Raw genomic sequence first — 1,117,171 nt, 5'->3', positions numbered from 1 at the left:
TTGTATCAATTTCAGAGTCACCTTGTTCATTTTCATTGGTCTGCTCATGAGTATCATTCTGCTCATGGATATCATCATTTTTTTGTTCTTCTTTATGGTCGTCAGCGCCTGTTTTACTGAGTGCATCAGCAGTACTCTGGCCAGAGGATTCTCCATCTTTAGGTTTCCCTTGGGTGATAAGGTTCAGGATTGCTCCTTCCTGTGACACTACGAAAGCCTGCTGAGCCACCTTTCTCTTTCGTTTCGAATAACCAGATTTGTGTACTCGAATTCTCTTCATTTTGCTTGCAATGCAGCGGGCGAGGCTAGCAGTGGGTAGGGAAAAAAAGAAGACAATCAGCAGTGGCGGCTGCTGAAAGATTTTGATGTGTCATTTTTAATTTCTTGCAAAAACAACAGTTGATGGACAGAATGCAGAACAATGTCATACCTTCACCCCAGTACAGACATCTGGGCCTAAATCCATCGTTTGTTTGCTCACCACACCACCCCAGTTCAGACATGGCCATATGCAAATCAGCCTTGATCCTGTGCCTCATGGGAACAGTCCAGCCCGAACTGCCAAGCCATGTCTTCCCTGGACTACACAATGAAGGACCAGCATACCTTAATGAACGAGTGAATTTCCACCAACCTACCAGGAAAATATGTTCCAGAACCATCTCCCTAGCAGCCACCCAATGCAGCCGCTGATAAAACAGTGGAGGCCGCTACTTCTCCCACCTGGCAGTGAAGGCCTGAAAACCCTCCCCCTGCACCTCAGAGCCTCACCATCGCTCCAGCAGTTCAGGAAGGACCACAAGACCTTGCTGTTCAACCAACAAGCAGCATGATCCAGCAGCATGAATCCCACACCGCCTCGAGACCCTTATGTGTGAAGCAGCTGAGCTTTACAAACCCTGACTGATTGATAGTAATTACCCTTCCCACTACATGTATGACACATTATGAGGACTAGCCACATATGGAAGGTTTATTTGAAGAGTGTTATAAAACTATAGGGTAGATCATGTGACTTGGCATACAAGGTCTGTTTTCTCAGTCCACTGAGAACAGTAGAGCCTGGAGAATAGTTCATGATCTATTTGGGAAGTGACCTTAGCAGGAAGAGAGTAAGCTACCTTGAAATCATGGCACACAGAGACCTGTCTCAGTACGTCACTAACTGATCCTGAAGACAGCCTACAGGTAACCAAAGACTCGTACACTTTACCACATTGTCAAAAGACAAAATACAATATATTTAATTAAGGTTTCTTGTATAGTGCCATATTCCAGCAACCAGTTCTGTTCGCTTTCAGAGCACCTATTAAACAAGGATTCATTACAGTGAGTCCTAAGGCTATGAAAAGGCACTAGAGGTTCACTGAAGCAAAATGAATGTGTAAGGAACATCCAGTCAGGAGACAACTTTCAAGCAGACGTACGAATCACTACCACAGCGTACCAATGACCCCATGGGCCGTGGCATAAGCAAGGAAAATGGCCCCTTTGGCTGCTGCTCAGGAAGTAAAATATAGCAATTATCAGGGTTCAATGGGCCCCTGAGGGTTTTGGGTCTCAGTACCACTGTACTTGCTGAACCAATGGTAACTATGCCCCTAGTATGGAGAGAGAAGGCTGCTTCACCAATTGCAAACTGAGGACTAGTTAAACTAGTTTTCTCTGCTAGTCACATGACAAGCACTGGAATGTAATCAAAGAAATGATCAAGAAGCCAGTCTCCTACCAAGGTCTCTGCAAAAGGGCATTACATTGAGTTAACATGGGTAGGCACTGCCATCCTATTCCAGGCGTCCATCCATAGGTGCTTGCATTTCATGTCTGCCTCAACACCATATAAACAGACATAACCAAATGCCAAGTACATTCGAACACTCGATGTTTTAAAAGATTTGTGCAGGCAGATCCACTCATTAGATCACAAGTATCAGCTTCATACTCTGTTTTCATGATTGTTGATAAGTAATTGTAATCGTTTTAATGAATCCTTAACATTACGTCTAACACCTCGTACCCTGCTCTCCTCTTCCCCCCAATACGACCGTGCCTCCCAAGTTACACCTCCAAAAGTCACCATGCCTCCCCTCAGCCACAAGTAAACACCGCCCCTGCACTCCTGACTCACTCTTCCCTCCGACCCGCGCCGTCTCAGAGATGAATCGTGAGAGAGAGCCTCTCTCTCACGATTCATCATGCCCTCCCTTCCCATGACCACCAGAATACCTCCAGCTCGCCACCTCACATGGCTTACCTCCACCCAGACCCAAAGCACACACCATCTACAATAACATCCTCACCCCACCTTCCCCACGCCCCCGGCTCCTCACCCCCACGGGCTGGGATACATTCCTACGCCTGATCTGCCCTCCTCCCCAGGGCTCCCCACACCCTCGTCCAATAGCTCACCTTCCCTCGGGTTCACTCTGCAGTAGCACACGCTGACCTCCTCACTCCCCCTCCCCATGCCCTGACCCTCGGGCTGCTCACCTCGTAGTTGGCACCAAAGGTTGCACACTGGCATGCTATCCTCTGCAAGGCGGCCTTTCTTGCCCAGGGTCTCTAGGCGCGCCGGTGCATGGCCTCGGCCGGTCTCGGTGCTGCTCGCTGCACGCCGGGCACGGGTGCTGCCACCCCTCCTGCCGCCAGTGATGCGTGGTGCTTCTGTAACCCCTTCGCTGCAGGACTCGCGGGCACTGCGCATGCGCGCGCATGCGAGCCTCCGGAGGTGCCAGATCTGGACTATTAAAACAAGCTCGATTCTCCTGGAAAAAAGTTCTAAACAAGCACAAGACCTACCAGAAGAGCCCGAAACAAGGCCGACCCCACACAAAGACTAGACTGGGTTGGAAAGGAAAAGAGTATAACAACCATTCAGCGTGCATCACATTGGATTTAGCACGCCTCAGTCGTTCATGCGCCAAATCCCTGCCAGGGGCCGCCACGAATATGTATTGTATCCGATTCCTCGTGGTGGCCCCTGGGGTTTGGTGGCCCTGTGCAGGTGCACAGCTTGCACATGCCTAAGGCCGCCCCTGCACATACCAAACTCACACATCCACCGCTCAAATTAATTTCATATTTCCCTATCCTAATTCACCACTAATCGCTTTTGGGTTCCGGAGCAGGTTCTGCTCACAGAAACCATTCAATGCATCCTCAGGGGTAGTAAGCGCTATATAAATGTGCTATATAAATATAAGTTGGGAGAGGAGTTGGCCCCTTCCTGCACAAAAACAATCGCCCTACGACGCAGGAATCCTGGTGCAAGGGTGCCTGCACCGGCACCAGCAGTTTGTGCCTGCGCAGGGAAAGGCACAGAGATGCAACATGTTGCTGTAAATATGTCTCATCCCTGTGCCTGGAAACAAACGCAGTGTGGCGCAGCTAAATAACTTGCGGTACCGCGCTATGTTAGTTTCCCATAAATAAGGCCCAAAATTTGCAAGGATCTGAGAATTTTTGGCACTAATATTTAGTAAACTGTTTACTTGTGGAGGATTCTACAACTCCACACATCACCTTGCTGCAGTTTCGGAGTTCTGCGCTTTGGGGGCCACTGAGGTTTTATACACAGTGTCACGTGATTGGCATTATTGGCTGACATCTTAAGTGTAATCTCATCGGATGGAGATGGATTTAAGTATGAGTGATGGTGGACAGTCATGCGGGGAAGGCGTGGGACCCTCTGGCTGTGAAAAGTTTCCAGCACATTGGGAACCACATGCATTGGGCTGTGGCGATCCAGCAAAACCCTGTTGAAATTAAGCCTGGGCAAAGCACTACGCTACGCTCGCGTAGTTTGCGAAATTTGCATTACTTCGCACTACGCGAATTGCACGTAGCACAGTGCGAACACATGCGTAGCGTACTGTTGCGTAGTGCTGCGGTCATTTTTTGCTTGGTCGTGGTCCTCAACGTCAAATTGGCGACCGCGAGCAAGCAAAATGACATCCCGGCGAGACTTTTTCCTTGTTCGCGATCAGCAACATCAAGTTGGCGATCGCGAGCATGGAAAATAAACCTCCCGGCGAGATTCCCAACGCGAGGAGGTCAGGTTTCTCATTGCGAGTGGTCGCGTATGCTCGCGACCGCTCGCGATGAGAAACTTCCAGTTCGCGTTGAGAAAGCTGCCGCTCGAGTAAAAATCTACTTGAGCAGCAGAAAACTATAGCTCGCACTGTGCAAGATGCCATTTTCAATGATTGCACAGTGCCGGTTGCTTGTTCGCACTGTGCAATCATTGAAAACGACATCTGGCACAGTGCGAACAAGGTACTACGCAGTTCGCGAAGTGCTACGCGTAGCTCGCGTAGTGCGAAGTGCACTTTGCGTAGTTTCGCGAAGTGCTACTTCGCGAACTACGCCCAGGGTTAGTTGAAATGTCCTGCAGTCTCAGTGTTGAGTGATCAGCTTGTTTAAATAATACATTTGTATACAGTTTCCTAAAAGTTAGGTTGTGTGCTAGTCCTTCCATGGCTGGGGTGAAAGCTTGCCAGAATCTTGGGCCCACCGCTTCCTAAACTCTTCCCCTGTGTTTTTGTCGACAGATGGTGTTGGCTGCCCAGAGATTATTTACTTGAATCAAATCAATATATCTGCTATTTTACAAAGGTCAGAAAATAAAGTTGTTTTTTCCTGAACTCTTCAGCTTGTTTTAAACCAAACTGAAGGCCCATTAAATTGTGCGAGGACATGGAGAGTAAACTCAGGCATGCTGGACCTCCATCTTGGTCAAGTAGGCCCATGTCACGTGACACCTTCAGCTAATCTTATTTTAACCACGTCCCTTTGTATTCCAGGATTTGTATATGTGATTTTTAGGTCTCGCCTGACCCAGCGCATGCGCTGACTGGCGAGACTTTTTGTGAGGGCTCAAAAAAGTGCTACCATGGCCAGCCTAGAGCTACAGTGCATGTGCGCGGGCGCACACGCTTGATCGGATCACTTTCACTTTCGCGGCCGCACGGCCACTTTGATGTTTGATCGCAATCACTTTCGCGGCCGCAGGGCCGCTTTGATGTTCTCCGTGAGCCAATTCTGGGCATGAAAACCATACTACATTTTCTAATATACATATTTTTCAGAAACGCTAGAGGCTGAACTTCACCTGTCAAATAAATCTGTTGTAAAAGGCACTATATGTAACCGAGTCATTTGTGGCTGCACGTTTGAGCGTAGCAGCAGTGTGCGCCACAAGCACTTTATGCCAGTAAAAAACAAATGAGTGGGGCCCGAGTATAAATGTCATGTGTAGAATAAATACTTTTTTGAGACCACGATTTAAATTTAAGGGTGAAATATGTTTAAGTCAAGTTGAACTGCAAGACTTACAGCGAAATAAAATACTGAGCTTGTAGGGAAGACCTCTTCCATTTGTTTTCTAGTTGTTCATAAAGTGTAAAGAAAAATCCACAAAGCATAGATTTACATACCATCAAACTAAATGTACCTCATTTACATAGTCTACATTGACTCTGAACACGTCTTGGCTCGCACTCGCAAGTATCTGCTTTGGACATCCATGGTCCCGACAACACCGAGAACTAATACATATTTACAATCAAAGAACCGCGATGAAGATAGTGCATCTTGGCAAACAGAGGAGCACGCCACAGTAGTGACAGATTTGATATGTGGTAAGTAAGGCAGCTTAAAGAGTGATTACATTCCATATGCCGTTCGTAGCAGACACACGCCCTTCAGAGACGACATGCCAAGAAAGAGGTTGTCACTAAAAAAGGTTTTCTCGATGTTGAAAACGTCAGAAGCATCGGTACACTGGACTCATCGTAAGAGATGACGGTGTGCGAGGGTGACAATCAGGACAACGAGTCATGCAAAAAGATTTTTCCTCCATTACAATATGCAGTCAGAAAAATGACTCAACAGGGATTATTTTAAGGGACAATAAAAGAGAAAAGTCAAATAAACATCACAGTTTAGAACAATTTTTTATACATAAATATATATTTAAAAATGGAACTTGGTCGAAAATAATACATTTTTGTCCTTTAATGTTTGCACCAAAGTTTGGAACCCCACTGTGCAAAATGCAGTCTTTTGGCCAACCGAATTTAGTGCTGAGTGTGCAGGGAGCAAAGGTACAAGAGCAGGGAGTAAACAATGTGTTATGTTTTTTAGAATTAGCTTGGAAATTCCCATACAGAATATTCTCACCTTAAATCTGACTTATTTAAGTTTATTATAAAACTGAAGCTTTCATTTGGAGATGGAATAAAGTAAGGTTAAGTGGTTCGGTATGTGGTGAAGCCTCAAGATCAGAGGGCGGGTCTTCCAGGTCAGCAGAGGAGGACTAGTGTTCAAGTCCAGGAATGGCGCTACCCTGCCAAGACTTCCCATTGCGTCACTTGTCCGATTTCATACTAGTTTATTCAATGACCTTCAGCCCGCATCTTTTTGTTTCCTCCTCATTGGTTCCCTCAGATGTCACTTCAGGTTGCGTTGTTCAGCTTGTTTTTTCAGTCCTTGCCCCCCCTCCCTTATTACAAACTGTGTCCATATTAACCTTCAAGTCACACCACTGACAACGTGCTTTGGTGCCTTAAAAGGTTGCAGTTTATTCAAACATAACATGTTTATACAATTTGCAATATTCATGGTCATACCAATTGCCCTTTGGGAAACGCCAACTACAACGCGGCCGTTTCCACGCATAACCATAACCACGCATGCATTACAATGCATGCGTGGTTACAACGAATAGCTTTTACCATGCATACCTTTACTACGAGATACGTAGTAAAGGCATGTGTGCTAAAGTTAAAAGTAAACAAGCATTGGCATAGCCAATAGGTCTCGCCTTTGGAACCTTATAAGTATTTAGTTATGCAGTACAATATCCTTGGTGCAACAACATCAACTGTTGCATGCGAGACCTATTGGCTATGCCAATGCTTGTTCCGTTTTAGGCCTAGACTAGGGACAGGTTTAGTTTTCCCTTCTTACTGTAAAAAAAAAACCACTTCATTACAATACATACACATATACTTCTATAGGGGGCTTTTGGTTAGCCCACTTCATCTATTGGTCTGCTCAACTGTCCTTCACATTTTGCTTCTTCCATCCACCACAGCAGTGAGCATGGACACATGGGTCAACCTACCTGAGCTATTGGCATCCTTGCACTGTGAGTGATGCCGCAATACCTGACCACATGTGCACCTCCACATAAAGTGAAGAGCACTTCAGTCGCTGGGCTGCTGTAATGTAATGTGAAAGATGGATTTGTAGAGCACCGCTTGTTACCCATGAGGGTATCCAGGTGCTGTGTAAGTGAGAATAGGCGCGTGTTGAGGTTGGGCCTGTCTCGATGATTCAGCAAGAAGACTCATTGAAAAGCCAGGTCTAAAGTTTGTTGCGGAATTCAAGAAGTGAGGAGTTGTCCCTGATTTGCTGGGGGGAAGGCTTCCAGGATTTGGTGGCTTAGTAGGAGAACCTTGGGCTTCTGTGGATGTGGGGTGTGTGTGCGAGTGAGAGTGATGCTGAGTGAAATTGTCAGGTACGTTAGTGGAAGTGAAGCCGGTGACTGAGTTATGCGGGTCCCATGTTGTGTAGTGACTTGAATGCGTGTGTGAGAAGTTTGGATTGGCAGCGCTTCTAGAGGAGGAGCAAGCGGCGCTCTCTCAGGAGTGGTGTGGAGTGGGTGTGGCATGTAAGGTTGAGGATGAGTCTGGCGGCGGCAATTTGGATGGTTTGAAGTTTGTGAAGAAGATGGATCGGGATGCTGGTGTAGAGTGTGTTGTCATAGTCCTATCTGTTAGTGATAACGGCTCCTTTATATTGGTACGTCTGGTGTGCAGTGGGAGCCACTTGAAGATTTTACATAACATGCAGAAGGACGTGGAAGCATGAGCAGGTGACAGCATTGACATGGAACTTTATGGTGAGGTTGGTGTCCAGGATGAGGCGTAGGTCGGTTGGGGTAGGTGTGGGTCTGAGTTTGGCGGGCCACCGAAGATCAGCCCTTCAGTTTTATCGGTGTTGTGCTTTAGGCAATTTTCTTTCATCTAATAAGCCACGCTGGTCATACATAGTTTGAAGTTTGTCTTGATGGTGACGGTGTCATCTGAGAGGGAAAAGTGAGCTAGGTGTCGACAGCGTAGGGGATTTTGTTGATTCCATGAGATCTGAAGATGTTAGCCAGAGGAGTCCTGTACAAGTTGAAAGTGTGGGACTGAGTGATGATCCCTGTGGGACTCCGCAAATGAGATCCTTGGGTTCTGATGTGAACGGCATGAGCCTGATTTAGTTTGTTCTTCCAGAGAGGAAGGACGCTATCCATTTGAGTGCTGGTCCTTGCATTCCTGCAGTGTGTAGTCTGGGGGTGAGTGTGTGGTTTGAGATTGTGTCGATAGTGGCCGAGAGGTTGAGGAGAAAGAGAGCGCGGTCTGTCCATGGTCGAGGATGGTGCGTATGTCATCTGTGGCAGCGATGTGAGCTGTTTAGGTGCTGTGGTTGGTTTGGAATCTTTATTGCAAGACATCCAGGAGTTTGTGGCATGCTAGGTGGTCAGAGAGTTGTCTGTTGATTGTCTTTGGTCTTCTCCATGATTTTGACTGGGAAGGGGAGCAACAAGATGCGTTGGGAGTTGTTGAGTACTTCAGAGTCAGCTGAGAGTTTTCTGAGGAGGATGATGACTTCTGAATGTTTCCAGAGATCTGGGAAGGTGGCTATCTTGAAGGAGGAGTTGATGATGGAAGTGAGTGTAGCGCTGATCGTGGCTCTTCCCAGGTTGTAGATATGGTGCGGAAAGTGTCTGCGGGCGCCCCAGAGTGGGCTGTCTTCATTATTGCTACAGTGCCCTGATGGATAGGGGTTTCCATACTGCCAGTTGGCAGTCTTTGGTTGAAGAGGTTAGCAGGCTGGGAAGGTCAATGGGGGCAGCCGCAGGCCGTGGAGGTGAGAGCGGTGGGTAGGTGGGGCCGAGTGTGGGGGGATTTCAACAGACGACGAAGAGGGTAAATTAATTATTTGTTTAATTTTCCCTCTTAGTCATCTGTCGAAATTCCCCACCCCACCAACCCCCATCCGGCCCCACTGCCCTACTGCTTTTACGTGCACGGGCCGCGGCTGGATGGGGTAGGCTGGGGTTTGAAGTTGCTGTAGATCTTGGAGATTTTTTTATGAAGGAAGCCGGAGAGGTTGTTGCAGAGTTCTTGTGCAGGGGAGATGGCGTTGGTTGTGGCTGTTGGGTTGATGAATTCCTTGATGATGGTGAAAAGTTCCTTGCAGTTGATTGAGCTAGATTTCATTCTCAGGGTGAAGACCTTTTTCTTGGTCTCTTTCACTTGATGGTGATAGAGTCTATGTGCGGTCTTGTAGGTGTTTCTTGCAGTGGTTCCTTGGGTTGCTTTCCATTTCCTTTTGAGTTGTTTGCAAACTCTCTTGGATTCTCTACATTCAGTGTTGTCCCAGATAACTTGTTTGTTGGATCTTTTGGGTTTGGTGTTTTTCAGAGGTGCCAGGGTATTGGTGCTGGTGGTGATCTAGTTGTTGAAGTTGTTTGAATTGTTGATGAGGTCATTGGTGGGGTCTGGGTAGTTTAGTTAGAGAGCGTTGAGACATTCGGTTTCTGTATCTTTCTTCCAGCGGTGGCTTGGGGTGTTTCCAGTCTCCGTAGGGGTGGTTGATGGCCCTGTTATGTGGAAAGTTGAAGATGGAGTGGTCCATCCATGTGAGTGCAGTGATGTTGCTGACTTTAACCTTGTCATTGGAGGAGAAGATGGGGTACCAGGTTTTTCTGGCGATGTGGGCAGAGCCTTGTATGACCTGAGTGAAGCCAATGTTCTGTAGACTTTCAAGCAAGACAGTGGAGTTGGAGTCCGTGAGGTCGTCGAGATGAAAGCTGGGATCACCCAGGAGCATGAGTCTTTGGGGCCCATGGCTAGGGGTGCGGTGATAGGGGTTTTACTGTCTGTCTGATTCTTGAAGTGCATGTGTTCTGTAAAAGTGGCTTCTGGGTCAGTGTAAGCTGTACACTTGATGGTGTTTCTGTGAATGATGGCGAGACCTCCTCCTGGTTTATGGGGTCAGTCCTGGTGCAGGATGTTGTATCCAGTAGGGATGTCTGCAGCGATGTCCGGCGCCATAGTGGGGTTAAGGCAGGTTTCAGTGAGGAAGAGGAGGTCAGGTGCGTTGGAGTCAATGAGGTCCCAAATCTGGGTGGAGTGCTTGCCAAGTGAGCGTGTGATGAGGAGCATGCATGGGAGTGAGTTTCGTTGTGCTGGGTGTGTGTGTGTGGTGCTATGTGAGAGTGCAGGTCTTCAGCTCTGACTTGATGAGGGGTGTGGTGTGTGTGAGGGCAGTGGGAGCGGGTGTGTGGAGGTATGTGAAGTGGCAATGCGAGCAGGAAATGGGGCCGTCATGGACTGAGGTGCGGCTCGGCATCAGCATTTGTGACAGCGTCCTGGGTTTGAGCAGGTTGAGCTTGTTGGCGATGTAGCTGTGGATGACATTTGGACCAGAGATCTTCGCACTGAGCATGGTCCAGGCATGGATGGGCACAGACGGGCTTGCTTTATGGTTTGCCTGTAGCGTTGCGGCTGCGCTGCTGGCTGCGGCCTCCATTAAGTAGGGCCTTGGAGAGTGGGAGGAACGCAGAGGGGGCCGTGGCCGGGCTCAGCAGGAAAGTCCAGCGGGGAGAACAGGAAAGTCCGATGGGAGTGGCGAGGTGGGAACACAGGATCAGCGGTGAAAGTCAAGGGGCAAAAACTGACAGAAGAGATGAAAATGCAAAACGGAGCAGTTGGAGGAGCTAAAGATGCACAAAGGGGCTGTTGAGAAGAACAAAGGATGTAAAAAGTAACAGTTATACAGAGACAGAGGGCAGATAGAACAGACAGCACAAAAAAGAAACAGTAGTTACCGGGTCTGGGGCAGAACAAGAAGCTAACAGGAAAATGGCAGGTGACATACACCAACATGAGTCAGAAAGGCAAGGCGAGGTCAAGGTCGCAGTGAAGCAGAAGAGAGATGTCTGGACACTTTCTCCAGGGGTGAAGGGTCAACAACTTACTTGGTTAATACTTTTTAGGCGGGAATGTGCAGCTGAGCAGCGGGCTTGAGGCGGTCGTGAATAGAGCTGAGGGGCCGAACTAGCCTGATGCGGCCTGCACTCCCCGATCCTTCATGAAAATAATAAAAAGACCAACACTGCTAGAGAGGGGAATTACACACGGCTGCCCCGGGAGAGAGGGCCACGCACCACAGAGGCACCCACAGGAAAACGACCAAAGAGGGACAAGGCCCTGAGAGGGTAGAGGGACCACAAAGGACGAGGCCCCCGTGACTAACCCAAACCGCAGGGAAACATGCCATACACGACCTTGCCGCCCTCGCTCCTCTTTGTCCGGACACCGGATCGGGGTGGCCCCACCCTAGACCCAGCTACCCCCTGCGGGTTGCCATTGACGCTGGGGTCCTGTGTAGCCCTACGGCACAGCTGGAAAGCGCGTGGCCGTAACAACATGCAGGGCGCTGCTGGAGGAAGGAGATCGACTCAGACCCGGAGCCCCAACACGTCGTGGAAGTGCGGCTGACGTCCTGGAAAGGATCTCCACTGCTCACACCGCCCTATTATTAAAACAAGCATTTGCAATGCAATAGGTCTCGCATTTGCAAAAGTTTAAGCTATTGGCATTGTTCATGACAATGCCTTTTTTATCTATTTTATAAAACTAACACATAAATAAATGCCATTATCATTTACAATGCCAATAGATAGTGTTGCATTATTATTAGCAATGCCAACTGCTCACACTTTTATAATGCGAGACCTGTTGCATTGCAAATGCTTGGTGCATCTGGCTAGCGAGATGCAAAAATAAACCGTGGCTGCCTGGAGAGCGTTTGTTTTATTTACGGTTTAGGACGCTTGGCAGGAAAAGCTCCAACAAAAAGGGAAAAAACGCTTCGCAATGGCAAGTGTTTGTTTTGTGCCTACTATTTTCTTAGCTCGTCCAGTTTCCTATTATTGCAGTATTCACAGTTTCGGTATATCACAGATCGGTTTTGGGGTTTAAAAAAAACCACGGCTTCGGACGACCGACTTGTTTGTGTGTCTCCCGAACAATGTTCGTCTATGACCTGAGAGCGGCATGGCCCCTGGGCGGTTTACTTACAGCTACCGATCCCAAAGAAATACTAGTGGATGGCATGGGAAACACACCTGAATGTGCACACATGGCCTACAGTGCTTCCTGGACCACTAGCTATGATTGTGAACACACACAAGGGCGCACGCATTCTGTTGAAGCACCATGGTACCAGCGGCTGAAATGTGAACAGACACTGGGGGGTGTGGGGATTGTATTCACGCATCACAGGCCTCCTGCGCCTCTGGATGTGAGGCACACTCACACTGGGAGTGCACGCATTGTATTCACACACCACGGGCCCCCATCTGCCTCTGGATGTGATGCACACTCACACTGGGGGTGCACGGATTGTATTCACGCACCACGGGCCTCCTGCGCCTCTGGATGTGATGCAAGCCCACATTGTAGGCGCACGGATTGTATTTACACCCCCATGCCTCACCACGCACCAAGAGGCTTCCTGTACCACTAGATAGGATGTAAATACACTGCGGACGCTCAGATTGTGGTTACGCACCCCATGCCTCCTGCGCCTCTGGGTGTGATGCACACCCACACTGGGAGTGCCCGGATTTTATTCACGCACCACGGGACTCCTGCGCCTCTGGATGTAATGTAAACCCACACTGGGGGCGTGCAGATTGTATTCACGCACCACGGGCCTCCTGCGCCTCTGGATGTGATGCAAGCCCACATTGTAGGTGCACGGATTGTATTTACACCCCATGCCTCCTGCGCCTCTGGATATGATGCACACCCACACTGGGGGCGCCCGGATTGTATTCACGCACCACGGGCCACCTGCGCCTCTGGATGTGATGTAAACCCACACTAGGGGCGTGCGGATTGTATTCACGCACCAGGAGGCTTCCTGTACCACTAGATATGATGTAAACACACTGCGGACGCTCAGATTGTGGTTACGTACCACAGGCCTCCTGTGCCTCTGGATGTGATGCAAGCCCACACTGTGGGTGCACATATTGTATTTACACCACAGGCTTCCTGCGTCTCTGGATATGATGCACAACCACAATGGGGGCGTGCAGATTGTATTCATGCACCACGGGCCTCCTGCACCTCTGGATATGATGCACACCCACACTGGGGGCGTGCGGATTGTATTAATGCACCACGGGCCTTCTGCACCTCCGGATGTGATGAACACCCACAATGGTGGTGCGTGGATTATATTCACGCACCAGGATGTTTCCTGTACCACTAGATATGATGTAAACACACACTGCGGACACAGATTGTGGTTACACACCACAGGCCTCTTGCGCCAAGAGCAGCCACTCGAGTACATTCGCTAAGCACGGTTTGTTCGCACCGCACGCCCCACATGGTATCCAGCACCACTGACAGTGATGTGAACACATAGGAGAGCTCTATTCCTCTCCACACCCACGGGCGTGCCTTCCCTCGCACACGTGGCATCCCACGCGGATCAGACGCTGCGCATAAAGAGGCGCTATCGATTGGAATAATAGAAGCATTATTTTGATTTGTCTTGAAATGAGGGCTGACTTATGAATCTCTTCCATCATTGATTGCTTTAAGGTCTCCAGTCACATGGAAATGAGAAAATTTCATCAGATGGAACCTGCGCCAGTGACGGCTACGAGATACACTTGTGAACTGGCATTGTATTGATGGCTCACCGAGGCCTGTGGCTACCCCAAGGCATGGCGAGCGCCGCATCATGGTCCCCCGAGACATCTGTTCCCACTTTACACCTCCAGGACCACCGCATGAAACAATGGTGTGAGAAACAGGAGAAATACAGGGAGACAGCGCTGCACGTGGTTCCGTTCTGCACTTTCTAGGACGGGTTAAAACAAAGGGAGGTCGGACCCGCATGCACATGTGTACACTCTGCTGCAAACCCGGACAGTTGTGGGGACCATTGAATACACACACACGGAAGGCCGCCGGTGACGGACATGCTCACACATGTAATATTACTTGTACAAGAGTAATGTGCATTATTTACAGCTCTTAGAAAGGCCAGAAGTGTGGTATTTAGCGCTACTTAAAACACGAGTTATAAGCCCATTGTTTTGTAATGTCAAATGTAAGGGCCAATTGTGTCAAGCCAAAGACACCTGCAAGCTCCAATACCCTTCACCACTGACCTAAAAACGTACCGGGCGCGTCAGATATTTCCATAAACAAAGAAAGCGAACGAGAGCACCAACAGCAACCACTGAGTACAAATATGGAACAGCCCTAATGCGGGCAAGGCTACCCAAGCGTTTATTCTGTATTTCAAACTGCTTTCCTCCTCGCTCGCTTTTTACCAAATGCACCCTAACCCTGAAGGGTGCAGCAAGCATGGGATGCTAAAAAAGGCAATAAAACCCCTTCCACCCAAAGAAACCCGAAGATAGAGCCCATGTGTCCTTTCAACGGGTCCTTTTTGCGCTCAGAGCGAGCTTTGCCAATTGAAAACAAAAGACAAGCTCTCGCCATGATGTTTTCGTTTGCCTTTTTCTGCCGTCCCACTTGGACAGCCTCGCCTGCCAAAAGGTTTCTTATCTTTATGGGGCCATGTGTTTGGCCCCATAAAGATAAGAAACCTTTTACTTCAGAAGGAAAGCAGGCAAGGCCGTCCAAGTGGGACCACAGAAAAAGCAGAGCGAAAACATCACCAACAGTTCTTTCCCAATGGCTGGCTGCCATTTAGCATAAATGGTGACGCCCGCCAATTTGAAAGAGGGGCGGGGCTTAAAGCCCTTTACCGAAAAATCCCCAAAACGTTAAATCTTGCCAGCGAGACTGCGCATGTGCGCAGCCTACGCTAGCGAGACCTAAAGAACAACACTGACCCTACGTGCAGAGTCGGGAACCAGGGGGATTGCGCTTATACCTCCATTAAGACGTCACAACAGCCTGAATAAGAAGAGGCCCAGGGAGACACTTGATGCAGTGGAGAGTGAATCAAACTCGGAACGAGTGCTAGAACTAATAGCGGTGCACAGCTAATCAACTTGAACATGAAAACACCACTGGTTGGAAAACACCCACAGTGACAATACATATTCACAAGCCCACACCAGAACCAGGCGCAGACACATATCCAAAATGTACAAACCAGGACACTGAAGACACCAGTGCAGCCTCAGCCACTACGTCTACCGAGGTGGTTCCCCCCACTTCCAACGGCGCACTGCCAAACAAACTGGACCTCATTTCGAAGGAGATAAGGGAATCTTGCACAGTAATGGAACAGCAACTGGGCTCCCTCACAGCAGACGTTGCTATAATTAGAGACGACCATATAAAAACTTATAGAAAAGGTGAATGCCAATAGAACGGCAGTACAAGAAATAATCCCAAAGCAAAAAAAAACACTCAAACGCACTGGAACAAATGCAACACCATCTCGCAAGTCTACAAGAATGAATAAAAGATGCAGAAGGTCAGTCACGTTGCAATAATGTGCTCATTATAGGCTTGCCAGAAAACTCAGAAAGCCAAAACGCGACGCTATACATAGAATCATGGCTAAAGTCACTAATGCCACCGGGACGACTAACCGTAAACTTCTGCATTGAGAGAGCCCACAGGGTCCCTACTAGGTGGAAAGTAACGGGTGTGCTGCCTAGCCCTATAGTTGCCAGAGTGCTGAATTACAGAGATCGTGACCAGATACCACAAGTGGCAAGAGAAAAAGCACAGATTAAGAAAGATAATGTGCGCTTCTCCTATTTTCCCGACTACACTCTACAAGTGCAGGGACAGAAAGCACAATATCAAGGACTCAAGCAGCATCTCCAGGCTATAATTTTGAAATATGTGCGCTTACACCCGGCTAAACTCAAAATTATGCATGACCGAAAGAGTAACTTTTTTGACACGAAAGCATGGGAATGGCTTGAGCACACCGTCCCTGACCTACTTATAAATTTAGCCCACAGACAGATGGAAGACTCACAAATCAGAAGACAGCAATCACAGCGGAAACGTTCCAAAACCAAAAGGCAGGACGAAGACTCAACCCCGACACCCGAACAGGTGCTGGAAGGGCAGAGACGGGCCATCATATTTGCTGTCACTTTCAGGGACACAAGAATAATCACGGACGATGAATCATCCACTGGCGATGCAGCACAATCAGAACCAGATAATAACCCACCACTGTTCGCTTCAATGGCGTCACAAACTGTGAACGAGCTCCTTAACTGAAGATCCACTCAAAGGTAACCTGCATGGACTGGTCGGATATTCCAGGTGCACACACTCTGAGGCGTGACTATTAAGTATCGCATATGCCTATCAGGAAGATGGCTCATGGTGTCCTTGCCGGACATGGGTGAGAATCATATGTACCGCTCCACTGAGCATCCTGCCGTAGTGGGACAACTCAAGACTAATGTAGGAGTGAGGTAAGACTGTTGAGAAAACAGCCCGCGAGAAGTGTAAACAACAGAGGAACTACATTAGCCAGGGAGCTGATGTCTGTTTTTCTTACCCTAGAGACTTGGACACTGATTCAGGGCATGGGCGGCGGGGTCCCGGGGCGGGGGCTGGCATGCCCCTTTTATGGGAGACTATTTAGGAACATTGGGAACTCCCAAACAACACACACCAACAATGACCCCCAATGCAATTGCAAGTTTCAGAAATGTAAAGTTAATAAGACTTGTTTATTATGTTTGGTCGAACAAAGTTCCGCAGTTGGACTGAGTATTGGGTTGTTTAACAGGCATGCTGACGGGCCTTACTTCATATATCCTTCGAATTGACTGGTCTACACTAATTCACAATGATTTCTCAACTGGAAACGGTACAACGCGATAACTGTATTACATGGAATATAAGGGGAATGGGATCACCACACAAAAGACACAGAGTGCATGCACAGTTTACAAGGCGCAAAGCGCAGAGAGTGTTACTACAGGAGATACATCTTTGTCTGAGGCTACCAAACTACAAAATAAATGGAGAGGGGAGTTGTACAGCACGGCCTATTCTGCATTTGCTCGGGAGGCAGCAGTATGGATTAGCTCTGGGGTCTCATTTGTGGTGCAGGAGAAATGTATAGATGGCAACCCAATAGTGCTAGGGAGTTTATATGCCGCTAACTCGGATCAGGGACACTTTTATGTCCGTGCCAGTGCCGCGCTGGCATACTGGACAGACATTCTTTGGATACTTGGAGGTGACTTTAATGCGGTCTTAGAGACCGCATTGGATCGGTCCCATTCCCCCTCCTGGTTGGCGTACAGTCAATACGTGAATCCAAACTGTTACATAACTGGATACAGGGATGGGCCCTGAGGGAAATATGGTGTAGTCATAATAAGGGGATGCGAGAATACTCCCATTACTCCTTCACACATGCTCTCCACAGATGGATCGACCATATATTTTGTAGTTTTTTGCTTCTCACACAAACTACTCAGGTAGCCTATGTAGGCAAAACAATATCAGACCACAGTGCGTTAGAGATCACATTTGCATGGGGGCGCATCCTAGCCCGGGTACCTACATGGAGACTAGACCCTCACCACTTACAAGATGGGGTATTTCAGGAAGCACTAGCATCCACCATTTCACACTACTTCGTAGAAAATACCCGCACAGCGTCATCAATAGGGATGGAATGGGAGGCATTTAAGGTAGTACTTAGGGGCACAGCTATCAGTACCTCCACAGGAGCCCGACAACAGATAAACCGATAATTGCAGAGGGTTGAGGACTAATAACAAAACCCCAGGGCTAGACTGTCTACCAGCTGAATATTATGCCATCTATACACAACACTTTGCCCCCCAACTGAAGAAATTATATAACGATGCATTGGCGACAGGCACTCTACCCCCACTCTACAGCACAATCACTACTAACTTCCCTACCTAAGACTGGATGAGACTATACTGGATTAGACTATATATTAAGTTGTCCACATACCGCCCACTTTCCATAATAAATACTGAATATACGATTTTGAGTAAAATATCAGCAATACGCGGTCAGCCCCTTTTAACGAAGTTAGTACATATAGATCAATGTGGATTTGTCCCAGCGCGTACAACATCTCTAAATTTAATGTTCTCCTGTGCCACGGAAATGCCAGAGGCAGGATGTATCACACTAGACATTACCCAAGCATTCGACACATTGGGTTGGGACTATATGATTGCCGCTCTACGGAAATTCGGAATTCCACTAGAATACACTCGATGGATCCAAATATTATATCACCTTCCCACAGCAAGGGTACGCACGGGATCACATATATCAGAACCATACCAAAGACAAAGAGGTACAAGCCAGGGATGTCCCCTATCACCTATATTGTTGGTTCTTGCCCATGAACCTTTAGCCCACACAATACGTACATCATCTGCAGGGTGGGATATTACTCTAAATGGCACTCATCATGCACTTTCAATCTATGCTGATGACATTATACTATACACCAGGAGACTGCGGAATAATTTGGACACTGTAGCGCAACTCTTCACACAATTCGAAAGCATAACGGGGCCGGAAATAAATTACGAAAAATCATATGCCTTTCCTTTGTCACAAACATGGAGGAACCTACTATTACATTTGAAAACTGTGATATACTAATGGCCCATACTACTTTCAAATATTTAGGCATACAGATATATAGAACCAAACCAGATCTTATAGAAGGATACCTGCAAAAGGCAATAAGCTCACTGAGGGCCCAAGTCACTTTTTGGACGTCCCTGCCCCTCTCAGTGGCGGGAAGACTGGCAATCTCGAAAATGGGAATGCTCCCGCGTTTGCTCTATTTCTTTATGAACTCCCAGTGATATTCCCTGAAATAATATTTAAAACATTGAACACGCTGTTGACCAGTTCAATATGGGGTACGGGCCGCCGAACTCTCAGTTTAGCGAAACGGCAACTTCCATCAGATGCCGGGGGGATGGGAGCCCTGGATTTCTATGCATATTGTCTATCAACGTAGCTGCAGTGGCTCTCATATTGGTTAACAGGCCGCAATCTACAGGAAACTGCTTACTCGAAGCGGGTGCCTGCACAGGGCGTTCTCCATAGACTGCTTTGCCCCGGTAGCACAATTCCGCCTTCAGCCGGAGAGTTACTTAAAACCGCATTTACACACTGGAAGCAGGCATTGAAATACACTAATACGACCCCAGCATATACCCCCAACATACCACTATTTGGTATCCCCAATAATTTTGGAACTCTCACCAACCACCAGTGGGAACCCTGGTTGCAGGCCGGCGTTAGCACAGTGGGGGACCTCTTTGGAGCAAAAATCCTGCTCCCGCATACAGATTTCACGAACGAACTGGGTGTCACGGAAGCACTATTTTTGACACATGTGAGACTGGTGCATTATATTAAAAAACAATGGGCTCCCCGAGGATCTGAACAGAACACACACAAGTTAGTCCATCTGATGTTCCTTATGGAGGACAGGTCACCGTACCCGCTGGTTCTACCGCGGGATACGCACTCACCAACCACCCCCGATGACTGCAACACGCACTAAATGGGAACAGGATATTCACAGACCGCTATCAGATAAAGAGTGGGCAATGATACTAAAATACCCAAAATGAGTATCCCGGAACACGCGGTTTAAATGTATACAGTATATGGTAACTCAGAGAGCACACTTAACACCGCGTGAAATACATGCCGTCTTCCCGAACTTCACGCCGTCTTGCCCCAGGTGTCCCGAACAGGACGCAGATCTCATGCACATGATTTGGTCTTGCTGGGGGGTTACTGGGGGGGGGGGGGGGATAACTGAAGCCTTAAAGGAGGTTGTGGGAGACATGGGTTGGCAAACAGTAGAAACATGCATCCTGGGATTAGACAGACGGTGAAAAGAACACAAAGTACAAGACAGGTTTGCTGATTTGGCTCTTACACCGGCTAAACCAGGTATCACGAGGAAGTGGAAATCCCCCGTGGCCCCCACAATACTCAGCTGGAAAGAGGAGGTGGAAAAATGGGGACTGGCGGAAAGCGTGGCCATCCGGAGAGAAGAAAAATGAGGACTAACAAAGGAGCCTCTTGCTATGAGCTGGGACCTCCTGTTGGAATCCTTTAAATCTGGGACATATTCAATCCATGAGACGCTATAACTCCAGACACACAATCATGAGACTCACTTCAGGGAGCAGCGCTCACTCTTAAAGTGAGAGATGATGATCACCACAGTCAGGACCCCCAGGTTTCCATCCCCTCCCAACCTAGTGACCGAAATCCAGAGCGACATTCACTCGCAATATAAGAACAGTTTTTAGCTCTAGTACTCACAAAGCTAAACAGGCACGCAGTATCCAGCCCCCGCGATCCAGTCTCTGGTCGTAACTTTCAATAATTGGGCTTTCCGTACCACCGAAAGGCCCGTCAGCAGGGGAGGGGGGTGGGGAGTTTAAAAAGTTTGTAGACTGATTCTATTTTCATCCTGGAGGATAGTACTATCGATGTATTAGCAAGGAAGATAGTTAATGCGCACTAGGGCACAGGTGGAATAGCCAGGTCCCAAACAATATGCGACTGTAAATACGGTGAAAGGTCGAAATATGAGGAAACACAAAACAATTTGTATCGCTACTATGTGTATATACGTGATCCTGCTAAACAGAAATCTTTATTTTTATGTGCTGTAATTAGAGAAAACGAAAAAAATGTGTTTGTTAATGCTTTTTGCTTAACATTCTTTATCCTTTTTTTATTTTTGGGTCATCACTTGTTATTATTGTAATTCAAAGCCAAAAGTACTGTTTATTTCTACCATTAAGGTATCAAACTAAAATAAGGCTCTCTGAGATGTTTCTGAAATACATTCCCACAAACCATCTCAGTTGAGTGAGCAACCTTGAATTTTTTTATAAAACTAACTAAGGGGCATATTATCAAGACAGGCGATAAAATTATCGCCGCTTTAGCGGCAGAAAACTGCCGCTAAAACGGCGATAATGGGCTTGATAATATGCTCTATGGAATTCCAATTGAAGCTCAGGTTAGATGTGAAGGACGTCTAACATGGGCTTCAATTGGAATTCCATAGAGCATATTATCAGGCCCATTATCGCCGTTTTAGCGGCGATCATTTTATCGCCTGTCTTGTTAATATGCCCCTAAACTCGCCAGATTGGGCACTACAGCCTCCCAAATACAAGCCGTCAGTCTCAGGAATTCCTTCCTACTCCCTCTCAGAATATACTCAAATCTTTTAAGTAAACGTGCAACAGGCAAGAAAACGCAAATATATCTATCTGTTCTAAGTAAACGTACTTGCTAGGAAGCATCCATACTGTTCTATTAAAATAAAAGGTGATGGTTAATTTTTAAATTTCAAATTATTAATGCAAGCATTTGGCTACTATATTAACGTGGTATCATGTGTTCTTTATTTTGATTTTTTTGGGGAAAAGATGACAGTCCCAACAGCTTGCCAAAGCGCAACCTATTGGCTTTGGCAGGGCTTGTTGTGTACATGGGTCTACACGGTCCAGTCAGCAAAGTGCTATTGGCGGAAAAAGCCACTTCTGGCTGAAGCAGCCCCGTGTGATGGGGTCTCCTGGCAACTGTGCGTCTGACGTCACTAGTTTAGCTCTACGTGTTATGGGATAGAGATCTCTGTGCATCCTGCAGGCCGCAGCCTGGAATCCTAGCAGTGCCGACTCAGCCTGTCATTGTTCCGAATTGTATACATTATCTACTTTTGAGTTGGGTGGTGTGAACAACTTTGGGAAAAGGCGCTCTAGAACAGAAACAAAACACACCTAAGTAAACGTTTTCAGCTTGAGAGCTTCGTTTGGCCTAATTTGAATCACTTGCACCTAATGTTTATTATGCATTCAAGCACGTTAGTTTGTCTTGGATATAGATGAGTAGTTTGCAGATTGGCTTTTAAATAGCAAAATAAATAGATAAATTACAGAGTACAGCACATGCGGAACAGACGCTCTGTGCTGAGGCTCAACATTGCCATCCAGTGTTCAACCTCTGGAATTACAGGGAGTATTAAATGATTTACCAAGAATCACAGGATGTTGAACCGACGCCGAGGACCCTGGTATTGTATTGTACTGTATTGTAATTACATTTATATAGCACTTATTACCCCTGACAAGGCGTCGAAGCGCTTTATAGGCGAGTAGTACGCTACTCCGGAACCTATAAAGGATTAGTGGTGAATTAGAATAGTAAAATATTAAAGTAATTTGAGTGGTGGATATGTTAGTCCATTATTTGGATTGAGAAGGATAGTGGAGGGATAGAGAAGGGAAAACGATTTGCATTTATATAGCGTTTGCTACCCCTGATGGGGTGCTGTACAGCAGTTCTAATGTCTGCAGCTCTGGACGTTAGGACACGTCTCTTTTTGCTTTAAAACATAAATAGCTATCAGAAATTCAAAAAAAGTCGGAGGAAGAGAGGTTCGTGGTGACATTCGTTTTATGTCACTTCTCTTGTTGCTTTGATTGGAGACCGGTTTTGTTGATGTCTCTGGTTCAGCAAACACGTTGTGATTGAGTTAGTGAGAATTCTGGAGGATTTACAAGGAGGCGCCTAATCTACATCTTCTCCCACAATAAATACACCGGAAACCCAAAACTCGCAGTAGGGATGGGCAAAAGGGGGCAATTAATCAGGGCCCCCACTTTCCAGGGCCTCACGGTAAACTGATACTAGTGTGCATAAAACAGATATTTGTTTTATCTTGACAGCTGAGCACGCCTTAGCTTTGCACCCTCAGGCAGTTGGTAACAATTACAATAAAAAAACTGCTTTTCTTTCTCTCTTTACTGCACCTTACATCTTGTGCTGTACTCACTCTCTATACACTCTTTCGCTCAGTCTCTACCTGTATGCATTACCTCCTCGTCCTGTCTTTTCATCCCATTCCTGAACAGTGAGCAGCTAGTCTGCTCCCCAGAAACCTAATACCTAGCAGAGCTTTCAGCACTTCCCCCAACATGGCGCCACCAATCAGGTGAGGATATATGGGGAAGTGCGTCATATCACTTCCTGAGAATATCAAAGAAACCCAGAAACTAAAAAACAATCACCACAAACAAACCCCAGGGAGGGAGGGAAGGGCTCAGGAATGGGACGGGAAGACCAGGACTCGGAGTAATGAATATTACCGGTGAGTAACCGGGCATCTCCGTGTACAAATCTGTGCCTCACATACATTGTATCTACGGCATCTCTCTTTCAATACACCTCTCTCCACCACACTTCTCTAACCCTCTCTCTCGTGACTTGCCCTCAATCTCTGCCACTCATTGGGCCCTCCTCTACGTCTCTACTTCTATGTCTCGACTTCGCTACCCCCTCTTTCTACCTTACCTGCTCTCTATCTCACACCTGTATCTGCACTTCATTGCCTCATTTCCATCTCACCTCTCTATATCGCTTTTCCAGCTGATTTCGGTTTCTGACAAATTCAGCTTTGTAACTCACGCCTGGATGCTCTTAAATGTGTATAAAATTCTAAAACCCCAGCCTTACCTGGAGTCCTGGTGGTCCAGGCACTTAAAAGTTTATTTTATGAGATACCACTTTGGACCTCTTCCAGGCCAGGCCTACAGTGTGCCATGGATCCGGGCCACTGAAAAGGCTTGCTGCAGATTGTGCAATTCTGGGGAAGAAAATATTATTCACATAACATGCTTGTGCCCGGCTCTACTGAGAGAAATGAGGGCGCGACTAGGAGCTCCTTTTAATCAGCGGGGCATATGGTCCCGAAGGCAGGCAGTGATTGCATGTCTTAAAGCAACAGACCCCATTCTGAATTGTCACTGCACAAAATTTTTCAAGCACCCGGCAAAAAAGCAAGACACTTGAGAGGTTTTTCTGATTTAAAGTTTACTCACGTTCTCTGGTTTTCCTACTCACCAGAATTCATCCAGACGTCTGTCAAGGTACCTGTTTAAACCAACCATCTCCTAAAGCCTAGGCGGGACTGGACCGTAAGTCTTATCAAGTATGTGTCTTGTTGGACGGCATCATCGGTGACCGTCCTGTACAGTGGACATTTAACGTGCACCTTTGGACTAGATGCTCCTCTTATAAACATTTGTTTGACTTTTATAACTGAACTTGGCAACTCTTAACCCCTTCCCCGCTCATGACGGAACCGTTCCGTCATGAGCCACGGTTGCCGTGTGCTCATGACGGAACGGTTCCGTCATGACACTCCCGTTGGCGGCCGCTCCGCCTACGCGGCGCTGTTTCCCCGCCTGTGCGAGGGGACAACGCAAATGGGCGGAGTCATGACGGAACCGTTCCGTCATGAGCACAGCTCAACTGTGGCTCATGACGGAACGGCTCCGTCATGAGCACAGGCCCACCGCGCTGCCCCCCTGCCCCCCCCAGCGCTGCAGCGGAATGTCCGCAGCAGCGAAGGGGTTAAACGGGGTAACGGTGCTACTGTCCTTGACTGTACCCCTACAATCAGGTGTTAACTTTTAGGCTGCAGACTGCTTTCTATAGACTTAAAGCAAATTCTTTACCCTTGTCAGTATTATTTACACAATTTTCCGCCACTTTTAATCGCATCTGTTGACACTAACATGCTAACCATTTTAAGGTGTTTGTGATTGAATTGGAACTTTTTAAATATGCTTTGTAAAGTTTTATTACTGCAAAGGATCAGCTAACTGAGTGACATTAACAAGCCAACCAACTTCTTAGCCTGCTACAAACTAAAGTCATTCAAATTTTGGCATAGCAGTTATGTGTTGCTTGTACTAGTTCTTTGCCTGTAGACTCTAATAACGTACTCTTGTGGCGTTCTCAGTGACAGCTGTTGGAGCAATCCAAAGTCATCTTTTTATTGTGACAGTATAAACGCACTATGTTGAAAGCCAGGGGAGGGCAGCTGAAGTAACTTTGTTTTATTCTATTACTGCCTTTTGCACTTTGTAACGGTTCTGGCACTAATGTGACTTTGATATATTCTGTCATTTACTAAAAATGCTAGTTTGAAATTGACACTTTATTTTGTACTGCCTGCGTTTTAGGCCGAGCCGCTCTGCGACACCTGCTGCATTATGGTATGCACTGGCAGCCCCGCCCACTCTCCACCCATATTTGTCATTGGCTTTGTGTCATTGTCCTTCTTAAATGGTGGCTTCTGATTCGTAAATGGGCTTGTTAGTCCCGCCTTGGTACCGCCTTGTCTCCATTTGTTATCGCCCATAACGGCTGGACCTTTTACTTGGCTCGTTACACGGCCTGCTTTATCTAGGGGGTGAGCACCATTTTTGTTATTGGCACTGATGGGGACAATGGCGGCTGCATTTTTGAGAATTTGCATAATGAGAGCGGCGCCCTCTTTAGGAACATCGTAATCATTTTCAATTTTCATTTTATTTATCTTTCATGTTGAGCGCGGTGCCCACTTCTGGGACACCGCACTCTGTTTATTTATTTATTTTTAAACTTTCATAGTAAGTGCGGTGCCCCCTTCAAGGACACCGTGCTCAGTGTTAAAGTTGGAAAAAAGAAAAAAGAAACTGAGGCGGTGTCTTTGAAGCAGAGCCTCGCTCAGTTTTAAAGATAAACAAGCATTTGCAATGCAATAGGTCCCAAATTTACGCGAGTTTAAGCTATTGGCATTGTCATTTACAATGCCAATAGCGTAAATGCGAGACCTATTGCATTGCAAATGCTTGTTCAATGTGGTCTTGATTTTAGCTTCAGCTTTGATTAAGTATCAATGAGATGCTAATTTGTTATGGTTTTAACTAACAGTACAATGAAATGGCTTGACTTGTACTTTGTATCTCACTACTTTCTCTCTCTCTTTTGCTCTTTCCCTATTTCTCGATGGCTCACGTCTTTCTGTGTCTCTCTCTCAGCCTCTCTCTATGTTACCACTCTTTACCCCCACTCTCTACCTCAAATAATTTCTCTCTTTGTCACATACCTCACAAACTCCTCTCTCTCTCCCACTGACTTACCTTTCACTTGACCCCAACATTTGTTTACCTCATCCCATCACCCCATCACCTCTGCTCTCTCTATTTCTACCATTGTTTCCTCTACCTCACCAACTTGCTCCTTTACTTCTACCCCTTTCTGTGCCTCTACTTCTTTTTCTCTAACATTATTTTCTCTCTCTTCCTTATTTTCAATTAGCTCTCCCCATTAAACCTCTATACGCCTCTTAATATATGTAACAAACTCATCTCAGTCTCTAGCTCTCTCTACCTCACAACTGTATCTCAATGTCACCCTCATTTTCTCTCTCTACCTCTGCATCAACCTTACCTCTCTTTCTCTGTTCACCTCTCTACTTTACCTCTGTCTCTCTTTCTTCATGTAACCCTACATCCTTCTCTGTCTCGCAACTCTCCTTACCTCACATCATTCTTAATCTATTATCTTACCCCCTCTATACCTCACCACTGTCTCTAACTTATTTATTTATTTATTTATTTTTTAGATTTATACAGCGCGTACAATTGCCCGTAGGCGTCTCGGCGCTAGAAACTTTGAAGGTATTCCCGAGGTTAAGCCGGTAACTATTCTTGATCAAACAGCCAGGTCTTTATCTTTCTACGGAAATGCATCAGGGATGGGCTGTCTTTGATGGATGCTGGCAGGGAGTTCCATAACCTTGGAGCTGCCACAAGGAAGCGTCTATCGCCCCAGTTAACTGTTTTTGTTCGTGGTATTTGAAGGATTTTAAGGTTGTTAGATCGGAGCGATCTTATGGAGGACTGGTATCTGAGATGGGATTTCAGGAAATGTGCACCACAGTTGTGCAATGCTTTATAGAGTATGCACAGCGCTTTAAACTTGATCCTGTTTCGAATCTTGAGCCAATGCAAGTCCCTTATAGTCTCAGAGATTGGTGAGAACGTAGGGATTCCAGACAGGAGGCGGGCTGCAGCATTCTGGATGGTCTGCATTTTGTTGGTCACTCTTGCTTGGGCGTTGATGAATAAGACGTTACAATAGACAAGAGATGACAGCACGAGGGCACTTACCAGCGTCTTACCTGCTGAGGTTGGTAAAAACTGCATGATTTTCTTGATCAACCTAAGTTTGTGATGGGCTGTTGCTGCTATTTTATTTGAGTGGGCCATAAAATTTAATTTATCGTCAAAAATCACCCCCAGATTTCTGACGGTGATGGCTGGTGTAGGTGGTGTTCCGTGCGTGGGGGGCCACCAGGTGTTTGACCATCCTGGGGAGAGATGTCCAAATATGATGACCTCCGTTTTTTCAGCATTTAACTTTAGACAGTTAGAGGCCATCCACTCACCGATCGCCCGCATGCCCTCTTGAAAGTTTTCAGCTACCTTGTCTCCATTCCCGTTAATGGCCAACACAAGCTGGGTGTCATCCGCGTATGAAGTAAGGCTCATCCCATAGGCCTTGATGACAGAGGCCAGGTCCGACATGTAGATATTAAATAGTGTCGGACTAAGGGATGAGCCTTGGGGAACCCCACACAGTAGTGACAGCTTGTGCGCTTGGAAGGGCCCCAGTGTTACCACCTGTGATCTACCGGCCAAGAAGGAGGAGAGCAGATTTCTAGTCATGTGGCGGATGCCCAGGTTTTCGGCACGGTCGACCAGGATCTTGTGGTCGACCGTGTAGAAGGCTGCCGACAGATCGAGCAGTACGAGTATTGCTGTACCTCCCTGGTCCCGGATCACTCTTATGTCCTCTGTAGCTTTTATTAAGGCAGTTTCGGTTCCGTGGAACTTGCGGAAACCAAATTGGGTGTTGTCCAGTAGTTGATGTTTTTCTATGAACTCTGAGAGTTGTGAGTTCATAGCCTTTTCCACTACCTTTGCTAAAAAGGGGAGACTGGCTATGGGGGGGTAGTTTTTTGGTTGGTCCTTGTCCAAATTAACTTTCTTAAGTAGGGGTTTGCCCAAGGTATTTTTAAGGGAGTCTGGGTATATCCCAGTTCTGAACATTGTGTTGCAGATTGATACAATGTCAGGGGAGAGATAGTCCATGATTGGAGGAATGACTTTTAGAGGACAAGGATCTAATGCTGAGCCTGATTTGATTCTGGCCGTTGTTTCCTTGATTTGTGTTTCTCCAAGGTCTAAGAACTGAGAAAGTTCGATATTGTTGGTCCCGTTGTTAGATATGGGGGGGCTGATTACTGTTTTTGTGGAGAATGCTTGATATATATCATTTACCTTTGTGAAAAAGAAATCCGCCAGAGAATCACAAAAGACTTGGGATTGTAGAGGATTCAGGTCCGGTGCGTTTCCCGCTAAGACCTTAGTTATCTCAAAAAGTTTTTTACTTGAGTTTTTAGCAGAATTGATTTGTTCAGTGAAATAGGATTTTTTTGTCTCGACAATAAGAGCTTTGTATTGTCCGAGTGCTTCCTTATAGCTGGTCTTGCTTTCAGCGCTGTAGGATCTGCGCCAATGTCTCTCCCTCTTAATACGGAGCTCCTCTGTAAACCATGGGGCTGATGGCGTTGCTCTGATTCTAGAGAGTTTTTTAGTTGGGGCTAAGGAGTGGGTGGCGGTACCTATCCACTCCTGAAATTGTCGTGTGGCCAAGTTTGGATCAAATGTTGAGTCAGGACGAGTTTTTTCAAGTAGGCTCGTTAGCTCAGCGTGATCGATGTCCTTCCAAACTTTGATGGTTTGTGGTTTCGGTACAGAGTGGGGTCTGAGTCTATTTAATGTGACTGATATTTTTATAAAAATGGCGAAGTGGTCGGTCCATGGCATTGGTAAGGTATCTATTATATTAACGCCTTGCATATTAGTAAAAATGCCGTCTAACGTGTGACCGGCTATATGGGTGGGGGTGGTTACCAGTTGCCGAAGACTCATGGTGTGCATGTCTGATATCAAGGACTGGGTATCTTTGTCAGATGCATTCTCAAGATGGAAGTTCAAGTCGCCCAATAATGTAAATGAGTCTTCCAGCGCTGGAGCTTCTAGTATTGCACCCAGATTTGCTAGAAAGTTGGTGCGAGAGCCTGGTGGTCGATATAGTAGGATGCCTTTAAAAGGAAACGATGGGGTGAGTTTAAGATCGAAAAGAAGGGCTTCGCAGGAGGTGGAGTGAATGTGAGATATTCTGACCGTTATGTGGTCGCGGGCGATGATGGCTAGTCCTCCTCCGCGCTGCCCCACTCTATCTAGGCGATAGGCGTTATAGGCTGGCTGACTGCCATGTCAGGATCGGATGCTCCATCCGTCCATGTCTCCGTGAGAAAGAGACAATCAAGGTTGTTGTTGATAATAAGATTGTGTATTTCTTGCCGGTGCTTGACAAGAGATCGTGCATTGATTAGTGCAGCGGTGATGTCGGAAGACATAGATGCAGTGACAGCATGCGTTTTGATTTTTTCATTCATTATCTGTAGCTTCACGTTACAGTGGGGACATGTAAATTTTGTGGTATCTGACCATAGGTGTGGATTATATTGAGCGCAGTCGGTGTTAGGCGTGCGCAGTGCCATCAATGTAGATTTGGGGTAGATGTGGGGAGCCTGTCGCGGGGATTGATCAGAGGTTCTGGCCCCTGGCCCGGTCTCGGCACGGACGAGCACAGACGAGCTTGCCTTATGCGCGCCTTTGGCGCGCATTCGTCGCGCCCGCTGCGCTCGTCCGCTGCGCTTCCGGAACATGCACATATTTGTAGGGAGGGAGCAATGCGAGAGACGTGGCCTCAAGGTGGGTGTGTCCCAGTCAGGGAGAGGGGAATGAAGTTGGCGGGAAAACGGCGATTTTGCCCTTACCAGTGCTCGTTTTTCAGCAGGAAAGGGTGCCTGCACACTGCAGTGATGTGACAGGGAAGGTGAGTGATTTTAAAAGCAAAGTGAAATTTTACACTTTTAAAACAAAGTTATGCTCAGTTTTCCTTGCTACTCCCGGCTGTGCCTCAGGAGGGTTCAAAAGTTGCATCTTTCTGTACTTTTCTCACTACCTCCCCTCTCTATGTGTCTATCCTGACTTCTCTCTGCCTCTCTCTAACTCACCTCTCTTTGTACCTTACATCTCTTTCTCCACCTCACCTCTCCCTGTAACCCTCTCTGCATTTCATGTTGATTATCACTAGCTCACTCTGCCTCACTCTGAAACCATCCCCATATCTCCATCTTGCTTTGCCTTCCTAACTCTCCCTATTTCATCATCTCTGCATGCCTCTTTCTGCCTTTCTCACCTTTATCTCTTTCCATTATGTCTCTCCCTATCTTACTGATCTCTACCTCATCTCTACCTCCCTTCTCCTTCCACTTCATCTCTCTCATGCTGCCTTCCTCTATACCTCTGTGTCTTTCACCTGTTTCCTTCCATCTTCTATCCTGTTATTCAAAAGAGTCAGATGTCACTGTCTAGCAGACAAAATGACGTTAGCTCAAAATAAGTAATTAATTCAAAGTTGTACCGAACAAGGTACTCTAACATATGTCTTGCCCAGTACACAACAAGCCTTAAGCTGGCATTGACTCGCAGCTCAGAATTGCAATTGTAATTGTATATATATAGCACTTACTACACCTGACGAGGTTTCAAAGCACTTTTCGGCGAGTAGCATGCAAGTATAGGGAAATGTGTTAGTTTGAGTAGTGGACATGTGAGTCTGTTAGATGGATTGAATAGGATAATGGAGGGATAGAAGAAGGAAGATTCTAGAAGGTATTATTTGGGAGATCATAGTAGTAAGACTCTTGATGAGGCATCAAATCGCTTTTCGGCAAGTAGCATGCTGTCAAATAACCCAAAGAGGATGACATTTTCGTTCATTGATGGTTTATCTGCTGCTGCATCGGAAGCCCAGGCTACCTGCACCAGGCTGACATCAGGCCTCAATATAGTCAGTCATCAGCACACCAAAGCCTTTCTGATTGAGAGATGCTTGTCAGTCAGCTTCTTCTTTGTAAACTGTCTGTGTTGAGCCAAGAGAGGCTCCGAAAGCGCTTTCCAACTTTGGAACGTCTTCAAAAATAAGAATATGAGCTTTAAGGAGATGAAAAATTGCAGGAGATGAAATACGCGTAGAAAAAATATAAATACGCAAACACGCTCTAGAAGGTGTACGTGGTGATTATTTGGGCAATGTGAGATCTTAGCCTTTTCTTTGAGGAAAAGTAGGTCGCACACCGCTCGTCACACTAGCAAGTTGCCCCAAAGGACTGTGGGAAATGTAGTGTACCTGCGCGCCATGAGAGGTACTTGACCTGTTTTAATTACATTTTGGCAGTCCACACGGCACCCCTTCACACTGACCTGCTCCCTGCTGACGAGAGGCAACTACCTCGAAACACGTGTCCAGGGAGGGCTAACGCAACACATACTGTTCTTTTTACACATCGTGGCATAGGCGTACCCGCCGTCGTCACTACATTTACCACAGTCCTTTGGGGCAACTTGCTGGTGTGACGAGCAGTGTGCGACCAACTTTTGCATAATTTATTACGGCTCCCTTGAGCCAACGGGCTGACGAGCCTTGGATCTGCACCTGCGCGCCATGAGAGGTACTTGACCTGTTTTAATTACATTTTGGCAGTCCACACGGCACCCCTTCACACTGACCTGCTCCCTGCTGACGAGAGGCAACTACCTCGAAACACGTGTCCAGGGATGGCTAACGCAACACATACTGTTCTTTTTACACATCGTGGCATAGGCGTACCCGCCGTCGTCACTACATTTACCAAAGTCCTTTGGGGCAACTTGCTGGTGTGACGAGCAGTGTGCGACCAACTTTTGCATAATTTATTGCGGCTCCCTTGAGCCAACGGGCTGACGAGCCTTGGATCTGCACCTGCGCGCCATGAGAGGTACTTGACCTGTTTTAATTACATTTTGGCAGTCCACACGGCACCCCTTCACACTGACCTGCTCCCTGCTGACGAGAGGCAACTACCTCGAAACACGTGTCCAGGGATGACTAACGCAACACATACTGTTCTTTTTACACATCGTGGCATAGGCGTACCCGTCGTCGTCACTACATTTACCACAGTCCTTTGGGGCAACTTGCTGGTGTGACGAGCAGTGTGCGACCAACTATTGCATAATTTATTACGGCTCCCTTGAGCCAACGGGCTGACGAGCCTTGGATCTGCACCTGCGCGCCATGAGAGGTACTTGACCTGTTTTAATTACATTTTGGCAGTCCACACGGCACCCCTTCACACTGACCTGCTCCCTGCTGACGAGAGGCAACTACCTCGAAACACGTGTCCAGGGATGGCCAACGCAACACATACTGTTCTTTTTACACATCGTGGCATAGGCGTACCCGCCGTCGTCACTACATTTACCACAGTCCTTTGGGGCAACTTGCTGGTGTGACGAGCAGTGTGCGACCAACTTTTGCATAATTTATTACGGCTCCCTTGAGCCAACGGGCTGACGAGCCTTGGATCTGCACCTGCGCGCCATGAGAGGTACTTGACCTGTTTTAATTACATTTTGGCAGTCCACACAGCACCCCTTCACACTGACCTGCTCCCTGCTGACGAGAGGCAACTACCTCGAAACACGTGTCCAGGGATGGCTAACGCAACACATACTGTTCTTTTTACACATCGTGGCATAGGCGTACCCGCCGTCGTCACTACATTTACCACAGTCCTTTGGGGCAACTTGCTGGTGTGACGAGCAGTGTGCGACCAACTTTTGCATAATTTATTACGGCTCCCTTGAGCCAACGGGCTGACGAGCCTTGGATCTGCACCTGCGCGCCATGAGAGGTACTTGACCTGTTTTAATTACATTTTGGCAGTCCACACGGCACCCCTTCACACTGACCTGCTCCCTGCTGACGAGAGGCAACTACCTCGAAACACGTGTCCAGGGATGGCTAACGCAACACATACTGTTCTTTTTACACATCGTGGCATAGGCGTACCCGCCGTCGTCACTACATTTACCACAGTCCTTTGGGGCAACTTGCTGGTGTGACGAGCAGTGTGCGACCAACTTTTGCATAATCTTAGCCTTTTCTAATATGTGCTTACTTTCCCACAAACGAATACATGAAATACACGTGCCTTTCCTTGCACAGCTGCGAATTGCCCCACAGGGATTACCATGATGCATTCTTGACATTTGAATCAATCACTATATGGATTCCGGAGCTTGTAGTTTCCCTTCCATCATCATAACATGGATGTCACTGTCTCCCTCTCTCTGTCAGGGACTGTTCGGGAATATGTCGGGAACACAGTCAGGTACTTGGCAAAGGACTGGGGACTAGGTAGAAAACGTACACTGAAAGAGTAGTACAGCGCTGCCCAGGATCACACAGGAAGTCAGAGGAGGAAAAGGGATCCAAAGGGGAAGCCTGTACAGGTGAACAAAATGGCTAAGACTCTGAAAGGACAGGCACTTATTAGGTAATTTAGCATTCAGAAAAACTACACCTAGGACGAATGTGCAAGACATATATATGAAAGAACATTAACAATAAAGGGGAGTGTGGGGTAAAGCACTCAGGAGCTCCACACAGTAAGACTGAAGATCAGTAAGTTCCTCACCCACAATTGCTGTTACAGATACCGACTGCAAGCACCCACATATAGGATATGCATGCAAAGGCAGGGTCTGTGGAGCTGACACCTATGGTGATGTTATAAATGTAACTCAAAGACAACACTCACAGTGAACAAGAAACACCACCTAGGTAGTCAGCTGAGCCCACGGATCCTGGCGATCAAACAGGAAAAGAAGGAAATCACCGGGCACACTTGGCAGAAAGCAGGTAACAAGCATACAAGGTAACAGAAGCAAGACAGCAAAATAGAAAGACAGCAAACTAGGAACTGGAACCAAGGAAATGGGAAGAAAGGCAGGGACTGGAAAAGGACATACAGAAGGGGAGGGTACACGGGTTCACTAGAATAGCGCAGGTTCAGGAATCAAGAAAACAAAGTAGCATTGACGGCAGTGCTGGGGCAGGAACATTATCATTTGAATGATTGCTTCAAAGGTGACATTTCTTATTTTCTGAAGTTGCTGGATTCAAGGTGAAGTCACTGCCCCTATCTGAGATTTCATAGATAATTCTTCATAGATAAGGATTTCAAGACTTTTAGCTGCTTTTCTAGGTGTAGGATGAGCACCCATCTCCGGAGGCCAGAAGGAAGAGTTCCATAAGTGAAGTTTATTCTTAGTCACCGTGATCTCAGTTTTGTCAGAGCTCCTCCATCCCGGACATATAGCAAGGCACTTTGAAAGAATTCTTTAGATTCCAGCATTTTATAAATGGTGAAAATCAGCTGCATTTCCTCAGCATAGTTATATATCTTCACCTTTCGCTGCTGCTGGAGAGCGTGTATCAAGGGACGGATATAGAGCTAAACAGGGGAGGAGAGAGGGTGGAGGTCTGAGGCGCTCCACAATCAAGTTGAACTCTCGGTGAGCACAAAAGGGAAGAGCCAGGGAGATCTGTTTTCAAGAGCTGCTGATCGATCTAGAAGGACCAATGTCTGAGCGACCTCGCTATCAGCTCCATCCTTCAAGGCATCCATGGCTGCCAAAAGGACTGCCTCTGTAGAATGAGCAGTACAAAAGCCAGCCTAGTGGGGTCTACAAAAGCAGACTCCTCCAAAAAAGTGCTAAGATGGCGGGCACATGTGCTATTAGTATTTTTGCCCAAAAAGTAAGTAACAAGATAGTTCTATAATTCTTCGAGTTAGCAGGAGCCCCCCAGCTTTTTTTTTGAAGGGGTTGTACTACAGCCTACTTGAACAGGTAATGGACCTTCCCCTGCCTGATGGAGTTATTGAGGAAGTAGATATGTGTATCAGGAAAGCAAGAAACATTTTTTTTTTTTTAATCCAGAGGAAACAGATGTCGTTAGAAAAAAACACATTTTTATTTTTTAATCCAGAGGAAACAGATGTCGTTAGGGGAGCCCAATTTGACTTTAGCCATCAATTCATGAAAGCGAGCTTTGCAGATGTCCGGGAAGGCCAAGAGAACCAAAGCGTTGCTATCTTCTGGTGGGGGTGACAATTCTAGAGAGCTATGATGGATCCTGTCTTTTTTCATCTTTATTTTGTCTATAAAAAAAGAATTGAAGGCGTTGCATAACCTTGGGGAGGGGACCATCAGTGTGGTCACTCTGTCTGGACTGGATAGTTCTTTAACCATCTCAACAAAAACCTTAGTTTTGCTTTCAGAGTGCACAATTTTCTAAGAGAAAAAAGTAGATTTTGCCTGTAAGATTACATTTTTATAATATTTTAAGCACTGAACAAAAGCTTCCTCAATTCAGGCAAAATGGGAAATCTCAATTTCTGTTCAGCTTGCCGAAATTCCAATTTTGCAATCTTTAAAGTCTCCGAGAACCACTTTAATTGCTTCATGGCCATGCAATTTTTTTATTTTTCATAGAGTGGAATGACTATCACGGGCCGCTGTCAGCCAGTTCCTTAGTGCCTCCTCGAACTCATCCGGGTTCTCAGTGGGAGTCGGAAGGGAATGTGCCAGGGTGTCTCAAAGCGCATTAACGTTTGTCCGATTCCAGCTCCTAGAGAGGGCGCCTGGATGGATGGGGTGGGGGTTTGCCACTAGGCATCCTTCTAAAATAACCTAATAAAGTGGTGATCCGACATGGCCCTGATAACTCTACCTGATGCATTGCTCAGTGTCCCATTGCCTCCCACCCTGGCCTTGCATCTACATGCCGCCCTGGAGCAGACAACAGCTGTGTCAGAGCGCTTCATGCGATGGACACTCGTGTTTCTAGCCCAAGGCTTTGCCTAACACAAAACCCCACTTAAAGCGCACCAAGACTAACCCTCACAGACTTCAGGGATTTGTTAAATGAAATTCCAGGACTGGAAACACGTTTCCCTGCACACGAAAAGCGATCTTACACCATTATCCGCCCAGTGGCAAGATCTGGGCATGAGGCTTTTTAACCCGCCTCATCGCCTCCCAAACTCAGCTTCCTGGTATACCAAGCTGCAAACAGTAATAGTCTCAAGATGACGATTTGCTGTCCTCTACTGCCCCCTGCTGGACGCTGGAGTAAAACTCTCTGTGATCACGAGGCAGCACAGTAGTCGAAGCCATTCATCCCTTCGAATACTCACTTTATACGTGCAATAACATTGGGGCATATCAGCAACAACCGGCGATAATTATCGCTAAGCGCACTTAGCTCTAGGATAATTATCGCCGGCTAGCGTGGATTTTTATCGCTGAGATAGCGTGCTATTAGCAACGCTTATCTCAAAAGCAATAAAAATCCTCGCACTAACTGCCTAACGTGAGATTATCACTGGAAACCCAGCGATAATCTCACGCAATGTGGCGTTAGCTTGTTGATAGGGCCTCACAAACTTAGCCATGATATCCTCCTTCCATAGGATATCATGGCTAAGTCAGTGCTGAAGCAGGCGTAAGGATAGTAGCGATAACAGGGGTTATCGCTACTTTTCTTGCCGCTATGCTTCATAGCGTGGGGCTTGATGATAGGAGAAATGTCGCTTAGCGACATTTCTCCTGTCATGTCCTATCAGGAACGCCCACTTTGCATCTCATTCGAGATGCAAAGCTGGGCGTTAGGAATTCCTGCGCTAACGCAAGTTTTCACGCGTTAGCGTGAGCTTGCTAATTAGGCGATAAAATTATAGCCGCTTTTCGGCTGAAAACGGCCGCAATAGCGGCGATAATTCTATCGCCTCGCCTTGCTGATATGCCCCATTGTTTTCTGCTACAGATGTTTTTCCGACAGAAACTCTGCTGAACATATATTGGCTGGCGGCATAATGTGTACATAAAAAGTTTTTGAAAATGTTAGTTGATAGGTAGAACGATTCATTGACTATTCATTGAACATATATATTTATATACAGAGGGAGGGAGAGAGAAAGAGAGAGAGAGAGAGAGAGAGAGAGAATACTTGACGGGTAACTGTATAATATGGGACTATATTGCCATCTAGTGGTTGTGGCGATATTTGCAAACCACAAAACCGAAGGATGAGTGTTTTTTAAATGACACTTGAACCCTGAGATGTGCTTGTTATGTATTTTTTATATTTCATGATTCATTGATGTTAATACTCTTTAGCAGGATTTAGAGCATTCCAGCATCATCTGTTGGTATTCATCATTTGCCTGGGACTGCAGATATGTCTCTCAATTTGTTGTGAAATGTGTGTTTTAAACGGGGGTATTGTGCCAATGTTTCAAATGTGATTTATGCAGCAATGTGTATTATTATAGATTTTTAAATGCAAGGCACATTCTAAGGCACTTAAAACTTTCATTTTGAAATGTGCTTTAGTTTAGTGCACTGACACTATAGAGTATGTTTCGTTTAACAAGACATATAATACAGATTGAAATTGAAACTGTTTGTTGATGGGTTTCTGGTTTGCAATGTTCATTTTCACACACTGGGGAGGATTCATTGTTAAATGATTGCATCAAAGATGGGCGGGCAAGGCCACGCCTCTCGAGTGTGCTGATTAATTGATATTAATGAGTCTTATATAGATAGCGACATTGAATACTGACTCTTATGTTTGTAAAGTTCAAGACTGGTTTATTTTGAATCCCTTTATACATGTGGCCTATGCAACACATGTGTGTGTAATAGCTCTACATGAGGCTAAATTTGAAAATGTGATTTAGAGTTGTTTTGTAATGTTTGTAAAAGTATTGTCTGTTTTGTAAAAAGGCCCACATGGGCATGCATGTATACCCCATGATGTATGTGATTAAATGGGTTTGACAAAAAACGAACTACCAAGCATTGGTAAAATAAAATTTAAAAAACAAGGTTTCAGGTAATCAGCACCCTGATCCCTGAAGAAATAAATCAATTGTGGTAAATGATTCCAGCCTAGGCAATATATTGTTTGCATACTAAAACTGGTCTAGCCTTTGGCTGATGTACAGGCCCAACCCCTCAAGCTAAAACGATTAGTCGCGCTAGAGCCGCGCTGTCATTGTGAAAGCAGTTTTTACCAGCACTGAAAGAAAGACAAAATGCTGTGTTAAAGTTTGTATTTGTTTAGGGAAGCCAAACATCCTCCAAATGTATTCAGCACCGTGAATTAAGGGGACAAGTTCACAGTTCGACCTCTTTCTGTGAAATATGAGATTTGAACTACTGGCAAACATTCAATACGCTTCGAGTGAGTGATCCCTGCCCCCTCCATCTTCAACAATCGTCATAAATAGAATATTTCACTCTGCCCATCTGCATATATAGTTTATACCATAGTATTTTTAATGTGTACTTGTTTTTAAAAATGTATTTAATTTAAACCAGGGTGCAAGGGGTTACATTTGTGGTAAAATCACTTTGAATAGACCTTGTGACTATTAGGAGAGTTGTTTACCTGTGTAAAGTAATTGTTACATGCACTTTGTGAAGTTGTAAGAAGGGTTTTTCTCATGTCAATGTTCCTGTACTGCGCTAATAAACTTGAATGTAACTTATTGAACGTGGTAATAACTATGAATGTGTGTTTATTAGTACAGATGCACCAAGTAACCTGTGTTATTGGGTAATGGCATAGTCTCACACACATACACACACACACACATGCACGCACACACACACACACAAGCACAGACACACACCCTATTGTTAACTGCCACTATGCAGCTACAGTGCTTCTGCACTTTCCGTTGAAAAACATTTTGGGGTTTTGCTTATATCCTTTGATACAGTGGATGGATTTGCCAGAAATTTGGCAATATCTTTGCATAATGAGTTCAGGCCTAGAAATGCCAATTTTTCAGAAGATTTGTGGAAAAAATAGGCAATTCCCATTTTAGCTGCCACAAGAAAGTGGGCTCATGGCTACAGAGAAAACCACTGAATGGATTTACGCCAAGTCTTATATGGAAGTAGAACTTTACTCAGAAAGCGTGCATTTGTTAGTTTGATATAAACAAAGTATTCTGCATTTTAACTCCCCTTATATTTCAGCTCCTTGATACAGAAAAAAACACCAGAAAGGAATGACACCAAACTTGCCATATAAACAGAACTTTACTGAAGGAGGTGCCTTTGAGAAATTCATGTTTAAAAAGTGTGGGCATGAAGAGGTTAATTGCTAAATTATTCGTTTGCATATACTCTTGGCATTCACAAATTCATAAAAATAAAATGAAAGACTCACTTTTGAACCAGAGAGCTTCAGCTCACACCAAGCATAGCGTATTCGTGAATTTGGGTGTGGATTTGCGGACCCACTGTGCTCTGATTGGCTTGCAGTCACAGAAAAAGTTCTGTTACAGCTGCCATTACTGCTGCTCTTGGCCAATGTCCACCCCTGGGGTCCGCCTCATGCCTTGGGGTGGGGGCAGGTGCTGAGTACACATTGGGCCTGGTCCTGCTTTAGCCCAGAATCTTATCACCAGCTTCGAGCATTTTATAATCTTGATCTCTTGTTTTCCATGTCCCTAAAAAAACTGAGAGCTGTAAAGAACTCCTTGAAAGGACCAGCGATATATACATAAAATGAAAACACGTAAAACAAAATAATAAGCTTGAAATTGCTTGGCATAAAATACAATTACAAAATGATTGAAGGTTGTCATTTATGGGGGTGGAACTATACTGCCACTTAGAGGTAATGCATAAGAACTGCAGCCAGAAAACAACCAACCATACATATATAAAGCAAGCATCAGCAAAGAAAATAGGCTTTGCCTTTTAGGACCTATTTGCCAATATTTTTTGGTAATAACGTTCAGCATCCACAAGAGGCTGTGCAGCATGGCCCAAAGTTAAAAAAAAAAGCAACAGCAAAATATGGTGCAATGACACAGCCACAGTGGCTGTCACATGTTTTAGGTGGGCGCGTGCATCGCATGGGCGCCTACAGTTTGATGCATGCACCATTTTTGTATTTACAGATGAAGATTGATTACTAAATAAGAAAAAATGCAAAAGAAGTAGCACAAAGGTTCTTTTTTTAAGGCAGACGGGCTGGCAACAATTCGGTGACCGGCACACCACAAAAATACAAAGAAATGAAAAAACAAAAAAGTGGGTGCTACGAGGGAGCAAGTGAGGTGAAGCAACAGGGTAAAAACAGCACATGAGACGTCAAAACAAGGGCAAGGGAGATCCACAAGAGTGAGACAGTGACACAGAGCGTGGGAGAGGCAAGGAGTGTGACGTGAGCAAAGGCCACGAGAGACAGCTTTCAAGACGAGGGAGGCAGCAAGGTGGAGAGTGAGCGTGGGTATCTGACAAAGGAGAAGCACACAAGAGAGAGAGCTGGAAGGACCCTGGAGTGCTTAAACAAAAAGTAGTTCCCTATAAGTGAGTAGTGGAAGGACAGAAGCCATCTAATCTGAGAGATGGTACAGAGGCTACGGCCTAAGAGAGGAATTAAAACAATAGGGACAAGTTGGGGCAATAAAAGCCACTGGATAAGAAGCGGGCAAATGGAGGTGACAATAAGGCCAATAGTAGCAAAAAGGCCGGGTCTGGTGGCTTAGTGGACTAATGCGTCCACTGTAAGGACCTGTTTTCGACCTCGTGGTCACAGGTTCAAATACTGCTGTGTCCACTCAGCCTTTCACCCTTATGAGGTCGGTAAAATGAGTACCATTGAGTTGGGTAACAACAAACATCTGTCTTTTAGCGCCAAGATACCCTTGGGTGAACGGATGCTTTACAAATACACGTTATGTTATGTAGTAGTAAGTAATGGGTGAACTGTGAGTCCGTGCAAGTTCTTGGCCAGGCCACAATAAGTCTTCTGTCACAAGACAGCTTTCCTTGCCTGGTTGGCGCAACCTAAAAACAAGAACTGGCAAAGCCCATAGGTCTCACCTTTCTAAACTTTTTGGAGCTGCAAATGACATTCAGCAGCAGCAAAAATAATTGTTATTCCTAGTACCGTACAGCATTGGCAAGAAAAGTAAAAAGAAATGTGCAGTCATGCATACCTGCACATCTCATAACGCATGCACATGTATTTATTCATGAAGCTCAGTGGTCCCTCTGTAACCACGCATGTGCACATGTATTATGATTATGGCTTCCAGTTTTCTTTTGTTACTGATTTTTACAGATAAATACAGACAGAAAACATTGTGTTTGCTGTCTATATTTATATTTAAAATTGGAAAAAACCCCTGAAAATTAGGTATTTTCTTGGTGGCTGTCCATGCTCTCTTTCATGGATTCCAGGCCAGCAGCTGAGCGGATAGACAGCAGGGGGAGTTAAAAGACAGGATGCGATCTCCTTAAACACCGGCGTATGTTAATATATATTTGTAGAGTAATGCTAATATTTACCTGTGGGTGTAGGGTTTTGTTATATTTAGCCGCTTAATTTTCTAACCATGTCAAGCATGAAAATATGAGTGCATGCTTTTCAGTTGCATAGGTCTGGAAATACACAATTTTATGATTCTATCTATTCTCAAATTACAACATAAATATTGAACAATGCCAAAAGGTTGCCCAAAAAATAATCATGAATAAATACAGATGGAAATGTTAAAAAATACCATAAAGCCGGGAACCTAAATTATGATACATGCACACACCTGAGTTGGCTGTATTGTTTTTGTTTTGATTCACCATTCTAAGACGGTTACCATTTTTCTAAAAACAAAATGAAACCATATACAGTGCACCGAGCACTTTATGTGTACCTAAGCAGCACTGCGTAAACAAATTGCCTAGTTTAAGTGTTGCTAATGTTCATAATAGGTCTCCAACAACACACATCTTACAGCTGTCTGTAGGCAAGAGAGAGAAAGAAACAAAGGGGCTTATTTACAAGCCCCTTGCGCCACTTTTGCGTCACTTTTTCATGTTAAAAGTGACGCAAAAGTGGCACAAGGGACTTGTAAATCTGCCCCAAAATGTTTCTGGAAATAGAACCGCCCTGCAGTCCTGGCTAGCACTATGTAATGCAGGATTATGGTACTTGTAATTTTGATTTTCCGAATGCAAATACCAGGATGTAAAGAAAGTCGACGATGAATGGGTGAAGTGCCCAAGAGTGCTTGAGATCTGTCTCCAGGTCACTTTTGTTTAAGGATGTCCTATATGGAAGTGACTAGAAGAACAGGAATAAAGTTCAGTGCCTTGAAGCTGCTTGAGACAAGTTAATGGAATACAGCCCATTTTCATTCTTTGCGCTTACGACTTTGATTCAGCAAATCAGAAGATGCCCAGCAGCCATCTCACCGCTCCCTATTCGCACACGATTGGGAATGTGCGGGGAGTCCCAAATGGGACCGCAGCGGGGCAGTGGTGACATGGGTCTTTCAGTAGGGCTTGCTGTCGACTTTCATTTACATTTCAGTAGATCCTGAACATAGATTAATTATATTTCTTTACAGTCTTCTACTGTCAATCTTGAACCCTAGTTGTTTCTTCTTCTCAAACTTTCTTTATATGTCATTCATTGTTTTCACATTGTCTTTCATTGTTTTGCCATGAACCCCATGCTTCTACATGACAAGACATGCATGTAACTCTTTCCTGTATCAAGTCCTGTCGAGTTCAAGGCCTGCATATTTGAGGTCCTAAATAAATTGACTTGCGCAGTGAGGTTTAAGAACAACAAACATGCCCCATGTCCACTGAATAACATAAAAGCAAGAATGCCAATACTATTCCTTACTAGACCTGAATGAGGCTCGGGCCTCAAAGAAGAGGCTGCACCAGCAAGCTGAGCCTCATGGGTTCACGGAGCTAAGCAAAGTCCAGCGATGAGGTTGGAATATTGACAGGAACTCCATGGTGAAAGAAATGTTCAGGGGCTATACTCAGGCCCTCTAACGCCCCTTGCACAAGGACGGCCCCTACTCTTCAAGAGCTCCCTAACCTTTCATGGGGCCATGATTTGACCCAAGGCCAATGTATAACTGTTGCATATACTTACTATTTCTTTGTAAAGGCATGCGTGTTAAAGGGATATGCGTAGTAAAGAGTTGCGTGGTAGAGACAATGCGTGGTAAATGCATTGTGTGGTAATGGATGCATGGTAAAGGTATTGCGAGGTACCGACTGCATTGTAAAAGTTGTTTCCCATACCTCTGTGACATGGGAGACTCAGGATCGTTCATCATATTCCACACGTTGGGGGCATCACTTTGTGGCATGCCACTGAACATTCTGCATGGTTTTCGTATTACACACAAGGAAACTAGAATAGATTACTAAACCAGAACACATGGGTAAATCTGTGTTGATTCTACTCACTTCATTTCAAGACTTGGTCTCAGAGCAGATCATTATAGTCCTGGTCACAGGGTCTTAATCCTAAAACACATGTTTTTTCTTCCACCACGGGTAACAAGAGGTTCACAGATATAAACTGGCCTAATCGACTTTAGGTCGAAGGTAAAACATTTTACAAATGTTTCATATTTCCTCTAATCTAGACCTTCTATGCCTTATGGAAACCTGGAAAAATGACTCAACGCTACCAGATATTGCTTTGGTCTTTCCTTTTGGCTTTAACTTTAATCATTTGTCACATTTTGCCAATAAAGGTAGAGGCTTAGTTATTATTTTTAAAGTCCAGGTTAAGTTCAAAACTCTAGACCTCAGTTGGTTTTCCAAGGCTGAATTACTGGGACTTACAAGAGCTCTGACAACTAAAATAGCCTTAGGAGCTATCCTTTGTTTTCACCCTCAAGGTCTTGAAACTGTTTTGCAAATGCATTTACTGAGTTTCTCCCTCCACTTCTACTCTCTGTTTCTCGTTAATGCTTCTTGTGAACTTCAATGTCTTGGTTGAATCTCTCATTGACAAGGCAGGGCTTCCTAAATCAACTGTTCAGAGGTCCAGAATTTAAGACAACTGGTTCACAGACTTACTGCTCGGTCTGGTGTCATGTTAGATTTAATGTGTAGTACACCAATCTTGTCGCTAGATCTTACCATTGGTTTGGAGTGACCACTTTATGATTGAATCTGATTTGATATGAGAAGATATCCAACCTAAAGCAGCCACGAAGGATGAAGGAAACAAGGCTACACTTCCGTAATTGAAAGTCCCAGCTCTTCCTGCAAAAGTCTATCATGAGGGTGAGAGCTGCTTCCATCGATGCTGCGGATAATAAACTGTGAAAACAGATCGGGATGTAGTCCTGCCTATACCACCCTATACCATTAGGCGACCTCATCCGACGGCTCAGAGGTTCAGTGCTTCATTAGGAGCGGCTAAATATGGGTGCAAAAGATTGGAGCGTAAATGGCGCACTGAATAAGACTTCTTAGATAAGGAAAATTATAAAAATGCGCTTAAGATATATTAGAACATTGGAATGTTGGGAGCTCCATTGTGGACAATGGAGTGCTCCAGGCTTCTACGGGCCGGTAAAGGCCCGCAGAGCAACATTCCAATGTCTTACAAAGGCCTCTCGGAGCTTGTGGGGATTTAAATCCCCTCGAGCTTCCAGAGGCCTTTGTTTTATTTGTTAGAACATTCTGTCCTCTAGTGGCAGAATGTTCTAATAGCCTTATAGCCCTTCGTAGCAGGGCTATACCGGCTATTAATGTCCCGCAACAAAAGCACTAGCTTTGACTACAGTGTGCCTGCTCAACCAAGGCCCCTTCTTCAAGAAGTTCGAGCTCCTATCTATGGGTAAACTCTGGGGTCTGGTGTGGTCAATTTATTCTGGCTCTCTATTAGACCCAAATCCATCATCAGTCTGGAAATCTGTATGGAGTATTCTTGGTCCACTATTGTTGGCAATCTGCAATTCTTTATCTACCTGAAGGCAGGCCCTTTAACATGGAAGAAAGCTTTAGTTGACTTGCTACTGAAAAAACCTACATTAGACCCTACTGGCCTAAGCAATTACAGATCTATATTCCTTCTACTTTTCCCAGTTAAGCTAATGTAAAAAGCCATTAAAAAGCACATTTCTGTCTTTCTTGAAACAAATGCTACTCTGGACAGCGCCCAGTCGGAATTTCCTCCAAGTCATAGTACGGAATCTGCTCTTACATCTATCCTGGCCGACCTTCAAATGCTAGCTGGCCGTGGTAATAGATCTGCTCTGGTTTTACCAGATTTGTCAGCTGCTTTCAAATACAGTGTTGCATGCCTGACTCCTGGAAAGACTTATTGAATTCAGAATCCCTGGATATGTATTAAGCTGGATCTAATCCTATCTGCATTAGACAGTCCGAGCTGCTCACGTGACACCATATTAGCTGAAGTTTGTGAATGTGCCACTTGGGGTCGCAAAAGAATTCTCACTCAGTCCTACTCTCTTTAACATTTATGTTTGCCCTTTGGCAAAACTTATCTGTTATTTTGGTTTCTGATTTATCTGTTATGCAGATGACACTCAATGGATTGTCTCATTAGACAGTTCCTGTCCCACTGCTAAATCCAGTTTTCAGGAATGTATGCTCACAGTAGCACATTGGCTATCAGACAACTCCTTAAAATTCAATTTGGATAAAGCGGAGGACTTTCTGGCACCTGTCACAAGTTCCCAACAATAAATCAATCAATGAATCAGGTGACTTGTAAAGCACAACTGCTCACCTGTAAGGGTTTCAAGGCGCAGGGGGGTGGAGTAAGGAGGGCTCCCGATCCGCTGACGGCACTGTGGTTCAGTCGAAGAGCCAGGTCTTGAGGTCCTGCATGAATTGAGGCAGTGACGGTGATTGCCTTAGATGGAGAGGCAGGTTTTTGCTGTGAGGTGGGAGAAGACCTTCCTCCAGCCATGGACTTTCAGATACGTGGGATGGTCACCAGGGTCAGAAGGGCAGAGCGGAGGTCTCTGGTGGGTGCGTAGAATGAGAGGCGTGGTTAATGTACGCAGATCCCGCATCCGGTAGGGCTTTGTAGGCATGTGTGAGGAGCTTGAAGGGGAATCTTTTGTTGACTGGGAGCCAGAGGAGGACTTTAAGGTGGCCGGTGATATGGCTGCGGCAGAGGATATTGAGGATGAGTCTGCTGGAGGTGTTCTGAATGTTCTGCAGTTTCTTGAGGAGTTTCTGCGTGATGCCGGCATAGAGTGCGTTGCCATATTCGAGTCTGCTGCAGATGAGTGAGTGGGTGACTGTCTTTCTGGAGTCAGTGGGTATCCACTTGAAGATCTTTTGGAGCAGGCATAGAGTGTGGAAGCAGGATGATGAAACTGCATTGATCTGGCGGTTCATGGGGAGCGCGGAGTCCAGGATGATTTCAAGGTTTCGTGCTTGGTCTGTGGGTGTGGGGGGTATCCAAGATCTGCGGGCCACCAGGAGTCATCCCAGGCAGGGGGTTGGAGCCCAGGATGAGAACAGAACCTTTCAATCAACCTTTAGGCTCATGAATGGGGTACTGTCCCCATACCAGTAAAAACTGTATGCAATTTAGGGATTTATTTTAACTCTAATCTCTCACTCACTTCTAAGGTTGATCAGCTTTCGGCATTGTGCTTCGCCCTCATGAGACTGCTGTGGAAAATGTTGCCCTCTCTTCCATCCCACACAAGTCCTCTGGTAATCCGAGTGACCATTGTGAGCTGCCTGGATGATTGGAACTCTCTGCTTTTGGGTACTTCTGATGGAATAATAGGTCTTTTCCAGTGCATTCAAAATACAGCAGCAAAGGTGGCCCTTTAGAGACCACTGGATTTATTTCATCAGCTGCATTGGATGCTTTGCATTAGTTATAGATTCAGAAAAAAACTAAGTTTAATCTCTTCGTTTGCATATGGAGCTCTCCATTCGCTCATTACGTGTTATTTAGGAGACACATTTCATCATTGTGCTTCGACATGAACTTTGAGGTCGCCTCATGCTCTCATTCTGCAAGTGCCCAGGTTTGATAATGTCCACAAGAGGTGGGACTTTCTCTGTTCATGTTCGTAAGTTGTGGAACTTGAGTGAATGTCCAACCCACTGTTTTTTGTTGAAGACAAAGATGAGTACTTGAATCATACCACAGCTCAATACATTAGGAATATTTACCAGTACAGAGAAGGTATTCCATGGTTGCTCCTGGGCTACTACACAGACACACTGAAGATGTTGGTTCAAACACTGGCAGAAGCTCACAGGGTGAAATGGAGCACCTTTCCTGAGTTCTGGGACCCACAGGGCAGTCCATTAGCGTTGACTAGGCAGTTCTCTTAAGCGGGATGCAATAACTTTAACAAAGTCCCACTCACAGCTCTGAGTCAATGTTCTGGTCAGGCATTAGCATTCCCTGTGGTGACGCGCACTCAGGTTCTCCCAGGGAGGGTGGGCAGTCTTCATCCGCAGGTGTGAGTAATTGCACTTGTGGTCACAGAGGTGTATTCGGGAGGTCCTTCCGCCTCCTCTCTGCAGTGGGCCAATAGAAGCTGCAGAGGCACTGGCGGGGAGGTCTGGCACTTGCAGCTGGCGGATTCAATCCTCCAGTCCGTGGAGCAGGGATGCGATCCTGTGGGGATCAGCACAGGTCCTCTGGCCTTCCTCTGGTGGTGGTTGCTGGAGTGAGCACGTTGGTGAGTCACACATTGCCGTTGACTTGCTTTGGCCCTGGAGGGAGGCCAAACACCCTCGGGCCAACTCCAGGCACACTGCAACAGCAGTCTGCATCTCCTGGGCCACTTCTCTCTCCTGATTCTGTTGGTGAGCTTCTCCTCCTTGGGCAGATAGGTCCAGGAGATTAAGCACAAGAGGCACATTAAGAGTGAATCTCTGAACCTGGTGTCATCAGTCTGCCTCCATGGGCCACCCCAGGGGAGATAAAAGGACCGCGCCCTACCCAGGAATTTATTTTCCTCTAACAACTGAATTGGCTGACTAACCTCATTCCCCCACCATCAACCAAATGGTTGTGCTCAGGAAGGACTAATCAGCAATCCCAGGCTAAAAAAGTCACCACAGAATTTCTAAAGGCAGCCATGTCTCATCCCTCCACACTTCGTTGTCTGTCTAGGCTGCAAACTCCAGGTCAGGAGGGCTGACAATACACTTCCACTGTCTGTGGAGGCTGTATCTCCACCTCTACCTGGTGCCGTATCAAACCAGGAATGACCAGGAGCAGACCAAGACAGATTCAAATGGCTTCAGCATTCACACACTTGCAAGAACATGCAGTCCTGCCACCATTCGCCATACACACACTCTCAACATACGCGCAGGGGTGACAGCTCTGGGTCTGGGCATGACATGTGGCCTTCGAGTTTGAAAGACTTGCGCTTGGTATCACCTCGGGTTCTCCACTCGACCCCCTACCTCCAAAAATCTGGAAAAATTTTGGTAATGAACTTTTTGATACCATGCGCCTAATATGCAACCAGTCTTTGCATAGTGGCTTTGTCCCAACCCCTTGGAAACAGGCACTAATCACCCCTCTCTTGAAGAAACCCTCCCTGAGCCCAGACTGTCTTTCCAACTACCGACCCATCTCTCTGCTGCCTTTCCCAGCGAAGGTCGCCGAACGATGGGTCAGTTCGTGCCTGTCCGCCCACCTAGAACAAAACAACCTTCTTGACGATCACCAGTTCGGGTTCCGTCCTGCCCACGGCACCGAAACAGCAGTCTTAACTGCCATGGAGGATCTTCGCATGCGTGCAGACAGGGGCCAGCCAGTGGCATTGATACTGTTGGACCTGTCTGCCGCATTCGACACGGTCAACCATGGTAGGCTGCTGCAGAGACTTGGTGAAGTGGGAGTGGAAGGCACTGCATTGCTCTGGTTTCACTCCTACCTTCGGGACAGAAGACAGGCTGTCTCCCTTCCCCCTTTTCAATCCGCCTTTGCACCAGTACCCCAGGGAGTCCCTCAGGGCTCCTCCATCAGCCCCATCCTTTTTAATGTGTACCTCATCCCGCTAATCAAACTGATCCTATCCTTTGGGGTCAAAACAATAAATTACGCGGATGACACACAGCTCATCCTCTCGTGGGAAGGTGAAGATGCCATTCCTTTTTCCACCTTCCACGACTGCTTAAGAGAGACGGCTGGATGGCTACACAGAAACTCCCTCCAGTTCAACTCCGCTAAAACGGAGGTCCTGTTTTGCTCAGGCACTAAGATACCCCGTCAGTTTCCGAATGAATTTTGGCCCCCGGAGTTTAGAGACAAACCTCTGCCAGTTCCTTCGGTGCGCAACCTGGGAGCCATGCTGAACAACAAATTAAGTATGGAAACCCAGGTGATGAAAACTGTGGGGATCTGCACAGCCCTGCTTCGATCACTGCGGAAAATCATGCCTCTTCTCCCGGCACAAGCCAGGGCGTCGATAGTCAGGTGCACGATACTCAGTCGCCTTGACTATTGCAACGCCCTGCTCCTGGAGTCTCCAGTCACGATGATGGACCGACTACAGCGAATTCAGTCTGCCGCCGCCAAGCTGGCTCTTGGCTGGACGAGGAGGGCCTCGGCCACAGCGGCTCTGGCTGAGCTACACTGGCTACCCTTAAAACAACGAGTGGCCTTCAAGTCCCTCTGCATTGTCTTTAAGGCTCTGCATGGACTTGGACCCAAACCTCTGCAAGCCCTGTTTCTGTGGTACACTCCTGCCAGAGACCTACGTTCATCCTCTGCCTGTCTGGTAAAGGTGCCCAGATTCAACAGAACCAGAACAGGGGGCAGATCCTTCAGTGTTGCAGCGGCCAAGCTGTGGAACAGCCTGCCCACTGACATACGTCAGATATCACAGCTTCTTCCATTCAGGAGACGTATCAAGACCTGGCTCTTCCCCAAATAAATTGTCCGTCTGACTGTTCTCCCGGTTATCCGTTAACAGAGTAATTTTCCAGCGCCAGGAAGCCTGCAAGGTGTCAGTCGCGCTTTACAAATTCTCAAAATAAAATAATAATAAATGTAAGTGCAGCTTTACACAAGAGGGTTTGTAGGCACCCTGCTCTCACTCTGAACAGATAAAAAGACCTGTTCAATACTATAGATTTAAAAAACACATGCAGCTACCACTACCCACAGTAAAGGGCCCAAACAAAACAGACAGCTACAGATTATGATTTTAGAGTGTCTCCTGATGTCAGAGCGAGGCCTGGTGCCTTGTGGTCGATTTCACTCCTAGCCCTCAGTCACACAGAAGATGTTATTGTGCCAGGGCTAAAAGACAGTGAGGATACCATGTTCACATGCAGTCATGTTACTCAGGGAAGGGGGGCACATCTCCTTAGCATGCAGGGGACATTCCCACCCCAACATACCACATTCATAATGCAGAAATACTACATTGTTCAGAATCAGTAAGTGGCCACCATAAATCAGGAAATATGTATCAACTAGATACAAGTATGAACTTTCTGCAGCGGAATGCGGTGACGTCACCTTAGATGCATGGGAGTTTGAAGAATTTAAGTATCTGCTGCTGTGATTTGATTCTGTTGTTCGCTTCCCCTGAAAAAACAGTTTAATTTATTTTCTATTAAAAGTAAGATCCATAAACTACTCTTAATCCAACATGACTCTCTAACTTTCTAATTGGCAGAATGGATGTTCCTATGGATAACGCAGACAAAATGACCATTGAATTTGCATATGTTGAGAAGTTCCAAATTCTGTCCAGTCTTTGTTATCAGAAGATGGCGGGCCTAGGTGTCAACTCACCTCCATCTAGAACAGCCCTCTGTCAATAATGGTTGTGGGGAATTAGCATGGTTTCAGTGCTTTACATGCCGGGTGCAAGAATACTGTGAGGTATTGGTGTTTTTTTTTTAATAACAGATTTTATTTGGTCATTTTGCAAAACAACAGGCAGTGATCTTGTATTAGCTCGTTGAAGCATTCGGACAATGTGCGCATCAATAACCATTTCTATAAAAACAAACAGTCCCTGCGGAACATGCAGGTGAAATAAAAATCGAAACAATATGCAGACAGTGGGCAAGTTTCGGGGTACAGCACAGAATACAGCAGATATAGAAAGCTCAGTCCAGTGAAATAGTAGAACAGGCAAGCAGTAAGAACTTGGGGGACCCCTGGCAGAGGATGGCGGATCCCGCTCAGATGTCCTCCTCAGGTAGAGGGGGCAAGTCAATCCCACGATATGTCGCCCACCGCGACCATATCTTGCGATGTTTCCGTGGGAGGTATTGGTGTTTTAATTGCTGGGTGCAACATGGCTATTACACAGCAATGCAGCTGTGCATGGTAGGGCAATGTTGATAATGACTAGAAGGACTTTATATGGTTGTGGGGAATGTGAGTAGTGGCTTGGCTGTGGCTCTTTTACATCCATTGGGTCAACAAATATACTGGCATTGTAACTCTTCTCTACATGCTCCTGCACTGGTGCATTACACGTGTTGGGCAATGCGGATACTGGCACAGAGCTGAGGATTTCACAGACTGTTGCGATATAGATATTCACATAATAACAGTGCTTACCTGTTATGGGCAATGCGATTATTGCATAGCAATCGTAACTGGCTTTGTGGCAATATGTGTACTGGCTGGGAAATGACTCTTTACATACAGTGGGCAAATATGATTAATGGAATGGCAATGGCTCTTTACATGCTTGGGACAATGAGGATGAAGGTATGTCGATGGTGTTTTACATACCGCAGGCGGTTGCCTGGTGAAATATCGCCCACAAAAGTCTTGCAAATAAATAATGAGGTCACAAATATCAACTTTATATGCTGTGTATGTAATGTCAAAAATATCAGCAACAAAAATATAGAAGCCCAAAATATTATCTAAAAATGAGTAGGTATATTGATTTTTATATATTATATACCATCAACTAAATGATAAATTAAAAAAATATCTTAACTTTAAAATATTTAAATGTAGAAATAAATACAAAAATATATGTTTAGAATGTAAAAATACATACAAAAATAAAGTTATTATTTAAATTTAAATAGTAAAATATCACTGGAAACACGAATTATAATAGCAAGCGCCATATATTGCAAATTAATTTATTTTTATAAAAGAACACAATTAAAAAAGAATAAAAAATATAACAACAAAACAAAAATAATAAAACATACCTTACACAAAATTAAATTATGAAATTGAAAATATATATATATATGTATTAAAGAAACCTTAGAAAATAAGATTTAAAAAAAGTAGACTTGTGGGGTAAAATTCACTACTCCAACTCGAATCTGAGCAACAGTAGGGCAAGTGTTGGACTTTGGATTTTCTGATTTACTATTTCTAGTTCAACATATGCATGAGAAGGGAAAGTAGTAGACTTTGGAGGGGTTTGATTTACTTTTATCACTCCAGCATAATCAACAGTAGGGAAAGAAGTGTTCGATTTAGGAGGGCTCAGATTTATTTTCTCACTACATCCTGTGCCACTGCAGGCAAAGTGTTGGAGTCAGGTTTATTATTCCCACTCTGAAGTAAGCAACAATAGGGAAAGTGTTGGATTTTGGATTTTTATACATTTCAGATTAAATTTCAGCTAATTGAAACTAAATTACTTATATTTAAAACTGTAGAGCATTAAATATATTTCTGTAAGGAGAATAAAAACTAATTTTTACATTATATAATATTTATATGTTATTAAAAATGAAAACACAAAATAAACATATAAAAATATACATAAAATAATATTTACCATATAAAATAATGCAAATATTTTAAAAGTAGATTAAAAATACTTCCCATGCTTTGCCTTACAATTCCAACAACCAGAAAAGCAAACTAAATTAATACTAGACAAGATCATAATATACATCATATAAAAACATAATAAAACTATTAAATAAATTATTAAACAAAAAAACATAATATGAATAATTTACATTCAAATTATTAAACACACTTAAATAATTAACAATTGTTGTGATTACCAAGAAAACAATGTATTACCATATTGTTAAGATTATTACTTACAAAATTATAAAAAATTATAAAAAATATATATTCAATCAAATGAATATTTAAAATACTTCCCTACGAGCTCAACTGCCACCAAAATAAATGTATATACAATTTTAAAAAACTTTAAGGGAATCGCCAAATAAAAAAAACCACAATGGAATAATTAAGCATACATAACATTAATGTTGAAGCTTTAATTAGGAAATTATAGAGCCATTAGGCAGGAATGGGACTAAGTCTCTCTTAGGCTTAGTCCAAGGCTATTAATAAAACCTGCACATGACAAGATTGTAAAGGTAATCACCACATAGGTTTATTAAAAATAGTATATTTACAAAAAATAATAAAGATTAATCAATAAATCAAAAGAATGACCATATCTATAAATATGTAAAAAAACTAATCTGCAATATAGGCTGACATAGAGTCTGTCTCCAATCAAATCCAAAATATAACTGCAAAACAACCATAACTGGCTCTCCTCCTATTACAATATTTCAGGAACAGAAGGACCACAGATATCAATAGCATGACATTACATAGCAGGGTTGGATTAATAATGTTTTATTAATGAAAATCAATAAATCTATTAGTTGGTACAACAACCCAGTAACACCCACTTCCTAAAGTATGTTATTGGTTAAAGCTGTACACATTTTCATAAGGAGATTAAACCATACCTTTTGAAACACAAGAATACAATAGCTTGTTCAACTGCAGCAGATCTCAGCTATGCGACCTTGAACTTACATCAAAAATACTTCCCCCTCCCCCCGAGAAAAGAAATTATTATTATACATTTGTATTAGGATGGACCATGGCTGAGACCATGGCTTTAGACTGTATTTAGTTGACTTTCTGAAATAAAGAAGCACAAGTGCACTTAAATGCTTGTACATATAAAATAAACATGTACTTTCCTGCACCTTTTCATGATTTATTGCTAATGCGTCCTGTTGTGGCCTAGTTATGCAAACTTAAGCATGCCTAAATTAATCATTATTTTCTAGCAAATTAAAACTCTAACATTTAAAATAATTAGAACTCAAAAAGTAATAAAACTCAACTAAATAATTTCAAAAACTATTTTATGTACAATTATATTTTAAAAAGTTACAAAGATGGCTTAAAGAACAATATGCTTACCTTCTAAATTCTGTCCGATGATATTTTTGACTTGATACTTTAGTCTCAGAATATTTTTCACACAATACTTGCGGTGCCTGCCTCATTGTGCAGGGATATGTACTCCCAGGGCACATAACGGAGCCCCAGGGTGGGAGGGGGGCCCACTAGGGGACCCCAAAGACACTTTCTGCCAGCCTTCTCATGGCAGGTTAACCGCCATGAAACGGCCGGCAGACACTGACATTGAAATGCCTACGGCACTGCCTGAGCAGGCACCGCCCACCATTGTAGGCATTACAGACTGTCCGGCCGGTCAGACGGACTCCTTTAAGCCCGTTGGATTAGTGTCGGACGGTATTTCCACCTGACCATCCTAATGCGGCGGGCAGTCTTACATGGTCTGATGGCGGTGGGGCCGCCACTGATGGGCTTATGGTGTCTGTCCCACCGCCATCGTAATCAGCCCCTAAATTCTCTCCTTTTAGCTCTATGAGAAACAATAGGTGGTCAAGAATTTGGCAGAGGTAGAGAATCCTATCCAGTGCCCTTCAACTGCTGCCTATTTAGGAAAGATTCTTCTTCAAATTCATCCTACACGGTTCTGTTTTCAATAGTTTCCTGAATTTCAGTTGGTTGGTTCAGCTCTCAATGTAAGGATCAGATCATTCCTGAGATTATGGCCTTGTACGTTTAGATCTCTGGATCCATGTTTTCAGTGTTTTGAAGCCTCACTGTTTAATCAGACTAGCAGAAGTTGAGCGAAGTGGTCTGGGGTGATTGTAGTGCAGTGCTTAATTTGAGCCAATGGTTTCTGGTGCTTGGCACCGGCACTTAATCGTCAACACCGGCTCTTATAGCACGACTCGACCCAAAGGTATTGGAGCACTTTTCATGAGCACCAGTTAAGGACACATTAATTTGTTGTAGGCACAGGGATATTCTGTGATTTGTCCAGAATCACAGGAAGTTGAGCCTACGCTGAGACTCGAACCTGGTACCCCAGCTCCAAAGTCGGCAGTTCTGATCATTACGCCACATCCTTTCCCCACTTGTACGGTCTCATGGTTAGTAGTTAGTTATTTTATAGGCAGCGCTAATAGGGACAATGGACTGCTGCAAGGTGCCTCCTGACGAGTGCCCCGGAACCTATTTTTTTCACAAATGAACCACTGATTGTAGTATGTTGACAGTTTCCATGGTAACCCAGGCCTTTGCACCAGTATGCTTTGACCCACTGAATCTTGATAGCCAATAGAGAGACTTCAAGTCAAGTTACATATTGTCTTGTTTACAGATAACAAGGCCTAGTCTGGGGTCCTATTCTACACTCATTGCATCCTGTCAATGAAATTCTTTGGAAGACCTCTGTAGGTCACATTGCAGTAATCGAGAGTTGCCAGCAGGGGGACTCTGATTAGTTGTATTCCAGATTGAAAATGTAGAGTTCTTTTTTCAAAAGAATTGGAAGCTAATAAAAAAAGATCCTCTTACCAATGGTCTACCACAGGGATGCAAAGGGGAGATCTGCATCAAAACTGATCGCTTGGTCCTTGATTTTCTGGAACATGACCAGAGGAGAACCGAGACCACCAGGCCAGTGAAATGAGATGGATGTAGGCATGGACCCCGCCAGCAGAAGAAGCTCAGTTTTCCCACTTTTCAGACTGAGGTAGTTCTTGGTCAACCAAAAACAGATATTGTCAAAACATCTGAACATGTTTGGTAGATTACCAAAACAATTCCACAGCTGGACCTTGATCTGGGTATCATGTGCATACATATGTAAGTCCACCCAGTGCTGCTCCAGCTCCTCGGCCAGTGGGAGCATCGAGATGGTGAAGAGGTGAATTGTCAAAGATGATCCAAGTGCTTCATAACATGTCATGCTACGGGTGTCTGGTGTTAGTAGTCCGTAAAAGAACAGTTCACCTTAGCCACACATGTGGCAGCCTTCACTTCATAAAGATGTTTTTAACCTACATGTGCCTTGTCGAAATACTAGGGTTTACATCACAAAAACAGCTCTGCCTTCGGAATTACGGAGGAGGATGAAAACGTTAGCAAATCATGGGATGCGCTTTCCTGCAAACCATGTTCCCTTTAACATAAAAGGTGCAGATCGTGTGCCAGGCAATGCGAGGAGGAACGAAGGGGCCCTCATGGGGAATCTGGCACCCCCAAAGTTAGACCAGCATTCCCTACAGTTCCTGCCTGATGAAGGGCTCTGGTAAGAGGTCTATTGTGGGCACCAACCAAGGTGAGTACTGTCAGGGAAATCACCCAACTTCATTGGAAGGTATCCTCTGAAATGCTGCCACAGAACTGGTGTCAGAGACCAAAACTCTCCTAGGTTGCTTGAGCTGCAGAGTTGCCCAGACGGACACTCAAACCATATGCACCTTCATAAGTGACCAGGACCCTGTATGTGTTATGTAGCATTGCAGGAAGCTCTGCAGTGGGTGTAGATGATATTCACCAACACCAGCCACACATCATTGGTGAAGTACTATGAATACTGACTTTTTAAGAGCAGGGTGATTCGGTTTTGTAAGTGCTCAAGTATCAATGACATGACCTGGGTATTTGATCACCGGCATCACTCTTTAACATGGCTTGCAGGACAGGTGGTCAAGACACATCACTAAATAAAGACATGGAAGGTTCTATTCACTGGTCCACATTATAGAGATCAGAGGTGTGCAACATGCATGTTCACAAAATACTGGCACTTGCGTGTGCAATGTGGAACTTGGAAAATCTGTAAAGCTCCCCGCTACAACTAAGGTTGTTTCTGCCATACCCCGGTCTGCCTGTGCTGTTTGTTCCCCATTGTTGTTACTGTTTTATAGTTGGGCAAGTGCCATGTACTCTACAATGCACTTTTCACTTTTTGCTTGTTGGGCAGGCACCATGTACTCTGCTATGCACTTTTCACTGTTTTCTAGTTGGGCAGGTGCCTTGTACTCTGCTATGCACTTTTTACTGTTGTCTAGTTGGGCAGGTGCAGTGTACTCTGCTATGCACTTTTCACTTTTTTCTAATTGCCATTTACTCTGGTGTGCACTTTATGTAGGCATGCTATGTACTTTTGTTTGAGTGTGCTGTTTCAAGTTCTGTTCGACTAAGTGCAAATTCTTGGAATTTCTGTTTGCACAAATATTATTATTATTATTTTATTTTACAGAGTTTTATATAGCACAAACTTGACCTGAATTGGGTATCAGGGCGCTTCACATAGCACCAGTGGCATTACATGAGGACTCATTCATTTTTGTTGGGCACGGGAAGATTAAGTGATTTGCCCAGAATCACAGGATGTTCAGCATCATTGCAGAGACTCAAACCCAGTTCCCCAGATTCAAGGTCGACCGCCCTAGCTGTTAGGCCAACTCCTCTCCCTAAATATTATGTGCTGATTACTTACAAGGATGTTTCCTGCTGACCTAAAGGTTACCTGACATAATTGTTTGTTGTTTATTTTTTCACCTGCACTGCTCTCTAATTAAAGGCCTCAATTTCCAGCCTCAGTCTCTTCTCCTTCTAAATGACTGGAAGCACTCAGTAATCTTCTGGAATGCTCCAGTGACTAATGTGTTTGTATCCTCAACCTTCTTGTTCCTGCCCCAGTCTGCTGCCAGAGATGGTCTTCTAATTGACAGGAAGCGCTTAGTAATCTCCAAGAAGGCTCCAGATTAAAACTTGCATGACAGGTTATCAATAACTGCTTTCCAACACAGTCCCCTGCTTGGCTTCGTCAATACTTTTTGAGCTAGAGTTGTGTCTCCTATTAGCGCTGTCCTTAGGACCTGAGCCCAGCAACCTGCAACATCCTGGACATCTTAGCCTGGAATCTGGGGGTCAGCAACTCCTCTTGGATCTATGTCCCTTCAAGACAGCTTCCAACTATCTTGAACCCTGGAACCTGGTCGATCAGCCAACAACCCCTCTTGGAACTCTGGGGCAGATTTATGTTTCCTGGTGCATTCCTGCAAATCAGCAGGGATGCGCCAGGAAAGATGCGTCACGCAAGTTTACCCTTGCGCCACCACAGATGCGCCGCATTTACAATGCAGCGCATCATGGCGCAAGGATAAACAGATGCGTGACGCATCTGAAGGCATAACGGCGGCGCATTGCTGGAGTCGTGTCGCAAGCACGACACAACTCCAGCAATGCTCAGGGGCTGCCCATACCGAACATGCTGCGTCATGCCTTACGCCTGCTTCAAGCAGGCGCAGGGTTTTGATGCAGCAGCGTCGGAAAAGTGACTCAGTGAAATCTTGTAGATTTCACTGCGTCACTTTTCCGAGGCTTTTTCCGACGGAACGCCCCCCTGCATACATTAAACCTGACGCAGGTTTAATGTAGTGCAGGGCTTTACAACGTGACGCATCTCCCTAGATGCGTCACGTTGTAAATAAGGCGCAACATAGCACATGGTTTACGCCGCTGCTGCGTCACAGAAGTGACGCAACGGCGGCGTAAATGTCTCGCAAGGGGCTTGTAAATCTGCCCCTCTGTTTGTAGTCAGCTTCTAGCAGTGTTGAGCCCTGGAACCTCATTGCTCAGCCTGCGCCGCTGTGCTCCGTCACCTTGAGTGCAACCATCTTTCAGCGCCACCTATTGCTGTCTTTTACACGGACCTCAGGTTAGTGCACTAACCGGGCATTTCTACCTTCAGTATCCTTGTTTTCTTCAAGGACACCCAACCAATTTGAGTTTGAAAAAGAAAGCCTTGGCAAAAGGAAAGGGACTAGTTGTGCGAAGTTACATAACATTAAGGAAAGATTAAGATTTCTGATTAATCTGAGTAGAGTAGATACGCTCAGGATTCAGGGCAGGGGTCAAGGCTCAAGGGCTCTTCGCATGGACTTGAATCTCTCATAGCAATTCTTGTTCGACATGTCTCATTCAGGATTCACATCTCTGGCTGATTGTAAATCATTCATGTATGGTTATGTGAAATTATTACCTGTTCTTGTTGCAAGTACCTCTCCTGACTGAATGAGTGTGCCTTTCCTCGAACCTGAGTGTTCCTGCGGAGAAGGATTAACCCCAGCATGCACAAATAACACAAAACAGCCAATGCACAAGGGTGAACTAAGGAGCAACTACAGCCAAACTAAGAAAGCATTATGCATAAAAACTGTAAAAAGGCATTGGTAAAACCAAGCAGTGTGTGTGTGTGTGTCTATGTGTGTGCTGCCAGCCTTTTGCCTTTATCAATACTTCTTTTGTTTTGCCATGATTTTTATTGTGCCAGCTTCCAGCTGTCATTAATATTTAAAACATCCAAAGCGGCCCTAAAGTATGTAGTGGCGATATTTGTGCCCTCTATATTTTTTGATCTTATATTTGCTGCCAATATTTTTGTTGTTGATATTCCATAATATAAGCCATGGCAACATACCTGTTTCTAAATAGTTGCCGAAGTTGATCTACATATTCTTTTTTCTGTATATTTAATTTTGTATTTGTTTCTGCATTCAGCGATTGGAGCGCGGGCTAAGATGACCCCCCTGATTCGGACGCATTTCCAATTATTCCTGCAGATCTCTTAAGCGGACACGAAGCCAGGGTCCGAAACCCTTAAAATTCCCAATCATGAGCTCAGTACAACTTCTTGCAGCGTTTTCCTATAAAAAAGAAACAGGCAGTAATGAGTTGATTGAATAAATGTGAAACAGGCCCAACTTCTTCCGCCCCCTGCTGTCTTCCCGATGGCTTCCTCTCTGAGCCCAGCCTTTCTTTGCAGAGACATATTTCATTCAATCTCATATATGGTGCACACCATACTGTGTCACCCCCAGTTTCATGAGAAATGCATCACAACTGGTGCCTTGTGTGTCACACAACTAATAACAAAGCGGTTGTTCAAGAAGTGAAAAGTGTCCATTTTATATTATTGGTGATCGATCAAGAATATATTGGGCTGAAAAGGGAGGGCCTCCTCGTCCTGCCAGCGCCCCACAATGTGCACCACTTAATAGAATCATTTTTTTTTAATTTTTGGGGAAAGATGACGTTTGTAAAAGGTTTTTCTGTTTCATTTTATATTATTTGCCAAAATGGGAAGTGTTCCCCCTGATTTATGTCTCTCTTACTTGGACTTCCTGCCTCGGAGGCCTGGGACAGGATCCCTTTGGGTCAATTTCCGGCAGGATTAGTGCAAATGAATGTATTTTTCACTGTGAAATGTCACATGGAACCAGCAGAGGAGAGCGCTGGGCTCCCGCTCAAACCTTGTCTAGAACAATCGACGGATGTGATTTTTAGGGCAGAGGGCAGAGCATCGCTCATGAGGGAAGTTTGGAGATGGATTTTTTAGGGGCAGTTGCCTACAATCTTCCCAGCTGTGATTTGCTTGAGGAACACACTCTACAAATATTAACAGGGACTGGGGCTAGAAATGTGGCTGTTGAAGACAGCCTTTGATTCGATTACTTTGTAATATTAGAAAAACGTCATAGCGTCAGGTGATATTGTATATTCCTTATTTACATACAGCGCTGTGAGGCAGTCTCGAAACAATGCTGAAAAACAAATTGACATAAATGACAGGTAGAAGGAAGAATTAAAGGGGCAACCTGGGGAGGGCTGAGGGGGAGGTGGGAGGCTCATGAACCTTCCCGCGTGGAAGCCCCAGTATTTCCTAACTTTGTGGGGATGTGACGTCAGCGGAGACAGGTATGTCTAGTTTGTTTGTGCACCCCACCGTGTAGACTCGTTCATGTGCTGGGTTTTGAGTGGGGTGTGCATTGCAATCTGCTCTATTCACTTTCTCCACAGAGGTTTCTTTGAGATGTTTATGTTTGCTCCACTTTTAGGTAGGCTGTACAAGCTTCTTTATTTTGGGTGTCATGTTGGTTGTTTGTAAATGATACTGTGTTGAGTGACTCAGCATTCTGCATTTTTTTGGATGTTTTTTCGTGTATCTTTGTTTAGATCGAGTGAAGTTATTAAGTTATTTATTGGTTGTTCACTTTGCCTTCTTTTGTTTAGTTGTGCATACTGCATCATTTAGGTTGGCTGGGTATTTGCATTTCTTAGTTTTGTTTCGCATGTTTCTTTCTTCTGGTAGGCTGTGTTTTAAATAATGTACGTGTTGTTTTAGTTGGGGTTGGTTTTTCATTCAGTTGTGTAGTCACATTGTCTTATGGGCTGGCTTTGTACTCTGCGTTGTAAGCATTTTGTTGAGCGTAGACGTGCAGGAACCACAAGAGACTCGGAGTGGTTTTAAAAGTAAAGATTTACTCGGAAGCTCAACTTGGCATCCGACCACCTCGAAGAGCCAGCACAAACCTCAAGTGCCGTCAACCTAACACTCTAGAACCGAATACACAAGAACAACACAGAGGTAAGATGACATCATGATACATCCTCCCCCTTTGCAATAAACCCAAAATAAAACAAAACCCCAAAACCCCAAACCAAGCCTAAACTAAAGATAAACAAGAAAATGAACCTACAGTAGAAGTGATTCACATTCTGACATAATCTTGCAAGTACGAAGGGGGTCTACGAGTTCTAACGCTTGCATAACGCTTGCATAACCTTTTATTGTGGACTCCACCCCATTCTCACGACACCCACCCGAACTGTGCGACAGAAGATCAGGAATGGCGCTGGGACTCCTGGAACCAGCACAGGAGGAACCCTCATGATCAGGCATAAACATGATGCCCAAGCAACTTTCATCCTCACCTCCCACCTCTCTGATACACCCTGCGCAAATTCCACCTTTCACCACCATTAACAACCACAAAATATTTACCAGCCTTCTCAACACGAAAAGGTCCTTTAAACTTGCTCAAACCACCCTTCACCCTGCCTGGTCTCAGTTTGACCCAATCACCAACTTTGAATTTGGAAGAAACAAAATCATGTACCTGTTCACCTCCAGAACATACCCACTCCTTTAAACAAGCAGGAACCAACCTTGAATCCGGAAGACGCCCCCTCGTAAGCTGGAAAGGAGACTTGTTGTCACTGTGAACGGTAGTGCGGTATACTCACAACATCTCCTCCACAAGGCGTTTGGGAGGTTGTCCATTAGACAATGCAAGTGGGATCGTCCTTTTTACCAGCCTGTTAGCTCTCTCCACCATTCCATTGCCCATGGGATTGTAGAGGGAGGTGCAAGAATGTTTGACTCCACACTTCTCAAAAAAGCAACGCATTTCACCCGAAGTTAGTTGCGTTCTGTTATCAGTCAGTAACGTGTGGGGCACCCCTTCTTCAAAAAATATTTTCTCCAACACCTCAATGGTAGATTTAGTTGTGACATCTCTCATGAATTTAACAAAAAGCCATCTAGACTGAACATCAATAATGACAGCAGCAAAACGCAAATCAGATGACAGTTCAGATAAGGGGGATATATCAGCAATCTGACCTAAAGCACTCTGGCTACCCACCCTCAACCTTTTTTCACTCTCCTTGCAGAGACCACAACCTTCCACCCATCTTTATTCTGGTCATCTGTCCCAGGCCACCAAAACTCTTCCTTTACGAGCCTGATGGTCAAGCCCTGCCCTAAATGCCTTCCCGAGCTTATCTAAAAATGTGAAGTCTCAACCCAGAAGGAGGCACAAAAGGATCACCTCTCATAACAACATCAGAACCACACTGACAATTCATCAATAATCTGCCAATAAGTGACACAATTTATTCATTTTTAACCATTGCTGCTACATACGTGATACTGGCTGTCTACGTTGAGATTTCCTATCCCCTTTTTGCCTTCTGTACCCCTCTACTTTTTAGATGCTTATCAAATTATGTTGTCTTTTATGATGTAAAAATCGAAATAAAGACTTGGAATTGAAATTGACACAATATTTTCCCTACGAGCTCCCTTTTTGATCATGACAAGAGCTTCCTTCAAAACAATGTCAGTGTACATTTCATCCTCCCCCTGTAACCTAGAAACACACCAAGACTACATTCACGTACACCACATACAAGACTACATTCACGTACACCACATACAAGAGCCACAGCCTCCTCTGACTCAAGTCTTTTTACCACATCTTTGTCAACATCTTCCCAATTCAATCACAAGCGTGACAAACAATCCGCTTGTGAGTTCTTCCACCCATGAATAAATTCTACATCATATAAATACTCTTGTAATCTGGCGGCAAATCTGGCCAACCGCACAGACCCTTTGCCAGCACCACTCGCAGTTAAAATCTTCATCAATGGTTTATGGTCTGTTCTGTTATTTGGTTGATTGTTGACTCACCTTTCTACTGGTTGGGTTTGATCGCTACCTTCTTTGGATTTTTCATACACACAGCTTTCTCTGGTTTGATTGAGCTCGCTCCTTTCTTTCTATTGGTTGTACATGCTAGTTCATTTGTACTGGTAGGGCATACTATTTGGTTGTGAACTCTCTTTGGGCTGATGTATGTAGCTTCATGATTGTTGTGCAGCTACTGTTTTTAGTGTGGTTAAGCATGCTATTTTCTTTACAGCGGTTTCAACTTCTGTCTTGTGTTGTTTGTTCTTGCTGCTTTCTTTGGTCTCATTGTATAATGTTCTTTCCACTGGCTAGTTGTGCTGGCTGTTTGAGGTTATTTGTGCACAATACCTTATCTAATAAGGTGCGAATGTTCGTGTCCATGGTTTGCCATATGCAGGTTTGTTGTATTTCCTATTATTTTGAAGCCAGTTATGTATGCTGATTACACTGCTTGTCTGCCTCCTTTTCTTATCATTGGTTGTGCTTGTTCAATGTGTTATATTGGTGGATTTAGGGTTTGTTTTGTGTGTTGATTTCTTTACAATGGTTGAACGCACAGGCTTCTATCGGCTGGTTGTGCACAGTGCTTTTTTGGGACAATCTGTACATATAGTTTATTTTGGAAGGGTTTGCATGCCTTTTCTTTGGTTTGGTTATGCATGTTCCTTTTGTAGGTTCTCCTATAGATAACATCTGCTGTCTTTTGTAGAAGATCTATTGTCTCCAACGCATGAATATATATGCATAAAGGGGGGCGTGGCTTGCAGGCTGATGGCGACGGACGCGTGAGCTCGGAGTTCCATGCCGGCCCGTTGAATTATCTGGAGTAACCATAGATTTTGTCCCCGGGGGGGGAAACTACGGACCCTCCCGCTGCGGCGCACAACCACGGGGAGTCCGTTGGGGCACTACTGCGGCGACAAGAGGGCCCGGACCTGCTGTAACGTCCACGTCTATTTGTGTAGCGAACTATTTTCTCGTGAGGGTTTCCAGTTGATTAAGCTGGTGTGTACGTGAGTGTCCATTCAGAGTAATTTCAAAAGTCAAGTCTTCAGCCTCTTGCTGAACTCAAGAAGTGAGGAGGAGGCTCTGATGTGTTGTGGGAGGCCGTTCCATGTTTTTACTGAAATGTATGAGAACGAACAACCTCTTGTTATGCTCTTGTGAATGCAGAGGGTATGTACAAGTGAGAGTGGGCCTCCTCAGCCTCTGCGTAGGTTGAGTGCAGGTGTCTGTTAGGCTGGTGAAAGTGCATGCAGTTCTTGAGGTATGCTGGGCTGCATTTGTGAAGGAGGAGCCAACGGAGCTCTCTGAAGTGGGGTGGGTTTGTCATGGGATGTTGAGTATGAGTCCTGCGGTAGTGTTCCTGATTGTCCTGGATTCTGTCTAGGAGCTGCTTGACATTTCTGGCATAGAATGAGTTGCCATGGTTGAGCCTGCTAGTGATGAGTGTTTTGTGGTGTTACATCTAGTGTTCTGTGGCAGCCACTTGCAGATTTTTCGTAGCATATATAGGATGTGGAAGCAGGCAGTGCTCATTGCGTTGACTGGTGCCGTCATGTTGAGCTGGTTGTGCATGATGAATCCCATATTCCTGGTGTGGTCGGTTGTTCAAGGTGTTGGTCCTAGCTCTGTTGGCCACCAGGTGGCCTCCCATGGGGAGGTCTAGTTTCTGAAGATCAGTAGTTCCCTTTTGTCAAAGTTGATATTTATCCATTCTGCTACCATGGCCATGTAGTTGGTGAAATTGGTTCGGGTGGTGGTTGTATTGTCTGTCAGGCAGAGAATGAGTAATGTGTCATTAGCATAGGAGATGATGTTGATGCCCTGGGATCACATGGTGTTGGGATGCGGTGTCATGTAGACGTTGAAAAGGGTGGAGCTGGAAACGATCACTGGGGGACTCCGCTGATCAGATTCTTGGTCTCTGATAAAAGGGGTGGCAGTCTGACTCTTTGGGCTCCTCCTTTAAGGAAGGAGCAGATCTATTTGAGTGCGGGTCTTTGGATCCCTATCTCGTGGAGTCTTCTGATGAGAGAGTTGTGGGATACTGTGTTGCATGCCGCAGAGCGGCCGAACAGGATGAGGGCTACTGTTTTTTCTCAGTCCAGGACGGTCCGAATGTCGTCAATGGCTGTGATGAAATCTGTTTTGGCTCTGTTGTACTTTGTGAATCATGATTGAGTGTTGTCGAGTCGGTGGAATAGTTTGAGGTGGGTTGTGAGTTGCTTCCTTATGGCCCTCTATATTATTTTGGCTGTGTAAGGGGGAGCGAGGACAATATGAGATGTGGCTGCAACTGCCGATATCTTAATTTGGTGACTGTTTTAATTGGTCAGTCCTCTAGCATCAGAAAACCACGCTCTGTGTATCCAAAGTTTGCCTAAATGATTTTTATTCATCATTTATGATTTTAACAACTTCAAGTCTGTTAGAGTTGTCATTGTGTTGCTATTTCCCTTTCGTTTTACTCACCTTGGGGCACTTGCTTTCCTTGTGGCTACTCTCTGGTCCACCGCGGTCTCGTCAATAGACTGATTGCGTAGAGAGAGGCAGCCCTGTTGGGGTTCGTCAGGCCCATTTTGACGGCCACCATCTTGGAGCGGTTGATTCTCTAGTTGTTTTACTTTGTTCCTCGGCCCATGCACATAAAACAAGCATTTTCGCGGACGCACACTACAATATCAGATGTGACTGGAACTGCCAACATCTAAATTTGGTGACTGTTTTAATTGATCAGTCCTCTAGCATCAGAAACCACGCTCTGTGTATCTAAAGTTTGCCTAAATGATTTTTATTCGTCGTTTATGATTTTAACAACTTCAAGTTTGTTAGAGTGGTAATTGTGTGGCTATGTCTCTTTTGTTTTACTCGCCTTGGGGCACTTGCTTTCCTTGTGGCTACTCTCTGGTCCACCACGGTCACGTCAATAGACCGATTGCGTGGAGTGAGGCAGCCCTGTTGGGGTTCGTCTGGCCAGTTTTGATGGCCGCCATCTTGGAGTGGTTGACACTCTAGTTGTTTTACTTTGCTCCTCGGCCCACGCACATAAAACAAGCATTTTCACGGATGCGCAGCAGACGCGCGCAGCAGGTGTGCCAAAGTCGCGCCTAAGGCAAGCCCGTCTGCGCCCGTCCGTGCCTCTACTCTGCCAGCTGCCAGAGAGGCTGTCCCTCACACCACAGAGGTAGATTACAATGTCCCCACTCACCTATTAGATATCTGTGCTTCTGGAAATCGGTAAACACATTGGAAACACAAGATGTAGGGAGCATATTTTTCTGAGCCAAGACCCGCTTTTTAGCCAGTGCGCAAGTTGCAAGTGGTCTCAAGTACCCACCCCTACAGCTGCTACCTACTCCCATTCTTGCCCCACAATCCCCTAGGTTCTAACAACAATGTTCCCAGTAAGAAGTTTTCTGAAAAGGGTGGCAAACCATTCAATCTGCAGGGTTTGTACTTTAACATGCGGTCTATTCTCAAACATGCAGTAGAAATCTGGGATTTGTTAGTCTCCCTTAAACCAGACATTTGTTTCTTTATGGAAACTTCACTGCATACGCTCGCCGTTCCATCTTAGGCTATTGCCTTTCCAGGTGATTACAGAGTCTCTAGACTGGATAGAGTGGGGAAGAAGGGTGGAGGTCTAGACATTGCTACCCGCCTACCTCTATGCATCAAGCTTTTGGATTCCATCTCCGTCCCTAGCTAGGAGCTGATGGCATTTAAACTTGAGTTGGCACATGGCCCCAACTGGATGGGAGCTGTGGTCTATCATCCCCCAGGGGGGAAACAAAGCTTTTTGCGGTTCACTTCTGGAATCCCTTGCACCTCTCTCCTTGCAAGCACACAAAGTTCTTCTAATAGGAGATTTTAACCATCATTTTGATATCACCTTCAACCCAGACTCCATAGGGCTGATTGTGGCTTTGGAATCTCTTGGCCTTTCTCCCAAAGTATTCAGCCCCACTCACATAGCGGGACACAAATTGGACAACATCTTTTCCAACACACAGGCTGTAGTAGTGGATCCCCCTATAGCCTTGACGTGTACAGACCACTCAATCCTAAAATTCTTGTTTAAAATATCTAAGGCCATAAATAAATCTCAATTTGTCCAAGGTTTTCAGAGACCATGGAGGAAGGTGACCCTAGCTTCATTTATCTCTGCGTTCAAAGCCCCACATCTTCAGAACTGTGTGGACAGCGCAGCAGTACTGGAAATACTAGAGGTCTCTCTGACTACAGCTCTGGACTCTATTGCCCCATGTAAATTAGGCAAGACCTGGGTAAAGTCAGCTCCCGCAGTTTGGTACAATGACAGTCTTAAGAAAGAAACAGCTGCTTGCTGGAAATGGGAAAGGAAATGGAGAAAATCAAAACAGTAGGCAGACAAACTAACGTATAGAACGGCGCTTAGGCAATACTTAAAATAATGTAACATTGCTAGAAGATCTCACCTGGGGTCCAGAATCACTGGAGCTAAGAATTCTTCCAAATAATTGTTTAAAATTTTGAACGATTTCACCAACCCGAAGGTCAATAACTCATGCATCCCGCGGACTCAACATTTCTGTGATGATCTGGAAAACCATTTAAGCTAAAGATTGATCAAATCTATAGCTCTTTTAACACACAGATGGAATTTAGCGTGGTTCCGTACAACCACGATGATTCCATCTCTTCCTCATTGGAAGCTTTTAAGGCCATCAGAGCGGATCATTCCTGGCACACTGCAAATCTGGTTCCCCTCTTGACCTGGCTCCTCCTTTCATCATCACAGCTTTGGCCCCGGCTCTTGCAGCTCCCATTACTGAAGTCTGTAACCTATCTCTAATCATTGCCACCTTCCCCCAGAAATGAAAGATTGCTCAAATAAGACCTATATTAAAAAAGCCTTGGATCCCCTGGATCTTCAAAACTATAGACCCATAGCTCTTCTTCCATTGTTCTCGAAAGTCATGGAAACCTTAGTTACTAAGCAGTTAATTGAATATCTTGAACTGAATAATTTACTTGATCTCTCTCAGTCAGGCTTTCGTGCATCACACAGTACCAAGTCTGCACTAACTGAAGTCGTCACAGATACGATCAAGTTGGCCCTGGATAATGGGACACCTACTATGCTGATCCTTCTCGACCTGATGGCAGCCTTCGACACCATCTCTCATCGAATCCTTGTGCATAGGCTACGAGAGATTGGTGTCAGAGGAATGGCACTTAGATGGTTTGAAAGTTTCCTTGCCAACAGAACTCAGCGAGTCTAACTTGAGTTGTTTACTTCTCAGACCTCGGCTGTGGACAAAGGGGTCCCACAGGGCTCCATTTTAAGCCCCACTCTATTCAACATTTATGTATCTTCTCTGGCCTCCATTATTAGATCTTGTGGCTTTGACACCGTATCATACGTGGACGATCCACAACTGATAGTTACCATCAATTCAGATCTTGCGTCGACCAGAGAAAATTTAAAAAGTGCATGCTAAAGATGGCGGCTTGGGTGACAGATAATTTTTTGCAGTTGAATACCACCAAAATCGAGATTCTGCTGTTCAGGAAAGCGGAGGAGCTTTGGTCTACTGATTGGTGGCCTGCTGAGCTGGGTTAACCCCCCACCACAAAAAATGGGTGAAAAACGTAGGTGTTATTGTGGACGATAAACTCTCCATGGAAGAACACGTGAAAAGCATTTCAGGCACCTGTTTTGGCCTGAATCGTATGCTCTGAAAGATTTTTCCTTGGTTTCCCCTTTCTGCAAGAAAGTCACTCATTCAGGCACTATTCGTAAGTAGGTTGGTTTATGGTAATTCCCTATTGGTAGGGATGAGGGAAGATTTTCTCTACAGACTGCAGGTTGTGCAGAACACAGCTGCACGTCTGGCCCTCAATCGGCCCTCTCGATCACCTTCGGAACCTCTCCTGTGTCTGCTCCACTAGCAGCCCATTAGGAAACAAGCATTATTCAAGCTTCTGTGTCCGGTATTTAAAACTCTACAGTGGTATGGTCCGGCCTACCTCAGTAATAAGCTAATACCCTATATTCCTTCTCGGCAACTGAGGTCGAGCGAACGGCGGCTGTTGTGCCCAAGGAGGATCAATAAAATCAGAATGGGAGGCCATTCATTTTCACATCTTGCGCCCTTCCACTGGAACAAGCTGCCAGACGACATTCGTGCCTTCCCCACCTTTGGGCAGTTTAAAAAACGTCTTAAATCCTGGTTGTTTAATCACTAATCAGTTGTTCTCCCCTTCGCTCTTCTGATATTGTGGCGCCGAGAAATCACCGTGGGGATGATTCGTTTCGTGCCTAAAAAATGTCAATAATAATAATATCCTGCTTCAGTGTCAAAGCCTGCTTGACAGGTCTGTTTGTTTACATATAACACTTTGGGGTGCACTTGAAATGGGGAGGACAGGATGCCACGATAATTCTTGTGTATTCGCTGTCTGGTTGCTGAAGGTCATGGTTTGTCCCACTGGGCTTCTATCTCTGGGTTTTAAATATCACACTAGGGCCACACTTGAAAGGAAGGGAAACAGAATGCCAAAACAATTCATTCTTGTGCGTCTACTTTTGTTCTACTAGACTTCTGTCTCTAGGTTTATTATCATTACCACAGTATACTCCCAACACACACCCTCAGCCCTCAGAGCCCAAGTTAAGTGTTGCCGAAGAATTTCAACAAAGTAGGTAGGGTTGGCTCTGGGAACTTTTACTCCATTGGTTAGGGCGAGCCCAGGAGTCAATTCCACCCACTAACTTGTGCCAGGCATAAATGTGGCCTCTCAAGGTACTCACTTCAGAATGCTACTTCACCTGTGGAAGAATCAGAAGATTGAACCTGCTGTCAGCAACCTAAGAAGAGTCCTGATCTACTAAACCCAGTGCAAAGATGTGGACTCCAAGGATCGTAAGACTGGCCTACGGTTCAAGCTACGGGGATACAACCAGCTACAAGAGGCCTTTCCTGCAACTCCATAGCGGACCAGTGGGTCTGGAGTGACCCTCCTCTTGGCCACTGTCTGACTCCCTGTGAGTCTCAAAGTGCCTCTCTTGAGGTTCTGAGGGGTTTAAAAGTTACACCTGCCGTAGATTAGGACTTAAAGGACTAAGTCAAAAGGGGAAATCTTTGACCAGAATGGACCTGGGTGGTGTATCAGACCCGCACTACAAAGCTGTCAGCCTCAAAGTGCGCCACGGTCCCATGGACCACAACTATTGACTATCATTGGCGCTTTGCGTATTTGTTGTTATTTCTACTTAAAACAATACAAAATCATATCTGTAGCTCAGTATTTCAGATTATTGACATTTTATTTTTCAAATTTGACTGTATTTTTCTAATTCGGTTTGGGTATTTTAATGTTTTGCTTTTTGACTTCATTACTGTTTTGGTACCACATAAATACTTTCCATATTGCCCTTAGTTAAGTTTGTCTGCTCTGTGTCATAGGTACGAGGGGATTAAGCTGGGGATAACTTAGTGGCATTAAGGGTTCAATCAATCAATCAATCAATCAGTGTTTTTGTAAAGCGCTGCTACTCACCCGATAGAGTCTCAAGGCACTGAGGGGAAGGGGTGTGGGGGGAAGGTTTAGCTCCGTTGGGGTCATTCGAAGAGCCAGGTCTTGAGGTTGTTCCTGAATTGGTCCAGTGTCAGGTGGAGGGGGAGTTCCTTCCATGTCTTGGCAGCAAGGTAGGAGAAGGACCTTCCACCCGCTCTGTTCCTGTAGAAGCGTGTGACGGTGGCTAAGGAGAGGTCGGCTGATTGTAGGTTTCTCTTGGGTGCGTGGAAGGAAGGAGACGGTTGTTGAGGTATTGAGGTCCGATGTTGTGGAGGGCCTTGTATGCATGCGTGAGCAGCTTGTAAGTTATCCTTCTTTCGACGGGGAGCTAGTGGAGGCCGCGGAGGTGTTGAGTGATGTGGTTGTGTCTTGGGATATCGAGGATTAGTCTGGCTGCGGCATTCTGGATGGTCTGGAGTTTGCAGAGGAGTTTCTTGTTGATTCCGGCATAGAGGGCATTGTCGTAGTCCAGTTTGTTGGTTATGAGTGCGTGAGTGACCATTTTCCTGGAGTCGGCGGGTATCCATTTGAATGCTTTACATAGTATGCGAAGGGTGTTGAAGCATGCGAAGGAGACGGCATTGATATGGCGATTCATTGTGAGTTGAGTCCAGTATGATGCCGAGGTTAAGTTCATGGTCTGTCGGGTGGGTGGTCTTCCGAGGGTGGGGGGCCACTAGGTGTTGGCCCATGCTGAGGGTGTAGACCAAGGATGAGGACTTGTGTTTTCTCTGAGTTGAGTTTCAGGCAGCAGTTCTTCATCCAGGTTGCGACGGCTTTCATCCCTTCTTGGAAGTTGTACCTGGTTATGTCGGGGTCCTTGGTGAGGGAGAGGATGAGTTGGATACCATCGGCATAGGAGACGAAGTTGAGCCAATGGTTTCTGGCAATGGTTGCGAGGGAGGCCATGCAGACGTTGAAGAGGGTGGGGCTGAGGGAGGATCCTTAGGGTACTCCTCATCTGGTCTCTGTCAGTTCCGAGAGGAAGGGCGGGAGTCTCATTCTCTGTGTTCTGCTGGTGAGAAATGAGCATATCCAGTCTAGGGCCTTTCCTTGGATGCTGGAGTTGTGGAGTCTGGTAGCTAATGTGCGGTGGGAGACGACGTCGAAGGCTGCTGAAGGGTCTAGGAGGATGAGGACTGCTGTTTGGCCTCGGTCGAGTAGAGTGCGTATATCGTCTGTAGCGGCGTGAAGGGCTGTCTCGGTGCTGTGGTTGTTGCAGAATCCGGATTGGGAGGTGTCTAGGATGTTGTTGGCTTTGACGAAGTGTTTTAGCTGGGTGTTGACCACCTTCTCGATTGGAAGGGAAGTAGCAAGATGGGACTGAAATTCTTGAGGTCCGTCGGGTCTGCAGAGGGGTTCTTCAGGAGGGGGTTGACTTCTGCATATTTCCAGTCGTCAGGGAATGTGGCAGTCCTGAGGGAGCAGTTGATTGTCTGGCGTAGCTCAGGTGCAATGGCTGTGGCGGCCCTATGGATGATGTGAGGTAGGCAGGGGTCTGAAGGTGCACTGGAGTGGATGCTCTTCATGGTCTTTATGATGTCTTCTGTCGTGAGTGGGGTCCACGTAAGTAGGGTCTGTTGGGTGGCGTCACTGGGGGAGGGGACTAGGGTGGGCCAGAATCTTGGTCTTTGAAGTTGTTGTAGAGCATCTTGATCTTGAGGTGAAAGAAGGTTCTGAGTCTGTTGCAGAGGTCTTGGGAGGGAGGGACGTCTGTTTTTCGCTGTTGAGTTTGCCAAATTCCTGTATGATGGAGAAGAGTTCCTTGGTGTTGTGGGCATTGGAGAGGATTCTGTCTTGGAGAAAATTCTTCTTTGTGAATTAGAGGAGTTGGTGGTGTGCCGTGGTGGCGGTTTTGTAGGCGGCATGTGTTTCCGGGGCTTTGCGGTTTCTCTACGTATTTTCCAGCCACCGGCAGGTGTGATTGGATTCTTAGAGTTCCGTGGTGAACCAGTTTGCTTTCTTGTTGTGTCGTCTTGTGGTTTTCTGAAGGGGGACAAGTGTGTTGGTATAGTCGGCGATCCATCGGTGGAGGTTGCTTGCCGCGGTGTTGGCATCTTCCCATTCTTTTAATATATTTTTACACAAAGTTATGTGGTGAGATAAAAATTTTGTTTTTGCTTGTTGGATATAGTGGTACATGACATGATTGGATATAATCTATCAACAGTAGGACATACAGGCAAGTAATAATTGTACTGCCGTGTAAGGGGAACTTATACCCCTGGTCCTTGGAATTATAAAATACTGTTCAGAGTTGGTCAGGTCTCATTGAGAAATATCTAATAGAAATAACGCAGCTCTTAGAGGGGCTCACAATGTGAAAGTCACTTGCTGGAGAAAAAGAACTGGCTTTTTAGGAAGAAAACCCTCACCAATGCTTCATCATCAGGTTCCATCTCACATCACTAACCCAAGTGGTAGTAGTGTGGGCTACAACTCATCCAAAAATTGGAGAGGAGCACTTGTGAGATGTATTTGAGGGCACATAAATGTGAGCTCTCTGGTGTGGTTAAGAGTCAGCAGAGCATAGTGAAGAGAAAGTGAGAAAAATCAAAAATGCCTCTCGATAGACTTAATCCTAGCTTTAATGGATGTTCTTGAGGAACATATTAAAAGAAATGATGGGGAATTGACTTCGACCTGTTAGTGGTACTGGGGACAACATGTTTCTGCCAATTCTTATGACCCTACAGAGAGGTGTATAGCATTTTTCAGGATCTAATGTGTAGACCTTATCACTCTTCAGGTAAAAGTGTGTTCATAGACAAAAAGGAAAGAAAAAATAAGTAAAACAGTACAAACGAGGGCCTACAACCAATGTGGCATGACCACCGCTGTCGGCACCCACAAACGTCGGGTATCATAGCTTCAACTTGCCTAATCTAAGGCAGACACATGCAGGGCTGTAGTAGTCTGCTGTGGCTCCGATAAGATGCCTGGGGCAAGGAGTTTTTCAGAAAGAGACTTTCACTTTGTGAGCCCTCTAAGTGCTGGGTTGCTCCTTTTAGACCCTATGCATCCATTTTGTGGGTTCTCTGCTCATTTTTTTATGCCAGTTGAGGTTGCTGTTTTAGGTTATCCATGTATGAGACTTTTTCAGGTGGAGTAGGTATATGTGAACATGGCAGTCTTCACATCATGTTGATTTCTCTTTTTCTGTATTTTAGTTTTATAATTTAGGTTTCTTGTGCATGATGTCTTCTATAGACTGGCTGTATTCCCTCTTTGTTTGGGTTGTTTATTTATGCACTTCACATTCTTTAACTTTGTTATGGGTGCAGCTTCCTTTGGGTTGTTTTTGCCATCTTTCATTTGGCTCTGCCTGTTTTTTCTTTAGACAGGTGCTTGCTGTTTTGTTAGGCTAGTTTTTTCATGCAGCTTGATTGTGGTTTTGGATTCGTTCTGCATATTTTTTTGGATTCATTGTGCATTGGTGCATGCATATTTCTGTTGTTTTTGCCATTTCTTACGTTGATTATTGATATTTGTATGCTTTGTGCAGGGAAAGGTTTGAAACTACACTGACTCCAAAGTTATGTTATGTTGTTATGTTATTTCGACTTGTGGAGCACACTTATCACCTGTGAGGGTATACAGGCACTTGAGCTGTGTGTATTTCCAGTAGAGTTATTCAAAGAGCAGGTTTTCACCTTCTTGTGGAACTCAAGAATAGAGTAGTCTCTGATGTGTTGTGGGAGTTTGTTCAAAGTTTTGGGTGCAAGGTAGGAGAAAAAGCGCCCTCCTCCGCTGCTTTTGTGAATGCGGGAAGTGTGTGTGAGTGAGAGTGAAGCTGAGCACAGGTGTCTGGCCGGTTGTTGGAAGTGTATGGGATTGTTCAAGTATGCTGGTCCAGTGTTGAGTAGGGCTTTGTAGGTGTGTGTGAGGAGTATGAATTGGTTGCATTTGTATGTGAGGAGCCAGTGAAGCTCTCTGAGGAGAGGGGAGATAGGTGCATTGTGAAAGGGTGAGTATGAGTCTTGCAATGGCATTTTGAGTGCTCAGAAGTCTGTGCAGGAGCTGCCAAGATATTCCGGAATAGAATGCATTGACATAGTCTAGTCTGCTTGTGATAACAACGTGCGGGATACACACAGAAACACTTATACTCACAATATCTGTGTCAATGTTTGTGTAACATTTTTTCTTTGCATTAAATCCCAATTCAGTTTTAGCAAACGAGGCAGCAGAACATTCAGAATTTGGTTTCGCATGCTCATATGCACATAAACCAACCAGGTTCACTGTCTGTTATTGAGCTAACTAGTGGAAGTACAAGGTCTTTATTTCAAAGTTTTCTCTATGTATGCTTTCCTGGCAGTAAACGTCTGGTGCTAAACACATTCAACGCACACCAGGCAGTGATGATGAATCTGGTAAAAAGATTGCATAAGCAGCACTCTATAGTGAAGTATACTTCAAAGAATAAAAAAGAACATTAGATTTCAAGGTTATTTATGTCCCAAAATGTGATGACTTAGCTGGCCATCTCTGTGACATGTACACCAAAAAGGAGCAGTAGCAGAGAGAGGACTTGCAGATGGCCTTATACATGTAATTATGTCTGCAGTCAGGATGTTGTGTAACCAACAACTCCGGAGTAGTTCTACAAAACTTGCTTTCCCACCCACAAGTGACATGGGTGAACTTGGTTCAATGCACCAACACTGAATGTAAATAAGAGGTTTTTGTAGCCTAGCATAACCCCACCCAATACATTGTTGAAGTGGAATCATAGCTTTTGGATTTCTAACGATCCCTATGCCGGGATCTAGGGCACTGTGGTACCAGAAACAAACCTGTTTCTCGCTTTACAATATTACACACACAAATGGTACTAAGAAGAAAAAAAACTTTTAACTAAAAGCATTTATTGCAACACGGTAAGCCTGTTTTTCAGCACATAGCGCATCTAAAATAACCACATAGAATATCATAAAAACAGCAACTAGGCATGTTGTGAGCAACAAAAATAACATTAACATTTCTAACATAGTTAGAATGCAATTTAAAACCTAACACTTTAAAACCTTCTTCTATGCGCTACACTAAGAGAGCATGGAAAGCAGAACTTGCAATCTGGACTTTGTTAGGGAGATGCAAATCACTGCATACCTTGTTGACAGCAAAAGCTGTGGCAGTGTTCCCTGCAAAAGGAAAACACACACCAAGACAGCATCCTTTCTCCTGGACTCAGCTTGTTATCTGCATTAAGTGTGATGTAGCATCTTCTTGGTGTGCTGGCAGCAGTCAAGAATATCTCTGGCAGTATCTTGGGTTATAATCTAGGCAAATGACATCTCCTGACAAGTGGCAGCCCTTTTATACGATCTCTCATCAAGGATTAGATTTTCTGACATAAATTAATAAATTTCTGACGTAGATTATTTGCATCAACGTGTGTGTCCCAGACATGTCCTGATGATCATAAAAGGTAACTGGGCGTTAATTCAGACCACACTGTTTTGACTATTTGTCTGTGTTTGCTCTTAGTTGACCTTCGCATTGTGATAATAAGACAATTGTCCCAGACTGATACCACATCAGGTGTTTTATCTATCTATGGGATGTATGACGTTACAACGCATGCTGTTACAACGCATGCTGTTACAACGAAAGTTTTACAACGCGAGTGCATTGACAACGCAGGACATTACAACGCAAGTCTTTACATCGACTTGCACTAGATGGCGTGCTAACATTAAAAAAGTGTAATTTACTATTCCAACTCCAGTCCATGTAACAGTAGGGAAGGTGTTGGGATAGTAAACTACACTATTCTTAATGTTAGCACGCCATCTAGTGCAAGTCGATATAAAGACTTGTGTTGTAATGTCCTGCGTTGTCAATGCACTCGCGTTGTAACAGTTTTGTTGTAATGGTAGTGCGTTGTAAAAGTTGCGTTGTAAAGGTTGTTCCCCCTATCTATGTCATTGTCTGAATGACTTGACACTTTCTCAGTTTTTGGGAAGATAGGTTCAGACAACATCTGCGATAATGGCAGACATGACACCGTTCTGCAGAACTAGAGAAGATGGACACTCGGTTTGCCTAAAATCGGATCTTATGGTCTTTACGTTAAGGACTATTTACAGAATCTTTGAATTATTCTAAAATGTGTAAAAAGTCATTATTTGAAAAGTTCTTAGCTCAGCTCAGGATGGTCAGTACTGACGGCAGACGTTTGCAGCTGCCTTACTTGTTCCGTATGTGTTCATTGAGTGGCAATCCCTGAAAGCAGAGATAAAGAGGATCAGAGGCTTGTCCAGACTCAAACCAAGACTCAACTGGGGAATTCATTGATTATTACATTTTTGGATTAATGGTGGCATTTCACTATCTTTGGCTTATACCTAACCTTCAGTCACGTAAAGTCAGTCGTCAACAGTGCCATTTTACAACTATTCATCCTAAGATTCTTCTCAGATGAGCCAGAGGGAGGAGCTGCCTAGATTTGTGGTCACGTGACTCCTGCCATATGATCTGCAATAACGTCCTCAAGGAACTCACCGAGAAACTACATCTTTAATATCCGACCATCACCTCGAAACAACAAGTGCAAACGGATAAGTATAGATTTACTATTCTTAACTTCATATCTACGTACCTTGAAGATATGTATATATTGTCACGGTACATATATGTGTAGATATATTTAGTAAAACTTTGCTCACACGTAGAAACTTACCTTCACGATATTTGTCCGACATATTCTTGACACGATATTTTGATCCACTATATTTCTGGTTCCGATATTCTGTCTAAACACCTTCCACTGCTTTATGGTAAAGAAATTAATTACATACAAATTTTTCTCGACCACGCAGTGGGCATCTAGAAATACGGTGTTGGTTCAGATCAGTAGTGGACACCACCAAGTGTCTACATGGTTAGCACTGGGATCATCCTCAAACACCATCAGCAAAAGCTGAAATGGCAAAAACATGGAGGCACGTCTATGGCACTGGTGTCTTACATTAAAGAATTTATAGTCAGTTATAAAGCATAGTCTGATCAACTAAGTGTTCAGCATTTGTTTGTAATCAACCCTTCTGCTGATACACCGGGGTCGGAGAATGTGTAACTGTCTTAAGACAAACATTAGCCAGGGCTCCAAAGTGCGACGCACAGTACTCTTTACTTGGGACCTGCCCGCTACCTTCTGTGTAACCTACACTCAAGGATATCAACACAACCTACATACCTACATCTGTCGAATTATATACAGAATGAGGCCTTCATTCTGGGTTGCACGGAGTGGCCACTGTGAGGAGACGCCTCTGAGCAACTCTGACTTATATAGTATTCATGCATAAGACATTATCAGGTCTGGACGCACTGAACCTGGTTTTACTGGGTGTCGATTCTCAGCGGGTAAAACTACAGATGCAGAGGGACAGAAGCTGTGTGCTGCAGGACATCCCAGACCACACCTGTCTCCTCCATCTCTAAAGGGGGTGCAGACAATGCCGCCCCCCCCCCCCCTGAATCCCAGGAGTTCCCAGCCCAGGAAGGCATCCCAGCCCAACAGCAGCAAACACAGGGAAACAGCGTTTACATCGCAGCTCGAACCATACTGTGCCTTAACATTGCAGTCCAAACAACGTATGCGCTTTACAACGTATTCCACACAAGTCGTAACAATGACTTGCCTTAAGGAACGCATTGTTGGACGGCTGTTGGACTGTATCACTTTCCTTCCTGTTGGGCAGAATGGAGTTGGAATAGCAAATTATACTATTGAAGTCCAGCGCTTTCCCTAAGGCAAGTCGTGGTAACGAATTGCGCGGTAAAGGAGTGCGTTGTAAAGACACATTTGAGGTTCGGACTGCGTTGTTAAGGCATGCGTGGTAAATGCCTGCATGATTCCGAAATACAACCGCAACCACTATACCCACTTGAACCCCTCTGATATTTACCACCTGCTCAAATCAAGGGGTAAGTATCTACAGTGGCGTCCCTGGAATCAGGGAATAACGTCGGGAAAGAAAGAACCCCCCACTCCAGGAACTTTCATTTGGATTCCCTTTTAAGCCACAAGGAGGTACGGACTGGAATCGTTATCTTAGCTATGCACACCGCACTAGGAGACATTGAGGGCCTTATTTTTGATACCTTATGCCGCCGTTGCGTCACTTTTTTGTGATGCCTAGACCACGTAAACAACGTGCCCCACTGCACCATATTTACAAAGTGATTCATCTAAGCAGATGAGTTACTTTGTAAACCCCTGCACTACATTACACCTGCATCAGATATAATGTATGCAGGGTAGGCGTTCCCCCATGAAAAAGGCTCAACGAGTTGACTGCGTCAAATCCTTACAACTGCTTCACAGCAGGTGTAAGGACTGACACAGACCCTTTTACATGGGACCCGCCCATGTGTAATGACACATTGCTGGAGTTGCATCTGTTTTGTGACACACTCCAGCAATGTCACATTACTGCGCCACTAAATATGTCAGGATTCCTGACGTATCTGGTCAATCCTTGCGACATGGTGCATCGGCCAGGGCGGCTGATTCCGGAACACCGGGGCTCACGGTTTGATCCCCGGCGCCGGCGGCAGGTTAAGCTCAGCACCTTGTGACTCTTGGCAATAGCTCGCTCAATCTTCCCGCCAGCCCCCAGCGCCGGGACAGCTCTCCGGAGGTAGCTGTGCACTTTACAAATGCTGGTATTTCATTTCATTTAATTTTTTTGTAAATACGGCGCATCCATGGTGTTGCACGGAGGGCGCACTGAAAAGTGTTGCATCGCAGTTTTCAATAAGCGATGCAAGACTTTTCATAAATGAGGCCCTGAGCATTTTCAATATATTTAAAGCCCCCGAAAGAGCGCCGAGAAGTGGCCACAGGATGAAAAGATAAAACACCACAAATAGAATTGAGAGTCACTTCGTTTGGTTACACATAATTGAGGATGCAATTAGGAGCCAGCAGAAGTTTTTATCCTGGAAACTGACGTGTGATTCTTACTGCCCGGATCTGAAGGGGAGGCTCTTTTCAGCTTTCACGGCTGGAGGATCTATTATGGTGGCGATGAAAGAGGGGCTGCCAGGGCAGCATCAGTACCAAATGTTCGAATCCAATCTCTGGTGGTCGCCACTGGAAACCGTTCGAGCACTTTCATAGGTGCGCTCAAGGAGGTTCCCTTGGAAACCCATCCTTCACCTGCATCCTGCTCAGGCCTGCTGGGATGATGGGGACTAGGGCAGCACTGACACGCGGGCAAGAAACACACGGGGGCGATGTTTGAACACTCGTGAGCAAAAATACCAAAGAAATTAATGTGTGTTTTAATCTGCGCTTGAGAAACCACCACTAAATATTCCAGGGAATTCGCTGTTATTTTCGCCCACATTTGTATTTCGAATGCACCTACTTTATTTTAAATACAATGAAATAATGCATTCCTGTCTCCCACTGTATGCTGTAAATCACAGCTAGAACACGAATGTGGCAGGCAATATTGGGCCGGAACTGCCCCAGTGAAATGTGCTGACTTTGTCCGATGCAGTTTGACGTCACAGGTGCACGATCAACAGCGTATGTGCTCTGTCTTAAGAGATGCAACTTGTAACTCTGAAGGCAGCTGAGCCCAATACAAATGCAGCACTTCAAGGACCATCAGCAGCACTCCGCGTTCCATCTCGGCTGGGAGGCAGCTGGAGGTTCACACTGATGCAAACGCCATCAAGGAAACACTCGGCTTTTCTCTTTACAAGTGATTGGAGGCCGGTTTGGGCTTTTTACAAGTCCTGCGTGTAACAGACATGCATGAACTCTAAGAATGTCAAATTATTCTTTTTATAGGAGTAATATCACAAATTTACATAGCACTTAGTAATAAGAGTTTATGTATACCCAGAAGAACCCTTGCTACCAAAATTAGAAAGATTGAGGAAAAAATATATATTTCCGAACTAATACCTTTTGCATCCTAAGCTTTATTCTAACTTGTGACAAGCAAGTAAAACAAGGGTCTCGGTAACAAAAGCAACCACCCACTGAGCTATCTACATTAAATGCAGATCTATAACCGGTCCAAGGCAAGCTGTACTTTGCAGCAGGCACATTCACTCAATGATATTTTATAGTGAATCAGACCAGTGGCTAGACTGCGAACAGACCTCTCCACCAACTGCATTAAGAGTAATATTACTGTATTTATGTCCTGGTACACACTGGGTTCACAAAGATCTCTGTAGCAGGCGCCCTAACACCATAAGATAAAATGCAGCTGGTTTAGCACCAACTGAGTAAGTCAAAACAGATTTACTATCACATTTGTCTTTGTTGTCAATTTCTGTAGGGCAGAGGGTTTAAAAATTAAATGTGTAAGTTCTCTGTGACACTACCCTCTGTAGTGTCCTGCCAGCCCAGGTACTCGCCAATAATCACACCACACACAGAGAGTAGTTTTTACACATCTTTATTCCACTGCATGTAAGACAGAACTCAACATTCTAAGCCCACCTTCAACTCTTGTCTCCAATGCTTATATCACAGGCCTACGGTGTACAGTGGGAACCAAAAGAGTTCCAGCGTTCTTTTATTTACAAGACACTACATCTCCCGCTTTGTTAAATTAAAAGTTACAACTTTTCAAAAATAGATAAATGAGCAAATAAATACACAAAACAAATACATGAACAAATAGAAAGATAATCGTAGATATACAGGCAATTACAATTCTTCAATTAAGCATCATGGTGCCTGAATCACACATCCTGGCTGGTTCACGGAAACCGGGAACTGGGAGTCGAAGTGTCAGTGATATGCACAGGTGAGGTGAAATTATCAGCAGATCACAGCGTCGTCAACAGTCTGTCGGGACCCAATCACTACATTGACATCGATTTTTGGTGAGTGATGGCCACATGTCGAAAATGAGAGGAATCTCCCATCAGGAACTTCCCAGGACGCTGGGCGGTCATCATGTATCCTTTAGTGATAGTGATGGCAAAGGGTTCAGCCTCAAAGGGAGCATCAGACTTTCTTTTTCTGTGCTGTCAGACAAGCGCTCAATCTCCTCTTGTAAAGGTGACATCTTTTACATGACGTCTTCTGTCAGCATATATTTTCATCTTCTGTTTGCAACCAAAGTCAGTAGCATGAGTGTCTTTGCCATTCTTGGATCTGAGGTAGGTCCATGAGGTAAGTTTGGTCCCCCTGGCTCTTTCGAACGTGAGAGTTGCAGGGCGTTTCACTGTCGTGGGGTCGAATGGTAAGCTCAAAGAGTAGTGTTTAAAACAACTTTGAGGTTGCGCTTCTCCAATGCAGCACGCTGAACAGCTTTCTTTAGAGCACTCATGAACCATTCTACCAGACCATTGGCCTGGGGGTGAAAGACAAGTGCTTTTTTGATTCTTTATATTAAGGTGATTTAGAAAGTCTTTGACTTCTCGACTATTAAAAGGTGGGCCATTGTCAGATTTTAAGATTGTAGGTACACCCAATGTCACAAAGATGCCATCTAACTTTTGAATAACTTTTTTCATGTGAAGTGGATGAAAGGTCTTCTACTAATGGAAAACAAGAGAATTCATCAACAATAACTAGAAGATGATGTCCATTCTCAAGAGGACCAAAGACATCAATAGCAATTTTCTCCCAAGCATGATGTGGCTATTCTTGCATGATCAAAGAGTTCTGAATAACTTGAGACAAAAGACAGTTGCATTTGTGGCAAGTCTCCAACTCTTTCTCGACACATTTGTCGAGATACGGAAACCAGACTCGATCACGGAGAGCTCTCTTAGTGGTAACTATTCCTTGATGTCCCTCATAGGCAACATTGATCACTTGTTATCGGAGACTCTCTGGAATAATAATTCATGTACCTCGCAGAATGAGACCTTCTTGAGTCACTGAAAGTTTATCTTTTATATTTTTGGGCTTCAAATACTCACTGTCATTAGTGAGAGGTCTAGAGTGCTGGTTCCTTGATTGATGAGCAATAATGTATTTTAACTTTAACATGTCGCTATCTTGGCGGTGACAATTTGTTCTAAAGACATGGCAGCTGGTGTGCTCATTTTCACAATAAAATTGATATAAGCCTCCACTGTCTTAGATGGGATACCAGGGAATTATAAGGACACTCTTGAAAAATAATCAGCAGGATCCTGATCTTTTCCCTGAATGATGAAGACTCATGTAGTTGTATTCTTGTACCTTCAAACCCCAACGTTGAATTCTAGGAGGGAGTTTGGCTTTGGGATTGCTGAATAACGTCAACAGTGCGTGATGATCAGTCACTACTGTGAAGAGCTTTCTGTCCAAAAACACAAGGAAATATTTGCAACAACTGCCAAACTTTCTTTTTCAGGGTGAGAGTATGCACGTTCCGTTTGTGACAGGCTTCTACCGGCGTATGCCAGGATATGTCTCCGGGCAGTTGACTGTCCATTGTGCTGTGCAAGGATTGTGCCTAATCGACAGTGCTCGCATCAACTACAACCTCTGTATGAAGTTTGGGCTCAATGTAGGCCATTTCAGTGGCACTCTCAATAGTTTGCTTGATCTTTTGGAAGCTCTTCTCACACTTTTGTGACCAATGAAATGACACATTTTTTTCATTGGGTCTCATAATGGTGCACTGACCGCAGCAAAGTCTCGTATATATCTAGAACAGTAACTGGTAGTTCTTAAAAATGATCGCAACATAGAAATGTCTTGTGTGGAACTTGCAGTAGACAATGCATGTACTTTACTTGGACCGGGTTTCATACGCCCAGCAAAAAACAGAACAGGCATGGTGTAAGAATTTCAAGCCTTTCGAATTCACATTGGTCAGCATTCAGAGTTAAGCCTGCATCATTCAGTCCACAACATACTTGCATGAGAGCATTGTTATGCTCTTTTTGTGTAGCTCCAAAAACCAATATGTCATCACTATAGTTAAATAAATTTACTGCGGGCTGAATGAAATGTCGAATTACATTTTGGAAAAAATCTGCAACAGATGATATATCAAAACTCAATCGCTTCTACTAATATGCTTAGAAATGGTTGTAAGGTACCTGAATTTTTCTTCAAGCTCCAATTGGTGATATTCTTTATTTAGGTCGAGCCGAGAGAAGAACTTCACGCCATTTAAGTGAGTTATCAAATCAACAATGTGTGGACCAGGATGTCTCTCTCACTCAATTGCCTGACGCATGTCAATGCATATGCGTACAGCTCTTTTACAGTTTCTTTTAGGCACTATTACAATGAGAGAAACCCATGGTGTCGTTTCAGTGGAGCGTTCAATGATGTTAAGTTTAAACAACTAATTAAGTTCCTTTTCAACAGCTTCATGCAAGTGAAACGCAACTAATCTGTGTCTTTGAGCAACAGGATGAACGTTCTCTTTTATGTTTAACTTTACTTTCATTGTTTTGAGTTTTACTAACCCATGAAATAATGAAGGAAATTGACTTACAATTTCATGATGAGCATTTATGTTGTAGTTCACTGATATCAGTCCTATATCAGCAGCAGTGTTGAAACTCAGCAGTCAGGCACTTGAAGCTTTTCCTTGAAGAATATGAATAGGCGCTTGTACCATGTTTTCTAATGTTTCATCGTGGCTACAAACGAGCCATGACTCTTTAAGGGTGTTGAGGCAGCCCATGTGTACACTTTAGTTGTTGACTTTGTAAGTTGTGGTAACGGAGATAATTCTTGATACTTCTCCTCAGGCATGATATTTATCGATGTGCCACTATCAATTATGAATGGTATCGAACACCCGTTTATCTTTAGAGTTATCTTCGGGCAATGTTTGAATGTTTGTGTTGCCTTTTCATGCAGATTTTCTTCACTTTGTATCTTTCCTCACATTCCACTAGTCCCACATGTACATGCCTTTTTGAAGTAAATATCGACATTGCACAGTTGTCATCCTCACTTTCACTGGAAACTTATACTGAGGAACTCTTTATCGATGATTTGCACAATGATCAATTTTGTTTGATGTCAATTTGCCTCAATTGATGTGACTGATTGGCCTTGCAGGAGGGCATTGAACTTCACAGAGGTAGCATTCGGTCGGCCATTTTGTCATCATTTTGTGACACAGTTATTTTTCTCTTCCCCCTGCAAGTTGTCATGAAATGGTTTGCACTACCACAGCCGATGCATATCTGTGACAAGGCAAGAGATTTTTCTTCATGCGGAAATGATAGTCCACATAAGTCACACGTTTTTTTTTTCTGTGGAGACATCGCCTTGTGTCCATCGATCTTCTACTTTGGCTTACGTTTCATGCTCATGACTGATGCACTTTGGGTGCCTCCAGCATCCATGTCATTTGCTTGACAATCAGGAAGCTCTTCAGCTAGGGCAGCCTTGAGGACTTGTTCTAAGCTCAGAGGTTCTTTCAGGTTTAATTGTCAAAAGGAATATGATAAAAATCCATCGATCACTCTGAGGCAGGTAGCTTTAACATCCTTAAATTCCTTGAATTTACAGTGCTTCTCCAGAACATCCAGTCTCTCAACAAACTCATCGATAGTTTCACCTGGTCTCTGGTGTTCTTGACTGTTCTTGAATGAATATGTATGTGTCATAATCTACATTTAGCACTGGATTAAATTTGACATTCAAGGCTGTTTTGATTTGATCGTACGCCACCTCACCTTCTTGTGGTATCTTTTTCATGGCTTATTTAACTCCTTTACAAGCCATGTTCTTCGATATTTGAAGTTCTTTTTATCATCTGTTTCATCTATTGCATCCATGAAATCTTCAAAAGCCTTTATCCATGCAGTCCATCTATTGCCAATATTGTGTTTCTGGGCTGTATGAAATGCAGATGGCAGTTTTCAGAATGCAGCAGCCGTAAATGCATTGGTGGACAGTAGTGGTCTCTCAGGCGCTTCATGTGGAACTCATTCAGGCAGAGCTTCTCTAGCGCCTTGTGATGTGCTGGCTTCGGGGTCAGCCTTAATGACTCCTACAGCTTGGACCTCGCCCTGGCTGTCCAACGGAGTTCTTTATTTGATGTCTGCCTAGGAAGTTGTTCTGGGCCCCTACTTGGCACCTTTGCTGGTGGGCCCCTTCGTTCAGGGACATCTCCGCTAGCACAACCCTGACCATCTTGCTGGGACTGCTCCGCAGCATGTTTTGCATGATGAGTCGTTAGTGGTTTCGGTAAAAAGATAAACCTGGTATGCTACTAGTCCATAAAAGCAGATAACGTTATGATATTTGCCCAGCCAACACGGTTATACTTCCGTCCTGGCTGTATGGGTGAGAAAATCCGGTTCTATCACAAGCCAAGGATTTCACCAGCGCTCTCGCTGGTACCTGACTGCACACCTATTAAGTGCTCTTCTGTGTGGTACTTACCACGCTGTTAATAGATGTCCTTCTTTGGATTTGCTCACCCGTACAGCCGGAACGGAAGTAAAACCGGCAGAGAGATTTATCTCCTTCCAGACCATCTGTCCAATAGCCCTGAAGAAGTCGTGGGTCCATACCCTGATGAAACACGTGTTGGCTGGGCACCTGATCTACATTAAACAAAAGAGGAAGGAAAACGCTAAATCTGACTATTGTTATTTGTATATGTCTGTACTGTAGACTTGCAGTATTCATACTGTTGACACAGATAACGTGTGCTCAGGCCACCTGTATCATTATTTCATAGACTTTGGTCTGCTTCGGGGGTTCCGGGTTATCTCCCTGCCTGTGGCACCGTCTACTAATTACTATTGCTCCACACACACACATACACACGAGCAGGCAGCATCGTATACCGCATCCCTATAAACCCCTTGTTGTTTCCTTTCTTCACAAACTGCTGGTTGATCTCTGTTTCATAGCACATGAATTTCAGTTTAATCTGTACTGAACTATTGCCGTGCACTGCTTTCGTAACCTGGTTGCAGCCGTGTTTAGCGTTCTTGCTCCGTACAGCATATGGCATTATTTTCATAATGGTGCAGTACCTTTCTATTTGCAGCTGTTTTATTCATTTCCTGGCCACCGACACATTGGCTTTTAATGACGCTTTCTTTATCTTTAAGAGATTTATGCAGGCTGGCGTTGCGCTAAGACTTCACCTGTGCCAACGGCGTTCTGCACTTCAACTGCAGCACACATGGCATGCACAAGCAGGTTGCTGGACAACAGCAAACTCTCTTTAAGAGCACTTTCAGTGTACAGGTATTGTATCTCCTCTCTTACAGCCAGTTGTAGCGTCCTGCCAGCCCAGGTACTCACCAATGCCAACGCCACACACGAAGAGTAGTTTGTACAGGTCTTAATTTCACTGCGTGTAAGTCAGAAGTCAGCATTTTAAGCCTGCCTTAAACTCATCTCTCCAACACTTACATCACAGGCCTACGGTGTACAGTAGAGAACAAAGAGTTCCAGCATTCTTTTATTTACAAGACACTTCACCCACAACATGATTCTGCCCCTTGGGCTGCCCACTTTCTGCTGCCACACCTATTCTCTCAATTTTTAGGATCCTGGAATAAATGTTTTCCACTTCCGCCAATGAAGTAATTGTAATCTGTGGATGAGACAATAATTACATTTTCAGTAAAAGCGTAGGCCCTATGCTGCCTCCCTTTTTCCTGTTGCAGTCCTCACTTAATGAGGTTGAGTGTAGGAGCCAGGAAACTTGATCATCCCTTTAAATGTAACTCAAATTTGAGGAGCCTCTTCTGATTCAGAGCCACTTGCACCTGAACTCTGACCCGGAGCTTTCTAGCAATGCATACGAAGTGTGACTGGGTTTTGAAAGAAGGAAAAACAAGTAAAGCAAAATTGTGGTCCTTACATCTCAATGTGTACATGTTCACACTATCAGATCCGGCTAGAATGTGGTTGCTTCTGTTTAGACCAGCGGTGTCCAACATAGATCCCGAAATACTGAGTCCATAGCAGATATTCAGGAAAGCCACTGACTTTATAAATGAGTTATACAGTCACTGTATGCACATTTATTGTCTGTGTAGATCCTGAAAGTCTGGCATGGAACCCGCCCCCGAGCACCTCTATTAGACAGTGACTGGCTGAAGACCTTGCTTGTCATAGCTTAACTTGTAGAGAAAAAAAATCCTCACCTCTCTCCAACGTTGCCCCCACTTGAAGGTCATGAGGTCGTAGGCCTGAACTCATGGCCAGGCAGCACAGTGGTGGCCAAGATTTTACAGACACCAAAAAGGCAAGCCTACACGTTGACTGCGGGCCTAAGCCAGTGTGGTAACCATCTACGGTCTCCCATCTGTCCATGTTCCCTGGAAGAACCTGTTTTTCGATGCAACCACTGAAACTCACAGGAGAAGCACATAAATACCTCCAAATATTTGAGGAGGAGGTGATTTACTAATCTAACTCAAGTCCTTGAATATTTGGTGTAAGTGTTTGATGGTAAGCTTTGCTGTACATTTGGATAAAGTGGTGAATAAAAATACAGGGACCTTATTGCTCATATCTGAAATACATTGGCCTTCACACCAGAGCCGGTGGAGCATTGGTAGATGGGGAGCTCAACTAGATGGTACACCATCGGTGAACTACACAAACACATGTGCGCTGCTTGTCCCAACCAGCTGAGCCATCCCACTTCTGCGTCACAACCTCAATGCATCACCTTAAATGTTTGTGCCGGGGCACATGGGTTTAAGGGGACAGGTGCCAAGAGAGCCCAAGAAGTTTTCGTTCATGACTGGCTTGGGACATAGAGGGAAGAAGTTAGAAGAGAGTCATGGACCCCAACCATAAAATAATGAAGCACTGTTGTTTATCCCTTTTCCCCACTCTCTTCAACTTCTCTTTTATAGCAAGAAGAGAAGTTTTAGCAAAAGCAGATTTGTCTTGTTGCTCATTTTGTTAGCCCTGACTCTTTTAGAGCAATAAGGGTCACTTATGGTTACATTTTCTTCATTTTAGAATTATCCTGAATTATCCTTCAGCTGTGTGTGACCAGCCTGAGACCTTTCGATAGTATTTTGACTTTCTGTCCAGGGTTCAGCTATCATTGTGGGTCATTGATTACTGCACACCTCAGAGGGAGGAAGGGGGGGGGGGGTCTCTCAAACTCCTCAAGCTGATTTTCTTTCTACAGTATGGGATCTGGGATCTGCGATCTTCTCTGATGCAGAAAATTGATGGTTCGATGGACAGTTGGTTGAGTGCCGAGTGGCCTGTTGAGGTCAATATCTTGACGTGAGCCATGGTTTGGTGAGGGTCGTGGGAAGGGGCCAAGGAGGTCTGGCAAAGACAAGGTAGTGCTTTGATATTTTCTCAGAATGGTCCTGATTCACACGAAAAATATAAAAGCATGAATTTCCAGGTGTGAAAATTTACACCCACGCCTGTGCACACTTCACAAAGGTAACGTATACTTGTGAGTAATTTACTCGTGTAATTTAGACTTACATTGTTGAGTAACTTTACTACTTTTGGCTATTTCCAAAATCTGAGTGTATAGTTACTCAAATGAGTAGACTTGCATGTCCCCACCTCCAGGGGGTGGAGCTAAATGTAAAAACCTTACAAGTATAAGTTACTACTGCCAAAAAGAAATAACAGTAAGTCCAGCACCACCCATGGTCAACCACTGATACTGCAAGCCCCTCCCTTAAAATATAATGGAGAAAGCGACTTAAATAAAACCCCTTGGAAAACATTTTTAGATTAAATTCGATTGTTGAAAACAGTTGAAAATATAAATACGTTTATTCTAATGTTAAAAATAAATATAAAAGTAAAACATATCCTTTATTTGTTATAAAATAGTTTAACAGCCTTTTTTAATTTAAAAATTAATGTAAGATTAAGTCTAAATAAAATTAAATTAAACTACTTTTAATTAATTCTGTACATCAGTTTTATTTATTATTTACACATAATAAAAACATTACTTTTTTAACCATGCTTTGCAGCATGCTTTAAAATAATAAAAAGAGCACTATGATGCAGCCAGCACTATTGCACATCTTTTTATTAAAAGTAAAAATTAGGGAGTGGGTTGGAGACGAGGCAACATGGAGTGAGGGTGGGAGAGAAGGACACAGGTAGAAAGACAGGACATGTGAAAGACAGTGGTGAAGCACACAGACAACAGAGGGTGGGCAGGGTGGCTGGAGAAGCAAACAGATAAAGGCGGGTGGGAGATTGGGGTTGGGAAAACAAATGGACAACTGAGGGTGGGTGTGAGCGGCTGCAGTTCTAAGCTGACAATGGGGGCGGTCAGGAGGGCTGAGGCAGTAAGCTGACAATTAGGCCTTGACAGCAAGAGAACAAAGGTGGGGATGGCCGGAGGGGTTGAGGTAGCAAGCTGGTAACGGAAGATGTATGAAATCTGCCTTATCTGCTAAGTCACGCTGACCTGTTTGCTTTTTGCTGGACCCTCTACTTTAACTGTGTTTAGAACTCTACACTTTACCCCTTTTAGCCAATAGTAAAGTTCCTGTGCTCCCCCTTTAAACATGGTTAGATTGGCATACTCCTAATTGGTATATTTAACTTACCTATAAGTCCCTAGTATATGGTACATAATGCACCTAGGGCCTGTAATTTAAAAATCACTAGCGGGCGGCAACGTCTATTGTGCCCTCCACTATAGTGACAATGTAAAACATACCTTCAGGCCTCCCATTGTGGCCTGTCTGTAGCAGTTTAACACTGCGATTTGAAGAGGCCCCAGTGCCAGAGGAGTGCAACCCCCCAAGTAGCAGCTTCACCTGCCATGTCCAGGGAAGGGAGCAGTGTGCTCCTCCCCTAGTCTGCCCCATCACAGCTGTATGACAGCCAGACAGAGAGGTCCTTGATATTGCAGCTGGTTTCCCTTGAGGAGAGAAAGCTGGCTGCTGAGGAGAAAAAGGCAGCAGCAGAGATGGCGCTGGAGGAGAAGAAAGTAATTTTGGCATTGGAGGAAACAAAGGAGCTACTGGCCTACGAGAGAAGCCAACAAGAGCTGCACCTGAGATTCAAGAGGACTTCTGAGTCCATTGAAGATTGTGCCAATGACAGTGAGGTGCCTAGGAAAAGCAAAAGAGTCCACATCCCCAAAGACGTGGTGCCTAGATATGAGGTACTGATTACATAGATAAGAGGTGTGCCGCACAGGAGGTGGCCCTGCATATGCATAGAGTACCAGAGGAGAACTGGAGTCCAGTCTGTGAAGCACATGCTCATTGTGGGAAGAGATACCTAATCTGTCCTGGAAGTAGCTGACTATATGACCTATGCCCCCATGAATGAAGCTCTCATCACTATGTGTGGTCTGACCCCTGAGAAGTATCACCTGAAGTTCAGGGATAGCCAGAAGCAGTCACATACGTGGATTTTGTGGATTCTTCTATCAAGGAACTGTATGTTTGGGTGAAGGACAGTAAACTAAATGAATATGATAGTCTGTACAGTTTTATAATGAACCAGTACATTTTAAGAAACTGTTGTACAGAGTTGCTACAGCACCTGATAACCACCACGCTCACTGCCCCCAAGACAGCTCGGGGAATAAGCTGACCTCTGGATCAGCACCAGAGTGTCCAAAAAGATACCCAGAAGTGACCACAGGAAGGGTGGTAGAGGTTCCCCTCTGCAGAGGGAAAGGGAAGGCCAGGATAGTACAGAGAGGTCCCCAAAAGGGCCCCAAAATAGTTTTGACAAGAAGATTCCCAGACTTCTTCAGAGCACAGGAGGGGGAACAGATTCTTAACAAGTTAGTGTTACACTTGAATCATTTATCAACTCACGTTACAAGTTGAGTTACAACACTTCCTAGTTGCTTCTTTCCCATGGTGTTCCTTTTCACACGGATGGTTTAGTTATTGAGACAGCCTCTGAACCGATGTGTTGAAATTTCAATTAAAATATATGTCTGTTTTCTAAACACAATCCCTTCACCAATGTCTGTGGTTTTTAAGTCTCTTTTCTTGCATAGCTATGCTATGTGGTTTGAAATAATTAAAGTGTTACATTTGTTAGATGTTTTCAGGTATGGTCAAAAGTGTTGATACTCACTGCCTTTCTTTTTTCTGTAAGGGTTCAGAGTATGAAGCTTTGCTGCACGGAAGGACTGGCCATATCAAGGGCTGAGGAAGGGCACCATTCGTCTCCAAGACAGTTCTATGACACACTGGATTCTTCAGGTAAGCCGGTAAGTAGAGTAGCTGAAGGTGAACCTGCTTTTCAAGAGATTCAGTGAGGCAAAGCAGGTGCAGAAGCTTGGGCGCAGTTTAAATACTGACAGCGCCCAAGATGGCCATTGATATTTGCCTATATTTTGCAAGATTTCGGTAAATCCTACAACAACAGTACAGAAAATTACATAAAACTTGGCACTCCGATATAAAAGGAAAGAGGCTTATGTGAGCACACCAAGTAGCAACCAACACTGCTTGAGCACTCAACATAGCAAACAATACAACTTGATTATGTGACAAGGAGCCAGGGAGGGCTGAGATATACACTGAGCGTGGGCCAAGAGGCTAAGATAGGAATGAGCCGACCTCTAAGTGAAATGCAAGGTCATATCAAGTGGCATGACTAGAGGTGGGATGTCACTGAGACAAGGTGACACCTCGGGAGGTGGAGGAGGACAGGTTGATGTTGGGAGACAGGACACGACAGCAGCAAGCTACAAGAGACCGTTCCTGCTACTGCCCAACTGACGAGTGGCAGCTGAACCTGAACTGGACCCTTCTGTTGCCCTCTGCCTGATACCCAGTGAATCTCTAAGTGTCACCCCACAGGTCCTGGGGGGCTTTAGAAGTGTACTCCTGAGGTGGATTGGGACTTAAAGGAATAAGGGTCTAATTTATAGACAGAGCACTCCATCAAAAACATTACAGATATCCTGTCCCTCGTATTACAAGTATCATTGGATATAATGCACCTGTAATATGGCGAACGGGATATCCGTCATGTTTGTGATGGAGTAACCTATCCATCGCACTCTAAATCAGGCCCTCAGTCAGAAGGTAAAATCTGGATGAAGCTGGTTGGTGTATCCGACCCACGCTTCATCGCGGTCAGTCTCAGTTTGCGGCTAGGGCCCAGTCTACCACAGCCATTGAATATCATTGGGACTTTGTGATTCATATCTCTGATTCCCTTATTGAGGTTTTGCCACTTTGGTGGCATTTTGTTTCTAAAATTTTACACTATTTTCCAAATTTGCTGTGGTATTTTTATTGTTTTGCATTCCGACTTATTACTGTTTTGGTACTGCATTATACATTGCCCTACATTAAGCCTGTCAGTTCTGTGCCATAGCTATCGTGGGGTTGGGCTCCGGTTAATTTAGTGACATTGAGAGTTCTCCCTGACAAGGTTTGTGATTATTCCTTAAAGTAGATAGTCACCCGCCAAATAATAATTCAATTTCTTACATAGGGGCTGTGAAAGGAAGCTGACAATGAAGGGTGGGCATGAGGGAATGGGGAAGCAAACTGACAACAGAGGGTAGGCAGCAAGCTCAGAACGGGTGAGATGGCAGATTTGGGTGGATCCAGAAGCTGGCAACAGAGTGCGGGCCAGAGGGGCTGTAAGAGCAAGCTGACAATGGAGGGCGGGTGGGAGGTAAATGAGGAAGCACATTGACAATTTTGGGTGGGAGGAATGGGAAAACACACAGGCAATGGGGATGAGTAGGAGTGACTGGGGATGCAAACAGAAACCAGTGGGTAGGAGAGCAGCACTAAGGGTGAACAGACAATGGGGTGATGGAGAAGCAAAAATGGCAGGGAAAAGTGAGCAGTGAGGAAGAAAGAACGGCAACTGGAGTAGGGCACAAAAAAAGAACATGGGACGGGGAAAGTTCACAACATAAACAGATGGAAAACACAAAGGCTCTCATAGAGTGCATAAACAAAAAAAAACAAAAAAAGAATCACCTGAAAAATGAGAAGTGGAAGGACACAAGTTATGCATTCATGCTCCAGGGGAGGGACATATACAAGAAGAGGAAGGAAAGCTGATGAATAAGAAGCATGCAAATGAGATTACGCCAACCATTAGTAAGCAATGGGTGGGGTTAGAACTCAATGTAAGATACAGGGTTTCTCAACAGAAGGTGTATGCCCTGTCTTAGGCAAGGCCTAAAAATGTTTTTGCTATGTTTGTCTTTGGAAAACATCAATGGTTCAATAATCAAAAGCATATAGTTAGCTTTAAGATTTAAAGTTGAGTTTGGGCTACTGGTATTCAAACCTATACATGTTTAGATGTCTGACCAGGTACTTATGCAATCCTCTGTTCCCACCCGGTCCCATGGTGCTATATCTGCATCACTCCTGACCATGCAGTGGGTTCTCATTTTGAGCTTGCAGATTTTCTGTTGTGCTGTGCAGGTGGAGGGTCGGTGGTTGAACTGTGGATCTCTGAGAGTGTCCTCGTTGAGAGGGCTCTATTGTATCTGGATGTGGACGAAGAAACCCTGTGTTCCTTCATATAATGACGGCTTGAGAGGGTTATCCATACACAAGCAGAGTCTTGTTTAATGTTGGCCCTCATATTCATTGTGTTCTCTCTGGAGTCCACCTGGGGGAATGTTTGTCACCAAGCCTTGCACAAGATGGCACCTTTTTTCAGTCTCTGCTGTTTCGCCTCCTTCATAAACTGTAAATAAAAATGTTTGTTCTGCTCACACAAACATGGTTTCCACAATCAGTGCTATGTCAGCTAATACCCCAATCCATCATGGGGATATAACTTCCTTTATGTCATTTTCTGCTTCTTTCACATATTCACTTCCGGTTTATCTCTGTAGAAGGAGCTGCACCATCAGTATCATGTTTTACAAACATGACTGTATATATAGCGGTAGGATTTCCCATCCTGATTACCTGCCCCTCTTTTCTTGTAATTTTCTGCTCCATCTCTTGGAATTCTGTTAAATGCCATGGAACCCATCTCCATCTATTGGAACCCTGCTCCATCTCCTGGAACTCTGCTCCATCTCCATGAAGCCTGAAACAACTTCTGGAACCCTCCTCCATCTCCCAGGACACTGCTCCGTCTCCTGAAACCCTACTACATCTCCTGGAACCCTGCTCCATCAATTGGAACCCTGCTGCATCTATTGGAACCCTGCTCCATCTATTGGAACCCTGCTCCATCTATTGGAACCTTGCTCCATCTATTGGAACCCTGATCCATCTCCTTGAATCCTGACCCATCTACTTGAACCCTTCTCCATCTGCTGTAACCCTGATCCATATCTGGGAATCCTGCTCCATCACCTGGAACCCTGCGCCATCTCATGAAATACTGCTCCTTCTCCTGGAATCCTGCTCCATCTATTGGAACACTGCTCCATCTCCTGGAACCCTGCTCCATCTGTTGGAACCCTCCTCCATCTATTGTAACCCCACTCCATCTATTGGAACCCTGCTCCATTTCCTGGAACCCTGAGTAATCTCCTTGAAGCCTCACCAATCTCATGGACTCCTGCTCCATTTACTGGAATCCAGTTCCACCACCTGGATCCTGCACCCTGTCCTAGAATTGTTCTCCAGCTGTATCTGGTCACATTTACTCCAGCCCAAGTTTTGTGGGAGCCAAATGTCGTCTACAAGTCCCCGCCTTGGATATCATGTCTGTCTGGAGATTATTTATGCTGCTTGGCTTTTTCCCCCAACCACTGACCCTTCAAGGAGAAACCTTTTGTTTCCACTTGAAATTCCTAAGTGTTTAGCTCACCGTGCTTTGAGGAAGGAGTCGCCCTTACTTCTGCGAGCTTCGACAAGAGTAGGTGCGACTGCTGGTTCCAGCTTCTATCTGTCACTTCCAGACATTAACCATACCATGGGTTACCTGAGGCTACCAAAACCATATTTAAACCAGCTTTTCCTTCTTTTTCAGACCTAACCTGTGTTACTGACAACAGATAAAGTGACCCTAGGTACTTTTATACGCTAATGCTAGCGTTTTAACAATAATTAAATCTATGTGACCACCAAAACTATTCTCCATTACAAGTAGACAATATCACAGGCTACAGGTGTTACCATGATAATGCCGGTTGTCCACAGAAGTTGCCTCACTCTGTCCCTTTCGTTTGAGGTGGTAGAAAGATATACCACCTCAACTTAATGCTCCGGGTCTGTCACAGAGTTAGTTAGCCAAAGAACTGACATGCATTTGCAGGTGTATCACATTCTATTCTTCTCAAACCGAACTATGTCCATTATTTTGTATCTATCCTTAGAGTCTCTGTGTAATTTTCTCAGAGGCATCATTTGGAAAAGTATATTTCATACTTGTGATTCGTCCTTGTCTCATTCACTTGAGTTTGAACATAGTCCCAAATCCCATAATGTATAGGTAGTTCAGTACTAAAATTATTAACCACTTGTTTATATCAATGTATATGTGATAGAGATCAGGGTGTGTATAATATTCCCACTACCACGGATAGAGTAATCTCACAGTTACACGCACATGCATACATCATACGCTAGGGCCCATTTCACTACACTAACATACGCTCAAATACTCTACCAGCAATAAACCTGTGGAAGGAAAAACTCCTAATCACCCTGCATCTATATCGAGGTCGATAAGACCTGGTTTTTGTGACTGTCCTTATACATAATCTATACAACATATACAGCAATGATCAAAAATGTAAACATCAGAAGAATCCCCTCACTGTCTCACTTCAAAAAGGATGCCAAAATCTTCCTTATGGGCAAATTTCTCGTCTAACACTACCTCAACTACTTCTTTGGCATAGCCTATGACGGCCCACTACCTCCCCCCTACCTACCGGGTCTCCCGAAACACCAGAATCTTGGGACCGGGTTAGAATTATTGAAAATGTACTCTGTAAATATGGTTTGTCGCTCTTTGTAATCGGTTATGTAAAATGTAAATACATACGTTGTGTATATATATTCCTGCACTATACTGCTACTTGAGCTGTAACTGGTTGACTCTAAATCTGTCTGTATATTGCTTTGCTCCCCTGTAAAGCGCTCTGATACCCTAACGGGTCAAGTTCGCGCTCTATAAAACACATAAATAAATAAATAAATAAATAAATAATTGACAAGAAAGAATATCCAACACCATGTTTAAAATTATATTGCTTTATCTAAAATTAGTCAAAGGAAATCAATCAGAGTAAATCATTTCTCATAGTTACCTATTCTAGCTAAATGTCAGAACGGGTCAGGACAAGTCTCTCGGTAAATGTCTCTCAAGACGAAGTCCCTTCAGCATCGATCCTCAGCAACGCAGATTCGGTACGCGGCAAAGGCAAAATGGCAAGTGGCAAAAAACCCTCTCTAGGCTAACATTACTTATAGTGTCTTAAACAATGGAAAGATACATTGGAAACATAGAAAAAGCTGTAATGTCCGCCGGACCTGCTGAGCAGAGCAAGAAGGAAAGGATGTAACATCGCTACATTTGAAAATCTCCGCTCAGGAAAAGTTCACATAATAAAGACTACGGAACAGGAACCAAGAAATAAAACATGTATCATATTAGTTCTACTTCTCCTCGGCAATCGAGCCACAGTTCAGAGTTTTTCTCTAAGGCTCCTTTGTTTCCCAAGGCTGCCAAGGACATTTTCACTTCACTTGGAGATCTCCCAAAACTGCTGCTGTCCTCATGGAAAGTTTTCAAACAAGCAAGCAAGGACCATGGTCAGTTAGCTTCAGGACCATTTCCAGCAGGGGTCTCCCTCGTCACAGTTTTCATATTATAAATCACAGCCAGGCTCACAAATCGGCCATCTTTTCTAGGCCATCATAGGCCTCAATAGACCATCTTAATTAAAAGAGACAAAAACAACGTTACCACAGCATAGTGATTAAACAGTGTTAACCCCACTAATACCCTTATGTGTATGCATCTATCTAGCACTTGCAACATAGAAAAGCATTAATTCGGAAAGCATTTTGTGCTCAAAAATAAACAGCACATAGCAACGTTTAAACATGAAAACACGCACGTTATTTTTAAACAGCACATTTATGCGCACCCACGTGTAACTCTCTCTTGTTAGGACAAACGGATTGATTAATATAAACACACTTGCACAAGACAAATAATTAATTATTAATTATTAATAAATTAGTACAACGAATAGACATGCCAGAGCTTCAAAAGCCACTGAATTTTCAAACTGAAAACTCTGCTCCAGCATATGTCTTTCTGCTTTTACAATATTTTGTTAATCTCCCTGGGCTCTTCGTGCTATTAAATCCACTCAATTTTCTTTACAAATGATATGTCTAATACTAGTGCAAGGGAGAAACCATATCCTGATATACAGGTTTTCTAGCGCAGTTGGGGACCCAGCAATTAACAAACATTTGAAATTAGAAAGGCTGAGACCTTTGAATTAGATGTCACAAAAAGTTAAAAGGAGAGGTAGAACTTCTGTGAGTAACATCTGTTTTCACACACATTTAGTCCTAGAGCCAGTTGGTCCTATAGTCTGGCTTTTCGTGGCTCACACTGTCCATTTATGCGGCTCAAAGGGGGACCCTAGTATTTCACCAGTGACAGTGTTCGTACAGATTACGAGATCCACCTGTCACCTCGACAGCATTGTATGAATGTAAGAATTGATTCAAATGAATTTGAGTCATGATTCAAATAACTGGGACTCCTCACATTACCTAAGTATACATGTGGTCACAGGTACGTTTTCTAACTTGATAGGTCTACCATTGGGTCCACCACCTTGAAGGGTTTTACTGAAACCTGACACCATCTTCAGTCTAACCTCTGCTCCAATCAGACGCCCCCAGCAACCTCTACCCAACAAGCTTTCAGTCAGGCCAGCGTCAACATTCCTTGATGACATCACAGTTGCTTTGCTCTCAGCAGGGGTTAAAAGAGGGCCACTCAGTCCCTGCAGTGCAGGGGGAGGGCAGGGTTCCCCAACTGGCTGGGGGGGGGGGGGGCTCTGCTTTTGTGCCTCAGAGCACCGGAGTAGGCAGAGAAAGAAGAAGGGAAACTGTACAGGTGAGACAAACAGGCCGTGGGTTGGAGGTTGGGGGGAGGGGTTGCTAGGAGGCCACTAAGAAAAGGACAGAAATCACATTGTAGAGGTAGACATAACAGACAAGAGAGAAAGAGACAAAGATGAGAGAAAGGGAAGATGTGACAGAGACAGGTAAGGATGAGTGTGAAGTGTGCCCTTAGCACATTGAAGAAGCTAGGTGCTTAAATGTAGCTTGAACATATGTTTATTTAGCCGAAGAAGACCACGTCTTGACGATCCTCTCTCCACGAGTTCCCAACTCCACCTGGCTCAGTCGGAGTTGGAAACCATAAAGAAGGAACCCAGAACGGCGTGCCCCATACAAAGATAAACATGTTGTGGCCAGAATGTGCCATGATACAATATAATGGTAGGACAAGTCCTAACACTACAATGAGTTAGAGAGGGTCATAAAGAGGTAAGAGTACATGTGAGAGAAAGAGGAGAAGAGAGTGACAGCTGAGATGGTGAGAAAGACAGCTGTGATAAAGGTAACAGGAGTGAGAGAGGGAGAGAGAGAAATAAAGAGCGGGGTAGGGAAGATGGAATAAAAGCAAGAGGAGGGAGGAACTTGAAAGGAAGAAGATAGGGAGTAGGAAGAGAGAGAAAGGGAGACAGAAAAAGAGAGAGGTAGCTGAGAAATGTAACAGAGACACTTGAGAGTGAATGAGAAAGCTTGAGAGAAGAAATAGAACGGAAAGAGTAAATGAACTAGTAATAAAGACAGCCAACAACAACATCAGAGTGGTGACAGACCGGTGACAGAAAGCAAGGGAAGGACTGAAAGCAAATTTGTAAAGTTCAAATGGACAACTGATAATATAATTGCACTAAGAACTGCAAGAATTTCAAGAAGACAAACTATAACCATCTGTCTCTCTGGTAGGAAAGGTTTTCAAAACAGGCATTGGTAAAGCCATTGGTTTTCCAATGCTTTTTATACATGCTGTTCATGGACATGTTCCCCCATTCAAACTGGAATAAGTGGATAACCCACTCCTGGATGTCACGCTCTACTCTTGTTGTGCAGATTGTATAGTTTGGTGTGCATATTGCGTCATAGATTACAATGCTGAGCAATGTTGTAGTGATTAATTCAGAAAGACTACGGGTATTCTGTGAATTTCCAACTCTGAAACTGTGGGCCATTACAGGTTTTAAGGCCTTAACCAGCACATTTTAGAAATGACTGTATTAACATGCATTGTATGAACAATCTAGGTCTCATGATACCTCTTATAATCATCTGTCACCATGAGGAAGTAACTGACATTGGAGAAAGTGCTGGCTTTAGTAAAAGTGGCTGCAAGTGCGACAATCTGTGTTGGAGCCCTCCACAATTATCTGCTTCTTCAAGAATTCCCTCACACTCACCCATCATTGATGCCCCCTTATCGCTCCCTAGTTGCGCCAGAGTGTCCTGTTCTCTTTAAAGATTGCAGGGACTTTGAAGAGTGAAGACACACAGGGGGACATTGATTGGGGGTGGGGATAAGCAGGAGCAGATTGAACAGAACATCCAATCAGAATCCATATTAATAAAAATGGAGACTTTATGAAAATGAGACACAACTAAATCACATTATTAAACACACTTCTAAATGTTATAGAAAACTCATTTTCGGTGCAATGTTATTAATTCAAAGTTTGCAATCAGATTCCATCATAAAAATCACTATTACTCAAAATTAATTATCACTGAAAATTGCACATTAAAAAAAGTTTCACAAACTCCCTAAACCTAAATTAATAAAAATTATTAATTTCAAAATCAGTTAAATCATTGACATGGACATCAGTTGCTTTCGAGAATCCTCTCCCGTCATCTTCACTTGTTGATAAACATTCTCCTTTAAACACCCCAGTTCCAATTCCATTGATTCTCTTTTCCTTTTGAACCTGTTACCTTTACCTCATTTAATTATACAGGTAGCAAGATATATCAAAAGAAACTGAATTATTACACACGCCATTATTATAATAGCAGGAGTTAGGATTATCGTAAACATGCTACCTCCCCTTTTACCCAACCATTCACTAACCCTTTCAAACCCCTTTCAAACGTTACTAAACCATGAACCTACATTTTCCCATAACCCCGGTTGTTCTAATGAATTAATTACATCAGAGATATTAGTCAAGCTAGTAGTACAAAACTCTATAGCTCTACTACTATCCATCACATAGGTGCAGCAACTGTTTGCTATGAATACCATGCAGAATCCTCCTTCCTTTGCTAAAAGAAAATCCAATGCTAATCTGTTATAAATAACCAAAGCCCTAATTGCAAGCATTTCTTCATTACCTTTTCTAAAAGCTCCTTACATATCTGCTGCCATTCTACCAAAGTTGAACGACTTCTAATCTTTACATCATTCATTGCAACACCTACCGAATAAATAATAATGAATAATGGCTCCTAATATATATAAAACTACTCAACCTAAATTTCTCTTCGTTATTCTTAATCCTATTGCATTATCAATCACATTTTCATGATAGATTCTGGGAAACACTAAAGCAATATAGCATTAACCAACCCAAAGTCAAGCAAATTAAAATAAGCATTCCTTCCACACATATAATAGGTTCCTTTTAAAATTGGCTCTCCTCCTAATAGATACTCTCCACTTGCCTCATACCTGATTTCACATACTCGCTCTCCTATCTTTCTACCTTATCTCCACCAGTAATACTTATTCAAATCAAACATAATTCACCCTTCGTTCCTTCTCCATCTATAATTTAGTATGTGAATTTGACCTTCTAAACTCTTCCTCTTCCTCTTTCATCTACAATTCATCCTTCTTCTAAATTCCTCGAAATGTTAATCTCTCTCTCATTGTATTCATTAATAAACTCTTTTTCATACGTACACATTTCTCATTAGTAATTTTAGTCACATGATTGGGTTGTACTAAAACTCTCAAATACTCACCATACATAATATTAGATCTATCTACGTTTATGGAAAGATATTCTTATGAAACATGAAAATCAATCAAGTAGGGTAAAAGTGCATCATATTCATTAAAAACAGTAATAAACACATTACAAGAAAGTCCATACGACAAAGGGAGTTGTGAGTAAGTTACATCCTCACAACCAATGTAAAAAGTAAAGTGCAAATGTGACAATTTTCAATCTTTGTAATGTCTATACACGCTTTTAGCATTCTAGTATAGTTATTTTCTTGAAAACCACTAATACTAAATTCTTTATGTTTAAAATAATTTTGACTCATTTTCTGAATTGTAGAAACACGTTCTTTTGAGACTTCCCTCACACCTTTTTCAATATGGTGTCCAATATGAATGACTTCTTTTTACAGTACTGCATTTTAGTTGGGCAAACTTTATGCCCATTTTGACTAATTCAACAGGGCAGTTGCATCTTGTTTGAAGTGCTCCTTGTTGTTGATGCAACCAGCAGGTCATCAATATATTGGACCAAAACTGAATTGCAAGGCAACCTCAAATATTCAAATTTTTCTTCAAGATTTGGGAGAAAAATGAAGATTATCAGTATACCCTTGTGGGGTTCAACACCACACATGAACTTTATTAAAAATTGAAATGTGAAAAGGAACTGTGATTCCTCATGAAGAGGAATAGAGAAAAACACTTTGCATAAGTCAATGGTGGTATACCACTCTGTATCAGGTGGATTCTGAAATAAAATCACTGCTCGATTCAGTACCACTTAACAACATGGAATCAGTATAGTGTTAAACTTGCGGAGATCCTGTACAATTCTCCCTTTCCCATTTGGTTTCTTAATTCCCATCACAGGAGAATCACTAGGACTACTAAGTGCCTCTCGGAGTTTTCCCTGCTCAATCATTTTCTCAATCACTGGTTTAAATCCCACCTCTGCTTCTTTTGTGAGTCTATACTGTCTAGCTCTTTCAAATATTGTATCCGCTTTGACCTTTATTTTGACTGGCTTTGCTCTTTTAATCAATCACATCCTTTTTCCTGTAAAATCCACCCTTATCTTTGATAGTATGTGTTAAATCCAGAGGCAGGTCATGTTTTGTCAGAGCTGGAAACAACTGAACCTTTGTATCATGTGTATTAATCCTGAATATTGAGTCCTCATCCTGAGTTTCAATCGCAACATCATCTGGTTTAAAATAGATAACACAGTTCATTTTGCAGAGTAAGCTCTTTCCCAACAAGTTCTCAGGACTTGAATCACACAAAACAAATTAGTATTTGTTTGCCCTCTGACCAATTTTATCTAGAACATCTGCTGAAACCTGATTAAGAATATTTTATTGCTGATCCCTACAACTTTGAGTTCTCTTTCAGAGAGGGGTAGGTTTGAGACTTCTATAGAATGAAATGTAGATTAGGTAGTTCCAGTATCAATCAGAAACTGAACAGGATGCCAGTGACTTCTCCGCCAATTTGCCTACCACTAGGACTGTTCCAAGCATCCAATCCTCGTCCCCTCCCATCAAGGTTGCTACCACGCCTGGATACTACCTCACCACGGCTGTCTGACTAAAGGTGCTCCTTCCCTCCCATTTCTACAGGCTCATGGGGCACTAGATGGGCCAATTAAAAACCCATACCAGCAAAATACCTATTGGGGTACAGTATACAGTGCATGTAGATTGTAATATGCACCACATAGTGATTACCTTATAAAGAATTCACTTTTTATCTTTAGTATTTAGAGTGTAGAAGGGATCTCCCTAGGTCCTGAGGAGAAGCCAGGGGAGGGCTTCGAAACATGTCGGCAAAGGAAGCACGGCCCATTAAAGCATAGTACCTCTGTCTCTTTCCCCACTTTTAATATTACCAGCTTACAGGAACATTAAAGTTTATTTTTCCCCTGAGCCAGGTATTTTTTAATTATTCATCACTTTCACTCACTTCTGACTCTTCCACTCACACTCCTATACCACACATACTTTTGTAATCAGTGCTCCCGCGTAGTCGTAGCACGTCCTGTCCCCCTGCGGGGCTGGAAGATCCCCGATGATGAAGCATGCCACCAAGGGTCCTTTTGGTGGATGAGGGGTATTTTAACAAAGCTGTGTGGTTTCCATGAACATGGCAGACACACAAATTCTGGAGGGACACTTTTTTAGGTCTCGCCTGGCGAACGCAGCGCGAAGCGCTGCTGTCGCCAGCGAGATCTATTGTTGCTGACTTGCCTCGGAAGTGGGACAGGAGATGGGCACGCGCAGGCTTTGGCGGATTTGAGTTGGTGTACGCGCACATACAGCCACGCGGTGTGCACATCTCCTGTCCTTTTCCGTCCCGAGCAGCCTCATGCAATGTCATTTTTTGTTTTAAATGTGCACGCGCGCTCCAAGCACTTACCGGTTCTTGTTGGGACTCTGCGCTGCTCCTCTGCTGTTCCTGCCGGTCACTGCAGCAACACGCGGGGCTCCGTTTTGCTAACAGGAGCCCCGCCTGAAATCCTGCTTTGGCCGCACCATGCACCATTCACGAAGGCGGGGTGGGCTCCCGCCGGACTTCCTGTACTGTGTTTTTTTTTTTTTTGCCTTGGGCACTTTGGCGGCCACCTCCCTGGGATGCACGAGCCGCGCAGCACTCATTAACGTCCGGCGGTTTTGAAGTCCGCACATGCCGCCACTGGGCACGAGCTGCAGAACACGCAAAAGTTACAGGTACAGCGCATGCGCGGGTAGCCCTCTCCCTCACAGGTCTCCTCCCAGGGCCGGATATGGAGCTACTTTCTCTTTTGCTTGTTGTTAGGCGAGTCGTTCCGCCATTGCCTTTAATGTTCCAGGTCCTGTCCCCAGGGAAATCGTTTCGTTTTTTCCGCCCCTGTAGCTGTATTTACGTTTTGATTGTGCATAGTGAGGAAAGAAGCACTCACTTTCGACCTGTGTGGGTGGCAGGGCTGTTAAGTGGTCAGCCTTCACATGTCGCTGCCTGTCACCGAGCTCCGCGTCCAGGGGAAGTGCTTGCGGGAGACCTTACAGCTGTTTGTGTTTTCAATGGGATGAGCGTTCCAGGAAATATTCAAGTGCCTGAGAGAGGCGGCAGTACTTAAACAGGGAAGGGCAGGGAGGCGATGGGCATAAAAGGGGCCCACAGATGTTGCAGATGGTGCAGCACGTGACTTTGATCCTGAGTGCTTGAAGCGAGGGGCCTGTACCAGTGAACTGTACGGGTCTCTGCGGACATTAAGAAGACGGTGCATTACCTGAAATAAACCGCACCATGCCCGTCTTTTGTGGGAAGCCAAGGTGTTACTGTTTGAGCTAACATGGAGTTGTTTCAGCCCTCGCGCGGATGGCCCCGCCAGTGATGATGCTGAGAGGGAATAGCGCCTGGAGGCGGGCGAGCCAACGAATTAAGGGGCATATTATCAAGACAGGCAATAAAATTATCGCCGCTTTAGTGGCAGAAAACTGCCGCTAAAACAGCGATAATGAGCTTGATAATATGCTCTATGGAATTGCAATTGAAGCTCAGGTTAGATGCCCTTCACATCTAGCATGGGCTTCAATTGGAATTCCATAGAGCATATTATCAAGCCCATTATCGCCGTTTTAGCGGCAGTTTTCTGCCGCTAAAGCGACGATAATGTTATCGCCTGTCTTGATAATATGCCCCTAACAAACCTGAAGCAAGTCTGGCTCGGCTTTAAGAGCCTGCGCACGAGGCGAGCCCTGAAAATATTTGCAGCGAACGGCCTGCAAAACGGATATTTACACCCGCACTTTAAGAAGTTGTTGATGCCGTGGTGTGTGAAACTTATTTAAAATGTGGAAATAAAATAGCATTGAGGGGTATTTATTGCAAATGATAGTTGGAAGCGCTTTCCTTTTTTAAATTGTAGATACATGTTTTGTCTTCCATTCTTGGTGGTAGGCAGAAGCCACATGAAGGCTCAGCTTGTTTAGGGTTGGGGGGGTCCAAGTGGACCTCGAACTGATCCAGAGCCAATCATCTGGCTCGAGCTTTCATTGACTCGCCCACTGCTAAAAGTGACTTATTCCATACACAACCCTGACCCGGAGTTCCACCCTGCCATTCATGTTCAGAGGGTGGGTGGGTCACTGGGACCTGAGAAGCAGCCTTTAATGGCAGTGGCCATCTTGCTTCAGTTACCACGCCCAGCGCCGTCCGCTAGACCCAGCTTGTCAGATCCAGTTCACATCTGTGCTGTAATGTTATCATCGACCAGTGCACCCCTGATCACGGCGTTTATGCCAGCCACCACGTCACCGCAGCCACGCGCTCAGGATGGAGGCACCCCAGTGCTGTGGATACTGCACTTGAACACTTGACTAGAATTGGCATATGCACATATGTTTGTATGCATTGTTAAAACCAGAAATTCGTTTTTTTAAATTATTCCCGCTTTTTAAACTGAGAATACAGGAGCTCAGCTTTATAATTTAGTTGTGAAAAACATAAGCAGTTTTCAGAATCCTGAGGCACGAATCTTCCTGCAGCTGTTCATCATATTTTAGGCCTTATAAAACACAAACCGCTTTCACATAGTACTTCTTTAGATTCTTTTTTAGTTCTGAAATAGTTTGTTGGTTCTACAAGAGCTGGCTTTGGGAGAAACAAAAAAGGTCATTTCAATCGCTCATTTAAAGAGTGGTTCATGTGACCGACTAAAACACGCTGGTGCTCATATATGCGGATTGAATCTTGACTCCCTGCTATTGATTAGTTTTCTACTATAAAATATAACCTCTTTACATCCAACGGCAGTGTTCAAGTACGTATTGCAGCATTTTAAACAAGCATTTGCAATACAATAGGTCTCGCATTATTAAAGTTTGAGGTATTGGCATTAATAAATAATGCAAAGATATGTGGGGCGGAACTCCACCCCACTTCGGACGCACAGCGTTCAAATGGGCTGTGCGTCCGAAGTGGGGTGGAGTTCCGCCCCACATATCTTTACATGTTTCCCACGTGGCCGGGCAGTCCACGATTTCGGGCCTGCACGCATTAACAATTCAAAGAAATCAATTATGTAAAAACCTGTGAATAAGAGGTGTGCACTCTGTCATTTTCTTTGGTATTAATAAATAATGCAACACCAATAGCTCAAACTTAAATAATGCGAGACCTATTGCATTGCAAATGCTTGTTCCATTTTTTCCATGTTTATAAGGGTGGATCCCTTTGTTTAACATATAGTAACAACACATTTCAAACAAATCAGAGTTTGACACGTAAAAAAACCTAAAACACTCAGGGCCCGATTACGAGTTTTGCGGATGGGATACTCCATCACAAACTTGACAGATATCCCTTCCACTGTGTTATGGGTTCCATAGGGTATAATGGAACTTGTAATATGGCGGACAGGATATCTGTCATGTTTGTGATGGAGTATCCCATCCATCAAACTCATAATCAGGCCCATAGCACTAACCCATTTTTAATTGAGGCTTCTGCAGCTTCTACATTGTTTCTGTCCAGAGATGCAAACATTATGAAACATTTAATTAGACAATGACTCATACACCAATGTTCTCTACCAGGCCCACGTCAGGAACTAGAGCAAAAGGACCTTGAATGAGCTACTTTCAGAACACTGAGAAAGTTTAATTCACAATTCATGCACTTGAAGAAACATAACTAATTACATGACATTGTCCTGTGCTCTCCGAAGACTGCAGAGACTGTGTGGAGAGAAGATACTCAGGGGGACATTGATTGAAAGGGGGAATGAGCAGGAACAGATTGAAAAGAACATTAGAACAGCATCCATATTTATAAAAATGGAGACTTCATGAAAACGTGGCAAAACTAAATTACATTATTAGTCATACTTCTAAATGTTGAAGGAGAAGGAAACTCCTGGTAAAACAAGCCTGAAAACATTATTTCTAAGATTGGAGAGACTGAGAAAACAAGAATTGAGTAGATGGTGGGATGGGGTCACCCTCAAACAATATATGGAGAATGGTAAGGTTCCCAGGGGCCTGAGGATTCTCATCTTTCCCACTTTCGAAGATCTTAGTGAGAACTTACTAAAAGAATGGGAAGGGAATTTAGAAGGAGCCTCACGTGTTATGATGGAGATCTTAGTGAGGCATTCAATGGAAAAAGGGGAAAAACTACAGGAGGAAATTGAGAAAGTTGAAAAAGAAATCAGTGAATTAGGGGAAAAAGAGCTCATTGAAAAAAATTATGCTATCTTAAAACAAGTAATGGATAGTCACCAAGCATACATTAAGGAGAAGAAGTTGAGTAAAATAAAAAGGGATGATCGTGATTACAGGGATGGGTGAATTTATACGTTCGCCAAAAAATTGGATCATTTAACAGTGACAGAATATAAGAAAAGAAATAGGGAAGAGAAAGAGGACACGGATGATGGTCGGTCTGTGAGTAACGTCTCAGTCTCTTCTACGAGTAGTACAACATCTTCAAATTTAAATCAGGAGATCCCTTTAGGAGATGGGGCTTCATCTTTCCAAAAGGAACTTGCAAAACTAAGGATATTGAGCCGTTTACAACAAAAAAAGATCAGTTAAAACCAGGAGGGGAGGTCGCAAAGGCAAAAGGGGCAAACAAGGGATCGGTAGAAAAAGTGGAAGTCTCAACCAGACCCAAGAGACTGTAGATACCCAGACCCCAAAGAATCCAATTGACGACATCTGTGTTATCACTAATCCCTGTACTGTGAATACAAATACCTCTGATTTGAAAATTGTCAACCTTTCAAATAAAATACTGGATGTTGAGGAGACAAAATTACTTTGTAAAGGACTTAATTTTTGCCCCACTCAAGGTGGGGATTTTTCTAATGTACATGTTGATCTTTTTAAATTTACAAGAATTTTGAAGCTCAAAGATTTCTTTTCTAATCAGCCCTCTAGGCAGATAAGTTATGCAAACACCAAGAGTGAGGGCGTGCACTCTGTTGCTGATGTGCGTAATATCCATTGTTTGTTATCTATTACTGAGGAGAGTTCAGACATGTCCAATCTCCTAACAGAATTGGATATTACACAAGATGTTCCAGTTACTAGCTCTGTACATCCTAAATCCAAATTCATCCCTGCGGGCGGGTACCATCACAATATCGATGTATTTCACAATAAGGTGGTAGAAGATCTCTACAAATTGGAAATCCCTAACAAATAGGGTGTCCGCCCAAAAATGAATCTCTCTTATTCGGAACGTCAGGCATTACAGCGGCTCAGGGATGACCAGGACATCGTTATACGCGAAGTCGATAAAGGCGGTAACGTTGTCATCATGAACCGCTGTGATTATCTGAAAGAAATAGATCAACAATTAAGTGATAATAAAAGCTATAAACAGATAAGGGGAAATCCAATTCCTGACGTGACACTTAAAATCAATGCTATGCTGTGTGAATGGAAGGACTCTTGTTTAATCACGGAAGAGGAATATAGGTACTTATGGGTTGACCGTCCCGCCTATCCATGTATTTATATTCTGCCCAAAATACTTAAGGGGGGGGCGATTTCCACCTGGCAGACCCATAATATCTGGGGTCGGCTCACCCACTGAAAAACTGTCTGAGTACGTTGATCTGAAGTTGCAGAAACATGTTCTTGGTTTGCCCTCATATGTTAGGGACACCAAGGATATTTTGGTAAAACTTCATGATTTTGAATGGTCGGAAGATCTCTTTTTCGTCACATTTGATGTGGAAAGTCTATACACCTGCATTGACAGAAAATATGGCATTATGGCGGTACAGTCTTTCTTGGATAGAGAAGGGGCAGAACTCTATGCACAGAACAAGATGATTTTGCAAATGATTGATTTGATTCTATTAAATAACTTTTTTCTCTCTAACGACCATTGGTTCCAGCAAGTCAACGGGACCGCGATGGGTTCCAGGTTTGCTCCCTCTTATGCCTGTCTCTTTATGGGATGGTATGAGAGGGAGCATGCCTTGGCCAGATGTGCCTCCCCTTGGACGCAGTATATTGTGTACTGGGGCAGGTACATCGATGATGTGATATGCTTGTGGTCGGGATCAGTTGAGCAACTTGAACAATACCATCTTTACCTTAATGAGAATATGTTTAACATCAAGTTCACTATGTCTTATCATAGGGAAACCATTGATTTCTTGGATATAACATTTTATATCCAAAATGGGACTATTCAGAGTAAACTGTACCGTAAAACTACATCCTGCAATTCTTTGCTGCACGCAACAAGTGCTCACGCAAGGTCAGTTATTAATAATATACCCTTTGGGGAACTGACTCGCGTGAGAAGAAATTGCAGTGATACAGAGATCTTCCATGCTAACGTTATTGAGACTAAACAGAGGTTCCTCAAGCGAGGTTATGATATCAAGAACTTGAACATGGCAGAGGTTAGGATTAACCAAACTGATAGAAATGCCACACTATGTGTCAGACCCAGTAAAAGTAAACGGAATTCTGGTGTTAGGTTCATCACACAATATACAATGCATAGTGATAGGATTTTCAATGTTTTTCGAAAAAATTGGCACCTACTTACAGCCATCCCTGGATTAAAGGAACATCTGGGCAGTCGACCCTCTATTACGTATAGAAAGGGTGTGTCAATACGGAACGACTTATGCCCCAGCTATATAACGTCAACATCTAGTGGTGAAACGTGGTTACCTCCAAAACCTAAAGGCTTTTTTACATGTGGGACGTGCAATATCTGCCCCATGGGTAGGAATAGAACTGTGTCCTTTTCCTACAATACCAACCACAGGTATTTTGTCAATCATTTCTGCAATTGCAACACTACACATATTGTGTATATTTTGGGTTGCCCATGTGATTTAATCTACGTGGGAAGTACTGTTCGCCCTCTTAAACTCCGTATTCAGGAGCATTGGAGGGCTATTCGGGGCAGAGATTCAAGATACCCCATTACGGAACACTATGAACGCATGCACCCAGGTGATGACACATTTTGGTTTCATGCTATTGAGAATATCCCGACTAACAGAAGGGGTGGAAATAGGGAACTAAATCTCAGAAGGGCAGAAGCGAAATGGATATGTCGCTTGCAGTCTATTCGGTCCGGACATAACACTGATAGTGAAATGCATTATTTTCTATAGAGGTTTTACGTCCCATAGAGTTATGTACACCTGTGATTATTTGAATCGAATTAGGAATACCATGTATGTGCGGTGATGTTCCATTAAGACTCATATATATATGGATGAGTTTAAAATGTCATATAGACTTTGGTTGTTTTATTGCCATACCTTTATTTGAATACATATCTTTGTAAAGTCTATTAGCTTTTTCAAAATGGCACTATTATTAGGTGCGGCTATTTATAATTCCGTTTATAAGTTTCAATTGGAACCTATGTCTGCTTTCTCAAATAGTACTTTCTTATAGGTCTTGGTCCTTTGATCGACATATGATACTCTTTTTTGTATAATCAAATATCCTGCTTCTTTTTCGACTTGTATTGGCAATATATATATTACTATTTAACACATACACTTTTGGCCTTTTTTTGATCTCGTGTTTTTCTTATAATACGAGGGTCCTGTTATATTTAATTTTTTTTCTTAAAAACGAATGCCGTGCATATATTTCTAATACGTAAAGATGGCGCTGCGTTTTGAGGGTCTGAACAGATACGATTACGGCACCTATTTTGACCTCTTTTGCCGAATTACGTGTTTGGTCGTCATCTTCTGTTACAAATTGTAAATAGGGGTTTGCCTTACTACTCATATTTATATCGAATGAGTTCTCCTAGCAATTTTTTTGCGAGGTTTTTGTTTTATAACTAAACTTATTTTTCTTTATACATATATTTATTTTCACCTTTCTGGCCTGTTTCAACAATATATATATATATTGTTATTTAATACTTATAATCTTGCCTTTTTTGAACCTTCAGTTTCCTTTTAGACGGTGGGCTACTATTCCTTTATAGACGAAGGATCAGTCGATCTGTTCTACACTTCAAAATGGCGCTGATATTCGTGAGGCTCAGCCGAGACGATCTTGGCGCCTTTTCTGACGTCAGACGCTGGTTCTCTGCTTTTTTTGCTCTAGTTCACGACTGGCGTTATAAAACGCAACCGCTAAAGAAGGGTGGCTGCTCTCCCGGCAAACGGCGGGTATGGTGTTTCGGAATAGAAGCATCAATCGTAACGCTACACCGAGTAAGTAAGCCTCACCTGAATGTAGATCTTATGCTAGATTTAATGGACTTTCCAGTGTAGTTTATAGGATGTATGTATTGTGAAGTTAAAGTCACTTTAATGTGTACCCATGAATTAGGTCGCTTTACGTTTTTTCCCCAACTATATGTATCTGCTACATTTTAGCTTATAATGGCTTATTTGGGTATTTTGCCAGTATACAATTGGGCTATATTGGTTCTTATCTTTTAATATTTTTATCCTACATCAATACTGGAATATACCTTTATCCCATTTGAATTGGACGATACTTTTGAAATTTTTGAAGTAGGTGGGGACTGTACTTAGTTTTTTGTAGCAATGAACCTCTAGTTGGGCTAGGATGACTTTGCGATCTTAATTGTCATGTCTCAGCTGTCATTACTTATTCTTGCTGAGACAGTAGTTGCGGAGTGAATACTTAAAGTTATTTGTGGTCGGTTTTGAGACCAAGCGAATAGGCAGTCTTATCCATATTATAAATTACGCTTAATTTGGGATGTGATATCGATGGTATATTTATCCATGCGCGGCTATGACATTTTCTTTTTTGATTAATCTGGCTACATCCAGTGATTTATATGTCACACTACATTATATTATTTCAATTGGGTATTACAAGAGTGATTGACTGTTTGTGCTTTATATAAATGTTTCCCATATGAGCAATGTTTATTGGCATGTATTTATTAGGTACCGTTCTGGTTGAAAGTGGTGTAATTATACCATTGCAATTACTATGGAAATGAAATTATTATGTCATTTTCAAATGTATACTATTTTATTATTACTTTTAGGCAATCATTGTTGAAGTTATACTCACACATTTTGTGGTTTACATCTCTACAATTTCATGGTGAGATTTTGATTTATTAGTTTGTTTGTAATTTCCGGATTGGTGAGGTATATCTTTATGGATTATGACATTGGTTTTCTCATTTCCCTGGACATTTGGGTGCCGATTCCGATCCTGGAAAAACCAGGTACGAACCGTCGGACGGAGCGTTTTCTCCGTCCGACTCGTACCCGGGAAAAACACCTTACAAACCCGCAAGTACGATTCGTACAGAAACACCATTTCCGTACGAATCGTAAAAGACACCGACCGGCAAAAAAAACACATACAAATCTGATCCGGGATACCGCGTACGCGACATTTGCAAGGAGTCAGGCAGCGTTTTACGGATCAGCAAGTACGATTCGTACCCACAGCACTTCGCACGGCAAAATATTTACGGGACCCAAAAAGTGCCGGAAAAGCTAAGTACGCCACGATGCACGACGAAAAGGGGGCCCGGTGCGCACCGTACCCCCATCCCTACACGTCCGCACCGTACCCCAACATCCCCCCATGTCCACACCATACCCCCAGCCCCCCATGTCTGTACCGTACCCCCAACCCCCCATGTCCGTACCGTACCCCCAGCCCCCCATGTCCACGCCGTACCCCCAGCCCCCCCATGTACGTGCTGTACCCCCAGCCCCCCATGTACACACCGTACCCCCAGCCCCCGTAGGGTAGGTATGGAGCGTACCCCCACCCCTGTATGTACGGAGCGTACCACCACCCCCCGTATGTACAGGGCGTACCCCCACCCCATATGTATGGGGCGTACCACCACCCCCCCGTATGTACGGGGCATACCACCACCCCCCGTATGTACGGTGCGTACCCCCAGCGCTATGCGCTGGGGGTACGCCCCGTACATATGGGGGTGGTGGTACGCCCTGTACATACGGGGGTGGTGGTACACCCCGTACATACGGGGGGTGGTGGTACACCCCGTGCATACGGGGGTGGGGGTACGCTCCGTACCTACCCTACGCGGGGGTGGGGGTACGGCGCGTACATGGGGAGGTGGGAGTACGGTGCATACATGGCGGGGCTGGGGGTACAATGCGTACATGGGGGGGTGTTCGGCGCGTATGCGGGCACATGTTTGGACGTCTCCTTGCTTGTCATGGGAGTTCGCTCCGGACGGTGTTTTTTACATACGGTTGTGCATTCGGACGGACGGGACGGATCGTACTTGCGCGCTCGGACTTCAGTTTCCCGATTCGTACGTAAAAATGTCCGGGGACGTGTCGGACACTTTTTCCGACCCGAGGACGTGTCGGGGAATTTCCCCAATGCAATTCGTATGGATTTTTTTACATACGGATCGTACTTGCCAGTTTGTACGGGACTTGTACGATTCGTACGTAAAAATATCCGGATACGATTCGTACGGGGAATATTTTTAACGGATCGGAATCGGCACCTTGGTGTCTTTAATTTTTTCTGTTTCCCGGTTCTTCATTTATGGCTTTCCTCCTTTTCACTAAGTGTTTTTTCTTGTTTCTTCCTCCCTCTTTTCAAGAGTATCAACAACTATTAGTCAATTTTAACGTTTAGGAACATGCCATTTTTTAGGCATTTTAAGATGTTATGTGTGTTGTTATACACACATATCTCATTTTTGGATCTAATGCACTTTAAATGATTAAGTGATCTATTTGTGGGGTTCTGTAACTTTAGGGTTTTCATTGTTTTCAGGAGTAAAATGTTTACATGTGTCCTCTTCGTATTTTTTATACATATGTATTTGTATATATATGTATGTTATTGCTATTTTTATATGTATGTCATTCTGTGAGTTTTTTATACGTTGTCCTATGTCACTTCCAGCCCTGATGAAGTTCCATCCTCTGGAACGAAACGCGTTGGCTGTTGTCCTGTGTACATCTATTGTTATATGAAGATGAATAAGGAATAAAGGATTTTTCATTAAATAAGATGGCTATGTAACTTCATCCCTGGTGCCGCCTCCACTTTTCTTCAAGAGTTTATCCCTGGATCTTCCAGTAAGACCTTTCCACAGCAGGTCTTGGAGACGTCTGGCACAGGACTTTCTCTGATTTATGGGATTAAAATATTGATGTGCTCAATAATAGTCGGCTGTGGGATCTTTTTCTTGTAAAGACATACTTCTAAATGTTATTGCAAACTCGTTTAAGTGCAATGTTAATAATTCAACATTTGCAATCAATATTCCACCATTAATACTCAAAATTAGTTGTCACCGAAAATAGGCAATTAAAAAAACTTTTACAAGTGCTTGATCTGAAGAAACAAAGCAGCAGATGTACTATATTTTCAAACAGTGTAGTAACAAAGTTGTCACTGCATTGCATGAAAAGCTAAAAACACTATAGCACTATATCTTCTATGAAATGGTGCGGTTGCTCTCTCCTTAGTGCTGACATACCTTATGCTGCCTTGCACCAATGCAATGTGAACTTACTTACCCCATAGTGCAGGGGTGTATCTGTGATGTCAATTGTAGGTTTCATACTGGAAGGGTACCTCTTGAGCATAAAATGATATGCTTTGACACATTTTAACACTTTATTGTATGTGTGCTGTATGGTGAATCACACTTGTGAAGTTGGAAACGTTTGAAGAAAAGAAAACTTTTCTCTAACTTTTGGTTTGAGGAGGCATACTTTTTCGATGCAAATCCCTTTCTATCAAAGTTAGTAGATAGGGATCAGCATCAAAATCCATGAGTGGGAGATGTAAACATCTATGTATCACCAATGGTATACCACCTAGATGCAAAGCAGTGCATAGTGTTAGTAAGTGCACTGCATAAACTCAAGATTTGAAATGTAACACAATGATTGGGAGTGTCATAATAATACAATTTTATAACCACCCTAAGGAATTTTTTTGAGCAGTCTTAGAATAATGAAAGATTGAATAAAAAAATAATAAAGTTCTAAAACTGTGGTTGCCAATTTGCATGCATCACTTTGAACCAATTCATAGCTCAATTTGCTACATTAGATTGATGATAACTTATGAACTCCAGGAAATAAAACGATCTCTGTGACAAGAGCAGAAACCTACTGCGGTATCTACATAAAATACAAATTTGTGGTGTGCATGTTACGTGTTGTGCTTGGCTTGGGGACATTAGCCCTTTATGTTACTTTATTACGAGTCAAAACTGTTATTAGACAAATCACAGAACTCTCCATCAAGTGCATTAACCACCAGACTTATCCTGCTATTGTTATTATCCCCTTAAAAATGTCAGACACACAAAGATCTCTGGAAGCTGCCTTTATCTTGCTTCAGCCTGTCATGCTTGGTGCCAGGTGTGTTGGCACTGATTAAAGAGGTCGCAGAAGTCTGAATTGGCCCTCACTCGTCTATGGAATGGCCAGGATGCCCTCTGTGATAATTATGATTGGCTGGTTTCTGAGTCCTAATGGTTTGCGATGCAAACAGCCGTTCTCAATAATTTTGATTTAGAGTGTCAATGAGAGGAACTGTGAGTATCAATGTGAGAAAAACAGGATTCCCCATGAACACCTGCTTTGATTTTGACAGTACCTGAATATCTAGCGTTGGCCGCTGAAATGTACATAGAATCATTGTTGCTGGCTATCCTAAATTGATGCTCCTCGCCGCAGGCCATTATTGTAATCCCTGGTGCAAAATGACTGCTCCCTGAAAAACAGTGATGATGACTATAGTGGTACAATGCATCTAGATGTGCTGCACAGCTGAAACTGTTACAGTTAATCCAAAGAATCCAAGCAAGACTTCATTATGGAAGATCCTTGATTGATCATGCATCGAAGATTGGATTGTGTTGGGGTGATGGCATATACGATTCTAACAATTTTTGGGAATGATTAGGCACTCGAGCTTTCATCTATGTGAGGTATAAGCAGCCGAGCAACAAAAGAAGTATACCCTGAGGGGACAGCTCTGTTTTCTAAGGTCTCAGGCTGTCAAACCTGTGTAGCCTAGCAGATGTCTCTCGTATGTGAGGTCTGGGATTGTAAGGGGAGTCTCATTGAAGGAGAGCTATATTGACAAAATTCAGAGCAGGTGGGACTCTGTGACTTGTAATAGTTTGTCTCTGAGATATCTCATGAAGATGGAAGGTGCGGTACAAGGAAGAGATAGGAGTGTGGGGAGGGGGCCTTCACTGTTCTTTGCAAGGGGGTCATAAGGTTTTCTTATACCACTGGCTCTTGCTAGCTGTACAATGGTCCGTAAGTGAAAGCCCATACAGCATTCACACAGACAGAACCCAGACCAAATGCAAACACCAAAAGCATAAAATCAGAAATCTAATGTGAATGCCCACTCAGACTTATGCAAAATCAAGGCACAGACATGCTTCAGCCTAATTCTGCTCCTGCCAAGAAGCGCCACATCTCAGTTATTCCTACTGTGCATCTTGTAGACACTTCACATGTTCTTTGACTCGTCTTACCAACTGTAGTCTTATACACGGCTGCAATGTAGCTCGCAAAGGGGACTACAGTGTTGAGTCTCCACTATTGATCACCGTGGTCTAGAGGAGGAAGGGTTAAAGTCTTCACATGGGATGCAATCTACAAACTTCCAGAATGAAATGGGACTAGTGTTGTGGTCTGAATCCCAACCCAAGTACAGGTTTGAAAAAACATGTTTTCTCTGATTATTAGGTTATTTTCTAGAACATAACTACCTGGCTTTCTTCTAACGCAGTGCAAAGTTTAAAATATTGTCCTGTGAAAATATCACATTCTTAATATAGACCAACATCACAATAAAATAAGATAAGTATATATATGTAAATAAATGAGTATTGCTATATAGTACAAAAGTAAATCGAAAGAAGGTGAATCAAAATATATATATATATATATATATATATATATATATATATATATATATATATATATATATATATATATATATATATATATATATATATATATATATATATATATATATATATATATATATGCCCTAGTGGCGTGCCACTAGGTAGTTATAGTAAGGATCAACTTTCCATAGGAAACATTTTTTTGTGTTGCTAGGAGAGGCCATTTGGTGCCATTTGATGAACCTCCACAAAACGTTCCAAAAATGTGCTACTTTTTGACTAATTTGTGCATGGAAAGTTTCGGAGTGATCCGTCAAGTGGGGTCGAGAAAAATGAGGAATCCCAGAACACAAAATCCCCATGCATTTTCCATAGACTTTCTTAAGACTGGCTACAGCAAAAACTGCTGAGAGGAATTACACTAAATGTGGCAAAACGTAGATGTTGCTCCATAGATTGTGGTTATTGTGATTTGGTGTTAGTCTGTTCAGTAGTTTTTGAGAAATTAAGGGTAAAAAAGAATTGTATATTTTGGCAGTTGGGCTTGCGAGAGTCTTGTGGATGTCCCAAGAGAGTGCAAAATCAAAAATGGAGCCCTGTGATTGGCCGAGAGGCCCGTTTTTCCTGTGACCCTTTATGCTCTAGCAGGAGAGGGAGACTCCCAGTAGTTGGAATTTTAGAAATGAAATGGCTGCCATTGCTGTTTCATTTGAAACGTCAGATTTTGTGGAAATGAAGTAAAAAAGCTGTCTATGGGGGCAGCAGAAAGGCATGCAGTCCCTCTAGATGTAGAGAGGAGGACTTTAATGGATAACTACTGTGATAAAAATAAATGTATATTGTTTTTTAAAAATGTTCATGATCTTGCAGGACACTCGCAGGATCTTTAATAGTAAAAAGGAGCAGGTGAGTGCTCAATACAGTTTACTAGTAGGAATGCATATTGTGACCCTTGTTATTTAGAGGAAGTGTGTAAGAGGTAAGCACTGCGATGAGTAGAAAGTTCATTCTTTGTTTTTAAATGTTACAATCTCGGGAGACTCTTGCAGGATCATGAAAAAAGAGGAGTAGCTGATCTCTGGCATGTAGACTTATTACTGTAGGAAGAAGTCAAACTGGAGATGGTGCTTATCAGAGTCTACTATTTACACCCATCAGCTAGGGAAGAGTTGTGAGTAAAGAGTTAAGACTCTTCCCACACCCAACTACGCACAGCTATTATACAATAGAGGCGTCTCAGTGGAGAGGCAAGTACCTCCACACACCCTATTATGGACACCCATCATCTAAATGAGACGTCTCAATGGAGATGCCAGTACATGCACAGACCCTACTAAGCACACCTGTCATGTGAGAAAGTTGACTCAAAGGAAAGGCCAGTCCATGCATACACCCTACTATTCACACCCGTCATTTGAGAGAGAGATCTGAAAGGAGAGACCAGGCCCTCCCAACTCACTACTATGCACACCTGTAATCGGAAAGAGAGGTCTCAAAGGAGAGGCCACTCACTCCCTATACACCCTAGTAATGTAATATAATGTAATGTAATGTAAATAGGAATTTAGTAAGCGCGAACTGTCACTCCGCAAGGAGCATCCTGGCGCTAAGGAATAGAGGATAGGGGAGGGTACAATGGGAATTCCGCCTGTGATCTGTTTAGATTAACGCAAACCAGTAGACATCTGGGATATTATATATCCATGTTTTCAGTGCCTTCCTAAAAAGGGATTGCGATTCCTGTAGTCTTAAGTGGATTGGAAGAGCGTTCCAGGCTTTGGACCCCAGGAAGGCAACAGTTTTACCTCCCTTTGTGGTTCGTCTAAAAGTAGGCGGTCTCAGGAGGTTGGCTGTGGATGACCTTAGAATCCTGGTGGTGGTATATGGCGAGAATCGTGCTGAGAGGTACTTAGGTCCTGCTTTACGCATGGCTCTATGAGTAATTAAAAGAATCTTAAAGAGGATTCTTTTATGGATTGGAAGCCAATGCAAAGTTTTAAGCGCCGCAGATGCAGATGCTCTGCGTGGAAGTCTCAGAACAAGGCGCGCTGCAGCGTTTTGGACCACTTGTAGTCTTTTTATTGTGGTTTTATTTGCCCCTGCAGAGAGGCTATTGCAGTAATCTAAGCGCGAAAGGATTAAAGTCACTGCTACTGATTTCTTTGCTGGAAATGGGATCAAATCAAAAAATGTCTTTAATGATCTTATTAGGCTAAAGCAGGTCCCTGCTGTGGCTAACGCGTGAGGGAGAAAGGACAGCGCGGAATCGAACTGTACCCCTAGGTTTTTAGCTACTTTGACCATATCTGGAGGGGGGTAGTTCCTTCTGGCCACCACCTATCTGGAAGGAAGGTAACATTTCTCCCAATAGGCAGAATTTCTGTTTTATCGGTGTTACATTTCAAATGGTTATCCCTCATCCACTGTATAACTTGTGATAGGCAGCTTTTAAAGTTTGCTTCGGCATCTGTGTTATCGTTGTCAAGAGAAACGATCATTTGAGTATCGTCTGCATAAGACGTTACTTCGATTCCGAAGGAGCTTATAAGAGTGATGAGAGGGGCCATATAATATATTGAACAATAGAGGGCTTAGAGAGGAGCCCTGCGGGACTCCTGTTATTATGATTTTCACTGTTGAAAGGAAGGTGCCTAGGGATACCGCTTGTCTACGGTTGGCTAGGAATGATTTAATCCATTCTAGAGCAGCACCTGAAATGCCGCTGCCGATAAATCAAGTAGGATCAGGACTGCTTTCCTGCCCCTGTCTGCTAGAGCTTTTTTTTAGTGCCTCCGTGACTTCCAGAAGAGCTGATTCAGTTGAGTGCCTTGGACGGAAACCTGATTGTTGTAGATGAAGAATATTAGCAGATTCAATGAATCTTGAAAGTTCTTTATGCACAAATTTCTCCGTTTTTTTACCCAACACAGGGAGCAGTGAAATGGGCCGGAGATTAGAAAGAACCGAGGGATCAATATTCTGTTTCTTTTTGAGGGGTTTGACCAGGGCAAGCTTCTACTCGTCTGGAACAGTACCCGTACTTAGTGAGGAATTGACAATTTGATTTATGACAGGGTTAATAATTTTATGGAGAATCATGGGTGGACAAGCATCTAATGGGGATCCTGATTTGCAGGTCATGATGGCCTCATAAGTTGATTCTAGTGATACTGGTTTGAAGGTCGCGATACAGTGGGCAGTGTGGCAGAGATCTGAGTCTGTGGACTCATTATTGCTAGGAGTGGTAGGAAAATTCTTTTGGATATTGAGAATCTTGTCTTCGAAATAGTTTGATATGTCATTGCACAAAGTTTGTGAAGGGGGTAGTTCCTTCTGCAATACTTTGGGATTGGTGAAGGATTTTATGATCGTAAAGATTGCCTTTTGATCTAAATTAGCCTCCGTGTTATATTCCCATGTTAGTCCCATGTAGCGAAGCAGCTTATTTGTTACACTGTCCTCACAAATAACATTTTCAACTGTGAGCTTTTGCACATATTTGTGTGCCTGACAATGTTGAATTAGTTTCCCTGAAACTAAAGGTGTGTACACATCTAGCTTCGCACAGTATTATCACAATGCCCTAAACATCATGTACATCATGTACAAAGTGTTGTTTCACTTCATGGACAATGTCATCTCTATCTTCATCCACGGGACGACAGGGCTAGCTACATATCAATAACACCGCTAAGCTATACGCACACCGCAAGGCTGCTTTCTATTATCAAAGATGAGCATCCTGATAGATTAGCAGAAGAGGCACTTCCTTTGACACCGAGGTCCTTGCATGCTGAGAAATCACCATGCAGCGCTCTGACATCTCTTTCAGGGGTGTCCAGTTCGTGACCAAGACAGGGTCCTTCGTTCTATCCTACTAGGTAATGAGTTTGGATCATCCCTTGGGGGGATTCTTGTCTCTACACCTACACTAGGTACACTTAGAGTAGGGTTTGCATCGTAGGAGTACACTTGATTACTGCCTTGATTTATATGCTTCTATATATACACTGTTTTAGCACCATGATAGAGCTATAACTACTATTTACGCTCTTGGTGCTTGTAATCACATTTATCTGCTTCTGTCTTTCAGATCATTGCAGCACATGAATTTTATGCAAGAATAACGTTGGTTCAAAAACACTTATTGAAAACGTCCCACTGTGTATTATCTGTACACTTCTCGTAAATAGTAAGTAAGCACAGGTGACTGAGTGAAAGATTCTGCACTGTTTCTACGATCCCTGAGGGGACAGGGTTGTCATGTTCAGTGTTTGCCAGAAACCATTGGCTCCCTGGTAGGGCAGGGGGGTGTACAGTGGCACTGTGAGCTAGCTGCTCTATAGGCCAACATATCCTGCGGGGGTGTCCGGAATCAGTCTTGACACCAAGCCCCTAATTTATGTTGTCTAAACAATGCGAAGATCCTACGGATTAGTAGGAATTGCACGGCACTATTGTGCAAACCCTTCATCTGAGAGAGAGGTGTGAAAGGAGAGGTCAATTCATTCAAACGCCCTACTATGCACACTAGTCGTCTGAGAGAGAGCTGTGAAAGGAGAGGCTAGTCCATCAACACACCCTATTATGCTCAGTCATCATTTGAGAGAGAGATTGAAAGAAGAGGCGAGTCCCTCGCCACTCACTACTACGCACACCCGTCATTTGAGAGAGAGGTCTCAAAAGAGAGGCCAGTCCATTCACACACACTACTAAGCACACCGACCAATTGACAGGGAGGTCTCAAATGAGAGGCCAGTCACTCCACATACACCCTACTATGCACACCCGTCATCTGAGAGAAAGGTCTCATCTCATGCACATGCATTTATCTCAGAGAGAGGTGTGAAAGGAGAAGCCAGTCCATCTACACACCCAAGAAGGCACACTCGTCATCTGAGAAAGAGGTCTTCAAGGAGAGACCAGTTTATCCACATACCCTACTATGCACACCCGTCATTTGAGAGAGAGGTCTAAAAGGAGAGGCCGATCACTCCCCATACACCCAACTACACACACCCGAAATCTGAGAGAGAGCTGTGAAAGGAAGGGCCAGTCCAGCCACACACCCTGCTATTCAACAGCCGTCATTTGAGAGAAAGGAGAGGCGAGTCCCAGAAAACACTCTACTACGCACACCCTTCATCTGAGAGAGAGAGCTCAAAGGAGAGGCCAGTTCCTGAACACACTCTACTACCACACCCATCATCTGAAAGAGAGGTCTCAAAGGAGAGGCCAGTCCCTCAACACACTCTACTACGCGCACCCATCATCTGAAAGAGAGGTCTCATAGGAGAGGCCAGTCGCTTTCCGTAAACCCTTTTACGCACACCTGTCATCTGAAAGAAAGGTCTCAACGGAGATGCCAGAACATGCACACACCCTACAATGCACACCTGTCATGTGAGAAAGAGGATTCAAAGGAGAGGCCAGTCCACAGATACACCCTACTATGCACACCCTTCATTTGAGTGAGAGATCTGAAAGGAAAGGCTAGCCCCCATCCACTCACTACTAAGCAAATCTGTCATTCGAGAGAGAGGTCTCAAAGGACAGGCCAGTTGCTCCCTATACACCCTAGTACGCACACCCTTCATCTGAGAGAGAGGTGCGAAAGGAGAGGCCAGTCCATGTACACAACCTACTACGCACAGTCATTATTTGAGAGAGAGGTGTGAAAGGAGAGGCCAGTCCCTCTTCACTCATTACTATGCACACCCGTTATTTGAAAGAGAGCTCTCAACGGAGAGGCCAGTCCATCCACACACCCTACTATGCACACCCATCATCTGAAACAGAGCCCTACTATGCACACCCATCATCTGAAAGAGAGGCCTACTATGCACACCCATCATCTGAAAGAGAGGCCTACTGTGCACACCTGTCATCTGAGAGAGAGAGATCTGAAAGGAGATGTTAGTTCCTCATAACTCACTACTACCAAGCCATCTACACACCCTTCTACGCGCACTTTTCATCTGAGAGAGAGGTCTCAAAGGAGAGGCCAGTTCATCCACACATCTTACTACGCACACCCATCATCCGAAAGAGAGGTCTGGAAGGAGAGGTCAGTCCCTCCTCCACACCTTACTATGCACACCCATCATCCGAAAGAGAGGTCTGGAAGGAGAGGTCAGTCCCTCCCCCACACCTTACAATGCACACCCATCATCTGAGAGGGAGGTCTCAAATGGGAGGTCAGACCCACCCCCCTATGCACACCCATCAATACAAAGAGAGGTCTCAGCAGAGAGGCAAGTCCCTCCATACACCCTATTATGTAGATCCCTCATCTGAGAGAGAGGTCTGAAAGGAGAGGCTATTCCTTCCTCACACCATACTATGCACATTACATTAGGCCAGGGCGGTAAATTCCTTTCCGCTTGCGGAATTTGGGTAATTTTGCATTCCGCGGAGAAGGCGGACTTGCCAAAAATTCCACGATCCACGGCTTCGTGGAATTTTTTGCTTGTTCACGCTTTCAAAATGTGTGTTTGCAAGATATTTCCCCCCAGAGCATGCAAACAGCGTTCGCGAACAGGAAAAAAGCATTGCGAACGGGCGGAACAAGCAATTCCGCGTGTTCGCGGAACTCTGCGTGCTCGCGGAGATTTTTTACCGTTTTGCGGAGCATTGCAGAGCATTGCGGAGCATTGCGGAGCGCGACTACGCAAATTCCACCCCCCCCCGATTACATTAGATCTGTATTTCAGAGCATGGTTGGATTTACGTATGGTATTTAAATATTACTTTACAGTAAAAATAAACTCCTAGAAATTAACGTAAAAAAACAAAGGTTAAAGTAACTTTGTAGTTAGGTGTAATAAAAAGATTTGTTTTTGTTTAAAAAATAACCTTAGAAATTCACTGAAAAATACCAAAGGTTAAAGTAGGTTTATAATTAGGTGAATTTGTCAATGACAACATTAATGTTTTGAACTAAAAAAACACACAAATTCACAGGGTATAGTAGTGCCTCTGTCGTGTACCGCTTATGACCTCACATATGATATCACTTGTGATATGTGCTATGACATCAATGATAACATTTCAAATGACATCATGACAATAAAGTGCTGGTGCAGAGCACCGAAACCACCGTCTTAAATGAAGAACTGCTCTATGGAGAGTATTTACTCTGTATCACAGTGTTTGCAAACAGTGAACCTCTCATGAGAAATACACCACAGAGCATTAAAAAGAATCTACTGAGAACAGTGTGCACTCTATGCAACAGTTTTCCAAAAAGGCACTATTTCCTAAAAATAACCAAGATCTGAAGGTATACAAAGATTTAGAAGGTGTTCAATACCTCTACACAGCTATGGTGCATTAGGAGCACATGTGTTTTGTAAACACACCCATGAGCTGGACCCAAAGAAAATTAGCTAGAAAGATAATATGGTAGTTACCCGCCAATATTTAAACTGTAAAACAAACTAACATAGTCATTGGATGATTTATTCAATTATGTCATTTGAGATGTCATCAGAGGTGTCATAAATGATATTAAAGAATGTCCCGTGAGTGAAGTTATATGTAACGTCATAAGCAGAGCATGGCGGGGGCACAAGTTATAGATAGAGCTGCTAACTATAACTGGTGAAATTCTGTCGTTTTTTTAGTTCAAAATGTTAATGTTGACACTTAATGTATTCACCTTACTATAACGTTACTTTTTAGGTCTAGCCTAGCGTTGCAGCGCAAAGCGCTACTCGCTTTGCGAGGCATGCTGTATTTGGGTATTTTTAGAAGTGTTGTGGAAGCCACGCCCATAGTTTTCTTTGGGTGGCGTAATCGTCCATGGTAAATGCTGGCTTCCGATTGATAATGAGGCTTCTTAGTCCCTCCTTGTTATCGCCCTGTCTCCTTTTGGGACCGCCCATCAGGACTGGATCTTTTACTTGCGGCGTTAAACTGTCTCCTTCATTAGTCGGTAGGCACTATGGGGCAGATTTATGAGCCCCTTGCGCCACTTTTGCGTCACTTTTCCCATGTTAAAAGTGACGCAAAAGTGGCGCAAGGGGCTCATAAATCTGCCCCTATGTTTAGAACATCAGTTATCTCGGCACCGATTCCACTTGTGTTTCGTTTTAACCTAGAAACAGAATGGTTGTTTCTGTGTGTGCTGTGACTGCCATCTGGTGGTCAAATTAAGCAAAAACATTTGTAATGCAATAGGCCTCGCATTTACGCGAGTTTGAGCAATTGACATTGCAAATAACAATGTGTTTTATTTTTGTTTTCGTTTTTAAAACATAAATAAAAGCCATTGTCATTTACAATGCCAATATCTTAAACTCGCATAAATGCGAGACCTATTGCATTGCAAATGCTTGTTATAGTTAGGACCTAGTTTCCATAGGAAGAGCGTGTTTTGTTTTGCCAATAACTTTGGCGCTGTTTGACAAATCCTCACGAGATTTCCAAAACTAGTATTACACTCACTTCCGCTGCTTTCTTTAAAGTTTTGGGGTGATTAGTCAGGCGGGAGATGAGAAAAAGGGGGTTCCAAAACATGTTTTCCCTATGCAATTTCACATAGGGACTTTAGACACAACTACAGTCCAAACCCCTAAATGGAATTATATCAAATTGCTCAGAAAGGTTGCTGTTGGTCCAGAAAAGTGCCCTTTTCTTATGTGGGGTAAACCCCCTATTAAAAAATAGAAACTAAAGGTCAGAAGGGAGTAGAAAGATGCACAATAAAGGTCAGAAAGGAGCAGAAAGAGGCAGAATAAAGGTCAGCATCGAGCAGAAAGAGGCAAGATAAAGGTGAGAAACGGGTAGAAAGAGACAAAATAGTGGTCAGAAACAAGCAGAAAGTGGCAAAATAGCGCTCAGAAACGAGCAGAAAAAGGCAAAATAAAGGCCAGCAACGAACAGAGAGAGGCAAAATAGAGATCAGAAACTAGCAGAAAGAGGCAAAATAAAGGCCAGCAACAAGCAGAAAGAGGCAAAATAGAGGTCAGAAACTAACTGAAAGAGGCAAAATAAAGGTCAGAAAGTAGCAGAACAAGCATTTACCATGCAATGGTCTCGGCATTGGTAAAGTTAGAGCTATTGGCATTGCTCATGACATTATTTTTGTTTTTGTTTTTAAAACATTTAAAGAAACGGCATTGTTATTTACAATGTCAATAGCTAAATCACTCTCAAATGCGAGACCTTTTGCATTTGCACTCACACACAGAGCCACCCACACACAGCCACCCACACACAGAGCCACCCACACACACAGAGCCACTCACATAAAGCAACCCACACACAAATAGAGCCACCCACAGAGCCACCTACACACACAGTTACCCACACACAGACAGAGCCACCGCGCATAGAGCCACACACACAGAGCCACACACACAGAGCCACATACACAGAGCCACACACACAGTGGCTTCCACAAACCTTCCAGCACCTGTGAGGAGATTAGCAATAAATCATCAAAATGCAAGTTGGGCGGCACACTATTCTAAGCACAGCTGTTTAGCTTACGTGTTTCAAGCCATGCCCTTACTTACATTGACGACGCCCCTTTGAGACCCACCCCCCCACGCCCAATCTTTCATCCCACTTAAAGCCCTGCCTGTAACCCTTAAATTTCAACACTGGAGAATACAGGGTTACTTCCTCCTAGAACATAGACGTCACACAGAGTAGTCCAGCAGGCTCATGAAAGAACTTTTGACGGCACAAGTCGGAAAACAGAGGTAATTGCTGTTTACGACTTGTCCTGTCTGCATTCATTAGGTTACATTTAAAGTTGTATGTGTATATTACCTTTAGACACCTCAAACGCAAAAAAAATGGCTGAGTCAGCGTAGTTCTTCAAAAAGAGTAAACTGTATTTCTTTTTTTAATAAAAACGTAGAGTAGTTCCTGGAGCGCCGTGCGCATGTTCAAGCAACCAGCTGGCCGGTATGGCGGCCGTCTGTCGCTCCGCCTGTTTGCCTACCCCGGCTCGAGAGCTCGCGTCCGTGCAGCGACAGCTGCGGTCCCCGCGCTCCGCGTGTGTGTTGTAGAGGCTGGTGCAGCTGTCTCTCCTGTGTGCCAACACCCCCAGTCCTCGCGTGCAGAGACACGCACACGCTGCCTCCTCCGCTTCATGAATATTCATGCTTGGCTCCTGCCTTACACCGCCACTTTGGGTGGCAAATGGCCGCACAGCTGCTGGGAGCCCAGCATTGCAGGTCTGTAAGGGAGCGCGCTGCGGACGAACATCTGCGCCTCTAGTCCCTGCGCACAGCTTAACTGTGTCCAGCGCGCAAGGGAAACCGAAGGAAGGGAGTTCATGAGAACACGGAGAACGTGGCGCAAGAGGTGGGCGGAGAAATGCATTACCCGGGCCGACAGGAACCTATTATCAGTTATTTAATTTTGTTTTGTTTTGCTGTGTACAAGCATTAACAAGGGCATCTGAAGGGCCCCTGGAGGGACCGTGTTTAGATCGAGGAGCAGGGGATGATGCCATCAACACCACTGCCTTTCTCCGAGGCGAAGCAGAAATGCCTCGGAGAAACGCAGTGGCGGTTTCGAATTCGGGGGCGTGTTTTCCTTTACTCTCCTCTTGCTATTGGCTGGAGGAGATAATTAGACTTCTTGAAAAAAACACGCCCCCGAATCCGAAAAGGACGGGGCCTAATCGGAATGACGGACCTCTTCTCCAATGGCTGGCCAGCATTCAAGAGGCCAGCCAATGGAGAACAGGGGAGAAGAGGGGCGGGTTCAAGCCCCTCTTCTCCAAGTCATTAAATCTCGGATCGAGACTGCGCAAGCGCAGCCTTCGAGCCGAGACCTAAAAAAGGCAGAAAATGAGCTGAGACCATGCAGACCCCACTCCGGCACTCATGCACCCACTCACAGAACAATTCAGACACCCTCACAGCCACTCACAGACCCATTCAGAAACTCATACACCCACTCACAGATGAACTGAGATGTACACCCACTCTCAGACCCAGTCAGACACTCATGCACCCACTTACTCCTACCCTCTCACCCACTCAGAGACCTATGGAGACTCATGCATTGACTCGCACACCCTCTCACATAGTCACTCAGAGGCTCATGAACCCACTCACAGACCCACTCAGATGCTCAAGCACTTACTCACAGACCCTCTTAGACACTCATGCATCCACTCACACCCCCAGTGAGACACTCATATAGGTACACCCACACCCACTCAGACACTCACACACCTAGTCACACACCCATTGAGACCCTCATGCACTCAGACACACACATACTGATAAACTGTTGCACTCACTCACACACTCATTTTCAAAGGTTACAGGTTACAGTTAGGAAATAGAATATAAAAAACCTTAAAAATTGCTGAAAAATCAAAGGTTACAGGGCCGTTATAGTTTGGAAATTGAATTTAAAAAACCTTATAAATTCACTTCAAAAAACAAAAGTTACAGGGACATTTTAGTTAGGAAATACAATTTAAAAAACCTTGGAAATTCACTGAAAGAAACAAAGGTTTCAGAGACGGTATAGTTAGACTCACATTTCACTCATACAAAACCAGTGAAATTCAACTGTTATAATTACCTGAGCTAACTATAACTTATGTCCCCATAATGCACTGCTTATTACCTCACATATTACATCACTCATGACATGGTCAGTGACATCACTGATGACATTACTGATGACATTTCAAATTACATCACTGATGACATTATCCACAGAAGCACTGACATACCCACTGACACCCCTATACAACCTCTAATACACCCACTGACACGCCCACACAACCCCTCACACACCCATTCATAGGCCCATACAAGTACTCACACAACCACTCACTCATCCATTGAGCCACTCAGACACCCACTCAGTCACTCATACAGGCACTCACACAACCACTCACTCACCCATAAACCTATCAACCATACAACCAGTCACGTACCCATACAGCCACTCACAGAGCCACACACTCACCTATACAGCTACTCGCACACCAACTTATTCACCTATACAGCCACTCACTCACCCATACAGTCTCTCAACACAACCTCTCACTCACCCATACACGCACTCACACACCCATGCAACCACTTACATACCCATTCACACATCCATATAGGCACTCACACATCCACTCACTCACCCACACATCCATTCACACAGACGCTTACTGTCCAATACAGCCACTCACACAGCAACTCACCTAACCAAACATCCACTCAAACAGCCACTCTCTCACCCATACAGACAATTACACATCCAGTCACTCACTCATACAGCAATCCATAAACCCATTCACTCACCCATACAGTCACTTACACACCCACTTACCCACTCATACAGCCACTCATTGATCCATGCAGCCACTGACACACCCACTCACTCACCAAAAAAGTCACTCACACAGCCACTCACTCGCCGCACAGCTATTCACACACCTACTTATACACCCATACAGCCACTCACACACCCCTTCAGGCATTCAGACACCCACTCACACACAAATACACACCATGACACAGCCACTCGCATAATCTGTGTTAGAAATAGTATCACTCATTATAGGAAGTATCCTATTTTAAGTTTTGTAGTACCTTGGCATATATGTTGAACACTCATAAACTTTTCAAAAACACGCACTCTCACTGGATGATGTCATCAGTGATGTCATTTGAGATGTCATGAGTGACCCCACTGACCATGTCATGAGTGATGTAATATGTGAGGTCATAAGCAGTGCATTGCGGGGGCATAAATTATAGTGAGCTTAGATTAATATAACTGCTAAATTTTACTGGTTTTGTAAGAGTGAAATCTGAGCCTAACTATAACGTCTCTATAACCTTTGTTTTTTTCAGTGAATATATATATATATATATATATATATATATATATATATATATATATATATATATTGGATGTTCTGAATGCGATAATATGTCAGTTCAATATTTAATCTCTGGATAGTGTGACATACATCTACCTAAGAGGTACCCAGGCAGAAGCAATGCATGTGCAGTAAGCAGTCGCTTCAATATCTGAATTTAAGGACAAGCAACCCCCGCAATTTAAAGTTATGTACATTTTAAGTGAAACTAGAAAACAGTTTAGTTAGAAGAACGCAGCAACTTGTGTTGCTGTGATAACTTTCCCTTTACTTTGGTATTTTTTGGGTTGAAGCAGTGTGCCCCTCCCTCATTGAATCTTTCCATACACACACTGTGTGTGCACCACTCTTCGTGCATAGAATTGCATAGCTGGATTCAAGAGGCCTCGTCTGCAAAAGCAACGCATTCTAAATTGAGTAGTCTTAAAATATTTATTTTCTGTAGCATCTCCATACCTGTACAAGCTTCTTGGCGCTAATCCACCAACCTAAAGCCTTTACACAGACAACAGGAAAATTAATATATCTGTTTTATAATAATTCTGTTTATTTCTGCAATAAGGGGGCCTGTTATTGGGTATGAGAGGCAGAGCAGAGGTTACCTGGTGAGTAGCGCATAAATAATGTCCCGGAAGAGGGTAAAAACAGGCGGTGTCTACTCTAAACTATGAAAAACAACTTTCCGATCAAAGGAAAGGTGCACATTGGGGTCCTAAAATGGGAACAAGCGCGGGTCTGTGGCAAGGAGGCCTTTGTGAATGGCCTGTGCGGTGCGGGCTGATTCACCAGGAATGCAAGGAGCCGAGCCATGGATTAAGATGTTCTAGTGAAGTCAGGCTGGCGGGGGATTAGTGCCAGGGTATGTTTAATCAGAGCGGGAGGGGGCGCAGGCTCTCTTTAATGTCGCTTAATGTTATCCGCGGATCACCTTCCTTGCTTGGAAGGGCTGACGCACGGTTACAGTAAATGCAGAAGTCTTTGTGTGTTTAGTTCTGGGAAACTGGCTTTAGGAACTCCTGGCGCGACCCCAGAGCATCAACCCCTTGTCAGCGGCCCTACCGCTCACACGTCACTGAAACGCAAGGCAACCGCTTTTTCTTTCTTTATTTATTTATTACTGTGTTGCTTCCTCTCTTTCTTTCTTTCTTGCTCTCTTTCTTTCTTTCTGTCTTTCTCTTTATTTATTTATTTCTTTGGTCGTTTTTCTTTCTTACCTTCGTCTATGTTGCTTTATCACTCTCTCCCTTTCCTCTTTCTTAACTTCTTTCCTGCAAATATTATTTTATTTGTCTTTCTGTGTTCTTTTCTTTCTCTTGTCTTTTTCTTCTTTCCCTCTTTCTTTTGCATCCTCTCTTGGTTTGCTTCCCGTCTGTCTCCATTTATTTCTTATGTTTTTCTCTTTCTCTTATTTTTCACTCTTTTTCTTTCACTGTTCTGTTATGTTATGACCGACTGGACTTAAGCCTGCCTCCGGTTTCTAGCCCTAATGTGGTGGGAGGAAATGAGAGCGGACTTCAGAATAAGGCAGACATGCTTCAAGGTGCTGACAAACAAGTTCTGTTTTCTAAACATGCTGCAGCCAGGGGCGTAACACAGGCCCCCGCAAACCCAGCGGAGCGGGGGGCCCCGAGCTGCAGGGGCCCCCTCAGTCCAGTACTCAGGCCTTAGAGCTCCTCCGTGTACCTTGCAGGGGGCCCCCCTCAGCTTTCCTTACGCCACTGGCTGCAGCCGTGCATGCTTTGGATTGCTGCAGACAGACTGGGACAAAGTTAGGCTCCCTGCTCTGTCAGAGACTGACCCAGGCCAGACCAAGTCTGATGACTCAGTAGACTACCGGATTTGGTGACTCAGGGGACTAATGTATCTACTCCTGCGTTTCACCTACAGGGAGGCAAACTCCGCTTGTCATCCTACCGAAGTTGATAAAAATGAATATCCTCGAGATGGGTAGCAAGCAACCTCTGTTACTCAGAGACAAGACGCCCCAGGGGATACACGTGCGCCTTACAAAAGCCCATGTCATGTTAGTCTCAGTAGGTCCCAAATACCGGCTCGGCGCAAACCGCGTTTGTGTTCAACTCAGTATTGTGAGTTGTGTGGTAATACCACACACACACCCTCTCTTAGTGCAGATTTCGCCAAATCAAACCAGCAAAAATGTTTACAGAGAGCAAGAGGGACACTATGCAGAAATGGGGTGCAGGACCCCTGTTTGGGCACTTTATGGACCATTCCGACCTTGTAAACTTGGAACTCTGACAATGGGAGGGGAAGGATCTGATTTCCACAGAAGGGGTTCAGCTGAGGAGGAATCACGTGGAAGCTAGTGCCAAGAAGCCAGTTCCTATCACTCAAGAACAACATGGATCCTTCCTGCTCTTCGAAGAATCCTGGCTAAAATGTGCAAACTTCTTCTTTGCTGGTGAAAGAGAACATTTGAAAAAGGCTATTTGAGAACGCGCTGCACTTTGAATGGACAATATTGAGATATGGGCTGATGAGGAAATAAATTGCCAAGAAATGATGTCCATTATGAACTGAATTTGGTAAATGTGCCCAATCAGTGTGAGTGTAGAGTGCCATATTGTTTTGTTGTTGCAGTTTTTATATAGCACACACTTGACCCTAAGGTATTGGAGCGCGTTTCATGAGCACCAGTTACGTTGCACAAGGGTACATTAATTTGTGGGAGGCAAGTGGAGATGAAGTGATTTGCCCAGAATCACAGGATGACGAGCCGACGCTGATTGTCAAACCTGGTTCCCCAGCTCCAAAGTCTGCAGCTCTGGCCGTAAGGCCAAGGACTTAACTCAGACCCCTACAGCCCCAGCAGCACAGTGGGCCACCATTCGGCCTAAGTTCAATGAATATCTGTGAAGTACGGAAGTCTCAGGGGTCCCTGGTCACATTCTGCTGGGGAGGAGAGGGCATCCTTTAGAATGACACCACTGATGAAGAAGTTTCCGCCCCGAAGATGGGAAGATTGTGCATGTTGTTACTTTTGGGTGACACTCTTTAAGAGGAGGTGAGATAAACATTTCTATCAATTAACATGAAATGTTGGCTGGTGCCAGTAAGAAAGTATCTCAGGGTACTTCTTGGGACTCGAGGTCTATGGTAGAGACTAATCACTTGTCCTAATCAGGGTTTTGTCGTCAGAGGGATGGAGACACTCACAGCAGAGTTGGCACATTTGGCTGCCAAACTTAAGCATTTATATCGGATATTGAGTTTGTTCCTGGGACGAGTAATGTACAGGCAGATTATATATACAAACTGCCTCGGCTGGCAGTGAGGAGACCGCATTGACAATCTGGACAATAGGACACCTTTGCCTTGAATGCATGTACTTCAATTAATCATTTTCTCGAAATGTGCCAAAGACACAGAATGTTCCACCTGTATAAAACTGGCCATGACAATCTCCGCCTTCAAGAGGGACTTAAAGCAGCTTTGAAAGACCATCAGTAAGTTGCACTCTTCGCCTGAACCAGGACTCTTCTACCTACTTGCTCAATGCCTCTCCCACCTGTACTACTACAGTGGTAAATCTGGCTGACAATCTAAATTGCTTTATTTCCAAGTATACTTGGTATTAATGTAACCATGTTGTAAAGTGCCCTGCCACCCTGTGTAAGAATGTATCACAAACTGAAACAAGCATTTGCAATGCAATAGGTCTCGCAATTACGCGAGTTTGAGCTATTGGCACTGTAAATGACAATGCCTTTTTTTGTTTTGCTTATTAAAACATAAATAAAAGGCATTGTGATTTACAATGCAACAGCTTAAACCCGCGTAACTGCGCGACCTATTGCATTGCAAATGCTTGTTCTTCTACTTGCCCACTGTGTAGACACTAAGTGATATTAATGGTTTATCTACGGAATTGATTTGGGGACCCCAAAGACCATATGGGCTGCAGGAGATGGATGGAAAGGCGCCTGCCCATTTAGCAGCACTAGGAATTTGAATATCGTTTGATAGTGTTGCACCAAGGCTGGGAAGTGTAATGATTCTATAAACATTTTTCGTCTTACATGCTCACGATTTCGGGTACATTATTATAATGTACACAAGTCTCATATAGAAACCTATTTTGTAACGGCGGTTGCCCTAGCTGCTAGACTGCCTTCGAAATTGATAAAAACAGCACAGGTGATGCAAGACAAGAACGCATCCGGTGGGCATTTTGTTTTTGTGCCCAGGAATATGCCCAAAAGTGTAAACAAAAGAAGGGAAGCGCCATGACAGTGCATCTTGACCACTTGTGTGTAAAGCTGCATTTATTGTGTAAAGTTGCTAAATGATGAATACACAGGCAATTGTTTTTTCTTACAAATTACCCACTTAAAAAGCAACTGTAGCTACGTGCTTAAAGCTACACACAAATAAAAGTTGCACCGTTAAAAATCAATAATGGTTTTCTTTGTAATACACTTTAAACTTTCTTTTAAAATATATTTGCTTACACGTTGGTTTCGTAAGTGTATTCATATATTGTAATGTACTGGCATTTGTTTAGGAAAAAAAGGAGACTGCAAGTCTGCTATAGTGTGAAACATTAGCACGTTTCGCCACTTGCGAAAGAAAACCAGGACAAGCTAATTCAGTTCCAATAAGCCTTGTAGTAAAGATCGTAATCTTTTGTTCTGCAGCATCTGTGAGATGCAAATCAGCACACAGCAGGATACTAAGCTTGTAAAACAAACTGTAGGTCACTGCTGAAGTAAGGGGTAAAAGGAAAATAAATAAATAGTTAAGGATAACTAAACAAAAGTCTCGTAAGATTAACATATATCCTGTCATCGAAGTTGGATCATTGTCAACCAAAAGATAATAACGTGAATCATTTTAGTTCTGTTAAATAATTCAAAAATATTATCTTGTGTTTAATGATGACGCCATACACATTCACATAGCTCTTGTGAGCTTATCCCTCACCATGATGCAGATTCGCGCCAGGCACAAACATCTGTTTTGCATTAGGAGAATGTCCTGTAATCTCCTCGACTATACAGATGAAGACCCCTTTACATTCTATATAGTATGCCTGTCTTGAAGGCCTTACAATGTTTTGTGGAATAAAAGGAGCGCATCTTTTATTTTTTTCCTGACGTTTGACTGACTCTGCCATGTGGTGGACTATCATTACAGCCTGTGCTGACAATTAAGTGCTGGCGCTGAACAAAAGAAACCACCTACTCAAATTAAGCACTGGATCAAAGCTGACCAAGCTCTGCAGCTTCCATATGCATACTATATAACGACTGAGGCGTCCGAATGTCAGCAGACTCCTTCCCAGGGCGCCCGTTTTCATTGGCCTCGAAGCCCGGAGCCCGAATTTCCAGTTTTACCCCCGTGTGATGCTTTCCCAGGCACTTGATACAAGTGCCTGCCCTGTTTACGCTCTGTGTGCCTGGCGGACCTGCTATTACAACAAGAACAGAAGTAGGTCTGTACAGTGACACCTTTTGTTTTACTTTTGGCACCTCTATTTCCCACACCTTGAGATCGGATTTTGTAGACTTTTTTGGGCTCATAGTAACTTTCCATTGTGTTCCCGGGACTTTCCATGCTATATAAATGCTATTCACATTGGAGCCTAAAGAACGTTATTAAATCAAATGTTTTTAATGCTCAGAAGATCCCTATTTAAATGGCATTTCATCATCCAGTCGAGCATGGCAAAGTATGTACATCTCAAGAAGCCTGAAACTTGATTACGCCCAATGAGCAAGTATTAAAAGTACACAGGTTTACAACACCCTGAACAACTAATACAAAACAAGCATTTGCAATGCAATAGGTTTTGCATTTCCGAGAGTTTGACCTATTGGCATTGTAAATGACAGTGGCTTTTATTAATTGTCATTTAAAATGCCAATAGCTCAAAGTCTGGCAAACATGAGACCTACTGCATTGTAAATGTGTGTTACTACAGTGGCAGCCGAGGAAAGCATGCCTACAGGAAGTCAAACATCAATTGCCACACGTTCTGACTAGGTGCAGCTCTGTTGCTCTGAAGAGATTGGCCCCTGTGCCCTGCCCCCTCCCTGTAGCATCGGCCAAACAGCCGGCACACAAAATGAAAATGGCGTGCCCTGCAGTTAAACAGATATAATGTTAAACAAGGGGCATCGAAGGAACTGTCCAAATATTAAACAGAAAGTGAAACACTTACTTGCAAGTGATGCCTGTCACAGCGGTTGGATTTCGTAGTAGGAGGCGGAGGCCTCTTCACTGGGCTCGTCACTGATGATGTTCACAGAGGAGCTGGAGAACAGGGTTCGAGCCTCGGCATGGGCTGCATTATTTAAGTATTAAAAGATAAAAGCGATCTCGGGGTAGGTAGAGTCAAATTAAAAAAATAATACACATGGAGGGGGAGACAGATACAATTTAAAAAAAAACACAGTTGAGATGGACAAATGTAGCATCTGAAACCAATTACATCAAACGGTGCGAGGTGGTGGCTCAACAAATAACGCTGCTGACTTTGGAGCAGAAAAACAGGGTTCGAGCCTTGGCGTGGGCTGCATCATTTAAGTGTAATTTAATTATGAATAAATTAAACATAATTAAATAAACAGGGTCGGGTAAGTGCAGGAACCTGCCAGATGTGGAAATGCCAGCAGCAAAGTAAACAAGCGGCGCGAAACTGAAAGTGATCGCAATCGCGATAAAACATCAAAGCGGCCGAGCGGCCGCGAAAGTGAAAGACTACGAGTGCTTTCAGGCTGCCAAATGGTGCGCGCGCCCGGCTCACATGCACAGTAGTTGGCGGCCTGAAAGCACTCGTTTGCACTTCCAAAAGTGCTTACTATAAGTCTCGCCAGAGCAGCGCTAAAGCGCTGTCTCAGGCGAGACCTAAAAAACCAAAGCAATGGGTTGGATGGGGATTGTTTAGTGTGAACTGAGTATAATTATTTGTCAGGGGAGTAGGGGAAGAAAGGGAAATAGGACGATTATGTGTTCTAATATAATCATAATGTCAATCTAATGAAAATTCTCTACTCTAAAAACATCTTTTTGGGAAACATTAATATCACATAGAGTTTATAGAAAATGCACTTCTATGAGATATATGCACACACCATGAGTTGATCCAATCCATCTCCCTAGCCACCCAAAAGGAAGGAAACATCCATGACTTAATAATTTCTCTGGCAAACCCCCATATCATCCCAAACTTTATTTGGATAATTCTATCCCAACAATCAGAATGGTGATGATAATCATCAATACCTATGAGTCTCAGATCAATTATCTATAAAAAAAATCTAAAATCTCTCCTTGAAAGGTAACGCACTGGATGCCATCACTCTTTCTAAAAATTAATTCCACCAAAGCAGAATTCCTACTGATGTACTTCATTGACTCTCCAACTCTGGTCCAAAATAACTCTGTGCTCTTTGTCCCGTGTTGATGAAGGTCGGTACTTTGTTAATGGTGGTCACTGTTGTCCTCCAAGTTTCTGCGCCCTACAGAAGGACCGATTTTACATTGGTATTAAAAATCCTGCTCTTGGTTTGCAGCGTTAGTTCCGTAGAGCTCCAGATCTCCTTTAGCTGAATGAAGGCTGTGCTTGCTTTGCTTTGGGTTACACCTGGAGTCAGATTGAAAGAAAAGTCCAGGACAGAGAGGGCTGGAGAGTCCTACTCAATGGCCTATACCCAGGAGGGATAGCAGGCATAAGTAAGTAAATCTTTGTCCCGTGGGTTTTATCCATACTTGGTCCCTCATGCAAAATCACTCAAATGTATTATTGATGAAAACTGCAGTCTAAATGACCACACGGCCAAAGTGACTAGGACCTGATTTAGATTCTGGCAGATGGGTTACAACAGCACAACAGTGACGCATATCCCATACGCTGAAATATAAATTAAATTAACCCGTCCACCAAGATCAAAATCAGACCCTTAATCTTCATTCTGCCACCTCCAACTCTCTCACACTGACAACAAGTCAGCAATGGAGGAGTGTGAACTCACACATCCTGATGGAGAAAATGCAATCCTGGGAGGTCTTCAAAAGCTTTCTACCTGGTGTGGTAGAGCGATCTTCCATGGCACTGCCTGAGTTATTACAGAAGAAGGAACATCAAATCACATCACCCCCATCTTAAGACATCTCCACTGGACCCCTCTTGATGCTAGGGTTGACTTCAAGATAACTTGCACAGCACACAATGCAATACATACCACCACACCATCCTACCTGAACAACAAACCCCTAGTCCCTGGTGGTGAACAGAATTCCAGGAACAGAAGCTACCTGGCACTGAAAACTTTAAAGCCATAAAAAACAAAACCTCAACCCAAGACTTTTACCTAGTTCAGAGACTGTGGCACTCAATTTATGTTCACAACAGAAAAAAATCCTGCTGTTTTCACATTCTGTAGGGATTTTAACAAGCCTTTACCCCTCAGTTACACGCACAGTCCTGTGTCTCTCTAGGTACAGTTATTTCCCCCAATGTTCTATGTTCCTATGTAACAATGATTATGTTACCGAAATCTGTGAAGTGCTCTGCTACCCTCATTCTGTACGATAGTTCTGCATTATTGAAATACTTCAAATTCATTGATAAAATGTCCTAAAGGTTGTCAGAAGGTACATGATTTGTCCGAGATTTCATAGTAATACAATTTCATGGAATACCTTTACTGTCAAACTGTTTTACTTAAGCTGTTTAAGAGAAATTTGCAGGACAAATGGCATTTACAGTTTCATAGACATCAGTTCTTTGATAGTCTTTTTTGTCGAAATTTGCTTTTGCATGCTTATTCTTTCAGGTGTTAATGTGATAGTTGCCAGTTTTACTTTCATAAGCATTTTGGATGGAATGCTTTATATCAGATGCATAGTTTTACATTCTCAAACAATTACTTTGGATGTTGTTAACGCATTGACCCTTCACCACCCAAAAGCACCATCCACCCCTGCTCCCCTTCCAGCCCTTAAACATCATCCTTCATTGCCCTCTAAAAAGTCCTCATCACATCTAAGCTACAGCCACCCCTGACATTCTGAACTCCACCCACCCCTGAACCCTAAAAGTCCTTTACACCCCTAAACTCCACCAATTCCTGAACTCTAAGAAACCAATACTATGCCTAAACCCCTTTACATAAAGCGACTGGGTAGATGTGCTATGTAGATCTGCACATCATCATATGTACAAAGGTCATGAGAATTATAATCGGTCAGTTTCAAACCATTCAGTATTGGCTGCTAAACAGTGCCACATACTCATCCACCTAGAGTATTACACTTTTGGAACTACAAAGTAGTTCAAATCCAAATCCTCCTCGCAAGCACTGTAGCACACCAGAGCAAAGTCACTATAGCAGTTATCCAAACAATTCAATCCTTATCAATGTAAAGATGTTCATTGTTGTTCTGTCCATTTAGAGAGTGTACTTAATGACACAAGAAACTCCACAGATCGGTAAAAAATCTTTATTCCAAATTCACACAGCAGCCGACACGTGTTTCGCCTGGCAGGGCTTCCTCAAGGCTGCAAAAATTATATACAACAACATCAAATTGTACCTAATCATTATAAACACAATGATAAAAACACCTATATCACATTAAAATATATACATCTTCAATGGATATAAAAGCATCCGTGTGAAACACCATCACCAAAGATGATAACACGAGTCAGGATAAGAACTCTTTTTATAAAAACAAAAATGTAATTATAACTTCTTTGGGTGGGCCCATCAAGGTTCTATCCCAAATACACCGAAAAGATGATACAGACTAGTACCAAAGTCACCAGAGAACAGTGTTGAGCACCGAAAAAGTGATGTAGACTGATAGCACCACCAACAAAGGTAGATGTTAATAAGTGCCTGCTAGCCCCAAGATTTGGAGTTGATTGTTTGAAGAGTGAGACAATCAATTCTCAGCTTATAGAGTGAAAATTCTTTATTTGAAGTAATCAGTTGATCTATTATAAGACGTCTGTTTTTGATGAGAACAAATCTTTAGGATTCTGCAAGGGAATCCACATATAGGTAGACATTTAAGAATCATAAGAAGTTCGCAAAGCCATGAATCAGCAGAAAAGAACGCAAGTCTAGAAAGAGCGAAAGCGACACAAAGCACAAAGTATATGAGTGCTAATTCTTACCAAGTGTAAACAATGGTATGCGTAGTGATAGATCCAATCAACATCAATCGTATCTTGTAAGTTCCCAATCGTTTTGAAGAGGACAGATCATCACTGATAGGACCATATTACGTCCTCACTGTTAAAACAAGATCATAAAATACTAATCCATTTTGAAGTTCTAACCTTGTATCAAATAAGTATAACAATATGTGAGTGTTCCAGGGCCATTAGTCTGTTGTATCCCCCCAAACAGGGTGATATAGAAGTCTGGAACAAATCACATAGCTCATCTGATCCCATCATAACTTATAATGAACGAGATAAAATCCGGAATTCTCATTTGTCTTTAAGAGACATATTCTTATTAAAAAATATTTTTTTATTAATCAGGTCACACGTTGCCACTACTTGCATCATTTTCTTTTATAGGAGGGCAACATTATCATCGGATAATATATATATCCGTGTGGTTGTTATATGTCCCTGTGTCCAAGGGCAAACACTATCCGGTAAAGTAGGCAGTACATTCCATTGATGGGTCCACCCAAAGAAGTTATAATTAAATTTTTGGTTTTATAAAAAGAGGTCTTATCCTGACTCGTGTTATCATCTTTGGTGATGGTGTTTCACATGGATGCTTTTATATCCATTGGAGACGTATATATTTTAATGTGATATAGGTGTTTTTTTTATTTTTATAATTCTTTTTAATGAAAACAAGCATCGGTTCATATAAACAGAACAGAGGACACCATAAATGAAATATACAATGACGATTTGAGGGAGACGAGGATTACATTACAACATAAGAAAAGAATTTCACGGGGTAGGGCGGACACATGGTTCAGAACATTCAGGCGGCGTACAGCTGTCACCCCGAAAACTATTCCAAGGGCTACAGATACGTTTCCACTTTTTGGGGCAACTCCTAGCGACATATACCGTCTTCTCCCGAAACATACACAAATCAAGGTCTCTCTCCCAGGCCTCTAGTGTAGGTGGTGTAGCTGCACCCCACAACTGAGCTATGTTCCTTTTTTCAGTCATAAATCCCAGGGTAAGCCATTGTATCTGGTGAGTGTTGAGGTCTGTGGGTTCCCAAATGTTAAGGAGGAGATATAGGTGTTTTTATCATTGTGTTTATAATGATTAGGCACAATTTGATGTTGTTGTATATAATTTTTGCAGCCTTGAGGAAGCCCTGCCAGGCGAAACGCGCGTCGGCTGCTGTGTCAATTTGGAATAAAGATGGATTACTGAAATCGCAACGTGGATTTGGAACACTCTGTGGAGTTTTTTTGTGTCATTTAGTACACTCTCTAAATGGACGGAACAACAATGAACATCTTTACATTGATAAGGATCGAATCGTTTGAATAACTGCTATAGTGACTTTGCTCTGGTGTGCTACTATGCCTAAACCCCACTTATCCCTGAACACTTAAAACCCCTCACCAGCCATAAACTCCACCCATCCCTGAACCCTAAACTGCCACTTACCACCCCTAAAGAGCACCCATCCCTGGCCCCCTAAACACTCCCATTACCCTTAAACTACACCCATACCTGATCCCTAAAAGCCCTATCTACATCTAAACTCCACCAATCCCTGAACCTTAAAAACCCATCACCACCCCTGAACTCGACCCACTCCTGAACCAAAAAAACACTTTCTAAACTAAACCCCACCCATCCCTGAATCCTTAATACCCCCCATGACCCTAAACTCCACCTATTCCTGAACCCTAAAACTCTTTCTACCCATAAACTCCACTCATCCCTGAGCCCTAAAGCCCTTCACCACCCAAAAACTCTACCCATTACCCAACCGTAAAAAATCCTCACCAGCCCTAAACTCACAAATCCCTGAACCCATAAACTCTTCACCACTCCATAACTCTACCCATCACTGAATCTTAAAAACCCTTCACGAGCTCTAAACTCCACACATACGTGAACCTTAAAACCCCCTCAACACCCCTGTACTCCACTGGTCCCCTAACCCTAAAAACACTCACCATCCCTAAACTCCACTCATTCTTAACCCCTAAAAACATCTCATCACCCTTAACATCACCCATTCTTCAACCCTAAAACCCCACATTACCCCTAAACGCCACACAATTTCAATCTAATTTTTGAATTTTCCTTAAGATTATCTTTCCATTAAAATCTTTCCTTTAAATTACGGATTTGTTTGTATTCCTTTAAAATTGTCCTTTCTTAAAATTGGTTTTCCATAATTTGGTTTCCTCCAATGTGGTTTCTCAGTTTTTGTTTTTCCATGAATTCACATACATAAGGGTATATCACCACAGGGAGACATTAGGAAATGATTTTACATGATTTGTGTGGGTTGTCTAATATGAGAGGAGTGTAGGCAAAGGAAAATAAATGTATTGCAACAGGTCACAAAATTGTACAATCTATATGTTTAAGATGGAGAGTTCTAAGGATCGCCCACGATAAGCATTTGGATATGGCAAACCGTTGACACTCTATTTATGAAATTCGGGGCCTGATTCCCAAAGGTAAGCTTACACTTTTGTGTAAGTTTTCATTTATTTTGGAATTCACAAACTCCAATTTAATAGTGAGTTTACGACTGGGGAGGCTTTGGAGTCAGGGAGGATAACTCCCACACAAACAAATAGCTATGTCGTATTTTGTTATGTGCGGAGTTCTCCACCTCGACTGCGGAGTCTCCACAGTCATAAACTAACTAATAAATCGAAGTTTGTGAATTGCAAGGCAAATGTAAAGCTACACAAAAGTGTACATTTCCCTATGAGAATCAGGCCCTCAGAGGGCTGCTCGAGCAAGTCGTCAAAGATTATACTCACAGAGTAGATTAACCTGTATAGCTGACATGAAGCATTGCCAGGGAGGAAACATCAACAATACAATTTAACTTGTGAAGCCCATATGACTACACAATAAGGACCGGGAATTGATGGATATGATGAAAGGGTAAAACCCTTTAATCATATCCATTGATTTGGATTGCCAATAAATCCAGTCAATATGCAAACCGTATACATTTTAAATTAGTACATTACTGCAATAGGTAAAGTAAAATATCTTGGTTGATTGAGATGCAGTAGAATAAGATACAGAATTGTGACAGCCACAATCATATAATAATATCAAAACAGGTGTCCCATAAAGAAACTGCCCTTTTCTGCGCTAACATGGGTCAAATAGAGGATCATCCATTTAGGGTCTCTAGTTCGGGAGCGTATAAGCAGGAGGTGTCAGCAGGATCAGAAGTTCAAAGAAAAAGGAACTACGTGTTTAGCATGAAGCCTCACACTCATAAAAATAGAACAAGTCTAAAGGGGATCTCTCCTAACTCCAACACCTCCTAACAATGAGAACCCCAATATATAAGAAACAGGAGATTCAAACGTGTTATCTCTGTTCACACCACCAGTGACCAATCAAAATACTACTTGAGTGTTCCTACAACATTGCTCTGAATTCCCAACCCATCTAACTAAGGCTGCCCTTCTCAGCCTTGAACATCTTGCCACCCTGGTACACAGGGAACAGAAAGCTTCTTTCAACCAACGTCAAGTGTCTCTCAGTCCTCTCTATCATTGGTCTAATACAGACAATGAGCCTTTCATTAGCTAATGAAATAATAAACCTGCAAGAAAAGAAAAACATGCAAGCAAGGAAAATGCATTTCAACTGAGGTCTGTTGTCAGGCTAACTTAATTGAGCATTTAATGTGCACTTCAATTATGTGGTTAAACATGCACATTTGTGACTTTAAATGAACTGCAAAAGTGACCAAAAAAAGACATGTATACACATACAAATATAACTTGAAGTGTTAGTTTAAAATGTGGATAAAGAATGCACGATTCATATTTAAACTGAACATGAGTGCTCATGTATATATAAATCTCTATGGTGCACATGCATCAAAGTCCGAAATAAGGATTTCTTAATAGCGATTTTCACCAAATTGCTATTAAGAAATCGCTAAATGCAATGCAGGAAAAAATTTGAGAAAAATTAGCAAATTGGTTAAATTCGCTATTGCATATTGAGATTGAGTGTTTCCGAATCAGTGATAAAGAAATCGCTATCTGCGACATCGCTAATAGCAAAATCGCTAATAGCGAAATCGCAAATAGCGAGTCGCTTTTGGTGCATGGTGATGATATCACAACCAGGAAGTGATGCGTGCCATGCTTTTTCCAATGCACTGAGAGAGTCAGAGGAGGAGGCTGAGCGCAGGAGCACAGCAGAAGAAAGCAATGTTGGGCTTGCAAATGCTGTCCAGTGCAAAAACATGGATTCAGCAGCACCAGGGAAAAAAGCAGCTGCAAGAAAATGAAAACTAAAATTTTGTGAAAGGGAACTAGAAATCCTGATTGAGGAGGTTGTCAGGAGCCACAATAGGGTTTTGGGGAAAATATCTCTCCAGGTCCCGGAGTCAGAGAAGAGGAAAATCTGGATCGGGATACAATCAAAAGTAAACGCAATGGGGGTCACCCATCGCCAAATTGATGAACTGAAAAAAATGTGGTATGACGTGCCCAGCCATGCCAAGGAGAGGATTGTGGACAGGCTCAAGGAAGCAAAGAAGACTGGAGGGGAACATGCAACACTGCCTGGGAATACACCCCTGGAGGATCTAGTCGAGTCCACACTCCCGCCTGAAGCTGTAGTGGGAGTGACACAGTTGGACACCTCAGCAGCGGCCAGTACTTCACAAGGTAAGATGCATGCAAATGTCCATTTAAAGCTGATTGTCAATTAAGAGGCAACGAAGGCAAGCTGGTAGGCAAATACAACAAGGGAGTAAAACACGTGAACACTGTGTGTCATATAGTAATTTAATGAGACAAAAATGATAATAAATGTGACACGAGATTATTTGGAGAATTACTAAAAATTGCACTGTTTAACATCACAGATGCAGCAGCAGAGGAGTCGGAGGAAAGTGAAGGCAGAGACACACAGGAGACTCCGGATGAGGCAGATGTGGAAACACCTGTAACCCCACAAAGTACAGACCCTGCAACCACTAGACGCAGGTCCCCAGTCGCACCACTTCAGCTCATGGAACTTGAGGAAGAGAGTGAACCAGCTCCCCAGACAAGCCAGACTGGAGGTACAACCACAACAAGACCCCAGTCACAGGTCCGGCGCAGCAAAAACCTGACCCGGAGGCGCAGGTCGAGGGCACTGAGGTCATCACAGGAGGACGAAAGTCCAAATGTCTGGGGTGGGCTGGAGAGCCAGATGCTGAGGGTGCAGCGCCTGCAGGCAAAACACATGAGATCAATGCAGGCACAATTCACCAAAATGGCGAACAACATGGCAGAAATAAGAGATTGTGTGAAAGCGCTGACTACAGCAGTGGTGGAAGGCAATAGGCAGTCCAAAGAGGCCATGCAGGAGCTATGAAGGGTGATGCAGGAGGACCAGGTGTAACAAAGAAAAACGCATCACCAATTATTAGTGCACCTAGATGGCTACACGAGATTCAACAACTGCCTGAGCAACAACACAGCACTGCTGTCCCGTCGGTCTGTGGCCATGCAGCTCGAAATGAGCCATTGTTGTGGGGATGTGGCCAGGGCACTGGTCCAGGTTACTAATGCCATAGAGCAATTTCAGACTGCTACTGCTGGGGGCAGCAATGTAACGGGAGGAGAGGGGAGTGAGGAGGCGTCCAGCCTCACTAGTCTGTTGGTGCCAGTCACTACATGCAGGAGGCGCTCCACTAGGAGCACAACACCTTCCGAAGCCTCCATGAGGGACGAGAATGAGGCCAGCGAACAGCGTTTGGGAGTGCGTGGTCGGAAGAAATAGTGTGGCCTTGGCAGACTAACTCACAGATGGTGATGTAACCATTGACAATGCTACAGTAGTGACTGGCATCCAAGTCTGATGATGAGGTCTTGTTTATGTTGTTTACACTCACTGTGCTATTTTGCACCTCGTATATGTGCTTTAACACAACCACATTGTTAAATGTGAATACATGCAGTATAGTTCAAACCGCTCGTAGTGGTGGCCCTGGCTGGTTGTCCTCTTCAGGCTCTCTGTCTGACAGTTCCAGGGGTATGCCTCTCCTAGTAGCGATGTTGTGCAACATGGCACATGTGGCCTCCATTCTGCAGCAGGTGTCTGGTCAGTCTGCTACGCCCCGCCAGCCTTGTGGAGGCAGTGAAACCTACTCTTCAGCTGTCCGAAGGTGCGCTCTATGACGTTTCGGGTTGCTATGTGCGCTTCATTATAACGCTGCTCACTTGGGGTAGTTGGGTTGAGGTATGGTGTCAGGATGTAGTTGCGCACGGCGTATGCACTGTCACCTACAGGGTAGTAAGCAAACGGTTAGTAACGGATATGCAGTTCCATTAGGCCGTAGTGTCAGAGTGAATGTAACATATGTTTACCAAGCAGATGTCCTGTGTGCTGCCAGTGTATTGGGCCACAATGTCAGTAATTATATTTTTGGCATTGCAGACTACTTGGATATTCAGTGAACAATATGATTTGCGGCTCCTAAAGATGTACTCTTTCACTGATGGTGGACAAATGGCAACATGAGTTCCATCTATGCAACTCATTACAGGTGGAAAGAGGGCTACCTGATAGAAGTCTAGTTTAGTGTTAAGCAAATCTTGTGGGGTTGCGGGGAAGCTAATGTGGTGGTGTATCCTTGTCAACATGGCCTGCAGGAATGCATTGAAGAAACGTGACAGGGAACTTTGTGACACCCCTCCAGGTACAGCTACTACACCCTGGACGCTGCCTGACGCTAGTAGGTGCAGGGAACATAAGACTTGCACATAGGTGGGAATGGCGTGTGACCTGTGAGTCTGGAGCTGCAGTAGGGGATCCAATTCTGCAATCAGATCAAGGATCATGGCAGCATTTAGCTTGTACTTGTCAAATATCTCCTCTTCAGTCTGCCCCAACAATGTGATGCGCACTCTGAAAATTCGCTCCGGTAATCTCCTTCTTCTCTGTGCTGCTGCTCGTAGCCTCATCCTCCTCGCCATGACAAAGAGCGCTGCTATAGTGAAACATTCTGAGTCCTCCGGGGCCTGTTTAAATACTCTGCTGATGTGCTGCACCTGATGAGATTGTTTTCACCTGTTTACCACCTGCCTGTAAAAATCGGTAAATTGCGACAGTTAAATAGCGATTTTGCTAGAAATCGCTATTTGACAATTTTTATGCATAGCTTTACGATTCCTTATTTGTGAGTCGCAAATAAGGATTCGCTATTTCAGGTCTCGCATTTTGCGATTCCTTATTTTTGCGATTTCCTTGTGTTTTCGCTAATTTTTGGTTGGTGCATTGCGAAGGGCTATTTGTCGATCGCAAACTTATTTTTTTTTGCGATCCGCAACGTTTGCGATCACAAAATAGTTTGATGCATGTGCCCGTAAGTTTCTACAATTAATACATTATAGTAATGCATGTAAATGTGTGACACACCTTAATAAGAAACCATGACTCTGCCTAAACCCCACCCATCACTGAACATTTAAAACCCCTCACCAGCCCTAAACTTCACCCATTCCTGAACCCTAATCAGCCCCTCACCACATCTGAAGTAGACCTAGGCGGAGTTTGCGGAGTTACGCTACGCAGAACTCTGCAAAGTGACAAATAAACTGTTTCGTTACACGGAGTTCTGGAAGTGTGCAGAGTATTTCTTGCTCGGCCACCCCCTATTCTGCAGCAGAGAATGAGGGAAACGGAGTGCCCTTCCAACCAGCCCCCAGGAGTTCTACTTTCTATCTGTGTTACTCCTGCATAAGAAAAGCATATGTAATGAGTTGAAAAGTATAACGGTGCAGAGCTGTCCTCGCTAGATGGTTCAGTTCTATTTTTAATGCTCTGGTTTTCCTCCTTAGCTGTTCTGAAAAGCTTACGAAGCCAAGGCTCGAACTGTGGCTTTGAAAATGAACTATCAGAGGTGGACTGTTTTTTTTTGGTGTTGGAACTTCTCTCAGTAATGGACTCACTCACATAGGCCTACCTGCACATGCTTCAACTATTATTGATCTGCAACAAGACAAATTAAAAACACCAGTCCTCCCTGAGACACATAATAAATATTTAAGCCGCTGATTAGTCAGTCTACCTTCTCACTTGACAACTGAGTAGGTGACAAGAAAACATAATTTCAAATGACTTCAATAGGTTATTCGAAGAAAGAAGCACATTACAAAAAAGGGGGATGATTCATGTTTTTTTTAAATTACTTTAAAAAACAAAATTGCACATACTGCCTACTTTACAAGTACTCCGGTCACAGCCTGTACTATACTTTTTTGTGCAAAATCATTAGCTTGACCATATGAATACTGCAGTTGCCAGTGCCAATGTTACACTATTTCTATGGAAATGGTCAATTTAGAGAGGCAGCACAGTGACTGGGGTCCTGATTAGCAGGTTCCCAGTCAGACTAATAAAAAACACACTGACTCCAGGCAAAAAGTGGGGGTAACCATGGTAGAAGGATCCCACCTTCCTACAACTAGTTTGCCAAACTATGCTGCAGTGCACTACATTCACAACACATTTCCACCAATTACTTCCTATGGCCATTAACCCTTTGCACTTACCATGCAACTCATGCAGCAGCAGGTTCCCGCTCTTGGCTGCACACGGCTCCTTCCGCCATACACAGCATGAAGCAACTGGATGTGTGCGGCTGGCTGATCACTACCGGAGAAGTCTTGTCCAGTGCCTCAACAAAAACTGACAGGCGAACCTTGGCAGGATGTGAGTGGACCTGACTGCTACTAGTTTTGCATGCCCAGTGAAATGTGTAGCTTCTAAGCACTGCCCACTCCCCACACACCCTGTAATTTCCATTCTGGAACAACAAACTGAATTATTCACCTCTTTCTTCTTGTGTGTCACATATAGAAAATGTACTGTGCACAAAGGGGTGAGCAGTGTGCTGGTAAACTCCGCTCCACCGGTGGTGGGCGGAGTCTTGCCAAACTCCACTCTCCAACTGGAGCCGGAGTGTCAAAACTCAGATAACTCCACCGATGGAGCAGAGTTTCCCATCCACTCTCTCCCCCCCCACTCTGGAGAGCACCAATCTGTGGCCCCTAAAAAACCCTCATTACCCTTAAACTACACGCATGCCTGATCCCTAAAAGCCCTACTACCCCCAAACTCTACCAATTCCTGAATCCTAAAAACCCCTCACCACCCCTGAACTCAATCCATCGCTGAACCGAAAAAAAACACTTTCTAATCTAAATCTAATAAGATTAAGGCGCACAGTCAATATAATGTCAGCTGCACACATATAATTACACTTCTGTGACCTGTAAGGGTGGAGTCTAAATTACGCTGCCTCAGGGCCATTACGCAGGAACTGAACTATCTGAGTCTGTCACAGTCTTAGTCCAGGGCTATAAATAAAACCTGCACACAACAAAATTCTGAAGTTATCAACCTTGTGGGTTTATTGAAATTCAACCACATCTCACCACACCTGAAAGCTCTGAACTGGCTTCCTCTTGAGGCCAGAATCCAACTCAAACTGGCTTGTATCACTCACAAGGCTCTATACACTAAATCCCCTGCATTACTCGCCCAGAAACTCGTGGTATCTGGAGGAGCCAGAAACTCCCGGTCCGCCAGATACCTCTTGCTCCAGCCTCCGCGCTTGCGAAAGAAAAAAACTTACAATCGGGATTTCCCTGGGGCCGTACCAAGAATATGGAACTCGCTCCCGCCTGCCATTAGAAGAATAACGTCTCTGGCACGCTTTAAAAAGGAGGCCAAAACCTTCCTAATAGGCAAATTCCTCTCCTAATTCTTGCATATCCCATTACTGCCACACCTTGGATTACCCAGATGCTATCCACCTGGCACCTCCGGGCATCCCACCCTTAGGCTCTTGGACCTCTCGCTCTTGTAAAATGTATATACTTGTTTTTATCCCAAATGTTTCCACCCCCCTTCCTAAGTTCATATGTATACAATTTATAATCTTGTAATTCGCTCTGATACCCTAACGGGTCAAGTTTGCGCTCTATAAAACTCAAAAATAAATAAATTTAAAAATTAAAAACAGTATCATTACAGAAAGCAGAAGGTAGTTAATTATTCTAAAGAATTAGCATAATCATAAGCATCTAGATAAATATGCAGTAGAGTGACAGAGTCCATATCTAAAGAAAAGCCCCAGAAGATCACCCTTCAACACCCATAGCTCTGTAACTAAAAGTAAAATGTATTTTAAAAACTGACCATTCCCCAAAAAGCATGTCTATAATAATGTTTCAGACGAAGAAAGTACACAATTTTTCACAGGCTGACATTACCTAAATGTCAATACTTAATTTTATCTGGACAGCACCAATCACATTAGTATTTTTAAATATCACTTGCTTACATTGGCTAACAGGGCACATAATGTGCTGCAGAGAGAAAATGATGTGTTTTCTTAATGAAAGGTTGCAGCATCACAGCATCCTTTCACTGTGGTGTTGCATTTGAGAACTCACATACCAAGAGAAAAGTTTGTGAGATTTAAATGGAAAGCTAAAGTGACAAATGTTGAGGGCTGGGTGTGCATGTGGAGTGCAAAGGGAACAAAAAGTCAGCTAAAAGTATTGTGCCTGTGTGGCATGTAGGTTTTCTGCCAGCCCCCTGCAGGAAGTTGGTGCCATTCGACACAATCGGGGACTTTAGCAATGGTGCCAGAGTCCTGTAGATAGAAGTTAGTTTTGATAGATTATTTCTCTAACTGGTGGGATATTAGAGTAGGGGGCAAATGTCTTATGGCTATAGTAGTAGCTTTTAGGAGAGTGTGTTCACAAGAGAAGAGTTACCAGTGAAAATGGTCCCAGATGAAGGACTAAAATGTTTGTTAAAATAGACTGTTAGACTGTTCAATTGGAGAGGATAAAGAAAGTGGTGTATATTTTATTCCACTAGCAGTTGAAAAAGGATTACCTTGTAAGAGAGTATGACTGTACACATTCAGTGCTTAAAGGACCAATTCAAATTGAATTACAGGGAAGACCTAATTTGAATTGTTGAGAGGCATGTTTCTAGGAAATTTCATTTGGGGCGGGGGGACTAAGAATGATTTGAATATAATTCGTTATTTTTTAATTACATAGATGGCAAAAACTAACCCTGGGCGTAGTTCGCGTAGTAGCGCTATGCGTAGCTACGCGAACTGTACTTTGCACTACGCACGCTACGCGAAGCTACACAAACTGCGTAGTGCAGTAGGGAAATGCTGTTTGCAATGATTGCACAGTGCCGGATGCTTGTCCGCACTGTGCAATCATTGCAAACGGCATCATGCGCAGTGCAAGCGGTCGTTTTCTGCCGCTCGAGTAGATTTGTACTCGAGCGACAGCTTTCTCAACGTGGACTGGTAGTTTCTCATCGAGAGCGGTCGCGAGCATGCTTAACGTGACCAGTCGCAATGAGAAACCTGACCTCCCCGTGTTGAAAATCTCGCCGGGAGGTTTATTTTCCACGCTCGCGATCGGCAACTTGATGTTGCCGATCGCGAATGAGGAAAAAGTCGCACTGGGATGCTGACTTTGCTCGCTCCCGGTCGCCAACTTGACGTTGAAGACTGCGAGCGAGCAAAAAATGCCCGCTCCGCTTTTTTGCACTGTGCTACATGCGATTTGCGTAGCTAGTAGTTGCGCAAACTACGCACCCTCTGCGAGTGTAGCGTAGTTTTCCACCCAGGCCTAGCAAGAACCTAACAGGCGGGAATACTGTCCAGAATAATGGCCAGTAGTCAGATGAATTCAAGCCTTCCCTCCACCACCTTTTTAATTTTCTCAGTTATACACCCCTGATGGCATGGGTGCACCTAATGTGAATCTCCTGAACCAATTAGCCACATTGGCTCAAACCTCACCTTGTTGAAGCCAAAAAGTGTACAATACACCTGGGGTTGCTGGTGTTCCAGTTCAGGAGACATGGGCCTGTAGTTCAGGCTTGAATGGCAATTTTGGGAAATGTCACCGAGAGCAAAAGAATGGTGGAGTACGATAGTAGCTGGAGAATTTACTAGTTGTGTATAGAAAATGAAGCGTTCCCCTATCACCTTTACATTTAATGTTTTCTCAGTGAGAGGGATAGATAATCCCAGACCTTCTTCAGGTCTGCTGCTCTGAGGATGAGGGCCACTTCGCCGATAAGGCCCCGTGGTGCCTGTATGCACCCGGGATATCTTGTGCTCCTCTTTATGAGGAGCATAGCCTTGGTTCTTGAAGGCCAAGGCTGAGGATAATATTGTATACATCTAGCCCTCTTCTGAAGTGACATGGAAGGAAAACACAGTGAGTTTGGACTGGCTCCCAGTAAAATTACTTGTGGTTCAGACTAATCGATCCATTACCTACATGATCCTCTTTCACAATTTTCTACTACGGGGAAGCAATGTCTCACGGTTACTGAGAGCCTGAAGGATTGAAATTATTCATGAGTATTTTGTCAGAACACCTGTAAATCATTTTAGATAATACATTTGAGAAACTGCACTGTAAAATAAATAGCTTAGTCACTTTTTAAAACAAAGAAAAGTACCTGGTGGCAAACACTGCAAATCCTTATGGAGATTGCCACATCTCATGTACAGGGCCGGACTGGCCGTAGCGGCCACCGGGCAATCCCCCAGTGCGCCGCACGGGTAGGGGCCGGTTTTGGGCATAGCTGCAAAATCGGCCCTGTAACAAAATCGGCCGAAAACCGGCCCTGGCAAAGAGCTCGGCGGCACCCCAAAGCACCGGGGGAGCCGGCCGAGCACTTTGCCAATGCCGGTTTTGGGTCCCAGTCCGGCCCTGCTCATGTGCACATTGGCGCAGTGGAATAGGCAAAGGTTTTAACGCATTTGTCCCTTTAGCTCCTAGTCAGTCCTAGATATGTCTGGAGGTGATGGTTTAGAAGGGAAGTAGGACAGTGCCCCGGGTTAACCCTTGGAGGACACACGCCAGCAAGACAAAGAAAGATGGATCGGAGAGGTACAATTTCTTACTGGCAGTATAGGTGATTCCCAGGCTAAGAAATACTAATTAAAGCAACATACATTTTTGATTTAACAAGTATTTGAAAAATGAGCCATGAGATTTATAAAGGTTGGAAACACTTAATTCAATTTACAGTTTTCAAATACCATAGGAGTGTTTGCTTTTCCTCTAATATGTTGAAATGCTTTTTCCTTTTCCTTTTTAAATGAATACTTTACAGAACATTGACAAAGCCACCGATTTGGCACTCGCGTTATAAATTCAAAACAAGAATGAGAAAATGAGGTGCTTTTCCCAATGAAGGTGAAAGGTTAAATAGAAGTCTCCGAATTTCTACTGCTTCCTCTTCCTCTTGTAAACGTAGCTTGCCTCATTTCTTAGAAGGAGAAAAACAGCCATTTTTAGGGTCAAGCCTGCGAGAGCATGCGCTAGTGCATACATCCCACTTGCAAGACACTCTTGCATCCTAAAAGGGCTTTAAGCCTACCTGTTGCTTACCCGTTTGTTGGCTTGCATGGCACTCTTCTTTACGGACACGTAATTCTCACTGCAGGCCTAACATCATTTCTGTTCCTCTCTGTGGAGCAGTGACCAAGCACTGATTGATTCAACTTAATCAGTGACCGCCCACTGCTCCCGACATGATTGAGGTACTATTTTGTTCTTTTCAAAATTTAGTCCTCTGTAAACAGGAGTGTGGCTGGCGAGAATGTACACCGCAGGACAAACACAATTGCAAAGCTTTATTTTCTATATTTAACTTTCTTTTATTTTACCAAATCTTCTTTTCTCACTTTGAACTCATGTGTTCTTTTGTTTTTGCTTATGGGCACTGTTCTCAAAAGATGAGGATTATATTATTGCAAAGCAACAGTGTTTCTTTCTTATGCGAAATTACTGAAATGATGCTTTAACACATAATCGTGCAGCACACTCCAATCCACTCCATTCCACCTCATTTCAATCCACGCCAATCCACCCCACCTCACCCTACACCACTTCACCCATGCAAGCCAGTCCACCTCAGACCAATCCAACCCAAACCACTCACCTCAATCCAATCCAATACACCACACTGCAATACTCCCAAGGCACCCCAGTCCAATCTGCCCCATTCTAAGTTTACCCAACTCCAATCCAAAACAATCTGCACCACTCCAATCCAGAACAATCTGCCCCTCTCCAGTCCAGAACAATCTGCCCCACTCCAGTCCAGAACAATCTGCCCAACTCCAATCCAAAACAATCTGCCCAACTCCAATCTAAAACAATCTGTCCAATTCAATTCCAAGCAATCTGCCCCAATCCAATCTGCCGCACTCCAATCTGCCGCACTCCAATTTGCCCCACTCCAAGCTGCCCCACTCCAATCCAAAACAGTCTGCCCTTCTCCAATCTGCCCCACTCAATTCAAAACAATATGTCACACTCCAATCATCCCCACTATAATCCAAAACAATCTGCCGCACTTCAATCCAAAACAATTTTCCCCACTCACTCCAAAATAATCTGCCCCACTCCAATCCACACAATTTGCTCCACTCCAATCCAAAACAATGTGCCTCACTCCAATCCAAAACAATGCACCCCACTCCAATCTAACCCACTCTAACCCAAAGATATCTGCCCCACCCAATCCGCCCCACTCCAGTCCACCCCACTCCAATCCAAACCACCTCACCTAACCCCAATCCAATTCACCTTACTCCAACCTACCCCATTCTACCCCAATCCAATCCACCCCACACCAGTTCAGTCCACCCCACTCAATCCAATCCAACCAGCTCACCACACTCCAATCCACCTGACTCCACTCCAATCCACTCCAGTCCAATCCACCCAACTCCAATCCACCCTGCTCCAATCCACCCCTCTCTAATACATTCAACCCCCTCCAGTCTAGTCCAAAATACCCCTCCACTCCACTCAAATTCACCTCACACCAACCTACCCTACTCTAATCCAATACACTCCACTCCACTCCACCCATCCCACCCCTCCCCAAACCAATCTGATCCACCCCACTCAACTCCAATCCACCCCAATCCAATCTTCCTCACCCCATTTCAATCTGTCCCACTCCAATTAACCCCAACTAGTCCACCCCACTCCACTCAATCCAACCCACTCTACCCTAATCCAATCCACCCTAATCTACTCCAATCCAATTCTCCCCACTACCTCAATCCACTCCACCCTATTGCACTCCACTCCACTATATGCCATCCGCTCTTTGCCACTCCAATCTATGACACTGCACTCTATGACACTACACTCTATGACACTGCACTCTATGGCACTACACTCTATGGCACTCTCTACCACTGAAATCTACTCTCCTCTACTCAACTCTATGACACTCTACTCCCCCTACTCCAACAAATCCAGTCTACGACACTCTACTCTGCCCACTCCACTGTAGAACACTCCACATCACTGCCGTTTAGCCATACTGAACAGCAACCACACTGGTGTACAACATATCAAAAGCACAGTACTAAAGCCAAAAACTCTTGTAGAGGCGAGACCTATTAGCTTTGCCAATGCTTGTTTCATTTTGAGGTTCTGCAATAGCCAAGAGCTGGTAAATAAAGAAGAATGTTTGTAAAATTGTCAGGATTCTTTTGTGACATGGAAAAGTTTCCTTCATTTGCTCAAATAATCAATCTAAAATTACTTTGAAGGACCTTAAGTACTTTTCAACTACTTTATGTGTTTGCTGTTTTAGGGCTCATTTTCAGAGGGCAAAAAATGCCAGATTTCTCTGCTTTCTCTGATATTTTTACAGGCCTGGAAATAAAATTACAGACCAGGCCGGTAAAAAAATGGTGAGGTGCAGTGCTGAATTTTTAAAAGAATGAATGCTGGTGCCCAAAGCTCTGCTCAGAAGTCCACCACCTGTGCAATTAAATGTCAGCGCGTCTCATACCAAGGTTGTGTAGTCTTGAAATTAAACCACGCCTTTTAATCAACTTCCAGGCTCTCCCTATCCCTTTATCTCCCTCTTGCGGGTTGCTGTTTATCCCTCTTTAGGATGGGTTTTCTGTCTTTCTCTTTTTTTCTGATTTTTTTACTTTTCTCTCTCTTGCTATAGATAACTGTCCAATGTACAAAAATATAGGTGCCAGTCAACAAAAATGAGTGCTGGTGGCACCCACAAACCACCTGCTCAAATTAAGCACTAGAGAGATGGCAAGCTACAACATGCCGGTGTTTTAAAATAGGAACGAGAGAGATTCCACATAGGGAAATTAGGATAATTGTGCGTGTCCCCTGCATGCATTAGGGTGTGTGTTAGAGGCGGTAAGAAGCAAAAAATCTTAGAAATCGACATCAAGGCACAAAAAACGCCGCCTCTCCAGAATGATTGATGACAGGTGCCATGCAAGAGTGCTATTGGGAAGGACAATTAGATGTTATTCAGACCTGGTGTTTATATCGCGCATGCCTGGCACACGGTGACAATCTGAAGTTGCTGTGTGGGGTGTACAGTAAGTAGAATACAAGGCAGGAGCGACTTCAATACATGGCAAAATTATAGAAGAGGGAGATTTAAAAATAAATATTTGGGAGAATGAATTTCCCACAATGAGTTCTATTGAAGAAGGGTCATTTCCAGACGAAAGAGAGCCCCCAATTGTTTGCTTCAAAAAAATCGGGACTCTCCCGTCTGTATCGGGTGTATTGGATTACATGCCTCTGTCTGCATCTTAATCATAGCCCACTTCAAGTCATACTCGCATGGACCATTCAATGGTTTCCGCCATCTTGGCAGCTTCAGCGCCCCCTCCATGTGACCAGGGAGCCCGTCGCCTAGGAGACAGTGGCGGGCAGGTGGGAGGAACCACCGTGGAAGGGGAGGGGGAGTCTGGGTTGGAAGTTTCATGCAAGCAGCGCAGGGCACAACACGGGAGCTCCTGTTTCAGCTGGGGAGCCCTGCCTCCCTGTTTATCCGCCCAGGGGAGGGGGAGTCCGGGACCTGGAGCAGCACAGCTGGCGGAGTACCACCACTCAGTGACAGCAGCCCAGGATGGAGCAGGGCAGGCGCTGCTGAGCCCGGGCAGGTAGCGCTGAATTATTTACCTGCAGCTTCTAGCATCACGAGCCATGGAGCTCCAGAGCATGGCCAGCAGCTTCCACCAGCTGAACCCCGGCAGCGGTAAGTGGCACTTCCCTGGAAGGGGGTATTTATACAGCGCAAAGCTGACCTGCCTCTTGGCACTTTAAATTGTGGGTGTAATTATCATCAAAACGCCTTATCAATCTAGGAGGATAAAATGCGTAGTCAGTTTTACCCAGCACTAGTTGCGCGCAGGACCCCCAACCCGCTCAACTTTCTCAGTGAGACTGGAACTTAGCTTTCAGGCTAATCATACGTAGATCTCTGCAGCAGGCGCTTAACCCGATGCACTGTCTGATTAGGGTATTCATTGCATTCTGTGCTGGCGCGCCTGAATTGTAAATTTACTATTTAGATACCACGTGCACCACCTTTATTGAAGATGTGCTGTCCGCTTATCAAATTGTTAAATTTGTAGGAAAATAACCTGATTTCTGATCCCGGTTTGACTTATTGTGTAACCCTCAAGGAACAAACTTATATACACAATGTCCGAACATTAGCATAAAATACGTGTATAAGAGGTAAAAAAGTATTTTATTTCTGGTGTCAAAACACATTACCGTTATGAGTAAATTCTCTTGATTTGGTCCCCGTATCAGACATTGCTCTGACGCGATTGCCCTACCCCCTCATATATATTTATTGTCATGACCTGCGTGCAGCAGGTGCAGTGGCACCGGGCCCGTCACTCTGTGGTCCCATTGCACCCTGATAATGGCTGTGTTTACCAGCCCAAAGAAGTCAAAGGGGCCGTTTTCCTTGCTTGCACCAGGGCCCTGGCATCCACGCCACGCTCCTCCGCGCAGCCAACACAACCTGATGCGAATGTTCGTCCTGCTTCTTGTGGAAGCTGCCAACAGTCTGCAGAATGAGGGGTGTGTGGGGTCCGGCAGAGGAATGTGTTGCAAAAGCGTCATTAGTGCATTGTGATGGAATCAGCAGGGACATATATAAACATGTCTAGCTCGAAGTGAGATCTGCACCTTTCAAACGTGAGGATTGAGCGTCCGGGGTCCTTATTCTGTCCAACAGCCTGCCATTTATGTAGCCTCCGACACATATTAAATATATATTATCTAAGGAAATGTGCATGTAAAACCACATTGGTAGTTTAGGTGATTTTTTTTATTTTTATTTCTCTTAATTTCCCGGAGCAATACTTTATGAAGCAAACCTTAAAAAACACGAGTTGATGTTGTAGGTAGGTGTCTGCGTCATCTTAAGGCTATAATGTGTAAAACCAATGAGCTACTGGTGTATGCCGTAAAACTTTCACATAGCAGTTTATGCACCATCTTAAGTACATCACATATACCGTATGATTTCAATATTTGCCTACACATTTAAATAACAGAGTGATCAAGGTGTCCTGCAATAAGTACACGAACAGCCTCGCCCCCAAAATCGTGAATTAACCTCATCGTTCTGCCCAATCAGCAGATGCGTCAGATCATGAAATGCTTGCGTGATGTCGCAATCCCTGCTTCTGGTGATTCTTGACGACAACAGGCGGGGTGAAGCCCAGCATGGTCAGGCAAGGATAGACTTCCAATGTCTTGGAATCCGACCCCAGAATATTCGAGTAAGTGGCTGACACACCACAATATTCCAATAGGGTCTGGCCCTCCAGAATCGTGGAATAAGTTACCTGGTGCCCCCACCCCAAATTTTGGGTTAGGGGTTTATTCTAGCAGAATCGAGGTGGGAATGCTCAGCTCCACAGATTTCTGGGTTCTGTGCCCAATTGCACAGCATTTTGGTGAAAGGGTTTAATCATGCAGAATCACATTTTAAATATTTGTTTATTTTAGAATTTTTGATGTAGGATGCTAGACCCTGAAGAGAGAAATGGAGCTTCATACCAAAGCGTACTCTGATAAGCATGTGCGCATCATCTGCAGGTAGAAGAGAAATGACATTAAAAATACAGTGATGAGAATTACATACATTTGTGGTTAAAATTTAAAAGATGTACACATTTGTAGCCAGCAGTCACTAAACACAGACATATATTATATATAGAGAGAGAACAGACAGAGACCAGTAAGGTGCATTTATGATAAGCAGCAGCCGTAGGGATGAGGGTGAGGTAGGGCTGTGGTTTGTACATGAAGGAACCATGGGGCTGACTTGAATCTGTACGCGCTGATAACAATTTGACATAATGTGCATAGTTGTGGTGCAGCTGACAGGGTTTATACCTGCGAGGTCTGCAGCGGCGCAACATTACTGCACCAGTGGGAATTCCAGCGCATCAGCAGGCGTAAACAAAGTGGGTGGTTGTAGGGCAGGTTTAATAGGTGAATTTTAGTTTGGCTTGAAAATGTACAATGAACCAGAAAGTCTTGGGATAGGTGCCTGATCACCCTCGGGGTACGCGCTCCAGCACCCCCGGTGTCTTGGAATAAGGCTCTAATCCCGCAGGATTTTGGGATCTGTGCCGGATCGCCGATGATCTTTGTATACATGCCTGATCATTCAGTAACCGGGAATATAGATTTGATCCTGCAGGATTTTGGGATAGGTGCCTAATCACTCAGGATTTCAGGTTACCTGCCTGTTCACCCATAATCTTGGGGTACACGTCTGATCCCACGAAATCTCAACCAAACCTTTGGGATACATGCCGGATCATCCAGTATGTTTGGGCTACACGCATGATCATGCAGCATCTTGGAATGCAAGCCTGATGCGGTAGGATCTTTGGATGTGTGCCTGATCAATCATAATCTGGGATACCATTGCCTGATCGCCCAGAATTTTAGGATACATACCTGATAACCTATTACCTTTGGATAAATGTCTGACCCCATAGACTCTCTGGATATGTGGCTTATCACCCAGGGTATTGGAATAAGGGTTCGATCTTGAGCTATATGCCCAATGAACCAGAATCTTTGGATTCATGGCCGAGTGCCCAGAATTTTGACATTTGTGCCTGACTGCAAGAATCTGTGGATATGTGCCTGTTTTCTCAGAATCCTGGGATGTGTGCCTGATCTCCCAGGGTATTGAAATAAATGCCTCACTACAAAGTACCATTGGCCACATACCGGTCATCCAGTATCTTGGAATAATGGACTGATACTCCAGGATTTTGTATTATGTGCCTTATCTCCTAGAATCCTGGAATGCATGCCTGATCTGCCAGAGTCTTGGAATATATGCCTGATCTCCCAAAGTCTTGGAATGCATGCCTGAAGTTTATTTAAAGATACAGAAAGGTCTGACCCTGCAGGATCTTGGGATCCATGCCTGATTGCACAGAATCCTGGGATGTGTGCCTGAACGTCCAGAATCTTGGGATGTGTACCCAGGAGCCCACACTATTGGTATGTGTGCCTGATAGCTTGGAATTCTGGGGTGTGTGCCTAATCAACCAAATTCTTGGGATACATTCTTGGTTGCCCAGAATCTTAGCATTCATGCCTGATCACCCATTACCTTTGGATTCATGTCTGACCCCATAGACTCTCTGGATATGAGCCTGATCGCCAGTACATTTGGTGAAATGTCCGATCAACAATTGCAAAGGAATAAATGTCTGATCCTGCAGGATCTTGGGATGTGTGCCTGATCTCCCAGAATCTTGGCAAACTTGCTTGATATTCCTGAATTCTGGGGTACGTGCCTTATCATTCACTGTCTTGGAAAAAAAGGTTTCATTCTTCAGGATCTTGGCATGTTTTCCCGATTGTCCAGAATATTTGGATGTGTGCCTGATAGTCCGGGATCCTGGGATAAATGCCTGATTGCCCAGAATCCTGGGATAGCTTGGGATGACTGTACACATGCTATATAGCTGATTGGGTCGGGACTATTTGAGGTTCTTGTCAAGGGCGATGGGTCCTACAGACATAGTCTGTCTGTTTGTGAAGATGCCAGTCGAGATGTGGTATGGATGTGCATAATGCGAGTGCGGTCTGTGTTGGTCTTCAATTTAGAGAGACGGGTGGGTTATGAGAGAAGTCTTGATAGCTGGGAAGGAAGAAGAAGTTATTGGTTCGTGAGGGAGTTCCATTGCAGAGGACTGAGGAGACTGAAGCATCAGACTCAAGATGACACACCTGGCGGTTTTGGTGCTGTGCAAAGGTTGTGGTTGGAAAAGCAGAGATATTAGGAATGGGAATAGCTAGAGATATCTTGAAAGAGGTAAGTGTTGGGGGTACCATAGATCGCTTTAGGTATCAGAATTAGCATTTTCTAGGGACCCACATTTTATGCCTCCAGCAAACCCTACTTACTCTTAAGAAGAGGTGCTGTCTTGACTGAGGACAGTACCAAGGGGTTGTGTGGCAATGTTGATTACCTTGTCAGGAGAAGAGCATGGAGCGAGGCCATGTAGGATTTTTCTTAACATATATATCTAGTTTTCTAATGCCCACATTCTTGGAATCATTTCTTGACTGCAGAATTCAGGAAGAACTCCTAGGTGCCACAGGATCCAGAAATAAATGCCCAGCCTTGCAGAGTGTTGAAATGTGTACCTGGTGTAGCAAAATCCAGAAATAAATGCCTGGCCCTGCAGAAATTGACCCTGTAAAATCAAGAAATGAGAGGCCTGCAGGATACAAAAATCAAATCCTGGCCAAGCAGGGACCAGAAAAAAATGCCTGAACAGCCAGAATCATGAAAAGTGTCAGGCCATGCAGGGCATAGAACCCTGCAAAGTCCTTGGGCAGTTGCTGGGTCCTCCATGGTGTGGAAAAAAGCATTCAGCCCTCCATAGTCTTGGAATAAGTGCCTAGCCCTTCAGAATCTTACACTCGATCCCTCGGCTTTCAGAATATTTAAATTGTTGACTAGCCCTTCAGAATGTTGGAATCAGTGCCTAGTCCTACGGAGTATTGAAATAAGTGTCGACCCCTTCAGAATCCTGAAATCGGTGCCTAGCCCTGCAGTACCCTGGACTCGGTGCCTAGCCCTGCAGCACCCTGGACTCGGTGCCTAGCCCTGCAGCACCCTGGACTCGGTGCCTAGCCCTGCAGAACCCTGGACTCGGTGCCTAGCCCTGCAGAACCCTGGACTCGGTGCCTAGCCCTGCAGAACCCTGGACTGTGTGCCTAGCCCTGCAGAACCCTGGACTGTGTGCCTAGCCCTGCAGAACCCTGGACTGTGTGCCTAGCCCTGCGGAACCCTGGACTGTGTGCCTAGCCCTGCGGAACCCTGGACTGTGTGCCTAGCCCTGCGGAACCCTGGACTGTGTGCCTAGCCCTGCGGAACCCTGGACTGTGTGCCTAGCCCTGCGGAACCCTGGACTGTGTGCCTAGCCCTGCGGAACCCTGGACTGTGTGCCTAGCCCTGCGGAACCCTGGACTGTGTGCCTAGCCCTGCGGAACCCTGGACTGTGTGCCTAGCCCTGCGGAACCCTGGAATCGGTGCCTAGCCCTGCGGAACCCTGGAATCGGTGCCTAGCCCTGCAGAACCCTGGACTGTGTGCCTAGCCCTGCGGAACCCTGGAATCGGTGGCTAGCCCTGCGGAACTCTGGAATCCTGAAGGAACTGCCCAGCCCTCCTCCCTCCCGGTGTCTTGGAAAAAGCGCCTCGCCCTCAGAATCTTGAAATAAGCGCCTCGCCCTCAGAATCTTGAAATAAGCGCCTCGCCCTCAGGTTTGGCTCCTCAGAATCTTGAGGCCAGTGCTGACCCCCAGCTAGTTAGAATTCAATTCCTGATCCTGCCTCTCCGGAGCCTTGATATTAGTGCCTGGACGCTTTATGCCACGCACTAGGCGCTGCTTTCATTGAACATGCCTGTGCTGGGAGTCCCTGAGCGTTCTCTCAATATGTGACCATCTGATGAATGCACCCTGGGTCCCCGGCAGGAAGCTTTCAGTTTCTTTGTAGATTTCCTAAGAGCTCGGCTTCTCCAAACACCAGGATGCGCTGCTGGGTGGATGAGGTCTGTCAAGGGCCCTTTTATTTGGTTTGGACATTTCCCCCTGGTGTTAGTAATGGGCAGGTTTTATTGGGAACGTGTGAGAAATCACTGCAGGTCGTAAAAGGTGAACTTTTGAACTTGGGCAAGGGCCTTGGAGCAATTATCTGGAGCCATAACACTGAGAGAGCCTGCATTACAAAGGGGTTTAGGGACAGCAAGGGGAGAAAACGTGCGCCGAGCCCTCGCGCGTGTTTGTGCTGTGTGTGCATCTCTAAACACACTGTAACAGGACATGGAGCCTCCCCTCAGCTGTGCCTTGTGAGTGTGACACGTTACATCTGTGCGTTGTGAGCGTGCAAATCAAAACTCACTTTATCAGCATTATATCTATAGTTGTGCGCTGTGTGACAACTCACACATTGTGTCAGCATTATACACACATCTGTGCGTTCTGAGTGTGACAAAATGCATTGTATCAACATTATACGTACAGCTGCGCGTTGCGTGTGACATTTTACATCTGTGCATTGTGAACGAGCATCTCAAAACCCAGACTGTATCAACATTGTATCTACGTGTGCGCTGCGAGTGTGGCAAAGCTCCGACTTATACCTACATCAGTGCGTTGTGTGTGACAAAACTCACACATTGTATCAGCATTATACCTACAGCTGTGTGACAACTCCGTCTGTCAGCATTATACTTACAGCTGTTCGTTGTGTGACAACTTACAGACTGTGTCAGCATTATACCTACAGCTGTGCGTTGTGAGTGTGACACAATTTACACTGTCAGCATTATACCTACATCTGTGGGTTGTGTGACAACTCACAGACTGTGTGAGCATTATACCTACAGCTGTGGGTTGTGTGACAACTCACAGACTGTGTGAGCATTATACCTACAGCTGTGGGTTGTGAGTGTGACATAACTCAGATATTGCATCAGCATTATACCTGCAGCTATGCGCTGTGTGACAACTCGATGGTGTCAGCATTATATCTACAGCTGTGCGTTGTGTGACAACTTACAGACTGTCTTAGCATTATACCCACAGCTGTGCGATGAGTGTGACACAATTCACAGACTGTGTCAGCATTATACCTACAGCTGTGCGTTGTGTGACAACTCACAGACCGTGTCAGCATTATAGCTACAGCTGTGCGTTGTGTGACAACTCACAGACTGTCAGCATTATACCTACAGCTGTGCGTTGTGTGACAACTCACAGACCGTGTCAGCATTATAGCTACAGCTGTGCGTTGTGAGTGTGACACAACTCACACATTGTACCTACATCTGTGCGTTGTGGATATGCTAAGTACATTTGTGCATTGTCAGAGGGGAGGCATACCTTGTGAGTGTGATATATAGATTTGCGCAGTGTGTGGTACCTACATCTATGCGTTGCGAGTGTGCCCCCTAACACTCAGTGGAACTATATCGGCGTCATATCTGTGCGTGTCTCGGAACTCACTGGTGCCGTCAGAGTTGTTCATTCCCTAGTGCGTCACTCAACACATATCAGAGTGGTACTTGCATACGCTGTGTGTTATAATTGTGCGCTCGTGTCTCTTGAGTCTGATTGGCACTAGAAGGACACATATGTGCATGTTTAAGGTCGCGACGACCTCTCAAAAGTCACTGCGGTTGTATCGGTGAGGAACCCGGGCAGCTTTTATTTGGGTACTGAGTGGAAACACGTGAGATTTTGGAGAGACAGACAGACAGGGTTGCAGTGTCCCAGTCACTTTCATCGGAATGAGAAATATTTTAGGAGCAACAAGAAGCAAACGATGAAAAGTATCTGCGTAGGATAAACCATCTCGAGCCCCCTTCTTACAGCAGGAAAGTCCCAGTAAATGGCGTGGCTGCTCTGTGCTTAATATGCTTTTATTTTATGTAGCTCCTGTCCGCAGTGCAGCCCTTTCTGGGAGCATTTTGACTGTAACAGGAGCAGGGTGTGTTGGGCCCGGTAAAGAACCGGTTACAGCGACCGCGCAGCCGCCTTTATACTTGGACGTTTATATGGCGCAAACCCAGGGAGAAAGCGGGTTTGCACAGACTCGCACGGTTTGTAGTGCTCGAGCGTAGAAGCCGGGATTCGAGCGCCGCCGCCGGGTTCCACAGTTCCTCGGGGCATGCCGGGCTTGTTGCTTTGTTGAATTTACTGAAGCAAGCGGCCCAAAAGTTAAATTACCGGCTGTTGTGTATGGCGGTTCGTTGTTTTTATATATTGCGAGCAATATTATTTTTAAGAACAAATGTTACATTAAATTCCTACAGTTTTAGCCACTGCCCCTTAACAACCATTCTAACAAACTTTAACACAGATCCAGGGCCGGATCAAGACGTTTAGAGGCCCTAAGTACTTTATTTACAAGATTTTGGTGCCCCCATATATATCCAATTCAAAATATAAACAATAATAAACCGCAAAATACCGTCTTATTTTTCGAAATGAAACCAAACTGCCACGAGATGTCTGTGAGCCTTAATGGCGATGTATGATGGGGTTACAACTTGAAACCTGTGGATTTAGACAAACATTTGTCATAAACATCTCATCTCATGTATTAACCCCTCAACAGAAATCTGTTTTATCACGAGGCATGTCATTTGTTCCTACAAACAGAACCACTCTCCTGCAGGTTGAAGCGGCTTCTTTCAAATTCATGAGACTTTTAAGACTACGCCATTTCTTTTCGAAGGTTGTTCCTCCTGTATAAAATCAAACTACACCGGCTGCTAACCCATTCAAACCACGTAGTACCTTTATACCACCTGTGTCGCATAAAATCCTGGACTTTTTTAAATCTCTTGTACAAAAAGATTTGACGCATATCAATTTTCAATCTATGCGATCCAACAATCTTACCAAACTGGAAAGATTACTCATCAAGTCCTTGTCTAACAACCCCGATATTATTATGCAACCAGCAGACAAAGGGGGTGCCATAGTAGTAATGGATACCACTTACTACACCTCAAAAGTGAACGCACATATATCTGATGCCAACACATATATGCTGTTATTGAATGACCCTACCATACAGCTACAAAACATGCTTAATGATATATTGCATGAAGATATAGAATACGACTGGATCTCTGAACAAACTAAAATTTATCCGACAACTAAAAATCCACACAGGCCTAAACTTTATATGATCCCTAAAATTCACAAAAATGCTCTAGATCCTCCATTTAGGCCAATTGTTTCAGGGTGTGGATTATGTTTGATCTTCTAGGGAAATTTCTTGATCACTACATGCAATTATTTGTGCAAAATTGGGGATCGTACATTAAGGACACCACACATTTTCTTCGCAAACTTGATTCGATTGATGTCACTGACATTGCAGATATGGTGTTATGCACGATTGATGTTACCGCGTTATATACATCAATACCTCATGAAGCTGGCCTTGCAGCTGTAGAATGGGCATTACTACGTTCTGAGGATATCACCATGGAAAAATTATTCATCATCAAATTACTGAAATTCTGCCTTCACAATAGTTACTTTGAATGGCAAGGACGTTTTTATGCCCAACTCACAGGTACTTCTATGGGCTTTTCTAGAGCCCCAGCATACGCGAACATCTTTATGGCCCTCTTTGAATTTGAGAACATCATGACAAATCATAATTGGTGGCAACATATTCGATTGTACTGTCGATACATTGATGATATTTTTATACTCTGGTCTGGTACAAAAACGGATCTTGGTTCCATGATTGACACTCTTAACAATATTGACCCAAGGATCCAATTTACTCATAATATCCAGGATTATAGCATACATTTTCTTGATGTGCACATCATTAAATCTGTGGATCAACAGACATTCGAAACATCTATTTATCAAAAACCAACGGACCGTAACAGTACACTGGCCTACTCGAGTTTTCACCCTAAAAGTCTTCTTTAGAACCTTCCATACTCTCAATTTTTCAGAATTAGGAGAATATGCACAAACCCTAATATTACATCGGAAAAAGAACAAGAATATGTACAACGATTTTTAGCTTGCGGTTATCCTACAAAAACCCTACAAGATTGCCTAAAACGGGCACAAACGAAAAATCGTTGCGATTTACTAGTATCTCAACACAAACAAAAGGATGTGAGAGTGGTCTTTGTTTCAAAGTTCTCGACGGCCTCTAGATCTGTACAAAAATTATTAATGGGAGATGTGAGAAAACAAACCTGATTTTAATGGTATTTTCCAAAAGAAACCGCTTTATGCTTCCACAAAAGCATCCAATCTACGCACTCTATTGTCATCTCCTTCTAAAACTGTATCGACTGTTGTCCACAAAGGCACTATCAAGTGTAATAACTGCATTCATTGCAATAATGTAATTGAAGGCAATGTCCTTTTTCATCCATCTACTGGCAAAAAAATTCCTCTCAAACACACTAGTGATTGCAATTCCAAAAATGTTGTATACTGCATAAAATGCCCCTGCGGCAAAGCTTATGTGGGTAAGACTGAGAGAAAATTGAAAGTCAGGATTACTGAACATAAGAGCAAGATTAGAACTCCTAGTTCTTTATCTCCTTTAGCAACACACTGGGATGAATACAAACACACCATCTCTCAATTAAGATTCCAAATTATTGATCCTTTGATCATACACCCAGGGATTGACATCACTAAACAACTCTTGCAAAGAGAAATATATTGGATAACATTTTTGGATACTTTGACCCCTTCTGGTCTTAACGATAGAATCGACAAGTCTTGTTATTTGTAATTATCATGATTACTGGATGCATATACGCATGTTTCCCCATGCTTGCCTATTGCTGTCAATTTGTGATATTGTTACTGTTTTTTTAGCATGATTTTGCCATCCTCCTAGTATTTACGTTCTGCGTTGTTAACAACCATTGACTTTTCATGTATTCCCTGAGGTTTTTATGGTGATGGTTTTCTGTCTTCACATCTTATAGTCTATTATCTATTTCTATTATACACACATATTTCCTTTGCTATCCAACACTTCTCGGTCATTTGCCACATATGTCCTTAGGAGCAGTTTTTAGTATTTTTTGAACCATTGTTTCCCCTCATCACATCCTGTGTAAACATTAGATTGCTATGGTGATGCCCCTCATGTTAGTGTTTTATTCGTTTTATTCGTTTTCAACTCATATTCATTCATATAATTTTTATTCTTTTTGCTCTTAACAGTTTTTTTTTTCTTTCTAGTTTTTTCCTTTGTAGATCCTTTCTCATTTATTTTTTACTTCATTAGTATTTTCATCTCTCCTTGCTTTATCTTGTTTAGTCCATTCTTTAGTTTGTATTCTCCGATAATTTAATTTTCAACCCTCCTGTGGCCAGGATAAACGGTTCATTTTTCCCATGGTTAATCATTTTTTACATGTCTTCATTAGTTTCCTTTAATAGCCCACTCGGTATTTTTTTTCTCGTTGTATTTATTTAGCGGTATTTGGGTAGTTCTTCGAGAACGGTTAAACTACCCATAGTCCTATCTTTATTTTCACTTCCATCCACGTGACGCCAGATACTTCTTTGTTCCGTTTGCTTTTTGTTTAAATTCTTCGCGTTTGGTCTTCACGCAAACCTTGAACGTTGAACTCCTCAAATTCAGAAAACCACTTTGTTGAAGTCGTTTTGAAGATAGAATCCGGTGAGTTCCTTCACCACTTGTTGTCGGGCTTTACACAGATGCACACAGTAGGTTTGCAGTTCTTATACTGGGTTTGTTTAAATCCACAGGTTTCAAGTTGTAACCCCATCATACATCGCCATTAAGGCTCACAGACATCTCGTGGCAGTTCTAGCAAACCTCAGGTGAGCCGTTTGAGCAAATACGTCACCTTGTGTCATTAGTGTTTTTTCCCTTCAGTTTCTTACAAGCTTTTTTTTTTTTTTTGCAGCCAGACTTGATTTTTTGCGTTTTTCGACATCCATATCGATTAGCCGTAACATGGTGAGCTGTTTCTGATTAGCGTGTACCCAAACACTGTAATTTTGTTTCACATTATGGGCTAGCACATTATGTCCACTAAACCATACACAGCTTTTCCGGTTATTTATTTGGTCAATCTCCTTAAACACTTTTATCACAAACACTGCTATGGTGATTTCTTTATTTACTTTCCTCTATTAATTAGCCTCTTTATACTTTGTATATACCCTGAACAACATTCCTATGTATCTCATCTGTATTGTTGAGCTATAAGAACTCACCGTTTTGTATAATGACAATAATAGTAACCCAAACATATTTGTTATAGGTTGCCCCTGACGAAGGGACACTCTGGTCCCGAAATGCACCGGGCTTCAATTGAAACTGGCTTCAATTTGTCTACAAATGAAATGGGCTTCTAGTCATTTTTAGGTCTCACCTTGCTATCGCGTAAGCGATTGCAAAGCGAGACTATTGAAAGCGAGTTTGAAAAGTGCTCCCAAAAAGCGGATTGCATTGCTAGCACGCGCACAATCACGCGCATCGTGCCGCCATGCAATCCGCTTTTTGGGAGCACCTTAAAGGGTCCGCTCCCCCGCCTGGAATGCGCTCCCCCACCCCAAGCGCGCGCCGCCACGCTCTGCCGGGATTGTTTACCATCCCATGTTCTGCTTTCTCTTTCGTCTTTTTTTAGTTTGTAGTGAAACTTTAAACAAAATTACCGTAAAGGCTCTAAAACGAGCCCTGATGATTTTTTTTGTTCACTGCTGTAGCGGTGAAAGTGCGTATCCTGTAACTAACGTAATAGTATTATTTTTATCTTCAGACAGCATTTTACTATATGTGCTTCTGGCCTCCGCTCATTCAGCGGCTGTTTGGTCACTAACAAGTAACAGGAGGTTATACGCATTAAGAGACTTTTGAGCCTCGATAAACAGGCTTTGTTTAGAAGAGAGCAGACACTTAGCCGAGGCTCTGTTAACCCGAGGTGCGCAGGGTGGCAGAGAAAGGGGCTTGAAAAGACGCAGCTGTGGGGTGTTTATTAAAAGAATAAAGTGTTTGCTAAAGGACATGTTGTTCTTGGAAACATTTTCTTGGAAACTTAGACACGGATGCGCTTACTTTTACTCAAGAACGGTGTGAGTTTTGTTTAATCCACGTGGAGTTCACGAAGAGTGACAAGTTAAAAACAAGCATTTGCTATGCATTAGGTCTCGCATTTACGCGAGTTTGAGCTATTGACATTGCAAATAACAATGCCTATTGGCATTGTCATTTACAATGCCAATAGCTTTAACTTGTGTAACTGCGAGACCAATTGCATTGCAAATGCTTGTTGGATAGTGCAATGAACATTTGTACCTTTTCTTATGTATAAATGTATTCATTTGGATTGCTGAATTTAGCATATAACAATTTCCTTTAGTGTTCACATATTACCATGTGACTGATCAATGAAAGTATTCACTCTGCAACTCTGGTACATTATTATTTATTATTTTTTTGCTGTAATCTTATTGATTTTTGTCTATTTGGAATGGTTTTGGATATAACCTATTGAACAGTGCACAGTAATAGTAGGTTTTCCTGCTACATTACAGTTTGATTTCTTCTCCCATCCTGTATGACAGAGAATGTAGTACTGTAGCACCTATATGTATACATTGTCTTTATAGTTCTGACAGCATATCAATTTAGTTCATCTGGTGTGCACCTTACCTTTTTACATATCAAGGTATAATTGAACCATCTCTGTGTCCAGCCATTGACGGCAGGAATAATTTCACAATTTTTGACCATTCCAAAACAAGTGTAAACTTACTTCAAACACAAGAGTAAACATGTGTGAAGTGTCACAAAGTGGCACATAAGCGCTACAAAAAGTACTGGAAAAAGACTTTTAGAATCGAAAGCAAACGTATTATTCACAGTTCTCTCTGTGTAAACTGTTGGAAGGCAGTGTCATGCATCATTATGTCTAATGTTACAGAAAATTGATTATCACATCTTAACGCACTCTATACTTGCTCTAGAATTACTGTGGTGGGAAACTCAGGAACACAGAAGAGGCCAACAAAATAAAGACCAGTGGCCACAGAATTTAGTGAACATTGAAGGGTGCGTAATGTGCGTTGTTTTTTTTTAGATCAGTGGTTCTTAACCTGTGATTAGCAGACCCTTGGAGATTCGCGATTGTTCAGAAAATATTAGCAGATTAATAAAGTATATGTACATAATATTGCAAAATTGAACATTTTAAAATGCTGTGAAAATGCAAAGGAATTTCAAATTGTATGCTAAAAATTATGTCACCGTCCTTCGCTTTATGAGGGAGCAGCGAAAGCACAGAAAAGAGAATGTGGAATGTGCGATTGGTGGCCTCAATTTAAGCACTAGTCCGCATGCATTTGGAGCAAAACTACTTGTGTGCTAGGGTCTAGGCGCATTGCTTGTCTTTCCGAAATAAATCAAAATTTTCAAACGCTCCAACCTAACCTTTAATTTTTTTTTCTTTTTAGGTGAATTAAGTAAACTATTTCTTCATTTGTGTATTTATTTGTTGTATGTTGGTTTTTGCGTGTTGTGTACTCTTTTAAGGTATGTTAGAAATGTAAGAAATAGCTTATGGTCCCAGGCTTCCAGTAGTTTTTCGATGGGGTCCCAGGTTTTTGGTAGTAATTAAGTTTGGGTTCTTGGCTTCCAGTAGTGAGTCAGTGGGTGTCCCTGGCTTCCAGTAGTGAATCTGTGTGGGTCCCCGACTTCCAATAGTGAGTAAGTGGGGGAACCCCGACTTCAAGTAGTGATTCTGTGGGTGTCCCTTGCTTCCAGTAGTGATTCTGTGGGGGTCCCCAGCTTTAAGTAGTTTTTCAGTGGGGTCCACGGCTTCCTGTAGTGAGTCAGTTGGGGTCCCTGGCTTCCAGTAGTGAGTCAGTGGGGGTCCCCAACTTTTCTTAGTAATTCAGTTGGGGTCTACGCCTTCCAGTAGTGAGTCAGTGGGGGTCCCCGGCTTTGAGTAATGAGTTGGTGGGGGGGGCTTCGAGTAGTAATTCCGTGGGGATCCGTGGCTTCCAGTAGTGAGTCAGTGGGGGTCCCTGCTTCTAGTAGTTTTTCAGTGAGGGTCACCAACTTCTAGTAGTAATTCAGTTTTAGATCCTGGCTTCCAGTAGTGTCAATGGGGGGGTCACACGCATAAATATATAAATATACCATGCACAGCCCCTCTCACCCGTTCTGAGCGCGCTGTGTGGTTTCCCCACAGTCCCTTTTCATCCAAGATTCGGGTTATCAACACGCGCCTGATCGTGGCTATGGCTGAAAGAGATAACCGCGTGGAAAAACACCAGATAAAAGGAATGTGTTTGAAGTTTGAACCAAGACTATATTTCATACACAATCTGGGGTTGCCAGAACAGGCAGATAACTAGCCAGGGCGGGGTGTGCTGTTTCTACACCAACAGTTGCGTGGCTGGCTCCTGAGAGGTCCATGATAAACGTGTTGCTTGGTGCACACGTGGGAATGTTTTTCGTGCACGCTCGAGTGCTCCCCGGTGAAGTCACCTCCCAGTGACAGATTTATAATGCACACGTTTATGGCCGCTGTGCCATTCCTACAGCTGTATCACTTACCAGGGCTGGCGGGTGTAGCCCTCTGATTGGTTGATCTGTCCACAGCAGTGTTTTGTCTGTTCTGGCACCGGGCACTCTGATTGGCTGCCGCGGCTTTGGAGCCATTTTCTACTGGACAAACATTCCCTCCTGTCTTCCTTCAATGGCAGGTGCACTCCAAGCACTGAGAACTTCATGTCTGATGTAGGGTGTTAGAACGGACACACATTCACGAGGGCGTCATGCTCTCTGAACTGGGGCAGCCTGAAATTATACTACCTCAAGGTAGGCGTGTTGACCGTTTCAGGAAACCATAGACTCTAGTTAACTCTGTGCAGCATGATGTAAATACATACACTACTTGTGCAGTGCCTACTTGTAGTGAATGTAAGTGATGCACTCCGAGAAAGAGCCTCGTACCAAAAGTGCTTAATTTGTGAAATAGTAAGTGCCAGGGCCTTTCGCAGCTTGCACCACCATTGACCCTACTTGCGCTGCCAATGACACTATCAGTACAAGTACCACCATCACTACCATCACACTCCGGTGACAAGCCACATGATTCCAGGCTCCCAAAGCTGTAAGCATAGCATGGGTGGCAGGTAACTATTCATATTTAATATACATTGAACACTGTTCTTGGGCTCATCTCAAAATGAGATAGACAGTGCCACGATGTGGTGGACTGTCATTAGTGCGGTGTTGAGAATTAAGTGCCGGTGTTCAGCACCGGAAACAATCGGTTGACATTAAGCACTGGTACCCAGGTACTGCAAGCACGGCTTACCTACGTACTGCAGGCTTAATGTACCCTTATTCTGCAAGTGTAACGTACTTGCACACTGCCACCACAGCATGGCCGCACAATGCCACCAGTTTACCCTCTGGCTATGCAACCATCACAAACCTATTGTGTAATCTAGAGTGTGGTGTGCTCACAGATTGTAAGCATTGTGTACTCAAAAACCCGAAGCAAAGCTTGCATACGTACTAGAAACATGGTGCGCCTAGATCCCTCAAGTATAAAATATCACACCCCAGAGCACGCCCACACAATGCCACCAGTTTACCCTCTGGCTATGCAACCATCACATACCTATTGTGTAATCTAGAGTGTGGTGTGCTCACAGATTGCAAGCATTGTGTACTCAAAAACTGGAAGCAAAGCTTGCATACGTACTAGAAACATGGTGCGCCTAGATCCCTCAAGTAGAAAATAGCACGCCCACACAATGCCACCAGTTTTCCTGCATAATGAAAGCCTATGCAACCATCGCATACCTTTGGTGTAATCTGAGAGTAGCAGCAGACTGCAAGCATTGTGTGCCCACACACTGCCTACATAGCATGCCCATGTAAAGGCACCAGTTTATCCGCAGAGGCCAAACCTATGCAACCAACCATAGTATACTCAAAGCATAATTTGAGTGTACCCATAGACTGCAAGCATAGTGTACCCATAGACTGCAAGCACACCATTCCTGCATACTTCAAGCACAGTCTACCTGTTGACTGCAAGTATAGTTTACCCACATACTGCAAACTTAGCGTACCCACATACTGTAAGCATTGGGTACCCACGTATTGCCGAATCCCCTACCATCAGGTTGACCTCAACCTCCCCTCCAGAGACCCGGGGTATTTCCCGTCTCCCCCTTTGCCGTGCGGCACAAATAACAAATCAACATCCAACACAGATCTTGGAATATGGGTCGCATAATCCCGGCTGTATTTTATTAAAATTGAAAAATCATATTTTGATTTTTTTTTTTAAACATTTTCTTTATACGCAGAAAACCCACACATATTCAGTAACTTTATACATTTCATATACAACGTATTTACACATCTTTATGGCTAACCTTAACACGTATCTAATACATAGCCACACCTAACCTAAAACTGAAATATGTACAATTAGTTTTCTGCGTATCCCGGATGAGCCTATGCGCAAGGCCATGACTGGTCCCAACTACTTGCTAGGTCCCCCCCTTCTTACCGTAGTGCCCATCAGAGTCCTTCCCTCGGGCGCCCCTACGCCCTCCAATACTACCTCCCAGGGACTGCTGTTATGCCAACTTGGCGCCCATGCGCGTGAAGAAGGGATCACCGCCCCCGCTTTGGCTAACCATGGGAGCACTGCCGCTAGACTGGCAACCAGATTTGGTTGTCCAGGCACACTACCCGCCGGGGACCCACAGGGGGGTACTACTGGCTGGGTCGGGCGCCCTCTAAACTAGGACCCCCTGATGCACCTGGTTGGCTGCGGCCCCCGCGCCCCCTGGTGGGGTTACTCCTAATGGAGCTGCCCCATTCCCCTCCTCTGGCCGGGATCCTCCTGCTGGGGCTGAAGGCCCTGGGATCTCTGGACTCTGCAACCCTGGTGGCGTAGCCCCCCCCCCCCTTCCACGTTTGGGTTTAGATCTCCGGGGTACCGAAGGGAATGCTGCCCTGGGGGCCACCCCCCTGGTGGGGTTACTCCTAATGGAGCTGCCCCATTCCCCTCCTCTGGCCGGGATCCTCCTGCTGGGGCTGAAGGCCCTGGGATCTCTGGACTCTGCAACCCTGGTGGCGTAGCCCCCCCCCCCCTTTCCACGTTTGGGTTTAGATCTCCGGGGTACCGAAGGGAATGCTGCCCTGGGGGCCACCCCCGAATGTCTAGGCCTTTCTTCAGCTTCCTCCTTCCCATCTACTCCTACGTAACTCTGACAAGGACTGCCCCATATCATTCATCGTGCGCATTATCTCCTCCATCCGAGTTGGGACCTGACCCCTCTTCGCCTTGGGTGCCATTACCAAATTAAACACATAGTAAAGGAAGGCCCACTAAAATATATGGCTGCTAGCCTAATGTCTTTGACCGTGGCCTTCCACACATGTACCCCTGGCAGCCCCAACAGGCAAGACACAGAGCTTATGTAGCAATCCAACAATAGCCTTTGGAATGTTGACTTCAAATGTATATGCCCCTTGCAACAATCACCAAAAGCTCCAATCTCTATGCCGTAGGCCCGAAATACCACTCCCTACGCTGATGTGGCAGCAAAACCCCCTGCCCTATGCACCCCCGGGTTCCACTACTACCCTGGGTCCGGTTAAGGCGATGCCTAAACCCTTACCTCCCTTTTAAAATAATCACCAGGTCCCAGTCCCGGTTGACCGCAAGCACCCCAACAGCCAGAGTCACCGCACAAGCCCAATCAAGTGGGGCAGGTGAGTATTCACTCTGACCCGCGTGGCTCCCACCTGTGGTGCAGTGCAGGTCTACCGATGCGGAAGGAAGAGGGCCAAACCCCCCCTCCCCCCTCAGGAGAAGCGTCCCGGGAACCAGCACAACTGCCATATTTGCGGCATGCCCGAGTTCCCGGTGGCACCTATTGATACTGCAAACTTAGCATTCCCACATACTGCAAACTTGGCATACCAACATACTGCAAAGTTAGCGTACCCACATACTGCAAAGTTAGCATACCAACATACTGCAAACTTAGCGTACCCATGTACTGCAAGCTTAGCGTACCCACATACAGCAATCTTAACATACCCACAAACTGCAAGCATAGCGTACCCACATACTGCAAGCATAGCGCACTTTCAGACTGACAGCATTTTACTGAGTCCTCGTATAGTGCATAGGAGACAGAAGAGCTTCAGCTTGCTTCCCAGAGGCAATTGTACATACAAAAGACAGTAAAACATTGGAGTCTAAACCGAGGTAACCACCTGGAAAAGTAAAATAAAGAAAAACGAGTCGTAAACATAAGAATATAAAATAAATATTGAGTATTAATCAGAACAATTCAAAGTTAACATAAAATGATACTAGTCGGAGGCCAATGATTTCAACAAGTGGAAAAACAGTTCATGCTCTTTGCCGAGGTCAATGTACAGTGCACACTGAACATAAACCCAGCAGGACAGAATAACTGCAACGCAAGTCAACCTGCATGAAAGGGAGAGAGAAAAACTACGCCATCTTTATGAATAGATGGCCCTCTTCTGCTCTTTCCTAGCGCCGGTTCACTGTGCGCTGCCTAGCGCCAACGCAGGCGCCATATTGTGAGGGTTCCTGCGTTACTGGCAGGATTGTCTTGTGCACAAAACAATTCCAAGAGGCAAATTCCTCTTTCTGTGCGTGATGCACAATGCATCGCACAAATTCCTCTTTCTGTGCGTGATGCACAATGCATCGCACATAAAAAGAGGTGGGAACGAGGAGAAATAAAGAGATTCCTCCGTGTTCCGCCTCTGTCCGGCAGGCGCCACATTTTGGCGCAAGCCCAGGTTTACAAGTCGTTAAGCACACAGGGGTAACCCTATAACCCAAGGAACCTGGGCCTCATCAATATATATGAACAATGGTTCCGAAGGGAAAGCAGTTACTTACAGTTGAGATAAATCAATTTACACAACACACAGCATTAGTTGATCTACCAAATAATCAATATTAAACAATGAATAATAATTCAAAAAAACACAATTTATTTTTTGATTTTCATATGAATTTCAACTCATCTATCAACTCATTTGAATATGAGCAAAAATGAAAAAGGCTGTATATACAATAATATTTACAAAGAAACGACGCAGTGACAGAGTGAATAAGGTGACTAGGTGTGATAGTGAAAATGTGAATATTTACAATGTATGTACGTGATTATCAATAAAATACACAAAAAGTTTTTGCAGAATTTTTGCAAAAAAGTCCTCAGCTTAATTATGGATAGATAATAGACCTTGTAAGGCACAAGTCCTAACTTTTCTGTATATACAAGGAATTCCAATTGGTACGGGACTGTGGAACCGTCAACGTTTCGACCCTATATCAACCAGTTGTTGTACACAGTCATATTGGGTCTTCTTCAGGACACAGGAGGTGTATAACAGCCTAAATTGTAGGTGATAGGACAAATGTCCACCAGTATGTCGTAGTTGCCACTCGATTTCAATCGGAAGGGACTACCAGAATCGTAGTAGATCTTGATTCGTCTTCGTCTAATTATTTAATCTTTTTCATCTCTTTCCATTCTGATTACCGAGACATGTTGTGAATTGCTGACTTCAGGGTAGATACTTTACGTATAATACTGCAGGGGGCACAGTCATCAGGATACAAATTCAACTGATATTTTTGGCTTGTTTATCTTAATCAAGGGGAGTCCGTCTGATGCACACCTCCTGTGTCCTGAAGAAGACCCGATATGACTGTGTACAACAACTGGTTGATATAGGGTCGAAACGTTGACGGTTCCACAGTCCCGTACCAATTGGAATTCCTTGTATATACAGAAAAGTTAGGACTTGTGCCTTACAAGGTCTATTATCTATCCATAATTAAGCTGAGGACATTTTTGCAAAAATTCTGCAAAAACTTTTTGTGTATTTTATTGATAATCACGTACATACATTGTAAATATTCACATTTTCACTATCACACCTAGTCACCTTATTCACTCTGTCACTGCGTCGTTTCTTTGTAAATATTATTGTATATACAGCCTTTTTCATTTTTGCTCATATTCAAATGAGTTGATAAATGAGTTGAAATTCATATGAAAATCAAAAAATAAATTATTGTTTTTTTGAATTATTATTCATTGTTTAATATTGATTATTTGGTAGATCAACTAATGCTGTGTGTTGTGTAAATTGATTTATCTCAACTGTAAGTAACTGCTTTCCCTTCGGAACCAGGTTTACAAGTCGGCGCTGGACTGCAAGCGAAGGGCATCCACGTATTATTCTGGCCTGGCCTAGTGGTGGCTGGGGAAGGAGGGGGGCAAATTGTTTCTTAAGTTGCACTTACTCCCAAATATGTGTGGACCTGTCGATGAAGTAATTAGTAGTAAAGCCCTGCTTGGCCCAGCTCTGCCAGACACGGTCATGTAAAGAATCTTTCTTAATCCCTATTGGACGCGATTACAGTGCTCTGCTGGTTTAGGGCATAAAGTGCTGCATGTTATCTTTGTAGCACTTCATACCCCTGAGTTTTGATCGAAGGTCATTTCTCAGTCCTCGGTGAGGGTGAGTGGCGGCTCTGGCTTCGGTTTATCTCTCCCTCTTGGTTGGTGCTGTGCACATGGTTTTACAGGGAGGTTCTTTTTTTTTCGTTCCAAGAACCAAAACGAAGGGGAACTGGTGTTGGGCCTTAAAATGTAGTGTACCACTGCATCAGGTCTTAAACTGCTTCTGGCCTTTAAATATACAGTGTGACGCTGCACCAGGCCTTTAAATACTGTGAGCTGCTGTATCAGGCCTTTAGATACAGTGCGCTGCTGTCCCAGGCCTTTAAATGCAGTGTGCTGCTTTATCAGGCCTTTAAATACAGTGTGCTGCTGTATCAGGCCTTTAGATACAGTGTGCTGCTGTATCAGGCCTTTAAATACAGTGTGCTGCTGTATCAGGCCTTTAAATACAGTGTGCTGCTGCATCAGGCCTTTAAATACTGTGAGCTGCTGTATCAGACCTTTAGATACAGTGTGCTACTGTATCAGGCCTTTAAATGCAGTGTGCTGCTGTATCAGGCCTTTAAATACAGTGTGCTGCTGTATCAGGCCTTTAAATACAGTGTGCTGCTGTATCAGGCCTTTAAATACAGTGTGCTGCTGCATCAGGCCTTTAAATACTGTGAGCTGCTGTATCAGACCTTTAGATACAGTGTGCTACTGTTTCAGGCCTTTAAATGCAGTGTGCTGCTGTATCAGGCCTTTAAATACAGTGTGCTGCTGTATCAGGCCTTTAAATGCAGTGTGCTGCTGTATCAGGCCTTTAAATACAGTGTGCTGCTGTATCAGGCCTTTAAATACAGTGTGCTGCTGTATCAGGCCTTTAAATACTGTGAGCTGCTGTATCGGGCCTTTAAATACTGTGAGCTGCTGTATCAGACCTTTAGATACAGTGTGCTGCTGTATCAGGCCTTTAAATACAGTGTGCTGCTGTATCAGGCCTTTAAATGCAGTGTGCTGCTGTATCAGGCCTTTAAATGCAGTGTGCTGCTGTATCAGGCCTTTAAATGCAGTGTGCTGCTGTATCAGGCCTTTAAATGCAGTGTGCTGCTGCATCAGGCCTTTAAATGCAGTGTGCTGCTGCATCAGGCCTTTAAATGCAGTGTTCTGCTGTATTGGGCGTTTAAATGCACAGTGTGCCGCTGTATCGGGCGTTTAAATGCACAGTGTACCGCACAGTGTACCGCTCTATCATGCCTTTAAATGCAGTGTACCGCTCTATCATTCCTTTAAATGCACAGTGTACCGCTCTATCATGCCTTTAAATGCAGTGTACCGCTCTATCATGCCTTTAAATGCACAGTGTACCGCTCTATCATGCCTTTAAATGCACAGTGTACCGCTCTATCATGCCTTTAAATGCAGTGTGCTGCTGTATCAGGCCTTTAAATGCAGTGTACCACTGTATCAAGCCTTTACATCCTGTGTCTATCATAATAATTGATAAAATGCACTCCATTTTATAGTTCATGTTCATCAGTGATTTTGACTCCATTATAAAATGCGGGCGTGCAGGCTTGTTGCCGCGCTCCGTCCCAATAGCACGGTTGTAGAATTGCTTAAACTGGCTGGTGCAAGATCTCGTACCAGACACGAGCCGCAACAGCCATACTCACAAAATTTGCAATAATTTAAACAATTGTCTCCAGTTCATCCTTTGTAATCCATTTTATTCCTGTGTTTAACATGACGACCACGTTTTGCACAGATTCCGATTTTATAAAACGGAGCTCCTTGATTGGAGGGTTGGGGAGATGATACCATTGGCTTATTTTACATCGGGGGAATTCAGCATGGGGCACAGTATTTTAGTTTTTAAATTTGGTAGTGAAAGGGAGTGTTGAATACGGGCCATGTTTTCATTTAGAATATTCTTTGTTAAAACAATAAAGTATATATGAAAAAAACAAGTAAAGCACTGACGTAGAGATAGTAGAGGCACTAGTAGCTAGGAATTGGTTTTTTCAAGGGCACACCCTTGATGGTTCCTATGTGCAGTTTATTGAATGTTTTTCTTTGTTTTTGGGAATTGACTGTGGTTACTGATGGGCTGCTTTTATACTATAGACTCCTGATGGAAGGGCCCTTTAAGCCCGAAATGCATTGGGTAGAAACTCAGGAATAACGTGTATTCTGACGGGCTGCAAACAAAGGCCTGGAGGGGCATTTTTGCAGCAGTGAAAGTGTGGAATCACGCAGCCTCTGCGCAAAACGTGGTCATCATGTTAAACACTGGAATAAAATGGATTACAGAGGATGGACTGGAGAAAATTGTTTAAATTATTGCAAATGTTGTGAGTATGGCTGTTGCGGCTCGTGTCTGGTACAAGATGTTGCACCAGCCAGTTTATTTAAATCCAGTGTGCCAGCTTTAAAGGCACAGTGTGTCACTGCATCATGCCTTTAAATGCACGGTGTGCCTTTGTATCATAACCTTTGAATGCAGGGTGCCACAGCACCAGATATTTAAGTACACAATGTGCAGCTGCTTCATGTCTTTAAGTCCAGTGCGTCGATGCATCGTGCCTTTAAATCCGGTGTGTAGGTGGATCAGAACCTTTATGTGCACAGTGTTCCACTGCATCATGCATTTAAACGCACAGTGTGCCACTGCATCCTGCCTTTAAAGGCACAGTGTGCCGCTGCATCCTGCCTTTAAATCCAGTGTGCCGCTGCACTGCATCATGCCTTTAAATGCACGGTGTGCCTTTGTATCATAACCTTTGAATGCAGGGTGCCACAGCACCAGATATTTAAGTACACAATGTGCAGCTGCATCATGTCTTTAAGTCCAGTGCGTCGATGCATCGTGCCTTTAAATCCGGTGTGTAGGTGGATCAGACACTTTATGTGCACAGTGTGTCGCTGCATCCTGCATTTAAACGCAGTGTGCCGCTGCATCATGCTTTTAAAGGCACAGTGTGCCACTGCATCATGCTTTTAAAGGCACAGTGTGCCACTGCATCATGCTTTTAAAGGCACAGTGTGCCACTGCATCATGCTTTTAAAGGCACAGAGTGCCACTGCATCATGCTTTTAAACGTACAGTGTGCCACTGCATCATGCCTTTAAAGGCACAGTGTGCCACTGCATCATGCCTTTGAACGCACAGTGTGTCACTGCATCATCCCTTTAAATCCAGTGTGCCGCTGCATCATGCCTTTGAACACACAGTGTGTCACTTCATCATCCCTTTAAATCCAGTGTGCCGCTACATCATGCCTTTGAACGCACAGTGTGTCACTGCATCATCCCTTTAAATCCAGTGTGCCGCTGCATCATGCCTTTGAACGCACAGTGTGTCACTGCATCATCCCTTTAAATCCAGTGTGCCGCTGCATCATGCCTTTGAACGCACAGTGTGTCACTGCATCATCCCTTTAAATCCAGTGTGCCGCTACATCATGCCTTTGAACGCACAGTGTGTCACTGCATCATCCCTTTAAATCCAGTGTGCCGCTGCATCATGCCTTTGAACGCACAGTGTGTCACTGCATCATGCCTTTAAATCCAGTGTGCCGCTGCATCATGCCTTTGAACGCACAGGGTGTCACTGCATCATCCCTTTAAATCCAGTGTGCCGCTGCATCATGCCTTTGAACGCACAGTGTGTTGCTGCATCATGCCTTTAAATCCAGTGTGCCGGTGTATTGTAACCTTCAAATGCACAGGGTGCACCTGTATCAGGGGCCATATTTATAAAAAAAGTAACGCAACGCAGCAAGCCACGTTGCTGCGCTGCTTGAAAGGGCAGGAATGCGCTGTATTTACCATTAAATGGCGCTTCCTGCCCGTTCCTAGTGCTGGCGTACTTTTGGTTGCCTAGTGCTAATGCAGGCCACATGCATCATTCTGCAAGGGTGCCTGCATTGTAGGAAAGATTGTTTTTGTGCAGGAATGCGCACATTCCTGCACAAAAACAATCCTCGGAGGCATTTTCCTCGGCAGCTCTCTGAGAAAGAGGAAACACGAAGAAGAAATAAAGATATTTCTCCTCATTGCACCTCTGGTTGGAAGGCGTAGCATTCCAAGGTCTACCAGTGGTGGTAAATCTGGGAGTGTATCAGAATCCATGGGTGGATGCGTGGGAACACCCACCCTCCACCCATGGAACACCTCCCTGCCGCAGAGTAACGCAAGACCGTGATTTGTGCCTTCTTTCGTGATTCTAGCTTTATCAAGCCACGCAGGGCAGCGCACGGTGGCCTTGCACGGCTTGATGAATTTCATTTAGGTTTTGTATCAACTTTGCGCCCCCTTGCGTGGCGCAAGGGTGTCACAAAACCTTGATAAACATGGGCCCAGGACTTTAAATGCACAATGTGCCGCTGCATCTTGCCTTTATGCCATCATGCAGCGTGCCGCTGAATCAGGCCTTTAAATGCACAATGTGCCGCTGCATCTTGCCTTTATGCCCTCATGCAGCGTGCCGCTGAATCAGGCCTTTAAATGCACAGTGTGCCGCTGCATCTTGCCTTTATGCCCTCATGCAGCGTGCCGCTGAATCAGGCCTTTAAATGCACAATGTGCCGCTGCATCTTGCCTTTATGCCATCATGCAGCGTGCCGCTGAATCAGGCCTTTAAATGCACAATGTGCCGCTGCATCTTGCCTTTATGCCATCATGCAGCGTGCCGCTGAATCAGGCCTTTAAATGCACAATGTGCCGCTGCATCTTGCCTTTATGCCATCATGCAGAGTGCCGCTGAATCAGGCCTTTAAATGCACAATGTGCCGCTGCATCTTGCCTTTATGCCATCATGCAGCGTGCCGCTGAATCAAGCCTTTAAATGCACAATGTGCCGCTGCATCTTGCCTTTATGCCATCATGCAGCGTGCCGCTGAATCAGGCCTTTAAATGCACAGTGTGCCGCTGCATCTTGCCTTTATGCCATCATGCAGCGTGCCGCTGAATCAGGCCTTTAAATGCACAATGTGCCGCTGCAGCTTGCCTTTATGCCATCATGCAGCGTGCCGCTGAATCAGGTCTTTAAATGCACAATGTGCCGCTGCATCTTGCCTTTATGCCATCATGCAGCGTGCCGCTGAATCAGGCCTTTAAATGCACAGTGTGCCGCTGCATCTTGCCTTTATGCCATCATGCAGCGTGCCGCTGAATCAGGCCTTTAAATGCACAGTGTGCCGCTGCATCTTGCCTTTATGCCATCATGCAGCGTGCCGCTGAATCAAGCCTTTAAATGCACAGTGTGCCGCTGCATCTTGCCTTTATGCCATCATGCAGCGTGCCGCTGAATCAGGCCTTTAAATGCACAATGTGCCGCTGCAGCTTGCCTTTATGCCATCATGCAGCGTGCCGCTGAATCAGGTCTTTAAATGCACAGTGTGCCGCTGCATCTTGCCTTTATGCCATCATGCAGCGTGCCGCTGAATCAGGCCTTTAAATGCACAGTGTGCCGCTGCATCTTGCCTTTATGCCATCATGCAGCGTGCCGCTGAATCAGACCTTTAAATGCACAGTGTGGGTTACAAGGGACAACAGAGAGAATCTTCATCTCGCATCAGCTGCATGGAATTATTATTATACATGAGAGATGTTATGATTTAGGAAACATTGGGCCTCATTTGATGGGAGTGGATAGCTTTTGGCCGATAGGTTTACTCATCCGCTTTGGTGTAAATTAAGTGGAATTAAGCTGTCAGGGGCTGAGCCCTTAAGAGGGGCTAGACTGCCGCTGCCAGTGGCCGGCAGTGCACAGTCCCTGTCCAGCACTAATAGTTGCTTCCTAGTAACCCTTCTTTTAATGACGTCACCCCAACTACCCCTAGCCCCACCACTAATGTGATGCGTCGAACAGGGTACCATAAAGACACCAATCACTAGGAGCCCAATGTCCACTTAACCAGATGTATCCTTAACTCAGCTGCTAGCCGTGTGCAACAAGGCACTGTGTAGCGGCAACGTGCTGTGACTCAATAAAACTGGAAACAAAGAAAGGACTTATGAGTTCAGCTCTAGAAAACCCTGGAAGTAAACAAGAGGGATGACTTGTTCAGTAACTTACCTGCAAACTCACACTCTGCCTCCGTGCGACACACGATATCGGCTCCCACCACACGGTCTTCTGGTGAAGAGCCGATCACACGGTGGCATAGAAACGTGCTGAAAACCACTGTAAATAGAGGTTTTCCAGATTGTTTTCCGAGGTTTTGCACTACCGACACCTATTATGGGGTGTGAAAACACCCCAGGACATTGGCACCAGCCTCAGCAAGCTTTTTAGGTAGAACATTCGCGACCTCTTGTATATACTTTAGTATATTCTTATATGTGTATGTACTTTGTGGGCTCTGGAGATCAGCCCTAGGGCTTGTCTGATTCCACTTAGGGACTTTTTTTTCAGTTCAACTGCCTTTATTTGAGTGTCTTGAAAGAAAACTACCAGTAGAGGTCAGTAAAATACCAGACTTGCTTTCTGCTGAGGGACTTTCTTTTTTTAATTTTTCTGGCACCTGCCTCTATTTAACTTTCTTGATAGAAAACGACCAGCAGAGATCAGTAAAATACCAGAATCACTTTAGCATTATCTAGATTCCAGTCCATAGAACTCGTCTTCCACGAGCGTCCGTAGAAAATAAAAATGTTTGCAAATCTTCTATTTTCAGTGATCTGACCACCGAAGGCCTTGATTTTATATTAAAACCGAGCTTTGGACTATACCATTTCACGCTGAAAGTCAATACTTCTCTCCATGTTTTCTCATACCTGGTGTGTCACGCAGTTTGGTCCTTACTTTCCCTCCATGTTAAAGAACAGTAGATGTTTCAGCACCCAGGCTAATGTGCTGCATAGCTAAATACATATAAGGCCCCAAAGGCGAGACTGATTGCATTGCAAATTCTTGTTTTTGGGAGGGGGGACTTTGGGGCTGGTGGGGTTCAAAAGTGTCTTCTTGGCACGAGCCCCTGCCCCTTCCAAAGCTCCGCCCCTTCCAAGGCTCCGCCCCCTCCTCACACCGTGAGATTGTTCCTCAGGTTGGCTGGTATGCAGTCGGCTGAACTGAAATCCAGGTGACTACCTCTATCTGGGAATATTAGCTCATAAAATGTTCTCTACGCATTGTTCTTGTGTGTTCCAACGTACCAAAATATGGTACCCATAAAAACCAGATGGTAGTCGAATCAAATGGAAATATAGGGACAGCAAATAGATTGAGCTATACAGCCAGGGTTTTTGTTCTGCTGGTTGGGAGATATAGGATTTTGGATCCTAAAAAAATTATAAAGTTGGTGTGTGAGAATAACGTCATTTAGAATCATACGTGAAGGTTTCGTAAAACCAAAAAGTACTTCCCCAGTAGCCAGCGCCTTCACTCAAAGAAAATCGCACGGTTCGTGCCGTTTCCTTTCCCCGATTTACACGTGTTTTTCTCGGAGAGTCATGGACTCTGGGACTGCTCGCAGTGCTACCGGGCTGCATGTTTGACATGTTAGAATGGTAACATGTCAATGGCCGTTTTCGGAAACACCGAACACGATTTACTCGATGTTTTACGTAACGAAACATTGCAACATTGTAATGAACGCAGGTTTCTTAAGTTTCCGCGCTGTTTTAGAGGGGTGCAAAAAATGACTTTTTCCGATGCTCCATATCGCTGTGTTTAAAGCATAACCCTTTCCATAAATAGTCGTATTGCATGGTATATGTGGAAAGGAGGACATCGAGAAAGGGGCACGCACTGTTAAGTAAAAAAAAAAAAAAAAGCGATAAGCCTGTTTTCGGTCTCCATCTAAATCTGTAAAGCATGTATGTTCTCTGATGGCAAACATGTATCAAGCGATCTGAACCCACTAATCACGGCACAAACGGAAGCTGTTCGCATAAAGCCTCGCGGAGGGCACACTCCTTGGAAGTAATACCACCGAAAAGTTCACAATAATAAAATAACCCAGTGTAGGCACCATGCTGAACCATCTCCGCTCGAGACAGCCTTTCAGACACGTTCAACTATAGGAGACATTTTTCGCCCTCTTTTGGTACTTCATGGCCTGGACAGTATCGGGCCCATAGAAAGGGTGTATTAAGGCCCCCACGGAAGAGACGTCTGAACATTAATGAAACCGCCTCGGTTGAGGCGGGAAACGCAGCTGCCGATTCCGAGCAGGAAAGGAGCCAGCCCGACTTGAAAGCCCCGGCGCTGCCTGCACCCCGCACATCTGTCCGGGGTTATGCCTTGTTTTTAACAGGCCTTATTTGCTGGGCCATAATTGGTCTGTAGTTATTTTGTTCATATTTGCCGATCCGGCCAGGCGAGGCCATGAAAACGTCAGGGTGATGGCGCCTCCAACGGGAGCCGCGAGAGGAAATGGCCTTATTGCGTTTTTTTTTTCATTTTGGTTTCTAATTGCGGCCGCCTTCCCGTGCTGCGGGTTGAAAAGGTGAAGGCAGTAAAGTGAGTGTGAGCGCGCGGCTAATGGCTTCCGGTGCCCTGAGACCGGCGCATGCGCAGATGACTCATTCGACCCATCACGTGGATTGGGCCTTGGTGAAGGTGTTAAATGCAGGGACCAGAAAATTTGGGATTGAGCTTTCAGCATAATTTAGCAAAGTTACTAAAAAACCATGGCGACCCGAGTTCCTGAACAGCAGAAGGCCCTTTGTAAGTGTGACTGGTCCTCATACAGTTTTATTGCTCTATTTGGGCGTTACGTTCGGACGAATAAAGTTAAATATTTTCCCAAGTAGCTTTACCTTTGGTAAAAAAATAATGGAGTAATACTGTGACAAAATGTGCTGCATTATGCAGTATAATTTGCCTTTTATTGCTGCATACTTTTAGTCAAAACACTGCGGCATAATCCCACTGACCCTGGTAAAATTGTAAACGACCTCTGCCCCTATACCTGCTCACAATCAGTATCAAGTACGCTTCTTTCTTTTTTTTTTAACTGTTTAAATGTCTTTTCTTCACAAATGCATTTCAGCAAGGATTGGAGATTCTTTCTCATTTGTAGGGCTGCAAACTGCCCTGTATTATGTTGACATTGCCAGTAAAAGTGGTAATATCTGCAATCACCTTCATGGAAGTCAATTAGGGGGTCACCAGAGGTCGCAACTGCGACCCTTAAGCAACCAGTTGCGACCCCTGGCTCAAACTGACAGTTTGTGAGGACACCAGTATGTTTATTCTCTTCATTAAAGTACTACGCATTATGCTAACTTCTTTTCCATAAATACAAATTGTTGTGTTCGATATCCTTAACTTGGAGGGCAGCGGCTGCGCCAGGACGAGTACGGCATCGTCCTGGTGGGGACTTGCAGCGCACTTTTACTTCTGCGCCTGTGCATGTACGGGTGTGGTGGCTGTTGGAGAATCCTCAGCTTGACGCGCACTTTAAATGTTGCTACTGGTGGAGCGTTCTGGGCTGTGTAGTTTACTTTTCTCTCAGCCGAATCTCTGAAAACTGTACTCAGTTGATTAGATGAACCTTTTAATGCTGACATCAAGCCTTGAAGGGGAGAACACGTCAACAGATCAATTTGACTTGTGAAGCCCATGTGACTCCACAATGAGGACCAGGAATTGATGAATATGATCAAAGGGTTTTATTTTGACTACCAATCAATCCAGTCCATACTCCGGTTCAGTAAGTACGTTCGTACAATAGGCAAAGTAAAATATCTCAGTTGGTTGAGACACAAAAGAGTGAGATACAGAATTGTGACCGCCACAATTACGCAATAGCAAATCAAAGTGATCAGGTGCTCCATAAATAAACTTCCCGTCTCAGGGGTGTGAAATTTTATAAAATATCTATTTGTTCATGGGACGGGTTGCTCCATAAAACTACTTGTCCTGTAACAAAATCCACTTGTCCCTTTTTAGCCATGTAATGCGGCGACAAATTATGGCAGCCATCACATTATGTAAGAGCTCTGATCAAAGCCTCTCTGATTATGCCAGGGCTCCTACCATAGTAGGGTTTGAATACTAGCAATTTCCTTTTTTTGCTACCTTTCCACAGATCTACATGCTTGGGCTGGAATTTGGGGTAAGCAATAGTTCCCCAGGGTTGGAATACGGTTTGAGTCTGTACAAACCTTCTAACTTGCATGTTTTATGGGTTTTCATCAGCTTGTCTCTAATAAATTCCCATATCGAGAAAGTTTGGAAATTTACTCTTGAGAAAGGCAGAAGTAAAACTTCTTCCAGGACTGGGGAAACAGTGGTCAGTGGGAAAGTGAACTTGTTACCGCGCAACAGATTTTCGCATGAAGAAATCTACACATGATTATTTGCCAGTGCTAAAATGCAGTTAACAAAGATTTTCTAGGAGTAGGATTTCCTGAACTACTTCTGTAAATTCTTGTGAATTAATGAATGCAGTACATCTGCACTACTGCAAGGACATTTACCATGGGTGCACTTTTGTGACTTTCTTTCAAATTTGGCCCTATTTAGGTCTGGCTTTTTTTCCTTTTGTTAAAAATCTCACTCTGCCAGTTGGCTTCACTGTGAGTGACAGAATTCTCCTCTTTCACAAAGAGCATATTGGCACGCAAAGTATTTTTGTTCAGTGACAGGAACTACTGTGGCAATGTGTGGTATTTGAGACCCAATTTTTTTTTGTTTTGCCAATGTCTGTTATAATGATGAGGGCCAGACAGCTCCCACAACAATTAAGTTTTACAAAACTCATCTTAAAACAAGACATGCATTGACATAGCCAAAAGGCTGACCACCTATGTCATACCTATTCGCTTTTTTGCTAATGCTTGTTTATTTCCATGTTTCTGATAATTGTGTTGCAACTGCTGGTTGCACTGATTTTCCATTATGAATATTTTTTGGGAAATTCGTGCATGCATCAACACATTTTGCTAAACGATGCTTCAAAGAAATGGTACCAAAAGTGTTATAGTTTAGCAAAACGTTGTTTCCTAGTGGCATCTTTTTAATGCATAAATATATATTTTTTAAAGCAATGAATCCTCAATCTTGCTTTCAAGCCTTTGCATATATTTCCATCTAATCAGAGAGCAAACGTGTGTACAAATGTTTATACCGGAACTGCTGTCACTGGTGCAGTCTGAACGTACATTTCCTTAGAGCGCTCATCCCAATAATAAAGGCTTTGTATTAATGAACCATAAATGCAAGTTTCTGTTCACCATTAACATATGGACACAAATATTACCTTAACTGCAGACCATGCCCTCAATCCATAATGTGGTAGTGTGATCTGGCAGCCAAAGGGTTTATGCTGCAAGGGTTTGGGCCTTCTCATCCCAAGAACAAAATAAACATGAAAACTTCTTGTACTTGACCCCTAAACAATATATCCCGGCCGTCGGGCTATAGGAATTTACTACCCCTACTTCTCTACTCTAACATGGGTCAAATATAGGGTCATCTATTTAGGTTCTCTCATTAAGGAGCAAAAAGGTGTAAGCATGATCAGACTCCAGGAGAAATCCAAAGAAAAGGGAATAAGTGTTTAGCATAAAGCATCACACTCACAAGAAGAGAACAAGCCGAACGTTCTGTACTTTTCTACGTCTAAAGGATTTCTCGGCTACTCTTCAGTGCCTTAATTTTCATGCCCATGTCACTGGCCCTACCCATGTCCAGGGTCATACACTTGACCAGATTTGGTCTTTAAGTTGTACGCTTTCTCCCCCTAGCATTTCTCCCTGCACCTGGTCTGATCACTCTCTTATTTCCTTTTCCATCACTCTTGGTGTTCCTGATAGGCCCTCCCTACCCAAAAACCTTGTTGTTCGAAATTGGAATCGGGTTGACTTAAACTCTCTTTCTCTCTCTCTTGCTTCTTCCACTCCTGATCTTTCTGAACTCCCTCTGGACTCTCAAGCTGAAGCGCTTAACACCTGGCTGTCTTCCTCTTGTGACCAGGTCGCTCCACTTAGGAAAACTAAGGCCGTTCGTCCCTATGACGCTCATAAGTGGTTTAATACCGAGCTCAAAGCGTTGAAATTAGATCTGAGACGCTCCGAGCGTCATTGGAGACGAAATTACTGCCCCGCTCTTCGGGTCCAATACAAACATCTCCTCTTGGAATACAAGCGAGCCGTCCTCCTGGCCAAAACAAATTACTTTTCTGAGAAAGTGGCCCTTTCTGCCAATAAATCCAAGGAGATTTTCTCCTTGGTCAAAGATCTGGCGTTCTCGAATCGTACTAATTCCACTCTTATCCCTTCTCAAGACCTCTGCTCTTCGCTCAATGATTTCTTCATCGAGAAGATCATCAAGATTAAAGCTAACATCCCCCTGCTCCCTCCCCCTACCCCCACTTCCTCTTTTTCGGTTCTTTCTTCTTCTCTTGATTCTTTTCCCCCTATTTCTTTAGACACTTTCCTTACTTTGCTCGCTAAGATCAAGTCAGGCTCTCCAGCCGACTGTGCCCCGGCCCGGATTTTAAGAGCTCTATTTACTAATTGTCCCTCTCCCCCTCTTTCTTTCCTCAATGCTTCTCTTGCCTTGGGCTTAGTCCCCTCTTTCTTTAAATCCGCTATTGTTCTGCCCATTTTGAAAAAACCTGGCCTTGACCCTTCACTTCCTTCTAATTTCAGGCCTATTTCCCTTCTTCCCTATCTTGGCAAGGTCTTAGAGAGCTATGTCACCTCTTGCCTCTCTGCTTACATTGAGGAGAACCATGTCCTGGCCTCTCATCAGGCAGGCTTCCGTCGAGGCCACTCCACTGAGTCAGTGGTTCTGGCTGTCCTCGATGAGCTGGAATGTAAGGCTGATTCTTCTCTTCCTCAAGCCTTGGTTCTCCTTGATCTATCCGCTGCGTTTGACACGGTCGACCATTCCATCCTTCTTGACCGTGTCAGCGCGGCGGGCATTCGGGGCCTTGCTTTCTCTTGGCTTGCCTCTTTTCTTTCTGGCCGTTCTCAGGCTGTTCACCTGTCTGGCTTCTCTGCTCCCACTCGCCTGGTTTCCTGTGGTGTTCCCCAAGGCTCCTCTCTTTCTCCCCTGCTATTTAATCTTTACATTTACCCTCTTATCTCTGCTCTTCTTGCTCAGGGGGTCTCCGTGTGCAACTACGCCGACGACCTCCAGCTTGTCTTTGATCTTTCTTCTTCACCTCTGTCTTTCTCTAAATTTCGCTCTACTCTGGTCTTTATCTCGGATTGGATGAGCTCTAACCATCTCAAGCTTAACCCGGACAAGACCGAGTTGGTCTTGACGGGCGGCTCATCCAGTCCTTGGTCCTCTGCTTTTTGGCCCCCCTCCTTCGGCCCTCTCCCCACTCCTGTTCCTTCAGTCAGAACTTTGGGTATTCAGGTCAGTCATGATCTCTCTATGCATGCACAAATTAGTTCTGTTTCCTCTTGTTTTCTATCCCTTCGGCTTATTCGAAAGATCTCCTGCTTCTTTTCTTCAGATGCACTCAAAATCATCATTATGGCTCTGATTACTTCCCGTCTTGATTACGGGAATAGCTTGTATGTGGGCATTCCAGCCTACGAATCACGCCGCTTGCAAGCTATTCAGAACCAGGCCGCCCGTCTCATTTTTCACCTTTCCAAAACTCATCATATTACTCCCGTCCTCAGGTCTCTTCATTGGCTCCCTGTTCTTCAGCGATCTCTTTTTAAAATGGGTTGTCTGGTTTTCTTGGCCCTTGCCCGATCTGCTCCTGTATTCATATGTTCCCTTATCTCTTCTCACACCCCTGCTCGCACTCTCCGCTCTTCTTCTTTGGCCCTTCTTAATGTCCCCCGCTTCCGCAAATCCAGAACTGGAGGCACACGCTTTTCTGTTTTGGCCCCCCATTTCTGGAATAGTCTTCCCCTCTCCATGCGATCCATTCCCATTTACTCCCATTTTCGTAAAGCTTTGAAAACTTTTCTGTTCTCTCAGGCGTACTCCTGCTAATCCCTTCGGGTTGTCTCTGTGACTGTTGTTCTTGCAACCAGCGCCAGGAAGCCGCTTGGCCGCAGTGCGCTCAATCAAATACTTTTTTTCATTTCATTTTCATTTCATAAAGGGAATCTCTCCTAACGCCAACTATGGAAGCACCAATATAAAAGTCACAGGAGACTCAAACACGTTTTCTCTGTTCACACCACCAGGAACCAATCAGAACTCTCCTCGAGTGTTTCTACAACATAGCTCTGAATTCCCAACGGATCGAACTGACGCTGCTGTTTTCAGCCTTGAACATCTTGCCGTCCTGGTACATGGTGAACAGAAAGCTTTTTCAACCATTGTTTCTTCTCGTTCAATGTCACGTCTCTCTCATGCCTCTTATTAGTCGTCTAATATAGACAATGAGCCTTTCACTGGCTAATGAAATAACAAACCTGCAAGAGAAGAAAAGCATGCAAGGAAAATGCGTATCACCTGATGCCTGCATTCAGGCTAACTTAATGAGCAATTAATGTGCACTTCGATTACAATCGCATACATGCACATGTGCAAATGTAAACGTGATCACAAGAATACATGTTTATATATACAAATATAACTTGAATTCTAAGTGTAAAATGTGAATAAAGAATACATGATTCATGTTTAAACCAAGCATTAGTACACACGGTATAAAGTCCTACAGTGAATACATTTCAGTAATGCGTTTAAATGTTTTACACATGTCAATGAGTATAGTGTCAGGTGCAGTTACATAATTGCACTTCTGTGACGTGTAAGGGTGGAGTCTAAATTACGCTGCTCCACGGGCAGTGAGCAGAGAGCCTGCTGCAGCTTCCCCTTGCATTTATGATTTCCCGTGCCATTGTTGGAGCTGGAGCATGGTGGCGGCCTTGACTTGACGTGTGTGTCCTATCCTGGGTCTAGCACCGGAGGTCCGCGCCTCGCTGCTAATGGCGTACGCAGGTACCACGAGGCAGGAAGAGCATTTCTAATTACATTTTGAGAGGAAGTCTCTGCTTCAGTGTAAAGTTAATCGCATTCCCGCGTGTTTCAATTTCCTGCTCTCAGAAATGCCCATAATGTCTGGTTCAAGTCTATAAACAAAGTTTTTTTATATATGGCCTATTTAGTGTTTACAAGCCGGAATTAATCTTTCCACTTGTGGTAATGGTCTCGCCTCGTACTGCAATCTGCAGCGCTCTTATTGCCGTACACAGAATGACCAAACCTAGATTTCTTTTCCCCTTTATTTAACACTAAAAAGGTATTCTTGCTGTCACATTTACACATTTATCCTGTCTAATTTTTAATTGCAAATTCACTGTTGGGGTACTCATTACAGGTTTGAATTTGAGAAGTTATGAGATTTGATGGAAGTTTTATGGAGTAATGTGATGGTAAAGACACAATTGAGCCTGGTGGGGAGCAGCTCAGAGCGGGGCAAGTCACTGATGCTCAGGCCAGCTCCACAGGCTGAGGTAGACCGTATAATAGGAGTGGCAGGAAAGAAAACATAAAATAACATAATCAGTGTATTCGCATACTCGTTAAGCATGTTTCAGTTAAAAGGAAGGTCTAAGCACGCACCCATAAAGCAGCCCCTTTCGCCTAAACCAACGCCTGCCTCCATTGAGGTCTGGAGTTTGTGCTGCACACCGTGCAGGACGCATGGGTATAAAAGGAAGGATTCTGTTGCGACGCATGGAGTCCCTGCTTGCATGCCTGAGTCCTTTTAGTACAACTGTAAGAGGGGTGATTTTGATAGGATCCCTATCGGACTCTACTTTCACATCCTTATCTTTTGAGACAAAAGCCGGGATTAATTGATTTTTAAACAGTCCCCTTAACAACCTTTAATGAAATTAATGTCAAAGATACAGTTCCTGTTCACATTTCACATGTTTTAATCGACTCTGCATCAGCATTCCCTAGATATATTTCATTTTCCAGCTGCTGTGTTTCTGCAGTGTTTCATGCAGCATATGACTGTATTTTAGTGCATACTTTGACTGAGCTGAATCGCCTCCAGGTGTCTGGTTGAGAGCTGCAGAGTGGAGGCTGATTACAGTGTGAGGTTCTGACAGGGCCTGTCAGTGGGTCATAAAGGTGTTCAGACTACTTGCACATCCAATCCTTGGCCTCTCTGCAAAGCAATGGCCACATACATGCCAAATGTAAATGTTAGAAAGTGTGAAAGAAATAGGCAGCTGTAGCATTATGGAGAGCACCAAAGGAAAACAAAATGCAGTGATAGCAGGTGGGAGTGGATTGTGTGAGTGGGGGAAGTGAAGTGGAGATGATGAAAAGTGTTCACACCGAAGAAGAGAATGAAAAGACGCTGCTGAAGAGGAAAGAGATGCCATGTGAGAGATGTAGATGACAGATTTAAACAAGCATTGGCATAGCCAATAGGTCTCGCCTTTGGGACCTTATAAGTGTTTAGCCATGCAACAGTTGCATAATTAAACACTTATAAGGTCCCAAAAGCGAGACCTATTGGCTATGCAAAGCTGCCCTGCAGCCGCAAAAGTCAAAGTAATCGCGGTAAAGCGCGGCGCGAACGGCCGCGCAAATGCACTGTAGCTCTAGGCTGGCCTGGTAGCACTTTTTGGAGCCCTCTCAATAAGTCTCGTCAGACCAGCGCATGCGCTGGGTCAGGCGAGACCTAAAAAGACATGGGGAGAAAAACTTGTGTAATGACAAGGTGCTGAAGAAAGTGGTTGCAGGGGAGATTGGGAATGATTAAGGCACTCTTCACAGTTACATTCAAAGAATTGAAATATTTTCAACTTAATTATTCACAACAATTATTGTTACTCATTGTTTGATACTGTTAACAAGCATTTGCAAAGCCAATTGAATTTCAATAGCTCTGACTTGCTTCAACCGTAGTTCCATTGTTGTCTTATATGTATAGATCCAATGACTGAAAACTCGCACAGAGAGCCGCTGAAATACTGGGCGGGTCACCTGCTATGTGAAGCACAGGATTTAAGAATCATATTTTAGCCATGCCCTAAATTACACTGTCATGTTGGAAAGGGTCCCTAGTTATGCTGGGGATCCTTCGGTCAAGCTCCTTTTAATCCCTCTTAAAGCACTTCCTGCTAGTGCACTCGCTCGACATTCACTTATTGTGTGCTGCAGCTGATGGAAGAAGGACTTTCTGTGGGAGAATTGAGAGGTGTGTAAATTCTGGTGCAGAAGAACAAGGTAAATGGAAAGCTTGTTGTCTTCTGTTCAGAAATAAGGGAGTGGGTTAGAGGTTCCCAAGTAGACCCGGGATGATCCAGACCAGGTAAAAGGAGTTGACGTCAAAGGCTCACGCAGGACCGTGTGCTTTGCTGGGTCGTGCTGGTTTGGACCCCGTTATATACATGCTAGTATCTTGGTGAAAGATCAAGGCTAGAGCGCAAACATCTACTCTGTTCTGTCTCCTTTCCAGAGCCTCAGTTCAGAGCACACCGCAGGCTCTCTAAACCCCCAACTACACTCAAAACAAGCATTGGCATAGCCAATAGGTCTCGCCTTTTGGACCTTATAAGTGTTTAGTTATGCAACTGTTGCATGGCTAAACACTTATAAGGTCCCAAAGGCGAGACCTATTGGCTATGCCAATGCTTGTTTCAAATCACTGTGGCATATAACCAGAGCCACTGGAATTATGCTGCAGAGGGGCACCACATTATGCTCATTTTTTGATTGTATTACTTCATAATTTTGATATTTTTTTAACATGGTAATACTGTCTGTCCAAACATTTCACCTCATTGGTACCAAGTTAAGAACCAAATACAGAAATAGGCAACTGAAAGATGACCAGTTAACCTTTGTGAAGGGTCTTCCTCTGCGCATGCACACATGTTGCCACGTTTTTAGTAACTTTAGATCCGTTTGAGCTATAAAAAGAAATGATGCAGTAGATGGAGTAGTGGCAAATGCAGCACATCCATAATTATGTAAAAGAAATCTGCGGCCGCAGAATCGAATCATTTTTGTGACCTTGCATATAACGGAGTTCTGGTTCAGGTTCACTCACGTAGGTCATTCGTTGGTGGGAAAATAACAAAAACCTGGTAATTGTTTGCAAAAAAAAATATCTGCCTGGTAGATGGTAGAGTAACATTGGAGACGCCTTTTTGGGACTCGGAAATCGTGGCTGACCTGAAATTCTTTGAAAGAGGTAGACAATGGGACCTAATTAGGTGAGCCTGTGGGTAGTAAAAAATGCACAAGGAATAAGGCAATGTGGGAGGAATATGGAGCAGTGTGTGCAGTCTGACGAGACCCTCTATAATGCTTGGGGTTGCTCACAGAAATGTAATCCAATTTGGGACCTATGGAAGGAGTCGGAGGCGATGGATGACTAAACCAAAAGGTGAAGGGAAGTGGGACGAATCCACTTGACTTGACTCTGAGCTCTATGGATCAATCTGTCCTTAACAATATGGCTTTATTGGGGAGTGGTTGGGTTGTTTGGATGTTTGGTTTGGTACCACTATATAGTTTATGTTGGTTTGATATCAACTTACAAATGCAGTTTAAATAAAACTGTACTGGAGCAGCATATTGTACATGAACCTGGGAAAGTTGGCTATCTTCCTAAACCCCTCTCTAACCACTTGTCACTCTGTAAATAGTCAGAAATGTTCTTCAGACAAAAGATGGAGTAACCTACCTTCCAGGATGAAAAGGGGAATTGATCCTCCCCAACCTTGCTAGGGGTATAGGGAAAGGGCTTTCTCCACTGGGAAAAAATGTTTCCCCCTGTGCAGTTCTTTGCTATGGAACACTCCCCATTAGGAAAAAGGAGTTTTTAGGAAAAGACCATTGACATTCTCAGAATTATGCTGAGCAGCCTCCACTTGGTAAAGCTTTCCTGATGAGCTTCCAGTAATGTTTATGAATAGAAGAACGTTCGTTTACATGAACAAAAATTATGATGTAGGGTGAAATTTGTGTTTTAAGCATGTTCCTATAACTATTTGTTTTTATTTTATTCAGTTTTTTTTGGCCTAAGGAAACGGAAGTGAACATAAATAAAGCATGCATTCGGCCAATAAAAATTGGACAATTACACTTCAGAACTGTGGTTCAGTTCAGGACGAACAGATATTCGGTTTGGGTAAAAAAAAGAAACCTTTGTATCTTGTGGATATAATCAAACAAATGTGTGTGCGGGCATTGGCCAAAGCTATCGCCTCACACACTACGTTTACCAAAGATACACGTATGTCCCTGCTGCCGAAGAACAACAAAGCTCGCGCTGTAGTGTGCCACCCGGCCCTTACTTGCTTACGCAAACACGCACGCACGCAATAGTGGTGATGATTGTGTCATCACCGGGACATAGATACGGGATGGGCGTTCACAAACCTCGTTCCCGCTATCATACACAAAGTGTGTGTTGTGTCTGTTCCTGCGCTACACGAAGTACATTACACAGGTGACGAGGCAGCGAGCACATGCCGACACTCCAAAAAGTACAGCAATTGACTGCCCAGTCCCAGCCCGACTTGGAAGTACACACAACCTACGCGCCTACAGCATCAAAGTGCTTGGCTGCTCCTCAGCACTGACAGCCAGATGGGGGTGAGGCAGGATACAGCGCATGCACAGAGAGGTATGTGAACTTAAAAAAAAAAAAACTCGGCGCGTGTACAACAAATAAGCCATATACGGCGCCAGATGCAGAACCTCAACAAGTGGTCTGCACTTTTAAAGTGCTTGTGGCGGCGCCCACCTTGCAGGAGTGAGCAGCGGCGCGGCCACGCTAATTACAAACATATGGCCCATGCGTGCCGCTGCACGCTCCCGCAAGATGGATGCCGCCACAAGCACGAGTGCTTGAAAAGTGAAGACCGATTGCTAAAGGCCCTCTCCTAGGCCAGCGCATGTGCGCTGCCTAGGCGAGACCTAAATAACAGGTTTCACCAAGGGAGTTTGGGGAGGCATTTGAAAAAAAAAAGTTGTAGTGTTCAGGCATGAAAATGGCTTTCCAGTGCTGGGGCCAAGCCAAGGAAATTGTTGTGTATAAGGGCACTTACTGCCCCTCTCTCTCCCCACTCATGTCGGCCTGAACCGAGCATCTGTAGCAGAGCACCGTACCGGTCCTGTCGAAATACCGCCCAGATCACCACTGAGTGCTTCAAGACCTTCATAGCCTTGTATTAATTTTATCTGTGAATCGTTTTTCAGTAAGATGATGTCTGTGCACGTTTACTGCGAGGCACTGAGTTGCTGGTGAGCACTGAATAGGCATTTGTAGGGTTGTCTCCCACTATCCTTGGATAATTCTGATTTCCGTTTTGAGGGTTCTGGGGGTCCCTGAATGTGGCAGTGTCACTGCTGTCCTCCCCAACTTGTGCAGTAAATGATCAGGCTGATACCTTGGGGGATAGATGGCCGAGAAAATAGGTGTTTCTACCTCCGATAAAAAAGGAATGTCCCTTTCCCTTAACGCCCACCCTTCCAGACCCACTTCTGAACACTTCCACCAGCATAATACGTGTGTGGGGAAAAATACCAGTTCGCTCTAAAAAAAAAAAAAAAAAAAAAGTACCTGTATCACGTGGCTTCCTTTTGCAACATGAGCCCAGGGGTGCAATAACACTAGCTGAGCGTATCCTGCACTGGGTAATATTATAGCAGTCTGTTTTCCCTGCTCTTTCCCTCTCCTCTTTTATTCCCAGCTTGTCGTGCTGATGTTTTTGGCATCATTCACCCACATTTTTCTTTCTCCTTCCTCTCTGATTTCTGTCATTTGTATCTCTCTCCCCTTCTCTCTCGCTTTCCCAGAGATTTGGCCTCCATTCTGTTTCTTGTCCCCTCCTGTTTCCTTTTTTCTTCATGTCTTTTGACGCTTTTTGTTTCTGCTGCTCCACACTTCGTTTCTTTTAACTCATCTTTTACTCTTGTTTCCCAAGCTCTTTATTTTTCCAACCCCTTCTCTGTTGCTCTCCTCTCCCGTTTGTCCTTCAGCTCTACTGTCTGAAAATTCTGCCTCTGCCAGTTTTTCTCTCACTTGTCTTTTTCAATCTCAATCATTTCTTTTCTTTTTCTGAGGCTCACTGTTTCCAGTCTTTATATGTCATTCATTCTCCTCTTATTTATCTATGTCTCTCATCATGCTTTCGTTCCTTCCTTGCGCATGCCTGCTTTCCTACCTCTACCTTCTTTCTCTTCATTTATCTTCCTTGACTTCTTTCACTCTATTCCACGTCACCCTCTCATTTCTTCTCTGTTTTCGTGCTTTCTATTTTCCTTCTTATCTTTTCCCAGATGTGATGATGCTCTCATCCCCCTCTCACCGACTGACAGGTGGACGGTGACTTGAAACGCGAGTGTGGGGTATTTGAAAGTTTTTAACGTTTTAATACTTTTAACTAAAGCAGCGCTGTGAGGACTTTATCTTATCACTGCTCTTTCTGCTTGCACTTTGCACATTGCACAGTTTGCACTTACCCTCCTCTGGGACTTGATGGTTCCAGGGTGAGTCCGCCATTTTGGGAGAAGGCAGGTTGGCGCTCTAGGCATTGACTTCCTGCCTACTTAAAGGGATGCCAGCACGAGCGCGCAAGGATGTCCCCTGAGGCTTGAGCCGGGTGGACGGTGACTTGAAACGCGAGTGTGGGGTATTTGAAAGTTTTAAACGTTTTAATATTTTTAACTAAAGCAGTGCTGTGAGGACTTTATCTTATCACTGCTCTTTCTGCTTGCACTTTGCACAGTTTGCACTTACCCTCCTCTGGGACTTGATGGTTCCAGGGTGAGGCCGCCATTATGGGCGAAGGCAGGTTGGCGCTCTAGGCGTTGACTTCCTGCCTACTTAAACGGATGCCAGCGGGCGCGCTGCCAGCGAGCCTAAGGCAAGCCCGTCTGCGCCCGTCCGCGCATGGCCCGCGCACCGCACCAGCCCCCCTGCCCGTTTCACTCCGAGAATAACCAGACGGCAGATTTACTCTAGCGCGATGCTGCACAATTTAAATACCTTGGAGGACAATTCCCAGTGTAGATGTATTTTTCCGGAGATTAAACCTGCTTGTGACACAATAACTTGTTCCAATTGTGGAACAATTATACCACTGCATTGCCCTAAGCCGACTAAAACCACTCAGACCCTGATTAAAGTAAAGACAGGATGTAGAGGAAAGAATCCTTTTAAATGCCTTTTATTAAACGCTAGGTCACTTGTTAAACACAGCACTGAATGTGCCCACCTAATTGAAAATGAAGAGATTAAGATCGCTTTCATAACGGAGTCATGGACAGATGAGCCCTCTGGTCCAGACATTGTGAAAGCCACACCCCCAGGTTACATTTGTCACACGCTTAATAGACAAAATAAGAAGGGTGGTGGACTAGCAATAATCTATCGTGATTCCATAAACGCAACCTTTAACAGTTCGACCAATTCAGAGTGCGAAGCTCTAGATTTTTGCTTCTATCTCTCGCACCAAAACACGTTCAAAGGTACCCTGGTGTATAGGCCTCCTGGCCCTAAATCCCGGTTTATAACACATGCCAGCAGCTGGGTGGAAAATGAACTAGGTGCAAGCTCCTATTCGATATTAGGGGACTTCAATTTCCACCTAGAAGCTGAGGATGATCCTGATACCAGTAACCTAATAGACCTCATGAATACGATTGACCTAAAACAAATAGTCCTTGGAGCCACACACAAGGCAGGCCATACCCTAGATGGCATATTTTCTAATAATGCACATGTTATTTTCACTGACATACTTTCTGTGACCTGGTCGGACCACAAGGCAGTGAAATTCACAGTATCATCCCCCACGCAAGGTACCAATAAAACTATGACTAAACATATGGTGTATCGATCATGGAAAAAAGTGAAGGTTGACGATTTTAACAACCGTCTAGTAGATACCCTCCCCCCTATTCCTTCAGATCTGGATGAAGCAGCACTGAATTACTCCAGTTGGTTAAATTCAGCATGCAATGAATTGGCTCCTAAAAAAATCCGTCACAACTTTAGAGTTCGACCGTCTTCTCCCTGGTACCCGCAAGCGCTTAGAGAGAAAAAACTCTGTTGCAAATACCCTGAAAGAACCTGGCGAAGAAAGTACGATGTATATGATAAAAAACTATACAAAATTAGTCTGAACCAATATAAACAACTGCTTCATAAAACTAAACAAGAGTTTTACGCCACTAAAATTAATGAGGCAAAAAACTCAATTAAAGAACTTTTTTAAACGGTCAGTTCTGGCTCACCCAGTCTCTCCTCCTATAGAAACAAGTCAAGAACTTTGTGACAAAATAGCCAAATCCCTCTTTGATAAGGTTGAAGCCATCTTTTCCACATTTTCACACTCCCCAAATGTCACATCCTTATTGAAATTGGCAGAAACAAATAGTTTAAATAGTAATAAGGCTCAGCTCCACAATTTTATGCCTGTTTCAGTTACCGAGGAGGAAACCAGATCAGGCTCACCAATGGACCCCTGCCCCTTATTACTGAAACTAGTTCCTGAACCAGTATCAGCAATCATAACTACCATTATTAATATAATGTTTGCAAAGGGCTATTTCCCCAGAGCATGGAAACTAGCATCAATCCTTCATCTCTTGAAAAAACCACATCTGGATCCCAACGAACCAAATAATTTCAGACCTATATCCAGGCTTCCACTACCTGCAAAAATTGCTGAAAAAATAATGAATACACAACTTAGTAGATTCCTGGAAGAAGGCCAGGTGTTAGATCCCACACAGTATGGTTTCTGAGGGGGACATAGCACTGAATCAGCGCTTCTTAAGTCAACCGAGGAAATACTGGACCAAGGAGGAAAGGCAGCAATGATCATGTTAGACCTTTCCGCGGCCTTTGATACGGTCCATCATGGATTATTGATGGACCGGCTACATGAGATTGGAGTTAAAGGGAAAGCATGGAAACTGATTAAGTCCTTCCTAGCTGATAGAGTACAAACTGTTACTCTGGGAGACTTCACTGCCAAATCTTTCTCCCTTCCCTGTGGTGTTCCACAGGGATCATCTATCAGTCCGACACTTTTTAATATCTATGTAAAACAATTGGCCCCTCTGGTACAATCCTGTGGGTTCTACCTTACTTCATATGCGGACGATACTCAGATTGTGGTCTCTCTACTCCCCGGAGGTCTTCCGAGTATAGCATCGGAATTCTAGGATTGTATGTTGGCAGTAGGCAGCTGGATGGCCCAGAACTGCCTCAAGCTAAACACCAATAAAACTGAGGTGGTGCTCTTTGGAAATGATCCAAATTTCTGGACACCAATATGGTGGCCGGACTCACTGGGACCTCTGCCAACACCTTGCAGAAAAGTAAAAAATCTAGGAATCATCATTGATAATAAACTCTCTTTTAAAGATCAAGTCAATGCAGTAGTCTCCGCCACCTCGCACACATTGCGGTCCTGTAAAAAGATCTTGCCTCTGTTACCCAAAGAGTCTCATAGGATAGTTATCTCAGCCCTGGCGTTATCAAGATTGGACTACTGTAATAGTCTATACCTAAATATTCAGGAGGGATTACAGAGAAAACTACAATTATTGCAAAATGCAGCGGCCAGATTGATCTCTGGGATTCCTAAATATGCCTCAATCTCGGCTGAGATCAAAAGGCTACACTGGCTGCCAGTAAATAAACGGGTTTTGTTTAAAGCAATGTGCATTACGCATAGAGCCCTACACAGAAGTGGACCCTTCCATTTGATAAGGCACATTCAATGGTATACACCCGGAAGAAGGTTGCGGTCTTCAGAGGCAAAATTAGCTTCAGTCCCAAGGGCAAAAAAAGCGAATTGGGGTGGACGAAGCTTCTTAGTGAAAGCAACTAAGGCATGGAACACACTTCCATTATACCTTAGACATATCACTAATCATTTGGAATTTAGGAAGGCCCTCAAGACATGGCTATTCACACTTTAAAGCCTTTCACCTACCCGGTTTCGGACCAAGGATGGACTCCTTTTCAATAGCGCCAGGACACCTTCGGGTATTAGTCGCACTCTATAAAAATTAATAACATACCATAACATAACTCTTTCATAAGTTTCCTTCATTCTCACGTGCCCTCTCCCATTAGTTCTCAAACTGTTTTTGAAACGGGAAGGTAAAATTATGTTTTTAATATACAAAGCATAAAGAAGCATTCACAACCTTTTAAGTACTGTGATTCTCAGGAGGTGACCACACTCCAAGCACCAACAGTTCCAGCTCTCCTGAACTCTTTACATGTTGGTATTTGCATTGTGCACAGCTGCCATTGGTATTGCCTTGTAACGTGTTGGGCTTTGTTGATTTTATGTAGCTTTGAGAGTTGTTTGAGGAAGGTTGTTGTGTCTTATGGGTATCTGAGTGTGTGTGGGGGCATGCTTGGAGGAGCCATTGAGTATGGTGTTTGCCACACTGCCGTGTTATGAGTTTGTTTGGTCGGTGTGATTTTTGCCTGCATGGAAAGAGTAGCGATATTGTAGCATTCTGTTTTGACTCAGGACCCTCACTCAAGGAGTTGTTTTATATGACTAAAATTTATATTTTAATGATTTTAAGTTGAGACACTTGCTTGCTTCTCCTTTATATTTTTTTTGCAAACCTCTACAAGCACTAGAGGCCTCCACTAGATTTCCCGCCTGCTGTACAAATTTGCTGTCCACTAAGCCTTGGAAGGTGCAGTGGCTCCTTATCTGGGCAAGGATGCGTACCAAGTTGTGGAAAGAAGGTTGCTGAGAGAAAATGACCTGCATTAAATGGCATTGTGGCCTACTTTCTCCGACTGAGCTTTCATTACATGGTACAAAAAAATGGCAAAGTAAACTTGTGGTAAGCGTTATATTGACTCATTATATAAAACATATTTAATATAAGGTGATTTCAACATGACCAGCATATTTTATATTGTTGAACACAATTTAAAAGATTCTTAAACGATGTTGCATTATCTCAACCCTATATCTGAAGATACAGTTTGATACTGACAATGTATCTGGAAGCATTTTCAATAGGATTTGGATAACGTATGTTTGTTTAGAGAGCATTTCATTTGTATCTGCTAAAGAATTTCCGATCTATTTGTGTGATCTGACTAACCAAATGTAGATCTGTCACTTCCTGTGGTGATACTGGGTCAAACGATCATGCAATGTCCCTTCCTGTGATATCACAGGGGTCCAAATTCACATGATGTCACTTCCTGTGATGTCGTTCAGGTCAAAGTTCCTGTGATGTCACTTCCTCTGAAATCATCTAGGGATGATAGAGCATGTGATGTCACTTCAGCTACCCCTGGCATTTTGGTGAATCGACGTCCCTGATCACCATACATGCCAATAGAACTGATTCAGGCAGGAGCCTCCCATTTAAAAAAAAAAAAAAAATGTCTCTATTTTGGCTGCTTCTGCCTGTAATTGCCTTTGCTTCAATGGAAGTTGAAGGGGGGGGGGGGGGGGGGGGGGGGGATAGTCTCGTGATTTTTTTAAATCTCACACTTTCCTATTCTAAAATGTTGGCATAACTAATATCACCCCTTGAATTTTTAAACTTGAGAGATCAAATGAACAAAGTTCACTTTAAAGTATTTCAGAGCTGACTAAACTATTCCTAAGTGACTATTAAAGCAATGCCGTAGAAACAGATGATTTTACATAATGTCTCATTTAAATATCTTCTCACAAACCTTCCAGAATTAAAAAAACAGGAACGAATAGCTGCTATTTTTCACTGAGGAAGATGGGATTTGTACATTCAAACCCCGTGTATCCTAAATGTAGGAAAAAATATAAATGCCAAAAGAAAATATTTAATGGATAGGTTTGAACGAATACATTCAAAAGTATCCGTATATATTGTGAAGAGAAAAAGAAGAAATGACAAAGACCAAAAAGACAAACAGTAAAACCAGTGTATGTTATTAATTGGTCATACCAACCATTTTTTCAAACAGTGAAGGTCCAATGACAAACATCCTTTCTATTGGAAACCATTTTATGTTTTGACACACAATTTAAAATCTCCGGCAGGTGTAATTGACGTGGACAAGTCTGACCTATAAAAGTTAATGTTATTAAAAAGTTCTAAAATAAATGTGAAATATTGCGGGTCCCACCCCAAGCCACATGTGCAAACCAACGTCCTTTGCCGCCCCAGAGCCTTCTGATGGCTTTATTTTATTCTATTTAATTGAAAATGAGGTTTGATGGGTGTCCCCATTGGCCCAAACACCTCTCCCTCCCTCTTACCCTTTGGTCCCCAAACACCTCACATTGCCTCTTCCCTCACCATGTTTGCTCATATACCTCACCTTGCCTCTTCCTTCACCATGTTTGCCTATATGCCTCGCATTGCCTCTTCCCTCACCATGTTTGCCCATATACCTCACATTGCCTCTTCCCTCACCATGTTTGCCCAAATACTTCACATTGTCTCTTTCCTCACCTTGTTTTCCCATACACCTCACATTGCCTCTTCCCTCACCTTGTTTTCCCATACACCTCACATTGCCTCTTCCCTCACCATGTTTACCCATATACTTCACATTTCCTCTTCCCTCACCATGTTTGCCCAAATACTTCACATTGTCTCTTTCCTCACCTTGTTTTCCCATACACCTCACATTGTCTCTTTCCTCACCTTGTTTTCCCATACACCTCACATTGCCTCTTCCCTCACCTTGTTTTCCCATACACCTCACATTGCCTCTTCCCTCACTATGTTTGCCCATATACTTCACATTGCCTCTTCCCTCACCTTGTTTTCGCATACACCTCACATTGCCTCTTCCCTCACCATGTTTGCCCATATACCTCACATTATCTCTTCCCTCACCCTGTTTGCCCATATACCACACATTTTCTCTTCTGCACATTGGTTGAAAACACTGTTAAAAGCTTCTTCCCCAGATTGTTCCTCTTAGCTCCAGTAGCCCCCTTTTCCCAACAACGTTCCCCAAGACACCGGTCACTAACCTCTCCCATCTCCCCACATTGTTCCCCAAGCATCTTTTATGGTCTCCTCTCCTCAGTGTTCCCCTAAATACCTCTCATTTAATCTTCTTCACATTGTTTCCCAAAGTTGCTCTAGTCGCCCTGTGATCAACAGTAGCTATATACTACACACATGGCACTATGAGGCCCCACCCCCAAACCACCTCTGACTGTAACTCAAGAATATTTGTCTTTTTGTTTAACATAACATTGGTTGTCGATTTGTGAGAAATTAGGTTGTTGGTTGGCTGAGGTGTGAACCCTGGTCAAGCTGCAACCACAATCCTTGCCAGGTTAAGACACAAGCAAACTCCAAATTAACCTGTGCTCACCCCCTAGTAGACTGGCACAGTGCAGTCAGGTTTAACTTGGAGGCAAAGTGTAAAGTATTTGTGAAACAATTCAACAGTAACAAAATGGACCCCACACAGCGTTAGAAAAATAGAGCTGCATTTATTAAATAAAACAAGGCCAAAACAACAAAAATCCAATGAGTAGAACCAGAGATATGAATTTCTAAAGAATGTATTAAAAATAGTGCCACAAAGCACCAACTTGGGATACTCTGGCTGTGTTGGACTGAGTCAAAGTCACAAGTTCAAGCCGACCGCGACGGAGTGCAGAATGGATACAGTCCTTGGGTTAGTTCTGCTGAAGTTTTACATTTTCAAGACAAATGCAAAGAATCCCATTCACATTAGAGATGGCTGTGAGAAGCAAGGAGAGCATCGCGGGAGACTTTGGGGGTAGCGCAAAGAGCAGGCCGCGTGTTGCGGATGGGCAGACTGGAGCTTTGTGTTGTGTTCCCCTCCCAAGTGGTCGATGCTGGAGTGCGAAGAGTCAGGCTGGCGGTGCTTCACATACAATTGCGGTGCAAACTGCGCGGTCTAAGTGCAAAGGGGTCTGTTCATGGTCGCGAAGAGCTCAAAATCAGTGGGACATGAATAAAAAGCCAGGGACCAATGTCATTCGGACTGACAAGTCATTTGACTAATAAGAGAAAGCCTTTTAACAGAATGTGCTTGTGCTTCCTGAAAAAATGTATTAAGATATGGAAATGGGAATCTGGGGGATCGCGTGCCAGTGTGGTTTAGGTTTATCCTACTGTCTTACCAAAGTCCATGTGCTTTTGGAATTTTCAAAAAACTGGTTCCAATGCTGGCGGCACAGGGTGATTAATTTATATGCAGGGTCACTGGAATTATGCGGAATAGGAGGTCCAAATTATGTGGCACGGCTTGAAAATTGTGATATGAAAAGACAAATTAATCGGTATCATGTGGTCTATTCTATTAAAGTATTATTTCATTATTTTTACATGTTATTTCTGCCTGAGTAAATGTTTCACCTGATTAGTGCCAGTTTAACATTCAAATGCACAATAAGCAACAGAAAGGTGACCAGTCTTTTGATTGGTTTAATCTAGAAACAAAATGTTGTTTGACTGAAACCTACAGATTATGGTGGGGTATGTAACAAATGTGGCAAATCCATATTTATGCGCTGCAGCCGCAAAATCACGTGATACCAGTGGCCCTGGTTATATGCACAGGATCCGAAACTATGGCCAACCAGAGAAGTGAGATCAGAGGGCTGGTCTCCGAACACCAAAGCCGACATTTTAACCGGAAAACCGAATCTCCCCGCAGCTACTTTAAATTAAATGAAGAATGTCTGCACCATGATATATTGGCACTTATATAATGTGCGTCTTTATAACATTTGATTTTATATAGATGGGAAATTGATCACATTTGTAGACGAAACAAATGAGCTTTGTAAATAAGTAATTGCAAAGAACATGGGGTTCTTAAAGTGCCTGCTTATCTGGCCACCATATGAGTTTTTTCTGAGTCCCGGTTAATGCTTTCTATGACCCCTCTTCCCTCTGGCACAACTCACGAGGGAAAGAAATAACATTATCTTTTCAGCAGCATTCTGGAAGGAGGAAACCCAGGGCTTCTAAACCTGATTATGCTGTAAAGCCGGTGACGATGTAATTCGAATTAAGAATTTACATCAACTGCTGGTCCTGGATTCCCAAGCACTGTCCGCGTCTACTGGTTCATTCTTAGGCGGGACTGGTGGCTGAGTGGACTAAAGCGCCCACTGTATGGGGCCTGTGTTTACCTTCATGGTCACAGGTTCAAATCCTGCCAGGTCCAGCCAGCCCTTTATTAGGTCTCGCCTGGCGTAAGACTGCGCAGACATGCGCAGTCTCGCTGGCGAGATTTATTTGGTTAGATTTCTCTAGTGGGCTTTAAGCCCCGCCCCTCCTTTCCATTGGCTGGCGTCACCGTTTATGCTAAACGGTGGCCAGCCATTGGAAAGGAGCGTCTCGTGACGTACACTTTTCTCTTTTAGAGCCGTCCCAGTTGGACTGGCTGCCCCGACTTACTGCTGGCGTAAAAGGTTTTTTATCTTTATGGTTTGGCCCCATAAAGATAAGAAACCAGTCATACCAGGCAGTCCAACTGGGATGCTCTAAGAGAGAGTTGTTGTTCGTGCCTGCAGTGTTGGGGACCAGGGCTCACTCCTCTCGGTCAGGCACTGCAGCAGTTGAACGCAGGGCAGCAGAAGAGGCTCTCCCGCCGGGTTCCGACGGCGTCTCGGCCTTCGCTTTCCCCGGCCTTCGCTTTCCCCGCCTTACCTCCGCTTTCCCCGGCTTACCTCCGCAGCTGACATGGCAGACACGGAGTCTGCGGTGGAGCCCACACCTTTGCTTTTTTTTAACAGCATGACCACAAACACTCTTGAAAAGATGGTCTTTTATACCATTTGCGAGAACACCGTTTTGTCCCTTAAACCCGGAGTGGTAAATGGCTGTTTTTCGGGTGATATTCACTCACCAGGAAGACCCACGCAATAAGCGTGAGTGCTGAAATAATTTTACACAGACACAGTATCCTGCCAGGATAGGCGCTAGAACATGACATATTCTCTGCAGCCGGGTACCGCGAGCCTGCTTCGAATTCAGCACTCAATGCCTCTTTGTTATCGCCCCCCCTGCGGAAGCTGAGTGGTGTGGTTTGAAGCGAGGGACCCGATCCCAACCGGGTCGTTTTATGTGCAGGTAACTCGCACAGCTGTGCAGCATGCGCCTTAACCGAGTGACTTACCTCCCTACATGCCTGTGGCATGTTAAGATAAACTTCGCAGCTGACGTAAATCTCTTGAACTATCTGACTAGAATTGAAACCTGTTGAGTTTGGGCACTCGGCTGTCTGCAGTAGGCGCCTTAAGCACCCTAATAGGCTCTTAAAATAAATCCAAGATGTATTAAACGTAGTGCCCTGAAGACCTGGAAAATTCAATAGTATGCCAAAATCAGGGCTAATCAGTGAATATTTCTGTCAGCCGTTTCACCTCGTGGACTTCCGGCCTTGTGCCACACCGTGCAGCCAAATGCACAGAAAACAATAGGGAATTTAAAGGGCGGAAGGGCTGGAGGGGGTGGGGGTCGGGGCGGAGTGCAAGCGTAGCTTTCATTGACTCTCACACAACTCATTTTTATGTTCTCGAAGAAGACCCAGGTCCCCTTCCAAGTGCCAAGAAACGTGTTGCCATGTTCCACAGTTGTGTTTTTCTTTGTTGTTGCAGCGAGCGCCAGGGTAGATACTGGAGAGGCGAACAGACGCTGACTCACAAGAGCGTGGCAGGTCCTCGTGAAACACAAGACGGTCACAGCTCCAGGGATCTCCCACCTGGCTGTTGACGGCCCAGACAGCCCTGGGGGTTTCATTATATGACTTGGCATCCCGGCACTTGTCGCCTACATTTGTAACGGGAAATCCAAATCTGTAAGTGGGAGAGCGCAGAGTGGTGTGAGGTACAAAGCCAGGCATGACAGAATACCTCACATCAGAATTAGGCCAGCTTGAAGACATCGTCCCTCCTAGCAGTGCGGTCCCTCCTCAGAGCAGGGTGAGCTCCCTCAGGGAACTGTGAAGTCAGGGCTTTAAGTGGGGATGAAAAAACTGGAGGGTCTCTTAAAGGGGCGTGGTTAATGTAATTAAGAGGCGTGGCTTAAAAACATGTAAGCTAAAAATCTGTCTTTAGCTCAGTGTGTCGCCCTAATTGTATTTTGCTGTTCCTGTCACTGCGTCCAGATATGATACAACAAGTCACATCATACCTACAAGTCAGGACTATTGGCTTTGTCAATGGTTGCTAGTTGCATAATATAAACAAGCATTGAAAATGCAATAGGCCTCGCCTTTTATTAAGTTAAAGCCATTTACTTTGCTATATAATACCATTCGCATAGCAAATAGCTTTAACTTAATAAAAGGCGAGGCCTATTGCATTTTCAATGCTTGTCTTTCTGAGGTCGATAAAATGAGCACCATTGAGTTGGGTAACAATAAACATCTCTTATTCAGTGCCAGGATACCCTTCTGGGTGTACATGCGCCCAGTGCTTAATTTGAGCCGGTGCTTTCCGGTGCTGAGTACCGGCACTTAATTGGTTTCCGGTGCTCAGGCACCGGCACTCAGGCACCGGCACCTAATTGTCAACACCACACTTAGGGCAGTCTGCCACAAGGTGATGCTGCTCATGTAATTTAGAGATGAGCAGTATAACAGTTGTTTGGGAAAACAATACACACAAACAAAAAATGCTAATACCTGTTTTCCCAAGCTATGCCTTTAGCTTCAGGGACTTTGAATAATCTGAGCTGTCGCATTTACATGCGAGAGAGATGGTTACTAGTTGTTTTGGCAGCAATGACAACGGAGATGGGTGGTGCAAGCTGCAGTGGCCTCCGGTTCAGAGCCCTGCACTTAATATTTTACAAATTAAGCACTGCATGCGCCTTACAAATATAGCTTAGGTGGAGTGGCCCAAAGAGGACTGGGGGGGCCAGTAGAAAGGGGGCAGAGTCACTAGCACGCTGGGTAAAGATCTAAAAAAAATCAAGGTACTAATGACAATCTGACATATGACTGACTCTGCCCTGGCCCTCCTGACATTTTTAGGTACTGCCAGATGTCAGGAAGCCGGCACCTACCCTCCTCATGCATTTCATCGTCTGTGGCACGGTCTTTTAGCAACAAATGAGGAAAACTTAAATTAAAAGTCTTTGTTTGCGTCCTAATGGCCCAGAGCTCTGTAGACCCAGGCATGTTATTAATGTTCTAATTCGTTGTGAACAAAGTTTGAATTTGAATGGTTCTGCCCAGGTTTACCCAAAAGGGGTGGAGCTTTGTTAGATGCTGCTGAGACATGTTGCGTAGTGTATTTTCCAGTCCACAAATAAACATATGTGTGGCATAAATGCCCCTGTACATGCTTTCTGCCTTGAAGTACTATTGTCATTGTCGTAAATCTCCAATTCATTTATAATGAAATGACATTAGATTTAACCACAACAGAACCAATCCTGTTGATCACCTGGACACTTGTGCGTGTGTGGTTTGATTGCCCAGTTGTCCTTGAGCTCTCCGGCTCTGGTGTGCATTACTGGGTCGAAGGTGAAGATGGACAGATACTGTTGGGAGAAGTTGTGTCCAGTGGTCCCCTTTGGGAGCGGCTATAAACCGCTCGCGCCTTTGTCCCATGCTCCCATGGTATCCCACGGATTTTTCATGGAAGATTAAATCTGCCCTTGTAAGTGTATCCCGCCCCCGGGGGGCCCGTGGGATCTAATCAAAGCCGATCGCCTGTTACATTAGACCGCGCGAGCTATCGGTGCAGAACCCCCAGATGGCCGCCGCGGCGGAGCGCGCGTCTGCGGCGCGGCGGCCGCTGCTGTTCCCGGAAGTGCGCGCAGGGCTTCTACGCGCTTGGTTTCTTGGCCGCCAGGTGTAATATTACTGGAGCTCCAAGACCGCAAGCCACGGCTTTCATTAGTTGTATTTTTTTCGTAAATGTATTGTTTGGGTGAGGGGTTATGTTTCTCTTAATTTCTAGCAGGAAGTGGACTTTTCTGCAGATGTTCCCCTGAAAAATCTGTTAAACTTATTAATTACATGGATAATTATGAGTCAGCGCCGTGGCCAATTTTTAAGGTCAAAGATCTCAAGTTTTTGAGAGCTAGTGCCATGAAATAAGATCTGATACGCTATCAAGGATGCCGGTGGTAATATTTTTTTTATATTTAGTAGTTGTGGGAACGGTTGATGAAATGAGTACCACCACAGGTGGCGGGAGTCGGTTTAAGACTTTAGAGATTTTGAGAAAACTACTACAGGAAATGATTAGTGTATATAAAATGTTAAAATGCAGGCAGATTGGTTCGGATTAAAGCCTAGAATATTGTAATTTAAAAAGCACCATTCTTGAAATTATTTTAGAAGGTAGATTGTTTTCTAAACCCTCCCAGTTCAAATGTTTCTAATCTGTTTAAGTAGACCTTTATTGTAGGTTCCACTTTTACATGTTGGACGTTGTTAAGAATCCCTCGGAAAGCGAAGAGATATCATGTGACATAAAGACCTATGTAACACATCACGAAAATGTTCCATATAATAATTGGTCTGTTTTTTTGTTCTGGTCGTCAGCGTGCCCTTTGAACTCTGTGACCCGGAAGGTGATTTTCTTGCGCAGCCCACAATACTGATAGCTCCACAGCCCACCCAGTGGGGTCAAGGCAGTACCCTTGGCGTGCCAGTCTGAAGTCCATCTGATATTGGAAGGTTTCTGCTGTACTAATTAGCAGATCTTACAATTTGATGGTCTTCCTGGGCTCATTTTCACAGTTGAGCTATGGCTTTTTCTCACTATCGACATGATTGTGTGCCACATGCATTGCACGTGTGATCTTTTCAGAGCTCTTAAGACTGACGAAGAGCGTTCATTATGGTTTGTCTTATTTATTTATTTATTTATTGGTTAGTAAATTTGATGGAGCACCTAATGTTTCCTTGCGGCTTCTTCGTCAGAGTGTTAAGGCTGGATCAGAAAGTGTACCAGTCGGGGATGGGGAGAGAGCCCCATCGGAGAAGGGGAGCCCCTTGTGATATTCTTCATAGCGACTTACCTCAGAGTGGACCCTGATTATAGGCCTGCCAGACCAGTTCTCCTTTCCTGAAGCGCCAGTGGTTTGGGTCAGATGTCACTCATGACCTTATGCATTCCACAACTTTTAACCACATACTCCCTCCCTTTGTCCACTTTTTAAATACCTTCATGGGGTATTAAATATGCAGGTGTTGATTTTATGTTCGAGTAGGACTGCTTTTTGGGGAGTCGACAATTAAAAAAAAAAACATTGTAACAATAATATTGGGGGGGGGGGGGAGGTGCCCCACAGCGCTGCAATGCATGGTGATGCCACCTTGCAAAGTTGATTGCAGGACCCCTAAAGTTTTGTAGCTCTGCGAAGCAAGGTTTGGGGAAGAGGAAAGAGAAGGCTGAAGGGAAAGAGGGGTATATCATGCACAGGACATCTGTGGGCACGGGAACCCCTACATGTTTACACCCCAAAAAGACACCTCAACCCTATGGCCATCGGTGGATGGGTGGGGGATGGTGTTAAACCTCAATTTCAGGAGGCGATGGGAATTCAGAATTCTTTCAGCTCCTCCCCACCCTGGTAGTCACAGTTCACTTGCTTTGTCCTAGTGGGGTATTTGCGAGATATATAATCATCTAACATTAGTATATATTTTAGATGTTGGGGAGTTTAGAAAAATTAAAAGAGCCTATCCTTTTTGGTAATCTCCACAGGAATACATTAAAATCAGTCCTGTTACACAAGAAAAAAAATCTCCTAGTGAGTGGCTCCTCATCCAATGAATTGGCTTGTAAAATACTTCCGTGGTTTGCAGTTTATTTCTAGTTTCTATTGTCCTTTGAAAAAGACCTCCATTGACAAAAGGAATCACAGCTGCCGTCCGGCCCCATTTAATGAGCTTCGCCTACACCCAGTCCAGGCGTTCTCACTACAATCCTTTGGATTCTGCGACTTTTGTTTTGGTTTTTGGAAACAGAACAATAGACCTACAAGTTCCAGCATGCAATGCACATCTCCATACAGCGCCAGGAGTGCCGGAAGGTGTTGCACACCGCATGGATGCGAAGATTACTAATCTAGTAAGATACCGCATAGTTTACTGAGTTCAGACTACTTCTTGGAGATAAGTGGATCCTGCGGATTACTGCCATCGCACCACAAAGAGGCAACACTCCCTTATAAGTGTTCAGCCCAGCTAAACATGTCTGCGTTTTGGACTCATGATTCCGAACACGTCCATGAATTCTGTTCCTCTCTCGGTCTCTCTAAGAGTGACAGTTTAAAGTTTAGAGAGACGGTAGAGTTGGGCTGTACAAGTTAAACATGATCTGCCCTGTCTATGCAGTTAAGTGCTTCACGATAAGTGCCGGGGCCTAAAGTGTTGCACAGAAGTGCTCGGCCGGCGATATGGAAGGTTGGGGTGCTGAATATTACTGTTGCGTTGTCTCGATTCCACCCCTTGCCTCTTACATTCACCAGCAGATACTCACTCCCTGGGTATCTCACACTTCCAGGTTCTCCCCCAGCCCTGCTTTCTCAAATTGTCTCAATTTTTCTGTCTTTCTCTTGCTCTTTTGTGTTTTCTCTCTTCCACCTTTTGTGTGTTTCCCATTCTTTGAATTGAAGTCTGATGCGGAAAAATAAGTGGCGGTCCTGAAGAATGAATGCAACTGGTTCAAATTAAGCACTGGTATTTAAAACTCTTACATAACTTATGAACAGGATCTCACATTTGGCACATTAAAACTTTAGAAATATACGACACAATTGTATGCCTTATCAGGGAACACCACCCTATACGAAAGACACTCCTGAACCATCTAGATGCCCCAATAATCTACTTCAATAGATACATTTTTTCTTAACCATTACTTTTGGCGCGTTTTATGCATGCCCGACCGTCGCGCTTTACTTTATAACGGATTGCCTCCAGGGAAGGATAGCTCTTGTTGGAGTGTCGAAGAGGAAGGGATTAAACAAAATATAACCATAGCATAATGGCCACTATGGTGGGCACTTTACAACTCCTGTTTTGTTTGAGTTGCAGCTCGCTTTTACCATTTAGCCATCATAACCTGTTCAGTACTGTTTTGCGGTGGATACTTACCGTTTTGGCCTCACCTGTCTGTTGTTGAGAAGGTGCCGTGCACATTACCAGAACTTACAGTGGGCATCGAGTCAGCTGATTGCGTGTCACTGGTTGGCTTTTCCTGTCTGATTCATTTGCTTTCTTCTTTTTCAATGACATTCCCTCCACTTCTTGTGACTCCCTCTCACAGAGCATACCTTCTTTACCATCCTTTCGATTACATGACTTGTGCCCTTCATCTGCTTATGTTCAGTGAATTACTATTTTAGTTTTTCCTTCCAAAAAGACCTATTGGGAGTTTGCAGTGGGCTAAGAGCCTGCCCATTGCTTAACATTGGCTGGCTTTGCTGTCAATCTAATTTGCTTTTAATTTGTTAGCTTGTGTGGGCTTCCCTTCCTCTTCTTTTGTTTGTCCCTCCCCTGGAGCATGGACATATTGCTTGTGTCCTTCCACTGCTTGCTTTTCATGCACTACTTTTTTCTTTTGGGTTAAGCACTCCATGAGAGTTCATGTGTTTTCCAGCTGTCTCTTTTGAGCACTTCTCTCCCCTGGATACACTCTGTGTTGCTCTCGATCACCTGTGTGCTTCGTCCTCACCCCATCCACGTTGTTCTCGCTCATATGTACTTCTCAGCTCTGAATTGCTTTTTTGCCTGTGTGCAGTGGTGACTCGCAGAGGGAGTGCTGCGGGGGAGTAAAGTAAGTAAGTAAATAAATAAATAAAACAATTTACCTTGCACGCACTGCATTGCCAACTCGGCGATGCAGCGCGCGCAAGGTAAACAGTTTTAATTATTTATTTACTTACTTTGACTCCGTTCCATCGTATGTCCGAGTCCACGACCCCTCCAACCTGCCTCTCCCCCGCAGCACTTCCTCTGCTAGCCGCCACTGCCCGCGTGCCGCTCTTCGCCCACTCCACGTTACTCTCTCTTGACTGTTGCTTCTTCCCCAACCCTTGTGTTGCCTCTTTATTCCTACCCTCCATATTGTTTCCCCTCTCATCTGCGCCCTTCATATTGTTTCCCCGCGGCACCCTCTGTGTCGTTTCCTCCACCTGCGCCCTTTGTGCTGTTTCCTTCCAGCCGTATCCTTTGTGATTCTTAGCCCCACCTATGCCCTCCGTGTAGCTTCCCCAACCGATGTATAAAAAAAAAACCACTTCCTTGCCACTAATTTTTCCTTTTTTTCCATTTACGGATCCGACTTAGTAAAAAAAAAAACTTGGATCATTTTATAGATGTACATGTGCATAGTGCACAAGCCTACTAAGTGATGTTGCTGCCACATCCTAGCCCCTTTTTTGTCTGTTTACTTTAGCCATACTGCACAGAATTGGGGATCCTGAATAGCCTGGCTAAAAAGCATTGGCAAAGCTAATGTGTCCAATGGCGAGACTTGTCTTTGCCATGGGAGTGTATGTATTTTATTGGTTACTCTCTCTCTCCCCTGTGCATTGGTTCCTCATCACATCCGAACCCAATGCGCTGCTTGTTGTTCTCCCCCCCCCCCCCCCCACTTGTCATATTGTAACCCCCCTCTCCCCAACCATGTTTGGGATTCTGACCAAACAAAATGGCTAGGAATCTTACCCGAGCGAACGTCCACCTGCTAGAAAGACTTGGTTTTTTCAAAAATGGAGAGAAAAACCCCACATCAACAGTATGCAGGTTCGGCCCCTGTGCGACTCATTTGGCATGCCCGGTGACCATAGGCCCAGTCTTTCCCATAGTGGGAGGTATATGTCTCCAGACCAGACCATACGTGCTATGCGGGAGGGCACCTACCAGTACCGTGGACTACACGCAGAGATGTGTAATCCAGCAGCCTGCTTCAATAGCTCTTTGTGGCCAGTGCAGAGTGGGTATTTAAACCACAGGCATCCATTTTATGTCCATTTCCATGTTCCTTTAGGATCTATCAAATCTCCGGCAGTGTTCCCTATTGAGATCATTTCGCGCTATCAAATACTTGAAAACAAACCTCCACGCCCTCTGTTGTCCAGGGTTCTGCCAGAAACTAGTGGGAAGTGAGGGCAAGTCCTGCTCCCCGTTAGTACCTGCGAAGCGTTGGAGAACCGAACAAGTGGTTGCGGTGTCGCCTCCCGAACCATCACCCGCATATGTTACACATTAGCCATTGTTTCCTCCAGTTCAGCAAGCTTTTGTCCCATGTACCCGGCAGCTCCTCCGAGCTTCCGCAGTGGATATATTGCGGCCTCTTTGGTCTTGTACAGGCAGCCAGGGCGGCTCTTCTGTTGGAGTGGAGGAGCAGCGCCCACTTAAATGCCCCCCAAGCAAAACCCCATCGGTGAAAAATAAAATGGTAATTTATTTCCATTTTAATTTTCATCCCCCATCCCGAACAGAGCGTCCGGTCAGGACGGGACTGTTGAATGACAGCAACAGGGAGGAGGGTGGACTGCCTGGTCACTTCAAGTGCGTGTGTCTCTTTGGCTGCTCTGCCAGCTAGACATGCGCACTTTAAACCTCTCAACCCAGCTGTCTTAAGGCAGCTGGGCTGAGAGCAGGTGCAGGCCTCCAGTGCGCTGTGGAGCGCCGAGACAGGGCACTCCCTCCAATCAGGGCCCTACTCTCATGCTGTGAGCAGCGACAGGATTGGTCAAGGGAGTTGCAGCATCCGGTTCCTGTTCAGTGGGTGAAATAAGAGGTCGGGTGCAGAGGATGTTGTGTTGAAAGTAAGTGTTTAATATTTTTGATGTTCTTGCCCGTCCACTCTCCCGCCTCCCATAGATGCCAGCCGCCACTGCAGGGAGGTATACAAATATAACCATGTATTTGGTGCGATCGAGCGAGGTCTGCGCCCACTCCGTCCGCACTCTGGATCTTCTGCTGTTCTAAAGGAGCAGTTCACCCGGCAGCGAACTCGACTGCAAATGGGGAAATGGGGGCAGTTACTGGTAAAAGTACTCGTCCACGTGCCAGGTAAATTTTCGCCTCCTAAACAAACACCATGACCTGGATATTGGTTGCTGTGAACCTATTCCCCACCCTTACTGCTGCTGCAGAGGAAGTTTGCTTGTGTGGTGCATTACACCAGCGTAGGATCACCTGTCGCCTGGGGGGGGGGGGGTGCTGGGATTGAAGGACAAAAGAGCGAGTAAAGCAGGGAACAAGATAGCAGGAATAATTGCTCCTTGTGAAGGATGCTGCTCAGAATTCATTTGTGACTTTGTCAGGCACCTGCTATAAATGATGGCTTCTGGTGGGTCTGACAAGAGTAACATTTACAGTTATTGGGTTAATGCCTTTTTTGACGTATTGCATCCTCAACCAGGTGATCAGTGGTCCCTGGCTTGCTACGAGCCAGTTTCTAAACTCCCTGACCTCAACAGAACCCCAGAGGCCGTGGTTACTGCCCTATTTCAACAGGTGGCGCGAAGTAGAAAACCCTTCTCTTCCGCGACATACAGTCTGGCTTCAGGCCCATCAGGGAACAGAGGATACGCCTGAAAACTTTAAGAAAGACCTCAACATCCTGGATGAAGTCTCCTTGGATCTCAACCTCAATAGCTCCACTTTGCCCACCACAGCTGAAACCTGGCAGTGCAGACCGGTAGGTTTCAAGGGCTGGAGAATCATGTGGCACGCTTCTCTTGAATCTTTTCAAAGGTATGTGTGTGGCAGCAGCTTTGAGAGCACTCCCCTGGGTCCACTGGCGTGAGACTCAGATCCAAGCCTTCTGCAGCTCCAGCTTTACCTTCATAGCCATTCAGGAGTAAACGCGTGCTCCGCGTACCCTCGGGGTGCATCAGGTTTAAGACTTTTCAAATATTCCCTCTTTGTGATATCTGCAGCATAGGGCAGTCTTCCTCTCCTTACCTCTCGGGGCCTCTGTCTGTTCTCTCCCTTACCTCACGTTTCCATATTCCTGACATTGCTGCCTAGTGGGACGCTGCGCGCCTATGGGGAAACAAACAAGCATTTACAATGCAATGGTCTCGGCATTGTTAAAGTTAGAGCTATTGGCATTGCTCATGACATTATTTTTGTTTATGTTGTTGTTTTTAAAAGATTTAAAGAAACTGCATTGTTATTTACAATGTCAATAGCTTAATCACTCTCAAATGCTCCTACAAGGGAAACGCTTTGTGTGCTCTTGCACTCCCCCCCACCCCTCCCACTTGTAGCGCGAGGCGCGCGCTTGTTTAAACTAACGATGTGTATATTCACAAAGCGCTTACAGGCTGTGAAGTCAAAGAGCTATGAACACCCACCTCTGCGGACCCTTGGACCTCCTTTCTGCAGCTCTGCCAGCACCGAGGACATCCTGGGGTACGGGGGACCCCAACAGTGCGGCTCCAGTGCAGGAGGATGCAGTCTTCCAAGATAAGGCTTAATATTGGAGCTTAGACCGTTCCCGGGGAATCCGGAACTTTGCACCGGGAGTTAAAGTGGTTTGCACAAGATCACACGGTTGGTGTCAAGTGGAGAAACCAGGATTTAAACGTGTTATGGTTTGTGACCTGAGTTGGAAACGTAAACATCAGAGCACACCTCACCACAAGCTCCAGGTTGCGAGGATAGGGCAGCGAGAGCCATGAACACCGCCGCCTTTCTCCGAGGCGAAGCAGAAATGCCTCGGAGAAACGCAGCGCGCGGTTTCGGAATCGGGGGCGTGTTTTTCTTTTCTCTCCTCTTGCCATTGGCTGGAGGAGAGAAAAACACGCCCAGCGAAAAGTAGCGAAAAAACACTCGACCCCGAATCCGAAAAGGACGGGGCTTGTTTTGCGAGACAAAGACTCTTCTCCAATGGCTGGCCAGCATTTAAGAGGCCAGCCAACGGAGAAGAGGAGAGAAGAGGGGCGGGTTCAAGCCCCTCTTCTCCAAAACATTAAATCTCGGAGCGAGACTGCGCAAGCGCAGCCTTCGAACCGAGACCTAAAAAGGGCATGGCTAAAAAGTGGAAAGAAGAGCACGTAACATGCCCCTGAATCTGAAAAAGATGGAGCCTATTTGGAGGGACGGCTCTCTCCTCCAATTGCTGGCCTCCGTTTAGGAAGCCAGCCAATGGAGGACAGCCAAAAAGAGAGGCGGGCTAAATAGCCACTCTAAGCATCATAAAATCTCCGGACTTCCGGTTCTGCCTTCGGCAGACCGGACGGTCCCTCGACCTAAAAAGAGAGGAATCCCTTTGAAACCCAAAGGATTAGGATTCAGAATCAGTTTGAAAGTAAGCGTCCTCTGGGAAACAGTCATCCATACAGCTAGGCAGTATAGGTTAAGGCTGGTCTGGAGAAGCACACACACAGGGGCTTATTTATATGCCCCCTGCATCGCCGGTGTGTCACTTTTTGTGACGCTCTGGTGGTGCAGGAACCTGCTCCATATTTACCAGGCAGCACTGAGCCACTTTTTTTGGCGTAATGCTGCCTTGTAAATATTGTTCCCTTTAACACCATTTTCTGCCTTAAAGGGGCATGCAATGGGTGTTGGTGGGGGCTTTCTCAGCAACATCCATGCCTTTTTGACACTGCCCAGATTTCTAAAAATCGTAACTCTAAGGGAGCACTAAAAATGTACGCCTCCCCAGAGGAGGCGTAAGGGAAGTACAAGGAAGAGAAATATCTTTATTTCTCCTTGTTTTTCCCTTTTCTATGTGTGCTGCAGCAAAAGAGCACAGATAGATAGAAGAAAAAACCTCTTGTGATTGTTTTTGTGCAGGACTATTTGCCTTCCTGCACGAAAACAATCATCCACACAACACAGGCACCCTTGCTCCATGCAAGGGTGCCTGCGTTGGCGCATGGCACTCATCGCCAGCGCAGGGGAAAAGCACAAGACTGCGCTGTATCTAATAGATGCAGCGCATTCCTGCCCTTTTCTTTTGCCGTAGGGCAACGCTGCGGGAAGGCCTGCGGTGATGCCCTACGGCAAAAACTGATAAATGTGGCCCTTAGAATTTAAAATATAACACGATGGTTCGGGGTTGTCTCTTTTTTTACTAATAAGAACTGATTTCTACCCAAATCAACCCTTTTTCCAACATTAGGATAATGAAATACTGGGGGAAAGTCGTAACTTTCTAATATATACCTTCCAGTTTGCAGTCAGATCTTTAATGACACTTAATAGCTAGCTGTTCTATTTTAGGAATTTAACCTGTAAACTATAAGTAACAAAAGGCTCTCTCTGACAAAATCAGTGAACTACTAAGCTAGGCACATAAAGTATTGTTCTGTGATCTGCATGGCATGCGTCCTTTGCAGCAAGTATATCAACCCTCTGCGCTACCTTACCATAAGTCAAAACTTACATTAGACAAACCTCCAATCTCTCTCTAGGAAGAAAATTAATCACCAGAGTTATCTTGACATTTTTTTGTTGCTTGAAAATTGCTGCAGACCAGGAACACCATAGCAGATGCTTTTAAAACCATATTATAGTTTCGCCTCCACCAGGGGTGGCTGGCACCGATCGGGGTGGAGGGCGGCGGGGGGGGAAGGTTAAATAATTTTAAAAATGTAACTTATAAACACTGGGACAACATAGGGATATCCGGGGATCTCTGGGTGCGGGGAAAGATGGTCCCCTTCACGCAGCTCCAGGAGCAATACGAGATGGAATCGACGGAGCAGTTTTGTTACCGCCAGATCAAGCACGCTTTAGAGGCAGTGATTCCCCCCGACACTACTCCACCCGAGGCCTCACCGCTAGAGGATAGACTACTAACAGATCATATGACAAGAGCAATCTCCATGACTTATCGGAAGAGTATTAACAGCATGCCTGACCCCATGCAAAGGCTCTGAGCCAAATGGCGGGAGGAGGTGGGAGCCCTAGATGACACTGATTGGCAGGAGGCGCTTGCGTCACCCAGAGAAGTAGTGATCACATCCAAGCTACGCCTCGTACAGCTCAAGATACTCCACAGAATTTACTACACCAGAACCACTCTCTATAAAACAGGGAGAGCTCATACCCAACTCTGTCTACGGCAATGTGGGGCGATTGGTACTTTCTTCCATACACTCTGGGGCTGCCCCACAATAATGTCATACTGCAAGTCAGTCATGAACACCATCATCACAAGAGTTAGGGGGAAACCAGTCCCTCCAGAGCCCAAACGTTGCCTTTTAAAATATTTGGGAAGCAACAGATCTTAACTCTGCAGCACAGGCTAGAGCACCACTGGGAATGATGCTGGCTAAAAGAAATATTGCACTGTCAAATGGTGGTAGTGAGGGAATCCGTTGCGGAGGTGGTCATTGGGGGGGCACCAACAAACATTGTTGCACAGGGCCCCATCAGTGCTACAGCCGACCCTGAGCTGCCCTGTCCGTTTTTCTGTCATCATCATCAATGTAGGACCACAAGTACAGCATGCAATGTGCAGACCACGAGATTGGATAGAACAAACATCCCTGGCCTGTGACAGATGCAACTGTCAGCGATGCTGTTGGTGCGTGTTTTGCACAGGCCTGTCTTGTCTTCAATATGCTGCTGCGAAAGGTTCCCAGGGCATGCTGGGTGCGAGAAGAAGGAGAGCAGGGGCCTGGGGTAAGGGGGGTCGAGGGCACATGAGGGCTCAGCTTCAAGGGTGGGAAGCGAGCGAGGGAACTGGAGAGTTCACATGTTGTGAAAAGGGAACAGGTGAGGGCCTCTAGCGGAGGGGGCGGGTCTTAGGGAGGCTCTCACTGGGTGGCGGGAAGAGGTTAATTTGTCTCCGCTGCAGTCGCTCTCGGCCTATATAACGCCCCTTTGGTGGGGCCAGCGTTGTGTCTGCAATTTGCGCTTCTATTTGTTGCTGGCTGTTGAGGTTGGATCGAGTTGTTTGTCTGGTAATGTATGTTTTTTGCTTTAAACAAAAAAAACAGCACGTTTGGCTGTTTTCTCCCGTTTACAGACGCAGAACCTGTTTGTGATGGTCATCGTTGGTTTGTTCTTTTCCTCGTCCAGCCTTATTTTGCAAGGCAGTGAGTTGGTACTCTCTCGCTCGCAATCTCCCTTTTGAGGGTCGGGGAGGGTTTCTGTAGATAGATGCTCCGAAGCTTCATTGCTTTAATCCTGTGCCTACGTCACTGACTTTATCTTCGCTCCCTTTGGCCCCCTCTCGAGGGCACCACTTCAGCTGGTCCGAAAGGTCTGTAGGCTTTGCGCTTGCTGCTGAGCAGTGTAACTTGTTTCTCGCAGGGTGCAATCCGTTTGGATTTCAGCCTGAGGTGCATGCATGACATGGTCGGAAATCCTGTCACTGGTGACAATTCACGTAGCGTGGGGTGTCCAAAGGCGGCCTGTGGTGCTCCACGCGCCTCTCTACCTTTCATGATACCCAGGGTTACGAAACCCTTAAAGTGATTTCCATCTGTACATAACAGCGAATAGCGCCTCCCTTTCCCTCCTAATTCTCGTATTTTGAGGGCTAGTTTTGGCGGGTGTGCTGTTAATTTATAAAAAAAAACCTCACGTAACTTCGTGTGCTGCGTGGGTCCCTGTTAACGAATCCCCCCCCCCCCCTCCTCTAGTACGGCGTCTGCTGCGCCAGTTTGATTTGGTATGTGCTAGCGATCGACCAACCCCCTGTCACAATGACTATATTCAGGCATGTGTTTTCTTTATGTAACACAAAGCATTCTGGCACTGGTAGTGCCATAATAATGAGACTGCTCCTAAGGTGCTGATGCTAGAAACCCAGAACCGGCTCAGCCAGCCTCAAACCATGGGAGGTGTTAAACAACTTGACTGTGTACTTAAAATGTAATTGACGGGCCGTTTACCTGACTGTGTGCCAGCGTGCTACAGTTGTACTGTATCTACTGTTGCAAATGTGTAGATTAAAAGTAGGAAAAGGCTGCGGGCGTTAATGCAGTAGCCCAGTTGCTCGAAAACACAAGGCCTGAAAGTAGCAAACTAACCATGCTTAACAGCAATTCTCTCCCCCGCCGCCGAGCCTTTCAAGTAGACGTGATCCCCAAAATGCCATTCCAGACAGGTCTGCAGCGCCAATGGTAATGCCCGCGATGTATGTTGTGAACAAAAGCACAATGTAAGTGCGACACTTACTGACTGTCGGGCCAGACCTAAAAACTACAGAATCCATCGTCCGTGGCGGTGTGCCTCCAGGAGGGTGTAAGGGCTCCTGAGCCCCGCTCTGCAGTGGCGCGTGGGTCGCCTTTGTAATTAACGCAGTGTTTGATCTGGAAGTGCAGGAGCTCAAACTTTCATGGGTGCCCACCCTCCGGTGCTGGCCAATGCCAGGGTTGATTAGTACCAGGGCGGCCCAGTCTAGATTCCGCTCGTGCTTTTCCTCCACCCCCACACACACCTCCTTAGCTCACCCTTGCTTTCTTAGTGTGTGTCTTTCCAGGTACTGGAGGAAGAGTAGATCTGCAGGAATTTCAAAGCCGCACATCGAAATCCTTCTCCGCTTATACATTACATGGCTAGTAATTCCCGATAGTTTTACTCTGCACACTGACAATATTTAAAGAATTCATGTCTTTTTCAAGGCAAAAAGCTTGCCAAGGCATGACCTCTCTGCAGTAGATTGGAGCAGAGGTTCTTTACCTTTTTGACCAGTGATTTAAATGGGCCGGTACGGAGTACCGGCACTTTATTTTAAAAGTGACTGCCCGTACTTTGGCACAGAGTACCTGCACTTGTATTCTAAGCACTGCTTTTCAAACAACCTTAATAAAACAAGTAGTAATCCAGTTAGTCGCCTTTGTGCTGCTGGAATGACTCAAAGAACAGAAAAACAAGGCAGAGCAAAAGGCACACCACTGCCTATGCCTCGGAGAAAGGCAGCCTCCTTTTCGGATTCGGGGGCGTGTTTTGCTGTAGTCTCCTCCCTGAGACTTTTCGCAAAAAACACGCCCCCCGATCCGAAAAGGACGGGGCATCATTGGAGTGACGGGACCTCTTCTCCAGTGGCTGGCCAGCATTTACGAGGCCAGCCAATGGAGAACAGGGCAGAAGAGGGGCGGGTTCAAGCCCCTCTTCTCCCAAGTCATTAAATCTCCGGACTTCCGGTCTGCCGACCGGATGGTCCCGAGACCTAAAAACATGGACTGGCATGCAGGGCAAGTAACTGCTGGTGCCTGAAATCGATTCAAAGTTTCCACCCATCACTTTTTTTATTTTCCTCCGTGCAGTGATCTAAGCGTGCCGGGTTTGCCCAGATATGAGTCCTGTGGTCACTGTGCCACAGGGCTCCCGCTGCATCCCACAGACGCGGCCCCATTTATGCTAAAACTGGCCTGGGGCAGCCTGTGTTATGGCTCAAAAGGGACCTGAGCTGGTCGTTTGGGCTGGACTGTGGCTATCGGGGCAGCAGCAAGGCTGGATTGCACTCGGCTGGCTCCTGTCTGAGGTGGCACGCTGGGCAACAAAACAGTGGACTGGACTGCGATTTGGCTAACCACCAGTGGCCGAGGTTATTTTGAGCATTCCAACCATCAGCTTTTTGTTTCCTTCTTATGGGGTAGTTCGAAAAGAGATAGCAGAAGTAGAGACCTGAGGAGGCGCAGGGGTAGAGGCCAAGCTTTGGATGGGCACGCAAACCCGTACATCACCCACTGACGGGCACTGTGGGATTTCGCGCTGTCTTTGGCTTGAACTTCACAGCCCTCTTAAGTGGCCCGTTATAAACTCCCGCCCTCAGCGTGCGCTCACAGATACCCAAGGCGTCTCTTTTCAGAGCGCGCGCCGTACCCGAGTAATATATACATTGCATGAAACAACTACAGAAACACAACATTCTGGCAAATGAAATACTCGGGGAATTAATCAGTAAGTAAAACGTGAAATGTAGACTGCAACGAAATGAAATTGTGATTTCTAAAGCGCACTACTACCCTCAGGCGTCTAGGCGCTGACTTCCGAAAATAAAAGGGTGGGCCAAAGTAAAGCAAAGCACCAGACATCAGTGGGACATATGAAAGAGGAAAAGGATGCTAAACTAATAATCAACAATCCAGGTTTTCAGAGCTTGCCTTGATGTGAACAGATTATAGCTGTCACCAGTTGGAGGGGGCAGTTTCTGTTACCCAACTAGCCCCCGCGCACCCCCCCTCCCCCTAAAAAAAAACAAGCGACGACACTAGCAGGATGTCGCAGACGAAGCTGTTAAAGACAAGTCTGCACCTGACGTGCGAACTCCCCTTTTGCCACAAGGTGGGGCTTCAGACAAACAAACGCGCCTTCTAAATGCATAAACCTCTTCACCCTGAGAGCAGTGGAGGAAAACGCGCCAAATGTCCTACCGTCTCTCCAGGGCTGAAGGTAAATGTAACGCCTACAGTCATTGGCACGAGTACATTCCATGTGCAAATGAAACTCGCTGGGTGATGTCCTCGTTTAATGAAAACACCCTTTTGCCACCAACCTTTGTACAGTATAATCCGCGAGACCTCGATGGGCGATCGGTAAAATTAAAGGGCCTGTTTTTTGTGGGGGGAGTGGAGGTTCACAAGTTACATTATTTCAATTCATAGTGTTTCAGCCCTCTCAAATACAACGTCTGTTTTTTTGTAGCACTGAACTGTAGCAAGCAGCCCCCCTTGAATGCTGGTCGACCGATGCTGCTGGCATCCTCGTGGCCTGAGCGGTGACTGCTGTTCTAGACGCCGCTGCGCTGCCTCTGTGTGTGTTGCTGGTATTCTCAAAGCCTGGGCGTTGATGTGAGGTTACTGCTGCTCCCTGCACGCTTCTGGTTTTGTTGATATTCCCATAGTGTGGCGTTTCCTTGCGCCGCTCCTTCATGGCTGGTGCTTGCCCTGTCTTTTTATTGCTGGTGTTTCCCTCACCTGGACAGGTGAGGTTATTTCTGGTCGCTGCACTCCTCTTCCGTTGCAGGTGTTTCCCTCACCTGGACAGGTGAGGTTATTTCTGGTCGCTGCACTCCTCTTCCGTTGCTGGTGTTTCCCTCACCTGGACAGGTGAGGTTATTTCTGGTCGCTGCACTCCTCTTCCGTTGCAGGTGCTTCCATCACCTGGACAGGTGAGGTTATTTCTGGCCGCTGCACTCCTCTTCCGTTGCTGGTGTTTCCATCACCTGGACAGGTGAGGTTATTTCTGGTCGCTGCACTCCTCTTCCGTTGCTGGTGTTTCCATCACCTGGACAGGTGAGGTTATTTCTGGTTGCTGCACTCCTCTTCCGTTGCTGGTGTTTCCATCACCTGGACAGGTGAGGTTATTTCTGGTCGCTGCACTCCTCTTCCGTTGCTGGTGTTTCCATCACCTGGACAGGTGAGGTTATTTCTGGATGTCGCACTCCTCTTCCGTTGCTGGTGTTTCCCTCACCTGGACAGGTGAGGTTATTTCTGGTCGCTGCACTCCTCTTCCGTTGCAGGTGCTTCCATCACCTGGACAGGTGAGGTTATTTCTGGTCGCTGCACTCCTCTTCCGTTGCAGGTGCTTCCATCACCTGGACAGGTGAGGTTATTTCTGGTCGCTGCACTCCTCTTCTGTTGCAGGTGTTTCCATCACCTGGACAGGTGAGGTTATTTCTGGTCGCTGCACTCCTCTTCTGTTGCTGGATTTTCCATCACCTGGACAGGTGAGGTTATTTCTGGTCGCTGCACTCCTCCTCCGTTGCTGGTGTTTCCATCACCTGGACAGGTGAGGTTATTTCTGGCCGCTGCACACCTCTTCCGTTGCAGGTGCTTCCATCACCTGGACAGGTGAGGTTATTTCTGGTCGCTGCGCTCCTCTTCTGTTGCAGGTGTTTCCATCACCTGGACAGGTGAGGTTATTTCTGGTCGCTGCACTCCTCTTCCGTTGCTGGTGTTTTCATCACCTGGACAGGTGAGGTTATTTCTGGTCGCTGCACTCCTCTTCCGTTGCTGGTGTTTCCCTCATCTGGACAGGTGAGGTTATTTCTGGCCGCTGCACTCCTCTTCCGTTGCTGGTGTTTCCCTCACCTGGACAGGTGAGGTTATTTCTGGTCGCTGCACTCCTCTTCCGTTGCTGGTGTTTCCATCACCTGGACAGGTGAGGTTATTTCTGGCCGCTGCACTCCTCTTCCGTTGCAGGTGCTTCCATCACCTGGACAGGTGAGGTTATTTCTGGTCGCTGCACTCCTCTTCCGTTGCTCGTGTTTCCATCACCTGGACAGGTGAGGTTATTTCTGGCCGCTGCACTCCTCTTCAGTTGCTGGTGTTTCCATCACCTGGACAGGTGAGGTTATTTCTGGCCGCTGCACTCCTCTTCCGTTGCAGGTGCTTCCATCACCTGGACAGGTGAGGTTATTTCTGGTCGCTGCACTCCTCTTCCGTTGCTCGTGTTTCCATCACCTGGACAGGTGAGGTTATTTCTGGCCGCTGCACTCCTCTTCCGTTGCAGGTGCTTCCATCACCTGGACAGGTGAGGTTATTTCTGGTCGCTGCACTCCTCTTCCGTTGCTCGTGTTTCCATCACCTGGACAGGTGAGGTTATTTCTGGCCGCTGCACTCCTCTTCAGTTGCTGGTGTTTCCATCACCTGGACAGGTGAGGTTATTTCTGGCCGCTGCACTCCTCTTCCGTTGCAGGTGCTTCCATCACCTGGACAGGTGAGGTTATTTCTGGTCGCTGCACTCCTCTTCCGTTGCTCGTGTTTCCATCACCTGGACAGGTGAGGTTATTTCTGGTCGCTGCACTCCTCTTCCGTTGCTGGTGTTTCCATCACCTGGACAGCTGAGGCTATTTCTGGTCGCTGCACTCCTCTTCCGTTGCTGGTGTTTCCATCACCTGGACAGGTGAGGTTATTTCTGGTCGCTGCACTCCTCTTCCGTTGCTGGTGTTAACAACACCTGGACAGGTGAGGTTATTTCTGGTCGCTGCACTCCTCTTCCGTTGCTGGTGTTTCCCTCACCTGGACAGGTGAGGTTATTTCTGGCCGCTGCACTCCTCTTCCGTTTGCAGGTGTTTCCATCACCTGGACAGGTGAGGTTATTTCTGGTCGCTGCGCTCCTCTTCCTTTGCTGGTGTTTCCATCACCTGGACAGGTGAGGTTATTTCTGGTCGCTGCGCTCCTCTTCCGTTGCTGGTGTTTCCATCACCTGGACAGGTGAGGTTATTTCTGGTCGCTGCACTCCTCTTCCGTTGCTGGTGTTTTCAACACCTGGACAGGTGAGGTTATTTCTGGTCGCTGCACTCCTCTTCCTTTGCTGGTGTTTCCATCACCTGGACAGGTGAGGTTATTTCTGGCCGCTGCACTCCTCTTCCGTTGCTGGTGTTTCCCTCACCTGGACAGGTGAGGTTATTTCTGGCCGCTGCACTCCTCTTCCGTTGCAGGTGCTTCCATCACCTGGACAGGTGAGGTTATTTCTGGTCGCTGCACTCCTCTTCCGTTGCTCGTGTTTCCATCACCTGGACAGGTGAGGTTATTTCTGGTCGCTGCACTCCTCTTCCGTTGCAGGTGCTTCCATCACCTGGACAGGTGAGGTTATTTCTGGTCGCTGCACTCCTCTTCTGTTGCAGGTGTTTCCCTCACCTGGACAGGTGAGGTTATTTCTGGTCGCTGCACTCCTCTTCCGTTGCAGGTGTTTCCCTCACCTGGACAGGTGAGGGTATTTCTGGTCGCTGCACTCCTCTTCCGTTGCTGGTGTTTCCATCACCTGGACAGGTGAGGTTATTTCTGGTCGCTGCACTCCTCTTCCGTTGCAGGTGTTTCCATCACCTGGACAGGTGAAGTTATTTCTGGTCGCTGCACTCCTCTTCTGTTGCAGGTGTTTCCATCACCTGGACAGGTGAGGTTATTTCTGGTGGCTGCACTCCTCTTCCGTTGCAGGTGTTTCCATCACCTGCACAGGTGAGGTTATTTCTGGGTGCTGCACTCCTCTTCCGTTGCAAGTGTTTCCCTCACCTGGACAGGTGAGGTTATTTCTGGTCGCTGCACTCCTCTTCCGTTGCAGGGGTTTACAAAGCGTGATTGGCCCTTGCACTGCTCTCGTATTTTTAGTATTCTAGTGCCTGTACATTGAGGTGCGATTGTAGCAGGTCCCTGCGCTGCTCTTCCACTGCTTGTATTCTGATAGGCTGGACGTCAAGCTGCTCTTGTAGATTTAGTTTTCCTATAGCTGGTCTTGTTTTGCTGGTAGTGTCGTCACGTGAATTTTGGGTTCAGGTTATTGCTGGTGCGTGTGTTGCTCGTTTATTACTGATATTCTCAAAGTCTGGATGTTGATTTGAGGTTATTGCTGGTGCTTGTGTTGCTCTTGTGTATTGAGTATTCCAATAGACTGGACGTTGAGGTGAGATTATAGCTGGTCTTGGTGAATCTCCTGCAAGGGTGGTAATCCCACAGCCTATATGTTGAAGTAAGATTATTGGAGGCCTTTGTGCTTCTCTAGTTTGTCCGGTATTCCCAAAGTCTGCACTTCGAGGTGAGGTTATTGCTCGCACCTGCCCTGCTCTTGTATTGCTGGTTTTCTCATAGCTTGGGCATCAAGGTGAGGTTATTGCTGGTCCCTTCTCTGCTCTTGTATCACCTGTATTCTCTTTGCCTGGATATTGAGTTGCGGTTATTGCTGGTCCCTTCTCTGCTCTTCCATCGCTCGTATTCTCTTTGCCTGGATATTGAATTGCGGTTATTGCTGGTCCCTTCTCTGCTCTTGTATCGCTCGTATTCTCTTTGCCTGGATATTGAATTGCGGTTATTGCTGGTCCCTTCTCTGCTCTTGTATCGCTTCTATTCTCTTTGCCTGGATATTGAATTGCGGTTATTGCTGGTCCCTTCTCTGCTCTTGTATCGCACGTATTCTCTTTGCCTGAATATTGAATTGCGATTATTGCTGGTCCCTTCTCTGCTCTTGTATCGCTCGTATTCTCTTTGCCAGGGTATTGAATTGCGGTTATTGCTGGTCCCTTCTCTGCTCTTGTATCGCTCTTATTCTCTTTGCCTGGATATTGAATTGCGGTTATTGCTGGTCCCTTCTCTGCTCTTGTATCGCTCGTATTCTCTTTGCCTGGATATTGAATTGCGGTTATTGCTGGTCCCTTCTCTGCTCTTGTATCGCTCGTATTCTCTTTGCCTGGATATTGAATTGCGGTAATTGCTGGTCCCTTCTCTGCTCTTGTATCGCTCGTATTCTCTTTGCCTGGATATTGAATTGCGGTTATTGCTGGTCCCTTCTCTGCTCTTGTATCACTCGTATTATCTTTGCCTGAATATTGAATTGCGATTATTGCTGGTCTTTGTGTGTCTCGAGTAATGGCAGTTCTCCTATAGCCTGGATGTTGAGCTGTGGTTGTTACTTGTGGTTGTCTTGCACTTGTATTGCTCGTATTCCCTTGTCTGCATATTGCGTTGCGGTTATTGCTGGTCTTTGTGCTTATCTAGTATTGCCAGTTTACTCGTCATCTGTATGTTGTGCTATGGTTATTACTGGTGGGTGTGTTGCTCTTGTGTTGCTGGTATTCTCATTGCTTGGACATCAATGTGAGGTTATTGCTGGTCCCTGCTCTGCTCTTGTATTACTGGTATACTCCTAGCCTGAGCATCAAGGTAAGATTATTGCTGGTCACTGTACAGCTCTTGTATTGCTGGTATTCCCTTTGCCTGCAGATTGAGTTGCAGTTATTGTTGGTCATTGTGCTTCTCTAGTATTGCCAGTTTTCCCATCGTCTGTATGTTGTGCTGTGGTTATTACTGGTGGGTGTGTTGCTCTTGTATTGCTGGTATTCTCATAGCCTGGGCATCACGGTGAGGTCATTGCTGGTCACTGCTCTGGTTTTGCTGGTATTCCCATAGCCTCCATATTGAGTTGCAGTTATTGTTGGTCATTGTGCTTCTCTAGTATTGCCAGTTTTCCCATCGTCTGTATGTTGTGCTGTGGTTATTACTGGTGGGTGTGTTGCTCTTGTATTGCTGGTATTCTCATAGCCTGGGCATCACGGTGAGGTCATTGCTGGTCACTGCTCTGGTTTTGCTGGTATTCCCATAGCCTCCATATTGAGTTGCAGTTATTGTTGGTCATTGTGCTTCTCTAGTATTCCCATCGTCTGTGTGTTGTGGTGTGGTTATTACTGGTGGGTGTGTTGCTCTGGTTTTGCTGGTATTCCCATAGCCTCCATATTGAGTTGCAGTTATTGTTGGTCTTTGTGCTTCTCTAGTATTGCCAGTTTTCCCATCGTCTGTATGTTGTGCTGTGGTTATTACTGGTGGGTGTGTTGCTCTTGTATTGCTGATATTCTCATAGCCTGGGCATCACAGTGAGGTCATTGCTGGTCACTGCTCTGGTTTTGCTGGTATTCCCATAGCCTCCATATTGAGTTGCCGTTATTGTTGGTCTTTGTGTTTCTCTAGTATTGCCAGTTTTCCCAATGCCTGGATGTTGAGCTGTGGCTATTACTGGTGGTTGTTTTTTCTCTTGTAATGTTGGTAGTTTCGTAACATGGAAGTTAAGGTGAGATTACCACTAGTCCATTGTCCCTCTTCCGGGGCTGGAATGGATCCTTGCGATACAAGAGCTGCCCAGGACCAGGCGGTGATGGCTGCTCCGGTGCTGCTGGTAGCCACAGAGCACTTGCTTTGAGGTGAAGGCTGGTGTCTCTGCCGCTGTCTTGCTGGGTTTGTACACACCAGGGCTGGGATCCTCTTTATTTCAGCATCGGGTGAATGACTGGTTTTCCCATCTCCTGCACAATATGCAGAATACTGTATTGTCTGCACGTAGTTCAGGGTTGTTCTTTGTGTGTGTCTGCCCGAGTGGCATCAACCAATGTTCACCCTAAACGAAATCAGAGGCCAGGGAAGGAATAGAATTCTGAATCTTTTCTCTTTCTGTGCAAGCGGTCACTTATGAGTCCATGCTAGTACCACCATCGTTTCCACGTGGGGGAGATTCAGGTCTGGGGCAGGAGGTTCTTGGACTTCTCATGGGGACATTTGCGTATGTTCGCCCTCACCAACGCATTTGGTTGATACCAGCCGAAAAACAAATGTAATGCCAATGCATTCAAGGCATCCCAACTGCAATGTGTGGAAACTAGCAACTGCATTGGCACACTCACAGCAGCGTGGAGTGAGCAATTCTGGGAGATGGATTCAGCAAAGTATTCCCGTTTCATCCAGAAAATAGCAACATCCCATCCCAAGACTGCGTGCTTCCTCCTCCCACTAATTGCAAAGTCTCTCGAGGAGTAGTCAAGCGATGCGGTCATTTGGCCACTCAGCCATTTGGTCATGTAGTAGTTATAGGTTTGAGGCTGTTCCAAGTGTATAAGCAGTCTGTGGCTACCCCTCCCCACAATCCTCTATTAATCGGGGTTGGGCCTCCCTATGTTTCGGGGTTCCACAGGCTCCGGGATGTTCTCTTCCCCTACCGCAGGACAAGGCGACTCTTCCAAGAATCACTTGTCCTGTTGTTGCCTCCTTTTTTTTTTTAACAAGAACAGATTTGCTAAGTGCCCAGTTATGACTGTCGCTGGCAGCCAGACTCTATATCAACTCTCGTTTTATGGGCAGAAACATTTTCAGTGCTTTGCCTGCTTGACCCCATCTGGACACAATGGAGACATCTGTACTCCATGGTTATTGGACAAAGAGGCCTTGGGCGGCCTTTCTGCAGCACTTCCTGTCCATGCATGTTACTCAGTTTTAGTGCTTTACTTTCTCTTGTTCTTCGACACTAAGTGCCTGTTCGTTCCTCTTTGACTTGTAGCCACTGGACTTATGGAGCCCTTTTGCCTTCGTTTAATACAGTCTGTGCCATAGGGTCAAGTTCACGAGTCAATATTTCACCTCGGCGAGGATCTCGACCCTGGAGGGACGAAGGATGCGGATAATCTTTCTTATGGATCACACGGCATATGGGAGTTGTGGGACATATATTTCCAGACAGTCTGACCTCATATGTGACCTCATCCTTGGAAAAAGGCCTTGACTTTCCTCTCAGTCTCAGTCCCTATCTAGAGAACTCCAAACAACTTTGGGCCAACTGGGAGCCTTCTTTTTGAGAATCGGAGTGTTTGCAGACATTCAGTCTGGATTGCAGTGGCATTTCGAACCAGCTTATTAGTCACTATTCGACTTTCCTTAATTTCCAATTCAAAATTATTTGTCCATTGTCAATCCTTATTGGCCTAACCCAGATTTTTAATAAGTGTCCGTTCCGCTGCATTGAAAAGCACATTTCAATGTGGAATATTTTCGTTTTTCGAGACACAAATGCAGTCATTCAATCCTTTACACTATTCACCTATCCCTAAGGACTAATGTATATCTCTGCAATATATATATATATGTGTATGTTTTTTTAAATGTGATATTATTAGGCACCTCATGCCGCCTGACTTTTGTACATCACTGGCACGCGACACCGCCAACTTCAAAGCCCTGGTGTATGGTTTTGTGTGAAGGTCGACTGTGTAATGATTTTTGATCCTATAATGCATCACAGGTGGGGTTTCTAAGTGTGGCTACATTGCATTCCATTTTAAACAGAATATGTATTTCTTTTCTGGCAAAATACAGTTTTGGAATCTGCAGCATCGGCACTTAGAAGGCACTTTTTGCTGTTAGATTGAAAAACCTAATAAAGCAACAGAGCCACCAGCCAATTCATTGATATACGTAGAACGCTGATCGATTTCATTTCACCATTAAATACTCACTGTGGCAATAGATGTATTGGTTGCCTAAGAGTTTACAATGTTGGAAGCTCGAATTCAGACATATATGTACGTTTGTCACTGGCCGTCCTTAGAAAAGCTCCAGGCTAGGTTAGTTCCAGGTAGGGGTCAATGTCTTTGTGTCCTGACTTCCTTAATCTGATCTGGTGCTTGGCATTAGACAATGAAACACGTGGCTCTTGGTAGTGAGTATTCGCAGGCACGCTTCCCTTGTTTGCACTGTGAGTCTGAAGTCAAGTCACTTCAAGGGGTTGCTGTTTGTGGAGTTTCAGAGGGAAGTTATCTTTACCTCTGCATATGTGAGTTCAAGTATTTGGTTGTGCTTTTTGCCAAATTCTGAACTACGTCTAATGAGCTGTCTGAGTTGAAATGTTCTAATAAGATTCTAGGAGTGGTGGGTTTGAAGTAGATTGGCCAGTAGAAACTGGCCGACTTAAAGCATGGCGTGCTAATAAAGTGCGATCTACTCAATTCAGGAGTGGAATTTATGGGGAAGAAGACACCACAGGTTGCATCGGTGGGAATGTAATTTCTGTTAAAGAGCAGTGGCTTAGTCAGTGGGTCTAGTGTTGGTTGCAAGTCTTTAAGTTGTTGTGTTTTATTGTTTCATAGTTTTTGACGTACAATCTGGTGGGTCCTCGTCAATCTAAAAATCATTGGCTGAAAATCAAAAATATGTTATTGACCATAGTCGTCCTTGACACAGCAGAGAACTCATTTGTGTGTAGAGATTTTCCATGTGAAAGGGCAGAATACTGTCTCTCACAGTGAAATTAGCCAATGGTTTAAGGCGGCAGAACCATTGCTTCAGGCTCTACGCTAGGGTTAACGCAAGACTCGTGGATGACACAATACTAGACTACTGAATGAAGAGGGATGGCTGAAAGCCCCTATTAGTACGTTTATTACAAATTTAAGTAAAATCAAAAGGTTTTAGCTATGTCACACCTAAAAATGTTTATTTAATGCTGTAAAAAATCATCTCGGCTTCAGATCGGGGTGCCGTATCCTATATGAGGTTTCCTCATTCCACTAGAGTTCCGCGTGAGCCGCAGTGTTCACGGTGCTCTTTCTACAACCTTGTCCTCACACTCTTTAGCTATTTTTTTTTTCTCACAGAAATAAATATCTGCCCAGGACCTAAACCACCTCCGACCATCGCTGGAAGCTGTCTGTGCACTTTCTCAACTAGAAATTGACCATTTCTAATGTACTCCCCTGCTTCAGGGGTGCTAACCTGCACATTTAACCCTTTCAGGGATGAACAGACCTCGTTCCTCGACTCCTACCGAGGTCGTGACCTGGATGATGAGGGGAACTTTCGGATGTCTGCTGTGTGTGTCTCTCCTATGACTACCCTTGGCCTTCAAAAAGTAGGACTTTGGTTTCCCACCAGCTGTCCATGGCCCCCTGTTCAGTGCCATATTGAGTACCTGCATCTTTTATTTCTTGTTAGATGTCACCGTCTTGCTTGGATCTGCCAGGTCTCCACCCTATTCGAGCAGTCCTGCGCGTTGACCTTGTTTTTAGGCTGGTGAATGTCTCCAATGTGTGGAGGAAAAGATGGTATTGAAGTTTGAAAGGGGTCGTCATCGAACAGCTTGTGTTTCTGAGACAAATTAATTAAAAAAAAAGAATGACAGCAGCCCAGCAAGGAAGGGTTCAACAGGAGCAAGAATGGCCTCAACAGGAGCAAGAATGGCCTCAACAGGGAACTTTCACATCAATGGCAAAACTGTCTCATCATCCCTATGTCTGCGTTGACATCATGAGAGTTCTTTACGATTTAACAGAGCAACAGGTGCCTCACTTCCACCTGGAATGTCGGAGAATGCGAAGCGGCGGGAAGATGGTGGCTGACAAGTGTTAACTTTCAGCCATTAAGAGAGGGCTACAGTGGCAGAAGTTACATTGGAAAGAATAATATGACTGGATGATCCTGGGTTTGGTGAGCCCTCATGCAATGACCTGGGTTCAGTGCATCAGTGGTGAGGCACAAGGACACACTCTTGTATCACTCATGTACCACAAAAAGCCTGGTCCCACTGTGATGGTCAGCAGGCAGAAGGGGCATCTTTGAAGGCCTGAAGGTTGTCCGTACAGCGGTTCATTGTTTATTGCACTTGGGCCGTGATTCATGTCAAACTTAAAGTTGGAAATATCAGCTAGAGCAGAGCGCGTTTTTTAGCTAGAAACAAACCACACATTAGAGCTTTAGTCAAACTTTCAGAAGGAGGTGTCTACTGGGTGCCCCAGCCCCCCCCCCGCCACTAGTCTGGGCATCGGGCTGTGTATAATAAAAAACTCCTGAACCAACAACCACTCGGTGAGCCTACATCTCACCTGCAAAACCAGTCTCATACCTACGTATCACGTGAGCTCATCTTATGCTTTGTAGTCTATATTCGGCACTTTCCCATCACCATTCCAACTACTGATATTAACCTACCCTCATCTTGTTGCTGCGTAGTGTCTCTGGTTCTCAGACTTACGTTAATTACGTACATGTGGGACCAACCATGAACTTCTTACCTTGAAGTCCCTTCCACTTTGATCATGAATCTTCATCCACCGAGTCCATAAATGTGGTGCCGTGTTCTTCTGGTCATAGCTGTCGTTATTCATAACATATTGATTATATATATATATATTGAGGTCAGTTCATTCATTTAATATATGCTTCAGCTTTTGCATGTAGAGGGGCGAGTGGAATGCATATGTTTAGATCCATGGATTTTGTTAGAGATCCGCATCTGGATCCTCCATGTTTGGGGTCAGTAGACCGAACAATGGTGGACAAAACTACACGCAGGAATGTGAGACACGTTCTGCAGAGGGCTTCTTGATTGGCCTGGGTGAAATTTAATTACACCGGAGTAATTGAAGTAATTTCGTATTCATCTGATGACGTAAAATTACCAAAAATTCAGCAAATATGCTCGTTCTCTAAATTATGAATAATTTGGCAGAAAAATCGTACCTCAGGGCACAGGAAGAGCAAAATTAGCGAGAGAAAGCAACTGCTGCTATTCGCGTTCTTTTCTTCTTCGCTCTATTTTCTTAGCACAAAATGCATCCTCATGTCTATTTTTTGCACTAAGAAAATAGTGATAAATGTTGGGTTACGCTCCTTGTGTAACTCCACGCAGCCTCACGTGATTATTCTACAGTAAATTACGTGTGTTACACGCACACCTAGTTCTTGGTTCCCTGCTTCCCAACTCTTTCTACTTGAGAATAAAGCTTTGGTGGCTCCAGAGCTGTCTGACACATTGTGAGGGCATTGGGGAGGGGGGAGGGGGGGGGGTAGGGGCGGGGGCGGGAAGAATGACAGCCATTCAGATTCGGTGACTAGCAGCCAATCAGGATTGCACAAACACAGGAGTCGATTTTGATTTTGTTCAAAGGTGGGCAGTCAAGTTAGCAAATAAAAAAAAATGCGTCAGGCTTTCTAAGTTGATCTTTGTTTCAGCAATTCCTATTGGTTGCTGGTCTCCCAGTTATATTAGCAGGGGGTTCCCCACACCTTCCTGAAGTGGTTTGCGGCTCACAAAGATGCGAGGAAGGTTGGGGTTCAACTGTGAGTAAGATTGACTACTGGCAGAATACTGGAAATGCAATATCTCATCCCTTCTACATCCAGATAAGTCATGTTTTGGATCACTAGCCCCACCCCTCCCCCAATCATTATAATGTACCTCAATACTGATGGAATGCCATGTGCAACATCCGATATTAAATTAACTGGGAAATCTGTGTGCAGCACTTCTGATTCAGATGCTAAATAAATAAACATTTTGATGAGGAACAATGTTACGCAGCTTGCTTAATCTTCCCGACGCCCCCAGCGCCTAGAGACCCTTACGGATGATTGTTCGCGCTTAATAAACGTGGATTATTATTATTATATATTTGAGCCTTATTCGGAGGCCTGTTGTAATCCGATTTGGGCACACACAGGAGTTTGATTCTGATGCCTGGTTCTGAGTTTCAGAGGAACACCCATTCACCCAGCGTGTGTGGCACTGCCAACTTTGGAAACCCAGCTATGAATCCCAGCCTCAGTTCTTGACTTAACATTGTTTGATTCTGGGCAAATCACATAATCTCCCAACACCCCATGTGCATTGCTCGGTTGTTTCGTAGCTAGGTTTGGACTACATAGATATCAATTCATACATACGTCAGATAATCAAGAACTCCAAATCTTTGAAACGTGGGCATGATATCCGAAACTTCTTTGCAGTCCCAAACACTCGGAACCCCCTTTAGGAGCCCGTAAATATTTTTATTGATTCCTAATAAGAGACTTGGGTGGATCTCAATTCAGTATTTGGAAGGCTTGTGTTTTGGGCGTCCCTTCCAAATACCGCATCAATATGTATGGATAGTTTCTTGCCGTTAATTTGATCACAAAGCATTGAAAAGTTACCGAGTCCCAGGGTCCACTGCCAACTCTCATTGACAATTTAATTAATTGTTTTTGCAGCTTAGTTTCCTTTATGAAAATTGGTCTACTTTATTAGAAATCAGAGACATGGTGATTTGCTGACCCTTGCAGGCCACCATCCCTATGATTTTGAGCAAATCAGAATGAGTCTCAGTTTGTGACTAACGTAATAAATAATTGGATTGGTCAGACTGCGACCCACTCTGATTCATTATTTTAAGAAGTGATCTATTTTTTCATAAGTTGTTTCACCAAAATAAGTTTCCATTCACACATTTCAGCTGCTGTTTGTGACCAATCATTAGTATAAGTGGCCCATTGTTAGTGGCTGGCATCTCAAAATCCATCACAATTGGTTTATTTATTTCACATTTTAGGATATTCCCTTTTGATAATATGATACAGCTCTAGATCAGTGATGCTCGGATCAGGGGCCTCATGCACCCCATGTGACCTCTACAAGTGACCCCTGGCACCAGGCTGCTGTTTACTTTACAAAGCATTAATATTCATAAAGCTATTAAATAAACGGCAAGTCGAATTGAAATAAAAGAAAAATCTCAGAAGGTGCCCCGCACCACTTAACTTTAAGAACACTTTCTTTTTTTAAAGTCATTTTGCAACAAACGTGTAAAAATATGATTAAGTTCCTTAAAAATTCAAAATAATGACTGAATGAATTTCATTAACATGCAGAAGCGTTTCACCTTAGTACATCAGTTATAAAGGTGATGCGTTTTTTTTTTTAAGTGACCGTTTTCAGGAATTTTGAAAATTCACCCCCCCCCCCCCCCCACACACACACCTAACAACAATGCCAATAAATAACTAAAAGTTAAGTTAGTTGTTATGTGCACTGGCTGGCCTGGTTTGCTATTATACATGGACAACATTGTAGTTTGATAAATCAGACACAAGAGCAGGTTTTGTACAGGGCACATTCTGGAATCTTGTATTTCGAGGTTCGCTTTTATGTTCTAATGAAGAAAATGAGGCGAAGTAAAATGAATTGCCAAGGATCATACAATTTGGTTAAGTGGGAAAGCCGGAATTGATCCCAGGTGCAATTCAACCACTTGATGTACATGTGTCGCTTCTGCTACACCCAGCTGGCACCTCCCACGCCCCGACTGCCACCCGGCTGGCATCAATGCAGCCCTCGGTCACACCACAGACCAAACATTTTGACCCCTGGAAAAACTTTTGCGAGTACCCATGCTCTAGATACAGGATTCTCGCATTTTTCACGCTTCAGTCAGGTGTTAAATCTTTACTACTCCCCCTGTAAGGTTTGATGTGTAACCAATTAGTCACCGGTTAGAATCTAACCTTTTATTTCTCTTTCGATCTAATTGAGTAATGTTTGGCTACCAGTAAACGGCCTTATTTACCATGCTACAAATTGGCAGCATTTGTCATAGAAAACCCTAAATGAATGCACAAATTAAGATTGTTACTAGTAAGGATAATAACTAAGGTATTACGCCTTCTTCTGCAAATACAATGAAAAAATGGCAGCGGCCTTGTTCGTTGTAGCACTTGGAAATACAGTATTTCACCAAAGTAGATTTGCTCTCCCCATATAATGTGCACACCGGATCACGTTTATTTCACTTCTGTGATTGGTGAGAACTTTGTGCACGATGCAGCACATGCGATTGAGCCTTGCACACAGTTTCTTCACTTGCCCATGGCCTTGCATGTGGCTTTGCTCTGCCCACCAGAGCATGTCATGATTACAAAGGGCTAATTATGGTCCGATTGATCATGCCCCTTCAACTAATATCATTTGTGAGTGTTCCATTATGTACTCCTGCATAACATCCTGCATAACACCATTCACATTTGTTGTCTGTGTTGCTCCAGTTCCTTCGTACAATGGCGGATCACGCGGTTGTCCATACCGAGTGGTATCGCGGGAGAGCAGGCCTTGGCTCCTCCAGATAGCAGAATGACGAGGATTCGTTTACTCAACTTTAAGTGAGGTAGACCCAACTGGAACGTGCTCATGCAACCTACTGCCATATTAGATTGCACTGATAGCCTTCCGATAAGAGCGTATAATGTTAGCGTACCTGGGAGCGCAGATGCGCCCTAGAGACCGACACGAGACCCTGGATCCGGATGCTGGAGCGACATGTGCTCTCAGAAATATGAACGCTCCCCTGGAGCTCCGTTGCAAACACCAAGCCTTGCCAATCGAGTCTTCAAAAGATGGCCCTAAAAGGCCTAATTTAAGAAATAAGAGCGGCGTCTGAAGGTATTGCATGCATCACCTTCTGCTTTTACTCCCTGCAATACCTTTTAAAGACATATTTCCTGAAGTCCAAAATCTAGAGGTCTCCCAGGTATACACATTTTAATTTAGGAGTAGAGTACCTTCTAGCCTCTTGGAGCTTCTGAATCGGAGTGAAGTGGGGTGGGGGAATAAATCGGTGCTTAATTTGAGCAGGTTGTTTCCGGTGCTCAGCACTGGCACTTAATTGTCAGATCCAGCACTATTGACAGTCCACCACATAATGGCGCTGTCTGTTTAATTTTGAAAGGAGCACAACAACCATGTTTATTAAGTCAATTCGCATTGACAATGAATAATACCAGCATCTCGTGCCACTATTGTAGCTTTGTGTGGGCTGAAAATGACTGAATTGTCACACTTGTCGGAGTTCGATGGTTGGGTGGTTTGTTTGCCCTGTCATTGGCAGCACTGGCAGGGGCAACGGGTGGTGCAGGCTGTAGTGGCCTTCCGAGAAGGGCCATGGCACTTGATTTTTTTTTTTACAAATTAAGCACTGCTTTAAATGTATTTGAAAGTATTAACTTAAAAGTGCTTTCTCCCACACGGACCTGTTGTAAGGCAGCACACGCCACTCTGTTAGCATATGACCTCAACAAGGAAACGTAAAAATTAAACCACAAAAGGCTTAATTCGTAAAACTATTTACAATTGCAAATTAGACTTTAATAAGCTAATAGCCAACTTCATGAGTAGAAAACCCCACTTTATATATTTGACACTCTTCAGTAGATTTCCTCACACCTACTATTCTGTGTGAATAAACAGTCTCCTGTGTTGGGGCGAAGTGTGGGTGTTTGCCAGTGGGACTGCCGTGAAAGGCTGCCAACACTGCACACTTAAACGTTTGTTGTATTCATAACTCATTTTCTAACCCCTTTCCACTCTGGTAAAGGTTGGAGAGTTTGTCCTGTCAAAGTTCTCTTCTCCTTTCCAAGCTTCCCAGGGTAAGGGATCCTGAAATTTCCCCCTGGTAATATATTTTTATTAAAACCATGGCTCAAAAACCGACATTAACAAAAGCCAAGGGCTGGCAGCCAACGCCTAACCAACTGGCATTGCCAATGTTTGTTACATGTTGAGATTCTTCTGGCTGCGCTCTGATGCTTGGGTAAAATCGGTTTGTAAAGTGCTGAAGGGATTATCCTAAGAAGTGTATTCTAGTGCTGCTGTTTTACTAGTCACAGCGCACACGGTGCAAAACAAAGTTCATCAGAACAAATGTAGGTCGCTTGTGACAGGTATAAGATTGTCATATCCTACCCTAATGACTAAATGACTAGAAACGGTGTCTTAGTCGTTGTCAAAGGACACGAGGCCCTTTGTTGGAGGTAAAAGGGTTTGTTATAATCTTTTTCAATTAATGTCACCAGGAATCAATCCGCTCTCCCTGCGGTGGGGGGCTGGGGGCGTTGGGGGAGGGTGGGTATAATGATGTTTCATGTATTCCTTACACGAGGCAGGGACAGACCGGTTAAAGTCGTAATGTACTGGTTAAAGGGCTAACTTAGAGTGGCCATGTGTTCGGGTGAAGTATTGCACAGTTTCAGGGGGGTCCCCTTGCCACCAGTGGGCGAGGACCTAGTGTAGTAAGTACCCCCTGTTTGCTCTTCGATTAGTCGCGGACCACCAACGTCCTGGGTTTGTGGTGGACTTTCCATGTGTGAATTGTGTTCATCACTCTGGTTATGTGCGCTTAGCAACATCATCGTAGCGAGTTGGTGAAGCTAGGTAGATCCTTTTTTGGCACATAGTTTAGTTGACGCCACAGGGGCAAAAAATCCAGGTAATGTTGTAATTTGGCAAACAGAAAAAGGAGCTTGGAATCACAGGCGAACTCTTTCTTCTGCAAGGTGGTGGAAGTGTTACTAAATATTGCCCTATGCGGACGGTGTGTTACCTCCTACTCTGCGGTAAAACCCAGATGGGGGTAATTGTGTAGTTTATGGTTCAGTAATGGTGAAAGGTGTGTTGGGCCATCTACCTCTTGCGGGAGTGTCTTTACCCAGACACCACATGAAGAGGCACGTGGCAGAGGAAGCCCTGTGTTGTACTCCCCTCCCCCCTACCAACAGTAGAAAGAGCGCTGCTGTGACCACCCCTGAAGAGGGTAAGGGATTTCCTTGCACCTCCGGCATTTTCACCGGTCGAAGGCTATAACCTTCCAGTAGCCCATGCTGCCGGGTGTTGGAATGACTCTAGCTAAAGGCAGGTGTCCTTCTATGCGCTGTGTAGACTGCCGGCACTCGTGAGGGGCCTCAGGGCCAGTGGTGACCGTGGTGGGACTCCTTGGTGTTAGGAGGTGCCTTTAAATCCAGTTTGAATGATTCCCAGACAGACTGCTGCCTCGGCAACCAATAATGAGAGCACTTTATGGTCTGAGGTTCGAAGTCTCCAAACCCCTATATTCAGGCAAAGGCTTCATGCATTGGGTTAGTGGGCGGTCACCCATGCAGAGCTAAACTCTATAAACAAAACAGTATTTCTTTTAAAGTATCACAACTTATATTAACACAGTACCGTCCGTGACCACCTGAAGTTCAATATAATCAAGTTCCTTACAAATCCTCCTGGCTGGCTGGTATGCACGTGTTTACGTGCACAAGTGACCAGCACAAGAGACGCCGGTTCTCATGGTTGGACTTGAATAGCTGTCCAAGCGAGCGGGCCCTTGCCAAGAGCTGGAGTCGGTTCGTTTTGTGGTACCTTCCTCGATATCACAAAGCGGGCAACGCCTCTTCCGGTAGCCATGGTGCCTGTATAGGTCTGTCAAGCAAGTGCCTCCAGACTAGGGTAAAACAGAAGCCGGAAAAACCCCAATGAGCAGATGGCCATACATTTCTGGAGCACGTAGGGTGCCCATAGAACACAAAGCCAGCTGAAGGGACCAGGCAGGGAAGATTTCTGGAAGACGGAAACCGCCACCAGGAAGAACCAGGAAAGAAGAACTGGGGCCAAGGAGGCCACAAACCAAAGCATTGCGACGCAGTCCACATGCGGTCAGGCCTTAGATGCTCTCCATGGTGTCACCGGATCAGAACACGTGACTGGGAACAGCTCCTCCATCTTGGATTGGGGCAATAAACGGAGAAAGAATCAAGATGACAGTATCTTGGTTGGTGATGTGTGGAAGGTGGTCCTGCCTGGTCCACTGTACTTATTTTAGACTTGCTTCGTGAGAATAGTCCTTTCTTTATTGCATTGATTTGGAGGCTGAAGGACAAGGTAAGGGGCTTGCTACGGGTGGCCTTCTCCAAGGCAGCCACGGTGAAGAGCCAGCAAGAGGGCATGTGTGTGCTCTTGTTTCCCTGCTAGGCGGTGTCAAGACCCCTTCCAAACAGAATTGTTGAGCCAATAAAGGCTTGAGACTGGCTCGAACCAGATGCCCGGCTCTGGCTCAGCTCGATGTCCTGCAGGGCCCTTGAGCCAAAAAGGAGCTGATCTGTGAGTGGGTGACTGATTTCTCCAGCACACAGTGTGAATCAGAGGGGGGGGGAGAAAACATTCGAGTGGGAGAGACCAGGCAAGGGAGAGGAATAGAGACTGGGCAGAGAAGGATACAGATGATAGCCTGGCGAGGTAAGTCAGTGAAAAAGGAGAGGAAATGTGCCATGGGGAGTGGTGAGAAATGGCCTGGGAAAGAACCGGGGAGAAAACACGCGTCACGGAAGATAGCTGAGACTGTGAAAAGCAGGTAGGGCTGGTACAGAGTCAGTATTGTGACAGACAGTGACTGCCTACGGCCTTTCAGGAGTACAAACCTGTAGATGCATGCCCATATCCACCAGTTAGTCCGCCCACCACAGCCACCTGTGCATCCGTCCCGCTCACCCGCCTCCCCTCGGCCTGTCGCACCAGAACTATTTTTGCGCTCTCAGCTCATGCTGTGGCTCTTGGAACCGAACCGGAACCCTCGATCAGCTCTGGCTCTTTCTGTAAACTCTCTGGCTAGCTCCCCACAGTGTGTCACATGGTCCCGTCCGTCTGCTCTTCCAAATGGCAAGAGAGGTGGGCACCGGTTGGCTGAGCCAATGTGATTGGCAGTTGACCACCCAAAGGTGGCTAGACCGGTGCGTTCACTTGTCAGGGTGGGCGGGCGGGCGGGCGGAGTGTTGGGGCGCTTGACAATCTTCAATCCTCTGTCTGCCCATATCTGAAACCTTTCATTGCTGATGACCATGGCGAATCCATGGCAAGAGCCACTGGAATTATGTGATTTTGTGGCCGCAGCATTTTTCACATAATTATGGATTTGCTGCAGTTGCTACATCATTCAAAATGTTTCTAGCTCACATGGATCAAAAGTTGCTGAAAATGTTGGCCATTTGCAAAGATGGACTGGCTGCCTTCCTGTGGCTGGTTTTTAAACTGGTAATAACGAGGTGAAACCTATGCCCAGACAATGCCAAGAAATGTAAAAATGACAAAATACTGAATACGATCTCAAAATGTGCTGCATTATGCTGCCTTTTTGCCTTTTCTCTCTCTCTCTCTAAAGTGCATTTGGGGAGTATCGCTCAGCTGAGATTGTGGTACAGTTCCTACTTTCTCAGTAAGACTGTGTTTAGGCAACATAAGCTGCAAAACTATGTGGACGGAGTTCATTCATACCATCAGAATATGTTGACTTAATTCCTGGCTAGCTCACAGTGTGCCATCTGGGCCCCCAAACGGACATTTCACCAGATGGTGTCTGCAACCTCAGAACAGGACAACCTAATTCCCCCAAGGAAATCGTGGAAACAAATCTTGCCCTTTAGTTTGTGACTCAGGCATGCCCAAAGAGGTGCACAAGAAATACACTAGCTGCATTTCAAATATTTATTGTTGCAACTGGAATCACAATGATTAATAGTGTGAAGCAAACCAATAACGTAACATAACATATGTATTTGTAAAGCGCACTTTCAACCAAGGGTATCTTGGTGCTGAATAACAGATGTTTGTTACCCAACTCAATGGTACTCATTTTATCGACCTCAGAAGGATGAAAGGATGAGTGGACCCTCTGGGATTTGAACCTGTGACCATGAGGTCGAATACAGGCCCCTTACAGTGGACGCATTAGTCCACTAAGCCACCGGACACAGCAAATATTGGTGCGCTAATCTGCCAGATCCCCCAGAGTGGTCTAACTCCCCATTTACCTGTGTGCGTGTATCATCTGACAGCCAGGTCTGGTGTCGAGCAGGTCGCCATCCTTCTCAGGGTAGGGATGGAATCCAGCTGGGCTACAATTCAGACACAGGGGCAGCACGACAATCCTGTTGAAATGCTCCTCTGCCTAAGCAAGATCGCATGTGGTTTATATATTAAACTAAACCCATGCATTCAGTGCCTGAGCTCCGGACCGGCCGCATCGTGTTTATTCACCAACCCAGGGCTGTCATCTAACAGACAACAATCCATAACCTAGTTTGAACAGAGTACCAGGGACCTTGTACAAGAGGGCCTTGTACAGAGCGTTCTTAGAGAGGATAATGGGCCTGCGAAGAAATGTACATGTAAGCAATTATTTTCCGAGTGCGCTGATGTGCAAGCAAAATGTGTTTCAAAAGGTCACTGTTTAAAAAGATGTCAACTTTAAACGTGAATATGTAAAGTGTTTGTGCCCAGGACAACAAGATAGGCATACGTCACACACTGCCAATCAAAAGAAACCATGTAGCATGAAGCATGCTTTGTGCAGGCCCTCGAAACAGACATGGTGGAGCTCGAAGGAGAGATCATGATGTACTAAGTACACTTATACAATGCTTGACTAATGAAATACTTTTTTTTAAAAAACGCGTCGCCATAACAAGGACTTTTATTTGTGTGTTGTAAAGTAGGGTGCCTATTTGTGAGTTGATGAGTTGTACTTGGAGTACTTTGCAGCTGAAATTGTTTAACCTCTTCAATGCCCGTGACGAGCTGGTCTCGTCATGGGCCGCGGTTGCACTGTGCCCATGACGAGACCAGCTCGTCACAAACCCCGCCCGCTAATGAAACGGCCGGCACAGGGCGGGGAAAGGGGCGGGCACTGAAGGGGTTAACACCAAAGGGACATTTTCTTTTTTGGTAAGAAGGTAACGTACTTTGTTAACACATGACGTCTGTGTGGCCGCAGTCTTTCTTTAGTGAAGCTGGACTGCATACAACATGGGCTCGGATACCTGCAAGGTGGCTCTGAGATGAAACCTGCAGTGATCTGAAGGTCATGAGTTCGAACCCGGGGCCATAAGACTGGGTGCTGTCCTCGGGTGGTCCATGAATTCAGCTCAATATATAGTTAGAATTACATCTGTTATTTGCAGCGGTTAGAAACAGCAAATGTTTGGTATGAAACGCTATATGAAAAAGTCATTATTCGGATTGCAGTCCCTGCGAATTCAGATTTGTGGGACGGGACTAGATTATGTTGTAAAAGGATCAGCCATGATGGATTGCACCGGTTTCCACCCATTTCAGAGCCATATGGTATCTGGTGCAGTGCCTGCGGATGTTGATACCTTGAGCTCATATGTCATTCACAATGACTCATCTTTACGTTCCAAGCACTGTAGTGGCGCATGTTTCATGATTGAGCACCACGGGCTGTCGAAATTCATCAGGGAAACGCCTCTTCCACTCATTGATTCCCTGTATCTTTTTTAACATGCGTGATCTCTTGCTTGTGAAGGGTTCACGGTTTCCTCACATACGTGTTCTTTCTCGTACAGAGCTGTCTTCTCACATACGTGTTCTTTCTTGTGCAGGACTCACTGTTTCTTCACTTACGACATCTTTTTCTCGTGTCAGGCTCATTGTTTCCTCAAATATGTGATCTCTTTCTCATGTAGGCCTCATTGTATCCTCACATACATGTTCTCTTCCTCCTGTTGGGGCTCAATGTTTCCTCACATATGTGATCTCTTTCTCGTGCAGGGCTCACTGCTTCCTCACATACCTGATGTCTTTCTCATGTATGGCTTACTGTGTCCTCACATGTGATCTTTCTCTTTCAGAGCTCAATACTCACTCACATATGTGATCTCTTTCTCATGCAGGACTCACTGTGTCATCACATACGTGATCTTTTTTTCGTGCAGAGCTCAGTGTGTTATCACATACTTGATCTCTTCCTCATGCAGGGCTCAGTGTGTCGTACATGCTTGATCGCTTTCTGGTGCGGGGCTCACTGTTTCCTCACATATGTGATCTCTTTCTTATGCAGGGCTCACTGTGTAATCACATATGTGATCTTTCTCGTGCCGGGCTCACTGTGTCATCACATACCTGATGTCTTTCTCATGTATGGCTTACTGTGTCCTCGCGTGTGATCTTTCTCATGCAGGGCTCTCTGTGTCATCACATACGTGATCTCTTTCTCGTGCAAGGCTCAGTGTGTCGTCACATATGTGATCTCTTTCTCGTGCAGGGCTCAGTGTGTCCTCAAATTTGTGATGTCTTTCTCATGTATGGCTTACTGTGTCCTCACATATGTGATCTCTTTCTCATGCAGGGCTCAATGCATCATCACATACGTGATCTCTTTCTGGTGCCGGGCTCACTGTTTCCTCACATACATGATCTATTTGAGTAGGGCTCACTGCTTCCTCACATACGTGATCGCTTTCTCAAGCAGGGCTCACTGTGTAATCACATATGTGATCTCTTTCTCATGCAGGACTCACTGTTTCCTAACATATGTGATCTCTTTCTTGTGCAGGACTCGCTGTGTCATCACATGATCACTTTCTCGTGCAGGGCTCAGTGTGTTGCACATGCTCGATCTCTTTCTGGTGCGGGGCTCACTGTTTCCTCACATATGTGATCTCTTTCTCGTGCAGGGCTCAGTGTGTTGTCACATACGTGCTCTCTTCCTCATGCAGGGCTCACTGTGTCCTCAAATTTGTGATGTCTTTCTCATGTATGGCTTACTGCTTCCTCATACATGTTCTCTTTCTCATGCATGGCTCACTGCTTCCCCACATACATGTTCTCTTTCTCATGCATGGCTCACTGCTTCCTCACATACGTGATCTCTTTCTTGTGCCGGGCTCACTGTTTCCTCACATATGTGATTGCTTTTTCAAGCAGGGCTCACTGTTTATGTGATCTTTCTCATGTAGAGCTCCCTGTTTCCTCACATATGTGTTCTCTTTCTCTTATAGTGCTCACTTTTACCTCACATACAAGTTCCCTTTCTCTTGCAGGGCTTACTATGTCCTCACATATGTGATGACTTTCTCGTGCAGGGCTCACTGTTCCCTCACATACGTGATTTATTTCTCATGTACTGGTAGCTGTTTCCTCACATACGTGTTCTTTCTCATGTAGGGCTCACTGTTTTCTCGCATACAAGTTATCTTTCTCATGTAGGGCAAACTGTTTCCTCACATACATGTTCCCTTTCTCTTCCAGGGCTCACTGTTCCCTCCTATGCCTGCTCTTTCTCATGTAGGGCTCACTGTCTGCTGCTGTTGACGCCTTTGTTTTAGCGTGTTCTGTTTTCTGCTACATTCGACAACAGGGGTGTAGCTGTCCATAGTGCAGCAGGTGCAGTGCAGCCCAATGAAGGAAACCAGTGCAACCTTCAGCACAGCCATCCTTGTGCACAGGGCCATGGAATTAAGCGGCGACGGAAGACCAAATTACGCGGTGGTCGCTGACTGAAAATGCATCAAGGGAATGTACAGTTATGCGGCAACGCAGCACATTCCGTGGCAGTATTATAATATTGTTTTGTGATTCCGACTCACATTTATATAGTGTGAGGAAAACGTTCACCTCGTCAATGCTGCTTTTACATCCAAGTGCAGCAAACAGCAGATGAGAGTCCGCTGGTCATCCTTGGCAAAGGCCCCCCCCCCACACACACACTCTGCACCTGTGTGTGTGGCACTAAACTAGAATAAATGTTTAACTCTGGAAATTAATCAGCAGAGGGTGGATTATGTGGCAACTATAGTCAATCCATAATCATGCGGAAAATACAACAGCTACATATGTTATGTGGCCCTGCCTATTCACAACACACGTTTTTGGCAGGGTCAAATGCATATTGTTTTCACATTTGCCAACATGCACCATTCCTAAAGTAGACCTGCACCAAACGTCTTGAGGCCATACAGAACCGAAGAATGAAAGTCCCTGAACTGTACAAGAAGACTCCCAGCTAAAGAAAGCGCTTCAAAGCCATGTAAACGGTAGAAGGTGCTAGACCACTGCAGATGACCCAGAAAATGCACTATTTACAAAATATAGGAGACCGGGCTCCATACTTAAAGGCTTCTTCGATAAACGCAGGGCCCGACCTGCTGGCTTTGTCAGGCTGCACGTGCTACGGAGATTCAGCGTTGAGCCCGGTTCGCGCGCCAGGCAGACGGAGGCCTCTGTGCTCGGATGTCAGTCAGGCCTTGGTACCCTCTACCGGCCAAGCAGAACCTCGACCATCTGTGCCCAGAGGACGTGGAAGCCTCGCGGAAAGAGCGAGCCGTGGTCGGCACCAGAAACCTTTACTTGTAGTGAGAAGGAGCACTGAACACCACCTCCCCGTGGTGCAGAGACCACCACCATTGGCGACCCGGACTCCGAACACGTGTGGGAATAAGGAACTGGCGGCCGAGCCGCCACAATTAACACCGCGGATAAAGCATAGAAGGTGCTGTGAGATTAACGAGAAACCCGCGTGTAGTTCTAAAAGAAAAAGGCAACATTTGGACCATCAATAAAGATATAAATCAAGTGAGTATCTCCTGAGTACACAACCCCGTGTTTCAACTTTAAACAAACATTCGACATCAGCGTTAACACAACCTATCGGGGATGACCGGGAAAAGCTAAAGCGGGCGATCGCCATCTTTAATCCAGAATCTAAACTCCGCCACAAGGACACCCCGTGCCTCTGAAGTACAAAGTTTCCACAAACCGTCTCTCTACTCGTTGTGTAGGTGTGACCTCTCCGAAGTAAGGCGGGGAGGGGGTGAAACTCTATTCCATGATGTGAAATTCTATTCCATGTACCAACGGAGCTCTTCCAATTAATCAGTATATTTCGTCAGCCGAAAAGCAATGCCAGGTCTAACAAGCATTTGTAATGCAATAGGTCTCGCATTTATAAGAGTTTGAGCTATTGGCATTCTAATATTACAATGCCTTTTGGTTTTTAAAACAAATAAAAAGGCATTGTCATTTACAATGTCAGTAGCATAAACTCGCATAAAAGTAGTGTGCGGCGTGCAGCAGTGTGCGGCGTGCAGCAGTGTGCGGCGTGCAGCAGTGTGCGGCGTGCAGCAGTGTGCGGCGTGCAGCAGTGTGCGGCGTGCAGCAGTGTATGGCGTGCAGCAGTGTGTGGCGTGCAGCAGTGTGTGGCGTGCAGAAGTGTGTGGCGTGCAGAAGTGTGAGGCGTGCAGCAGTGTGCGGCATGCAGCAGTGTGCGGCGTGCAGCAGTGTGCGGCGTGCAGCAGTGTGCGGCGTGCAGCAGTGTGTGGCGTGCAGCAGTGTGTGGCGTGCAGCAGTGTGTGGCGTGCAGCAGTGTTTCGTGTAGCAGTGTGCCGCGTGCAGCAGTGTGTAATGCAGCAGTGTGTAATGCAGCAGTGTGCGGTAGTGTGCGGCATGCGGTAGTGTGCGGCGTGCAGCAGTGTGCGGCGTGCAGCAGTGTGCGGCGTGCAGCAGTGTGTGGCGTGCAGCAGTGTTTCGTGTAGCAGTGTGAGGCATGCAGCACTGTGTGGCATGCAGCGGCGTGCAGCAGTGTGCGGCGTGCAGCAGTGTGCTGCGTGCAGCAGTGTCGTGCAGCATGCAGCAGTGAGTAATGCAGCAGTCTGCAGCAGTGTGTGGCGTGCAGCAGTGTGTGGCGTGCAGCAGTGTGTGGCGTGCAGCAGTGTGTGGCGTGCAGCAGTGTGTGGCGTGCAGCAGTGTGTGGCGTGCAGCAAATTCACCGATGTTAAGCGTAGCCTCACTGAAATAACACCGGCATTGCAATGCCAATAGGTTTCGACTATGTGAGACCTACTGGCGTTGAAATATTTTTTTCAACATGTTGCACATGCGCGATGCTGTGCAACATGGCTTAAAGTAAACAAAAAAAGCAGCACTACTTTTTGTTTACGTTAAGGTATATTACACATCAGCTCGCGCTGCTCTGCAAAAAAATCGAAAAAACACATTGACAACGCCAATTGGTCTCTAATAGGTGAAACCTACTGGCTAAACCATTGCTTGTTCATGTTTAGTAAGGTCTATCTTCTTAAAAGTTGGTGTCACGTTTATTATTTTCCGAAAGGTCTGCTAATTAATATATCCTACTATTTTCAGGCTACTTGGCATTATTTTGTCACACACTACGATAATGATAATATAGATCGCAATTCAAGATAATGCGAGGCAACACAGCATCTCCCAGAATCTTTCTCTTCCTTGGCTGAGACTAGTACTTGAGGCCGCGGCTTCACGGCCTACGGAGTACCGAGAGGCGCGGGACAAGGATGCTAGGGAAGCCAGTACTCGGTTACTCCCCGCAGGGCTCCACTGTTAAGTACTTACCGTCAGTGACTGCCCCCATGTTGACGGCGTCCGGAGAGCAGCAGGGGAACCCGGTACCCACAATGCAGTGGGGCACGAGCGCAGCGAAGCCTCTGAGTCCCGCCCCCCGTGAAGCTCCTCCTCTTCGAGCCCCGACACCTCCCCTCTTATTTCTAAGCAGCTCACCGCGAGCACTACGAACCTGTGTGGACGAGCTAAGTGGGACTAGCTATGAGAAGTTCGAGTTAGCTTAGAGGATGACTGTGCCTCCTAAGGAGGATTGTGTATAATGCATAGCCCAAAGTCTTGAATTTTTTATGAGACCTGTATGTGTTAATACGCTTTTATAATGAACCAGAAGAATCACGATTGTTTTCTGAAAATGGTCATAATTAGACATGCCTGACGTGCCCAGAAAGGAATCAGAAGCCTGCACGTTACAAGGGCTTAGTTAACTACTCGCTATATCCGTTTAAGCGGGAGTGCTACAGAAGCAGATTCTATTGTTTTATGACACTTCTTAACTTTTATCTTGAGCTTGCAGGTCAACGTAAGTCAGAAGTAGAAAGGGTGACAGAGAGGAAGAAAAATATTAAAATGGCAAAGAAAACATAAGATAGAGGCAAATGAAGTGAGACAGAATAAAGGAAAGAAAGTACAATGCAAATAATAAACAAAGGAAATTTGTGACGCGGCGGAGGGTGGCGAGCGCGCTTGGCGGGGGCGGGGTAGCGCCTTACAGGCGGGGGAGCGGACCCTTTGAAGTACGATGCCAAACGGATTGCATGGCGGCACGATGCACGTGATTGTGCCCGTGCTCGCCATGCAATCCGTGTTTGGGAGCACTTTTGGGAGCCCCTTACTAGAGTCTCGCATTGCGATTGCTATCGCAATAGCTAGGCGAGACCTAAAAATGTACGAGACGTTTTCTCTGGTTTTGGAAAAGGGGCGAGTCTCACTATAGTCAGGGCAACTGGAATTATGCGGCAGGAGAGGGCCAAAATATGTGGCAACGTTCAGTAAATTATGCAGCATAATGTGGCACATTTTGTAATATTAATTCAATATTTCATCATTTTTAAACTTGGTAACACTGTCGGAGCATTCGTTGCCCCTCATTAACACCAGTTTAAAAACCAAATGTAGCAATAATCAACGGAAAAGTGCCCAGCCAACGTATACAAAGGGCCTACCGCTGCGCAGCAACGCGTCGCTGCACTTTTAGTAAATTTTGATCCATTTGAGCTAGAAACAGTGTTTTTGGTTTAAAATCTGCAGATCATGTGGCAAATGCGGCTAATCTATAATTATGTGAAAATCGCAGTGGCTGCTCAATCGCATAATTCCAGTGGCTCTGACTATAGTAGTCTTCAAAGAGCTGCATATCTCTCATCCCGTAATATGAGAGAGTTTCCAAAGCCCTTGTCCATTATGTAAAAAGTGAACTACAGAACCACAGCGTGTGTGCAGGAGCGGCAGCTAGAGCCAGCCCCAATATACTCTACTAACCCACTTAGGCATCATGTAGGCTCAATGCAGTATATTACACTGAATCTATTTAATTCACGCTTGCGGGAGGGTTTACTCTGGCATATTAGTATTTTCTGCCGCTTGTAATCACGCGGGGGTCGCGTAGGATCAGACTCCAGGAGGTACTCGGTGAGGCCCAGGATAAATCCTACTGTTGGAAGTAGGCTATATGTGATCAGCAAATCCATGTACTGCCACCCCCCATGGTATGTTGCATTTGCATCACCTCGTGCGTGAGGGGGCCCTGAAGACTGAATATGAAATAGGTCATAGAGTGTGCACTTGATGTGTAGCAATGCGACAACTAGGACTCGGGCACACCGCAACTATGGCGGTTGTGCTTGTCCCTGCCGCTTGGCTTAGAGGGGTGGGGCTAGTGACAGGGATGATGACTCGGCCGGCACCAGCCCCGACCTCCGTTTTGGATTGGCGGAAGTGATGGCTTGCCCCGAAAGCAATCAATGCTTCTGGGGCGAGAGAGGCAGATCTGGGATGTTCCTGCCGGCTTCTGGCCCCAGAACGCAGCCCCTTTAAAGGGGGCGGGGAGCGGCAAGACGGTCTCTTTCCTCACCGCTCCCGAATACATCGCCCGACGCAGCAAGGCGCTGTGCGGGGACTGAGGGAAGTGCACTTGCAGCCAATGCCCGCACAGGTGCGTGGGCTCCAAGTTGACATAACCGTGCAGCCCCTTGGGGGTGGTATTTGAGGGCATAGGGGGTGCCAGAGGCAAGTAATCTTCTGGCCAACCGGGCCTCCTGCGTGGGTATTTGAGGGCATAGTGGGTGCCGGAGGTAAGTAACCTTCTGGGCAACCGAGCCTCCTGCGCAAGGTCACTCCGGTGAGGGGGGGGGGGGAGTCACTTAGCATGTAGTTGGACCAGTCATGACCTTGCCCGTAGACCCAAATGGGATACGTAGAAAACAAATGTATACATTTTGAGTTTTAGGTTAAGAATGGCTATGTATTAGAATCTATGTTAAGGTTAGCAATCCACAAACACTTGTAAATAAATTGTGCACAATATCGGTTGATTTATGAATATGCTGGATTGTTATGTTGGTTTTCTGCGCATTTAACCCCTTGCATGGGTCGGGTGGGCGTGTGAGGAGGATGGCAAGGGGCCGTCCGAACCCCACCCACTCATTAATTCGCCCGCACCGCGCTCAAGGGGTTAAATATACATTTTTTAAATGTGTTTGTCATTTGATAAAATACAGCCGGGGTTGTTACGACCCCTAACCCAAAAAAGTCAAATGCAGTGTTTTTGTCTGTTCTATGCTGCGGGGAGAGTGTTGCGGGGGTGGCCCATGGGAAGAGAACTGTGTCAGGGGGGCGGGGACTGGGCAATACCTGGCCATATCTATATGTGAGAAATTGCCCTAGTGTGATGTAATAGTCGGAACTTAAAGTTTGAAAATCCATAGGCTCTGAATCGTTAAATAAGTCACCCAGAGCATTAAACCTTAGGTTGGACCAAGAGCTGACCTGTCTGAGGAGACCAAGAATTTACATCTGTTGCATAGGGAGTTTGGCACCTAGTGAGTCTACGGGGTCGCTGCAGGCAGGACGGTAATATTGAGCAAAGTCACAGGCAGAATCAAGTGGCGCCTCCCAGGATAAAGCAAAGGATGCAAAGAGCCATCCGCATAACTAGCCAGGGGAAGGCCCACCTCAGCCGCGCTACGACCGGCCATCCAACGGTCGACCCATAGCAGCTGTGCTGCCAGGTAATAACGCTCAAGATTAGAGAGGCCAAGCCCTCCTACCTGCAGGGGCATTTTAACGTAGAAGGGTGATCCTGTGACGGCCACCAGCCCATATCATAGCACCATGCGAGTGGTCTATGTCCTGGAAAACGGAGTGAAGACAATAAGATTTGTAAATTAATCTAGCAGACGTTGGAAATCGATCATCGTAATAAGTTCAACACATCCATTCACTGCAAGCGGCAGCAAAAACCAAACGCAAATTGTGCACGAAGCAATAGGACAGCCGTACCTGGGTTCCCATCTCGTAAGTCACGTTCCGGCGGTAAACATTTACTCCCAGATATTGAAACAAAACAGCGTCCCAGTTATTCTGTCACCCAGGACTGGTTACTGGTGCAATCGGCAAGCAGCAGCTAATGGAAAAATACAAGAGACCACCTAAATCACACGAATGCCTGTGATCCGCGTGGTATCATCTAATATTTGCATAATATTGGAGAAGTCTGCCGTGATGTCGTAGACATACAACATAATATCAGCAGCATATAACAATGCTGTGTGAGTGGCCCCACGCAATAGCACCCCGCAGTGTACCCCCACGAGTCCAGGACGAGCAGCCAAGGGCTCGATAGCCAGAACAAATAATAAGGGCGACTGAGGGCATCTCTTGTGGGGGCTCCTACGCATCTCTTGTGGGGGCCCCTACCGATAGAACATGAATCTGAGATGCATTGCTCAGTTCTGAACCTAGCTACAGGCTTGGCATATAGTACTCTGATCCACCAACACATATATGTTCTGAGCCCAAATTGTTTCAATGTACGATGCATGTAACCCCAGTGTAAACAATCAAAGGCTTTTTCAAGATCTAGTTCAATGTAGGCTGCTTGAGGAAAGTCTCCAGCACCACTCGGAACATCTCAAAGCCGGCGAAGATTTAAAGAGGTATTTTGGTGTGGGATGAAGCCAGATTAGTGGGCCTGAAGAAGCTGAGGAAGCTCGAGTTACAACCGACGGCCATAATTTTGGTCAGTATTTTATAATCTGAGTTCAAATTCGATAAACCTCAGTAAGAAGCCATATCTAAAGTGTCTTTCCTGTGTTGCGGATATAGGAGCTTCATTTAAAGAGAATGGTAAGGACCCCTGTTCCAAGGATTTCTCCTATACCTTCACTAACCTGTGAGCTAAGTGCAAGGAGAATAATGCATACAATTTGGAAGTGGGCTCATCTGAGCCAGGACCTGATAATGCAGCAGTTCTTGAATAACCACCCCTTACTTCCTGCAGTGAGAGGGGCAAATCTTTAGCAATCCTAGCTTTGCCTGCGTGTCTTGGAAGATTGGCCTGTGCAAGGAGATCTTCAATGGCCTCTGAGGCAGGATCTAGCTGCGCTTCGTACAAATCCCTATAGTATGCAAACAAGACACGGTTTATGCTTACACCAGATGATGACCCTATATGTAGGGGGATAGATTAGGAGGTGACTGGATTTGGTAAATGGGCCAGAAGGTGCCCATGTTTATCCCCCCTCATTATGTGTCCTAGCTAAATAGGAGGAATAATCCTGGCCTCTGAGGGTTTGAAATGTATTGTACTAAGTAGTTTCAAGGAACGTAGTTCGTCTGTCCTATCTGGATTTGTGGGACGAAGACGTTCTACATCTCTGGAGGACATTTTCAACCCCTAAAACTATCCATTGAGTGTCTGCCTAACTCCTACAGTGGTTTTGATACATAACCCCCAAGTTGTTTATATTCCACCGGGCTGCAGGCCCAGGCCTTTAGAGATCTAGGAGAACTCCTCTCAGCACTACCAGAGGGCAGAATATGGATCAGGGGCGACTTTAACTTGATTGTCTCGGATGCGATGGATCGATTGCTCCAGAGGGCTTTATCGCCTTCTCGGACACAGATCCACGGCTTCCTCGGGGCCATGGGCCTGGTTGATGTGTGGCGGAGAAGGCACCCCAATGAGCAACAGTACATGTTTTATTTGGGCGCCCACCGCAGCATGTCTAGAATAGACTATGTCCTGGCACTAGAACACCAAGTCGTTAGCGTCAAGGAGATTCGACATCTAGCCAGAGGTATCTCTGACCACTCTGCGATACCTTGTCGCATTGAGGTTGGAGAACCTATGGTAGGCCGCATGGCCCCGATCAATCCCTGGTAGCTCAAGAATCCCCAAGTCAGTGACAAAATATTGAGTGACTCCGAACTATATTTCCAGGATAATGATGGATCGTCCGAGTCACCGGTGGTGCTCTTGGAGGCCTACAAAACTGTTATCGGGGGTGGCCTTGTCCCAAATAGCGGGCTTGCGGAAGGAGAAGGGCGCCACACTGACCCGACTGGAGGGGGAAATCTTGCAACTGGAGGAGACGCTAAAGGGGCCGGATTAGGGGGAGGCGCATCAGCAACTCCACATCCAAACTAAGGAGTACACTAACCTGGCAACAGAGGCAGCCAAACTGTATCATAGAGCCACGCTTAGCAGAATATACAATGTCGGCGATGAGGCAGGTCGGTTGCTGGCTTGGTTAGAGAGGCGGGAGCAGGTACATCGGGTGGTGGTTGAGATTGAGGTTAATTCTGACGCCCGCCTAACCGCCCCACAAGACATAGCAGACGCATTTGGGCAATATTATCAATCCATCTACACAGCGCAAATCCCGCACTCGGAGGAGGAGGCCGCCTCCTTTCTGGGACACCTCTCGCTGCCCTCCCTTACTGATGAACAGCGCCTTGAGCTCGATCTAGAACTTACGGATATCGAGGTGAGAAAAGCTATTCATGACTTGCGGGGTGGGAAAGCGATGGGTCCTAACGGATTACCAATAGAGTTATTCAAACTCAATTCGAGTAAAATCGCAACGTATCTCACCAACATGTTCTTAACAAGCAAAGAGCAGGGATTACTGCCGGTAGATCAACGACTAGTTAACATCGTCGTTATTCACAGAGCGGGCAAGCCAAAGCACAAATGCTCCTCTTACAGACCAATTTCGGTGTTGAATGGAGAAGCTAAGATTCTGGCGAACTGGCCTCCTGACTGCTGCGAGTCATTACCCGCCTGGTCCATCCGGACCAGTCTGGTTTCATGCCCGCAAGGAACACTGCCCTCAACCTGCGCCGACTCCACGGCGTGCTCGTCGTATTAAAACATGACTCCTTGTGGTCCTCCATAGAGCAAACTTACATACATGAGAGCGGAGCGCTCCAGGTGGGTGCTATATTACTCACCCGCCTTGACATACCACATCGCATTGTTTCAGAAGAAGCCCCGTCCCTCAATGGAGGCAGTTACCTAGACTAACGAGGCCGTTAGAAGCTGGTCCAGAGCTTGCTCTCGTGGTACATTGCCTCAGTGCCATGTGCAGCAGCTGCGGTCTGTTAATTACTTTCACTTTCTTGGTTTGTATTGAAGTATAAATTCAAGACCTGTGGAAGGAAATGCACACGTCAGAGGTTTTTCATGTTCATGCTGTGTTGCCGCACTTTGACTTCAGATTGCAAGAGGTTGTTTTCGGGACCTGAGGGCCTGGGTGGTCTGTCTCATCCTTTAATCATGCCTGCAGCTGAGCAAGAGCCGGACCATTGGCTTCTGCCTGGCCTGGTTCGCCCAACTCTGGTGTTGGTATGAACATTCACTCCCTTATAATGTTCCTGCGTTGCATACTCCGGCAACTCCCTGCTCCTGCCTTCTGTTGTCTGGTGTCCAAGGAACTCAGACACTGACGGAAGGCCTGAGAACCCTACTTGGTTTGATTATCACTTCTTCTCCTGCCCATTCAACACTTTTCTCTACAGCTGATGCACTCGCACACCCCCCGTCTCCAGCTCTGTAGCCGCCTTCTGCCCCTTCATCTATAAAGACCCCTTGCTGCCACCCCCATCCCTCCGTGTCCTTTCATGCCATGTCCATTATTGTCACTTTTGTGACCTTTGTTTTGTCCCTGAAGGGACAGGACCGATTTCTCACCAAATTACTAAAAGAAGTTAATAAACATATTAGAACCTTTTTTGCAGCACTCTCTTTAAGTAAAGCAAAGGACCATTTAATTTTAAGTATAGTAGCAATGTGAATATAGTTGTCCACAATATGCCCAATTCAGAACAGAGATCCAGAGTTGAAGTTCTCTTCTCGCGACAGAAATAATTCTAAGAATCCAAAGTGTTTCCATTGTTGATTTAATATTTGTTTGATCCAGCAGCCATCAGCCGACACGTGTTTCGTCTTAATCACAAGACTTTTTCAAGGCAGTTCGACATTATCATCTCCAGGCGTCCCTGGCCTTTATGCACAGCTACCCTGACAATGCAAATTCCACATCCACAAATCAATACGAATTAAAGAAGGTCCGAGTATTTTAGAATCAAAAAGCAGCAGTTCCTGGGTAAAATCCCTTGTACGATCGAAAAGTGCTGCTATACTTAGGATTAGAAGGTCCTTTGCTTTACTTGGAGAGAGTGTTGCAAGATAGGTTCTAATATGTTTATTGTCTTCAGCACATTAGTTATCTAATTTGCAAGTAGCACCTTCTGGTAGTAAGGTGGCTGAAACTACATAGCACCTCGTTCTAATTTAGATATTTTCACTCAGTAGTGGTTAAGAAATTATGTAACGTTGTTTGATGTGCGGTAAAATTCCCCTTTGGGAACCACTACTGCCACTTTTGTGAAGTTATTACTAAAAGAAGTTGCTTGCAGTGAATTGAATGGCAAACTGGAAGAGGTGTCAAAGATGGGACGAACTGCGACTGGGTCCGGCGCTGGACGAAGAGAGAACGATGACCGGAGCCTCCAGCCATAAATAGGCTTCAGCTCCTCCCCTCTCCCAGCACCCGGTCCCAGCCAGAAGTGCGTCACCGCTTGACCCGGAAGTACTTGCTAGCCTGGCCGGTCGCCAATCGGGCTACCCCGGCTCGCTAGGTGGGCGTGGCTGGAAGCCCAGGGTGCCGGGCCCTAAAGGCGCGCTCTTTGAATTTCGCACTTTCCATTTTTCCTCTTTTGGTGAAGTGTTATCCTGACTACAAGAATTCAGGCCATTCTTGGACACACTGATCCCTTCAGAAACAATCTACCACCAATATTTCATGTTTGGAGGCTAGTGTATCAAAGCTATCGGAACTCAAAGGTATATATATGATTTTAATAAAGGTCTACATACACAAAAGTTTAATTCATGTGAGCGCGTCTTAAAACAGAATAACAATAACATTGGAGGTTTTTTTTTATATTGCTTTAGTGTGGAGCCATTTGTTTAAACAATAACACTTGGTGGTAAGTGCAGGTGTTTTACAGGATTCAAAAAGTATGTGAAATAGAAAAGGAGAGTAGGTGTGTCTGATATATGGCGTTAGGATAGTAAAGCCCTTTTATTCATAAATAGTCGCCTGGTGGGCAAGAATAGATGCAGAAAGTCTTTCCAAGTGGGGTACAGTCAACCTTTCAACCGTGTACATTGAGTAAGCAGTTATTCATCAGGACAAGAAGTTCCTAAGAAACACCCAAACAAGGCTAACCTTAGATTATGAGAAAAAGATAATTAACACCGTTATCACCAAATTAAGTTCAAGATTCTGATATAGAAAGAGATGTTGGTTATAGAGGCACTAAGTACAAATGGAGGCGGTATTTTGGTTGTGTTCACACAAGAGTCCATTTGACCGAGGGTCTAAAACAGGAGAGCAGTAGGTCACAAGCAGTATTACCACTTTGTATGCCAATCAAATCAATGGCTGTAATTGTTTTAATAAATCTTACCTTTACCATGTGGTGCTTTACTATATTGGGAAGACGCTAATATCACTGTGAAGGCTCAACCAAAATCTATAATGTATGAGACACAATTTGGTAATAACGGCTTATCATGCAAAAAACAATTGTATTAACACAATGAGGGAAATTCAGATGAACTTACCATAATAAATTGTATTGAAAAATCCAGCCTTAACCCTTTTACCACGGCGGAAATTCTGCCGCGGTGCGGCACCTTTGATGAGTGGGCGGGGTCTCTTCGGCCAACGGACGTGCGCAGCACTACAGAGATAGTGCGCGCGACGGCCGTTGGCCGACAGAAGCACGCAATGGGTTAAAGAGAAGCAGGTATGCATAGATTGCACAAAAAAGTAGGCTTTGCAAACGTCGAAAGGTTGGGTAGTGTCAATAGAAGGTCAAGAGTTTTAAGCTTACCTGTAGTGTACACAAAATGGATTCGGACATGTAATTTGTCAATAACACTTGAGTATCACATGCTCTGCACATACAATGCAGCAGTATTTCAAAAGAGTATTCCCAGAATGGATGCATAAACGTTAAGTTTGGGCCATTGGATCCATAAAAGTTGACAATCCTCTAGGAATATTTGCGATGACTTCTGCCGTAATTCTGGGACAATCCTTTTTTTAATGAACTGTGAAATTGTTGTGCTGTTTGAATATCCATCTGGACATCTCATGTTGTGCATCAAATGTTATTGCCCCGCACCTACTTTATAATACCACTCACCATTGCATGTATTTTTTATAATATGGACAGTATCAAAAATAATTCACGTATGATCGGTGAGCATCAGTATAAAAAAACTAACAATGAACAAAATGACATCTAAAAATGAAACCATCACTGATGATTTTGTCCCATCCAGCTCCCTCCCTCCCTCTTAGTCTTGCACACATGATCAGCCCTGTTCTTTCCTTAATCTGTTATCAAGCTTAGATGTATGGGGAGCACGCATGTCAGAAGTTATTGTGGGCTGGGGGTCAGCATATTAAAGTGGAGCCCTTCCTAGGACTAGGGCTTATTTCAGGGTTTAATAGAAATTTCCTGTAGGACATTGTGTGTGCACAACAGATCCAACATCTGGCGCCATCCAATGGCATGACACGTGTTAGTTGCCTTGTATAAAAATACAAAAATAAAATTGGGCTTCTTGGCAGTAAAGTCTATGAATAAATGTGGCAGCAGGAGTGTGGGCACCCAAAAAAGTGTGGACCTGTGGAATAATGACTCGTTTGTGACTTCTAGAGGTGGTTGAGCCACAGATTCATAGGGAGCGATCTTTCAAGGGTCTGGCTTGGTTATAAGAACCCATGCGCGAGCTAGCCCTGAAAATATTTGTCGTGTAAATCCTGCAACAAACTGCATGCAAGTGTAAACCATAGAATGATGCACCCACGAAGAAGTCCAGAGTTCCTTTTGTGTATTGGTTATTTCCTTTATTGAAATGTTGTTTTTTCATGAAAACAGCCAAGGTTACAGCCAACGCGCTTCGTTCAGGTAAACTGAACTTCATCAGTGCCGTAAATAATGCATAAAAAATATATAGGACATACAACATATAAACAGCACCTCAATGACGCAGTATACCATACAAAAATGACAAAAACATTTAAAACAATAACGACCATCACATTGGGCTACCAGTGACCATACTATACTGACCGTATAGACATGGAGATCCCATGGGAAAGGAACCCCATGCAGTTTAGTTTTGTCACTAATAATACATGATTGGCAGGTCCATAATCCGCATATGGTCCAAGTACTACATATGGAGGAGTGTACAGTTAACAATAGAAGGATGTCACATGTTTAAATCCTTATTAATCCAGGACATATTTAGAGAGATAATGGGAAAATCCCTGTTGGAATCAAATCAAATTAAACAGCAGGTTGTACATGGAAGATTGAATATACAAAGTATAATATACCGAAATGTCGTATTATAATATTTAAGGTCATATCACTCTCATCCCTATATTATGTCACATGTCATGATGGCAAAAGGACCCAAATTAAATTGATTTCATTAAAATGAACTTTGATGTTCAAATCACACATAGGTTTATTATATACCAATAATTGTATATTTTCAGTGTTAAGGGATAGTTTTAATAGATGATCTTTTTTTTTTTATGAAAAAGAGGAAAATGAAACAATGAAGAGATGAAGAGGGAGAGAGAAAGAAGAAACAGAAAGGAAGAAAGAGAGGAAAAGACGAAGTGAAAATGTATATGTATTATGTATGTGGGGATAGTTCCCTATTCAGGGAGTTCTCAATGTGTATATCTTATATCTGTAACAAAGTAGAAATAACCCATATACAACTAAATTGTATTGTGCCCCAGTCCACATGATTTAATTTAGAATCATTTTTTAAAAGGCATACCTTATTTTTATATATACGTGCCCCTTTTTACAGTTTTGCCAAAGAGTCAATTTTGTGGCTTGCCACCTTATAATCTTATGGCACCATAGTCATCCATTTGAGCTGGGGTCAAAATGTTCCCCCCAAAAACACCTGAGGAAGATTTGAAACCAGGAATCCACATGAAGTTCCAAGTTATAATATAACACTATTAAAATCAAAAATTCTCTAAAGCACTCGTATCCAATGTGATGGATTATGTCATCAGCATCTATGAAATGTACATGTGTGTGGTTCTCAACTTCTCATCATTTCAACTCTGTCAGATGTCCGTGACCCTTTCAGAGTACCTTACAACTCTATGTGCTACTATATGTTTCCAGAAGTAATACTATGGAACCCCGCATCCAATAACTGTAATGTGGGGTATGTGGTCAGTCAATGTGATGAAAAAGTGCACCACGCGCCAAGTTCAAAGTAGTAGCACAGCCAACACACATCAATACACATCATTTTGGACATACGTGGCCACAAGGGGCAAAAACAATCCCCATCTTCCAACTTCATTCAAAGGTCTCGGTCTACATATATATTTCTCCTTTGCCTCGTCGGTGCAGTTTTAAAAGCCAGGAATTGAAGTTCCCGAAAATAGTAAAGGGTCCAATCATGGCGAGTCTCACATGATTTACTAGCCCAATTATCTATTTGCAAGGAACCGTGTGGTAGGTGCGGTTCCAGGAGTCCGTTGTTGCAATTGTTGATTATAAACAAACAGCACATACAAGTATCTCGACAGACTCGGACTAGCTATGTGAAGATTAAATGAGTTGTCAAAATATCAAATGGGGAATGGATCACTTGAACTGAGTAACCAGGTTTTTATGATATTCGTATAGTTTACCGATAAAAAATCCCTCATTCACGTTCACAGGTTGGAAAAGCGGTATATTTTGATTCTCCGCTCTATTAATGGTAACGTGACAGCATCATCCTAGGGTTATCTTTATGCTGCCTCCACCAGGAGGTTTAACCACTGGTTATTGCAGGAGTGATCAAGAAAGTGATTGTGAAGTGAGGTGAAGTGAAGTGTTGTTTAAATCTCGTACAGCCAGAACGTACTTTTAATCCGACTGGATTCGAGATTGTTAAAAAGTCTTGGTGTGCACAGGAAGACTAGTTATGGTCTAGTGCACTTGTAGGTGTCCATAAAAAGGTCGACATGTTTCAACCCTTCAAGTGCCCCTGGGGGTCAGGTGGGCTTTCTTCAGGACCTAAGAAAGTGAAAGTGAGGCCATCTGTTGTTGAGGTCTCATGCGCAAGGTGTAGATTGTCCCACTTGGCAATTGTTCAAATAGAACCTTAAGTCCCTGCGTTCGGGCTTCTTCGGGCAAAGAGGGAGCTGTGTCTGCTCAGTGGCAGGTCGGCACAACTTGTGCTAGCTCTTCCTCCACTGGCCCGGTACCGTGAATGAGGGTTTTTTATCGGTAAACTATACGAATATCATAAAACCCTGGTTACTCGGGTCAAGTGATCCATTCCCCATTTGATATTTTGACGTTCAAGAAAAGAAGCTGAATGGATCACGAATCCTTCTTTCTCCCTCCTTGGTGATTATAATAGATTAAATGAGTTGCCCAGATTCAAAGGTTGTTGAGCCAAGGTCAGGATTTGAAACTAGTTCCCCTGAGTTTAAAGATTGGCAACTCCAGCCACAGGGCCAAGTTTCCTACTAAAGCTTGGCTCGTTTTCGGCTCTAAGTTCTAAGAGGACCTCGAGCCGAGCCAGGCATCTGGTGCGAACTTTCAGTGGGTCGCCCACATTTAGTGGTTCCCACCCTCTTTTTGAGGGTCTAACTGGCTCTGTTGTGTAACTGCCCCCACTACAGCCCTGATGGTTCTGTGACTGTAGCATTGTTTACGGCCAGTCTCTTTCCCTCTCTTCTGTATCTATTGCTTGGTCTTCGTTTGTCTGTATCTATTGCTTGGTCATCGTTTGTCTGTATCTATTGCTTGGTCATCGTTTGTCAGTATCTATTGCTTGGTCATGGTTTGTCAGTCTGTTGCTCTTTGTCTCTCATTGTTTAACACGATAGCTCATAGTTGCTCTCCCAATTGAGAGATCTGTGTGCATTGGGCAAGGTCGCTTACAACCCCAAGTTGTACATCCATTAGGTATGGATAATATGCACACAAGCCAGTTAGACCGCAGTTAATCCTGTTACTAAAAGCACCGAGAGGCAAATTTGTCGTTTTGTTCATATGAAAAAGAACTATTGGTTGTTTCCATTTCCTACGGGATCTCTCTCTTTCACTCTTTGGGTGCCTCTTATTGTCTGTCTCTCTTGGCGCCTGCCTCTGCTTTCGATCACCCTGTCTCACGTTGTATTATATTGTATTAAAATTTAAACTGTAGAGCGCTTAAACCCCCTGACGTGGCACTGTTCTTTTTGGATCATTCTCCATCTCTCTCTATTTTCTCTCGCTGTTATTCCTACTCTTACTTTGAATATCTATTCTAAGCTGTCCCTTGGTTTCTTGGTTTATGTTTCTTGAGATCCCTGTGTCTCTTTCACTCTCTTTCTATCCCTCCCTGTATATCTTGGTTTCCCTGGGATTCTGTGGTATGTGACCAAGAGCCTTTCTGTCCAGGTATTTGTTTTCGCATATACTGCAGTCACACATCTTGGTTGCATCTGAGTCTGAAGTTTGCTTTAGGTTCCTGGCCTAGACTGAACAATAAATGTATATATTTGGAGTGCCATTTATCAGGCCTGGGAGTGAGAGTTGCTTTTGTGATAGTGTGTGGAATCTGTGAACCTGTATTGTAATCGCATTTTGCTGGGCGATTGATGCTGGTCTGTCTACAGACAGTCAGCAGACTAAAAAGTCGATCTCCGTCAGTGGATGCTGCTTCACTTGAGGCGACGTGGACTGGCGAGGAAAGGACTGTCCCGCCACTGCACCCCCCCCCCTTTATTGGGGCCTCCAGGTGAAACCGGCAGGATCCAGATTCGGACCTGCCTGCCCATGCCCAACGCCGGAAGCACTTGAGCGCTTCCGGGGCATACTCCCAATCTATTTAACCCCTGAGGTGGCGAGGACCGGCATGTCCGCCATAAGTGCGGCGTGCCCAAGGCCGGTTGTTGCCTTGGCAGCAGTCTTTGTGCTCAAGGCTCCAAACCCTGTGGACATTTTCTCTTAACTGGTAGTCACATGTCTGAGTTTAGTTAAGGTGTGTCCAATGTGGGACCAGGAAAGCCGGACTGATGTCGTATGGAAAAGCGCGCCATATAATGAAGCGCGCCATTAGGATGCGGCCCCCCGGGAACCCGGTCACGCTCCCCCCTTTTTGGTTCCTCGTCGATGGATGGGGCGACACCGCTGCAGGAATCACTTCTGGGCCCCTCAGGTGGCGGACAAGGACCAGATGGCAGGGGCTCACCTCTCAAGGACGCAGGTGGGTTGCGCCTTGCGTGGTTCTCAGTTGGTTGGGGGACGCAAGTCAGAAGGCCCCTTAGTGCTGGAGCTATAGACAACATTCTTCGTGTATATAAATTGAGTTCTGTCAGATTTGCTGATGGATTATGATGTTATGGTCAACGTAAATGTAAACATTGTTTAGCGATTGAATTTGATAAATCCATATTGTATCAAATTGTATTAATGATATATTGTCATGTTTGTGATGGTTTGTAATAAACATGGCCTCTTTTTACCCACAGCTCTGGTCTTCAAGTATTGATTTGTGGGTTTGGGTGGGGCCCGGAGCCAACCTGGGGGGTCCGGGTCCTATTATGCTGTCATACCTATTGTTACAGTTATTAAGTTTAAAATCTATCTATCTATCCTATCTATCTCTCTTCTATATATCTATGTGTCTGTCTATCTATTTATCTATCTATCTCCTGGCACGTGCCTTGTTGCATCAGTGCTTGACTGATTGAAATTGTGGAGGTTTGACCTGCGGGGTCAGACTTAACCAAATCCTAGGCCTCACTCGATCTTCATTCATGCCTTGAAGGGCGAGTGAATAAAGTCCCGAGACGTGGACGAGGTTTCGGATTCAGTGTTCTGATCGGGAGAGCTTAGCGCCTCGAGGTTCAAGACTTCCATCTTACAGCATTTGCAGGTTTGCACCCAGACTGAAATAAAATCCTCACAATAGAAAGTACAATGAAGTGGAAACTAGAATAAGGTGAGTATTTTAAGGCTGCGGTCCAGATCTGACAAGTACCCTTGCATAAGCCAGATGTCCCTGTATTTCACTCACTCCACGCTTGTAAACCCACGCGCACACACATGTGGTCACCATCCGCGTCGCACTCTTACTTCATGTACCTCAGAGATGCTGTTTCGCCTCGTTCAGCTTCCACGATAATCTGATTTACTCTTTGGAAAATCCCTTTCTGGGTTTATTTCATGGCTGTGATTAACTAGCTCCGGTACTGTCTTGAATGCTCCTGGGGTCAAAGGTTAAAGATGTGCTATCTCTTTGTTGCCATACAATGAATGGGCTTTAGTTGCTGACTCACGGTGGGGGGGGGGGGGGGGCACAGCGCCTCTGGCATTAATGACTAACAGTTGGGAAGAGCCGCTCATTAGCTTAATTGTTTCAAATTCTAATTTTCCAAATCGGCCGAGCCGTCCACCGGGTCCGCAGGAGTCTCCCGTTTCTGTGAAACCTCGGCTCTCGCATCCCAACCTTCCCTTTACTTCTAGCGCCCAGAAATCTTCGGGTGACAGAGCGCTTTCACAAGTGAAAGTCGTGTTTATAGATGATCGATGCTCGCACGAATTCTTAAATGTGTATAAAGCAAGTTTCCAGACGTTCTTTTGGCGTGTTCAAGTTTGCTGTGTTATTTTTAAATGGACATTTGCTTAAATTCTCGCAAAATCGTCACTCAAACATATATACTTGGATGACTCCAAGGAACATTATTCACGGTTTCCATTTTATCACGACACGGGGGACGTATATCGGGCTTGCGAGCTCCAGTATTTCATGTTTCTCCGTTGCACTTTAACCTCCTGCCCCAAAATTGTGACTAAGAAATGCATTGTGAGCGCCGGGTTTGGTCTCGGGTAAAAGCTTCCGGCCCCAGAACTTTTCACTGTCTGTGCTGAGAACATGAATGGGCCGCCAGCTAATCCGCTCCCCGGGCCCATGGGCGTCATTGTCCGAATGTCCCGGTTATTGAAATATGTGTAGGGCCCCGGACCCTACAAGCATATGGCCGTGCGCAGCGGTGTGTGGCCTCGGAGTGGCCTCTGTTGTGGGGCCGGCGTGTGCCGGGTCACAGGGGCCGCAGATGTCTGGGAGGGGCCTGGAGCGTGGCCGGTGGCTGACACTCTAATCATGAAAGATTGCCAAATTCAATTTCCAAGCGGGGAAGCTTGGGCCGCGCGCTCTGCGTCGATTTCTGGTGACCATATACAGACACTTACCGCGTGCCGGGGTCCCAGCATTCGGGATTTTTTTGTAGGAGCGAGCCTACTGCACATTTGGTAAGAGCATGAATTGTTTTCTATAAGATTTTACGTGGAAAAACAATATCCAGTAAATCCGTGTGCATGTTTAAAAAGTAATTTGTAAGCATGGGAGCTTTCGTTTCACCGTGTTCTGGCGTGTCGTCCTTGTGAAATGCCATGTGCACTTCTCGGATGGCAGCAGTACAACTGTGCAAAACAGCAGTTTATTTTATATCGCATTTAAGGAGAACTGGTGTGACACATCCTTAAGTTTTCAATGCGTGCTATTCGAGTGCATAGCTTCTCAACCATGCTTTAATGTTTTTTTTATATATTTACCAGCCTCATAGTTAGCCTAGACGAAACCTTACTGTTTATTGTAGTGTGTGACGAGCCATTCTAGAAAATATTATCTTGACACTCACACTCATTTAAAATATATTTTTGAATTCGGTTATACGATAGAGCGTTGACACATCGGTGTTGCCTAAAGTTTCGTTTGTGATGTCATAAAATTTCCAAATTCGTTTCTTAAATTATTCTGTATTTTTACAGCCAACCCTCAAGCATAGCTTTTCAGGGGCATGGCACCCTGACTTGTGCGGAGAAGCCTGAACACCTGTGTTTTTTTTATTTTTTTTAAGTATTTATTTATTATATGTGCATTTTTAGATTTTAGGGCTGTGTTTCTCCATTAGCACTTCTGTACAGTATTGGAGAAATGAGTTGTTTTGTAGCCGTGGCCTTGTTAGAAACCACATTACCAATAGCCAGATCTGCACACGGTGTTTGTAGTCTCTGCAGGGCCATGTCCTATGTACCATCACATGTTCCAAACATGCAAACAGATGTTGGTTAAAACAAACAAAAATAATGGGTAAAATGAGCGCATGCAGGTAGATGCAAACAGCTGGTTTACGTATACGAAAGACATGCAAAGGCAAAGATGTGAGGAAGTGAATATATAAATAAATAAATGTTTTTATTGCATGTGTGTGTATATATATATATATATGTATGACTGGCATAGATCTATAGGTAGAAACAAGTGCTTCCAGGCGCAGGCATTGCTCAAGTGTGAGCAGTTATCTAAAAGAGACCTCCAATAAACAATTACGTCACTTCTCCCAACAAAAGTATATTTAGTCGGGCAGTCTGTACTGGTCACTCAAACCTTCATTCAACGGCCTTTTCTCCCATCTCTAGGGACAGCCCGGGCCCCTTTGGTGAGAAGCCATGCAGCCTGCACTTAGGCACTTTGACAGAGGCGGTCTCTGATGACAGCTTGTTCCTGCAAGCTACTGCTGGACACAGTGAAGGTGACCCCTGCTGCCCCGGGGCTTGGCCTTTTGAACTGATGGGGCATCAATGTGGGTACAGCTCCCCTTCTTCCATCTTGGAGTCCATTCACGAAGCCCCAGCTCGGTCTGTCTACCTCTTATTTTAAAGTGCTGTGTGGTGGGAAGGAAAGCTGTGTTTGTTTGCCGCAGTCTGTGATTGGTCGCTCAATGGCTTGTATCATCGGAGCTAGACATGACCACACTTCCTATAGGCACTAAATGGGGCGGCTCATTTTATGTTAGTCCAAAACATATGGCACTAACTCAGAAATAAATGTGAAAGTGAGCACTCTCTGGATTATGACTCACTAACAGGATATGTATTCACTTTAAGAATTCAGAAATGTTTTCCAGTTTACTCCTGGAAACTCGCAGCAGTGTCTCGCTTCCATGTGCACTATTGGGAAACGGGCAAACTCAGTGTTCACATCTGCTCAGATAAAGGGGTATACCGTTGCATAAGAAAATCGGCAGAACGAATGCATAGGGAGCATATGTTTGCTTCGATGGAAACCTCTTCTTTAATACCCCAACAATTGTGGGGCTCCCTCTTCATTCTAGAAGGAAGTTTAATTTTACCCACAAGTGGGTGTGCGCCCCATTCCAGAGCATTCGTGCCCTGGAACGTTTGCGGTCCTGCCTGCGACTGACTGCTAGTGTGAAGACTAGTTTGCGGTCCTGCCTGCGACTGACTGCTAGTGTGAAGACTAGTTTGCGGTCCTGCCTGCGACTGACTGCTAGTGTGAAGACTAGTTTGTGGTCCTGCCTGCGACTGACTGCTAGTGTGAAGACTAGTTTGCGGTCCTGCCTGCGACTGACTGCTAGTGTCAAGACTAGTTGTGCGAAAGGGAACATGCTGCACTTTGTTGTGGCGAATGTATGGCAGCGGGGAGCTGTAAATGTTAAAGTTTGTGCATGAAGGCATTTTCCATTTTTTGTATCGGAAGATGCGGAAAGCATCTGGGGAACAGCTCGGGTCAGCTTTTGTACCTCGAGAAATAACCTATCGGGGTCCAAGGCAGTGTTAACTGCTCCATGGAAACACAGCTAGGCCTTCCGTAGGACATGAAGGAACCCTGGCTTCATGCCAGACACGTGCCGAGCACCTTGGCCACCAAGAACATTGTGATGTTTCTACTAGGTTGACTGAGGACTACCTAAGGACAAAACTCACCTTCTGCTTGTAGTTTTAATAAATCCCACTGTCCTTCGGAGGCCCCAATCAGATATCCTATCCTAATTCTTACATTCGTGCCACCATAATAGTGAATATTTGTACCACCATAATAGTGAATGCTGAATAGTGTTTTCGGTCCCCAGTATGAGACTTGTCTCAAAATTGGGGGAAGCAGAAGACTAGCCAAGCTACAATAGGGGATTCTACCCCATTAATTGAGATCAGACATGACCTAGGCCTTGCCCTGGAAGGTTTTGCCAGTGTAATAACCATGTAACTATTATGAAAGAAATGCAATTACCTCCCCAATTTGTTTGTGTAAATTTGCTACAGGTGAATTCATTTCCCTGCTATCCCTTGAACATAAGCCTGTCGGTGGATCCTTGCTAGCGACTGGCACCCGTACGAAGATACAAGTTCAGCGGCACACAAACCCGCTACAGTAACTCGCGAGGGACCTTCCGTTGCGCCCAAGTGTCAAACGGGCTGCCTCAGTACCGGTCTTCACTCCTGAGGGACTGTTCTTCTGTTTGAAAAAGTCCACCTGGCATTCTATAGATGTGACCACATTAGTCACCTGCTTTCAACTGTAGCTCTCATCTGAAAACGGAACCATTGACCGTCCTTTTGACTGAACTTCTTCAGGGGGTCAGCGTTCACAGTTGAAAAACATCCTCTTAAATTCCTTTTGAAATATATATTTTTAATTATTTCGAGTGCTTTGAGTAACCTAAAGGATACTCGTAGCCAGTGGCGGCTCGCCGAGGGAGTGCTGCGGGGTGGTGAGGCGGTGCGGTGCGGTGCAGAGCAGGGTGGGGGGTAGTAAACTCCGGCATACAACTGCTCGGTGTTAAGTAAATAAATAAATTAAACAATTTACATTGCACGCGCTGCATCGCCGAGTTGGCGTTGCAGTGCGTGCAATGTAAATTGTTTTATTTATTTATTTACTTAACTCCGTGCAGCCATATGCTGGAATTTATTACCCCCCAACTTGACCCTCACCGCCCCGCAGCACTCCCTCGGCGAGCCGCTACTGCTCATAGCGCTGTATACAATTTCTTAATAAATAAAGAATATTCACCTAAGCTAATTTTACAAATACCTGATTCTAAATGAAAAACTTTTATAAAGTCCATGGTTAACCTGGAACTTTGGCATGAATCTGACCCTCCTGGGCCTACGGTGGACACCCCTCTGTTATAGGCCTCGCTGAGTAATGGCCCTGATCAATCAATCATTCACTCATTTGTAAAGCGCATCACTTACCCGTGAGGGTCTCAAGGCGCTGGGGGGGGGGGGTGGGGGGGGGAGAATGCTGCTACTGCTCGAAAAGCCAGGTCTTGAGGAGTCTTCTGAAGGTCAGCAAGTCTTGGGTCTGCCGTAGGGGGATGGGGAGGGTGTTCCAGGTCTTGGCGGCGAGGTGGGAGAACGATCTGCCACCGGAGGTCGCTCTTCAGATGCAGGGGACTGAGGCAAGGGCGAGGTCCGCGGAGCGAAGCTGGCGGGTGGGGGTGTAGAAGCTGAGTCGTTTGAGGTACACTGGTCCGGTGTTGTGGAGTGCCTTGTGTGCGTGGGTGAGGAGCTTGAAGGCTATCCTTTTGTTGATGGGGAGCCAGTGCAGATCTCTCAGGTGGGGTGTGATGTAGCTGCGGCGAGGGATTTTGAGGATCAGGCATGCAGAGGCGTTCTGAATGCGTTGAAGTCGTTTCAGGAGTTTGGCCAAAGCTCCTGCGTAGAGGGTGTTTCCGTAGTCCAACCTGCTGCTGACGAGGGCCTGGGTGACCGTTCTTCTCGTTTCAGTGGGGATCCACTTGTAGGTCTTGCAGAGCATGGGGAGGGTGTTGAAGCAGGAGGATGAGACGGCGTTCACCTGCTTTGTCATGGAAAGGGTGGAGTCGAGGATGAACCCTAGGTTGCGTGCGTGGTCGGTGGGTGTTGGAGCTGTTCCCAGTGTGGTCGGCCACCAGGAGTCATCCCAGGCCGAGGGTGTGGATCCGAGGATGAGGACTTCCGTCTTGCCCGAGTTTAGCGTCAGTCGGCTGTTCTTCATCCACTCGGCGACATCTTTCATTCCTTCGTGGAGGTTGTTTTGGCGGTGTGGGGGTTCTTGGTGAGGTAGAGGGTCAGCTGGGTGTCGTCGGCGTAGGAGATGATGTTGAGGTCATGCAGTTGGGCGACGTGGGCGAGCAGTGCCATGTAGATGTTAAACAGTGTTGGGCTGAGGGATGAGCCCTGGGGTACGCCACAGATGATCTCGGTGGCTTCGGAGCGGAAAGGGGGGAGGCGGACACTCTGGGTTCTGATGTCATTTCACTTATCACTTAAACAGAAAAAGCTCCGCATATTTTTCTCTCCTCTGTAACTCGTAACACAACTGTTCATAAGAATTATTTTTCTGGTTCCTTGACTGTTTTATATGCGCAGGTAACTACAGCTCTGGGATCCATTGATTAAACCCCTCTCCACTCAAGCAGCAGTCTGTGGGCAGTGGTGCATCACACACTCCAGAGCACTGAGTGGACACACCTGTTTGGGGTTTGTTCTCTCATTTTAGCAACTACTGCTGCTAGCAGCTTTCTGCATCCTGATTGGATTTTTTTCCCTCTGGAATCAGTCCAAGAATCCTGTTAGATCCTGATTAACAGCCCAGCTGTGACATAACCTCACGTGACCTCTTGGGAATACCTCAAAGAAGCAGTACTGAGGGAGGGGCTGAGGCTAGACCCACAGCTTGATAATCTTATCTACAAGCAGGTAGAAGGTGCTTCCACCCAAAAACAGTGCTTATCCTGCAGCGACAGGTGTGTGCAGTACAGTAGGTATGGGTTAGTTATGGTGACAAGCCAATGGTAAAGGCTTTAGCGTGATTGGTTAATTGGGAAAAGTCATGTCCTCCTATGCCATAGGTCTGATCTGTTTGTTCTAAGAAGTTATGACAAAGTCAGTAGGAAAGACCGTTTTTACTGTGAATAGTACATGCGAACGCCATTTGGCCGTAAGTGGGTATTGTTGTTCCGCTGTTTTTAATTTTAAGCCTAGAGATGGGGAGCTTTGTTCTTTTTAATGGAATCTCACAGATTACTGAAGTAAGTAAGGGCTTTGGTGTTACTGTCCCCTCTGACCAACCCTGGAGAAGAGAATACACCGGGGAAGAGAATTTGCCCTCTAATTCCTGTTAGCCCCTCTTAGGAATGCATATAATTTACCAACGTTTTTTTTTGTTGCACATATTTGTAAATTTATGATGCTTCTATGTGGGAATGCTTATGCTCAGTGTAGTAGACTTGAGTTGCTTATGCTGTCCAGGTAAAGGCTGTAGGCCTGCTTATGTAAAGTTATGCTAAAGGCAGTAGGCCTGACATATTGATTGTGAAAAGCATATGGTATTGTCACGTAGGCATCGAAGGGTGGCTTGTTATTACTCCAATTAAAGCCTACAGATAGGTCTTTTCTTACATGGACTCTCACAAATGCCCACAGAAGACAAAAATGTTGGCTTTGGATACTTCCTCGTATATACCTTGGTGGTTGTCGAAGATTTGCTGTGAGATAATGCTTGAATTTCCGTTCTTTGGAGTGGGTTCTATATTGTTTTGCCAATTGTAATTTTGTATACATTTGTAGTTTCATCTGGGGTATTAAATAGTGTGTGTATTTAAGTACTTTTTATGTTTGGCCTTACAGTTGTACCTATCTAGCAGGCTCTTGTATTGAAGACAGATGCACACAGAACATCCACATACACCAAGGGGCTTTGGGTTGTCCCTCTTCAGCCACTGGTCTGTATGACTGTCAATCATATTCTGCTTCTGCCCATGCTAGGACATAACATGGGCAAATGATCAGCCCACTTCAGCCATTGGCATTATTGCCATGTGAGTGATGGCATGTCACCTGATCACATCTGTCTGAAACTGAATGCGCTTGAGTGCCAAGGTTGGCGCTCTAGTCGTTTAGTTTTCCATTTGCTCCTTTGATAAGTCCCCTTTCATTTCTTTCCTTCCGCTTTTTGGTGTCTCACCGCTGGCAGCTCAAACAATCTGTATAATATTGATTGCAATGGTATCTGTAAGAGTCAGGCCTTGCTCATGGTTAGATGACTTTCTCATCAATATCGGTTCCCTGCTCATTATTGGATGGCTTCCCATTTATTCTTCATTTGTCCCACCCCTGGAGTATAGCTTGCTTACCCATGCTTATTAATGGCTAGTGTGTAGCCTTCCACTGCTGACGTTATGGAACTACTTTTTGTATTACCTGTTTAGCTCTCCATGGGGCAGCATTTCCTGATGTTCTGAGTGTGCCTGTGCTCTTTACTGGGCTCCCCAGGCGCGCCCAATCTGTCCCATCCACCCTCTTTTCTTTCTTCCTCTGAGGTGCAGAAGGTGCTGGATGGCAGCCTTTATGATGTCCCGGTCTCTCTCTCCCACCCCCGCCCTCCTGATGCTCCTCTGCATGTCAGATGGCTGTTTGGCGATGCCCTGGTTCTTGCCCCACTGCACTGTCCAGTGCTGACCCTCTTCATGGTGGTAGCCGCTATTGAATTTGCCAGTTCTAGAGGCTTTGTTACAGCGAGTAGTTGTAACCAGCAAAGTTAAAAGTATGGAAAACAATGTATGAACTATTGTTTTGTTTTTCTTTCAAGATGGCTGCTTCTTTGCATGAAACACATGCATCGCATTATCACGTCATGCAACATGTTTTGTTATGCACTGTGGTGGCCATCTTGAAAATATAAAGAACAATATTTTCATACATTGTTTTCTATACTTTTTAAGCTTGGCATTTAGGCAATGGCAAAATCAGTTGTGTCAATCGCTCAACATTTGATGAGAGAGTGCCTGGCTTTACCAATGCTTGTTTTAATTTGTTTTAATTTTACAACTCCCCAGTCAGTGTTACTGGCCTCTTTCTTAATGTTGACGCCATCTGTAGTGTACTGCTGTAAACATGATGGCCATCTTGGATTGGTATTGTCAATGTTACCATTTTTAGGTCGAGCATTCAAGACCTTTTGTATATACTTTAGTATATACTTATATGTGTATGTACTTTGTGGGCTCTGGAGACCAGCCCTAGGACTTGTCTGCCTCTGCTTAGGGACTTTTTTTTTCTGTTCAACTGCCTCTAATTAACTGTCTTAATAGAAAACAACCAGTAGAAGTCAGTAAAATACCAGAATTTCTTTTATTTTTGTTCAACTGCCTCTTTTCAACTTTTCTGATAGAAAACGACCAGCAGAGGTCAGTAGAATACCAGAATCACTTTAGCATTCTCTAGATTCCAGTCCATAGAAATTGTCTTCTACGAGCATCCGTAGACAATTATATTTTTTTCAAATCTTGTATTTTCAGTGATATGACCCCCGAAGGCCCTAATTTTATATTAAAAACAGAGCTTTGGACTATACCATTTCCCGCTGAAAGGCAATCTTTCTCTCCATGTGTTACCATACCTGACATGTTATGCAGTTTGGTGCCTACTTTCCCTCCATGTTAAAGAACAGTAGATGTTTTAGCTCCCAGGCTAAAGTGCAGCATAGCTAAATACATATACGGTCCCAAAGGCGAGACCAATTGCATTGCAAATGCTTGTTGTTGATTGTTGGTGCTATGATGCACGGTGCAAATTGCAATTCTAAGAGGGCCAACAAGTGTGATGTTTACTGGGCTGCCGTTATGTAATGGTATTGTTATTAACATATCATTGTCTGAGTGTTCCAAGATGGCCGAAACCTTGCTACTAATCATGATGGCTAATAATGGCCTTACCTAATGCAATGTTTACTTTTTTTTTTATTGCCAGCCTATTCCTACCATATTTAGGTGGTTGCATTTTCTTTTCTTTTTTTGCTTTTTGTTTTTTTAATCTACCTTGAATATATTTATTTAGTTTAATTTATGCATGTGTTTTACTTTGAGGGGTTGTGTGGGTGAATGTAAGAATTAGTAAGTGGGTGGATGAATGGACGCCTAAGTTAAAGTATTAGTGACAGAATGCATGTGTGATGAATTATTGAGTGCTTAAACTCACTAGTGACTGAAGAGTTACTTTTATTTATAGGCCAGACCTATGAGGATAACATAGATAGTGAAGAGACGAGAAGTTAGCCTAACAAAGTAAATATTCTAATGTGTTTGCTGCACGATGAATGATTGATTTCCTTAGCAGGGTAGGTTGTTGTGACATTATATAGGTACATTTAAGCTAATTCAAACAAGGCTCTGTATGTGACTTTTGCCAAACTTGCTGGACAAAATGTTACACATATTTAATGAACCTGCAGTGACTCTTTGTCACCACTAGGACTATCTTTATTATTCACCAAAAGGGAAAGGAAGCGAAGTGTCCTAGGAAACCTTCGAACTGCTAACAAGAGCACCAACTAGGACGGGCAGAAAAAGAATACGTGTTAACAAGTACGAAAATGACCCCCCTGTAGGAGTTGATATAAAAGGCACATCACGGAGGACACTTTATTATCATTATTATTATTATTTACAATTTGTTAAGCCCGCAGTTACCCATCGGGTTTCGCGGCGCTAAGCATTACCGAGGCATAGCTAAGTGACACTGCCATTAAAAAAGCCATGTTTTTAGGAATTTGCAGAACTGCATTAGTGTGGTACATCTCCTTATGTGCTGAGGCAAAGCATTCCGCAGTTTTGGACCTAGATACGCAAAAGAGCTACCACCTGATCGTACCCTGTGTATTCTTGGTACCCAGAATGGACCCTGGCTAGCGGATCTCAAGTTTCGAGAAGGAATATACAAGGAGACCAGATCTTGTATATATTTTGGGCCAAGCCCTGCCTTGGTTTTAAGCATAAAGCAGAGGGCTTTGAATTGTATTATTCTTTTGATCGGTAGCCAGTGTAGCTCCCGCAGAATGGTGGAAGCTGTGGTCCTTCTTGAGGAGCGAGTAAGAATCCGAGCCGTGGCATTTTGTACCACTTGAAAGCGACGGATAGTTACCTTAACCGCACCCAGGTACAAAACGTTACCATAGTCCAGTCTGGAACGAGTGAGCGCCTGAATTAGCACCCTCATTGCTAAATGAGGAATGATCCAACTAATTTTTTTCACCTACTTCATAACTGCAAAGCAGGATGAAGCAACTGCGGGCTTTTTACTTTTGTAAAAGGGGCGGGGACAGAGCCTAAGGAGGGCAGCCAGTGTTCCGGACCCCATAGATGTGGATTTTTTTCCCATGATCAGGACCTCCGTTTTGTCCCTGTTCAGTTTTAGCAGATTGCTATCCATCCATGCGGTGATCCGCTTGAGAACGTAGTTGATTGATTCAGCGTAGTGTTTCTGATGGGAGGTCAGTGAGAAAGTAATTTGGGTGTCATCGGCATACGAGTAGAGTGTAAGACCGCAACTCTCCACCACGTCTGCCAATGGACGCACATAAAGGTTGAATAATAAGGGGCTAAGGGCAGAACCCTGTGGAACTCCTGAAAGGAGGGTGTGGATCTCTGACCAAGAATTGGCCAAAAATTCTTGAAAGGATCTATTTTTTTTTTTTTTTTAAAGATGCTAGCCATTCAAAGGCAGTGCCCTTCAGGCCGATTGATCTCAGTCTATCCAGCAGAATGGGGTGGGACACTGTATCTCTGCTGCAAGACCAGCAATATCAAGACTACAGTGTTACCCTCATCCAGCAGAAGTCAATTGTTAACACTAGCACTTATTACAGGATGCTACCTGGGGGCGCTGTTTGTGTAAATTAGAGATGAGCAGAACAACAGTTCAAACATTAAAACAACTAATACCTGCCGCCCAAGCCACTCTTCTAGCTTTAGGGGCCTGAGATAGTGTGAATTGTTAGACTTGTAGGAGTGTGACGGTTAGTAGTTGTGTAGGTTCTATCGTTGCCAGTGCTGGCAGGGGCCATGGGTAGTGCACGCTGCAGTGGGCTCCTGACAAGGGTCTGCCACTTATTCTTTTTTACAAATTAAGCACTGGGCTGGTTGTGCAGTTTAACCAGGGTATGTTACCAGCGATTATGTAGAGCATTCACTGTATGGAGGTACTGGAGACCCAGACGTGCTCCCCTCGCATCGACCCATTTTTAGCCTGCGCCTGCAACAATGCATGCGTACTCGCTTACAAGAAGTATTGTGTACAATAAGGGGCTTGGAGCCCACCCACTGCTTACCATTCTTTGGCTTCACTATCACTCTTATTTTCTGCCTCCTTGTTTCAGCAGTGCCTGCCAGCTTCACTTCCTCTTCTTTCCTCTGGAGCATGGATTGATCGTTTTTAATTAGTGTCCTTACATTCCGCTCATGCTGGGTTTGAGCCACTTTTTTTGTTCTTATTACCTCCCTTGTGTAAGTTTCTATCGTGTTGCTTTCTGTCGCCTGGCCGTGTGCTCTCTCCACCACCACCACCCTTCACCCATATTGCTTTTTTTTCTTTCAGTTTATATAGTGTGAACTAGACTTGAAGGTATTGCAGGGGTGTGGAATTTAATAAAATATCTACTTGTCCATGCGGCAGGTTGCTTCATAAATCTACTTGTCCTGCAACAAAATCCACTTGTCCCTTTGGTGTCATGTAGTGCGGAGACAAATTATGGCAGCAATCTCATTATATAAGAGCTCTCATATAGCCTCTCTGATCTTGCCAGGGCTCATACCATAGTAGTATTTGAATACTTGCAATCCTCTTATGTTGCAACGTTTCCGCAGATCTATATACTGAGGCTGAAGATAGTGGTAAGCAATAGTTCCAGGGTTATAATGCCCTTTTGAGTCTGTGCAAACCATTAACCTGCATGTTTTAAGGGTTCTCAACTCTACACTTATCTTTTCCCATACTGAGAAATGTTGGAAATGTACTCATGACAATGGCAGACGTAAACCTTCTTCCAGAGTTGGGAAAAATGTGGTTGGAGGGAAAGTGAACTTGCAAACACGCATATTTTCACCTGAGCAAATCTACACATGCATATTTGCTCATGCTAAAATGCAGTTCACAAATATTTTCCAGGAGTACTATTTCTTGTCCTCCTTCTGTAAATTCTTGGGAATTCACGAAAGCTGTATAGCTGCACTAATGCAAGGACATATACCATGGGTGCACTTTTGAGACTTGGTTTAATAATTGGGCCCCTAATTTAATATGGTGTTAACCATGACCTTTTGCGTTTATTTAACTTCTGTCTCTCTCTCTATCCGCTGGCTTCAGTGTGAGTGAAGTAAGTTTGCTCTTTCACAAGGAGAATATGGGCATACAAAGTCATTTTGTTCAGTGCCTGTAACTACTGTGGCAGTATGTGCTTTTTGAGACCAAAAACTATTTTTTTGCTTTTGCCAATGTTTGTTATAATGTTGAGGGCCGGCAGCTCCCACACCAATAAGGTTTTACAAAAAAATCATGCCAAAACAATTCACACATTGACAAAACTAATAAGCGGACCATCCATTTCAGACCTACTGGCTTTGCCAATGCTTGTTTATTTTTGTTTTGCAGAATCTTATTGAAACTTATTCCACTGATTTTCCATTAGGAATGTTTTTGCGGAATACTAGCATGCATCAACACATGTTACTAAATGATGCTGCAAAGAAATGGTACCTGAAATGTTAGTAGTTTAGCGAAATGTTTTACTTCCCGCTTTCTTTTGTTTATGAACATTTTATTTTAAATACAGAAATTCATCAATCTTGCTTTCGTGCTTCTGCAAATATTTGCATCAAATCAGAGAGCCTTCTGGGAGCATTACACATAGCTTCATATTGCTAAACTTTGAAAATGTGTGTACACATTTTTAGACCGGAATTACTGTTAGTAGTGCAGTTAGAGCTTACATTAACTTGGAGAGCTCACCCTAATAATGTAGGCTTTCAATTAATGAACCATAAATACAAGTTTGAACAGAATTAACATATGGACAAAAATATTACCTTAACTGCAGACCTTCCCTGATCCATAATGTGGTACGGGAAACGGCCAACTTGTCCCAAGGACAAAATACACATGAAAACTTCACCCCAAGCAATATGTCCTGGGCGTCGGGCTATAGGAATTCCACATCCCTGTATTGGAGCGCTTTACATTAGCACAAGTTACATTACACAAGGACCAGTTTAATTTTTTTAGGCACGATGATCTGCCCAGAATCACAGAATGTTGAGCGGATGCTTAGACTCAAACCTGGTTCCCAAGTTCCAAAGTCAGCTTCTCTGCCCGTAATACCAAATCCTTTCCCTAACGTTGCTTACACGGTCATCCCCACACACTCCCTTGTTTTGCTTTTTTTTTAAATTAATTTTTATTGAGGTTTTAAGTCATCCAAACTCATTACAACGGCACAATTATGTCAAAATTCCCAGTACAGTACAGTCTTGCAGTATAACCATACAGTATATTCTCAGCAGTTTCCACATATGTCAAAAAGCACATTCAAGGGAAATAATTATGAAAGAGACTATACCTCCCTGTCTAAAAGGAGTATATGAACAGCGGATATCTGCACTAATGCTCGCTGCATTACTTTGGTATGGATTAAAGATTCTCAATAAAGAAATTATAACAGCTAAAACTTTACGGATGTACCCCTCCCCCTTCCTCCCCCCCCCCCCCCCCCCCCACTTCACTCACTTGTAAATTCACTGTCTGCCATGTACCACTTCATCTGACTACTTCTAACCTCAGGGTGATTATCCGGTTTCCAGCAGGAGAGCGTCTTATTGCTGCGCCTCCACTACAGCTATAACTTGGTCAGTTTGCGTTCCCCCCCAATCCCTGCATGGTGGGGGCCTCCCCCACTGGGATCTCTGAGATCAACATATACCAGGCTCTAGCATCCTCTTCTATCTTTTCATGTCTCCTGACTCTCTTCATTCTAATTAGTTCCGCTGTTGCCCATTCCCGTAGATCCTTGGCCCAGCTATCCACCTGGGGGGGTTGGGAGCCCATCCAACTAATCGCCACCCTTTTCTTGGCCAGCACCAGTCCCAGTTGGTGAAATCTATGGGTACGTTTCTTCCCTTTAGGGCTTGGAAGAAGGCCCAAAAGTATCTCCCTAATGGACTGGGGTGGCGTCCATCCCGTCACTTTTCGTAAGCGCTCTAATATTGAGTTCCAAAAGGGTCGGAGCTTCGGGCATTCCCATAACATGTGTAAGAATGGGGCTTCATTACATCCGCACTTGGGGCACCAGGCAGAACGATCCGGATATATTTTATGAAGCACTTGCGGAGTCAGATAGGTTTGATGAATGATGTTAAATTGTGTACGTTTAAAACTGCCATTCGGAGTCAGTTACGGGCTCTTCTAATACTGCATCTCACTTGGTTTAGACCGCAAGCGGGCGTGCCTCGAGGTCCTCTCTTAGTGCCCTATAAATATGGGATACCAGTCGGCGGCCTCCAGCCAGGGTCACAAGGGCCTGAAGGGTGGCGGTAATAGGCGGTTCCTCCGGGAACACCGGCCATATATCTCGCGCCACCGCCGAGATCTTTGAATACTGGAGGTACTGACCTCTGCCCAAGGCAAACGTGGATTCTGTTTCCTCTCTGGTTAGAAACCTCTGTCCCATATTCAGATTGCCCATCAGTCGGCAACCACCCTCCACCCACTTTGCAATTGACAAAGTTTGACTTATTTGCCCAAACGGGACTACTGCCCACAGTGGCGCTTTATGCACCACTACCTTGACCGCTAATTCTCAGATATAGGCCACATGTCTAATAATATACGAGAGCTGTTCTGGTACCCGCAATCCCATCAAGAGGAAACCCGGGAGAGAATCCATCGATGAGTACCCAACAACAGCTGTTTTTCCCAGTTGTTCTCCTCATCAAACCAGTGTACAGCATGCTGGAGCTCTGTTGCCATATAGTAGAAATCACTCCCTTGTGTTGCTTCACAGTTTTCCTCACCTCCCCCCGTTACTTTTCTCCACCGTTCACCACTTTAATCCCCAATGCTTCAGTAACACTGCATAGCTGTCGGAAACTAATGCTGTAAATAATAGAAGGAAATGTTGGTCCAACTTAAACATTTGGCTGCAATGTACTGCGTTGATCCTCTAAAGTAAATTGCAGCTAAATTGTCATTTTTAGGTTGTGCTGTCTGGTTGCAAAAATACTTCTTGGGGACATTGTGAAAGCTTCCCTGGGAATGCAGTCCACTGGCTGCTTACCATTGGCTTTCTGGTTGGTAATTCACATTTGCTTTCTATTTGCTGGCTTTATTTTTTTAAGGCTGTCCCATCATGGTTTTGTCTCTCCAGTGGAACATTGCCTGTTTTCCATCGCTCTTTGTATTCTTTCCGGGGTGCTACTTTATGTAAACAATCCTTTACATTTTGTTCTTATCTTGTCAAATTTGCTGTGCATTCAAAGACCAAGGTCAAGTGCCAGACACTGTCTTCTGCTGGAGCTTAATATTTACTTTTCTTTCCCTGGATTAAAAGTGAGAGGATAAATGTGACAATCTTGCTGGACCCTGGGGGTGGGAAAGGAGAGTTTTTTTTCTATGACACAACGAAAGTTAAATGTCTGTAAATGAACTGTGCAATAATGTCAGAATATATCAGATTTAAGAAAGCACAAATGAAGCACTTTTTTTGTAATTCTCAAGTGTGGTGAAAACAGATATTTTAATACGATCAAAGCAAATCAGTACACTAGGTGACTGACTCTGTTTTTAATTTTTTTTGGTGCAGATTTATATAGCACCAACACCACCCTAAGGTATTGGAGTGCTTTACTTTCGCACAGGTTACTTTTTTGTGCAGTTATATATAGCGCCAACACCACCAGTCATGACCACCACCAAAGGTATTGGAGTGTTTTACATTAGCACTTTTTTGTGCAGTTTTATTTAGCGCCAACACCAGCTGAAGGTATTGGAGGGCTTTAAATTAACACCAATTACTTTTCACGAGGACACTGTAAATGCAGGCAAAGCACTTAATTTCCCCGTGGCAGCCCGCATTTGCTGTCGGTTGCCCGTCAACCTCCCGCCTGTCGCTGCTTGCCCACACGGAACTCCAGTTGCACAGATTCCCTCTTCCCCCAGATCCCTATCTCCCCGACTGCTTTACACATTTGTTTGTTTGTGCAGTTTTATGCAGAGCCAACACCACCCGAAGGTATTGAAGCACTTTAGATAAGGACGCGTTACTTTTTTTGTGCAGTTTTATATAGCACCAAACACCACCCAATGGTATTGGAGTACTTTAATTAAGCACCAGTTACTTTACACGAGGACACATTCTTTTTTATAGGCACGGGGAGATTAAGTGATTTGCCCATAATTAAGGATGTTGAGCCGACACCGAAACTCGAACACAGTTTCCCAGCTCCATAGTCGGCAGCTGTGGGCTTTACATCACATCCTCTCCCAAGAGGACACCCCATCGTCTCCCTAGCCACAGCCTCAGTTCCACATTTTGTGATTATTGGTGCAGATTTATATAGCGCCAACACCACCCTATGATATTGGAGTGCTTTACATTAGCACAAGTTACTTTTTTTTGTGCAGTTTTATATAGTGCAACTCCAGCCGAGGATATTGGAGTGGTTTACATTGGCACAAGTTACTTTCATGAGGACACCGGAAACATAGGCAAATCACTTAATTTCCCTGTGGCAGCCCGCATTTGCTGTTGATTGCCCGTCCACCTCCCTTCCATCGCTGCTTGCCCCGCTGAACTACATTGCACAGATCCCCTCCTCTCCGACTCTGTTTTTCACATTTTGTTTGTGCAGTTTTATGTAGCACAAACACCAGCCAAGGGTATTGGAGCGCTTTACATGAGCACCAGTTACTTTACATAGGGATACATTCATTTTGGTAGGAACGGTGAGATTGTGATTTGCCCTAAACAAGGATGTTAAGCTGACACCGAAACTCAAACCCAGTTCACCAGCTCCATAGTCTGCAGCTATGGCCCTCACGCTACATCCTCTCCCGAAAGGACACTATATCATCTCCCAAGCCTCGGCCTCTGTTCCACTTTTTGTGATTACGGATAAATCACTTAATCTCCCTGTTTCTAAACCCAACAAGCATTGGCATAGGCAGTAGGTTTTGCCTGTGTGAAATCTATTGCTTTTAGGTCTTGGCTAGGCAGTGCATGCGCTGCCCTGCTAAAGAGCGCAAGCACTGTCTCAAAGAGATGTGCCGTGTTCTGTCTGTGGTCCTACAGTCAGCCTATCGCCTACCATTGGTAAACTTCAGCGTCGCTCTCATTTTATTTGATGCCGTTCGTCATGCCCTCTTCTTGTGTTTGGCACCCCATAGGAGTATTTGTGCTTTCACTAAATGCGGTGTGCGTGTACATAAATTAATGCATTTCTTTCAAAGTTGTTGAAGCACAAACAGCACTTGTTTTTTTTTTTTGCTCGACCTGACCGCATTGAAAGGCTGGCTCCATCCTCCGTCTTGCCATAGCATGAACTCAAGGGGTGGTATTGGAGCGGTTTAAGTGCTCACCAGTTACATGCCAAAATGCTTATCTTGCTTCAATGAAGGTATCTTTGTACTCCTTCAATGTTGATTCCTCCTGCCCGCTACTGTCGTTGCTTGACAATCTTCCCATCCCCTCTCTCCACTACCTCCTTCGTCACTGCTACTTACAGCTTTTTATGATTGGAAGTGTGTGGCATTGAGTGGTGTGGAATGGATCTGAGTGGAGTAGTGTGGAATTGTGTGGAGTGGGATGGAATTCCTTGGCACTGTCTGGAGTTGAATTACCAACCACACAATGCGCCACAGTTCCACTCCATGCCACTCAGTGCCACACAATTCCACTGCACAATGCCACATAATTCCACTCCACACATATCCACACAATGACACACATTTCCATTCCGCTACACACAATTCAACTCCAGACAATGCCAAGGAATTACTACTCCACTCAGATCCATTCCACACTTCCAATCAATGCCACACAGTTCAACTCCACACAGTGCCACATAATTCCACTCCAATCTACACAATGTCACACAATTCCACTCCACGCTGCACAATGCTACAAAATTCCATTGCACACAATGTCACCCCATGCACACAATGTCACTCCACTCTATTCCACACAGTGAAACTGCACTCCGCCAAAAGATCTCTTAGGTGAGACCTATTGGCCTTGCTAGTGCTTGTTTTGATTGCACTCCCAGCCCACTCCCTCTGCTGTCCCTCGCAGGCCTTTGGAAGGCTCTTCAAGGGACCCCTGCTTCTTTGATATTGAAGGAGCCGGAATTGTGCAAACTCTTCTGAGTGTCACGTTTGCCCCGTCGCGGAGCAACCAAGAATCGTGCGTCAGGAGCCTGCTTCTCTGTGCCTCGCGCGGCAGAGGGGTGTGCTCGTGCCCGGTGTTATCTTCTGTGTCATAAAGCCCCAGTCGGCCTCACAATCTGCCGGTGCCTGTGCCAACGTAATGTTGTCATAATTAATTCAAAAAGAAACCTCAGTTTGTCACCCAAACTAAACCTCGATGGAATACTCCTGGGGTGTTGGGTATGATGAACAAATCTGGCTGAATACATGATGACGTGTTGAACCGCTTGTGCAAGGTGCCTAGTTCTGCACGTGTCTATGTCCCTCCCGAAACTACAAAACCTGCGCTGCTTCAGCTTACTAAATCTAGGTAGATGCCATTAACACACATAAATAGCTTCTATGTGGTTAGTATGTGGGGCTGATTGTTACTAAAAGGCCTGTGTTGTTTAAACAGAGTTTGTTAGTGGGAAAAATGCGGGCAGAAATGTAAAAACTCCAGAGTATGTTAGAGGGGGAGGGGGTAGCGAGGGAGGGTGCAGGAAGGGGGGTTGCCTCATGTTGCACACTGGAGGGCGGCTTCGTAGGGGGCTGAGAGAGACCGTCCCCTCCAGCCACCTACAACGGGTCAGGGGGGCCCTATTCAGTCTAATGCCAATGAATGTCTCTGACTTATGGGCGTATCAGGTGCGTCCTTCACGTTGCGCCGGAGGCCCCCATTATTTTGCATTGCCCCACTGGCCGTCACCCCACAGATCACACAACAAAAGAGCACGCGCGTAGTAGTAGGGAGAAGGGCCTCGTGCCGGGCTCTGGGGCACGCGCGCAGTATTCTGGAGAAGGGCCCCTGGGAGGGCTCTGGGGCACGCGCGCGCAGTAGTCTAAAGAAGGGCCCCTGGTAGGGCTCTGGGGCACGCGCGCAGTAATTGGAAGAAGGGCTCCGGCAGGGCTCTGGGGCACGTGCGCAGTAAGAGGGTTCTCTCTGTGGGCACACATCCTGGGGGGCGAGGAGAGTCTTGGCTGCAAGGGGCGGCTAAAGCTGACGGTCCGTGACAGGGCGCCTTCTGCGCGCTGGGCAGGCCGGCCGGACAGAAACCTAAGCCTCTGACAGTTACAATGGAAACCCGAGCCCTGCCCAGGATCACACAGGCCGCATGCTCACAATCCAAGGTCGGCTTTGCGCAAACACAGCCCTGCCTGGGAGTCCATTGAAGGGGAAGCAGCAGCATTGTTCCTCCCGGAGCCCCGCTGCCCTACTGTGGGCTGCTTTCAAGCACCCCTGCCTGCGTTTGGTCCTTTGGTAAATGGGCTTATTGTTGGGTCCCTGCGCCGGAAATAATGTTTTAATTAGTGCGTCACCCGGAAGTGTTCCATGGGGCACTGACTCGTGTTCGCGGAGACTCGTGCAGAAGCAAGCCAGTAGCCAGAAAAGTAAAATACCCCGCCACCTAAAGTGACCCCAGATCTTGAGAACCAAAAACCGGGACATTTTGTAAAAATAGACGAAGGACTACAATTTTTCATCAACCTTGCTGCGCAGAATGACAACTCTTAGCAACATAGGAACACAGAAGAAGCACTAAGAAAATAAATAAAATGTAATTTCTAAAACTAGCATCATACCTGTTAATTAAATTGCTTGCTTCCTTTTAACAGCACAACTTTAGAACACCCAATAAGTGCTTATCACTGGTTTCAGCCGATGCCCTCTAAAAACCGGGACATGAGCCAAAATTGCCGAAATCTGCCGGGACAGCTGGTGAAAACCCGGGACTGTCCGGGCAAATCTGGGACGCCTGGTCACCCTACTGCCATCCCCTACTTTAAACCATATATCAAATCGCAGTCCCTTGAGCAAGTCGCGGGAGCCTGGCACTTGCTTCGTCGCATGCCTTACCTGTTTGAAGTTGTGTTTACGATCAAAATGAAAAGAGCCATAATCGACTTGTTACACACTGCCCACCCCTCGCCTTCTAAAGTAGGGGGTTCATGACGCCCCTTTACTGAAGTTTATATCATTGTCAGAAGTCGGGGGAGGGGCTAGTCTTTAAAATGCAGTGGTATTCTAGTTAGGATAAAAGACCATATTTTATGCACACTTGTTGCAGAATCATAGCTAAGGGAAAGCCATATTTGAAGCCTCATCTACCTTTTTAGCCTCCACAAATTCTCTTCGCTGGACATTTAAAAAACCAGATATCAAATTACCCGCTCTGCTTTAGACCCTGTGATCGCGCGCTAGCGGGTCTTCATGGGAGAGATCTCAAGTCTACAACTAGCGCAACCCTGACATACATTTTTATGTGTGCGGCACAATACGCTGCTTAGAAACTGTACCAGCCCCCTATGGGCTTGTTTCCTCAGAGGACACCGTGCGTTAAGGGGTACACGTCCTTGAGATCTACCTTGAGAGCTACATTGACGTCAAACAGGTCATTGCCCCGGCTTTCCAACGCATGTTTGACCTCTTCTTCGCTTGGAACCCCTGTTTGTGAAGTCATTCTTGGGCTTCCCTGCCGCATGCTTCTAATATCCACTTGGAGCTATGCCCATTCTCATTTTTAGATGTTTGGCCCTCTGCCTGGTGCCCGTGGTTTCTTCACACCATACTGCCACAGGCGGCCAGCAGCACACGGACAGCCTTAAAGAGCCTTTCTGTCCTTCTGTAGCTAACAAGGTTTGGCGCCAAATGTGGTTTTGACCGAAGACCTCGTTAGCTCCTGGTATTATGTATTGCCTCAAAGCCGTATGCTTTTGATTTACTGTTTTGCCCTGGTTTCCCATGTTTGTGTGTGTTTATCATCTTTCTTGGTCCCTCTGCCCGATGCTTACGCTTTTCTCTTTGGGCACTCTGCACCATGCTTGTGATTTATTGCTTGCCGCCGATGCTCTTGCTTTCCTGATGGACCCCTCTGCTCACGGTTCCTGGTTGGTCCTTCTGCAGATGACAATGATCTCTTGTTTGAGCTTGTCTCGTGCTCGCTCTTGGGTTCCAGCCCTCTGCTCACGATTCCTGGTTGGTCCTTCGGCAGATGACAATGATCTCTTGTTTGAGCTTGTCTCGTGCTCGCTCTTGGGTTCCATCCCTCTGCTCACGATTCCTGGTTGGTCCTTCTGCAGATGACCATGATCTCTTGTTTGAGCTTGTCTCGTGCTCGCTCTTGGGTTCCATCCCTCTGCTCACGATTCCTGGTTGGTCCTTCTGCAGATTACCATGATCTCTTGTTTGAGCTTGTCTCGTGCTCGCTCTTGGGTTCCATCCCTCTGCTCACGATTCCTGGTTAGTCCTTCTGCAGCATGCTTGTGACTTCTTGTTTGACCTTGCCGCCGATGCTCTTACTTTCTGATGGACTCCTCTGATCACGATTCCTGGTTGGTCCTTCTGCCCATGATCTCTTGTTTGACCTTGCTGCACGATGCTGCTGCCCAAAGCTCTGGCTTTCCTGATGGACCCCTCTTGTCATGATTTCTGGTTTGGTCCAATGATGTCTTATTTGAACTTTCTGCCCGATGCTTGTTTTCTTGATGGACCCTTCTGCTCAGGGTTCTTGGTTTGGTCCTTCTGCCCATGCCAATGATCTCTTGTTGGACCTTGCCGCACAAAGCTCTGGTTTTCCTGATGGAACCCTCTGGCCATGATTCCTGGTTTGGTCCAATGATGTCTTGTTTGACTGTGCTGCCCGATGCTGCTGACCAATGCTTGTTTTCCTAATGGACCGCACTGCTCGCGGTCCCTAGCTTGGTCCTACTGCCCATGACAATGACCTCTTGTTTGACCTTTTCTCGTGCTCGCTCTCCTGGTTCACCCCTCGGCTCGCTGTTTCTGGTTTGACCCACTCTCCCTCCCACGGATATGATGTAATCGTCGGTTCCTTCCGTTTTCTGGTTTGGGCTCGTGTGCTCTGCCATGCTTCAAAGCTTGTACTTTCCACTAGACCTTGCAGCCCTCCGTGTGTGATTTCCCGGCAGGCCCCTCGCCTCTGTATTTTTCCAGGTGCTCTTCAGCATGTTCTTGATATCCCTTTAGTCACCTTTCTCTTTGATGACGTTTTCCTATTTAGCCCCCGTTATAAACCCGGAATTTCCTCCCCCATCCTCTTGTCCACAGTTTCCCGCCTTCCACGGCCTGTCTTTCCTTCCATTGCCCTGAAAGAATGTGCGTGACCGGTTAATTTCGGCTCCAGAGGGGTTGCGAGTTTAATTTTGAAATAAATGTATATATTCTATTATAGAAGTGTCTCCGGCATTCGAGTACCACCCGTTGAGGGGGCGTACATCCCATGAGCCCCCACCCCTCCCAGTGATGGGTTTCAGGGACAGTGCCGCAGCTCTGCCCCCTCCCCCCCCCCCCCCCGATGCGCCTCACTGCCCCCGCCCTGCGCTACTCCCCTTCTCCCCCGGCCTGCGACCACCAAGTCATATATCGCGACGCATCTCTAAATTGTGCGGATATTTTGTTACCATAACAACCGCAGTTCAAAGACCCTCTCCATAGGCTTTGAATGAACGCTGCTTTTGAAGCCCTGCGCCGCGCATAATTAGTGCTGCGCGTGTCAAGGCCGGGGTTAACACACGCATTTATTCACAATTGTTGCTGTCTTTTTTTTCTTCTTTTTAGGCTTGTATAGAAAGCTTGCATCTGGAGACCATGAGCACGCCGCAGGTAAGGCTAAAATCCAGATATGACCATGACAGATATGTGTGCCTATGAGGAGCTGTTTCCGACAGCGGTGGAAGCGAGCATGATTTGGTGGGATCGGTTGGCCAGGTGTACGAAGGAATCTTATGACCGTAATGGCTCCGATACTCAAAATCGGACCCTTTGCGGTCACAAAATGACCTTTTGGTGAATGCAAAACCATTTTTTTGTGCAAAAATGTGGGTTTTTGAATTAGCGTGTTTAGGGTGCCCCTTCCAGCGATTCGCAATAGGATGTATTAATGTTTTGTGATCAAAATGTGGTCACTAAACATTAATAGTTTACCGACTAGCGATATCCCATTCACAAATGGAATGGAGCCCCCAAGGGGACCTTTTTCCTTTGTGGATGTTAACACATTTCTATTGGGGGGGATGGGGCGGAGTAGACCCCTCACTGCCTAAACTTAAAAAATGTTTCAATAACTTTTTTTTTTTTTTAATGTATTCCGTTTTCCTTCAAGAAAAAGAGGTTGCATAAAAAATATGATTGTTATGGTTTATTTCAAAGCGAGCACAGTGATCAAAGGGAATCATAGTGGGTCTAGTTTGTTACCTACCTCATTAATATGCATGAGGTACATCGAATTGCAACCCACTATAATTAAGTATTTTGCGACCTAACCTATTAGTTCATACGTCGGTTTGCAAAATACCATTAGATTCGCTCAGTCAATGCACAGAATGCAACCACGTTTAGCAAATGTAATTTTCATTCTTGCGGCCTGCCATTCCTAAGCTTTTTTATTTTTTATTTTACAAAAACAGTTCTATACTTTTTGTTAATCCAGTCCGCTTCCGAGTGGTTAATGCTGACAGGGAGGGGGGCTCCTGTACTGTGAGGGGGCGGGGCACCCATGTAAAGCAGAACCAATCTTTCACTCCCTGGTGCCTGCTACCTGCAAGAGATGTAAATGAGGGCGGTTACTCAGTGCATCTCACGGCTGCTTGGGAGCCACTCCTGGATTTGATTGATAGATCTCTTTGAGACTTCTGGTGTTATCCGGTGGGGACTGGAGCGCCTAGTTTTTAATGGACACTAATAACAAAAAAAAATTCCACTATTAAAAAATGTTTTGAAAGTGCTTGTTTTGTCTTACACGCACAATATGTTTTACACGTTTGTTTGGAAACCTATCATCATATTGTTTGTGTAAAACATTTTTTTTAAATCATAACTTACATATTCACAGTGCTTCGTGTCTCTAGCACTATAAATACACACCCCTATTCCCCCCTGGGCCTAATCGGTGCAGGGGTGATCGTGTCTCCTGGTGTGAGGAGTCTTTGACCCTCTGAATACACAGACAGACATCTGCAGTGTTTGCATTAACCAACAGAGTTTACCTACATGAACATTGCATTACCCACAGAATAGTTTCACCTGTATTTATTTTGCATTAAATTATATGTCACTTTTTTTCTGTTCCCTGTAGGTGAAAGACCAATAAAATAATTCCAGAATATGTATGGGGTTTATTTATGAGAGGTTTGCACTGCCAGAGCGTAACTTTTTCTGAAACTCTGGCGGCACAAACCTCTCAACCATATCGACGGACCCACGCAAAGCCACTTTGCGTGACTTTGAACGGCCTCATAGCTATGGAGGGAGACTAAGAGGCGCAAGTCGCTGTGTTGCCTTTCTCTGCACCAAGGAGGCGTTCCATGGGTGTTGCGGTGGGTTTTCACACGCAGCACACGTGGTTTTTGACGCTTCCCCAGATTTACTTACTCACATAAACCTGGGGCGGTGCCAAAACCTGACTCCTCCCCAGAGCAGACCGTAACAAGGAGAAATATTTGTATTTCTCTGTGTTTATTCTTCTTTCCTATGCCGCACACATGGAAAAACAAAAACACCTCGCTGGATTGTCTCTGTGCAGGAAGATGCCCATTCCTGCACACAAACAATCCTGCCTGCAGTGGAGGCACCCTTGCACCATGGTGCTTACGTTGGCGCTAGGCTGTCAAAACTGCGCACGCACAGGCAGAAAGGACTGGAATGTACCGTATTGCATAAAAACTGTGCATTGCTGCCCTTTCACTTTGGTGCAGGGCAGCACAGCAAGGTTCCTTTCCGGGGCTGCCCTATGCCAAAATGCCAAGAATGAGGCCCTATGTTCTTTGTGGCCGCCTCTCTGACCCCACCTCCACACTCCTTGACCCTGCCTCCACCTCACTCGAAATCGCAGTGGGGGGCGGTGCCGTACTCTTCAAATGCAACTCAACTTTCTGCACAGAAAACTAAAATGCCTTTATTAACTTGTAGATGGAAACTCCAGCTTGTATAACCTCTGCCCCAAAAATATATTCTTCTGGATAATAGGAAACGAGCAGTCCAGCCCCCGAGGTGTGGGGTCCTTCTTCACCAGTCATTGACCGGAAGTTGTTGCAGGGACTGTGTCGGGGATCACACATTCTCTGTGCACCTAGGCTAACCACCTTTCAAACAAGCAGTTCTCATTTCTGTTTTTTGGTCGGATAGTGAATTTGAGGGTACGGGTTGGTAGATTGATTGGGCCAGAATCACACAATTTGAATGTGTTGATAGCTTTTGGTGAATTCTCTGTGGTCTCTTTTCCGGACATTTAATTACGTGATTCTGTTCTCCATCTGACAGCCACTCGTTTGTAAATCGAGTAACGTCGAGCGGAGTAGGGCAGGCCAGCAGAATTTAAATTGCCCCGTAACTTTTAAGTGAAAGCCGGTAGGTGGCGCAAGAGGTACTTTTTGTGGCTGCGAAATGCAGTTACTCGTTTTCCGCAGGAAAGACAAGGGGCCCACGGCAGATGTTCTGTCAAGCGTCGGCGGTAATTAAAACAAAGATAGTTTTCGAGCCGTGAGGGCTGCCAGCCCGATGAAGATGCATGGATTAGGAATGCATTTATGCAAAAGAGTTCTTCGGTGGCTGTTTACATGCGAGCTTTTCACTCATTGTGGCTTGGATGCCACATCTGCTTTTAAGCACTAGAACAAATACGTGTGATGCGCTTTACCACGGGATGCACCGGCGAGAGGCCTGCTATGAATCTTCATTTGGCGCTGTCGTGATGCAGGCGGCGCAGATGCTGCCTGTGTAAGCGTTAGGAACATTAGGGGTAAAAGACCCCAAGAGACGCAAAGACCGTGATTCCCAGCAGCGCCAACTCAGCATTTCATTCTTCAAAGCAGAACACATGGAGTATTCATAGCAGCTGTAATTTACAGCGCCTAGCAACGTCAACGCGCAATGCAAAAACGATTACTAGTATTACAAATATACACTGTCTAACTACACGTTTTTCTATTGTTTTCTTGTTTTAACGGTCTGCTTTTCTGGTCCCATCAGACATTTATAGATGTCATGCTTGTATCTGACAGTGTCTGCCTTATGGTGACGTCAGGCAGTTTCAGATGTCATGCATGTATCCGACAGTGTCTGCCTTATGGTAACGTCGGGCAGTTTTAGATGTCATGCATGTATCTACCGGTGTCTGCCTTATGGTGACGTCAGGGAGTTCTAGATGTCATGCATGTATCTACCGGTGTCTGCCTTATGGTGACGTGAGGCAGTTTCAGATGTCATGCACGTATCTGACAGTTTCTGCCTTATGGTGACGTCAGGCAGTTTCAGATGTCATGTATGTATCTGACAGTGTCTGCCTTATGTTAAAGTCAGGCAGTTTCAGATGTCATGTATGTATCTGCCGATGTCTGCCTTATGGTGATGGCAGGCAGTTCTAGATGTCATGTATGTATCTGCCGCTGTCTGCCTTATGGTGACGTTAGGGAGTTCTAGATGTCATGCATGTATGTATGCACCTGCTGGTGTCTGCCTTAAACGTCAGGCAGGTCTAGATGTCATGCGTGTATCTGACAGTGTCTGCCTTATGGTGACGTCATGCATTTCTAGATGTCATGCATGTATCTGACAGTGTCTGCCTTATGGTGACGTCATGCATTTCTAGATGTCATGCATGTATCTGACAGTGTCTGCCTTATGTTGAAGGCAGGCAGTTTCAGATGTCATGTATGTATCTGCAGGTGTCTGCCTTATGGTGGAGTCATGCATTTCTAGATGTCATGCATGTATCTGACAGTGTCTGCCTTATGGTGACGTCATGCATTTCTAGATGTCATGCATGTATCTCCCGGTGTCTGCCTTGTGGTGACAGCAGGCAGTTCTAGATGTCATGTATGCATCTCCCAGTCTCTGCCTTATGGTCACGTCGGGCAGTTCTAGATGTCGTGTATGTATCTGCCGGTGTCTGCCTTATGGTGCCGTCATGCATTTCTAGATGTCATGCATGTATCTGACAGTATATGCCTTATGGTGACGTCGGACAGTTCTAGATGTCACACATCTATCTGACAGTGTCTGCCTTATGGTGAAGTCAGGCAGTTCTAGATGTCATGTGTGCATCTGCTGGTGTCTGCCTTAAACGTAAGGCAGTTCTAGATGTCATGCATGTATCTGACACTGTCTGCCTTATGGTGGAGTCATGCATTTCTAGATGTCATGCATGTATCTGACAGTGTCTGCCTTATGTTGAAGGCAGGCAGTTTAAGATGTCATGTATGTATCTGCAGGTGTCTGCCTTACGGTGATGTCAGGTAGTCCTAGATGTCATGCATGTATCTGACAGTGTCTGCCTTATGGTGATGTCAGGCAGTTCTAGATGTCATGTATGTATCTCCCGGTGTCTGCCTTGTGGTGACGTCAGGCAGTTCTAGCTGTCATGTATGTATCTCCCAGTGTCTGCCTTATGGTGACGTCAGGCAGTTCTAGATGTCATGCATGTATCTGCCAGTGTCTACCTTGTGGTAATGTCAGGCAGCTCTAGATGTCGTGTATGTATCTCCCAGTGTCTGCCTTATGGTGATGTCAGGCAGTTCTAGATGTTATGTATGTATCTGCTGGTGCCTGACTTATGGTGACGTCGGGCAGTTCTAGATGTCATGCATGTATCTGGTATGTATCTGCTGGTGTCTGCCTTATGGTGACGTCATGCATTTCTAGATGTCACGCATCTATCTGACAGTGTCTGCCTTATGGTGACGTCAGGCAGTTCTAGATATCATTCATGTATCTGCCAGTGTCTGCCTTATGGTGACGTCAGGCAGTTCTAGATGTCATGTATGTATCTCCCGGTGTCTGCCTTGTGGTGACGTCAGACCGTTCTAGATGTCATGCATGTATCTGACAGTATCTGCCTTATGGTGAAGTCAGGCAGTTCGATATGTCATGTATGCATCTGCTGGTGTCTGCCTTAAACGTCAGGCAGTTCTGGATGTCATGCATGTATGCAACACTGTCTGCCTTATGGTGACGTCAGGCAGTTCTAGATGTCATGTATGTATCAGCTGGTGTCTGCCTTATAGTGGCGTCAGGCAGTTTCAGATGTCATGTACGTATCTGACAGTGTCTGCCTTACGGTGACGTCAGGGAGTTCTAGATGTCATGTATGTATCTCCCGGTGTCTGCCTTGTGGTGACGTTGGGGAGTTCTAGATATCATTCATGTATCTGCCGGTGTCTGCCTTATGGTGACGTTAGGGAGTTCTAGATGTCATTCATGTATCTGCCAGTGTCTGCCTTATGGTGACGTCAGGGACTTCTAGATGTCATGCATGTATCTGCCGGTGTCTGCCTTATGGTGATGTCAGACCATTCTAGATGTCATGTATTGTATCTCCCGGTGTCTGCCTTGTGGTGACGCCAGGCAGTTCTAGATGTCATGAATGTGTCTGCCTTACTGTGACGTCAGGGAGTTCTAGATGTCATGCATTTATCTGCCGGTGTCTGCCTTACGGTGACGTCAGGGAGTTATAGATGTCATTCATCTATCTGCCGGTGTCTGCCTTATGGTGACGTCAGGTAGTTCTAGATGTCATGCATGTATCTGCCGGTGTCTGCCTTATGGTGACGTCAGGCAGTTCTAGGTCTTTGGTTTCTTTAATTAGACGGTCTGCTTTTTGGTCACATCAACCAGCTCTAAGCCGGGTGCTTCATTAAAAGACAATGTGCAATCGGCTAATGTCAGGCAGTTCTAGCCCGTGTGTTCTATTAGTTGAAATTCTCTACTTTAGATTTAATGTCAGGTAGTTCTATTTTTTACATTTCTCTCGCCATGGCGCAGCCAGTAAGAGCGCCCGGATCCACAGACATGAAGCTGACAACGCCACTGAGAAAATGATCTCTTGCCCAATCAAACTTGAATGTCAGTCGGTTTCACTTTTTACCATAAAAGGCTCCAGAGTTAAAATTTTACAATTAATTCACTAATTAAGAATCCGTGTATGGGAAGGAAGTCTGCCCAAAGCGTTGCTCAAAGAAAGCTTTGTAAACTTGAGGGAAACCCTTAATTTGTCCTTCGCTAGAGAAATATGCTCTCCACAGCCATTTATCTTTTCATAAAGGAGCACTCACACTGGTCTGAAATCCAGATGTATATCTCTATGTATATATTTGTTGAACAGCATATCAAATATCTACATTTACATACAAAAAACAATACAAAACTATTTTTTTATAATACAAACAACATTATTACACAATTATATACAGGTAAATTGAAGATACATAAACGATCAAATAATGTCTTTTATCTCAAAAACAGAATCCTTAAACAATTTTTGGGGCTGCGAAAAACATCTTTTTCAAAACCACTATGGGTCGCAACCTGTGTCACCAAGATAACCCTTGTATTAACACCAATCGGGGTAATAATGAGTCTCTACCCCTTTTCCTATGTTAGATGGTGTTGTAAAGAGTTTTTTTGTCCCACGTGGTGCTAATGCTTGGTCTCCCCATGGTTCAGGAGGCTGGATGAAGCTTCTCTCCATCTCCTGGCCTCTGAAGAGGCCAACAACCATGTCATGGCTTTCTTCCACAGCTTCCTCTCTCCTCCTCCAGCTGCCTGTAGAGGCTGGTGGGATCTACCAGGAAGCTGTCGAGCTGTGACTCTAGACCAGCACCACTGCCCAGTAAAGGCCTAAGACATGTCTGTCTGTGTTCGTGTGAGTGGGCATGTCTTGTGTGAGTGCATTTGTGCGTCTGCCTGTGTGTGTGTGTGTGTGTGTGTGTGTGTGTGTGTGTGTGTGTGTGTACATGTGTGTACGTGTGTGTGTGTGTACGTGTGTGGCGCTAGGTAGAGGAGGCTGTTGGATGACTTCTTTCTCTTGACTGTTGCATGCTGCGGCATTACAATACTGTGGCCATGTGGCTGTCTCTGGCACAATACTGTACTTTTTGTGATATGGTGGAGAATGCAAGACCCAGTGTAACGGATGGAGTCGCACACAATTATAACTTGTTGAACGTTTGATCAGAGTGCACTGAGAAAACCTACAGTATCGAATGGTGGAGAATTCAACATTTTGGTTATTCTGAGATATTCTGGTAAAATTCTGGCCAGCCTAGCATAATACTCGCATCACTGCGGTATTTTTGGCTTGGTTTGGTCTGTTCCTATCAAACTACTTGCTCAGTCTTTTCTTAGTGTTGGCATTTTGTTGACTCTGCGCTATCCCTCGCATAATAATGCCCTGTCCTTCAGAGTGTGGGTACTTTGGTGATATGTTGGCTCTCCCTGGCATGATAGTGACTTTGTTGACATGTAGTGGGCATTCTGGCTATTTCTGCCATACGAGTGACCCATGCGTGACAGATTGTGGGTACTGTTTCTGACCTGTGGCTATTCCCAGTGTACCACAGTGGACTACAGTTGCTCTGGGTTCTGCCTTTACGAGTACGCTTCTTGTTATCGAGGTAGCATTGATAGGAGATGGTAGAATGCTGATACCACTCACATGTAACAGGGCTGAAACTTTACATCCATGCTGTGGCTGTAACTCCTGTGGCTACTGGTCTAGCGTGTGGAGTGATTCTGTTCCACGGTTGTCACGCACCGTTATGCATGAAAAAGGACAGGTGTGGTGCAAGAAAGTAAGAGGTGGTGTGAGATGTCCACCCACAGGCATAGCAACACAATGTGGAGGTAAGACTGCAAGATAGCTGCTGCTCCCCCACCCCCCAGGCATCCTTCAAGAATCACACAAGCCTCCTGATTTTTCACCCCACCATAAGTCGGTGTACTTCAGCTGGTGTATTTGAATGTACATAGGTCTACCCAAGAAACATGTCCATAAACTTCTGTCCCTACAAAGTGCCTCTGTGATACTTATGCTTAACCTGCCTAAAGTTGACAGGGTCTCCTCTCTTGTGAGTCACTTACATTGGCTACCAGTTTACAAGTGAATTCTGTTTGTCAGTTTGCATGTCTTTTAGTTTATACAACAAATCCAGACCATCTTTCTCGAGCAAACATTTACAAAGCGCTCCTCTAGACGCAGTCTTCGATCACAATATCGGGCCCTTTTGGACCTAGCACCAAATGGTGGTCGACGGCGCGCGCCCATGACGAAGAAAAAACCCAGAAACGGAGACCGTTCTAGAACCAGCCACTAGATGGCGGAATAATGCACAGCATGTGAATCCAGAAGACTCTTCAAGCTGCAGAACTACTCCTACTGGAAAGTACCTATTTTGTTGGATGGCTGATCCTTTAGGGCACAGGTTGCGTAACAATGGATTAGTATAAAGCTGTCATTTATAGTGAAATAACCTTACCCTGATTGCTTTAAAAACAGGCTGAAACCCTGACTTAACTTGTTTTGAGATCAGCCGCCTCCCGCTTTGTTTTGTATGGTTTTTACTGTCAGGCTGTTAGTGGAGTTTTTGCCGCAGGTTAGCACCAAGAGACCCCATGAAAGTGGAGGTGCAGTTTATACATCAACCCTGGGGATAAATAAGAGTGCCCAGCTCCCACATCTGCCAATGACCTAGCTCCTTGAGGGAGCATACACCCTTTTTTAGTTGCTACCAGTTTGCTAGAACAGTCGGACTTCCCAGCAGGTTGTAATGTCTGAACTAGAAGCCCCCGACAATGTCTCTCTTGATGCCTGCTGTCTTGAGACCCTCCCAGCGCCTTGAGACCCTCACAGGTGAGTAGCCACGCTTTACAAACCCCTTATTGATGGAGTCTTGTGTTCACTGTGTGCATCACTAGTTCATCAAGTTGCAGAGATGAATCTAATGTGCCATGGGGTTATATTTGTCTCATAGCGGCCGGTGTCCATTTTGTCTTGAAAGCTCAGTTTGGACCCCAGCAGAAAGGCACATGGGTAATCTTCGGGAGGGGTGGGGGGGGGGGGGGGGGGTCTCACAGGTCACAAATAGTTTTGTTGTATTCATTTGCTGTTTGGCTTTTCGCGCTCCCACCGAGGTCTGGGAAAGCTAACCCGGGCTCTTAATGGATGAAATAAATTCATGTCTCTTGCATGTCCAACTCTGACAAGCATTCATCGCCACTTTATCGAAAGTCAGTCCCGCGTCATAAAGTAAATGGCATATTATTCGCCAGTGGTGAAAGGCCATCGCCCTACGAGGGATAAGTGCTTCTGCAAATGTGATTTTAACAGCATTCGAGTCGTATCTCGACCTCCGAATGGTGGGACAGATGGATGAATGACCAGAGGCCTGTGTCCTCGTGCCCACCATGCATGGCCCATGAGCACAGAAATATGACAGGCAGCCGAATGGGCCACTAATAGCCCCCGAGTCCAATGCTATGTCACAGGTTCAAGCGAAGTTCATTTCTATCGGGGGCATCCTGGGCTCGGTCAGGGAGCACATGTGGGGACAAGGGCAGTCGGAGGTCGAGGGAAGTTCACAAGAGCACAACCTTTCGGCCTAGTGTTACCAAACCGCGCTGCGCCCCAGTGCCTGCTAAGGTTTTCTTAGCTGCCATGTTTACTATACAGTTGTAAAACCCGAGAACAAGGCGTCACTTGATCCCTAGGAAGTCGGGAGCCTGGCCCTCCAGAATGGGCTGCATTGTTGCTTAAAAAGGGAGAAATAGTTGATTTATGTCGGGGTGTCCAATTAGGCTGTAAACCCGCGGGAGCACAAAGCACCCCCTGGCTCCCTGGAACTTTTTACCCCATTTTCTGTTCGGTCAACTAGAGGTTTCCCCAATAAAGGGCGCCAGTTTTGTAAGAGCTAAATTATGAATGCCTTTCATGCCACTAGGGGCTTGCACACGGTATATTATACAGGAAAACAATTGGCCCTGTTCACTGGCTGGTCAGAGGAAAGGTCAAAGGGGAAATAGCTGGACTGGCAGCAGCTGCTCCTCATGGTCAAGTAGGCTTGTGTTTCTCTTCGCCCTCGCGCATCATTTATAATGCATGCTAGAATGTGCATGTACGAAACCACGGACAAGAGGTCTGGGAATTAACAAAATGGCCGCTGTGATGGCGCGGTGTTGTGTTTGTGCTCTTATGGAGTGTACCACTTGGAGGGGGGCAGTCAGGTTGTTGCTTATGCATTCAGTAGCTGAACCAGGACTGTTGGAGGCAGAATGGGCGGCCTCTGTATCAGAGTGGAGTAAAGATGTCCCCCCATTAGTGGCAATCTGTCATTTAGCATCTGCTAAAACATTGCAATGGCACAGCATGGCTGCGTCTTTCCATATGTGTCCTATGAGGAAACCTCTGTGGGCCGTATGGTGCAGACACGTACCCATTACTGAAAGGATTCTGAAGGCCATGGGCTTTTTGGGAGACAATACAATGCAAACCACTTCCCAAACTTTAAATAATTTGTTTTGACACATTTTGATGGTAGTCAATGCTTTTTGTTAAAGACAACTTTGTCTCTTCTTTCATGGGGTAGCAAACTTCATATAGATAAGAATGAAGAGCTTCCTTATTGAGACATTGGTGCAGACCACATGGGGCGTGCCAAAATATAAATACATTGGAACCAAGGGTCAGCTGAAGCGCAGCTGACATCACTTGACCTGGTTTAAAGGGAGACACTTTCATTCGAGCTCGTTGTCATGCAGATAGTGGTGATTATCGAGAAGTCTCCTTCCATGACGGTTCCGAAGGGGGTACGCATCCCTGATTTCTTGATGTTTAGAGTTGCGTTCCTTGCCCTTTTTCATGGCCCCTATAGGCCATACCGACCCCAGTAACTGAGTGCCATGATGGGAGGGCACTTTTTTTTAATGCAATTGCCTCTGACACCATGAATCACAATTTTTTTCTTTTCTCAGCAATCCTATTTATTGACTGCGAGTTTTTATTCAATTATAACAATCTACAATTCTTTGAAACATAGAGAACACTTCTTCATTTTGACATACACATGCCCTTTACATAAAACATTGAAAATACTTTACATTTTTCACAGTGACTTTATGATAAATCAACAAACATAAATAGAGTGCTTTAAACAAACAAAACATTTTTTTGCACTACAGTACTTGGATATCCTGTTTTATAAAACGTGGGGACTCAAACTCGTTGTTGCCTCAACGTTAACTACTTGTTATGGTCCTGTGCAGGGTCAGAGAAAAGTATTTCATAATACTTGTGAAGAGCAGTGACTAAATTTGTTGTTTTTGCTCTTCGGGGGACGCTATTGTCTGATTTTTATCCCAAACGTGTCTGGATCTCTGGATGGGAGGGCAGCTATCTCCACAACGCCTTTTCATTGGCCTCCATCACGAAACAACCCCAGCTCCAACCCCAAATCTAAAGCACCTGTGGTGTGGTGGTTGGCACAGGATTCCTCCGTCTCATCACAGAGGTCTGCTCGTCACAAAAAGCACCAACATCCTGCTGAGAATGCTGGGAAAGGACTCCAGCCCTTCAAACCTTGATCTCTCTAGAACCCGAGCCGTCTTCTGGATTGACTACAGTCATATAATGTCCGCTGCTGAACAGAGTATTGTATTGTAATTGCATTTGTATACCGCTAACTACCCTTGGCGAGGCGTTGAAGCGCTTTTTTCGGCGAGTAGCACGCTACTCCGGGACCCATAGAGGATTAGTGTTGAATTAGTATAGTGAAACATGCAAGTAAATTTTAAGTGGTGGATAGGTTAGTCAGTTATTTGGATTCGGAAGGACAACAGAAGGATAGAAGAGGAAAAAAGGTTTGTATTTATATAGCGCTTGTTAGCCCTGATGGGGTGTTGAAGCACGCTACTCTGGAAACCCATAAAGGATTAGTGGTGAATTAGTATGGTGAAATATGCAAGTAATTTGAGTGGTGGATATGTTATTCAGTTATTTGGATAGAGAAGGGTAGGTGGCGGGATGAAGAAGGAAAGAGGTTTGTATTAATTTAGCGCTTGCTACCCCTGATGGGGTTTTGAAGTGCTTTTTTGGCGAGTAGCACGCTACTCTGGAACCCATAAGGATTAGTGTTGAATTAGTATGGTGAAACATGAAATTAATTTGAGTGGTGGTTATGTTAGTCAGTTATTTGGATTGAGAAGGGTTGGAGAGGGGTAGAAAAGGGAAAAAAGGTTTGCATTTACATAGCGCTTGTAACCCTGATGGGGTGTTGAAACGCTTTATTGGCGAGTAGCACTCTACTCTGGAACCCATAAAGGATTAGTGGTGAGTTAGTATAGTGGAATATGGAATTTGAGACGTGACCATGTTGGTCTGTCATTTTGATTGAAAAGGAGAGTGGAGGGATAGAAGAGTGAAGGATTTTTGTTTTTTTAGGTCAAGGCAGTAGGAGGAGGCTTTTTGATAAGTAAAAAGGGTTTTTGGAGGGGAAGAGTCAGAGGGAAGAGTTTAGAGGTTTGTTTTGGGGGATCGGTATAGAAAAAGAGGTGTCAGATGAAGCAAGGAGGGGTAGAGTAGGAGAGAGTCTAGAAAGGGTTATTTAGGGGGTCATAGTAGGGGTATGGGTTTTGGGATAAATGAGAGAGTGGATGTAGAGAATATATTGATAGATGTATAGGGTGAGAGATAAGGTAGTGCATTGGAAAGAGTAGTAGAAAGTAGTTTGAGATGAGTCAGAAAGTTGGGCTAGAGGATATATTGAGAGAAGAATAGGCTGAGAAATAGGGTAGTGCTTTGGAAATTACAAATTGGAAGAAAGTCATAAATATATAGATCCATAAGTAAAGTGAAAGTATATAGATACATAAAGGAGATAAGTATATGTAGATTAAAGATATTGATACAGGTACAGGATGAGAAATAGGGTGGTGCATTGGATATGCTTTTTCAGGAGAAAAGTAACAGACACACAGATTCACGTACATGGAGGTACATGGATACACAATGAAAGCTAGTACATGTAGACCAAAGATGATTTTTTTTTTTTTAACAACATAATTATTCTACATGTTTATACAAAGCAATACACAAAGATAGGTACATATCTATAGTGAAAATAAATTGTGGGTGGGTATTACTGAATAGGAACATGGGCAGCCTTTCTGGCCCTGGTCCCGACTAGTCTCAAACAGGCTCAAACAGCCAACTGCCCTTGTCCTCTCCACACATAACAGGCTCAAACAGGCAACTCCCCTTGTCCTCTCCGCCCTTAACAGGCTCAAACAGGAAACTGCCCTTGTCCTCTCCGCCCTTAACAGACTCAAACACTATCCAATCACAACACTACTCCTAAAATCTGGAACCAGTAGGAGACCAGGACCTTACAGCCAATCTTAGCCCTAGTCCAAGCAACCAATCAGTTTAAAAAACACTGATCTCCACGTCCAATAGAGGCCCTAGCCCTACCAGTAGTCCCAACCCAAGTCCAAGCAACCAATGGCACAGGCAGCCCTAGTCCCTACTTCCAATAGAAATCCTAACCCCAGTCCCAACCCTACATTGATTGAATCACAGACCCAGAAACCAATCATAACCCTCAAATACTCAACCAATGAGGACACTAACCCTAATCCAATATAAACAACCAATCAGTGTACACATGTACCAAACATTAGCAGACTATATAAGGTCCCAGCTACCCCAGACAAGGTTTGCTAGCCAGGGAGTTTGAAGCTGCTGCTCTATTCAGAAATCTCCTAGGAGACAGACAGGCTCAATCCACACTTTGGACTTCTGCAGGTTAGGGCATAATAAACTTGTCCTCTAACAATACTGTTTGAATAAAACTTTACTCCCTCTCCTGGCCAAAAAACAAAGTGCACAGTCCCTATGAAATACAGTTTAAACAGCACACAGCAGATTACTGCTGTCTCGGAGCACCCTCTGATGTAGAATATCCCTGTTGCTGGGAGAGGAAAGAGGGGGCTGGTTTCACTGACTTGTTAACACAAAATGGTGTCTGGGGGTGCACTGCTTAACATTCAGGCCTTAGCACAGAGCAAAGGAGAAATTTGGAGGGAAAACTGGTAGTCACGGGGAATGAGAGGGGAAAAAACTACAGAGTTTGGACTGCAAATCCCACAATTCAGCAGGTTAAATGGAAGTTGTCTCGTGCAGGAAAAACCACAAGTATAAACACAAAACAGGTGATATAAATTGTGCAATCACAGGCAGTTTAAAAATGCAATTTTAAACTGTAACAACCACAATCTAAATTATGCAGAGGATCCGAAATGAGGCGTCCAGGCTGTGCCTGGATCTGGGGGATCGGATCACATTGCACCAGCCGGAAAGAACCCGATTGGATCCTAGACTGAAAGAATCAAAGCTGGAACGTGGAGTTCATCTTGCTGGAAAGGGCACCAAACACCTTCAAAATCTGGTCCCCGACTACGTCCCTGGATTAGACATCAGATCAAGCATATTGTGCCAAAAAACTTCAACAAAACTAAGACGGAGGAAAAACCATCAGCCTTCAAGAAATAGTCGAAGACTCACCTGTTTGAGGAGTCATCAGAGGCCCACACCTTTACAAAGGGATCGGGTCTCATCGACAATAATCAACTTCATCAAACACGCACCGGTCTTCCATCTTTACACCATGAGGAAGACATTCTCCAGTCTCCGGTAACATCCTCCGTTAGCAGGGCCTTTATCTAGCACCAGCTGGCTATGCAGCTATCACGTCAGGAAATCACAAGCCTCTGTATTTTGCAGGATGTGTATAATGTGAGCCCTCAGAACAGTGACGGCTCCTCACCTAAGGCGGAGGAGCCCTGCCCCACCGCTTCGTAGCAGTGAAGTAAAGGAAACATAAAATTATGATAACTTGAGTTTATTATCATTTTATATTTCCTTCTGCTGCAGCTTTGCATTTGGGGTGGGGCTGCTCCGACGACAGAGGAGCAGGCGAACAGTGGTTTGCCCACTCCTAGCTGCACATGACTGTTTGGCCGGCCGTCTTTGGCCGGCCAAACATTCATGCACACTTCGCATCTTCCCATGCAGGCTGCATTACAGCCTGCATGGAGAACATGCTCAGCCCCTGTCTGAGCGCCCAAATACGGCACCCAGACCAATCACAATGCTGCATTGCAGTGTTGTGATTTGCTTAGGGAAGCCTGGCAGTCTAGGTGCTTTTTGCTGCTTCTTGCATCCTGCTGCGGGACCGGAGACAGGAAGAAGAGGACGGTGGAGAGGCGGCGGACGGCCAACACAGTTGTTTTTTTTGTTTGCTTTTTTTTAAAATGTATTTCCTTCCTACCTCCGCCCCACCACCCGGGGGGTCCGGTAGCAGCCGCTATTGCCTCAAAAGTGTTCTCAAACTGGCTAATGATGGATTTCTTATCCCTAGGCACATCTCCAAGGTCCTGCTTTGCTAGTAATGGGACCCTTACAATTCAGATTGACTACTGTGCCTTGTGTATCATTCAGCCGCGGGCGGTGCAGGTAACAGCGGTGGGGCCTTGTAAGGGGGGATTCTGAGGGATGATGCCCAGGGAACATTAAATAAATAATTAATTTTCCCTCAGAATCTCCCCTTACACGGCCCCACAGCTGTTATCTGCACGGACCGTGGCTGGTATCATTCTAAGGCATGTTGAATGGAAGGCAGAAAATTCTGTCTAGCATCTTTATTTATTTTTGTCACTAAAGACGTGACATCCTAGAATTTTAAGCATGGACTTATTCAGTTTCCCAAAAAATGAATGAAGCATCATTCATAATGTCACCAGCATTTCAAGACGTTCCACTGAGGGACCCTTTCACACTAGTATGGGGAGACACAGACAGACAGACTGACACACACCCACACATGCTATCTCTCTCACACTCACACACTATCACACAACAAACTACACCCCCACCTTACCATGAAACCAACAATAACTATGCGAGCACCACCAACTTTCTTCAAATTACCACCCATTTTCCTACATACCACATGATTCAAAACACCTTCTAGCACTTCGCATGATAGTACATGAATAAATATATTATTCATAGTCAACAAAAGGATTATTGGATTTCTGTTAGGTTAATTATTTTCTATAATTATCTTTCGCTGGTATATTTATTTAATTTTCTAATGAGTCCGTGATGACCTTTCATTAGTACCACTTGGTCCCTATACTGTGGGCTGGCCTTGCCTATATGGTGCGTACAATGGTTGTATGTTGGAACAACGAGTTCCACAACAATGAGTACGCTAACAACGAGGTTGCTACCACGACCTCGTCTAAACCACAATTTTTTTTACCACGACTTTTCATTGTAAAGGCATGCACGGTAAAAAAAATGCATTGCAACTACTACCGCTATTCCCCCCCCAACCTCCCCCACCCTTTAAAAACTAATCCCAACCCCTCCCACCCCTGAAAACTAACCCCAAACCCCTGCACCCCTAAAAGCTAACCCCTCCACCCCCTGTAAACTTAGCCCAACCCCTCCCACCCCCTGAAAACAAATCCCAAACACCACATACCCCCGAAAAACTAACCCCAACCCCCACCCCTAAAAACTAACCCCCTAAATACAACTCACAAACCCCTCTTACCTGTTCCTGTGCGATGCTCCTCCGAAGTCCTCACTGCCTGAAACACTAGACTGAATTAGCCTTAACCACGCACACGCGTGGTTATGCCCGAGTCGTTGTTCGGGCAATTTGTTGTTAGTCTTGCGCCGGAGTCGTGGCAAATGTTGTTTACCGCTTACAATGGAAGATGAAACTCCGCCAAGACCAAAGTACATCATGCATGATTAACTACAGCAGTAGCCATATATACAATATTATTAACTGGAAAATCTAGATGTATATAAGCGCTTCAACGCCTCGTCAGGAGTAGTAAGCACTATACAAGTACAGTTTACATAGGAGCAGTTAAGGACTGAAATCTGTGAGCATGAATAACATAACATAACATAACGTTTATTTGTAAAGCGCACGTTCACCCGGAGGCATCTTGGTGCTGAATTACAGATGTTTGTTTACCCAACTCAATGGTACTCATTTTATCAACCTCAGATGGATGAGAGGCTGAGTGGACCTGCCGGTATTTGAACCTGTGACCACGAGGTCGAACACAGGCCCCTGCAGTGGACGCATCAGTCCACTGGGCCACCAGACCCGGAATGGTCCAGAGATGGGATTAAACCGGGACTGGGTAATTTGAGGGCAGAGAAACTCGAGAGCCTGAGCTTTGCAGGTGATTAAAGATGGGAGAACACTGGGACCTAGAGATGGGATGGGGGCAAATGCACCTTACCGGAGAGTGACCCCGTAGCAGTAAAATATAGGCAAAGTTACACCGTACAGTGGACTTGAGAAGAACGGAGAGCCGGGTAAGGAGAGGTCAGGCTCTCTGTAGAGAGATGTGGGAGATTTGTATTAATACAACCGAGTTTGGGAACTAGAAACCCAGGCAAAGTTTCACCAGTCAAGTGTGGTGCACAATGTCGACTCACACAGGCAGCTTGGAAGGACAGGACCTGAGGACCCCTTTCCTTACAGAGCCCCCCCAACAATCTGCACATGACACACAGCACCGCCACTGCTGAATCTGGTGGTGGTGGTGTGGGGGGGGGGGTGGGGGGGGGCGCCAGGGAACCCAGAACATGGCTGCCACTCACAGTGGGTAGGAGGAAGGCAGCGGACAAGAATACCTTCAGGCCCCAGCCCCCCCAGCACTGATAGGATGGGGAGGTGAGGAATCCTACAAACCAACCAAAAGTGGCCAAGGAGCTGAGAAGCGCAGCCCTCCGCAGAAAGCGCACAATTTACCGAACTATTAGGCAGATATTTTTATGAGCGTCATTCGCCCAAAACTGCAGTGAACCCCCGGGTCTGTGTCAACAAGAAGCTCCTTAAAAAACTTTTTTAAAAAAAACTATCCGTTGCCGGCATGGCGCACGGTCCGACTCGTTCAGCGGGGCCCAGGGGAGTGCGGACCTCCGTGCCAGGTGAGAAGGCGGCACCGGTTCTCAGATCTTGCCCGCTTCTGTTCGAACACGCCTCCTGGCTTTAAGAAGGTAACTTTCCCCGTCCCATCCGGCAATCTTCGGACATCCGAGATAGAAAAGGATCATATCAAAAAGAACAACGTATCACGCCCGGGAGTGTCGGGTGTGTGGATTACTTTGCACTTGTCTTGCACAGAACATGGAACCCTCCAGGAAGTTCTGAAATGGGCCCAGATAGCAGACACCCACCAGTCCAGCAGCACTTCCAAGCTTCCAGGTCCCCGGGCGAGTAGATTCGAGCTCAGGTTGTTACTTCTGCATTCCGGGATTCGCTGTCTTGTTAAACCATTGAGGTTTCGGAACTACAAGTCTAGAAGGCAAAGAAAAATATGGTGGACGAGCAACTCGCCCCAGGACTTGGGAGACGTGAGCTGACATACCTGCATCGCAGACAAGGCGCTGGAATAAGGCGATTTTACTGCTGCGGAGCTTTCCGCATAATTGTGCATTTGCTGTATATGCCACACAATCCACCATCTACGAAATAATCTGCCAATTTTAACAAAACCGTGTTTATAGCTCAGATGGATCGGAAGTTACTAAAAATGCAGTTACTGCACAGTGAAGACAATAAGCAAAGGCTGACTGGTCACCTATCTGTCGTTTATTGTTGTAGAGGGGTGTTAAATCGGCATTAAGGGAGCAAAACCTTTGTCCAGACATTAAGATGTGTAAAAAGAACATGCTAATTAAGTAATGTTATCACAAAATGTGCCGCATTACACCGCATAATTTTCCTTTTCTTGTAGCATAATTTAGTCCGCCCTGTCGCATAATTTTGCTCCCTCCTGCCGCATAATTCCAGTTGCCCTGGTCTCAGGCATACGAACATCTTTGAGGGTTATCTCCGTAACAGATTTAGCACCCCTCAGCTGTCCGCCTAATAAATCGCCGCTTGGTTAACCTGTACCCTCCCCCAGGCTTTGAGGTGTTAAAGCTGATGCCACATAGGGACGCGTGGTGTTTGAACTCCGCCCCCTCACGCCGTACGAGTGACCCGCGCTGCTGAGGTTGAAGGGTGCTCCATCACTTCATCCAGATGCTGGCAGGTGTGGATTACCCCGGCAGGAAGTGGGTCACTGCAAGCGTGGGCTCCGTGCCACCATCTGCACGTGTCAGAGGGCAGCTGCCACACACAGGCGGCACAGCAGCAGGTAGGCCACAAGTGGCCATCTGCTGACCCCGCGTGACCTCTCTAAAAGCCCCTGCGTCTGGGGGAGGCGGCTTCCTCCCTGCCCGATTTACAGTACAAGAGGGCTGACTGTATCCGGCCTCTTCTGGACAAAGCTGGGAGCTGGCACCTCTGTTCCCTACTTCCGGCTGAAGTGACCACTCTCACGAGACCACGATTCATCCTTAGAAATTGGACTTTTGTTAAAGCCCCGCAGCCAATGAGAGGGGCGAAGGGCGGTTGTGCGTTTTTAATGAGTAAGTTTCTGGAATATATATATATATATTTAGTTAAGTAGTTGGTCACTATTATTAAAGATTGTATATCAGAGTTCAGTTTGTAAAAATGAATACCTAAATAAAAAAATTAGCGCCGAAAGTGATTCTTGAAGCCCGCTGCCGAATACCAGGGCTGCCACCGGATGCCACTCTACCCGTCGCACTACACTTTGTCTCGTTATTTTAAATTGTAATCCCCGCTTTCTTTCTTTGTCAGTGATATCCTATCGCGTCTCTTCCCCTTTTCTTCCCTTTCCAACCTTCTTTCGCTTGTTGGGGGTCAAAGTTTACGATTAAATGAAGGCCCGCGCCACAAAGCCCGGGTGCGGCGCTTCAGTGTAATGGGGTCTTTGGTAGCAGTTGCCGAGGCGGGAGAGAAGGCCTGGGTGGAGAGGGCGGGTAGTGCAAGTAGAACTGCGCAAGGCTTAATCTTTATTCAAATAGAGCTTTTTTTGTTTTTCAAACAGCTGCTTCAAGGCGCTACGTTCGCCCGTGAAGTGTTTATATACCACAGCTTGTGGCACGTGCAGAACGCGCTGACCATCCAAGGTCTGAGGCAGAATGTCACGTTCAGTAATTATTTTTCTCTGTTGGGAGTTGGCCTTTGAGGAAAATTAAGTTTGGGCAAACCGATGTACGATCGAGGATGCTTAAATATTGCATAGGCTTGCAAAAAAAAAACGCAACCTTTGGAGAAGTCCTGTCCACATTGGCTTTGTTAGTGCTTGTTGAATGCTCTGTACAAGCCCGGAGAAATTCCATTGTCTGCCAGGAGGTGGCGCTCTTCCACTGTCGTCAGAAAAAGGCCGTTTTAAGCTTTTCTCTTTTCTTGGTGTGCTGGGCGGATGGAGAGCACGGGGCCGGGCAGTGTTAGGGACTGGATTACATCTAGGGGTGGGCGGAATTTGCGAAATCCACTTTTGCAAATTATCGTGAAAATGTTTAAAATTATCGCAAACAAGCGGAAATATCGCGAAGATGCGGAAGTTTTTTTCCCGAGTTTTTCTGCATGGTTACGGGTCGCCAACTTACCCATCTGGTTGCTCGCGGGCGCGGCCATCTTGTTTTGAGTTGTCTCGCGGTGCATGATCGCGAGAAGGAAGACGTGATCGCGTGACGCATGACGTCACTGCGGGCGCGAACTGTCGCGAGACAGCGCAAATGGCTAAAAACAATCCAACATCTCATGGAGAACGCGACCGGATCAAGAAAACTTGTCGGCGAACGCAGGGATTCAGGTAAGGCGATCGCGCGCGCGAGAATATATTATTTTACAGCGCGAGCAAGAAACAAATTATCGCCAAGCTGCGGAAAGCGGAAATTTTGACATTTTCGCACTCTCTGCGGAACACGAAAATGTCAAATTATCGCAATTTCCGCGAACGGAACAAAATTTTTGCCCAGGCCTAATTACATCTCACTGCCTCCGCCTTGAAGACTCCCGCTTCCGGTGGGTGGCCGTGGTTACTCGAGTATTCAGTGTTAGCCGTGCTGGAGCAGCCGAGAATTAGCCTCCCCAATGACCAGGCCACCCCCGCCAGGTTCCCTCACTACCACCATTTGACGGTGGCCCTCAAGTCTCCATAACCACTGTCTCTTAGATTCATTTAGTTTTATAGCACCACTCATACCAATGAAAGGGTCAGAGCACTTTACACCACACACCCATTGCACAGAGACAATCATTGGTGTGTAAATCAGTGTGTAGGAAATGTTACATAAGACAGACGCCTACAAGGAGTAGGAGTCACATGTCATCCTTACTGGTAGGCCGGATAGCTTAAGAGTGCTTGGACTGGAAAAGCACAAATTCCGAATTTAAAATGTAACACAATTATTAAGGGGTTTCTTTAATAATAAGAATTGATTTCTACCCAAATGAACCCCTTTTGCAATATTAGGACAACGAAAGACTGGGCAAAAAATAGACTGCTCTAATATTTTCCTTGCAGTTTGCATGCAGCCCTTTGATGGCAGTTAATAGCTCACTGCTCTATATTAGGATTTTAACTTATAAACTGCAAGTAACAAAAGGATCTCTGGCAAAGCGGTAACCCATTGACCTATTTATATTATATGCACTTTGTGATGTGAATGGGACACCTTCTTTGCAGCAGGCACATTAACCCTCTGTGCTACGATGAGCCAGAACTTTCATTAGACAAAGCTCCGGTCTCTCTCCAGGAAGAACATTAATCACCGTAGTTGTCTTTTTTATTGATGCCTGAACATTGCTGTGACAATGTGCGCAGCATCAGGTGCTTTAAAACGATGAACATGGCGCCCCCCACCCCAAGTCAGCACCCGGTGCGTTGGCACCGATCGCATCGCCCTAGAACCGGCCCTGGTCTAGGAGGTTCTTAGGGGCCTGGGTTCAGATTCACTATCCTACAATGGTTAGCACAGAAAATAGCAAGCATTGGCAACACTAATATAGCATTATAGCCCATGGCAGAGGGCTATACGAGGGCTTATAACGGGGGAGAGGGCATTTAACAGCCGGATTAGCCAGAAGCAGAATAAGGCTATAAGAACATTCCACCTGCTAAGGCTAGAATGTTGTAAAAAAGGATAAATGTGAAGACAAACATTGGAATGTTGGAGATCCGAGCTTATACCGGCCATTCTTAGCCCAGAGCTACTTCATTAACTTCAATGGAGCGCTCAACATTCCAGTGTTCTACTAAGTCTCGCCTTTGGGACCTTTTGGCTTTGCCAATGTTTTTTTGGTGATGCTGTACGCCAGCTGCAGTGCTGCATGGCCCCGAACTGCTACACACCATCAACACCACCTTCAAAACAGGCACCTTCCCAGAGGACTGGAAGCGTGCAGAAGTCAGGCCCCTGCTAAAGAAGCCCTCCGCTGACCCCACCGACCTCAAGAACTACCTGCCCATCTCGCTCCTTCCCTTCGCAGCCAAAGTTGCAGAGAAAACAGTCAACCGGGAACTGACATGATTCATCTTAGAGAACGCCATCCTCGACCCGTCCCAATCCGGATTCCGAAGCAACCACAGCACCAAGACCGCCCTACTTGCCGCACAGACGACATCCGCACCCTCCTGGACCAAGGCTACTCTGCAGCCCTCATCCTACTCGACCTGTCAGCAGCCTTTGACACCGTCTCTCACTGCACACTAGTCGCCAGACTACACGACGCCGGCATTCAAGGTACAGCCCTGGACTGGATCCGATCGTTCCTCACCGGAAGAAGCCAAAGAATCAGACTACCACCCATCCTCTCCGATCCCACGAAAATCACCTGTGGAGTCCCACAGGGGTCATCACTGAGCCCGACCCTCTTCAACATCTACATGGCCCCACTCGCAGCTATCGTTCGACAACACGGCCTCAACATCATATCCTACGCCGACGACACCCAGCTCATCCCCTCCTTTACCAGAAACCCCAACACCGCCAAACAACTTCCAGAATGGGATGCAAAACGTCAGTCTGGATGACCAACAGCTGCCTGAAGCTCAACGCCGAGAATACAGAAGTCCTCGTCCTTGGAACCACCCCTTCAGCATGGGACAACACCTGGTGGCCAACCGCCCTCGGAAGCCCTCCTACCCCCTTAGACCATGCCGAAAACCTCGGCATCGTACTCTACTCATCACTCACCATGAACCGACAAGTCAATGCCGTTACCTCCAGCTGCTTCAACACCCTCCGCGTCCTTTGCAAAACCTTCAAATGGATCCCCCTGGAGTCAAGAAAGACAGTCACCCACACACTCGGACTATGGAAACACACTCTACACCAGCATCAACAAGTCCCTACTCCTCAAACTCCAGACAATACAGAACACCACCGCCAGACTCGTCCTCAGCATCCTCCGGCATGAACACATCTGCGAACACCTACGAAAACTCCACTGGCTCCCCATGGAGAAAAGAGTCACCTTTTAAAATTTTCACTCATGCCTACACAACAACGGACCCAAATACCTCAACGACAGAATCAACTTCCACGTACCCAAAAGAAACCTCCAATCGTTCAACCTCGCACTGGCTGAAACCCCATGCATCCACAGAGCCAGAGCAGGCGGAAGATCCTTCTCTCACATGGCAGCCATGACCTGGAACAAACTACCGGCAGACATCAGACGCGCCCCCTCCCTGAACACCTTCAGGAAGACTCTCAAGACCTTGCTCTTCGGCTAACAGATCTGTGCCCCTTCCCCACCCCCCCCCGCCTCCCCCCCCACCGCCTTGAGTAGCGTGCTTACAATTCCCCTGATTGAAAAAAAGGCATGATGACTGGGCTGCATCATTTTGTAAGCAAGCTCATGCACATCTAATTTAAAACTACCCAGTCCAGGGGCTCTATTACATAGTACCATAGGGCGAAGCTGGTATTTTCACCCGGTTTTAACACACCTAGCTCATGCTCAAGCACATTTTGCACTTGTGTGATCCCAAAGGAACTTGTAGGCAAATGAGGGAATGCCTTTGCCTTCCACCCACTTTGTATTAACTTGAGCCCTAGGGCAAACAGACCTTTGGGAGGTGCACTGATTGGGCATCAAATATGAAGGGGGGGGCACAGTCAGTGTACCCCGGGGACGTCCCCTGGATAGTGTGTACACGGGTCACTGGGATGGCCCAGGCATCGCCTGAGGGCACGGGTGTCACACTAGGGGATCCTTTCACCCCTCATTGTGCTGCTGTTTTATCTTCATTGAAAGACCCTACTATGATCAAACTGTGTCCTCCTTCGCTACCACCAGTGCGAGTGTGTGCTTGCACATGGGGACAGCATGTTTTTATGAATATTGTGCACTGTCCATGTCAGCACCTGGTATACTGCATTACACAAAGGGACTCTGGGTCACAGTGGGCATGTGCACCTACCTTCTGTGCCACAGGGCACATTGTTACCACACAAAGAGCTGAGAATGCTTGTGCTGCCCCTTCTGTAATGCAGTTCATACTGGCACACATATAGCACCCAGGGCGATTCTGAGGGAATGTTCCCTCATTTGCACGTGGGCGGCTCTATACTAATGAGAGAAACACTTTGCCAACACTGCGTTATGAACGTTGGCGCACAGGCAGAGAGGCGTTCAGGAGACATACGGTCGGCATCACAAAAAGGTAGAATGCGTCACTAGGAAGCGGCACACAGTCAGTGCATCCCACAAGGGCAACCACTGGTCCGAGCAGGCCCCAGCACCCGCTTGCAGGTGTGTTCAGTCCCTCACTGCATCCGCTTCCAGGTGATCTGTCCTAACTTTTCAAAGCAGGACGGGTGCCGTCTGCACGGTGACAGACTGATTAGCTGCTTTAAACAGCTGCTCCACCTTTCACCAATGCACCGCCCTTGGGGCAAGTGCAAGTTTGCGGGGTAGCAAATTATCTGTAATTTGACTCACGTGTTTGTTCCTGGTACACCTAGTTTGAGGGGCGTCATAGCATAAACAGGGACAGGGCACCCTATTCATTTTAAGGCTCCACACAGTGTACCATTATACATAATACCGAATACTCGCCTCCTCCCTTCCCCCGGTTGGTGTTTTTCGAGTGCTGCGTGAACCAGATCTTCACTGGCCCCCAAGTCAGAACAAGGGGGCTGAGGCTTTATTTTGTCTGTGTAGTCCAACAGGGGTGTGCAGCTCCTCTATGGTCAAAAGGGGGAAGGGAGAGAAAGGTTGGTGATAAATGGTGGAAGCAGACCAGGGGATCTGCTTGCTCAGAAGCAAGAGTCCTCACATACCCAGATGGGTGGCATGCTTAATCATCTTGCATCTCCTCATCAGGTCGGTGCTGCAATGCCCACCGGACCCTTCGAAGGGGCTCTTTGTCCGAGATCTTTTTAGAATAAGATGCCGATGTGAAGTGTGACTGGAGGCGCTGTGGGTGTAGATTGGTGTAGTGTGAATTAAAAGTAGCTAGGAGGCACCTATGGTCCTTTTCTCATGGTCCAAAGCAGCGGGTGGCTGAATGGGGAGGTAATGTTCCAATGCATCTCATATGGCAGTGTACATAAAGGTTGACATGTTTCATGCCGAAGGTTGTCATTATCGATGAGGGCAGTTCATCAGGACCAGAAACGTAATCTAGTGGGGAAGAATGAGTGTGGTATTTAGCCAAAGGTGCCCAATCACATGGAGCAAAAGCCCTCACAGTATATAGTGTTCTAGGGATATCTAAGGACTGACCCAAATTTGGTAAGCTACTGACCTGATTATGGCAGAGACCGCGCTTGCTGTGGAATAAAAAGTAGGCCTGGGCTGTAAATTGTGTTCCGCCTGCGGAATTTGCGGAATGTGGGTAATTTCGCGTTCTGCGGAGAACGCGGAATTGCCAAAAATTCCACGATCCGCGTCTTCGCGGAATTTTTTGCTTGTTCGCGCTTTCAAAATGCGCGTTCGCAAGATATTTCTCCCCGAGTATGCAAACCGCGTTAGTGAACAGGAAAAAAGCACCGCGAACGGGCGGAACAAGCAATTCCGTGTGTTCGCAGAACTTTTGCGTGCTTGCGGTGATTTTTATCATTTTGCGGAGCTTTGCATAGCGAGACTACGCAAATTCCGCCCACCCCTAATAAAAAGCATCAAGCGTGCTCAATTAGCGACAACCTATCCCTCTCTGCCACCCAGCACACTGGACGCCTTTTATCTGTAGCAAGCACAGTCTCAGACATTTGATGAGGATGGAATGGGGAACAGTGTCGAAGGCCACAGAGAGGTCCAGTAGGATGAGGGCTGTGGTGTCTCTTCTGTCCATGATCATGTGGATGTTGTCTGTTGCGGTCATGAGGGATGTTTTTATGGTGCGGTTTGATCTGTACCCAGATTGAGTGGTGTTGAGGAAATTCATTATGTTCAGGTGTTTGGCTAGGCGCTTGTTGATCAGCTTCTCCCAGACTTTGGTCCAGTGGGATAGCAGTTAGGTCAAGTAGGATCATTAAAAAATGGGAAATCCTGGAAAAATACAAGTATTGGCAGGAAAACTGACTAAAACCAGACTCAGAAGTGACAATTGGAGTACCCAAGTGGTGTCTAAAACTTTGTTATAAAGATGTGCTTCAGACTTCCTGTTGGCTTGCCAAGATTTATTGACCTGATTCCAGGGCCTTCACAACTGGGGCGATGAGAAACCTTTCCTGCACCAGGGTTGGGTATCCTCTGCCAGATTACATTAGCATCAGGAGGGACAGAAATCTAGGGCTCTCTGCTTTGGATTGCAGGGAGGAGCCTCCTGGGCGCTACTTTGAGGGGGGGGGGGGGAGTTGGACAACCGTTCAGGAGGTGCATGAGAGGTATCCTTGCATGATGGCGACACTGCTCAGAATTACGGCCACGACAGCCTGAGGTGTAATGATCCAGAGAAGCTGCTGTGTATCGACATAGATTTGTGCTGCACTGCGAGGGCCAATCCCAGGAGCCCACAAGGTGCTGCCAGAACTTGACCTGACTGCGAACCCCGGTGGGCACAGGGTGCCTGGGAACCTAAGTATTTGCAAATGCATGAACAACTGCCAAACACCATGAGGTACAACAAGAAGCCACTTGAGTTCCCCAACACCATAATTAGCTTGGAGAAACCATCCTAGCATCCGCGATCCACACAGAAGAGAAACTAAGGTGCTGTGACGAAGAGGCCAGCATCAGAAGGTCACAACTCACTAGTGGTGGGCACCTAACCTCTTTGGGTGGTGGGTTTGTTTGTGTGCCAGAGGAAGAGTCCCAAACCACAATATCCACTGAGGCGTGAGCACTGCAGCCTAGTCACCACCTCCAGAACAGGAGCTGGTACTGCCTCTTCTCACCTAATGTTCTCTCAGCACCCTCTATCCCAATTACACACCAGCTGGTTGGGCTGGCACAAGACCGCTGCACCCTGATCTTTGGGGCTATGCAATGAATGCCCTGCAAGTAGTGCAGACCAACGAGGAATGCAGAGTTGCCGAGGAAAAGCAAGATCCAAACTGTTCGGGTAAGGAGAGCTAGGAGAAGTTTAACCGCAAATCCGCACCCCAAAACCAGTTCCTAAAGGTTTGTAAAGTATTACCATGGCAGGACTGGCTGTAGTGGGAACTGGGCATTTCCTGTGTGGGCCACCAAAGTGGGGGCCGGTTTTGGACCCCTGGGTGCCGTTTTTGTTACCGGGGCCGGTTTTGCAATACCAGGAGTGGTGCTTTCTACTAGTGCTCCCTCCGAGTCCAAACCCCCAGGCCAGCCGAGCTGTTTGCCAGGGCCAGGGTCAGTTCCCAGTCCGGCCATGAGTATTACCTGGGGAACCCCCAAAGATTGCAGAGGTGGACGTTGTAGTCCAAGATCACCATCTGCGGTCTGCCTAGAGTAGCTTAGCCAGCATTCCGTGTTAATAATTTTTAGGGTAATATTGACACACATTGTAACTTGAAGTTTCTGAACCATTTATGTACTGTATTAAGTCGTGATGTACCATTAAGTACTTTTTCTTTTCAAAAGTCTAAGCTCTGGCTGGATATTCAGTTATTTACTTATAATACATGGGATTTTGTAAAACCAGTATAAATCCAGACTCTAATTTGTTTATAATCAGTGACTAGTGATTCACTCATTCACAGATTATTAAGAAAAGACACCAGAACTCAACTATTATAAGTTATTTCAATCAAGTTCGAATGTCGCACTGCCTTTCTGCCAGCAGCCGAGGTGCAAGCAGGTCAGATCACGGAGCATAACTGAAGAAGCGGTTTAGGGGAAAAAAACAGTGTTACTTTTCTTTCTTCTGCTCTCTTTTAATAGCTTACAATGATAAGCAGAGAGAAAATTTAATTTTTGCCCTCCTTAGATAGAAGCGGCATTCTTTCTGCATGTTTCTACATGCTCCAAACTACTGTTGCTTTTTTTTTTTTTTTAACTGACTTGTTTTGAACTTTTTCTAATATCTGTTCACAACAAATATCGAACATTTTTCTGATGTGTTTAATTTTGCACTAGTGGTTTTATTTGTATTCTTCATCCTTACAAACAATCTCTCTCTTTCATATGAAAGACCTACACACCAAGTTAAGTGACTTGTAGGAAAGATAATGATGTGACCATGTATTATATGGGATAATATACCCCCTGGCGTACATGTAATGATATTGCAAGTTACCTCGGAGTCCCATAACCTTATAAAGGAACCCTGCCTCATTCCTCTATATGGTTATGGAACTCTTCTGTGACTTGCGATTTCCTCATAGTGTACGGCAGGGGGGACTTTATCTATGCTATATTAGTGGTTTGTTTGGTTCTGAGACTGTAACCCACACCACCACCCAAAGTAAACCTTGGACTGCTCTCCTTCGCTGCCCTGAGGTTGAACTGCTAACAGGGTGTACTTGCTGCTTCGTTTTTTGTGTACAACAGGAAATGACTGTGATAGTTATTTGATTGTTATTGGAGCCCAGTAACTGTGACAGTTTAAAAAAAGTTCTCATAGGAATCCTGTTCTCTCTGCTGTGATTCAACCTGTAGAATGAAAGGCAAGTGCAGAAAGTGCCCTGGGAATACAGTGCAGGTTAGCTGGGCTAGAAAGTACTTTCGGGGCTCTTCAGATCTCTGCTTCTTACTTTGAACACACTTTGCTGTTTTCACCATAGATGCCTGCATGTCTTGTAAAGTACTATGCCTGCATGGTGCTCTGACCAAAGATTCCTGCATGTTTTTTTAATCTTAGGGCCATAGGTACAAATCCATTTAGCATTTATAAAGTCTGTGATTTGCTACATAAGTGTCTGCATCAGTTAAATGACTTGTACAAAGGTGCTAAACCCACTTTGAAATGCGGTAGCTGGTTACTAAATTGGAAAATGGGTTTAGAAATGCATTAGGCATAGGAATTTGGAAAAGGCGTGTTTAGGGCGTTCTTCGAAAGTCCGATTAGCAATGCTATGGATCAGTCATTTGGAACTGCAATTTTGGGTCCAAACCATTGATAGCTTACGGACTCCTTAACCCCTTCCCTGCTCATGACGGAACCGTTCCGTCATGAGCCACGGTTGGCGTGTGCTCATGACGGAACGGTTCCGTCATGACAATTCTGTCGGCGGCCGCTCCGCCTGCGCGGCGCTGTTTCCCCGCCTGTGCGGGGCGACAACGCAAATGGGCGGAGTCATGACGGAACCGTTCCGTCATGAGCACAGCTCAACTGTGGCTCATGACGGAGCGGCTCCGTCATGAGCACAGGCCCACCGCGCTGCCCCCCTGCCCCCCCCCAGCGCTGCAGCGGAATGTCCGCAGCAGCGAAGGGGTTAAGGGACGTCCTAACCCATTGACATTTATGAATTAAAAAATTGACATTTGTGAATAGAAAAAAACGTGGCAGGGTGCAGTGGTCCAAGGGTCCAACTCGTACACAAAGATATTGGTTGGTGGTACTCTATGATGGCTGGGCCTGGTGGCTCAGTGGGCTAATGCGTCCACTGCAGGGGCCTGTGTTCGACCTCGTGGTCACAGATTCAATTACCAGCATGCCCGCTCAACCTTTCATCCATCTGAAGTTGAAAAAATAAGTGCCATTGAGTTGGGTAACAATAAACATCTGATATTCAGCACCAAGATGCCTGCGGGTGAACATGCGCTTTACAAATACACATGCTATGTTATCTCATGGGAATCACAGAGGCCATGCCCTAAATGACACAGGCCACGCCTCTTTTAGGAACCCACCACTTTTTGCATCCCACATACAGCCCTGAAGCTACCCATTCCCATGTTACTAGATGAGTTTCTACATAAACGATCCTCCCCGTCTGTGACATTTGGGTCTTGGCTACATTTTAGCGCCTGAAGAAGCAGGTGGCTTGAGAGTGAAGAAAGACTATATTAAAAATCCTTTCCCATTGTGGACCCTGGTTTGCCATTGGGTAACATGTTTCTGCCAGCACACTGACTCCGCCCAGAAGATTGGGGGCAGTGAACTTCACTGTCGTGGTCTGGGTCCACCGTCCTCCAGATATCTGGCTGGTTCTCGTATAGATTCCCCTCAATTAGAGCAAACCTTATCAGTATACAATATGGGGCCTGGCTTTTTTGAGGCAGAAGTTTTCATTCAGCTGGTGTACAAAGCACTGATCTCGACTGATGACTTTTGTTTTTCCCAGGGATAGGAAGGCTGACAAAATTTTCCGCAAATTAAAAAAAAAATGCAAAGGTTGTGTGATGAAGGGAACTTATTTCGAACTTAATGATTTTTGTTCTGTTCCATCCAAGTCAAAGGGACCTGAGAAAGTGGGTTTGAAGTTGGGTTAAACGTGACGCTTCACTACTGAGCAACACAATAATTGATTTCAAGGTCATGGGAACATTTTTATGTCTAATCAACGAAATGATTGACTGTCCTGCCCGCAGTAATATTTCTGATAAATTTGCAGGAAGGGTAGCTGGCATCTAATTTTTTGATGATTTAAATGTGAATGCCTACTTTCAGTATGTTGTTTGCCTTTGACCTTTTACCTTGTTTCTGTCCATTTCTAATGTTGGAAGGTGTTGTTTCCGGTTGATAATGAGACAGTTTGGTCTAGACCAGGGCACGAGTCGGGGGGTACACGCAGGTAGACTGCGTCCGCCCACTCTTTTCACAGGGTGGACGCCGTTCACCCTGTCAAGAAGTCGGGTCCCACTGTATAATGTGCTAAACTCCTCCCTGTATAATTTCCAAACACCGGGACACTTTCAGCAGCGACGTCACGTTGTCTGCTTTCAGCAACAACGTGCAGGTATTGGGGCTTTCTTATTTAAGACTCCTGCTGGGCCCATGCCAAAGGCCGAATTCGAGGGGTCATCAGGCCTGCTTTTGTTTAAGTCTCTTCACCGGTAGTAGTCAGGAGCCTCACACCTGACGCAAATAAAGTGGAGGGGAAACAAAGGCTCACACATACTTAAGAGAGGCAGCTTTTCACTTTCAGTCCCTGTTTAGGGTGTAAGAGCCCTTTACATCAACACGTGCATATTATATGTACAATAAATTATATAAGTTTGTAAATGTATGGACAGGATGTGTTTCATAAAACTGGGGGTTTTCAAGGTGTAGAAGTCACATATCATTTTCCATAGCTCACTGTGCTATTATCCTCACAATGCGCTCAAACATACACATGATAGACTGCTAAACATATATGTGAGAGCTTAGATCTGATGTCACTTATTGTGATCAAGTCGTGGCTTGTGAAGAGACTTTCTATGATGTCAATTCCTGTGATGCCATGTGTGATGTCGCGCTCCGTGATGTCATGTGCCGTGATGTCACTTGCATACTGCCTAAATAGGTTAGTCCCCCCACTTCTGTTTTTTAGGTCTCGCCTGACCCAGCGCATGCGCTGGTCTGGCGAGACTTATTGAGAGTGCTCCAAAAAGTGCTACCAGGCCAGCCTAGAGCTACAGTGCATGTGCGCGGGCGCAAGTGCCGCGCTTTCCCGTGATTGCTTTCACTTTCGCACGGCCGCTTTGATGTGTGATCACGATCATTTTTGCGGCTGCTTTGCATAGCCAATAGGTGTCGCTTTTGGGAACTTATAAGTATTTAGTTATGCAACTGTTGCATGGCTAAACACTTATAAGGTCCCAAAGGCGAGACCTATTGGCTATGCCAATGCTTGTTTAGGACTTGTGCCCAGGTCTAGACTCTAGGATAAGCCAGGATTAGAATGCTAGATACTTGACTGTCATCAACAACTTGGCCACTAGACCACATCTGTGAAGAGCTGCGCTCTGCCATTGGCGGGTGAACCGTTGGCGCCCAAGTAACGTGTTTCTTCTGCTTTCAACAGATGCACAAGACATGAACTCGCCGGAAGTGATACCGATGAACTCACCAATTGGTAAGTGAAATCAGTCATATTTTTCAAGAGGTAACCAGCGATTATTCTCTTTTTTCCTTCTTTTTAAGTTGACGACTTCCTCTGCTTCTGTACTAGGTAATAAGCATTCTTACCATATCGTCTTATTTCTTTTGCTTTACATGCGATACTTTCAGTAACCGCAGATGTTACTAAAGCCTGACTATTAAAAATGTTTGCACTTTTGCCAAACATGTATTTTATAGAGATTACAATGAGAACTGCACAATATCTGTATGTCGCAAGCGAAAGCTGCAGTAGTGCGTGAACTTTGCCTGCAGGAAGAAACATCTTCAAAAAAAGATATGTGAAGTCTGTTTTTTGCAGACATGTTTTGCTAGAGAATTCTCTGACTAAAAACGGATGTGTATAAAAGCGCCTTTTCACGAACAATCTAAACTTCGCTAAGCTTAGGAAGTTTTGGGGGCAAAAGCTAGGGTTTTGGAGGGAAAGCTTTATGTATATATACCTCCGTTACACTTCTGTTTATAGTGGAAACTGATGGCGCCAATTAATTTACCCGTTCGTTGACTGCTATAATGCACTGTTATAAATATTACTGACAAATTCTGTCATGTTTGCAACCACTCACATTTTACAGACATTTTTAACATTATTTGGCATTAGTCTTGCCAGATTACATCATGTGCCGACGGATAATACAATTTCCTCTAACAGTCTGAATATACACGTTTGTCAGAGTGTCCACTAGATGGCAGCAAACACTCAACGAACACGTCTACCGTGCTGATGCAGTTCTATGGGAAGCGGATGTCCCCTTATTTCCCAGTAGACCGCGTTTGATTCGTCAGGCCGCAAATGTTTTCAGATTCAGCCAAGCCATCATAAACTCTGAAGGGGTGTAGACTTCCAGCATGCACGACGGCCCTCTTAGCGAATCGGACTCCCTGACCCAGGACTTTTTTCCTGCTCCTGGGCCGAACTTCCTCAGCAGCTCGTTTTTTGTGTGCAGTTTTATATAGCGTGAACTCGACCCGAAATTATTGGAGCGCTTTATATGAGCATCAGTCGCATTACACAAGGACACATTCCTCTTTTGTAGGCACGGGAGATTAAGAGATTTGCCCAGAATCACAGAATGTTTAGCAGACACCGAGGTGCCAACTTGGTTCCCCAAAGTTGGCAGCTCTGGCCCTTATGATACATACTCTCCCCCTGGTGTGCACGGTTTTACTATCTGCCTGCTGCAGTCCAGACATTTTTTCAATTCCTTTACATTTTATACACATTGCGTCTCCATAGAGTTTGCTCTTTTCACCCAGAACCCATTCTGTGCTTTAACTTTTGTTTAATGTTAAGTTGTACGACACCCACACCGGACACCAGCATGTAATGGACCACTGTACAGAGTAACTCATATGCTATTAAATACGTTGTCCGTAGTTAAAAATTATAAAACAATATTAACGCATAATGTAATTTTAACAGGCTGTCTTATCTTGCTAACCAGAGCGACATTCCAGACGGACTCCGCATTGTCCCAACGTGACCATTGAATCTTCTGTTTTTTATGGTTCGGCTTTATAGCGCAGCTGTCGCCAGACAATTATGTGATCGTCAGTAGAGAGGGGCTTTGGCCCCACCCACATGGTGGGAGCCAGGAGTACGTTTTGATTGGGCAGAAGTTGTGTGCTTCCACAAAAAAAGTGCTTGCCCTCGATGCAGCTGTGATCATTTTCTTTATTTATCCAGCTGGCTGAGCTTGAACTTTCAGGGACACACACACATGACATTGGAATGTTATTAAAGTGTCTTAGTTAATGTTTTTCTCTGAAAACCTCACAGGTGAGAGGAGGGCAGTCATAACCTACTGGGATGTTTAGGTCTGGCTTGACAATGCAACGGTTACCTGACCTTTTAACCTACACCAATATTATTCTACAGGTCTTTGCTTCCAGACAAATACATCTCTGGTCCCATGCTTTTTGCTTGTACTGCTTCACATTGCCATACAACATTATTTTAAATCCAGACCTGTTGGCATTGCCGATGCTTGTCTAAAGTCTGGGCAGCTTCTCACCTCAGAACTTCACTGTTTCACAAACAGCTTGTACAGTGGCGTTGTAGACCCCCTGCTTTAGCAGCTTAAGCGGGGGTAACTACTTAAAGTTTATTAGTTTTACATTGCCCTTTGCAGGGCTTCAGACAAAAGCCAGGACAGGGGTACAAAGTGGGGGGGGGGGGGAGGGGGTTGAATGCTGCTACGTTAGACATGTTCAGCAAAAGAGAGGAAAATAAATTATGTAAACAAAGAAAAAAGTTGCATTGAGAGCAGAAAGTTGTATTTTAGAAAGGGCACGTAAGAAAAAATTAATACGAAAAGAAAGAGTTGTGGTAATTAGAAAGTGGAAAGGACAAACGAGAGAAGTCGAAAGGTGAAAGTAATGAAAGGTGCAAAGGAGGAAGGAAATAGCAATGTGGAAGGAATGATGGTTGAAAAGAAAAAAAGGAAGAGTTAAGTGCAAGGATGGATGGTTGAAAGGATGAATCGGGGGATGGAAGGGTGAAAGGACCAGTTGGTGAAAGGATGGAAGAAAGGATTGATGGAGAGACGGGTAAGCGGATGGAAAGACGGACAGAATGGTGAAAGGATGAATGGCTGGAAGAGTGCAAGGATGACAGATCTACATGTGAAGTGAATGGTCATTGATTAGATGGATGGAAAGGTCGATGGATGGATGAATGGATGGGTGGGGAAAAAGATTGATGGATATGTGAAGAGATGGATGTAGTTTCAGTGGCTGGTTAGAATAATAAAAGGATGGATGGATGGAATGGTGAAAGGCTGCTGGATGGGTCGAAGGATGGACGGACAGACGTGTGGCTGCAAGGGTGAAGGAAACTAATATAGGAAGGGGCCGGCTTACTTTCTTCGCTCGCTCATTGTCATTAGAGGTTAGGTTCGAAGTGAGGGGTATTTAATTTTCTGTCTACTCTGTTGCGCTTGTATTTCCTGATTTTGTTAAACTTCTGGTTGCCAGGGATGCAAAAATGTATTGGTTTAATGGCAACGCAAAGATGAATTAAATTGGTTCCCAGAAGCCACTGGGAGAATCGCAGTAGATGCAGCGCTGGATTTACCTGCTCACGCGGCGTAGAGCAGGGTAAAGCACTACATTTGGGGGAGCCAGGAAGGACCTACACACATCCTTTAGGGGAGAGTTTGCAAAACTTTACATGAAGGAACTCGGTGCTTGGACCACTGAAACAAAGTCTGACTGGTAGCAGTTAAGTGACACCCAAGGTAAAATAATGGAAATCTGTGTTTTTATTCGCATCTTCATGAAAGCTCGCGGTGTGGCAACCCCTAGAAGTTTAGGGGTTCTGTACTTACCTTCACCCCTACATTTCTAGCATTCAGTGTTCCTTTGCTGATTCACAGTGCTTAGTTACCTGTAACAGGAGCCATGCCTCGGAGGTGTCATTTTTTACAACATCAGCAGCTGAAGGTGCGGATTGCGCTGCGCAGTCGATGATGGATGTCTTATGCAGCTGTACCCTCCTTGTAACTTCTGCATCAGTTAAAGAATTTCTGCATCTGTTTCAAGAAAACCTCAACATGTACCTGTTCTCCAAACACTTTGTATCTCTGTTCACATGGTGAGATGAGGCTGTGTCTCTTCCATACGTTGTTGCCTGGCGTCTACCTGTAGATTTATACTTCGCACCATTTTTATTTCCACATCTATTTTTACAATGAGCATAACTTGTATGTTTGTGAAGGGTTCATCTGTATCCTTTTTTCAGAAACCTCTGCCTCAACAGTGTCTGTTACTTGTGTGGTTTCTTGTACATAAGGAGACCCATGTTTAGCTCGAAGTGTAGATGCACATACGTGTTCCTTCACATGAAGTTGTAACCATGCCTCTATCTGTTGGTCTGTGTAAACCTCCGCTTGTACCTTCCCCTAACAGTGCGGGCAAGAGCGAGGTCTCGCGAAGGTACCGTTGCCATGTCTTGTCCTCTCGCTACATTGGCATCGGAGCGCCTTTCTCCCTCTTCTGCTCTACTGCTGCTTTTCCGCTGCCTTCCATATATCTACCCGCTCTACGTAAGTCCTGTCGCTGGACTTTTATTGACAATATACTGTAATCCTCTACTCTATAAATAGAAAAAATGAACGTACCCCCAGCTTGTGCTGCACTAAACATTGTAATACAAACCAACCTCTGAGGCTGCCTGGGACTTTGTTCTTGCTATAAAAAACTAAAAACAAAAGCATAAATGAAATATTATTGACCCCCATTCTGCAGCCACCCCCATCCCCCTGGCAAGTTCCAGTCATAATATAAATATAGTGGTTAATTTGACTGGTCCACGGGCTCTCCATAGGGAACAGGAAGTTGTGGGGACTTTGAACCTTTGCTGGGAGGGCTGAGAGTGACGCGACACGAGAGCGGAGATCTCGTCCATCAGCCCCTCACCCAGCCCTGCAAAGTCTCGGGGTTCTTCTAGGACATCCTAGAGGTGGAAACCGCTTCCGCTGGTGTCTCCCTACATAACCGACCTTTCTTCCCTTCAGTGGATACATTTGAGGATTCTTGAACCGCTCCTCCTGGGGCTATAGCATAAAGCACACACTCTTTCGTCCCTTCCTCATGATCGTCAACAGACCGGCTTTACCCTTCAGGGATGCGGCTGCCAGAACTGAACACTGTACACAGGGGTGGTCCACGTGCAGTGTGGGCTCTAATGCTGTCTAGTGCGATGAAAACTCTTGGACCCACCTGCACCGCCCTTCCTTGGGTTCTCCAGTGCTACCCGTGAGGTGGCTCATTCTGAGGACTTCCACGAGCCTGTGTCACCGAGACCACAGACCTTCGCACCCACTGCCATCTGGTTGTCTTCCTTGTATGAGCTTCAGTGTTTGTCGCTTGGTTCTACGTACGCATTTGTTAATGTTAACGGGATTTATAAAAGTGCACGAATACCTGGAGGTGTCTTGGCGCTAGGGACACAGTAAGCCTACGCAGCGTCTAGTCCTGGAACAGACAGGTCTTTAACCTTCTCCTGAAGCTGGAAAGGGAGCTCACACTTCTGAGTTCAATTGGAAGAGTATTCCAAAGCTTAGAGGTGCCATAATGGAAACTGCGGCCACCCCAGTTTGAGGTACGAATTCTGGGAACTGTTAAGAGTCTGGCCTCTGCAGACCGGAGGTGTCTTGTAGGTTTATACAATACAAAAAGGTTCTGGAGAAAGGAGGGGCCTGTGCAATTCAGTGCCTTGTAGGCCAGACACAGCGCCTTGAATTTAATACGCTGAGGTACGGGGAGCCAGTGCAACTTACGAATCTCATTGGATACCGATGTATGCCTGGGGATGTTGAGCAATAGCCGTGCTGCTGTATTTTGGACCATCTGAAGCTTCCTTAGACACTGCTTCTGAATATTCAGATATAGCCCGTTGCAGTAATCCAGTTTAGACTGGATGAGAGATGTTACCACCATTTTTCTGGTCTCCGCAGGGTTGTACGGAAGGATCTTCCTTATTTTCTTTATAAGAAAGTGTGAAGCAGAGACAATAGTATTGGTCTGCTGAGAGAGTGTTAATTTATTTTCAATCCATACACCCAAGTTCTTCGCTTTGGCTGCTGGCTTAGGTGGTACTCCCATCTCTGCCGGCCGCCACAGATTTCCCCAAGATGGCTGCATTTTTCCAAAAATCATTTGAACTGTTCCCTACAACCTTTCCTATCTCTTGTGATTCACTGAACAGGGTTGCTAATTAGGGTGTCCACCTGGCGGGCAGGAAACCAGGTATTAAGTCCTAGGGCGCTGTCACAGCCTTCTTTCTCATCAGCTGCGCTGGTCCTGTTTAGCTGAATGGAAATAAAACCCGGGGGCAGTGCTTTAAATGGGCCGGTACGGTCAGTTACTGAGTACCAGCACTTTTTAGGTCGAGGGACCATCCGGTCTGCCGAAGGCAGAACCGGAAGTCCGGAGATTTAATGTCTCTTAGAGTGGCTATTTAGCCCGCCTCTCTTTTTGCTTCTCCTCCATTGGCTGGCTTCCTAAACGGAGGCCAGCCATTGGAGGAGAGAGCCGTCCCTCCAAATAGGCTCCGTCTTTTTCAGATTCGGGGGCGTGTTCCGTGCTGTTCTTTCCACTTTTTAGCCACGCCCTTTTTTAGGCGTGTTTTTCTCTCCTCCAACCAATGGCAAGAGGAGAGAAAAAAAAAACACGCCCCCGAATCTGAAACCGCCGGTGTTAATGGCGTCCTCTGCTGTCGGCTCCCGTGTCGGACTGCAGATTTACGAGAGGGGGACCTAAAAAAATTATCTATTTCACTGCAACTGTCCCCCGATTTCAAGTACAAAAAGTGGTAGCTTGTTTAACTCGTCATGCTCACCGAGATGTTGGTCACGACTTGCCTCCGCCGTGAGTATACGACTTGCCTCCACCGTGAGTATACGACTTGCCTCCGCCGTGAGTATACTTAGATTTAGAGGCTCGCTGTCTCAGTGCAGGGGAGAAAATTTGAACAAAAAGAAAGTAGTGGCACTCCCTTCTGGAGCTTCATGTTGCGCCAAAGGGGTACGTTCTGATATGTATCTTATTACAGTGATTTTTCTGCTTGGTTTTAATTGCAATTAGGTTTCACTGTTAAAGCTTGTGTTTTGCTGTTATGTTTCGCAACGTTACCCCCTCACGCGTGTCTGGTTACAGCTGAAATGTCGTCATCGTGTTTAATGGGTGAGCCTATGGGATGGCTCAGGCGTGTGAAGCGACCTCGGTCACAAGGTCGAGTCCCAGCAGGGCCGACGCAGCTCTTCATTCTCCCGAAGTCGTTAGTTGAGCTCCATTACATTGGTGTACTAGGCGACGCCTTTTATGTACAGCGCTTAGGAGTTGCAGTCTCTGGTCATAGGAGCTATGGTAATCCCGCACAATGTATTGTATTTGTTATCTTGAAGTCGTTTGTGTCTTGTGCGCGCTTTTCGTTGGGAGCTTGTGGAACTGTGGCCCTCTGTTCCCGGCTGCCCCATAAATAACTTTAAACTGAAGAGGTCTTGAACGAAGAAGCACTGTTCTCTGCGAACACTTCAAGAATGTTCTTTGGCGCTATACATGCAGATACGTGAACTCAGATGACATGCTCTACAATACTGATTAAGTCGTCAACAACTACGTTAAAAATCCTTATGGCCATCTAAGTCCACGCAGCAGGTCCCGTTTATATTTATCTTCACCTTGGATAATTTGTGTTTTCCATAACTCTCTCTACCTCACTACTCCACTCTATCTCACTACCTCACTATCTCACAGCTTCTCTCTCTCAAAATATCACTACCTCACTCTCTAGCTCACAACCTCACAACTTCACTCTCTCTCACTCACTACCTCAATCACTCTGTATCTCACTACCTCACTACCTCACTCTTTCTATCTCACTAACTCACTTTCACTAACTCACTTTCACTACCTCTCTCTATATCACAACATCACTCTATGCTTATATATCACTACCTCACAACATCCCTCTCCCTCACTACCTCACACTCTCACTACCTCACTCTCTATCTACCTCACTCTCTATCTCACTACCTCACTCTCTATCTACCTCACTCTCTCTCACTACCTCACTCTCTATTTCAATACCTCACTCTCTCTCTCTATCTCACTACCTCACTCTCTCTCTGCTAATTCAATAGGTATCACATATGCAAAAAAAAAGCTAATGCCAATAGAAATGACAATGCCATTTATTTAGGGATACAAAAATGATAAAAAAATAATGAGCAATACCAATAGGTCTACCTATAATATTGCCGAGACCATTGCATTGTAAATGCTTGTTTATTTTGAGAGGGAGAGTACCTGCACTTCTCAATGGAGACGTAATTCTTTTAATTGGAGAGTACCTGCACTTCTCAGAAAGATGCAGGCACTCTGGTACCCGGTACCTTGCACTTATTTTTTGCCTTTTCTAGCCTTGCCCGGGAGTGAAAAAAGGAAGGATAGCAAGAAGAAAGCGAGAAAGAGGTAAGAAGGGGCGATGGGTGGGCATAGTGGAAGGGCAGTGGCTTTAATTCAGGGGGTGGGGCGTATTGTTCGGAGTGGGGTGAAGCAGGAGACGGAGCAGCAACAATGGGGGTTTAAAGACCTGCAGAAGATTGAGAGGGGCAGGAGGTCAACTGGGAGAGCACCCTTTCAAAGAAAACAAGCATTGGCATAGCCAATAGGTCTCGCCTTTGTGACCTTATAAGTGTTTAGCCATGCAACAGTTGCATAACTAAATACTTATAAGGTCCCAAAAGCGAGACCTATTCGCTATGCAAAGCGGCCGTGCGGCTGCAAAAGTGATCGTGATCACGATCAAACATGAAAGCGGCCGTGCGGCCGCGAAAGTGAAAGTAATCGCGGTAAAGCGCGTCACGCGCGCCCGCTCTCATGCACTGTAGCTCTAGGCTGGCCTGGTAGCACTTTTTGGAGCCCTCTCAATAAGTCTCGCCAGACCAGCGCATGCGCTGGGTCAGGCGAGACCTAAAAAGGAGAAAAGAACCAGCCCCTAAAAAAATGGAAAAACATGAAAAAAATAATTTTTCCTCAAGAAAGGCTCTCAGCAGGTTGATTTCATCAAGAAGTGTAAGAAAAATGTATTAAGCAAAGTTCGGTCAAAAAATATCCCCAGAACCGTTTTCTATAGCTTGTGTTTTTGGAGGAAAACACATACAACTGTGTAAAGGTAGAAACTGATTCATTCTGAAAACCCTTAATTAAATGAAGTGAGGCTTAGTGACAGTCTGTCGAAATAAAAATTAATTCCAACACAAATGTTTTCCACTAACACCAGCTTTGTAGACCGTGTTCAAAGATTTAATCGTTGCGTACTCAAACAAATGAATGTATATCGAAGGCATCATATGTATTCCTTTCCCGCTGGTGTGTCCACCTCTCGTTTGCTGTAGTGAGTTTCTCCAGAGTGCACGTTATGCAAAGGTCTAAGCTCCTGACGCTGTAAAGCCAGTCCCCAGGATAGGGGATTCACAGACTGATGGATTGTTACTCTATGGATAGGCCACGTTTTCATGAGACTCTTGAATACTGCCGGGGGGGGGGGGGGGGGTTAGGGGGGTGACCTCCAACCTTTGGAGGAGAATTTGCTCCACAGGCTCTTCTTGGGTTTTTTGATTTCTTCCAAGGTTGTTCTGTTTGTCCACGATGACCTAGAGAAGGCCTTGGCGACCTATAAAAAGTAGTTGTGCTTCCAACAACACTACATTCGAATAGATCTTTGTGACCCAAAAACCTACTCTTTTCACCAGAGTCCACGGGTTGGTGTCTGGCCTGGGTTTTTTTTTCACTGGAAGAAGCACAGAGGCCAAGTGAGCCGGAGTTTCAAGAGAGATTTTGTGCTCTGAAGTACTTTGGAGATTTGCCAACCAAGGACTTGTGGCTCGAGAGGGATATTTCCTGTCACTCATTGAATATACTTTAGAGCTTAAGTGCAAAGCACTAGGGGTGCGTCACACGTGCAGTGGGAAGCGTGCCGCCTAGTGCTTCCCCCAGTCTACCCGTGCAGCGGGGATGCATCAGAAGAGGAGTTGATGGAGGGATGCTCCTAGCTGTCCCACAGGGCCTGCATCCATGGATCGGTCCACGCCCAGGAATCCTAGCCTGCTCTTCTGTATCTGGTTGGACTCAAAATGCAGGGATTTTAGGCATCTTTGATACTAAGTCTTTCAAATTCTTATAAAAGTTTTAAAATGGCAGAAAGTACGTTCTATAAAAAAGAAAATCCTTTCAAGGATGGAAAAGCCACCGTTTGCCACTCCAAAAGCTTGCAAGACGTGCAGTGTTGCGACAGCTGACAGGACAGTGCGCCTCACATGAAGTGCACCTGTGCATACTGAAAGTCCATTTGTTTCTGTGCCCCATCACAAGGTGCCAGATAATGATTCTGGGGGGAGGGTACACCCAAGGACACTGTAATATGTCCCCAGAATGAGGGCAGGACATCAGTAGCGGGTTTTAGAAGCAGGATATCCATCCGGACCCTTCGAGATGGCTACAGAAGCCGATGACCCTCATGTAGGGTGATTGTAGAAGCAGCGTGACCTCAAAGAGCCTTTAAGATGCCTCAAGAAGCAGGGTAGTCCCCATAACCCTACAGTGTGACCCTATAAGTAGTGTCACCCTTGACCTTCAATGTGTCAGGGAGAATCGCACACATTTCGGTGACCCCCTTGGACACTACTATGGTTCTAGAATGAGAGTGACCCTCTGAACTCTCTCTGGTGATCCTAAAAGTAGGCTCCTACACATTGGTGTAAGATCCGGGCTCTAGCTGCAGTCTTCAGGCTTATATGAGTGTCCGGGGGCTCATCCTTGCAGCACAGGGAGAGTGATCGCAGCGCCAATCAGAGGGAAAAGCCATCAGTAAACTTTGAGAAACTGTTCAAAAATTCCAGGCCTAACATTTTTAAAGGCATTTCACTTTTGAGAGGTGGGATTGTGTACTTGTCTAAATTTGAGGAGGAAAAGACATTGAGAACAAAAAATATTGAGTTGAGACAAAAAGGTTAGAAGTTTAGGTGAGTTGCAAGGTGGGATTTTCTACAGGTCTGGTTTTTAGTTTCAGAATCGCATTTGTACGAGTAACAATCTAAGGAGAAGAAGTGACTGGAGGAATTCACAGAGATTTGAGAGGAAAGAAATGACTGCCTACCTGTTAATAAAAATAAAAAAATCATAATTTAAACACAATGCGATGTATGGAAGTCTTACTTTTCGAGGGTTTGTGGGCATTCTCCGGACTTGAAAACATCCAGAAAAATATGAAACCACCTGTAAAATTAGAGAAATCCCCTTAATGGCTGGAATTTTTCTGGGAACACTTTGAAAGTGGTCACAAGCACTTTGCAGATAAGGTGTAAAATGGACCCGATGCTATACGGTGGTCACAATGATTTAAAGTGGACACTATGGTGTAGAATGGAAATGGAGTACGGGGCACACTGCTCCAAGGATGCACATTTTTCTAGCTTATAATGTGCACATAAAAGGGTTCCCGCTCTTTTCAGGTGGCAGTGATAATGTTTCCTATTCCGCCTGCAGCGAGACCACTTTTTTCCTTTGAAGAATGGATGCGTGGTTATCCAGGCATGTGTTGAAATGGGATAAGTACTTTCTTGTGTCGCTCACAGTAGTCGTGCAGTCATAATAAATGAAGAAGAGTCATCCTGTGTGTTGTGAAACACAGAAATGCATTGTGGGTAATGCACTCAAGGAAAGCTGCAGAGCCATGAGTGAGATCAGAACTGACATCACCGTGGCGTCTCATGCACGAGAAATGTCTTCGTTGCAACAAACTGAGCAGCACATGAAGCGCGTGCTCACTGAAGTCCTTTCTTTCCACCTGAGGTATCTCGCACATTCATTATGAAATATTTGCTACACAAAGGTTTCATCGTGCAGATTCTAAATGTCCCGCTCACCTTGGTGGCCGTGGTTCAGCCGCATCATTTCTAATGCTTTGTAACCTCCCTTAGTTGTATCGAAGGAGTGACACTACCAGGGGTGGCCGGCATGGCTCGCGGGTGGGGGGGCAGGTGCGGGGGGCAAGGGGGCGGAGGGCTGGAACGTGAGCTGCTTCAAAAAAAGAAAGTGCCTTGCCGCCGCCGGGTCCCGTGTCTTCTCTCCTGCAATGCAGCATGTAGATTGGTCTGAGCGCCGTGACACGGCACTCAGCCAGGGGCTGTAGCAGTGGGCATGTTCTCCATGCAGGCTGTATTGCAGCCTGCATGGAGAACAGGGGAGTGCGCATGACTGTTTTTGGCGGCCCGAGAGGTTGGACCAAACAGTCACTGCACACAGGAGTGTTCTACCACTCCTCTCCTGTGGCTCAGCTCCGCCCCCTCACACACTGCTGCAGCAGGAGGAAAAAAAAAAATGATAATAACATTCTTTCATTATTATTTAATTTTTTTCTTTCTTTGCCGCTCCTGGCAGTGGGGCAACGCTCATTCACCTTAGTGGAGGAGCCGCCACTAGACACTGTGTCCTAAGAGTGCATATCTTGTTGTACCCCTGAGTCCACAGAGCTGGTCTTCATCTCAGACCAATAAGAATCAGCAACCACCGTTCTCTTTGGTGCAGTGGACAATTTTCAGTTGCACCTTGGGATCCCGCTGTTCGGCTCTCTGTTGATCTCCAGCGAAGTGTGAGCTCTACTGCCTCCCACACATACATATGTGCACTAGTTGAAAACATGCTTCATGCTACAGTACAAGTTCAGGAAGGTCAGTCTCATTAAAACCAGCAAGTTCACTGGCCTGATCGCTTTGCATTTACTAGTTTTGTTGTCTCTCCATTAGGACAGCAGAGGATTTGTGGTGGAGGCAGCGTGGTCTCCGTGTTCTGAAGGAGTTGAGTAGGAATGAGAAGAAGGGTCTACATTAGTCACACACCTTCTTATCGCTAAACTGAGGGCAAGACAGCACTTCTGCACGCTCAAGATGCTAATAAATAGCATATTACACTCTGCGCATCTGAATATCTAATGTGCATAAGGTCTTTCATGCAATCCTTTGACGTACGGTCATAGTTCATCTCTAATTCTTTAAAACTACTCTTTCAAGGGGGCCTTGTTCATCATGCCCTGTGAGGTGACCGTTCTGATGGTATGCCTACTGGCCTATCATTCAAATAAATAAATGGTCAGTCCATGTATATCAAACTAGCCGGACAGAACCTGATTTGCAGCCACTCGCCCCATCGCCTGAGGTTTATACTGTACGGCTTGCAACCCGGCTGTGAGTCCATCCATAAACCCCATCCCGTGGAGCAACCCTGAAGGTCCAAAGCCACACACTCAAAAGCCTTTTCCACATCGACACTTGTGAGGATGAGTGGCGGATATTGTAGAACGGCCTTGAGTAAATGAGTGCATCGTTTGATACCCATCTGGGACAAACGCTCATTGGACTGACCCATAGCGCCCAGGTAAGAGCCTGCCTATCTTATGGATTGAAAGATATTTTTTTTAAATGTTTGACCATGTTTAACAAACATGTTCAATGATGACGAATATAATTCACACGCTCGTTTTCCTTGTTCTCTATGATAGTAAGAGCGCTACCTCAACAGGATTAGATTTTCTCTGTTAAAGTTGAAAAACAGAAAAATGTTTCCATGTCACCTCAAAATCAAGGTCCATTTGTGCCAGGATTACTTTGTTTCCTTATGCTTTACCCATGACCATCCCTTTAATCACCTCTGTGATCTCATTATTCACAAAATAACTTCATATAATGCTAGCACTCTACAACATTTACCAGGATTTTATAATATATGTTGTAAATATTGTTCCTCTTCCTTTCTAATTCACCGTAGACTCCCGTACGACACTCCAAGCTCTCTACGGCCGCTAATCCAGTGTTTATTTCAACCTATTTATTCCTGACACTGTTCTTTGGGTCAAAAATTGAGTTGGCGTTATTAGTATCATACACATATTATATTCTCAAATAAATATAGCACATCTTGCGAATGATGGACTTAGGTGACCAAGTGCAGCTCTGGTTTCCAGAGTGTCCTGGCTATTCTTCTACTCTGCCTACAACTTTCTGTGCACAATCCTGTCCTAGGACTAGTATGAACATCCTTTTGCACCCGCACGCCCTTTTCATTCTTTACGGCTGCTTCCGCTTTGTCTTGCCCAGTTGCAGAATGAATGGAGGCAGTAGTGTGAATCCCCTCTGAAAGGCCAGTACACTATTTTCCACAGAATCCTAAAATGACATGATTCGTAACCCAGCACTTCCATCTACGTCACCCTTTGGTCCAAAGTCATTTGGATACAGGATTTCAGCATTCTATTCATGTCTTCCTCTTTTGGGGTAAGTAAATTCACACAACTCGCAGTGACGCAGCATTAATTAAAATCAGCTAAAACCAACATACATCTTTCAGAAAGAGGTAATAATTCAAGAGGACCTAAAATATCAAGACCCAAATTCGACAAAGGCTCTTCGGGGATTCCCGCAGGCAGCAATGGTGCATCGAACAACTTTGGACGTACAACCTCTCGCACATAGGATAAAGACTCAGGGGCTGATTTAGATCTTGGCGGATGGGTTACTCCGTCACATCGGTGCCTGATATCCCGTTCACCAAAATATACATCCCATAGGATATAAGGGGTTTTATATTTCAGCGGATTGGATATCCGTCACCGTTGTGACTGAGTAACCCGCCCGCCACGATCATAATCAGCCCCTCTGTCTCTTACTACATGCTCCACTTCCTTGTCTGTTCCGGGGCACCAATCGTGTTCTCATGCCCTTGCACTCGTGAGGTTCCTCCCTAGATGTCCTTCGTTGGCAAGGCTTTCGATTTTTGCTCTCAGCACATAAGGAGGTGTTAATCTACCACCTCAAAATAAATTGTTGTCAAAGACGCGTAACTCGCACCTCGCATTCGAGTATTGCTTTAAAGGATCAGATCAGCGATGCTCAGTGTGTGTCCTGGGGGCCGCTCGCGGCCCTCCCGACCCTTACAAATGGCCTCCTGGTCAACACCAGCGTTGGACTGCCGTTTGCTTGACTGAGCACTAAGTCAGAAAGATGTTAAATAAACTGGCAATCATTTATTTGCAGGTTGATTGAAGTTTAAAGGAAGGCAGAAACTAAGGTGCCATGGACCACTCAACGTTAGGAACACCTTCATTTCTGAAAACCTCTTGCAACCAATGTGTGAAAATATGATATAGTCTCTTTGAAATTTTGAAAAGTGCCTTTCGTTAACATGCAGACGTGCTTCATCTTAGTACATTGGATTATATCACTGCATTAAGAGGTATCATTTTCATTAGTTTTCAAACATGGATTTAGAAACGTTCATGATTCCACTCAACCTGACAACAGTGCCAATAGTGAACTAAAAGTCAAGTCAGTCCGGCGGCCTGGGTTGCATTACACGTGGACAACATTATAGTTTATTTAATCAAACACAGGAGAAGGTTTTGTACAGCACACATCCTGAACTGCTGTATATTGAGCTCCTTTTATATGTGATAATGAAGAAAAAGAGGGCAAAGTGACAAAAAACAATTGCCTTAGATCACACAATTTGGTCAAAGGGAAAGCCGGGACGTATCCCATGTTTATGGTTTCACGTTGTGCAGTTCAGCCACTAGATGGACATGCTTTGCTTCTCCTACGCCCATCTTACACAACGATTGACATCCACCCCTCCCCCCATGACTGTCACCCTGCTGGCATTTTTGAATCCCCCTGTCACCTCCAGACCATACTTATTTCCCCTTGGAAGATGTTTGTGAGTACCCATGGCAAGACAATCAAGGCAAGTCTTCAACTATACACGTAAGAGTTGTCGAATGAGTACATCCAACTCAAACTCCCTTTTCCATTTCTCTGCTTCTAGGGCTGCCTCTCACACATAATGGGTACAGCACTATCCTCCGCCCAAGGATTCAATAAAGCTAAACGGTCCGCTGCCGTGCTTTTCACACCGAGGAGATATTCCACAATGAAGTTCAAATCAGGCAACCCTTTAATCCTCCTTTTGGTTCTGGCATGTTCTCTCGGAGCCCGACTTGAGGAAATCCTTACCCATGGTCCATGGTCTGTCCTAACGGATGGGAGAGCCCAAAGAAAGGTTTTAAAATGAAGGACAGCCCAAGCACAAGCTAAGGTTTCTGGCTCAATGACAGAATAAGGTTCTTCAGCCCTGTTTAGGGAGCGGGCAGCAAAAGCAATTCTACATTCTTCCTGATCAACACATTAGGAAAGTACTGTACCCAGCCCCTTGAAACTGGCATAGATGGCCAAGATTGTTTTTCGCCTTACATTGATATGTCCCAAATTAGGCATTTTTCCTATCTCTGAGTTAACCACACACAATGCCTCCTGACACTTTTTGGACCAAAGAAATGAGCTGGCATTTTTCAGTAACAACTTTAAAGGTTGCACAACACTAGAGATATCTGTATAAATGTGTAGTATTACAGAACTGCGCCCAGGAAAGTGTGGACCAGGTTTTTATTATGAGGAGGGAGTGTCTGCACTATAGAGTCTGCCAACTCAAGACTGCGGCATACCCCTTTTCCGCACATTGTATGGCCAAGGTAAGATACCACTCCCATACGAAATCTGGATTTCTCTCTCTTCATGGTTAGACCACTTTTTCTTAAGTTGATCAGCATGTATAGAGGTTTCTGTCATGTTCTTCCTTATCCTTCCTGTATATTAGGATATCATCCTGAAAGAACAACACATTATGTTTGTTTTTTTACACTAACTTCATCACTCTTGAAAAGCTCCTATGGGTTTGACAAACTAAGTCAGTGCTCTGTACTAATAATTAAGAAGAATTTGATGATACGCAACAGAGATATCAATCGCACTAAACATCTTGCCACCTCTCCCCCCAAAGACATAGACAGTCTTAAATTGTGAGTAAAGACTAATGGTCCAGCCAGATATTTTGTATTTAGGTTGCAGAGGTTGACACACAACCTAGTTTTCTTAGTGCCATCTTTTGCATGAACACCACAGGTTCAATCCACCTAATGTGCAATCTCTTCAATGACACCTAGTTTCAGCAATTTGCCCAGCCGTCATCAGATTCTGTATTTTTCTTACTGTGTGTACAACCGGTTCAGCCTCATCCTACAAAATTATTTTTTATTAATCTTAAATCCTTTGTAAAAAAAACTCCTTAAAATTCTCTACAGTGTCACTGTGATCACTGCGATTCATGACAGACATGACCTTATTGGGTTTGGGTGAACTTGGATTTCCAGTAATCCCCAGATCTCACTGGTGTCTCCACCCTAACAAGTTATTCCCATGCTTGGCCACCCATACTTTGCCTATGGTCTCTCTAGTCCTAAATCTTAACCACATGCCAACGTACCCATTCATATTAGTCACCACCATCACCATAGCAACCGGGGTAAATATTGGATGGTAACAATGCAGTCCTATTTGATCATATCTATTGTTCCAGGTCTCGTCTCCAATAAGGGTGTATGGTGATCCAGAATCAGTTAAAACCACAACTGCCCGGTCACTTGTTACTGTCTCACATTCAGGCAGGATCAGCAGATCTGCTTCCACTCCACCTCATGCTCCATCTCACATTCAGGCAGGATCAGGGGATCTGCTTCCACTCCACCTCATGCTCCATCTCACATTCAGGCAGGATCAGGGGATCTGCTTCCACTCCACCTCATGCTCCATCTCACATTCAGGCAGGATCAGGGGATCTGCTTCCACTCCACCACATGCTCCATCTCACATTCAGGCAGGATCAGGGGATCTGCTTCCACTCCACCACATGCTCCATCTCACATTCAGGCAGGATCAGGGGATCTGCTTCCACTCCACCTCATTCTCCATCTCACATTCAGGCAGGATCAGGGGATCTGCTTCTACTCCACCACATGCTCCATCGCTGCAGAGCATAAGGAGTCCTAAAGGTGCGCGGGCAGGCCATGGAAGCATCCGATTAAAGATCCACTAAAACGATATGGGCGATCAGTTGGGTATGAGGATGGTAAGTCACCATCTCTCCTTGCCCGTCGACCCCTGGTGGTTGCCACTCTATTCCAGTGCTCAGATAGGTTGGGGAGAAGGGTTTGTCTGCTGTAGTCCATTCCCACTGCACCCTTTAGATAGAGCCTCTCTCCCGTGCGTCTCTCATGGAGCCAGTCGCAGTGCTTGCTATCTGTCAGCCCCAAGCCCACCCATCATAAACACCTATCTGGGAGTAAGCAGCTCTATGGCTCCTCACCCGCGGCATGCTGATGTGAGAATCACAAGGGAGGAGGTGGCTGTACGAGTGAGCCTTGTGCCTGTATGCCAATCCATCCACCACCCACCGAGGGTGGTGGGTGCCCAGGTTGGTTTCTCTTTCCTTTTTTTTTCAAGTGTACTAGTGCCCCCTCTCTCTGACCTCCTTCCCATTTGCCTTCTCCACTATTCTCCGACTCGAATCCTTGTCACCCACACTACCAGTGAATGCCTTGGGCCAGGCCACATGGACCCTGGATGCGTGCTCACCTCTTGTGCACTCGCTGACTGTCTGAAATATTCAAAGGTGAGGCAGGCCTCTTTAGGTTTCACCATCTGCTCCTTGTGAATATGCACCTGTCCTTCCACACAATGACAGGATATCCCACCCTTGACACCTGCTTATCCATGTTTCCACCAGGCAGAAATGTGTCTCTGTGGCCAGTCTGCCCATGGGTTCATTGGTTGATCTTCTTCCCCCTGTCCTCGTACACTACCCCATGCAAGAATGATGACCCCTTTGTTATAAATTACAAATGGGCGCTTCTCTGGGCCAAAGTATGGACTTACGTCCATGTGAGAGAGGAACGCCCTTCAACCCCGCAACTTTGTTTTCCAGACCCCTACTGCACCAGTAGTGCTTGTCACCTCCGACACCCTGTAGCCACAACATTAACTTTCCTCCCCTGATGAACCTGCCCCCCAACTGACTGCACCTACAGTGTCCTCCTACTGCACTCAATGTCCTTCTACTGCACTCACTCTCTCTTTCTAGGTCTGTGCTGCCCCTCAGCCACTGCCAACAGGCGTACATCTACCCAGCGGCAGTGGGTGCAGGTAAGTGCGTTGGAGCAGGATGTCGACAGACAGCAGAATAGGATTTATTTATTTTATTTTCCCTATCCTTCGTCTGTCTACTTCCCCCCACCCTGCCTCACCGCGCTTACCTGCACCAGCCGCCGCTGCATCAAACCCCTGCTTTAGTACCATTAGTACACTTAAATTAGATTCTGCGTCCCCTTTTCTATGTGCGTGTCTGGGATCAGCCAAGACCTTTTGATTTTACTAAAATCACACACATAATATACTGAACCTATCGCGACTTCTAGCTAGCCTTCTACAATCATTGGTCTATTATTGTACCATTCACAGTTCTTCTGGCCGCTACACCGTACAGCATGGGTGGTGGGTCAGCCCACTTCAGCCATTGGCTAACCCCACTGTGAGTGATGGTAGTCTCTTCTTTACCTAGGAGCGCATCCACAAGAAGAAACAGTGCATGGAAGACAATGTGTGCTTTTGAAACCAAAAAATAGTTTTGCTTTTAGTCCTTGTGGTTTTTTTTTATGTCGATAGGGGCCCCACAAATCTCCCAACAATAAAGTATTGCAGAAACCATGGCAAAACAAAACAAGCATTGGCAAAGCCAAAAAGACTGGCTTCCATGCCAGAGCTATTGGCTTTGCCAATGCTTGTTCTCTACTGGTGCCGTTAAGTATGTGTGCAAACATAGAAACATAGAAAGATTTACCTTAGCAAAGATGCCAGCCTATATCGTTTGATCCTCTAAGACAGGCAGGCTTTTCTCTCCAGTCAGCGGAAACTGTTCTAGTTCTTCGGCTCGAAATACCGATCACCCTTTTGCTTCTAAGGTGCTTCGCTGTATTTTTGGAAATCTCAAGGTGTTTCTGGGAGCAGCGGTAATTCACTAGCGTGATATCTGCCATTAAGTCAAACACGATGCAGTAGCACAGATAGATGCTTTGGTGTTTATTGGTGTCTGTAGGTGACTTCACGGTGTGGTGAACCCTCTCACCCCATTGGTAATAGCTTTCTGCTCATGTGTGGTGCAGAATGTAGCAGCAGCGAAAGTCTGTTCACAACCCACCGTGCAAAGCACACACCGCTCACCGGTACCATCCATGGCAAGCTGGCACATTACCTGAACACTGTGGCCAAGAACAGATTGAATGCACCGGAGACTGCGACCAGTGTCTCCAAAGCTCCTGTTCCTGCCGCGGAGGTCAGGGCCAGCATTGCAGATGTCTTTGTGCTGCATAAGTTGCTTTGTTCCTACTCCCTCTCAGAAAACCTCCATGATCCACATTTTCCATAGAAAATAATACATTTGTGCACCGCTAGGCATTCACGCACATGTTAACGGAGGTACATTTTGAATCTCCTTCAAGAAAGAATTTAAGTCTCTACTCCTAAGGAAATTCACATGATCATTTTATCTAATTCCCACTATGGGTGTCTTATTTATCAAGACTCCATTTTTGACTCTGAATTCTTTTGTTTTTGTTTCCGATTTCTACTCCTGTAAAGCGCTCTGATACCTGCAAGTGTCTTGTTCGCGCTATATAAAACCTTCAAAATAAATAAATAAATTTAAAAAAGAATACAGAGAGTTACAAATTGAGTCTTGATAAACAAAAACATCCATAGTGGGAATTAGATAAAATGATCATGTGAATTTCCTTTGGAGTAGAGACTTAACTTATTTCTTGAAGGAGTTAGAAGAGGGATTCCGTCTGGTTTCAGGGGGCAGTGCGTTCCAAATCCTTGGAGCGTTTCCAGAGAAGGCACGGTTGTATGATTTCTTTTTGGCAAAACGTTGTGGTTTCAGAAGAAGATTGTTGGAACTTCTAGAAGATCTGTTGCCACAAGAGAGCAAAAGTTTCTGGGCCAGGTAGCTCGCAGTATTGTGATGTAAGGCTTTGTGGGTCATGCAGACTATTTTTAGTTGAATTCTAGCTTCGAAAGGAAGCCAGTAAGGAGCTATAAGGTTGGGGTAATGTGTCAATTTCTTTTTGAGCCCGTAAAAAGCCTGGCCGCTGAATTGAGTGAGGCTCTTAGAGGGGCCGTTGTCGATCTGGGGAGACCGCAGAGCGTTGCACTTCCATAGTCAAGTCTTGGGATTACTAGTGCTTGAACTGCCAGTTTGAAGTAATTTGCGGGGAGGAAGCGTTTTCATTTTTTCAGAGTGTTCATCTGAATGTTTGCTCCTTTTGTTGTGGCACTGATATGTTTCTGCATGTTTAGATTTTTGTCGAGCGTTAATCCCAGCGACTTCACTGAGTCAATGATATGAGGTTGGCAGTTGAGCGCTGTTAGTTGTTGAAGCCATTCTTCGATGATGGATGTTTGGTTGGGTGGAGCAATTAGGAGGAATTCAGTCTTGAGGGTATTTAGTTTCAGGTGATTTTCCACCAGCCAAGTCTGAATTTATTGTTGAGTTGAGAGATTTTATGTCCTCCAGAGAGGCGATTTTTAAGTATAGATGTGTATCGTCTGCGTACATTTGATATTGGATATTTGAGGAGCTGAGAATAATGGTGAGTGGTTCCATGAAAAGATTGAAGAGTGTGGGTAAGAGGGATGAGCCTTGTGGTACACCTAATGTGACTGGAACGGCCATAGATAGGGATTGATTGACCTTGAATCTTTGGGATCTATTTTGGAGGAAAGAAGTGAACCAGTTTAGAACTGATCCTGATAATCCCATTCTATATTTCAAAAGGTCCAGACGATTGTCATGTTTGAAGGTGTCGAATGCCGAAGATAGATCAAGCAGGATTAGCAGACAGGCTTCGTTTTGGTCTAGGATTTTTAGTGCGTCATCTACTACATGGGTCATGGCCGATTCTGTGCTGTGCCCTGCGCGAAAGCCGAATTGGTATTGGGATGTTAGATATTGGTCAGTAATTGTTTAAGTCGATGTGATCTGTTGTTGGCTTCTTTAGGATGGGGGACACCAGCCTAGATTTAAGGTTTTCTGGGATAAGTCCTTGAAGCAGACAGGAATTGATTATCTTGGACCACAGTAGTAATAACAGTGGTGTGAACTCTTTGAGGTAGTTTGCAGGAAGCGGATCGGTGAAGTGGTTAGAGGGGTTCAATGATGTGAGAACTTTTAAAATTGCCTCTTCTGTATAGGTATTGAAGAAGGACCATTTGGCATTATTTTTGAGGGCGAACTTTGGTGTGCATAAGCTAGGGCATGCTAAAGAGGGAGGTGGGAAGCTCTTGTGGGTGTCAGAGTGAGTTACTAAGGCATTAAGTAGGTCCGTCATTGTTTTCTGTCTTCCCAGTGAAGAAGGAGGCAAATTGTTCGCAACTGGGTAGTGCGCTTGGCCAACGTGGGGGGTGGGCGATAGGGTAAGCTCTTAGATTGTGCTTTGACTAGTTCAAATATTTTTTTGGTTCCATGTTTGGCTTGGTCTAATTGGTTCCTGAAAAAGATGGATTTAGATTTTTGGATATTTCTATTGTAGGAGTTTCTGGTAGCTCTTAATCGTTTAAGGTGGTCAGGGGTTGGTGATGATCTTCATTGGCGGTCAATTAATCTTAAGGAGCGTCTGTTATCATAGAGACTTCCGTCATACCATGGTTTGGTGTCTTGTGAGGAGGGCCTCTTCAGCTGCAGGGGAGCAACTGTGCCTATGACTGTGGTTATAGAGGTGAAGTAGTGATTTGTTAGCACTTGAACATCAGATAGGCCTTCGGGGAAGCAAAAGGTTGGCGCTAGAGGATGTCAGTAGATCCGTGCTGACATTTTTAAAGTTTCGTTTCCATATTTTGGGTTTCATGGGTTGGCCTGAATATAGTTTTACTAATTCATTGATGAAGAATGTGATGGTATGTTGGTCCGACCAATCACATGGGAGGGTAGTATTCAATCGAATAGATTCGGCTTTGGAAATTACCAGGTCTAGGATGGAGCCCTTATGTGTGGGGCTGTCGCAGATTTGGAAGAGGCTGAGGTCTGTGAGGAATGCTTTGAGGCTATTCACTGCAGAGTCGTTAAGGTCATTCGAGTGAAGATTGAGATCTCCGAGGAAGATTTGGGTGCCTTGTTGTCCAGTGTTCGTGGTTACGATATCCATGAATTGGATAATGCTGGCATCTTATCCCATCTTTTTTCCCCCAATTGTTGACTCCCATGGATCGCACCCGGGACTTGTCCTCTTCTACTTGTTGCTATTATATGACATGTATTTGGAACTTATTTTTTACATTTATGGAGTGGCAGAGCTGAGCACTAGTCTACAACACACAGCATGGCTGCGCACCTTTCTTTAGCTCTGCAAGGTGCTGCTTTCACTTTAAACTTAAGGAGCCTCAGAGCAGCGGTGGAGGGCAGCGAGCACAAGAAGCTGGCGCTTGCCGTACGTTCCACTTAGTGCAGTTTGAATTTATCATACTGTGACTCTGCTCCGTTTCCCGAAGCGCGTAGAGGTACTGAGAGCAATGCAAACATTTCACTCCGCAATATCATGGCGTCTCCACTCCTAGCTTCATCTTGCCTTGATGATAAGCTCGAATTCTCAGTGCCTCTTGAGGCCTTTCATCATGTTCCAGCGCTATAAAGATTTTGCACACCTTGATGTTCATCATGTGTTGAGTACTTGACAGTAAATGACTTGGGGCTTTGAGAATAAAGGGGAGTTTGTGTGCCTTGAGATAGACTCAGCTGCCACTGGAATGGCTCGCGAGCCACGCACTTATGGACACGCATTTCTCCACCGCAAGGTATGTCTGGCCATTGGCCACGCTGCAAACCTTCTGCTACACTTTGGGGACGCAATACGTGATAGGGTTCCGCAGACACATTGCGTTGCGAGTGACTGCACAACGAGGTCGTTACCATGGTTACCATCACCGACACACTTCCGGTTGCTCGAGGAGAGCGCTATGTGCCTGCGACTCACTGTACCGCGAACTACATGGTGGCGATTCAGACCTCGTCCCAGAAAGAACTAGGACTGCAGCGGGATGCAGCGTTTCACGTGGCAGGGAGCGAGTGTGCCGTTCTTTGCTCTCTGCCCTCTGAAATCTCTTTTATGTGATTTGGTGAATTTTAAGCATGGATCTAGCACTGGAGCACAGTTTATGGTCTGAAGCCATACAGGCTCTCGACACTACGCACTGATAACCCACTGGTATGAGCTATCAGTGTCCGCTCCCCTCACTGTCAGAGCTCTAGGGTTCACAGTCAAAGCCTGATCAGTGCATTCACTCCAAATTCCTTTTTACATGTTTATTCCTATGGTTTTGTTTACTTTAGTATGAATTCAGAACTGCAAATCCCAGAATGCTCTGAAACATTTGGCTGGAAGTGCTATTCAGAGATTGCTCTCGGAGAGTGTACAATAGGGCCTACACTGGCTATTGTGCCAACTCGTGATACTGCCCTCTATTGCTTTTACAATTTATCAGGCTGTTGGTCCAGATAGTTCAATTCAATTGGAATCAAGGCTGTTGGAGACTAGTTTCATCACAAGATGCAAAGACAAAAAAAACAAAAATACATTTTTTATGTTAATTATTTTTTTTAAAGGGTCGTTCAGTTGTACATAAAGTTTTATTGGATATATATATATAGTAACAAAAATGCTTTGAACACTTTTTTATTATAACTTTTCACCATCCTGGTCAGCAGCCACACTGCTCTACAACATAGCTTAAAGACATTGGCAAAGCCTATAACTCTGGGATAAGCAATTATAAGGTCCCAAAGGTGAGACCTATTGGCTATGCCAGTACTTGTTGAGGATTGGTGGAAGTATGAGTCCAGTCAAACCCTGGTAGGTAATTGGAGAGGTGTCCTTTGGCTCCGTAGTCTGGGCGTACAGGAGTGCGGGTGCTGAGAGGGCAAAGCTTCTAAATATGCCATTTCAACAAAAGCAGATAAAATCCCAACTCCCTTTAATTTCTAGATTTGTGCCCAGTTCCTAGTTTTGCCATTGATGGGTTTAATTAATCATGAAAGGTCGTAATGGTGCAATGAAATGTCTTTGTCTCGATAATTACATGTATTATTCTTTCTGAAGTCTTCGTCTGTTCCTGGCCGAGCTGGTAGCCTCGAGTGTCATACTTTAGGAGTTCCAAACACACGCCACTGCTGATATGAAGGGGGTAAGGAAGGTCTGATAGGCTGGGATCCTCCCCTCCCCCCCCCCAACAAGCCATATGGACACCCCAGACCTGCAGCATTATGTGGGGGTGACTGGCCAACGCAGTGGGCAAGTTCAATACAGTTCATCCTCCCCACACCTCAAAATTAGACCCGCCTGCCTCTTCTACTACATGCAAGCTGCTTATTCAAAGTGTTTACTGTCCGAGCTTCCGACGGGTCTCAAACCTATCGAAAGTGTACATTGGTTGGGAGCCAAATAACAGAGTAATTGTTGTCCACCCCATGGTTTTAAATGTAGGCTGCTCCTTGTCCTGACAGTGCAACTGAACGGTGCACAAGATGGAAAGCTGTGGGATATGAGACCAAACGCTGGAATGGGTTTATTGTGGATGGTCCATTCACATCCAAAGAGGTCTTCTTGGAGATGGACGGCTCGACGCATGGGTTCCTCCATTACTTGGGTACACTCTGAATAAGCACCATGGGAGGTTTACCCTTTCTCCCCAGACACCCCTTCCCTGACCATCTAAAAGTATATTTTCGATACTGAAAGAGCTGAAATCATCTACAGCCCTGACTGCTACTCCGATATCATCTTATGAGCAATGCGGTGCTCTGGCCTCCTTCTTTGTGGCAAAGGTGGAGAAGATCTATAAATCCTTCCCTCAGGTCGTGTCTGGTTCTGTCCTCGTGGCTCGTCCTCCTACTTCTTACTCTCTGACAACTTTTCCTGCCATCGCCCATGAGATAATGTCTGTGTTATGCAGCAAAGTCAAGTCTGGTTCCCCGTCTGATCCTCTCAAACCGGCCTGTGCAATGAAAATTTTACCTGTGCTCATTCCTCCGCTGATCCATGTGATTAACTTTTCTCTCTCTACAGCTGTCGTACCGAGCACTTGGAAACACACTAGGGTGGTCCCTCTGCTAAATAAAACTAACATGGATGCGGCCAAACCGGAGAGTTTCCGCCCCATCTCCCTCCTGCCCTGGGTCTCTAAAATCTCTGAGGTCTACGTCAATACCATCTTGACGGGGTATCTGGAGGAAAATAACATACTGGACCCCTCTGAGAATGGTTTTGGTGCTGGTCACAGCACAGAATCTGCCCTTCTGGCTTCACAGTACAGAATCTGCCCTTCTTGCTGTCACCGAACATCTGAGATGGGCCTTGGATGAGGGTCATTCTTTGGAACTGATTCTGCTTGATCTCAGTGCCGCGTAGACACAGTTTCCCACCAGATCCTGCTGAGGCGTTTGGAGGAGGTGGGTATAGCGGTCGCCGCCCTGGATTGGTCTGCCTCCTTTCTTTCCAGAAGGACCTTCCAGGTTGCCGCCCCTCCCTTTACCTCTGGAGTTTATGCCAACAAGCAGGGGGTACCGCAGGGCTCCGCTTTGAGCCCTACCCTTTTCAATTTGTATGTTCAACCACTGGCGATGGTGGCTAAGAACAGAGGGCTCACGGTAGTATCGTACGCAGACGATACTCAGTTGGTAGTCACACTCTCAGATGACATTACTCTGGATGCTTGTAAGTTCCGTAGCGATCTTGAGGCCGTCTCGGAGTGGATGACTGCCAACTGTCTCCAGCTCAACGCCAGCAAGTCTGAGGTACTGCTGGTGGGGAGAGATGCAGAACTGTGCAGCGAGCACTGGTGGGCTGCCACGCTGGGGCCAGCACCTGCTCCTAAACAGGTGGTAAAAAACCTAGGGGTTTGGCTGATACCGCCCTTTGCTTTCGAACCCAAACTAAGAAGGTGGCAGGGACCTGTTTTGGGCTATTGCGGGGGCTCAAACCTCTGCTGGGTTTTTTCACACCTCCTATTAGGCAGGTTATCGTCCAGGCCCTGATCCTGTCAAAACTGGACTATGCCAGTTCCCTTTATCTGGGGGTCAACCAGTCTGAGATTGCCAGACTGCAAAGGGTTCAGAATGCAGCGGCTCGAGCTCTCCTTGGCCTGCCGAGGAGGCGTCCTACTTCTAATTCAATCCGCCGCCTCCATTGGCTGCCCGTGGCCTTGCGCCTAGAGTTCAACGCCCTCTGCATTACTTTTAAAATCCTTAATTTTTGTAATCTCCATATATTCTGACCAATCTGCATACTTTCTAGATTCCCTCCCGCCAACTTCCTTCTATGGGACAGAATCTTGTGGCTGTCCCCAGGGTGAGGAGGGCTCGTGCTGGAGGGAGCTCCTTCCGTGTGTTGGCTTCGAAACTCTGGAATGTGCTCCCCAGTTCTTTCCGCAGTATAAAGACCTATCTGCCTTTCCGTGACGCTGTGAAAACATTCCTCTTCTCTCCGTTATAAGCTGTCCTGTTCTGCTACAAGCTGTGCAGTGTTTTAGTTTTCAGCGCCGGGACACACCTTTGCTGGGGCCGCCGTGCGCTTTACAAGTCACCATAACATAACATTATAGGTTGTGCAGGCTCTCCACTCTTAGGTCTGGGCTGCCCTATGCTCACCTGTGAACATAGGTGGACTGCACTTCTTGATGGGGACCTTGAAGTACAGTAACACCCCTTGCTTGGGTTACTGAGGAACATATCCTGGCAGTCTGGACTGAGATATACATTATTGGGGGTTACTGCACTCCGTCTTACAGTTCCCTGAAACCCGCTAAAAGCGCACCCACTGGGGTAGGTTTAAAAAAACAAAAAAAAGGTTCTTGCCTTACCTAACCACGCCCCTACTGGATAAACCCTCACAGTGATCGCTTCTAGGTCCGAGATCTCGATTCTGAAGGACACTCAAGGGCACCTGCTGAGAGTTTTGGATTCCGTGTGCACGCAAAGTTCCTCAAGGTGTGACTAGGGTGATCCCATGATTGATGGGTCCTGTGGAAGTGGGCACATGGGTACAGGGCTGGCTTCAACACATGCCACAGTACGTCGACAGCGAAGATGCCTTTTGGGAATCGTATGGCTAGTGTCTGCAGGACCTCGCCGACGCGGACTAAATGTTTCATAAATCAGGCGTAAGTATGCCCTGTTCCCCTCCTTCTGCTTGAACACTGCGTACAACGGAGGGGTTCACTCTACATGGGGTTGTGTGGTGCCTGTTGTATATTTTTCTGTCAGGATGGTTTCCACCATAGTTTGTACATCATCACACATTCGTTATCAGTGCTTCCCTTCCCTATTGAGATATTTTTAAATCAGTGACTCAGCTGCTTTTATTTCGTAATAAACCATACAAAAATGAGCTATCTTTTTTGTTGCATTGGAGAATTTTTCACATTTTTCTGTTTATTTTAACACAGAATGTCCCTTTTTGAAGAGAAAGCGAACATGAACTTTTTGCATTCCTTATAAACACATTTTGTCATTTCTATTTTCATTTACCAAGAATTTCTAACAAGAAATGTCCCAGTGCTTACTTGGAGCTGGTGGTTGCACCTGGGGGCCATAGACCCTCATTTATGGAGACCAGCACTTGTTTTTCCACTTCAGACATTTACAGAAAGAAAGATAGAAGAAAAAAAAGGAAAGACGGAGGAAGAGACAGACGGAAAAACTATTTTAAAGGGAGAAAACGGGAATCTGCAAGAGGAAGCTAAAGGGGCAGAGAGTGTCTGGAGGAGGATTAAAGAGTCTTGAGGTGGAATAAAGAGAAGGCAGCCTTTGCATTGGGTGTGCAAGCATGTCATTGCACCGGCCACGGGCTTCTGAGCAGAGCTTTGGGCACCGGCACTCATTTCTTTTACAGTTAAGCACTGGTCTCACCTGTGCAAAATCTATTGGCTTTGCTAATGTCTTTTAGCCATGGTGACCAGCAGCGTGCCTGTGCAGCTCGGCTAAAAGGAAAGTTAGAAAGAAATCATTAAGAGGCAGCCAGCGCTGGCTGCGGTGTAGTAATTTGTTTTCTTATTGCGGGTGGGCAACACAGACACTTGAAGGAACGGTCAGTATGAACAACAGAGGGTGGAAGGCAACAAGACAGTTAAAACAAGCATTGACATAGCCAATAGGTCTCGCCTTTGGGACCTTATAAGTGTTTAGCCATGCAACAGTTGCATAACTAAACACTTATTAGGTCCCTAAAGCGAGACCTATGGCTATGCCAATGCTTGTTTTAACTGCTGCAATCTATTGAAGCCTCACGGAGAACATCAAAGCGGCCGCGAAAGTGATCGCGATCAAACATCAAAGCGGCTGTGCGGCCGCGAAAGTGAAAGTAATAGCGGTAAAGCGCGACGTGCGCGCCCGCGCTCATGCACTGTAGGTCTAGGCTGGCCTGGTAGCACTTTTTGGAGCCCTCACAAAATGTCTCGCCAGACCAGCGCATGCGCTGGGTCAGGCGAGACCTAAAAACACTATGAGGCAGCCAGGTCTGGCTGCAGCATATCGCTTTATTTGCTCTTATGGTGGAGGGGCAACATATATGACAGGAGGATGGGAGGCAAAAAGCAACACGGATAACTGGCAGGTGGAGGTGGGAGTAAAGAAGCAACACAGACAAGGGTAGGGTGGTTGCAGGGCAAGAGCAACATGGACATGGGTGGAGGGTAGTAAGAAGCAACACGGACATGGGTTGACGGTGGGAGGGTAGTAAGAAGCAACACTGACAAGGGTTGACAGTGGGAGGGTAGTAAGAAGCAACACTGACAAGGGTTGACGGGAGGGTAGTAAGAAGCAACACTGACAAGGGTTGACGGTGGGAGGGTAGTAAGAAGCAACACTGACAAGGGTTGACAGTGGGAGGGTAGTAAGAAGCAACACTGACAAGGGTTGACGGTGGGAGGGTATTAAGAAGCAACACTGACAAGGGTTGACGGTGGGAGGGTAGTAAGAAGCAACACTGACAAGGGTTGACGGTGGGAGGGTAGTAAGAAGCAACACTGACAAGGGTTGACGGGAGGGTAGTAAGAAGCAACACTGACAAGGGTTGACGGTGGGAGGGTAGTAAGAAGCAACACTGACAAGGGTTGACGGTGGGAGGGTAGTAAGAAGCAACACTGACAAGGGTTGACGGTGGGAGGGTAGTAAGAAGCAACACTGACAAGGGTTGACGGTGGGAGGGTAGTAAGAAGCAACACTGACAAGGGTTGACGCTGGGAGGGTAGTAAGAAGCAACACTGACAAGGGTTGACAGTGGGAGGGTAGTAAGAAGCAACACTGACAAGGGTTGACGGGAGGGTAGTAAGAAGCAACACTGACAAGGGTTGACGGTGGGAGGGTAGTAAGAAGCAACACTGACAAGGGTTGACGGTGGGAGGGTAAGAAGCAACGCGGACAAAAGTGGAGGATGGGAGGGTAGTAAGAAGCAACACGGACAAGGGTGGACGGTGGGAGGGTAGTAAGAAGCAACACTGACAAGGGTGGACTGGTGTTAGGGTAAGAAGCAACACGGACAAGGGTGGAGGGTAGTAAGAAGCAACACGGACAAGGGTGGAGAGTGGGAGGGTAGTAAGAAGCAACATGGACAAGGGTGAAGGGTGGGAGGGTAGTAAGAAGCAACACGGACAAGGGTGGGACAGTAGTAAGAAGCAACACGGACCAGGGTGGAGGGTGGGACGGTAGTAAGAAGCAACACGGTCAAGGGTGGGAGGGTAGTAAAAATCGACATGGACAACGGGTGGGTAGGAAGAAGCAACAGAGAATGGTGGGAGGGGAAAAGGCACCATGGACAACAGATGGGGGAGGGAGGGGAAGAAGCAATATGGAGGTGTGTAGATTGGCTGCATGGGGTGAATCATCGAGGGTGAAGATGGGATGCGCTGCAACTTGCTTCTGTTGCTACAAGGGACACAAACTGCCTGGCAGGCGGGAGACAACTATATGTGCTTGGGGTGTAGGTTGTGATGTGTAGGTGAGGTAGGTTGGCGTAAATGTGGTGTGAGATGTTTAGGTGCATGTGTTTGGGTACAGTGTGTGTAGTGATAATGGGGGGGGGGTGAGTGGGATTGTTGATGTAGCACACAGGTGTTGGTATATGCAGTAAAAAGTGTAGGGCATGGAGAGTTAGACATCCTGTAACTTCTTGCCTCGTGCCACGCTAGCATCAGTGGAGTAGTGTACCTTAGAGCCCCCTAAAGCAGATGTTTGTAGAACCCGAAGGTCACAGGGTGGAATCCAAGGGCGTCCACTCTGGACTGGTTTGAGAATATGAGCTGTCTGGAGCTGGGTGACAAGAGCACCTGTTAATGGCATCGGTGGAAGTTCACTATGTACAACGTGCTGTTCAGTCATAGCTATGAAGTCGTATTCCCTTGTAAGATAGTTCAGTGGGTCAGTGCCCTGTAGCTGAGGTTTGTACGCAGCCCTTTAGTTGTATCTTCAAAGCCTTTCACTCTCCTGAGGTCATGACATGACCGCGAAACCAAAAGTTGTTCCTTTAAGCGCTTAGCAGCTGCAACTATGTGTCAGTAAACACTATATAACCACTACTGCTTTTCAGAATATATCCGTTTTAAAATTCAGGAAAAGCGCCAGAAATTACATCATTTAACAGTTGGTTTGGCTTGAACGTTATCATATGCACTTGATTTAAAAAAAAAAAAAAAAAAAGTAAACCACGTGGCATAAAAGCGCTTTAGAAATTGTGTTGAGCGCAAGAGTGAAATATTCACCCGATGTGGAGGGAGCTAAGTTACTTAAGCCGGAGTGATAATATTGTGTTGTGGTGGTTGTTAATGACAGTGTTATGTTGTGGTGGTTAGGACAGTGCTATGTTGTGATGGTTGTTAGTGGTAGTTTTATGTTGCGGTGGTTGTTAGTGGCAGTGTTGTGTTGTGGTGGTTGTTAGTGACTGTGCTATCTTGTGGTGGTTGTTAGTGACAGTGCTATGTTGTGATGGTTGTTAGTGACAGTGCTATCTTGTGATGGTTGTTACTGACATTGCTATGTTGTGATGGTTGTTAGTGCCAGTGCTATCTTGTGATGGTTGTTAGTGACAGTGCTATCTTGTGATGGTTGTTAGTGACAGTGCTATCTTGTGATGGTTGTTAGTGACAGTGTTATGTTGTGGTGGTTGTTAGTGACAGTGTTATGTTGTGGTGGTTGTTAGTGACAGCGCTATGTTGTGGTGGTTGTTAGTGACAGCGCTATGTTGTGATGGTTGTTAGTGACAGCGCTATGTTGTGATGGTTGTTAGTGACAGTGCTATCTTGTGATGGTTGTTAGTGACCGTGTTATGTTTTGAGGGTTGTTAGTGACAGTGTTATGTTGTAATGGCCGTTACTGGCAGTGTTATGTTGTGATGGTTGTTAGTGGCAGTGTTTTACGTTGTGGTGGTTGGTAGTGACATGCACACTCCAGATTGTATTGTGCCCAGGAGTGGCTCTGAAAGGGCGAGTGTGAGGGCTGAGAATGAAAGCAGAACCCTGAAGCCGATCAATATTCATCCATCTATGAGCGCATTCAGTCATCTTGAACGTATGAGGGGTGGGCGCCGTGCGCGTCACCCATTGATCGGGCTCGGCTGCTGCCCACTCGTCGCTGCCCTCTAGTTCATTCTGTGTTGGCGGGAAGGACCGGCTCTTCTCATTACTAAACATGAAATCTGCCCTGTAAGGCTGCTGAGTGCCTCATTAGCAGCCAAGCGACATCATAGACGCAAGATCTACGCGCAGTGGAGCCCTGTAAATAAATGGCAGGCTTGAGGGGAAAGGAGACCTTTGTAGACATCAGTCAATAAGCAGGCCAGTTCAGATAGGACTACCATGGTTCTTTATTGAGGCAACTCTGAGAAGCAAAAGTGCAAAGCAGAAGCGCTGCTTGTGTCATAGCATGGCACACAGACCAGTACACTGGTGGGCACGGGGACTCAGACGTACAACATCGCAAACATAGCACAAAACTTCACCCTCGTATTAAAAACAAACCAAGGGTCATAGATCATGGATTGCAAAGCTTTGCCCATTGCCGTTGGCGGGGGCAGTTATCCTTGGCCCCATAACACTGTCATGTGCAGTTGTCCTGTCTAGAGTAGTTGTCCTCGATGTCGAAGCATTGCTCGATCCGATGCAGGTGTCCTTGGCGCCAAAGCAATGTTCCATGCAGTCCTCGGCGCTCACGTGTTATCCAATGGAGCTCTGTTCTCTGGTCCGCAGTTTGCATTCATTGGTCAATGAGTTGATATAGAGTGAAACCCACCGACAGCAATGAATGTGGATTGCAGCCGCTAACTTTGCAAGAAGTGTGGCCACCAGAGTAAGCGTGTGCATGCAGCCGTTCTATGCCACAGAGCAATGATCGATGAATAGTCTATTCCAGGTGATGGCTGTTCCGAAGTTATTGGCTCAAGCAATGGGGACAATTCACAAGAAATGTAAGCAGAAGTAAGAGTTCTCCTGTAGTACGTACAGTTTCAGGCACACTTACAAGCGTTTGGCAATGGCCCCAGGACCTTGGAAATAGGAATATTCATATGCAATTAGTACAGCTAGAAAGGCTTGTGCCCTTTCTGCAGTTTATCAAGTTGGATGCTTCGGTACGGATTCACAAAAACATACACGGCTATGTAAAAGAGAACTCCTACAGTACTACTTCCCAGACTCATAAATGTTTTGGGGAATTTCCCCCTATATGTTCACCAATTACTTTTCTTAGTTTGACCGAACCACTATATTCACATTTGCAGTCAACCTATATACACCAAATTCAAATGTTGTGTTGCAATATTGGGGTCATTTGAGGCGATTGCCGCACGCGGCTTGCATAAGCACCTCTTCTGGACACAGTCTGCTGTTTGCAAACACAATGTGATGGGAGCTCTCCTTGACCATGTGGGGCTCTCAGAATAAAACATGTGAGCCTTGCTTTCACAGCCACAAAGACAAGTGTATACTTTGACTTGCCAACCTCTCTTGGGAAGAAAGACATAAACTGTTCAATGTTCCTTGCCTTGTCCCTTTTAATAAATTCTGATTTAGACTGGAGCCAAAGTACTCCTTTTATGGGAATTTCCAATGCTTGGTAGAATAGGGTTGGAAAATAGATTTTACTGTAGCAGAGATGGGTAGTTTGAGGTCAGTGGGTTGGATCATGCCCAAGTCCTATTTATTGTGTTTTATTGAACTGATAACCCTGGAATAGAACTGCAGGTCCCTTTCGGGTGAATGTCTGAAGCGATTTAAATCTCTGTTCTAACCAGAGAGGAAATATAGGGTCAAGACGAAAAGAATGCAAGAATATCGATTTATGGTAAACATAAATAATATTTGTCTTCCATATTGTCTATGTGCAAAATATGAAACCCTGATGTTAATATTGTCTGTAAAAATTTGTCAAGTCACTTTTTATCGTGCTGTAGAAAGTAACCCTTTTCTTTTACACTCACAACATAAGAGGGCTTGGAAAACTTAGAGTTTTCGTGGGTGGCGACTGACCTTTTTTTCTACATTTTAATAGGCTGGCTTTCACTTACATTATTTCTCAAAACCATTGCATTGAAATTGTATAGCATCAAATCAGCTATAATCATTCTCTGGACAGTGATCAATGATCCAGTTAGGGAAATGCACCAATATGAGATAATATGAAAATAGCTGCAAGACGAATGCTAAAAAAGTAAATTTGAACTACTCATTTTGAAGTACTTGATCTTACAAATGCTGCTTCTCTCCTATCCACATTTAAACTGATTAGCATCAGTCTTCGGGCCAGTGCACAAGGCTTGTGTTAATTTTACTTTTAGGGTCAAATTTGTTAAGTGACAGAGTCATATATTTTGGCTAAAGTTAGGGTCAGGCATATGGTTCAGGACATGGAGGCATATTTCGGCTTACGGTTTAAACGTTATCAAATTAATTTGTTTTTTGTAATTATTTATTTTGTTTTAGTATTTTGGGACTATATTGTTAGAATATTTGTGATACCTAGTGATGTAGGTATTTACATTTCAGTAATTGTTTTCTGTATCACAATTTGTAGGTATTAATGTTTAGATTTAAAACCTACAACTAGTTCAAGGATATTTAAATATATCAATCTGTGTCATATATTCACAACAAAATCTGCATCTATGGAATTTGCATCTTCAGCTGTTTGAGGTTTGGAAAGGAGTACACTGCTTCATCCCATAAACTCTCATTTTGGCCATTTTCAGGCAATGGTTTGAGTGTCTACTGCATGGAAAACTCACCTCTCATATATAAATGTACGTAATTAACAACATGATCAATAGAAGATAATTTATTACCGATCTATGAACTACATCCGATCTATGAACTACATCTGATATACTCTCTTGGACTATAAACCCTCCTGTCACTAAGATGGTAACCATCGGTGTTTATCGTAGGCCACAGTAGTGCTTGGCAATGGCTTTCATGAACTAAGATTTCAACTCCAATTCTGCACATTTTTTCAAAGATGAAAGCGGATAATGAAAAGCGGATTCGGAGTTAAACATCTGCATGTTTGCACCTTCTATGCAGGCGGACAGTTCATTGCATACCCAAGGCTCCCTGGTAGAGGCTCACAGCCTTCAAAAACTCTTTTCTATAAAAATTCCTGCGTATCCTCTTCCTGAGAGCTGGCTCTTCTGATTGGCTGACAGAGAGCCTTGAACCCTTGCCGCGGCAGGCAGCAAGTGTTCAAGTATACAAATAGATGTGTATGTTTTTGTTTCTAACTTGCCATTCAGGGCATATTCTCATTTCTCACAGACATTTAAATGCCAGGAATGCACCTTTTATTGATTCTAAAATATCTTGTATAGCCAGCAGTTCACGAGCTCGCTATACAGCGTTTAGGTTTTTGCCGGCGATGTCAATGTGAATTTGTTATAGCTTCTTATTGATATCTACGATTGGCGTAGAGTGACCTTGTTTATGATGTGGCTTTACGATTTGGAACAATAGACTTCTCTTACCTCGCTAGATGTTTACCTTGGATTGTTTGCGTACCTGAGTCACAATCGGCTTTGACTGGCGCTAAAACAACATTCTGCGCAACGTTCATGGCTGCTGAATGGGTGTCCTCTGTGGTCAGGGCTGGGAGAGCTACGTCTGCGGGTGCGACACTGCGTACATTACAAATAGGTGTAATTTATTAAATTCCAATTGATTCTTGCGTGCCCTGATCACCGGTTGATCTTCTCAACAGCCGAAAGATATGCCGTCAGTTAACATTCCAAGGTCCTGTAATTACCCAAGTGCAGCATTACCAAGAGGTATTTGCATGTATGGCATTGAGGGTTGAAAATTTGTTATTTTCAAGGGCTGAAGTATTCGAAATGAGAGCTCTTCCTGTGACTGATAATCAGCGTCAATCATTCTTTCCAGGCGAGTGTCTCCCCCCCTCCCCCCCTTCCAGTTATTTTCTCCTGCCCTAGCTTAGCAGAACGTGATCCTGTATTGAATGGAGTGTGGAAAATGCCATTCAGAATATCAATGTACACTATATGCCTAGTAACCCACGACTACCTCTTAACGTACATCTTATGTAATCATCCAGTAGCCTATGGTAACCCAGGATTGCCCTCGCTCATGAATGGCTCAATGCGGTGTAAAGCCCTGTAACTTGTATATATGGTCAATAGAAGAACTAAAGAAAGAGAAATCCGTGACCTGCTCGAAACCACTTTGCTTAGCTGCGGACCACTACTCAAGCTGCACGGCATGAGCACCCGCAACTTTAGCTTTTTCGCCCAGTATAATATGGTCCTATTGAGAGTGGAGCACTGGTGCATATGTTGGTATTATGCAAGGAACTATATTTATTAGGTAAATAACATTATTTTCCCAAAATATTCCTTATTTTCAATGTAGTTCTATTGGGGTAGAAGGTTGCGTCGCACCCACAATGCAAAGAAGTGTGACACAGAGAAAAATAAACCAGCAACATGAAAGCTCAATTAAAATCAGACTTTACCTTCTCCAAAAAACAAGGATGAATACAGAATAGAATACTTCACCACTATTTGAAACAAGCAATATCCTCTTATTGTTTAACTCGTTGCCCATCACTGGCTTATCGCTCATTTTGTCGGTCATTCTAGACTGCGCCAAATCCCACCATGATTCCTACCTTCCTTTCGGATTGGACTTTTCCAACTCCTATCGAGGTTGCCTTCTTGCTACCCCTTCTTGCATTGGGTTCTAATTTCAATTTGTATTACCCTCTTCCAACTCCTGTCTGGGTTGTCTTCACCCCCACCTTGTTTGGACTGTCTTTACTCCCACAAGATTTGGACTGTCTTTACTCCCACCAGGTTTGGACTGTCTTTACTCCCACCAGGTTTGGACTGTCTTTACTCCCACCAGGTTTGGACTGTCTTTACTCCCACCAGGTTTGGACTGTCTTTACTCCCACCAGGTTTGGACTGTCTTTACTCCCACCAGGTTTGGACTGTCTTTACTCCCACCAGGTTTGGACTGTCTTTACTCCCACCAGGTTACACACACCAAGACCATGACAACTTCCTTTAGACAAGTGTATCATAAGATGCGGGATGGAAGGAGGCTGCTACTTTAGAAAGCTTTGACTTGGAGTACCATAAGGGGTGCTTGAAACAGAAAGAAAGAATCCGGCATGAAGAGAGTCAAGAGGCTTCGCTTTCAGTGGAAATGATGGAACTCTGACGTAGCCGTGCTTCGTACGGTCCCACAGCACCTCTGGAATCTGGGCGCCCCTTATTATTCTGGGATTCTTGTTGCGAGTCCTCAAAGAGATCTGTTGACGTTGTTGTGTTTCATCGTGTTTCGTAATGGATGATATTGGATAGCGGGTTACCGAGGCCTGTTTACGGATCCCTGTGAAGCATTATCTGCATTAAGCAGGGCTGCTCGGATACACGAATCTGTCCACTGCTCAACATGGAGTGACTTTAAAGAATGGCGGCACCTTCTGCGATTGTGTTTTGATGTAATGTTGTATGCATGTAGGTATAATGCAGGTGCGGCTGGTACAGGTAAGAGCGGTGAGGCGGGGGCGGGAAATCGAGAGATGACTGGATAGGGAACATAAAATAAATCAATAAAACCACTTACCTTGCCCTCACCGCATTGCCGACGGGGCGATGCAGCAAGTGCAAGGTAAGTGTTTTTTAAAATTTAGTTTACTTCCCCTATCCCATCATCTGTCGACTTCCCGCCCTGCCACACCGCTCTAACCTGTACCGGCCGCGCCTGGTATCATGTATTTAAGTGTACCTCTTTGGGTGGTTGATAATGTGGACTGCTGAGAGAGTATGAATGTGCTGCTGAGCAGGCAACGCTTAGAGAGCTGTATTTCTGAGAGACTCGTTGCAAGCCCACAGGTGCCAGGTTTGTGTCTAATGTGCACTGTTGGTATATGTTGAAGTATGAATGGTACCGTGAGGTGCCACCACTCGGCGAGCCATAGATCTGGGTCCTCTTGTGCGCGTGGTGGTGCCAGCAGAGATGTCTAATGGACACTGATGGTGACAGGAAAGCCTTATACCTGCTATAGTCCCGAATGTAGGATTGCGTTGTGAGCAAGGAGCATTAGTAGAGGCAAGATTTTAAGATTAAACATATGTATTTAAGATTACTGCAATGCCACAATAAAGGTAGAAAGTGATATACCTCCACTACATTGTTCTTATTCTGAACGGGGTACATTGGCAAAGCACTGTAATGGTGAGGTGGCAACACATGGCCAGATGTTTACATGCGTGCATAGGTCTGCTGTGGAGGGGGTGCTGTGACATCAGGTCATATGCGCATCGCAGAGTCCCACTTCTAAGTTAGTCTTAGCAGAGTGGTGAAATCTCGATGGTGGACGGATTTGGTACAAAGGAGACAATCTTAAGTTAGTTAGTGGAAAGGGTCCTTCAAAGTTCCCACTCTGGTTTGTTCTTGTAGCCCTGCTTCTTTCTACATGTGCCCATATTTACATTTGCATCATTCAGAATTCTCCTGCTGTGTGGCAGCAAGTGCCAGACAAGGATGTGTCACAGCTGCCGATGCTCATGAAATTTTAAAAGCAGTAGATGTGAAAGTGTGGCACCTGCCCTGAAAGAATAGGTGAACCCCCTCCCACCCCACTCTGTGGCGGCTGGGGATGGTGAAAAAGGTAAAAAAACAGGGAAAAGAAGGAAGACACTGACGACATGTTGGGCTGGCGCTGTCGGATTCTTGCTTTTCGGCTTCAAGATTTTTTTAAATTTCGGTGGGTTTTTTACAGTCCAGATTTAGAAGCGGGGCGTGCGTTGGAATTGGATCAGCACACATTGGTAGGTGCACGGTAGGCGAGTCAAAAAGGCTGCGCTTGCATGCATGTGCCTAGAGGCCGGAATGAGTTGCTGGGGGTGGGTTGTCCTTTGGGAAAGCATCATGGAATGAGTATTACTGAGTTCCTGCTGCTTTTTATCTCCCTGACCACGTGTGAACCTTTGTCTGCTGAACACAGCTTTTATGGGCTTGTCTTCTCCATGCAGAAGGATTGCTGTGTTCAGTCAACACTCGCATATACCTTAAAACGAAAGGCCTTACAGGGCATTGCTTTTGTGCTTTCTGATCGGTTTTAAAGCGCTGTCTTTTTCCCAGCGCTGTAAAATCCTTTGAAATCTATTTCTCAAGCATTTTCAATGCAAAGTGGGACTCGATTGTTGCGGATCCGCAGTGACGATCTTCAGGTTGGCCTTGGGAGGGTGCACTTACCGATGAAAGACTGACGGAGACTGATGTCAGCTCTGTCTGCATGGGCTGGCAAGAGAGCATTTACTGAGAGAAGGGCGGGGGCCTCTGTGGGAACTAGCAGGCTTTGCGTTCGGCAATGCACAGCATTACAAAGATTACTGCTGGCTGAGCGGGGGCTTCGGAGGGTTCTCCGGCCTCGCTTGCATTACACCTGCACGGTCAGTGGAGACATCAATATATACGTGGATCTCAGTGAATGACATCTGGAGAGTCTGAGCCTTTTAGATAATGTATTGATGACTGCCAGGTGCGTCTTTCCAGCACTGGGATACCCTATAGACTGACATCCGGGCATTTCAATACTGAGCCGAGAAGTTCTCACCTAGGCCTGGGGGACGTGAATTGACCCCATCAACTAGGGATGAAAAGCAAGACCTACAGAAACTGCACCACCATCACAGTTTGCATCCAGCACAAGCAATATATGGGAGCTGAAAACAGGGGGAGGGGGGGGGGGGGTTGCAGCGCAGGAATACGCCCAACAGGCTAAACCCACTGTGTACAACACCATCGCCTCAACACAAGTGAGAACACAGAGGATTGGCTGTAGGTTGCAAGACCAACCCCAGGCCCTGCCTCATCTTCTACCCACACCAAATGCACACATGGATGGAGTAACTGACATCCAGAAGCTAGCGGTCGAAGGTGTGAGGCGCACACAACACAAGAACACCCAACCACCAAAGCGTCGGGCATCGGGAGCAGCCCTCTCTAGACCCATAGGGCTCCTTTTCTGCGATACAAGCACCCAGGCCATAGGGTCATGAGACCTAATTTCCAATTGGCCACCCTCTGCTTTGGGTCATCCAGGCTTTAAGTACGAAATTGAAAAAACATTACATGATATACATTCAGCAGAACACGTCATAGATATATACATAGCATATTATAGCACACACTTCAAATAGAGCTGTTAATGCACCTTGCTCTGACCTTGGTGCTTTATGAAGCTTAGCCACAATAAACATTGAGAAAAAGTGTAACAAATAACACACACTCGTAACCATGTGCTTCACATATACTATTGATGGACCCAAAAGTACACATTATCCACGTTGGACAGTACTGGGTAGGCTCGTCCGGGTTACTCGTGCTAAATATACCTCATCGATGGCCGACCTCAAATGCATCCAGTCCAGTTACCTTGCACCTTCTTACTACCGCGATGCCTGCGATGCGCCTCAAGGTACAGTCAACGATCGATGGTTTCTACTTAATCCAAAACTCACCGACAGCGTTGAATGTTCACTGAAGCTATCGGGGAAGCGGCTGGACTTGGCTCGCCTCTGAGCCCAGGAGTGCTGAGGTCAGCAAATACCTGGAGCGGTGGAAGTCGCAAGCCTTTCCATTATGAAACGCGTGCAGGATTTCCCAGGCCAGAGGAGTTTACTCGGACTGAAATTGGCAGGACTTTAACAAAACATGAGTCATACTTACAGAAGTCTCCTCAAGCGAGAAGTGCCGGATCTGCTCATATGGGGTAGTGGACTTACCGCTGGGGTGGATTCTCGGTGGATTACTGTGGTTTCTTATCGTAGTTTCACATTTTCGTACTTTTCGTTCACGGCCCATTGATGGGGAAGGTTTAATGGTTATTTATTTCAACTGTACAATCTGTTACTTTGAGTGGTGGGTGAATTCCAGATTTAAACCCAATTTAAGGCCCTTCTCATTTCCCTAACTTTGATAACTTTGAAGTAAAGTGGCAGATGGAGGACAGTAACGAGCAGGGCTGCATCTCCAGTTCTTCTGTACTCGCAAGGCTAGGGCATACGAGGATCTGGGAAGGCGATGCGGCATGCACGTGGGCTCCATACCGGCTTCCCATGGCCAGTGAATTTATTAATTTCTTTTATTCGGGAGTTTTGTATCGCACTAAGTGATAGAGTCTAAAGGATGAAGTAGGTTTCTACATCCGTGTGGGATGCAAGCTACAAGGATACAGGGCGAGGGCACAGGGTGTTGTGTGTAGTCCTGCTCTCTTTCATTGTGTACTCCACCCCTAGTGGTGGAGAGGAAGCTGTACCTTGAGTAAACCGGTTTCAGATTGGCCAGTGACAGGTGTGAGTCAATCCTATGTCAGTGGGGTGGTTTGCATTTGTGGGGATCTTTCCTTCTTATGAATCAAGCTCTGGTGTTGGTGAAGGAACACACAGCTGCTCACATTTCTAATTCCAGTCTTGCAACTCTTAAAGCCCCCCCCCCCCCTCCCCAGATCACCACAGGGACCACAGGATTAAATCATGTCAAGCGTCACCTCTCCTCTTTCCACCAGCTCCCCATTGAAGCCACAATAACACCTACAAATCAAACTCCTCTGCAGTCAGCGTACAGCTTCAACAAACCTCCATCGCTGAATGTATCTGCCCAACCATGAAGAGATCCTAGACATACCACACGTAGTGCTCTGAAGGAATCTTAAGGCACTATGCTCTGAAATAAATGACCTAGAAAGACTTCCACTCCCAACTGAGTCTTCCCTTGCACTGTCCAGAACCTCTGTACCCCTTTGTCTCACTCTTTACTGCCCAGAAAAAAAACTGTCCTACTCATGTGCTCTTAGCTCTCGATCATTGAAGCTCTTGGGTTTATGTTGCTGTACTGTTGATTCGTTAATGGCTATCTGCGCCCCCGCCCTGCAGCTACGTGTGCACAATAGAAATATGTCTGTATATAAATGAGTATGCTACGGGATGAACAGCTCACACCTTACACAGGCGAACTTGGTTCTGAAACGTGCGTGTTGGGCCAGAGCAGTAATGCCTAGGATGGCTTTGGATTGGGTAGGAGTCAGACAGGAAGTGACTGTTACTTTAGGTGGCCAATGCAATGATGGGTCCCAGAGACGGCTGTCGCCAGAAAACCTACAACTGCGGTCGACTCTGCTGCAAGAAGTAGGCAGGATGCCAACACGGTCTCTTTCATCGTGACTTTTGAGACCATCTCGGTAGCGCAGGCCGTCCAGCTGGAAACGATCAGCGTCTGCCATTCCTGTAAGCAGTAATGTTAAATATGGCAGCCGCTTCCTCTCCGCACATGACCTGTGACTGCAAAATGAAGAGCAGAATAAAATTAAAGAAAACCTTGGGTGCGGAGAGAAACCCACTGAGATTGGGCCCATCCCTGAGCAGCGAACAAAGCTGAATACTTACTCGCACACTTCCCGCCTCAGAAGAATCGACAGGGCTTGGCTATCTCTCCAAAACACCCCTCAGATGCCCTGCAAATCTGCTCCAGATGTTATGTGGCTTCGAAACACAACGTTCCAACATAACAGGGCGGGCTGAAACGAGAACCAGGTTGAAGTGGTTATTACCAAACATTTACAAGTTGTTTTTTAGATACATGAAGAATTGCTATAATTGACATATTTCCTGTTCGCTCACTACATTATTTTTTAGTTAAAACTGCATAGTAACATTAGCACTTTACTTTGCCTAGATTGATGCCAGGGTGGTTGAGTCATGCTGTGCAGGCAGCCTTTCGTTGTAATTCATATATGCTATTTTGCCATCACAGTTGAGGACGTCGTACAGGTGGCAGCCAATCTCAGTCTAGATCGGAAGAGTTCAAATGCCATGGAATGAAACCCATGCAACAGTAAAGGATCAACTCGCCCACTTTGGGGGTGCAGGTATTGGGGAGCTAAGTGAAGGTTAAAAAAGGAGTGCTTACGCAGGACAAGACAAAGGGCATCCATAGATAGGACTTGTTGAATAAAAACATGGCTGCCACAGATTGTAATAAGAACATTATCTAATTCGTACATTAGAATAGCAATAGATATGGACCTGGCCACGCCTTTTAAAAAGTACAACAGTGTAAAGCAAGACCAATCAAACCATCAGGGGGCCCTAATTTCGTCCAAAGGCTTGTCCATCACATTCTGCTCATATATTACCCCATGTCACAAGTTAGTGTTACCTCATGATGCATAGTATGGCTCCTCATGCCACAGGCTGCCGTTACCCTATAAAACATGGTAGTGTCACACCTTGCCAAAGGGTTCCTATACCCAATGGATCAGGGAATTGATGGCCAATGTGGTGTGTTTGAACCTCTCCTTGATACACCAAACCTCTGCCTCATGCCATAGGTCAGTGGTTCCCAAACTGTGCTTAAGAGTAGCCAGGGGCGCCGCGCACGATGTGGGAAAGATAACGTGTGCTGAGGAAGCTTCTCTAATATAATCATTGTAGTTGTGTGAATGTGCGCAATAAACAAATGATGTGTCTTTCCTGTCACAGGTCAGCTTGAAGGCAGCAAACTTATTTAAATTACCCAGATGCAGCGCAACACACGGGGGAGTTACAAATGCCACCTGTGTAATCCCGAATTATTGTTTGGCCCAAGAGCGCAGGGCCGCCATACGTGCTTACAACATGCTTTCACGTATTCTCTGTTTACCCGCGCACAGCAATCTTTCGAGCCTCGAGCGTTATTGCTGCCCGTGTTGTGCTGCGCCTCTTAGGACCCTCTTCTTCACAATTTACACAGGTTGGTTGTAATACTCCTTGCTTCCTACTGCAAAGAAGGGGGACATGACAAACTCGTGACCCCCAAGCAGCCTCTTTATTTATGCTGGCTGCTGTTCGTGACGTACTCGTACTCTACTCCTGTGAAAGAAACACTGCGCCGGAACTTACAAGCCCCGGCCTAGTGTATGGAAACAGGTTTTGAATAATGTATGTTTCCACACTACTAGGCCAGGGCTTGTAAATTCCGGCGCGCTGTTTCTTCACAGGAGTAGAGTACGAGAACGTCACGAACAAAGTGCAGGAACAGCAGCCAGCATAAATACAGGGACTGCTTGGGGGGGGGGGGGGGTGTCACGAGTTTGTCATGTCCAGGCACGAACGGGCGCAGTTTGGTTTACCTTTGCCACGCCTGCATGCTTCACGGCATGCTAGTTGTACATCCGCACATTGGCCCGCTTTTTTTGATCGATAGGGTGCTTAGGAGGCAGCATATGGTGGCCACTACTAACTATCCCTGTATAACGGACTAGCTAGCACTAGCAAACTAGTTTTGTGCAATTCTTTCTAGTTTAAGTCAAATTTAGTGAGTGAAGCTGTTGTCATACCCAGGAGTCATGGCCACATCTCAGTGCACTTCCAATCTGCAGTTTGTTGCCATATTTCTGCAGTATGCCACAACAATGAAAATTCAGCACTGTACAAACCTCTGTCATATAAAATAACAAAAACACCCATCCACTCATCCTCCATGGTAAATCCGTCGTAGGCCATTTCTGGAGGCCTTGAAGCCTGTTGGTTTCTAATCCAGTCTTGCTATTGGCCTTTGCTTCACTCTAGCTGTGCGAGGTTTTTAGTGGTGCGTTGCCTATGGCTCAGACCATCCCATGGGTCTTAAAGAGAAGGCTCTAAGGGTTTTTTACCCTGAGTAATGCTCTCTAAGCATCACATTGCACAAGCACCTTTACCAGGTATTTGCCGAAGCAGTACAGGGCACTGGGAAGGCTGCTTGATCCATGATCCGCTGCACCGATGAGGCAAGCCCTCCACAGGTACACACTAGACAAGCTCACAGCACACACTAGTCGTGGTCTCAACATGCACAAATCGAGCATACACTGCACACAATCCTAACGTAATGTGTCACACCCATTAAAAAAATCTCACACTGATTTGAAAGAATCACAGATCTGTGATTCGTACAGTAGCTATGAACATGTGTGCACTCCTTCTGTGCCCCCTTGTTCGTCCCCATCTCTCTCACGCACACTTCTCTCTCACTATTTCCTCTTCCCCTTCACCTCTCTTTCCACCCTCCCATCACAAGCCACAGACCTAAATGAAATCAGCTCATTAAAAGTATATCTGTGCCATGCACAGGAGTCACCCTTCTCAATGCGTTGCTGCACAGCATGCCTCCCTCTGCCCACCCACCTCACAGAAAACCAAGTCTGATTTTCGATTTATTTGAATAGAGCAGCTCTAGTAGCCAGAATGTCCGCCAGGGAACAGTAACTAGATTAGGAAGCGCTCGTCCGATCGACACGCCCAGCCCCACCTTCTGGTTTGTCATGGTTTTATCTCCCCTGAGAGAAACACTCTTACATTCTTCTTTGTCGTCTATATGAGTTGAGTTGTATATAATTTGTCATAACAGTGTTTATTTGTATTCTTACACATTCTGGCTTTGATTCTGCCTTATGTATTATTACTTCTTGCTCTCTCTTGTATGTTATTTCCCAAGTTATGTGAAGTGCTCTGATGCGCCTGGGCTTTGTATGTGGCACATAGAAATAAATGTAATATCATGTATTTTGTTTTAAACTTGTTTGCAATTTTTATTTGCATCATTGTTTTTCTTTCATGGTTTCCATGCCCCCACTTTGTTATGGGCATCTCTGAGTGGAACAGAGAACCACAGCTAGAAGAAGGGAAAGGGTTTTTGTAGGAGAGAAAAAGACACATTTTTAAATCTACTTCATCGGCTTCATCCCAATTAATTTCAGGGAGAAAACTGGAAGTACTCCAGAGGTCGTGCTTACATTCTCCCACCAGTAAAAAAAAAAGTGACATGATGGGGAGCCACGGCCAACTGCCAATTAGGGCAAGGGAGCCACAGGTCAAAAAAGTTTGGGAACCACTGCCAAAGGTAATTAAAACCCCTTTTCAGATTTTAACGGCTTGGTTTTGCTCTTTGAAGAAACATGCAGCGAAGCCCATGTCACAGCTTTGCAGATTTCAGATGCTCGGCCTACGAGTAGAGTTTAGGTGGTACATGATCCGATAAGAGACGAGACTCCCTGACAGGTGGGAGATCTACATATGTGGTACCTACAGTCAGTGGACCACAGTTCTGTCTCTTGATCACCCAAACAAGCGTGGTTCAAACCCATTTGTTCTAAGATGAATACAGTCTCAAAACCCTCCTTCCACGGAGCTTAAAATTATCTTTCCAATGCTTGCGTGTCCCAGGAACATGTAGAGGCAGAATCAGCCTCCGTTTATTATTTCATTTCATAGCCACCTCCTCACACTGTACCGGTGAAATTACTTTTAAAGCTTCTCGGCGCCATAGTTTGCAAGACGCTTTGCTAAAGCAATTTCCAAAATATAAATGATGCCTTCTCTCTACTCGATCTATGGAGCTGGGTTATCAATTCTAAGGGACCAGTCATGAGTCTGCTCCTTGCTGAGAGATGGTTCATTCACGTTAAAAATGTGTTTTTTTAAGTGGGCTGGACAAGCTTTAGAATAGTTTCCCTTTTAGTATGCCATCATCTCCTTAGAGTACGTCATCATCCCCTTAGAGTACGCCTTCATCCCCATTTAAGTACGCCGTCATCCCCTTCAAGTACGCCGTCATCCCCTTCAAGTACGCCGTCATCCCCTTCGAGTACGCCGTCATCCCCTTCGAGTACGCCGTCATCCCCTTCGAGTACGCCGTCATCCCCTTCGAGTACGCCGTCATCCCCTTCGAGTACGCCGTCATCCCCTTCGAGTATGCCGTCATCCCCTTCGAGTATGCCGTCATCCCCTTCGAGTATGCCGTCATCCCCTTCGAGTATGCCGTCATCCCCTTCGAGTATGCCGTCATCCCCTTCGAGTATGCCGTCATCCCCTTCGAGTATGCCGTCATCCCCTTCGAGTATGCCGTCATCCCCTTCGAGTATGCCGTCATCCCCTTCGAGTATGCCGTCATCCCCTTCGAGTATGCCGTCATCCCCTTCGAGTATGCCGTCATCCCCTTCGAGTATGCCGTCATCCCCTTCGAGTATGCCGTCATCCCCTTCGAGTATGCCGTCATCCCCTTCGAGTATGCCGTCATCCCCTTCGAGTATGCCGTCATCCCCTTCGAGTATGCCGCCATCCCCTTCGAGTACGCCGCCATCCCCTTCGAGTACGCCGCCATCCCCTTCGAGTACGCCGCCATCCCCTTTGAGTACGCCGCCATCCCCTTTGAGTACGCCGCCATCCCCTTTGAGTACGCCGCCATCCTCTTTGCGTATGCCGCCATCCCCTTTGCGTATGCCGCCATCCCCTTTGCGTATGCTGCCATCCCCTTTGCGTATGCTGCCATCCCCTTTGCGTATGCCGCCATCCCCTTTGCGTATGCCGCCATCCCCTTTGCGTATGCCGCCATCCCCTTTGAGTAAGCCGCCATCCCCTTTGAGTACGCCGCCATCCCCTTTGAGTACGCCGCCATCCCCTTTGAGTACGCCGCCATCCCCTTTGAGTACGCCGCCATCCCCTTTGCGTACGCCGCCATCCCCTTTGCGTATGCCGCCATCCCCTTTGCGTATGCCGCCATCCCCTTTGCGTATGCCGCCATCCCCTTTGCGTATGCTGCCATCCCCTTTGCGTATGCTGCCATCCCCTTTGCGTATGCTGCCATCCCCTTTGCGTATGCCGCCATCCCCTTTGCGTATGCCGCCATCCCCTTTGAGTATGCCGCCATCCCCTTTGAGTATGCCGCCATCCCCTTTGAGTATGCCGCCATCCCCTTTGAGTATGCCGCCATCCCCTTCGAGTACACCACCATCCCCTTCAAGTACGCCCCCATCCCAGTATGCTGTCACTCCCACTGAGTACACTGTCACCCCCACTGAGTACGTCGTCATCCCCTTCGAGCATGTTATTATGCCCTTTGAACACCTCACCATCTTCTTTGGAGTAGGTCATCATGTCCTTTGAGAACTCAGTGAGAAGTAGAGCCTGGGGATACTCTTCAACTCCAAAGTCTCTTCATTCCAAGTCAACAATGTCAGCCGACCACTCCCCATACTCTGATTAATGCCACCACTTCTCACACTGACCATCGGTAGAGTAGAGAGGGTCTGGATGATGATGGATCTCAGCGGATGTAACAATATCTACACCAACCTCCCTAAGAAACGAATTACAAAGCTAAAGAACCAGGCAGGCAGGATGTACGTAAACCTTTGTGGTTAGTATTGACATGGTCAAGCTCACAAAGTGCTTCACTGCCTACCAGTGAATCCACAAAAGGAGATCAGAGTTCTCCGCGCCGTTCACAAAGCCTTCCATACTGTTGACAAAGCCTTTTGGGGCATCGACCCAGAACACAGTGAAAAACTGGCACCACGATAAGTTCCAACCAGAAACCTTCATTCAGCAACTGCTCATCTGATTAACCAATGAACTTTAAAGAGGCTTAACATGAATGTCGATCCCAGAAAATGCAAGGCCGCAGTCTGTGGAACATCCTTAAGCAGAACTCAACGGCTGCGCTTCACCATGATCAATTCAGGAAAGAGAGTTGCACGCACTTGCCGTTTCAAGAATATCAGACCGGCTGCCACCTCTTCCGTCGGGACGCTACCATCCGCAGGAGACTTGGCGCGCTGAAGTTCCCGACGGTGACATACAGGGCTTTATACTGTTTCTGGTCTCAAAAGTACTCGTTCGTCTATCTCCAACAATGGGACAGGGTGGGATTCATGCAATATTTACGTTTACAAAGAAACAGTTTCCAGCAGGCCCTTGATTAAGAGCATCAGTACAAGGGATTTACATTAACAATAGTCTGATGTTACGGCTTTCTGAAAGAAACGTGACGCGACTTGGATTTTGGCCTCGTCAGTCAGCGCTGCATCCTGCACAGTTTAGCACACCTGTCGTAGCTCAGAGAAGCTGCTGTCAGAGCCGGTCTGAGGGAGCAGAGCCTCATTGGATTGAGTGTGTCTGTCAGAAGACTTCCCTCACGTCTGCTAGGTGCTGTTGCAGTGTTGGCGCGGTGCCTTGTCGTGACAGCATCATCGGGCGATCTCCTCACTTCCACAGCACCAACGCATGGACTGCTGGAGATCAATGTTGTGGTGGGATACTGTGAGGCATGGACAGGTCAACGTGCTGCTCTCTGCAAAGGCTACTGATACAACCGTTCTAAAGCCTGGGCCAAATATGGGCAACCCCCAGCTTCTGTGGTGAGGGGCACCTTTCCGAGCTGTGACCCACAGCGTCCCTCGTGATACTGGGATACCCGCTTGCTTCTGATGACAACACTATGAGGGTGCAGAGATGAGATTTACTGAGATCCGACAGATGAACCCCGTAAGGTTTATATTTCAAGTGATGCAGGATTTAAATGGCCGAATGTATGTCCCACTCTTTCACCATTGCAAGTGGCGGCGAGCCCCAAAGTATCAACCAGAGCTCTCAGAGCACAGCTGCCCCTGTGGGAAGCCCGGTCAATGAGTTGAGATGGACTAGGAGGAGCAGCTCCTGTGGGATGCCCGGTCAATGAGTTCAGATGGACTAAGAGGACCTGGTCCTGTGAGATGCCCGGTCAGTCACTAGGAGGAGCTGGTCTTGTTTGATGACTGGTTAGTCAATTCAGACGGATTAGGGGAGCTGCCCCTGTGGGATGCCTGGTCAGTCTGGACAGATGGACTAGGAGGAGCTGGTCCCATGGGATGACCGGTGAGTTAGTTCAGACTGACTAGGAGAGGCTGCCCCTTGTTGGATGCCCTGACAGCCACCAGGAGGAGCAGCCCCTGTGGGATGCCCGGTCAGCAAGTTCAGATACCACCATAGGTTGTCGGATCTTCACGTTCCTCTACCAGCTAAACGCAGCTGTTGTTGAAAACAAGGGACAAGTGCAGTATCGAAAAACCAGGAGAGGGGCTCCAGGATCGATCCTGCAGACCTGCGATTTAATCCTAGCTAGCCCATACAATGAAATGTGATCCTGGGCACTCGCTTGATCTTACTGCATCCCCATCAGGATCACTCACAAACCGGCAAGCCCAAAAATAAGCATGAGATAAAGCCCAGCTTTTAGGCTAAACTCCGGTGCAAGGCAGGGGATCGGAGGAACCAAAAAACAATGCCGATATGTCACCGAGAGGGGGCGGTCGCATCGTCTGCCTCTGAGGTTACAGACTTGACCTGTGGGTGATGCTCAACGCTGGGACTTTGGAGGAGGTTTGAGATTGGCAGTTCCACCTGTAAGGAGAAGGACAAACCTCCCCTTGTCTAAAGTTGGATTTGTTAATCACGACTAAACCGTGAATGTTCCAAAAACAAAACTGTAACTGGGAGCGGTGCACCCCCGCAAACTTTCTTCATCCTGTGGGTGTGAAGGAAAGCGAGAGCTCTCTCAACATAAGTCTGTTGGCAGCATGACACTGAATATTTTAAAAATAACCCCAATGACTCACCGAAATGAAGGGAAAAAAATCAACCAAGACAACGAAAGCAAAACGGAAAATGAGAGCGAAAACCCCTAGCAACTATTAAATTAGGAGACGCTGCACTCTTCACGCGGCACCGGAGAGTGTAGGGTCAAGATGAGTGAAGTGGTCCGTCACACTCCCTGCTGTGTCTTTTATACACAACTGAAGGGGGAGCTGGGAAGGCGCCTCGTGGACTGTTCTAAGATGCTGTGTGAGGCGGGGCCACTGGCCACATGACTGCTGTCGGAATCCCTGTCGCCGCTTACAAGGCCACCTCGCCATTGCATAGTCTAGTCTAGTCCAGTTTTTTCTTTTTATGCTTTTCTGTTCTATGCTATCCTATCCTATGCTATGCTATGCTATTCTATTCTTTTCATAAGGATTTCTTAAGTGCCTAGCTACCCGTGAGGGCTTTCCTGCGTTGAGAAAAACCCAGGTAAACTGCGACTGAGAAAACAGTTAAAACAGGAACGTGTTTAGCATTGACCGAAAGGATGGTTCCGAGTTGGTCTGCCTTGGCTTCAGCGGCGCCCAATCCAGCGTCTAGGCACTAGGAAGGCGATCGATGTGCCGCCACTCCTGGTTCGCTTTATCCGGGCACTGCGAGCAAATGTTGATTATTACATCGCAACATTCTTACAGGAGTGTATGGAGCGCCCTGATCCTAGATCATGTCGGGAGCTCTATTATGCATTGCTTTGTGGCCATACACAATACTTTCAAATGTATCCTCTTGGGTACAGGCAGCCGAAGCAGGCCGGCCAGAGCAGTGGCAACATGATGACGACTGGGAATTTTAAAAATAATTCGTGCCGCAACATTTTGAATACCTTAAAGTCCTTTTATAATGGACTTCGAGCTACCCAAATGCAAAGCGTTCCCGTAGTCAAGGCTAGACATCGCGAGACCTTGTATTACCTTTCTGAAGAGGTTTCTGGTAGACATCTAAGCAGTTTTCTTAAAGCTCTTAATATGCCAAAGTAGGTAGCTTCCAGTTTTTTAGCTTGTCATTTTTCCATCAAGGTTTTTGACTTCTTATTTTGGAGCCGCGTGATTTCCCATAGAGTCCGGCCCGTTCATTTCCATCCATCTTGAGGGGTTGTTCCCTACCACCAACACCTCGGTTTTTTCCCTGTTAAGCTTAAGGCTACTTCCTGCCATCCACTCCACAACATGTTTAAGGCAAAAATTAAGATGGGTTGACAGGTAATAAATATTACATACATATATTGCTTATACCTCCTGGCGAGGCAACATACAGAAAGACCCGGGCTAACTGCATTAGACTGTAAAGTACATCTACATTGGGGCTATTCTGCAACACTTTGGGGGCTGAGAATTATTCTTTTTCAGTGTTAGGTTTGTGCAGCCCTCATAGGTGGGCAGTCCTACGGTGGGAAGCGTGCAAGCATTGAGGGTATTCTGTCGTTGTTAGCGAGGGGTGCGGAGTAGACCTGGTCTCCTCGTGCACTTCATCGGACGAGCCAAGCAGTCATGACTAGAGGGAATAATTAAATTATAAGAAATTGAAATTTTGAGATGATAGCGTTATTTATTTGGCTATTCACAGGCCTTCACACTGACTTTACACTTCTACATGCAATGCCAAACAAGCATTGGCTAAGCAAGTAGATCTGTGGTTAATGTGCTAACTACATGTGCAGCATTAGCCTACTAGAGCAAGGCACACAGGAGGTAGCCCACAGAGACGCAGTGAGCAATGTTTATAAAATAGTTCCTCGTGCAGTTAAATGCATTTACTGGTGGAAGGGTACACCCAAATAGCCAATAGTAATTCCTGCGCGATGAACACACCACGAGGGGGAGGCTAGACTTGAGTGACTAATGTCTCCTGCCGACAGCCGCGGCCTGTGCAGGTAAGAGCGGTGGAGCCGGGTGAGGCGGGGGATATTTCGACAGACGACAACGAGAGAAAATGAAATAAATAATTAATGTTCCCTCGTCGTCTGTCGAAATCCCGCCTGCCCCCCCCCCCCCCCCAACCTGGCCCCACCGCTCTTACCTGCACGGGCCATGGCTGCTTGCTGATGGCTGAAAGTGGCTGGTTAAAGAAATCGAATGGTTAAAGGGAGAGGGCCCAAATCCCGTATTATGTATTTCGTTAGCAATAAGCAGGGACATTGGAATTATTGGGCAGCAGAGGGCCAAATTATGCTGCAGCATTGAGCAAATTGCGTGGCATAATGCAACACATTCTGTAACAGTATTGCTATTACTTCGTCATTTTTAAATTTGGTAACACTGTCTGGGCATTGGTTGCACCTCATTAGTACCAGTTTAACACTCAAATATAGCAATAAGCAACATAAAGGTGACAAGTCCTGCTTTGCAAAGGGCCTTCCACTGAGCTGCAACACATTTTGCTGCATTTTTAGTAACTTTTGAACTGTTTAAGATAGAAACCATTGTGCAAATCTGCAGATTATTAGGCAGATGATGGATTATGTGGCAAATGCGACAAATCTATAAAAATGCGAAAATCGCAGCTGCCGCACAATCGCCTAATTCCAGTGGCTCTGGCAATAAGTCGGACGGCTAGGTAGAACCTGTAGTGACTTTTCAAATTTGGTTAAGGAGTCATCCGTTGCAAAGAAAGCTGTGATTCTTACAGGGTAAGATCTGTGCACTTCGGGTTTTTTGTGAACTCAAAAAAATATGAAACTATATGGAATTTGAAGGCGTAAGCCCAGGGCTCAGTTACTAGTTTCTTTGTGAAAGGGCAGCTCTGTGGTGGCATCAAGCAGCTACTGAACCCACCCTGACCAGAAAAAAGAACCTGCTGGGAACCGACTCCTTAAGAGAAAGTGAATAAACAGCAGGCTTTCTTCATGCGCCTCGAAGAGATCTCTACCCGCTTGGAGAAACAGAACTGAGGTGAGCCTTTTCACAGTGGTGTTTTAGTGCACGGGCAATCAAAATAAACCGCGCTCGCCTTAATTGGAACATTATGGGGCAGGCAGGGTCCAGGTTGTGTCTGATGAAAGGCATTCCATTCTAAGTGGAATAGAAATAACAAAAATAAACGGACAACTGAAACCAACCTTTAAGTCACATTAATGCAGAACAGCTGCAAGGCATAAATAATAACTGTATATTTATCCAGCTTGTAAATTCCTTAAATATTATGTGTTAAAAAGGGTTCATTGGCCTTTTTGTTTTACATTTTCAACCTTAAGCGAAAGTGGACATGGTGTGGGAGAAATACCAAGTGTGCACTGAATTTAGTATTAAAAACAGCTGGGAAAATCTATCTCTAAATTTATGTAAAAGGCTTAAAGCAAATTTATGAAAGGTCTAGTTATTGCTGGATCAGCATTTTACGTAATACTTGACAATGTACTGTTGACTACTGAGGTCTCGTCTTGGACTGAAGGCAAGGGAATGCTCGGAGGGGATTTGTGTACAGTAACAATGTGACAACTCTACCACCCCCCTCCACCAGGGGTCAGAAGAGAGCTTGGCAGTGGCTGGGCCAGCACTGCACATCTGTGTCCTACTTACTGTAGGCTAGTATCAGAACCCAGGCACTTGGACAAGGTGCACAAGTGAAGAGTGAGAAGACGTGTCTTTCTTTGTCATACGTCATTACAGGTATGACCCAGTGCTTTTCTATAAACCTGCACACGAGTCAGACGAGCTGAAACACACTTCGGGGCCAGTTGGTGGTTTTGAGCAAGGAACTGGGATTTATTGCCTACAACGGCCCCGGCCCTGTCAATGCACCCTGGCATTGTGTCATTGAGTTGTGAGTTATCTAGAGAACCAGGTGCTGGGCATGGGCAGTCAAGGGCAGCCACTGGGTAATGCTGAAGGGCAGCAGAACTTACTATGCCGCGCTCCCTCCATCACCGGGTTGTACTGGATATTGTTCAGGTAAAGCCATGAAGGCCGCCTTGGGGCACCTGCGGAGCGTGCCCACCCCGACCAATCGTTCCATCGACCGCTATCGCCTCTTGCCACACCAGACCCACAGACACCATAAGTAGAAGTAAAACACTGTGAGCCCTGATGCCCCCCTGAGGGGGTCTGGCCCCTCTTTCTCCTGTTGAACCGCCTTCCGCTGGCATCTCTTTGCCACAGAGGGTGCACCATCCAGCACATGCACCAGAGGTAAAGGGCAGAGTCAAGACCCTCATTTATTTCTTGTGTGTACGTTGCACGCTCGCACATGGGGGAATAAATAAAATGTGCAAGCCCCGCTCTTAACAAGCACACGCTTGTGAGTAGACTGATCTGCACATGTGCAAGGAGTGCAGCGATTGGACAGCTGCAGGCTGGTAAGTGGGCGTCTACCGTATGGTATCTGTGTGCACAGCTCTTATTCATGAAGGGATTTGTACCAGTTGCACAAGGTCCTTTCATCAGTTAGACCCGGTCTGGGAGCAGCAGGGCAAAGCAAAAACAGATGGGGTGGGGGGTTGGGAAGGGGAGTGTCAATCTGACATCTTACCTTCTTGGAGGACCCACATGTGGAAAAGAAATGTACATTTCCGAGGATGGTCCCTTTAGGGGATGTCCTTTTACACTCACTGACGTCACACAATTCCATACACAATACCTGGTCCCTATCACTCCTCACCCATGCCTAAACACGGAAAGCATACCCTAAGTTTACCACCCAGCCTCCCAACCACAACTGGTCTCCTTTGTTAAGTAGGAGTCCTGTGTTTCATGCAGGGCCGGACTGGCCATAGCGGGCATCAGGCGTTTCCCTGGGAAGCTGGAAGGGTGGGGGGCGGTTTTGCAGCGGTGCGGCAATATGGGCCCACGGTAACAGAAGCAGCCGTGCTTCACACTTGCAAACCCGAGGGGTGGTCTGACAACATTTCCAGGGCTGCTTTTGGTACCCAATCCGGCCCTGGTCTTGTGCAGTCAGTGGGCCCATTGACACACAACTATGCTTCATTGTATGTGATACCTTTGTGAATCAAGCCATTATGGTTGATCACTGCAGTTCCAATAATGCAATGGGGCATAGTTGGCACTATTTGTGTTTCCAAGGTCTCGAACCTAGAAATAGACCGTGTGTAAGCACATTAGATAAAGCATGGCTGCACGAGAGACCGCTGGCTAGCGCCTACCTCTTGCACCTTCTTCCATCCCTCCGATGAGGTACGAGGCCCCTCCCCTCTTAAGAGGGTACAGTGGAAAGATCGGAGATACTATACACAGTTCTGGAAGCGCTAACACCTCACCGGAAACCTTTGTTCACCTTTACTAATGTGGTCAGGAATATAAGAGTGAATGTGTACATAGTACGGAGCTGGAATACGAGGCCAGGGGCTCAGGGCCTTTGACTGTCCGCAAAGGGCTGCAGTTCGCATAAACATCTGATGCAGGGTGACACCTATGAATGACAACAGTCTGTAACCATGGAGACTCAGCAGTAGTATCAATGGAGGCACAGGAAGAACAGTGGAGACGGGAGTAACACCAATGGAGACCGCAGTAGTAACAACAATGGAGATACAGCAGTAGTAACAATGGAGACAGGAGTAATATCAATAGACACACAAGTAGTATCAATGGAGATACAGCAGTAGTAACAATGGAGACACAGTGGTAGTAACAATGCAGGGACATCAGAAGTGACAATGGAGACACCACAGCAGTAATTATGGAGGTACAGTAGTGGTAACAATGGAGAGACGGCAGTACTATGGATGGAGAGACGGTAATGATGGAGGCACAGCAGTTGTAACTATGGAGAGACATCCGTAGTAACAATAGAGAGACAGCAGTAGTGACAATGGAGTGACAGCAGTAAAAACAATGGAGAGACAGCGGTAAAAACAATGGACAGACAGCAGTAGTAACGTTGGAGAGATAGCAGTAGAGACAATGGAGAGCGAGCAGTAGCAACAATGGAGCCAGCAGTAGCAATGAAGACACAGCAATAGTAGCCATGGAGACAACACTGGTAGCGTTGAAGACAGCAGTAGTAACAATGGAGACAGCAGTAGTAACAATGGAGACAGCAGTGGTAACAATGGAGACAGCAGTGGTAACAATGGAGACAGCTGTGGTAACAATGGAGACAGCTGTGGTAACAATGGAGACAGCTGTGGTAACAATGGAGACAGTTGTGGTAACAATGGAGACAGCAGTAGTAACAATGGAGACAGCAGTAGTAACAATGGAGACAGCTGTGGTAACAATGGAGACAGCTGTGGTAACAATGGAGACAGCTGTGGTAACAATGGAGACAGCTGTGGTACCAATGGAGACAGCAGTGGTAACAATGAAGACAGCTGTGGTAACAATGGAGACAGCTGTGGTAACAATGGAGACAGCTGTGGTAACAATGGAGACAGCTGTGGTAACAATGGAGACAGCTGTGGTAACAATGGAGACAGCTGTGGTAACAATGGAGACAGCTGTGGTACCAATGGAGACAGCAGTGGTAACAATGAAGACAGCTGTGGTAACAATGGAGACAGCTGTGGTAACAATGGAGACAGCTGTGGTAACAATGGAGACAGCTGTGGTAACAATGGAGACAGCTGTGGTAACAATGGAGAGACTGCAGTAGTGACAATGGAGACAGCAGTAGTAATAATGGGGACCGCACTGGTGGCAATTGAGAGACCGCAGTAGTAACAATGGAGACAGCAGTGGTAACAATGGAGCCAGCAGTAGTAATGATGGATACACAGCAGTTAGTAATACTGAATGCGGCAAACTACGATCATGAGTATTACGGATGTTCATGACAGATGTGTCTCAGTATCATCTGAGGAGAACAGAACTACGGGATTTGGAGGATGCGGTAGCGCAGCAGTAACACCAAGCTTTTACAAGCTTCTGCGCAACCAATTGCACGTCCTGTGGCCAGCGCGGACCCAACGCCTGATCAAGGAAGTGCCGTCAGAGCTCTGAAGTGACCTCCATCATGGACGCCACTCAGAGCTGCTCAGGGTCTTGATGGGGGTGGGAGGGGTCACACTGGACTTGACTTGGGCACACCTACTGTTTAGAAAGTGTAAACCTTACTTCAATTTCTACCACTACTTGCTGTTGTGAATTCCCAAAGCGGTGCTACCAGTTTTAGAGAGATAAAATGATTTGCACAGGATCACGCCATTTGGTGATGTGGAAAAGCCAGGATTGGAACTTTGGTTGTTTTTGGGTTCACAAACCGAGCTACAGCAGCCCCCGGATCTAGAATGACCTGTTAAATTGGAAACACATTATTGTACTTGGGGCAACCCACGGCCTTATCCTAATAGTATTCCCTCATTCAAACCACTCAGGACTGGGAAGGAGGCGGCGAAGTCACCTACCTATAGTAAGCTCATCAACAAGGCCCCTTTTTGTTTTTTAACTTTAATCTTTTTATAACGTGCCTACGCAACCACGTGATGCTTCATGGCGCTGTAACGCAAGAACAGGCTGTTGCCAAGGGTTTAATGAGAAGGTGGCACCATTCTGACCCTAAAGGCAGGAAACATTGCTCGAGGTTGGTGATAGTATTCATTATCTCTTTAATAAAAAAATTAAAAAGTTGTCAAAAAAAAAACAGATAGGTACCTCGAACAACCCTTTTCCAGCAGTGTCCTGATTATGCACGCTGTTGTCAGAAACTGGATGGTGTAGAGGCATTGGCTGGCGACAGATGACGTCGCAACAAAGAGGGCGTGTCCAACATCTTCAGACTTCCGGGGTAGTTCTTTGGAGAAGTGTGGGAAACATTAGCTCCCATTTAAGGGGCCTTGGAATGCCGGTTTCCCCCGCGGGCAGACACATTTGAGAAGAAAAAAGAAAGCCTTGCCAAGTATGTGAGGTTTATGATATGCAGGCGCTGCTGAAACAGCCCTATTAAACCCCTCCTCGGGCCCGGCATTTAGGGGCTAAGTGAAGCCCCTGCGCTTTCGACACTTTGTAAAGAAGGTGCAGCGGTAAGGAAAGGCCCGGTTGCCAATTAGTGATGGCTCCCTGGCAGCGGGCATCTTGTGCCCAGAAGCACTGACATGACCAGGCCAGCTGGGATCATATTTCTTGTTTCACATGTCTTTATTAAAAATGTTGTTCTCAACAGTACAAAAACATTGAATAACTATCACATGTTAGTCCAAAAAGAGCATGTCACCATAAAGAAAATATGCAGCGGGAATAAGCAAAACAGTAAAGGATGCTATAAAAGATCGAGAAAAGAAAGAAGAAAAACAGCACCAAAGAACAAAAAATAAGATTCAATACCATAATCACTATTTCAAAAACTAACAAAAAGTGATTAATACAACAACAGATAAGTATGTTGGTCGGTTCTTTCCCTGTTCGTGAGGAGGGGGCTGGGGGCTGCTGCTCCAGAAACCCTTAAGTGAACTTAAACCAATGTACCCACTACTCGCCCATCGACCTATTCTTCAGTACAAGGGTCCTGTACTATGGGGTGGTGGCGTGGAGGGAGGGGGTGGGGCGTCAGACAATGCCATTCTGTACTTCCCGCGGATTACAGGTGACATCTTTCGCCAGTATGTTTTTTTTTTTTAACTCTGGCGACACGTTGAAAGTAGCGATGAAGTCGCCTTCCATCTCTCCCAAAACAAAAGTACTGTTTGCAAGCCAACGACCTGCAGTGACATCACAGGAAGTGGCGTTATCTCACCATAAACCCGGAAGACCAGCCACTGTATTTTACTGTTAAAATCTAAGGCTGTGGCATGTCACTGAACAGCGAATGATAAGCTAACGGACAAGAATTACAAAGAAAAAAAAGCCACAGATCGGCTGTGAGGTTGACTAGACCTCAGGCTTTACCAAGGAAGCAAGAGACTGGTGAATGTTGGCTCCCGCGAACGCCATGACTGATCCTGTAATATACTCTTTTGCAATGAGATCGTGCACCTTTCTTTTACTTTCATTTGTCAGATTGGTCCTGTATTCCGAAACCTAAAACCTATGTATAATATCAAAACCAGTTCAACAAACGTTAGCTTAAGAGTTTTAGAATCTAGCCATTTTTGTCTACCAAGTCATAGGTACCAGAGGACTGTCAGTCAAGTTTAGAGGTGGGACTTCCTGCCTGGCAAGGAAAATCCGCCCCATGAGTAAAAGCTTTTTTCATCAGTCGACTTCCTGTCTACCAAAGCACAGAGGAGTTTCAGTCAAGTTAAACGGTGGAACTTCCTGTCTGAAAGGCTCAGGCCCAGTTAATTTTCTGCCAGACACTCATTTCATTTGATCTTGGTTTCCTCTTCCCTGGAAATGCCAATGTCGACTTCGCTTACAAGCAACTCCAGCTTTTTGTCTGTCAGTTGTTTCATTGATTCTAATCTTGGTGACTCTGTGTGCTGAATTCACTGCTGATGTCATCACTGTGCGTCGCCTGATTGAGACCTGCCCCTAAAAACAAACTCTAGAAGTGCCGTTCTATCCTTTCTGGAACCCTGCCACTCCTAGCTAGAATGGCTTCCTCCCACGAACTGGCCCACAGCTCAGTTTTTCGTTTGCAAGGGCTTCTGCCCTGCAGTCCCTGATTTCCATGTGTGAGCCGGTATCACCCCGCGCCTTTCAAACTACACCTCAACTTGCATTACCTGACCACTTCCCTCCTCTTTCTGGGCACATGATTACAGATAATCCTGCTTCCCTAGGACCAAGCTCTACAGGGAATGTCCTGTTATTTCCCTGCTATATTTGCACAGCAGAAACCCTCATACATAAACACACACATCTCTTCAGACTCAGCCCAATATTGTGACCCGTGAGGTAGCGGCTTCCATTTACTTTGCTCAATACGCTTGTCTGGCCAGTCCCTCTTCTTGCTGTAAGATGTCTCTTCAGTAGTCTGTCCAGCCGGCAGGGGTGGTTTTCCTAATTGCTTGTGTTCCTTCACAAGTCACGCGACGTTTCCTTCAAGTGATGGATGTGCCGATCCACCATCTTAAAACGGGTCCTGCATAATTTAGCAAAATGCTTTTTCTGGGCTTCATAAACGCATGAGCACCAAACAGGCACTTATCCACTGCGAGAAACGCTCAGATCCTCAGGACACAGGAAAATGAGAAACAGATGCCTCGGACAGAAAGTCCCACTGGCGGCGTCTTTCATCCGCTGCCGGCGCTCAGCCGACCTCAGAAGTCTGAAGGCAGAAGCGGGAACGCGCGACTTCGTGGCACTGCCCAAGGCAGGCCCTTCAATACGGTCTGGGGAGAGGAAGACTGCTTTGCACAACTGGCTCAAATCCCGCCTACTTCACCGTAATCAATCCTAACTTGAGATTATTTTGGAGGTTTTTCCATCTCATTATCACAGATATGTTGGGTGACATTTATTAAACATCACAACTGCTGCCCCAGCCATCATTACCCAAATGACTTCCAGCCCTAAGTTTCATATAATACATGGAGGAAGGGTGGGAGGTGTGATTTGATATAAAGTCTTTTACATTTAATGCTGCAGATTCTCAAGGGATAGCGGCAAAACGGTGTGACCTAAAAAAAAAAATCATCTGAGAGAAGAGGCAAATTCAAACTGGTGTACTTGGTTGTCTGATTGGCTGCTTAATAAATATGGTGCGTACCCTGAATAACAATATCGATGGGTAAATCTACATTTCCTAAACCTAACGTGACATATATGTACCTATGCAGGACATATATCCTCAAGGTACCTAGATGCTAAGTTAGGAATAGCAAATCTAGACGATGCTATATGCACTTACCTTTCAATATGTTGTTCCTTGATACTCTTATATAGCAATATTCTAGGGGTCTATATTCAGGGTGGTGGATTCCAGGTGTGTTGTCCATTTGCGCAAAGCAGAAGGATTTGCCTCTGTGTGGACGGAGCAGGACTGACCTGTAATAAACTGTGCAATGAGAAACTCCACCTAATGTGCAAATATGACCCTTACAGAGGCCGCCTCTATGAGAAACGGACAAAAACAAGGTAGGATATTCTGCCCCCAGTGTCTAATCTGTATCTCCGGTGGAAAGCCACAAAAATCTGCAACGCTTCTGCCTGAATGATTCAAGTAAGTATATGAAATGTTGGTCCCTCTTCATCAGCCCCCGAGCCGATGCTATGACTCGACTCGACTTAGGCCTCGAGATTCCTCCCCAGCAGTTGACTTTGATTTTGTCTATTAATGTCCCAGGTAGGAGACGAGACACTTCACTGTTTGTAGAATCAGCAACTATTCCGCTGTGTACCCTCAGCGGTCCCTCTGGAAAGTTTGTGTCCTCTTTAAATAGTTGAAGATGGCAGAGGAGATTTAAACCGTCAAAGGAGACATGCCATAGGCTTCGCCGCGACTTGAGTCCACCCGTTGCCTGTGTTTGTCCAGCGCTCTACATCCCCTCCGTTGTATAGCATTTTTCTGTAGCATTTTTCCAGACCTGGCATGCTTGAAAAGAATGCAGCACACCCAAGTACGTACATTACAGGAGTCTCTTGGTTGGTTTGGAGGCTTAGTTTGGCCATATGACAGCACAGTTTAGCTTTAGACCACCCAGTAGAAAAACGAGTCCCCTCTACAATGCACTGTCCACCAAACACGTGGAGATAAGATAGAAAGTTGTCTCGTAAGTGTACATCTTTTAAAAGAAAATCCAAAGAAGCGATATGTTGATGCTGTGTAAGCTTGTTAATAAGTAATTTCATTTGGCAGAAAAATTTGTAAATCTATGAAAAATTACCTAAGGTATTAAATTAATTGCAGCAAAAAGACGATGGCCCTCGTACCACTGTATGGAAACCAACGCGCATTGAAACTAAGTCAAGTTAGGGTATCCCAGGGTTGATTTGATGATGAAATAAGCGGAGGCCACATGGACAACAGCAAGTGTGCAGGCAGTTTTTCTGCCCAGTTTCTGATGCATATGATAACAATTATTTGTAAGATAACATTGTATGGATTTGACATCTCACCTTCTCTCCGATAGGCTGTGACAGAACTGTAGGGCTTACTTCTACCGCTGGACAATGAGGAGTGTCCGACTATTCAGTCACCTACGAAAAAAAGAGATTGGTTAGTTGAGCGCGTTACCTGTGCAACGGGTTAAAAGTCATCCTGAAATATGATGTGTGCAAAAACAAACTTTTTGAGGACATTATACTATCCTGAGTAATCACCAATATGAACGAAATCGACTGCTTCTGTACGCAACGCTGACTGAAAGAACCACCATAAATCACATATAGAAAGCAATCTACTCTAGCCAAGAAATGGACAGTTGATGCCCCCAAACCGAGAGAAAAGCACACCCAGCTCTACACAAGAAGCACCAGAAAGGCCTTCCTAGATGAGACGCATCCTACATTCACACCTGAACTTACTCTCTACTAACCACACAATTACACATCAACAAACACCATCAAACAAGGGTTTGCCACTAGTCACGGCCATACCACATCTGAATGAAAGGATGCCCGACTAGAGGAACGGACATGAATGCCAGGGAAATGGTAGATGATGCTATACTGATGTGAATAACATAAATTACCAATCACTAAAAGCCGTAAGCATGGGGCCCAACCACAAAATGTAATCCCGCAGTAATGTATTTTTATAAATATTTTCATTGCAAAGTATGCGGTTCCTAGGCTTTATAAATGACACCCGCTTTATTGCAGAATATTAAGCCCCGCCCCAAGCCATTAGTATCAACATATGTGGTGGTGTGTCCAGTTGGTACGGGTGCGCCACTCATGATATTGCTGAACTTGGAGCGATAAAAGACTAACGTTGCCATTGAAGGGATTCAAGCTTGTGGCTGAAGACGAGAGGAGAGGCAGCACGCATGCTAAACTGCTGGATGACTCCGTCTCCATGCGCCTCTGTCCGGCTCCAAGACCTCTGTGAGCAATGGACCTTAAACGAGGTCCATTAACCAATCAACATCACTGACACGGGGGGGGGGGGGGAGGAAGATGCTCTTGTGAGACCTGAAGGTCGTTGAGATGAGGTCCGTCAGACTTTGGGATTTAGACTCTCTCTGGGACACGGTGGTGTTGCACTCCACTGACTTACCAAGGGTAACATCTAGCTTGCTTATGCGTTAAGACATATGGTGAACTTGAATAAGCTGAAAAACAACGCTGCACTGTTGGAATGTGCCCACCTTATGCTCTTCCTTTGATTCGAGGGTGAAATATTTCAACGATGGGCATTATGAGTCATATCATTGGGCAGGAAGATTAGGGGAGCAGGTCTATTTCACAATATCATTGATTTTCCCCACTCTGGTGGTTTTATTGACCGTTTTATTGAGACTATTGGTGTCGTGGGGAGGGTGCTCCGCCTTCTTCCCCCCCTCCTCATCTCCTCCCCCCCTCCTCCTCCTCCTCCCCTCCGGTAGAACATCCTTTGATGCACATGTCTCCCCAGTTAAAGCTAGAGGGTTGAGTAGCAGTCGCGCAGCCGTTCTACTGGAAGACTGCGGCTGGGTGCTTGCAGCGGCGATGCCTCTGTGCTGATTGGTCGAAGCCAGAAACCTCCTCCAGTGATTTGATGCCGCTGGATAAAACTTGTGCAAACAGCTGCTCATCAAACCCAGATTAATTCAAATCCCTCTGTCCACACCTGAGGACACTGAAAAAGGTCTTTCAGATTTTCAAAGCAGAGCAAACAGTACCATGTGTGGGCATTCATTTTTAGGTCTGCCCGAGAGACTGCTTTAGTTAATTTTCCAGCCTCATGTTTAAATAAAAATCTATAGATAAATGCACTTTGTCAGCCCCAGTCATTCATTGGTCTGTTCACGTCTCATTGGTGCTTTGCTTTCGCCCATTACAGCCTACATCATGGGGCAATGAATCGGTTCTCTTCAGCAGTTGCCTCTTTTTCGGGTAAGTGAGGTATTTTTTCTGTTGCACCTGTGTACATCCACCTAAAAGTACTCTACTTAAGTTGCAGAGATTGTAGCCAATCTCTGCTTTCATTTTTTTGTTCTTTATATCTGAAATGGGTCTTTTTTTACTTTTTTTCAAACATATGCGCACCACCTGTAGCCAGAATAAGTTAAAAAAAAAATGTTTTTTGCATTAATACATTTAACTTTATGGTATACTTTTGCAAATAAAATAATTAATAAAAAAAGGTGAGGCCTGCCAAGGTCCGATCTGTTGGCTTTGCCACAAATTGTTATATTACACATTCATCCACGCTGTCTTGGTGTCATTGTTGCTTCTAGCAGATATTCTGTTCAGCGAGTTTATCTTCCACCATTTCCACTTGTTTGCAGTGGCTCTGAATGATATTGGCGTGTTCTTCGCTCTCGTCGGTGTAACTAGATTTATAAGAAACACCTCTGTCGATAATACGGGAATAAACTAATTCGGAGCAAGTTAAGAAAAACATCTGAAGTGTGTCCAATTGATAAACTGAGGTGCAGTGACTCTCTTGGAACCGAGTATTCGCACAACCTCCTATGGTGGATTCCTAAATTCCTTTGTCGCCAGTAGCCGAGTGCTGGGCATAACTGGGAGCATTATGTGTGTTTGATGGGTGGGGGGTCTTTGAGCACCGTTCTTGCTTCCTCTTGTCCCACTTTCACTTATGTCTCCTTTACGTTCAATATCTGCCCTTGAGAAGGTTGCACAACGACGTGCCTCCATGGAGGACACCACCGGTATACATTGAGGAGGGCAAATGCAATGCATGTGTATGGTGTAGAACACGTGCAAAACAAAATATTACCAATCCTTTTCTCATCATTACCATTAAACGTTGGACAATTGTGCTGATCATGCACGTTCTCGATGGAAAATTATTCAGTCCACAAATTCAGCTGTTTTTCTGTCTGACGCCCAGCCCCGTTCATGAATATTACAGTGAAATAAGTAAACGTGTTGCGGTTGTATGGCTTTGTAAACATATGGTGCTGAGAGGTTCTTTTAAGCAGATTCAACCAAAAATTACAGATAAGTTAATTATAAATATATTCCAAAACTTGAGATTTGTTTGTAAAAATATCTTATAAATTTAACAGTCATGTATTTTCTATCTTGAAGTAGTTTTTGAGGAGGTGGGAATTTCTACGTTTCTGAGTGGTTTGAAATCTGCAAATGCTTGTTAAGACCTCCTCACCGGTCATTTTGGGGATTTCAACCCATTGCTAAACGTGAAATAAGCATCTTATTGCAGTAATCGGAGATCGCGTAATGATGCTGCCTTTTGTAATACTTGAGATGTTGTGGATGAAACAAAGGGTTGTAATAGAAAAGCTATCTCGTATTTTGTGTTAACTATCCGGCAGGAAGTAATAATGTCAAATCGGGCTAGATTTTCAATAAAGCATATTAGGTGGAATCCAGCGGAATCGAGGTCAGAGGAGCGGGCGCCCCATCCAGAGCGCCCGGCTTCACGCAGCTGTCTAATCTGCTCAGCGCACAAAAGCCCGACATCAGTCCTCATTGACCTGGATATTCAGTGAACAGAAAATAAACTAATGGCGAAGGGTAGTTGAGCCTCAACCAGCGGAAGAGGAATCAGGGGGGATGGAGAGCACGTCAGCGGAGCCTCCGGCCCGAATTAAAAGGTCTCTGCAGCAAAGTCCGCGGGGGCTGACAAAGGGGAAAAAAAAAGCGGATCAAGATGCCAACCCAAGAATGTTTTTGCATACGGCATTTTAAAGGCTTGACTTTGAATAATTTATTCAAAGAGATTTAGATATTGCTTGGATTAACCTTATATCCAGGAAAAACAGCTGAAGTTATGGTACAACATGAAAAAATTCTTCGTGTTTACATATTAAACATCTTTTAAGCTTTTAGAGACATCAATAGGTCACTCGATCGAACACAATTAGCCATTCACCGCCGTTTGAACGGGTGACGCTAACTAGAGTTTTTACATCATCATCAGGGTACCCATTTGTTCAGATATGGGAAGGCTCTCCATCCATTGTGTATTACTGTTCGTTTGTTTGAGGTTAAGAGTTTGTTCTTGGTCCAGCGATGAAGAAGTAAAGTCGCTTCTCTGCCGAGTTTGGAAATATGGAAAAAGAGAACCCGGCTGCTCCAGTCTTCACTGGGGATTCATTTTTAAATCTTCGTGGGTGCCACCGTAAACGGAGAGTTATCTACTTTGGGACAATGGTCCTTAAAAATGTTGTCCGTTTAAAGAAGGGTTTCCTGTGCCAATATCTTGTCTCTTTAATGGGATTGAAGATGGCGACAAGGCACCGATCTCAAAGCGCACAGACTTGCAGCTACTCCAAGTTTACATTATTACATCATGTTTTATACCATGGTCAAATCCCAAGAGCTTTGCAATTTGGAGACCCCGTTGCTCAAAGATCCTCAAAGTGCGGAATGCGCAGAAGCATCTGAAAGCTCCTCATACGTTCTCCCATTGCAATAGAACTCGTAAATCCTATGAGCTCCCACCCTTCCGTCTTGAGTATGGCACTGCGAGTTTTTGAGGCCTCGACTGCTACTACAGTTTGCTTTGATAAAAATGGACCATGATTGCCCAAGGTAGAGATGTGTAGAACATATTCCATCCTTTGAGGACAAACGCCTGTATTTTAAGGTAAGACACGACAATTTGATGAAACTGGGCCTGGAGTCTCTCTGCATAGGCGACCGCGTCAAATCACTGCATGTGCGAATCACGGTTACTCCAGAGCACCGTTGTTTCAGATGAAATGTCCATTTGTACACTCTATGGATGGGCGACGTTTTCTCTAAGCAGGGATATATTTTATTGCGTGAATCATAGAAGATCTGGTGTAAAGACATGCATCTGCAGGTCACATGAATGTCCTCTTGAAAGTTCTGTGTTACGGTTGCATAACATGTTTCTACCAACAAAGAAAGGATTAGCTTTTCAACTGACATCAAGAAATACATTTTTTACAGTGTATCGTTCCGTATCCGGTCTACTCTGATCTAACCTGCAGAAACCTTCACCAACTAAAAATTCTTTACTTTGCAACTGCTGATTTCGGCAGTTGCCGAACAAAACTTAGGCGTTTTGTAGTAAGTAGGTCAGTGTTCAAAAGTCTGTGCTTTGTGACCTAAGCACACAGAGAGTGTTTGAGTAAAGAGAAAAAGAAACTTAGGTAAAAAAACACAAGCACAGAGAACTCCCATCCAAGTTCCTTTATCCGGTGGCAGACAAGCTAATTTAAAATTCTGTTGGTGTGCGTCTTTGGTTTCGTTCCTCCAAACATGGGACCAAACAGTGCCTGGAATGAAATGAAAAAACTACCACCTGGAAAGCGTGAGGTCCTGGATGGTTATTCTGAGGTGACCCCTAACAGATCTACCTATCCTTCCGTTCGGCAGTGCTGTAACTTCAGCTTGTCGGGGCATTCACCAGTTCACCTAAGTACCAGACGCCCAGTTATTGTACCTCATACAGATAACATTGTATCTCCAGGGAGACATCTTTAACCCCTTCGCCGCGGCATGAATTCCGCCGCGGCGCTGGGGGGGTTTGGGGTCAGCGCGGCGCCGCCATGCTTATGACGGAACCACGCCGTCATTAGTCATGGGCGAGCTGTGCTCATGACGGTGTGGTTCCGTCATGACTCTGCCCACTTGCATTGATCGCCCGCACAGGCGGGGAATCAGTGCCGCGTGGGCGGAGCGGCCGCCAACGGCCGCAGCATGACGGAACCACTCCGTCATGAGCACACGGCGCCCGTGGCTCATGACGGAGTGGTTCCGTCATGAGCAGGGAACGGGTTAAACAAAAACAAAAAAAGATTTAGGATCAATCCGATCCTGAATGCTGTTTTGTCCTTCATAAAGGCAAATATTTACCCGGACAAGTGTTTGCTTCAGAGGAGTCCAGTGTGTGCAGAATCGCCGGGTACCATTCCTGAATAAAGGAAAAAAGGGGCTCATATCTTTTCGTCTCACTTTAAGCTCTTCTCAACTTACCTTTGTTTCCCATGACGCACACATGGCTCCACAAGATTAGCTTTTGGTAGCCACTTATATTACCATAAAACATACAAAATAAAATGTCTTTTTTTTGTGTGTGTCCCAGACTCTGGAGCAGTATACTTTTCTAAATCCGAGTCCTAGGAAGCCCTCAAACTCCGTAAACAAGACTTGTTTTTCCCTCTGGGTTCTCTCTGTTTAGAATGCATGGTTGCGCTTCAGACGCCTCTATGCCTGAGGCCAGCGGATAGCATGTGTGAGTATAGAAGTCACGCAATTTTCTCATCAGACGCGTATTATTATCGGCAGACTTTTTTTTACAAAAAACTGTGAATCACTTTAGGCTTCTCAATGTCTTTATATTTCATAGGCAGCATCGACCTCAAATGTATGTAGAGCGGTTTCTGATCTGTACTCCTCTGAAGACCACCTTCTGCCTGTAGGGACTTTCTAGGGTCGAAGGGGTGAGCCTGGCTCAGCCTAATGTGGTGAGTAAAGACTTCAGTTTCACAGCTGGCTGCTGTGACCCGGTACTCTCTAGCAGACTGTGAAACTGTTCCTCACACTGTAACATTGTAAATCATTGTTTGCTTACTATTGTTAAAAATGTAATAAAGAAATTAAATACAAAAAAGAAACGTATCAATTCAGTAATGGAACCGACTGTGACCTGGGACTCTAGCAGACCTTGAAGTTCCTCACACTGAAACATTGTATCAATTCAGTAATAGAACTGACTGTGAAGCTGTGTTCCTCACACTGAAACAGTGTATCAATTCAGTAATGAACCGACTGTGACCTGGGACTCTAGCAGGCTGTGAAGCTGTGTTCCTCACACTGAAACATTGTATCAGTTCAGTAATGGAACCGACTGTGACCTGGGACTCTAGCAGGCTGTAAAGCTGTGTTCCTCACACTGACACATTGTAACAATTCAGTAATGGAACCGACTGTGACCTGGGACTCTAGCAGGTTGTGAAGCTGTGTTCCTCACACTGAAACATTGTATCAGTTCAGTAGTGGAACCGACTGTGACCTGGGACTCTAGCAGGCTGTGAAGCTGTGTTCCTCACACTGAACAGTGTATCGTTCAGTAATGGATCCGACTGTGACCTGGGACTCTAGCAGGCTGTGAAGCTGTGTTCCTCACACTGAAACAGTGTATCGTTCAGTAATGGATCCGACTGTGACCTGGGACTCTAGCAGGCTGTGAAGCTGTGTTCCTCACACTGAAACATTGTATCAATTCAGTAATGGAACCGACTGTGACCTGGGACTCTAGCAGGCTGTGAAGCTGTGTTCCTCACACTGAAACATTGTATCAGTTCAGTAATGGAACCGACTGTGACCTGGGACTCTAGCAGGCTGTGAAGCTGTGCTCCTCACACTGAAACATTGTAACAATTCAGTAATGGATCCGACTGTGACCTGGGACTCTAGCAGGCTGTGAAGCTGTGCTCCTCACACTGAAACAGTGTATCGGTTCAGTAGTGGAACCGACTGTGACCTGGGACTCTAGCAGGCTGTGAAGCTGTGTTCCTCACTCTGAAACAGTGTATCGGTTCAGTAATGGAACCGACTGTGACCTGGGACTCTAGCAGGCTCTGAAGCTGTGTTCCTCACACTGAAACATTGTATCAATTCAGTAGTGGAACCGACTCTGACCTGGGACTCTAGCAGGCTGTGAAGCTGTGCTCCTCACACTGAAACATTGTAACAATTCAGTAATAGAACTGACTGTGACCTGGGACTCTAGCAGGCTGTGAAGCTGTGTTCCTCACTCTGAAACATTGTATCAATTCACTAATGGAACCGACTGTGACCTGGGACTCTAGCAGGCTGTGAAGCTGTGCTCCTCACACTGAAACATTGTATCACTTCAGTAATAGAACTGACTGTGACCTGGGACTCTAGCAGGCTGTGAAGCTGTGTTCCTCACACTGAAACATTGTATCACTTCAGTAATAGAACTGACTGTGACCTGGGACTCTAGCAGGCTGTGAAGCTGTGTTCCTCACACTAAACAATGTAATAATTCACTATTGGAACCGACTGTGACCTGGGACTCTAGCAGGCTGTGAAGCTGTGTTCCTCACACTGAAACAGTGTATCGGTTCAGTAATGGAACCGACTGTGACCTGGGACTCTAGCAGGCTGTGAAGCTGTGTTCCTCACACTGAAACAGTGTATCGGTTCAGTAGTGGAACCGACTGTGACCTGGGACTCTAGCAGGTTGTGAAGCTGTGTTCCTCACACTGAAACATGGTATCAATTCAGTAATGGAACCGACTGTGACCTGGGACTCTAGCAGGCTGTGAAGCTGTGCTCCTCACACTGAAACATTGTATCAATTCAGTAATGGAACCGACTGTGACCTGGGACTCTAGCAGGTTGTGAAGCTGTGTTCCTCACACTGAAACATGGTATCAATTCAGTAATGGAACCGACTGTGACCTGGGACTCTAGCAGGCTGTGAAGCTGTGCTCCTCACACTGAAACATTGTATCAATTCACTAATGGAACCGACTGTGACCTGGGACTCTAGCAGGCTGTGAAGCTGTGCTCCTCACACTGAAACAGTGTATCGGTTCAGTAGTGGAACCGACTGTGACCTGGGACTCTAGCAGGTTGTGAAGCTGTGTTCCTCACACTGAAACATTGTATCAGTTCAGTAGTGGAACCGACTGTGACCTGGGACTCTAGCAGGTTGTGAAGCTGTGTTCCTCACACTGAAACATTGTATCAGTTCAGTAATAGAACTGACTGTGACCTGGGACTCTAGCAGGCTGTGAAGCTGTGTTCCTCACACTGAAACAGTGTATCGGTTCAGTAGTGGAACCGACTGTGACCTGGGACTCTAGCAGGTTGTGAAGCTGTGTTCCTCACACTGAAACATTGTATCAATTCAGTAATGGAACCGAATGGAACCGCCTGTGACCTGGGACTCTAGCAGGCTGTGAAGCTGTGTTCCTCACACTGAAACAGTGTATCGGTTCAGTAATGGAACCGACTGTGACCTGGGACTCTAGCAGGCTGTGAAGCTGTGTTCCTCACACTGAAACATTGTATCAGTTCAGTAATAGAACTGAAGGTGACCTGGGACTCTAGCAGGCTGTGAAGCTGTGCTCCTCACACTGAAACATTGTATCAATTCAGTAATAGAACTGAAGGTGACCTCTGTAGCAGGCTGTGAAGCTGTGTTCCTCACACTGAAACATTGTATCGGTTCAGTAATGGAACCGACTGTGACCTGGGACTCTAGCAGGCTGTGAAGCTGTGCTCCTCACACTGAAACATTGTATCAATTCAGTAATAGAACTGAAGGTGACCTCTGTAGCAGGCTGTGAAGCTGTGTTCCTCACACTGAAACAATGTAATAATTCACTATTGGAACCGACTGTGACCTGGGACTCTAGCAGGCTGTGAAGCTGTGTTCCTCACACTGAAACAATGTAATAATTCACTATTGGAACCGACTGTGACCTGGGACTCTAGCAGGCTGTGAAGCTGTGTTCCTCACACTGAAACAATGTAATAATTCACTATTGGAACCGACTGTGACCTGGGACTCTAGCAGGCTGTGAAGCTGTGTTCCTCACACTGAAACATTGTATCAGTTCAGTAATAGAACTGACTGTGACCTGGGACTCTAGCAGGCTGTGAAGCTGTGTTCCTCACACTAAACAATGTAATAATTCACTATTGGAACCGACTGTGACCTTGGACTCTAGCTGGCTGTGAAGCTGTGTTCCTCACACTAAACAATGTAATAATTCACTATTGGAACCGACTGTGACCTGGGACTCTAGCAGGCTGTGAAGCTGTGTTCCTCACACTGAAACATTGTAACAATTCAGTAATGGAACCGACTGTGACCTGGGACTCTAGCAGGCTGTGAAGCTGTGTTCCTCACACTGAAACAGTGTATTGGAACCGACTGTGACCTGGGACTCTAGCAGGCTGTGAAGCTGTGTTCCTCACACTGAAACAATGTAATAATTCACTATTGGAACCGACTGTGACCTGGGACTCTAGCAGGCTGTGAAGCTGTGTTCCTCACACTGAAACATTGTATCAGTTCAGTAATAGAACTGACTGTGACCTGGGACTCTAGCAGGCTGTGAAGCTGTGTTCCTCACACTAAACAATGTAATAATTCACTATTGGAACCGACTGTGACCTGGGACTCTAGCAGGCTGTGAAGCTGTGTTCCTCACACTGAAACATTGTAACAATTCAGTAATGGAACCGACTGTGACCTGGGACTCTAGCAGGCTGTGAAGCTGTGTTCCTCACACTGAAACAGTGTATTGGAACCGACTGTGACCTGGGACTCTAGCAGGCTGTGAAGCTGTGTTCCTCACACTGAAACATTGTATCAGTTCAGTAATAGAACTGAAGGTGACCTCTGTAGCAGACTGTGAAGCTGTGTTCCTCACACTGAAACAATGTAATAATTCACTATTGGAACCGACTGTGACCTGGGACTCTAGCAGGCTGTGAAGCTGTGTTCCTCACACTGAAACATTGTATCAGTTCAGTAATAGAACTGAAGGTGACCTCTGTAGCAGACTGTGAAGCTGTGTTCCTCACACTGAAACAATGTAATAATTCACTATTGGAACCGACTATGACCTGGGACTCTAGCAGGCTGTAAAGCTGTGTTCCTCACACTGAAACATTGTATCAGTTCAGTAATAGAACTGACTGTGACCTGGGACTCTAGCAGGCTGTGAAGCTGTGTTCCTCACACTGAAACATTGTATCAGTTCAGTAATAGAACTGACTGTGACCTGGGACTCTAGCAGGCTGTGAAGCTGTGTTCCTCACACTAAACAATGTAATAATTCACTATTGGAACCGACTGTGACCTGGGACTCTAGCAGGCTGTGAAGCTGTGCTCCTCACACTGAAACATTGTATCAATTCAGTAATGGAACCCACTGTGACCTGGGACTCTAGCAGGCTGTGAAGCTGTGTTCATCACACTAAAACATTGTAACAATTCAGTAATGGAACAGACTGTGACCTGGGACTCTAGCAGGCTGTGAAGCTGTGCTCCTCACACTGAAACATTGTATCAATTCAGTAATGGAACCGACTGTGACCTGGGACTCTAGCAGGTTGTGAAGCTGTGTTCCTCACACTAAAACATTGTGTCAATTCAGTAATGGAACCGAATGGAACCGACTGTGACCTGGGACTTAAGCAGGCTGTGAAGCTGTGTTCCTCACACTGAAACATTGTAACAATTCAGTAATGGAACCCACTGTGACCTGGGACTCTAGCAGGCTGTGAAGCTGTGTTCCTCACACTGAAACATTGTAACAATTCAGTAATGGAACCGACTGTGACCTGGGACTCTAGCAGGCTGTGAAGCTGTGTTCCTCACACTGAAACATTGTATCAATTCAGTAATGGAACCGACTGTGACCTGGGACTCTAGCAGGCTGTGAAGCTGTGTTCCTCACACTGAAACATTGTGTCAATTCAGTAATGGAACCGAATGGAACCGCCTGTGACCTGGGACTCTAGCAGGCTGTGAAGCTGTGTTCCTCACACTGAAACATTGTATCAATTCAGTAATGGAACCGACTGTGACCTAGGACTCTAGCAGGCTGTGAAGCTGTGTTCCTCACACTGAAACATTGTATCAATTCAGTAATGGAACCGACTGTGACCTGGGACTCTAGCAGGCTGTGAAGCTGTGTTCCTCACACTGAAACATTGTAACAATTCAGTAATGGAACCGACTGTGACCTGGGACTCTAGCAGGCTGTGAAGCTGTGTTCCTCACACTGAAACAGTGTATCGGTTCAGTAATGGAACCGACTGTGAGCTGGGCCTCTAGCAAGCTGTGAAGCTGTGTTCCTCACACTGAAACAGTGTATCGGTTCAGTAGTGGAACCGACTGTGACCTGGGACTCTAGCAGGTTGTGAAGCTGTGTTCCTCACACTGAAACATGGTATCAATTCAGTAATGGAACCGACTGTGACCTGGGACTCTAGCAGGCTGTGAAGCTGTGTTCCTCACACTGAAACATTGTATCAATTCAGTAATGGAACCGACTGTGACCTGGGACTCTAGCAGGCTGTGAAGCTGTGTTCCTCACACTGAAATAGTGTATCGGTTCAGTAATGGAACCCACTGTGACCTGGGACTCTAGCAGGCTGTGAAGCTGTGTTCCTCACACTGAAACATTGTATCAATTCAGTAATGGAACTGACTGTGACCTGGGACTCTAGCAGGCTGTGAAGCTGTGTTACTCACACTGAAACATTGTAACAATTCAGTAATGGAACCGACTGTGACCTGGGACTCTAGCAGGTTGTGAAGCTGTGTTCCTCACACTGAAACAGTGTATCAATTCAGTAATGGAACCGACTGTGACCTGGGACTCTAGCAGGCTGTGAAGCTGTGTTCCTCACACTGAAACAGTGTATTGGAACCGACTGTGACCTGGGACTCTAGCAGGCTGTGAAGCTGTGTTACTCACACTGAAACATTGTATCAATTCAGTAATGGAACCGACTGTGACCTGGGACTCTAGCAGGCTGTGAAGCTGTGCTCCTCACACTGAAACAGTGTATCGTTCAGTAATGGAACCGACTGTGACCTGGGACTCTAGCAGGCTGTGAAGCTGTGTTCCTCACACTGAAACATTGTAACAATTCAGTAATGGAACCGACTGTGACCTGGGACTTAAGCAGGCTGTGAAGCTGTGTTCCTCACACTGAAACATTGTAACAATTCAGTAATGGAACCCACTGTGACCTGGGACTCTAGCAGGCTGTGAAGCTGTGTTACTCACACTAAACAATGTAATAATTCACTATTGGAACCGACTGTGACCTGGGACTCTAGCAGGCTGTGAAGCTGTGTTCCTCACACTGAAACATTGTAACAATTCAGTAATGGAACCGACTGTGACCTGGGACTTAAGCAGGCTGTGAAGCTGTGTTCCTCACACTGAAACATTGTAACAATTCAGTAATGGAACTGACTGTGACCTGGGACTCTAGCAGGCTGTGAAGCTGTGTTACTCACACTGAAACATTGTATCAATTCAGTAATGGAACCGACTGTGACCTGGGACTCTAGCAGGCTGTGAAGCGGTGTTCCTCACACTAAACAATGTAATAATTCACTATTGGAACCGACTGTGACCTAGGACTCTAGCAGGCTGTGAAGCTGTGTAACTCACACTGAAACAGTGTATCGGTTCAGTAGTGGACCCGACTGTGACCTGGGACTCTAGCAGGTTGTGAAGCTGTGTTCCTCACACTGAAACATTGTATCAATTCAGTAATGGAACCGAATGGAACCGCCTGTGACCTGGGACTCTAGCAGGCTGTGAAGCTGTGTTCCTCACACTGAAACAGTGTATCGGTTCAGTAATGGAACCGACTGTGACCTGGGACTCTAGCAGGCTGTGAAGCTGTGCTCCTCACACTGAAACATTGTATCAATTCCGTAGTGGACATTTAACTGCAAGGTTCCATTGGAAAAGAGATGCTTCCTTGTGGGCACCTAGTGGCTTGCTGCAGCCAACGCACTCAGTTAAACAGTGACAAATAAATGTACATTTCTGACTTGATAGTCCATGCGACCATTCCTTGGGTTCTGAAAAGTGTAGGCAGATTGTTCTTCTCCCTGATCAACAACATCTTAATGCTTTTATGGAGCTGGTGTGACAGCGCCAAATGTTTAGGACATATTAGCACGCACCGCGTTGTTTCGTATTTTGTAAACAATAAGATGCACGCATGTCTCACTCAGAAGATTTTAAAGCTCATTTTAAACTTCACGGAAATGGTGAAATGGCGCTGATGTAATGTATATTACAACCAGAGGGTGTTTTCTTTCGTGTGGACCCGGGTCTTGAAAACCCATAATTCATAGTTATGATGTTGTTTCATAATTCAAGAGGCGTGTCACCCTGATGAATTAAATATTTTCCACCATTAAAAATTAAGGGGGGAACAAACTTGCCCAGACCACAGCATGTAATAAAGCAAGAAGTGACAGGTAATCTGGGTTCCCGTGCCGTTGCACAGTTTTTCCACAGTAGGTCATTAATGAGGTAATATTCAGCTGTGTTAATGCTACTCCCTCGGTAAATGTTCTGTTCTCCTCGGTGGTGTCCACTGATGATCATGTGAAACACGTGACCATGGTGTCAGGCCTTCCTTTTCATCAGCATGTAGAATATAGTATGACACCGAGAACAACCAGGAAGATACAACTTTTAAGACACCCAAAATTCCATGAAAAGTGAGCACATGCAGCAGTTTCCAGGGATTTGTGGTTTATCAGAAAGAGTCCTGTTCCAAGACTTATATATTCCTAATTCAACGGTTAATCTTGGGCAAATTGAAGCCAATTTTATGTGCCCCGAGCGTGATGATCAAACTATCAGCACACCCAGATTATAGAGGTGCGGCTACAAATACCAGACACGCACTGGAAATGTTATCTAATGTATTTCAATGAAAATGTGGACCGGTGTAGAGCTTTTATCTCCTTGCACAGTTTCCAAACCAAAGTTCTTTGTCACGCCACAGGATTTAGAGTGGAGTATACACAACAAGATGATGGACGGAGTGCTGAAACTTTTCAACCACACACCCCCAGTCGAGAGATATGGGTTTAATCCATTGTTCTTTTGCTCACTATGCAACCCCAGTTCAAACCCAAAAGTTCTGGAAACGCCAGGCAGACGCGTTCCGGGGAACAAAACACAGAGCCAATGAGAGCGTCACAGGACTCATAACAGACCCCTAAGCTAGAGAGACTGCGTGGAAACTGAAACCGGCACTGAAGAAAGCAGGAATGCTGAAACGCGTCTGCCTGGCGTTTCCAGAACTTTTTGGACGTTTGCATGCCTTGTGCCTCCGTGAATATTGGAATAAATCCTGGTGTTGCCCTAGCATATGTCGGGCTCATTCTTTTTCCTGAGTGGGCATTGGTTTTATTATATATATATATATATATATATATATATATATATATATATATATATATATTCCACATGAGTGGTCCCGTCACAATCACAAGCAATGAAGCGCACCCCAGAAGTAACCTATTTGTAGTTTTTTGTTGCCACTACGCTACAAACGACGGGCAAAATATATATATATATCTCTCTCTCTCTCTCACTCTCACTCTCACTCTCTCACATATATATATATGAATCACCCCTGGCTGAGGTGGTCACATGCGGCCTGCCCAGTGCATTCTTAGCCTCTTCCTCAAGGTGGTGTGAAGGACGGCAGAAGGTGCAGAGATGTTTCCAATCATGAGGCGATGTCTGCATGGTGGATCATCATCGAAACCCTTATTGGAATAAAGAGTCAGAACCCAATCTGTGCTATGGTATTTTATGGTGGAGGCCTTCTCATGGATGCCCCCAGTTTTTGGAGATGTGGGATTTAGTATTTTGGCCGGTAGACTGTGCAGAATCCAGTCGGACGCGAGGAGCACTCTTCTGCCGCTCTGTTAAAATTCTTAACCAACCCTGGACCACATGCAAATGTGTGATTGAATTAAAACACTTAACGATTAAAAAAAAAAAAAAAAATCCTTTTTACAAGTTGCAAAATGAGTGCCCAGGGTGTTTTTTCTGCTTTGTTGATGGATTCATAACACTAACTGTCCTAATACTGTGTTTTGAAAGGTCGATTCTCACTGCAGAGAGCAGCCCTTGTAGCCATGCAGGCGGCACCTTCACCACAGCTGCTAACATCAAAGACCACTGCGTCTGTGGGCGAGGTGCCGCTCTGGCTGTTGTTTGATTCATTTCTGGAGGTTCTCTTAACCACTCTTTGGTATCTCTCCCCAAAGACTGTGAACCTGATGTGCAGGGACTTGCTGGAGTAAGCCCGGGAGAACGCTAAAGTTATTATGCTTCCTAGAGGGAGAGTCTGAGGTCCTAGTTGCCATAAAGAAGCTCAGTGTCAGATGTGACCATCTTGAACTAGTGTAATGGCATAATACTTTATTTATTTAAGTCACGTTTGTGTGGTGCTCTATACAGCATCGGTGGGGTTGGTACAGCGAACCTGAAGAAATAGATTGAAACAAACTGACTTGAAGAGAAGATTCGAGGGAGATGTGTTCAGGAGGATGATGGATAAAATCAGATATGAACTGAAGATGTAGAAGATACAGAGTCAAGCGGTAGAGAGTTAAGAGGTGATGGACAGAAGGGGTGATGTATTAAGAGGTATGTGGATAAAAACGGGAATTAAAGAGGCGGCCGTATTTCAAGTAGTAGAAGGATCGGAGATAAAGAAAAGATGTATCGAAGAAGCAGATGATCCGGTGAATAGATGGGGGTTAGATTCACGAAGGTGGAGGGATAGAAGAGAAAGAAAAGAGACTCATTGTTTGGTAGACAACTAGATAAGAGATTGATTCATGAAGGTGGATGGATAAAAGACAAAGAAGGGACTGATTCATGGGGCAGATGAATAGAAGAGAATAACAAATTAGAGACTGATACACGAGTTAGGTGAATACAAGCGGATAACAGATTAGAGATTGATTCATGAGGTAGATGAATATGAGATGAACACACAAGAGATTGATTTATGAGAGTGCTAGGCAGAACAGAAGGAAAACTCACTGATTCATGAGGTAGACGACTCGATGAGCAACTGATTCATGAGGTAAATGGATACAAGAGGTGAATAGATGGGAGATATAAAAGAAATTAATAGGTGGGAGATTGGATCATGGGGTGTATGAATAAGATGGATAGGTGGGGGATTCATTCATGAGGTAGATAGAAGAGGTGAATAGATGGGAGATTCATTCATGAGGTAGATGGATAGAAGAGGTGAATAGATGGGAGATTCATTCATGAGGTAGATGGATAGAAGAGGTGAATAGACGGGAGATTCATTCATGAGGTAGATGGATAGAAGAGGCGAATAGATGGGAGATTCATTCATGAGGTAGATGAACAGAATAGATGACTATGTAGGAGATTGATTCATGAGGTAGATGGATAGAAGAGGTGAATAGACGGGAGATTCATTCATGAGGTAGATGGATAGAAGAGGTGAATAGACGGGAGATTCATTCATGAGGTAGATGGATAGAAGAGGTGAATAGGCAGGAGATTGATTCATGAAGTAGATAGCTAGGAGATGAGATGAAAGGATGGCAGAGCAAAACTCAAAAGTTAGAGATACAGATTCATGAGACAGCAAATAAGACAAAAGATGATAGGAGAGAGCGCATGCATGGGAGAAAGCTGCCTGCCTTTCGTGATTGCAAGAGTCTGGCCTATAGAGGCATCCTCGCCCCTCTGGTTGTTGCATAGAGAGTGGTTATGGTCCCTGGAAGAAGGCTCCTACACTCCAGCTCGGCGGCGATACGGCTGCCACCTCGGAGAGGTTTAGAAACAGTCTAAGAACCTACGTACTTTTCATATATCTTGGTGGATAATCTATGGTGCAATTAAGGAAATCGATAATGAACTGCCTATTGGTTTGACCTACGGTTTTTATATTATTTTTAACAAATTAATTTCTCCTTATTATAAAGTATTATTATAACCCACAAAGTATTTTTGCCCCTAATTGTAGCCATCACCTCTTTCTCCTTCCCTACTTCTACCACCAGCAATGGCGTCTTTGTTCATCTTCCACGTGAAATAATTGTGTAAAAGCTTCTTGTCCTGTTTGGCCTTCTTTTAAGAACTAAGCTCTATACGAATATATATGGGTCATTCCACTTAAGTTTAAAATGTTATTGTTGCTACATCATTTTTAATACGTTGCTGATAACTTTACTTTATATTGCGGTGACCAAAGTTAAACGGAGTTGTTCTAAACTATGTCCTTACAGACGCAGTGTGTGACGATCGAGCACAATCTTATCTAATGGCAGTTTGTGCTGAAACAGTTCTAATATAAATGTATTTGAAACTGCTTGCCTAGTTCGGTTAATTTAATCAAATGTAGGGTTTTTCACTAAATAGTTCTAGTTTTCAAATGGCATGAAAAGCATTTTGTTGCACTTACCACCAGACCACCATGCTTTAAAACCAGGTACCGATAGTTTTGTTTTTGCTCATCATAACTGGCTGACAGAGGGAGGTAGGGTATGACATTTGTGTTGGTTTTTGAGTGTGATCCCAGGCAAATTGCCTTTCTAGCAGATTTTCTGTTGCTGTTCTATAAATGGTGGGTCTATACGTGGAGGTAGTGGTGTTTAGGTACATATAGTTGGCAGATCACACCAAGCACTTCAAGTGAGGTGCGAGCCTGGGCTTTAACTGTTGTGCATATCTGGTAGCGAACGTGTGGCAAATTTGCACTGCCCTGTCTAAAAACAAGTGGCATGTAAAGTAGCACGATGGTGTCATAGGCCCAGGACAGCTCCCACAACGAAGGCGCTACCCTTATTCAACTGCGTGCCGTCTTCTGCTCCACTGTGGGCAAAAGCGATCCCAAAGCATAGAGGTAGACGGTACCTACACATATCGGATCCTTTAAAGGTGCCAATTATATTCTCTTTAGTTAGCTCTTTGAATCTCCGTCTAGTCCTTGTGGTTTGTTTTTAGATTCAGTGTATTTTGTAGTAAATAAGAGAACCACTGACCAGTGCATAAAGGACGGGCGTAGAAAGCCCCGTGTTTGTCTTGACACTGCCGACGGTGCAAGCGCTAGACACGAAACACCGTCTAGTGACTCCAAGGAACTATCAAGCCCTTCAAATAATGAGATGATCATGCTTTGCCAGATTTCCAAAAGTGATTGTTTTTTCCCCTAAAAACACACAGCAATATTTTGTGTAACACCCGATTGTTGCAGTGCACGCCCCCCACTGGGCCAACGGCAAAGATGCAGATTTTGGGATCCTTCTTGTCGGGTATCTTGGAAGGATTCCAGCTGTAACTTCCCAAAAGGTTTCAGCCCTGCAGTTTGGTTACTTCTTTTCCTTCATTCCTTGTCTGTAAGGTCAGAGGGAACATTGTTTCCTTGTTCATACATTGAGGCATGTGAGGTTAGGTATAGGGCGCGACTGCGGGGTCTGTGGCATGTAGGGTTGGCTTCTGTGAGGTCATGGGGGGCTCCCCAGACTCCAAAGAGAGGGATGTCGTTCATGGTCCAGCGTTGTAGGCTTCCCACACTAGTAATTTAAGAGCTGGAAGTCATTTTACTTTTATCCTTGAGCGTCCACCCCTCAGCATGGTGACCCTCAGCGTGGTGACCCTCAGCATGGTGACCCTCAGCGTGGTGACCCTCAGCATGGTGACCCTCACCCCAGAGGAGGTGTCCGGTGGTAACGTGAAGCCGAGGTAGCCAAGGCTGCGCACAGGGTAAGTTGCCGCATCCATGCTGGTGATGGACACTAGAGTAGAATGGTCAAGGTGCTCCGTCGTTGTGCTCAGTAACGGTGTGTTGTCACCACAGGTGTCGATGACCAGGCTGGTATTAAATGTCATTGAGACCATTAGTTCACGCTCAAAAGCTCCCAGGGCTACGGAATTACAGGCACTATATACATGGTACGGTCCAGTTTTCCAGCACTTTACTGAAATCAACTAATATCTGCGAAATTTGCAGGGGGGTCGAGTTATGACAGCAGAGCTCACGAAGAGACCCCGGATGCCCCACTTAGGGCTGGAAAATAAAGACTGACATACTAATACATGTGATATAGCAGTACATAGGGACACATGCATAGCGTGACATACCAATACATGCCGTGCACAGGGAGATATACAGTACAGCACTCACTGTGATAGCAAACCTATACATGCACTACACAAGGTGGCATACCAATACATGCAGTACACAAGGTGGCATACCAATACACGCAGTACACAAGGTGGCATACCTATACACGGAGTACACAAGGTGGCATACCTATACACGCAGTACACAAGGGGGCATACCTATACACGCAGTACACAAGGTGGCATACCAATAGTACACAAGGTCGCATACTAATACACGCAGTACACAAGGTCGCATACCAATACACGCAGTACACAAGGGGGCATACCAATCACACGCAGTACACAAGGTGGCATACAAATACACGCAGTACACAGTGTGGCATACCAATACATGCAGTACACAGTGTGGCATACCAATACACACGGACCATAAGGTGACATACCAATACATGCAGTACACAAGGGGGCATACCTATACACGCAGTACACAAGGTCGCATACCAATACACAAGGGGGCATACCAATCACACGCAGTACACAAGGTGGCATACCAATAATCGCAGTACACAAGGTGGCATACCAATACATGCAGTACACAGTGTGGCATACCAATACACACGGACCATAAGGTGACATACCAATACATGCAGTACACAAGGGGGCATACCTATACACGCAGTACACAAGGTGGCATACCAATCACACGCAGTACACAAGGTGGCATACAAATCACACGCAGTACACAAGGTGGCATACCTATAAACGCGGAAATTAAGGTGACATACCAATACACGCAGACCATAAGGTGACCTAGCAATGCATACAGTCCAGAACGCAGTGGTCTTCAAAATTCTTAATGCCACGCCCCCTCAATTTTTTACAATTATTCTGTTAAATTGTCAATGTTTAAATATGTCTAAACATACATGCAGTTAAGTTCCGTTACCCATTTTACACAAACTCACAGTCAGGATATAAATGACAAGAGAAGTTAGTAATGGACCATTACACGGTGGCGTACTGCCACTCATTTTCATCACTTGAAACAAAGCATAATGCTTCTCTTGGCCAGAGCCTCGAGCCCCCCTGGGATCAATTAAGGACCCCCGGGGAGATCCGCCCACCAGTTTGAAGACCTATGCGATAAGGTGACATACCAGCACACAATCCATAAGGTGACAAGCCAAGACATGCAACCCATAAGGTGCCATACCAACATGTGCAGTCCATACGGTGACATACCAGCACACGCAGTTCATAAAGTAACATGTCAATACACGCAGCCCATAAGGTGACATACCAATACACACAGACCATAAGGTGACATACTAATACACGCAGTCCACAAGGTGACATACCAGCACACGCAATTCATTATCTAACATGCCTATACACGCAGCGCATAACGTTACATACCAACACGTGCAGCCCAGAAGGTGACATATTAATATATGCAGAACAAAAGGTGACATGCCAACACATGCAGTCCATAAGGTAACATATTAATATATGCAGAACAAAAGGTGACATACCAACACATGCAGTCCATAAGGTAACATACCAATACATACAAGCTATAGAGCAACACACCATGCAATGCAATCTACATTATGACATGTTCGGATTTGCACCCCACCTCCTTTCCTCTGATATACCCACTCTTTCCCTCCCCTAACACAGTGTACCCCACACATCGCACCCTAAACTGCTCCCCATGCAAACCCTTTCAACCCCTATAACACGCTGTATTGGACTTCGTACTAAATTATAAAAGTTTCATTCATGACTTCCACATCTCAAGACACCCAAGGAGATCAGTAAATGGCATCCGATAACACCATACACACCACCACAAAGCCCTGCTGGCCACAACGTCTTGCCAAGACTTAATAGCGCACAGTACCACAACAAACCATAGCACACCAGCTCAACAATTTCTACTCTGCACACAGACCGTTCTCTCGAGGTAGAAAGGATAGTTTTGAGAAAGTACCTCTGGTTCCACCCGGAAAGACAAATTCACACTACGTTTAGCCACCCGAAGGGGCCCTACATTTTGTAAGGCACCTTCTGTTATCCTATATACTAGCATGACCCCCCTCTCCCCCAATCTATGTGATGAGGGAGATCCGGCCACAACCATGGAGTGATGGGGTGGAAACAGCCCACATGGCCGGCTTTGTTTGCCACTTCTGGGCCAGTGAAGGTCACCCAGTTTTCGACCACGATGAAATATATATACACGCAACTCCACCCAAAACTAGCTTAAGTACTATCCCAGAACCTGAAAACACAGATTTGCACCACACCCTACGAAAAAGCAACGGTGACGACACGTAGACCCCATCTCTGCATACGCCATAGGCTGGAAGTAAAGTCGCAAAGACTCCCAGAGTGATATCTGCGGCTGTAACTCACAACCGGCGGTTAGCAACAAGGGAAGTGGTGGAGAACAAACATTTTCCACTGTGAAATAAATTAATACAAGCTACAAAAAAATCACCCTGAACCAGTGGCTCTCTCAAAGTCATACTGCACAGCCTAACTGCGGATGCAAACACACACCTGGGCAGAGGGTCTGGTGACCTAATGTACCTGCGGCAAAACCACCTCAAGGTTTCAAAACCCCTCCCCTCGTAAAGGTACAACTGAACAAAGAGAGTAGTGACTTGCACAGGACTCCGGAGCACAGCACGGCACCCCAGGCCACATCTGCTGCAAGGTGGCACGCACCCCATACTAAACGTGCATTTGGAATGGAGGCGTGCCAGGAAATATATTCACGAAGGCAAAGTATGAGGCATTAATCCCACAGCACATTACATTTGGGTATTTGTTTAATCGGATGAGAAACCACAGCTTAGATTATTCTGTAGAGCAATAAGAGGGCCTTCCATAGGATGATTTGTAAGGACATAAGTCATTACATAGGATAATGATGGCATTGATTGAAAAGGTGGATTTGGACATATACTATTACATAGGATAATGAGGCCATAGGCTCCATAGTGTGACCGACTCGTGCATAAATTATCACAAAGAATAATAGGGCATTTATTCTATATAATTGCACACCAAGACATACATTACAAAGATAGTGTAATGAGTGTCTATTCATTATTGTGACTATCAAGTACTTGGATTATTGTATAGGACAATATGAGGGCATTTATTCTGTATAATACACACTAGGAATCACATTATTACATAGGGCAATGAGGGTGTTTATTTATTGGGATGACAGACTCGAACGGCAGTCACCAAACTGCGGGTTGTGAACCCCTGGTGGGTCGTGAGCCAATTTTTGGCTTCAAAGACAGAGGTCAAGTGTCAGTATTTTAATTCTCACAAATTGCTACTTATTATTTTAACATGGGGATTGGTGTTGACGAACCCCTCTCTGCAGTCATAGTAAGGAAATTAAAGTGAATTATGTGGCAAACTTGCCGGAGTACTGGGAGTATTGAAGAAAAGGCTATAGGAGGTCATTCTTTGCAATATACAACAAAATGTAAATACCTGTAAAGGAACTGTACACATTCAGCAGTTGGGAAAGCAAAAATAATGCATATTGTTTTGGAATTCTGAAGTGTGATAGAAACACAAATGTTAATAGGATGAAAAGAAATGAAGACGCTGAACTTGGTGATGCACAAAAGGTAAATAGGTAAATACTCTCTGAAACCCAATCTCCGCACTTTATCCTTTGGGTGCAACATCGTTCAATCAGTGAAAGTGTACGTCTGTGCAAATGTAGCGCCCATTTCCATGGGGAAAAAAGTGCAGTCTGTAAATGACAGTGCATTACCATATGATGCTTTGACATTAAAAGTTGCCCGCCTCATGTCCATTAAAGGTAGGTGGGTTGCAAAAGTTTCATTCTAAAAATTGGATTACGGTTCCAAAAAGTTAGCAAAGCACTGGGTTCCAACTTACATTAGCAATCTGAGGGCATTTCTTCCATAGAGCAAGACACTAGAAATTACATTATTAAACAGGACAATGAGAGCGATTATGTCTTCGACTGACAGAATAGAACACACATTAGTACACTGGACAATGTGAGGGCATTTATGACGTAGGATACAATAGGTCATTTATTATTACATAGGACAAGACAGTAGAACACACATTATTACACTGGGCAGCATGAGGCCTTTCTTCTACAGCGTGACTCCCTCGGACATCCATTTCTCTGGGGAACAGAAGGGCATTCATTCCTGTGAGCACATGCCAGGGCATTCATTCCTTACAACGATCTTAGACCACAGAAAGAAGCTCTCTCCACATCCACACCCCAGTCAAAGAGGCTGGTAAAAATACTTGTAACGGAGGCGGTGGTGAACGCACGGCGACAGCTCAGAAGCACTTCTCAAGCCCCTGCTGTCACTGGCCGCTGCAGGTCACAAGTTTGTGAAGGTGAACATTCCTGTCCAAATCCGAGACCCCGCATTGTGACGCCCGCGAGTTCCTGCTGTCGCCCTTCCTTACAGCGCATGTGCGGCAGTGCAGAAGTGTTCGTCAATCAACCTTTGAAATGTGCCCGAACAGCACCTCTTTGAACCATGTGTCTTGTGCAGAAATTAATACTGGGCATTCCAGGGGCGTCCCTTCCTTCCTACATCCAAAGCGCATTCCACGGAGGCCTTCCCGCCTGACTACAGAAAGTCCAATCGGGTGGGGTGTGTGGAGGGAGGAAAGGCTGGAAATAGCGCTTTAGGAAGCGGAGCGGCTGAAAGGCAAAGTCCACTGGGAGGCTGTTACCGACTTCGGCTCCAGAAGTCAGGCTAGCCAGGGGTAGGCAGTTTGTCGGGGTAGTAGATGGAGACAAGATACTGGGGGCAGTGTTATGAATGTCACTGACTCTGCCCCAGCCCTGTAGGCCTAACAGAGGCACCAGGCAAGCGATCTCCCAGTTTGTCCAAGCTAGCCCATGTCTAGCTGACCCCCAGCCTTGGGCCTTTTGTGTGCCTTCGTGCTCGACTCGCCTGTAGCCATTTTATCCCCAAAAGATATTGATTGCTAGACTGTGAGTGCTGATTGACAGCTCGCCCAGCCCATCACGGTTTGTATTCTGCCAGCGCATAACGAGGCATGTGCTGCTTCAAGTCAGGCAAGCCTGTGACGGAGGAAAGTTTGACTTGTAAAATGTGTAGGTTCATCTATATTTCGCCCCATGTGTGTAAAGTCTGCGCAGGTTAGATACGTTGAAAGCAGGGCTTGCGACGCTGGAACCGCAAGGCTGGCGTACACGTGAGGAGTGTAACGGGAGCTACAGGACTGGTACTTCCCAGCTGGTAAAATGTCCCCATCTGTCCCTACTGTCTTTCAACTTTAAGTGAAAGTTGTTTTAATTTTTGTTAATTGTACAGGACCTAAACAGCCAAGACATTCCCTTTGAGGTAAAACACTGCATAAACTGGCCTGCAGATGAAGGGCGGAGCCAGCCGTGCTCCATGTCGTCCTGAGGAACGGGTGAATGCGTCTCTCACGGCGAGTGGTCTGGTCTTACCACAAAAGGCCTGGACGCTTTATGCCCATGCTGTAACCCGTGCCGTACCTTTGTGCTGGCCACGCTGGGCTCTGTCCCTGTGCCATCCGGCCCCCGGCAGGATGCAGCCGCGCATCATTTTACGCACTGTGACAATGAGGTTTTACAGCCGGCAACGAGGTGGTTAAAATGCACTGGCGGCTCTAAAACAAGGCCGGGCCGTGTCTCCTTTCTGTTGGAGGCAGGCCCGAGAGGAGGACATCAAAAGCTGCAATTTCCTGTCCAGTGCGCCCAGCTTTGCGCGCCAGCCCTGCGCGTGACACGTCCCCGTTGTCCTGGGCCTCCCTGTCTGGTTTCTATTCAAATTATCAAGGATGCACCACCAGGACAGGGGCACCAGGGCCAGCCCTCTGCCCAGCCAGGGAGACCGGCCACGGGTCACAACTGCTGCTTCATGCGGCGGTCTGGAACAACTGCCCGGCTGCCACCCACCAGTCACAACTACTGCAGGTCTATCACTGTACAAATCTCACCAAGTCACAACTGCTGCATGTCTGTGACCACTGCCCAGATCTCCCCAACCAGTCACAACGGCTGCATGTCTGTGACCACGGCCCAGATCTCCCCAACCAGTCAAAACGGCTGCATGTCTGTGACCACGGCCCAGATCGCCCCAACCTGTCACAACTGTTGCATATCTGTCACTATCTCACCATGTCGCAACTGCTGCATGTCTATCACTAATCAAATCTCACCACGTCACAACTGTTGCATGTCTATCACTGATCAAATCTCACCACATCGTAACTGCTTCATGTCTGTGACCACTGCCTAGCTCGCCCCACCCAGTCTCAACAGATGCAGGTCTGTCAATGTTCAAATCTCACCACGTCACAACTGCTGCATGTCTATCACTGATCAAATCTCACCACGTCACAACTGTTGCATTTCTATCACTGATCAAATCTCACCACATCGTAACTGCTTCATGTCCGTGACCACTGCCTAGGTCGCCCCACCCAGTCTCAACTGATGCAGGTCTGTCAATGTTCAAATCTCACCACGTCACAACTGCTGCATGTCTATCACTGATCAAATCTCACCACGTCACAACTGCTGCATGTCTAATCACTGATCAAATCTCACCACGTCACAACTGCTGCATGTCTATCACTGATCAAATCTCATCAAGTCACAGTTGCTTCATGTCTGTGACCACTGCTGAGATCTACCCAACCAGTCACAACTTCTGCATGTCTATCACTGATTAAACCTCACCAAATCACAACTGCTGCAGGTCTATCAGTGATCACATTTCACCAAGTCACAACTGCTGCATTTGTATCACTGATCACATCTCACCATGTCACAACTGCTGCATGACTATTACTGATCAAAAGTCACTACATCACAACTGCTGCATGTGTATCACTGATCAAATCTCACCAAGTCACAACTGCTGCATGTCTGTGGCCACTGCCCAGATCTCCAAAACCAGTCACAACTGATGCAGGTCTATCACTGTCCAAATCGCACCATGTCACAACTGCTGCAGGTCTATCACTGATAAAATATCAGACATGCAGCAGTTGTGACGTGGTATCTCTGATAAAATCTCACCATGTCACAACTGCTGCATGTCTATCACTGATCAAATCTCGCCAAGTCACAACTGCTGCATGTCTGTGACCACTGGCCATATCTCCCCAACTGGTCACAACTGCTGCATGTCTAATCACTGTCCAAATCTCACCATGTCACAACAGCTGCATGTCTATCACTGATCAAATCTCACTACATCACAAGTGATGCATGTCTGTGGCCACTGCTCAGATGTCCTCAACCTGTCACAACTGCTGCATGTCGGTCACTGATCAAATCTCACCACGTCACAACTGCTGCATGTCAATCACGGATCAAATCTCACTATGTCACAACTGCTGCATGTCTATCACTGATCAAATCTCACTACATCACAAGTGCTGCATGTCTGTGGCCACTGCCCAAATCTCCCCAACCAGTCACAACTGCTGCATGTCAATCACTGATCAAATCTCACCACGTTGCAACTGCTGCATGTGTATCACTGATCAAATCCCACCATGTCACAACTGCTGCATGTCTATCACTGATCAAATCTCACTATGTCACAACAGCTGCAGGTCTATCACTGATCAAATCTCACTACATCACAAGTGCTACATGTCTGTGGCCACTGCCCAAATATCCGCAACCAGTCACAACTGCTGCATGTGTATCACTGATCAAATCTCACCACGTCACAACTGCTGCATGTGTATCACTGATCAAATCTCACCACGTCACAACTGCTGCATGTCTATCACTGATCAAATCTCACCACGTCACAACTGCTGCATGTCTATCACTGATCAAATCTCACCACGTTGCAACTGCTGCATGTGTATCACTGATCAAATCTCACCATGTCACAACTGCGGCATGTCTATCACTGGTCACATTTCACCAAGTCACAACTGCTGCATGTCTGTGACCACTGGCCAGATCTCCCCCAACTGGTCACAACCGCTGCATGTCGAAACACTGATCAAATCTCACCAAGTCACATTTGCTGCAGGCTATCACTGTCCAAATCTCACCACATCACAACTGCTGCATGTCTAAACACTGTCCAAATCTCACCACATCACAACTGCTGCATGTCTAAACAATGTCCAAATCTCACCACGTCACAACTGCTGCGTGTCTATCATTGGTCACATCTCACCGTCACAATTGCTGCATGTCTGTGACCACTGCACAGATCTCACCAAGTCACAACTGCTGCATGTCTATCACTGATCAAATCTCACCAAGTACAACTGTTGCTCGCTGCATGTCCTTTACCGGTGACCATATATCAGTGGGTCGCAGCTGAAATGTATAGCGCCATCTCTGATAACTGTCCAAAAGCGAGAAGTCCCGGCAAATGCTCGCTGCATGTCTGTGGTGACTGTTCAGATCTCACCACCGGCTCATTGTCCAAGTCTGATTACTACATTTCTGTGATCTCGGTCCGCCCAGATCTCTCCAATTAGGGGCTCTAATTGTAGATTTGTGGCCACTGAGGAGACTTTACTAAATGCAGGTTTTCTAGTTCCTACCCAAGTTTATTTACTTTGCACACTTCTCCAACTCTTTCAAATCCTCATTTTCTTGTTTTATTATTCTTATGAGAAGGACATACTGTTCTGTTGACGAGTACAAATGTTACCATTCGAGAAATAGATTGCTCTGCCATTATGTTGTTAATTTGCTACCAAATTGAATTCACGTGTTGCCTGTTTATTACTATTAAAGTCGCAAGAGGTAGTTTCTCCCCATATGACGGCAGGTCACTAGCACTAGGTTATCCTGGTGACCTCTGGTTTTGTTAACACGTGCAGGTTTCCCTAAGCTGGTCTTAATTGTATCCCCATCTGAAAGGGACAGGCCGTTCTCTAAACATAAAAAAAATTATTTTGGTAAATCGGTGTTTTATTTTACTAAACAACAGTCTTTGGTTAGAACTTTGTAAACAGGGTTTACTAAAGCAGAACTTGTTAGTTTGGCTAATTAAAGAGGGCTAGCGATTGCACATTAGTCCACCCAAGCAGCACACGTGTAACCGTGACCGGCTTTCCTTTCTGAAATAAACATTTAAATACAAGCGACTGATTCCAATCATTCGAGTACTTATAGAGTCGATTAATTTATGGATGTAAAAAATTGCATTTTCAATCGAGAGACGTCAGACTGCGCCTCGGTACGGCTGTCCTCTCGCAAGCTTTATGTCTGAATAAATAATTTTCAACATGAGTCCCTCACACCCCAGAATTCACATTTTATTATCTATTTTTTGTGGGGGCGGATCGGAGGCTAAATGTACAATCCGTAAGGGCAGGGTTATCCGAGGACACATTAAAAGTGTGTGTGTGTGAGTGTGGGGGGGGGGGGGGGGCTGCTCTCTTTCTTACCTGCACAGCTCAGGGCGCACACCTTCCGGGGCACCTGCCAGCGGGGCGGGGGCGTCTTCAAGCAGAGGGGTGTCCTCGCCTCGAGGTTTCCACGGTTCTGGAGAGCCGTCCCTCTGTCTCAAATTCAGACAGCCCATGTGTGCACACTAGGAGTTGGCAGACAAAAGCAGGCGGGCTTTGCCGAAGGAGGGGGGGGGGGGGGCGGGGGGCATTTCCCGTCACTCAACACATTCCAGCTCACTCGTTGCATTTCTCCACACCCTGCACCCTAAATATAACTGCATTTCGTGGGTTCCTTTTGAATATATATTAAAGGGAGGGCGCGGGCTGCAGACATGACTTCATGGCCAACCCCAGCTCACCACATCACCGCAGCCGTGGGACGGGTGTGTTTAGCGTAATTACAAGCCTTTCACGTCTGAAACCACACGCCTCTCTGATCGTACCCTCTTCCAGTGCCCCGCCCTGGCGCTCCAAATGCATATCACGACCCCCCCCCCCCCCATCCCCCTCACACCTGCAGATGCAAATTGATCGCTGTGTGAAATAAATACATGATTAAACACACTCCTTGCATTTTTAGAACCATCGAATAAATATATACGAGTGTATGCCATTACACTTTGTGTCTCCGTATACACAGACCCACACCCTCCTTGTATCATTTCTATTTGTATGCACCGGTTCAGGGCTGACGCCCGTGTTCACCCAGGCCACTCCACTCCCCGCTTCTCATCTCTACCCTTTTAAAACATGCTTAAAGTATATGGTCCGTGAAGCTTGCAGCTGTGGTGCAGAGGCGGTGAAGTACCAAATATTGGGCTGGGGGGGGGGGGGGCTCCTTTATTTCATGTTGAAATCCGGTGGAAAATGGCTGTCACTTCTTCATTGCTTCTCCTGTGAGGGAATCCAGCCGCCGGGGGACCCCTCCCTCCCACGGGCGAGGGTGCCCACCCCCCCTTCTCTCTGCAGCTGGGCTGACCTGTGCACCCCTCCCCCACCCCCGGCCTATCGACCGACCTGTCTGGGATTTTTTTTTTGTCTCCCGCCTTTTGTGTGCATGTCTGGCTGGCTCCCTACCCCTCCCCCCTCAGTCTGTGTAAGGGACCCCCACCCCCTAACCAGGCCACTGTCGGCACCTCTCAGACACATAGCTGGCTGCTAACTTTCTGAACAGGTTTCTATTCCTAAAATCCATTTTAAAGCCCCCTCCTCCCGGTATAAAGCTCGCAGACAGTGTACAGACACGACTCCCGGACAAGTTTATATCCCTATGACAAGAAATTGACGTTTTTTCACCTTTCTCGTGCAAAAATCCGATAGTTTTTTTTAGAGAGTGAGAACATATTTTTATACAGATGAATTGGTGTATTTTCTAAACGTCCCATCGAAACACACATAGGTTGCCCCCTAATAAACTGCACCCTCGTTTCTGCCCCTGTCCATAGAACAAAGAAACACGTGCCCCTTCGGGAACCCAACCACCCATGCCAGGCTCCGAGCCCAGGGACCGTCCTTTTGGGGAGGTTGGAGAGTAAAATTAAATCATGCAGTCCTTACCCTGTGAGAAGAGGAAATGCCCTGCCCGGCCCCATCTTTGTCCAGAGGGAAGAGGGGAAAACAAGTTGACGCTGCGGCAGGAAGTGAAGAAGAAGCCGCCCTGATGCAGCGGTATGAAGCGCGCTTCAAGGCGCGAGGTGCAGCGCTGGCACAGAGGGCACTGCCGGGGTGTGGGTGCTGCCTGTGCCAGCCGGCTCCAGCGCCCCTGCAGCCTGCCTGCTTCTCTTCCATTGAACTATATATGACCCGGCTGATGGACGGGGCACCGGCAGTCATGTGCAGGGCTGGGGCCGCGTCCATTCGCTGCCCGCCTCCATGGGCAGGGCCCTGGCAGCCCCCTCCCCCGCCTCCTCCCTCCATCCCTCGGCGGGCTCGGCGCAGGCTGCCTGTTTGGGTGTCTGGCCGCCTTCAGCTTTATGGAAATGGCTGTAATTTAAAGTTGTCGCCCCCCATCCATTCCCTCCTCTCCCAGACTGCAAACACAAACACCTGTGTGGGGAGGGGCCGTCTGGGAGGAGGGGGCAGGCGGGGGGGAGCTGCCCTGACTTGCCTTCTCTCTGCATCTGGGCAGGCTGAGTGTAAGAGAAAACTCCCGGGCTTTGAAGAGACTCTTCTAATGGTATGTCCGGCCTGAAGCAGAATGCATGGCGGCACGTGACGTGCCAGTCAGCGCCAAAGGATGCGATGGGGACTTAGAAATACCTCTGTGATTTTAAATCTGCCTCGCTCGTGGCCACAGACTACAGAGTATCACAACTTCTTGAGGTCCGGGAGACTCCTCGTGTGCGCTTGTGAAGTGTTTTGCTACACATAGTTACATAGTTCTGTTCCTGAGCACTTCAGTTTTCTAGGCGCCATCTAAGCTTCTATGGTACTCGTTGATAGGAGCCAGGGAGGCCTCTGGCCAGTATATTTGATTGTGTGTTGCTACCGCTGAGATGCGAGTCACACTGGGGAGTGGCCGGGGAGGTTCAATCGACTGGTGTATTCCTAAGCGATGGATTCGATGAATTTTGCCATTTATATGAACTCCTGATATATTTTGTTAACTGGTCCTTTTTCAAGTTTAATAACCCAGCAGCTTCTTTTGATTGGTGGAAATAACACCGCCCAAATTTCTCTTATGTGAATAGAATTATCTTGTATTTAATTAATCTGAAATGTAAATACCCGACCTCAGCCTCTATTTGGGTGTTGTGTTAACTTATTGATCTGCACACCCAATATTTGCTTCAATAGATGGTATTGACCCGAGATGTCACCTTTGTAGTAATTGACGACGCATTTTAGGAAGTATGTAAGCCAGGCGCAAGGAGACATCTAGGCTGGTTTCTGGGAAATGCGCGTTCACTGTTGATGGTGTCTGTGGATTCCAAGCCTCACTAAAGTACCACGCCTGGAGCATGTCAGTTTGGGGTGCTTGCGCATCCACAATGCTCACCTCCTTACCCGAGACGAAACCACTGTATCCAGTCTCTGCACCTGCAGGTCAGATACTCTTCGGTGCCTTTGCCTTTTCAAGGTGTACCGTTGAGTCTGGGAAAAGTCAACCGTAACCACACCACACCCCAAAGGCTCATTTGTAAAGCAACCACACAAGTCCTACACACAGAGCAGAACACCCAAGGCCTCCTAGCCCAGGACCACTCCGGCCAAGTCTCTGATGGAACCCCAGGAGCGCGTGGACGGCACCCACCTGCAGATAGCAGACCACGTGCTATGGACCTGCCAAGAACATAGCATTACTGAAACCGCTCAAGAGCCTGTGGTAGCCGCTGCTGTGTGCACGCCCAGGGGTATCCCCATCCTCCATCCATGGCCCATGCAGCCTTCCCCAGGGCTCCACGAGGAGTGCTTGGTGGTGGTGGTCTGCGGTGGGAGTGGTGTGAGTGCAGTGTGGTGTATTACTGGCTTTAGGTGGTGAACTTCCTCAGGTTTAAAATGCTCATTTCATCAAAAAATTCACCCCCTGTAGGAGTCAAATATTTCCACGACGTTGAAGCAATTGACTATGGTTTTCAAAAGTGATGTCGTTACCAAAATGCTGCTTTAATTGCATGGGGTCTTACATTTTAAATCGGTAATAAATTATTTCTTTTGACAGGGCTTGATAGAATCACGGTGAAGGGTGATTACATTATTGGGCAATCTGTCACTCCCAGACTTCGCAAAATGATGATTTCTGTCACCCAACCTTGGACTCGCGCCAATATCGTGACCTAAAAAGGGTGACGCTCGGTATGCAATGTGAAGTTTCTTTCAGTATGTGATGCTCACATGTCGCTTGCAACTCTCCGAGGAAGTACAGATATGATGATCGTATTTTGAGTTATGCGGTAGACCCTGTGTAAATGGCCCCCAGCCACAACCGTGCACAAATATGTATGAGTCGGTCGCAACCGTGGATAAAATACTGCATTGAGTGAAAGCGCACATTGTTTGCAAATAGCAGGCTTTAATATTTTTTTTAAAAAAAGAGAGTGAAGGAAAAAGAGGGGAAACAAATTTGATGGTAAAAGCATATGACCATGTCAAAAGAATAGAGTGAGGATAGAATTGCAAAGGAATTGCATAGGACTATCGATCTACAAGAATAACCAATCTAAAATATCGACTATCACTATATGGTCAATGTAAATATATGCAGGTAAATATAGGTTTGTTATTGTTAACTCCATATCTATGTGCCTTGTAACTTGGGATAGAAAAAAAAAATATATATATAAAGTATAATGTATAGAGGGAGAGAACGAGTGGGTCACAGTTCATTGTTTGGTAGTTAAGAACAGTAAATTAATACCTATGTATACTTGCCGTGACGAGACGGGGGTAGTCTTTTTGTGCAGGTCGATGTGAAAAACGTGATGTTTCCGCTAGTACTGGTATGGTGATGGCCATAATAACAGCGCATAAATGAAGCTGGGGAGCGGAGCATTTCATCGCAAAAGCACAGAGCGGAAAGTACGGGCTCGCCGTTCAAGGAGGCATCCTTAAAGATACGTTTTTCCTTCCCATTTGCATCATTTAAAAATAAATAGCGACTTCGAGAAGGGCTAAGGGCATAAGCTAATGGAATGTTTTACAAAAGTATTTAGTAAAATTAAAATAGGGAAGAGAGGGAGATGTAATTGCAGATTATGGCCCAATGAAGGGAGCGTGCAACTGTGCAACGGTTCGAAGTTGTAACTGCAGAGGAAGGGGTCAGTAATATCTGGTACATTTTTGGTGTTGAAGATAAAATAGGCAGTAGGGTTGCAGACCAAAAGGAAGGAGTGAAAAAAAGGAAACATTGTATCCGAACACTTTAAAATGGTTACAGATTGGAGTGGTTTTTGAGAGGGATAAGTAGTTATGTTCAAAGTATTAAGTCTGCTTTATAAAGTGAGGTATGTTGTCCAACATTAGAAAGCTTCGAATGGATACACTTGCCTCAGCATGGCCGGGACTGTCTTCTTGTTTAGATGTATGCAGTAGAAGCCATGTTAAAGCGACACCAGAAAATAAAGTGTGTAAAATGAAAAACTCCCAAGACGAGGGATTTCTAACCTCAAGGGGCACAGTTTTCACGTAGCAAAAATAAATGCAAACCAGTGAGGGTTATATCTGCACTCATCTGGCACTGGTGCCACCTACCTCAGAAATGGGCGAGGCTGGGAGATCTTTTGGAACCCAAGACCCGTAAAAGGCTGCAGAACTCCACAGCTCTGGACCTCGTTGTGAATGCTTGGGGAAACCAGCACAGGTCAGAAATGATTGTGCTACAAAGAGTATTGCCTGGTATATCTTCGGGCCGCTGTGTGCTCTCCTGTTTGCGGGTTGGCACGTATGCCCTGATTTGCAGCAAGGGTCATTTTCCAGCGTGCTGTGGCACCGCCCGTAATTGTGCAGCATCTGGGGGAGGGTAGCGCTCATCTGCTCGCCTGAAACCCTGGATCCTAAGGGTTTATCTCTCTGGGCTGTGGCAAAAGTAGGTCATTGCGCAGCCCTGGAGTCGCCTGACATTTTGCTTGACGCACAAAAGGATTTTCATCCATGCTTCGTTTGTGGCGAGGGCGACGGACAGGAGACCATGACAATTTCAATGTTTGAACAGGAGATGCTGAACGTAATATGGTGTGATTAAGTGTTGCTTGGCGCACTGTCATCGGTGATGGAGTAAGCTCAGTAGAGCAATCCTTTCCTAACACCACACTACCAAAGACAGTCATCGCACCATCATGTCACGATTCTCGTCCCACCCCGGCTACCACACATTGTTCACTGGTGGCCGTTAAAAAGCCTTCATTAATGGTACCAGAGGACTGCATGCCATCAGGGATACCAGGATTCAGGGCTGGGCTTTCATGTACCAACCTCATGCAGTCCGCCTCAGAAGCGTTCTCGTGACTGGACTCACTTGAACCAGTTGGGCGGATGACCATCAAGATTTAGAGAAGGAGAACCTGGGCTTCAAGGTTTTGCCTCTGTTAACATGAAGTCATCTTGTAACCCTGGTTTTAGTCATCGATGAACCAGGCAACATTGATATAAAGATACACTCATTTATGTGAAATGAAGAGAGAGAATCTATAAATAGTGGACCAAAAGATATTTGGCTTTGTCAATGCTTGTTTTGCTCTGTCATAGTTTTTGGAAAATGTTACTCTTGAGGAAGCTGACATGCCCTCTTCAATCTAAACAAAAACATTGGCTTTTAGGTCTGAAAAAGCTTACTTTGTCATAGTAGTCCCTGGCATTTAAGGGAACTACTTTGTGTGTGGATGTGCATCGTGTGAAAGGGTTCAATGCCATCACTGAAAATTAAGTCAGAAAATGACAGAAGTTGGTTGTGTCATTTCCTCATTCTGCATGCTACAGTAGGTGACTGACAAACTTACTGACCAATGGATGGAGGACTGACTGAAAGCCTTTATTAGTACATATATTATACTTATAGTTTTTATAAAATAAAAAGGGGTCATGCCAAGCCTAAAAAGAAGCCAGAAAACGGGGGTGGAAACTGTGAGCAATAGATTAAATAAATAGATTTTTACCTTGTTGTTTCCCCAAGCCCTTCCTTTAAACAATATACGTGATGACTAGCTGAGGTGAAATAGGCCATCCATTCTCCATGGTCACTTATGGGGGTGGCGAAGGGATACTGTAACTCGGCTGCCCTGTTGGCATTTTTCCCCCAACCCAAACTTTCAATCAGTGAAAACAAAAACACCTGTCACTAATCACCCAGTGATACACCTATTCTTTTTTTGCTCTTTGTGGACATTCACTCTCAAAGATGCATAATTCAGGTGATCTCTTACGATGCTGGTAAGTTGTTACTCCTGCCAGCAGTATTGGCTTTCAAGTCGGGGGCTGTGAACTTGAAAAGTTTTTCTTTCATAAACATTTGTAATTTTTGCTATATATTACATGTACTACCTTTAGTTCGAAAATGTCCTGCATTTGCTTTTCACACTAAAGTTGTGATTTGGCTCCCCTAAAATTGTTTCGTTAAAAAATTTGCAAACGGGGGAGGAGCCTAGCGCGCAACCAAGATGGCCGCGTAGGTGCGAGGCTCCCGAGGACCTCCACGACCTCCTACATCTATCCTGTCTTCATCCTGATTTGATTGAGGTGACTTTGTTTGTGAACCTGAGCCGAGGTGGTGCCCGTTTTCCGTTTTCGAATCGGACCCCGGGTGCCGTGATGGGCTTCGCTTGAAGTTTGCGGCCTGCTTCTCCTCTGACCCCGGACTTGAGTTGAGGGGCGATCCAGTGGTGAAGTGAATAACAATGGCGGTACGAGCCTGGCGGGGCGCGCACCCCACACTTTCACTTTCGCTTTCGAGCCCTCTCGCCATCATCGCAAGTGGGATCTTGGCTCTTTTGCGGAGTGTGGTGGTTGGCTCACTGGGGGACCCTGCCTACTCTGCGGGGACCCGTTCCGCCTTCCTGAGGCGACCTCTGGGGTCTTCGGCCTCGATTGTTCGCCCTCCGCCGCTGGACTCGTGGGTGCACGGATTACAGGGCGATGGCGACGAGGCAGGATGGAGAGAGGCTGAAGGCCAAATCGGCCCGGCGTGGTGCCTCTACCCAGGCCAACGTTATGGATCGCTACACCCTGCCGAAAGGTTCTCCCGGCGTGTCGCATAAGTCTCCGGAGCGGCCCGCGGATGCCCCGGATTTGCCAACGGACCTGACCTTGCAGGATATTATGGGTGCCATAGCGGAGATGAAGACCTCGGTGGGTCAACAGTTTGACACCCTGGCGCACAAACTTGACGCGGTTCTCATCGATGTCAACCTTGTTAGGGCTGATCTTTCCAAGACAAATGATAGGGTTGACCCTTTGGCCCTCACCGCGTCGGGCCTCACGACTGAGGTGGCTGCCCTCCAAACGGAGGTACGTCGGCTCCGGCAGGCCAGTGCTCTCACGGATCGGCGACTGGAGGATTCCGAGAGTAGGGCCCGGAGGAACAACGTCCGCATTATCGGAGTGCCTGAGGGATTGGAGGATTCGGCTGCGGATCTCTTTGTGGAGGACTTGATTTCCAATCGTCTGATGCCTCGGGGATTGAGCAAATTCTTCGCGGTGGAGAGGGCCCATAGAGTTCCTGGTGGCAAGCCGAAGGTCGGAGCTCCTCCGCGGCCTCTTATTGCACGTATCTTCAATTTTCGGGATAGAGATGTGATTTTACAAGCCTCTAGAGTGCAGGGGCCGCTTAAGCTAGAGAACGTTGAGGTGAACTTCTATCCTGACTTCACGCAAGCGGTCCAGAAGCAGAGGCTGGGTTTCATGGGCGTCAAACGGCGGCTTCGAGACATGAACTTGAAGTACGCCATGCTTTTCCCGGCCAGGCTGCGGGTGGAATCCGAGGGTCGTTCTCATTTCTTTGACCGTCCGGAGGCGGCGGGGGATTGGTTGGACACTTTGCCTAGGGGACATGATCGAGAGGGGCTGGGGGCCGCGAGTAGAGAATGCCCACCGGACCGGGCCTAATGTATTGACACTGGGGCTACTTCCTGATGATGTCACTTCTTTGTTGGGCTCAGGGTTCCTTGACTGTTGTGCTTTGTTCTCCCTCGCTTGGAGGTTGTGGTGTGTCTTGAGGGGGTTCTCTTTCCTCCTCCAGGGGGTCTTTTTGTAGTTTAGTTCATGCAAGGGCGACAGGCACACTGCAAGTTGGGGGGGCTGTTTGGGCTCATGCAGGGGTGCAGGGTGGGGGGAGTTTTGTTTGGAATGTTGGGTTGGGGTTGGGTATTGTTTGTTCGTACCACAAGGCAGGATTATTGTTGTTTCATACTTAAAGTGCTCTCTGGGAGGGTGGTGATTGGAGCTGGTTGTGATGGGGGGTAGGGGACTGAGACTTCTTTCCTGGAATGTTAACGGACTGGGGGACAGGATACAACAGGGGGTGGTCCTGCAGTTTTTAAAACGAATCTCACCCGATATCGTGTTTCTGCAGGAAACACACCTCATTGGTAATTCCTTCCGTGCTATGAATAGGCGGGGCTATCGCCTTCTGGCTCATTCGGGCTTCACCTCTGGTTCGAGGGGTGTAGGGCATAATGGTTAAAACCTCGCTCCCGCTGGAGGTTGACGAGGTGCTCCATGATGACAGGGGGCGCTACACTGCACTTGTGGGCAGATGGGAGGGTAAAGTGATTGTTTTGGTTTCTATTTATGTCCCGCCGCGTTTGCAGACGACTACTTTTGCCGACTTGGGGCGCCTTCTTCTTGGGCTACCAGAGGGGATTCTAGTGGTTGGAGGGGACTTTAATGCTGTGGTTTCCGGAGCCGAGGATCGATACCTCCCCAGGGACCTCCCCCGGGCCCAAACTTGGTTGTCTGGACTCTTGGACACCCTGGGATTGGTGGATTGTTGGCGGCTAAAACACCCTGCACAGACACAGTACACTTTCCACTCCGGGGCCCATGGTAGTCTCTCAAGACTGGACTATGTTCTTATGCCAGCGGCCCAGGCGGGGAGGATCGGGGAGGTGCGACATCTTGCCCGGGGTATTTCAGACCACTCCCCGCTTCTGTTACACTTCGATATTGTCCTGGGGTGGAGGGGAGGGTGGTCCCGATCAACTCCTGGTACCTGCGTAATCCCACAATTCGTGCAGATTTGATTAAATCCCTTGAGCAATATTTTGAAGATAATGTGGGATCGGTCTCGTCTGCTGTTTCTCTTTGGGAGGCGTTCAAAACGGTACTCCGGGGGGAAGCCCTGTCCCTCATTTCCCATTCCAAGAGGCGCGAGCGGGAGGAGGTGACTCGTATTGAGTCTGAAATTACTGAGTTGGAGGGCGACCTGGATCATGGTGTCACGGAAGACAAATTGCATGCTCTCAGACTCAAACAAGCAGACTACAAGGCCCTGGTCACTGAAGCGGCCAAGGGCATGAGTAGGGAGCAACAGGGGCGACTGTATGATATGGGTGATAAGGCTGGAAAACTGATTGCGTGATTGGATAAAAAGGAGAGAGCGAGTCGAGTTGTGCCGCTGGTTGAGAGAGTGGATGGTGTGTGTGTTACTGATCCCGAGGAAATTGTTGATTGCTTTGCAGAGTATTTCCGCGGGGTGTACTCCCCGGTCTCTTCTCGCCCGGAAGAGGATTCCCGCGTCCTGCTTAAAGATATTGGGTTGCCTTCCCTTTCGGAGGAGGATAAATTGTTGATGGACGCGACTACGACTACGACGTCTGAGGAGATCGCCCTGGCCATACGCTCAGTCGCTTCTGGCAAGGCCATGGGTCCTAATGGCCTTCCCATTGAATTGTACAAGTTGCGGCCGGATACATTAGCGCCGCATCTTCGTGATATGTTTCTTGCGGCTCGGGCGGCGGGTTCTCTCCCGCTGGACCAGCGTCTAGCCACCATCGTGGTTATTCATAAGGAGGGGAGGCCGCGGGATCGAGTCACGTCCTACAGGCCCATTTCGCTTTTGAATGCGGAACCGAAAATCCTTGCTAAGGTGCTGGCTAATCGACTGGTTGGCATGGTGTGCGATCTGATCCATCAGGATCAGTCCGGTTTTATTCCTCATCGCAACACCGCGCTTAACCTGCGGCGTCTGCATGGGGTGCTCGCGAGGGTTCCGTTCATACGTGAGCCAGCCATTTTGGCGTCCCTGGACGCCACTATGGCGTTTGATACGCTTGAGTGGCCATATATTTGGGCGACGCTGGAGAAGTTTGGGTTTGGCCCGGGATTCATCGGTTGGGTGAAATTGCTGTATTCTAGACCGCTGGCGCAGGTTGTGGTGAATGGTAGAGTGTCGGCTCCCTTCGAATTGGGCAGGGGCACGCGTCAGGGTTGTCCGCTGTCGCCTCTCCTCTTTGCGCTCGCTTTGGAGCCCCTGGCGGAGTGGCTGCGGTGGCACCCTTCGATTCGTGGTCTCCGATGGACCCCAGAGTATGAGGACCGAGTCTCTCTCTACGCGGACGATATTCTTTTGTATCTCGCTTCCCCGCGTGAATCGTTGATTGTGTTGGTGGATGTATTGTCCTCCTTTGGCCGTAACTCCGGCCTAGTCATCAACTGGGCTAAGTCCTGTGTTTATGTTCTTGTCGGAGAGGCTCCTATCCTCCCGCGGAGTTGCCCTGTCCAGGTCGCTCACCAGGGATTCAAGTATCTGGGAATTTTTATTACCCTGGACTCAGCGGCCCGATACACAGAGAATTTACTCCCCCCTCTCCAATGTTTGAAGGCGGATGTGGCGCGTTGGCGGCGTTTGCCGCTCTCGCCGCTTGGCCGGGCGGCGCTGTTTAAGATGATGTCGTTGCCGCGGTTTTTATACGCCTTACAAAACACAATGGATGTCGTGCCGGCTAGCTATTTTAGGGAGGTGGAGGGTCTGCAGCGCCAACTGTTCTGGGATGGGAGGCCGCGGATCGCCCTAGCGAAGCTGACGCTCCCGTGGTACGACGGGGGGGTCGCCCTCCCCGATATTAAACGTTATTATTGGGCCTCCCAGCTGGCAGCGATAAATTACGGGCTTTATGGGCCTGCCCTTAATCCGGCTTATGAGATGGACAAATTGTTGTTGCCGGGTGGCGACTACAATAGGGCGCTCTACTCCAGGTCGCTCGACGCGCGTTTGACGGGTCCGACACGGGTCGCGGTCCGCGTGTGGCACGCGGCAAACTCGGCGATGGGGTGGAAGGATCGGTTGACCCGGGCGACGCCATTGTATGCTTCCGAGCGATTGGGTTGTTTGTGGACGACGAAAGGCTTTGAGAAGTGGGACACGATTGGCATTAGCAGGGTAGGGGATCTCTGGACGAAAGGGGGATTTAAAATGTTTGATGTGCTGAAAGCGGAGTACCAGTTACATGACAGGGAGTACTTTCGGTATGCGCAGGTTCGTCATGCGTTGTTCTCCGTATTCCCGGAGGTCGCGTCCATCCCGGAGTGCTCCCCATTGGAAGATAGAGTACTAGATGGGTATGTGCCGGATAGCACTATCTCATTGATCTATAAAAAGCTCGTCAATGATCGCTCGGGGATGCTGGCCGCCCTTCGTGAGGCATGGGTCGCTGATGGATTGGAGCTGGATGACGAGGATTGGGTGTCTGCGGTGGCCTCCCCGAAAGAGGTGGCCATACCGGCCCGCCTTCGGTTCGTCCAGCTCAAGATACTCCACAGGGTGTATGTTACGGGTCCTGGCCTGATGCGTATGGGATATGCGGTGGATGGGATGTGTAAGCGTGGGTGTGGTATGATTGGGACCTTCCTCCATGTTTTGTGGGAATGTCCGGAGGTGACTCGGTTCTGGCGTGGCGTGCATGCAGTATTGCAGGCGGTCACGCATGTGGCGTTGTTCCCCGAGGCGAGGAGGTGTTTGTTGAATGTTTGGGAGCCGACTAATTACACGGTGGTGCAAACGTGGTGGGTGACATTGGGATATATGGTGGCCAAGCGTGACATAGCACAATTGTGGGGCTCCCAGAGGTCACCCACGATTTCGGTGTGGAAGGAAAATATGGATTGGTGTAAGTTCCGAGAAAAGACTGTGTATGTGGCGAGAGGCAAGCCTGGGAAATGGGTAAAGGTGTGGGGCCCCTGGAACTCCTATCGTGGCGGGATTTGCGCCCCGCCCCTAACGCGTGACTCTGCTGAGACCCTGTCTCCCTAGTCTGCGCATTCCCATGATTCTGTGTTATCGGGATAACTTTGTCTCTGCCCCCTGCCCTTCCCCCCCCTCCTTCCATTGTAGTTTGGTAGGCCCCTCCCGAGGGGAGCGCATAATGTCATCTGGACTTTTGCCGCCTTGTGGGTTTGTTTTTTGTGTTTTTCATTTAAAATGAAGCCGTCATTTGGGATGTCAAGGCCTATAGCCGCAAATGATATTTCGGATCCTTGGGACTTACACTGCTTGCTGCTTGTGTTTATACCTATATGTTTATGACCTTATTGTTTACTAGCGGCCGGCCCGGAGGTTGTAGGCCCATACCTGTATATCTATTGAAATTTGTAATAAAGGTTTCAAAAAAAAAAAAAAAAAAAATTTGCAAACATCCATTCAGTTATGAGAAAAATCTTTTTAAAGTGAAGTTATTCAAAAATGGCGTATCTTTTAAATTTTTTTTTTTTAGTATGAACTCTCGTGTGGGCATATTTTTCCATTTATTTCGAAAAACTATGCTAGGACATAGATTTGGGAACAGGGGAAAGATTAGTCGGTGATCGATATCTATGTCAGACTTTGCCCATGTAATAAAAATCCACATTTTTAACCACAGGTACATCATGCCCACCGTTGATCCTGACTCTCTGTTTCTTGGGCACCACAGACGCGGGAAAGTAAAGTATCACAAACAAAGTAATGTAATTAACAAGCATTGAAAATGCAATAGGTCTCGCCTTTGATTAAGTTAAAGCCATTTGCTTTGCTAATGGTATTGTATAGCAAAGCAAATGGCGTTAACTTAATAAAAGGCGAGACCTATTGCATTTTCAATGCTTGTTTGTTTTAGAATTCTTGGACTTGTAGTCCTGGTTTTATCCTGGACACAAGACTTACGTCCCTGATCTTCCTGGACAGTGCCGGTGTTCAAAGGTCTGTCCCAGTGTTCCTACACTTCTGTTGATTTCTCAATACATGTCCCAGTTTTTAGGAAAAGGGTCAGGTCACCCTGCAAAGCAGAATTTAAACTATGCTCTCTTTTCAGGCGCCTAGAAGTCTTTTTTTTGTTTCCCAATCCTTTATTAAATAGGTTTTCCTAAAAATCCAGAAACAATTAATAACTGTCATATATCAATTCAAAAACAGAAAATAATTATTGTGAACAAAATATACAATAGAAATAAGAAAAACAAAGGAGAGTAACGAAGAAGATAAAAAAAAAGACGAAAAAAAGGAAAGAAGAACTCCAAAAAACAAAATTCAATACCAATGTCTTAAACAATCTACGTTTCTGCTAGGCATCACAGGAGGAGGTCGCTGCCTGTTTCCAGAAGAGAGACATGGTGGGGAGGAGGAGGGGGGGGGGCAAGGTGGAGGTCCTGCTATTGCTATATGTACATATAGGCTAATAAGTGTGTGTGTGTGTGTGTGTGTGTGTGCACAATATTTACCAAGCTAAGATAGATATATATATACACACACACATACGCACGCATATAAATATACACACACATTTACAAGGCTGCGCAAAAAAGAGGCTGGCCAGATATACAAGAAAAACTGAAGGCAACTTTCATGCCTGCCCTGTTCCGGTTATGCTTCTCCAAATCTGGTCACACTAATAAAACTACAAGTCCCAGAATTGTAAGAAAAAAACCAAGACTGGCAGATTTAATCAGGCATGGACCTGAGCAACTTGGCAGCTATGCTACCCATCTGCATTGTATGAGCTGATCTTATTTGCATTCTCTCGATTATGCATTCCACGGCCACTTTCATGAGGGTGCTAAGTTTTATATTTCTAGTTCAACCATCGACTGGGCGTTACCTTTGAGTAGGCGTACTCATGAATGCCGGCTGGGTTAAGGCTCGCCGGGCTCATTGTCCAGGGGCCACCTGAAGAGGGTAGCGCAAACAGCAGGGGTCTGTCTCTACACGGGCCTTCGACGCCCATTTAAAACACTTGGTGCAGCGTATGGCTTTACACATTTCTGCTGGATGGCTGCCTAGACACAGTCCAAGCGCCTAGACTGGGTGCCCTGTGCGGCTTCGTCCTGGATTAGCACAGGCTGCAGGAATCCCCTGTGCAGCCGGGAGCCAGGCACCCGAGACGGAACTCGCCGCATGGGACCTCTGACAGGAGCAGCTCTAACAAGCAATGCTCGCGAGAAGCCTCGCGCCAGCTTCCTCAGCACTGTCTGGGAAAGCGAAAGCACGCCGCCATGCAAGCGTAGGGACAAAAAAATGTGCGCGTGTGTGCACAAAGATGGTGTCGGGCTGTCCACATGCGTGTGCATTTATTTGTCCCTACGCGTGCATGTTTAGCTGTGCGTGCGGCGAGAGCAGCCATGTTTGTCCATTTGGACGCACATTCATTCAGCTTTGGCTGAATCGATTACAAAAGGTCCTCTCCATGGCGGAGAGCAACGCATGCGCTGCTTTCGCCAGGCGAGACCTAAAACAGTAAAGGGCAGCCGTCCTGCTAGAATGGAATGAAAAGTGACAGGAAATAATTCACAATATTGAGGATAAAGAGTATAAAAAAACTATACTTTACATTTGTATATGTTATAAACTCCAAGAAACAAGATGTTCTAATGAGGGCAGGCAGTAAAGCTCTGAACACGCCTCTTCGCTTTGGGTTTGCACCTCCCGTCTCCTCGGATTCTGGACGTCTGTCTGTCTCCTGACTGCCCCCGAGTGCAGAATGCTGCTGTGCAGGGGGGTGCTCTGGGCACCTGGCTCCTGTTCTAGGCCTCTAAGCTGCTTGTAATAAGAACACAGTCTGTCCCCACGTGGATGCATAAGGACTCTGCTGGGCCTGTTAATAGCCTGGTTTTGGCTTCTAGAGCGAAATCAGACGCAGCATCGGATCGGTTGTTGCAATGGTCTTTGCAACCGGTTTTGCTCCACAGTATTTTCTCTTAAAGCACGGGTTTTACAGCGTTTTCTCTTAATGCACGCATTTTGCCCCACAGCGTTTTCTCTCAATGCAAGGATTTGCTCCACACCATTTTCTCTCAATGCACGGGTTTGCCCCACACCATTGCCCCACAACATTTTCTCTCAATGCACAGGCTTACCCCACAGCAATTTCTCTCAATGCACGGGCTTGCCCCACAGCATTTTCTCTTAATGCACAGGCTTGCCCCACAGCATTTTATCTCAATGCACATGCTTGCCCCACAGCATTTTCTCTCAATGCACGGGTTTGCCCCACAACATTTTCTCTCGATGCACGGGTTTGCCCCACAGCCTTTTCTCTCAATGCACAGGCTTGCCCCACAGCATTTTCTCTCAATGCACGGGTTTGCCCAACAGCATTTTCTCTCAATGCACAGGCTTGTCCCACAGCATTTTCTCTCGATGCACGGGTTTGCCCCACAGCATTTTCTCTCAATGCACAGGCTTGCCCCACAGCATTTTCTCTCAATGCACAGGTTTGCCCCACAGCATTTTCTCTCAATGCACAGGTTTGTCCCACACCCTTTTCTCCTAAAGCACTGATTTACCTGAATAATATATGGTAGTTGGACTTGGAGAAAGTAGTGAGTTACAAAAAGGAAACGCAATGATTGGATTTGTGCGAAACACGTGCTTGTGCAGACGGGGTAAACAGTCTATGTGGTCAGTTTTACAATTACCACAGTTATAAGAATGGGTGCATTAATGAAAGACAAAAAAGATAGGAAAACTCTATCAATCTGTGAACCTGAGGGTGCTAAAAAGAGTGAACGAATATCACTTTGCCCTGCGGAGGACCAGATGTGCCTTCTGTAGATCAGCAATGGTTACTCACCTCAAGCTGGTCCAATGATAGGACATTTCCGTAGCTCACAATACTCTGGAAGGACATCCTTACAGTGAAGACAAGCATTGGCAAGGCCAATAGGTCTGGCTTTGAAGGAATTTTGTATGGTAATGTGAAGCTTTACGAGTAGATGGCGTGGGGTTAGATATGTATTTGTGTGGAAACAGACGTGTCGAATCGTATTGGTGAAATCCATGTAGGTTAATGACTGCCCTCCTATCCGTGCTGCAGATAAAATACAATCAATTATCTAGTTAACTAAAAAACTTTAATAACATTGCAATATCATACGTGTGCCCCTGAACGTTCAAGCATCAGAATAAATGAAGAAAATGATTAAGATGTTTGGAGGACAAGCTAATTTTAGGGGAAGCACAAAACGTCTGCACAATCAGCACACATACTCCTGGGTCCCAACATATGGGTGGAGCCAACGCCCGTCTCCTGGCGATTCTTGCATAATTGTCTGGTGACAGCTATGCTGCCAAACCAGGCCATAAAAAGCTGGATTCTCCCTCCCTGAGAATGGGAAAGGCATTGTACTGCTAAATGTCAGCACTTGGAATCTCACATCACTTGCAATTTCACAGGCCAGCCATTAAACAACAGCAGGTCTTGCCCATGTTGCATACCCTCGTCAACGGGTACGGGTAATAACGTCTTGTCTTTTGATAGCAGTGATTTGCTTGAGCCGTAAAAGCGAAATCTCCATCTTACCTGAAGAAGCACATCTCTGTAAGGTACACGTGTATGTGTGCTTGCGATAGAAGCTAGAAACTCGCCGCACTCTGACCAGAAGCCAGTGACGTGTCCACATAATGGGGTCATATCTAAGGCACATTGTGGAAACTGAAAGGCACCTTCGTCTGGAGCATCAGTAGTCTGAGGAGTGAGCGCCCCGTCATAGACCGCCTTGTAGTAGTCCAACTTGGCTGCCACAATCTAGTACTAATGTCCAAGTGAGCTTCTAAAAGAATTGTGCGGCATTCTGAAGTTTCTGATGTGGTGCAGGCACAAAGAAACCACAAAAATGAAACTTACCTGATGATAACTTACTTACTGAATGGGTCTATTTTGGCTTTCTCTGAACAGTTCTATGCAGATTTAACACCATGCTCGAGGTGGGTTTCCCATATATCTGTGGGTGATTGTTAATGTGAACTATGCTACGTGTAAAGCCATAGGAATCTATACAGCAATATGCGGGAAAACAAAGCTGGGATGATTTTATGAGTGATGTTATCAGTGATATTGTAAATGATGTCAAGAATATGTCATATCTGAGGTAGGTTAGAAGCAGTGCATGATGGGGGTGCAAGTTATAGTTAAGAGCTGCTAACTATAACTGAATTTCGGGGGTTTTATTTAGCTCAACACGTTAATGTTAACTATGACAAATTCACCTAACTATAACATTACTTTAACATTTGTTTTTTTCAGTGAATTTCTAGGTTTTAAAAAAAAGTAAATTAATTACTTTTGTCAGTGTAAGTATATTAGAATGATTTTAAAATCTATGTTGTGCTGTGACATTTCTTTTAAGAATTTTTTTTTTATTGTAACAAGTCAGGATATTCACAGTTTGCAAAGTCTTTGTAAAATGGGTATGAGTAGTAAACAGATAAATATTCAATGGAAATTGTTTGCTCAGTTGTTGTAATTCTGATATTAAGACACGTCACCTGCAATCTTTTTTTGAGGTGTCATAACTGTCGCAATGACGGGTGTGAGCAGTAGTATGTGTGTAGAGGGACTGGCTTCTCTGCTGAGACCTCTCTCTTTAATGACGGGTGTGCGTAGTAGGGTGTGTAAAGGGACTGGCCTCTCCTTTGAGACCTTGCACTCAGATAACGGGTGTGCGTAGTAGATTGTATGGATGGACTAGTCTCTCTTTTAAGACCTCTCCCTCAGATGACGGCTGTGCATAGTAGGATGTGGGGAGGGAGCGCCCTTTCCTTTTAGACCTCTGTCAGATGGCTGGTGTGTGTAGTGAGGTGTGGGGAGTGACTTCCCTCTCCTTTTAGAACTCTCTCTCAGAAGACAAGTGTGCATAGTAGGGTGTGTAGATGGACCGCTTCTCTGCTAAGACCTTCTGCTGTAATAATGGGCGTGTGCAGTAGGAGTAGGGTGTGGGGAGGGACAGGCCTCTACTTTCAGACCTCTCTTTTAAATGACGGGTGTGCGTAGTAGGGTGTGTGGAGGGGCAGGCCTCTCTGCTGAGACCTCTCTCTGTAATGATGGGCATGCATAGTAGGGTGTTGCGAGGGCCGGGCCTCTCCTTTCACACCTCTCTCTGACATTATTGATGCAAAAACTGTGCATGGCGGGGGCACAACAGATAGTATATCTGTCATGTCACCCACATTTGATGGTTGTTAAAAAACTAAATCCCTCTGTATATTTTAATGAGGCATCCCACTTTTTAATCCTTGGGCACCCTCCAGAAAATACTTTGTACTCTATTAAGCTAAACAGGATCACCCTCTTAAAGATTTCACATGGCGTGCAATGTTTGTATTTGCCACTGATAAAACACCGTCTATTTGGCTTTATGGACAACCCTCCGAAATTTGCCAAAATACACTACACACATTCTCGAGGTTAGGAAACTGGCATATAACTTTATAGCCATGCTTAGAAACCCAGAGTAAGTTAAGCCACCTCCAAGTGGGTCACCCCTCCTTTCCACGTTATTCAGCAATCTACAATGCTTAAAAATCTTCAGCAAAGTACTGAAAATAAACATTCATACCTTATAAACATCTCTGTTACATCGTAATCTGTCTAGGGCAAGTGTGCTCATTTGAACACCTAACTGTAACCTCTTGATATATATATATATATATATATATATATATATATATATATATATATATATATATATATATATATATATATATATATATATATATATATATATATTCACTGAAAAAACCATAGGTTTCACACACGTTATAGTTAGGAATTAGCATTTAAAAAACCTTGCAAATTTACTTAAAAAACCATAGGTTTCACACATGTTATAGTTAGGTGGATATTTCACTCGTAGAAAACCAATGAAATTCCCCCGTTATAGTTAGTTCAGATAACTATAACTCGCGTGCCCGCAATCCACTGCTCATGACGTCACATATTACATCACTCATGACATGGTCAGTGGCATCACTGATGACATCATCCTTGTGATAGAGTGGCGGTCGCGCGAGTTATAGTTATCTGAACTAACTATAACGGGGGAATTTCATTGGTTTTTTACGAGCGAAATATCCACCTAACTATAACGTGTGAAACCTATGGTTTTTTCAGTGAATTTGTACGGTTTTTTAAATGCTAATTTATTTATGTATTATTACTTTTTTTATATATTTATTTTACAATAAACTACGTATTATATTTTTTTTACCCCCGCGATTTAAAAAAAAATAAAAAAAAATTCTGCATTCGGGGTCCTTCAGGGACCCCCTGACAAATGCTAGAGGGTCAGGAACTCTCTACCCTGCCCCCTTTTCACGTTCGCCACCTTCCTTTTTCACTCTCGCACTGAAAACAAACAAAATGGTGGCTGACACTTCCTGATTTCGACCGATTCGAACGTTGACTAACATGTAACCACCAATCAGAATTACGCTCGCGCACGTTAGGGTGCTCGCACGGCGCGCGCACGGTGCGCTCACCCTGCGCGCGTATAGATATTGATATGCTTTTAAATGCTATTTTCTCAGGAAATACTGAACAGATTTACACCAGACCTGCAAAAGGCACTTCCTTGACCTTATGGCTACCTCTCTGCCAAATTTCAAGTAATTCTGTTCAGCCGTTCGGGCTGTAGCTGCGTCTAAAGGTCCTATGGAAAAATGCATGGGGAAAACGCGTTTTGGGACCCCCCTTTTTTTCTCGGCCCCCGCTTGACGAATCACCCCGAGACTTTCAGGGTAGGAGCTGAATGGAGCGCCCCATAAGTTTTGAAAAGTTCGCGAGGATTCGTCAACCGGCGCCAAAGTTATTCAAAATAGAAATTTGAGATTTCCTAGGGAAACACGGTCCTAATTATAACTATCTACTGGCGACCGCCAGTAGATAATATATAATCATATTGCCCAGTAGCGGTTGCGACTGGGTAGTTATACTTGGGTCTGTGTTTCTTCTGACAAAGTGCTTTTGGGTTTGCTAACAACTATGGCACCGTTTGATGAATCTTCAAAAAACGTAAAAAAATATAAACTTCATCCACCTCAGCTCCTTGTTGGAATGTTTTGCATTGAGAAAAAAAAGGGGGGGGGGTTGAAACCCAAAATTCCAACTTATTTTCCTTAGACATTTAGGCAGTGATACCTCAAGCACTGCTGAACTGAATTACACCAAATTTGGCAGGAAGCCAGATCTTGGTCGAGAAAACGTGTTTTTTTGTAATTTGGTGCACATCCGTTCAGTAGAATTTATTGATATTAGGATACAAAAATATTTGTATACCTGGACAGTTGGTTTCAAGAGACACTTGGAAGAGTTCCTCGCACCCAATTAAAAGAAATAGAGCCTTTTGATTGGCCCATGGGGCTTTTTTTCCCACCTCCCTGAGCGTGTTAAGACCTGAGGACCCCATACCCCACAGACTCAGAGTCAGCGCAGGTAAGGAAACATATGTTTGCTCCTCTCTGGTGGGAGCATTTTTAAATCTCCCACAGGATGGGAGCAAACATGCCTTCCCTGGCTGCAGGTGGGCTGGCAGAGAAGGCATGTCTGCTCTCAGTCAGTGGGATCTTTAAAAATACTCCATTCAGTGGGAGTAGTCTTCTGTAGGAACACGGGCAGGGAAGCACAAATTGCCCCTGCCCGGCGAGAGCATGCAGAAATAGTTGCTCCCACTGGGCGCGAGCAATGCCTGCTCCCACAGTATACAGGAAGCCGGCTGACGCTGTGGGGCCCTGGGGCTCCCCTGCAGCCCCATACTTGCTGATTGGGGTACCCTCAGAGTACGGGGTACATGGGGCCATTATGGGCTTAGGGATGGGATTCACACACCATTTCCCCTTTATTGTTGTGTTCAGTACTGTGGAATAGGGACTCCAAGGGCCTTTTGAAGCTAAGCGAGAGGGCTGCTGGACACCATCCCCATTTAATTTGCAAGTCGGAGCCCATAGATGGGATAAGTGGGCCCTATTAAGCCTTTGGGTGAGGTGCAATGTCGCCCTCTCCCCTTAGAAATAGAGTTCGGCCCCAGGGATGGAGTCCACATGGCCTATTGAAACTCGGGGAAGGGGGCCAAATGCCACTTTCCCCTTGTTAATAAAATTTGGCCCCGGGGAATAGGGTTCCTGGGGTCTATTAAGGCTTGAGGAGTGGGACCATGCACCCCCTCCCTTAATAATATATTTTTGGGGCCTTGGGAAATTGGTTCTCTGGGATCAATAGGGGCTTGAGGAGGGAGCTGTGCAAACTCCCCCTCCCATTTTGTAAAACAAAGGTCCTCTGGGGCCAAGAGTGGCTTGAGGAGGGGGGCTGCACGAGCCTCTCCCCCCGGAGAGGAGTTGGCTGCTTGCAGGGGTTGGACATACACCCTGGTCAACACCGCACCTCGCACAGCCGAAGTCCATGCACAGCATGGGGTTGCCTGACTGTGAGGGGTTAGCCTCAGGCCCTGCGGCCTGCCCAAGGCCATGCAAGGCGGGAGATTGGCTTCATGTGCGTTAATAAAATATTTCTTTAAGTTAAAAACAAATCCTAGAAATTCACTGGAAAAAAAACGACGTTTCTTTGATAACAAGATATGGCGGGGAGCGAGTTATAGTTACCTTTGGGCGCAAGTTATAATTCCTTGAGATAACTATAGCTGGTGAATTTCATTGCATTTTAAATGTTTGTTTGCACTGAAATTTTCACCAAACTATTATGTCATTTTAACCTTTGTTTTTTTCAATGAATATATATATATATATCATGATAGCACCTGAATACAGATGATGTTTTGCCTGGTGGCAGGGTTGAGATTGTGCCAGTGAGAAAAGAAAAGCTGCCTCTTTGTCAAAGCAGAAAACCAGGATCAGCTTGGAGGTCCCAGAGGCTTCTTTGCGCTTTACTGCTAGGTATGCAGCCAGTGACACGGGTCACTGCTGCGGATGATTTGTGTGACGTGCAGATCTGCTTGGCAGGTCTGTGGAGGCTTTGCTGCAAACCATTGCATCTATATGCAGCCTTTGCCAGATTAAAGTTCAGTTCAGTCATATAAGCACACTGGCTTGTGTTTTTAACAGTAGCTCGGTATGCATTACTTACATTCATACATGTCAGTGTTTTTAGGTCGGTTTTGCTTGACAGTGCAGCTTTTGGACCTATTGTCCCCAGTCACAAAGAAGCGCTTTAGCTGTGCCCAGAGTATTGCTTTCTCATCGCCTGCTACTGGCTGTTTGGGGCATCAATCTGCTTGCTATGGAGTGCTTGCACTGCACTGAGAGATTGACTATTTTAAATCACAAAAGCACACTAAATCATCCCATATACAATTCTTTATTCCATTGCTGTACCCTATGGAGAATGGTACCACCTTTATGTTGCAATCAGGAATGCAAACCAGACCTTTTGGCTTTGCCAATGCTTGTGTTTATGTAACCATAACATCAATTTCTCTTTACTGCTGTGTTGCCTTTGGTTTTGAGCCAAATGCTGTCTTAAGCAGAAAAAGATACTGTGTTAAATTGAAAGATGTGATTCTTAGATGGAAATGTTGTTTGTCTTTCATTGAGCCATATCGGTCCTTTAGCCTCACCAAGTCTGTGAAGATTAGACCAATATATAACTTATACACAGGGCCGACTTTAGGGTGGTGCAGCCGCCCTGGGCGCGGACCTGGAGCAGTGGCAGCTCTTCTGCTAAGGTGGAGGAGCATCGCCCCACTGCTCTCAGAGCAGGAGAAAGGAAAACATCAAATGATAACCGGGTTATTATCATTTTATTTTTCACTGTGGGGCTTGGCTAGGGTGGGTGGGGCCACAGGGGAAGGAGTGGTGGCACATTCTAAGTGCGCATGACTGTATGGCCGGCCCTCTTGGGCACACTTCGCATGTTCCCCACCATTATACAGCCTAGTGAGTCCAAACCACGGCGCTCAGACCAATGACAACGCTGCATTGCAGTGTTGTGATTGGCTTAGGGGAGGGAGCCTGTGTACTTCCTGCTTCCGCCGAAACTGTGGAGAAGGCAGCATAAGAAGGGAGGAAGCTGGGGAGAGACGGCGGCTAGTAAAAGGGAAGTGTTTTTTTGGGAGTTTTTTTGTCCACCCGCCCCACCCCGCCTCACCATCCCCGTTCCCTGACAGCTGCCACTGACCTCAGGGAGTGCGCTGTGTTCAGCAATAACTTAAAAGCACCTGCTGCAGAGTTCCTTCTGCGTCCAGCTTTCAGGCAGCAATAAAAATGTCAAGAGAACCCTTGTGATTGATGTTCCTGCTAGCAAGAGAGATCAGAGTTTTGTCTAGTGGCAGTTTTGACTGGCCATAAAGTAGCACGGAGGGTTAATATGCATGCTGCAAAGAACAGATCTGTGTTTTATGTGGATAGCAGAGTGGATTAGTAAAGGCAGCCTTTACCAGTGCTTTAAAACAAATGAAATGTATTTGAGAGAGGGGCTATGGATTCACGAGGGGCCCCTCCACCCTGAGGGAATGTAATGAGGGAACCTGAGGAGGAGGTCATTTGTGGGGGGGTGGGTGAAAAAAGATTGTCGCACCGGGTGTCAACAGCGCCAAAGCTGGCCCTGCTTATAGACGTTTGTATGAGGTACTGTTGGATTGGGAATGTACGCCTACAAATATAATGTTGAATATTTGACAACAAATGTACTATGGAACTTTCTTCTGTGGGACTCCTGTTGTCAATTTTGCCAGCAATTCCAAAGTCTGTGTAGACGCCATCCTGGAGTGTCACAGGACCTTTCTACTGACAGCTGTTTCTGCACACATTGTAAGGACAATCGCGGGTAATTCTATTCACCTCCGGTGACAAGAGCACAGTTATGGACAAGATCGCTTCTTCTTTTGATCAATACATTTGAACCCCTGTCTAGCATATATCGTTCAAGGCAGTGACGGCTCGCCGAGGGAGTGCTGCGGGAGAGGGGCAGGGGGGGGGGGGGGGGAGTAGAGTCCGACATACCACAGACAGGAGTAAGGCAAGCAATTAAATAAATAAAACAATTTACCTTGCGCGCGCTGCATTGCCAACTCGGCGAAGCAGTGCACGCAAGGTAAATTGTTTTATTTATTTAATTACTTACCTTACTCCTGTCCCTCGTGTGTCGGACTCTACATACCCTCCCGCCCTGCCCCTCCCCGCCCCACCCCAGCACCCCACATGCACTCCCTTGGCGAGCCGCCACTGGTTCAAGGCTTTTCTCTGATGAGAGGTGGAATTGAGCTTTCATCCATTGCAAAGTTCTATCATTTAAAGGAAATGCTACCCACCCCGTGATGGTGGTGGTTGCTTGGACGTCACGCAGCGGTGCACCTTTTGACGTTCTTTCTGCGGGAGCTCAGTTTGTAAACCTTCTGAGGCTGTGCTGCTGCTAGGCTGAATCTGGCCCTCAGCAGATGAATATTAATATTTCATCTCATGATTCTTTCATCTTTCTGTAGTGCTTTTCCAGGTTATTTTGATTCCGTACATCTTACGGTTTAGGGTGATGTGAGTCTTTTCTTCGGTTTAAAGTACTCTCTCTCTCTGGAGGGCTTCTGTTAGCAGGTCGAACCCCATACCTAATTGACTGCTTCCTTCTCCTGAGGATGGGTAATGTGCTGGTTGGAACAGGAGCAATAATGCATTTCTTTGAGAGTTTTGTAAAGCGTTGGCGGGCAGTGTTGCCTCAGCCTGCTCAGTGCACCTTCTTCGAGGTGCAGAACAGCAGATGATCTCTCAACACGCCCGATACCCCGGTGAGTATTCAGGACCCTTTAAACATTGTGCTCCTGTGAGGAGCTCGTTTAATGATGACCGATGAGTATAGTAGGAGCTGCAGGGTCGGTGGAGTGGGCGGTAGGGCACAGTCCCCCATGACCCTCAGGGTTTTCCTTTCATAGTTCTTCTCTGCCTCCTATACTTTTAAATCTGACATGCTTTTTACCTCTCCCTGAAGATTCTGATGTGATTTTAAGATCGGATCTGAATAATGTTATGGTGTGCTCGGCAGCACACTGTGAGTGTCTTCCTGACATCAGTCTTCTTAGTATAAACTGGACAGGCTCGGTAGGGATGCAGGATTGTGAGTGGGGTTGTAGAGACGTGTCAGACTTTGCAGGAGGCATGGGTCTCCATCACTGAAAGCTCTGTGTAAAGTCCATGTGAGACGTCTCAACATATGAAGTCAAGTCCCTGCAAACAGTCACACCAGTTACAATCTAGATACAATTCCTTATATGGTATGGTATCTTAGGTTATGTTAGGAATTTATAGAGCACTTCAACATCCTGGAGGTCCCTTGGCTCTATTTCTTATTGTTAGGAGAACAGAGAAACATTATTAGAGTGAGAAAAAAGTATGTCTTGAGGTGTTTCTGTAAACAGGGTTAGCTGAAATTGATTTAAGTTCTGTAGGAGATCTGTTTCATGTCATGGATGCCAAAACTGAGAAGGATTTGGCACCTAAGAGGACATTTTTGGAAATGGGCTACTACCAGAGGGTTAGTGCAAGATGATCGTAAGGACCAAACATGCATTTATTTGTTTAATTTGGATTTGGTGAAAAACACAGGTGAAAGGACCATGCAAACATGTGTACAAGACAGACCGTTTTGAAAATAATTATTTTATGATGGGCAGCCAGTGAAGATAAGCAGACTAGGTTTAGCTGATACATAATAAGGTGCAAGAGAGCATAGCGTGGCTGCTTGGCTTCGAATTATTTGGAGATTGTGTGTTTGGTGTTTTACTGATTTCTAAATAGAGGGAGATACACTATTCAAGACTGAAGCCAAATAGTCTCTGAGATACTAGATTTTCTTGCAAATCGAGATTTTCACGTCACATTAAAATTCAGCCTGGTGGTCTTATCAGGACTTCTAGATCTCACTGTTGTAAGTCATCCAGAGATGATTACTTTGATAACCTCTGTATTCATCTTGCAAAGATGTATTGAGCAGTCAATTCATGGAAATGTGCTCATCACCAGGGAATGGTTGGTGAATGGAGGAAATGCTTCTCCAGTAAGTCAACAGCCTATAGAAAAGGGAAGAAACATTCTACCAGAGAGGCTTGATTCAGCTGGATCAGAAATGTCTTTTCTGTCTCATTTTGCTGATGAAGTAAAATGAAATGCATTTGTACATCTGTTTTTTTAATTTTGTATAACTAGTCCAGTTGAAGAGCATTTATTTTAATTAAGAAGCCTCATCTTTATCTTCATTTACCTGGGGTTATTTATTGCGAAAAGGTTTACAATGGCCCCTTGGATATGGAAAAGGACAACTGAAACTGGTGATTTTCTGCATGACGTTTTGGTCTAAACTTCAACATTTACATGTTTCCTAAATTTCTCATGGTTCTGTCTTGCTGGCATGCAGCAGAATCGAGATTTCCAGAAGACAAGACTCGACCGAAAGGAACCAACCTCCCTGTCTAACTTCTGATAAGAATGTGACATACACCGAAGACTGTCTCACCAAGTGTAGCTGGAACATAACACTAGAATGAACAGTTGTAAATGTACCTCGTTAAGTTGATCTTTAATGTACAAACCATGCTATCAAAGCTGCACACGTGCTGTTGAACAGAGATGTACAAGTAAATGGGCATCGCCATTCTGTGCTTCCGCAGTTTCATCATCCCTAGAACAGGAAGCCCAGATATGTTCTTCATGATGTCTAGCCTTGATGATGCCAGACTGTAAGCTAGCCCTGTTGTTGCCACATCTGTAACCAGAGAGTGCTTGCAGGGGTCTGAGAAGGATGCTAATCAGGTTATGAGGCATCAACCCGAAAAAACACACCTTAAACTGGACAATGACTGGGCAGCTGTTAAACATTGAATTAAAGGGTCTTTGCGACCAGGATTAGAATTCATGTGAGGTGACCAGCAGTTAGCTGGAACTCTCTTCCTATCCACATCAGGACTAATCCCTCCTTCACGATCTTCAAGAGACAACTAAAAGAACTTCTCCTCAACCGCCATCTCTATGCATCTGGCCAATGACCTCGATCTTTTTGGGCACCAAATCACAAATGATACTCGCTGTACTGTTTTGTTTATGTTTTCTATTCATTTATGTTGTAAAGCGCTCTGATACCCCTGGGTCTTGTAAGCGCTATATAAAACTCCGAAAATAAAATAAAAAAATAAATAAAAGTTAGCAGTTTTCCGTCCTATTTTGCACTCGTTATCTCTGTTTTAAGGAATATGAGTAATACAATTGTGGCCAACTCAGACTTTGTCACAGGAACACCACTTTGCCACAGATGAACCCAGACGTCTGTCACGCTGTGACAGGATCTGTGTGGCAGTGCTTATTCAATGATGAGATTCGAAAATCAGTAATGGAGAAACTGAATAAGGTACTTTGGAGACAATTATGTATATTAAATTCCTAGAGCGATAATGAATACGGCATGCTGAACTTTAATGACCTTAATAAAACGTGAAAATGTTAGGGAGATCAAGGGTGTACCTCAATAGTGGCAGACGTTAGCCATTGACTGACCTCAAATGTTTGTGCCTAACTGATGATTCTGATACAGGTTGACGCCACCATCACTGATCCACATCCGCAAGTCATTTAGCAGTGACGATTCTGTCCCTCAGGCCAGGGGAAATCCCACCTGACATGTATTAAAGAGTGATCTTTAATGAATCGTAAGTGAGATACAGCCGCCAGTCACAAACTAAAATCCAATGTACAGCAGGTCAGACATTTGTCGGTCAATGGCCGGTCTGCTCCGTTACAGCGGTGATCACATGTGTTATGAGTCGGCGGGGTCCCTAAGCGCCTGAAGCCTTGAAAGCAGGGACTGCAGATTTAAAACCTCGACCTAAGGTGACCACGGAAAGGAGCTCTTTGAACTCCTAGGCGGAGGGCTGGGTGGGAGAGATTAATTGAAGACGGGGATGATTGAGGCTCCACTCTGCTTCTATATCTGTTTTTTGTTTTTTTAGCTTCTGAACCCACCAAATTTAAAATTATGCTTAGTTTGTTGCTTGGTTTCTAATAAGAACCTTATAAATGGCGCTTGCTACGGAGAGATATTTTTCTGCACTCTGTCCCACATACCGTCAGTGTGGAATGCATGGTTATGGAGTTGCCAAAGTTAGAATTATATCCTTTGGAGACCGTTCTGCCAATAAAGACAGAGAATGACAACTCTTGAGGTTAGGATACCTACACAAAGGTCAGAACGTAGCATGTTTTTAAACTATTAGCCAGAGCCAGGGATAATGAACATTACATTAGGAAAAATTATAATTTGAGGAAAGCCTTTTTCTTTTTCACATAATTCCGAGCAACCAATTTTATGCGAGTATGGCACATGCTATATATTAGTGAACTATACAGTGAAAGATAAAATGTACTTCACATTTTATTTTAATTTTATACATTTTGTATACCGTTGGCTTGTTGCCAGGTTGCTACTTCACATAATGAAGACCAGCTTTGAGAAATGTTGGCAGACAGAGTTCTCAAACCATCTGCCAAATTACTCCTTTCAAAGTGAATGGATCTTGGGTGAGTCAGTGATTGGCGTATGTTGTCGGACAGGTAGTACCTTATAAGTGTCTGGTCCCCTGCCTCCAGGAGCTTTGATTGGCACTCACGGACTATCCAAAGGGAGGCTGTCTCTCATATTAAAGAGGAGATGATGGTATGATCATCAAACGCCACCTGAGTCATCCCTTTAAACTTTGCTTGTGGCAGGACACAAGACAGAGGAATTGGCAACGTGTTCGATTCTGAATTGATGCACAGTGGGTATGAACATAGTAATATATTAGTGCTCGGCTGTTGAAAGAATCTTATTGAAACTCAGACTAATATGAGTTGGTGGTGTTTTATTCTTTAATTGGAATGTTCCAAACCTGAGAAACATACTTTCGAAAAGTACCCACGTATGTGTCATTACTCTTATTAACACATGTGTAATTACATTTCATTTTATATTGCCAAAAGCAAGTTGCTACATTTTATTTGAAAGTTCATTGGGGAACAACCATCTTTATTGTTTGATTTGAATAAGTAAATGTTAAACTATTTGGGTAAAGTTGCCATAATTGCAATTAATCTGCAACTGAATACTTATTCAAAGTCGAACATCCGTACATGCCTACTGAAAATCAAAGCGTAGGGGGCGTAGATAGAAGGTTAGTGGAGATGTCGCATCCAAACAATCACTGCTTGGAGGCACCAGATTTAGTTGACATCTGTCGCAAAAGGGGGTTACTCGTCAGGATAACAATGGAAAGAGGTGGACGCAATTTGTGGAAGGTTGCCTCTATGCCACAGGAGTATACTCAGTTACTGCAGCGATTGAAGGATTAAGATCAAAGCTTTACTAGGCACTTCCTGGGAACTGATGGATAACCAGCTGGAACAGGACTGTGCCCATTAAGGCTCTGTGGGATTTCTTGGATAAGTGTTTTTTCTGCTTTACTTCACCCAGCACACAATTCCACATTTACTCATACTCTTACATATCTCTTCTGACAGACTGCCCAGGAGGAGGACTGCCCTCTAGATCCATAACTTAGCTCAGTTATACGAGGATATCTACACAACAGGTGCTCACCAGCTTTGCCCAGATTCCCATAAAGGAAAGTCCAAGCCTCACCAAAAGAATAATATCTCAGGTTCATATGTGTGAACAGCAATCCAACCACGACGCCAAAGGGAGAACCTCACCAACACAGGGAGGCTAACAAGAAGAAGAGACCTGGATGAAACCACTGAAGACCTCCATCAGTAGATTGAGTGAGAAGAGGCATGAGTTGCCTCAATCAAGTGTCACAGTTAGATTCCTAACTCGAGGATGCAAAGAGCGACTCTGAGCGCAAACATGGTAGCTACAGGAATCTTGATTAAGCAGGTGACCACCTAATAAATTGGAATTCACCGATTTGCAGCGGTGCCCTTCCCCCTTGATGTTTAGAGACATGAATGGAGATATGGCGTATACAGGATACAGGGAGATGGACAAGTGTTTGTATTTCAGGCCTTTATGCTTTATTGGACTGCAGATAATTAAAATACTTAGTGGGCATGGTGCTAGAAGCAATGAAAATAGAAAAACAGAGAAAAATTATGAGGGAACCTACATTTTGGATCTCAAGGTGGTGACACTTCAAGGCTGGGAGGAGTTAGGAGCAAGGAAAGCCCACGCTCTTTGGCCTCTCTCCAGTATCCGGACAGTTTATCACAATTTCTGCCTCTCGCACCATAGTTCTGATTGTAAAAGGTTAGTCTTGTGAGCCACTGCACACATTACAAACTGCAGACTCCTTCTCCTCTGGTTTCCAATGTGTCCATTTAGAAGTGCTGATTTCCTCCCTCCAGTGGGAACCACATTAAACATTTTGTAAAAAGCATTAAAATGTATGTCTCCCTCCTGCTGCGCTCAATGCTCTTACTGAGAATGCTCTTCAGCCAAATATGTCAGCAGTGGAAGCTCACTGACGCAATGCACATGACAATAGCTGAAATAGAAATGAATTATCACGACTTGTTTTCAGTCCGCAATTTACTTATAGATGTGTGTAAGTTCCTGCGGATGAGGTAAACACCTCTTTAGTCCTGCTGCAGACTCCCTGTGTGCATTTAGGAACTGAAACAATTAAAGAACATATTGCATCCTGAATTGTTGAATTACTATAATTTTTGGTATTTGGAGGAACGAGAATGAGTTGATGAGTCAAACAGAGAAGAATGATATTCATGTAAGGTGCACGTGACGAGGTGTGTGTGTATAAATGTGGCATTACTTTCAATGATGTATTTTAATATGTTTAAGTCGCTTTTTTGCCTCCTTTGGGGTTGCTGTTTCATAATTGTCAATGTCTTTGTTTCAAAACTATTTGTGTGTTCGCCCAACTTAAATACCTTTAGAACATTTGACAATAGAATTATTATTTGTTTATATCTAAATGAAATTACAAACTTTAAAAAAAATACATATTGCTTAAATATGCAGTTTGTATCGTAGATAGTTCCCCCGAATGATACTTGTTTATCAACAAAATATCAAAGAGTGAGGTTGCATAATCTAAACCTAAAAACTGTAAAACAATTACTTCAACGATGGAAGCGCTCCATCGTACACCACGCACTCGTAGGAGGACCCGAATACTGTTACTCATAATGCAATACTCTGTCTACTCGAGCAGTAGTGTCCAGTCCACAGAGCTCCTTCTTCGTTCTCTTTGTCTGTTGCTTAATTTCCGCTTCCTGATCCCCTTTTAACATTGTGTTGTCCCTTCCACAACCCTGAGTGTTTTGTAGCTCCTTGAAACATCACCAAGACACTCTTGTGATCGACAATATGGAAGGTGAACTGGTCAGAAAGGTGTATTTCTCTTCTGGTTTGATGACGCAGCACAAGAATTTGGTGGGTTGAAAAATATGGCAGAAGATTACAATCAACACTGCGGATGATTTGGAAGTTTCTCGTTAACCCTTCGAGAAGAAGAGTTTTTTGGCAGTTGCTGGATGGAGTTGATAAATGTCAGCTACTTGTCACCACCGCCTCTTTGTCATGGAGTTTAACACTGTGTATTGGAGAACATGTTTCATCAGAGAAGAAGTCACCTTTATTGTGTAGATCATTAAAACCTACACGGTTGTGATACAAAGATCACAAAAAAAAATCGCTCTTCAATTTGATTCTGAAAACCAATATCGTCAATTAAAACCATCCATAAATACCGCACACGTTCACTAACACCAAGAGTCTTCACACACAGCTGGGACTCAAAGTAGAAGTTAAAACAAAAATCAGTCACAGCTTTTGTGTGCGCTGCAAAATATGCGTATTCTCACACTTTTATATTTACCTAGTTGACCTACACCAATCCAGCAGAACTTTTCAATCACCCTTTTAGCTTTGGAGATCAACTAACTGCAAATTAGTCCAAGTGCAACACTGTAAAATGCAATAAACATTTTAGTTAAAATGCCATCCTGGAAGAAATCTGCTTCAAACTTTCGAGAGCCGGATTGGAGATTCTGCTATCATTCTGCATAACATTTTATGGTTTTGCTGTTGTGAGTTCGCTGTCGACAACTGCAACGTGGTGAACGTTGTCCAATATGTTGTGCTTCTAACGTTGTGTGTTTTTTGTTGTATCGTTTTGTTTTACAAGAATGTGTTGTATATTGGCTGCTCGGGTTTCCTCTGCATTTGTGGTTTCATTAGATTTTGATCTTTGGTCAGAGGGATTTAAACATTCTGGGCTGTTGTATCTTCCCAGATTGCGTCCTACCTCAAACTTTGAAAAACCCGGCATGAAAAATAGTCTGATTTATAGCTAGGGATTATTCTGTCTCTTACTCATCCATGTGAGTATTGCTGTCCTCACACTCACTCCTCTGCCTGGTTTAATACCTCTGTGTACCCTACTCTATCTCTTGCTAAACCCTACCTGCAAGTCATAAACTCTCCTTCTGAGTAACCATTCCTCCAAACCTTCCTGTTCAATTTACTCAACCGATTCCTGTAAATCGCAGTTTTCCCCGTAATCTCTCCCTGCAGTCTCACAATATCTAACCTCCTCCACCCGATCTGCTTATCCCACTTTTCCCACTTGCATCAACTCACTGTAATAATCACACCTCGCTCCTATTGGCTTTGTCCACCATTAGAAACTGGAGGAAATGCTTCCATTCCACGACTAACCCAGTAACTAAGAAATGTGCAACAATAATAAATACCCACTGGGTTTAAACTTACTTTGGAAGACGGAGTAACATGCAACCCGCCCTAATGGTGCTTCTACGCGTCGTCAAGGGTAGCAAGTGCTATGTGAATGTACTTGCAATACGATGTTTCTAAAGAGGTTTGTTACTAGTAGATCTTTAAGTGTTGTGGGGCCTCCCCCAGCTTTGGACATTAGCAGAAAATCCTCCCCTTTCTGGAGAAATAGTTAAACACGGCAGAGAATGCATTTGTGGGGTTTCCTTCACAACTCTATTGATTCAGAGAAGTAAACTTAATGTGTATATATAGGTTTAGCACTTCCTATAGAAATCAGAGACCTTTCCGTAGGCACCAATGTAAATGAAGCCCATTGGTTTTATGATGCAGAGACAGCATTTAATGGAGGAAGTGTTCGAGATGTGCTTGGATGACTTAGAATCCAATGAAATGATTGAAACAAAGAAATTAAAAAACAAAAAAAGTAAAAATACTTTTCCCAGCCTCTTTGGCATTCATGGAATTGTCTTTACTATTAAGAAAGCGTGAAGTGCTCCTAAATTGCTCTTTTCACAAATTTGCTTAAAATCTATATATTTAATGTAACTTTGTTTTAAAATAATTTTTGTTCTCTATTTTGATAAATTGCTGAAAACGCAGGGTGTTTTGATTGACACTGCAGAGCACTCAAAGGCCTCCGCAGGTGGGTCCACACAGCAGAAAGAAGGCAAATAAGATTTGTTTTAATGTCAGTTCACCTTGTGTTTTTTATCTCTCATACGCCTATTTGAGTTTCTGAATTGGCTACCTTGCACTGTTAGGAATTCGGTGCCTTCGTAATACTAGGATGTTACCTGCTAACTGTATATCAGGCATGTATTGAACAACCCAGCAGTTATTTAATCAATAGTAAGGCAGATTCTGAGATGAAGAGCACATCTTCTCTTGGACGCTCAACCAGCCTTGCTCTGGACTGTTGTCCAGCAGCCTGTCAATCAATCAATCAATCAATCAATCAATCAATCAATCAATATTTGTAGAGTGCAGAACTGTCACCCTTAAGGGTATCTGGGTGCTGGGATACAAGGTCTCCCTCAAAAAGACAGGGATTGAGTTTCTTTCTGAAGTCCGCCAGGCATGGTCTCCTGAGGGGAGGGGCGCTGGGTGGCGGGGGGAGGGGGGAGGAATCGACAGAAAAAGGGCAAGAGAAGCATAAAAAATAGAACGAGGGCAAGAAACGAGCAGAGAAGGCACAAAGAGGGCATGAAATCAGCATAGATGGGAGAAACAGAGGGCAAGAAACTAACAAAAAAAGGCAAAAAGAGGGCAAGAAACAAGCAGAAAGGGAGAAACTGAGGGCAAGAAACAAGCAGAAAAGGGAGAAACTGAGGGCAAGAAACGAGCAGAAAGGGAGAAACTGAGGGCAAGAAACGAGCAGAAAAGCACAACAAAGGGCAAGAAACGAGCAGAGAAGGCACAAATAGAGGGCAGCAAGTGACAAAGCAGTAAGAGGGTAGCGGACTGCGGGCAAGCTGGACAGGAGAACCGTCGTTGGGGGAGCTGGCATCTGGAGTCTTTCCACTAGGTATGTTGGTCAAGGGACCTAAGAACAGGTTCCTTCATCCAGCCCTTGTAAAAACGCAAATGCACACCTTTGACAGCATGCCGAGCGGAAGGATGCGTTATAGTGATGTTTATGGGCAGGTTGGTGAAATTAAAGGAAAAGCATGCTTAAAATAATTTCTGATTAAACGCTGCCGAACCTCTGGACCGCTGCACAATTGTAACTTGCGGTGAGGGTGGATTATATCAGTCTGGCCTGTTGCAGCGGCGGTATCTGGATACTTATGTGATTAAAATATAACAGACTGCCACATTCAAGTAGCTTTCAGTCAGCAGGCGTAGAATCGCTGCAAAATCAGAGGGCACGGGCACTATAGGATTAGGCCGGGCTTAGAGGGTGCAAGAGAACCATTTTCCTTCGGGCCACTTATCTGATGAAAAACACAAATCCTCCGTATTTCCCACTGAGTGGGAGACTTGACCCCAATACATTGCCCCTTCTCTGGCTCCATCTGGCCTATAATAACCTTTTGGCACAAGCGGAACAGGTGGAGGGTACCGCGCAGTGCTTAATTTGTACTTGTGATTATTGGTGGTTTGCAGTGGCCCTCATTTTTCAGGTCAGACTTTAACCAAAAACAAATGTGGGAGAAGAAGAAAAGGGAGAAAGAATGAGAGAGACGGGGAAACAGTAACAAATTGAGAAGATAGGGATGGAAGTGTTGATAAAGAGACAGTCCGCTTTGGTTTTCGAAAACTCCAGCCTTTGGCAGCACTGGCAGAGAGCTAACGGAGCATAAAGTGCCCCCCTGCAACCACCGAGGTCCCACGAGGCCCACACCCCTGAGGGCCCCTGTGGCCCCTGTTCAGTACCAGGTATATACATATCTAGGACAGGCTTCTCCAGCGAGTAGCTCGTGTACTACTGGTGGCTTTCCAGCTACCTGCAAGTACCTCTCCTGTGTGTATTCGCACCTAATAAATTGGAATCTTTTGCTTGATTGAATTCATATTTATATGCTAAAATATGCTTGTTCTAGGGGAAAATGTGTGCACTTTCAGAACTTATAAGTTGATAGCTGGAGAATAATGGCTGAGTTTCGAAAATATATTTAAAGCTGATTTTTGAGTGATAAATCATGTGGGGTGACATCTTTAATATTACTTTAGTGCCAGGGTCACTGCAGCTATGCGTCGCATGTAATACCTATGCAGAGGCATTCTACATTGACAAAACATTTTTTACATAACTGCGGGCGATCCTGCCTGAGGCACTGATGTGGTCACCGCTGGTAATCTTGCATATTGTGGGCACAAATGTAATTTTGTCTGGTGTGGTCACTATCACAGCACTAGTAATATTATTAGCTTGCGATGGTTTTCGTTATAAAAAATGATGGAGACCCCTGGGCAAGGAGCTGTGGGAGGCCCCAGGGCTACTCACCACATTCTTCACAGGACTCCCGTGATTGTTTGTTACACCAAAACGTAGATGGACTCTACGAAGGCAAGCTTCTCACCACAGCGAAGCTTGTACTGGTCTCCCATCTTCAAGACAAATCGCGTTGTATACTATCCATGTGTCGGTAACGGGCTAGTTTGAGTGTCATGGCGGGCATGCCCTGTGGGGCGAGTATTAATCTCGGAATTCCTGACCTTGGATTATTATCTGGATGACAATAATTTCTCTTGCGAATGTTGTTCAGTAGGTAAACCTAGATTTTTTAGGGTGCTGTTAGCGCAACGTGGTCCTCCTATTGCGAGTGGTAGTACGACTCTTAGCCATATTTGAGTTTTGGTGATTGGATGGTGATTCTAATCCTGAGATTTGATGATGACTAATCAGAAATCGCTCGTATTTCCATAAAAACAATGGATTTAACCCAGATCTGTGATTGGGGTGAATGTTTCATTTGTTCAACATTCAGTCCATCATCTGTTCTTTTTGGTATTTGTTGCCCTTAGTTGGCAGGGTATGCCCAGACGTGGGTCCTGTGCTCGCAACGCTGCTGGATTCAAGCTAGCCTCACTGATGAGAGGTGATACCACTAAACCAGTCCCAGGAAGCTTGTTTCTGGTCCAGGGAGGACCCGACTTGGCAGTTTGGGATGAACTGTTGTTTCCTTGGGAAGCAGGGTCAAGACTGATTTGCATATGGCTGGGCTCAATCTAGGAGTGCAAAAGAACGATGGATTTAACCAAGATCTGTGACTGGGGGTGAATGTTTGATTGGTTCAGCATTCAGCCCATCATCTGTTCTTTTTGGATTTTTCTTTTTGAAGATGACCATAAAGGCAGCATTATTTGGTAAGGAAAGGTTGACGCCTTACAAAGGTGATCACCAATCACACACGTGTTTTGCCCTACTATTGTGACACCCCATAAAATCACCTGGATGAAGGATGCCTCCAAATCCCTCCTGTGAGGACGGTGCTGGAGTCAGGAAATCCCGGGTCAGTGGCTTGCCACATTCGCCCCTCAGTATTCCAGTAGACAACAGCTACTGTTGCATGTGTGACAGTGTGCTTTGGAGACGAGCGTCGCAGCGAGGCTGTGGCAGGCGTCGTGTGTGACGGGGGTGTTTCTTGCCCCAGAGCGAGCTGGCAGCACAAGTGCCCCTTGTTTCCGGGCGCCATTTTGTGCTCCTGTGTCATGGGCAGTGTGTGAGAGGGTTTGTTGAATAGCAGCCGGGCTGCTGGCGGGCCGGAGCAGTGAGGCAACACCCACCGTGCGTGCAGTGGGGAGGGGAGCTCTGGGAACCCACCTCGGCTCACGCACACCGGCTTTTTGTGGCAGTCGCAGATACTTGCTGAATTCCTGGAGTAGCAGTAAACCCTGTCCCCTGCACTTCCCTCGTGCACTTATCACTGGTCCTTTCAAAGACATTTAGGACTTCAAGGGAACGGGGGCTCTTTGTCCTAATGTTCCGTTCGCCACCCTCTGGGTGGTGGCCTCTAGGCCAATTTAGGAACCAATAAAATTAGAGCGCTAAAGTTTTTCTCCGTCAGGTGTGACTGGCTTACTGCAATCGTGTTTCTTTTTATTTGCAGTTGTTGTTTTTTTTTGTTCCGCGTGCACCGCAAACACGTGGTTGTTTCTTAGCGCGTCAGCAGTGAAGACTGCATGGCAGAGTGACGTCGGGGCTAGATTGTAGGCACACCGCTCCGTCCTACGATTTAAAGAGGTCATGTTGGTGAGAAGTGAACGAGCGTCGTCAACACAGAACGTGCACTGTTGAAAACGTCACGGTATAAATTACACCGTCTGTGGTACCTGTCTCCTTCCATTGAGATTGTACAAAGTAAAACTTCAGGTACCAGAACACAGTGTACATGTGGGTTTTGCTATTAAAAAAAACTTCCATCCCTCCCCCTGTCTCCTCCCAAACCTTTCTGAGTACTATGATATCCCAAACACCCTTCTCACACTTTCACCCCTCCTTTAGCAATCCCACCCAACTAACAAGCACTCACGGCTACTACTTACAACAAGCATTGGCATAGCCAATAGGTCTCGCCTATGGGACCTTGTAAGTGTTTCGCCATGCAGTACATTATGCTGGGTGCTGTGCCACCAGTGATTGCAGGGGTCGGGGCACACACAAGCATTGAGCAGGATGCACAAAGCAGGGAGCAGGGCACACAAAGCAGGAAGCAGGCACACAAAGCAGGGAGCAGGCACACAAAGCAGGGAGCAGAACACACAAAGCAGGGCACAGAAAACAAGGGGCGGGGCACACACCAGCATGGAGCAGGGTGCACAAAGCAGGGAGCAGGACACACAAGGGAGGGAGAGGGGCACACACCAGCAGGGAGCGGGCACACAAAAGCATGGAGGAGGATGCACAAAGCAGGGATCAGGGCACACAGAACAGGGAGCACGGCACACCAAGCAGGGAGCAGGCACACAAAGCAGTGAGCAGGGCACACAAAGCAGGGAGTAGGGCACAGAAAACAGGGGGTGGGGCACACACCAGCATGGAGCAGGGTGCACAAAGCAGGGCACACAAAACAGGGAGCAGGACACACAAGGGAGGGAGCGGGGCACACACCAGCAGAGAGCTGGCTCACACCAGCATGGAGGAGGGTGCACAAAGCAGGGAGCAAGGCACACAGAACAGGGAGCGGGGCACACACCAGCAGGGAGCAGTGCACCCGCCAGTAGGGTACCCAAAGCAGGGAGAAGGGAATACAAAGCAGGGCAAACAACAGGAAGTAGGGCACACACCAGCATGGCACACAAGGCAGGGAGCACGGCACACAAAGCAGGGAGCAGGACACACAAGGCAGGGAGTGGGGCACACACCAGCAGGGAGCTGGCTCACACCAGCATGGAGGAGGGTGCACAAAGCAGGGTACAAAAAACAGGGAGCGGGGCACACATCAACAGGGAGCAGAGCACCCACCAGCAGGGTACCCAAAGCAGGGAGCAGGGAATACAAAGCAGGGCAAACAAAACAGGAATCAGGGCACGCACCAGCATGGCACACAAGGCAGGGAGCATAGCACACAAAGCACAGAGCGAGGCCCACACCAGCAGGGTGCAGAGAACACAAAGCAGGAATCAGGGAACACAAAGCAGAAAGTAGAGCACCCAAAGCAGGGAACAGGGCACAACAAGGCAGGGAGCAGGGCACACGTCAGTGGGGAGAAGTACAGAGCGGCAGGGATAAATGCACACACCAGCAGGGAGCAGGGCACACACCAGCTGTGCACACAAAGCAGGAAGCAGGGAACACCACTGCAAGAAGTGGGGCGCACAACATTAGGGAGCATGGCACACAGCAGGAAGCATGGGTACACACTAGCAGGGTACAGGGCATATGCCAGCAGGGAGATGGGAATACACCAGCAGAGAGCAGGGCAGACTCCGGCAAGGAGCAATCACACAGCAGCAGGAAGCAAGGTACACCTCAGTAGGGCACACATAAACATGGCACCCATCTGCAGGGAGCAGGACACACGCCAGCAGTGAGCATAGCACACATCAGCAGGGCGCACTGCTGTCCGCAGCCTCACTGCCGCTGCCCTCTGTGTGTGCCGACATCGCATTCCTCAAACTGTGTGAAACAGTCTTGGAACCCCTTTCGTCCGCGCACACACGCACACGGCAAAGCACCTGCCTGTTCGTAAGTTCCCAGCTCATGTATGTCACATTAGAAGCGTTTTTCCTTACCTGATCTGAACACGACGATGCAGCAAACCAGGACGCTTCTGAGGTACAGCCCCGGCTCCATGGTGTCTGGGGAGTGGCGGGGTTCTGCTCCGCCCAGAGAGAGACACGGCGATGGCAGGTCTGGGATCCAGTGAGGTGCGCCACTGCCTTCTCATGGGGCTATGCACAAGGGAGGCCGGCCGGGCTAGCGCGCGGTGAACGCACGCGCATGGCGGCATTCTTTCACTTTAAACTGCGTTTAAAGTGAAAGCACGCCTGTTTAACAAGATGGTGGGATCCTATGAGGTGTGCCACTGCCTTCTCATGGGGCTATGCACAAGGGAGGCCGGCCGGGCTAGCGTGCAGTGCACGGGCGCCGCATGGCGGCGTGCTTTCACTTTAAACTGCGTTTAAAGTGAAAGCATGCCGTGTTTAAAGTGAAAGCAGTTTAACAAGATGGCGGCGGACTGCCCACTGTCCTTACATGCACGTGCATGCTGTTAAGTTTGGACAAATGGTGAGAGCAGCCATCTTTGTCCATCCCTACACGTGCATGTAAGGCTTTGGGAGAATCGATTGCAAAAGGTCCTCTCCATAGCGAGAGCAGCACATGCGCTGCTTTCGCCAGGCGAGACATAAAAAGCCAACTCCTTCCCCTTTACAAATCCATTCCTATCATTCCATCCCTACTTCCCCTTTTCAAACCCCTATTCTACCCTACTCCAAACTCTACTTAACACTTGTAAAATCAAGAGGAAAAACCCAGCAAAGCCAATGCTACAAGGAAAATAAAATACTAACCTACTAACTACGGATCTTGTGTTCTGGAGTAGCATGCAACTCGCCAAAAAAGCACTTCAATGTTTCAGTAAGGATAATAAGCGCTATATAAATACATTAACAATTACAAGAAAAAACCTCGGATTAAGTTATCTATTATACACTTGGATGTAGATCAGGGGGGTCTTGCATTACCTCACTTGGCTACTTACTATCAAGCTGCGCTACTTAGCTTAACTACTCAGCTATTGGCCCCTATTTCTAACTTTGACAATTTTTTATTTGTTCTTATGTTAATGGAGAGTGCGTGAGTATATTCTTTAGCCGCATGCAGCGGTTTAATAAACACTATAAAATTCCATCATGTCATGCATATTTCTCTTTACACTACTGTGAGGTATGAGGCCTTAAGCTCTCGCAAAAAGGAGTTCAGGCCTATTCTAGGCTAGGTTTTTATAAACTAGGCAATTTTTACAACGGTGCCAATTTGATAGCGTGGGATGTCTTTGTAATACGATTTGAATCGCAGAGCCGCGATTTATGGTTAAGCTTTAGACAGATTACATGCTTTCTCCTGACCAACTATACAAGAATCAGTGAGAGAGTTAAATTGATTTTAAAATCAGTTTTTGAGATAAATCTAACTGGTATTGGCGATTGGTATAGGATATTACGCCAGGATACAAATAAAAACCACATTGAAACAATGCTCCCAAAAATTGCCCAGGAAACCAATTGCTGGTTCAACAGCCAGGAATGGAGACGAGTCTGTGAGCTAGGCCACAGGGCGTTGAGGGCGGCCAATTTTCAAAGAATGTCCTTCCTCTATAGATGGGTGGCCTATTACACTCCTTCCAGACTCCATAAATGGTTTCCTATGACACCGAATGATTGTTTTAGATGTACTCGGCCAGAGGCGGGGGATTTGACACATATATTCTTTACTTGCCCGAGATTACAGTAGTTTTGGGAGGAGGTGTTTAGGTTTATTAGTAAATATCTGTCAAGAGATATCCTTCCATGTGCATCGTTGGCGTTGTTTGGTTTCTCCTATGTAGTTGGCCGGCTTTCATTTTATAGTCAATCCTTGGTTTTCCTAGCCATAGTAATAGCCAGATCTTTAATATTACAGAATTGGAGAGCTCATGAAATCCCAATGGCACAATGGCTACTTAAACTGGAGAGGACCTACAAATTTGAAGAGGCCTACGCGAAGAGCATAGGGGCGGTGCGGAGATTTGGGAAGACATGGGAGGGCTATGCTGCTACCACGTTTAAAAATGATACTATGTAATTTATTTTGATGACTTTTTGCAGAAATGTTATCATGGTTGACCTCTGGATGCTACCGTAACAGTTAAAAGAAAGGTAGCCCCCAGGAGAGAGCTCAGGAGTAGAATTAAATTAATTATGAAGTACCATTTCTCGAATGAAAGACTGTAATCACATAGGTCAGCAAGGTAGGGGTTATAGGACATCATTGAGCTGCTATTCGGAATGCTGGTATTGCACACCAGGTAAAACGGGATAAGATTCTGCGTTTTTTTTATTAGTGTACATTTTAAATTGGTGACTCGATATTCTATAGGGTTCACTCTTTCTATCATGTACAAATGGATTATGGAACCCGTTTTACTCATTGCCTATTTATAAGATGAGATTGTGAAGTTTGTAAATTGGTCTGCTTTATGTAATGTGGTTAATATGTCTGCTTTGTTTTGTATTTACGCCCAATAAAAAAAAAAAACAATAAAAAAAACAAAACAATTGCAATGTACAAAAAGTAGAACTGGGGACCTTCTCGGACTAGGCATTTGACATTTTGAGCTCTGCAGTAGAGAAACGATCTCATTTTATTGTTCGTCATTGTGCTAATGTGTTCTATTCACAGTAGTGCAAACCCGCAAGCGCCATTGGATTTCATGATATAATTTAAAATATGAGAACGTGCCATAATTAGGCATCAAAATATGACCTCATTAGACACATGAAAGCCTGCCATAATTAAAGGTGGGATGTAATTCCCATTTTCATGACTTTTGGGAAGGTGAGAAGGCCAGAAACGAGGTCAGAGAGGAGAGAGAGAGAGAGAGAGAGAGAGAGAGAGAAAAAACGAAAACACACACACACACAAAAAAACTGCATTGGCCCGTCAGCTAGGTCGCTGGGAGGGAATGTTTCGGCTTTGTGACAGTTGTAAACTGGAATGTTTTGTTAGTATATGGTTAACATAAAAAGAAGTCCTAAGCATTTTGTAATGTTTTGAGAAATTAGAGAGAGACGAAGCATGCTATGAGGTGGGTGGTGACTTCGAGAGTAGTCCATTAATAAATATTTTTAGTACTGATGGTTCTGAGAATTTGCCTGATGCACAGAAGCTATTTTTATTTCTTTTTGACAGCTAAGAACCAGACTGCGCTTGTTTAGAGGATAACAACACAAATGTTGCATTCTAGAGAGCAAGTGTGCAGATAATAAATCACTTCACTCTTGCATCGATAGTGAATGCCTTTTCAGTGGTCGATTTGCATTTTGCTTCTTTAGTTATATACACTTTATTAATCTGTTAATGTTACTTAAATGGACCAGGCGGTTCTCTTCTTCAATAATGACATTCTAGGCTTTTGTTGGCTTCAGGACTCTGGGAAACTTTACCACTGTTGACCAGTGGTAGAGTGCATATGCGATCTCCCTAAAATGTAATGGCATTTGGTTTCTCCATGATTGACATATTTGATGTACTAATAAGTCACTAGTACAGTGCACCATGTGTGCCCAGGGCATGTAAATCAAATGCTGCTGGTGGGCTGCACCACTGATTGTGCCACCCACACTAGTAGCTCTGCATACCTGTCACAGGCCTGCCATTGCAGAGCCTGTGTGTGCAGTTTAAAACTGCTATTTCAACCTGGGAAGTTCACCTACTTACTGGGCCCAAAACTTCCCTTTTATTACATATAGATCACCCCTATGGTAGGCCCATGGCAGTCCCATGGGCACAGTGCAGTGTATTTTTAAAGGTAGGACATGGACTTTTGAGTTTTACATGGCCTGGTAGTGAAAAAGTTATTTTCACTACAGCAAGGCCTATCTCTCCCATGGGTTAACATGGGCATGCCTGTAAACATCTTTCAGGTGTAATTTCCCAATGAGAGCAGAAAGAAAATTAGAGTTTGTTGCCTCTGGACTGAAAATGCCACTTTTAGAAAGTTGGCATTTTCCTACTGTGACCATTCTGTGCCTCTGCCTGTCTCTGAATGCATGTCTGGGCCAGGTTGATAGCTGGGCTTTGAGCATTCACTCTAGACATTCACACAAAGGTAGCTGAGTTGTGCATATCCTGATGACCCTTCACCCAGTTGATGGGTCTTACTGAGCTAAAGTGGTGGGAGGAGGTACACCTTAATGGGGATTTGCATGTCTCCACACAAAGAGCTGCCTACCCCCTGTAGAGTGTCTAGAGCCAGGGCCAGAAAGAGGGCAGGGTCCTGTGTACTTCAAAGACCTTTCTATAAAGTCTCCCTACTTCAAAGGCCAAGATGGGTATAAGCACTGGACCCCTGGCACTATATACTCAGAACACTTTTCGACTGAGGACATTCTGCCAGGAAGAAGAGCTGTTTTATTGCCAAGTGGGACTTCATCTTTGCTGTTTGAATTTCTGTGTTGGCCTTCTGCCTGCTGCATCTGTCCTGGGAGTGAGAGCACTGGACTTTGCTCTCTACATCCTGCTTTTTAACGTTTTTCCAAGGGCTTGAGTTTATCTTGCCTCCTATTGGAAGTCTCAGGTCCATCAAAGACATCACCTTCAGCACCTGGGTTCCTCTGCTGACAGCCCTACTCTGCCAAGTGGTGCCAGTTCCAGGTCTGGGCCCTTGGAAGTGAGTTTCTGTGCTAAAAGAAGAAACCAATGCATCAACTCTGAGCGTCAATTCCGGAACCTACGCATCTCTGCAAACTTCGATGCATCGCCCGCTGCTTGCACCGAAGCCATGGTCCCCACTCGACAAAACGACCATAACTTACAACACATGACTGAAGTCACCACAGCGCCTCCGAAGAACCACCACTGCGTGAGTCTCGGGCAGCGCTTCATGGAAGTCTGTGACACACTGCTCTGACACAGCATCTGTGTCCCAGCAGCAACTCTATATCTGTGTATGGAGTGTATGTATGAATCTGTCTGACGTACAGTGAGTGTGATTCGGATGTGCACTGAATGTATGTATACGCAGAGATGCAGTGACCTCATGATCTGCCTGACGGGCTTTAAATCAGCGGTACAGTGGAGCCATGCAATCTTCCTGGATGTGGTTAATGTGAATCTGAGGCGTGTTGAGAGTAAGGATCTGCCTGAGGTGCAGTGCAGTGAATAAGTCCGGTGCAATGAGTGAACCCTCCAGGTTGCATTGCTTGCATGCATTTGTCTAACGTGTAGTGACTGTGAACCTGAGGTGGAGTGAGTGTCACTCTTAGGAGCAGTGAGTGTAAATCTGAGGGGCGATGAGTGTGAATCTGAGGGGAGGTGACTGTGAGTCTGAGGTCCAGTGAGTGTGACAGTGTGGAGTGGTGGGTGTGAATCTGATGGGCAGTGAGTGTGAATCTGGGCAGTGAGTGTGAATTTTAGGGGCAATAAGAGCGAATCTGAGGGGCACTGAGTGTGAATCTGAGGGGCAGTAAGTATGAATCTGAAGAGTGTGACTCTAATGTGGAGTGAGTGTAAATCTGAGGTGGAGTGAGTGTAAATCTGAGGTGGAGTGAGAGTGACTGAGGTGGAGTGAGAGTGACTGAGGTGGAGTGAGAGTGACTGAGGTGGAGTGAGAGTGACTCTGAGGTGGAGTGAGAGTGACTCTGAGGTGGAGTGAGAGTGACTCTGAGGTGGAGTGAGAGTGACTCTGAGGTGGAGTGAGGGCGACTCTGAGGTGGAGTGAGGGCGACTGAGGTGGAGAGAGGGCGACTGAGGTGGAGTGAGGGCGACTGAGGTGGAGTGAGGGCGACTGAGGTGGAGTGAGGGCGACTGAGGTGGAGTGAGGGCGACTGAGGTGGAGTGAGGGCGACTGAGGTGGAGTGAGGGCGACTGAGGTGGAGTGAGGGCGACTGAGGTGGAGTGAGGGCGACTGAGGTGGAGTGAGGGCGACTGAGGTGGAGTGAGGGCGACTGAGGTGGAGTGAGGGCGACTGAGGTGGAGTGAGGGCGACTGAGGTGGAGTGAGGGCGACTGAGGTGGAGTGAGGGCGACTGAGGTGGAGTGAGGGCGACTGAGGTGGAGTGAGGGCGACTGAGGTGGAGTGAGGGCGACTGAGGTGGAGTGAGGGCGACTGAGGTGGAGTGAGGGCAACTGAGGTGGAGTGAGGGCGACTCTGAGGTGGAGTGAGGGCGACTCTGAGGTGGAGTGAGGGCGACTCTGATGAGCCTGGAGTGTGACTACGATGGGCAGTGAGTGTAAATCTGAGATGGAGTGAGTGTGACCACGATGGGCAGTGAGTGTAAATCTGAGATGGAGTGAGTGTGACTACGATGGGCAGTGAGTGTAAATCTGAGATGGAGTGAGTGTGGTCCTGAGGAGCAGTGAGTCCTGGATCAGCCTGTGGACCGGGAGACTCCTCTTTGAGCACAAACTTAGAAAGAGGTAGATCTTTCTCAGATAGCCCAGAACTAAATCCTTTTATCACAATATTGAGAGCATGACTCACACAAATATATAAAGGGGCTACAATTTTAACAAATGGGAAGCGAGAGTCTTTTTCTGTAGATCCTTGTGTCACATCTTTGAACATCATGACCCCTTTGCCCAGAAGAGGGCTCCTGGAGGTCCAGGTTTGTGAAGCAGGAACACAGGTGGCACCTTTGAACCGTAGGGGAGATGTGTCAAATGTAGGGGTGGGCGGAATTTGCGGAATTAACCTTCGCAAATTATCGCGAGAATGTTTAAAATTATCGCAAACAAGCAGAAATATCGCGAAGATGCGGAAGTTTTTTTCCGGCATGTTCGCGAGATTTTCTGCATGGTTGCGGGTCGCCAACTTACCCATGTGGTTGCTTGCGGGCGCGGCCATCTTGTTTTGAGTTGTTCTCGCGGTGCATGATCGCGAGAAGAAAGACGTGATCGCGCGACGCATGACGTCACTGCGGGCGCGAACTGTCGCGAGACAGCGCAAATGGCTAAAAACAATACAACATCTCATGGAGAACGCGACCGGATCAAGAAAACTTGTCGGCGAACGCAGGGATTCAGGTAAGGCGATCGCGCGCGCGCAAGAATGTATCATTTTACAGCGCGAGCAAGAAACAAATTATCGCCAAGCTGCGGAAACCGGAATTTTTGACATTTTCGCGCTCTCCGCGGAACGCAAAAATGTCAAATTATCGCAATTTCCGCGAACGGAACGAAATTTTTGCCCAGGCCTAGTCAAATGTCAACATAATGAGAATGAAATAGAACACAATGACGCTTCTCTTTGCGATATAAAAGCGTCTGTGTATATGTTCCTTGTTCCGAGGAAGGTGGAACATGCTATTTACCTATTTTTCCATTGAAACATGGCATCACCAGCATTTTATGATCACAAGAATCAATCTATTATGTAAAAAGCAGCAGTGGTGGCTGGCATCTATGAGGAGGGGGAGGGGGGGGCAATGGGTGGGCGCGAAAATAAAATCAAAAAATAAAACCAAACCGTTTACCTTACACGTCCTCCTCGTTCCGGACCTCTTCTTCCCTGGGACCGTTGACTGCAGAGCGGACACCATTAAACTACCTTGACCAATCCTGGCACTGCTCACACGCTGTAAAGCAGCATGAGAGCAGCGCCCTGATTATAGGGAGCGGCCTCTCTCGGTGCTCCCCAGCGCACTGGAGGCCTGCACTGGTTCTCAACCCAGCTGTCTTAAGACAACTTAGTTGAAAGTTTTAAAGTGTGCATGTCTGGCTGGCCGTCACAAGACGGCCGGCCAAAGAGACATGCGCACTTTTAACAGTGCACAGGCAGCCCACCACCACTGCTGCCACTCAGCAGGCCCCGCCCCATCCTGACGCTTGGTTCAGGACAAGATGATGAAAAGGAAAATGGTAATAGGTTACCATTTTATTTTTCATCTCTGGGGCTTTGGGGGGCATTTAAGTGGGGCTGTGCTCCGCCGCTCCAACGGAGGCACCGCCCCTGATATGCAATATAGACAGTCGGTGTCTCAGGTAATATTGTAGTATCAGGATCTGATTTGAGTGATGGATCTTCCTGAGGCTCAGTCAGTGTGAATCTCAGATGCAGAGATCGTAGGACTCATCAGTTTACCAGAATATATGGTGTATATGGTTCTTTTTCTCTTTTTAGGTCGAGCCTGATCAGCGCATGCGCTGCTCTGCGAGCCATGCTGTATTGGAGTATGGCCTTGAAGCCCCGCCCACTCTCCACCCGTATTTGTCATTGACCTGTGTTATTGTCCTTCGTAAATGCTGGCTTATGATTCATTAATCGGCTTTTTAGTACCGCCTTGTCTTAATCTGTAACCTCCCATGAGGACTGGCCCTTTTACTTTGGTTGTTACGAGGTACGTCTTCTTTAGTCTGTAAGCACTATTTTCTTTAATGGTTTCTCCTACTGCAGGCACTACATGCTTTACTGCAACATTCAGCCCGCCATGCGTGCTTTCACAGGCCTCTTTTACAAAAAAAACATTTGTTTGTGAACTTGACAAACAAGTGCTTTTTTCGGTAAAAGTGCTCTATACCACGCTTTCACTTTAAAAGAAGTCGAGGACCTTTCTTTAGACACGGCTCATCAAAAGAAAGGGGCGTGGCCTCTTTTAACGTGAAAGCCAGTATGAGGCGCTTGTAAACAACAAGCATTTGCAATGCAATAAGTCTCACATTTTAGAAACTTTACTCTGTTGGTATTGTAAAAGACAATGCTTTTTATTATTGCAGCTTTTTTAAACACAGGTAAAAGGCATTGTAATTTTCAATGCCAATAGCTCAAAATCTCGCAATTGAAAGACCTATTGCATTGCAAATGCTTGTTCATCTTGGTAGCGCTTTCCGATGCCAGTGCTTAGACGCCTTGTGACTTGATACGCTTTATGAAATCAAATTCAATTCAAATTCAGTGTGTGAGTGAAGTATGCCTCTCTGATATGCTGCGTGTACAGGTCTCCCTGACGTGCATTGAGTGAAATATGCTCTTCTCTGAGCTGCTGCAAATGTCTGGCGCTTCCTGAGGTGCAGTGAATGAGTGCATGACTCTCTTTCTCTGAGGGTGCAAGAAGTGAATGGTTCTTCCTGGGATGCAGTGAGTGACTGTATGGCTCTCTTTGGGGTACTGCGAGTGTGTAGCACTCTCCCGGGTAATAAGTATGCCTCTCTGAAGTGCTGTGAGTGTAGAACTCTCACTGAGGTGCAGTGGCGAGTGTATGCCTCTCTAAGGCACCTCCTTGAGGTGCAGGGAGTGAGTATAACTGTCTCTCTTAGCTACTGCAAGTATATGGTTCTCCCTTAGGTGCAGTGAGTGAGTGAAGTATGCTTCTCTGATGTGCTGCGTCTATACAGGTCTCCCTGAGGTGCAGTGAGTGTAATTGTTTCCTCTCTAAGCTGCTGTGAGTGTATGGCGCTTCCTGAGGTGCAGTGAATGAGTGCAGAGCTCTCTCTCACTCTCTCTGAGGGTGCAGCAAGTAAATGACACCCCCTGGGTGCAATGACTGTGTGTATGGCTCTTTCTGAGTGCAGCATGTGAATGCCTCTCCCTGGCACCATTAGGGCAGGGGAGCGTTGCCCCCCCCCCGCTGCCAACGCCTCTGCAAAGTTGAAAAATAAAACGGTAAAGAAATACATTTATTACCATTTTATTTTTCCCTTTAACCAGCTGAGCCGTGTTTGGGAGCGGGGCCACCGATGCTGATTGGCAGCAGGGGAGTCATGGTCACTCAACCTGTTTACACTGTTCATGTCAATTCGGCGAGCTGTCTTGCGACGCCCAGGCTGACTTGCGCAGTCTTAACCTCTCCACCCAGTTGTCTAAAACAGCTGGGTGGAGAGCAGATAAGGGCCCCCATTCTCCCAAGGAGCGTTGAGGCAGCCTGCTCCAGCCAATCCTAGCGCTGCTCTCATGCTGCTCATCTGCGGCATGAAAGCATCATCGGAATTTGTGTGGAAAATTGCAGTGCTGCAATCAGAGCGGCGAGGGACTCACGATGACTGGAGGAGGCAAGCCAGCGAAGGTAAGTGCATTTTTATTTTCCAGTTTCAGCCTTGCCCTCAATGCTAGAGCTGCAGTCGTGGTTCTTTATAAACACTGGTACCCTAAGAATTTGGGTGGTTGCCCAACCAAATGTTTAGGGTACCAGCCGCCTCTGCCTGGGATGCAGTGAGTGAGGGTATGGCTCACTCTGAGGGCGCAGCATGTGAATGGCTACCCTCTGAGGTGCAGTGAAGGAGTGCATGCCTCTTGCTGAGGTGCTGCGAGGGTAGGGCAATCCCTGAGGTGCAGTGAAGGAGTGCATGCCTCTTGCTGAGGTGCTGCGAGGGTAGGACAATTCCTGAGGTGCAGTGAAGGAGTGCATGCCTCTTGCTGAGGTGCTGCGAGGGTAGGGCAATCCCTGAGGTGCAGTGAGGGAGTGCATGCCTCTTGCTGAGGTGCTGCGAGGGTATGGCAATCCCTGAGGTGCAGTGAAGGAGTGCATGCCTCTTGCTGAGGTGCTGCGAGGGTAGGACAATCCCTGAGGTGCAGTGAGGGAGTGCATGCCTCTTGCTGAGGTGCTGTGAGGGTAGGGCAATCCCTGAGGTGCAGTGAAGGAGTGCATGCCTCTTGCTGAGGTGCTGCGAGGGTATGACAATCCCTGAGGTGCAGTGAAGGAGTGCATGCCTCTTGCTGAGGTGCTGCGAGGGTAGGACAATCCCTGAGGTGCAGTGAGGGAGTGCATGCCTCTTGCTGAGGTGCTGTGAGGGTAGGGCAATCCCTGAGGTGCAGTGAAGGAGTGCATGCCTCTTGCTGAGGTGCTGCGAGGGTAGGACAATCCCTGAGGTGCAGTGAAGGAGTGCATGCCTCTTGCTGAGGTGCTGTGAGGGTAGGACAATCCCTGAGGTGCAGTGAAGGAGTGCATGCCTCTTGCTGAGGTGCTGCGAGGGTAGGACAATCCCTGAGGTGCAGTGAGGGAGTGCATGCCTCTTGCTGAGGTGCTGCGAGGGTAGGGCAATCCCTGAGGTGCAGTGAAGGAGTGCATGCCTCTTGCTGAGGTGCTGCGAGGGTAGGACAATCCCTGAGGTGCAGTGAGGGAGTGCATGCCTCTTGCTGAGGTACTGCGAGGGTAGGACAATCCCTGAGGTGCAGTGAGGGAGTGCATGCCTCTTTGAGGTACATGGGCTGCAGTGAGCACACCTCTCTCGTGGTGCACCGAGCGTGTTTCTGCCCGTAGTTTTAGAGTTGATCTGGGTGCTGGTAGCCCGCCCGGATGCTCCTCCCTGAAAAGGGTCATTAGAGATGAGATGCTGCCTTGTCACACTGTGTCTCACAAATACAATAAGAGGGCTGATAAATGCACGAGCGGAGAGGGGCTGAAATCGGAAAGCGAAGGAATATCTTTCGTGAGAGCGGCCAGAGATCCATACCATGCAGCGTTTAATTGCTTTTAGGAAGAGCGTTATTGAGCCTCGGATTGAATCACAGAAACACTCCTCCTCCATAATTTCTCGCGGGAGGCATTAGTGGATTTCTGTTACTTGAAAAGGGGCGCTCAGTCTCTGTACTTCTCATGATGTCACTGTAACGAGCCGCAGCTTCCCTGGGAGCAGCTAAGGCGGGCACGCTGTGCGCGTGTCCTCGCCTGACCCCTGCAGCTGCGTGCGATCCAAGCGGGAGAGTGGGCCAGCCACTGCGGGCCGCCATTTCCTGCCCCCTGACCTCCTGCACGTCGAGCGTGAGGGGAAGCCATGGCTGGGGGTGCAGGATGGCACGTGGCGAGGCCTGGGCCGGGCACCTCCAAGAGGGTTGTGTGCCTTCCTGCCTTCCGCTTTTTCCGGAGACTTGTTGCATGACAGGGAACAAAGAGCCCCGTGAACGTGTCAGCTCGCACTGCAATTAAAGACTGGCACCGCATTCATAATGCGAGATGAAATGCAAATATAGGCTTTGTGCAGATTAATTTTTAGGCACGGGAAGACGGCACATTGATTATGCATTCTTATCAATCTATGAACCCCCACCCCGTCTGCCAGACTAGGAGAGAGGGCAAATGAGGTGCCGATTGACTAGCTAGGGATGGGATAGAGTTAACAAGCATTGGCATAGCCAATAGGTCTAGGTTTTGCAGACCTCCCAACTCACTAAAGACGCACAATATCGTCTCCCTTCACGTGGTCACCCAGTGAGGAGCCGATATCACGCGGTGGCAGGGAAAAAGAGCTGAAAACCGCTGTAAATAGTGGATTTCAGCTCATTTTCCGAGTCTTTGAACTTCCGGCGTCTATTAAGGGTGTGAAAACACCCTGGACATCGGCACCATCCTCAGCTTTTTTTTTTTTTTTTGAGGAGGGGGCTTGAGGGGGCAAAGCTGCCTCCTAGGCACTCCTCACATGAGGCCTGCCCCCTCCAAGACCCTGTCCCCACCAAGGTTCTGGCCCCTGCCCTCACACAGTGAGATTTTTAGGTCTCGCCTGACCCAGCGCATGCGCTGGTCTGGCGAGACATTTTGTGAGGGCTTCAAAAAGTACTACCGGGCCAGCCTAAAGCTACAGTGCATGTGCGCGGGCACGCGCCGCGCTTTACTGCGATTACTTTCGCGGCCGCTTTGATGTTCTCTGTGAGGCTTCAATAGATTGCAGCAGTTAAAACAAGCATTGGCATAGCCAATAGGTCTCGCTTTTGGGACCTTCTAAGTGTTTATTTATGCAACTGTTGCATGGCTAAACACTTATAAGGTCCCAAAGGCGAGACCTATTGGCTATGCCAATGCTTGTTGTTGAAGTTGGCAGGTCTGCTTTTTGGACCTAATAAGTGTGTAGCCAGAGCTATTGGCTTTGCCAAGGTCTTTAAGCTATGTTGTTGAGCAGCGTGGCTGCTGTGCAGTGTGTTGAAAAGTATAATAAAAAAGTGTTACAAGTATTTTAGTTACCTTATATATAACCAATAAGACATTATTGTCTAGGCGAGACCTAAAAAATAAGGTACTGCATTTTTTACAACGTCGACGTACGGGTTTCTTGGAAAGTCTGCTCAGGCCAAAATGAGTCAGTGGGCCAGGCCTACCCAGGATCACAGCTGGGTTTTGTCACACATGTAAGTGGGGGGGGGGTGATGTCACATGCATGCTGCAAGGACTAAGTGAATGAGGCCTTTGGATGAGACTGATGGGCCAAAGCAACGGCCAAGTTTTGCGGCTCCGGAATCTCCCTACTTGGGAGCTGGTACTGCCCTCTCTAAGGGGAGAGACGAGCCATCTCTGCTCCTGGAGAGGAAGGGCCGCCTTAGCTGCTGCTGGTGGGGGTCGGAGGGGGAGGGTCCTGATGTTCAAACCCCTGTGGGGAGAGGGGCAGAGGCCTTCTGTTAGACCTGTCAGCCCTAGGGTGGTCTCCCCCTGTATTTTTGATCGTGCCTCATTTTTTCCACCCTCATTTTTGTGTTGGACTTAGGTCTCCGGGCGCCTTTTCATTGCCAATCAGTGTTAAGGTGCAGGTGCTCCCTTCCCCTAAGATGGCTGCCACAGGCCCCTGCTACTGCGGAGTGGCATTTCTAGTAGCACCCTAGCTGCCAGGAGCTGGCTGGGACCCCACAACAATGTTGCGACACCAGCCCGCCTTTTTTGTCCTATACCTAGAGTGGGGAAGCTCCTGGAATGTGCTGGAACCTTCTAGAAGAAGGGTGGGGTTTTACTTTTGCCGCCTTAGGAGGTGGTCACCTGACCTAGGGCTACTTAACAGAGGGAGGGAACATTTTCTAGTTAGTTGGGGTAAAGCAGACCTGGGGAACCCACGCAGGAGTTTGAGGCGGTAGGGCCTAGACAGGGACTTATGCCTCTGAAGGTGGCAGGGTTTAGGCACTGCCCTTTAAGTGAGTGAGGGATCCTGTACTACCCACTGATCTGGCCCAGCGGTAGGGAGACCCCGGAATGACCTGCCAAGCCTGACTAGGAGGGAACTAGTCATCAACTCACCCCCCCAAGGAACAGAACTTTTAAGGGCGCGAGAACCAACTGCGCCACCAAGACTGTGAAACGTAATACTGAAGTTAATTGCTGAAACTGAACGCTGACACTCTCAAGCTGAGAACTACTGCTGGACTGCTGGGGGATCAACCAGGTACTGGTGCTGTGACCCCTGCGCTCCCCGACCTTGCCTGGGATCCCCCTAGCCAGTCCTGTACCAGGCGCTAGTCGCCGAAGTCACCCCTTAATTTCTGCCCCCCCCCCGAGTGTGGGGATTCGAGGCGCACTCACCGCTGCGGCCCAGGGCCAGGAAACTGCCCCCTGTCATCACCGGGGCCCGCGGAGAAGCCCGGGGCCCCGCCGCTGCCATCGCAGCCAAAGAATCGTGACCCCCAGCGCCGGGAAGGCCTCGCTGGGCCCAGGCGTCTTGCCGCGTAGGCCTGAAGCCCCGCACTAACATCACCTGACGGGGGCGGACTGCCAAGCGCCGCCCACGCCATAACCCCATTGGTGGACTGGGCCGCGCCCCCCGCAGACCGCACTGCCATTGGCGGCTGCGGGCGCGACCCCGGAAGCAAGGCCGGAATCCCCCGAAGTGCCCGTGACGCCAGCGGAGCTCCCCGGTCACGTCTGACCAGACCGGGAGCCCCGCGCTGTGTCCCCCGCTCCCCGCACCGCTCCACTAGGCGGGAGAAGCCCGCGAACAAGGCCCTCGGCCCGGATATCGCCGGGCGGCCTAGACGTCAGCTGGAGGTCCCTCGTCGGGGAGAGCGCTGCAGCGCGAGGCACAGAGGAGGAGGGGGTCCCCTCCCACCAGAGAACCCGTCGCCAGGGCCGATGGAAGGCCAGAGACTAAGGTAATCGCCGGGGAGGAGGGCGGGAGGCCCCACGAGGCCCGGAGCACGCCTCTCCCCCAGGGAGATCCCCAGAGACGCCTCAACTGCCCCACTAAGCTTGCCCGAGACTGTGGGACCACGGACTGCCCCCCCCTGTACAGCGCCAAGGAGTACCGAGCCACCCAAACTGCCTGACTCAAAGCACCAGTCCATCGTGAGGTGCAGCGCTACGTTCTGGGAGCCTGGGTCCTGGCGCTATCCCCCTGCTAAGTGCAGTGCATGTGCAGACAGCCTGATTCCTAGCGCTATTCACGGGATCTGTGCAGGGCTGGGCCAAATGACCTGCTTGAAGCACTGGTGAATTGCTAGTTGCGGCGCTTTACTCTTAGAGCCTGGTTCACCGTGCTAGTGAATTTCCATGTGTAGCGCTATGTGCAATGTTTATGCCACCTGATTTTTAAGCGCTATTAATTGTTGTGCGCAGCCCTATATTCCCAGAACCTGACATTTTACTGTTTTCAGGGTTGCCACTTTAAAGGGTAATGAAATGCCTTTGAATGTGTACTGGTACTGCCAGTGAGAATCTAATGAATTGCATTTGAACTAGATAAACCTGATTGATTTTTAAGTGAACATACTGTGTGGTGTCAATTATTGTGTGCGCTTCCTGCTTCAGGGGTTGTGTGTGCTGTATGGTTGCTTCACACGTAAGCCTTCGGGTGCCCAACCGCTCGAGTCACGCTACCCCTTTAGGGCCCGGTGACCCCAGGTCCTACATTGTTGGCGAGCGGTGTGATAAGGACCTGTGACCATACAGCACCCTCCAGTGAAGCGGAGGGCGCCGCAATTAGATGCCTATTGTGGTTAAGCTCTACAACTGTTGATTACTGCATTGATTGAATTCCACTGTCCAGACTGAGGGTGTAGAATCCCAGTAGCCGGAAACTGTCACCCATATCCTAGGATTTTTTCTTCCTTAGTATCTAGGTCCCCGCCTGTCACGATGGAGTTCCGGTTAGCCGACCTCGAGGGGTACACCGTGAGGCAACTGAGGGAATTCGGGCAGGAGATGGGGGTGCCTGGGGTGCGGAAGGTCAAAGGACCGGAACTCCGCACCGCCTTAAGGGCATGGGTAGAAGCCCACCCAGAGGGAAGAGGGGATGAGGGACAGGAGGCGCAGGATGCCCCTCAGGAGGAGAGCGTGCAGGAGGTACTAGACCTGATCAATGGGGATGTGTCCGAAAATGGGCCACCAGGGAGACGTTCTGGGGCCAGCAGTAGGGCAGGGTCCAGGAGGAGCGCGTCTCCAGAGGAGTATGAGGACAGGAGGGAGGAGAGGCGGTTGAAGTGGGAGCTGGCCAAGTTAGAACAGGAAAGGGAGAATAGAAGATTAGCGATGGAAGAAAGGAAGCTGGCGCACGAGCTTCAGCTGAAAGAGTTGGAGCTGCGCGCTCTCCAGTTGAATGCGTCCGATAAGGACAATGGTGGCAGCGTACCAAAGACTCCCCAGGAGTCAAAATTCTATTTGCCCAAAGACGTGATTGCCAGTTACACGAGGGGGGATGACATCGCCAAGTGGCTGGAGGCATACGAGGTGGCCTTGACAGCCCATGGGGTACCTGAGAGTAGCTTGGGGGGTGGCCTGTATCACTACATACCTCCCGATGTCAGGGACACCCTTTTGTATTTAGCGAAGGCAGATCAGGCCAGGTATGCCCCCATGAAGGAAGCCCTGCTTAAGAAATTTGGCCTCAACCCGAGAGGTATCGGCAGAAGTTCCGTGGCAGCCATAAGCTGTCCACGCAAAGTTGGGTGGATTTTTTTGATTACGCCCGTAAGGCGCTAGATGGTTGGGTGCGTGGCAGCGAAGCACAGGATTACGAGGGCTTGTACAATCTTTTTTTACGGGAGCACCTCTTGGATAAGTGCTTTCCGGAGCTGCGCCAACATCTGGTGGACCGCAAGATAACGGATCCCCGTGAGCTTGCGGAGGAGGCAGATATTTGGGTGAGCACCCGGGTGTCTCACAAGGGCCCCGGGGGAGATGGCTCGAAAGGTGGACAGGGTTTCCCCCAGAAGAGAGAGGGGGGAGATAAAAAGGTGGAGTTCTCGAAAGGTCCCCAAAATAAGTTTGGGAAAGGAGTAGGAACCCCACCCCCGTCCAATTCCCCAAAACCCACTTACCCTGACAGGAGTCAGCAGCCAAGGATTGTGAGGTGCTACGAATGTGGGGAGATTGGACACTACAAGGGAGATCCCAAGTGTCGCAAGCGACCCCCAGCCCCAACGGGCGGGAAGAGCCCCGGGGTAAGTAGTGTAGCGCTTGGGGTGGAGCTGCCCTTAGATAGGGAAGGGGAGTGGACAGGCCTGGCCCTGGTTTCACTCGGGGATAGAGAGATGGTTCCCGTAGTGTCCCTACCCCCGAATACTGCTAAATACCAGCAGAAGGTGAGAATTAACGGGGAGGAGGTGGAGGCTCTGAGGGACACAGGGGCCAGCATGACCACTGTCGTGAGGCGGCTGGTGTCCCCAGAGCAAGTAATCCCAGAGGAGTTCCATCCGGCCGTATTGGCTGACGGCAGTGTGAGTCACTATCCAGTGGCTCAAGTTCCCTTTGAGTGGGGAGGAGTCAAAGGCCTACTGAGAGTTGCGGTGAGCCCTGCCTTGCCTGTGGGGTGTTTGCTAGGGAACGACCTGGAGCACACAGAGTGGAGAGAAGTAGAATTTCAAGCTCATACAGAGATGCTGGGGTTACCAGGGTGGACTTGCGTAAGCACGCGGTCCATGGCTGCCCGGCAAGGAACTCACCCTGGGTTGGAGCCTGGAATCATGGCCCAACCCAAAGCCAAACATGGAAGGTAGAAGGTGGTGGAGGACATGCCCCGTGAGATGGATGGGGAGGCCGCAGAGGTGCCCCCGGAGTCCGCGGAGGTAGATGTCGTTCCTGTGGAGGACTTGCCGACCCTTGCTGACTGGCATGTGGAAGGAGGACCTACCCGGGAGGAGTTTTGTCAGGCACAAAGGACGTGCCCCACTCTTGAAGGCATGCGGCGGCAGGCCGAAGCCCAAGTGGCCAGTCAGGAACTGGGAGGTTATCATGTGTATTGGGAGGATGGTCTCCTATACAGTGAGCCCAGGGTGCCGGTACATGGATCTTCGAGGGCCATAGTGGTCCCCCAATGTTACCGGGCCTTCCTGCTGGAGTTAGCGCACGAGATACCCTTAGCCGGACATCTGGGCCAGGACAAAACCTTTGCACGGTTAGTCCCCCATTTTTATTGGCCCAGGATGAGGATTGCCTCGGACACCTTTTGTAAGACCTGCAAGTCTTGTCAGGCCAGTGGCAAGACTGGGACTAAGTTGAAGGTCCCGTTGGAACCGCTCCCCGTGGTCGGGACCCCTTTTGAGAGGGTCGGTATCGATATTGTTGGGCCATTGGACCCTCCGACCGCAGCAGGACACCGGTTCATCTTGGTTTTGGTGGACCACGCCACAAGGTACCCAGAGGCTATTCCTCTGAGGACCATCACTGCACCGGTGGTGGCGCGGGCACTGTTGGGGATTTTTACCCGAGTGGGATTCCCCAAGGTCGTGGTGTCGGACAGGGGCACGAATTTTATGTCGGCCTATATGCAGGCCATGTGGAAGGAGTGTGGAGTGACCTATCTGTTCTCCACCCCTTACCACCCCCAGACTAACGGACTTGTAGAGCGCTTCAACAAGACGTTGAAAGGAATGATCCGGAGCCTGCCAGAGGGCTTGAGGCGTAAGTGGGACGTTCTCCTCCCTTGCCTGCTGTTCTCCTACCGTGAGGTGCCGCAGAAGGGAGTCGGGTTCAGCCCTTTCGAGCTGCTCTATGGCCATCCCGTTAGGGGGCCCCTCAGCCTAGTGAAGGAGGGGTGGGAGAAGACTTCGCAGAAGCTTCCCCGTGATATTGTCAGCTACATGCTGGCATTCCGCAGCCAGATGGCCAAGCTGTGGAAGGCGGCCTCAGAGAATCTAGAGGCTAGCCAGGCCGTCATGAAGGAGTGGTATGACCGCAACGCTCGGACGGTAGAGTTGGACGCTGGACAGAAGGTGTGGGTCATGGAACCTGGGGAGCTTTGTGCCCTCCAGGACCGGTGGACTGGTCCGTACGAAATTGTGGAGCGACGAGGCCAGACCACCTACGTAGTGGACCGTCAGCCCCATCGGGTGCTCCACGTCAACTGCCTGAAGCCGCACCATGAGCGATCGGAGCTTGCTCTCCTCATGGTGACGGATGGGAGCGAGGAGGAAGAGAGTGAAGCTCTTCCTGACCTTCTTGCGGTCCAAGAGAAGGATGGTTCGGTAGAAGGTGTAGTTCTCTCCCCATCCTTGACCCCAGAGCAACAGAGGGACTGTCGCCATGTCCTGGGACAGTTCGCCTCGTTGTTCTCTTTCACGCCTGGAATCACTCATCTGTGTACCCATGATGTGGACACAGGGGACAGCCCCCCGGTGAAGAACAAGTCTTACCGGCTCTCTGACCGAGTGAAGGATAGCATCCAGCGTGAGGTGGCAAAGATGCTGGAGCTGGGGGTGATAGAACCTTCCAGCAGCCCGTGGGCTAGTCCAGTGGTGTTGGTGCCGAAAGCGGCCCCACCGGGTACGACGCCAGAACTTCGGTTCTGTGTGGACTACCGGGGGTTGAACTCTGTCACGAAGACGGATGCTCACCCCATCCCACGTGCAGACGAGCTGGTGGACCGGCTGGGAGCAGCCCGGTACCTCAGCACCATTGACCTGACATCCGGATATTGGCAGATTGCCATGGCCGATGGAGCAAGGGAGAAAACAGCATTCTCCACCCCCGAGGGCCACTACCAGTTCCGAGTGATGCCCTTTGGGCTCAAAAATGCTCCGGCCACATTCCAGCGGTTAGTGAATCAGGTACTATCTGTCCTGGAGTCCTTCTCAGCGGCATACCTGGATGACATAGCTGTCTTCAGTAGCACCTGGGAGGACCATCTGCAACACCTCCAGGAGGTATTGCAGGCGCTGCAACGCGCTGGCTTAACCATTAAAGCCAGCAAGTGCCAGATTGGACAGGGATCTGTCGTGTACCTGGGACACCTGGTGGGCGGAGGTAAGGTGCAACCCCTCCAGACCAAAATAGAGACCATCATGGCCTGGGAGCCCCCCAAGACCCAAACTGCGGTCCGAGCTTTCCTCGGCCTCACTGGGTATTACCGCTGGTTTGTCAAGGGATATGGCACCATCGTAGCCCCCTTGACAGAATTGACGTCCAAGAAACAACCTCGCAAGGTCATATGGACAGCTGCTTGCCAGGAGGCATTTGAAACGCTGATACAAGCGATGTGTACCGCTCCAGTACTCGCAACCCCAGATTTCAGTAAAGAGTTCATTGTACAGACGGACGCCTCTGAGCACGGCATAGGTGCGGTGCTCTCGCAACTCAGCACCGAAGGCCAAGATCAACCTGTGGCCTTCATCTCCAGAAGACTCCTCCCTCGGGAACAGCGATGGAGCACCATCGAGCGGGAAGCCTTCGCGGTGGTCTGGGCTCTGAAGAAGTTGAGGCCATACCTCTTTGGATCTCACTTCCTGATTCAGACGGACCACCGCCCCCTTCGCTGGCTCATGCAGATGAGGCGTAAACCCCAAGTTGCTGAGGTGGTCCATTTCCCTACAGGGGATGGACTTTCGGGTGGAACATCGGCCCGGAGTTGACCACGCCAATGCTGACGGTCTCTCCCGGTTTTTCCGCCTTAGCGATGAGAACTCCCTAGAGGTTGGGTAGCTCTCCCCTCTTTCGGCTGGGGGGGACGTGTGTTAGACCTGTCAGCCCTATGGTGGTCTCCCCCTGTATTTTTGATCGTGCCTCATTTTTTCCACCCTCATTTTTGTGTTGGACTTAGGTCTCGGGCGCCTTTTCATTGCCAATCAGTGTTAAGGTGCAGGTGCTCCCTTCCCCTAAGATGGCTGCCACAGGCCCCTGCTACTGCGGAGTGGCCTTTCTAGTAGCACCCTAGCTGCCAGGAGCTGGCTGGGACCCCACAACAATGTTGCGACACCAGCCCGCCTTTTTTGTCCTATACCTAGTGTGGGGAAGCTCCTGGAATGTGCTGGAACCTTCTAGAAGAAGGGTGGGGTTTTACTTTTGCCGCCTTAGGAGGTGGTCAACTGACCTAGGGCTACTTAACAGAGGGAGGGAACTTTTTCTAGTTAGTTGGGGTAAAGCAGACCTGGGGAACCCACGCAGGAGTTTTAGGCGGTAGGGCCTAGACAGGGACTTATGCCTCTGAAGGTGGCAGGGTTTAGGCACTGCCCTTTAAGTGAGTGAGGGATCCTGTACTACCCACTGATCTGGCCCAGCGGTAGGGAGACCCCGGAATGACCTGCCAAGCCTGACTAGGAGGGAACTAGTCATCAACTCACCCCCCCAAGGAACAGAACTTTTAAGGGCGCGAGAACCAACTGCGCCACCAAGACTGTGAAACGTAATACTGAAGTTAATTGCTGAAACTGAACGCTGACACTCTCAAGCTGAGAACTACTGCTGGACTGCTGGGGGATCAACCAGGTACTGGTGCTGTGACCCCTGCGCTCCCCGACCTTGCCTGGGATCCCCCTAGCCAGTCCTGTACCAGGCGCTAGTCCGCTAGTCGCCGAAGTCACCCCTTAATTTCTGCCCCCCCCCCCCCCGAGTGTGGGGATTCGAGGCGCACTCACCGCTGCGGCCCAGGGCCAGGAAACTGCCCCCTGTCATCACCGGGGCCCGCGGAGAAGCCCGGGGCCCCGCCGCTGCCGTCGCAGCTAAAGAATCGTGACCCCCAGCGCCGGGAAGGCCTCGCTGGGCCCAGGCGTCTTGATGACGGCTGATAGCCAGAAACCGGTCCTAGGATGCTTGATTCTGGTCCAGGGAAGACATGGCTTGGCAGTTCGGGCTGGACTGTTCCCATAAGGCACAGGGTCAAGACTGATTTGCATATGGCCATGTCTGAACTGGGGTGGCGTAGTGGGCAAAAGAACGATGGATTTAACCCAGATCTCTTGACTGGGGGAGAATGTCTGCATTGTCAGCATTCCGTCCATCATTTGTTTGTTGTAACGCTTTTCGCCCTAAGTGGGATGGGTATTCCCAGACGTGGGACCCGTGCTCACTACGCCACTGGAGTCAAGCTATCCTGGCTGATGACGGCTGATAGCCAGAAACCGGTCCTAGGATGCTTGATTCCGGTCCAGGGAAGACATGGCTTGGCAGTTCGGGCTGGACTGTTCCCATAAGGCACAGGGTCAAGACTGATTTGCATATGGCCATGTCTGAACTGGGGTGGCGTAGTGGGCAAAAGAACGATGGATTTAACCCAGATCTCTTGACTGGGGGAGAATGTCTGCATTGTCAGCATTCCGTCCATCATTTGTTTGTTGTAACTACTGCTGGACTGCTGGGGGATCAACCAGGTACTGGCGCTGTGACCCCTGCGCTCCCCGACCTTGCCTGGGATCCCCCTAGCCAGTCCTGTACCAGGCGCTAGTCGCCGAAGTCACCCCTTAATTTCTGCCCCCCCCCCGAGTGTGGGGATTCGAGGCGCACTCACCGCTGCGGCCCAGGGCCAGGAAACTGCCCCCTGTCATCACCGGGGCCCGCGGAGAAGCCCGGGGCCCCGCCGCTGCCGTCGCAGCCGAAGAATCGTGACCCCCAGCGCCGGGAAGGCCTCGCTGGGCCCAGGCGTCTTGCCGCGGCCGCGTAGGCCTGAAGCCCCGCACTAGCATCACCTGACGGGGGCGGACTGCCAAGCGCCGCCCCCGCCGTAACCCCATTGGTGGGCTGGGCCACGCCCCCCGCAGACCGCACTGCCATTGGCGGCTGCGGGCGCGACCCCGGAAGCAAGGCCGGAATCCCCCGAAGTGCCCGTGACGCCAGCGGAGCTCCCCGGTCACGTCTGACCAGACCGGGAGCCCCGCGCTGCGTCCCCCGCTCCCCGCCCCGCTCCACTAGGCGGGAGAAGCCCGCGAACAAGGCCCTCGGCCCGGATATCGCCGGGCGGCCTAGACGTCAGCTGGAGGTCCCTCGCCGGGGAGAGCGCTGCAGCGCGAGGCACAGAGGAGGAGGGGGTCCCCTCCCACCAGAGAACCCGTCGCCAGGGCCGAGGGAAGGCCAGAGACTAAGGTAATCGCCGGGGAGGAGGGCGGGAGGCCCCACGAGGCCCGGAGCACGCCCCTCCCCCGGGGAGATCCCCAGAGACGCCTCAACTGCCCCACTAAGCTTGCCCGAGACTGTGGGACCCCGGACTGCCCCCACTGTACAGCGCCAAGGAGTACCGAGCCACCCAAACTGCCTGACTCAAAGCACCAGTCCATCGTGAGGTGCAGCGCTACGTTCTGGGAGCCTGGGTCCTGGCGCTATCCCCCTGCTAAGTGCAGTGCATGTGCAGACAGCCTGATTCCTAGCGCTATTCACGGGATCTGTGCAGGGCTGGGCCAAATGACATGCTTGAAGCACTGGTGAATTGCTAGTTGCGGCGCTTTACTCTTAGAGCCTGGTTCACCGTGCTAGTGAATTTCCATGTGTAGCGCTATGTGCAATGTTTATGCCACCTGATTTTTAAGCGCTATTAATTGTTGTGCGCAGCCCTATATTCCCAGAACCTGACGTTTTACTGTTTTCAGGGTTGCCACTTTAAAGGGTAATGAAATGCCTTTGAATGTGTACTGGTACTGCCAGTGAGAATCTAATGAATTGCATTTGAACTAGATAAACCTGATTGATTTTTAAGTGAACATACTGTGTGGTGTCAATTATTGTGTGCGCTTCCTGCTTCAGGGGTTGTGTGTGCTGTATGGTTGCTTCACACGTAAGCCTTCGGGTGCCCAACCGCTCGAGTCACGCTACCCCTTTAGGGCCCGGTGACCCCAGGTCCTACACCTTCCCTGGGGGGGGATATGAATGCAGATGAAGTACTCGCGTTCCCAACAGGTCTCCAAAGCTCAACCTAAAAACAAGAGGACCACAGAGGACACGCAAAACAGACAACCCCTATCCTTCTGCAGGGTAAGCCTCTGCACTTGCTCGTTTGTGTTTGTAACGTGTTGTCCCCTATACACTGTTACTAAATGCAATAAGAGATTATATGAGTGTACATAAAGACAGCATATGCACTAGCGCAAAGACACTTTGCTAAGGAAGAGACAGGTGTAAATCGTCATCACTGTAGTCATTAGAAAAACCCTGGTAAAACTCAGTACACAGCTCTCACTGGGAGAAATTTAAGATCACCCCATGACTACAGTCAAAGAGCCTGAAAAGATTTCACAATGGGGTGGGGGAGGGGGTCGGAGAGGGGGAGAAGGGCTGACATGAGAGAGATCCAGGAGGGCAGCTGCCAAGCCACGTTTTCAGGATAACCTCTGCATGTGAACTTGTGTCGTGTAATATGCTGAACGTCTGGCACGGACCCAGCCCTCGTGGACCAATGCTGGACTCGATGATAGTTAGTAAATAGATGACCGTTAGAAGCTGGCCTGGTATATGATGTCCACTAATTAAAGTGGGCACCTTGTGCCAGTACCAAACAACCCTTATTAATGATTAGGTTAGAGACAACCTTTTATAGAAAGCTATCCTAGTGGTAGCTGTGGAGAGCAGCCTTCGGGCTAAGTCTCGAAGGAATGTAAAGCAGCTTGTTTTACCAGATCAGAACCTCCTGAATGACAAATGAAAGGAGAACCACACAAGAGATATATAAAATACATGTATTTATTACTAAACACACTCTACTAACCTCTTTATGAGATTAGAGCACAAAGCACACAATATTAAATCACTAGAACAACAGTAACTAGCACAATATACAGCGAGCTCCAGGGAGAGACAGAACCATATAATAAGAAAGTGGTATAACAACCACGACTTAACTACACACAGTACCTAGAGCACGTATAATCACTGGGACCCCAAGGAGCCACCCAAAGTAGTGACACAGGGGACCCACGGAGGACGGGTGCAGTGTGAGAACACAGGCGTGAGCTCTGTACAACCCTATGGGATAGTCGTGGTTGGAAAAACACCTTTTAAGGACACTTCGGAGAGGACTTCAAGCAAACCTGTGGGACATGAAAGGTTCTAAGGCCAGCACCCATCTGATTCCCGAGGTAACCGTGGTAACTATCCCATGGGAGCCAGGTGCATAGGGCTCAAGAGGTGTCGTAAACCTTCGTCGTTTTTAATGGCGTGATGTGAAAAAGTGCTGCTGCCGGGAAGATGAAAAGTGTCCGGTGGAATCCAAGCCTGGATCTGGGGTGAGAAGAACCTGAAAGCAGAGGGGACAGAGTCTGGGTCACTGTAGAGTGACCAGGGGCACGATAGACGAATGCCCACCGATGTCGAGTGCTTCAGGTGAGAAGATGCGATACTTGACTCTGCAGCCACGGGGACCAGGAGGTGTCGATGATGACCAAAGTCCGGAGGTGAGCTGTCCCACGAAGGCTGTCGAGTGCTGGGGGGTCAGTGTCTGGATCGAACACCAACAAGCCTTGGCAACTGCAACCCACATGGGCAGAGGAAATAAGCTTCGGTAAGGACCAGCAAGATCCTGGGGACTCTCCAAGCAATGGAGAGTCAGGGCATATCTGGAGCAACCAGGAAAGCCCAAGGAAAGTCAAAGTTACCTTCACAGGAACCCACAAGCCAACGGGCCAGGGATCACGAAGGAACCTCAAGCTGAATCACGAAATACCAGCCCCCGGAACACTCGTGGAGTGAAAGCTGGAAATCTTCGGTGGAAATACTGCTCGGGGTCAGGACTACACGAAGCCCAAAGCACAGCCTCAGGGATCACCAAAAAGCATATGCTGCTGCAAAAGTACACGGTGCACAGGGGTTCAGGTTGCACGGTCCCTACGAGGGATACTGGTCTCAGACTTGCTGAAAGAACAGATCAACCTCAGGGACCTTGGTAACCCACCTCCTATGCTGCCGAAATCTTCTGGGTCATCGGGAGCTCGGTCAGATGTGTTAACGTGCCTGCTGCTGCAGGGGAGTAATTCCTTTACCCCAAGGGAGATTCTTCAGTCGTCCAGCGTAGTGTAGATTGTCGAAGTATTTGGTTTCTGTAGCAGAGTTTAGTCCAGGTAAAATCTAAAGTCCTGTAGTCAGGGTTCCTACTTTATACCCAAGGAAGGGGTGGGACAAACTCTGGGGACCCACCTATGGGAGGGTCAGGAAAGAGGGGTGGTTACACCCATGTCCTTTGTCCAGTTTCGCGCCACAGCAGGAGCAAATGGCTCCTGCAACTGGTTTGAACTGGACTATGCACAGGGACACCAAATGTGCCCCCAGTGCAGACTTTCAAACACTCTCAGTGTTCACCCACCCAGCCCCAAAACTCTAAATCCTGTCTGGGAGGTGGTCACACCTCCCTGTGACAGGAAACCTATTGTCAAGCCTTCCCCTGCTCAAGCTTGGCTCAGCAGCAGAAGGGCAGACTCGTGTCTGTGGCTGGCAGCATCCATTTTGTGATGCCCAGGTCGAGAAAGCTGGCACTGGGTGTACTGGTGTTTCACATAAGTCCCTCTAAAAGGGTGGAATCATACCTCCCACACCAGTTACTGGTGTGGAGGTATGATTCCAAGGTGTTGGACACTAAACACAACGTGTAGGAGAGTAGGGTCTGCTATCCTATGGTCACCCCAAATTTTTGCTTTTTGCTTCACTGGTTTTTGACATATTGAGGCTGTGGGCCTGCCAATCAGACCCCCAGCCTGCTGTTCTCTCTACTAAATTACAACTATGCACCCTAGGTGCATAACCAATTGGAAGTGGATCACCCTGTCAGCCCCTGTACCAGTGTACACTAGGTACCCAGGGCATGGGTGTACCCAAGGCCTGCCAGGGGCTGCAGCATGTATTATGCCACCCCAGTCTTGGCCTAACAATCTGACACAACTGGCTGATCACTCAGCTGGGGTAAGTTGGTGTAATCACCTCTTACTTAGGTGTAGTATACCTATACCTAACCTTAAATGGGACACCTGGTAACCTATAAGTCACTCCTATGGCAGGCCTTAACAATCCTGAAGGCAGAGTGCTTGGTTCCATGTGAGATGGTGCTCTGGCATGAGCTGAGCCTGTCTGCAGTGGTTGGAACAACTTCCTTCTACTGTTTCCAGATATCGTCATACCATATACTCTTAAGTGCATTATGAACCTCGCGGTTAAATGCTATCTTTGGTTTGGCTTTATCAAAACATGTCGAGTAAGGTGTCATACGAATTGGAATACTAACCCCTCGCCAATTCTGGCGACGGGGTTAGCATTCCACCCTTCTAGAGGGACACGACATGTACAGTGCCTGAAACCCGGGTAAAATCAGACATAGCCTCAGCTCCACAAAATGGATGCTGCCACCACAGACACAAGTCTGCCCTCCTGCTGCTGGGAGTCCTTCCAGCTTGGGAGGTGTGGACAAAGGGTTTCCTGCCAGGGGAGGTGCGTGCACCACCCCAGACAGGATTTTGTGTATTGGTCAGGTAGGGCTTGAAAGAAACCAGACATGCCTGTGGCTCACAAGGAGCCTCGGTGCATATGCCAGTTCAAACCGGTCCTGGGGCACACCAGTCCCGGGCCTGGGGCGAGCTGGACAAAGGATTGGGGGTGTAACCACCCCCCTTCCTGGTCCCACCCATAGGGAGGGACCTAGCAGGTAGTCCGGCCCCTAGAATCCGCTTAAAGGTAGGAGCTGTGTCCTAAGACTTCAGACATCCTGGAATCAACTTGAAACTAAGAAGAAGACGGGAACTTCGACATTCTGCTGCACAGAAGACTGAAGAAAATCTCCCCTGTGGTCAGGGAGTGACCACCTTGCTAACGCAAGCACCATCCAGCGAATCACCGTCTGCTTTGCCGCCGCCTCCCGCCGGAGCCCGAGCCCAGAGACTGACAAGACCTGGACCTCCAGACCTCTCACCGCCCGATCCACAGTCCCTGAGAAGAGGAGACCCGTGGAGGCACCGAGACACGTGGAGCCAGCCATCTTGGAACGACTACGACAAGCTGACAAGTGCAACAACCGAGGCTCCCTCCAAGTTGTGCTTTGGGATCTGAGAAGCCCAACCCCCGAGCAGCATCTGCACCAAAGGTGAGCCCTCCAGCATCTCCACGATCTGCGTGGGGCCCTTCTGCATTTTGCCACTCAACGCGCCTAACCGGTTGCTGGCCCGCTGGCTAGTGGCCATCTTGGCGACGAACTCTACGAAATACACTGCTGGTCTGGTTGCTCCAGACTGGCCCTTGCTCCCCTCCAAAGGAGCAATCCCTCTGACCTTGCTGGTCAGAACCAACAGCTGATTTCCGAATCCTCCTTCAATTGCTTTTGCCAAGGCTTGTTTGCTTCGATCAAGTCGCCGACACCGCCGACAGCGAGAGCCTGCGTGGGACAGCTCGTGAGCCGACTCCTGGACGTCGTCGACCTTCAGGGACCACGTGGCTGCGGAGACAAGCTACCCCTCATCACCTGTTTGCACCCGACATCGCCTGGTACCCACCTGGTGCCACGCTGGTCACTGGCTAGTGACTGTGAACACTGTCCCCTCTGCTTACAGGTCTTCAACTTCTCCGATCCACTCTTGGATCCACTGCATCTCTCCCGGACCGACCGCCTGCAGCATCTTTGTCTTCAAGCTCCACGGAACAGATAGAAGAAACCCGACGCACTTCGAGGCCTATGCACCCGCTTCCTGTGGGTGAGGTAAAGCTGGCACACCTGTGCCCAAGTGTAGTATTACATCTCTAGTGCCTGTGTTCCAAATCTTGAGTTCTTAGTCCATCCGGAAGATCCTCTTTGCAGTAACTTTGTACTTTTTACGCACCCATTGAAACCTATGGGAGCCTGCGTGTGACTATTTGCTCTGCACACGCCACCCGTGGACCTCCTGGTCACTAACTGACGTTAGCTCCTTGTAGGCCCAGCGATTCTAGAGGCCCTAGGCCTTTTCCCTTTTCTGTTCGTGGTACTTATACCACTATTTTAGTATATGGTTTGAGTGGCCACCAGGGCCTATCCATATAACGTGCAACTTCTGTGTATTCTGTGATAATCTTGTTTGATGATTTGTGCTCCTGTGCTCATAAAGAGACTAGGGGTTACTTTGAGAAATAAATACATATATATTTTGAATATATATCTGTGTGGTGTCCTTTCATTGGTATAAAAGGGGGTTGCATTTGGTAAAACAGCTGGCTTAACACGCTTCACGAGTTTAGCCTCAAAGACTGCTTAGCCTACGCTACCACTAGGGCAGCTAGTCCGAAAAGGTTGACTTACAACCACACCATAAGGGTTGCTTGGCATGGTACAAGGTGATCACTTTAACTAGTGAGCATCATATACCAGGCCAACTTCTCACATTGGTGAGCAGCGGTTGGATTTGAGCTTGCTGTGTTTTACCATTGTAATCTCTTGGTTACCAATTGAAAGATCACATAGGTACCTGTAGGTACATATAAAACAAGATTAGATATACATAAGTTCTACTGAACTTAGTTGTTGTAGAGCAAAGGGAGTAGCACACCCTGACTACAACTACTAGATAGGTTTAGTAGGTAAACCCAAGTGTAGGTAGATTGCAACACATCCACCCACACTTAAGAGCAATGGCTGGGGCAGAGGGGTCCACTGTACCCATCTCTGTTGAGAGTGACCCCCAGAGGGCAACATCCAGCTTTGCTACCCTTAATCAGAATGAGCTCAGGCATTTGGCAACTCTTAGAGGCCTTAAACAGCCCAAGAACCCAAACTCTGCTGAGCTCAGAGAGCTCTTACAGAATGATGAGAATCAGAGAGCACTCAAGAAAGCTTCCCAGTTAGCCCCCTTAGGGTCAGGAACAGGAGGCCCCCCTTCTGAAGATACTACAGAGGTACCCAGTTCCAATAGCCATCCCTTAGATGAGAACCATACTACAGGGGAGGAAAGTGGTGAGGATACAGAAAGTAGTGATGATGAAGGGAGAACTAGCCCAGTGCCAAGTATTATACTTGGCCCAGCTAAACTAAGGCTATTGGGGACTGACAATGGGTTCACCCCATTGGATCTCCCCAGTGGACTTAACACAGGGCTTGGGAGGCAAAGGAATCGCTCAGGTGACTCCAATGCTTCTCATGGCTCTAGAGGCTCTCAAGGTCACTCCAGGAAAAGGATGACCACCCCTCAGAGGAGGGAACATGAGGCCAGAATGCAGGAAGCCCAGCTGAGGATCAGGAAGCAGGAGCTAGAAGTAGCCCTGATGGAAGAAAAACTGAACAAGGCTAGGCAACCTAGAGAGAGTGGGTCTATACCCACTGGTGGCAGCATTGTCCCTAAGGACAAAGATAGGGTCTTTGATAATAAGAACCTGTCTAAGGTTGTGCCCCCCTACAAAAGTGGGGATGACATCCACAAATGGATAACTGCTCTTGAGAGAGCCTGCAAAGTACAGCAGGTTCCTGAAGACCAGTGGGCAGCAATCCTCTGGCTCTCCTTTGAAGGAAGAGGCAGAGACAGACTCCTCACTGTTAGAGAAGAGGATGTCAGAAATTACAGAGTCCTGAAGAGTGTTCTAGTTGATGGGTTAGGCTTAACCACTGAACAGTACAGGTTAATGTTCAGAGACACCCAAAAGACACAGACTCAGGACTGGTCTGAATACATTGAATGTGCCACTAAGGCTTTGGAGGGTTGGTTGCTGGGAAGTAAGGTATCTGATTTTACAGGATTGTATAATTTGATGATGAGAGAACAGATTTTAAATAACTGTCAAAACCAGCAACTGCATCAACACTTGGTTGACTCTGATCTGACCTCTCCCCAAGAATTGGGAAAGAAGGCAGACAAATGGGTCAGAACCAGGGTTAAGCAAAAGAACCAGAACCAGGGCCAAGGGGGTGATCAGAAGAAAACAGACCAAAAGGGTGGAGATCAGAAACCTAAAGACCAGAAGTCTTCAACAGGGCCCCAAACTACTGCTAAGGAGGGTGGGTCCCAACAGTCCAAGAAGAAGAAAGAAGGTCAAAAGAAACCCTGGTGCAATCATTGCAAAAATACAACTCACTGGACTAGTGATTGCAAAAAGGGTGGAGCCCCCAACACTGTTGCCCCTAAGGCACCTGCTCCCAGTACTACTGTTAGCAGTGTTGGTCCCCAGACAAAGGGTGTAGTGGGAATCACTATGGGAACTGAAGGAGATTCTGACTTAGACAGAACCCTTACACAGGCAGTCTTGATCTGTGATGGGGACATTGATTTGTCCCTGACTGTGAGCCCCAGTAACCTGGGCAAGTACAGACAGACTCCTTTAATTAATGACAAAGTGGCTCAAGCCTACAGGGACACATGTGCCAGTGTCACTATGGTGACACCAGGCTTTGTGGACCCTGGACAGTACATACCAGGTGAGAACTACCTGGTGACCAATGCCAGCAATGCCACTACTTCACACAGTGTGGCAGTTGTTAACTTCTCATGGGGAGGGGTAACTGGCCTCAAAAGGGTTGTGGTTAGTGCAGACCTCCCAGTAGAATGTTTGTTGGGCAATGACCTAGAGAGTTCTCTATGGTCAGAAGTGGAGTACAGGACTCATGCAGAGATGTTAGGTATATCATCACATGTCCTTGCTGTGACCAGGTCACAGGCCAAAAGTGCCTCACTGAACCTCAGGTCTTGGATCCTGGAACAATGGACCAAGCACCTACCAAGAAGAAGAACAGGAGGGTCAAGGCTGTGCCTTCCCCCCTGCCTCAGAGTGATGATCAACCTTCCCAGGAAGCTGATCTAGAGAACCGTGAAGGAACTGTCCCTGAAGAGCTTGAACCTGATCAGGTTGAGTTTCTGGGGACAGGGGGACCTTCAAGGGCTGACTTGAGGCAGGCTCAGTTATCCTGTCCCTCTCTTGAACCCCTCAGACAGCTGGCTGCTGCTGAGGCTGCTGGGAATGCTCAAGGTACCCATAAAGTGTATTGGGATGAAGGGCTCCTTTATTCAGAGGCTAGAGACCCCAAGCCTGGTGCTACCAGGAGGTTGGTCATACCTCTGCAATTTAGGGGCTTCCTTCTTACCTTGGCCCATGACATTCCTTTAGCAGGACACTTAGGCCAGAACAAGACTTGGGACAGGCTTGTCCCTCACTTTCACTGGCCTCATATGAATGAAGATACAAAGGAGTTTTGTCGCTCCTGTGTTACCTGCCAAGCCAGTGGCAAATCAGGTGGCACAACAAAGGCCCCCCTAATACCACTACCTGTGGTGGGGGTCCCCTTTGAAAGAGTGGGAATAGACATAGTGGGTCCCATGGATCCTCCCACTGCATCTGGGCACAGATTTATACTGGTGGTAGTGGATCATGCCACCAGGTATCCAGAGGCAATTCCCCTTAGGACCACTACAGCACCTGTTGTGGCCAGGGCCCTGCTGGGAGTATTCTCCAGAGTGGGGTTTCCTAAGGAGGTAGTATCTGACAGAGGTACCAACTTTATGTCAGGATACTTGACAGCTATGTGGAAGGAATGTGGTGTCAACTACAAGTTCACCACCCCTTATCACCCACAATGCAATGGGCTTGTTGAGAGATTCAACAAGACCCTAAAGGGTATGATCAAAGGATTACCTGAAAAGCTCAGGCGAAGATGGGACATCCTTCTACCCTGCCTTCTGTTTGCTTACAGAGAGGTCCCACAAAAAGGAGTTGGCTACAGCCCCTTTGAATTGTTGTTTGGGCACCCTGTGAGAGGCCCACTGTGTTTGGTGAAGGAAGGATGGGAGTTACCTCTCAAAAAGCCTAAGCTAGACATAGTGGACTATGTACTTGGTCTCCGCTCCAGGATGGCTGAGTATATGGAGAAGGCATCCAAAAACCTTGAGGCAAGCCAGGCCTTACAGAAAGCTTGGCATGACCAAAAGGCTGTCTTGGTTGAGTATCAGCCAGGACAGAAGGTATGGGTGTTGGAGCCAGTGGCCCCAGCAGCACTCCAAGACAAATGGTCTGGACCCCATACAATCCTGGAAAAGAAGGGAGAGGTCACCTACTTGGTGGACCTAGGAACTCCCAGGAGTCCCCACAGGGTACTCCATGTTAACAGGCTTAAAGCATATGTTGACAGGGCAGACATGGGCTTGCTCATGGCTACAGATGAGGGACAGGAGGAAGAGAGTGACCCTCTCCCAGACCTGTTGTCTCAGAACCCTGAAGATGGCTCAGTTGAAGGAGTGACCCTTGGAGGCAACCTCACTGCCCATCAGCAGACTGAATGTAGACAGGTTCTACAATCATTTTCACATATGTTTTCCTTGATACCTAGTCAAACTGACTGGTGTACCCATGTTGTGGACACTGGTGACAGTCTGCCTGTAAAGAACAAACTTTACAGACAACCTGACCACGTCAGGGACTGTATAAAGGCTGAGGTACATAAAATGCTGGAATTAGGTGTCATTGAACCCTCAGAGAGCCCCTGGGCTAGCCCAGTGGTTCTGGTCCCCAAACCTCACACCAAAGATGGCAAGAGAGAGATGAGGTTCTGTGTGGATTACAGAGGACTCAATGCTGTCACCAGGACAGATGCACACCCTATTCCAAGGGCAGATGAGCTCATAGACAAACTAGCTTCTGCAAAGTTTTTGAGCACATTTGACTTGACAGCTGGCTATTGGCAAATCAGATTAGCTGAGGAGTCTAAGGCCAAAACAGCATTCTCAACCCCAGGTGGGCATTATCAGTTTGTGGTGATGCCCTTTGGTCTGAAGAATGCACCTGCCACCTTCCAAAGGCTGGTGAACCAAGTCCTTACTGGGTTGGATGACTTTTGCGCAGCATATCTTGATGACATTGCTGTCTTTAGTTCCACCTGGGAGGATCACCTGATCCACCTGAAGAAGGCTCTTGAGGCTCTGCAAAGGGCAGGCCTCACTATCAAGGCTACTAAGTGCCAGATAGGGCAGAGTAAGGTTGTGTATTTGGGCCACCTTGTAGGTGGGGGCCAAGTTCAACCACTGGAGAGTAAGATACAGTCCATCAAGGATTGGTCCCCTCCAACCACCCAGACTCAAGTTCGAGCTTTCTTGGGCTTGACTGGGTATTACAGGAAGTTTGTTAAGAACTATGGGTCCATTGTGACTCCTCGTAATGATCTGACATCCAAGAAGATGCCCAAAAAGGTTCAGTGGACAGTAAGCTGTCAAAAGGCATTTGATGACCTGAAGGAGGCCATGTGCTCTGCACCTATCCTGAAAAGTCCTGACTACTCCAAAGAGTTTATTGTCCAAACAGATGCTTCTGAGTTGGGTGTGGGAGCTGTGCTGTCACAACTTAATGTAGATGGTCAAGACCAACCCATTGCTTTTATTAGCAGAAGGTTGACCCCCAGAGAGAAGAATTGGTCAGCTATTGAGAGGGAGGCCTTTGCTGTGGTGTGGGCCCTGAAGAAGCTGAGGCCATACTTGTTTGGCACTCACTTCAAGATTCAGACCGACCATAAGCCCCTCTTGTGGCTAAATCAGATGAAGGGTGAAAACCCCAAACTGCTTAGGTGGTCCATCTCCCTACAGGGGATGGACTTTACAGTGGAGCACCGGCCAGGTACTGACCATGGGAATGCAGATGGTCTCTCCAGGTACTTCCACTTAGGACATGAAGACGAGACTGGTCAAGGCTAGTTTAATGTCCCAGTGTTTGGGGGGGGGTTGTGTAGGAGAGTAGGGTCTGCTATCCTATGGTCACCCCAAATTTTTGCTTTTTGCTTCACTGGTTTTTGACATATTGAGGCTGTGGGCCTGCCAATCAGACCCCCAGCCTGCTGTTCTCTCTACTAAATTACAACTATGCACCCTAGGTGCATAACCAATTGGAAGTGGATCACCCTGTCAGCCCCTGTACCAGTGTACACTAGGTACCCAGGGCATGGGTGTACCCAAGGCCTGCCAGGGGCTGCAGCATGTATTATGCCACCCCAGTCTTGGCCTAACAATCTGACACAACTGGCTGATCACTCAGCTGGGGTAAGTTGGTGTAATCACCTCTTACTTAGGTGTAGTATACCTATACCTAACCTTAAATGGGACACCTGGTAACCTATAAGTCACTCCTATGGCAGGCCTTAACAATCCTGAAGGCAGAGTGCTTGGTTCCATGTGAGATGGTGCTCTGGCATGAGCTGAGCCTGTCTGCAGTGGTCGGAACAACTTCCTTCTACTGTTTCCAGATATCGTCATACCATATACTCTTAAGTGCATTATGAACCTCGCGGTTAAATGCTATCTTTGGTTTGGCTTTATCAAAACATGTCGAGTAAGGTGTCATACGAATTGGAATACTAACCCCTCGCCAATTCTGGCGACGGGGTTAGCATTCCACCCTTCTAGAGGGACACGACATGTACAGTGCCTGAAACCCGGGTAAAATCAGACATAGCCTCAGCTCCACAAAATGGATGCTGCCACCACAGACACAAGTCTGCCCTCCTGCTGCTGGGAGTCCTTCCAGCTTGGGAGGTGTGGACAAAGGGTTTCCTGCCAGGGGAGGTGCGTGCACCACCCCAGACAGGATTTTGTGTATTGGTCAGGTAGGGCTTGAAAGAAACCAGACATGCCTGTGGCTCACAAGGAGACTCGGTGCATATGCCAGTTCAAACCGGTCCTGGGGCACACCAGTCCCGGGCCTGGGGCGAGCTGGACAAAGGATTGGGGGTGTAACCACCCCCCTTCCTGGTCCCACCCATAGGGAGGGACCTAGCAGGTAGTCCGGCCCCTAGAATCCGCTTAAAGGTAGGAGCTGTGTCCTAAGACTTCAGACATCCTGGAATCAACTTGAAACTAAGAAGAAGACGGGAACTTCGACATTCTGCTGCACAGAAGACTGAAGAAAATCTCCCCTGTGGTCAGGGAGTGACCACCTTGCTAACGCAAGCACCATCCAGCGAATCACCGTCTGCTTTGCCGCCGCCTCCCGCCGGAGCCCGAGCCCAGAGACTGACAAGACCTGGACCTCCAGACCTCTCACCGCCCGATCCACAGTCCCTGAGAAGAGGAGACCCGTGGAGGCACCGAGACACGTGGAGCCAGCCATCTTGGAACGACTACGACAAGCTGACAAGTGCAACAACCGAGGCTCCCTCCAAGTTGTGCTTTGGGATCTGAGAAGCCCAACCCCCGAGCAGCATCTGCACCAAAGGTGAGCCCTCCAGCATCTCCACGATCTGCGTGGGGCCCTTCTGCATTTTGCCACTCGACGCGCCTAACCGGTTGCTGGCCCGCTGGCTAGTGGCCATCTTGGCGACGAACTCTACGAAATACACTGCTGGTCTGGTTGCTCCAGACTGGCCCTTGCTCCCCTCCAAAGGAGCAATCCCTCTGACCTTGCTGGTCAGAACCAACAGCTGATTTCCGAATCCTCCTTCAATTGCCTCATCACCTTCCCTGTCTAATTGTGTACTCTTCACCCACCTTCCCTGTCTGAGGCTGCACTTCACTGTGCACCTACCGTGCCAATGTGACAGAGCACCGTAGCTCGCTTTCGGTCAACAGCAGGACACAACACTATGCATTACCATTACCCATCGTATAAAAGGGGGCACCCTACAGTGAACTCACCGTCCCTATAACAATGCAACATAATTACACTTCACTACACAGCAGGACACTGTACTATGCAGTCACGCACCATGTGGCGGAGCATTGTAGCGTGAACATGCATCCCTAAGGGATGGAACAGCAGAAAAGTGTAGTATCCACTCACCCTTTCTATAGGATGAGGCACTGAGCCTTGGACACACCCTTTCAATGACAAAGCTGTGTAACTCGCCATAGGATAAGGATAGTATAATATTTATAAAGGGCACTTATACCCGAGGGTGTCAAGGTGCTGGGTGCATGGGGGAGGAGGGACAAGTGCCAACACCCAGCTAAGAAGCAAATAGCCATGTTTTCAAAGGTTTTCTGAAGACCGGGAGAGAGTCCATATTGGAGATGAAAGAGGGCAAGGGTACACAGCAGGACACCGCGCAGCTCACACCACAGACATGAGGGGCACTTTATGATAATCCTCCCAAAAAAGTAGCAAAACAAGTCTACGATTTGGGAACCCCCTTTCATAGTTTCGAAAGTGGAAACACTTTGAGTCGGTAGTTGCTAGGTTTGCTTAAGAAGTTGTAGCTTTGAGCAGGAGGGAGGCGGCACCGGGTAGAGCTCGGAGTAACACAGGGAACGCACTCCACTGAGTGCAGCAGACTTCCTGGGCAACGTGCACAGCCTCGGGGAATGGTCACCAGAAATACGGGCAACGAAGCTGTACCTGTTGGCGGGAAGATGCACACTAGGGTCTACTGTACGTCTTTTGCAAAACAAACCGAATAATAAAAACATTGTGCTAAATTTATCCGTAAAGTGATTGAAGCCTCCAGGATAATCAATCAATCAATCAATCAATCAATCAATCAATCAGGGGGTGCAGCTCCGGATCAGCCGAAGAGCCAGGTCTTGAGGCTCTTCCTGAAGGTGTGTGTAGTAGGGGAGCGTCTGATGCTGACTGGGAGCTCGTTGCAGGCTTTGGCTGCGATGTATTCTGCGGATGATCATGCTCCGCCTACTGTCTTCGAGCAAGTGTTGGAACTACTAACCCCTCTTCAGTGTCTGGCTGGCCCATTGCTTCCTGGTTCTCGTGCTACATTTCTATGGACACCAGTGTCTCGGTGGGCGCTCTGCCATCGCAGCACGGAGTTAACGACGAAACATTAAGGTGGCTGCTAGAACAGTCCCATCAATGTGAATGTGGCGTAACTGCTAGAGTGGATGACATTTAAGCTGGGGAACCGGGTTCGAGTCTCTGCCGGATAATCAACATCATGTGTGATTGTTAAGCAAAAATTCAAAATAAAAATGCGACGAAGAGTTGGATATGTCGGATGGGGCAAGCTGTGATGGGGGGGGGAGTCGGGCACAAACAGGCGCCTTCTATTATTTGATATCGCTTTTTGAATGCTAAGCAAATGTGACCGAGATAATAACATAATTTACAGCCCTGTTTACAGAAACCGTGTTAAAGCTCAGGGTGACAAGGCTCTGCAAGTGAAAAGGGAAACTTTGTCAAACGCGAGCAGGAAACTAAGAAAAAAACATCCCCCAAAGAACAGATAAACAACCAAAGCGTGATGATACAGTACTTAGTCGCTGCTCGGTAGAAGGAAACCGAAAGACAAAAAGAAGGGACAAAGAGAAGGATTGACCACTAGAAAGCAATGATCTTTAAATGACCATGAAACAAACAAATGAAAAGCAGTTAAGCCCACAAAGAAGTAAATGCTAAAAAATACACAAAAGGTCTCATAAGCTCGATTTAAAAAGGTATGTGGTTCGTGCAGTCGACTGCAGTGTTCTGGGAGTTTTCAGCAGACTCTGTTGAGCCCAATTCTGCTTACTTGACACCACCAAAGCTCTGAATGTCACCAGTTGGTCAAGCCTTGCTTCTGGTGCTGAACTGTGCTCCCTTATTGACAGTGTGCCTCTTGTGCACCAAAACTGTGCACTTGACCGTAACTGGTTGACCTCCTTGACCTGCATTTCCTTCATTGGGGACTATTTTGTATTGACCTGATTAGTCTAGACATAGATATGTGGATGAAACTTAGGACTGCATATATTAAATATATTTTTGTATGTCTACAAATGAATAAGGCAATTGTTTGCATTGTTGATCTACATATTCAATTGTTTCAGTAAATGTAGGTCATGACTAATGACTATGACAGTACTGTCCATCAATTTTACGTCAAGTATGGAGATTTTTCTTTTTTTCTTTTCTTGATTCAACTTCTCTTCTATTCACTTTTTAGAGCAGTTTTTTTTAGCAAAGCACACTAAATATGCTTTTTTGGCTACTCTCAATGTCTGCTTTAAATACTGAAAATATGATCAACTTGTCCACTTTTGTTCTGGTTAGCAATTTCCATTGCTACTCATGTCTCCCAGTCCTGATTTTTCGGGCTCTGCATTAACCTGCTTATTCACTTACTCTTGTATTGCACCAACTTGTTGGCTCGTGCTAGTCGCTCAACCCTCTCCCTTCACCTTCCTTTTGATGGATTATTTTCTCTTTCCTTTGTTTACGTACCTTACTCCCCACCTGCAGACTGCTCACTATTCCTTCAAGGTTTTGTGTCCTTTCAATGTTGGCGATACCCAGATCTTTTCTACGCTTACCTCCCAGTTTGACAATCCTATTTCCAGTCCGCTTTGTTCCTCTACTCTCATCATCACAGTTCTAACAAGAATGGGTTTTAGTTGTTATCTGCTTCTTCTCCTTATCCCTGTTGCCCTCTATATTCAGACGCAATTCCCTCTTTCCATCTCTTTTTGTCTTCTGCATTTAGTTTGGGTATCATCTTCAAGACTTCTCTCCTGGTCAATACTTATTGCTTCTATTTCTCATTTTTGCCGAGATCAACGTTTCAATATTCTTAATGTATTGATATATCAAGTGGCAATCCAACATTTTTATTATTTCCATAATCTTTTCTCTCCTAGACTATTGCTTTTGGTTGGGCTTTCTCCAAATGCACTCTGTCCTCTTCAAATAATCTTCAACTCTGTTTGATTTTTTTTCATCCGTTTCTCCACCCTCTCTCCGCCTCCCTCGCCCAATGCACATTTGTCACCTAGCTTCTATTTACTGGCTTCCCTTTTCTAGCCAGCTAAAGTTTACTTTCAACTATATCTTTTTTTAAGCTGTTCATGCTCTTCACTCTCTGTCTTTATTTCTTTTTTTTTCTTTCTTGGTCTCATCCTGTTTTTGATCTGTCCCACCATATGTTACATCTCAGTCATGCCCTCTTTCAGTACCATTGTTAGTAATCCTGATCCACTTTTCTCCTCCTCCTCGGGAATGGAATTCCTTGGGAAACAGCTGGAGACATGGCACCCTGCCCTTCACTCTGCCTGCCCTGATCATTGAGTGGGCTGAGGGAACAGAGATTTGGGAGAGCGGTGGTCTTCTTTGCAGGCTCATAGGGAGGTAATGGTCTGGGAATGGTCCTTGTGGTTCCAGTGCAAGCACCCGTGGCTTGAGCTCAGACACTTCCTACAGCGAGAATGGTTACAAGCATCTTCGTAAAAATGGTGGTGGCCATGTTCTGAGTAAAAATGGCCACCTTCCGTATTGCTCACATCCTTGCCTTCCTCAGATCAATATTGAAGGCAATCCTGCAAAATAAAGAATTCATATTTGTTAATGAGTTGGTTTGATGTGGGATCCAGATTCTGTGGATCCTTTGGGACCACCTTTATTTCTGACGCTACGGATGGCGGGCGAGCTTGGACAGAGCTGGCAGCGGCTCTGTGCAACGGGTGCTTTTTGCCGAGCTCCGGTGAACGCTGGATGTTTTGGTGTCCTCACCATGCACTGGTTGGGTTACTTGTTGGCCTAGGAATTCGTACACAGATAGTCTCTCATGATTGGTTGCTACTTGTATTTTAGCAAAATATCCTCAGTACCATGTGTTTAGGTACCATAACTGTTCTTATCCAAAGCACTCTGTCACCCGCTTGGATTTTTTGGTGCTTTATAAAACTGTAAATAAATAATAAGCTATTGATGACCGATAAATCTACATTTGAGGAAATAAAATATTATATTTGAAGCCTAACTACAAAACCCGTCATTTTAACCTGCTGAGAGGAGGGGGCAATCAACATATTTGGCATTATAATAACACAAAATAGTTCAACAGCGGAACAAAACTAACGAAGCAACGTTCAAAAAAGTGTCAGCTGTCCCCTGCTCTGAGGCCTGTACAGGTCCGATGCTGTGGCCAGGTTCATGGTCCTAATCTTTGAACAGACTGTCACCAAAGATAATGGAACAATCAGTGGAATAATTGGAGGCTTTATGGAGCTAATCAATGGCTCTCATACTGATTATTTAATAGAGATGAAATATGCCACAGTCCTCGTCTGTTTCTGAGGTGGGCTTAGTCCTCCTCCGGCCAAGTACCACTACTTCTGCAGTGAGTCATGGTCGTCCTCTGACAATGTTCTGCGCTCTTTCTTCTGCAATGTGCTGTGATCTGCCTTTGGCAGTGTGCTGTGGTCTGCCTTTGGTAGTGTGCTGTGATCTGCCTTTGGTAGTGTGCTGTGGTCTGCCTTTGGTAGTGTGCTGTGGTCTGCCTTTGGTAGTGTGCTGCGGTCTGCCTTTGGTAGTGTGCTGCGGTCTGCCTTTGGTAGTGTGCTGCGGTCTGCCTTTGTCAGTGTGCTGCGGGCTGCCTTTGTCAGTGTGCTGTGGGCTGCATTTGGCAGTGTGCTGCGGTCTGCCTTTGTCAGTGTGCTGCGGTCTGCCTTTGTCAGTGTGCTGCGGTTTGCCTTTGTCAGTGTGCTGCGGTCTGCCTTTGTCAGTGTGCTGCGGTCTGCCTTTGTCAGTGTGCTGCGGTGTGACTTTGTCAGTGTGCTGTGGTCTAGGTCTGCCTTTGTCAGTGTGGTGTGGTCTGCCTTTGTCAGTGTGGTGTGGTCTGCCTTTGTCAGTGTGCTGCGGTCTGCCATTGTCAGTGTGCTGCGGTCTGCCTTTGTCAGTGTGCTGCGGTCTGCCTTTGTCAGTGTGCTGCGGTCTGCCTTTGTCAGTGTGCTGCGGTCTGCCTTTGTCAGTGTGCTGCGGGCTGCCTTTGTCAGTGTGCTGTGGGCTGCATTTGGCAGTGTGCTGCGGTCTGCCTTTGTCAGTGTGCTGCGGTTTGCCTTTGTCAGTGTGCTGCGGTCTGCCTTTGTCAGTGTGCTGCGGTCTGCCTTTGTCAGTGTGCTGCGGTCTGCCTTTGTCAGTGTGCTGCGGTGTGACTTTGTCAGTGTGCTGTGGTCTAGGTCTGCCTTTGTCAGTGTGGTGTGGTCTGCCTTTGTCAGTGTGGTGTGGTCTGCCTTTGTCAGTGTGCTGCGGTCTGCCATTGTCAGTGTGCTGCGGTCTGCCTTTGTCAGTGTGCTGCGGTCTGCCTTTGTCAGTGTGCTGCGGTTTGCCTTTGTCAGTGTGCTGCGGTTTGCCTTTGTCAGTGTGCTGCGGTCTGACTTTGTCAGTGTGCTGCGGTCTGCCTTTGTCAGTGTGCTGCGGTCTGCCTTTGTCAGTGTGCTGCGGTCTGCCTTTGTCAGTGTGCTGCGGTCTGCCTTTGTCAGTGTGCTGCGGTCTGCCTTTGGCAGTGTGGTGTGGTTTGACTTTGGCAGTGTGCTGCGGTCTGCTTTTGGCAGTGTGCGGTGGTGTGGTCTGCCTTTGTCAGTGTGCTGTGGTTTTAATTCTGCAATGTGCTACAGTCTTCCTCCTAGTTGGGGACCCCCTCCTCTTTGCGAATGGGCTACCACCAGTTTTAAACTGCAAAACTGTTTTGCGACCAGAAGTGGGTTGCAAAACAGTAATTCATTCCATACCGAATCAGTATTTGGAAGGGATACCCTAAACACGCCCCTTCCAAATACCGAATCACAAATGCAAAATGCGATTTGGTAACAAGTTACCGAATCACATTTTGTACATTTGAAAAATAATGTTCGAGGCATATGAGCTGCAGATTGTACACTTAGCATAGGTCGCCATCTGGTGTTGGGCCCGGATGTTTGCAGTTTGTTTTTGTTCTTGGACAGTCTTTGGAAGTCACGAGTTTGGTGACTCCTCCTTCGGTCCGTACTGCGCATGGGCTTCGGCTCCATCCTCAGATTGTTTTTTTCCGCCATCGGGCTCGGATGTGATACTTCGTGCTCCGGCTTCGAACTTCTACGGTTCCAGCCTCGACGGAAAATCCTCGATTCTTCGAGTTCCTTCATCATCTTCATCTCTCGAAGCGGCACTTTCTCCATCCCGTACATCGACACCGGCCTTCGGGCCCTCCGCGACTCCGGTCCCGGCCGATGGAAAGGACTCCGTTCAAAAAGTGCCCAAAATGTGGGTCTAAATTTCCCCACACCGACCTCCATCAGGTGTGTAACCTTTGCCTCTCTCCGGAACACGAGGCTAGAGACTGCCCCGCCTGCAAGTCTTTTCGATCGAAGAAGACCATCCGAGATCGAAGAGCTCGACGCACCATGGCGCACTCATCCTCTGCAGCTCCACCGGACATCTTCGGAGACGACGCCGAAGCTTCGGGGCAAACACACACCGAGCAGGAGGAAGACGTCGTCAGTGCTTCCGAGGCCGACGACTCCGACGTGGAGGACGTTACACCAGCGCAGCGGGCCATGAGTACTATGCCCCCTCCCACCCCTGCGCCGAAAACCAAAGAGACTCAGGTTACTCCCTCGCCTGCCGGCCTGGGCAAAACCAAAACCAAAACTTCGATCACCCCACCTTCGGGCCCGGTGTCGAAGCACCCAAAGTCTCATGGCAGCTCGGGATCGAGCCAGCCGACACACGGTGCCGAAAAACAGCATCCGGCACCGAAGACTGCAAAATCCAGCTCGACTCCGAAACCACCGGTGCCGAAGCCTGGACACTCGGTGCCGACCAAACACAAACACAAATCTGTCGGCACCGACGCTCCGGCGCCGAAACATCATTCGATGCCGAAACACCCGGAGACCTCAAAAAAGCATGGCGCACACAGACCATCGAAACCCCCGGTTCCGAAATCACCGGTGCCGACAGACGACTCGACACCGTTGGCTCTGTTTACACCAGACCCTTTACAAAAGACTTTGTCCAAAGATCCAAAGACTGGGCTTTTGACTTTAACTACCAAGAAAAGACGCCTTGATGCTCCGGCTCCTCCTCCTCCACCCAAAAGGAAGGACTCTGCTACTTCTCCCCTCAGAGTGCCCTCCCCACCACCACCTCCCCTACCCCCTCCACCTCCTCCACCGCCTCCACCTCACAGGTCTCCGCCACCTTTACCTCACTACGATCCGGCCCCATCCCCAGATCCGGATGATGGGGACCCGGACAATTACCCGGCGGACGCCCCAATGGATCCCACTCCACCAGGGACCCCAGATCCATGGGAGGATTACAATAACCCTGATATACCCAATGTACCTCAGGACGACCTATACCCATCAAGGCCGTCTCCTCCAGAGGACTCCTTAGGGTTTCATCATTTAGTGCAGAGAGCAGCACACTACCATGGGGTGGACATGCACAGTGAACCAGTAGAAGAAGACTTCCTACTGGATACATTTGATATACAAGACAAATCTACTTCCATTTTACCCATGCTTAAGGGTGTCACCAAGCACGCTACAGAGGTGTTCAAAGACCCTGTCAGAGCCAGAGTACTGAACCCTAGAATAGAGAAGAAGTACAAGGCGGCACCCACAGACCCTGCTTACATCAAGGGCCCTGCTCCCCTAGATTCCCTAGTTGTCTCCACAGCTAGAAAGCGGGCTAACTCCCAATCCTCAGGAGATGCCCCACCGCCAGACAAGGAATCTAAACTTCTGGACGCGTCTGGTAAACGCACCGCCTCCCAAGCTGCAAACATGTGGCGCATTGCAAACACAAAAGCACTGCTTGCGCGATATGATAGAGCACACTATGACGAACTAGAGGCTCTTATGCAGCACCTTCCAGAAAAATACAAGCACAAGGCTCATGACCTCATACAGGAGGGTAAACTAATTACAAACACCTCCATTAAGTGTGCCCTCGATGCAGCCGACACTGCTTCTAGGGCCATAAATACCAGTGTCCTGCTTCGTCGCCACGCCTGGCTCAGGATCTCAGGGTTCAAGCCTGAAGTCCAGGCATCCATACTCAATCACCCCTTTGACCAGGAAACACTCTTTGGGCCAAAGGTAGACGAAGCGCTCGAAAAGATGAAGAAAGACACAGACACAGCAAAGTCTATGGGGGCACTCCAAACACAAGCCTCCAAACGTTCCTTTCGACGCTCGTCCTTTCGTGGCACAGGCAGAGGCTCCTCCACCGATAACGCCTCTACCTCCTACAAGTCCCCTCCTCAAAATACCTTTTCAAAGGGCAATCAGAGAGGTGGTTACAGGGGTAACAATAATAAGGGCAGGGGCAAAACCAACAACACCCGTTCTGCCACCCCCCCCGCACAATGACTCCCCTCCGCTCCCCCCAGACCATTCCACTCCGGTCGGGGGCAGACTACAAAACTTTATCCACGTATGGGAGTCCATAACATCGGACAAATGGGTGACCCAAATCATTCGGTCAGGGTACTGTCTAGAGCTAACATCTACCCCACCCAATATCCCACCAAGGCACCGTCCAATGTCTCAAGAACATTCCACACTGCTCAAACAAGAGGTACTCTCACTCCTGCAAAAACACGCTATAGAGCAGGTCCCCGTCAACCAACGAAATCTAGGGGTCTACTCTCTATATTTCTTAATACCAAAGAAAGACGAGACCCTGAGACCCATTCTGGACCTCCGGCCTCTAAATGCCTACATACATTCAGACCATTTTCACATGGTCACTCTACAACAAGTCCTCCCACTCCTCTGCCAGGGAGACTTTCTCACAACCTTGGATCTGAAAGACGCATACTTTCACATTCCAATACACCCCTCTCACAGGAAATACCTCAGGTTCGTGGTGGACGGGCAACATTACCAATTCACGGTTCTCCCCTTCGGGGTCACCACTGCACCACGAGTGTTTACCAAATGCCTAGCAGTAGTAGCAGCACACCTCAGACGTCAACACATTCACGTCTTCCCTTACTTAGACGACTGGCTGATAAAAGCCACGTCCTACCACCAATGTGTGGAACATACAAACAGCACCATCCAACTGCTGCACCAGCTAGGCTTCACGGTGAACTACCAAAAGTCCCACCTCATACCATCTCACACAAAGCAATATCTCGGGGCCACTATAGACACCTCCAAAGGTATTGCCTATCCAAACTCAGCCAGAATCACAAGCATTCAAGCCTTACGCAAAGCATTCCTTCCCCAACACTCTCTTCCAGCAAGAGTGTTCATGAAGCTCATAGGAATGATGGCGTCTTGCATATTTATAGTGCCCCATGCAAGACTCCACATGCGTCCACTTCAAGAGTGCCTAGCACAACAGTGGAACCAGGCCCAGGGTCAGCTGACGGATCTGGTGTTGGTGGACGGCCGCACACATCACTCTCTGCAGTGGTGGAACACCACAAACCTTTCCAAAGGACGGCCGTTCCTGGACCCGGTTCCTCAGGTGATTCTAACAGCGGACGCATCGCTCTCCGGCTGGGGAGCGCACCTCCTACACCTCACAATGCAAGGTCTATGGACGCCACAGCAAAAATCGCTCCACATCAACCATCTGGAGCTCTTGGCGATCTTTCTAGCCCTAAAATCTTTCCAAAAACAAATTTCGGGCAAAGCAGTCCTCATTCGCACAGACAACATGACTGCGATGTATTATATACAAAAACAGGGGGGGACACACTCTCCCCAGCTCTCCCGCTTAGCCCAGAGCATATGGAGATGGGCAATTCCCCAAAACATCTTTCTCCTGGCACAGCACGTTCCAGGAGTACAAAACACCATAGCAGATCTGCTCAGCAGACAAACGCAACAACTACACGAATGGGAACTGCATCCACAAGTTCTTCACCCATTCTTCAAACAGTGGGGGCATCCTCAAATAGACCTCTTCACCACCCACGAAAAACAAAAAATGCCCAAGCTTCGCCGCCAGACACCCACACCCATTGTCCAAGGGCAATGCGATATGGATGAACTGGTCGGGCAGATTTGCATACGCCTTTCCACCTCTCCCACTAATTCCATTAGTGGTCAGGAAGCTACAACAGCACTCCCTCACACTCATTCTGGTAGCTCCAACGTGGGCCAGGCAGCCGTGGTACACCACGCTACTACAACTATCAGTGGTACCACATCAAAAACTGCACCTTTCCCCATGCCTCCTAACCCAGAACCATGGAGAAATCAGGCACCCGGACCCAGCTCAGCTCAACCTGGCGATCTGGCTCCTGAAATCTTAGAATTCGGATACCTTAACCTTCCCCCTGATTGTATGAACATCATCATGGAAGCCAGACGTCCTACCACTAGAGCATGCTATGCCGCAAAGTGGAAAAGATTTGTAATTCACTGCCGTAACAATACAATCAACCCCCTAGATGCATCCATACAGCACATCATATGCTATCTGCTCCATCTTCACAGGTGTAACCTGGCATATTCATCCATACGCCTACACCTAGCAGCGATCGCTGCTTATCTACAAAACAGACAGCATTTATCACTCTTCAGAGTGCCCGCTATTAAAGCCTTCATGGAAGGCCTTAAACGAGTAATTCCTCCCAGGGCACCACCTTCCCCTGTATGGAATCTAAATTTAGTTCTTACACGACTAATGGGTCCGCCCTTCGAACCAATGCACAAATGTGAGCTACAGTTTCTCACCTGGAAAACAGCTTTCCTTGTAGCTATCACTTCCCTTAGAAGGGTTGGTGAAATACAAGCGTTCACCATACAGGAACCCTACATACAAATGCATCACAGCAAGGTCATACTTCGCACAAATCCGAAGTTTCTGCCCAAAGTCATTTCCCCCTTCCACCTCAATCAATCAGTGGAATTACCTGTCTTCTTTTCGCAACCCCAATCTGTTGCAGAAAGGGCCTTACACACACTTGATGTAAAAAGGGCGTTACTATACTACATACAAAGAACGCAACCCTTCAGGAAGACTAAACAATTGTTCGTTTCCTTCTCTCCACCACATAAAGGCAACCCCATTTCAAAATCAGGGATAGCTAGGTGGATTGTAAAATGCATACAAATTTGCTATCAAAAGGCAAAGAGAACATTATCTGTTCCCCCTAAAGCCCACTCTACAAGAAAGTTAGGGGCTTCTATGGCTTTTCTAGGGAATATACCCTTAGATGACATCTGCAAGGCAGCCACATGGTCTACACCGCACACCTTCACAAAACACTACTGTGTAGATGTGCATTCCAAGCAGCAAGCTAGGGTGGGCCAGGCTGTACTAAAGACACTTTTTCAAACAGCTGCAACGGATACCGGTGGTCGCCGCTAAGGTTGGGTACTGCTATATAATCTATGCTAAGTGTACAATCTGCAGCTCATATGCCTCGAACGGAATATGCTACTTACCAGTATGCATCTGTTCTTGGCATGTAGAGCTGCAGAGTTGTACACGCCCACCCGCCTCCCCGGCTACCTGTATCCGTTCCAGTACATCTTATTTAGATACAACACATGGGTTTCTCACTGTTATTACTACGCTCCATCATTTCCCTGTTGGCGAAAAACAATCTGAGGATGGAGCCGAAGCCCATGCGCAGTACGGACCGAAGGAGGAGTCACCAAACTCGTGACTTCCAAAGACTGTCCAAGAACAAAAACAAACTGCAAACATCCGGGCCCAACACCAGATGGCGACCTATGCTAAGTGTACAACTCTGCAGCTCTACATGCCAAGAACAGATGCATACTGGTAAGTAGCATATTCCTTTTCAAGTCGCAAACGGCCCGATTATGCAAATCGGTCCGTTTGCGACTGGAAAAATGGTGTTTACATCTGGCCCCTAGTCCCATAGTGCCCTGGTCGATTATAGAATTTAAATACATATATTACTACATTCATTCACAATTTTCTGCCATTGATTCCAATGTTCTTGTTTCCCATATACATATTTGTGTATATTATTTACATTTTCAAGTTAATGCCAACAATAAATCAGATTTTCACATGAGCTAGTTTTCCAAAAAATGATTCTACATTGCTAATATTTTTGGACATATCTGCATTTGTTAATGAAAAAATTCAAATGGTGACATAAATATAGTTATATGTTCAGCATTTCTCCCTCAGTAGGGTTTGAAAAGACTTTGCATATCTTTGTTCATCACTAACATACATGATTTTAGGGATAAGAATAATTTTCGCCAGGTCTACTCATCCCATTACAGATGGCAACACTCAGCCATTGCACTGTATCTTTTATTATATGATCTTAGAGTGACCGTGCATGCTCCGTTTGCTGGCTGTTCCACTGTGCCAACCCTCGTGCCCAGGTATTTGAAGCTATCACGAGTCGTGATAATCTTCTCTCAATCACTCCAAGCACCCCATCAAACCTGGGTTGCAAGGGTAAGAGCTTGGTTCTATTTCAGTTATCTGTAAGGCCAGGAAGCTCTCCAAATCCCCCTAGAACCTATATAATTTTGGGACCGGCTTGTCAGGGTTGCTGATGTAAAGGAAGAGGCCGTCTGTGTATTAGGATATTTTGTCTTCTGGACCAACAGACCAGATGAACCCCTGATGCCTGGTTATTCATTCTTAGGTGTGACACAATGGCTGAAAAGAATAGCAGGGGTGACAGGGAGCACCCCTGTCTTGTCCCACCGCCCTGTTTAAAGGGGCTTGATACGGCTCCCATCACCCTCGCACATGCCATCGGGGCTCTATAGAACATTTTGATATAGGCTGCGAAGAGTGGCCCAAGTCCCAGGTGCATTGGAAGGTAACGGGTATCCTAAAGAAATGATGTCAAAAACTTCCCTAAGTCTATTGACATGAGGGCTGGCAGGCTTTCCAATTGTTTAGCCACAGTGATGGCCTTTTATACTCTCCTAATGCTGTGTTGAGTGGATGTATTGGGCATGTAACCGCGTTGGTGTATGTGCATGGGGTCTGGTATTATTTTGCGTAGTCGTTTGGCTTGGATCTAAGCAGAGTATATTCAATTCTTGGCTGTCAAGGAAATCTCCACAAGACCCTCTCGAGAGAAGGGGGGACCACTGAGAAGACAGCAGCTACCAGGGGACTCCTAAGCCCCAAAAATGACCGTTCTGACAAATGAACATTCCTTTAGATTAACTGGCTGCGATGCCTGCGTGTTAGCTATACGTTGTCTCGCTTGAGGGCATTACCTAGGCGGGCACAGCGCTGTGTGCGATTCACTTACCATACGACCTCCAATCGCACAGCACTTTCTGATTTAATTTTCTGTGACATATTGAGTCTATGCTGTAGCCTACAGATCTCCACAGCTGTGCCCTCGTTTTTTTCCCTTTGCGATCTGGACATCACTGCCTTTAAAGGCATTGCTATTCTCGGATGCCAGCAGGGCATTGCGTCGACTGTCACCAGGCTGTGATTGGATGCAGTGGTAATACTCGCAGAGGACAAAGACAAATAGGATGCTGACCGTCAGATTTTGGTTGGAAACTGCCCAGTGACAGTTGGGCAGTGCCCCCAGTGTTCGACTGAGAAGGTGGCATTGCCACGCTGTCCGCAAAGAAGGTAATGGGGCACACGTCACTGTTCGTGGTACTTGTAGGGCACAGCTGCTACACATCTTAAACAGCATTGACTCTGAGCCATAGCACCCACTCTGAGACAGAGCACCGACTCTGGGTAAACCCTAGCATCCGATCTGAGCCATAAGACCCACAAGACCCCCTCTTAGCCATAGCACCCACTCTGAGCCCTAGCACCCACTCTGAGCCCTAGCACCCACTCTGAGCCCTAGCACCCACTCTGAGCCCTAGCACCCACTCTGAGCTCGAGGATCTACTCTGGGTGAACCATAACATCCACTCTTCCTTACTCCCTAGCACAACTTTGAGCCATAGCATTGTCTCAGATCTCTAGCATCAACTCTAAGCTCCAGCATCAACTTTAGGTGAACCCTAACTGTCTCTCTGAGCCCTAGCGCCCACACTAAGCCACCTTAGAATCCACTCTTCCCAAGTCTCTACGCTTTAGCACTCACTTTCAGACAATGCACTCACTCTGAGCCCTAGCACCCACTCTGAGCCCTAGCACCCACTCTAAGCCACCTTAGCATCCACTCTAAGCCACCCTAGCATCCACTCTTCCCTAGTCTCTATGCTTTAGCACCCTACTCTCAGACAAAGCACTGATTCTGAGTGAGCCCTATAACCCACTCTGAGCCCTAGCACCCACTCTGAGCCCTAGCACCCACTCTGAGCCCTGGCACCCACTCTAAGCCACTGTAGCATCCACTCTTCTCTAGTCTTTACGCTTTAGCACCCACTCTCAGACAAAGCACTGACTCTGAGGTATTTATTCTGAAGTTTTATATAGCGCTGGCCGGACCCGAGGGTATTGGAGCGCTTAACAGTTGTACTGCAAAAGATCATAAAATACAATAATAGTAAAGAAAATGGACGGAGAGTTTCAGCGGGTTGTGTAACCAAGGGGCATTGAAAACTTGGAATGCCTTCAACGAGTGTCATAGTCATTGGGCAGAACTCCTCTTCCAGGGAGTAATGTTTTCAGCGCTTCTGCGGCTCATGTCCCTTAGCTAGGGAGCGATCTAGGAAAAGGTTTTTGAGCTGACCTTTGAATTTTGAAAAGGATGTGATAGTTCTGATGTGTGGGAGAATAGAGTTCCAGATTTTGGGCGCGTTACCCGCGAAGGGACGGGCCACGTTTTTTTGTTTGCGAGCTTTCAGTGGGATGAGTCGATGTGTGTTCGAGCCCCTGAGGGTCCTGGTCTGGCCGGCTTTTTTGAGTTTGGAAGCCAGGTATTCAGGTTTGCCTGTGTGAAGGGCTTTATGCGTTAGGCAGGCTGTTCTGAAACTAGCACGCATTTCAACTGGGCCATTTTATTTCTCTGAGTGCGGGTGAGATGTGGTCAAATTTCTTCACTCCTGTGACCATTCTGGCTGCTGCGTTGAGAGTTGTTTTGAGGGGAGCAAGGTGTGATTTTGATGCATCTGTGAGGGTAGATATTCCATAGTTGAATCTCGACACAACCAATGCTTGGGTGGCTTGTTTGAGGTCCTTGGATGGGATGAAAGGTTTTATTTCGTTCAGTAGCTTCAGGTTAAGGAAGGCGCTCTTGGCGGAGTTCTTAATGTGTTTGGTCATGTCCAGGTTCAGGTCTAAAGTGATACCTAGTGATTTTACAGAGTCCGCCAGGGTGAGGTGGCTGTTGAGCGCATCGATCGCTTTTAGCCATTCCGTAATTTGGGGGATTTCTTCTTTGTTAGAGATGAGGAGTATTTCAGTTTTGTCCTGATTGAGTTTTAGGTGGTTACTTGAAAGCCAGTTTTGGACTTCTCTGAGCGTGTCATTGAGTCTCAATGTCCTCGATGGAGGTGGTTCCCAGATAGATCTGCATGTCATCTGCATACAGATGGAAGGGAATGTTGGCTTTTTTAAGAAGGGTTGTGAGGGGTTCCTTGTAAATGTTGAAAAGTTGCGGGGAGAGCACTGAACATTGGAGGACTCCCCTGCTGACAGGGTGTGGGTCGGACGCAAAGTTTTTGATTTTTATTCTTTGGGTGCGATTATGAAGGAAGGAGGAGAACCTGTATAGGACCACCTTATCTAGACCTGCCCTTTCTTGAAGCACATTAATAAGCAGTTAGTGGTCGACCGTGTCGAATGCTGCCGATAGGTCTAGGAGAATGAGAAGGCAACATTGGTTCGCATCAAGTGATTTGTGGATATCATTGATGACATTGAGGATCGCGGTTTCAGTGCTGCAACCTTTTATTAAACCTGATTGGTGAGAATCGAGAAGGTTGATGCTATCCCAGTGCTGAGTTAGTTGAAGGAGCACGCATTTTTCCAGGGTTTTGGATAGAAGAGGTAAGTTAGAAACTGGTCTGAAATTGTTCATATCTTTTGTGTCTAGGCCAGGTTTTTTCAGCAGTGGCGTGACTTGACTGACTTTGAGGCAGTCTGGAATGACTGCAGTTCTCAGGGAGCTGTTAATGATCTTGCACCAGAGTGGAGCAAGGGAGAGTTTCAGCTTTTTGGTCAGTTGTGGAGGTAGAGGATCTAGAGTGTGGGAGGAGGGATTGGATGTGGCAATCAGTTTGACTATCTCTGCTTCCTGTATCGGGTTGAAAGATTTCCAGGGTATTATAGGGGGCTTGGATGCGTTGTCATTGGTCCAAGGCGAGATGCTCTTGCAGGAGGGGGTGATGTTGATATCCAATTAGAGCTCAGTCTTGTTGGTCTTGTCCTCAAAGAAGTTGGCGAAGTTGTTGCAGAGCTCTTTGGAAGCCTGCACTGAGGAGGTAGCGGGCTAGGAGGTTTGTTGTCTGATGATGTTAAAGAGCTCGCTTGGCCTGTTTTTTGCGTTGTCCAGCGCTGTGTAGAAAAACTAGGGTTTTTCGTTCTGGATGTGTTTTTTATACTTCCTGCGAACTGCATTGAGTTGCACCCGGAGGATAGCAGAAGGGTTGCTTCTCCAGAGTCTCTCTGTGGCTCTTAGTTGTCTCCTTTCGGAGTTGATGTCCGTGTTAAACCATGACCTAGATGGAATATTCCTGTTTTTTTCTTAATTTCAAGGGGGATAATTGATAAAGAATGGACGTCATGTTCGAGTTGTAGTGCGAGGTGAGTTCAGTTGTGGTGAGGAGATCAGTGGCGATGGGGAGGATCGAGCATATCCTTTCCTCTAGGTCGGCTATGGGAATCTGAGTAAGATTTCTAGACCATTTGGGGGGTCTTGCGAGGGGGGCTGGAATAGAATCTTATGGTTGATGTGGAATAGGATATCATGGTGATCGGACGAGTCCATGGGGAGGACGTGGTCGATCGTGACTGCGTCACGTTGAGCGATAATGGCATCTAAGGTTGCTCCTTTATTGTGCGTTTCTACTGAGCAGAATTGGGTAAGATTATTGTACTGAAGGAGATTGTTAAGGGTGTGAATTAGTGAGTTGTTAACATCATTCCACCGTAGGTTGAGGTCTCCTAGAATTAGGTTGTTTGAGTCACCGAGTGAGCAGTGAGCAATCGGGTCGGAAAAGTGTTCCCGGAATGTGGAGGTGTTGCCTGCGGGATGGTATAGAAGATTGCAGAGTATTGCTCTATTGTCATTTGTCTTGATGTTGGCGGTAAGACATTCAATAGTGCTGTAATTGAAGGTGTCCATTTCCACAATGGCAACGTTGTTCTTATGTATGATTGCTATACCTCCACCTCTTTGCTCTTTTCTGTCTTTGTTGATGATAGTGAAGCCTAGGGGCACCAACATATCTAGGTTTGGTGCGGAGAACTTATTTAGCCAAGTCTCAGTGATGAACGTGATGTCTATGTGGTGGGAGAGGATGGTTTCTGCTAATTCTGTTGCATGTTTGGAGGCTGAGCTGCAGTTTATGAGCATGCAGTTGGTAGAGAACCCCTCTTTGTAGTGTTTCTTTACGAGGGGGGCCCTGGATAAAGTGGTGAGGAGGGCCGGGGGTCTTGGGGGATTCAGTGGGCGGTGCTCCCTTCCGAAACCGGTGATCACTTGGATCTTGGATTTAGGGGAGGCTGTGGTGGGCGGAGGGGGAGTCGTACATTAAATATAGCTCCGCCGCTTCTTTTGCAGACATAGCAACTTTAGTTCTTCTAGGTCTCTGTGTTCGGTTCTAAGTATCGGTTACTATGGGTCTCTGTGACAGGGTCGCGTGGGTGGGAACTCACTCGGATGTGGCATGATGTCAGGTCTTAGTTCGGTGGAGCTGGTCAGAGTGGGAGTCTGAGGAGGAGTTAGCCTCGGATTTCGCGTCATGTCGATTTTGGATAAGATTTCGCTCAGGCCCCGGGTTATCATTTCTAGCTGGGTTTCTAGAAGGGTAAGACGGTGCTCCATGTTTGCCGAGGAGGGGGTGGGGGTGGCTTGTGGGGGTGGCTTGGGCAGGGACGTCCTGCGAGGGGGTGGGCATGTCAGTGTAGTGAGGCCTATTGGTGAATGTGCTGTCTGCGTTTGAAGCCGTGGGCCGGGGGAGCAGTGAGTCGTGACGCGGTTGTGCCGTCCTGTTGCCCATGAATGGAGTGCAGTAGCTAGAGGTCAGATAATGCAGGGGAGGGTCACTCCTGGATTGAGGGTTAGGTGATCAGATGGAGTAGGGTGTGGGTGGTACTCGGTGAGAAGTTGGAGCTCCTGATTCCTAGGGGCGGAGGTGCGGGTGGTGAATTGTGGAGGGGGGATGGTTGTTCTGGCACAGGGCGCGAGAATGGTTGATCAACTCTCCTGGTGAGGCAGGGTGGCCCGGGGTGCGGAGTACGGTGGGGAAGGTAGGGGCGTGTGCAAGGGGGCGATTCGCAGCAAGGGGAAGAGGGAGTCGAAGACCTCTAGATTCCTATTGTTGGATTGTATCAAGGTTAGTGACTGAGGTCGTCAGTTTGCTGCTATGAGGAGTGGTCGTAGTTTTGGAGATGGGAAGCTGCATTCTGAATGTGGCGATCCAGTTATCAGGTCTTTCTGTGTGGAAGATGAGATCCATTTTTATCTGCCCTTTGGAGGAGCAGTGGTAAGTGTCTGCGAAAAGTGTTTCTTGGTAATGTCTAATCATACTATGTTTGAAGTTTCTTTTCGCTTTGAGTGAGAGGTTGTGGGGGAAATTGATCGTGAAGGAGTTCGGGCTGTGGGGTTTCAAGTAGGTCGATACGGGGGTGGGGGGGGTTCGTGAAAATTGGCGTGGCTGGTGCAATTTTCTTTCTATTTCTTTGTTGGATGGGTGGGTGGTTCCCTTAGCGGTAGCGATTCGGGGAGGGGAGGACGTATTTCTGCAGCGAGGATTTTGCAGCCTCACATCAGCTCACTGGCAGCTCTCGGGTATGTGGTCCGTAAGTGCAGAAAAAGACGGGGTAGAAAGGGTCCTGAGTCCTTAAAATCCTTCGTGGCTTTTCTGCCTCACCCTCTAACGCGGTCAGACACGTCTCCTGAGTCATTGAAATCCTCTGTGACTTTTCTGTCTCACCTTCCAAAGAGGTCACGTAAGCATCCTCGTAGTTATTGAGGTCATCGTTTTAGTGGTAGTTGTGTGGGGGGGTGCTGCCATCTTAGTGACAGGCACCTGAGTAATCTGCTAGACAGGCGGTAGGAACCTTATTTTTCCCCGCAGTAGGATAGGCAAGAGGTTGTGCAATTTAGGGCAGGTGCTAACGCTGCTAGGTTAGGATTCACCTCTTGAATAATGAGGTCAACTCTTTAGTGTTAATTGTGCCCGGGGGCCACCATCTTAGTGACAGGCACCCGAGTGATTCTGTTCAACCGGTGGTAGGATCCTTCTTATTCTTCCCTGTTGCAGGATGGCATGAGAAGGTGCAGTTTTGGGGTTCACCTTTTGGTTAGTGAGGTCATAGGATTCCCCTCTTGGTTACTGAAGTCAACTCTTTAGTGTTGATTGTGGCCAGGGGCCGCCATCTTGGTGTCAGGCAACCCGAATGCTCTGTTAAACCGGTGGTAGGAATCTTCTTCTTCTTCCCAGCTGCAGGATAGGCGTAAGAAGGTGCAGTTTGGGGCCAACGCTAACGTTGCCGGAATTGTTGAGGTACCTCTTCGTTGATGAGGTTGTCTCTTTGGTTTTAACCGTGTCTGGGGACCGCCATCTTAGTGTCAGGCAACCCGATTTTATTTTGTCTAAACAGGCACCAAAGTTTTCTGGTCCCGTGCCTCCCGCCACCAGAGCGACGGTGTCCACTGCCCACTAATGTTGCAAGGATTTGTAGATGTACCTCTTCGTTGATGAGGTCATCTCTTTAGTTTCAACTGTGGCCGGAGGCCGCCATCTTTGAGTCAGGCAGCCCGCTTTTATTACTTCTCAACAGGCACCAAAGTTTTCTGGTCCTGCGCCTCTCGCCAACCTGAGCGACGGTGTCCGCTGCCCACCAGGATCCGGTGACGTGTGACCTCGCCCCCGCCTCTCAGCCACTCACCGGTCCTGCCTCTGCTTTGAGGCTGTAGCGAGGGATGGAAGCCTTGAGGGGGGGGACACTACGTTCGGCGAATTCCGGCGCTGCCCCTCTTCACCTCCTCCTGCAGTCAGCCGCCTCCGTGGGGTCAAATGCGCTGAAGTTTTTCGAAACCATAGCTGTGTAATCCGCTGATCGCCTCCGAGGCCACAGATTCAGCTCCGGAGATGGCGAGGTGTGGATTGCCGTTCCTGCAGTGAACACACAGCCCGGTTCCTGTTTAACTGCTTGATCTTGATCCAGTGAGTCCCGATTGTCTCTGTAGCATATTCCGTGGAGGGGGGAATAGGGGGGCAGTAGGGATTTATATCGTGAAGTGATCCTCTCGCCCCAGAGCTCCGGACCAGAGCTCCTTCCCTGCGGCCATCTTGATGTATCAAAATTACATTCCTTGACTTTCATGGGTGAGCCTTAGCACCCACTCTGAGCCTTAGCACCCACTCTGAGCCTTAGCAGCAGGTCATAACTGTAGCCCCTGATCTGCACCCAATAACTGACTCTGGCTCAGTGCTAGTATCCATTCTGATCCTCAACATCCACTCTGCAGATATGATGGATATGGAATGGTAACAAAGTGCTACAGACAGACCGACACCCAGTGGCGGCTGCCTCAGAACAGAGGTGGTGAGACGGGGGTGGAAAAATAAATAAAACAAACTTACCGCTGCATGCCTCTCCTCCGTCCATGGCATGGCCAGCGTTGTGATTGGTCTGAGCGGCCTGTTTCGCCACTCAGGCAGTGCCTATGAGCCTGGGCATGTTCTCTATCGGGATGTGAAACACAGCCCAATAGAGAACATGGTAATTGCGCATGACTGCTTGGCCCGCTCAAGAGGGCTGGCCAAGCAGCCATGCACACTTATGCAGGGAGTACAAGCCACTCCTGCTCCCTCTCACAGTGGCAAGCCCAGCCCCCTCCTCCCACCCCACCCCGAACTGGCTCGGAGTCCCACACAGAAAAATAGCATGAAAATAACGTTTTGTTAGCATTTTATTTAAAAAACAAATCCACTGCTTGCTGAGCAGTAGGGCGACACTCCTCTGCCTTAGAGGATGAGCCACTACTGTGAGACACACCCCAACACACACTAACACACACACACATACACCTACACACACACACACACACATACACCTACACACATACCTACACACACATACACCTACACTCACACACACCTACACCCTTACACACACCTACACCCTTACACACATCTTTTGCCCCACACACCCTGATGTGCAGGCTTCTACCTGTATGTATATCTACCACAGGCTACACTGACATTCCTACTCCTAACTACCTAAAGACATCTACATCTCAAAGCACACACGCACACTCCTACATGTGCACACAGATCTACCTATCTACATAGATTATCCTAAGTGTACATGCACACAACTTCCTCCCCACTTAGACATCTGCACATATACAAGGACACATATCTAGTGGTGCACACACATCTGTTTCAACATCCCCGTACAGACACAAACACCTAAGTACCAAAATACCTCTACATGTCAACCATGTCTATGTGCGCACGCACACATCCATCCATATACATACATGTACAGATACAACTACCTAACCACTTAAGACTCCCCTACACTTCTACATGCACACACACAGCCATAAAAACACACAAAAACCTCTGCCTACCACTTAGACATATGCACATTTACAGGAGCACATATCTAGTGGCACAAACAGTGTGTGTACACACACACACACCTATGTAAACATCCTCTCACAGTGTCCGCGCATACACAAATATCTAATTAGCTAAATACATTTACACCTCAATGCACACGCACTCACTCCTATATACACACAAATCTACCTATCTAAATTGACACTACATGCCCCACCCTGACGTTTGTTTTTTTACCTCTACCTTCTTTCTTCAAGCTATTAAAGCAAGGACTAGTATGTTCCTTTAATTGTCTTTTTAACCATGTATTCTGTACTGTATTTTCTACCATGGTTTTTATTGATTATTGTATATGTAATGTAAATGTATGTGCTTTTATGGACTTTGTATTTAAGCTCCGAATAAAGCCTTATGAAATGAAATGAATGACACTACATGCTCACACACACAGCCACCTCTACATCCCCAGGCAGCCTAGCATGGCAGATACGATGTTTGGGATGTATGTCGGGGCTTGCATGCTATAGCCTGGCAGTGCCAGTCTGACATCAGCACAGCCCTCCGTTTCCGTGCTGAGTTGGCCCCAGTTTTGAAATACAAAAGGGGCCATCTGCTGACAGTTCCGTCGTGTATGTGAAATGTGTGCTACAGTGGGCAGGTGTGCACATTGCAAATACATACACACAGCACATGTTCCACAAAAACCTCTAATGCAAAACAGGAGGAAAGTGCAAGGGGTTGAGAAGCTGGCTTTAATTCAGTAGACACCATCCATCTGTGACTCCATCTGCCATGAGGCGCTTATGTGATTACAAGGCCCTATGAATTGGACCCAGGGTGTTGGCATTCGCCCAGGAGCACACTGCGCGTCACGCTCAGGCTTGGTACAGTGCGCTTCTGCACTCTTTGCAACCGTTCTCTAGTTACTGTGATGAGAGAACACTCTTCCTAACTTTGGGGTGCTTCTTTGAGAGGTCTGCTCGGGTTCATCACACACCATGCTCTGGGATCGGGAACAGCGCCGCCATCTGCATAAAATCAGGGGTTGAAGTGGGCGGGGTCTATTAGGAACGACGTTACCAATCTTGTTTTATTTATCACGAACAGGTCCCGCCCTATACTTCTTGTCGTCTCGGCCCCAAATTTGCTCACCCCATTCCCCTCAGGATCGTTCCCATACCTTTGTTAGGCACTCCAACCTTTGCATAAGATATCCTATAACAGGCATCGTCTGGTAATCTTTGAGCTTCTCCGATGTGATAAAAAACTCATGTAAAACAAGAAAACCACTCTTCAAAGACAAATCCGATAGCACCCCTTTCCTCCTTATCTATAAGGGATTCAATTGATATGTTTGTTGTCAGTCGAACCCTCATAACTGAAGCACACCTTCCACGAGGCTGCCTTGCAGTGCTTGATTTGTAAACGACGTGCCAGGGCCCAAGATATTTCTCAGGAGGCCCCTGCAGCTTGCGCCACCTGTGGTCCCTGCCAGTGCCACCTAATGCCAGTACCAATGGCACCTACTTCCATTATAGTCCTACGGATGTGATGTTTTGGACTGTACTAGGTGACCAGTGGTCGAAGTGGGGGCAAACTGTGGGTGGTGAATCAGAGGGCGGGAATAACCCGTGGATTGGGTCAGTGGACAGAGTCAGAGGTGTGGCAGAAAGAGCAAAGTATCCCAATTTTTCGTATTTGTTTCCCATTTCACTAACCGGTTACAGCTTATTACGTTATTTAATTTAACCAATGGATACACATGTTTATTTAAGGTTTAATATGAGTTATTGACATTAAAATACATTCACAAAATGGGATACGTTTCCATTCACAGAATGTCCCAAACTTCCTTAAAAGTGGAATCGAAGCCATTTGTCTCCCAGCCATGGAGTTTCTGTCATCAGCACTTCTCCCCTTTTACACAAGAGCAGTTCAAACATGAATGGCAAAATATCCTAGTTTGCAAATGTTTGCCACATAATTATGGCTCTACCATATTTGCCACTAAATACATCATCTGCTGCATAATCTGACGATTTTAACTAATAAGTTGTTTATAGCTCAAACGGATCAAAAGTTACTAAAAAATGTGACTTGTGCTGCTGTGAAGTGGACGCCCATTGCAAAGGTTGACTGGCCACCTTTCTCACTGCTGCAGTTGTATGTTCCACTGGAACTAATGTGGCAAAATCTTTTTGCAGAGACTTTTCGCATGTGTAAAAATGTCAAAAATAATAAAGGATCAGAAAATGGACAGCACCACTAATACCAGTGTAGGGTGTCAGAGTACTTTACATCACACATATTACACAGAGACAGTCAATCATACATGTGTAAATAACTCAATAGGAAATGTTACATAGGACAAAGGACTACAAAGTGTAGGAGTCACATTCCAACCATACTAGTAGGCAGTATAGTTTAATAGTGATTGGTCCGGAGAAACACAAACTCAGAATTTAAAACATAATACCATAGTTGGGGGCTCTCTTCAATAATCCGAATTGATTACTACCCAAATTAACCCTTTTTTACAACATTAGGATAATCAAAGACTGTTGAAAAAACCATAACGCTCTAATTTATACCTTGCAGTTTGCTTGCAGCTCTTACATGAGCGTGAAGAGCTCACTGTTCTATGTTAGGATTTTAACTTATTAACTGCAAGTAACAAGAAGGTCTCTCTGACAATAGCAGTAACCCACTGACCCATTTCAATATGTGAACTTGTGATCCGCATGGTACATGTTCTTAGCAGCAGGCACATTAACCCTCTGCGCTTCCTTTCCATCAGTCAAATCTTCCACTAGACAAAACACAATCTCTTTCTACTAGGAACATTAATCACTGGATTTATCATGAAATTTTTATTGTTGCCGAAAATTGTCGTAGGCCAGGAAGGAGGCAGCAAGTGCTTTCAAAACCATATTATACTTACAAACACGATGCCCCCACCTGAAGTATACAGCATCCTAGAAAAAGCAAACACTCCTAGGGAATGCAAGGTTAAGTAAAGCATGTGAAATGTAAACAGGAACAACATGGATACATTTTTCCTTTTACACTCATTATTCAGAAATTAGTGAGTGTTTTTGCCTGAAAAGTTACGGCCATGACTACAGGGCCCAGAAGGGACCCGTTTCAATGCCCATTGCTTATATCCTTACAAAACATAAGCAGTATGGTTTAAAAAGACCACTTTCATGAACACACAGCCAATATACACATTTTGTTTCCCAATTCACCCATCAAGTACCTCCAGGCATGGTGCACTTTCCCACCCAGGGAAAACAACACTTTCAAAATCCTAACACACGCCTACAAATGCCTACACAACAATATACCCAAATACCTCAACGACAGAATCAACTTCCACGTACCCAAAAGAAACCTCCGGTCTTCCAACCTCACACTGGCCGAAACCCTGCGCATCCACAGAGCCACAGCAGGCGGAAGATCCTTCTCTCACATTGCAGCCAAGACCTGGAACCAGCTACTGGCAGACATCAGATGTGCCCCCTCCCTGAACTCCTTCATGTGCTTACAATTACCTGATTGATTGAATGTTGTTCAACAGACTCTGGAACACCCTGCCACTGAACCTTCATAGGGAATCCAACCATTCCACCTTCCGCAAACAGTTAAAAACATGGTTCTTCCCGTAGGCTACCAATCCTCTAGTTACTCTATCAGTGCTGGGATGCTCCTGGGTAGCCATGCGCTATATAAAAACCATTTTCATTCCATTTCATTTCAAGAGAGACTAGAAAACAAAAGTAGCGCTTCACTGGCAAACACTGTAAAGTGGTGCTAATGTTTTTAGGTGTGAATAAATCAATCTGGCCACCTAGCAACCAGTCTGCCTTGCTTTAGTTAGTTAGTTAGTTAGTTAGTTATTTTTCATATTTTCAATGTTTTATTTCTCTCCACCCTGAGGCTGCACTTAGAAATTGAAAAATGTCTGAAAAAGACTACGTTTCCAGCAAACGTGTTTTTCTTTTTTGGATCCATTTCACAGGGAAGCAAATAAAGGAAAGGAGTTAAGAGGGTAATACCCCTTTCTTGAAGTCTCGGTGTTCACTAAATGAGGAGGAGCCAGACAGAAAGAGAGGGAAGAGGGGGAACAAAGAGGGGGGGGCAGCTGTCAGTGGCAGGAGAACTGGACACTGTCCTTGTTTTCTCTGGGCACAAAGGAAAAGACAGAGTCCTTTTCCTTCTCTGACCGTTCCGCCCATCCCCAAAAGCTAAGCCTTAACTATCAGCCTTGGCGATTTCTGCCATCCGGGACACATGTTTAAAATAAGAAAGTAGGGGAACGGAATCTATGACATTAAAGAAGCAGGGGCACGCCGTGCCCTGCCGATCCCGCCCACTTCCACCACTGCAGGTGACCAAATGCTGTAGAAATATCCTGAAAATCCTGGCATTACTAGTCTTTGTAAATTACATTCTTCAACACATTTCTTATGCGTTTTTTTTTTTAAAAAAGATAGACTGACAGCGCCACCTTGTGTTGGACTGTCACCATTAAGTGCACGTATTACAAAATAAGTGCCGGTGCCGAGCACTGGCAAACACCTTCACAAATTAAACACTTCTGTAGTATAATATACGTGGGTCGTCAAGGTACAGTGCAGGGCAGCTGGTTATTTAAAGCACACAACCTCTTATTCTACCATTCTTTCTTCCCTCCCATGGAACCGCCTTTCTCTTCCCCTTCAGTTCCACTAGATCCGTCCCTTCGGTCACTCCCTCCTCCCTGCACCCTGTGCCCTGCGCCCCTGCTGCCCTCCCTGACACTAGAGCCTCGTCTCCCTGTTATTGACGGATTACCTGAACAGATGACTGAATAATTATAAAAGAAAAACTTTAATTTTACAAAATTCAAAACAATTGTGAAGTGCAATCATTGATTGTGGACAGCATCTGGGTAATAAGTTGATTGGAAGAGTGGAGTGTCCAATGTGCGGTTAGAGGGTCGGGTTTGTGCAGATACCGGTCTCTATACTTCGTTCCAAATAGGTTCATTAGGCACAAGTAAATCTTATCTGTAAATCCTGAAAACGTGGCATGGATCCTGCCCTGCTGGACCTACATGTGGACATCTTGTCCTAAAAATATCAACAAATAGGTGTCTCTTGGGTCCGGGTCTAGGGTGGGTGATTATAGAAAATACTCAGATGGTAAATATTCCACAGTTCTATCTCCTGTAACCTGTTGCCAAAATGTTTACACCAAAGGTAACTCCACCCAGCAGACTGCCCCCACCTTACTATAAATCTGGAACTTCCTTGAGCTTAGGGTGACCAGATTCTCAAAACAAAAAACCGGGACAGGTGTCATAGACATAGAAGTAGGACTGACAGAAGTACACATGGCGTTAAGTGGGATTGAAAAACAGGGAGGCGAAGGGGGCTCTCGAGGGCCGTGGCCGATGTAAATAAGGATGAGCTTAAAAAAAATAAGCTAAACAAATCTGTACTTAGCATAGCGTCCCGCCCGAAAAATGTGCTACTTCTGTCATTGTATCCAGATAAATAATATAACGAGTAACATCACACCTAGAACAAGCCTGGACTATTGGATTGGTCAATGGTTGTTAGCTACATAAGAGAAATAAGCAACAACTGTGACTTCGCTGTACATAACATTGAAAATGCCTCAGTTCTGGAATGAAGAGTCTGTGAAAGAACTATAACGGGTCTCTTTGAAAGCAGCGAAGGGTGGTACTGCTGCAGCAGTAAGCTTTTTTTTTTTTTTTCCGTGAGTGCAAAAATGGAGTGTCCAATAGAGACTAGTCTCAGGCTGAGAGAAGTAAAGCAGGCGCACCGAGACAGTATTTAAAAACCGGGACATTTATCTGTTTAACCCGGTCACTACGTAAAAACCGGGACAATTCTTTCATGTGGAGCAAAGTGTCGGGACACCAGGACACTGCTCCAAAAACCGGTACCGTCCGGGGAAAACCGGGACGTCTGTTCACCCCACTTGAGCACCATATGAGCTCTGGGATGAGGACATTCTCCCACCGCATTTGAACTTCTTCTGGAAAGCAAAGGATGTTCTGTGCCCACCCAACTCTAGGGACCTCATCCAGGCCTCAAATCGGCAGGGCTCCACCATAGCGCGAACCCCGGTTCACCTCCCTGTTTCAGAGGTGGGGGACACATCACACTTCCAGCAGCGGAGCCTGAGCGAGCTCCGCCGTCAGACACCTTTAGTGGGAGGTCCATTTGCCGCAGTGCGCTGCCACTTAATGGACATTCGAGGGCCCGCCCACCTTGGTGGCCTACGATGTCCATTATCCTGCCCGTGACGTCAGCACACGACATGAAGGTCCTGACACACAGGGAGAAAACTCCCAACGCATGAGGGATATTTAATGTCCTATCACAGACACAAGCCCCCCTTTTTAGGTCTCGCTGAGCCAGCGCATGCGCTGCTCTGCGAGACATTTAGTATCAGGGTTTTCAAAGTGCTGCCACAGGCTTTAGGTGGCCTAGCGCTTGCGTTCACGCGAGCGTGCACGCTCGCAGCTGCCATCTGCCTCCCTTCCAGCGCAATCACTTTCACTTTATCGTGCTGCTGTGCGCGCGTGTGTATCACTAGCGTGTTTTTTTTTTACATAACTACAAGCTTCCCGCGTCGCGCGGCCAATGCTTGTGTTATCATGCAGCAGTTCCCTTATAATCAGGAGCCTCTGACATTTTGATGGGGGAGAGCGGTTCCTCTCTGAATTTGCCATATTGTGAAAGATTTTTGTGGCTTTTTCAACGTCTTTGCCTTTGGTGCTGGTTGCTTGCACCAGCTTGAGTGCTTTTAACGTTTTGAATGTAGTTGCAGGCGTTTTCTTCAGATTAAACCAATTTGCGTGTGTCTGCACCATGTGTTGCATAAATGTCCACCCTGTCTAAAATCTGTCTACACCACCTGCTCGACTGATAACACATGCTATTAGTAGCTGGCTTTCAGTCACAAGCCCACTACCAGCCACGGGTTCTTCGTTGCATTCTGGTACTTGTAGTTCAATTTAATAACACAAAAATAAAACCACAAGTAACAGAGCGCGAATTGTCACTAGCAAGAGAGACAGAGTTGGCAGAACTCTTCTATCTAGACAAGTTGTAATAGCTGCACCACCGTGCATAGTTTTACTAGCATGAGAAGCATGATGGGCTGAGCGGGTCCGCGCATGAGGCAAAGAAACTGCCCGCAGGCCCCTGCAGCAGGGTGCTTAACCCTCTGAGATATCTAAGGAGCTGTATTCTTCTTACACCCTGCAGCATCCTATCGCACAAAGACTAGTATAGAGATTTAATGGTTGTTACTTGCTCGTCTAATCTTTCTGCCACTCTGCTGCATCTTGAGCATCATAAGAGGACGTTTGTTGTTAATTTTTACAATAATTTTAACAAACACAATTCTGGCGTTATCGACTCGTTGAGATCTTTTCTGCTGGCTTTGAAGTGTGCCACCAATGTTTACTTTTCCATCATTCTCATGGCGGATTTTAATATGCAATTGTGTGAGAAAGATCTCTAACTTTATGACGCACCTCGGGATTCTATAACTGATTGCACGCTGCATTTTTTAACCACCCCTCCAAGGTGGAGCTCGTGTACGTTTTATTAAATACATTTCATTTATATTTTTCATTAAACAGTGGCTAAATATAAGTCCTTAATTTATTGGAAGGGGTCGTCCATTAATTACTAATTACATTTTATTTCTGCCCACTTAGTTCATTTGTTCAGTAATGTAAAGTAAGGACGTGTGTTTTTACTGACCACAAATCTGAGCCCCTTCACCATAATGCCTCTTCTGTGCTTAAAGGCTTCTTTGTTCGTTGCCCAAGTAAATCCAGTCGCCCTTCATAAGGCCACGCACATTCCACCTCCTGACAATTGCCTGTCTGCTGCTTATTACTTGCGGTTCTATGGCCTAAATCTTCTGTCACTGCTGGCAAACTCATATGCTGCAGTAAGGGTTCTAAACTGGTCCACGTGCAAGCCTGCCACTCCTCTGATGCTGCCAGTAGGACCTTGTGCCCCACACACATGTTGCCGATGTCCCCTCCTCTAACAGCCAACAAACAAGAAGCCCATTCCCAACACAAGTGCGAGTCAGAGGGCACTGCTAGGCCCTTGTTGTACTGATCTCATCTTTATACAGCTCCCTCTCATTAACAGGCGATGCAATCTCTTCTGGACAGTCTCTCCCCACATCTCCACCACATGTGCTTACGCAGCCCTACATAATCCAACTACCCACCCACTTCCAGGGCATTAAGGAGATATCTTCAGGTGTAGTAGCCGGAGTGGGTTTCTTTGATGATTGGTTTGTGAACTATTTTGGGGCGGATTATCTTTTAACCAGTCGCAGGGTTTATAGGAAAGTGAAGTCACCGAAAGCTCTCATATTGGTCAACTACCTATCAATTTAGATCGTAACCTTTCTATTGCTTACACAGTCCGAAGCGAACTAGAGAGAGTAACCATCTCACAACAGACTGCATGGCCGAGTGTGTAGTAATTATATAGCTCTTTAATCCCCAGTGGCACAGCAACCAGGATAATGTGCTGCATGGCTAAACACTTAAAAGGTCCCAAAGGCGAAACCTATTGGCTATACCAATGCTTGTTGTGTTAGGGGGGGAAGGAGTTTGCTGTTTCACTCAAGGAAGAAGAAATGCTATGATGAGGGCCCACCTGCAAGGTTGGATTGGGATCATAAATCGGCCCGGGCACGCAATAAAAAGTGGCCCACATTTGCAGATTGCCTTTCTGTAAAACCCTGCTATGGTGAAGTTTTATGAAAAGAAGGGAGTGGGGGAAGGGTCTCTGACAGATGCATGTTTACCTCCGCCCCCGCTCCATCTGCCCACATTAATGGGCCGGCCCAGCGAGACAAAGGGAGTGACACCTCTGCCCCTTGATAACAGGGAGGTAATGGACGCCCATCTGCCTCCAGAAAGGCCACTCAGACACACACTGAGCTGCTGGGGGCATCCAAACAACACAGACACCGCCCAAATCGGCCTCCAGGCTGCCCAAAAAAGCAGCCCACAGCTGGAACTCGGATACCGGCCCCTCGGCCATTGCCCGCCTTACCAATCTGAACTGGCATTACATTTGTCATGAAAATGCTCCTGCTGTGTGAGCGCAGACACTTTCGTCATCAGTGCTTTGCCAGAGCCAAAGACCTCTGTACGTTTGGCTGGCAGGGGACTTCCTTCCAATAATAATGGTAATATTACTCTGACTCTCTCCTCTACTACCGTACTCTACTCTGTAGGACCTCTTCACCACTACCACGCTCTGTAGTAACTGTCACTATTCCATCCTTAATCTGTAGTAGTACCTCTTTGCTGCTACTGCTTCTCCCTACTGTGCATTGTGTTGTCTTTCTATTATTGCCTCATAGCTTCTGTCTCTCCACTGCTCCCTCTTCTGGTCTGGGCTGTGGTTGCATCCACTGATGTCCTTGCGTGTCTTCCTTGAGGGTGAATGAGACCTACAGAAACATTATCTTCTCTGCTGGCACCTCTGTCATGCCCCTGAAGCCATATCCATGCTTTTCATCCAAGATTTGAAACTTGACCCATTTCAGATTCCATCTTGAATTTCAGTTCTGTCCACTTGTTGTTTCCTGGTATTTGTAAGGTCCCTTCTAGGCTGAGAGAAGGAGGACTTTTAACTGCTTTCACCTGCTGCAGATCAGAGGAATAACTAAAATGATGGAGCTCTCCTGCAGAATGTGATGAGGGGCCACTGAGTCTCTCCTATCTCACAAATATTAGGGGTGGGCGGAACTCGCAGAGTTTCACTCCGTGGAATTCCGGGTAGTTACATGAAAACTCTGCAAGATTCCGTGGAGTTCTGCGAATGGACGGAATTGAGCACTTCACGCAGCTCACGTGGATTTTTATCTGCGGGAGGTCATTCCACGTTAAGAAATTAACACAAATGGCACCAAGCAGCGCGCCAGAGGGCACAGCTTCTGGAGTTAATTTTGCTGCTGCTCTGGTAAATTTTCTAATTGAGTGGCAAATTTCCGACCGCAAACAGTCGCAACTGCCCATGTTGGGGAAATCTAAACGGGTGCTCTCCTAGCGACTGAAAATCCCAATAGGGACGCCAAATCTCACTCAAACTCCCCAATTTACTGTTGGATAGCCTGGTGTGGGAAAAAACTCGGCCACGCGGCAGTTGGCAGATTTGGCTGGAACTCCGCGTTACACGTGTACTGTGGAGTGGCCAAAACTCTACCAACTCTGCAGGAGAAGCGGAGTTTATCGTCTACCTCTAACAAATATTCATAGACCTTGGGTGAAATGGTGCCCCTATGAAGGTTTTGGGGGCCGCTGAAAGGATAGCAGGGCACCTCTGCCCTGCAGGGGCCTATGATACGCCCCTGATGCCGATCAGGTTTGTTCTTCGCTAGGTATGACCTGGAAAGACCTATTAAAGGCTGATTTCTCCCTAGCGTCCTGTCCAGGGGCGTAACAAAGGCCCCCACTGCCCCTGCGGTTTGGGGGGGTCCCCAACATCCAGGGGGTCCCCTCAGCACCGCACTTCGGCCGGAGAGCTCCAGATTGAGGCCAGAGCGGGCCCCTCCATGTACCCTGCAGGGGGGGGGGGGCCCTCAAGTTTCATTACGCCACTGGTCCTGTCTTTGCACTGCCTACGCTGGACGCTCCTGCTTTGTGCTCCAGTTGACTACATTGGAACATCTGGCTGAGAATCTGACGAGCCGTGATTCCCGTTAGCTCTTTTGCAGCGCTCTACCCTGCATGCAGTGGCCGCAATATACAGCATTTGTTTAATCTGTGAGCTACCTTGCCTCACTGTCTCACTGTTTCTGTGTATTTCTTCGTCTCTCCTCTAGCCTGCACTTTTGTTTTGTCCTCGCTTGACTTCTGTTTCCACACATTTGCTGAGTTAGCAGTGACCTCTGTCTGGTCTTTCCTGAGTCTGAGTTTCTTTTGCGTTTAACCTTGTTTTGATTGCCTGTTGTGGTTTCCATGTACCGGCAGAGTGCTAGGTTTACCAGTGCTCATTTGGTACATCCTCAACCTTCTGTTTCCCACCACAAAAGTGGCCTTCGGTGTCCCAGTGTCTGTTGGGGATGCCCTTCAGTTCCTTGTTCCGAGTCCTTCTGAATTCCATGCACCAGCAGGGATTGAACGTTCTCCTGTTTTTCTCTGCTCCAAAAAGTACTTTGTAAGCCATCTTAATGTGTTTATTTTTGGCCGCTTTGATAAGAATACAAAATATATTGTGGTCTGACCTTTTATCCTCAAACGTCGATATGTTTCGGCCGAACACTAATAGTCAAAATGGTAAACAGCCTTCATCAGGACTTAAAGATCCCTGTGTAAAGTCCGGGCCCTATTTTCAGCCAGATTCATGGACAGGTTTATAAACACACAGAAAACAAACAATAACTTCTCAATTGTAACTTTTTTACAGGATTTGTCTGTAAACTAGAGATGAAACAAAAACACAATTGAATACGTCACACAGCATTTTAGTGAAGGGCTCCTTTCATGCACAAATAGGTGAGTCATAGTTACTGGGGAGGCTCTGCACAAACATGTGGGAGTTATGTACTGTTCTAGACATGTAACTCGCCCTTCAATATTTGGGGACTTTTTCTAAATAAGGAAAGAAGGGTAACATTTGCCTGTATTCACACAATGCCAGGTTGTAGCATAGGTGTTAGCTTAATGCTCATAGAGTAAATTGTAGCGGCCGGCGACCAGGGGTGGCGGCTGGCAGTGTTCAGAGTTCTTGCAGGAAGTTAACAGGTTAGGAATAGGCTAAGACACTGAGTTAGGCAGAGGCTGAGTTAACTGGTTCAGGGTTTACAGTTGTAAATAGACGAGGGGCGATTGTTTAGGGTGGGGGTGTTATTTGGGCAGCTTCAAGTTATATATTGGCGAGGTCTTAATGTTAGTCTGTGTGTCGATTTTGCCCAGGGCTGTCTGACATGATACACACCTGTCTCCTTAAAGCGACCTTTCCGCACACATTTGGGGTGTTGTGTATTTCTTGGGTTGCGCCCTCTCTCCCGAATAACTCAGGGGTGCTTTCCTCGCCTTTACCCCCTGGCATGGGTCCTTCTCTTTGCTTCGGCTCGAGGCAGCAGGACATCCACTCAGTTTGTCCTGCTTAGGAGTAATGAGACGCTGGTTTCTTTCCTCAGGGTATCCTTGCCATGACACTGTGGCACAGGTGGGGGGCGCTGGTGGGTCCAGGGGCTCTTTCATGAGGGAGTTTGCTGACAAGGCCCTGTCGAAGGTCCTCCATCAGTTTCGTCCGGTGTGGCGCATCAGATGGTTATGTGCCTACTTCAAAGATCTATGAAACATGGACAACATGGGGTCGAATCTTAGGAGCTGAACTAGCCTCTCATCTCTGTGAAGTCGATGACATAAGTAACTTCCATGATATGGGTGATAGAAATGCTTCTTGCTTGTGCAGTTAGATCATTTAGAAGTCAGTTGCTCAGCGGGTTGAATTGCACTTGGATAAGACCGGTTTGTCAGCCACGCGTTTCAAATTGAAATCCTGACTCAGCCTTTCAGCAGGTAACAAAATGAGCTGCATTAAGCTGTGTAATAACATCACCTGACATTCAAAAGGGGCAGCTTGAAGGAATGATGCAGTGGTTTCTGATCAAACGTAACTAAGCAGCCATTTTGCCGCTTTTCGAATGCTTTCACCCCACGCCCTAGTGCACAGGGCTGGCTTTTGGCATGAGCGAGCTGGGCCCTTGCCCAGGGCGCCTAGCCTCGGAGAGGCGTAGCGAGATTACTTGGCAAACTGGTTTTCATTTGTTTCCAGGCTGCCGGTGGCTCCAGGCTCTCGCTCCCTTCCTGTACTTTCACTTTGGTGCCCTCCCTTTCCCCTTCCTCCCCACTGGGCTCTCACATCCAGACTGTGCACCAGAGGAAAGGTACTAGGGCGTTGCACGGGGCACTAGTCAGAGGTGGACACTGGTGATGAGAGTTCTCATGATATTTTTAGAAGGGGGACTGCATCCCCCTTTGCTTGAGGCAGAGGGAGCCTGAGCAGTCGCCCCTTAATCGTAAGGCTGCACAGATGCAGAGCTGACGCAGCCAGTCCACAGCCGCGGCCCGTGCCGGTAAAAGCGGTGGGGCCAGGTGTGTGTTGGGGGGGATTTCGACAGATGAGGACGGGGTGAAATAAATAATGTTGTTTATTTTTCCTTGGTAATTGTCCGTCGAACCCCCCCCCCCCCCCCCCACCCGCTCCACTGCTCTTACCTACACGGGCCGCGGCTACCAATCCACCATTTTGTAATTCTAGTATCTCCAGCCTTCAGCCACTTTTTTTTTTTTTTTTTTTTTTTACAGGGCACAAATCGGGGGGGGGGGGGTACACGCAGGTAGACTGGGTCTACACACTATTTTTATAGGGAAGACTCCGTCCACCCTGCCAGGAAACTGGACGCTTTCAGCAGCGCCTGCGCGTTTTCTGCTTTCCATCCCCAGCAGCAACTTGCAGGCAGCGAGGGGGCTCTTTATTTTCCCCTCCAGCTGGATCAAGGATAAAGGCCAAAGTTATGGAGCCATCCGGCCTCCTTTGGCTCCAATATGATCCTGGCTGGGCGCGGTCTGGAGCCTCAAACTTTTAGATGCAAATGCAAAGGAGGCGAACGAAAGGCACGCGGCTTGTTATCACTTCACAGGTACTTAAGAGAGGCGGCTTTTGACTTTTTGCAGTCCCTGTGTGTGAGATATGCATACACTGGAAGAATGTTAAATGTGCTGGTCTGTCCCACTATATACACAAATAACAATTTAAAAACCACTATTTTATTTTTTGTATTGTGCCTTTCATCCCAATGCAGAGTGTCAGAGCACTTTACATAACCTACACATTATATATTGAAAATAAATAATGTAAGTGTGTAAATCGATGTACGTGATGTGTTACATAAGACAGTAGCGGTTACAAAGTGTGAGAGTCACATGTTCTTCGTAGTTCACTGTGCTATATTAGAAGGAATACCATTTATGAACTGCAAGTAACAAAAGTAGCTCAGTGTTAAAAGCAGTAGTTGAGTTACCTAGCTATGTAAAATAAAAATGTGTCATCTGCATGTTACATGATGTGCTTTGCAGGAGACACATTAACCTTCTATGCTATTTTGATTCAAATCTGGGACTAGACAAACACAGATCTCTCCAACAAAAAAGCGTTAACCTCCAGAGTTGTCTTACCATTATTATTATTCTCTAAGGTTTAGTCGGCACACAATTATCTCTGCAGCAGGTGCTTAAACCTTATAGGCTATTTTAAAATGCAGACTTTGGAAGCAATTAGGCAGAACAAATCTACTGCCATGTTTCTTGTTGCCAATTTCTTTGTGGCAGAGTTAAAAAAAATAATAAAAATTATTAGTGGAGGCCCATATTTTGCGGCAGGTTTGTGCCACTTTTTATGACACAACCCTTGCGCAAAATCTAATTTGTTAAATCTTGTAGTGCTCTTAAACGTGCTCATGATAGGTCTGCTAAACATGTGAGGTCTTCATATCTGATGCCACTTCTTCAAGGACGCCGGCATGGTTTGCGGGTGGTGGGGCAGGTGCGCTAGGGGGTGCGAGTCGGGCTGGAGGGATGGTAAAAAAACCACCTTGCTGCGCGGGTCCCGCGTCTCTGCTCCTGCTCTCCCAGGCACATGAAGCAGAGAAAAGGCTCCCCTGGCCAATCACAATGCTGCAATGCAGCGTTGCGATTGGTTTTGAGCATCCTGGTTTGACGCACAACCAGGGAATGGGGGCCTGGGCTTGTTCTCCAAGCAGGCTGTAATGCAGACTGCATGGAGAACATGGAGAACGGGGAAAGTGCGCGTGACTGGTTTGGGCGGCCTGACAAAACAGTCATTGCGCGCTTAGGAGTGGGGAAACCACTGCTCTTCTGCCCTGCTCCGGGAGCAGAGCAGCCCCGCCCACCCCAAAGCAACAGGAAACATTAAATGATACTAACTCAAAGTTATCATTTTATGTTTCCTTTGCAGTGCACTGCTTAAAAGCAGTGGGGCGACGCTCCTCCGCCATAGCAGAGGAGCCGCCCCTGCACTTCTTGTGATACCACTTCCTGTGCGGATACTTCCTCTGATGCCACGTGCGATGACACGCTCCACGAATGTCATGTGCTGTGATATCACTCGCTATGTCACTTGCATACTGCCCAATGTGGTTAATGCCCCAACTTTTTTTTAAGGACTTTTGTCCTACTTTTTTATACCACTCCCAAGTGGCTGCAATATATTTTCATCCAGTCCCGACTTCAGCCTACAGCACGTTGCGTTGTGAGACTTGTAGTTCTGCCTTTAACCGTGCTGTTAGGGTAGAAATATTCTAACATGCCCAGTAATGTTGGGTAAAATGTAAAGGGACAGGTGAAGGTATCACACATGACATGGAGTCCCTTGACAGCGAATGTTCTTTGTGGCAGCCCAATGGGCTTCGAAATAAACATGTGCAAGTCATGCACATACATGCCAACTTCTCTGAAAATGTTTTGCATGTGCGTGCACCGCAGGATGCCAGCCTTGAGGTGGCACCAACTCAAACTGTTGAGAGCCACCTGTGAGGCTGCAAGCTTCATCTTGCTTGAAAGTATTGTCAAGTGGCTGTGCGACCAGGGAATGGAAAATAGCCCATTGCCTTTAAAGTGAGGCCTACTGGAGGACTGTGACATTGCATCTGCTGACATCACTTCCTGTGATATCACTCCGCAGAGCGCACGGTGTCTGTTGCTATTGGTCCGCCCACTGTTTTTATTAGGACTTGTGCCCCAGTGTGGCATAAGTGATTCAGGTAAGGAGGGGGTGGGGAGGGGGATGTTCACAGGCAGTCAGTGCAGAAGGGCCCCCACAGAAATCACACCAAGAGCGAGACGAAAGAGGAAGGAGGAGATGAGGTTTAAGGGCCAGTGGATGTCACTGCCCCTTTTATACCCCAGTGTGTACCCTTCCTTGGCGGGCAACGTTTATTTCAGTACGATAGAAAGGGAAGAGGTGTCTGTTCATAATCCAGTGATAAAAGAATGTTCTCAACAGCCAGGATAACAAGAGTTCATATTTTGACAAGTTTATATAGCGGGTACCCACAGTGCCAGGCGTAAAAAACACACAATGCCACTGCTGTACTGTTTCCAATTAAAGTAGTCGCTCCCTTCATACACAGCGCTTAGAAAAGGCTAGGTGGGCGTAGAGGACAGGAAGGCCGCCACGTTTGGTTTTTCCCAGGGCGCTATGGAGGCACAGGTTGTCCCTGCTGCACCGTGCCTCGTATTCCCAACCTTCATCCTTGCAAGGCAGCCGCGCGACGCGGCCGAACGCGCCCCTTCGGAGGGCCGCCGACTGCCGCGCTGGAATCTGCACCGGAGTCCAGAGGATGCGGTAAACACCCACACGCGAGGGGAGGGGAGGGCGCGCCAGGTGCCGAGGGGTTAATGGCTAGGAAAACAAGCGGGGTCTCTGCTTTCAGTGGGGGCCTTGTTGAGCTTTGCATCTGCAAGCCATTTCAGAGCGGACTGAGCCCTGGGCCATAAAGAAGTGGGTCATCCCTCCCGCCCCTCCCCCGCCCGCCCGCGCACACCGAGCCGTGGCTGTCACCAGGGCCCAAGAATGATCCATCCATCCGTGGGGAACGCCTGTGAGTGAAACACGTCGAATAGAAACGGAGAACAGATCCATTTGTACCCAAGTGCAGCACGCCTCGAAATGTTCCTTTAAGAGACTAAAAAGAGTGTTCACCACGGTGACGGCGCGAGTTCGATGCAGGCGCAGGGAGGCCGGGTCTGCCCCAGGACTCCCTGGGTACTAAGGGGGCACGTTGGGCTACGTTTGTGAGGCCGATTATGATTGGGTGGATCATACCTGGCTCAGAGCAGGTGCATGAACTGGAGTGGAAAAATCGATTGAAGCAGGAATAATAGAGAAAAAGACCTCATTTTTTGGATCTACGTGGTCATTCCCTATGCAGGGGACAAAAGGCGGTAATTGCATCATTCAGGGGTGGAGTTACAGGGCGGAATTGATGGATACAGTACTTCTGGCATCCCTGGGCGGAGTCATTTGGGATCGGACCCTGAGTTCTGTTTGTTTGCAGGGGGTGACAGGACCCAAGGGCTGCTTCGTCTGAGTGTTCACAGTAACCATTTTAGACTTCTGACCAACACTTTGTTTCCATCTTTTTTTAGGTCTCGCCTAAGAGAGCACATGCACTGTCTGTTGTGAGGCATATTGTCATTTTACAGTGGGCTTAGAGCCTGCCCACTGCTTACCAGTGGCTGGCTTTATTGGCACTCTCATTTACTTGCTTCTTATTCGTCAGTTTCCTTAGGGGGTTCTTTTCTCTTCCTGTGTCAGTCCATCTCCTGGAGCATGGATGTATTTCTTGTGTCCCTCTACTGCTCATTTTTCAGGTGCTCTTTTTTAGGTCTCGCCTGACCCAGCGCATGCGCTGGTCTGGCGAGACTTATTGAGAGGGATCCAAAAAGTGCTACCAGGCCAGCCTAGATCTACAGTGCATGTGTGCGGGCGCGCGCGCCGCGCTTTACCGCGATTACTTTTCACTTTTGCGGCCACGTGGCCGCTTTGATGTGTGATCGTGCTCGTGATCACTTTCACTTTCGTGGCAGCACGGACGCTTGGCATAGCCAATAGGTCTCGCTTTTGGAACCTTATAAGTATTTATTCTTATAACATTGGCTATGTCAATGCTTTGTTCTGTTTGTTTGAACACTCTACAAGAGTGCATGTGTTTTCCAGCAGTCTACCTCGTGTACTTCTACCCCCTCTGTGTTCCTCACTCCCACTTGTCTGTGTGTTTCCACATCCTCTCTCACATAGACTTCATTTAGGGGTCACCAGGCAGTGTTGTATTGGTAACGAGGGCACTCGGGCAATGCCTGAGGGGCCGGTATCCAGTTCTAGCTGTGGGCTGCTTTTTTGAGCAGCCTGGGGGGGGGGGCGATTTGGGCGGTTTCTGCATTGTTCAATGCCGCCAGCGGCCCAGTGGGTGCCTGAGTGGCCTTTCTGGAGGTAGATGGGCGTCCATTACCTCCCTCTTCTCAACGGCAGAAGTGTCACTCCCTTTCGCTCGCTGGGCCGGTCCATTCATATATGTATATTGAGCGGTGCAGGGGCCTGAGCAAAAGCGGTCTCACTTGTTTTCAGGTGTTTCACCTGTGTAAACTAATAAGTGTATTTTTTTTAAAAACCCTCCCCCTTATTTTTAATAAAATTTCGCTGAAGCAGTGTTTTGCAAGGCAATATGCAAATGTGGGCCACTTTTTTTTAGCCTGCCCGGGCCCTTTTTTATCCCAATCCAACCCTGTCACCAGGGGTCGCACTCGCGACCCCTAGGTTGCCCCTTGCGAACCATGGCACTACCTTTGTGACCCTTGGCCTCAGAGGTGGCAAAGTCAGTGCCAAGAACACAGGGGTGTCTTGCATTATCAGAGTCAGGCTCTAACCTCCTTCTCTGCTAATTTTTATTACACTAATAGTGAGTAATAGTTCATTATTTACTAGTAGTGTAAAAAAAAATTCGAGCAGCAAGATCAGGACCTTCACTGGCATCTTGAATAAGAAAAAGAAAAAGTTTTTAATGTATGTTGTGTGGGTGAGAGTGAGTTTTGGTGAGAAAGCGTGTATATGTGTGAGCATGTATGTTTGTACATGGGAACGTGCATTTGTGTGTCTCAAAATGAGTGAGTAAGTATAAGTGAGTAAGAGTGAATGAGAGAGTGCGAATGAGTGATTCAGGGTGAGAGTGAGTGCACAATAGGTGAAAATGAATGAGTGCAAGTCAGTGTTACTGATAGAATGAGTGTGAATAAGTGAATGTAAGTGAGCATGTGTCGGTAGGCTTGCAGATCCGCTGTTGGACCTGGCATGCTTATTGGCGTATAGAAGCACCCTTGACAAAACATTGGCACTGAAATACTGGAGGCAATACTTGCGTATGGGAGACCCTCGGCAAAATGCTACTGTTGGCACTCTGTAGGTACCTTTTGGCATGGAGCACCCATGAAAAAATGCCAGTGCCAGCCTCCCGGAGGAAATTCTTGGCATAGTTGGCACCTGTGGTAAATTGCTTGTGATGGCACATTAGAGCAAATTCGTGGCATGTGGCAAGACAACTTTGGCAAGGTCACGGGGCCATCCCCGAAAAACAGGTGGTCCTTGACTTATTGGACATAACCTTTGAGATAAGGGACCTCCATTGTGCAAGAGAAGCAGTAATAGGAACATTCTGGCGCTGGCATATTATATGTAACTTTTTGGCAAAAGGGGCCACCATGGCAAAATGCGGGTCCTAGTAATGGAAGTAATTTTTGACATAAGGGGGCAACCATAGGACATTTAAAAAATATAATTGGGTGAACTCATTGGGACTGTCAGATTTCAGTAGCTTGGCACACCATGAAAGGACTTGAATATTTAGTGAGTGTATTTTTAGAGCTTATCGCATTTTATCAAATTTATGTGAAAATTGTTCATTAAAATCCATTATTAAAGCCCATTTGTTCAAACTTTTCTCAGGAGGAGAAACCTCCACCCTTTGTTCTCCCCATGAAGAATATATAATATTAATTATGCAATAATGTAACTTCAGCAATGTTAATTATTGTGATGTCATCAGGATTAAAGTTATGTGACACTACTTTTTCGTATGATGATGGGTCAAAGGTCATATGATGTCGCTTCCTGTGACTTCATTATGGTCAAAGTGTATATGTCACTTCCGCTACCCCTGGCATTTTGGTGAATTGACATCCATGCTGTTCCACATGCGCCTGTTGTCTGGTCCATGTGCTTTAATAGCCCCCTCCCTCCTACCATCGGTTGTCAGCTTGTTTTCTCAACCCTGACCACTCACCCTCTGTAGTCAGCTTGCTGGCCCAGCTTCAGTCACCCCCTCCCCCCCTGTCGTCATCTCGCTGTACAAGCCCCTCCCCCTAAACCTCAGCTGTCAGCTTGCTGCCCCATCCCATCCAGCCCATCCTCCATTGTCAGCTTGCTGCTCCAGCCTCTCCTGCCCACCTCCATTGTCAGACTACTACTCCAGCCTCTCCTGCCCACCTCCATTGTCAGATTACTACTCCGGCCTCTCCTTCCCACCTTCTTTTGTGATGCTGCTTCCTCCACACCTCCAGTGTAACCTCCATTGTCAGCTTGCTTCCCCATCCCCTCATGCCCACACCATTGTCAGCTTGCTTCCCCATTGCCCCTCCTGTCCACCCTCCATTGTCATCTTGCTGCCCAATCCCCTCCTTCCCACCCTTCATTGTCAGCTTGCTGCCCAATCCCTCCTTCCCACCCTCCAATGTCAGCTTACTGCTCCCGCCTCTCCTGCCCACCTTCTTTGTGAGCCTGCTTCCCCAACAACTCCAGCCTACCCTCAGTTGTCAGCTTGCTTCCCCATCCCCTCCTGTACACACACCATTGTTAGCTTGCTTCCCTATTGCCCCTCCTGCCCACCCTCCGTTGACCGTGTACTAAATTCCCGCCCACCCTCCATTGCTCATGTGCTACCATTGTTGGTGTGCTCTCTATCCACCCACCCTCCCTTGCCGGTGTGCTCCCCAATTGTCTGTGGGTGTGCTCCCCAGCCACCTTCCCTTGTCGGCTGTGCAGTGGGCTCCCCACCCGTCCCCCCTCTATTGTCTGTGTGCACCCCCAGATCCCCCACCCACGCTCCGTTTTTCATTGTCCACTTGCTCTGCCAACTCTTTTGCCTTCCCTTCATTGTCCGTTTGCTCTCCCAGCTCCTTCCATCCATCATCCGTTGACAGCTTGCTACCCCAGCCCCTCCCAGTCACCCTTTGTTGACCGCTTGCTACCCCAGCCCCTCTGTTGCCAGTTTTCAGCCCCAGCACCTGTCCCGTCCACTCTCTTTTGCCACCTTGCTTCTCCATCCCCTCCAGGCCACACTCTGTTGTCAGCTTGCTGCCTCATCCCCTTCTGCCCACCCTCAATTGTCTGTTCTGCTTTCCAAGCTATGACCGTTCACCCTCTGCTATCAGCTTGCTTCCCCACCCCTTCCTGCTCACCCTCAGTTGTCAGCTTGCTGACCAATCCCCTCCTGCCCACCCTCTGCTTTTAATTTGTTCCCCAGGCCCTCCACCCAGCCTCCATTTTCAGTTAGCTTCCCCTACCGCTGCTGTACAGCATGGCTAAAAATTATTACAATGCCAACAGCTCTCATAGGCAGGACCTGTTGACTTTGCCAATTTTTTTTGTTGCAGTTTTATTTAGCGCACATTTGGCCCAAGGTCATTAGAGCACCAGATTACATTACACAGGTCAGATTCATTTTTAGAAAAACTTTTTTGTTTTTGTTACATGGATTTTAAATAATTTGCATGAATCAAAGGATGTCAAGCTGACGCCGTGACTCAAACCCGGTTACCTGTCTGAAAATTGGCACCTCTGGCCATTAGGCCACATTTATTCCTTCATAGCTGTGTGTCCAAACATCGGTCTATGCCCAAACACCTCTCTCAGCCCTTTCATCTTTATAAGCCCCTTTACTCCATCGAGTCCCTCTGTCACCTTAACCATCTGTGCCACTCACCTCTGTATCCCCATATCACTGAAGCCCCTCTCCCTATGCCCGCCTACTTTCTGTGACCTCATACCGGCCCCTGTCACCGTATCCCTCTGTGTCCCTTACCCTTCTGTGCCCCTAAACCTTCTTTGCCTCTCATCATTCTAAGCCTCATCCTTTTTTGGATCATCAATTCTCCATACGCATCTCTCTATACCCCTCCCCGCTCTCTGCACCTTTATCTATATTCTTCTTAATCTTTGCCCCCACTTCTCTCTGTGCCCCCCTCATCCCTCGAAGCCTGTTTTCTCTGAGCCCCTTCAACTCACTATGTTCCTCACGGCTCTGTACCTCTCAATGCTGTTTTGCTGTTTTATAAATCGGAACTATTTTTAGCAATTTGTGGTGTGGGGGAAACCTTTTAATTTGTACAACTGTTGAGAATTGGAATTGAATTTGGAAACTTATTGGGGTTTACCTGACTTTTCTGCTGGCGAGGCGGTAGCTCGCTACGTAGGGCCTGCGGGCAGGTGACCAAAACGCCCGGTAGCTAGTCTGGCCCTGCTCCTAAGGTCCTAAGAGTAGTGGCAACTTCCTTCGTGGACAGTGCACTACCAGTTCTTAAATAAATCCATTAATACTGGGTTGGTCCCCAGATCCTTTAAAAAAGCTGTTATTGTACCTCCTCCAAAGAAAGTTGGGGCAGACCTCACAGATATGAAAATTGTTTGCCCTGTCTCTCTTTTACCATACTTAGCAAACATTCGGGAGGCACATGTAACCCATCATCTTTGTGCATTTATAGAGAAGTCAGAGTTTTTGCACCCCTGTCCGGCAGGATTTCGGCCCACACATTTTACCGAAACATGGTCACGTCCGTGGTCGACGACATGCGTAAGGAAGTAGACAAGGGTAACTCACCCTTGTCCTCTCCACCCTTAGCTTCGACACCCGGGCTGAGACGCCATAAACCTTCGACACCCGGGCTGAGACGCCATAAACCGTGGCCGTTAATAGCCCTAGTAGTCACGTGACCGCTTCAGCCAATGGGGACCCTAGCCCTAACACTATTGAATCACAACACTAGCCCTAAAATGTAGAACCAATAGGATACCAGGACTTTACAGCCAATCTTAGCCCTAGTCCAAGCACCCAATCAGTTAAAAAAATGCTGATCTCTATGTCCAATAGAGGTGCTAGCCCTACCAGTAGTCCCAACCCTAGTCCAAGCAACCAATGGCACAGGAAGTCCTAGTCCCTACTTCCAATAGAAAGCCTAACCCTAATCTTAGTCCCACACCTAGTCCAGCACCCAATAACACCAGAAGCCTTAATCACAACTTCCAATTAAAGGCCTTACCCTATCCCTAGTCCCACCCTAGTCCTAACAACCAATAACACAGGAAGCCCTAGTCCCTACTTCCAATAGAAATCCTAACCCTAGCCCTAGTTTCAACCCTACATTGATTGAATCACAGACCCAGAAACCAATCAGAACACTCAAATACCCAACCAATGAGGACACTAACCCTAATCGAATAGAAACATCAGATACAACCACCAATCAGTGTACACATGTACCAAACAATATCAGACTATATAAGGTCCCAGCTACCTCAGACAAGGTTTGCTGGCCAGGGAGTTGGAAGCTGCTCCTCTGTTCAGCAATCTCCTAGGAGACAGACAGGCTCAATCCACACGCTGGACTTCGGCAGGTAAGGGCCTAACAAACGTGTCCTCTAACAACACTATTTGTATAAAGCTATAATCCCTCTCCTGGCCAAAACACAAAGTGCACAGTCCCTATTAAACACAGTTTAAACAGTTTACAGCAGATTACTGCTGTCTCAGGTGGGAAGGGGGGGCTGTTTCACTGACTTCTTAACACAAAATGGTCGCTGGGGGTGCACTGCTTAACATACAGGTCTTATCACAGAGCAAAGGAGACATTTGGAGGGAAAAACTGATAGTCACGGGGAATGAGAGGGAAAAACTACAGAGTTGGGACTGCAAATCCCACAATTCAACAGGCTAAATTGAAGCAGTCACGGGCAGAAAAAACCACAAGTGTAAACATAAAAACATGGGATAAATTATGCAATCACTGGCAGGTTAAAACTACAATTTTAAACTGTAACAACCACAGGCAAAGACAGGTAAAAAAATTTAAAAAGAAAAAAAAAAATATCTCACATGCCCAGAGATGGGCACATCTCTCGGGTGACAAAGGACCTCCACTGGTTGCCAGTGGCGCAGAGAACTAGGTTCAAACTATGCTGTACGGTCTTTAAGGCGTTATATCTGAGCTGCCCTGCCTTCGTAAAATCTCGGATCGCCAAGTACTGCCTCACCAGAGAACTGAGATCCAGTCACTTACACTACCTGATGATCCCCAATCATAAAAAACACAGGACTGGAGGGTGTAGGTTTTTCGTTACTGCTTCTCAAGTATGGAATAGATTACCCTTGGAGCTTAGGAAGACCTACAATTATATCAGATTTAGACAACTTTTGAAGACCTGGCTCTTTAAACAGGCTTCCCAGTAACAATGAATTACGGACGCATCAGCTACCCAGCGCCAAGACGTGCGCTTTAGAAATAATCAGTAACATAACATTTCATTATGCATCCTCTTCTCTCTCCTCCATTTTTCTTTACCCGCACTTCTATGTAACCCTTCCATATCTCTTCTTTCTGAGGCTCCTCATCTTTAAATCCCTACCTCACCTCTCGATGCTCCTGATCTGGCTATACTACCACCTCTTATTTCCCTACTCACTTCCTGGTGCCCTCTTATCTCTATTCCTCTTAATCTCTCTATGCTCCCTCGTCTCTCTATGGCCCCTCATCTCTCTATGCACCCTCGTTTCTCTATGCAACCTCGTTTCTCTATACCCCGCATCTCTCTATGCCTCCTCTTTTCTCTCTATATGCCCCCTTCTCTCTCTATGCCCCTTCTCTCTCTATGCCCCTGTTTCTCTCTATGCCCCCTTGTGTCTCTATGCCCCCTTGTGTCTCTATGCCCCTTGTGTCTCTATGCCCCCTTGTGTCTCTATGCCCCCTTGTGTCTCTATGCCCCCTTGTGTCTCTATGCCTCCTTGTGTCTCTATGCCTCCTTGTGTCTCTGTGCCTCCTTGTGTCTCTGTGCCTCCTTGTGTCTCTGTGCCTCCTTGTGTCTCTGTGCCTCCTTGTGTCTCTATGCCTCCTCGTCTATCTCTATGCCCCCTTGTCTCTCTCTATGCTTCCTCGTCTCTCTATGCTTCCTCGTCTCTCTATGCTTCCTCGTCTCTCTATGCTTCCTCGTCTCTCTCTGCCCCCTCGTCTCTCTCTGCCCCCTTGTCTCTCTCTGCACCTTGTCTCTCTCTGCTCCCTTGTCTCTCTACGCCCCCTTGTCTCTCTATGCCCCCGCATCGCTCTATGCCCACTCGTCTCTCTAAGCCCTGTCTCTCTGCACCCCCTCGTCTCTCTGCACCCCTCGTCTGCGTGCCCCCTTGTCTCTCTGCGCCCCTTGTCTCTCTGCGCCCCTTGTCTCTCTGCGCACCCTTGTCTCTCTGCGCACCCTTGTCTCTCTGCGCACCCTCGTCTCTCTGCGCACCCTCGTCTCTCTGCGCACCCTCGTCTCTCTGCGCACCCTCGTCTCTCTGCGCACCCTCGTCTCTCTGCGCACCCTCGTCTCTCTGCGCACCCTCGTCTCTCTGCGCACCCTCGTCTCTCTGCGCACCCTCGTCTCTCTGCGCACCCTCGTCTCTCTGCGCACCCTCGTCTCTCTGCGCACCCTCGTCTCCCTGCGCCCCCTAGTCTCCCTGCTCCCCCTCGTCTCCCTGTACCCATACTTTCCCTGTGCCCCCCTCATCTCTCTGCACTCCCTCATCTCGCTGCTCCCCCATCTCTCTATTCCCCTTCTCCTCCTGTGCCCCCATCTCTCTCTTCCCCTTCTCCTCCTGTGCCCCCATCTCTCTATGCCCCTTCTCCTACCTGTGCCCCCATCGCTCTATGCCCCTTCTCCTCCTGTGCCCCCATCGCTCTATGCCCCTTCTCCTCCTGTGCCCCATCTCTCTATGCCCCTTCTCCTACCTGTGCCCCCTCATCTCTCTGTGCCCCTCATCTCTCTGTGCCCCTCATCTATGCCCCTTATCTCGCTGTGCCCCTCATCTCTCTATGCCCCTTCTCCACCCTGTCCCCATCTCTCTATGCCCCTTCCCCTCCCTGTGCCCCCATCGCTCTATGCCCCTTCTCCTCCTGTGCCCCCATCGCTCTATGCCCCTTCTCCTCCTGTGCCCCCATCGCTCTATGCCCCTTCTCCTACCTGTGCCCCCTCATCTCTCTGTGCCCCTCATCTCTCTGTGCCCCTCATTCATGCCCCTTATCTCGCTGTGCCCCTCATCTCTCTATGCCCCTTCTCCACCCTGTCCCCATCTCTCTATGCCCCTTCTCTTCCTGTGCCCCCATCTCTTTATGCCCCTTCTCCTCCCTGTAACCCCTCATCTTTCTGTGCCCCTTATCCTCCTGTGCCCCCCTCATCTCTCTATGCCTTCTCATTCCTTTTCTTCCATGCATCCCATTTGATTCGACAGCACATGGTGTGGATTTACCATGATACAAGCTGCTTAAACCAAGTCGTCTGAATTGAACTTTCTTCCCACAAGGCAGAACTCCACGTCATTACCTTGCTCTGATATGTGCTTCCGGTTTCTTCTTCTCTCCCCCAGCCTATATCCATCAAGCCCCACTCCTGCACATGCGCAGAACCAGTACTGCCATGATGCTAAAATGTGGTGGTTGGAATTCTGCCCGTTCCTCAGTAGAGACTGCAAAATGTGCTCAATATTCGGCCTTTCTGCTGGGACACTGAGTGTTTCTAATAGGATCTGGCAGCGTCCAGTTCGGCCCCTACAACAGCCCGTGTATGGGTGTGTAGGTGCGCCTCCTTTGCGAAGAACCCCATTTTCCTCATTCGTTTTACACAACATCGATCATTTATACCCTAAAGGCTTTGACCTGGATTTCCATTTGTGTGGATGGATCTACCTTTCAGGGAATAGAGTTTAAGGTAAAAAGTATCCCTCACTGTTGGGGTCTGTGAGAGAGGCCAGCTGGGCTCCCCTCCTAGATCCCTTCTGGCCAACTTTGGCTTCCTAGAAGGCGTGACCAAGGCTTTGGTTGTGTCTTTTGGGTGTGAATGAGAAGCCCAGAAAAGAGATGTGTTTCAGCATTCCATACAAAGCTCTACCTTCAGCCCTTAAAGGTTGTTAGCAGATATGTTAGCGGTGACGAGGCCACATCACGGATGGCCATCTGTGGCCTCATGTCCCTTCTGGTACATCAGAAAGGTCTGGAACGGCGTTCTTGCTCCTGCAGACAACAGTCGCGTTCCTGTGCCGTGATCACCGTTCTTCATGTCGGTGGCCACCGTGGCTCTGGTATTAGGAGCTCCTTCTAGTCTCTGCGAGAGATCATTGGTAGTGTACAGGTGCCGAGGAGCTGGGGCTGTTGAATCTTGGGTTCCAGTGCCTGTTCCAGTAGTCTTAAACATGGAGAAGGAGGTACCCAGAATTACCTTCCTAAAACGGGCAGGAAAAAAAAAGGCCAGAGGTACCAGAGCTTCACAAGGATTCTTCCGGATCCAGTCGACCGCAGACCTCTTCACACCATTACCACCACCCTGGAGAAGGCTGTAGTTCTTGTCCAGTGTGAGGGTTTCTATGCCTCTGGAGGGTCTGTGGCCGGACCTTTAGTAGATGGTGCCTGTGAACTTAGAAAGCCATGACCGTCCAGAATGGGAGTCCAAGAAAGGTCCGTGTGGGCAACATCCATGGCTGTATTTCAGGACAGCCAGGTGAGATAGCTTTACATATAGTTCATCTAAATGAAAACGTTTCACATCGCCTGTGAAATTCGGAAATCCTGGCAGAGATCTAGCCCGGACTGGGTGCCCTGCTCTGGAAGCTTCACTAGCGTGGCAGTGTTTATAACAAAGCGCCTTGATGTGTTTGAAGGAAGCAATGTGGAACGTAAATTGTTGGGTGCAGGTGATGTGAAATATACCCCGGACCAGTGGAATTATGCAGCAGGAAGGACCACATTATGTCGCAGGTTTGACTAAATTATGCTGCAAGAAAAGGCAAAATATGCAGTGTAATATGCCACACCTTGTGATAGTCTTGCTTCATTATTTTGACATTTTTACACATGGTAACATTGGGCAAAACCTTCACCTCATTAGTAGCAGTTTAAGAACCAAGTGCAGCAAGAAACAACTGATCGCTGTCCAGCGAGCTTTTACGAAAATGTGCGACAACACGTGGCAACGTTTGTAGTAAATTTTGATCCGATTGAGCTACAAATGTTTTTTTTAATCTGCAGATTATGCAGCAGAAGGTGGATTGCGTGTTAAATGAGGCAAATCCACAATTATGCGGAAAATACTGCGGCTGTAGAATTGCATAATTTCAGTGGCCCTAAAACACGGCCGTAGTTCTTTCTGTAATGTGTGGAAGATGAACTTGGTAATATGAGTGCTGGCTTCGCCTGCTTTGAGGTAATTGTGTGTGTTTTTTATACAGTGTTGTGTCTCGTGGTTTGTGTGGCGCTATGACTGCTTTTCATTGTGCCCGGTAGTACGGCCCCTATGAGGTTCCTTCTATGTCTGACTTGTAAATAGTTACGTGATGGAGTTTGCAGCTTTGCTTATTTTAGTGTGTAGTCATTTTACTGCCTCAGCTATGACTGTACGTTATTGTTTCCTCACAACTGAAGCTGTGGTTGCACTTGCGTTTGAGTCATTGCTTTTGCATTTGTGTAGTTGTGTTTTATGAGTTTACTGATGAGTCAAGTTTGGTCCTGATGTGTGTGAAGGCCTTGACTTCAGTGTGTCCCACTGTGTCTTGCTACAGCGTGCTATGGTGTATTGTTGCAATGCTGTTTGTCTTAGGGGGTTAGAACTGTGCAGGGGTGTGTTTTCTCATTCTATTTTAGACCATATCGATTGTGATCTACAGTTGAGGGTGAGGTTGTTTGGGTATTTAGGGTTTTAATGCCACCTGCCAGCAGCTTGAGTGTCCAGCAGAGGAGTTTGATGTTGGGTCCTTTGCGGGTTGAGGGGCCGAGGTTTGTCAATAGTCTGTTCACTCTTTTCAGAGTACGACTGTGGGCAGGTTGTTGTGGGTATGTGCCGAAGGACGAAAACGGGTACTTTTGAAAAATTTTAATGTGGTTAGAATTGTAGTTTCACCCCTAGTACCTTCAGGTTCGATCTGTTAAGATGGAAATAAAAAACAGACTCCAAAATGCGCAGTTGTGAAAATATCAACCATGTGTAAATATCTGTGTGTAATTGTCTACCTATTTGGAATTCTTGCATCTAGACAGCATCTCAGTTAACCTATTTTAACAGTGAGTTATTTACTATTGTAAAGCCGTGCCATATTTGGCAGGAAATGCAAATGCTTGATAATGAATTTATGAGGAATTTGACTTTTTTTTGCGTTTATTTGTGTGTGGTGTGTGGTAGTTAATGCTATGGAGGCCTTTTTTGCTGTCTATTTTTTTCCACTCTCTTTTCACATTGTGCCCCTTATGTAGATGTTTGTGTTGACATCCATTATGTGGCACGCATTCAAAAAATTGACTAGTAGTAAACTATTAGACCAAGAAAGGTGGTGATGTGTTCTCATAAGTTTCTTGCTGAAACCATAAAACCACTACTTTCTTGAACCACTAAAATGCCTGAAAATTAGTGTGCCCATTGCCCTAAAATCAGATTTCTTTCGAATAGAGATCATTCCATCTAAGGTAGTCAATTTCCCCTCGTTTGTTTTCAATTTATAGGTTTGTTGCAGCTGTTTCCAAGGATGCCTTTAGTGGTGGGAGAGGCTGAAATTCCAGCCTGTTGATAAGTACCGAGAGGTAACTGCAGCTTCATTCTATAACCTCATATTTTATCTTCAAGCTCAGATAATGTTCTTGCAGACAACCGTACTAATCTGCTGTCTGCCCTCTGCCAGGGAGGGAGCAGCTGTCACTTCAAAGGCAGGGAGTGTCGGAGGAGCCAGGGTGGGTCTGCAGCACGAGCCTGGGCTCTGCAGGATGGAGAGAAGGAATCCAATATGCTGTTTCTGCCACTGGAATCTCGTCCAACAGGCCTGGTCCAGAACCAGGATACCTACGAGTTTCTGCTGTGGGGCAGAGAGGGGTGTCTGGTGACGGGGACACTCTATGCTCAGTAAAGCTGCCCTAATGTGATTGGTCTACGCAGAAGATATCTGTGTGTGACTTCAAAACAGCATCATAATTGAATTCCAGTATTCTATGGGCTGCTACCTTGAAATGACACCTGCACTTTACCTGTTTTATGCATGCAGAATTCTAAGATCTGATTTTGTGCAAGCCATTACTTTATTATTTATTAACTATGGATGTATTTTATTGAATGTTTTATGTCTTCTTTGCTTTTATGGTTGTGTTATCAACTGAATAAAGTTATTCTGAACTGAAATAAAATATCATTATTTTAGCTTTTTCCCAATCATCAATGTTTTATACTTTCAAACAAAGCGTATTGTCTTTTAAAATACTATTTAAAAAATCTGAAAACGGAAGACGTTGCCTCTGTGACTCAGATTCACAAACCGTTTTCTTAGTAAATGGTACATACTCCCGACAGGAAACGTACTAGCATTGAGTACCTTCCGCCCCCCTAGCTGTTGCCCTCCCAGGACCATATGTGAGGAACTCAAGCACACCCGACCAATGCCCCTCCAGGCAGGCAGGTGTTTAAGTGAGTCCCAGACCCGGCAGTAATTGACAAGCATTGGCATAGCCAATAGGTCTCGCCTTTGGGACCTTAGAAGTGTTTAGCCATGCAACAGTTGCATAACTAAATACTTATAAGGTCCCAAAAGCGAGACGTTTTGTCTATGCAAAGTGAAAGTGATCGCGAACGCGATCACGATCAAACATCAAAGCGGCCGCGAAAGTGAAAGTAATCGCGGTAAAGCGTGGCGTGCGTGCCCGCGCACATGCACTGTAGCTCTAGGCTGGCCTGGTAGCACTTTTTGGAGCCTACTCAATAAGTCTCGCCAGAGCAGCGCATGCGCTGGGTCAGGCGAGACCTATAAACAGACACTGAACCGGATCCTTATCGGGCCCTATGTTCATGTCCTTTATGCATGAATGCAGAAATCGAGCCGGACTGTAGCACCCCGAGATCATTATCTGGGAACTGATTAGGACCTTTTGACCAACAGTTTTCTACTGTGTACGTGCCGGAAGGCTGTACCCCCCTCCTTTACAGAGCTCTGTTGAGCCCAACTTTCATTTGACTGCCCAGCCTATTGATATACGCTGGATGCACGATTAGGTGCTCTCTATCCTCACTGTCCTGAAGAAGACCCCACCCTAAGGCTGGAATCACCTAGCTGTTCTCTCAGGGGTCAAAACATAGACTACAACTAGCGCACAAACCCTGATATCTGTGAATTAATAACAGTGTCATTAGAAGGCTATGTGATACATGGGAACAACTGACCTATGTTAGGATGGAATTGTGTTCGAAAATGTGATGGATATATGTCACACCTCTTTTCCTTGTCCACCCTCCTCATGGTTTCACTTTGACCAACAACACTCTATCTCTCTTTCCTCACACCTGAGCACCTTTTTTCTAAGTATGAGAATCATGTGGTGATGAAAGAGCAACTGTTTTGCCACACATTTAAAATTGCATATTTACTTTTGTAATTAATTGCATTCATTGCGAATATCTGGCATGGCACTGGGAATGCTGTTTTAATTTCATTTTGTTTTCTAAAATTTTTAATTGTTACTGTGACCACCTCTATATTGTACCGTGATATTGACCTGGGTCTGGTAGCATTTCGGGTATCCCCACTGATACAAAACACGGGTCCCAGACCCGGCAGTAATCCGCATGTGAGGAACTCGAGCACACCCGACCGACCGCTGCCCCTCCAGGCAGGGGTTTAAGTGAGCCGGGTCCCAGACCCGGCAGTAATTAAAAACGGACACTGAACCGGATCTTTATCGGGCCCTATGTTCATGCCCTTTACTTTAATGGCAAAAACATTGTTCAATTTCTTAACAATGAATGTAAAAAAATGTTAGTCCATGTCAGTGGTGTAGTTCTAGCTTTATTTCACATATTTTATTTAATATTTAATTCCTTAAGAGTGTTTCCTACTTCCAGGATGTCAGAAAGGATTACAAAATACCTTGTCATCTAATCTTTGGTCTCTCAGCAGACAACACAGAGCCATGGTCACATGTTCAAGTTTGAATTGTCATTTTGTTCAAATGTGTATAAAGGAAGTACACAGTTGAGGAAATATTAACAAATCGAAAGTAAAAGAGAATGTAGTGCTTACAGGTGAGTGGTTGCGTTGTGAGTTTAGTGAAGTGAATGAGATGTGTTGAGCTGCATTCCGGACAGGGTGAAAAGAGGGTGCTGAAGTGAAAAGAAATGAGGTGTAATATGTGCAGATGGACAAGATATAGAGAGAAAAAGGACGTACATGTATAGCTTTAGCGCTGGTGGCGCCCGTTGCGACAATCTTTTTTTAGCGTCCCGCCCCCATTGCCTCCCCCTCAGATCTCACAATATAACCCAGAAAAAAGTCCTCTCATCTCTCCATAGCCCCTCTCTTGCATACATTTAATTTGTTTTAAAGCGCTGGTAAAGGCTGACTTTACTAATCAACTCAACTATCCACTTAAAATACAGATCTGTTCTTTGCAGCAGGCTTATTAACACTCTGCGCTACTTTAAGGTGTGTCAAAACTGCCATTAGACAAAACTCCAATCTCTCTCTCTTTCTAGCAGGTACATTAATCACAGGAGTTAGCTTGACATTTTTATTGCTGCCTGGAAGCTGGAAGCTCAAGGAACTCTGCATCCGCTGCTTTTAAATCATGTTATTGCTAAATACAGTCCCCCCACCGGATTTTAGCGCCCAGTGCGGCCGCACTGATCACACTGCCCTAAAGCCGGCTCTACACAGAGTGAACATTACAGGAGAGATTGCGGAACTCTGAGGACCATTACCCTTTCCACAGCCCCCAGTAATGCTTAATTTACAATTTAAGAACACAAATATTTTCAACATTAATTATTTACAACAAAGTCATTATTGGTGCTCATTTATCTTAAGCAGCAAACAACTCACGTCTTGCTGTACTCTTGGCCACTTAGGGCGTTACATCAAACACACAAAAGGTGACGGCAGGATACTTGCACTTCCCTAATCGGGGCATCACCAGTTTTCTGTTACTTCTGTTCCGGTTCAAAAAGGACCTGGCTGGACAGTTCAGGATAGACCATTCCTATTGGAGCAGGATCAAGGCTCATTTGCATATGGATGGGTGTAATCTGTGGTGGCATGGTGGGCAAAAGAATGATGGGCTTGAATGGTACCCCGAGTGACTGCCAGTGGTTAGACTTATTGCAAGCTATCTCCCATGACCCTTTGTGTGTTTAAGAAGTTGTCTGCAGGTGTACCACTTCAGGTCTCATTGGCCACAGCAGCCGTGCCTGAGTGTACACAGTCATTTCTGGTCTGTCGTGAGAAGTGGTTTCCCTAGTACTTGCCCTCATTTCCCGTCTGTCTCAGCTACACACACTCGTGTACCTAAACATCACATCCAGCTAAGCCTCACAGTTCAGTTCGTGAAAATCATGACCTCACCACCTTGCTGCAAAGACCAGAGGCTCTTCTTTGGACACACACCTGCTGTAAGAAAGTGGCTCTGTATATACTGAACCAAAGTACGGTTCAGTGTGCACAGAGTCCACAGTCCCAGAGGTTTGGCAGAGGCTAAAGTTAGATATAACCTTAGTCTCTAAAGTGGTAGCTTGGTCGAGCAGTAAGGCAGTATCAGAGGACAGTGTAAAGCATTTGTTGTACACACTCAGTCAGCAAATGGTCTCACACACTCAAGAACTGAACTCTAGGCCAATTGTTTTGTATATAAAAATATATAGTTGTTTTATTTTAGAACCAACAATAGGTATCAAAATACTTTCTCATAATGAAATGCTGTAGTTGTATACTTTCAATAAGTAATAGACTTTTAAATGCAATAGTTACAGTTGTTGCAATAGGCAACACAATTCAAATACAATTATAACATTGAGCTCAATGGGAGTTTTTAAGTAAATGCAATTTCAGTTACTTTGCGTATGATTTTCTTACTCAGGGTTGGATCCTGGATTCAGCCCTGGTGCATTTCCTTTAAACAGTTGAAAGAAATCGTTTTTGTTACACAGGCGATTTTTAAGGAATATTTGTATGTTTCAAAAATCGACACAGAAGAATTTCTGGCAAAAACCAGGCAATGTTATCCTATGGAGGATAATCAAGTTATCGGTAAGTACAGTTCTAATTACTTTTCAGGGTCAGTGCTGGGCACCAAGATCCAGCACTGGGATCTCTCCTGATAACAGGTGAGAAATTACATTTTCGTCGATCGGCTGATTTTCAGTGAATATTTTAAAGTTTCAAAACTCGACAGAAGAATTTCCAAGTGAAACCAGTCAATGTTACCCTATGGAGAAAATGTAGGTTATCGGCTTTCAGGTAAGTACTTGACTGGCAGAGTTAAGGTTCTGGGCATAGACTCAGGGGTCTCCCAAGGTCAGGTAGGTACAGTTGGTACACCCTCAGCGACACAGGGGCAGCCGGGTGCAGAGAGAGTTAGGCCCAATGTTAGCCTACGGCGGGCAGGGGGCCCTTGGCTGGTGGCTGCTAGCAGGCAGGCCACTCGGCTGTGGGAGCTGGGCTCCTGATCACTCACACAGGGCAAGTGGGGTAGTAGGATAGGATAGATGTTGCACTTCCAGGTGCACTCGGGCGGCTGGGTGCAGGGTGATTTGTAGCCGTCGGGCGCTCAATGTATTTCTATGGAGAAGCTACCAGATGAACAAAGGCTGCAAGCTCGGGGACGGAGATTATTCAGGTGTGACCACCATTTCGAGAGGTAAGTTGGGAAGCTGTAAGTTAGGTAGGCTGCAGGCGTCGTCAGGGGGGTCGAGGAGGATCCTTGGGTGCTTGATTCTTGGTCACAGTCGCCAGGGGTGACGTCCTCATGGTCTTTGTCGACTCAGGCACAGGCCGGGCTCGGCGGGTCCAGAGTGTGCAGAAGTCGCGGTTCCTGGCTGGCACCAGGGGTTTGTTGCTTGCTTTGAGCAGAACCACTGCTCGTGGGAGTCCCAGTCTTTTAGAGTCACAAGGCAATCAGGTCCTCCCGGGTTTTCGAGGTTGCTGACCACTGGAGACGCCGGGTTTTAGCAGGAGCAGGTTCGAGGGTCGACAGGCCTGTAGGGCTGGGGCCAAGTCAGTTGGTGTCGTCCTCTTGTTAGCAGCTGCATGGCAGGTCTTCTTTCTTCTTGTTATTCTTGCTTGTTTCGGACTCAGGATCTGAGGAAGGAAGGTTCAGGGTGCCCCTAAATAGTACATTTAAGGGAGTTACAGGTAGGTAAAGGGCAGGGACCAATGGGTCCCTTCCCTGGGGTGGGTGCACCCCCTATCCTGCCACTCTCGAGTCCTGATTGGGCAGGGTTCCCCATCTTCAAGATGGCGAGAGCCCAGAGATATGCTTCACCTCTCCTCCCCCACCTGAGGGGTGGGGTTGACAGAGGCTGGCACACCCCCTTTCCTCACTTAGGTTTTCCCGCCAGAGTGGGGGTCGGAACCGGTGGGGGCCAGTTGCTGAGTACAGCAAGTGGCCTGGAGAAGCTCGCAAAGGCGGCATGCCTTTGAAGCTTCCCCTGCCTATCCTGGGGGATGAGGCCTAGCACCTCGCCCAGGATGTGCATTGTTGCAGACCAACGAGAGCTGATGGCTCTCTACCCAGGGGTCCAGCAACATGTCTGCTGGGTGGCAGCCTCTCAGTCAGGACGCTGGTTGTTGGTTAGGTTCAGGGGGCATCTCTAAGATGCCCTCTGTCGTGCATCTTACATTAAATCCCACACTGGCATCAGTGTGGGTTTAATGTGCTGAGAAGTTAAGTTTGATACCAAACCTCTCAGTCTTCAGTGTTGCCATCACGGTGCTGTGGAGTTTGTGTTGACGACCTCCCAGTATCATATACTCTTAATGGCAGCACTGCAATTACAGTGCCCAGGAATGGACCTGGGTACTGTAGGGGTACAGGGCTCATGCACCTGTACCCTCACCACTGGCATAGCGCACCCAGCTAGAGGGGTTACTGAGGTATGCCAGGGCAGTGTGTTTGTGGGCATGGCACACAGGGATATGTGCCATGTCGACTCTCTGTTTTGTTCTGCACCAAGACACTCAGCCTGCAAAGGCAGTGTGTGTGTGTCAGGGTACAGGGCCTCTAAGGGTGGCACAATAAGTGCCGCAGCCCTTAGGGGCCTTCTCTGGTCACAGTGCCCTGGGTACCTATGGTACCATTTACCAGGGGCTGACATGTAGCCAGAGATGCCAATTGGGTTTAGGCTTCAATGCAGTTTTAGGGAAGGAACACAGGCCCTGGGCACCTGATTGGCAGGAGCCCAGGGCACACTCAGTCAAAGTACATCAGCAATTCAGCAAAAAGTGGGGACATACCATGCAAGAAAGATGGCACTTTCTCACACCTGCACTTTGTGATTCTGTGCCCCGGAAGCGCTAAACTTCTCAACAGCTACCTTCTCCTAACCTGGTTGAAATCCACTATTTATTCTTTCATTTTGAGTTATTTACAAGCCTTGCAAATGCAAAGGCTTTGTTACTGGTGTTTATGAGATGCACTGTGCTTTACTCTGCAATTCTGCAACGCCCTCATTGTGCGGAAAGAAGTTCTCCGCAACTTGACCTCCATCTAGGAACTGAAGCAACTGCTTCATATCCTTATATCAAGGTAGCAACTTCCATCCTTCTTGACCTTTCTGCAGTATCACGCTCAAGTTAGCGCTTTAAGACTGACTTACTGTTCCAAGCACTACATGACGGTTTTCTTCTACTCTATGCCATTCAAGTATAGGGCCTTCAAATCACTGTGCTCTCCCTGCTCCTCCTTTGACAACTTTTAGGTACTCAAAGACCTCAGCACTCTCGCCACATCCTGCCTCACCATCCCACTCACACCACCGCCCTCTGTTTGCTGTGAGATCACCTTATGAACTGAGCTCATAGTGAATGCACAAGGACATGCGTTCATTCAGTCACTTCACCGCCGTGTGACCCTGCTTTTATTTACTCCATGTTCCATCGCCTCTGCCCTTACTCCATGACCATCGCATGTTGACATACCGCTCCTGATCATCCTTCCAGTTGTGTAGTTTTGCTGTGTTGAATTTGTGTGTTGAAGCCTTTGCATTAGGGGTGGTTAGTGAAGTCCTCCTGGTGCTAGAGCCATGAGGCTCATCTCTGAAAGTGCAAGAATGGACCGTGACGGAAGTGGCTCTGGCGCACACACATGAGCAGGCGGCTTCTTGTCCCTGTCAGCTGCAGCTTTGTACATAGTGAATGCCAAAGAGGCGTGCGCTCTATCCACAAGAACTACAAATCCTGACCAATGAGAAAGTTTGGCCAGTTTCTTTAGAAGGTTGCTCACCTACTGTTCTGAAAGGTAGTTACTGGGGGCAATTTTATTGAATCGCGACCTCTCGCCCAAATACCGCTTACACCTTTATCCAGGATTTCAACAAATTTTGAAATGGGCCATGGATGGTCACAGAAGTAGTGATCCTCCAGCTAAAACATCGTGGCTCGCTAAGTCTCGTTTTAGGTGTGGCCTCAAGATGGCTTTAGCTGTCTGTGGTCGAAGACCTCTTGTCTATAGTACGTTAATGCATAGAGTGGACTTTGGATAAGCCCCTGACTCATGATTGGTCAGTTCTATTGTCTGTTTTACTTAGAAGCTAATCATTTGATGGCATCCTTTGTGTTCTTGTGTCTGCTCCTCCTCTGGGTCATTTCTGCTTTAAAATCCCTTTAATTTGATGAGTTCTATTCTTCCGCTTCTGACTTTAGTTTACTATTTTTTTATTTGGTTGTACGTGCTCCACAGAAGCACACAGCTTGTCTCTGTGTACCACTCTCCTCATGCTTACCACTCTCCCTGCGTCTCCATTGCTCCTTTTTACCTCCTTACACCCCCGCTTCAATGTTTTTTTATTATTCTTACAAAATGTTTTCATAATTCCTTATTCTTTTTTTTTTATTTGCTGCAAAGGCCCAGAGATAACACACTGCTACCGGACTGCCTGCTTCTGTTGCTTTGCATAACATCATGCATACTTGTTAGGACTCGCCTAGCGTAGCGCGCATGCACTGCTCTAGGAGAGGGCTCTTGGAATCACTTCAGACTTCCAAGAGCCTTCTCCGTGTGGGTCGGCCTCCTCCCACACATTCCATTGGCCTTTGCGTGTGGCTTCCAAAAATTGAAAGCCCGCAATTGGCCAAAGGTGGGATCATGTCCCGCCTTCTCTCTAAATGTTGACTCCCATGGCCTAGGGAGTTCGGGAGCGAGCAGCAGCGCGGCCGGGTGCCAGCTGCATACTTAACATTCATTTCAGTGCGCACGCACCACACGCGGTCTTGTTTGCAAACAGGGCTCAGCTCCGATGCTGGAGTCAGAGGGCGGGGCAGGGAAGGCCACCAAAATACTCTGTTAGCCAAATCAGATTTGTGAATGGCGCCATTTTGTAGAAATGGCTGAAGGGTGCTGAACGAATTAAGTCAATGTCTTAAGAAGGCTAACATGTGAATGTTTTTGGTGTGTATGACATAAACTTTGTAAGATTTGTTAAAGCTGTCGACATCCAGAACTAAAAACGATCGGAGACATAATGGTTTGTGTTTTTTTTTTTTTTTTAAAATACGGGTACCCAGAAAAAAATACGATTTATGTTCCCGTTGCTTCAAATCGACAACAGTTAAACGTGCGAACCCTTCTGGTGAATTGTAGCCGTTGCCAACCCGGGTGCTTCTGCAGCTGAAATGTCAGGAGGAATGTCTGGCGTTTGTGAGAGGCAGCTATGAAATGGAGTTGGTCCGTGGTGCTACGTTTAATCGTGCACCAGATCTGCTCTCATTGCCCTCAGGCGCACCTCCTTAGTTTTTCCTTCTACATTAATAGGCCGACACGCGATGACCTAATTATAGGCCTTCAAGCGCTCCATCCGGCAACAGACACTGGGAGGGTGGGAGGAGAGTCTTTTTGGGGCAGTCAAGTGTTGGAGGTGTATGAGAAGAGAGTGAGCGTGTGTGCGTGCCTATGTGCTAGGGCTTCGCAGTACACGGATGTAGAACTGTTCTAGACATGGAGAAATGGCGGCCGGTGTTTGCAGTAGGCAAAGAATGGAAGGCATCGTGCCGAAGTAAGCCCATTGGCACATAATCGAACGTGTATTTGCCATTTCACCTGCATTATTTTCCCAGAGTGCAAACTGAAGTAAGAGGCTAGCAAACTAATAACAAGCATTGGCATAGCCAATAGGTCTCGCCTTTGGGTCCTTACAAGTGTTTAGCAATGCAACAGTTGCATAACTAATTACTTAAAAGGTCCCAAAAGCGAGACCTATTGGCTATGCCAAACGGCCGTGCTGCCACGAAAGTGAAAGTGATCGCGATCACGATCAAACATCAAAGTGGCCTTACGGCCGCGAAAGTAAAAGTAATCGCGGTAAAGCGCGGCGCGCGCGCCCGCACACATGCACTGTAGCTCTAGGCTGGCCTGGTAGCACTTTTTGGAGCCCTCTCAATAAGTCTTGCCAGACCAGCGCATGCGCTGGGTGAGGCAAGACCTAAAAACGAATGTGGTAAACAGTAGAAGTTAAACGGCAGACGGTGCAGTGGGTGGCAAATCAGCACAGCCAGTTACTTCTATTTCTGTCAATGCTCCCGTCTCACAAAAGAAAACGTGTTGCCTTTCGCAAGTTATGTACAGCCTGCACTGGTGCTGACCCACAATCTCTGTGTGTTGTCACTGATAGATAGATCCGTTCACTGCCCAGTCTGGAAGGCTGTCCTGGCATGTCCCAAGCCATGGCCCACTTGACGGCCTCTTGCATCATGAGGGGCAGCAGATCAGCAATATGGATGCAGCTGTGCGGGGAATCGGCCATTGAAAAGGGGGGTGCTGCCAGGCACACATGACGTAAAACGAGAAAAATGCAGTGGGTACATCTCATTACTACAAAGGCAGTTGGGACTGCTGGTATGAATAAAGGTGTCCTAGCAGAGCTGTACTTGGCCCTCATTACTACAATATTTGGGTGGTACTGCCGGTGAGGGTGCTCAGCAGCACGTGACTCATTGCCACAGTAGCAAGGACCCAGTTGGCCAACTTTGACCCGAGTGGGCTAACTATGTGGGACTCGTAAGATTTCCCAAAAGGCTGGCGATTCCGGAAGGATGGTAGTCGACGGGTGGTCCCACTTAACCTGTCTAACCTGTAACTAAATCGAGATGTATCCTGAAAGGCAGGTACGGCCTAGTAAGTGGCAGGAATTGACTAGGTCTTTAACTGAATCTATTTCCTGATAGGGCGGTAGGCCTGGGGCACAGTCAATCGGACAGTCTATAATTGAGCTGGTAGATTTCTCAGCAGCTTGGTAATCAGTCACACCTGCCTCGTTGTATATGTATTGAAAATGTTTCCGTTCTGAAATGATGGGACTTTGAAATAACCATAACGAGTCTCTTTCAAGTTACATCAAAGGCAGTGAAGGGTGGTACTGTTGCACTGATGGTGTGGGCAAAAATGGAGAGCCCCATAGAGACCCTTCTCTGCACCTGCTTTTTAGAACTGCCTGTGCTGAGCACCAGCAGGACCCGGCCTACTTAAAGCCCTGGGCTTATGTAATATAGGACGTGAATTAAAGCAGGCAAACTAAAATCCAGTGTTTCAACCAGCGATACCCAATATGTGGGTGTCTTTTTGTGTAATGTTTCTGTTACTAATGTCTGGGGAAGTGAGAGTGGTCTTCGGAATGGCTTAATCACTTCCTCTTCACACCAAATTCTTCTGCATTCTCTGTCTCTTAGACACCCCCTTTTGTCTTCCCACCAACGTTCTGAAACCCTCCCATGCTTACCTCGTTCTTCATCTCCTTCCTCTTCATGAAGATCTTCTTGCTCTGTCTTTTTTCATGTACTTCGTTGTGTCACCTGCCCTCTCTCTGGTACGCTTTCTCTTTCCTGTTTTTTTTCGATACCTTTGATGCGGTCCGTATTTCACTAGCTATGTATACCTCCTTTACACACTGTCATGGTAATTACAGTTCGTTCATACGTAATCATCGCTCCTTGGTCTCTACAGAGAGGCCAAGGACTGTATGAGCCTGTAGTCTGAACATCTTTATGCCACACTGAAGGACACTGTAAGAAACCCGCACTGCCTACAATCTCAACTCCATAGCTCTAAATCATGCTCTTCAGAAATACCCGCCCACAACCTGAACTCATCCAGTCACTTAGAGGTGACTCAGTTCACATTGTGCAGTATACAACAGTCATATGTTGCATGAGAAAGAAACATTTGCATAGCCAATAGGTCTCACCTTTGGGACCTTATAAGTGTTTAGTTATACAGCACAATATCCTTGGTGCAACAAAATCAACTGTTGCATGGCTAAACACTTATAAGGTCCCAAAGGCGAGACCTATTGGCTATGCCAATGCTAGTTTTTAAAATTGACTATTCTAAAATGGCTGTCTGCCATCTAGGATGGTAAATTATATATATTTTTTAAGAACTGCCAAAATGGCGCACACGCATGCTTTGTGATGCACTGGCAGCCATTTTGTAAGTATTCTTTTTCGTACTGTCAAGGGAAACAAGCAATGGCAAAGTCAACAGCTGGGTCTGTTAAAGGTGAGACCTTTTGGCTTTGCCAATGTTTTTTTGTTCCTGGGCTTGCTCCTAAACGGACTAGCACTTTAGGAAGTCCTATGTTGTGAAATAATTGAGTCTGGCCAGAAGGTGCCTTGCTTAAGAGTATGATCATATGAAAGGACCGCACAGGTAGGACCCAGGTCACACTACAAGCATGCTTACTGTATGTGTATTCAGCTGCCTTCACCCAGGAAGTGATGTAAGCAGTGCGGTGTTTACAGTCTCTTTGTGTGTTAGCACAAAACGCACATTACGCATAGTACATGCAAGTTATGCACATAGTAAAATCATATTATACATATAGCACATACACTTAGCACAAAGGCAATGCACGGTACATACATAGCACATTATATGCTGTGCGCAATGATGATGCATGTTACACATGTACCACTATGCACATTATGCACAGCGCACAATGACTATTCTACATATACCATGAAGCAGGTTATACACATGGCACAATGCACATTCTTCACATAACACGATTCACACTGTACACGCAGCACAGTGACTTTACACGTGCAGTTTAATGCACGTTCATCACATATCACAATGCACACAGCCCAGTGATGATGCACGTTACACCTGCAGCACAATGCACGTTCATCACATATCAAAATACACACTGTGCACACAGCAAAGTGACAATGCACGTTCTTCACATATCAAAATGCTCACTGTGCACACAGCACAGTGACGATGCACGTTACACCTGCAGCACAATGCACGATCTTCACATATCGCAATGCATACTGCGCACACAGCACAGTGACGATGCACGTTACACCTGCAGCACAATGCACGTTCTTCACATATCACAATGCACACTGCGCACACAGCACTGTTACGATGCATGTTACACGTGCAGCACACTGCATGTTCTTCACATATCACAATGCACACAGCACAGAGACGATGCACAGTACATGTGCAGCACAGTGCTCGTTCTTCACATATCTCAAAGCACACTGCACACACAGCACAGTGACAGTGCATGTTACAAATGCAGCACATTGCACTTTCTTCACATATCACAATGCACACACAACACTGTGACAATCCACGTTCTTCACGTAACAGTGCACGCTGCACGGTGACAATGCACGTTACACGTACAGCATAATGCATGTTCTTCACATAACACAATGCACACTATACCCAAAGCATAATGCTTACTTTTGTGTCTGGCTGCCCTAAGCACATGCTAGCAGTTGTGCTGATAAGAACATGCAGCGATGACGCTCTACCTATTGGCTTTGTCAGTGACGGTGTCCAAGATCTCTTTCGCCCGAGCAGTGGCCCTGAATTCCGGAAGAGCGACAGAGAATCTACAGAGCGAGTCGAGGGGCTGCTCTCAGGCCGTGAAGGCAAAGGCGGGAAAGCCGAATCTCTCTAAATGTTGCAGGATGTCGAATGGGAACTGTCGACCGGTTTAATGTAGATGAAAAAATGCAACAGAAGCACAGGCTTCGAGATGTCTTCCCTTAACCTCTTTGATTAAGGTTAGCTTCATGGGGTAAAAGGGTTCCCCCATAAACTGTAAGCAGATGTTTCTTAAATCCTCATTAGAGGGGTGCCGCGGGGGAGGGGACACTGAAGAATTGCCCTTATTTTTCTTAAACCGAGAACATTAACTGGAAAGACGGAAGCTCGGCATTCCTTTCAAATTAACATTCAAGGCAGGCTTCACGTCCACATTCTAGATTGGAAAAGAAATTGGCTTCGGTATGTTATTTAAACGAGCTCCCCCCCCCTGCAGGGAGCTCTGCCTCCGAAGGGAGCCCCCCCCCCCCCTCTGCAGGGAGCCCCAACCTCTTCAGGAAGCTCCCCCTCTGCACGGAGTTCCCCCTCTGCACGGAGTTCCCCCTCTGCACGGAGCCCCCCTCTGCACGGAGCTCCCCCTCTGCAAACCTTCCTTCAGAGAAATCCTCTAAACCCACCATTTAATGTCGTGACACGAAGTGACCTGCTTTCTAACATCGGATCCCTTGGGATAATGGGAATGAACTGTGGAATACGGATCTATTTTCCATTTGCTCGTTGAAATCGCTACAGATTTGCTCAGATTACGCGAGAGTAAATGAGCATTGGTTCATCCAAGGGATTAGACCGCTGAGATAGAAAAGTGGGTCGGCTGTCCCCGAACATGGCCCAAGTGCTTACCCTAAACCGGTGGCGGCTGTCGGAAGACCAGGAGCTCTCTTGATACAATAGACTCCTAACCAGTCACGACTATCGATCGAGGATTCTTGTATTGGCGTTGGAGGCTATGACATAAACAGGCATCATCACGGAGAGTGGCTTCACTTCCGCCTTTCTGTGGGTACCTCTTTCTGCCTTCCACAGGAGGTCCCTCTAGGGTTGCCCGTGGCATGCTGCATCACCGAGCCCTCCCCCATAAGAGTGGAGGAGCCAAGAAACTTCTTCTCGGGCGCGTACCTCTGAAGAAAGTGTGGTTACATGGTCCGTCTACCTCTAATGCCCGAAGGGGCCCTTAAAAGGAATCCATGAATACGCAACTGGGGATAGTTCAGTACGGTTTGCATGAACGGCACGCTGCAAGGAGTGTGACTGAATGAGTGAATGAAGCGGGCTCCGGGTATGCAGCTGTCTCAAATACAGTGACCCAGAGTGGAGCTCAGCTGAGGGATCTTTAAATTTGGTCCTGAAGAAAGCCATTTGACCGGTAAAGCAAAATTATATGGTTGAAACATGTAGACCCAGTGTCATTCAAATACACTGATTACTCCTTAATATCACCCTTTTTAACCTTAAAAAAGGTTCCCCAGAATACACTTTAGAAACTTAAGTATACCTTTAGGCAGTTTTATATTTAGATCCCTTTACAATAACATACAAAGAGCTCCCTTGGCTTGCAAGTGTGATCCCGTCCAGAAATAGACTGTATCTGGGTGAGGACTCGATGATACAGAAATGCCACGGCAACCCTGGTGGGTGAGAGTCCTTCTAAAAAACCAAGAGGGTTCTCCTGTAGTAGACTGTATGAGGAGCAAACAAAAAGTCTGGTGAGGCCGCACTCCCCGATGATGTGGATCGATTGGTTGGGAAACGGAGCGTACCCACTGATGAACCTTCTGCTCCCTTTCTTTGATTACGGATAAACCGCCATCAGCCAGACAGACGAGGTGTTTTACCTAGTCTGTGTCTATGGGAAAGTGTGTTAGGACATAAAGGCCTGTATTCACGGTTCTTACAATGTACATTTTAACAATCTGTCACAATAAAGAGGATTTGCTCTTTAAATTTAAATCCCGTGCCAAAGCAGGACCGTCAGGCCTCGGAGGTGTGGTTGAAGAAGCACAGAGTGAGAATACGCTTTGCCGTGTCGACCTGGACCTTGTGGTTCGCCGGTCATTTCTGTTGGTAGACCAGTGTACATGGCATTTTTGTAGATCAGTCTGGCTGAGTCTACAACAGTTGCCAGTGCTGTACAAGGAGGCAGGATCTGCATGGCAAGGACTCCCAGAGTACGGGCAGATGACGGAAGATGCTCTTGATTGCGCTGTTGACGTTTGTCGAGAAGGTAGGCTTGAAGATCAGTTCTGAACCAGAGGTGGCCCTAAGTTTCTGTACCTTCCATGTGCCCTTGGCAAAGGGTTTTGGATGCCATCTGGGTGAGAGAGAATGGGTGAGTTGGTCAGGCCCAAGATCTGAATCGCCCTTTTGACCGCTTTGTGGTATAATTTATTCAGTTCATCTTAATGTCTTTCCAGGCAGGGAGAGAGTCTTCAGAGAGATGGGCCTGCAGATGTATTGCAGTGGCATCAGCGTATTCATTGATTCCAGTGCCAGAAGTCTTAACGGTAGGAATACTAGAGTCCGCCGTATGTTGAAAAGGTCTGAAGATAGTACAGACCCATTTGGAATATGTCAAACCATGGTGACCGTTTTTGACAAAAAGGTACCAAGCTACGGGCTTGGCACGGCAGATAGACCTTCACGCTTACACGTTACTTAAGATCTGGTGTCCAGCCTCCCGTGTGTCACTGTCAATAATATGCCTGACAGTTACGTGCATCCGTGGGCGAGTCTGCATCACTAAGACATACAGTTCAATTGGACGGCACACACCAGGCACTGGACCACATACAAATAATGTTTCCAGTGTATGTGTGTGTATATATATATATATATATATATGTATGTATAGATCGCAATAATCATTGAATCTAATGTCCTAGGTATCAGATTGTTGCAGACATTAATAAAAGAAAGAAAGACATACACCCTTATGTCATAAAGCCGTTTTTGTACTATTTGTCTTCTCAAATACATGAGAACAAGTAGTGTATGTAATACATGTCAACGTTCTTTTTCTTAGAAACACACTTTAGCTAAATTAAGGTTTAACATTTATCATCTAATCAATCACAATACAATAACACTAATTTGTGTATATAGTATGTTATACAAAACAAAAAACACTGTGTATAGTCATTATTTCATCAAATGTATATGGCATAATGAATATGCATTGAACATGTAGGGAAGAAATTCACAAGGGATCAAAGAAAACCATACATGAATTGTATTAAATTTTTTTTTACTCCTGTTATATAAAGTACATCACAACTTTTATTTGGTGATCCTCTATCTATATGCGAAACCGGAGAATAATATCAACTACTGATTTTTTGTTTCAGCACTTAAGGTCCTTTTTTCGTGCCTGCTTCAGGACGTAGTAATGATGGCAAAGTAATTTTATACCATTTGAATCATGCCTGCCTTTCGTTTCCTGTAGTGTGTATCAGGCTTCACCTTGAATTGGGTAGAAAAATTATTAAAATTGTCTTTCAGAAGGACTATTGAGCTTAGGTTTAACAGCAACTGCATCAATTAAAACATTGATTTTCACCCACGTGTCTACTAAACAAATATTCCCATACAAGAAAAGGGTGTCTACGTGCATTGGTTGTATTATCACGTCTCAAAAGAATAAAAAACAAATTGTTAGAGAAATATCAGAAAGATTTTTGCCTTAAATAAATTATTAACTAGTGCCATCAATGTCTTTACAGCTAGAATAATGTCACCTTTTGTGAAAAGTAAGATCTAATGCCTGTACGACAAGGTCAGTCTTTCTTTTATTGACATATAGATGTTTAATTGTTAAGATACTTACCTGATTTACAGCCAAACAACAAAAGTGTTGCAGACTGATAATGCATTAAGTCCTACCTGCTGTCCTATTGTCAGGACTGATTCAGATGCAGAAACAGACAAAGCAACAAGCTCTGATATGCTCTTTGTGTGACCATCCATTGCATCGCAGAAATGTTGAATTGAATTACATTTATTAACAGCAAAGGGCTCGCAGGGCTACCACTAGTCTAGTTGCCTTCAGTATTGCAAGGCCACAGGCGGCTGAAGCCCTCCACTTTGACCGTAGCCCGAGTATGCTTGCTGGTGGAGCCACATTGGTCGGTGATGGCCACCCATTCTTTTCACAGCTCTAGACCTGGAATCATTGGTCCCTAAACTTGCGGTTGACATGTTTCGACTTCATGAAAGTCATGTTTGTCAAGGCCTCCTAGTTTCTGACAGTGAAGCTGCTGCTGGTACAGAGTTCTATTTCTCACATGCTAAGATGCCTCTTCTTTTGGTCATACAGCTCCTATCTTGTATTTTGCGCAGTTCTCTTGACACATGGTGTCATGTTTGGCCTCGGATTTGTAGGTGCTTGCAAATGCTCCAAGGGTGAACCCAGACACCCGACAAGTTTGTCACTGAAGAACAGGAGAAGATCTTGAGCCAATGCCCGGATGGAAGATGCGAAAATACTGTAACTGTTTATTCTTGTCCCGCTGTTTAGACCCTTGGCCACTGTTTGAAGCTGCCTTTCCTTCTGTATCGAGTGTAACCAGCACCGCTCTCTCTGGTATGCTGAAGCACATCCTTCCATCCGGTCTACAAATGTGCTACCCTCAATGTTCCCTCCGTCCACCCATTATTGATAATTCTTTATTGCTGTCTTGGCTCCTCCCCACATTATTCTCCTTGACTCACACTTCCTAATGTTACTTAGCTGGCTCTCCTGAGCTAGGGTTTGTGGGGGCTCAGTACAAGATGAGAGCCTGTTGATGGCATCATCACCCAGCATGGAGACCACTGAGAGGGGTGCACTTTACAAAAAGATTCCTTTCTAGCAGCCTGAACTCTATGGTTGTCTGGAGAATCCTTCTTTCACAGTCATGGCCCGTTTAGAACTACCTTCAGAACATGAAAGATGGTTAAATCCTGGCCTGTTGGTAGGAAAAGATATATCGCGCTCTTTGAGTCTTTCTTCCATAGGCACTGGTGGGTGGAGACCTCCTCTGCCACGCCCATCAGACATTTTGTCCAGCCAAAGCTATGTCAAAACACTGAGACATTCTGTTAAGAAGCAGTGGAGGGCTGCCTTTCACCATTCTGCTGTCTCGTCCCCCCCGGCTGTGCCTGCGAACTTCACCTCTTGTGGGAGTTGGACACCTATACCGGCCACCCCTCTTCAGAAAACAACAAGCACTGGCGCACAGAGGCCCAGAACAGCAGCAGTGATTCCAAGGACTGGCTGAATGCCCCTCACTAGCCAAGGTGCCCCCCTCCTTAATTAGGAATTCCTTGGCCTGGCAGAGTGCCCTGTCCCAAAAGACACATATCAGAATCCCTGGTGCAGAAGTGTTTTGAACTTGGACAATTTCTGTTCCAGTTCAAAAACTTCTGCACCAGGGACTCTGATGGTAAAGTTGTGGGGGGCTGTGTAGGCGAGGAAGAATGCTCGAGGGGTGTTGGTGAACGACATGTGCACATGGAAGCACACAGTACGCATGTGTTAATGCTGGACTTTGAGGTGTGAGGTTTTTAATGACGCTGCAGTAAGGAATGTGCCTTTGATTGTAAAAGGACCTGTTAACACAGCCCTATACTTGTTTCAGTCGTTCTAGGGGCTCGCAGCTATGTCTTGAAACTCGTAAATGTGCACCTAATGATGACTTTGGCAGCTGCCTGGGGGTTTGGGGGGTTCTGGATACTCCGAAACAACCGAGAGGCTCACCACTAGAATGAGGCGCTACCTGGTGCGTTGAGTAAAAACTCGAACCACGCTCCCTTTTTATGGAGTTCATACAAACAAAAGATTGAGAGAATTTTGTTTGGCACATGTTTGATTTAAAAAGTGGCATTTTGCTAAGGGAATGGATGACTTTGTAGGCCTGTAACGGGTAAATATGCTTGCAATTATGTAGCGCTTAATGTGCCAGTGTGAGGTGTTGAAGCACATTATCGGATGAGTAGTAGCCTATTTACATAGGGGAGTGCTTGGCTGGAAGTGTGTTGTACTCACAAATGAGGTCCAGGTGGGAAGCATTTTGAGTTTAGTAACCAGAGCACTAGTCTAGTAAGAAAAAAAAAAAAAGAAAAGTGTCAGGGCCCTCGTCAGGAGGCCGCTTCCGCTTGCACCATCCATTACTGCTGTCAGTTCTGATAATTACAGTAACAACCAAACTACTAACCATCAGACTCGTATAAATGTCACAATTCTGACTATTCCAGGCCCCCAAACCTATAAGAATGTCATTGGTGGCAGGTCTTAGTCATTTTTAATGTATATTGAATTAATATCAACTGTTGTCGTGCTGGTCTCCAAAACAGACAAACAGCACCACCATGTGGCAGACTGTCATAAGTGCTGGTGTTGGCAATTATATGGTGGACCGAGCACCAGAAACCACCGGCTGAAATTAAGCACTGTGAGAGCGCTAATCTTATCCTGACTTGGGTTTCAGTGCTTAATAATGTGACGGAGGAAAGACCACTGAGAAACCAAGCGTGTGTGTTTTACATCATACGTCTGCTATGAGTTACTCTGAAGGTCCTCTAGCGGGTCTTCAACCTACTGGCTCCACTGCATACAGCATTGAGGCTACTGCAGGGTCTGCTGAGAATTGAGGACAGAGATCCGGCTCAAACATCTGGATTACAATCCTCCTTACCCCGTTGCAGCTGTGTTGAAGAAATGTTCATGCTTTGGTGTGGCCAACCTTGAAGCTGGCAAAGGGGCGATACCTGCAGGAATGGTCATTCGACGAGTTGTCATTGTGTCTGACTAATCCCTTTCTGCAGTGGGTGCATGTTCTCCAACGGGTTCTGATGGGTTGATGGTGGCTCCCTGAAAGCAATGGGTTTTGATTGCTTGTTGGCCATGCACGACTGCTGTGTAGGTGCCAAACCCTGGGTTACAGATGTGGGCTCCAGTCTGCACTTGTTACAGGAAGCCAGCAACAGGACCAGCAAGAAAGGCAGAGGGGCACAGGTGCTTTCTAAGGTCAGATACACCAAGCCATTTGCACATGTTGGTGCATATGCATGTAGCTCGATTTACGAGTGTGAACACACTTTTGAATTCCTGTAATGAATGTGCTTTTCACAAAAAGGACACACCCAAACCCTGCACTCCCATCTGGGAGGCAGATTTACCACTGCACCTTTAAATTATATACACTTTTGCACAGCACTACCACTCTGGAGGCAAAAAGACAAATTCAGGTGTTTTTTAAAATAACACACACAAGTTTATTAATGCAATGTTTAAAAAGGTAGGCCAAATAGATCAGTAAATGCAGATTCTTAGGTATCAAACACTTTTAAATGAACAAGTAAAATAAAACGTAGTATGTACACAAATAGCAAAGAGTATAAAATATATACAAAATGGTTAGGAACACCCCACCGACAGAATTTGCATCATCGTTGCCAACTCAAGCTTGGGAAGTCTGTCAAAAGCCCAGAAGGAGTTTCAATCAGGACTCAATTTCCGTCACCTCCACAACAATACGGCTATTCTGTGGTGAACTTCCACCTGGCCCACGAAGGATCCCAGCTTAAATATAATTACTAAACGTGAGGCGAAGCTTCTAGAAAACCTCGCCCCCTTCTCATTAGAAAAAACCGAGCTGGCTGTACCCGTCTGCATCAAGGCCAAGAAGGAGGCTGGCCAAGCTCCCGTATTTTGACTCCGAGGCAGAGTTGTACATTCCACAGACACTTCCCATAACATATTCCAGTTCACTCTGGTCAGTGAGGAGGAGCGAAAAACAAGTGAAGAGCAGAAACCTGCCCTCCCCACTTTGCAGCTACGTGCGAGCAGCAAGGCAAAGCCAGACATGAGGCCATGTCAAAGCCAATAGTAAGCACTCATAAGCACGGCAAAGTCAGAAAACAAGATGACATGAGGCCATGTCAAAGCCAAGAGTCAGAACTCATAAGCAAGACAAAGTCAGAAAACAAGATGACATGAGGCCATGTCAAAGCCAATAGTAAACACTTATAATTAACAACTTGCAAGCACTGCTGTGTACGCAGAAGCAAGGCAAAGCCAGAAATAAGGCCATGTCAAAGCCAATAGTAAGAGCTCATAATTCTCACCAATGTACAACACAATGCACATGTGTGCATCACTGCCCCCAACACTGCACTTCGAAACCAAAGAGTAAATTCCACATCTCTCTCTCCCTCTCACGCTTTAAATGCACATCCCACACCTATTCTTGGCAAGACTATCTACTCTGTGACAGCTCCCACTGAAAGACAGCAAGATTACAAGACAGAAGAGAAGCAGGCATATGCAGGACTGTCTCATATATCCAGGCTAGGATATAATAACACACTAAAATCAGTTAAAATGGTGGTAGTTGAAGGTCATCATAGGGTGCCAAACCACAAGAGTGTCTCTTTCACTACAATTCCCCAGTACTAGTGCTTCAGTGGGTTGCATTATTATAGTTGATCTCCCATCTGCGGCAGAAAGTTAGCAATGGAGACAAGGATGGCACAAATTTATGAGTTTTGGGGCATTCTCAAACTTCTAGAAGAATTATTCCCTTCACCTCTGAACCCAAGGAAATCATCTGTGGAGTACTCCAAGAATCCTCACTCAGCCCCACCCTCTTCAACAGTTATGACTACTCTGGCCAGCATCATCAAAACCCATGGACTCGAAAACATATCCTACGCCGAGGACACACAACTCATCCCCTCCAAAGACACCACTAAGACCAACTTCCACAACTTAATGACAGGCGTCACCAACTGGATGAAGGATAACTGCTGAAGCTCAGCACGGACAAGACAGAGGTACTGATTTTTGGAAACAAAAGCTCCCCATGGGGCACATCCTGGTGTCATTTAGAACTCGGACCTACTCCTACCCCTACTGACAATGCTAGGAACCCAGGCATCATTCTGGACAACAAGCTAACCATAACGACTCAGGTCAACTCCTTCTCCTCCTGCTTCTTTATCCTCTGCATGCTTTGTAAGATAGTGAAATGGCTGCCCCAAAGCTCAAGACACACCACCACCCAGGCCCTCATCTCCAGCCGACTGGACTACACCAATGCTCTCTGTACAGGAATTGCAGCTTCCCTCCTCTGATGACTACAGACCACACAGAACGCCACAGACAGACTTGTCCTGGATCTCCCTAGACAAACCCACATTACCCCCTACCTCAGGTGAACATTAAAGCTCCTGGCCCATGCATACAAGGCCCTACACAACAGCGGATCCCACTCCTTGAATTATCTCCTGAACTTCCAACAGCCCACTAGACACCTTCGCTCTGCATCCCTTTCTCTAACCCTCACCCCCGCATTCAACATAGCAGAGGCGGAAGTCGCTCCTTCTCCTACCTAGCAGCAAAGTCATAGAACGAGCTACTCTCTCATCTACAGACCTCCTCAATCCCTCCAGAGTTCCGAAAGTCCCTGAAGATCTGGCTAATCAACTGGACTCTGCCAGCACCTGGATACCCTCACGGGTGACCAGAAGCGCTCTACAAATCTACTGATTGATTGATGGTCACAATTGCGATACCATTCACCTCTCTGTGATGTTACTTCCAGATCAGTGCCCTAAGGATGTCACAGTACCGTGCCAATGAATGGTCTGATTCTCAAAGATTGGTGTATGAGAAGGTGTGATTTACATGAAGTTCAGGAGTATGCCTGGAGGACTCCTAGCTTAATCGTGGTCAAGTCTTGGAATTCCGGAGAACAACAAGAGAACCTCATAGCAAACATTTTGTGAATCGGCCCCACTGCAGATGTTCACCTCTTTGCACATACAGGTCATGGGTTCTCATCCTCCTGTTGTGTTTCCTATGCACTGCTATTCTGGTTCATGTAAAGAGTTTTTACTCCATCTTATACAAATATAATATACAGTATTAAATATCTAGCCAAGTACTATAAAAGACACGAGGGACCGCCATTTCCACATCTTTTGCCAATTAAATACCCACAGAAGCCTAGAGGATTGAATTTAATCTATATTTTGATTTTTCCCAATGTTTTAATGTCCTTGAATGTCGTATTGTGACGTTGTCATCGACTTTAGAGCTGGAGTGCCATTGTTCTGTGCGTGTGCACAACGAAAGAGACGCGCTCACTGGAGAGGCAAGGACTTGATCAGTCTGAATGCATTAAGGTGAACCGCTGCGCAGTCAGGGACCTGTCGCATCTCAGCCCTGATGCAGACTGACAGGTGGCTCTTCCAATAATCCTCCTCCTCAGATGTGATGTCTGACCTCCTTTTTAGCGACGTTACGTCTGGCTTCTGAAGATGTGCGCTTCCTAGGTGCCTGCCTACCCATCGGTGTTACTGAGGATTTTGAAGGGGTCAGCTCTGCAGGTGCCTAGCGCACATGGACAGCTGCCCTGCGGAGGCACTGTATGTGTTTAGCACTTGCCTTCGCACGCAAGGTTCAGTGGCCTCTGCAAATTTAGCAGAAAAAGATGCTAGGCTTGATGTCCCGCCCTTTCCACCACGGTGCACAGAGAAGACCAATAAAGAGCTACTTTACAGAAGAAAAGAGTCCAGGTGAGGAAGATGATTCCTCCTCTTCATAGGAGGCAAGATTGTCAATCCCATCCGCTCCCTGCTGGTAGCCCCACGAAGGTAGGTTCTGGTAACCTCTAGAAGCGACTAAACTCTGAGGGTCTTCACAGCCACCGAACCACATCATTAACTTGAAGCTCTCAACCAAGGGTTGGGGGGTCCAGCCGGCCAGCGTTGGGAGGGCTCTTGCCGTACCCGTACCGCCCAAAAAAGGGTAGGCACCAATCCCGCTTGGCTCTGGCTCGGCCCTGGGACTCTCTGTGGGAGAAGGGCTATTGAGGGGAACGTTCCGCGTGGTAGAGTATTTCAGCAGAAATGTACATTCTAGTTTGATGTCAGTTGGCCCTTTTACAGCAGAAGGATAACGAAGGTTTTCCCACCTTCAAAAACATTTGATTGACAAATGTTATTCTTTTGCTTTTCATGAAGTTGCGTGTCCCCAAAAATTCATGCTTGGCAAAACCCTTAATAAATGGAATGAACGTTTGCTATTAAAAACCAATCAACCCAAGTTTTGGAGACAAAGCAGTATTTTATCACCTGCCCCCGTTTACAGTTAGTTCGTCCCACGAAGAAGTCTTACAATGACTGTACTACAAGTATTTGTATGTGGTATTTGTTATAAGAAGATGATATGAACCACATCAGCTGGTGCAGAACACTGGTGGCTGGGGTGGATCTGTAGACGTCGAGAGGCTAGAAGGGGAGAACTTGTAGTAAGTGATGAAAGAGCTCCCGGTAACTCTCTCCATTCTACCACTCATAGGGAGATGTAAGTTGATTTGGTGTACCCCACGTCAGCTTCCTGGAAACTGATGTCTAATGGAGTGAGTTAAAGGGGCCAGCCTAGGAATGATGTCACAGTATTTCTCAAAACGCAAGCAGACGTCATCAAACAAAGCAACATTCTAGGATGTTCATTCATGATCACTGATTGTCAGTGATGAGAGACAGGTTGAAGAGAATTGTTTTTGTTTTGTTTCTTTATTAATCGCTCCTGGATGGTCCCTCTAAATGATGCGAGAAGCAGCTCTGGATGTCGGTGGCATCGACGTAGGACACTGATGGCATGAGCTCCTAGTTTTGCTTACCTTGGGCTTCACTCGTAGGAGGAACCTTTCTTCACCCTGAAACACACAAGTTTCATGTTCTACTATCACCCATGAATAGGCCAGCAGGTTATCCCCTACCATGCTTGGCTCTTCTGCTTCCAGTGTAGACGTTATTCTTCTAATTGTGCCGAAAAGCATGCGCATTGAAACAAAAAGGATGAAAGTTGCCTATTCGCTCCAGTGTTTTCCTGGATCTCAACATCCGATGTTAGTGAAGACAGGAACATGAGTGAATTTTAAAGTCTGAGGCCGTTTGGAAGACCAGTTATTCTGATTGAGACTCTTGCAACGTTGATTAAATCCATTGCAGGTACGAGAAGCTCTCGCGATGGCCGACAGTGGGCAGGTCAGTGGCCCATATGAGGGTTATATACCAATGATTTATACAGTGCTGATATGAGAAGCTCTCAAGATGGCCGACAGTGACCAGGGCAGTGGGCCATGTGAGACACTCGTAACAGTGATCAGTCATTTGCAGGTTCGAGAAGCTCTCAAGATGGCCTACAGTGACCAGGACAGTGGGCCATGTGAGACCCTCGTAACAGTTATCAGTCATTTGCAGGTTCGAGAAGCTCTCAAGATGGCCTACAGTGACCAGGACAGTGGGCCATGTGAGACACTCGTAACAGTTATCAGTCATTTGCAGGTTCGAGAAGCTCTCAAGATGGCCTACAGTGACCTGGGCAGTGGGCCATGTGAGACTCCTATATACCAATGATGTATCCAATGCAGGTACGAGAAGCTCTGCGATGGCCGACACTGATCAAGCCAGTGGCCCTCATGAGGCTCATGTAAGAGCTCTCTCTGTGACCAACAGTGACCTGCTCTCTTGCATACACGAGACTCCCCACAACACTGATCAGTCCATTGCAGGTACGAAAAGCACTTGCGATGGCCGACAGTGACTAGGTTGTGGCCCATATGAGACCTATATACCAATGATTTATCCAGTGCAGGTACAAGATCTCACAATGGCCGACAGTGACCAGGTCAGTGGGCCATGTGAGACCTATACACCAATGATTTATCCAGTGCAAGTAAAGATCTCACAATGGCCGACAGTGACCAGGTCAGTGGGCCATCTGAGTCTCTCGTAACAATGTTCAGTCTAGTGTACGTACAAGAAGCTCTTAAGATGGCCGACTTTGACCAGTTCGTGTCCCATGTGTGTGTACGAAGTATGTGGGACCCCTGGAGTCATTGATGAGAAAGTTCCCTGAGCGTGGCCCTGCCTATCTGCTAAGTCTTCTTGACCATGGGTTACTCTGCATCACCTAGAGCCTTGCCTGTATTTTTCTCAAGGCCGATAAGCTGTGGCCTGGCATCTAGAAAAGAGGGGCAGAAGAACTGGTCCAGTGTCTGGTCAGCGGTTCAGTTTGGGAAACACCATGTTTTCAAGCGATGCTTCACAGCCTGGAAGAAGGGGTTGACGAGAGCTGTCCTGACAGACAAGACACAAAGGGGATGCATAAGGGGCGTCATCAATAATCTCGTAGAATATGCTGAAAGATTATTATTTATATCAGTAATCTATTTTAAATTGTTTCCCAAATGTATATGCAATTGATATATTCATCGAAGCCTGTGCATGCATGCAGACACATCCTTGCTTATTTTTGTTTGCATGGTGTGTTCACAGCTGCCACCGACCTGGTGAAAGGAGAACAGTGCTCTATACTTTAGTCTTGGTGAGCATTAGGGCACGATGTGCGTTACCCCCACTGTTAAACTGGTGCCACTTCAGCTCCCCGTTCTAAACTTGGCCTCTCTTTGAAATTCCTCCACCCATAAGGTCTTGTACCCAAATGCTGCTTCTTTCAGCTTCTAGACCCCATCTTCCTCTGTACCCCCATTCTGTGTGCCCCACTGTGTTGTGTCCTCCTGGTTTCACTAAGCTGACCCTAAATGCTGGCCCCCACCCGTCCAATGTCCACAGGGCCGGACTGGGAACAGAAACTGGCCCTGGCAAACTGCTCAGCTGGCCCCCCTGGGGCGAGGGGGAGTGCAGCCGAGCAGTTTGCGAGGGCTGGTTTCGGCCAATTTTGTTACAGGGGGCCGATATTGCCGACCTCCGGTGACAAAAACGGCCCCCACGGCATACCGGGAAACGCCTGGTGCCCGCTATGGCCAGTCCGGCCCTGAATGTCCATCCTCAGAAAGCAGACTGTGTCTCCAGTTGCACCTGAGGATCACTGGTCATGTGTCCTCCCCAGTACTTCAGCCTGAGACATTGATGCATCCTCACCTGCCTTCTGTTTCCAGATGCACCCTAAGGTGGTCCATGGCTCACCACTTGTGGGCGAGACTCCAGCCCCTGTGCCGGACACTGATACAGGTGGTGGGTTCTAGATCAGGGATCCCACTGCCCACTGAGGGAACACGCCTCTCCGCGTCTGCTGCAGTCGTCTACTTGCAGAGAGTGGTTCAGATCTGGGAAGGTGGTATGAGGCGTAACTCCAAGAAACCGTTTTGTGCACATTGGAGCGCTACAGGTGGACTCACTCACCAAAAATATTCTGTTACCCCATTTTAACACTCACAGTGAATGGTGTCAGAACTCAGAGTGCAACCTCACCAGCACAACTTACACGAGAACCCCTGACTCTTAGAAACGCTCCCCCTCTCCCCCCCCCCCCCCCCCCCCCCCCATAGCCAGCAATGCATTCCAATGCATGTAAAACGTGATATGCTGAAAACGCTGTTTCTTGCACTGTGGGACATGTTTGAAATATCTTTGAGGAATGCTGCAAATGTGCGGTGGAGTTATTTAAAATATCAATATTAATTTCAGTGGAAGGGTTTCTTATTAAGTGAAACAAAGTACATATTGATCAACATCAAAGCTGCAGACGTGTAATCGATCAATCGTGTGCATTTTTAGAGAACCAAATTTTTCAGCATTTTAGATTCTGATTCAAATTCATACCTAAACATGCAACGAGCACTAGTCCTATATACCACAACCTGGGTAGGACACCCCAGAACAGCGGCTTCCATTACCGCCTAAGTCACATGTACATCCGCCGGGCGAAGAGAACTGGTAGAGAGAGAGAAGGCCCACAGGCGACCTGGCGCTGCCCTCTGACCTCACTCTTCAGACCTGCAACACACTAAGGCCCTGGTCTAGAGTGTAGCAGACAGGAGTAAAGGCAGTCAGGCTGGTGGCGGACTTTACGTCTACCACACTGCCTTTACACCATCGCCCCCGTGGTAAAGTCTATGGGTTATAATAAATCGCTGTCACTCAGTGGTCGAAGTGGAGGAAAGAAAGCAGGGGGACTGTGGGCGGAGCATCAGAGGGAGGGAATAACCAGAGGATTGGGTCAGTGGGTGGAGTCAGAGGTGTGGCCAGAAAGAGCAAAACATCCCAATGTTTAGTATTTGTTTGGAATTTCACTGACCAGTTACAGCGTATTACATTATTTAATTCTACAAATGGGTACGCATGTTTATTTAAGGTTTAATAGGAGTTATTGATGTTAAAATACATCCACAAAGTGGATGCATTTCCAATCACAGAATGTACCAAATACGCTTACAAGTGGAATCACAAGCCATTTGTCTCCGAGCCATGCAGTTTCTGTCATCAGCACTTATCCTCTCTTTTTCCACAAGAGCAGTTCAAATATGAATGGCACAATATCCTAGCATGTGGAAATGTTTTCCACAAAATGATGGCTCTGCCATATTTGCCACATAATACATCGGCTGCATAATCTGCTGATTTAAACAAAAAAATGTATGTAACTCAAACAGATCAAAAGTTACAAAAAAATGTGACTTGTGTTGCTGCAAAGTGGAGGGCCTTTTGCAAAGGTTGTCTGGCCATCTTTCTCACTGCTGCATTTTCATATTACACTGGTACTAATGAGGCAAAATCTTTGCAAAGACTGTTCGTACGTGTAAAAATTTAAAAATAGTAAAGTATCGGAAAATGTACCACATTACACTGCAGCCTTTTTTTTGCTGTATAATTTAGTCAACACTGCAAAGTAATTTTGTCCTCCATTACTTCATGATTCCAGTGGTCATAAAGGAGGCAGCATATGTTAAGTGCTTGTGCACGAAGCAGATAGACCGTGAAGTTTGTGAACTTTGTTTGGTGTGTGCGCAAATCCTGCATTGCTGATTCCTGGTGAGTTGCACTACTACTGCTAAAACAAGGCCCATGGAGGTACCAATGGGTGAGGCCGAATGGCCTCAAGGGTCCTGTGATCTCAGTGCCAGAGTTACTGTCGCTCTACGGTTTGCTGCTTCGTAGGCCTGCACGCAAAGCTGGAGGTGAGCTTCAGTGTGGATTGTGGTGGTAGGGCCTTCAAGGTTTACACACACTGGCCACTGCTAGGGTCCGTCTTCTGGTGCTAAGACACCAGGGCTTCTAAGGTCTTGCAGGGCCTTCTAAGGTCTAGCATGAGAATGTGCTCCCTCAGAACAGTGGTCTGGGGGACTGGTCATGAAGGCTGAACCTGATTCCACAGTTCCAAATTCGAGAGCTCTGACCATAGTGCCACATCCTCTTCCCCCACTGAACATCACGCTGCCCCAATGAGAGAAACTGGCACTGCCTTGAGCTACAACCCAATTGTGCCCCGCTTTAAACACATGGATGCGACTTAATTCAAATGATGCACTAGACAAGAGTAATACGATGCCTGAAAAAAAAAGTAATAACATCCTGGAAAAAGCAAACACTCCTAGGGAATGCAAGATTAAATAAAGCATGTTTGCCTTAATGCTTTTACATTCGTTATCAGAAATCAATCGAGTGTTTTTGCCAGAAAAGTTAAGCACATGACTACAGGGCCTGGAAGGGACCCGTTTCCATGTCTATTGCTTATATCTTTAAAAAACGTAAGCAGTATGGTATAAACAAGCATTTACAATGCAACGGTCTCGGCATTGTTAAAGTTAGAGCTATTGGCAGTGCTCATGACAATGCCGTTTCTTTAAATGTTTTAAAAACAAAAACATAAACAAAAATAATGTCATGAGCAATGCCAATAGCTCTAACTTTACCAATGCCGAGACCATTGCATTGTAAATGCTTGTTCTTCTAGTTTGTGCATTGGGCAAACTGTAGGATCTATTCACTGGCTCTACGAGGGTGGCAGGATTCTGCATGATATTTGGGCCATAAGTCGGTTGTTTGTTGAACTTTGCTAGTTGTCCGTTGGCTTTGTTTTTGATAATTGGACTGCATGATTTTCCTTTGGTGATGTTAGATGTTCTACAAACTTGAATCTGGGGCAGAGCTTCCACGGCTGAATAATCTTTACTAGCTCATGTTTTTAGTGCTATGGAGAGTGTGTTGATCATACCGTTTAGTTCATTAACTTCCTCCATAAGTTGCTTAGTCTGGGCCTTTAAATCAGTTATCTGGTTTCTAAACATAGCTGTACAAGAACACAAAACCCTATTAGTTGTATCATCACAACTGATACTTTCACCTTCTGGCCTCTTGGAACTCTGTGTTCCTCGGGGATTTCCAGTAGGGGTAAAAATCTATTTGAACATATAATGTCAGACTCAGTGGTGCATGTTAAGGGAGTGTATGAGCTTGGCAGAGAGGAGTTATTACTCTCTTCAAGCAAAGTATGTTCGTGAATAGAGGCTTGTTGGCCCTTTGAAGAGGATTTTTTAAACATATCAGAAATTGCCGGAGTAGCTTTTTTGGAGATTGTGGCTAAAGAAAGGGGGGTGCACTGGCCACGTTGGAAAAACTGCACGGTCCGGATGGGGCAAGTAAAATCTCCTCACAATCACCAACGAGGTTAACAATGCAATCCATGACAGCATGGGTTTTACAGAACGATTGTTTAGATGTTTTTTTTGCTTTTTTGCCTTTCTTCACAAGCACCCCCCCCCCCCCCACACACTATCCAGAGCTTTCCTCTTCCCCATTAGGTTATTCCAGAATTGTTAATTAGAGACAGGCAACACTGTATTGTTAGAAGGAAGAAATTAAGTAAAATCCAGTGGCAAAGACAAAGACAGTAAGTTGTAAACCAGAACTTGCCTCGCAATAGGGTTAAGACTACTTAAAGCATTGACCACCAGCCAAAGGAATGCATAAACTAACATATACAATGATTGAGGATATGGTTCCGTTGCCCATGGCAAGGAGAAAAAGTACATTTGGGGTCGTGGTCCGGAACTGCAAATGAAAAGCGAGTCACAGAGGGGTCGCCCTGCCCTGTCTCAGACAGGCGCAGACGGGCCCGCGCACGACCCGCAGCCGAATTTAAAGCGCCTCCTGGTGCTTTCGGATGACATGGATGTCGTGGTGGCCGGACAAGGCAGGCTGGGTGATGTAGTCCCCCTGGACCTCCCGGTAACAGCAACAACAGTAGGGGTGTAGGTTGAAGCGGGACCCGTGCTGGATTTCGGGTGACACGGTGGCCGGGCAAAGCAGGCTGGGCAATGTAGTCCCCCTGGACCCCCCGGTAACAGCAGCAGGGATGTAGATTGAAGCGGGACCCGCGCTGCGGGAGCCCACTGCCGGATTTATAGCGCCTCCTAGCGCTTTCGGATGACACCGTGTCCGGGCAAGGCAGGCTGGGCGATGTAGTCTCTCTGGACCTCCTGGTAACAGCAACAGGGATGTAGGTTGGAGCGGAAAGGCTAAACAGCTCTGCTGGGGGAGGGGCACTGTGCTATGTCACAAATGGCAGCCTCGATCGAAAACAATAAATAAAAAAAAGGCCCAAATTATCCTAAACTGAACGGTGGTATCAAAACTCACATCGAAGGGATGAGGGAAACCTCCCGAGTCCATTCCAAAATCCGAGGGAGCGTTGGAGGTCGAGTAATGGTGCCCGCTTGACTTCAGATCTTCTTGCGCATTCCGGAGCCCACCCGGCTCAGCCCCGCCAACGAACAACCAACAGGGACACCACCAGCACCTCTGTATTTCCCCCGTGTTTCTCCCGTCGCCCAGAGCCAGCCACGCCGTAAGCAGTGCGCCGGCTGCAGCAGCGGGTCTCTGTTGTAGAGTGCCTCTGGACCAGTATCACGTCTTGTGTGTCTGTCCTGTGGCTGACGGGTCTGCTTCTGCTCACCAACGTACTTGATTCCTTTAATGTTACTGGCAGCTGTGTGTTAGCTGGTTCTGGCAGTGGTCTGCTGCAGGACGTGGGGAAATGAGGCAGCCCTGTCGCAGAAAATGCTGATCAATCCGCGCCCTAGAGGTTTGTGTACCTCGAAACCAACGAGAGTAGTCCAGCTGTCCTGTTCCCATCTCCAGGTCAACCCCAAAAGTGCGAGCCTGCAACACAAGCTGCCCGCCAGACAAAACACATCTACACCCGAGCCCGAGTCTGAGCCTACTAACGGTGCACCATTGCTCCAGAGACCTTCAAAAACCAAGGCAGAGCAAAATGCACACCACCGCCTTTCTCCAAGGCACAGCGAAAATGCCTCGGAGAAAGGGAGCCTCATTTTCGGATCTGGGGGCGTGTTTTGCTGTTGTCTCCTCCCTGAGACTTCTCGCAAAAAACACGCCCCCCGATCCGAAAAAGACGGGGCTTCAACGGAGTGACTGGACCTCTTCTCCAGTGGCTGGCCAGCATTTAAGAGGCCAGCCAATGGAGAACAGGAGCGAAGAGGGGCGGGTGCAAGCCCCTCTTCTCAATGACATTAAATCTCCGGACTTCCGGTCTGCCGACCGGATGGTCCCGAGACCTAAAGAGACCACATCCCTGAACAGAGAGCGGCGCTACACATTTTATAAGCTAAAATAAGGAAAAAAGCTGATAAGGATCACGTGAAACGTTTTTCACTCCGTGCATTAACCAGGTATTGTAGTACCTCCAGGAACGGTGCACGTCCCCACCCCTGGAAAACAATGTTGTTCAAAGAAAGACGAGAAAACAAAAGTAGTGCCTCACTGGCAAACTCTGTGAATTGGTGCTAATGTGTTTTGGTGTGAATAAAACGAATCTGGCCACTTTGTGACCCTCGGCAACGACGCTGAACTTCCTGTGATTCTTGGCAAATCACTTAATCTCCCCGTGCCTAACAAAAAATGAATGTGTCCTCATGTAACGCAACTGGTGCTATGTAAAGCGATCTGATACCCAATACCTTTGGGTCAAGTTCGCGCTATAGAAAACTCAGTAAAAAAAAAAATTTCACAGGGGAACAAATTAAGGAAAGTAGAGGAAAGAGAGGGTAAGAGCCATTTGTTGAAGTCACGGTTTTCATTCAGCAAGTGAGGAGGAGAGAGACCAAGACAGAAAGAGGGGTAAGAGGAAGAAAGACAGGGGGCTGTGGCAGAAAAAGAGAAGTGGACACTGCCCCTGTTTTCTCTTGGCAAGAAGGAAGCAACAGAGTCCTTTTCTTTCTCTGCCTACCCCACCCGTTCCCAAACAACCATGAACGGATGAGCCATATTTATAGGCCATGGCTATTTCTGCTGTCCTGGGACGCATTTTAGAATACAATAGATAGATAGATTTTTATTTGCATAGTTAATTAAAAGAATTTCAATTAAAAAAAATGTTTTAAAGTGTACATGCATAAAACTATTGTCATCACATTTCTTGTATTTATAAATTATTACTAAAAACATTGCTCTAAGCCGGCGGGTGAAGCTGCAGGGTATGTAGTCGCTTTTTATAGCTGCATTTCTGGCATTTTCTGCTCGCATAACCTCAGATATTTTACTAGGCAGCAGTTCAGTTGTGGATCAGTGGATGCGAAGCATGCCAGTACTGCTTGTCTCCTTGTGCGTACCCCTCGTAAGTTAAATTGTCATTTTAGCAGTTGTTTCCGTTCTTTTAAAAGTTCTTTGCAGGAGCATAGTATATGCAGCAGTTCTTCTGTCGCTGATCCACATAAGCGGCATGTGGAACCTTCTTTCTCCCTTAGCCAAGGTGGTAAGTGCTGTAAACATGGCAGCAAGCCGAGCCTATATTTCATAAAGCTGATCTTTATGTTTTTTGCGTACCCCAGGTTAAAATAATTTTGTGCTGTAGGCTTTGCATAGGAGTTTAGTCATCCATCCATGGGACCTTTTTGATAAGGCAGCCTTGTCCTCCATCCATGAAAGATGTTTCACTGTCTTCCATACCAGTTTTTAGGTCTCGCCTGACCCAGCGCATGCGCTGGTCTGGAGACTTTTTGTGAGGGCTCAAAAAAGTGCTACCACTGTAGCCTAGAGCTACAGTGCATGTGCGCGGGCGCGCGTGCCTCATTTTCACAGCCGCTTTGATGTTTGATCGCGATAGTGATCACTTTCCCTTTCGGGCCGCATGGATGTTCTCCGTGAGCCAGTTTTTTTTTTCCTGTTTATTACTTCTATGTAGTGATGGTGGCACCCCTGCTTTAGCTTAAACATCTTAGGCTAAAGTCGGGTGCTGAGATTGCTTCAAAAGTAAAGAAATTGACAATTCTTTACTTTTGAAGCAATCTCGGCACCTGACTTTAGCTTTAGATGTTTAAGCTAAAGCACGGGTGCCGCCGTTACTACAGAGCATTAATAAACAAACAAGCATTGGCATAGCCAATAGGTCTCGCTTTTGGGACCTTATAAGTATTTAGTTATGCAACTGTTGCATGGCTAAACACTTATAAGGTCCCAAAAGCGAGATCTATTGGCTGTGCCAATGCTTGTTTAAAGGTGGTGGCTGTTGTGGGCTTTTCCAAAAGCTGGTTTAGCCCCATGTTCTGTAAGCTGCTGTTGAGATACTCCGCAGCAGGGGTTGCAGTGTGTAATTGAATCTCCTTCCATAACTGTTCGTTAAGAGTTCCCTGTGGGGCTTCCGCACTTTATCCCAGTTGATGATGTAAGCCCTTTGCCTTGCGATTGATTGTTTCTGCAGACCAAACTCGACTAGTTTGTGCAAGCGATGTCTATTTAGAAAAAAAAAAACTAAACGCCCCCAAAGCATAACATTTTTTACCCATGGTGAGGGGAATCTTTCAATTTTCTACTGTCCCTCATGGCCAGGATTTGCCTTTTGGTGACAGACGATAGAAAAAAAAGCCATCAAACCGCCCACACTAAATAGGGCAGGCACCTGGTCGGGTGGTTTACCTCTGACGCCCTGTAATCCCTAGGGCCATTGTAGGAAGATTTTTGCTGTAAAGCTTGCAGTCCCTTCAACTCAAAATAGGGCGGGACGTCTGAGCATTTGGCGGATGGAGTACTCCGTTGCAATGGTGCCAGTGAAATGGACTACCCTGTCCGCCAAACTCTTCTGACCCTAAGGTTGCCACACTCACTGAATATAGACACAGCCCTTCAACCCACTCACAGCACAACACAGCACAACACAGCTCCACAAACCGAATCAGTTCCCGGGCTGCGTTGGTAACCTCAGTCCGTGTTTGGAAAGAGACCCACAGGCCACTGAATGCACCCAGTGTCAATCCAATGGTGGACTGTGCGCTGTTCAAACAACTCTAACTTTACAGGTCCGAACTGCATAGCAATACTTCTGAAGTGTGTTGTACCATCAGAGCTTTTTTTTTTTTTTTTTTGCATCTTTTATATAGCGCGAACTCGACCCGAAGGTATTGGAGCGCTGTACATGAGCACCGTATTTACATTACACATTCAGGCACGGGGAGATTAAGTGATTTGCCCAGAATCACAGGATGTGAACGCGACCTCGAGGCTCGAACCCTTGTTTCCAGCACCAAAGTCGGCAGCGCAGCCTATTTGTACATCATTAGACTTGACCCAGAACAAGAGAAAGTCAGAAAAGGAGAAGAGAATGACGGAAAAAACGGAGACACGGAAAGAAAGCAAAGTGTGTCAAAGAACCAGCAAGAGTGAGAGAAACGGCTGGGGTGTGGGGTGGTGGAGGAAAGAGTATCCGGTGGAATCAAGACTATAGACGTCTGCCATTCAGCAAGGCCGGCTTCCAGTTTATGAGAGGCTTGGGCGCCGGCACTTGATATTTTACAAGTTAAGCGCTGTGCCGTCCAAGCAGAGGTGAAAAAGTAACGCGAGCACCATTCTTCCGTGACCTGCGTTACTCACTGGTCCTATTGGAAGGCCTTTGCCGGGAGCCTCGTGTGAAGCTTTCCGCTGGTGTTTTGTGGCCGTCAGCATTCATTTTTGCAATCCCTCGTAGTCCGGGTTTCTGAAGTGTTCTGCAGCGGATCCAGATTACTGTATCATCCAGGCGAGTGAGAGCCGGAAGCGCTCCGAGGCCTGCTAATGGCAGACTGTGCGCTATACCAGTGCTTACAGCGGTCACAATACCATCTGCCCCTGTGCTGCCCCCCAGCGGTAGCTCCGCGGTGCGGCGAGCGCGTGTGCCTCCGCATTCACGGGCGAGACTTGGAACCGATTCATGCAAACCACAACATGAGTAAATCTTTCCCCGAAGGTTCACGGCCGCCACGAGTGCAGATTTACACACTCTGGGAATTGGAAATGTTTCCCAGCTCGTTCCTGGAAAGCGGGCACCGGTTCCTGGATTCCTCGGGTGTTCCTGGAAAGCTTCTGTGCATTTGCAGTTTGGGCTCTGAGGAGCCCTTTCCGCTCGCGCGTTTCCACGCAGTGACGAGCGATGCACGGCGGGGCGCCGCTGCATTGGTGCAATGACGCTACTTTTACAAAGCCCTGAAGAGAATCACCATTATTTCATAGACTTTCTTTTTTTCATTTAATCAATATTCTCAGTAATAGCATTTCCTTCATTTTGGCTACTTCTATATTATTTCAGCTGGACATTTCCAAAGCTTTCCACTGAAGCCCCAAACGTACTGTTAGTAAATTCACGATGTATCGATGTGCACCAATGCATGTCAATGTATTCGGCTTCTTACTCAAGGCATGATCAGCTCCTTCAAAAAATTATATACCACATCCTTTCCACACGTAAATATAACTTAAAAATACATAGGGCCAACAGTTAGCCTACGGTTTATTGCTCTGAACGTAAAATGTATCGAGATCTTTTTCTACCACCAAAAACGCTCACTCCTAATCTCCCTCCCGTTACTGACGCCAGCTCCCTTGGCTTACTAACCCTAGCTCCATTACCTTACTAACCCTAGCTCCATTACCTTACTAACCCTAGCTCCCTTACCTTACTAACCCCAGCAGCTCCCTTACCTTACTAACCCCAGCAGCTCCCTTACTTTACTAACCCCAGCTCCATTACTTTACTAACCCCAGCTCCCTTACCTTACTAACCCCAGCTCCCTTACCTTACTAACCCCAGCTCCCTTTCCTTACTAACCCCAGATCCCTTACCTTACTAACTCCAGCTCCCGTACCCTACTAACTCCAGCTTCCTTATACTACTAACTCCAGCTCCCTTACCTTACTAACCCCAGCTCCCTTACCTTACTAACCCCAGCTCCCTTACCTTACTAACCCCAGCTCCCGTACCCTACTAACTCCAGCTCCCTTACCTTACTAACCCCAGCTCCCTTACCTTACTAACTCCAGCCCCCTTACCTAATTAATGTCAGCTGCCTTACCTTACTAACCCCAGCTCCCTTGCCGTACGAATTCCAGGTCCCTTATGGTATTAATGTTAGCTCCCTTACCTTACTAACCAAAGCTCCCTTACCTTACTAACTCCAGCCCACTTATCTTATTAACCCCAGCTCCCTTATGTTATTAACCCCAGCTCCCTTACCTTACTAAGTCCAGCTCCCTTACCTTACAAACTCCAGCTTCCTTACATTATTAATGTCAGCTCCCTTATCTTACTAACCCCAGTTCCTTTGCCTTACTAACTCCAGCTCCCTTACCGTACAAATTCCAGCTCCTTTATGGTATTAATGTCCGCTCCCTTACCTTACTAACCCCAGCTCCCTTACCTTACTAACCCCCGCTCCCTTACCTTACTAACTCCCGCTCCCTTACCTTATTAATGTTGACTCCTTACCTTACTAGCCCCAGCTCCCTTATTTTACTAACTCCAGCTCCATTACCTTACTAACTGCAGCTTCCTTACCTTACTAAATCCAGCTCCCTTATGTTATCAATGTCAACTCCCTTACCTTACTAACCCCAGCTCAATACCCCAGCTCAATTACCTTACCAACTCCGGCTCCCTTACCAACTCCAGCTCCCTTACCTTACCAACTCCAGCTCCCTTACCTTACTACCTTACTAACCCCAGCTCCCTTTCCTTACTAACTCCTGCTCCCTTACCTTACTAACTCCTGCTCCCTTACCTTACTAACTCCAGCTCCTGTACCCTACTAACTCCAGCTCCCGTACCCTACTAACTCCAGCTCCCTTATGTTATTAATTACAGCATCTTACTTTACCAATGTCAGCTCCCTTAGGTTATTAAGACCAGGTTTCTTATGTTACCTGCACAGCTCCCTTACCTTAGTAACCCCAGCTCCCTTACCTTACTAACCCCAGCTCCCTTAACTTACTAACCCTAGTTCCCTTACCTTACTAACCCCAGCTCCCTTACCTTACTCACTCCAGCTCGCTCACCTTACTAACTGCAGCTCCCTTACCTTACTTACCCCACCTCCATTACCTTACTAACCCAGCTCCCCTACCTTATTAACTCCAACTCCTGTACGTTATTAATGTCAGCTTCGTTACATTACTAACTCCAGCTCCCTTACCTTACTAACTCCAGCTCCCTTTTGTTATTAATTATTGCTCCTTATTTTACCAATGTCAGCTCACTAAGGTTACTAACACCAGCTTTCTTACGTTACCTGGACAGCTCCCTTACGTTACACATGTTCAGTCAAGAATCCGTCATTAACCGGCAACCAGACAGTCTAGCTTTTTCTTTCCATTTAACAGTTATCCTTTTTGGAGCAATATCTGCCAAATGTAGTGCAAAAGGCTGGCAAACAAGGCAACAGTTGAATGAGAAGGTACACATACACTGTACACATAACGGTAACCCTATTCTAACATTCGGGCCACAAACGATACAGAATTAGAACATCTCTCGAGCTTACAAAGAGCACACCACAGATGTAGAGGCATTGAATAAAATTCACTGTAAAGTATATTTTCGGAAAAGAAAGATTGTGGTATTTACCGCAAACTCGGTCAGTGGGTATTAAGCCATCATCCAGAACTAAGGGAGGGGTCCTACTCAAGGATTGCATCCAGGACTTTAGCTATATTAGATGTCAGAAGAAGCAAAATCTGTTGGAAATGGCCCTTTCTGCAGCGTCATCCTCAGAATTTTTGCCCTCCTCCTCCCCTTTTTGCTGAATTTGCTTTTGTGGGCTTTAGGACTCTCTGCACTCTACCACTGCTAACTAGTGCACTACATGTGCCCAGGGCCTGAAAATTAAATGCTACTATTGAGCATGCAGCACTGATTGTGCCACCTACTTAAGTAGCCCTTTAAACATGTCTCAGGCCTGGCACTGCAAAGCCTGTGTGTGCTATTTACACTGCCATTTCGACCTTGCAAAATAAATCATTTGCCAGGCCCAAACCTTCCTTTTTAATACATAAAAGTCACCACTAAGGTAGGGCCTGGACAACCCAGAGGAGACGGTGTAATCTATTTGCAAAGTAGTACATGTACTTTTAAGTTTTACATGTCCTGGTAGTGAAAAACTCTTAAATTTGTTTTTCACTATTACACGGCCTATCTTTCCCATAGGATAACATTGGAATTACCTTATTATAGTTTATAAATGTAATTTCCAAATGGGAAGAGATAACCCCTTCAAGTTTGTTGTGTCTGGAATCACAATTTAAAATCCTAACTTGTGGTGAAGTCGAAGTATAATTTGCAATTCTGAAAATGACACTTTTTAGTATGTTTGCATTTTCTTGTTTTAGCCATTTATTACCTGCAGCCTGTCTTTGGTCACATGACTGTGTATAGTTGGCAGTTGAACTTTTTGCATTCCTCCTAGACAGCCACACACAATGGGGGCTTAGGTGTGACTGGTAGGGCCATTACTGGCAGGATGGGAGGGAGAAGCTGGGCCAAGTCTTACTTACACTTGAATAGACTGTGTCCTGCCTTCACACAAAGGGCCTAACGACCCTGCATTATCACTTCAGTCCACTTGGAGCCAAGACAAGGGAGGAAAGGAATTCCATGCACATTAAAGACACTGTCTAGAAGCTTCTCCCACCTTCCAGAACCAGGGCACCAGTGTATAAAAGAGGGACCTCAGACTCTTCTGTGCACTTCTGGACCTGTGGATACTCTGCCAGGAAGAACTGATGTGCTGTTAAAAGGATGGTCACTCTGCTGGACTGCTTCTCTGAGGGAGCTGCTGCACTGTTGTGTTTCTTACCTGCTGCTCTCTTGCCTGGGGAGCAAGAACTGGACCTGCAACCCATCTTGAACCCAGGACCCCAGAGTAACTCAAAGGGCTAGTCTGCTAGGCTCCTGATCTGAGCCTCAGGAACATAACAGGCTCTCCTACAGCATCTGGACCCATCAATAGCGTGTTCTTGATCCCCAAGTGGTGCCCCTCATGTCCTAGACTCTTGGTATGGCTCAGCGGGCTCTTAAATCAAGCTTTTAGGCTCTTTGAGACTGCAAACGTGCCCGTTCACACCGAAAATCAGTGCAAACTACCACCAGCCCGTCTCTTCTTAAAGCAAACATTGATCGCTGCGGAGGGCCACCAACGCCAGGCACCTGGCCTGCTCCTCGTGCCACGGTGACTACTGCCAACTACGCTCTCCTTGCTGCCTTTGGTCCTCTCCAAAATGATCAGGACTCTTCGTACAAAACTTGAGAAGATAATCCTTCAGCAGGATTAATCTGAAACTGTATGCGAACCTTGTTCCATTGCTGTCAGCTTGAACTTTTGACTTTGACCCAGTCCAGCACGACCAGATAGCCCCGATTGGCGCTTTATGTTTTTAGGCACTATATTGCTGTTAAAAAGAACATAACTCCAGTTCTAATGATTGGAGTTTTGTTATTTTTAGGTCTCGCCTACGCAGCGCGCAAGCGCTACTTTGGAGTGACCTTTTGGAATCACTCTGTACTTTTTTGGAAACTCGTGCATGTACTGCTCTGTTTCCAATGAGTCCTCATGCATGTACAGCGTTTACCTTGCGGGACCGAGCAGCGGCGCCATCTGTTTGCAATCATCGTGCCCACCGCTGCTCGCTCCCGTAAGGTAAACGCTGTAGATGGACTTTAACTTTCTCGGCCGCTTGTCTTTCAGCGCTTGTTTTTCCTGCAATGCTTCACCGGCTGGGTCTGCACTGGATGGTGCGTTAATTGCCATCACCATCACTTCCCATGGTGTGATCTTGGTCACAACGTCTTGCCCCCTCCACCCATTCTCTCCCCCGGCATTTAGCTTCTTATTTCTAAACTTGAACTGAAGCTCGAGGTCCCTGCGGCGAGGGTCATTGGAGGCTTTGTACATCTACTCTATATTCATCGTTTGCTGTACGACAGTATAATTCTTTGTGACAAAAAAAGACAAAAACGCCTTTGTTTTTTTCCTAGTTGAGAAAAGAATGTGATATCACACGTATCTCAGGATCTGCGCCACATGGCTTTCCACGAGTTCTCTCTAGTAAAAGAGTGTCCTGGTTCGTGGGCCAATGAGGAAGCCACATTCATTGGCGAGCCTCCTGTCTCCACTGTACACATTAGCAGCAAAGGGATACACGGACAAACAAGGAGCTGAGCCAGGCCTCCCTGTTCGAGCAGCTGCTGTGGCTTGGAAGGTGTTGAACAGGGTATTGCATCCCTCCCACTCGAAGCAGGCCCCGGCTGGCCACTGGGCACTGCCCTTTCCCAGGTAGGCCGCAGGTCAGGGGTTTGCTCTCAGAGCAAGTGTGGCCACACTACAAGATCCCAGGCAAACCTGTTAGCTGCAGGAAGGGACCCAAGTGTCACTGTGGGTCAGACAGGCAGAGAGGGTGAGCATCTCTCTCCAGGTCTTTACGGATAATGTCTCCTTAGCCCTCCACCTGATATCCGCTCCCTTCCCATGGTCACCCCGTGAAGATTCAGTATTACACGGAGGCAGCCAAGGCGAGCTGGAAACCCCTGCGCTCACTGGGTTTCCAGCTGGTCTCTGGAGGCTTGAAGCAGTCTGTGTCCATTAATGGGTTGTGACAACACCCCAGGGCATCAGCACAGCCTTTGAAGAGTTTTTTTTGTGTGGGAGGGGTTGGAGGTTGTTGGGGCAGGAGTGCCTCTCGGGCAGTTCTCAGCATCAAGCCCCATCCCCTGCTCACACAGCAAATTTTATTTTGAGGTTGGTAGGTCTGTCTCCAGTCTTGAATGATTCACCTACAAATCACATGTATCAGCATATTTGTCTAATTAGTTCAATGGAAGCAAACCAAGACTACAAAACCCAGAATGCATTGCATCAAACTAGGCTTTACTCAAATTGTATAATACATTCATAAAAGCCCAAACACTTTAAATATAAAAACATTAGGAAATATTTTTAAAACATTTTATAATAACTTATATAAATTGCCTAATAGGTCTGAGAAAGTACAGGCAAAACCTAGAAGCATTAATTCATAAGCGGACTTGATCATGGCAGATATGCAAGAGACTTTCTCCGATTAAAAACTGCTGATAGATAAGATGACATAATACAACAGCGCAAAGGGGTGGACAGGTACTGTAAAAACAGAAACGCTGGACGACATTGTGCTCACGTAAACAAGGTAATAGAAATTTCTTCCTGCGGGCCTTGCAAAATTTACAGAATAGGACTGTGTGCATGGTGCTCTGATCAGACACATTATCACAAGGGCATTTAATGAGAGACTTTGACCAGTCGTTAACTGACGGATAGGTCATCAGTCGATTAAATGTGTTTAAGCTAGATTTTTTCTCACAAGATTTATGTCTAACATTCTGGACAAAAACTACATAGGGTTGAATATCGTAAGGGACCAGTGTCAGTTGGGTACTGAGAACACTGGGTTTTAATAACTCGGACGTGCGCCTGTTTGAGGTCTTATGTATTGATATGAGGTTATGTGTCGCAAGAGTTAAAATATTCTTGGCACATGTTTTAAGGCAGTTAAGCCAAGGGATTTGTAGGGGAAAGGATGACTTAAGGCAATTCCTGATAATGTCCTGGTTGAAAGTGCTCTCTTCTGAGGTCCAAATCTTGTGCCAGAGTAGAAGAGGCTGTGTTCTAGCAGCAGCTGATAACAAGCATTTGCTATGCAATAGGTCTCGCATTAATGAATGTTTGAGCTATTGGCGTTGCTAATAATAATGCAACACCAATAGCTCAAACTTTCAGTAATGCGAGACCTATTGCATTGTAAATGCTTGTTTATCTTGTTTTATTTATTAAATTAAGCTGTATTTTTCTAACCTGGTGTGGGACATGTTTGTGTGGTGTTCTCACTGTTTTACTGTTTGAAGTGTTGCACAAATACTGTACACATTGCCTGTAGGTTATGTCTTACTGCTCTGTGCCAAGCTGCTAGGGGGTCAGCACAAGTTAATTTGTGGTTTGCTTGTGCCTTCCTCTGCCTAGGATTGCGGTTGCTGCTTGACAGGGGCCAGATACCAGTCAACCAGTAACCCGATTTCTAACTCGCTCTAAGCTAGGTGTGATAGGCTAACCACATCTTTAGTGAACATATAGAATTAAACAATCAATCACTCATCCCAGGCAATATTGACACACACCATTCACAGGAAACATGCCAGACAAACACGGATAATTCAGCCTATTGTTGCAGAAATGGCAATGATGCCACCTGAAGTACGTGTGTGACCCGCCTAAACCAGTGTTTGATGCTCTTCCCAGGTAGGCTGGTCTTTTGTTCTGAATGTTCTGTACATTGAGTCTTGTTTACCACACAGCTGAAGGCAGACTAAAGAGTTTGAGAACTTCTTGTCCAACCAGTTCTTTGGATACAGCAGCTCCAGCCTGTCTTCTATTTCTACTTTTCTCTTTACACTCTGAGGTCAATCAGAGACTAGTGCAGTAAAGTTATCAATGTCAATCAATTGATTATGTTAGACATATTTAATGGTGGCCTGCCGCGCCACTACCCCACTGATGACACACAGATGTGCCCCTTTCAAAGGCTCCCCTTAGACAACGTTTTATTCAATAATAATTTGCCTGGGACTGAAGGCTGTAGGGAGCGAGAGGTACATGATATTAAGTAGTGTGAGCTTCTACTTAGTGTGTGTCCCCCACCAAGGGACTAAGATGCCCCACCTTGGGGGGAGCGGTGTCGGGGGTCTTTGAAGGCGGTTTTAACCCGTGACCTAATTTATCTGCTTTGGCCCAGGCAGAATTTTCTGTCTGATGGAACCTAAGAGTTTGTGTCGACTCCCTTTGATCCCTGGACCATCAGTCCATGTCTATGTTTTGGCATGTTAGGACTATGCAAGCATAGGGACTGGATGTAGGAGTGGGGGGAGCAGCACCCTCAAAATAACCAAGCGGAAGTTTAGAAGGTGAATGAGCACTAAAGATGCCTTTAAATGTTGTGTTTATGTTGCCACATTTCCTGTTTCCTCAAATAATAGGTCAAATGTCAGGTGAGGTGTTCTCACAGATTGCTGCTTAATGTTTTATCATGGAGATTGGTGTTTACTATTCTTTCCATGAATACAAACTTAGTGGATTTTGTAAAGTGAACTATCTAACAATATTGCTGGGGGGCCAGGGAGTGTGAAAGGAAAGGTTGCATGTGTCAGTTTATTTCTAACACATAACAAAATGTAAGTCCTTGTAAATGAACTGTGCAATAAATCAAAATATATCAGGAGTTACGAAAGTACAAATGAAGTACAATTCCGAAGTGTGACAGAACAAATATTGTAATAGGATCAAAGCAAATCAAGACATTTTATTTGATGATGTGCAAATGATAAATATGTGCCTCAGAACTATAGGTCTGTGCTAATTTTGTGCCATTTCAGTGGGAAATCTGTTGTCTGTAAACAGTGGCGGCTGCCAGCTTTGTTGAGTGGTGAGCAGGCAAACCGCTGCTGAAAATACATCAGAAAAAATAAAGAAGATAAGCCACTTACCTGGCTGCACTCCTTGTTCCAGTGCCATCTTCTTCTTTCCTGCAGCATAGGCCCAACCAACTCCCTTAACCAATCCTGGCGCTGCTCTCATGCTGTGACAGCAGAGACAGGATTGGATGGAGGAGTTTGGCTAGGTGCTCCTTTAGGCCCTGTAGACCTGTGCTTGGTCTCCACTCAGCTGTCTTAAGACAGCTGGGCGGAGAGATTTAAAGCGCGCATGTCACCGTGACGGCGGAAGTCAGCCGGTCAAAGTGACGTGCGTACTTTTGGAGCATCCAGCCAGCTCCTGTCCTCTCCTGCCAGTCAGCAGCAGAGGACACGCCCCGTACGTAGCTAGGTTCGGTGCAGGCTGGCTGCTGCAGCGTGCACAACGGTTAAACATAAAATGGCAATTACATCTTTTTACTGCCATTTTATTTTTCCTCGCAGTGGGCAGGGGGCGAAGCTCTCCCGCCCAAATGAAGAAACTGCTGCTGTCTGCAAATGAAAGCACGCTGCCACACCATGCTTTAGTAACGTAGTTGCAACAGTGTCATCCAAATGCACCACTGGCTATATAACACACCCTTACCACTCATGCTGAATGGACGTGGCTCATTTATTAGGTCTCGCCAGACCCAGCGATTACTTTCACGGCCGCTTTGATGTTTGATCGCGATTGCAATCACTTTCACGGCCGCTTGGCATAGCCAATAGGTCTCGCTTTTGGGACCTTATAAGTATTTAGTTATGCAACTGTTGCATGGCTAAACACTTATAAGGTCCCAAAGGCGAGACCTATTGGCTATGCCAATGCTTGTTACATTTGTTTTTTGTATGACTCTTGGATGTTTCGCACTCCCCATAACTTCAGTGATGCAGCATTAATAGCACCCCCCACCCCTCATATGAGCATTGTTCCAGCTCAGCTGTATTCAAGTGGCACATGTTCAAAGCTCCCCCTATAGTTAACACCTACTGTGCTGGGAATGTTGAAGTCATGTCCTTAAAATGGAATTCTAATGCAGAAAGCACCAGCTTAAATTCTGCAATAAGTTTACTCCTTAGAGTAGAAAGAGTCTTAACAAGCGTTGTCTTACATCAGTGTGGGCCCCTTGTGTTGATTCCTATGGATGCTACTGCTTTGAATGCAAAAACTCTCTTTAATAGAGGAGTGGAACTTTATGTGGAAGACCGTGCTGTAGCTTGTTTTGGGTACATGTTTTTAAAAGTTGTCTCTATTTTATACATTTCCTCTCGTGTTTCTGTCTTTGCTACTTACATTTCTTCTCCATACTTTTCTCTTACCAGGGGTACAAGGCAACAATGTTTATCACCACTTTTCTTTGTTTTAGTATTAGTAACTTTTGTGCTACGCATTAAGGAAAACATGGACACTGGGGGTTTCCAGACAGAGGAGACTTTACTAAAATGTTCCCCTGATGATTTTCTCTTGGATCATGTTCATGCCATACCAGCTTTTTCCCAAGAAGTTAATGTTTTTTTTCCCAAAATTGTTAGCATATGTAGTTAATATAGACAAAGTTATAATACTCCCTCTGAATACATTATGTCTGAAGAATATGTTTCAGGATTATAACCTAGTATAGCATAATACTGACATTAAACATCAAGGTATGTGTTTCGTTAATGATACTAAGGAATCAAGTAAATCGAACTTGAAATGTGAAGAATAAAGTAGAACTACTTATTGCAAAACGATTGCCACTCTAGCTTTCTTGGTGGGGTGGGGTGTGGGGGGCTTGACCCTTGATGCTTTCCCTATTGCTTTGCATTACATTTCCATGTTATCAGTCAATTGTCTCAAAACCTTTGTCAAAATAATTTCAAGGTTTTTAATGGAATAACGAGAGCTGGTATTTTCTTATCCAAATTGAAACATTTTAAACAGCAAGGTGGTGTACAATTTTCAGATTTTCAATCATAGCACGCAGCTTTTTGTGTCATCTGCTTTGGCTCTGGTATTGTAACGCGCAGTTTGCAGATCACCTTTATTGGGTCTCATTGGGTAATGTTTTATTGCTCCTTTTTCTTTTAATGAAGTTTGTCTAATGTCATCAGCATAAGGTATTTTTGTTATACTCCAATAAGTATATATGTTGTTTACCCTAACTGGTTGTACACTCTACCCATTCAGAGAAAACGTTTTATAAATTCTCAGTTGGAGATTGATAAAAACATCATTGATATTATGGTAATATTTAGAGGACGTTAGATACTGGTTGGATTTATCAATTGGTTGTCGGTGATTACTGCTTACCCTTCTCTAAGTTGAAAGGCGTATATTAAATATCGATCGCTTGTTTATCCCAGTATATTAAATTGAGATATATTTTTGACAATATTAGTAGATTGACTGTCATGAATATTAGGAATGTACAGAGAATTGTGAGTGTATTTCATAGATGTCGGAGTATTGCAAACGCATCACTAATTTACCCTTCTTTGATATTAAATCGAGATACTCGTAAGCAATCAAACCTTAAGAGATATGGGGAACATGATAACAATGTTATCTAAACAGTACAGACATGTGTAAAGCGTTAGCTAAATATTTCTTCAACAAATAGAGCTGCAAATACAAAAAAAAACATTTTTAATATGTTTATCTTATTTATTATTTATGTTTCTTTTACACATTTAGCAGACTATTCCTAACTCCTTTAGCAATATTTTGTCATTTCAAAACCTATTTCTAGAGAGTTTGGTTTTTAGAAAGGACAGACCACCAATAAGAGGTCGATTGGAAGACATGGTGTCAGATATAACATTCCAGCAGATTAGATCAAAATGGAAATACTTTAATAAGATGTATTTTTAAAATTGGCGGGATGGCATTTGTTGCAACCATAATTTGAATACTGCTGTCTTCCTCCCTCCAGCATGATCTTGTAAGAGAAGTGCATTGTGGAGCCCATGTTAATTTAAAACAAAAAAACCTTACATATAAAACTGGTTGTTTTGGAGGAAGGTTATAAACCTTCATAATTCTTTATTCCATATGTCTTGTGTGAAATGTAGGCTGATTTTATTTGTTATTTTACTTTTACTTGCTAAAAACTCTGTCAATTAGAAAATTGGTGTCATCTTCTTTAGTTTTAAAATATTTACTTATACACTATAATGTAATATATATTTTTGTTAATTAATTATGAGCTATTTGTTAACACCTTTTCTTGTTTTGTTCTTTCTTTCTCAACTAATTTCTCTCTCCTTCTCTTTTCTTTTCCCTTATAAAAATCATATTATAAAAGCTGTGGAGGTTTGAAAATGTATCTGGGATAGTTTAATTTTACTCATATATACTTAATGCAGTTTTTTGTTATTTTTTTGTACTTTTTCTAATTTTTATGTTTTATAAACCTTGGTAAATGAAGCCGCGGCCGGCATGAGTCGCGGGTAGCGGGCGTGGGGGTCCGGGTGCCGTGCAGGGGTATCGGAATTTAAAAAATGTACCTCGAGGCCGGGTCCCACGTCTTCTCTGCTCCTGCCTCCGACAGAAACAGGAAGCAGGCAGCTACGCTCCCACTCTTAAGCCAATCCCAACGCTGCAATGCGGTGATGTGATTGGTCTGAGCGCCGTGATACAGCGCTCAGCCAGGGGCTGGAGGGGTGGGAATGTTCTCCATGCAGGCTGTAATGCAGCCTGCATGCAGAACGGAGAAGTGCGCATGACTGGTTTGGGCGGCCCGAGGGTGCCGACCAAACAGTCATTGCGTACTTAAGTGTGGGCAAACCACTCCTCCCCTGCCCTGCTTGTAGAACAGAGCATCCCTGCCCACCGCAAAGCAGCAGGACATGAAACATGAAATGACAATAATTCTAAGTTATTGTCATATTATGTTTCTCACTGCTTAAAACCAATAGGGCGATGCTCCTCCGCAACAGCGGAGGAGCTGGGTAAATGATTTTAGGGGTTGGCGACCACCTCCCTCCACAAGATTGCAGATGCTGTATCCAGTGCAGGACTTCGGTGTGACAGCCTAATGCATTCTGGGTGTTGTTGTCTTGTTTTGCTCCCATTAATTGGGTTAGACTGACACACCTGAAAACAGTGATTTCTAGAGAGACGCTGCTTTAAGCATCTATAATATATCTAAATATTTGTTCTTGTATTTAAATTAAAGCTTTTAAAACTAAACAGCACATAGCGCATCAGCCAGAAGAACATAAAGAGAGCACCACTATCTTCTGTGTAAAGCTAAATCTGTCTGTAAAACTCCTTACTGCTTTGTCATATGGCTTGTACCTCACCGGTAAAACTGTGAGTTTGTTGGACAACATAAATGTCAGGATTGTGCCAGACTGATTTTGTGCACACCCTCGGGATACGTTGGCCTATAGAACTGTTAGTCCACGGCCAACCATCTGCACCCCTAACCTTACAGGGTAACAAATGTGTGTGTGCAACCTTAGAGCATGACAACCCCTGATCCCCCAAAGAAATAGTGGTACCAGCTCTAGAACCTTTTCGTTTGTTCTCTCATGAATACCCCCAAAAAAACTCAGCAAGGCATTTCAATATTTATTGAAGCAAGGTGATTCTTTGATAAAAAAAAGTGTGCTGTGATAATTAGTAGAATGAACAGATTAGCATAATAAGCATTATAAGAACAGTGAAAAGGATGAACAATCCCAACATTGTGCTAAGACAGTGAATATATGCGGGCATGTACGTGCTGTGTAAAGTGCGCTCCTACCTAGCACTCCCTAACCTAGTCTTGCCTAGGATGGGTGATCTGCCAAATCCCTGCTAGGTAGGCTAACTCCCCATTACCTGTGGGTAAGTGTCATCAGGCTGTCCGTCTTGGTGTAAAGCTGGCCATCCCTTGTGTCGGTAAACAGGAATCAGCTGAGCTGGTACTCCGGCATGCTGTGACCCCGCAGTGTCAGCTGAGTGCTTCTCTCCCTAAACAAGGAAGTGATTCTGTTTATATAATGAGCAGCACTCTTGTGGCCATGTCACAACCCTTGTCAGACCGCAGTTGTTTATTCTAGTTGGATAGCGTTGTTGTTGCCTACCGGTCAGTAACAATAACGCCATTTGCGCAGTAGCCTTTATCCCTTGTACTGAAAGTTCAAGGTCCCGTGATAGTGTGCGTACAAAATGGAAATGTAATTAATGCCGATTCAGAGAATGTTATCCTGCATTGTCACGCACACAATGGACGTCAAAAGTCATTGTGTGTAAAGAGGAGGCAACTTAAGAAACGTGAGCATGTAAATGGTGGTGTTCCTTACCAGGCCTATCCTGACCATATGACACTTAGCAGAGTCTGGTTAAAGTGCGTGTTGATTTGTTTGGGGAGACACATGACGAGTAGATACATCTCCAAAGTATTGACTCTCGCCCAGCCCTCGTGAAATGCAGCATACTCCTGGAGAACTCGCACATCTGTAGCACGGAGATAGAGATTTTAATTTCACCCACCCGGAGATAAAACAACAGTCTCCTAGTCTTCACCCTGCTGTATAAACGTACCTTTGTTTTTACTTTGAGAGTGTTATATTCTCCTGCTTTTTAAACTCTTATGTAAATAAATTGATGGTCACCTTGTTTTACATGAGTGAGATGTGTGGCTTTCAAGGTGTGATTGGGAATTGCTGCATAGGTGGGCTAGTGGAATTCACTGGCCTAGAGTGCTCTGTGTGAGGCTTTGTAGTAGAGATGACTCGCAGCTACATTGGCGACCATGGATGGATCGGGAGAAAACATGAAGGACTCGGTCCAAAGAAAGGCCTGATTTATAGGGCCATCAGCCCTTCTTTTGTTCAAGTATCTTCCTGGCTGGGAACCACCTGGGGCCTAACACCCAGACATCAATGAAATGGAAGGAAACAAAGGCACACCGCTTAACACTTTAGAGAAACTATGATGTGAAGTCACGTTTTTTTTAACAACATAGAATGCCCATGCACACGTTACGAGCAAGTACTGTATCAATACAGAAACACACAAAGATATATTGTAGACATACAACATTTACAGGATGTCTCATATAAAAAAGTAGCATAAAAAGCGTCAGACACCGTGACCGACCGCAGGCACCCAAATTAAAAGGATTTTTGTGACAGATCCAAGGTAAGACCCCAAGAGCAAGGAATATGACATACAGTTTAAGTGTAAGGTTCTTAATTTTAACGGTAGAACCAAAAAAAAAATTTACTTATGATAAACAAGTGCATATAAAGGATTTCAGAACTGCTAATTATCAGTGGAAAAGATCTGCATGAGAACACATAGATAGTTACATATCAGTACATGGAGAAATATATCTAAGAGTAATTGAGGATCATAAATTGCCAGTTACCGTTAAAATTAAGAACCTTACACTTAAACTGTATGTCATATTCCTTGCTCTTGGGGTCTTACCTTGGATCTGTCACAAAAATCCTTTTAATTTGGGTGCCTGCGGTCGGTCACGGTGTCTGACGCTTTTTATGCTACTTTTTTATGCTACTTGTTTATATGAGACATCCTGTAAATGTTGTATGTCTACAATATATCTTTGTGTGTTTTTGTAGCCCTGAAGAAGTCGTGGGTCTTACACCCGGACGAAACACGTGTTGGCTGGGCAACGGAATCATATTAAACCAAGAAAAAAGAAACGTGTTGGATTTCTGTAATTTGTGTCTATACTGCTGCTCTTTCCATTACTTTCTGTATTGATACAGTACTTACTCGTAACGTGTGCATGGGCATTCTATGTTGTTTACTATTTTAGACTTCGGTCTACTGGAGGGGTTTAGGGTTTGTTTTCCCCTCGTCCTATTTGCACCGTTTTACTCTTCAACACCAAACTTCTACGTACACATTGTGGGCGCCATCGCATACCGTAAAACCTAAAACCACTTTTTTTTTAGTTTGCTCAACTCCTGTATGTAAGATGTGCATGCACTGTAAATATGCCAGATATATCTGTGTGTATGAGTAATTACACAAATAACGATTTGAATGGCATTTACAAATGTATCTTTTTTCGTCATTTCATAGCACTGATCATCCCAGTGTAGGGTGTCAGAGCGCTTTACATCACACACAGACACAATAAATCAAACAAGTTTGTAAATCAGTGTACAGGAAATGTTACACGGTTGGTTTTCAGCAGGTACATTAACCCTCTTTGCTAGTTTGAGTCAAAACTGTGACTTAACAAAACACAGAACTCTCCTGACACGGCAATACCCACCAGAGTTATCTTGCCGTTGTTATACACCGCTAATAATTGCTGTGCACAAGAGCTCTGTAGCAGCATTGCATTAAACGGCCAGGTACTTTCGAGTACTCGATCACTGCACGTCCCTGCTTTGGAGGGAATAGTACTGGCTGTTCTCAGCACTGCCCAGATGCTTTCAATGATGGAGAACGGGCGCTTCTCAGAAGCAAAGGGGTATTTGGGGACACGAGTTAACTGCACTTTTGTATTTCCATTGAAAGCTCTGTGCCGCAGGCGTCGTAACCCAGGGAGATATTAGAAGACATTTACTGTCACATTTGGTGTTGCTGCCAATTTCTTTGCAGCAGATTTCAAATAATAAATGTATCAAATGACTGTCCAACTGAATGTTTCAAACTCCGCCCGTCGTGGCTCCACCCCCTTTCCTCTACCACACTTCGACCTCCAATCTGTGGCTTCCCGGACTATTTTTCCCCATTTCCAGCGCTACACACTGTATTTCTATATTAACGGTAAAAAAAAGGGGGGCACTTCGTAAAATAATAAAAAATTAATTTTATTTGTATGGCCCGAAAAACATATCCAAGACAACGGGTGACTGACAAAAGTTTGGCTTGTCCGTTTAAAACGGAGCTCGTGAACATTTCCAATGGCGATTTCAATCATTTCTCGTTAGTTTTTACGTAGAAGCGCTGCGAATAAGCGCTGCCTTCGATCCCGTGGCGCTCCCTTCCCTGGAGTCGGTGGTCGAGGTGGGCTGCGGCAGGAGCAGTCATCCCTGGGAGCCCTCCGGAAGGCCCAGACCACAGCCATTTCCGGGCGCTGGCTGTAAAGCCGACCGAGCTACTTGTATAACGCCCCTTTGAGCACAGCGGGCCTCACCTGCTCCTGGTTAGCCCGCTCCTTTCATGTTGCAGTATGCGCGCGCTGCTTGGGTCCCAGCTCAGGCCCTGCCCTTCGCTAGCTGTGTGTTCTTCAGCAGTCGGCTCGCATTAGAGTGAACGCTGCTCCGGAGGCCACCTGCAGCATCTCAGCCCTGATCCGGGCTGGCACTCGGCTCTCGCTGCCCCCTTCGTCCTTAGATGACCTGTACAGAGGCGTTTGTCACTTTATTTTTAAGCTACCAAGGTTTTGTCATGGCGCCCGTTGCGTTTAACTTCTAGCAGAGGAGCCCAGCTGCAGATAAAACTGCGGCCTTTGGTAATCTTTAGTTGCCCTTGTATAGTGCTTTAAGTACCGACGAGGCGCTGTGAAGCCCCAGACGGTAGCACGCGGCGCCTCGGGGGAGTCCTGGACCGAAGAGTGTGCCTCTCATCTCTTTGGCTAGTTCTTGGATGCCCTTGAAGGCCGCTTTTAAATGGCCACCTGGCTTCCCGTTGCGTGAGAGGGCCCCGGCGCCGCGCTTACACTACCGCGCTCTTGTTAAATGCGCTTGGCGGTGGCGGGAACGTTTTTATCACTGAACTAGACAAGCCTTTAACATTCCTCTCAAACCTCCCCTTGTGGGTCCGGATGCAATTATTTTGCACGTTGAAACCTGAATTTGTCACCCTGAGGGTGAAGTGTATTAGTGTGTGTTTCTGTGTGCGTGATTGCCTGTGTGTGGCTGTCCGTTGTGTGCAGCTAAAGGGCCCCTCGGGGTCTCTGCCCCCTGATGGTTTCTAAATAAAGCCAAACATAAGAGACTAGGCCCCGTTGCAGGGGCGTAACCCAGGCCCCTGCAGCCCCCACGGTGCAAAAGGAACCCCGATCTTTCAGGGGTTCCCCGACCCTTCATGGGGGCCCCACCTAGTTCAAGACCTATTAATATCTTTGGGATATGGAGACTTATGGCCCCTCTTCATATTCTCCATCATTTTGTATTATGCCACTGCCTTTGTGTGGTATCCTCTGCACCTAATGCAGTGAATTAGCCCGTTGTGTGGTATTATTTGCTCCTAATGCAGTGAATGGTCAGTTGTGTGGTATTATTTGCTCCTAATGCGGTGAATTAGCCCGTTGTGTGGTATTGTCTGCTCCTGATGCTGTGAATTAGCCCGTTGTGTGGTATCACCTGCGCCTAATGCTGTGAATTAGCCTGTTGTGTGGTAGTATTTGCTCTTAATGTGGTGAATTAGCCCATTGTGTGGTAATATTTGCTCCTAATGCAGTGAATGAGTCCGCTGTGTGGTATTATCTGCTCCTAATGCAGTGAATTAGACCGTAGTGTGGTAATATCTGCTCCTAATGCGGTTAATTAGCCTGTTTTGTGGTATTATTTGCTCATAATGCGGTGAATTAGCCTGTTGTGTGGTAATATCTGCTCCTAATGTGGTGAATTAGACCGTTGTGTGGTACTAGCTGCTCCTAATGCGGTGAATTAGACCGTTGTCTGGTAGTATCTGCTCCTAATGTGGTGAATTAGCCTGTTGTGTGGTAATATCTGTTCCTAATGCGGTGAATTAGCCTGTTGTATGGTAATATTTGCTCATAATGTGGTGAATAAGCCTGTTGTGTGGTATGATGTGCTCCTAATGTGGTGAATTAGCCCGTTGTGTGGTAATAGCTGCTCCTAATGCGGTGAAATAGACCGTTGTCTGGTAGTATCTGCTCCTAATGTGGTGAATTAGCCTGTTGTGTGGTAATATCTGTTCCTAATGCGGTGAATTAGCCTGTTGTGTGGTAATATTTGCTCATAATGTGGTGAATAAGCCTGTTGTGTGGTATTATGTGCTCCTAATGTGGTGAATTAGCCAGTTGTGTGGTAGTATTTGCTCCTAATGCGTTCAATTAGCCCAATGTGTGGTAATATCTGCTCCTAATGCAGTGAATTAGCACATAGTATGGTAATATCTGCTCCTAATGTGGTGAATTAGCCAGTTGTGTCGTAATATCTGCTCTAATGCGGTGAATTAGCCAGTTGTGTCGTAATATCTGCTCCTAATGCAGTGATTAGCCCGTTGTGTGGTATCTGCTCCTAATGCGGTAAATTAGACCGTTGTGTGGTATTATCTGTGCCTAATACTGTGAATGAGCCAATTGTGTGGCTTTATCTTCTCCTAATGCTGTGAATTAGCCCGTTGTGTGGTATTATCTGCTCCTAATGCTGGGAATGAGCCCACTGTGTGGTATTATTTGCTCCTAATGCTGTGAATTAGCCTATTGTGTTGTATTATTTGCTCCTAATGCAGAAAATGGTCAGTTGTGTTGTATTACCTGCACCTAATGCTGTGATTAAATCAGTTGTGTGGTATTATTTGCACCTAATGCAGTGAGTGGTCAGTTATGTGGTATCATATGCGGCTAATGTGTTGAATGAGCCCGTTGTGTGGTAATATCTGCACCTAATGTGGTAAATGAGCCTGTTGTGTTGTATTGTCTGCACCTAATGCAGTGAATGACGCGGTTGTGTTGTTGCACCTAATGAAGTGAAAGTGCCAGATGTATATTATATATGTTTTAATGAGCCCATTGTGTGGCATTATCCTCACATAATGTGCTGAAAAAACCCGGTGTGGTATTATTTGCTCCTAATGCAGTGAATGCACCAGTTGTGTGGCATTATTTGCTCCTAATGTTGTGAATTAGCCCCTTGTGTGGTATTATCTGTGTCTAATGCAGGTGAATGAGCCGTTGTGTGAATAAGCACGCTGTTAAATAGTACAATCTTCTGAATAAATAGATGAGATGGTAAGTTTCTTCTTAAGGATTTATTAAGTATAGGGTTTACAACAGCTCATCCACCCAACTGCCTCAGGTTGAATCACCTTCAATTCTAAACCTCAGACAGAGTAGTGGTGATGTTCTAGAACACATGGATGTCATCATAATATCAAACATACAGGGGAAAGGAAGAAGTACATAACATTATAACATATCTCCCTCCTCCATATGACAACAAGACACACCAAAGAGAAAAAAAACATTGTATATATGTAACATTAAAATTAATGACATAGCCTTTCAAATGCAGAAAGTGACACGCTTTCCCATATAATCATTGTATACATGTGGCATAGTCCTTTAAATATGAAGAACTACATATTTTCCTGTCAGATCTTCTCAACAAACTATTTTGAATTGGGACACCTGTATCAGAAGGACAATGCATCGACCTACTAGATTTGTCACACACAGCGACTCTGTTTAAATTCCACACTTTATGATCTGAAGTTCTGACTGCATTGTGAAAAACCTTGATCACCTTATACGGTTTTGAAAATTTAAAACCAGAAATCCCAAAACCAGGACACTTAATCTTGACATAATCCCCAATCTTGACTTTAGAATCTTTAACAGCATGCCTCAGATCTTAATTCTCCTTGCTTTTCTGACAAATTCGTTCTTCCCTATCCTTCCAAGAACTCCTATCAGGAATTACACCTTTGTCAGAAAGAAGTTTATTAAACCAAGGAGGCTCAAGAAAAGTATCAGTTTGCCTCCCTCGAAACAAAATGAAAGGTGATTTGCCTGTAGTAGAGTGAGGTGCAAAACGATACACGCTAACTCTCTTGGAAACCTCTTCTTTCCAATTGAGATTATTCTGTTTTGCTAATGAAATAGTCTCTTTTATCACCCTGTTGAACCTCTCCACAGTACCATTGGACTCAGGGTGATAAAGAGCACATCTCTTGTGAACAATTCCACAATTACCGAGAAAATGTTCCATCTCTTTGGAAACCAACTGCACCCCATTGTCAGTTAGAATGCTTTCCGGTATGCCCTCCCTAGAGATTATGTTCTTCAGAAAATCAATGACAGTTCTTGTACAAATGTTTCTTACAAAAGAAATTTCTGGCCACCTAGAATAAAGATCCATTAGTACAATTACAAAAGTATCAAACCCATCACCATGTACGGGACCCAAAATGTCAAGGGCAACATCTTTCCAGGGCCCAGAAGGGCGTGACCTCTTTACCATAGGTTGAGTCCTGATTTTTAAAGACTTCTCACTGAGAGAACATTCTACACATTCACTCACAATCCTTTCAATTTGAATGTCCATACCGAGCCACCAATAAGAGGAACGCAGCCTCTCTTTGGTTTTTGAACTCCCTAGATGTGCCTCATGAGCTAGGTTCAGTAACTCATTCCTCAAGGACACAGGAGGAACCAATCTGAGACCTCTCCACAACATCCATCACTATTCGCCAACTGATCTCTCACAACCCAAAAATCTCTCACTGACACACTTCCCTGTTCCTTGTGATGCCGTCCATCACGTATTAGAGTTAAAACCTCTTGAATCGACTGATCTTCTAAGCACGCAGAAGACCAACGATCCTGAGAAACTATCTTACAATCCATCTCACACACAAAATCATGAGGTAAATTGAAACCAGGTTCATCTTGAGAAAGAGAGTGATCAAAAGGAACTAATCTTGAGAGCGTATCTGCAACCTGATTTTCTGAGCCAGGCACATGTTTAACTGAATAGTCAAAACCCTGTAATCCTACAATCCACTTGGAGATCCTGGGCGAGATAGAGTCTATACCCTTATTTGTTAAAACTTCACATAAAGGTTTGTGATCAGTCCTAATCATAAATGAGGTTCCCCACAGATTTTTTTTAAACTTTTTGATGGCCCAGTAGACCGCTGGGGCCTCCCTCTCAATTACTGAATATCGGGATTCTGACCCCTTTAAACTCCTAGAGATGAACATAATGGTATTTTCAGGGTTGGTCCCTCCTTGATATAGAACAGCACCTAACCCCTTAAGACTAGCATCAGTGGAAATAACTGAAAATTTCATGGGGTGAAAATTCTCTGTCACAGATATGGTCTCAATTAAATTTGACTCCTTTTTAAAGTAAATTCCTCATATTATGAGTGGCTTCGGCAAAATTCTTAAATTTGTTGTAATATTCTGCCATTCCCAGGAAACTCATAAGTTCTTCCTTTGATGAGGGAGAAGCGAGATCTCTAATTGTATTAACTAACTCTGCTTTGGGAACTACCCCATCAGCAGTGATTGAATGACCTAAGTAGTCTATTTTGTCCTTCCCAAACTTACACTTCTCACGTTTAATAGTTAAATCATGGGAAGCAAGACTGTCGAACACCAAGCGAACCCTCCTTGCATGTTCTAACTCATCAGGACCGTACACCAAAATATCATCCTGATAAACACAAACACCAGGAAATTCAACTAATACTTTCTCCATAACCCTCTGGAAAACCGAGGCTGCAGAGACAAGGCCAAAAGGAAGCCTCACGAACCTGAACGTTCCGAAAGGTGTCACAAAAGAGGTTAAATTTCTGGAAGATTCATCAAGCATAATCTGATGGTACGCGGATGTTAAATCAATGGTACTAAACCCCTTAGCACCAGATATCATGCTTAAAAGGTCTGAAATATTGGGTAGAGGGTACTTATCTACAAGAACACACTTGTTAAGTTGTCTGAGGTCCACACATAACCTCAAAGATCCATCTGATTTTCTTGCGGCCACCACCGGAGCCAACCAAGAGGTACCTTCCACTTCCTCTATAATTCCTTGTGATTTAAGCCTCTGTAATTCTTGTAACATCTCATCCCTGACACTTAAAGGAACATTACGAACTTTGCAAGAAATAGGTATGGAACCTGGAGCCAAATTTATCTTGTGGCTATATCCCCGCAAACACCCCAGTTGGTCACCAAACACCCGAGGATATTCCTCCATGAGTTGTGTCTCTAAAGAAGAGTGAAAACTCACTGTTTCAACAATTTTCTTTTCCTTAAGAATTATTGGAGGATCATTGTTAGGATCTAACATAACACCCAGGTCTTTTTGATGCCACCAACTAATGATGCTATCCCCTTTTTTTGAAACATATACTTTCCCAGAAGCATAACGGCCCTCATATTCAATCAAACCAACGAAATACCCTTTAAGTTCAATTGGGTCTCCACCATAAGCAGTAGGACATATGTCTGGCTTAAGTAGATTAATTTTGTTGCTAAGATTCTCATTAAAGAACTTATTTGAAACAATGGTTATCTTGGCACCAGAGTCAAATAAAACTTTCGTTTTATGGCCTTCTACGAAAATGTAATCCAAAGGACCCTCACACCCTACTTGAACAATGATTTGTCCGCATTCAAAATCATGCTTGTCGTTAGAATCTTCTTGGTGTATCTCATTGACCTTCTGTTTAGAAGATTTAATCCTGCAAGCTACAACAAAATGTCCCCTTTTTTTTACAGTAAGAACAAACAGCATTCAATGCAGGACAGGACTTATCATTTGCCCAGTGGCCAATGTTATTACATCTAAAACATTTATTCTCCTTGTTGAATTGTGGACGAGGTTTCCTGAGTTGTTTATCTTTAACTTGGGGTTTTAACTGGGAGTCCTTCAACTTAGTACCGTGGTCAGGAGCAGGATTAGTATTGACACTTGCGACAACTTTATACAGATCTTTTTTGATTTCTTTAACACACTCAACAGAATGCTCAATTCTCTTTGCCACAACTAATACCTCATCAAAGGTTGGTTTATTCTTTAACCATAACTCATCACGTATCTTTTCTGATGCACAACCTAACATGAATTGATCTTGTATTCTTTCTTCGATTAGTGTGTCAAACTTGCATGTAGAAGCTAATCTCCTTAAGTCTGTGACGTAGTTCTCAATACTCTCTCCTTCCTTTTGCATCCTCTTCCCAAAATGGTAACGTTCAAGTATAGTACTAACTTTGGGTAGATAATGAAGGTCTAATTTATGGATACAAATTTCAAATTCATTGAGGTTGGCAGCAATATTGTCTGGAACATTGAGGAGATGGTCAAAAACATCTTGACCCTCAGAACCAAGACAGTGCATTAGTAAAGCTGTTTTCCTTTCGACGCTAAGCGACGTCCCCCATAGGCGAGCATATCTTTCAAAAACTTTTTTCCATTTAGACCATTTTATCGGAGGTTCACCAGGCGTTTGCAGAAAAAATGGTGCAGCTGTGACATTCTGCATTGCAAAAAAAAAAAAAATTTAGAGATGTGGTTGTATAGAAGTGTATAGACCGAGTGAGGTTGAAGGTGAAGAATGCTGTTAAAGATTTTTCCTAATGCGCACCTAACACATCAGGTTAATACGGCATAAGCGCAACGTAGAAATTGTAAGGGGATAATGATTAGTATATGCACATTTGTGAAGCTGTGTGCATCAGCGCAAGATAGTTTATGGCTGGAAGGCTGTGCACATTTTATTAAACTGTAGGTATCAGCGCAAATAGCCCTCTTGTATTGCAGCTTAGATTGCAAGTGCTTTTCCTCAGATCACCATCCTGTGCGTTATGAATAGAATTCACAGTTGGAGCATATATATGAAAGAATAAGTAGGTTACAAAGCTGTGCGCATCAGCGCAACTTGACTTTTTAACAAATATTATTTATTTTGTAGCGATTTTCAAGTGATGTCCAGAATGCTGTGCGCATCAGCGCTTAACTAATCAAGACGAAACCACAGTGTGCTATGTGCGTCAGCGCAGCGTAAGAAACTAGATCACTGTGTATGAGCTGTGCGCATCAGCGCGATGTTGGGCCTGGGTTATTAAGATCGGTGTAAAAGAGCTGTGCGCATCAGCGCGACTTGACTTTTAAACAAATATTATTTATTTTGCAGCGATGTTTAAGTGATGCCCAGAATGCTGTGCGCATCAGCGCTTGATTATTCACTATGGAACCACAGAGTGCTGTGCGCGTCAGCGCAGCGTAAGCTTCTAGATCACTGTGTAAGAGCTGTGCGCATCAGCGCGACATGTAAAGCATTCACCGTTCTTATTTATTTCCCCCACGTTGTTTAGCTGAGAACGCTTAATGTGTTCATCAGCGTAACGCGGAAGGCTAGGTTGCTAGGCAACCGAGATCGCCGCACAAAGATCTCTCCACTTGCGTTTCAATGACATCTGAGACGTCGGCGTGACGTGCAGACGTGCAGAAAATGGAGGAATCACTGTTACTTGGCAACAAAACGCGCGTTGAAAGACTAACGCGAGCCAGCTCGGATACGTTTTGAAAGTAAATGACATTTACGTTTGCTGACTTCCAAGTATATTGGCTTTAACAAAGTGAAAATTACAGTACATTGAAGAGCGCTCGTCAAAGCAAGTTCTGGAGCGAATAGAACTAATAAATTCAAAGATGGGCGGCTTCTTTAAATGAGTTAATAGTAACGAGAAAAGATTCTCTTAAAGTTGCTTGTATAAAGTTAATGGAAATAAAATTTAAACGATCTTATTTCTTCCTGAAGGTCTGAGTGTAGAAAGTTCAAACCTTTGTCCTTTAGGTGAATAGTTGAAGTCAAGTTAATAAAAAAAATAATAAATGGTCTTCTGGAGTTGAGCTGTAGAATTTCCCAATTCTTCTTCCCAGTCGTCACCAGTGTTAAATAGTACAATCTTCTGAATAAATAGATGAGATGGTAAGTTTCTTCTTTTTATTAAGTATAGGGTATACAACAGCTCACCCACCCAACTGCCTCCAGTTGAATCGCCTTCAATTCTAAACCTCAGACAGAGTAGTGGTGATGTTCTAGAACACATGGATGTCATCATAATATCAAACATACAGGGGAAAGGAAGAAGTACATAACATTACACACGCTGTGTGGCATTATGTGCGCCTAGTATAGTGTTTGTGCCAGATGTATATCATCTATGCCTAATGCAGTGAAGGAGCCAGTTGTTTGGTATTATCTGCACCTAATGTGGTGAATGAACCAGATGTGCATTATCTATGCCTAATATGGTGAATTAACACGTGTGATTTCTCTACACCTAATTCGGTGAATTAACCAGTTATGTGGGGTCATGAGGTGAGTGAGCCCATTGTGTGGTGTCATCTGCATCTAATGTGGTTAATGAACCCCTTATGTGGTATTATCTGAACCTATTGCAGTGAATGAACCAGATGTGCATTATCCATGTGGTGAATTAAATGTGTGGTATTCAACACATAATGTAGTGAATGAACCAGTAGTGTGGTATCGTCTGCACACAATGTGTGAATGAGTCAGTGGTGTGGCAATATACACCTAATGTGGGCAATGAGCCCCTTATGTGGTATCTTCTGCGCCAAATGTGGGGAATGAGCCCGTTATGTGGTATCTTTCCTACCTAATGCAGTGAATGTGGCAGTTGTGTGGTATCGTCAGGAGCTCAGGGGGGTGAAAGTGCCAGTTGTGTGATGGTTAAGGCTTTTTAGCTTCCTGGACTATGTTCCTTTCTCCTCTGACCTAGAGCGAGACATGCACTGTCCCGTGTAGGGTTGCCACCTGGTCCATATTTTGCTATCATGGCTGTTATTGATCTGTAAAGTTCAAAACAAAATGCAAATTCGTTTTCACACTTTGAAGTATGCTCTTAAACCAAGAAATGCTGGAATGCTTCGAGCCATCCCAGTGTTATTGAGGAGGCCTTCTTACCCACGTCTCATCTCCAGGACCTTCCATTGTCTCTGAGAAGCTTGTAAACCGGGTAAGGTGTGGCTCCCTTTCTTCCAGTGACTGCAAGTTACTCCAGGAATTTACTCCATTAGGTCAGCCTCCTGCCAATTCAACAATTAAACATGGCATTACATACACACGTCCTGTCTACAAGAATTACTTTACCATTTCTACTTGGCGTTGTTTTTTTAATCACATAACCAACATTTTAACGTAAATATACTTTTATCCTAGGAGCGTCCTTCTGCGATGAGTTTTACCTCCTTTGACTGTGATAATGTGCCGCCCACTTCTGATCAGTGTGCAGTATTTGCTTCCTATTTTGAGAATCTGTCGCCCCCCCTTCTGGTAGCCCCTCTAGCGGCTGTCTTTTGTCTCTGGTTTCTGCCTCTTGGCCCCAGACGAGCCTTGGCTGACAATGTCAGGGGCCTGTCGCTCCGAGGCTGCCATGGCTTCCAAATGTAATTCTATTATAGGACCGGAGGCTTCGGATTATGCTATCTCTCTCTTTACTGCAAAATACAGCAGCCAATCAAAACATTCAATTTAGTTATTACAAACTACATTGTCCATGATGCTATGCATCAGTCATGCCTCCCTAGCCCTCCATAAGAGCCCTGAGCATAGTCCCATCATCCTCTTTCTTTGCTGCTCACAGCATGAGATAAGTGCCCATCTATTGTTCCGATTTACACTTCATTGATTGAATTTGATATTGATTTGCTAAACCATGTTATTATATCACATGAGGTGATTAATGCTCGTTTATTCTTGACATTATTTTGGTGTAAAAAACTTTTCTTACTGATATTAGGTGGTGAATTACTTCCAATAAGTTGAGCGCGAGGCGCCCGCTGTGATGGGACTTTATCCTGGTGAGCTCAGCGCGTCTGGAGACCCATCCGTTGCTCGGTTGGTGTAACGCGCGAGTGTACCGGACCGCTTCACGGTCGCTTTGGCCGATATCCCGGCCGCGCATTAAGCGCTGAAGCGCTCTGGGCTTCCCTCATCGCCCGAGCGTCACGTAAGAGCCGGGTGGTTTACGGCGGGCTTGTGTGGCACAAGCGATCCCATTGGGCTCCTTTTGGGCGCGCGTTGGGCTACACACGCCGCGCTCGTTCTCCCTCGAGGATTATCACCGTTATTACGGTGAAGGATAGGTGGTGGACAGAACGCCTGGTAGGCCGCAACAATACTGGCCTTGGGGAGTGGCACATGCTCCTAATAAGTTTGATCTGGCTCCTACGCCCTGGTGGGCTGTATAATTGTGGACTACAGCTTTGCTGAGGGGGCCTGGTACAATTTATATTGGTCATCTGTCATAGCAGTGTGCAAAGTGGGCTGGTCCTCCCCTTACTCCTCATTATAGATAGTATATAACAGGTTAAAGTGCTTATATACCTATACCTAATCACAGTCTGGCAACAGAAATGGATGACTGGGTGAGATATGAAGATGACCATGAGGAGATTTATTATGAGGGACAGCAGGAGACTGTCCTGGAGGACAATATTGTGGAGGCTCTGGACGCGTCCGTCCAATCCTCGGTCAATAAGGCCATTGAGAGCACAGTACCCAGCACTGTGCAACTAGCTCCAACTGCTGCGCTTAAGCCTATCACTAAGCAGCTTGAAAGCTTTGCCAAAAGGCACGGGTTTACTAAGGATAAATCAAAGGGCGCTCTACCACCATCAGAAAAGAAAAAACAGTGGCCTCATGCCAGCGCCTTTAACGAACTACCTCCTGCGCCGACAGGGGAACATGAATATTCGACTGGGGGCAAAGCAAAGAGTAAACAGAAAGTATATCCCGATACCACTAGCACCGATACCGATACTTCCACCTCGGACAAAGAACTTCCTACTAAAAATAAAGCGAAGAGGGTGTCTTCGGTCGAACCGGAGAGCGTCCCTAATACACCCTTCACCTTCAATCCTAGTGATATTGTGCATCCCAAATCTGCGGACTGGTCTCCGGCGCCTGAGGTCACTGAATATGTTCATGAGAACCTTCGAAAGGGTTTTGATAAAGAAGTCCGGAACCGTCTCAAGTCCGAATGTCCGCGACCGGATGTCCCAGACAAGGTAGCGGAGACCCCAGAAATAGACGTCAGTCTCCTCACCTTTCTAAAAAGTTTGCCAAGGACCCCAAAAAAGGGATTGACCGCACTTGGCGCGGCTGTCAAGATAAGCTTTTTGACGTTATGGGCCCCCTAGCAAAAATTCTGAAGATGGCTCTGGTGGCAAAGGAAGCTGTGACACCAGTTGACCCGGATATCTTAGCATCTGCACATGACAATGTCTTTGTTGCAGAATCTCGGGTTTGTAATCAACCACGCCAAGTCGGCTCTAGTCCCGGCGCAGATGACAGAGTTTCTGGGGTTTGTGATAGACTACCAGAAGGCACAATTGAGCCTTCCCAAAGCAAAGCTCAAAGACCTCAAGAAAGAGATTACGACTCTTCTCAACAAGCAGATGGTGTCCCTCCGAGTCGTAGCCAGAATAGTAGGACTACTAGCGTCATCCATCCAGGCGATTTTCCCAGGGCCACTGCACTATCGAGCTTTACAGAGATTGAAAATCCGACATCTACAGAAGGGTTTAACGTACACGGACTTGGTTCCACTATCCCAAGAAGTACGGGAAGAGATGCAGTGGTGGCTGGGCCACGTGGAAGCGTGGAACGGCAGGGCGATATTCGGCTCACAGCCCGAGGTAGTCATCGAATCAGACGCCAGCCGTTGGGGTTGGGGAGCGCGCTGCGGAGATCTCTCCACAGGAGGAAGATGGTCAACCCAGGAACTTTTGTTACACATAAACTGCCTGGAACTCTTAGCGGGTTCCTTCGCGATTCGGACTCTATCCCCCAAGCAGAGATCTTGTTGCATCCTTCTGAGGATGGCCAACATCTCAGCGGTGAGATACATAAACAAACTGGGGGGAACGAGGTCGTCCCTTTTGGTGGAGATTGCCAAAGATTTCTGGCATTACTGCCTGAACCGGCAGATCACGGTCATAGCGGAATACATTCCGGGCCAATCCAACATTGTAGCGGATTGGAACTCGAGATACCTCAAAGACTACAGCGACTGGCAGCTGACCCCGAAGGTGTTCCAGTGGTTACAGACTCTATGGGGACAATGCCAGACGGATTTGTTTGCATCCAGGCTGAACCAGCAACTCCATCACTTTTACAGTTGGAGGCCGGATCCAGCAGCACAGGCGACCGACGCATTCCTTCAGGACTGGTCGGGGAATTTGAATTATGCATTTCCCCCTTTCCTCTTAATACACAGTCACATCACACATTTACAAGCAACAGGCGGAGGTGATTCTTTTGACACCCCTGTGGAAGTCCCAACCCTGGTTTCCGGTTCTATTAGAGATGAGCTGCAATCTTCCCAGCATGCTTCCTTGGTCGAAGTCCCTACTGCTGGGACCTCAAGGGGAACAACATCCCTTACTCTTAGAGGGGAGGTTGTCTCTGATGGCATGGAGGCTTTCCGGCAACAGTGGGAAATGCTGGGATTTTCGGAGACGGCTTCAACTTTCATCAAGCAAGCTTGGGCTCCGTCCACCAGGAAACGATACTCTTCATCATGGAAAGTCTGGATGGGTTGGTGCCTGGAACGGCATTTGGATCCCGTGGGGGCGGACCTACTCCATATTGTAAATTTTCTTTCTGACAAAACAGCCGGGGGTTTGGTTTACCAGTCAGTGAATAACTTTCGGTCTGCCATTTCAGCAGGTCATACTCAAGTTGATGGGAAACCTGTGGGTATGCACCCGATGATATGTAAACTCCTTAAGGGCATACGAGTAGCAAATCCTCCGAAACCGAAATACTCGGGCCTATGGGATGTTTTTACGAGTAATTTCTTTATTTACCAATTGGCCGACTCTATCCAGACACATTGAATATAATGCCTTTCCCAGTAATGACAAATTATGTGTTGTGCAATGTTTAAAAACATATGAAGATTGTACTCGTGTATTGAGACCCGAGGGTTCTACTCAACTGCTAATTGCGATACAGAAACCTTTTAAGCCAGTGTCTGCTGCAGCAATTGCCAGATGGCTACGTTATGTTATGAAAGAAGCTGGTATTGACAATGAAATGTTTGGGGCACATTCAGTACGTGGGGCCATGGCATCAAAATCTTATATGTTAGGTTCTAACATTCAGGATATTATGCATTGTGCTGATTGGTCATCTGAATCAACTTTTAAACAGTTTTATTACAAGCCGGTGGGAGATATAACATCTGTTGTTTTTAATAAAACGTTAAACTAGCATAATCCGAAGCCTCCGGTCCTGTAATAGAATCAAAAATTTGCTAGCATTCGCGCCAAGAATTTTCAATTCTATTAAGGACACGGAGGCGAGGATTATCCCACCCGGCTATGGTACAATATCATTGTTCATGCTTCCCACCCGTTGATTATGAGATATTGTTGTCCTTATGATTCACAGACATTACGGGTTGTTCGTATCTTTTTTCTAGGAGCAGACAAGAAGTCTGAATAAGAAGTTTCTTCAAGTTGAAGTTTCTCGAAGGATCTTGGGTCCGTGTTAACTTCCATGTTGGACGACGTTTTGATGTTCTTGATTGACTTAATGGACTTTGCAGTTCGAGCAAAGAAAGAGGATGATGGGACTATGCTCAGGGCTCTTATGGACGGCTAAGGAGGCGTGACTGATGCAAAGCATCATGGACAATGTAGTTTGTAATAACTAAATTGAATGTTTTTATTGGCTGCTGTGTTTTGCAGTAAAGAGAGAGATAGCATAATCCTCGCCTCCGTGTCCTTAATAGAATTGAAAATTCTTCGCGCGAATGCTAGCAAATTTTTTACTGTTGTTTCAATGCTTGTATTCAACTCGCATGCGCATCCGCCTCTTACGTGCCGTGCTCGTGTCCTAAGACCGCGTGGCTTAGCATGATGATGTCCTACAACGAGAGACAGACTTTGTGAAACTGATTTTTGTAACCACCCAGTAGACAGTAAAAAAACTGCAACTTTAATGCTCATGCATGCCTTTGTGATTTAACCAAACACAAAAAAATGGATGCAGGGGTCACCAAAACGTGCTTTTATCCAATCCGATCTTGCTATTTGTCTGGTGGGGTCGGACTGGCCTATAGGGCAATGTGGCAGACCTCGCTAGAAGGGCTGGCATGACGCGTCTGTGTGGGGGACGTTTGTGACTATATTTGGGTCTCTTTTATGGTCAGGTGGACCGACGTTTAGAGTTGATTTTTCAGATATTACCACAAACATTGCCCGCAGCAGAAAAAAAATGCATGCTGGCTTCCATATCTTGCAGAACACTGTTGCAGCGGGTCTTTACTAGTTCATAACTCCCTTGATTTGCACATGTGAGCCACTTTTTTAACATATCTGATTCGATACTGAGGGCCACTTTTGGGTACAGTGGGCAGGCTTCGATCGCTGAAATGCACAAGTACTGTGTCTCATTGGTTAATTTGAGAAAAAACATAAGTGCCGGGGATCTCTTCAGCAGGCAGCTTGCCCCAGCCCATTTCTCCTGTTAGCACCGCCTCAAACAGAACCAACCACAAAAGTGGAGAGAGGATGTGGTGTAATGGCCAGAGCTGCCAGTTTCAGAGCTGGGGAACCCAGTTCGAGTCTTGGCAGAGACGCTCCACATTCTGTGATTCTGGACAAATCACTTAATCTCCCCGTGATGAATGTGTCCTTAACTGATGCTCATGAAAAGCACTGATGTTGATAATTATGTGCCAAATGCTGAACACCGGGCACCACCGGCTCAAAGTAAGCGCTGCGGTGACTGTGCATCCTCCTCAGCCTGCCTATCTTCGCATTGACCGCGCAGCTTTCTCGTTACAGGAGCCGCAACGCAGGCTGCACACCTGGCTGGACTGTGGTTTGTGTTTGCTATTTACTTCACTCTTGCTTCGATGCAGTGTCTTTGGCTCGGGGCTCTCCTCCACATGCGGCGGTGTCGCAAACTGGAGGTCGAAGTGAGTGGGATCGGCCGGTAACGACATGCCATACTTAATAATAAAAACCGTTCCCCTACTTTTCGTCAATGCAACCATCCTGAGACGGTTAATTCCAACAGTTAAGATGTCTCCGCTCAAATGGAAGTGAGTGCGCCTCCTGTGCTGTGAAGCCCATGGAGGGACAGATAAGGTGAACAAGAAACAAGCCATTTGCCAGGTTGCCTGTTGCCCAAATAAATGTAAATGTGTGCAGTTGGTTAATCTGCAAATGTAAAGACTCCTGAGAAACCAGTATGCGGATGACAAAGATTTACGCTGTTTCAGACTTCTAAAGAGTGCTTTTAATGGACACTTTGAACATGTTTGCACTAGTTTCTGTCTGCATATTAGTAAAGTCTATATTTTCAAAATATTTTATGTATTTTATCCTGTAAATGTTTTTGTGCGTTTTGTGGCAGCTTTTCATATACTGTGTCATGCAAATTTAAAATGGCATGCGCATTAACAAAGCTTTCTGTCACAGGCTGGTACCCCGTTACACTAAAAATACAAAAGTCACTATTCCCCACCTAACAAACCCGGATTCAATTGTGTGGCTCTCTGGCTACCCACACAGACCTCTGCAGTGAGTTCAATATTCAACTTCATAAAGTAAAATACTGTATTTCCTGCTGCTTAGTTTAACTTGCATTTATTGTTCATTTAAGATGTTATTTTATACGCAGTTACCTGAAAGACCAACAAAACATCGACAGAATATTTTATTCCTTAAAGCCACACATTTGTCCTCCAAGCCCTCGCTTGCTCTTGCCTGTACTGCCACGCCTAATCAATGCCAAGACACCCACGGGTATTCGTGCACTTTAGAAATTAATTAACATAACAATATAACATTTGACCCTGCCCCCACACTTCTGGCCCCTCCTCCACTCTTACTGGCCCCGCCCCATTCTTACTGACCATGCACCCCATTGCACTTGGGATCATAGTCCAGTACCTTCAGGGTACTTTGACCACTGGTCCTAACCCCACCAATAATGTTAAGGTTCTGCGTCAGAGTGTACTGCGTGGTCTTGGTCCGTCCCAAAGGTTGATGAACGCTGGCATGTCTATAGGGACGGTCGTTCCCACGTCCCATCCTATGGAGTTCCTTCATCTGCGTCTGTGGTGCCAGCTGCTCGCTGGCCCTCCCGGGGCCACGGAAGGCTGTGTGACGAGGCAGCTGCACTCTTAACATCCTGAGGGTACATAAGCATCTGTCAAAAAGAGCAAATGCCAGGAAAAAGAGTGATTGTTATCAAAACGAATAATAAATAAGGTCCCTGGTGGAGAGCTACAAAACTGGCAGTGAGATGGCAAGGATCCCTCTGAGACTGCCCTTGTTTGCAGCTGTAGCACACCGTGTGTGTTATGTGGTAAAGCCCTGTTGGGCTCCAATCCCGTCGCGCCCCGGTCTGGAAGTTTCGGCCTCAGGCCGGAGTCTGCTGCGGGTGCAATTCATCATGCATGTATGTCATGGACTGTGAGTGTGCTGTAATTGTTACAGTGCTTGGTGTGTGTGTACTCAATAATCTGCACGTGATTCAAGCATGTGCCTTCTGAGACTTGTATGTGCACTGCCCAGGTTGAGGTGTGTGTATGAGGTGCACAGTATCCTGTTCTATCGGTGTGTGTTGATTGGGCTCTCATTTACAGTGTTTAGTGTTGTCCTAGAGTGGTGTGTTGTCTAAAGAAGAGCGGCCGTTCTTATGGTTTATTATATATGCTATTTCTATAGCGCAAATCTAGCACAAAGGCAGTGGAGCACTGTCAGCCGCGGCCCGTGCAGGTAAGAGCGGTGGGGCCAGGTTGGGGGGGTTTTCAACAGACGACCATGAGGGAAAATTAAATAAGTAATTTTCCCTCGTTGTCGTCGGTCGAAATCCCACCTGGCCCCACCGCTCTTACCTGCACGGGCTGCGGCCGAGCTCTCTAAAAGGTCAAAGCCAAGCATAAAGTTAGCAAGCGTTAGAAAGGTAGCAGCTGGGGTTGTGGGTGGATAATGCATTTTGATCTTTAAGTAGTTGATTGCTAGTGTCCCCCCACCCCTGTTGGCTCAGCTATTTTTTGGATGTTTGCGTCAGTTTGCACTTAATTCTTCATAACTTGCTTCCAGAAACGGTATTTAGCTAAATTTCTTCCTTTTTTACTCCCCACATTTAGGGGAATCTAGAGGTACCCAGGGTTTGTGGATTCCCCTGGTGGGAACCAAAAAAATAGCCAAAATATAGCAACATTTTGTTTCTTGTGGGGAAAAGGACTGTGCAAGAAAGCTTATTTTTCCCCAATAAATATGCAGGAACAAAAGGTTTGCTGTGCTAAGATTTCCTTCTTACTAGCTTTCAGAAACAAACAGAGTTGTAAAAGATAAACACTTTTTTTTACTGCACTGTTTGAATTTTTTTACCTTGCAGCCTATTTTTCCTATTTGTTGCCCTTCAGTCTACTTACGGTTTTGTGCCGATATTGGTTGCAAATCCATGGCTGAACTCGGAAATATATACACTTTAAAAAAACTACACAAAATTGTAAATTCGACAAGAGTTAATCTGTGTATATTGTTCAATGTTTCCCGAAATAAATTAATAATTGAAATTAAAAATGGAGGAAAAAATACCAATTGATTGCAACATTTTCATGTCCTGATGGAATATTTACCGAAGTAGTGTACCGGCACGTTCGCCAGACTCTTCTGGTAGCAGGGATACATAGGGCCTGATTACAAGTGTAGGCGCTATTTATCGCACCTGATAAATAATGATACCACGGGGTACGTAATTTATCAGGGCTGATAAATAGCACAGTTTATGAATTTCTGTGGAATAACAAGTGGATTTTAGTGTGTAAGGCTCCAGAATCCTCACAATATGGTAATTAACATATGGTTTTCCCATGTTTATTTTCAGCAGATTTGACCTGCCGAAATTTAACGAAGGTTGCGGTATTTAATGCATCTGATTATTATCAGAAGCATTAAATAACAGCTTGTAATGCCGACCTGTGTGTAAACGGGTTTGTGCCCCGGTCGGAAATTAATCATCGCCCTCATAATCAGGCCCATAGTATTTGTTGTTCTCCCAAAAACACGCCCGGCAGCGACAAAAACGAAGGTGCAGCTTGTAATAAATTTTCATTATATACCGATCTTGCATCAATTCATACGGTAACATCTTATGAATGAAAAATAAGGCAGAATGAACAAGTGTCCTTTTGAAGTGAACCCATGACAACACATTTAGAAACAGTGTGTATTTGTACACCTCTGAATAGGTTTATTGTGATTCAGAGGGCATTTTGCAAAATGTCATCTTTTTTGCACACTAGTTTGGAAGCCAACAGTGGAAAGAAATTCAATTCATAACAACAAATGTTATACCATTGTCTGTTCCTACATTTACTCCAATAAAAACGCTCTACCACTTTCATGGCTCTGCCTAGCGTCCGCGACACACAAGGCCCAACAACACAATATGGTGACATCACTATTTTTTGGGTGATTGGGTAGGTGTAGTATTTGGGCCTGGACTTGGTCGCTACCCACGGAGACCCACAAGACCCAGATATCTATGAAAACTAGACATGCAAGAAAGTCGAGGGTAGGGTACCCTGCTTGCATCGCACTGCTTACTTACCCAGAATGCCCTACAATACTGAAAATTTGCCTAAATTCACACATTTTTCTCAGATTTCTGAGACAGAAACTTCTGGAACTTGTAATAACATTCCTATAACCCAGCATTCAAAACCGTCTCCCAATTAAAATGCTTCCCCAATTGGGTGGCTTTACCTAGCATCCATGACACAAAAGGCCCAAAACACAACATGGAGACATCAACAATTCCTGTCGGAATGACCTGTTCAGCAATGAGGTAGCTGCGGTATTTGGACCCGGGTTTTGTCACCACCCAGGCATGACAATTAAGAGGAAATTGGGATTTACCCCGCTCTCCTGGCCCATATGACAAAAATATACCCAAAGAAATTCCCATTTCCTGCTGCTTGTCATAGTGGAAATAGGGATGCTCCAGGCCGCAGGTGGACAGCCTGATGAATGGGCCTAGGTAAGTAGGTAGGTAGATATTAAACAGTGGTGCTCCCACTGTTTAATTATAGTTAGGACCGAGTCTCCATTAGAAATAGATTTTTTGTTTTGCCAACAACGTTGGTAGAATTTGACCAGCCTTCCCAATAAAATTCATCCACCTCAGCTTCTTCCTGGAAAGTTTCAGGGTGAACTGTCAAGTGAGAACCGAGAAAAAAGGAGGGTCCCAAAACATGTTTTCCCCATGCAATTTTCCATAGGCACTTCAGACCAGGCTGCAGCCAAAATGGCTAAATGAAGTTACGCCAAATTTTACAGAAAACTTCGATTTTAGGTTTTTGTTATTAGGTGAAAATACAGTCAGCTGTTTGAGGGAAATTAAGCTTCAAAATGTATAGCTGTCTAGTGACTTGGTACTACAGAGGGAATATAGAGAATAAGAAAATGACAAATTAAGCATTCTTATTGATAGATTCCATGGGAGTCAGACCAGTCCCGCGAGACCAAACACTGTGATTGGCTGGCTTTAGCATGAAGAGAAATGTTGCTGCCGCTATTTTAGAACTCTGGGTCTCCGTCCCCATTGGGCAAAAGTGCTAAAAAAAATGTTTTTTTTACATCACGTAGACTCGCTATATTCAATGCAGCCTACAGCAAAATTACCATAAGATTACAGGGGAAGCAAAAAAGCCAAGAAAATAAATGGATGGATGTCTGTTCATGTTGCTTGACTGTGGGGGTTTGGCTACCTGCAGGGTGTTGAACGCAGGGCCTTGCCACAGGCCAAGCTCTGCACCCATCTTCACGCCACAAAAGCCTGAAGGCCATGCAGGGCAGGGATTAGTCACCCGCAGGGTTTGGGTGCCCAACTCCACCTTGCACAAAAAGGCAAAAGGCACCACGCTGTGGGAGGGCTGTGTGCACGTGGGATTTGGGTGAGGTCTGGTCGCCGTGGTGCACGACAGGCGTTTGGGATAGTTAGGTGTGGTAATCAAATCTTACGTTACAATTAAGTGAAAATGTCAGTTAAAAATACAATTTTCAACTAAAATAATCCACTGGAATTCACCAGTTATAGGTGATATATGTGTGTGTATATTACGCAGTGGCGGTTGCCACTGTGTAGTTCTAGTTAGGTCACAGTTTCCCTAATAAGAGCAGTTTTTGTTTAGGTAATAACTTTGGTGCCGTTTGACGAATCCTCGCAAACTTTCTAAAAAAGTTAATTACTTCAGCTCCTCCCTGGAAAGTTTTGGGGTGATCTGTCAAGTGGGGCCTGAAAATAAGGGGTCCCAAGACCAGTTTTCCCCAAGCAAACCTCCATAGGAATTTTAGGAAAACGGCTGAACTGAATTACTCCAAATTTGGTGGTAGCTATCTCTTTACTCTGAAAGCATGCTTTGTGTGATTTGGTGTAAATCTGTTCTTCTTTTTGTAGGAGAAATTATCTTTCGAATTATAGTGATAGCTGGACTGTTGGCCGCTTGAAAGGGGAGTAGTCATTCCTGATTAACTCGTCACATCCTGAACAACATGTTATAGCAGCCATTGCTGGACTCAGAGCCATGGTCCCTGTGTCCTGAAAACAAGTATAAAAATTTTAAAGGGGCAGGAAAAGCATACCCTGATCCCAAAGGGCATATGGGGTGGTCCCCAATGGACCCCCCTGGTACCCCTCTTCTTTTGCTGGCCACAGCATGGACAACTTGACACTATGCCAAGATATAGTATAGCTGGCCTCTGATGGCTGTACCTGGGTATATGACGATTATGCCTCCGACTATACTTAGAAATATTAGGTTTATATCTGACATATGATGGACATACCCAAGTTATTAAGATGAGGCTCGGAAAGCGTCCGATCTCATCATGGTTTCTGTTTCGAACCCTGCATTACAGTGCATGTGGTCGAAACTGAAACCGCCTGGTCATTCCGACAGACTCTAGGAGTCCGCCGGTCAGACGAACCCAGGCGCGTAATCCGAATATATGCCGTTTCCGCCATTGGGATTACGATGCTCATTTTCCGACAGGCTTTCCATGCCTGGCTATACGACATGGAAAGCCTGTCGGAAAGCGAGTTTGGGGGCCCCCAGCAGGGCCCCCTTCTCCCTCTTGTTGGGGGCCACCTATGGTGCCCCCCGTTAATGCCCTTTAATCCCCCTGTTAATCCCTGTACCACGTGGCAGGCACTTTAAGATTAACAGAATCTACCATTTCTCTATGGGAGCTTGTGCTACTGCCAGTTTTCGGCCACAACACAAGCTCCCATAGAGAAATGGGAGTATACGACCGCACCATGTGCATTGTGATTGCAGTGTCGGGACCGCCGACCAGAGGTTGGTCAGTCCAGAGACTGTGACTGTGTCTGTTGGAGACAACTACGACCAACATCATAATCGAGCCCTTAATGTATGGTTGGTAACTAAAACGAAAATCTTATTACATTGTATGATTTTAAAATTGTATTTGTCTTGCACTTATGGTAGTTTTTTTAAACTTCCAAATTATTACTTCCTGTGTTTTCATCTCGGTCATGAGATGTTATCAGGGTTCAAAGTTTCTGTGATGTAACCTCTGTTGCCCTCCCATTTGTGTGAATTGACCTCCAAACACTGCTCTTCGATTACATTCTTCCCTTTCACCTCAATGGACCTCCTCCACTCCTTGAGGTCGTTAGGAGATCCAATAACCAACATAAACTTTACTTCAGCTCCTCCCTGGAAAGTTTTGGGGTGATCTGTCAAGTGGGGCCTGAAAATAAGGGGTCCCAAGACCAGTTTTCCCCAAGCAAACCTCCATAGGAATTTTAGGAAAACGGCTGAACTGAATTACTCCAAATTTGGTGGTAGCTATCTCTTTACTCTGAAAGCATGCTTTGTGTGATTTGGTGTAAATCTGTTCTTCTTTTTGTAGGAGAAATTATCTTTCGAATTATAGTGATAGCTGGACTGTTGGCCGCTTGAAAGGGGAGTAGTCATTCCTGATTAACTCGTCACATCCTGAACAACATGTTATAGCAGCCATTGCTGGACTCAGAGCCATGGTCCCTGTGTCCTGAAAACAAGTATAAAAATTTTAAAGGGGCAGGAAAAGCATACCCTGATCCCAAAGGGCATATGGGGTGGTCCCCAATGGACCCCCCTGGTACCCCTCTTCTTTTGCTGGCCACAGCATGGACAACTTGACACTATGCCAAGATATAGTATAGCTGGCCTCTGATGGCTGTACCTGGGTATATGACGATTATGCCTCCGACTATACTTAGAAATATTAGGTTTATATCTGACATATGATGGACATACCCAAGTTATTAAGATGAGGCTCGGAAAGCGTCCGATCTCATCATGGTTTCTGTTTCGAACCCTGCATTACAGTGCATGTGGTCGAAACTGAAACCGCCTGGTCATTCCGACAGACTCTAGGAGTCCGCCGGTCAGACGAACCCAGGCGCGTAATCCGAATATATGCCGTTTCCGCCATTGGGATTACGATGCTCATTTTCCGACAGGCTTTCCATGCCTGGCTATACGACATGGAAAGCCTGTCGGAAAGCGAGTTTGGGGGCCCCCAGCAGGGCCCCCTTCTCCCTCTTGTTGGGGGCCACCTATGGTGCCCCCCGTTAATGCCCTTTAATCCCCCTGTTAATCCCTGTACCACGTGGCAGGCACTTTAAGATTAACAGAATCTACCATTTCTCTATGGGAGCTTGTGCTACTGCCAGTTTTCGGCCACAACACAAGCTCCCATAGAGAAATGGGAGTATACGACCGCACCATGTGCATTGTGATTGCAGTGTCGGGACCGCCGACCAGAGGTTGGTCAGTCCAGAGACTGTGACTGTGTCTGTTGGAGACAACTACGACCAACATCATAATCGAGCCCTTAATGTATGGTTGGTAACTAAAACGAAAATCTTATTACATTGTATGATTTTAAAATTGTATTTGTCTTGCACTTATGGTAGTTTTTTTAAACTTCCAAATTATTACTTCCTGTGTTTTCATCTCGGTCATGAGATGTTATCAGGGTTCAAAGTTTCTGTGATGTAACCTCTGTTGCCCTCCCATTTGTGTGAATTGACCTCCAAACACTGCTCTTCGATTACATTCTTCCCTTTCACCTCAATGGACCTCCTCCACTCCTTGAGGTCGTTAGGAGATCCAATAACCAACATAAACTGCGAAACATGCTGTCCCCCCACACATTTGAGGTGCTCGTGGTGGTCTGGAAGGCGATCAGCCATTATGTGCAGAGTTTGCACCAGCGATGCTTGTGAACGCAGCATACTTTCTTGGTGCTTTTGTGATTGCTTCTTTGGTGTTCAGAATTGAGAACCTCTTCCTTCCATAGTTCACCAGCAGACAGAAGTGTTGGTATTTGTGGGTAGGCGCTATGGACTCCAGTGGGCATGAAGCCAAATGCTGGTGCATAGAAAAAGAGGTGGGTTTAAATAGGCGTATGGCAGAGCAAACGAGGACCCTGTGGAAGGAGCGACGGAGGACGGTGCCAGGCAAGGGGAGGTACGCGTGGTACCCGTGGATAGAGAGATGACATATGGTGCCAGTGGAGGTAGGGGAGGACCAAGAAGGGCAGGGACTTCATGATGCCGATGGAACAAGGGGAGGGGCACAGTGCTTGTGTGAAGGAGAGGAGGAACAATGTGTACCAAAAGGGGAGGATCGCTTTATCCCCACGAAGGGGGTGCAAGGTGCTCATGGATTGGAGAAGGGGAAGAGTGTGCCCAATGGAAAGGGAGGAAGCACATTCCTGTAGAAGCAGAGGGCGTGTATGGTGTCCATGAGAGCAGTACGTGGTGGTACATCGTGGTCAAGGAAGGGGCGGATGAGTTAGATGACTAGAGAGGGAGAAGAACCATGGTGCCCATGGAAAGCGGGGACGGGCATAGTGCTCATCGAAGGAGATGAGCATGGTGCTGATGGCAAAGCATGATGAGCATGGTGCCCATGGAAGGGAAGGAGCAGCCTGGATCCAGTGGAAGAGGAACATGCTTATGGAGCCCATGGTAGGAGGGGAGACACTTGGTGCCCATAGACAGAGTGGAGGGGCACATAGTGCCCATGAAAGAGGAGGATCTGCTCTGTGCCTGTGGAACAGGATGGTATGCACGGTGCCCGTGGACGAGGAGAATATGCACAGTGCCCATGGAAGAGGAGGCTATGCACGTTGCCCATGGAAGAGGAGGCTATGCACAGTGCTCATGGAAGGGAAGGACGAGTATGGACTCCATAGGAAGAAGGAGGGCATTTTGTGGCCATTGGAAGAGGACGATATGCACGGTGCTCATGGAAGAGGAAAATTTGCACGGTGCCCATGGAAGAGTATTGTATGCACAGTGCCCGTGGAAGGGGAGGATGAGTATGGAGTCCATAGGAAGGAGGGCATTTTGTGGCCATTGGAAAAGGATGATATGCATGGTGTCCATGGAAGAAGAGGGAATGCACGGTGCCCATGGAAGAGGATGATATGCACTGTGCCCATGGAAGAGGAAGGTATACACGGTGCCCATTAAAGAGGAGGGTATGCACGGTGCCCGTGGAAGACAAGGATATGCACAGTGCCCGTGGAAGAGGAGGGTATGCACGTTGCCCATGGAAGAGGAGGGTATGCATGTTGCCCATGGAAGAGGAGGGTATGTACGTTGTCCATGGAAGAGGAGGGTATGCACGGTGCCCATGGAAGAGGAGGGTATTCATGGTGCCCAATGAAGGGAGGGCATGCACAGTGCCCATGGAAGCCCATGGAAGAGGAGGGTATGCATGGTGCCCATGTAAGAGGAGGGTATGCACAGTACCCATGGAAGGGGAGGATGAGTATGGAGTCCATAGGAAGAAAAAGGGCATTTTGTGGCCCTTGGAAAAGGACAATATGCACGGTGCCCATGAAAGAGGAGGGTATGCACGGTACTCGTAGAAGAGGATGATATGCACGGTGCCCGTGGAAGAGGATTATATGCACGGTGCCCATGAAAAAGGACGATCTGCATGGTGCCCATGGAAGAGGAGGATCTGCACGGTGCCCATGGAAGAGGACGATCTGCACGGTGCCCATGGAAGAGGACGATCTGCATGGTGCCCATGGAAGAGGACGATCTGCACGGTGCCCATGGAAGAGGACGATCTGCACGGTGCCCATGGAAGAGGACGATCTGCACGGTGCCCATGGAAGAGGAGGATATGCAGGGTGCCCATGGGAGAGGAGAATATGCACGGTGCCAATGGAAGAGGACAATATGCAGAGTGCCCATGGAAGAGGACGATATGTACGGTGCCCATAGAAGAGGACAATATGCACGGTGCTCATGAAAGAGGAGGGTATGCACGTTTGCCAAGGAAGATGATGATATGCATAATGCCCATTGAAGTGGGGGGTATTCACGGTTTCCATGGAAGAGGAGGGTCTGCATGGTGCCCATGGAAGAGGATGGTATGCACGCTTCCCATGGAAGAAGATGGTATGCACAGTGCCCATGGAAGAGGAGGGTGTGCACGGTGCCCATGGAACCCCATGGAAGAGGAGGGTATGCACAGTGCCACTGGAAGAGGAGGGTATCCACGGTGCTCATGGAAGAGGAGGGTATACACCGTGTCCATAGAAGAGAGGGATATGCATGGTGCCTATGGAAGAGGAGGGTATGCACGCTGCCCATGGAAGATGAAGATATGAACGGTGCCCATGGAAGATGATGATCTGCACTGTGCCCGTAGAAGAGGAGGGTATGCACCTTGCCCTTGGAAGAGGAGGGTATGCATGGTGTCCAATAACGGGAGGGTATGGACAGTGCTCATGGAAAAAGGAGGGTATTCACGGTGCCCATGGAAGAGGGGGGATATGCACGGTGCTCATGGAAGAGGAGGTTATGCACGATGCCTATGGAAGAGGACGATGTGCACGGTGCCCATAGAAAAGGAGGATATGCATGGTGCCTGTGGAAGAGGAGGGTATACATGGTGCCCATGGAAGAGGGGATATGCACGGTGCCCATGGAAGAGGAGGGTATGCACAGTGCCCATGGAAGAAGAGGGTATTCACAGTGCCCATGGAAGAGGAGGGTATACACGGTGCCCATGGAAGAGGAGGGTATGCACGGTGCCCATGGAAGAGGAGGATATGCACGGTGCCCATGGAAGAGGAGGATATGCACGGTGCCCATGGGAGGGGAGGGCATTCACGGTGCCCATGGAAGAGGAGGGTATTCACGGTGCCCATGGAAGAGGAGGGTATTCACGGTGCCCATGGAAGAGGAAGGTATGCACGTTGCTCATGGAAGAGGAGGGTATGCACAGTGCCCAAGGAAGAGGAGGGTATTCATGATGCCCATGGAAGAGAAATATATGCACGGTGCCCATGAAAGAGGGGGATATGCCTGGTGCCCTTGGAAGGGGGAGGACGAGAATGGAGTTCATACTCCATAGCATTTTGTGGCCTTTGGAAGAGGATTTGGTCATGGCATTAAATATCAGTGGTCTCTGAGTGACGGCAACCAGGTACAGAGATCTGAGAAATGTAGGGCTTGCCCGGAGATTACCAGAGAGGGAATCGAGATGCTGTGTGTGATGTGATACTGAGATATAGTGAATGGTTTGACACGAGTATGTTGATATTGGTGTTGCAGTTTGTGTAAGAAACAAATGCCTGCAAAAGAGAAGTTCCTATTGTCAAAGCTCAGTGCAGGCAAGAACAAAGGGGGGTTCAGAATCCGGGTTTTTCAGCGGTGCCACAGGGGCACAAGCGGCCTTCACGGGACTGTATGGAATGACTGTGTTTACCCTGCTTCCGCTTATGTTTGTCAAGAACGAGTTAATTTGAAGAGAAACGCAAGAGATGGAGGGGAAATGTGCCCTGCACGTTCTTGCTTGGACAGAGCAGCCTTGCCAGGGCATGTGTGGACAGAGCGGCCTTGCCAGGGCATGCATGGGCAAAGCGGCCATGCCAAGGCATGCGTTGGCAGAGCGGCCATGCCAAGGCATGCGTGGACAGAGAGGCCATTCCAAGGCATGTATGGACAGAGCGGCCATGCCAGGGCATGCATGAACATAGCGCCCATGCCAGGGCACGCATGGACAGAGCGGCTATGCCAGGGCATGCATGGACAGAGCAGCCATGCCAGGGCATAAGTGGCCTTGCCAGGGCATACGTGGGCAGAGCGGCCATGCCAAGGCATGCATGGACAGAGCGGCCATGCCAAGGCATGCTTGGACAGAGCGGACATGCCAAGGCATGCGTGGACAGAGTGGCCATGCCAGGGCATGAGTAGACAGAGCGCCCATGCCAGGGCATGCATGGACACCGCAGCCATGCCAAGATATGCGTGGACAGAGCGGCCATGCCTGGGCTTGCCTGGACAGAGCGGCGATGCAGAGGCATGCCTGGATAGAGCTGTCATGCCAGAGCACACATGGGAAGAGCGGCCATGTCGGGGCATGCATGGACAGAGCGGCCATGCCGGGGCATGTGTGGACAGAGCGGCCATGCCGGGGCATGCATGAACAGAGCGGCCATGCCGAGCCATGCGTGGACAGAGCGGCCATGGCGAGCCATGCGTGGACAGAGCGGCCATGGCAGAGCACACATGGGAAGAGCGGCCATGTCGGGGCATGCATGGGACAGAGCGGCCATGTCGGGGCATGGCTGGACAGAATGGCTATGTCGGGGCATGCATGGACAGAGCGGCCATGGCGAGGCACGTGTGGACAGCGCGGCCATGCCGAGGCACGTGTGGACAGAGCGGTCATGTCGGCACATGCGTGGACATGTCAGGGCACGTGTGGACAGAGCGGCCATGGCACGGCACGTGTGGACAGAGCGGCCATGTCGGGCATGCATGGACAGCGCACCCATGCCAAGGTATGCATGGACAGAGCAGCCATGCAGGCACATGCACGAACAGAGCGGCTGTGCCAGGGCATGCATGGACAGAGCCACCGTGCCAGGGCATGCCTGGACAGAGCGGCCATGCCAGGGCATGCCTGGACAGAGCGGCCATGCCAGGGCACGCATAGGCAGAGCGGCCATGCCAGGGCATGCATGGGCAGAGCGGCCATGCCAAGGCATGCGTGGACAGAGCAGCCAGGCCTGGGCATGCGTGGACAGAACAGCCATGGCAGGGCATGCGTGGACAGAGCGGCGATGCCGAGGCATGCGTGGACAGAGCTGCCATGCCAGAGCACACATGGGAAGAGCGGCCATGCCGGGGCATGATGGACAGAGCGGCCATGCCGGGGCATGATGGACAGAGCGGCCATGCCGGGGCATGGCTGGACAGAGCGGCCATGTCGGGGCATGGCTGGACAGAGCGGCCATGCCGAGGTCACGCCTGGTTAGAGCGGCCATGCCGAGGTCACGCCTGGTTAGAGCGGCCATGCCAAGGTCACGCCTGGACAGAGCCGCCAAGCCAATGCACGCCTGGACAGAGCCGCCATGCCAAGGCACGCCTGGACAGAGCTGCCAGGCCATGCCTGGACAGAACCGCCATGCCAAAGCCTGCATGGATAGAGCTTGCTATCTCTTTTCTCGCCACTCCCTCGGTTGCACTTTAAATACATTTTAATGCGGGCAATCCATGCGTGTTCGCTCTGCTTTGATATTTGCAGCGAACACGCTCGTCCTTATGTTGCCATATTCATTTCAGAGCTCTCTAAAATCAATGTTTAGTATTTAAAGCAGCAGGAATGCACAACATATCACGCACACAGGAAGATCACCTATTTTATAAAAAATATATAGGAAATTGCTCGTAACAAAGGTCAGAAAAGGCGGGCGCGCGGCAGAGGGGGTGATGTCAGGAAGTAAGTAGAGCAGCAGGAATGGATTGTGCATCCATGTTTGAGGCTGTTATTTCTGCAGGCGCTGAGCGCGCGAGGTGTTAATGCGATGTGACAGATCGGGAACACAAGTCACAGCGGAGCCAAACCAAGGGAGCGCCGACCAATGGCGTGCGCGCGCCCATGAAGTTTGATTTAACATAATCTGATTACGCCTAAAAGCACTCTTTGGGTTTTCGGTTTGAAATGCCGTAAAATGGCGTTCTTCACGGGCCTGCCTGATTTCAGGGGTATTTATTTGTTCTATAAAGGAGGAAACCATCCTGACCAAAAGCTTTGCGTGTGGAATATTCAACATATAGCTTTGTATTTGCTTGTGAGCACTGGAGTTACACATTTTACCCTTTTTGCAATGCGCGGATTAAAAAAAGAAGACATTAATTAAAAAAAAACGGCTACACTAGTCTTTTAACCTGGGGGACTAGAAATGTAAGCTTGGTTAAGCAGCTTAAGGTTTTGATTTCATCTCAAAAGAGATATTCTAGCACAGCGAGCTATATGTTGTGTATGGCGGGGGAGGGGGGGGGGGCGTTTTCAGTCTCCCATGCCTGAATGGGCATACCCGGACATGACCAGTCAGCTAGAAATGTATTTCGGAACTTGGAAAGATTCGTGAAATCTGAAATATGCAAATGGATCTAAGCAAAAAACATAATAGTTACAATAAAAACCTATTACATTTCAAAGAAAATAAATAAACTTTACTCCTCGTTTCAGCGGAAGTCTTAAAATCTTATAACATTAATAGACAAATCGATTAAAAAGAAAATTATTCAACACACCCGGGATCCCGCGCTTCGTGCTTATCCAAGAAGCATTTTCTATACTTAGCGCGTTTGTAATAAATTCTGAATATGCGATTATATCATATGTTAGAGCTGATGTACTAAAGTTTGGTAGTTCCGTACTCAGCCAGCAACATCAGGGATGGAGGGGTGGACCCTAAACATATTCTTCAGAGCTAGATGAAATGTGTAGAGGAAATCGAGGTTAGTTGCTAAGTTATAGATTTCGCACCATGTGTGTGATCCTGGACAGGTTGCTTTCTCTTCAGAGGCCCTCATTTCTCAAAAACTTGGAAAGCTTTTAGTCCGCGAGGGTCTCTGTATGTGTGTTCGACAGATAAATATGTATGTATATATATTTTAGAGTTTTTCATCTTACAGTGGTACTAGACATGTTTGTCAATATTGAAATCTAAGCACAACAATGCCATTGTGCAGGAGAACACAAAGGGGGCGATGGGTGGGGTCCTGCCCGCTACCTGTTGTGAAACACCCTCATGAGAACAGACCCAAAGACAGAAAACACCTACAGACACCCCTCTTCCGCCTCTTCCTGAATTAATTAGTTCTCTTCTACATTAAATTAGTGACACATATTGAACCCAGTCTTTTCGAGCAATTGGCCATTTCACAAGGTGCTCTCGAGCTGTGACTGATAACTTATTGTCATTGTTCTTTACAGGCAAACTTCTGTTGTACTGCATATAACATTCGTGCAAAGCGCTCAAATAGATCTTGTCTTCAAGGCACGCTATTAAAACAGCTACATAAATGAAAAGGCTTCTCTCTACAGCATCTGCTCCTGAGTGGAGCAGTGTACTGAGAAGTATATATATACACCTATATGAAATAAACACCGCTTTTGATGCAACCAACCTGTGTCCACGGCATGCTGTGTATTTCTGAAAGGAGAATTCAGCGTTTGTCGATAGATAGATATATCTATATATATCCAACATAAGGAAGTAATATGCTTGAATTATGTGTGTTTGGAGGATGTGGATTACTTTTATGTTCATAGCATGGGTGGCTGCGGATTCATATGCTCTGCATACTCCTGCCCTCTTGTGTTGGGCTCAAACATTTGCAACTTGTTTCTCTTTGAAGAAGTCTTCGAGTCAGGTGGTACAGGGACTCATCCCTTAGTTGGTAAGGCTCATGGGCCCTGACTCCATTGTTAAATAGTTTTTTTCTCGCCATTGTGTTTGGATGTGTACAGAATGGGCTCAGTGTTTTGTGGCTTATAGTACTTACTGCCGGGCCCATGGGTCTCAGAAGAACCGGAAGGGGTCCTCGGTTTTACTTCATTATCACTGATGAACAACGACAACCAGACTTAACTCAGTGCCTTCCACAGGGGCCTCAGACCCTTTCTCAGGGCTTATTGCTCATCATCTTTGTTTACCCGCCAATGAGAATGCCAGATCGGTGATGGAAAGGCCTCCCTTCCAAGGCTGCCCCCAATGTCACTCCAAGTTCCCCATGACTGACCACCATCAAGTCTGCAATCTCAGTCTTTCCCTCCCCCCGGTGTGACAAGACCACATGCTAGGCCTAACCCACATTTCCGTTGAAGAAAGCCCTGTGGTGTAGACGAAGCGCAGGTAGGTCCATCGGAGAATTTAGAGCTGAGAGGCCGACAGCACCCTCGACATCTTCAGAGAATGCTACTTTAAGGTGGCGGAAGAAGCCAGGCCTTCAGACCCCTAGCTGGTCCAGCCCAGTTCGGAGGTGAGCTCAACCTCAGAGTCTTTGGGAGAACAGCATCAAGGCCCTGAAGTTCATCCACCCCTGAAGACTTTGACCGTGCGTAAGGTCACCACCCACTCACAACCGGCGGCCACCCAGCGATCCCTTTGACGGGAAAAGCACTACCTCAGCGGGCATCAGGTGTCAAGCCCAGAGAGTCAACAACAACCTGCCAGGCCACCGCTGCCTTCAGGTCATGGTTGGCGTAGACGGAAGACTTCGGAGCCAAGAAAACTCCGTCCTATTGCCACAGATGCCCCCTAAAGCCAACAGGTTTGTCGACTCCTTCAGTGAAGCTGTTGCGGAAACTGATACGGGCATCAAAGTCAACATTGGCACTGAATGCCTCCACACCATAGACCCCATTGACGCAGAAGACCACCTTGGCACTGAAAGCTCCTTCGACGACTGGAGCAACCTATTTTCCAATGCTGGCAGGAGGATTTGGATGCTCATAAAGCGCGTCTCTTAATCCTCCTGCAAACTGGAAAAATCTCCACCAAGCTCCCACTGAAGCTGCAAGACTCTTCCAACAAGAGGATATTATCTTTTGAGGAGCAAATTGACTTGGAAACCGGTACTAGCCTCGATCTCCTCCTCATCCTTCTGCTCCTCCTCCCTCACCACCACCTCCCCCAGTACCGCCACAATACATCCCACCTCCTCCAGCTTCACCAAAGGGGTCACCACACTCTTCCTCTGGGGAGGGCATGCCTATGTTCCCAGTTGAATCCTACAATACCCTCTGTGTTCCTGACCCAAGAGATGATCAATGGGACAACTGTATGTTGCCCACCCAGGTGATACTGACCCTGAGCTGTACCCAGTGAAACTCACTCCCCCAATGTTACTACCTCATACCATGAGGTCATACATAGGGCAGCTAATTTTCATAAAGTATATATGCATGTCGTCCAAGAAGGCAATAACATCCTGGTTGAAACACGTTCAAGGACACAACGCACCCTGCAGTTCCTCCCAATGCTGAAAGGGATGCTGAAGACCCCATCCAAGACATTCAAAGAGCCAATCAAGGTTCAGGTCATCACACTTAAAGCTGATACAAAAATACAAACACTCACCCAATGGCCCTTCCTACATTCACAGCCATGCTCCTTCAGACTCTTGTAGTCCATACAGCATAGAAATGCACCAACGCCCACGGTACTGGGGACGCTTCACCTCCTGATAGGAAAAGCAAAGAGACTGACGTAGCGAGCAGGAGGGTGACCGTACAATCGCCCACACTCTGGAGGTTCTCCAGCTCGGTTGGCTTACTCCCCTGATACGACAGGGTGCATGCTGATGAGATGAAGGAACTTCTCAAACAACTTTCTGAGGAGTATAGTCCGTGTGGTTCTCAAACACCGCCATCCGCTATGCTCTAGAGGCAGCTGACACCGCAGCCGGGCGAGTTAATACCACAATCGTATGTTCAATTCATTGATTTATTTAGTAAAGTAAATAAAACAATGTCCAAAGAGGTGCTCCAAATAAAACTGCACAGTAAAAGCGGTTTGTGACAAAGGTGAATATAGGTGCGCAAGAAATATTTACAACAGGTAACCACTATTGACCAACGATCAATTTCTAACAGCACAGAACTCATATACATAAATTTCACTGTATAATAGAACAACTTAGTAGTAGACAACAATGGAGCATGTCAACGTTTTGACACTTAAAAACTATTTCCATAGGGTCTTCATCCAGACAAGGAACAATGGTAGCAACCTATGGTGACCAAAAATCAAAGGAACCCAGTTGCCAACTAATTAAACTGGATGGTGATCAACATTGGCAGAAGCCATAATCGTCCTACCCTAGAGATGTGTCCAAAGAATCCTGTAGCCATCAGGATGCCAGAGAACATAAAAATGATCACAAGTGAATCAAAAAGGGCCCTAAATGTCAATAGGCACCACGTGCCCCGTGAATCAAGGGGAGAAAAGCAAGCGTCAACCGAGTGAATCGATCACCAAAACCGTCTCTGGATTTCCTAGGTAATAGATTATTGGCATCCATAGTGGACCTACTCCTCGATCAACACGATATGCCCTAAAGGAGAGGTGAAAAAAGACCCAAACAAAAAAGAGGCGATTAGACAACATGGAGAGATCTGAGGAACCAATGCTGTCCCATTAAAGGCTTACCAGATGGAGAAACAAAATCTCGTAAAGTGCTTGCACTGTTACAAGGAATTGGTGAAGTGCTCCACTCTGGGAAATATGGAAAATGTAGAAAACCATCCCAATCTGAATGCATGCAACTTTGAGGAAGGATTCGCATCCAGTGGATGGACTCTGAACTTACCATGAACACCACTGTGGCTCTCCTCTGCTTCCTGATGCCGAAGGGCTGCACATGTGTGCAAGTATGATTAAATACCTGGGGCAGGGGGTGCACTGTGCACTCCACCCGAATGTCAAAATCCCTAACTGGGGGTCTCAAAAAAAAAATATATATATATACATACATACATACATACATACATACATACATACATACATATACCAACCAAAGAAAATGGACCTCTTTAAATTATATAAACTGAAAATCCCAGCTTGAAAGAGGTACTACACAAGGCTGTGCTTTAATTTGAAAGAGAACTACCATAAAAAGAGAAGAAATACTCGCCAGCCAAAAGCACAGACAAATCGCTTCCCAAAAATTATTATATAAGGCAAAGGGAATCATAATCCGGGCCGGACTGGGAACCCAAAGCAGCCGTGACAATTTGGTCGGACCACCCCGGGAGTGGGGGGGGGGCAGTGGTAGGGAAGGGGCGGTGCAAGTGTGAAGCACTTCTACTTTTATTACTGGGGCTGATATTGCAGCACCGCTGCAAAAGTGGCCCCCAGTAACAAAACCGGGCCCCACCTGCGAAATCGGCCCCCACCCCTCCAGCCTTCCGGGGAAACGCCCGATGCCCGGCACGGCCAGTCCAGCACTGATCATAATGGAAACATGAGGGCAACAAGAACACACCATAGAATCGCTCTTACGGTCAGTGTGTTCGGTATAAGAAACTAGGGGTTGGAAACTCACTAAGCAAATACCAAATCCAGATATTATGCAAGGGAAGGTGGTTATCACAGTTCCATTCAGGATCTAGAGTACTGAGTGCAGGGACACGATGGAAGCAAACAAAGAAACAAGTTAAGAATCCGATTAGGACCGCTCAGCCCAATCTTCAATACTGTTGAGTTCATTATTTACAGAGTCCATTTTGTCAAATCTTTTCAGTTTCTTTTTGGCCAACCAGTTTATTTCACCTCCACGAGTGTCGGGTTAGACCTGCCCAATCACCTGCCAGCGGATTATGTCTGTTATATGTTGAGCCTCTCGGAAATGTTCCACCAGCGGGACCTTAAAAGACACCACATTTAGACTTCTGTGTTGTAATATGCTACTTTTCACCTCTTGTGTTGTTTGTCCAATGTACAATTTATCACACGGACACCATATGCAGTACATTACATCCTTAGAATTACAATTAGTGAAATGCCGTAAGCCAACTTTACAATCAAAGTGTGAGAAAACGTTGGTATCAAATGTGTAGCTGCAGCTTTGGGTAAACTAGTTCTGGTCACTGAGACCTCCAAGGTAGGACCCTTCTGGAAAGGAAAGAGTGATTTAGTCACGACGTACTCATGGCCACCTCATGCAAAATGTGGGAAGGAATCTTTCTCCTTGGGACTAGTGGGGTTTCAGTTTATTCTTCATCATCCTTAAGATAACCACAAAACAATGACTCTTCAGTTCCTAACAAGTGTCTCGCCTGTACTTCAGTGTGTGCAAAATCCTGCCCAACATTTATTGTGTAGCAAATTCTTGCCTCCTGCTGATCTACACTTAAGCCAGCCACTGCACCCTGTGCTTTCTGCTCAAGTTGACTATCACTAGACACAGCCAAAGACAAGGCACAGTGTGTCGAGCTAAGAGAACTGGGCAAAGCGTCATCCAGGGAAGCGGTGGAAGTGCTGGCAGAAAGCCTACAAAAGGCCGCAAGTTTGAGAGGCCTCTGTGCATAGGGCTGGATCTTACTGGTGAAATCAGACATCTAGAAATCCCTGTTATTTTATTTGTTTTATTGAGTTTTACCAATAGAGTAATAGCAACAGACGACAGTTTATCAGGACACCAAGCAGTAACAGTTAACAGGCAGGGTTCAAGGCATGCCGCCCTCCGTAGAAATCCTCATACATATCAAATTAGCAAGGGCAGACATCGCTTACCATGTACTGAACCGGCAACCGGTGTCCAGGTCTGTGGCAACTAGTGTCCATTTGTGATCTTAGCCAACATTGCCGATGCCATGTTACATGAAAAAAGTCCGGAGAGAGCCCCGCATTCTCTAGGACGAGCCCAGGGTGCAGGACTCCAGCATATTTCAGCTTGATCCCTGCAGTAGATCATGTCTTGGATCCACTGGTCATGTTTGATCTCAGACCTCTTAAGGTAACCGGACATCTCTTGTTAGCCGAGACACTGGGATGAGTTATTCCAGCGACTCAGCAAGCAGCTCCAGGAGGTGCGTGAGCATTGACTATCCTAGAGAAACAGCAAGCCCTATAGGAAGGTGGACCACTGTGGATCTTCCAGATGTGTGGGTGCCATGCAGCCAGCTCTTTCCTGTTCAGCTCTTTGTGCTTAACCTGTGACATACTCCATGCAGTTCTTGCATATTACGGAGCCATGCATGCACATCTGCCCATTATGACACTGAACCTGTTTCCCTAAATGCACTAATGCCCTAGTGTGTGCAATCCATACTGCACATGCAATTCTTGCAGATTGAGGAACGCTGCATGCATGTCTGTCCTCTCTAACACAGACCACTTTTCCCGAAATGCATTAACGCTGTAATGTGCATACTCCATACTGCACATGCCGTTGATGTACCTTTAGGAACCAAGCATGCACGTCTGCCCTCTACAACCCTGACCCAGTCCTCTAAGTGCAAGAATGCTTTAATGTGTGTGCTCCATACTGCACATGCAGTTAATGCACATTTAGGAGTGAAGCATGCACGTCAGCACTCTACGACATTGAACCTCTTCCTCTAAGTGAATTAATGCTTTAATGTGCATACGCCATACTGCACATGCAGTCAATGCACATTTAGGAGCTAAGCATGCATGTCAGCACTCTACGACATTGAACCTGTTCCTCTAAGTTCAATAACGCTTTAAGGTGCATACTCCATACTGCACATGCAGTCGATGCACATTTAGGGACTAAGCATGCACCTCTGCCCTGTATAACACTGACCACAGTCCTTTAAGTGCAATAACACTGTAATGTATGTACTCCATACCGCACATGCAGTTGATGTACCTTTAGGAACTAAGCATGTACATCTGCACTCTACGACCCTGACCCCAGTTCTCTAAGTGCAATAACATTGTAATGTATGTACTCCATACCGCACATGCAGTTCATGTACCTTTAGGAACTAAGCATGCAGAGCTGCACTCTACGACCTTGACCCCAGTTCTCTAAGTGCATTAACGATTTAATGTTCGTACTCCATACTGCACATGCAGTTGATGCACATTTAGAAACCAAGCATGCACGTTTGCACTCTACGACACTGAACCCGGTCCTCTAAGTGCAATAACACTGTAATGTGTGTACTACATTCTGCACATGCACTCGGTGCACATTTAGGAACTAAGCACGCAGAGCTGCACTCTGACACTGAACCCGGTTCTCTAAGTGCATTAACACTTTAATGTGCATACTGCACATGCAGTTGATGCACATTTAGGAACTAAGCATGAATTCATGCTCTGGTCTGAATTTTTTTCCAGAGAGGCTCATTTTCAGAAAAGCTATGAACAGTCAAAGAGCTCTGTTATCTGAAACATGTCACTGCTAGTGGATGGTTCCAAAACAGACCTAGAGCTAATCAGAAGGGTGAGTAACTAGTACACAGATAGCACTAATCAGGTGGGTGAGAGCCGTAACTAGTATACAGATAGTACCAATCAGGTGGGTGAGAGTCGTAACTAGTATACAGATAGTACTAATCAAGTGGGTGAGAGTCCTAACTAGTACACAGATAGTGCTAATCAGGTGGGTGAGAGTCCTAACTAGTATACAGATAGTACTAATCAGGTGGGTGAGAGTCCTAACTAGTACACAGATAGTACTAATCAGGTGGGTTGAGAGCCGTAACTAGTATACAGATAGTACCAATCAGGTGGATGAGAGTCGTAACTGGTATACAGATAGTGCTAATCAGGTGGGTGAGAGTCCTAGCTAGTACACAGATAGTAATAATCAGGTGGGTTGAGAGCCGTAACTAGTATACAGATAGTACCAATCAGGTGGGTGAGAGTCGTAACTAGTACACAGATAATAAAAATAATAATAAAACCACTTATAGAGCGCCTGGTTACACTCAAAACGGTGTGTCCCCGCGCTAAGAAATGCTATTGCCTCCCTGGAAGGCTGAGGTCCGGAACTAAATTAGATCCTAGGTTAAAGAGAGACAATTATTGACTTGGGAAAAGGTACGTTTTCAGCTTAAGTCTAAATCTAGTTTCGGAGGGTTCCATGCGCAAGTCAAGAGGGAGATTGTTCCAGTGCCTGCTCACTAGAAGGCGAAAGGAGCTACCTCCCATCTTGGTCCTGCGTACGCGAGGAAGCTGGAACAGCATCGCTCCAGCAGATCTCAGGTTACGAATGGGGCGATGGATAATAAGGAGATTTCGCAGGTAACCTGGACCTTTACCCTGGGCAATGTGATGGGCAAAACAAAGTGCTTTAAACTTGATGCGCTCCTCAATAGGGAGCCAGTGAAGTTTCCGTAATGCCGTTTTTCCAGAAGCCCTGCGAGGAAGATTGAGTACCAAGCGGGCGGCAGCATTTTGGACGCACTGCAATTGATGTATGCCTTTTCTGCTTAGGCCTAGGAAAAGAGCATTGCCGTAGTCCAAGTGTGGAGTGACTAGGGCATGAATCAATGTTTTCCTGGCACTAATGGGGAGCAAGGTGAGAACTTTCCGAAGTGTTTTTAATATTCCAAAACATTTTCCCGTAATTTTATTAATCTGTTGTTTGAAAGAAAGCTCCGCATCCAGCCAAACTCCAAGATTTCTAACGGAGTCTGCCGGGACGGGAATCGCACCTAATTCTGGTGGCCACCAAGCCTGGGACCAGGCCGAGGGGGATTTTCCAACCACCAACAGTTCTGTTTTATCGCCATTAAGGCGTAGGCAGTTGTTGTTCATCCACTCTGCCACGGATCGCATGCAGTTGGAGAAGTTTTTGGCATCCTCTGCCTGATTGTTGGTAAGTTTAATTATTAGTTGGGTATCGTCAGCATATGTGACGATATCCACACCAAAAGCATCCACGATATGTGCTAGGGGCTCCATGTATAGGTTGAACAGCGTGGGGCTCAGACTTGAGCCCTGTGGCACCCCATGTCTCAACTTGCGAAGAGTCGATTTGTAAGGAGGGCAGTGTACCTGAAAGCTCCTGTTATCTAGAAAAGATTCTACCCATTTAAGGGCTGGTCCTTCAACTCCCAAGTCTGAGAGGCGAGACAGCAGCGTCGAGTGTAGCACGGTGTCAAATGCTGCGCTAAGATCTAATAGAACCAACGCTGCAGTCTGCCCCTCATCAGCAGATTGTCTCAAAAATTCAGTGGAGAAGAGAACCGCCGACTCTGTAGAGTGACCCGTTCTAAACCCTGACTGTGTGGAGTGGAGAAGAGAGTTTTCCTCAATGAACTTCATGAGTTGACTATTTACTACCTTCTCCACAACTTTCCCACTAAAGGGGAGGAGAGAGATGGGGCGTAGATTTTGTAACTGGGAAATGTGGATATTGGGTTTCTTTTTCAGGGGTATAACCTGTGCCGTTTTCCATGCGTTAGGCACATAGCACTCCTGGAAAGATAAGGAAATCAAGTGTTCAATCTGCTCAATCATGCAGTCAAATATTCCCTTACAACGATTAGGAGAAATCACATCCAGGGGAGAGCCGGACTGAATGCCATTAACGATGGTGAGCAAATCTGGCCTCTCAGGAACTCTAAAGCATGTCAGATAAGGCATGGTAGCAGCATCATTTCTCACTACCGGATGTTTAGTCGGCATGTTACCTGTAAAGGTAGCGTGTATTAAATCCTTTTTATTTACAAAAAAATCTGCGATATCATCACATAATTCATTGGAGTAGATATCTTGGGCCTCTAATCTAGTAGGAACCTTAAGCTCTTTATAGATTGAAAAAAGTTCCTTAGTAGGATTTTTTGCCGATTGAATACGTTCTTTGAAATGAGCGCCTTTGGCTGCTCTTACGAGTTTGTGATAGGCTTTAAGTTCTCTTTTGTAATTCAGCTTATCCTCAGAATTGTAGTTTTTCCTCCAACTACGTTCAGTATTTTTACATTTAGCTTTTGCTTCTTTAAGTTCTTTAGAAAACCAGGGAGCGGTCTTAGTTTTCCTGGCAGGGGGCTTGAGTGTCCATGGCGCTACTATGTCCAAAGCCCTAGGCATCCATTTTTCATAATCAGCCCAAGCTTTAAACAAAGTATTGCTGGGAGGCGGGAATTCTTTAAGTAGAGCGGATTTATAGTTTTCCTTCGTAAACGTCTTCCAGTCTCTACGCTTCTGAGGTCTAGGTTTGATCATACTATAATCCTGTGGGCCAATTTCAACCTCAAATGGAATAGCGAAATGGTCTGACCATGTAATTTGCAATGGTGAGGCAACTTTAACCCCTTCCCAGGTAGCAAAAATGGGGTCTAGAAGGTGGCCCAATTGATGTGACGGGGATGTAGATTGCAGTTTGAGCGACTGTGATTTCAAAGCATCTATCACAGCCTGTGCCTCCTTACAATTAGGGTCCTCGAAGTGAAAATTGAGGTCTCCCAAAATAAGAAATTTCTTGTACCGAAGTGCATGCTGAGATATCAGCTCTGTCAAATTATTGCAGAACTGTGAAGTCTTGCCTGGGGGCCGGTATAAAAAGAGTCCATTAATAATATTTTTTGGGTTGGCTTTAATCGTAAAAAAAACACCCTCACTATTGGGTAAAGTAGCCTTCTCTAAGGTACAGTGTAGGTCGTTTTTATAGATCATTGCCAATCCCCCACGTTTCTGCCTTTCTCTATCAATTCTAAGCAGGTTGTATCCTACGGGGACAGCTTCCAGGGTTTCGGGCGTTGAGGCTTCATCTAACCATGTCTCTGTTAAGAAGAGAACATCAAGATTACCCTCAAGCACCAAATCATATATTTCTAATTTGTGTTTTTTGAGGGATCTACAGTTTAATAGTGTCAGCTTCATGTTTACCAGCCTCAACTCCTCCTTTCTACCCCCCGCAATGGAGAAGCCGCAAGTCACACATTGTAACATAGGAGAAGCCAATGATAGAATATGGCGGCAACTGTCTTGCACAATGGGGCGAAGGGTAAGCAGATCACCTATAGTGTACCTAATGTGTGTTATGTTATTTCTGTCAATGGAGAAAAAAGAGGCAGGGGTACTGGCCCCGGTCGGCCGCGGACGGGCGCAGACGGGCTTGCCTTAGGCACGCCGTCGGCGCGCCCGCTGCGCCCGCCTTCTGCGCGGACGGGGAAGTGACATCCTTATATTCAGTAAAATGCGTGACGAAAGCATCCAACTACTGGACCGCTCTCGTATTCGTTCCCCCAAGATGGCTTCCCTCCTAGCCTGCCGGCGCCAGCACCTAACTCAGCTGCGCCGGTCAGGAAATGACAACGAGGGGCCTCGGCGCAGCGAGGGGCCTCGGAGCAGCGAGAACTTGCACCAAGAGAACAGTAGCGCCAACAGGTAAAAACAAGCTATTTAAAATATATTACACAGTTTTTAAAATGGTTCTACAAATAGCGAGTGAGTGCCCGTGGGCAGAAAGATATCAGGAAAAGAGCCCCCGGCTTCCGCCTCAGGGGTGAGCAAGAGCAAGACTGAGCCCAAACTGGAAAGTGAGTTAAAATACCTGGTCTGCCGTGACAAAAGCGTCCAACTACTGGACCACTCTCGTATTCGTTCCCCCAAGATGGCTTCCCTCCTAGCCTGCCGGCGCCAGCACCTAACTCCGCTGCGCCGGTCAGGAAATGACAACGAGGGGCCTCGGCGCAGCGAGGGGCCTCGGAGCAGCGAGAACTTGCACCAAGAGAACAGTAGCGCCAACAGGTAAAAACGAGCTAATTAAAATATATTACACAGTTTTTAAAATGGTTCTACAAATAGCGAGTGAGTGCCCGTGGGCAGAAAGATATCAGGAAAAGAGCCCCCGGCTTCCGCCTCAGGGGTGAGCAAGAGCAAGTGCTATAGTGCTAATCAGGTGGGTGAGAGTCGTAACTAGTACACAGATAGTGCTAATCAGGTGGGTGAGAGTCGTAACTAGTATACAGATAGTGCTAATCAGATGGGTGAGAGTCATAACTAGTATACAGATAGTACTAATCAGGTGGGTGAGAGTCCTAACTAGTACACAGATAGTGCTAATCAGGTGGGTGAGAGTCATAACTAGTACTCTCATCACTTCGAAACAACAATAAAAACAGGAAAGACATAGTTTTCTAGTATTTCTTATTGTTCCTTTTCCCCACCTGCCTCCTGTTCTTTTCCTTCTTCTTACTCTTCGTCTGTTTTCTCTTTCTTCTTCTTCTTCCCCCTCACAGAGTCCAACCAAAAGTGTGGGGAGCTAGTAAATGTTGACCCACTGGGATAAAAAGCTGTCGCTGGGATGAAAGGCTGTTCACCTTTTGAATGTGCGAAGATTCGTACTGAGCACATGTAGCCTCTGTGGGTAGAACAAGATGAGGGTTCACTTAAGTGATGCGAGAGGGATCTGAAATCTGTGGTCCAGAAGGAATTAGTATGACATTACGGAAGATGAAGTTGGCCACAGATCCTTACACACTTTTCATGCAGCATCTGAAAGTGGAAGCATTTACAGTTTTTTCTGTTCTGTGGACTTGGAATATATTTTGTACCAATAGTAACTTTTCTCATCTTTGTGTAGAGTTAGTTCGGCCCCTTTTGAATCAGTGCACATTTCAAAAATAATTTCAGCATGTAATAATATTTAACCTACTCTAAGTAGTAATTATTTGGAGAAATGCAATACATGTGTTCGCCTGGGTTGGACAGTGTGGTGGGGGTGCAGCACAGGTGAGTTGTCAAGATTGATTGACAAAAATAGCAGGCGAATGAGGATGCTTCCTTTTGCCAAGAGACCCTGAGTTGACTGGAAGCTTGGTGTTTGTGATATATCTGGTTAGGGCTAAGAAGGGGCAGCCACAATTGCTCTACGTTGAGCAGATGAGATTACCCAAGTGAAGGGATTTAGGGCCACATGTACAGTATCGCTGTGGTATGTATAAATGTGACTGAATTCCGGTCGAAAAACATTCATTTTTTCACTGACTACTGTAAGGTGGTGGAACCATTCCCAAATGCCACTGCCTACTCTTAAAAAATGAAACTTCAGAGTTTCATTTTTTTCTTTCTAAACGCAAAAAAACCCAGTTTGCTTTAATAAAAAGAAATCACAGACATGGTGGTATGTTGACCTCAGCAGGCCACCATCCCTGTGATGGCTGTGATTCCTAATGGTCCTATTCCCTTAATATTCATGAACTAGGTCAATTTGAGACGCACTAGGAAACGCTATTTAAAAGATGTAAATTTCTTACATCAGCTATTGTGATTTCCTAATGGCAATTTGTTAAGAATCGCTATTAGGAAATCACAATTCTCGATTTTTGTACATCTGGCCCTAGTGACTAAATAGCTATAGACAGGTCCGTCTCGGTGAAGAAAGGGGCATCCACTCATTTGCCAAGACTCTGATTCACAAAGCTTTCACTGTGATTAACAGTGTCTGGCTCTGCTCCTAGGTGAAAATTACACCTGGATATCCAGGCCTGATACACAACATGAAAAACGTCTTTGTGATTCACAAAGTTTGTACTCAGAGTAACCCTGTCTTACTTAAAGAATTGCATGCCTGCGTCATACTTCAGCCTGGAAAAAAACTCAACTACTCTTAGTAAAAGCTTTGTGTATCGGAACCAAAGACTTTGGTGCGGGATCTTTCCTCATATGGCTCTCCAGGCTCTGGAATGGCCTTTCCATACCCTTAAAACTCAAGAGAGAACTTCCTGACAACTGCTGAAGTCTGAAAATGCACCTCTTCTGCTTCAGCCTGGACACCTCAAACCGATCACCCGAAGCCCGTACAGGACCTTTAAGCCAGTCCTTATCCACATCCTGCTACTGTCCATCAGCCGGCCAGAAGCGCAAGAGAGGCCCGTGTATTTCAGTGTCCAACACTGATCACTTAGGGTCTGATTTATATTTCAATGGACAACGGTGATGTATATCCCGTTCGCTGAAGTATAAATCCTATGGGATATAATGAAATATATTTCGGCGGACTGGATAACCATCAGCGTTGTGACTGAGTAATCTGTCTGCTGAAATATGACTCGGGCCTTTAACCTTCATAACTAGAACTCCAAAAATACAGTCAAGGCCTCTGTCCTACCAGGCTGAGGGATATCACCCGGCAGAATCCCTTGTGCCTCTACAATGAGCATTGTACCATCCTTCTACCCCTGGTAAAGAGCTTAGACCAGTGGTTCCCAAACTGTGGTCTGCGGTCCCCCAGTGTCTGTGACATATTCCCAGGGGGTCCGCAGGCAGCAGTTTTAAAAGCACTGCAAAGTTCCTTGTATAATCAGCAGTTTTCAGGCAACAATAAAAGTGTCAAGATAACTCCGGTGATTAATGTACCTGCTGGAGAGAGATGGGAGTTTTGTCCAGTGGCAGCTTTGACTCATCTAAGGGAGCGCCGATGATTAATATGCCTGCTGCAAAGAACATGTACCATGCATTTCAAAAACAGTATTTTATGTGCATAGCTCAGTGGGTTACGGCTTTTGTCACGGAGTTCATAAGTTACAATCATAAGCTATGAACTGCCATAAAAGAGTTGCATGCAAACTGCATGTTACAAGTTAGTAAGTTATATTTTTCCCGTCTTTTGGTATCCTGATGCTGCTAAAAAGGCTTGTTTGTGTAGAAATAAATTGTTATTATTAAAGTCAATGCTAGCCCCTGCGTTATGTTCTGAATACTGAGTTTGTGCTTCTCCAGACTCAGCACTCTTAAAAAATGCCTACCAGTATGGATTACATGAATCCTACAACTTGTAGTCCCTGTTACCTTGTGTAACATTTACTATACACTGATTTACACATGTATAACTCATTCTCTCTATATGTGTGGATGTAAAGTGCTGTCACACCCCACGCTGGTATGAGAGGTGCTATAAAAAAAATGAAATACACGTGACAGAGGGGCTACGGAGAGATGAGAGGCACTGTTGGAGGGCGATAATGAGGGATTCATTGAAGAGTCCCAAAGAAGATTGTTGTATCCTGGTGCACAGTAAGTTCATAATTTACTAAGCTTTTCTTGGGGGGAGAGCCCCCCAAGTCCCCCTTTGCAGGGGTCAAGCTCACTTGCTGCACTCGGTGTGCCTTGTACGGGGACTGGTCTGACAACATTTGCCATCGCTGCTTTGGTTTTTCGACCTGTCCCTGGCAGGAGCAGGAGCCTCGTACTGTGAAATAAAACCAAACATTGAAAAGTTATTCGCCGAGATGCAGCACCAACGTTCCTATTAACATTTTTCGATTTTGCAAATGTGTTCAATATAAAATACGACAATCTTTAGTAATTCGAGTATTTGTTTGGTGTGCACACGTGTGTTTATTTTTTTTAATTACTATTTTAATGTTTGAAGTTTAAATCGTACTAATTGCCTGGGGGGTCCCCGGCTTCCAGTAGTGACTGATGGGGGTCCTCAGGAGTCAAAGGTTTGGGAACCACTGGCTTAGGCGTAGCAATTAAATGGCTTGCTGTGCTTCTCAAAATCCCTAGAACAAATATACAGGTTGGTGTTGGAAACTCTTGCTGTAAGCCGTGCCAGAGGTGTGAAGAGTTCTCTTTGCTTAGTAGTTTGCACGCGGAAAGAAACGTCTTAGACCAAATGTTATGCCTGAGAAGAATCGAGACAGCATTGATGTGTGTTGATACCTTTCCAAAAGTCGAATTTATGTCGGATTTTTTTAAGTAGGATTGACTGAGGAGAGTTTGGGGCTGTCCTGTATGGAATTGGTTCTGTGGAATATATTTTGATTTATTTATTTTCGCTAATGTCGTAAGATACACTTCTGCTTTATGATCACATTGAAATGTCGTATAGGGAACTTAAATGAGTTTGATATTGTGGTACTATATAAACGGTATTGGGGGTTAACATTTGGAACAATGCGGTTTAAGGCGTTTATTTCTTTATTGGTGATTTATTAGAAGTCAAAGTGCCCCAGAATGTAAAAGAAAATTGTGGGGGATGAAAAGAAATAAGTGGAAGATAGTATGCAAGGATAAAACATGCAGGCAATCTTTACAGCACCTAGATCATTTCAACCCAACGCCAACGCCTGTTATTACAGAGTGGCTCTTTAGACCGAATGATTTGCCCAGGGTGTAATCAAAAGATATTCCATCCAGTTTAGGACAGATTGATGTGTCGCCTAGTGATCGATTCCTAATCGGATAACTAGTCTATCGTGGTGTAGGAGCAGGGAACGCCTGGCAGAACAGGAATGTCTTGGAAGGGTCCTGCTGTTGGCTATGAGCTGGGGGGTCAAACTGCTTCATGGTTTTCCCACTGGCACTCTTCTTCTTGAATGAATCTGGGGTGATCTGTTATCGAATGAAGACCTCGCACTGTAATACGTCTTGTAGTTGTGGAGTAAATTCAGAAAGCGATTTCAGACCCAGCATGATCTGTGGGTGATGCAAAGATCTCGAAGTTCACCCTCTGGTCTACAGGCAGCCCCTGTCAGGGTGAAAGGGCGCGAGTGATGGCTTCTCTCCTTCATGCACAGGACAGGTTATACTGCACCAGCTGTAGGTGATGTAAACTCTTCGTTGGGGACCCGTGGACGCGCTTTGGAATAGTCGAACCATGACCGGCCGAGGTCCACTATATGTTGAAAGCTTAACATTGGCATGTCTTTATAGGCAATCACTTGTGAAGTGAATGACTATAAGGTCAAACGTGAATCCTTGGTTTCTTACATTAAGTGCTGAGGTATGGGTTTGCCCTATTTTTTTTTAGGGGGGCTACTGAAATGGCAACCTCAGTTTACAAAAAAGTAAGACTTGTTTTATTTTAGGTAATTCAGCTAGAACCTTTAGTTTGAGAGAAAAGTTAACCAGTCGAACTTGAATATTACTAATACTTCTGGTTGTGTTATTTAAATGTATTCTGCTCTAATCGCAGAAGAGGATTAATCTTCTCCACTAATGACTGGTCCACCCACAACTGGCTGATCCCTTAATGACCACCTACAATTTAGGAATTGAACCCTTCGTCTTCTCTCTCGGTCCTTCCCACCTTCTCTCTTTGAATACATATGTCGAGATATCATCCTGTGCCCCATAGACCTCTTCTGGCTTCTTCTGAATGGCGGGATGGGTAGTGACTGGCTAGGTTAATCGCTTTACTGATGGGTGTACATGACATCTGAAGAGAAGCCCCATCTTTTCCTTCTCTCTCTTGTAGCAAGACCTGGCCCTATCACCCACTGGCGAGGAAGGGACGGCGTCAAATATTAAACTTCACCGTCAACTGTGCATCCAGTCCTTATTGTTCAATACAGTGTTTCTCCCTTGGACTAGGCTTACTTCTTGGGTCAACATTGAATATATGTAATTCAATTTTTTTTGGGAAGCCCCCATTCTGTGACTGTAATCATTTATATAGAAAATTATACACAGCCCCTTTAAGCACAATGAGGCTGCACTGCAGATTTCCTTCAATGAGGTGGCTGCCTGGCCTGGTACAGTCCAGACTAAACATGGAGCATGCGGCGACCAGGCCGCGGCCTCACCTCTGTATATGGTGCTTGATCTCAGACTACCTCCCTTTGTTGTCTCCTTCTGAAGGGTTGGACTGCAGAGGGCTGTAATGTGTCACTGATCTTCAGGGCTCTTTCATTTTGCCCTATTGAGTTGATTTGTTTTGCTGAGTGCCATCTGGTCGGTTTTTGAGATTTTCTCACCACAAGTCTGGCCGTCACCGGATATGAACTGCTTTTTTTGTTGTTGCAGGAAGTGCACGCGTGTTGAGCGGTTATCTCCAGGATTCAGAGCTGCAGTCCAGGAAGTGCTTCCGACATGCCGCTTTCCACGCGCAGGCAGCGGATGTTGGTTGCCTGCTGTAGTCATAGCAGCACCCCTGTGGATGCCTGCATACAGGTCACCACTGAAAATTAGAATTCATTTTACTGTTTAGGCAGCTCACAATGTGTACACCTTTGTGTTGTCTGAGTAATTCAAAACTTTGACACAAGTACATGGTGCATTTAATGTGATACGGGCAGTTGCCAACCTAGTTTTATGTAAACCTTAATATCAGCAAATAACCTATTTGTAGGTGGTCCTGAGGCATATGGCTGTAAATCGATTTACTGAGGATCACACTATGTTGTACAGTGGAGAAGCTGCTGCTGGAACTCGGGAATCCTGCCTTCACTGTTGACTACTGAGAACCCGAATCACTTGTTTTGAATGACTGAGTGTTCATAACACATCGAATGTATGATTGTGTCATTACACAATCATACATTGGTCATCCTGATACACAGAAATCAAGTCTGACGTTCATTAATTGCACTAATGGTTAAAAGTCTGCGTGCAGCGATGATTTACTACTGTGTTAAATCCAGCAGCAGTGGCAGGAAAGGGGCTGATGAAGGAGGGGTGGATAGGAGTGCAATAGTCCGTGTGCATCCAAGGGCTTGTAAGTTGACAGGTAGTCACCAATATTTAGCACGTGGTGTCCCAGTTCAAATGCAGGAGTAAGATTTTTTTGCAAACTGGGGAGGAAGCAATAGAACTATTGATAATTTATGTTATAGAATGGAGCGCATATAATGCATTTGGCAAGGCTGTGCAGTGTCAACAGGGGCTTTTTTCCTTGGTTTTGGGGTTCCATTGCAGGCCATGCTATGTGTGTAGCAAGCGCCCCAGGGACCTAAAGAAGAAACTTCCCTGCATTTGTACTAAAAGACAGCCATAAATGGGATGCAGCTGCCCCGTCACAACCCTGAGCACCGCTGCTGTGTGGTCTGTAATATTGATAGCTCCGCCCCTTTTTGACAGGTTGAACCGCCTACAGCCAATCGCAGAGTATCTTTGCATGTTTTGTGATTTCCAGAGCACAAACCGAGCTAGAACAATTGAGCGCTGTGGAAGATAGTTAAGACCCACAAGAGTTATTGCACATCATGCACATAGCAGTAAACTCCAGTTATAGTGTATGTGCCGCTGAAGCTAGCACCGAAGCACAACCTCCCCCTACGTAGGAGTACGACAAGGTTCTGCTCAACAGAGGCTTGCTGTGGGATTGGTCCCTTGCGGCTGTCGTTCTACTGAGATGCAGCCTATTGGCACAACTGGAAGGACCGGCTTCCACATGGTGACACACCTTCTGCTGAACTGCTTGGAACGAAGCTCATTCTGCCTGGGCCAGGAGGGCTGGGCAGTGTCGAGTCCATGCATATTGATGTGCTAGTGAGACTGCCAGCCTAGTGAAGAATGAGGGCACCATTGATGGTGGGAGAAGTATAGCCTGCGTCATCGGAGACCGAACCTGCCCTTCGCAGAGTGGATTCTCATGGCCATCTGCAATAGCGGGTTTATACCAGTATTTAGGGATGGACTTTGGCTTCTGTTTCACCCAGAAGTTGAGGCGCTAACTTGGTGTTTGCAGTGAAATGGTGCATCCCACCCTGTGGACTCCCATAGACTAGATTACGGGATAGCACTCTATGTAGTTCTGTAGATGTCAAGGATACGTGTCCTATGCTCTGACCGTTCAGACAGGCTCCTGCTCTTAAACCAAAGGGGCAGCTCATTAGGCATGGAGGCCACGGTGCACTGCTGGTCCTCTGGCATGAAGCTTGGTCCGAGTGCCCCACAGCCGTGTGGCCACCGTCGACAGAGGGAGACTTCTCCTGCAGCCTTACAGTGATGCTGGTGTAAAACAGATGTGCAAATGTCATCATAACTTATCGACCGTCGCATCACCATGCTTACTTGTGAATGTAAGTTTGTTTCTGGAGCACCGGGTACCACGAAACACCTTCTCCAGGTCTGAGCTGTGAACCTAGATGCAAACAGTCCTTATGTACTCATCTGACAAGTGTGTCAATAGGAAGAAAAATCGCAGAGTTATGAGGATCTACCAAGTAGACGGACATCGGACAATGGAAGAAAGATTAGGACCTTGGAATGCTGAGAGTTGCATTGAAGACAGTAGAGTAGCTCTAGGTTTAGAATGACTATTATCAGCCCGGAGCTCCAGCATTCCTGTGTCTTTCTTCCTGTTTCATTTTAGAACATTCTAACCTTGGTGGGTGGAATATTTTAATACCATTCAAGCCCTTCTGCCTCAGGCTATACCAGGTTGTTAAAGGCCCTCTCCTTCGTTAAAGGCCCTTGTCTGCGGCTCGAGCCTATAACTCTGGTTCAGAGCCTTTAACAACCGGTATAACCCTTGGCAGTGGGTTATAAGGTGATAGTAATAGTGCTTCCCTAGTTGTAGTACTCAATTTAGGGTCTTAAGTCTCGGGAGGCAGGCTTCCAGGATTCCTGGTCTTTGACTTGGGGGAGCCTGTGTCTGAGGCAGGACAGCTACATTCATCTGGTGACTGAGTCACATTCACAAAACCTACACGTACAGAAAGCAGCATTTGGGGTTTGCCGGATTTCAAATTGGGTTGCACAGACACAGGATTTTCAACCCTTTGTACCACTTAGGAAATCAAAAAATGGGTTGGTGTTGTAGATTTTCACTGTACTTAGGTTTGTGATAAGGGGTCATGGGTGTTCGCATAGAACTTGTGGTGGTAAATACTGGGATATGGAGAACACCACTGGGTTCTACACAACATGCAATACTTGACAAATTCATTTATTTCAATAACAATTTCAAAAATGTTCTTAATAATTATTTTAACAACACCCTAACGATGACCACTTCCTCTTTCATTTCGCATTCACTTCAAACCGCATTACCTAATGTTTCTCTTCTCATGTGTCAACATCCACTGCCGACACGTGTTTCGCAGTTGGACTGCTTTTTCAAGGCTGTGTTTACTTTCGTAATCTTTAATCTAGTATACTGCATACTCTGTTAAATCAATTAAATTATTTACTCCCTAAGCCCAAATGTCCTCATCTTTCAGGGTGTACGTTGGTTATGTCAAGTGCTTGAGGTGTTAACAAAGTTGTCCAGTGGTTTTTCACACGCAATTTGTATACGTATTTTTATGATAAAAGTAAAAGTCCCAAAATCACCCATATTTTCAGGGATAGTTTTCTGTGTTGGGGGAAATAACAAAAAAGCAAATGTGTAAATATGTGTACTCCTGCGCACTGTCCACAACTAGTAGTAAGTATACAGGAGTAGCAGTACTCCTGGAATTATGTGACTTCTCTAGACCTGTGAGCGTTTTCCGGGGGATTTATTTTAATCCCAAAAACATTTCTAAATCTGTGCAAATGTTACCGTTGCATTTGTAGCCTGCACTACCACTGTAGTGGAAGGGTAACAATTCTGTGGGGGAAGATTGTAATCGGTGCGTTGTATCTAGCTGGGTGTACATTTCATATCGGGTGCTTAATTGGGGTGCGTGACGCAGGCACCAATGCTCACCTGGGGGGCCTTCATTCTTTTATCATCCGTCTTAAACGTCGAGAGCACGAGGCAGAAATGCATAGTTGAGAGAGATGGGCAAATCGTGACAAAGGGAGGAAGTAGGGATACAAAGGAAACTGCAGAAAAATAGGAGACAGGAAGTGTACGGTAGGGAAAGCAGAGGCATGGTGTGGAATTTTTTTGACCTCTGAGGCGCTGACTCTAACGCAGTAAAGTTCGTCTTCGCCTCGGTTCCGTGGACAGAGCCGACGTGCAGCAGGCGTGAAGTGAATCCCGGCCTGGGCACTCGTTGAATTTGTCACATTCGCCTCAAATGCTTTCTTTCCCGTCAGCTCCCATCCCCCGTGCACCGCCGGCATCCCCGGCATCCCAGCGCTTCTCAGGCTGGACTCTGCTGCCCTCTGCTGCCCACTTGGTGAAGTGAAGTCAAAGCCTCTCCGAAGCATTGCAGCAACTGCCAAGTCAGTAAAATGCACCATTGGCGCGAATTTCCCCAGAAGAAAGGAAAAAGAAGAAAAAAAAAACATGCGCGCTGTGGTGATGGTTTCTGCAGGGCAGTGGGGTTCTGAATGCAACACAGGCTGGGCCCGGGGGAGAAACTGCCGGTCCCGTGTCCAGGAAAGGCTTCACTTCTAACTTCCTGCAGAAAAACCAAGAAGCTGGAATTTAAATGCTTGCATGAGCAGGTTTTAAGGGGGATGAAAAAAGTGCTCATACACAGGGCTTTAAGTGGGCCTGGTGCTCAGAACCAGCAGTTCTAAAAAACAGGTGTTGAGACGGGTTCCTATCTGGCTCTCTGTTTTTGCCCTCACCATCAGGGTGAAAAAAAATACATCTTAATTCTGCAGCACCACCCCTCACAGCCTTTGAGGTAACTTCAAAAGGACTCCTTATAGTACTTTCACATACTCATCATTTCAGAACGGAGGCATTACATACAACGAAGCCATAGTTGTTTCTTATTTAGCCTATGCAACCAATGACCATTGACAAAGCCAATAGTCCTGTCTCAATTTAGAAAAAAATGTATTTTTCAATATTTCTAAAGTTTCATTATTGAATCTTAAATTACAGCTTTGAACCTTAATTTAGAGTGCAAACCTTTTGTTAGTGAACCTTAAATTAGATTGTGAGCACTAAATTAGATTGATTTAATGTTGACAATCTAATTTAAATGACACTATCTAATTTAAGGTTCACAATCTAACTACATAAGGTTCATACTCTAATTTGAGGTTCACAATCGAATTTAGATTTTACATAATGCGCATCTTATGTTAGTTAGATTGTGAATCTCATGTCAGTTAGATTGTGAATCTCATGTCAGTTAGATTGTGAATCTCATGTCAGTTAGATCGTGAGTCTCACGTCAGTTAGATTGTGAGTCTCACGTCAGTTAGATTGTGAGTCTTAATTCAATTAGATTGTGACTCTCACGTCAGTTAGATTGTGAGTCTTATGTCAGTTAGATTGTGACTCACATGTCAGTTAGATTGTGAATCTCATGTCACTTAGATTGTGAGTCTCATGTCAGTTAGATTGTGAGTCTCATGTCAGTTAGACTGTGAGTCTCATGTCAGTTAGACTGTGAGTCTCATGTCAGTTAGACTGTGAATCTCATGTCAGTTAGATTGTGAATCTCATGTCAGTTAGATTGTGACTTACATTTCAGTTAGATTGTGAGTCTTATTGTCCAGTTAGATTGTGAATCTCATGTCAGTTAGATTGTGAGTCTCACGTCAGTTAGATTGTGAGTCTCACGTCAGTTAGATTGTGAGTCTCACGTCAGTTAGATTGTGAGTCTCATGTCAGTTAGACTGTGAGTCTCATGTCAGTTAGACTGTGAGTCTCATGTCAGTTAGACTGTGAATCTCATGTCGGTTAGATTGTGACTTACATTTCAGTTAGATTGTGAGTCTTATTGTCCAGTTAGATTGTGAATCTCACGTCAGTTAGATTGTGAGTCTCACGTCAGTTAGATTGTGAGTCTCACGTCAGTTAGATTGTGAGTCTCACGTCAGTTAGATTGTGAGTCTCACGTCAGTTAGATTGTGAGTCTTAATTCAATTAGATTGTGACTCTCACGTCAGTTAGATTGTGAGTCTTATGTCAGTTAGATTGTGACTCACATGTCAGTTAGATTGTGAATCTCATGTCACTTAGATTGTGAGTCTCATGTCAGTTAGATTGTGAGTCTCATGTCAGTTAGACTGTGAGTCTCATGTCAGTTAGACTGTGAGTCTCATGTCAGTTAGACTGTGAATCTCATGTCAGTTAGATTGTGAATCTCATGTCAGTTAGATTGTGACTTACATTTCAGTTAGATTGTGAGTCTTATTGTCCAGTTAGATTGTGAATCTCATGTCAGTTAGATTGTGACTCACATGTCAGTTAGATTGTGAATCTCATGTCACTTAGATTGTGAGTCTCATGTCAGTTAGATTGTGAGTCTCATGTCAGTTAGACTGTGAGTCTCATGTCAGTTAGACTGTGAGTCTCATGTCAGTTAGACTGTGAATCTCATGTCGGTTAGATTGTGACTTACATTTCAGTTAGATTGTGAGTCTTATTGTCCAGTTAGATTGTGAATCTCATGTCAGTTAGATTGTGAATTTTATGTCAGTTAGATTGTGAATCTCATGTCAGTTAGATTGTGAATCTCTTGTCAGTTAGATTGTGAATCTCATGTCAGTTAGATTGTGAATCTCTTGTCAGTTAGATTGTGAATCTCATGTCAGTTAGATTGTGACTCACATGTCAGTTAGATTGTGAATCCCATGTCAGTTAGATTGTGACTCACATGTCAGTTAGATTGTGAATCTTATGTCAGTTAGATTGTGAATCTCATGTCAGATTGTGAGTCGCATGTCAGTTAGATTGTGAGTCGCATGTCAGTTAGATTGTGAATCTCATGTCAGTTAGATTGTGAATCTCATGTCAGTTAGACTGTGAATCTCATGTCAGTTAGACTGTGAATCTCATGTCAGTTAGATTGTGACTCACATGTCAGTTAGATTGTGAATCTCATGTCAGTTAGATTGGGAATTTTATGTCAATTAGATTGTGAATCTCATGTCAGTTAGATTGTAAATCTTAGTGTCAGATTGGGAATCTCATGTCAGTTAGATTGTGAATCTCTTGTCAGTTAGATTGTGAATCTCATGTCAGTTAGATTGTAAATCTTAGTGTCAGATTGTGAATCTCATGTCAGTTAGATTGTGAATCTCTTGTCAGTTAGATTGTGAATCTCTTGTCAGTTAGATTGTGAATCTTATGTCAGTTAGATTGTGAATCTCATGTCAGTTAGATTGTGACTCGCATGTCAGTTAGATTGTGAATCTCTTGTCAGTTAGATTGTGACTCGCATGTCAGTTAGATTGTGACTCGCATGTCAGTTAGATTGTGAATCTCATGTCAGTTAGATTGTGAATCTCATGTCAGTTAGATTGTGAGTCTCATGTCAGTTAGACTGTGAGTCTCATGTCAGTTAGACTGTGAGTCTCACGTCCGTTAGATTGTGAATCTCACGTCCGTTAGATTGTGAATCTCATGTCAGTTACTCTTGTGTGGATCGGATTCAAAGCGCTCTGCAGCTACCGCTAGGCGCTTTACAGTGCTTCCCAAAGATCCATGACTGTGTGTCAACCCCAGCCTGTAAGGCCATCTGCGGTGTCTACCATGGTGATTGTAGCAAGAAGCTCCAGGACTGGAGACGGGTAACGCAGCAGTGAACACAGCCAGTGACTGCGCTGCCGCTGAAAACCAGGGGCTAAAGGAGGGCTAATGATCTTTGATAAGGCTGTAGGGTGGGCGGGGGCATCTTCAGAAGTGCCAAACACCACCAACATACCTGCCCAGTTTTGGTGGTTAGGTATGTACCAGGTGCCGTCCACCCACCTGTGCAGAGCCTGTAAACAGGAACCTAGGACTCGCTCTACTGCACTGCTCCAGCCCCTGGCTGACACCAAATGAAATGCACATCGATGAGGACGCCAGCAGGAAGGAGTCTGCAGGAGGACGTCTGCAGGAGGTGGAGTGCAGGGGGACGTCTGCAGGAGGACGTCTGCAGGAAGTGGAGTGCAGGAGGACGTCTGCAGGAAGTGGAGTGCAGGAGGACGTCTGCAGGAAGTGGAGTGCAGGGGGACGTCTGCAGGAAGTGGAGTGCAGGGGGACGTCTGCAGGAAGGAGTCTGCAGGAGGACGTCTGCAGGAAGTGGAGTGCAGGAGGACGTCTGCAGGAAGTGGAGTGCAGGGGGACGTCTGCAGGAAGTGGGCTGCAGGGGGACGTCTGCAGTAAGAGGTCTGTAGAAAGATGTCTGCAAGAAGATGTCTGCAAGCTGACGCCTGCAAAAGGACGTCTATAGAACTATGTCGACGGGAGGGCGTCTACAGGATGACGTCTGCAAAAGAACGTCTACATGATTATGTCTAGAGGAGGACGTCTGCAGGATGACGCCTGGGAGCGTGAATAAGCTGGAGCCCGAGGAGTGGCCACTTGACCCCCAGGAGGAATAATCGTGGAGTTGGAGGCACGCCTGACGCCAGACCGTTGTTTTCGCATTTGGTGGAAACGGAAACAGAAAGTGTTCGATAGCACCCCCTCATCCTGCTGTAGTCTTGGTTAATGTGCAAACATCGGCTAACTCACAATGCCACACGCTGGTTCTGAGTGACGGACTGGGCCACAGTACGAACTGGAGTCCCCAGGGAGCTCGATTAGTCGAGGCTTTGCATTTAGGTGGGGCTGCGCAGGCGCAATGGGTTTCGTATCTTTTCACTCCTCTTAGATGACTTTACGTACCCTTTGACCTCGGCGTCGCAGGTTGAATCCTGTGCCTCACCTTTAGCCCCTCTACAACTCTCGTGTTTGTCACTGAGAGGCGGTGAAAGGCGGGGTGTGGCGACTGCAGAAAATAAACAAGGTTCTTACGGAGCTGTTTACGTTCGGATTCTGAGGCTCAACGGATGACCCCTGAGACCAGGGTCAGCAGGGCAAGTCCCACATAACCGACGTCACCAAGAAAGGCCTTTTAAAGCTTCTCTCTGCCCGCTCTCGTCTGTTAATCCGCATTTGCCTACGTGCTCCTTGGTGCGCCGGCGCTTTTCACTATACAAAGGACCCGAACTACTGGCCTTCTTGTGTCTATTTTAAGAATCCTCAGGGCTTCCGGGGTTTAGAGACAGGAAGTGCCTAAAATGGAAGGCAGCAGCAAGCCTCGGCACAGGGTCTTTGCCTAGGGATCTCCCGGGGAGGAAGCGCTGGGGACAGCCTCGCATAACTCCTTCGTCATCTGCTGTCACACACGGGCCGTCAATCAGCGGAGAATGTGCGCAGGAGCACACTGTGTGTTCCATGTCACTCACACCCACGCTGCGAGGGAAGGCCACGTGTTGTAAAGACTCGCATATGAGCTTGTGTGTGAGCTGTGCGTGCCATGCGTGCCATTTCTCGAGCAGATCCCTTCTAGACTTAGTTCTCGTTTCAGGATGTGTGCTGTCCCTCTGGAAATACGTGTGAGTCAACCATGATGGGTAATTAGAGAAAAACAGATCGTTTGCCTGATGCGGGGGTGACCAATGTAGGCTTAAGAAGGTCGGATCTGTATCACTATTTCAGAATATCCCCATATGGTAAATTTGTAAGCATTGAAATGGAGGTCGTTTACACAGTTCATGGATAGTGTGAGAATTAAGCGTGGGTGCAGCGTTCCATATTTAAGAGTCACGCGGCTCTATTCTATTCAAAGTCACCGGATGCACGTTTACATTGTGTGGATATCCTGATAGCCTGGGATTGACCTGGGCCTACGCTGGACACCACTGGACGCCTCCGGGGTAACGGGGTGTGGGGAGGCCTTCCTCCACCAAGGGTTCATTACTGCTGTATTTTACGTAAGTTTCACTTTTACCGTTGTGGGTGATAATTTTGCATTTGTCTACTGTAAGGAATCAAGCAAGTTAAAGGCAGTTCAGAATTTAATACGAACATGGACAGAGGAAAGAAAAACAAAGAACAGGGAGAAAGAGGGTTATTGGATGGCGAAATAGGGGAAAAGAGAATGTTTTATAACCAAAGCATCTGGCAAAAGGGTACTGGTGTCACAATATTTCCCAATTGGGCAGGAAACCCATTTCAAATAGATACAGTATAGAGAGATATACGGAACATGTGCCTACACGTCAAACGCCACAGCTTCAGTACAGCTTTAGTGCCTAGACTTCACACCGCACAGCTACCGTACCTAGTGCATAGATGTGACATGCCACAGCTTCAGCACAGGTACCTGGTGCCTAGATGTGACATGCCACAGCTTCTGCACAGGTACCTGGTGCCTAGATGTGACATGCCACAGCTTCAGCACAGGTACCTGGTGCCTAGATGTGACATGCTTCAGGACAGGTACCTGGTGCATAGACGTGACATGCCACAGCTTCAGCACAGGTACCTGGTGCATAGATGTGACATGCCACAGCTTCTGCACATGGACCTGGTGCCTAGATGTGACATGCCACAGCTTCAGCACAGGTACCTGGTGCGTAGATGTGACATGCCACAGCTTCTGCACAGGTACCGGGTGCCTAGATGTGACATGCCACAGCTTCAGCACAGGTACCTGGTGCATAGATGTGACATGCCACAGCTTCTGCACAGGTACCTGGTGCCTAGATGTCACACTCCAAAGCTTTTGCACAGGTACCTGATGCCTAGATGTCAAATGACACAGCTTCGTCACAGGTACCTGGTGACATGACGTCGCACTTCAAAGCTTCTGCACAGGTAACTGCAGGGGCGGCTCCTCCACTAGGCCGGAGGAGTGTCGCCCCACTGCTTTCTCGCAGTGCCAAAAGCACAAACGTAAAATGGTAAAACTACCATTTTATGTTTCTGCTTCTCGCACTGCGAGAAAGCAGAAGGGTTTGGTTGGGGGCGGACGGGTAGGCGGGTCTGCTCTAGAGCAGGAGATGAGTGGCTTGCCCACTGCTGAGGGCGCTGACTGTTTGGTCGTCCCTCTGGGGCCGACCAAACCAGTCATGCGCACTCTGCCTCTTCTCTATGTAGGCTGCATGCAGCCTACATGGTAAAAATGGCCTCCCCATAGACGCCTGGCCGGTCGGCCTCCTGACCAATCACACCACTACCATTGCAGCATTGTGATTGGCTTAGGGGAGGGGAGCGGGGCTTCCTGTTCCTGGCAGGAGAGGAGCAGAGACGACGCGGGACCGGGCCGGAGAAGGTAAGTTAACTTTTTACCATTTTATTTTAAATTAAACCACCCCGCAAGTCATGCCGGCCGCGCCTGGTTACCTGGTGCCTAGACATCACACATGACTTCTTCTACCCAGCTGCCTAGATGTCACACACCATAGCTTCTGCACGGGTACCTTGTGCCTAGATGTGACATGCCACAGTTGCTGCACAGCTACATGGTGTCTACACGTCATACACCACAGCTTCTGCACAGGTACCTGGTTCCTAGACGTCACACATGAAGGCTTCTGTTCATGTACGTCGTGCCTCAACATCACATACCACAACTTTTGCACATGTACCTTGTGCCTAGATATGACACGCCACAGCTTCCGCACAGGTATCTGGTGCCTAGACGTCAAGCCACAGCTTTTGCACATCTACCTGTTGCCTAGATGTGACACGCCACAGCTTCTGCACAGGTACCTGGTGCCGAGACGTGACAGACCCACAGCTTCTGCACAGGTACCTGGTGCCTATAAGTCAAACGTGAACGCTTCTGTTCACATATGTGGTGCCTAGACATCACATACCACAGCTTTTTCACATGTACATTGTGCCTAGATGTCACACAGCACTGCTTCCTCACTGGTACCCAGCGGTCAAGCCACAGCTTCTGCACATCTACTTGGTGTCTAGATGTGACACACCACAGCTTCTGCACAGGTATCTGGTAGCGAGACGTGACAGACCACAGCTTCCGCACTGGTACCTGGTGCCCAGAGGTCAAGCCACAGTTTCTGCACATCTACTCGGTGTCTAGATGTGACACGCCACAGCTTACGCACTGGTACCTGGTACCTGGTGCCCAGAGGTCAAACCACAGCTTTTGCACAGGTACCTGATGCCTAGAAGTCAAATGTGAAAGCTTCTGTTCACATATGTGGTGCCTGGACATCACATGCCACAGCTTTTTCACATGTACCTTGTGCCTAGATGTCACACAGCACTGCTTCCACACTGGTACCTAGACGTCAAGCCACAGCTTCTGCACAGGTACCTGGTGCCTAGATGTGACACGCCACAGCTTCTGCACATGTACCTGGTGCCTAGATGTGACACGCCACAGCTTCCGCACATGTACCGGTTATCTAAATGTGATACGCTACAGCTTCTGCACAGGTACCTGGTGCCTGGACGCGACACACCACAGTTTCTGCACAGGTACCTGGTGCCTAGATGTGACACACCACAGCTTCTGCACAGGTACCAGGTGCCTAGATGTGACACACCACAGCTTCTGCACAGGTACCAGGTGCCTAGATGTGACACACCACAGCTTCTGCACAGGTACCTGGTGTGAGTGAAGTATACTAGACTGTGATACCCCAAAACATCAAACCAAGGAATTCTTCAGACGTGCCCAAGTGTGTCTCAGAGGAGATGCTTTATGGGTGGGCTGGGTTAGAAGTTCTGGGTCAACCCTTTAAAGCCTGTGAAAGTGTGTCCTTAAGTGGTGAAAGAATATAAAAAAACGTCCACCCCACGATGGGATGGAAAAATGAAGCCAAGTCATATTTCCTGTTTGTTGTTTTCATGTGTCGCTGCTGGTTGGAGCCCTGTGGCTTGGCACTGGTTGAACATGGCTCTGGGTATCACCCGCACTGTGACTCAGTATGTGGAAGTAAAGTGACTGAGAGCTCCACAAACCCACGGGGGCATAAGCTGTGTTGAAGGAGGTCGACCCATAGCTCCCCTCATGCCAAAGAAGGGTGGTAATGGGGTGGGCAGAGATGGAGCTCTGTGCCAGAAGGGAATCTCTTTCAACCCTAAGGATTCAAGTTCTGGCTCGAAGAGGTGCCCAGTAACTGGGCTCCCACCATGGGTTGCTGCTTTGAGAGTTTGTGGGTTCAATACTATGAAACTTAAAACTCAATAATTTATTTGGAAGATATTTCAGCTAGGAGCTTTCGAGACTTTATCATCAGCGGCTCCTTAGCTAAGGCGGAGGTGTCGCCCCACTGCTTTAAGAGCAGTGCAAAGGAAAAATATAATGATAATAAATTAAAAGGATAATAAAGTTTAATTATTTGTTTTGAGCTTGCAGTTGCAGCAAGGTTAGGGTTGGGAGGGGCGGGGCTGGACTCCCATGACCCTGAGGGAGGAGGAGTGGTGGGCGCTCTCTAGGTGTGCATGACAGTTTGATCACCCGTCTTGGGCCGGCCAAACCGTCATGCGCACTTTGCATGTTCTCCACCTGTCTGTATCGTACAGCCAGGGGGGAAAATATGCACAGCCTCCCAGTCCCTCTCTGAGCTCCGAATCACTACACTCAGACCAATCACAGAGCTGCTGTAAAATACTGTTGTGATTGCCTAGGGAGCCTGTGGCAGCCTGTGTTCTTCCTGGTTACTGCATCACAGGAGAGGCGGCGGCTGCGGACCGGTGACCAGCCGGTAAGTTTTCTTTTTCTTTTTTTTCTACCTCCTCCATTAATCACCCACCTACCCACACAGTTCCCTACCAGCTGCCACTGGGCTTTATATTAGATTGAGGTCTAGAATCCAGGGCCTCTGAAACTGTGTGAGTTCAATCTATTGTTTCCCCTTATTGCCCTAACAGATGTCTCCGCTCGACCAACCTCCTTCTTGCTTCAATCCCCCCCCCCAAAAAAAAGTGAGAAGCGGTGAGCACTCATTCTCTTATAATGTCGCCAAGCTTTGGAACGCCCTCTCTCCTCACCTATGTCTTGAGTCCAATCTTTTGCCTTTCCAGAAACTCCTTAAAACAGGGCTTTTCCAAAACCCCGCCTAGTAACCTGTCTTCTCTGTCTGCTGCTGCTATTAGCACTGGGATGCCTTAGGGTAGCTTCGCGCTCTATAAATATCTTTTCATTTATTCATTCAATTGTAGCCTTCAGCAAAAACAGTTTCTAGCTTAATTTGGTCAAACGTTACAAAAAAAAATCACAACAAATCACCACATGTGGTACCGCGCAGTGCACACCTTTTGACCAACCATTAGCGAAGACATCAGGTTACAGCATTGGCCACCAGCGTTTTCTCTTTGTAAATGCTTGTTTTGTTTTGGGATTTGTAAACTTTATTATTGAAGCTACCTGTCCCTCATCAATTAGGTACAATGGCTAAAAGCAAAAAATGTTTCACTCTCAAAAAGCTGACCGCCAAATTGTCCCTGCCATTTAAAGGAACCATTCCACATGTGCTCTTTGTGAAAGGATAGGATGCGTGAATCGTAGTGAAGGTAGTCCATGGCTCCAGTGGGCTGACCCATTGCCCCGTGCTGTAAAGGGTGGAATCAAAAAGTGATGGTATATAAATTGTTAGTAAAGTCACAGTGTCTTGGCTAATGTCAGACCTAAAAAGTTAAGAGGATACCATTTAGTTGCTCTTTGCTGCATTGGAGAATGAAAGTGGGATGAAACTACCGCTCCCTCTGTTGCTGCAATGACCTTGTTTGGATCAGAGCCGGCGCAATTGCTACATCGATAAATGGACAAGACAATGGCAGTGCAGTGTATAGAAACCATGCTAGAATCAAGTCCACGTGTAATCTTTGTTTCAGTTGAAATTTCTAATTTCAGGTCATCGACGTGAAGTGAGTGTTTGGTTATGTTTTTAATAAAGATGTGGAAATGTACCCAAAGGTGAGCACACTGGTGCACGGTCACCCTCTCGTCCACGGGTCCAAAGACTAACAAAAAGAGATCGGCACTGGAGTTGAAATAAAATAACAAGTTTATTAATCACTCATGAGCGGGACCACCTCCACACAACACTCTCAAGTGTTGTAGGAGGAGGTACACTGGATTCACAAACCATCGTCCTTTTTTACAGTTTTGTTGCAATGTAAGCATGTGGACACAAATGGAAAGAACAAGTTTAGAAATAGCTATCAGCAAATAAGGGCAGATAGATGACTACGTGGTCCGCAAATAGGGAGGGGGGGCAGGAATGCGTATGGCAGCAGTAAACAGTCAAGAGTTAACATCTAAGACCAGGTGCACTGGCAGCTAAAAACCCCCAGCACTTACATTGCTTAGCCATGTCAGGAGGTCAATTAAAATAGATGACACAAGCAGAGTGAAAAGGCGAACAGCAGTGGAAGAAAGAATTACGAGGAAACGAAATGGACACCACAGCCAAAATGGCTGTTGCTCATGCTAATGAAAATATTACACGTTTCCACAGACCCTTTTAGCATAAGCTAAGACATTTTCTTATTTCTTCGAAGGGGTACGATACACATCATGAATGTCAATTAACATCATTTTACAGATTTCTCGTTCTATTGCTAAATGGGCATTTGCATTTTGGACATTCGTTTTAGACGGTACACAAGTAGTACAAGTGGAAATACAGAGGGAACAGAGCATTGGCACACACTGAATACATAAACAACAAGAGAAGAGAATTGCAATAATTATGAACAAGGCCGACAATATTTTCAGACCCCATACAGAAAATATGCTCCAGAACCATACACTCCAAGTCCATGTTCCTGAGTCTTGATGTATCTCAGTGGCTATTTTATGCATTTTGGAAATGGCATCATAAACAGAAGGGGCGTGATCATGGATGAGCACGCAGCAGCTACTGTCAAGAATTCCTGTCATACGAGGGGAGGAAAACGGTAACCAGCGAAAACGGACTACATCTCCCAGGATGCTTAGCGATTGAGAGGTTATGTAAACAGGAGAGCTGTTACATAACTCAAGGGAAACACGCCCTTATGTAAACAGGAGAGCTGTTACATAACTCAAGGGAAACACGCCCTTATGTAAACAGGAGAGCTGTTACATAACTCAAGGGAAACACGCCCTTATGTAAACAGGAGAGCTGTTACATAACTCATGGGAAACACGCCCTTATGTAAACAGGAGAGCTGTTACATAACTCAAGGAAAACACGCCCTATAAAGGGAGGAACCGGGAGGTACAAGGCTGTCGGATATTTTGTTTACACCGACGTACCTGCTTCGTGAAGAGCAGTGTTCCGGAGTGGTGCTCCAGTAAGGCAAGAACGGAGGTAGGTCGAGTCGTTACTCCCTGGGCCGTGTCTTGCCCCATCGTCACCTGTGAAGGACCCGGAAGCTCTACCGGTCAACCATTGAGCTTCGCTTTTTGACTCGGCTGAGTCCAAGCGCAGTGGCGCTTTTGCTGGTTGGAGTCGTAACTCCCAGCCCGACCAGAGACACAGGGACTGCCAGCTGTAACGCACACCAGGAGGTGTTTGCCGCGTTACAGACTCGGAAGTCCACAGGATCGATCGAGCGGCTGCTCTCGGTTCAGTCTTCTTGCTTGTGATTGGGGTATCGGTGACGCATCACCAGGAGGTGACTCCGCGTCCCGGTGCAGTCTGAGGAAGAGGTTGAGCGGCTGCTCCCTTCAGGTAGAGACCCCGGCTGGGTGTTTCCCTGACTCCTCGATTCTCCCCAACACTCTTCGTGCCCCTCACAGCCTACCGATTGGCATTGTCGGCCATTTCATTTCTGCCCTCTGTTGGCATACGCCGGGATCGGCGTATATGCAGAGGACGGTTAGGACCATCCGTGCTGTGGGCTGGTAACGTACTTAGCCTGGAGGATTCCAGTGACTATAACTTTTGTTTGTTCTTTGTATTTTATTTGCCTTCATTAAAAGAACTAACCCTTCACAAGTGGTTGCGTCCTCATTGTCGTGTCTGTTAAACGATCCTGAGACGTTCAGGGCGTTACAAAATATCCGACCTTAATAACACTAACTGTCTCCCGGTCGATAACAGACATGGCAACACTTGATGATGTGCTGGCTGCTTTAGCGGCCATGCAAGTTGAAGTGGCTGCCTCTAGGCAAGAAACAGCCGATGTAAAAGCCAGACTGGATGCTATCCAATTGGACCCGCTCACGCCCAGCACCTCCCTCACGAACCAGACCCCTGCGGTAGTAGTGGAAATGCCGGTAGCCATCCCCTTGGCAACACCAGAGAGGTACAGTGGGGATCCTAACACAGTGCAGGTATTCCTCACACAAGTGGCGCTACATTTATCGTGCAAACCAAAGGCGTTCCCCACGAGTCAGGCTCGTGTGGCTTTCCTTATATCCTATTTGGCTGGAAACGCGGCACAATGGGCCGTACCTCTGGTGAGCAGGGACGACCCCCTCTTATGTGATTGGGGTGCTTTTCGCGAGGAATTCCTGAAGGTATTCGACAGAAGGGCTGACTCGTACACGGCGGACCGTGAAATGCTTGAGTTGAGACAGGGATCCAACGACCTGGTGCAGTATCTCAACGCGTTCCGAAGGCTGGTTGCGGAAACCAAGTGGCCTGTTGCTAAACAGACGGCGCTCTTCCATCAAGGGCTGTGCGATGAGCTCAAGGACGCCGTGGCTCATATTGACCCTCAACCCAAGACATGTGAGGGCCTTATCAACCTGGTATTACGGCTGGAACATAGGCTAAGTGAAAGAAAGGGGGATCATGGGAGAAAAGGAAAATCCCTTCCATCCTATGTGATGGTGGGAAGTCCTGAAACTTCCACCGCATCCAAGGGAGAACCCATGGACATCAGCGCGATACGAGCGAGCCTCACAGCCACGGAGAAAGAGTCACGCCGTAAACAAGGATTGTGCCTATATTGTGGCAAAAAAGGCCACTACGTACGTGAATGCCCTGCCAAACCGAAGACGTCACGTTATCGGGCCAACCGGTCGGTAACAGCCGTGGTGGACATACCGGCGGAAAACTAGAGGACTCCAAGACCAGAGAAGGGGCGTCTCGGAGTCACTCATCCATCCCTTCACTTTCCAACTCGGTCACTAAGGGACAACGACACCTGTTTATCACGGTGCACGTGGGAGTGCATGACCAGTGGATACCCGTTGTGGCCATGGTGGATTCAGGGGCCACTGGCATGTTTATGGACCACAACGAGGCATGCAGGCTAGGGCTAGTGCTTCTTCCCAAAGCAGTACCCGAAGACGTCTATGCGGTAGACGGAAGGCGATTGGTGACGGGGCCCATCGGACAGCACACGGGGGTCCTTCCGATGAGATATGGGAGGAACCATTTGGAACAAATCGATTTTAACATCATCCGAGCGCCCCAATATGGCGTCATATTGGGATTGCCGTGGCTACAGAAACACAACCCCTTTGTAGATTGGCCAACACATCGCATCGAAATGACATCACCGTATTGCATCCTGCATTGTGGAATAAGAACGGAATCCCTTGACGCAGATGAGAGCGGGAGTCAGACGGTGGCTACAGCGGCAGAAAAAGATGTGGCTCTCCCCCAGGCTTATCACAGTTTTGAGGATGTATTTGATGAGGTGAAGGCGGAAGTGCTACCACCACATAGACAGTTTGACTGCCAGATCGACCTGGTGCCAGGGGCCAGCGTTCCCAGCGGCAGGCTGTATGCCCTGACGGAGCCTGAAAACGTGCATCTCCGGGGGTACCTGGATAAACTCCTCAAGCTAGGATTCATCCGCCCGTCCAAGTCTCCGGCCGCCTCGCCACTCTTCTTCATCCCGAAGGCTAATGGGGAGCTGAGAGCCTGTGTGGACTTTAGGGCATTGAATGCGATAACCATAAAAAATCGGTACCCCTTGCCTCTCATCAGTGTACTTCTGGAACAGGTCAAGAAAGCTCGTATCTACACCAAGTTGGATTTGAGAGGGGCATACCATCTGGTGCGCATGAGGGACGGAGACGAGTGGAAGACCGCCTTTAAGACCAGGTTCGGCCTTTTTGAGTACCTCGTCATGCCGTTCGGTCTGTGCAACGCCCCGGCAGCCTTTCAGTACTTTTTGAATGAGGTATTCAGAGAGGAGTTGGATATCTACGTGGTCGTATATATCGACGACATCCTCATCTATTCGTCCAGTGTGGAGGAGCACGTACACCACGTCAAAGCTGTGCTCCAAAAGCTGAGGGAAAACATGCTGTTTTGTAAACTCAGCAAGTGTGACTTCCACGTCACATCCGTGGAATTCCTCGGAGTGATGCTGAGTCCAGAGGGACAGGAGATGGCAGAACGAAAGGTCAAGGCGGTGAAAGAATGGCCGGTGCCCCAAAGCGTGAAGGACGTCCAAAGTTTCATTGGCTTCGCCAACTTTTACAGGCGGTTTATAGATGGATTTTCAGGAGTGGTGGCCCCAATCACACAGCTGCTGAGGAAGTCCAAGGAGTTTGTCTGGTCCCCTGAAGCGAACAAAGCCTTTGAGGCCCTGAAAAGCGCCTTTGGTAAGGCGCCGGTGTTGGCTCACCCCGATCCGGATCTCCCCTACGTGGTGGAAGCGGACGCGTCGGATGTGGCGCTGGGGGCTATCTTGTCCCAACGCAACCACGACACAGGGGTGCTTCATCCCGTTGCGTACATGTCCCGCAAACTCAACGACGCCGAACGCAACTACCATATTGCGGAGAAGGAGCTTCTCGCAATCAAGGACGCCTTCACCGAATGGAGGCATTGGTTGATGGGGGCAAGACATGTGGTATCGGTGTACACGGACCATCGGAACCTACAGTTCATGACGGCCACTAGACACCTTTCTCCCAGGCAGCTGCGGTGGATGATCTTCTTTGCGGGGTTCAACTTCCGCATCACATATCGGCCGGGCACGGAAAACCGGAAGGCGGACGCCCTGTCCCGTCAATCTGCAGTTAAGGAACCATTGCCTGCAACCGAGCGTTCCATCATTTCCCCGAGGATGGTATTGGGGGTTATCCAACCGGATACTTTCCTGAGGGGAATAAAGAGAGGTATCAGGTCATTCGCATGGCGGAGGTGGCTCCTCAGTCACAGAAGGACGGGATACCTCTGAAGGGCAGGTGCCTATTGATACCCACACCTAGGCTAAGGAAACAAGCATTCATCTGGTGCCATGACTCTCCATGCGCAGGTCATTTGGGCTTTGAAAAAACGGTGGCTAGCATGGGACGGCATTTCTGGTGGCCAACCATGAGAGTGGATGTCAGGAGGTGGGGACAGGAGTGTCCTAAGTGTGCTACCATGAAGGCCGACCATGGCCGAACCCAAGGGCTCTTACATCCTCTTCCGACCCCGGATAGACCATGGGATAGCATATCACTGGACTTCGTGGTGGGCCTACCGGTAGACCAGGGGATGACGGCAATACTGGTGGTGGTGGATTACTTGACGAAAATGGGGCACTTCATCCCCTGCAAGAGAGTCCCTACGGCCGGGGAATTGGCGTCACTACTCCTAAAGAATGTGGTACGACTGCATGGATTACCTGGGGTGATCGTGTCGGACCGGGGGTCGCAGTTTACTGCGCAATTCTGGAAGACTTGGTGCACTGCGCTGCATGTTAAGACCGCCCTGTCCACCAGCTACCACCCTCAAACGGACGGCCAAACCGAGCGCCTGAACCAAACGCTCAAACAGTATCTGCGATGTTTTGTGGACCAGGGCAGGGAAGAATGGGTCGACTTGCTATGGGTTGCAGAGATAGCCTATAACAACGCCACTCACAGCTCCACACAGTCATCTCCGTTCTATAGCAACTATGGCCAACATCCCAGGTTCTTGCCATTTCTACATCCGTTCAGAGAGGACAGGATTCCCGCCACAGCGGACAGGGTGGCACACATAAAAGACACGTTGATGCGCTCAAGGGCTGTCCTAATAGAGGCCAAGAGAAGATACAAGGCTGCGGCAGATAGGAAGAGAAGGCCCGGGCCACTGTACCGCACTGGAGACTATGTCTGGATATCCACAAGAAACATGAGGTTTCGAAAGAACAGTGTGTTCCATCCCAAGTACATGGGCCCCTATCGAATTACCAAGTGTATGGGTCCCGTGAACGTGAAGGTGTGCTTGCCCCAGTCATTGCGGATACACCCTGTCTTTCATGTATCATTGCTCAAACCAGCACCCTCCAAGCCGCCTGGGACACCTAGGCCGGTATGCGTGGAGTCGGAGGTGGAGTATGAAGTGTCGGGCATACGGGCGTCCAAATGGCGCAGGGGGAAGCTGTGGTACCTGGTTGCGTGGAAAGGCTATGGCCCGGAGGAGCATTCATGGGAACCGGCTGAAGGGGTTCATGCTCCGCGCTTGGTCTCCTTGTTCCATCGGCGTTTTCCTGCCAGCGCTGGACCCGTGGGGAGCCGCTGAGAGGGAGGATGTACTGTCAAGAATTCCTGTCATACGAGGGGAGGAAAACGGTAACCAGCGAAAACGGACTACATCTCCCAGGATGCTTAGCGATTGAGAGGTTATGTAAACAGGAGAGCTGTTACATAACTCAAGGGAAACACGCCCTTATGTAAACAGGAGAGCTGTTACATAACTCAAGGGAAACACGCCCTTATGTAAACAGGAGAGCTGTTACATAACTCAAGGGAAACACGCCCTTATGTAAACAGGAGAGCTGTTACATAACTCAAGGGAAACACGCCCTTATGTAAACAGGAGAGCTGTTACATAACTCAAGGAAAACACGCCCTATAAAGGGAGGAACCGGGAGGTACAAGGCTGTCGGATATTGTGTTTACACCGACGTACCTGCTTCGTGAAGAGCAGTGTTCCGGAGTGGTGCTCCAGTAAGGCAAGAACGGAGGTAGGTCGAGTCGTTACTCCCTGGGCCGTGTCTTGCCCCATCGTCACCTGTGAAGGACCCGGAAGCTCTACCGGTCAACCATTGAGCTTCGCTTTTTGACTCGGCTGAGTCCAAGCGCAGTGGCGCTTTTGCTGGTTGGAGTCGTAACTCCCAGCCCGACCAGAGACACAGGGACTGCCAGCTGTAACGCACACCAGGAGGTGTTTGCCGCGTTACAGACTCGGAAGTCCACAGGATCGATCGAGCGGCTGCTCTCGGTTCAGTCTTCTTGCTTGTGATTGGGGTATCGGTGACGCATCACCAGGAGGTGACTCCGCGTCCCGGTGCAGTCTGAGGAAGAGGTTGAGCGGCTGCTCCCTTCAGGTAGAGACCCCGGCTGGGTGTTTCCCTGACTCCTCGATTCTCCCCAACACTCTTCGTGCCCCTCACAGCCTACCGATTGGCATTGTCGGCCATTTCATTTCTGCCCTCTGTTGGCATACGCCGGGATCGGCGTATATGCAGAGGACGGTTAGGACCATCCGTGCTGTGGGCTGGTAACGTACTTAGCCTGGAGGATTCCAGTGACTATAACTTTTGTTTGTTCTTTGTATTTTATTTGCCTTCATTAAAAGAACTAACCCTTCACAAGTGGTTGCGTCCTCATTGTCGTGTCTGTTAAACGATCCTGAGACGTTCAGGGCGTTACAGCTACTCCCGATAATGCGACATGCTCCACCACGATCAGCTAGGATTACATCTAGAACCATTCTATTTTGCAAAGTCACAATTCTCGTAATTTGGAGTTCCTCTGTAATATTTCCAAGAGCCCTTGCTGATTGATTAGTCACAGCCTCTACGACACGGGTCAAGCGTTTAATTTTCATACTGGTCAAAGCCGCATCAACAAAGAAAGAGTCCCAAATTAAAGTCAACATATTGCCGTAATGCAGTGTCAGTTTGATCCACTTCATCATTATTTATAGTTCTTTTGAATCTGTACAAGGAAATGTCATTAAACAATTTTTGATCTTTATGATAAGATGCAGATGCTAAGAACACAGGTGACACATAGCATATTCCAGACCATCCAATTGGTAGATGATAGTAACCTTTACTTCCACAAATGAAATAAGTGTTATGTGAGAATAGAAAACTGCTTTTGTTCGTTCCATTAATTTTCAATACTGTTGTACAGTCACTTTTCTCCACTGGAATACTGCCAAAACTACTCACACAATGATTTGCTCGGGCTCTCGTAACAGCGATAACAGGAGGCCCGTTTCCCTCGGCCGTTCGAGTGTTGGGGAAAACATACCTTGTGGAGGAGTCTCCTTTGCGATACTCCTCCATTTCCCATACAGTTCCTTTGACTTGTGGGTCCCCTTCCTCATCGGGGTAACAAACCTTGTTTAATTGCGCATTAAGTCCTCCTTCATCAGCTAGAGTAATATTACTGATTTCAGAGGCCAACAGCAGCGCGAACCAGGCTCTACAGGAGCCATTATGCGAGAATGGCAAGGGAATGAAAGGCGTTCCTCCCTTCTTCTGATGGCTGGCATCATTCCACATACCCAGCAGTTGGTAGCGTTCGTAGCATTATGAGTATGATGCAACATTTGTATGAAAGTGTTATTGAGATATGACATTCGGTGCTTCGTTTCATGATAAGGAAGAGTGAAGTAATAATGTTCTGTGGGGACAGGAGTAGTAGCAGACAGTAAGTTTCGAGCCGGAGTTACTTCCTCCACAACCCACATTATCACAGCAATGATGACAGCAGTCAAAGTTAGTCCAGTGATGAACATTGTGCATTTGCTACAGACTTTTGCAGCATTCGATTTCTTCTCCTCAGGCATGTTCATCTCGTCGGCAAACAACAAAACAGATGGTGCCCTAAGGTCCTGGGCAGGCGTTGGTTTCTTCACTAACGCTGAGACGAGTAGTCACTAAAAGATTACCCCCCTTTGTAGTCAGTCTTTAACCACCCAGGACAGTGGCTCAAACAGTCTCTTTTGCGATGAAGTGTCTTTCTTTCTGGATTGAAGCAGATATCTAGATGCACCAGGGATCGTGTGCTCCGGGAAGACTTCCTCAGGCCCTTCTGGTGACGCTGTTCATCCTCTCTCGGTGACCAGGATGTCACGTTGATCTGTCAACGCAGCAGGGCTCACGACGGCATGCAGAATTTTTCGGCAATGGCTGGTATGGACCCAGTTCTTCCGTTTGGTCACTCGCACTGCAGATCTGGCAGCAAGTAAGACCTGCTCTGGGCCACGCCACAGAGGTGTCAAAGAATTTGTCTGTTGAAACGATTTTGTCAGCACGAAATCGCCAGGCCGCAGATCGTGGCCTTCACCCTGCCTGGAAGGGCTTCCCATACCTGCTGATAAATAGAAGACAAGCTGTCAGTTAACTGGGACAAATTGTCACTCATCAACATGTGAGGAACATCATGTATAGGGCGAGGCATAGGGACCCCCCAAATATTCATGGGCCTGCTAAAAACGATCTCATATGGCGTAAGGCCATATCGTGTATGTGGTATTGATCTGATTGAAATGGCCTAATGCACTGTCCCTAGCCTTGCTTTCTAAGACGTGGAAACCTATATTTTAGCCAATTTCAATTTCAGGGTGAAGTTATAACGCTCCACCAGGCCTGCTGATTGTGGGTGAAAAGCGGCATGAAATTTCTGCTTAATCCCCAACCCTTTCATGACATATTCTACAACTTGCCCAATGAAATGAGGTCCCGACAAGTGCCGAATCGAGGAAAGAACTTTTTTAGGAGAACATTCGCTGTTGTGAGAGCTGTATTATCCTTCATAGCATACGCCTCCACCCATTTACTGAAGGCACCAACCACTACTAGGACATATTTTAGATTATTACAGCACTCAAACTGAATGTAATCCATTTGCAGGACCTCAAAAGGTGCAGTTGGTGTCGCAAACCCTCCTGTTGGAGTTTGCGTTCCCTTTCCAGGATTATACTGGAGACAGACCAGACAAGACAGGACTATCTTTTTAGCAGTGCCGGCAATATCAGGATGATCCCAAACTTGCATAAGTTCTTTTGCCATTGAGGGTGCACCGACATGTGCCGGCTCATGTGAATCAAAGGGTATAAGTATGCTGTGGGTAACTTCCATTTGGTCATATCTTTATTCCTCCAGCAGCCCTCTTCATCCAGTGTTCCCTCCTTAGACCATTGGTCTAGTTCGTCAACAGAGGCAGATTGTTGCATGTCCAGCACTCCCTGCCTGGCATCATGCCAACGTTCTGCTTGTGACTTCACCACATACATAGATGTAGTACTTCGCTGCATTGTGGTCTCACGGGCTGTGTGATCCGCAAAGGCGTTCCCTGCTCGTATTTTATCAGTCACTTTTTTGTGTGCACTACACTTAACAATTGCCACTTTCTTAGAATAGGTTAGGGCAGTAAGAAGATTATGCACTAGTTCTCGATCTGTATCCCATGTGAGGTGAGGAAGCCCCTTTCTTTCCACAAGCGGCCAAAATTGTGTGTCAACACGAAAGCGTACTGGCTGTCGGTAAAAATGTTAACAAGTAAGTCTGTACTAAGCTCACATGCTCTCATCAGTGCAATCAGTTTGGCTGCTTGAGCCAACTTCTGTGGGATGCGAGCTGTCTCAACTACTGTCTGAAGTGTTGTGATAGCATAGGCAGCAGATGTAGTGCCATCAGGTAATTTTAAACATGAGCCATCAACCCATAACTCCCCATCAACACTAGAGAGAGGTGTACCTTGTAGGTCAACGCGACCCTTTGTTTGCTCTTCAGTGAGGAATATACAATCATGTAACTCTTGCGACTGAGACTGAGTAGCTGGAAATGGTAATAGTGTAGCAGGGTTTAATGTCAAACATCTTTTCAATGTGATGTGAGGGGCCAAAAGTGTCAATTCATATTGTGTCAAACGAGCACTAGTCAAATGCTGTGTTTTCATTTGCTTTAGCAAAGCATCAACTGAATGGGGTACTAACACAAGCAGTTTGTGTGACAAAACTATTCCTTCACTCTGACGTATAGATACAGATGTTGCTGCCACCGCTCGGAAACATCCAGGCAGCATGCGAGCGACTGGGTCAAGGACAGCTGAAAAATATGCGCACAGGCGTTTATCACTGTGTGTCTGTGTTAAAACCGAGAGGGCTCATCCTTCCCTCTCATGTACCTAGAGTGTGAAAGTCTTAGTGTAGTCTGGAGTTCCTAATACTGGTGCAGATTAAAGAGCTTGACGTAACTGTTGGAAGGCATTCTAACATTCAGTAGTCCATGGGAGGGGCATCGGAGTGTCTTTAGTCAAAAGGGCCAACAAAGGTATAATAATGTGCGAAAAACTGTGGATCCACTGCCTACAAAAAGAAGTGAGCCCAATCAGTGCACGGACAGCCTTCTGAGTACGGGGCACAGGAGTATCTAAAATGGTCTGAATACGGTCTGGTGTGAGTGCACGTCTCTCCTTAGACAGGAGGTGACCTAAATAGGTAACCTGCTGTCTACAATATTGCAATTTCTTTTGCAAGACTTTATGATTATGGGAGGCAAGAAATGATAACAATGTTCCTTCTTCACACTGCTCAGGAGAATCTGCAGCTAACACAATATAATCAACATATTGGATAAGGGCCACTCCCTTTGGTACAGGAAAGGAATCAAGCTGCCTTTTTAATGCCCAACTGTAAATGCTAGGACTTTCTGTATAACCCTGTGTTGCTCCGCAGAACCGAAAGGATCTATTTTTCAATGTGAATCCAAACCAATAACGGCTTTCAGGGTAAATTGGTATTAAGAAGAATGCATTCTTCAAGTCGATCACTGAAAATGTAGTAGCAGTGGGAGGGACCATAGTGAGAAGCGTTGTGATATCAGAAACTACTGGATATTGGGGCACTGCAATTTTATTAACCTCTCGCAAATCAATAATGAATCTGTAAATTTTAGTGTCAGTATCTTTTTTCAAAATAGGAAGGATAGGGCTATTGCAAGTATTACAGGGGACTTCTTCCACTACCCCCACTTTGATCAAATCCTGAACAATGTGTGTTAATGCTTCTTCACCTTCTCGGGATATTTTGTATTGGGGCAGACAAGGCAATGAGACACCTTCCCTTACTTGGATATGCACTGGTGGAATAACCATTTGACCCACATCAGTATCTGATTTAGCACACAAAGTACTAGGTAACGACGCCAGAGCGACATCCTCATTGATAAGGCAAGATCTCTCAACCATTGGATAATTGTCATTCAAAATAACACGCACACCTTCCGGAGAACAACGTATTGTAGCACGAAAATATTTAAGCATATCGATACCCTCAATGTTGTCCAGTGTGTTAGGGGAAAGCAAAAATGGACATGCTGCAGTGAATTTGTCAAGTCCAAATTCAAGTGGCAGTGAAAGCGGGCTAGGTGTAGGTGTTCCATTGAACCCTATTGATGTTAGCATTGTGCCGGACAGGGGAGCCCTGTGTCAACCAGAAACCGATCAGTAGTTCTCAAGAAATTTGCGTAAACATAAGGACCCATTTGATCTACTGGCACCTGAACCGGTCCCTTACCCCATCCTAGGCATCCCTATGCGTAATCAGAATCTGCAAGTGCATCAGCAGAATAATCAAACATTTGATATTGATTTCGTCTATCAAAAGTATTAGAGTAATTTGGTCCTTGATCAACTGCCTCAAACCTGGGACGAGTTCCTGCACCTCCCCTGTTTCCTGAATTCCCTGGGCGTCCTCTCATACTTCCCCTTCCCCTCTGATACTGCTGACCTCGCAAAAGAGGGCACTCAGAACGCCAATGCCCAGTCTCTTTACAATAAGCACACTGATCAGGGGACAAATTTGCTCGAGGAAGAGGGGGTACTCCAGGTGTATACATTGCACGTCTGCCTCTTCCACCTCCCCTAAATGGTGGACCATATACTTGGGCTAACATAACTTCTGTCTTTAAATCTTTAACCTTCTTATCCTCCCTGCCTTTCGCTTCCTGTTCCTGTCGTTCATAATATTGGACTATAGTCAAAAGGGAAACTGGGGAAGACGTGGTCCAAGAACTCTCGCTAGCCTTTAAGCGACTAGCTATCTCCGGTAACATATTAGCGACAAATTTGTCAACAAACAAATGCTTACCCGTATTATCGGCCAATGACTGACCACTAAAATCATAGAATGTCTCTTCAAATCTTGAAAAGAAATCAGAAACTAACTCATCCTTTTTTTGTTTACAGGACACTAACGTAGTTTGATCTATTTTTTTACGGGGTATGAGAGTCTTTAACTTAGTCACAATAGCTTTAGGAAGATCTAACAGCTCCTTCTGAGGTTTCTGCGCTGACTCCCTTTCCGCATCTATTTCTTCTAAATGTCCCCTGGTATCACCATATGCCACATTATCATCTATTTTACGTATTGTTCTCCACATACCAGGGGGCAGGATAAGCCCAAAGAACATATCAATATCTGCCAAGGTCATCGTGCAGGAGCTGATGGCTCCTTCCACCTCCTCATAAAAGGCGGCGAGATTTTTCCGGGGTTCAGGTTAAGCAGCCTAAAGAGCCATAACATCTGCTTTACTCCACGGAGTGTAAACCCAATTATATATAAAATATCCCTTTGCATCATCCGAAGTTTTATCATCATTTGTTCCCGCACCCTTCGGAGGAACATACAGGGGTGCAGCTTCACACATTGGTTTCAAAGTAATTTCACTACTTCTGGGTTTGTTTGCATCCACCAAAACATCTGCTTTCTCTGTCTGAGACTTTTCGGTTTCTACAACTTTACCCTTTCTAGCTAATTCTGGCTCCTTTCGTAAACACAATGTTTCATCTCGTAATTTAAATATTCGTCTAATCGTATCAGGTATATCTGTAAAAAGGTAAGTCCCACCTACTAACCACTTATAATCAACATTCAGATCAGCTGGTTCTGTTTCGTCAGAAATATGCCGCCAACCATATATTACCTCCCAACAGAATTTTTCTACGAAATATAAGTGGTCTATATCTTTCCAAGGTTGAACCATATTTATGAGGATCGTCGTTGTAGTAGTCCGACAAGCTTCCTCATTAGCAGTAGCTTTTAATGTATCTTTTTCTGCTTTAGCCAAAGTAGAGAAAGTCTGTCGCCCAGATTGCCTGTCTTTATCTTAATTCTCTGAAGAAGAATGCTCCTCGTCAGAAGCCTCTTCCTCAGGGGCACTTGGAGTGGGAAATTTATACGGGGGTGGGGGTCGTTCTAATAGGATGCAATCATCCTGAGGCGTATTAAGTAGTGGATAGATAGGGCGCCTATTAGGATACTGGCCATTTACCTCTAATCGACATTCTCTATCTTCGTTTTCTATTTTTCCTTCATTTCTTTGTCTTTTAATTCCAACGCTTTATGATATATCGTTTTCCACTGCTCTTTTTCTGCTATAGCTTCTGCTCTCTTTGCTCTCTCTCGCACTTCTTTATCCCACATACGTACACAATCAAACATATCCTGTCTACTCTTTCTTTTAAATAAACACTGCTCTACATATTGAACCTTTTTAGAATCGAATGACCCATTCACTGGCCTTTGTAAATCGGACTCTTTCTTTGTGTATTTGTTCCACAATGAACCGTACATTATGGGACAAATAACATATTTGATATACATTTCTCTATTTGGGGTCCCTTCCTGAGGAGCCGGCTGACTTTGCTCTAAAGCTTTCTTGGTACCACAAGAGCAGCAACACCAGTATGTATGTATGTATGTATCGCGTATTTGTATAGCGCAGACTGTCACCCGAAGGGTATCCTGGCGCTTAGACATTATACTGACAACACACGAAACAATAACAAGGAATTAATCTGACCTAGGGAAAAGATATGTTTTTAGTTCCTTCCTGAAAGAGGAAAAATCCCCAGAGCTTCTCAGCGACAGGGGTAGAGCGTTCCAATGTTTAGCTGCCACAAATCTAAAAGATCGGCCGCCCATCCGAGCCCTCAAAACCTTCGGAATTACCACAAGATGTGCTGACAGTGATCGAAGGGAGCGAGTGGGCACATACCGCAGGAACAATTCCTGCAGCGGAATAGGTCCTTGCCCATGAAGTCCTTTGAATACTAAACAAAGTGCTTTAAAAATAATTCGTTGTGGGACAGGCAGCCAATGAAGGTCTGCCAGCGCCGTGGAAGAGGAATCAGAGCGGCGCCGGGAAAGAGCCAATTTGGCCGCCATATTCTGCACACGTTGCAGCTTAGCCACCAAATTGGCCGGTGCGCCCAGTAGTAGTGCATTGCAGTAATCCAACCTGCTCAGTATGATGCCACGCACCACTTCAGGCCGAACATGAGCCGGCAGCAGCGGAAGAATTTTCCACAGCATATGGAGCAGCATCATGCAGGTGGCCACAGTTTTGTTCACAAAAAGGTCCAATTGAAGATTAGGCCCAAGCACTACACCCAGATTCCTGGCGGAGGCTGCAGCCAAGGGAGCATCCTGAAATGAGGTAGGCCAGAAGTCGGGAGGCAATGGCCGAGGAACACGATCCATCGAGCAGTGTAATACCTCTGTTTTAGAGCTATTAAACTGCAAGGAGTTTAGCCTCAGCCAATCTGCAGTTGACGCCATACACTGGTGAAAAGTCTCTAGAGGCACCGCATCCTTGCCCTCGATGGAAAAGATGAGCTGCGTATCATCGGCATAATTAATAACCGAGATACCGAATGATTTAATCAAGCTCACCAGAGGTCGGAGATAGAGATTAAACAAGATAGGGCTAATGGCAGACCCTTGCGGGACGCCCTGCCCAACTGCTTTAATATCCGACTGGAATGGTGGCAAGGCCACTACCTGGCGTCTGTCTCCCAGATAGGAGATCAGCCAGTCATGAGCCAAACCCTTCACCCCTACATCCTCAAGTCTTCTGACCAGGATGTCGTGGTTGACCGTGTCGAAGGCGGCCGACATGTCGAGCAGCACTAAAAAGGCTGCTCTTCCAAGGTCGGCTCGCGAACGAAGGTCGTCCAAAACGGTCACCAGGGCAGACTCCGTGCCATGTGCTGGTCTGAAACCAAATTGAGATGCGTCCAGGCAGAAATTGGTCTCCATAAAACTGGACAGATGCTGAGTTACCAGTTTCTCCAGAATCTTAATGGGAAAAGGGAGCAGCGATATAGGTCTATAATTCGCTGGGCAGGTGGGATCCAAAGTTTCCTTCTTCAATAAAGGTGAGACCACTGCTAATTTCCAACACTCCGGAACACGTGCCGTAGAGAGAGACTGGCAGCAGATAGCATACAGCGGGGGAAAAAGCTCCGCCTGGAATGCTTTCCAGTATTTGTGTGGCAATGGGTCCCAAGGGGAGCCAGAAGATACACTATTAGCCAGCAGACAAAACTGCTCAAAGGACGGAAGGGGAAAACTATCCAGCTGCACCGGTCTACCACCAACCCCTTTCGTCTCCATGTCGGCCACTAATACGGGGCCCCATACAGGCTGAGTAGCAAGTGTAGTTGTCAAAGCAAGCTTGCTTAAGATCAGAGCGATCTTATCTTCGAAAGCCTGTGCCAGAGAGGTACATAGAGCTTGGGAGGCAGGGATGTCATTAGCTGCACAAGCCGGTCGAGAGAGGTCCCCAACAATCTTAAACAGGACCTGCGTTTTATTCGGTGCATTTAAGAGCGATTCCTCAAGGAATCGCGCTTTCGCATCCTTGATCTGTGTTTTATAAGTTAATAAGGCCTGTTTAAAAAGGACTTTCTCAGATTCCAGATAGTGTTTTCTCCAAGTTCGCTCCGCACGTCTACAGCAAAGCTTCAACTGCGACAGCTCAGCGGTAAACCAAGGCATAGCGATCTTAGATCTATCCCTGATTTTACGCAGGGGGGCCACCACCTCCAAGGAGTTAAAGATTTTCCGGCTGAGACACTCGTAGCTTGCATCCACACTGTCTCCTAAGGGGATTTTCCCACCCAGCAGAGACGGCAGGCAAGATTGTTTAAGCAGCCTCGACCACTGCCTGCCCGTCTTAGTCCTAGTACCGATACTTCCACTCCCAGTTGTTACCATAGGGAGTGCCACGGAAAAAAGAACCAGTGCATAGTCCGTCCAACACTGAGGAAGGATATCTCGAACCACTACCTGTCTGGCATCGGCATGATCAGGTCAAGGATATGACCCTTAGTATGGGTCTGTGAGCACACCAGCTGCTGCAGGTGAATATCACTACAGGCCTGAACCAGATCCGAGAAGACAGACCTTGTGGGTCCATCAGGTCGTAAATTAAAGTCTCCCAGAATCAAGGTCCTAGCGTGGGTGTTGGAAAGCTCGTAGATGGTATCAATTAACTCGGGCACAGCTGACAGAGTGCTGGCAGGGGGTCGATAACACAACAACCCAGAATAAAGAGTGCCTCCCTGCCCTATCATAGAAAAGCCCAGAGTCTCACAGCCCGAGATACTCTTAGTCTCAAGCATTGAGACATCGAGCGATTCCCTATAAATAAAGCCCACACCGCCTCCTCTAGCTCCCTCCCGCGGGTTGTGTCTGATCTTATAGCCAGGGGGACAGGCTAACCCCAATTCCACCGCACAGTCCGCTCTGGTCCACGTTTCTGTCATGAAAAGAACATCTAACTCACAAGACTCTATGAGTAGTACAATTTCCATGTGATGTTTACTCAGAGATCTCACGTTCAGCAGACCACATGACAGGGACTGCATACACCGCACGGTGGCATGCGGTTGATGGCACATAGCCGTACCAGGATCGAGTTTTAACAGCATGTCTCTGGTATACGTCAACCGAGCATCGGACGGTGGAACAGTATCCCTGACTCCCGGCGCGACCTGTGCGCGAACGGGCGCAAACGGGCTTACCTCTGGTGCACCTCCGGCGCGCCGCCATCGCGCTCGCTGCGCGCCAACGCTGCGCGCTGGTACGCACATCCCTTATGTACTGTAGCGATAATCCGCGCGGGAGTCCTGCGAGGACACACCTCTAGACCCCCAAAAGATGTCACCTGAAGGCGGCCCGATCCAAGGAGCCTCACCTAAGATGGCGGCCGGAACGCCGCGATCGCGGTCTAAGTAGTCCCCCGGATTCTTACTAAATCCCGCAAAGTGCAGGTGAGTTATCTGAGTTTTAAGGTGCAAGTTTGACCTAGCTAAAACCCCCAAGTAATTAGCCAACAGAAGGCGCAAAACGCCAAAAATAGCAGCGCGAGTTGCAGTATATTAAAATGGAATAAAATACGTAAACAAGAACAACAAAATACGCGTTAGCGCTGAAGTATAAAGTTACGGAGTGTGCTGAGAACCGGCATGTTTTCACAAGTATATGTAAAATATTACTACTCCAAACAAATATTCCAAAAGCAGAAAAATCTCCACATTACCTGCCTTCAGTCTTTGCAAAGAATGAATATCAAAACCAAACCAAGCAAATGGTCACTGGAAAAAGTACGCCAAAGAAAGCCCCAGTCAAGACCGGCCACCACCTGGAGGGTCAAATCGGGGAAAACCGGAAAAGTCACGTCAGCCTGCAAAGACCAGGGTCTTCTCATGCAGTGCGCATCCTCAGTAATATTTCGATCCTCCATCGAGACCATTCCTTCGGACGGCCGCATCTCCGATGGGGCCCCAAGTGCTGGGTGCCTTAACATCTTGACCATTAGCGTTAGGATAGCCTCGCACTCACCGCTATTCTGCTGCTGGCTGCTGCTGTAATTCATTTTTAAAAACGTCCCGTTTTTGTCTTTTATTTTAATCTTAGTTACTCGTTTTTCCCCCATTTTTAACTTTGAGCCACTCGCATTCCCGCATTGCTGCCACCTTACTTTCACCTAAATTTGGTTAAAGCACCGCGTTTTAGCAGGTCCCTGCCCACTGTCTCGTGTTGGTGGCCATCTTGGGAGGGGGGACATTGCAGGAGGCACAGGTAGCGCTCTAGTGTCCCTAGTGTCCCGCGCTCGGCGAGCATAAAGCCAGGCAAACCTCAGGTGAGCACCCTTAACATCTTGACCATTAGCGTTAGGATAGCCTCGCACTCACCGCTATTCTGCTGCTGGCTGCTGCTGTAATTCATTTTTAAAAAACGTCCCGTTTTTGTCTTTTATTTTAATCTTAGTTACTCGTTTTTCCCCTGTTTTTAACTTTGAGCCACTCGCATTCCCGCATTGCTGCCACCTTACTTTCACCTAAATTTGGTTAAAGCACCGCGTTTTAGCGGGTCCCTGCCCACTGTCTCGTGTTGGTGGCCATCTTGGGAGGGGGGACATTGCAGGAGGCACAGGTAGCGCTCTAGTGTCCCTAGTGTCCCGCGCTCGGCGAGCATAAAGCCAGGCAAACCTCAGGTGAGCACCCTTTACATCTTGACCATTAGCGTTAGGATAGCCTCGCACTCACCGCTATTCTGCTGCTGGCTGCTGCTGTAATTCATTTTTAAAAACGTCCCGTTTTTGTCTTTTATTTTAATCTTAGTTACTCGTTTTTCCCCTGTTTTTAACTTTGAGCCACTCGCATTCCCGCATTGCTGCCACCTTACTTTCACCTAAATTTGGTTAAAGCACCGCGTTTTAGCGGGTCCCTGCCCACTGTCTCGTGTTGGTGGCCATCTAGGGAGGGGGGACATTGCAGGAGGCACAGGTAGCGCTCTAGTGTCCCTAGTGTCCCGCGCTCGGCGAACATAAAGCCAGCCATGCTGACGCGCAGCGTCATCACGCAGCGTCATCGCCGGACTATCGCCGGACTATCGCCGGAGTTTCGCCAGAGTCAAGCCCGTCTGTGCCCGTCCGGGCCCAGACGGGCCTAGGGCCTGCCATCATGCCCGACTCTGTGGCGCCATTTACTACTAGGCTTCGATATGGGAGGGACGCCCTATTGACTCTGCGTCCGCCCCACCCTATTAGTTGTAGCTTTGCACAGATGGGAACTATTCCGTTTTTACCGTGTAGAGCCTGCCCCTCCGGCCACAATTCAGTGGCTGTGAAATCTGTTCTTTCCATGGCTTTATTAAATTGCCGGTCCTTGCCGAGCCATGCCATTGAAATCAACTCACTTATCCTAGACCACGAGTTGGATGTGTTGTATCTTACTGAGACCTGGCTCTCCCCCAGCTCTGGTCCTGACATGGTCAGAGCACTCCCCCCGGGCTTTCACATGGTCCATCTCGATAGACCTAAAGGGAGGGGAGGAGGAATTGCAGTTCTCTACAGAGACACGCTTGCTTGTAAGATTCAGAATGGAGGGGTGACTGATTGTGAGAGCTTACAGTTCTCCCTTCGGTTGTCACCTACAGTGTCTTTGGTAGGTTTGTTGATTTACCGCCCTCCTGGACCCTTGGGTAACTTCCCTAATTCTTTTCTTGAAACTACTGCACTCCTTGCCTCTTCAACTGCCAACTTTGTTGTCCTCGGGGATTTTAATATCCATCTTGAGGACCCCACCAATGCCGCGGGAGTCGATTTGCTCGATGATCTTAAATCTTTCGGAATTAATCTGGCCAACTCGGGCATGACCCATGAGAAGGGCCACCTGCTTGATCCCATACTTTCCAACTTGGACCATCTTATTTCATCTCCGGCTCTTGCCCTGCCTTGGACAGACCACTTTTTGGTGTCCGCGACATGGCAATTCGATAGCCCAACTGCGGTGGTCTCACGGGTTCACACCCTGGAGAGAGCCTGGTCGAGGCTCCCAGTTGACATCTGGGTGGCACACCTGGAGGCCACGCAGCCCCCTCTGGGAGCTAACCCAATAGTTGCTGATGCGAATCTTCATACCTGGCTCGTGGATTCTTTGGACACTCTCCTACCCAAAAAGAAACAACTTACGAGGGGGAAGAGAATGGGCTCTGCACCTTGGTATTCGCCAGAACTGAGAACCCTGAGGAAGGGATGCAAGAGGCTAGAGCGGTCCTGGAGGAGAGACTGGAGTGAGGCGAGTCGTAAAGAATATCGTGCGGCCCTGAGCAGGTATAAATCCGCTATTCGGGTGGCAAAATCAGGATTCTTTGAAGAGCGTATAGGCTCGGCGGCCAACTCTTCTAAAGAGTCATTCAGGGTTATTAAGGAGCTACTGAATGCCCCCGTTCCTCAGGTTTTCCACGAGGACCCTCGCAAAAAATGTACAGAACTGGCCTCGTTTTTTAAAAGCAAAATTGACAATATATTGGCCTCCCTTCCCCGGCCAGGTGAGGTCTCTTCCATGGAGGATAATTCCACCTCCCAACTTAAGTTGCAATCGGTGGAGCTGGCCTCCCTTGGTCCGGTCACTAAGGAGGAAGTTTTGGCGGTTCTGGGGTCTATGAAGAGCGGCTCCCCGAAAGACCCAGTACCTATTAAATATCTCAAACGGGTGTCATCTACAATTGGTGGCCCTGTGACGGATCTGATAAACCTGTCTCTCGTCCAGGGGGTAGTTCCCCCCAGTTGGAAAGGGGCGGTGGTTAAGGCCCTTTTGAAAAAACCTAACCTTGATCCCGCCGACCTCACTAACTTTCGGCCTATCTCCTTGCTGCCGGGTATCAGTAAGGTGGCTGAGAAGCTGGTGAACAGCCGCCTTTCGGACTTTTTGGAAACCAATTCCCTTCTGGGCGACTCCCAAACGGGTTTTCGCCCCGGTCAGGGGACTGACACCGCCCTGCTGGCGGTCGTGGAGAATGCGAGGAGCATGCTGGATTCGGGAGGTTCAGTGGCAGTGATCCTCCTGGATCTCAGCGCTGCTTTTGACACCGTGGACCATCAGGTGCTTCTCCAACGGCTGTCGGGGGTGGGGATCACGGGTCTGGCCCTCAAATGGTTCGCTTCCTTCCTGGAAGGTCGCTCATTTGAGGTATGGGAAGGCCAGGAAAAATCATCTTCATCCCCTCTCCAGTGTGGTGTGCCACAGGGCTCTTCATTGAGCCCTACCTTATTTAACGTTTACATGGCCCCCCTAGAGAGTGTGGTACTGCCGCTGGGTATTAAAATCATCAGTTATGCTGATGATACTCAGCTGGTGGTAGGCCTTTCCCAGTCGGCGCACCATCCCGACCGGCTGCACACGTGTCTTGAAAAGATCTACACGTGGATGTGCAGCTCAGCCCTAAAGTTAAATGGCTCCAAGACGGAATTGATGCTGCTGGGGAACTCTTCTCCATCTCTGTCCCCCAGCAGCTGGCCAGACTGTCTGGGACCGGTACCCCCCCCCAAGCTGGAGATCAAGAGCTTGGGGGTATGGCTGGAGCAAGACCTATCTTTTAAAACCCATGCCAAAAAGACTGCTGGCGTGTGCTTTGGCCTGCTCCGCTCAGCCCAGAAGATTCTGCCTCTGCTCCCAGTAGCCACTCGTAGGCTTCTCATCCAGGGACTTATCATCTCGCGGCTGGATTTCAGCAATGCGCTTTTCCTGGGTGCTCCCGAATCTACCCTGAATAAACTACAGCAAGTGCAGAACGCGGCTGCTAGGCTTCTGACGGGTCTCCCTAGGCGTCAATCTGCTCGCCCGGCGCTGAGGGCACTGCACTGGCTCCCGGTGAGGGACAGGGTGAAATTCAAGTCACTCTGCATCGCCCACAAAGTTCTGCATGGGGTAGGTCCACCTATTTTGGAGGAGATGGTCCACCCTTACAAGGCCCCTCGTTCTCTCCGCTCTGACCATCAACATCTCCTTCAGGTTGGCAGGGTGAAAAAGGCAAGAACTGGTGGCAGAAGGTTTTCAATAAATGTGGCCTCTTTGTGGAATTCTTTGCCTCTACAACTGCGCTCGGAAGCTAGTCTTCTCCGGTTCCGTAAACTTTTAAAAACTTTTCTGTTTATCGTGTAATCCCTGCATTCTTGTAGTAGTGGTATGTGCCGGCAAGCGCTGGGATGCCTATTGGTAACCAGGCGCTATATAAAACTCAGAATAATAATAACTGTGAAAATGTACCCAAAAGTGAGCACACTGGTACTGGGTCACCCTTTCGTCCACGGGTCCAAAGACTAACAAAAGAGATCGGCACTGAAGTTGAAATAAAATAACAAGTTTATTAATCACTCATGAGTGGGACCACGTCCACACAACCCTCTCAAGTGTTGTAGGAGGAGGTACACTGGATTCACAAACCATCGTCCTTTTATACAGTTTTGTTACAGTGTAAGCATGTGGACACAAATGGAAAGAACAAGTTTAGAAATAGATATCAGCAAACAAGGGCAGATAGATGACTACGTGGTCAGCAAATAGGGAGGGGGAGCAGGAATGCTTATGGCAGCAGTAAACAGTCAACAGATAACATCTAAGACCAGGTGCACCGGCAGCTACAAACCACCAGCACGTACATTGCTTAGCCATGTCAGTAGGACAACTAAAATAGATGACACAAGCAGAGTGAAATGGCGAACAGCAGAGGATGAAAGAATTACGAATGAAACAAAATGGACACCACAGCCAAAATTGCTGTTGCTTATGCTAATGAAAATATTACATGTTTCCACAAAGAGAGAGTTTAAAACCCAGACCGCCGCGTTCAATAGTGAGAGGACAAAAGTCCCCAAATGATTTTAGCATTCATCCCATGCCTCCTTTTCTTTCGCTCTGAACTTTCCCTGTGTTAAACTATTTGACCCATTTGGAGGGGCCACTAATTTGAAGGATCCCACAAACTCCAAATCTGGTTCTCATGAAGGCCACCTTCAGTGACCCCTTGGGAAATGGAGACCCTTAAATGGCTTTTTTGTACCCCATTACCCTTGAAGAGTACCCCTTCTTATCCCTTTTCCTGAGGTCCTGGCTAGTTGTACCCTCTCTGGGATCTTTGGGTGCAGAAGCTGCAGGGGAGGACATGGTGTGGCGGATCCAATTTACTGTCCTTATTGGGGCAGGACCACCACTAAATTGATTATGGTTGTTCCCTATCTGAAGGGATGCAGTGGGTAAAAAGCAGCGGACTGGAATGCTTCAGGAGCGATTGAAGGGAGTGGGCCTTTTTCAAGCAATGCAGTAATCTCCTTGAGCCGTTTTAGTGCAGCAGCGGCACCCAGAGATGTCTACTGTCCTGTGTAGTGTATGTCTAGTGACCTCCTCTAGCAGGGATTACTTTGTGTTTAGTTTTAACGTTTGTAGTAATTTTCTGGATTATTATCCCAGTTGTCATGGCAAACCTCTGACCACAGGCCTAATGATGAATTATCCTGACCCCTTTTGCACACCTGTCCTCAGGGGACCCCTAAGTCATTGCAAACATCTCTGGGATGGAGGATGATTGATTCTCGCAGAAAACAGAATCAACCCATCCATCTCTGCTTCTCTGACCCAAAGCCTGTCTGAAACCAGTAAGCAACGACTCCCGCCCTGCAGACCTATGGCGCGAGTCCTTGCTGGAGATTACTTAGGCGTCCGCTCGTATTAGGCATCATTGGAGCCAGACATGTCTGCATTACCAAGCATCCCCTCTGAGTACGGACACCTGCCCCAACAAGTTCCAGGGTAATGGTGGAAGTGACACCAGAGGCATCACAGAGCTGATTGCCACACTCTTCTGCCTGTCAACCACATCCACTTTCTTCTTTGAGAGGCCAGAGAAGAGTGAGGTATGAAACCTACAGATAGTAACCAGGGCTCTCTGGGCCTGGTTACATGTCTGTTTCTGCATCTGCCTTTGTGATCCCTGAGACCAGGGGGAACATTGACAGTGACCAGGGATACCAAAAGACAGGCTCTGTTCAAAGAGAAGCGCAGAACTTGACTTTTTTAACAGCACCACTTTTCACCCAACTTTGCTCTTTTGGTTCTGTAGAAGTCCATGCTCCTTACAGCGCCTGGATGCCCTTTTTAGGATGATAGAGCGCTATAAAAATCTATTTATCATAACATACCAGGCAGGGCACAAGTCCTAAAAAAAAGAAGTGGGGGGACAGACCAAGTCAGGCAGTATGCAAGTGACATCATGACGCGTGCTATAAAAGCACAAGACATCACGACGCGCAACATTCCACGTGGCATCACAGGAAGTGACCTCACTGGAAGTGATGCTCTGATATGTGTATGTGATAACACATGCCAATTGAAAATGCAATAAAATATGTTTGTTTGTTTTTAAAACGTTTCCTGCAAAGCATATCCTGTACCATCATTTCTATTTTATGTAGATAGGTAAGTGGCTTACTGCCTCGAACACAGAGATCCTTTTGTTACTTGCAGTTAATAAATTGTAATCCTTCTAGTAGACCACAGTGAGCTATGAAGTGTATTGGACTCCTACACCTGGTAACCCTGACTGACTCATGTGACACATCTTGCACTTTAATTTACACACTTGCATGATTTATTTGGAATGTAAAAAGTGTATGTTATGTAAAGTGCTCTAACACTCTGCATTGGGATGAGTAGCGCTATAAAAGAAATAAAATAGTGCTATTTAAATTATTTGTGTAAATACTGAAACAGACCAACCCATCTGACATTCTTACAGTGCATGCACTTATATACAACAAAGTAAAAAGCATGCACATCTTAAGTAACTGTGAAGAGATAATAAGCTGTTTGCTTTTGTTTGCTCCCCGGTGTATTTGCATTTGTGAGGTTCCAGGACGCCTCCAGTCCCATACTCGATCAAAAGGAGGCCTGATGGCCCCTTAACTTCGGTCTTTATCGTTGCCCAGCTGGAGGTAGATACAAAAGCCCCCTCACAGCCTGCACGTTGCTGCTGGGAATCGAAAGCAGACAACATGCATAAGCTGATGAACGAAAAATAAAGATCACTTACCTGTTCACACTGCAAGCTTCTTGTCGTCCTCTGCTCTTCCTCACTCACGGAAGCAGGAAGCACCCAGGCTCCCCTAAGCCAATCACAACGCTGCTGTCACCATGAAAGCAGCATCGTGATTGGTCTGAGTGGCCTGGTTCGGTGCTCAGATGGGAACTGCAAGCTTCTGCATGATCTCCACCCAGGCTGTGCAATATAGCCTGGTGGAGAACGTGCGAAGTGCTCATGACTGGCCGGCCCTAGACAGCCTGCAAAAATGTCATACACACTTCGGGTGCATATACCACTCCTACGCCTGCACTGTGACAGAAGCCCCACCCCTCCCAACCTGGCGCTGTAGAGAAAAGTAAAATGTTAATAGTATTCTGTTATTATCATTTTATTTTTCCTTTGTTGCACTGCTCCGAAGCAGTGGGGGACGCGCCTCTGCCTTAGCGGAGAAGCCGCTGCTGCTCTCCTCTTTTTCCACCCAGCTCAATGGTAAATCTGCCTGACACGCGCACTCGCTCACTGCTTGCGACACCTTTGTGGTAGAGGTGGGCGAGCCAACCAATTAACAGGGAGAGCTGAGCCAAGAGCCTGGCTCGGCACTAAGAGTCCTTGCATGAGTCGAGCCCTGGAAACATTTGCCATATAAATCATGCAACAAACATCATGGAAAATAGGACAAAGTCTCTCCAAAATTGGAAAAAAAAGAAATTCTTTAACATGCGGCAGCTTTGACATTAATAATTCACAATATAGATTCATTGAGAGGTAATGAAGAAAAAGGGTGATTAGTGAAACTAAATATCTGCTTAAGATCATAGAGGCTGGTTAAGCAGGGAAGCCTTGATGAATCCCTGGTTTTCAGGTTTCACTTTGTACAAATCCTCCACTAAATGGATAGCTATTTTTTCTCCTTTTTACCTGAAATGTTAATGCTGTTTTTTTTAATTTGTGGCATGCACAGCAGGGGTGGCAAGCGCAGATGTCACACAAAGCTTGGCTCGTTTAATGGCTTGAGGTTCCAAGATGACCTCGAGCTGAGCCAGAGCCAGGCCTCGGGCTCCAACTTTAAGTGGCTCACCCACCATTAGTTTGTAGATCCCCACCCTCCGCATTCCCAATAGTCCTTCGTCTTTGCCTGGCATGATGTTGAGCAGACGCTGGCACCCATCCACAGTGGCACCTGTGCTGAAGGAAGTATTCAAGTGCCACACTTGTTCTTCCCTTGGCCCTGTCTGGATGTACTGAAGTCCATCACTGGCTGGCGGGCTCGCAGGGTCCAGAGCTCAAAGAGAGTCTCCAGATCCCCTGAGTGTGTCCTTTTCCATCCACTCAGTCAGAACTGCATCTGATATCCATGCCCAGCTCTTCCTGGACTTTATTTATTTACGTGATTTATAAAGCGCATGGTTACTTAAAAGAGGGTTCCCAGCGCCATCCTCCTCACTAAACCAAAACAAGCATTTGCAATGCAATAGGTCTCGCATTATAAAAGTTTGAGCTATTGGCATTGCTAATAATAATAATACACCAATAGCTCAAACATTCAGTAATGCCAGGGAATGGATGGAGGGAAATGAGAGATAGGTGCATGGAGGAACAAGAAGCGCACAGGGGGAAGGAGAAAGGGGTGGGAGGGACATACAAGAGAATGTCAGGATGAGAGAATGAGACGTGCACATGGTTAGGTGAGGGGCATAGAGAGGTAGAACAGAGCGACACACGGAAGGGAGCCAAAAGGAATAGACAGAGAGCTAAAGTTGTAAAGTAGTTTCTAGTGCAGTCCAAAGCAAACCTCGTTATTGAGATTGAAGGATACAACCAAACCGCCAAAAACATTATTTGAAAGATGAAAGCTCTTGGGTTGAGCCAATGTGATTGGCAAACTCTCAGCCAATGGCTGAAGGCTGCTTGCCGAAGGAAGCCAATGGTTTTAAGGTATGTACCCAAAATCCATTCTAGGAATATTGTAAGCAATGGGTCTGTCTGACAGCTCTGCTGTCCAAACTCAGACCTAAACCAGAAACATCAGGCTTTACTATATAGTAATGCAGAGCATCCCAAGGTGGTAGCTAAGCAGCAGGCTGCAGAGACATACGCAGCAGGTGCATTGGTCCAGACTAGGATTAGAGGGGAGAGGAAGGAGAAACCCTGACTCGAGCCATGTGGTGTGCTAACTGAGGTGAAAGGTCACTTTCTCGGGTGAAAACGCTTAGGGGAAAAAATCTGGACTGCAAAAATATCTCCCCAAAACCTTGTGCAGGGTAATGACTGGTGCGAGATTTAGCTTTAGGATAAAGTACAGGGTTGAGGCCCTTAACCATAGGACTTTACCTAACGTTAAATCTTAACCTTAACTTAAGCAAAGGAAGTAAGAAAGTTGAATATGAGGTAAGTGTCTGGGTGAGTGCTGGTGTTAGGGTCACTTTCAGTGTTAAGGTCGGGTTGGTATAACCCAAGGTTATGGGTCTGACTCAGGTTTAGAGTTGGTGAGGACGTGGTTGGGGGACCGGCAACAGCTAGGGGTGAGTCTTAGTTTAAGTTGGAATTCGGTTACTTGGGTTTAGGGGACCAACAGTGGGCCCCCTCTTTATGATGAAAAGAAATAGAAAACAGAAATTAAACTTCCTGAAAACTAGGTCTGAGGTTCGCGAAATAATATGAAAAATAAAGTGATCCTCATATTTTAGTATATTTTGTATATTTTGTATATTTGTGGGGTATTTATTAGGCCCGGGCAGTAAATTCCGTTCCGTTCGCGGAATTTGCGTAATTTGCGTAATTTCGCGTTCCGCGGAGAAAGCGAAATTACCCAAAAATCTGCATTCCGCGACTTCGCGAAATTTTTTGCTTGTTCGCGTTCTCAATATGCGTGTTCGCGGGATATTTCACCCCGAGCACGCAAACAGCGATCGCAAACAGGAAAAAAGTATCGCGAACAAGCAATTCCGCGTGTTCGCGGAATTTTTGCGTGTTCGCGGAGGTTTTTTACCGTTTCGCGGAGATTTGCGTAACACGATTACGCAAATTCCGCCCACCCCTAGTATTTATAGAGCGCGACGTTCGCTCCGGAGGGAGCATCTTGGCGCTAAGGAACCTAAGTGAGCCAGTCCAAGAGGATTAGATGGAAGCTTTGGAGTGATCGTCCGTTAGATTAAAGATCCAGGTCTTTAGCAGTTTTCGAAAAGGCTTTTCCTGGGTTTGTTGTCTGAGGGTTTTGGGTAGTTTGTTCCAGGCTTTAGTTGCAAGGAAGCTGAGGGTCTTCTCACCCTTCGTTTTCAGATTGTATTTGGGGAGAAGAATGAGGTTGTCGTTGGTTGAGCGAAGGTGACGGCTGGGCAGGTAGTGGGGGAAGCGTTTGGTGAGGTATTTAGGGCCTGTTTTGTTGTAGGCACGAAAGGCTATAATCAGGATCTTGAAGAGAATCCTTTTGTGAAGGGGGAGCCAGTGAAGTGAACGAAGTGCTGCAGAAATAGAGGATCTGCGGGGAAGGCCCAGGACAAGACGGGCGGCTGTGTGTAGTACGCTCTGCAGTTTTTGGATGGTGTTTTTTTTGGCTCCTGCGAGCAAGCCGTTGCAGTAGTCCAGTCGCGAGATTATGAGTGCTACTGTCACCGTCTTTCTGGCATCGATGGGAAGAAAGTCAAAGAACTTTCTCATGGATCTGATCATTCCAAAGCATTTGCCTGCGACGGTTCTGGCATGCTGATCGAAGGAGAGGTCGGAGTCAAAGGTAACGCCGAGGTTCCTGGCCGACGAAACTGTCTGGGGGGGGGGCAACAGAATTGTCCGGCCACCAAAGTGCTGGACAAAAGGAGATATTTGTACCGATCGGAAGGATCTCCGTTTTGCTCGAATTGCATTTCAGGTGGTTATTGTCCATCCATCGAAATACTTCAGTCAGGCAGTGTTTTAGGTTGAGTTCAGCTTTGGTAGATAGTTTGTCCAATGGCACAATGAGCTGAGTGTCATCGGCATAGGAGGTAACAGGTATGCCGAATGATTCTATTAGATTAAGGAGGGGAATGAGGTAAACGTTAAAAAGGAGAGGGCTCAGGATGGAGCCTTGCGGGACACCTGAGGAGACAAGTTTGTCTTTGGAGTGAAATGGACCCAAAGAAACGGTTTGGGAACGGTCGGAGAGAAAAGACGAGATCCAGGATAGGGCAGAGTCAGAGATGCCGATGTCCCTGAGTCTGCTGATAAGGATGGTGTGGGAGACAGTATCAAACGCCGCCGTTAGGTCGAGAAGGATGAGGATGGAGTTTTTTCTCTGACTTGCAGGGTTTTTATAGTGTCAGACAGTTCAATGAGAGCGGTTTCTGTCGAGTGCTTGGGGCGGAATCCGGATTGTTGAGGATGGAGAAGGTTGTTTTCATCTAGATAGTGTTTCAGTTCATTGTGGACTAGATGCTCCGTGATTTTTCCCAAGGCCGGGAGTAACGAGATTGGGCGGAAGTTGGTGAGATCCGTCGGGGGTTTATTCGCCTTCTTCATAAGGGGTTTGACGATTCCTTTTTTCCAGCGGCTAGGAACTGTGCCTGAGCTAAGCGAGGAGTTGATTAGGTTGTTGATGGTCGGGTTAACCTCGTCGATTAGTTGGTGAAGTATCTTGGGAGGACAAGGATCAGACGGGGAGCCCGATTTACAGGCCAGGATGGCTTTTTTCGACTGCTCAAGAGTGATAGGGGAGAAGCGACTTAGCGTACAGCTTTGGGGGACCAGTGGGGGGGGCACTGGGAGAGTGGCGGGGGGGGAAAGTTGATCTGGATCGAGGCAATTTTTTCCTCGAAGTCAGAAATTTGATCGCAGAATTTCTGGGAGGGGGGGATTTCAGGCAAAAGAGCCTTGGGTTGCGTAAATGATTTGACTATCGCAAACAGCGCCTTTTGTTTTTGGCCTGCGTTTTTTATGGCGTTGATGTAGTAGTTTTTCTTTGCCAGTTTGATTTCCGAAAGGTAGTTTTTCCTAGTTGCGATATAAGAGGTACGATAAGTAACCTCGTAGGCCTTCCGCCATTTTCTTTCTGCCTTTTTACAAAGCAGATGTGCATTAGCGAGTTCTGGTGTAAACCAGGGGGCATTGGGTTTAGTTTTGCCCCGGGAGGTGCGGGGGCGTGAGGGCGGGATTCTGGATTTTATTTCTTGGGTGATCCAGTTGTGAAAAAGATCGGCGTCGGTATCAATATTACCGGAGAGGGTGGGTGCTTGAGTTTGTATTGACGGATTGAAAGTAATGTTATCCTGGACCTTTTTCCAATTGATGTGATTGGCGGGGAGGGAAGCAGATTTGTTGCGGTTGGATAGGTTTTCGTTCAGGATGTGAAATGGGATCAAGAAGTGATCAGACCAGATCTGGGGCAAGGGCGATCGTGTGGTCAAGAGAGAGAAGTTTGTGCAGACTCCATCGAGGGTATGACCTAGGGAGTGGGTGGGTGAGGTGACAAGTTGCTTAAAATTGAATATATCGAGGGTTTGAACGAAATTGATGGTATGAATGTCTGTTGTCGATTCTAGATGGAGGTTAAAATCACCAAGGAGGGTGAAGAAAGGGTATCTGAGTGAAAGCTGTCCTAAAGAGTCGTGCAGTGAGTCGAGGAACTCAGATGCGTTGCCGGGTGGGCGATAAATGAGTCCGCCTGAGAACGAAGTATGGTCGTTTAGTTTAATGGAGAAGCCTAGTCCTTCAGTCTTTTTTAGGGACTCTAGACTAAAGGTGTGGCAGGAGAAGGTGTCTTTGAGAATGATTGCAACACCTCCGCCACGGCCCTTGGCTCTGTCTTCCCTGAAGAGTGAGTAGCCCAGGGGAAGAGCGACAGCAATATCAGGGTTACTGTCTGCTGTTAGCCAGTCCAACCGTAGTTAACCGTAGTCCCGTAGTTAACCTCATAGTGTCATGTGGAGTTAGGGTGACCACTTCACTCCAGCTCAGTACGGATACCAGTACTTAATGTCTGTGTGATAGCCAAATGCATTCTGGGAGTTGTAGTCTGATTGTGCACTTACTGAACTAATCAGACTAACAAATGCAATGAATGGCTTGTAGGTCAGGACTGGGAAGAGTCCTTGATGACCTGGAGTGTGGCGGGGGGTAGGGAGGGGTCACCCTATATAGTGCATGGTTTCCACTCCTGCAGATAGGGTAGCCATTAGCCGATCCATTACTTTCAAGAGAACATGCCGGTTCTTGAGTTGCGTCACACCCCGCTACAGAGGACTGAATCAGAGTACAATGTAAAGTGAGTTCTGTGGGATTAATACTTTCACTTTCACCTCTGAAAGCATGGAAAGTGCTGTTGACTAAAAAGGCAGGAGAGCCCCCAAGTACTGAAATTTACAGGATATTTGTGTGAAAAAAGACCATTGTTTTTGGGTCTGACTGAATCACAGTTCGAAGCACTTGGCATAACGAGGCCCGAACTTTGTACCCCAGCAGCTTGAGCCCCAACCCTGCCCTGCCCGCACATGTGCAGCAGCAGCAAGCCCTGGCACAGTGCCGGGTTCTGGCACTGTGCACACAGATGTACGTGCAGGGTGCCCTGTACACACTCATATCTGCTGTGGGACCTTACCAATGGCATTATAAAGCACCTCCCTGCTGCGGTGTCAAGGTACAAATTCTACAACGATCTCTTCTGCAGCGCAAGAACCAGGTTACCCCACAGCAGAGGGGTGTCCAACCTAGGTCCACGAGCCTTATGTTCAGTACAGCCATATGCGATGCATTTACATACCTTGAGTGTCAATGGTAATTATTTACATGGCGGTAACCCTAAAAAACTGGCCTAGACCCCGCCGCCCTGGTCATCGCTGGACACCCCTAGAGGGTTATTTATGCACCTTGAAAGGGCATCGTATTGTTAGTGAACGTACTTTCAGGATTGTTCTAGTCGTTTAGCGAATTTAGTCGGATGAAGGCAACACTGGTGCAGCACTTTACTGGAGGGATTGGTGCTGTCCACAAACATACCGCAGGGGCTTTCGACTTCAAACTTAAACATTGCACACCCACCTCCATAGAGTAGTAAATCAAGGCACGTGTTGCAATGATTATTTATTTAAATTACAGTGTAGGCTTGTGTGCACGCCCCTCCTTGGCTCTGATTATGCACTAGTCTGTGCACTATGTCACTGCAGCCTTCAAGAGTGGGTAGATGCTTTTATGACGCTAAACAGCACCGCTGCTCCCCAGCCGTCTTTTATTTCTACAGCAGTAAGGTAGCGCCACATTGGAAAGAGCTTTCTTTGTTTCAGGAACCACAGAACAGCCCGGCAGGATAGTTTGCATGCACAGGTAAGAGAGCAGATCAGAAACGGTAAACTCGTACTTCCAGCTAAATCTCTTCCGACGTCTTCCAGTGCTACTGTGCACCTAAAATAACGCCTCTCTCTTCGCGTGTCCCAAAGCAGAGGCATGCAGTCTTATCGCTTGTAAAACTGGGTGTCTCATTGTTCACTCTGTTGACTCTAAATGATTCTTTCCCACAGGTTAGGGTGACCAGATTCTCAAAACAACAAGCAGCAGGGAAAGCGTTCGCTTTCACTTCCGCTTGAAAAACAAAGAAGCCCGCGAGTGGTGCGCGCGTGCACACGCCACTGCGAGCCATGTGCTTTCAATTATTGCGCCCGTGTCTGGGCACCATAATTGAAACCACATGGCCTTTGGTGCGTGTAACAGACACCAATAGGCCATGGGCGGAGCAATGCGCCCGCCTTTGGCCTATTGCATGCCGTCTTTCAGAAACACACGCACGCAAAGGCCAATCACGGAAGCTAAAAGGAAATGCACACGCACGAGCGTGTGCGATTCCAGGCTCTGTTTTGGAACCCCGGACAAAAGGACTCTCGCGGCGCGAGCAGCTCTGCGCACTGTATCGCTAGGCGGGAGACCTAAACAACCAGCATTTCCAAAGAGCTCTAGGTCAGCTGTTGTTAAAGAGGTGGGAACATTCATGTTTGAAGCAGTTTACGAAATGCTGTGGGCGAATTACAAACTCTGTGTTTGTGGCAAGGCGTTCCACAGCTTTGGACCCAGATACGCGAATGCCCGGCCACCTTGGAGCCATTGATCTGGTGTCCTTGGCACCTTTCAGTGTCCGGACAACCAGCTTTGAAGGTGCTCAGGAAAGTCTACGGCTAACCCAGAGATGAATCAGGATTGGAGGTAAACATTCTGAAAACAAACTGAGAACTTCGAAGTGAATGAGTGAGTGTCTTCTCTGATTGTTCTCAAGGTGCTCTTATATTGTGTTTTGATTGATGTTTGGTTTGTGATTGTGACCAGCACCGAGGACTATGTCTTATTGGTGGGAGGATGATGGTCAGGTCCTTCCTTTAAAATGACATTGGCCCTTGTTTTCTGTAAGAGAGGAGGCGTGCGCCCCTTGCGATTGTGAACCCCGTGTTATCAGCACATTGATTTTGGTTATGCAGTGATAACAAACAGTGTCATTTGATTGCAATTCGGCTACTTGGCGTTGCTTCGTTGTATTCATGGTTCATACTTTGTGTGTTTTTCCTGCTGTTTGGTTTCCTTTTTACCATGTGCACATTTTGAGGTGTTGGATTGTTTTCACAGCTCTGGTTGGACATTTTATTTTTTATCCTTATTGTGATAGATGTGTTCTATCTCGTCTCGGCCTGTTAATTTATGAAACATTTTACTTTACCACCTCCTCTCAGCTCAGGCTGGGCTGCTCTACAAGACTAGTCCAGGAGGGAGGGGTGGTCCCTTAGAACACGTACCGAGCATCCTGGCCCGGAGGGGTCACAGGCAGTCGATTGCTAGGGGGTCCCTAATTCTGACATATAGCGCCATAGAATCAAGGCTGCCTTTCCATATCCCAGCCATGTCCATGTGCGCCAGCACATACACACACACACTTTATGTAATCAATTCACAGACAGACATTAAAAGTAGAACATAACAGTGCCCGCCAACAGGTGAACAAAAAGCTCTAGAAAACTGTTCTGGAGAGGAAGTCATAAAACGGCACATGTGTTTGAACAGAAGAATGAATAACCTTTCGTATCTAAAATGTTAGAAATCATTGTAAGTTTCTGGAAGTATAAATTATTTCAGCCACAAAAAGGCAATGCCAATAAAAGCGTGAGGTGCTAGGAAGAGACCCGCCGGTTAACCATTTTCATTCTTTAAGGTAACACTACAGCAGAGCAGCCAGCGGCATTCATACTACAGGCACGAGGACAGGTGGGCGGGGCTCTGAGGCACCGGAAGAGAAAATACATCGGTCTGTCCGTCTGAAAACACTAGTGCGGCTCCAGATCTCCAAGTCCTGTTTGAAACACAATGCAGTCTGTGCTAGTCCTTGACAAACACACACTTTGATGCCCATTGATGCATTCTTACGCACGCAAATGCATTCTCAGGGCTACCCGTCTGTTGCTCTTTCACACGCGCGCATTCCTTGACACAGTGATGCTCAAAGTAGGACCTGGGGGGTGGGGGGGGGTGCATGCGGCCCTCCCGACTTTTACATGCGGCCCCTTGGCGCCAGCAGCACTGGCTGCTTTCTACCCGACTCAGCACAAACATTTTTAAAATGTTAAATAAACAGCAAGCATTTATTTAAAGGCTAAATACAGTTTAAGAAAGTAAGTAACTAGGGTGTACTGCACTTTAGGAACACCTGTCCCCTCAAAGAAAGCAAACGTGTGACAACATGATCCGCTCTTCAGACTTCAAAAAGTGTATTTCATTACCCTTTAGAACCGTTTCACCTTAGTGAATCAGATGTTAGCACTGCATTCAGTAGTATATATGTATTTTTTTAATTATAGTTCTTAAACATGAGTTTACAAACGGTACTGCCCTCCCCCACCCCCCCAACAACAAGGCCATTAGTTAATAAATCCGAACACAGGTGAAGGTTTTGTACAGCACACATACTAAATTCATGTAGTTCGAGGTCCTCTTATGTGTAATAATGAAGAAAAAGGAGGGACATTGAAATAAAACAATTGTGCAGGATAACACAAATTGTCAAATGGGGAAGACAGGATTCACCCAGGTCTTCTGGTTCCACATTGTACAATTCAGTTCAGCCACTAGTTGTACATGCTTTGCTTACACCCTGCACCCACTTTACACCCCCATTTCCCCCCGACCATCAGTGCGACCCTTGGGCATACAAAGACCAAACTTTATGGCACCTGCAAAAATGTTTGTGAGTACCCATGCCTTAACATATGCAATGCAAAACCAAAGGGGATGATGGACGGAGTGTTGAACATTGCAAGCACTCACCCCAGTCAACTGATCTGGGTTTAATCCATCATCATTCTTTAGCTCACTCCAGCACCCCAGTTCAGACATGGCCATATGCAAATCAGTCTTGACCCTGTGCCTCATGGGAACAGTCCATCCCGAACTGCCAAGCCATGTCTTCCCTGGACCGGAAACAAGCATCCTGGGACCGGTTTCGTGTCCATAACCCTCATCAGCCAGGTTAGCTTGAATCCAGTGGCAAAGTGAGCAAGGGACCCACGTCTGGGCATACCCTGCCAACTTAGGGCGAGCAAAGCAAAACCAAAGGGGATGATGGACGGAGTGTTGAACATTGCAAGCACTCACCCCCAGTCAACTGATCTGGGTTTGATCCATCATAATTCTTTAGATCACTCCACCACCCCAGTTCAGACATGGCCATATGCAAATCAGCCTGACCCTGTGCCTCATGGGAACAGTCCAGCCCGAACTGCCAAGCCATGTCTTTCCTGGACCGGAAACAAGCATCCTGGGACCGGTTTCTGGCATTTCAGCCGTCTTCAGCCAGGCTTGCTTGAATCCAGTGGCAAAGTGAGCAAGGGACCCACGTCTGGGCATACCCTGCCAACTTAGGGCGAGCAAAGCAAAACTAAAGGGGATGATGGACGGAGTGTTAACATATGCAATGGTGCGCTAGAGCACACGTGCGATTAGACACTCATCCCCAGGTGTGCAATCTCAAACAATATAATATTATATGCACTGTCGCTCACTCAAACTCACAGTTCCAGGTGCACAGTTTTCAAACACACACATTGTCAGGTACCCTTCAACAAAAGAGAGACTGCAGAATGGAATTATACAATTGCACAGTCACACACTGCCATGATACATCCCTTTGGCACATAGCGAGGCACTTACAAACACCTACACACACTCTTCCCCTCTGTCAGTTACAGTCGAGACACCTGTAATTCACTAAAAGATGAAAACATAATGAAATCATTTTTTAATAAATAAAAAATGGGGAAGGAGGGCAGGATGTGTTGCATATGAACCATTGACAAAGCCCATAGGTCTGGGTTTAACGTGCTAACACGGAAAACATGCATGCACAAGTGTGCATTGGTTGTGGGGTAGCAAGGAGGAAGCAGCAGTAGGAGCGGCAGGGATATGTTTTCTTGGGGGGAGGGGTTTGCATAGCTGAAACTCAAACCAAAGGTATCCAAGTGCTTTACAGACAGACACATTTATTTTGTGAGGCATGGGGAGATTAAGTGATTTGCCCAGAATCACTGGATGTTTGAGCGTCCCTGCCGAGACTGAAACCCGGTTCCCCAGCTTCGAGGTCGGCCCATTGCTTAATTTGAGCCTGTGGTTTCCGGTGCCCCGCACCGGCACTTATTTGTCAACACCAGGGCTTGTACCAGTCTGCCACACGGTGGTGCTGTTAAAAAAGCCTTTCTTATAGCTTTAGGAGCCTAGAGTAGGCTGAATTGTTACACTTTTAAGAGTGTGATGATTAGTAATTGTGTTTGTACTGCCATTGGAAGCGCTGGAAGGGGGAAATGTGTGGTGGTGCAAGCTGCAGGGCCCCCCTAATGAGGGCCCTGGCACTTATTATTATTATTTTTTTATTACAAATTAAGCCCTGGGTCGACTGCTCTAGCCGAAAGGCCACATCCTCTCCACTGTATGTAAAATAGTCCCTTATGCTTTGCAATGCATGCTCTCCATCGAAGGCAGACGGAGATGTCCAAACATCCAATAAACATTAGGTGAGAGAGCAGTGCGCTTCTGGGCAGAGACAAGAGATCATTGACAACGTTCGAGCCAATGGCTGAAAGGCACTGGTTAAAAAAAAACAGACAATGCTTAAAAGTGGCCGAGCTAAACACCTCTGTGTTCGGTTTTTGAAACAATAGGTTTGCTTGACCAGCTGTGCTATCAAACCAGACCTTAACACAAGTTACTATTAAAGGTATCTTCTTAAATTGGGAGTACAAATGGCACGGGTGGGTTTGTAGAACATCTTGCCAGATAAGATCAGGGCATCACAAACATTAACTTGACTTAACAGACTGTGACACACACACTGACACTCACACACTGACACTCACTCACTGACACTCACTCACTTACGCCGCCTCTCATCCTCAATATACACAAGGTCCTACTCCTGCAAGCACAGGCCCTCTACTCACAGACATACACACTACAGACAGACGCACCACGTGATCAAATAGAGCTAGACACACACATTGACATCGAGACAATTACACACACATACCGCACAGACCTTTTTCTGCTGGGCTCTATTTCTGTATCAGGCGCACTTCCTTTTGGCCAAAATAGTTTTTTTTATTGTGTCCTGCTTGAAATATTACTTGCTGTTTTGGAGGAGAGGGTAAAGGGTATATGTAAATACTAATATAATGACACGGACTTCCGTCCCCCTCGCGCCGTCCACTCTTCTAAACCTGGGCGTTTTCCTTCCCTATAAATAGTGGTATTGGTGGTTGGCCGAGGCGAATAGGAAACAAAGGTTTCTGATGCGTGTGCCCTTCGATGCCAGGACCAGCCACCTGGCCTCTTCCGGATACAGTAGCGCATTGATTCATTCATCATTCAGTGTCAAGGAGCAGTGAACCCCACCCCTTTCCCACCACCAGAGAATGCACTCACTGTTTGTGCAAGGTGTGGGGGGGGTGGGGGGGGGGGGACTGGGTACGCCCAAGATCACAAGTAAGACATGGTGTGCACAAGATCACAAGTAAGACATGCTGTGCACAATATCACAAGTAAGACATGCTGTGCACAAGATCACAAGTAAGACATGGTGTGCACAAGATCACAAGTAAGACATGGTGTGCACAAGATCACAAGTAAGACATGATGTGCACAAGATCACAAGTAAGGCATGCTGTGCACAAGATCACAAGTAAGACATGCTGTGCACAAGATCACAAGTGAACGGCGAGGCAGTGAGTCGGGTATTGTAATAAATGTGTGCACTGTGATTTTTTTGGGGGGTTGACTGTTCTTAACATTCCTCTTTGTTAGTGCTCGTGGTAAGTGCCGGATTGAGCTCCCTGGAGTCTGGTTTTCTCCCACACTGCCCCCCACCCATGTGTTTCATCTTTGCTCTAGGGAGGTGAGCTGGAAAGCAATCAACATCATTAGGCGCCCACCCTAGTTTGGGAGTTTACCAACTTTAAGACTGAATACATTACCCACAGAGCACTTCACCGTGGAACACCACAAAACCTAGCACAAAAACTGACAATATCGGGGGTCGCTCAGTGCACACTTGTGACTTCATGCCACAGGGGCCGCCCAGATTCAAGAATAAAAGATGGCGCTCACGACCCTTCTCCACGCTGCTTTTCAGCAGTGCAATAAAGGAACAATAAAAGGATAACACAGTGATATGATCATTTTATTTCTCCATGCTGAAGCCAATTTTGGGGCGGGCGGGCCTTGGCGGTCTCAGCCAGCAGGGGGAGGAGGGGTGCGTACTCTCTTAAATACACATGAAGGTTTGGCCGGCCGTCATGGGACCACCAAACAGTGATGCGCACTTAGCATGTTCTCCACTAGGCTGTGTGCAGACTCCCAGTCCCTGTCTAAGCGCCGAACCATGGCACTCAGACCAATCATGACGCTCCTGTCATGCTGGTGACAGCAGCGTCGTGATTGGCTTAGGGGAGCCTGTGTGCTTCCTGCTTCTGGGACTCGTCAGGAACAGCAGCTGAGGAGGGATGAGAGACTGCAGCAGTGAAGAGGTAAGCGTAATATTCTTTTTTCACCCCCACGCCTCACCACCCCTTATCCATGCCAGCCACCACTACTTTTCAGGAAATGCCACGTGAGCCTGGAACTCTCTTCTGCCAGAGTTGCACACAAAACCCTACGAGGTCATTTCAAGAGAAATGTAAAAGCAATTTTGATTAATAAACGCTTATGATCTTAAACCTGAACAAATCCCATTACATGGTCACCCCAATAAGGACATAGACTAACACAATCATTTACACAGATGGCACCGGTGCATATTGTAAATCGGCAGTACCTTATGTTAAATGCAGGCTTCATGTAAGCGCCGCAGGAGCCACGAGCAGTAACTTGTGCCATATACAGCGCCCTGATACCCTGGGGTCATGCACATGCTCAATAAAACTCAATAAGTGCATAATAAAATACCACAAGTGTATCAGATTCACCCGTGGGGGTCAGTACGAAGGTTTTCAGCTCTGGGCTGCGCTTCCAAGTCAATGGCCTTGTGCAGTAATTTAATTTCCCCACTAGATGACACCCTAAGGGCCTTTCCTTACTAAGCCTTGTGAACCACATCTCTCAATAGTATTGTTAAAATGGGCCTCATACAATGGGAGAAAAATTCTGGCAAAATGGGAAATCCGCTTCTGGAAGAAATGTTTGCATGTGGAATGAATTTGCCACTTTTGACAAATGTATTCAGCAGGTCGGATTTTGAGGAATTTCACAGCATATTGGTAAATATCAATTTTTTTGCAGATTTTTGGGGTCTTTCTGCTCTGGGCTTTTTCCCTTTCCTATCAAACATGGCAAATCATCATGGAACCCTTACGTATGTACCACGAATCTCCAATAGTGGGACAAAAGCAGATCATCAGATTTTTTCCTCACGTTCAAGTCTGAGCCACTTTGGACTCCGTCTCCGCACATCAGGAACTCAGACTCTGCCCACACCTGTCTTTCTCACTCACTCCCTCTCACCAACATAAGCACTTTGCCTCATCCCTTCAACTCCCTCGACATACCACTGACACCCCATGCCCCCACTTCTGGCACTGCCTCTACATGACCAAAGGCCATGATACCTTCAAACAAGCACTGGCAATGCCAATAGTTCTGGCTTATGAATGCACTGTCAAGCCAGACAAAAAATCCATGAACGTTAATGACTGCTTTTCCCATCTGTGCTCCTGCCAGAGAAAAGCAACATACAATATATAGTTATCTAACACACTTTAAAAGCATTACAATGTCAAATGTGTGCTCCTGAAAGTTCAAGCTCAGGCAGATGGAAAAATAATCAAATGATCATGGCTGCTGGAGGGCAAGCACTTTTGTGTGGAAGAACACAACTTCCGTCCAATCAAAACATGTACTACTGGCTTCCAAAATGTGGGCGGAGCCAAAGTTCCTCTCCTGGTGATTCTCACATAATGGTCTGGTGACAGCTGCACTGTGCAAAGTGTAAAAAAGCGTATGTTTTCATTTAATCATTTTGCAATGAACAAAAAATTGCTGAGGGCTAGCCACAAGCTGATTTACTGATGACTCAACCAACATATGCCACATAGCGATGCCTGTGAGGAATTCATTAGTTGTCTGAGAACAGGATTGGTGCAGAAGTCTGAGACATCTCGGACTCCCCCTCCGCACACCTGGCAGTCTCTCACCAGCACAAGCACTTTGTCTCATCCCACATCGAACCTCTGGCACCCTATGTCCTCACTTCTGGCACTGCCTCCGCTTGACCACAGGCTATGATACCCTCAAACAAGTATTGGTAATGCCAATAGATCTGTTTTAGGAATATACTGTCAATTCAGATCAAACAATTCATGTATGTTAATGACTGCCTCCTCCCATCTGTGCAGCTGCCAGAGAAAAATACAGAGGTGTGGCGCCGCGGCCAGGGCGACTGACTCCGGAATCTGGGGATCACGGTTCGATCCCTGGGGCCGGCGGCAGATTAGCCCAGCACCATGTGACTCTGGGCAATAGCTTGCTTAATCTTCCCGACGGCCCCCAGCGCCTAGAGACCCTAACGGGTGATTGTTCGCGCTTTACAAATGTGGATTACAAATGTAGATTACAAATGTGGATTACAAATGTGGATTACAAATGTGGATTACAAATGTGGATTTACTTATTATTAGAATCATAATGTCATGTGTGTGCTCCTGAACGTTTACGCGCAGGCAGCTGGAAAAATGAACACATGATCACAGCTGCATGGAGGGCAAGCACTTTTGTTTAGTGGAAGCGCAGAACTTCTGCCCAATCAAAACATGTCCTCCTGACTCCCAACATATGGGCGGAGCCCGAGCCCCTCTCCTGGGGATTCTCACATAATTGTCTGGCGACAGCTGCACGGTCCAGCAGGACCACAAAATGAACTCAAGGATCTTCTCTTCAAAAGACACTTGGGTTAAATTCCACGCGTAATCCAATATATGCTTTAATTTGTCTGAGGTCTCAGAATTGTCCCATAAAAGTGCAACATCAGACACCCACTCTCCCCGGCTAACATTATCATTTTATGTTGTTTTTTTGGTCGAAGCCTACCAGACAGCTGAGCTGTCTGGTTTGCTACAGGCATCTTGGGGACATTCAGAAAGCTTCCCTGGAAAGTGCATTCCGCCCATTGCTGACCATCGGCGTTGTGGTTTGTAAATCACATTTTCTGGCTTTACTTGTTTCAGGCAGACCAGGCTCTGCTTCTCCCTCCCAAGGTGCAAAACCTTTTCACACTACCTCTGCTTGAATTCTTACACAAGTGTTCCTTTCTATAAGCAGGCCTGCAAATCTTGTGGTCTTGGCAGGTGTGCTGTCAGAGGCACAACTAGAGCCAAATTTCGGGAGGGGCTAATAGAAATTTCGGGGGGGGGCGGTGCTAAGTCTTCCAGCAGTAGGCAGAGTGGAGCTGCAGGGGCTCTAAGAAGGGGTGAAAACACAACAAAGCGGGTTTAAAAAGTAAATGGTCTTTTAAAGAACTGTGAAGTACTCGGGTGTGGCTGCGATAAGAGGGGGGGGGGGGCGGCTGAAGCCCTGTGAGCCCAATGGGTGTTGCGCGCCTGTGTGCTGTGCATTCAAAGACAGAGGTCAAATGGCAGCTCTGTCTGACTTCAAAGTGAGAGGATGTATGCGACAATCTTGCTGGATACTGGGGATAAAAGAAAATTGTTTTTTTTCTAAGCTACAGCAACATTTAAATGAACTATGCAAGTATTTCAGAATATTTCAGATCTAGCACAGCAGAAATGAAGCACATTTTTGTTGACTCTGAAATGTGGTGGAAACAAATTATAGAATCAAAACTAAGCATTGCACTTGGTGATGCTATTTTCACTCATTATTGTGTGTGTGTTCTATACATTTATTAGTAAAACTATTTGTCTGTGCAAGTGTAAGTGTCATTTCAGTTGGAAATGTGTTGTCTTTAATGGCATTGCACTACTGCACCATGCATACTCTCCTTTACACCACTCCACTCTATTCTGCACCACCCCATGCCACTGCACTCTACACTGCACCACTTCACTTTACACTATGCTACTGTCTGCGCCACTGCATTCTATGCCACTGCACTCTATGCTGCTACACTCTACACACTGCACTCTACCACTCTCTTCTCTATGCCTATGCACTCTACGCCACTCTACACCACTCCAGTCTAGGCCATTCCACTCTATGCTACTCCACTCATCACAGCTCCTCTTTTTGCCACTCTGCAAAACTGCACACTACGCCACTGCACTCTACTCCACTGCACTCTACTCCACTGCACTCTACTCCAATACACTGTACCCAATACACTCTACCACTCCACTCTATGCACCTGCACTCTATGCCAATCCACTGCAGGCCACTCTAATCTACTCTGCCCCACTGCACTCTACACCACTTTACGCCATTACTCTGTGTCACTGCAGCCTACTCTGCACCACTGTAGTCTATGCCACTTCTCTATACACCACTCTACGCTAATGCGCTCTAGGCCACTCTAAACCACTGCACTCCACGACACTTTACTCTGCAACCCTGCAATCTCTGCCACTGAACTCTACGCCACTCTAGTCTGCACTACTGCTCCGTATGACACTGAACTCTGCAGCACTCCACTTAACACCACTATACTCTACTCTGCACCACTGAACGCCAATGCACTCTGCCACTCTACTTTATGCCACTGTACTCCACTCTACAGCACTATATGCTACGCCACTGCACTCTGCCACTGCACTCTATGCCACTCTACTCTACGCCACTCTACTCTGCACTACTGCTCCGTATGACACTAAAGTCTGCAGCACTCCACTCTACACCACTATACTCTACTCTGCACCACTGCACGCCAATGCACTCTGCCACTCTACGCCACTGTACTCCACTCTACAGCACTATATGCTACACCACTGCACTCTGCCACTGCACTCTACGCCACTCTACTCTGCACTACTGCTCCGTATGACACTAAAGTCTGCAGCACTCCACTCTACACCACTATACTCTACTCTACACCACTATACTCTACTCTGCACCACTGAACGCCAATGCACTCTGCTACTCTACGCCACTGTACTCCACTCTACAGCACTATATGCTACGCCACTGCACTCTGCCACTGCACTCTACTCTGCACTACTGCTCCGTATGACACTAAAGTCTGCAGCACTCCACTCTACACCACTATACTCTACTCTGCACCACTGAACGCCAATGCACTCTGCCACTCTACTCTATGCCACTGTATTCCACTCTACAGCACTATATGCTACGCCACTGCACTCTATGCCACTGCACTCTACGCCACTCTACTCTGCACTACTGCTCCGTATGACACTAAAGTCTGCAGCACTCCACTCTACACCACTATACTCTACTCTGCACCACTGAACGCCAATGCACTCTGCCACTCTACGCCACTGTACTCCACTCTACAGCACTATATGCTACGCCACTGCACTCTGCCACTGCACTCTACGCCACTCTACTCTGCACTACTGCTCCGTATGACACTAAAGCCTGCAGCCCTCCACTCTACACCACTATACTCTACTCTGCACCACTGAACGCCAATGCACTCTGCCACTCTACTCTATGCCACTGTACTCCACTCTACAGCACTATATGCTACGCCACTGCACTCTGCCACTGCACTCTACTCTGCACTACTCTGCACTACTGCTCCGTATGACACTAAAGTCTGCAGCACTCCACTCTACACCACTATACTCTACTCTGCACCACTGAACGCCAATGCACTCTGCCACTCTACTCTATGCCACTGTACTCCACTCTACAGCACTATATGCTACGCCACTGCACTCTGCCACTGCACTCTACGCCACTCTACTCTGCACTACTGCTCCGTATGACACTAAAGTCTGCAGCACTCCAGTCTACACCACTATACTCTACTCTGCACCACTGAACGCCAATGCACTCTGCCACTCTACTCTATGCCACTGTACTCCACTCTACAGCACTATATGCTACGCCACTGCACTCTGCCACTGCACTCTACGCCACTCTAGTCTGCACTACTGCTCCGTATGACACTAAAGTCTGCAGCACGCCACTCTACACCACTATACTCTACTCTGCACGCCAATGCACTCTACCACTCTACTCTATGCCACTGTACTCCACTCTACAGCACTATATGCTACGCCACTGCACTCTACTATGCACCACTCTAATCTATGCCACTACATTCTATGATGCTGCACTGTACACAGCTGAATTATATGCCGCTGCAATCTTCCCCACTGTACTCTGCAACACTGTACATATAATCTGCAACACTATATGCCACTCTACTCTGCACCACTGCATCCTACGCCACTGTATGCTATGCCACTCTAATCTGCACCATTCCACTCTGCACTACTGCAGTCGACACCATTGCACTTTATGCCATCGCACTCTACTATGCAACAGTCTAATCTGCGCCACTGCATTATACAGAGCTGCGTTGCACGCCACTGAACTCTATACCGCTTCACTCTACACCACTTTACTACACACTACACCAATGCACTCTACACCCTCCAAACGCAGTTCAGCCCCCAGGCAGCCAACAGAAGTAGTGCATGAACTGACAGGGTCTGGGTAAAGCAGGAGTTTTCCTTCTGCAGGGCTCCCCACATGCCGGAAAGGGCATCATTTCGGGCTTTTATGGCGAGTTGCTCTGGCCACAAGATGACACTGTGTGACCTTTGCCCTGCCACTCCTGATGGAAGCTCAGGACAATAAGCGCCACGAGGCCAGGATATCGACAAACTCTGTTCTATATAGAAATGCATGACCTATCTCTCTGTTATTGATTGCATTGATTATCGGGAACCTCAAAGCACTTATTCAGTTCCGTTTAATTGAGTAATCGTGGCAGGTGCAACTATCATTTGTAAGGCGCGTAGAAACGACAGACAGCCGATACACTGATTATATAAAAAACAGTTTTTATTTATATTTACGTTTGTCACCCAATTAGTTCTATTTTCTTTAATCCCAGAGAGTTCCGCATACAGGACTTTATTTACAATGCGGTACTCAGGTGCGACGTTTAATTTTCATACTTACGTCCCTTCCTCAAGAGCATTCGTTATGTACAGGCAGAAAATAGAAACAAAGAATAAAACTCACACAATTCAAGAAAATACTGCAAGTGACGCCGAGGGCGGATTCAGCTCGAAAGCGCGAGCTTTGTCGAAATGCGGCACATCCTGGACCCGCAGATGTGCTGTCCTCGCGCTGCCCGCAGACGTGCTGTCCTCGCGCTGCCCGCAGATGTGCTGTCCTCGCGCTGCAGGCCCCTTTTAGAATTGTGCTGAGCTCTACACTGTGGCACTGAGTGCACTGACTTACTGTAAGAGAGTGTCACTGATAAAAAGACTGCCTTTGTCTTCAGCCAGATGGTGCCAGTTGAAGGCGCTGCCCCTCCCCCGTTGCGCCCCTTTTCCAGCAGCCTGTTCCCTGTTACTTAGGGTGGCGACAGCCACTGCCCAGTAAACAGTCCACAGTTACTACAGTGCTGCGGTATGTTGAGTTCACTGTTACTGCAGTCAGAGGCCCAACTAGAGCCAAATTTCGGGCGGGGGGGGGGGGGGGTGAGGGGGAGGTAGGTCGAGGTGGGGAGGGATTATTCTTCCAGCAATATGCAGAGTGGAGATGCAGGGGCTCTAAGAAGGGGTGGAAACACAACAACGCCTCGTTAGCAAGTAAAAGGTCTTTTAAAGACATGTGAAGTACTGGGGTGCGGCTTTGTGTGTGCCCAGGAAGCTGTCTCAGCTGGGCTGACACACACGACGGGGGTGGGGCTGAAGCCTTTTGAGCCCAATGGGCATTGCGCGCCTGACTGCAGTGTTGCAGTATGTTGAGTTCACAGTTACTGCAGTGTTGCAGTATGTTGAGTTTACAGTTACTTTAGGACTGCGGTATGTTGAGACCACAGTCACTGCGGGGCTATGGTATGTTGAGTTCACTGTTACTGCAGTGTTGCAGTATGTTAAGTCCACAGTTGCTGCAGGGCTGCAGTATGTTGAGTTCACTGTTACTTTAGAGCTGCGGTATGTTGAGACCATAGTCACTGCAGGGCTATGGTATGTTAAGTCCACAGTTGCTGCAGTGCTGCAGTATGTTGAGTACACAGTTACTGCAGGGCTATGGTATGTTGAGTCCACGGTTACTGCAGGGCTGGAGTATGTTGATTCCACAGTTACTGCAGGGCTGCAGTATGTTGAGACCACAGTCACTGCAGGGCTATGGTATGTTGAGTCCACGGTTACTGCAGGGCTGCAGTATGTTGATTCCACAGTTACTGCAGGGCTATGGTATGTTGAGTCCACGGTTACTGCAGGGCTGGAGTATGTTGATTCCACAGTTACTGCAAGGCTGCAGTATGTTGATTCCACAGTTACTGCAAGGCTGTAGTATGTTGAGTTCACAGTTACTGCAGTGCAGCAGTATGTTGAGTTCACAGTTACTGTTGACTCGAAGATTCCTCGGGAGCGGAACGATGCAAAAAGGGGTCCACCTCTCGACAGCCCCAACCCTGACTGCTATTAAAGCACAGGAGAGTGGGATGGTCAAGCGGGGGAAGGAAAGGATGGGAACAGCTGGGAGGGAGATCTGAAAGTGAAAGACACTAAACACATTAGTCTGTTCTTTAATATGCTTGTTCAACTCAACTCACTCTAGAGGAAGACTGCGTACCTGCAAACAAACTTAAACAACGTTTTCTCCAGGTGCACTCATCCTGGATCCCAATCACGCAATACCCTGTTCTGAATGGTCTAGAGAATTCTAGAAAGAAAAGGAAGGTAACATGAAACACCTCCTCACACTCTGTAACCCAGCAACCCGCAACACTCTATTTGTGCTCCTTATCTTACACACCACAAAGGTTGACTTGCTTCACTTCACAGGGGATGAGCAGACTGCCGCCTCATGTCCCCCTGTTAATAAACAATAGTCCGGAGTTAAAATGCTTCTTTCAACTCCGTGGCTTTTATTGTACTGTCAACCGTTGGATAATGTTTTTCAGGGTGAATATAAACAGGTTCCACTAATCACCTAAATCACCCAGGAACTGTGCACAAGGAATGCGAGACAATAACACACATGAACATAAAGTAGTTAGGTGACCAAGTAATCACTCAGCAAGGAGTAGCAAGATAAGGTCTCTCTCGCCTCACAAGGAAGTCTATGCAAGAGTACGAAGCCTTTGTAATAACAATATCGAGAGCAGCGGCTCTCAATAATCCAGATGGTGCATGTGCACCCTTACCCTACACGGGCGAACTGCAGACGTCGTGGATCTCGGCTGCAACGGGAGAATAATCAGCAACGAGTGAAACCCCGAAACGGCGTTTTCAAGGTTTACCTCTTCCGGTTTTGTCCCATGTGATCGGACTTGGTGGCGGAAGTGCATGGATCATGTGATCGGACTTGGTGGCGGAAGTGCAGGGATCATGGGAATTGTAGTCCTAATTCCCGTTTGGTTCTCGTTCCGTTTCCACCATCCGGCTAACCACTCCATCAGCGCTCTCGTCTTAGCGTCTGGTGAGTCAGGCGAGGCACGGAGAGGAAGGAGTGTGACAGCACATCCTTTCTTCGGGGCCCCTCTTTGAGGGCCAGGTTTACCAGGGTTCTTTTTATGAAATAGATGTATCAAACGAGGGGCATGCACGTTATTTGCTGGCTCCCAGGAGTTTTCTTCAGGTCCATAATTCTTCCAAGCCAAAAGGTACCACAGGGATTTGCGTCTCCACTTGGAGTCTAGTATCCTCTTTACCTCGTACTCCGGTTGTCCATCTATTATTGCCGGAGACGTTGGTTGTCGAGGTGGTTTGGCCGAGGGTTTTAGAAGGGAAACGTGGAAAACCGGATGGATCCGCATGTGTGTGGGTAAGGCGAGTTTGAACGCCACTGGATTAATCTTTTTCACTATGCGATACGGGCCCACGTATCGTGGATTGAATACACTGTATTTGCGAAACCTGAAATTCCTTGTGGATAACCACACATAGTCACCCTTCTTATAGGTGGGACCTGGTCTACGATGCTTGTCGGCTTGTTTTTTGTATTGTTCCTTGGTTTTTTGTAGGTTACTTCTGGCGGTTTTCAGAATTTTTTGCATTTCTGTTACTCTTTCTTGAACACTTGGTATTTTCTCATTATACTGAGGTTTCCCTATGGGAAGAAAGCGTGGATGAAATCCATAGGTACAGAAAAAGGGTGTCATTTTGTTGGAACTATGCTGAGCATCGTTGTAGGCCACTTCAGCTAACCACAGAAGGTCCACCCATTCGTCCGTTGTTTGATCCACGTAGCAGCGTAAGTACTTCTTTAAGGATTGGTTTAGACGTTCTGTTTGACCGTCTGTCTGTGGGTGGAAGGCCGTGGAGGTGTTGTTTGCTATGTGAAGGGTCGAGCACCAGGTTTTCCAAAATTTGCTGGTAAATTGAGGACCCCTGTCCGTAATAATGACCTTGGGTATTCCATGAAGACGTACGATATTAGTGAGTAGCAAGGTTGCCAGTTGGGATGAGGAGGGCAAGTCAGCGCACGCTATGAAGTGACCCAACTTAGTTAGGTTATCCACAACCACTAAAATGGTGGTACAGCCTTTATCCTTTGGTAAACTGACTATAAAGTCCATTGATATGTATTCCCAAGGTTCTTCTGGAGAGGGTAATGGCTGTAGTAATCCTTGCGGTTTTCTATGGTCTGCCTTGGCCTGACAGCACACTACGCATTCTTGGATTCTTTTTGTGATGTCTTGTTTAATCTTGGGCCACCAAAAGTGGCGCTGAATTTTTTCTATCGTTTTTTCCAAGCCTGTATGTCCTGCGCATGGGTCTTCATGGCACCAAGCAAAGACAGTTTTTCTTAGTGCAGAGACAGGTATTAACAGTTGATGCTGGCGCATGGGAAGACCGTCTTTTAAGTGCCAGTCTGTATTGTCTTTCATCCAGGTTTTCCAAGAGGGCTTTTTAATGGCCTGTTTTACTTGATTTAGGAAGTTTTCTGTTTGTATGACACCCACAATTTTTGTGGAAGGAATGATGGCCTGTGGCCCCTGCTTGTTCTCAGCAAGGGAATTGTCACGACGAGATAAGGCGTCTGCCTTCCTATTCTCCACCCCGGGTCTATAGGTAACTACAAAGTCGAACTCCGCAAAGAACAACATCCATCGTAGTTGACGCGGAGTGAGTAACCGAGCCGACTTCATAAATTGCAGGTTACGATGGTCTGTATATACCGTTACGGTATGTCTTGCTCCCATTAGATGATGTCTCCATTCTGTAAAGGCGTCTTTGATAGCAAGGAGTTCTTTTTCTGCTATGGTGTAGTGGTTTTCCGCCGTGTTTAATTTTCGGGACATATAGGCCACCGGATGTAATTGCCCGTTCATTTTGTTTCGTTGTGATAGAATGGCTCCAATGGCCACATCCGAAGCATCTGCCTCCACTACGTAGGGTATGTCGCTGTCAGGGTGGGCAAGAATAGGTGCAGTGGTGAAGGCGGTTTTTAACACTGTGAATGCCTTCTGGGCTTCCTCGGTCCACACATAAGGAACGTTCTTCTTCAGTAGTCTGGTCAGAGGCGCCGCCACTTGCGAGAATTGCTGGATAAAACGTCTGTAAAAATTGGCAAACCCCAGAAAACACTGCAGTTCTTTTACTCCTTTTGGGGGTAGCCAATCTAACACAGCTTGGATTTTCCGTGCTGCCATCTCTTGTCCTTCAGCCGACAGAATGATTCCTAGGAATTCCACTTTCCTTACGTGGAATTCACATTTGCTTATTTTACAAAATAAGCGATGTTTTCGTAGCGTGAGCAGAACCGCTCGAACGTCTTCTACGTGGGTTTCTTCTTTCTCAGAGTATATTAAGATGTCGTCAATATAAATAATGACTGTAACATCAAGGAACTCACGCAAGACGTCGGTCAAGAAGAACTGAAAAGCGGCTGGGGCGTTGCATAGGCCGTATGGCATCACACAGTACTCAAATAGGCCATATCTTGTGCGGAAGGCCGTCTTCCACTCGTCCCCAGCACGCATTCTTACCAAATGGTAAGCGCCTTTCAAATCCAGGCGGGTATATATTACCGCTCGGCGTACTTGGTCTAACAACACCGGAATGAGGGGCAGAGGGTAGCGATTCTTGATGGTGATGTTATTCAACGCCCTAAAATCCACACAGGCCCTGAGTTCTCGATTGGCCTTAGGAATAAAAAAGAGGGGAGATGCAGCGGGTGATTTGGATGGTCTTATAAACCCGTTATCTAAATATGTGTCTAGATAGTGTCGTAAATGCTCATTTTCTGGTTCGGTGAGCGCATAGATTCTTCCACATGGCACCACAGCCCCGGGAACCAGATCAATTTGGCAGTCGTAACTACGATGCGGTGGTAAAGTATTGGCTTGGTCTTCGTCAAACACGTCCCGGAGGTCGTGGTAGGGTGAAGGTAAACGAACGTTTTTCTCCTCAGCAGTGGCTATCATGTGCGTTCGAGAGGACCCGTTCATTGTGCTCTGTCGATTAGAACTACAGTGTTCTATGCAGTAGGGTGAATTAAATTCAATTGTCTCTTTCTCCCAATCGATTATCGGATTATGTTTCCGGAGCCAGGGAAGACCCAATATGATACCGTACTGGGGTGCCTTTATCACATTAAAACAAAGCGTTTCCCAATGTTGTTCTTCCCAAGATATCTCTAGGTTTTCCGTACAATATCGAATGGGACCAGAGACCAGTTGTCGCCCATCTACTGTCAACACAATTTCGGGTTCTGTCTTAGGTATTAGTTGTAATTTCAAAGCGTGAGCTAAGTCCTTGTCTATAAAAAGACCAGTTGCCCCCGAATCTACCATGGCCTTGAGGGGGGTTGTCTGTTCTCCCCTGTGGAGGTGTAATGACACATGTAAATGGGATGTCGAACTGTCTTCAACGTTCTGTACGGAAGGGATCTCCCTTATGCCCAAGAACCTCCCTTCTTGTCTTCTTGAGCCTTGAAGTTTTCCGTCTTTAGATTGTCTCCACTCCTACGGGATAAGACCTCTCTATCCCTTCCTGGAGGTTTAGCCAAACACTCCCTCACATAATGTCCTTTCTTTCCGCAATATAAGCACAGCCCATTCTTGCGTCTCTGCTCCTTCTCTTCTGTGGTAAGAGAGGCTCGAACTGAACCTATTTCCATAGGTTCCGAAGTAGTGTTATATCCGCCAGGAGCTGGTCTAGCTCGGTCAAACCGAAATGAGGTTTTCTCTCCTCTCCTTTTATCCACCCTACGATCTGCCAACCTGTGGTCTAACCTCTGGGTTAGTTCAATAAGAGCCTTGCAAGAGGTGGGTTGTGGATCTATCGTAGCCAAGGCGTCCTTTAAGTCATCCTTAAGACCCTGATAAAACAACGCGCGTTGATTATTCTCGGGCCACTCTGTCTCTGCAATTAATCGTTGAAAGGCGTTGATATACACAACTAGTTCTTTATTCCCCTGTCTTAATTCTAGCAGTTCACGTTCAGCTGTAAAGGTGGCAGCCCTGCGGTCAAACACCCGTTCAAATTCTTCTCGAAATGCATCCCAGTCATACAAAAGTGGATCATCGCGCCGCACCAAGGGAACAGCCCACTGTGCGGCATCACCGTTCAAATAGGAAATGGTGAAGGCTACTCTAGATTGATTGGAAGGAAAGGCCTTAGGTTTACACGAAAAGTGTAGCAGGATTTGTGTGATAAATACTTGCACCTTATGGGCATCTCCTGAAAACCTTTCAGGAGCTGCAAGGGGAATAGGCGTAGGCAGTTCTACACTGAACGGTGCGGCTGAGGCTGAAGAAAACCGCCCCATACCTGCATCAAAGGGGTTGCGTTGCATTCCTTCAACCTTCTGTCTTAAGGCTGCTGTTTCGGCTCGAGAAGTGGCTAGTTCTTGCTGTACTAAGGCTAATGCCCCTACAACTTCATCTAATGTGGCCATGTTTTGCATCGACCCGCCCAGGAGGAAGTCAATACGTGGGCTGATTATTCTGTTGACTCGAAGATTCCTCGGGAGCGGAACGATGCAAAAAGGGGTCCACCTCTCGACAGCCCCAACCCTGACTGCTATTAAAGCACAGGAGAGTGGGATGGTCAAGCGGGGGAAGGAAAGGATGGGAACAGCTGGGAGGGAGATCTGAAAGTGAAAGACACTAAACACATTAGTCTGTTCTTTAATATGCTTGTTCAACTCAACTCACTCTAGAGGAAGACTGCGTACCTGCAAACAAACTTAAACAACGTTTTCTCCAGGTGCACTCATCCTGGATCCCAATCACGCAATACCCTGTTCTGAATGGTCTAGAGAATTCTAGAAAGAAAAGGAAGGTAACATGAAACACCTCCTCACACTCTGTAACCCAGCAACCCGCAACACTCTATTTGTGCTCCTTATCTTACACACCACAAAGGTTGACTTGCTTCACTTCACAGGGGATGAGCAGACTGCCGCCTCATGTCCCCCTGTTAATAAACAATAGTCCGGAGTTAAAATGCTTCTTTCAACTCCGTGGCTTTTATTGTACTGTCAACCGTTGGATAATGTTTTTCAGGGTGAATATAAACAGGTTCCACTAATCACCTAAATCACCCAGGAACTGTGCACAAGGAATGCGAGACAATAACACACATGAACATAAAGTAGTTAGGTGACCAAGTAATCACTCAGCAAGGAGTAGCAAGATAAGGTCTCTCTCGCCTCACAAGGAAGTCTATGCAAGTGTACGAAGCCTTTGTAATAACAATATCGAGAGCAGCGGCTCTCAATAATCCAGATGGTGCATGTGCACCCTTACCCTACACGGGCGAACTGCAGACGTCGTGGATCTCGGCTGCAACGGGAGAATAATCAGCAACGAGTGAAACCCCGAAACGGCGTTTTCAAGGTTTACCTCTTCCGGTTTTGTCCCATGTGATCGGACTTGGTGGCGGAAGTGCATGGATCATGTGATCGGACTTGGTGGCGGAAGTGCAGGGATCATGGGAATTGTAGTCCTAATTCCCGTTTGGTTCTCGTTCCGTTTCCACCATCCGGCTAACCACTCCATCAGCGCTCTCGTCTTAGCGTCTGGTGAGTCAGGCGAGGCACGGAGAGGAAGGAGTGTGACAGTTACTGCAGGGCTGCGGTATGTTGATCCCACAGTTGCTCCAGGGCTGCAGTATGTTGATTCCACAGTTACTGCAAGGCTGCAGTATGTTGATTCCATAGTTGCAGCAGTATGTTGAGTTCACAGTTACTGCATGGCTGTGGTATGTTGAATTCACAGTTACTGCAGAGCTATGGTATGTTGAATCCACAGTTACTGCACAGAAGAGATGTGTTTTGTTTGAGTCCAGAGTTACCCCAGAACTGTGGTATGTTGAGTCCACAGTTGCTGCGGTATGTTGATTCCACAGTCACTGCAGGGCTATGGTATGTTGAGTTCACAGTCACTGCAGGGCAATGGTATGTTTATTCCACAGTTACTGTAGTGCTGCGGTATGTTGATTCCACAGTCACTGCAGGGCTATGGTATGTTGAGTTCACAGTTACTGCAGTGCTGAGATATGTTGAGTTCGCAGTTACTGCAGGGCTGCAGTGTGTTGATCCCACAGTTGCTGCAGGGCTGCAGTATGTTGATTCTACAGTTGCTGCAGTATGTTGAGTTCACAGTTACTGCATGGCTGCGGTATGATTGAGTCCACAGTTACTGCAGGGCATTGGTATGTTGAGTCCACAGTTACTACACCGAAGAGATATATTTTGTTTGAGTCCAGAGTTACCCCAGAGCTGTGGTATGTTGAGTCCACATTTATGGGAGAGCTACGGTATGTTAAGCCCACAGTTGCTGCAGGGCTGTGGTATGTTGAGTCAACATTTACTGCAGGGCAGAGGTATGTTTGAGTTCAGTTTATTTATTTATTTAATGTTTTCTAGAGCGTGAACCAGACCCAGAGGATGGGTGCCGGAGCGCTTCACATTTCAAAACACCTTTGATATCAGCAGATATCCAATTCTTTCACATCATAAACACGTCTATGTATTCACTAACATTGGCATATATTTATCCCTACACAATACATATATAGTGCGGAGTAATAGAGATCAATAGATTACAATCAAGATTGTTGTGTCGTACTTGTTTAAAATAATATCATTCTTGAGTTCTTCTATATTCCAGCTGGTTATTGTATTGTTATGTTAAAACACATTGTTCATTATGGGAGAAATGTACCCATCAGAAAAGACTTAGTCTCCTTTTTGAATCGTGGCGTATATGTGATTCTTCTGACATACAGTGGGAGCGAATTCCAAATCCTTGGTGCAGCTCCCGTGAACACTCTATCGTAAGTTTTTTTCTTACGGAATAATGCTGGTTTCAGTAGAAAATCCTCCACTCCTCTCGATGGTGTAGTTCCTCCGGACAGCGTAATTTTATGGGCTAGGTAGTGTGGAGTTTTGTGGTGTATTGCCTTGTGTGTCATTCATGCAACTTTTTGTTCTATTCTTGCCTCGTATGGAAGCCAGTTGAGCGCTTTCAGATGTGGAGTGATGTGGTTGTATTTTTTTGTTCCAGTTATAAGTCTGGTTGCTGCATTGAGACAGGCTTTTAGGGGAGCTGTTGAGATCTTAGGGAGTTGTGATAGAGTTGCGCATCCATATTCAATTCTTGATATGACCAGTGCCTGTACTGCCATTTTCAGATCCACGGGATCGATGAGTGGCTTCAGTTTTCTGATATAATTCAGATGCAAATGAGCGTTTTTTGCCATTGTGTTGATGTGTGCTTGCATGTTTAGATCTTTGTCCTCTGTAATACCAAGGGGTTTGGTTGAGTTAACTATCGTTGGGGTACCGTTTAGAGCTGTGATCAACTTGGTCCATTCTTTAATCTTGGTTGAACTTTTAGGAGGGGAGATCAAAAGTAATTTGGTTTTCTGTGAGTTGAGCTTAAGATGATTGTCAGCCAGCCATTCCACAGTTTTCTTGAGTGCTTGGGTCATAGTTTTGATCTCTTCCGGAGATGCTATCTTCATATACAGCTGGGTGTCATCAGCATACATGTGAAAGGAAATGTTAGCCTCGTGTAATACCTCAGTTAATGGTTCGACGTATAGGTTAAATAGTGAAGGGGATAGAGTTGATCCTTGTGGAACCCCAATTTGAATCGGAGATGGTGGGGATAGCTTGTTGTCTACCAGGAATCTCTGCGATCTGTTCTCTAGGAAGGAGAAGAACCACTTCCGTACCGTTTCTGACAAGCCCATCCTATTTTCCAGGCTTTCTAATAGTTTGGGATGGTTTACTGTGTCAAATGCAAATGATAGATCCAGGAGGATCAGGAGGCAGGTTTCATTCTGGTCGATGGCTAGTAGAGCATCATCTACTATGTGTCGGATTGCTGTCTCCGTACTGTGGTTTGCTCTGAACCCTGATTGGCAGTCATTTAGTTGTTCAAATTCAGTAGTGTGTTGACTTAGTTGATTGTGCGCATATTTTTCTAGTACTTCGGCTAAGTAGGGGAATGGTTGTTACTGGACGAAATTTGTTTGGGTCAGATGGGTTCTCCGTAGGTTTCTTTAGGAGAGGGATGACCTGAACTGTTTTTAGGCATTCCGGAATTAAACCTTGGGCAAGCGATTCATTAATTATCTTAGTCCAGTAGGGAATGACCATGTGGTTGCAGTAGGGCCAGCATTTTGATGGTAGAGGGTCATTGTATTGATTATTTGGTTTCAGAGATAGTAATATTTTGGTAATGTCAAGTTGATCATATAGTTTGAAGGTTGACCAATGGGCATTATTTTTGGGCATTACTTGTGTTGGTGGGTCATTGTTCCTCCCTTGATCACTCCTTAGGATTGTTGCTTTTTCGGCATTATTCTTGAGCTCTCTCTCCAATGAGCTGGCTTTATCAGTAAAGAATGTTGAGATCGGATTTAGATGGTAATATGGAGGTTTTGGCTAATTTGTTTGATTGTTCTTTTATTAGATTGAGGAGTTTCCTCGGTCTGTTCTTTGCATTTTCAAGTACATTTCTAAAAAATTATTTTTTTTGTTTTAAGTACGCCTTTATTGTAGGTTTTCCTGGTCATTCTTAGTTTTATGTGGGGAGATGATGGAGTTTGTCTCCATTTTCGTTCTCTTATTCTGAGTTTACGTCTTTCTTCGTTAAGTGATTCGTTGAACCATGGGTTTTTATCTTTGATCTGTATTCTTTTAAGTTTTAGGGGGGCAATATACCCACTGATTCTGCCAAGCCCGTTCCCTTGGCTGTGGTTTCGCTAGATATTGTACAATTGTTTTGGTCTGTAAGCTCGCTGGCGTCGGTTAGATCAGAATGGGGTTGAAGTTTATTCTCGCCCTGCATTGTTAGAGTCTCCGAATTTAGGTTTCTCGTGTCTCTCATCCAATGTTTGGGTTTGATTGGTTGCGAGATTGTTTCTTTTTTTTGGCTGGTATTTGGAAAGTGATGACGTGGTGACCAGACCAGTCGCACTGAACGATTGAAATTGCTTGGATCGTATTTTCTTTGGAGATGATCCAGTCTGATGTAGCTTGTTTGGAGTGTGTTGGTAGGACACATGCTTGTACTAGTGATTGGTCTGCTAGAAATTCTTTAAGAATGTTGACCTGATTATCTTGGATGTCGTTCCAGTGAGGATTGAAGTCTCCTAGGAAAATATCATTGGAGTGAGGTTCTGAGTTAGTTGTAATAATTTCCAATAGATGGTCTATGAAAGTTAGGTTTTTACCTGGGGGGTGATAGAATGCATGTAGTTCGTACACTTGGTTATCTGTGAATTGTGCTTTGAGTCCTAGGTATTCACATGAATCTATAGGGTCTGAGAGAACTTTAGACGTGATATTAGATCGGTGGATAGAGGCCACTCCTCCTCCCGATTTGTATAGCCTATCTAGTCTTACAGTGTAATAGTTATGTGGCATCAGCAGGTCTAGGCATGGGGAGGATGATTCAGATAGCCATGTTTCAATTAGAATAGCCATGTCAGTATGTTGATTCATGATTAGATCGGCAATGTCAGCGGCATGTTTCATTGCTGAGCGGCAGTTGATAAGTAGGCAAGATATACTATTTGAAGGGTTTTCTCGGTCCGAATTAAAGTCAGGTCCCTCTGGGCTTAGCGTTATTTCTTTCAGGTTATTGGAGTTTGCTTTTCTTTGATTTGTGTGTGATATTCTGTTGATATTAATTGGGACCACCTACATCTTCTGGTTGCTTATCTTATTGGGAAGGTTGGTGGTCATATCGTAAGGAAGTAGAAGTTTTGGGGTTTCTATGTCTGACAAATATCTAAGGAAGATACGTGGACAGTAAGTCCTCTTGGAAAGAGGCAGTTGGGTTGTATTGAGCTTATTGTGGAGATTGCCTGCCGTGTTTTGGCTCTGAATAATTTTGGGGAGATAACTGTCTGATAAAAGCAGCGTAGTCTTCACGTTCCTAATAGCGTTTCGCATGTCTGTAGCTATCCTGTCTGTCTGGGCCATGAGCCTTTCTAATTCCTTTCCTGATGGTGAGCATTGGTGTTTTTGTAACTGGATTGCTGACAGGTGGAACGATAAGTTGGTGGGTTCATCTTTCGGCTGTTTGTTTATATCTTTCATTCTTTCGGGAGTTATTTTATTGCTTTGAAGGGCAGATCCTGTATTAATATCTGTTGTGTGATTTGTCATCCCAGGCCACTTGTTGTTGGGTGCTGTGTCTAATAGATCAGTTACTGTAGGGCAGCAGTATGTTGAGTCCACAGTTACTGCAGGGCTGTGGTTTATTTGGGCCCACATTTACTGGAGGGCTGTGGTATGTTTGAGTCTACAGTCACTGCACGGATATGGTATGTTGAGTCAACAGTTACAGAAGGGCAACGGTATGTTGAGTCCACAGTTACTGCAGGGCAGAGGCAAATTGAGTCCACAAGCCGCAGAGAAGCCTATTTGCCTGCTGTTGTTGGGGGGAGAGAGCCGTGCCTGTCTTTGGCGCACCGCTGGGGACCACGAGTCCCAGGATCCTCCTGGCCACTGGATATGCTTAAGAGCGCGACACAGCCCCACGGTCGGTGTAGCCGCAGAGAAGCCTGTTTGCCTGCTGTTGTTGGAGGGAGAGACCATGCCTGTCGTTGCTGAACTTCTGGGGACCACGAGTACCAGGATCCTCCTGGCCACTGGATGCGCTTAAGAGCATGATGCAGCCTCACGCCCGTCGGAACCCAGAGGAGGCTGGGCTGGGCACCCCCTTAACATCTCAACAAAAGGTAAAGGCCTAAAGGGTGGGTAAGAAGACGACAACACACGCACCAGCCGAGGAGGTAACACTGACTTCTTTAGATAGATTTCTTGCCAAAGCAACTACAGTTATCGCCAATAAGATCGCTCATACCGAAAGGAGAATTTTGATGGGTCCAGTGGAGGGTGAAAGTGGGCTGTTACCAGCTGTGAGTCACAAGGAACATACCCTGCCTTATGTAATCCCTAGTGCCATCTTCAGTGTTACTCAACCCACCACGGCTGCACCCTCTATTCAATCTTCAAGGCCTATAGTAACTTCTAACACTGTACAGGACACTGCATGCAAAAGGAAAAAAAGGTACTGTTGTGTTTACATTCTTAGTGTGTTTCCTAGCTCTTAATTCTGTATGATGTCAGCTAAGTGTTCTTAGTGGAACGTGTTTTGTCATTACGGAATGTATCTTTTGTACTAGTAGACAGTTACAGGAATTGAGGAGAACTGTTTGTATGCTGGTCTGCTCTTCGAGTTATTAAAGGATATTGCTACCTTTTATCCTGATTCCTGCATCTTCATTACACTGGCGACGAGTTTCGAAGAGTGGATGAACCCACATCAACCTTGGAAGCATAATTAAGAAGATTGTCAAGCTGTGATCCGAAGTTACGAACTTATGCTGTTCGGGAGCATCGGAAGATAAAAGGGAACCGGAGCAACCGGAGCGGACAACGGAGCTGAATCTTCAAAGTAAAACGAAGGAAGTAAGACTGGGAAGTCAAGTATTTGACGAGAGAACCTACTGAGTCCGTTGAGTCTCGAGCACGTCTTCGCCATTGCGGTGTCTCGAGCGCGCCCTTGCTGCCTGCATTTTGTGCGCGATCATCAAACCGAGCGTGGAAGCGTCATAGCAACGGATATTGCTACCTTTTATCCTGATTCCTGCATCTTCATTACAGGTACCATTAAACCCTCTCCTCCTAACAATGCCAAAAGACCCAGAAAGGCAAAAATATCCTCTTTAACCTCAGACTCCCAAACTCGGCCATACATGAATACACCAATGCCTCCAAATTGGGACCGATTGTTTGATAAAATCTCCTCACAATTAACACCAATTTTTCACTGTCTTGAATCAATCGAAAATGCAATCAAAGAGTTAGCAGCCAAAAAATCCATCCCACATTCAGTAGAACGGGACAAGACTTCCCTCCCACCTGGTAGAATTAAAACCCCCAACATACCTGTCCCAGGTGTGGCCAAAAATTGACAGACCATGAATGGAACCAAGTACATCACTTCCTTCGACCTTATTTGCCTTCAAGAAACTTGGGAAACAGGCCCCATTTATATAAACAGCTACTGTTCATTCCACACCCCGCTATTGCATCGAATTCAGGCCGAGCAAGAGGCGGCATCCTGACGCTTATAAAAAACACTCTAAGACTTGAAGTTTTATCTTCCCATAACGATTCTCCATGCTACAACATATTAGGTCTTAAAGGCCTAGGCAGTAGCACTGCACTTGTTATAAATTATCAGAAAAATAACTTTGGTGGGGAGATGTATAAGATTGTAGATGTACTTGAAGGGAAAGTGAATACCCTACTCAATAACCGTAAGAATGTGCCTATTGTTTTGTGGGTGGGTGATTTTAACGTGCATAGCTGTCACTCGTCTTCAAATATGACATGAGGTCTAACATACGAGAATAGAGAAGGTACTCTCCACTTTTCACACAGTCTCTATGGTGATACACTCAACAGACCTATCACTATAGATTTAGAAATTTTAAATCCTTTTTCCGAGATTACAGGTTGGCTCCACTACCAATAGTTCTACTACTGATTTTGTAATAGTGTCTCCATCCTTAAAATGTATCTTTAGAGACATTAAAACCAATTTCTAGGGGTTCAGCGATCATGCGGACATATCGTGCCAATGGTTCTGGGAAGGGATTGCTGCCGATCAGACCATACAAATAACTCCCACAATAGTGAGGAAAAACTGGATCATATTGAAGTGGAGGAACATTAATAAGGAAGAACGGATCACCCGGGTTGTAGCAAGCAGGCAAAATGAAATTGAGTTGCCTTAATATACACAGCGAACCCGCGGGAGCGGTAACAGCCTTTGAGATAATCCTGGAAGAGGATGGAAACAACACAACAAAAAACTGGCACAGCTCTAAATAAAAAGAACCAGGGGTGGTTCGGCCAACACGGTACAAAATCGTTCGCAATCCTCCACCAAGCCCTTAAGAAGAACCCAAGAGATGCGGCCGAGGTTAAGCTCACCTGACATCAATATAAAATCGTAAGAAAAAACAGACTAAACATACTAAGGGAAGAATCATGGGAACAATTATATAACACATCTGTCTCAAAGAACCCTAGGGACTTCTGGGCAGTAATTTACGCCCCATTCCTCAAGCCAGCCACAGATCCTAATTTGGACAGTTAAATGGATGGCTCATTTCACAAAAATATTTGACGGTAAGAGTGTGGGAATCTTTTTACTCCCAAAAGATACCACACTAACTAGCAATCCTGTTCTTGCCTTTAATTTAACTGAGATTAAAGATGCCCTCTCCCAGTGCGCTAGTAACAAGGCACCGGAACTGGATGGAACCCCGATTGATCTCTGTATTGAAAAGCCGGATCTTTGGGGCCCAGTTCTCATTAACGTTTTTAATGCGATAGCTACTACCGGCCCACCGGAGTCATGGCAGGAGAATCATTCTTAATACCCATTTTCAAGAAGGCCGACAAATCTGATACTAAGAACTATAGGCCCATTTCGCTCTTGGATAGTACTGCGAAACACATAGGCAGAGTACTACTAAATAGGCTGGAGGAATGGGCAACTGTAAACAAGGTACTGATTCCATCCCCAATATGGCTTCAGGAAAGGTAAAGGCACCCAGGACCAGTGCTTAAACCTGAGCCTGCTTGTTGCCAAATATACCCAAGCAAAACAAGGCAAGCTCTACTTGTCTTTCATGGACTTTTCTGCAGCCTTTAATAGCGTCACCCACTGCCACCTATGGAGGATTATGAAGAAGATGGGCGTCGATGAAGCAACCATCTCCTTCATTAGGCAGCTATACTCGAGGGCTGCGGCTTGCGTCCGCTTTGGGAAGCAGGGAGAGTGTACGAGATGGTTTCTCATTACCAGGGGGGTACATCAGGGGTGTGTCCTCACCCCTTTCCTTATATATGAACAGAGTAGAGGCTCCCCTCATGGCCTCGACCATGGATGCCCCATCTATGACTAAAGCCAGCATCCCAATACTACTTTATGCTGACGATGAGGTTTTAATTGCATGCACGGGCAGGGCACTCCAGAAGCTGATAGAATCATATGTCTATTTTATGGAAAAGCTGGACCTTAAATCGAACGAGGCTAAGTCATTCATCCTAGTGACAGGACATAAATCCAAGAAAGCCCTAACTTTCCATATTGCATGGTTTTAAAATTGCAGAGATGGACACGTTCTCCTATCTAGGGGTGACATTTGATGGGATGGCCACGTGGTCCCTAATGGTGAACAACAGAGGGTTGATGTTGGAAAAAAGTAATAATGCTATACATTCTTTCACACAAAAATTGAGATAGAAACAGATAGATATTGCAAAAAAATATATACCAGGTAAACTCCTCTTCAGTGTCTTCTTATGGAGCCGAAGTATGGGGCCATGGTAATTCGGTGGCCATACAAAACATAGAAGATACCTTTTGGAAAAAATGGTGGGTCTCTCCTATAGTTGTTCAAATTTTAATTGTCACCTTGCACTTGATGTCCCCTACATATCTGATCAGATAGGTTTTGCACCGATCTTTTTGTGGCACTCTTTATGGTGAAGGGAATCCGTTAATTTGACTAAACAGATTATTACGGATTGCCTCACACTAGAACAGGTACAGAGGATTGCTTGGATTATGTATATAAAAAAGATCTCAACTGCCTTGGGATTGGGAACTTTATTCGAAACACCAAGTGAATGTTTGAGCGTATCGAGAAAAACTATAAAAACTCGCTTTCCATCCCTCATGGGTGAAATGAGGCTCAAAAACGATAGTAGCAAATATACGGTTCAAGCATATCTTGACGTCCCACGGTTCACAGTGGGACAACCAACTTATCTGTCGATGGTGAAAAATCCACGGCATAGATTTATTTGAGCAAGGTTTCGATTACATCTTGCCCCTGTATGTTGGGCTCCGCATCAGACGCCTTTTCTCCTCAAGCTCTATTGTGCTGTCCTGGTGATAGTGTCGCCCCAATGATTTGCAAATATTTTTCTTTTATAAATTTTACACTGATCATCGTAAAAGATTCTTAATCCCAATTATGGGCAAGTATACATTTAAACAATGTTGCCCGGGTCTCTTCTTCCTAAGAATGTTGTCTGACCATCTGGCGTGCTATTATGTCTGTCCTTCTTATGTCTTTCCCTAAAGACTAGGAAAATGCACACTTCCCTAAAATGATTCATTGTGTCTTTTATGCTGGTTTTACTCTTTAAAAAGTTTTTCTTTCTAATCATATATCTTTTAAATGTGTATTTAATTTTGTATATTGAACTTTTATGATTGGTACAACACGTATCGAATAAAGGGAATTTGATGATGATGATGAGTCCACAGTTACTGCAGGCCTGTGGTATATTGAATCTGCAGTAACTGCAGGCCTGTGGTATATTGAATCTGCAGTAACTGCAGGGCTGTGGTATATTGAATCTGCAGTAACTGCAGGCCTGCGGTATATTGAATCTGCAGTAACTGCAGGCCTGTGGTATATTGAATCTGCAGTAACTGCAGGCCTGCGGTATATTGAATCTGCAGTAACTGCAGGCCTGTGGTATATTGAATCTGCAGTAACTGCAGGCCTGTGGTATATTGAATCTGCAGTAACTGCAGGCCTGCGGTATATTGAATCTGCAGTAACTGCAGGCCTGTGGTATATTGAATCTGCAGTAACTGCAGGCCTGCGGTATATTGAATCTGCAGTAACTGCAGGGCTGCGGTATATTGAATCTGCAGTAACTGCAGGGCTGCGGTATATTGAATCTGCAGTAACTGCAGGCCTGCGGTATATTGAATCTGCAGTAACTGCAGGCCTGTGGTATATTGAATCTGCAGTAACTGCAGGGCTGCGGTGTATTGAATCTGCAGTAACTGCAGGGCTGCGGTGTGTACGAGTGATTTAAAAATAATCATAAAAGTACATGCAAATACAGGTAAGTACATAAGCATGATATTAAAAGGACAATATATGTTCCAGCAGGTCATACTAAAATAGTCATCCATAGAGTAAAGTGCATAATGTGAAAAACCAGCAGGGTTAAAACATGCGCGATTCCTATGTCGTAGTGCAAGCTTCGGAAGAGAACACACAGTAAAACAGACTAAAGGTGAGCTGAGCTGTTGAATAAATAGAAACCGAAGAGAACACACAGTAAAACATACTGAAGGTGAGCTGAGCTGTTGAATAAATAGAAACAGAAGAGAACACACAGTAAAACAGACTAAAGGTGAGCTGAGCTGTGAATAAATAGAAACAGAAGAGAACACACAGTAAAACAGACTAAAGGTGAGCTGAACTGTTGAATAAATAGAAACAGAAGAGAACACACAGTAAAACAGACTAAAGGTGAGCTGAGCTGTTGAATAAATAGAAACCGAAGAGAACACACAGTAAAACATACTGAAGGTGAGCTGAGCTGTTGAATAAATAGAAACCGAAGAGAACACACAGTAAAACATACTGAAGGTGAGCTGAGCTGTTGAATAAATAGAAACAGAAGAGAACACACAGTAAAACAGACTAAAGGTGAGCTGAGCTGTTGAAGGAATACAAAGGCGGGTCCGCGCTTCACCAGCCCCACTATCCTTAAAACAGGAATTTAAAATTTTTTAGCAAATGGTTGATAACATTTACAAAAAAACGGTCAAATGTAACAAAGTTTGTACCGCGTGGTCATCACATGGACAAATAATACCAGCCGCAGACTCATACTGACCCAGTGGGAAGCATAAGTGGCTTCTAATCACCCCCAATCTAAATTTGGTTAATAAAATCCGGTCCCAAGTAGAAGGCACCCAATCCCAATACAGCTCTGGACCCATATTGGTTCGTATCCTGGCGTGCACAACATTAGATGATTTGAGCAGCTCCACGGCCTTGCGTTCCTGTTATCTTAGGACCAAGGCATTCGCTCTAACCCACCGTCTGTCTTTAAGGCGTAGACTCCTGAGGTCGGAAAAGATCAACGGCTTCCCTAACTTAGCACTAATTTGTTATTGCTTATGTTTTTATCATTTGTAGAGTGCGACTGGCACCAAAACTGGTATCCTGGTACTAATGAGTAAACAGAGGTGTAGAGCCGCCAACCATACTCTCGATATCAGATCTATAATCTATTTAATATAGAAAAGCCGTTGAATTTGGAATCCTGAGTCACAAGACACAGTCCTCAATAACTCGCTGTTGGAAGTGAACCACAGTGTGCATCATAAGAGTAATGGGGCGGATTCAGATGATGCTCCACAGAGGAGAGTCTCATCTCATCGTGAGCTGCACAGGCTGTGAGTTGGGTGCCAACCCAACCCACGTCTGCATACTCTCAAGTCGAAGGCCCCTCACACTTTTATAACCTCAAACGCCAGAACCGTAGGTTAGAACCAGTAAACACTTTCTTTTATACATGTCTAGCAGGGATAGGTAGATGTCCATCCTATGGTTGAAGCCAAGTTAAGAAGAAGATGTCCTCTGGTGTCCACATATAGAAATATATAGAAATATGTGGCGCCTGTTTGTAAAAGTATGCAGGATCTCCATGAGTGCCCAAATACAGACGTATATGGTACTGACATGTAAAAGTATGCAGTGCTCACCTATAGAAGTATGTACGTCCTACATATATATGGGTGCGGGTGCCTTTAATGCCCACATATTGAGGTACGTGAGTGCCCACACATAGACGTATGCGGGTGACCACATACAGAAGACAAGGCAGATTTTCTAAGGCAGGACCACTGGAATAGTCAGACAAGTAAAGTAACACATTCAAAATAATTAACTCTACCGATCCATGGGGAAGAGACGCACATCATATAAAGAGAAAGCGTTAAATGTTTTGATGCTGAAATATAATGATTTTAGTGCAAGCTTTGGTGTCCTGATGGCCAACGTTTTAACTTAACCCACCGGCTTACATCAACAGGCGTCAAGACCGATCTCTCTAGAAACAAGCACGGCACAGACATGTAGAGGAGTCTGGTGCCGATGAGCTCATAACAAAGATGTCCCTCATACCACCTCACAACACACTTTGAAACAGAACCATCAACAGTCAAAGAATCCTAAACAGGCAGATGTGGTTCTCAAGGCATCCAGCAGCACTTCCTGCAGTCCGCTATCTGTCCATCATGCTAGTCAGTGGCACTCTTATACTGAAACAAGTGGCATATCTTTAAAAGGGGCGTGGCCTGTGTAATTAAGGGTGCGACTTAAACCTGTAAACTACATGTTCGAGGCATATGTGCTGCAGATTACACACTGTGCATAGATCGCCATCTGGTGTTGGGCCCGGATGTTTGCAGTTGTTTTTCTTCTTGGAAAGTCTTTGCAAGTCACGAGGTATGTGACTCCTCCTTTGGATCATACTGCGCAAACTCCAACACTCGACGCGACTCTCATCGTTCGAAGTCTTCGATTCCGGTCGTCGATGAAGGCCATTGGGCCTACCTGAGCTCCGGTCCTGGCTCCATTTAAGAAGTGTCCTCGATGTGGGTCAAAGTTTCTCCACACCGATCTCCATGAGGTGTGCAACCTCTGCCTCTCCACAGAACACGAGGCATGAGACTCTCCGGCTTGCAAATCCTTCCAGTCGAAAAAGACCATTCGGGACCGAAGGGCGAGGAGAACCATGGCACACTCGTCGACTGCAAACTACAATCCCTGACGACATCTTCGGAGAAGGTGTCTATGTTCCCGAAGACCAGCACACTGAAGAGGGCCTCGTCAGCACCTCCGAAGCCGACGACTCAGATGTCGAGGACATCACTCCGGCACAGAGGGGTGTGAGTACTATCATCGATCCCCACCCCTCACCCTCAACGGCATCGAAAAAGGCTTCAGTCACGCCTTCGCCCTCGGGTCTAGGCACGACCAAAGACACTGCTTCACATACCTCGCTTCCGGACCCTGTAAAGGAGCCCATCAAGCCTTCTGGCAGCTCGGGCTCGAGCCAGCCTGCTGTCGGTGCCGAGAAACACTCCTCCGCACCGGCACTGAAAAAGAGGATGGCCTCCTCCTCCTCCGCCGCACCGAGCTCCACACCGAAGCACTCTCTGCCGAAGACAAGCACTAGCTCCTCGGTACCGACACCATCCCCGGAGCCGAGCAAAAATTCCAAAGCCCTCGACACCCACACCTCGAAGCCGAAAGTCATCTCGGAACCGAGGAAACAACCAGACATTTCTAAGCACAGTTCAAAACACCGAATCGATGCCGACTCCAAGACTAAAAAACCTACGGCTCCGACATCTTCGGCGCCGACGGATTGACCCCTCACAGAGGAACTATTTCGGCCCGATCCACTACAAAAAACACTTGTCAAAGACCCTAAAACTAGACATTTGATGCTCAGCATCAAAAAGAGACCGCTGGACACGCCTGCCCCAGTTCCACCTCCAAAGAGAAGAGACTTTGCTACCTCCCCTTTGAGACTACCTTCACCCCCTCCTCCACCTCCTCCTCCACCTCCTCCCTCTCCTCCGCCTCCTCCACCTCATCATTCCGCCACACCCTCTCCGGATGAGGATAATGACTATGTCTATGACGACACAGGGGACGGACCCCATGACCAACCCACAGACCCCACTCCTACAGGCTCCCCAGACCCATGGGACGACTACAACATCCCAGACGTCCCGCAGGACGACCTTTACCCTTCAAGACCGTCCCCCCAGAAGACACTATGGGGTTTAACCAACTGCTCCATAGGGCTGCACACTACCACAGAGTTGATCTCCATACAGACCCCGTGGAGGAGGACTTCCTCCTAGATACCTTTGACACTACACACAGGGCCACTTCCATTCTGCCCATGCTTAAGGGGGTTATCAAGCATGCGCTAGAGGTCTTTAAAGACCCTGTCAGAGCCAGGGTCATCAACCCTCGCATTGAGAAGAAGTATAAGGCCGCCCCTATAGACCCCACCTACATCAGAGGGCCCGCACGACTAGACTTCCTAGTAATCTCCACTGCAAGGAAGCGTGTAAACTCCCAGGCATCAGGCGAGGCACCACCACCTGATAAGGAGTCCAAAGAACTAGACGCCTCTAGCAAGCGAACTGTATCCCAGGCTGCCAACATGTGGCGCATTGCAAACACCCAAGCGCTTTTGGCAAGATATTACAGGGCACATTATGACGAATTAGAAGTCATAATGCAACACCTCCCTGACAAATACAGGAATAGAGCCAACGAGCTAATCCAGGAGGGTAAAACCATCACCAACACCTCCATTCGCTGCGCACTCGATGTAGCTGACACCGCCTCTAGGGCAATTAACACCAGCGTCCTCCTGCGTAGGCATGCCTGGCTACGAATTTCGGGTTTCAACCCCGAGGTGCAGGCTTCCATCCTCAACCACCCCTTTGACCAGGAACATCTATTTGGCCCAAACGTTGACGTTGCCCTGGAAAAAATGAAAAAGGACACCGATACGGCAAAGTCTATGGGAGCCCTACAGTCGCACCTTCCCAGGCGCTCCTTTCGCCGTTCTTCCTTTCGAAGCACCTCCAAAGGCTACTCCTCCGACAGCGCCTCCACTTCCTATAAAGTTTACTCCCTATATTTTCTCATACCAAAAAGGGATGACACTCTAAGGCCCATCCTGGACCTCAGACCCCTAAATCACTATATACACTCAGACCATTTCCACATGGTCACACTCCTGCAGGTACTTCCCCTGCTCTCCCAAAACGACTTCCTTGCCACCCTAGACCTCAAGGACGCCTATTTCCACATTCCTGTTCACAAGGCTCACAGGAGGTTTCTCAGATTTGTAGTGATGGTCAACACTATCAATTCAAAGTGCTCCCATTCGGAGTCACCACAGCACCACAGGTGTTTACCAAGTGCCTAGCGGTAGTGGCACCACACCTGCGAAGACAACACATCCACGTCTTCCCATACCTAGACGACTGGCTCATAAAAGCCAACTCATACAGCCAGTGTGTACAACACACTCACGCCACTATCCAACTACTTCACCAACTGGGCTTCACAGTAAACCATACCAAGTCCCATCTGCAACCGTCCCACGTAAAACAATACCTCGGTGCCACCATAGACACCTCAAAAGTGCTAGCCTATCCCAGTCCTGCCAGGATAGCAAACGTTCAGGCTCTACGTGCCAAATTTCACCCGGACCACTCTCTTCCAGCTCGAGTGTTCATGCAACTTATAGGAATGATGGCCTCTTGCATATTCATAGTACCTCACGCAAGACTCCAGATGCGTCCTCTCCAAGAGTGCTTAGCGCGCCAATGGAACCAGGCCCAGGGTCAATTGACAGATCTGGTGTTGGTAGATGGTCGTACCCATCGCTCTCTGCAGTGGTGGACCACCAAAAACCTTTGCAAAGGGTGACCGTTCCTGGACCCGGTTCCCCAGATAGTACTGACAGCGGACGCATCGCTCTCCGGCTGGGGAGCTCACCTACTACATCACACCACGCAGGACACCTCAACAAAAGTTACTCCACATCAACCATCTAGAGTTACTAGCCATATTCTTAGCCCTGAAGGCCTTTCAAACCCATGTCTCAGGCAAGGCCGTCCTTATCTGCACGGACAACATGACAGCCATGTACTATATACAAAAACAAGGCGGCACACACTCTCCACAGCTCTCTCAGTTAGCACAGAGCATATGGAGATGGGCCATACCCCCAAAAATCTTTCTCCTAGCCCAACATGTCCCAGGAGTCCAGAAGACTATGGCCGATCTGCTCAGCAGACAAACACAACAAATCCACGAGTGGGAACTCCATCCACAAGGTCTTCACCCGTACTTTCAAATGTGGGGCCATCCACAAATAGACCTCTTCGCCACACACGAAAACGCCAAATGCCCAAGCTACGCCGCCAGGTATCCACACCCATTGTCCAAAGGCAATCCAATATGGATGAACTGGTCAGGCAGATTTGCTTACGCTTTTCCGCCTCTCCCACTCATTCCATTAGTGGTGCGCAAACTACAGCAACACTCCCTCACTCTCATCCTAATAGCTCCAACTTGGGCCAGACAACCGTGGTATACCACACTGCTGGAACTATCTGTAGTACCGCACCAAAAACTACACCTCTCTCCACGCCTCTTAACCCAGAACCATGGAGAGATCAGGCACCCGGACCCAGCTCAGCTCAACCTTGCGATCTGGCTCCTGAAATCCTAGAATTCGGTTATCTTAATCTTCCCCCTGACTGTAAGAACATCATTAGAGAAGCTAGACGGCCTACCACTAGAGCTTGCTACGCAGCCAAGTGGAAACTTTTCGTGATCTATTGTCACAACAATAACCTTGATCCCCTAGATGTGTCCATTCAACACATCATAGGCTATTTATTACACCAACAAAGATGCAACCTAGCCTACACGTCTATTAGACTGCACCTTGCAGCCATAGCTGCTTATCTACAAAACAGACAACATCTCTCACTCTTTCGAGTACCTGCCATAAAAGCCTTCATGGAAGTCCTCAAGAGTATAATTGCCCCCAGAGTGCCACCCTCACCTGTGTGGAACCTAAACATCGTTCTCACAAGACTAATGGGGCCTCCCTTTGAACCTCTACACAAATGTGAACTTCAATTTCTAACATGGAAAACTGCATTTCTTGTAGCCATTACTTCCCTCAGAATGGTCAGTGAGATACAAGCACTCGCCATTCAAGAACCTTTTCTGCAAATGCACCATAACAAGGTTGTTCTCTGCACTTATCCAAAATTCCTCCCTAAAGTCATTTCTTCCTTTCACCTAAACCAATCTGTAGAACTGCCCGTATTCTTCTCGCAGCCACAGACCATTGCAGAAAGAGCTCTACACACACTAGATGTCAAACAAGCCTTACTCTACTACATCGAAAGGACACAACCCTTTCGTAAGACCAAACAACTGTTCGTGTCTTTCTCACCACCACACAAAGGCAACCCATCTCCAAATCTGGGATAGCTAGGTGGATTGTTAAATGCATACAGATTTGCTACCACAAAGCAAAACGCACGCTATCTGTTCCCCCTAAAGCCCACTCTACATGTAAGATAGGGGCTTCCATGGCGTGTTTAGGGAACATCCCCTTAGATGATATCTGCAGAGCAGCTACATGGTCTACACCGCACACTTTCACTAAACACTATTGTGTAGATGTGCAAACTAAACAACAAGCTAGTGTGGGCCAGGCTGTTCTTAAAAACACTGTTTCAAACAACTGCAACAGATACTGGTGGTCGCCGCTAGGAGCGAGTACTGCTATATAATCTATGCACAGTGTGTAATCTGCAGCTCATATGCTTCGAACGGAATATGCTACTTACCAGTATGCATCTGTTCTTGGCATGTAGAGCTGCAGATCTACACACGCCCACCCGCCTCCCCGGCTACCTTTATGTGTTCCAGTTTATCTTATTTAGATACAGCACACATGGGCATCTTCACTGCATATTACTACGCTCCATCATTTCCCTGCTGGCGAAAAACAATCTGATGATGGAGCCGAAGCCCATGCTCAATACGATCCAAGGGAGGAGTCACATACCTCGTGACTTCCAAAGACTTTCCAAGAGGAAAAACAACTGCAAACATCCGGGCCCAACACCAGATGGCGATCTATGCACAGTGTGTAGATCTGCAGCTCTACATGCCAAGAACAGATGCATACTGGTAAGTAGCATATTCCATTTGTGACGTCCATAGTGTGCCACCTGACCACTATTGTAGTGCCTTTCTGAACTTTGTCATTCCATCCGGATATATAACACAACAACTGACATACACCTAAAACCAGCCAAAACTGTTGGCTTAGTCTATGGTTGTTACCTGTTTAACCCCTTCGATGCTGCGCAGATTCCGCCGCTGTGCTGACGGAATCTTGCGCGGGCGTGGTCATGACGGAATGGTTCCGTCATGAGCACAGCTCAACCGTGGGTCATGACGGAACCATTCCGTCATGAGCACCGAAGGGGTTAAGATGAATGAGTAACAACAATGATTTTCTGGTAAAAAAAACAATATATTTCAATAGTCAAATATGAGACTGTGAATTAAACATTACTCGAGCCTGTGGATGGGATAGTGGTCTTCAGAGTGTCTCAGTGCTCCCTTTATGTTCCTTCTTTGTCAGACATGTGCATCCTTTTTCTCCCCACTTCTTCTTCACCTGCATATCTTACACCTCATCTCTTTCCTCTTTTGACCCTTTCTTGCACCTCCTTCACTTCACCTCCCCCAGATACACAACACACCCACTCACCTGTAAGCACTGCATTTTCTTTTACTTTTGCCCTGTTGATATGTTGACAGTATACCTCCTTCACAAACATTTAGAAGGAATCACAATTGCAACCGGAATATGTCACAATTATCCTGAGCACTAGAGACGTCTTAGGTGCTGCAATAAGGGGAAATTGTGTGCTTTACAATACTAATTAATAACCCCATATCGGCATGAATCCAAAATGAAAGCAATGGTTATTGTAAACGATTGCAGTCTGCCCTCTGGTGGCCAAACGCTGCAGAGTTCTAACAGAGTGACATCGTTATAAGCGTGGTAGAGCAAATGGGTATAAAGTAGGCCCGGGCAGTAAATTCCGTTCCGTTCGCGGAATTTGCGTAATTTGCGTAATTTCGCGTTCCGCGGAGAAAGCGAAATTACCCAAAAATCTGCATTCCGCGACTTCGCGAAATTTTTTGCTTGTTCGCGTTCTCAATATGCGTGTTCGCGGGATATTTCACCCCGAGCACGCAAACAGCGATCGCAAACAGGAAAAAAGTATCGCGAACAAGCAATTCCGCGTGTTCGCGGAATTTTTGCGTGTTCGCGGAGGTTTTTTACCGTTTCGCGGAGATTTGCGTAACACGATTACGCAAATTCCGCCCACCCCTAGTATAAAGCCGCTTCTTTCAAATTCTACTGGTGCTGAACATTTTTTGCGTTTTCAGGGGGAGGGGTGGGGACGGCCGAGCACTTTGCAGGGCCGGTTTTGGTTCCCAGTCCGGCCCTGTCAGCAGCCCGTCACGGATCTAACTCGTGCTTAATACAGACGCGCAAACATTGAGTGAAAAGGTGCGGCACATATGAAGAAATCGAAGAACGACGACTTTTAGCTTTAAATAACAAGCATTGGCACGGGCAGGTCTCATTATTATTTTTCATCTCATGCCATTTTCATCGTTTGTTTTTTCTAAATCTTGAGTTATTCCAACAAGCTTTGCAAAAACTTTTCATTCACAGATGTGTCTTTGTTTTGAGATTTGGCAGCCACCATTATCTGCTTAAAATGTGCAGTTATTACATTGAATTTTTAATAATTACAATTTACCCGGATATTTTATTTCTCTACTTTGAGAAAGCGCGAGGTTAGTTTGTTTCTGGAATTCATCTTGTTGTTATTTAAAGCCACCATCAATTCGATCTTCTGAACTTTTTATTTTTGTTTCTTTTCATCCCTTAGAAACCTTTGCTTATTGATCTAAGGCAGTCTACTTGAACATAGGTAATTTACTCCAAATAAGACATTTTTATGCAACTCCTACACAACCGATGTGATTAGCACCATGCATTGTCTTGCTGTTCTCTTCTGTATGTTCCTATGGACTTTAGCACTTTCAGTTTTTCTAATCATGCATGAGTTTCAACAGCATTTCATCTTCTTTTTACGCTTTGGGAATAGGCACTGTTTATCCATGTTTTTTCCCTTCAATCTCTAACAGATTGCTAGTATTGGTGGCGGAACTTTACATCTTTTCTGTACTTCATTCATTTGAGGTATTCGGTTGGTCAAGCTGAACACACAAACTTAAGTTGTGTGTCACATGTTTTTAAATAAAGTAATTTTAAGCTCCTTTTTTATTATTTTTGTTTTACAATAAAGATTTGTGTTTTATTTTTTTTCTATGTATCACTTTCATCAGCCTTGAGAAAGTCCTAAAAGGACGAAACACGCGTCGGCTGAGATCATCCATGAGGAAATAACGGCAATATATCGACAAATCATCACTAAACAATTGTATCTTAAATCAGGAGATTGACAAACAACTGTGTTTAGATTGAAGATGATGTGTTATTTCCGTGACACTGATTTAAAATAAAAAGTCAATATCACTTACCTGAATGTCTGAAGCTTGGAATAGTTTTAAGGGTACTGTTTCTATACTATAGGGGTATCATGAGTGCTGCATATGTTGTGGCGTGTTAATGGATATACAAACTAACTTAAACAGATCTGGTTGATAGCTCTAACTCATGTTTTAAACAGATTCGGAAACATTGAGTGAAAAGTTTTGACATATATGAAGAAATGTGACATTTAGCTTTAAATAATAAGGATTGGCAATGCCAATAGGTTTGGCTTTAAAGGAATGTTCTATGTTAATGTGAAGTAAATAGCAATGGGAATGCATACGTGTTTGTGTTTAAGCAAAGAACTGTAGAATAAAACTGGTGTAGGTTAAAAGGTCAGGTGACAGTTGCACTATCAAGCCAGACCTAGACATCCATCTAGGTTAAGGGCTGCCCCTTCCAGCTGTGGTTCTGCCCAAAAAAGCACTATAAATTATCTAGTTACTGAGACACTTTAACAGCATTACTATGTCATGTGTGTGCGCCTGAAAGCTGAAGCTCAGGTAGCTGGAGAAATAAACGAAATGATAACAGCTGTGTGGCAGGCAAGCACTTTTTTGTTTGGAAGAACACAACTTCTGCCCAATGATACCCCAGGCTCCCAATATGTGGGTGGAGCCAAAGCTGCTGTCTAGTGATGCTCCTATCATTGTCTGGCGATAGCTGCATTGTCGAGCTAGTCCATAAAAACACTGGCTCCCAGTTTCGAACACGAGCCAACCGGTGAAGGTCTGTATTTATTGCGGGTGAGTCGTCTAACTTCATGAAGACCACCAGTAAACAAATCCAAGCTGAAAAGTAAACGAGCATCCCTGCTGTGTAACACACCAAGGGGAACATATCAAGAAATGTACTGCAACTTCATTTTTTGATAACTGATTTTTTTTAATGCATTTGTCTTAAAATCCTATAAATGATGTATAATTATACATTGCATCTTATCAAATGCCCATTCTGTGTACAATAATCTACCAAAAAAAAACACTTTATATAATAAAAGATAGGTCAACAATAAGATAGGTAAAACAAGGAGACAAAAAGAGAACCAGCAAAAACCGACTATAGTGGGCGGAAGGAATTCACAATAACCAATAGCCGTATTAAACTATGAATGAGGTTAATGAAGGTATAGCAATTAGCTTGAAGGCTTTTGTAGTTCAGGATTCGTAGCTTCTAACACAACAAAGGCACTCGGTTTAAGCAAAAAGTACCATCGTTTTTCAACTAAATTAGAGCTAGTATCCACTGTGCACTGTTTCGCGTTATGCATGGTGTATTTTCTTGTTATATCATCGTGCATTCTGTCATTGAGTCACATTGGTTTAAAACAATGTCCATCAGATGCAAACTTTCCAATAATATGTTTGTTACCACTGCCTGATTCCTCAAAAATCTTTTTTTCCAAATGTGCATGGACAAGTTTCAACAAGCATTGGCAACATCAATAGCTTTGGCTCGTCAGTAGTTAGGCTTTAGGCACTCAATAAGTCACGGGTCTAGCTGTTGCTATATAAAACTCAAAATAATAATAATTATACATGCAGTCTGTTGCTCGTCCTTCCATCCATGCATCCAAGAGGAAGAGAGCCAGTGGCTGAAGCAGGCTCACCCATGCCCCACTTTGCATGTTATCGTGGATGGAAAAGGTTTCAGAGCATGAATTGCATTTATAAAGAACATCGGCAGAAGAGGGCTGACCCAAATCACCTTTATGTGCATTTGTTTGTGTTAGGCCAGGGATTCCATCGGAAGAGTGTCATTTGATTTGCTAATAACTTTGATGCTGTTTGATGAATCAAAAACAAGCAAAAAAATATTCATCCACCTCAGCTCCTTCCTGGAAAGTTTCTGGGTGCTCCGTAAACCGGGAGCTGAGAAAAACAGGGTTTGGCGAGGGTCCCAAGCCGTCATATTCGCATGCTAATTCCCATTGGAAATTTTGAAAAATTATACAGAAAAAGGGTTGGAATGTAGTTGCATCAAATTTGGCGGTACGTTTTTTTTTTTTGCATTGTTTTATATAGCGCAAACTCGACCCGGATCCGAATCGGGCATCAGAGCGCTTTACATAGCACCAGTTACGTTACATGAGGACACACATTCATTTTTTGTTAGGCACGGGGAGATTAAGTGATTTGCTCAAAATCACAGGATGTTCAGCGTCATTACCGAGACTCGAATCCAGTTCCCCAGGTCCGAGGTCGAGCGCCCTAGCCGTTAGGCCAACTCCTCTCCCCAACTCGACTCCGAAAGCATGCTTATCATTATTTGGTGTAACTCTGTTCATCCTTTTGAGAAATTCGTTTTTAAAGATGTGTTTGAATGGGCTTGAAAGGGTTACAAAAAAATAGGCATATCTGAATGGTTGGCCCTGCTAGAGTCCCACAGGAGTCTCATTGTACTATAAATCATTATTTTTTTTTAAAGGCAACTTTATTGGCTAAGGGAGCTTTTTTCCCCAATCAGCAATTTCAGTGCCCCATGACCGGTACCGGCTGCAGAGTCAACAGAATGGTTGCGCTCATCATTACAGGAAATGGAGACCCCGGGGCTCAAGAAATAAAAAATGAAAACATTGTGTCACAGTACTTTAGTGGGACCCAGTGCAGCCGTCCTGTGAGGTGTAATGGACCTCCAGTGGAAATTGTACTGCGGGACCCTGCAAGCTGGTTGTTGCTTGCATGGTACCATGGAGAAGATGCTCGGCCCCCATACAGTGGTACTACTACGGCATTGCGAAAATAACTAAATAGGAAAAGTGGGTAAGGCGGGAGTTTGGCGATCTGTGGGGTTTGGGCGCAAGCCCTAACAGTAGGCCAGGCCGTGTGGCCAACCTCGTATTGTTCAAAGTTGAAGGCCTTTACTGCCAGGGTTTGGGCGCCCGCAGCCAGGCCCTCCAGCCAAACCTGCACCATGTATGGCCAAAGACTCTGTTTGGTGGGAGGTTGCTGCATACGTGTGGACTCTGTCCCTGTGTCCTGATATTCAGTAAAAAAAAAAAAACGTATAAGGGGACAGGGTGGGCATACTCTGACCATCTGGCACTTTTGTGGGAGGACCCAGAGGTACCCCCTCAGGGGATAAAAATATATATATTTGTTTCTGTGCCTCCGGTACCATGGTACCCCTGCCGGACCAAGCTCAGCCCTCCCATGAGGTATAGTGGTACTACTGCGGGCAATACAAGATTCACTCGGTGAAAATCCCCCCCAACTTGCCTACAATGGTAATCTGTGATACTGTGTGGGGAAAAAAAGAAGAATATTTTAAGTATGTCCCTTCAGGATTTAGTACAATCCATCTTTCCATGCCTATTGACTTGAACATATGCTTTCCACAATACTGCCTGTGTTACAACTTTTCAAAATAAATCGGTCAAGTCTATTGCCCTGAATATTGGCTTGTCACCATAATCAATGCATTCCTGCAATATTGAACATAAGATTTCCAACAAGGGAAAACGTGTAATACAAGCACTCTTTTTCAGCGGAAGCACAACACTTCTGCCCACTCAAAAGCTGTACTCAAGAAAACTAACATGTCGCCGGAACCCACATCTCTCCCTCAGTAGGACATCCGCAAGCTCCATTTCAGTTGATCACATAAGGTCTGTGAGTAAAAGCATCTGCTTGTGCGCAACGTTCGCTGCACACATGCACAGAGAGCCCAAGGTTTGCACTTGGTGGGTGGGACAGCAGAGGACTGGGCACATCCCTCCTTCAGATGGGGATGCGGATGCTCTGTGCTCTTTACACCTTGGTTGCTGCCCATGAACCTGCTCTTGCTACCGCAGGTCCGAGTACACCATAGCAATGGCAAGAACAGAAAGTAAACGGGGTCCTGTTCACTTGGAGATGTTTCCACGCCTTGCTGTCTCCCAGCAAGCCCCTCCGCAGGGAATCGGAGGTTGTGGAAGACCTAGGAGTAGAGCAGAGCCTTGATCCTGTGATGTGATCAGGCGTCAAATGGTGTGTGATGTCACTTCTACTACTCCTGGTGCTTTGGTCAACTTGAGGTCCTTTCTGTCCAGCATCCCTTCCCAGGGCGAGATGGCAAGGTGGAGCGAGGTGGCCCGGGCCCCTTTAGAGACAACTTTTATAAAGACAGCAGGAGTTCACTGCACCGAGCATTGAGGATTGCATCTCTTCTGCTGTGCAATGTGAGCAGACACCAGTCTTGGAATCTGCCAGGCAGAGTGGATCACAGGCAGAACTCTGTTGCTACGACTGTGGATTCTTTCACAGGACAAGTCTCCTCTACAGGATTTCATTCCTACTGCTAAGGGGTGTAAATGAGATGCTGTTAATTTGCCTGGTGGGGCTTTTTGGTTCGGCCATGGTAACATGCCTACTGAGTTAGTCATGTGGCAGGCTGCGGTACCTGCTAAAGTGAGTTTGTTAATTTGAGGTGGCTACTGCTAGCCATTACAGAAATTGTATTTTGTCTCTTAAGTCGTTGTATTTAATTGAAAAGATTTTAAGTAACTATGCAATTGATAAATAAATCTGAATCTGCCGATGTGAGCAGGGCCGGGCCTCACCCAACATGGCTGCTGGGAGCCAGTGGATGCTAAAGGAGTGGACATGTGTTTGTTGTGCTAGTGTTCACGGAAGGCTGGGCTAGAACATTCTGTACATCCAGGGCGATGCCAGTCCCACACTTCATGCCCACATGCACCATTTGTGATGGCTTCACTGGCTAGGGTTCTGTGTCGTCACATTCTTGCAGTAGACGGTTCAGTGAATGTTGTACCCCACAGAGGCTAGGCGTGGGTTAGTCTCTTCTGCCCACTCTAGACTCTGGATGGAACTGTTCAGCATCTTCCTCCCAAGGTCTCATCAGCTGCATCTCTCTAGTGATGCAGAGATGGACCGAGATCGGCCAACTCTCTTCCTCTGACCAGCATTCGCTTCCTGGTCCTTGGGACATGGCTGGCTATCCTTGGGCACAACGCACTCTCAGTGACGTAACTAAAAATGCTGGGGGCACCCGTCAAATTATGTTGAAGGGACCCTGAGATCCCCACCGTGTGCAGCACAATTGCTCATCCGTAAGCGTACCATCGCCATAGGTTTTAACACCGCAATGGTTGTGGCCTGCTGGCAGTGCTAGGAGGTCTTTATATGTAGTAACAATGTGTTCTGGCTTGTTGCTCTCCCAGTTTTAAGGACAGTGGATCCTGGCCTGCAAGGGGGGGGGGGGTGTCTTCATTTTAATGACTGTGGGGTTCTGGCTTGCGGCCACTGTCGGGGAGGCTTTACTTGTAGTAAAAGTGGGTTCTTGCATGCTGTCAGTGTCATGTTTGTTGCAAACTAGTCTCGTCCCTTCCGATTCCAACATGTTTCGTCCTCACAAAGAGTCCGTTTTTGCAGCCTAGCACGTGTCCAGTGTAGAAGGTGCGTAGCAAAGTATTTTGTCTGGAAAATAGTTGGAGCAATTTTGTCCCTCAAGGCTAGTTTATTAATCTTTTGCCATCCTTCATCTGATATGTGTCCAATTGTTCCTTTATCAAAATGAGTGGCCCATTTAATGGCAAGGGAGGACTTTAGGGACAGAGGAGAGCTAGAGAGTGTCTTGTATGCTTCAGAAGCGATGTGACCACACCTAAGCCAGCTCAAGGAGGCGGTTTTGGTTTGCTAATTTTGGATAATTTGACTTCACTTTAAAAGACTGTACAAGTTTAGTGCTGAAAGATTGTAAGTATGAACTTAACTAGAAGAAGGTAAGGGGCAAAATGTATCATCAAATAGATCTTTAATCTGTAATATGCCCTAAGAAGCGAAGAGAAAAATAGAGGTAATAATTCTAGTTTGGGGATTATAGGACAGTGCTGCTAACATGGAGTTTTGTAATGGTCTCTGCATGTACTTATCTAACTTTGGAAGAATCCCTATAGTGCTAGAAATGATCAGCGGTTCTGTCTGCTGCCATTGCAGGGAGCGGCTTTAGTTCTAATGACTGCTGGTTCTGGCCTGCTGCCAGTGCAGGGAGCAGCTTTAGTTCTAATGACTGCTGGTTCTGGCCTGCTGCCAGTGCAGGGAGCAGGTTTAGTTCTAATGACTGCGGGTCCTGGCCTGCTGCCAGTGCAGGGAGCAGGTTTAGTTCTAATGACTGCTGGTTCTGGCCTGCTGCCAGTGCAGGGAGCGGCTTTAGTTCTAATGACTGCTGGTTCTGGTCTGCTGCCAGTGCAGGGAGCGGCTTTAGTTCTAATGACTGCTGGTTCTGGTCTGCTGCCAGTGCAGGGAGCGGCTTTAGTTCTAATGACTGCTGGTTCTGGTCTGCTACCAGTGCATGGAGAGGCTTTAGCGTTAATGACTGCTGGTTCTGGCCTGCTGCCAGTGCAGGGAGCAGGTTTAGTTCTAATGACTGCGGGTCCTGGCCTGCTGCCAGTGCAGGGAGCAGCTTTAGTTCTAATGACTGCGGGTTCTGTCTGCCGCCAGTGCAGGGAGCGGCTTTAGTTCTAATGACTGCGGGTTCTGTCTGCTGCCAGTGCAGGGAGCGGGTTTAGTTCTAATGACTGCTGGTTCCGGTCTGCTGCCAGTGCAGGGAGCAGGTTTAGTTCTAATGACTGCTGGTTCTGGCCTGCTGCCAGTGCAGGGAGCGGCTTTAGTTCTAATGACTGCTGGTTCTGGTCTGCTGCCAGTGCAGGGAGCGGCTTTAGTTCTAATGACTGCTGGTTCTGGTCTGCTACCAGTGCATGGAGAGGCTTTAGCGTTAATGACTGCGGGTTCTGTCTGCTGCCAGTGCAGGGAGCGGCTTTAGTTCCAATGACTGCTGGTTCTGGCCTGCTGCCAGTGCAGGGAGCGGCTTTAGTTCTAGTGACTGCTGGTTCTGGCCTGCTGCCAGTGCAGGGAGCGGCTTTAGTTCTAATGACTACTGGTTCTGGTCTGCTGCCAGTGCAGGGAGCGGCTTTAGTTCTAATGGCTGCTGGTTCTGGCCTGCCGCCAGTGCAGGTAGCGGCTTTAGTTCTAGTGACTGCTGGTTCTGGCCTGCGGCCAGTGCAGGGAGCGGCTTTAGTTCTAATTACTGCTGGTTCTGTCCTGCTCCCAGTTCAGGGAGGGGCTTTAGCTCTAATGACTGAGAGTTCTGTCTGCTGCCAGTGCAGGGAGCGGTTTTAGCATTAATAACTGCGGGTTGTGATCTGCTGCCAGTGCAGGGAGCGGCTTTAGTGTTAATGACTGTGAGTTCTGTTTACTGCTAGTGCAGGGAGAGGCTTTAGCGTTAATGACTGCTGGTTCTGCTCTGCTGCCAGTGCAGGGAGCGGCTTTAGTGCTGTCTCTTTCCTAAGAAAGTTAAAAAACAATCTTCCCTATCTGTGATTACTGTCTTTGCCTGTGGTTGTTACAGTTTAAAATTGTAGTTTTAACCTGTCCGTGATTGTATATTTAATCACCTGTTTTGTGTTCAAACTTGTGGTTTTTCCTGCCCATGATTGCTTCCATTTAACGTGTTGAATTGTGGGATTTGCAGTCCTAAATCTCTGTAGTTTTTCCCTCTCATTCCCGGTGACTAGCAGTTTTCCCTCCAAATGTCCCCTTGTCTCTGTGCTAAGACCTGGATGTTAAGCTGTGCACCCCCAACCACCATTTTGTGTTAACAAGTCAGTGAATCCAGCCCCTCCCCCCCGCCCCCCAGCAACAGGGATATTCTACATCAGAGGGTGCTTTGAGGTAGCAGTGGTCTTCTGTGTGCTGTTTAAACTGTGTTTGATAGGGACTGTGCACTTCGTTTTTTGGCCAGGAGAGGTAGTAACGTTTTATACAAACACTATTGTCAGGGGACAAATTAGGCCCTTTCCTGCAGAAATCGAAAGTGTGGATTAAGCCTATCTGTCTCCTAGGAAATTCTGAACAAGAGCAGCAGCTTCCAACACCCTGGCCAGCAAACCTTGTCTGAGGTCGCTGGGACCTTATATAGTCTGCTAGTGGTTGGTACATGTATATACTGATTGGTTGTTGTATCTGATGTTTCTATTGGATTAGGGTTAGTGTCCTCATTGGTTGGGTGTTTGAGTGTTCTGATTGGTTTCTGGGTCTGTGATTCAATCAATGTAGGGTTGGGACTAGGGCTAGGGTTAGGATTTCTATTGGAAGTAGGGACTAGGGCTTCCTGTGTTATTTGTTGTTGGGTCTAGGGTGGGACTAGGGCTAGGGTTAGGCCTTTAATTGGAAGTTGTGATTAGGGCTTCTGGTGTTATTGGTTGCTGGACTAGGTGTGGGACTAAGAGTAGGGCTAGGCTTTCTATTGAAAGTAGGGACTAGGGATTCCTGTGCCATTGGTTGCTTGGACTTGGGTTGGGACTACTGGTAGGGCTAGGGCCTCTATTGGACGTAGAGATCAGGGTTTTTGAAAGTTATTGGGTGCTTGGACTAGGGCTGAGATTGGTTGTAAGGTCCTCATCCCCTATTGGTTCTAGATGTTAGGGCTAGTGTTGTGATTGGATATGGCTCCCATTGGCTGAAGGGGTCACCTGATTACTAGGGCTATAAAAGGCCGAGGCTTAGGGCATCTCAGCCCGGGTGTCGAGGCTAAGGGCAGAGGGGACAAGGGCATTTACCTTTTTGAGCCAGTTCGAGACTGGTCGGGACTAGGGCCAGAAATGCTGCCCATGTTCACACTCATCAATAGCTACCCCACACCATCCACAAACATAGTAACACATGCACACCAAATGTACACCACACACAACCCTATGCACGGACCAATATACCAGCATGCACTACAAACCCAACCAAACCACATCTATACACCCTTCTATCCCAACTACCACACAAAGCCACCATCACCTACAAACAGTACACAACTCTATCCTATAGCACTAACCAATTCACTCATCCCTACTACAACGCCATTCAACACCATACATAACTACATCTCATCCAGACACACGCTCCCTGCTCTAATTACTCCTAACAGACCACCTTTTATCACTAAGAAACATAGAATCAGCCTTCCATCATTTGTCCAACCAACACCCTCCTCTCCCTACTACCATAATAACGCACAACACACACACTGCACACCACCACACTTTTTAACTCTTGCACCAAACCAGTCTAAGATACACTTTTACCTCTACTTCATTCCCTCCTACAAACAACATACACTCTACTCATAAACACATCACCAACCTCTCTACCTCACAACCTCCTCTCACAAACAATACTATACAACAAAATACATTGCATGAAACAAATACACCAGCGCCCCTTTTCACTACTCCTCAAAAACAAAACATATCACACACACCAGCACAACAAGATCTTCAAAGCGCAACACGTCAAAATACTTACCATCAGAAAATACAAACATACACCCACCTTTCAAACCCCACAAAGGAACAAACTCCAATGCCAAGCTCTCTCTCTTCCACCACACCTAACGCAGATACAGTAACACAGCAACTCTCTTCTAACCGCCTCTCATCCATTGGACAATTTAGAACCTTACTACATGACCCGCATGCTGCACCACCACCCCTGACTCATACACCTTCTGCCATAAACACAGGCAAACAACATAAGCGAAGTGCCACACCTCACAACTTTGCTTCCCCATGTCTACTGCACAACGATGTTACATTACGAAAACAACACAGCACACCAACTCACTCTCAAACACCATCTCCACCACATACACACGCAGATCCATCAAAATGCCTTCTTAGCATGCTGGATGAGAAACATGATACAGAACAGCTACACGATTACTATTCTTATACAGCAAATGCCAGCACTAAAACACACTTGCTACAAACACAATACTGTTCAGTCTACTACAAAACAAAGTCTCACTATCACCAAGGGCCATTCTCTAAACTGTCTACTAATAAATGCTCGATCCCTCTCTAAAAACAAATATCACATCTACGACCTTCTCACTGATGAAAAACTAGACACACTAGTCATAACTGAATCATGGTTGGGAGATGCTATGGCTCCAGTCCTGCATGAAGCCGTTCCTCTAGGCTATCAAACGATCACCCAAAATCATATGGGAAAAATGGAGGTGGTCTAGCTGTTGTGTTCAGGCAAACATTACATATCACTAAAGTTGATGACATCTCCATAAAGAATTGTGAGGCTCGTCTAACAAGACGCAATACTACACCATCTTCATCCTGTATCTTCCGGCTCCTTTACAGACCTCCACCTAGCCAGGCGACATTCCCAGACGCGCTTCTAGACACAGTTTCAAACCTGATAACAATACACTCCAATTTATGCAACCCAATATGACCCATCAAAAAATAATAATCACTGGCCTAGACGCACTGAACCTGCATCAGATTGTCCACAAACCCACACACATCGCTGGACATAACCTAGATGTCATTTTTGCTAATACTGTACTAGTTACCTTTCAAACTATAACTCCAGTCACATGGTCAGGCCACCACTTGCTTGCTTTCCACCATAAAACAACACTAAGGGACTTACCTAAAACTAGCCTACATCCATCCACCTATCGGCCGTGGAACAAACTCATTTTGGAACACTTAGAAACACAACTAACACCAAGTACAAATCTGAAAGCAATAACTTTGGTTCAAAATCTATATGAGTGGCTACAGGAAGCTTTTGACATCCTGATACCACTCAAAACCACACAACAGCACACAAGAATAAAAGCGCCTTGGAGAAACTTAGAAATAAAAGACATAAAACAACAAATTAGAAAGCTGCAACGTACCTGGCTCAAAACAAACGCCAAACAAGACAAACTTCACCTACAAAAAATTAACAGATTATACAAGTCAGCTATCAAAAAAGCTAAGAAAAGGTACTACTCAGACAGAATCCAAAATGCTAAATGTGCAAATAAAGAATTCTACAAAATACTCAATGAATTTCGCAAACCAAATTGCCTGGAAGGAACTCATCCTGTTACTCAAGATTTCACAAACTGGCAAATCATTACACCGACAAAGCAGACATATTGGACTCGTACTTAAAACAGAAACAAAGCACCAGCACTAACCCCTGTACAAAACAACAATCCAAGAATACTCTAACCCAGCCTATCCGTTTCTTCCAACACATCTCACACGATGAATTTAGGGACCTTGTCAAAGCAAGCAGGCCTGCCAGCAGCCCTTCTGACCTGTGTCCACCACAAACTTTCAAGACAATTCTTTTAACAACCTCTGCTGCCACTCCAGTAAGAAGAATCATCAACGATTCCTTAACTATCTGAATATTTCCAGAAGATCTCAAAAAATCATACATACGCCCTTTACTGAAGAAAACAAACTTGGACCCACTGAACCCTGACAACTACAGACCCGTTACAAATGGACCTTTCCTGGGCAAACTGATAGAAAGAGCAGCGTTCGCCCAGATGTCACAATTCATTGAAGAGAATGACATGCTTTCAGACTTCCAAACAGGATTCCGTCCGGGAAGAGGCACTGAATCTGCCCTCATTGCCATCTGGGATGACCTGAAGAATACAGTTGACCGCAACGGGGTTGCTGCGCTACTCCTCTTGGACCTCTCGGCTGCCTTTGACACACTTGACCATGACACTCTGAAACAAGACTCTATGAAGCTGGCATTGAGGGAACTGCTCTAGACTGGATCGCGTCCTACCTTCAAAACAGAACTAATGTCATCCATACCCCACCTTTCTCGTCCAAACCATACTCCACAAAAGCAGGGGTCCCTCAAGGTTCTATCATCTCGCCCATGCTTTTCAACATCTACATGAAGTCATTACCAGTACTGATCAATCAATTTCACCTCACGTGCTATAACTGTGCAGATGACATGCAAATACTAATTCAACTGGAATGCCCTAAAGACATTGAACAATTTCCAATTTTCAGTTGTCTCAGAGCAGTGGATCAGTGGATGACCTGGAGCCATCTCAAATTGACTGCTTCAAAAACAGAAATACTCACGTGTGGCGATTGGAAACCTTATGACCCGCTTGCCGCCTGGCCTGATGAACTGGGATCACCGCCTAAAGTATCGAAGGAAGTAAGAAACCTCGGAATGACCATGGACTCGAAGCTGTCGATGAATGCCCAAGTGGACAAACTAGCAAGATCAAGCTTTGTCACTATAAAAACACTGTGACGAATTTTCCCTCATTTGGGATTTCCACACAAGGTCCAAGCTACCATCTCCCTTGTTCTGTCCAAAGTCGATTACCCCAAAATCCTCTACCACGGATCACCTTTAACCACCATGATAAGACTACAATGGATTCAGAACTCGACTGCCAGACTACTCTTGCATATCAAACCGCGAGACCACGTCTCACCTGCCTTGAAAGCCCTGCATTGGTTACCGGTTGCCAGAAGATCCACGTTCAAGCTACTTTGTATCACCCACAAAGCATTACATGGAATGGGACCGCTCTTCATCAGGAATAAAATCACCAAACACATTCAACAAAGGAACCTCCGCTCTAAAGGGGCATCTCGCCTCAAAATCCCAAGATACAAGAAAAATAACATGGGTGGCACATCCTTCTCTGTTCAAGCAGCCAAACTATGGAACTCTTTACCCCCCCAACATAAGATCCACCGACAATCACCTTATCTTCAGAAAACTACTCAAGAATTGGTTGTTCCCCACATAAGCACCATACGCAAACAGAAATTTACAGCACATTCCTCTGTATATAAGCATTTATTTTCACTATAGATATGTACCTATCTTTGTGTATTGCTTTGTATAAACATGTAGAATAAGTATGTTGTTGTAAATAAATAAATAGATAGATTTAAATTTAAAAAAATAAAAATCATCTTTGGTCTACATGTACTTACTTCCATTGTGCATCTATGTACCTTCCATCTACTTGGATCTGTGTGTCTGTTTCCTTTCTCCTGAAAAAGCATATCCAAAGCACTACCCTATTTCTCATCCTGTACCTCTATCAATATCTTTAATCTATATATACTTTCAATGTACTTATGGATCTATCTATTTATCTCGATCTTTTAATTTAGCATTTCAAATGCACTACCCTATTTCTCAGACTATACTTCTCTCAATATATCCTCTGGCCCAACCTTCTGACTCATCTCAAACTTCTTTCTACTACTCTTTCCAAAGCACTACGCTATCTCTCACCCTATACATATATTAATATATCCTCTACATCCACTCTCTCATTTATCCCAAACCCCATACCACTACTATGATCCCCAAAATAACCCTTTCTAGACTCTCTCCTACTCTGCCCCTCCTTGCATCATCTGACACCTCTTTTTACTAAACTGATCCCCCAAAACAAACCTTTATAAACTCTTCCATCTGACTCTTCCCCTCCAAAACCCCTTTTACACATCCAAGAGCCTCCTCCTACTGCTATGACCTCAAAGAAAAAAAAAGAAAGAGAAATCTCACTCTTGTGTCCCTCCATTATCCTTTTCGATCAAAATAACAGATTAACATGTTCACTTCTCAATTTCCATATTCCACTATACTGATTCACCACTAATCCTTTATGGGTTCCAGAGTAGCGTGTTACTCGCCAATGAAGTGCCTCAAAACCCCATCAAGGGGTAGCAAGCGCTATAGAAATACAAACCTCTTTCCCTCTTCTATTCCGAAACCTACCCTTCCCTATCCAAATAACTGAATCACATACCCACCACTCAAATTACTTCATAATTCACTATAATAATTTTTTCAACACTAATCCTTTACGGGTTCCAAAGTAGCGTCCTACTCGCCAAAAAAGCGCTTCAACACCCATCAGGGGTAACAGGTACTACATGAATGCAAACCTTTCTTCCCTTTTATCCCTCCGCTACCCTTCTCACTCCAAATAACTGACTAATATCCACCACTCAAATTACTTTCATATTTCACCATACTAATTCAGCACTAATCCTTTATGGGTTTCCGGAGTAGCGTGCTTCAAGATTCTGCTATCTTTCGGAATCCAAATAACTAACTAACCTATAACTGACTAACCTATCCTAGGAGCCTACTGAATGATGAAGCTTAATTCGTCGGGTGCTAAAACAAGTTTAGTGAATCGATTTATAGTGTCCCTGCGCCTGTGTGTCCTGATTAGAATGCACATGGAATAGAAAAAAGTCTTAATATCTATTTGGTGTCGGCTGACAGCTTTCTGGCATTAACAGAGTGCACAGGGGCTGTTACCGAAGGCAGGGCACCAGCGGCTGATTTGATGCTAATCTTCTGTGGGGAAGTTGCGGAGCTATTGTTGGGCCGCTGAGGGGGCTGTGATCAATCTCGTGCCCCTTAAACCTTGCCTTCGTAGGGGCGCTTCTCTTCCCCTAAACGAGAGCATCTTCACCCGGACATACACTCTGGTGGGACTCCAAGTCCCAGAGTGCAACGCGAGTCTCCCGCTGCAGGCAGCAGAGAGGGAAGAGTCAGCAGAGCCCTCATTAGTGCAGATCGGATCCCACGGCGCGGGACACGCGCTGGCGAAGACCGGGCTAAGGGCGGGCCCGTCTTTGCTCGTCATTGACCGGAAGAGGCTGGGCTGGGCCACCCCTCTATTATCTCATGCCCTCGAGCTCGGCTTGCAGCAATAAGGTTCTGATACGTGACTTTTAGTAACTGCCACTCGTCTTCTTACTAACTGTTTCAATCTCAGTGGATCAGTTAAACTGCTTTGTTTCATCAGGCTTAACAGGGACACTGTATTGTTTGTTTTACTTGTGTAATTATAACTCCTTTCCACGCCAACTAAATTTGTGTTCTGTGGGACCATTTCGCCTTGAGGTATTATTTACCATGAGTAAACGCAAGGGAGTGGCAAGTACCTTGGATGCCTTCATTATCAAGGCGGAATCCATGCTTTGCCATGAAATTGAACTAACGGAGAGGCGCCTGTTGATAGAACCTGTATCTTTGCAGAGGTGCCTGTTGCTTGGCCCCACTACCCCGCGTGATAGCTCTTCAAGTGGTTCACCCTTGCTTGGTCCTGGTCAGCTCCAGCTTCCCGTGGAAACCGACCCACCCCATATTTTTTTACCATCTGAATTTAGGATAGCAACATGGTCGCGATCCATTGTTACTCCTACAAAGGACATCGGGGGTAACGGGGATAAGTCGAGGGACCTCACAGGGAAGCGAAGGAGAGGGGCAGGTACACTAAAATCCAAACAGAAGCGAACTCGCCAAAATCACCCTGAGGTGCCCAAAACTTGCACTCTTGGTGCACAAACTGATGCTGTTCCTCCTGCATGAAACATCTTGCGGCATACCGTGGAGGTCTTTGTGGATTCTGTGGGGGGATTTACTTTGGCCTCTGTTTGCCCTCAAATGAAAGATCTGATTGATAACAGTCTTGCCACACTGAGGGACCGTTTAGATCAACTGGACTCCACTTTAAGTAAGCTAACTTACTCTAGTGGGTCCTTACAGTTCGTTGGGGAAGGTCCATTCCATGCAGAGCTCCATACTCTAGCCATAAGCCCTCTAGCACAAGTACTGGCCAGGCTAGTGTCTATTGAGGACTCGCTGAGGAAAAGTCATGGGGCACGTGCTACCGGCCCAAAGCATGTTATTCTTGGGCCGGACGGTGGCCCTGTAGTCCCAGTACCTCAGGCCAAGTCCCAGGCTAAGCCCCCCCGTGTATCAGATAAAGCGCTTACTGGATTTAAGCGCAGTATTAGATTGACCCCTGATCCCGCCACTGTTCAAGCAAAACCTCCTGCTCCTGCCCCGGTATTTACCCAGCCCATAGCCTATGGGGATAGGGACAGGGAGGAGACGTGCCTTAGCTTGCACCCCCCCCCCCGAAGCTACTCCACTAACTGTAATCTTGGCAAACGTACCACTGCTCTCACCCCAGGCAAATGAATCCTGGGAGGCACTGAGAAACAAGGCTCTCTGGTGTCTTGGGACTAAAACGGACTAACAGAGGCCTTGTTCAGTGAGTTTAACATGGGGAGAAGAATAGGATGGGTGGGGAGAAGGGGAAAAACCTTATCTGGGGACTATATTGTTCTCACCTTTAAATCCCTTAAAACTGGTACATGAGATCCTATACAGACTTGGTAATGCCCATCTGCTTTATAGAGAAATAAATGTTTTGCCCCTGGGATAATTTATTCTCCAAGGGTTCACTCCTATCAGTTCTCACACCAGACACCTACTATCTCTAACATTTATCAGCAATCCAGTTTATCCCTTCATAATAGATGTGACATTCTCTCATCATTGGAAGATATCGATTGACTTACCCCCGTAGCAGGACCTGCAGCACATAGTAGGCCATTAGAGACCAACAAGTCTAGTTCCGAATTGGCTACCACACCTCTGATAGTGCTCCTTCGGAACGATAAAAGGCCTAGTGTAACCGCAGAGGGGAATGTTTGTTATTTCTCAAGGTATGAGGTCACTTCCTTACACCCAGCCAGGTAGAGTTACAGTAGAGGATCATCCTGTTTCTGGTTCAGATAAGCAGGGTTCTCTACCACCCATCGAAAATACTCGTCCTGCATATTTTACAAACAATACAGTTTCTCACATCGATGACCTTAATGTGGATAGTGGTCAGCCCGAGTCTGCAGTTAAGGGTGATCTCAGGTCTAGCCTGCTGAACGTTCTTTCATGGAATGTGGCTGGTCCAGCTCCTAAACTATCCAATGCAGACTGGCTTAAATTTATCTATGATTGTGACATTTTATGTTTGCAGGAAACCTGGGCAGTTGAAACGCTACACATTAATGGGTTCAAAACATTTTGTACTTCGGCTGTGCCCTCCAGTCACGGGAGGAATAAGGGCGGCCTTTGTATTTTCCTATCCCACAAATTGAATGTAAGTAGGCTGGACCTGGTGGCATCTAATATTTATCATCAGATACTAATAATTGACATTGATAAATCTCACTGCACTGTTATTATAAATTTTTATAATAGCATCCCAGCCCTTTTGGTGGGGGGGGGGGGGGGGTCATTAGGCAGTTGCAGGATGACCTGCACATTTGTGTATAGGAATACAGAGGAAAATCTCTGCCTAATCTGGGGAGGGGACTTTAATGTGGGCCCATGTACCTTGGCGGATGGGGAACACTGTGGTCTATCCTTAGATGAGGATAGAGACCTCTCTCACTTTGTGCATACCCCTGTTGGAGAGTTGCTAAACACAGTCAAATATTCTATGGATTTGGGTTTTGTAAATGACCTCTGCTCCCCACCCACTTCATTTAGCAGCACTTTAAATGGTTGAGGGTTGTCTTCTATTATTGATTTCTTTTTCATATCCAACAGATACGCCGACAGTTTATATAATTTTAAAACTCACCAGGTGGCCTTCAGCGATCTTTTTCCTATTAGCTTCACTCTAGACTTGCTGTCTTGAGTGCTATCTACCAGATCTATGTCCACCGAACCCCTACAAGATATTGCCATTAATAGACAAAATGGTTACACGATTAGATGGGCCGGGGCGGACGCCTTGCAATTAACTAAGCTACTTTTGACACAGTATAATTTGGACTTTTTAACTTGTTTAAATAAGAAGGCATTGGATATAAATATCTGCAATTCATATCATAATATCTCATTAGCTATCCAAAATAATTTGACAATAAAATCTAAATGCACCCCCAACGGTAAGCTAGGCTGGTTTGATTTGCAGTGTAGCAAGTCGCTTGCTGCTCTTAAATCTTTGTTGCACGAGTCGAGGAGGGACCAAGAAGCAATTAAAAGGGCCAGGGTGGCGTACAAGTTCTCGATCAAAAAACGTAAGGCGGCCATTAAACTAGAACTGTGGCATGCCCTTAAGCAAGCATCTGTCTTAAAGGATATGAAAGGATTTTGGATGGCAGTAAATGCCCCTTTTTTGGCCCCCAAAAATACACCTAGTTTTGTAAATGCAATTAGGGAAGATAAATGGGTGTCCCACTTTTCATGCTTATACCATAATAATGGTACCCCCATTATTTAGGTCCCGAAGGCTATCTCCCAATTTGCATCGATTTTAATGTGGATGAGGTGATCCTGGCTATTAAAACATGCGTAGGAAAAGCTCTAGGCCCAGACAGTATACCAGTGGACCTTTATAAATCTTGCCCTTTGCTTTGGGGCTCCCTTTTAACCCTGGTCTTAAGGGCCTGTTATACATATGGCTTTACACCAACTTGTATAGAGTCCGCACTTGTCCCTATCTTTAAGAAAGGTGACAGAAACGATCCGGCCTGTTATAGACTGATTTCTTTGCTGGACTCCCTCGTGAAAGTTGCCTGGCGCATTGTCTTAAATAGACTGTTGTCATGGGTGGAGGACTCAGGCATCATATCAGAGGTCCAGTACGGATTCCGCAAAGGCCTAGGCTCTGTGGAACAGGGCCTGAACCTGAGTCTCATTCTGGAAAAACACACCCAGGCAAAAAAAGGGAGTCTCTTTATGTGCTTTGCAGACTTGAGCTCGGGTTTTGACTGTGTCAATCACCAGAAACGTTGGCATATTCTAGAGGATATGGGGGTGGAAACTCAACTAATTAATTTTTTGAAACCGTCTTACTTAGAGGCACGGGCTAGGGTTCGCTATGGCAGAACCGGTGAGCTCAGTGACAGCTTTCCTGTTGGTAAGGGGGTAAGACAGGGGTGTGTCTTGGCCCCCCTTCTCTTTACCCTCTATATTAACAGTCTTGGTGATACCCTATCCAAGGACTGCCAGGATTTACCCAGGATTGGCAAGAGGTCAATTGGTATGCTGCTATATGCTGATGATGCGGTCTTGTTAGCCTGCACTCTAATTGGCCTACAAAGAATAGTGGCACATTTTGTTTCCTTTATGTCAAATCTTGATCTAAAAGTCAACATCTCTAAAGCATTTATTATGAAATGTAGCAAGCCCAGCGTAAAGTGTCGTGAAATTTTTATAAATGGTGAAAAACTTAACTTCACTCACCACTTCTCATACCTGGGAATTGTATTTGATAAAAGGGGTTCCAGGTCTAAAGCTGTTATTTGTAGAAAATTGCTTTTTGCAAAAGCAATCTGTGCCTTAATAAATGTTGCCAGGAAACTGGGAGAGCGCCCTATTGATGACCTGTTGGTAATCTATAAAGTTAAATGTGTCTCAGTTGCCTCGTATGGAGCTGGCATCTGGGGACATGTAAATGTGGAACATATTCAGCAAGTTGAGAACGTGTTCCTGAGGTATCTCTTAGCTGTGCCAAAGGGCACGGCTACGTATACCTGCCATGCTGAGTTGGGGCTGCCGAACCTGTCCGACCTTATTAAAATTCAGCCGATCTTGTTGTGGCATAGGGTATGGACAGGTGGACCGGGATGTTATAAAGTACTGCCTGAACCTCCATCAGGCAAAATGCATTCCCTGGCTGGCCTACGTCAAAAATGTTCTGCTGGATTTAGATCAATCTGAGTTCTTTGATAAACCCGAGACCCTGTCCTGTCTCACAGAAGGGACCTGAACACACTACGTTTAAACCACCTAGAATCTATCAGGCTTTCCTCTATAATTATGAAACCATTGGTTCGGGCCAATCAATTGCTTCTGACTAAGGCGGGGATACAACCTTATTTATTATTTATTCATGGTAATTATGATAGGTTATTATTGACGCGTTTATGCCTAGGTAACTTTCATAATCTAGTTACGTTTCCCCAGCCAAATAATTGGTCACGCTCTCTTCGCCCGCGCCCCTGTGATGACACTGCAGCACAGTAAACAATCCCAATTATATTTTTCTGTAAATTTTACACCTCTCTCAGGAAAAGGTGGATTTTGCCACACTTGAAACTGCAAGGCTTGAGGCTCTGTCGGCCTGCTTTCCTTAAGTTGTCGTTCCTGCATGATGACATTTGTAATGACCACATTGCAAAATACTTGTATGGGGTGGTCAGAACCAGGAAAACAATGCAAGGCCCGATTTAATTTTAATTGATTACTAGTTTACCCAAGCTAGGGTTGTATATTGATGTGAGACTATGGTAGTGATAGTAACATTTTAACCTATGCGTTACCAATAGATCAGTTCGCAATTTTTTATCGGCTATTATTGCATTTTAAAGTTTTATATCGCTGTATGTATGTCGTTATTGAAATGTTTTTTGTGCTTTTATGATTACATATATTTTAATCGAATAAAGCGTATCTTGACTTGAGCAACCTATCCACCACTTGAAATGTACTTGCATGTTTCACTGTACTAATTCAACACTAATCCTCTATGGGTCCCGTAGTGGCGTGCTACTTGCTGAAAAAGTGCTTCGACGCCTCGTCAGGGGTAGTAAGCGCTATATAAATGCAATTGCAATACAATACAATACAATGACTGCTGGTTCTGGCCTGCTGCCATTGAAGGGAGCGGCTTTAGTGTTAAGGACTGCGAGTTCTGTCTGCTGTCAGTGCAGGGAGCGGCTTTAGCTCTAAAAACTGCTGGTTCTGGCCTGCCGCCAGTGCAGGGAGGGGCCACAGTTTGAGCGACAGTTGTTCTGCTTGCTAACAGTGTCGGCTGGGGCTTCAGTTTGAGTGGCAGCGGTTCTGGCCTGCTGCCGTGCTATTTATTCTGGCCTACTGCCAGTGCAGGTAGCGACTTTTAGTTTTAATGACTGCAGGTCCTGGCCTGCTGCCGATGTCGGGAGGGGCCTCAGTTTGAGTGGCAGTGGTTCTGGCCTGCTGCCAGGTGGGGCTTCAGTTTGAGTGAGAATTGTCCTGTGCTGCTGCTAGTGTCTGTGAGGGCATCTAGCATTTATGGTGGTAACCTTAGCAACCCTGCTTCTTTATATAGTTTCTATCAGGACGTTCATTTGCTGACGGCAGAACTGCAGCTTTCCATAAGGATTTACTTTATAAGAGGGCTTACCTACGAGTGGGACTTCAGGTGCCTTTCCCTCCTGTGTGACCTCAGTGAGGTCATTTACTACTCTTCTCTGCATGTTGTCATATGTGGAATTACCAATGACATTACAAGTGATGGCATTTATGATGTCACCTGTTTAGATTATGAACAGTGCATTAGTGGTGATGTATTGTGCCTCAGAAGTTACTCTTAAATTAGGAATTTCATTGTTGTTCATGGTGTTATACACAGGCAGTAAAAACAAGCCTTGACAAAGCCAATTGGTCTTGCCATTTTGGCCTATTGGCTCAGCCAATGGTATTAGCTAACCTGTGCAACATCTCCTCAAGTGATTGAGAAGGGGACGGTAGGTGTTGTAGGAAGGTTAAGACTCTCAAGGGTAAAATAGTTCATTTATTTATAGATTGTTTTTTATAGCACAAAACTCGACCCGTCCAGGTTTCAAAGCGGTAAACAAAACTTTGATATACAAGCACAGAGGAAGTCCGTGGTGATATAAATACAGAGCACAGTACAATGCCTTGAAAGGCCGGAGCATAAGAAACAAATGAGCTGAGACGGTTAGACGCATGATTTGATTTTGATTTGATTTGATTTAAAACTTATAAAGCGCACGAATGCCCAAGGGCGTCTTGGCGCTATAATCGACAGTAAGGATTCTCCACAATTTTACTTAAATTACCTAAGCTTTAGATTGTTAGTTCTTAAATAACCATGTTTTCAGCAACCCTCTAAATGTAATTAACGAATTGCTGTTTTTTATTGACATAGGTAGCGTATTCCAGATTTTTGCTGTTCCCAGAAAGAAACTCCTACCCCCCCCATCGAGCTTGCTTATATCTGGGTACTGCTAAAAGAAGTGCTTGTGATGACCTTAGGTTCCAAACTGGAATGTATTTTTTAAGGTATGTTCTAAGATACAGTGATCCATTCCCATGAAATGCCTTAAATGCTAGGCATTGTGACTTGAAAATAATTCTTTTAGCCACTGGAAGCCAATGAATTTCTTTTAATCGGATGGAGACCGACTCAAACTTGGGAATGTCTAAAATCATTCTAGCTGCTGCGTTTTGCATCCTTTGGAGTCTGACTAGAAATTGTGTTTGAAGACCTACATATAGGGCATTGGCATAATCCAGTCGCGATAAAGCCAAAGCGACAACCACTGTTTTCAAGGCATCCAGCGGAATAAAAGGACGGATCTTCCTAATCATTTTCAAAATGCCCCAAAATGCAGAGGCCAGTTTCTTGATTTGCCATTCAAACGTTAGTCTTTCATCAATTATGACACCTAGGTTCCTCACCTTCGTGACTGGGACTGGACATTCATCTAGGTCGGCTGGCCACCATCTTGGGGACCAAAAGGGTGTCTTGGCTCCTAATAACAGCATTCTGTACCATGCAAGCATTAAATCGGTCTGCTGTCTCATCTATGTTATTAGACACCGAGACCACTATCTGTGTGTCATCGGCGTAGGAGACCACCGAAAAACCAGCTTTCCTAATTATGGCCGCCAAAGGTGCCACATACATATTGAAAAGAGTGGGGCTGAGGGAAGAGCCCTGTGGCACTCCACATGACAATTTAAAGGATTTAGAGACCAGTCCACCCATTTCTACAACAAATGATCTATTCGTTAAATATGATGATAGCAGTGTGGTGGCAGTATCTTGGAGCCCCAGCTCTGTCAATCTTTCGATTAGGATTCCATGATTAACTGTGTCGAAGGCCGCCGACAGATCTAACAGAATCAAGGTGGCCTTCTTTCCCTCGTCCAAAGTTGTTCTAAGTTCTTCTACTGTCATTACCAATTCTGTCTCGGTTCCATGACCTTCTCTGAAGCCATATTGTGACTGATCTAAAAGATCTTTCTCCATAATAAAGGTTGTGATTTGCTTATTAATTCGTTTCTCCAACACCTTAGAATAAAAGGGGATTCTTGAAATTGGTCGATAACTACCTGGCTCAGTAGGATCATGATTATTATTTTTCAATAAATGCCGGACTGGGGCTATTTTCCATAATTCGGGGAAAATCCCCGACAGTATTATTTGTGAAAATACTGTTTTAAGTTGTTCACTAATCGTATCTGTGACCATATGAAAAATTTGAGGGGGGCAAGGATCAGATGGAGCTCCGGACTTGGTTAACATTACTGTTTGTCTAATCACATTAGCAAACGGAGTAAGCACCGAGTAGGAGACAGAAGAGATGTAATAACAGCATGGGGATAAAAGACAGCGTAACAATCTCCGACCGATGCACACAACGCGTGCCTAGAAAAGTCCAGAGATGACAGAGTGGCACAGGGACAGGGTGCTGGAAACGAGCATTTACAACAGGTGTAAAATGGACAACTCAGTCCAGGGAGATGTCAGCGAGAGGTAAGGGAGTGCACTTCTGTGGCAAACCAGCTGGGCGCCTGGTAGGAGCAGGTAACTGGGTAAAGTGGAATTAAGTAGTAATTATATCATAAACTGGAAGTCACCTGTAACCCGTGAGCTCACGTAAGACCAGGTGCACAGATCTAATCAACAGAGGCTCCCGAGCACTGCAGAGGGAAGGGGTGTTCTGCAGCTGCTGGAACGGATCCCAGTCCAGTCTGTTTTTATAAGATAAGTGAAGCACAGAAAGGAGGGGTGTTCCTGACTTGGGGAGAGTTGCACTATAATTAGGCGCTTTATATTAACACCGAAATGAGGTGCTCGAGGTTGCATCATGCAAGGGGGCTCGGAGGGTCCCACCCCCCCACCTCCCCCCCCCAGCTCATTTGCAGATTCTGTCCATTGCAGCCTTGAGTAGGCCAGTGGCGTTGCTAAACCAGAAATATGAGTACCTGGCAGCATTCACGTGTAGCTCGTATACCGCTGAGGGCACTCGAGAGCAAGTTGTGAGCGGACTTGTTTCCACTGTTTAAGAACAACTCAATGAATAAATGTTCGCACATTTTCTTTTTTTTTATTTTATTTCAATAAACATTTTATTGAGATTTTTGCATAAAAAAACAAAACAGAAACACATACAGCTAAACAATTAGTCACACAGGAACATAAAACATGCACAAAGTCTGTGGATTCTACAATCTACGGAACCACAGAGTCGCAACCGTAAGTAAAAAAAGTAACCTCACTCCACCGTGGAACCTGTTGACAGTTCGAAAAATAAAAGAAACCAGGACGAGGCTAATTGGAGAACTCTTCCTTAAATTGAAGCTGACTCGATTAAGGACGGAGTAAAACAAAATGTAGATAGAGGCCGCTTCCTGGGGTCGAGGGGGAGGGGGGTTTAGGGGGGTGCTTTTTTGTTCGAACAAAGAAAGTTGCAAATGATGTTTTCTCTGCTTTTTTCATTTAATGTACGATTAAGATGCCATTGTTCTGAGGACATTTACATATGCATGACACAGGACCATTATGCAGAAGAGGCGAGCGTTGTGTTAGCTGGCAGTGTGCTCTCGTTTCAGAGGTGGGGGAGGTGAGTCGGTCTGACGCTTTGGGAGACCCCCAAGATCTCCGATCGAACTGATGTTTAATAGCTAAAACTTCTCTGCGAACGCGTCCCATGTCATGAGAGTGACTTTAGTCAGCCCCGGTTTGGCAACTATCAGTACTAAGCATGTCGGGACTTGTAGTTACACGTGACGTTGCCCATCCAAACGCGGGACTACAAGATGCGTAGTGTTGTTGGCTAAGAGCATAGCACTTTAAGATTGAGGGTGTATGTGTCACGCGAGGCCAAGATGCTGCTTCACTCCTTGTTGGGGTGCGAACAATTCTCCTTGATTCATTAAACACCATCCGACCCCCTCAGCCCCACTCCTTTGATCAAGATAGATCGCCGACAGTCGTGACACAAATGTGTGGGGGTATTGCGGCATCGCCTGCATCATTGTGTTAAAAGCTGTAAGGTAACAACAACAACGTAAAGGAAGTTATCAAGCAATTCCTCGTACACCGATGCGACCTGACGGGGCGCCACGAAGACCCGCTGAGGCGCACATTTCCGTGGTGACTCGTGCCTTGGTGGCATTACAGTTACACTTCCACCATTTTTTTTTTCTAGCTAGGAAACCCAATATGTCAAGTGTTACTTTATTCTTCATTTGTTTAATTTTGTGCGCTTGTACAGTGGCATCTGAGGAAGTGAAAGGACCTACAAAATACGTCCATTTGACCCTGAACGATTCGAATAAATATGCAGAATTCAGAAGTCGAAACTGTGGCCACTGAGGACCACGCTACGTGTGCGCTGACATCACCACGAATCCTTTTACTGAGCACAGATATTCCTAATTCAACCTCATTCATAAGTCCACAGTTGGCAATATCTATGGAACGCCCTGCCATAAATTTATCCCCATTACTGACACGCTTTGAAATAATTAGTTAAAATCTTTCAAAATGAGAACAAACAAGTTGTTTCTTCTGTTGTCACTATGAAACCAGAAATAATGAAAAAAAGATTTTTATTTTTTTATTTTATTTAATGCATTTTTATATAGCGCGGACTTTACCCGAAGTTGTCAGAGCGCTGTACAATAGAACCAGTGACGTTACATGACAGAAATGTTACAGAATAGAACGTTACAAAAATAAACCGGAAACTAGAAGAGGTAGGATAAAACTATAAATGGCAAGAACACAATATCAAACACATCAAGCAAGGGTAAGGAATGCACAAAAACATATTACAAATTTACAATGATGAACAAACTTCCTAGAGGGGTCTGAGAATGAAGGTATTAGTTCTGAAAGTGTCTTTGGAAGAGAAGAGATTTGAGGTCAGCTTTGAAGATCCGGGTAGAGGAGGTGGCACGGCGCAATGGCGAAAGCAACTTCCAGATTCTCACCGCATTACCTGAGAAGGATTGAGTCATCGATCTTTCCCTTTTGAAGGAGGGGGGCTCAAACAGAAACTTTTCCGCATTCCGAGAAGGTCTCGAGCCTCCAGACAGTTTCAGTTTATTCGCCAGGTAACGAGGGGAGGAAGTGTGCAAGGCTTTGTGGGTGATGCAGGCAGTTTTGTAAATAGATCTTGCCTCGATGGGAAGCCATCGAAGAGAAGACAGGATAGGAGTGATGTGGTCTTTTCGTTTGGACCCTGAAATAAAGCGAGCTGCTGAATGGAGGACGGATTTGAGAGGGGATTTGGATAGGCCAGTCAAAAGAGAATTGCAATAATCCAGTTTAGAGAGAACCAGCGATTGGAACAAGGTTTTTAGGTCTTTCTCCGGGAAGAACCGACGAATTCCCCACAGAAGGCGCAGCTGGTAACGTGCGTTTTTAGCAATGGAGTTGATGTGGGAGATTAGGTTGAGTCTTTTGTCAAATATGACACCTAGGGATTTAGCGCTGTCGACAACGATAGGTTTATTGTTGAGTAAATTCAGCTGATCCATCCAGGATTGAACAGGGGGTGGGGAGAGAAAGGTAGATAGGAGGAGGAATTCAGTTTTGGAGGGATTGAGAATGAGTTGGTGAACTAACATCCAGTTGTGACTAGAGTTGAGAGTAGCGTTGAGAAGTGAGAGATCGTGTGCGGAAGACACCTTGAGGTAGATTTGAGTGTCATCCGCATAGAGATGGTAGTGGATCCCAGATTTACATAGGAGGTTCCCTAATGGTTTCAGATAGAGATTAAACAGAGTGGGTGCAAGGATAGAACCCTGAGGGACGCCTTGACCTACCGCCAATGGAGACGAAAGACTGTTCGCTATCTTGATCATTTGGGATCTGTCCGAGAGGAATGAGGCAAACCATTTAAGCACTGTGCCTTCCAAGCCCATTCTCTGTTGAAGAGTGTTAAGGAGGGTGTTGTGATTAATAGTGTCAAAGGCTGCAGAAAGATCGAGAAGAATCAGAAGGCACGATTCCCCGACACGAGTATATGCAGAGCATCATCAATCACTTGCAGCAGGGCAGTTTCAGAGCCTCAATTTTGAATGAAGCCGGACTGGATTGAAACAAACGAATGAAATTTGTGTTAGAACATTGCTTCAGCTGTGAAATAAAAAGAAACTGAAATAGTGATTAAACCTTTAGCAGGATGGGGGAGAGTCCCCTGTAAAAGAAGATAAAGAGCCCCCTGGAACTCTCTAATTTGTGTCGCCTCCCGTGAGTGGGTGTCTGTTGTCTATCTATAGGAGTGTAGCCTAATCAGTAAGATATGGGGGGGGATGATCTCAAATGTCCTAACTCAGAGATGCAGGGTGGAGGAGTGAGTGACCAAGGTTTGGGATGGACAGTTTCCATGAAGAGCAGGGTCAATACTGATCTGCACTGTGTGTTCCTCTATCTAGAGTGTCACAGTAGAGTGAAAGCCAATCGATTGGTATGTTACCCCGAGAGATTGCCGCTGGTGAAACTATTCACAAGCATTCACCCTATCACTTTTTGGGTGTTTGATTGCCAGTAGCGTTCCCGGAAACTTGGGACTGGCACCGTTTGCCAAGCCTTCTATTGCCAATATTTCTGAATTCCAAAAAGCAGTACATTTATACTCATTCAAGGTGTACTGCTATGGGTATAGATTTTCAATTTTTTTGGTAAACCAGATATATAAATATATGATATAGATCTCGCCTTTTACAAATCATTTTAGGAAGTGGCTGACAGCCCCATGTATCAAGTTCAAGCCACAAATAGAGGGAGGCACAAAAGGGGAGAGGAGTTGGCCTAACTGCTAGGGCGGTCGACCTTGAATCTGGGGAACTGGGTTCGAGTCTTGGCAATGACGCTGAACATCCTGTGATTCTGGGCAAATCACTTAATCTCCGCACGCCTAACAAAAATGAATGTGTCTTCATGTAATGCAACAGGTGTTATGCAAAGCGCTCTGATACCAGATCCCCTGGGGTCAAGTTTGCGCTAGATTAAACTCCGGAATTTTTTTTTTTTCTTTGGGTACTGGTAAGACTGCCAGCACGAGCACGTACACTAGAACGACAATATTGCCTGTAAACTATCCACGACCTTGACACCCTTTTCTCACTCTTTGAAGCCATTGGATGAGCTGGCCACAATTAAAGAAGTCACTTCTGCTGCTGTCAAGAGTAGCTTGTGGAAACAGACCGTAGGAGGACCACGTGGAAACAGACCGTAGGAGTAGCGCGTGGAAACAGACTGTAGGAGTAGCACGTGGAAACAGACCGTAGGAGTAGCACGTGGAAACAGACCGTAGGAGTAGCACGTGGAAACAGACCGTAGGAGGACCACGTGGAAACAGACCGTAGGAGTAGCACGTGGAAACAGACCGTAGGAGTAGCACGTGGAAACAGACCGTAGGAGTAGCACGTGGAAACAGACCGTAGGAGTAGCACGTGGAAACAGACCGTAGGAGTAACAGACCGTAGGAGTAGCACGTGGAAACAGACCGTAGGAGTAGCACGTGGAAACAGACCGTAGGAGGACCACGTGGAAACAGACCGTAGGAGTAGCACGTGGAAACAGACCGTAGGAGTAGCACGTGGAAACAGACCGTAGGAGGACCACGTGGAAACAGACCGTAGGAGTAGCACGTGGAAACAGACCGTAGGAGGACCACGTGGAAACAGACCGTAGGAGTAGCACGTGGAAACAGACCGTAGGAGTAGCACGTGGAAACAGACCGTAGGGGTAGCACGTGGAAACAAACCGTAAGAGTAGCCCGTGGAAACAGACCGCAGAAATCAAACTTTTCTCATTGCACCTAAAATGCATGTCGAATTTTCAGGGAGACCGGTTTATGTACGGCCCAGATTTTGGTAGAATGTATTTCTAAGACCACCAAAAGACATTTAAACAGATTATATTTTCACATGTGACCAACTTTGGTGTTTGCAGCCGTGCCTCACTATGGAAATGTTGGTGGCCTGACAATAGGTATGTTGAACATTCAGCATACGACTTGGAAGCGGCGGCGGCCCAACTAAACATCTGTTTATCTATAGAGGAAGGCGTGCACATGCATACATAAAGCATGTGACATCTGAGCACAAAAGCAGGAAGATGCAAAAAGCGTAAGCTTTCTTTAATGGTTTGTGCTTATGTTATTTAATCACCGAAACTTCTTAGAATTCTTACCTCACAGAAACACGTCATGAGTGCGCTGCTGTACACTGAAGACTTCTTTAAAGGCACCAGTGGTTCCCAACCTCTGTGCTTGGTGCAAGGTGCCCGTGGCTAGATTTACGGTGCACTGGGGTGCTGCGGCACACAGGTTTGGAACCACTGCCTTAGTACATCAGAATATATCACAGCATATTGTATTGTATTGTAATTTCATTTATATAGCGCTTACCACCCCAGACGAGGGGTCAAAGCGCTTTTTCGGCGAGTAGCACTCAACTCCGGAACCCATAAAGGATTAGTGTGAATTAGTATGGTGAAATATGAGAGTAATTTGAATGGTAGATATGTTAGTCAGTTATTTGGATTGAGATAGATAGCGGAGGGATAGAAGAGGGAAAAAGCTTTGCATTTATATAGCGCTTGTTACCCCTGATGGGGTGTTGAAGCTCTTTTTTGGTGAGTAGCACGCTACTCCGGAACCCATAAAGGATTAGTGATGGATTAGTATAGCGAAATATGAAATTAATTTGAGAGTTGGACATGTTAGTCCGTTATTTGGATTGAAAAGGATAGTGGAGGGATAGAAGAGTGAAGGATTTAGATATTATTTTTTTTTATAATTTAAAGTGATAGTTTTTAGAAACATTCATAGCTTGTCACCAAATGACAATGCCATTAGTGAACCAAGATGCAAGCCAGCAGTCATGTAAACCCTAAATGTGTCCTAGATTCTAATGAAAGTCGGAGCAGCATTACAGTCTAGCAATGCTTAATTTGTTAAAAAAATAAAATAGTGCCAGGGCCCTCATTTGGGGGCCACCCCAGCTTGCACCACCCATTGCCGGCGCTGCCATCACAATACCTACAAAACTACTAACAAAAAGTGACAATAAAGACTGTTCAGGGCCCCAAAGCTGTAAGAATGGTTTGGGAGGCGGTATTAGTTATTTTTAATGAATATAAAATTAATACATTTGTTGTTCTGCTAATCGATAAATTACACAAACAGCACCATCATCGGGCAGCTGTCATATGTGCCAGTGTTGACAATTAAGTGCGGGTGCAGAGCACCGGAAACCACAGGATCAAATTAAGCACTGCATTCTAGTAAATCAAACATAAGAGGTAATTGTACAGCACACATCCTAAAATGAACTATTTTAAAGGGTGCACATATGTGATAATAAAGAAATAAGAGGCTCTGTCAAGTAAAATATTTGCATAGGAGCACACATTTTGGAGAAGCAGGGAAGCCAGTATCTATTCGCGTTGATCTGGTTTTACATTTTAAAATTCAATCACAAGACGTATATTTCTGTCTCTCTCTCTCGTTTTTAGGTCTCGGCTAGCGATGGCTGCGCTTGCGCAGTCTCGCTCGCGAGACATAATGACTTGGGAGAAGAGGGGCTTGAACCCGCCCCTCTTCTTCCCTGTTCTCCATTGGCTGGCCTAGTAAATGCTGGCCAGCCATTGGAGAAGAGGTCCCGTCACTCTAATCCTGCCCCGTCCTTTTCGGATCGGGGGGCGTGTTTTTGGCGAAAAGTCTCAGGGAGGAGACAACAGCAAAACACGCCCCCGAATCCGAAAACGAGGCTGCGTTTCTCCGAGGCATATCTTCTCTGCCTCGGAGAAAGGCGGTGGTGTCCCGGCGTTGCTCCCTCACCTGATCTCCTTGTTTAGGACTTGTTACTGGAGCTGTGAACAGAAGATTAATTATGTTGACGGTTTCGCAAAGATGTGCGAATAATTGGGCCTTTTATGTAAGCCGTAAATGCAAAACTCCCTCCCTCTCAATCTCCATGTCCCTCCTCGCCCCTTCTCCGGGGCCCTCCGCTCTCCGCTTCGGTGGCAGAAACCGATCTGTATCCCACGAGCGGCCGAACACAGATCAATGAACTGGGTGGTTTTTGTTAGCCCTTACAATAGTAAGGTCCGCATTCAGGTGCGATTCCCTGACGCGGGGAGACGCGGCATTGTTCGCATCTTTGCTTTGCCGCCTCGCTCCGGGGGCGGCCTCTCCTCGGCAGTGTCCCGTTACCGTGTGTATTTGGTGATCCGGTTTTAGCCATTGTCCCTTGGGAGGACTGTTTGTTTCCTCGTGTCTACACCAAGCAGGCCTACATCGGTTTGCAGACGGATTTCCTAATCTTTTAAATTGTTATTTCTAGGAGGGCTGATTTGTGGGGAATAATGGTCCATTGTACACCCCCTGTGAAGCGAGCCCCCATTTTAAACCCCTCCCACACATTGAGTGTTCAGCCGACCGGGATTGAAATGCAGCGCTTTAAGCACTATGCAATCACGGGACATCACACCCTGCAGCCGCTATTCACCTGTGGCATTCACTGACCAAAATATCCGCGGGGGCCATGGTTAGAAGCTGTTAACGCCCTTGGAAATGCGGTGTGAAATTGTCCTGCAGGGCCTGCCGCCGTCATCAGCATCTTCTTGCATGAGAAGGGGCTTTTTTGTTGGGGGGAGGGAAGGTGGAAAGGGCTGCCGGGGGTGGAATTTTCTATTGCACAGAATGAACTTCTAAAGAGCAGTGAAGGAAATGCCTTAAATAAAACACAGGCCGGACAGATACAGAAATTTGAGCAGCGATGGGCCTGCTGTGACGTGACTGGCGTTGCTTCATCGCTCGAGCTAACGTGATTGAGAGAGGGCGGAGCTTCCGGCCCACGAACTGCAGAAAGGCACAGCACGCGCCCCTGGCTTCTTTCAGCGAGTAGGGCATTGTGCTGTCTCCTGAACCGGGCAGTACCGGCTGCTACCAGTTTGAACCAGTGTCAATGGATGGAGCAGCAGAAATCGTAGTCGAAGACAAATTATCCACTACCCTGGCAAACACCTCGAGACTGGCCTACCTGCATGACTGGAAAGCTCTCACTAGGCTGGCATAACTTTGCCTCAGCTGTTCTTTTTGTGGTTGTGGAACACTGCATGCTCGACCAGCATAGAAACTAGGAATGTGCAGTCCCTTCTCTGCAAAGATCGGGGATGGGTCCACCAACAGCATGTTTCAGGAGCTTTCACAACTCTTATCTTCTCAAGGTATCTGCTCAGCAAAAGCCCCCGAGGTATGCCTCGAACCACTATTCTAGTATCCTACCACTAGGAGACCACTGACCGTACTTCTGCGGCAGAATGCAGTATTAGTGCCTGCCTTTAAATCTGCAGCAATGACCGGGGTAGGCCAAGATAAAGAGGCAGGAAGAGGAGTTGGCCTAATGGCTTAGGCGATCGACCTCGGACCTGGGGGGGGTTCGAGTCTCGGCAGTGACGCTGAACAGCCTGTGATTCTGGGCAAATCACTTAATCTTCCCCGTGCCTAACAAAGAATGATTGTGTGTCCTAATGTAACGTAACAGGTGCTATGTAAGGCGCTCTGATACCTGATTGGATTCGGGTCAAGTTCGCGCTATATAAAAACTCAGCAAAAAAACAAAAGGGTCCCTGGTATCTAAAAGAAAGTTTTTGGCTGACATGGAGGTGTGAGAACATAAGGGAAACACGAGGCAGACTGATTCACTCTTGCACTGTCAGGGCACCAACTACCAAGTGCTTTACGCTCGCCCTCGCATATGGAAGGTGGCAGACTGGCTTGGGTCCGAGCCATAACCAGACTGGGACGTGGGACATGAACCCCCGTTCAAAATTCTACTTTCCTCAACCCTGCAGAATAGGTGGAATCTGGGACGTTGCAAAATCCCTTCGTTACTGCTCAGGCGCAAGCTTTTCCACTTCCTTGGTAATAGGCTGCATTTGTTCAGCACTAGGCAGTAACCTACCTTAAAAAGAACAAGCATTTACAATGCAACGGTCTCGGGATTGTTAAAGTTAGAGCTATTGGCATTGCTCATGACATTGATTTTGTTTTTGTTTTTGTTTTTAAAACATGTAGAGAAACGTCATTGTTATTTACAATGTCAATAGCTTAATCAGTGTGTGTGTAGGTGGCTCTGTGTGTGGGTGCAAATGAAATAGGTCTCGCATTTGAGAGTGATTAAACTATTGACATTGTAAATAACAATGGCGTTTTTTTCAATGTCTTAAAAACATAAACAAAAATAATGTCATGAGCAATGCCAATAGCTCTAACTTTACCAATGCCGAGACCATTGTATTGTAAATGCTTGTTCATTTTTGGCTTCAAAAAACCAACACGGAGCTAGCAGACCTCACTTAAGGCCCACAGACCCAACTACCAAGCCAAGAATGCATTTATTTTGGGAGGCATCGCACTCCAAAAACCCAGCATAAAGCTACTGTAGTAATCAAGCCAGGATCCAAGATGTAGTTTCATGTAGTTTTATTGAGGTTGGTTACAAGATGTAGTTCAGATGAAGTAATCCAGTAATAAACAGGTGAATAACCCCAATGTAGCCCCACCAGGAGCAACCTTCCAGGTGCTCAGCCCATCTCCAACTGACCATTCCCACTCCCAACATTCCATCCAGCATCACACTATGAGCATTCCATTGGCACATCATAACCATACCAGACCAGGATACTACATATCCCCCTTTGTTCCAACAAAAACAAAAAGAAACGCCAAAATCTAGAATGACGAGAGAAAAAGAACAGAATCTAGTCACAGAAACAAGAAAACCAGAAAGAACGAGAAAGCAAAGGAAGAATATACTGAAAGAAGAAGTGTGAGAAAAACACAAACAAAACCCATCTTCCCTTCCAAGGAATACAACCGAACAAAAACACCAAAAAGAGAAAGAGATACGAAAAAATGAAAGCACATGAGAAAAGGAAAACGTAAAACACACATCTTCCCTTCCAAAGAAGAAAAGAAGAAAAGAAGAAAACATCCATTAATGACTGTCCCCTGCATAACCACTGGCCAGGTAGAAATACAAGAACACAGCTCACATCAGGAGAAAACAAGACGACAGAGAAAAAGCGGAAACCGAATGCTCACTCTTCCCTGACGACAGCAAGAAAAAGAAATTACAATAAATAGAGCACAACTGGGCTACAGCGTAAAAACTAAACTAAGACAATTGAAACGCCCAGAGTAACATGACCCATGCTCTGTGACAACTTACACCACACACCCACCAAGGGTAACAACATTCGCTACAGCATGGGCGACCTCGAGTGGAGGTAAATGTGCACTGTTGTAAACAAAAGAATTGCCAACACTAAACACCTTAAAAAAAGGTAAAACGTGCACTACAGTGAAAGCAAAAAAAAACAATGATGTGATGTCCACCTGCGGACGCACCTCGACAAGAGGTCAAATACATTATGCACCAGATAATGGGAAAAGACCCCAAAACACACCTCCGGAGAGGTCAGGAATTTGTGCATTAGAACACGGGACACACGTCCGTGCGACACACCTCAACTGGAGGTGAACTGGTATGCACATGAGCTAGGGACATAACCCTAAACACACCTCGCAGAGAGGTCATTACATTACCATGTGCGAGTGGGACAAGAACCCACAGCTAACATTGTATACATTAGACAGCGTACACTCTAACAGTAGTGAAAACAACACGAGGAACAGACCTCGTATGGGGAAAACAACATTGTGCACTAGTGAAGATAAAACAAATTGTGCACTATACAAAATTAAAAAAAAAAATGTGCACTGTACTAAAGGGACGACGCCCATAGCACACACCCCGTGTGGAGGTAGGAACATTGCGCACATATCCTGAAACTAAACACATGACGAAGAAAACAAAAACCAAGCTGTAGCTGCCTAGACACAAGTGGTTAAATACACCTATTGAATGGTGACTATAATAACGTCACTAGATGGCATAGGACAGTGAATGTGAACAACAACAAATTTTCAGAAAATTTTTCACAATTCTTAACACCATTACACTCCCCTCTAGATAAGCATGCCACGTCCCATAACAACAAGTCACCGTTACACTTGTGCAACATTAATCTTGACACATATCTGTTCCCAACAAAAATAAACTCAGTCACCGGATAAGGCTCAACGTTGACGAAAATCCACAAGCAGGCAAACGATGAGGAGATAGTGTGACTTCTTGCTCCCACGATGGCTCCGCTGACACAGTGAGAATTAAATAACTTTATTTAACCCGTGGTTGGCAAACGTGGTTGGCAACATGACTCCGCAATACATCAATACATGAACATGCCTTGAAATCTCAAGATGGCGGCACGTTTACTCACGCTGTACCGGGTGGCACAAGGCACGCTGGAGCATGCAGGCGTGAGCTGACAGCAAAACAGAACACGGACGGCGTCATGGAGAACTGAGGAAATGAAGACGCAACCGAATCACACTGCCTGCACGCGACATTAGAAGTCAGGTGAGGAGCGCGCACAAGTATTTCGAATTTGAAGAATGCACTGCCGTTGGTCGTAGTGGAGATCCACCCCAGAGCTTTAAATAAATAATAAAAAAAAATAGAGACTCTCAGAAAAGAATACAGTCCTTGCCCTCACATGTGCGCATATGCTCACCCACAGTGCCGGTACTCTCGCAGAGACTTGCACGGCCAGGTCCTCACAGTGTCAAACAGTGACAACGCCGTCGCTGAATGAAAAGCAAGATGTCCCAAGAAAGTCCAAACAACACAGAGACGCATAACCGGGTGATCAGGCCGGCAGCGTCTTGGTGAGAGATGTAACTGAAGAGGCTCTCACAGAGTGTGTAGAACGAACGCTTCTTGTTCTGGATGCACACTTGGAACGTTGTATGGACAGCATGAATAAAAGTCATTTTTCTGTTGAAACACTGTAGAGGCAACAAGACAGTTCGTGAGTTCTAAACAAATGCCACAGACTGTTACCAAACCACAAAACATGACGCTGGGTCATATAAAAAAGTACACAGAAACAGCGCCTTATCTTGTTGCGCGCAATTTGTTTTTGTGGTCTCTGGAAAAGAACAGGTGATGACACAAAACGTTGTAGAGAGTCAGGCTCACCCTCTCCTGAGGGCACAGGAACTGCTTACTGTCTCTTGATGGAACAGCACAGCACAGGCCTACCCGGTCATAAGGGCACAGCACTGAACAGGACATAGAAAATTGTCAAGCTTACCCTCTCCAGAGGACACAGCACAGGCTTACCCTTTCTTGAGGGAACAGCACTTGATAAAGACGTTGGGCTTACCCTCTCTTGAGGGCACAGCAGAGGTTTACCCTCCCTTGACAGCAAACAGAGATTTGAGCTGCAGTTGAGACAGGAACTGGCACTGTAGCGTTAAGGGCGACCGTTGTAGGGGTCACTGGTGGGGCTATGATGTGCCAGTTGGTTGAAAAGTCGCAGCTGTGGTCACTTGAGTTGCTTTAGCTTGATAGTAGGTACTCCAGACTTGAAGTAAACTTGAAGTTGAATGTTACTGAGGTAGCAGAAGCAGGTTCTTTAGTTCAAATCGTCGCCATAAAATTGTAGTAATCAAGCCAGGATCCAAGATGTAGTTTCATGTAGTTTTATTGAGGTTGGTTACAAGATGTAGTTCAGATGAAGTAATCCAGTAATAAACAGGTGAATAACCCCAATGTAGCCCCACCAGGAGCAACCTTCCAGGTGCTCAGCCCATCTCCAACTGACCATTCCCACTCCCAACATTCCATCCAGCATCACACTATGAGCATTCCATTGGCACATCATAACCATACCAGACCAGGATACTACAGCTACATCCCTGTCTATCTCTCTTCAATGCTCTTGAGTTCCTAGCTTTCCTCCATTTTCATGCTTGTCTCACACAGGAGCATTTCTGTTTCTTAGTGATATGATTGGATCACGTAGCCTTCCGATTGGATCACATATCCTTCCACTACTGATGTCATACCTTTATTGGCAGTGATTATGGGGAATTATTTTCCTTCCTCTCTATCTCGCTGCTCTTCTTTGCCCCCCATCCATCTCTCTTTATTAACGTCTCACTTTGCCGTTTCCATCCATTGGTCCCTTGTTCCCTTAATTCCCTTGTACTTTGATGAATATCTGCATCGATCTTGAAATGCACCTATTCAAAAAAAAAAATCCTTTCAGGATGGCCACCATGAAGGCACAGGCACATGCACATATGTATGGTAGGCTTCTTCCAATGCAATTTGTTATATTTTAACAAATCCCATTAGAAAATGGCTGTCACGAATGCACTTGCATCCACAGCAGCCATCTTTGATTGGGATTTCTTCAAATATTATAAAATGCATTTTTTATTTGAGAGTTTTATATAGCGCTAGCTAGATTCAAAGGTATCAGAGCGTTTTACAACAATAAATGTTCAAATCAAAGATAACCATTCTATACAGGGCATCTGAGTCAGAGCGTTTCACAACAGTAAGTATGCACTACATAGACAACAAGTATAGCAGACATTTATTATAGAGCTGGCTAGACCCAAAGGCATCCGAGCGCTTCACATGCCATGCGACAATGTCCACAAGAGGCATACATGGGCATCCATAAGAGCCAAAGTTGGCCTCTGTCCCCAAAGCACCAGCAAATGTGACAAGACAAGGACTCAAAGACATATATATGCATATATATATATATATATATATATATATATCCTTTCAAAGATTCCCCAAGCTTTAGAGACGCACTCCACAAGGAACAGTTCATCCGAACTTTATTTAACAGGAGACAGCATTTCCAGCTTGGTAGATTAATGTCCCTGACGCGTTTCGATGTCTCCGGCATCCAGGGCTTTAAGTGGGCCGGGTCTGTCCGGGTCTGAGCACCGGCAGTTTTTTTTTGGGGCCCTCGAAACGGGTCTCTATCGGGCTCTATTTTCGTGGCTACTAAAGGTAGTCCGTTCTTTATTTTTTTTTTTTCGGACCCGTTTTGAGGGCCCAAAAAAAAACTGCCGGTGCTCAGACTTAGACATAAAGTAAAATGGCAGACCAGGCACGTCCATTATAGCATTATAGCAAAGGGGTGCACACCTATGTGGAACACACCCCCGTCTGGAGGTAAAGGTGAGCAGGCCTTCGGACTACCCTGTTTACCTTAACCACTCGACTCGCTTCACCCGGCGCCGAGGAGGGGAGGGGAAGAGGGGGGGGGGGGGTGAGAGGTAGGTGGGAGGATTATGGAGGCCAGGATCACTCTTGGCAGGATCACAATGCCACTCAGCAGCTGAGATTAGTGTGGAGGGCTAAACAGGCACACGAGTGTAACTAATTAATAAATGGGCGCAGCCCTAACCGTCCGCAAGGAAGGCGAGCACCGCCCCTCTTCCCCCCCCCACACCCTTCCCCCCCTCCCGGTGCCACACCAATACAACTAGAGAGCCCTTCCTTCTCTGGTTGTCCTCCAAGTGTCTGCACACCAAACCGCCTACGGTTCATCTCCTGTTGATACAAAAATACGGGCGGCGCCTTTTATTTATAGCATCATTTTAACTCACGGCTGGCACCATGCCAGGTGCCCTGCTGCTGTGTCACCGTATGGAGGCCGTGTGGCTGGCACTGATGGCATACGCTGGTGTTTCACCGTTAGGGAACCGTGTGACCACCACAATGCCAGGTCCTCTCCTGCTGGTTCACCCTATGGGGACCATGTGACTGGCACTGATGGCAGACGGGAGTGTTTCACCGTGTGAGGGCCGTGTGACTGGCACTGATGGCAGACGGGAGTGTTTCACCGTGTGAGGGCCGTGTGACTGGCACTGATGGCAGACGCGGGTGTTTCACCGTTAGAGAACCGTGTGACCGGCACAATGCCAGGTTCTCTGCTGATGGTTCACCGTATGGGGATCATGTGATTGGCACTTATGGCAGACGGGAGTGTTTCACCGCGTGACTTCATGATTTTCTTAAGCACACAGTGCTAGTTATTTTGATTTAGACCACGCCCCTACTCAGATAGGCCACGCCCCTTCAAGACATTAACCACGCCCCTTTTAGAGCACCCCCAGTTTTTTTTCCCCACTTAAAGCACTGCCGGCATCTTAATCTAAGGGTGGGTGATTTGGAATTCCAGAAACGGATTGACACTTATTTTCCCCAGCGTGCCTTCTCCAGTGAAATGCACGCTGGTAGCGGCAGTCCCAATTACTCCCCTTCGGTGGGGTCCATTATTCCAACAAAAAATTGTTCTCCCAATTTCAGCTCTGGTATATTTCTCCCCTCCAGTGGGTCCCAGGTTGAGAAATCTGCCTTTAATACCTCGTTCCTTGTGCTGGATAAAGGCTGCACGTTATGCAGCCACACAGACCTTCAAACGGTGTAAGCGGCGGTGCGAGCCTCCCACGGTCGGAGCTGCCGTGTAATATATTCTTTCAAAGATTCCCCAAGCTTTAGAGACGCACTCCACAAGGAACAGTTCGAAGGTCTGTGTGGCTGCATAATACATATATATATTTATATATACATATAAATAATATACTGTTACTATGTGTTTTTATTTACTCCATTTGTCACTTGTGTTATTTATTTGAGAGTTTTATATAGCGCTAGCTAGAACCGAAGGTATCCAAGTGCTTTACTACAGAAAATGTTCACATCAAAGATAACAAGTCTGCACAGAGCATCTGAGTCAGAGCGCTTTACAACAGTGCATGTTCACAACATAGATAACAAGTATAGTCGACATTTATTATTGCTGCTGTGTTAACTCTGTAAAGGGCTCGGATACCTTTCTGAGTATTTTATTGTAAGGCATATGACCTCTCCATTTAGTCAGCATTTTATTTTTTCTGTCGAATATGCTTGAAATAAAATTTAAAAGGTGACCATCATACCGGCTTATCAAGGCCAGATCTGTTGGCTTTGCCAATGCTTGTTAGTTGTTGGACATACAAATGTCACCAAGTGTTTGGTTTGGAAGTGGTAGTTTGTCCATGAAATAATGGATTTAATACTAGGGTTAGTCTTGAGAGTCTGGCTTGTGAAGGACCCACTTACATCTACACATATGAAACTTTAAGCAATCATTGGCAGAGTAAATACGTTTGGCCTTGACTGCCAGTTTTTTGCTTTGTCAGTGCTTGTTTTGTCATGTTTTTTGTAAAACGTTGTTGTTGGGAAAGGTGTCAGCAATTGCAAAAATACAAAAAAATAGCTAAAATCAAAAATAGATTTTCTTGTCTCAAAACGCACTAATTGCCATTCTAGTCCCTGGCACTTAAGGGTGCTATCTTATGTGTGGATGTGCCTTAGTGAGAGAGCAGAATTCGGTCACTGTGTTTAAAGTTAATTGATAGCTGACGTGGATTTACCCATTACCCCATACTCAGTGCTTGTAATGGAAAAATAGAAGTGCAGGTACTCTGTACCAGAGTACCTACTTGTTTCTGAGAAGTGCTGGTACTCTCCAGTGAAAAGTATTACAATTCTTATTGTCAATCTCACCTCCCTGCTCCCGATTCATTGGCTCCCTCTCCTTGTGTTTGTCCCGCCCAAGAGCATTAGGTCTCAGTGTTTTTATTGGTTGACTCTTCTCCTTTCACTCCTGCCATTGCTTGCTTTTGGGGAAGTTTATTTTTATTCCAGCACTTCATGGGAGTCTATTTGCTTTCTTGCTCCCTCGTTTGTATAGCGCCTCCCACTCACAACCACCAGTATTTTTTTTTGTTAACCATGCTTTCTTTGCACTTGTATAAATCTCTAGTTACAAACCTTAAAAGAAAAATACTCCCAATAATTGTGAGGAGCTTTTTAGAAGCACGTCACTACTGATTTCACTGAGGTGAGCCTGTGATCTTGTGCATGCTGTGAAATGCTAGTGTTCTCTTTTTATCATTATTAATGTCTGTAGGGGGTGTTTAGAAAACAACAGAGTAAATCATGGAAGTGCCCTGCTTTACTCCTTTGTGAGGTCGCTGTAGCCTTGCATCGTCTTAAAGGTGCTGTGTAAATGCACACTGCATCTTCAAGAGTGTAGTGTTCTGCTATTACTGAACTCGTTATTTTGTTGTCCTCTTTTGAGTGATGTATGACATTTACACAATAGTACACTACACAACGTTTCTTTGTGATGTCACATACATTATTTTTTAGCATATCTTGTCGGTGCTGAATTCAACATATAAAAAGCGTGCATTTTCCCCTGTGTACAGGAGTTCCCAACAGTATGATTTTTAAACTTTACGAGTAACTCACAGTGCAAACATGCTGTACTCACATGTAAGGAAAATGCTGAAATTGGCCTGGTGCCTTTAAATACACCTTGAAATAGAAGGAATGGCTGTGGAGAGCTGCAGGGGTTTGTTCAACAGGGAAGGGTCTTCAGGCTTAAAGCACAATTATGACTTGAAATCAAGGTGGTTTTGTTTAAAAAAAAAAAAAAAAATGTAAAGTCATGGAGGAGCTGGGCTTTCAAGTAGAGATTTCCAGAAGACTGCACCTGCTGCTTGGCCAGCCACACCGAAGATGGAAGTTCCATTTATTTCTTGCGCGGTACTCTTTACGCGGGGGAGATTTGTACTGCACTTCAGAGTAGGTCTCGAGTGTTCGAGTGAGATACAGCTATACTTCCCAACTGTAGATTGTGTGTAGAAGCAAGTGCATCCAGTGGCGGCAGCATCTACAGGGAGAAGGGGGCTGGCGGGCACGCGAGCAAAAATATTTAAAAAACGTAAAAAACGTATATCTTTGATAAACACAACGTCCTCTGCACCCGACTTCTTTTTTCTACGACTGCGTCTCGGCCAACAGGAAACAACCTTGGCCAATCCTCACGCTGCTCTCACCAGCTTGAGAGCAGCACAAGGATTGGTTTGACAGGCCTGATTCGGCACTCCACAATGCTGTGGACACTTTAGCTTGCTTAAGACAGCTAGGTTAGAGCTGTTTAAATGGCACATGTGTGGCTGGCCGTTGCAAGACGGATGGCCAAAAAGTGCGAAGGCCAGACACAAAGACATGCGCACTTTAAGCTGTGCGTAAGAGCCCACCCTTCTCCCTCCTGATGTCACTCAGCAGGCTCCACCCTGTCCTGATGCTCTGTTCAGGAAAGGCATGCAAAATAAAATGGTTATAAATTTCCATTTTATTTTTTACCTCTGGGGCTTTGTGGGGGTTTTAAGTGGGACAACACTTCTCCACTCCAACGGAGGAGCCGCCTCTGAGTGCATCTTAAAGTTGTCAAAACCCGCTGTCACCGTGCAGCGATACTATAACTTAGCTGTTTCTATTTTGTTTTGCCATTTTCACGATTATTTAGTCTCCAGAATACATTTTTGTGTATCTACTATTAATGCAACGCGTCATGGTGTAATTTGCATCCTCAGCCACACTGTCTCCAGATATTGTTACAGAGAGCTTGTCCTGCATAAACTCTGATTTGAGTCCCCTCTCTCGTCCAACTGAGCAAAGAAAGCTTTCTAGTATAAATGTTGGTCTCCTGAGCTCGTTCAACATGTTTACAGGGAGTTAAAACTCTGTTCAAACTAAATGGAGCAGAGGACACTCATCCTATTCAACAGGTGCCACAAAGATGTTTAAATGACTAAGGGGCTGATTATGATGGCAGTCAGAAATCCTGTCGGAAACGGGACCGGTCCCGCCAGGGAAATTACATTCCGACCGCCGTGGAGGCGCTCGGAAACATTTCTCCTAGCATGGAGGCTTGTGGTGCAGCCCGAAAAGGAACGCAGCACAAACCTCACTGCTAAGAGGCGTGTTCGGGAACATCCCTGCACAGTGTGGCAGGCACCAGTGCAGGCATGTTTAGGGGGGCATCATAGGTGCCCCCCAGACCCCATACCGGAGGGCCAGAGTGGCCTGCTATGGGCCCCCAAAGTCACTTTCGCCTGCCTTTTCCTGGCGGGGTAACTGCCATGAAATGGCCAGCAGAACGGGACATTGTACTTCCTAAGGCAATACCTGAGCAGGCATCGCAACCATTCTAGGGAATGCAGTCCCTGCGATGGTCCAACTGGCTCCTTGAGCCCGTTGGATGCGTGGTGGTTAATATCTCCGCCAACCCGCCATCCGCCCACCATCGAAATGCGGCAGGCGGTCCTGCAGGGTATGATGGAGGTGGAACCGCCATCGATGGCCTGACAGTAGCCCTCCCACCGCCACCGTGATCAGTCCCTAACTTCCTGTGTTCTGTTTAGAGCTGAGGGACACCTCCAACTGTACATGACCACGTGCTAACCCAATTTTTGAGTTGTTTTAGGTCTTTTCTAAAGACCGCTTTTGTTGTTTATTGGCCAGACCTAGTGTTTTCAAAACATGAGGGGCTTTGGTTCAGCGCCTAGATACCCTCACGGGTGATTAGTGCTCCTCACAAATCGATATAACATAGCAGCATAGCAGTTCTTGATCACGAATGGTTGGATTTGTTATCCGTCTCTTTCCTGCTCCTGGTTCATTGGCTTTCCTCCTTTTTTGCGTTCGTCCTGTACAAGAGCATTTTGGTCTCATTCTGTTCGGATTGGGTTAGTTCTTTCTTTAACTGCACACAAGAAAAAACTCTTTTTAGGTCTCGACTACAGACTGTCATAGCTGTCTGTTGACATACCTATTGTTTCCAATACATAACATATACCTATTTTCGTCTTTGGGTCTTGATTGATTCTGTATCTTCCCTCCCTTTTCTTTGGCTTTGCCCGCCCAGGAGCAGTTCATTCCCACAATATTTTGATTGAGTTGTATCCTTCCACTACTGACTTGATTGGTCTCTTTTTAGGTCTGGCTTGGCAGCATATTTGAACTGTTCTCTGGCTTATTGTTACCAGTACTTTCAGATATAGCCGGTAGCGTGGGCTTTGTTTTTGTGTTATCCCTGTAGAGAGACTCCTGATGCCTTCCACAGCTCTGATTGGCTGAGCACCTCAAAAAGATGACATGTGGCGGCCATCTTTGTGAGGGGCATTGTCACAATGCAAACAATAATACTGGTATTCCCGCTTGCTTTTTCAGTAAATTCCTTACTAGCTCCTAATATATTGGAAATCTTAGGAGGGTACTGGTGCTTCTCTATGCAATCAGCAGCCTAGTTTTCGTTATAACTCTCTCTCTTTGCCTCATTTAGAGAGAGGCTCTGAGCATTTCGCTGTGCCCACTGTGCAAACAGACCAACTGCTGCATAAAAGCTTTTGGCAAAGGCATGGAAACCCTTTGGTAGCAGTTTAGCCTCCATGCTTTCTTTAGCTTAGTATGTAATTTAAATATAGCGAAACTTAAAGGATGACAGACTTAATTTAATGAATAAGTTATCATTATAATTACAATTGAAGAAGCAACATACGTTCTCATATACTTTAAAAAACACTGACTATAGGCTCTTGCCTACGCTTGATAATGTCCTTTAAATTTTTTTGCAGATATGTATAGCGCCTATTCGACCCGAAGGTATTGGAGCGCTTTACATGCGTTCCGGTTACGTCACACAAGGACACATTAATTTTCATTTTTATTTTGGTAGGCAGGGGAGATTAAGTGAATTGCCCAGAATCACAGGATGTTGACGCGACCCCGAGGCTCGAACCTTGGTTTCCAGCACCAAAGTCGGCAGCTCTAGCCGTCAGACCACATCTCTCCCTCTTTACCATTGCCTGAATCTACTTAATAATATTTTCTTTTTTAATTCTAAATACCTGCTCATGGACACATGGTGACTGGTCACAGTTTAAGATAGACCTGTCAATTCCTTTTAGTGTACAAATGTCATCGTAGTCTTTCTACTATATCAGTAGCCAACGAAGGGGTGTGGAGTTGGGGGTGCACTCTTTCGGCAGAGATGCCACGTCACGCTGCAGCGATATCCCCTATTATCTTTAATTAACCTTCTTTTCTTTTGTAACTATCTTAATGTGTAGCTCAGTGAATAGTGGTGATGGTTTTTTTTTTTGCATTTCTATATAGCGCGAACTCGACCCGAAGGTATTGGAGCGCTTTACACGCGCACCGTATTTACATTACACATTCAGGCGCGGGTAGATTAAGTGATTTGCCCAGGATCACAGGATGTGGACGCGACCCCGAGACTCGAACCCTGGTTTCCAGCACCAAAGTCGGCAGCCTAGAGGACGGACCACATCCCCTCCCTGGTGCTTGACACAAGGCGCTTAATAGATGGAAAGCTACAGTTTTTATCAGATAAGATCGTAAAGTGCTAGCCCAATAAAAATAAATAATTTAAAAAAACGTACGAGACTTCAAAGTCATATTCATGTTCACCCCAAATAGTTGCACTTCTTAAACCCTCCCCCTCCCGCCCTGTGGCTATCAAAGACCCCATGTGTGTGGAAACTTCTAGCTTACCCTCCAATGGGACATGTGCCCCCCCTTCAAACCCACCCCCTCTTCAACCCCACCCCCCCTCAACATCCTTGCCAAGGGGGGCAGGAACAAATGGCAGGGTTTAGAAACAGAAGTATATGGCTTTACTGCCCTAGAAGGCACCGCTGGTCAAAGGTTCACTGGAGGCCAATGACAACGAGGGGGGTCACGGGAAGGGGGGAGGGGGGGAGCGCTGAGCAGCTCTTTTAGCGGATACATCTTCTGCAGATTCGCGCACACAAATAAAAACATTAATGCGTATAGACAGAACTTAAACCCCACTTCAGATCAACGCTGCAGGATTTGTGTGCCAGGAAACCGAAATCGTTGGCAGCGAAATTACTTTGCCACCTTTCCCTGATTTAGAGGGAGACCCTCTGTTATAGCTAAAATGCTTGTGTCTTCCGCCGCTTTACGTCCTCCTTTCGTCCATATCACGTCAAGGGATAAATAAAGCCCTCAAGGTTTCTGATAATAAAATGTCCCTCCTAGAGGCTTCCACATTTGGGCTTCCAGGAGTAGTAACGAATTTGCAATGGATACAGCCTACAAGCTGCTTAAACGTTTTTGGTGAGAGGAGTTGGCCACGGTTAGGGCGCTCGACCTCGGACCGGGGGACCTCCGTTCCAGTCTTGACGCTGAACATCCTGTGATTCTGGGCAAAATCACTTAATCTCCGTATGCCCAACAAAACAAAAAAATGTGTGTCCTCATGTAAGGTAACTGGTGCTATGTAAAGCGCTCTGACACCTGATTGGATTCGGGTCAAGTTCGCGCTATATAATGCACGACATTTATGCAGTGAAGTGTTTAAGATGATACTTTCTACTGTAAACTTGACCTGTGAGCCCCGAGCTACACACGTTTGTGTCGTGTGGACTCAGTCATTCAGCTTTTTGGGGTTCATTTTCACATGAATGTGCCCCTTTGAAATGCAGAGGGTCTCCGGTGGCGAGCTCACCTCTGCAGCCCTTTGTCCCCTTAATGAAGGGGCCCTGGTTATCATGCGAAGCGCTTTGAATGTTTAAGGCGCTTTGCCATGTGAATTGGTTGCGTGGAGTTCAACTTGCATCAGGAAAGGGGGCTCTGGGGGCAAACAAAACATTCTTAAGCTCCTTTGGTTACACCTAGGGACACGCTGTGCACGGAGGCTAGAGAACCCCTCGCCGCAGCGCCATCTTACCCTCAGTACACTTCTGCTAAGCAAAATACACGGAGGGACGGGGCAGCGGCTGTCCACAGCGCGAGCACTAATTAGCCAATAGCTGTGAATGGTCTCGTGACATCACACGTGACATCCCAGTCTCTCCTGGTTGTGCAGAGTAGCAATCTGTGGGCTAGGGGTTTCAGTTTACCTTTATAAGCATTATGTGAAAAAAAACAGCATGAAGAGTACTTTCAGGTAAAAACCCAGGGCTTGTTGAAGGATTCACAAATGATTCGGGGCTTCTTGGCAGCCATGTTTAACCAATGACTTTACTAACACAACTCTGCGTTTTCTTTTTATTTTATTTCATTGCTAGCTCTAGCAGCAGGTTATGTCTGTCACAAATCACTTCTTATTAGCATACTGCTGCCTGGAGTTTTTTTAAGTCTCCTGCCTAGCGATGCAGTGCGCATGACTACTGTCAGCCATGCACTGCTCCTGGACAGACTGGCTAGGTTTGGGATAGGAGAGCAAGCCCTCAAATGGTTAACAGCCTTCTTAACAAGAAGGACGCAGAAGATCCAGTTGGCAGACCAGGTCTCAGACGTGGGCATGTTAGCCTGTGGAGTCCCGCAGGGATCAGCGCTCTCTCCACTCCTATTTAATCTTTACCTACAACCATTGATAGAGTCCCTGGCAAACATGAATTGTAAAGTTTTTAACTATGCCGACGATACTCAGCTGTTGCTGAGTATCGATAATACACCAACGGCTCAGTCCATGGCCCAAGACATACTACGATTTACAGTGAACTGGATGTCGTCCAATTTGCTGAAAATCAATCCAGACAAAACGGAAGTCCTCGTAATCTCAACCTCTACTTCCCCCTGGAATGATTTGTTTTGGCCACAAGAACTAGGACCTACTCCAAAACCGTGCCCTAGTGTCAAGAGTCTTGGGATGAAAATCGATCAGGAACTCTCGATGGCCAACCAAGTATCCGCTGTAGTTGGTTCCTGCACCAATCTGATCAGGCAACTACGTAAACTCGCCCCCCTGCTCTCGAGGAATATGCTGCGAACCATTGTCTCAGCCACAATAGTGTCTAGAATAGACTATGGCAATGCGTTGTACCTCGGCCTTCCAAAGAACTCCATCAACCGTCTTCAGATTATCCTAAATGACGCAGCATGTCTGATTTTTGGAATGCCGAGGAGGACTCATGCCTCCCCTCTGCTCCATAGGCTACATTGGCTGCCTATGGTGCAGAGAGTCCAATTTAAGAGTATGTGTATCTGCCACAAAGCAATCCACGGACAGGCGCCAGCCTACATAAAAGAAAGGCTCGAAATATACGAACCTAAGCGCGCCCTGCGATCGTCCGGATCTTTTCTGCTATCCTGTCCACGTTTCAAGTTAACAACAAAAGGAGGCAGATCTTTTTCAGTTCAGGCTCCTACCATCTGGAATAAGCTACCGGAGGCACTTCGCAGAGAACCCAATCTTCTCCATTTTAGGAAGTCCTTGAAAACCTTACTCTTTAAAGACGCATTCCCATCTCAATAGTCGGTTACTAGATCAGACACCTCTATATTCTTATTTCATCTTTGTTGCTGTACTTGGTCAGTAGCGCTTTGAGACCTGTCGGTGAGTTGGCGCGATACAAAACCCAGTTACAAATTACAAATTACTGCTCGCGCAGCGAGAGTCCTTTTGTCCGGGGTTTCAAAACAGAGCCTGGAATCGCACACGCTCGTGTGTGCTTTTCCTTTTGGCTTCCGCTATTGGGCTTTGATTGAGTGATTTTTCAAACAGAGCACGCAATAGGCCAAAGGCGGGCGCATTGCTCCACCCATGGCCTATTGGTGTCTGTTACGCGCACCGCCGGCCATGTGGTTTCAATTGCGCAGGGCCAGACTGGGAACTGAAACCGGCCTTGGCAAACTGTTTGCCGGTCCCAGGGGGTGAGGCCGAGCTCTTTGCTAGGGCAGGTTTTGGCCGATTATGTTACAGGGGGCAGATATTGCCTACCCCCGGTACCAAAAATGGCCCCCCAGGGGCCCCAAACCAGCCCCATCCCTGGCCGCCCACCGGGGAAACGCCCAGTGCCCGCTATGGCCTGTCCGGCCCTGTCCTTGCGTTGGCTCTGATAAACAGACTGTCACAAGAACTGCATGCTATTTCAGTTGCTTTGTCATCCATACCTCATTTGTTGAACTTTGAGAGGAATGCCCCTGAAATCTAAGGCTTGTTGATCTTAAAATATAACCTAAAGTGCATTTTAAAGCACATGTCCCCCCTGGAGTTCTTAAGGGAAGTTTAGCACATCAACCTCGAAAGGGTGAATGGCTGAGTGGAGCCACTGGGGTGCAAACCTGTGATTCTTGGGTCAAGCAGTGGCATAACGATAGCCCCCACAGTCCTCGCAGTGAACCTCCAGAGCCCCGCCTCTGGCGCTGTCCACAACTCCTGGCCTGAGAGCTCCTGACGAGGCCAGAGCATGAGGGGCACCTCAGGCTTATCTTGAAGGAGTGTAAAGCAGCTTATTTTACCACATTTAATTGACAGTGTAGATTAGATGAAAAGGAACCACACAATGTTTATAAAAATAAGTCTATTTCTTATGCAACACAATCACTAGCATATTGGTATATCTCCTACCCGGAGATATCAACTATACACACAAGAATACTCAAAATAATCAGGTAAGTAGCTCAAATATACACTGGTCTCCAGGGGGAGACCAAACCACTTACCAAGAAAGTGGAATACGAACTGCAAAGAACGGGATTTGAACCAGAAAACTCAGAGGAGCTGGGTACACAAGTAACCACCCATGGTAAGTACCCATGAACCCCACGATGACTGTGTGCAGCGTTGGAACACAGCTGCGTGCCCAATGAAAGTGAATGGAGAAGTCGTGCTTGCAGTTTTAAAGAAGGACCGTACCCATAGGACCCAGAAGAAACCCTTTGGAAGATGGGAGGTTGGAGAGCCACCCCACCCATGGATACCCCAGGTACCAGGTTACCTGCACCAGAGAAGCCGGGTGCATAGGGCTGAAGTGACATCATAACCTGCCAAAGACGAACTTTTAAGAAGATGCCTCCGGAGAAGCCAGTGGAGTCCAAGAGTGGGTTCTTGAAGAAGAGAATCTGCAAGCAGAGGGGACAGAGTCTATGCCACTCAAAAGTGACCAGGAGGCACACAAACACAATGCCCACTGATGTCAGGAGGTTCAAGAGTGAAGACGGTGACCTTGTCATTGCAGCTGTGAAAACCAGGAGCTGTGCACAAGCTGTCCCATATCGGGGTTTAGTTTTCAGGTGGTTGGTGTCCGGTGGGAGCACCAACAAACCTGGGTAGCCGTAACTGGCGTGGAAAGCGAAAAGATGCAAACAATGGGATCAGCATGGTCCAAGCAATTCAACAAGTTCAGGAGAGTCCGAGCAGGCCCTGAGCAAGCAGGGGAGCCCACTGAAGCAAAGGAAGACCCTCGAGAGGACCCACAGGATGAAGGCACAGGAGTCACAAGAGGACATCAGGCAGCTCACCAAAGATGGAGACTCACGGTGCAGAGGATGCAGTGAGGATGCTGATCTTTGAGGGATGAGGTGCTAGAGGCTGGAGTTTCTTGTAGCTTAAAGATCTCTGGAGTGCAAACCCAGCAATCCATGGCAACGAAAAGTTGATGCAGTGCACAGGGGTTTGGTCCCAGCATCTTCGATGAGGGATACTGTCCTGAAAATTGCAGAGAAGACAGGTTAGGCCTCTAGGGAGCTACAGAACCACTAACTGTCTTGCTGGGCCTCGGGAAGTCCGTAGGACGACAGGAGCAGCAGACTGGTCAGCTTCATTGCAGTGCCTGCAGATACAGGGGAATGACTCCTTCTCTCCAAGGGAGATTATTTCAGATGTCCTTGATGTCCCCAGGCCTTCTGGAGAACCTGGATGAAGCACAGATACAGATGAGTTGAAGACCAGCGAGACAGGAGCAGCAGCAGTCTTCCTCCATGCTGTCTCGGTTCCATTCGAAGTTCGACGAAGTCCATTTGTCCAGACGGTCAAAGAGTGTCTTGGCTTCAGAGGTGAGGCTTGATGCACGATGAATCTGAGGACCCACCCACAAGTACCATAGGGAAAGGGTTAGAACGACTTGGGGATCTCTCCCAGAGGAGGGGCTGGACAGAGGGACGGATGCTCCTCTGTCCTTTGTCAGGTTTCGCGCCAGAGCGGGAACCCAGGGTTTCTGAACTGGCTCAAACCGGAGTATGCAAGGAGGGCACCAAATTTGCCCTTCAAAGCAGTCTGGTGTAGCTGGAAAGCTCCCCCACCGTAGCCCAATGCACTAAGTGGTGTCTGGGAGGTGGCCACACCTCCCTCTGACAGGAAACCTATTGTTCTACCTTTCACTGCTTGAGCTCAGCTCAGCAGCAGGAGGGCAGAATCATGTCTGTGGTCGGCAGCAGCACTTGCTTGCTGGCAGACCCTGAAAGGCTGTTACCAGGAGTGCAGTGGGGTTCCCTAAGGAGCCCACCCAGTACATGCGATCATACTTTCAGCACTAGGAATCAGTGTTGGGGGTATGATTCCAACTTGTTTGATACCCAACATGACCAGGTTTGGTGCAACCATTATATAGTTAGACATCTCGTTATGACTGATGTCTCCACTATATACCTTAAAATGGCTGACCACACTTACAAAGCTTGGAGAACAGACTCTGGGGTTGTAGGGATGTCCTGCTCATGCAGGGGCACACTCTCACTTGTAACCAAGCACCCTGCCTACCACAGGGGTGACTTATACGTTTTAAGTGGAGTGACCTCAGATATAAGGAAACTTAAATCTGTTGTGAGAGGTGCAAGCACCATATCACACAGGCTGCAATGTCAGGCCTGTAGTCTGAGTTTAAATGAACCCCCATGGGTGGCACAGTCCATGCTGCAGCCCATGGGAGACCCCTGTTGTACCCATGCCCTCGGTACCTTAGTACCATATACTAGCGACTTATAAGGGAACACCAGTAGCTAATTGTGGATGTACCAAAGTACTTACCAGAGGCAATAAAGGGGAGAGATCAGTTGCTGGGGTCCTGATTAGCAGGATCCCAGTAGACTACATTCAAAACACACTGACACCAGGCAAAAAGTGGGGGTAACCATCAAAGCAGATCCTACCTTCCTACACAACCCCTCCCTCCCCAAGGTGAGAATATGAGACTAACCATTGCCCAGTTGAGTCTATATTTTCTAAGTGGAAATATCTGGAAAGTCCATCTGCATTGGCATGGTTACTCCCAGGTCTATGTTCCACTGAAAAGTCCATCCCGTATAGGGAAATGGACCACCTCAAAAGTTAGGGGTTGTCACCCTTCATCTGTTTAAGCCTTAAGAGGGGCTTATGGTCTGTCTGAACAATGAAGTAAGTGCCAAACAGGTATGGCCTCAATTTCTTCAAGGTCCAGACCACAGCAAAGGCCTCCCTCTCAAGAGCTGGCCAACGCTTTTCCCTGGGGGATCAACCTTCTGCTTAGAAAAGCTACTGGTTGACCCTGGCCCTCTGCATTAAGCTGTAACAATACTGCACCTGTCCCCATCTCAGAAGCATCTGTCTGGACAATGAATGGTTTGGAGTAGTCAGGGCTTTGCAGAATTGGAGCAGACCTCATGGCTTGCTTCAGGTCATCAAATGCCTTCTGATAGCTAAATGTCCACTGAACTTTCTTAGGCATTCTTTTGGAGGTGAGATCATAAAGGGGTGTCACTATGGATCCATAACCCTTAACAAATCTTCTGTAGTACCCAGTCAGGCCAAAGAAATCTCTGAACTGAGTCTGGGTAGTGGGAGCAATCTAGTCCATGATGGTCTGAATTTTGCTCTCCAATGGTTGAACTTGGCCTCCACCTACAAGATGGCCCAAGTACTCAATCTTGCTCTGCCTTATCTGGCACTTTTTGGCCTTGATAGTGAGGCCTGCCTCTGCAGAGGCTCATGTACATTTTAGAGGTGGACAAGGTGATCCTCCCAGTTGGAGCTAAAGAAAGGTATATCAACTAGATATGCTGCACTATGGGCTTCCAGACCTGTTAAGACTGACGCAGTTTGTTGACTCCCAAAAAATCCTACATACATCACAATCTGGATTTAGAGCGGGCTTCTCTACAGAAACGACGCTCGTGAGAGTCACAGAAACCCTGCATCAACAACTTGACATGGGGGGAAACTGTGGCACTCATATTGCTTGACTTGAGTGCTGCTTTCGACACTGTGTCACACACTGCCCTTCTACAAGTCTTACATTCTAGGGGCATTGTCGGAGCAGCACTTAAGTGGCTGACGAGCTTTCTGTCTGACCAGACTTTCCAGGTCTTTTCTTCGTCTGCAAGCTCTAAGGCCCATGCCTCTCCTTATGGAGTGCCGCAGGGCTCTATCCTCAGCCCATTGCTTTTTAATAGCTATGTTAGTCCCCTGGCCACAATAGCTGAAGAGGCTGGGTTATCCATATTCTCGTATGCTGACAACACTTAGCTAATCTTCTCTCTTTCCCCCAAGGGGGCATCTAATGTGTCCTCTCTCCAGGTAGGGCTGCAAAAGATAGCTAGCTGGATGCAGACCAACAAGTTAAAATTAAATGGAGGGGAAAACTGAAGTTTTGATCCTCTGTAAAAATAAAGACCTCTGGGGCCCCCAACATTGACCGCCTAAAATGGGGGATCTCCCACAACCATCTCAATCAAATTTAGGCATAATCATAGATGACCAACTATCTATGAAGCAGCAGGCAGTCAAGGTCGCTGCAATCTGCTTCACAATACTAAAATGGCTCAAAAAAATACTCTGGATGTTGCCTTGTCCCACACAAAGAACAGTGATCCAGGCTTTGAATACTTCCAGATTGGACTTGGGCAACGTCCTGTATTTAGGAGTCAATAAGGAGGTGGTTCGAAAACTGCAGGTAGTCCAAAACTCTGTGGCCAGACTGCTTTGCCAGTTACCTAGCAAGGCTTCCATCTCAGGTTCCCTCCGTGACCTCCACTGGCTTAGGATGGAGAATCGCATTAAATTCAAGGCCCTGTGCTATATGCATAGGATCAAATCGGGCTCAGCACCACAGTATCTGAGCGCCTTGGTACACCCTTATCTCCCTACGTGTCTTTTCCGATCCTCTGCTCAGGCAAAGTTTCAAGTCCCCAGGATCAAACGATTGCGTATGGGTGGCCGGTCATTTTCTTACTTGGCTCCTTCCCTATGTAATTCGCTCCCCTTACAACTCCGGCATGAAACTATTTATAACAAATTTCAAAAAGACCTAAAAACTTGGTTATTCAACCAATAGTGTCTTTCTCTCTTCCTGCGTGTGTTCGATGGCGCCGGGAAACCTTCGGGTAGCTGTGCGCCTTAGAAAATTAATAATAATTATTCACCAGCCTCTGTAACGTGGCAGGTGCATTTTTCAAACCAAAAGGCATCACAATAAAATGATAATGCCCACTGGGGGTTGAAAATGCTGGTTAGGTTTGGCATCCCCATAGAGGCTGACTTGTCAATAACCTGCAGTCAGGTCAAATGTACTGAGATATTTGGCAGAGTCAAAGTACCAATAAGCTCATCTGCCCTTGGAATTGGATGGGCATCAGTCATAGTTACTGCATTGAGGCCTCTATAATCATAACAAAACCTAATCTTTATCTCACCATCCTGGGTGTGAGGTTTTTGTACAAGGATTTCAGGACTAGCACAAGGGCTATCTGAAGGCTCAATGCCACCCAACTCCAGCATCTTTTGGAACTCTGTCCTGATGCAATCTCTGACATGGTCAGGCTGTCTGTAAATGTTGCTCTTCACAGGCAGGCTGTCACCTGTGTCCACTTCATGGGTACACAGGTGGTTTGACTGGGTGTCAGAGAAAAGAGACCAGGGAACTGACTGAGAACCTGTTTGCAATCAGCTTGCCATTGATCAGTGAGGCTGTCTGCCAAGACTACTCCTTCAACTGATCCATCAACAGGGTTCAGAGAGAGGAGATCAGGGAAGGGAGAGGGTCACCCTCTTCCACCTGTCCCTCATCAGTGACCAAGAGCAAGCTCATGTCAGTCCTGTCAACAAAAGGTTTCAGGCGATTCACAAGAAGTACCCTGTGGAGACTTCTTGGAGTACCTAGGTCAACTAAGTAGGTGACCTCACCTTTGTTTTCCAGTATAGTGAGGGGGCCACTCCACTTGTCTTGGAGAGCTGCTGGGGCCACAGGCTCCAACACCCACACTTTCTGTCCTGGCTGGTAAACAATCAGTACAGCCTTGTGGCTGTGCCAAGCTTTCTGAAGCTCCTGGCTGGCCTCAAGGTTTTTGCTGGCTGTCTTCATGTTCTCAGCCATGTGAGAACGACGCAGACCCAGCAGATAGTCTACTATGTCCTGTTTAGGAGGCTTGAGAGGTTGCTCTCATCATACTTTGACTAGATATAATGGACCCCTAAGTGGATGTACAAACAGAAGTTCAAATGTGCTGTAGCCCACCCTTTCTGAGGAACCTCGCTGTAGGCAAAGAGAAGGCAAGGTAGTAAGAAATCCCATTTTTGCCTCTGCTTTTCTGGGAGTCCCATGGTCATACCTTTAAGGGTCTTGTTGAACCTTTCAACAAGCCCATTGCCCTGTGGATGGTAGGGTTTGGTAAACTTGAGCTGTAATGGTCCTAAGGGGAATAGCCTTTGTATATCAAGTGGCCTGGTCCACCACCACGAAGATAAAACTGTCCAGATGCTGTTGGAGAGTTTAAGGGACCTACAATGTCTATCCCTACTCTCTCAAAGGGAACCCCAACCTCTGGTAGTGGGATAAAGGGTGCCTTTGTAGTGCCATCTGACTTACCACTGGCCTGGCAGGTGACACAGGAGTGACAACACTCCTTGGTGTCTTCAGACACGTGGGGCTAGTGAAAGTGAGGGACAAGTCTGCCCCAATTCTTGCTTTGCCCAAGATGTCCTGCAAGAGGAATGTTGTGTGCCAGGGTCAATAGGAAACCCCTGAACTTCTGAGGTATGACCAACCTCCTGGTGACACCAGGCTTGGGGTCTCAACTTTCAGAAAACAGGAGCCCATCTTCCCAATAACATTTGTGGGACCCACTGGCATTCCTGCTTCCTCGGCAGCAGCATGTCGTCTGAGTTGTTCAAGAGAGGGGCAGGCCTTCTACTGCAGACTCAAGTCTTCCCTGGAAGGACCCCTGCCTCCAGTCGCTCTACCTTGTCAGGCCAAAACTCCTCTGGGACAGGTCCTCTACAGGTACTGAGATCCTCTCCCTCAGGAGACTGATTCTCAATGGGAGTCTGAGAGGAGGATTAACTTTTACCCTTCCTGCTCCTTCTCTTGGGAGCTGGCTGGTCCCTTTTTTCAGGATCCAGGGCTCCCTCTTGGCCTGAACCCTAGTGACAGAAAATACTTTGGCTGAAATTCCCATAATTTCTGCATGAGTCCTGAACTCCCCTTCAGACCAGGCTGAAGTTTCCAAATCATTGCCCAGTAGACAGTCCACAGGTAGGTCTGAGGATATCACAACTCTCTTTGGGCCAGTTACCTTTCCCCAGCTTAGATTGTCAACTGCCATGGAATGATCTTTCCTGACATTGCAAGCACTGTTCACTTGGTAAATCTGACAAAGTAGAATCTGTTCAGGAGATACATGTTTCTCTGTCACCATTGTTACACTGGCACCTGTGTCCCTGTAAGCTACAGTGTCCTAACCATTGATGAGAGGCTGGTGTCTGTATCTGCTCACGTTTCTGGGACTTACAATAAGGGTGGCAAGCTCAGGGCCACCATCACAGACTAAAACATCCTGAGTGGGTGTCCTGACTAGGCAGGAACCCACTTCAGTACCCAGGTTTAACCCAGCTAAACTCTTGGGGGAATGTCTACTATCAGTGTTATTGCTGGGGAGGTTTAGGAGTAGCAGTATCTGTGCTAGACTTAGAGCAATTGGCATCCTTTGCCCCATGGCCTTTTTCCTTACACAAATAGCATCAAGGTTTTTTGTTAGAGGAGGGACCTACCCCTAGAGCAAGATTTTGGGGACCTTCAGAAGACTCTTTCTTTTCTTTGGATCGCCTCCCACCTTTCTCTTGGGCCTTAGAATAATCTTTCTTTTTCTGGTCACCAACACCACAAGACTTTGGTTTCACCCTGGTATGGACCCATTCGTCTGGCTTCTTTCCCAATTCTTGGGCAGAGGTCAGATACGAGTCCACAGGTACAGGTGCAGTTGCTGATTTTGACAGTTATTAAGGATGTGCTTCCTCACAAGTAAATTGTACAGTCCTTCATAATCATGCCCATTACTTCCATGAAGCCAGACTTCCAGAGCCTTAATAGCACTATCTACAAAATCTACACAGTCTTGAGTGTGTGCCTTCTGTTATGCCCAAAAATGTAACCCTGTATTGCTCAGTGGTTAACCCAAACCCGTCTCTTCAAGACTTTGTACTTGTCTGCATCCTCTTCCTTTACAGTCACGCGTTTGCCTCTACCTTTGTTAGCCAAGGAGAGCCACAGGAAAGCTGCTCACTGCGCCTGAGGAACCTTCTGAACTTTGCAGGCCCTCTCTAACATAACATAACATAACATAACATAACATAACACGTGTATTTGTAAAGCGCACGTTAACCACTACGGGTATCTTGGCGCTGAATAACAGATGTTTATTGTTACCCAACTCAATGGTACTCATTTTATCGACCTCAGATGGATGAAAGGCTGAATGGACCCGCTGGGATTTGAACCTGTGACCATGAGGTCGAACACAGGCCCCTGCAGCAGACGCATTAGTCCACTGAGCCACCAGACCCGGCCGGGTCTAAAGCAGTAATACACTTATTGATGTCATCACCTTCATAGTAGGGAGTGACTATCCTGCTTAGGTTCCCAGTGTCAAAGGAGTGTTCCCTAACTCTAGGATCAATAGTGCTGCCACCATGGGCTTCTAATCCCAAATTCTTGCTAGCCCTCTGGAATTCTATGGTTTCCTTATCTAGGGCCAACTGTTCCTTCTTGATTCTGAGCTTTGCTCTCAAGTTTGAGCAGGTGGTATTCCCTTTAAAAAAATCCTCCCTCTTGCTAGAGATGGAGGTCCATATCTACGTGGCAGAGGAGGTAGAATGAACTAAGGAGGACCTGGACCTCCCCTGACCCTTTTAACCCTCCCAGGAGGAATACATGGTGTCCTAACTGTTGGGCATCCCTCTATGTCACTAAAACTGTTCCCTGGGGGACTAGAGTTCTCCAGTAAGGGGTCTTCAGACTCCTCCAGGACTTGCTCAGAAGCAGAGTCATGGGTGTTGGACACCCCTGGCTCATCTTCTGGAGCAGCACCACCCATATCAAAGTTATCCTGCCCATCTGACCTTTTGTCTTGATAGCAATAACTATTCCGCAAAGATTACTTCACTGTTAATTCACAAAATTTAACTTTTAAATAAATCCTCATAGTCTTGAGCAAGGCCTCCATGCCTTCAATCATTGTTTTATTTAAATGCTCAATATTTTGGCTCAGATAATCGTAGCCTAAGACATATTTGCTAGTTTTCATTTTATAGTTTTTGTGAGCCTCCCATATGACAACGTTTTTGTGCTTTAGTGCATCCCACGCACTGCTCATTTGTGAACTTCCACCCACTGTATTCATTTGTAAGCTTCATACTCAAACACTATGTTTCTGGTGTTCATCACTAACACCTCATATCTGAGCTTTGCCACATACCTCATTCTGCATGTCTAACTATACTTTTCTTCTGTGAGCATCTCATATGTGTCTCTCACAGCAGGCTGTTTTACATTGGTAAGCATCTCTCTTCCACACAAAAACTGATCACAAGTGTAGGAAGGTGGATATCTGACTATGGTTACCCCCAAATTTTTGCCTAGTGTCTAGCTGGTTTTTCGACTTAGTTGGCCTGAGATCCTGCTATTCAGGATCTCAGCCTGGCTGTTCTCTCTTTAAAATGGACTCCATGTACCCTAGGTACATACCCAATTGGTTGGATCACCCTGTCAGCCCCTGTACCAGTGTACACTAGGTACCCAGGGCATTGGTGTACCCAAGGCCTGCCAAGGGCTGCAGCATGTATTATGCCACCCCAGGCTTGGCCTAACAATTTGACACAACTGGCTGATCACTCAGCTGGGGTAAGTTGGTGTAATCACCTCTTACTTAGGTGTAGTATACCTATACCTAACCTTAAATGGGACACCTGGTAACCTATAAGTCACTCCTATGGCAGGCCTTAACAATCCTGAAGGCAGAGTGCTTGGTTCCATGTGAGATGGTGCTCTGGCATGAGCTGAGCCTGTCTGCAGTGGTCGGAACAACTTCCTTCTACTGTTTCCAGATATCGTCATACCATATACTCTTAAGTGCATTATGAACCTCGCGGTTAAATGCTATCTTTGGTTTGGCTTTATCAAAACATGTCGAGTAAGGTGTCATACGAATTGGAATACTAACCCCTCGCCAATTCTGGCGACGGGGTTAGCATTCCACCCTTCTAGAGGGACACGACATGTACAGTACCTGAAACCCGGGTAAAATCAGACATAGCCTCAGCTCCACAAAATGGATGCTGCCACCACAGACACAAGTCTGCCCTCCTGCTGCTGGGAGTCCTTCCAGCTTGGGAGGTGTGGACAAAGGGTTTCCTGCCAGGGGAGGTGCGTGCACCACCCCAGACAGGATTTTGTGTATTGGTCAGGTAGGGCTTGAAAGAAACCAGACATGCCTGTGGCTCACAAGGAGCCTCGGTGCATATGCCAGTTCAAACCGGTCCTGGGGCACACCAGTCCCGGGCCTGGGGCGAGCTGGACAAAGGATTGGGGGTGTAACCACCCCCCTTCCTGGTCCCACCCATAGGGAGGGACCTAGCAGGTAGTCCGGCCCCTAGAATCCGCTTAAAGGTAGGAGCTGTGTCCTAAGACTTCAGACATCCTGGAATCAACTTGAAACTAAGAAGAAGACGGGAACTTCGACGCTCTGCCGCACAGAGGACTGAAGCCAATCTCCCCTGTGGTCAGGGAGTGACCACCTTGCTAACGCAAGCACCATCCAGCGAATCAACGTCTGCTTTGCCGCCGCCTCCCGCCGGAGCCCGAGCCCAGAGACTGACAAGACCTGGACCTCCAGACCTCTCACCGCCCGATCCACAGTCCCTGCAAAGAGGAGACCCGTGGAGGCACCGAGACACGTGGAGCCAGCCATCTTGAAACGACTACGACAAGCTGACCAGTGCAACAACCGAGGCTCCCTCCAAGTTGTGCTTTGGGTCCTGAGAAGCCCAACCCTCGAGCAGCATCTGCACCAAAGGTGAGCCCTCCAGCATCTCCACGATCTGCGTGGGGCCCTTCTGCATTTTGCCACTCGACGCGCCTAACCGGTTGCTGGCCGCTGGCTAGTGGCCATCTTGGCGACGAAATCTACGACAAACACCGCTGGTCTGGTTGCTCCAGACTGGCCCTTGCTCCCCTCCAAAGGAGCAGTTCCTCTGACCTTGCTGGTCAGAACCATCAGCTTAAACTCCTTGCCTACAACAATTGCTTTTGCCAAGGCTTGCTTGCTTCGATCAAGTCGCCGACACCGCCGACAGCGAGAGCCTGCGTGGGACAGCTCGTGACTCGACTCCTGGACGTCGTCGACCTTCAGGGACCACGTGGCTGCAGAGTCAAGCTACACCTTCCTTCCTGTTTGCACCCGACATCGCCTGGTACCCACCTGGTGCCACGCTGGTCACTGGCTAGTGACTGTGAACACTGTCCCCTCTGCTTACAGGTCTTCAACATCTCCGATCCACTCTTGGATCCACTGCATCTCTTCCCGACCGACCGCCTGCAGCACTCTTGTCTACAGGCCCCACGGAACCGATAGAAGAAACCCGACGCACTTCGAGGCCTATGCACCCGCTTCCTGTGGGTGAGGTAAAGCTGGCACTCCTGTGCCCAAGTGTAGTATTACATCTCTAGTGCCTGTGTTCCAAATCTTAAGTTCCTAGGTCATCCGGAAGATTCCTTTTGCAGTAACTTTGTACTTTTTACGCACCCATTGAAACCTATGGGAGCACGCGTGTGACTATTTGCTCTGCACACGCCACCCGTGGACCTCCTGGTCACTAACTGACGTTAGCTCCTTGTAGGCCCAGCGATTCTAGAGGCCCTAGGCCTTTTCCCTTTTCTGTTCGTGGTACTTATACCACTATTTTAGTATATGGTTCGAGTGGCCACCAGGGCCTATCCATATAAAGTGCAACTTCTGTGTATTCTGTGATAATCTTGTTTGACGATTTGTGCTCCTGTGCTCATAAAGAGACTAGGGGTTACTTTGAGAAATAAATACATATATATTTTGAATATATATCTGTGTGGTGTCCTTTCATTGGTATAAAAGGGGGTTACTATTGGTAAAACAGCTTGCTTAACACGCATCACGAGTTTAGCCTCAAAGACTGCTTAGCCTACGCTACCACTAGGGCAGCTAGTCCAAAAAGGTTGACTTACAACCACACCATAAGGGTTGCTTGGCATGGTACAAGGTGGTCACTAGAACTAGTGAACAGCATATACCAGGCCAACTTCTCACAACAAGGCTAATTCTTATTAGAAATGTATCTCTTAGGGATGCTTATGTTTTTGTACAAGAAAATGCAGTTTGAGTGCATTATACTCTCACATCATCCATCTACAATAACACTTCTCATAGATTAAACTACAAACGTTTCTGTATTGTGTTGTATACTTAGTGATGCATTAAGGGTTCCTCTACCGTCCAGCCACAGGAATGCAGGTGATAAACTTCCAGTGTTTGAGACACTATTCTAGCTCTCCTTCTTGTACCCTGCTAAACCAGGGGTTTCCAAAAGAGATCTGACTAACTTCAATACTCAAACAGACATACAGAATTCTATATCATACCATTAGACCTGCCAGCCTTAGGGTGGACTTCCCCCAAACCTTTTGCCTGCTTACCGCCTCTTCTTGCTGAGTCTTTTTGTTGGCCTTAGGACTCTGAGCACTTTACCACTGCCAAGTATTTTGTACAGTGGTATACCATATACCCAGGGCCTGTACATTAAATGCTACTAGTGATTCTGCAGCACTGATTGTGCCACCCACACAATTAGCCCTTTAAACATGTCTCAGGCCTGCCACTGCAGAGCCTGTGCATGCCGTTGTACTGCCATGTCGACTTGGTATTAAAAACCCATTGCCAACCCTTAAACTTCTCCTTCTGAAAGAGACCATTAGTTAGAGATTCCTTACCATAGAATTACACCTAGGCGTCAGACTGGATCCGGAGAGTTTTTCTGTAGCAGTACCCCTGTGCGTTGGTAGGTGGCGTCGGTCGACACCGCGTCCGTCGCCGGCGTCGTGGTCGCAGGGATGACATTGTAGTGTCTACTTAGACACCACCTCTGCACGTCGACATCAGTTCTTTCTTTTTCCGCGCCAGCCTGCGAAGATCCGGAGAGAGCTTGCCCCTCAGTCATTTTCTGACAAAACTTTTTTCGACTTTTGTTGACGTCTTCTTTGAGTCTTTAACTCCTGGTAGCACAAGGGATGTCCCATCGTTGGACCTGGTTCAAGCCTTGTGACTCTTGTCACAAGTTGATGTCCGTTACGGATCTGCACCTCATGTGCCTTCGGTGCCTGGAGAGCATCCACGACCCAAAGTCGTGCCTCGACTGCCAGGCCATGAATCCGAAGTCATTGCGGGAGCAGTCTCAAAAGCTCTTGGAGGCCCGGCAGTCCACTCCATTTCGTTTGAGGTCCCGGTCGAAAGGAAGGTCTCGAGACCGGTCGCAGAGCCACCACCATTTGTCATCCAAGTCTTCACACTCCTCGGGTAAGTTGAAGCACAAGAAGAAGGCAAAGAAGCATCATCGCTCTTCGCCTTCTCCCCGTCTGTCAACCGACGCAGGACCCAGAGCATCGTCACTCTCCCGCTCCATTTTCGGAGCCTGCTTTTGGGACGGCTCCACGCTTCCCTCCCTTTCCAGGAGCCGGAGCATCCCCTGCCCATCTTCGAGCTTTTTATGAAGCACTTCACAGCATCTTTGGGCAGCCCGACTCGTCAGGTGTGCCTTCAGGACCCATGGACTCGGCTGTGGGCCCGGGTCTTTGATGCACCTGTCGACCTTGCGGTACCTTCCCTGGCACTGATTCCAGTGACGATGCCCCCAACACCGGTAGTGCCCTCCAACTGATATCGACCCCAGGCTCACCCCCGACTTGGACACGGCACCAGACCGACGTCGGTACCAGCACCGAAGGGTATTTTTGTACCGCTGTTCATCCCTGGCGTTCCCTGTCGCCCTGAGTGGCAGCCAGAGGAGAGTGATGAGGACTGGGAGGGGTCTGGAGACCCTTTAGCTGTCCAGCTTGAGGAGCTGGACTGGCCAGAGAAACGGGGTGATGTCAATGGTTTGGATACCTCCCCAAACCTTTGCATGCTCTTCCCCCTACCGTGGCTATGGAGGAGGGAGCTTTGTACGCAGTGGTGTTGTGTAGGGCAGCTGAGGCCTTGGGCCTGGAGCTTCTTACGGTGGCAGTCAGGACTAACCTTCTGACAGAGGTACTTTAATCAGCAACGGCCTCTTCGGGGCCCTTGCTGCCTTTTAATGAAGCCCTCACTGACGTCCTTATGGGCACTTGGTCCAAGCACAGCACAGGGGCTCCTGTGGATAGAATGATTGCCCGACGCCATTGCCCAGACCCGGGCAACCCACTTTTCCTCTCCCAACATAATATCCCAGAGAGCTGGGTGGTTCAAGCCTCGTCTTCTTCGGGCGCATTCCCTACTGCACCCCCACATAGGGAATTCAAGAAGCTGGACCACCTTGGGAAGATGTTTTCTTCCGCCAGCCTAGCACTGCGGTCAGTAAACACTGCATGCCTCTTGGGCCGCTATTCTCATATGGTGTGGGATACGGTTGCACAAGTGCTGCCACAGTGCCCGGAGGAGGCCCGGGCAGTTCTCACCTATGCACTGGCAGAGGGTCAAGATGCAGCTAAGTTCGCCATTCGGTGTGGGCTAGATACCGCCGACTCTCTGGGCAGAACGGTTTCCACGTCGGTAGCCTTGAGGTGCTACTCCTGGTTGAGGATGTCTGGTTTGTCTGGTGATGTCCAATCCACCTTTTGGACATGCCCTTTGATGGCCTTCGCCTGTTCGGTGACAAGGCGGACTCAGTGCTCGAGCGCTTCAAGGATTCTAGGGCTACGGCCAGATCCTTGGGCCTCGCGGCAACCTCTCGCCCCACGTAGTCTGCCTTTCGCCCCTTTCATTGCTATGGAAGGGGTGCCCCACCACGTTCCTTCCCTCTGGCCACAGGGCTGCACAAGATACCCAGCCTCTGCGTAGCCATGGACGTGGGACCCAGCGACGCAGGTCTTGGGGCCAGCGGGCAGGCCAGTCCACCCATCACCTCCTGCAGCAGCGTCCAAACCCTCCTAGTCTGACCTTTCAGGGCGACCAGTTGCCAGTGGACGGCAGGATCCACCATCACCTCCCCCACTGGCAAAACATCACATCGGACAGGTGGGTTTTGCAGATATTCCAAAGGGGCTACTCCCTCCCCTTCGAGGCCACCATCACTCCATCGCATGTCGGAGGATCACTTGGCCCTTCTCCGCCAGGAAGATGCAGCTCTCTTGGCCAAGGGAGCTATTGAATCAGTCCCTGTGCCAGAAGTAGGTTGTGGTTACTACTCCCACTTCTTTCTTGTACCCAAGAACAAAGGCCTGTGTCCTATCTTAGACCTCAGGGCCCTCAACAGCTTCCTCCGGAAGGAGAAGTTCAAGATGCTCACATTGGCTCAGGTCCTGTCTGCCCTCGACCTCGGAGACTAGATGGTAGCGTTGGACTTGCAGGATGCCTACTTCTATATTCCTGTCCTGCCAGCCCACAGGCATTACCTACGGTTCACGGTGGGCCACGAGCATTTTCAGTTTACTGTGCTCCCCTTTGGCCTTACTACTGCCCCTCGGCTGTTCTTGAAAGAGATGGTGGTGGTCGCAACTCATCTGCGCAGATCAGGGTTTCCAGTCTTGCCCTATCTCGACGACAGGTTGTTGAAGGCGGACTCGCCCCAAGCAGTCGTCTCCCAGCTCCAGACTACGGCGGAGCTCCTGCACTCGGTGGGGTTCACTATCAACGTGCCAAAGTCACATCTGGCTCCCTCTCAGAAGCTCTTTTTAATCGGAGCAGTTCTGGATACTGTGCAGTTTCTGGCTAATCCTCCCGAGCAGCGAGTCCAGGATATTCAGGCTATGATACCAAATGTTACAGCCTCTATACCGGATTTCATTGGGACTTACCCTGAGGCTGCTGGGCCTCATGGCCTCCTGCATCCTGCTGGTGAATCATGCCGGGTGGCATATGCGGGCTCTGCAGTGGGACCTGAAGTTCCAGTGGGCAAAGCATCAGGGGAATCTTACCAATGTCGTCCAGATCTCGGAGGGGAATGCATGTCAATTGCAGTGGTGGCTCGCAATCCAGGATTGGGTCAGCGGCAGATCTCTCTCCCTTCCCCAACCAGAGTTCACAGTAGTGACGGATGCGTCACTCCTGGGAGGGGGCGCCCACCTGGGAGAGGCGGAGATCAGGGGTCCCAGGTCTCCGGTCAAGTCCTGTTTCCATATCAACCTTCTGGAGCTTTGGGCGATCCGTCTTGCACTGAAGGCATTCCTTCCTTCTGTCAGAGGAAGAGTAGTGCAGGTGTCACAGATAACACCACTGCCATGTGGTACTGCAACAAACAGGGCGGGGTGGGGTTGTGGACCCTATGTCAAGAGGCTCTTCACCTTTGGATATGGCTGAAATATCAGGGCATATCCCTGGTGGTTCCACACCTGGCAGGTTCCCTGATCGCAAGGCAGATGAACTCAGCTACCGGTGCATGATGGATCACGAATGGCGTCTTCACTCGGAGGTGGTGCAAGGTCTCTTTCGGCAGTGGGGAGAGCCTTGGTTAGATCTTTTCACCGCCAAGAGAACGCGCAATGTCAGCAGTTCTGTGCATTGGAGTTTCCAAGGCAGCACTCGCTTGGCAACGCTTTTCATTGTGAGTGGAATTGCGGCCTCCTATACACCTTTCCGCCTGTACCACTTCTGCCCAGAGTTCTGAAGAAGATCAAGTGCGATCTCGCCCAAGTCATTCTTGTGGCTCCGGACTGGGCACGAAGAGCTCTTTAGCATGGCTATCGATCCTCCGATCGGACTGTCTCTTCAGGAGGATCTTCTGTTATAGCAGCAGGGGATGGTCCTCCACCCGACCCTGTCTAGCCTCCACCTACTTGCATGGAAATCGAGCGGCGACAGTTGACAGCTTTCGACCTTCCTCCCGAAGTCTGTAATGTTATGTTGGCAGCCACGGCGTCCCTCCACTAAGACGGTATAGGCCTGTAGATGGAATACATTTGTGGCATGGTGCACAGCAAAGGCTGTGGATCCCCTTTCTGCCCCTCTTTCAGAGGAGAGACTCCACCGTCTGGACCCAGAACATGCGCTGTCCTTCTACGTTGACCGCACTAAAGATTTTCGGGTGGTCAATCAACTCTTCGTGGGTTATGTGGGCGCCAAGAGAGTTCAGACTGTGCAGAAACATACCAGTTCTCGATGGGTTCTACTATGCATCAAAAGTTGCTATTCTTTGGTGAAAAAGGAACCTCTAGTAGGACTGCGCGCCCACTCGACCAGGGCGATGGCAGCCTCTACTGCTTTGGGACATGGAGTTCCACTGATGGACATCTGCCAGGCAGCCACGTGGGCATCTCTGCACACCTTCGCAAGACATTACTGCCTGGACAGCCAAGTCCAGAGAGATGTCTTTTTTGGCCTTTCTGTTCTCCAGGACTTTTTGGTTGAACTTAGTTTGCAGACCCACCTCCGTGGCTGGCATAGCAGGGGTATCTATTCTAAGGTAAGGAATCTATAACTAATGGTCTCTTTCAGATGAACAAGTTACTTACCTTCGGTAAAGATGTATCTGTAAGAGACATATGTTAGTTATAGGTTCCTTACCGCCCCACCCATCCTCCCCGTTCTGCGAACTGACTTCTAGGGATAGGGGCTCCCTTCCAGGGCCCTAGCTTTGTGCACCAGTGGTCAGTGTCTTGCATGGCCCTGCGCTTCTGGCGTGGAAAGTCGTGTCAGAACTGATGGCAGCGCGGCGACCACGACGACGGATGCAGAGTCGACCGACGCCACCTACCGAAGTGCTGGGGTACTACTACAGAAAAATTCTCCGGATCCAGTCTGATGCCTGTGGTAATTCTAAGGTAAGGAATCTATAACTAACGTATGTCTCTTGCAGATACATTGTTACAGAAGGTAAGTAAATTGTTCTTTATTACACATATATCACCTCTAAGGTCAGCCCTAGGTAGCCCCTAGAGCAGGGGGCAATGTTACTAAAAGGTAGGACATGTACTTTTAAGTTTTGCATGTCCTTGTAGTGAAAAACACGTACATTTGTTTTTCACTGCTGTGAGGCCTACTACTCTCAAATTGGGAATTTCTCAATACATTATTTTAAGCTGTAATTCCTTGTTAGAAAGAAATAGTTGTACCATGTTTTACATCTTTGGAATAGCAATGATAAATCCTCTTTACTGGTAAGGTTGGATTTCATATTACTATTTTAGACATGCCACTTTTACTAAGTGGACATTTCTATGCTTTTACAGCTGTGTATGCCTGTAGTCTGTCTCCAATACACTCCAATATTAGTCCAATTGCATTTTGAGGTTTAGTAATGTCATGAAGAGCATTCAGTTGATTCTTCCTTTTTTTCGTCCAACCTTGGTTTGCTTGGTGCATGAAGATGTAATATTCAAAAACATTTGATCTAATTAGTTTGTGAATGTAAATAACAATTAAAGTGTACTTTCATACTGTGACTACATGCCTGCCATTATCAATGTTTCACTACAAAATGATGCAATTGTATTCGTTTAACAGAGCGTACGGCTCTCAGACAATGGGAGATTTGTATAGGGTCACTGGAAAGTCCAAAAGGTTGTCCTTGTCCCCGTCAGAAATTTAGTGCCTCCTAAGCCCCTGGTTTGCAGGGCCCGCCCCTAAAGTTTCGTTACACCACTGGGGTCATGTATTCACCCCTGAAGAAGACGTGTTAGCCCACTGAGACACTAGGCGTGGTGTAAAAGAATCAACCTAGTTTTCATTGAATGGGACATATTGCATACATCGAACACCTCCCTAACCATATATGTTCATACTTTCAAACTGTAATACAAGATTGCTTTTCTTCTTTACATTTAGTTTAGAAAAATTGAATAAAAGATACAAATAAATACATATTAGTAGACATGTATTGGGTCTAAGTATTGCAGAGCTCAAATTATTAAGATATGATAGAAAAGAAAACAATTGTAGTGCATGAGGAAATGAACATCAAAAACAAATCAGAATAGGAAAAGATGGGGGAAGTACATGTTAACGTCAGTAACCTCATTATAGGTACTTGGAATGCAGTCATATACTTGAGATGATACTAGGCACCAATCAAAAGATAAGGCCATAGAAGATAACGCTGGAGCATGGGCAGGTTGATGGATACCTGTCTGAGGGTGCAAGGTAGGGAGTTTGTGACGTTCGATCCTGTATCCCAGAGATCTTTCTAGCTGTATGTTGAACTAGTAGCAAGTTATTGTAGCATCTAATGTGATGGATTGAGGCCCATCCTGAAGAATGTGACAGATCCTCATGGCTTCTGCAGTGGCGTAGTATTGTCTTGGAGGAAGTGGCTAATAGAAGGTGAAGATAAGAGTTATGGTAACTGTTTTGAGTGGAGTGAGGGTCCAGGGTAGGGCCGGATATCTTTAGGCTGTACGGTCACCTGAAGAATATCTCCAAGTTCTTTTTGGACCTTGACCCAAAGAGGTAGATTTTAGTGCAGTTGAACATCCAATGCAACATATTGCTTGCCTCTTTTCTTTGTACCATGCAAACAAGCATTGGTTTAAAGGAGACCAGTTTCATATGTGTTGAGCGGTGCCAATGGTGCCGTGTAGCCGGTTGAAGCTTAGTTGTGCTATTAGAAGTGAAGAGAACAGTAAAGCTGGGTAGTCACTGTACTAGAGAACTTTAATTTTGTGTCCCGAATCTGGTAGGAATCATTAAGTCAGCTCTTTTAGTAATTCCTTAAGCATGCCTGTGAGTTCATTGATCTAGTCAATCAGTCTCTTGTCTTCTTGTAAGGCCCATCTATTGTATTCGACTGATATGTGAGGGAGGTGTTTATTGAGTATAGTGTAAGGGAGAGCAAAGGCTGGTAGTGGTGACAGGTTGTTTAGATCCCTCTTTGTCTGGAGCTGTTGCAGTGCCTTGGGATCAAGTGGATTAATCCACTTAAGGCCCAGTGCAGCTAGAAGGGCCATATGGGTATTATTGGAAATGGCTAGCCTGAAACTGCTTACAGGTTTTTGTTAAGCATAGAGCTTAATCCTAGCTTTTTTGCAGGTCCCAAAAATTGCTAATGGCTGCATCCATGTCTCTTATAATATATGGAATATTGAAGCCTCTGATTCATCTCATAATGTGAATAATCAGTAACGGGCATGAGGGTCATCTCCATAGCTTCTGCTACTTTACAAGATGATTTATTTGTAAGATCAGTATATATATATTTTTTTTTTTAGTAAATTTAGCCTTTAATGTACATGAGCTAAAGAGAGTCCCCAAATGTTTCAGTGGACCTCTTTTGCCATTTAAAAGCCGAGTTCCTATCTTTTGCTTTAGTGAGGTGAACATCAAGGGGTTTACCCTGCAGTCTGGACTGGGTAAGTGTGTTTTTAGAGTCTTACGTATCCTGTGATAAACCTTAGATTGTTTGGGGCTGAGTTTATCCGTGTATTGCAGCAATCTTATAGACCATGGGTACTCAAAAACATTTTTCTAGGGACCAAATAGTTTTGCCTGTGATGTTACAGGGGGCTGCATTGATGCCAACAGGGGGGCGGTTAGGAGCCAGGGGTTCGGGGGGGGGAGGGTGCCAGTTAAGTGGGTGTACGGGAGCAAAGCGTATACATTTAGTGGCTGAATTGCACAATGTGAAACCAGAAAACCTGGGATTAATCCCGGCTTCCCCACTTTATCAAATTGTGTGTTCCCAGGCAATGGTTTTATTTCAGTTTCCCTCCTTTTTCTTCATTATGACATATATGAGGACGTTGAAATGCATGACTCCAGGATGTGAATTGTACAAACCCTTCTCCTATGTTTGATTTAATAAACTATAATGTTGTTCATGTATAATAGGAAACCAGCCCAAAGAGTGCTCTCAACTACTGACTTGCATCTTTTTTTCACTAGTGGCATTTTTGTCAGGATGGGGAAGAGGTAATGCTTGTAAATTCATGTTTGAAAACTAAAGTTTTAAAAAAAAATACTTCTCAATGCATTGATAGAAAGTGAAGGTGAATAAGGTCTGGCATGTTAATGAAATACATTTTTTTTTAATTTTGAAGAGACCTTATCATGTTTTTACACTTTTGCTGCAACATGCCTTTAAAAGTAGGTAACTCTCTAAGGTTAATCGGTGCAGGATAACCTAGTTAATTCAAGAAATCTTCATTGGACCTGTTAAGGTCTTAAAAGAGCACATAAAAACACAATAAAAGACTATATCATAATTACAAATATGCATCATACAATATACGAACAGGTAAGACATTTCTTTGCTCAAGGCTCACAATAGCTGCCTGCTGGCACAACTGACCCCTTCTGATAACATTTCATGTTTGGCCATTTTTCCCTTATTACTGTAATAAAAGTTTGACATAAAAACAACTGCATCTAAATTACATATCCATCCTTCAGGGGAGTTTAGTAATTGCAGTTGATATAAGACTTATCTGCGAATCCCTTTGTCCTTTAATAAGGACTTAAGAAACTGATTTTGCACAAATTTAAAATAGTTACAAAAAATATATCAAATGTAGCAATGACCAACTAGTTTTGTTATCGCAGGGGCAAGGCAAAGCTTGAACTTTCATGAAGCCAGCGGCATGATTAAGACAAAAAAGGAGGGATCTTTTGCAGTGTGTGAGGGCAGGGGACATGTAAACAATGGGCTCAAGGTTAGGACTCTATAACAGGTCTCCACTCAGTGTTTGGTTAATTCTACCCTCAGCCTATTTTCTTTGCAATGATCTAGGAAGTAGCCCTTTACTCTGAATTTGTCCTTCTTATTCAGGTTTGTGAACAAAGAGGGCAATCCTAGTTCAAGGAAACTATCACAGATATAATTCAGCCAAGGGATTAAGAGCTTCCGGTCCAAGCTAAGGCAGTCTATGATAATGTCTCTGCAGAGAGACGCCTTCGGATTCGTCTACACACTAACCCATAACAGCAGGGGAGCCAGATGGACCCTGTCTGCGATGTAATCTAGTTTTAACTTTGAGTGAATAATATAACTAGAGGTAGATGGGGGAAGAGGCAAACGCTTACTACATTTTCCTCAGCTTGTAAAAAGGAGGAGGTGTGAAAGCCCCATACCCTTGCCCCATATGTAGCAGCAGGAACACACTGAGCATTATATACTTTCATAAGTGGGGCGATAGGCCCTTTATCCTTGGGTCTAGCTAAATTGGTAATTACTCCTGCAGTCCTACTGAGCTTAAGGCGTGAGGTATTTGACTGACAATCAAAGTAACACAAGAAGGGAGTGAAGAGGTAATGCTCAAAAGAGCAGAAGAGGTGGATACGTCCTCCTCAAGTTATATTGTCAAAAAACAAAGGGATCCACCCTTATGGGAAAGTAAAGCAGTGTTCCTCCAGACTACATGTGTCTCCTACAATGGTGGGAAGCACATAGCTTTGTTTAAAGACCCCTCACCCACCAAAAGGACCCATGGTGGCATGCTTCATCATCGGGGTCTTCCCGCCCCACTGTGGGTCTAGGCGTGCTACGACCTACGACTACGTGGGAGCACTGGGTATGAAAAACAATACTATGTGTGGTGTAAGAGTGTGAGTGGAAGGGTCAGAAGTGAGTGAATGGTGAAAAATTAAAAAATACCTGGCTCAGTGGAGAATTATTTTTTTTTAATGTTCCTTTGAGCTGGTATCGTTAAAAGTGGGGAATGAGATGGAGATACTATGCTTCAATGAGCAGTGTCTCCTGGGTCGACATGTTTCGAAGCCCTCCCCTGGCTTCTCATCAGGACCTAGAAGCGATCCCTTCTACACTCAAAACAAAACAACTGTGTATTTACATATAATCCTAACTAAGTGGTGCACAAATGCCTTGGCGAGGCAGTGTCTTGGTGAGGAGGTAACCTTGATATTTATGTGACTATAGGTACCCCTTCCCTCCCGTTTTGAAGGCTCATGGGGCATTATCTGGGCAATATAAGAAACCCATTCAGCAATAAACCTACTGGGGTATAGTATACTGTGCATGTTACATTTATGTGCACCACTTAGTTAGGGTTATATGTAAATACACAGTTGTTTTGATTTGAGTGTAGAAGGTATCTTTTCTAGGTCCTGATGAGATATGAAGTATTTTCTAAGACCTTCATTTGAATGTTTTCTTAGATAGTTTATACTAATCATGATAAGCCTCATCAAATTTCTCCAAGTAAACTGGCACATTCCACCCCCCCCCCCGAGATTAACCGACCAGATGAGAGATCAACTTGATGCTCCCATCACAGTGGATGACTTAACAGCGGCATTGGCCGCGATGCGTCCAGGGCATGGAGTTCCTTCGCCCATATATGTCTACGCTAGGCCCGCACCTCTTAGCGACAATACATGATACCCTTGAACGGCAAATATTACCATGAGACTGGCGGCAGGCCGAGATCGTTCTCTTGATCGACCACCGGAGGACCCATCCTCATACTGTCCTATTTCTCTAATTAATTTTGAATCTAAACTATTGGGAAAAGTACTTGCTGATCGCTTGCGGACTTGTATCCAGGATTTGATCCACCTTGACCAATCTGGCTTTATGCCATGCCGAGCCACTCGCCATAACATTCGCTGGGTCTATAATGCCATGGCATTGGCCCCAGAGTTGGGCCGGCTGGCTGCCATACTCCTCGCCAATATTGATAAAGCCTTTGATTCTTTAAGTTGGGAATATCTTTTCCAACTTTTGGAGGCGGTAAATTTTGGCCCACGCTTTCTGGCATACATTTGGTTATTATACACGGAACCATTGGCCTCAGTGCGTGTGGCTGGTCATCGCACCCCCTTTTTTCTGTCAGTCGCGGCACACGGCAGGGTTGTCCCCTGTCTCCACTTTTATTTGCCCTGGCGGTGGAGCCCCTGGCGGTATGGGTTCGCCAAAACCCAGTGCTTCGGGGTTTCGAATAGCCGAGGTCACAACTCGACTGCATTGCATTATATGCGGACTACGTTTTATTCTCCATGACTGATCCATGGATCTCGGGTCCACATATCCTGTAGATCCTCTGAGATTTCAGCCAGACCACTGGGCTTCATACCAACCCTTCTAAGTCTGTGCTGTTTCCAGTATGTGGTCATCAGGGTAGAAATATGTGGGCAGCTCAGTTAACACATGCAACAGAGGGATTCCAATACCTGGGTATATATATGTCTCCCTGTCTGAAGATCGCTAGGTGCGTAACATTACTCCCCTTCTTGCCGGTCTCCAGGACGAGACAACAATATGGTCATCCCTACTTCTTGCACTGTATGGGCGATCCACGATTTTTAAAATGGTTTCTCTCCCCAGAGTGCTTTATCGACTTCAAAATTTCCTGTATCATATACCGCGCTCATGGTTCGCACAAGTAAACGCCAACATAATAAATTCCTATGGGGCGGGGGAGCTGTTAGAGTAGCGCTACAGACCTGTGTGCAATCTACCTACTGTGGCGGCATTGCTGCAGCAGACATATATTCATACTATGTGGCTTCTCACCTTCTAGCCGTTAACAAATGGTGGTACAATACACCTACAGACCCGACGTTTGCTCTAGAACATACTGAAATAGAGGGGGCTCCCCTTCTCTAGTTACTATACAGCACACAGATGTGGTACACAAGAGAGTGGTGATGGACGGAGCATCAGAACGAATCAAACACTCACACCCAGTCAACAGATCTGGGTTTGATCCATCACCGTTCTTTAGCCCACTCTGCCACCCCAGTTCAGACATGGCCATATGCAAATCAGTCTGACCCTGTGCCTCATGGGAAAAGTCCAGCCCGAACTGCCAAGCCATGCCTTCCCTGGGCCGTAAACAAGCTTCCTAGGACCGGTTTCTGGCATTTCAGCCGTCTTCAGCCAGGCTTGCTTGAATCCAGTGGCAAAGTGAGCAAGGGACCCAACGTCTGAGCATACCCTGCCAACTTATGGCGAACAAAGCGGTACAAAAGAGAGTGGTGATGGACGGAGCATCAGAACGAATCAAACACTCACACCCAGTCAACAGATCTGGGTTTGATCCATCACCGTTCTTTAGCCCACTCTGCCACCCCAGTTCAGACATGGCCATATGCAAATCAGTCTGACCCTGTGCCTCATGGGAAAAGTCCAGCCCGAACTGCCAAGCCATGCCTTCCCTGGGCCGTAAACAAGCTTCCTAGGACCGGTTTCTGGCATTTCAGCCGTCTTCAGCCAGGCTTGCTTGAATCCAGTGGCAAAGTGAGCAAGGGACTCAACATCTGAGCATACCCTGCCAACTTATGGCGAACAAAGCGGTACAAAAGAGAGTGGTGATGGACGGAGCATCAGAACCAATCAAACACACTCAGTCAACAGATCTGGGTTTGATCCCCCAGTTCAGACATGGCCATATGCAAATCAGTCTAACCCTGTACTATACAGCACACAGAGCCTGGATTATCTGCCTCATGCTAGCAGAACAACGATTCGGCTCTGGTGATACAACAATCTGCGGATGGGGTGGCATGGGGGTCTGACTCAGGCAACACCCCCTTGGCATGGTACATACTTACGCCAGGTGGCAACATTTAAAAGGGTTCCATCAGTGGGACCTGATCGGCATATCCACACTGGGGGACGTCATGTGGGGCACTACCCTAAAGTCCTTCCAACAGTTGCAGGAGGAATTCCACCTCCATAAAACCCAGTTCTACAAATACCTCCAATTGCGTCACACTCTTACCCCCATGCTTCTTGACATGGACAGCCTTCTAGAGTTCCACCCCCTAGAGGGTCGCCTTCTCATGTGCGATTTGGGTGCCCACACAATTCGACAGATTTACCAAACAATGACAACTCATTCTATCACGACCATACATAAGACCAGAAAGGCGTGACAAGACGATATTCTAGACCTTACAGACAATGACTGGGCCGAGGCTATAGCTAGTCCCCGGGGCACTGTGGTGTCCTCTAGATATCGTCTCATTTAATTTAAATATGTCCATCGCATTTATTACTCGCGCCTCCGTCTTTGGAAGATGGGGGTTATTGAATCCCTCCGTACCTATGTTGTGAAAGGGAGGAGGGGTAATTTTTCCACATGGTATGGAGCCACACCGCAATACAGCCCTTCTTGGGCAGAGTCTCGACCTGTCGAAAAGAGGTGCCGTCCTGGGATCTCCCACATGACCCTAGACTGGTCCTACTCCATAGCACAGACGACAACCGATACAAACACCTGCTTTTCCTTGCCTTCAGTATCGGCAAGTGTGATATTGCTCAGCTATGGAAGGGGACCCCCCCCCCCCCAGTTGTGTAAATTCTTCCATAATGCGTTCCAATGATTATTTGTTTAAAAAGGAAAGTACATGTTTTATGGTTCTGCTATCTTCTATTTTTAGAATTCTATGTAACTACTGTGGGCCAGCTGTTAATGGCGAAATGAATTAGACAAATGCATTGTTGCAGAGATAGCGGTCTTCCAGGCACGGGGCTGCCCCCAGAAGCATAGAAAAATTTGGTCTTGATGGGCTACGTACAGGGGTATAGACCTTCCCCCCCTCCCGCCCCCTTCTCTCCCAAACCCCTTGACAAGCAATTTTCATTAGATGATCTGGGCCATAACACACTGCATATTGTATTTTTCATTGTGGCATACACAGATACTTAAACATACCCTTCACTGTAGGTGGAGTGGAAATGCCTGCACAAAGTTGTTGTTTTTGTTGTTGTTACATATGCAAACTGCACCCAATGATGTTTCCAAGCTTGTTATTTTGTCAATATCCTATCTTAAATTGGTTTATGTCGGGCAACTGCCCAAGCGGTACCATTAAAACTCAATAAAATATGTTTAAAAAAAAAATAAACTGGCACATCAGTGGCACATGAGTACACTTTCTACATAGGCAGTGGATCTGCTAATGCCCGGCCTTTAGCCTGTGCATACATTGTGTAAGATGAGCATTGGTCTATTGAAGGTACCTAAGTGGGGACAATCTGGCATGAGGTAATTTATGCATCAATAACTGAGGGGCGGATAAGAGAAGAAAGAAACCTTGTACCTTTTTGTGCTGATTTTTCTGCGATTCGTCCATGACAAGATAGCTATAGAGTGCCCGTCGTGTATTATGGGTCCAGGGATGTGACTTTATGGGGCATTATTCCATTTAAAATGGGCTTCGGGGACCTGATGATAGTCGACCCTCATAATAAGGTGTGAATCATGATTGTCTTCTGCATACCTTATTTGGGGTCCTTACATTGTCTTTCTCTAATTCTGATTTTCTTGCAACAAATCAATATCGCCTTGAAGGAGGTTTAAATATTATTTTTTCTGTTTGACTCTGCTTGAGCTCTTTAACCCTGTGAGACTTTTACTTTTAGATATTAAGCTGGTGGTTGTGAGTTAATACAAGACATTGGAACTCTACTTTGAAGGGATTGAATAGCTAGGCTGTTTGCTCTGTACTGATGGCAAAGACCACCCGCTCCCCCATGAAACATAGACGAGAGATACCTGAAGGTAGAAGAGGGTGGGAAAAGATGAATCCCATCCCCGTTCTCTAAATCAACTCCTATAGGGCCCCACCAACTAACACCCAAGGTTTAACAACAATAGACGTAAACACTAAAGAAACACAGCAAGGCACTTCAGCTAAAAACATTACCTTAGAGCTGCGAGACCATATTAATGACAGATTGTCTGATAAACTTGTTCAACTGATTGGGCAGTACGGCCTTCAAGATAAGTATGAGTAAGGTGACCCTGCAGACGTAGAAAAGGATGGAGAAATATCGGGCGATGGTAGAGTGCGGCTAGGTAATAGATAATGTGTTCGTCCAACAACCAAAAGATAATATTGCATTGTCCAAGCAAATTTACACCTAGAGTTACTTAGCGATTAACTTTGGATGGGAGTACAACCAACTATTGACAAAGCACAGGACTAACAGTTTCATAAACAGATGGCGCCCAATGAGAGTAAAGTCACACATTTGTAACAACAAGGACCACCACACTTGAAAATAAATGGGTGGTACTCAGATCTCAGCACACAGCTGAGTGCAGCAAAGCAGAACTAAAATAGCAACATCTCAGTCTGCCTGACATTATGACCTGCTCTAGTATCCAAAAAGCAGCCAGGATCAGGCCTATATGTAGGTTTCACCCTAGTCTTAATCTAGCTTCCAGTCTAAAACTTGATGACCCGGTTTTTGGTTGCTCACCAACAGATGACGTAATTAGCCAGTAGGCCCCCAATAAAACAAGCATAGGCAAAGCAAACATGTCTGACTTGCATTTTGAGTCCTCAGTAAAACATTAAAAAAATCTGCTGCATTTGTTAAAACAAAACAAAAACGATTGCTTGTTGCCTGCTATGTGCCTATTTGAGACAAATAATGTAAAGTATGATTATTCCGAGAACAACTGGGATATAAAATTTTACCTAATATATTGCTATACAGGCAGCCCATAGGAGGGGGAATAATAAAGCAAATAGACAATAGCTTGAGATGGAAGAGAACTACTTCTCTGGGCGAAGCCAAAGCCCACTATGGATGTTATAAGGATTTGGTAAACATTAAATCCTACAGACAACACGTAAAAAAGATGTGATAGTCCGACGGTTTTCCCACTGAGCCGGATGAAAGTAAATTTGAGCTTCTCTCTATTTTATTATTTCTACTATAGTTGAATGGTATGTGTGCAAAAAGTTTGATTGTCTTAACCCTCGTACATTAGGCGAGATAGTGTTAACTTTGAAAACGGCTTGAAGTCAGATCATCTGTGACTGCATTTGTCATACCAGAAACTCAAAGAAGTTAGCAAGACAGAGAAAGGATATCTATGAGTTAATGTCCTGACTTAAAGGGGTCCATCAAGATACCCTGAGTCATTACCATATTTGTGTTATATTTCAGATTGTGAGCACGCAACAGCCATATCAACTAGTTAGCTCGGATTGAACAGAAGCCCTAGACAAAATTCAAAGGCACATGTCATCTTGTTGGTTGCTTTCAGGGTGCTCAGTTCAATAAAATTGTGAGATGCTCCTTCATGCATTATCTTCATACTTCTGAAAGTAAAAAATTAAAATTCCACATACATCTTCCGGTGCACACCATAAATATCTAAACCACAATATCGATGGTAAATAATATCAAAAATAAAATATTGACAGGTAAGTCTAAATGTCCTTTACCAAACTCCACATATATGTACCTTTGTGGTACATACATCTTAAAGGTATGTAGATGTGTACTTCGGAATAGAAAAAATACACTTCCCTCTATTCCCTCAATATTCTGTCCTCGATAGTCTCTATCTCATTATTGTTGGTGTCGATAGTCAATAGTACGATCAAATCTTCCCCATCATAGGCATTGATTCTATGAAGGGTCATCCTTTGTGCATGATGGACTTTGAAAAGTCCTGAGTAATAATAATTTAGACAACTTCCCAAGCTATTTGTTGTATTCCTGATCCACCAGAAAATCAAATATGGCAGCAGAGCCCTGGCCTGAAAATCAATGCTTTAGGGATTTACTCTCTAGATAGGTGGGTGAGAAAGTCATCCTCCTCGATCTCAAATACATTAGTGAGATGTTTACCCATGATTTTATTTTTAGAATCCCTCTGATGGATTTTCATCATTCTTACAACGTCTTTGAAGCTAAGCATGTTAATACTAATTCTACTTATATGCCTGTTTTTTAAGTCGCTGATGGTTTGCTCCCTCTTTGTAGATTGTTTTTTGTATTGAAGGAAGCCTGGGCTGCTCCAGTATCTTTGATAACAATGCTGCTTCTGCTTTCTGTCTTTGGTCATCAAAAAGAGGTTGCTGAGGTCCATCGTCATTGGCTGTGATGTCCATATGGACCATGTCAGTATATGGCTTGTTGTTCGTATTGATTATTTTGTATTTTATTTTATTAGCAGAGTTTTATGAACATGACCCTTCAGGGTGTCAGAGCGTTGTACAAGAAGCTGTCAGGTCGTACATATAAGAGAACATAGAAGAGAGACAAAGCAGGGAACAAACCACATATACATGCAGAAACAATATATCAAAAACAACTGGGAAGAGTCATGATCCAGAGGAGTCGACATGAAAAAGAAGAGGTTTAACGACGAAAGATGACTAGTGAAGGAATCTATTCATGAGAATAATTTTTACTTCCTTTTTGAAGAAGGTGGAAGAGGGATAAGTCCTGGTTTCAGGGATTCGTGAGTTCCATATTCTAGGAACTAGACCAGAGAAGGGGCAGATGTACGTCTGTTTCTTTTTGAACTTCTGTGGCTTCAGCAGGAGGGAGTTAGTACTTCCATAGGTGTAACTACCTCCAGATAGCTTCACCCACACTGATTATCATTTTCAAAGTGAAGACTAAGGGCCGAAGTTATATCTTGTGTCACGTTTCCGTCCCAGTCCAACACTTCTCAGGATTCGAGCGATGCTATAGGGGGTCTACCTCTTGACATCCCCAACTCCTGCACTAATGGCACGGAAGGTTAGGGCGATCAAGTGAGGGAAGGGAAGGAAGGGAAAAGTGGGGAGTAGAACCTGTAAAAGAAAAGTACACAAAAACAACGAAACAAATAGGCATGTAAGGCTACCCTCTTTAATTCTCGCAAGGATCAATGCTCCTTATTGCCTTCTATTAGAAACATCACACTAGATATCTATCTCTCGTGTAACTTTCCTGGATGCATCCAAGAAGCTAGATTCAAACAAACGTCTCACACAAACACGCTATTCAGGTGAGTGAGGAAAGTAAACCCTTCTTCCCCATAAACAGAGCACAAAAAATGTGGTTGATAGTGTTGTAGAAAACCCCTTTCAGATACCCTATTGTCTCAATGTATTAATGGTGGGAAGAGTAATAAAGAAAGACCAGTTACTGGAGAGGACTCCTCTGCAAAAGTGAACTGTAGCTTCCGGTTTGCTTTCTGCGGTTACTTCACCGCTCTCTGGCTAGCATACCCCCTTCAAACTGGGACTTGTTTGTTCAGGCGGGCTCCCGCGGTTAAATCACCGCTCTCCGACTATAATGCCCCTGTAATGTCAGAAAACTCTGGCTCTCCCACCTTTCACTGGAGAGTCCGGAGGGAGACAAAAGCAACAGCGCTCGTAACACGCCCACACTCGCACAGAGGACACAGCACACTTAACTGGCCGTCGACGCTGACGGCTCCGTGGTGCTCCTGTCGCCTTGCTCTGGCTGCCGAACACCGGTGGCTCCGGTTGGGAGTGTCCAAGAAATGCAGCGTCACCCGCTACTTACCGGCTCGCGTGTCTCTACAGCCGCTTGCTTCCGCCGATCGGAACGCTTCCTGATTTGAACAAAAATAGATGACGGACTCGATCTAGGAATTACGCACAGCTTGCTGTGCGTTTAGCGTCTTCTTATGCTCGCGGCTCCTCCTCTAGTCCCATGGCCTTCTGGGAGCTGTGGTCCTGGTAGGCGCACGAACCCGATTCATGACATCTTGGCTGTATGTATACTCCATTGCAATGGTGACAGAGTATACATACTGCCAAGATGATGGTCCGCCCGCCCGATTTAGATGCAGGCAGACCATAGGTTTAATCACAACGGAGACTGTTCTATCTCTGCTGTGATTAAACCCCACCGATGGTCCTGCAGCGAAAGGGCCATTGGAGGCAGACCCCTAAATCCCCCCACCTAGTTTAGATGGGCAGAATTACAGGTCAGTTTTCCCTGCTCGTCACCGTCACAAAAACCCTGTCAGCAACAGGGAAATTGTTAAATGCTCCCCTAGCCCCTGCAGAGGACTCCCATGGTGAGGGGAGCATTGCCTTTTTTATGTACAAAAAGAAAATTCCTTTGAGATTTCCATTTTGACAATAAAAAAGGAAAACTGTTTGGTGCAGGGCTCCTTCATGCTGATGAGGGACTGCACTAAACAGCTAAATGCAATGACTGGAACAGCCTTGACTGCGGTTCCTGTCAATGCCTTTTAAAGGACTGCTTGGTTGGTGGTCATTTATAAATCTGGTGGGCAGTCCCTCCACCAGAGCAATGGAGTAATTTACTCCAGTCGCCCTGGCGGAACAACGAGCCATCCGCCAGGATTAAAATCTGGCACTTAGTCTGTTCCAGGTAACTGGAGGTTCTGCTTTGGTGCTGTCGGCAGCAGTGCAGTTTGTTTCTTTACATAAGCTCTTGGCCATTGTAACAAGATTTACATATTACATTTACAGATGGAGGTGAGCCATTTTAGTACACAAGTGCTCTTTGTTTGCGGCCCTGGGTCTTTCCCCTTAGAAGGGGAGTGTAGGTACCAGGAGTTGGGGCCTGCCGTGGCTGCTACCATATCTGTAGTATGCCCCAAAACCTTCCACAATGGAGACTATCTTAACTAGCTTACGATTATTATCAGTGATAGAAGATGGTAACCCAGATGACACATAACAGAATGATTGTCTGCATACTTTAAATTGGAAGAGTAGGATGGCTGGTGGATAATTAGATGTTTAAGAGCTGCCATCTCTGAATATTCATGACCCTGCATCGGTGAGGGCTTTGAGGGTTAATACCATAAGTGATTTATTTGTTGAGTTATTATTACACGTGGAATAAGCTATAGATATCTGCACATATCACCACATGTACTTAATGCACACTAATGAGTAAAGGTTGATAAATATGTAGTATATGTAATTTTTAAAAGTTGCAGTATAGGTGTATGTGATAGAGTGCGATGGTGCTCTTTAAATTGTATCGGTGCAGTATATTCATGAGTAGTTTGCACCTACATTTATTCCGTTGTCCTGTTAACAATTGGTCATTAGGGTGTGTTCTGTAATAACCTGTGAAAGTGAGATGTTAGAACAATCACGTGCCATGTAATGAAATAACGTGGCAGATGTGTTTTAAATTATGTAGCCTTTCTGTAATTGTTTAACTTAGTTGCTCATTTATAATGTAATGCATACAGATAAATGTGCACTAAAGTTGTACACGGATGTGGCAACTCAAATTTAAATGTGTAAAAGTTCTAAGCTGCTTATGATGATTTGCATAGTCAGAGGTGGAGAAAGAGCCAAGATGGGTGCAGAAAGAGGCAAGAGAAGTGGAGACAGGAGCAACAGAGAAGCAAAAAGGGGAAGAGGGGTGGGGAAAGAGGCAAGAGGGTGCAGAAAGAATCAAAAGAAGTACAGAAAGAATCAAAAGAAGTGCAGAAAGAAGCAACAGAGTTGCAAAAAGAGGCAAGAGAAGTGCAGAAAGATGCAACAGAGGTGCAGAAGGAGGCAAGGGAACTGCAGAAAGAGGCAAGAGATGTGTACAAAGAGGCAAGAGAGGTGCAGAAAGTAGGAAGAAGGGTGCAGAATGAGGCAAGAGGGGTGCAGAAAGAAGCAAGAGAAGTGCAGAAAGAGGCAAGGAGGTGCAGACAAAAGGGAACAGGGGTGCAGAAAGAGGCAAGAGGGGTGCAGAAAGAAGTAAGAGGTACAGAAAGACAGAAGAAGGGTGCAGAATGAGGCAAGAGATGTGCACAAAGAGGCAAGAGAGGTGCAGAAAGATGGAAGAAGGGTGCAGAATGAGGCGAGAGGGGTACAGAAAGAAGCAAGAGAAGTGCAGAAAGAGGCAAGAGAGGTGCAGAAAGAGGGAAGAGGGGTGCAGAAAGAGGCAAGAGGGGTGCAGAAAAGTAAGACGTACAGAAAGAAGCAAGAGAAGTGCAAAAAGTAGGAACACAAGTGCAGAATGAGGCAAGAGAAGTGTAGAAAGAAGCAACAGAAATGCAGAAAGGAACAAAAGAACTGCAGAAAGAAGCAACAGAGGTACAGAAAGAGGCAATGGGTGCATAAAGAGGGAAGAGTAGTGCAGAAAGAAGCAAAAGAAATGTAGGAAGAGGCAAGAGAAGTGCAGAACGAAGCAACAGAAATTCAGAAAGAGGCAAGAGAAGAGCAGAAAGAAGCAACAGAGGTGCAGAAAGAGGCAAGAGAAGTGCAGAAAGACACAAGAGAGATGCAGAAACAGGCAAGAGCGGTGCTGAAAGAGGCAAGAGTAGTGAAGAAAGAAGCAACAGAGGTGCAGAAGGGGCCAAGAGAACTGCAGGAAGAGGCAAGAGAGTTGCAGAAGCAGGCAAAAGGGGTGCAGAAAGAGTGAACAGGGGTGCAGAGAGAGGCAAGAGAGGTGCAGAGAGAGGCAAGAGAGGTGCAGAGAGAGGCAAGAGGGGTGCAGAAAGAGGCAAGAGGGGTGCAGAAATGTGCAAGAGAGGAACATAAAGAAGCAAGAGATGTGCAGAAAGAGACCACAAGGTGCAGAAAGAGGCAAGAGAAGAGCAGAAAGAAGCAACAGAGGTGTAGAAGAAGGCAAGGGAACTGCAGAAAGAGGCAAGAGAGGTGCCGAAAGACAGAAGAAGGGTGCAGAATGAGGCAAGAGGGTTGCAGAAAGAAGCAAGAGAGGTGTAGAAGGAAGCACGAGAAGTGCAGAAAGGAGCAAGAGAGGCGCAGAAAGGAGCAAGAGAGGTGTAGAAAGAAGTAAGAGGTGCAGAAGCAAGAAGTGCTGAAAGAAGCAACAGAGGTACAGAAGGAGGCAAGTAAACTGCAGAAAGGAGCAAGAGGCGCAGAAAGGAGCAAGAGGTGCAGAAACAAGTAAGAGGTACAGAAAGAAGCAAGAGAAGTGCTGAAAGAAGGAACAAAAATACAGAAAAAGGGAACAGGGGAGCAGAAAGATGCAAGATGAATGTAAAATTAAGCAACAGAAATGCATAAAGAAGCTACAGAGGTGGAGAAAGAGGAAAGATGGGTGCAGAAAGAGGCAAGAGAAGTGGAGAAAGAAGCAACAGGTGCAGAAAGGTGGGAGAGGGGTGGAGAAAGAGGCAAGAGGGGTGCAGAAAGAGGCAAGAGAATTGCAGAAAGAATCAAAAGGTGCAGAAAGAATGAAAAGAAGTGCAGAAAGAAGCAACAGAGGTGCAGAAAGACACAACAGAGGTGCAGAAAGAGGCGAGAGGTGCACAAAGAAATGAGAAGTGCATAAAGAGGGAAGACGAGTGCAGAAAGAGACAACAGGGGTACAGAAAGAAGCAAGAGATGTGCAGAAAGGAGCAAATGGTGCAGGAAGAGGCAAGAGGGTGCAGAAAGAGGCAAATGAAGTGCAGAAAGAAGCAAAAGAAATGCATAGAGAGGCAAGAGAGTTGCAGAAGCAGGCAAGTGAGGTGCAGCAAACTAGCTGTGTAGGGCTTACTAGAGGTACCTGGTGGGCTAGTTGACCCTTAAGGACCCTCAGTAGTGAAGGGGACTTCCCCCCCCAACCAAGATCGTGCCAGGAGACATGTTTGCAGAGTCATGCAGGGAGGGAGCGGGACCTCCAGCGAGCTGCCGGTTCTTTTTTTATTTTATTTTCGGAAGGGGGCTGTGTTCCCCCTTCACTTGACCCTTTTGGCCCTGTGGACCTCATCCCTCTGGGCCGGAGTCCTTTAAAAAAATAATTATATTAAAAATGGAGGGGGTGCACGGCCCCCCTCCTGAGCCCAATTACTTGCCAGGGTTTTTTTTTGTTTTAAGGGGAGGGGGGCCGTGTGGCTTCCATCCCCAGGCCATTTTTGTCCCCGGGGACTCCATCCCCCAGGGCTTGGCCATTTGTTTTTTTATAAATAAGAAAAGGGTAGGGGGCTGATTGGCCCCCCTCCAAGGCCACTTTCGGCCCCAGGTTCCCATCCTCCGGGGCATTGCCATGACGGGGAGCATGGGGGAGCCCCAATGCCCCCACAGTTCCTGTCGGCACCCCGCCTCCTGTGGGAGCTGCCATTAGTTTTGGGCGAAGGGAGCTGCTGACATGCAGCTCCCTTTGCATAAAAGCTGCTTTGCTTCATGGAAGCTAGAGCAGTTTTTCTGCTCTTGCATCCATGAAGTGAAGCAGAGTTTGCTATGCCATAGCAAACTGCAATGTCCTTGGGGTGGGCACCCTGGGACATTGCTGGAGACAGCCCTGGAGGGTAGTAGTCCCAAGGGCCAAGGAGGGCTCCTGGAGGAGGACTGCGCAGCCCCCCTCCCATCTTTGTGCTGCCCCAGAGAGGTGGTGGTCCCCGGGGCCAGGGGACCACAGCGGACCCCTGCACTTAGTTGATGTATGTAGGCTCGAACCCCCTCACCTCATTTTTTAATAGTAGCTCCGGGGAGGTGGCGTTCCCCAGGGAGGCCCATGAGGCCCCCCGCACATTGATAAAGTAGCTCCGGGGAGGTGGAGTTCCCCAGGGAGGCCCATGAGGCCCCCCGCACATTGATAAAGCCCCAGGGAGGTGGTGGTCCCCAGGGCAGCGTGGGGGGCCAGGAGCACCCTGCGCTATTTTTTTTTTAAAAGCCCCGGGGAGGTGGTGGTCCCGGGGATTGGTGGGTCCTGTGAGGCCCCTGCCCATTATTTAAAAAGCCCTGGGGAGGTGGCGGTCCCCAGGGCAACGTGGGGGGGTAGGACCCCCCACACATTTTACTTTAAAAAAGCCCTGGGGAGGTGGTGATACCTAGCGCTGCGGGGGAGCCGTGTGCCCCCGCATTTAAATGAGTATAACCCTGGGGAGGTGGTGGTCCCCGGGTCCCCGCTACATAATTAAACATTGCCCCCAGGACCTGGCCCACCCGGGGGCTTAAAACCACTGTGCTTTGTTTCTTTTTTAATTTCTGCCGGATTTGCAGACCCTACGCAAATCCAGCCAAATGTTTGGTAAAAAAATACTTTTTTTTTACCCTTGGAATCCCTGTGGGACCCCCCTGAGCAGGCCTAGGGGTTCAGGGTGTTTCTACCCTGCCCCTTTTTCTTCTGTGTTCACCTTTTTTCTTGTGACTCGGTTCAACCGAGTCACGATGACTGCCAACATTTTCTAGTTTGAAGTTTTGACAGCCAATCAGAAGTCAGCTCGTGCTTGGGAGCTGACCGTGGTCACCAGATAAAAATATTTTTTAGGTCTCGCCTGACCCAGCGCATGCGCTGGTCTGTCGAGACTTATTGAGAGGGCTCCAAAAAGTGCTACCAGGCCAGCCTAGAGCTACAGTGCATGTGCGCGGGTGCGCGCGCCGCTTTTACCGTGATTACTTTCACTTTCGCGGCCGCACGGCCGCTTTGATGTTTGATCGCGATCACTTTCGCGGCCGCACGGCCGCTTGGCATAGCCAATAGGTCTCACTTTTGGGACCTTATAAGTATTTAGTTATACAACTGTTGCATGGCTAAACACTTATAAGGTCCCAAAGGCGAGACCTATTGGCTATGCCATTGCTTGTTTAGATATGTATTTCTCAGGAACTACTGAACAGATTTACACCATTTTAAAAAAGATTGCTTTATGAACCAGGACCTAACTTTTTGCCAAATTTGGTGTAATTCCTTTCAGCAGTTTGGGCTGTAGCCTTGTCTAATGTTTCCTATAGAAATTAACATGGAGAATATGTGTTTTGGGACCCCCCTTTCTTCTCAGCCCCCACTTGACGAATCACCCCAAAACTTTCAAGAGAGGAGCTGATGGGAGCACCCCATTCGTTTTGACAATTTTGTGAAGATTCGTCAACCGGCACCAAAGGTATTGGCAAAAGAAAAAACACTTTTTAAATAGAATCAAGGTCCTAACTATAGCTACCTACTGGCTGCCAGTAGATAATATGTATGTGTGTGTGTGTATATATCAGTAGGTATTATTAGTTAGGTCCTAGTTTCAATACAAAAAGCTATTGTTTTGCTAATAACTTTGGAGCCGTTTGAGGAATCTTCACAAAATGTTCAAAACTAGTTTGCCAGTCACTTCAGCTGCTGTCTAGAAAATGTTGGGGTGATCCATCTAGCAAAGGCAGAGGAAAAGGGGGGGTCCCAAAATATGTTTTTCCCATGCAATTTCCCATAGGGATTTTAGACAAAACTACACCCAAACTGCTGAATGGAAATACACCAAATATGGCAGAAAGCTAGATCATGGTCCAGAAAGAGTGCTTTTTGTAAATTGGTGTAAATCTGGTCAGTAGATTTGGAGTTATTAAAGTAAAAGGCATTATGTATATTTAGAGACGCAGATCTTCCGCAGGTCTGCGGTTCCACTATACAACAGCAATGCCATGATTGGCTGGACGCAACATGATAGGAAAGTTTGCCAACATTTCGTGCATCGGGGCACTGTTCCCAGGGGGGAAAATAATATATAAAAGTGATAAAATGGGTCAGTGTAGAGATAGCCTAACCCCATGGGGCTGACAGAAGGGGGGGGGGGGTATGTGGGAGACCCTTCAAGTGCAAGAAATTGTCCAAAAACATTTTGTTTTTGGCATGTGAGGATCCACCCAGAGCTTCACGCATATGGTTAGATCTGCCGATCCAGACCCCACTTTAAAAAAACATACACCCATTCACAGATTCACAAACCTACTCACCCACTCACTTACCCACACAACTGCTCACACACCCATACAGCCACTTGCACACCCACTCACAGACCCACAAAACCACTCACACACTCACTCACAGACCCACTAACACAACCCCTCACACACCCATACATACACTCACACACCCATGCCTACTCACACACTGTTGGACAGGCCACACGAAGGGCTTGCTCCCTCCCCGCACGACGGGGCCCGAGCTCCGGCCCACCAGGCATAATCCACGAAAAGCACCTGTACCCCGTCTCCCGACGGATCCTCTGCCCTCTGACCTCTACTCATCACGGGGCCCAGCCCCACCGGCTCCCCCGGCTGGTTCAAGCCGCCATCTTGGGCCCTGCACCACGAGGCCGCGTGGCCTCGCCCCGACCCTAACCCCGGGCCTGGCCGGCCCCGACATCCCGGCACCACCATCCACCCGGGAGGTGAGCGGACCACTTGGCAGGTCAATGGGAGGACGAAGTGTCAAGAGCTCTTCCCCCACCAGGTGCCGATCGCCCCCAGCTCCCCCAGGCGCTGGCTCCAACCCCCTGCTGGGTGTCTGGACACCTTCATCCCGGGCCCTCCGACCTCCAAGTGCGAGGGTCCGGACATCAAAGGGCGCCTGCCCTATAACTGGGGCAACTCCGGAGCAGGAAGGCAGTTGTATCCTGGAGTCGAGAGACACCGAGAGAACTCAGCCTTGACGGACTACTGGCGCTGCCGTAGCCCGCTCTTGTGAACCATCGTCCTGCCTGCTGGCGCTGCCGCGGCCTTCTACAACATCCATCCTCGTCGGGACCTGCTGGCGCTGCCGCGGCCCGTTGTAACGACCATCCTCACCGGGACCTGCTGGCGCTGCCGCGGACCGTACATCGACCATCTTTCCGGGACCTGCTGGCGCTGCCGCGGCCCGTTGCAACGACCATCCTTACCGGGACCTGCTGGCGCTGCCGCGGACCGTACATCGACCATCTTTCCGGGACCTGCTGGCGCTGCCGCGGCCCGTACCAACCGAGCTCGAGGATTGTGAGCTAATCATCATCTCATCCAAACTACCTGACTGGTAGACAGACTGTCCCGCTACCCCTTACCCTGCTTTAAGAGACGTGAATCGAGGGGACCCCTGAGTCCAGACCTCCTTGTACCATTCAACCGTACCTTAAGAAGTGCTTATAAAGAACACTGAACCTTATCCGTGTGTGGTATCTGTCTGTGGGGGGGAAGTTACTTGTCTGTACGATCGCTGGAGACGGCTCTCCCCGGAGACCTCTCCTCCTGACCCCGGCCGACCCTCCCGGTCCGTCTATCCTTTCTAACATTGGTGGCCAGCGGCGCGATCCGAATCAACGCGTAATCGTACAGAGAGTAGCTCACCCCACGACAACAACACGATGTCAGCCAAAGATAGCAACTCCACCGAGAAATTCCAAATGGATAAATTAGAAGAATACAACCACCGCGAACTGAGACAATTCTGCATAGAACTTGGCATTGCTACCACCGGCCTGAGTACCAAAGATGATCTAAAGCACGCCCTAGAGTCGTGGACAGAAACTGGGGTCGCCGGACCCTCCGACCAAAGCAGCATCACACCAGAGGGGAACGCCACGACTCCCGAGGAGCGGGGAACGGGCCTCTCGCAGGAGGAGATCCGAGAAAGAGAAAGAACCAGATTGCACGAGTTGGAAATGGCACGACTCAAGATGGATGGGGAACTCAAGTTAGCTGAACAGAAACTCAACCTCGAGCACATGCGGCTCCGAGATGAACGAGAAGAGAAGCAGAGACAGAGAGAGCTGGAGGAGAAAAAAATAACGCTCGAGCACGAGCGCAAACTGGCGGAAATAGAACTTCGGAAACAGAATAAAGAACTGGGGGTGCCTGAGCGACCACACACCCCGGGGCCAATCGAGAAAAAAGTCCACATCCCCAGGATGTTGTCCGCGAGTATGTCCGAGAAGACGACATACAACAGTGGTTTAAAGCCTACGAGATCGCCATGACCTCCCACCGGATCGACCGGAGTGATTGGGGAGCCGGACTCTGGGGGAGGTTTATCAACGAGGGGCGCGATGCCCTACTGCAGCTCCCAGATCACCAAATGTCGTCCTACGACCACATGAAGGCTGCCCTCCTCACCCGCTACGGCCTCACACCCGAGATGTACCGCCAGAGGTTCAGAGATTGCACCCGGATCCCAGGTACAACTTGGGTAGAATACGTGAACTATTTCAGCCGTGCCTTCGAGGGTTGGATAAAGGGGAGCCAGGTCACCACCTACGAACAACTCTTTAACCTGATGGTATGGGAGCACCTGTCGAACAACTGCTTCGTCGAGCTCAGGCAGCACCTCCTCGACAGCAAGCTGACTGACCCCCGGCAGCTCGCCGCCGAAGCTAACCGATGGGAAAGCACCCGAGTGGGCCGGAGGGGGCCACACGAACAGAACAGAAACAACCAAGGCCAGCACCGTCCTCGGGGAGGAGGAGGGGGCCAGGGGCGAGGGAGAGACGCCTTGGCCGCAACACCCGTGGCCAGCACCCCGGCTCCGGCCGGTCGGGGCAACCCCCCGTGGCGTCCTGGGGTCCGAGCCAACGTCACGTGCCACCGATGCCAGCGAGTCGGCCACTACGCCAATGACCCGAGCTGCCCGCAGAACCAAACACCCAAGCCCCGCCAGGTAGCTGCCGCCGCCCTGGGGGAAGAGCGATCATTGGAGGAACCAGAGGAGTATGAGCCGGCCCAGCAAGAGTGGGAACCGGCCGCCATGGTCCTGGCGTGCTTAGGGGGAAGAGACATGGTCCCGCGGGCTCCCCTACCCGCTAACACCAGGAAATACGGTCAGTGGGTGACCATTAATGGACAGCGAGCCGAGGCCTTGCGTGACACAGGCGCCAGTGTGACGGCCGTCCGCTGTCACCTGGTGAAGCCCGAGCAGATCCTGCCGAACATTCTCTGCCCCGTCCGCTCGGCAGACAACTCTGAAAGTATGTGTCAAATGGCCTGCGTTCCATTCGAATGGGGAGGGGTCTCCGGCCTGTTGAAGGTGACGGTCCGGGACGATGCCCCCGTGGACTGCCTCCTGGGGAATGACCTCGAGAGTTCCCCGTGGGCCACCGTTGAGAGAAGAGAGCACCTGGGGATGCTGGGCCTCCCGGACTGGGCCTGCATAACCACCCGGTCCATGGCCGCCCGTGCCGTCCCTCGTTCAGAAGAACCAGAATGGCCAGCACCTCCGCCCCAGTCGCCCCAGTAGAAGACAACGACGAGGCCAGCCTCCCAGACCCGACGGCCGAAGGGGACGCGCAACCCCAGGACCTTCCTGACCTGGCTCAGTGGCGTCAAGAGGGGGGGCCCACCCAAGCACAGTTCCGCCAGGAACAAAAGACCTGTCCCTCCCTCGAGGGACTCCGCCAACAAGCCAGCGCCCAGAACACAGGGGACTCCACCGGAACTCACTGGGTCTACTGGGATAACGACCTGCTATACAGCGAGCAAAGAATCGCCGAGCTGGGGGCCGGTCGAGTACTGGTGGTACCTCTCCGCTTCAGAGACTTTCTGCTCAACCTGGCCCACGATGTCCCCCTGGCTGGACACCTGGGCCAAGATAAAACGTACAGCCGCCTAGTGACCCACTTTTTCTGGCCGAAGATGAGAAACGACGTCCTGAACCACTGCCGATCTTGCCCCACATGCCAAGCCAGCGGGAAGAGTGGTCGGAAGCTGAAAGCCCCTCTGCAACCCTTCCCTGTGGTCACCACCCCGTTCGAGAGGGTGGGGATAGACATCGTGGGGCCTCTGGACCCCCGCACGGCACAAGGACACAGGTTCATCTTAGTACTGGTGGACCATGCCACCCGCTACCCCGAGGCGGTGCCCCTACGGACCGTGACAGCTCCGGTGGTTGGCCGGGCCCTAATGGGGATCTTCTCCCGGGTAGGCTTCCCCCGAGAAGTCGTCAGCGACCGAGGCACGAACTTTATATCCAAATACATGAAGTCCCTCTGGCAACAATGCGGGGTCACCTACAGATTCACGACCCCCTATCACCCCCAAGGGAACGGACTAGTGGAGCGTTTTAACCGCACCCTCAAGGGGATGATTGGGGGATTGGAAGAGCCCCTCCGTCGCCAGTAGGATGTACTACTCCCGTGCCTCCTCTTCGCCTACCGCGAAGTTCCCCAGAAGTCCCTCGGTTTTAGCCCTTTCGAACTCCTGTACGGGCACCCTGTGCGAGGGCCCCTCAGCCTAGTAAAAGAAGGTTGGGAGATGGCCCCCCTAAAGACCCCTCCGGACGTCTTCAAATACCTCCTGGCCCTACGCAATCAGACCCGGCGCTTCAGAGAGATGGCCAAGGCGAACCTCGAGGCCAGCCAGGAGGACATGAAGAAGTGGTATGATCACAATGCCTCCTCCGTTGAGTTCGAGCCTGGACAACAAGTATGGGTGATGTCCCCCACCGAACCATGTGCCTTGCAAGATAAGTGGACGGGGCCCTTCAAAGTGGTCGAGCGCAAAAGCCCCGTCACTTACCTCATCGACCTGGGGACCTCCCGGAACCCCCTTCGGGTCCTCCACACCAACCGACTCAAACCACACTTTGTGCGCTCAGAACTCAGCCTCCTGATGGCTACGGACAGTGGGGCGGAGGAAGACTCCGAACCCCTCCCGGATCTTCTGAAGACTCAGGAGAATGACGGCTCCGTGGACGGGGTCCGGCTCTCTGACGCACTCACTTCGGAGCAACGCCAGGGCTGCCGGAACCTCCTGCTGCAGTTCGCTACCCTGTTCTCCCTCACCCCCGGGGTCACCCCTTGGTGTTTGCACGACGTAGACACCGGGGACAGTCCCCCTGTCCGACACCGGGCCTACCGCGTACCAGATCGGGTACGGGCCTGCATACAGGAGGAGGTGGCCAAGATGCTCACAATCGGGGTCATCGAGCCCTCGGACAGTCCCTGGGCCAGTCCGGTTGTATTGGTCCCCAAAGCCGCTGCCCCCGGCACCGCACCTGAACTGAGATTCTGCGTCGACTACCGGGGCTTGAACGCTGTCACCCGGACCGACGCTCATCCGATCCCCCGAGCAGACGAGCTGATCGACCGGCTGGGGGCCGCCCGCTACCTCAGTATCTTCGACCTAACAGCGGGCTACTGGCAGATCGGCCTCACACCCAGGGCTCAGGAACGGTCAGCCTTCTCTACCCCCGACGGCCACTACCAATTCAAGGTCATGCCCTTCGGCATGAAGAATGCCCCCGCCACGTTTCAACGCCTCGTGAACCAGGTCTTGGCGGGGCTCGAAGAGTTCAGCGCTGCCTACCTGGACGATATCGCTGTATACAGCCGCCACTGGCCCGACCACCTCCGTCACCTCCAAGAGGTCCTACAGGCCCTCCAGCGGGCCGGCCTCACGATTAAGGCCGGCAAGTGCCAAATTGGCCAAGGGTCTGTGACCTACCTTGGGCACCAAGTGGGAAGCGGGCTGGTGGCCCCGCTACAACTTAAGATTGCTGCCATCCAGTCCTGGCAGCCCCCCGTCACCCAGACCGAGGTCCGAGCCTTCTTGGGGCTCACCGGCTACTACCGGCGGTTCGTGAAGGACTACGGCAGCATCGTGGGGCCCCTCACGGGTCTCACGTCCAAGAACCAACCGAAGCGGATTAACTGGACCCCCGATTGTCAAGCGGCCTTCGAGAAGCTGAAGGCCGCCCTGTGCACCGCCCCTGTGCTCCAGGCCCCCGATTACGGTCGGGAATTCGTGGTACAGACCGACGCCTCCGACCACGGCATCGGAGCCGTCCTTTCTCAGTTAAACCCCGAAGGTCATGACCAGCCGGTGGCCTTCATCAGTCGACGTCTCCTGGCCCGAGAACAGAGCTGGAGCACCATCGAGAGGGAGGCCTTCGCAGTGGTGTGGGCCCTCAAAAAGCTCCGGCCCTATCTATTCGGTACCCACTTCCGGGTACAAACCGACCATCGACCCCTGCAGTGGCTGATGCAGATGCGGGGGGAGAACCCAAAACTCTTGCGCTGGTCCATTTCCCTGCAGGGAATGGACTTCACTGTGGAGCACCGACCAGGCCAAGACCACGCCAACGCGGATGGCCTGTCCCGCTTTTTCCGCCTCGACGAAGAGAGTCCCCAAGGAGATGGGTGACTCTCCCCGCCTTCAGCTGGGGGGGGACGCATGTTGGACAGGCCACACGAAGGGCTTGCTCCCTCCCCGCACGACGGGGCCCGAGCTCCGGCCCACCAGGCATAATCCACGAAAAGCACCTGTACCCCGTCTCCCGACGGATCCTCTGCCCTCTGACCTCTACTCATCACGGGGCCCAGCCCCACCGGCTCCCCCGGCCGGTTCAAGCCGCCATCTTGGGCCCTGCACCACGAGGCCGCGTGGCCTCGCCCCGACCCTAACCCCGGGCCTGGCCGGCCCCGACATCTCGGCACCACCATCCACCCGGGAGGTGAGCGGACCACTTGGCAGGTCAATGGGAGGACGAAGTGTCAAGAGCTCTTCCCCCGCCAGGTGCCGATCGCCCCCAGCTCCCCCAGGCGCTGGCTCCAACCCCCTGCTGGGTGTCTGGACACCTTCATCCCGGGCCCTCCGACCTCCAAGTGCGAGGGTCCGGACATCAAAGGGCGCCTCCCCTATAACTGGGGCAACTCCGGAGCAGGAAGGCAGTTGTATCCTGGAGTCGAGAGACACCGAGAGAACTCAGCCTTGACGGACTACTGGCGCTGCCGTAGCCCGCTCTTGTGAACCATCGTCCTGCCTGCTGGCGCTGCCGCGGCCTTCTACAACATCCATCCTCGTCGGGACCTGCTGGCGCTGCCGCGGCCCGTTGTAACGACCATCCTCACCGGGACCTGCTGGCGCTGCCGCGGACCGTACATCGACCATCTTTCCGGGACCTGCTGGCGCTGCCGCGGCCCGTTGCAACGACCATCCTTACCGGGACCTGCTGGCGCTGCCGCGGACCGTACATCGACCATCTTTCCGGGACCTGCTGGCGCTGCCGCGGCCCGTACCAACCGAGCTCGAGGATTGTGAGCTAATCATCATCTCATCCAAACTACCTGACTGGTAGACAGACTGTCCCGCTACCCCTTACCCTGCTTTAAGAGACGTGAATCGAGGGGACCCCTGAGTCCAGACCTCCTTGTACCATTCAACCGTACCTTAAGAAGTGCTTATAAAGAACACTGAACCTTATCCGTGTGTGGTATCTGTCTGTGGGGGGGAAGTTACTTGTCTGTACGATCGCTGGAGACGGCTCTCCCCGGAGACCTCTCCTCCTGACCCCGGCCGACCCTCCCGGTCCGTCTATCCTTTCTAACACACACCCACACTACCACTCACACACCGATCCACACAGCCACTCACACACCCACACAGCCACTCATGTGCCCACTCACAGATCCACAAAACCACTATCACAACCACTCACACAGCTACTCACACTGCCACTCCCACACACACTTATGCACCCACTCACACACCATATACCTAGTCACACACCCACACAGTCACACACCCAGCCACACACAGGCAGTGACACACTTCTATAATTTTTGTATGAAATGTGTTCTTGTTTTAGTATTGAATGTGTGCAACATAACCCGGCAGACCCCTTATTTGTCCAAGGATTCACAATAAATATGCGGGCCCATAAAATGAAGTTAAAAAAAGAGACTCTGCATTAAATTTATAGAAAGACTATGCAAGTTACTTTATCTTAGTTTTTATTTTTAAAACACATAATAAGAATGAATGTGTGTATAAAATGTATTTGTAAACTTGTGAAAATGCATATTAGTAAATTGAGCTTATGAGTCAAATCGTAGTGCAATGTATATTTAGAGAAATTGTGAAATACACCAAAAACAAATATTACAGGGAAGTTATAGTTAGGAAATTCACTGAAAAATATATATGCTCACTGAAGAAAAACAAAGGTTAGAAGGATGTTATAGTTAGGCTCGGGTTTCACTTGTACAAAACAATTGAAATTTAGCAGTTATAGTTAGCTGAGCTAACTATAACTTGCCCCCCCACAATGCACTGCTTATAACCTCACATATTGCATCACTCATGGCATGGTCAGTGACATCGCTGATGACATCATCCAATGAGTGCAAGTGTTCCAATAACACTTCTGAAACTTACACATATATACTAAGCTACTGCATAAGTTAAACTACTATTATTTTTGTAAAACTAATGAGTGGTAGTGTTTCTAGCATATGTCATCTGACTGTGTGTCTGTCTGTATCTGTGTGAGAGTGGGTGTCTAAGTGGCTGTATGGGTGTAAGTGGGTGTGTGAGTGGGTGTATGGGTGAATAAGTGGGTGCATCAGATGCTGTATGGGTGAGTGAGTGACTGTGTGAGTGGCTGTATTGGTGAGTGAGTGGCTGTGTGCAGCAGCACCGTGATTGGCTTTGAGGCGTCTGCTTACGGAGTCGACTGAAGAGGACAGAGAAGCGGCGGCCCAGCAAGTAAGTGAAATTTTCTTAACCCCTCGCCTCACCACTACTGCTCCGTAGCGACCGCTACTGCTGTAGTAGTTTTTGATTAATGAAGCCCCGGTCCTGGTGTGAATTAAAGGAACTCTGGTCTTTGTGTAGTGTTTGAATGAATTTTTCTGTCATTTTATAGTCCTTAAATTAATAAAGCCTTCGCCGCGTTGTAGTGTGAATAAACGAAGACCCAGATTTTCTGTAGTGTAATGACTGGACCATGGACCTGCTGTAGTTTTGGAAGGAATGAAACCCCCATCTTGCTGTAATGTTGAAATGAATGAAGCCCCTATATTGCACTATTTTCAGAATGAAAAAAACCTAAGTCCCGTAGTAGTGCTGGAATTAATGAAACCCTAGTGCCTGCTGTAGTGTGAACGAATAAAGCCCTAGTCCTGCAGTAGTTACAGAATGAATGAATGAATTCCTGCCGTAGTGTTCGAATAAATGAAGCCCCGATACTGCTGTAGTGTTACAAGGAAGGAAAGCTGGGTTCCGTAGTAGTGCTGGAATGAATGAAGCGCTAGTGCCTGCTGTAGTGTGAACGAATGAAGCCCTAGTGCCTGCTGTAGTGTGAACGAATGAAGCCCTAGTGCCTGCTGTAGTGTGAACGAATGAAGTCCTAGTGCTGCAGTAGTTCCAGAATGCATGACTTCCTGAAGTAGTGTTAGAATAAATGAAGCCCCGATCCTGCTGTAGTGTTAAAAGGAAGGAAAGCTGGGTTCCGTAGTAGTGCTGGAATGAACGAAGCCACAGTCCCATAGTAGTGTTATAATGAACAAAGCCCTGTTTCCATAGTATTTCTGGAATGAATGAAGCACTGGTTCTGTACTAGTGTCAGAATGAATGAAATGCCAGTCCTGCAGTAGATTTAGAATTAATTAAGCCCCTGTCCTGCAGTAGTGTTAATGAAAGAAGCCCCTTCTGCAGCAGTGTCAGTGAATGAATGAAAACCCTGTCCGGCAGTAGTGTGAATGAAGGAAGCCCCCGTCCTGCTGTAAGGTCACGCCCCAGTGCCCGTGCCCCAGGCTCACCTCTGCCGCCCCCTCATTTGAATGTTAAAGGCCTCGCGGGTCTGACATCAGAGGCTATTTGCATAGGGCAGGGCTGGCCCCGTGCTGCAGCGCGGTGTGTCAGAGATGGACTGGGGGCTGCATTGTTCGCATGCTTCGCGGATCCGGGGGCTTCGCCAATGATGCGGTCTATGGGCTCGGGGCTCTTTTTCTGGAATGAAGGAGGACTCCAACTTTATGGAAGGTAATGTCCGAGCTCCGTGCTGTCCGAGACCAGTGATGTCCGCGGAGCGGGTGTCCGAGACCCCTGATGCCCCCGGGGTGGATGTCCGCGTTCCGTGGTGTCCGGGGCCAGTGGTGTTCACGGGGCGGATGCCCGAGCTCGTTGGTTGCCGAACGGTGCCCTGGACAGATATCCGTGCTCGGTGTCCGAGGCCGGTGTAGTCCACTCCCGGGGGATGCCCGCTCTCCCCTGACGTCCGAGCACGGAGCCTGGCCACCGAGGGCAGACAGGCGAAGGTCGCGGGTCTGGGCTTATCACAGCACCGATGACCCCGGCGGACAATAACCCCGTGCGCACCCTGCAGGATCGGGCAGGGCTGGAGGGTAATGTGCGTGTCGTGTGGGGGAGAGGTATTCAGCCCCCCCCCCCCCCCGTGTCACGTCACTCCGCGAAATGCTGGGCAATCAGGAGTGTCGGTACTGCCCACTTCAGGCCCTGGGCCAGCACTTTCCGTTTCCAGTTATGTTGCGGACACTGTCCTTTTCATCCTACGTTGACCCTGCCAAGGGGCTGACCTGGGGCTTCCCCTTTCCTGTATTTGCCTGTATGGTGCTGGAACTGTCCGTTTCATGCACGGTGTCCATTGAGAAGTGCTGGCACTGTCCGTTTCATGCTCGTGACTGGCACTGGCCCTTGTGGTGATCTGGCCAGAAGTGCTGGTAATGTCCATTTAAAGCTCTAGTCTCCTCTTAGGCGCAATGGGGTAGTTCAGAAGTGTTGCCACTGACCATGAAGTGCTTTAAGACCTCAATTTATTGCTTTAGGACCTAGTATGTACAGCCTATGAAATGTTACCAGGTCTGCACGGATTTATGTATGTACTGTCCGATTTTTGTATGCACTTCCCAGTGGAATGCTGTGTATCTCTTTTTAGGAATTCGGTTCTGTCCGTTTAAATTGTCTGTGCTGCCTGTATTACCCCATGAAACGTTTGGGGACTTTCAAATGTGTTTGGATCTGTTTGTACTGCCTGTGGAATGCTCTTAGGTCTGTTGGTGCTATTGCCCCATGGAATGCTCAGGGATCTGTTGGTGCCCCTGTGGAATGCTCAGGGATCTGTTGGTGCTACTGCCCTGTGGAATGCTCAGGAATATGTTTGTACTGCCTGTGGAATGCTCTTAGGTCTGTTGGTGCTACTGCCCCATGGAATGCTCAGAGATCTGTTGGTGCTACTGCCCTGTGGAATGCTCAGGGATCTGTTTGTAATGCCTGTGGAATGCTCAGGGATCTGTTTGTACTGCCCGTGGAATGCTCGGGGATCTGTTGGTGCTACTGCCCTGTGGAATGCTCAGGGATCTGTTTGTAATGCCTGTGGAATGCTCAGGGATCTGTTTGTACTGCCCGTGGAATGCTCGGGGATCTGTTGGTGCTACTGCCCTGTGGAATGCTCAGGGATCTGTTTGTAATGCCTGTGGAATGCTCAGGGATCTGTTTGTACTGCCCGTGGAATGCTCGGGGATCTGTTGGTGCTACTGCCCTGTGGAATGCTCAGGGATCTGTTTGTCCTGCCCCGTGGAATGCTCAGGGATCTGTTTGTACTGCCCGTGGAATGCTCGGGGATCTGTTGGTGCTACTGCCCCGTGGAATCCTCAGGCATCTGTTTGTACTGCCCCGTGGAATCCTCAGGGATCTGTTTGTACTGCCCCGTGGAATGCTCAGGCATCTGTTTGTACTGCCCCGTGGAATGCTCAGGCATCTGTTTGTACTGCCCCGTGGAATCGTCAGGGATCGGTTTGTACTGCCCCGTGGAATGCTCAGGCATCTGTTTGTACTGCCCCGTGGAATGCTCAGGCATCTGTTTGTACTGCCCCGTGGAATGCTCAGGCATCTGTTTGTACTGCCCCGTGGAATGCTCAGGCATCTGTTTGTACTGCCCCGTGGAATGCTCAGGCATCTGTTTGTACTGCCCCGTGGAATCCTCAGGGATCTGTTTGTACTGCCCCGTGGAATCCTCAGGGATCTCTTTGCACTGCCCCATGGAATGCTCAGGGATCTGCTGGTGCTGCTGTATGTGGAATGTTCCAGGATCTCTTTGTACTGCCTATGTAATGTTCTGGGATACGTTTGTGTACTGTCCCGTAAATGCTCTGGGATCTGTCTGTGCTGTCCCACGAAATGCTGTGGAGTCAGGTTGATGTATTCATACTGTCCCATAAAGTTCCGTTGAGAAGTGCTGCTCCGTGTCCCTGAAGAGGCTCTTAGTTCTGTTCGTGTTTGCACCATTGCGCCGCACGTGCAGCAGAGACGGGCGTCATTCATACTGTCCCCATCAGTAGAGGCGGAGGCCTGCGGAGAAGTGCTGGGGTGTCCCGTTCAAAGTGCGCGAGGCGTGAAGCACGCACTGTCCCTTTAAACGTGATACACAGTTTTAGATGCGAAGTGCTGCTACTGTGCCACTGAAAGTGCTTGAAGGGATGAAGCGGGCGGTGTCCTTTTAACTAGCTGTGGGTACGAACTGCTATCACTGTCCCATTGGTGCGGTTACAGTTTTGGCTGTGAATTGACGGTAATGTGGCGGATTTATCCATCGCAGTGTATTGGGTGAGTTACTGCTCTTGTAGCTGCTGTTGTCACGTCATCGTTAACCCACTCAGGACAGTGGTGATGTTGCGGGCCATCCAAGCTGGGCAGAGCCAATGCAGCTCCACGAAAGTCAGCTCTAGCTGTAAAGTGCCGCCACTGTCTAAATTAATCTAGTCATTTTGGAAAGTGCTGGGATCGCCCCACGTAAAGTGCCGTGGTCCTGGTTGTGAAGTGCTGCAAACGAGCATATTAAGGCACTACATTTAGAGCCGTACTAATAAATTAGAAGTGCGTTGCGCTCACCTAGACAGTGCCTCCTCAATGAAAGTGCTGGAATAAGTCCTACTATTAGCTCTCTATGGAGCAGGGTTAGTGCTACACTGCCGAGTTAAGCACCTCTAGGCACGTGGCTCATTTGCGCACCACCTTACACTAAGTTTTCATGTACTCATGCCCCCTGTACTATGCATGCTACTATCGCTCTGTGAGTCATTGCATCAAAGTGCACCGTTGCGTTCGTAAATCAAATATAAACAAACCAGTTAAAATCTCTGCTCTAAAACTAGTCAATTTTGTTCTAAATGTAATTAGGCGCTTTCGATTTTGCCGAAACTAAAAAGCAGACCTATTAGGAGGCAAAGTATATCAATATATCGATTTAAAAATCTTATTGATTACTCTTTGTGTTTTTTTTGTTATAGTTTTTTTTCTTGTCTGCATGATCTTAGAGCTGAAACGTGAGTATTTTCTTACACTTCTATATTTTTTTTTTAACCCGAGATGTTACTGTGGCAGGCTGGCAGCCTTAAGTGTGAGGGGCGCATTGTTGACTGCTGGATAAAACAGAGGCCCTATCAGTCCGCCCAGATAACCCCGTAGCAATAAATGGACTCCAAGCAAGTTGTGACCTTAGGGCTTGAACTTTGCCATCACATGACCAGCTTGTAAACTGACCTGCAGGGGTGAGGGTGGCCGCCCCAACAGGCCAGGCCGGAGAGAGAGGACTGGCAGCGGATACATGAGGCTGGGCACCAGACTGCTGCTGGCCGGCCTGTAGCGCTCGCTGGCCCTCACATGGCTTCGAAGCACATTCGGAGGGGCATGCAATGGACACATGGGGAGGTAAGCAACAGATTCATTTATAAAAGGGGAGAGTGGGGTTTGAGGGCACCCCCCAAATGGTACGCACGGTCCCCGAACTTCGACGAAATTCGCGTAAATTGTGGCATGTGTTGGGCCCCCCTTTAACTTCACGCTGTTGCTCATTTGGACGACTTCAGATGTGCTCGTTTTACGGTTGTATTGCTTTTTGGGGGGCAATTAAATGTTTTTTTGGGTGTTTTTTTTTAATACTACATGCGAATTAGCACTACGGCCCCCTAATTCGCGAGCCTGATTGAATTGGCAGCTGCGGGCAGTTTCTGATTTCAGGCACACGCGTTGTGTGCCCTGCGTCTCCTACAATCGAAATTCCGTAATCCGCGCGGCCATCTGGAAAAGCTTTGTATTGTAGTGTTAATTATTGACAGTATTGGTGGGGGTGGGGTAAGCAGCCTCCGCCCTCTAGGGGCTAAAGCCGGGTCACCGATCCCTCCCTGCATACTGACCGTATTTGTGATTTAAATGCCACAGGGGCGACGGCGGAGCTGGCCCGGCCGGTTCCTCCCGAGCTTGCAGCGCTGCCCCGCCGATGGCGTGCCAAGGCGAGGCAGATCGGCCGTTATTTTGGGAGAGGCGCTGCTCCGCCTGTGTTGTGGGCGCTGGCCCTGTGGCCAAGTTAAACCCACGACCCCGCCCCCACCCTGGCCGGGCAACATTTGTCGCGGCATTTTCCATCAATGTCACATCAGTTGCACAATAGGCGGGGCCAGCAGCATTTCTGCAACTGCCGAGGCGTATCAATCAACTCCACCCTCGCTGTGCATTTGATTTAAAGCTGAAATATTTACAGGGCCCCGAACTATCCAACAGGCCACAATGTGTCACATTTCATTTATTTATTTTAACCCTTTGGTATTGACAACATTCACGGAAGTGGCTTTTCCATGGGCCAGGTTTGGGCTTGAATGTGTCTTGTAAGACTTGTTTTTTTTCTTATTGATTATGTTGGTCGTCATGTCCTCAATGGTGTTCTTGCAGAGCGTTGTGTTGTGTGAGTGACTTTGACGTATTGGTCAAATGTTTGTGTCTACGTCCAACAATAAAGTTTTTTTTTTTTTTAGTTTTTTTTTAAAGTTTTACAGTAGATCAGTTTGTCAGGCTTCCCTATGACGTGTATATGACGTCGACATGGTCGTGTGTGCCCATTGGATGATGATCAGTGTCGCCTCTACAGCGCGTCACAGTTGCGCTGCGGATGATTGTGACAGCCTTTGCCACGGAGAAGTATATGTCGTGCCCAAATAAGTGTTGGCTGCCATGGGGTTTTTCCTTTGGGGAACTATATAACTCGTAATACGACTGTTGTTCTGTATAGTACATATCTACGTTGTTTGTTTCAAATATCTCCCCTTGTAAAGCGCTCTGATACCCGTAAGGGTCTTGTTCGCGTTATATAAAACCTTCAAAATAAAATAAAATAAAATCTATAAAATCCATCAGCTAATGGACAATTCCGGTGGCCTATAGAAAGAGCGGGTCATCCCTACATTCTCCATAGGGCCCACAGCCCTGGGCACAAAGACATGATGGGCGAGTCTGGGCATGTCAGCGAGAGGACTTCATGGGGTCGCACCTTTCTGAAGGTTTGCACATCACTAGCCATGGAAGGACAGATGCTCATTTAACGAGTCAAATATATTTTTAAAAGTTTTCCTTTTGGGGAGTTTTGCATCCACGTAGCCGCCAGTGGGTAGTGTAATATCACTTCCATCATCGACGGTGGGTTCTTACTCAAGCCTTTGCCTGTCTCTTTGAAAGCAGAAACACTCCCCTAGTTACACAGGTGGTATAGTTGTATAACCCAGTTAGGGGCCTATTCACAAAAACTCCCCTCCCTCCCCCCGAACAGGTGTGATTTACCTCTGGGAATTCAGGAGTAATTAAGAATATACTCTAAAAACGCAGTATTTCTGAATTATTCTCTCTGATTGAGCACGATTCACCAATTATTAAGGAAATATGGGCATATTAGATTTTTGGCAATGATTTGCATATAATTTCTTTTTTTTCCCCCTATATTCACCAATTCCCCAGGAGTCCGGCTCAGACCCCTACATCAACTTCAAGGTATATCTCTTCTCCCGAACCTTAAACTCTGATTTGCTAGCAATATAGAAACTGGGCAGAAGTAAACATGGTGATCAGTTCCTATCCTCCTTTATTTATTGCTCCAGATGGAAGTAATTTTTACTTCTCTGTGTTGGAAAGTCTTTCCCTATACACTCTGAAATATGGTCGATACTTTGAGGCCTTTCCTAAGCTTTTGGCACACTTGCTCTAAGCATTTTCAGGGCTAAACTTAGGTTTGCAACTCTCCGTACAATTTCGTGGTTTGCCAGATTTTGCTTGAAGCCACGCCCCTGGGAACATCCATTTTCTAGGCCTCTATTACATGAAGCCAAATCGACGATTTTCCCAATTGATAGGTGAAACTTGTGTTAAAAAATCATCAAATTCAGGCCTTGTTTTTCAGGAATTTGTGATTGTAGCCCTTGCATAGTAGAGTCCAGCATTGTATACATGCTGCAGATTTATAGTTACAAAGTATAGTTCCAGGGTTACACGTACCCTTTATAGTTACCTTGTTACACAGCAGAGTTACAAGATTACATGGATACTTTCGATTTGCAGTTACCTAATTACTTAATATAGTTTGTGTTGAATACACACTTCAGTTTCATAGTTACAGAGTAACGTAGTATAATTCCAGCATTACATACACATTGCAGTTTTGCGTTATGTAGTTACACTGGTATTGGTGTGTAATGGACACTTCAGTTTCACAATTACATATGCTGTAGGTTTAGTTACATAGTTACTTACATCATTTGTTACGAAGTTTAGTTACGTAGTTACTTACATCATTTGCTACGAAGTTTAGTTACATAGTTACTTACATCATTTGTTACGAAGTTTAGTTACATAGTTACTTACATCATTTGCTACGAAGTTTAGTTACATAGTTACTTACATCATTTGTTACGTTCTAGTGTTTTATTTATAGTTACGAGTTACATCCCTAGTAACAGTCCTGAGTTTCATGATACTGCAGTTTTTACAGTTTTACAATTGCAGCTTTACGTTGTTAGTAGTGCTCCAGTGTGACATATATATGCCACGCATCCACAGTTGCATACTTTCCTAGCTCACATACTTGCCTTGGTACACGTTTAGTGAAAATTCATAATTTACAGAGTTACTACAGTTGTACAGTTTAGTATTACATAGTTACAAACTTATGGTTGTGCAGTGATATAGTGACTACTTTATTACATAGTCACACAGTAAGTGCCTATTATTGTTACGACTATGTCTAGTTGAACTTTTCTCCAGTTGTTGGATTGTGCACAGTGATCTACTGGATTATTCTTTAAAATATAGTCAAATGAACTCTAGTTGCACCCTGGGCCACTTGTCTTCTATTTCTGTTATTTTTAGTTAAAAAAATAAATTAATAAAAAGCTGTATTGAACACTGTATTGAACATCAATGTCTTAATTTCCCAGATACTCATCTACCCTGGCCTTAGAACACGAGCCACTGTAGAGGCAGGCCATTCTCCAGGACAAACCTTTATACTGCTAACAAGCATTGGCAAAGCCAATCGGTCTCTCGTTCGCTTGCAACCTTTTGGCATTTGCGATGCTGGTTTTGCCATGGGGTTTGGAAAACGTTATTGTGTGGGAGCTACAAAGTAGATATATCATAAATCTCAACCAAAACCATTTTTAAGCTCTCTAAAGTCATTCGTTGGCATAATAGTCCCTGGCACTCAAGGAACTACTTTGTGTGTGGATGTGCTCCTTGTGAAATAAAAAAATGCTGCCACTCACAGTGACGTTAACCAATGGGTGAAGTGTGCTGACACATTGCCCCATACAGAAGAAAAATATGAATGACGCAGTAACAGACCAATGGATGAAGGGGGCTGGCTGAAAGTCCCGATAAGTATGTATCATAGATATATAATTTAGTATAACCAAATAATCTAGCCCCCAGTTCTGCGGTCCAGCAAGTGCGCCTTTTCCTTTCCAACTCGTGACACAGTCACCAGTGTGAAGGGTGACATCACTGTGCTTCTCACAGATGGGAAACATGGAGTTTATAACTCACCAGGCTCGTGTTCTCTGCCAATATCTCTCTCCCCATCCCCAGCTAGACCTGCACCGTGATATAGGATGGATGGGGTTATGGAAAGCCCATCCCAGGCTCTTCTGTGCACTATTTCCCTGCACACCACTGAAGCTACATTGAGTATTTAGAGCTGTTATGGCTGTAACACACATATCTAATGTATGCTCTGTGTGTCATGTGGCTGTTCAAGGTGTTGTAGGGATGTCATTTTAGGCTTTTCGCCAACTAAATCCCAAAAACCAAAATCTCTTTATTTTTCCCCTCTTTTTTTTCTGATTTATTTCCCTTGTGTATCCAGTGTTCTAAAATTAGTCTTCAGTGTCGCATTTACACTGCGCTAAACCTTGAACACCTGGGAGCAACTATTACAAACAGCCCTGCTAAGCAATATATACACATAGGTGCTTTGCTATAAGGTGCTTTACAATTCAAGTCGCCAGGCTAACTTAGAAACAGATGCTAAAATATGGGCTGTGTCTCCACGCCGAATGGCTTCTGAAATAACTACCCCTTGGAGAGCACCGTGTCTGTGTCATAAACATAAACTTGCATGAGTAGTGAAGCAAACCCCTTTATGAAACAGAAAATGTCCCCTCCTCGTTGAAATGACATTTAAAGGCACAGTCCAGTTTATTGCTGCAGACAAGAGTCCTTCACCCACTGTGCCAGTTGGGAGATATTAACATAATCTGTGCAAAATTCTCACCTCTTTAATGCCTGAGTAGGTTAGCCGCCGGGTGAAAGGTCACCAAACCAGTTTACTTCTGTAAAGGGGCTGCACTCCACGTGCACCACTTCCCTCAACTTAAGTCACTGAGAAGTAGAAACATTTCTGTTGATTTGTGCCAATGACGCAGCCTTTGGTTGACTATTTAGCAAAAGCAGCAAGTTGATGGTAGCTCGGAACACCGACGTGTCCCACCCACGCCGTGAAGGAGTTGAATAGTTTCGCAAAACTTGTAAGCTCTGTCTTCCTGCACCTTAGTGAGACTTTAGAGTCTGACCTCACAGAGGGCAGTTAGCCACCACTCCATCCCAGCGCACCATGGGTATCAGAGTTTCAGATACAGTGAGACGTGTGCTCTTGGCCTCCTCACCATGCCGCTGGCATGTTGGAGAGGTTAGATTTCCGGACACTGACAATGTAGCCCACTTCGTGGTTGGATTGCCAATGACCACATTGTGCTGGGTACCACACACGAGTGTATTTCCACCGATTTTCTTCACCAAGATGGCGCTCTCCTGGATGCTGCAGCCACATCCTTGGCACACGTCCATCTGTATTGATGCAGGAGCCTACATTTTGCAGCTTTGCCTCTGCAGTCTTCCCTGTGGGGGGAAATCCGCCACAATGGCGGATGGAATATCCGCTGTCCAAAGTGTACGTTTGCGTCAGTTGTTTGAGTTAGCGAAGGGCAGCAGAGAGACAGGACTGACTTAGCATCCTTCGTTATTGGCAAATGGTTTTCTTTGTCCTGAGATATAATGGGGGACACTTCCAGGGTGGGCGAGAGTGGCAGCATCCACGTCTCACTCTCCTGAAGTGAGTGTCCGGGTCCAGGATGTGGGGTGAATGGTAAGGCATCCCCCCTGCCACTAGAAAAGGGGACCCCTTGTCTGTTCCATACACAAACATCTGAGTGCAGCCACATGGCAATCCTGGGAGCCCTTCTGTGCCCCGGTGAGGTGCTCGCAGATTAGGCTAGAGCCCTCCTCCCTCTTGGGTCCTTTACTCCTTCTCTGTCTTCTCCTCTGTCCTGACTTCTCCTTTCCGGCCCTTTAGCCAGAGGGCTGCATAAAGCTCTGTACAGGCAACCGACAAAACCTATCACTTCTCTGCATGTATTGATACACGTGTGTGTTATTGGAATTGCTTGCCAACACGTTGCTGCATGCATGTATGTGAGGCCTCACAGGTTTGGGACTGCTCATTAAGCTAATGACCATGAGTGGAGTCCCCCCTCTAGCGAGTGGAGGCCCCCTCTAGCGAGTGGAGGCCCCCCTCTAGCGAGTGGAGGCCCCCCTCTAGCGAGGGGAGGCACTGCTCTAGCGAGTGGAGGCCCCCCTCTGGCGAGTGGAGGACCCCCTCTGGCGAGTGGAGGCACCCCTCTTGTGAGATGAGGGTGATATTACACAGTCTGTTCCAACAATCCACAAAATGGAGGTTTGGGTTGGTGGATGGATGCGGATAGGGGGGTAGACTTAGCGATAGTCCACCCACATGATCTATAGGTGGATGAATTGGTTTATGTATGGATGGATGGATGGAGGACTGGGTGGACTGATCAATTGATAATTGGTAGTGATAGCCTCCTCCACTTCAACATCAGTCTGAGATTCGGCTCTAGAGAGGATGCCTCCAGGTGCCTTGGTGTGAGTAGAACCTGCTGTTAATAGCATCCCAGCATGAGGCTGTCCTTGTCAATATCCACACGAGGGAACATCCATCTTCTTGTTGTCCACCCTAAGGATATTGTCGTTGTTGATAGCCTACCCTTCGTCAGTTCCGCTCATTGACAAAGCCATATTTCTAGTTTCCACACATGGGAACAGCCTCTGGATTGGTATCTGCACTTGGACAGGTCTTTTTTTGTCCACTTTTGCTCACACGTGAGAACATCCTCTAGACTTGTAGGGAGAAGGGAATGTTTAGCATCCATTGCAGTCATATCTGCAGAAGGCTGTGTTCTTGTAGGCAGTCTGCACCCAACGAGTGTCACCTATATCGATATCCGCACATGCAGTACCACTTCTGTATATGTCATGTATATCCTATGCTTAGTGCGCGATATGCTACTAGCTCCTATCACAGCACAGGAATGTCCTTGAAGTCTGTTGCCACAATTGCAATTTTCTTGTTCCATTATCATACGCGGGCTATCCATTTAATATTTTGCACACAGAAAATATTCCTATTAGACGTCCTTTTGGTCAGTGTGAGCATATGTGAATATCCAGTGATTCGGTTCACACTGAAATGTTACACACAGCTTTGTGAACACTTGTTGCAGCCCAATCTGTGGACCAACCCATGTAGCTCCTCGATGCTTTTGAAGCAGGTACAATACATTTACTGTGGGGTGTAGTGGCTGTATTTGTCGTCGCCATGCCAGGCTCCTTGGCTGAAAGTGCTCTGTAAGATCAACCCTGTTAACACTGTGGCTTGTGCAAGAGCTGATGTACCTAATCTTTTGAATGTTCTGTCCACAGGTCAGTCTCAAAGCTGCCAGACTGCCCAAGTGTGGGAACCTGACTTCAGGGAAAGTAAAACAGGTGAGGCCAATAGCCCCAATGTGATGCGCTTTTTGCATTTTATTCAGACCAGGGTCCATGAGCTGTGATGTGTCCCTAGTGCGGCCAATGTAAAACAAATACAGCTTCACACATTTACAATTCTGTACTCGAAAACGATATCCTGTTTTAAATAATTTAATGTAATAACAATACTTATTATTAGGATTGCCATTTGTCAAGCGCTGCTGTTGCTTAGAAAGGCGTCCTGGCGCTGCAACATTACGCGCCGAGCTGAACCAGCCGACTAACAGATATAGAGCCGGGCCTTAAGTGTTCCCCTAAAGCAAGTCAAGTCAGAGATGGAGCGAAGAGAGGGGGGATGACTTTTCCACAGACCAGAAGCTTGGACGGAGAACGCTCTGCCCTGGTCCGCCATTGGCTGAATTTGGGCTGTATGAGCAGATTGGCTTCCGGGACGGAGCAGGCAATGGGCGCTGGAATTTGTCCTACTTGATGAATAAATCTATGCACTATGCACAGAGTATTGAAAAGGATCTGTTTAGGCAAAGGATGTCCATGAAGTTTGTCTGGAGCTGCAGTAGCTGACGAATTATGGGGAAGGGCTAGGGCCAATCGGGCTGCGGCAGTCTGAATTCTGTACAGGCGGTAAAATCGAATAATCTGGAGACCCCAGGGATACGTCAGACTACAGGGCAAGTCTGACCTGCTCAAGATTGCTGCTTGAATCGCTAGAGGACAGTGGTGTGGTGGAAGAAGCCACTAGATCTTCCACCATGTTTTCAATAAAGAAAAGCAGGTAGAAGCCCGATTGTTGACACGGGAAGTCGAAGAAAGATCATTATCAAATTAAAAGCCTAGATTTCTAAAGGCATTTGAAGAAGAAAAGACATTTGCAGGGGAAGGCCAGAAGTTGTAGGGAGTGGTCGAGGTATCTCACTTCTAGAACAGCAAAGGAGCTTTGTCTGATCGCAGTTGAACTTTTAAGGGCATTGTGTATGGACATCTTTTGGGAGTAGTCAGGGGTCGCAGCTGTGACCTCTACCTTGCTCCCTGCTCCTGGCACTTCATTTGCACCCCTGGTCTTAGAAGGGGCAAAATCTTTGCCGCGCCTGGGGCCTGGATCTCAAAGAAAGCACCAGGAGTACAGGGAGCAAGGTAGAGGTCATAGCAGCGACTACTCCCAAATGACGTCCGTGGCATTGTGAGTCAACCAGTTGGTCCTTTTGCACACACAAATCTCAAAATGTCCATAGGATACAGGCACCGATTGATCCACCGAGGAGATAAACTGGGTGTCGCCAGCATCATTTAGAAAATTGACACCCTTGTCACGGATCAGCTGGGTTAACTTTCTTAGTTAAAGGTTGATGAAAGTCTGGCTTGATGAGGGGCCTGAGGGACCCCTTAACTGATGGGCCTCAACGCGGATTGCAACGGAGGAGGGTGGATTGCTTGAGCTCTATCGTTGAGGTCTGATCTGAATTGGCAGTGCCATCATTGGTGATTTCTTCTAACCCTTACTCAATAGTTTCCAAATAGAATGACTTTTCAATAGAACCTCTGTTAAAAACTACTCACACAAAATAAAGTACATAAATAGGAAAAATATTTTCTCCCAGGTTCCTCCTTTTGGCATTTAGGTTTCAGGTCAACCCAGGTGATGCATACCAAGCAAGGTGGAGGTTAATGCCAATTGTTACCCTACATCTGTCCTCAGGGACCTCCCAGGAGGTTTGTTGGCATCACCTGAATAAAAGCCTCTGGATAAGAGGTGGGGAGGCTTGCAATGGGATAGACTCTCACGCCAACACGTGGAAGGCCTGGAAGGAGAATGGTGAGAGATGGTGAAGCTTTCAATGAGATAAGACTCATAAGACAAGAGGTTGAAGGCTTGGGAGGCTTGCAGTGAGGTAGACTTCAACAAACGAGAGGCCAATATGGAGAAGAATGAGAGGTGGGGAGGCTTTCAATGAGATGGCCTCTCATGCCAACAGTTGGGAGGCTTGCACTGAGGGAGACTTTCATGCCGACAAACGAGAGGCTGATATGGACAAGAATGAGAGGTGGGGAGGCTTTCAATGAGATGGCCTCTCATGCCAACAGTTGGGAGGCTTGCACTGAGGGAGACTTTCATGCCGACAAATGAGAGGCTGATATGGACAAGAATGAGAGGTGGGGAGGCTTTCAATGAGATGGCCTCTCATGCCAATAGTTGGGAGGCTTGCACTGAGGGAGACTTTCATGTCGACAAACGAGAGCCTGATATGGACAAGAATGAGAGGTGGGGAGGCTTAAAGTGAGATGGCCTCTCATGCCAACAGATGAGACCCGGAAGGATAAGGGTGCGGAGACTTGCAACGAGATAGACCTTTGTGCCAACAGGTGGAAGGCCTGGAGGTATAAGGGTGAGATAAGGGGAAGCTTACAATGAGACTTTTCTGCCAACAGATGGGAGAACCTGGAGGAATAAGGGTGAGAGATAGGGAGGCTTGCAATGAGATAGACTCTCGTGCCAACAGGCGGAAAGCCTGGAAGGCTTGCAGTGATATAGACTCTTGCACCAACAGGCAGAATGCCAGGAGGGATATGTGTGAGAGTTTGTGAAGCTTGGAATGAGGTAGACATGCCAACATGCACCTCTGAAATATCCCTCAATGTCCCAGGAAGGATTCTGAGGGATGGATGGAATAGTTTAGAGGTAAGTTTGCATGCAACACAGCCTGTGCTTCCTCCACAATCTTCTCTTTCGACCTTCTGCAACCCCCGCTTCCAGGGGGGTTTCAACGTAATTCACACATCTCCTCACCTTATAATAAAATAGCTGAACAAGGTGTATCTCCTGTATGTCATTGTATTGTATCTATACGTTCTATTCTGGCAAGCACCCAGGCCAACATGTTGGCTACGTGTGACACGCCATTGGCCGTACCAACCAGTAGGTAAATATCAGCTGGATGGATGCTTGCAGCAAAGACAGAAGTCCCCCAAATTTTTGGAACTGAACTCTAGGTCCTAACATTTGTCAAACACAGATGCAACCCAGCCTCTATGATCACGTTTGACCCTACTCTGTTTCGAGGCGATGGAGAGCTTTACAATATACCACGACTTGCTAAAGTACTATTCTACAAGTGTTAGACGGAGAAGGGAAGACGCCCACTACCTTGATTTGGACATAGTGACCCACAATACAAAGGTGCGGAATCGTACATTAGTTCCTATTTTATTTTCCAATGTAACTTCTGCCTCTTTCTTCCAAATTTAAGAGCTGAAAGTTACACTTGGCAGACACCATCTTCTTTCGCTTCCCTGCTGTTCTCTGGGTCACTTCAAGTGGAGAATAGGCTTGTGGTACTATGTTACTTTATGTGGACCATTCCTGCCTTTGAAGCAACAATGGTATCCTTAAACCTCTCCAGAGTCCTAGGAAGCAAATGGAGGCCCGGCTAAGATTGCCAGTGAATTCCAGTTTGGCCTCAACAGTATATCTTTAGATTATGGGCTCTGATATTCATAGTAAATTTATTTGCACCTTAAGATCTCGACCCCCCCCCCCCCCCAATTCAGGAAGTCGAGAGTAAGGAGTCCATGAAGAAGGGATGTCCATCGTAGTCTAGGAGAAGCGGATTTAGGCCACATTTCCAGGTTAGAAACATAAGATACATTATGACTAAAATAAAGTTACGTCGTGGTTACTCTAAAACTCTGGCCTACTTTTCTTAGTCTAGTCCAGTGGTGATAGCATATTCATGGGTGCCATCCAAACATTACGTGGCTACCTCTGCAGATGGGTCTGTTCACTAGAATCTTCCTTTCACTCCGTATGAGTGCTAAGTGATTTTAATGCTATACAGACTCCTAAATAAATAATGCTGAAATAAAACACATTTAACGATTTGTGGTGGAGAGCTAGAAGCTGTGTAGTTTGTAGGACTTGTCCTGAATCGGTTACAGTCCGGTTCTCGTATCTGCCAACTTGTAAAATATTTTTTCCTTGTGCAGAGGGTGGGGGGGCTTTGAGGGGGCGGGGCCTGGTGCTCAGAGCCAACTAAGAGGCACTCTGCCCCTCTCCAAGCACCCCCACAAAAAAAGGGTCATCAAGGCTGTCACCAGTGCCCGGGTGTGTTTTCACACCTTTTACGGATATCTTCTGTGTACAGCCTCTAAAAATGAGCTGAAAATCCATTATTTACAGTGGTTTTCAGCTTGATTTCCCTCCCACCGTGTGATTTCGGCTCCTCACTGGGTGACCGTGTGAAGGGGGCCGAAATTGCGTGACAGAAGGAGGCACCATGTGAGTTGCCAGGTCTGGGTTCTTCAATGCAGGCGGGTCAGGATCCGAAGGCCATGGTGACAAGTCGCCACCCTTTGAAAGGAGCAGGACTGCTGTCGCCCACAAATTGCCCCCTGGGTTCCTGTTTTTGTCATCTGATATTTCACAAGGCTCACACCCAACAATTTTATCAAAATTCGGTTTTGTTTCCAAACATCTATCCTGAGACCTGACGCATGGATCGGATTTTAATTTCTGCTCCTGGGAGCCTTATAAGGTTAGAGCTTTATTTGTGCTTTTAGAGTTTGACTCACAGGTGGTATTTCCACAGGACACGGTTTAGGGAGTGCCATATTGCCCACCTACTCACACCCAAATGTGCACACTGCCGATGACCGTGCAGTGCACCGCTCCTGAAACCAGGCAGGTTTGCATCGACCCTCCCTGGTGAAACATTTCCTGAGAGCATTTCCTGTAGAATGCGGTGGCCTTTATTACATGCGAGGGGTGATGCACGCCTGCTTTCGAAATGCCTGTTCAATCGCATGATCTCTCTTCGACCGTGCCTGAGACCAACCTGTGGTTCTGGTAGAGTTATCAGAGAGGGGTGCTGCCATCAATGTTACATCACTGAAGTCCAAGAGAGTGTCTCAAATCCAACCCCACGCAATGAACAGGTAGCGTAAACGAGCCCCGCCCAGTCAGCCGGAGAATGGTGTGGGTGTGGCATGTGGCTGGTGGTGCATTTAGGAGCGCACTGTTACAACTATATTACTAAAGCATTGTGTGGTAGCGCACTGCAATTTAAATGCATCACATTTTCCATCGTAATGGCCACTAAAGTCGCACTGGCCTGCAGTTTCACTGATGAAACTATAGAGCGCACAAATGATAATGTGCGGAAATCAGGTTTCAGCAAATATATATTATGTGCACATCACCAAGCAAAGTGTCTGGATTTGGTTTCTTCACACTTCCGAATTATAAAAAGATGCTTCATTGGTGCTTTCCCAACGGCTATGTTTTGAATTATTTGTACGGTTCATTTACAGGTATTTAAATGTTATTGTGTGTTCGATAGAACATGAGATCCTACAGCTATTCCTTTCACACTCCCCTGTGCCCCTGCAAGACTGTTCGATAGTTCACTTTACAAAATACTCTAACTTTAGATAAAAAGAAAAGTAAACACCTATCTCCACGTTAACGCAAGATGCAGCCGTCTCTCCGAAGGCTCATCCTGATATGTGACCTCGGTCTTTAACGGCACAGCAAATGTATTGTTTTGTATTGTGATTGCATTTATAAAGCACTCACTACTCCTGATGAGGCATCAAATCGCTTTTTCGTCGAGTAGCACGCTACTCAAGAGCCCATAACGGATTAGTGGTGAATTAGTCTAGTGAAATATGAAAGTAATTGGAGTGGTGGATATGTCAGGCTGTTATTTGGATTGAGAAGGATGGTGGAGGGAAAAGGTTTTCATTTATATACTTGCTACCCCTGATGAGGCATCAAATCGCTTTTTCGCCGAGTAGCACGCTACTCAAGAGCCCATAAAGGATTAGTGGTGAATTAGTCTAGTGAAATATGAAAGTAATTTGAGCGGTGGATATGTCAGGCTGTTATTTGGATTGAGAAGGATAGTGGAGGGAAAAGGTTTGCATTTATATACTTGCTACCCCTGATGAGGCGTTGAAGAGCTTTTCGGCGAGTGCCACGCTACTCCAGAACCCAAACAGGACGTGACAAAGGCAACATTTCCAGGCATATGTAAGGCTGGTTTACCTTTTGAACAGCACAATTCTTTTCGGTGTGCTGAAGCCCCCTCCACCACTACATCCAGCGCCTATGGCCCAATAGACTTCCACTCTCTGATTGGTTCCTGCTCTCGCTATTTTCTGCACCCTCACCCTAGTAGGCTCTTTTGGGGTGACACTCGCATTGCCAGTGTTGGCTATCAGTGCCAGGGGCCGGCAATTCTGGCTAGCGAGAAATAGCAGAGCTCTCGTATTTGCCAAACAACTGAGCCCCTTCACGCTCACAGACTAGAGCATTTTAGCTCCATTGCAGTGGCTTCAGTCTTTTGATGGGTGTGGGGGAAGTTTGAGAGGGGCTGGTGGGGACCTTCCAGGGGGTGATGTGGGGGGTCTCAAAGCTTTAAGATTAATTCAGAACCTCCCACCACTAACCGACAAAGGATTGAGGTAGTTAGTTTGTTAGTTCATTCTGCATTTTGGAAAGCACATCTTTTTGTTTCCCCCACCCACCACTATTTAATTTAAATAATGTCATTTTTGTTGTCTTACACTTTATAGATCTGTGCAGTGTGCGAAACTGCCATGAATTCGCCTTTACTGTAATTGTGTTTGCCGGAAGACTGTTAAAAATACCTTTTCGATCCCTTTTCTATTTAAATGAATCCTTGCCGCAGCTGGGCACTCGAATGTTTTTGTTTTAGCTCACAGAGGGTTAATTCCCTTCAGCCTTTCATCATCTCACAGGCCTGATCCTCGCAGCAGCGCAATCTGGCCTTTCAACATGTCAGTCACTGGGCAGGAAGTCTTACTTCAGAATGGGGGCTGGGCCAGGGGGTGGGGGAGGGGGTTGAAAGGCTCTGTACGGATCAATAGCTGCAGAACCACCCGGGGCCATTGTGTCCGCCCAGGGTACTGTAGATGGCATCTCCGTGTGATTACATGTTGATGCTCTGCAGCACGGAGACTTGTCAGAGTGACGAGTCCATTCACTGCTCCTGCTAGCCGCCTCGGCTAATTGTGGCCCCGATAATGGGGTTTCGCCTAATCCCTGAATTAATCAAAAGGGTATTTGCTTGCAGTGGCTACTGTAATCTCTCATTGACACTGCTGCAAAGTTTAATGCTTACAAGTCCAGGTTACATAAAGAAAGTTAAAAAAAATCTGTTGCCACATTACAGTTGAGGGCTCCCAGTTCTCGTGTCAGGAAAGTAGGGTTTCCTAAGAATTCAAGTAACACATGTGCTGACCCCCCCCCCCCCTCCCCCAACAGCTGTTATTGACTCTTGTAACATAAACAAAGCGAGGCAAATACCAGAGGCATGACTGGAACCCCCCCCCCCTCGATTTAGTGTAAACCAAAAAGCTGAGTACAGCCCTGTGTGTAGATATTTGTCGCTCATATTTCAACGTCAGTCAAGTTTCTGATACATAAACTAAATTCTCTAAAGTTCTATTAACAATTTTTTCCCGACATTGATTTGACGCGTCACCTTTCTGCATTTAGCTACTTTGTAGGTTCCCCGCTGTTTTTTCTGATGTGGCAAACAAGTCCGTATTTGAAGTTATTTCTGGATAAAAACGCCTTTGAGCATGTTGTCCATCGCTTAATTTGTGCCGGTGGTGGGCACCAGTACGTGTTTCTGGAGACTGGTTCTTGTTTTCCATCATCAGACTTTAACCCACTACGAAAGAGGAAAAAAGGAAAACGAGGCAGAAAATGGACAGTGAAGGAGAAATAGAGACATGAGAACATAGCGACAAAGATGAAAAAGAATCCGTGAGATAAAGAGATTGGAAGTGTAGGGCGGTGGAAGAGAGAAGCATGATGGAAATCAAAACTAGGCAGCCTTGGCATTCAGCATCCATGGCATTTGCCACCACGGGTGGCAGACTCCTAAGAAATATTTTGGGTCCCTGCATTTATTTATGGATTATATTTATTTTTACAAGTCAAGCACTGTTGTTATGTGTGTGTAGGGAAAGCAAGTGATCTAGAGTCTGGGAGGTTGGTTCTTCAGATAGAAGGGACTCCCGGAGAAGTGTGGCTCAATGATTAGAGCGGCAGACCCTGATGCAGAGGTCTAGCCCGGGACCAGGGTTCAATTCCCCGCCTCGGCGGGTCTTGGGCTCAAAAATTCCACGGACCTGATAATTCTCGCCTCGGTGCCTATTCCAATCATGGAGACCCACTCTGCAACTCTGGGCAATAGCTTGCTTAATCTCCACAACGGCCCCCACAACGCTAAGGATGCCTGGCCTCCACCTTGGGGGTGCCCAGGAGTGGACGCCTCACAGGGAAAGCCAGGATGGGTTCCACAGCGGTATTCGTACAAGCGCCTTGAGACCCTTGCGGGTGAGTAGTGTGCTATACAAGTATCAAATTATTATCCCGCCGCTCCATCGAGCGCCTTGGCTGGGCATGAACGATGCCTCTAACTGTAGGCAAGCCAAACAGCGTCCACCATTTTTGATCAGTAAATAAAAAAACAAATGTGCCCATCATTCCTTAGGAGAGTGCATGTATGGTGACACATGCCCTTGCATACGTCCTCATACATGTGTGAGCCTGGGAAATTGTCTCACCTTCACGCCTCTTTGTTTTGCTCTTATTTTTACGATGCTGCACAGCATCGGCAAAAAAGCACTGTCAAAGTCAATAGGCCAGAAAAGCGAGACCTGTTGACTTTCTCGCTGCTCGTTTTGGAAATCACTTTAATACAAGTAGCATTTGCTTTGCCTACACACATGGATGAGATAAAAACCGTTTCTCCTCGGGTAGTATAGACTTGTGTTTCACGTCACTTATTGGTGAGAAATTGGCACTTGAGAGTCCACAGAGCAGCGTCTACCACTGCTCGAAACCTTAAAGTAAGGCATTTCACCAACTTTATATTTCCAAGCTAAGGAAACTGTAGTGAGCAGGAGGGTTCATGGACCGACCCCTCACAAGGCATTTAATTCAACGTGTAAAGAGGTTTATGACTCCCCTTTGGGAAGCTTTAAACCCGACTCAACGTTGGTAAACCCACTCCCAAACGACTTCCATAGCTGTTGCCAGAAAATGTATTTGTTTTTAGAGCAGGCCCCAGATGTTGGCACCTATCTTTAATCTCTTATGTCCTCCAATAATCAAACCAGCTTATGTTGAAAAAGTCAAATTTGATCAACCTTTCTCCAATTAAGAAAAGTTATTAATAAAAACATAAATTCCTGTTTTTTCTCTGCTTTTTTTTTTTTTTTACCCCTCGCTGAACCGGCTCCCGTCCTGTAAATCAAGGCAGCGCCCAGGCAGAGTTTACATTGTATTAAAATGTGCTATGAAACCTGCCGTGACCTTTGAAAACAATGCCCCCTTTAATGTGCCCCGGGGGAGGCTTTAATGAGGGGAGGCCATAAAATTCTCCAGAGTTCAAGATGCGGTTGAGACTTTGCGAGCTCTTTGTCATTTTCACACACAGGCTGGCGCTGCAACTGTGTGTGATTGAGATGGATGACAATGGCACAGGAACAAAGCTGCCACAGCGCCCGTTTGGTGCGGGCATCTGGGCGGGTCCAGAGCTTCGCCCCGTTGAGGCCTGTGTTTGATAACATCACTCTAGGGCAGGTAACAGAGCGGGGAAACGCACAACACTTGCATTATTCCTTCATCAGAAGATGGAAACATGTGGAGAGGGTTCGCTGAGAACTGACCTCTGTTCTAGAATACTCACGGGCACTGCAAACATTGACTCACCTTTGGTAATGTTATGTTTAGTGGATAGCAGTTTTGTTTTTTTTGCAAACGTAGGGTATTTCTCGTAAAAACGTGAAATGTATGAATTTTGGGAGTATTTTGTACTTGATTGTATTTTGTCTTGTCACTTGCAAAGAATAGCTAGGCAGGAAGAAAGTCATGAATGAAGTGCTGACAACTGACCATGGCAACTCCGTTTCAAAGAACAAACCTGAGCAGGGTTTGCACTTGTGTGCAAAATGCTTGTGGCCTCCTAAAAGTTTGCGAGCAAACTCGACCATGCGAGTATGCAGGCCCTGCGAAGTCAAGAAACCCACTCATTAGGAACAGACCCAGTGTCTGGGACTCTGCTTGGGTTGTAGAAACGTTGCCCACCTCTAGCTGTATTGTTTTACATTGTCCAACAAGGGGATTCCTGACCAAGCGCCTCAAGTTGAGATTGGCTCCTTCTCGCCTAGGTTTCCGTGACCCTTCTGCAGCCCAGGGCCTGGTGTTGCGCGCCAGTTGTACAAAGTAGTTGGCAGAGCAGGGATCTTTTGTTGTTGTTCATAATTAGATGTTTTATAAGTTTTTTGTGGGACAGTGTAGAGAAATTCATGGTAAATCAATGTACAGCGCAGTGGGCTTGGCGCGGCTTCCAAGTTGCGTTGAGTATCCGCTACTGAAGGCCGCAATATCCCACTGAGTGGCTTGTATTATTTCTTGTGGCAGTAGTAGTTTGGTCTCCGGCCACAAGAGCTTGGCCTTGGAAGTATGTAGTAGGCATCAGCCACATGGCATCTGCCCCCACTTCCTGGTTGTCTATGTGGGTGCTTACTAGCAGTGGCGGAAGGTGGGTTGCTAGTGCCGGAGCGAGGCAAGTATTGCGCCCCCTAACCCGTGGACCGTTAGGGAATCCCAAAAGAAAGAGAAAGCTACTCGCACCATTTTTTTGTCTTCTTAAATTTTGCACCCCTAAGAGCTTTGCGCCCCGGGCAACCGCCCAACCGCCCCTGTGGCCCCGCTACAGCATTTCCGTAGACGTCAACAGAAATGCTGCGGATGCGCGTGCCAGCCACGCAGAGGCCTGGGATTTCACGATCCGCATCTTCTCAGTATGTAAATCTACTGAAATTTCAAGGTTAAAGGGATGGTGCCGGGCAATCCCAGAGCGCGGCTGCTTTACATATGCTGAAAAGCCTAGGGTACATATAGAGGTCATTGCTAACCCTAACATGTCCCCCCCTGATGCCGAGGCTCCCACGCAGGCAACCCGCATTAATGAGGGGTGAGAAATAGCAGAGGTCAGGAGTTGGCGAACCGGTAGGGCCTCCGTGGCCTCTGAACGGAGGTCAGGCGGAATTCCTTTGGGGTTTTTTTTAACCGGCAAACACAGCCTTTACTTTTTTGTTTGCTAAAAATAAGGAATCTAATTGGCTTTTCAGCTGGCTGTTTGACTTCAAATAAAAGGGAGCAACGTGAGCAACGCGTAGCATCGCGAGAGCAGTCCTCCAGCGGGCCTAGCGAAGTAGCAGTTTTTATATTTTTGAGTTTTTCGCTCCTGCTTTCCTTTTGATTGGTAAGGGTTGCAATCTCAAGCAAAAGTCCCAGCGCAGGACATGAAAAAAGTGGTTGCTAGTTTGGCAATGTAAGACTGTTTTAGGTAGCCACACTGATTGGGCTAAGAGGTCAAACACGGCAGCGCTGCTGATTAAAATAAGATAAAAAACAAGGAAACAAAATAAAAACCGAGACCTCCATTTAGTGACACTGCTTATTAGGGCGGCGTGTATTATTTCCTTGTCACTTTAGACCACGTTTAGGTTTGGTTTTTATTCCAGTCACAGCCATCTGGTAGGATCTTGGTACAAAATAATGTGTTTTTTTTAACCATTTTGTGAGCTGCTTGACGCATGCTGTTGACGGATCCTTTGACTGGAGGGCTCTTGTCTCTTAAATGTCCTTTTCAGTGGCTTCTCAGGCCGTGTCACAAGGGCGCGTAATCCTACACAGTTTGTGACACCAGCGATTTGTCCTGGCACTTTGTTAGAGATGTGTTAATTTTTTTTTTTTACCCGGTTGGCGAATTAACCGGCAGTTTTTGGTGTTTTTTATTTTTTTTTATTTTGTGGGTTTCGCTTGTGCCCGGAGACTGTCGGCGGTGCATGCCCGGTGGCACGGCTGCTCTTTAAAGGTCTTGGGAGTTCAGCTATTCCTTGTAACCATGGCACCACTACATCTGTTAAAGGATTCATGGCCTCGTTGATAGGGAAGAAAGGGGCGGGGCGCTGGGGGAGGGGCTGGCTCCATAAACCGAGACCCACGGATTGAGATAGGACAGGGACGCTTCACTAAACCCTAAACCCTACGTCCTATCAGATAAACGGGGCGAGGATTAGGCGAGGCCGCACTACAAAGTGCTCCGGGGTGGCTCCCTTTCTGGGGGCGAGATGTGAGGCAGATTATGAAGCTGTTACACTGAAGGCTGCCGGCACCCCGGGGCCTGTCCGCGTGAAGGGCGCCATAGCGATAGCGAGGCTGCCCGGGTTCGAGTTTGCACCATTTCCAGCATCTCATCAACGGAGAACGAAACTGGATTAGCAAAGGAAGCCACGAACACCTGTCTTTTAAGGAGATATAGCAATGGGGAGGGGGGGGGGGGGAGGTGGGAGGGGTGCGGTGTGGAGGGCATACCAGCCATAACTGTACCCCACAGACTTTGTTTTTGTTACTAAGCTGAGTGACCTCGGTGTACAGCGGTGGGTCAGGTGTATCTCCCAAACAGCCTTAGTCCAGCCCGGGAGAAACACAGTGAATGTCCACTTCCGTCTCCCAAAGTGCAAGGCGAGGTGTGTTGTGGCTTCACGGTTTGGGCAAAGGATCATGGGGAGACAGATACTTGGATATATGAATAGGTTAGGGAGAAGTCCCAAAAATGTTACTTCATTCTGTTTTTTATTTACTTGAAATCTTCCCCACCCCATACATTTTCCCCCTCACTACCGGTTTCATGTGGCGGATTCTTCAATGTGATGTGTTGCTGTGTCTACCACTTGCGGCTCCTGAAGAAAGCTGATACGTCAGGTAGACATATCATGACCTATCGATATGACACACCCCTAAACAATATGTAATGCCCCCAGAATCAATCCACAGACCGCTTTTACTCCGGTCAATGCAAATCCAAGAAATGTAAAGATTTGGAAAGCGCTTCCATACACATTCTAGGAATGCACACTACATATGTTCTTAAGAGAGAAGCGCTGTGTTGCAGGTGGGGTATGGTTGGGAGCAGGTCAGGCAGGGTATGACTAGCAGCACAATGTGCTACGATCAACTTGTGGCGTCCGCAGTTGGGGCGTCCGCAGTGTTCAAAATGAAGAGGCAGGCATGAATCCCATATCAAAACAATGCTTTCACACAGTGCTGCACTACGCACAAATGTCTCTATGGACTTCAGATTCAAAGTAGTAGTTGGCGGAACCCATGGAATTTTGATCTGTTGAATTCCAAGGAGTTACATAATTCTGCGGGGTTCCGCCAAACGGGCGGAGAATATGCACCTCACGCTGTAATTTAGCGCCGATAGTGCTTTAAACCCTGACAAATCAGCACGACTGGCACCATGCGCTGCGCAAGAGCGCGCGGCCATTCAAGTTGATTTTGCTGCCACTCGAATAGAAAATCTACTTGGGCGGAAGCAAATCTACTGTGGAAGTAGCCCTCAGACCACGACTGCTCGCACTAGTAAACCACACTTGCGATGCCAAAACCTTGCTTGCGCTCACCAGCTTGCACTTCTGGAGCCTCGCAGGATAAAAAATTCTACCACGTGGCGATTGGCAAAATTTGGGTAGAACTCCTCGTTACAAGAGTAATGCGGGGTCGCCAAATGCAGCTAATTCCACGCCCTAATTCAAAGCCCATGCAAAGTGGTCCCTGGAGGGTGATGGAATCAGAGACTTCTATTGGAGTGTACATGTTCTCTTCCTGCTCTAGTGGGATTCTGTTGAGAACTAAGCGGAGGATGCAGTTCTACTCAGTAATGAAAAGCAGAAACATCCTTTTTACCCTGGCCATATTTAAATTGTTGTAGAGATTGAAAAGGACAAGTGCACTGCTGAACTTTGGGTCTGGTTGATATCAAACCACTAGATTGTCTTGTTGCAGTGCTGTGGCAGTGTTGGCAATGTTGATGATTGTGAGAAGTTGGCCTGGCATATGCTGGTCACTAGTTATAGGGGACACCTTGCACCAGTCCAATTCGACTCTTAAGGTGATAGGTTTAAAAGACAACCTTTAAAGAAAGCTATCCTAGTGGTAGCGGTGGAGAGCAGCCTTCAGGCTAAGTCTTGAAGGAGTGTTAAGCTTATTGTTTTACCATAGATAACCTCTTGAATGACCAAATGAAAGAGTAGTCCACACAGGTATATCTATATAAAATATACGTATTTATTCTAAACAGAATCCCACAAGTCTCTTTATGAGGCTAGAGGTAAAGTTACAATTCAAATAAGCATTTATAGATACAATAAATAGCACTGGAATCACTGGGCCCCAGGGGGGGACCAAACCATATATTAAAAAAGTGGTATAAGAACCACGACAATTCTACAGACAATGCCTAGGGCATTTAGGATCGCTGGCCCCTTGAGAATCCACCCCAGGTGATAAGGAAGGGGACCCACGGGAGGCACGTGCAGTGGAAATAGCTGTTCTCTATTAAAGCCTATGGAGAATGTTGCGGTTTGATTTAAACAGATTAAAGACACTTCTAGCAGTAGTTCAAAGTTAAAAACTTAGAGTTAAGCTTTTGAGGAGCCCACTACCACGGGAGTACCGAGGTACCACTGTTACCTGCCCCAGGGAAGCCGGGTGCATAGGTTGTTTTCGATGTCGGGTCGCGGGCTGATTTTCAATGGGAAAATGTACAAAACTGCTGCTAGCCAAAAGCGTTGATGATGCCGTGAAGAATGAAGTTGTAGATGTTGTAGAGGAGAACCTGAAAGCAGAGGGGACAGAGTCTGGGTCACGGCACAGTGACCAGGGAGCTCAAGGAAACGAGCCCTTCAATGTCGGGTGCTTAAAGTGGAAAAGGTGTAGCTTGGATCTGCAGCCACGGGCTCCGGGAGGCTTCAAGGAAGGCCAGCTTCTGGAGGGCGACTGTCCTACAAAGTATGAGGGTCGCTGCAGTGTTAGTGTCCGGATTGGATCCGCTAAGCCTTGGCAACTGCAACCCACGCAAGATGAACAAATTAGCTACTGGTGCAGACCCACGAGGTCTGGGCGAGGTCTCCTTCAAGGAGACTGTAGAGCAGGCCTGGAGCAATCAGAGGAACTCTTAAAAGTAAAGATTGACCTCTGCTAGGGCCCACAAGTCGAGAGACAAGGGACCGCGGGAGGCAGCAATTTGGAGTGCGTAAAAGGGTGTCCACGGGCCACCGGAGTGAGCTAGGGCGCTGATCTTTGGCACAGTTGCTGCTGAGAGATTGGCTCAATATTGGGCCAAAGCACAACATCCCCACTGGTCAGGGTCGTGTGCTACGCAAGAGGTGGCCGGTGTCCTGGGGTATTGGGGATCTCGGCACCCACGCGGTCCACGGTGCTCAGACTTGCTTGGCACGCTCACTGGCCTCTGGGATGCTAGGAAACCCACCTCGAGGTTGCTGGAAGTCGACAAAGTCCGTAGGAGAAGCAAAGTTCCAACCGGGTCACTTGTAGTGTTTCAGGTGCCTGCCAAGCAGGGGGGTAACTCCTTTACCCCAAGGGAGATTTCTTCAGTCAGCTGGGCAGCAGCTCGTCGAAGGTCAAGTCTGTGAAGTCCAAGATTAATCTGATTCTCTGGGGACACGTTATTCACCTTTATCCCCAAGATTAGGGGAGTGTCCAGATCAGTGTCCACCAATGAGAGTTGAGGCGGGAAAGGGTGGCTACACCCTCTCCCCTTTGTGTGTTTCCCACCTGGGTGAGGGGCAGGATGCCCCTGAACCGGTTCCAGGCGGTGTATGCAGAATGTAGGCGCTGTAGCATCCTACGTGCAACTTTGAAAGGCATCCTATGGTGCACCCACCCAGTTCCAATCCACATAGCCTGTCTGGGAAGGTGCTGGCACCTCCCTGCAACAGGATCCCTATTGTCCAGCTGCCGAGGCTGGGGTTTTGCCCAGCAACAGGCAGCCAGAGTCGTGTGAGTGGCGAGTAGCATCCATTTTGTGATACGTGTGCACTTTTAAATTGGTGTCTAAATTCTGCCGCTAGTCCCATATCGCCCCTCTTGCAGGGGGGAAACATGCCCTCATGCCCATGGCTGGACTGGGGGTATGATTCCTACTTTTTTGACACCAAACACGATATGGTTCTGTGTAGCCATTCTCAAGTTATCACGCTATCGCGATATACTTATAATGCGGTTAAGAGTATATGGTATGGCTACACTACAAACAAACCTGCAATGATTTTTACGAGGGTTGCAGAGGGGCCCTACTCAGGTAGGGGTCCCCCCTCACACATATCTCAGCACCCTGCCTTGTAGGATTAGCAAGGCCTGCTTGAGGGGTGACCAATGAGAATACATGTGTTGTACATAGGTGGGATACAGGGTACCTGTATCCCTGTAAGGGGGTGCCAGCACCACCTTACCCAGACTACAGTAGTGGTCTGGTGGTGTAATTTGGTATGGCTGTCCCAGGGGTGGCACAATAAGTGCTGCAGCCCCTGGTAGGCCTCTGAGGGACCCATGCCCTGGGTACCTAGGGTACCATCTACAAGGGGCTGGTAGGGTTTCCTCAGTATCCAATTGGAATGTACCTAGGGTACTCGCATCAGTTTTAGGGAGGAAGCAGATAGGCTGGGGTCCTGGATAGCAGGATCCCAGCCAGAGTAGTCAAAAACCATTCAAATACCAGGCAAAAAGTTGGGGGCAACCATATAGTCAGATTCCACCTTCCTACAATGATAGAGACTGTGTGCGCAGTGTTGTGGCAATGTTTACGGTGGACATTTTGTGTGCAGTGTTGTGGCATTATTAATGGTACAGATTATTTGTTGTGTGTAGTATTTCCACAATTGTCCAGTGCATGTCGTATTGTTGCAGTGTTGATGGTAGAGGCTATCCTACGTTTAACATTCTTGTAGTGTTGAAAACAAAGCTATATAATAGTAATTTGTTTTATAGAGCCCTTATATCACACTTCTGCCATTTCAAAGCACTGTAAACAACAGGAGTTTCATTAATCTAAAGTAACAATAATTTGTTGATATACAAGGAATGGAAGACTGAGTCGGCCATGCTGGGATTGAGTCTCGTGACCTGCGGACCACTACATGCTCAGCAGGGGGCATTCTGCTCACTGAGCCAACCTGCTGGTTGCACAGATGCTATCGATTGGGGTCACTGGAAACCCTGTCATGGTAGTCCAGCCTCTGTAATGAACTTCAACTCCTCAAACGTTGAGTGTTTGGTACTAGAGATGCAGTGTTTCTTGGGTATGTGGAAGAGTCACGTTCATCCCCGTAGAGGTGCAAGACCAGATCTTGCGAGATTGGCTGAACAACAAGCTGAAGAACCTGGCAGAAGTGCTGTGCCCGTGAATGATAAGGGGACACGATCTGTCTCGGCTCCGAAGGGATGAATAATACTAGTATACGAGCCTGTAGCACATCTCAAGCTTGCTTCTTCACAATGGTCTTTTCAGTCTCTTGGGATCAATGGCTGCTGAGCTTGGATCAGTGCTTTCCAAAGGCTCTGTTCTTCTAGCTCCTGAGATAAAAACACACCACATATCTGACAAGATGTTAATAGTTACGTATGTGGGATATGAGGTCTATGGAAATACTGGCACAGGCACTGACTGGCTGGTATGAAATTCTGCCATAAGCTTAAGAATTCGGTGTACCTTCATCCCGGGATCAACTCTACCCGTACCCTACGTCTCTGTACAATCAATCCCTGCAGAACAACTAAAGACTAATCTGTTATACCAGATATGAAGCACCTCAGAAAGTTCGAAACTTCAATGAGTCCGCACCCCTTAAGATCTTCAATGCAAGTTTGTAAGATCTTAGAGAATGAATCTTTCGATACGTGCGGAGAGATTCATATAAGGAGCCCATAGGGCTGCTTCCTTCAACCCTTCAGTGGGCCCATTCCTAAAGGTAAGTGTGATGGCTTATTTTTGGTTGTCAAAAAGCCTACAAATAGGCATAATTTGGAAGGAGGGCATTGCTACTTAGAAAATATATTTATATTAAAATAATTGATGAGAACTATAATTTCAGAAAAGGACATTCTATTGATAATGTCTGGACGGACCCTAGTTATACAGAATACCATTTATCTTGCTGGAGTTTCAGCTCTCATTTCTTTCTGGTTTACATCATCCAAGTCTTACTGTGATCTTATGATTTTGGCTCTCGCTTATTAGTTTCCCAATTTTCTGTTGCTTCTCAGAAATCAGTAGGACCGACCTTGACGGACCCGCGTTGGCAATTGATGGGATAGCGACCTCTGAAAGCTACAGACGCCCATCCCACAACTGTACAGGAACCAATGAAATCTTATTGGGTGAGGAAATCCTAAGCGCTACATTAAATTTGAAACTGATTTCTATTCTTTTGCCAGATGCTAAATTCGTTTTCTGGAGTGAGGTGCACGAATCCACAGGGGTGCTAGAAAAGCCAGGTCAGAATAAACATAGGTCTTAATACAAGGGATTGCAACTGTAGATTTACTTTGAATTTAGGTTACATTTTTGAGTAGGGATCTTAATTTTGCAGGGTCCTTACTAAAGGCGTTTTCGGTGCTGGATCACCAAGCTGTGTCCTGCCAAAATTTATTTAAAGCCCATTAGTATTTAGGAGTCCATAAATAAGTAGACATCCAATACGGAGTTATTCACAAACATACAGAGTAAAAAAGGCAAACTCTTTTCCGTCATGTTTTATCTTTTTGCTACTTTTAAGTTCATGTTAGGAGTTCTTCTCAATTGACCATCACGATTGATTTAGTTGTGTGCTCATTTGGGTTTGTGGAGATCCTGAAAATATCTAGGCACTTCAGTTCAAAGGCACTTTAACATATTGTAGCTTCCGGTAACCAAAAGGAAAACTACAAGTGCACAATATATTTTATTGTAGCGTGATACCAAACCACATCACATTTCTGTTAATGGCCCCAAAGGAAACCAGAGTAAATCTGTCTTAACAAAAGCAATCAGAATACAGTTACATTTAGTGTAAAAGCTTAAAACAATGCAATCAATACTGAGTTGCTAGAAACGACCAAATAGTTGTGATGTAGCAAATTCTAAATGCTTGGTTCAATCAATCAATCAAATAATTTTTAAAGCGCACTACTTACCCGCAAGGGTTTCAAGGCCCTGAGAGTGGGGAGTGTGGGGGGGGGGGGTGAGAGGGGGTGCTGTTGCTACTGGTCGAACAGCCAGGTCTTGAGTCTTCTCCTGAAGGTTAGAAGGTCTTCGGTTTGTCGTAGGTTGAGGGGGAGGGTGTTCCAGGTCTTGGTGGTGCGGTGGGAGAAGGATCTGACTCCGGCTGTGGTTCTACGGATGCGTGGGACGGTAGCCAGGGCGTGGTCTGCGGAGCGGAGTTTCCTGTTGGGTACGTAGAAGGAGAGTCGACTGTTGAGATAGGCTGGGCCGGTTTTGTGGAGAGCCTTGTGTGCGTGGATCAGGAGCTTGAAGGAGATTCTTTTGTCGACGGGGATCGAATGATAGAGTTTGATACTCGTCATTCCTGTTTAGAAATCTCACTTTCTTTCCCAATCAGATGTTAACATTTGAAGTGTTCACAATTCTCCCTTGATACACTCTGTACCCCACTTACGTTCATTTACCCTTCAGTGAAAGCCCAGGCACTAGAAGGCCATCTTGTTAGAACTTCTACGGTTATGAAAGGAAAAAGAAAAGGGACCTTACCATACTAAGTAATAAAGTAAAACAAGTATTTACTGTCATTCAGCTACATACCACTGTGAATTGAAACCGAATATGCTCATGTTCCACTGTCACCTAGAGTGTGATAAATTCCTAAAAGTGGATTCCCTTATTCATATTCAATGAGTTGACACACACTGTCTGGGCTCACTAACCTTAGCATTGCACAGTCACTGACACATCTGTGATCTCCTTCCACCACTAGTGGCCAAAAGCTGGATTACTACCTCAAGGTGCCGATGAAACTGCTGGCGAGGCACCTGGACTTGGAGCCCACACTTGTCCAGCCTCCTGACCTTCAGCCTCCAATGGGTCAACTGTTCTTGCGGTAACCTCCAGTGGGTCAACTGTTCTTGAGGTGACCTCCAGCCTCCAGTGGGTCAACTGCTCTTGAGGTGACCCCCAGCCTCCAGTGGGTCAACTGTTCTTGAGGTGACCCCCAGCCTCCAGTGGGTCAACTGTTCTTGAGGTGACCTCCAGCCTCCAATAGGTCAACTGTTCTTGGGATGACCTCCAGCCTCCAATAGGTCAACTTTTCCTGGGGTCCCTCCTTTATGCATAAAGTGGGGAAGTTAAAACGCCCACGCTTTCGCCATGGAATTCTTTCTCATTTAGGGAGCCTTGTGGTGCCCTTAAAATGTCTCTCACACAGTTTTGTTTCATGATGTACGCTGTCGAAGCAAGATAGGTGGTACATCCTGATAACCCCACCTCTCACTGTTGCCGAAAGCATCTTCCAAGAGCCATCTCACTCTCCCTACCAGTGTGATTTGCCCAGAGCCTGTCACCCAACTTTGCCACTCAACAAAAAAATTTCCTTTCAGGTTCTGGGCAGCGGAAGCCTCCCTGTAAAGTAAGGCGCTGCAGCTCAGTGCTGCTCACTACATTGCACACATCAGTCCATGCTTCCGAAAGGGGTGGGGCTGTAAAGGGCAATGCTTGGCAGTTCTGATGTATATGGCTGCCACGCCGTTGGTGGGCGTGTCACTTTCCACAATCAGGAGGACCGCTGGGAAGGAGAACAAAGATCCTGGGTTATGGGCGGGCAAGTTATTTTGGGGAGCGGGATACGAAAAGATGAATGGAGGGAAATGTTGCTCTTTTTTTCCTAGGAGATCCCCCTTATAAAAAATATTTAAAATCTTAAAGTATACCATATTTTGTGATATAAGTTTGATGGTTTTATTTCTTTCTAGTCTGCATTTGCTATCTTTCCCATTCAGGGTGCACCTGTTTTAATTTTAAAGTGGCCCATGAAAATATGCAAAAGTGCAGTAAAATTTCTGTTCCTCTTTGCTGTCACTTATTTCACTAATGTCGCCTCGTTGTACTCTGGTTGTCCCGAGTGGTACGGGGTATTCTTACTAAGCAGATCCAGAATCTTGCTATGTCTCAGAGTCTGGTGCCGCGAGGCTTGAGTAATGTTTGGCGCTGAAAGGCAGAGTGCCAAAGTAGCATGCATCATGCCTGCTGTTCTTTAAGAGTCCTTTGGCCTTTAGTGGGCAGTTTTAAGTCTAAATGAGGGAGTCTAGAGTTTGCTGTTTTGGTCCCTGTTCTCAGGGTAACCTTAAGCACTGCCTACAAAGCAGTAGCAGCTGGTGTCATCGAAGAATGGTGGGCGGGAGGGAGGGGGCAGGGGGCAACGGATGACCAGCAGTGGCCGGCACTGGTAAATGCAGCTGGGCAGGGTGGGGGGGGGGGAGGGAAGTCAACAGACGACGGGATAGGTATAATTAAATAAATAAATAACACCTATTTTGTATGCTTTTCCCCTGCTGTGCCCTGCCGCACCGCACTTACCTGTCCTGGCCGTCACTGCGGACTACAAATGAGTAAATAACAAAAAAATAGAAATAACTTACCTGCAGCCGGCCACGTCACATTCTTCTGCCCCTCTCCTCTGCAGGCACAGGCTCATAGACTCCAGTGTGGCCAATCTTGACGCCGCTCTTGATGCTGGAATCAGCATCAAGAGTGGCCTGGGAGCTCTGAATTTGCTCTCCCAGTCAGTCTGGGAGCCTGTGCCTGCTCTCTCCAAATCGGCAATGCAGCTCGGGTTGGAGAGAGCTTCAGTGCGAATGATCGTTTGGCCAGCCTAAGACGGCCGGCCGGCCAAACCGCCAATCCGTACTGATCACAGTGCACTTACCACTCCTCCTGCAGCCGGTCATCCCCATGGCCCTGTCCCCAACGACTCTGCAGGAAAGGAATGTTTTTTAATAATAAAACGTGTTTATTATTATTTTAATTTTGCTCTCCTGCTGTTTTGAGGCAGCCGGTGAGGGGACGGGGGCGACGCTCCTGCACGATAGCGGAGGAGCCGCAGCTGCCAGCAAGGTATGGTGGGTAATTAAGTCATGTTGACCATCATTTTGCTTTTGAATAGCGTGTCAGTACACATCTGCACGCTTCCAATGATGTAAGTGATGGAATATACATCCGAAGAGAATTCCAGGCCATCGGCTCCTGTACTGAGAACGTACGACCTCCATCTCTAGTTTTACGCCACTAGCAGCTTAGTACCCTTGGATGATCGCAATGCCCTTACTGGGACAAATCTTATAACTCATCAAGCAAGAAAATCCAGAGCTAATCTAGGAGCAGCCTTAAAAACTAAGCAACAGACTTTAAATTGGATGTGCTGTATTACTGACAGCCATTGTAGGTGTTTTAGGAGGGTAAATGTGTCACCTACTAGGGGACTTGAACATCAGCCTGGTGGCGGCATTCTGAAGTAGAGGGAGTCGTCTCAGATCATGATCTGGCAAACCCAACTAAATTCTGTTGGTATAGTTTGTTATGCGACCAGCAATTGCCAGCATAGTAGTTTTCATGGCGCCTGATGAGAGATTAGAATTGTTTCCTCACTGTCCAAGGAATGAAGACCCCTGCATAGCAGTACGCCAGCACGCCGCCACCGCCAAGAGTCAAGGGGGAGCTAAAACTTACTGGCTCACAGCAGAGAACCGGCATTTTCCCGCGTCGCCGCCCCGGGACTTCATCTCCCAGCTGCCCCAGCGGCGGCGCGTCGTCACCACACGCTGCACCAGCGCCAGGAGGCACCTTCAAATAACACCGAGGCCGGCGGAGCAGGGGGAGCTAAAACTTACCTGCATAGCAGTACGCCAGCACGCCGCCACCGCCAAGAGTCAAGGGGGAGCTAAAACTTACTGGCTCACAGCAGAGAACCGGCATTTTCCCGCGTCGCCGCCCCGGGACTTCATCTCCCGGCTGCCCCAGCGGCGGCGCGTCGTCACCACACGCAGCGCCAGCGCCAGGAGGCGCCTTCAAATAACACCGAGGCCGGCGGAGCAGGGGGAGCTAAAACTTACCTGCATAGCAGTACGCCAGCACGCCGCCACCACCAAGAGTCAAGGGGGAGCTAAAACTTACTGGCTCACAGCAGAGAACCGGCATTTTCCCGCGTCGCCGCCCCGGGACTTCATCTCCCGGCTGCCCCAGCGGCGGCGCGTCGTCACCACACGCAGCGCCAGCGCCAGGAGGCGCCTTCAAATAACACCGAGGCCGGCGGAGCAGGGGGAGCTAAAACTTACCTGCATAGCAGTACGTCAGCACGCCGCCACCGCCAAGAGTCAAGGGGGAGCTAAAACTTACTGTCTCACAGCAGAGAACCGGCATTTTCCCGCGTCGCCGCCCCGGGACTTCATCTCCCGGCTGCCCCAGCAGCGGTGCGTCGTCACCACACGCAGCGCCAGCGCCAGGAGGTGCCTTCAAATAACACCGAGGCCGGCGGAGCAGGGGGGAGCTAAAACTTACCTGCATAGCAGTACGCCAGCACGCCGCCACCACCAAGAGTCAAGGGGGAGCTAAAACTTACTGGCTCACAGCAGAGAACCGGCATTTTCCCGCGCCGCCGCCCCGGGACTTCATCTCCCGGCTGCCCCAGCGGCGGCGCGTCGTCACCACACGCAGCGCCAGCGCCAGGAGGCGCCTTCAAATAACACCGAGGCCGGCGGAGCAGGGGGAGCTAAAACTTACCTGCATAGCAGTACGCCAGCACGCCGCCACCGCCAAGAGTCAAGGGGGAGCTAAAACTTACTGGCTCACAGCAGAGAACCAGCATTTTCCCGCGTCGCCGCCCCGGGACTTCATCTCCCGGCTGCCCCAGCGGCGGCGCGTTGTCACCACACGCAGCGCCAGCGCCAGGAGGCGCCTTCAAATAACACCGAGGCCCGCTTCGCGGGACGCGCCGGGCGAAGCCCGGGCAAAGGGCGGGCCCTCTGTGGCCCTCAGAGGTCATCAGTGGTCGGGCGGGCCACCCCACTAAGCTGCAAAGTAAGGTGAGAGAGGCGACATGTCTATTAGGGGGAAATGCACTGCAAATGTAACCAGTAAATCGGCTATGGCCCACTCTGCAATGCCGCTATCCCTAGAAAGTATGTTGGATAACGCATTTAATATGGTCGCTAATGAAATAGCGAGTACTGAGAGACGGATGTCTTTGGAGCATTTACGTGTACACCCAGAGCCCCGGGATTTAAGCATAGAGTACACTTTACCTTTATCCCCCGTGGTCACAATTGCCAAACCCATTTTGTCTAATTTACCACCTATTTCTTCTGGGGGAAAAAGTGGCACTATTATCATTGACTCACAGTCTGATCCTACTGCGCACGCCCCCATCCCTCCTCTATCCCCGAATACCAAAACCGCTGGGGAAAAAAGGAAAAGAGGCTCCTCAAAACCATTAACCAACAAAAGGAAACAACCCACACGTAATAGGAGCCAACCTACACCGCAGAGCATGTGGACCAGAGGGAAGCAAAAAATATCAGGGGGCAGAAGCGTTATGACTGAACAAGTGCCATCTGTTGAAGGACCCTCGGACACCGTTCCCTCAAAAATGGTTATAACTGCTCATGCACACAGACTGACCCTGCTATTGAAAGCACCACATTAAAAAAGCCAAACGCGAACTTTATGGAAACTATTGTGGACACTATTTTTAAACAGTTAGAATGTCAAATGATCAAACAGTTTAATAATGATTTTAAAAGATTAGATCGAATAGAAACTTTGATAAAAAATGAAGATGTTAAAAGGAAAGGGGCAATTAGCCTTGATTTAATGAGGGGAGATCGCCTTCTGAAAGAGTTGGAAGCTGCTAATAAGGGCTTTTTGGGTGGAGGATCCAATACTTTAAATAGCGCAACCATATCCAATACCGTATCTAAAGGCGTTAATGAAGGGAGCAACCACATTGTAAAGTCCCCCCAGCATACCCTGGTTGGAGTAACGGAACTAGTTCGCCCCACTAGTACGGCCACCAATATGTTAAAGGATGCTCCTACTTTGCCCTCTACAAGGATGGAGGCACCTATTAATATTGGATTAGACAAGGGCCAAACTATCGTTACTAGGCCAACTATACACCCGGGGCCTGCCCTTCATCTGCCCCCCGACGCCTGCCCTTATGTTATAATCTTGGCAGGCGTACCTCAGTTAAGGGATGGACAGAGCGAGTCATGGATTCAGCTAAACAATAAGTGTATAGATTGGCTATCTAAACACAAAGGGGTAGGTCCTAATATTTCGAGAGAAATCCTGTCCGTTCGACGGGTGAGCTGGGTCGGGCCATTATTGAAGAACATAGAAGGGGATTGCATTGTTATTAACTTTAGAAATCCCTCCACAGTTAAATTTATCCTTGGCAGTACTAACATGTATTTTTCCCCTTCTACTGTCATAACCTCTTTGCCATTGGGCTACTTTTATAGACCCCATCATAGACCACCCAGCCCTGTTTTACCACCTTTTCCTTTGCATAATAGGTTTAGCGCATTGTCCGACCTGGGCACCTTGGACTGACCATCAACTATCCTCTCAGATCCAGTAAGCAGGAATTATTCCAATACACTTGGCTTAGCGGGGGAATTAACTATCCACCCGACTATAGAGACCTTCAATGACACCAAGGTACCCACACTGTTATCCCATCCTAAAGGTAACAGTTATGTCACTACCTTGTTAACACCTAACTATAATTTGACAATCCTGAGTTGGAATATTGCAGGCCTCAATGCGAAAGTAACAAGTAGGGACTGGGTGGACTGGGTTTCTAAATTTGACATCTTGATGTTTCAAGAAACTTGGTGCACCAGCCCTCTACTTTTTGATGGATACAGTTGTTTTAATCAAATTGTACCAACCCCGGCTATGGGTAGACCCAGCGGGGGACTATCCATCTGGGCTAAAATTAGGGCAGATGTCAAAATTGAACCGTTGGAAACAAAAGATATGAGTTTTCAGGCATTGCTTTACATCAGCAGAATAAGAATATGTTTAATTAATTTTTATAACAATGATTTTAAAACACATCCTAATATGAATTTTATAAAGTTGTTTGATTTTATTGATGATATTACAGATGGTCAAAAGTATGGTAAATTTGATGGGATATGTTTAGGAGTAGATTTTAATGCACACATTCACCGTCAAACCCCTCCCTGTAAAAGAGGTGAAGAACTGTCTAACCACTTGGCCACACGGGACTTAGCTAATGTTATGGAAAAGGCAAATACTGCCGTAAATAAATGTCCCGTGGCCACTTATGTCGGGCGTGGGAGTGCATCCACAATTGACTACGTATTTATAACCTCCCTGCTCGTGGATCTTTTATTAGAAGCCACAGTTGTTAGGACTGTATATAGTGACCACTATCCGATCTTATCCTGTTTTAAATTTATTAATAAAATGACGAACCGGAGAGAAATAGGGGCTAAAAATCTAGCTGTGTCGACAGACAAACTTAGGGTGGTCTGGAAGGGTATTGATAATAAGGGGGTGTTAGCTCGTGTCATAAAATCTCATCCCTCATTAGTATCTACCTGTCTATCCTCCGATAGCCCCGGATATGCTATTGTGGAAGCATTTACGGGGCTGTGTAAGACCATAAAAAAGGAGATATCCAAGCCAGCTTTAATTAACATCAATAAAAACCCAAGATGGTTTGATAACTCATGCTCCAGAGCAAATAGGGAATTAAGAGCTGCCCTTAAAGCTGATCCACCAGATCAGTTACTGGTGAGGACCCTGAGGTCTAGATATAAACGCACCTTAAAATTACGATCTGAAGAGCTTTTAATAACCCATTGGGAATCCCTTGTACGTACAGCAGCAACGAAGGATGTTGCTGGGTTTTGGAGCGAGGTTAAGAACCTGAGATCGATCGGCTCCAACATCACCCCCATAAACTGTAGTATATTAGGGGATGTGTGGGTGGAGCACTTCTCAAATATTTATATGGCACCGACCCCTTTTATGGCAAATCCTCAGCCACTCAAGTTACCGAATATTTCTATAATGGAGGTGGAGGATGCAATTTTTCAAAGCGCAGGGAACAAAGCTCCGGGCCCTGATGGATTATCCATTGACCTAATCAAATCAGAGCCTGACTTCTGGTCACCCCTACTGTGCAATGTTTTTAATAGTCTATCAAATACCTCACTGCCTGATTCCTGGTCTAACAGCACTATAGTACCCATTTTTAAAAAAGGTAGCAGACTTGACCCTGGCAGCTATCGTCCAATATCATAAATTGATAACACATTGAAGATTTTGGGCAGGGTCATTTTTAATAAGATTAGTAATTGGGCTGAAGAAAACACGATTTTACATCCATGCCAGCTAGGCTTCTGAAGCAACGTAGGGACGGTGGAGCAATGCTTAAACCTAAATTTAGTATTAGCCAAATATACTGTAGCTAAAAAATCTCCACTCTATCTAGGTTTTATGGATTTAAGTTCCGCTTTTGATTTTGTTAACCGTTCCCGTTTATGGACAGCCCTGCTGAGTTACAGCTTAGATGAACCCTTGGTCCACTTTTTGGCCCATTTACATAGTGATTTAAAGGCTCGTGTTCGAATTAATAATGATGGTGAGGTTTCGGGTGAGATTTTAATTGGCAGGGGGGTAAGACAAGGTTGTGTCCTAGCCCCCCTGCTTTTTATTTTATACATAAATGAATTAAGCACATCTTTGGGCAAATTAACTACCGACGTCCCGCTCATCAATGGTAAACCTCTTCCTGCACTTCTCTATGCGGATGATGCGGTCCTTATAGGTCGAACACCCAATGCACAGCGCACTTTAATCTCAGGCTTCGTTTCTTATATGGCCGATCTCGACTTATGTACAAATTTTAAAAAATCTTACATAATGTCTTGCGGCCCAAGGAAACACAAAATTCGTCTTATTATGTCAGGGAATAATGTTTTAAATAGCACTTCCACTTTTCCTTATTTAGGCCTGTTGTTTTCTGACTTTGGATCCTGGCAACCTCATGTTGCCAGAGGGAGGAATAAACTGGGTAAAGCTATCAATTCTATAATTACCCTACGTCAACCAAAGCATGCTGAGTTCATTGCACCACTCTTACAAATTTATAAGACCCAGTGCCTACCTACGGGAACTTATGGTGCCGAGGTGTGGGGATATTCAAATTGCACTAATATCCAGACAGAAGAAAATAAATTCTGCAGGAAGGCCCGGGGGGGGGGGGGGTCATTTCGGCCACCTCCTATGTGTGCCACAGAGAATTGAATCTCCCCTATATAGAGGATTTTATAAAATCAAGACCCGCTTTGTTCTGGTTAAAAATTTGGCGAAACCCAGCTGCCTCCTTGACCCGTGATATCATTTCAGATTGCCTAAAAAGTGAGCGGGCCAATCATATTCCTTGGCTTAAGGCGGTACAGAAGAGTTTAGTAAGCGTGGAAATGGGGCACCTTTTCTCAGCACCTCAAACAATAGACTGCTCGCATAAGAATATAGTAAAAAGGGCTTTATACGACCTGTACCGAGCGAATAGAGAAAATATTGAATTTGTAAAGCCAGCTATCCTTCGGTACATCCCCATTCAAGAACCCTGTGATAGGTCACATAATATGCCCCATGGTTACTTGCGCAAGAAATTGGGTAGATGGAATAGGAGCTTGCTGTTTCGGTTCAGGGATGGAAGTGTGGTAAATTTACTTTGTTTCCCCTTAGGTTATATCCACAATTTGGGAAATTTAAACTGCCCCTGTAACCAAGGTGGAAAACAAAGTTTGTTACATTTTACATTGTTTTGTGGTTTTTATGTAAAATATACCAAACACTTCCTAATCCCCTATTTTAGAGTCAGTGCTCTGACGGATTTTAATGCAGCTTTTAGAGATTTACTGATGTTAAGCACTGTCGAAGTAATCTTTAGAGTTATTCGTTTTCTTCAAACTGCTGTCCGTTCCCGCACTTCAATGAACACGGCCTGATAGGCTGCATTACTATTTTGCACTATTTGCACATTGCATTTTTGCACAATGGGTGCTTGCACACCTTAATGAATATGACCTGATAGGTTGCATTATTTGCACATTGCATCTTTGCACAATGGGTGTTCCTCTATACATGCTATGATTAATAATGTTTGTTTTTATTGTTCATCTGGGTGATTCTCATGTTTTATACATATTTTAATGGATGTAAATTTTAGAGCTAATTGATTTTTATCTGTTTCCGTCTGATGTTGAGCGAAACGAACATGGTCTGTTAAGCCTGAAGTATCTTTGTATTATTTGCACATTGCTATTTGCACCCATATCGGCCCCTTTTGCACATATTATAGCTATTTGATGTAGTTCCCATTGTTTATAGAGATGAATGTTTGTGATTTATATGTACTTTTATGGATGTTTTTAAATATATCCGAATAAAGATCATTTGAATTGAATTTGAATTGAAGACCCCTTTCGAAATCACATTATTCATTCGAAATCACATTATTAATTTACGCTCTCAAAGGTAGCGGCTGGTCCACTGTATTCCCAGGCTTTTCCCAGCATCTTTCGGTGCTGGAAGAGGTCCCATTTCCTTAGACTAATAGTGGTTAGACCAAACTCCAAGATTACCGTGGAAGACTGCAATTGCTGTCACTCTGCGTTTAACTTGAAGAAATTTGACTTCATCCACCCATAGATAAGGCGAGCGGAATCTTGAAAGATGAATTGGAACATATTCTGACACCGCGCATATAAAGATCTGTGAATCGTCTGCCTAGTTGAAAATGTGTCTGCCTTGGTTTTGATCAACTCCTTTATCAATGGCTGCATATAGATATTAACCAAAATGAGGTGAGAGAGCCGATCACAGCAAACTCCACAGCCAATTTTGACTCAAGCCGCTTCATAGGGCGATACATTTACCACTTGGGTTCCATTGCTAAGAAAAGAACGTGGCCATTTATGGGCCACTTCTGAGATACCTATTGGTCTCGTACAACGAAGCAATATCCCTGGGTCAAACGTATCGAAAGTCAGTTAGATCAGGCAGGAATAAGGCCAAAGCTTCCAGATTCTTTCTCAAGTCATCAGTGACTGGTTCTAACACCGTTTCAGTGTTATCGTTTGGTTGAAAAACTGCTTGTTGAGGGGCCACAAGATTCGTAGTTTGCAAATAGATCCATCATTTCTGGCTTCTCGCCCTACATGAGATGCTAGGATTTTTGCACAAACAAAGCTATAGGCCTGTAATTTTTCAACATCTCAAGGTCTTCATTAGTTTTTTTCACCAGAGGAACAACTCTGAATTTTATAAAGACATCTGGTACTACGCCTATCTGGGGAGAACTATTAAGCAAGGTACTTAGGGGTTCTATTATAGCGGGCGCTATGGCCTGCATAACCCTTTTGGCTGTGTTTTCCCTCACAGGAGAAAATTGTCCTGGGCAGTTTCCACATCCATCTTATCTTCAGGCGCTATCCAATCCACCATTGGGCTACCTATGATAGTTTCTTTGATAAGGCAGTTCTTGGCTACACAGAATCTATTTAGTTCATTGCAAAGAGTTTGCGAGGTCACCACTGGTTGGCTAACTCTTTCTGTAGTCGAGAGATCCTGCAAAGTTTAAAAAAATCTCTCTGTGGGTTGCGAGTTTCACAAATCCTATTTGAGTAGGAGCACTCTTTTGTTTGAATATTCAACATCTTATAGCTCAACAAGGCTTCCTTATGCTTGTCCTTACGACCTGTCTCCTAATTTCTGCGTTCTGTCTTTGCTCCAATTTGACCTCAATTAAATGTTTTGAAAACCAAGGCGCAGATGGTCTTTCTTGGTACTGACCTTATTCACAGGAGAGCAAGCACCTTCCCCATCTTAGACAGCCAATTCTAAAAGGACTGGGTGACCTCATTCAAATTGTTCCTCAATTTTGGCTTAATCCATTCTAACATCTCCATTATCTTCTCCTTATTCAATCTGTCCCGTTCTCTTAACAGCCCTTAATTCCTTCTTTCGACCTCTAGTTATATAAGATGCTGGTCTGACCAGACACGTGGTTCAGTGTTGGAGTTTCCTAATAAAGCAGTCAAAGATCCACATAAGATACAGAACATTGTCCTTTTGATGGGTAGGTTTATTTATGTGTTGCGTCACATCAACAGAGGTAAGAAGCTCCTTAAATAGCTGAAATTTATCGAAAATAATATATTTTGTTCTTAAGAAGAACACCATTCCATAGTAGTCCCTGGCACTGAAGGGAACTACTTTGTGTACAGATACATTCCTTGTAAAAGTCCAGTATGGTGTCACTCACTCATTTAGCCAATGGCTGAAGTGGGCTGACCCATTTCCACGAGCTGTGTGCTGTGCTTGGCATTACAAATGTGAATGACACAACAACAGGCTAAGTGAATAGAGGGGACTGACTGAGAACATCTATCAATATATTATACATATACTTTTACTAAAAATCAGAATATCTTAGCTACGCCAGACCCTAAAAGATCAAAGTCTCCCAGAATATTAGAAATGGCCAACAACACCTCTAATCACGTTCACATGAACATAGAATGCATAAAAGATACAAAGTGTATCTTTTGCTACCTTGCTTTAAATGTAGTGGTAGTAAGCATTACAGAACATTTGAGCATCAACTACGGCAAAAAACAATTTTTATAATTTTTCATCAACTCATAGATCAGGTTTACTGTTAAAGACATAATTGGATGATTTCAGCTTCAGGAGGAGGTAGGATTACGCTATTAAATTGGCCAGAGTTACCATGAGACATCATTTATTTTGGAAAACCAATGTCTTCAACGGAAGCAACTATTATCAGTTAAAGTGATAACAAGAAAGCGTAGCTGAATGGAGGGCAAGGAGCGGAAGGCACTACGTAACATGCACACATTCATCTTCAGCCAGTCATGTGCTCCGGCTATCGCATGCCTTATTTGCCCTTCAGTTGGACAGCTCTTTTCACAGAATTTAACAACATGTCAACTGAGATCCTGCTCAGCTGCACATCAGCTCTATTCTGTCTTCGCTGGAACGGAGAAGCTTTAGTACCCCAAAATTAACCTGACCGCTTCTTGTTATCAGAATCGTGCAATAGACATTTTCCTCTTCAACTTTATCCATCTATGAACAGCTTAAAATGGAGCTGCAAAACCCAAACGTTTTGTCTTAACCTTATTACCTCATTTTTAGGTCTCGCCTGACCCAGCACATGCGCTGTTCTGGTGAGACTTATTGAGAGGGCTCCAAAAAGTTCTACCAGGCCAGCCTAGAGCTACAGTGCATGTGCGCGGGCACGCGCGCCGCGCTTTACCGCGACTACTTTCACTTTTGCAGCCGCACGGCCGCTTTGATGTTTGATCGCGATCACTTTCAGTTTCGCTTGGCATAGCCAATAGGTCTCGCTTTTGGAACCTTATAAGTATTTAGTTATGCAACTGTTGCATGGCTAAACACTTATAAGGTCCCAAAGGCGAGACCTATTGGCTATGCCAATGCTTGTTATGTTTGGCACTAGTTAAGTACTTAATTACAGGGGCCCTCGTCCCCATAATCACACTCTCTCTCTGTTAGATGCATTTAATTAGTAATATAGCATCACTCATAAAACTGTAGGGTGTCAGAGCACTTTGCATCTCTCACACACACACACACACACACACACACACACATTAAGCAGAGACAATTAATCATACCTTTATAAATCAGTGTATAGGAAATGTTACATAAGACAGAGGCTTACAATGTGTAGGAGTCACATATCATCCATACTGGTAAGCAGTATAGTTTGAGTGGTTGGTCAAGAGAAGCACAAACTCAGAATTTTAAAAGGAATACCATAGTTGGGGGTTAATTTTAATAATAAGAATCGATTTCTACCCAAAGTAACTCTATTTGCTACATTAATCTATGCTCTAATCTATACCTTGCAGCTGGCATGCAGTTCTTTTATTAAAGTTAATAGCTCACTGTTCTATATTAGGATTTTATCTTATAAATGGCAAGTAACAAAAGGATGTTTCTCTTAAAAAGCAGTAACCATTCTTTGCAACAGGCATATTAACCGTTACTCTGCGCTACTTTATAGTGAGTCAAAACTCAACTAGACAAAACTCCAATCTCTCTCCAGGAAATACAGTAATCACAGGAGTTTTCTTGAATTTTTTTTTGTTGTGCCTGGAAATTGATGGAGGAAAGGAACCCCTCAAAAGGTGCTTTAAAACCGGAATAAACTTGCAAACGCCGCCGCCCACCCCTCCCAAAGTCAGCGGTCGGCCCCGACTGCATTCTGTTCTTGCACAATGTGCACACCTGCAAAATATGTTGTTCCCTTCAGTGCCAAGGACTACTGGTGCTATGTGTGCTTTTCCATAAATATATAAACATGTAAATATATATATATATATATATATATATATATTCCCTGAAAAAACCATAGGTTTCACACACGTTATAGTTACGAATTAGCATTTAAAAAACCTTGCAAATTCACTTAAAAAACCATAGGTTTCACACATGTTATAGTTAGCTGGACATTTCACTCGTAAAAAACCAATGAAATTCCCCCGTTATAGTTAGTGCAGGCAACTATAACTCACGCGACCGCAATCCTCTGCTGATGACGTCAGATATTACATCACTGTATTTAGACACTTATTTACCCATGTCTTCTTCCATTAATCTTTAGCTATACATATATTACAAATATTTATTTTTCATAAAGACACATATGTCATCAGTGATGTAATATCTGACGTCATCAGCAGAGGATTGCGGTTGCGTGAGTTATAGTTGCCTGCACTAACTATAACCGGGGAATTTCATTGTTTTTTTACGAGTGAAATGTCCAGCTAACTATAACATGTGTGAAACCTATGGTTTTTTAAGTGAATTTGCAAGGTTTTTTAAATGCTAATTCGTAACTATAACGTGTGTGAAACCTATGGTTTTTTCAGTGAATTTGTAAGGTTTTTTAAATGCTAAGTTATGTATTTATTAATTATTTTTTTTTTCAGGGTTTTCACCGTGCGCTCACCGCGCACCTCGCGATTTAAAAAAAAAAAAACAATTGTGTTTTTCGCCCTTGGGGGTCCTTCTGTGACCCCCTGACCAAGGCTAGGGGGTCAGGAACTGTCCACACTGCCCCCTTTTCAAGTTCTCCACCTTTTATTTTCACCTCCTCAGACAGCGAGAGACAAAATGGCGGCCGACACTTCCTGGTTTCGACCGATTCGAATGTTTACCGACATCTAACAACCAATCAGAATTGCGCTCGCACACGGCAGGGTGCGCCCACAGTGCGCGCACGGTGCTCGCGTATAGATATTGATATGCTTTTAAATGCTATTTTCTCAGGAAATACTGAACAGATTTACACCAGACCTGCAAAAGGCACTTCCTTGACCTTATGGCTACCTCTCTGCCAAATTTCAAGTAATTCTGTTCAGCCGTTCGGGCTGTAGCTGCGACTAAAGGTCCTATGGAAAAATGCATGGGGAAAACGCGTTTTGGGACCCCCCCTTTTTCTCGGCCCCCACTTGACGAATCACCCCGAGACTTACAGGGTAGGAGCTGAACGGAGCGCCCCATTAGTTTTGAAAATTTCGCGAGGATTCGTCAACCGGCGCCAAAGTTATTCAAAATAGAATTTTGAGATTTCCTATGGAAACTAGGTTGTAACTGTAACTATCTACATATATATATATTTTTTTTTTTTTAAACGTTAAAGAAAAGTTATAGTTAGGAAAACTAAGTTAGTTAGGAAAACATTTCTCCATTCACAGTGTTCTCAACTCAGTCGCCACACTGCATTAACTATAACTCAACATCGTACTACGCAGTGGGTTCCGGCAAAGCATCATATTTGAGATGTCATAAGTGTTGTTATTAATGCAGTGATTTCCGTGCTCCAACTTATGTAATATGCAAGGGTATAGGCAGTGCATGGAGAAGGGGTGAGTTATAGTTAATGTAGTGTGGAAAGTGATTTGGAAAGACAATGTACAGAGGTGCGGGAGTTATCTAAATTTTAACGTGGTGTGCAAGTATAAATGTGAGTTACAAGTATGATTTATATAACTTTGTAAGTGTAAATGAGAAATTAAAGATATAACTAATGTTTGTGTAATTCAAGTTGGGTTTGTATACTTAACACAACAAACGTTTTCCTAACTAAAACTTATCTTTAACCTTTGATTATTTTTGTGTGAATTTTAATGTTTTTTCTATTGTTAGCTACAAATGTGTAATATTGGTACATTTTAGTGGCGTGGAGTATTATTAAGCGGAGTCTGGTAGAATATATTGGCGGATAGGATTGTAAAGTGTACTGTTGGTATACTAGAGTGGAATAAAGTGGAATTTAGTTTAGTGGATTGACGTACACTGAAATGGAATACAGCGGAGTGGCGTACACTGAAGTTGGGTAGAGTAGCATATATTGCACTAGCATAGAGTGTAGTGGCATACAGTGCAGTGGTAGACAGTAGGATAGCATAGAGTGGAGTGTGGTAAAGTTGAGCTACGTCACGTAAATATTGTAGAGTATTTGCACAGACTGTAGTGGCGTACAGTGGAGTGTTTTAGAGTAGATTATTGTATAGTGTAGTGACATATATTGAAATATTATATACTAAAATAACGTACTGTTCAGTGCTGTACAGTGGAGTGTGGTGCAGTGGAGTTGTGTAAAATGGAATAGCATACACTAGAGTGGGGTACAGTGGAGTGCCATACAGTTAATGGCATACAGTTGTGTGGTGTACAGTGAGCTTACATAGAGTTGAGTGCTGTATAGTGGAGTGTTGTAAAATACAATTGCGTAAAGTGGAGTGGTGTATATCGAAGTGCCGAACAGTGCAGTGGTGCAGAGTGGAATAGCGTACAGTACAGTTGTGTACAGTATAATAGGGTACAGTGTAATAGCCTAAAGTTTAGTGCCTTGCAGTGGAGTAGCGTACAATTAAGTGGTGTTTACTATAATAATGTAGAGTTTAATGGCATTACGTTTTCAGACATACATTGGAGTGATATATCGTGGATAGCGTACAGTAGAGCAGAGGTCTACAAACTGGGGGACGGGCCACTCTAGTGGGGCCTTAAATGATCCCAAGGGCAGCACCAGGTTCTGGTTAAAAGAAGTATTATGCTGATGGTAGTGTTGTGTTTTAAGCTAAAAACCAATGATCAGCAGTAAACCACTCTGTAATGAGCCATCACTAATCTCTTTTGTCATTTATATCTTGGTGGGAGTGTGTGTCAAAAGAGAAGGGACCCCAAATATTCTTCAAACCCCCCCCATTTTGGATAATCACTCTGTTGCTACAGTTACACGGTAGTAGTGCCCAGCAAGTCAGAATAATATGTTTGGCAATCACGTATTTGATAGCATTTTTAAAAGATTTAATATAACTGTAATGTTTGAATAAGTATAGATATATTTAAACATTGGCAATTTAATAGAATAATTCTGAAAAATTCTGGGGGGGGGGCCCAATGACTGGGCGGGAGACACAAAAAGCTTTGGAGACCACGGCATTAGTGTCATACAATTCAATAGGGTTAATTATAGAAGCATAGAGTCTAGTTACGTACATTGAAGTGTCATTAATGGAGTGACGCAGAATGTAGCTTTATAAAATGAAATAGCATACGATACATTGTGGTACATAGCAGTGGTGTACACTGTACTTTAGTAGAATTGAGTGCTGTATTGACAAAGTAACCTACGAAGGGTATACCCAAAATAGTCTCTGGGACCTGGGTGTGAAGCAGTACGTAAGGACAGTGGTCCCAGAAAATAACAGTACAATTTAAGAAATCAAAACAAGTATTCAGAACAAAACATAAACCACAAGATATTGGTTATACTCAATGTTGTAATTCACACTGGGCATCACTCTCTTAATGCACAAATTTGTGTTATTACAAATATCAATGTCCCTAGACAGAAACATGGTGAGAGGTAAGAAGGGAAGGCGGGTATTGGTGTTTCGTGAGGATAGGGAAGTGATTGGAAAAGGCAGTGTCAATCAAAAACAGTACATCAATTCGGACATATGAGGCTCTACCATCAAGCCTATAAATCTCAATCTTAACAGAAATAATAATCAGCCATGGTCACAACAGTAACACAACATGAAATATCTGTTGGCTATGCTGGCTTTGCGGTAAAGTGTCGACATTTCGACCTCTAAAAAACTGTAGGCAGATTAATCCCTTACGCCAGAGTCTTCATCTGGACAGGGTGCGGAAGTGAGGAAGGGCGCGATCTAGGGATGGACATGAAAAAACTTTATTTAGCTAGAGGCATCGAGGCACAAATCAATGCATTAGAAGATAGCTTTATATTAAAAAAGTAATTATTACCAGTGAGCCTCTGCACACTGACTAGGGGCTTGGACGGGCGCGTGGGCTCCTGTGGCGGAGAAGTGAGCGAAGCACCTATAAGGAATAAGGTGCAAGGTAGTTTGGAGCCAGGTAAACTGGAAATGAACATGTTAAAACAGGGTCTGAGGCAACCAATAAGCTAAGATAGCACTTGGGTATTGATGTGTAGATAAGTCAGATTGCTCAGGAAATGACATAATCAGTGGTTAAAAATTAGAGGAGAAGAAAAACAGGGCTCCTCGTGTGTGGACCTTGATACACGAAACCCAAACATAGAATGGTGTGGCACCTGTACTGTAAGCCAAAACGGAAGTTGCCATAGCTCAGTTGGTGATAGAGAACGGGTAACTCGACATGCATTACAAAAGAAGTGTCGCCGAGTATAAGAGAGTGCAGAGCATGATAGCGAGTGGAAAGTAAAACTGATGCCGCAAAGGGTCAAATCTCATACGTTACAAATACGCCATGGCCTAAATAAGCGGCAGCGCTAACTCGGCTATTCGGCGCGGGAAAGGTAAACAAACGGCAAAATTACCTCCGCTGGATGGCGCGGGCATGATGCCTCCAGTTACTGGCAGGGCCGGACTGGCCGTAGCGGGCACCGGGCAATCCCCCGGTGCGCGCACGGGTGGGGGCCGGTTTCAGGCCCCTGGGGGCCGTTTTTGTTACAGGGCCGTTTTTGCAGCATAGCTGCAAAATCGTCCCTGTAACAAAATCGGCCGAAAACCGGCCCTGGCAAAGAGCTGGGCGGCACCCTCAACCCCACCACGGGTGGGGGGGGGGGGGGCGGTCGAGCACTTTGCCAGGGCCGGTTTTGGTTCCCAGTCCGGCCCTGGTTACTGGTAAATTACTGTAAAGGGAGATGGGGGAAATATATTAGATCGGAAAAATACAATGATCAGCCGATCATTATGGTTAGGCCGGTTGTAGGGCAGAGATTCACCTCCTTGGATGTTAAAGTCTCCCTGAATTAATCTGTTTGAATGAAGCGAACCGGACGTGGCTGCGGCAGCTGCTTAAATGCATGTAAATTAGGCGTGCTGACGGCGCGTGTGCAGGTGCTGAATGCCTCGTAACTAGAGATTGACAGGTGGAGTCATAGAAAAAAGACTCCCGTAATGTTACAGTAAATAAGAAAGAGATCAAAAACTGGCACACACAATGTATGTATGTAAACCGATTCTATTATAATATTAAAAACATTCTAAAACAGATATAAACATTAAGTGCAGATGGGTAACGCATGGATACAATGACGTCTTGATCGAAATTAACATAGATGCAGTAATTAAGTAGTAGGCTCAGTATAGTAATGTGTACAGCATTCACAGTTATAGAATTAACAAAAGTGACATCACACGCAGAATATTTGTGCAGTGGGCTGAAGAGACATATTTGTACCATTAACACACTGTTTCTTGGTACAATCCTTGACACAAGGATATGGCAATAAATAGCAATGTCCGTATGAAATGGTTCAGAGGAAGGATATTTGCCAGGATGAAGTATTGATATTGGGACAGTGCCTTGAATGACAGGTAGTTGGAGCATTAATGTTGAGACAATGCATTGTTGAGTTATGTAGGAAGAATATACATTGGATGACAGGTAGTTACATCAATCTAGTGTACATTAGAAAGCTAAAAGGCACAGGATTACAGAAGGGGGGTTAATCAATTGTCAAACAAGCAAACTGAGCATGGCTAATTTCGGATTCGTTCAAGCCATTTCTAATAGAGTCAAGCTGAGACATCCACTTACATTCCCTGGGGTTAAGGATGGCACCAATGTTCCCAGCCCTAGGGATGCTTTCTCTATTACTACCCAACGTATATAATCAGGACTGTGGTTCATAGTGGCAAAATGCTCCACAAGGGGTGCTCCCGGTGTGCCACAGACAGGGAGCTGCTTATCATCAGTCTATCAGAGCGATGCCGGCTCCCATAGGAAACGGGGAGCTGGCTGGGACCATGGGGGACTTGAGGCTCCCATCCAGTCCCATTGCACACTGGGTGCCCTAGGGGCACCGAGGTGACATGGCCGGGCCCTGGGGAATGGGGTGCCGAGGGCCGAAATGGGCCTGGGGTAAGTTCAGAAATGAGCAGAAAGAGGCAAAATAAAGGACAGCAAAAAGCAGAATGAGGCAAAATTGAGGTCAGAAGCTAACAGAAAGGCAACATAAAGGTCAGAAATGAGCAGACAAAAAGGCAGAAAATGAGCAAAGAACGAGCAGAATCCACCCAGGCACTCATGCACCCACTCACAGAGCAACTCAGACACTCTCACAGGCACTCACAGACCCATTTAGACACTCATGCACACACTCACAGATAACTAAGGCACATACACCCACTCACAGAGCCAGTCAGACATTCATGCACCCACTTACTCATGCTCTCTCACCCACTCACAGACCTACTTAGAGATTCATGAAACCCACTCACCAACCCACTCAGATCCTCATGCACTCACTCACAGACACACTTAAACACTCACGCATTCACTTACATACCCACTCAGAGACTCACGTACCCACTCAGCCACTCACGCACCCACTCTGACACCCAGTGAGACACTTATGCAGGTACAACGTGTCAAACACTGACACACCCAGTCACACACCCATTGAGACACTTAACCACTAAGTCACACACCCACTAAGACACTATTGCAATCACTCACACACTCATTCTCAAACGTTACAGGTTACAGTTAGGAAACAGAATTAAAAAAACCTTTGAAATTCACTCAAAAATACAAAGGCTACAGTGACGTTATAATTAGGAAATTGAATTAAAAAAACCTTAGAAAGCCAATGAAAAAAACAAAGCTTAAAGGGGCGTTATAGTTGGGAAATAGAATAAATTCACCGAAAAAAACAAAGGTTACAGAGACATTATTGTTAGGCTCGCATTTCACTCATACAAAACCAGTGAAATTCAGCAGTTAGAGTTACCTGTGCTAACTAATACTTATGCCCCCGTAATGCACTGCTTAATGACCTCACAGATTACATCACTCATAACATGGTCAGTGTCATCACTGATTACATCTTTCGCAGAAGCACTCACACTCACTCAACCCCTATACAACCTCTAATACACCCACTCACCCGCCCACACAAACACTGACATTCTCATTCACAGACCCATACAAGTATTCACACAACCACTCACTCATACGTAGAGACATCCAGACACCAACTCACTCACTCACTCACTCATTCAGACACTCACAAACCACTCGCCCATAAAGCTACTCCTACAACCAGTGACTACCCATACAACCACTCACAGACACACTCACCCAAACAGCTACTCACACACCCACTTATTCTCCTATACATCCACTCACACACCCACTCGTCTCCATACTGCCTCTCAACACAGCCACTCACTCACCCATACAAGCCCTCACACACTCCCCCAAACAAGCATTTACAATGCAATTAGTCTCGCCTTTGGGACCTTATAAGTGTTTAGCCATGCAACGGTTGGTGATGTTGCACCAAGGATATTGTGCTGCATAACTAAATACTTATAAGGTCCCAAAAGTGAGACCTATTGGCTATGCCAATGCTTGTTTTAGGACTTGTGCCCTGACCATATGTACGTCTCCCCTAAATTGGGGGAGCCTCTACGATTGATTTTGTTAAAGAATCTTGCTTCGGTGCTGTCCAAGTGGCACAGTTACGTAAGCTGGTCCTCCGTGCGCCATTGTGAAGAACACTTGTACTGACTCTGTCCATTTTATATAGAGAAATAATCCACGCACTGGTGCTGCCCATGTCTGATAGTGAGAAGCTGGCACTGGTGCTGCCCATGTGCCACAGTGAAGGCGGCGTGGTCAGACGATGTGGTCTCACGGCTAGATTGCCTACTTTGGAGCTGGGAAACCAAGGGTTCGAGGCATATGAGCTGCAGATTGTACACTTTTGCATAGATCGCCATCTGGTGTTGGGCCCGGATGTTTGCAGTTTGTTTTTCTTCTTGGACAGTCTTTGGAAGTCACGAGTTCGGTGACTCCTCCTTCGGTCTGTACTGCGCATGGGCTTCGGCTCCATCCTCAGATTGTTTATTTCCGCCATCGGGCTCGGATGTGATACTTCGTGCTCCGGCTTCGAACCTTTCCAGTTCGACCTTCGACGGAAAATCCTCGTCCATCGAGATTCTTAAGACAAAAATCATCTTCTTCATCTCTCTCGGCGGCACTTTTCGATTCCAGACATCGGCACCGGCCTACGGGCCTCCCTCGACTCCGGTCTCGGCCGATGGAAAGGACTCCCTTCAAAAAATGCCCAAAATGTGGGTCTAAATTTCCCCACACCGACCTCCATCAGGTGTGTAACCTCTGCCTCTCTCCCGAACACGAGGCTCGAGACTGCCCCGCCTGCAAGTCTTTTCGATCGAACAAGACCATCCGGGATCGAAGAGCTCGACGCACCATGGCGCACTCATCGACTTCGGCTCCACCCAACATCTTCGGAGACGACACCGGAGCTTCGGGGCAGCAGCACACCGAGCAGGAGGAAGAACTCGTCAGCGCTTCCGAGGCCGACGACTCTGACCTGGAGGAGATAACACCGTCGCAGAGGGTCGTGAGTACTTTACTCCCTCCCACTCCCGTACCCACACCGAAAGAGACTCCGGTTACACCTTCGCCTCCGGGCCTAGGGAAAACAAAACATACAGCTTCTATCACCCCACCTTCGGGCCCGGTGTCGAAGCATCATAAGTCTCCCGGTGGCTCGGGCTCGAGCCAGCCTACTCCTGGTGCCGAAAAACACCGAAGAAAACCACACCCAGTTCGGCTCCGAAGTCATCGGGCTCGAAACCTGCACTCTCGGTGCCGATAAAGCATAAGCATAAGCCCCTCGGCACCGACGCTCCGGCGCCGAATATGCCTCGGCACCGAAGAAATCGGAGACCCCGAAAAAGCATGGCATGGAGAAACCATCGAAGCCCTCGGCTCCGAAAACATCGGCACCGACAGACGATTCGGTGCCAGAAGAACTATTTACGCCTGATCCTTATCAAAAAACTTTAACAAAGGATCCAAAGACTGGTCATTTAACCTTGTCTTCCAAAAAAAGACATTTACACAAGCCAGATCCTCCTCCACCGCCAAAACGGAAGGACTCTGCCACATCCCCCTTCAGAGTACCCTCCCCACCACCTCCTCCACCTCCTCCACCTTCTCCACCTCCTCCACCTCCCATATCTCCACCACCTTTGCCTCACCGCTCTCCAACCCCATCTCCAGACCCTGATTATGGAGATCCAGATTATGATCCGGCAGACGTCCCAATAGACCCCACAACTCCAGGGACACCAGACCCATGGGAGGATTACCACAACCCCGATGTACCAGATGTGCCTCAGGATGACATTTATCCATCCAGGCCATCTCCTCCAGAGGACTCCCTGGGGTTCCACCACTTAATACAGCAGGCGGCACACTACCATGGGGTAGAATTACATAGCGAGCCAGTTGAGGACGATTTCCTACTGGACACTTTTGACATACAAGATAAGGCCACAGCAATATTGCCCATGCTAAAAGGGGTAACAAAACATGCTGCAGAGGTGTTCAAGGACCCAGTCAGAGCTAGGGTACTAAACCCCAGGATAGAGAAAAAAAAAAAAAAAGACGCCCCCACAGATCCTGCATATATTAAAGGACCTGCTCCCTTGGACTCATCGGTGGTATCCACAGCTAGGAAGCGGTCTAACTCTCAATCCTCAGGGGAGGCTCCGCCACCAGATAAGGAGTCAAAGCTCTTAGATGCGTCTGGTAAACGCACGGCCTCGCAAGCCGCAAATATGTGGCGCATTGCCAACACACAAGCTCTGCTTGCACGTTATGATAGAGCACATTACGATGAACTGGAGGCTATCATGCAACACCTCCCAGACAAACATAAACACAGGGCTCATGAGCTAATACAGGAGGGAAAGCTCATCACCAACACCTCAATTAAATGTGCCCTCGACGCAGCAGACACAGCTTCTAGAGCTATAAACACCAGTGTTTTGCTTCGTCGTCATGCCTGGCTCATTATCTCAGGGTTTAAGCCAGAAGTCCAGGCATCTATATTAAATCACCCCTTTGACCAAGAACACCTATTTGGTCCAAAGGTGGACGAAGCATTGGAGAAAATGAAAAAGGACACGGTTACGGCAAAGTCTATGGGGGCATTACAATCCCATACCCCTAGACGTTCATTTCGTCGTTCCTCCTTTCGGGGCACAGGCAGAGGTTACTCTGCCGATAGCGCCTCTACTTCCTACAAGTCCCCTCCTCAGAATACCTTCTCAAAGGGCTATCAGAGGGGTGGATATAGGAGAAACAATAATAAAGGCAGGGGCAAAACCAACAACACCCGTTCTGCCACACCACCCGCCCAATGACTTTCCCCCGCTTCCCCCAGACCATTCCACTCCAGTCGGGGGCAGACTACGGCATTTTCTTCACACCTGGGAGACCATAACATCAGACAAATGGGTGACACAAATTGTTCAGTCAGGCTACTGTCTCGAACTAACATCTACCCCACCCAATATTCCACCCAGGCACCGTACAATGTCACAAGAACACACCACACTGCTCAAACGGGAGGTAATCTCCCTCCTGCAAAAACAAGCTATAGAGCAGGTCCCAATCAACCAGCAAAATCTAGGGGTCTACTCTCTGTATTTTCTAATACCAAAGAGAGACGAGACCCTACGGCCTATTCTAGACCTCCGGCCTCTAAATGCATACATACATTCGGACCATTTCCATATGGTCACCCTCCAACACGTTCTCCCACTCCTCTGTCAGGGAGATTTTCTCACTACACTGGACTTGAAAGACGCATACTTTCATATTCCAATACACCCTTCTCACAGGAAGTACCTCAGGTTTGTGGTGGACGGTCAGCATTACCAATTCAGGGTTCTCCCCTTCGGGGTCACAACCGCACCACGGGTGTTTACCAAATGCCTAGCGGTAGTAGCAGCTCACCTCAGAAGACAACACATTCACGTCTTCCCGTACTTGGACGACTGGCTTATAAAAGCCGCGTCCTACAACCAGTGTGTGCAACATACAAACAGCACCATCCAACTGCTCCACCAGCTAGGCTTCACAGTGAACCATCAAAAGTCCCACCTCATACCATCTCACACAAAGCAATATCTCGGGGCCACTATAGACACCTCCAAAGCTATAGCCTATCCCAATTCAGCCAGAATCGCAAGCATACAAGCCTTGCGCCAAACATTCATTCTTCAGCACTCTCTCCCAGCAAGAGTGTTTATGAAGCTAATAGGGATGATGGCATCTTGCATCTTCATAGTGCCCCATGCAAGACTCCACATGCGTCCACTCCAAGAGTGCCTAGCACGGCAATGGAACCAGGCCCAGGGACAGCTGACGGATCTGGTGTTGGTGGACGGCCGCACCCATCACTCTCTGCAGTGGTGGAACACCACAAACCTTTCCAAGGGGCGGCCGTTCCTGGACCCGGTTCCTCAGGTGATTCTAACAACGGACGCATCGCTCTCCGGCTGGGGAGCGCACCTTCTACACCTCACAGTGCAAGGTCTATGGACGCCACAGCAAAAATTACTCAACATCAACCATCTGGAGCTATTGGCGATCTTTCTAGCCCTGAAATCCTTTCAGAAACAAATTTCAGCCAAAGCAGTCCTCATTCGCACAGACAATGACTGCAATGTATTCTATTCAAAAACAGGGGGGGACACACTCTCCCCAGCTCTCCCGCTTAGCACAGAGCATATGGAGATGGGCAATTCCACAAAAAATCTTTCTCCTGGCACAGCACGTCCCAGGCATACAAAACACCATGGCAGATCTGCTCAGCAGACAAACGCAGCAAATGCACGAATGGGAACTGCATCCACAAGTTCTTCGCCCATTCTTCCACAAGTGGGGGCATCCTCAGATAGACCTCTTCGCCACCGACGAAAACAAAAAATGCCCAAGCTTCGCCGCCAGATACCCACACCCATTGTCCAAAGGCAATGCAATATGGATGAACTGGTCAGGCAAATTTGCATACGCCTTTCCACCTCTCCCGCTAATTCCATTAGTGGTAAGGAAGCTACAACAGCACTCCCTCACACTCATTCTGGTAGCCCCAACATGGGCCAGGCAGCCGTGGTACACCACACTACTACAGCTATCGGTGGTACCACATCAAAAACTGCACCTGTCCCCATGCCTCCTAACACAGAACCATGGAGAAATCAGGCACCCGGACCCAGCTCAGCTCAACCTTGCGATCTGGCTCCTGAAATCTTAGAATTTGGATACCTTAACCTTCCCCCTGATTGCATGAACATTATCCAGGAAGCCAGACGTCCTACCACTCGAGCATGCTATGCCGCAAAGTGGAAGAGATTTGTTGTTTACTGCCGTAACAATACAATCAACCCTTTAGACGCATCCATACAGCACATCATATACTATCTGCTCCATCTTCAAAGGTGTAACCTGGCATACTCATCCATACGTCTACACCTAGCAGCAATTGCTGCTTACCTGCAAAACAGACAGCATTTATCACTGTTCAGAGTGCCCACTATTAAAGCCTTTATGGAAGGCCTTAAACGAGTAATTCCACCCAGGGCACCACCTTCCCCTGTATGGAATCTAAACGTAGTTCTTACAAGGCTAATGGGTCCGCCTTTCGAACCAATGCATAAATGTGAGCTACAGTTCTTCACCTGGAAAACAGCTTTCCTCGTAGCTATCACTTCCCTTAGAAGGGTTAGTGAAATACAAGCGTTCACTATACAAGAACCCTTTTTACAGATGCATCACAGCAAGGTGATACTTTGTACAAATCCAAAATTTCTGCCCAAGGTCATTTCCCCCTTCCATCTTAATCAATCGGTGGAATTACCGTTTTTTTTCTCGCAACCTCAATCTGTTGCGGAAAGGGCTCTACATACACTTGATGTTAAAAGGGCTTTACTGTACTACATACAAAGAACGCAACCTTTCAGGAAGACCAAACAATTGTTTGTCTCCTTTTCTCCACCGCATAAAGGCAACCCCATCTCTAAATCAGGGATAGCTAGGTGGATTGTAAAGTGCATACAAATTTGCTATCACAAAGCAAAAAGAACATTATCTGTTCCACCTAAAGCCCACTCTACAAGAAAGATAGGGGCTTCTATGGCTTTTCTAGGGAACATACCCTTAGATGACATCTGCAAAGCAGCCACATGGTCAACTCCGCACACCTTCACAAAACATTACTGTGTAGATGTGCATTCCAAGCAACAAGCTAGTGTGGGCCAGGCTGTACTAAAGACACTATTTCAAACCGCTGCAACGGATACCGGTGGTCGCCGCTAGGGCTGGGTACTGCTATATAATCTATGCAAAAGTGTACAATCTGCAGCTCGTATGCCTCGAACGGAATATGCTACTTACCAGTATGCATCTGTTCTTGGCATGTAGAGCTGCAGATCTGTACACGCCCACCCGCCTCCCTGTATCCATTCCAGTCTATCTTATTTAGATACAACACACATGGGTTTCTTACTATTATCACTACGCTCCATCTTTTCCCTGCTGGCGAAAAACAATCTGAGGATGGAGCCGAAGCCCATGCGCAGTACGGACCGAAGGAGGAGTCACCGAACTCGTGACTTCCAAAGACTGTCCAAGAAGAAAAACAAACTGCAAACATCCGGGCCCAACACCAGATGGCGATCTATGCAAAAGTGTACAGATCTGCAGCTCTACATGCCAAGAACAGATGCATACTGGTAAGTAGCATATTCCTTAGAGCCTCTGGGTCGCGTCCACATCCTGTGATTCTGGGCAAATCACTTAATCTCCCCGTGCCTACAAAAAAAATGAATTTGTCCTTGTGTAACGTAACTGGTGCTCATGTAAAGCACTCCAATACCTTCGGGTCGAGTTCGCGATGGCCATCTGACAATATGATAGATGCTTGCACTAGTGCTGTTCATGTGACACTGAAGGAAACATGCACATGTCCTTCCCATGTGCCACTGTGAAATAAGTTTGCACTCGTGCTACCGTTTTGCGAATGAGAATGAATGTTTCTCTGACGCTGTCACATGATAACGAATGATGCTTGCAATGCAGCTGCAATGTGCCTCTGTAAAAGAAGCTTGCAGTGCCACTGAAATGTGCCCTATAAAATAAGCCTGCACTGGTGCTGCCCAATGATACAGGAAGCTCGCATTGGTGTGGAGCTGCCCATGTGCCACTGTGAAATAAGTTTGCACTGGTGCTACGAATGTTTCACTGACGCTGCCACGTGATAATGAATGAAGCTTGCATTGCAGCTGCTACGTGCCTCTGTAAAAGACGCTTGAAGTGGCACTGAAATGTGGCACTATAAAATAAGCCTGCATTGGTGCTTTCCCATGATACAGGAAGCTCGCATTGGTGTGGAGCTGCCCATGTGCCACTGTGAAAGAAGCTTGCACTGGAGCCTCCCATGTGCCACAGTGAGCTAAGCCTGCCTGCTGCTGACAATGTGCCACTGTGATCGAAAGTTGCACTGTTGCCACCCTCTGGCCACTGTGAAACGATCTTGCACTCGTGGTGCCCATATGAAACTCCAATAAGCAACACTGTTGTCGTAATATAACTCAACACAGAAAGCTTGCCTCACACTAATGAAATGTAATTTTAATGATTATTTATTGAACCGCATATCTAGCCCGCAGGCCTCCCAAGAACCTGTGGGAATGCGGAGGAAGAACGAAATGCACAGAAAAGTAAATATGAAATAAATCCTGAAAAATGAAAGTATTATCGACTGGGTACAGAATGGCCCTGAGAGCCACTGCTGGTATGCTAACTATGCACGCATTTTGCAAAACACTTTGTTTTCTTAGATGGACCATTTTGCAAGAAAAAGATTATTGCACACGAAAGTTGTCTACTGTTGCACTTTGTCGAGCTGCTAAACGAAACCAGAGACTGAAACCCTTATTTGTGAATTTACGGGATATTTTTAGCATAGCACATAATGTAAAACAGATCATTTCATGCACTTGCGGTAGTTTAATGCATACATTTGACATATTTAAAAGTGCAATTGGGATGGGAGCGAAATCCGCCATGCAGCACAAGCTTCCTCATCTCTCCTACACTAAACCCCAGTCTTGGAGATCCCATTCTGCACTTGAGACGTGGAAGAGTCTAATCCTGTGCTTTGCATTCTGGAACATGTGGTCCTGGATTAATAACAGGCAAAGTAAAGCCACAAGCACCAGAATGGAAAACACCCCCAGCGAAACAAACGCACCTTCAGCTTGTGTAGCTCCAGGGTGTCCGCCATCTTCTCCGCTGTGCCTGCACTCCGCTCACTCCCACCAATGGCAGCCGTCCGTGTTCAGTATCAAAACCAATGGCAGCCGTCCGTGTTCTGCACTGCAACCAATGACAGTCCTCCTTGCTCACAGCTTCACACCGTCCACCACTCACAATACAATAAACCACTGTGCGCATAAACACCAGTCACAGTAGACCTTGCGCAGCGCCTGAGCAATAAGAAGATTCACGTGTTCGAGGCAACATTCGTGCAGGTGATTGATTAAAGCTCAGCTGACAGCAGTCCTGGCGCGGGCAAATGTTGAAACAGAAAGACTCCACGCTTAAAACGAGGGAGAAAAAAGCTGACAGGGTGACGTTATGCAGGGCTTTAAGTGGGATGAAAAAACTGGGGGGGGTGGTCTTTAAAGGGGGCATGGCCAAGACGGAGCCCCACGTGTTGCTGTGACCGGGTGAAGAGGCGAGTCCCCCCTGCCATCGAGGAGACCAGCCGGGGAGCAGCGCAGAGTCCCCACAAGAGCCGGTGAGTGGGGTTGAGCGGGAGGCATGCTCTACGCATCCACTGGCCGGCTGATATACATGCAGCTCACAAAGCACGCCACGCCTGAACAAGACATGTGCACGCATATGGTGCAAGCAGGAGTTGTGATAACGCTGCGAGCCGTACGCGTGCACATTTCCTGTCTGTTAAGCTTCAGCACAGACAGTTGATGTGCACGCGTACGGCTTGCAGCATTACTACAACTCCTGCTCGCACCATAAGGGTGCACATCTCCTGTCCAGGCCGTGCCGTACGCGAGAGCAAGTCGACAACAATCGATCTTGCCTAGCGAGCAGCGCATGGCGCTGCATCGCTAGGCGAGACCTAAAAACCAAACAACCACCAATATTTTCATTCAGACATCCATACAAGCACTCATACACCCTCTCACTCACCCATACATCCATTCACACAGACACTTACTTTACAATACAGCCACTCATACACCAACTGACTTAACCAAACAGCAACTCGCTCACCCATATAGCCACTTACATAGCCAGTTACTCACTTATACAGCTATTCAGACACCCACCCACTCACTCGCCCATATAGTCATTTACACACCCATTCACCCACACATACAGCCACTCACACAGCCACTCACTCACCCACTCACTCACCCATACAGCCCCTGACACACCCAGTCACTAATATAGTGACTCACACAGCCAATCACTCACCCACACAGCTACTCACATATCTACTTATACACCCATATACCCACTCACACCCATACCTGCACTGTGACACCCACATACAGCGGATACACACAGTCACACAGCTACTCACATAATATGTTAGAAATAGTATCACTCAGTAGTTTAGAAAGTATAATATTTTAACTTATACAATACCTTGGTATATATGTTTAACGCTCATAAAACTTTAAGAAAACACGCACACTCACTGGATGATGGCATTAGTGATGCCAGCAGTGATGTCATTCGAGATGTCATCAGTGATGTAATCAGTGATGTCACTGACCTTGTCATGAGTGATGTAATAAGTGAGGCCATAAGCACTACATTGCAGGGGCGTACTTTATAGTTAGCTCAGGTTATTATAACTGCTGAATTTCACTGCTTTTGTATGAATGAAGTGTAAGCCTAACTATAACGTCTCTGTAACCTTTTTGTTTTTTCAGTGTATATATATATATATATATATATATATATATATATATATATATATATGATTATGTATTTTGTTGCCTTTTACACAGTGTTTGTTTTCATATAGTGCATGCCTTCATATAAAAATCACCTGCAAACAAAATAACCATTTGCAAAGCAACAAGGCCAGCGACCAACACCTGGCCTATTGACTTTGCCAGTGCTTGTTGATCATGCTAGTGTGTTCTCCTTGTCTCTGACCCGTTCGCAATGCTTTCCATGCAGTGCGAGAAGTAGCCCCAATGGATGCAGAGATTACCCACAGCAGTTTAGAATATCCTACGGATATGGGCTTTGCAGTTAGGATTGGGTCTGTCTCGTTACTGTAAGAATCAGTGAGACCAGATCCGTGGAGGATCTGGGGTTTTTCATAGCGAGCCTCATAGGTTCACATGATGTGCATATATTCCGCCACCTAGTGGTTGGACCGGTTAACAGAACTGCTTGGTGCTGGATGTGCTGAGAGGGACTCCTGTGCTTCTCGCCAGTAATTGTGAGGGTGCTTTCTGTAGCCTGTAACATTGGCAAGCACCAGTCGGAAATGTTGCCATCTCTAGGAGCATTTATGGAACAACATCGCCACTATATTAATCATGCTTTGAGATTGAAAAAAAATATATTAACTTACTCCTGCTTCATAGGAACTTGAAACATTTCACAGCTAAAACCAGGAATACATGTGAGAGATATTAGAGGATGGGCGAGCAGAGTGAAGGTGTAAACTAAACAGTGATGACGTTCTTGGTACGAATGCAGGTGGGGTATTGGCTTCAGGGAGACCATAATAGGGCACAGGCAATGACTAACTTGTACATGTTGTTAAGCAATCAAGCTGGTTCTCATTCTGATCAACCGGCCATGGCAGAGAGCAGACTGCATCCTAGTGGGGTGGAGGACTGGGCCAGAGAGCAGACAATGCATTGTAGTGAGCATAGAGGACCAGGCTAGAGAGCAGAACATGCACCCTGGTTAGGATGGAGGACTAGGCCAGAAAGCAGACAATGCATTGTAGTGAGGATAGAGGACCAGGCTAGAGAGCAGAAAATGCGCCCTGGTTAGGATGGAGGACTAGGTCATAGCATCCTGGTGGGATGGAGGAATAGACCAGAGAACAGACCGTGCATCATGTTAGGCTGGATGAATAGGCCAGAGAACAGACCGTGCATCTTGTTAGGCTGGAGGAATAGGCCAGAGAACAGACCGTGCATCTTGTTAGGCTGGATGAATAGACCAGAGAACAGACCGTGCATCTTGTTAGGCTGGAGGAATAGGCCAGAGAACAGACCGTGCATCTTGTTAGGCTGGAGGAATAGGCCAGAGAACAGACCGTGCATCTTGTTCGGCTGGATGAATAGGCCAGAGAACAGACCGTGCATCTTGTTAGGAAGGAGGAATAGGCCAGAGAACAGACCGTGCATCTTGTTAGGATGGAGGAATAGGCCAGAGAACAGACCGTGCTTCTTAGGGTGGAAGAATAGGCCAGAGAACAGACCGTGCATCTTAGGGTGGAAGAATAGGCCAGAGAACAGACTGTGCATCTTGTTAGGATGGAGGAATAGTCCTAAGAGCAGACCGTGCATCCCAGTGGGATGGAGGAATAGACCAGAGAGTAGTCCTTGTATCCTGGTGGGATGGAGGACTAGACCAGAGAGCAGATAATGCATCATGGTGGGATGGAGAAGTAGACCAGAGAGCAGTCTGTTCATCAAAGTAACGCCTATATTCAGTGGTACCAATGTGTTTGATGTAAACAGACCTGTGGAAACAAACTATCTGGAATTTTGTAAACAGATCAACAAGGCCCTTGATTTAACCATCCCGGAAAAAACTTGAAGACTAAGCATAAGCCATCTGCCCCTTGGTTTAACAAGAACCTAAAAATTTGTAAGAAGAGCTGTAAATTGGCAGAAAGGAAATGGAGGAAGGGCTACGATACAGCTAATAAAAAGCTTTGAAGACTGTAAAGAGTAAATATAAAAATGAAATTTTAAAAGCCTAAGCAGAGTTTTTTGTCAACTCAATTCTTGAGGCTCCCAATATAACCCGGATGGTCTTTAAGATAGTAGATGAATTGACCAATCCAGATTGCTCCAAAAAATAAACTATCGCGACCCAAGAACTATGCGAAAGCCTAGCCACTTTCTTTGAGGAGAAAATCTCAAAAATAATTACCGGGTTATCCGAAAGCAAGGAAAATTCATGTGGCCCTGTATCGGAGACATATACACAGGTATTAGCCTATCAAACAGAACAAACATTGGCATAGCTAATAGGTCTCGCCTTTGGGACCTTATAAGTGTTTAGCCATGCAACAGTTGCATAACTAAATACTTATAAGATCCCAAAAGTGAGACCTATTGGCTATGTCAAGCGGACGTGCGTCTGGCTCACAGAGAACATCTAAGTGGCTGTGCGGCCGCGAAAGTGATCGCGATCAAACATCAAAGCGGTGAAAGTGAGGCGCCTGCGCACATGCACTGTAGCTCTATGCTACAGTGGTAGCACTTTTTTGAGCCCTCACAATAAGTCTCGCCAGACCAGCGCATGCGCTGGATCAGGCGAGACCCAAAAAGGGGCACATGAGAATAGACTTGCTATTTTTAGCCAGTTTAGTCCACCCACGGAAGAAGTTTTTCAAGCTTGCCATGAGTACTAAATCTGGGTCCCCGATGGACCCTCTCCCCCACAAGGTCTGGCAGGAGTATGGCAGGGAGCTATTACCACAACTCCATCAGATCTGTAGTCAATCTTTGAACAGTGGAATAGTTCCTTCTTGCTGGAAACAGGCGATGGTGACACCTTTATTGAAGAAACCCACCCTTGACCCTCAGTGCCCTAATAATTATTGACCTATTTCCCTCCTCCCATACCCGGTAACATTCTTGAACGCCTGCTCAGTAAAAGTCTTTCCCAATTTCTGGAAACCAACCGGGGACTGGTTTTCGACCTGGCCATGGGACAGAGACAGCTCTAGTAGTCATCTTAGATGAACTTAGAATGCAAGCAGACAGTGGCCAGTCGACCATCCTGATTCTCTTAGATATGTCTGCCGCATTCGACACGGTCAACCATAGAATATTACTGAGACGGCTTGCTGACCTTGGGCTGGAGGGTCTGGCCTTTAACTGGTTTCAGTCTTACCTGGAAAACAGGCAACAAGCTGTGACCCTCTCCCCTTTTCGTTCTGAATTCAGAACAGTCCAGCATGGGGTTCCTCAAGGCTCGTCTATCAGCACAATCCTTTTTAATATCGATTTGAGACAATTGATTACCATTATTAAATCATACAACATCAAGCTGGTGAATTATGTAGACGACACGCAGCTTATCCTGTCTCTAGAAGGCAGAGAGTCCACATCACTCAGTAACTTCCATGAATGCATGCAGAAGATTGCTAGATGGCTATCGGACAACTCTCTGCAGTTTAATGGTGGGAAAACTGAAGAAAATCCCTCTTCCGCTCCCAGACAATTTTTGGCCCATTCAGGCAGATTTGCCTCCCATACCAGCGGTGGCATTGTGCAATTTGAGGGTCGTTTTTGACGACAAGCTGAGCCTGGAGAAACATGTGAATAAGATAGTTGGGACTTGTTTCTCACTCTTAAAGGCTCTGCGGAAAATTCTCCCCATGCTCCCTCTGGCTGCTAGGGATCTAGTAGTCAGAAGTGTTATTTTAAGCCGGCTGGACTACTGTAATGCCCCGCTTCTCGGTTCAGCTAACTTCCTTATTCTGAAAGTACAAAGAATACAGACAATTGCTGCTAAATTGGCTTTAAAGAGGACCCAAAGCGATTCTGCATCTGCGGCCCTTAGTGATCTTCACTGGCTCCCTCTAGCTCAGAGATTCCAGTTTAAATCACTATGAAGTGCTTTTAAGGCCCTTTATGGGCTTGGATCCCTGCCATTGCAGAAAAAAAAGTTTGCCTGGCATGCACCATCATGAAATCTTCATTCTTCTACTGCCCACTTGGTCTGTACTGCCAGAATAAGAACCTCTAAGTTTGGGGGAGAGCCTTCAGCTGGGCGGCTGCCCGTCTGTGGAACAATCTTCTGCGTGACATCAGACAAATAGGAGAATACCTTCAGTTTAGGAAAAAAATTAAAACTCGACTCTTCCCTAGGAGGTAGTAACTCTTCCCTAGGAGGTAGTGCAGGCTGCACATCCGGTGGGTAAATATGTGCTTGTAGAGAAACTGCTGTCAGTCAGCGCCAGGATACCCGTGGGGTGATAGTGCGCTTCAGAATTTTCTTGTTACATTACATTACATCCTGGTAGGATGAAGGAATAGTCCTAAGAGCAGACCGTGCATCCTGGTGGGATGGAGGACTAGACCAGCGAGCAGCCTGTGCGACCTGGTGGGTTGGAGGACTAGATCAGAGAGTAGTCCATGTATCCTGGTGGGACGGAGGACTAGACCAGAGAGTAGTCCATGTATCCTGGTGGGACGGAGGACTAGACCAGAGAGTAGTCCATGTATCCTGGTGGGACGGAGGACTAGACCAGAGAGTAGTCCATGTATCCTGGTGGGATGGAGGACTAGACCAGCGAGCAGCCTGTGCGACCTGGTGGGACGGAGGACTAGACCAGATAGCACACCGTGCATCCTGGTTGGATGAAGGACTAAGGCAGAGAGCAGTCCGTCATATCCCCCTCTCCTCTTCTAAAGTGCTGGCATGTATGCTGTGTGGATTGATGGGCAAGCCAGAGAGCAGACCATGCATCCTGGTGGCGACCGACACTCATGTTGGAGTACATTGCAGAGGTTGTCTTGAGGCTGTACGCCCATTGGCTAGAAGTCTTTCTGCTCGGTTTCCATCAATCCTCCTCGGTATTCACACTGTTTTGCCCCGGTGCCTGCCGCAGCAGGGCGGCAGCCTCCTATATTAACAATGCGGTTCTTGTTTTCCGCCCTGGAGGGTGTGTGGAGTAGAGCCAGAGCTCCACCAGCCCCGCCCGCCACCACACCACATTGTTTTGGACACCCCCTGTACGCACCGCAGAGTACGCCGGCGTCGTGCAGGCGCGGAGGGGCTTTGTGTGTTGGCAGATGTAGGGGTGAGCCGAGGACAGGCTTCCGAGTCGAGCCTTGGGAAGGCTTCAATGTGCCTGCGACCACGTGTAAAAGTTGAGTGGGAATTTCTCTGAACGCGCCCAAACGCAGGAAGGGCACGTCCGGCTCCTTCTCTTGCTGTGCCCTCCCCGCCGCCCCCACCCATTATTTCCACGTTTCCTTGCGTTCTCGCGTGACCTCTACTGCGTCATTTGTCTCTTTCCCTTCCCACCTATGCTGTCTCGCTCTGTCTCATTCATCTTCACCTTTTCTCTTTCGTCCTCTCTCCTTTCCTTCTCTCTTTCATCATCTCTCCTTTCCTTCTCTCTTTCTTCTCTCTAGTCCTTCTCTCCTTTCCATCTCTTTCATCCTCTCTCTTTTCATTGTCACGTTTATCCTGTCTCTTCTTCTCTTTCAACCTCTCTCCTTTCCTTCTCTTTCCTCCTCTCCTTTCATTGTATTATTCATCCTCTCTGCCCTCCTTCTCTTTTATCCTCTCCCCTTCTCTCTATCATTCTCTCTACTCATTTTTTTCATCCTCTCTCCTTTCCGTCTCCCTTTCATTGATCTCCACTCCTTGTCTCTTTCATCTTCTCTCCTCTCCTTCCTTCATCCTTTCTCCTTTCATTCTCCCTCCTTTTCTTCTTTCTTTCATCCTCTCTCCTCTTCTGTTTCATCCTCTCGCCTCTTCTGTTTCATCCTCTCGCCTCTTCTCTTATATCCTCTATCCTTTCCTTCTCTTACATCCTCTTACCTCGCCTTCTCTATTTTATCCTCTCTCCTTTCCTTCTCTCTTTCATTCTCTTTCCTTTCCTTCATCTCATCATCTCCTTCTCTTTTATCCTCTCTCCTTTCCTTTTCTTTCATAATTTCTCCTCTTCAGTCTTGCATTCTCTCTCCTTTCCTTCTTTTGTATCCTCTTTTCTTTCCTTCTTCTTTATCCCCATCCCCCTCTCTTTCATCCTCTCTCCTTTCCTTTTCTTTCATCCTCTCTCCATGCTTTCTCTTTCATCCTCTACTTTCATTCTGTATTTCATCCTCTCTTCCTCTCTCTTTCATCCTCTCTTCTCCTCTCCTTCTCTCTTTCATCCTCTCTCCTTTCCTTCTTTCATCCTCTCCTTTTATTTTCTCCTTCATCCTCTTCTCTCTTTCATCTTCTCCTTTCATTCTCTTTCATCCCCTCTCCTTTCTTTGACTCTCCCTCTCCCCCCTCTCTCGCTCATGTTCTAGGAGTTACTGAAGGAGATGTGATGTCTTTCTCGCTCCCTCTCATTCTCCCATCAACAGTAGAAGTGGGTGAGATTCAGGAGAGGGTTCCCCCTCCCCCCCGTCTGTCACTCTGTCACTCCATCTGCTGTCGTGCACCAGGAAAGATTGATGCATGTGATAGTTTTCATTCTTCCTTTCCTTCTTCCTCTCCCTGTCTCATGCACTAAAACTGATTAGCAGGTCAGTCTCATTCTCTTTCTCTCTCTACATGTCCCTCCATCTCTCTGTCTCTCCTGCTTTACCTCTTTCTCTCTCGCTCCCCCTGTCTCTCTCATGCACTAAAAGTGATAGACGAACATGCAACAGCCTCCTTCGCTCTTTTATTCTTTGTCTTTTCCTTTCATCTCTGTCTCTTCTGCTTTACCTCTTCTCTCTCGCTTCCCCTGTCTCTCTCATGCACTAAAAGTGATAGACGAACATGCAACAGCTACCTTCGCTCTTTTATTCTTACAATTTTCCTTTCATCTCTCTGTCTCTTCTGCTTTACCTCTTTCTCACTTGCCCTGTCTCCCTTATGCACTATAGATGTTTGATACCTTTGGTAGTTTTTTCTCTCTCTCTCTCTTCTCTCCCTCGTCTTCTTTGTTCCCCTCTGCCAACCCCTCCCACCCTCTCTGTCTCTCCCTCTTTCCCCTCCTTGTCTCACCCTCTCTCGGTCACTCCTTTTTCTTCTACCTGATTCTCTCGTGCATTAGAAGTGGTTAATGAATGTGTTATATCTTTCCTTCTCTTCCATTATTCCCTCATTGCCTCTCTCTTTCACACTCCCTTCTCTTTCCCTAACTGTCTGCTTGTTTGTTTCTCTCCCTCCCCCATCTCTCGCTCGCTTTCTGGCTGTCTCTCTGTCTCTCTCTTGCGGTCTCTGTATACTGAATTAATAAACAATTGCTGTTTTGCTCATCTCTAAGTTATACAAACAGCACCACCATGTGTCAGCTGTCATATAAGTGCTGGTGTTGACAATTGAGTGCCGGTGCCGAGCACTGGAAACCACTGGCTCAAATTAAACACTAACAGGCACTCTACTAGAAACAGCTTGTGAACTTGGGAGGGTATGGAACTTCCTTCCCCATTTTTTGTTTTTGTTGGTAAGATCAGTTTTATGACATGCCACGCTGGACTCCTGCCAGCATGCATGGGTCCCCTAAAAAGCCTTTTGTTACCAGATCATGTGTTACGGGTTTACCTCTAAGGATGTAAGTGGCAGGCCTGGGCAGGAGTCTCTGGATCCACCTCTGCTTTCCAGTTTCTGCATCTTCACCCCAGGACTCCTTGCCCTTCCTGGTAAAGTCCTATAAGTAACCATGGATGTCATTTAGGGGTTGCCATGGGTCACAGCTGCAATCCCTGGCACTGAAGTTGCGACCTCTGGCCTCAGAGTTAGCGAAATAAATGCCAGAAATGCAAAGGCAGCTCCTTCCTTAGGAACTTTTGTTGTGACTCCACTTGCCTTGTTTTCTGTAAATTTCTTATTACATTAGTAGTGAATGTTTAATTATTCACTATTACTATAATAAAGAATGAATTACAATTGGCTGGAATATGACCCTCCCTGGCAGCTGAGGTAATTAAAAAATACTTTTAAATGTATCTTGTGTGCGTGCTTGAGAGTGAGCGTATGAATGAGTGTGCATGTATAAGCATGCATGTGTGAGTAAAAGTAAAGCTTAAATGGCATGTGATGACACTTCCTGGCATTTTGGTGAATTGGACATTCATGTGATTAACGCTGTGTGACATCAGCAACGGGCGTGTCTGGGATCCCCCTTCTGTTTGTAATATGCCACTCGAGGCATATTGTACATAAACCATGTCCACACTATGCGAATGGTCACAAATTGAATAACGGAATCTGGGCTGGTTTTTCCTGGCCAGGACGACGCCCAGCGCCACGGACCCTGCTTTGGTGATAGACAACCCTAGTAAGTGCTTATTAACTTATAGTGGCGCCACTCTGAGATCTATTTGGGCTAGGTCAAAGGGAACTAGTTTGGCCTGCCATAACACGATACCTTATCCTCTTGAAGGACCCTTCTCTTGTATTCACTGTAGATTTCAGAGCAGTTGGGCAGCAGAGACTCCCATAGACACTCTTCTAGGACCTTTCCCTGGGCAGCACCATACTAGGCCTCCAGTGTCCCCTGCTATAAACACGATCAGTAATTGTTGCAGTTCACCCCCGAGCAATTCACGGCTCAACCACTGGAAGGGTTTCCTCAGTAACGTGAGATCGCTCCCTAAACATTCATCTGAGATTTGGGATCTAATCACGACTGACATGCCTGATGTGGGGTTCTTGACTGAAACCTGGCTGAAACCCACCAGTGGTCCGGATATTAAGCTTGCTATTCCGGATGGTTATAGGATTTTGCGCCTGGATAGGCTGTTAAAAACCGGGGGGGGGGTTGCAATTCTTTACAATGATCGTGTAAAACTTTCTATCTTGGATCAATACTCCAATGTACAAATTGAGGTCTTGATCTTTAAGATGGAAATGGTCACTCATGACTCCTGGAGGGGGGCATTGGTCTATCGCCCCCCGGGTCCCATAAAGGACTTTTCCACTAAATTAATGGAATTGATCGCCCCTCATATGATCGCAACGGAAAATTTCCTATTATTAGGCGACTTTAACATACATAGTGAGAACTTTTTGTTGCCTGAAACAGCAACCTTCTCTTCTGATATGGCCTCCCTGCACCTTATTAAAAAGAACGAGGGTCCCACACATACGGCCGGACATACCATTGATATTATTTTCTCTAATTCAGATCGGCTTATCTGCAATACCCCGCGCCCTCTGTGCTGGACCGACCATGCCCTCATTAATTTTCAAGTGCAGTACCCCTCTACATCTTTGAAGATGGCTGCTCATATTCAATTCCCTTATAGACAATGGGCGAAAATAAATCATGAGTCTTTTGCATCAGCCTTTATACCTCCTAAGTTTCCTCCGAGTAATAATATAGAAGACAATCTCACTCTTTTTAATACTACTGTTTCATCAGCCATTAACTTAATCGCCCCCGAAAAGTTCTGCTCCAAAGCCCCTAGGAAAAATTTGGCGGTGTGGTTTACCCCTGAATTGCGAATAATGAAAAGTAAATGTAAAAATCTTGAAAGAAAGTGGAGACGGACTAACTTAGACACTGAGAAAGGAAATTTTAGAGCAGCACTTTTGCTCTATCACAAAGAAATTAAACAAGCACGTAGACTATACATAGCTGCTCAATTGAGATCAGCGGGTAATGCGCCAAAAATCCTGCATCAAATCCTGAAGGATTTCACTTGCCCTAAAGCCTGCGAGTTGGACAACCTGCACTCTCAAGCCCTCTGTAATAAAATTAGCTCTTTCCTTGTTCAAAAAATTGACACTATCTACGATAAATTTCCGAATATCCGCCACCCCTCAATGTCGGATGACACTGTTAAACCTTCCATCGTTAATCCAGCACCATTGATGTCCTTTCCCCCTATCCTTCGAGAGGAGACTATTACATTATTACATAATGTTACCTCTGGCTCTCCTGCTGATGTTATGCCGGCAAAATTAGGAGCATCTCTGGCACACGCACTTGCGGATTCTGTTTCCACGCTGTTTAACGTTTCCCTAAGTACGGGCTTAGTTCCCCTCTCTTGGAAAGCTGCTCAGGTTATACCTCTACGAAAAAATAATAAGCTTCCCATGGAGGATCTTACAAACCTTCGACCCATCTCCCTCCTCCCTCATTTGAGCAAGGTCCTAGAGAAATATGTGAAGAAACATATCTCTAACCACATTGAATCCACCGGCTATCTGGATCCGTCACAATCAGGATTCCGTGCTAACTATAGCACTGAGACGGCCTTGGTTGCAGTAACCGACTGTATCAGACGGACGTTAGATCGGGGACAGTCTGCTATCTTGGTCCTTTTAGATCTCTCTGCCGCATTTGATACGGTAGACCATCGGACCTTGCTCGAAAGATTAAAAGGGGCAGGACTTGGAGGTACGGCGTTTAGCTGGGTAGCCAGCTTCCTCACTGACCGTACTCAGACGCTGAACCTTGGCCCTTTTCGTTCGCCCACCGAGTGTCTGTCCAAGGGTGTCCCACAGGGCTCATGCTTGAGCCCTATACTGTTTAATATTTATGTGGCTCCCCTTGCCTCTCTTTTAAGATCTCTTGGGTTCATCCCCATTTCTTATGCGGATGATACTCAACTAATCTTTCCATTTGACAAATTTTCATCTTCTGCTCAAACCCGTTTCTCACATGGTATGCTTGCCATCTCTGAGTGGATGAGTAGTAATTTTTTACAGCTCAACACCAGTGAAACAGAAATTATTCTCTTTGGAGACGCTACCATTTCGTGGTCTCCCACCTGGTGGCCTACTGAGTTGGGGCCTGTTCCATTACCTAAGCAGACAGCAAAAAATCTGGGCATCCGTCTGGATCAGGCCTTGTCTATGAAGGAGCATGTTTCTCACACCGTCAGCACATGTTTCTTCACCTTGCGCCTTCTGAAGAAAGCCTTGCCATTTCTTCCAGACCCTTTTCGTAGGACTCTGGTCCAGGCCTTGGTATTGAACAGGCTGGATTATTGTAATGCATTACTGGTTGCTGCCAATGAATCTGCTTTTAACCGTCTGCAAGTGGTGCAAAACACCGCTGCACGACTGGTTATGAAAGCTCCTAGCAGATCTGCTTCTATTCCGCTACTCCGGCAACTGCACTGGCTGCCAGTGAGGAAGCGTGTGAAGTTCAAACTTTGCTGCTTGACCCACAAAGCACTGTGGGGTCCCGGTCCTCCCTACCTGACTGAAAGGCTCCATAGGTATATTCCAAACCGTGATTTGAGGTCTGGATCCAAAGCGCTGCTTCTTGTTCCGAGGATTAAGAGAATACGTTTGGGAGGGAGATCTTTTTCCTACCAAGCTCCTTCGGTATGGAATCAATTGCCTCTCCCACTCAGACAATGTCCCGACTATCTCGGCTTCAGAAAGGCTCTTAAGACCACTCTCTTCTCAGAATGACCATACTTTACCACTTTTGCACTCGGTGTCCAGCGCTGAGAGACCCCTGCGGGGGTGATTCACGCGCTTTATAAACTATAAACTAAACTAAACTAAACTACATCAGTCACTCCATCACACACCAGAAAAGAAGGTGTTCAATTTATACAAGTGTAGGTTACAAATCTAACTTGTCTCGTAGTGTGGGAATGGTTGCCATTAGGGATGCCTGACACTCAGGAATCAGCTGGTGCAATCTACACTGCCCCCAGCAACGCACTGAATTGAAAAATTCAGTTGGTTCTTGATAATACCAATGCCAGTACTAACAGTGGGTTTTGTTCAGCCTATTACTTGCCATTGGTTTGTCAGTCTCTTTTGCTTGCTTCTTATTTGATCCAGATTTCGTTCCTTTTCTTGTATTTGTTCTTCACCTGGAGCATAGCTTCTATTTCATGATTTGATCGGATGAGTTGTATAGTTCAACTGTTCACACTGAAGGAACAACCTTTTTAGGTCTCGGCTGCGCATGCGCAGTCTCGCTGCGAGATTTTATGTTTTTCCGAAGAGGGGCTTGAACCCGCCCCTCTTCTCCATTGGCTGGCCTCTTAAATGCTGGTCAGCCATTGGAGAAGAGCTTTGTCTCTCCAAACAAGCCCTGTCTTTTTTGGATTCGGGGGCGTGTTTTTTACTTTCTTTCCCTCCTCTGGAATGTAATCATTCCAGCCAATGGCAAGAGGAGAGAAAGAAAAACACGCCCCCGAATCTGAAAATGCTGCTGCGTATCTCCGAGGCATTTCTGCTTGACCTCGGAGAAACATGGTGGTGTTCTGGGCAATTCCCTCAACGACTGGCAGCCGGGCTCGCTCGCCGCGGCAGCACGTAAGACTTGTTCACAGAAGCTTCAGGTACGTATACAAGGCAGCACCGCTACACGGAGAAGTTAGTGAGGTCACTGCCAGCGCCCCCAATGGCAGCAGGATAGCACGAACTGCCTTATTCCGGGCGGCAGGCTGGGCAGTATAAACCGATTGGCGTGAAGTGCTTTGATGCCAGACAAAATCGCGAAGCACGTAAGAATTCCCCTTTTATTTAAAGATGGAGACGCTTTTTGTGCGTGTACTGAAAAGTCCAAGTTCCACATTGTACCTCATAATTCGCCTTTGTGCTGCTTCGGCTTTCTTTTGGTGATTACTCCTACCACATAAGGTGGTCATCTGCTGCCACATAATTCCAGTGGTCCTGCCCACAGCCCAGTGGGGAGTGTGCGGTGATCTGCCGGGGGTGGCATCAGCAGGGACTACCCTTCAGTGGCGAGTCGGAATATGCAGCATCTCGCCCTGCCTAGTGGCTGGCCAGTGTACATATCTTCACTGTTGTAAGCCAGTGAACTTCACCGTCTGGAGCCTCCCCTGGTGGCCGGGCTCACTGGCACCAGTGACGCCCTGGACGACAAGCGGAGGTTTCCCTTCGGGGCACCTCTACTTGCATGTCTCCTTCGTGCACTTCTCACTGTTTCCCCCTTTTACCCTGTTTTACTTTCCAATGTCTTCCATTCAAGTCAAGTTAAATAGTTTTTCGTCTTTACTTTCTCTTCTATTTTTACTTTCTTTTTTTAATTTACTTTCTCGTTGTTTCCTTTCCCTTTTCCCGTTTCTCTCTTCCCCTTTGTCTTTTACACTCGATTTTCTCCTTTTCCGTTTCGGGTGGCTTGGTGTTGGTCCTGGCTGATGCACTGTGTGACCGTGGGAACGTCCCTTTCCTGTCCGCTCTTGAATCGTATTTAGCATCATTTTCCAAGTTAGGCTCGATGAGTTTCGTGCCCTTACTCTAATTTAACCCTGACCGCAGACATTTCCCAAAGGCAAGATGTAAGCAGCAAGCTGCACAGCTATGCATATAAGCTGGGCGCAACCAGGCTTGCTGTTAACTGATGTGGCGGAGGAGCGTGGGGGCGACAGTAACAGTCCCCGACGGCCGCTCCCGCCGCCTCCTGCCCACGTCCAGGTTAAGGATTTCACGGTGCCGTCCGCTCTTACAGCAGCCGAGCCAAATGAAGGCGAGGAGAGAAAAAGTCGCTCCAGACCGGCTCCCAATCTCGCCCTAATATACCTGTGTAATAGACTAGCAGAGGGTATCGCCATGAGTCCCCGAGGCGCTCGGTGCTTCACTGGAATGCGCAGTCTTGCTCGGCTTCTCCAGACGGGCTGGGGGAGGAGAGGTCTGTGAGCCACTCAGGTCGTCTGCGTCAATGCAGCGCTTCTCCAGCTGGACAGAATGACATATACACCAGGGATGGACATTCACGGCTCTTCTGTGCGGCAGGGCGCCACTGAAGTATGTTTACAAAAGGTATGCGAGACCTATTGCATTACAAATTGATATTCTTAAATGGCTTCTAAAATGGTGGCGGCAAAGTAACCTCGAGTCCCATCTAGATGTTGAGCATATATATAATTGTTCTTCTCTGTCTAAAATCTTTCAAATTTTGCGGGCTGGTGTAGCGCCTCCTGCGCCCCATGTTGCAGGCCGCTGTGCCACATATAGATGGTTAACAAGTATTAATTCTAGATTTCGTCTGTGTTTTGGCAAAGTCTGTCCCCAGACCAGTTAAAGCGCTTTCATTGTTTACACTTCTTAAAATTGTTGGGGAACTGCGGGTGGGAGGCACTTTGATTCCTTGCCTCATGCACGAGTGTCCCCGGAGCCGCCCCTCCCCCCCTTCACTGAGAGGGTGTGTCTTGCGTCGTATCTCACCACACGCTAACACTTGCACAGCTGCACCAGCCGTTATTTGAGCCCCAGTGAGTGGCTGAAAACACGACCGGGAGTAGACATCGCACGGGTTTAGGACAGAGATCTGTGCACACGAAAAATGACGCTCCAGTGAGTCTCACCCGAACACACATACTTTCCTTCTCTTTCCTTCTCTCGCTTCTTCTTATCCTCTTTTCTCATATATTATTCTTATTTCTTTTTCTTTCCCACTTCATTTTCTTTCATCCTCTCAATTCCTTTCCATTCTTGTAGATATCTATTTCCTTCTCTGAGTGTCGCACACAGACGCACACTTTTCTTTCCTTTTTATTTCGCTGCTTCAAAAATCATAAATCTCAAAACGTCTTTTCCACCTTTCAGATAATCTGTCAATTTTTATTAGTCATTTATTTTTTTTAAATGCTTAATTTTTAGTGATAAATGCAAAGATCTAGAAACAACTGTGCCACTTCTGCTTTGGCTCCCAAGATCAATGTGTATGTGTCTAGAGCTATGTGTGTGTGTGTGGTTCTGTATGTGTGTGTGTGTGTGTGTGTGTGGCTGTGTGTGTATGTGGCTCTGAGTATGTATGTGTGTCTTTGTGTGTGTGGCTTTGTGTGTGTGGCTCTGTGTGGGTGGCTTTTTTTGTAGGTGGCTCTATGCGTGGGTGGCTCTGTCTGTGTGTGGGTAACTCTGTGTGTGTAGGTGGCTCTGTGTGGGTGGCTCTATTTGTGTGTAGGTGGCACTATGTGAATAGCTATGTGTGGGTGGCTCTGTGTGGGTGGGTGGCTTTGTGTGTGTGGCTCTGTGTGTGGGTGCAAATGCAATAGGTCTCGCATTTGAGAGAGATTAAGCTATTGACATTGTAAATAACAATGCCGTTTCTTTAAATGTTTTAAAAACAAAAACATAAACAAAAATAATGTCATGAGCAAGGCCAATAGCTCTAACTTTAACAATGCCGTGATCATTGCATTGTAAATGCTTGTAATTTTTCTTTCAGCACTGCATGGGAGTATGTGTGTTTTCTTGCTCTCTTCTTTATCTGTTTCCTCCATGAATACCCACCCCCCTCATGATATATGTTGCTTCCTCCAAACAAACTGTTGCTTCTTCCACACCTCTACTTTTTTAAACTTATTTTAAATTCCCTCCTACCTCGAGCTCGTCCTCGCTTCCCATATCCAATCCTCACTTACTTGCTCATCCTCTCACAATTTGTTTTAAATACGTTTTTTACAAAAACAAATTGGTGAGCACAGCAACTGAGATTTGCTGCCAGACTGCTTCACTTCTTTTACAAATCGTGATTTTGTGCACCTTTATATTATTTTTGATTTGCCAGCCATTAGAACACTAACTACAAATTAATCAGAATCGTGGCTGCATCGTGCCACGTGCATTTGTATGTGTGGTGAAGCATGCACACCCATACATAATAATGCTGGGCCACCATAACTTTAAAACTCACATTTGTACTTGCAAGCATATATGTCATTGCGTTTTTTTCCTCTTTTCGCTGCTGCTGCACAGTATTGACAAAAACATATGTTTTTGCTGATGCTAAACAGCATCAGGAAAAAAACCGTGGCAAAGCCAATAGGTCTACAATGGCAGCCAAAAGGCATTGACTTTGTGGCCTTTTGCTAAGGCTTGTCTGAAATGTGCTCGATGTCTCGTTTAATATTGTCAAGCTTTATTGAAGAAATCAAGGATTTTCTAGCCAATAGGTGTTACTCCAAAATGCAACATGTAGAAATCGCATGAGGTCTCCTTTTTAGGTCTCGCCTACGCAGTGCACATGCGCTGCTTAGGAAACAGAACTGTAGCAATCGCTACGGTTTTTGTCCCAAAAACGTGCATGCGTTGCATTGCCTTCGATGCCAACGCGTGCACGTCTGGCGATTCCCTTGCAGGAGCAAGCTTGACACCATATGTTTGTAATTAACTTGCAAACACATGGTGCCCGTGGCTCGCTCCCGCAAGGGAAACGCTTTCACTTTTGCAGACACTTTTTTAGGCGTGCACGCTTGTTTTCAAGGTAACTAGTGCCTGGAACTCCTGGGATATTTACCCTCTTCTCTATTGAAATGGGGTCTTTCTCGGCTACCATTTCATTTGCTTTTTTCCAGTTGACAGACAGCTCAGTGGGCTGTGCACCCGCTGCACAAATCTACGCATAAGCTGCTGGCCACCAACCATTTAGAATCCGAGCAGACTCGGTCAACAGTAATCCTAATGAGGATGATAAAGTGTTCAGTTAGGTAACATTGCTTATGATTTAAGTGCCAACAGGCAATTAATGTTGTGTGTGAGCTTTTTACATGGTCGATGCTATGTTAAAAAAAAAAAAAAGATCTGTTGAAATGCCATGTTTGATGTGTGTTCGATTCTGTTATTTCTGATTCTCCACTAAGGTTGGTGCTGCTGAACTTTGAAGGGTGCCAGCACACAAAAGTGGGGGTGTAACAAGTTGTTAAAACAGTCAAGGGATAAAGCTAAGCAAAGTGTTAATTTTGAGTGAAGTGCCACATTTTTGTGAGTTTTCTAGAAAGAAGGCTGCAGACTTAATATAAAGCTAACCAAAGTTTTATTCTGAGTGAAGTGTCACATGTGTAGGCGTTTTCTAGGAAGAGGGCTGCATACTGTTAGAGAGTTGTACCCTAGAACCAGGGCTTTAAGTGGGATGGAAAAACTGGGGGGTCTCTCAAAGGGGCATGGTTAATTTAATTAAAGGCGTGGCCAATGTATTTAAGGGCGTGGCTTAAAAACATGTAAGCTAAAAATCTGTGCTTAGCATAGTGCACCGCCTGACTTGCATTTTGCGGTTTCTGTCATTGCATCCAGATATATGATACAACAAGTAACATCATACCTACAAGTCAGGATGCTGGCTTTGTCATTGGTTGTTAGTTGCATAAGATAAATAAGCAGCAACTATGGCTTGTATGTAATATTGAAAAAGCTTGCACTTAAAGCCCTGGTGACACCACGACAATGTTGCTGCTCCTGAGTTTCAAAAAGAGATGGGAAATCCAGAGAAACAAGCATTGGCATAGCCAATAGGTCTCGCCTTTGGGACCGTATAAGTGTTTAGCCATGCAACACTTGATGTTGTTGCATCAAGGATATTGTGCTGGATAACTAAACACTTATAAGGTCCCAAAGGCGAGACCTATTGGCTATGCCAATGCTTGTTTTTCCTGTGAGTGTAATATGAGGGACAGCCTCTACGTAAGTGGAAGCGTGCTCCCACCAATGAACAAAACATAGCATGATGTAGAAAGGGCCATTTGCAGGGACTGAACTGCTCTTTCACTTAAACGTAGGAACATACTGATAGTCGATTAAGAAAGCCTGACCAGTCTGCCCAGGCCGGCGCCTGCTGCCCCAGCGTCATCACCATCTCTGTTTGAACTTACACCCTGTGCCCTCATTGTGCAATGAAGAACACTCTAACGTTGAGTCCTTGAAAATGTGCTCAGTTCACTGACTTTCCAGAATCACCAAAGGACCGTGAGCCCGAATTTGAATTTGGTGGTTAATCCGTCCTCCATCGGTGTGACAAGTAAATTTATCCATAACTCTGGCAAAGGTCACAGTGACCAAATTTTGAAATGTCTGTCGGGCCGGTGGATATTTCAAGCACTGACGGGAACCGCCATCAAGGCCAATGCATTATAACTTTGCTGTACAGTTCCATCAAACATGACGGAGCCATTCGGCAAAGTTACAACTGTTTTTTTTCAAAAACAAAACCACAAAGGTGGAATTTGTTTTGTGACAATAAAAAAAAGATGCAAACTACCCCCTCGCCCCCTTTCCGGCCACGGAAATTATCTCCCATGGTGAGGGTGGTATTTTGCAGTTTTCACTGCCCCTAACCCCCAGGGTTTCCCTGGTGATTTCGGATAGACATACAGGTCAACCTCCGATGTTCTTTACTCAATCTGGCTGTAGGAGGAGTGTAACCGCAGCAGACACAGAGTAGTCGCCGCCATTGTTACACCAAAAGTCTACCCGCATTTAAATCAGGTGGGCGGACCATTATGTTGGCGGACAGGGCACTCTGTCACCGTTGGGACAGAGTACCCTTTTAGCTAGCACATAAATCGGACCCTAACAACCGTCAGGGTGTGCCTAGAATCTTCCAGCAAGTGACTGTACTGTCTGGGGGGCAGTAACAGATAGAGGGGTCCTCTATCTGTTACTGCAGGGATACAGCAGTGTGACCCACAGGCGGTTCACACTGCTGTATCCCTGCAGAACACCATCTTTAGACTACAGGAACCAATGGTTAACTGTGGCTTTAAGGACTCTTTGGGTATTGTAAACTACATTGTCAACATGTTTCGAAGCGCTACTCTTTGTGAGTTCACTTCTAACTTACTTAATTTTGAAGAGTAGCAGCTGTTGTCCCTTGTTGATTGGTCAGACCCTGGAAGAGGCTGTCGTGAAATTATTTTTTTAATCTGATGGTTTAACCCTTCTTCCTCTGTTGGTGACCAGTATGTAATTCTTCTAGTGTGACTTGTTTCCCTTCAGTTGTGACATTTGTGTACTTCTACTAGTGCAAACTGTCTTATTCTCTTGGTGTCAGTCGCGTATCTCTTCCCGTTTCAATTGTGTCTTTCTACTGGAACAACCCTCCTGTAATTCTCCTGGTTTGACTGGTTTCCTCTTTTGTTGTGACATTTTTGTAAATATTCTAGTGTAATGTGTCTTATTCTTTTGGTGTCAGTCGTGAATTTCTTTCAGTTTAACTCTTGTATCTCTACTGATATGACCCTCCTGTAATTCCTATGGTATCACATGTGTAAATCTGTTGGTGTCACTTGTGTACTTCGTCTGGTGTCAATTGAGTATCTCTTCCAGTGTGATACTTGTGTAATTCTTCTTGTGTCACTTGTGAATCTCTTACAGTTTGCTCCTTGTGTAACTCTACTTGTGTGAATCGTGTTGATCTTCTGGTGTCACCTGTGTATCTCATTTTTTTTTAATACTTGTGTATTTTTTTCTGGTATCGCTAGTTGATTTATGGTGTGACACTTGTACCATTTTCTGGTGTGATGAGTGTACTTTTTCTGGCGTTCTTCTGATGTCCCTAGTGTATGTCATCTGGTTTGATACTCATGTGATTTGTCTGCTGTCACTTATCTTGTATATGAATCACCCATCTTTTGTGGATTTCTGATGTGACCGTCACCTATTTCTCTGATGAGACTCTTGTGTAAATCTCCTGGTGTGACTCTTGTGTAAATCTCCTGGTGTGACTCTTCTGTGAATCTCCTGGTGTGACTCTTGTGTAAATCTCTAGGAGTGACTCTTGTGTAAATCTCTAGGAGTGACTCTTGTGTAAATCTCCAGGTCTGACTCGTGTGTAAATCTCCAGGTCTGACTCGTGTGTAAAATCTCCATGAGTGAGTCTTGTCTAAATCTCCAGGAGTGACTCTTGTGTAAAACCTCCATGAGTGACTCTTGTGTAAATCTCCAGGAGTAACTCTTGTGTAAATCTCCAGGTGTGACTCTTTTGTAAATCTCCAGGAGTAACTCTTGTGTAAATCTCCAGGTGTGACTCTTTTGTAAATCTCCAGGAGCAACTATTGTGTAAATCTCCAGGTGTGACTCTTGTGTAAATCTCCAGGAGTAACTCTTGTGTAAATCTCCAGGAGTAACTCTTGTGTAAATCTCCAGGAGTGACTCTTGTGTAAATCTCCAGGAGTGACTCTTGTGTAAATCTCCAGGAGTGACTCTTGTGTAAATCTCCAGGTGTGACTCTTTTGTAAATCTCCAGGTTCTGACTCTTTTGTAAATCTCCAGGTCTGACTTGTGTGTAAATCTCCAAGAGTGACTCTTGTGTAAATCTCCAGGTTCTGACACGTGTGTAAATCTCCAGTTCGGACTCGTGTGTAAATCTCCAGGAGTGACCCTTGTCTCAATCTCCGGGAGTGACTCTTGTATAAATCTCCAGGAGTGAGTCTTGTGTAAATCTCCGGGAGTGACTCTTGTGTAAATCTCCAGGAGTGACTCTTATGTAAATCTCCGGGTCTCACTCGTATGTAATTCTCCAGGTGTGACTCTTGTGTAAATCTCCAGGTCTCACTCGTGTGTAATTCTCCTGGTGTGACTCTTGTGTAAATCTCCAGGTCTCACTCGTGTGTAATTCTCCTGGTGTGACTCTTGTGTAAACATCCAGGTCTCACTCGTGTATAATTCTCCTGGTGTAACTCTTGTGTAAATATCCAGGTCTGACTCGTGTGTAATTCTCCTGGTGTGACTCTTGTATAAATCTCCAGGTCTCACTTGTGTGTAATTCTCCTGGTGTGACTCTTGTGTAAATCTCCAGGTCTCACTCGTGTGTAATTCTCCTGGTGTGACTCTTGTGTAAATCTCCAGGTCTCACTCGTGTATAATTCTCCTGGTGTGACTCTTGTGTAGATCTCCAGGTCTCACTCGTGTATAATTCTCCTGGTGTGACTCTTGTGTAAATTTCCAGGTCTGACTCTCCTGTAATTCTTCAGGCTTCCTTCTTGGAGTGTTAAACCATTTGTAAATCTTAGGCAAGCCTTGTGGTGTGATCCTTGTGGTTCTTCATGTGTGATCCTCCTGGTGTGTCACACATGTAACTCTCCAGAGGTTACCCTCTTGTAACTCTCCTCACAATGCTGAAGCTCATTGTATGTGACCGTTTCATCCTAATGAAAGAACAGGTGTACCCGTCACAGGTGTGCTTTCTGACTGCCTGTTGTGTTTCCTTCCAGATGATCGAGTGGACCTCCGTGCCTGCCTCATCTGTGGAGACCGCGCCACCGGTCTCCACTATGGCATCATCTCCTGCGAAGGTTGTAAGGGCTTCTTCAAGCGCAGCATTTGCAACAAACGCATTTACCGATGCAGCCGAGACAAAAACTGCGTCATGTCTCGCAAGCAGCGAAACAGGTGTCAGTACTGCCGCCTGCTCAAGTGCCTGCAGATGGGGATGAACCGAAAAGGTAAAGAGACGCAGACTTTTCTGCCTATTCATGTGCAAGTGTAAAGAAAGCAATGTTTTCCAAAGCCAGCCTCTGTGCATGGTGCGTTTGTGAGGTATATTTGCAGTGCAGCCTAGCTTTTTTCTTCTTTAGCTTCATTTAAGTATTCAGGCCAAATGACGGTGCGGTTCACCCTTGTTGAGTGCATGCAGCAGTTCTAACTTAGATACTCAAGGAACTTCAACCAGCCACTTGCCCACACATTGATTCAGCGAGATGCCAGCTTGAGTCCCCAATGACATAGAAGGATTGGCGTCTTTTACCACTGTTGGCACAGAAGCAGGGTCGTCTTTGTTGATGGTTGGCTAGGAGATATGCATGTGGTGTACCCTCTAGGAAGGATACAGGGTTGTTGGTCCACTCACTGATATCCAACTCTTACTGCCTTTGCCTACATGACCCGTAGAACAGGTCAAGCCCAGCCAAGCACCCGCCTCGCAGCGATGCCCACGCACCTTCGCTTGTCCACCTCAGGAGAAGTCGTAAGCCCGCTTTGGACCTTCACCTTTTCTGCATCGCCTTCATCTGAGGAGAGATGCCTTTTCCCTGTCCATCACACTCCCTGCATGTGCCAAACACGTGCCATGTGTTGTTCCCTTCCTTCGGCTCCCTTAATGCTTTGACTCTCTGAGACGTTCTCAGTGAGCATTGTAAGAACCGGTTCCTGGACTGAGAGACGTTTCATTCTAGTGACGATGAAAGGAAATGAAAGCTGAAAATCTATAGTGAAAAGAGAAAGAAAAGCTTGCTTATTTTATGTCGGTTATCAGTGTACTGAAATACGGTCTTGGGCAAAATGTAAATTACACTAGGAAAGTTCACGAAATTCCTGAATTATGAGTTGCATGAGAGTTACAACATTTCTCAACATGTCTCACGGAGAGACATGTAAATACGATCATATCAGATGCATCTCACTATTGAAATATTGAGGAAAATATAAAAACATAACAAACACAATTAAAATCCTTATAAAATTACACAAATAAATTAGCTTCATGTACAGCAACACTTGAAAGTCTGAGTTTCTAACTGTCCATCCACACATGCACATATGGGGCTTTATACAATATAACCTGTATCTCAATATATGACCTTCCATGCACGTTATGCCCTTTCTATGTAGTTATGTATCTATATGCTTATTACTTTACTTCTACTGTAGAAGAAAAGAAAAGGAAAAAACCTTTGACTCCCTCCAAAGCACTACTCTGTCTCACCCTATACCTCTCTCAATACATCCTCTACCTCCACTCTGACCCAACCCTCATTTTACCACTGTGATCTCCCAAATAACCCTTTCTCGATTCCTTCCCTCCTCTATCCCTCCTTTGACTCATCCAAACCATATCTTACTATTATGATCCCCCTACTCCCTTCCTACACTCTTCCCTCCTTTAACCCTCCTTTGAGTCATCCCAGACCTCACCTTACTACTATGATCCCCCAAATGACACTTTCTAGACTCCTCCCACTTCCATTCCTTCATCATCCTATTCAATCCATCTAACAGACTGGAATTTCTAGCGCTCAAATAACAATTTATATCACGCTATACTAATCCAACACTAATCCTTTTTGGGTTCCTGAGTACTGTGCTAATCACTGAAAAACCCTTCAGCGCCTGGTCAGGGGTATCAAGCTCTATATAAATACAACTAGAATTGCAATTTTCTGCTTGAACAGTCACCTCATGGTATCTCACTTGATTTTATTTCACACAAAGTATGATCTTGTGTAATAAATGTCTCAGCAGAACACTTTTCATGCTAAATCAGAATTAAGCTTAACTTAATTTCATGAAATTTTAATTAAATTTCACTAACAATTTGCATTTTCGACACCCTTATCTTTTGCCTATGCAGAACTGTGAAACCATTAAAGTTAATGGGGTAACCCTGTGTCCCTAAGAACCTGGGTATAAGTAGTGAAGTCTGCAATGTGTTCTGTTCTGTTGGGTAATACAATTGCTTAGTACGAATGACAATCAAAATTAATGAATGTTTAGTGCAGACTTTGTTTTTTAACAGACATGTAAGTCAAAATGCACTACACTAAAGACATACTCAAAACATATTTCATTTATCTGTATTGTCTATGTTTTATTGAATGTTGTGTTTTTTGTAAACTTGTACAGGACATTGTTTCACCTTATGTCAAATCAGTCACTTAATTTCAGTTGTCTCTCCTTTGATTTACTTGTGTAACAGCCATATATAATAGGAGACTTTTAAATGAAATATATGTTTATTACATTTTGAGCATGTCGTTCGTGTGGTGTGTTTTTACTTACATGCCTGTTTCATCTATATGTAGCCCCTCTAGCTCACCTTATTTAAACACCCAATTTTATTGTAAAGCTAGATGTAGAACTGCAGCATGCTGCGACACAGCTGCGTGATTCCCTCTCAATGTCCATCGCTGAATCAGCGCTTACTAAACTCAATGTAGACAGGATGGACCCGCTGTTCCATCAAGCCATCTTTGTTCTGGGAGTTAACTTTATGTCCAAACACTCTGGACCTAGTGCTGATGCCTGCAAGAGTTGTGAACGATATTGGTGTAAAAATCGATTCCTCTCTGACTCTAGCTGATCAGATTTTTTGTCAATGTTTTTACCACTTTTTGCCTTTTTTAGTTGCATACATTAGACAAGTTCTCACATCTCTTTTCTCTACCATATAATAAGGTGTAAATCTTCAATACATTTGTTTATTCTCGACTTGTTTATTGAAATTCCATCTATTTTCGTTTGTCTTTATATGCATCGAAGGTGCCATATTATTCCAGATTTAGCCTCTCGATGCTCTGGACAGGTCATTGCTCTGGAATAAATGCAAGAGGTACTCTCCAGTCGCCTGTTTGGGTCCAAGAATACGGTTCTTTTAGATAACTCTAAATTTCATTTAAAGGTCTTCGTTGGCAGTTTTAAAAAATTTTTTATTGTGGCCACGTCCAGATGGAATGCTATACCATTGTGTTTACGCCAAGAATCTGATTTGCTGAAATTCATTAAAGACCTGAAAGCCTGGATATTTTCCGCTTCTTAGTTTGGATTTGTAGTTGTGTCTAAACCTTCTCTTCTGACTGTATCTGAAATGTTTAATTAGTTTTGGGTTACAAGCACCAAGTTACCCTAGTTAGAGGGAACCCCGCACTCTACAAATACCAAATACAAATACTTGTAATGGATTTTGTGCAAGGCAGTTCCTAAAATAAATAGCATCCCCTGGAAGAGAGTTAGGTTTACAAAGAAAATCTACACTTCAACACAGGAAATTGATATGCAGAGTCTTTGGTTAACCCAAATTGTAAAAAAAAAAACACGGTTTGTATTGGGGTTATCCAAGATGGGGCAAGAAAGCGGCATCAGATTTTAAGGATATCCACAAGAGATAAATTTACATAAAATGAATGTAATTGGATTACTATTGCCAGGGTCTGGTCTCTGTACAAAGAATTATTTGTAAAGTTGGAAAAATCAAAGAACCCCAGAAATTAAGATGCAAAAAGAAAATGGCAGAACACCCTTCTTTGAATATGTATGGTCCAGGTGACAAGAAAATAAAGCCGAAGAAGAGAAACTGGGAGTTATTTTAAGCAATGTTGAGAGATCAGTAAAAGGAGATTTCTATACGGTCAATGATTGTAGTTCATTTTATTTGGAAAATAAAGGTTTTGTGGGACTTCTTCCTTCTCTCCTGGTTTCTCTTTGTTTCTCCGGTGATTATCTGACCAGCAGCTGTTTACAGTATTGCTTTGTTCACATGGTTAGGAAGATTAATAAGAATTTGTATGAATCTGTGAATGATAGCAATAGTTTTGGGTGGCTGACACTTGTGAATGTAGAATTTCACTCATACACCAGACAATTGGACGACCTTGTGGTATTCTGTTCACAGGAAGTAGAATATTTGATTGATATGGGTTTTATTAATGAAGTTCTTTCCAGACTATGTTATATTAGAAACGTGATCGAACAACTCCTACTAGGAAGATAAGGAAGGGATCAAAACAACATGTATATAGTATTCTAAAATATAAGTATATAAATGAAAGACTTGTTTACATTGTCTTTAAACCTAATTGAATCTGCTCTGGTGCAAGGTTTTTTGAAGCCGCCACCAATATTTTATTTTACCAGCTACATCCTCCCTCTAATGTAGCAGTTCAGCTGTTTTAGGCCTTTGGTTACAATCTATCACCCACTTGTGGCCATATTGAGTGGTGCAGTAAGGCATTTACATGCAGCAGCCTTCATGTAGTAGGGGCAGTGGGGTGAATTGCATATCAGTGTCAAGTGATGGTTGAGTCCGTAGTTGGCACTATAAAAGAGTTCCATCGCTCCTAATCACGCATGCAATAATGTTGTTACAACTTATGATGGAAGTAAGGACCTGTAAGAGGAAACTTATAAGAAAACGGAGAGCCAGTTGGCACTCGCTGCTGTGTGAGAGCACTACATGTGAGCAGGTCAGGTTATGAATCATAGATGCACGCGTGCCACCTTCGTTGATGGGCACTGGTGCAGGGTAGGCTGTAGAGTTTCTTAAGATACCACCTCTTCTTAAGTCGCTTAATCACATCTGAATACAACAGGCCCCCTTCACAAACTTGCAACTTGGGTCCGGTAAGTGCGCTTTAGTAGTACATTTTATTTCCTCATGTGTAGGATGAGGATTGGGGGAGTGAGTCACAAAGGGTGGTGGCACTTAATAATTACAGAGTGAATACGTACATACTCATGGGTCTAGAGGTATTGCCAAACACTATGAAAATAGATTTGCACACGAGAAACCACCGTAGAGGGTCTCATGTGAAAGGAAAGACTACATCATTTACTATGAAGTGGAAATGGAGGAAAGACTCTTATAAGAATGTAAACAAAAGGTTTCTCAACATGGAAAACATTTCTTCCCTTCTGGAATAAAAATAAACAAGTTACATGTGCAAATGCTTATTTCCGCATCTGGTCTAGTGGTGTGTTCTCAAAAGGTTTAAATGCATTGCAAACGTAGAAAGAAAGTTACAGGAGCAGTTTTCAATTTTTAACTACCCTGTGAATGAGATGAGGCCCAGTGTATTCCCCCCCCCCAAAAAATGTTTTCTTTTCACAGATAGTTTTCCCTGAGTGAGAATGTCTTTTGATAGGATAGGTCTGCAATTGTTTATTTGGTTTAATTGTGCTACTGGCTTCAATAAATCGTGCATACAGAGTATTAATTAAACTAATTAAAAAGATTGTGTAGGCTCAGCCTCGGACACCCTACAAATAATATATTTTGCATTGCCAAGTCCATGTGTTGCCTGCAGCGCCCCCTGTAAGACCCCCTTGCACGCAGTGCTGAAGGTTGCTTTCTTGGGGCCCTGCTCTTTTAAAGCCTTCTCGTTTAATCCAGGTCGGTAGCGGGGACCCGTATCTGCTTTCAAGGTAAACAAACATTTTCTTCATCGGGGTGTAATTAGAATCGATATACGACCCGAGCTCCGCCCACAGAGGATTCTGGAACTACTGGTAAAACGATCCAGCTGAACGGGCTGAGATTAAATCAAGGCGTTCCGGCGGGATGGAGGGAGGGAGGGAGTGTGTGTGTGTGTTGAGGGGGAGGGTCGAGGGGGGGGGGGGGGTCCCCCTGTGCAATCCTGGAAACACAATCATCTTCCAGGAATGGGGAAGCTCCTCCTTTCTCAGAGCGCTGCCCTGTCCCGGGGGCACTCTGTGTTGAGAGTCCGGCACGTCCAGATGAGGGGGAAGGGGCGCCCATCCCTACTTTACGGGAATCCGCGTTGACGTCATCGAGGCTCATTCAGATGTCTGGGTCCTGATTATGCCATAATCGCAGGTGCGTTCAAAGTGCCAGCTATTCGGATGAGGGATTATTAGACATGCAATATTATGATTATAGACTTATTTCTGCATAATGATGGATTTATAATCTTTGCAAATCACTATGGTGCCCTGGTTCTGAGCGACACTTCGATACAATGTTCTGTGATTACAAGCGCAGGTGCGGAGGGGCATTGATCTGTTCGACATGGCTCAGAATGTTTAATGTCTACATGAGTTGGAGTGGCAACATTCAAATTCATTTATTTAGGCTTTTCTAAACTGTGCCTGTATTCTGATTGAGCGTTTTCATGTTTATTTTTTACCATACTGTACGTCATCAACATTTTGAGGCTGAAAGGCATGGATTTCTGATATGTCAAAACAAATATAATGCACGTATTTTAAACAAGAAGTAAAAACTAAAGGTAAAAAAGTCGACGACTAACGTATGTTTAAGAAATAAAACAAAATTACAGAAGTGAAAAAGTGTAATTTTTACCACTCTGTGAATTGTACATGGACATAATTAACGTATAGAGCGATGTCTTTGTACGTATGGGTCCCACGCCCTAATTCTAGCAGGACTAACTTAATTTATTCTTGTTACTTTGATCAAACAATATTGCATCATTACATAATAATGACGCACACATTGGTCTATACCTATTTTTTGGCAAGAGCACATTTTTCTTCTAATGGTAAATATGTTCATGCTATAACCTATAAATCAGAGGGTGTTACTTATGTATGATTGCCTGGACATGACATCCGCTCAAACTTTTTTATCACTGAATTTCGTTATAGATTTTCTTTGTATTTCACTTTTTGGCAATCTATTAATATTGCCTTAAAAAAGAGACATATTTTTTAGCAACTTCTCTATTTTGATATTCCTCTTTCAGTTGTCTTCTTTCCCCTTTAATGATACTTTTATTTTTTAGGGCTTGTGATTTTTGTATGCTGCTCTTGGATTATTTGCTGTCCTTTTTTGCTGTCTGGCCTAGAGACAGATTTAGATATCTCGCCAGCCTCATGTTTATCTCAAAAATATATAATAAAAATCCATTCATACATAGAGGGCTTTTAATCCGCATTCTGAATCTGTTGATGTGCTCAAACGCCTAAATCTGTTGATGTGCTCAAACGCCTTGCACATTTTGCTTCCCCCCACCACAGGTAACAACCTCTACATCCATTGGCCGCTTTGCACTCTGATTGACGCCATTTTGCATAATCATGTGTTTGTACATTCGCTTGAAAGGAAAAATGCTTCAGTTTTGCAGCGTGAATCTTTCTGGATTCACTATGCTGTGCATTATTCCGCGATCTTGTGGTTGGGTCCGGATTCGTAGTCTTTTCTTTGTTTTTTTTTTTTTTTTTTTTGTAGCCCAGGTGGGCGTCGACGTCCACCATTTGGTGCACCTCCCGTGACGTCGTCGTGCTTCCTGCGGAAGTCCCACCTTTGGGGCGCCATCTTCAGATTCTTTTTTCCGCCGTTGGGTCTGGATCGTCATCGGGAAGCTCCAGAAATTCACTCGGAGGAAGAAGGAAGAAAAGCGAGTTTCATCGATAGAATCAAGAGAAGACATCAGGAATAGAACAGATTTCATCAGGAGCGCGAAGAAAGAGGACCAGCGAACCTTTTTTCTTCGACAGCCTTGGAGAATGCACGCTCAGAGACCCTGAGCGAAATGGACAAGACGCCATTCAAGTTCTGCCCAAACTGCCACCACAAGTTCGCGCAGAAAGACCAGCATCCGGTTTGCAACCTCTGCCTACCGGTGGATCACCGGAGTATCGACTGCAACGCCTGCTCAGCCTTCGCGCCGAAGACACTCAGAGTGAGAGAGAGGCAGAGAAGAGCCAACGCCAACATGGATGGCAAAGGGAAACCCCCGACACTCTACGAGCTGGGCCTCGACACGGACGACGAGGACAACGTCGCCGAGACAGCCGAAAACTTCTCGGTCGTAGAGACCGACAAGAAAAAAGAAGACGAGGTAAGAGAATCGTCGAGCGCAAATCAAAAGCACCTCGAAAAAACGAGGGTGACTCGAGAAAAACTGAGTCAAGGTCCACGAAGGGAGCCCCGGCGCCGAAAACTTCGACGTCCAAAGGGGGAACTTCGGACAAAAGGCCAAGCGGATCCTTACAAAAGGACTCCCTGGGGCAGAAAGACGCCGAAAGGCAAGGGTCGTCGAAATCGTCCCATGAAACTGGCCGATCGACGCAGAAAGAACGTTCGACGTCGACGCAAGTTTCATCGAAGAGACCCGCGGTCGACGCCGAAAGCATCTCCGAAATGGAGAAAAAGAAGAGGCGGCTCGAGGCCGAAATGGAGAACATCCTTCAAAGGAAGAAGGAGTTCGACGCCAGGATGAAGGAATTCAAGATTCCAACGGTTTCATCGGCGGACGTCGTCGAGGTCGAAGGCGAGTTCGACGCCGAAGGGCTGACAAGGGATCTCGAGGAAGAAGAGGAGCCCTATTATGAGGAAGAAGCCGAGGAAGAAGACCAACGGTCGTTCTACGAATCGGCGGCATCTACCAGCAACGACGTCGAATGGCACGATCTCGACACCGAAAACCCGGAGGAGGCCGTGGACACGTACCCCTCGAGGCCTTCGCCACCCGACGACATCGGGGTATACAATATGGTGGTGAAGAGCGCAGCAATGGCCTTCGGCGTCAAACTCGACGAGGAGAGGCCGAAAGCCGATTTTCTCGTCGAAACACTGCTCCCCATCCAGACTAGGAGTCAGTTCCTCCCCATGCTACAAAGCGTGATGAACCAGGGGAGAGAAGCCTTCAAGGAGCCTGCCACCTGCCGGTCGATCACGCCCAGGACAGAGAAGAAATATAAGCACTCCTCCCTGGACCCACCTTACATCAAGGGTAGCGTCACCGCAGACTCCATCATAGCCTCCACGGCCAGGAGAAGGGCCAACGTTCCAGCAACTTCGGGGCCACCTCCGGATAAGGAGAGCAGGAGGATCGACCTCACAGGCAGAAAGGTCGAGAGGAACGCCGCAATGCACTGGCGCATGGCGAATTCGAATGCACTCCTCAATAGACACCAATACCAACACTGGGATGAGATGGGGGAGCTAGTAAAGCACCTCCCCGAGGAATACCGCCAGAGAGCCTCTCACCTGGTGGATGAAGGCAAGAACATCGCCAACTCCTGTATAAAGACGGCGTTGGATGGGGCAGAGACTTCAGCAAGACTCATGGCCATAGGGGTCACAGAGAGGAGGCATGCATGGCTAAGAATCTCGGGATTCAAACCGGAAGTGCAGAACAACATCCTTGGCACCCCCTTCAACGGAGAGACACTGTTCGGAGCAACGGTGGACGAAAAGCTCACCCAGCTCAAGAAGGAAAACGAGACAGCGAGGTCCATGGGGGCCCTACAGCTGAGGGGAATGAGACGAGGTAATCCCTCGAGGAGACCCTACGGTAGGGGTGCAAGCCAACAAGGGACATCGCACCAGGCGTTCCAACAAGGTCAGCAGGGCGAAGGTCACGGACAAAGTCAGCAGAAGCAAAGCTGGCAATATCAACCTCGGGGCCAGTCCTTTCGCGGGAGAGGGAACGGACGTGGCCAAAGGAGGAGAGGGGGCGATCAGCCCTCCTCGAAGTGACTCAGCACGCAAGAAGACGCCTACCCTCGTAAGGCCCCCAAGGGTGAGGCGCAAAAAAGTGTCATCAGGGGGAAGAGAAGATTCAAGAGCCTACGAGCATACGTCACCAGTAGGCGGAAGGCTGAGGTTCTACCTTCAGGAGTGGCGGCGTATAACCACAGACAAGTGGATACGGAACATTGTGCAGTACGGATACTGCGTAGACTTGGAGAAAAGACCTCCAAACAGGAAGCCGAAGGGAAGACAGAGATCGGCCCAAGAACTGGCAATACTCAGAGAAGAAACGCGGAAACTCCTACAAAAGGGAGCCATAGAGACAGTGCCGTTCAGGGAACGCAACAGAGGGGTCTACTCAAACTACTTCGTGGTTCCGAAGGTAGACGGAGACCTCAGACCCATACTGGACCTCCGTTACCTAAACAAGTTCATCAGAACGCAAAGGTTCAAAATGACTTCACTGCAGGAGGTACTGCCACAGATAAGAGAAGGGGACTTCATGGTCACCGTGGACCTCAAGGATGCCTACCTTCACATCCCAATAAACAGAAGGCACAAGGGCCTTCTAAGATTCAACATCGAACAGGAACACTACCAGTTCACAACCCTGGCCTTCGGATTAAAATCAGCACCAAGGGTCTTTACAAAATGCCTGTCGGCGGTAGCGGCACACCTACGAAAGCAGGGAATACACGTATACCCCTACTTGGACGACTGGCTGGTCAAGGCAAACTCACGCGAGAAGTGCGAGAGGCACGCAAAACGCGTAACAGACACCCTCACAAATCTGGGATTTTCCATCCACTGGGGAAAATCATCACTGGAACCGGAACAGGTAAAGATTTTCCTGGGGGCAAAGATCAACTCCCTCAACAGTACAGTAGTGCCCAGCGACAGGAGGACAGATGCTCTACTGAAGGAGACGCAGCTCTACCAGAAGGGGCGAGTTCTGACAGTGAGGGCGGTGAGCAAGATGATGGGGATGATGGCGTCCTGTATCCAGCTGGTGCCGAATGTACGCCTGCACATGAGACCATTCCAGGAATGGCTGCAACAGCAATGGTCACAAGCAAACGGAAGTTGGGAGGATCTAGTGGTTGTTACGCACGCAGTGCAGGAGGAGATAACTTGGTGGAACAGAGACAACATAACAACAGGGAGAAGCCTGACACCACCAATCCCAACAGTGACCATTACCACGGACGCATCGCAGAAAGGATGGGGAGCGCACATGGACAACCTCAGAGTGAGGGGTCTATGGGCTCCAGCAGACGCGGTCCGCCACATCAAGTACCTCGAGTTGAAAACGATACTGTTAGCCCTGAAGGCATTCCAGAGACACCTGTTCGGCCAGAGGGTGTTGGTACAGACAGACAACACCACGGCGATGTTCTACATCAACAAACAAGGGGGGACACAGTCGTTTCCCCTCTCATCCCTAGCTCAGGAGATTTGGAGATGGGCCATACCTCTCAAGATAGATCTACTGGCAATTCACCTACCAGGGAAGGACAATGTGGAGGCAGACTGGCTGAGCAGACAGACCTCGGCATCGCACGAGTGGGAGCTCAATGGCCAGGAAACGGAGAAAATCTTCCAGAGATGGGGGACTCCCACAATAGACCTATTTGCAACACGCCACAATGCAAAATGCCAAAGCTTCGCGTCCAGGCAACCAGATCAGCAATCCAAGGGAAATGCCCTATGGATAAGCTGGTGGAGGACATTTGCCTACGCCTTTCCACCGATACCCCTGTTGCACAGAGTGCTCGACAAGTGCAGAACCAGCAACATGACTCTGATCCTGGTGGCTCCACAGTGGGCGAGGCAGACATGGTTCTCACAGATTCAAGAAATGGCGCAAGGCAATCCGTACAGGTTCGAGAGGAGAAAAGACCTGCTCTCAATGCAAAACGGGGAGGTCCTGCACCCAGAGCCAGAGACACTCAACCTAGCAGCATGGCTCCTGAAGACCTAGAGTTCGCACACCTAAGGTTACCTCAGAGCACTATGCGAGTGCTACGGGAGGCAAGGAAACCTACTACAAGAAAGTGCTACAGCGCAAAGTGGAAGAGATTCACGGTGTGGTGCAGGAAAAAGGGCCTGCAAAACAGAATGACAAGAGACTCAACTGTGCTGAGGTACCTCACACACCTTCTAAAGAGTAACCTCTGCTCGAGCTCCCTAAGGGTACACCTAGCAGCGATCGTTGCCTACACCAGAGGTGAGAAGGGTGGAAGTTTCTTCACCTCGCAGGTGGTGAAGAGATTCATGGAGGGAGCCAAAAGAATGGCACCCCCGAAAAGGTTGCCGCCGCCGGCATGGAATTTAAACGTGGTTCTGACGGAGCTCATGAAGGCGCCGTTTGAACCCATTCACAAGGCCACTCTACAAATGTTGACGATGAAAACTGCCTTTCGAGTGGCCATAACCTCACTACGCAGGGTGAGCGAGCTTCAAGCACTAACGCTACAGGAGCCCTACATTCAAATTCACAAAGACAGGGTAGTCCTGAGGACGGACCCACACTTCATGCCCAAGGTAGTGTCGGCGTTCCACATGAATCAGAGTATCCAGATACCGAGTTTCTTCCAAAACCCGACTACAAACGCAGAAAAGGCCCTGCACACCCTCGATGCCAGAAGAGCGGTGATGCACTACATCGAAAGAACCAAGGAACTCAGGAAGTCGAAGCAGCTGTTTGTGTCCTTTGCTACTAGCTTCATGGGTAGACCAGTGACCAAGGGCACCATCGCTAGGTGGATTGCCCTCACTATTCAATTCTGTCACAAACAGGCTGGACAGGAGCTAACGGAGGGGCCCCAAGCTCACTCCACAAGGAAGAAGGGGGCCACAGTTGCCTTCCTGGCAAACACGCCCATCCAAGACATTTGTCTCGCAGCAACTTGGGCATCTGTGCACACGTTCACAAAGCACTACTGCGTGGACATTCAAATGAATAAGGAAGCACAGGTCGGACAGAAGGTGCTACAACACATTTTCAACGACCAGCGATCATCTTCCACCCAGCCACCACAAAAATAGGAAAACCGCTACAAAGTCTATGCACAGCATAGTGAATCCAGAAAGATTCACGCTGCAAAACGAAAAGTTTCTTACCTGTCGGTGTAGTTTTGCAGCTTGAAGATCTTTCTGGATTCACTAGCGAACCCACCCACCTCCGCCAGGAAGATGAGGCTGGAGGAAGAGGGGGTGAAATGGATAGGATCAAAGAAGTGGAAACGTACAGAAATATGGACAAAAGGATTAATCAATCGCCTAGGGTTAAAAAAAAAAAAAAAAAAAACAGGGAAAAAAGAACCCGAAGATGGCGCCCCAAAGGTGGGACTTCCGCAGGAAGCACGACGACGTCACGGGAGGTGCACCAAATGGTGGACGTCGACGCCCACCTGGGCTACAAAAAAAAAAAAAAAAAAACAAAGAAAAGACTACGAATCCGGACCCAACCACAAGATCGCGGAATAATGCACAGCATAGTGAATCCAGAAAGATCTTCAAGCTGCAAAACTACACCGACAGGTAAGAAACTTTTCGTTCTGTGGCTCCTGTGCCTGAACTCCTGGCCACTCTTTTATTACTATCATTTTATTACATATTTGACCGTTTCTGCGCATTGCATATGTATGCAAAACAAAACACCTAAATTGCACCCTTTCCTATGAGAAAGCGCTAGATTTGCTAATGCTTCTTTCTGTTCAATGCATCTAACGAGGTTGATTAGGCCGACATCTTCTGACTTCCAGAATTGAGGGTCCAATCCATGTATGTGCTTGACGCTCAGGAGATCTGGTGTGCGTGACCAATGACCCCAGGAATCCAGGCCCAGATCCTTCTACTCCACACACACCCAAAGCAGAGGTGACCTGGTGCATGTGACTATTGGCTCCCAGCATCTATAGCACAGATCCATCCATTCCACATGTGCCTACAGCAGAGGTGATCTGCTGCACGTAACTGTAGACCCCAGAAATTCAGCTCCAGAGCCGTCCATTCTACATGCACTGGAAGCAGAGGTGATCTGATGAACGTGACTATTGACCCCAAGAATCCAGGTCCCAGATCCTTCTACTGTACACACACCAGAAGCAGACGTGATCTGGTGCACGTGGCCGTTGACCCCAATAATCTAGGGCCTAGATCCACCCATTCTATATGTGCCTACAGCAGAGGTGACCTGGTGCACATGACTATTGGCTCCCAGCATCTATAGCCCAGATCCATCCATTCCACATGTGCCTACAGCAGAGGTGATCTGGTGCACTTGACTATTGACTCCCTGAATCTATGGCATAGATCCACCCATTCCACATGTGCCTACAGCAGAGGTGATCTGGTGCACTTGACTATTGACTCCCTGAATCTAAGGCATAGATCCACCCATTCCACATGTGCCTACAGCAGAGGTGATCTGGTGCACTTGACTTTTGACTCCCTGAATCTATGGCATAGATCCACCCATTCACACGTGCCTACATCAGAGGTGATCTGGTGCACGTGGCTGTTGACCCCAATAATCTAGGGCCTAGATCCACCCATTCACATGTGCCTACAACAGAGGTGATCTGGTGCACTTGACTATTGACTCCCTGAATCTATGGCATAGATCCACCCATTCCACATGTGCCTACAGCAGAAGTGATCTGGTGCACTTGACTATTGACACCCTGAATCTATGGCATAGATCCATGTGTGCCTAAAGCAGAGGTGATCTGATGCACGTGACTATTGACTGCAGGAACACAGGTCCAGATCCTTTCACTCCACATTCACTGGAGGCGGAGGTGATCTGGTTGGTGCACGTGACTATTGGCCCCAAAAACTAGGACGTACATCCACCCATTTGACATTCGCCTAAAGCAGTGGTGATCTGGTGCATGTGACTATTGACGGCAGAAATCCAGGCCCAGATCCTTCTACTCCACTCACACTGGAAACAGAAGTAATCTGATGCACGTGCCTTTTGAATTCCAGAATCTGGGGTCTTGATCAATCTACTCCACGTGTGCTTCAAGTGGAGGTGATCTAGAATGCTGCGATCACTCATTCAATGATGGTAGGTTCCCTTCATTGTTCAGAGGCATGCATAGATGGTGATTGGCATCACGTACTGGTGCACCCAATTCTGGGAACATTTCCCAGTACCCAAGGCCAGGCCCCTCCCCCTATGATTGATCACCGTGAACAGCTGCATTCCATCCGCCCCTATTAAGTCTATTTTAGAGCTGTCCCCGCTTCCCCTTTCAGTGTTTTGGGTTTTCCACATTCCTCTTCCTTTAATCCTGTGTGGCTAAATTTAGGATTCCGCCTGCCCCATGGTTTCCGAGCTCGCGCGTTTCGTCACATCCTGTTAACGTCCGCATGGCACATGATGACGTGACTTCTTCCTTTGCTTCGGTTTAAAGAGACACCTGCGTCCGAGTCCAGTTCTCCAGGACTAGTGACCCAAGGACCTTGGTGTTGTTCTAGTTCAGTTTTTAATCTTCTTCGCTAGCTTCGTCTAGTAAAGCTTATCTCCCCGACATTGGCATCGGCGTTGAAGTAGTGCCTCTGCGTCTGTGCAGAGGGAAAAACACTATAAGAATGTCAGTGTGATACAGCTAAAAGTGCGGGGGGCTCCCTGTTGGAGGGTGATGGGAACATTTGTGAGATTAAGCGAATTTTTCTAGCGGCCCTAGGCGTGCACCAGGGGAAATTTATAGATTTAGGAGTTCTTACCGCCCTGAGACAGCAAAAGGGTGCAGGGCAGGGAGGCTCAAAGTGGAGTGAGCACAAGAAAGCACACTTATGTGCTCAACTGCCAGAGCAGCAGACCCGCCTTACAGTTTGCCCTTAAACTGAGGTTAGATCAGTTTATTTTAATGTTTAGTGTGCACCCTTCGCAGCACTTCTAGTATTTTTATTTTATTTTATTTATTTATTTAAAAAGTTTTATATAGCGCTAGCTTGACCCGTAGGTATCAGAGCGCTTTACATACATACTGTAAAGAAAAACAGATGGAAATTGCATTACATAGTAGGCAGGCAGTAAGGAAGCAAAACCAGGGATAAGAAAATACAGCATGGAAGATAAGGTGGTTAACACAGTCCGGTCACCAACTATCCTTGAACGTCAAGAGAGAGGAGTAAACTCGGATATTGAAGTCTAGGTCCGTTTATTTCATAAACTGTTTTTGTAAACTCTTAGTTGTCAATTCAGTCAGGGCCGTATCTTATTATTTAATGAGTGCTATTTTGACATTTTTATGTAGTAACTTCTGTGGGCGTCCTTCCATGACGGCCGTCTCTTGAAGACAATTTACCAGATCACTGTCTATTACGCAAACTATATTCGTGTTTCTGAAACACATTCCCTTCTATTTTGGACCTTTGGCGCTTGGATGCATTTTAGTTTGAGAAGTAGCGCTATAAAAGCCTTTTTCGCGCCCACAGCCCTCTCCATAACTTGAAGGAGCCGACTGGCCTGTAGGGCGGTCGGGCAGCGCTGGACGGGCTGGTCTGACAGGTCTGTGGGTTTTCTGGCGGGTTGTGGCCTGTTTTAGGGTCTGCCGGGCCGGTTTTTATTGTTGTATTTCCTGATATTCCCACAGACGTTGCCAGCAGCAAGCTCACATCCTTGCCCTCTTCCAAACCTTGCACAACTCGTATACAGCGTTTGTTTACAAGTTCAAAACGACCCCAATTTGCAAGCATGGGGCACTTTTCCAACTGTTTGAATTCAGTAATGGGGCCCACTTTTATTTTGGTATCCGGGCCTGTTTCCTGCCCCACTCTGACCCTGCTAGCAAGTAAGCTAGCTCAGGAGGCGCAGGTCTAGCCGTTGAGATGTGCGCTGCTACCCAGAGCCATGGGTTTGAACTGCGACGAGGCCAGTCCGTCTAACGTCCATTCCGAGAGCGGTCAAATGGTGAACGGCGGTATTATCCCGTCAGCGTTATTACAACGGCTTTACAGTACAAGACAGTTTATCGTTTGAGGGACAACAGCGACACCTCGTGGCAAGAGGAGAAGTTGTCGTTATCACCTTCAAGTGTCCCTGAAGAGTGATTGTGTACATTACCATGCTGTCACAAGGAGCTATCATTAACAACGGTTTAATTTTTTCAGTGCCTCCTTTTAAAGCTACACAATTACAATAACGTACTTCCAGGCCACGTGAAATAAACTGTAATAGTGGAATTCTTGATAGAAATGTGCACTCTTTTGGAACTCAGCATGCTGCCCCCTTTCTTAAGTTGCACAGTGGTCTGTGAATCATTTGAAAATGGTCTGAGCACAGTTTGAAAGCCATGAAGGTGCTTCGTTACAGCATATGGGCCAGAATAATTATTTTTTAAATATGTTCTTAGTTTGTGTATTCAAGGATGGCGAAAGGTCACTGGCGGCCACCAAGTCTTGTCTGCGGTGGGTGACTTCTCAGTTTGAAATGAGCTAAGACCGGATTACTCACCCTAGTTGTATGTACAACCCATCTAGAGGACTATATAGTAACTAATCAAGTGTGAACGAAATTGTAAGGTAGAAATTATGAGATGTACGCGCTCTCATTTCTCATATTGACTCACAGAGGAGTAGTGTGCCCCATCCACTTCCCAGAAATGCCACAACTCACCACCACAAGTTCTCACCATAATCATAAGACCATCCAGGAGGTACTTATTTTGTTGGGCTTCTGTTTTATGAGTTTGATGTTTTAAAAGCATGACCGGGCTGGCCTAGATCTTCAATCTAGTGTAAAAGCACTGATAGTACTGTAAACAGGAGGTCTCCTCTAGAGGGTGCTGTGGTAGTAAAAACAGACATACACGGTTGTTGCCCCTTTTGTAGTGTGGACTTGGGGTGGTGGCAGCTGTAAGGGAAATATTAGGAACATGCAATACTTCCCGTCTTCTTCCTTCCATACTGATTTTGGAGTATTTAAAAGAGACAAGGATCAGATTACATAATCAATCCGGGTGATGCTAATTTGCTCATAGGTGGTATTTGGCATCATTTCACCCACAAAGGAGGAAGGAACAATCATACCAACATTGATTGGAGAGGCAGAGGAAACCAACTTCACCCAGAAAAATAACACTGGGTAACAAGCTGAAGGCATGGTTTCAATGATAGAAGAGGTCAATCAATCAATCATACATTTGTAGAGCATGCTACTCACCCGTGAGGGTCTCAAGGTGCTGGGGGGGAGGGAGGGGGGACGGCAGGGGGGAACGGCTACTGGTCAAACAGCCAGTGCTTGAGATGTCTCCTGAAGGTCAGTAGGTCCTGGGTCAGACGCAGGTGAGTGGGCAGGGTATTCCATGTCTTGGCAAGGTAGGAGAACGATCTCCCACCGGTGGTCATTCGGCGGATGCGTGGGACTGTGGCGAGGGCGAGGGTGGTGGAGCGAAGCTGGCGGTTCGGTGTGCAAGGACAGTCGTTCGTTGAGGTAAGCTGGTCCGGGGATACAGGAGGTGGTAGATTATAGGGCAAGTCCTTCCTCCTCAGCAATCCCTACTCCAGAGGGCAATTTATGATTAGAATCAATGTAAACACTCAACAAATAATTGTCAGTTTACCATCCGCACCTCCACTTACACAAACTCTCCCAGAGTTCTCAGGTTTGCACAGTGAGTGCACATCTCGAGGTCTTCAAAGATGCAAGAACATGGGCCACCTGCAGAGGTCACACGGGCTAGGTGGAGGGTAAAATGACCCCTGCCCCACAAAGAGCATCTTATAACACTTCATCCCTGTACGGAATTGTCCGACAGACCAGTGACCGAATCTCCCTCTCCAAACAACTCCACTCTTACTGTGTGTCCACAGACCACCCCAGCGGCGAGTCTGTGAGCGAAATCTCAAAACCCCAAACTTGGGTATCTACAGATAAAAGCATCTAGGGACCATGTACTTGGTGAAGTGTGCTGTATGGAAACAGCATCACACCCCATGATATTACTACATATTTAAGATATGCGGTTTTGTGCTATTTCTTAATGCACTGGGCAGTGTTTTTTCCCCTTTAAAATTCAAAGAGTAATATTTACAGTTGCTTACAGAACTGAATGCCGCAAAAGGAAAATAACACACCTTGACAAAGTGTTATTTCGTACTAAGTAACAACTCATTGTAATTTAACGACTGATATCAAACATAATGTCCTTGAGACACGATTTTAAAACAGTTAGTACTTTTCACCGTTTTTATTTCTTTCAAATCTACATTTAAAGAGGAGTGAATAAAGGTACCAGGGGGAGTCACAGACTGCAAGGCCAAGAAAAGGGCACTTCAAGGTAGCTTGAAGTTGACAACAGATTTCTGTGTTTTTTTCCCTCCTTTGTTCAGGAGAAAACGCTCCTTGAAGAAGTTCTGAAAAAATCACCATGGACTATGGCACTATGTTTCTTCTCCGTGCTACTGCGTTAAGTCCTGTTTGTCAAAGGCGACCCTTGGCATAGCTAGAAATTTCATCCGCTAAACACATAACAAAACCTTCAGTGGATGTGGTCTCGATTCCAGACTATGTTATATTATTTGTAACACATGCATCTCACCCATTAGGGTGTTCAAGGGCAGAACGAAAGTTATTTCCTGGAGGTTCGAAACTAAGCTAGCTCGAACAGTCGGGTACTAAGTTTCCTCCTAAATTCTGAGAGAATCATGGGAAGCAATAGTGCAGGGAACAGTATTTCGAGATTCGGAAGCCAGGTAAAAAACCGAAGCACCCTCCTACCATAGCACGCCAAACGCAACGCTGGCGAACGAGCAGGTGAAATGTGGAGCGCGGTCGTTTGGTGGGAACATAGAAGTGTATGCGACTGCTAAAGTAGGAGGGGCCAAGGTTGTGACTTGCTTTGAGGGCATTCGTAAGAAGCTTGCAGAGGTAATGAATATGGATGGGCAGCCAATAAAGATTACGCAAGTGGGCGGTGATGCTGGTATGAAAAGGCAGATTGAGGACAAGCCTGGCGGCTCTTGATAAGGCGTTCTGAAATGTCAACATGGAGGGCATTTCCGTAGTCCAGTCTGCTGGTAATGAGTGCTTGAGTCACCGTTTTCTGTGTGTTCAGGGGCAGCCGTTCCAACAATTTTCCTGAGCATTTGAAAAGTGTTAAACAACAGAAACTGCAGTGTCTTGGTTTGTCAGAGAAAGCTGATCATCACCATTCATGACCGGGTGCCTGGCAGCTTGCGGAGGCTGAGGGCAAGGGCCAAGGTTGTTGGGCCACAAGGCGGTGGTCCAGAGTAAAACATCTCTACCAAATAGAACAGCCTCATTAGGTCTCGCCTGACCCAGTGCATGCGCTGGTCTGGCGAGACTTATTGAGAGGGCTCCAAAAAGTGCTACCAGGCCAGCCTAGAGGTACAGTGCATGTGCGCGGGCGCGGGTGCCGCGCTTTACCGCGATTACTTTCACTTTCGCGGCCGCACGGCCGCTTTGATGTTTGATCGTGATCACGATCACTTTCGCGGCCACATGGCCGCTTTGCATAGCCAATAGGTCTCACTTTTGGGACCTTATAAGTATTTAGTTATGCAACTGTTGCATGGCTAAACACTTATAAGGTCCCAAAGGTGAGACCTATTGGCTATGCCAATGCTTGTTTGTCATGGTTTGGCGTTAGGCAATTACAGCTCATCCAGTTGGCAACCGCAGACACACAGTGCATTAAATTAGCCTGGCTAATTCTGTGTCTTCTGAGAGAGAGAGAGAGGATCAGCCGAGTATCAATAGCTTACAAGGTAATATTAAAACTGGAACATCTCATGATAGATGCCAGTGGTATTACAAAGACATTAAACAATATGGGGCTCTGGGAAGATCTGTGGGGCACACCACTCTCAACATTGGAAGCCTCAGATTGAAACCACAGGAGACCTACCGATTGGTCCTTGTTAGATAGGAAAGAAGTAAACCAAAGAGAACAATTGCAGATGCCTGCATCGAAAAGGGTCTTGAGCAGAATGGCATGTGATACCGTGTCAAATGCCACTGAAAGATCTGAAAGGGCAAGCGCAGGAGCAGCACCCGTATTGATGATAAGTCGATATCATATGTGGTGGCAAAGAGAGCAGTTTCGTCAGATCCAGGCACATCCCAACAGCCCAGAATTCAGTCCTCTGTAGTTTTTCGACCTAAGACCTAAGACTTGGACAGGTCTGTGTAGGGTTTACCCCACTAATCGAACACTCCAAGCCCAGCACCAGTCCGTTTCAGGGGCTGCCACCATCTTATGGAACACTATTCCAAGGGACCTTAGACTGAATCTGAACTGAAGACTCCCCTGTTTAGACTGCATCTCTAATATGTACACGGCAGTCGCATCTTAATATGTCGCTCTGTTTCCAACCCGCTGCGATGGCGATCAGGCGCTTGAATGACCGCCAGCGTAATTAGGCCTATTGTCGCTTTAAGGATGTTATTTAGAGTCAACAATGACCAGGACTGGCTGTGGATTCATGAATCCACTGCGGGGATCCGTGTCTAACCACATGTCACAGGCGCAAATCCAAGTGTGGCCACTGAGCTTTCTACCCCCCTGAGCCGATGAAATGAGGACCATTTAATTTGTAGCAATTACCATCTGCTGACAGTGGCACGAACCCACCGTTTAATAGTGTGTTTTACAGAGTCATATACCCTTTTATTGGATCTGTGTTCTGAACATGTGAAGGTGACCTGGCTTCAGATGGGCCGTTTTAGAAGTAGATTTATCAGCCCCAGGTCTAATCTGCAAGCTAAGCACCTTTCCTTTTAACATAAACACACATTGTCCGGTGCACTGTTAGGACATGCCCTCTTCGTAGGAGAAATTGAGCTCCCGTGGAACCCCTGGTGTACGTAGGTGGCAAGTTTGCACATTTTCCATCAGTGGTGTTGATACTGCATAATATACAAATATGTTGCTGAAAAAATGCAGCTAAAAAGACATTTAAAAAACAAAACTATTTTTGTGGAAAAACTGTGGTGAGCAGCTTATCATAAACCTTACGAAGCCTTGAGTGCCATAAGTCTGTCGGCGAATAGATGTTTTTGGGCAACGTTTGATAGTATGCCTGCGTTGATAAGGAACCTGCTTAGTGAATAAACGTATAACAATGTTCACATCACTTCCTAATTATTTGTGATCTGGTACATCTTTCACCAGCAGAACCACACAATGTGGAAATACGCGTTTATCACCGGAGAACTTCATAATTGGCAAATCACAAACTCCCATCATCCAGTAAATCTTCTGACAAACAAGTGACGTCCGATTGTTAATGATTTGCAGATGTCACATAGCCACCATTGTTCGATATAGTGCGGAAACTCAGGTCAAAGGCTCCTATCTGACCAGCATGGTACTGGTCCAGGTGCCCTTCTGGTCAAAGTGAACTCCTGTTGAAGAAACCGCAGACAGAGATGTAAAGACCTGTTGGGAGTTGTCATTTGGCCATGTTGCATGCAATCGACCACTTGTAATCTCACATTATACGTAGTAGTTCAGTGGACACCCACATAACTAAAACATTTGAATGATTTTTCATGATGTTGGCTCCTGTGTAAGATGTGTCAGGTCACTAAATGTTGTTTTGTCCACTTCATTACTTAGAAACGTATTTTTTTTCATTACTGCATTGAGTAATAGTGTAGAAGCACGTGAGTCCATCGTAAATGTACCGCATTTGTTTTGTGACTCGACATGTCCTAAGGCAGAGGTCTTCAAACATTTGTAGGTTGAGCCCCCCCAGCTGAATTGTTTTAGATGTTGGGCCCCCCCACCACCTGACAGAAATTTCTGGAATCTGGTACACTACATAATCGACTGCCGTGTGCATATCATGGGCCATATTCGGCAAATAATGTTTAACACAATAAGAGTGTTTAGTAAACTGCAGGTTTGTGAATGGGTGTGGTGAAATGACAGAGGCTTATTACACAGCTCAAAACACCATTTTCCAAGATAAAATGTGCACAAATTCTTTTTACTAGGATGCTTTGTTTTACTCATGACCTAGATTAATAATAACACCACCAATATAAATGTGTGGACCCGTTTTCATCTAAAATAAACTTTGTTATGGTTGTTGCATGAAACAAAAACATTTCTCTGCAAATAGTAATAGACTCTCTCACATCAATCACATTAAAAGGAAATGAAACAAAACAGTATTTAAAAGAATCTGTTTAGGAATTATTCCCGGCCATCGGGGCAAAAGCAGAGCTGCCTCTATCAAGGAACCCCCTGAAAGGCTGGATTGCAGTGCATGTAAAAATGTCCTTTTGTAATTTAGGGCGAAAACCTTGATGGGGCACGACATGCCCATACTTGTGTACAGGGGCGCAACTAGACCCGAACTTCAGGGGGGGCTAACACTCCCATCCAGGGCTGGCCCTAGCACTGAACGCACATAGTGCTACGGTCTGTTTTGGCGCCCCTCCCCCATTTCCTCCTTCTCCATGAATTTCCTCACTACCCCTCACCAACAATGCACCTAATCGCTCTATAGCACCTTTCTGGCAAACATTTCATTTTTTTTATAGCGCACTCATAGTTTACTCACACTAGGTTCTTTGATCTGGATGGTACACGTTCTTTGTAGCAGGTACATTAACCCTCTGCGCTGTGTGGGTGACAGGAGTTTCCATGTGAGTGCACGTTGAGATACGCGACAGTGTGAGAGTAGGGTGAGAGGAGTGACTGCAGGGTGAGTGAGGTGACCATATGAATTTGGGTGTGGATGTAAGTGCAGAGTGGGACAAATGAATGTATGGTTAGTGATGGTCTTATTTGAGTGAGCTTGCACATTGAGCAGTAAGGGGGACATGTGAGTGAAGTGTTGCATGAGTGCAGGGTGAGTAGTGTGCTTGTGTGACTGCAGGGTGAGGCACAGGGTGAACAGCACAAGTGTATTGTGAGTGCAGAGTGATCACTGTGAGTTCAGGGTGAGCGGGTGATCCGTGTGAGTGCCTGGTGATCAGTGTGAGTGCATTGTGATCATTGTGAGTGCATTGTGATCGCTGTGAGTGCAGGGTGAGAGGGTGAATGGTGTGAGTGCATGGTGATCACTGTGAGTGCAGGGTGAGCATGAAAGTGAAGGGCGAGAATGAGGAGTGAGTTGTCTGAATGCAGGGTGCATTCCCAGACACTTGAACTAACTCAGCATGTTATTGACGGCAGCGTACGGTTTCAGATATGTTAAACTATTGCTATTATGGCATTAACCAGGGATCAGGGTGGAGGAAATAAATGGGCTGATCTTGCAACAAACTTCCAGTTTTATGGTTAGGGTTGCCAGCTCATTATTTTGATGGCCCAGTTGATACAAAAATAAACAGTCACCTAAAGCTGTATTGTCAGCACGTGTCTGTGCATACTTTGAACCGCAAATATAAACAGTAGCACTTTTAATTGTATTCTAGGGCTGCCTGAATGGTCCATGACTGATAATAAAATGGAACAAAGACAGAAAAGTCACATTACAAATGTATACATACTTATTTATAAGTATATTTGGTGTCAAGACAAGCAATTTGCAAGCTGTTTAAAAAACACATGGCTGGCTGGCATTTTTCTTTTGGTAACTTGAAGCCCTGTGGGCTTGCGCACCTGCCTGTGTAAATTTAAAAGAAACGTTGTCTCCTTTCTACTAAGAGCTCCCTCCCAGGACGGGGTTAAACTGGTAGAGCTGAAATGCTTCAGCTGCTTTGGGAGGCAGGATGTCTCCTTTGCTAAAACTGAAAGCAAGGAAAGACCATCATTTCAGCTGCAGTGGGAGGAAAGAAGTCTCCTCTGCTATGAAATCCAATGCAAAGGAACAGGGACTGTCTGTTCCTTTGCTTTTGTTTTTAGCAGAGGAGACCCTGCCTCCCACTGCAGCTGAAGCATCCAAGCTCTACCAATTAACCCCTTCCTGGGAAGGTTAACTGTTAGCTCTTTACATGACAAAAGCTCAAGTTGTGCCTTATCTATTTCCCTCCCTCCCCCCTCCAGCCCTCAGTTACCGGAGCTCGCCAATAAAGAAATTCCCAATTCAAATGGGTGAAGACTTGTGATGCCTCGGGACAGTAAAAGACTCTGAAATGGAAGATCCTAGTGTGGAGTGTGCCCCCCCCTGAGATGGTGTCGCGCCCCCCTGGGGGGGGGCACGCCCCACAGATTGAAGAACTCTGTCCTAAGGCCATACTGCCCTAGTAGTGGTCATTGTTGTCCGTAGAAGATACACTTGGTCCGCTGCCTTTTCAAAACACTGTACCTGGTGACTTACATTGGAAGACTCTTCAACCCTTGGTTTGTGTTTGATACGTAACACCCCAAGGGTGTATCACACGTCTACGTGTCGGAGGTCTAAAACTGTGTCTCGCTCGCGCTGTGACCTTTTCAGTATTCTCTCTTCCATCTGGCTGGAGGCAGCTTCCACAAATCCGCTTTTTTGCTGCTCTCGAGAGGGAGTGTGAACCCCGGCTGACCAAATTGAACAAATGTCAAAATGGGCAGATGAGTACCGTATCAACCTTCATCGCCTCGCAGAACTCTCATATTAGATTCTAGCGACAAATTTTAAATTGAGGAAAGTAATTACTGCACTGTATGAGAAGAGGTTAGCTAAATATGTGATGGATTCATTCTCTTTCCCATTGTCAAGTCACAATAAAGACAATTCCTTAGTTGTCATTTGTTTAGAAATAATACGCATCCCTTTTTTCGGTTACTTTTCCAGTAAGTCTACCAAGAAATGTGAATCACATCAGCTATGACTCCAGGGTGGACAAAGGAGTAGCGCATACCTAGTCCACCCGCCCAAGACCCGCCCACAGTGCTGTGACCTCTTCAGATCAGGTGACATCGCTTCACCATAACGGATAGATCTTCTGGTGTAGCCGCTTAGTTGTAAACGAGTTATGGGCAACTATGCACATATAGTGAGAGTTAGTCCTAAAGTATTGCTGTTTTCTAATTAAATGCGTTTCTTATGTTTGTATTTCATTAGGGTTTCACTAAAGCAGGGTTCTCCAAAGTCGGTCCTGGAGGGACGGATCCATGCCAGATTTTTACCATATCCCCATTTAGATAAATGTAGTTATCTTAAAAATCTGGCATGGATCTGGCCCTCCAGGACCTACTTTGGAAAACCATGCCCTAAAGCATTGGCTTGTGGCAGATGGCCACTTTGGAGCACTAACAAGTAGTGGTGAGGCAGTAATTGAGATAGTCATATTCCTCAGAAGATTAAGGATCCATGGATCGATAATCTCATGATGCACGACAAGCTCAAAGGCCTCGCTGACGGTACAACTGCACTCTTTGGAACCCTGTCTCTTTATGGGGCGAGGGAAACGTCCCAGTGGATTCAAGGTAGAATGTGGAAGCCTCAATGAAGATGCTAGGCTTCTGTTTTTTTGTTCTCTTGGAACCTTCCTGATTTTGAAGCTTTTTGAGATGTGGGCACAAAAACACAAACATTTCTGAAGTTGTGTACCCAATACTTGGCTCAGCCTCGGTCTGCCACATCTGGGGTTAATCTGGTCTTTCGACTCGAGACAGGTCTGCTTGCTAGATCTCCAGCTGTGGTTGGGATAGTAGCTTAAAAATAAAACCTGTACATGTCCGTATACATTGTCGTTCCTATCAACCTGCTCCACAAGGTAACAGAAAATCAAAAGCAAATTGTTGGCTCATAACAAATACCACTCTGTGGTGTTTGTGGTATTTTTCCTGTGTTCTGCTTTTCCCCTCTTCCCTATCTTCTCCTTTTGATTACACCCATCTGCTTCTCGGTTGCCCCTCACTGCCCCACCGTCTCTTTAAAAAAAAACAATTCGGGCTATTTCTCTACATTTTTAAAATTAGTTTACCAATCCATCTCGGATAGGTCGGTAAATAAAAAAAAAGTCAACCATGTCATTTTGTAAGTGCCCAGCCATAATGACTCATGCACACGCACTTGTCATCACATGTGCACACTTCTGTTTTGTAGCCTTTTTGCTCCCTGACTTCCTGCGCCTTCTGCAGCCCGGATTTTATTTCACTGAGTGACTTGTGTAAACCTTGTGAAATGCTTGAGGGTTTCAACAAAGGCATGGTGGCCTCATCTCTTGGTGTCATCCGTTGCTGGCCTCGTTCCTTGGTGGCCTCGCCCCCTTGGTGGTCTCATCCCTTGGTGGCCTTATTCCTTTCTGGCACCGTCACTTAGTGGCCTCGTCCCTCTGTGGCCATGGTGGTTGCACTCCATGGTGGCATCACCCCTTGGTGGTCTCGTCCCGTGGTGGCTTCATCCCTTGGTGGCCTCGTCGCTTGATGGCCTCGTCGCTTGGGGGCCTCGTCGCTTGGTGGCCTCGTCCCTTGGTGGCATCATCTCTTGGTGGAATCATCTCTTGGTGGAATCATCTCTTGGTGCAATCATCTCTTGGTGCCATCATCTCTTGGGGGCATCCTTGGTGGCGTTATCCCTTGGTGGCCTCATCCCTCGGTGGCCTCAGCACTTTGGTGGCATCATCCCTTGGTGGCCTCATCCCTTGGTGGCCTCATCCCTAGGTGAGACCATCCCTTGGTGGACTCGTCCCTTGGTTGCCGTGTTCCTTGTTGGCCTTGTCCCTTGTTGGCCTCTCCCCCTGGTGGCCTTGTCCTTTGGTGGCCTTGACCCTTGGTGGCCTTGACCCTTGGTGGCCTCATCCCTCGTGGCTTCATCTCTTGATGGCCTTGTTCCTTACTGGCCTTGTTCCTTGGTGGCCTTGTTCCTTGGTGGCCTTGTTCCTTGGTGGCCTTGTTCCTTGATGGCCTCATCTCTTGGTGGCTTCGTCCCCTGGTGGCCTCTTCGCTTGGTGGCCTTGCCTCTTGGTGGCCTCATCCCTTGGTGGCCTCATCCCTTGGTGGCCTCATCCCTTGGTGGCCTCGTCCCTTGGTGGCCTCGTCCCTTGGTGGCCTCGTTCCTTAGTGGCCTCATCCCTCGTGGCTTCATATCTTGATGGCCTCATCCTTTGGTGGCCTCGTTCCTTTGGTGGCCTTGTTCCTTGGTGGCCTCGTTCCTTGGTGGCCTCGTTCCTTGGTGGCCTCGTTCCTTGGTGGCCTCGTTCCTTGGTGGCCTCGATCCTTGGTGGCCTCATCTCTTGGTGGCCTCGTCCTTTGGTGGCCTTGTTCCTTGGAGGCCTCGTTCCTTGGAGGCCTCGTTCCCTAGTGGCCTCATCCCTTGTGGCATCATCTCTTGGTGGCCTTGTCCCTTGGTGGCCTTGTCCCTTGGTGGCCTCACCCCTTGGTGGCCTAATCCTTTGGTGGCCTCATCCTTTGGTGGCGTCGTTCCTTAGTGGACTCATCCCTCGGTGTCCTCATCCCTCAGTGTCCTCGTCCCTCAGTGTCCTCGTCCCTCGGTGTCCTCGTCCCTCGGTGTCCTCGTCCCTCGGTGTCCTCGTCCCTCGGTGGCCTCGTTCCTTGGTGGCCTCGTTCCTTAGTGGCATCATCTCTTCATGCCATCATCTCTTGGGGGCATCCTTGGTGGCGTTATCCCTTGGTGGCCTTATCCCTCGGTAGCCTCACCCCTTTGGTGGCCTCGTCCCTTGGTGGCCTTGTCCCTAGGTGGCCTCGTCCCTAGTTGGCCTCGTCCCTTGGTGACCTCATTCTTTGGTGGCCGCGCCCCTTGGTGGCCTCGTTCCTTAGTGGCCTAATCCCTCGGTGGCATCATCCCTTGGTGGTCTCGTCCCTCGGCGTCATCATCCCTCGGTGGCCTCATCCCTTGCAATGACAGCCCCGCAGAAATATGAGATAAGACTTTCTTATCATCCGATCACCATCCACTGACTTCTGGCAATTTCACAAGTGTGTTAAGAATAGTCCCAATTTTGTAAAGAAAAATGTGTACAATTATAATAATTGTGACACGTTATCTAAGTAATGAAAATTGTGAACATTTGCCAATCACAGGGAGGCAGCAGCACTCGATGCGGGTGCTGTTCTGGCATTCATAGTGCAACAGTGGAATATACTTGTTGAGTGTTTGACTCCAAGTGCAAACAAGCATTGGCATAGCCAATAGGTCTCGCTTTTGGAACATCTAAGTATTTATTTATGCAGCACAATATCCTTGGTGCAACCACATCAACTGTTGCGTGGCTAAACACTTATAAGGTCCCAAAGGTGAGACCTATTGGCTATGCCAATGCTTGGTGTGGTTGTGTGTGTGGTTGTGTGTGGTTGTGTGTGGTTGTGTGTGTGTGTGGTTGTGTGTGTGTGGTTGTGTGCTTGTGGGTGGTTGTGTGGGTGGTTGTGGGGGGTGTGTTTTGGGTGTGTGTGTGTGGTTGTGTGTGTGTGTGGGGGGGTGGTTGTGGGTGGGTGTGTGTGGGGGTGTGTGTGGTTGTGTGTGATTGTGGGTGTGTGTGTATGGTTGTGTGTGGTTGTGTGTGTCGTGTGGGGGGGTGTGGTTGTGGTTGTGTGTGTGACAGTAATACTAAAAGCATCTCAAAATAAAGGAACACAAACATCAAGTTTGTGGAAAGAGAAAGCACGTTGTAAGTCAAACGGGTGCAGCAAAGCATTAACACAACAACAAAACAAACAAGATCACTAAGCGAAGACTGAGTGCTGATAATGGATACACACAGCCCATCATCTTAAGAGTTCGATTGCAGCCAATGTGCACTCAAACCTGCCCCCTCCTTGTGAGTTGCACCCCATATTTCATGAGTTGTAGCTGCTGCACCCACCATAGCGCTTTGAGATCTAAAGCGCTACATAGGTTTAATCGATTAACCAGTCGCAAACATGCTGTGCTTTCAAAGAGAATGTGCCAAAAGTTTCCAGCTTCCTCATCATGTCCTCATGAAAGCGACAACGAAAGGACTCCCTGAATGGTGCAACAGACATGAAGCAGCCGCTAAGATCAGAAATAAACACTGTGAATGTTGTCTAGTTTCACAGTAACATTTCCTTAATGTTCTTTCAGTCACAAAACAGTAATACTAAAAGCATCTCAAAATAAAGGAACACAAACATCGAGTTTGTGGACAGAGAAAGCACATTGTAAGTTAAACGGGTGCTGCAAAGCATTAACACAACATGTTCTTTGATGTTCTTTGAACGAAAAAATCAAAGGCGCGCCGCGAAAGTGAAAGTGATCGCGGGCGCTTAATGAGCATGACGAGGTTTGCCAGCCTCTGCTCCTAAGCCCGCGCACATGCACTGTAGCTCTAGGCTGGCCATCGTAGCATTTTTTGAGCCCTCACTAAAAGTCTCACCAGACCAGCGCATGCGCGGGGTCAGGCGAGACCTAATGATATTGTAGCTGCGAGCCCCAGGCCTCAGTCCTGTAAGAATAGAGCAATATCTCCCTCTAATGGTAGGAAATGGCCATGCAAGTTAATAGTTACTCGGACTCCACAAGCAGTGTATCAGTAGTGTAAACAGATCTTCCAAATCCCCTTACTTTACTCTGTAAGGCATTGGCGACCCATCTTTTTTCACGGTACCAACAAAATAGTTGTAAAGAGATTGTAGATATTTGCGCAGTCTGAGGAGCGGAACGAAGCATCTCTGGGACCAGCGCCACGAGCTTCCTTGGTAACCTGCCTCAGGAGCGCCTTTGAGCCACTGCGGCCGTGCTAGCACACACCCCCTCCTTCTCTTGAGAGCATTAATACTGACAAACGTAATCGAGCACTGGTGCAAATGCAAGTGTGCACGGAGGATTAAGGAGCGATGGTGAAAATCTCAGCATGCACTAATGATGAACTAGATCACTCAGAGGTTTGTGCAAATCTGCCCCCATGTTAGGAGTAATGAGCAGTGGAGAACTGGCGTTGGTAGGGGTGGTTCTGAACCTAGTACTGGTGCTAATCTGACCATGCATTCAAGATGGTCGCGTGGTGGTGCACCGCAGAAAATGTCCAACGATGACTGGATTAGAGGCCAAATCTGAACAGTGACTAAGGTGTACTGAATCCTGGGGTAAATTTGAACATACTGCTAGGATTAAAAAGAGATGCAAATAAAAGCATTCACAGAGATGGTATTTCATGGCACATCATGGGTATTCCTGACACTAAGGTCCCACTGCTACATTGTGCTTGGAATGACATAATGGTGGTAATGCTTGCAATAAAGTAGGCGTTCTTATGACAGAAGTGTTTATGTATGTGTATATATATATATATATATATATATATTTTTTTTTTTTTCACACACCAAAGGTTACAGGGACGCTATAGTTAGGTTAATATTTGACACACATAAAACCATAGAAATTCAGCTATTATTGTTACCGGAGCTTACTATAATTTACACCTATCACAATGCACTGCTTATTACCTCACATATTGCATCACTCATGATGTTGTCAGTGACATCACATGATATCTCAAATTAAATCATCCAGTGAGTGTTCTTAAACGTTTCTGACACCCCAAGGTATTTTTAGTTTGTCTGGATCCTGTGTTGTGCAGTACTTTTTATCTAAGAACTCCCTCCTACCTTTAAGTCTTCAAGAAGTTTGAGTCCGCCCTGGTTGCACGGTCCTACCGTGGTGGGGAGAGGCTGCAGATGATGCAGCATGACACGAATATGCGTGTGAGGCTTTCTCCTACTTTAAGGATGGCTTTCCTCGTAAGCTCAGCAGAAGTGCTGTGACGTCCACTCTCTGGACCTCTGATCTTTCCTCTAAGATTAGGACACAGTCTACCTTCTCTTTTCTTGCTCTATGAGCTGCTGTACTCTTTTTGTGATTACGTTTTGGTACGGGGGGGGGGGGAGCGTATGTGGCCTTATTAACTATGAACCTCATCTTGTGTAGACTAGCAATATGTTTTCTATTTCTATGCATTACCTTGCACAGCTATAGGCACTTGTCACTTTAAGGGAAAACGAAATAAGTTGTAAAATAATGGTATATAAACCAACCATGTACCATGAAGCGCGTCTTGTGATCAAGACCCTCCGGGGTTGAAACGCGTCATGCTGCTGGTGTTAGTTTGAGCTAAATAAAACTTAAAATCTGCACCTACTTGTGGTCCGTGCTCCTGTTCCTGAGAGATCGAGGGAAGGGCGGAGTGCTTCTGATATATATATATATATATATATATATATATATATATATATATATATATATATATATATATATATATATATATATAGATTACCTACTGGCGGTCGCCAGTAGGTAATTATAGTTAGGACCACGTTTCCATAGGAAATCCGCAACATTCTATTTTGAATAACTTTGGCGCCGGTCGACGAATCCTCGCGAATTTTTCAAAATAGGTGGGGCGCTACGCTCCGCTCCTACCCTGAAAGTCTCGGGGGGATTCGTCAAGCGGGGGCTGAGATAAAAGGGGGGTCCCAAAACGCGTTTTTCCCATGCATTTTTCCATAGGACCTTTAGACAGGGCTACAGCCCGAACGGCTGAACAGAATTACTTGAAATTTGGCAGAGAGGTAGTCCTCAGGTCAAGGAAGTGCCTTTTGTAGGTTTGGTGTAAATCTGTTCAGTAGATTCTGAGAAAATAGCCTTTAAATCAATATATATATCTGAGCCAGCTTACGGTGCGCTTACGGTACGCTTACCGTACGCGTACGGTGGCGTGCGCGAGCGCGATTCTGATTGGCTCTTAGATCTTAGTAAACATTCGAATTGGCCGAAACCAGGAAGCGGCGGCCGCCATTTTCTCTCTCGCACTGAGAGTGATGATGAAAATACAAAGCACAAAAACATGTAAAGGGGCTGTTTAGACAGCTCCCACACACATGGCCATGTTGAGGAAGTCCCCAAAGATCCCCCAAGGCCAAAAACTGATTTTTTTTCTTTCGCTAATTTCGCCGATTACGCTTACCGTACGCGTACGGTAAAAAATGATATAAAAAAAAAAATTATCCACACTCTCCCCACCCCGTGTTCAATTGGTGGCCGAAAAAATTACGAAAAATTAAAATATTACCTTTCAAAACGAAGTGCATCATATGTCCTCCATGTGCGCACGGTGCGCGAAGCGCATCGTGCGTACATGGCCCATCTAGTGTAACGTGGGCACGCGGTGCGCGTAGCGCACCGCGTGCCCACCGTGCGTGCACGGCACTAACTGCGTAAAGTGGGCGCGCGGTGCGCGAAGTGCACCGCGTGCTTACTGTGCGCGCACGGTGCGCGAACGCACAGTGCGCGCACGGAACGAACTGCGTTAAGTGGGCGCGCACGCCACGAATGGCGTAAAGTAACTTAGCATTTAAAAAACCGTACAAATTCACTGAAAAAACCATAGGTTTCACACACGTTATAGTTAGGAATTAGCATTTAAAAAACCTTGCAAATTCACTGAAAAAACCACAGGCAACTATAACTCACGCGACCGCAATCTTCTGCTGATGACATATGTGTCTTTATGAAAAAAAAATATTTGTAATATATGTATAGCTAAAAATGTATGGAAGAAGACATGGACAAATAAGTGTCTAAATACAGTATTAGCATCAGCAGAGGATTGCGGTCGCGTGAGTTATAGTTGCCTGCACTAACTATAACGGGGGAATTTCATTGGTTTTTTATCAGTAAAATTTCCGCTAACTATAACATGTGTGAAACCTATGGTTTTTTCAGTGAATATATATATAGATATATAGATATATAGATATATATATATATAGATATATAGATAGATATATAGATATATAGATATATAGATAGATATATATATATATATTTTTCTTCTTAACACCTCTACTAGACCAGCTTCACTGACCAGAAATTACCCGGTTAAACCTATGCAAAACAATTGCCAGAGTCCATAAGTGATGTCATGACCATGGGACATGGGGATCTGTCTCACTTTAATCAACATGTGCGTAGCAACCGAGCTGCTGAGTCAGGTCAAAGCAAGGAAGGGTTTGTGTGTTCCCACCCATGTGTCCTCGCTTGAAAATCCTACTGATATACCCATGTTTAATTGCTTCTGCCTGTTGTTTCCTTGCAGTTCTTTTACCATAGTTATTTATTTGCCAAGTTCATCTGATATATGCTTCTGGTAAGAGCAGTTGTTAAGGGCTTACTTTCAGATAAGAAACTCAGGGGCTTAGATTAGGTATTGCAGTGCCCCCCTCTGTCAGTCTCTGCAATAAAGGTTTGCCCTGGACCTAAATGAGGCAGCCATCCCGGCCTGCAAGTCTAGCCCATGTCCTCTCTAGACACCGTCACAAGCCGCAACATACATGTTTCGGCTTTGTTTGTCTTCACAAATGGGCTGCCGCTTGAGACCCTACCATGAAGAAAGCACTTTCAACTATGGGATTTAATGTCTCCAGTAATTTTTTTGTTTTATTCTTTATTGCACAGTAAAATATACAATCCCTGTTAGCTTTCTTTAACTATAAATTCAGCATCATGCAAATCGTGCGCAATAACGAGCTATTCAGGGTGGATTCAGGCAGCTGTCTCCTGGTAAAAAATGAGGCCTGCGCCTTCCCAAACATTTGAACACTTTTAGTCGGTGTTGGACACAGCGATTGGTGATTTGACACCGGTGGCTGCAGGAGCTGGCATTACCTCTGTGACTTCTTTGTGGGGCTTGTGATTTTGTAGGAAGCTAGCCTAGTCGACACACTGAGCGCAGGGGCTCCTCAGCGCCCGCCTGGCATGTGACCACTTCCTTCCAGTCCAGCCTCACTCACCTGCAAGGTGAGAAACTGTGCCAACCATCAGTGACTCCTTGACACATTTTGTTGGGGATGTGGGGTCATTCTGCATCAGGTTGCTGCTGTGCCTTTAATACTGTGTTTTCTTGTGCCTGAAAAGTGAGTAATAAAGGCACCGTGTCTCTGCAGAGTTTTGGTTGAAGTCACACTGAGTCAGTTTCAGAAAGTCACACATAGTCAGTTTCACAGCGGTTTTCTTTCTGCTCAACAAGTTTGAGGGGGCTGTTGATTGATTTTGGATTTTAGTATGTGAGCTCCCACCGTTCTTAATTTGAGCCGGTGGTTTCTGGTGCTGGCAGCAGCACTTAATTGTCAACACTGGTACTTATGACAGCTGCCACATGGTGCCGCTGTTTGTGTAATTTGAACGTAAGCAGAACTGTCGATTACTATTTAAACATGTTTTTAAAACAACGAATACCTGCTACCAAGCCATCCGTATCACTTTGGAGGCCTTGAACAGTTTGAATTGTCAAACTTGTAGCAGCTGGTAGTTGTGTTGGTACTGTCATTGGCAGCGACAATGGGCGGGGCAAGCTGCGGTGGTCTCCAGAGAAGGGCCCTGGCACTTATTTTTTTTACACAAATTAAGCACTGGATCCACAGTACAGCTGACTGACCTATCAAGATAATGTACTCGGATTATCAGAGCATGTGAAGGGGGCACCTGATGGTAGAGACGGCGAGTGAGATGGACAAGTCCCTCTGTCCATGATCAAGGCTTGGCTGACCATCGGGGGTCCCAGGAAACGTCGTGTGGGCAGAGAACTACGGGCTGCTATCAGGGTGGAGATGGAACAGAGGGCACCTCGACCCTTCCAGCCCTGAGGGCTCGCCTAAAGCAAGGACCCACAATTTGTATAATGTGCTGACGCAGCAAATTCGCACCCCAGGGTACCATTCCAGGCCCATGGGTAATCCCCTGTGTGCAAACCGATGGTTCCTAGGAGCTCTGTGTCGGTTGTAAGCAGAGCCTTGTCTCTGACTTGCATTGCATGAAAAAGTGCTGCCTTATCCTCAGCTGTCGTAAATATGAGACTCGCCCCATTTACTAGAGTATGGCATAGTTCGCCTGCCCATCACCCCCTCCCCCCGGTGCCATGCTCCGCGCCCTGCCCCTTTCTAGCTAGTTTTGTATAGGGAAAGTTCTAATCTCTCGTTAGATCTCGAAGCCTGATTTTTGTCTCACGTTGCAGCACCTCCCGCTGCAGTTTCACGTTTTATTTTTAATTTTTAAAGACATTTTCACGTTTCTATCGATGCACTTCTGTATCTACGCGGATCCCTTTGCATTGTCAAATCTTAACTCAATAACAATTAGTAGAATTAGTCTCAATGATGTAATGCAGCCCAGCCCTGGAAACAGCCCTCGGTGCCAGGGGCGGCAGGAATGCTGCGCCTCAAAGCTGCTGCCTGGAAGGTCGTCTGGTTTAATGGTCAGATAACCACCCTGACCTCTGGGACTCGGGTCAGCCGAGGGGCAAGGTCCTGTCTCTGGAACGAGGGTGGGCCTTTGTTTCTCTGCAGATAAGGAGGTTGAGGCATGGCAGACTGTAGTAAATCATGCTGGAGGCAGGCCTGCCGAGGATCACCTGTTCGTCCGCGGTGTGCTCGTCGGACACCACGCCCATCACTGATGTCCTCTTGCTGGAAGCTCCCTCGTAAAACTATAATGGAATTAATAAGAGAGGCCCTCACCTGTTTCTGAACCCCTCTTTCAGCGCTCCTGTGCAGTGGGCGGGATGTACATTTAGTGTAAAAGAACTGTGCATTATGGCCCTTTAACACCATGGAGGGGTTTGGTGACCTGGCCTTAAGGCGCGAGCCTTGTTGAAAGTAGTAGGTCGAATAATATACAGCGCTAGTTGTTTATGGTTAAGTAATAGAAAGTTAGCTCGTGCAAATGAGGCGCCGCGGTTCTATCGAAGAGTTCTGTTTCAGAAGGAAATGTATCGAGCGAAAGTTTTGTACCTTCGGTTTGCACTGTTCAGCCAACAATGGCAAGCCGCGTGCACGGTATGTTTAAATAACTTTTAAATGGAGACTGTAGATTGAACGAAGGCCAATCATTAGGCTGGATTTGGTGTTTTTATAATTCTGAGGAATTGTTGTGCATTGAGATTAATTGCAATGCATAATTTGCAGGAACAATGTCCTTGCATAACATGATTCAGTCAGTCAGTCAAAAAGCTTTTATTTCGGTATAATACCATAAAAAGACATAAATAGCTATTTACAATAAAAATGAATAGGAATGTACAGTACATAAGTACAATCCAACATAGACACCTTAATTACAATAAATTAGCGTTAGGAAAAACGTGATTAGGAACATGATAGATAGGGGAAGAAATAAACAATGTCACGTCTCTAAATAACCTCGCCTCTAGACATGATTCCATTACAGTACTAGAATCCACCTTAGGAGTGGGATATTACCTCTTGTTTTGTAGTTTTTTACACCTAGAAAACCACATAGAAAGAAGAAATCTAGCCGTAGCAAAGACTATCATGGGTGTAGTGTCATATTTAAGAATTCTGAACACCTCCTGATAGTCTCTAAGAACCCCGGATTTACAGAGTGGAATAATCAATTTTGATCTTGCCTTGGTGTAAAGAGGACAAAAAAGGACAACAAGCAACTCCGACTCACAGGTATCCGGACATTCTGGGCAAAAGCTCGTAAGGCAAGGCGCGTTAGACCACCTATGGGTGAGAGCCCTCAGTGGTAACGAGCCGTGTCTAAACTGGATGTAAAGTTTCTTGGCCAATGGGGGCTGTATAACATCCAAGAAAACTTCAAAATGAGGACCAGTCTTAACATTCAAAAAGGTATTAGTGAGCCTACCCAGAGAAGAATGTAATAGAATTCCCTTTCGATACTGTTGTAGCACCACAGTCAATTATTTCTTGGTTAATAAACGGCAAGATTCTTCTGGAGTCGACCACAACTCTCCCTTCCCTATAGAATAGCAAAGACTCTTAACATATACCAGCCATGAAATTTTCCCCTGGTTCCCTCTTGACAGGAGATTACCAAGATCCTGCCTATAACTCGCGAGCTCGTGTGTAGACCAGAGTCGTCACCAATAAAGGAGTGGGCGGTTCAGGGCGATCTCTTCAAACGGGACTAGGCCTATATCCCATCTCAAGAGAATTAGGGGGGTACTCATAGGTAATTTCAGGAGTCTCCTGATAAAGGAATGTTCAGTTAAAGTGAGGGGTGCCATACTACAATGGCCCCACAGCTCAGCGCCGTAGAGTGCACCCCCTCTGGCTTGGGATTTATAAATTTCCATGGGGGGACCCAGGGGTTTAGAAGATGTATTATTAAAAACCTTCAGTACGCCCCCCACAGTATGTGCTAACTTCAAATTTGCCTTCACCATGTGAGATCCCCAATTCATTTTATCATTAAGAGTTACCCCAAGATAATCAAACGTAGATACACGATCCAACTCTATACCTTCCATCTTGGGATGGGGACAATTGGCTGGACTAGGGCAAAAAACCATAAATTTGGTTTTAGATAAATTCAATTCCAGATCCCTTATTTTGCAAAAGGAGCAAAATGCCTCTAAGGAACGCTGGATGCCCATAGTTGATTTTGACAGTAAAAGCATGTCATCCGCGAACATTAGGGCAGGTATCTTACGCCCCGCTAGCATTGGGGAATCCAGATTAGTAGCACACAATAAGTGCTCAATCAGCCAGCCCATTAATAAAAAGGGAAAATAGAGTTGGGGCCAAAACACATCCCTGCCTCACACCCTTTTCTACCGGAAATGGGGCCGAGATTTCCCCACATCTCCCATATCTCACCCTTGCATAAGTACCTTCATGCATACGTTTAAACAAGTGGCAAAGATAAGGGGGGGCACCCATCTCCATTAATATTGCCCATAATTTCTCCCTTTGGACCATATCAAATGCGGACCGAAGGTCCACGAAGATCAAATACAAATTACCAGCACCCATAGTAATTGTCTTCCAGTAGACCAGCTGCAGCCTGAACAGTTGGTCAATGGTCGAAGTTTTTGCTCGAAAGCCCGCTTGAAGGGATGTTAAGATTTGGTTTTCCTCCATCCAATTCGGCAGTCGTATTAAAACCACACGGGCAAACAGTTTCTGTAAAAACATCGATCAGGCTTATGGGGCGATAATTTGCCGGGTCTAAAGGGGAAGATTTTTTATGGATGGGTATAATTTCAGCACCTAACCATGTATAGGGAATCTCAAGGCCCTGCAAAATAGCATTAAAATAGGCCCGAATGTAAGGGGTCCAGATCTTTATTTCGCTCCGGTAAAGATCACCTGGGATCTTATCCAGGCCCGGGGCTTTCCCCACAGATAGGGTACTAAGGGCCATCTCAATTTCCGAAAAGTTAAAAAGTCGGCTCTCCAACTTCTCTTGTGCCTATTAAGCCACATGAATATTGTTGGACAGGCCACACGAAGGGCTTGCTCCCTCCCCGCACGACAGGGCCCGAGCCCCGGCCCACCAGGCATAACCCACGAAAAGCACCTGTACCCCGTCTCCCGACGGATCTTCTGCCCTCGGACCTCTACTCATCACGGGGCCCAGCCCCACCGGCTCCCCCGGCCGGTTCAAGCCGCCATCTTGGGCCCTGCACCACGAGGCCGCGTGGCCTCGCCCCGACCCTAACCCCGGGCCTGACCGGCCCCGACATCCCGGCACCACCATCCACCCGGGAGGTGAGCGGACCACTTGGCAGGTCAATGGGAGGACGAAGTGTCAAGAGCTCTTCCCCCGCCAGGTGCCGATCGCCTCCAGCTCCCCCAGGCGCTGGCTCCACCCCCTGCTGGGTGTCTGGACACCTCCATCCCGGGCCCTCCGACCTCCAAGTGCGAGGGTCCGGACATCAAAGAGCGCCTGCCCTATAACCGGGGCAACTCCGGAGCAGGAAGGCAGTTGTATCCTGGAGTCGAGAGACACCGAGAGAACTCAGCCTTGACGGACTACTGGCGCTGCCGTAGCCCTATCTTGCGAACTATCGTCCTGCCTGCTGGCGCTGCCGCGGCCTTCTGCAACATCCATCCTCTTCGGGACCTGCTGGCGCTGCCGCGGCCCGTTGTAACGACCATCTTCACCGGGACCTGCTGGCGCTGCCGCGGACCGTACCTCGACCATCTCCACTGGGACCTGCTGGCGCTGCCGCGGACCGTGTATCGACCATCTCTACCGGGACCTGCTGGCGCTGCCGCGGCCCGTACCAGCTACACCACCAAGCTCGAGGATTGTGGGCTAACCATCATCTCATCCGAACTACCGGACTGGTAAACAGACTGTCCCGCTTCCCCTTCCCTATCCTAAGAGACCTAAATCGAGGGGACCCCTGAGTCCAGACCTCCTTGTACTATTTCATCGTACCTTAAGAAGTGCATATAAAGAACACTAAATCTTATCCTTGTGTGGTGTCTGTCTGTGGGGGGGGAGTCACTTGTCTGTACGATCGCTGGAGACGGCTCTCCCCGGAGACCTCTCCCCCTGACCTCGGCCGACCCTCCCAGTCCGTCTACCCTTTCTAACATTGGTGGCCAGCGGCGCGATCCGAATCAACGCGTAATCGTACAGAGAGTAGCTCACCCCACGACAAAAACACGATGTCAGCCAAAGATAGCAGCTCCACCGAGAAATTCCAAATGGATAAGTTAGAAGAATACAACCACCGCGAATTGAGACAATTCTGCATAGAACTTGGCATTGCTACCACCGGCCTGAGTACCAAGGATGATCTAAAGCACGCCCTAGAGTCGTGGACAGAAACTGGGGTCGCCGGACCCTCCGACCAAAGCAGCATCACACCAGAGGGGAACGCCACGGCTCCCGAGGAGCGGGGAACGGGCCTCTCGCAGGAGGAGATCCGAGAAAGAGAAAGAACCAGATTGCACGAGTTGGAAATGGCACGACTCAAGATGGATGGGGAACTCAAGTTAGCTGAACAGAAACTCAACCTCGAGCATATGCGGCTCCGAGAAGAACGAGAAGAGAAGCAGAGACAGAGAGAGCTGGAGGAGAAAAAAATAACGCTCGAGCACGAGCGCCAACTAGCGGAGATAGAACTTCGGAAACAGAATAAAGAACTGGGGGTGCCTGAGCGGCCACACACCCCGGGGCCAATCGAGAAAAAAGTCCACATCCCCAAGGATGTTGTCCGCGAGTATGTCCGAGAAGACGACATACAACAGTGGTTTAAAGCCTACGAGATCGCCATGACCTCCCACCGGATCGACCGGAGTGATTGGGGAGCCGGACTTTGGGGGAGGTTTGTCAACGAGGGTCGCGATGCCCTACTGCAGCTCCCAGATCACCAAATGTCGTCCTACGACCACATGAAGGCTGCCCTCCTCACCCGCTACGGCCTCACACCCGAGATGTACCGCCAGAGGTTCAGAGATTGCACCCGGATCCCAGGTACAACTTGGGTAGAATACGTGAACTATTTTAGCCGTGCCTTCGAGGGTTGGATCAAGGGGAGCCATGTCACCACCTACGAACAACTCTTTAACCTTATGGTATGGGAGCACCTGTCGAACAACTGTTTCGTCGAGCTCAGGCAGCACCTCCTCGACAGTAAGCTGACTGACCCCCGGCAGCTCGCCGCCGAAGCTGACCGATGGGAAAGCACCCGAGTGGGCCGGAGGGGGCCACACGAACAGAACAGAAGCAACCCAGGCCAGCACCGTCCTCGGGGAGGAGGAGGGGGCCAGGGGCGAGGGAGAGACGCCTTGCCAGCAACACCCGTGGCCAGCACCCCGCCTCCGGCCGGCCGGGGCAACCCCCCGTGGCGTCCTGGGTTCCGAGCCAACGTCACGTGCCACCGATGCCAGCGAGTCGGCCACTACGCCAATGACCCGAGCTGCCCGCAGAACCAAACACCCAAGCCCCGCCAGGTAGCTGCCGCCGCCCTGGGGGAAGAGCGATTATCGGGGGAACCAGAAGAGTATGAGCCGGCCCAGCAAGAGTGGGAACCGGCCGCCATGGTCCTGGCGTGCTTAGGGGGAAGAGACATGGTCCCACGGGCTCCCCTACCCGCTAACACCAGGAAATACGGTCAGTGGGTGACCATTAATGGACAGCGAGCCGAGGCCTTGCGTGACACAGGCGCCAGTGTGACGGCCGTCCACTGTCACCTGGTGAAGCCCGAGCAGATCCTGCCGAACATTCTCTGCCCCGTCCGCTCGGCAGACAACTCTGAGAGTATGTGCCAAATGGCCTGCGTCCCGTTCGAATGGGGAGGGGTCTCCGGCCTGTTGAAGGTGACGGTCCGGGACGATGCCCCCGTGGACTGCCTCCTGGGGAATGACCTCGAGAGTTCCCCGTGGGCCACCGTTGAGAGAAGAGAGCACCTGGGGATGCTGGGCCTCCCGGACTGGGCCTGCGTAACCACCCGGTCCATGGCCGCCCGTGCCGTCCCCCGATCAGAAGAACCGGAATGGCCAGCACCTCCGCCCCCGGTCGCCCCAGTAGAAGACAACGACGAGGCCAGCCTCCCAGACCCGACGACCGAAGGGGACGCGCAACCCCAGAACCTTCCTGACCTGGCTCAGTGGCGTCAAGAAGGGGGGCCCACCCAAGAACAGTTCCGCCAGGAACAAAAGACCTGTCCCTCCCTCGAGGGACTCCGCCAACAAGCCAGCGCCCAGAACGCAGGGGACTCCACCGGAACTCACTGGGTCTACTGGGATAACGACCTGCTATACAGCGAGCAAAGAATCGCCGAGCTGGGGGCCGGTCGAGTACTGGTGGTACCTCTCCGCTTCAGAGACTTTCTGCTCAACCTGGCCCACGATGTCCCCCTGGCTGGACACCTGGGCCAGGACAAAACGTACAGCCGCCTAGTGACCCACTTTTTCTGGCCGAAAATGAGGAACGACGTCCTGAACCACTGCCGATCTTGCCCCACATGCCAAGCCAGCGGGAAGAGTGGTCGGAAGCTGAAAGCCCCTCTGCAACCCTTCCCTGTGGTCACCACCCCGTTCGAGAGGGTGGGGATAGACATTGTGGGGCCTCTGGACCCCCGCACGGCACAAGGACACAGGTTCATCTTAGTACTGGTGGTCCATGCCACCCGCTACCCCGAGGCGGTGCCCCTGCGGACCGTGACAGCTCCGGTGGTTGGCCGGGCCCTAATGGGGATCTTCTCCCGGGTAGGCTTCCCCCGAGAAGTCGTCAGCGACCGAGGCACGAACTTTATATCCAAATACATGAAGTCCCTCTGGCAACAATGCGGGGTCACCTACAGATTCACGACCCCCTATCACCCCCAAGGGAACGGACTAGTGGAGCGTTTTAACCGCACTCTCAAGGGGATGATTGGGGGATTGGAAGAGCCCCTCCGTCGCCAGTGGGATGTACTACTCCCGTGCCTCCTCTTCGCCTACCGAGAAGTTCCCCAGAAGTCCCTCGGTTTTAGCCCTTTCGAACTCCTGTACGGGCACCCTGTGCGAGGGCCCCTCAGCCTAGTAAAAGAAGGTTGGGAGATGGCCCCCCTAAAGACCCCTCCAGACGTCCTCAAATACCTCCTGGCCCTACGCAATCAGACCCGGCGCTTCAGAGAGATGGCCAAGGCGAACCTCGAGGCCAGCCAGGAGGACATGAAGAGGTGGTATGATCACAATGCCTCCTCCGTTGAGTTCGAGCCTGGACAACAAGTATGGGTGATGTCCCCCACCGAACCATGTGCCTTGCAAGATAAGTGGACGGGGCCCTTCAAAGTGGTCGAGCGCAAAAGCCCCGTCACTTACCTCATCGACCTGGGGACCTCCCGGAACCCCCTTCGGGTCCTCCACACCAACCGACTCAAACCACACTTTGTGCGCTCAGAACTCAGCCTCCTGATGGCTACGGACAGTGGGGCAGAGGAAGACTCCGAACCCCTCCCGGATCTTCTGAAGACTCAGGAGAATGACGGCTCCGTGGACGGGGTCCGGCTCTCTGACGCCCTCACTTCGGAGCAACGCCAGGGCTGCCGGAACCTCCTGCTGCAGTTCGCTACCCTGTTCTCCCTCACCCCCGGGGTCACCCCTTGGTGTTTGCACGACGTGGACACCGGGGACAGTCCCCCTGTCCGACACCGGGCCTACCGCGTACCAGATCGGGTACGGGCCTGCATACAGGAGGAAGTGGCCAAGATGCTCACAATCGGGGTCATCGAGCCCTCGGACAGTCCCTGGGCCAGTCCGGTTGTATTGGTCCCCAAAGCCGCTGCCCCCGGCACCGCACCTGAACTGAGATTCTGCGTCGACTACCGGGGCTTGAACGCTGTCACCCGGACCGACGCTCATCCGATCCCCCGAGCAGACGAGCTGATCGACCGGCTGGGGGCCGCCCGCTACCTCAGTATCTTCGACCTAACAGCGGGCTACTGGCAGATCGGCCTCACACCCAGGGCTCAGGAACGGTCAGCCTTCTCTACCCCCGATGGCCACTACCAATTCAAGGTCATGCCCTTCGGCATGAAGAATGCCCCCGCCACGTTTCAACGCCTCGTGAACCAGGTCTTGGCGGGGCTCGAAGAGTTCAGCGCTGCCTACCTGGACGATATCGCTGTATACAGCCGCCACTGGCCCGACCACCTCCGTCACCTCCAAGAGGTCCTACAGGCCCTCCAGCGGGCCGGCCTCACAATTAAGGCCGGCAAGTGCCAAATTGGCCAAGGGTCTGTGACCTACCTTGGGCACCAAGTGGGAAGCGGGCTGGTGGCCCCGCTACAACTTAAGATTGCTGCCATCCAGTCCTGGCAGCCCCCCGTCACCCAGACCGAGGTCCGAGCCTTCTTGGGGCTCACCGGCTACTACCGGCGGTTCGTGAAGGACTACGGCAGCATCGTGGGGCCCCTCACGGGTCTCACGTCCAAGAACCAACCGAAGCGGATTAACTGGACCCCCGATTGTCAAGCGGCCTTCGAGAAGCTGAAGGCCGCCCTGTGCACCGCCCCTGTGCTCCAGGCCCCCGATTACAGTCGGGAATTCGTGGTACAGACCGACGCCTCCGACCACGGCATCGGAGCCGTCCTTTCTCAGTTAAACCCCGAAGGTCATGACCAGCCGGTGGCCTTCATCAGTCGAAGTCTCCTGGCCCGAGAACAGCGCTGGAGCACCATCGAGAGGGAGGCCTTCGCAGTGGTGTGGGCCCTCAAAAAGCTCCGGCCCTATCTCTTCGGTACCCACTTCCGGGTACAAACCGACCATCGACCCCTGCAGTGGCTGATGCAGATGCGGGGGGAGAACCCAAAACTCTTGCGCTGGTCCATTTCCCTGCAGGGAATGGACTTCACTGTGGAGCACCGACCAGGCCAAGACCACGCCAACGCGGATGGCCTGTCCCGCTTTTTCCGCCTCGACGAAGAGAGTCCCCAAGGAGATGGGTGACTCTCCCCGCCTTCAGCTGGGGGGGACGCATGTTGGACAGGCCACACGAAGGGCTTGCTCCCTCCCCGCACGACAGGGCCCGAGCCCCGGCCCACCAGGCATAACCCACGAAAAGCACCTGTACCCCGTCTCCCGACGGATCTTCTGCCCTCGGACCTCTACTCATCACGGGGCCCAGCCCCACCGGCTCCCCAGGCCGGTTCAAGCCGCCATCTTGGGCCCTGCACCACGAGGCCGCGTGGCCTCGCCCCGACCCTAACCCCGGGCCTGACCGGCCCCGACATCCCGGCACCACCATCCACCCGGGAGGTGAGCGGACCACTTGGCAGGTCAATGGGAGGACGAAGTGTCAAGAGCTCTTCCCCCGCCAGGTGCCGATCGCCTCCAGCTCCCCCAGGCGCTGGCTCCACCCCCTGCTGGGTGTCTGGACACCTCCATCCCGGGCCCTCCGACCTCCAAGTGCGAGGGTCCGGACATCAAAGAGCGCCTGCCCTATAACTGGGGCAACTCCGGAGCAGGAAGGCAGTTGTATCCTGGAGTCGAGAGACACCGAGAGAACTCAGCCTTGACGGACTACTGGCGCTGCCGTAGCCCTATCTTGCGAACTATCGTCCTGCCTGCTGACGCTGCCGCGGCCTTCTGCAACATCCATCCTCGTCGGGACCTGCTGGCGCTGCCGCGGCCCGTTGTAACGACCATCTTCACCGGGACCTGCTGGCGCTGCCGCGGACCGTACCTCGACCATCTCCACTGGGACCTGCTGGCGCTGCCGCGGACCGTGTATCGACCATCTCTACCGGGACCTGCTGGCGCTGCCGCGGCCCGTACCAGCTACACCACCAAGCTCGAGGATTGTGGGCTAACCATCATCTCATCCGAACTACCGGACTGGTAAACAGACTGTCCCGCTTCCCCTTCCCTATCCTAAGAGACCTAAATCGAGGGGACCCCTGAGTCCAGACCTCCTTGTACTATTTCATCGTACCTTAAGAAGTGCATATAAAGAACACTAAATCTTATCCTTGTGTGGTGTCTGTCTGTGGGGGGGGAGTCACTTGTCTGTACGATCGCTGGAGACGGCTCTCCCCGGAGACCTCTCCCCCTGACCTCGGCCGACCCTCCCGGTCCGTCTACCCTTTCTAACAAATATCATTTGGCTGGATTACTAAATCTAGTCTGCCATTGGCATTACTAAGCGAGTAGAGAGGCTTGAAATGCTCAAGCCAGACTTCCTCGCTATGGTTAGGAATAGTGGCGGACAGACTTTCTGCCGAACCTGCTCGTACAAGATTCCAGAATGCCCTAAAATCGCGAGCCTCTAGAGCTTGCTTCATACTCAGACTTTGCCAGTTTTAGCAAATTTTTGTAGTGCGCCCTCGCAGCACTAATGCTTGACTGTGTACCCTCTTTTACCTCCGTAATTAAGGCAGACTTTGCCAACCTACAACTTTTATTATACCAGTGGTCCTTCATTACGGGCCTCAGCCTCTGTGTTGAGGGGTTATAAAAATAGCCAGCCAAACAGCCGAGAAATTTTGTATGGATATCCTGCAGGTCCAAAAAATAATGCTGTAGAATATCACCATTGGGACCCAAAAGGTGGGAGACTTCCACCAAAAAACAGGAGACGCTGTGGTATAAATCCGCCAGCTTCGCCTCCTCAGTCACAAACCTTGCCCACCTGATGCGTCTACCACCTGCGGCTAAAACCAGATTCTCGCTGTTAGGTATAACTATACCCCCAGGAGCTTTACCACCACCAATTTTAGATAATAATTCTAATGACAATAAATTGTGGTCACTGTCAACCCTAGGTATGACTAGAGAAAGCTCCCAAGGGGCCCCAAAATTCAACATTCACCAGGATATAATCGTTTGTTGAACATTTCCCGGGTCTATTAAAAGTGTAGGAAGCCGGGACATCGGGAGAAAGTCTGCCATTACAGGCCCTTAAGCGATGGAAGATAACTATCTTGTTAATTTCAAGGGCCAGAGGCGATAAACGTTTTTCTTGATACATAGTACAATCAGGAATTTTTAAAATTTCATCCTCGTCAAGCGTTACTGGGGGGATCCCAAGAAGGGGTTCAAAGTGGCAATTAAGATCAGCCCCTATTATTTTATGAGACAGAGGGGGGAGAGAATGTAAAATAGCATCTAGGGCACCCAAAGTCGTTAGACCCAACTGTAGAGGGTAAGGGCGCAGGTAGACATTCAGTACTACCAGCGAATAACCTGCGGGAAAAGTAAGTAGAAGACATAAAATATCAGGGCATAGAGAGTCAATAGTTTTGACTTTGCAACCTAAATGAGTGGCAACCCATACAGCCAAACCCCCGGAGGGTCTACCCCTGACTCCTTGAGCCGCGGGAACGAAAAAAGACGCATAGCCCACCCTCACCGGGGGAGACCGTAGCCATGTTTCTTGAAATAGACAAATATCGTATTTGTCCATTAACTCTCCCCACTCAGGATTAGAAAGTTTAAACCCCAAACCAGCCACATTCCATGACCCTACCAGAGGTCTGTGTAAAGCTACTTGAGGTGGAAAATCCACTTGAACGTCATGGTCAGCAGGACGGGGGGAGGCCAAACGGTCTAAAAGACCAGACTCCAGTGGCCCTTGAGTGAAACTATTACTTTGCGTAGATAGAGGGACAGAAGTTACGCCTGTCCCGGTTCCGTAAGCTGTATTGTGGAGAGCCACCTCCGTACCACAGCCAGCCTTAGCCTGTCCCCCATCCCCATGCGTATGCCCACCTTGGATGTTCCTCAAAGATGATGGTCAATCTACAGAGCTCAATACATCAAAGGGGTTGGTGGTCGGAATATTATAGTGGAATTGGTGAGTAGCTTGATGAAAATAGGGTAGTTCCCTAGGGCTTGGAACACTAGGGTACGCATAAAAATACCCCAAGTGACAGGTGTCAATAGAACCTTTTTTAGTCTTCCCTCCAGAATCCAATATATGACCAACAACTCTCGGGTCCCTGAAATTAATTAAGACACAATCCCCACCTATGTCTTTGGTTCTGCTCCCCAGCCAACAGACTCTACGTACAAAAAGAATCTCCCCCCGACCTACTCCATTCAGTGGTCTAAATTTAGATAACCAGTGAATAACTTTGTTTTTTAATTCCTGGTATGTTTCCCCCCTATCACTTAATAATGGAGGTACTCCCGTAAGCACCACCACATAGGGTGAGGCCTCGGGAGGAAGCTGCGGGAAGGTTGGAGATTTAGCCAAGCCTATTGTGCCTGTATTTCCAACTAACTTAGGAGGCGGCATACCCACCCCCAGATTCCGAGTAGCACAAGCCATAATACTAGGAGGTTGTTCGCAAGGGGCTACACCGATAGCAACTCGAGAGGTGATAAAGGCAGTAGAAGGACCATCCACCAATGGAGATACCGTTGGCATCACCAAAGGCGGTTGGACAAGGGCAGGTAAAGTAGATTGAAGAGAAACAGTGGGAACCTGCGGAGTGGATTTACTAGTCGTAATTAATGTTCCCTGACCCTCCAATCTCCCCTGATCTTTATAAACAAGATTTGTCTGTTTATTTCCAGCACCTTTGATGTTAATCAAAGTTACTAATCTGTCGATCTTAGCCGACAGTGTTTTTAGAAAGGCATTTAGGGTCTGGTCTACATGGGATTGTAAATCCATTAATGTATTGGTAACCCACACCGGGGGACTTAAGGATGGAGGATGGCAAACAGTATCCATAGAATTAGAAATAAAATCAGAGTGGGCGGGGTTTTTGACCACTTTTTTGGCTTTCTTTCTTTTCTTAACCTTCACCCGCCTCATGGGTACCACTGTGGATACCGGAGAAGATGAAAGCGGACCAACTTCCACTTGCACCGTCTCACCTGGTGTAGTCTGAGCACATGGTAAATGTGAAAAAGAGGGCAACATAGAAGACAAGGCTTCTGCCTCAGTTTGATTAAAAGAATCTGCCGAACCATTATCCACAGGGGGGGCAGACGGAATTGCGGGAGTAATTGACAACCGCCTTTCGGTATTTTCAATTGCCGTAGCTACCACCCCAATGGTTTTCTGCAGCATTTTATCAATAGCTGTAAGGCTCGGGAGTGATGGATTAGAGTTGCAAGTTGCCTAGTCATTGGTCGAGCAGTGGCAGATTTACAATGTTTCCCCATATTTAAAACAATAGTCACTTAAAGCAGACTCGCCTTTGAGATATTTGCTAAATGGCAGGCAACACGAAAAATATATAAATAAAATAAGGGACTATGTGAACAGCTTAAGACTGAATGATTACGATAAAAGAAGAATTAAATACTAAACATGAGAACCATGAAAAACACAACTGACCCGATAAGTACAATAAAGAGGGGTGGCCCAGCCCAGCCTCTTCCGGTCTATGACGGGCAAGGACGGGCCCGCCCATGGCCCGGGCTTCGCCCGGGCGTTGCCCGCACGCGTCCCGCACTGCGAGGGCACCTGGAGGCCTATGTAGTGTTCCGGCGCTCCTAGGCGCCGTCACCAGCAGGCGTGCTAGCCGGGAATGCTGGGGGATGAAGTTCGCGTTGGCCGTTCCCCTCACGGCAGAGTTATTCACGAAAAAAGGGCCAAATCGATCCCGCTGCAGTGGCCGTTTACCTCACGGTAGGTCAGTATTGTAGGTTATGGCAGCCAGAGTCCTAACGCGTCCCGCGCTGCGAGGGCACCTGGAGGCCTATGTAGTGTTCCGCCGCTCCCAGGTGCTGTCACCAGCAGGCGCACTAGCCGGGAATGCTGGGGGATGAAGTTTGCGTTGGCCGTTCCCCTCACGGCAGAGTTATTCACGAAATAAGGGCCAAATCGATCCCGCTGCAGTGGCCGTTCACCTCATGGCAGGTCAGTATTGTAGGTTATGGCAGCCAGAGTCCTAACGCGTCCCGCGCTGCGAGGGCACCTGGAGGACTATGTAGTGTTCCGGCGCTCCCAGGCGCCGTCACCAGCAGGCGCGCTAGCCGGGAATGCTGGGGGATGAAGTTCGCGTTGGCCGTTCCCCTCATGGCAGTTATTCACGAAAAAAGGGCCAAATCGATCCCGCTGCAGTGGCCGTTCACCTCACGGCAGGTCAGTATTGTAGGTTATGGCAGCCAGAGTCCTAACGCGTCCCGCGCTGCGAGGGCACCTGGAGGCCTATGTAGTGTTCCAGCGCTCCCGGGCGCCGTCACCAGCAGGCGCGCTAGCCGGGAATGCTGGGGGATGAAGTTCGCGTTGGCCGTTCCCCTCACGGCAGTTATTCACGAAAAAAGGGCCAAATCGATCCCGCTGTAGTGGCCGTTCACCTCACGGCAGGTCAGTATTGTAGGTTATGGCAGCCAGAGTCCTAACGCATAACATTATTGAATATCCCTTGTGGTGACAGCACCACCCCTTGGGTTGTGGGTTTCGAGGACACTTCTGTTAGCGCAGTAGATGCACCTTCGTCCCGCCATGTCATGATGACGGTGTCCAATATTGTCAAATTACCATTTCGTTTGTTGCCACGTTGGCCTTGACCAATATTGGGTTGTGGGTTTCGAAACCACTTCTGCTGGCGTGGTACCAATAGCTAGAGATGCCTCGTTGTCATGAAGACCTTGACCAATACAGTGGCGGTTGGTGACCCACAAAAATGGTAGGTGAACATAAATAGAATTCAAAAACACACAAACAAATAAACATTCAAATATGGGGGAAAAACGTTTCACTTACCTGAGTCTGCAGCACGTCCTTGGGTTTCTCCAGACCCCAGACTCCTCTGAACGCGAGGTCCCACACAGCTCCCACAGGTCTTTGTCCAGTCCAGACACTGCTCTCATGCTGCATGAGAGAGAAGTGTCCGGATTGGCTGGAGCAGGTTGCCTCAGCACTCCGAAGGCCTGTGCCTGCTCTCCAATCCAGCTGTCTGAGGCAGCTCGGTTGGACAGGTTGAATTGTGCTTGCCGGTTTGGCCGTAGCAAGGTATCCAGACAAACCGACATGTGCAATTCACACTAAAAGGGTCACTCGTCACGGCTGCCAATCAGTAGCAGCAGGAATGAACTAGCCCCGCCCTGCCCTATCTGTTCCGCAGAAAGCCAGAAAAATAAAATGGCAAGACAATCCTTTTATGATTTTATTTTCCAGCTTTCTGCACAGCTGTGTGTGGGAGGGCAAATGTGGGGGGGGGGGGGGGCACGCTTCTCTGCTACCACGTAGAAGCCACCGCTGGACCAATATTACCAAATTGTTGTCATGATGACCTTGAGCGATATTACCAAATTACCAGTGGCCTGTCTAATGGGCATTTCTCCTTGCTGGGGCTTGGTAATTGTTGAATATTTAGTTCTGAACATTAGACCCCAGTTGAGCAGCTGGCTTCCCTTCGGCAGTGGTTTATCGGGCCTGAATCCCGGCAGACTGTCTTTGCTGCCTATTGACCCTGGGCCCGATTTAGAGCTATGTTCTGTGACACTTGTAATTGAGGGACAGGACCCGCATCATATTTGTGGCAGAGTGACCATCCGCCAAACTCCAAACCAGGCCCTTTATCTTCATAACAATAAACGGGCATGAAAGGAACATCTGGTGCAGGCAGGACTAGCAGGGTCGGACTGGAACGGAAAATGGCCCGGGCACCAAAATAAAAGTGGCCCCATTAGTAAATTATAGAGCTAAAAAAAAGTGGCCCATGTTTGAAAATTGGTGCAGTTGTGAACGTGTAAACCTGCGCTGTATAAGTGTAGCGCTGTATAAGTGTTTTACAAAGTATGAAAGACTGCATGGATTTGAGCTTGCTGCAGGCAATGTTTGTTTTAATATCAGAGAAATCACCGTAGTAAAAACCGGCTGAGAAGACAACAAAACAGGTCCACGAACAGCCAAATAACGGCCCACACACTGACCTGCCCGATGAGCCCACCGGGCACTGCTTGGCGCAGGATTAGTGCAGTATTCCTCATTGGTTGCTCAGGAATCGCATTGTGTTCTTCACCTACATACACAGCAAGAGAGGGTGTATAAAAGTGTGTAGTCCGACATTGGGATTCAAGTAGTTTTTAAAACTTTGCCCTTAGTTTACTCTCGGTGCCCTTAGTGCCCCTGTAAAGTCTGACTAGTGGGAGACTTATCTTTAAACAATGTCTAGTTGGACAGCTGACAGCTACCATTGCACAACACCGGAAGTGCTAAGAGATAGCCTTTCTTGTAATATTAAGTCTTCAAATGTATTAATTCCTGTCTATAATCTCCTATAAAAATGCCATTCAAATGGTGCAGCGTGTGTGTGGCAGCACCACATGTTACATATTAGGAGCATGACATTTAAAGAAAAGCCACATCTATAGGAATTATTGTTGTTTGTTTGTAAAAGCTCTGACCAACAGTAAGTAAGCAACAGATCCAAGTGTGAAGCATGTGGCCACTCCAAGAGTGCCACCACTCACACGGAAAAATGCAAAAGATTTGGTAAAATAAATTACATTCCCAACAGTCGTCAGCATTTGAGAAGGCCAGGTGCTGTAGAGAGCTACCTTAAGGTATCGCAAGAGGAGACCCAAAAGTGACAGATTACAGCAGATGGCCTAAAAAATGTAATTATTAGGGGACATGGAGTGACAGAATGGCAAAATGTTATCTTGGCTGGGGCTCAGTATATCCTTGCAGCAGACTGGGAACCTCCAGCTGTGTGGAGGCACGGCCTGTCTGTTGGGAACTTGGCTAATGTTGTTGCTCTTGCCTCCCCCTCCTCTTATATCTGGAATAAAGTACCCCCTGCCATAGATAATAAGGATATTACAGGTCACTGAGAGGTTCTGTAATCATATAGAATAAAGAGGCAGAAGGCAGAGGTCCTTTATTAGTCATGGATTTTGTAGGCGACTAGCAATATCCTTTTAGTGTACATGAAAGGATACTTTATTCCTTATAATGCATTCTCACACTCTCACCTTTCCCATATTTCACTCAAATCCTTGATGTGTTGCTCTTCCATAAGACAGGATGTTTGCAGATATGATGAATAAACATAGAACCTGTACTGCAGAATTAAACTCGTCAAAGATCAATTGGTTGTTGCAAAAAGACATTTGAATTGGTTTACTTTGTCAGAAAGAAAATATGCTATAATAGCACAGAATTTGTACAAACATGCAGAGAGATTGTATTTTTCCTATAATTACCTAGTGGTACAAAAAGCAAACATGTTGCCATAAATGTCTAATTTCTGCTGATCACAGTGCATCTGGAAAAAAATAGTACAGAAAAAAGGAAAAGCCAGCTTTTGCTTTTGCTGTTGGAACTGCAGCTTTAATTATGCTCCCTGACCTGCCTGTCCTCCTGGCAGGAGATAGTGTGGCGTTGGAACTCAACTGTAATAAGTTATTAAACACCTTTGTTTTGAGACAGTGGTGACAGATTAATCAGTGACCAGCTCTGACCTTTTTGGACAAAATATGTTTTTCTTCTAATAAATATAATAGAGTTCACAGCCTTCCTCTCATGAAACCTAGATAGGTGATCAATTTTAATACTGTGTGTTTCCTTTCTAGCAATCAGAGAAGATGGAATGCCGGGGGGTCGGAACAAGAGCATCGGGCCTGTCCAGGTAGGTGTACATTATAATATTTCACTATCGACAGCCCATTAATTGCTGTGGTGAAACTCCCTCAACAATGTGGAATATGATTACAACTACAAAAAATGTTTTATTTAAAAAAACTTTGAGGGAGACCTTAAGAACCGATATTCTGGTAATATAATAATGTACTAAGTTGACGTACTTCACCTATTGCGGTTTACATGATTGCTGCTCACCTTTAATGTTTGCAAGATGGCTGCTCGCCTTTAATGTTTACAAGATGGCTGCTTGCCTTCCGTGTTTACAATATGGCTGCTTGCCTTCAGTGTTTACAAGATGTCTACTTACCTTTGGTGTTAACAAGATGGCTGCTCACCTTCAGTGTTTACAAGATGTCTGCTTACCTTCAGTGTTTACAAGATGTCTGCTTATCTTCAGTGTTTACAAGATGGCTGCTTACCTTCAGTGTTTACAAGATGGCTGCTTACCATCAGTGTTTACAAGATGGCTGCTTACCTTCAGTGTTTACAAGATGGCTGCTCACCTTCAGTGCTCCATAACGGAGTGCTTTGTGCCAGTGAGGAGTAACTGACCAGGTCATAGACATTAGAAAGTAAAACAAGATGCACAGATTAGCATGTGCTTTTGTGCCAGGCCAAACAATAGAGTAGACTATTCTCACACAGTTTTCGTTTCATTGTTTATGCTTTAAGGAACAAAGAATATACATTTTGCTCCACTTTTCAAATGGGAAAGGTGAGGCTGAGGCAAGATCAATTTGTAAAGCATCAAACATAGTAGCAAATTGCTTTTCTTAATTCTTCCCCTCCTTTGATCAGGTCTATGTTATATTATCAATATTTGTTATGGCCCATTCTACCATCTTTGTTGTTTCATACTCTTCAGGAACCGAGGCACCCCTTGCACGGTTCTGCGTTTTTGAGTTGGCGTTTGCGTTTTGTCAGTGAAGCATCCCACGGGCTAGGGTCACTCTGCTCACTGCATTGCATTTTACCGAGTCTGCACACATGGCACACCATGAACTTGCAGGCTTCCTGCCACCGTCTTGCTGTACACTAAGTAGTGTGTTTTAATTTATCTAATTAAGTCTGGATTTGATCCCAAATCCCTGTCCATGATTGCCTGGCGTGCTTGTTCTTTGCACGACGTGCATACTTGAGCGATGGAAGTCTGTGTCCACTAAATCAGTGAATACTGAAAACTCTCTGCCTAATAAGGCCTCCGCATGTGGCAGGGTTGCTCTTGTTTTCAGATATGTCTTTTCAGGGGCTCTGAATTAGCCTGTGCTGAAGGTGACTCTCTGACTAATCCACCAGGTGAGATGTGACCTAGGATCTCCAAAACTGTGCCACTAGGCACATACTTAAACTGTGTCGGCGGAAGGCTACAGTGGGTGTGACGTGGGATCTAGGAGAGGTTGGGGTTTGCCCTCTGTGGAATAAAATACATTTCCAGCTAGTTTATGGCAAACTGAGAAATGGATTACCAGGAAAGTGCAACAGCGTCACTCTGCTTTAAGTGGTGTGCTCCTTTTTACAGCAATGAAAAAACCTATATATTTTCCAATAACCATCCTAGAAAACTGGCCATAATGAAGGTGGTATCAGGGCTTGAAGATACTCTTGCTTGCTTTTTGATTAGATAAATTCATAACGTAATATAAGAAATGATGCCACAACAGGGAAAGTTGAACTGGAGCAGACCTGGTGCAAAACCATTGCTCACTGTGTGTGCAAATTAGGTGGGTCAAGCACACATCTCCCCTGCTTTGAGAGTCCTACACTAATTTTGAGAGGCAAGAATACCCTCCTTGAATCTGCTATGTATCACACACGAAGCAATACATGGCAAAGGACCACTCTTTATCAGGAAGAAAACCAACAGATACAGTCAACGAAGGAACCCAGGCTCAAGCATGGCCCCCGCCTCAAAACTCTTCCATCCAAGGGAGAAACATGAGCCAAACACCTTTCTCTATTCAAGCAGCCAAACTATGGCATTCACTGCCCACTAACGTAAGATCCACAGACAACCATCTCCACTTCAAAAGACTACTTTAAACACGGGCTCTACCCCACACGACGACTATACTCACAACTCAGGATTGTTCCACAACAGTATATTCAGACTTGACAAACAGTACTCCTATACTATTCCTCCTGTTATAAGTAGTTACATTTATGTAACAGAAAAAACGATAAGTTACGCCACAGGCTGCACGTGCATATTAGACTATGTCAAAAGTGCTGCCCCTGTGTACATATAGGTGCATATGTATGTGGAGGGGTACACCTGTAACTAATAACCACATGTGGCATAGAAATATTTATGTATATATAAGTTAATTACAGTTATTTTAAACCATAAAAACGTACCACAAATTAAATGTGGACAGCAGACTATGTAAATATTGCTGCTTCAATGTACATATGAGTATTTATATAGAGGGGTTTTATTGATATACATATATATTAAAATATATATATATGTATACACACAAATATATATATATTGTTATATATGTGTGTGTATACATATATATTTTAATATATATATGTATATCTATACAATGTACATATGAGTATTTATATAGAGGGGTTTTATAGATAAACATATATATATATATATTAAAATATGCAATACGAGGAACCAGACTTTGGAGAGGCACACACCTTGTTACTTCCTTTATTCCTGCAAGGCAGTTCCGCTTACAACCAGCAACCCCACAGAATTCAAATGCCAATGTTCATGTCCTTACGCGTTTCGGGCGTCATACGCCCTTGATCACAGGTGCTGGCAAAATGCGGGAAGGCAGCATGACGCCGCTTTAAATAGCAGTTCGTGAAAGCCCACTGGGCGTATCCGCAAAGTGCATCCTGGTATTTGAAGTACATATTCTCAGCGGCTGCCACTCCCACATGGTAAGTATTCAATACCTTGGTAGGTTTCCGTGATGGTAACTGGTTACTGCAGGACTGTTTTGCTCCTTCAAATGCAGAAACAACAAAGCTCCATACTGCAATGTTTGATAACATGCTGGACACCACTTCATGCGTGGGGGACCTCTCCGTGACCTTGGTCGGGCCACAATTTAATGCAATACGAGGAACCAGACTTTGGAGAGGCACACACCTTGTTACTTCCTTTATTCCTGCAAGGCAGTTCCGCTTACAACCAGCAACCCCACAGAATTCAAATGCCAATGTTCATGTCCTTACGCGTTTCGGGCGTCATACGCCCTTGATCACAGGTGCTGGCAAAATGCGGGAAGGCAGCATGACGCCGCTTTAAATAGCAGTTCGTGAAAGCCCACTGGGCGTATCCGCAAAGTGCATCCTGGTATTTGAAGTACATATTCTCAGCGGCTGCCACTCCCACATGGTAAGTATTCAATACCTTGGTAGGTTTCCGTGATGGTAACTGGTTACTGCAGGACTGTTTTGCTCCTTCAAATGCAGAAACAACAAAGCTCCATACTGCAATGTTTGATAACATGCTGGACACCACTTCATGCGTGGGGGACCTCTCCGTGACCTTGGTCGGGCCACAATTTAATGCAATACGAGGAACCAGACTTTGGAGAGGCACACACCTTGTTACTTCCTTATTTAAAAGCGGCGTCATGCTGCCTTCCCGCATTTTGCCAGCACCTGTGATCAAGGGCGTATGACGCCCGAAACGCGTAAGGACATGAACATTGGCATTTGAATTCTGTGGGGTTGCTGGTTGTAAGCGGAACTGCCTTGCAGGAATAAAGGAAGTAACAAGGTGTGTGCCTCTCCAAAGTCTGGTTCCTCGTATTGCATTAAATTGTGGCCCGACCAAGGTCACGGAGAGGTCCCCCACGCATGAAGTGGTGTCCAGCATGTTATCAAACATTGCAGTATGGAGCTTTGTTGTTTCTGCATTTGAAGGAGCAAAACAGTCCTGCAGTAACCAGTTACCATCACGGAAACCTACCAAGGTATTGAATACTTACCATGTGGGAGTGGCAGCCGCTGAGAATATGTACTTCAAATACCAGGATGCACTTTGCGGATACGCCCAGTGGGCTTTCACGAACTGCTATTTAAAGCGGCGTCATGCTGCCTTCCCGCATTTTGCCAGCACCTGTGATCAAGGGCGTATGACGCCCGAAACGCGCAAGGACATGAACATTGGCATTTGAATTCTGTGGGGTTGCTGGTTGTAAGCGGAACTGCCTTGCAGGAATAAAGGAAGTAACAAGGTGTGTGCCTCTCCAAAGTCTGGTTCCTCGTATTGCATATATTAAAATATATATATGTATACACAGACACACATACACACGCATATATATATATATATATATATAAATATGTATATATATATATGTGTGTGTGTGTGTGTGTATACATATATATATTTTAATATATATATATATATATCTACATCTATAAAACCCCTCTATATAAATACTCATATGTACATTGAAGCAGCAATATTTACATAGTCTGCTGTCCACATTTAATTTGTGGTACATTTATACATATATACATACATATATATCCCTTATATCCTTCCCATCCCTCCTCTTCCCCTGTTTCATCCCAAAACCTTCTGGCTTCTATGTACTCGCAAACATCCGTCTCAAACTTTCATCCCTCCTTTTTAGACAGGCCACCTAACTGACACAACCTGTGCACAACCACTACTTACAAAACAAACTTACTATTTACCCTTTATCAATTCCATTCCTGTCATTCTATCCCTACACTAAACTGTACTGAACACACACGAGCACAAACCTAACACAACTAATATATAAGAAATTAAATTGTACTAACCTACTAACTGCCAATATTGGGTTCCGGAGTAGCGTGCTACTCACCGAAAAAGTGCTTCCTTGCCTCGTCAGAGGTTGCAAGCACTATATAAAAACATTGACAATTGCAATTACAAATCACTTAGGCCCTTATGTATCAAGAGAGTTCACAGCAGACACAGATTGAGAAAACCCTTTGATGCATCAGGTCCCTAGAAGGAGCAGCCACTGACTTATATCACTTAAGGTTACTCTTTCTACTCACTCACCCTCTTGTAATTACTTATCCATTTTTTTTTACCTAACACAAATGGTGGTGCTTGCTGAATGGATAACCCCAACATCACTTGTTCTAACAGATCTGGCTATTTCCAGAAAGAGCGATGCCAAAACCCTCTTCACCTGTGCGGGCGCGCTCCCATCTCACACAGGAAATGTCCTATGTTAGAAGGACTCCTTCTGACTCCTAGTAGAACTCAATATTCTTTCAGTGTGGTTCTCCCATTTCGTTTCCATGGCTCAAGTGCTGCCTGCAAGGGGGGAGGGGTGGGGGGGGGATCCCCCTGATCCTTGGGGAGGGGTTTTTTTAGTGACTCCTTAAATTTGATGTGAGGTCCTTGGAAGGGATTCCAATGTTTCACCGTTGCCAGTTTTGGTGTCAAATATTTCTGTGAAATGCCTTAAAATCTTTCTTCCTCTACAGATATCCGAGGAGGAAATTGAACGAATTATGTCTGGGCAGGAGTTTGAGGAGGATACAAACATCTCATGGAGCAACAACGGGGACAGTGACCACAGCTCCCCCGGCAACGGGGTGTCCGAGAGCAACCAACCCTCACCTGTTTCGACCCCTTCCTCAAGGTGGGAGCCTCGATTCAAAGAACTGTAGTCTAGAAATGTTTTAGAGGAACAGGCATTTACATGAATTCGGTCGGTTTAATGCACACATTAGTTCTATTATTGGCTTATTTGTTTGAGTGCATTCCTTTTGTGTGTGTGGCCGTAAAGAGAGACTGTCAAAGAGTTTCCATTGGTCATTACCTTCTCCCCTGTGACTACGCATGCCAGTACCAGCATATCTAAAGGGATATGTTTGTATTGCAGCTTAGGACAGAGGCATGCTTGGCTAACCACGCGTGCCTCTACTACGCGCCCCACCAACAAAAGCATCTAAACAATGCATGCGTTTACCCCACATGCTTATACCACGCAATGTCTTGGTAAAGGCATGACTGCTAAAGGTATGTGTGGTAAAGCTCACATCCCAACCCCCTATCCTGAGCCCTAAAAACTACCCGATCCCCCTGAGCCTAAAAATCTACCCTGACCCCTCGAGCCCTAAACACTATCTCTACCCCTCCCCCCCCCCCCCGAGTCCTAAACACTACCTGACCCCCTGAGCTCCAAACACTACCCCTCCCTGAGTCTAAACACTACCCTGAACCCCACGAGATCTAAACACTACCCTGACCCCCCACCCCCCCCGCCCCAAATGCTACCAGACCCCACTGAGGCCTAAACAATAGCCCGCCCCTGACCCTAAACACTTCCCTGAACCCTCCCCCACTGAGCCCTAAAAACGACCCGACCTCCCTTAGCCCTAAAAACTACCCTGACACCCTGCGCGCCCTAAAAACTGCTTCCAACCTTTAAAAACTACCCTACTCCCCACAAAACCAGACCCCACTTACCTTACTGCGTCCTCTCCAAATCCTTCCTGTTCCTGAGCCCGCCCATTCCAGCATCTAGACCGTGCACTACCATGACCACACATATGCGTAGTTAAGGCATGCATGGTTCCACTTGCGAGGAAACGGCACGTGTGGCTCAGCCCACGTTGTTAAGATCATTTCCCTTGTATTGCTTATGCATGCCACTATTGTCAGCTGCTTTCGATTTGTTTGCCTTTGGTTCGTAGGCGTGCACATCCTTTGGCCAAGTATCAACTTGTCTAACCGTATGCAGATGCTCCAAAATGTTCTCCTCGGTTGACAGACGGCACCCACTCTTTGTTCACCTTGCATATATAGCCTCAGTCAAACATTCTGAATAGATGAAGCATCTGTGAAGGACCAGACTGCTGCCTCAATAAAAAAATTAAAATAAAAAGGGAATATAATTACTGATGTGCGGATACGCATGCTGTTGTTGTGAATGAACTCCAAGCAGACATGCCTTCTCGGGCGTGTTTCGCTGGGATCATGCAGGCATCATTTTGGAATGACAGTAAATGTTTTATGAACCATGCTTAGACATACAATCAAGGCCACAGAATTCTATTATTTAATTAAAGTATTTGTAAAAAGATATGAGTTTGGCACTAAATTGCTGCAATTAACACTAGCTAAGCAATGGAGATGGCGCACAAACTCAAAGTAAGGCCTGGAAAGAGAGCTCTCGGAAACACACTTTTCAAACTTCTAATTACATTTTGAGGTGTTGCTATAGAGTGTCTTCTTGTGAACATGATGGCGTTTATGCCGTGCTGTGTGCTGCTATAAAGGTATAACGTATATCAAAGCAGGTTATCACCGTGCACGCTCTGACTTACTCTGCTCCATTTCTTCTCATTTAGTAGGTCTGTGGAGCTGAACGGATACACTGCACTCAGGGACCAGTACATGGGGACACCCGTGTCCGCGCACTACCAGTATCTACCGCACCTTTATAGCTACTCGACCCACACAGGACTGCTGCCCCCCCAAGCACGGACCCTGGACCCCCAGTCGGTGATGCTAATTAATCAGTTAGTAGCAGCCGAAAACCTGGAGCCCCTCGGTACCCCCATGCTTATTGAAGACGGGTAAGTAAAGGTCCTGGTTTATCTTGTCCTGTGCAATGCTTAGTTTGAGCTGGTGGGCTCCAGTGCTCTTCACCAGCACTTAATTGTCAACACCGGCACTTATGAGAGTCTGCCACATGGTGGCACTGTTTGTCTAATTTAGAAGCGAGCACAACGTCAGTTGTTTATTAATTCAATATGAGTTAAAAAATGATTAATACCTGCTGCAAACGCCATTCTTTTAGCTTTGTGGGCCTGGAATAGTCAGAATTGTAACAGCTGCAATAGTTAGTAGTTGTGTTGTTACTGTAGTGGAAATGGACAGTGCAGTCGGAAGTGACCTCCTGATGAGGGCCTTGGCACTTTTATATATATTTCTTTACAAATCAAGTACTGCCCCTGTGTATGTTTTTCATAAAAGTACATGGAGTGTGCTCCAAAGGGAAACCCGGGGCCACGACACACTGCCTGTTTCACTTGTGGGCATCCATGACTCAGCATGTATAAGCCACAGCTGACTAATGTTTTCTATAAACATAAAGGGTCCTTTCCCCACCCTTGGGGAGAACGCTCATCCACCTGTCCCTTATCTAATGAGGGATTATCTGCCATCTCCAATTTTTTACCAACAAATCACTGTCTTTCTAGCCCCAGCATTTCTCAAAGCTTCATAGTGAAATGAACCCAGATGTCTGCTAGCACCAGCCCTACACTTCCTTACCTCTGTGTTTTTTGCGCCCCTTTTAGCTTAAGAGAGGAGTGTCTAAGTGCAGGCCATGAAGTTGAAGCTGTGCAGGTTAGACTTGTTAATGTAGAAGGTGAAAGACAATGCCAACACAATGTAATCGGGTCAATAGTACAGACAGAACCAGTTGTTAGAAAATGGTTTCGACATATAATGAGCTACTGCTATAAGGTTACTCCAGTTGACCCCAGTTGCATCCAGAAACTAGTTTCTGATGTCTTCTGGTGCCCACTGTTTTCAGTCGGTATTTTTCATTAATGCAGCAGGCTGTTGGGGTCCTTGGGCCAAATGTATTTTGGGGGGCCCTGTTCAGAACAGCTTTGAATTTATGATCCAGTTTCAGCTCTTTCAAGCCCTCTTTGGCCACGTCACTGACGGTGCACAGGCGCACGCGACCAAACTCTGAATGTGTTTACATCTAATATTCAGGGACGGTGACGTCTTTCACTATTGTATCACAGCAGCAGCAGCTCACTAATATGACTGCAAATAGTCTCTGTGACCCCCTCCCACTTCTCATCTGTGAGCTCCTGTTTTGATCTAAAAGAAAGGTATTTATGGAGGTTGCTTGAAACATAAACACATTTCTCTGCAAAACGTCTGTAATAGACTCTCACATATCAACCACGCTAAAAATAAATTAATGGAAAACAGTATTTAAAACAATCTGTTTAAGAATTGTTTAAGGTCATCAGGGCAAAACTCTCTGCAGATCAGAGCTGGCTCCATTAGGGGCCCCCCGGAAAGGCTGGGGCCCCGTGCTAGAGCCCATTTTGCCCATGCCTTGAAACGTCCCTGTAATGCAGCTCCCTTGAGTGTTTTTTATCTTTTGCTCCTAGAGTCCAGTGTCAAAAATGAACATGGTGCAACTAGGAACAGTAAAAAAAAAAAAATCGTGATCTACTGAAATTTCCGACTGGTTGTGACCAGTGGTGGACCTGGCCAAATTCAAGTAACAGCTGAAAACTTTGTTTGGAAGTAGAAAGTTGGGCGCACTTACCTGTGCCAGCTACACTCTCACCGCGCTGTTCAAGCCGCAATGCCACTTACCTGTAACTAACGTGATGGTGTGGCTCGCGTTGTGCGGTGCAATGCGCAACTGCACACATCACAAGAGTTCGATACGTGAGGGTTGACGCAGGTGTGCATCCGGCACACTTGGGAAGTCTGCTTGCTGTTTGATAGCACACGAACTAGTTTGGTGCACAATGTTATCTTTTTTTTCTCCATTTTGTGCTTGCTATGACAAATGGCAAAACGCGCTGATGGTAGCAAACGTGAGCAACACCACTTTGTTCACCTCCAAATTGGTGGTAGTGTACTAAAAGCACAAAGACATCTCGCTCGTGTTTTTGCTCGAGCGCCTTGGTTCAGAACGTCTTCATAAACGGGCCACTCCTGCATCCCTGTCAATCACCGACAATTTGCATCCCAGAATGTTGCTTCGTTCAATCCTGTCACCTGTCAGTTGGAGGTGAGATCTACTGTGACATCATTCACTAGACGGCCCCTTTAATGTTTGATGACCGATATTGACTGAGCTTGCAGAGAATGACCAGGGATGCTGAAATACACTCCACTCAAAATGACACAGCAACCCCGGCATTTCATTCAAACAAGAATGTTTGATCTCCGGTTTCCACTGAAAGACACTGATTCCTGGAGAGTCCGATCTTCAAAAAGGATAGTGCCTAAAATAAACTATCTGCACAAACCTAGAAACTAGTTTTACTAGTTAACTCAGACTGCAGAGGAACACGTTGCCTTGTAGGCTTGTAAATAAATACTGTGCTCTCACCTCCAAAAATAGGTGTCGTCTTATCACGTGTATGGCTGGCGCTGTGTCAGTGACCGCTTTCTTTCTTCCACTAGATGTCGCTGTCCCCCACAGAAATAGTGATACTTTTGTAAAGGACCCAGTATGTTCAGCAGTAAGGGTACCTTAGTGCCGCAGCTTGTTTTTAAAGGCTAGCACAGAGAGGGCTTTAGCTGTCCAGCTAGATTCAGGTTTTCTCACAATTCATAGTAATATGACATGAAGAGCGTCTTTCAGTACATTATAAGAATATTGCAATCAACATCAAGGAGTTCTGTGACCATATAGAGGAACCGAGGCTTGGGCTTAAATGTACTCCAGCCCAGCCTTGGAGTAAGTCCAGCACTACACATGGCCAACCACGGGTATTGCAATAGTGTCCCATTGAAAACAGCAGAGGCTGGCAAATAAACTAACACCCCATAGGAGTTGATGTAGGTCTGTCCAGTGCTCTTTCAGACTTGAAGTGCTGCATACATTATGCAAAAAGAAGTCTGCTTTTCTGCAGAACTGCCCCTACACTTCACAACGCACCATTTGGGGAAATGGTTGGTGCTCCTACACCAGAGCAGTTTCAGAAGTGTTTTTATGCACCAAATGAATAAAAGAAAAATTGAATAGAGTTCTTGGGAAGTCACTGCAGAAGGGACCATTTGAATTAAATGAATGCCCTTGAGTTTCCCTTTACCCTCTCTATCATCAATAGGCCTTATTTTAGGACCCGCTCTATCCCAGTAAAATCTGCCTTTTCATTATTTATTGAGCCGCCCTGCCCCCGAATTCTGTGTTGTGGAATTTTTTTCAGTATTTCTTGCTTTTGATGTTAAAGCCTCGCCTATGAAAGATTTTTGAATGCACAAGTGAACTAATACTAAAAAGAAACCCTTTTATGTCCATTTCAGGTATAAAGTAACTCAAGCCGAGCTGTTTGCATTACTCTGCCGCCTGGCCGACGAGCTGCTCTATCGACAGATTGCCTGGATCAAGAAGCTGCCTTTCTTCTGCGAACTCTCAATCAAGGACTACACGTGCCTGCTCAGCTCCACTTGGCAGGAGCTGATACTGCTGTCCTCACTGACCGTCTATAGCAAGCAGATCTTTGGGGACCTCGCCGACGTCACCTCCAAGTACACACCCTCTGACGAGGAACTGCACAGGTGAGAAGTGGCGCCTGGCCCCAAACATACGCTCTTTGGCCTGCTGCTTACGCTAGGCTTGAGGCCACTAGAGGTTTTCTGGCTCAAGAGTTTTGGGTGAAAAGATAAGATTGCTGAAGTACTTTTAGGGTGTGCTTGTAGTGAATGTGGGGTAAAGCAATATTCTTAAAGTTGAATACCACCTATCACTCTAGATTCTGCTATTTTCAATGGTTTGATTACTGTTGTTTTTGGCTGAATTGCTCCTTGAGCCCAACAAGGAGCACATATTTTGAAGTTTATGGACATATACTCAGGCTCACTGGAATTATGTGGCAGGGGAGGACTAAATTATGCAGTAAGAAAATGCACAGTATGCAGCGTAATGTGGCGCATTTTGCTATAGCATCAATTCATTGTTTTTGTCATTTTTACACGTTAACACTATCTAGACTAACGTTTCACCTTATTAGTACTAGTTTAACACCCAAATACATCAAAATGCAACTGAAAGGGTAGAGAATGTGGTCTAACGGCTAAGGCGGTCAACCTTGGAGCTGGAGAACCGGGTTGAGTCTTGGCAAGGACGCTCAACATTCTGTGATTCTAGGCAAATCACTTAATCTCCCTGTGCCTAATGAAAAAATGAATGTGTGCATTTGTAACGCAACTAGTACTCGTGTAAAGCGGTCTATTACCTTCGGATCTAGTTTGCGCTTTATAAAACTACCCCCCACCCACCAAGAAAAGGAAGGTGGACAATCAACCTTTGCGGAGTGCCTTCCTCTGCACAGCAACAAGCGGTCAGATTTTTAGTAACTCTTTACCCTTTTGAGGTAGAATAAAAATGTTGTTCGCTAAAATTTGCAAATTATGCGGCAGATGATGTTTTAGGTGGCAAATGCGACAAATCCATAATCATGCACAAAATGGTGTGGCTGTAGAATTGCATAATTCTAGTGGCACTGCCTATCCCCATGAGATGTCACATTTTTGGACCAAGGCATTATCTGTGTAGTACTAAAAATTAGCAACAAGTGAGACAGAATGTGGAGACTTTTCTATTGTAACTGGCTACCTCCTGTCCTTTTAGGGTTTTTGTTCAAAGCTTTGAAGCCCTTTGCAGGGTCCTTCATGCTTTGCAAATGCTTTTGGAATTGAGTTTAGCCTCCACCCAAGCGTGAGTGAGACGCCTTGAAGTATTATGGTGCCATTTATGCTATCCAATAAAAAGTTAGACTGCCTTCCAGTGTGATAGATTTCATGTATCATTATGGGGGACAGTTCCACGAGTGGGACTGTCTTCCACTTTGCAAGACCTCTTGAAATATTATGGGGCATTGAGGCTATCCATGTATGTGTGACTCCATTAAATATGAAGGGTACGTTGATGCTAATCACAAATCGGACTGTCTTCCAGTGCATGAGAGTCTGTTTACGTCAGTGAGGCCATTGACCCTTTCGATGAGTCTTACTGACTTCGTGTGTAACACCCCTTGAAATATTACGGTACCATTGATGCATTTCATGCGTTCTCTCACCTTCCAGGTTGTCAGAGCCCATGTCAGATTGTGAGGCCATTGATGCTGTCAAAGAGGCTCGCTGCCTTCCACTATGTAATGCTCCATGTAACATTAGGGGGCCATTGATGCCAACAACGAGTGTGGCTACCTTCCAGTGTGTGCGACCCTAATAAAGATTATTGAGCCACTGATGTTCTACACAAGTATGACTGTCTTCCAGGGTGTGAGACTTTGTGTCACATTATGAGGCAAACTATGAGGCTACCTGTAAGTCCTGACTGTCTTCCAGTGTGTGAGATTCTATTTCAGTGTGCATTTGTATCTTCAAATCAATGGCATAACATTAGCCCCCGCAGCCTCCATGGTGCTTGGGGGGGACCCCAAGCGGCCCCTTGCGGGACTGTGCACAGGTGGCTGACCCCTGGCCTGAGAGCTCCTGACTAGGTCAGGAGCTTGGGTAGATCTCTTCATGTGCTTTGCAGGAGGACCTGTTGTTGGGCATAGACGAACCTCCATTTGGTTTCCCCTTCTGATATTGTCATGCGTCCTCCGGAAGCTCCCAGCTTTGGTCACCATCTTCAGATTCTTTTTTCCGTTGTTGGGTCTGGATGCATGGTGGAGGCGCTCCATCAATTGGTAGGAAAATGTTTCCCAAAAACTCGAAAGCAGTCCACTGAAAGTCGACCGGCGGAAGGAAACATCTGAAGAAGGCACTGGAGAAATTTCATGAGAAGTTAAAGGTATCTCTTTCGCAATTCCGGAGAGTGCACGTCTAGGGGGCTCCCTGTGCGTGGTGATGGAGAATACTCCTTTGCAAGAACTGCCATCATAAGTTTGCCCAGAAGGACCGACACCCGGTCTGCAACCTCTGCCTGCCGGTAGACCACTGAAGTGAAGACTACAATGCCTGCTCAGCATTCACCCCAAAGTCTCGTGAGGGTAAGAGAGCAGCAGAGAAGGGTCTACCACAACATGCAGGGCCAACATCCCCCTCGGTCTCAATGGGACTTGGGCCTATCAAGCTATGAAGAGGACTAGATGGAGATATGGAGGCTGACATCCAGTTTGTGGATGTCGACACACAAGGGTGGAAGAATTCATCTCAAACCGAACTGAGATAACCATCTTCCTTGAAGAACTTAGCTGAGTCGCCAAAATCCAACTCTAAAATCGCAAAGGTATCCTCAGCATCAAAGCACTCGATGGCCGAAGTTTCAACGAGAAAGACAAGTGCCCTCGAATCCTTCAAAAAGGACACTGCAGGGGTAAAGAACCCCAAGAAATTCGAAGACGTTCAAGGACGGTCGAGGAAAAGATGCTTTGTCAAAACAAGTGAGGTCATGATCTGGAAGACACGGTCCACCGACCATGTAGTCTTCAAAAGACTCTTTGTTGTAAAAGAGAAAGCCCAAAAGTCTTGAAGCTGAACAACAAGTGGCCAAGATGGAGAGGGAGAAAAATCAAGGGGACGAAAATATTGAAGAAATAGAACCACCATTAACTTCTGAACCTCAAGAAGAACTGGAAGAGGAAATCTTCTATGAAGCAGAGGAGGGACAAACCTACCAGGATTCCGAGGCTTCAGAAAACCGGAGACACAATGGCAGATCCTTGAAACAGATTCACTTGCAGAGGATGTGGATACTTATCCTTCGAGGCCATCACCACCTGGCAATATTGGGGTGTACAACCAAGCAATTAAAAAGGCAGCAGACCAATATGGGGTCCAGCTAGAGGAGGAGAAACCTCAATTATGTTTTCTATTAGAAACTCTCCTGCCTACACAATCAAGAAACCAATTTCTCCCTATGCTGCCAAGTGTGTTGGATCAGGGAAATTAGGTTTTGCAGCGTGAATCTTTCTGGATTCACTATGCTGTGCATTATTCTTCCATCTAGTGGAATTGTAGTCTTTTTTTTTTCTTTTTTTTTTATCGTGGCCTAGGTGGGCGTCGACATACCACCATTTGGTGTCCTTCGTGACGGCGACGTGCTTCCTCCGGAATGTCCCACCTTTGGCCGCCATCTTCAGATTTTTTTTTCCGCCGTTGGGTCTGGATCGTTACGGAAGAGTTCCAGAGTTTTGGAAGAAGAATCAAAGAAAAGAGAAGAAAATCGACGAAAATCAAAGATTTCAGCTACACCAGACTTCAGGTCAAGTAACCGGGACGACAAGGGAGAAGGTTTCGACCCAGATCTCGCCAACAGAGACTGCGCTCACAGGGGGCTCCCTGAGCACTGGAATGGACAAAACACCTTTCAAGTTTTGCACCAACTACCATCACAAATACGCCAGACGGACCAGCATCCAGTCTGCAACCTCTGCCTGCCACTCGACCACAACAGCGAGGACTGCAACGCATGCTCAGCGTTCACAACCAAGACACTCAGAGTAAGAGAGAGACAGAGAAGGGTGAACCACACCATGCAGGGGCAGGGGCCACCTCCATCGGTCCGGGACTTGGGCCTCTCCAGTGGAGAGGAAGACAAAATCGCCGAAGGACCAGAGGACTGCACGGTCGTCAAGGTCAATAAGAAGCCGCCGAAGGAGGTAAGGGAGTCGGCGAACCCTAGACACTTGAGCGACACCCAAAAGGGTGAAGCTAAAGCCCCGAGCGACACTCGTAGAAGTGAAGCCAAGTCCTCGAAGGGAGCATTGCCGCCGAAACACTCGACGAAGGCAACAGCAACCAAGGACAGTCAGCCTAGCGGATCCTTCGAAAAGGACTCCCAATCGGCAAAAGCCCTCAAAAAACCTAGACCGTCGAAGGTTGCCCCCGAAAAGGACATCTCGACGCCAAGAAAAGAAGGGTCTGCATTGACGACGACGTCGACGGCCTCAAAGCGAGGCGCTCCAACCCTCGACGACGAACATGCTGCCGAGATGGAGAGGAAGAAGAGAAAGGCTCGAGGCCGAAATGGCGAGCATCCTGCAACGAAAAAGGGACTTCGACGAGAAGATGAGCCAATACACCATCCCGCCAAAACCCGCGCTCTAAGTCGAAAGAGACGACGAGGACTCAGAACTGCCAAAAACGCCCGAACCGGTCGAGGAACAGGAGGACGAAGTCTATTATTTCGAGGGCGATGGGGACCGGGATCAGCAATCCTACCAGGACTCGACGTCCTCGGGGGCACAAGACTTCGAATGGCAGGATCTCAACACTGAATCGCCGGAAGAAGGGGAAGACACATAGCCTTCGAGGCCCTCGCCACCAGACGACATAGGGATCTACAACATGGTCATTAAAAAGGCTGCACAGACGTATGGAGTGAAAATGGAAGAGGAGAAGCCCAAGGCATGTTTTCTCCTGGAAACTCTACTGCCTCAACAAACTAGGAGCCAGTTCCTGCCCATGCTCCCTAGTGTGCTGGATCAAGGAAGAGAGGCCTTTGAGGAATACAGTATGCAAGGCTGTGACTCCAAGAACGGGGGAGAAGTATAAACGTTCATCTAAGGACCCTGCATACATCCAAGGGTCAGTACCAGCCGACTCCATAATTGCAGCAACGGCTAGGAAGAGGGCCAATGTGCCCACTAATGCTGGACCACCGCCAGACAAGGAGAGCAGGAGGATGGATCTCACAGGGAGAAAGGTGGAGAGAAATGCGGCAATCCATTGGTGCATCGCAAACTCCAACGCTCTGATCAACAGGCACGCATACCAGCAATGGGAGGAAGTGGGCCATCTCCTAAAGCATCTACCAGACCAGTACCAACAAAGAGCGGCTCACCTGGTAGAAGAGGGCAAAAGCATGCCGAACACATGCTTAAAATCGGCCTTGGATGCGGCAGAGACGTCCAGCAGACTAATGATGATAGGAGTGACAGAGAGAAGACACGCATGGCTCAGAATTTCTGGATTCAAGCCAGAGGTGCAAAGCAACATCCTGAACACGCCTTTTAACGGAGAGCAACTGTTTGGTGCACCAGTTGACGACAAGTTAACGCAGCTGAAAAAGGACAATGAGACAGCGCTGCAGTTCAGGGGAATGAGAAGGGGTACACCCACAAGAAGACCAGGTGGTAGGGGGGGCAACGTGCCCACCACATCGCACCAAACATTTCAACAAGGCTTCCAAGGGAACAACCAAGGCCAGCAGCAGCAGAACTGGCAGTACCAGCCCCGGGGCCAGTCCTTTCGAGGGCGCGGAAACGGACGAGGACAGACACAAAGAGGAGGCCAACAGCCCCCCTCCAAGTGACTTCGCCATGAAGCCAACCCCCACCCTAGCAACACAACGGGGTGGGCACAAAGACATTAGAAAAAGCAAAAAACGGATGTTCCACGACAAACAGTACCTTGAACACACAACACTAGTAGGGAGTAGAATAAGAAACTGCATCCAGGAGTGGAGGACGGTCACAACAGACAAATGGATACTAAACATCATACAATACGGATACTATATAGAGCTAGAGAAACAACCTCCAAACAGAAAACCAAGAAGCAAGGCACACTCAGCAAAGGAACTCTCACTCTTGCGACTAGAGGTGCAAGAGCTGCTCAGCAAGGAGGCGATAGAGATAGTGCCGGACAACCAGAGGAACAAAGGGGTCTACTCAACTTACTTCCTCGTGCCAAAGGTGGATGAAACACTAAGACCTATCCTTGATCTGGGGTTCTTCAACAAATTCATAAAAACTCGAAGATTCAAAATGACTTCCCTACAAGAAGTAATACCACAAATTCAACGAGGAGATTACATGGCAACTATAGATTTAAAGGACGCGTACTTGCACATCCCCATCAACCACAAACACAAACGTCTACTATGGTTTGTGATCAACCAAAGTCACTACCAGTTCACAGTACTGGCATTCGGACTCAAATCTGCACCAAGCAGGCAAGGCAAGGAATACACGTATACCCCTACCTCGAGGACTGGCTTGTGAAGGCAAGTTTGTACAGCCAATGCAACCAACACATCCAGCAGGTCATACTAACACTGACGCAACTGAGTCTCTCAATCCATTGGGAAAAATCGTCAACAGAGCCGGAGCAAATCAAGATATTCTTAGGGGTGGAGATCAACACCATACAGGCCAAGGTGTTCCCCAGCTGGAAGAGAACATTAGCTATACTGAAGGAAACACGCCATTACCTCAAGGGGCAAGTTCTGACAGTGAGGACGGTGAGCAAGCTGATGGGAATGATGGCGTTATGCATTCACCTAGTCCAAAACATTCGACTACACATGACAGGAATGGATACAGCAGCAATGGTCACAGGCAACTGGGTGCTGGGAAGATCTAGTGGTTGCCACACATGCAGTGCATCAGGAAATAGCGTGGTGGAACAAATAAAACATATCACAGGGGAAACCATTCACACAAACAACTCCAACAGTGACCATCACAACGAACGCCTCCCAGCTGGGGTGGGGCGCACACATGAGCAAGCTGAAGGTGAGGGGGCTATGGTCGCAGCAGGATGCGGTCAAGCACATCAACTACCTGGAACTAAAGACAGTGTTCCTAGCCTTAAAAGCCTTCCAGAAGGAGCTGTACGGAAACAGGGTGTTGATCCAAACAGACAACACCACGACCATGTTCTACATCAACAAACAAGGAGGAACACAATCAGTAGCACTACCGGGGTTAGCACAGGAAATATGGACATTGGCCATTCTGCTAAAAATAGACCTACTAGCAATACATCTCCCGGGGAAGGACAATGTGGAAGCAGACAGACTCAGCAGGCAGACGTCAGCATCCCACAAATGTGAGATCAACCAACAGGAAATACAGAGAGTATTCCGGAAGTGGGGTACACACCAAAAAGACCTATTTGCAACACACCAAAATGACAACACTTCGCAACCAGACCATTGGTCACAAGGGAATGCGCTATGGATAAGTTGGTCAAAGACATTTGCATCCGCTTTTCCCCCGATACTACTGATACACAGGGTACTCCGCAAATGCAGAATCAGCAACATGACGCTGATACTAATAGCACCTCAGTGGGCCAGACTGTCCTGGTTCTCACAAATAGTAGAGATGGCGCAGGCACCAGCACACAAATTCCCAAAAAGAAGGGACCTGTTAACAATGCAGAACGGGAGGGTGCTACACCCGGAGCCAGGGAGTCTCAGCCTAGCGGCATGGCTCCTGAGGACCTAGAGTTTGCACACCTCAAACTACCGACGAGCACAATGGCAGTGCTTAGAGAAGCAAGAAGACCTACCACAAGGAAATGCAACGTAGCAAAATGGAAAAGATTCTCCGAATGGTGTATTAGGGAGAAACTGCAAAGGAAAATTCAAAGGAGTCAACAGTACTAAAATATTTAACACATCTACTGCAAAGTAAACCAAGCTACACATCCCTATGGGTGCACTTAGCGGCGATAGTGGCTTACACAGGAGGAGAAACAGGGAAAGGTTTCTTCACCTCCCAGGTAGTAAAAAGATTTCTGGAAGGAGCAAAGAGAATCACACCCCCAAACAGAATGCCAGCACCGGCATGGAACCTCAACTTAGTGCTAACTCAACTGATAAAGGCACCATTTGAGCCGATTCACAAGGCTACACCGCACATGCTCACGCTAAAGACGGCTTTCTTAGTGGCTATCACATCACTACGAAGAGTAAGTGAGTTGCAGGCGCTAACACTTCAAGAGCCCTACCTGCAGATTCACAGTGATAGGATTGTAATGAGAACGGACCCACACTTCATGCCGAAGGTGGTGTCCCGGTTCCACATCAACCAAACAATCCAGATACCTAGTTTTCTCCAAAAACCAACCACTAGCACAGAAAGTGCGCTGCACACACTGGACACCAGAAGGACTGTGATGCACTATATAGAAAGGACAAAGGAGTGCAGAAAGACAAAGCAACTCTTTGTCTCCTTTGCCAGCAGTTTTTTGGGACGACCAGTTACCAAAAATACCATTGCACGGTGGATTGCACAAACCATACTGCTCTGCCACAAACAAACAAGCCAACCGTTACAAGGAGCAGCTCATGCTCACTCAACAAGGAAGAAAGGGAGCAACAATTGCGTTTCTAGCCAACACACCAATTCAAGACATTTGCCAAGCGGCTACATGGTCTTCAGTGCACACGTTCACTAAGCACTACTGTGTGGATATCCAAATGAACAAAGAAGCGCAAGTGGGACAGAAGGTCTTACAACACATATTCTGTAACCAGTGCTCATCTTCCACCCAGCCACCACAATAAGGACAAACCGCTACAAAGTCTATACACAGCATATTGAATTCAGAAACATTCACGCTGCAAAACGTATAGTTTCTTACCTGTCGGTGTAGTTTTGCAGCTTGAAGACTTTCTGGATTCACTAGCGAACCCACCCTCCTCTGCCAGAAAGATGAGACAGGAGGAAAGGGATTAAAAGATGAAAAGACTTTAAAAAGCAAGAGGAAAAACAAGAATAACACAAGACAAGAAAAAAGAATCCGAAGATGGCGGACAAAGGTGGGAGCTTCCGGAGGAAGCACGTCGACGTCATGAAGGACACCAAATGGTGGTATGTTGACGCCCACCTGGGCCACGAAAAAAAGAAAAAGAGAAAAAAAGACTACAATTCCGGACCCAACCACTAGATGGTCTACATAAAAGGTACAGTCTCAGCAGATACAATAATAACATCAACTGCTAGGAAAAGAGCTAACATGCCAAGCTCAACAGGGCCTCCTCCAGACAAGTAGACTAAGAGGATGTGAACTGAACCAAACAATACTCTAGAGGCTCTTTGAAAAGTGGGAACACCAGAAATTAACTTGGTTGCAACTCCACTGAATGCTTGTATTCATACAACATTGCCAAAAGTCCCTGGGGAATGCATTGTTGATAGATTAGTCAGGGAGATTTGCATACTATCCCCCCCACCCCCCGATACCACTAATTCACACGATGACCAGCAAATGCAGGATCACCGGCATGACCCAGGTACTAATTATGCCACAGTGGGTGAGGCAAAGATGGTTCTCGGAACTAATAGAACTATCCAAGGGGGTTATTCACAAAATACCAGTCAGACAAGATCTACTGTCTGTGCAAGAAGGAAGGGGGCTTCACCCAGAACCAGAGCCTTTAAGCCTGGCAGCTTGGCTCCTGAAGACTTGGAATTTGGACATTTAAAGTAACCAATGAATACAATGGCTGTCCTAAGGGAAGCAAGGAAACCAACTACTAGAAAGCGTTATATAGCTAAATGGAAAAGACACTCACTTTGGTGTCTTAAAGAAGGTTTATTAAAAAGGAACTCGCAAGACCATGATAACGTTTTAACATATCTTCTGAAATGTAAACTGACTTATGTATCCTTAAAGGGTCCTTTAGCATAGTGGTGTACACAAGAGGCCTCATTGGAAGAAGTTTCTTTACTGCACCAGTTATTAAGCATTTCTAGAAGAAGCAAAGAGAATTGCACCGCCCAAAAAAGGTACCAGCACCCACATGTGACTTGAATATAGTGATCATACAACTGATGAAGGCACCATTTCAACTTTTACACAAGGCTATATTGCAGATGCCCACAGTAAAAATGGCCTTTTTAGTGGCCATTACCTCACTGCGCAGTTAGTGAATTTACAAGCACTCACCTTACAAGAACCTTATTTCCAAGTACAGAAGGACAGAAATGTCACGAGAACAGGCCCACAGTTTATGCCAAAGGTTATATCACAGTTCCACATGAATCAAAGTATACAGATACCAAGTTTCTTCCAGAAGCCAAGGACACAGGCAGAAAGGACATTACACACTCTAAGTGCAAGATGTGCTGTAATGCTTTACATCGAAAGGACTAAAGCGGACAGAAAGTCAAAACAGCTCTTTGTGTCTTTTGTACATAGTTTTCTAGGAAGACAAGTTACAAAGAACACAATTGCAAGATGGACTGCTCAGACCATTCAGATGTGCAATAAGAATGCAGAAGAGATGTTACAAAAGACTCCTGGTGCACATTCAACAAGAAAAAAAAAAGAGCAACCATTGCTTTCCTGGCAAATAATCCATTACAAGACATTTGAATGGCAGCTACTTGGTCATCAGTGCACACGTTCTCAAGACACTACTGTGTAGATATTCTGATGAACAAGGAAGCCCAAGTAGGACGAAGGGTCTTAGAACATTCCTTCACCTCATAGCTCTCTTCTTTCTTTCTTTTTCATTCTTCTTCTCTTTTCACTCGGGAACACTAACATAAGAAGGGTACACACAGAACAGGATGAAACTACTAATTTGATGTGACATTGTAAGCCCTGTTTAGAGATATACTAATCTGTTCTTGTATCTTCTGTATAAAAAATGTGTAATAAAAAAATAATGAACAATAAAAAATAAAAAAAGAACATCTGTTTTCAATTCAATGCTCATCTTCAAGCCAACCATGACTAGCAACAAACCTCAACAAAATCGATGCACAGCATGTGAATCCAGAAAAGATCCACCTGCAAAACGTATAGTTCTTACCTGTCGGGGGAGTTTTGCAGCTTGAAGAATTTTCTGGATTCACAAGCCAGCCCACCCACCCCCCTCTTTAAAGAAGATGAAAGGAGGAAATAGCATTAAAAAAAAATTATCTGAAGATGGCAACCAAAGGTGGGAGCTTCCAAAGGAATCGCGACAACGTCACAAGGGGATACCAAATGGAGGTCTGTCGACACCCACCAACAAAAAACAACAAGCATTAGCATAGCCAATAGGTCTTGCCTTTGGGACCTTATAAGTGTTTAGCTATGCAACAGTTGCATAACTAAATACTTATAACGTCCCAAAAGCGAGACCTATTGCCTATGCCATGCGGCCGTGAAAGTGAAAGTAATCGCGGTCAAGCACGGCGCACGCGCCCGCCCACCTGCACTGTAGCTCTAGGCTGGCCTGATAGCACTTTTTGGAGCCCTCTCAATAAGTCTCGCCAGACCAGCACATGCGCTCGGTCAGGTGAGACCTAAAAAGAGTAGAAGGACAAAAAGTTTATAACAACGATTCCGGACCCAACCACTAGATGGCAGAATAATGCACAGCATGCGAATCCAGGACATTTTTCAAGCTGCAAAACTACACCGACATGTAAGAAACAATAAGTTTTGTTACACCACTGCTTCAAATGTGAATTATAAACATCCTATGAGCAGCCAATTTAACGCACCTAGATATGTTCACATGCTCTGTTTGTTGTGGAAAGACTGAGCTTTTGACAGAAGAGGAGGCCTGGAGACCACCTAAAGCCAGAGGAACAGTGAACTCTATTTATGGGGCGCTCAGGTAGCTTCGCCTCTGCCTGACGAGTTTTTTTTCCTATAAGTACGGACATTGTTGACTTAATGTGGGAGGCAGAGAGGGCGGGAGCTAAAGGGTCCTGCGGAAAACTATGTGACACATTTTTTTCTGAGAAAGGTTCAGTCTTTGAGGCAGAATGGCTCATTTCTGGCTGATGTTGATGGCTCAGTTGAAGTATCGCCGCTGGCAAATGTGGTGATCTGAATGCCATAGGCTTGAATTCCAGCAAGGCAGACTCAGCCCTCCATCCTTCCGAAGTCAGTAATACCTGTTATTTGAAGTGCTGAGAAACAATGCAAGTGCAGTACATACAACAAATGTATATTGTGATAGAAAACGATCACGGTAGTGATGAGGTGGGCTGTGTGACATGCTGGCATCTCGTGTGCCGTGTGACCACCCAGCCGAGGGTAAACAACCCACATCGGCAAACAAGGTCGTGCTTTTGTGAGACAATTCAACCAGGACATTAAGTTCTTGGGGGGGGGGGGGGGGGGGGGGGAGGGTGATATGTTTGACTTTCAAATTCGGGGTTCGGGTGGGGTGCCAGCAGTTCATTTCGGGGGTCCTGCCCCCTGGGGCCGGACTCCAGAAAGATGCCCAAGCCGAAACCCTCAATCCCTCTCACCGAGGAGCATGGCTGTCATGGGGCGACACTTAGTGCCAATACACACACACTGGCTACCCCACAGCCCGTCTGTGCCCACGCCCCTGAAGCGCAGTGTTCTCTGGGGCAGACCGTCGTGGAGCGCGCGCCACCGCCCTTCGACAGGGTAAGGGGCTGTTTTGTTGTTTACTAAACCCCGTGTTTGCTGCAGGGTTTGGGAACAGACTGCGTTCTCCCATACACATATTTGAATAATCCGCCATATTCGACTTTCCAAGTTCAGACTCTTGTTTCTTTTTTTTTTTTGTTTAAATAGAATCAAAGCAAGGTGAGTGCTGAGCGTGCCTGCCCCCCTCCCCCCACACACCCGCACAGCGCACCCAGTGCGTCATGGGCCCTGGTGGAAGGAAGTGCCCCCCCACCCGCTACCTCCCCCATCACATTAGTTTGCACTATAACAGACCGCATTAATCAGGGTTCAATGCCGCGTGCTAAGACTCTGTGCCCGGTGCCACTGCACCTGCTGAACCAAATTAAGCTACGTACCTCACTACTGCACATCATAGCCTGTCACCTGCAGAGGTGTGCCAAGCACACCCTGCTCATTTAGCAAAGACCAGAATAGAGAGATCCAGATGAGTTAATAATTAAAATAATTGTGGTCACGTGGGACTCCCTCGCCGCCGAGGGTGTCAACATTCACGTGCCCTGCGCCCTGGTACCAAAATTGGGACCCCGAAGATTCTAATTTTCTGAAGTTTGCAGTGATTTTTTCCATTTTACTTTGGGTATCTCTAAAACGGAGGCCCGCTCCAGGGGCACTTATTGTAACACGGCCCCTGGTCCTTTTATCTCTATTTTGCAATCAGTTTCCCGTTACTCGCAACTCGAGGAGGCTGCGAAGGTCTGAACCCGAGCGTAATGCCAGGGAGCTGGTGATGTAGCGCCTACTCGCCTCCTGCTCTAGAAGCTGGCACTAGGTTGGCTCCTCCTAGCGTGCTAGACGTTGCCAGCCGTGCTGATGGTAGAGCCAATGTGGCGCTGACATGATGTCATGGCCATGTTCCGCTTATCTCTGTTTTGAATCCAGTTCGTCTGCTTATGAATAAAGCGCTCATTCTGAAAAGGCTAAGAAAAGCGTAAATATAGCGCCGATAAATCACTGCCAATGCCCTGCACGGCGCTATTATTCTAAGGTTGTCACAAGTAAAGCTCATTGGCTGGTCAGTCTCTGCGAGGGGGCATCGCATCGTGGGCAGTTATTCATTGCCGAGTACTTTGTTTTCTGAGGCTGTAAATTGAATTTCTGCAGCAGTGTGGGGTGACAGCTTCGAGGAACCCCCCCTATCTGATGCCCAGGTGACCCCGCCAGTGCCCGGGCTTCACATGAATCATTCCACGCGGAGCCTCTGTTGTCTCCAGCCCTGTGCACGAGGCGGCGCTTTGTTTGTGGAGCGGGCAGCGTGACAGGCTGTGAAACACGGTCCCTTGGACAAACTTGAGCGTGCGCGTGCGTCGGAGCCCTGCGCCTTGATGCTGCCCTCGTTTTATTATTTTTCGCAAACGTATTCAATAAGCAGTAAAAGTTTAAAACTGATTTTTTTTTTAAAATGGCACTCTCTAAAGGTAGTGTGTGTCTGCAACAAAAAAAAAACAGAAGTAAAAAATGAACCGTTGCCAAAATAAACAATAAAACATGGGAAACAAATGCAAGGGTTGTACCACCAGCTCTGGCACTGAAGTGGACGGCTTTTAGGTGGGTGTGAACAAGCAAGATGCGGATTGGCCCATTGCCTCGTGTGGTATGCTGTGGTATGCAGAGGCAAAACCTACCTGACACAATAGACCAATTCATTTTTGGGGAAACATGAGGTTGGAAAAATGGATTAAAATTTCTCTGTCAGTACCAAAAAGAAACCACGCACTCTCTTCCATGGAAATATCTGTCCAATTTATGGATATTTTGGCCAGTATGGATTACTTGCATTCTTTTGGGTGACCAAAAACACACCGGTTGAGCCACCGATAGGGGTTACAAGTTCATCGGTTGGGTTTCCTGGAAATGGAAGGCAATATTTTTTAAAGGTATAACAGCCAACACACTCAATGCTGTCAGGACACCATCCCAGCCTGATGGAGGGTGAGCCACGTCTACCTGAATGCAGGCCTCAATCCCCAGCCACGTTCCACTCAGCATCTAAAGCTTCATAGTCAATACACCATAAAGTCTTCTAATCTGCTTGCGTTATAACCACAGTGCACGCTCATAGTGCTTGGAAACGAAACACCAGGATCTGAAGCTGTGTGGATGTTTCACCACAATAAACCAATATGTACCCCTTTAAGTGCGTCAGTATCATAAAACAATTGCAGTTTTGAGTAGGGTCTCTTGGGTTGACATGAGGCCAACATTGCTCTTTTGTGGAGCATTATCACAGCATCAGAATCCGAACGGTTTGTCATTTAAAACCTCCGTACTGTACCCGTGAGTGCAGGTACAGCGCCTCGATGCCTCACCTTGGACAGTGTAAACACAAGAAGATGATGGACAGAGCGCTGAAACTTTTCAGACACTCACCCCCAGTCCCAGATCTGGGTTGAACCCATCATTGTTCTTTAGCTCACTTCGCCACCACAGTTCAGACCCAGCCTTGGACATTGTGCCACAGGTGTACTGCCAGTGGCGCACAGAATACTTGTGATCACAACGATGGTTGGGGAATATTGTGTAGTCTGGCCTTCCGTGAAACACAGCTGGTTCACTCTGGGTGCATCTTAACACAAAACCACCACGCGTGTAAATTTTGTGCATGTAGTCATCATCGTCATAAATCTTTATTTGGTTATAAATACAACCATAAAAATAACATAAAACATAATGCAAACATATCATGAAAATAAAGCATAAGACCATATGCACTCAATATTAACGATAAAAGCAGTTAATAAAAAGCCCCTTGAAAAGAAGAAAGGAGAAGGCCAATCTTAATATCATAAAAGTCACAAAATGATTCGGGTCTGGAATGCCTCGATCTCAACGCAGCTCTCAACAAACTGGAGACCACAGATAAAACATGCTCATTCGATAGAAGCTGCAAGAACACAAGGGTGAGGTCGCATAAAATTCAAGGGTTTCAGTAGCGGGACAATAAACAATTTTCTGGGCACACTAAAATATTTACAAAACATCACAAAATGTAAGTTGTCCTGTGAAGACATATTGTCGCAGCCTTAGTGTTCATTTGCGCACATATTCAGTAGGAGGATGCAAGACCCACCCCCTCTACTGGGAGTGCATACAGTACGCACTCTCTCCAAACAGAGGGCAGCAAGACAGAACACCACAAAGGTCTTGCCTAGGGCTAAAACCCAGTGCTCGAAGTTAGTGCCTCCAACCCTGATTCATAGTAGCGCCAAGAGGCCCAATGACTGGGGAAGCTGCGCTGGGTGAAAACTGTGTTTGAAATATCCTTCCCTCGGTAGCTGCAGAGTTAATTCACCATTCATGACACAACAATCCGATTGCTGGAACCAAGGATGAGGGGTCCCTCAGGATGCCCTATCGCTTTGACTTGCACTTTTACACACTTTTTCTTTTTTTTAAAGGGGTTTAAATGACACACCTGCACTTTACATTTTATGGAATGATTTTATTTTATAATGCATACGATATGATTTAAATTGTATTGGTAATAACAATGATTGATTGATTGAATACTTATAGCATTCAAGTGGAACTCATTGCTAGGCCTGGGCAGTGAGCTCTGCTCCGTTCGCGGAGTTTGCAGAGTTTTCTGCACTCTGCACTCTGCACTCCACGGAGCTCGCGGAGTGCAGAAAAATATGCTTCGTGATGTGCAGCAGATTTTTTTCCCCGCTCGCAATCGCGAACGGTAAGTTTGCAAGTGCAAGCTACCGCTCAGGTAGAATTTCTACCTGAGCGGCAGGAATACCAGCACAAACTGCAGTTCTCACTGCACTCTGCTGCTCGCGTAACTTCGCAGAGTTTTTGTACCTTCGCAGAATTCCCCGTAGCAAAACTCCGTGAACTAAACCCAGGCCTATTGTATGAATGATTTTTGTGGATCTTGGGCCTGAGTTTAGTGCTAATTAAGACCAGAAGAGAGATGGGAGCTTGCAATTGAGAGCATCCTCGACAGCAGTTTGCAGGGGTGTCATTTTCATGTTTGGGTGACAGGCATTTACAGGCTGGGGCAAAAAGTGATCTGCCACAAATCACACGTTTGTAGTCAAATGTTAGAAGCCGGGATTCGAACCTAGGACACAAGGCAACAACTTGAGGTCTTGACCACATAGCTGAGAGTAACTCGAAATTCTTGAAGTCTGAACAGTGTGAACATTTAAACATGATGGTAACCAAGCTGGATCGACGGCTCTGAAGAAATGCAGCGGTCTCTGCAATCCCTATTCCGAATCATTTGCATGAGTGAGGCCAGGGACCTGGGGATCTAGCAGCCAGCTTGTTGTGCTGCCATCTTACCATCACTGGAGCATTGGCAAAGTCAGCAGGTCTGGCTTGCATTTTACGACTTGACTAAAACATGAAAAAAATGCAGCTATAGTGAAAAACAAGCACTGGCAAAGCCAATAGGTCTGGGATTGGCCGCCAACTTTCTGGCAATTCTTGTCTCGTTTTGTCATGGCTTTTGCAAAACTTTGTTTGGAAATATTTTGGGCCCTCGTTAATTTAAAAAAATTACTTACTACAGGTAAAATTATTTTTTGGTTTAGAAAAAACGCACAATACAATAGTATTACCTGGCATTGAAGGGAACTACTTTGCGTGTCAATGTGTTCCATGTGAAAGGAGGTCATGCCATAACTCATTGTAAAGTCAGCTATTGGCTGAAGTGGGCTGATGTATTGCATCATAATAAGCGTTGGAGTGGGTGGAAGAAAAATGTGTATGACACTTACCATAGACTAACAGATGAAGGCTGGCTCAAAACACCTATGAGTAACTATGTTATACACAATTTTAGTAAAATGAAAATGTCTTGGCTAACACAGACCTACATAAGTCAATAAGTCTACAAATCAGTCACTTAAAGAAAGAAAGAAGGCAGGAAGGAAGGACAGACGACAAGAGAGAAAGAGGGAAAGATGGGTGAAAAAGAAAGAAAAGGCAGGAAAAAAGGGAAGAAAACAAGAAGGAAATAGAAATGAAGAAAGAAAGGCAAGAAAGAAAGAAGTAAAAAGGAAAAGGCAAGAAAGAAGACAGGAAAGAAATCATGAAGGCAAAAAGAAAGGAAGAAAAAGAAAGGAAAGAAGTAAAGAAGACAGAAAAGAAAGAAGAAAAAATAAATGAAAATGGCAAAAAAGGAAAAGGTGAGAAAGAAGACAGGAAAGAAGGCAAGAAGACAAGAAAGAAAAGGGAAAGAAGGGAAGAGGGAATGCAGACAGGAACGAAAGAAGGAAGGAAAAAAAGAAAATGTGGATGACTTAAGTGAGAACAGTTTCAAATGGACACAATCCAGTATGCTGTGAAACATTAGCAGTCGGAAAAGGAAAACGCTCCTAAAGGAATTTACAACAGCAGTGGCAGTAGATGGGATCTGATAAAGATGGAATGTGTCCTGTGTTCACATCAGAAGCATCATGTTATCACATCAGGCTCTAAACACAAAGGCAACACTAAAGTAATTTATAAATTAAAAACAAAAACACTGCCACTGAAGGGAACTAGCTTGTGTGCAGATGTGGTCAATGTGATAGAATAATAATAATATATGAAAATACACAAATGAATTAGCTTTTACGTACAGCAACACCCGAAGGTTTGAATTTATAACTATCTATCCATACTTGCACATATGGAACTTCATGCAATACAGTTTTACATCTCTTTATTATTTTCTTTTATACATGTATATCCATTCTATGTAGTTATGTGTCTATATATTGTATTACTTTACTCCTACTGTAGAAAGAAAGGAAGAAATAAAACACACAAACCTTCAATTCCCTCCAATGCTCTGTCTCATCCTGCACCTCTCTCAATATATCTTCTTCCTCCACTCTTGACTCATCCCAAACCTCATTCTACTCCCATGACCTCCCGAATATCCTTTCTTTAAAAATAAAAACATATTTTATTGATTTATCAAGGTACAAATCGAGCCGAAGCTCGTGGTAAACTGTTGACACATAGGATAAGGCCAAAGTACCTGCATTAGCAAAGACATAGAAACACCTGCTGAACCTCACCTGCAGGCTATACAACTTAAACAGAAACATGACACAGAGCATTTAAAACCTCACAAGAGTAGATAAATTATCACACGTTCGAACATCAACCCATTTGTAAAAGTCCTGAGTTGTTTAGGGACAGGCAGCTCGTAGGGGGACCTTTCTATATTGGGTCTATGTCTGGCAGAGGCGGTAGTTCTACTCCTCGATAACTCGCCCACCCAGACCATATTTCACTGTGTTTGTGGGGGCACCCTCTCGCCTGGAATACTGCGATCTCTGCCCCCATGTGCAAATCTATAGCTTTCTTCCAGTTCCCAAGTGTTGGGGGAGATGTCTCCTTCCACTGCTGTGCGATATTCCTCTTAGCCAGGGCGAGGGCCATAAAAAGGAAATACTGTTTGTAAATGTTTCCCCCAATCCTGTCTGTCCAGAATATCCTTTCCTGACTCTTACCTCCTCTATCCCTTCTTGACTCACCCCAAACCTCATTCTGCTACTATGATCTCCCTAAGTACCTTTCTTAACTGTTACCTTCTCTATACCTCCTTGACCCACCTCAAACCTCATTTTACTAATATGGTCTCCAAAATAACACTTCCTTACTCTTCCTTCCTGTATCCCTCCTTTGACTCATCCCAAACCTCATTTTACTTCTATGATCTCTCTAATAACCCTTTCTAGACTCCTCCCTCCTTTGCTTCATACCAAACCTCATCTAACTAATATGATGTCACAAATAACACTATCTAGACTCTTCCCTCGTCTAACCCAAGCTAACAGACTCACACGTCCACCACTCAAGTTAACAATTTATATTTCCCTATACGAAGAAACCCCTCATCCTTTGGGTTCCGGAGTAGCATGCTACTCCCCAAAAAGCGTTTCAATACCTTGTCTGGGGTAGTAAGTGCTATATAATTTTTTTTTATTTTATTCAAAACATTCTACCTTCAACAGATGCAATGTTCTAATAGCATAATAAAGCAAACAGAAGGAGATGATGGACGGAGCGCTGAAACTTTTCAGACACTCACCCCCAGTCACTGATCTGGGTTGAATCCATCACCTTTCTTTAGCTGACTTCACCACCCCAGTTCAGACCCAGCTATATGCAAATCAGTCTTGACCCTGTGCCTCATGGGAACAGTCCCCCCCCGAACTGCCAGGCCAGGTCTTCCCTGGACCGGAAACAAGCATCCTGGGATCGGTTTTCATTCGATATTACCAGGTGGGTGCATCAGTTGTCATTTGAGGTGCTAGTTCCATAAAGCAAACACAAGGAGATGACGGACGGAACGCTGAAACTTTTCAGACACTCACCCCCAGTCGCAGATCTGGGTTGAATCCATCATCGTTCTTTAGCTCACTTCGCCACCCCAGTTCTAGCAATAGCATAATAGCCATGCCCCCTGGAACCGTGCCGTACAGTAGCAGCAGCAGCTTTTAATTTTTACAAAAGTATGGATTTACCATACTTCGCACATAATTCATTATCTGCTGTATTAATTGCAGATTTTTTTAAAATATAAGTTGTCTCCTTAGATCAAAAGTCCCTAAACAAAACTTGCTGCTGTGCAGTCGTAGACCCTTTGCACGCTTTAAATGGTCACAATTCAGATGCTGAATTATGTTAAAATGGTAGTAATGACGTCAGCCTTTCTGATTAAGACTATACTGGTCGCGATGGCTCGATTAGAGGGCCTTTAGCAACCCACATAGTCCTCTGAAGTTGGATGGAATACTTACACATACTGGTCATGCAAAGACTCTGTCTGGAAATGGCTCTCTGTGGACTGAATATCCCTGGTAGAGATTCCTGTTGGCACACCATTTTTACGCACATCAGCTTTAAATATATAGCTTCTTCCACATAATATTCTTGTTTTCAAGGCATTTTTGCAAACTCAAACTTTGTGTTTATGAAGTCTGTTCTGAACCAGTGACATCAGACTTGGTTGTTCATTCACAAGAGCAAGCGCTTGGAGTCCTTCCTCGCCCTTCAGGCTGCTAAACTCTGCGTCGACAGCAAGGATGGTCTTTTTTATATATATAAATTGATGATGTCTATTACATACATTGATAGACACCCACATGATACACAGGTTGCTCTTTGGTGTATGTACCTGGTGAGCAACGTGGCTCACTTCCGGTCCCGCCCACCGCTAGTTAACAGAACGAGAGTCTGGCTTTATTAGAGCTGCACGTCCCTAAATTATATCTTATCGCCTCGTTTTTTTTTGTTCTGTCCGTAATTTTTGCCAACATTTGTAGTGTATTTCTCCCTAATCTGCCTCTTATCGGATTCTGAGCACGGTTGCGTGATTTAGGGCCGCGCGGCTTCACGCCCGCGGGCAGCTGCGCTTGGCGCTAGGGAGCGCTTTGTAATGTTCCTTGAGCAGAGAGTTATCGAGCCGGTTTAATGGCTGCTCCTATCAGCCGTGTGTATGCCTCCCACGTGGGGCTAGCAGGGGGATAAACCTGGCAGGATGTGGAGGGGGCGGTGCCCTGCCTAGCAGGTGATTTACTCCACAGCTGGACGGGCAGGCCCCCGAGCCTGTATTTACAATACCACTGTTGTACGCTATGGGCATATATACGCGCTGTGATGGAGGAGGGGGGCTGACACGCGCTATCTGAAGGATTCTCATAGGAATGCCAGCTCACCTGTTAGCTCTGCTCCCTATTAGGCGCTAGATCAGCCTGACCTGGGCCAGGTGGTGTTGGTTCCTTGTCCAAGAAGTGGGGATTTCCCTGGCAGGCGCAATCTGACTGACCTGTGCATGTTTAAAGTCTGATCAGATGCTGTTGTTGTGGTATCATTCGTACCCATGCAGATCTGTTCATGGAAACCACCGAGCGATCCTTGGCAGGGCACTCCCAGGAGATGGGAGGAAGGATGCGCCGAGAGGCAGCACGCAGCGCTGTGCTGCAGTGCAAGTGGTATGGCTTTTTGCAACGCAAAGGCACTGCCAGGGCCAAACTGGAAAACAAAATTACCCCAGGTAAAAATTTTCATTCTAACCCCCACTGCAAGAAGCTGAGACTAGAATGGGGTGGTTGGGGGCGTTGTAGGGTCACAGCAGCCCATCCTGCTCTGAAAGGAGCCCCTGGCCTGCAGCCTAGCAGGGACATCCTGGAGGGCCACCCCGGCCCTGGGGACAGCTTACAGCGACTCCCCAAACGCCTGCTTCATTAATATTAATGGGCGCCATCCACTGGCGAATGTTGGGACGGTGGCCTCCATAGGACAGTAAACCTCCGTCCCATTATTTGCATTATTCTGGCTTCAGGCAATCAGTAGAGCGCTTCTTGTCACCCGTGAGGGTATCCAGGCGTGAGACCCTTGTGCTTTTAAAGGGGCAGAGTAGGGTTGATACCCAGTACCCCATCCCTTCAGAAGAGTCCCTCAGACCCTTCAGACGGGCCCATTCAGCCCAAAGCTATTTAATGTCTGAGATATGGGAGGCTCTGGGGTCTCTCTTCACATTCTGGGGGGGTGGAGGGGGGGGGGGGGGGGTAGCCATCATTTTGCGTTACGCTACTGCAGCAGGGACGACAATGCTTCAATAAGTGATACTTTATGAATGCGATATTGGGAGGCGCGTGTAGGCGTCTGTGGCATACTTGTCTGCTCCGCCCGATGCCCGCACCCTGCATAAGCACATTGTAGCTGTCGACGAGTGGCAGCTCACATTTTGAGCATCCTTACTGTCTGCTTTAAGAATTCACTGACCATATAAGTAGGAAGACTTCAAGCTTTTCTGTTCTGAGCCCTCGTAAGCAAAATGTTTAGAAGTCAGGCGCCCTCCAAAACTTTATGGCAAGGATTGTGGGAGCAAGAGGGGCAGGGCTGAGTGCAGGGACTCTATCTGTTGCACATAATCCACACTAATTCTGAGACTTATAAAAGAGCAAATGCATCACATAAAAACAGTAATTGACACCAAAATCCCTGCCCCATAAATGCGGTGCTGCGAGTCCCTCTCACTATTCGGCCCCTGCACTAAGCATAACTGCAGGCTTGAGTGGCAGGCTGTCTCCGCTGCCTCCTTCTTCCCTTTCCCATCATGCCTGATGTGAGGAAAGGGGGTATATTATAAGGCTGGGTTGTGCGACCCCACCGTGTAATACACTTACCAACCCTTTTAGGTTCAGTGGGTTTTATCTTTAAAACCCTCCGCTCATCCCTGGGTAGCTGTGGCACCGAGCAGCAAGGCTAACACTGAGAAACAAGTGTTAAGAGTTTAAACCGCTCCAAAACAGCTGACGAAGAAATCAACACTCAAGAAATCCGACAGCAATTTATAAAAATAGACTATATTTTTATAGCATTTTCGACACTAGAATGAAAAAGATCCTCTAGAAGCTTCCGGTGATATAGATTTTGCAAGCAATAATAAATCAATGCACTTTCAATCAACCCCAAACAAGCCTTGGCAAAGTCAACAAAATGGACACTTAAAAACTTTTTCAAAGAAAACTTAGCTAAGTGTCAATACGGTTGGTTAGAAGTACTTGGGGCAACCTACTCTGGCAGGGAGCTAGTCTGGAGGGCCAAGTAGGTCCTACAAAGATGCTGTGTATGTGGTCGACGGAAGTCTTCCTTCAGTTAGTCCTCGGTCCATGAAGATGTTGAGGGGGTCCTCGTTTGCAAGGTCCACTTACCGCAAAGTACTTTCCAGTCTCGCTGAAGTCCAGTCACCACTGGACTACCAGTCACCCGTTGTCATGGTCACAGGCCAATCTTTTCTGGGTCAATAATGTTCCTTCTGAGAGGCCTGGCAACTCTCCGATAGTCTCTGGCCCCTCGAACTCGGGTGCAACCTGTTCATTGGGTTTTGGTCCTCGGTGCTGCACCGCAGCGGGGGTAGCGGCTTGAAGAATTTGGGTTACCAACTAGCTCCAGCATGCTTCTTCAGCTGTTGTGTCCCCGCACTGTGAGCAGGAGGCCAGTCAGCTGGTCCTTGGAGTTCTCTTGGTTTTTACTGGACTGGAGACAGCTTCTCTCTGAGCAGGACATGGCAGGCACAGTCCCTCTCTTCGCTAGCAGGTGCAGGGCTCTTCGGTGCAGCCTCTCTTTTCTTGTCTCTCTGTGCAGCCAGGCAGTCCTCCTTCTGAGTCATTCAAGATCTGAGTTCTGGGTGACAGGGGAGCCCTTTTTTATCTTCAGAAAATGCCCCCATGATAGGACGTGGTAGGTAGCCAATGGTAAGTGGGGTATCTGGCTATCCCAGGATGCACCATTCTGCCCACTCCCAACATGGCGAGACCCCTCTCTCGACAGTCAGAGCTCAGTAGCCCACCCCCAGAAGTGTGGCTTCAAAGGGGCTGCACGCCCCAGGAAAAAAACGGCTCGACAAATGGCTTTGACTTTTGGGCTAACATTTGTGTGGCTTACTGCAGGCCCCTATTGTGTCCTTTCCTGGGTGACAAAATGTCTCCCTAGGAGGGCAGAAAACTGGCTGCAGGAAAGCCCCGTGTACATCAGTAAACAAGCACTGGAAACATTGGGCAGCTAAAGTGTCAACTTCCAAAGTTGCACTTTGCCCACCAGTGACATTAAATTCAATTTAACAATGCCATCAGATTTAATGTACTGATTTTTTTTTTATACCTATCAGTACTAATCTTCATAGTCCCAGTCAGAAGTTAGCAGGGCTGCGAAGCCAACCTGTAACTCTACGTGTCAATGGGGCTACTGGCCTTTACACAGTAAAAATGACATTTTAGAGTTTTTACTGCTAGAACACGCAAAAGTACATATTCCACTCGTTAACATACAGCACCCTGCTTTAGGGCTCATTAGGCCTACCTAAGGGGCGACTTACATTCATGAAAAAGGGAGGTCTGTGCTTTGGCATTTTTTTTAAATGGCAAAGTGGAGTTAGCAGTTTTAAACTGCCCTTCCAGTCTGCAGTGGCAGACTGGGAGATATGTTTAACATTGTCCCACTCAGGGTAAAACGTTGCAGTCCCTAGGGGACACTCTAACTTACAGGCCCTTGACACCTCTGGTACCATATACTAGGGGCTTACAAGTAAGTTAGGCTATGACAATTGTTGACAAGCCAATTAAACATGCACCATTTTAAGGGCCAGAACACATGAATTAAGTCCTGTTTAGCAGGGCTCAGGGCATTTCAGAGCCATTACAAAAGTACCTAGTAGTAAAAATGGGGGCAACAATTCGGAGTAAACCTGCAAAAAGCCTGTTTCCTTACACCCAACCTGTACCTCCAATCTTCAAACCGGTTCTCTGTCCCTTTCAGAAAATAAAATGAAATTGTACATGTCTCCCATTTTTGTAGCAAGGGTTTCTCTTGGCCATAATGCTAGAAAAAGAATTACGCCCCTGTGTCCCTTCTTTAAATTAGAACAGTCATGATTGTGGTGCAGTGGGCCCCTCATATCTCTCAGCCTTAGTGCCACTGCACCTGCTTCACTAATGATGGCGACTGCCGTGCATTTAGGATGTCTTCTCTGCCCTTGGTTGAAAAAAAGGCTACCATCTTGCCACATTACCCTCTCTGCTGTCTTTCTGAGGCCCGAACTAAGGTGTCCCCTCTACTTCAGTTTCCCCACCTTTAGGCCATTGCTGTGGTGTCTGTTGCAACACTGGCACAGCAAGAGAGGGGTCACTGGGCCCTAATACAAGCAAGAATGGATAGTAAAGTGGCCATAATTGGCGTTTAGTCGGCCCCTCATAATTCTGGGTCCTGGTGCCACTGCACCTGCAGCACTAGTGGAACCTACAACTTCCTGTGAAGCAGGCTGTCTCCTCTGCCAACTTCACTGGGCCATCAGCTGAGGCCCAAAGCAGACTTTCTGCCCCTTTGTCTAAACAAAACAAAAAACACAGCAAGTGTAATCTGGGCTCTAATGCCACCAAAGAAAATGGGTCCCACTCACTTTTTGATAATAAGACACCCACATTCATGGTGCATTAGTCACTCACAGCTCTGCCCTCAATACCTGCTGTAATAATGGTAGTGATGATCCTCTTTTTTAAATGTATTTTTTTTTTTTAAACCCATACGTTGTTCCCCCTTCTCTGGGAGCATTTCTCTGAGGAAGCTGTGTCTGTGTTTGTAAACAAAAACAAAACTGTGTCTCCGAAAACTAGCCGTTTTGGGATCTCTAGCGTGCAAAAATGGGGACATTGTGTGTTGTCGAGCGAGACACGTAACTGCACCGTATATGAAACTGCACCGAATCCAGAATAGCTCTGATGAACGGGAGCATCTGCGAAGGAGTCAGGTGTTACTTCGGTACATCAATAGTGAACCCCAAGTATGTTAGGCCGTTTGCCCTTGTTTGGAGTTGGTCTACGGCTGTCTTGGACAAATTGGCCTTCAATAGCCTGTCCTCAAGGTACAGGAAGACTTGGACACCCGTCTCAAAGGTGTGCTGCAATCACTACCACCACTTGTGTGAATACTTGAGGGACACTGGTGAAGCCAAAAGGGAGCACCACTAACTTAAAATGCTCCAGGCCCACTGTGAACCTCGAATACTATCTGTGGGCCTGCAGGAGAGGAGTATGGAAATACGCATCGTGCAGGTCCAGCCCCACCATCCAGTACCAGGATCCAAGGCAGACAAAGCCTGGGCCAGTGTTAGTTTTTTGATTTTGTCCTACTGCAGAAAGGTGTGGCAAAGGCAAAGATCTAATATATGAGGAAGTCCTCATATATTTTTCAGCACAAGGAAGTAGCAGGAATAATACAAACTCCCTGTGCCCGAGGCCAGAACCTTCTCTATAGTTTCTTTGAACTACAGTAGATACCTATGTATAGAGCTTATAGGAGGTTCAATCCTCAAGTGTTTCCTAAAAAAAGTATAATATCCCAAAAAAATACTTGAGGGTATTAAAGTCAAACCGAACCTATTTATTCTAGTAGTGGGACATCAAGAGATTTTTGAGAGGTCATCTCACCCTCAACGTATCGCGGCATGCTTCATCACACCCAGGTAAGGATAGTACTACCCCGGCGGACTCAACCGAGGGAAGCTAGTCTATCCCTGGGAGTTCTTATAAATCTAAATTTAGGACAATTACTCTCGGTCCTGTTTTTTCACTAGTGATCCATTGTAATTAACTATGAGACTGACCTTAAGTGTTTTTAAACATACCAGTGGTACTCGCTGAATAAAGGACTGTCTTGAGTATACCACCAGGTATATTTTATATTTATTACTGTCCCCTAAAAAAACAGGACCAAGAGTAATTGTCCTGAATACAGATTTATAAGAACTCCCAGGGATAGACTAGCTTCCCTCGTTTGAGTCCGCCGGGGTAGTACTATCCTTACCCGGGTGAGAGGTCGTCAAATGATGAAGCATGCCGCGATTAGTGAAGAGTGAGGCGACCTCTCAAAAATCTTTTGATGCCCCACTATTAGAATACATCAATAAATAGGCTTGGTTTGACTTAAATACCCTTAACTATTTTTGTGTGTGTTATACTTTGAATTCAAGAACACGCACTTCCCGCTGCAAAGCAGGTGTGTTCCTCTGTCAGGCACAGTGATGGGGTTAGACACTATGGCAAGGGGGAATGACATGGGAGGGGGTAGTCCGTTTTGGCGATTGGAGTACCCATGTTTCAAAGTGATGGCTTACCACACTTGGAGAGAATGATTGATCCTGCCTCTGCAGGGTGGGTGTATGTAAAAATGGAGCCACCAAAGTAGTTTTGTGGTTGCCTGAGGGGTGGGGAACTGAGGTGCATATGGTACCTTATGCCCTGAACGTTGTCTCTGGGTTCTGTGGCCATAAAATGGCTGAGTTGGTTGTTGTGCCAATGGCAGGTTCCAGCGTTGGTGGCACGGAAACCCCTAGAGTATACACAAAAGGGGCAAAACTGTGTAGGAAATTGCCTTTTAGGGGAGGACAGACCAAAGGAACGCTCTGTGGCATGACTTTCCTTACAGTTGTCCAGGGCTGAGTCTGTTTTCTCGCCAAAGAGGCAGAGCCATCAAATAGCTTCTCCATTAATGATGCCTGGACACCCAGAGAAGCTGATAGGCCTCATCCTGGTGTGGTGCCGAAGCACTGCACTCGTGCCCATTGCCTGACTAATGCAGTCAGTTGGTCGAGGCCAAACCGTACAACAAATTTTGCCATATCTCAACCATCCCGTATGATTTTGGCTAAGGACGTCCGTGGGACTGCCAACAGCACTTAACCAACATCTTCCCGTAAAGCATGACTATAGCATCCCAGGACGCAACTTCATTGACTGAGCATAAGGCAGGACTAGATGATGAAAACATGTGTTTGCCAGTGGTCTATGCATATAGACTCATGGTCGGAAGAAGTTGTGGGAAAGCATTAGATTTTACTCTGCTGTTGGACACCCGACCAACAGAATCTCTAGATTAGGGAGTTGTGTCATGTAGTCAGAACTCTCTGGTGCCAGTCTGTGGCAGCAATCAACGTGCGTATTTATTGAAGGCCCAGATCATGGCCTCCCTCAGTGCTCAAAAGGACATCCATTGAAGCCTCATAGACTGGCAAGATGGGTTCAGTAGGTGCCTGTCCAGGATGAAGAACCTCCGACAGAATATTGGTTGTCACCTCCATTATAGGAAGCTGCAGGTCAAAGGCCTATGCAGGCTGTCTCATAACCATAGCAACAAAAGGCACTCTCCATTCCGGCAGGGCCAGGAGTAAAGACAAATCCAGTGTCTGGAGAGGTGTTCATTCCACTGGCATCCTGTAGTAATGCTTGCCCTGGTTATATTGTCATCGCCTTCATCATAGTCTGTGTTGTCGGAATCTGAGCCAAAGAGCTGATAAAAAATACGAGCCCTGCTGCGTGGTGACAGCAAAGTATCAGAACCAGAAGGGCTGGTCATAGGCTGTGCCCCTGTGGGATGTGGTTGTGGCTTCTGTCGAGAAAAAGCCAACTCTGAGTTGGAGGCCACTAAAAGCAGTGCCTCCTTTTCCGGCGCCATCAGTGTCGGCACCAATGTAGAAGTGAAAGCAACAACGCGTAGGGAGTGGTGCAGGAGCCGAAGTCTGCACCGAAGCAAGTGCCGAGCTTGAAATGTGGGCCAGACTGCGCCGAAAGCGATCCCGCCAGCAGTACTCCACTTGGAAGCGTCTTCCGATTTTTGGGGCTCAAAGGCACCTCAGAGGTAGCTGGGAACAAGCCAGATATGTGCAACATGGCACTCCTGAAGCTCTTTGTATGCTGCAACATTGCAGTCACGCCCAGGAATTTGGGTTGCATCAGGATCAAACTTGGAATCAGTTTTTAAGTAGTTCAGGAGCAAGAATGAAAGAGACATTGGCGTCCTCACACACACGCAGGAGTGTGAGAGAGGGAAAAAGAGGCCAATTCTCACTTTGATGATTCATGCTTCTTTTGGACTTACCAGAAGACTTCAGCCGCAATAAGGACCTCTCATGGGAATGTCTTTGGTAACAGAACCTTCCTTTCAACCTTGAATGGTCATGGTGCGGAGACTTCATCATCTTGGAAAGCATAGTTTCACCTAATTGTTGCATAAGGCCTTCGAGTTCATCTGGGCGTAGTCGTCTCAGACCCTTACGCCGTGCTATGACCCCAGGCACCACAGACGTTCTTCGTGGACATCTATTACAGTCATTTGCTTGCGACAGTTCTTGCAAGATTTAAAAGACGTTTATGGGGAGGAGGGGGTTACAAATTTCCCTTGCACACTGGTAAAAAGTACCATTTGCGAAGAAAAACACTTGTCACGGACGAGAGGAATAGACCTCTAGATCAGTGTCTGAAGGCGCCGAAAGAGAGGAGCTGGGGTCACTGCACCTGAGTGGTCCTACTGTGTGGCCCCCACTTATTACTTATGGGGCAAAATTACATCGATGCAGAGCAGCATGATGCCACCTACCGGCGCACCGGATACTGCTTTTGAGTTTCTGGCTTCAGTCTGGCTCCTAAGGGGATATTCGCAAGGTGAGGAATCTGCTGTTAGAAGTATCCATCAGAAACAAATCTTCACTCATTCATATCCAGGATTAAGCTCAAAGAAGTGGATACAGGAAGTGATACAAAATGCACACCAGGCATTTCAAGACTAGGTTATCAAGATGGGGAGCTTTCAAAGTGGCCCCAGTTTTCCTTGCTCCCCTCTGTCCCTCTTCGACACCAAACTTGACACTCATGCTATTGGTGTCAGATTTGAAACTGACTTTCAAACCCCACAATTATTAAGAATTGATACTACAGTGTTATTTCAAGTCCTGTTCTTTTCAATATTTTCTATTATGAATCATAAATGGTTTCAGAAGAGAGCATGCGAAGAACTTTGACTCCTGAACACGTGACCCATACAGGACTCTGGTTCACTAGTCGAGCCACCCATTCTCTTGATGACAGGTACTTCCTGTTGACATACAGCGCCGAGAGGCGGTTTACTCTGCAGTGTGCACTATATGCACCACTTCGCTCGGGTACTGACTCTCTCGTGAAATGCCTGCGTCACAGTGTAGTAAACGTAAAAGCGATGGGTGGATTGCTTGAATTAACACAGAGCTAGGTTGGGAAGTCTCTGCTGAGCACTGGGGCATGTGTGACTTTTGATCCCAGCGAGCCTGCGCATTTGCTTCCATGGGGCCTGAATAATCTCTCTTGCCACAATTCTTGCAGAGGACACTCTCCAGTTTTCAATCAACTCGCCCTATATAGAAGGGTTTGATCACTATCTCCTGATCTTGCATGGATGCTTGCGTATGCATAACTCCTGCTCGGCATAGGTTAGGAGTACAAGCGTCTAAGAGGTCCTGATTAAATATTCATATCTTGTGAAGCAGCTGAAACATGTCGACCTGAGTAAATGTCACTTTAGTTCTTGTTATGCTTTTGACCATATCACAGGGCCCCTCTTATTAAAGAATTCGGTTAGGGTTCCTTGGAGATATTTAAAAAATGTTCTGTCCTACGATCCCATTAAGAACATGGGGAATATCCAAGTGGTCCCTCCCACTGCGAGGTTGAGCCTACCTGGTGGTGAGTACCTCACCAGGTGAGGACCCGCTGGTAAAGCATGCCACATGATTAGCACGTGGGTGAGGGTTCTTAAAGAACACATGTACCAACCTGCGGAGCACTAACGAGCAGGGCATAGTGACTGCTTGTTTTGGGAGACTCCCTTTACTTTTGTTTTTTAAATTGCTCTCAGCCACTGGTAATTGCTCAGAGTCTCATCACAGTGCACTGTTTTTTGCCCACTATGCTTCCTCAGATTAGACCGAGTCATATGCAAATCTGTCTTATTCCTGCTCCAAAATGACCAATCACAGTGAATCACGTACAAGTAGAAGAAATCAGGAATGCTATACTGTCCTTCACCTCGGTCTTCCTTGCATAGAAGTAGAAGAAATCGGGAATGCTATACTGTCCTTCACCTTGGTCTTCCTTTCCATACAAGGAGAAGAAATCAGGAATGCTATACTGTCCTTCACCTCGCTCTTCCTTGCGGTGGCCACGTTGATACCAACAGTGATCGAGCGCACGCCGCCACGCTTCTGCCACTGGTGCACTGATCTAGGAAGGGTGCCAGGAAGCACACTCGTGGCGCTGTGGCTAGCTGTCCAGGGACGCAGCACTGATCTAGGAAGGGTGTCAGGAAGCACACTTGTGGCGCTGTGGCTAGCTGTCCAGGGACGCAGCACTGATCTAGGAAGGGTGCCAAGAAGCACACTCGTGGCGCTGTGGCTAGCTGTCCAGAGACGCAGCACTGATCTAGGAAGGGTGTCAGGAAGCACACTTGTGGCGCTGTGGCTAGCTGTCCAGGGACGCAGCACTGATCTAGGAAGGGTGCCAGGAAGCACACTCGTGGCGCTGTGGCTAGCTGTCCAGGGACGCAGCACTGATCTAGGAAGGGTGTCAGGAAGCACACTTGTGGCGCTGTGGCTAGCTGTCCAGGGACGCAGCACTGATCTAGGGAGGGTGTCAGGAAGCACACTTGTGGCGCTGTGGCTAGCTGTCCAGGGACGCAGCACTGATCTAGGGAGGGTGCCAGGAAGCACACTTGTGGCGTTGTGGCTAGCTGTCCAGGGACGCAGCACTGATCTAGGGAGGGTGTCAGGAAGCACACTTGTGGCGCTGTGGCTAGCTGTCCAGGGACGCAGCACTGATCTAGGGAGGGTGCCAGGAAGCACACTTGTGGCGCAGTGGCTAGCTGTCCAGGGACGCAGCACTGATCTAGGAAGGGTGCCAGGAAGCGCACTCGTGGCGCTGTGGCTAGCTGTCCAGGGACGCAGCACTGATCTTGGAAGGGTGCCAGGAAGCGCACTCGTGGCGCTGTGGCTAGCTGTCCAGGGACGCAGCACTGATCTAGGAAGGGTGCCAGGAAGAACACTCGTGGCGCTGTGGCTAGCTGTCCAGGGACGCAGCACTGATCTTGGAAGGGTGTCAGGAAGCACACTCATGGCGCTGTGGCTAGCTGTCCAGGGACGCAGCACTGATCTTGGAAGGGTGCCAGGAAGCACACTCGTGGCGCTGTGGCTAGCTGTCCAGGGACACAGCACTGATCTAGGGAGGGTGTCAGGAAGCACACTTGTGGCGCTGTGGCTAGCTGTCCAGGGACGCAGCACTGATCTAGGGAGGGTGTCAGGCAGCACACTTGTGGCGCTGTGGCTAGCTGTCCAGGGACGCAGCACTGATCTAGGGAGGGTGCCAGGAAGCACACTTGTGGCGCTGTGGCTAGCTGTCCAGGGACGCAGCACTGATCTAGGAAGGGTGCCAGGAAGCACACTCATGGCGCTGTGGCTAGCTGTCCAGGGACGCAGCACTGATCTAGGGAGGGTGCCAGGAAGCACACTCGTGGCGCTGTGGCTAGCTGTCCAGGGACGCAGCACTGATCTTGGAAGGGTGCCAGGAAGCGCACTCATGGCGCTGTGGCTAGCTGTCCAGGGACGCAGCACTGATCTAGGAAGGGTGCCAGGAAGCACACTTGTGGTACTGTGGCTAGCTGTCCAGGGACGCAGCACTGATCTAGGGAGGGTGCCAGGAAGCACACTCATGGCGCTGTGGCTAGTTTTCCAGGGACGCAGCACTGATCTTGGAAGGGTGTCAGGAAGCACACTTGTGGCGCCGTTTCTAGCTGTCCAGGGACGCAGCACTGATCTAGGGAGGGTGCCAGGAAGCACACTTGTGGCGCTGTGGCTAGCTGTCCAGGGACGCAGCACTGATCTTGGAAGGGTGTCAGGAAGCACACTCATGGCGCTGTGGCTAGCTGTCCAGGGACGCAGCACTGATCTAGGGAGGGTGTCAGGAAGCAAACACTTGTGGCGCTGTGGCTAGCTGTCCAGGGACGCAGCACTGATCTAGGGAGGGTGTCAGGAAGTACACTTGTGGCGCTGTGGCTAGCTGTCCAGGGACGCAGCACTGATCTAGGAAGGGTGCCAGGAAGCACACTCATGGCGCTGTGGCTAGCTGTCCAGGGACGCAGCACTGATCTTGGAAGGGTGTCAGGAAGCACACTTGTGGCGCCGTTTCTAGCTGTCCAGGGACGCAGCACTGATCTAGGGAGGGTGCCAGGAAGCACACTTGTGGCGCTGTGGCTAGCTGTCCAGGGACGCAGCACTGATCTTGGAAGGGTGTCAGGAAGCACACTCATGGCGCTGTGGCTAGCTGTCCAGGGACGCAGCACTGATCTAGGGAGGGTGTCAGGAAGCAAACACTTGTGGCGCTGTGGCTAGCTGTCCAGGGACGCAGCACTGATCTAGGGAGGGTGTCAGGAAGTACACTTGTGGCGCTGTGGCTAGCTGTCCAGGGACGCAGCACTGATCTAGGAAGGGTGCCATGAAGCACACTCGTGGCGCTGTGGCTAGCTGTCCAGGGACGCAGCACTGATCTTGGAAGGGTGCCAGGAAGCGGACTTGTGGCACTGTGGCTAGCTGTCCAGGGACGCAGGTGGATTTTCCTAGGGATATTTGCAAAGGCCCTTTTTCTGTAGATAACTCACAGCTCTCATGCGCACATGCTTAACCGGACCTAGTTCCAGCCTGCTATTGAATTTGCTTTAATCCGGAGTGTTTTTAGAATTCGCCATTTAAAATCTTTGATTAAAGTCTTTAAGAGAATCCTTCACAAAATCTCCTTTTTCTGTTGAAATGGTTTCCGACACTTTTTTGGGGACTGAATCTTCCACGCCAGCGAAGTTTTACTAAGTGTGCACGTGGTTTCGATTCCCGAAAAGTGGGATGTTTACGCCAACAGCTCCATGATTTTCACCTTCTGATAAAAAGAAGCGAGCCCCTCAGGGCCGGCTTTAGTGCTGGTGGCGCCTGGTGCGACTATCATTTTTGGCGCCCCCACGTCCCATGACCGCCTCTTTAGATTCTCTCCCTACCACCTCCAAAAGTGCCCCTCATCTCTCCTGCCTTAAGATATTACTAAACACAGTGCCCCCCTGAGGTCACAGCGCCCCCCTCCACAGGTCAGCGCCCTGTGCGGCCGCACCAGTCGCACTGCCCTGGAGCCCCTACTTCTGTTTTGCCTTTCTTGGGCTGAGCAGTGTACCTCACCCCGTGACCTCCGCTCGGCTCGGCCCTCGGAGGATTTCCTCGGCCAGCTGTGGTAAGGCTGTGGGGGAGCGGGACGCCCAATCACAGTCGCTGCACCGTGCAACAGAGCCCAGCTTTGTTCGGGAGGAAGGGGGCCGAAATGCTGGGTGCGGGCGAGAGCCCAGACTCTGGCACTCACAGAAGAGACGAGGGTCACTCGCAGGTTCTGAGCTTTGAAAGTCAGTAGAATTTGGGGAGGATCGGCGGCGCACTTTTCATTAACTTGTCTTCCCCCTGCAGGCTTCCACCTGCTGCCTTTCATGTCAGCATGGGGACTGCTGAGGCCACTGAAGTCAGCAGGCGAGAGTTTTCAACACCCACAATATTGCCTTTCTTGAAAAAAAAAAAAAAAGACCCTCCGTGAAATGTCCTCACGCTTGATGCTAAATATAACCTTTTTATGGCACCTCAGCTTCCTCGTAGGCGCTCAGCAGAAGGCGGGGGGGAGAGGGTTATTTGGGCAATAAACAAGAAAGGCAAAAGGACCCTCCTTATGCCCCACTTGGAGTGAAAAACATGCATAACGGGTGCATAGGGCTCCTCAGTTCCATGATTTGTTTTTTGTGAGAGGTGCACAGCCCTCACACATTACATTATTAATCTCGTAGATGCATTGTTTGCAGGAACCAATCGTTTTGTGGGTTCCTACTTCACTGCAGCTGGCTTTTATAAATGTTTTAATCAAGACTCAAAATGCAAGCCTGACCTATTGGCTTTGCCAACGCTTGTTCGGCTATCCATAACATAATAGCTAGGGTGACCAGGATTTTAAAGCCAAAAACCGGGACATTTCCCAAAAATAGAAGGACTACATTTTCCCTTCAATTTAACGCACAGAAGGACAGCGCTCCTTAGCAAAGAATTACAGAGGAGGCAGTAAGAACGTACATAAAATGCCATATTTAGAGCCAGTGGCTTGCCTGTTAATTAGATTGCTTTCTTATAATAGCTGCTAACTTTCCCAGCTTTGCAAATTATAAAAATACACCTCCCACCCTTTTCAGCCAACCCGCTCTAAAAACCGGGACATAATCTTAATTTCCTGAAATCTGACCGGACAGCTGGCTGAAAACTGGGACTGTCCGGGCAAATCCGGGACGCCTGGTCACCCTAATAATAGCAGATGTTCCTTTCAGTTTGATCATGGCCGATGATGGGCTCTTTGGCGCCATGTTGAGTCACTTCTGTGGGCGCTCAAGGTTCTTCGGATTCAATGGCTGGCAATTGTCAGAAGAACAGGTCGAGGACTGTAAAACTTGAGTAAAACTTTTATTTATGAAGTTTTTAAAAACTATTCCGAATCAAACAAAAAGGTGCAAACATTTTGCAAAGCATGTAGATCTGGAATGGACATCAAGCTGTAAAAGAAGTATTACGGTTAATATCCGCTCTTATGAGTAAAACATGTTCTTGTCGGTATGGCATTCAGGCGTTGAGGCAGATATACAGCGACTGCGGCGCCAGTGACTTTTCCCTGCTGAGCCTGAACGGTCCAGGTGCACAGGCTGATTTTTCAAAGCAGACAGCAATGCATAGTCAACATATTGATTCACCCAAGACATTCTCATTCTGCAGTTCGTATGGAAGAACGTGGCATGGCCCTGATGCTTGCAAACTTCACCCTTGCACTTGAGCAGCCACGCCCACCCTGTGTAGGGCTTCAGAACCTTAAGGAAGAGGTCAGCACTTCCCCTGGTATCTCCAAATGAGAGGAGTGACACTACTAACTGCAGATTCATGCTTTCTGCTTTGTGACACCACTAACTGCAGAGTCATGCTTTCTACTTTGTGAGAAGTGTTATTGGGACTGGCTCCTGCTGTCAGACGTAGATGAGCCCTGAAGGGTAGCTGGTTCTCCTACCAAGAGATTGTACGTTCACCATTGGTTCCGGGATTACTGGCCACTATACGGGCCAAATACCTCACTCTTCACCTACTGAGGAGCATCCCTTTGTAGACCATCGGGACTGATTAGAAGATAATAAGTTTCCTTGATTGAGCAATCTGCCACGTCTACTGTATCCTTAACACATCTGTGACTGATCCATGTCACTTATCTCCCGCTTCCCACACTTCCCAGTGGTCAATCAATCAATCAATGAATGGATGAGACCGCTTCAAATATACCGCCATCCCCCAGGTTCACCTTAGTCCTGATGAGACCCTAATATTTGGATAAAGGGTCGAAACGCCATCTACAGATCAAGAAGACAGACCTAACCTTTTTTCAAATGACACATTGTGAATCCCCTCTGTGTCTTTCATTGTATTAGATTTGTCTGTCTTACTGATGAAATAACCAATATATCGCATATGTTGTCACAATTGATCACTGTTTTTTTTAATTTTGATTTTCCTTACACTTTTCTCTTCCTTCTTCCAATTTTTCCCTAAAATCTATTATCACTCACATATTTGCCAATACTGAGAGTAAAATTCAATTTTACTACAAGTTACTGGCTATTCTCTTTCTTTGGAAATGAAATGTTTGCATAGGATTGCATCTAAAACAGAATAACTTATGTTAATTAATAGGAATTTAAATGGGATCTTAGATTAAATCTACACTGACAATTCTGTGCGATCTTATTTTTCTTACAAATGAGCGCCACGTGAGCGCCCGTTCCACGATTTCCTGGTTCCTTCTTCAGAGCCGGATCCGCTCCGCTTCACATCACCGCATTCTCTCATGTAGCACACAACTCCCACATGTAGCACTTATCTCTGGCTCACCTTAAGCCTCTCACACCTGCAGCAGCAGTCGAAGTGCAAGCTTCCTCCCCCATTTGAACAGCATCCATCTGGCAAAGGCACTAGTCATGGGTAAAAAACAACTCAATAACATTCAAACAAACAGCCTCCCAAGCTATCATCTTTATTGCACTTGAAAGAAAATTGTATAAGAATTATTTGTATTCAATATTCATAGTAGTTGGTATCAAAGCTTCAAGGCACACATACATTTAACCCTTTAACTGCTGAGGATTTTTCTGTCCTCGTGCAGATGTGCGGGGTTCTTTTCTTGATGTCTGTGGTACTTTGTGCTTAAGCCTTCATATTTTTCCCCCCAGAAAAGCTATAGAACAAATTTGTGTACTTCCAACCCCCCACCCACACACACTTACCTGTTTTAAAGATGCCCAGATTTTGTGGATTTCCCTGAACAGAATCCAGCAAATACCCAGAATAAATCATTTTTTGTAGGGGAAACTGGGAAAATTGATGATGAAAGCATGTGTGTTTGTTTTCTAAAAATGGCATCAACAAGAGGGTTGCTGTGCCAAGATCATCATCTCGCCAACTTTGAAGACCAAGCAGAGCTTTAAAAAAAGAAATAACTGTTACCACAGTTTATGTATTTGTCTGAGCGATAGTTGATTTTTCCTTTTTTTGTGGTTTTTATTAACTTGCAGTGATGAATCTAGAAAGCTATGTGTTTCTGAAAAAAGAGGTAAAATTCTGATTTTAACTGGAGGGTCATTTGTGTAGATCATTCATAGTTTTCCCAAAGAAAATACATATTGGTTTGGAAATTGACCGATTATGGCAATGTGGGTAGCTGAAGTATTTGGGTACCCCACTTGGCAGCCACAGAGGTAAACAGACGAAACCCAGACATTTCTGAAAATGTAACATCCAGGGGAGTCCATAGTGTTGTGCCTTGTATAGATCCCATGGTATTTTCTTACCCAGAGTGCCCTGCAAACCTCAAGCGTTTAATAAAATCATTAACTGTGCACACATTTCTGTGAGCAAAAGTTGCAGAATCTATGGGGATTTACAAATCCAATTCATCCATTGTTCTAACACACGGATACTCCTCGGGGGCCGCATATTCAGCCCTCCTGACCTTTACATGTGGCCCCCTGCTCAACAGGAGCACTGGGCTGCTGTTTACTCGACTAAGCCCTAGCATTCAAAATATGTTAACTAAACAGGGAAGCATTCATTTGAAGGTTAATTGAAGGTAAAGAAAGGAAGTAACTAGGTTGTCTTGCACTGCTTAGGGAACACCTTTATTTTTAGAGACATCTTGCAACAAAAGTGTAAAAATATGATGGTCAAACTTCAAAATGTGTATTTCATTAGAACACAGAACCGTTTAGCCTTAATATATCGGTGCATTGAGAAGCATTTGTTTAACATGTGATAGTTTTCAAACATTAATTTAGAAACATGAGTTTCCCACTCACCCGGAAAACAGTGACAGTAGTGAACAAAGAGGCAAGTCAGTTGTTATGTGGACTCTTTGGGTGGCCGGGGTTCCTAGTATACATGATCAACATTATTGTTTAATAAATCAAACACAGGAGAAGATTTTGTACAGCGCACATCCTGGAGTCATGTTTGTCGAAATGTGATAATGAGGGAAAAAGAATGAAAGTTAAAATAAAACAATTTCCTAAGATCACACAGTTTGGTTAACCTGCGTAGCTGAGATTAATCCCCTATTTAGTGGTTTCACATTGTTCTTTTCAGCCGGTAGATGTATAGGCTTTGCTTTCACTCTACCCACATTACTGTCAACACCCTCAGCCCCAACCCCGATCATTACCCAGTTAATGTGGCTCTCAGTCACTACTCAGACCAAACTTTTTGGCCCTTCGGAAAATATTTGCAAGGACCCCTGTCCTAACATATCTCCTTCTAAAGACATAAACCACTTATGTGGTTGAGCCTATAGCAAACAACTGAAGTAAATGAAAACTGTGACCACTTGAAGTCAGTGTAGACTTAGCATGGTACCTGGCTTGGTCCTTTCTAGTCTCCAGTAATATCAGGATGCTGAGGCCGTCGGCTGAGGTTCGCAATGAGAACTTTTAAGGGATCCTTGGAGAACCTAATTCTGTTCTAGTGCCTCAGTGGACTTATATTTCCAGTGTGGGGATCCACGTTTGACCCCATGATCATGGGTTCAAATCACAGCGTCCACTTCGCCTTCCATCCTTCTGAGACTGATAAATCAAATGTCCTAGAGTCAATTGTTGTTTGTGCCAAAAGATCCTTCGTGGTGAACATGCATGCTAATAGTGCCCTGCTGTGATCCCAGGAAGGGGAGAGGGCTATCGGTGATCTAACCACTCCTTGGTGCAAGCCATAGTAACATCTTTGCCTGGTGAGGGTGCATTATCAAGTTGGTGACGATTAACCTTTGAATCTTTGCTTTCAGATTTAGTGAGGATGGCATGGAGGTGATGGAACGCTTGATCTACGTCTTTCGGAAGTTTCACCAGCTGAAGGTCAGCAACGAAGAATACGCATGCATGAAAGCCATTAACTTCCTTAACCAGGGTAAGTCGAATGTCCCCTTCTGTTCACCTTGTTCCTGATGCGCTGGGCTGATTGGCTGTATGAGTTTGCTTAGGACTTGACATTACAGAGGACAGAGTGGGCAGAGGGCATTACAGATATGTCACAGCCTGCTGCAGTTTTGCAGAGTGAATCCTTTTCTGGATTCACATGCTGTGCATTATTCCGCCATCTAGTGGTTGGGTCCGGAATTGTCTTTGTTTTTCTTCAAATCCTGTGCATGGCTTGGTCATTCACCTTCTGCTGCAACACTGGCTTGAATATAATTGGATGGATAATCATAATCAAGTGCAAAATATGGTATGTGCTCACTGTCTGCTTTATGTAGTTATGAGTAATATAAATAAACAAGACCCATTGTAGCCTTGTGGTCAGCCCCCTCCTTTCTGCGCTTGTGCGATGGTGTGTAGATTACCAATGGTGACATTGGCTTTAATGCAAGAAAGTATAAGGGCCTCCTACCCTTGTGGGTCTGTAGGAGATGGTCTTTATTGGGGCACAGTGAGCATACCCTCTCCTAGCTCCCGGTGCCACTGCACCTGCTGCCCTATGTCCCAGTTGAAACATGTTCTAAAATAGGGAATGTGAGGTAAAATGTCCATAAAGTGGCCTTCTCTTGTGTTCCCTTGTCTCCCCTTCATTCCTCCCCTCATAGTTCTATTTTCTGAACTGATTGACAGGCTGTGTTTGTGTACTGGTAACACTGCGAACCATGTGGTTAGTAGAGTTTCTTAGAAGAGCGTTCAATATTATCTCTTCTTTATCATTTTTACCCTTTTCTCTCTATAGCATAACCATAAACCTAGAAAGGTGAGTGGCCTGAGGTGAAATCATTTAATTCTCCGTCTAAAAGGTATCCCCACCTTAGAGCAGTCTCCTCATGGCCCTCGGCGTAATCTTCACCGTGGAAGAGCGCTTGGAGAAAAAAGCCCACCTCAAGACACTTAAAAGCTTGAAATTGTGGCACACGTTAAAGCTGCAGCTCTGGTACTGATCCAAATGTGTGGCCATCATCTATAGTCATGCTCTTCATGGAGGCGCCCTTACTGAGCGTAGCAAGTCATGCAACATAGCTAAGAATAAGCTGTCAACATGTCCTGAAGTTGGGTGTCGCTGCAAAGGGAGCCATTGTTCTGGGGGTTCAACGTCAAGGAACCAGAGGGTGTCTCGAGCAGGACCATCAGGCTTCACTCAGTATGATGTAATGTGTTTGGCCTATTCCCTGTGGGAAATTACCCCCTGCTATCACTCTCGACGGTGCATAGAAAAACTATATCTGGTAGTTGAGCCTTCTCCTGCATCGCTCCTCAAGCATGGAATGATCTGTCGCTAAACATAAGAGCCTCCTCCTCACTCATTGAATTCCACAAAAAGCTGAAAAGCAGTCTTTTCGAGTTGTCCCACTGTGCCCTACGTGTGGCTAGATTCACACATACTCGACACTAAGATGCCCTGCTGGATGATAGTACGCTCTCCAAAGCTGCATAACCGAACAGCTCCATATGACCCGTGCATTCACACACGGCCTAGCACTGTCCTACAGGGGCCATCTACTCTGGGCAAGGACTGCAGCCTCTCTGGACAAAGAGGGGAATATCCAAATGTTTTCTTATAAATATGTATCACATCAGTCACTTTATGTAGACGGTGGAGCGTTGCATAGTCAGCACCAGTTGGCCGGTCACGCTTACTATGTTGACGACACCTTGTATAGAGGGGCGACAGGGGGTCGATGGGATGTTCCAAGCATCACTAGGATTTGTTGATGTAATGTATAGTTGTTTTTGATGTCATTTTGTTACAGTTCCTCTCCTGATACTCTCCCACCGATAATGCTCATGTCTTATACTGAATTTATTTCATGGTTGTAGTGAATTGTTGTAGAGCATAAGTTCAGTTATTCTTTTTATTAAAGTGTGTCAGAATCAAAGACTGTCATTCAGGCCAATGAATACCCCATCCCATTTGTGAGTCATTCTTTTGCAACACACTAGTAGACCTTCTCTCTCTCTCTTTTTTTATTTTAAATAACAAGGCATGCCATCTCATACTAAATGGAAGCTGCATGCAATCACTGGTGAATATTAGCTTAGCAGTTTCTTAATCAGTAGCAAGAGTGCTGCATGACAAATAGCAATTATTTGCGGACCGTTCCATTTACTCCTCCATTCAGACCTGAAGACCAGTCGCTGCACATTCAACAGTAGCTCTGGATCCAGTGCACTGCACAACCAGTGTTAGCTCGGGTTCCCACTCACAGGCAGCACTTGCAGTGTTAGATCGGGCTGTAGTGCACTGTATGGCCAGTGGTAGCTGTGGTTTCCATGTGCTATGTGCAAGCAGTGTTCGCTCCGATTGCCAATCATGGTATGGCTAATGTTGGCTCTGGATCATGCTCAGTGCATGAGTAGTGTTAGTACGGGTTCCCGCACATACAAAGCTCGTGTTAGCTCAAGCCCTAATGCACTGCATGGCCATGGCTTTATGCATCCCTTTGATTCCATATGTAAGATTCCATATGAATCCTATTCAGAAATGGCTACAGACCCAACAGTCACAAGCAACAGGGAGTTGGGAGGATCTAGTGGTTGTCACGCAAAAGCTATAGGAGGAAATTGCATGATGGAACAGATCACATGTAACACAAGGAAGGACATTTGCACAACCTGGCCCAACAGTAACAATTACAACAGGTGCCTCTCATATGGGCTGGGGAGCTCACATGGGTTTGCTCAAAAAGTCTGAGGGGTCAAGAAGGAAGAAGATGCAATACTGCACAGCTACAACTTGGAGTGACAGTGTTGCTACCCTTAAAAGCCTTTCAGAGAGAGTTATTAGGGAAAACAAACGTGATCTGAACAGTCAACACAACTACAATGTTTTACATCAACAAGCGGGGGGGGGTGTTCAATTCCTTGCCCTATCAAAAAGCTAGTCCAAGAAATTTGGAAGTGGAGAATACAGAGACAGATATGACAGCAGTCCATCTACCAGGGACAATGTAGAAGCGGACAGATTGACCAGCTAAGCATCATGCTGTCACAAATAAAAACTTAATCAAGTAGTACTTAAACAGATTTTCTGGAATTAAGAAACCCCAAAGATAGACCTATTCACATCCCCGAAGAATGCAAAATGCCACAACTTTGTGTCCAGATGGCACACCGCCAATCCCAAGGTAATGCTCTGTTCATAAACTGGTGGTGGATATTTGCAGATGCTTCCCCTTCCGATACCACTATTACATAGAATGATCAACAAATGTAAGAGGAGCAAAATGACTCTAATTGTAATTGCCCCTCAGTGAGCGAGGCAAACCTGGTTCTCAGAACGAATAGAAATGGTACAGGGTAGCATTTTGAAACTACCAATGCAACCAGCGGTGGCTCCCCCGCTAAGGCAGAGGAGCGTTGCCCCACACGAAAAATAGAATGATAATCACATAACGTTATTATCATTTCATTTTTATGGTACTGGCTCTGGTTTTTTTTTAGGGGCGAGGCTGAGTTGCCAGCAGGGAGAGGAGTGGTGGGTACTATGTAAGTGCACATGAATGTCTGTCCGGTCCAACATTCATGTGCACTTTGTATGTTCTCCACCCTGGCTGCATTGCAGCCTGGTGGAGAACATGCCCAGGCTTCCACTCCCTCTCTGAGTGCAGAACCACGGCACTCAGACCATTCACCACACTGCTATCAACAGCATCGTGATTGGCTGGGACAGACTGGGAGCCTCGGTTCTTACTGTTGCAGTGTCCTCCGTGGAAGAAGAACCGAGGAAAGGTGGCGGGCAGGTAAGTGTGTTTTTTTTTTTTTACCCCTGCCTCTTGCCTTCCCTCCGCCCGCCTCACCACCACGGCCCCATAGCAACCCCTCTGAATGCAACAGGACCTGTTCTCAATGGAAGACAGGAGGGTACTACACCCAGAAGCAAAGTCTTTGAGCCTGGCAGGTTGGCTCCTGAAGACTTAGAATTCAGTCATCTAATGCTACCAGAGAACATAGTGTCTGTTCTTAGAGAAGCAAGAAAGCCAACAACAAAGTGCTACATAGCCAAGTGGAAGAGATACTCATTATGGTGTCTTAAAATGGACTTGTTTAGGAAAAACACTAAAAACACAGTGGTGCTAAAATATCTTGCACACCTATTAGACTGAAAATTAACGCATGCATCCATAAAAGTACATTTATTTGCAAATGTGGCCTACACAAGAGGCCACATAGAAAGAACCATCTTCACAGCTTCAGTAATAACGCGTTTTTAGAGGATGCAAAAAGAATTACACCACCAAGAAGAGTACCAGCACCCACATAGACTCTAAATGTGGTGATAACTCAGCTAATAAAGGCACTCTTTGAGCCTTTACACAAAGCAACATTAAGAATGCTCACACTAAATATCCCAGTGGCCATGACATCGCTTTGCAGGGTGAGTGAAATACAGGAACTCGTAATTCAAGAAGGTTCACAAAGACCGAATCGTCATGAAGACAGATACACAATTCTTACCAAACATAGTTTCACACTTCCACATAAATCAAACAATACACATTCCAGGTTTTTTCCAAAAGGCAAAAAAAATCAAGCAAATAGATCATTACACCCGCTAGATGCAAGGCAAGCAATACTGTACAATATTATAACACAAGGAGAAAAACAAGTAAAAGACACACAAATGATGAAAACGTTCACTCCAGTCAAAAGATCTGGATTAAATCCACCATTCCTTTGCTCACCACACCACCCCAGTTCAGACCCAGCTATATACAAATCATTCTTGACCCTGCTTCTCATGGAAACAGTCCAGCCCTAACTGCCAAGCCTGGTCCTCCCTGGACCGGTTTTGGGGTATCACCCATCATCAGCCAGGATAGCTTAAATCCAGTGGTACAGTGAGCCCGGAATCCACGTCTGGGCATACCCTGCTCACTTAGGGCGGGAAAGCAAAAGACACTCAAATGATGGATGGAATGTGGAACAAATCAAACATTTTTGCAGCGTGAATCTTTCTGGATTCACTATGCTGTGCATTATTCCGCGATCTTGTGGTTGGGTCCGGATTCGTAGTCTTTTATTTGTTTTTTTTTTTTTTTTTTTGTAGCCCAGGTGGGCGTCGACGTCCACCATTTGGTGCACCTCCCGTGACGTCGTCGTGCTTCCTGCGGAAGTCCCACCTTTGGGGCGCCATCTTCAGATTCTTTTTTCCGCCGTTGGGTCTGGATCGTCATCGGGAAGCTCCAGAAGTTCACTCGGAGGAAGAAGGAAGAAAAGCGAGTTTCATCGATAGAATCAAGAGAAGACATCAGGAAAGAACAGATTTCGACAGGAACGCGAAGAAAGAAGACCAGCGAGCCTTTTTCTTCGACAACCTTGGAGAATGCACGCTCAGAGACCCTGAGCGAAATGGACAAGACGCCATTCAAGTTCTGCCCAAACTGCCACCACAAGTTCGCGCAGAAAGACCTGCATCCGGTCTGCAACCTCTGCCTACCGGTGGATCATCAGAGTATCGACTGCAACGCCTGCTCAGTCTTCGCGCCGAAGACTCTCAGGGTGAGAGAGAGGCAGAGGAGAGCCAACGCCAACATGGAGGGCCAAGGAAAACCCCCGACACTCTACGCGCTGGGCCTCGACACGGACGACGAGGACAACGTCGCCGAGGCAGCCGAAAACTTCACGGTCGTAGAGACCGACAAGAAGAAAGAAGACGAGGTAAGAGAATCGTCGAGCGCAAATCAAAAAACACCTCGAAAACACGAGGATGACTCGAGAAAAACGGAGTCAAGGTCCACGAAGGGAGCCCCGGCGCCGAAAACTTCGACGACCAAAGGGGGAACTTAGGACAAAAGGCCCAGCGGATCCTTACAAAAGGACTCCCTGGCGCAGAAAGACGCCGAAAGGCAAGGGTCGTCGAAATCATCCCATGAAACGGGCCGATCGACGCAGAAAGAACGTTCGACGTCGACGCAAGTTTCATCGAAGAGGCCCGCGGTCGACGCCGAAAGCATCTCCGAAATGGAGAAAAAGAAGAGGCGGCTCGAGGCCGAAATGGAGAACATCCTTCAAAGGAAGAAGGAGTTCGACGCCAGGATGAAGGAATTCAAGATTCCAACGGTTTCAGCGGCGGGCGTCGTCGAAGTCGAGGAGGAGTTCGACGCCGAAGGGCTGACAAGGGACCTCGAAGAGGAAGAGGAGCCCTATTATGAGGAAGAAGCCGAGGAAGAAGACCAACAATCGTTCTTCGAATCGGCGACATCTACCGGCAACGACGTCGAATGGCAAGATCTCGACACCGAAAACCCGGAGGAGGCCGTGGACACGTACCCCTCGAGGCCTTCGCCACCAGACGACATCGGGGTGTACAATATGGTGGTGAAGAGCGCAGCAATGGCCTTCGGCGTCAAGCTCGACGAGGAGAGGCCGAAAGCAGATTTTCTCGTCGAAACACTGCTCCCCATCCAGACTAGGAGCCAGTTCCTCCCCATGCTACAAAGCGTGATGAACCAGGGGAGAGAAGCCTTCAAGGAGCCTGCCACCTGTCGGTCGATCACGCCCAGGACAGAGAAAAAATATAAACACTCCTCCCTGGACCCACCTTACATCAAGGGTAGCGTCACCGCAGACTCCATCATTGCCTCCACGGCCAGGAGAAGGGCCAACGTGCCAGCAACCTCGGGCCCACCCCCAGATAAAGAGAGCAGGAGAATCGACCTCACAGGCAGAAAGGTCGAGAGGAACGCCGCAATGCACTGGCGCATGGCGAATTCAAATGCACTCCTAAATAGACACCAGTACCAACACTGGGATGAGATGGGGGAGCTAGTAAAGCACCTCCCCGAAGAATACCGCCAGAGAGCCTCTCACCTGGTAGATGAAGGCAAGAACATCGCCAACTCCTGTATAAAGACGGCGTTGGATGGGGCAGAGACTTCAGCAAGACTCATGGCCATAGGGGTCACAGAAAGGAGGCATGCATGGCTAAGAATCTCGGGATTCAAACCGGAAGTGCAGAACAACATCCTGGGCACTCCCTTCAACGGAGAGACACTGTTCGGAGCAACGGTGGACGAGAAGCTCACCCAGCTCAAGAAGGAGAACGAGACAGCGAGGTCCATGGGGGCCCTGCAGCTGAGGGGAATGAGACGAGGAAATCCCTCGAGGAGACCCTACGGTAGGGGTGGAAGCCAACAGGGGACGTCGCACCAGGCGTTCCAACAAGGTCAGCAGGGCGAAGGTCACGGACAAAGTCAGCAGAAGCAAAGCTGGCAATATCAACCTCGGGGCCAGTCCTTTCGAGGGAGAGGGAACGGACGTGGCCAAAGGAGGAGAGGGGGCGATCAGCCCTCCTCGAAGTGACTCAGCACGCAAGAAGACACCCACCCTCGTCAGGCCCCCAAGGGTGAGGCGCAAAAAGGTGTCATCAGGGGGAAGAGAAGATCCAAGAGCCTACGAGCATACGTCACCGGTAGGCGGAAGGCTGAGGTTCTACCTTCAGGAGTGGCGGCGCATAACCACAGACAAGTGGATACGGAACATCGTGCAGTACGGATACTGCGTAGACTTGGAGAAAAGACCTCCAAACAGAAAGCCGAAGGAAAGACAGAGATCGGCCCAAGAACTGGCAATACTCAGAGAAGAAACACGGAAACTCCTGCAAAAGGGAGCCATAGAGACAGTGCCGTTCAGGGAACGCAACAAAGGGGTCTACTCAAACTACTTCGTGGTTCCGAAGGTAGACGGAGACCTCAGACCCATAGTGGACCTCCGGTACCTAAACAAGTTCGTCAAAACACAAAGGTTCAAAATGACTTCACTGCAGGAGGTACTGCCACAGATAAGAGAAGGGGACTTCATGGTCACCGTGGACCTCAAGGATGCCTACCTTCACATCCCAATAAACAGAAGGCACAAGGGCCTTCTAAGATTCAACATCGAACAGGAACACTACCAGTTCACAACCCTGGCCTTCGGATTAAAATCAGCGCCAAGGGTCTTTACAAAATGCCTGTCGGCGGTAGCGGCACACCTACGAAAGCAGAGCATACACGTATACCCCTACTTGGACGACTGGCTGGTCAAGGCAAACTCACGCGAGAAGTGCGAGAGGCACGCAAAACGCGTAACGGACACCCTCACAAAGCTGGGATTTTCCATCCACTGGGGAAAATCATCGCTGGAACCGGAGCAGGTAAAGATTTTCCTGGGGGCACAGATCAACTCCCTCAACAGTACAGTAGTGCCCAGCGACAGGAGGACAGATGCCCTACTGAAGGAGACGCAGCTCTACCAGAAGGGGCGAGCTCTGACAGTGAGGGCGGTGAGCAAGATGATGGGGATGATGGCGTCCTGTATCCAGCTGGTGCCGAATGTACGCCTGCACATGAGACCATTCCAGGAATGGCTGCAACAGCAATGGTCACAAGCAAACGGAAGTTGGGAGGATCTAGTGGTTGTTACGCACGCAGTGCAGGAGGAGATAACTTGGTGGAACAGAGACAACATAACAACAGGGAGAAGCCTGACACCACCAAGCCCAACAGTGACCATTACCACGGACGCATCGCAGATGGGATGGGGAGCGCACATGGACAACCTCAGAGTGAGGGGTCTATGGGCTCCGGCAGACGCGGTCCGCCACATCAACTACCTCGAGTTGAAAACAATACTGCTAGCCCTGAAGGCATTCCAGAGACACCTGTGCGGGCAGAGGGTGTTGGTGCAGACAGACAACACCACGGCGATGTTCTACATCAACAAACAAGGGGGGACACAGTTGTTTCCCCTCTCATCCCTAGCTCAGGAGATTTGGAGATGGGCCATACCTCTCAGGATAGATCTACTGGCAATTCACCTACCGGGGAAGGACAATGTGGAGGCAGACTGGCTGAGCAGGCAGACCTCAGCATCGCACGAGTGGGAGCTCAATGGCCAGGAAACGGAGAAACTCTTCCGGAGATGGGGGACTCCCACAATAGACCTTTTTGCAACACGCCACAATGCAAAATGCCAAAGCTTCGCGTCCAGGCAACCAGATCAGCAATCCAAGGGAAATGCCCTATGGATAAGCTGGTCGAGGACATTTGCCTACGCCTTTCCACCGATACCCCTGTTGCACAGAGTGCTCGACAAGTGCAGAACCAGCAACATGACTCTGATCCTGGTGGCCCCACAGTGGGCGAGGCAGACATGGTTCTCACAGATTCAAGAAATGGCGCAAGGCAATCCGTACAGGTTCGAGCGAAGAAAAGACCTGCTCTCAATGCAAAATGGGGAGGTCCTGCACCCAGAGCCAGAGACCCTCAACCTAGCAGCATGGCTCCTGAAGACCTAGAGTTCGCACACCTAAGGTTACCTCAGAGCACTATGCGAGTGCTACGGGAGGCAAGGAAACCTACTACAAGAAAGTGCTACAGCGCAAAGTGGAAGAGATTCACGGTGTGGTGCAGGAAGAAGGGCCTGCACAACAGAATGACAAGAGACTCAACGGTGCTGAGGTACCTCACACACCTTCTAAAGAGTAACCTCTGCTCGAGCTCCCTAAGGGTGCACCTAGCAGCAATCGTTGCCTACACCAGAGGTGAGAAGGGTGGAAGTTTCTTCAGCTCGCAGGTGGTGAAGAGATTCATGGAGGGAGCCAAAAGAATGGCACCCCCGAAAAGGTTGCCGCCGCCGGCATGGAATTTAAACGTGGTTCTGACGGAGCTCATGAAGGCGCCGTTTGAACCCATTCACAAGGCCAATCTACAAATGTTGACGATGAAGACTGCCTTTCTAGTGGCCATAACCTCACTACGCAGAGTGAGCGAGCTTCAAGCACTAACGCTACAGGAGCCCTACATTCAAATTCACAAGGACAGGGTAGTCCTGAGGACGGACCCACACTTCATGCCCAAGGTAGTGTCGGCGTTTCACATGAATCAGAGTATACAGATACCGAGTTTCTTCCAAAACCCGACTACAAATGCAGAAAAGGCCCTGCACACCCTCGATGCCAGAAGAGCGGTGATGCACTACATTGAAAGAACCAAAGAACTCAGGAAGTCGAAGCAGCTGTTTGTGTCCTTTGCTACTAGCTTCATGGGTAGACCAGTGACCAAGGGCACCATCGCTAGGTGGATTGCCCTCACTATCCAATTCTGTCACAAACAGGCTGGACAGGAGCTAACGGAGGGGCCACAAGCTCACTCCACAAGGAAGAAGGGGGCCACAGTTGCCTTCCTGGCAAACACGCCCATCCAAGACATTTGTCTCGCAGCAACCTGGGCATCTGTGCACACGTTCACAAAGCACTACTGCGTAGACATTCAAATGAATAAGGAAGCACAGGTCGGACAGAAGGTGCTACAACACATTTTCAACGACCAGCGATCATCTTCCACCCAGCCACCACAAAAATAGGAAAACCGCTACAAAATCTATGCACAGCATAGTGAATCCAGAAAGATTCACGCTGCAAAACGAAAAGTTTCTTACCTGTCGGTGTAGTTTTGCAGCTTGAAGATCTTTCTGGATTCACTAGCGAACCCACCCACCTCCGCCAGGAAGATGAGGCTGGAGGAAGAGGGGGTGAAATGGATAGGATCAAAAAAGTGGATACGTACAGAAATATGGACAAAAGGATTAATCAATCGCCTAGGGTTAAAAAAAAAAACAGGGAAAAAAGAACCCGAAGATGGCGCCCCAAAGGTGGGACTTCCGCAGGAAGCACGACGACGTCACGGGAGGTGCACCAAATGGTGGACGTCGACGCCCACCTGGGCTACAAAAAAAAAAAAAAAAACAAAGAAAAGACTACGAATCCGGACCCAACCACAAGATCGCGGAATAATGCACAGCATAGTGAATCCAGAAAGATCTTCAAGCTGCAAAACTACACCGACAGGTAAGAAACTTTTCGTTACCCACAGTCAAGAGATCTGGGTTATATCCATCGTTAATTTGCCCACCATGCAACTCCGAACTGCAAAGCCAAGTCCTCCCTGGACAAGTAACAAACATCCTGGGACCAGCTTTGGTGTATCACCTCTCATCAGCCAGACTAGCTTGAATCTAGTGGCTTAGCAAGCAGAAAAACAAAGCAACTATTTGTGTCTTTTGCAGACAACAATATGGGAAATCCGGTAACTAAGGGCGCAAATGCCAGATGGATCACACAAACCAATCTACTGTGCCACACAAGTGCAGGGGTAAAGCTAAACTCAACCCCAAAAGCACACTCAACAAGGAACAAGCATTGGCATAGCCACTAGGTATCACTTTTGGGACCTTTTAAGTGTTTAGCCAGAGCTATTGGCTTAGCCAATGTCTTTAATCCTGTGCCGGGCGTTTCATTAGCGGGCGGGGTTCATGATGAGATAGTCTCGTCATGGGCACAGCGCAACCGCGCTCCATGATGAGACTATCTCGTCATGGGCACTGAAGGGGTTAAGCTATGTTGTAGAGCAGCGTGGCTGCCGTGCAGCATGTTGAAAAGTTATAATAAAAAAGTGTTATAAGCATTTTTGCTACCTTATATATAACAAATAAAACTTTGTCTAGGCGAGACCTAAAAAATGAGGTGCTGCATTTTTTTCCAAAGCCAACTTTAAAAAAGCTGTGTTTAACCCCTTCAGTGCCACGCCCTTTCCCCCTCCTGTGCCGGGCGTTTCCTTAGTGGGCGGGTTTCATGACGAGATAGTCTCGTCATGGGCACAGCGCGACCGTGCTCCATGACGAGACTATCTCGTCATGGGCACAGAAGAGGTTAATAGCAGGTTTGCTGTATGTCATAAACTTAACCATGAATCTGCAAAGGACTACTATGCTAGTCCATTAAACCTGTGGGAATATCTTCACTTCTCAAACCAGAGACAGCACCAGAGACCTCAGCCTCCTATATACCCTTTACACCAGTGCAGCTGTATCAATCACAAGAGGAGCTCAGTATGATGTCATAATCTGAAGGTACTGGAACTTTTAATGTAACTTTGTCAGCAAATAACTTCTTTCTTTAATGTAGACTAGTTTAACATACGTCTGTGGTTGGGGGTCTTCTTTGAAAGATATAGTTTTGATTTCTGGGTTTATGTGAGATGTATGTGGGCTCATAACGACAGGACGTGAAACTTTGTAGTTGGGTCCAGAGGTGAGAAACTGGTACAGAGTTAGTGAGGCTGGCTCAGATCAGATGGAAATAAAGCAGGGCAATTGGGCACGTAGGACCCTCTTAGGGGTTTATAAAAAGGCGAGGCTACCTCATATAAGCTGAGGGGAGTCTGCCACAGGGAGATGGGATTGGTTAAAGGGCGAGACGGGGCATGAGCCTTGTAGCCTTGGATGAAGGTATTGTCCTGGACAGGTATGTTCCTGTGGAAGGACGGAGGTGGTCTCTGGATAAGAGGGCGAAACCAGGGTTGGGAATGTGTGAGGTCGGGTGCAGGGCATAACTATGGCAAGGAGGCTTGGTTTATATCATGAGACTTTGCAAGGATGAGGTGTCTTGGTAAGGGTGAGTTGGCATGGGTCAACACAAGGTTGCAGTATGCTTTATTTGAATACAGCCTTAACTCGCTGCCTGGGCCGATTCATGGGCCCTCGCACTTCATAAAGCCCTAGCTATTCCCCTGACAGACAGAAAGGCCTTAATAAACTCACAAACACTGGCCCGGGTCAGAGGTGACTGGCGGTGCCAGACATCTGCAATGTCAGCAGCAGCAATACGCTGTGAGTACATGCTAATATGAAAACAGCATCTACGTTAGATTAAATAACTAGCCCACGATTACACAGTATGCTAAATAGCTAGGCCAGAACTCGAAATTACAAACACCAGAAACATGGCGGAGCCTGAGGCAGTGGATCATGGTGCCGTGATTATCGCTCTGTCCCTGGCACACTACCCCCTCCATGCATCACGCCTCACCTGACACAAGCACATGAAAAAGGTTGGAATACACAACAAACACAACACTTACTGTCCTGCAGATATAGTTAGTCCCCTCTTCTTTTGGAAGTGCACTTGCATTTATTACCTGTTTTTTCTCTCTAAGCATTTAAACAATTAAATGGAAGACACAGAGGCATACAGGGCGTTCTGTTTACAGGATTGTCTGCTGCGGTTCTCTGCCCCATGTTAAAAGAACTTTAACAGGAAGATACAAGCATGGCGTGGGAGCAATTCACTTCACACTACTGACCGGTGAACCAGAGGCTCACAGTAAACTGCGTGGGTTGCGGTAGGTAGAGTTGCAACCAAAGCTTAATACATTTTAAAAAGTAGTGCACTGAAAAGAAACATATGACCATAGTGAAAGGATCGCTATAGCTGGGGCAGTCTCCAGGATGGAACCAAACAGCCAAAAGGTGGGACAAATGTTAACTATTCATCAATGAAACCAAAGGAATTTAGAAAGGCAGACGAAACAACCAATGAAAAGCGCTGGGCGTGTTCCAAGCCACCAGACTGAATACAGCATGTCTCCAAGACAGCGAATGCGCACTGCCTATGCTCGACCTAAAAAGTAGCAACCATTGCTTTTCTAGCAAATATACCTTTGCAGGACATATGTATGGCAGCAACGTGGTCATCTGTGCACACGTTCACAAAACACTAATGTTTGGACATTCAAATGAATAAGGATGCTCATGTGAGACAAAAAGTGTTAAAAAAATTATTTTACAAATCTAAGCTCATCTTCAACCCAACCACAGCAGAACTACCAAAACCTCTACAAAATCTACGCACAGCATGTGAATCCAGAAAAGATTCACACTTGAAAAGTAAATAGTTTCTTACCTGTAGGTATAGTTTCGCAGCTTGAAGAATTTCTAGATTCACAGTGACCCACCCACGTCCCCCAAGAAGATGGAGAGAGAAAACACACAAAAAAAAGAAAAAGAATCTGAAGATGACGTCCAAGAGTGGAAGCTTCCGGGGAAGGGTTTACAATGTCACAGGAAGCACCAAATGGGGTATCCGTCGAAACACCCAACCACACCCAACCACACAAAAAATAAATAAATAGGACTACAAAAAAGTGGAGAATTCTGGATCCAACCACTAGATGGCAGTATAATGCACAGCATGTGAATCCAGAAAATATTTCAAGCTGCAAAACTATACCTACAGATAAGAAACTATTTTGATATCTGATAAAATGTGGCTGGCAGGGCGCTTATCAGTGTATCTCTGAAGCCAATGACAAGCAACACAGGACAGTAGAGGCAGGGTCCCCAGCACTATCACAGCTTCTTATAAGGCTGTGCTTCCAGTCCTATCAAGAAGCTGTGAGGGGGATTGAAATAGCCTGCCCATGCTACTCCATCAGACTCCTCGTTGGCAATTGTGGTTGCTGTTCCAATGCCCAGCATGAGATTTTTTCACTGCTGTAGCCTTGGTGCTTCTGAGTTGCCAGCTCAGTAAGCAAGATAAGTAAAAAAAAAAGTTATTTCTTTATGTGTATGTGAGTGTGTTTTGAGTGATTGCGATTGAATGGGAGCATGTGTGCGTGTTTTTGAGAGTGTCAATGAAAGTGAGTGAGAATCTGCGTTTGAGTATGTGTGAATAAGTCAAAGGGAGTACGTGTGTTAGAACTAGTGATTGATTGGAGGATGTGAAAAGGAATTAAAGTGAGTCAGGTGTAGCTGTCAATGCTTCAGTAGGTGCAGTCCCTGTGTGTGTGTAAGCGTTAGGAACTGAGAATGAGAACCAGTGGGTATGAGTATGTTTGTGTGTGAGTGAGAGTCGGTGCGAAAGAAAATGAGTAACTGAGAGAATGTGAGTTTTGCAGCGTGAATCTTTCTGGATTCACTATGCTGTGCATTATTCCGCGATCTTGTGGTTGGGTCCGGATTCGTAGTCTTTTCTTTTCTTTGTTTTTTTTTTTTTTTTGTAGCCCAGGTGGGCGGCGACGACCCACCATTTGGTGCACCTCCCGTGACGTCGTCGTGCTTCCTGCGGAAGTCCCACCTTTGGGGCGCCATCTTCAGATTCTTTTTTCCGCCGTTGGGTCTGGATCGGCATCGGGAAGCTCCAGAGTTACAATCGAAGGAAGAAGAAGGAAAAGCGAGTTTCGTCGATAAAGGACTACGAAGATATCACAGGAAAGGAATAGTTCACATCAGGAGCGCGAAGAAGGAAGTGTTCCACCTTTTTTCTTCGACGCCCTTGGAGAATGCGCACTCAGAGGCCCTGAGCGCAATGGACAAGACGCCATTCAAGTTCTGCCCTAACTGCCACCACAAGTTCGCACAGAAGGACCAGCATCCGGTCTGCAACCTCTGCCTACCGGTCGACCACCAGAGCAAGGACTGCAACGCCTGCTCAGCCTTCGCGCCGAAGACGCTCCGGGTGAGAGAACGTCAGCGAAGAGCCAACGCCAGCATGGATGGCAAGGGTAAGGCCCCGTCGCTCTACGATCTGGGCCTCTCCACAGACGATGAGGACAACGTCGCCGAGGGACCCGACAACTTCACGGTCGTAGAGACCGACAAGAAAAATGAAGACGAGGTAAGAGAATCGTCGAGCTCAAAACACCCGAAAATGCCTCGAAAACCCGAGGGTGACTCGAGAAAATCTGAGTCAAAGTCCACGAAGGGAGCCCCGGCGCCGAAAACTTCGACGACCAAGGGGGGAACCATGGACAAGAGGGCGAGCGGATCCTTCGAAAAGGACTCCCTGGTGCCGAAAGACGCCGAAAGGCAAGGTTCGTCGAAGACAACCCATGAAACGGGGCGCTCGACGCAGAAGGGCAGGTCGGCGTCGACGCAAGTTCCGTCGAAGAGGCCCGCGGACGCCGCCGAAAGCATCTCCGAGATGGAGAAGAAGAAGAGGCGTCTCGAGGCCGAAATGGAGAACATCCTTCAGAGGAAGAAGGAGTTCGACGCCAAGATGAAGGAATTCAAAATTCCAACGGCTCCACTGACGAACGTCGTCGAAATCGAGGACGAATTCGACACCGAGGGGCTGACGAGAGATCTCGAAGAGGAAGACGAGACCTATTATGAAGGCGAACCCGAGGAAGAAGACCAGCAGTCGTTCTACAGCTCGGCGCCATCAAGCAGCCACGACATCGAATGGCAGGATCTCGACACCGAAAACCCTGAGGAGCACGTGGACACGTACCCTTCGAGGCCTTCTCCACCCGACGACATCGGGATGTACAATATGGTGGTCAGGAGCGCAGCGACAGCCTTCGGCGTGAAACTGGACGAGGAGAGGCCGAAAGCCGATTTCCTCCTCGAGACCCTGCTCCCCATCCAGACGAGGAGCCAATTCCTTCCAATGCTACAAAGTGTGATGAATCAGGGAAGAGAGGCCTTTAAGGAACCAGTGACTTGCCGTTCGATCACGCCAAGGACGGAGAAGAAGTATAAGCACTCTTCTCTGGACCCCCCTTACATCAAGGGTAGTATCACGGCCGACTCCATCATAGCTTCCACGGCCAGGAGAAGGGCCAACGTGCCAGCAACTTCGGGGCCACCTCCGGATAAGGAGAGCAGGAGGATAGACCTCACAGGAAGAAAGGTCGAGAGGAACGCCGCAATGCACTGGCGCATGGCGAATTCCAATGCACTCCTCAATAGGCACCAGTACGAGCACTGGGACGAGATGGGGGAGCTAGTAAAACACCTCCCCGAAGAATACCGCCAAAGAGCCTCCCACCTGGTGGAAGAAGGTAAAAACATCGCCAACTCTTGTATAAAGACGGCGCTGGACGGGGCAGAGACTTCGGCAAGACTAATGGCCATAGGGGTCACCGAGAGAAGACATGCATGGCTAAGAATCTCGGGATTCAAACCGGAGGTGCAGAACAACATCCTTAGCACCCCCTTCAATGGAGAGACACTGTTCGGAGCAACAGTAGACGAGAAACTCACCCAGATGAAAAAAGAAAACGAAACGGCGAGGTCCATGGGGGCCCTACAGCTAAGAGGGATGAGGAGAGGCAATCCCTCTAGGAGACCCTACGGTCGGGGAGGAAGCCAGCAGGGAGCGTCGCACCAGACTTTCCAGCAGGGTCAGCAGGGTGATAGTCACGGACAACAAGGTCAACAGAAGCAAAACTGGCAGTACCAACCTCGGAGCCAGTCCTTTCGCGGGAGAGGGAACGGACGTGGCCAGAGGAGGAGAGGGGGTGACCAACCCTCATCAAAGTGACTCAGCACGCAGGAGGACGCCTACCCTCGACAGGGGTGAGGCGCAATGCAGTAACATCAAGGGGGAGAGAAGAGTCAAAAGCCTACGAGCATCCAACACCAGTAGGCGGAAGGCTGAGGTTCTACCTTCAGGAGTGGCGGCGTATAACCACAGACAAGTTGATACTGAACGTCATGCAATACGGACTCTGCGTGGATTTGGAGAAAAGACCTCCAAACAGAAGACCAAAGGGAAGACAGAGATCGGCTCAAGAACTGGCCCTACTCAGAGAAGAAACCCTGATCTACTAGAAAAAAGAGCCATAGAGGCAGTGCCGTTCAAAGAACGCAACAAGGGGGTCTACTCGAACTATTTTGTGGTCCCGAAAGTAGACGGAAACGTCAGACCCATCCTGGACCTGCGATACCTGAACAAGTTCATCAGAACGCAGAAGTTCAAAATGACTTTGCTGCAGGAGGTGCTCCCCCAAATAAGAGACGGGGACTTCATGGTCACCGTGGATCTCAAGGATGCCTACCTACACATCCCAATAAACAAAAGGCACAAGGGCCTTCTAAGGTTCAACATCGACCAGGAACACTACCAGTTCACAACCCTGGCCTACGGGCTAAAATCGGCGCCAAGGGTTTTTACAAAATGCCTGTCGGCGGTCGCGGCTCACCTACGAAGGCAGGGGATCCATGTCTACCCCTACCTAGACGACTGGCTGGTCAAGGCAAACACACGCGAGAAGTGCGAGAGACACGCAACACGCGTGACAGACACTCTGACGAACCTGGGGTTCTCGATACACTGGGGAAGTCATCGCTTGAACCGGAGCAGGTGAAGATTTTCCTGGGAGCAAAAATCAACACCCTGAACAGCACAGTGGTGCCCAGCGACAGGAGAACAGATGCCCTACTGAAGGAGACGCATCTCTACCAGAAGGGGCGAGCTCTGACAGTGAGGTCAGTGAGCAAGATGATGGGGATGATGGCGTCATGTATCCAGCTGGTGCCGAATGTACGCCTGCACATGAGACATTCCAAGAATGGCTACAACAGCAATGGCCACAAGCAAGCGGCAGTTGGGAAGATCTAGTGGTTGTTACGCACGCAGTGCAGGAGGAGATGACTTGGTGGAACAAAGACAACATGACAGCAGGGAGAAGCCTGACACCACCAAACCCAACAATGACCATTACCACGGACGCATCGCAAAAGGGATGGGGAGCGCACATGGACAACCTCAGAGTGAGGGGCCTGTGGGCTCCAGCAGATGCGGTATGCCATATCAATTACCTCGAATTGAAAACCATCCTGCTAGCCCTGAAGGCATTCCAGAGGCACCTGTACAACCAGAGGGTGTTGGTTCAAACAGACAACACCACGGCAAGGTTCTATATCAACAAGCAGGGGGGGACACAGTCGTTCCCTCTCTCCTCTCTGGCACAGGAGATTTGGAGATGGGCCATACCTCTCAGGATAGATCTACTGGCAATTCACCTTCCAGGGAAGGACAATGTGGAGGCAGACTGGCTAAGCAGGCAGACCTCGGCATCACACGAGTGGGAGCTCAATGGCCAGGAAACGGAGAAGCTTTTCCAGAGATGGGGAACTCCCACAATAGACCTGTTTGCAACACGCCAAAATGCAAAATGCCAAAGCTTCGAGTCCAGGCAACCAGATCAGCAATCCCAAGGAAATGCCCTATGGATAAGCTGGGGGAGGACATTTGCCTACGCCTTTCCACCGATACCCCTGTTGCACAGAGTGCTCGACAAGTGCAGAACCAGCAACATGACTCTGATCCTAGTGGCTCCGCAGTGGGCAAGGCAGACATGGTTCTCACAAATTCAAGAAATGGCACAGGGCAATCCCCACAGGTTCGAGAGAAGAAGGGACCTGCTCTCAATGCAAAACGGAGAGGTCCTGCATCCGGAGCCAGAGAGCCTGAAGACCTAGAGTTCGCTCACCTTAAATTGCCTCCTAGCACTATGCGGGTGCTGCGGGAGGCAAGGAAACCAACTACACGAAAATGCTACAGCGCCAAATGGCAGAGATTTACTGTGTGGTGCAGGAAGAAGGGCCTGCAAAACAGAATGACAAGAGATTCAACAGTACTGAGGTACCTCACACACCTTCTAAAGAGTAACCTCTGCTCGAGCTCCCTAAGGGTACACCTAGAGGCGATCGTAGCCTACACCAGAGGTGAGAAGGGTGGAAGTTTCTTCACTTCGCAGGTTGTGAAGAGATTCATGGAAGGAGCCAAAAGAATTGCCCCTCCTAAAAGGTTGCCGCCGCCAGCATGGAATCTCAACGTGGTACTGACGGAGCTCATGAAGGCACCGTTTGAACCCATTCACAAGGCCACACTGCAAATGTTGACGATGAAAACGGCCTTTCTGGTGGCCATAACCTCACTACGCAGGGTGAGCGAGCTTCAAGCACTAACGCTACAGGAACCCTACATTCAGATTCACAAGGACAGGGTAGTCCTGAGAACAGACCCACACTTCATGCCCAAGGTGGTGTCGGCGTTCCACATGAATCAGAGTATTCAGATACCAAGTTTCTTCCAAAACCCGACTTCGAACGCTGAAAAGGCTCTGCACACCCTCAACGCTAGAAGAGCGGTGATGCACTACATTGAGAGAACCAAGGAACTCAGGAAATCAAAGCAGTTGTTTGTGTCCTTTGCTACTAGCTTCATGGGTAGACCAGTGACTAAGGGCACCATCGCTAGATGGATTGCCCTCACTATTCAATTCTGCCACAAACAGGCTGGACAGGAGCTAGCGGAGGGGCCTCAGGCTCACTCCACAAGGAAGAAGGGGGCCACCGTTGCCTTCCTGGCGAACACGCCCATTCAGGACATATGTCTAGCGGCTACTTGGGCATCTGTGCACACGTTCACGAAACACTACTGCGTGGACATTCAGATGAACAAGGAAGCACAGGTTGGACAGAAGGTGCTTCAACACATTTTCAACGACCAACGCTCATCTACCACCCAGCCGCCACAAAATTAGGAAAAACCGCTACAAAGTCTATGGACAGCATAGTGAATCCAGAAAGATTCACGCTGCAAAACGAATAGTTTCTTACCTGTCGGTGTAGTTTTGCAGCTTGAAGATCTTTCTGGATTCACTAGCGAACCCACCCACCTCCGCCAGTAAGATGAGGCTGGAGGAAGAAGGGGTGAAGTGGAAAACATCAGAAGGAATAAAAACGTACAGAAAATGAACTGAAGGACTAATCAATCGCCTAGGGTTAAAAAAAAGGGAAAAAAGAACCCGAAGATGGCGCCCCAAAGGTGGGACTTCCGCAGGAAGCACGACGACGTCACGGGAGGTGCACCAAATGGTGGGTCGTCGCCGCCCACCTGGGCTACAAAAAAAAACAAAAAAAAAGAAAAGACTACGAATCCGGACCCAACCACAAGATCGCGGAATAATGCACAGCATAGTGAATCCAGAAAGATCTTCAAACTGCAAAACTACACCGACAGGTAAGAAACTATTCGTTAGAGTGAATGAGGGGAGAGAGTAAATGGAAGAGGGAGTGAGTATGAATAAGTTACATTTTGAAAAAAATGGGTGAACTCCTGGCCGGTATTACGCCCAACCACTTTCAAAGATTACCAGCTGCCACTGCCCTTTCCATTGTGCTCCCCCATCCGAGCTCATCATTGCCCCTCTCTGCTTTTTTGTTTATTACCCTCTTTGGTGCTTTGCTTCTCTGGCCCTCCCTGATGGATGCAGCTGCTTGTAGGTGGTGTTTACATACTCCCACGATGCCCATCACTTCACCTGTGCCTCTACCCTGCCCATCGCAATTCGTTTTACTTAATGGTTTTTAAAAAACTTTTTAGAGGGGCCTGGCATCTGTAATTTATAACTGACCTGTACACATCTACAAGTTATCTGACTTTTTTTGCAATGCTAATTAACATAATCAAAAAACTGTGGCAGAGTAATGTGTCTTTACTGGCAAAGCCAAAAGGCGTGACACTTATTTGGCTTTGTCCGTCCTTGTGTTTTTTTGTTCTGGCTGTTTGAAATAAAATTGGTTCGAAGTCCTTGATTTCACGTTTTAATGGTGGGTGTTCAGAAATAACGTAGAAAAGAGTATTTTTGTAAAAAGACTGAAATTGTTTGACAGAAGGTGAAGCGGTTCACTGTATCAATTTATAATGTCTTTGATGCATAGTGACACCAAGGACAGTACATGCGTCACTTGGAATACGTAGCTTGTTAAAGAGCATCAGGTCAAACATGTCTGATGGGATGTTTCCAGATAGGCTGCCAGCTCATATACACAGATTTACTTTGTAAGTGTACACAATGATGTCTGTACATCTATTAAATGTAGGGTGACCCCAAAACACTGCAGTATTTTAAAATCTCGCTCGCTTAGTTAACGAAAGACCTATTGTCAGCTTACCGTGGGATTAGAGCACACCCATTACTTGCCATTGGTTCACTTCAAAGCCATTCTCATTTGCCTGCTTCTTATTCAATGGCTTTCCTTGTCCACCCTGTGCTTGTTCGGCTTTGGAGCATAGTCTATTTATTTGTCAAGGGCATTCCAGGAAATTAAAATGCCACTCACTTAGAGCCCTTTCACTTTAAATATTATTTATTTTGCAGAGTTTTATTCATTTGCTGAGTTTTATAGAGCGCGTACATGACCCGTCCGGGTATCAGAGCTCTGTACGTAGAGCGACCATGTCAAGCATAACAGGAAAAGAGAAAAACAAATTACAACCAGAGAAGGAATAAGCATTGAGCAACATATATACAGTAGATCATTAAGAATAGCAGTTCCAAGATTCACAGGAGTCCACCCAACGCCAAACAAGCTGAAAAGGTTCAAGACTCTTAGAGAAGGAATCTATGCATTAAGAGCTTTTTTACTTGTTTTCTGAAGGAGGCAGTCGAGGGGTTTGTCCTGGTTTCAGGTGGGAAAGTGTTCCAAATTCTTGGGGCAAGGCAAACAGTTGTAAGTTTTCGTTCTGTTGAACTTCTGTGGTTTCAGCAGTAGGGAGTAAGCGGTTCTTATGGAACGACTACCCCCAGATAGCTCGAGTGTTTTGGCTAAGTAGACAGGAGTATTATAGTGAAGGCCCTCGGCCGTCATGCATGCAATCTTCAATTGGATTCTAGCTTCAAACGGAAGCCATTTTAGGTCTGGAGTAATACGGTTAATTCTCCTGGAACCTGTTTTGAGTCTGGCAGGTGATTTTAATGGGGACAGCTTTACTTTGGGTAGGCCAGCAAGAGTAGCACTCTTGTAATCTAATCGGGAGATCACTAGAGAGTGTACTGCTAACTGAAAATCCACAGGGGGCAGTAGTGGTTCGATTTTCCTTAGGATGGTAATTTGGTGATTGACTCCCCTGAAGGTTGCACTAATATGATCTTGCATTTTCAGATGTTTGTCCAGTGTTATGCCTAGAGATCGTGTTGAGTCAATAATGTAGAGGGAGCAGTTGAGAGCTGTGAGTTGTTTGAGCCATTCTTCCATGGGGGCAGAGAGATTGTGAGGGGCCATCAAAAGGAATTCCGTTTTGAGGGAGTTGAGCATGAGGGATTATGTGTCAACCAATGGTGGGTTTTCAGAAGAGTCCAGTTGAGCATTTTGATATCTTCAGCTGAGGAGAGTTTCTGCTATAAATGTATGTCATCAGCGTTCACGTGGTAATGAATGTTTGAGAGCGTCAAAATGTCGGTAGAAGGTTCCATAAACAAGTTGATTAGCGTAGTTGAGAGAGTGGAGGCTTGAGGTACTCCAGTTGTTACCGGTGTACTGGCAGATAGAGATTGAGTTTGATTCTCTGAGTTCTATTATGATGGAATGAAGCAAACCAGATTAAAACGGGACCACATAACCCCATCCTATTTTCAAGGAGGTCCATCCTGCTGTCATGTTTGATTGTATCAAACGCAGAGGAGAGATCAAGAAGTATAAGTAGACAGGTTTCATTCTTGTCAAGCAATCTTATGGCCTTGTTAGCAATATGTGTCGGAACCGTTTCAGTGCTATAACCAGTTCTGAAGCCAGATCGGTACTGGTCTAGAAGTTGGAATTGTTCAATGTGGTTGCAGAGTTGTAGGTGTAAAGAATTCTCCAGAAGCCTTGCTAGAGTCAGGATGTTGGAAATCGTGCAAAATAGTTTGGGGTCTGACTAGTCCGCATTAGGTTTTTTTTAAATTATGGTGACAAGAGTGCATGTGTTTTCTAGCTGTCTCCCTCATGTACTTCTCCCCCCCTCCCCCCGAGATTGTGCAGAAGTGTTATGCTAGTGTGCTTCTCCCTATTAGCTCCACGCTGCTCTTTCCCACCTGTGCTCTGCACATCTCCTCCCACCCTCTGTGTTGCTTCCCATACATGTGGTCCATAATGCTCTGAGGCACCTATTTGCAGTACTTTTTAAAATTGTATTTACTGATCCAACTTAGTTCGATACATGAAAAGAAAAAAAGTGCCTGTGTCATTTTGTAGGTGCATGCATGTGTGGTGAGCGCCTACAAAATGGTACCTTTTTTGTTTTCTCCTCTCTTCCTAGGCTGCACAGCATCGTAGAGCCCTATTGGCTTGCTTGCCCTTTTTAATAAGGAGGCTATTCGTCCAGTATAGTTCTCATATGTCTTGACATTTCGTATTCCTCAAAATATTTTATGATCAATGGGAATGTTGGAAATCAGTAAAATGTTTCAATGCAAGGACTGTTAAACACAGTGCATTCAGTAGGTAGCCCTTTAGTAAAACCATTGCTTTAACAAGTGATGGCCAACATGAAGCACTTTCCACTCAGAGCTGTAGAAAAGTAATTGCTTTCCACTTCTGGTGTTAGCAACAGGAAGTGCTTTCCACTCATATGACAAGCAAATACAACTTTTTTTTCACTTACAGCACTGATCACACCAAAGTCGGCTTTCATACCAGTACTGGTAAACTGGAAGCGGCTTCCATGGTGAACACTGGTAAATAGTAATTGCTTCCTGATCCCATTTGCGGCAAACAGTAGATGTTTTTTGTTTGAATTCAGAAGCCGTGGTTTCAACTCCCAGTACTAGTAAACATTAATTACTTTCCAATTCCTCTCCGAGAGCTAGCAAACAGGAAGTGCTTTCCACTCCTAGTACTGGAAATCAGGAAGTGCTTTCCATTCCTAGTACTGGCAAACATGAATTGCTTTTCATTCCTAGTACTGGCAAACAGGAAGTGCTTTCCACTCCTAGTACTGGAAAAAAGGAAGTGCTTTCCATTCCTAGTACTGGCAAACAGGAAGTGTTCCATTCCTAGTACTGGCAAACAGGAATTGCTTTTCATTCCTAGTACTGGAAATCAGGAAGTGCTTTTCATTCCTAGTACTGGCAAACAGGAATTGCTTTTCATTCCTAGTACTGGAAATCAGGAAGTGCTTTTCATTCCTAGTACTGGCAAACAGGAAGTGTTTTCCATTCCTAATACTGGAAAACAGGAATTGGTTTTCATTCCTAGTACTGGAAAATAGGAAGTGCTTTTTATTCCTAGTACTGGCAAACAGGAAGTGTTTTTCATTCCTAGTACTGGAAAACAGGAAGTGTTTTTCATTCCTAGTACTCTAAAACAGGAAGTGCTTTTCATTCCTAGTACTGGCAAACAGGAATTGCTTTTCACTCCTAGTACTGGAAATCAGGAAGTGCTTTCCATTCCTAGTACTGGCAAACATGAATTGCTTTTCATTCCTAGTACTGGCAAACAGGAAGTGCTTTCCACTCCTAGTACTGGAAAAAAGGAAGTGCTTTCCATTCCTAGTACTGGCAAACAGGAAGTGTTCCATTCCTAGTACTGGCAAACAGGAATTGCTTTTCATTCCTAGTACTGGAAATCAGGAAGTGCTTTTCATTCCTAGTACTGGCAAACAGGAATTGCTTTTCATTCCTAGTACTGGAAATCAGGAAGTGCTTTTCATTCCTAGTACTGGCAAACAGGAAGTGTTTTCCATTCCTAATACTGGAAAACAGGAATTGGTTTTCATTCCTAGTACTGGAAAATAGGAAGTGCTTTTTATTCCTAGTACTGGCAAACAGGAAGTGTTTTTCATTCCTAGTACTGGAAAACAGGAAGTGTTTTTCATTCCTAGTACTCTAAAACAGGAAGTGCTTTTCATTCCTAGTACTGGCAAACAGGAATTGCTTTTCACTCCTAGTACTGGAAATCAGGAAGTGCTTTCCATTCCTAGTACTGGCAAACATGAATTGCTTTTCATTCCTAGTACTGGCAAACAGGAAGTGTTTTCCTTTCCTTGGACTGGCAAACAGGAAGTGTTTTCCATTTCTAGGACTGGTCTCCGACTCTTCAAAGTGCTAGTGAATATCGGTTTCTTTCCACTCCCAAGCAGGTCCACAGGAAGGGATTTCTTCTCCTGGTGCTCTCTACAACACAAAATACTTGAATGTTTCTGATCACTTACCACAACCTTATATATTTCCATGCAGATATTCGTGGCCTCTCTAACGTATCACAACTGGAACAGTTGAACAAGCGGTATTGGTACGTTTGCCAGGATTTCACGGAGTACAAATATCCACACCAACCCAACCGATTTCCAGATCTAATGATGTGTCTGCCAGAAATACGATACATTGCAGGTAAAATAATTTATTATAAGCTTCTGCCAAATAATTCTTTCTATTGTTACATTTTAATATTTTTGCCTGTTTTATGTGAAGCATAAACATTCAGGAGGCTGTGCTCGCGTCTTGTAGTCGAGATGTTCATAGTCTGGTCAACGTATGATGTAATTGGTTTAGCCATGGGCTTTGCTCAGGGACAATGGAAAACGCGTGATTCCACAGGAGCAGCATTTTCTGAATAATCATGAATTTGCCGCGCTTGCACCCAATCCATCTGCTGCATAGTTCTCCGGCTTTAACAAACATGTTTCTAGTTCGAACGGATCAAGAGTTATTAAAATGTTGCAAAGTGTTGCCGCACCGTGGAAGGAGCACAGCATTGGGAAAAATCCTTATTTAGGGTGGAAGGGAATTGTATGGAAAGGACTTTCTATATGGTTAGCATTTTGTTTCCCAAATGGAGAAAACAATTGCATATACACTGGGGATCCTTTTTCTGCTGTGTGAAGTTCTCAACTATGGGTCACAAATAAAATCCCGCAGGAAAAGCCACACAACCTTCCCAATAGTACAAGTGGAAACCTGTGCCTTGCATAGATGATGTAAACCAGTATTTACAGAAGGCTAAAAGAGGGAATCAAGCTAACAAATAGTCAGTTGTTTTTCCTGAGATGTGCACCAACTTTTCAAATAGCTCTACTATTGACTAGCCAGAATATTTAAATATCCTGCTCTTCACATATTGTCTAGACAAGGAAACTGCCATGTATGGCGTTGATGATTTACATAGTTCGCGTGGGTCAGAGGCTGTATTTTGGCACCTCTGGTCCCCAACATCATGCAGATGTCCATGTGCCTGCCTGTGAAGGTGTCCCCTGTGTCGTACCTATTTATTTTCTTAACTTAAAGGTGAAATTTGTAATTTGATACTGAAGTGTCAATAACATTTTTTGTTGTGAAGACCTTGAATTTTGACATTAAAAATTCCACCAGCTACTTCAGGAAATGTCCATAAACTTGAGAATAGTGTTCCCTTTAATGGAAGCAAACAGGAATTAACATGTATTGATTTCTCTACCTTTAGTGAGTGGCTGTACCAGCCTTAGGGGAATATGGGAGGTGGCCCCTGGGACCCCTTACACCTACTCAAAGCATGGCAGGGAGCACACTTCACTGACTGTACCCCAGGCACAACCAGTGTTGTCCTGACTGTTTCTTTGCCATTGTGCCCACATCTCAGTAATATAGCACATGCACAAAGGGTTTTGCACCATAAATTCTTTACTGGATTCACATTATGTGCATCTATTCTGCCACCCAGTGGTTGGGTCCGAAATTGTGTTTTGTTCTTTTTCTGTTCTCTTTTTTTTTCACTGCGTGTGGGTGTCGTCGGCCATCATTTGATGTTAAGTCCATGACTTGTGTGACATCAGATGGTGCCCCAGAAGTCTCTGTGCATCACTGTTAACGGGTCTGGATGCACACCAGAGGAGCTCTGAAGAATCTTCAAGGATCTGCAGAGAAGAGGAGGAAAAGAGCACCGAAAATCACTGGCGGCCTTGAGGAACATCAATGCCCGAAAGAAAACCTCTCCTCAGGGAATGGGAACCCAATGCTGGAGGACCCGTAGAATGCAGAGGACAGGGACAGATAATGGTTATGGGGAAAGCCCCCTTTAAATTCAGTCCAAACTGCAACCACCAGTTAACACAGTGAGATCCATACAAGGTTTGTAACCAGTGTCTTCTGACTGATCATATCACCGTAGACTGTGAGGCCTGTGCCGGTTTCCTACCAAAAACTCTCAAGGCCTGATTGAAGCAGCGACTTGCACACCACGGCCAGCACCTGGAAACCAGAGGAATCACTGAAGAACCTTGGTCTCGCCATTGACGATAAAGAAAATGTCGAAGAGACTGGCACAGCGTGGATAGTTGGGTGCCGAAAGGAGGGTTGTCAATGTCAAAAGAGCAGATGCCGCAAGGAAAGCAGCGAGGGATGCAGAAAAGTGGAAGGTAACAAAGACAATAAATACCCCCAAAGGTCACCTCAGTGTCTACGTCAAAACACTTGATGACCGAAGGCCGGTACAAACACAAGGAGCCGCACAGGTCCCAACCTAGGGAAAAAGATGATGGCATGCCTTCGAGACAACCTTTGACGCCAGCAGATGCAAATGAGGTGCGAAAGGAAAGGGCCAAGAAGGCAAATGACGCAGAGTGAATGCCTCGAAGAGTAAGCTATCCTCGACAACCGACGTACACCCCAGAAGCTTCCTTGCGTGGTCGCCATCTTCATATTTTTTTTTCCGTCCTGTGGATCCAGTGGTGATGGCTCTTGGACTGTGTAGAGAAAAATAAAAAAATGTAAACCTAAAAACAGGAAAGCACAGAGAAAAAACTTTGAACACTGTGGAAATACAGACAAACATTAAATAGCACCAACAGAAAGCCTATTGATTTGTTATCCCCACAAGATCCTTGACCCGGAGAGACTACATCCGGGTATGGAGAATGTAATTCAGGTTCTGCCCTAGATGCCATTACTAGTTAGCGCAGATGGATAGTCACTAACTCTGCAACTTGTGCCTGCCCAAAGACCACACGTTAGAGGGGTGGAAGCACGCTCTGAGTTACTGCTAAAGACCCTTGAAGTAAGGCATAATGAAATGTTTACTTGCTTCAAGGAGTAGGTATTCAGCTTAAAGGTTTTTTAGATTCCGAAGCTGTGCATTATTCTGCCATCTAGTGGTTAGCCTGGAAATGTCTTTCTACTTTTTGTTTTTAGATCTCGCCTAGTGCAGCGCGCATGCGGTGCTCTAGGAGAGGGCCTCTTTGAATCAATTTAGACTTCCAAGTGACTTCTCCGTGTGAGTCTGCCTTCTCTCAAACATCCCATTGGCCTTTGCGTGTGGCTTTCAATAATGAAAGCACTGCAAATGGCCAAAGATGGGTGCATGTCCCGCCTTCTCTCAAAACTTTCACTCCCAGGTCCTAGGGGTCTCGGGAGCGAGCAGTGTCGCGCATTATGCCAGCTGCATTCCTCCCTGATCGTTATCTTGGCTTCCTCCCTGCGCCCATTTGCAGGGCAGGCAATTAGCGCCTCATCACTCGAAGGCTCCTCTTGTGTTGCTGTCTTTTGATCTTCGGGTCTGCAACCCGATCCTCTCTGCCTCTTCCTTGTTATTTTGGTATTACTGTTGACCTAGAGACGGCATATTTTGGTTAGATCCTGTGTTTGTATAGCTGTGCTTCCGAACCCTCGAGGCGCTGTTAACAGACGGGATCCCAAGCCTATAGAATAATGCAGAAAATGCACTAAGTCTCAGTAATGGGGATGTCGGCAGAGCCCGGAGCTCCTGTACCCCATTCACCCCAGCTTTAAAAGACTGACGGAATGCAGTAAAGAGAGAATCATTTTATATTCGTGACCAGCCAACAAAGGGTGCCTGGCGTTAGAGCTGTGGGGGCTGGCACGTCTGTTGACAGAATCTAAAGTCCCTTTACCTGCTTCATATGGGATGTCTGCCCCCTCCCAGCTACTCCCCATCGTCCAGCTTCGTGTCGGCAGCTGCGGAGTAAATCTGGCTTAGCACTCCTTGCGATGACTGACAGCCTTTGAAAGCGAAGCTAGGGGTGTTATTCACGCACTGATACTCGCATCTCAGCCTAGCGCCTAAGCTCATAACTAATTCTAGATGCTACCTCAGTCTGGGACCCTCCAATAATTGACTGCTTCTGCAGAGAAGCTGCAGACCCAGCTCAGAGCTCTGTATTACCAGAAGGGTTGGCGCAGCAGCTGACGCGCGCTCCAGGCAACATGTGTGCACATTCACGAGTCTCGGTGGAGGCCCAGGGGTGAAGTGATGCTGTAACTGGCCCTGTTCTCACTCACTTCTCGCCGCAATAAACTAGCCCCACTTGTGAGCCGTCTGTGTGCGAGGATTTATGTCCTGGCCGCTGCACGTGGCCTCGCTCGTGAGGCTCACACTGAGCAGGTGTGAGCGAATACTTCACAGCGCACTAAAGGCCATCTGTTGGGTTTGCAGTACTTCAGTTTACGTTTCTGTGTTCATTTTAGCTTCACACCGCCGTTAATGCTGGACTAAGCCTGTTTCTAGGCGCTTCCACGATAGGAAGATGTTCGAAGAGAAGCGCAAAGAGTTAATCGGAGGTGCCCACGATCACACAATTTGCAGATGTGGGGTTGGACGGATTACAACTCTGGTTATTGAGCTGATAGACCTTGTCTACCCTTCACTTGTGCTTGTGGTTAGGCATTAGTGCATCTGTGTGACCTGCTTGCACCAATGAGTCAGAGTGCAGGCAGTACATGGTAAAACTGTGTAAAAAATGAACGGATATTGTTAAGAGTGCACCAGTCACCGACTCGATGAACCCATTCTACCAAGCTTCGGTCAGAGCCACAAAATCAAGTTATTTGAGGCCTCAGCCTGATTTGGAGTCCGCTTGACAAGGGGCGGCCAGGGAACTTACTGGAAAGGCATTTGTTTGCCCCCTATCTTGCCGTGTGATTGATTGGGCTTACAGGAATTCACTTTGGGCAGTCATTCCTCCCCTCACCCCCGGAAGAAGCAGTGCAGGCTCTCTCGCAGCAATCCTTCTAACAGACAGGCAGCTGTCTCACTCTCATCTACAAAGGAGGTGGTCTGACCAGTTCCCCGACCCTACTGACATCGACCTGCTCATTAGCTAGGCTGTGACAGATGATATGGCATTTTCATTGCTGGCTAGCAAGAAAACTGAAGGATGTTCTAATTCTTAGCTCTGTTTTGGTTTCCAGTTCTGATAAAAAATAAAAAATAAATCCCATTGGGGTCTTTTGCACACGTGGCTCGTGCGTTTCCTGCGGAACCCCTCATTTCCAGAGCATCACGTAGGTGTCTCTCATTCCCCCAAAGTAAAACACCGAGGCCTAGACATCGATATCAAAGTCTGACAACAAAATAAAGGAATATCCGGTTGGTCCACATAGCCATCATCACGTTCTAAGATGACGGTCCACCAATGGCCGGTCAGTATCCATCACCTGCAGCATAGACTCACATCCGGGTACATCTTCGCGCCACCAAAATAGAAGGCAGAACTGGCAAGCTCGAGACAGGGGACATGTAGCTTCACATTTTCTCAAATGAATGAATTACAACGGCTACCCCAAACAAGCATGGGCATAGCCAATAGGTCTCACCTTTGGGACCTTGTAAGTGTTGAGCCATGCAACAGTTGATGTTGTTGCACCAAGGATATTGTGCTGCATAACTAAATACTTATAAGGTCCCAAAAGCGAGACCTATTGGCTATGTGTGAGAAAGTGCCATCTTTCTTGCATGGTATGCCCCCACTTTTTGCTGAATTGCTGATGTACTTTGACTGAGTGTGCCCTGTGCTCCTGCCAATCAGGTGCCCAGGGCCTGTGTTGCTTCCCTAAAACTGTATTGAAGCCTAAACCCAATTGGCATCTCTGGCCACATGTCAGCCCCTGGTAAATGGTACCATAGGTACCCAGGGCACTGTGACCAGAGAAGGCCCCTAAGGGCTGCAGCACTTATTGTGCCACCCTTAGAGGCCCTGTACCCTGACACACACACACTGCCTTTGCAGGCTGAGTGTCTGGGTGCAGAACAAAACAGAGAGACAACATGGCACACATCCCTGTGTTCCATGCCCACAAACCACTGCCCTGGCATACATCAGTCACCCCTCTAGCTGGGTGCCCTATGCCTGTGGTGAGGGTACAGGTGCATGAGCCCTGTAACCCTACAGTGCCCTGGTCCATTCCTGGGCCCTGTAAGTGTAGTGTTACCATTAAGAGTATATGGTGCTTGGAGGTCGACATTACGAACTCCACAGCAACATAATGGCTGCACTGAAGACTGGGAAGTTTGGTATCAAACTTCTCAGCACATTAAACCCACACTGATGCCAGTGTGGGATTTAATGTAAAATGCACGAAAGAGGGCATCTTAGAGATGCCCCCTGAAACTAACCAACAACCAGCGTCTGGACTGAGAGGATGCCTAGACTGCCACACAGCAGACATGTTGCTGGACCCCTGGGTCGAGAGCCATTCGCTCTTGTGGGCCTGCAACAATGCACATCCTGGGGCGAGGTGCTAGGCGGCCTTCCCCAGGATGGGCAGGGGAAGCTTCAAAGGCATGCCGCCTTTGTGAGCATCTCCAGACCACTTGCTGTACTCAGCAACTGGTCCCCACCGGATCTGACCCCCACTCTGGCGGGAAGACTGGCGGGAAAACCCAAGTGAGGAAAGGGGGTGTGCTAGCCTCTGCCAACCCCACCCCTCAGGTGGGGGAGGCGAGGTGAAGCACAACTCCGGGCTCTTGCCATCTTGAGGATGGGGAGCCCTACCCAATCAGGACTAGGCTCCTGCCCCCCTCCCACTGGAGACCATTGTTCCCTGACCTTTCCCTACCTGTAACACCCCTAAATTTAGTATTTAGGGGCACCCCGAACCTTCCTTCCTCAGATCCCGATTACGAAACTACAAAGAAGAACAAGAAGAAAGAAGACCTGCCGTGCAGCTGCTAACAAGAGGACAACACCAACTGACTTGGCCCCAGCCCTACCGGCCTGTCGACCCTCGAACCTGCTCCTGCTAAACCCCGGCGTCTCCAGTGGTCAGCAACCTCAAAAACCCCAGAGGACCTGGCTGCCTTGCTCATCTAAAGACTGGGACTCCCACGAGCAGTGGTTCTGCTCAAACAGCAACAACCCCTGGTGCCAGCCAGGAACTGCGAATCCAGCACACTCTGCACCCGCCGAGCCCGGCCTGTGCCTGAGTGGACAAAGACCATGAGGACTTTCCCCCGGCGACTGTGACCAAGAATCCAGCACCCAAGGACCCTCCTCGACGCTCCTGACGGCGCCTGCAGCCTCAACTCCAGGGACCCCCCCACCACCCGCGACCAGCAGAGGGTAAGATTTCCCGACGCCAAAAGACACCCCTGCACCCAGCGCCCTGCGGCCCCTTGTGCCAAACTCCTGGGTGCCTACCTAACCTACAGCTTCCAAACTTACCTCTCGAAGTGGTGGTCGCACCTGATGAATCTCCGTCCCTGAGCCTGCAGCCTTTGTTCATCTCGCAGCTTTCCCATTGAAAACCATTGGGTGCCTGAAGGCCCAAAAGCACCCTGCATCCAGCCGCCCGAGTGCCCCTGGAAGTGCAGCATATGTTCTGTTCTAATTCCCCACTTGCCCTGTGTAAGTGACCAGGAGCCCAGCTCCCACAGCCACGTGGCCTGCCTGCTAGCAGCTACCAACCAAAGGCCCCCTGCCTGCCATAGGCTAACATTGGGCCTAACTCTCTCTGCACCCGGCTGCCCCTGTGCCGCTGAGGGTTTAACTACTGTACCTACCTGAACCTGGGAGACCCCTGAATCTAACCCCAGAACCTTAACTCTGACAGTCGAGTACTTACCTGAAAGCCGATAACTTACATTTTGCAGCGTGAATCGTTCTGGATTCACTATGCTGTGCATTATTCCGCGATCTTGTGGTTGGGTCCGGATTCGTAGTCTTTTCTTTGTTTTTTTTTTTTTTTTTTTGTAGCCCAGGTGGGCGTCGACGTCCACCATTTGGTGCACCTCCCGTGACGTCGTCGTGCTTCCTGCGGAAGTCCCACCTTTGGGGCGCCATCTTCAGATTCTTTTTTCCGCCGTTGGGTCTGGATCGTCATCGGGAAGCTCCAGAAATTCACTCGGAGGAAGAAGGAAGAAAAGCGAGTTTCATCGATAGAATCAAGAGAAGACATCAGGAATAGAACAGATTTCATCAGGAGCGCGAAGAAAGAGGACCAGCGAACCTTTTTTTCTTCGACAACCTTGGAGAATGCACGCTCAGAGACCCTGAGCGAAATGGACAAGACGCCATTCAAGTTCTGCCCAAACTGCCACCACAAGTTCGCGCAGAAAGACCAGCATCCGGTCTGCAACCTCTGCCTACCGGTGGATCACCGGAGTATCGACTGCAACGCCTGCTCAGCCTTCGCGCCGAAGACACTCAGAGTGAGAGAGAGGCAGAGAAGAGCCAACGCCAACATGGATGGCAAAGGGAAACCCCCGACACTCTACGAGCTGGGCCTCGACACGGACGACGAGGACAACGTCGCCGAGACAGCCGAAAACTTCACGGTCGTAGAGACCGACAAGAAAAAAGAAGACGAGGTAAGAGAATCGTCGAGCGCAAATCAAAAGACACCTCGAAAACACGAGGGTGACTCGAGAAAAACTGAGTCAAGGTCCACGAAGGGAGCCCCGGCGCCGAAAACTTCGACGTCCAAAGGGGGAACTTCGGACAAAAGGCCCAGCGGATCCTTACAAAAGGACTCCCTGGGGCAGAAAGACGCCGAAAGGCAAGGGTCGTCGAAATCGTCCCATGAAACTGGCCGATCGACGCAGAAAGAACGTTCGACGTCGACGCAAGTTTCATCGAAGAGACCCGCGGTCGACGCCGAAAGCATCTCCGAAATGGAGAAAAAGAAGAGGCGGCTCGAGGCCGAAATGGAGAACATCCTTCAAAGGAAGAAGGAGTTCGACGCCAGGATGAAGGAATTCAAGATTCCAACGGTTTCATCGGCGGACGTCGTCGAGGTCGAAGGCGAGTTCGACGCCGAAGGGCTGACAAGGGATCTCGAGGAAGAAGAGGAGCCCTATTATGAGGAAGAAGCCGAGGAAGAAGACCAACAGTCGTTCTACGAATCGGCGGCATCTACCAGCAACGACGTCGAATGGCACGATCTCGACACCGAAAACCCGGAGGAGGCCGTGGACACGTACCCCTCGAGGCCTTCGCCACCAGACGACATCGGGGTATACAATATGGTGGTGAAGAGCGCAGCAATGGCCTTCGGCGTCAAACTCGACGAGGAGAGGCCGAAAGCCGATTTTCTCGTCGAAACCCTGCTCCCCATCCAGACTAGGAGTCAGTTCCTCCCCATGCTACAAAGCGTGATGAACCAGGGGAGAGAAGCCTTCAAGGAGCCTGCCACCTGCCGGTCGATCACGCCCAGGACAGAGAAGAAATATAAGCACTCCTCCCTGGACCCACCTTACATCAAGGGTAGCGTCACCGCAGACTCCATCATAGCCTCCACGGCCAGGAGAAGGGCCAACGTTCCAGCAACTTCGGGGCCACCTCCGGATAAGGAGAGCAGGAGGATCGACCTCACAGGCAGAAAGGTCGAGAGGAACGCCGCAATGCACTGGCGCATGGCGAATTCGAATGCACTCCTCAATAGACACCAATACCAACACTGGGATGAGATGGGGGAGCTAGTAAAGCACCTCCCCGAAGAATACCGCCAGAGAGCCTCTCACCTGGTGGATGAAGGCAAGAACATCGCCAACTCCTGTATAAAGACGGCGTTGGATGGGGCAGAGACTTCAGCAAGACTCATGGCCATAGGGGTCACAGAGAGGAGGCATGCATGGCTAAGAATCTCGGGATTCAAACCGGAAGTGCAGAACAACATCCTTGGCACACCCTTCAACGGAGAGACACTGTTCGGAGCAACGGTGGACGAAAAGCTCACCCAGCTCAAGAAGGAAAACGAGACAGCGAGGTCCATGGGGGCCCTACAGCTGAGGGGAATGAGACGAGGAAATCCCTCGAGGAGACCCTACGGTAGGGGTGGAAGCCAACAGGGGACGTCGCACCAGGCGTTCCAGCAAGGTCAGCAGGGCGAAGGTCACGGACAAAGTCAGCAGAAGCAAAACTGGCAATATCAACCTCGGGGCCAGTCCTTTCGCGGGAGAGGGAACGGACGTGGCCAAAGGAGGAGAGGGGGCGATCAGCCCTCCTCGAAGTGACTCAGCACGCAAGAAGACGCCTACCCTCGTAAGGTCCCCAAGGGTGAGGCGCAAAAAAGTGTCATCAGGGGGAAGAGAAGATTCAAGAGCCTACGAGCATACGTCACCAGTAGGCGGAAGGCTGAGGTTCTACCTTCAGGAGTGGCGGCGTATAACCACAGACAAGTGGATACGGAACATCGTGCAGTACGGATACTGCGTAGACTTGGAGAAAAGACCTCCAAACAGGAAGCCGAAGGGAAGGCAGAGATCGGCCCAAGAACTGGCAATACTCAGAGAAGAAACGCGGAAACTCCTACAAAAGGGAGCCATAGAGACGGTGCCGTTCAGGGAACGCAACAAAGGGGTCTACTCAAACTACTTCGTGGTGCCGAAGGTAGACGGAGACCTCAGACCCATACTGGACCTCCGTTACCTAAACAAGTTCATCAGAACGCAAAGGTTCAAAATGACTTCACTGCAGGAGGTACTGCCACAGATAAGAGAAGGGGACTTCATGGTCACCGTGGACCTCAAGGATGCCTACCTTCACATCCCAATAAACAGAAGGCACAAGGGCCTTCTAAGATTCAACATCGAACAGGAACACTACCAGTTCACAACCCTGGCCTTCGGATTAAAATCTGCGCCAAGGGTCTTTACGAAATGCCTGTCGGCGGTAGCGGCACACCTACGAAAGCAGGGAATACACATATACCCCTACTTGGACGACTGGCTGGTCAAGGCAAACTCACGCGAGAAGTGCGAGAGGCACGCAAAACGCGTAACAGACACCCTCACAAATCTGGGATTTTCCATCCACTGGGGAAAATCATCGCTGGAACCGGAACAGGTAAAGATTTTCCTGGGGGCAAAGATCAACTCCCTCAACAGTACAGTAGTGCCCAGCGACAGGAGGACACATGCTCTACTGAAGGAGACGCAGCTCTACCAGAAGGGGCGAGCTCTGACAGTGAGGGCGGTGAGCAAGATGATGGGGATGATGGCGTCCTGTATCCAGCTGGTGCCGAATGTACGCCTGCACATGAGACCATTCCAGGAATGGCTGCAACAGCAATGGTCACAAGCAAACGGAAGTTGGGAGGATCTAGTGGTTGTTACGCACGCAGTGCAGGAGGAGATAACTTGGTGGAACAGAGACAACATAACAACGGGGAGAAGCCTGACACCACCAAGCCCAACAATGACCATTACCACGGACGCATCGCAGAAGGGATGGGGAGCGCACATGGACAACCTCAGAGTGAGGGGTCTATGGGCCCCAGCAGACGCGGTCCGCCACATCAACTACCTCGAGTTGAAAACGATACTGTTAGCCCTGAAGGCATTCCAGAGACACCTGTTCGGCCAGAGGGTGTTGGTACAGACAGACAACACCACGGCGATGTTCTACATCAACAAACAAGGGGGGACACAGTCGTTTCCCCTCTCATCCCTAGCTCAGGAGATTTGGAGATGGGCCATACCTCTCAAAATAGATCTACTGGCAATTCACCTACCAGGGAAGGACAATGTGGAGGCAGACTGGCTAAGCAGACAGACCTCAGCATCACACGAGTGGGAGCTCAATGGCCAGGAAACGGAGAAAATCTTCCAGAGATGGGGGACTCCCACAATAGACCTATTTGCAACACGCCACAATGCAAAATGCCGAAGCTTCGCGTCCAGGCAACCAGATCAGCAATCCAAGGGAAATGCCCTATGGATAAGCTGGTGGAGGACATTTGCCTACGCCTTTCCACCGATACCCCTGTTGCACAGAGTGCTCGACAAGTGCAGAACCAGCAACATGACTCTGATCCTGGTGGCTCCACAGTGGGCGAGGCAGACATGGTTCTCACAGATTCAAGAAATGGCGCAAGGCAAACCGTACAGGTTCGAGAGGAGAAAAGACCTGCTCTCAATGCAAAACGGGGAGGTCCTGCACCCAGAGCCAGAGACACTCAACCTAGCAGCATGGCTCCTGAAGACCTAGAGTTCGCACACCTAAGGTTACCTCAGAGCACTATGCGAGTGCTACGGGAGGCAAGGAAACCTACTACAAGAAAGTGCTACAGCGCAAAGTGGAAGAGATTCACGGTGTGCTGCAGGAAAAAGGGCCTGCAAAACAGAATGACAAGAGACTCAACTGTGCTGAGGTACCTCACACACCTTCTAAAGAGTAACCTCTGCTCGAGCTCCCTAAGGGTACACCTAGCAGCGATCGTTGCCTACACCAGAGGTGAGAAGGGTGGAAGCTTCTTCACCTCGCAGGTGGTGAAGAGATTCATGGAGGGAGCCAAAAGAATGGCACCCCCGAAAAGGTTGCCGCCGCCGGCATGGAATTTAAACGTGGTTCTGACGGAGCTCATGAAGGCGCCGTTTGAACCCATTCACAAGGCCACTCTACAAATGTTGACGATGAAAACTGCCTTTCTAGTGGCCATAACCTCACTACGCAGGGTGAGCGAGCTTCAAGCACTAACGCTGCAGGAGCCCTACATTCAAATTCACAAAGACAGGGTAGTCCTGAGGACGGACCCACACTTCATGCCCAAGGTAGTGTCGGCGTTCCACATGAATCAGAGTATCCAGATACCGAGTTTCTTCCAAAACCCGACTACAAACGCAGAAAAGGCCCTGCACACCCTCGATGCCAGAAGAGCGGTGATGCACTACATTGAAAGAACCAAGGAACTCAGGAAGTCGAAGCAGCTGTTTGTGTCCTTTGCTACTAGCTTCATGGGTAGACCAGTCACCAAGGGCACCATCGCTAGGTGGATTGCCCTCACTATTCAATTCTGTCACAAACAGGCTGGACAGGAGCTAACGGAGGGGCCCCAAGCTCACTCCACAAGGAAGAAGGGGGCCACAGTTGCCTTCCTGGCAAACACGCCCATCCAAGACATTTGTCTCGCAGCAACTTGGGCATCTGTGCACACGTTCACAAAGCACTACTGCGTGGACATTCAAATGAATAAGGAAGCACAGGTCGGACAGAAGGTGCTACAACACATTTTCAACGACCAGCGATCATCTTCCACCCAGCCACCACAAAAGTAGGAAAACCGCTACAAAATCTATGCACAGCATAGTGAATCCAGAAAGATTCACGCTGCAAAACGAAAAGTTTCTTACCTGTCGGTGTAGTTTTGCAGCTTGAAGATCTTTCTGGATTCACTAGCGAACCCACCCACCTCCGCCAGGAAGATGAGGCTGGAGGAAGAGGGGGTGAAATGGATAGGATCAAAGAAGTGGAAACGTACAGAAATATGGACAAAAGGATTAATCAATCGCCTAGGGTTAAAAAAAAAAAAAAAAAAAAAAAGGGAAAAAAGAACCCGAAGATGGCGCCCCAAAGGTGGGACTTCCGCAGGAAGCACGACGACGTCACGGGAGGTGCACCAAATGGTGGACGTCGACGCCCACCTGGGCTACAAAAAAAAAAAAAAAAAAACAAAGAAAAGACTACGAATCCGGACCCAACCACAAGATCGCGGAATAATGCACAGCATAGTGAATCCAGAAAGATCTTCAAGCTGCAAAACTACACCGACAGGTAAGAAACTTTTCGTTTTATTCATAGGGTAACATTGACTGGTTTTCACTTGGAAATTCTTGTTGAGTTTTGAAACTTTGAAATATTCACTAAATATCATCCGATCAACGAAAACAAAATTACTCACCTGTTACCAGGATAGATCCCAGTGCTGGATCTTGGTGCCCAGCACTGACCCTATAAAGTAATTACAACTGTGATTTTCAGATAACCTGATTTTCCCCCATAGGATAACATTGCCTGGTTTTCACCAGAATATCTTCTGTGTCGATTTTTGCAACTTACAAATATTCCTTAAAAATCGCCTGTTTACTATAAACAATTTCTTTCAACTGTTTTCAGGAGATGCACCAGGGCTGAATCCAGGATCCAGCCCTGAGTAAGAAAAACCTACGTAAAGTAATTGATATTGCATTTACTTAAAATTCCCATTGAGCTCAATGTTATTATTGTGTTAGGATTGTGTTACATATTGCAACAACTATATCTACTGTATTGAAAAGTCTATTGCTTATTGAAAGTATTCAACTATAGCATCTCATTCTGAGAAAGTATTTCTTATACCTACTTGTGGTTCTAAAATAAAACAACAATATATTTATACATACAAAACAATTGGCCTAGAGTTCAGTTCTTGAGTGTGTGAGACCATTTGCTAACTGAGTGTGTACAACAAATGCTTTACACTGTCCTTTGATACTGCATTACTGCTCGACCAAGCTACCACTTTAGAGAGTAAGGTTATATCTAACTTTAACCTTTTGCCAAACCTCTGGGGACTGTTGGACTCTGTACACACTGAACCTTGCTTTGGTGCAGTATATACAGAGCCACTTTCTTACACTATGCCAATGCTTGTTTTGAGTGGGTGTTGTCGCATACTTGGTGGTCAGTCCCTCCTGTATGACATCAGACATAGGCCCTGGAAACAGAGGTGTGCACACTGTGCCATACACAGATCCAGATAAATACCCCAGATTGAGGGCCACGAGGAAATAGTGCAACTGTGCATCTTCAATGCCTATACAATCGGCGCCAAGAGGGGAAGACACAGAGGAAATGGCCGCCAAAGGACGCTGAAAGCACAAAACACAATGTACAGGGGAGATCAGGGACTGAGCCAAAAGAGTCAGACTCCAGAACTAGGACATCTTCAAGGAAGTCTTCATTGACTTTGAAGGCTGAAAAACCCTAAATACACTGTATGTACCGAACAGAAAAGAAACCCATATTAAACAATGAAAGCTTATAACGCTGCTGTCTATCAAAATTGTTTGTACCAGGCATCCACCTCTGCTATCTGTGAATAACAAAACAAACCATCTCAGAATGTGTTCTCCAAGAGGGGAGGCAGAAAGTGCTGCTTACCTAGGAGCCAAAAGTGAGTGAAAAATATAAGCCCCAACAGTGTCCAACAAGTCATTGTGAAAATGAACTTAAATCAGAGGTGGGGTACTTGACAACGCCATTGGTATCTAGACACAGACCCTCTACTGATTCCTTCAGTTTTTGTGTTTCTTAACTATTTCAGAGTGCCCTCTAGAAGGCAGAAAGGTGCACGGCGTACGAATAGAATTTCATGCTGCAATTCCTGTGTTGGTGACTTGTAAATAACACAGGCATATCCAAAATGCTGCATTATGAGTGGAGCCTGGCCAGCCAATATCTGTAAAGAAGAGTAGTATTGACGCTGAGACAAGCCTCGTTATGGTATTAAATATCACTAGACGTGGTTTGTAGAAAACGTATTGATGATGGTTGGAAAAATACTTAGAGTGTTAACCTCACTCAGTGACTGCACCATCACTGGATGACTTGTTTCTGGATAAAAAACCCATTATGACTCATTTGAACTCCTAGGTAGTGTGCTAAATATGTAGTTGGAAAGTGATCATGGCTGTGATGCTAACATTATTGAAGGGGATGATGCCCTGAAAGCATTCTCTACCCTTCCATGGGTTATTCATAATTACTTAAAGTGTTTTCAGTGTGTAAAATTTGTTTTGCAGACTAAATCCTTTTCTGGATTTACTTGCCATTATACCACCATCTAGCGGTTGGGTCCGGAATTTTCCTTGTATTTTTGGTTGTTGTGAGCATCGTCAACCACCATTTGGTGGTAGCATCCCTTGTGAGATGTCAGACTGCGCCCCGGAAGTTACTTTGCGTGGCCTCTATCTTCAGATTCTTTTTTTCCGACATTGGGTCTGGAAGTATGATGGAGACGGTCTGAAGAATCACAGAGAGTAAGGAAGACAATAAGTCAAAAAATCAATGAAGAACGCCAAAGACCATAAGAAGATCTAAGGAAAGGAGATGGGGTGTAGTAAAATGAAGAGGGGAGAGGCAGTAAAGGGTCATGGAAATACCCCTTTTAAGTTCTGCTCCAACTGTCACCACAGATTCATCTAAAGAGACTCCCACAAGGTTTGCAATCTTTCTTTGTCGAGGGACCACAAGGATGAAACCTTCAAGGGCTGGGCAGAGTTTGTACCCAAGACAATCAAGGTATGATGTTGACAGAGCCTTGTGCACTACACAATGGCTAACACTCAGAAGGTGCAGGAATCTCTGAAAGATCTCAGCTTATCCAGTGACGATGAGGGGAACATCAAGGTTGATGAACCGGCACAAGGAGATTAGTCGTACATTAAGGACTCCTCAACTGATATCCAGAAAAGAAAAACGTCTGGAAAATTCACCGAAGGATGCAGAGAAGAAACTGCAAATGGTAATCAAACCGTTGAGAGTCCTTTTTGATGTTAATGTTAATGGGTGCTTATAGAGTGCACAGCTACTCAGGAAGAGTGTCCCGGCGCTAAGGATCTCAATACAGGACTGTTGCTGTAGCTGAGAAGAGGGAAGGATTAAGGTTATGGTCAAAATAACCAGGGTTTCAGCTGTTTCCTAAAGGTGAGTAAGTCAGACACCTGTCTGAGAGATATCGGCAGGAGGTTCCACATACGAGTAGCCTGAACTTGGAAGGAGCAGCCACCGGTGCGGGTACGACAAAACTTAGGAACATTCATCTGGTGCAGAGAAGAGGATCTCGGGGTTCTGGTAGGGACATAGTGTAAGACTCTCTTCCTGATATAATGAGCGCCCATATCATGAAAAGCCTTGAAAGCCAAGATCAAGGCTTTGAAGCGTATTCTCTTCCGGGCAGGAAGCCAATGCAAAGCTTTCAGGTGAGGCGAAATCCGAGCCATGGGACACAACATGGGGGGTGGTCGCATTCTGGACCACCTGAAGCCTGCCTAGTGAGTACTCAGAGAGACCCAGGTACAGAATGTTTACATAATCCAGCTTGGAGACAATGAGGGCTTGGACCACCATCTTCTTGTGGGTAATGGGTAGTAGAGGGAGAAATTTCTTTAGCATTTGTAGAAGACCAAAATAGGATCCCTCAACTGCCTGAATCTGATCTTTCATGGACAGGGTGACGTCCAACTTAACCCCCAGGTTCTTAACTGTATTAACTTGGGTTTAGGGATATGGCGTGTCAGAGTCCATGAACTCAAATTCTTCGAAGGCAGCTTAGGAGTCGGCTCACCAAGGACCGAAGGTCAGCACTAACAAAAAGCACCACGCAGGTCCCTACCATAGGACACTGATGAGGGAAAATCGCCGTCTCGACCATCGACACAACCTAGTGGCCAAGAAGGAGCGAGAGAGATGGGCAATGACTCAAGACCGGGAGAGCCATTGATGCTGAAAAAGAGAGTTCCACCCACGATCAACACCAAACAAGGAACACTAGAGACCAAACAAAAAAAGCAAAAACTCAAGGTTGAAATGATGGCCCTGCTATAGAGAAAGAAGGATTTTAATAACCCCATGAAGAAATTTTGTATTCTGTATTTGTAGTCGGCAACCAACGAGGTCAAAGACGACCTCTTTGACTTGAAGGCCCCGGCAAGACCAGAGTCACATGAGGACGAACAAAAAGAGTTCTATGAGGTTAAAGAAGTGACGATGTTCGAGGCCTAAAGCCAGTTCGAGGACACATGGCAGGACCTCGACGCCAAGTCCCCCTAGGAAGGGGTTCAAAGCTATCCCTCATGACCTTCCCCACCTGACAACTTCACCCTAAAGGAGCCTCATAAAAGGGCTGCAGAGAGCTATAGAGTACAGCTAGAAGAGGATAAAGAGGAAGCATGCTTCCTGCTTGAAACCCAGATGCCCCACCAAAAGGCTAACCTCTACTTACCTATGCTCCCTAGCATCCTTGACCAGAGGAAAGAAGCTTTTCCCAAATCAGCCACTGCAAGAGTGATAAAGCCTTGAGTGGAGAAGAAATACAAACACTCCACACAGGACCTCAAATACATAAAAGGCCCCTGCAGATTCCATCATTGTCTCCCCCTCGAGGAATGGGATGGGCTAGAGGGCCTAATGCAGCACCTTCCTGAAGAGTCGTGCGATAAACCCAAAACAATGACTCAGGAGGGCAAAATATTGCCAATACCTACCTAAACCCAGCATTGAATGCAGCGGATACTGCCAGCAGGCAGAGGTGCACTGGGACAACACTCAGGAGACCGGCCTGGGTCAGGGTCTCAGGATTCAAGACAGACGTACAGGTGTCAATTATCAACATGCCCCTAAAAGGCGACGCATTGTTCAGACAGTCAGTAGAAGATGCACTACAGCAGTTAAAGAAGGATAACGATACTGCGAAGGCCATGGGAGCAATCCCGTTGAGAGGATCCTTATTAAGAGGAGGGGCCACAAACAGAAGGCCCACGGGCATGGGGGCACTCACAGTGGGACAGCAACAACAATCGCCCCAAAGCTACATGAGCCTATTGGCACAACAAATGCCACACCATCAATGGAAATACCTGGAGAAACAATCCTTTTGTGGGAGACCAAGAGGAAGAGGTCAGCCTCACAGAGGGGGAGGCTCAGCCGCAAGTGACTCCATTGTCATTCAGCCCGCCCCCAAAAGCCCTCGGGGGACCGAATAGGGGAGTTTCTCAAAGAGTGGAGGACAATCACATCAGAAAATTGGATCCTAAACATAATAAAACATGGATACTGCATAGAACGTGTCAAAGCACGCCCACACTTGCCCTGAAGACAAAAAATTTCTGTGGACAAGAACACACACAACTCAGAAAGGAGGTCAAAGAGCCCTTTCAAAAGAGAGCCATAGAAACAGTTCTCCAAAGTGAATTCCGCCATCTAGTGGTTGGGTCTGGAATTGTTGTATTTCCCCCTTTTTAGGTCTCGCCAAAGTCCAAACCTCAGCAAAAGTATTCAAGTTTTGACAAATTACAACTACAGTGTTCTAATAAAGTTGGTGGTACAGTCTCATACCCACTTTCAAATCTAGTACATAAGAACTGCAGGTGATAATCTCACTGCTCTCATCGTGTGCCAGGGTGGTAGACATCCACGAAGCAGACAAACTGAGCGGGCAAACAGGCACATCCCACAAGTTGGAACTAATAGAGTCGGTGGCAGGCATATTGTTTCTGCAGTGTGGCACACTTTACATAGATCTGTTTTCAACGGCATAAAAGTAATTTTGCAGCGTGAATCTTTCTGGATTCACTATGCTGTGCATTATTCCGCGATCTTGTGGTTGGGTCCGGATTCGTAGTCTTTTCTTTGTTTTTTTTTTTTTTTTTTTTTTGTAGCCCAGGTGGGCGTCGACGTCCACCATTTGGTGCACCTCCCGTGACGTCGTCGTGCTTCCTGCGGAAGTCCCACCTTTGGGGCGCCATCTTCAGATTCTTTTTTCCGCCGTTGGGTCTGGATCGTCATCGGGAAGCTCCAGAAGTTCACTCGGAGGAAGAAGGAAGAAAAGCGAGTTTCATCGATAGAATCAAGAGAAGACATCAGGAAAGAACAGATTTCGACAGGAACGCGAAGAAAGAAGACCAGCGAGCCTTTTTCTTCGACAACCTTGGAGAATGCACGCTCAGAGACCCTGAGCGAAATGGACAAGACGCCATTCAAGTTCTGCCCAAACTGCCACCACAAGTTCGCGCAGAAAGACCTGCATCCGGTCTGCAACCTCTGCCTACCGGTGGATCATCAGAGTATCGACTGCAACGCCTGCTCAGTCTTCGCGCCGAAGACACTCAGGGTGAGAGAGAGGCAGAGGAGAGCCAACGCCAACATGGAGGGCCAAGGAAAACCCCCGACACTCTACGCGCTGGGCCTCGACACGGACGACGAGGACAACGTCGCCGAGGCAGCCGAAAACTTCACGGTCGTAGAGACCGACAAGAAGAAAGAAGACGAGGTAAGAGAATCGTCGAGCGCAAATCAAAAAACACCTCGAAAACACGAGGGTGACTCGAGAAAAACTGAGTCAAGGTCCACGAAGGGAGCCCCGGCGCCGAAAACTTCGACGTCCAAAGGGGGAACTTCGGACAAAAGGCCCAGCGGATCCTTACAAAAGGACTCCCTGGCGCAGAAAGACGCCGAAAGGCAAGGGTCGTCGAAATCATCCCATGAAACGGGCCGATCGACGCAGAAAGAACGTTCGACGTCGACGCAAGTTTCATCGAAAAGGCCCGCGGTCGACGCCGAAAGCATCTCCGAAATGGAGAAAAAGAAGAGGCGGCTCGAGGCCGAAATGGAGAACATCCTTCAAAGGAAGAAGGAGTTCGACGCCAGGATGAAGGAATTCAAGATTCCAACGGTTTCATCGGCGGACGTCGTCGAAGTCGAGGAGGAGTTCGACGCCGAAGGGCTGACAAGGGACCTCGAAGAGGAAGAGGAGCCCTATTATGAGGAAGAAGCCGAGGAAGAAGACCAACAATCGTTCTTCGATTCGGCGACATCTACCGGCAACGACGTCGAATGGCAAGATCTCGACACCGAAAACCCGGAGGAGGCCGTGGACACGTACCCCTCGAGGCCTTCGCCACCAGACGACATCGGGGTGTACAATATGGTGGTGAAGAGCGCAGCAATGGCCTTCGGCGTCAAGCTCGACGAGGAGAGGCCGAAAGCAGATTTTCTCGTCGAAACACTGCTCCCCATCCAGACTAGGAGCCAGTTCCTCCCCATGCTACAAAGCGTGATGAACCAGGGGAGAGAAGCCTTCAAGGAGCCTGCCACCTGTCGGTCGATCACGCCCAGGACAGAGAAAAAGTATAAACACTCCTCCCTGGACCCACCTTACATCAAGGGGAGCGTCACCGCAGACTCCATCATTGCCTCCACGGCCAGGAGAAGGGCCAACGTGCCAGCAACCTCGGGCCCACCTCCAGATAAAGAGAGCAGGAGAATCGACCTCACAGGCAGAAAGGTCGAGAGGAACGCCGCAATGCACTGGCGCATGGCGAATTCAAATGCACTCCTAAATAGACACCAGTACCAACACTGGGATGAAATGGGGGAGCTAGTAAAGCACCTCCCCGAAGAATACCGCCAGAGAGCCTCTCACCTGGTAGATGAAGGCAAGAACATCGCCAACTCCTGTATAAAGACGGCGTTGGATGGGGCAGAGACTTCAGCAAGACTCATGGCCATAGGGGTCACAGAAAGGAGGCATGCATGGCTAAGAATCTCGGGATTCAAACCGGAAGTGCAGAACAACATCCTGGGCACTCCCTTCAACGGAGAGACACTGTTCGGAGCAACGGTGGACGAGAAGCTCACCCAGCTCAAGAAGGAGAACGAGACAGCGAGGTCCATGGGGGCCCTGCAGCTGAGGGGAATGAGACGAGGAAATCCCTCGAGGAGACCCTACGGTAGGGGTGGAAGCCAACAGGGGACGTCGCACCAGGCGTTCCAACAAGGTCAGCAGGGCGAAGGTCACGGACAAAGTCAGCAGAAGCAAAGCTGGCAATATCAACCTCGGGGCCAGTCCTTTCGAGGGAGAGGGAACGGACGTGGCCAAAGGAGGAGAGGGGGCGATCAGCCCTCCTCGAAGTGACTCAGCACGCAAGAAGACGCCCACCCTCGTCAGGCCCCCAAGGGTGAGGCGCAAAAAGGTGTCATCAGGGGGAAGAGAAGATCCAAGAGCCTACGAGCATACGTCACCGGTAGGCGGAAGGCTGAGGTTCTACCTTCAGGAGTGGCGGCGCATAACCACAGACAAGTGGATACGGAACATCGTGCAGCACGGATACTGCGTAGAGTTGGAGAAAAGACCTCCAAACAGAAAGCCGAAGGGAAGACAGAGATCGGCCCAAGAACTGGCAATACTCAGAGAAGAAACACGGAAACTCCTGCAAAAGGGAGCCATAGAGACAGTGCCGTTCAGGGAACGCAACAAGGGGGTCTACTCAAACTACTTCGTGGTTCCGAAGGTAGACGGAGACCTCAGACCCATACTGGACCTCCGGTACCTAAACAAGTTCGTCAAGACACAAAGGTTCAAAATGACTTCACTGCAGGAGGTACTGCCACAGATAAGAGAAGGGGACTTCATGGTCACCGTGGACCTCAAGGATGCCTACCTTCACATCCCAATAAACAGAAGGCACAAGGGCCTCCTAAGATTCAACATCGAACAGGAACACTACCAGTTCACAACCCTGGCCTTCGGATTAAAATCAGCGCCAAGGGTCTTTACAAAATGCCTGTCGGCGGTAGCGGCACACCTACGAAAGCAGGGCATACACGTATACCCCTACTTGGACGACTGGCTGGTCAAGGCAAACTCACACGAGAAGTGCGAGAGGCACGCAAAACGCGTAACGGACACCCTCACAAATCTGGGATTTTCCATCCACTGGGGAAAATCATCGCTGGAACCGGAGCAGGTAAAGATTTTCCTGGGGGCACAGATCAACTCCCTCAAGAGTACAGTAGTGCCCAGCGACAGGAGGACAGATGCCCTACTGAAGGAGACGCAGCTCTACCAGAAGGGGCGAGCTCTGACAGTGAGGGCGGTGAGCAAGATGATGGGGATGATGGCGTCCTGTATCCAGCTGGTGCCGAATGTACGCCTGCACATGAGACCATTCCAGGAATGGCTGCAACAGCAATGGTCACAAGCAAACGGAAGTTGGGAGGATCTAGTGGTTGTTACGCACGCAGTGCAGGAGGAGATAACTTGGTGGAACAGAGACAACATAACAACAGGGAGAAGCCTGACACCACCAAGCCCAACAGTGACCATTACCACGGACGCATCGCAGATGGGATGGGGAGCGCACATGGACAACCTCAGAGTGAGGGGTCTATGGGCTCCGGCAGACGCGGTCCGCCACATCAACTACCTCGAGTTGAAAACAATACTGCTAGCCCTGAAGGCATTCCAGAGACACCTGTGCGGGCAGAGGGTGTTGGTGCAGACAGACAACACCACGGCGATGTTCTACATCAACAAACAAGGGGGGACACAGTCGTTTCCCCTCTCATCCCTAGCTCAGGAGATTTGGAGATGGGCCATACCTCTCAGGATAGATCTACTGGCAATTCACCTACCGGGGAAGGACAATGTGGAGGCAGACTGGCTAAGCAGGCAGACCTCAGCATCGCACGAGTGGGAGCTCAATGGCCAGGAAGCGGAGAAACTCTTCCGGAGATGGGGGACTCCCACAATAGACCTTTTTGCAACACGCCACAATGCAAAATGCCAAAGCTTCGCGTCCAGGCAACCAGATCAGCAATCCAAGGGAAATGCCCTATGGATAAGCTGGTCGAGGACATTTGCCTACGCCTTTCCACCGATACCCCTGTTGCACAGAGTGCTCGACAAGGGCAGAACCAGCAACATGACTCTGATCCTGGTGGCCCCACAGTGGGCGAGGCAGACATGGTTCTCACAGATTCAAGAAATGGCGCAATCCGTACAGGTTCGAGCGAAGAAAAGACCTGCTCTCAATGCAAAACGGGGAGGTCCTGCACCCAGAGCCAGAGACCCTCAACCTAGCAGCATAGCTCCTGAAGACCTAGAGTTCGCACACCTAAGGTTACCCCAGAGCACTATGCGAGTGCTACGGGAGGCAAGGAAACCTACTACAAGAAAGTGCTACAGCGCAAAGTGGAAGAGATTCACGGTGTGGTGCAGGAAGAAGGGCCTGCACAACAGAATGACAAGAGACTCAACGGTGCTGAGGTACCTCACACACCTTCTAAAGAGTAACCTCTGCTCGAGCTCCCTAAGGGTGCACCTAGCAGCGATCGTTGCCTACACCAGAGGTGAGAAGGGTGGAAGTTTCTTCAGCTCGCAGGTGGTGAAGAGATTCATGGAGGGAGCCAAAAGAATGGCACCCCCGAAAAGGTTGCCGCCGCCGGCATGGAATTTAAACGTGGTTCTGACGGAGCTCATGAAGGCGCCGTTTGAACCCATTCACAAGGCCAATCTACAAATGTTGACGATGAAGACTGCCTTTCTAGTGGCCATAACCTCACTACGCAGAGTGAGCGAGCTTCAAGCACTAACGCTACAGGAGCCCTACATTCAAATTCACAAGGACAGGGTAGTCCTGAGGACGGACCCACACTTCATGCCCAAGGTAGTGTCGGCGTTTCACATGAATCAGAGTATACAGATACCGAGTTTCTTCCAAAACCCGACTACAAATGCAGAAAAGGCCCTGCACACCCTCGATGCCAGAAGAGCGGTGATGCACTACATTGAAAGAACCAAAGAACTCAGGAAGTCGAAGCAGCTGTTTGTGTCCTTTGCTACTAGCTTCATGGGTAGACCAGTGACCAAGGGCACCATCGCTAGATGGATTGCCCTCACTATCCAATTCTGTCACAAACAGGCGGGACAGGAGCTAACGGAGGGGCCACAAGCTCACTCCACAAGGAAGAAGGGGGCCACAGTTGCCTTCCTGGCAAACACGCCCATCCAAGACATTTGTCTCGCAGCAACTTGGGCATCTGTGCACACGTTCACAAAGCACTACTGCGTGGACATTCAAATGAATAAGGAAGCACAGGTCGGACAGAAGGTGCTACAACACATTTTCAACGACCAGCGATCATCTTCCACCCAGCCACCACAAAAATAGGAAAACCGCTACAAAATCTATGCACAGCATAGTGAATCCAGAAAGATTCACGCTGCAAAACGAAAAGTTTCTTACCTGTCGGTGTAGTTTTGCAGCTTGAAGATCTTTCTGGATTCACTAGCGAACCCACCCACCTCCGCCAGGAAGATGAGGCTGGAGGAAGAGGGGGTGAAATGGATAGGATCAAAAAAGGTGGATACGTACAGAAATATGGACAAAAGGATTAATCAATCGCCTAGGGTAAAAAAAAAAAAAAAAAAAAAAACAGGGAAAAAAGAACCCGAAGATGGCGCCCCAAAGGTGGGACTTCCGCAGGAAGCACGACGACGTCACGGGAGGTGCACCAAATGGTGGACGTCGACGCCCACCTGGGCTACAAAAAAAAAAAAAAAAAAAAAACAAAGAAAAGACTACGAATCCGGACCCAACCACAAGATCGCGGAATAATGCACAGCATAGTGAATCCAGAAAGATCTTCAAGCTGCAAAACTACACCGACAGGTAAGAAACTTTTCGATATGCCAAATCCTCGGTCAGAGGAGAATGCATTGTCGATAACCTAGTATGGACATTTTCTTACGATTTTCCTACAAGCCTACTGATTCCAGTAATTTAAAAAATGTTTAAAGTCTCTAACATGACCTTAATTCTCAGTGCGCCGAAGTGGCCGCATCAGATATAACACTCTCATCTGATGCTGGTGGCAAAAGCCAATGTAATCAAGATTAAAAGGCATAAGTATACACTTACAATGCAATGGGAGAGCTATTTTGTCCCATGCTCAAAGGAAATGCAACTGACTGCTAATATATTTAAATGTAGTCACTTGAACCTCCATTGGAAAATTCCACATATCACTAGAGGCGCGTAGACCTAACACCAAGAAGTGTTGTGTTCTCAAGTGGAAGAGATACCTTGGGTCTTGTATTTGCGGGAGCTTCCAGCAAAGTGTAACTGATGAACCTATAATAGAAAGATACTCTAGTCAGCAAATTTGGTTTTATCTATGTTGGCTGATGTGTGTGCGTGCTGAACCCCAGTATGCATACTTTGGAGCACACCATCAAATGCCCCTCTAATGCTGGATCGATTCAGACTGGTCTGAGCAGTTCCACTCCATATGAAAAAAGACAGAATCCATCCAGGGCATAACATAAAGGGCAATTCCAGGAAGATGTCTTACGTATTCTGCAAGATTTAGCCTGCAAGAGGTATGTACGATGGAGGTGATGGAACTGGCTTGATTCTATTATTTCTCGAGACTCGGGACACCTGTTCTGCTGCCCGTCCCATTCTTCAGCTCCTAATTTCCTGCCAACATAGTCTTCCTATTATGCACTTCACACTGGCACTGGTTTTCGGTTATCCTAGGCTAGTTATTAGGTGGCTGTACATAGGTGTTACCACCCTATGGCCAGAAGCCCATGCCAGCAGGATCTGTACTTCTTAATTTGTAGATAGTTAAATATTATCCAGTTTCTTGACCATATCGGACAGTCTAGTCTAGTACGTGTAAGAAATTGACCTGGAGCTATTCTAGCCATGTATTTCCTCAGATCCCTTACCTTTGCCAATGCATATTTATCTCACTTGGTTATATTGGCAGACATTGAGATTTTCCAATTTGCCAGCCAAGTTCAAGATATTTCTTGGGCATAAGTCCTATTTGCTTCGGAATTTGAGCTATTTTCCCCAGCAGTATGAATCAACTTAGGGAGGGGTCATCTCTTATCATGGTTATCAAATCACAATTACCCCAGCGTATCTGAGTGAGTCACTATTGTGAGGAATCAGACCTCCGTTGTTGGGGAGATGTGGACCTGTTTACCAACATGGCAACATATTGCAGTTTGCTGCAAGATAATAAAGGTCGTAGTACGATTCCCTCCGCTCCACCATGCGTTGCGGACGGGGTTCCTCATGTGTTCAGTGCAAATCTTCTACCATCTTTCCAAATGAGGGATGCTTATCGTGTTCAGTTCTCTGTATTGGGAATGTGGCATGATTATGAGCAGGTGGGGGAGGATAACCATTTTGGATAAATTCCCAATACTCCCAATAGACGTGTCTGCCAAAATCCCATTGTATACCTGATGCCCCCCAATGACCTTCTGCACGTTTTTCCCCAGTAGATTATCTTCTGTAAGATAAATTTAGATTTCTCTATATCAGTATAGTTGGGTCATGGCCTGACTCTGCAACTGGGGCAAGAACAGGCAGGACGTACCCAATTAACTGCAAGCCATATATTTCCTCAAACCAATTCCATCGCTCATTTATGACACTGTGTCTTTGATGTACAGCAGGTTTTCATCTGCATGTATTGAGATCATATTATTGTACCCCACAACCTCCAATTCATGTTCTAATTTATAGATATTGAAGTGACATTCAAAGTCTTCCTTGGCCAGTGTGAAAAGAGAAGTCAAAGGGGCATCCCGGTTTAGGACTGAGCTCGACACCCCATTGTGCTGAGTAGATTTGGCCTGTCTCAACCCTAACTGTTGGGGAAGAGTATAGTATTCTGGTCAAATCCTGCTTTTTTTTTAAGACTAACCCCAATTTTGTTTTACACGGTGCATTTCGATATGGCCACCTCAGCATGTTATATGCTTTCTCCTTAGCCTGTAATGCAACTAATGTATTTGGAAAGTCAGGAGGTACTACAGTCAGCACACGGAACAGCTTTATGTTGTTGGGAGTGGTGCTATACCCTGGGATAAAACCACTGGTCCAAGTGGCAGAGGCTGGATATCATTGAGAACAGTTTGATCGAGAGTAGTTTAGCAAGAATCATGTAATCCAGACTCGGTCATCACACGATTCTGTATGAGGCCTTTCCAATTTATCCTTCTCAGTTAAGACTGTACCACTATGAAGAACTCCCTGGTGGTGTCTAAAAAGGTACCCATAGAATTTCTGTCATCATATGGTTTTAGGAGTTTGGGGCACAAGTAGGAGGCAAATTTATCATAGGATTTCACCGGCGGTCCATCTTACCTGGGCATTTTGTTTCTGTCAATAAGTTTGCAATCTTACTTAATCTTGCCAGTCGTCATTGGTTGTGTAAGCACCTAAACCCAGTCTCTCAATAAAGCCACTAATAATGCCACTAACCCAGCTGACTCAATTAAATTAGTGCGTTGTCCTGGGGAAGAGGAATAGTTATTATTACGCAAAAATACGCTACTTATTGGACTGCAAACTTAGCTGTGCTTTTTGTGTCTGCTAGACAGTGCATGCGCTGTCTTGAAGAGACATGTTGTGTTTAATCTGTGGGCCTCAGCCTGCCCACAGGCTTCCCATTTGCTTGCTCCATCATCTGTCTCATATTCTTTGTCACCATTTGTCCCTGGAATACATGGCCATGACACGTCTTGTGTTTAGCCCTCCCCTCACAGCATGGACCATATACTTGTAAACATTGAGTGCTCTCGTTTTTACTACCAATTTAGAATCTACTTTTCTCTTTCTTTTTCACTACTCTACACAGTGCTTGTGCTTTTACCAGCTCCCTTTCCTCTCACCCATCCTCATGCTCCTTCCACAGATCACCTCCTCCCTGTCATTGCTTTTCCCTTTGTTGCTGCTTTCCCCACCTCTTTCCACCTGCGTCCTCTTTTTTTCTCCTGTCTGGATCCCTGAATTATCCAGAAAAACATTATAAAAGAACTCCCATCCTCTTGGTTGAGTCCGCCATGGTGGTATCACCCTACCATGGTGTGGACGCCAATGATGAAGCATGTCACGCTTCAGTAAGTGAGGCGTCTATTTCAATATCTTTGAATACTTTGGTAGGATTGTGAAGTGGTGCACTTACTGAACTCAGTCTTTTTCCTAGTTGCCCTTTTTTGAGTAAAATTATTTGCACAAGGACACATTCTTTTTAATAGGCGAGATTGAGTAATTTGCCCAAAATGAAGGATTTTAAGCAGGCGCCGAAACTCTAACATGGTTTACCAGCTCTACAGGTGGCAGCTCTGGCCCTTATGCCACATTCTCTTTCAAAGGGACACCATATCATCTCCCTAGCTTCGGCCTCAGTTCAACATTTTTAGATTATGAATAAATCACTTAATCTACCCATTTGTAAACACAACAAGCAGTGGCAAAGCCAGTAGTATTCAACTGTACGAAGTCTATTGTTTTTAGGTCTCAGCTAGGCTCTCTTGGAGACGTGTTGTGTTTTATCTTTGGGCTTACAGGCCGCCTATCTCCTACCATTGGTAAACTTCAGCATTGCTCTCATTTCTTTGATGCCATTCGTCGTGGCCCGTGGGCGTCATGCCCTCTTCTTTTGTTTGGCCCTCTCATAAGTACATGCCTCCTTACACTTCTTCCGTTTTGCACCGCTATTTTTTCTTTCTTTTCAAGCACTGCATAGGAGTACTTGTGTTTATAGGCTGTGTCACTTGTACACATACCACTAAAATGCATTCATGTGTACATAAACAAATGCATTTCTTAAAAGGTATTAAAACATAAACAGCACTTGATTATTTTTAGTTTTTGCACAAGGTTGGTTCAGTCTCCTGTGATTCTGGGCTTTCAGGGACTTTCAGCCGTGCTGAACAGCAGATGTGCTACTAGACAACATGGATAAAAGACATTCACATTGACAAGGTCACTAGCTCGGGCATTGTCGAGACCAATTGGTTGTGCCAATGCTTCTTTAGAATACTTTTGTTGGCAATTGTTGCTTATAACAGGGGAATAAACAAGCTGCAGATTATTTTCTATCCAAGTAATCAAAGGGTTCCCAGAGTGAGTAAAGAGAATATTTCCTCCACATGCAGTTCCTCCATCACAGTGGAACTGAAATTTGCTTCTGGCTGGATTCATGAAACAACCTTTTGAGCCGATGCATACAGCTTCTTGAATTATCTAACTCTACGGACTATTCTTACTTTACAAATGGTGAGTTAAGAGCACTGTCAGTGCAGGAATACCCCATGACCATTTTAACCCCTTCGCTGCGGCGTGAATTCCGCCGCAGCGCTGGGGGGGTTTGGGGGGGTTGACGGCGCCGCTGTGCTCATGACGGAACCACGCCGTCATGAGTCACGGTTGAGCTGTGCTCATGACGGCGTGGTTCCGTCACGACTCCGCCCACTCTCTATTTCGCCCGCACAGGCGGGGAATTAGCGCCGCGTGGGAGGAGCGGCCGCCAACGGCCGCAGCATGACGGAACCACTGCGTCATGAGCACAGCGCACCCGTGGCTCATGACGGAGTGGTTCCGTCATGAGCGGGGAAGGGGTTAAGAGACACCTTCGATGCACAAGGGTCAGTAATGTATTGTATAAAAGAGACAAACGAAATCAGGGCAGTCAAAACAATGCTTTGTAACAAGAGCATGGTAAGCTGTCACTGGCATTGTCCTATGGATAGTATAGGCTATTGAATTCTATTATAAGTTGGCAAACAAAATCCTTGCAGTCTTACCCATATCTCATCCTCCTGGAAGGAAGGGTGGCACATTAACCTCTATGGCTAATGGGGTTTTCCAACACATATGCATGATTGAAACACGGTCATCTAGACACACATTCTCTACAGGCTATTGTGTAGATATAAACATATGGATAGAAGCAGCTGTTGGACAGTCAGTGGTAAGACATTTGTTCAATACCACTCCCCCTTCACACTCCCTCCGCAGGGAACATAATACCCGTAAACAGTCTATGCATACCATATGAATCTAGAAGAGATTTCATGTGCAAAAGAAACCAGTGACTTATCTGTGAGAAAGGCTTTGGAGTATGAAGCTCGATTAAATTTACAAGCAAAACTCCCACCTCTCAAAAGTGAAAGTAATGTTAGGGGGGCATTGAGTGCTGACAGTCCACGCCGCAATGCATTATACTGACTCTGCCTGTGTAAAAATCCAACTAGAGGACAGAGTTTAAACACTTCGAGGCCTAACTAGTAGATCACAGAGTGATGTGCAGCAGGTGAATGCAGAAGTGCTCCAGGTTGCAAAACCGTTCTTACAGATAAGTAACTGGTTTCATTCTTACCCTTCCCACACCAGCAGGTGCCCACTTGCACTTCCTTTTCTTTGTAAATATTCAGTTCTCGCCATCTAGTTTGTTAGGAAACATTTTTGAAGATGGATACAGACATTGTGTTCTCTAATGGCAGACCACTATTTGAGCATATACAAATATTCCACATGCCAGATATTTTTTCGTAAACAGATGTAGAGTACATTTATGAATGTACAGAACATGTGCTGTTCTTTCAGACTTTGGGAATCGCATCCATAATTTCCACAACATAAAATTGCATGAAACACATCTAGTGCTGCAAGGGTATGAAAATATTTGAGAAGCTGAAATCATTTCAGCATTTCACACAAGGCCTAGCAACCAGTCTAGAATCACTAACAAAAGTTTAAATTATGCTTGAATGTTATTATACCATTTTAAGTGTCCCTTCTTTTTTGTGACCTTCTAAAGAAGTGATTCCCTCGAATGTGTTTCAACAGAAAGTTCATTTTTCTCTAGGAATAAGTTGTTAATTGCCCAACAAGCATCAATAGATGGTCTGGGCAGGTACCATATGTGTTGATTGTCTAGGTTTTAGGTATCAACCAGCAGATCATAATGGCAATGCTGGTCCCATGGTGGCCAAATTATTTTGCATTGCACAGCAATACTCCCTTGACCGACCAACCATCTTTTTTTGCCCCAACAGGTAAACTAGTAAGTGTACCCCTGGAGCAGCTGCCTCTGCTGTTTAAAGCAGTTCTGCACTCCTGCAAGAATAGCCTGAGCAGCCGGCCTGCGGTCTGAAGCCTTCCATGCCTTGAACTCTGAATCTGCAGAAAGTCGGGGTATCTACTTCACTGGAGACCGAGAGCCCCGGACACAAGCGGCAGGCGGCTCACAAAGACGACATTGACCCTGTGATTGTAGCAAGAATCTTTTTTTAATTAAAAAAAAAAACTCTTTCCTATATATTTATTTCACGACCAAGTTGAATGTATAATTTTCAACACAGTGCACATTTTCTGTACAAATGCAGCTGTTGCATTTCCCCGGGAGTTTACAGAATGTAAGATGTCTGATGTTACAGTGTTGCCATTTTTTAGGTTTAGTTTCTTTTGTTTTGGGGGGATATGGGGATATTATAAATATTTCAATAGGACTGAATCAGACTACCTCATTAAAGTAGAAGACTTGTAATGTTACTGTTTGTTTACCCACTTCCAAAGTGTTTTCAGGTTTTTTCCCCACCAGCGCATTTGCTGCGTAAAGCAAACTTGTTAATTCCCGAACAAAGACGCTGCGACTACAGCATAATATAATACATGTAGGCAGTTTTAGCAAATGATTTGTGTAAGGTGAGCTGTCACTCAAAACTTGCCTCAGGTTTGTGCTAGTGGACCTGTGCCGTAGTCCAAATCACAGAATCCGACACTTGAAATTACTCTTTGCTTCCGGCGTTGGTACTCCCTGAATAGATCAATTGGGAATCGATAATCAATGACTTTTAATTCTTGGAAACAGTTGTTGCCTCTCTTCTACTTAAAGCTCAGGTGTACACTAACATGTTTGGCAACAGAGTTTGAAACCAAACCTGATGTTGCTGAAATCATATATTTCTTAAGGTTAATGAAAACCTTTTTTGTGTTTATTTAGTCTATCTTTAGTTGATTATTCTCAGAAATGCCTGAGAACATCAGGTATGATGGAATGTATTGTGTTTGCAGTCCTCAGAAGATTTTATAACAGCATATTATCCTTTCATAACAATGAACACTACCAAAATGGCGACATTTCCTTTAAAGTTTAGTTAAATTAGCTTTACATTAATATCTTTTGTAGGGAACCATACGATGGTCCCTACAGGCTCAAGAAAAAAGTGTATGACTAGAGATACAGCTGCATACAAGTCAACATGACACCACTTGGACAATCCTGGCCTTTCATTAAATTAGTCAGTGTGTGCTTGGATTTGTAGTCTTAACCTATTTCAGTTGAACAAACTTAACTAATGATCATTAGTAAAAGGAAAGACCAGAACCGTATATTGGTGTAAAAATTATGGAAATTCCAAAAAGAGGTAACTTCGGTAGGTAACCTTTCTGTATCTAATACTCCATAAAAATGTTAATAACTGAAATATATTGTATGCAGCTCAAATTTGAACTGAAGCATAATTTCTTAAAGCATTACACTAATCAGGCCCTTATAAAAAAAAAAGGTAATTTCTTGGTTTGATGACACCATCATGCTGTAAGAATCCAGTTGAATATCATAGTGGGCATCTGATGTATGTGCATGCCTGCTTCATATAACATTTAGAGAATAACAAACTATGATAACATTATGTAGGTATGGAATGAAAACCGAGATAGTGTGAAATCCTTATTGGCCTGCAGGATAGGACCTAAGAGGACATCCTGTGGTGGCTTAGTTACATCATAAATATCTGCCCACATAGGGAGTGTGTTTTACTATCTTTCACATCCTCCTAATTTCAGCACCTGTTATTGTGTAGTTCGATAAGAACGTATACTTAATATAAAGACAGTAATTTAGACAATTGAGTAACCATAAATAGGATTGAAATTTTTTTTAAACTGAAATTAGCAAGTACCTTTGCTACAGAAAAATGAATACATATTCAACTATTGCTGCATAATAAAATATATAATATGATTTTAGATTTATAGTCCTGGCCTATCTAAATGGAGCCACACCCTTGTGAAAGGCAGAGTGGATTTAACGTACATTAAAGATCTGTTTCCCTATTAATTTATATTTCTTAATTTCTAATGTTCCATCAGCCAGGAACCAACATGTTCAGTGTCAGTCTAGGCAGCTGGCAAATAAAAGTAACTAAAAAAATAAACACTTTACCTTTCTGGAAATCAATAGCAAGACTCCACCCCCATGGAAATGCCATTGTCACAGTGTGTGTGTATATGAAATAGTATGGTCATGCTGTCACAGTATACAAAAAAGTTGAAATTACCATACTCCACTATCCAAAACGATTTTCAACTTGAAAATAAGAATGGTACAGACAAAACATCACATGCAGTTGCATGCCTACTACATTTAATTTGATTTATTAAACTATAGGTAGATATAACGAATGAATTTTATCCACACAAAACACAATTTTGTGAGTATGCAGAAGGGTTGTAATTCTTTATCATTCCAAAAGATAAATGCGCTGTGTTGTGCTGCAAGTCACTCTTAATTTAGTACCAGCTGAACGCCATTTGTGTAATCTATCAGGCCATGATCTCACAAATAAATTCTTTCTAAGACTCAGATAAACAGAGCTGCGCCCAGAATAGTGAACTGGTGCAGTTAATGTCTTGTAATTTAATATAAAATTACTTACTCTTTAATTAAAACACAGATTATAGAAGTTGAATCTCAACTGTTTCTAAGATATGTCATTGATTGGGATCATCAAAATCATCAGTTCTTAGTGGTCATCAATCTTTAGAAATTACTGTCACCTATTAATGAGAGAAAAATGCGTACACAAATATGGCATGTGTCTCGGAGTTTGGTAGTTGCGATTAATTTGACACCACCAGTATTATACTGTGCAATAGTTAAAACACTAATCTGTATCTTGACAAGGTTCCATTTTTTACTCTGTTTCCCCCCTGATGGCACAAACTCCAACTGGCAAATATATACCTTTCAAATGTAAAACGAAAGCCCTGCTAATGTGAAAACTTTCTGTATTAATTTGCATGTTCTGACCTATTTCCAAGTAATAGGTAAGGAAAGAATCCAAATCTTATTTTGCTGTATCATGTTTTTTTTTCTTTTATAAATGTTGAAATTTAGGCAATAGAGCTCAGGGTTGTGTGACAAAAAATCTAATATTTCCTAAAATCTGGTCTTCGCCGCACATTTTGGTGGGGTGGACCAACAGCTGGAAGCATTGCTCAGGTGAAGATATTGGACAGACAGAATCCCTCTGACCGTTGCATACATAGTAACATTGTATTTAAATCTCCCTTACAGGGTCATTTGAAGATGCAAAATCAAAGCTATATTTGCATTCTTTGTATGTACCTGATGGGCAACAACCATTACTCTATGTAGAGTCAAAGAGGAAAGGCACAAACCTCATAATGTTCTTAGTGTAGTTGAGATTTGTTTTCCTCCTTCAATTTGGTACCAATATTTGTTATGATTTATGTACTAGATGAACTCAGTCATTGTTACATTACCAGATACTTTTGGCTTTACATATTCTCTTCTAAAAAGATATTACGGGTAGCCATTGTTGCTGGGATCAGCAAGACACAAATCCAAAGTATGTCTTTGGCAAATTCGATAAGCACATATCACTCAGGAAAACCGGTTGTGTCTTTACAGTATTTTGGAGCCAATAGAAAGTGGAATTCTTTATGTAGTTTTCTTTTTTTCCAACCATTTCACTGGATAGCTTTAGCATGGGGGTACCTCTGGCATGTCCTTTTTTGCTTTCTTTTAGCTTTGCAGAAGTTCTCAACACTTTTTTGCCATTGTGATTGGCTAACAGAATGAATTCTATTAATGGAAAATTGCGGAAGGTTTCCTTGAGATCCCGCATGAGCTAGTTTTTGAGTTTAAAGTATGGTGGGTGAAATTCAAATTTTGCAAGACAGATGTTGAATTCTTTGTAAGATACGTCTCCTAGTAGAGGCAAGATTATTCTGACATTTGTACTGTAAAAACTGGTTTTGCAGAATCGTTTTCTCTCAATTTGGACATCTCAAACTTTGTGAAAAATGCAAAGTTTGAAATCTTTTTGACATTTGCAAAGTAAAAGCTTTAAAACTTTGCACACTCCTAGTTAAAGGTATTGTTTTACAATCTGATAAACAATCCCTTTCTCCTGATATCCATACTGTGCAATAACTGCGCAGTAACAAAAATTGGTTTATGAATTCAAATGAAATTAGATATACCTGCAGAAATAGATTTTCCATAGTGAACTATCCTTTTAATTACACTAAATTCTACATGTGGTTTTGAGAATGTGATGCATTACTGGGCTGTTTCTCTGTATAGATATTTGCCACCTAATCTCACATGGAAATCATATTGAATTTTTACGTTTTATAATAAAAACACCCATATAAATTTCTATAATCTATTTGGGCACTGACAATGGCAGCAGGCAGGCAGTCTTGATTGCTATACAAATAATGTAATAATTCAGATAAATAGCACAAAAAAAGCAGCAGTGTACATTAAGGTAATTCGGCAATAGCTGCAGTGTACATACTTGTTTTACCACAGAAGCATTACATCTGACAAATGCAGGCTGTTTAAATATAAATTGAAAAATAAATTGAAAAAAGCATGAACAGTCTGTGAATGCTAGCAGGAATAGACAAAGCCAGAGTCTTACCCCTTGGCTAGTGATACATTTCTTCTGCATCAAGGAATTCGTAGCTTGGTGTTTTAAAACAGGGTAAACTAAATGTATTTCAATGCAAACTCAGGCGTTATGGCAGGGCGTTAGTGGAGTAGATTTAGATGTAGCTAGGTTATATTGTTATTGCTTATGTTTGCAAGTTTGGTGTGAAGGACACATACAAAAAGGGTGATGCACCTACCATTCATAAATATAAGCATGCGTGTCAGCTTGTCTTTTGGTGCCTATATTATTAAGAGGTGGTTTGTTTTTACTTAAATCATGGGATCCAGTATTTTGTGCAGTGTTCTTTCAACATCAGTTGGTCTATTCTGGCCAGAAAATTGAACAGCAAAGATTAACTGCTGTAAAGAGCTGGTCACATGTATGATTTTACTTTCATGGAAATTAAGATTTGGAACATAGAGGTGTTTATTCAAGCCAAGAAATGTCTAAACAAAAAACATTTAAACATTTATGTTAACATTTCAGAAATGTGGTATTAATTGCAATGTTGATATTGCAGAGCCCTGATCTAATTCAACCAAACTTAACTTGCTAGGCAGTGACTAGGTACCTACCAGTGCATATGCCTTTGTCCCTTTAAAAATATGCCTTATGAGCAACACAATGATAAGAAAACCTTTTACTTGCGGTTTATAAAGCAGATCCAAAATCTGTGTCAATAATCAATAACTGAATTCATCAAAGTTTAAAAATAAAACGAATAGCTTGATCGCCAACATTTCTTCATCAATGTAAATCATCATTCTTTAGATTTAAAGATGTCTCAAATCTTTTCTAAAGGAAAGTAAACACAAAGACCTGTTAAAGTTCCAAGTATTTCCTTGTTAGGAAATATCACACATGAAATCATATGTATTGGGTGGCAGGTTTTTAGAGCAAAGTGGGTAAAATACATCCCTTTTCAATGTAGTCATAGTACAGCAATACTTCAGAATGTATATTGCGGAAGTATTGCAGTAATTTTACAGCATATCAATTTCAATGTAAAATCAGTCCTTCAAAGCCAAAATCTTATTTTTTAAACTTGAATTTTGCTGTTTTAACTTCCTTTCTTTTTTTAACCTCATTAATGTGATATCCAAGTTGTTCCTTTCCCTTTCTTTTGTTGATTATTTTAGATTTGAAAGTAGGTGTTTGTGAAGATGTTATTTCTGTATTTCTCAGGATAATAAGCGGCAATCATTCTTGCCAAGTAACAAAAGGCAGGAAAAGTGTGTTGGGGTTGGGGGAGGGAGGGGGTTTGGTGTATAGTTATAAGTATGGAATTACATTTGTACGTTTTTTGACTATGTGAATCAATGATACTTCGTAGCATGCCAGCATACAGATACAGTATTCCTGTGGGTTTGCAGTGCATTCTTTGCAGTGCAGTCACAAAGCTCAGGGATATAATAAAATGTGACCCACAGAAACACTGATTCTATTGCTTACACTGTGACTTCTTTCATGGGCTCTGTAGGATCAATAGTGGACCATTGCCTGAGAATTCCTGATTTTGAAAATGAGATTGTACACACTAAAGCTTAAGTATTGGCATTGAGTACTTTTAATGAAAGTACCATCAATGGCTTTTACATTATTCTGATAATGCACGGCATGACTCAATACCTGCACAGACCTCTCAGAATCTCAAAGACACCTGTATTAATAAATTATGAGATTTTCTTATAGGTCAGGACCCTTATAATGTGCATGAAATGTTTAGTTTGGGAGAGTGTAATGCCTACTGTTTCTATTGTTATGATACAGAATGACCATGATTGTATTTTCGTTAAATAAAAGTCATCCTACTGGACCGAATAACATAATTTCCCTATGCTAATCTTGGGAAACAGATGGGATGTAAGGACTTTGATGTAGCATTTTGTAGAATTTTAATACAGTTTAGATACATTGTGCTTCATAGTTTAATAGGGAATATTGTGGTACTATCTATAACACATATTTACAACCGTAGATTTGTAACTGTTTATACTATTGCAAAATCATTTGCTCTTTTGAAAATGTTTCATTGTAGCTTTGGGTAGTACATTATTCGCTTTGGGAATTACTGGATAATGTTCAGTGTTTGCATCAAGGGTACCTGTCTCTAAATTTTGTAATTAACATGCAACAAAATCATTAGAGGCCTACCCCACTCCAGTAAATTATGTTATACTGTATACACCCTCTTCTGTAGTTCAATTAACAATATACACTAGTTTAATACTCCCTTCATATTACAGAATATTCTGCTGTCTTCATAGACAAAATTATCAAATGTATTTGTATTGAATAGTTGAGGTGTCATGGTCTTTGTGCTGTACATCCATAAAGCATATTCTGTTACTTTTATCTGACGCTGGACTGAAACAATGATACAATATTTTATTTTGTTTCCATCAACATTTGTAACGTTGATGAGCAATGGAAGGCATATATGGGAATACTCAGGAAAGAGTTGTACATTATGTTAGCTAGTAGCCAGAAATATTTCACCAAGAGTTAGTAGAGATTTATTAGCTTCTTCATACATATCTTCACCCCCGACTGTACACGATCTGGAATCTTGTATGACGGTATCATGTCCTCACTCATTTGTGTGTGTTTTTAGCTTAATATATTGATATTTATTCCTAAAAGTTAGTATTTGGCTGACTGGTGATCCATAAAAAGCCCATGAAAGAAGCCAGGTGCCGTGTGTAAGAAGCCAGTCGATGGCATTGGAAATAAATCAACAAGCTGCTTATCAACCTCACTAATTCCTATTGTGATTGTCTTTCCTTTGAATATTATGTCTTGTAATGGTTGATACTTTATTGACTCAGATTTCCAATACAAAACTACCTCTTGCGTGTCATACTGTTATCATGAAGGGATTACGTCGAAAAAATACTGTTACATTTTTCTGTTTACAGATCTCCACTAAGATGTGTTTTTTATTGTGAGGTATTTTTATACAGTGTTTTTGGTACATTACAATTCTTGCAACATTTTACCTTTTGTGTAACATTCTGAGTTCTGATATAGGTTTCATATCTTGGGTTTGCAAAATCTTTCAAGCCATAGTTTGCAAAACTAAACACAATTGCTGTTCTCATTACTCACTTAATGTGAAACATAGATGCACCCTATCATCTGCAGAGTTATTGACACACTCGTAGGGCTTGATACATCAATTGAGCCATGATACTGTTAACATAGTTGCAGCCCATGTTGCTAATTAAATACACCTTTCCCAGGTTAATTTGCATTGCTTAATTCTGTGTTGTTTACAGCAATGAAAATGCTACTTTTTATGCTGCTAAATAGATTTTTTTAGTGGAGAACTGGCACCACAGAATGTGTCTCTCCATTCCACTTTCAAATAATACCCTCCTCTGTTGGCCTTCCGTTCAAATATACAATGTACACAGCAATGGGTAAACCAAAGAACATACTGCAATGATTCCTTTATAAATAAACATAAAAGACAGTTTTTCCCTTGATAAATCCAGAGATACAGGACACTGCCCTAAACATTACAAATGGTTTAAATGTAGCTGTTGCGTTTCACATCTGCAGAGTGAGAACTCACGATGGGTTGCAGATTTAGTCAGTGACATTGGCAGTGTTATGAGAATGCTTTATACTACACACAAAATGGCTGGAGAAGAGTTTTGATATTTTGTTCTCAATTAGTTATGTACAGAAATAAAAATAATCACAACCCAGGATTCTTTAGGAAGTCATATTGTTTTGTTAGAACTATGGGCTTGATTCCGATGTCAGTTGGACCACCAGTCTGACCGACCGATTACAATACTGGAGGTTGAATCACAAACTGTCCGAGGGAAAACTGCCGTCTCTACCAGGATCTCAGATCCCAGCAGGGTGGCGGTCAGAATTGTAGTCACACCAAGAGATGGTGCCGAGGCAGGCACCGCTATCGGCATTACGATACCCTTTTCCGATGGCCCTTTCATTTCGGATGGACCACCATGATGAGGCTGTCAAAATGGGGTTTTGGGGGCCCCAAACAGGGCCCCGTCCCTTGTGCGCCACAGCAAATTGGTCCTGGGGAGACATGTGTTGCCCCCACACACCTCCATGCACTTTGTGCATGGAGGTGCAGGAGGTGCTCAATACCATGGCGGCTTGTGCTGCAGCTCCTTTTAAAGGCCACAGCACAAACCGCTGTGTTGTGGAGCCATTTCCAAACACCATCACGGTGGTCGCATCGTAATGCGGAGGTTGGACTGCCTGTCGAGTAGTCTCATGACCGCCACGATAGCTGTTGGCGGTCCAGCCATGCAGCATCGTAATAATGCCCTAAGTTTCTATCATATTAGTTAAGTATTCTACTTCTTCTACTTCAAATTCTGATCAGTAATTTAAAGTTCTGAGAGTATTTCCCTTAACTAAAAATCAGTTAAAAAAAGAAAACATTTTCTTTGTAGCCTAACTTAGGTTTCCTGTCTATTTCTCCTGCCATTTTGTCAATTTCCTTGTGTGACATCACTACTCTCAATTTCATAATGCTGTGATGATGTCCTAGGAGGAAACAAGGCAACACAAGCCTGTGCTGGTTATGATTTAAATAGCAATACTATAAAAAACTAAAATTACTACAGTGGAAAATTTTCTGCCAATTAATTTCATATTTAAATATCTAGACAAGAGATTACTTAACCCTGCTTTAAGATAACTTGGTAAAGCAGAAAAGTGCAGTATTGCTTTCAAGCTAATTCGGTAGAGGGCATTCAGATACGTTAACTTTGCGTTTGCTTGTTAAGTCATTTTTACTGATCTTCAAATCAGCTAAATAGTTGAATACTGGAAGAGGCCACAAAATACTTTAAAATAAGCATCATTGACTTGCTTCTTCACAATCAAGACTTTTTTAAAATTATACTTGGATCGCTTGATCACCTGGATTTCCCAGAGAGATGCTACTTTTAGTTGAGTGGCATGCATCTTTCCCTTTTCAAATGTTCGATTGTTATAACATTGTTAAAAACATTTAAGGTATTAATGGCCCAGTAGATGTAAGCATTTGCTTAACTCCTTTTTGTGAAAGTTATCTTTCTCTCCAATGTCACTGGCTACCTCTGTCTATGCAGCCTCCTGTCTCTGCTTCAAAACCATCCAGCTTTAAGGACCCTTAGACCAGGGCAAGTTCATTGGCTGGAAGTCACAGCATGTGCCCTCTCTAGCCCCATTAAATGACCAAATAATTGCTCATAGTAAATACTCAAGGGTTCCTTAAACTTGCATAGGCGTTATAATGTTAATCATAAAAATGATTGTTAATTCATGATGCACCTGCCAGGGGACTTCCAGATGTTCCTCTATGGCTTGTATTGAATGTCTGTCTACCACTCTGCTGTTCTTTGACTTGACTACCTGTGGAAATGTGACCAATAAGTATTCAATGCATGTTTAGCAATTGTTAGATATTTGAACAAATAAATGTGAATCATTTCTCCAAATTCTGTTGGTAGTTTCATTCAATTGTACATTTTGTGCCTGGCTTGTTTAACTCGTTTTATCCTAATGCAATGCTATGTTATACTGCGGTCTCTTGGCACCAGTCATGTGGTTACATTGGAATCCGGTGGGAGGAGAGGACCGCTATGTTTTGGATAGATACGGGTTTAAATGGTTGGGTGAATTGGCAGTGATCTTACTCCAAAGCCTGGTAGCTGCTACTTATAAAGTTCAGTCCCCTGATACACTGCAAGGACATGGGCCATCCAGAGGGCCGCTCAGGCAAAAACTTAGCTTTAATACAAGGGTTGTCCATAAATATGAGGTTTACAGTGGGTTTTAGGACTTATTCTGGTTCTACTGGGTGCGAAGAAAGGTGCTATGTAATCTCCTTAGTTTGTCATGAGCAGGAGTCGTGGTGAGGCACAGTAAGTAAGGTGGGCAAGCAGTGTGTTAGATAAGGAAATCATGAACCTTTGCAATGGAACCTCTCTACATTGAAATGGTACCTAGTTCTATGCAGAAGTTGGCATTAACATGCACATACCAACACTGTGGGGCGTTTGAGCAGGACTAGGACAAATAGTCAAACCTGTGTGTTAAAATAGAGTATAATTACACGTGGTATTTAGGTGAATGCTAGCTACCCAGCACAAGGCAATAGTATTCATCACTGACATTTTGTGTGTCAATATCTTTTCCTCAGACACTTAAAGAGGAATATTAAATGACATGGGAGATGGTTTTGACATGAGACTGAAACTGCTGTGAGTTTATGAGGAATGTTCTAGAGTTTATAAGGTGCCTCTTGCAGCACAAAGTGTCCCAGGCTCGCAGTCACTGTAATCTATTTACTCAAAAAAAACCACCCATATTCTTACTCATTTGGCACTTGCAGATTTGTCAACTTATATGTCCAATAATGGCAATAGTAAAGAGAGAATCTGTCAATTATGGCTTTATAAACAAAGGGCCAGATGTAGGAAGCCAATTTGCGTCCGCAAACGCTGAAATTCACAGAATTTCAGCGTTTGCGATCGCAGATTAGCAGTGTGCAATGTAGCCCACAATGAGCCCCTTGCAAAATAAGGAATCGCATAATTTGCGATTCCCTATTTTGCGATTGCATTTAAGGAATCGCAAATTGCAATTCCTTAAATGCAATGTAAGTAGCACAAATGAAAGTGCAATTTAGCCTTAAGGATTCGCTAATTACCACCAACTTCAAGTTGGTGGTAATTAGCGATTTTCTTTAAAAAAGCACTTTTTTAAAAGTGCCATGTGGCACACATTCATGCCCTTAGGGCATGTATGTGCACCACATGTGCACACATGCACATTTTAGGGGTGCAACAGAGTGTCCCTCTGGAACCCTTGCACCCTTGAAATTGCGCACGCAATTTGTAAGTACCTATTGGGTACTCGCAAATTGCGTGCGGAATTCCCATTCCTTCCTATGGGCCTCGAGGCCCATAGGAAGGAATGAGAAGGTAATCTTTGATTGCGAATCGCAATTTGCGATTCACAATTAAGGAATATTAAGGAATCCCAAAAAATATTGCGATTCCTACCTACATGGCATTTTGCGAGTCCTTAATAGCGATTCCATAAAAATCGCTATTAAGGAATTGCAAAAATGCATTTACCTACATCTGGCCCAAAGTGTCTTAAGACTAAAAGAATTTGATATTGAAGCCGGATATTTTATTGGCTATCCTATAGGTAACCTCTGAGATGGAAGGCCATCACAATGGATTAATGGCTCAGAAATTAACTGACTTCTGATTAAATGAATTAAGAAATATTGGTCACCCTATAAAATGGGTATTTCGTCATGTTCAACATACATTAAGTTTAAATCAATCGTATAGGGAAAAAAAGCCTTCCATACTAGTTTACTAAGAAGCAAGCTCTCCATTTCGTTAGCTCAGGGGGCTGCAAATCAGAGAAAGTGCATCACAGGGGAGACAGGGCCCAGAGTCAGGTTCACCTGTGGGGTATCATGGTCCTGACATTGATGCAGAGAGAAAAGATATTTTTGTATCTGTGGCACCGAAATACAAGACGCTGAAGGAGAGCAGAGATTGAGGTTTGGTAGGCGCAACATGGAGGAGACCCTCTGAAATGCCAGCAGTGTCGGAGGGTGAAAAAGAAGAGTGGCAATGTTGATAGTAAAGGGATGTGCAAGGTGGCACTGAAAGTTTTTGAACAAAGTCAAAATGCAGAAAACGTCTACAAGAACATTCCCATGTTAAAAAGACAATCACTGCAATCTGATTTTTCACAAAACATCATGGAAGCATGAGTTAAATTAAAAGCAAGAAACTCCGATATTAAATTATTTCCTTGCAGACTTTGACTTAGATTCTTTTTCTGTACTTTAACTTAAAGCCATCCTGATAACATTGGTAGGCCTTGCTTTTATAATTCAAATACATTGAAGACAATATAATAATTTCTTAAGGGAAAAGAAAGAAAGGAAAAACAAAAGTTCTGAAGTGAAATAGATATCAACATTATATCAATGTGAGAAGTTGGCCTGGCATATGCTGGTCACTAGTTATAGTGGCCACCTTGCACCAGTCCAATTCGACTCTTATGGTAGATAGGTTTAAGACAACCTTTTAAAGAAAGCTATCCTAGTGGTAGCTGTGGAGAGCAGCCTTCAGGCTAAGTCTCAGAGGAATGTAAAGCAGCTTGTTTTACCTTATAATCTCTTGAATTACCAAATGAAAGGACACCACACAGGTATATATATAAAATATATATCTATTTATTTCAAGACACACACTACTAATCTCTTTGAGATTAGAAGTCGGGAACAAATGCACAAATCAATGTTTCACAACAAATTAAGCACTTATATGGCTGGGGCCCTGGGGCGTACCAGACCATATGCTAAAAAATAGGTTTAGGAATATCGACTTGCAAGGGGAGAAGGCTTAGGGCCTTTAGAATCGCTGGGGCTTCACTAATCCACCCAAGGCAGGTAAGTAAAGGACCCACGGGAGACGCGTGCAGTGTGAGAACACAGCCGCGGGTTCCCTATTGATTTAAATGGAGCAAGTCACGGTTGGATTTTTAAAGTTTTAGGGTGCTTCGGGAGAGTCTACAAGCAAGCCACTTACAAGGTAAGTACTTCGAGGGGCAACACCCACAGGAGCACCGGAGTGCACGAGTTACCTCACCCAGGGAAGCCGGGTGCATAGGTGTCTTTTGGTGTCGGGTCGCGGTGTTTTCAATAAAAGCCGAAGAAGATTTGCTGCTTGTGAAGACTGGAGAAGTGTCCGGTGGAATCCAAGGCTGGATTCAGAACAAGGAAGACCTGAAAGCAGAAGGGACAGTGTTCACAGTCACTTGCCAGTGACCCGGGGCCAGGAAGATGGATGCCCACGGTAGTCGGGTGATTTCAGGTAATTCACTGGAGTCTTGACTCTCCAGCCACGAGGTCCAGGAGGAGTCAACGATGACCAGGAGCTGGATTCGGATTGTCCCATGAAGTCTGCAGCTTACTGAGGTGTCGGCAACCAGATTGGAGCCAACAAGCCTTGGCAACAGCAAGTCTCATGGAATGTGAAGAAAGTCAGCGGTGCAGACCAGTAAGGTCTGAGGGACTCACCTAGTGATGGTAAGTCAGGGCAGGCCTAGAGCAACCAGGAGAGCCCTTTGGTTCGATGAGAAAGTCTTCAGGGGACCCACAAGCCAACCGGCAAAGGATTGCGAAGACGCCTCGTGAGGATTCACTTCACAGGAGCCCACGGTCACTCGAGACAAGGTAGGCCTCTGATTTTCGAGGAAAATCCTGCTGGAGGCTTGGACCACACGTGGTCCAATGCACAAGTTCGTAGAATGTCGTGAAGGGGTTGCACTCGACAATAGTGCATGGTACCCGGGTATTGCTGTTTCTCGTCACTCGTGGGATCCATTCGCCTCTGGTTTGCTGGTGACTCACAATGGCCGTCGGGAAGTCAGGCAATCCACTTCCGGGGTTGCAGGGACTTTGGACTCTGGCGGGAGCGGGAACTTTTGCGACGGTTGATTCAAAGTTTTGGTGCCTGCCAAGCAGGGGAGTCACTCCTTGACTCCAAGGGAGATTCTTCAGTCTTCCAAAGGTAGTGGAACATCGAAGGTCCAGGATTCTTCTTGTAGAGCGTCGTCCAGGGATATCTAGTTTGTAATGGCAAGGTTTCCCTATCTTATACTAAAGGAAAGGGAGGGACTAGCTCTATGACCACTCCTATGGGAGGGTCAGGGGAGTGGGTGGTTACACCCACTTTTCTTTGTCCAGTTTCGTGCCAGAGAAAGGGCAGTTAGTCCCTGAACCGGTTTAGCTGGCATATGCACAGAGGATCAATAACCCAATATATCAAACCAGGCCAGATATATCATAGGAGGGTCAAAGGGAAAAATATTTAACGACCACTAGATGGCTAATCCCTTATTAATCCATATACTTTTATCACAACAGAGCAATCTAAGGTCAAAATGTGGACTAAGACAAAACTAAAAGGAGCACAAAACAGAATCAACAAAAGTAGTACTAATGAATCCCATCAGCCACCAAGATAGCAGCCCACATCATCTGGGATTCGGTAGCCCGTCCTGAGCCTCCAAAGTAAACAAGGCAGCAGATGGAAGGGGCAACTCTAACCTCTCCGGTCATCTAGGATGAGGTATGTGCCCTGGATGTTTATTAGGCTACCTAATGTATTAGTGATGGTGATGGAAGCAGTGCAGAGAGAATGTGAAGTGAAAATAATAAAATCATCTACCGGGATAGAATCTACTTTTTAATACTGCCTATCCGAGTGACAAGATTAAAAACAGTGTAGTAGCAGTTTTAACAAAATAACTGCTCAAGTCCGAAAGAACAAAGGGGTCTACATGTTTTAGCCTAAGGACCAAATTATAGTCCGGCTTTCATCAGGACCAACATGAACCTGTGCTACTGCTGTATGTATTGTGAAATTTCCAAAAGTGAAAAACACCAAAAAAAGACAAATAGAATGACCTACTTGAAGAAGAAATGACTCCTGATTTATTTGTAGGAGAAATAATTCTTCAAATCCTGAAAAAAAGAGGTGCAGGAAAAACAGTGCTCATTATAACATGAATCGTGCCACAATAAAATAAAATCGCGTTTTGCCAATTCAGCAAACCATGCAGCATACCACTCTAAATATATGTGTGGAGCTAAGAGCCAAGTGTTCAACTCATTCCATGAATAAAAAAAGTAAATGAATCAAGGAAAGCTTACCCGTCAAAAGTACGGGAGACCGCCTCACCTCACCTGGCATCCGCTCAGATAAAAGAGGCCCCGCTCTATATGAAGACAAGTGATTGACAGCAAACTTGAGAATCTACTGTCTACTGTTTAAAAACACACACATTTCACACCAATCAAAATAAGCGTCAAAACATATAAATACCAACAGTATCCATATGTATAGACAGGCATAGTCCATGTCAGAAAGATATGTTGCTCAATATCTTATTATGAGAGAGGTACTACACAAAGTCTGTATGAATTTAATCTACATGTCGTAAGGCTAGATTAAGATGTTATATTCCTCCGGTATAATGTACACATTGATAACACTCTGACCCAGATGAACATCAGACGTCAAATATCAACTGTAAATAAACATAGTATGTATTACAGAGATGTATCATTTGATATCTCATTCTAGGACAAACATTCAGCCAAGACTATATGTACTCCATGTTAATGCAACAGAGCCTAGTGCTATATAGTTTGACCTTACCGAACAAAACATCCCGTGAGATCAAATGTTCTGATAACTTTAAGCAAATGTCATAGTAGAATAAGCCTATATGCTGCTCCATCTTAATGCAGCCAGACAAAGGTAGGTGGAATAAAGTCCGGACCTACCGAGCAGTATTTAACTCAGCGACAGCAGTTCTAATAGCTTCAGGATAAACACAGGTTAAATATGTTTATCCGTAGAGATGTTTTCATTATAAATAACGTACCATTCGTCTCAGGCGAACAGGAGAGTTTAAAAATAGAGCAAGTTTACCCAAATGATTCGTGGCTCCTAACACAATGCCAAAGAGGTTGCAAACCGGCTCAATGGTAATAAAGGACTGACCTGTCCATCGGTACCTCGATGCAAATCAGAACAGGACGGGGAGGTAAATGCGCGCGTTTCCTACACGTTAAAATAATGTAGTGAAGAACGCCGCGCACTAACTAGTGACGTCAGACTGATGCGACCAGGCATCATGGGTAATGTAGTCTTCCACATGATAATTGGCTAAACCAGACGATATAACATCATATTATGCTCCATGACTCGTACAAATGGAGTGTAAATGCAAAAACTCACACAGGTAAAGGTACCTATAACGAAGAAGTGGCATTTCGTCGGATGTAAATAGAACTATCCAAGTGCATACACAGTGTTACACACGCCTTACAATAAAGTCTATTTTAAGAGCAAAAAGCAAAAAGCATGTGCACAAAATGCGGGCATACGTTCAGTGTCAAGCTCTCAATGCTAGGAAAACAACAAAACAAAGTCCTGTTGAAATATCAAAACTGCAATATATTGAATCTAACTTAACCAACAAGGGTCAGTACTGCACAATACATCTGGAGTATTTAGCAAAAAATGAAAAAACTCATTAGATGTGACAAAAGTGAATTGAAGAGGCCCTCTCAAGTATTAAAAATGAAAGAGTCTCATTTCTTCTAAATGATATTCAGAGGGTACATCTAAGAGACACATTCAGTATCAAACTCTAAATGTCAAAATCTCAATGCTAAAAGAACAAGGCTTCAGTACATTGAGTCTCACTTAACCTACAAGGTTCAGTACTGCGAAATACATATAAAGTATGTTGCAAAAGTAAGAATGCTCATTCGGTGTAACAAAAATAAGTAGACGAGAACCTCTCTAATGAAAGAGGGAGGGTGGTCTCATTCCCTCTAGATGACATTGAGAGGGTAAATGTGAGAAGCGCATTCAAAATGGGTACTGGATCTAGAGTGATAACCAGGGAATAGCATCATTCAATCCTTGTACATCCGTACGAAGTCTAAAGATCCATTTCTGTTCACTTCTGAACAGGAATTGTGTGACATCACTTATATAAACAGGAATGAATGGCTGTTCAAGTATCGTCCACCTCAGATCTTCAGCTTTGTGATTAAACGCCAAAAAATGACTGGTAAGTCTAGATGTCTGTTTTTTACACCGAATGGTGCTTTTATGCTCACTGATACGTAACTTTATTTTGCGTGTTGTCATGCCTACGTATCTCAGTGAGCAAGGGCAGGTAATGATGTAAATGACCCTGTCGGAGTTACAATTTGTATGTTTCTTTAGAAGCCAAGGTTTAGATGTTCCTATATCAACTTGTTTAGTATGTTGTGTCTGCGGGCAGACTGAACAGGAGCCACAAGGAAAGTGGCCTTGTACCGGTGGGAGATTCCACAACGTATTCAATTCGGTCCCTTTGATGTTCTTAGGCCTTGTATGTGCCAAGCTATCTCTCAGAATGGTTCCTCTTTTGTATGAAAAAAGTGGACTTGGTAAGGTATCTGGTCCTACATTCAGGATCCGCCAATGCCTACGTATACTTTTTTGTACCTTATTTGTCAGAGTACTAAAAGTATGAACAAAAGTAAGTCTATTTAAGGGTGGTTTTGTCACTGGTGGTTCTAGAAGGGCCTCTCGATTGTTATTAGAGGCTCTCTTCCATGCTCTCTTGAGTAGACGGGGAGGATAACAACGTTCCTTCAATTGAATGGAGAGATTCTTTGCATGTTTTTGAAAGTTTAAAGAGTCGGAACAATTTCTCCTAATTCGGAGAAATTGGCCTACTGGCAAATTTTCCCTTAGGGATCTGGGATGGTGGCTTTCAAAAGTAAGCAGTGAATTTTTTGCCGTCGGCTTTTTGTATAGTTCACTTGCCAGATGACCATGATCTGGATATATACAAATATCCAGAAAAGATAACCGTTCTTTTGTGAATTCTACTGTGAATCTTAGAAAGGCATTCTGATGATTAAGCCATTGATGAAAGATTTGAATTTCATCGGCTGTGCCTCTAAAAATAACAAAGATATCATCTATATATCTTTTCCACAATAGTAACTTTTCTCTGAAAGGGTTATTGGGGGTCAGAATGTGAGCTTGTTCGAATTTATGGACATAAAGATTCGCTAGCGATGGCGCAAAAATACTGCCCATAGATGTGCCTGAGACTTGAAGATAGATGTTGTCTTCAAATCTAAAAAAAATTTCAGTCATCGCCATCCGTGCACATTCAAGGATAAATGACACAGGTGTAATAGTGTCAGTCTCTTGTAGATTTGATTCTAAAAGTTCTCGAATAGCGTCAAGAGTCTCCATTTGGGGAATCGAGGTGTATAACGATTCTATGTCAAAAGATACAAGATAATCTTTCTCAACATCAAAAGATGTCCCTGGAAGAAGTCTGAGAATGTCTTTGGTATCTTGTAAAAATGTTGGCATTTTTTTCACCATAGGTTTAAGAAAGAAATCAACAAACGTGGATAAAGGCTCCAACAGAGAGCCTATTCCCGAAATGATGGGGCGACCAGGTGGAGGTCTCAGTGGTTTATGAATTTTTGGAAGTGTGTAAAATTGAGGCATGACAGGAAATCTTGTCAGCAGAAACTCTGCTTCATTAGGTGTGACCCATCATTCAGTTTTAGCTTCCTCCACTAGATTCTCAATTTCTCTGGTCAATCTAGGTGTTGGATCAGACTTCAAAAGACGGTAAGATCGTGTATCACCCAATTGTCGTAAACATTCATTACGATAGGTGACTGTGTCTTGAACCACAATCGCTCCCCCTTTGTCTGCAGCTTTGATTGTGATCATGTTGTCGTTGGATAGAGTAGATAAAGCCTGTCTTTCTTTTGTAGGCAGATTCTGATATGGTTTGTACTGTCTGTCATGGATCAAACTTATATCATGTGTGACAGCCTTTTCGAAAGTCAAAACCTGATTTGGTATCAAGTGAAGAGGGGGATTGAATTTAGAAAGTAATTTCAATCCTGTATTGGTGGAATTTTCCTCAATTGTCTCAGTTTCTATCTCTTTATTCTGAAAGAAGAAATGCAGACGAATCTTCCTAAAGAAGCGCTCCAGTTCGCATTTGATCAGGAAAGGGTCACCAGGGTTAGTCGGAACAAAACCCAATCCTCGATTCAAGACCGAGTCCTCATCTGTTGTTAAAATACGAGAGCTCAAGTTTACTACTAGATTCCCAGATTTGAGCTCTTGCTGGGTTGTTGAAGACCCTTCCTGCTCCGCGTGTTCGGAGGGGGTGGATCTTCCTCCCAATGAACTATCTGTTGACCTCTTCTTCTGCCTCGATTTCTGTTTCTTCCATGGCTCTGTCCTAAAAAAGTCTGGTTTCCAGGAAATTGTGTTGGAAGAGGAAAAGGTGTCATAGATTGATGATATTGAGGGGGGTATCCCCATGGTACTGGAGGCCACCAAGGGCTTTGCTGAAAATAAGGGCCATGTCTTCCTCGTCTACGATTTGGCCTTGAATAGGTGCCCAAACCTTGATTTTGCTGTCCATCAAAACCAGAAGATTCTGAATCACTCGAGAGTGTATCAGATCCTGATGAAGAATAGTTAGAGCCAGTCTTCCTACCTTTTCTGTTGAATTCTGGTGCTACATATCCCTCTTTCGTATAGGGGTACACTTTCTCAAAAGAGAAACGAGACAAGTCTTTCTTAAATTTGTCTATCTTGTTCAAAAGAATGGAATCCTTGTATTCTTTGTTGGATTTATTTGTTTCCTCCAAATTTTTCTTATACAAGGTATTAGTGATGGTTGTCTTTATTTGGCCTTCTAATACCTGAATTTCAATCAGAATAGCATCCACTATTCTTTTTGCAGTGCTTATAATTAGTATAAGCCAATCGCGTGTACAACGCCACGCGATTAGCGACCAATCCTTCATAAAACCCTTGTCAGTCAAAAAGAGCCTAGGATCATTTGTCACTATCAATCCTGTCGGAGCACAATTGCCACGGAGATATTCGGTCATGATGGCTCCATGGATTGATGTTCGTGTATGTGTTCTTTTCAAGTTGAGTAGGGATTGCTAATCATCCTGAGAGACTGATGGTACATCCGGTATCGTGTCAAGAATACTAGGATTATCTGCCAGGATGGACTGTAAGACCTCATCATCAAAAGACAGGCCTGTATATTCGGCCATATTGGTAAAGTGCAAAAAGTGTGTGCAAGAAAAGGAATTCAAACAAGTATTTCTATCACATTGGAGACAAAAAGTTAAGAGGGAGAAGGAAAAGACCCGCAGCCAAAGCTGCTCTAAACAATCAATAACACAATATATCAAACCAGGCCAGATATATCATAGGAGGGTCAAAGGGAAAAATATTTAACGACCACTAGATGGCTAATCCCTTATTAATCCATATACTTTTATCACAACAGAGCAATCTAGGGTCAAAATGTGGACTAAGACAAAACTAAAATGAGCACAAAACAGAATCAACAAAAGTAGTACTAATGAATCCCATCAGCCACCAAGATAGCAGCCCACATCATCTGGGATTCGGTAGCCCGTCCTGAGCCTCCAAAGTAAACAAGGCTGCAGATGGATGGGGCAACTCTAACCTCTCCGGTCATCTAGGGTGAGGTATGTGCCCTGGATGTTTATTAGGCTACCTAATGTATTAGTGATGGTGATGGAAGCAGTGCAGAGAGAATGTGAAGTGAAAATAATAAAATCATATACCGGAATAGAATCTACTTTTTAATACTGCCTATCCGTGTGACAAGATTAAAAACAGTGTAGTAGCAGTTTTAACAAAATAACTGCTCAAGTCCGAAAGAACAAAGGGGTCTACATGTTTCAGCCTAAGGACCAAATTATAGTCCGGCTTTCATCAGGACAAACATGAACCTGTGCTACTGCTGTATGTATTGGGAAATTTCCAAACGTGAAAAACACCAAAAAAGAGAAATAGAATGACCTACTTGAAGAAGAAAGGACTCCTGATTTACTTGTAGGAGAAATAATTCTTCAAATCCTGAAAAAAAGAGGTTAAGGAAAAACAGTGTTCATTATAACATGAATCATGCCACAATAAAATAAAATCGCGTTTTGCCAATTCAGCAAACCATGCAGCATACCACTCTAAATATATGTGTGGAGCTAAGAGCCAAGTGTTCAACTCATTCCATGAATAAAAAAAGTAAATGAATCAAGGAAAGCTTACCCGTCAAAAGTACGGGAGACCGCCTCACCTCACCTGGCATCCGCTCAGATAAAAGAGGCCCCGCTCTATATGAAGACAAGTGATTGACAGCAAACTTGAGAATCTACTGTCTACTGTTTAAAAACACACACATTTCACACCAATCAAAATAAGCGTCAAAACATATAAATACCAACAGTATCCATATGTATAGACAGGCATAGTCCATGTCAGAAAGATATGTTGCTCAATCTCTTATCATGACAGAGGTACTACACAAAGTCTGTATGAATTTAATCTACATGTCGTAAGGCTAGATTAAGATGTTATATTCCTCCGGTATAATGTACACATTGATAACACTCTGACCCAGATGAATATCAGACGTCAAATATCAACTGTAAATAAACATTGTATGTATTACAGAGATATATCATTTGATATCTCATTATAGGACAAACATTCAGCCAAGACTATATGTACTCCATGTTAATGCAACAGAGCCTAGTGCTATATAGTTTGACCTTACCGACCAAAACGTCCCGTGAAATCAATTGTTCTGATAACTTTAAGCAAATGTCATAGTAGAATAAGCCTGTATGCTGCTCCATCTTAATGCAGCCAGACAAAGGTAGGTGGAATAAAGTCCGAACCTACCGAGCATTATTTAACTCCGCGACAGCAGTTCTAATAGCTTCAGGATAAACACAGGTTAAATATGTTTATCCGTAGAGATGCTTTCATTATAAATAACGTACCATTCGTCTCAGGCGAACAGGAGAGTTTAAAAATATTCACTTTTGTCACATCTAATGAGTTTTTTCATTTTTTGCTAAATACTCCAGATGTATTGTGCAGTACTGACCCTTGTTGGTTAAGTTAGATTCAATATATTGCAGTTTTGATATTTCAACAAGACTTTGTTTTGTTGTTTTCCTAGCATTGAGAGCTTGACACTGAACGTATGCCCGCATTTTGTGCACATGCTTTTTGCTCTTAAAATAGACTTTATTGTAAGGCGTGTGTAACACTGTGTATGCACTTGGATAGTTATATTTACATCCGACAAAATGCCACTTCTTCGTTATAGGTACCTTTACCTGTGTGAGTTTTTGCATTTACACTCCATTTGTAGGAGTTATGGAGCATAATATGATGTTATATCGTCTGGTTTAGCCAATTATCATGTGGAAGACTACATTACCCATGATGCCTGGTCGCATCAGTCTGACGTCACTAGTTAGTGCGCGGCGTTCTTCACTACATTATTTTAACGTGTAGGAAACGCGCGCATTTACCTCCCCGTCCTTTTCTGATTTGCATCGAGGTACCGACGGACAGGTCCGTCCTTTATTACCATTGAGCCGGTTTGCAACGTCTTTGGCATTGTGTTAGGAGCCACGAATCATTTGGGTAAACTTGCTCTATTTTTAAACTCTCCTGTTCGCCTGAGACGAATGGTACGTTATTTATAAGGAAAGCATCTCTACGGATAAACATATTTAACCTGTGTTTATCCTGAAGCTATTAGAACTGCTGTCGCTGAGTTAAATACTGCTCGGTAGGTTCGGACTTTATTCCACCTACCTTTGTCTGGCTGCATTAAGATGGAGCAGCATATAGGCTTATTCTACTATGACATTTGCTTAAAGTTATCAGAACATTTGATTTCACGGGATGTTTTGGTCGGTAAGGTCAAACTATATAGCACTAGGCTCTGTTGCATTAATATGGAGTACATATAGTCTTGGCTGAATGTTTGTCCTATAATGAGATATCAAATGATATATCTCTAATACATACTATGTTTATTTACAGTTGATATTTGACGTCTGATGTTCATCTGGGTCAGAGTGTTATCAATGTGTACATTATACCGGAGGAATATAACATCTTAATCTAGCCTTACGACATGTAGATTAAATTCATACAAACTTTGTGTAGTACCTCTGTCATGATAAGAGATTGAGCAACATATCTTTCTGACATGGACTATGCCTGTCTATACATATGGATACTGTTGGTATTTATATGTTTTGACGCTTATTTTGATTGGTGGGAAATGTGTGTGTTTTTAAACAGTAGACAGTAGATTTTCAAGTTTGCTGTCAATCACTTGTCTTCATATAGAGCGGGGCCTCTTTTATCTGAGCGGGTGCCAGGTGAGGTGAGGCGGTCTCCCGTACTTTTGACGGGTAAGCTTTCCTTGATTAATTTACTTTTTTTATTCATGGAATGAGTTGAACACTTGGCTCTTAGCTCCACACATATATTTAGAGTGGTATGCTGCATGGTTTGCTGAATTGGCAAAATGCGATTTTATTTTATTGTGGCACGATTCATGTTATAATGAGCACTGTTTTTCCTGCACCTCTTTTTTCAGGATTTGAAGAATTATTTCACCTACAAATAAATCAGGAGTCCTTTCTTCTTCAAGTAGGTCATTCTATTTGTCTTTTTTGGTGTTTTTCACTTTTGGAAATTTCACAATACATACAACAGTGGCACAGGTTCATGTTGGTCCCGATGAAAGCCGGACTATAATTTGGTCCTTAGGCTGAAACATGTAGACCCCTTTGTTCTTTCGGACTTGAGCAGTTATTTTGTTAAAACTGCTACTACACTGTTTTTAATCTTGTCACTCGGATAGGCAGTATTAAAAAGTAGATTCTATCCCGGTAGATGATTTTATTATTTTCACTTCACATTCTCTCTGCACTGCTTCCATCACCATCACTAATACATTAGGTAGCCTAATAAACATCCAGGGCACATACCTCATCCTAGATGCCCGGAGAGGTTAGAATTGCCCCTTCCATCTGCAGCCTTGTTTACTTTGGAGGCTCAGGACGGGCTACCGAATCCCAGATGATGTGGGCTGCTATCTTGGTGGCTGATGGGATTCATTAGTACTACTTTTGTTGATTCTGTTTTGTGCTCATTTTAGTTTTGTCTTAGTCCACATTTTGACCCTAGATTGCTCTGTTGTGATAAAAGTATATGGATTAATAAGGGATTAGCCATCTAGTGGTCATTAAATATTTTTCCCTTTGACCCTCCTATGATATATCTGGCCTGGTTTGATATATTGTGTGATTGATTGTTTAGAGCAGCTTTGGCTGCGGGTCTTTTCCTTCTCGCACTTACCTTTTTGTCTCCAATGTGATACAAATACTTGTTTGAATTCCTTTTCTTGCACACACTTTTTGCACTTTACCAATATGGCCGAATATACAGGCCTGTCTTTTGATGATGAGGTCTTACAGTCCATCCTGGCAGATAATCCTAGTATTCTTGACACGATACCGGATGTACCATCAGTCTCTCAGGATGATTGGCAATCCCTACTCAACTTGAAAAGAACACATACACGAACATCAATCCATGGAGCCATCATGACCGAATATCTCCGTGGCAATTGTGCTCCGACAGGATTGATAGTGACAAATGCTCCTAGGCTCTTTTTTTTTTTTTTAAACATTTTTTATTAATTTTCTTGTAAGCAAACCAACAAGACACTTGAAACATTACGTTGCCCATCATTTCTGCTAACAACATATACCACTTGGCAATACATAAGTGGATCCCAGACCAGCACATTGCCGCATAGCCGGTAATAGTCTCTGACCCCTCCATCCCTGGGGCCTCCCCATTAGTCCGAGTCCGAGGATTCATCTTGTGACAGCGGTGGAGGGTTGCATAATTCTCGTCTGAATTTGTTCCACGCCCCCCAAACCTTGTCCCACTTTCGGGGGCACCCCCGCCTGATAAACACAGAGCGTTCCGCAAACATTGCTGCATCCATGTCCCTTCCCCATGCGGTCAGCGTTGGTCCCCTCTCCGCCCCCCATTTTTGGGCTATGTTCCTTTTAGTCGTTATGATCCCCAGTGTCACCCAGTTCTGCGCCTGCCGGTTGAGGTCATTGGGCTCCCACACATTTAACAAGCATCGCCGGGGCTCAGGCACCAATGACACTCCCTACACCTGCGACATCGTCCTCATCACTCGTCTCCAGAAATCTTGGATGACTGGGCATTCCCAAATAGTGTGGTAAAAGGTCCCCACCTCCCCACAACCACGCAAGCAGAAGGGGTGCACTGCTCTACCCATTTTGTGCAATAATTGTCTGGTGTAGTACGAGCGGTGCAGAATCCGAAGCTGCACCAGGCGCAGCCTTAAGGGGATACCCGCCTCCCGCGGCGAGGCCAGCGCCTCACGCCATTCCGGGTCATCAAATTCCCCGACCTCCTCTGCCCACCTCTCCCGCAGGGGCCCCATGGGGCCCGTCAGGTTATTAATGAGCTTGCGGTATGTGAGGGACGTAGCCTTCTTGGGCATGTATTCCGTCAGCAACCTATCCTCCAACGGGGATGACTCCGGAACCTCCTGTCCGGGTGTCAGATGCGTCATCAGGGCGTGTTTAATCTGAGTGTATCTGAACCACTCCGACGGAGCGAGCTTATATTGTTGCTGCAGCCGCGTGAACTGGACGATTGCCCCCCTGTGCCACATGTCACCTAATACCGAAATGCCGATGGAGTCCCAGGCATCAAACCCTTTACTGCACCTCAGCCGCCCCAATTGTTTAGTATCCCAAAGAGGTGTGAGTTGAGTCAGTACTCCCCGCCACCCGAGTTTAGCCTGTGCTGCGTGCCAGATAGACACCGTCTGTCGCAAAGGGCCGATCAGCTTCGGTGCTAATCGTCCATCATATAAAGAGGACAGCATACCCCTCTCACCTAGGATGTCTCTGTCTGTCCTGAACGCCGGATCAGACTGGAGCCATTGGTTAATCACCTTCAGTTGGGCTGCCCAATAATAGAGCTGGATATCCGGTAGCGCAATTCCCCCGTCGTACCACCCACGAACTAGTTTGGTTTGCGCAATGCGTGCCGGCTTTTTACCCCACAACAGGCTGGAGACTTGCGTTGCTATCGCGCGGAAGTAGGCCGGAGGCACCGGGTACGGCGTGTTTTCCAGTACATATAGGAAACGTGGCAGAGCCATCATTTTGAAGAGCGCCGCTCTCCCCAGCAAAGTCAGTGGCAGTGCTCCCCAGTGAAGCACATCCCGCTTGAGGCGGTCCAGCGGGGGGCTTAAATTGCGCCGAAAAAACTCCGCCGGATCCAACGTAATATGCACCCCGAGATATTTAAACAAGCCTTCTGCCACCTGGAGTGGACAACCCGTCGGTAAGCGCGGGGGATGGCCATGCAACACAAATAGGACCGATTTAGACCAATTTATCGTATATCCCGACGCCCGGCCAAAAATCTCGCAGATATTAAGCAACGCCAGTATAGAGCGGCCAGGGGAGGACAGATACAGTAGCACCTCATCCGCGTATAGAGAAACGCGGTCCTCCCAGCCATCCGTCCACCGGAGGCCCCGTATCATGGGCTCCCAGCGTATCCACGCCGCGAGCGGTTCAAGCACCAGGGCGAAGAGCAGTGGCGAGAGGGGGCAGCCCTGTCGTGTCCCTCGCATCAGGGGGAAGTCCTCCGACATATGCCCATTGGCCGTGACATGCGCTAGTGGGTTAGTGTATAGGAGTCTGACCCAGGCACAAAATTTGGGCCCGAAGCCCAGATGCGATAATACCGCAAAAAGAAAGGGCCACTCAACCATGTCGAACGCCATACACGCATCCAGGGAGAGAAGCACCGCCGGCTCCCGCACGCGTCCCGCCCGGGCCAGCACCCCGTGTAGGCGTCTTAGATTGTGGGATGTACTTCTGCCGGGCATAAAGCCGGACTGATCTGGGTGCACAATTTCAGACAGATATGGCGTCAGCCTGATAGCCAGTAGCTTAGCGAGGATCTTGGCCTCTGCATTGATTAGCGATATGGGACGGTAGGAGGTGCATTGCGCAGCGGGTTTACCTGGTTTTGGAACCACCACAATGGTGGCCGTGCGCTGATCTAACGGAAGCTCGCCCGCGTGCAGGCTGTGAGTAAACATATTTAGTAAGTGCGGGGCCAGCGTCTCGGACAATCTTTGGTAGAACTCAATTGGTATGCCGTTGGGCCCCAAAGCCTTACCGGGCTGCAACGCGCCAATAGCCGCCTGGAGTTCCTCCACCGTGGGCTCAGCCTCCAAGGCCTCCCGAGCCGCGGGGGATAGTGTGGGCATCTGAATGTCTTTGATGTATGTTAATGCCTCTTCCATCGTCATGGAGGAAGCGGAGGCATAAACCCCCCAGTAATGCTCCGCTAGGGCACGCACGATGGCGCGCGGGTCGGACGTTGTCCGGCCCTCCGCAGTGTCAAGCCGCGCAATCCACCGGGCGCCACTGTCGCGGCGGTCAAGCCACGCCAGCAACCTCCCCGTTTTATCCCCCACGTCGTAAACTGTATGCCACGAGGCCTCCAAGCGTTGTCTGGTGCGCTCCGCGAGGTGCTCTCTGTACTTTATCTGCGCCAGTTGCAGGTCGCGGGAGGCCGCGGGGGATGGGTCCCGGGCTTGGCGGGTCTCCGCCGCCTGAAGCTCACGCTCCAGCGACTCCAGCTCGGACTGCTGCCCGCGTTTGTGTTCCGCGACGGAAGCCATAGCCGGCCCCCGAACCACTGTTTTGTACGCCTCCCATAGGACAGTAGGGGAAATCACCAAGGCGGCATTTTCTTGGAAATAAAGGCTCGTCGCTTTCCGTATGGACTTATTAATCTCGGGGAGCCGTAGGTAACTGGGACGCAGCCTATAAATACGACGACGCATCAAGTGGTGTGTCGTGTAGTGCAGGAGTATCGGGGAGTGATCTGATATGCCTCGCGGTCTGATTTCTATGTCGTCAATGTTTTGAACACAACCAGCCGATCCCAGGAAGTAATCTATGCGAGTCAAACTATTGTGCACCCCAGAGTGGTACGTGAATTGCTGTGTCGTCGGGTGATGCAACCGCCACAAATCCGTCAGCCCGATCGCCTCCACAAAGCTCGCAAGGCGTGAAACGCCCCCGCCTCGGGCCGTGGGGGACAGCGATCATTGAGGTCGCTCATAACCGTATTAAAGTCACCACCCAGTATCACCTCCCCCTCCGGTAGTGCCATCAGGAAGCCACTAAGCGCCGGGAATGCCACAGCCTGTAGCGCAGGCGGAATATAAACAGACACAATGTTACTCCTAGGCTCTTTTTGACTGACAAGGGTTTTATGAAGGATTGGTCGCTAATCGCGTGGCGTTGTACACGCGATTGGCTTATACTAATTATAAGCACTGCAAAAAGAATAGCGGATGCTATTCTGATTGAAATTCAGGTATTAGAAGGCCAAATAAAGACAACCATCACTAATACCTTGTATAAGAAAAATTTGGAGGAAACAAATAAATCCAACAAAGAATACAAGGATTCCATTCTTTTGAACAAGATAGACAAATTTAAGAAAGACTTGTCTCGTTTCACTTTTGAGAAAGTGTACCCCTATACAAAAGAGGGATATGTAGCACCAGAATTCAACAGAAAAGGTAGGAAGACTGGCTCTAACTATTCTTCATCAGGATCTGATACACTCTCGAGTGATTCAGAATCTTCTGGTTTTGATGGACAGCAAAATCAAGGTTTGGGCACCTATTCAAGGCCAAATCGTAGACGAGGAAGACATGGCCCTTATTTTCAGCAAAGCCCTTGGTGGCCTCCAGTACCATGGGGATACCCCCCTCAATATCATCAATCTATGACACCTTTTCCTCTTCCAACACAATTTCCTGGAAACCAGACTTTTTTAGGACAGAGCCATGGAAGAAACAGAAATCGAGGCAGAAGAAGAGGTCAACAGATAGTTCATTGGGAGGAAGATCCACCCCCTCCGAACACGCGGAGCAGGAAGGGTCTTCAACAACCCAGCACGAGCTCAAATCTGGGAATCTAGTAGTAAACTTGAGCTCTCGTATTTTAACAACAGATGAGGACTCGGTCTTGAATCGAGGATTGGGTTTAGTTCCGACTAACCCTGGTGACCCTTTCCTGATCAAGTGCGAACTGGAGCGCTTCTTTAGGAAGATTCGTCTGCATTTCTTCTTTAAGAATAAAGAGATAGAAACTGAGACAATTGAGGAAAATTCCACCAATACAGGATTGAAATTACCTTCTAAATTCAATCCCCCTCTTCACATGATACCAAATCAGGTTTTGACTTTCGAAAAGGCTGTCACACATGATATAAGTTTGATCCATGACAGACAGTACAAACCATATTAGAATCTGCCTACAAAAGAAAGACAGGCTTTATTTACTCTATCCAATGACAACATGATCACAATCAAACCTGCAGACAAAGGGGGAGCGATTGTGGTTCAAGACACAGTCACCTATCGTAATGAATGTTTACGACCATTGGGTGATACACGATCTTACCGTCTTTTGAAGTCTGATCCAACACCTAGATTGACCAGAGAAATTGAGAATCTAGTGGAGGAAGCTAAAACTGAAGGATGGGTCACACCTAATGAAGCCGAATTTCTGCTGACAAGATTTCCTGTCATGCCTCAATTTTACACACTTCCAAAAATTCATAAACCACAGAGACCTCCACCTGGTCGCCCCATCATTTCGGGAATAGGCTCTCTGTTGGAGCCTTTATCCACGTTTGTTGATTTCTTTCTTAAACCTATGGTGAAAAAAATGCCAACATTTTTACAAGATACCAAAGACATTCTCAGACTTCTTCCAGGGACATCTTTTGATGTTGAGAAAGATTATCTTGTATCTTTTGACATAGAATCGTTATACACCTCGATTCCCCAAATGGAGACTCTTGACGCTATTCGAGAACTTTTAGAATCAAATCTACAAGAGACTGACACTATTACACCTGTGTCATTTATCCTTGAATGTGCACGGATGGCGATGACTGAAATTTTTTTTAGATTTGAAGACAACATCTATCTTCAAGTCTCAGGCACATATATAGGCAGTATTTTTGCGCCATCGCTAGCGAATCTTTATGTCCATAAATTCGAACAAGCTCACATTCTGACCCCCAATAACCCTTTCAGAGAAAAGTTACTTGTTGTGCACTTACATGAAGACACTGGTAGCCATGTTGTAGGTTTCTAAATCTTCTTTATTAGTTCCAGTCAAGGTAACATCAGACTTGTATCAGCTCCTACACCAGCTCCTACTTAGCCTATAACATGCCCCGTTACAGCCCCACCAGGAGCAGCCTGTCTAGCTGCTCAGCCCATCTCCAACTGTCATCACTCATCCACACAGGCACCCAGGCATTCCATTCATCACAGTCACACCAACATTCCGTTACCATCTCTCACTCTGGCTGAGCAGCTAGGAAGACCTAGGCTGATTACAATTAAATGTAATACTCAGGATATAACATTATCCCTTTCCTTTTAAAATGAAAACAAAGATTACAATACTAAAGCAGAGATCTATACACAAGAGAAGCAGTAATGTTCGTAACTCAAGGATGCAACTGAAAGTAAAACATCACAAAAGAGAGAACAATGCAAATAAAGAAAAGATGGGCAAAATACGACATTTAACATATTAAAACATGCATCAAAATCCCCCATCCTCTCTCATGACGATTAAGTCATATTAAAGCGTGAAATAAATTATCAAATCAGAAACTATGTTAAATTGCAGAGGAGCAGACTAACACTGCGTACTTTTGGGAATGTATAAAAATTGTCAAGCAATTAAATTACAAACTAGCAATAACCCCATCCTTCCCCATGAACATTTGAAAATCAAGTAGTGAAAGGTGCACACACCCCACGACAAACACCCAAGTCCAGAAACAGACAACAAGGGTGAAACAACACTACAGATACACGTGTACCACAATATAGACCACATAGAGGGTACACACAGTGAGGCGCAGGACGACTTACACACAACCATAACTGAAGCGCGGGGCGACTTACACAGGACAACACGTGATGCGCAGGGCGACTTACACACAACAACTGAAGCGCAGGGCGACTTACACAGGACAACACGTGAAGCGCAGGGCGACTTACACACAACATCTAAAGCGCAGGGCGACTTACACAGGACAACATGGGAGGCGCAGGGCGACTTACACACAACAACATCTGAAGCGCAGGGCGACTTACACAGGACAACATGTGAGGCGCTGGGTGACTTACACACAGACAAGACGTGCAGCGCAAGGCGACTTACCAACACATCAGACCAACGTGCAGCGCAAAACGACTTACACACACAACACAAAGAAGATGGGAACCACCCACCAAGACCAGAACCACCCTCATGTAAGGGAGAAACTGTGATGTCCACCCACCAGGAGACTACGACGTCCCAACCATAAACAGCTTAAAACTGTGGAATCACGACATAAAATTGCTGTAAATGTTACATTTACTGTAGAACACTAGTGACCTGTGCCCCACTCCGGTGAGCGACCACTCACCCGAGTGCTGCATTGGACAAAACCCCGTAATTTGAGATAAAATTGACCAAAACATGCAGTATTCTTGAAAGAATAACAGTGTACCAATAACCTGTGTTATCTGAACATAAATCCCACTAAAGAGGATAACTGCGTGCCATTACTTTTTCATGTTTATATACACATATAATCTTTTTGTTACGGCAATGCAACAATATGCCCCACCTAGCAATAGTCAGAACAAGGAACATCACTGTGCATAATACTCCATGGTGACTCCACAAGCTCGCACTAAATGTCACGTTGTTCTTCGACAGTATGTATTAACCAATGTCTGGCTCTGGAGTGAAACATGGTGGCTATGGCAGGACAACATGCAAGTACACAGTAAGCTTTGCTCCGACATTCATGAAACGGAGCACCTCACCAGAGACATCCTTCGAATACGACCTCACCAGAAACATCCCTCGATGACAATTCCTCCATTAATGGCACTCTGTCTTTTTAAATGAATACTCCCGTGCCACAACTTCAAGCCTCTTTCTAATGGTAGACGCATCGATGATATATTGCATCATTCAAAGAGTGAAGAAACCTTTACCGCCGCAGCGTGGTTGGCAGAAACAAGATCCACAAGAATAGTAAGGTGCCACCAACCACAAGATGGCGGCACGCTGTGTGCCACGCGCCGGGTGGATACAGGCACAGGCGTGCACCAAACGTCGTCAAGAGGAGCCAGTCGAAGGAGTGAGACACCGCTGCACTTCAGGGAACACCAACAGGTAAGATTGCGCGCGGCTGTAGATAGCGCGCGGCTCGGGCGGCATGCGCCAATGTTTTCAAACCTCTGAGCAGCGGTTGAACTGTCAGAACATAATGGGCGGCCAAAAGCAAACAAAATCATAAATTGGCTCACCTCACAAGTCCTCCATAACAGCGTTTTGGCATTTTCCATCGCATCCACGAAAACAACCCTGCAGCACCACTATTAAGAAGCACTCCCCCAGTAAACACAAAGAAAGTCACAGTGGTGCGCAAATGAGTAGTTCACAGAGTTAGTCTTTAACTCGCCTTTATAAATTTGAACTTTGAAATAGAGATGAAACATCGAGTCATCCATTCCTTGTGCACTTGACTCCAGATTGTGAAAATTGTACAGGGTCACACCAGTATTTTTTTTTTGTAAACGGACTTTAACTGTGCTCAAAATACCAAGGCACAAATCTTAGCAACACCACACCACTCTTGTGTGGCACCTGTGAATTCACTTCACTGAGTTGGACCACAACTCACATCTTGAACAGCCACATTCCTTAGCGCAGTGGATACATCCATCCAGCAGATTCAAAAGGAAGTGGTAGGGTGAAAGACAGTCAATCCATACCCTAACATACAGACCATACCTGTGGTCAAATCCATGGAGCAAGATCAGGCAGGACACAGGTTGGGGCCGTCCGATGTCTGGACACTGGTGGGGCCGGCTTGCCTTTTACTCCATTCTGTTTCATGTATTTTTCTTTCTTTTTTCTTTGTAGTTGCGCTGGTTCTCATGGTTTCTTTGTAGTTGCGCTGGTTCTCACGGTTTCTTTGTAGATCTGTTCAGTCCTTGAGTACGCTTGGGTCCAGGTCCGCTCGTCGCCAAAATTATGTTGTGCTCTTACATGAAGACACGGGTAGCCATGTTGTAGGTTTCTAAATCTTCTTTATTAGTTCCAGTCAAGGTAACATCAGACTTGGTTCTGCCATGTATCAGCTCCTACACCAGCTCCTACTTAGCCTATTACAGGCCCCGTTACAGCCCCTGTTACAGCCCCACCAGGACTAGCCTGCCTAGCTGCTCAGCCCATCTCCAACTGTCATCACTCACCCACACAGGCACCCAGGCATTCCATTCATCACAGTCACACCAACATTCCGTTACCATCTCTCACTCTGGCTGAGCAGCTAGGAAGACCTAGGCTGATTACAATTAAATGTAATACTCAGGATATAACATTACTATTGTGGAAAAGATATATAGATGATATCTTTGTTTTATTTAGAGGCACAGCCGATGAAATTCAAATCGTTCATCAATGGCTTAATCATCAGAATGCCTTTCTAAGATTCACAGTAGAATTCACAAAAGAACGGTTATCTTTTCTGGATATTTGTATATATCCAGATCATGGTCATCTGGCAAGTGAACTATACAAAAAGCCGACGGCAAAATATTCACTGCTTACTTTTGAAAGCCACCATCCCAGATCCCTAAGGGAAAATTTGCCAGTAGGCCAATTTCTCCGAATTAGGAGAAATTGTTCCGACTCTTTAAACTTTCAAAAACATGCAAAGAATCTCTCCATTCAATTGAAGGAACGTTGTTATCCTCCCCGTCTAGTCAAGAGAGCATGGAAGAGAGCCTCTAATAACAATCGAGAGACCCTTCTAGAACCACCAGTGACAAAACCACCCTTAAATAGACTTACTTTTGTTCATACTTTTAGTACTCTGACAAATAAGGTACAAAAAAGTATACGTAGGCATTGGCGGATCCTGAATGTAGGACCAGATACCTTACCAAGTCCACTTTTTTCATACAAAAGAGGGACCAATCTGAGAGATAGCTTGGTACATACAAGGCCTAAGAACATCAAAGGGACCGAATTGAATACGTTGTGGAATCTCCCACCGGTACAAGGCCACTTTCCTTGTGGCTCCTGTTCAGTCTGCCTGCAGACACAACATACTAAACAAGTTGATATAGGAACATCTAAACCTTGGCTTCTAAAGAAACATACAAATTGTAACTCCGACAGGGTCATTTACATCATTACCTGCCCTTGCTCACTGAGATACGTAGGCATGACAACACGCAAAATAAAGTTACGTATCAGTGAGCATGAAAGCACCATTCGGTGTAAAAAACAGACAACTAGACTTACCAGTCATTTTTTGGCGCTTAATCACAAAGCTGAAGATCTGAGGTGGACGATACTTGGACAGCCATTCATTCCTGTTCATATAAGTGATGTCACACAATTCCTGTTCAGAAGAGAACAGAAATGGATCTTTAGACTTCGTACGGATGTACAAGGATTGAATGATGCTATTCCCTGGTTATCACTCTAGATCCAGTACCCATTTTGAATGCACTTCTCACATTTACCCTCTCAATGTCATCTAGAGGGAATGAGACCACCCTCCCCTCTTTCATTAGAGAGGTTCTCGTCTACTTATTTTTGTTACACCGAATGAGCATTCTTACTTTTGCAACATACTTTATATGTATTTCGCAGTACTGAACCTTGTTGGTTAAGTGAGACTCAATGTCTTGTTCTTTTAGCATTGAGATTTTGACATTTAGAGTTTGATACTGAATGTGTCTCTTAGATGTACCCTCTGAATATCATCTAGAAGAAATGAGACTTTCATTTTTAATACTTGAGAGGGCCTCTTCAATTCACTTTTGTCACATCTAATGAGTTTTTTCATTTTTTGCTAAATACTCCAGATGTATTGTGCAGTACTGACCCTTGTTGGTTAAGTTAGATTCAATATATTGCAGTTTTGATATTTCAACAAGACTTCGTTTTGTTGTTTTCCTAGCATTGAGAGCTTGACACTGAACGTATGCCCGCATTTTGTGCACATGCTTTTTGCTTTTTGCTCTTAAAATAGACTTTATTGTAAGGCGTGTGTAACACTGTGTATGCACTTGGATAGTTATATTTACATCCGACGAAATGCCACTTCTTCGTTATAGGTACCTTTACCTGTGTGAGTTTTTGCATTTACACTCCATTTGTACGAGTCATGGAGCATAATATGATGTTATATCGTCTGGTTTAGCCAATTATCATGTGGAAGACTACATTACCCATGATGCCTGGTCGCATCAGTCTGACGTCACTAGTTAGTGCGCGGCGTTCTTCACTACATTATTTTAACGTGTAGGAAACGCGCGCATTTACCTCCCCGTCCTGTTCTGATTTGCATCGAGGTACCGACGGACAGGTCAGTCCTCTATTACCATTGAGCCGGTTTGCAACCTCTTTGGCATTGTGTTAGGAGCCACGAATCATTTGGGTAAACTTGCTCTATTTTTAAACTCTCCTGTTCGCCTGAGACGAATGGTACGTTATTTATAATGAAAGCATCTCTACGGATAAACATATTTAACCTGTGTTTATCCTGAAGCTATTAGAACTGCTGTCGCTGAGTTAAATACTGCTCAGTAGGTTCGGACTTTATTCCACCTACCTTTGTCTGGCTGCATTAAGATGGAGCAGCATATAGGCTTATTCTACTATGACATTTGCTTAAAATTATCAGAACAATTGATTTCACGGGATGTTTTGGTCGGTAAGGTCAAACTATATAGCACTAGGCTCTGTTGCATTAACATGGAGTACATATAGTCTTGGCTGAATGTCTGTCCTATAATGAGATATCAAATGATATATCTCTGTAATACATACTATGTTTATTTACAGTTGATATTTGACGTCTGATGTTCATCTTGGTCAGAGTGTTATCAATGTGTACATTATACCGGAGGAATATAACATCTTAATCTAGCCTTACGACATGTCGATTAAATTCATACAGACTTTGTGTAGTACCTCACTCATGATAAGATATTGAGCAACATATCTTTCTGACATGGACTATGCCTGTCTATACATATGGATACTGTTGGTATTTATATGTTTTGACGCTTATTTTGATTGGTGTGAAATGTGTGTGTTTTTAAACAGTAGACAGTAGATTTTCAAGTTTGCTGTCAATCACTTGTCTTCATATAGAGCGGGGCCTCTTTTATCTGAGCGGATGCCAGGTGAGGTGAGGCGGTCTCCCGTACTTTTGACGGGTAAGCTTTCCTTGATTAATTTACTTTTTTTATTCATGGAATGAGTTGAACACTTGGCTCTTAGCTCCACACATATATTTAGAGTGGTATGCTGCATGGTTTGCTGAATTGGCAAAACGCGATTTTATTTTATTGTGGCACGATTCATGTTATAATGAGCACTGTTTTTCCTGCACCTCTTTTTTTCAGGATTTGAAGAATTATTTCTCCTACAAATTAATCAGGAGTCCTTTCTTCTTCAAGTAGGTCATTCTATTTGTCTTTTTTGGTGTTTTTCACTTTTGGAAATTTCACAATACATACAGCAGTAGCACAGGTTCATGTTGGTCCTGATGAAAGCCGGACTATAATTTGGTCCTTAGGCTGAAACATGTAGACCCCTTTGTTCTTTCGGACTTGAGCAGTTATTTTGTTAAAACTGCTACTACACTGTTTTTAATCTTGTCACTCGGATAGGCAGTATTAAAAAGTAAATTCTATCCCGGTAGATGATTTTATTATTTTCACTTCACATTCTCTCTGCACTGCTTCCATCACCATCACTAATACATTAGGTAGCCTAATAAACATCCAGGGCACATACCTCATCCTAGATGACCGGAGAGGTTAGAGTTGCCCCTTCCATCTGCAGCCTTGTTTACTTTGGAGGCTCAGGACGGGCTACCGAATCCCAGATGATGTGGGCTGCTATCTTGGTGGCTGATGGGATTCATTAGTACTACTTTTGTTGATTCTGTTTTGTGCTCATTTTAGTTTTGTCTTAGTCCACATTTTGACCCTAGATTGCTCTGTTGTGATAAAAGTATATGGATTAATAAGATATTAGCCATCTAGTGGTCGTTAAATATTTTTCCCTTTGACCCTCCTATGATATATCTGGCCTGGTTTGATATATTTTGTTATTGATTGTTTAGAGCAGCTTTGGCTGCGGGTCTTTTCCTTCTCGCACTTACCTTTTTGTCTCCAATGTGATACAAATACTTGTTTGAATTCCTTTTCTTGCACACACTTTTTGCACTTTACCAATATGGCCGAATATACAGGCCTGTCTTTTGATGATGAGGTCTTACAGTCCATCCTGGCAGATAATCCTAGTATTCTTGACACGATACCGGATGTACCATCAGTCTCTCAGGATGATTGGCAATCCCTACTCAACTTGAAAAGAACACATACACGAACATCATCCATGGAGCCATCATGACCGAATATCTCCGTGGCAATTGTGCTCCGACAGGATTGTCGCGTGGCGTTGTACACGCGATTGGCTTATACTAATTATAAGCACTGCAAAAAGAATAGCGGATGCTATTCTGATTGAAATTCAGGTATTAGAAGGCCAAATAAAGACAACCATCACTAATACCTTGTATAAGAAAAATTTGGAGGAAACAAATAAATCCAACAAAGAATACAAGGATTCCATTCTTTTGAACAAGATAGACAAATTTAAGAAAGACTTGTCTCGTTTCTCTTTTGAGAAAGTGTACCTCTATACGAAAGAGGGATACGTAGCACCAGAATTCAACAGAAAAGGTAGGAAGACTGGCTCTAACTATTCTTCATCAGGATCTGATACACTCTCGAGTGATTCAGAATCTTTTGGTTTTGATGGACAGCAAAATCAAGGTTTGGGCACCTATTCAAGGCCAAATCGTAGACGAGGAAGACAAGGCCCTTATTTTCAGCAAAGCCCTTGGTGGCCTCCAGTACCATGGGGATACCCCCCTCAATATCATAAATCTATGACACCTTTTCCTCTTCCAACACAATTTCCTGGAAACCAGACTTTTTTAGGACAGAGCCATGGAAGAAACAGAAATCGAGGCAGAAGAAGAGGTCAACAGATAGTTCATTGGGAGGAAGATCCACCCCCTCCGAACACGCGGAGCAGGAAGGGTCTTCAACAACCCAGCACGAGCTCAAATCTGGGAATCTAGTAGTAAACTTGAGCTCTCGTATTTTAACAACAGATGAGGACTCGGTCTTGAATCGAGGATTGGGTTTTGTTCCGACTAACCCTGGTGACCCTTTCCTGATCAAATGTGAACTGGAGCGCTTCTTTAGGAAGATTCGTCTGCATTTCTTCTTTAAGAATAAAGAGATAGAAACTGAGACAATTGAGGAAAATTCCACCAATACAGGATTGAAATTACCTTCTAAATTCAATCCCCCTCTTCACTTGATACCAAATCAGGTTTTGACTTTCGAAAAGGCTGTCACACATGATATAAGTTTGATCCATGACAGACAGTACAAACCATATCAGAATCTGCCTACAAAAGAAGGCTTTATCTACTCTATCCAACGACAACATGATCACAATCAAAGCTGCAGACAAAGGGGGAGCGATTGTGGTTCAAGACACAGTCACCTATCGTAATGAATGTTTACGACAATTGGGTGATACACGATCTTACCGTCTTTTGAAGTCTGATCCAACACCTAGATTGACCAGAGAAATTGAGAATCTAGTGGAGGAAGCTAAAACTGAAGGATGGGTCACACCTAATGAAGCAGAGTTTCTGCTGACAAGATTTCCTGTCATGCCTCAATTTTACACACTTCCAAAAATTCATAAACCACTGAGACCTCCACCTGGTCGCCCCATCATTTCGGGAATAGGCTCTCTGTTGGAGCCTTTATCCACGTTTGTTGATTTCTTTCTTAAACCTATGGTGAAAAAAATGCCAACATTTTTACAAGATACCAAAGACATTCTCAGACTTCTTCCAGGGACATCTTTTGATGTTGAGAAAGATTATCTTGTATCTTTTGACATAGAATCGTTATACACCTCGATTCCCCAAATGGAGACTCTTGACGCTATTCGAGAACTTTTAGAATCAAATCTACAAGAGACTGACACTATTACACCTGTGTCATTTATCCTTCAATGTGCATGGATGGCGATGACTGAATTTTTTTTTAGATTTGAAGACAACATCTATCTTCAAGTCTCAGGCACATCTATGGGCAGTATTTTTGCGCCATCGCTAGCGAATCTTTATGTCCATAAATTCGAACAAGCTCACATTCTGACCCCCATTAACCCTTTCAGAGAAAAGTTACTATTGTGGAAAAGATATATAGATGATATCTTTGTTATTTTTAGAGGCACAGCCGATGAAATTCAAATCTTTCATCAATGGCTTAATCATCAGAATGCCTTTCTAAGATTCACAGTAGAATTCACAAAAGAACGGTTATCTTTTCTGGATATTTGTATATATCCAGATCATGGTCATCTGGCAAGTGAACTATACAAAAAGCCGACGGCAAAAAATTCACTGCTTACTTTTGAAAACCACCATCCCAGATCCCTAAGGGAAAATTTGCCAGTAGGCCAATTTCTCCGAATTGGGAGAAATTGTTCCGACTCTTTAAACTTTCAAAAACATGCAAAGAATCTCTCCATTCAATTGAAGGAACGTTGTTATCCTCCCCGTCTAGTCAAGAGAGCATGGAAGAGAGCCTCTAATAACAATCGAGAGGCCCTTCTAGAACCACCAGTGACAAAACCACCTTAAATAGACTTACTTTTGTTCATACTTTTAGTACTCTGACAAATAAGGTACAAAAAAGTATACGTAGGCATTGGCGGATCCTGAATGTAGGACCAGATACCTTACCAAGTCCACTTTTTTCATACAAAAGAGGGACCAATCTGAGAGATAGCTTGGTACATACAAGGCCTAAGAACATCAAAGGGACCAAATTGAATACGTTGTGGAATCTCCCACCGGTACAAGGCCACTTTCCTTGTGGCTCCTGTTCAGTCTGCCCGCAGACACAACATACTAAAGAAGTTGATATAGGAACATCTAAACCTTGGCTTCTAAAGAAACATACAAATTGTAACTCCGACAGGGTCATTTACATCATTACCTGCCCTTGCTCACTGAGATACGTAGACATGACAACACGCAAAATAAAGTTACGCATCAGTGAGCATAAAAGCACCATTCGGTGTAAAAAACAGACAACCAGACATACCAGTCATTTTTTGGCGCTTAATCACAAAGCTGAAGATCTGAGGTGGACGATACTTGGACAGCCATTCATTCCTGTTCATATAAGTGATGTCACACAATTCCTGTTCAGAAGAGAACAGAAATCGATCTTTAGACTTCGTACGGATGTACAAGGATTGAATGATGCTATTCCCTGGTTATCACTCTAGATCCAGTACCCATTTTGAATGCGCTTCTCACATTTACCCTCTCAATGTCATCTAGAGGGAATGAGACCACCCTCCCCTCTTTCATTAGAGAGGTTCTCGTCTACTTATTTTTGTTACACCGAATGAGCATTCTTACTTTTGCAACATACTTTATATGTATTTCGCAGTACTGAACCTTGTTGGTTAAGTGAGACTCAATGTACTGAAGCCTTATTCTTTTAGCATTGAGATTTTGACATTTAGAGTTTGATATTGAATGTGTCTCTTAGATGTACCCTCTGAATATCATCTAGAAGAAATGAGACTTTCATTTTTAATACTTGAGAGGGCCTCTTCAATTCACTTTTGCCACATCTAATGAGTTTTTTCATTTTTTGCTAAATACTCCAGATGTATTGTGCAGTACTGACCCTTGTTGGTTAAGTTAGATTCAATATATTGCAGTTTTGATATTTCAACAAGACTTCGTTTTGTTTGTTTTCCTAGCATTGAGAGCTTGACACTCATTTTGTGCACATGCTTTTTGCTCTTAAAATAAACTTTATTGTAAGGCGTGTGTAATACTGTGTATGCACTTGGATAGTTATATTTACATCCGACGAAATGCCACTTCTTCGTTATAGGTACCTTTACCTGTGTGAGTTTTTGCATTTACACTCCATTTGTACGAGTCATGGAGCATAATATGATGTTATATCGTCTGGTTTAGCCAATTATCATGTGGAAGACTACATTACCCATGATGCCTGGTCGCATCAGTCTGACGTCACTAGTTAGTGCGCGGCGTTCTTCACTACATTATTTTAACGTGTAGGAAACGCGCGCATTTACCTCCCCGTCCTGTTCTGATTTGCATCGAGGTACCGACGGACAGGTCAGTCCTTTATTACCATTGAGCCGGTTTGCAACCTCTTTGGCATTGTGTTAGGAGCCACGAATCATTTGGGTAAACTTGCTCCATTTTTAAACTCTCCTGTTCGCCTGAGACGAATGGTACGTTATTTATAATGAAAGCATCTCTACGGATAAACATATTTAACCTGTGTTTATCCTGACGCTATTAGAACTGCTGTCGCTGAGTTAAATACTGCTCGGTAGGTTCGGACTTTATTCCACCTACCTTTGTCTGGCTGCATTAAGATGGAGCAGCATACAGGCTTATTCTACTATGACATTTGCTTAAAGTTATCAGAACATTTGATTTCACGGGATGTTTTGGTCGGTAAGGTCAAACTATATAGCACTAGGCTCTGTTGCATTAACATGGAGTACATATAGTCTTGGCTGAATGTTTGTCCTATAATGA

At 46.2% G+C, this 1,117,171-nt stretch overlaps 1 protein-coding gene and 1 long non-coding RNA gene across 11 annotated transcripts; one reads left to right on the top strand and one right to left on the bottom strand.

Moving 5' to 3' along the window:
• The first annotated feature begins 157,470 nt into the window (after window positions 1-157,470).
• NR6A1 (nuclear receptor subfamily 6 group A member 1) lies at window positions 157,471-1,085,224 on the top strand. Of its 9 annotated transcripts, none has more exons than XM_085613755.1 (13): window positions 157,471-157,695; window positions 293,040-293,084; window positions 325,528-325,578; window positions 842,910-842,972; window positions 861,148-861,261; window positions 914,209-914,439; window positions 967,520-967,575; window positions 973,056-973,213; window positions 974,931-975,155; window positions 978,598-978,852; window positions 1,018,161-1,018,282; window positions 1,043,904-1,044,056; window positions 1,075,059-1,085,224. In XM_085613755.1, the coding sequence occupies exons 1-13, from the start codon at window positions 157,644-157,646 to the stop codon at window positions 1,075,154-1,075,156; spliced, it is 1,623 nt and encodes a 540-aa protein (XP_085469881.1). In that variant the 5' UTR covers window positions 157,471-157,643; the 3' UTR covers window positions 1,075,157-1,085,224. The 9 variants fall into 9 exon arrangements, with proteins under 9 accessions (XP_085469881.1, XP_085469884.1, XP_085469880.1 ...); XM_085613754.1 differs by having other exon boundaries at window positions 157,478-157,695; window positions 974,928-975,155; XM_085613758.1 differs by lacking the exon at window positions 861,148-861,261 and having other exon boundaries at window positions 157,475-157,695; window positions 974,928-975,155.
• On the bottom strand, window positions 356,758-419,043 carry LOC146868780 (uncharacterized). Of its 2 annotated transcripts, XR_014964084.1 has the most exons (5): window positions 418,658-419,043; window positions 387,969-388,049; window positions 368,056-368,186; window positions 367,772-367,950; window positions 356,758-358,641 (listed from the first exon to the last, which is right to left on the bottom strand). It is a non-coding gene; the product is annotated as an uncharacterized LOC146868780 (long non-coding RNA). The 2 variants fall into 2 exon arrangements; XR_014964078.1 differs by lacking the exon at window positions 356,758-358,641 and having other exon boundaries at window positions 362,091-367,950; window positions 418,658-419,042.
• Window positions 1,085,225-1,117,171: the final 31,947 nt, after the last annotated feature.

The sequence above is a fragment of the Triturus cristatus genome, chromosome 1_2 (assembly GCF_964204655.1).
Source record: "Triturus cristatus chromosome 1_2, aTriCri1.1, whole genome shotgun sequence".
Taxonomy (NCBI): Eukaryota; Metazoa; Chordata; class Amphibia; order Caudata; family Salamandridae; genus Triturus; species Triturus cristatus.
This window is presented reverse-complemented; position numbering and strand designations above follow the sequence as displayed.

Coding starts and splice junctions, on each gene's coding strand:
- NR6A1 (XM_085613754.1), top strand. CDS start 157,644: ATGGAGCTCCAGAGCATGGCCAGCAGCTTCCACCAGCTGAACCCCGGC. Junction 914,440..967,519: donor GATGGGGATGAACCGAAAAG/GTAAAGAGACGC, acceptor TTTCCTTTCTAG/CAATCAGAGAAGATGGAATG. Junction 1,044,057..1,075,058: donor AGAAATACGATACATTGCAG/GTAAAATAATTT, acceptor TTGCCCCAACAG/GTAAACTAGTAAGTGTACCC.